Here is a 1,153,433-nt window from a genome sequence, read left to right on the forward strand (position 1 = left end):
AAAATAAATGGTTGGGAAAGGGGAAATCTCCCATGCAAAAGAATTCCAAATAATTTATATAGATACTTCACCTTCTAGGAAAGGGAGCATACTTCCCCTATTTTTAGGTGTCAAACATGGTAACTTCCTTCCAAAGAGAACAGTACGGAAAGGGGGAAAAATAACTTTACAGTGTAGAAAACTAACAAAAACACTACCTCAGCCAGGTGATCAAGCTCATCATAATTGTCATAAATCATGTTGATAGTATGTACTCTTGATATGATGTGATAAAAATGGTACTTACTTCTGTGGTTTTGCTCCCCATAACCTATAACCCCAGTCTCATCCTGAGAAAAACATCCAATTCCAGTAGAGTGACATCCTACAAAATACCTGACCAGAAGCCCTCAGAAATGTCAAGGTCATCAAAAACAAAGTCTGAGAACCTGCCATGGCTATAATGAGCCTAAGGAAACATGATGACCGAATGTAATGTGATACCGAATGGGACTCCGGGTCAGAAAAAGGCATAAGAGAAAAACGAAGGAAATCTGAAAATACTATGGACCTTAGTTAATAGTATTTATGTATCAGTACGGGTCCATTAATCATAACAGACGAATCACAGTAATTTAAGGTGTTCATCACGGGGAAACTGGGTGCAGGATATACAGAAACGCTGTATTATCTTTTCCATTGTTCTCTAACTCCAAAAAGGTGCTAAAAAACAGTCTATTATTAAGGAGGAACAGGCTCTGTGGTCATCAGGGCTACCATCCTGGTCCTTTTTTCTTTCGCTTCCACTCTCTGGGAAACTTACAGCCCCTCTGCTTTGTCCTCCTTTACCTTTGGATAGGATGGCAGGGCGAGGGTGGGTTTACTCTTTGCCTCTCCATATCCACTCATCACCCTCTCTCTATGTCTCCAGAAGTTGCCCACTATGAATTGCACCAACTGGGCTCCCCTGCCCTCTGACTTCTGTTGGGTTCTGCAAATGGAAGTCATGGGCAGGAGATCAAAAAGTGGAAGGAGTGAGGTGCTGGGGCATTTATTCCCCCGGTGGCCCTACTGTTTGGCTGTGGGCTGGCAGTGACTGTGCTGTGCTATCTAAGGCCAGATCTCTGTTGCGTGTGCCTCTCAACAGCTCTCTCGATGTTTCCCTAACCATTTCCTCTCCTGCTCCTTCAGGGCTAGGCTGATAACTGACTCTATTGATATCCAGATATTTCACCATCACTTACTGGTTTCTTTTAACCCTGCCCATATCTTTGTAAGTAGCCTCTTCATTAAATTCGTCCCAATTTCCCCACTTGAATGGGCCACCTGTGTCCTGCCCTGATCCTACTGATGGGCCTCAGGGTCCTGATTACCAGCAATGCTCCCTTATGTGCTTGATCCACTCCCTGACACCCTGCAGCCCCACCAGCCTGTAACCCACATGAGAACATGAGAAACTTTATCCTCTAGCACTCTGAAGCCCTCCCTAACTGCTCGGGCTGGTGAGCGCCAATTCTATTTGAATTTAAGAAAAAAATAAAATGTCATGAAGAACCTAGGGATAAGACAGGAATAAAGACACAGACCTACTAGAGAATGGACTTGAGGATATGGGGAGGGGGAAGGGTAAACTGTGACAAAGCGAGAGAGTGGCATGGACATATATACACTACCAAACGTAAAATAGATAGCTAGTGGGAAGCAGCCGCATAGCACAGGGAGATCAGCTCGGTGCTTTGTGACCACCTAGAGGGGTGGGATAGGGAGGGTGGGAGGGAGGGAGACGCAAGAGGGAAGAGTTATGGGAACATATGTATATGTATAACTGATTCACTTTGTTATAAAGCAGAAACTAACACACCATTGTAAAGCAATTATACTCCAATAAAGATGTAAAAAAAAGAAGTAATATAACTTCTATAGTGTTAATTTTTTACAGTAAGCATGTCTTCATGCATTACTATGGTAATTACAAGACTATAAAAAAATAAAAGTAATATATACTTATTTTCAAAAATTTGAAAACTATTTTTTAAATTTAAAGAAGAAAATAAAAATGACCCACAATGCTGGCATGTTGAAAGCACATGAGAATCCTCAGTTCAAATACTGGCTCCATCATTTTGTCTGTAACTTTGCATGAATCACTAAGCTCCTCTGAGCCTCATTTGTCACAGCTATAAAAGAGGAACGCTAATACCTCCCTAGCAGGATTATGTCAAGAATTAGGTGTAATATACGCATGGCCTGTGGCATAGTGCCTCACGCAGAGTATTTATGAGTAAGGACAGACCTGGGTTGGAATACCTGACCTTGTCAGTTACCAGCTATTTGACCTTGGGAAAGTTAGCTACCATCTAAGTCTGTGAAACAGGGAGATACAAATGATAACTATTTACTAGGGTTAAACAGGGTAATTCATGAAAAAAGGATTTATTGCCATGACGAGCCCATGGCCAGCGCAGTGCATTACAGCTGCTGTCTTCATCTTCATCATCATCATCATCATCTGTATAACTTTATCATCAACAACAGCAATCATCATTTTAGGAAAGGAAATCAACACTGAAGAGACAACCCACCCCCCCCCCAGGTCTGTTTTTCACTACATTTTAAAAATGGGGTTTTTACATATTAAGTGAGACCTGGGAGTAGGGGGGAAAGGGCCAAATTGGGCCCATTCGCTATCCCCAAATTTACACTTTCAGAGATGTATTTCTTTAGTCCAAGGATAATGCAACAAGGGTAATATAGGTGCTCATGGATTACTGAGCTTTTAAAAGGACTGCTCCCTAAGGGTATGGGGCCTGGGACACTTCCCATCCCTACATTCTCAGACCTGTGAAACCTGATAAGAACAAACAGTAGCAATAATCTTACATTGAAGGGAAAAAAGGGAATCTGGTGTGAGTAAGAGAGAGGAGGGAAATGGGGGTGAAAGTTGAAAAAGAGAGGTGATGGGGGATGTTAGGAGAGGCTGTCTTTTCTAGTTTCTCTCAGCGATGGGGGAAGGTTTGCCAGCTTTGTCTTCATTTTATTTATGTTTGTTTGCTGAAGAATCCCACATATTGTTTCCTATGAGCCAGGCACTGTTCTAAGCCCTTTACAGCTATTAAATTTGTTACAAACATACCAATTTACAAATATAATCACTTGGTTATACGTAGGCTTAGGAGTCTCTGACCCTTTTTAAAGCAGCAGGCATACCTGTTCTCTCTCAGCCCCCTCTTTTTCTCTTGGGGTCAGTGAGACAGCATTTGTGCAGCCAACTACATACCACATGTTCATTAATTCTTTCAAGAAAGATTTACTGAACACCTGTTCAGTCAGGGACATAGCTCACACTGACCTCTTAGAGCTTATATTCCAGTAGAAAGAGACAGACTACAAATAATAATTATACAAATAGTTATAAATAATTATTCTAGGGAGCTCAGTATTTCAGTATGAATAAGTTCATCACGTGGTCTTTCTGAGAGCAGCTTTTGATAGATGAGAGGGTGGCAGAGGGCCTGGATTTGGGGAAGAGGGTTATATGTGGACATGTCAATTAGAGGAAGATTCAGGTGGGGTGATCAGAGGTCTGGGCTGTTGTTCACAACACGTCTTTGCCTGGGGTCAGCCCAGGGTCCCCGGCTGAAGACTGCAGGGGCTTTGGCACCTTTAGGAAAACAGGCTCTTCCCGACCTCACCACGTTTCTCCGGGAACTCTCGGATGTGGGCGCGCGGCCACACAAGCTCCAAGAATCAGGGCAGTGCTGAGTCCAAAGGCTGGATGGTTTGGGGATTCTTATCTCATTATCTCCTGTGGGGATGGTTTCCACAAGCCAGGGGGGAACTGAGGCTGATACATTTTCTTAGGAAAATCATATTAAAGTTCAGTTTGTTAAATCAGCCTCCTGATATTATCGATGGTGGGCACTTGTTGTAGGTGCAGAACCAGGAGGTGATGAATCCTTTAGGCTGAGCCTACACGTGGTTATCCTGACTGAGGATAAAATCCATGAGGGAAGTCGTTTAAGGAATGGGCTTATATGATAGCAGGCTGGTAATGCTGCTTGATCAGATTGGAATCATGATTTCCCCCTGGTCTGTGTGTCATTTCAATATCAAAGCTTTTGACATGGTTGAAATTTTCCACGTCTCCTGGCGAGAGCAGCAGAAACACCTGTTACCTATGTCCCTTCCTGCTTTCAACACCCAAATTCACCAGCTTACTGGGCCAAAGTGTTTCTGGGAAATTTGGGGGGAACAAGACTGGGGAAGGAGGTTTCATGATGCTGGAAATTAATACAAGCCCATATGATGTAAGTGCTTCTCAGACAGCCTTTGGTGCTAAGGAAAGCATCCTAACAGCCTGAGGAGCATTAAGTTAGGGGAACATCTTGCCTTTTGGGAGACTTCATGGCAGATGGGACATGAGGTTAAGCCAGTGAATATTTTTTAGGAAGCAGTGTAAGGACTGGTATTTGCCCCATTGATTTATTTACCCAGTAGGTAAGTGCTGAGCACATTCTATGTGTCAGGAACTGTGTAAAATACAGAGGAGAGGCTGCTTGGACAATCATTTCCTCTCTCAAGGAGCCTAGGAGCTTAGGATCTAGGGCAGTGTCAGCCAAGTCTGCCCCTGCTTGTTTTTGTCCAGCCCAAGGACTAAGCATGGTCTTCACGTTTAAAAAAATTGAACTATAGCAGATTTACGATATTGGATTAGTTTCAGCAAAGTGATTCAGTTATATATATTTTTTCAGATTCTTTTCTCTTATAGGTTATTATAAGACATTGAATATAGTTCCCTGTGCTATATAATAAATCCTTGTTGTTTATCTATTTTATATATAGTAGTGTGTATCTGTTAATCCCATACTCCTAATCTATGCTTACACCTCCTTCCCCTTTGGTAACCATAAATTTGTTTTCTCTGTTTGTGAGTATATTTCTGTTTTATAAATAAGTTCATTTGTGTCATTTTTTTAGATCCCACATACAAGCGATATCCTGTGATATTTATCTTTGTCTTACTTCCCTTGGTATGATAATCTCTAGGTCCATCCATGTTGCTGCAAATGGCATTATTTCATTCTTTTTTATGGCTGAGTAATATTCCATTGTATAGATATGCCGCATCTTCTTTATCCATTCATCTGTTGATGGACATTTAGGTTGTTTCCATGTCTTGGCTATTGTAAATAGTGCTGCTATGAACATTGGGGTGCATGTATCTTTTGGAACTAGAGTTTTCATCTTTTCCGGCTATTGATATATGCCCAGGAGTGGGGTTGCTGGGTCATATGGTAACTCGGTCTTTACAGTTTTTTAACGGTTGAAAAAAAAAGACTGTTTCATGACGTGTGAAATGACATGAAATGCAAATTTCAGTGTCCACAAGTAAAGTTTTGTTGGATATAGCCCTGCTCATACATTTATATATTGTCTGTGGCTACTTTCTCACTACCGTAGCAGAGTCGAGTATTTGGGACAGAGACCTCATGGCTTGCAAAGTCCGAAATACTTATTATCTGACCCTTTAAAGAAAACGTTTGCCAACCACGACTAGGGGACACAGATAAGTAAGAGGAAGCCACCTCACAATGTGATAAGTGCTAGAGGGTGTAGTGCCTTTACGACTCCAGGACAGCAAAGATATTGAATTGGTCGTTAGTAGGGGTTATTGCTGTTACAAAGAGCTGACTTAGCAATGAGAGAGTGTTTAAAATAAAGAGAAGTTGGGGCTGGCTGGTGGTGATTAATAGTACGATAAGTGAGAGGACATCAAGCTAGTGAGAGATGCTGGTGAGTGGATTAAGGAAGGGGACTGACTTGGTTGGGGGGCTTTTTGAGAGCAGAGCCTGAGATAAGAACTTGAGTCTAAGGACTTTATTTGGGAGATTATATCAAGAAACAGGAGGGAGAAGATGGAGGGAGTGAAGTAGAGAAGAAGAGGAAAAGGTATGTTTGGTTACTGCTGGGGGCAGCTGGGGCTCAGTGCTTCTGGGAACACTCTGAGGAACAGTGCAGAACAAGCCTCAGAAGTGCCCCGCCCACCATAGGGTGGGGGTGCGGGGTGATTACGCTCTGATCCTTTACTGGTTAAGCTCGCATCATCGCCTCTGCGCTAACAGGCTGCACCTACTCATGGCTGCTGAGCATCTGAATCCTGCGGAAAGCCCTGGGTCAGCAAGGTATAGACCGCGTGCTTGGAGTGGGGTGCTGCAACACGCATGGCTCTGTCTACCAAGGCTGTGCTGAAGTCAAGTGACCGAGGAGATGTGGGCAGCACGTACCATGAACATCTCCTGCAGAGATGTCCACACAGCTGAGGAGGAGTAGAATGAAGCTTTGGCCCTCGGCTATGATGCATTCAGCTGGACTCACATCTCTTGCTGCTGGTTACTCAGATCCCCTGGCTGGCCTCACAGCTCCTGGAGGAGCCTGTGCCACATGTGCCGGAAAGCTATACAGCTCTGGGGGTCGGAAGGCCTTGGTTCCATCTGGGCCTACCTGTCTTGGTCCCTCTATTAGTCAAGGTTCTCCATAGAAATAGAATCAGAGATACACACACACAGAGGAACAGATTTATTATAAGGAATTGGCTCATCCAATTGTGGAGGCTGAGAAGCGCCACGATCTGCTGTCTGCGAGCTGGAGGCCCAAAGAGGCCAATGGTGTAATTCAGTCTTACTCTGAGGCCTGAGAACCAGGGAGCATGTGGTATAGATTTTAGCCTGGCCCTGAGGCCTGAGAACCTGGAGAGCCGGGAGGCAGAAGATCGATGTCCCAGCTCAAGCAATCAGGCAGCGAGGGTCAAATTCTTCCTTCCTCTTCTTTTTTCTTCTTCGGGCCCTCAGTGGGTTGAATGATGCCCACCTGAGTTTGGGAGGGCAAACTGCTTTATTGAGTCCATTGATTCAAATGCTAATTTTATCCAGAAATACCCTCACAGACACACCCAGAAATGATGTTTAGCCAAGTTTCTCAGCACCCTGTGATCCAGTCAGGTTGACACATACAATTAACCATCAGTTTCTGACTGACCTGGTGAGCTATTTATCTTCCCAGCGGGGGGAAGTCTGCCTCTGTGGAGAAGATGGGTTCTCTTGGCCCCACGAGGTGTCTTATTACCCACTGGATACACTGACATTTTCTTACCTCTTTGTTGATCAAAGCTTCCAGCTTCCAAGCACTAAGGAATTGTAAGCAACCATGAAAAACTGTAGGAAGGTTCCTGTCTCTGACAAACAGACCAACCTTTGACCAGGACTTTTCTTTGAAATAAAAAATAAAGAAAGAAAGAAGCTGTGGGACCTTCCTGAGCCCCAGCTCACTTTGTTTCTTGGGAAAAAAAAAAGACTATGTTTAGGTGGCAGATGGTAAACCTCTTCACGTTACAGGGGTCTCGCTTTCCTGGGACCATTGGAAAGACACTTTTCATATTTCCAAGCACTTGATCTTTGATTGTGTTTGCTACTTGTGCAATATCTGGAGAGAAAAAAATATCCTGTTACTCTTAAATATATGCAAAGTATCTCACCTTGGTAGAAGGCAGTTTTCATCAAAGGGAGAAATAAGCAGGGAGGGGAGGAGAGGAGAGGGAGAGACGGAGAGAGCAGTGAGGCATCTCAGGATGCCATCCATACCCTGGGCTGTCAAAGAAGAGGCAGGCGCAGAGAGAAATGATAGCAGAAGGGGATCGTCAACATCTGGAATTCACCCCTCATCACATCTTGGTTCAGTCTAGGTGAAGCTGTTATGAAAAGATCTATTCTGCTTAAATCCATTCATTTTCACAACAGCTGAGAGAGGCACCAAGTGTAACCAATCCCATTTTGCAGATACAGGAAGTGAGTACCTCGTGTTCTATGACAGAGGGGCTGGAGAGGGAATCCAGAAACATCCATTCCCTGGGCCAGCTCTGGCTCGAAACAGACTGGTCCCCTGGGGTCCCTTGCTGCCCTTCCTTTGCCAGTTCATCCCTTTACCTCTAATGGCATTTCCTTCTCCAAGGTAATTATGAGCAGTAGTTCTGAGGTTCTGCTGTTTGGGGAAAGAATTTTTTTTTTTAAGGTTGAAACTCTCAAACTCCGGAGTCAATCTCTTAAACTTCCCTCTTGTTTTAAACACTGAAGGGCAGAAAAGCTCACTGTTCTTAAAGACAAGATAAATCAAAGACAAGAGTTAAGCCCACAGTTACCCATCTGTCATAGAAAAGATTTTCCCACCATTGCTGTATTTGGAATTTGCAGTAAGCAACATGTGTCATGTCAATTGCTTCGCATTTCTTTCATACTCCCTATGTTTGAGAATTTGACAACCTAACAAATATGTTTCTCCCCAATCACAAAAGTCAGTTTGATATCCTTCTTTCTCCTTAATAGATAAAGGCCCTAAGACAGAGAAATGGTAAATGACTTTTCTTGTGGTCTTATGAAAGTCAGTGAAGAGGTCAACATTTGGAATTATAACTGGAACTCCTTCTAGACAGGCTGACTAACTAACATGCACAGTCCAATCCTGGGCCGCCCAGACTGTAATAAACCAGAAAAGAATAGTAAACTAGGAAAACGCATTCACTGGGGGATCTGGGTAGTATATCGCAGCATCCGTCATCGGGCTCTTCAGACAAACACTGATGATTCCCAGAGAAGAATAGAAATTACATGAGGAAGGAGAAGCCAGCAGTCTCAGAATCCCTACTTCCTCTAGCCCCTCTAGACAGTGCTTTGGCGGGAAGCTTGTTACACTCATTCAACAGGCTCTGGAAGATGCAAAATGTAAGCTGAGAGATGGAAGCTCAAATCTTATTGCTGGTGGCTACACAGCCCCTAAGCCTGAAACAAAGAGATGCCCACAAGCCATCGGGATTCCAGACACAGCTTCAACTGTTGATTCTACATGGGCAGGACTTGATGTCTCTCAAGAACCTGTGCTTGCAGAATTCAGATTGGTAGAACTCAAAGCTACCCTGGAGTGTAGTAAGCAGCAAAGGGCAACTTCAACAAGATTTCAGTTATGAGTTGAGCAGTGCTGGGGCACCACCCCCCTCGTGACTATCACAGTCAGGGCCACTTGAGGTTCTTGAGCTAGCTGCTCTGAGAGCCTTCTGCTCAGTGACTGGAGCCCAGATTCCAGTAGCAATGTAGCAGATGCTCATGAAATGGGATGACCAGATGCACAAAGAGACAGTCTTATCACCCCTAGGTTGTGGCTATCTTTTCCTGGTTCTTCAATCCAGCATTTGAAGCCTGGTCTATATGAGGAGACCTGGGGATGGGAATGAAGCTCTGGTCTCACAGAGCTCCAGGTAGGATGGTTATCGTTGAAGAAGGTCCAAATTAAATCAAGTCTGGAGGCTGACTTACTGTTTTCCATGATGACCTTTCAAATCGTGAGTAAATAGAGAGTCAAGTACATTGTTGCAACTGAGCCCAGCCATAGGACTGATCTGATTGGACTATCTTGGGTTCAGTAGGTAAGTTCCTATATAATATCCCTGTGGAGAACCTTCCCACTCATTTTTTCAACAGACATCTTTGTGGACCCACTCTAGACTAGGCATTGCATTTGAAACTGCAGATACAAAAGGGCTAAATAATAAATGGACCTTTCCCTTGAAGACATTATGGTGGGGTTTACAGTAGTATTTCCTGGAATCATTATGTCAACCATAGTATTGGATGGGGCAGGGTTAGGGTAGAGTAGAAAGGCTAATCAGGGACCAGGGTCAAGCCCAAATGACCTTGACTATTTGCTGTGATCTCTAGTGTTTTCGCTGCGGCAAGAGCCATGCTCTGAACCTTAGGCTTTTTGACTGGGGCCGTGATATCCTATCTGGTACCTGTGACACTCTCCTACCTAGTGTTGAGCTTTGATGCGTATGGACTCTTCTGAATGTCGGTAATGCCATTTTTATACTTCAAGCAACTCAGCATCATAGAAACTTCTGCTGACATGCCTCACCCAGTGGGCTAGACCCCCGACTTATTTATGCCATCCCAGACTAAGTCTGAACTTGCTCTAGCCCTTTGGGCTTGGGAATTGCCTCATTCCCTTCCTTCCTTCCATTCTTCCTTCCTTCCTCCCTCCCTTCCTTCCTTCCTTCCTTCCTCACTGGTGCTAAGACCACTGGCTACCCTCCCTTGAGGACCACTCAGACAGCAAAGTTAACACCTCAATCCCAGCCCTACTTATTTGTGGCTTCTTCCCTCTTATCTTGTCCTGCAGCTGAGAACCCAGCATGCCTTTAGGACAAGGTCCAATTGTGATGACATTCTCCAGATTAAACCTTTACCAATGAAAGTCTCATCCTTGGTGTCTTCTGTACCATGCCTCCTCCCCTATTCTCCCATCGCAGATTCCTCGTGTGTACTGGGGAGGACAGCAGCCTGTCTTTATTTTTTATTATCTTGTGTTTACATGCCTCTGGTTAGTAACCTGAACCCATTTCCATGGTGAATGTGGCAGGACTATGTGATTATGGGTCTGAAACTTTCTCTTCCTTTTGAAAAAGCTATGTGATTACCGGAACTATAACTTTACCTCCCTTTGTAAATTGTTTCTATTATTTTGTAGCTCACCAGTCACCACCAACAGCCTCCTGACTGTTTTGTGAAAAGTTCTTATAAATGTTTAAAGAGAACTAGGACAGGAAATTCCTAAAGGTCAGAATCTAGAAAAGAGAGGTAACATTTCTATGGGACTATATGACTTCGTTGAATGCTTACAACCCCATTTTACAGATGAGAAAAACTAAGTCTCAGAGTGGTAAGTAACTACATAAGATAGGGCAACTCTTTCAAAGGTGAATTTGATTTAAATCCAGGTATATCTGACTCCAGGGCCCATGCTTCTTTCACATGTAGTGCTTCAGAAAAAGTTGGGTCGGAGGATAACACAACAATGAAAGTATCATAGATCAAGGAAGTAGGTGAGAAAAATGATATCCTACACAGATGGATTGTTTGGTGATGAGGGAAGGCAAAAAAGTGATAACATTTCTGCAATATCTGCACTTGATTTTATCCACGAGAGGGGCAAGGATCACATCTCTCTCATTTACCACTGTCACTCTGCTGCCTAGCACAATGTCTGCTTCCTAATTTGTGCTGAATGTGTCAGATAAATTTCTAACCTATGACATGAGGCTCTTTTGGCAATTAGATCTCAGCAAGAGTAATCAAATGCACCTTTATTGGTTTTAGCTACTATGCTTGCAGATTGTTTTATGAATATGTAATCAGTGGTGCCTCATAACTTACCCTCAATCTTTCCTAGGTGGCAATTGAGAAAAATGATTTCTGAGCTGTTTGGTTTGGATAATCAGGGACCATCCAACGTGATAGTCACTAGCTGCGTGTGACTAATTTTAAATAACTTCAAATTAAATAAAATTAAAAACTCAGTTCCTGAATTGTACTAACTACATGTCAAGTCTCAATGTCACGTGTGGCTCGTGGCTATCACATTGGATAGGGCAATTAGGAACATTTTCATGATTATAGAAAGTTCTACTGGATAGCAATGGTTTAGAGCACAGCCTTTGGTGTCAGGCAGACTAGGGCTCAATCCTAGTACACTGTTCAGTGGTTGTGTAACCATGGACAACTAATCAACTGACATCTGTAAAATGGAAATAACAATAGTATCGGCCTCAGCCTGGGTTCCCAGAAAACAAAGCCTAAGACAGAGGCCTATGTGCAACTACTTTACTGGGGAATGTCATTGCAGAGAACAAGAGTAAAGGATGGGGCAAATGGGTAAGTGAAGACGGAAAGGCGGGAGAGCCCATTGCGGATGTACATTTGAGCGGGCCTCGGCGATAAGCAACTAGCTACTTGATTCTGCGAGACTTCCTGAAAAGAAATGTATGATGTGCAACTCGGATTCACTTGTCTGGGGAGTAGTGAGGGATGGGAAACATTTATCTATTGGTTCCTACCCCCTTTGCTTCCTTTGTTGGGGGGTGATTCAGATATTCATCTCTGAACAGTCTAAGCTGTGGTTGTCTTGTCCTTGCCAGGCAGTGATCACTGCAATCCTCACTCATCATCACTAAGATGCCCTCATTGAATCCCTGGGGTTGCAGACTTAGTCTTCCCTACTTGAGCTGTATAGCAGTAGCTCCTTGTGGCAATCAGGGTCCATCACCCTTGCCAGTATAATAGTTCCTTTCTTAGTCTCCTTGTCCTTCAGCATGAGGATCTCAAAGCGATCAGGTGCAAGTTCAATGACTGAATCCCCTGGCACAAGCACCCCCCCTCACCATGTAGTCTAGATATTGGGGAGACAGTTCCATGTATCTTCTTTTGGCTCAATGCGTATACTATAGCCTGGAGCAAAATGTCACAAACCAACAGGGTGTTAGCCCTGAGATGGAGCCTAATTGGGGATGACACTCCTCAATATAGTATTCTTTTAGACTGGTTGCTTCTGAATAATGGGATACATAGACAGACACCAGAGGATCCTGTGGTCCTGTATCCATTGTTGCACCTGTCTTCCATAACAAAGCACCTTTCCTACTAAGGCAATGTTGTACTGTATATTATGTTAATAGATTCAACATTCTGTAGATCGATAACAGTGGCTCTAGTGGAGGCACTGTGGGCTGGAAAGGCAAACACCTATATGGAGCAAGGGTCAGTTCTGTTAAGGGCAAATTTCTGCTCCCTCTAGGGCAGAAGGATCTGATAGAATCAACCTGCCACCATATGCCTGGGTGGAGTCCTTGAGGAATGGTGCCGTATCAAGGGCTCAGGGTCATTGTTTGCAGATTGGACATTTAATGTTCAGCCTTGTTGGAGGGACCCACACACAATCTCCATCCCTGCCACCATGGTTACTGCTTCTAGAGTCACTGTCCACCCCTGGAATGGCTTAGGAGGAGACAGGCTGACATCCACGGGGTGAGTCATCCTGTCTACCCACCTGACTGTTGAAAGCCTCCTCTGCAAGGGATGCTCTCTGTTGGGCATCAGTGTGAGACACAAAGATCTACACACTTTCTATTTACCCCTAGAGCTCCATCCACATGTCTTTTCCCCAGACTTCTCTGTCTTATATCTTCCAGTCTCATTCCTTTCAAGTCCCTGACCAACCATCCAAAGCTTTCACCACTCCCCAGGAATCTGTGTTTGGCCATACCTCAGGCTACTTCTCTTTCCAGAGAAAGAGAAAATTTCCCTTTACCACTGTACTTAAAAAATCCACTTTGGGATAAAATCCAGCACTGACATATAGTGCCAACCCATCTGTGATGCAAATTCTATCTTCCTCTATTATTTGGGTGTAGGGACACCCTCCTCCCACTCCATGAAGTCATCAGTGTGAGCCGAGGCACAAATGCTGGTGAAACATGGGGACAATGGAGCCAGGCCACCTAATCACGAAATTTGCTTGTGCATTCCGAACCTGCTGATAGGATCCCAAATGTACTGTTCGTTATGCAAACTGACTTTATGATTTGATGGTTCTGGTAGTGGTGAGCTTAGAACAGTTAGTTTGGATTTCATAGCCATTTGGCATCCCGGATGTTAGATCTCTACGAGGTCCCATGAGCACACCAGGAACTATTACTAAAAAGGAGAGCGATTCTCTGATTCAGACGGTACGGTCTTGCTCCAGAAACTTGCTATAATCCTCATGTCAGGGTTTGCCCCACTCTTCACATAGCATACTTCTTTTTCTTTTTAAAATTTATTTATTTATATTTACTTTAGGCTGTGTTGGGTCTTCGTTGCTGCGCACGGGCTATCTCTAGTTGCAGCAAGCACGGGCTACTCTTCATTGCGGTGCGCGGGTTTCTCATTGCGGTGGCTTCTCTTGTTGCGGAGCACAGGCTCTAGGCACGCAGGCTTCAGTAGTTGTAGCACACGGGCTCAGTAGTTGTGGCTCATGGGCTCTAGAGCGCAAGCTCAGTAGTTGTGGTGCACGGGCTTAGTTGCTCTGCGGCTTGTGGGATCTTCCCGGACCAGGGCTCAAACCCGTGTCCCCTGCATTGGCAGGCAGATTCTTAACCACTGCGCCACCAGGGAAGTCCTTCACATAGCACTCTTACCCACCAGGGATCTCCCTAGCACTGTTCAATCTGCTGGTCATGTGGCCCAAGCAACAGGGCAATTTGCCCCACAGTCCAGACTTGTTGCTGAATTGTTTTTGTGTTCCAGATCCCACTTGAAAATGGAAACCTTTCTGGTCACCTGACAAATTGGTCAGAATAGTATTTTCAAGTGAAGGGCATGCTGCTTCCAATATCCAAAAAGGTTCATGAAACATTGTGCCTCCTTTTTAATGATAGGAGGTATAAGGTACAAAAACTTGTCCTCTACCTCAGAACGGATATCCAGGGACATCCCAGGAGGAACGTGCCAAGAGACACCACAGGGATGCCATTAACAAAATTCAACCTGCAGGAAAAATGACCGAGTTTCTTTAGCAAATACATTGCAAGGGAAAAAACCAGGCAGATGCAAGGGGAACTGATAAATTAGAAGAGACTTTAAAAACACATTAACTAATTGCAATGTGTAGGTTTTATTTTTATCTTTATTCAAACAACCAACTTAAAACTCTTTTGTGACATTTATGAAACAACTGGAAATTTGAAAAATGACTGAATATTTGATATTAAGGAATTACTAAGTATTTTTAGATGTGAACATAATATTGTAATTATGTTCAAAAAAAGTATTGTCTTTTAGAAGTATATTTGGAATATTTATGAGTGAAAGTATATAATGTCTGGGATTTGTTTCAAAATAATAGGGGAGGTGGAAAATGAATGAAGTTACAGATGAAAAAAATTGTCAGTGAGTTGATAATTGTTGAAGTTAGGTTAGGGATACGTGGTGATTTGTTATATTACTTTCATTAATTTTGTATATGAGTGTAATTGTCTATGATAAAAGTTTAAATTTTTTTTAATTTAAATTTTTAAAAATCATTAGTAAGTAATTACATTGGTAGTGCTTCAACCTGAGTCTTTGTAGAATTTATCTCCATGCAGTGGCTCACTTACAAGGGCATCTGGGACATTTGCCATCCCATTCTCACCAGATCCCCTTAGTATGATGGTACTAATGTCCTGGGGGAATGTCAGAACAATCAAGTCCTTGCAGACTCTATTAGGGCAGAGACTAGAAAAGTTAGCACAGCCCTGGGGCAAGGCAGTGAATGAGCTTCTGTCCCTCTCACGTAAAACCAAACTGATTCTGATCCTCCCCATACTGATCTGGATGGGGAAGAAGGCACTTGCCAGATCAATAGCCACATATCAAGAATTAGGGGCTGGGTTGATCTGCTTTAGTAAGGCAACCACAGCTGGCGCAGCAGCCGCTATTTGAGGCTACCACCTGATTAAGGTTTATGGCTGTCATCCACCAGGATCTATCTTGGATTTTCTGTTTTCTTTTTTGTTTTACAGCATCCAGATAGAGGAACTGAATGTGACTATTACAGGAACCGCTACCCCTGCATCTTTTAAACCTCTGATGGTAGCACTAATCTCACAATTCCCTCTGACATCTATGATTGTTTTACTGTCTTAGCCAGAAAACTGAGGGAGGAAGACAGTGACAAGGGCCTCCACACTGTCTTTCCTATCATTCCTATCATAGCAGGCTTTTATTCTAGAGGTCAGAGAACTAACAATGGGATTCTTCCAACTTCTGACAATATCCATCCCAATGACACATTCAGGGACTTTCTCATAACAACCCATGCTGAGCATAGGAAGAGAGGCTCCAGGGTAGAAAGCATGTGACTGAGGGCAGATATCACCAGGGTACATCTGTATGAAGCTGGTTGGACCCTGTGCAGGACTGGTCACTGAACATTGGCTAGATTATCCGATAAGTGAGGCTCAGAGGATTTGAAGTGGTATATAGGGAGAGTCCTATACAGTCAGATCCGTGTCAAAGGATTATTGGGAGGATTAAATGAGAAAACCATGTGACGCTGCATTGCACATTACATACTTAAGTGCTCAAAAACTGTTAGCTACGCTGTCATTACTGTCATTATAATTATTATCATTTCCCTGAGGAATAGACCTTTTATTTAGGGAAAGAGCAAGGTGCAGGAAGCTTAGATTATTATACCACTACCTCCTATATCATCTCTGGGATACTTTTCTTAAAAATTCATTTGCTGGCTTGGCCCCATAAGGCAGGCAAACATAATTAAAACTATAGTAGCAATTGCCATTTTACTGCTTCCACTAGGATCTTTTGTTGTAATAACGAGTTATTTTTTTTTCAGCTATCTTCCCTCCCTTTATTAATTAATTTTTTACTCAGTAGCCATGCTGGATACTTCTCATTCCTTAAATTCTCTTTTCAGAGGCCTGTTGTGATTTCATTATGACACCTGGATTCTGAGCTATACTTATTCTGAATCTTGTAGCTATTGTCAGGTTCATAAAACTTACTTTCAGTAAAAATATGGAAGACTAGAATCGTTAACAATTTAACTTACAAACTTTGCCTAATAGCACCCAGCAACACAGTATTTAGCATGATTATGCTTTTTAAGAGCCTATGGAAAATTTATAAAACTGACCATGTGCTAGGAAAAAGAAGAAATCTCCTCGCATTTCTGAGTACTGAAATCACATAGAACAGTGTTGCATGTTGGGTTCTCCAGAAGCATACCCTACCCAAAGGGCAAGGGGGCTGGGGTACTTAAATACCAACTCCTAGCAGTCACTGGTTGGAGGCTGCTCCCTGGGTTTGAGGGTGGGGAGGTATTGATTTCCAACACTTACGATCTGGGTTGTGAGAGCCAGAGAAAGCACTCAGGCAAAGAAACACAGGGCGGGCAGTAGGAGGTGGGATCAGTGCCCACTGAAGCGGTAAAGGCAAGGGGGTGGGGCAGAGCACCAACCACAGTTGGAAAAGGGGTGGGTTGAGGAGAGTGGGTAAATAACATGCCAAAGGCCCTTTCCAAAGATATCCCAAATCTTGACCTCTATTCCCCTTAATAAATTTGCCTTCTCTTATATCGCCTGAAGATGGGTGACACGCCAGTGCCGGCCAAAATGTTTTTTATCACCCCTTTTTGCATGGCCTATGTCAATGGTCTAGCAACGCAGTTTAGAATGCAAAGGTATTTTGCACCTATAGTCATAAGCTGGGGAGCCTGATCCAAAATTCTGAGACAGGAAGAGTCCCACATTTACATCCTATTACAAATCCTTACAATGCTTCACCCTTCCCTTGAGGTAACTTGGGCAAATCTCTTTGGAACCCAGAATCTTATTAAAGCCTATATATGTTGGTGAGTATGGTGTTAATTATAGGAGAGGGAATAGGAGTTTAAATATCTTTGGAAAGTACTGGAGCGCTAGTGATATTTGAAGCATATGGCCCAAGTTCTTTTGTTATTTCTCAAAGGGTGAAACAAGTTTTTGTGAGAAAGGAAATCTTCTAAAGGCTGGAGTTGATTGTAGTCTGTATTCTGTAAGACATCCATCTGTGCAGCAGCTCTCTTGCCCCCCGGAAGCTGAAGTCCTACGTGTCATCCTCCCACTTACCCATGTAAGTAGTTCAGAGAAAATTTCCATCTCAAGTCCAAAACCAAAAAGTTGGAGAGATCATTTTCACAATCTGTTCAGACATCAGCAGACCAGAACAACCCCATCCTCCAGAATTGTTGGGCAAAAGTAATGCTGCCACCTCCAACTGAGAGCTCACTTACTTTCGAAGGTCTCCCAGCCCTACCCCTTGGCGTTGGGCAGTTAACTTTCTGCAGGTTCTCTCAGATACATCCCTCCATTCCCTGTGCCTGCCTTCTTAGATGAGGATTCTGTATGGCTTATCTGAACTACAGTCTCCGGGAAGATTTTCTTGCCTCCCACTGCTATCTACCCTGCGTGATCTGTGGCCAGGATGAGCCACTTAAGATACCACTTTCATCTTTTTTTTTTTTTTTTTTTTTGCGGTACGCTGGCCTCTCACTGTTGTGGCCTCTCCCGTTGCGGAGCACAGGCTCTGGACGCGCAGGCTCAGCAGCCATGGCTCACGGGCCCAGCCGCTCCGCGGCATGTGGGATCCTCCCGGACCGGGGCACGAACCCATGTCCCCTTCATCGGCAGGCGGACTCTCAACCACTGCGCCAGGGAAGCCCCCACTTTCACCATTTTATTCTCTTGTGCAGTACCTACTCTGGCTATCATTTTTTTTATCCAAGGCCACACCCTGACTTTCAAAGTTCTATCCTTCTTTTTTTTTAATTAAACCAATTTTTTTTTGGCCATGCTGTGCAGCATGCGGGATCTTAGCTCCTCAACCAGGGATCAAACCCATGCTCCCTGCAGTGGAAGCACAGAGGCTTAACCACTGGACCACCAGAGAAGTTCCCAATCCTCCTTTATCTGTCTGAAATACCCTAACTCCCAATGTGTATCCTGTGCCCTCCCTTATCTGGTCTGTTGCCCAGACTCAGGATGCTTTTCTTTCTCTCACTTTTCTTTCTCTCATGTTCTTCCTATTCCATTCCTACCTAGTGCTAACATACCCAAATATCACTAAATGAGATTATATGTGTACAAGAATCTTGTGCTCTAACTTGACATAGTCAATTTTCACATGTTGGTCCCCTCTCCAGAAGCCTCATCCGTTACAATTTTGGGTCCCCTGGTCCTATGAAGGTCTCCATTTCAGAGGAATGAGGCAGAAAGGGAAACTGATTTCAAACTTTAATCAACAGGGTCTTCCAAACCAATTAATCTAAGAGCCTACGCTTCTGTGACTCTTTCATTCCATTTTATTTTTTCCATAGCATTTATCTTAATTTGAAATTACCTTATTCGTGTATTTATTGATTGTCTACCCCTCCCCACTAAGTGTGAACGCCACTGGATCAGTGCTTGTCTTGTTCAACATTTAATCCCCCAGCACCTGTGCTTGGCATAGAACAGGTGCTCAAGAAATAGTAGTTGAATGAATGAATGAATCTATTTCATGAAGCCTTCTCTTATTTGCTTAGCTGGTATTGATTTCTCACTTTCCTGACTGTTAACTCAGTACCTTGTGTGTGCCCTTTCGGTTATATCTAGTGTGGCAGCTTACTAAAGTTGTCTGAACTTATTTTGCACATGTATCTCTTATTTCCCCAACTAGACATACTTCTTGTTGGTAAGAATTTAAGCTTGGTGATTGAGATCACTGGTTTTGGAACAAGACAGAACTAAATTTTAATTCCATTAATCAGCTGTGTGACTTAGAATAAATTACTCAACCTTTCTGAACTGGGACAAGGTAAGAACAGTACTTTCCTCCCAGGATTGGTGGAAGGATTCAATGAGAAATCCTATGTTAAAGTGCTTGTTAGAGTGCCTTGGAGATAGTAAATCCTCATTAAATATCAGATACTTTTAATTTGAAAAAATACATACAGAAAATATAATGTATACTTATATACATTATAATATATATATTTTAAAAATATAATGTATGTTTTAATATACATGATAACATATATTATTAAAAAAACATAGTGTCTATTTTTAAAAAGAAAATAATATAACAACGATGTGCTCACCACTCAGAATTAACAACTGTTAACATTTCACCATTTTTCAGATATTTTTAAATAAAAGAAATAATGCATTATAGATAAACAGATATAGATAAACATAGTGCGAAATGTTATTATGACTATGATTATACTTTCCACCCAGAAATGTTCCTTGAGGATAATAATCATGTCATATATTTTTTCCAATCCTTCCTTCTTCTGTTCCAGCCCTTCTAGAACAGACGATGGTATAGGTGCTCTAGGAATACATGCTGAATTAAATTGAGATGATAGTTTGTTCCCTCTGGAGAGATCTGATTTAAAGAGGATAAGAGGCTTCTTGATTGTCAGAGCCAGGAAAAATCTGCAGTGTTTCTAGATCATGTATAAAAGATTTTATTAAGTCTATCAACCCTGTGACAAAGCTGGAGATAAAGTCTCTCCCTGTAAATCTCGGAGGGGCAGTCTCCTTTTGTGAACCAAATCAGAGGTCGCAGGAGCTGGGTGGCCCCACTGACCAGAACCAGCACCAGAGCGGGAATCAGAAGACCTGGGCCAGCTGTCTCTGTTTGCTTTCTAACAAGTCCCCTGGCCTCCTTTGAGCTCAGACTCTTCACCTTCCTAATGAATTGGTCCAAATGGTTGAGCTCTCGGGTCCTACCTGTAAATGCTAAATGGTGTGATACTCTGAGTCCAGTGAGTTTCTGAACAGCCTGGCTCCCTCATATTTTAAAGTTGAATAGTTATCTATTCCCATGTAACAAGATACCGCAAAACTTAGTGGCTTAAAAAACAAACTTGCGTTGTCTCCGTGTTTGTGTGCTGGGAACCCCAGCATGCTTAGCTGAGGCTCTCTCACAAGGCGACAGGCAAGGTGTCATCAGGGGCTGCAGTTAGCTCAAGGCTGGACAGAGGGAGGATCTGTGTCCAAACTCAATCAGGTGGCTGTTGGCAGGTCTTAGACCCTTGCTGGCTGGGGTAGAGACAGGGATTCCTTGCCAAGTGGGCTTCTCCATAGGGCTGCTGGAAACCAGGCAGCTGGTTATCTTCAGAGGGAGAGAGGAAGTGGGGGGGCTGAGAGCGAGGGAGGAGGAGGAAAGAGGGGAGGGAGTACCCAAGGTGGAAGCCATAGGCTTTTTTTGAAATTAACCTCAGGAGTAACATCCTTTCACCTCTGCCCTCTTCTCATTAGAAGGGAGAGAATACATCCAGCTCATGCTCAGGGGGAGGGAATTACCAAAAGCGTGAGAAATAGAAGGTGGAGATCGCTGGAGCCATCTCAGAGGACGCCTACTATAAAATGGAAATGGAGACAAGGTTGGATGGAGACACAGACAGGACCAGGAAGAATTTACCTGGTGGGGCCAGTGATGCCGACACAGAGAGGGTGACCAACTCATCCCTGTTGGCTTGAGACTTGTTTTTAGCACTGAAGTCCTGCATCCCAGGAAACCCCTCAGTCCCTGGCACATCAGGACAGTTGGTTACCCTACGGGCGTTCCGGTGATCGCTAGTTCTCCATGGCAGGGTGTGCCCTGTTAGTATGGAGGTGCTGCCATCACAGTAGCTCCTGCAGACAGAGCCAATATCACCAAGGGGACAGGGTCTACACTGAAATGGGCCACGCGTGACTTGCCATAGTGAGAAACGTGTTCCTCATTCGGCAGCTTGTGCCTTCCCTGGCTGGGAAGACCTTCTTGCTGAATGGTATACAGTTTACTGTGTCACGCAGGGCATTGTTGCTAATGCCACTTTGGCTGGCACTGGGCTGGTGGCTATTGGCATGTCATCCTGCAGCAAGAGCACCATGCCATCGTGACAGATGGAATCGTGTGCTGTCATGCTGTGGAATCAACAGGTCCATCATGTATGAAAGAGACAGACAAGAAAGGGGTTTCAGAAAGTCAGAACTCAGACAGAAGCCCAGGAGATTTAGGGATATTGTCAAGGCAGTGCTAAGAGCTTTGAACTTTTTTGAGATGAATTTTCTGAAAATGAAACCAAGTAGACCAATGTCCTTTGAAAGGCTTTGCAAAAGCATTTGGCATCGAAGATAAATTCCACCCACTCTTGTTTTTTTCTTTCTTAGTGGCAACAAATGCCCGGATGGAAGATCATCTCCTTCCCACCATGACCACAATAAATCAGAGCAAAACAGGGAGAGAAAAAGAGGAAGAGAAACAAAATCCTCCAAATCTAATTAGACTTTCAATCCCGCCTCTGCTTTGCCATTTTTTTGTGCCTGTGTGGCTAAACCGGGTGTCAAGTTAATAGAAAAATTATTTGGTGAAATCTCCTTTAAGAAACACTTTTGCTGAGAATAATAAAAGATATCTCATACATTACTACCATTTTTTTTTAACTTGAGAGTCATCCCCGTTCCACTAGAATGTAATTAGTCTTACAATTATGACTATAATTCCCTGCGTTTTCCTTAGAAACCTTGGCAAATACACTCTCAGTGAAGAGAAATAATACCAGGAATAGAAAGGGAATGATTGTTAGTTTCAATGCAATGTATCTCTTAGTAATAAGAATGGTAGGGAGAAAGGGGTAATAAGGAAAGCACCGCACTAGATGGATGTGGATGTGCTAATAGTTCCAGCAGCTCAGATGTTTGGAGGTTGTATCTGGCTTTCCTTAGGCCACTATGGGGAAAGGAGACAACAATTACAGATAGAAACCACTAGAAGCTGTGAGAGTGGGAAGGGAATCCCAGATACTAGCCAGGATGATGCAATTTCACAGGGTCTGTTAATTATTCTCTCTCACACTTTCTCATGTAGAATCCCACCTTGCAGAGGAGGCAGGGAAGGTGTTATTAACCCCACTTTATCTAGGAGGAAAGGGGTAAAGAGACTTCCTTCACATATCTGAATTCCCAGCCAGTATCTTATCCCTGGACCCGGAAGTCCTCACTAGAACATGATCCTAACCAGAGCTGAATCATGTGTCATTCAGTGCCTAAGTAACCCATGTCTCAGCACTTAACACCCATTAAACAACCCCCTTCACATAATGTTACAAAGGAAAAAATGTCATTTTCTTTTTTTCCCCAAATAGATTTTAATGTTGTTTTAGACAAAATGCACAATTCAATAGAAATAGCATTTGACTTAGGTCAGAAAACTTAGGTACAAGTCTAATGCCACTATCCAATTATTATTGGGCTCTTTTTCCTTTTTTCTTATTGAGGTGCAATAGATATATAACATTATATTAGTTTAAGATGTACAATCTAATGATTTGCTATTTGTATATATTGCAAAACAATCGACATAAGTCTAGTTAACATCTGTTATCCTACACAGTTACAAAACTTTTGTTTTTTCTTATGATGAGAACTTTCAAGATCTACTCTCAGCAACTTGCAAATACGCAGCACAGTATCATCAACTATAGTCTCCATGTTGTACATCACATCCCCATGACTTATTTATTTTAACCCCCCAAAGGACATTTTTCAATCCCCCCTCTTCTAAGAAAGATGGATGCCAAGGAAGTTCTTTTGTGAGGATGAAAATGGAAGGACATAAGAGAAGCTCTAAATTTTTCCATGGGAAAAAGGGAGGTGAGGAGACAGTGAGGCTGAACTCCAAGTAGCTGAGAGTCGGCTTAGTGGGAAGGGCAAACCCCTGGGTCTTAAGGGGAAATTAGAAGGCTCTTGATAAAATTTTGCTGAGTGACTGTAATATAGCTCTCCCCTCTGTCTTATCACAAATCTGTCAAAATGTATGCAACCGCCCAGTGCTTTCGGAGTTTGAGCTCTTTTACATGGGCTTGTTTGTTTGTCGTGCTATTCGGGGGATGCAGAGGATGCAGTAAAGTGCTGAGGTGACCCCAGTGGAGCACTGAGAATGAGTGTGGATACTGCCCACACAGAGGAGAGCGCCCTCGGTCACCCTGGCCAGAACTAGAGCAACTCAGTGGCTTGACACATTAGACAGGGTCAGAAATGATGCTGCAGAGTCATAGATGTGCTCAGGAAATAAGGGCATTCGTTTCTTTATTTTAGAGAGTCATTTAGGGTGAAGAACACCCTTGGATACTCTAGCTCAGGAGTAGGAATAAATAGCACAGCATTCTGGACGTTTGTCATTGGGATGTCTTCTCCCGACTGACCCTAGATGGAGAACAGTGTATCAAGAACAGAATAGCTGGGACTTCCCTGGTGGTCCAGTGGTTAAGACGTCGCCTTCCAATGCAGGGGTTGCGGGTTCAATCCCAGCCTTGGGAATCTAAGATCCCAGTGTGCCTCGCGGCCAAAAAACTAAAACATAAAAGAGAAGCAATATTGTAACAAATTCAATAAAGACTTTAAAAGTGGTCCACATCAAAAAAAATAATAAGAAGAATAACTTATCAAGAGCTCTTCCAATCCAGGCTAACTTTCCCTATTTTCTCTATTGCTTTTCCTGATGATATGTTAATTACATAAAGGGAAATGATGAAACCTTGCCCCTACCCATTCAATTTGCCCCCCACCTCTGGCCCAGAATCTACTGAACTCACACTTTGATCACCAAAGCTTAAAGATACCAGATGGTATTAACCTGTACTTTAAAATCAAGCAAGTCAAACATATTAGCAACAGAAGCTTGCAATAAGTCTTTGCACAAATCTCTTACTGAGAAAATAACCTTTTGTGGTTTCTGGCAATTAACCAATTTGCTATTCCGTGTGGGATTCTGAGACACCTACATGTTCCATTGGCTGGTAGCACACTACGTTTATTAGGAGTAAAAATCAGTTCTTTGTACCAGTCCTGAACCACAGCTGAACCAGACCAGAAGAGGTGATGCCCCGGAGAGAGGATGGTGCTCAGCAATGGGATGGGACTCACCCTACTGCCCCTCCCCCCATGGCCTGAGTAGCAGAGAAAAAAATGGGTGGCCACATGCCAGTGAAACATCTGTGTCTACTGCAGAAAAACCCCGTATTCATTCCCTCTGCTTTTGGACTCATTGCAGGAATCTCATTATGAACTCATTTCATCTCTCCGGGGAGCAAGCTGATGGAAGACCCTGTTAAAATTGTATTTCAGTGTCTTGAACCTATTTAAAGCAGACTGCTGGGAGGTTATTATCATTTCTGTCATTAAAAGTGGAAACAATGCTAACCATAATAATATTTTTATCGAGCACTCAAATCACAAATATTTATTGAATAAGTATTATGTCTACCTAGCACTATTGGAGCTTCAAAGCAGCTTGGTACCTTGCCCCGTCTCAAGAAATTACACCATAGATGGAAGAGAAGATGTACCTTAAAATATTTTTAGTAGAGTTGGGCTGTGTAGTGGAGAGATTCAGCTCAGAGATATGGAAGTCCTAAAGTCTAGTTTCGGCCCCAACGTTTATTCCCTGTGTGACATGGAGCAAGCCCTGTGGGCCTCAGTATCCTTATGAATAGAGTGACAGTTTTACCCTACATTATAGATTCACCAAATAGGTATTGAGCATGTATGTGTCAAGCGTCATAGGGGGTTATAGAGATAAAATAATCCATACTTGAGTGGGAGCAGCAGAAAAGCCAACTGATAATTATAGTATTCCATGCAAGGTAATGTAATAGAGATTTGTTCTTTCAATCTTTCATGTATTCATTTAGCACCTACTATGTGCTAGTCCTCTTTAAGGGCTTGGGACACATCAGTGAACAAAATGGACAATTGTCTCCTACCTTCATGGAGATTAGTAGGGAGAAGACAGTGTAAATAATGACAAGGAAAAATAAAAAGATAAATTGTATGTCAGAAGGTATTGTAGGAAGATAAAATTGAGGAAGATAAAATAAGATAAAAGAAGAGTAAGTAGGATCAGAAGTGGGGAGAGGATGGGGTGAGAAGAGCTGAGAAGGTGATTTCTGAGCAAAAGTTTGAAGGAAATGAGGGAGTTAATCACACAGATAGCTGGGGAAAGAGGATTCTAAGTAGATGGTCCAGCCAATGCAAGGTCCAATGCAGTATATGAGGGACGGTGAGAAGGCCAGCATGGCTGGAACAGGTAAGCAAGGGGCAGGTGAGGAGGTGAGGACAGAGAGAGGGGTGTTTGGTGGGGGCAGACTGTGTTAGTTCCTGTGGGACCCTGGAAGGATGGATATTAGATCTTAACTGTGAAATGCGGAGCTTTGGGAGGGTTCACAGTAGAGGAGGTTAATCTCTCACTTATGGAACGAACGACAAACATCTTTACAACCCCAAGGAGCTTGAACCATAGCCTCAAGACAGCACTGGAGTGACATTCGCTATTTGAATTTTAGAGGTTACTTCTGACAGCTGCAGAGAGAACAGGTTGCAGCATGAAGACTGAAGGGATCAAGAGAAGCCTTTTTCCCCAGGTTTGCTGAGATATAGTTGACACAGAACACTGTGTAAGTTTAAGGTGTACAATGTGTTGATGGGATACACTTATATATTGCAAAATGGTGACCACTATAGATTAGCTAACACCTCCATCATGTCACATAATGACCATTTCTTTTCTGTGGTGAAAAAATTTAAGATATATTCTCTTAGCAAGTTTCAAGTATATAGTACAGTATTATTGTTAACTATAGTCACCATGTTGTACATGAGATTTCGGGAACTTCTTCATCTTATAACTGGAAGTTTGTACCCTTGGACCAACATCTCCCCATTTTCTTCATCCCTCCCCACCCCAGTCCCTGGTAACCACCACTCTACCCTCTGCTTAAAATAAGCCTCTTTTAAAAAGCAAGACAGGCTGAAACGAATATGATATTAGAGATGGAGAGGGAGATCCAAATCAAAATATCCTAAGGTAACAGAATCAAAAAGATTTTATGACCAGTTCTGTTTAAAGAGAAAGGGAGAGGGTAGCCACCAAGTTTCAGGCTTGGGCAAACTGGATGAATCGTGTTTATGTATTGCTGAGAGAAAAAATACACAGTTCAGGCTCAGGTAAGGTGGGTTGGATAGAAGACCCATTCTGTTTCAGACTTGTTGAATGTGGGATGCCTGTGGGCCACAGCGATGGAGATGTTCAGTGGGTAGTCAGGATAGACATCACCAGTGCTCGTCAATACCTGCCTCTGCTCTCCTTCCAGGCTCCTGGAAGCCTGCACTTCCTGTCCCCTTGCCGTTGGGCAGGGCCGTGTGATTTCTTCTGACCGCTGAGTTGTGCATGAAAGTGATGTGTGCCCTTTCTGGCACTATTGGCATCTTCAACCAAAAGTGCCTCTTGGACATCCACTGTGTGCCAGCTACTGTGCTTGCAGCAGTGAATGAAACAGACCGAGTGCTTGCTTTTATGGATCTGATCTTCTAGTTTGGGGAGGTAGACTGACAAAACATTTTTTTTTCACCCCATGTTATTTCTGAAACTGGGATGCAGTATATAATTGATGGTATGTCATGCTTAAATTTTTCTTGTGAGTAGCATACAAAATAATAGTATGTCTTACAACTGATGGCATCTTAAATTTGATGAAAAATGGTTATAGGTCATAATAGACACTATAATATAAAAAACGACTGTTGATTTAACCAAAAGTTCTGATATACGATGTTGGTGTGTCATGGGGGGCTGGTGAAGGATAGCAGAAGCGGTGTAAATGAGCTAAATTCTCCTTTGTTATTGTGGGAAGTCAATAGATAATGTTTAAAATGGGAATAACAGGGCTTCCCTGGTGGCGCAGTGGTTGAGAGTCCGCCTGCCGATGCAGGGGACACGGGTTCGTGCCCCAGTCCAGGAAGATCCCACGTGCCGCGGAGCGGCTGGGCCCGTGAGCCATGGCCGCTGAGCCTGCGCGTCCGGAGCCTGTGCTCCGCAATGGGAAAGGCCACAACAGTGAGAGGCCCGTGTAACGCAAAAAAAAAAAAAAAAAAAAAATGGGAATAACAGGATATGCATGTTATTTAAAACAATGAGATAAACACTCAGGGAATTAGAATCAAGAGTGATTGCCTCTCTGACTGGGGTGGAGAAGGATTGGGCAGGGGACTGCTGGTAACCAGCAAAATCCTTTTCATACCTTTTTACGTTTTTTTTTTTTTTTTTTTTGATGTGGACCATTTTTAAAGTCTTAATTGAATTTGAGACAATATTACTTCTGTTTTATGTTTTGGTTGTTTTTGGCTGCCAGGCATGTGGGATCTTAGCTCCCTGACCAGAGATCGAACCTGCACCCCCTGCATTGGGAGAAGTCTTAACCACTGGACTGCCAGGGAAGTCCCATATACCTTTATACTTTTAATCATGTAATATATTTCTTTGATTAAAATACAAACTAATTTTTTTTTTTTTGGCCATGCCACATGGCTTACAGGATCTTAATTCCCCAACCAGGGCTTGAACCCCGGGCTGCTGCAGTGAAAGCACAGAGTCCTAACCACTGGACCTCCAGGGAATTCCCACAAACTGATTTGTTTAAAATGACTGTGTGTGTCTTAGGTTGTATTCCCTGAAAGCAAAGGCTGACAGGGACTCAGGTGCCTAGGATTTATTGAGCTCCTCAGGAAAACTCTGAACGGAAGCAGGTGCAGCAGGGTAAGGAGGGGGCGGAGCTTAGCCAGGAAGGGTCCTCAGCTAGTCTAGCCTTGGTGGATCCATGGAAAGCCCTAGGTCATAAGTTGCTCTGCAGAGTGGTCCCACCTTGAGACAGGAGGACTGTATCAGTTGGTCAGTGACTGACCCCTGGGTGGGTTGTGACTTCTTAGGTATCTCAGGGTGAAGGTTCTTTGTCAACCGAGGGAATACGCATGTCATTAGCATAACTCCATGGCAACTGGGGAATGGGTACGCTAGCTGGAAAGGTGCACCTCTGGGTGGGGCGTCAACAGTGTTTTCTCTACCACGGCATAAATCCCAAGGATAAATGTACAATTTGAGTAGTCAGGGATTTTTGGGTTGCAAGTGACGGAAAGCTGCCCCCAACTAACCTAAGGGAAAACAAGGCAGGGGAAGGGTTTTATTGACTCAATATCAGACTTGGCTGCATCCAGGGCTCACTCAAAGAACATCACCAGGGCTCCATACATCTCTCCCTCTCTCATATAGGCTCTTTCAGTGTGATGATAATCATGATATTCCACAGCCCAGGGTTCCCATCCAGCTGGCTTAGCAATTCCAGTGGAAGAACAAGGTTTCTTGCAGCTCTGGCAGAAAAGTACCAGGGAGGTTGCTGATTGAGCCCCTGGGGTTGTATGCCTCTCCCTGAGCCAACCACTTCAGGCCTCAGGTGGGAGGGAGAAAGGTACTCCGTGGTGAGGCACAGGGGCAACTCTATCCCAACCACATGTGAAGGAGGAATTTTCCCATGGAAAAGAGGAATTCTGTTACCAGAAGGAGAAAGGGCTGTTAGGTATGCAAAAACCCAATGGCAGTCCATGACCATCCATTCCTAATTCTTCTCATTCTCCTGTGGCCAGAACCTTACTATCAGAGGGGAAGGAGATTGCACTCCTTTATTCACTCCAGTTCAAGGGTACAGCCAACCCTTCTAACCTTAGCCGCCATCTTTAAGAAGCCCAGGGATGGATGTGAAGTGAAATTGGTGACTCCAGTTAGTTCCTCTCACTTCTGCTCTATGCCAGGAGGTCTGAGAGGAGTAGAGGGCTCGTGGAAGGTCAAACTAGAAGGCGGAAAAAACCCACACTTTTTTTGACCCAGTGGTAAGACAATAAATTCCGTAGCTATGAGGTCTTGAATCAAGATATTACGACCTTTTCAGTCTTGAAGGTGCGTCTCTGCCAACCTGCTTATTCACATGAGCTGAGAGGAGCCGGAGGTGGGGAGGCGAGGGGTTGCGGATGAAACATCCCAGCGTGATGCTTTTAGCAATGACTGTTTAGCTAAACAGGCCTCATGCCTCTTTTTCTTCAGCATTAAAACTACGCTTTAATGAAATAGAGGGAGACGTTTAAGAAAAGAACACATTAATTCACTCTTTCCACGATGGATTTTGTATTTCCCCTTCACATGATATTTCGCAGCTCACAATCTCTAAGCTGCTTTTAGTAAACGAACATTACACCTTGCATAAAATTAGATTCTGATTTAGACTTTAAACACCAGCCGGCCTAACATCTTGCATCTCCAAACCTATCCCTAGCTCAAGGTTGGACCTTGTGGACATATAGCAAAAAGTCAAAATTGAGTCTTAAGTCATTACGTACATTGGGGAAATAGATAATACTGAAAAGCAAAGTGATGGGGAAATGTCAAACTCTACAAGATGACGGTTTCCAGCAATGGAAGGCAGAGAGCCCACCACGGAGATATTAACATTGGAGCAGCAGCGTGGGTCTTAGAGCACTGTATCAGAATCACTAGGGATGCTTATAAAAAAAGGCAGATGCCTGGGGACCCACCCCAAACCTAACATGACTCACTGTCTCTGGGGAGGTGGGGGGGGAGCCAGATACTTACACGTTTAAGAAGTATCCAGGTGATTCTGGTGCACATTAATGCTTAGCGCAACAGAAAGCCACCAGACTAGGTGGAACTCTTTCTCTGGCACCCAACAGTACCTGGCACTTCATAGCCACTTACATTTTAAGGCTGCTTTGGAGAGCTAAGGTTTTGTAGGGACAGATAAAGAAATGAGCAATGCAATTGTGATGTATTCATCATAATGCGATCACTCTGTAGAAAGAGAGCAAGAAATGCTTAGCATGAAGATAGTATTTTTAAAGAGAAAGTACTATTTGATCAGGAAATCCCTACCTCAAGTTTCAAAGGATAAAAGAAATGAATGGATTGACAGGACTTAAAAGGGTGTTTCTTTTGCTCCATTTGGGAGCAAAAATGTCTGTCCTTGTCTTACACAAAGTAGTTTTTCAGCCTTCTCTGAAACCTTGGCTTCAGCCAATGTGAATGCCTGTGGAATTTGTGTACATCAAGTGGTGGGATTTTTCCAACCAAAGTGTTTTTTTCCATGGAGATAAATTTGCTACCAGCAGCTGAAAGAATATATATTTTTTCATCTTGTTAACTATACTTAAGCCTCCAAATCCTACTTTAGAATTGAAAGATTAGATAATAATTTCAAATTTCTGTCCCTCTGAGAACTTTTGCTTTGATCAGAACTTCTAGTGGAATGTGAACTTGTTTACTCGTATTTCCCCCAAATCACCCTCTACTTATATACTAGCAGTTATGGAAAGGTGATCTAAATACTTGAGACAATCTGCGTCTGGAAAGGAGGAGTCCCTGGGGACCTGATAAGAGAATAACCCCATGACCTGGGGACTTGGCCCATCTTCAAAGCCCAGTCCTGAGGCGTTCTCACCTGGCAAGAAACATTCTCGGGCATGGTATACCCAGTCCTGCTCAGGCTACTGTTGTCACAAGGGCTTCTGAGAAAGCCAGGCTTGCCAGGGTCAGTGAGTGGTCAGGCGGGCACCAGGGCTGTGGTCACACAATGTGATGAGGTGGCTGTGATGCAGGGCTGGACTGCACAGAGGCAAGTCTCCATCCCAAAGCAAACGGGTCAGAACAAAGCAAGCAAGCTAAGTTCCTTGGTACCAGGCAGAGTCCAGGGGCAAGCTCCAGTCCTCAGGGAGGCTGAGTTACTCAGCAGGGTAAGTGATTAGACGGGAGAAGGATGGAAGGGTACAAGAGCCCAGCCTTTAGACTAAGCCATTGTGGGGAGGCCTTAACAGTCACAGGAAGCAGCCTTAGGGGAACCAAGACTTCGATTGGCCTGGAGGAGACTGACTCAGTGAGAGAGGAGTCTAAAAGCCATACAATGTTCATTTTGCTCACTGATCTGTAGTTTGGGCAGGGCTCAGGAGTGGAAGCTCACCTCTGTTCCATTCAGCATAAGCCGGGCTCGTCTGAAGTCACTCACTCCCATGTCTGGAGAGTGATGCTAGCTGGAAGCTGGGAACTTAGTTGGTACCGTCAGCTGGAACAAGCTTACGTGGCCTCTCCATGAGACCTGGGCTTCTGCACGGCATGGCGGCCGGGCTCCATGGATCAACATCTCAAGAAAGAGAGGGCCAAGCAGAGGCTATGGTGCTTTTGATGACCTAGCCTCAGAAGTCCTATAGCATCTCCTCTGCTGCATCCTGTTCACTGAGGCTGTTCTGTTCTATTCATTCATTGCAAAGTCCCAACCAGTTTCAAGGGGAGAGGAAGTAGATCTCCCTTCTTAATAGAGAGTGTTAAAACTCTGGGGAAAAAAAGCACGTGGGAATATAAATATCGGAAATATTGCTGTGGCTGTTTTTGGAAAATTCAGTCTGTGACAGTCGCAGTATAAAATCAGGGCTGAGGCAGTTGGCACACTTCCTCTTCCAGTCAGAAGGACTCTGGTACTGGAGTCCACTTTAACCTGGGAGGAGACAGAGACTGGGGATGGCAGATGGTGAGAACTAGGTGTCAGCACCCCATCCCAGCTTTGAAAGGCAGAGCGGAAGAAATGAAGTAAAAGAGGAAGGGGGAAGTTGACAAGAATTCTTCCTTCTGCTGTTCAATAACTATTTAATATTGTGATAGGAGAAGCCTGGCATCTCCTGCATGGATTGTGTTTCTAATTGAATCCCTCTCTGGGAACACAGGCAGCACAGTCTTGAAGATGGTACCTATACGAGACTGATAAGGTTCATCACACAGCTCGAGATTAACTATAAATTCCTAATGGGTTGATGTAAGACACATCTCCACTTCACAGCAGACAAAGAGGCAAACATAATGATCCATGAAAGAAAGAAAGAGAGATGCTGCCTGAGTGAAATGAGCCTTTGTATGTCACCTTCCTCACCTTGTGTTTTTGTAGCTGTGCCTTCAGACTTGCAGATCGCTGCCTGAGGTTTACTGGAGGTTTCTTTCAGGGATCAGTAAAAGGGATTTGTGGGCTGGCCAGGCTTGTATTTTCCATGCTCAGGATTCAGTTTACAACATGTAACTTGTGAAGGGGTATCTGGAGGACTGCTTCCCCATCCAGGAAAACTTCTATTCCGGGAAGTCAAAAAGGGCTTCAATGGTCCATTGGCGCTTGATGATGCAGGGCTTGAGTGAGAGGAAGTGGAGCTTGCTGTCTCTCTTCCCCCCTGGCAGACTGCGCCGTGAAGGCAGCCTTGGGAACACAGCCTACATTCCGCGCCCCAGAGGGCGGAGCTAATGCTGCGTGCAGGAGAGTTCTGCCTCAGTTGACCAGGCTGCTCCAGAAGCCTTTGGCATATTTTCCTTTTTTCCATGGCTCCAATAAGGTTGCTTCCCCATGCCCCTCCTGGCCCCCTCTTTCTTCTTAGGAGGTGTTTCTATTTACATACAGATAACACCTTTGGACTGGCAGACACATGCACTGAGTAAGTTACCGTGGATGCGAATCAGCACATCAAGCGTCAGACTGCTCTCTCTCAAGACACCAGCCTTCCTTTAGGCCAGCTCTTCCCCCTGGGATGTCTACATTCAGCTTGCCCACCCTCAGAGAGAAGGCCCTTTCCCAGGAATCCTCTAAGGGCAGAGCCGGAATGCCCACCTGCCCAATTTTTTTTTCTTTTTCACCCCACAATTTTAATCATCAAAAATGCTTTGCGCAGCACCGGCTTAATCCGTGGAATGGCACTGGTCCCTCTGTTTGTATGTGCGAGACTTTATAATCATCAACAGCAGTAAATCCCATTGCACCATGTGGTTCAGGGACAGGACAGCCAAGAAACAGTCCAGAGACAAAAATGTAAGCAGATCCAATCCATACCGGCGTGATGGTCTGTTTGATGTGTCAACTTGGTTACGTACCCATTTGTTCAATCATACACTAATCAAGGTGTCCATGTGGAAGGGTTTTGTAGAATTGACTAACATCTACAATCAGTTGGCTTTAAGCACAGGAAATGATCCTCGATATTGTGGGTGGGTCTCACTTGATCAGTTGAAAGGCCTTAATTGTAAAACTGAGGCTTCCTTGAGGAAGAAGGATTTCTGCCTCAAAACTACAGCATCAGCTTCTGCCCCAGAGTTCGCAGGCTGCCAGCCCATCCTTCAGATTTCAGACTTGCCAGCCTCCCGCCTCCGTAAGCCAATTCCTTGAAATAAACATCTATCTATCTATCTATCTATCTATCTATCTATCTATCTATCATCTATCTATCCATCCATCCATCCATCCAATCTCCTACTATTTCTGTTTCTCTGGAAAACGCTGACTGCAACTGGCATCTAGTGAAAGGCAATAAAGTGGAGCAAATTCATAGTCACAGAAACATATATTGACTTTCCTTACCTCCCTTGTCACTTGATTCTCCAATTCCTAATCCCTCATACTCTGTAGCTAACCCCTGGAACCCTCTCTGCAGTGTATATATACACATACACACAAACAAGCATGTATATATCTGTGTCTGTATCTACGTGTGTCTGTGTCTGTATCTACGTGTGTCTGTGTCTGTGTCTATGTCCATTTCTATAGTCTCCACAGCTTTCCTCTATAACACTGCTCGCTCTTCCTCTCTTCCCTTCTCTCCCTCTCCCTCTTCTGCTGGTCTCTCTTGTAGTCTACTCAGGCACTTCTGGTCCAGATCCACCGTCTTCATGCCTCTGCCTCCCGTGAGAAGCCCTCTCTGCCCAGGGGTGGGGATGGAGAAAAAGGAAAGAGGGAACTGAGAGAGGACAAGCATGTGTGTATCTTATTGGGCAAGAGTGAGGAAAAGAGGACATGTATCCTCACATCTTAGTCACTTTTTTAAATTCTTTTTTTTTTGACCACGCCCCACAGCATGTGGGATCTTAGTTCCCCAACCAGGGATTGAACCTGCACCCCCTGCAGTAGAAGCATGGAGTCTTAACCACTGGACCACCAGGGAAGTCCCATTTTTTTTTAATTCTATGAAGTTTTCCAAACTACTTTTACACTTAATTTAAAAATTCTCCTGAAATCTTCATAACCTGTAAGGTTATTTGTATATTACCATTAATTTAGATTATGGAGGTATTATTCATTTTTAGAGATGAGAAAACCAAGAATTAGAGAAATTAAAAGTTCGATCCAAGGTCCCGCTTTAGGTGTCCCTTTACAAATCACAAAGTTGGGGTGAGAGCCTAAGGTTTCTGACTCCACTGCATTATACTGGCTCTCTATAAAGGAGAATGTGCTTGGTTTACGTTAATTAATCATTTAACAAACATACATCAGAGGCAACGGACTCTGGATAGGTGCAATAGGAAGTTGAATAAGACACAATTCCCACCTACAAGATACAAGGAAGCAATGGTTTGTGTTTTTTCATTGTAGTATAGCATTCCATTGAATGAATATACCACAATTTATTTATCCATTCTAAAGCTGATGGACATTTAGGGCTCTTGTGAATAAAGCTGCAATGAATATTTCTGTTTGTGTCTTTTGGGAGACATAAACATTCATGTCTGTTGTGTATATTCATAGGAGTGGATTTGCTGGGTCATTAGCTAGTGCATGATTAGCAAAAGAAAGGATGAAGCCTCTAATATTTACACTGGGAAGCTATAATTATTCATGCTAGGCTTAAGCCACCTCTGTGTTGGACACCTGCATCACCATCTCACAGCTGTGCACTGTCCCTCCCCATCTCTGCTTAATAATCTCGGTTGCCATGGTTCCAGCATCCACTGCAATATCTCGTACTGGGCATCAGAGCCTAGCATGTGAGGCTCGTGAGGGTACTTTCTCATGGGAGAGCAGCACGAGGTGGTGGCAAAGTACTAAACTGAATGACTAGAGATCTGGAATACTCTCAGGCTCTGATGTAAGGAGGCTGTGTGGTTTTGAGCAACTCAGCCTCTCTGAGAAACAAAGAGGAAGATTAGATGGTTGTCCAGGCCACTTCCACTTGAAAATCCTGTGATTCCTAATAAATGAATTGCATTGTCCAGACTCTTGTTCCAGCCTGAGGGTGGGATACCCTGTGCTTTGGAAGATGTGAGTAGAACAGAGTTTCACTGGAGTTGAGGTGCTCTTGAAGTGCCCTCCTTGGATGCCTCTCTGAGCCGGGGCAAAAGTGGAACCAAAGAAGACAACACTTGCGGGTGAGGACCACTTTGTAGAATGTGTACTTAGGGACATTTCTATACCATTATCTTCAATAAACAGGCATTTCTCTGCCTGTCCAACATCACAGCAGAAGTGCTCATGTAACCTTGATGCATTTCAAGCATTTTTTATTTGGAAGTAAAGAGACTAACAGCCTGCATTTCAGAAATCTCTCAAGATCCATGACAGGTAGGTATTGTTAAAAGGTTAGGAGAATGTCCCTGTGCTCTCAAATAAAAATGGTTTGAAAATTCATCAAGGCCAGAGGAGCCATTCGGGAGAGATGACAGATGGGATATTTGTGTCTATTTAAGGATTAGAGATGAGAAATGAGCCTCTTCTGACTTGGGCTCTGCTTGTCAGAGATGATCACTCCAAATCCAACACAAAGCAAATAAAGGGCCCTGGGACCCTTGCCGGGCTTGAGAGTAGACAAGACAGGAGCTAGGATGGGTTGGTCTCTCACTCCCTGGGCATTTCTCCTCCAATGCCCAGATAGCAACCCTCAGTATCTTAGCCACTATATTCTGATGAACGTAGGATGAGGAGAAAAAACATGAAAATGAAAAGAGTATAACAGAAGACTGTCCAGGAAATGGCAGAGAACGGACTTTTAGAAAACTGCTATAAATTTGTTGAGACTTTATTCTAGAATAATCTCTATGCCAAAGGTACCAGGAAATCTTGGTGCATTGCCAAGTTACAGTCCATGTGTAAAATTTATTTTAACTGTATATGTATCTGTTAAGCAGGTTGCTCACCAGAGTCTACCCTATGACACAATGTGGCACAGCATATACAATTTATTGTGAACAAGAAATTAACGGCAAAGGGTACTATTAAGACTCATGATTTCACTAGATGCATGGGTAGTGCAGTAATAGGTTTTACTTCAACAGTGATGGGATACTAAAGGGAGACCACGTGATTTGCGCCATTACTGTGGATACTGTACCTGTGAATGCCTTGTAATTGTAATGCTGACTTGTTTCATGCTATTTTGGGTTTTATAATCTTTTCAAGTGTGCTGCCCTAAATTCTTGCTCTCAAAACATGTCACGTAAGCACACTTGTGCCCCAGCTTCCACGTACGTTGAGAACCACTATTTTAGGATTTCACTGTTTTTTATATGATTCTACATACAATATTTGGTTGGGAAGGCTTTAAGGCTGATGTCCTGTTATGGCTTGTGAGATAAGTTTTAGTCCATATTTTCGGAATGTCCTTATATTGATTGTACTACAGTCAATACATACAATCCTGTACACCAGGATTTCTCCTTCTGCAACTTTTTGTTTAAAGTTGGGATTGAAAAGTATGTAGTACAAACCTTCTTCCTTCTGGAGTTTTGTTTGTGATAGTGATTTGGAAGACTGGGTGGATTTGTTTTCAGGGGAGGGGGCCCATTAGGGATGATTGGAATTTTGACAGCAAAAGCATTTATTTGTTTGTTTGTTTTTTGTTTATCTGCAGCATTAATTCCAAAGGTTCAGCATGGTGGAAAAGTAAGAAATCGCTCAGGATGAAGGTAATATTGCTTGATGGTCAAACTAAGATTGATGAAGAATCAAACTAGTTCTCCACATGGCATCCAAGTAAACTGTGTACATCCAACGTTTTTACTTAGAGTGCTGGTTTCATGGCCCGAGACTGAAGAAAATATGTTGTATTATTGTAGGTATTTGAGTAGTCCTCACGTGATTAGGAAGATTCCTTGGTAAGATGCCCCGGAACCTACAAAACATGGAACAGCTGGGCCTGAAGAAGACTAGGTGTTTTGATTGAGCCAGCCATTACAAAAACTGCAGTTGGAAGGCCTGTCTGAATTCCAGGCAATCCTAGAAGCTTCTGGACTTGTGGGTCTTCACTACAGTACTCTGTTACTTGTAGGACATTAAGCTAATTCTTTTTGCTTGTTTGTTCATTTTGGTCACACCCAGTGGCGTGTGGGATCTTAGTTATCTGGCCAGAGATCAAACCCACACCCCTGCAGTGGAAGCTGGAGTCTTAAACACTGGACTGCCAGGGAAGTCCCTTGAAGGTCTGTTTTATTCTAGTCTCTCTTTTGATTGGCTTATTTTTCAATACCTTGAAGCTTCCCACAGTTTCTTTCTTTTTCTTTAACCTCCACCTCCATTTTGGACTTTGTTGAATAATAAATACATTTCTATCACATTTGGATAGCTATACATTCTTTAACAGCTTTATTGATAACGTAATTCACATATTATGAAGTTCATCCATTTTAAGTGTGCAATTTAATGAATGTTAGTATATTTATGGATTTGTACAGTCATCACTAAAATCTAAGGACATTTTTATCACCCCCCAAAAAAGAAACTTTGCACCAACCAGAAGTCACCCCCCATCTCACCCCTTCCCTGCCTTTGACAAGTCCAATTGGTTTCATTTTCTATAGATTTGCCTATTCTGGACATTTCATTTAAAAGGAATCATACAGTATGTGGTCTTTTGTGTCTGTCCTTTCACTTGGCATAATGTTGTTGAGGTTCATGCATATTGTAGCATACGCCAGTACTTCAGTCCTTTTTATTGCTGTATAATATTCCGTTGTCTGGATATACTACATTTCCTTTATCCAGTCATTAGTTAATGAACATTTGAGATGTTTTTTTATGCTAGTATAAATGAAATTGTTTTCTTAATTTTGACTTGTTAATTGCTAGTATATAGAAATACAGTTGATTCTTGTATGTTGCCCCTCTATCCTACAATCTTGCTGTACCTTTTTTTTTTTTTTTTTTGCGGTACGTGGGCCTCTCAGTGTTGTGACCTCTCCCGTTGCAGAGCACAGGCTCCGGACGTGCAGGCCCAGCAGCCATGGCTCACGGGCCTAGCCGCTCCACGGCATGTGGGATCTTCCCGGACCGGGGCATGAACCCGTGTCCCCTGCATCGGCAGGCGGACTCTCAACCAGTGCGCCACCAGGGAAGCCTCTTGCTGAACTTTTAAAAAATTAGTTCCAATAGACTTTAGTGCATTTCTTGGGACTTTTCTATTTACAATGTCATTATCTGTAAATAGAGATAGTTGTACTTATTTTCCAATATGGATACCTTTAATTCTCCTTACAATTTCTGTTTCCACCTATCTTTAGTTTGCCTCATGGTCTGACTCAGTATCACAGCTTCTCTCTTTGCTATTTTTTTCTGTGCTCTGAATTTTCAAGTTTAAATAGAGGCAAGAAAGAAAAAAGATACAGAGAATCTGATTGTCTCAAGTGTTAGCTATGATTTTTGTTTGGGCAAAGCTTCACATTCTAGCTCATAATTCTCTGGCTAATACACGCTGCCTTTGGGTTAGATGATCACTAATAAGCTGTGACCAGAGAGAAAGGGAGACCACAGGTTCTGGGTACCTCAAGAAGTTTTCTTTAGAAGGGGCTGTAGGAATGGCCTGGCTTTGTAATTAATATGGATAGAATACTATGGTTATAGTATGCGTTTATCCAAGATAAGATTTTTTTTTAATTCAGAGGGTTTCTTTGTAATGTTGATTGGAATGGATTATGAATTCTAGTATTTTAATTTTTAAAATTTAAAAATTGAGGTATAACTGACATGCAACATTATATTATTTTGAGGGGTACAACATAATATTTGTCTATATTGTGAAATGATCAGCACAGTAAGTCTAGCTAAGTTCTGTTCCCCATACATAGTTACACCTTTTTTTTCTTGTGATGAGGACTTTCAAAATCCACTACAGTTAAAAATACTTTATTGTATATCTAAAGTATTTTTAGATTGCCTGATAAGACCACTTACATGTTTCTGTATTATGTACTACCTTCTCATCACTACCTTCTCATGGTTAGCCTACATCATCTTTATTTGGTTGAAAGAACTCATTTAATATTTTAAGGAGATAAGTATATTCAAGGTAACTAGCTGTTCCTTCATCTCTCTACTCCCTCCAAGGAACTCTTTCTTTGTAATTCGTTATTTTGGTAAGAATTTATTGTGCATCTGTTTTATGTAGAACCTCCAATACATGCTATATATTGGGGTATAATTAGGAGGGTATATTTGTGGAGGGGAGGTCCCAAAGAAATAAGAAACATAATTCCTGGGATTTTTAGTTTCCTATAGAAAGAAGGTTGAAACATATTATACAACTTGAGAACAGGTACAAAGTAACATGTAGTCTCAAAACTGCAAAGTAGCATCGTACAATTTGGATATGTATATGTTGAAAAGAACAAAATGATGACATGTAATAAACTCAATACTCTGCCACTGACCGGGGATACAGAGGTGAAAAAGACATAGTCTCTGCCCTAAAGATTTCTATAGTAATAAATCAGCACATAACTGGAGCTCAAAAATGTGACTGCATTTTCGTGTATACCTTTGTAATAAGAGGATGCATGCTGTGTTGTGGCTGGCTGCCTTTAATGTTGAAATGGACTACCTGAAGATAATACCATCACTAACCTTATTTCTAAAGAGAATACATATGCCTCTGTAAGACTAAGGTCATATGGGTAAATTTATACATATCACAGAATATTTAGCAAAAAATAATTTCTAAATGTGTATGTAGACAACTTAAACATTATTTATGTATCTTGTAGAGGTGACATACTAACCTAGACACTTTCCAAAATAAAACTCCTCAACTTTTTCTGATGTAGTTTTAATTCCTCCACGAATTTACACCATCTCTGGCAATCACTTTTCTCTGCCTCTTCTTATTATGGTTTAACTAGCTTATGTAACTGAGGTGGAAGGAGACACACAAAAGTGAATGCTCTGCATGCTTGGTGCTAATAAATAATTTTCTCTGTTTTCTCACATGCAGATTTGAAAACCATATTTAAAATTTTACTTTACAAAAAAGAAAAAGTACATAGTTCATGAAATAAAGCCACAGGCCAAATGCAGTGGTGGTTTTTTTTGTTTTTTGTATTTTTTACTGGCTAAGACTAAAATAAAGGCTACGTTTTGCCTCGGGGATTTGTTTACAGGAATCTAGGAATGGCTCTATTGGGAGAGTGCATCTCCCTCATTAAACGGTGAGTTCCTTTAGGAAAGAGATTACATCTTTTAACTCGCTGGCCTAAACTTCTAGAATACTATCCTCAAAGCGTGCTTTGTCAGATGAATGAACTTCCTTGAAAGTTGCCCAGTTAGATGCCGTTTCTGCAGTCAAGATCACAACTCCCAGAAGGCGATGCTCCTCTGGCGCTCACGGTATAAGGACGAGAAAGCACCAGCACCGATCGTACCAGATCAAGACTACAATTCCCAAGACACCAGTGGGCTCCGGGAACCTTGTCAGGAACCACTTGTTGCCATAGCATCCGGGTCCGCGCCAACCAATCCTAGCGCCCCTCCCGGAGAGAGGCGGGCCATTCGTATCCTCGACCAATCGGAGGCATTTTTGTTGTGGCGCGTGACCGGAGGAGGCGGGAGCTCACGACCGGCGGCTTCTCCTTGCTTCTTGGGGTCGTGGCCTTGCTCCTCCTGTGGAAAGCTAGAGTCCGGGCCTGTCCACGCGCTTGTGTGCGCGTGGGGCCTGTGGTGCTTGTGGGTCCGCGCTAGGTGTCTGCGGGCGCAGAAACAGAAACCATGGGCGGGACGGCCAGCACCCGCCGGGTCACTTTCGAGGCGGACGAGAATGAGAACATTACCGTGGTGAAGGGCATCCGGGTGAGTGACAGTGGGCGGGCGGAGGGCCAGTACTCGGGCTCGGACCTGGCCTTTCCGGGTTCCGCTCAGCCTGGTTTCCTCCGTCCGGCCCCCCAGTGTTGTCCGGCCTGAAGCTGAGTTCTTTGCAAAGAAGTTTGAAGTTTTTCAAGACGTGGGACATCCATTCAGAGATATTTGCTGGTCGTGGGCCAAGTGCTGAGCACTGTGCTGGGGCGGCTGGCGGATGCCAGGTTGCTTTAGACCCTCCAAGGGCTCACAGTCCAGTGTAGACTGTATTGCTCAGTAGTTGTGGGACTTTATTTGAAACCCCTTCCTCACTGTACCCATCTGTGAAATGGGGCTTGTCTGTCTTCTTCTGGGTTCAGGATCCAAAGCCTGCTTTTGCACTGCCCACAAGGCCTCTCTCAGGATGAACTGGCCTTTTAAGGAACCCTTTATCTACTCTGTTGTTTAGTACTCTCCCACTGACAGCACCCATTCCCCCGACACACACACACTTTTCGGCCCTGCCTCGGGTGACTTCTCGTTCTCCCTCCTTCACTTTTCTTTCACTTGACATCTTGTCTTTTCCAGGCCCCTCCTCTGTGGCCTGCGGTGCCTAAGTTTTGGACTAGGCCCAGTGGCTTCAAGACTAGGGTCTGCCAGCCCGATAGACCTTGAGATAGGATTGCAAGTTTTTGTACCACTAGGAGTAGTACACTTTGTTCTGTCCAAGACATTGGAGAGAATTTTTAAATGCTCCCTGAATATGCTTGATACATTAACTGAAAACTTGATTTTTCTCTAGGGTGTCAGCATACCAGCACTAGTTTCAATAACACACTCTCTGCTGAACCTGAATTTGGAGCCTCACATTTTTGGAAGTATGATGCCTGATCCTAGTAAATAAAGCAATTTGACCTCAGAAAGTTTTTTTTTTTTTTTTTTTTTGCGGTACGCGGGCCTCTCACCGTTGTGGCCTCTCCCGTTGCGGAGCACAGGCTCCGGACGCGCAGGCCCAGCGGCCATGGCTCACGGGCCCAGCCGCTCCGCGGCATGTGGGATCTTCCTGGACCGGGGCACGAACCTGTGTCCCCCTGCATCAGCAGGCAGACTCTCAACCACTGTGCCACCAGGGAAGCCCTAGATGTTTTTAAGCTGATCTTTATATTTTTCTCAGCTTGAAACAGTCCTTTTGTTTCTCCTGAGGGGAAGTCTCAGTGTCATGAGTGAGCCAGTGTCTTTAGCTCAGTTGATTGAAGCATAGTGCTGATGAAGCCCACACTTCAGGGTTGAATTGCAAATAGGTTAGTTCAGCTTGGCTGAGGAAGACATTCCAGATATGCCCAGTGTTCTAACATTTATGCCATCACTCGTAAGAATAAGAGTGTGCCACATATACACACTACTATATATAAAATAGATAACTAATAAGAACCTGCTTATAGCACAGGGAACTCTACTCATACTCTGTAATGGCCTATATGGGAAAAGAATCTAAAAAAAAAAGAGTGGATATATGTTTATGTATAACTGATTCACTTTGCTGTACAGCAGAAATTAACACAATATTATAAATCAAGTACAATAAAAATTAAAAGAAAATGTGTTCACCTTAACAGTAACACCTAAACACACTACATGTGTTTCTCTCTGGTGGTTTTTGGCTTTACCAAATTTGCCCTCTTTGGACCCCTTTTGTTAGTTTCTCGTGAAGAGAATAACTCCTATTTCTTTTATACTTTTCCCTTACTTCTGTGTACACCACTTTTCCAGGCCTCCTGCTTCTATGTTTAGAGCATTTCCTTTTGGACCACTGTGACCATATCACCTGTGGTTACCTTTTTTCATAACAATAAAGCTTTAATTTAAAAAAAAAAGTGTGCCAACAATGCAGCAGACTCAGTCGCTGATGGAAAACCAATTTTGTGTTCCACTGATAAGGGTAGTAATTTCATCTTCATTTATCTTAATATACAAGGGGTAATATTGAGTAAACAACATAAGGTTTTCAGTAACTAGGCTGCATTTATTAATAGATCACATTTTTCCAGATTTTTCTTGCTGAGATCCTCAGCAGTTAGCAATTAAAGGACTTACAATGTTAAGTTTAAAGTTTCTTCTCACCAGGTGTTATTTTCATGTTGTTTATTGGGTCCTGGTTTTCTCTTTCCCCTTATCCTCAGCAGTCAACAGCTCCCCCTCCCCCCTTCCATAAAATAACCTGTATTCTTACACCTGATTCCAACTTTGAACTCATGGGTTGGATGAAAGGCCACCCTCTTGCCTTGCCCTCCTCTCCCAAGCCTAAAATAAATTTATTGTGATGGAAAGACCAAGCATTTTGATTACTCATATTACATGTGCTTAATAGGACGTTTCTGAGCCCCTGCTGTGCCTGCTTAGGAAGTGTGCCTTCCAATCAGTCTTTCACAAGTTTATCTGAAACATCAAAGCTGTGAGTGAACTCTTCCAGAGCAAATGTCAACTTCGATGAATATCATTTTCAAAGTAATATTTATCATGCTTTCCAGGCATAAACTAATCTCTTCAACTGGCCATGAAGTCGCAAGCTGAAATTCACAGGAGCCAGTTATGGTAGCAAGGATACTGAGGTGGAACACAAGCTGTGCTTTGGGAAGTATTAGCAGTTGAGAGCCCCTAAGTTATTTCATGTGGGATTTGGTTGAGGATCCTGGAGAGGGTCCATTAACAGAGGCTACAAATCCAGTCAGTCGTTGGGACTCCTGAGGAACGTTGTTGGAGTAGTTGACTGGTCCCTTTCCACTTTAGGTTCCATGAATCTCTTGCGTATATATTTACCATGATAAGCTTTCTAGGATTTTCATACAGACGGTAGAAGTTCATGTTTTCCACTAATAACAAATGCAAAGAACACAAGTGATAATCTACAGACATAAGCTAAAAATTATACATGTGTATATGATAGTATAGAATAGTCCCCCTTAAGTAAGTATTAGGGAGTAATGTCTTCCAAATAATAGTGGCAGTTTTTGAAGCCTTTGTGTTGAAATGGTAGTGAAAAGAAAATGACCTGTGTTACATGGAAAGAGGACCAAGTGAGAAAAGTGGGTCTGAGTCCTTCAATCAGTTTGATAAGAAACACCTGGAAGAAGTTGAAGACACCCTATCATGGAGGTGAGGGTCTGATTTGTTTCTGTCTCATGTGGTTCCTATCTCAGCCTCTTGGAGAGGGGCAACTTAAAAAGGAGTTCTCTTCCTCCTTTTACTCTGTTCCTTGGAAGTAGAAATACTTTATCATTGTCCATCTCACGCAGTCTCTTGTTTCTGAGAAAATACTAGATTCTGGGTTGTTGAGTGGTGTACTTGTGCTGATTTTAGATAAGACCAACCAAGGTGGTTGGGAAGACTATAGAGGATGACACAACCTTTTCCTCTTCTCTGGGGCACGTGTTGGTATGGGGTGTAGTACAGACTGGAAATTGGCAAGTCCCATTTACTTAAATTTGTCTTCAGGAGCAGTAGAGAATAGGGTGGATAATCAAAGTCAGTGAACTGAATTCAGCTCTGCTGGCAGGCCCTCTTCTTTTCATTCTCCCTTATATTAGAACAGTGGTTCTTAACTTTTAGTTCACAGACTTGTAAATCTGTAGGCTACGGACTCTACCCAGAATAATGCAATAAGCAGAAAATTTTGCATACCATTGAGGAATTAATCCATAGACTCCTGAATCCATGGACCACAGGGCATAATTCTAGCATTAATGTGTGTTTCTTTGCTACAAATAATTTCTGTAAATTGCACTTGGTATTTGCCTTGGTGGAGATTCCAGAGATGTCTGGAAACCAGGTATAGTAGATATAGATCTTTAAATAGGAAAAAAGATTTTCTGAAAGACGTACCCTGTTTAAGGAAAGATGTTTCCTAAAGAAGTTGCTGCTGGTACAGAGGCTGCTTGTCCGGCTCTTGCAGAAGCTTATGTTTTACCTTTGACCCCTTTTGGGGTCAGGTTGCATCACAAGGAAGAGTTGTTCTCCAGCTGCATATTGTGTGTATAACCCAGGCCAGCATCCCTAAATCTTGTCAGCTGCTTCACAAGCGAGTCCCCCAGTTCACAGAGGAGATCAGGTGAGAGTGCAGGCCTGAACTTATTACTGCAGCTGGGAGGTCAGTTCAGTGAGTATCAGCTTGAGATACAAAGTATAGCCCAGCTGTTGCCTTCTGTCAGCATAGTTGTGACTGGACTGGGGAGAGGGTAGATTGCTTGAGTAGGCAGAGATGCAACTGCAGGCTTCCATGGGTGCTCCTTTGGGAGGGCCTGAGGATACATGTGTGAACGATTCTAAGGACAAAAAAGAGAAGTTGACTCTCAAGGCAACTCTGCAACGTGTTTATCAACTTAAAAAATGAGTTGTGTTCCCTTGGATGACATGCTTATCAATTTACTGAGGTATAACTAAAGACCTTATTGGGAAATGTTTTGAATTGATTGACATTAAGTACAAGTTTTGAAGCATCAGATAAGCCAGACAAATAAAAAGTTAACAATGAAATAAGAAATAATTAATGTTTATATTGAAAGAGACTTGTACTTTTACTATGCAAAGAGCGTAGAGAGGGATAAACGGGCACCGTATATACTCGGACCAGGACTTAATGCAGCTGCTTCTGGCAATAGCTGTAGGCCTTGTCTTCATACACCACATAGAGAAGGAGCTCATTACAAACTTGGGCGGAGCTGATGAACGTGAACCGAGATGAATGACCTGTTGAAGTCCTAAATGGCTGGAGTTGTGTTAGTAATAACTCTGCCAGGTATTTGTGTAGCATGTTGTAGTCTGCAGTGCATCTTGGAATCCTTCCGCTGTAACTCCAGTGGTAGGTGTTATTTTCACTGTTTTCAGATGAGGAAAGTGAGGCCCACTGAGGGTTATATAGCTAGTAGGTGACCAGTGCTTCTTCCTCTATTCTGGGCCAGCTTCTTGTAACATATGAAATTATATATGTCAAATTAGCTTTATATATATTAGCTTTAAACACGTAAATTATATTACATATATAACATATGTATTATATGATATAATACATAGTATATATCATATGTAATATAAAATATACATATTTACATTACAGCATACTATGTTAACATGGTACATTAAATGTATATTATGCAGTATATTACCTTATATATTGAGTAAACTTTATATAAATTATATATCAGTTAAAATAGATTTAAGATTCTAAAACTTAATAAGGCTCATTTTATTTCTTTAAGAGGAAGTGATACATTTTTACTTTATTGTGTGTGATTAAGGAGTGTATTATTTAATAGTGGAGAAGGCACTGGACTAGAGAATGGGGGTTACTGGTTGCTGTCCTGATGCTGCCAGTAGCTGGATGTTACTCAGGACCTCTTTTTTCTCACTTGTGAATTGAGAGGATTGGAGTCAGTCTCGAGGGGTTCTTCCTAAGATGTAGCTCAGCTTTGTAGATGAGTTGCAGCAACAGTCTCAGTGGCTGTCAGTTGTTAGAAAAGCAAAGTCCCTTGGCACTCTCCTTCCTAACTTCCACTTCTCTTCCAAGAAAGGAGTCATGGTTTTTCCTTAAAAGGTCACAACTTTTGAGCTGTGGACTTTCCCTTTACTGTCTCACCTCCATTCTGGTTTGGGTCATGAGATGTAAGTAACAGTTCAGGTACAAACTGTTTTGTTCACTGATGTCTCACAAGGGCCTCAATTAGTGCTTGGCCTAGTAAACCTTGTTGAATGACTAATACAGGAGCTCACAGTTTTGCAGAAAGGCAGTTGCTTGTTCTGTCACTGGAGCACTGCACTGGAAATTTGTGCAAGGTACCTGTGGGGCACAAGAAGGGTAGCGTTGGGTAAGCAGAATTGGAATGAAATGGCTTTAGGATGTTTGAACTGAATTTTGAAAGGCAGTTCTCTCCCAAGGGGCCCAGGGAGAAGGCAATGTAGCCATGTATAAAGGCAAAGAGATGGCAACAAGTAGCCAGTGTGGGTGGAGAACAGGATATGAGGTCTTGGGGGAAAAGCTATGGAAGCTGAGGTTGGAGAGTTAGGCCATAACCAAATGAAGAGGAAGTCTTGAACGCCACACAGAAGAATCAGGACTTTCTTGTCAACAGAGGTAGCTATTGAAGGATTTGAAACGGGGATTACCATAATCAGATTTGCATTTTAGGAGGAATATTGATGGTGCCATGAATTAGGGCAGGGGAAATGGGATGCGAGAAGAGATGACGAATTCGTTAAACTTTCAGGAGTTGAGGAAGTCATGGCTAAGAGAATAAGAGAGAGAAGAGTCAAGAAGTCCTATGTTTTGATTTAGAAGCTGGATGGAGGTGGTGTCATTAATGAGATAAGGAAAGCAAGAGGAAGAAGGGAGTTTTGGCAAACGTGAATCCAGCTTGCGACGTGTTGGGTTTGAGGCGCTTGTGGTCTGTCCCAGGGGAGGTGTCCATTAGGCAATTAAGTGTTTAGGTCTGGCTTTTGGGATACAGCTCTTGGGCTGGAGATAATGGTTTAGAATTCATTCATTAATCAACAGCAGTTAAATCAAGGGAGTGAATGAGAGTACCAACAAGAGCATGTAGGGTGAGAAGAAAATCAAGGCAAGGAACAGAATGTGGGGACCTCTAGCATTCAAGGGGAGGGGAGGCCTGCAGAAGAGAGGACACTCAGCCAGAGTCCTAGGGCAAGCAGGAAGGGATGTTGGAAAAGCAGGGGAGGGGTTTTCGGAAGAGGGGAGTGAGCAAAGGGAAGTCATATAAATTAGGTGCTTTATAAGTATAAATAAAAAAGATTTATTTATATAAACATAAATATAGAAGGTTATTTGTTTGATCAGTGGTGACTTTTACTGGAACACTTTCTCTGCTGTATTGGGTTACAAGCCAGATAGTGGTGTGTTAAGGAAGTGGAAACTGGAAGAAGGTTCTTAAGGATGTGGGAGGTGGATCACCCCATTACTTGACCTGGAAACCTTCTTGATGATTTCTGCTTCGCCCTCATCTAGTCAGACAATGAATCTGGCAGTGAAGGAGACAGCTGACTGTGACCTTGACACTCAGACTTCCTGGGTTTGAATCCTGGCTGCATTGCTGACAACTTGTAAGGTCCAGTGCAAATTATTTAATCTGGCTTTGCTTCAGTTTCCTCACCTATACAATGGAGGTAATAAAAGTATCTCAGGGTTGTGAAGGATTAAGTGGGTCAAGTGCTTAGTTTAGTGTAGGTGCCTGGCACATAATAAGCACTCAGTGAAGGTTAGCCATTTTGAATCCTAAATATCTTTTTTTTTGTTGTTGTTGTGTTTTTTTTTTGCGGTACGCGGGCCTCTCACTGCTGTGGCCTCTCCCGTTGCGGAGCACAGGTTCCGGACGCGCAGGCTCAGCAGCCATGGCTCACGGGCCCAGCCGCTCCGCGGCATGCGGGATCCTCCCAGACCGGGACACGAACCCACGTCCCCTGCATCGGCAGGCAGACTCCCAACCACTGCGCCACCAGGGAAGCCCTGAATCCTAAATATCTTTTGAATGTGTTCTCCCTGGAACGTGTTTTTTATTTTCTAAAAACAACTTTATTGTGGTGTAATTTACATATAAAATTCACCTGTTTTCTGTGTACAACGCTTTCTAATAAATTTGCAAAATTGTGCAACCATCACCACAGTCCAGTTCTAGAACATTTTCATCATCCCAATAAAATCTCCATGTCCATTTCTAGTTAATCTCCATTCTTATCCTAGCCTTAGGCAACCACTTATCTATTTTCTGTCTGTATAGAGTTACCTTTTCTGGGCATTTCATGTAAATAGGATTATACAATATGTGGCCTTCTGTGTCTGGCTTCCTTTACTTACTTGTTTTTTGGGTCTATCCATATAGAAGCATCTATCAGAACTTCAGTTCTTTTTATTGATGAATTGTAGTCCATTGTATGGATATATGTTTTGTTTATCCATTCACTGGAATATGGGTATTTGTTTGCTATTATGAGTAATGCTGCTCTGCACATTCCCAGGCAAATCTTTGTGTGGACATAGGCTTAATAGCTTCTTAATTGGTCCTTCAGCGTCCTTCAGGGGTCCTCTTCTTTTCTTGTCCCCCTCCAGTCTGTTCTCCACACTGTAGCTAGAGTGATCTTTCTAAAATGCAAGTCTGATTGTGTCATTACCCTGCTTAAAATCCTTCAGTAGTGCCCAGCCGTCCTCAGGATCTAGTTCAACTCCCTAACTTGAAGGATTTACTAAGAGTCTTCAAAATCTAGAATCTTATTTCCCTCTTCACCTTCCCTTTCACTAAGCCCCCTCCTCAGCTTCCTGCTTCAGCCATTCTTTTATTCATTCATATAGTTTCATTTATTTAACCATTCACTCATTTAACCAGGCTTATTGAGGCTCTGGGGATATAATACTAGACAGGACAGCCAAATCCATGCTTTCCTGGAGCTTTCTTTCTAGTGAGAAAGGCAGGCAATAAACAAGAAAGAATCAGATAGTGGTAAGTGCTGTGAAGAAAATAAAAAAGGATGATCTGATAAGTTGCGGAGTGGGGGGTGTTGTGGGCTGATGACTCTCAAATCTCCTAGCCTGAGTGTTCCTCAGAGCCCCTGCCCTGTTGCCAACTGCCTGCTTGATATTTCCCCTTGCTATGCTGATAAACCCTGCTGCTTAACTATAGCTTCATGCAGTACTCTCTTCTTAGAGTACTCTTATCCTACTCCTTCTCTTTCTAAGTACTCTTCATCCTTCTCAGCCCCCGGCTCAACCCCACTCCCACAGCCTGTCTAGATGCCCTGCCCATCTGCCCATTGTGCTCTCAGCCCTTCCATTACAGGCCAACTGCATTAAGTAACATCCTTCACATTATATTTAAATGCATGATGATTGTCTGTTTCTTCTTGACTTTAAGCACCTTGATGACTTCAGCCACCCATAGTTGGCTGGCACACAGTTGGTGCATAATGAAATCTGTTGAAAGAGGGATTGTTTGTGGTTAGCCTTGAACGGGAGGGAGGGAGGGAGGGAGGGACACCATTTCATTTGGGGCTGGAGGGAAAGAAGGAGCTAAGGCCTGCTGCAAGCTTAATTTGTAGGACAGGGGAGGAAAGTCGAAGGAGTTCTGATGGCTTACATTTTCTCAGAGATTACAATTTAGTGCACAGTATAAAATGAGGAAAAGAGTTATTTATAATGAGCAATTAGCAGTGCATTAGAAGAAATGAAGTAGTGCTGTGGGGTGCATCTTGAAATCTTAAAATTGTTCTTACTTGCTTTTAGTGTTATAGCTATTAGATTTAGTCTAATTTCTTCAGGGCATTTGTTATACATACTGATATGGATGGCTGAATTACTTGGATGCTACTGTACTGTTTTCTTTCTTGTTCTTTTATAATTGATTTTATTTTGACGTTGCTTTTTCAGCTTTCGGAAAATGTGATTGATCGTATGAAGGAAACCTCTCCATCTGGTCCGAAGTCTCAGCGGTATTCTGGTGCTTACGGTGCCTCAGGTATTTCAGAATTTTAATTTCTGAGTTCTTAGCAGAAAAATTATAAGTGGTAAAGTTCACTCAATAGTCAAGTTCTTCTGCACTTCTGTCTTTTGTTTTTTGGATGTTCGACTTTTTTTGGGGGAATAGTCTTCCTTTGGTATCCATGGGTATTGGTTCCAGGACCCTCTTGGATACCAAAATCCATGGATGTGCAAGTCCTTTATGTAAAATGGGTAGTACTTGCTTATAACCTATGCACATCCTCCCATATACTTTAAATCATCTCTAGATTATTTATGATACCTAATAACACTGTAAATGCCAAGTAAATAATTGCCTGCATGGCAAATTCAAGTTTTGCTTTTTGGGATTTTCTGGAATTTTTTTTTTTTCCTGAATATTTTCAACCCGTGGTTGGTGGAATCTGTGGATGCAGAACCTGCAGATATGGAAGGCCGACTGTATTGGTTAGTACCAGGGTTTCTTTTAAAATTCTTTGAACTAAAAGTGGAATGAATCTACTTTCAAACAGTCTTTGGGAATGTTTTTTCTCTTCCAGCTCCTGAATCCTCTGTTAGGCTTTGGAAGGTTATTTCATATCTTTTTGTGTAAAATGAATTACTTATAGGGATATGAGAGGTTTGGGAGTAAATATTTATTTAAAAAAAAATTGAACTTAGAAAATACTGATTTATTGTTTCCAGATGAAAATCTCTGATGATTTTACTATCTTAATAGATTTCTTTAAGTTTATTAAGTTTATTCCTTCATAGTCTTAATTATTGAGGAAAATATGATGTTAAATGAAATCCATAGAGAATTATTGTCTCATTTTATCTCTCTTATCCTGTAGGATAAGAGACTGTTTCTCTTTCCTTTTCTCTCTCTTACCCTGTCCGTTTATTCATCCAACTAATATTTATTGAGCACCTGCTATGTGTCTGGCACTGTTCTTATTGCTGCTAAATTTGATGGATGGACATGCTGTTTTTTGGTGAAATGGCAATGAGAAAGTAGTTGAGATGATTAAACTTGGACTAAACGAGAATTTTCATTATTTATTAGAAAGGGGTATTGTGTGGTAAATCTGGCTACAGACTGAAATACCTTGAGAAAGATGAGATGTTGCCCAAATGCCATTCACTTGGGGGCATTTGTGACCCTCTTACTAATCATTAAGTCAGTAACCATGAGTTGAACTTCTGATGTGTGTAGAGCAGAAGGTGCCAAGATGAATAAGAAATAGTTCTTGTCCTTTGCAAACTTTTTGTTTAGCATTAAGAAGTGTTCATCGTTCATTAAGGTTAGATAGAAAGTGACCACCCCCTCTGCTGGAAACCCTTTTTTTGGCTTCTGGGCCACACTCCTGGTTTTCCTTCTACCTTACTTGCATCCTCAGTCTAGTCTTCTTTGCTGATTTCCACTAATGTCATCAAATTGTATGCCTTTTGAATCATTGTGTAGATGCCTGTGACTCCCAAAATTGTATCTCTAGCCCTGACCTCTCCTTGAAACTTGACTCCGACAATTGTCTACTTCACATCTCCACTTAAAATTCTTCAGCTTAGCAGATCCAAGACAAAGCTTTTTATTCTTCTTCAGAGTTGCTTCTCCTCTTTATCTTTCCCGGTAAATGGCACTGGGATTCATCCTTGTTTCCTCTTTTTTTCTTAATTTTTTAAAAAAATTATTTTATTTTATTTTTTTATAATCGGGATTACAGATCTTTTAAAAATTTTATTTATTTTTTGTTTTTGGCTGCGTTGGGTCTTCGTTGCTGCGTGTGGGCTTTCTCTAGTTGCGGCGAGAGGGGGCTACTCTTCATTGTGGTGCATGGGCTTCTCATTGTGGTGGCTTCTCTTGTCGCGGAGCAGGGGCTCTAGGCATGCGCTTCAGTAGTTGTGGCATGTCGGCTCAGTAGTTGTGGCTTACAGGCTCTAGAGCACAGGCTCAGTAGTTGTGGCATGTGGGCTTAGTTGCTCGCGGCACGTGGGATCTTCCCAGGCCAGGGCTCGAACCCGTGTCCCCTGCATTGGCAGGTGGATTCTTAACCACTGCACCACCAGGAAAGTCCCTTTCTTAATTCTCATATTAGACCATTAGCTAGTCTTGTCAACTCCATCTCCAAAATATGTTTGGATATATTCTTTGCTTGTCTATCTTTACTGCTGCAGCTCCAGTCGAGGTAACCACCATCTCTTACCTTGTCTTTTGCTGAAGCCTCTTAACTGGCTCCCTACTTCCATTCTTGTCCTCCCTCTATGCTCTGCCAAGCACAGAGAGGCCTCAGCAATCTTTAAAAAAATATATCAGCTCATATCATATCCTAGTGGTAGATCTCCATGGTACTTAGAATATAATTTGAATTGCTTTTCTTGGCTTCTGAGGTACACCATGACTTGTCCCTTTTTGCTTTTCCAACATTATCTTTTGACATATGGATATTTTAAAAATTGGAATTTGATCTAAAATATGCTTTGTTCTAGGTAGATTTCTTCTTTTCCTTTTTTTTAAAAAAATGATTTATTGTATTCTTGCTGCGTCGGGTCTTAGTTGCAGCATGTGGGCTCTTCATTGAGGCATGCGGGATCTTTCGTTGTGGTGCACGGGCTTCTCTCTAGTTGTGGCACGCTGGCTTCAGAGTGTGTGGGCTCTGTAGTTTGTGGCATGCAGCCTCTCTAGTTGAGGCATGCAGGCTCAGTAGTTGTGGCTTGTGGGCTTAGTTCCCCCACGACATGTGGGATCTCAATGGGTTCGACCAGGGATTGAACCTGCATCCCCTGCGTTGGAAGGCGGATTCCTTACCACTGGACCACCAGGGAAGTCCCTAGGTAGATTTCTTTTCTACCTACTATGTTAAGGAGATAGGATGGTGATGGTGAACTAATGATGGAATAGTAATAAATAACATTTAAGTAATGTTTATTACGTGCCAGGTACTCTGTTAAATCCTTTATGTCTAGTTTGTGTAATCTGTATAATCTTGTGAAGAAGATACTGTATTAAGCCATTTTACATGGAAGAAAATTGAGACTTGAAGTGATTAATTATCTTGCCCAAAGTCACACAGCTGGTGAGCAGTGGATGTGATACTTGAATTCAAGTCTGTTTGACTCCAGAGCAAATGCAGTAAACCACTCTGTTTTATTATCATTTGAATGACATCTTGCTTCATTTGTAGAAAGGATGTGACAGAAACTAGTTGTAGGGAAAGAGCTGCTTTTTAGTGATGTTCTGCTAGAATTTAGGAAAGCACCTTTCTGTAAGTGATTGTTGGTTCTTCTAGCTTTCTCCCATATTTGCTCTTATACAACAGTGAGTTGAAGGAGAGGAAGTGTTTTTCTTCTTGGGTTGGTTTCTTAAAAGGGTACTTTGAAAGAGTGGGTGTGGGTGGGGAGGCTTTCTATAAATGCTCATGGTGTGGCCTGCAGAGTGTGACACTGACGTTGAGATAAGTTCTGCCTGTGCTGAGGGGATCCATCCCTTCCCATTTCTCGATTTGACATGACTGATGAACTCTTTGGTCCATGACTAGCCTGGGCACTGAAAACTCTTTGAATGCCACCTTGTGTTTTCTTGGTCAGGCTAGAAGTACACTCTCTAAATGCTAGCCATTAGTCACATGTGGCTATTAATATTTAAATTAAAATTAATTAAAATGAAATAAAATAAAAATTTTGTCTCTTGTGTCACACTAGTCACCCTTCAGTGCTCAGTAACCACCTGTGGCTAGTGGCTGCCATATTGGACAGTGCAGTATAGGACATTTTCATCATTGCAGAAAGTTCTCTTGCACAGCTTTAGTCTAGATTTTATCAATGCTTGGCCTTGTGAGCTTCATCAGGTGATTTTAATGATGTGGTGACTGAGGTTGTGGAGCTAGACGGCTCTGTGTGTTTGTGAATCTAGCTTCCTGCCTTTTCCACATCCCGGCTCCCCCAGGATTGTGGGTAAATGGATGCCAGGAAATATTTCCCTGAGGACTACTGTCTTCACCTCAGTCTTCAGCACAGCTTCCTAACCTGTGTGTTATGAGTGTATTGGAGGAATTGATTTCTTAGATTCAGGGTAGCTGGTGAACACATGTGTACCCTCATATGCCATACAAATACTTGCTTTTTCTGTCTGCACTTTGATGTGAAAAAAGCTCAACAAGGCTAATAGCTCAGGCTCTTTGAGAATATTTCCATTACCCATTCCAGCCCAACCTAAGAAAAGAACTAATATCTGACATACTATTTTGAAGTGATCTTGCCTTTAGGTTCAGAATGCAGTTAGGCAATGATTGTGCAAATTAACAGATTTATTCTTCTTAAAATTTAAAGAATATGTTTCTAAAAGTACACAGCCTCAAAGTTAATGTTCCCTTCTGCGTTTGGGGTTTTAGTAGTATCCAATAATAGATTTCTTTCTTTCTTTTTTTTTTTTTTTCCGGTACGCGGGCCTCTCACTGTTGTGGCCTCTCTCGTTGTGGAGCACCGGCTCCGGACGCGCAGGCTCAGCGGCCATGGCTCACGGGCCCAGCCGCTCTGCGGCACCGGGGCACGAACCCGTGTCCCCTGCATCGGCAGGCGGACTCTCAACCACTGCGCCACCAGGGAAGCCCCAATAATAGATTTCTTAAGATTTATAATTTAGATGTGTTATGAAATAATTTTTCAAGTCTACAAAAATAATATGGATAAAAATGTCACCAGCCTTTTCTACATTTTTCAGTGTCAGGTAAATGATATATTAAATGTGAGTTGAATTTTTAATATTTGTTAAAATGCTCTCTTCCTTGCAGGACTCTAATTCATACCAGCCCACTAGGCTATTCATATGTGTGAATACAGGGCAGAGTTGATGGACTGAGAGCACTAGGATTTCTGTGTATAAGAACTAAGTTTTGTCATATATATAGTTTCGAGACCATAATTTATGCTGTAAGAAAGTGATTTCCTTTAAAGACTTTACTGAAACTATTTTTTGCCCAACCTTGAACCAGATCAGTGACTCACTGCAGTAAGTATTTGCATGTAAAGCTGTTTAGGCAAAATAATATACTGTGTGACACACAGCATATTGTAATGCCACTTTAATAAATGAATGCGCTCTAAAGAACTTAATTGTATCCTTGCTGCCTCAAATTCTTTGATGTGTTATGTGCTATCTCAACTACATTGGTTTGCTTTTTTTAAAAAATATATTTTTATTTTTACAAGAGATAAATAAACTGACACCAAGCATTGTAAATGGATGACCACACAAAAACAACAATGATTGCAATTACCAAACATGAAACACACTCATACTGTGTCATAATATTGACATTTAGTCCAGTAATCCTCCACTGTAACAGCTCCTTTACTTTGCAGTGAAAATTGATTTGTATATTTTTTGCCTCTGAGTCCTTGTGGGATTTTTTTTTTTATTCAAACAGAAAGTCACAAAAATTATAATCATCCTCATCAGTTCACTCAGTCCCATGTAATTAATTTTTTTTCATCTTGATCTTTTGTTAGCACTTTAATGAATTCATCAGTTTTCCATTAGAGTTCTGAAAATGCTTATTTATTCAGTTCAGCAGTATAGTCAGTTACCAGAAACCTGTACTTGTCAGAGTCTTTTCCATGAATTCCTTGAAGATGAAACCCTTTTATAGGAACATTTTTGCGAAAGCATCAGAGTGCACCCAGAACTGTCTGTAAATGACGAAAGACTTAAAAATGACGACAGTTAAAGATTTGATGAAAGTTCATAATAATGCAATTGACAAGGAAATTTAGTTATTTCTGAGAGATACATTTTAAAGAAATAACTAGAATTATGACTTATAATATTATACCAGAACATATAAGATTTTTAGGAATTTCATGTAATGTCTGAAACATTTATATTAACATACTTCCATATAAATAACCCAAAGAAAGTTTAGTATTAGTTGTTTTTCTTATTTATTTGTTTGTTTTTTTTATACTGCAGGTTCTTATTAGTTATCAGTTTTATACACATCAGTGTATACATGTCCATCCCAATCGCCCAATTCATCACACCACCACCCCCATCTCCCCACGGCTTTCCCCCCTTGGTGTCCATACGTTTGTTCTCTACACCTGTGTTTCAATTTCTGCCCTGCAAACTGGTTCATCTGTACCATTTTTCTAGATTCCACATATATGCGCTAATATACGATATTTGATTTTCTCTTTCTGACTTACTTCACTCTGTATGACAGTCTCTAGATCCATACACGTCTCAACAAATGACCCAACTTTGTTCCTTTTTATGGCTGAGTAATATTCCATTGTATATATGTACCACATCTTCTTTATCCATTCGTCTGTCGATGGGCATTTAGGTTGCTTCCATGACCTGGCTATTGTAAATAGTGCTGCAATGAACATTGGGGTGCATGTGTCTTTTTGAATTGTGGTTTTCTCTGGGTATGTGCCCAGTAGTGGGATTGCTGGATCATGTGGTAGTTCTATTTTTAGTTTTTTAAGGAACCTCCGTCCTGTTCTCCATAGTGGCTGTAACAATTTACATTCCCACCAACAGTGCAGGAGGGTTGCCTTTTCTCCACACCCTCTCCAGCATTTGTTGTTTGTAGATTTTCTGATGATGCCCATTCTGACTGGTGTGAGGTGATACCTCATTGTAGTTTTGATTTGCATTTCTCTAAAAATTAGTGATGTTGAGCAGCTTTTCATATGCTTCTTGGCCATCTGTATGTCTTCTTTGGAGAAATGTCTATTTAGGTCTTCTGCCCATTTTTGGATTAGGGTGTTTGTTTTTTTAATATTGAGCTGCATGAGCTGTTTAAATATTTTGGAGATTAATCCTTTTTCCGTTGATTCATTTGCAAATATTTTCTCCCATTCTGAGGGTTGTCTTTTCGTAGTATTTATGGTTTCCTTTGCTGTGCAAAAGCTTTGAAGTTGCATTAGGTCCCATTTGTTTATTTTTGTTTTTATTTCCATTACTCTAGGAGTTGAATCAAAAAAGATCTTGCTGTGGTTTATGTCAAAGAGTGTTCTTCCTATGTTTTCCTCTAACAGTTTTATAGTGTGTGATCTTACATTTAGGTCTCTAATCCATTTTGAGTTTATTTTTGTGTATGGTGTTAAGGAGTGTTCTAATTTCATTCTTTTACATGTAGCTGTCCAGTTTTCCCAGCACCACTTATTGAAGAGACTGTCTTTTCTCCATTGTATACCCTTGCCTCCTTTGTCATAGATTAGTTGACCATAGGTGTGTGGGTTAATCTCTGAGCTTTCTGTCTTGTTCCATTGATCTATGATTCTGTTTTTGTGTCAGTACCATGTTGTCTTGATTACTGTAGCTTTGTAGTATAGTCTGAAGTCAGGGAGTCTCATTCCTGCAGCTCTGTCTTTTTCCCTCAAGATTGCTTTGGCTATTCGGGGTCTTTTGTGTCTCCATACAAATTTTAAGATTTTTTGTTCTAGTTCCATAAAAAATGCCATTGGTAATTTGATAGGGATTGCATTGAATCTGTAGATTGCTTTGGGTAGTATAGCCATTTTCGCAGTATTGATTCTGCCAATCCAAGAACATGGTATATCTCTCCATCTGTTGGTATCATTAATTTCTTTCATCAGTGTCTTATAGTTTTCTGCATACAGGTCTTTTGTCTCCCTAGGTAGGTTTATTCCTAGGTATTTTATTCTCTTTGTTACAATGGTAAATGGGGGTGTTTCCTTAATTTCTCTTTCAGATTTTTCATCATTAGTGTGTAGGAATGCAAGAGATTTCTGTGCATTAATTTTGTATCCTGCAGCTTTACGAAATTCATTGATTAGCTCTAGTGGTTTTCTGGTAGCATCTTTAGGATTCTCTATGTATAGTATTATGTCATCTGTATGCAGTGACAGTTTTACCTTTCTGATTTTGATTCCTTTTCTTTTTCTTCTCTGATTGCTGTGGCTAAAAGTTCCAAAACTATGTTGAATAACAGTTTTGAGAGTGGGCAACCTTGTCTTGTTCCTGATCTTAGTGGAAACGATTTCAGTTTTTCACCATTGAAAACGATGTGGGCTGTGGGTTTGTCATATATGGCCTTTATTATGTTGAGGTAAGTTCTCTTCATGCTTACTACTGGAGGGTTTTTACCATAAATTGGTGTTGAATTTTGTCAAAAGCTTTTTCTGCATCTATTGAGATTATCATATGGTTTTTATCCTTCAGTTTGTTAATATTTTGTGTCACATTAATTGATTTGCATATATTGAAGAATCCTTGCATTCCTGGAATAAACCCCACTTTATTATGGTGTATGATCCTTTTAATGTGCTGTTGGATTCTGTTTGCTAGTGTTTTGTGGAGGATTTTTGCATGTATGTTCATTGGTGATATTGGTCTGTAATTTTCCTCTTTTGTAGTATCTTTGTCTGGTTTTGGTACCAGGGTAATGGTGGCCTCGTAGAATGAGTTTGGGAGTGTTCCTCCCTCTGCAGTTTTTTGGAAGAGTTTGAGAGGGATAGGTGTTAGCTCTTTTCTAAATGTTTGATAGAATTCGCCTGTGAATCCATCTGGTCCTGGGCTTCTGTTTGTTGGAAGATTTTTAATCACAGTTTCAATTTCATTACTTGTGATTGGTCTGTTCATATTTTCTATTTCTTCATGGTTCAGTCTTGGAAGGTTATAGCTTTATAAGAATTTGTCCATTTCTTCTAGGTTGTCCATTTTATTGGCACAGAGTTGCTTGTAGTAGTCTCTTAGGATGCTTTGTATTTTTTCGGAGTCTGCTGTAACTTTTCCTTTTTCATTTCTAATTTTATTGATTTGAGTCCTCTCCCTGTTTTTCTTGATGAGTCTGGCTAATGGTTTATCAATTTTGTTTATCTTCTCAAAGAAGCAGCTTTTAGTTTTATTGATCTTTGCTATTGCTTTCTTTGTTTCTATTTCATTTATTTCTGCTCTGATCTTTATAATTTCTTTCCTGCTGCTAACTTTGGGTTTTTTTTGTTCTTTCTGTAGTTCCTTTAGATGTAAGGTTAGATTGTTTATTTGAGATTTTTTCTTGTTTCTTGAGGTAGGCTGGTATAGCTATAAACTTCCCTCTTAGAACTGCTTTTGCTGCATCCCATAGGTTTTGGATCATCGTGTTTTCATTGTCATTTGTCTCTAAGTATTATTATTATTTTTTGCGGTACGCGGGCCTCTCACTGTTGTGGCCTCTCCCGTTGTGGAGCACTGGCTCTGGATGCGCAGGCTCGGCAGCCATGGCTCACAGGCCCAGCTGCTCTGCAGCATGTGGGATCCTCCCGGACCGGGGCACGAACCCGCATCCCCTGCATCGGCAGGCGGACCCTCAACCACTGAGCCACCAGGGAAGCCCTCTAAGTATTTTTTGATTTCCTCTTTGATTTCTTCAGTGATCTCTTGGGTATTTAGTAACGTATTGTTTAGCCTCCGTGTGTTTGTGTTTTTTACGTATTTTTCCCTGTAATTCATTTGTAGTCTCATAGCGTTGTGGTCAGAAAAGATGCTTGATATGATTTCAGTTTTCTTAAATTTACTGAGGCTTGATTTGTGACCCAAGATGTGATCTATCCTGGAGAATGTTCCATGCGCACTTGAGAAGAAAGTGTAATCTGCTGTTTTTGGATGGAATGTCCTATAAATATCAATTAAATCTATGTGATCTATTGTGTCATTTAAAACTTCTGTTTCCTTATTTATTTTCATTTTGGATGATCTGTCCATTGGTGTAAGTGAGGTGTTAAAGTCCCCCACTACTATTGTGTCACTGTCGACTTCCTCTTTTTTAGCTGTTAGCAGTTGCCTTATGTATTGAGGTGCTCCTATGTTGGGTGCATATATATTTAGAATTGTTATATCTTCTTCTTGGATTGATCCCTTGATCATTATGTAGTGTCCTTCCTTGTCTCTTGTAACATTCTTTATTTTAAAGTCTATTTTATGTGATATGAGTATAGCTACTCCAGCTTTCTTTTGATTTCCATTTGCATGGAATATCTTTTTCCATCCCCTCACTTTCAGTCTGTATGTGTCCCTAGGTCTGGAGTGGGTTTCTTGTAGAAAGCATATATATGGGTCCTGTTTTTGTATCCATTCAGCAAGCCTGTGTCTTTTGGTTGGAGCATTTAATCCATTCACGTTCAAGGTAATTATTGATATGTATGTTCCTGTGACCATTTTCTTAATTGTTTTGGGTTTGTTTTTGTAGGTCCTTTTCATCTCTTGTGTTTCCCACTTAGAGAAGTTCCTTTAGCATTTGTTGTAGAGCTGGTTTGGTGGTGCTGAATTCTCTTAGCTTTTGCGTGTCTGTAAAGCTTTTGATTTCTGCATTGAATCTGAATGAGATCCTTGCTTGGTAGAGTAATCTTAGTTGTAGGTTCTTCCTTTACATCACTTTAAATATATCATGCCGCTCCCTTCTGGCTTGTAGAGTTTCTGCTGAGAAATCAGCCGTTAACCTTATGGAAGTTCCCTTGTATGTTATTTGTCGTTTTTCCCTTGCTGCTTTCAATAATTTTTCTTTGTCTTTAATTTTTGCCAATTTGATTACTATGTGTTTTGGTGTGTTTCTCCTTGGGTTTATCCTGTATGGGACTCTCTGCACTTCCTGGACTTGGGTGGCTATTTCCTTTCCCGTGTTAGGGAAGGTTTCGACTGTAATCTCTTCAAATATTTTCTCTGGTCCGTTCTCTCTCTCTTCTCCTTCTGGGACCCCTATAATGCGAATGTTGTTGCGTTTAATGTTGTCCCAGAGGTCTCTTAGGCTGTCTTCATTTGTTTTCATTCTTTTTTCTTTATTCTGTTCAGCAGCAGTGAATTCCACCATTCTGTCTTCCAGGTCACTTATCCTTTCTCTGCCTCAGTTATTCTGCTGTTGATTCCTTCTAGTGTATTTTTCATTTCACTTATTGTATTGTTCATCTCTGTTTGTTTGTTCTTTAATTCTTCTAGGTCTTTGTTAAACATTTCTTGCATATTCTCGATCTTTGCCTCCATTCTTTTTCCGAGGTCCTGGATCATCTTCACTATCATTATGCTGAATTGTTTTTCTGGGAGGTTGCCTATCTCCACTTCATTTAGTTGTTTTTCTGGGGTTTTATCTTGTTCCTTCATCTGGTACATAGCCCTCTGCCTTTTCATCTTGTCTATCTTTCTGTGAATGTGGTTTTTGTTCCACAGGCTGCAGGATTGTAGTTCTTCTTGCTTCTGATGTCTGCCCTCTGGTGGATGAGGCTATCTAAGAGGCTTGTGCAAGTTTCCTGATGGGAGGGGCTGGTGGTGGGTAGCGCTGACTGTTGCTGTCTGTGTTATTTCTTAATATAAGCATTTAATATGCGCTCAACCCTCTACTACTGCTGAGGATATACAGTGATGATCAAGACAGGCACAATTTCTCCTGGAGCTTATGATTGATCTGGGGAGAAAAACACCAAAAAAATGATAATTAATGTTTTAAATGTTGGCTGCTGTCTTCATTAAGGTCTTTTAGCTCATCTTCATGGAGTTGGTTGGGTCTGCTGGTCTTGGAGGGTGTCCTGGAGAGGTGGGGGCGGGGGGTGACTGCGGTTCACGCTGGGGACACAGGCACTGGTGGTAGCAATTCTTGGGAGCTCCTACCACGTGGACGCTGATGTAGCTGGTTTGCTTTTATAGCAGGGAATTTTTTTTTTTTTATTAGGCTGACATAAAGGGATACCTTGTGCAGTTATAAACTTACCTTTTCATTAACATCTTGCATTTTTTGATTTTAAAAATCGGTGTTGGATATTGATTTTTTTTTCTTTTCCACTTTGATCCTTTAGTTTTTCTGGCTTATAGTGAGGTCAGACCTCTCATGTTTGATCCTGCTTATTGCTGAAGAAACTGTGTCCCCAAGTCAATATGAAAAATCAGGCAGGAATGTTATTAGGAGGCTATTTGTTGGTTACCTAAACTGCTAGCAACCAGATGAAAATGATGAATCTGGGTAAAAAGACAAATGAACTCACTTTTATTTTTATCCTCAATGTGCACCTTTCTCTGTACATTTCTTGTCATTGGGAAAAATAAGAAAGATCTGCTGATTTTTTTTTTTAAGTATATCACTGAGATCACCAAGTATTTGGCATCCTTAACAAATTGCAGGAAACCAATTTAAGCAGGAAATAGCATAGCCCAAACTAAACAGCCAGTTTAAGGAAGCAGATTTGTCTATATGTTCTATGTATTTTTCTCCCAGAATCTGGCCCTCCTGTTTATTTTTAGATAGCTCTTTAAGGCTCATTTAGACCTAACATTGTAGGGAGAGTTCACAGTAACAAGCTGTGCTTGTTTCTTTGACTTGAGTTACAAGAACTGAAGGGAGTTGCAGTATCTTGGTTTCCAACTTTTAATATGTGACAGTTTGTTGATCCCAGTGTCTCGACACTGCCCTTTTTTTTGCATGTGCAGTAACACTTCCTGAAAGGAAGAAATGTATACACTATTGATTTAAAGGTATGATTTAGATCAAATTCTCTTGTCAGTATATTCTGTTCTTAAAAAGAAATCCATAAACAATCTACATTTAATGGATGGTTGAACCCTTTATCAGTCAACAAATATTAGCATGGAAGTGATCTTTGACTTTAAGGAACTATTTATTAGTTTGGTCAAATCATGTTTAACATTATAGTGTAGTGAATAAGTACTAACGTAGTACTCTTCACCGGCTCAGTTAGGATTTTGGAGTAGGTAAATGAATATGTAAGTGAGATAGAATATATAAGAGGTCTAGAAAGTGCTTTAGGACTTCAGAGAAAGAAGTTCAAGAACTTGGGCAGGCAGGCCATCAGGGGAAGTGGACTTGAGCCAGACCTTGAGCATAAGAGGGGTGGGGGCATTGGTGTTGAAGGTTTTCCTGGCAGAGTCACTGCACAGATCAGATAAAGGGTTCTAGTGGGGTTCTCATGGGTGGGAAGGTTGGGGAAGTTAAGGAGTTTAATCTTTTTTTTTTTTTTTTTTTTGCGGTACGCGGGCCTCTCACTGTTGTGGCCTCTCTCATTGCGGAGCACAGGCTCCGGACGCGCAGGCTCAGCGGCCATGGCTCACGGGCCCAGCCGCTCTGCGGCATGTGGGATCATCCCGGACCGGAGAACGAACCCGTGTCCCTTGCATTGGCAGGCGGACTCTCAATCACTGCGCCACCAGGGAAGCCCAAGGAGTTTAATCTTATCCTTTGGGCCTAGTGGCTACTGAGCAGTTTCATTTAAATTTAGGGTGCAAGTTTAGAAAGTTGCATTAGTTGATACTTTTCAGATATACTCAGTTATTAATAACATTTTGTGGCTAAAAATGCAGTGTTGATTTCCTCATTGATATTTTTATATTTAACGAACAAATCTAAATGGTAAGAATATGTGTTTTCCACCATAGCACTAAATGAAGCCATTTTCATTTTCTTGAAAAAATAAGCAGCCTCATAAGCATTTTTATTTGTCCTTAACTGGCCCTATAGCCAAAAAAAAAAGTTATCTTTAGCTTCTTGAGGCTGTGGAGGGTAAAACAGAAGCTTTGTGAGCAGGGGAGGTGAAATGGTACAAGTGGATAACGTACAGCATTTAGTTGGAAATCCAGACAGGGAAGACAGCTGAGACACGGTCGAGGAAGAAGTGGCAAAGTTAGGGGAGGATTTGGGTAGAGTTGGTGACTGAGGCCACATGGCTGATTAGTGGCAGACTCACACTTCTGTCTTTTTTCCCCTAGTCTAGGGCGCTTTCCCCTGTGCCACTTGATTCATCACTCTTTGTGTCGTATTTAAGAAACCAGCACAAATTTAAACTCTATTTTGAAATTGAGAAGAGAGCATAGAAAACTTAAAAAAAAATGGAGCAGATCATTGACAGTATAGTGTATATTCCATGGTATTTTGGGATGGTTGAAAGGGGAGTCACACAGAAAAGCAAAAGCTGCAGCAGAAGAGGAAAGGAATTACAGGGAGAGAAGCTGAGTAGGTCCTGAAATATCAGTGAGTCACATCTTCCAGAATTTTCTGTGACTTGGAACTTCTGCCCTTTGATTTCTTAGTTAACTGATTGACCACTGGTGCCTCAGCTGCCTTTTATTAAATCTTCAGAGCCCCCTACCCGGCGACTACTGTAGCATAATTTACTTTTCATTAGTGTTTCCAAGTGGTATGAGATCAAGTGGGCCAGAAATTCCCTACCTGTTCCCAAGTGACTAGAAATAAGCAGCTCTTTTTTTATGTGCGTTGCATACTGTAGATTAGAAATGTAGTTCTGCCGTGGAGTCACAGTACTCATGAGCTGGAGGGAAGTAACTTCAGTGACCAGGGGAAAAAGAGAGAAGCTGTTTTAAAGAACCTCCCCCTTTTTTGGCTGCAGTGGGTTTTGGACACAAAAGGGATAGTGGATTGTATTTTCTGAAAGAACAAGTGTTATTGGGTGTAACAATCAAGTAAATCATGGATCTCACTCATAATATGTCATAAACCACAAAGAGAAAATGACTATAAAGTATGCTTTGTAATCATGCTTCAAGGTTTATGAAACAAAATATCACATTGGTTATATAAGCAGCTCTAGTGGACTCTAAAGTATAGGGCATACAATATGTAAAAACACTATTGTTGATTTAAATTTAATATGCCAGTTGTAAAGTAAACACTCGATTAACAATATTTTTGCCTTTCTTGGAATTTGATAGACTTTGAGGGTATGATCTGGATGGCCCAGATCTCTTCAAATAAATTGCCCAAGAGAATTTGAAATAGTTTCATACTTCAAGCAGAGGTATTCAAAGTTAGTCCACTGACCCTTCCACCTGTCAACCAAATAGTAGGTTATTGTTGTTGATGATGTTTTTCCTTGTAAAAAAACATTTAAAAAAATAAAGTCTGACCCAGCATTTCATTTCTTCCGTTTACCCTTTCCTGTCTCCCTGCTTTATTAAGAATTACCTGTCCAGTGCTCTGTATTAGGCCAAGTCAGTGCTACCAGGTAACAATAAGTGCTTTTAAGTCCTCTTTTTAAACCTGTTCTGCCCCCAGGGCTACTTGACACTTGGTTGACAGCTGTCACTGTACTTGAGTGTTTCTTGAAAAGTGTTGGGAACCCACGTGAATCATTATGGTAAGGCTCTTCAGAATTTTTCCTGGAATTGCTATGGCATGCTGAAGACAGTATTCTGGTTGTGCATGCCCTGGTTCCCCTGACTGAGTGGTTAATTGAAATATGGGTTTTAATTAGCCAGCATCAAATGATTGGAGTTTGAAATTACAGGGTAGTAACAATAGCTGTTTCTTTACTTAAAGGCCTGATGGGGTCAGAACATCTCGCAGATTGTATGGTGGGGAGCTAGATGGCTGCTGAAAGCCCCTGTGTATTGACATTGTTGGCGGGACTTACTTTTATTTTTTTTTGCTGGTTCACCCTGTTGTTGCTGTTATCCTTCAGGGAACACCCACAGGCCTCTCTCCTGCCTTGTTCTAACCATCTCTTGCTTGGGGTCCCGGCCTTCAGTCTCACATTCCCCAGTCTGTTCCCACTGCAGCCCTAGTAGTCTTTCCAAAGTGTAAAACCAATCATGTCATTCCTCTTGAGAGGCTCCCCCTTCCTCTTAGGTGAGGTGTAAGTTTCTTTTACGTAGCCAGCAAGGTCCTGCAGAACCCATCTCTGCTGTAGTGTCCTGCATCATTTCCCGTGTGTCATGTTGAACTTTCTGTCTAGCAGTTCTTGAGTCCTTGAGCTTATCTTTTGGTGTTTTTCTGTGTTGTCTCTTCTGTCTCACCACTGTTCCTCCAACTGTCTACCCCACCCCAGCCCACCTCACCTCCCCGCTGTCTTTTATCTGGCTAACTCTTCCTCATTGTTCACATCCCTGCCTAGAAATCACTTACTTAGAAGTTTTTTCTGACTCCAGGTCTGGGTTAGATGCACCTCCTGAGGGGTTGCACAGCACCCTGTATGTACCTTTCCTTTCATAGCACTTATCCCATGGTGCTGTGATTGCGATTTACTGACTCTCCCTTAGATCCCGCAGCTTTCATTTACTCATTTGTCCTCTCAGGGCCTCCTTTTATGATACTTTTTTCTGCATTTCGCCTTGCCTTGGTGTTGACCTCTCCTTGCTAAGGTGAAAAGCAGTTATATGCCAGTCTTCGCTATAGGTAAACATTGACTTGTTGAGGTGAGATGTTTAGGCAGTGTGGAATAAAAGAAAGTCTACCCTTCACCGTCTCTTCTTCCATTTGGCTGCATCTCAGCTATCATCTAGCAAAACTGAAAGGATGATCTCTGCTCTCCTTCACTTCCTCAAGGCACCGGGACCAGCTCTTTGAAGCCTGCTGGTTTGGTGTCTGGAAACTCAGGAATGTTGATTGGTTTGGCTTCTGGTTGAGGATTGGAAGGAAAACCCACCGCCTGCACCCCATTAGGCTGGTAGGGGAGGCCTGGGAGACCAGGGAGCTGGCTCAAACGCATAAATAGCTAAGCACTAACAATGATAAAAGAAAAAGTAAGGATTTGGCTCAGCTCATATGGGCATTTACCGAATACATCCTATTTTCTCCTTATCACCATGTGCCACAGTGATAATAATTCATTTAACTATATTAGATTTGCTTTCCATCTTATTTGGTGGTTACACTAAATACTTCAGATGCAGTTAGTCTTGCTGTTGACATAATGGTCATCTCATGACTTTAAAAAATAAGATAAAATATTGATTACTCGCTGTCATTTTTGAAGATGAACCTGAGGAATGATATGAAAATCAGTTGCTATAATCAGGATAGATTTGTTTTAAATAAAAAATATTAAAGCAGTATTTGAGATTGACAGTTCACCCAAAACACTTCTATTGTTTCACTAATGCAACCAGCTAGGTTATGGATTCTGAATATTGTCCTTATAATTATTTGAAGAAATTAATTTAACAAAATGTAATTATTTTAACGAAATACCTCCAACAGCCCTCAGTTCATTTTCCCTCTTGAAACTTGTGCTTTTAGCAAGAAAGAGATGGCTTTAACGCTTGTGTGCAGTATGCATTCTTGCAGACATTGAAGGCCAGTCAACTCTTTCTTCTTCTCTGGTATGGCCGAGCAGCTTCTGTTTAATTTTGTGGGTTAATATAGATACCTACTGGGCATAATGTGTTTCTTTAACTTTTCTAAATAACATGTTGACTTCTCTGGGAATTTCATGAGATCGAGCCCATAAACTACTTTTGTGACACCTTTATACAACTTTTCTAAAAAGGTTGCTTTAATATTCTTTCTCAGAAACATTTTAGATTAATTATTATAAGTTTATGGGAGGTTATAATCCTCTTCTCATGATTATTCTTTGACCTTTGACATATTTTATTAGTTTTTTAATAAAAAATCTTTAAGAAAAACATAGGCTGTATAATTAAAAAATAATTTTTTATCAAGCCTGATAAACATACAAATGATAAAGTGCTTCCTCTGATTTTTTGTTTCTTGTGCTGTTAAACATTATACCTCTACTGATTAAACCATTGTTTCATAACCCAGGTTCATCTTTTTGCAAAATGATATTTGCAAAAATGGCAAAGTGAAACTTTAAAAAACAATAATTTTTAACATTGCTTTTTTTTTTTCTTATTGTTGCTTATAGGACTTTGACCTGAAACTTTTAAAGGCCATGTTATATACTTTGATTGAGAACTACCTTCTCTTCATCCAAGTGAAATTCGTTTAGTTGAACAGTACTGAGGCTTCTGTAGTACTCAAGCTTGCGATGTTATTTCTGCTGTGCCTCAGGAGGCATGATTTGTACTGGACTAGCCAGACCCAGGGTGGAGGCTGCAAAGGCGGACCGAAACATCACCTTTCCTTTGCTGGCAGTGATGTAATGTAACCGTGTGCTTTCAGTAACAGAGTTCCAAAGGAAATGAACCCCAGTTTCTTCAGATATGAAATGGAAAGGCTGTAGCTGAATTACCTGTGAGTAGAAGTGTGCGCGCGCACACACACACACACATACATACATACACACACACACACAGAGTGTATGTTTAGTGTTCAAAGAGCTTTTGCCACTTAATAGTTGTGTCATTTTGTATAAGTTATTTCAGATTCCTCCAGGATAAGATGGAGAGACTAATTTCATATGGTTGTCATAGAGAGTAAATGAGATAATGTACCAGTGCTGAAATATAGCAGGTAATCAATAAATGTCCCTTTCTTTTTTTCCTTGTTTAACATAGTGTCCAGGGCTCTTACTTTACTGCCCCCTTTCACACACTTCGGGTTGACTCTGCCAACCTTTTTGTCTACCCTCTTTGCCTTTCACTTGGTGTTCTGTGCCCTTGTTCCAACAAACATTTATTTAGTACTGGCTATGTGCCTGACACTATACTAAGTGCTGAGATTTCATAGCTGAACAGAGCAGAACAATGCAGATTAGCTGGAATAGAGATACACATGTATCATAAAGAATTGAATAAGGACTAACTCTAACTGGGGAGGTCAGGGTAGACTTCGTGAAAGAGGTGGTAATATTTCAGCTGAATATTGAAGGATGAATAGGAGTTCACCAATCAGACATGATGGGGTTGATTGTGGGGGATGATGGAAAGGAGGAAGGGCATTTCTTGGGAGAAGAAATGGTGGGTGGAGCAGTTAGGATCATAAAGGGCTTAGTGATTCCTGGGACTTATCACTAGTTATAGTTATTTGGAATGCAGGTACTGTGTGGGAGATCAGAGTACAGGAGTAAATATGGATGGAACAGAGCTAAGGAGTGTGGGTTTGCTTCTGTGGGAAGTGCCTCCATCCCTGTGTTGTTATACTTGATTTTAACTATTTGTATATGTGTGTGTGGGATCAACTCAAAGGTTGTCTTATCAGAACTTTTCTTGATCTTATTTACCTTGCTTTCATCTGAACTCACATGGTATTTTGTCTATATTTTTCTCTTGGCAGTCACTGTTTTCTACATTAAAAAAAAAAGTTTTTTATAGCTGTGTTAGCATCTTTATCCTGCTGTAAGCTCCTTGAGGGCAGAATTCATACTGGAAAGCCTTCAGGTCCCATTGTGACCCGTGTGGCGTCTGTCTCACCTGTGGAAGGTGCTCAAGAAACCCTTGATGATGGAATGAGTGAGTGGAAGGCACCATGAGCATCAGCATCCCAGCTTCTTCAAAATGCTTTTGACCTCAAAACCATTGTGTTCAATGAAAGAAGCCAGTCACAAAAGACCACGTAGTGTATGATTCCATTTTTATGAAATGTCCAGTACAAGCAAATCTGTAGAGGCAGGAGGTAGATCAGTGGTTGCCTAGGGCTGAGGGTGTTGGTGGTGCGGGTTGGGGGCTAGGAGTAACTGTTGATGGCTGTACACCTGCAAGTATTGATATATTAAAATGCATTGAACGGTACAGTCTATATGGGTGAATTTTAGAGTATATAAATTTTATCTCAGTAAAGCTGTTAAAATGCTCTTGAACTCTTGTCACATTTTTAAAAAGCATCTCCAAATGTATATTTTCTCTTCCTATGTTTGCAGCATACACTTAGGGATTTACATGATGATATTTATTATTCTCTTTTAAAATTTTGAGTTGGCTCAGTAGAATCTAGGTGAAGTAGAGCTTTGGGAATTCGTACCCCTTTCAGAGATGCTTGGGAGTGTGAGTGGGAACTTGTGATGAGCCTATGCAGAGTGACCTCGTTCTCTGTCAGAGGAGCTCAGCAGTCAGTTATTTTAGTATCAGCAGGGTGGCATTGTTGGATATATTTGAACAGTGTCTTTTTCTTTTATAAGTTTTTGAAAAACTTTGTCTTTAGGGAATTATGCACTGCTTTGTCTTAGTGAAAAGACATGCCGCATTCGCTGAAGTAGAAGGAATGGTGCTATTTTTCTGTCATCTTCAGAATAAGAGAGGCAGATATAGTTGGTTTTTCAGCCTGTTGATCTTGTATTTCTCATTAACAGGTACTTCATTTTAAAAGGGTATTTTATACTAAAGCATTTATGAAGCCATATGTATTAATAAAACACGTGCCCTTAGATAAATTGTGTAATGTGGTTTTCTTTTTTCTCCCACGCTCTCGGAACTAGTAGTTTCTGCGTTGATGAAACAGCAGGGAGCACCTATTCTGGTGTGTTCATTCATGCAAAATGTAGCCCTCTTGAAAATGAACAAAGATTGTAACCGAAAGGTATTCATCATGCAGTCTATCCACAAGAAATCTTGAATGAAATCATCATCAAATAACTTAAGTAAAAGTTATTTCCTGACACTATATCACCAAATGTAATTTAGGACATTTACCATTATTATGTGTGCATTTTTCTTTTTCATATGATTGCCAACTATCTTTAAAAATGGAATGATTCAGATTACTGTTTTGGGGAGGCTGATGTGATTTACTTGACCTTGATTTCACTTGAGTAGTGGCAGTGGGTGGTTCTTCACCACGGATCTGATTGTTACTAGGGTTTCTTCAGCGCCTCTCTAAAGCAAAAGCATTACATTTGATTTCTTTTCACTTAGCCTGCAACTAGCAGAGTGTTACCCAGTGCTTCAGCCTGGTGCTGGATCAGTAGATCTTTCCAGGTATGAATGGGGGGGCTTACTAGATCTGAGAGAGCCAGAAGCCCCATGATTTGGTGATAGATATTCCTGTTGTTTCAAATAGGCCCCCTGTCCCTCCTGTGCATCACCCAAGAGGTTGCTCAGACACGTATTAAATAAATGCCTAGGACTGTGGTTTGGTGGAAGGAGCATGGATATTGATAGACCTCGAAGTCCTGAGGTGTGACTGTTCATTTCTCCTGTTCAGCTCTGTCCCTTACTATGTGTGTGACCTGAGGCAATGTGTTGAACCTCAGCTTTCCCTAGTTTGTGATGCCCAAGAGTGACAGGGGTTACGTGCTATATAGTCACCTGCCCTTTCTTGGGCAGTTCCTGATTGTTGGGCAAAGGAACTCAAAATGCGTTTTCCCAAAGAAAGAATGGGTGCAGCTGAAAATAATGTTTTTATAATAATTCTTCAGGCTTATAAAGGATTTTTGGGTTAACTTGGAAACCTGAATGCCACTTCACTTTTTTTTTTTTTTTTTTTTTTTTGCGGCACGCGGGCCTCTCACCGCTGCGGCCCCTCCCGCCGCGGACCACAGGCTCCGGACGCGCAGGCCCAGCAGCCACGGCTCACGGGCCCAGCCGCTCCGCGGCACGCGGGATCTTCCCAGACCGGGGCACGAACCCATGCCCCCCGCATCGGCAGGCGGACTCCCAACCACTGCGCCACCAGGGAAGCCCCCACTTCACTTTTTAATGATGAATTTACAATGAGCTTTGCCACCACTAAGGTGTTGGCACCTTCCCACAGCTTGCAGTCAGGGTTTCTCTATGCCTTGAGAATGGGCTTGAAATGCCTCCCTTTGGATTCTGATATTATCTCTATTGTAGTCCTGGTTCAAACGGGCAGCAAACAAGCAAATATTTGTATACACATATACACACAAATGTGTGTGTGCGCAAATAACGTGTTAACCACAGCGACATTAGTATAGACATTTTAACAGTTTAATTAGAAGTCACTGAAGAGTCTTTGCAGTAAACATAAACTAATGTCAGAGGCTTTGTTCTGTCTGCTGTTGTGCCCAAGGCTGGTGGGGCTGGACAGTGAAGTGAAGGGGTTGTCACAATTTACTTTTATAATAGTTTGTGTAATTTTGGTTGGCTTTTTATCTGTTTTTCCAGGTGTGATAATGGAGGCTTTTTGTTTTTGTTTTTCTCTATTGCAAGGTAATAACTCTTGCATTTCTCCCCATTAAATTCTAAGTAGGAGGGAGAATTTAGCACAGCTTTACAGCACTAATTTCGTGCTGTGTCAGGCCGTTTTTGAGGGAGGGTCAGAGCCTGCAAATGTCCGTTGTTGTGGAGTCAGTTAGAGGCAATGTGGTGCAGTGATGGGGGCTCATGCTTTGGGACCTGTCAGTCCTGAATCACCATGGGCCAGTCACAATGGTTTCCTCATCTATAGAATTGGGTACTAATTACCTGAGGGGTATCCTGATGCCTAGAACATTGCTTAATAAGTAGAGTCTATTTAAATTCGTGTGTTATTGGATTGCTGATGAAATGAGATCTGGCTTCTATCGGCAACTAGCCATTTTACCTTGGACAAGTTTATGTCTCTGAGCCTTAGTGTTCTTGTCTGGCAAATGGTGGAATGGACTCTTACCTCCTGGATTCCTTGGATAGATTGTGAGATTTTTAAATAAGAACCATTTTCATTCATCTTTGTAGAGCAACACTGTTACCTGGGCAAAACATTTTGTGATTAATGATTGAGTTTGCAGCTTTGTATATTCTGCCGACTCAAGTCATAGTTATATGGTATATGTAATTATAATTGTCTATGTACATTCATAAGTGGAAATTGTCATTTTTTGAAGTTTGTCCCCAAGCAATCTGAAATATACTTTTATCTCTAAAAGTTCATTCATATATAAATGTATTTATGTGTATGCTTAGCTCTAAAGTATAAAAAATTTTTTTTAAATACTTAAAAAAATATTTATTTATTTGGCTCTGTCGGGTCTTCGTTGCATCATGTGGGATCTTTTTTTTTAGTTGCGGCGTGGGGCATCTTTAGTTGTGGTGTGCCAACTCTTAGTTGCCTGCAGCATGTGGGATCTAGTTCCCTGACCAGGGATCGAACCCAGGCCCCCTGCACTGGGAGCACAGAGTCTTAGCCACTGGACCACCAGGGAATTCCCTAAAGTATAAAAATTTAAAATTAGGTAAAAATACATTAACATGAACAAGGTGCAAGAGTATGCATTCTTAAAGGTCTTTTGCTTTAAAATAATTTATCTATGTTTCATTATTTGGATATGATACTCAGAATAACTTGGCCAATAACAAAAAATGCTGTTGGCAGCTTCCAGGTTTTAAAAAAAAAATCACTCTAGAGAATTAGGGAAAAATAGTAATTAAAAGGGTACTGTCAAGGTTGATAGGTCTGAATTTAGCATCCCAGCTGTGTTTTGGTTTGTAGGGGTATGTGTGTCATGCTGTCTCCCTCTGTGGTTTGCTGGCTGTGTTAGGAGCCTGGCCTGCAAGAACCTTGTCAGTGTCTGGAGCAATTGAAAGCTGGCAGACTCTGGCTTTCTGGTTTGGCTGTGGTCATTTTCTGAAGGAGCTCTTCAAGAATGGAGTGCCGCTCTCTCTGTGCTGGAAATACTGTGTTCTCTTGAATTTGAGATGCCGTTAATTATAAGATACACCATTATTTTATGTTCCTCTGAGAAATAACCCTGACAATTAAGCTATGATAAAATGCTTTCCTATCCTTCAGAATGTTCATTTTACATTTATTGGAAGAACATAGATTAAAAAGGAAAAGTGAAGTGAAATGACTTAGTTATGATATTCCTGAATTTTATTCACGTTCAGAGTCCAAGTTTTTGAGTGACTTTCTGACCCCAAGTTGTCATGTCGGTGTATTTCCACAGTCTCTTCCTCTATGCTTTTAAGAGTGCTAGTGATGTAGCATTTCTTACAAGAGCGCTTTACTATCTACTCTGGAGTTTTCTCCCAAGCTGACACTCATTCTGCATGTTTTGATGCTATTGCTTTCTTGATCTTACATAGACAGTGTCATGAACTGTGTTATGACTGCCACTTGGCCCACGGCAGCAGTAAGATGCCATCGATATCAGAGCTGTTGAAATGTGAATAATTGTGCTTCTTAGAATCAATGGAAAATGACAGCACTGCCTTAGCTATGGAAGGGACTTGGACCAAGGAGTCAGTGTTGACAGTGGAGGGGAGGAAGATGGGGCATTTTTCTTTATTCTAAATGATTAACAGGTGAAGATACTGATTCTCTAATCATTTTAACATACAGTTCCCTTTTCTCTTTCATGGAGAATCCTAATGGAGATTAATCTTAACCTTAACCTGAAAAGATAGACCTGTTTTCTGTCCTGTTGAAGCATCTTTCAAACATCAAGCTTACTTTGCCCTTCAAACATTCATAGCTTTGTGTAAATTATGAGGGATACAAAGATGAGCAAGGCTTGTTGCTCTCAAGGTATTGATGATTAAATGGGAAATGGGAATAAACTGGCAAGAGTACAGCAGAGCCTTGTGGGTCTTGTTGTGGGTGACAAAGCATTTACTGTGCTTCATATACTTAAGTATAAGCCTCTTCAGTTTTTTTTTTCTTAAAACATGGAAGACTATCGTAATACAGCATGTAAATAGGATGGAAAAAATTAAGTGCGATAAAATTGCTGGGCACTATTTTTCCTGGATTTCTTAAGTTTAAGTTTGCCTTACATAAATTAAAAAATGATATGTCTAAAGAAATATGGAATGTGTATGATCCTGGATTGTATTTGAATCATATATTTTTTTGTTTTCTTTGAAAGATGTATGGATAATTGGTGAATAGAATAAGACCTATTAAAAAAAAGAATAAGACCTATAGATTATAGTATTTTATGTATGACCGTTAATTTCTTAATTTTGATCATTGTACTGTAGTTATATAACAGATTGTTCTTGTGTTTTAGAAATCTCCCTGGAATATTTAGGGATAAGAGGTATCATGTCTGCAATGTACTGTCGCATGTTTCAGAAAAAAATTGTGTGTGTGTCTGTGTGGTGGCGGGGGAGAGAAAATGTTCAAATATATCTGGTAAAATGTCAGTTGTGAAATATGGGCTAAGGGTATATGTGAATTCTTTGTAGTATTCTTGCAACTCTTTTAAGTTTGAAATGATTTTTTAAAAAAAATAACGAAATTGAAAAGCTATTGCTAAAATATTAGGTGTCCAATACTTTAAATCATATTTATTTTATGTGTTTATTTAGGGCAGATATATGCATATTTATTAAAAAAACTCCACTGTCTTGGCAGAAACTTGCAAAATGTCCTTACTCTTGTTTCCTGCTTTCAGACATCTTGAATTGCTCTGTCACTTTGTGAATTTTTATATATATATGTAAATATTTTGAGGCCAGCTTGGAAACATTTAAGCATAGGTTTCTATATTGTTGCTGTTATCTAAGTACTCTGTCAGTATTGTGTCTGAGAGGTTTTAGATGATTTTGGGGGGGGGGCAGTTTTATACACTTATTCTTTTTTTTTTTTTTTTTTTGCGGTACGCGGGCCTCTCACTGTTGTGGCCTCTCCCGTTGCGGAGCACAGGCTCCGGATGCGCAGGCTCAGCGGCTGTGGCTCACGGGCCCAGCCGCTCCACGGCATGTGGGATCTTCCCAGACCAGGGCACGAACCCGTGTCCCCTGCATCCGCAGGCGGACTCTCAACCACTGCGCCACCAGGGAAGCTCTACACTTATTCTTTGATAGTGAATTCCCAGTGATCTATGAGTAATTATTCTGATGATCTTGTTAACTTTCTAAACTAGCCCTTGTGATTCTTGCTGTCCTCCTGCCTCTTAACCCTTCCCTTACTTGTCACTAACCCCCCCCACCCCCCAAAATAGGCCAGATTTGTCTTTAAAATCAGTAAAATCCTGCCTCTTCCATGAAGTCTTCCCTGATAATCCCCATTGAACGCTAATCACTTCTTAATCAGCATGTACTACACTTAGTTATTTTACTGTTTTATATTGTCTCAGTGATGGATTAAAATTATTGTTGCTTTGTGGTCATTTAAATATATATGAACATACTGTTTTTCCTGCCCAATGTCAGAATACTGGGAGATACAGATTGCTTTCTTTTTTTCCTCTGAATTTATCTCCACAGCTCATGACTGCTGTCCTGATAAGGTGGTTGTTCACTAATTGATTCTATCTGAGTGGGTATCTCTTACTGGATCCAAAACTAAAGCTTCACTGTTTGACTTTTGGGATTATCTGTCTGCATCTCTCCTCTCTTCCTTGTAACTTCCAATCTCTAAGGGTTAAAGATTTTGTTGTTTGCCTGCATTAGTTGAGATAGTATTTTCATAATTTAGCCAATTCATTTGCTATTTTAAATTCTGACATCACAAATATACGGAATGTTTTAAACCTGTAATTAGATCTGTGATTGTTAAAATGTGTAAAACATATTTGAACAAAAAAGAATTCCAATATATTTTATAAATGTGTTATACTCTGTGGTAAAGATAAAATGATAAGACTGATTTTTGCTTGAGGATAAACCACATTTGCATCTTAAATATAACTCATAATATTTCTCTTTTTGATTTAACTCAAGTAAAGTAACTTTTCTTGAGTGACAAAAATTTAGATGATTATGTGAAATAATGAGCTGTGGCTCTTTGAGTTTGGTTCTTATCTTAATTGTCATTTTAATTTTTCTGGATTGTCTTTCAAAAATTACCTGAGGACAAGATGTTTATAAGGTTTGGATTAAAACCTGTAAAATGTCCCCTTTGACCTTTGTTTTTACTCTGAAATTTTTGTTGGTTAAATCCTTTGCAGAAATTGTATTGACCTAGATGTACTGCTAACTCTGGCATCTTTATCATAGTCTGGCATCATGTAAAATTTGATTTATGCTTTTTCACACTTTATCACATCCCAGCTACCCTTAAAAGTATGCACAAATGGAGGAATAGAGGCTCTGAGAGGTTAAATGACTTACTTTAGGCCACAGGTACCAACACCTGGATTTAAGCTTCGGTCTTCACTGCAAATCTATGCACTCTACTGGATTAGAAGCTCTTAACCATTTTTGTGCCGTAGTTGGCATTTTGGTGAAGCCTATGGGTTTATTCTCAGAATAATTTTTTAAATACGTAAAATATATAGCATTACAAAGGAAGCCAGTTATACAACAGAAACCCAAATTTGTAACATGGTAATATGTTTACTTATTAGTGCATTAAATAAAAAGATCTGGTGTTGGGTATATTATATTTTGAGGTGTCTGAAACTATTATATGTTATGAAAATAGATGATATCTTTTGATGACAAAGTCACAGGTACTGTGGCTAATACTACTTGATCTTAGGCCGTCATTCATAATTGGAGGAAGTGCTTACTTTCACTTAGAAGTCAGTAAAAATAAAGATGCTTTTTTTTTTCTTATCCAAGTTTACGAACTTCTTGCATTGCCAAGCTAAGAACTGCATTGGACCATACAGTTTTTCATGCCAGTTGTACATTATGTTACCTGCTGGCCTGGGCACATATTAGCACTTAATAAAGGTTGAAAAAACAATTTGCAGGACCTAGAATACATGCTAACGATATAAGGCCTTATAAAAAAAAGGAAGAATAATGAAAACTTCCATATGTTGTGAGCCTCTTGAGGGTAAGAATTAAAGTTCACTTTAATTTGAAATGGTTAGAACCTATAATTGTTAATATTTTCTTCCTTAGGATTCTAGTCAGTTCTTTGTCTCCCTTTCCCCTAAAGGTAAAAAAGGGATTATGGTATTTCCTTCATTAAAAAGCTTTAGCCTTCTGTATTTCAGCTCCTTCTGGGCAGTTTGTTTTAATGAGGGAGACTGACTGTCATGGAGAGTTTCTGTTAGTTCTCCTTTAGTGATGACTGTTGCGCAGGGCACAGGCGGGGCCTGAAGTAGAATGTTCAAGAGCATTGAAATGGGCATGGTTCTCCCTGAAAAGTTTTATTTTATTGTTTTTTTTTTCCTGGTGAGTCTGAACCTCTTCATCAGTTGTCAGACGTGACAGCTTAAGTGTATTGTCGTTGCTTTTGTCCTTATGTAAAATCTAATTCTACTAGTTCTTTTGTTAGTTAAATAGGAGGTAACCACTTAAAAACATTTTATTTCCTCCCTTAGGTGAGGAATGGGTAGGCTCTTTCTTCTTTAACAGTTAAGAAGAAAGAGCCTACCTATTCCTCTGTCTGACTCAGTGTGTAGCTCCAGAGATCCTGAGTGACTTGGATGGTGTGTTGACAGGAAAAGCTTTAGGTACTGGGGGAATCCCCTTTAGCATATTTACCATCAGTGGAGTTGTAGCCCTCCAGTATGTCGCTTAGCTGTCCCCAGGCCAGCTTCGTGATTCAGAGCAGTAAACCTGGGGGACGCTCTGACACACTCCAGCTCCTCAGTCCCATCTCCTCCCAAGGAGGATGCTTCCAGACAAGTATGCGCTTCACTCAGCTTCCTTGATTCTCTCTCCCAAGTCGGCCCTGCAGGAACATCTACTGAACTTCTCTTCTGCCATATGCATTCTTTCCTTCCACTCTTCCCAACCTCCAGTTTGTTTTTTTTCCCTAATCATTACCAACACTTAGAGTCTAGCTTTTTGTACTTGATGCAAGTAGTTTGCAAAAGCTTTTGGCCTGAATATTTATAAGACTTTTGCTTACAGTGGGGCTGGAGAATACTATTAACTCCTGATTATCTGAGAACAAATCATTTTAAATTTGGCATGTAAGTTGAATAGTACATTTTTTTCTTTTAGTAGGTACTTCTTTTTATAATGACATTTTTTGTATAACTGTCCTCCTTCCCCCATTATGTTATTTTTCTGCATCCCAGTAGGAAACTCCTGAAACCTAAAAACATAGGCATTTAACCAATTATCAGGAAAGTTTGAAAGAATCCATGTCTGCTTAGGTTGGTATTTTGTACCATTCTAAAGCAGTATTTCTCAACTGGGGACTTGAATGACAGTGTTCTGGAGAGCACATTGCTGCTGAAAGCTCTAATGGAGGATATTTAAAATTCTTTCAACAAATCCAGCAATAAGACAATTATTTAAATATTTTATTTGCATGTCTAAGGAGTTTTGTTATTGTCAGTGGAGATCAGGCAAAAGGGCTTCAGTCCTTGATTTGCTTTATCACACATAGGTATATTCCTACCTGCCATGGTGATTAGACATTTATGTAGTTTAAAATTTTTATTCATAGTCATGTAGTATTTAATTTATGCCTATAATGGATTATTGGTTAAAGTCTAGAAACATATGGGACTCTGATGATGAAAAAGCACGTTAATGAACATCATAAAAATGACGATGGTTCTGAAAATTAGCTTTAGGGTGCTTTTCACTACATTAGTAAGCCGTATTCATTTGATGAAAATTCTCATATAGCACATTGAGGTGTGCCTATATTTTAATGCTTAATGTTAAAAAGAGAAAAATATGGTGATTTTTCAGTTTTGCTTTTAATTTTTTGGGAATAAAAACTATCCTCCCCGCAATGTATTCGCATTTACAAATAGCGCTCTGAAATCTTCTCTCTTGTCATTTAGAAATAAAACACAGGTCTAAAATTAAACCCCTTAGTTTACGTAAGTACAAAATGTAAGAGTTCTGAACATTAGATCATGAAAGCAGTTTTTGTTTATTTTTGATATTATATTTAAAAATACTGTTGGTCCCCAAACCAAACATAATATGTCAGTTTTGAAATTTTTATTTTTGCATAACGAAAGATTGAAACAAGTTGAATTTTACCTTGATATATTATAAATGCTATAAGAAGATATTATAATAAACCTTGTCATGATCTTAATAGTAATTTATGAGTAAATGTTTTAAATTTAAAATCTCTTTATCATGTGACATACAAATTACAAGTTATTTTAAAAAAATTACCATGGGTTTCTTTTAAGATTGTACTATTGTGAGAAGATTTGCACTTCTAGTAGTGTTTAGAAATGCAATTGTCCATTGGAATGTGTAGCGGGGAGAAAAGCTTTGGGAAAGGAAATGATACATCTTCCCAGTTTCTGCAATGAGGAGAGTGTATGGGAACATGTACACACTGGCCAGCTTTAAATGACTTTAGCAGTATATTGGCCCTATGTTATTATAGGGCTTGGTTCCCTATGTTATTGCATATTTGATTGTAATGACTATCACGTAACAGGGATGCCAAGATCCCTACTTCTTGCTAGGATAAGGATGATTTGAGTAAAAGAGCTTGCCATACTGTAAGACTCCCTTCGAGGGTGTTCTCTTGATGTTAAGCCTTTAAAGGTCTGTCCTGTGCTGCAAGGATGTTTAAAGTTACAGTAATTGTGGATACTCAAAGGGCAACCTAAGATTATTTGAGAGAATCTTAGGAAAATGAAGAAATATTACTGCAGTGTGAGTAAGAGAAGCATTTTAAGATTATAAAAGCACAAGTATTGCTCACTTAAAAAAATAAAAGATGTGTTTCAACCAAGCTTGCTATTAAGTGAATATGTTTAAGTGGATTATAATTCTCTATTTACATCTTTTATAAAATTGGACATGCTATATTGGAAAAAAAAAGGGCCCCTGGATATAATTTGCATTTCTTAAGAATGCAGCAAATCTGTCATGGCATGCTTAAAATAATTATCTTCTTGCGGAATTTTAACACTAATGCTAAAAACATTACCAGAAGCTCTAATGTATTAATATTTCACCTAACTTATGCCCAAACAGACTGTTTTAGACCTAAACTAATGTTTACTTTTCAGCTGTTAGTTGTTGAAGTTCTCTTAGGGACCATTAACATATCAAAGGGAGTATTGAAGTAGTGCAGTTGTTTGTTTTGGGATTTAGGAATTTCTGAAGTTTAACAGCAGAATGTAGAGTAGTGGAAGTGGGGTTCCTAGGTGGAACACCCAGGACAGGATGCTCACATTCGAGTTTCGTACAGATGTTTGGGAGGGGTGGAGGTGGGAAGAGTGAACTTGTGATTTAATCCTTTTGTTTCGAATGCTGCTTAGTGAATTTGCAATAAAAGAAAATCTGTAAAAAAAAAGAAAAAAAAGGGGGGGGGTAGATTTAGTAGGATTTGTGTTGTATCCTTGCTGCTGTTATGTAGAATGCTGCATGAGAAGAGAGAAGGAAAAAATGTAAGAGCGTTGCTTCAACGAGTCAGATTCTCAACAAACTTTGAGATAGCTGGAATATTTTCTCACAAAGGTTTAGCTTGCCGGATAGGTGGTGGAAAGTTAGTGAATTGCTAGTCTGTAGGTAGTATTATTATGTTAGATTGATATTAAACAGGCAGTAGATGGTGGGATGGAACCTTGAAGAATTGCCAGGGTAGAAAATGAGTAGTCAATAAATCTCAGGTTATTTGAAATTTGAGGACTGTTTGTATGGGGTTTTGGGTAAAGTAGGTTTATGGGAGTGGAAGTGTAATCTGATGTGGTATTGGTATATGTCAGAAGGTGATGTGATTCTCACAACATTTTTATTACATGGTTACTTTTATTATACCCACTTTACAGGTGAGAAGACTGAGTCACAGGAAAGCTAATGACTAAAGATGCGAATATAACAAATGGCAGAGCAGGGTTTTAGATCTAGGCAGTCTGATTCTATGAATCAGATCATGATTCTAGAGCTGACATTCTAGAGCTGACATTCTCTTCTAAAGAGGTTGAATAACTTGCTTAAATGACTTACCCTGGTTTGGACAAAGCACCTCATTGATTTTCCAGTTTCCTCCTATTAGGCATATCTGGATGAGGAGACTTTCCTAGGGCATGTATATAGACTTCTGCCCTCAAGTTTCTTCCACCTCTTTCAAGTATACTCAACGTAGCTAATTTTTTAGCTTCTTCTCTTACGTGTGCATGTTTTTGAGGCTGTCTTTGATTCTTCTAGGTCTGAGAAAAGGTAAATTAGAATTTCAGATTTTTGCCATGTTTTATCAGGGTATATGGGGTAGAAGATAGGTTCCACTATCTAATGGAGACCCCAAGTAACAGTGACTTGAAAAGTTAGAATTTTACTTTTCTCTTATATAACATTTTGGGTAATTTGATGATTCCTTAATTTGGGCACCCAGGCTCCTTCTGTCTTATTGCTCTGCATCTCTAAGGTGTTTCCCTTATCCATATGGTCCACAATGGCTCCCAGCTGTCCTCTAGCCCATGCCATGGGGAATAGCTTAGAAGCCGCACGTGCCACGTCCACTCACATATTATTAGTCAGAATGTAGTCATGAGGCTACGTGACTGCAAGCCAGGCTGGAGACTGTTGTCTTTATTCTGATCAGCTCTGTGCCCAAGCATGGATTGCCTTTATGGCAGTCTGTGCTATGATAGTCACTCATAATTTTCTTTGGATTCCCAGGTGAGAGTGGAAAAAGGTAGAGCCAAGATTCTAAGTGCTGAAAATGTTGGTAACCCTGAGACACAAGTTCTTGTCGAAATAAAGCTGAGTTATGTTGGAATATTTTGGTTACAAACACTTCACTTTTCTCACATGTCTGAATTCCTGTTTGGATTTTAGTTACTCCTGATTTATCAGCGTGGATGAAACATTGAAAAGACTTGATATTTTCAGTTTATATCCAAACTGCATAAACAGCATCTGAGGATTCCTGTAATACTGCAAGGAGTGAATAATTTAGTTTGATTTTCCTTTAAACCCAAATAAATAAGATGAAAGTCAAGATAAAGCTGTAGTATCTGTTATAGTGTCCCGTCATTTGTCATTGCTACCCTATCTTGAAAGCTTTGTGAAAAGTGATGGTTTTGATATTTGTTGTTGAGGTACAATTCCCACAAATAGGTATTTAAAACCTTTTCATCTTAGCCAGTGATTGCAGTGTGTGCATGCACTAAGCAACTTAAAAAAATGAAAATTTGGTACATTGAGTAATAGCTTTTACTAGAAATGCTTCAGGCCCAGTGAGAAGTTGTCATATTCCATTTTAAGGAAACAAAGCTAAATTTTGATACATACTTCCTACTAAGTATAACTCTAGTCAGCAAGCAAAGAACATTGAATGTTTTATTTTGCTAGTGGTAACAAGAGTGTAATGATAGATATAATAGTTAAAGTTTATAGTTGATGTTATGTTTTCTTTTAGCCTGTGCCTGTGTGGAATAAAATAAATAGGTCTCTATTGTCTGTTTCACAGCCCAAATGGACATTTTATAGAGTGATTTTCTAGAACACCCCAAAATATAGTGACACTGTGTAGCAGTGACTGCTGCATGTGGGAAGTGTATCTCCATGGAGCTTCACCATCGTTATGTTGTGAATATTTGTTGCTGATGTAGAAAATCCTATCAGTGGTTATCTTTGATTCCTTTTATCTGTCTTAGCTTAACCTCAGCTGATTGCTTAAGTCAGTGACTAAGAATTTTTCATCAGCTGTCCTTGGTAACATATCATTCATCTTACTAGGGCTACTGGTGTTATCAATTGAAAAATCTAAATGGAAGACAAAAAATTAAATGCTACTTGAAAAACAAGTGAAAAGAGAGTATTTTGGCTAAGATTCCCCCCATTTTCTACCTATATTTAATATGGCCACCGAATATCTTTTTTCTGACACTTTGAATTTCATCATTTTCATTCCATAAGAACTCTTTGTCAAATAGCCCTTGTTGTGTGGTATGCCTCCAGACAGTGTAATAAGAAACTGTGTGCTAGAAATAATGCTCCCCCAGACTTTATTATAGTAATGGTGTGTGATTGTTTTTTCTTTGAGTAATTTGCCTTTTAAGAATACATAGTCTGTTTTGGGGGAAAGCAGGGGTGGGGGTGATGGTGGTGGGATGAATTGGGAGATTGGGATTGACATATATACACTAATATGTATAAAATAGATAACTAATAAGAATCTGCTGTATAAAAAATAAATAATAAAAAATAAGAACCTTAAAAAAAGAAGAATACATAGTCTTTTTTAATGCGGTGTAGGCAGGATGGCTGTGGGGTAAAAGGAAAAAATGAAAACCAGTTTTGTTTTCTTGAATCTTGTGGTGTTCATTTTGGGGACACTAATCCCAGCCAGCTCTCTTTTGGTGTAAGTGTGGTTTGAACTTCTGTTAGCTAAACTGATATAATTTGTACATTTGATGTTCATGATTGAATTGATACAGCGTTTCTGTAAAAACTGGAATTTTTCTTAAAATGATTATGAATGTAAAAATGTGTTTTTGGTAAAAAATACTGGTAAGTATATAGAGAGAAAGAAAAATTCAAAGATAATCATTATCATTTTTGTATATATCATTCCAGGCCACATATGTGTATGTATTTCTTGTGCTTTTTTCAGAGCTGGACGTATATAAAACAAAATGAAGAGCAACAGTATTTTCAGTTTAGTATCTAGTCCTTTTCACTTACTTGTGAGAATATTTTCCTGGGATTAATATTCTTTAATAACTGTTTCTTAATATTAGCTTAATATTTTATTATATGGCTGTTGTATTTTACTATTTGACCATTTTCCTGTTTTTCGATATTTAATTTGCTTCCAGGTTTTCATCGTTTTATGTATAAAATATATATTGCTCTTCCTCATTGTCTTTCTCATTGCCACCAGCCTTCATGTTTCTAAGAGGAAGATTTAATAGTCATTTAAACTGGCCATGAAAATTAATTTTTAGACAACACTTGATCAACATCAGTTTTACTTTACCCTTTAGTCTTCTCATCATTCGTCATAATCTGTGACCTTAGCAGTGTTCAAAGACAATGAAAGAGATTCATATTGTCTTGTTACTGTCAGATCAAATTCATTTACAATAAATATGTGGACCTTGGAGATCGGAAGCTAAAATACTTTTATGTAATTGGACCTGGACATCAAGCCAGATCCTAAATTCTCTTGAAAGATGCACCACAAATTCTTTTGTTACATAATCTTTTCTGTAGGTTGAAGAAATTGTAAATCCTAGCATGTTGACATTCTGAAGGATATACAGCTTAAAATAGCCTCTTGCAAACTATAGTATTGACTCAATGAAATGTTACACAGCATCAGTCAGGATTTTTGCTCGTGGTTCTTCAGTGGAAGGGATTTCCTGTTTTTGTAATGAGTTCATTTTTGGACTTAAAATACCTCTTCATTTCACTTCATATCATCTTCAAGAGAAACGTCATTGGTAATTTACGGGTAGACTCAGGAAGAAAACGCAGGTCTCTTTAAACCTGATTCTTTAATTAAAATTTTGTTCTGCTCATTGAGCTCTGTTTTTATGTCCATTTAAAAGAAATCAAATATGACATGCTTCTGTATTTCACAATCCTATTGCGTACACACACACACACACACGCACACACACACACACACCCATGGTTGTGATTATAAAATGAAGGTCTTTCATGTGTGGCATGTTATACCATTAAATTATTTTATGGCCATGTTTCAGATGCATATCAACTTAAATCTGAACATTTTATACTATCCTTTTAAAGATATTTTTATATTATATATGAATAATGTCTTAGATTAATTTCTTACTGTTAAATTCTCTATAAATTATATAACTGAGATCAAATATGTTAAAGCCATTTATAAGTGTTAAAGCACAGAGCAAAATCTTATTAGTTTGGATTCATTTAATTTACAGTTTGTCATGAAATTAGAGAAGATTTATGTTTACTCATACAAAACAAGGTGGGGGTGGGTGATGGGGGTAGAAGTGAGGGAGGGTTTAGTAAGAAAATTCCAAGGGGAAATCTCAAATTAGTTAGCAAATTATTTTATGTAATCATCACGTACATTGGACATTACTATTTACAGAGAATAAGTTGGTATTCTGAGTTTCATTAAAGTAGTTCCTAGGGACCTCTACCTGTAACACTTTTTAAAAGTTTAAAATAACATAAATTCATTTCTTTTAAAGTATCATGTGTTTAGATTGTACTTATTCTTGCGGCCTTCCTACCATTTATTCTAGATAGTTTCATATTATATGCTGTAGTGAAAGCTAATTTATTTTTGGTTTTTATAGAGAAATTATTCCTTATTAAACCGTTCACTTCCTTAATTTTAAAATGGAATCTTTGTGAATTATAAGTTAATTTAGAGCTAATAACTTTAAATCCTTTTCTCATTTTCTTTGAATATAAAAATGATATGGCCTTTTTGAACTGTTTGTTCAATATTAATTCTGATATTGTCACCTATGAAACATATAGTTTTAGTTGTCTAAGAGCTATCCGATGTAGGTAGTTTGGATGGAAAGTGTGGCAGCTTGAAATAAATCTGTGCTTGGGAAGTTGTTCTCATAAAGGCATTAATCTGAAAATGTCTGTGAATGCTTAATACATTTGAATAGTTCGGATAGGTGGGTATCAACCTGTATCTGTGCATTCTTGTGATATTATAACAGTGAGCTGGGGTCTTTAGGCTGTAATTTGTACCCACTTTCCATTTCCATTGGATTCATAATGAAGTCTTTGTCCTTGGATGACATTTTTTGAGGCATCAGGAGAGGGAAAAAATAGTATGATGATTAGCACAAAGTGATGTTGGATACCAGAAGGAAAATCGAGATGATCTGTATGAGTGGGACCGGGCAAATGTGACTTTGGCGAGTATGGAGAGAGAGGAAGCTGGTAATACTTGGGCACCTCGAGGCAGAGATCCCATGGGAGGAAGGCACTTTGCTGTCATCTCCAAATATTTATCTGTGTTTGAAAAGTGCATTACTGTAATTGCATTATTTGGGACTGTCAGTTGTCATACAAACCTTAAAGTAGCTAGGTTTCTCATGGTTATCTTTTTTTTTATCAGGGTGAGTATTTTAGCCTGGTCTAAGACAGTGGTGCTCAGTGGTGGGGCAGTACTGCTTCCAGGGAGGCATTTGGGAAATGTGTGGGGGAGCTGCTGGTGTTTAGTGGGGTGGGCAGGGATCTAGACATCTTGCAGTGACTCGGATAGTTCTGCCCCCTTGAACGATTGTCCTGTGCCCTCGATTTCAGAATGTCCCATCAGAAATTCACATAGCTGAAAACCCGCTTACCCAGCCCAGAACTTAAGTGTTTTATGTATCAACAGAAAGTATGTTTTCCGTGGTTTTAAGATACACTGAATTTTCTGGGAATGCAACTGCTCTGTTGCAATAACTGTAGCTATTGCATTTGTGGTGGCTTAACTTATAAGCTCAAGAGTCAGACTCTTTTATTTTATCTACTGTAGATTTGAGCATTTACATAGTAAAATGCCATTATTCGTTATAAATTAGTTTCTTTTTATTTCTTTTTTTAATGTTACACTTAGGGTATTATATTGATTAAAACTCTCGTGTCTGTATTATCCATTTATTTTCAGCATAGTAAAGGGAGTATTACAAAATATTTGCTACAGAAAGGCAGCATAGGGGCTGATGAGGGAGAAAACCACGGTCTGAACAAGGACCTTTTGTGTCATCCCAGGTGTTCTGAAGGATTTACATCCTGGAGTCTTACATAGCTCATGGTGTAAGTTACACAAATGAACCACTTCTGAAAGACAAAGTGTTCCACCTCCTTTCTCTATATAACACTGGTATGAGGGAAATTTGTGGATCATTAGGGATATAATCATAATAAATGTTTTTACTATTCTGTTCAGTCTAACTTGACTGTGGATAATTTATTTTACTTTTAGAAAAAAGGTTAAGTACGTTCTTGCATTTAAAGATAGGACAGGGCCTTTGTTCTTGAAATTCTTGTGCACAGTCTTGTGTCTTAAAGATGGTGAAGTCGTCTGTGATCAGTGAATTCACAGAGCTTCCACAATGCTTCACAGAGAATTATTTTTGTTTTATTAGAGATTATGACCACTTACGACTACATTGAAATAGTGTTTTCTGAACAGTAGGTGGATATTCGTTAGATGAAGGAAAAAATAACAGGGTTATAGGTAAAAGAGAGGCTGACCTAATTATCACAGTGTCAATTAAATAAAAAATACAAAGCACAGGGTATTGCACAATAGTTTAATGAGAAGTGTTATACCAATATGTATTATGCTGTCTCACAGTTTTAATATATTTGAACTACCATAAATAACATATGAATCAAGCATGGGTGTAAAATCTGCTTTATTTAAAACTTCCCAGGAAAGGCCGTTGTTCTGCAGCGGTTAGCTTGTGGGTTAAATAGGTCCTTTTTGGCATCGCACCCTAATGGGCTGTAAATGAAGCCACTGAAGCCCAGAGGTCTGACTATATGTGATCTTCCAGCTATTTCTGCTGCCTAGTAGTGGGCCAGTATCTAGAAATAGGACTCTGTTTTTTTTTTCCCCCTTATAAAAAGGGCCGTAATTGGGTCAGAACTTTTATTTTCATTTAAAAGAAGAAAAGTCATGAGATTGGAGTTAGTTGACATTTCCCAGGGCTGTAGGTGGATTAGAAGATAGATTTTATTTTCAGACTTTTGAGTCTTTTGATTTCCTCGGGCTTTGATTACGTGCAAAGATACATTTAAAGTCTCCCTTAGAAAATAGTGTTGGTCAGAGTTTGAAGTACTAAATATTTTAGTTGAATTTAGGAATTTTGTTAGCAGTTAATGGATTTTTTGGATAAAATACAGTTTTTATTGCTAAAAAGGACACACTAGTTCATAACAATAGGAAGAAGGAAGAATGATTTATGACTCTAAGTATTGGAATGGTTTTGACTTTCTATTTACCAAAGCAAGTTACTTAGGTAAGGACATTAGTCTTGGTTAAAGCTTTTTAGCACATGGAAGTAGGCTTGTCCACTGTTTTACTGTTATAAAATATACGTTTTAAAAAATGTGCTATGAACCTTGCTTGCATCAGTGTGATAATTAGGAAGGTGGACTGGAATATGATATGTCAATGTGAATTGGTCTGTGTTACTGTACAACCAGGTATTGAATAATGTATACATTTTACTCTAAGTTACTTTTGAGCAACAATCACTGGCATTCATCAGTGTTTTATAATTTAGTTGCAGATTACTGATTATGACTGCCCTTCAAGCATGCACAGATCTCCACCAATTGTGAGAATCATCTTTTATTTATAATTTTTCCACCTCATTCCTTTTTGTTTCATTTCTAAACTTGAAGAGAGGGCTATAATTGCTGCCTTCCGTTGTCCTCCTCCCACTGATTCCTGATGCCCAAACCATCTGATTTCCATGCACTCCCTGGGATGATAGGTAATTGTAAGCCATGCTGCCAGATCTTCCTCCTTCCTGAACCTGGACTAGGCCTTGGAGTCCTACACACAGCACCCCAGGCTGCTGCTGCCAGTTGATCGGAATTGGCACATGAGATGAAATCTGTTTATCATTTCTGCACATGGTACCTTGGTTCATTTCTTCCATTCCATTCCTTCTTTGTCTCTAATGATGTTCTTCTTTCTCTCCTCTCCTTCATCTGATGAATTCTTAAGGCCTGTTCCTAGCCTTCTACTCTTTTCTCTGTATACATTTTATTTTTTTCCAAGAGAATTCACTGAGCTGAGATCTGTAACAGTCATTCCCAAATCAGCATTTCCAGCCAAGTCTTAAATCTGAATTTCAGGTTCAAATATCTAATTGCGTACAATTCCATGTGGTGAGTCTACCATTACTTTCAATTGAATGTGTCTGAAACTGAACTCATTATCTTTCTTCCCCAAACAGCCTCTCCTTCTTTCCTTAATTGACCATCATGGGTATTAATTTTCTGGCATCTGGGTGCACCTTTGACTTCTTTCTCTTTCATCTCTCGGTCAGTAACAGATGACCAGTTTTTCCCATGAAAGCCCGTGCATCTTAGACTCCATCTTTATGGCCAGTATCCTCATCACCTTATGCCCGTGTCTCTCAAACTTGAGCAAGCATCTGAAATCTGGTGGGCTTGTTAGCACACAGATTGCTGGGCCCCTCCCCCCAGGGTTTCTGATGTATAGTTCTGGGGTGAGTCTGAAACATTTGCATTTCTAACAAGTTCCAAGTGATGCTGCTGGGGGATGGGGGGTGGGGGGGGGTGGGCAGAGAAAATGAGGCTGTACTTTGAGAACCACTCATTGCTTTACTATTTCCCCATCCAGTTAATCTGCATATCTTTGCCAGATTAGACTTCTTGTAATGCCCCATTTCACTGCATTATTTTCTTTTTTTTAAACATCTTTATTGGAGTATAATTGCTTTACAATGGTGTGTTAGTTTATGCTTTACAACAAAGTGAATCAGTTATACATGAGTTCCCGTATCTCTTCCCTCTTGCGTCTCCCTTCCTCCCACCCTCCCCATTCCACCGCTCTAAGGCGGTCACAAACCACCGAGCTGATCTCCCTTTGCCATGCGGCTGCTTCCCACTAGCTATCCATCCCACGCTTGGTAGTGTATATATGTCCATGCCCCTCCCCCACCCCGTCACAGCCTCCCCCTCCCCCTCCCCATATCCCCAAGTCCATTCTCTAGCAGGTCTGCATCCTTATTCCTGTCTTACCCCTAGGTTCCTCATGACCTTTTTTTTTTTCTTAGATTCCATATATATGTGTTAGCATACGGTATTTGTTTTTCTCTTTCTGACTTACTTCACTCTATGACAGACTCTAGGTCCATCCACCTCACTACAAATAACTCAATTTCGTTTCTTTTTATGGCTGAGTAATATTCCATTGTATATATGTGCCACATCTTCTTTACCCATTCATCTGTTGATGGACACTTAGGTTGCTTCCATGTCCTGGCTGTTGTAAATAGAGCTGCAGTGATCCTTTTTGACCCACCTCCTAGAGAAATGGAAATAAAACCAAAAATAAACAAATGGGACCTAATGAAACTTAAAAGCTTTTGCACAGCAAAGGAAACCATAAACAAGACGAAAAGACAACCCTCAGAATGGGAGAAAATATTTGCAAATGAAGCAACTGATGAAGGATTAATTTCCAAAATTTACATGCAGCTCAATAACAAAAAAACAACCCAATCCAAAAATGGGCAGAAGACCTAAATAGACATTTCTCCAAAGAAGATACACAGATTGCCAACAAACACATGAAAGAATGCTCAACATAATTAATCATTAGAGAAATGCAAATCAAAACTGCAGTGAGGTATCATCTCACACCGGTCAGAATGGCCATCATCAAAAAATCTACAAACAATAAATGCTGGAGAGGGTGTGGAGAAAAGGGAACCCTCTTGCACTGTTGGTGGGAATGTAAATTGATACAGCCACCATGGAGAACAGTAGGGAGCTTCCTTAAAAAACTACAAATAGAACTACCATACGACCTAGCAATCCCACTACTGGGCATATACCCTGAGAAAACCATAATTCAAAAAGAGTCATGTACCAAAATGTTCATTATTTTCATTTTTAAACAACTGTCCATGATGCCCTATTTCTTAATATTTCTTACCCAAACCCCTGCTTAGTTTTCAAGCCTCCTCACAATTGAGCATAATTTACCCTTCAATTTTTTTTTCTTACAAACAAGCTTTGTTTGATTTCCTTTCCATCTGTCTAACGTACGTCCTTGCTTGTGTCCCTCCTCCTTCATGAAATACTCCATGACTACAGCCCGCCTTTGTAAGTGTCATTAATACTAAACCCTCAAAGTACAATTTTAATAACTCAGACTCTTACCTCCTTAATGGTAGGGACCATATGTCTCCGTCTCTTATAAAGCCTAGCATAGGATTAAGTCAATGTGGATTTACTGCCTAGTGAATTGATTGATTTCCCTAGTTTGTGTATTCCTTGAGGTCACTTGATTTGGGAGAAAATAATTAAACAAACAAAAATAACTTCATTTAGTTGACCATAGAATAGAAACCTGAGCTTAAGCATTAAAATAAACCTTATAGCTAGTACAGTAAGCTTATAATGAATACCCATCCTTCTCTCCTTTATAAAAAATATACTGTTGGTAGTGGTGGCTCAATTTTCTGTACAGGAGGGTCCACAGGAACAGAAACCTGGTGGTGGTTGGTGGTGGCGGCAGTGGCGTGGAGAGTTGGGGAGAAGGTGCTTATTTGTCTTGAATTTCTATTTTGAATGGCAGTCCACATTTTTCACTTAGATTATATGCGATTTTGCAGAGTGTGTGCTATGTTTTTTCTAAATCGTCCCTAAGCTACCCAAAAAGTTGGTGACTCATTTCACCTAATGACTGATGTGTGACTCCACAGATCAAACGATTACCACATTTTTATTGAACATCTGCTGTATGCCTAGAAGAGCCTGCACAATATTCCTCCCTCTCCCACCCTGTCCTTCCTTCCCTCTTTATTTTTGCTTTGTCTGTAAAGCCTAGAGGATGTTTTTGTTAGTTTGCAGGGTATTTGACAGACAGTTTTTCCAAATGAGTGGAGTGTCACTTCAGAGGAACAATTGGCATTATATGTTATCAACGATAGACCCTTTCATTCTTTCACCTTCATGTTATCGGGCTTTTAGGGGAAGTGGAGGCTCAAGCATGAATTCAGTCCCATTTAACACTGCTGTGTAAGGGGACGGCTGTTGGAGATTTTCTAGTTTGGGTTCTCATTTTATAAGGAGACAGCTTCGGCCTAAAGCAATGATGTGTTTTTGAGCAAAATCACAAAAACGAATTGTGGCAAAACCAGGGCTAGATGGGAACCGCCTTTATTTCCAGCTTGGTCCTCTTTGAATGTCATGAGTCTTTATGGAGAAGCCTTTGAATGCAGCCACACTCAGGACTGTTGGAAAGAAAGAAACAGGTTTGGGTGGTTTTGGTACTTCATTTGGGGTTGGAGATTTAACGCTGTTGAATTGATAGTTTTATCTCCAGTGAACAAAATACATCCATTTGTGAAACAAACAAAAAAATTAAGCTATGCATCAAAAAGCAATATCCAGAGGTAATTATTATTTTTTAATTTAAATTATAGATCTTATTTTCCTAGAGGCTTTGTGAGGTCTTGCAACTATATTCAGGATATTAAGACATGAAATACTAGGTGTATCTGATTCTCAATACTGGTTTTATGAATTGTCTACTTAAAAATGTGGAAACTGTAGAATATGAGTGATGAGCTTGTCTGTTGCTATACAGCATCTGCAGTCTGGTATTGATCTTTGTTTTCACATAGAATGTATTGTGGAGCTGGTTTCCACGAGTGCTTGTTGTGAAGCAAACAATCAAATGGACATTATTTGCATATTATGCCATTCAAATTAGACATTTATGAAGGTATATAAATCCTGATGGAGCAATAATACTACAAAATAAGCCATTAACCTGATACAGTTAATGTTTAGGTTGCCAAACTGTAACACGGTGCCTTCTCATTTGATATTTATGGTTTTGAAACTGCAGTTAAGGATTTTCATTCCAACATTGTCATTAGCTTTAATGTATAAGTGGCCTCAGTTACCCTGCCAGGTATCTAGACAAATGGCATTTTTTTGAAGGCAGTCTTAGGGTACGTTATCCTTAAGGTGATAGTAAATGTTATTGTCAGCTGAATATCATCATACTTAACACACTCTGTGTGTGTGTTTAACTCAGGTTTGTCTGCTAACTAGATGGTGCCACAAATGGATAATGGCAAACTGTTACATGTTTCTTTCTGACCCCTGAGATTTATTCTAGCCATCTTTTGACTCTTCTAATCAAACTCTGTACCTTTTATAAGATAAGGAGCAAGACAAGATTTATCCTGCAACCCACATGCTGTGAGTCATTTACTTCTGATAAACTGTGTGTTGTATTTCATTGATTGCATGGATGCTTCCATTATTATTTTTTAAACAATCAGTGCTTTTTTTGTATTAATGAATTTATTGAAATTATAAGATTAATGGATATTTCTATGGAGCTGAAAATTTAATTTGGCTGTATCTTACAGTATAAGCTTTGGCTCAGCTGTCTCAATCCTGGCAGAGTCCAGTGTTTATCTAAAATCTGCTGCTGGTGCTATGCAATTACATACATTTATTTTCTTCTGAGAGTAGATTTTCATAGTTCTCTTTGGTGTTTTTAAACTAGCACATGAAAATAATAGGGCTTATAAAATTGGACATGGTATGTATCAGTAAATGGTAAAACCAGAAAGAAATGGAATAAAGGAAAAATCCCAAAGGACCTGACATTTTTCTAATAGGCAAGCCATAATTTTTATTAAGTAACTTGCGGAGATTGTTTCAGAAATACTGTAATTGGGGAGGGAATTATACTGTAAGGATTATGCTAGGAAAATGAAAGAAAGGGAAAGTCATAGCGGAAAAAGTTACAAAGGAAATTGGTATGTCCCTTGAGGTCCAGGGAATCCGTGTAAGTCTCCAATCATGGTTGTATTTTCAGTCTTTGTTTTTTTCATAGATGATGAGCCATTCATAAAGTCATTTCGTCTTTTGGAGTCATTTCTGTCCACCATTCAAGGAACTGTCTTAAATATAGTGTCCCATCTTCTCCACCCCTTCCCTCTCTACCCCTCGTTTAACCAGTTTCTGAAAACAGAATTAGGACACTGTCAGGTAACATAGAACACAGGTGAGGTGTAATAAATGTATGCTACACTTTCTCTGAGAATTAAGACCATGGTATTCACAGTTCCTAAGAATACTAAGAATCATGTAGTATAAGGTTAGGAGTTTTTTATTTGATCCTGAAATTAGAAATTAGAGATTCTTAGAATTTCTTAAGAATTTAACTTAAAAATTTAGAATGTGGCTAAGGGGAGCAAAAGATTGCTAGGCAGTCAGTAAAGCTGCCTTTGGACTAACCAAAACATTTGTTTAGAATGTTGTTTACTAAAAACGAACAAAAATTTGAGCTGCTTTTAATACAAATATTTCTTATTTTCAATAGTAGTTTCAAATAAAGGGTTTAGGGCCGACTTGCTCTAACCAGGCCATTGTAATGCTTGATTTTTTTCTCACGTGTTTTATGGTTAGTGTTGTATCACCTATAACTAACTGACAAAATGCCAGTCTTTGTGTTCATTGAGAAAAAAATCGCTTCTGAGAACATTTTAGCAAGTACAGAGTACAAGTGTGTGAAGAAAGCATCCTTTTGTCTTAATACATTTTAAAAGGGAAGTGTGTATGTTATGTGAAAGTTTTAGAACCCTAGTTACTGAGCCGGAACTTGTTTTGCAGGTTTCCGTGGCCAGTCTGATTTATATGGCTTGAAAGTTTCTCATTTTTACTTTTTCTCATTTCACAAACTCTGCCAGTCCTCAAAGATCTACGGGAAACTCACTGTGCTAATAGGCAAAGTTGGCCTTTCTGTGCTTCTTTTAAAGTAGTCCATCCTGAAACACTGACCTTTTAGTTTAATAACAGTTTTATTTGAGAGAATGTTCAGATCCTGAAGCTGAAAAGAGTGTTTTCAGAAAAGCCATTTTGAATATTGGTCTCCAAATGGTATATCTTTTTCCCTTATGCACTTTGGACCAGACCTATCAGAAGAAATATGTTGTTGCTTTCTGTATTCTATTGATTGAAAAACAAATAACTTGAAACTTAGATTTGCTCAGAACCCATTACCACGCTGGTTTATTTTCCTGCCTGGGCTTTGAATTGCTATTTTAGATTTTAAACTCTTTATGCTTGGTCATGTTTTATCTTTTGTTATTTTAAATTCTCCATTATAGCTAAGGTAATTACTTTTTCAGCTGTGACCTTGGACGTGAGACCCAAAAGTTTTGTGTGTTTGTGTGTGTGTGTTTCTTTTCCAGAAATAGCTAGGGCATTAGAGAGACAGCTATGCTTTAGTCCCTTGACTGACCAGAAGTGATGTGAACTAGCCGGTCCCTTGGGCATGTCTTCTTCAGTGGCTTCTGGAGCTTCCCTGACCTTTGCATCTCTTGTGCTTCCTCTTCCCATCTTTCTCCCTCCTCTCTTGGCCTCCCTAGGTGATACCACCATTATCTCCATCTATCAGTATTTACCGCCTCACCCCACGGCAGGTGCCTTGGCAGGCATGAGAGGCAGGAGTGTATATAGAGAAGGAAGACAAGCCTTGAAGCTGCGTTTCCTTCTCTGCAGTCTCTCTTGCATGGCTGCCTTCCCAGCCACCCAGCTGGTCACCATGTGGTAATGGAGTCCTTACCGTTCCCTTCCAGGTTTATCACATCATCATGAAAAGCTCACTGCTGATTTTGGCTCTTCCCCTGGTAGCAAGCCCTTATGTAAGAGGCATACAGTGCACTACTAAGATATGTTGTATCAGCTCACTTAGAAAACGGATCTCACTGCTTCATGCTTAGACCTGGTATACCAAGGTCTTACCGAAGCCTAGTTTTAATTGAGTGAAATTCAGTTGAATTGTGATTGAGAATTTGATCGAATTTTGCATGAGAAAAATTTTGCTGCAATAATTTGAAGCAATCGGGAATTTGTGTGATTTTACACATGGTCTGACTGTGTGTTGGTCCTAACTGGTATGTACACTTCAGAGTATAGTTTGATCAGGTAGTACTAATTGGGTGAAATATTTGTCTCAATTTTTGCTACTAATAGAGCTACCCGCTGTGAACAACTTGAAAAAATGTGTCACGTTGTTTTGCTTGTTTATAAGAAGGAGATGAAAATGTGAAAATCATCACCTTATAGAGTGCATAGCTGAGAACTTCATAGCCCGCTGACACCTATGTAACCTACCTGGTTTTGTTCTTGGATGAGGAAATCAAAAGTCAGATAGGTTAACTGATTTATCTAAAGTCTAGCTAATAGAAAAACAAAGACTATCCATATCCAGACTCCTTGCTGAGCTCTTACAGTCTGTAATTTCTCTAGTGGGATTTGTATTATTTTGAATGTTTAATGTTGAAAAAAAAAAGTCTTAAGATTTGCCTGAATCAAACAATTCCCTGTTCTTGTTTTAATTAATTAATTTTGTGTGACCACTAATCTACTTCCTTTGTCTACAGATTTGCCCTTTCTAGACATTTCATATCAGTGGACACATACAATATGTGACCTTTTGTGTCTGGCTTCTTTCACTTAGCACAATGTTTTCAGGATTCATCCATGTTGTAGCATGTATTAGTACTTCATAGCTATTTATGGCTGAATAATATCATGCTGAATGGATATACTACATTTTGTTTATCCCTTCATCAGTTGATTAGCATTTAGGTTGTCTTCACTGTTGGGATATGGTGAATAATGCTGTGATAATATTCATGTACAAGTTTCTGTGTAGACATATTTTCAGTTCTCTTGGATGTATACAGTACGTAACAGTGGAATTGCTGGATAATATGGTAACTATGTTCAGCATTTTGAGAAACTGCCTCACTATTTTTATAGTGACTGCATCATTTTACATTCCCACTAGCAATGTATGAAGGTTTCAATTTCTCCACATTCTCACCAGCACTTGTTATTGTCCTTTGGATTATACTGGGTTTGAATTGGTAAGTCATTGTGGTTTTGGTTTGCATTTCCCTAATGATGAATGCTGTTGAGTGACTTTTCATGCAGTTATTGGCCATTTGAATATCTTCTTTAGGGAAATGCCTATTTATGTCCTTTGCCCATTTTTAATTTTCTTGTCATTTTATTGTTCTGTTCAGTTGTTCTGTTGTAAGAATTCTTTGTATATTCCGGATACAAGCCACTTGTCAGCTATATGATTTGCCAGTATTTTCTCCCATTCTGTGGGTTGTCTTTTCACCTTCTTGATAATGTCCTTTGATGTTGTTGTTTTCTGATAGTCCACAAATAAGAGAAGACATCCTTAGACCTTTCATATATCTTCTTTGTTATTGCCCAGTGTCAGCTAAATTTTAAAGTTTTTGCATATCTTGTTGTAATTAATTTTTTGCATATTCCGTAAGGCAAGGTGCTTATAATGCAAGATTATCAAATAAAATGTCATTGAAGAGCAGAGAGTACTGTCTAGTTTCCATCTAGTAGGCTCAACCAGTTGAAATACTTGTTAGGTCCTGTGTGTATTCCTAGACCTTAAGTGTTTCTGGTGCTTTCTTGGTCATAATTTTGGGTAGTGGGTTTTGGGTACTGAAGAGGAAAGAGTCCTTGCTTATTTCTTATGGAAAGCTCTTAAAGAGTATGTAAAATTTGTCTATTTTATTTGCTATCATAGCTGTAAGAATCTTACAAAACATATTGTACAAAATCTTCTAATTGGAAAGACCAGATGTTTCAGATCAAGTCATTAGGTATTTAGAAAGCTCCAGCCGTGTTCTCAGCACTGTTCTGTCTCTCTCTCCAATTGTTGGCACTTGAATTTGAATGACGTTTTCCAAAAAATATGGTTTTAAATATGAGTCATAAATTCCCTTTTTTGTAAATCATGGAAAAAATGAATGTAACTACAAATGATTTTCTTTCTCTAATAAGTGATTTTTTAAAGTGTTTAATTATCAAAGTAGGAATGTTTTGGTGTCATTTTCCTCTCTGAAGTCCCTTTCTTACACCCTCTCCTCCCTCTCTATGCAGTTGTCAGACTTTAATGGTAGGACATCATTTTAAAGAATTTGTACTTAATGGCTCAGTCCCACTGGGCAGTAAGCAGCTCCTTGAGTTTATTATAACTTCTGGCAGGTGTGGAGATTTCTAGGTCACCAGGGAACTCTTGATTAAATTACTCCTGAAGTGCACTAATTGGTCTTTTCCACCCTGCTTAGGTGGTTCCAAGGAGACACTGACCAGCTGGCAAAACTTTGCCTATTAAGATCTAGTCTCAGCTTTGTCTTCCTGAGTATTCTCATGCTTTTGTTTAAAGAAGTCACTTATTTTATCTCCTTCCCCTCTTTATTGATTTTAGTTTCTGATGAAGAATTGAAAAGAAGAGTGGCTGAGGAGCTGGCACTGGAGGAGGCCAAGAAAGAATCTGAAAATCAGAAACGGTGAGCTTCATGGTGTTTGAGACAGATTTTGGCAGACTTGTCATATTTATGAAATATTTTTGGAGAGGAATGATTATAATAAGACTCGTCATTTGTATTTGGCTGAACATGTATGAACGTGGCTGGTTTTGGTTTTGGATTGTGCTTGTTAAAGCCCTAGGTTATCCCCTTCCCAAACTCAATTGTAAATGACCATTTTATTTCTTGTGTACTTCTTAGTTGCATGAATAATTGAGCCCTGTTTTTTCAATATGTGAGAAGTAGTTCTTGAGGATTCTCCTGGCACTTCTCAGGCTAGGTTCTTTTAATGAATATAATTTATGATTGAAAATTACATCGTCCACTATGGGTATTAAGGTTAACAATATTGTAGCTAATAATGAATGTTATATGTTATAGATAGTACCCATGTTAATAAGTAGCACTGATTAGTAGTATGCTCACTTAAAAAAGTCAAAGATGTTACAGATAAGTGTAAGGTTGAAAAAACAAAATCCTCTGTAATTTCATCCTACAGAGATAACCACTCTTGAACATTTCATTCCTCTAGATTTTTTTGTATACATCTATATTATTGTTGTCATTATTACTACTTCTAACAACAGCTGCTAAAAGAATGTTCACTGAAATGTTTTTGTAATAGAAAACTGGAAGCAATCCAGATGCCCATCATGGAGGGCTGCATGAGTGAATTATGGTACATGGAATTTTATTACAGTGGAATATTAGACAGTCAAGTAGATCTTATGTGCTGATTCAAAACGATGTTGAAAGGCTGTAAACTGAAAAGAAAGCAATATTCAAAACAACATAGTTAAATTTTTTTTGGTAAAAGTACTACTTTTTAAAGACTTAAAGTATATACTTACTCATAGAAATATGTGGATACATTTTAATCCAAGATAGAGTCAAGTGCTTCCCATCTGTGCTATTTCTGAAATTTCTGTATAGCACAAAGCATTATTATTATATGATTATGCAAATATCTTTCACATGCACAATGACTACTACCAGTAGATGGTTTGTAAGATTGTGTGTGTGTGTGTGTGTGTGTGTGTGTGTGTGTGTGTGTGTGTGTGTGTGTGTTTTGGACTGCTTCACTAGTTTGCTTGAGAGAGCTAATGTAAGGAATATTTGAATTGGAGTCTCATCTTCACTTGGCTATAGGGGCTTCAGTGTATAATTTAACCTCTTTGGGCCTTAAATATTTCATCTCTAAAGTGAGGGTTTATGAAATGTTCTCTAACATTTCTTCTCTTTGACGAAGTGCTAAATAAGCTAGGTCCGATTTGCCTGAAACGTGTAGAACAGGACATGAGTTTTACTGTACATTAAGACCACCATTTTTCTCAGGAAAGAGAGAAGGCTCATGGCTTAGGGTTTTAAAAATCAAGATATAGTTAGTACTGCTAAAAGTGTCTACGCATATTTCAATAGTTTCCCACGCAGCACTTCATAATTATTTAATTGGGGTTAGGTTGATGGAGTATATAATTAGATAGTGAAGTTAAAATATTCAAAAAAACTGAGACCATTTTCATTAAGAAGCAGAGAACATCAATGTGTTATGGTGGAATTCCTTGTCTTTGAAATTTTATTACTTTTAATTGAATTTTATTTTAATAAGGAGTTTTTGGTTAGACCTTCATATTTACTTTGCTTATTATATTTCACATAGGAATTTTTTGTCTTCCTTTCTTCCCCTATGGTACAGGCTTTTGTTACAGTAATTCTCACTGTGGTGGGTTTTTTTTTTCCCCCTCCATGACTTAGCTCCCATTTGTTCTCCTGTTCTATGAAAGGTAAAGGGCAGATGAGATGGATACAAGGTGCCAGTGAGGGCTGATTTCATCTCTCATGTGGACTGGGGTTGGCAGCCTAGCTGTAACCTGGGACAAATGACTACTGATAATTTATTTTCTGTCACTTTTAAGGGGAGCAGAGGGTGGTACAGCCTTTTTTATTGTTTTCTCTTTAAAAAAAAATGTTTTGTTTGAAGCCTTCTTCATGCAAACTTCCAGCTGTCAAATCTTGGCAAAAAGTGTGTGTTTATCTGTATGATAGTTCTTAGAAGAATCAATAGGTATGTTTTTTCTTTTTTCAACCAGAGAAGAAACTTCAGAAAAAGCATTAAAAAGGTTTTCTGTGCCGTCTTTTAAAAGCAACTTTTTGGAGAAACAAAGCATTTATAGATAATTGTATCTGTTGCCTTAATTGAGTAAAGCCTTGGAAGCAGTTTTAGAAGATGGTTCCTTGTGTCCTGGACTGTCAGTGGTATATACCTGGCTTTGCAAGTCTTCTCTTTTCACCCCAGATGTACCCATAACTGTAGTTGAGTTCCTAAGCCCTTAAGATTGGGGCATAGGCACATGAAAGTGTAAGGGATCCAACGTATGCAGAAAGGACTTTGGAAATTATTTCCATTGTGATATTTTTCTTTATAGGATAGTTATAATTTTTAACCTTTTTATTATGGACACTTTAAAACATCTTCAAAAACAGAAGGGTACAGTGAATCCCCATGACACTGTTACAACAATTCTTGTTTCATCTGTACCCCATTCACTCCACCTATATGGTGAATGGTAAGGAGAAGCACCAACATTTTTAATAGGTTGGTGAATTTCATGGCAGGGAAATACTCTGAAATATTTTCTGTCAGGCTAGCTTAATAAGGACCTTGTTTCAGTTAGGTTTTTTTGGTTGAAAGACTGGAACTTAACTCTGGCCGACTTGGGAAGCAAGGAAATTTTTAGAAGAATATTAGATAGTTGAAAGGACTCAAAAGGAAGACTAGAGAACCACTAGGTAGGGAAGAACTGGGTAGTACTTAAAACTTTACACAGTGAGGAAGAAGTAATTCTCCAGGATGACGGTTCCATGATGAAGGGGAAAGGATGGTGGGTGGCTGAATTTCATTGAATTGAAGATGCCATCGATTTCTAAGAAGCATTGTATTTGATGTACCACTAAGAAAAAAATTGCTGCAGATAATAACCCAGTAGTTTATATCTTAGAATTTTTTTTAAGATATAAAAAAGAGCTCATTAAGACTGACTTTGAATTTCTAAAAACCTATCACTTGTATGTTCATAAAAAGGAAAATGTAAGTGAAATAAATAGGTTAAAGCATGTCAGCTAGGGGAGATTTTGGTTTCCAGGGGACACATGAAAATGTCTGGAGACGTTTTTTGGCTGTCACAACTAGTAAGGTCTTACTGGCATCTAGTGGGTAGAGGCCAGGGATACTGCTAAACATTCTGTAATGCACAGGATACCCCCCACCCCCAAATAAAGACAAACCTTACAAAAAAACAAAGAATTATCTGGGCCAGAATGTCAGTAGTGCTGATAGTGAGAAACCCAAAGTTAAGGGACTCAAAACCTGTTCATGTTGGTTCTAATTCTTCTAAATTGTTCTGTGACTCAGGGTCTTGATGTGTTTGTTTTTCCACACGGTATCATATTCTGTGCCATCAAAACCTTGATGACACAGCATTCTGCTGTTGTACCTGGGATTTTTCCAGGCTGCTGACTGGAAAAAGTTTTGCAAATTTTGATGCTTATGTGCAGGCTATGCCAACTATTCAGGATCAGGCTGGCAGACTGCAAGTGTGAGGTGCTTTCAGGCATGTGGAAACGTGGGCAGATAGGGTCCTAGAACTGTATTTTGTCAGTACAGTCTGTACATACTCTAGACCATAACCTCTGTTAGGTTGGAAATGATTTTTTTTTTTTAAATTGGGGTATAGTTGTTTTACAACGTTGTATTAGTTTCTGCTGTACAGCAAAGTGGAGTTCCCTGTGCTATACAGCAGGTTCTCATTAGTTACCTATTTTATACATATTAGTTAGTGTATATATGTCAATCCCAATCTTCCAATTCATCCCACCCCCACTTCCTCCTTTGGTGTCCATACATTTGTTCTCTATGTCTGTGTCTCTGTTTCTGCCTTGCATACCGGTTCATCTGTACCATTTTTCTAGATTCCACATATATGTGTTAATATACAATATTTGTTTTTCTCCTTCTGACTTCGCTCTGTATGACAGTCTCTAGGTTCATCCATGTCTCTGCAGATGACCCAATTTCATTCCTTTTTATGGTTGAGTAATATTCCGTTGTATATATGTACCACATCTTCTTTATCCATTTGTCTGTTGATGGACATTTAGGTTGCTTCCACGACCTGGCTATTGTAAGTAGTGCTGCAGTGAACGTTGGGGTGCATGTGTCTTTTTGAGTTATGTTTTTCTCTGGGTATATGCCCAGTAGGATTGCTGGATCTTATGGTAATTCTGTTTTTAGTTTTTTAAGGAACCTCTATACTGTTCTCCATAGTGGCTCTATCAATTTACATTTCCACCAATAGTGCAGGAGGGTTTCCTTTTCTCCACATCCTCTCCAGCATTTATTGTTTGTAGATTTTTCAATGATGGCCATTCTGATCAGTGTGAGGTGATACCTCATTGTAGTTTTGATTTGTATTTCTCTAATAATTAGTGATGTTGAGCAGCTTTTCATATGCCTCTTGGCCATCTGGATGTCTTCTTTGGAGAAATGTCCATTTAGGTCTTCTGCCCATTTTTTTTTTTTTTTTTTTTTTTTGCTGTACACGGGCCTCTCACTGTTGTGGCCTCTCCCGTTGCGGAGCACAGGCTCTGGGCGCACAAGCTCAGCGACCATGGCTCACGGGCCCAGCCGCTCCACGGCATGTGGGATCTTCCTGGACTGGGGCACGAACCCGCGTCCCCTGCATCGGCAGACGGACTCTCAAGCACTGCGCCACCAGGGGATCCCCTGCCCATTTTTTGATTGGGTTTTTTTTTTTTTGTAATTTTTTTTTTTTTTTTTGTAATATTGAGCTGCATGAGCTGTTTGTATATTTTGGAGATTAATCCTTTGTCTGTTGATTCATTTGCAAATATTTTCTCCCATTCTGAGGGTTGTCTTTTTGTCTTGTTTATGGTTTCCTTTGCTGTGCAGAAGCTTTCAATTTTCATTAGGTCCCATTTGTTTCCTTTTGTTTTTATTTCCATTACTCCAGAAGGTGGGTCAAAAAGGATCTTGTTGTGATTTATGTCAGAGTGTTCTTCCTATGTTTTCCTCTAAGAGTTTTATAGTGTCTGGCCTTACATTTAGATCTTTAATCCATTTTGAGTTTATTTCTGTGTATGGTGTTAGGGAGTGTTCTAATTTCATTCTTTTACATCTAGCTGTCTGGTTTTCCCAGCTCCACTTATTGAAGAGACTGTCCTTTCTCCATTGTATATCTTTGCCTCCTTTGTCATAGATTAGTTGATCATAGGTGCGTGGGTTTATCTCTGGGCTTTCTATTCTGTTCCACTGATATATATTTCTGTTTTTGTGCCAGTACCATACTGTCTTGATTACTGTAGCTTTGTAGTATAGTCTGAAGTCAGGGAGTCTGATTCCTCCAGCTCCGTTTTTTTTTTTTTCCCCTGCAAGATTTCTTTGGCTATTTGGGGTCTTTTGTGTCTCCATACAAATTTTAAGATTTTTTGTACTAGTTCTGTGAAAAATGCCATTGGTAATTTGATAGGAATTGCATTGAATCTGTAGGTTGCATTGGGTAGTATAGTCATTTTCACAATATTGATTCTTCCAGTTCAAGAACATGGTATATCCCTCCATCTGTTTGTGTCATCTTTGATTCCTTTCATCAGTGTCTTACAGTTTTCTGAGTACAGGTCTTTTACCTCCTTAGGTAGGTTTATTCCTAGGTATTTTATTCTTTTTGTTGCAATGGTGAATAAGATTATTTCCTTAATTTCTCTTTCTGATCTTTCATTGTTAGTGTATCGGAGTGCAAGTGATTTCTGTGCATTAATTTTGTATCCTGCAACTTTACCAAATTCATCAATTAGCTCTAGTAGTGTTCTGGTGGCATCATTAGGATTTTCTATGTATAGTATCATGTCATCTGCAAACAGTGACAGTTTTACTTCTTTTACAGTTTGTATTCCTTTTATTTCTTTTTTTTTAAAAAATAAATTTATTTTTATTTATTTATTTTTGGCTGCATTGGGTCTACGTTGCTGCACGCAGGCCTTCTCTGGTTGCGGCGAGTGGGGGCTACTCTTTGTTGTGGTGTGCGGGCTTCTCATTGTGGTTGCTTTTCTTGTTGCAGAGCACAGGCTCTAGGTGCGTGGGCTTCAGTAGTTGTGGCACGTGGGCTCAGTAGTTGTGGCTTGCGGGCTCTAGAGCACAGGCTCAGTAGTTGTGGCGCATGGGCTTAGTCGCTCCGCGGCATGTGGAATCTTTCCGGACTAGAGCTCAAACCTGTGTCCCCTGCATTGGCAGGCTAATTCTTAACCACTGCACCACCAGGGAAGTACCCTTTTATTTCTTTTTCTTTTCTGATTGCTGTGGCTAGGACTTGCAATAGGACTTGCAAAAGTATGTTGAATAATAGTGGCAAGAGTGAACATCCTTGTCTTGTTCCTGATCTTAGAGGAAATGCTTTCAGTTTTTCACCATTGAGAATGATGTTTGCTTTGGGTTTGTCATATACGGCTTTTATTATGTTGAGGTAGCTTCCTTCTGTGCCCACTTTCTGGAGAGTTTTTATCATAAATGGGTGTTGAATTCTGTCAAAAGCTTTTTCTGCATCTGTTGAGATGATCATGTGGTTTTTATTTCTTCAGTTTAATATGGTATATCACATTGATTGATTTGCATATATTGAAGAATCTTTGCATCCCTGGGATAAATCCCACTTGATCATGGTGTCTGATCCTTTTAATGTGTTGTTGGATTCTGTTTGCTAGTATTTTGTTGAGGATTTTTGCGTCTGTATTCATCAGGGATGTTGGTCTATAATTTTCTTTTTTTGTAGTGTTTTTTGTCTGGTTTTGGTATCAGGGTGATGATGGCCTCATAGAATGAGTTTGGGAGTGTTCCTTCCTCTGCAGTTTTTGGGAAGAGCTTGAGAAGGATGGGTGTTAGCTCTTCTCTAAATGTTTGATAGAATTCACCTGTGAAGCCATCTGGTCCTGGGCTTTTGTTTGTTGGAAGATTTTTAATCACAGTTTCAATTTCATTACTTGTGATTGGTCTGTTCATATTTTCTATTTCTTCCTGGTTCAGTGTTGGAAGGTTCTGTCTTTCTAAGAATTTGTCCATTTCTTCCGTGTTCTCCATTTTATTGGCATAGAGTTTCTTGTAGTAGTCTCTCATGATCCTTTGTATCTCTGCAATGTCTGTTGTAACTTCTCCTTTTTCATTTCTAATTTTACTGATTTGAGTCCTCTCCCTCTTTTTCTTGATGAGTCTGGCTAAAGGTTTATCAATTTTGTTTATCTTCTCAAAGAAACAGCTTTTAGTTTTATTGATCTTTGCTCTTGTTTTCTTTGTTTCTATTTCATTTATTTCTGCTCTGATATTTATGATTTCTTTCTTTCTACTAACTTTGGGTTTTTTTTGTTTCTTTCTCTAGGTCCTTTAGGTGTAAGGTTAGATTGTTCATTTGAGATTTTTCTTGCTTCTTGAGGTAGGATTGTATTGGTTTAAACTTCCTTCTTAGAACTGCTTTAGCTGCATCCCATAGGTTTTGGGTCTTTGTGTTTTCATCGTCATTTGTCTCTAGGTATTTTTTGATTTCCCCTTTGATTTCTTCAGTGATCTCTTGGTTATTTAGTAGCATATTGTTTAGCCTCCATGTGTTTGTTTTTTACAATTTTTTTCCTGTAATTGATTTCTAATCGCATAACATTGTGGTCAGAAAAGATGCTTGATATGATTTCAGTTTTCTTAAATTTACCAAGGTTTGATTTGTGACCTGAGATGTGATCTGTCCTGGAGAATGGTCCATGTGCACTTGAGAAGTAAGTGTATTCTTCCACTTTCAGGTGGAATGTCCTGTAAATAAAAATTAAATCTGTTTGGTCTATTGTGTCATTTAAAGCTTGTGTTTCCTTATTTATTTTCTCTGGATAATCTGTCCATTGTTGTAAGTGGGGTGTTAAAGTCCCCCAGTATTATTGTGTTACTGTCAATTTCCCCTTTTATGGCTGTTAGCATTTGCCTTATGTATTGAGGTGCTCCTATGTTGGTTGCATAAATATTTTTAATTGTTATGTTTTCTTCTTGGATTGATCCCTCGATCATTATGTAGTGTCCTTCCTTATCTCTTGTAACAGTCTTTATTTTAAAGTCTATTTTATCTGATATGAGTATTGCTACTCCAGCTTTCTTTTGATTCCCATTTGCATGGAATATCTTTTTCCATCCCCTCACTTTCAGTCTGTATGTGTCCCTTGGTCTGAAGTTGGTCTCTTGTAGACAGCATATATATGGGTCTTGTTTTTGTATCCATTCAGCCAGTCATTGTCTTTTGGTTGGAGTATTTAATCCAGTCACATTTAGGGTAATTATCTGGAAATGATTTCTTGAGTGTCTGCCTCATCTCCTACCTAATTCAGAAATCCTTTTATGGCATCTCTGACTGGTCATGCCACACACATTAGAACCCATTCAGAAATCATTTAAACTGAAGATACTTTATTAGGCCATTTAGAGTTTACCTGAACTCCTTTAAGTTTCAGCTTCTTTATTTTTCATTTATTTTTTAAATTGAACTATAGTTGATTTACAATGTTGTCTTAATTTATGCTGTACAGCAAAGTGATTCAGTTATACATATAAACATTCTTTTTATATTATTTTCCATTATGGTTTATCACAGGATATTGAATATAGTTCCCTGTGCTGTATAGTAGGACGTTGTTGTGTATCCAAGTTTCCACTTCTTTAAAACTAATATGCAGATGTGGCCTAATAAAAGTTGCTTTCGAGGAGGAGGTTTCTACTAGGGCCACAGCGATGCCATAGTTAATTTTAAGCACTATGGCTATATATGTTATATTCTCATTTCTAAAAAACATTTACACATGGAATCTCAATTCAATTTATCGTAGATCTTATTCTGTTCTATGAGAATCTTGAGTGATTTGATGCCTTCCAGAATCACTGACATAAAGTTAGTACACACACTAAAATTGTTGGATCTAATTTGGAATCGTAGGTTTGCTTATCACAACATATAATGGATGGAATAGTTGTTTGGTGTATTGAGAGTCAAGAGCAAACTAAATGCTCGTGTTAGCAGTCTGTTTTTGCTGTGATACTCTGTTGTGTGTTTTGGATTATAGCTGACCATAATGTGTTACAATTATAGCTGGCCAGTATAGCAAGGATGTAATATGCTACAGTTTGAGTATAGACTTTTAAAATGTGATTTACTTCTCTCCTGTGCCCTACCTCCAAAAGTCAGTCTCTGACAGCAAGAAAAATGTGACTACTTCTGACCTCTGACCTTTGGCATTTGAATTTCACCTCTATAGCTATAAAGGCAAGTGAAAGTTGCCTCCATTTTAATAACCTTTTTCAGGAAGCCAAGAAGAAAGGGAATAGTTACTTGATGTTGTAACTAGCTGTACATCAACCAAGATTACTTGCTTGATGTTTTTAGGTGGATGTTAGTTGAGATTTTACCCCATTTTTAATTACTTGAACAATTACATTAGATTTGTGAGACGCAAAATAATTTGGTTTAATAAATTAGTCATAAATTTTATCAGCTGTGTGGTTAAGTTAGAGTATAGCACAGTCCATTTATTTTTCCATTTATCACATCAAATAAGGACTTATATCATCAAATAAAGGCTTAAAACTTGTTTGTATCAATACTTCTTAGTTTCTCATAGTAAAGGTGAAATTCATAGGGCTGGTGTCTTCTGTTTAAATCCACTATATATAATAATTCATTTTAATTTTATCTTTTGATATTATTTGCCTTTGGAGGAAAAAGCTGAAAAAGGAAGGAGGAAAGAATCCAATATAGAAAAACAGTGTTTGGGGGGCCTAGTGTCACATTGAAAATACATAATGTAAGAAATCATCTACCTAGTGTGGCATCTTTCACATGGTAAACTCTCACAAATATTTGTTCAGTTGAATGATTGAATGAATCATTGGTACTGGAAAATCTTGACATTCTCCTGGGAAGGGCAGTCTACTCTGTATACATATGCATATACATGTCACATTATGTTAAAAACAAAAAAACTATGCTTTTAAAAATCAGACATTAACCGAGGACTATAGGTACTAGAGACTTGTTATAAATCTTTGTTTCAAATTAGTGTAGTGTTAAACGTTGTTTTCTAGTCATCGACACATATTACACAGTTGTTATGAAATTACATACCTTCAACCTGCAAGTCATCTCTAGGTATATAGTAATTAAAAAAAAATACCAACTTTCAGGGAACAAGTTCTGTTGATCCACTAATATTTATCAGTGGCTTTAATCATAAAAATGTAGTTTTTAAGTGACCTTAAAGATCAGTTAGCAGTCAGTATTTTCTCATGGTCCTCACAACTGTCACAGGCAATGAATCTCACTTCTAATTTACAAATATTTGCAAAGAAGGTGATTACAGAAGTTTGTACCCTGCTGTGTTGTGAGCAGATTCCCCAGGGTCTGGCTCCAGTAGGCGCAGTGGATGGTTGATTGGCATTATCTGGAAAATATTTATGTGCTCTGACATTTAAGAGATCCTTCTGTAGTATAAAAATCCCAATATATTAGATTAATTATTTTATTAACCTCATTAAAGCTGTTTTTTTTTTTTAAATGCATATTGTGTTTCTGTGGTTTCATTCCTTTAACTTTTCTGTTCCATTCTGCTTAAAAGTAAAGCCCTAACTCATTCGGAATGTAATAGATCACATCCTTACCACCCAGTACTTTTCACTGGGGAATGACTGGAAGTGCTGTGTATGTACTAAGTATTGGAATCTTTAGCCATCTGCTACTTTCATCTTTTTTCTTCAAGTGGCACTTTTCTATTTTTAATAGAGACAAGTGCTTTCTATAACCAACAATTACAGAAGGTTGGATTATCCAGTCTGTGTTTTATTCACATCTCTCTACTTTTTCCAAATCCAGTTTTCTTTCCTATTGATGTTATGCTGTTGTAGACTCCTACCCTGAATTCTGTTCGAGAAGCTATTTTTACATGTAGGAATATTAAACCTGGAAAACCAGAATCAATCAAGCATGCTGTAGAAATCTGTAACTTTTTTATTGGTTGTAATAGCAGCTGTGATGTTCAACCACTTCTTGTTCAGATGTTTCTTTTGACAGTAATTACAGTGTTTTCTCTCATGAAGCAAGTGTTTGAAGTAATTTGTGCCAGAGTTGGTTTCTGCATTTGGAAGTTTCTAGGAGTTGGTTTCTGAGTGTCCTATAGTTGTTATAGTTCTTGTTGAAGTTTCTCCATTACCCAGAACAATCTCAGGGGGAGCGGACATTGTAATATACTCTGTAAATCATTTATTATTCTTCACATGAACTATTAATGTTTTTTTGTCAGTGTTATCACTGTTTTATAAAAACAGATGACTCAAGTAGACATATGTAAAGTTTTCAGTCAGCAGTGGAAGCAGGACTTGAATTGGGCTGCCTGCCCCAGAGCCCTGTACTCTGTTGCTGAGGTGATAGAATCATATTGTGTCCCATCACCCTGTAAACATTTATTCAAAGGAAACCTGACAGAACTCTGATACAAAACTGCTTCAAGTGCCGTCTGGTTATAGCTAGGACTAGGGATTTAGAGCTCTGTCAACCATTTCCCCCACCTTTTCCCTTCCTAGAAACCTGGGAAGCATAGGGCTTAGTTTGAGAAACTTCTGGCTAGACTAATTTTCTCTCACATTGGGACATTTCATTTGTGAGGAGTAAACTTTTCTTTTCCAAACAGCATTTGCTGGAGAGACTCAGTTCAGTTTCCATTTTAGAAGGTGAGTGGGCAGTGGCCTCATGTCCATTTCCTTGTGTCCAGAAGTCTGTACTTATGGACAGTGGTCCGTCTAGGCTGGGCCTTACCCTGCTGAGCCCTCAGTCCTGGGCCTTCTGGGAGCCATCTGCTGATCCTGCTGGTGATGAATGCCTTGTTAGGTGGAGGGTAGCAGGATGAGACCCTCCTTTGGCAGTTTGCTCTGCAACTGGGGAGAAATACACAGGGTTCTCCTCTTCCTCTTCTGACCTCAACAGGTTAGCCAGTAGAGCCTCTAGCTGTAAAGGAGTGCGGGTGACATAGTTATAATTCAGATGTAAATTTTATCTCAGCATTATAATATTTCTAAACATTGGCACATTTTCATGTTTAAGTAAACCTCCCGCTCCGTTTCCTGGTTGCAGAAAACTTAAAAACGAGTAGCTCATCTTAAGTTTCTGATAAATATTTTTTTGAGAGAACCCATATTCTTTTGCATCCCATTCTTATCCAGAGCAGCTGTCATTTGTTTTTGATGAAAACTTTCTTCACAGTTCATAGATGGCATACACATAGAATACACACACTGGGGTCACATTATGTTATGAAAACCATTTCAGAGTACAGGACCCATGTGCCCAACTGAAATGAAAACATTAAAAAAATAATAGGTGTTGGATTCTTGTATTTTCTGAGCACTTTATATATTTAACTCACTTCATCCTCACAACACCTCTATTGTCCGCACTTTATAAGTGAGGAAAGTGAGAGGTGAAGAAGAAACTTACCCAAAGTCATATCTGGTAAGTGGAGAGCCTGGGGTTTGAACTGAAGTCTCTGTCAAGTTCATGCACTTCACCATCCTGCAGTATTACCTTTCTCTGTGTATAGGGAATGCTCTCTTTAAAGTTTTTCATTTACAGTTGTGAGAAGAGGTAACAAACATTTGCTTGGGCTTTCACCTCTAAACCATTAGTAAATAAAAGATCTTTTAGAAATGATCTCGATTGTGTGCTCCTGGTTATTAGATCTGTGCAACTGCTCTGGGTGATATTTTTAAAACTTCCTTTATCTTAGTACCAAAATCTTTTGAGAATTTGTGTTTAAAGTTAATATTCTTTATTCAGGTTGGCTATAACTTATTATTAAATGTCGTTGGTGTCCACGTTTTCAGTGGTGGTGGCAGTTTGAATTTCTTGTTAGCTTAAGATGGGGACATTTTTCTTAATAGCACAGCAGGGCGGGCTGTGTGGAAGCAGATGGGGCCCTGCCTGGTGAACTTTAGAGGCGAGTGCTGCCTCCAGTCAGTGAGGCACACACGTGCCCAGTAGTGCTCTGCAGAGTTCTCTGGAGCAATCGGGCCCTTCCGCTCTGTGGGAAGCAATAAAGAGGCACAGCACTTACTTTAATAGACGATCGTGAAGTGGAAATCATTTTGGATTTCTCCTTCTGTATTCATCCTTAGCCTTTTTTTTTTTTTTAAAGAAACTTGGACTCATTTTCTTATTTTGTATTGGTTGTATTGCTTCACTTGTTGGGTTTTGGTTTGTAGTATTTATTACTATTTATTTGCCTTTTATGTGATAGAGTATTTTGATGTTGTCACATTTAGTCCACAAACTGACATGTTTTTAAATCAATGAAAAAATCTAGCTGCTGGGACAGTGTGATTTTGGAACTCAAATATGGAATTCCTCCACTGAGTAATGTGCAGCTAGCACAGGGGCAGTTTATTAGTTATATACTATTTACAGTTGTTTCCTTACACATACACTATGTAGCTCCTCCAGGCTTAAACCAGTTCATTTGGAAATTTTTTCAACTTATTCCATTAAAATGATTTTAGTGTGATTTTTGGCATCAAGTATAAAAATAGAGGTTAATCCTGTAAATGTTTCAGTTAATGATTTAAATTTGAGCTCCTTCACAACTTCTTAGAATAGATCTCTTAAATTCTTCATTTCCTGGTGCCATTTTGTGAATGATTATTAGAGTGAAACAAAAATAAAAAAATCCGTAGATTACAGTTTTGCTTTCCTGATAGGTTGATGGATTAAAACCAAACCAAATCAAAACAACCAAAAAAGTCACTTGAAACCACTAATTTAATATGGGAAATGTCTATTAATTTAAAAACCATTACCCAACAGTTTCTGCAATTTTCATTATTGCTACAGAATGTGGTAGGTTTGATCTAGAAAGGGCATTCCGCAAACTATTGAAAACATGGATAATGTTGATTTATTTTAAAAAATTACAAGAGAAATATATTTCAAAGAAATTCAGATAATATACAAGCATAAAAAGTCATCTTATCCCTTCTCCTCCATTACCCTGCTCTTCCCCCTTAAAACCATTCACATATTTTACCCTAAGGGAAATGTATTCTTAACAGTGTTTCGTATAGTTTGTTTCTTAAACAAAATGAGATTGAAGTAATAATGTTGTATAGCTTGTTTTATTTCCCCCACCCAATCATATAGTGTGGTCCTCCCCCTATGTGCAGAATAAGCAGATCTCGAGTACACTTAAAATCTGATGATATACACTATTTAAGAAGACTTTACCTAAGAAATAATACTAATAGCAATAACATTTAATAATAAGCAATAAGTAGTAGTAATAGCTAACAGTTTTTGAACACTTTCTTTGTCCCAGGCACTGGTCCAAGCACTTTGCACGTAATGATCATTTAATCCTCACAGCAACCCTGTGAGGCAGGTTCTGATCTGTTGGTACCCTCACTTCATAGATGAGGTGGCTGAAACACAGGTTCATACTTGCTTCTAGTCACATACCCAGAAAATAGAGGAGTTGGGATTTGAACCCAGGCAGTCTGGAACCTGAAGCCACACTCATCATCACTCTGCTAGACTGTATGTCAGAGGCTAAATTGTTTTCTGGTCCAACAGGGAGGCCACCTATTATATGTTAGTATGAATGCTGTATCTAAGGCTCTTTTGGTGTGTTTTACTGAATATTTATGTTTTTCAGGTTTTAGTACAATTTTGCCTTGATTGTGGAGCTCACTAAATAAGGAATTTAGTTTTGAAAAGAATTCACCATGAAGGGATTTTTGGGGTATTTTTGTTTTTTTAATTCACATGACTATATTTTGAAATAAAACTGTCAAAATACTGTCAAATAGTGGGTGAAAATTAATATTTCTGTGGATTTTGCTCTAATATGTTGGAAATTGTGTATTTCTTTATGAATATACCTGTCAGCTGTACAATTCAGTTTTTATAGACTTAAAGAAAAGGAGCCCAAACTATTGTCCAAGTGAGTTTATGTAACTTAACTTGTTTGTACAGCCCCAGGTAGATTTGAACTTAGAAAGCACTTTCCTCAAACTATTGAAAACTTAGTCTAACAAATTGAGAGTAACATCAGAACTTTGATTATTGATTATTCTTGCTCCCTCCTTCGTGCCTTTATGTTTCTGCTTTTAAAATATATTGCAAATTCATGACTCTCACGCATTTCTTTCCTTACTTAGTCTAAGCCAACTGGTTCTCATCTGAGGGGGATTTTGCCGCCTCTCCCCAGTGCCACCTCCACGGGTCATTTGGCCACATCTGGAGACCTTTAAGGTTGTCACCACTTGGAGGATGCTTCTGGCATCTGTCTAGTGGGTAGAGGCCAGGGATGCTATTAAACATCCTCCAACACAGGGCAGCCCCGCACAGCAAAGAATTGTTTGGTCCAAATGTCAGTAGTGCCGTGGATGAGAAACCCTGGTCTAAGTCATTATCATTTCTTTTTTTTTTATTCTAAGATTTCATAATTATTACTTTTTTTTTACATCTTTATTGGAGTATAATTGCTTTACAATGGTGTGTTAGTTTCTGCTTTATAACGAAGTGAATCAGTTATACATATACATATGTTCCCATATCTCTTCCCTCTTGCGTCTCCCTCCCTCCCACCCTCCCTATCCCACTCCCCCAGGCGGTCACAAAGCACCTAGCTGATTTCCCTGTGCTGTGCGGCTGCTTCCCACTAGCTCTCTGTTTTACTTTTGGTAGTGTATATATGTCCATGCCTCTCTCTCGCTTTGTCACAGCTCACCCTTCCCCCTCCCCATATCCTCAAGTCCATTCTCTAGTAGGTCTGTGTCTTTATTCTGGTCTTACCCCTAGGTTCTTCATGACATTTTTTTCCCCTTAAATTCCATATATATGTGTTAGCATACGGTATTTGTCTTTCTGACTTACTTCACTCTGTATGACAGACTCTAGGTCTATCCACCTCATTACAAATAGCTCAATTTCGTTTCTTTTTATGGCTGAGTAATATTCCATTGTATATATGTGCCACATCTTCTTTATCCATTCATCCGATGATGGGCACTTAGGTTGTTTCCATCTCCAGGCTATTGTAAATAGAGCTGCAATGAACATTTTGTTACATGACTCTTTTTGAATTATGGTTTTCTCAGGGTATATGCCCAGTCATTATCATTTCTCACTTGAGCTACTGTAAAGTCTCCATGCACGGAGCCAGTCCTGTCCCCCAGATCCTGCTCTCCACAAAGCAGTGTTAGTGTGCTTTAAAAAATGCATTTGGAATCATGGCAGTTTATTTGCTTAAAATCCTTTAACGGCATTTCATTAGATCTAGCATAAAATCCAGATCTTGCCCTTGATCTTCTGGTCCTCTGCTGCCGTTTATGTTTATGCACTTGGGCCTCATCTCTTACCACCCTCCCATTTTACATTTCAGCTGTAGCAGCTGCCAAACCTGTTTGTGCCTGCATAGTTCTTTTCCTAGAATACTTGTATTTCATATTTTGCATGGCTGACTCCCTCTTACTATTTAGGGTTCTTCTCAAATAACCCCGCAGAGAGGCTTTCCCTGATTGCTTTGTTTAGTCATTCTCTTTCCTGTCCTCTCACTGTAGCTGTCCTTTCTCTGCCTTGTTTCTTTAGCACTTTATCTGTTTATTGACTGTCTCCTCCAACTGGAATATAAAGGTCTCCGAGGGCAAAACTCGTTGTCATATAGTAAGTGCCAACAAGAATGCATCACTAAATTACAACAGTACTTTATGGTTGTGGTAAATAGATTAAAACGGGATAGACTTTGTCCAAAAGGAAAGAGGCAGGAGCATCATATGACTACAGCAGCTATCATTGAATGATTGCCTACTGTTTACCAGGTGCTGTGCTGGTACATTTGTATACACTAGCTCCAGACTTGCCAGGAGCCTTCTGATGAGGCCTGCCTTAGCCTAGGTGGTAGCCTGCAGGATGATGCCCCTCACATTACATTCCCCCACACGCAAAATACCCGCCCCCTACACACCCTCGCAACTGAGGAGAAATGGCTGTGGTAGCTCTGCTCTTTGTGGGTTTATTTTACAATCAGAATGCCACTGGGAGAGGCTAAATCCCTGGCCCAAGGCTGTGCTACTGACCAAAGCCAACCTCAGGATTTAAGCCCAGTTCTCTTTTACTCCGAGCCCACGCCTCTTTCCCAACACTTCAAGCTTTCTTGGTTCTTAGGGAGCAGCTGCAGTTCACATCTTCCCTTCTAGCAGGCTTAGTTGGCATCCATTTTTTGATAGGGGGGCTGCATTTTTAACTCCAGAGGCAACAATTTCTCTGGTTTCTGATGACTTAGGCAGAAATAATCTATTTTTCTGTCTTGTCCTGAGACGGTTGCTTAGTGTTGTCTGAAAGTAAAAAACTGATGTTATGAGACTATAATCTGGGCTTTGGACTGTTTTTATTGGCAACCAAAAATAGAGAATTTGTAACTAGGAACATGTAAAATATATACTGTGTCATGCATTCATATTTACTTACTTATTTATTTAAAAAATATTTATTTATTTTGGCTGCATCAGGTCTTAGTTGCGGCACGCAGGATCTTTGTTGAGGCATGCAGGATCTAGTTCCCTGACCAGGGATTGAACCCCGGCCCCCTGCATTGGGAGCACGGAGTCTTACCCACTGGACCACCAGGGAAGTCCCTGCATTCTTATTTATTTATTTATTCATTCGTTCATTCATTCATTCATTCATTCATGCTGCGTTGGGTCTTTGTTGCTGTGTGTGGATTTTCTCCAGCTGCGGCGAGCGGGGGCTACTCTTCATTGCGGTGTGTGGGCTTCTCACTGCGGTGGCTTCTCTTGTTGCGCAACAGACTCTGGGCTCATGGGCTTCAGTAGTTGTGGCACGCGGGCTCAGTAGTTGTGGCTCGCGGGCTCTAGAGCGCAGGCTCAGTAGTTGTGGCACATGGGCTTAGTTGGCTCCGTGGCATGTGGGATCTTCCCGGACCAGGGCTCGGACCCGTGTCCCCTGCATTGGCAGGCGGCTTCTTAACCACTATGCCACCAGGGAAGCCCGTGCGTTCATATTTGTATGAGATCGGACCAGAATGTGATTTATCTGTCTTTGAGCCTTGAAAGTTGGGACAGAAGTCAGGAAGCCTGTACCTCTGATTAGTTCCCATGAATCCTGTCGATGGCATCCACTTTTCCTTTGAACATTTGGTCCTTTAAGTTCAAGAGGAACCAGGAGTCACATGGATTTGTATATTGAAAATCTGCATCTGCAAACTCTCACCACATCATCACCTGGTGTGGTGAGAGTTTTTGGTTGAAACCTGAACTTATTCCACTTTCTTTGACCCTCTTGCCTCCCAGGGGTCAGTGCTCGCCCAAGGTATCAGGGGAGGCAAAAGCCCAGGGCGGCCTGTGATGGCAGATTGTTCTGAGTTTCAGTGTTCCTGTACAGTTCGTGAGTTGAACATTGCCTTGTGCTTCATCCTCTCTTGTATCTATCCTCCCACTATGTTTAAATGTTTTTTGAGGTTGTTTTTTTTTCCATTTTCTAGCAGCTTTTCATAGGAATGACACACACTCAGCAAACTCAGCCTTATACAGCCTTTTGCAGACAAGAACAACACATTCACCAGTCAGGGAACAAAGTGAGAGAAAAATGAAGAACAATATTAGAAAAGAACCCTTTGGGAAGCTGCACAAAAATGTTATATTAAAATCGATCCCAGGGCTTGACCTTTTGTGGTAGTGTATATTTTAAAGCCTTCTATTGATTCTCTTTTAATAACATGTTTATTCTAGTTTACTGACAGAATCCTAGGGGGAATACAAAAAGAAAAGAACAGATTCTTTATTATGATGGTCATTTAAATTTGTCTTGGGCGTTTTTTATGTCTGACTAGTGTTATCTTTATGTATTTAACGTACATCATTCTTTCTCAGTATGATACTGAGAGATGTTATAAAGGTGGGAAAGTGATTTTTAAATCTCCTTTCATTGAAAATATGCTTAGCCTTGCTGTTACATATGTGTGTGCCCCTCCACCCCCCGAATTAGAATTTCTTGCTTTTCTGCACATGTGTAGAAGACAGAAGGGTCTTCATTTTGAATTTTTTTTTTCCCCCAATCCTGCAAACCATCAGTAGTCTAAACTGCCGCATCTGGGAACGTTTGGTGACAGTTCTGTGCCTGAAGACAGTTGTCTTTTACTGTATAACTAATGCAAAATGTCGAAGAAAAGGTAATTTCCGTACCTGACCCTTCTGACCACCCAATCTGGTCATTTCAAAGACAGAAATATTCATTGCTTTTCACAGTGAGGGGCCCTTTGTACTTCCCTTAGGAAGGCAGTCCTCTTAAGAGTTTTGTCCAGTCATGAATTGATGGCACTGTGTGCTCATCTCCTCCAGTTTTCTTCCATTAGGAAAAAAACAGGATTAATTTTCTTACCTCATTCAGATGATTTTTCCCAACATACAGATATTAAGAGGTATCCAGAACAGCAGGAAGGATTTGAAAGATACACCTGGAAAGGTTATCCTGTAAATGGCAAATTAAGTGAGATTCTGCCTGTAGAACATCAAGTTAATAGGCTTGGGGAGAAATAGGATGCTTGGATCTAATTCACGGCTTTAATATAATAGTCCTGTTGTTTATGGGACATCTGATATCACATGTTGAGAAGCCAGACAGCAATTCCAGGAAGGCTGTAATGAATTAGAGGACATTTCGAAAGGGCAAATAAATTAATCAAGAAACTAAAAGAATCAGAACTTTGGGAGATATGTATTATAGCATTGCACAGAGAGGGCTCAACAGAGGTACAGCTCGGGGTCCCTAAGGAGGTCCAGAGAGTTACAGGTTTCCCCTATCTTTGAGTCTTTAAATGCTGCAGGGGTCTGGAGTTAGCAGCTGTGGGACAGCCACCTTCTTGTGGCTCTCAGGCACTCCATAAGGGGAATTGTTTCTGAGCACCGATCCTGCCCTGACTACTTCTAGAATGTTTATGCTTTTTTCTCTTACCTTGTCCCATAGTTGATTTTTTATTGCAGCCTGGCCTGCTTTTCTGTGTTCTAACATAACCTCATCTATGGTATTTTCTTAGTAACTAAGAATATCTATGGATAAGAGCAAAAATCATAAGGCACATGATAGTATTGTAACAAGAAGTGTTTCTTCTAATTACAAAGATAACATACACTGTATAGAAAATTAGAGATAAGCAGCTAAACAAAATAAAGAAGATGAAAATGGCCATAATCCTACTAATTCACACAGAATTGTTGTAAATATTTTGGTACACAGGCATACATATGAAGGGGGAAAATAATAGAAGTGGTGTCATATTGTCCCTATTTTTCTGAGCTGCTTTATTTTTATTATTAAGCTGTATCATGGACATGCTTTGTTAATAGGTAATTTCATGGTAGTTCACTTTTATATAAGACCTTGAGGCTTCCAAATAAATGGTTCAAAATGTGTCACTATTATGAACACACTGCTTTGAATATCCTTGTTATTAAATTTATACATATTTATTAAATTTATACATACCCAGTATTATTTCCTTAGGGTAAATTTTTATAAGTGAAATTACTAGGTCAAAGGTTATACAGAATATTATTGTTGCCAAATTACCTTCAAGAAATTGTGCTAGTTAACTCACTACCAGTATGAGTCTCTGCTTTTGTCTCATTGTTGCAAATTTTGGGACTACAGTAATAAAACCAGTGCTGAGTTGCATTATGCCCAGGTGACCATGCCTTATTATGTCTGTTTATTTAGCTAGTATTTTCATTAGTTTTAGCAGTGGTTAGTAGGATGGACTGTGTAGTCTTTTTTTTACTGAGTGAGTGCCATGAGAGTTTAGGCACCGAGTAAATACTTGTCAGATCATTTTGGATTATTATCAATAACCTTCTAAGGTACTAGGGTACCTTCTAAGGTGATAGGGGTTAGGGCTTCAACGTATGAATTTTGGGAGGGACACAATTCAATCCATAATAGATGAATAGACTGATTGATAGATATATCTCTGTAAATTGATGGGTATGGTGGTGTTTTATAGTTTTTCCTCAGCAGTAAATGAATTCTCCTATTAAATCTTTAAAGTATCTTCTAGGTCCAAAATTCTAAGTGTTGATTTTCTGATGGAAGTTATTTTCATCAGGATTCTTCAATGATTGTGGCTTGAAGTATAAAAAGGGTTAAGGCTAGGATTTAATTGATTTGTAAAAATAATGTCATATGTCCCTATTCATCTATTTTTAGCTAAGTAGGTACATTTGTAATAGTAAAACAAATGGGCCAAAGAGTAGCCACTTAAAGGTGGCAGATTACTATGGGCAAGATCTTGAGTTGAAGCACTGAGCCTCCGCAAGTATAAAACAGAAGACTATCTACATTTGAACGTGACAAGGAACTTCAGATTATGGTGCCTTCTCATGGTAAGGAAGGAAGTGAAATTGGTCTTTACAGCCACGTGGTACCTCTTCACTGTCATATATACAGGACACTGACAAAATGATCATTCCCTCAATTGTTAAATTCTTGAGCTATGTGAGTTATTTAACTAGTTTTATGTATCTCACACAGATTAAAAAAAAAAAACACCTCTGTGGTGGTATTTGTTATTCGTAACTTTGCTTTTAAAAAATAATGCTTTATTTTGTCTTCCCATTGGAATGACCCAGACTCAGAGAGGTTAATTTACCATTTGAAGCCCATTTTTCTTTAAAAGCAAACAGGTCTCTGGCTATTTTAGGAGCATGTTTGCCAATTCTGTACTCCTTTAGCCCTGTAAACGTGGGTCTTAAAGGAATTTTTAAGAATTGGCAATAATGGGAGTTTCAAGTTCTGTCTTCTGCAAATCATGTTGTATATTGTCTATGAAGATTTATCTTAGTTGAGAATCTGCTTTCTGAGGATTATCGTGATTAATTTTAATACATAGATCCTTAATGCTTTTAGAATTGATTTTTTCAAAAACTATCTGAATTGATCTCATTGGTTACTTCTTTTGTCACCCCATTCCCAGGCATAGGAACATACTGCAACTCCTAGAAATTCAAATATGTGTTTTATTTTTCAGTGACTTAGTCATTTCATCTTGGAAACCATAATGAAACTTATAGCAGTGTCACTCATTTTCATTTTCATTCTTGTGCAATCACTATTTAAATGAACGTTAAGGTAATATCATTGCAACATTTACTGCCAGTGTGAGTGTGTTGTATACAAAGAGTTCCAGAGGCATCTTTATTCGACATTAAATGGAAGAGCAGTTTTAATGAGGGTTCTGTAGATAGTTGAAAAGAAAAAATTTGTAAATGTGTCCCTATTTAAATAGTACTCCCATTCTGAGTTAATTCTATTAAAGTAAGCTAAACATGATTCAGAAATTAGTGTTGTAGCCTCTGGTAGTCTTATATGAGTGGTCTTTCTTTGGTAGTGCTTACCTTCATCCGGGGTATCTCTATATAAAGCATGCTTTTTGTGAGTTGTTAGGTACTACAAATAAAATTATTCTAGTAGCAGGAAAGCCTAATCATCATGGATTTCTACCATTATACTAATTACAAACCCACCTAAATTATGAGGGGAAAAAAATAAGGACCAAACATTCATTGTCTTTGGAGTAGAGATCTGATCCAAATGCTGGCTTTGCCTCTTTTTTTTTTTTTTTTTTTTGCGGTACGCGGGCCTCTCACTGCTGTGGCCTTTCCCGTTGCGGAGCACAGGCTCCGGACGCGCAGGCTCAGCGGCCATAGCTCACGGGCCCAGCCGCTCCGCGGCATGTGGGATCTTCCCGGACCAAGGCACAAACCCATGTCCCCTGCATCGGCAGGCGGACTCTCAACCACTGCGCCACCAGGGAAGCCCGGCTTTGCCTCTTAATGATCTGTGATCCTGTGTAGGTCACTCATCCTTCTACACCTCAGTCTCCTTAGTTATGAAATTGGGTTAATAGGAATACTTACCTGATGAGATTGTTTTTAAATGAAGATTAAATAAGATAATGTGTATAGAGTACCTGGCACACATTAAACTTTCAATACAAAATGCTTATTCTTACAGAGAACTCCTTTCTCTCTTTGAACTGAAGAGCAGTAGAGTATGTTGGTTAAGAGTGTGGTCTCAGAGATCAGACTGCTTGGGTTTGAATTCCAGCTTTAAGGGTTAGTGGCTTGGAGACCACATTAGTAATTACTTAACTTCTTCAAGGGTCAGTTTACTCATCTGTTAGATGGAGGACAGTAATAACACCCACCATGGGTTATTTTCAGGGTTATTTTGAGGATTAAATGGGCTATTCCATGTAAAGTTGTTAGCTCAGTGACTCACACAGAATCATAGTAAATGCTGCATAAATTTGTTTGTCTTATCCATCCATCCGTCCATCCATCTATCCATCCATCCATCCATTTCAGAGAATTAGTTATTCTCTGGTTATACTGTGTTTTCTTCAAATGCCCTTTCTCATTTCTTCTTGCCTTTATCCTTTCTAAGGAGTATAGAAAATCTTTATACTGGTGAAAATACAGGAAAAATAAGCTAAAGGAAGCTAGATGAACTTGTTCTCTTTTGCATGAGCCATTGTTTGTATTTTTCCAAGGGTGTGCCCAGGTCTAGTTCCTAAAGTGCTAAATGGGAGAAATGAGAACTTTTTTTTTTTCTTTTTAGAGTAACAAGTGATTTTAAAAAGGTAACATAGCTTTTAATTTGAAAAATATTCCTTTTAGGTAATATAAGTTCTAAAATTGATGGTTGTCCTTATGTATTGGTGCCTTCACTTATTTATTTATTTATTTATTTTTGCTTGCTGAGAGAATCATTTTCAAGGGCTGGGAGACCCTCTGTAAAGTCCATGGGTCTCCACTGCTGGAATATTGCAGTGTTATGTATGTGGGAAAGGGATGTAATTGTGTTTGGCTTTTTAAAGATATTCTGAAAAGAGATCCAAGTGATTAGCAGTAGCCACTTCTACTCATGTAGTTAAAGCCCTGAAATGAAAACAGTCAGTGGCATTGCACATGAAATATGTAATTTTATGAATTCTTATTTATGTACCAAGAAGGTAAATAACATGCATGGGTTGGATAAAGATCTAAGAAATCAACAGTGAGAGAGTAGCATGCCATGAGCTGAGAACTGATACGAGAGAAGCTTTTAATGAGCACCCCCATACTGCTTTGAAATTTAGGAAGAAAAATACCTAACTTATGCCTAGATATGCCTTTGAAACTTTTTGTAGCCCTGTACTGTTAAGCACTTGAAGTGTGATTGGTCCAAATTGGTATCTGCTCTAAGTGTAAAATACCCACCAGGTTGCAAAAACTCAATATGAAAAAAATATAAAATATCTCTTTAATAATTTGTATTGATTACATGAGGCAATGACAATATTTTGGATATATTGGGCTAAATAAAATATTACATGTTGTTAAAATTAATTTGACTTTGTTCTTTCTTACTTTTTTTGATGTGGCTTTTAGAAAATTTAAAACTATGTTTTTAGTTTGCATTATATTTCTAATAGTGCTGCTCTAACATATTTTATTCAAACGTAACGTATTTGCGTAAAAATGTCAGCATCGCAAAACTGAAAAAAAATAAGCCCAGTACCCCATCTTGCTCCCCAGTGGTAAGCATCATTAACAGTTTGTTGTGTATTCTTCCTGTCATTTTACTAAGCATTCTGTTCTGCCCTTAAGTACATTGTAAACTAGAGAATAATCATAAAAGCTGATGTAACTTAATATATATTTTTGGATTGGGGTGTGTAAAAAAATACCAAGTGAATACCTGCCTTTTTGTCTGTTATTCATACTTGAGAAAAGTCTAATTACTGAATCTGTGTTCCCTTAAAGAGACACCATCATTACCTGCAGGAGCATCAGGACCGGTGCTTAGGAGAAATTAATTAGTTTTCATTGAATTTGTAGCATCAATTCTTTTAAATGGTTTAACAGAAAAAAGGGACTCTTCCCTGACAGTGGTGGTAATTAAGATCTTATAGTGAACTAAGACTATTATCTATCATTGGCAAACTTTTCAGGTTTTCTACAGTATGTATTTGAAAGCAGTTTTATTTCTTTTTGAAATAATTGGTGATACAATTGCTGATCTGGTAAAAATGGAATAGAGTGAACTTAATAGCATTATTTAAATGTCATGATATAAAGGAAGGGATGTTAACTGTGGTTGATGGTGGAATCACTGATTTTATTTTTAAAACAATGCTTTGTACACTAAGCACATAATAAATGCTCAATAAATACTTTAATCAGTGATTAAAACATGTTATATCAAATTGATTAATAGAGCATTGAGTATCACTGTTACTTTGTCTTTTTTCCAAATGAAGATACTTTGTAAACTATCGAAATATGACATTAAATAGAAGTTTAGGTGAGAAAATATTTCACCCGTATATTTGTGTAGATTCTTCTATTATTTTGTGCTTATTTTCCACCTTTACTGTAGGAACTAAATGAGGCAACAGAGATTGCCATTGCCTGTTCTTTGTGTTCTAACCACCATGGTGATCATGTCAGTGATGTGTTCTGTGCAGGCCCTTCCCAAGAGCATTGCAGGTGCTCGGTAAATGTTACCCAGGATTTTCTTTGTTTACTCACATTGGTATTAATGCTTTTTGTTTGACCTAGTGCTTACCAATATTATTTAATTTGATTCTATAACAATCGCGTGACATAGGGTGTTACTATGCCCATCTTCCTATGAGAAAACCAGCAGCTTAGAGAGGTTATATTGAGAAATTCAGTATGTGGCAGAGTCAAGTCTTAACCTAGATTTTTAGTGATTATTGACATGGCTGTTGTGAACTGTAAATGCAGATGAATGTTGGAAATTGGGCATTATTTTCATCCTTTGACTGGTGTTCTAAAACCACAGTAATGTTAACATTCCAGTTAGGAGGGCTTTACAGTCCTTTCTTCATAGCTCTGTGGTTTTGAGTATTATTTAACTGATTTCAGTAAATCCTGCTCTTGTTGCTCTTTTTATGCTTATTTTTGAGACATAGTATTGTTTGCAAATGAGGCAAGTCCTATAATGGGTGCAGATTATCCATTCATTGGATTAGATGGACACATTGAACCAATTTCTCTGTGAAATTTTTTAGATCAGGAACTTCTCTTTATAGAAGATATGGAGATAAGTCATTATTTGATCTGAACTTGCTACTGAATAATCAAATTGACATGTTGATGCAGCTGGCAGATTTGATTCCTAAATGTATTTGAATGTAGACCACACAATGTTATTTTTACACTAATTCTCCTTTTTTTTCCACTTCTTGACACAGACCTGTGAGTTCCTAGTAATTTTAAAATTCTGGTGAATGACACTTGATAAATGGTGTGATATTGTGAATACTGATAGGCGCTAGAGATTCAGCTGGCGAAGCATCAATTTCACACCTTGAGACCCCAGCTCAAAGTTTAGGTTAAAGGTTTGCCTGGAGTCCATAGTCTTTTGCACAGGTCCCCTGATAAATGCAGTGATTCCAAACCACATTTTTCTCCTACATCAAATCCAGGCAGCACTCTGAATCATTAAATATTAAACCTTATATTCAAGAACATTATTCACTCATTAATATTGCATTGCGGCCTAAACTTCATTGTTCAAAACATTTTAGGATATTATGCAAGTCTGTCAAAATACATTAACAAACTTAGTCATGTCGAACTAAGCAAAAAATGACAAACTGTTTGCACCACAAACGTGTTGTCGTTGAATTTTTGTACAGTGTAAGCATTTTAAGTTGGGATATTTGGAAATCACTGTAAAGATAAAATGGATTGCAGTAGAAGCCAGATGGAATAATGAATATTCATCTTCCATGTAACATCTGCTATATATCTTAATGAAATTTATAGTTATCCCTGAAATTTTTCTTCCTTGACAGTATTTATTTATCTCAAAATTATTTTAACTAGGAGTTGAATATGAGTTAGTACAATTCTAGCTGCTTATAAAACTGCAGTATCTGATTCAGGGACTGTTTTTCACATCTCCATGATGGCTATCATCTCTGCAAAATCGAAGCTAGATAGGCCTCCTGTGAACTGTGGATTAACTGGGAAACCTTTGATATTCGGCTGAGTGTAAAAGAGTGATTGAGTTCAAGTCTTGGTCTCTGTGACAAAATTTGTTCTGGATTGCCATGAACACATCTGGTTTCTTGCTGCTTTTCACAACCCTGTTAGTTACAGTGAGAAGCCATAAAATTCTTCCCAGGGAGGAAAATGATAGAAGCATTTTTGTGTCCAAAATCGTTCCTTTTTAAAAAAAAGAAAATAAATCCCTTTTCTGGTGCAAGAAGGAAAATTCAGATAGCAAAAGGTGTGAAAATACACAATTGCTGAGGAGATACATTGTTTTTTTTTGTGCAGTGGAGATAACAAAGCATATGAGCTTTATCTGAAGTATGGTTTTATTGATTATATTATGCATTAGTGATTATTGACATTTGGTGGGTTAGAATTTAATGAGGACGACCAGTAAGAGCGAAGGTTGATGTTTCATCCTTGATTACCTTGAACAGAGGATGGATTAATTTTCCTATGATATGTGGATCAGAATCTATGTAAGTAGCCGGTGGGGTCATCTTGAACACCTACAGCTGTTATTTCAAAAATGAGAGGAATGGGTGTTGTGAGGTAAATAATGAAGGTGGCATAGTGAATTCCTGCTGGTTGGGAGTTAAATTATTCATTTTGTTGGTTTAGCTAACATGGTTCGTGCTGCGTGGGATTGGAGCACTATGTCACTGACTAATATTGCATAATTTAAAAGCCTCAGTTCCTCAGGCCTGTAATATAATTGAAATTTAGAAATGGTTGTTAACATTGTGGAAATAGTTTTCTTTGTGTAGGTAGGTGTGGTTTACCTAGCCATTTCGAAGTTCTTGTGTTGTTAAACATGGGTGTAAGGCGGAGGCAGTTTGCCCAGGATGTGCTTAGCTGTAGTTAATGTTGCAGTTCCTTTCTCTTGATCTGCTTCCATGCCATTGTGCTTTTCTGGAAAGGCTGCCCCATAGTAAACGGTCCATTTCAAAAGCCTGGTGAGCGCACGTCCTCCTCACTCCAACTTCTCAGTTCGTTTTCCTCCTCACTGAGAATTACGTTGCGGATTAGTGAAGGGGTTTGGGAGGGTCGCCACCTCTGTAACTGCTAACTTTGGGGCTCATCATAGGCGTTCGTACCTTTGCAAAGCCACTTAAACAATAATTTATTACCTTCTCAGCTGTAGTGACTCTAAAGGGAGAAAGACCTAACACAAGCCTCATTGAATTTTTGTACAATGTTATACACGGTGTTTTGTAGTCATACTCAGTGTGACTATAATCTTTAGTTTATCCTTCTTCACTTAATGTAATTTTACGCGCAGATTTGTACCTTTGGAATAGCACTGTAGCAGTATTTCTCGACCTCAGGAGTCTGTGAGTGGAAAAAGAAAAGCGTGGAAGCACATTCTGGATCGCCTGTCAGCCAGCCACTCATTGCCATGTGATATCAGTACCTGTCTTTGTGTTTGCAACTGCATTAGGGCCAGTTGAGTTGTGTCCTGCATAAATGGATTGAAGAAGGAAGGGCTTTGTTAAGGGAGGGAGGAAAACCTAGACGCGTGTATTAATATTTGAACCAGAACGTGGAACATTTTACTTTGGGGGGCTTTGGCTGAGTGTTTTAGTTCACACAATCAAGACCATGTAGTGTAGTGACTTGCGCATGGTTTCTGGAGTTGCAAGTGTAGAATACAGATGCCACCACATATTTTCCTACGTGATTTTGAGCAGTTTAACTTCTCTCAGCTTTGGGTTCTTCAGCTCTGAAAGGTGAATAACAACTACTCTGTGGGATTTTTGTGAGGATTAAATGAAATAAAATACCTGGCATAAGGAGGTACTCCATAAATGGTTATAATTAGTTGATATTATGCATTTTTTCATTTGGATGACATAAGTTATATGTTAAAGTCTTCAATACTAATAATAACAAATTAAATGGAATAGAGAGTGAGAGGACCACATGGGCCTGAATGCTCTTGTTGGAATAGTTGGAACTGTGTTCCAGCAGACTTCTCAAGAGCAAGGCCTCGCTGTTCTGCTCTGTCTTCTGGCCTGATTCCTTGTCCTCACACTATGGTGTGCATAGTAAATTCCTGATAAGTACTTTTTAATGCTTTTTCATTTTGCAACTCCATTTGTTTGTTTATTTTTGCCATTGATGTGAGTTCTGAATGATAATTTTTACTTCTTAAAGTATGTCTGTGATTTAACTTGTAAGAGATGGGAAATATCAAGGGAATGAATAGGAGTTACCATAAAGTGACAGTAGGTAAAATCATACCGAATTTCACATCATTTGCTCTTTTGATACGTGTTTCTGCCATCTCATTTTATGTTTAAGGTGAAAATTAAAATGAAGTGAAATCGGGCTTCCCTGGTGGCGCAGTGGTTGAGAGTCCGCCTGCCGATGCAGGGGACACGGGTTCGTGCCCCGGCCCGGGAAGATCCCACATGCCGCGGAGCGGCTGGGCCGGTGAGTCATGGCTGCTGAGCCTGCGTGTCCGGAGCCTGTGCTCCGCACGGGAGAGGCCACAGTAGTGAGAGGCCCGCGTACCACACACACAAAAAAGAAGTGAAATCCAGTATACTTGCTTAGTGTGGCTTTCAGATCAATGTGTTTTTATTAGAGTTTGTTTTTTCTTTAGCATGATTTCATAGGGAAGGCTAGAAATAAAACGTCTGCCAAGGAATGGATTTTTAGCTGGTGAATAGTGTCAGAGAGGCATGAGCATGGATCGTTGTTACCTAGGGAGAGTGCAGCGTGGGGTGGGCGTGGTGGGTGCTGAGGCTGTCTGTTGTGCTTCCTGTGCGGACCAAGGTGACTTAAAACAGAAAGATGAGCCTGGCCTCACGGAGAAGGCCCCTTCCACTCTTGATATTTCTTTTGAGGTTACAGGGTAGTTGAAGTAAAAAATATAGGGCCGTCTTTATTCAGAAGTGCGACTGACGGAGATTCTTTTCTCAAGCTTGTGTCTAACTAGCTAATAATAACAGTTGTGACTGTGCTCAGTGATACAAAATTTGACTATCCTTTTGTTGGAGTGGGTTTCAAATAGTGTTTTGGGCACAAAATTGCTGGAGGCGGGTTGTCCCTCTATTTCACGTACAACTTCATTTTCTCTTCAGTTTTCCGAAGAGGGTGCCCTCTTCTCTCAGCTAGACTGGACTTTACAGCAATTGGCTGAGTATTTCACCAGCATTATAGAACAGGTGCTTGCTGTGGAGTTTAATCTTGAACTTACTACCGTGTGATACTAAAAGCAGAGCTCTGCGATATAGGGTGTCTTCTATCCGTTGATTCCCCAAGACCTGTCCCTCAGTTATGCCTGATGATGATCTGTGAGCTGCAGAACCGGACCATGTTGTTCTGTCCCCATGTAAAAATTGCTCTTATTTGACTGTGTTCTGGTATTAGTAGTTTTCACCCTGTATATATCTAGAAAGACTTCATAGTCCTTGCAGTATGGGGTGGGGGGGCTATGCTTCTTTTTAGGAAAATGCAGCTTAGGGTGTAGAGACGAAAATAGGAAAATGTTTTCCATAAGAATTAATGTACAGTGCCCGAGATTGCCCCATCCAGCACGTTTAATCTCTTAACTCTGCCCTAAAATGCTGTAAGTACAATAAGTCCCCTACATACGAACGAGTTCCATTCCAAGAGCGCGTTCATAAGTCCAGTTTGTTCATAAGTCCAACAAAGTTAGCCTAGGTACCCAACTAACACAATCGGCTATATAGTACTGTCCTGTCATAGGTTTATAATAATTTTCACACAAGTAATACATAAAAAACAAAAAATAAAGTATTTTTAATCTTTTAGTACAGTACCTTGAAAAGTACAGTAGTATAGTACAACAGCTGGCACACGGGCTGGCATCGAGTGAACAGGCAAGGAGAGTTACTGGAGGAGGAAGAGGAGGGGGGATATGGCAGAGCTGAAGGATTGTCAGCAATAGGAGACGGAGGGCAAGCTGCAATTTCAGCTCATGCCTGACGTTGATGGAATGCACGTTTGCATCTTTGAAAGTTTGCAACTTAGGTTCATATGTAGAGAACTTTCTGTAACTCTTTAATGTGGGGAAAAAAGCTATAATAGAAAATTTTTTGAACATCTTTATTGGAGTATAATTGTTTTACAACGGTGTGTTAGTTTCTGCTGTATAACAAAGTGAATCAGTTATACATATACACATGTCCCTATATCTCTTCCCTCTTGCGTCTCCCTCCCTCCCACTCTCCCTACCCCACCCCTCTGGGTGGTCACAAAGCCCTGAGCTGAAAAAATACGGAACGCTTCACGAACTTGCATGTCATCCTTGCGGAGGGGCCATGCTAATCTTCTCTGTATCGTTCCAATTTTAGTATACGTGCTGCCGAAGCAAGCACTTTAGTAGAAATTTTAAAGGTGGAAAGGATTCTATGGAGTTGGAAGCTTGAAAGCATCTCCATTGTCCTCTCATTGCAATTTCAGTCTAATTCCCGGGTGCTTTTTTCTTAGTAGAGCATCTGATGGATGGGTGAGAGCCAGTAGGTTAGTTTCGGCACAGCACAAGTTGGCCCCAGTGTATTTGAATGTTCCTGAGAGAAGCTTTTGATTTCTCTGTCTCTGTTGTCTGGGTGGGTAGAGGGTGGGAGACGGGAACAGAGAGACTTTCTCTTGGTTCCCTTGACAGGGGGCTGACAAGGTCTCAGCCTGTGGTATACCACTGGGCCACAGGGTGGAGACTGCTTCATCTCCCACCATTCAGCGGGCATCTCTGCTTAACATAACCGGACAGCTGGGCCTGAGCCCTGGTGAGTAGGAGATGAAAAGCAGTAGCAGCCAGGGAGAAGGACACTCAAAAAAGGTGCTTCTAGCAAGAACTGTTGAAATATTTGAATGGTGCTTTTGATGTTTGTAGCACTGGCAACTGTTGCCACTTGGTTGTTGGTGGTAAGACACATTGATTTTAAGAGGCATCTTGATTTCATATTGAAGGATGAGGGTGAAATAACCCTGTATATTTGATGAAATAGACTAAATTCTAGGTGGAAATAAAGGGAAGAGAGAGAGGAGCAGTGATAATTAAATGATATAAAAACATTTCACTGAGCTGAAGAAAGACTGGAGTCTGCAAATTGAGAGGCCTCTCTTTATTCCAGGGGGATTGATGAGAAAAGATGCACACCTAGTCATAGACTGCTAGAATTTCTGAACTCTAAGGATGAAGAGAAAATCTTACAAGCTTCCTGACAGAAAGAACCACTGATTTATAAAGGAAAAGGGGGTCAGTCTGGTTTAGGCTTTTCTTTGCCAAACTGGAAGCTAGAAGGCAGAGTGACATCTAGGGATTCCTGAGAAAGGACTGAAACCCCCCAGTTCTTTGTTGAGCTCTCATATGCCTGTCAGGGTGAAAGAGAGACTCACAGATATGCTAGGATTTGGAGAACTTATTAATGTGAACAGCAGCCAGAATCCACTAAGGAGACAAAACTCATCAGTTATTTTTACAGAGAGAATTTAATGCAAGAATTGTTAATGCAGAACAACAACACCACGACTCAAAGGCAGGGCTGTTCAGTAGAGATGTAATGTGAACCATCTATGTAATTAAAATTTTTCTAGTAGCCACATCAAAACAAATTCTAAGATTTTATTTTCCCCAGTATATTCAAAATATTATATTTTAACATATAATCACTATAAAACATATTAGTCCTACTACATTCTTATTTTCATACTCAGTATTAAAAATCCAGTATGTATTTTATACTAACAGCACATCTCAGTTTGGACAAATCAAATTTCATGGGCTTGACAGCCACGTGTGGCTGATGTTGACTGTATTGGCCACTGCAGCTCTAAGCTATCCCAGAGGTAGCAGTGGCAGGAAGCAGCAGGATTGAAAACATTGATGCTTGAAGGAGGGCGCTGTGGAACTGTAGTCCAGAGGAGGGGAGGCCAGTGAGTCTGGGACTCAAGATATTTGAGGAGCCTACCAGGAGGCAGGGCTGGTGTTTCCAGAGTGAGGTGCAGTTAGGTTGCAGGTTTGAGCAGACTGCAAACTGGATTGGACTGCTGCTGTAGGAACAAGTGCTGCTGCTAGCCTGAAGCAGTGAGGCCAGAGCAATGCTACAAGGCGTAGACTGCAAACTGGAGAGTTCCTTTTCCCTCCTCCAGCCTGCGGTCTCCCTCTGGCGCCCTCTATTGGCAGAGCCTAACAGGAACCCAGCTGCAAACCAGAAATGGGATTTAGAGACTCCCGCTGCCACTTCACAAAGCAGACGATAAAGAGGGGTGTGAAGCCGAGCCAGGGCTAAGTATCTGACACGGTGGTCCATCTTAGGAAGATTCTTAAAGAATTCGAACCAAATTACAAATTAATTATAACAGAGATCTTAAATAGGGAAAGGTAGAGAGGAGAAGCAGCACCCATGAGAATCAACCTTTGCACTGTATACATGGATGATAGACGGGGAACATCTAACAAAGCTACTACTAAGGATTCTTGAAAATGAAGAGTAATTCTTAATTGAAAGCTAGGAATTGTATGAATTTAAAAGCTCTGAACTCTTAGCTAAGAGTTGGGGGTGGGCAAAGTATTCAAATGATTTCATCTTACTGAGTTTGCAGAGGGTGGTGGTTGAGAAAGTAGTAGGAATTTTGTTTTTAAACAGTAGTAGGGAAAAAAGCGTTTGTGAATGTTCAGGAAGAGGATGACCACAAATCTCACAGAAAAATACCAAAGATCTTTCTGAGAGGGGAAGAGAATGTGTAGTAACTTGATATAACTGGGAAAATAAGGAAAGGGTAAAAAGAAATAACAGCAAAGTAAGATTAATAGTAAATGTAATATAAAAGGAAAGAAAGTTAGGTTTATCAGTTTCTTACTGTTAATAATTGTGCCTGGCCACAATTATCCATTTAAAGATCAAGGCTGCCAGATTATATTCGCATGCACACACACACACACACACACACACACACACACACACACACACACACAGCAAGAGCTATGTATTATTTATGTGACATACACTTAATTTGTTTTAATCTTAATAAAAGTTAAAAAATTAATGGATTGGCAAAGCTGTACCAAACAAAAATATGAGAAAAGGTACAAATGAAGGTTGTAAGCGCTAAACAGAATTAAAAAAGCACAATTATGTAATGATAACAACCAAAGTTTATAAAGACAGCAGTCATTAACCTTTATGCATCAGTCAAATTAGCAGCTCAATATGGGAATCAAAAATGATTAAAAATTCAAAGACTACTTGATTTAAAAAATAATAAAGGACTTTGTGTAATTATTCTTTCTTTAAAAATGTTTACTCTAGGATTGATGGAGTAGTCTGGTAAGCTTTAACATTCAAACATCTACCATAAAAAACATTGGAGTGAGTTAGATGATATGTGTATCTGTGTATGTTTGAGAGGCATAATGCAGGTGGAGGGTGAGAGGTTGCAGTTTGGTTCAAGCTTGAAAGTCCTTTGAAATAGAAAAGAAGAAAAGTATTGATTCTTTGCCCTACAAATCTTAGAAAGGAGAATGGTAATATCTTCTCTCTCTCTGGTCAAAAGTTTGCCAAGACTTACCAGCTGAACAAGGACAGTTTCAAAATATGTGTCCTGGCAAAAATGTGTCTTTTAACAAAAAGAAACATAAGTGCAAAACACTGTAAAAGGCTTGATGTATCTTTTGTATATGTTAGTATACTAGGATGCTGTCATTTCTTCAGAGACCAGGGCCCTGAGCCAGGGAATGTTGTCCTGGTTTCCTGTCTTCAGGAGGCAGCCATCTCATGTTGTTATCTGTCCCTGGCTCAGGCCCAACGGGGTGAGGCCAGTGCTTAAGTTGCTGTCCTGCCCCGCTGGGCTGATGAAAGGGATTTGCCCCAGAGATACCTGCATTTGACCTCTGGTTCGTTTTTCCTCCGAGAACTCTGTGGTCTTCCTCCAGCATCTCAGTAAATAAACAACTGCAGCACCCATCCAGTGTATGTTCGCAAGGGAGAGGGATGTAGATATTTTCAAAACACGTCTTCGGTAGTAACAGGTCATGCATGGGCATTTCCTTCCACTACTTCTATAAAACAGTTTATTTTCAAGCCCTGCTGATATGGCACAGTTCAGTGGTGTGTGTCTCTGCCTCCCTGCTCCCATCATTGTTCAGTTGTATTTTGAATGTTTTGACAATTGATGTATACTTTAAGATAAAAAGATGATTATTGTAGTTTAGGATGCCTCTAAATATTCAGTTTAAGACAGATAAAAAAGAGGCCGTAGGTCCTTCTAGTTAGATGCAAGACAAGGGTGCTTTGGGGTGTCGTGTAACTTCCTCCTGGGGAGTTTAATTATGTATTCCTGAGGGAGGGAGGTGTGTGGGCCATGGATATGGTGACGTTAACTTGTGTGAACTAAAACCAGAATTCTTTTCAAATATAGATCTATTTTTTCAGTGCAGTAAGAGAATGTATTTGATAAGAAAATGGTCCGAGAAAATCCAGGACAGGTAGAACTTGTTCTCAAGTGAGACTTGAAATAGGGACTCGAGGTACAAAGTAATATGCAATGTGTAAAGGAGAGGTGATCGTCTGGAAGGGGGAGATGAGAACCATTTAAGATTACAGCTATGGGTAATCCCTCATAATAGTTGTAGGCTTCCGGTTATGGGCTGAGTTTTTTTCCCTTAGGCATCATTTTGAAGCCATGCAGGAAAATGCCCCCAGATCGTGAGTAAATTTTAGTGTGCTTTAATCACTTTTTAAAAGTATTCTTGTGGAAAGGAAGGAAACATTGATTGTTAAATTCTGAATGACATTTTAAATGATATTTATGTAGAAACATAGATGAGCAAAATAAATGTCCTCTTGGTTGTATTCAGAACCAGGTCTTAATGCTGGTTAAATAATACTGATATACTGTAGGTTTGCTAGATTTCAGTCATTCAGCATTCCAAGACAGTGCCATTTCTTTCTAAATTACCATTATATCAAGGGTACCTGTGTTCCATCATATTAAACTCTATTCATTTCTTTCAAAAATATTTATTGAATGCCTGCCAAGAGCCAGGCACTATTTAGTGTCTCGGTTACAGTGGTGCCTAAGACAAAGTTCTTACCCCCCGGCTTACATTCTAGTAGTATATATATATATTATGTGTTTGTGTGTGTTTGTTCATGGGTTTATCTTCTGTAAGAATGCAGGCTCCGAAGTCAGCCTGCCTGGCTACACCTCTCACTGGCTTTGTGACCTCGGGCAAATTACTTACAAGTTCTGTAAGCCTTAGCTTTACCTAACTTCTGTGTGCCTCAGCTTCCTCATCTGAAATACAGTAATTTGATAGGGTTTTTGTGAGGATTAAATGAATTACACCTGTCAAGTGCTTAGAACTGTACCTGGTACAAAGTAAGCATTAATAAATGCTAACTCTTTATCTGTTATAGATATTACATCTCTATATACATATATAGATGTTACATATAGATACATATTATATGTGAATGTAATATGGTTATATTAATGTACATTCATCTTTATGTGTTTATTTGGGGATCTCAATGCATGTACATTTCCTTCCAGGATTTGAAATAATTTGAGCTGAGAAATTTTATTAATCTTGACTTGTACTTTTATTTTGGTAAAGTCTTATTAATAGAAAGCTGTATACTTGTTTTGTCATTATTTTTAATAGTATAATAATTAGTTTGTTGGATTACTGGCTCAGCTTTTCCGTTTAAAAAATGAGTAGTAAACAGTATTTTGAATGCTGGTTCAGCATGTCCTGACAAAGTATGATGCATTAAAATAAAATTCATCATTAGTATTAAAAATGACCTTTGAGGTTGTAGTCGCTCATTTTTCTCTTCCAGTGTTTGAAACAGTCTGAGTCAAGTACATTGCAATAGTATGCAGATATTGTCTGTGTGTAATGGTCATAGTTCAATTTTAGATAAATCATTTCCTCAAATCACTTTATCTAGAACAATCTCAGTTTCCCATTTATTCTCACCCATTATCTGAGGTTCTTATCAGCTTTCCCTCAGTAATATAATGGCCTTATATATTAAATTATTAAGTAATTTTCTAAGCTAGAATTGTATAGCATTACCTTTGTGTCAGCCTACATGAAGATAAATCTGAGTGTTTGTGAATGGCCAGGTTCAGAGAAACATTTAGGGCCATTGAAAGCCAAACCACTTTGGGAAAGGGCTGGTTTGACTCTGGCAAACTCTGACTTGACATAATGAAAACAAATAAAAAGTGAGCTTCTTTTAAAATAATTATGAGTAATATGATTTTTAAAAACTGTCCTTATATGACCACAAAGGTGAGTAATGTAATGGAAACTGATTCCCATTGGAGTGGTGGTGGTGTCATTCTTCAGGAGGTTTAAGAACCATGGCCTTGGAAATCAGATCAGGTCATTTCAGGTCTCCTGTGTGCTTTTCCACATCTCAGTTTTTCTCATGTTAAAGGAAGATAGTAATACCTCCTTCCTCGAGGACAACAAAGTTGAATATATAAAAAATGCCTAGCTAAAGTTATCTTTAAAATACCCTTCCCATTTTCTTAAAACCTTTAGGTTCTTTCAATAAAATAATTAATATTGGTATTATTAATATTATCAGATATCTATGAGAACTGAATATATTTGAGTAATTTATTATTATTATTTCCATTTAAAGGACATGTTGTAATATAATATTCATTGTAGGAGATTTGGCTGGTTTTTAGAAATTCATTTTGCTGGTGTATCTTAAATCTCTTACCTGATTGAGAATATACTGAGAACAAGAACAAGGTTGCTAGGGCTTGAGGTATAAGGGCAGAGCTGACTGGTATTTGTTTCATTAAGCTTAGGCAAGCTATCCAATTACTTAATGCAAATAAGAAAAGTTTACACTAAACTCCTACTTCTTTGCTTAAAACTCTAGAGAATTTAAATGAGGGGAGATATGTATTTAAAAGAAGGAAATTTAAATGAAACTTAAATCAGGGGCTTAATGTAGAATAATATTAGACCAGCAGATCTGAAATAATAAGTGGGAAATGCCAGTAAATAAAAAAGAGAATGTATTCTCCAAGATACTTGGTATGTTTAGTTTTATTTTGAGATAATTCTTAAATCTTTGGAAACCCAATAATGAAAGACTTACTTTATCTCATACCTTTTTTTTTTTCTTTACACGTCACACGGACCTTAAAAGTAGCGGTTCCATTGTCAAAGAGGGCTTCACCCCTCTTTCCCTTGGGGAGTGTTTGCAAAACAACTTGGCTTTGGATCTATACTCAAGGAGGCCGGTAGCACTCAGAGAGGCCCAGAAAAGAGAGTCATCACATTGGGCTCAAAATAAGAGAAAAATTGGTTGATCACACAGCCACTATCTTTCATAGATGGCCATTGAATAGAAAAGCCTGATGGAATATAGAAGCAAGGGCACTGAGAGGAAGCTCTGAAAAGAATTGGGAGCTTCTGAGAATACAAGCACATTTTCCTTGCAAAGTAGTTGTAAGTTGTTAAATGATCTCAATGAATCCATAAAAGAGGAAGCTTATTCGAAGAAAATATTGCTTATAAATGCTTTATGTGGAGGGGGGAGAGGTGGGGAAATGAGGAATAGTTCAATTTAGACATTTCTAGTCTATTGCTTTTATTTCTGAAGGCACTGGACAAAGCTCTATTAGTTATACCATTTTTTCTGAAACTCTGCCCTCCAAAATAATTTGAAAGAAAGCGGAACTTTCTTCTAAAATTTTCTAAATTTTTTTTTTCTAAAATTGCGAAGGTGATTTTAAGCTTCAGGGACCCTTCCGAAACCTCGCACTAATGTTTATTGGTGTGTGTGTGTGTTTGAAGAGAGCTCTCAGTGTCTAGGTGACCCAGCCTTTGGTATCTGAGAAGGCAGTACAGAACTTTAACTACAGAAAATAATTGCTCAGTGCCTCTGGAACTGACTGAGGTTTCCTCTAAGACAGTTTTTTCTTCCTGATGTTGCTCATTTTATGTTTCTTAGATTTCAGTTTAGATATCAGCTCCTACCCATATAGTTTTATGGCAACCTCACTTTTTAAAAATAATGAATTTGTCAGAGTTGAAGCTTCATGAGGGTGTCTCTTTTGCTCACCATCTTATTCTCAGTAATCAGAATAGTGCCTGTCACCAGTAATTATATACTGAATGAATTTGTGAATCCCATTTACTTCTATCTAGTGTACAGTTTTTAATCAAGTAGTTGGAGACTCTAAGGGTGAGACTAGAAATATAAGTGCTCATTGAGTGAAAATTAGAAAATTTGGAGATAATACTCCTTCGTTTCATTTATCTCCTGACTCTACATTTCTCAAGAAATCTTGATATGGAGAGTAATATATTTAATATATGATGTTTGTAGAACTTTTAACTGCAAGGGACCTTAGACTGTAAAGCTCAGCCTTCAAATTTTAGGGCTGAGAAAACTGAGGTTTATTAGATTGTACCACTGAGTTGCTGATAGGTAATGATAACTTGTTCCGGGCCCTGCTGTCAGACTGAAAGATACAAAATTCTGTTTTATAAACAGTCACACACAGACCTTTCTTCTTTTCGTTTTATTTTCAGCTATTCCTTTAGAACTAACTATCTGAGAATTTGTACAGGTCTATTTGTAAGGATAAATGAAAGTAACTGTAAGAATTAAGAAAGGAAAATTCCTTTTTGATCAATTTTTGCCCCTTGCAATCTCTCTTCAGCCAAGAATCAAGCATAGTTAGATGTATTAGGTATTGAAAGAAAGCAAAACTTTCTTCTAAAATTTTCTAAATATTTTTTCTAAAATTGCAAAGGTGATTTTTCAGGGACCCTTCCAAAGCCTTGCACTAATGTTTATTGATAACTCTGTGTGTGTGTGTGTGTGTGTGTGTGTGTGTGTGTGTGTGACACACACACACAGTTAGGTATTTCAGAGGCTCTGAAATGTTGTGGAATGTAAAACGCCCTTCTGTTTTAGGTTAGTGTGGTCTGGGATCATCGCACTTGTGACACTTAACGTCATGGTGGCTCGGCCTTTGTAGGGCTCAGTTTGTGTCTAGTTTTGTAAATTCCGCAGTCTTCTGTTTTCTGTAACTTGTTTTCCATTTTTGTCTGTGGTTGGAAATATGCCACTCATTCATTCATGCGTTTACTCAGGTATTTTTTGAGCACTTACTGTGTGGGGCAGGCACTGTTTTAAGCACTTAGGGATATAGCAGTGAAAAAAACCCAGACCAGGTCTTCGCCCTTGTGGAGCTTAGAGGCAAGTGGGAAAGAAAGAAAGGAGCATGTGCAAGGATGGGGCTGCTAGAGTCATTATAGTCAATTTACATTTTAGGGGTCCTTGATCATAAAAATAAAGCAGAACTGGGACTTCCCTGGTGGCGCAGTGGTTAAGAATCCGCTTGCCAATGCAGGGGACGCGGGTTCGATCCCTGGTCCGGGAAGATCCCACGTGCTGTGGAGCAACTCAGACCATGTGCCTGTGCTCTAGAGCCCATGAGCCACAACTACTGAGCCCATGTGCCACAACTACTGAAGCCCTCGTGCCTAGAGCCTGTGTGCTGCAACAAGAGAAGCCACGGCAATGAGAAGCCTGCGCACCAAAACGAAGAGTAGCCCCCGCTCACCGCAACTAGAGAAAGCCCGCGTGCAGCAACGAAGATCCAACACAGTGAAAAATAAATAGATAAATTTATAAAAAAATTAAAAATCAGCATAACTTAAACTGCTTTATAAAATTGATACGCTGAAATTTAATTTTACTGTTTTTGCTTATGCTCTGATACCAAACAGGACTTTTCATAAGCTTCTTCTATCTCTGGGTCCATCTTATCATCAGTATCATCCAAGTATGACCACCCCCAGATAAATCTGTTCCATTTTCTTCATAATCTGGAAAAAAGTCTTCTCTTTCATGTAACTCTTGATATTTCTCTTGGTAATCTGGATCAGCTGCAGTGAAAGGAACACCATCAGATGTATAAAATGTTGGCTCATTCATAAAATAATTAGGATCATTTTCAGGTGTTGCTTCCCTGTATGTTGAAGTTGCATGGACTCTACCCCACTTACTTGACCAGAGTTCTACAAGCTTCAGGAGCATCTGTTTTACATCTCTGCTGCAGTTTGCATCTAGGACAACATTTTCACTTTTCTGAATAATTTCTTCCATATCAGTCTTTCCTTTTTCCTTCCAGGCATCTTCTAAAACTCACCCTGTCAACTTCAGTAATTTTACTGCACAAATTAAGTTGTCATCCATAGGATCAGAAAAGAGGGCATTCAGCAACTCCCGAAGACTGACCTGAAGAATGTCTGTCCTTGTAACCTGTCCATTTGTTCCTTTGATCTCCAGGTTAAGATAAAGTTCTCCCAGAAAGAGTACAAATGCGTGGAATCGTTTTCGAGTCACTTTATCCCCTTTTGCAGCTTGATCTTTAGTTTCATATTCAGTCCGACATCTTTGAAGTAGCAGCTGGCGGAAGTTGCCACTCTGTGGGCTAATTGTCAGATGATGGGACAGGTAATTACAGAGGTGAGCTGCCATGGAAGAGAAATTTGGGATAGATGTGGCCTGTTGATAGGTGAGATCCACAAGTTCTTGCAAAGCATCATCTGTTGTAACCCAGCCATTCAGGGTCTCCGCAAACTGTTCAATTTCAGTTTCAAAACTGCCAGGCTGCTCTGAAAGATGATTTAAAAAATCCTGAACATATTCTGACAAAGTGGGATAATCCTCACAACCATCCTCATAGGATTCTGTATAATTAGAAGAATAACTTGATGGGTAAAATTCAGGGGCGTTTACAGACAGCTTAGACAGTAATACAGGAGCTACAACCACCTGGGGTTTAGCCATTGTTGACTCCAGATCCTGCTGTGGGATATTATCCTGAGAACTAGGTGGAGCTCTCAGGGGCCTTGTTTGTTCCCTGGCGGCCCGGCCTACATGAGGTTCTCTGGAGAGAAGTCCTTACTTTTTCTTTTTAAAGCATTGCTTATACCTTTGGGATATGATGGTATAGAGGGGTTATTCTCACAAAGAAGAAAAGGCAATCAGAAAATCTTCGTCCATGAGATTAGACTAAAATGTACTGTCATTCAGTGACTGCTGAATACCTTTATGTGCCGGACACTATGGTGAAGATGGGTGCCAAAGTAATTTATCCTTGTCATGCACAGTGTGGAGGGGTTTTAGTGGTTTGTAACTTAGCGTGAACTAATTGTGTGATGAGGTTACTGATAGACCTAATGCAATCAGATGCTTCATTAGTAGAATTAGTGTTGTGTGGGAATCTTGGGAGGTGAGGTTCTGTTGTCTTACTTTGCTGGACCGTGTCTGCCGTGTTGCATTTAGTTTGGAGCTAAGGGACAAATTGGAGTCATCCCACAAGTGAGGAGCCCTGCTATTGAAGGGTCTGGCCATTTTGCAGATAAAGATTGTTGGAACATTCTCTGGGAGGAAGGATCTCTTAACCGTGTTTTTAGTTTCTGCCGTAAGGTCCATGAGGGCAGTGACTGGTCCTTGGCAGTACTGTGACATCAGTGCCTTGCCCATTGCCTGGCGTGTATTCAGTAAACAGTTGAGTCAGTGTTGATGGGAAGATGATGCTTACCTTCAAATGTTTGTCTTGTGGATGGCTTTTTAATTAGATGTATTCCTGCTATCTCCAGAGGGCAGATGGAGGCACCAGGGATCAAATATTTAGGTGGGCAGATTTCAAGCTGACATAAGAAGATCTTTGTAAAACGAATTCAGCAGTCAGATTGATTAGCCTGTTGATGTATTTGAATTCTGTTATTTTAAATGCTTGGGTAGAGGCTGCTTGAGGATTTACTAGAAAATATACCTCTTTGGATAAATTTTAGGCCAAGATGATTTCGTCTACTAAATCTGTGGCTTAAATGTATTTCATTAAAAAAATGATGTCAACTACCAAAATCTTTCTTTCTTTTCCTCTAAGTTAGACCTTTGTTGTCTTTTCAGACTAAAGCAAAGCAAAGAACTGGACTCAGAGAAGGCTTTTGTCAATGAGCAGTTGACCAGAGCTATTCTTCGTGAGAGGATATCAAATGAGGAGGAACGTGCTAAGGCAAAGCACCTGGTGAGTTTTAAAGATTTAGTGGAAAGGTCTTGTCTACAAGGAAACTTCTGATGTTTGGGAAAAGCTTGCCAACTTTCAGTGTGGATGATATTCATGTTCTCTTTGCTTAGATTTTCTTTATTTTTGCCTTTTACAAGTGGCTGACAATTTGCTAAGATTAACCATCAAAGACTTTAAGGCAGGTGTAATGAGAATTATTGAAGAAAAGATCAACACTGAGACACAGGCATCTTGCCTGAAGGGAATTGTTTGCTTGCTCCCACCCCCCTTGCTTTTGGTTTCTTTGTATTTGAAACCTCTGGGGTGAGCAGCCTAGCTTGTTTCTCTCCTTCCTGGCAACCACCAGATGTTAGCCTGGGAAGACTCCAGCAAAGGTGAGTAAAGTGTTTGGGTTTTTTTTGGCCATACCACGTGACATGTGGGATCTTAGTTCCCCAACTAGGGATTGAACCCGCACCCCCTGTATTGGAAGCGTGGAGTCTTAACCACTGGACCGCCAGGGAAGTCCCAAAGGTGAGTAAGGTTTGATCAGTCGCTTTCTGGGCTTCAGAAAGGGGAGCCATTTTTTATAAGAAAGGAGATAATTTTTTCAAAGAAAATATTTTTAAAAAATTTAATTTTAAAAAAAGATTACATAAACATGTTTAAAAATGATTATTAGTAGAAGAAAATTTAAGAGGCACCCATAAATCTATCATTCTCACGTAACCACGGTTTACACCGGGGTGTTTCCCTCTAGACAATTCTTATTCCTGGGTCTGTTACCTATTGAGGACTTTGAATAGTGCTGTACATAGTGTTTAGCATCATGAACATTTTCTGTATATAACCGAAATGTAGTTTTTAATGGCTGAACAATAGTGTTTTCTGCATGCAACATGATTGATTTAACAACTTCCCATTGTTAAATAAAAGTGCAGCCGTTCTGGGTGAAGCCTGGGGTCCTGACTACTCATCCCTCACTTTAGCCTTCCTAGAAACCCTCATATCACTTCTCTAACTTCTCAGAAGCTTTAGTGCTCATTGGAATATGGTTGGGAACTCATTGGAAAGATAAAATGTAACTATATAGTGGAGAACTTGCGATGCAAGACTCAGGGGGATGTCCCTAGTTCAGGCAGCTGGGGATCATTAACAATATAAGAAAAGAGTCAGTTTCTCTCCTGTTCTTTTCCCTTGGTCCTTTCTTTGAGAGGCTAACTTATGACCAGACGCCAATAGAGAAGATATACAAGTAAGCTGATATGTAATGAATCCATTTCTTCAGTGACTAATCCAGGATCCAGGCTGAATGGGTAGGCAGTGAAGCCAGAGCAGAGGTGATGGACTAAGAAAGGAAAGTCAAGGGACCGGTTGGTGCCATCACGAGGACACACACATTGAGTGGAACTGAGGCCAAGAGATGTGGAAGGAAAGTCATTCATTGTGAATGGGGGATAATTTCAGGATTAAAGTTGTTAGGTGTTGAGTAATTCAGTCATGACATCTGCTGTGCTCCCAAGTTTGAGGATTGTTTTGAGGAAGTTGAAAACATATCAGGCCAGTGTGTTGAAGGGTCATTCCCACGTATTTTACAGCCTCCCAATTTGAAGGCCAGGGATGGAGTGGAGAGTGTTAACAGTGCTTATGGTGGAGGATGGTTGGGGAGCAAGCTTCTCAGTTTCTAGTGGGCGGAAGACTCCTTGGTTGGCATTTTTCTTTGTGCCCCAGCTTTTGCCTCTTCTCTTTGAAGCACTCTTTTCTCTACTTTTCTCGGCCTAAATTTGAATATATTGCCTTGTTCTTTTAGTTCAGCGAGATAAGCAGATTGGGATTTTTCAAAAAGCTCATTAAATGCACACACAGGCACTTGAGATGGCATAAAAAAGGAGAGTATTCACAAGAAATGTGAAAGTATAAAAAAATTTCTTAACTAACAGTAAATAGAATATTATGTAATGTAGTTGGGTTGGAGCAGTATGTCTTCACATTTTTTCCTTGTACCTTATAAATCCTCTCTATTTCCTTGTCTGTTTTTTTGTTTTCAGGTTAAGCATAAGAAGCTGGCATTGTATATTCTGTTTTGTAGGTCTCTTCTTCACTGATTCAGGGGTTATAGGGTATGGGTGGCAAATTACTGTACTCAGAACTCCTGAATTTCAGCATCTATCATAATATTGGCTAAACAGAGCCCTCAAAGCATGTTGAGACTAAAAGTAGAATTTATGTAATAGTATTATAGCTGATTCAGAGGTTCCCGTCCTGGCTTGAGCATTCTCAGACATTTAAGTGATAGTTCATGGCCACAGCAACATGGCTGCCTACAGCAATGTAGGTACCTGGTGACTCCCAACTTATTTACCAAATTACCCCCTTTATTGTTGTTATCATTATTGTAGAAGACATGCATATTCATTGGGTAAAGATCAGAAAATAAATACAGAAATAATAAGATGAGTTAGATTACCATTATCCAGAGATAATTACTGTTAACTTTCTGGTTTATTGTTTTATATTCCTTTTCATATTACTGAGTCTGTATAAAGTATTTATATTAATATGTGTATTTGTATTTCTCCAAACATAGATAGTAGTATATATAGTTTTATGTAACTCTTACAGTAACCTTCAGATTAAAAAAATTTAGACTATATGATAAAGGTTTTTCTATACCACTAAGTATGTATTTGCATGATCACATTTAATGGTTGAATGTATTGCACTGAATTTTCCTCTAATAACATAATACAGGGATATTATAGAAAATTTAGAAAATGTAAAAGTCACTAAGGAACCACCTCATATCCATTAGGATGGCTACTATTTAAAAAAAAACAGACAATAAAAAGTATTGGCAAGGATGTTCTGGGAATGTAAAACGGTACAGCCACTTTGGAAAATAGTATGGTGGTTCCTCAAAAAGATTAAAACTAGAATCACCCTATGATTCAGCAATCCACTCTTCCGGGTTTTTATCCAAAAGAATTAAAAGCAGGACCTCAAAGAGATATTTGTACACCCTTGTCCATTGCAGTATTATTCATAATAGCCAAAAGGTGGAAGCAGTCCAAATGTCCATCCACAGATGAATGCATAAAGAGAAACGTGTTATATACATACAGTGGAGTGTCATTCAGCCTTAAAAAGGAAGGAAATTCGAACACATAATGCAACATAGATGAACCCTGGGGACATTATACTAAGTGAAATAAGCCAGTCACAAAAAGATAAATACTGTATTACTGTCCTTATATGAGGCATCTAGAGTATTCAGATTCAGAGATGGAAGACGGCGGGGTGGTTGCAAGGGGCTGAGCAGAGGGAGGAATGGAGAGCTTTGTCATCACTAGAAGTCCAGTGCGCTATCCGTTGTGCTGCAGAGCCACCTGGATCTTTTTAATGGGTATGGAGTCTCAGTTTTGCAAGATGAGAAGAGTTGTGGAGATTGGTTGTGTACCAGTGTGAATGTACTTTACACTCTGGAACTTAACACTTCTACATGGTTACAATGGTAAATTTTATATCATGTGTATTTTACTATAATTAAACCTTAGAAAAAATTACTAAGGAAATAGCATTGTTGCACGTATAGTTAATGTTTAGGGAGCATAAGGTTCTTTCTGCTACTCCGCCCCCGCCTGCCACGTAAATAGTCCAGGATTCAGATTCTTCATCCCACTATCCTGTATAACATGTGCTGTGGAACATGACTTCAAGTCTGTTTTGTCTGTTAGTGCCTTGATCCCCAGCTGTGGGAGTGGGCATCCTCAGAACCCATGACTCTTGTGAGTGTCACCCTAAGAACTGTTCTGCTCTGAGTGCTGGACCCCCATGGCTGCCATTCTTAACCCTAATATGTGGGACTCTTTTGAGTGATGGCCAAACATTGATTTGTTCCTCTTTATTTAGTACCCAAATATTGCAGCCAGCAAGAAAGTAAAGGTTGGATTTCACACATTTGAAGGAATTGGAAGGCTGTCTTTCAGTAGAACTAGGGGGAAAAAAACTGATATAATGTTAGTGCTGTGAGATAAAACTTCTCCTCCCCCTTCCCATTCTCCGCCCACGAACAGTTGACATTTAGATTGCTGTCTCCTTAGATGTGAGTCCAGGCTTTTTTCCCCCACAGTTGTTGTAGCAGCTAGCTTTGTTGAAGCTCTTTGAAGGGCAAAGTCATGATGGCCCTGTTGCTGAAGTTTTAAAATAGGATCAGATGAAAACTTGGCACTTTGGAAGAATTGCGTTAGCTGGAGAAGCCGTTACGTCCTGCTCTTGATTCAAGAAGAGTATACCAGTCCCACACTGTACCTCTCACTGACTGGTACCAATATTTTCATCAGCTGTTTCTACCCAGAGGTTTTGGAGAGGCAGTTTACTGATAACTGTATCCACATGAAAATGTTAACTAAAATTCACATGAAAGGATTGTGGCTTAGGAGCAAGAAAGCAACTCTGTAAAGAATGAAGACTAATTAAAAGGACAGAGCCAGGAAACCTGTAAAGTTAATGTGACTTGACATTTGTCTATCTTTGAGAGCTCCTACATCTAAATCTAATATTTGCTGTGTCATTAGATTTTTTTTAAAATTAAAGAGTAGGGGGTTGTGTTTATTTGACTTTGCAGTTATATTTGATTTCTTTTTAAAATGTCAGTTAAAATTTTGACTCACTCTTTCTGTCTTACTAAACAATGCTGGTTTAACATTAGTCATTTCTTGTTATAACCACAGAACTCTGTAGTATTTTTTTCTTTTTTAATATAGACTTGAAGCCACAATTTACTTACTTAAGGAAGTATTTACTTAAATATTCTGGAGCTTATAAAACTAAATGTGAAATCCAGGGAAGCCCTCCCTCACTTTTTGGACCGGTGTTTTATTGAGTGCTTACTGTATGAAAAACACGGTGCTGGATACTAAGGATGTATAAACGAAAAAGACAAAATCCATAAGGAATTAGTGCAATGTGGGAGACAGATACACGAAAAATAAGGTTGAGAAGCGCTGAGTCTGGGATTTCCCTGTGAAGGTCCAGTGGTTAAGACTTCGCCTTCTAATGTGGGGGGGTGTGGCTTCAAGCCAGGCCAAAAAAACAAAACATAAAACGGAAGCAATATTGTAACAAATTCAATAAAGACTTTAAAAATGGTCCACATTAAAAAAAAAAAGAATCTTTTTTTTTAAAAAATGTGCTAAGTCTGTGATAGAGCCATGCTACTTATATCCTTGTGAGAATCCTCACTTAAGTGAAAGCAGGGATTTACTTTCATTTAATCCATTGCTGTCTGCATTCGTTCATTCACACATTTGAGAGCCTAATGTATACCGGTGCCTGGTAAAGAGTAAAGAGTCAATAAATGCTTGCTGATGTAATAAATGAAGAATTGAATTTACTCAGGTCGTAGAAATGGGAGGAGAGGAAGTGGGGAAGACAAGAAAAGATTTCCTAGGGAAGTGGTGCCCTAGTGGAATCTTGAAATACAAGTAGGAATTGCCTGTATGGTTGAGGAGTAGGGATGGTCCAACCTACAGTATTGCAGGTAGAAGCATGGAAGCCTGGGGACACTGGGATACGACAAGGAGTTGCTGAGTGGGAAGTACAGGGTAAGGAGTGTTGAGGGATGAGGCAGAAGAAGTTAGCAGGGCTAAGGTCATGAGGAGCTTGTATGCAACCCAAAGAACCATGGACTACATACACGCAAAGGTTTGAAATGCAGTGGCAAATGCGGGCATTTTGATAGCTCTCTTTAGTGAAGTGTGAAGGATGGAATAGAAAAGGGAATGAATGGAAACAGAGATCATCCTCTTCTGTGTTCCCCTTCATCACAAATTTATAAGACACCTACTATGTGCTACATGATGTCAGTTGCTGGGGATGCAAAGATGAATTAGATTTGGTTGCTTTTCCTAAATCTCCGTCTCCAGTCAAGTATAGGGTGTGTGGGGAAGGTCATTTGTAACTTGGATTTTTTTTTCAACTTAAGTTACAATTTTTGAATTTGTAATACCTCATAGTGTTTAGAAAAAATAACACAAAAAAATTAGGGTAATTGGATGCATAAATTCAGTTTTTGCAAATTTAAGCTGCTGTTTCACCAAAATGTCACTTTTCATCCTCAGTTTCCCTTTTGTCTGAAATGCTCCAGTGAAGCAGTCAAGAAGAAGAATGGATTAATTTTGTGCTGTGTGCTTTTCAGTTCTGTGTTTTGTTTGTGCTTCAAACTGTGACAGTTGAAATTTCATGGTAAAGAGAAAAAGGTTTTGAATTTGGGTTCTGGAGGAAAATGACTAAATTAAAGGAAATAGATAAGAATACCACTGCTGCCCAAGTATAAGTGAGGTTCTGCCCAAGGGCAGAGAATACACTTGGGGTTGTAATTTTGAAATGATCAACATAGTTCATGCTCAAAAGTTCTGTGTTGAAGAAAGGTAAGGGCGATCACTTGGGGCTTTTAGTATCATTAAAATTAACCAGGTAAATGAAGTTGCAGTGTAGCACTGGTTATCCTGGGTTCTTTTGTTGGGCACTTAAAAATTCTTTTTAAAAATGTTTGCTATTTTGGACTTCCCTGGTGGTGCAGTGATTAAGAATCCAGCTGCCAATGCAGGGGACACGGGTTTGATCCCTGGTCCGGGAAGATCCCACATGCCGCAGAGCAGCTAAGCCCGTGTGCCACAACTACTGAGCTTGCGCTTTAGAGCCCACGTGCCACAACTCCTGAAGCCTGCATGCCTAGAGCCCGTGCTCCGCAACAAGAGAAGCCACAGCAATGAGAAGCCTGCACACCACAACGAAGAGTAGCCCCCGCTCGCTGCAACTAGCGAAAGCCTGCACACAGCAACGAAGGCCCAATGCAGCCATTTAAAAAAAAAAAAAAGAAAGAAAGAAAAACATTGCTATATTTTTTGGGTGCAATTTAGTAGTTCAGTTATAATCTCTATTAATGCACTCCCTCTGGTTATATATGCCCTGGGCTGGTTTTCTTGCTATAGACACAAATCCCCAATTGTTCTGACATGCATGGCATATTAATTTGCTTTGAATGCCAAAAATGAAATTAATGATTTTGAGCTTTCACTTTCGAGGACGATTTAAATATAGAATTTCTGCTTTATGTCAGAGATTTAAGCCATTTAGGCATAAGGTATTTTCCTCAATGTTATTGGTGAGAATGGGACCTAGGATCCATCTGCAAGTGCATTCTTCCTGTCTCTTGCTCAGTTCCTATCTTACCAGGAAATGTAAAGGGCAGCGGCCCTCAAGACAGGTGGGGGCAGAGGCATACAGCATCATTTTGCCTCCTGTGTAAATGTTTGGATTCAGCAGGCCATTATAGTTTCCAGGACAAAGCATCCGTATCCCATCTTCTCCCTTTATGTACTTTGTTATCTTGTGTGCTCTTTACCTCCTGTGCATGTTAAAGCAGCATTACTGTTGTCAGCTGGAATGCATACAGCCCTGTGAAGATACTGTTAGTCAAATATTCCATGGAGTGGCAGGGCACCTTCTGGTATGTTTGTTTGCCACAGTAGTAGAAAAAGAGAAACAAGTTTTGTCTCAGTATGCCAACCTCGTCTTTACGTTAAGAGCCCAGAAAGAATAGGACTGCTGTTGCAGATTTCAGTATTGCTTGTATAACGAAATCTTAACCAGATGAATGTATTTCTCAAATGTATGTAGTCAGACCCCTTCCTCATCAAGATTTGCAGGAATACCTAGGATCTTAACATTACCAAATAGCCTTAGGGAAACCTGATGTCATGCTAAACAGATATTGAAGGGCCTAGAGGAGAGAATGGCTGAGCGTTCTTTTCAGAGTGGAGATTAAATCTCACTGTCGAGGTTGGTGAGTCTGTCCAGTGAACACAATGTAGAGGTGACTGCAATTTGCTGGTGTTGCTTTTTTTGAAGGAACTATCTCAGTCTGTGAGACCTGTTGACAAAGTGATTAGAGAAGAGTTGAGTATAATGCTGTTGATGTTCTTGCCAACAAGTAGTTGTATTTATAAAGATAGCTATGAGGAGCAACTCTGCTTAGAGTGTGCTGTCTGTTGTCATTCTGAATGCACTTTAAAAATTCATCACGGGCTTCCCTGGTGGCGCAGTGGTTGAGAGTCCGCCTGCCGATGCAGGGGGCACGGGTTCATGCCCCGGTCGGGGAAGATCCCACGTGCCGCGGAGCGGCTGGGCCCGTGAGCCATGGCCGCTGAGCCTGCGTGTCTGGAGCCTGTGCTCCACAACGGGAGAGGCCACAACAGTGAGAGGTGCGCGTACCGCAAAAAAAAAAAAAAAAAAAAAATCATCAAGTTTCTTGCAAACTAGTTGGCTCAGGGCAACACCTGTTGAGTGGTGTCATATGTTGTATCCCTGCCATAAATAGCTTATTGACATCCCATCAGTTGGGTCATTATGGGTGTCAAGGTGAGGTATGGAGAGCATTGAATAAAAATCCATAGGTAGCTAAGGTGCAAAGGGCTGGTTATAATTCCATCTGTTTACAATGCCCTGGCATTTATTGTTAACTTATTTGCTTCACTGCCTGGTCTGCGATGAACTGTCATTAGGGCCTTGGAATTTTATTGAACTGACATCATAATCTCATCTCCTACTGAAGAGGCTAAGAATTATGGCCCTCAGTGTTTGCTTTAACCTGTAACAGATTAAAAGTTTAACAGAAGCATAATGAAGTCTATCAATCCTTCCAAATCCCAAAGAAGAGTTTTGCACATTATGTTTTGAATGAGACTCTAAGGCAAACGTGCTCCTTTTTTTGTTCAACAGCAATCTTTCCAGTTTGTCTCCCTGGCAAGTCTCAGAACTGTCAGTTTTTTTTTTTAATTTTATTTATTTTTGGCTGTGTTGGGTCTTCGTTGCTGCGTGCGGGCTTTCTCTAGTTGTGGTGAGCGGGGGCTTCTCTTTGTGGCATGGGTTTCTCATTGCAGTGGCTCTCCCATTGCAGAACACGGGCTCTAGGCATGCGGGCTCAGTAGTTGTGGCTCACGGGCTGTAGAGTGCAGGCTCAGTAGTTGTGGTGCACGGGCTTAGTTGCTCCACGGCATGTGGGATCTTCCTGGACCAGGGCTGGAACCCGTGTCCCCTGCATTGGTGGGCAGATTCTCAACCACTGCGCCACCGGGGAGGTCCCAGAACTGTCAGTTTTGATACAGCCTTGGAGAATTGCTTTCAGCCTGTGGTGCGTGGACCTCTAGTTTAGTGAATTCAGTAGTAAATTGAAGAGCAGTAATGTTTACTAGGTGACATACCATGTGCAGTGAGGTCTGCTTCATTTTTGTTTATTGGACAGTAAATTCTTCACAATGCTGAAGAACATCCTTGAGCAGCTCTGTATTTATCTCTTTTATGTATCCCAGCTTTTGTTGCTTAGATATGATTCCTAAATGGGATTGAGTTATGTTCTTTCTGTGTTTCTTGATGTTTTGAACTGTGCCCTGCTTTGGGGGGGTGGGAGGGATTATTGTCATGTAGCCTGGGGTTATTCCCTTCACCATAAAGACATTTCAACATTTTGTTCCAATGTGACTCTCTCCACGATTTTCTTTACTAACTATATTTTAAGGATGACTTCTTCTGAAAATACCAAGGGGCAGAATTACCAAATGAAGTAAGGCCTCCATTCTCCAGAGAGCAGGAATCTGTTTACAAACCTGCAGTATTTATTACATACCTCATTTAGCTCATTCATCATTTTAATAGAAAAATGAGTCATTTTAGATGATTCTGAAATAATGCGAGGTAAGCTACATAGCCCCAGGCAGAATATGATTTACTCAGCCACCAAGCTGTTTTCAGAAAAATAAAATGCAATGATCAGCACCAATAATTTATGATTACTTGTGGTAAACTTATCAGATGTCTTCATTGTCATAGAAATTTGTTGATGAGATTAAAAGTTTAGAGGAGTTTTCTAGCAAACTTCTCCCCGTTTGTCCATCTTTTACGACAAGTGGCTGTAAGGTTCTGTACTTAGCTGTGTGTTTAAATTTCCTCTGCCTGCTTAAAACACTGACTGTAAATTTAATTCCAGATTTGTGTTGAATATTCTCTTGATAAGAAAGAACACCAATCAGTGTCACAGGGCCAGTTTTATTGGAGTTTATTATAAACCTATTTGTATACATTTTCTGCTTAGACATTAAATGTTGATCCTTTTACAGTTTCCTTAGCCTATCTGATCTCAGGAACACAGCTGGTTGATGGCCTGGAATCATAACTCCGAAATCGAAATGAGTCACAGAGTGTTTCTAGGTAGTGCCATAATGCTCATGGCCTATATTAATAACCAGCATCACAACAAAAACAGTTGGTACTTGTTTCTAGTATTCCTCATTTAACTAAGAGCTTTCGAGTCCAGCAGCTTACTTGGTGTTAATAAGTGTTTGATATGGGTAGGACATCTATTATTTCTGTTTCAAAAAGATTGTAAACCCAAAGGCTGCACAAAGATAGAGCCAGAGCTACAAATTGGATCCCTACTGCCTAGGTGATGTTATTTGGCACACAATTTAGCAAATTCAGTTATTATTATGTTTTTAGCCTATAGTGGATTGGGCCCACTGTATTAGAAAGGGTGAGGGGCTTTTAGGCCTAGGCACATGGACAAAACAGAAATTACCACAGACATAAACAAAAACAGGCATCCAAAAATCACACATATGATGAGCACACACAGGGCTACAAAGCATCATAGCGTGATGGGCCTACTCAACATAGAGGCAGGCAGCCCTGGCCACTCATAGGCCTTGTGTGTTACTGCCTAGTGAAATAATGCATTCATAATCATAACACTGTCAGGGGCTAAGAATAACCTGTTTAAAAGCAAGGAATGTAGTAATACATATTAGAACTAACGCTTCCATCTAAACTGTTGTGAATTGAAAAAGCTTCTGGCACTTCAGGTAAATTTCAGTATTCCAAAAAAATTCTCTCATGTGAATCTCTACATTGCAAAGAATAATGAGGTGTTAACTGTATACTTTTATAAAGTCTATTTTGAGTGGACTTATTAAAAAAAAGTTTGTTATGGTCTGTTCTATTTTGGGAGAGGTTGATAGAGATACAAAAGGACCTGGTTAATAGCAGTTATTCATTCCCTTGCCCTCCTTTTTTTATGTGCAATGTAAACTTTTTATTTTCAGGGGAGGTGAGAGATGATTAGGTTATTTTCTACTTTGGATAATAAAGATGCACTAGTCTGGCAGGATGCTTGTTGAGGGGAATAGAGATAGGCTTGCTGCAGTAGATTATAATTGTTTTTTAATTAATTAATTAATTGATTTTTGGCTGCGTTGGGTCTTCATTGCTACGCATGGGCTTTTTCTAGTTGCGGAGAGCAGGGGCTACTCTTCATTGAGGTGCTCGGGCTTCTCATTGCGGTGGCTTCTCTTGTTGAGGAGCACGGGCTCTAGGGGCCTGGGCTTCAGTAGTTGTGGCTTGCAGGCTCGAGCGCAGGCTCAGTAGTTGTGGCACACAGGCTTAGTTGCTCTGCGGCACGTGAGACTTCCTGGACCAGGGCTTGAACTCGTGTCCCCTGAATTGGCAGGCGGATTCTTAACCACTGTGCCACCAGGGAAGTCCCTTGCTGCAGTAGATTATTTTTAAGAGTAACTGTAATATATGTTAACAATGTCTACTTCACTCATGCAGTGGATTCAGTCAGTTTTGTGGTTTGTGTTTTCATTGAACTTTGGGAAAATTCAGAGTGATGATATTCCACAGGTTTTTCTTGTAAAGTCTACACACACGCATATGTGTGTGCGCACACATACACACGTTTTTCTGAATCATTGGAGCGTGGGTTGCAGACATCATGCCAATTAGCCCCCTTAGTATTTCTACCCGTAAAAAATTAGTGTGTGTTTCTTACATTACCAAGTACAGTTGTCAAAGTCAAGAAATTTAACATTGATGTAATATTTTAATTTTTAACCAAGATTCCAATAATGTTCCTTATAGCAAATTTTCTTCCAGGAACAGGGTATATTCTAGGGTCATATATTGCATTTATGTAGTTGTCATGTCTTAAAACATTTTAAACATGATTTGCAAACAGTAGGATCAAGAGAGGTACTGTGTTAACTTCAATTAATGAATTCTTGCTGTCATTGCTAGAGTTTTAGAAAGATGAAAGAAGGATGGACGCAAAGAGGTGAAGAGTTTCATTCAGACATATAGATTAATATTCTATATTGTGGGTGAAGGAATAATTGTTTTGGATATTTTCTTTATATGAACCAAAACTAAAACAACTTAAATGCTTTTGCCAACATCTGTGTAGATTCCGTGTCCTTGAAATGTAGCAGGCATCCAAGTTGTATCATTAAAAATTATTAGAGAGTAAACTGTTCTACTATTTTTCTCCAGAGTTTTTTGAACAGTAATTTTATCTGAAGTATCCTTCCCTCCGCACCTCCCCTGCCCCACACGCCCAGTTACTACTCCATGTAATTTTAGGCAAATTGTTTTTCTTCTTTATGCCTTTTGTTTCCATTTGTTTAAAATGAGGACAAGGTTGTGAATGTACTTTTCTTTCAAGTCTGTTACCTCGATGAATAAATATATAAATACAGGAGTTCTTAGAGAATGCAAAGTTCTATATGCTTATAAATTGACTTTTCATAAAATAATTTTGTTTTATGAATAGGTTACCAATTCCAAGAGTCACATCTATTTTAATTTTCTTTAGTTATTAAAAACAGTCCATTTAAAAAAAGAAAAAGTTGAAAGCCTGTATTTCCTTGGTTAAATTGGATTTTGGTTATTGAAAACTTATTCTGATTAGTAGAAGTGATTTAATCATAGTCACAGTATAAATGCTGTTAGCAGTCACTGTATATTGAAAGGGTCAAAATGAGAGGGGTCCTTTTCTTGGATATAAGAAGATGGGATTTTTTTGCTAATATGTGTTTATTGGCTTAGAATGAAAACTCAGACCATTGTTAGGAAAATAGACTTAAATTGATATCATTAAAAAATATATATATATACAATCAAATTAAGAGACACAGAAATTGATCTACTTTATAACTTTAAAAAATGACTGTTAAGTACCTTTCTGTGTTAAATGCCTTAAATTTCTGGGTTATAGTAAACCACCTATAAGTTCAAAGATTCGTCTTTTCAAATGCTTACTTCATTTTCCATTTATTTCCCATTTGTTTCTTTAACTCATTAAAAATCATTTGTTAATTTTTAATATGACCATTGTATCTCTACCTTGCCCATTCCTGACATAATTTTTCTTCCTTTGCTAACATCAACCCCCGTGTTAAATTTGCGACCCATGGACAGTGACATTTTTGGAATGTTCCTGCCATGCATGGGGGTCGGAGAATGTATTGGTGCTTCAAACTTTTTCTTTTAACTCCTTGAAGAACTTAATATATTTTAAAGAAACTGGCTCAGTTCTAACCCTGAAGGCACCAAAAAGAGCAAGTTCTAAACAACAACCCTCCTGCAGCATATTTTCACCATGTATCTCCTCCATGTTGGAGGTCACCATTTCCAAGGTATATCTTTAGCTCTGCATATGCTCTGCGTGTATAACATTGCTTCCCCACTCTTCTTCTCCTCCCTCCTCTGAGTTTTTAATGTTTTCGGCGAGCCTTGGGAACATGTACACAGGCCTGTACAGTGACACAGCAAAAGCAGACTCTTGAAGTAGTCAGGTTTTGTCCTTGTAAATGACATGGGACAAATGCATGTGGTGGATTAAAATATGTTCACCCTGACAGAAATCTTTTACTTGAAGGGAAAAAGCCTCCCTTCAATTCTGATCACAGCAAAGGTTATGCTGCTGCCAGTGAGGGTGACTTGCCAAGACTGCCAGTTTCTCAAGCTCTGTTCTGGAGATACATTTGTCACTTGATTCTCAGCTTTGAGTTGGTTATAATCTTGTATTGGCATGCTTTGTTTCCAAATACATCAGTTTTCATGTTTCTTTGGCTTTTTCTCAGGATTTATGAAGGGGTGAGGGTAGATTTAGCTTTTTGTCTGGCAAGTAGCAAAGCCTGTTTGACTTTGCTAATCAATAATTGTAAAATAACTGGAAATTGATCCATGCCAGCCGTAAATCCATCCATGCATTTCTGTTAATGCCTGTCATCCTAGAGAAGCTGTACAAAAGATATTCCTGTCCCCATGTCATTGAAGACAGGACACAAGCAAGTGTAATAGGCTGCTTGTGTATTAAGGGGTTGTTGTTAAAGTGTCCACAGTTTGATACAAGGCTTTGGGAGCTGTTTCCCATTTGTAGTATAGACATTGTTGGAAGTTGAAAAAAGTTTGTCACGTGAGCATAACCTAGTTTGGGGGCTTAGAGCTCGTCCTGCATGTGGGCAGAGTAGTGATGTGATTTGACACTATTGTTAGGTTATGCCTCCCCCAAAGTATCCTTTTTACTGATCTGGCATTGCCTCACACTCATCTCAGTTTGATCTGGAATTCTTATTTCCCTCTCTCTCATTAAGGGGGAAAAGTGCTGAGTGTTCAGTTTGACCGCTTTTGATAGACACATCTGTTACCTGGGCACAAAAGATGCTAGTTGGTATTTGGGGAAAGGGGACACACCTTTTCCTCCTCTCCCAGTTACCATGATGAGGTATTAGTGTGTCACATTGCCACCGTGTCACTGTGGAGGTTTTATTATAAGGCCTAAAGGTTCTAACCAGACAGGGCACTTTTGTTTTGGGAGGTCTGATCTGAGCTTGTGGAGCGCAGGAAGAGTCTCCTTTCAGTAACTTAAAAACAAGGGAGAAAAAGTCATCTTAGATAAAGTTCAGAACATACTCTGACTTCAGAACAAGACTTGCCTGTCATTGATTGACCATATTAACACGTTCAAAGAAACAGTATGTCGATCTTGATCTTTTTTCAGTCGTTAAAGTTTTAAAAAGATTATTTAATATCATGGGACTAGTTTGCAATATGATATTTAGTAGAATAAAAGCCAACATGCTCTTTAATATTTGTGTATCTGCCCAGACAGAAAGCTTGGTATAGGATTGTGGGGTTTTTTTTTCTTTCTTTTTTTCCTTATATTTTTTAAACAATTTCTGTGTTTACCTGATTCTCTGAATTGAATAAGTATTAATTTACTTATATATAGCAAAAAAAAAAATAGATATCTTCAGTCATTACTTATTACGTTAGAGTTTTATATAGAGAAGGAAAGAAAAGATTCAAAAAGATAAGCAATTCTTGAGTCCATCCCACCCCAGCCCTGGTTTAACAATTGTGTGGTCCTGATGGATGCCTGCCTCTTGTGCAGATCCTTAATGCAAGCTGTCTTAGTTTCATGCCAGCACATTTTCAGGTCATAAAGCTCATCGAATAACCTTCCAGTTACGATTTGGCTTTCCACATAGATGACCTGTAGAAAGCACATGTCTTGGCTGGACGTCCCACATGCCTGTTCTTGGCAGGTGTGGTTCTTATTTTAAAGTGATAATTTGGCCTTTTAGTTGATTTGTAAGTCTCTGTAAACTTCTAGGCCGTTAGCAAACTAGGCTTCTAAATGTGCAGTACCAAGTTCACCAAAATAATTAATTCTTCACTGGGGCCTTTTGACAGGTGGCCCGAAGCCGTTTTCAGTGATAGCCCCTGTGCTATGTGCCGGGTTGGGCCTCTCTTCTCCCAAATGTCGTTGAATAAAGGGAATTGAAAAGTGTGTGCTCTGGAGGACATGCCCCTTGACACGAGAGCCTCACAGTCAGAGTGCTGTGGCCGTTTCTTAGTTTTGCTCAGAGCCTGCTGTTTGCGTTCGAGCTCCTTTCTCTCTCCTTTCTCAGAGGCCAGTCAGCCTTGGTGTAGATGGAGGCAAAATCATCTTGCATGCTCACTGTACTTCTTGGTATAACTTGAGGAGACAGTAGAAATCGCCCTGCCTAACCTCCTCTTCTTCTGTTTGTGAAGAGAGAGGCCCAGGGCTCTTAGGGATAGAGTGACAGAGTGAGGACCAGCACTTAAATCTTTCTCTAGGAAGTTTTTCTTCATCTTCAGTCATGGTTTCCAGATATGCTCCAAGGATTGCAGGCCAGAGAACAGAAAGGTCAGGGATCATTCTACAAGCTTGGACTGGCTTGAGATGAGAAGCCTCACTGAGGATGGGCAGCCTCCCTGCATCGTAAGCCAGGCATGCAGAGGGCATTTGGGGTAGATAGCTCTTCAGGAGAGTGATGTGGGTGCATGTTTGTCTTTGGCTAACCAGCTCTTCTGTCTCTCCTTTATATATCGCAGTTTTCTCAGCTGCCTGTTCTACCACTTATCTGTCTCCTCACCTAGGAGCCTTAAGTATCTGGGAAAAGATTAATGTTATAACTTCCTAGACAGTGATACCGGTGCCTATGCCATAATTTCTCTTAAATACTGGGGGAAAGGCCCATATTATTTGTCAGTTATCTTCAAGGCCACTATTACGAGTACTGAGGTAGTGAGTCAATGTCCCTGACTTCTCTCTGCTCTTACCTTGAAACAAAGAGGCAGCAATATGGTCATCGAATACAGTGAATAATGATCATTGATAGACCTCATTGTATGATTACGAGATTATATTGTACTTATGTGGAATTATAGCAAAGCTCTTACAGTAATTTAAAACATAGCTTGCCCATCATAACTAGTGCCCATTAATTTAGCAAGAGTGAACTTTCTCTTCTTGCTTTTCCCTCATATGTATATACCTATGTGTGTGTTTGTGTATGTATGTATTTCATTTGCATTTGTATTTAGGAATTATTCGTTTAGAATCTACTATATGCTCGGCACTGTGATCTGTATGCTGGGGATACATCAAAAAAACCTCAATAACAACAAAAAACCCTGCCCTAATGGAGTTTACATTTATTAGGAGGAATTGTCTGAAACTATGTCTGAAATAGTTACAGATTAGGAAGAAAGGGAGTTAACCCTAAGGGAATAAAAATAGTTAACTCAGTATTTAATGCCCTAATTCAACCTCTTGATCTTTTTTTTTTTTGGTATGTGTGCGTGCTATCTTATACCTATAGATTGCTTTATAACTATTCAGGGCATTTGAACTTTTATATTTGAGTTTGAAAAATTTTGATAATTGGGTGAGATGACAAAGTTTTTGAAAACATTCTTTAAAACTGCATAACACTATACAGATATTAGGCTTAATATTCGGTAAATCTGTATTAGGGTTCTCCAGAGAAACAGAACCAGTCGGGTGTGTGTGCACATGTGTGTACGTGTGTATATTATATACACGTACACACACACATATGTAAAGATGGATTTATTTTAGGGAGTGGGCTCGTGTGATTGTGAGGGCTGGCAAGTCAACCCAGAGAGGAGTAGATATGACAGTCTGGAGGCAGAAATCCTTCCTCTCTGGGGGGACCTCAGTCCCTTAAGAACTGCTGCTGCCCTCGTGGCTTTTCTGTGCAGGACTTTGTAGCATGTTGGAGCTCTGCCCTATGAGCAGTTGGGTCCACAGCTGTGGGTCCCTCTGGTCTCTAAGCATGATAGCATCGTTTTTGTTGAGATGCCAGAGGTAGCACAGGGGAGGGCTAAAGTGGCACGTGTTGGCACTGTCACTTGCTCTCACCTCTCAACCACTTCTCAATAATATTTGTCTCTGGGTGATTGTCTCACCCTAACCTCTGACCCTGTAACTGCAGCGATTTGGGTTCTACCAGCTCTAGTCGTTTCCTGTACATGCTCTGAAACTCTGGGGCCAGTGAAAATTGCTAGTATTGTGGCCATAGTCTTCCTCTTGAAACAGCAGAGCTGTGTAATGTGACAAAGTGGAATAATGTTGCTTACCTTGATTCATCAGCTGAATAGCAACACATGATTATTAACCTATAGGTTATTATTTTTAATTTTTTAATAACATCTTTATTGGAGTATAATTGCTTTACAATGGTGTGCTAGTTTCTGCTTTATAGCAAAGTGAATCAGCTATACATATACATATATCCGCATATCTCCTCCCTCTTGAGCCTCCCTCCTACCCTCCCTATCCCACCCCTCTAGGCGGTCACAAAGCACCGAGCTGATCTCCCTGTGGTATGCGGCTGCTTCCCACTAGCTATCTGTTTTGCATTTGGTAGTGTATATATGTCAGTGCTACTCTCACTTTGTCCCAGCTTCTCTACATCTGCGTCTTTATTCCTGTCCTGCCCCTAGGTTTTTCAGAACCATTTTTTTCTTTAGATTCCATATATATGTGTTAGCAATATGGTATTTGTTTTTCTCTTTCTGACTTACTTCACTCTGTATGACAGACTCTAGGTCCATCCATCTCACTGCAAATAACTCAATTTCGTTTCTTTTTATGGCTGAATAATATTCCATTGTATACACGTGCCACATCTTTTTTATCCATTCATCTGTCGATGGACACTTAGGTTGCTTCCATGTCCTGGCTATTGTAAGTAGTGCTGCAGTGAACATTGTGGTACATGTTTCTTTTTGAATTATGGTTTTCTCATAACCTATAGGTTTTGTGCACATCCTCTGTGCTGGGTGCTGTGTCAGGAGCCAGGAAAACACAAGATCGAACATAGTCCTTGCTCTCAGAAAACTTACAGTGGCCATAATATAGACTACCACTTACAAAATAAGCTAGTTAGGCTGACAGCCCCCATGCCCTGCTGCTTTTCCTCTCTTCATGCTGGTCCTCTTGCCTGAATGTCATCTTTTACTTCTCCACCACCTCTTAGCCCCTCATTTAAATTTTGCCCTTCATTTCAAAGCCCAGCATAAATATTGTCTTTATAAAGCCTTCCTCGTTTTCTAATTCATAAATGATCAACAACCTTTCCATATTTCTAAAACCTTTTGTTCATAACTCTTTTATGACTAGGGTGACCCTATAATTTATCATCCAAACAGAGAAGGTGAAAGGAGGCACTATTCATTAATTACATCAGGACAGCACACATAAACCTGGACATTCCCCGGAAGCCAGGACATATGGTCACCCTAGTTATGACCTTAATACCCTGTTTCAGTAAAGTATGTTCTGGTCAAGTGTGTGTTCATCTCGCATTTTAGAATGTGAATTCCATTGTACGGGCGGGAGAGGCAGAAAAGAGCCATGTCATTTATACTTGTATTTTCACACAGGGCTTTATTTACACTCAGTAGGAGCTCAGTAATGCTTACTGAATGTTCCATTCCTATGCTGTTCACAAGAGATGTCATAAGTTGAGCAGGCCTGCTGGAACCTCCTGTATAACTGTCAGAAGACGATCAGTATGAATCGGCAGATGTGAGGCCAGGGAGACTTGGCTGTGAAGGGGCTCCTTTGGATTGTCCAGTAGTCCAGATCTTGGTATAATGGCAACTTGGATTCATTTGGGGCTGCTCTGATCAACCATATGGCAAGGCTGTTCTGTTAGGTGGAGCATTGATCGTGGGGAGGCCCCCAGGAGCAATCAGGAAGGTGGTAGAGCTGTGGTTCCTGGGCAATCCGTCTGAGTGGACAGAGGAACGCAGCTGAGACAGGCAGGTGACAGGGCCCTGTTCCTACATGCTGTGGTTGGTGTCTTCAGAGTCTTCATTAAACCTGCCTGCCTCCTGGCAGTGTATTCAACTGAAAGCATTTGAGAAGGTTGTAATCACTTCGTGAAGTTCCGTAGAGTAGAGGTCTCTATAAGGTTCTTTTATAAGACTAGGTGTCCCTGACCAATTTCCTTGATGGAGTCGAGAGGACTTATACATATAAACGAAGCACTTGTCATTTAAACAGTCCTTTTCACTGGTGAGAGTAGGCAGCTAATTGGAGAACTTGATATAATACTGAGTTTATTACCACATGGTTCTAAAATAAATAAATAATAGATACATTGACTTTATAGATGGCTATAAGAAACCTCTTTAGAACACTTCACAGGTCTCTTTAAAGGTGTAGTACATATTTTACTGCCGCCTCCCCTATTATCATTATTCCTTAGTGCCTAGGGGCCAGCTCCCATTGAAAAGGTGGGTACTTAGAATCTTTTTGTGCATAATGAGCATTTGGTTTTACTACAATCTATAATTTAGACTTCAGTGGCAAATTGTTAGTACAAACGCTTGAGCCTAGGGTATTAACACTTTTTGTCAGACACCTATGCTCAGCAAACTCTATATGGCATGAGTTTATTATATTTTCTATGTAAGTGAACTTCTCATCCATCCATTTAGGGCTGTCTTGAGTGCTTTCCTTTCTGTAGTTAAAAATCCCTTAGGCTTGATATTACTTTCCTGGACAGGATTGTTTATTATTTAATTCCTTGCTGCACTTCCTGTCCTTTACTTGCTCTTGTAAAATCTGTAGATGACTTTTTTTAAAATAAATTGTATTTATTTATTTATTTTTGGCTGCATTGGGTCTTCATTGCTGCACGTGGTCTTTCTCTAGTTGCAGCGAGCAGGGGCTACTCTTCACCATGGTGCATGGGTGTCTCATTGCGGTGGCTTCTCTTGTTGCTGAGCATGGGCTCTAGGCGCGCGGGCTTCAGTAGTTGTGGCGCTCGGGCTCAGTTGCTCCGCAGCATGTGGGATCTTCTCGGACCAGGCCTCGAACCCATGTCCCCTGCATTGGCAGGCAGATTCTTAACCACTGCGCCACCAGGGAAGCCCTGTAGATGACTTTTAAAGCTGGGAATTTTGCACCAACCTCCTTTTCTCTATCAGCTGTGAGTACAGGTGCAAAAGGAAGAGCTGTGATCGTAGGATCGAGGTTCCCAAGGTTGGCTGGCCACCAGAGTCCCCTGTCAATACAGATGCCCAGGTGGACTCAAACTTACAGGGTGGGACCTGGGCGTGTGTGTTTTTAAAATACATGAATCTGTTGCTCAGCCCTCATTGTGAACAACTGATGGAGGATATGAGAAAAGCAAGGCATCCTCCTCCTCTTTTTTTTTTTTTTGCATCTTTATTGGAGTATAATTGCTTTACAAAGTTGTGTTAGTTTCTGCTATATAACAGAGTGAATCAGCTATATGCATACATATATCCCCATATCCCCTCCCTCTTGTGTCTCCCTCCCACCCTTCATATCCCACCCCTCTAGCTGATCGCCCTGTGCTATTCAGCTGCTTCCCACTAGCTATCTATTTGTCCCAGCTTACCCTTCCCCCTCCCCGTGTCCTCAAGTCCATTCTCTACGTCTGCATCTTTATTCCTGTCCTGCCACTAGGTTCATCAGAACCATTTTTTTTTTTTTTTTAGATTCCATATATATGTGTTAGCACATGGTTATTTGTTTTTCTCCTTCTGACTTCACTCTGTATGACAGACTCTAGGTCCATCCACCTCACTACAAATAACCCAATTTCATTTCTTTCTATGACTGAGTTGGAGCAGCTTTGGTGTAAGCCCAATGATAGTAAGGCTGTTCATTGGTGTGCCAAGGCCTCAGTGCCTGTACACATTTTCACGCTTCCTCCATGTTATATGATTATAAAATCTGTATTAAACATGTTATGCAGTCCTAATCTTCATATTTTTGTTGGGATTCAAAGAAACTCTCCCTACCCTTCTTTCTTGTCTCTTCCCCCTTAATGCCACTTCATTCTTGTTTGGTCTTTGGGAAAAGAGCACTGGCTTTAGAGATAGAAGACCTGAGTTCTGGACTCTTGAGCTCGTGAGCTTTTGCTATTCAGCTAGTCACCTCACTTTTGTCTGGATTTCAGTTTCCTCACTTCCAAAATCAACATGATATTTTCCTTATGGGTTTCTTGGTAGGATCCAGTGAGCTAGTGTGTACGCAGGCCCTTTGGAAGAATGTAATGCTATAGTTTTTGATTCCCACAGTGGCTGGATCAGTGTTTTTCCTCAAAATGGGTCATCAACAAATAATCCTAACAGGTTGTAGACAGAAGATTCTCAGAGTTAATGATGCATTTCCATCACCTCTTTCTAAATTCTTCTCTTCTGCCCTCTGCACCATCCTGTGAGGCTGGGAATTCCACCCCTTGATTCATTTTGGGAAACAGGACTTGTTTCCCCTGCAGTTAGTGTCTCATGTTGGAGACCCACCAGTCAGTAAGCATGTGGAACTTTCTCCTTGGCCTTTTCAGTGGTTTAATTCCAATCACGTTGTTGAAACAATATTTCACTACTTCTGCTTTTCCTAATTATCATGCAGATAAACAGTGGGGATTGTGACATTAGAATAAGTGAGTGGCTTATGATTTTTGCCTCAGAAAGAGAAACTCTTGCTGTTTTTCTCCCCCCTTGAGCAACACAGCAGTAATAAATGAACAAGTCCAGAGGACTTTATGATGGATAGCTAATGGTGCTGTGCCTCAGCCAACAGGCCTGTTTCCACAGCATCTGTCACAATTCAGAGTCATTAGCATACCTTTAATGGTTTCTTTTCAAATAATTTCTACTAGGGCATTTAAAATGCATCAAGGAAAAATATTGAGTTGTAGAGATGAGGAATTTTAAATGTAGACAAATGGTTTTCATTCTCTCAGATGTAATTTTGGCAAAATTGAGAAACCACATAGCAACATACTGTGTACAGTCTAACACAATTGACAGTGCTTAATGTACTAGCTGGGAATTATTTTTTCAGACATTTTAAAACAGTTAATTAAAAAAACTCACTTAATAAAATCTTAATTGAAAAAACTATAGAGTTTCTTAGCACCGTTGACCCCACCAAAGGCCTTCTTCTGGTGTGTGTTTGGACTGTCCACTGGTGGTCTTTCGTACTCTGTTTTATGATCAATCATGGAATCAGTGTTTTTCTCATTTTATAAGATGAAAAATGTTTTGTCAGGTATAAGTCATTTTAACATAATACTGGTAAATACTAGGCTTGCTTATTTATTTAGTTGTGAGGGGAAAATCTTCAGAGAAGCAAATTAAGCCATCTTTTTCCTGAAATGTCAAGGGCAGGTGAGAAGAGATCTTTATTAGATTTTTAAATATGAATGCATTTATAAAGACATATTAAAAAAAGCAAAATTACTTTCTTTACTTTTTCAACATGAAAGCCAACCTGTATTTTAGCATGTGTACATAGCTTTGTGAATACTAGTTCCTTATATTTGTAAAGCATCTGCTTTTTTTAGATGTTTTTTCATACCTTTTTTCATTCTTTTTTTAAAAGAATTTTTTCATACTTAAATGTCTACAACAGTACTGTTAAGTCACAGGGGGCATATTACCCCATTTCCCAAAACCAAATTGAGAACTAAGAGGAAATTGGATACAGTCCAGTTTATACAGCTGACAGTGGCAATGGCCAGGGCTTCTGACTTGTGTGTGTCCTTTAACCTCTTTTCTTGAATGTTGTTTTAGTTAATCTGTGCTCCTCTGGAATGATTTTTGTAACTTCACCAATATTAAAATTTTTACACAACACTTCTGTCACCTTTTTGGGAGAGACCCTGTTTTTTCAGTATACTTTTCTTGGTGCTTAGGAATCAAATAGTTTGATTTTTAAAGGTCTTAAGACATATCTGATTAACTCTAGGATCTGAGAGTTTTTTTTCTTTAATTTATTTGAAATCTTGACACTGTATGAGGTCATTTATTCATTGTTATCAGTTATTTTTAAATTGGACTATTTAAAATTTAGAGTCAGTTGATGAATTGGGGAAGGGTATTCATTTCTGGAGGATGCTTCATATATTTTTGCATTCTGTAACTATTAACTGTTTATACTAAAACAAATAAATGCAGGCTGGTTAAAAGATAAAAGTTGCAATTTTAAACTTTATATTAGTATTTTCTTATGGTTAGTCCTCATCCATGGGGTCCAAGAAAGCTTATTTTCACATCCTTGTTTCAGACAACAGAACAGAGTGGGGGAAAGAGGGGAAGTAGGGTTGTATTCCCCTCTCTTTTAGAATGAGTCCTGGAAGGTACACTTACCACCTACCCTCACATTCTCTTCATCACACCTTAGTTACCTGTCCACACCCAGCATCAAGGGAAGCTAGGAAATGTCTTTTTCCTCCCTCTAGGATGATAATGAGCCCTGCTAAACATCAGAGCCCTTATTACAGATAAAGGTGAGATGGATATTATGAGGGGTTATCAATCTGCCAAAATTACATGGTCTTCAGAAGTGATATTTGAGCTTTCTGATGCAAAGCCAATTTAGAAAGCATTTAGATATTTAACATATCTTGACAACTCCTTTGCAATTATAAATCATATTGACTTTTTGATTACATACATTCATTTGAAAAAACACCAAATGCTGTTCTTTTCCTGATATTGTGGTGATTATATAAATAACTGATTCACTTTGTTATAAAGCAGAAACTAACACACCATTGTAAAGCAATTATACTCCAATAAAGATGTTTAAAAAAAAAGTTGTCAGTAAAATCTAGAATCTTTAAATAAATTTTGAAAAGGGGTGATGGACCAAATGGAATTCTAATTATTTGATTTCAACACATTTCTCTTTCATTTGAATCTTTTAAGAGAAAAGTGAAAAGCAATGTTATCCTTAAGAAATTTTCTCTCAGCATCTAAGCAGCCGTTTTTAATTACAGAAGATGTCTTCAAAATCTGTTTTGCCATTTTAAAGCTTTAGCTGTGAGAAAGTCAATTGTCAGTTGTGTAATGGAGGAAAAAATCTTACACTAAAAAGCCATTTGTATATTATGTTGAGTAGACACATAGGTTATTTGAACATTAGTGACTGATTTTCTATAGAAAATTTTTCTTCTTGAATTTGTTATCATTGTTGGTCACATAAACACAAAAGAGTCTCCACTGTCAACCAACTCATGCCTGTAGAAGTATGACTATAATGAGAACTGTTCAAAAATAAACCAAGATCATGCATGAAGTTCTTCCTTCTAAAGGACTCTCCTTGGGAAGCCGTGTTTATTCTCCTAGAACTGCCCTTTCTCCAAGTCTCTCTGCCTCTGTCTCTCCCTCTCCTTCTTCCTCTCTCTCTTTCCTCCCCTCTTTTTCTTTTCTTTCTTTCAAGAATTACCTTAAAAAGCACATTTCTTTGCATATCCTCCAAGGTGATAAATCTTCATCAGCTGAGAATAGATTTAATTTTTGGGAGCAGCCAGAAATCATTTGGAGTCAAGGCTGGTGGGTGATGAAACTGGAATAACGTTTTCGCTTAGACACAACGAGTGACTATAAACTAATGAGACCGATTTTCTTGAATTTTTGGAAGGCTGACTAAGAAGGAAGTTCCAAAATAGGAACTCTCAGTCTGGTGTGTACGTTGGTTAAAAAAATGAGTCTTATTGTTTGATAATGACATTACAAAATTTGTGTATTATTTATTTAGTCACTTATTTTTGTATTTGCCCCTATCTCTTTTTCACAATGGCTGTGTTTTGTGTCTGCCTGAGGGATTGTTGTCACATTTTTATTTTATGGTGATATTCCTTTTGGAGTCTTTACTTCTATCTATATATCATATTTGAAATATAGTAATAAAACTGACATACAGGGGGAAATCAAACTTTACTCAATGTTTAATTATATAAATTGGCTACCTGATACTTTTTTCTTTTGGAGTTTAACATTTGAAAATTGGCAGCAAGGTTTTTATGCTTAAACATCATCCATGTAGATCCATGCGGTTTTCGAATGCAATGATATTATTATAATATCATGAAATAAGTGGTATATTTAGTGCGCTCTCAACTTACATTGCTTGAAAGGTATAACTTTCAAAAATAAATTGAGGTGTTCAACAATTACACTAAACATTTGAGTCTTTCTATATCAGTTAAATATAAAACAATGATATCTATTAAACTAAAAAAATCTGTGGTTCTCATTTCTGTATTTCTTTTAAACTTGAGCAGTATCTCATTTTTTAAGGCTATAGTTTAGGAAACTTCTATTTTGCATTCTTACTGCCATTAGAGTTTTTGTTTTCTTTCCCTGAACTTCTTGTGTAAAGTTTTAAAAGAAAGTGAAGTGCTGTTGAATTTGCTTTGGAAGACAGGCAGGCAAGAAGGAAGGAAAGAAAATAAATTAATACAAAAGCCAAGAAGGTGTGCTTACATATTAAGATAAAGTACCTTTTGTTTCTGGTTATTTGTGCTTCCTGGCTTATTTTATTTAATTTTTGATGAATAAAATTATGCCTTTGACTGTTATAAGACATAGTAAATTTAAAGCACTCATTGTAGTGATTAGCCATACATATAAGAAATAAATTTTGCTAGGGTATCCTTTTGTCTACTTACTTTAAAAAAGCATTTTTATTTTACATAAAAGCAACAATCTTCGTTAGATTTTCTAGCATTTTAACAGAATGGTCTGTCTTATAAATAAATACTCATTAGTTCATGTCTTGAGAAGGAGTAAAAGTAATGCTTGTTCAGCAAAAGAGAATGCTGATTCATGAACTTTTTTTTGGTAGAACAGACTGCTGATAAAACTCAGTGGCTTAGCAGAAGTTTTAGGATGGTGTAAAAGTTACTGTGGATTTGAGCATTAAAAAACAAAAAATAAAAGAAAATATAAAATTTGGATATTCTCATTAAAGACATTATAATGGGAATTTATTCATTCATCCATTCATTTGTTAAAATGTGTATGTATCAGGCTGTAGTCAGTAACAGAGATGGAAGTTTGCATAAAAATAGCATTCTATCACTTTGGAACTCTGATATATGCCAGTTGTCACTCTGCATTTATATTTATAAAATAAGAATATAAGACTAATCATTTTTGGAAAAAAAATTCCTGAAGTTAACTCTCAATGACCAGTAACAAAAAAAGATAGAATATTTGTCATTCCCAATTGAATGAAGGCCCAAATGACACGAGAGTCCAGTGTCAACACAGTTTATCCTCTCAGCCATACTGAGTATAGTCACAAGAAGAGTTCTAAGTGATGTTCCAGACATAGGGCTCTAAAATGGACCGATTTTTATTTACAGGTATTTAATGAGTGCCTGCTCTGTGCAGGCACTGTTTTTCACCAAATCAGGTACTTTCAAAGGTATTGAGATGCTCTTGAATTTCTCACTGTTCTCTTCCAAAAAAAAAAAAAGGCCAATTTAAGATTTTAGTTAAATTATTCCCCTGTGGTTAACTGAGCATTTCCTATCAAGACCAAATACAGTAATCATCAACCTGATTTTTTAAAAATGTTGGATATAATAATAATGTATCTAGTTTTTGATCCAGTTTATATATATTAAGTGGATGTTTGGGCAGTGTGTGCATGCAGATGGTTCTGTTTATCATTTTCTGTAAAAATGTTTATATAACCTTTGTAAATCTGCCCTCTGAAGATTATGCCAGTGTTTATTAGTATAATTGCTAACTGGTGTTTCTTGGTGCAGATCGTGGTGGTGTTTTCAAACAATTCAGAAAATCTTATGTGTACTTTTCGTGTGCCTCATGCCAGTGGTCTACATTTTAGTTGATCTTCAGTATTTATTTCAGTAGACTGTCTTTTTTAAAACTTTTTTTAAAACAAAATTTTATTAATGCAAGTTGAGTTTGCTTAAGTGAGAATTACACAAATGATTGCTTACTCTTTATGTTAATGTTATCTTTCCAGCTTGCTTTTGCATGTGTTTTCTTTTGGTCTTTCCCCTTTTCTTCCTATGTATCACTTTTAAAAGTAAAGTAGTTTGGGATCATTTAATCACATAGAAATTATTTTAACTTTTTAGTAGAGAATAGAAATTAATTTTGATGCTTGGCAATCCATTGGAAGGGGTGTGTGTGTAGAGATGTGTATGTATATGTATAAATATACACACAGTGCTGAAGAGATTTAATCTATTGGGTTATATTCCTTTACCGCAAAAAATAGAGTTCTGGAGTACCAAGCCTTATTTGAAGAGTAGTATTTCAGATTATTTTTACATTTTGCATATATTTAATCCTTTTAGCTTTAGGCAGCACCATCTTAAGATGAGTCTTTTTATTTATTTTTATTTTTTATTTTTAAAGATTTAATTTTATTTATTGTTGGCTGTGTTGGGTCTTTGTTGCTACACGCGGGCTTTCTCTAGTTGTGGCGAGCGGGGGCTACTCTTCGTTGTGGTGTGCGGGTTTCTTGTTGCTGTGGCTTCTCTTGTTGCGGAAAACAGGCTCTAGGTGTGTGGGCTTTACTAGTTGTGGTGCGCTGGCACAGTAGTTGTGGCATGCGGGCTCTAGAGTGCAGGCTCGGTAGTTTCATGTGGGATCTTCCCAGACCAGGCTCGAACCTGTGTCCCCTGCATTGGCAGGCAGATTCTTAACCACTGCGCCACCAGGGAAGTCCCAGGATGAGTCTTTTTAAAAGTAGATTAAAAAAAGAAAAAAGAAAACCCCCAAAGCAATCTTGATTCTTTTTTTTTTTTTTTTTTTTTGCAATCTTGATTCTTAATGGTAATTTAAAAGAAGCATTTCTATTAACGTCAGAACAGAGGATGTCCATTATTTTTATCATTCTGGAGGTTTTAACCAAGACTATTAGATAAGAGAAAAAAATGGAGGGAAAAACATGGAAAGGAGGAGGTAAAATTTCCATTATTTGCAGACTGCGTACCTGGTAAACCAAGATAATCAACTGGCAAATTGTTACAAGCTAAGAGAATTCAGTTATGGTGACTGCCTATAAAGTCACTGAAGAAGTTCTTTATGCACTGATAAGGGATGAGAGCAATGAAGAAGTCTAGAGTAGGTTTCCATCTTGGAAAAAGTTATGTTTCATATAGACAATTATATTAAAAATAAAAGAAAACCACGATTGTTGTAGAAAAATGTATACTAGTAGTATTGAAAAAATAAAACATCTATAATCCTACCACTCCTGATGACTACTGTTAATATTTTATGTATGAGTCTCATTTTTTTTACCATTATATTTACAGATGTACACACATATGTGCGCGCACACACTTTCTGGGATTTTTATAGGTAGGGTAGAGGTGTACAAGTTTGGGCTCATTTTGCACTACTAATTTAAAACCTTTAATGAAACAATATGTTGTGAATATTTTTTCTGTATTATTACTACTCTTCTATAGCAGTCTTGTGGATATAGTATCGTTTGGATATTTAACCACGTCCCTATTTTTGGGTATTTATATTGTTTCTATTTTGTTTTTCCAATATTATCAACAAAGCTATAAAGAAGAATATTCCTCTTGGCTAAATCTTTGCTGAGATCCATGATGTATTTTCTGTTTTTTCAGTAAATTTCTAGAAGCAAGTGTGTTTGATGTAAGGGTGTGTTTTAATGTTTTTGTCTTAAACACACACACTCAATTTCTCTCCAGAAGGTTTGTACCAATTCATACTCATAGTAGCCTAATTTCCTGCCCACTAACCAGCATTATAATTTCTTCGATCATTTATCAACTTGAAAATGAAACAGAGGATCTCATTTTTATTTGTTGTTCTTAGATATGGGAGGGGGGACAGAGAGAGACAGAGAGACAGAGAGACAGACACACACTGTTAATTTGAATTGCTCTTTCATTTTCATTCACCTTTTTTCATTTTCTGGTATTTTAAAATATTTTTATGTTTTAATTTGTAGATTGTCAAATCTATCAGTCTTTTCTTTTTAGAGTAATTATATGCTAGAGAGGTTTGTAAGATTTATTTTAAAAGTTTTATTTCTACTTTTTGTGTTTTCAACTTCTTAACAATGAGATTTTTATTCAGTCTTGTATTTATTTTGGCATATGGTATCACACTAGGTTTTTCTAGAAAGTTTTGCAGTATTGGTTTTTTAAATAAATAATTTACCCATTCTCCTTTGAGGTACTTTGGGTTTTTTTTATACTACGTTCTGTTGTAGAATTAAAGCTGTTTCTGGTACTTGAATTCTGTTCATTTGGTATATTTACCAATTCTTGAACCAATACCACACCATTTAAATTATTGTATCAATAGATTTACACTTTAAAAAATGTTTAAGTCAGTTCCCCAGTGATTACCATTAATTTTCAAAATTTCTTTATTGATATTATACATCTGTTCTTCAAAATGAACATTAGTCTCTTTTCATTAAGCATTTTAACACTCAAGCCCTTTGGTTATTCTTTGTGCATTGCACTACCTTTATACAGTATTTGGAATGTATGTGTAAATAGAAATTTTTGTGCTTTAATATTACTTTAGATACCAGGTAGTTTGTTCTTTAAAGCATCTATTCATGCTTATTCCTTATCCTGTCTCCTTTTCTCATTGTTTGCTTGAGTCCCTTCTCTCTATTTGCTCTCAGATCCTTTATTACTCTTGCATGGTTTGATGCTTTGTAACCCTTGCAGCCAATCAGGTGCCCAGTGGTAGATAGCACATGTAATGTGGATTTTGCTATTAATAAATAACATGAGTTTTTTTATTGAAGTTCACCTATGAACTTCATTTAGATTACTCTTCCTGTTTTCATTGTGAATAAAGAGAATGACTTGTTTGCTTTTTCAGAGGACATTTATGTCATATATTTTTCTCTCTTCATGTTTTATGGATGTTGTCATACAGCATTTTCAAGTCTATAATACTGGTCTAGATCCCATCATATCATTTTTAGTTCTTCAGTATATCTTCTTTTAATAAGAAAAAACACACAGGAGAAACTGTCTGAAAATTCTTGTGATGTATAAAGCCACAGAATTCAGTGATGTGAAATTATAGTGGGTTCTTTAGTATCTTCAGAGAATCGCAATTATTAACACTGTGAGTCATTTTCCTTTTTCTTAACTTGTAGTTGGTAGAGAACAATTTAGAAAATTGATGCTTCTGTCAAAAGTCTAGATGAGGGCTTCCCTGGTGGCACAGTGGTTGAGAGTCTGCCTGCCGATGTGGGGGACACGGGTTTGTGCCCCAGTCCAGGAGGATCCCACATGCCGCAGAGCGACTGGGCCCGTGAGCCATGGCCGCTGAGCCTGCGTGTCCAGAGCCTGTGCTCCGCAGCGGGAGAGGCCACAACAGTGAGAGGCCCACGTACCGCGAAAAAAAAAAAAAAAAAAAAGTCTAGATGAGTAGGATCCAGGCTCAGTCTGGATATGACAACATTAAGAGCCCTGCAGCTTTTACTAACTGTGAAAAAAGGAATCTATTTTATACTCCATTAAACTGTTACACATCATAAATAATTTATATCAGCCTTGTTCCCATCTATATCAAGGATGATAAACTAGTCACTGTAAGAATTTTTTTAAATGAATGTAATAGTATTTCTTCTTCTCCTGCCTTTTCTTTCTCCCAGTCTCTCTTGCTTATTAGAAAGAAGTGTATACCTCCTGAGTGGTCCCAGCCAGGGCTAGAATTGTGATAGGGATCCACTCAGGACATTTCAGGAAGTCAGGTGACTCAGGGTGATTTGTCTCCTTAGCTCCCCTGCTCACTAAATATATAACTTTGGCCACAATCCAGTCTTTCTGAATCTCAGTTTCCCCATCTTTCAACCAAACATAGGCACCTCAGAGGGTTTTTTTTTGAGAATTCAGAGATATGTGAAAGTGCTTTGTAAACTGTGATTACTATACTCATATTAAATCCCTGTAGTTAACTATACTAAAGTTATTTTTGACAATTTAACGAGGATTGGCAGATCCATGTACAAATTCCACAGTTGGATGTGGGGAGTCAGGAGCTGTCGTAAGCTGTCTCTCACCTTGTCCTGTACTTGTTATAAACATGCCTCCCGACTAGATTGCTGCCCTCTCTGATCGCACACCTATCCCAAGTGTTTGGCAGAAGAGCAGTTGGAAAAGCAGGGGAAATGATGGCATTGAGAAGTAGAGGATCGAGTTCCTCAGTTTTGGTGTCTCTAGCAGTATAGGGAACCCAGCATCACCAGGAAATGGGAATTGATTGGTAAAGGTGGAAGGTTTGAGGATTATATAGGTTGTTAAGGAGGATAGAAGATAGGAGGTAAGGAGGTTGTGGTTGAAGAAATGTGTAGTGGAGCGTAGCCTGCAGTCCTGCAGCCTAGGAGTACCTCTAACGGTGAGGGGCTGATGGTCTTAGAGGGGGTGTTTTGAAGAGGACAAGAAAGGCCCTGGTTGAGAACTGAAGTGTACTCATGCTGGGCAGCAGGGAGAGTCTCAGTGGAGCATAGCTGGGGATGACCTCGGGAATGGAGTGTAGATGTGGCTGCCTAGGCAGAAGCTGCAGCTGTGCAGGGAACTAGCCTTGCATTATGAAGCTGTAAGAAGTACAGTGCCTTGTTATAAGTATAGTCTTCAAGAATGACTATGAATCTAAGAATCGTTTTCATAAGCAGTGACCATGGCCACTGCTTCTGTTGGATGTAGTCACAAATTTGATGACAGAATTCAAAGAACTGCTGCCCTACCATAACCTTTTTGGTATATTTGAACACACAGATCATAATGCCTGAGCAGTTAGAATCATGTAAGAATGAATGAAAACAAGTATGCCTTAAAGTAAGGCACCTGTAAGATTGGGAACCATCAGCTTTAAAGTAATTTGAGAAAACCTTGGCCATTGAGAAAGTGGCTTCTTTGGTTACATTGGAACTTGAATCTCGGGTGTGGAGTCTGGGGTTGAAGATTTCCCCTGCTCTCTTCTACTAGAAATGGAAACTGACAGGGTGAATGCAGCAATACCTTAGTCGTTCCATTTCTGAGTAATAATAAGAATACTAGTACCATTTGCTTTTCTCCTCATGCCACCATTCCTAGCCTTATTGACACCCATTGAATGTATTTCTTAACAAGTTTGGTTATTCCACCATCTCCCAATGGTCCATGGAGGATGCAACAGACTCTTAAACTGAAGTAAATAATGAGATCTGTGACTCTTAGAGGTGTCACAGTAATCGTGGGAGAAATGACTGCTAAAAAGCCTGACATTGAAGGAGCGGACAAAATGTAAAAAGTAGGAACTGTATTAAAGTACTCCAGTGATGAGTATTCTTAATTATGGTCTTGATTCATCCCTAAAACAAAACTCAAAATCACTTCACTATACTTTCCACCCAGTTGCTTATAAAGGAAACAGGGAAATGAAATACTTTGAAGAAAGATTTTCCTTACAGATGACCACACATGTCATCAGAGATTTAGAATGCATGAAGGGATAAGCCTCAGTTATATAGAAAATTCACGTAAATGGAGCACTTTATTTCCCAGGGACGCAGATAATTGAGTTACACCTAAAATCTTGACCCGTGTAACACACGTGCATACGTGTCTAATTTCAGTGTGCTAAGAGGTATTAAATGGTTTGAAAACTGTAATTAAATAGCTGAAATTGTGCTGCAAAGTCACTATAAGCATTGCCTCATGTAGTATTTCAGCGTTAAGTGCTAAAATCTAATCTGAGTAGCTGTGACTAATCTAGTCTTTATTTGTAACACATTCAAATTAAGAGGTGTGTGTTCTTGTTCATGTACTTTCCCATTAGCACTAATATTGCTAACGGGAGTGACAAATGTACTATGTTTTCGCCTATCACACCTTTTACGTAGCTAGCTCCTTAGAGGAGGTAATTTTCCATGTGATACATTTATGGAGCTGTGTGTTTAATAGTTTCCTCAAAAGAGAATATTTCCATAGGGACTATTTTAGTTGATGGGCTCTGGGGAAAAGAAGTTTGAATTAATCAATTTGAACCATAGAAGAAATTATGATGGCAATTAGTATAAATGAGAATATCACACATGCATTTGTTCCTATAGATCTTTCAGGCTTTTTTCCCCCCTCTTATTTATTATGAGATTTCAAGCTTTTTCCCCAGAGTCTTGGCTTTGATGCTTAATAGCCCCTCTTTATTCCTCTTCTCTACATCCTCCTGGTTGTTCAGAGGACTCCTTAATGTTCAAGAGAGTGACTGAACAGTTCCTAGTATTTAAAACCATCTTCTTTTTGTGAATACTCATCTCATTAAGGGCTGGTGTGTTTGGTTATTGTATTCTCTCCAACCACCTTAGCAAATACTCTGGTGTTCTGTTTGGTTTTGTTTTTTTCTTCTTTTTTTGTGAGATATCCAGAATGGGATCTGCTCAGGGACTGTTTGCTGCTCCCCGGCGTCTGCAGCTCCCATGACACACTCTCTTTACACACATACACACACACGCATACTCACACACACACGCATTTACAATATATCCCCCTCCCCCCAACTCCACACCCAGTAGGAACAGTGGTTGTGTGCTACCTGGCTTCTCGAAGCTCCCCAACACACAAGCGTGCACACACACACTCCCCCCTCCCCCGCTTCTCTCATTCACTCTCATTGCCCCCCTCACACACCCTGTGGAACGGTGGCCATGCGGTCCTCACAGCTCCAGCTCCTCTTCGGGAATCCTTCTGTCTTCTCCTAAGGGCACAGAGATTGGAACTTTCTGCCTGGAGAGCCTTCTCCAGGGGACTCATTGGAGACACATGTATGAGAAGACGGTGGAGGAGCCCTGTCACTCCGGCCTGTGGGCATAGCTTCCTGGCATTCCTATTTCCAGTCGACGTGCACGTTTCCTTAGAGACAGTGTTATAAAGAGTGGTTAGGTTACCTAGGACCATTTCATGGACATTTTCATGGCAGCATAGTTCACCTGTATTATGGATTCAATAAGAACTCGTCTAGACTGCTTTGGGACTTAATCAATACATTGATTTCCCAAAACCAAATTCCAAATGACCTTTGGGAGCAGCCCATTTCCAAATTGTATACTGTCCATATTTCTGACTCAAATTGTTTACTCAGGTTCTGGAAATAGCTGGATCAAGTCTGCAGTGTAGCAGAGAGGAAAGAATATTAACGTTAGAATCAAGAAACGAGAGTGAATCCTTGTTCTTATTGGTTTTATATTCTTGGGCATGAGCCCAAATATTTCCGCCTTTTAAATGGAGGTGATAAATAACCATGAATAGATATTTCACAGAATGATCAGGAACATTTTATGAGATAATGTACATACAAGTGTCTTTAAGTTGTTAGGAAGGGATGTAAACAAAAGATAGAATTATTTAATATTTAATAATTGGAAATACAGAAAATAGCTGTATTTTGCAGGTCTCTAAAATATACATTTTAAGTTGTTGAAGGGATTTGCTAGGATTTTTTTTACTTCTGCCATCTTATAACATCATTGATGTATTATTGTTAAGTAATACAGATTTTTAATGAATTAATTTTCTTAATGGCAGTATGTTTGTAAGTAAAACTTAAGTACTTTGGTAAGGCAATGTTCTTTGACAGATGAAAGGTCAGTCAGTCTCTTTATGTATGTAACACAGTACAGAAATAATCAGCCACCATATTAAATCTTAAATCAGTAACAGTGTTCACTAATTACAAGAGCTGGTTTATATATTGGGCAAATTGTTGTTTGTAAATGTTGGATTTTATTAACTAACACAGCATGTTGCCATCCACAAAATAAGGTTTGCTAAAAGCTTTCATCAACAGCTTGAAGTAGGCACTGCTGCCTAATATTTTAGTCAGTGTGGAAAGGCAGGTAATGAAATTATGAATATATTTATAATGCAGCCCAATTTCTTCTGAAATGCATATAAGCATTACTTTACCAGGAGTCTGAAATATGATTTATTTAATGCATTTCAGCCCCCATAATATTATGATATAATTGAAATGAGAAGAAAAAAAAATTGCATGTAGTCAGTATGGTACATGAATCAGAGACTAAATTGCTTGTAATTTTTAAAGGCACTTAAAGGAATTGTGAAATTCATATAATGCATCCTTATATTTGGAAAAGGTTGTAAGAATGATAGTCCAGTTATTTTAGTATTTCACTCCTAAAAATAGAACTCTTTGAATTGTTATTAAGCCTAAGATATCCATACACTGAACAAATCCGAATCTTTCTATGTCCAGTTCTCATTAAATAATTTTTGTGAATTTTTCCTTTAAGCCTCTTATATTTAGCAAAGTAGTTGAGCAGCATATGATTTCTGTGAAGGCCATAATCTAGTTTTTCTAAACTATACAACCGGATGAATGACAGCAACATAAATGTTGCCAGCATGTTTAGAAGGGAATCAGTTAAATGGTACTTGGAATTTTGATGATTATTGCTTTGAAAAGACAGAAAATCACAGGTCTTGGCTTTATAGTTTAATTACTTGCTTAACAATTGCTAGTGATTCACTAAATCACAAGGCTTCCAAACAAATAACATCAGTAACTGCTGCCATGCCTGAGCAACTCCAATTTTCTTGACAATGGCTACCAAACTGTGTTTAGCCTTATTATAAACTGTTAGTTTAACATCCAGCAATAGGAATTTCAAGCGTGCCGTTGATGAAATGGCAGCAAATCGAGTGCTTTACCAGTGGTGACACTTGTGTCAATAACTTGAGCATGTTTCATCAGGACCAGTTGGAGAAGCAAATATAGTAATTATCCACATCCCTTTTTGATATTGGATGCAATAATGAGCACTGTCCAGCTTTCCAGAGCATCTAATTAATAATTCGTTCTTAATAACACAGCATGTGTTTGAATAAAACTGGGAAACAGGGCAAGCTCAAGGTCCTCCATGCTTTTATGGGCCAGAGTCAGAACTCCTGGTGGCACTTTAAAAGAAGAGCAAGTTGTAGGCAGAGATCCAGGTGTCCTTGTGGGAAAGTTTAATTTGTGCCTTTATTGACCTGTGCTGCTTTCTTCACTGTGTCTTAACGTTGTGGCATTTCCATGAGTATACTGCTCTTCCATCGTGCCCTTTTGCGATGGTATGGTCTTTATTTCAGATGGATTTTTCCAGAATTAGATGAGTTCCTCAGTTTTTATTTATGTAGCAGCCACAATCTTTTGCTCACATGAGAATTATCTTAACACTGTTCTTTGGTATTTCACCACTGAAATAATGGAAAAGAAACAGGTCAGACTGCGTTTAATCAGTGGTGATAGTGCCCAGTGTCTTATTGGGTGCTTACTTGCCAGACACTAAGCCAAGAATTCCGCATACATTTTATTAAATTGTTACAGCATGAGGTGGTAATATTATTATCCCTATGATAGGAATAACCGAGGCTTAGAGAAATTAAATAATTTACCCAGAGTCACTAGGTAGACAGTTTGGCTCCAGACCGACGCTCTAGGCTACTGTGCCATACCACCTCTTTAGTATAAACATGAACTCTTACTTGAAGTGTGAGCATTACTTATTCAGGTGAGACACTGTCTGAAATATGCTCTTTCTTGGTGTAGATGGGTATTTTAAAAGTTTTATTTAAATGATAACCCACATGAATATATTTTGCATTATGACCCAGTGCACACACATATATTAATTGAAATGTAAGAAATGATGCTACTTGTGGTTCATTCTACTATTTTCTGTTTTTGTATTTTCTCTTTTACTGTTTTCATTTTTTTTACTCATTTTTTATAATGCTGGTTGTGACCCACTAAGATGATTTCACAGTCCACTAATAGGTAGCAACCTACAGTTTGAAAACCATTGAGAATCATTTCTGGCCTTGCGGGGTTCATGCTGGTCAGTGGAATATGTGTTCTGCTGGTTTGACTCTTGTTAAGATGCTGCCTCAGGTACTTACACTTCTAATTTTGTTACTTTTCTAATTTTGTGAGACCTTGAGTAGTTTTCGCCAGTAGGCATTTGTGAATGATTGAGTTCTATGGGTGGATTAATACCTTTCTGAGGCTCAGAGAGTTTCTCCTTTGCCATTTTATCATGGTCCTTTAGGGGTCCTGTGGAGTTTAGATTATAGGGTTTTACTCAGAGTTTGACTTTCCAGAGGCTGCCTCCCCTTCTTTCTGTAGTGCTTCTGTGCAGGCAAGTTCATTTTACGGCAACTGAAGGAAACAAGTAGAAAAATGTTCTCTCCCCAGTTATCTCTTCCGTTTTTGTCACGTGCGGGACACAGTATGCTGGATGTGTTTGAGAGAGAGTTGAGAAGATGCAGACTGTCTCTTGCCTTCATCGTCTTGCACTCTTTGTCAGGCAGACCTACCTAAGTATTGCCCAGCAGGCTGGACGGAGGTTGTTGCACCACTTGTCTATGCCCAGGACCAGCTGGTAGCACAGGACTGGGGCCGCCAAGCACCCTCTGGACGTGATGAGGTGTCCATGCTGTCTCGTCCTGTCCCTCCTGTAGCCAGCAAATTGGAGTGCCTGCTCTGTGCTGGCAGGGAAGGCAGGCAATAAATATTGGCTTGGCCAAAAAGTTCATTAGGTTTTAAGTAAAAATAAGACATTTTTTCATTTTCATCAAGAACTTTATTATTTAGCCAACCCAATAGTAAATAGATATATAACTATATGTTTATTTTCTAAATGTAGTTGGTGTCTGAGGAACAGTGATGCAGAGAAAGATGTTAGAGAGCTGTGGCTGCAGCATTTCTTCACTTATCTGGGCCCCACACCCAGGGTTATTAGTTTCCTCAGGACCTGCAGAGCCTCTGAAGAGATCCAGACAGTGTGAGCCAAGGCCGTCATAGGATCTTCAATTGTGAGAGGCCTGTAACTCAAGAGGAGAATGTTGCGAGAAATAGGTCCAATGCGGTTCGTAGTGACATCGACGTTACTTTGAAACTTGTTAAAAGTGCATCCTCTCAGGTCCAGCTTGGCCCTGCTGAAGCAGAATCTGCGTTTGAACAAGGTCTCGGGGTGAATCCTTCTGCAAAGTAAAGTGTGAGAAGTACTGCTAGATTAGTGGCTTTCGACTTGACTACCAGAGTTGGACAGGATAAGTCACTCCCAGTGAAGTGACATTTGGTCAAACCTTCAAGCATTTCCAGGGAGGAAATCGTCATATGACCCAGCTTTGCTGCCCTTTTGACCTGTCCTGCCCTTTTGACGCTTCTCTCCCCGACTCTCCCCTCCCCAGAATGGACCACCTGAGGTTAGTCCTCTCCCAGCATTAATCAGAAATCGTGCTGGTATGCTCCAGTCCTTGCATGTATATCCCCAGCACCAGGCCTCTTCTGTTTCCTTCCACCTGGACATGAGACCCCTTTAGACTGTGACCCCCATGCCAGGGACTCCCCTTGTCATGCCTGTGCCTGGATGCGTAATAAACCTTTGGATTGCTTGTGATCACTGGCTCAGCTGTGCTGTGTTTTTACCTCCAGGAATTTTCGAGAGAGGGACCTGGAGACCCAGGTGTGGACCGAGTCAAACTAGAGCCCTATTAAATAAAAAAAAAAAAAAGGGGGAGTCTCAATTTTCAGACATAACTCCAAACCAATGAAATCAGCATCTCTACCTAGCATTTTTTAGGCCACAGCATTTTTTAAAGCTCCCAGGTAATTCCAAAGGGCAGCCAATATTGACAACCTCCACTCTAGGACAAATATCCTTTATGTTGTTAGGGCCCTAGAATATTATAGAAGCTACTTATGATAAATTCTGATGTTTTAAATGTCTATCATTGACATATACCCTTCTTGTGCAGATGTGTACGTGTGTAGCATACTGATTACACCTTTAGAATTGCTTGGTCCCGTTCTTATAAAACTATGGCAGGACTGACAGCAACAGAACAGAGTTACCAGAGTTGAATTTGAGTCACCACAATGAGATTGACATCAGATCTTGTGGGAAATATGTTGCAACAAATGTCTCTCAGTTGGTAAATGAATAATAACATTTTTGCATTTGAAAAAGAACAATTCCTTTTAAAGTTTAGGACATTTTTGCCTGTCATTGTCATCTAACTGAGACCTGCTTAACATTTATGAAACTGATCAAGACCTAGGTGTACATCTGATTCTGAAAGTGACACCTATAGTCCCAAACTTCCACACTCAGGAAGATTTTTTGTCTACTTTGCTTTTGCCTATAGCTTTTCCAGATGACACAGAGCAGCAAGAATCAGCTGGGAGTCCTTCAAAGCCAGAAGAGTGAATGGAATTAGAGAGGGTATCCTGAGGCAGGAAACAATGATTAGAGGAAGGGACTCAAAGGGAAAGATCTTGAGGCCCTTAGATTTTACAAAGTTTGATATACCAGGGCCGTAAGCTATGGTTTGGAAGAGAAACCCAGGTGGAAAAATTGAAAGGAGGTCCCTAAAATTTTGTGGGATGGAAGAAAGAGATTTTAGCAGAAAAGGTTTGTGTGCTAATTCTGAGGCTGATGTGAAATATTGTCCTCCCAGCACTTTGATACGTGTCTATCAGTGGTCTGTCTTTGACGTTCAGACCCTGTATGAGCTGGCTTAACCTCCGAATCCTGACTAAAAGGGAACAGCTGGAGGTGGGAGGTTCAGTGGTTGTGTGTGACAGCGATTGGCTCCCAAGTTGCATGGGCCAATAAGCAGTTCCTTCCAGGGTAGAGACCAAGGGGAGCGCCTCGCTTGTGCTTCGTCTTAGTGTCTGCATGTCTTTGACAAGCGAACAATAAAATGTACCGTTTGATTCCAGACTATCTTGCTTCTTTGCTGTGTCCCTCCTGCAATCTTTCTTTTTCATGTCACATTACATGAGGTGCTTTTTACCTCTCTTTCCTGACCCTGGGTTCCATTGTTCATTGGTCCCTCTCACCCAGGATGTGCTCTAATTGGCAAAATGGTAACCTGGTAGCAGCAGCCTGCTCTTCCCGTTTCCTAATTGGTGTCAGGGGCAGCTGGTGGAGCCCAGCCATGCTGGATTGATTGATAGATTGGCTGCTGTGACTGTCAAGCTTCTGTCTGACCAACAGGTTTGTTACTTTTGAAACTGAAAATTAAAATGTTAAATATATCCTACAGTGTTCATAGTGGGTCTGAAATAAAATCAGCTCTTCATCATTAAGGAGTACTTTCAATGTTACCTGAAGGTAACATTGAACCTGAAGGTCCTTGGGTTTGCAACTCAAAATTTTGTTCTCTTTCTAACTCACAGCTGGCTGTTTTCTTGCTTTCATAATGTGGTGTAAAGCTGCATTATATTTCACACTGCCTGCTGCACAGTGGGTTTCTTCTTTTTAGAAGTAATGCAGACATGGTGTTAAATGTGTGTGTTTGGGGTGGGGATGGGGGTGGCATTGAAGACATTCTTCTTACACAACTTGAAATTTACAAGCTCATTTTTTCAATTTTTATTTATTTATTTATTAACATCTTTATTGGAGTATAATTGCTTTACAATGGTGTGTTAGTTTCTGCTTTATAACACAGTGAATCAGCTATACATATACATATATCCCCATATCTCCTCCCTCTTGCGTCTCCCTCCCACCCCTCTAGGTGGTCACAAAGCACCGAGCTGATCTCCCTGTGCTATGCGGCTGCTTCCCACTAGCTATCTATTTTACGTTTGGTAGTGTATATATGTCCACGCCACTCTCTCACTTTGTCCCAGCTTACCCTTCCCCCTCCCCACAACCTCCTTTATCTACATTGGTCAGTGAGAATATATTGTTATGTTGAAAGTGGATCCTAAGAACAAAGTGATACAAGTTCTTTTTCAAAAGCTATTTCATTGAATTGACATTTATGTTGAAGATATAACTGAGCATTTAGTCATTCGAGTGTAATATAATGACCATTTACCCAAATTAATGCTGAAGTTACAGAAGGCTACAAAATGCCGCATTTTAAAATCTAGTTTTAATACTTCAATTAGCATATTATATTCCAGTATAATAAAACAATGTAGTGATCTTAAAGAGATCAAATATTACCAGTGAACAGAGTTCTGTGATGTTTTTGTCTCATCTAATTCCTGTAGCCAGTACGAAGTCCTAAAGCAACATTTCTTTTGTAGAAAGAGGAGTGTGAGTTGTTCATTACCAACACACATTGTGTAGGATGTTATAATAATAATACTGTCTTACATTTGTTTGCATTATACTGGTTTTCCAAAGAACTTTCATATGTATAATCTCACTTGGTCCTTTGGGTATCCTGAAATTAAGAATTATTATTTTACATTTTATGGTTGAGGGGGCTGAGAGTCAACAAGTTAAGTAACTTGATGGAAATCACTGCTGCCACACATGTGACTGACTCATGACATGCACCAGTCCTTGTGACTCCAGGTCTATTGTTTTCCCAGAGTAACATACTGCCCTCTGTGTGCAGAATTTTAATGTTTTGGGGGTTACAAAGATGACTCTGGCTTTCTTGGTCTTAAATTCTAGTTTGGAAGATTGACATGTGCACAGACAGAAACACAGAGTGCTGAAGGGCTGAAGGAGTAATTCAGGCTCTGGAGATGGCGTTGGGCTGTAGGGGTGACAAGGAGGGAAGCGGCCATGGTTTCTTAAAATAGTATCTGAGCTGCAGCTTTCACAAGGGAGGGGCATAGGGATTTGAAGGGTGTTTGGCATCCCAAGTAAGAGAGCAGCTGGAACAAAAAGGTACAGAGATGGGAGAAGAATGTAGGCTCTGTTTCAGGATGTTGAGTAAATGAATGTGATGAAAACTTAGGGTGCTGGGTAAGAAAGCGCTAATAATGGTTGGCAGACATGGAAGGCAGAGAGCAGCCAAACTGCCACTCTTTGACCACGCTGAGGACAGATTAAAGACTAGGAGAGAAAAAGGGTGACATCTGTTAGGAATGTGGTACAGCCTTCCCAATGAGGGGAAGCAGTTTGAATTAGGGAATTGTTCATTGGCATTCAAAGGGAGAGATTGTATTTGGTAGACATTCCTGAGGTTAGAGGAAGATTAGAAGTAGAAGGTGGGAAAGGAGAAATGAGCTAGGCCACACCGTAAAGATTCCTCCACCTTTGAGGACTGGTAAGAATCACATTTCAATTTAATAAACTTTGGTTTATTACTGAACCAGCAAACCAACAATTCGAAGAGTATACAATGAGTTAAGGGCCCAAGTAACTGGGTGAGGCTTCCTCTTGCCTTGTTAGTTCTTCACAGAGCAAACCCAAGGTTCTGTCATTATATCCGTCATGGGGGAAATAATCTGCCATGCTAGTGGCAGTCAGAACCAGAGCTTCTCTGACTTTCCTATAGGAAGCTGAGGAAGGCGCCCGCTCAGCCCTCAGGCGTCTACATGATGGGACAAGAAGAAAGCCTTCCTGTGCCTGGTCTTGTGCTCCATTTCTTACTGTCTCACTGGGCCCTGACCCGTGCCAGGGAGTAAAAGGTTACTGCCGTATGAAGATGAGTGGCAGCTTTAGATTGGGTTACTGACAAGTTGTGTTTCAGGTTGCTACATTTGAAGGACCTTCCAGGCATCCATGTGAATCTGTCCATTCAGTAAATTGGCAACATAGGTCTGGAACTGGGGAGGGTGAACAAGGGTGGAGAGAGTTCTGGGAATCCTTCTCCAAGAGATGAAGATCTGGGAAGGGGTGAGATTTCCAAGGAATAGAATGTGAAGGGAAGTGAAAAGAGGGCAGAGGCAGGATTTTGGCAAATCCCCACCTAAGAGGCAGCAGGTGGAGTTGTATAGGAGGCCCCACAGGAGTGGTCAGCAGGGAGAGGCGAGAATGAGCACCTGGCAGCCACCAGAAGAGAGTTTCAGGAAGCGAGGTGGTCGGTCAGAGGAAGCATTTCCAGAGGGGGCCGGTGGAGGAGCACGGATGGGAGGCCGTTGAATCAGTGATTATTGATCGATAGCTGCCTTACTTACATCATGTGCATATAGTCAAAAAGTGCACTGGACTCAGAACCCAGATTTCAGATGGTTAAAGAAGAAGGAAAAAAGGGAAAAGCTGAGGCAGTTATTATTCTTTCAAGATTTTAATCTTTGAGCTTCCCTGGTGGCGCAGTGGTTGAGAGTCCGCCTGCCGATGCAGGGGACACGGGTTCGTGCCCCGCTCCGGGAAGATCCCACATGCCGCGGAGCGGCTGGGCCCGTGAGCCATGGCCGCTGAGCCTGCGCGTCTGGAGCCTGTGCTCCGCAACGGGAGAGGCCACAACAGTGAGAGAGGCACACGTACCGCAAAAAAAAAAAAAAAAAAAAAAAAAAGATTTTAATCTTTGAAAGAAAGGTGATAAAGAATATGTATTGATACCTTGAAGAAGCAACAGTGTTGTAGGAGGTTTTCTTTAGAGAGATTAACGTGTATGAGAGCTGAGGGCATGAATCCCATGGCAAGAGAAGGATTAAAACGCAAGAAAGAAGTGGTAAGAATTTGGTAGAGCAAAACCTCAGAATTTTGGAAGGGGGTACTTTCAAGGGTAGAAATGAGGGTCTTTGGAAGCTGTGGGGGGAGCCCTTTCTCTTCAGAGGGAGAGAGGGAGAAAAGGAGGGATGATTGAGGAAATTTAAGTGGGAGGGAGGGAGGGAAGTTTCCTAATGGCCTCCGTTTTCTCAGCCATAGGATTTACTGAGACTCTCTGTGCTTCTGTGTAAATGCTGAGTCAGCCTATTCTTTAGGGTAGGTGACTGGGGTACCCCAAGGTGAATAAGGTCAGATAACACAGATGCAATGGAGTTCCCAGTCCAGTGTCCTGAGCAGGTGCAGCCTCCTGCTAATCAGAAGTTGACATCTCTTTACCTGACCTGACTGCCCCCTTCCTGGCACGTCTGTCCCAACTTCAGCTTTCACACAACTCGGTGGGACTTCTTTCAGTTTTTCATGTTACAGGTCTTCCTTCTTGCCTGACCTGCCCTCCTTCCTTAGCAGGCCTCCAACTAAAGACCCCAGCCTAGTCTTCCGTTGGGACTTGTGAGGCCTCTTGTGGAACCTGACTGGGTTCTACGCTGCTAAGAGCGAACGAGACTGAGGTTGCCTTTTGGGCTCCTCTTTCGACTGGATCAGTCCATGTATTTGTTATATGAATACATGAATACGTTAGAGGATCCTTCAGGATGTGGGGATCCTTCAGGATATGAGGTAGATTAAGATACTTCTTGGGAAAGATGGGACCTTTTAAAAAAAAGTAGAATGAAGTCTTAAAGATGTCTGGCAGATTTGTTTTCCATCAGATTAGTTTTTCTCACTGAAGCATACTTTTGAGTCTCACTTAAGGTTGAGTTCTTCCAGTGCTTCTGAAATCTATTCTGACTTTCTGATAGTAGAAATGGACATCCAGTTGCAAGAGTAGCCTTAAATTAAAGATTGTCAATTTTAAACAGTTTAATAGATATGTAATTGATAGCTGTATTTTAAGTGTCTTTCATTTTTTGAAAAATAACACTTGTTTTAGAAATTCAAGCTGTTTTAAACCAACTTCTTCCATGTAACTTGGCAACAACTCTTAGACTATTCTAAATGCCCTGGGCAAGGTTCAGTGTTGTAAACTTGGAGGGTGTAAAGTTTGTTATGAATTTTATCAAATCCCCAGTTTTTCTTGTGTTTTACAGACGTGTATAGATTGTTTCATATCTACCTATCTGGATTAGGAGCACAGCTGGTTGATGGCTGGTGAGACGTTAGAAATGAATACAAAGGTTCCAGAAACTTGGTGTGTGTATTCAAAGCAAAGATCTCCCATTTCACTTCATTTTTCTTAACGAAGGCAGATGAGGAAGGGACCAGAAGCATCAGTAGTTTACAGAAAATTTATGGTTTTCCGTGAAACTGCTGTTGATACTGCCTTTTAGGGAATAAACTAACATCTGTTTCATAGGCTTGGTTATAGTGTGCTCTTACATGGTTCTAATACAGGGGTTATAGGTTTATGTGTAATCTTTTGAAGACATGTTTCAGTAACTTGTATTCCCTAAAGTTCTGTCATGTTTTGGAATCTGATCATTGCACCCATATCCCGTAATACATAGTGCTGCTCATATAGACAAATCAGTAGAATTCTTGATAAAGCAGATTGGACACTGATGTCTTATTAAAACAAAAATACCTGTGTATCAAAGGTGCAGCTTACAGAATACATTCACATACATCTCAATTTGCTTGTCACAGGGTCCTCTGAAATAGGCACACTTCCTTTTCAGCCTCTCTGCTGTCCACAGATGGTCTCGTCCACACCCATGACTCTAGCTATTAGCTGTAAACCAACAACTCTAGAATCTAGTCAAGGCTGTAGTTTTCAGCATGTAACATTTAACCAGTTCTTCTCTTACCACTTGCCAAGTTCATGAGAACTTGATGTTCTCTTTCTCAGTGGGCGAGACCACCATCCCCATCAGAAATCCAACTGTACTCCTTGCCATCCCTTGCCCCTTTTCCAAACCCTGCTGATTCCAGTTCCTCATAGCATTCAAACCTGCTGCCACAGACCTTGTCCTAGCCTTCCTGACATTCAGCCTGTAATTCTTCAAGCATATCCCTGATTGTCTCTGTGTTCCACATTGCCTCTGGAGTGGTTTATCTCCAAGGAAACTCTGATGTGTCACTCCCATGCAGGAAGTCCTGCAGTGGCCTGCCACAATCTTCTGGTAAAGCGGGAGTTTCAGTACAGCACCAAAGTCCTGTCTTCATCCTCTGCCTGTGCTTGCTTCTGCTGCCTTATCTCTGACCGTATTTCTAAGTGCATCTTAGACTCTGCTGCCCTGAACCATTGGCAGGTTACTCTTCCGTGCTGCCATCCCTCTGTGTTTTAATGCCTTACGCCGTGAATATCCATCTACATCTTTTCCACCTCTTTCTTGAGCCCATCTTTTGGAAACACTTGTTAACATTTTCCATCAACTGTGGAGCTTGTTATCCTTCCTCTCTGTTCCTGCTCCACTTCCCCAGTGGATGGAGAAGTCTTAGAAGACAAGGGCAGTGTGGCCTTCATATGTTTCTCCAGCCCCTTGTATCATATCTGGGACACAAACCTTTGCAGAACATTTCACAGGTCTGAGTCTACTCACATTTTAAATAACTAAATGACTTGTTCAGGATTACAGGGCTAGAATCAACTAAAATTAACCCCAGGTCCAAAGTTCTTCTGTTCTGCTTTTGTATATGCTGATTTTTAGAAAAGTAAGTCATGATAACTAACCAAACCTTTGGTCTTAGCTGAGATACCCTAAAAAAAAGGGGGGGTGGTACTGATGTTAAAATAGCTTGTTAGTGTGGCTGGGTGCTGGTAGACTGTGCCATAGGTGAAAAAAATCAGCCACAGATCTTTTCAAAAATTTCTATAAATAACACAAACTCAATAAAAACTTCACATTACTGTCCTGAGGGTGTAGCCAGGGGAACCGTGTCCCCTGTGAATAATGCTTAATTAAGTTCAAATTCAATGTTAAAAGGCAATACCTGGACAAATTAATTACTCCCAATATTTATATCTTATAAAGTACTAAATTGTAGCTGGAAAGCAGTAATGAAATTCAGTCATTTTGAAATGAAATCCAGAGTCACAGTAATGCAGGGTTAATTCACGAGGTGCCATGGTTTGTACTTGCCACTTTGCAGTCTAATCAGGTTCTTTTAAAATTAGTCTCACTTAAATGAGAAATTGTCTCTTACCCATTTTTGAGAAGATTAGAATCTCTTCATTTTCTGATGGAGACTGAAATAATTTTTCCCACATCCATTTTTTTCTACTCTGCTCCCTCCTGCCACACTCCATTATTGATGTTATTATCTCATAAGTTTGTTTTTTGTTTTCAGAATTTTTCTCCCTGAAACTTCCCCATTCTTTTCCCTTTCGAACAGATAAATTCAAAGAAAGAATAGCCCTTCTTTCATTCATTATAAATGATTTTTCATTTGAGCATGTCATCTTGCTTTTCGTTACAATGGAGATCAAAGGAATATAGGCTCACCACTAGTGTTCAGCAGTTCTTTTCAGTTCTGGACCTTAAAGAAATAGGATCTAGTTTAATTTGTAGCAGCTTTAGATCTCTCTCAGGCATGTGGCACTCAGACGGCTGGCTGTTACTGCATGCTGTGTGTGTGTGTGTGTGTGTGTGTGTGTGTGTGTGTGTCTGTCTGTCTGTATTTTAAGAAAATGAGAAAGCTGGAACTTTGTTATCTCATATGCTTTGCAATGCATATCCCAAAGATGCAAATCTCAAAGGAATGTGTTTGTGTTGAAAGAGTACTTGTTTCTACTTAAACCAAGTTGGGAGTCCTTTAAAGATCCCTATTTAAAAATATTCATTCCACAGTTTGAACTCTGATGTCATATGAATTTTCAGTGTTCTGTACTTGCTTGGCTTTTTTTTTTTAAAAGGTTTTAAAAAAAATTTTATTCCTTAGTATGACCAGAAGCAGTATGATGCTTTTAAATGATGAATCAGTTTGTTGTCTCAATTTGGAGTATAGGTGGGGTGAGAGGAGGAGAGATCAGTCCTTACTTATGTTTAAAACCAGGACAGTGAATCGTACTCAAATAACTGTGAAATGTTGACAGATTTATATAAAAGCAGTTGAGCTATTTTTGAACACCCTGCTTTGCACCTTATTCTGTGATTCATGTATTTATGTTTGGATGTTACCGTAAGATCATTATTGGGTAATGTTAAACCAAAACCTTATCACTCAGTAGGCTTACTGTCTGATCTATTCTTAGTCTTCAAAATTTCCATATGATGTATTCCATTCTTCACTGAAACCAGGCCTCTTTCTCCCAGTCTCATCATTGTCACCTGATCTTATCCTCTGTGGTCAAAGTCCCATTCTCCTTGCAGTTTCATTGAATATTTACTCTAAGATTTATAAGCCAAATGTAATTTTATGGTTCTGATGAATTGCATAGTTTATCAGTGTTGTCTGCTAAGGATTGCAGTATTCATTCTTCAGAAGTCTAATACCCATTCATTTATTGCATAGAACTAATAAATACTTAAACAGTGCATCTATGTACTTCGTGCTTAATTATTCCTGTCCTTCCCTAAATCAAATTGAACTTGCCATATATCTACTTCTTTTTTATCTTTGGGTGGCAAAAGCATGTAAATAAAATTTCAGGAACTAAAGGTCAAAATTGTTTCTGGTTGCTGAGTGGGCTCTATCTTCTAGTCTGTTTCCCGTTGACGAGGCCTATTTGAAAAAGTATGTTGATTGGGATGTAGAACATGGGCTGTGATTTTTATCTTATTTTACATGCAGTTTTATGGATGAGGATCTGAAGGTACATAAAACCCTATGTAGAGTCAGGTTTACAGACCCTGAGATCCCTGTTGCTAAGAATTAAAAAAAAAAAAATCTTATTCAAAGTCAGTACTGTATTCTAGCTGGTTGCACTTAACAGAAATCTGGCCATTGTATAAATGGAATAATGAAAAAAATGGTTTTCTTTCTGTGAATATATTACATTTATTTCTGTTTATGTCTTCTAATCTTATCTGTTCTGTCCATATGGAAAAAGTGGGTTTAGAGTGTCCAGTCACACATAAATCTGTCTATAAATGGATAGCCACACTCTGTCCAACTGTGTTGAAACACACAGACATTTAAAACGAACTAAAGTATCAACTGAACTGTTTTTTTTTTTTTTTTTTTTTTGTGGTATGCGGGCCTCTCACTGTTGTGGCCTCTCCCGTTGCGGAGCGCAGGCTCAGCGGCCATGGCTCACGGGCCCAGCCACTCCACGGCATGTGGGATTTTCCCAGACCGGGGCACGAACCCGTGTCCCCTGCATCGGCAGGCGGACTCTCAACCACTGCGCCACCAGGGAAGCCCTCAACTGAACTTTTGAAAAAGGGTTATTAATTTAATTTTTCGGTAACTAATCAAAACAACAAACGTATTAGAAGATTCTATTGATGCATTTGATCTTTGAATGTTTGTTATGATGTTGTGACAATGTCTGTTATGACATGTTTGAAAAATATATGCTTTGTTCTCATTTGAGCAAGACATTCTGATTATCTTGAATTCATATTCTAAATGGCTCTTTCATTTTGGTTTTCCTTCTTGACCATTTTGAGATTCTACCTTGTGTGGAAATGAATCCGTTTTCACATGGAGGTTTATATGTAAATTCTGTTTAAGATATACTTTAGTATGTTTATTCAGGAACACTCAGGACAACCATAGATGGTGTAGGTTTGATGAAGCAGGACCATTTGGAATGATATTTCCTCATTGGCCAACAGATATGATATAGAAAACTAAGAAGTAGTTGCTTTGTGGATAGATCACCCCATACGTAAAATACAGAGGAGCTATTTATAAGTAGGCGGAAGTTAAATGTTGGGAGTCTCAGTCGTGGCTAAAACCCCCAAAGTGAATACAACTCTGTAAAAATTGGTCAGGCCACTTGGACTCAAATAATGAGAACCAGATCTCAATCAGAATAATTTCATGCTTAAGGGAAAAATACAACTTACACATTTCAAAGTCCTAACAGACATTTGAACAAAGTTCAAATGTATCAGTAGTACCTGCTGGGTTTTTTTTGTCTGTTTGTTTGTTTTTATTTTATTTTGTATTGAGAGGGAGAGAAGCAGGGCTGCAGTGTCAAGTCCTTTTTCAGGGAGTGAGCAGAATGTGGATTATGTGAGATCTGGCAAGGACTCAAGTCTGTGAGTGGGATATGGGCAGTTTTCTAAAACTCTGTGGCCTTCTCCTTGGTATTTGGGCTCTGGAGGAGGTGAACCGAATACTGATGATAAGTGAGCAGAGGCGCTTATGGTAATATTAATAGTTTTTCTTGGGAGAGGTCACATGTAATGCCTGTGAACAGATTTTTGAGTCAGGAGAGTTTTGCCAACCGCTCCTGCCTTCTGAAAGGTACAGCACTTGTACTGTCTCAGGCAGCTTCACGTGCCCACCCGCCCTCACCTTAAGCAGTTTCCTCCTGTTCTGCTGTCCCAACCCTCGTCTACCAAGTTGAGATCAGGCTTTCCGCTTTACTTTGTACATTCTCTTTGTCAGCTTACGGTAGCCGATCCAGTCCCTCTCAGTCATTACACATCAAGGAGGAGATGCAGGAGAGAGGCAGCATTTCTTAGCCCTTTCCGTATAAGTGCTCTTCCCGGCTGGGTGTCCTCGGGCAGTCGCTTACTCCTGCTGGACCTTTATTTCCTCCTCTGAACAGAGATGTGGCTTAAAAGGAGGAGTTTCTCAAGTCCTTGGAAGCTGTAAAATTCTGTGCCTGAAAGTTGTATGGTCTGTGGGGAAATTAGACCTCTCACTAACCCAGTGTCATCAGCCTCTGAGACTTGGTGATAAGTCCCTTTTAGGTTTTGCCACTGCCTGAAGACCATTTTCGAAAGGAAGAATACATTCAGAATTCCAAACAACTGCCTTAGAAGGTAGTGTTTGGAAGATAACTTAGATAAACGTTTTTTGTGCTTTTTGTTTGTGTGTGTGTCTTATTTTTCTTTTTTGTTTGTAGAAGTCTCCAGCTCTTCTTAATTTCAGTTTATTTATCTATAAATTGAGATTCTTGACACCTCCTTCAAGCAACTATTGAGTTTCTTTACTGTTTACTTTCAGGATGAGTCTAATATGCAGAGATATGTTAGATTATTAATCTTATTACTTTGGCAAAGAACTGTTTCAAAGGGTGAATACTGAAACTTGCCCTAGTACTTGGAATTTATTTGTTTTTATTACATTTCATAAATGAAATTTCAGAGCCGGGAGGAAAGTAGTGTTGTTAGTATATTTCAGGAATATATAATTGGCTTGAATTCTTTGGTAGAAAAGAATTTTTTAAAATCAGAGTATCGTTATGAGCAGAGTCTAGCTTTTTGCTTGTGTATATATGGACCCTCAAATCTTTTAAAAATTGGAGTCATAATTTACTCAAATATAATGGCTAAAATATTGTTCAGTTTATATATATGACTATTTCCCTCCCCTTGTTCTACATTTAATGATGTTCCATGGCTTTTGCTTCTCCGTGGTGGTGATTTGTCGTGAGAAACTGGAAGTAATAGCTGGGAAGCAGCCTGTATCTAGGGGAGCCCAGAGGAGGATGTTTTTGCTGTTTCAGCCCAAGCAGTGCCTGTTACTGTGTTTCTTCCCCAGCCAGTAAATGTGGGTAAGAAAGCATAAAAGAAATGATGTTTAGAATTATCTTTACTGTAAGCATTCAAAAGAGAAGCTGAGCTGTAATGGGAAGTATGGTTTGAAAAGCTGTTTTCATTATAAATTACTGGGCCAGATTTTTAAAAAGGTAATCTATGAATGACTTTTTAAAACCAAGAATATTTAAAAAATACTGATATGTAAAACAGTGAAACAATTACGTGAACAATGATTGTATCTCATTTGGGGACATAGCAAGCCTACTGTTCTGATTACAGTGCCAACCACTTGATCTTGGAGTGACTGGGCCATTTGTTGGGCAGCCATATTGGGCACAAAAGCAGCTTGCCTCTGAAACATGCAAGAGCATTCTGTCAGCATCCTGGAACTCTATAACTATATTTGCTTCTCTTTTTTCATGACAACAAACAAGTAAACACAAATAAATAAAGCACAAGTTAGGAAACAACATCCTCTCTATTTCTGACTCTATTTCTTGTATTTAACGGGAACAATAAGTTGAGAGAACGTGTTGCTCTTCCTTGTGTGTTCAGTCATTCAGAACACTAGTACTCCTGCGTTTAAATCATCTGTTCCTCTGCTTTTTTAGAGGACTTGCATGTCAAATAAGCAGTTTCTTTGTATAGCTCTTCATTTTCTTTCCCAGAGCGTTGGGAGGATTAGCTTTTCTCCGTCTTTTGGTGAAGTCACCACATTTTCGGTTAGAGTAGGGGTCAGCAGACTTTTTCTGTAAAGCGCCGGATGTAAATATTTTAGGCTTTACAGGCCATACGATTTCTCTTGCAACTACTTAACTCTGCCCTTGTTCCATGAAAGCAGCTTTGGACTATAACGTAGAGGAATGGATGGGGCTGTGTTCCAGTAAAACTTTATTTCCAAAACAGGTGGTGGGCAAGATTGGTGCTTGGGCCATAGTTTACTGCCCCCAGTGATAGAGTGACATTTCCTGCTCTCCATGTATTCATATACACAACACTGTTCCATGGATTACCCATAGTATAAATAAAGGGATAAAGGGGTGATGATTATGGGCATTTCCAGTGTGCTCACTGTAGCTCTACCCGTTTCTCACTTAAGAAAACATCCCAGAAATCTGAGGAATGAGTGCAGCTTATCACAGGGATAACCTTGAATCTTCTCTGATTAGTGTAATGAGTAAATGAGTCAAAATCTTCAGTACTTTGTTTAGCAGTAGTATCAGATTACTTGTCATACATACTCCTCAGAGCTGTGTGACACACCAGGCTACAGCCATTCATCGTTGAGAATGCCAGTTTGAGAAGCCCAGTTCGAGAAGGCCAGTTCTTTGGAGTTAACAGTTGGAGTCTCATAGAACACATTTTTTCAAAGCTGAAGCAAGACATCTCTGCTCATCATTGGTGTCCACATGGACCCCGCAGAGCTAAGTGTGGACAAAATGCTCTCCTTTGTTGTTCATAGAGGTAAGTGGGGAAGGTGAGCCCAACAGTCATATGCCTTCTGTTTAATTTTCCTAGCCCTTTCCCTGTCTCTGCCTCCTGTAAGCTAGAATTGCTGCAGACTAATTCTGAATACACGGGACTGGATTTAGCCAACTTGAAAGTTTCTTTTACAACTTTCTGGGAGGTGGTTAGAGATCAACTTGTCTTGGGGTATTATTTAGTCAAGGAAGGGTAAACAATTTATGTGAGCTCTTGCAGGAACAAACCCAAATAGATGATTAGAGTGAAACTAAAGGTGGTGTTGATGATGATTCAGATACAGTGTAACTCTTATCTGGCCTGCACAGAATCCATTTGGTAGATGAAACAGCGTCCATTCCCTCATGAAACTTGATCTGCGATGTCCATGCCTTATTGGTGCTCATTGCTACTAGACTTCTGGCATTTCTTACCTGATCAACTAAGTCAAATGTTTACCAGGAGTCAGTTGTATTTGCTTGTAAACCTATTTAGGTCAGTTGTTATTACATAATTTAATTAAATGTCATTTGTTCCTCTTTGTATGAAAAATAAGTTGAATGCTTTAGAACGACTCACAAGTTACTAAAAACTTGTTTTTTGATTTAGGTGTGGATATGGGTGGGAGAACTGTGGGAGAAATGGGGGGAGAAATTGAGGATCCCACTCACTGATTGCTCTATAAGGATCTTTAAAGTTCTCACTCACCTTTAAAGAAACCAGTTGAAATTGTAGATAATGTAGTACGAAGGTTACAGGAACTCAACAGAGCCAGCTCATTCTTGTATCAGACAATTGGCAAGTAATTTGTGTTTAATATTTTGTTACACCTTAATGTATAATGTACATGTGTATCTTTTATTTTTCACTTTGTGTTTAAATGCATCTTTTACTGGTCTTGATTGTGTCTGAGTGCTTCCCAAATGTGCCAGAGCTTTGCATAAAGTCTTATTTATCCTCACCACAGACTGTTTGAGGAGGGCCCAATTATTATCTTCGTTTTGTGATGGGGAATCTACAGCTTAGATAGCTGATGTAACTTTCCCATGGTTCCTGAGCTAGTCCTTGTCTCCCTCATTATACCATCTCCCTGCCTGCAGCCAACTCAAGATTTTTTTAATGCAATAGGATTTTTTTTTTTTTTTTGAATAGGCTAGTTGGTAAGATCTTAACTTGCTATGAATTGCTAAGCCGGTCTTTATTAGAATCAAGTTTGGAGGCTGTCACAGGGTGAATTAGCTTTAGTTACTGCTGGAAATATAGGCAAAACTTAACTATATTGTCCTTATGTCTTTTCTGCGTTCCGGTCCTCTTGTCTGTTTGCTCACTATATTGTTTTTGCCTCTTAAAGTGCTGTTAGGTATATGATTTAATTTGATTCTTAAAAAGAGATGTAATAGGGCAGGTATTACTAGCTGCATTTTTTTAGATGATGACACTGAGGTTCATAGAATTTAAGTAAAGTAAGCAGGATGTAGAGTTTGAATAACATAAAGAAAAGATCCACATTGCAGTTGAAAAGTTGGATAAAGAGATATTTTCCTGTGTAATACAGATATTTAGTTAAAAGAGGAGAAGGTTGAGGGGATTACCTTCTTCTAGTATGTGTAGAAGTATGATATGGAGGATTATTACTCCTGGTTCTTTTCTAGCTACATCTGAGTATGGGATTAATTTCTTTTTTCTTTTTTTTTTAAAGGATTCAATTTCAGCAGGAGGGATTTAGTTGAAAGACAGGAACTAGTTCTGGTAGAAGGAAAGTCTGTTGGTTAATCTTCTCTGTGGGATTATATAAAACAGTTTTAGATTCTGTCCAGATTTAGAATAATAAACTAGCCAACCAAGTGCAAAGTTCTACAGTTATGTATATTGATTTTATGCTTTTTTTTTTTTAACAACAGTGGGATCATAAACTTGGATGCAGCCTGTAGCAGTGGAATGCACTCAAAATAAATTATATACTTAGACTTTATTGTAAATAATTTCCTACCATGTTCTTTTCATTCTATAGGGAAAATAGAGAATGGTGGTAGGAAACAATATTTAGGCAGACAGAGGCTTTTCAACAGAGTTTCACTTCTATCAGTTTATATCCTTTCCCACTGAGTGATTTAGTTATTATTCCTAATTCTCCAAAAGGACACTTTAATGGTAGACCCCAGACAGCAGAAAACTCATTAGGATGAAGAGTGGAAGAGGAAGGAGATAACGGATTTAAAGGTTAGAATGATGTGAAATTCAGGGATAAGAAGTAAGGTTTCACTAGATCATTGGGAAATAATTAGAAAAATAGATAATCAGACAAGAGACTTAGAAATCTCCTTTCAGGGGGAGGCTCAGGAATTCACCGGACTGTTACCCATATGTGTCAGTTCTGCAGTGTGAGATTCCAGAATGGCAATGCTAATTTTGGCTTACCAGAGAACATTTTGCTTTCTGGGAAAAATTAGTTTTTTAAATCTCACCACAAAGCATCACAATTTTACGTGTGTCAACTATACTGTGTCCTTAGTACTTTTTGTTCTCCATCCTCACAAAATCAAAAATTAGAGAATTAATTTTAAAAATTGGTGAGGCAGCAATGTGAGCAACTATTAAAAGAACTAAGAGTGCATTTGCTAAACCAGCAATAAGGAATTTTTTCTCTAAAGTGCTACTAATTATCTGGAGGGAACAAAAAGGAATCGAACCACCAGTAAGGTGGTAGGGATGAGACTAATGCTTAGGGATTTTTAGAGTCAGAAATATGAAATACAACTCGACCTCTTTTGAATTTCAAAACAAAACAAAACGCCCCTCTAATGCATCACATACATTTTTAGCTAAGGACAAGAATAAAAAGTGAAGAAGTAAAAATGAAGAAGAGGATATGAACAAAGAGGACAAGAGAGACAGAAGAAATTCCTGATAAGTGGAAAGATAAGAGAGGGAAAGAGTATGGCAAAAACTCCAAAAGAAAACAGCAGAGGAGAAAGAATGAAGGAGCCATAGAAGTTGTCCGCATCGGCCCTCAACGTGCCAGTTCTGTAGGCTTCCTTGCCGTGCTTCTGCCCTGTGACGTGGCTCCCCCTGCTTGAAAGTTTGTTAGAATTGTCCTTTTCCAACCCCGTGTTTCCCAGCACCTTGATTGCCCACCTCTGTCTTACCTGAAGTCCACTTGTCCTCACCTTAGCTGTGGTTCCTGTTGCTCTCTCCAAATGGATGCCCCCAAAAGCCTGTGAGATACCTACTACAGGACTTTACATCATCTCTTGTGGAACTTTCTTTCTCTTCTCAATTTTAGCTATGTCAAGGAAGCTTTCCTCCCCATTGTTTCTAAACTGATGTATTTAAATAATCTGATTATGTTCATTTTAGAGCCCCTGGTCCCCCGACCCCAGCACACACTCATGCATCTCTGTCAAGTAGGGTGTAGTGGAGTTGACATAGCTGTACCCCTTTCTCTTACTTTGAGGCTTAGTGGTTGAAGGCTGTTGTCTAGAAAAGGAAAGTGTTTTTATATTTCATTGAAATTTAGGACATGTCTATCACAACACATAAACCATATTTGGGGATTGGTACTCCTGTGTGTTGCCAGCCCTTCCTTGACTGCTCCCTGCTCTCCCGCCTTTAGGGCTTCGTATTCTCTCCTGGAGCCCGGGGTGCGCTTGCTCTTGTCCGATGGATGGATAGCTACACCCCATCTAGGACCCCTTGCAAAGTTGACCTCCCCTGGGAAAGCTTTTTCTGACTCCATAAGCATCATTTCTCCCTTTTCTGAAGGTCCATGCCACCTTTTTCATTGTAGTGTGATTTTTAAAATTACCTGTTTGTTCCTCATTAGATTTCTAGATCCTTGAAGCAGGGTTTTGTCGTCACTGACATACTGAGTATAGTTACCAAAGGTTGTGGAACTTGGGGAGTGGCCAAATCTCTGGCAGAGTCAAAGCAGAGGAATTGCAGGGTGCATCCTCTCCTTCCTTTTGGTTGGAAGCTCAACATTTTCATTATTGCTCTCCTTTGTCATGTGTCCATGACATGTGGTCTTGATTTATCAGCGTTCTGGAACTTTCATCACAGTGGACAGTGTCATCTGTTGTGATATCGAGTTGCTACTGTCTTATGCTCTTCAGGACCTAGTGTTGTCATCGTGGTTGTTACATTCTTTATTAAAAAAAGAATGTGTATACGTATAAAGACTTATGCGTTCTGCAACTATCAACCCATGTAATCTCATAACACGGGAGGTACTGTTAATACTCCCATTTTATGGATGAGGAAATGAATGCACAGAGAGGTTGAAGTAACTTGCCAGTATTACAGAGATAGTTGGTAGAGGAGCTAAAGTGCCAAGCTGAGAGTTCCAGCTATGGGTGACATGTAATGAACCCCTGCACTTTACTGCCAACATCGTTGGGGATGTTTTTTAGTCTTTAACCACCAGCATTGTTAATCTACTTTTTTTTTTAAATAACTTTACTTATTTTATTATTTATTTATTTTGGCTGTGTTGGGTCTTTTGTTGCTGTGCACGGGCTTTCTCTAGTTGTGGTGAGTGGGGGCTACTCCATTTTTTTTTAATTTTGTTTTTTAACATCTTTATTGGAGTATAATTGCTTTACAATGTTGTGTTAGTTTCTTCTGTATAACAAAGTGAATCAGCTATACATATACCTATATCCCCATATCTCCTCCCTCTTGCGTCTCCCTCCCACCCTCCCTATCCCACCCCTCTAGGTGGACACAAGTCACCGAGCTGATCTCCCTGTATTATGTGGCTGCTTCCCACTAGCTATCTATTTTACATTTGGTAGTGTATATAAGTCCATGCCACTCTCTCACTTCTTCCCAGCTTACCCTTCCCCCTCCCTGTGTCCTCAGCGCCATTCTCTACGTCTGCATCTTTATTCCTGTCCTGCCCCTAGGTTCTTCAGAACCTTTTTTTTTTCTTAGATTCCATATATATGTGTTAGCATACGGTATTTGTTTTTCTCTTTCTGACTTACTTCACTCCATATGACAGACTGTAGGTCCATCCACCTCACTACAAATAACTCAATTTCGTTTTTTTTTATGGCTGAGTAATATTCCATTGTATATATGTGCCACGTCTTTATCCATTCATCTGTCGAAGGACTCTTAGGTTGCTTCCATGTCCTGGCTATTGTAAATAGAACTGCAGTGAACATTGTGGTACATGACTCTTTTTGAATTATGGTTTTCTCAGGGTGTATGCCTAGTAGTAGGATTGCTGGGTTATATGGTAGTTCTGTTTTTAGTGGGGCTACTCTTTGTTGCAGTGCGTGGGCTTCTCATTGCGATGGCTTCTCTTGTTGCGGAGCATGGGCTGTAGGCATGTGGGCTTCAGTAGTTGTGGCATGTGCGCTCAGTAGTTGTGGCTCATGGGCTCTAGAGCACAGGCCCAATAGTTGTGGCACACAGGCTTAGTTGCTCCATGGCATGTGGGATCTTCCTGGACCAGGGCTCGAACCCTTGTCTCCTGCATTGGCAGGTGGATTCTTAACCACTGCGCCACCAGGGAAGCCCCTCATCTACCTTTTTTTTTTTTTTTTTTTTTGCGGTATGTGGGCCTCTCACTGTTGTGGCCTCTCCCGTTGCGGAGCACAGGCTCTGGACGCGCAGGCTCAGCGGCCATGGCTCACGGGCCTAACCGCTCCGCGGCATGTGGAATCTTCCCAGACCGGGGCACGAACCCGTGTCCTCTGCATCAGCAGGCGGACTCTCAACCACTGACCACCAGGGAAGCCCCATCTACCTTTTTAACAAAGAGAAGTGGGGCATTTTTCAGCTCAGAGCCTTGGGTCAGGCAACAGTTTCCAACCAGAAATAGTTTTCCTTGTATTTTCCCCATTATCTTCTATTTCTGAGAGTTGAATCTGGTTTTCCAATTATGGTAGTTATATAAAGTTTTGTCTTTTAATTATTCAACTTTTAAAAGGGAGCTGATTTAAGGAAAAATATCAGGTAAATTGCAGGAGGTCTTCAGTGCTGGGAAACTAACATAACAAAAATCCTGAAGGTGAAGCATGAAATTCGAATTGATAGGGGGTGGTGATGAGTTGCATATGGAGAGAGGATGCGGAAGAGTTACGGATAGGCCAGGTTTCTAGTTTGGCTGATGTAATTGACATTTATTCTATTATCTAATGTACAGGAGCTGAAGATGATAAAGTCAGGAGCAACTGAGGGGAGGGGAGGGAACTAAAAGAGGGAATTAAATTAATGTTTCATTATTAATTTACTCACATTTGCGTGTATGTTCAATTACTTTGGTCAGATTGGGTTTATGAGTAAACTCACTCATTCCAAAAGTGTTCTGCTGGGCAGTTTAAAGTTTTAAACTCTTAACCTGCTTGGGCCAGTGGGTATAGGGGCAGTTTAGAAAAGAAGGGTTATGCAGAGCCAAAAATCAGCCCCATGAAGTTGGTCCCAAGGCACTGAATCAGAGGGGAGGAGGGCAATGAAAATAATGAAACAATTTGGGCTGCTCCACCCTTGGATACCATGGCCTTCTTATCGGTCCCTTGATCCATCTTCATTCTGATGGTTGCTGGGCACAATAGGACACCGTGTAGATAGCCTTGTCCTTTCTATCCATGTGATTTCTGAGACTAGTCTTTGCTGAGCTGTGCCTGAGGGTGAACTTGACCAGCACTCCAGTGATGCTCTGGGGTAGCCCCTGGTTCTGTTTGGATCAGGTGGCAAGTTGCTACTGGCCACTTCCTGGGCTGATAGCCCTTCCCTGATATTGTCCCTGTCAGTACCTGATTCCCAGAGTGTGGCCTGCTTTCTTTCTACGGGCTTCAACTTTGATGTGTTTGTGTAGACACTGGGCATGCCTCTTGGGACTGCTGAGGCACTGCTCTGTGTTTGTGGAGCTCCCATATCCTCCAGCTTTCCTGTCCATTTTCTCCATGCCCTTTTAACTCTTGTTTATTTATGGCTCAGAATATCTATGCTGTTTTGGGGGCCTAATCTGTGATCACATTGCAGCCCCTTAGTTATTTTCCTTTACTTCTCTTAGTTTTCTGTTTATTTTTTCTTCTGTTTGAATCACTCTTCTTTCACCCATAGCACGTTTTGACAGCCAGGATAGTCTAGAAAACTGTCAGCCAACTCCAATTGATTGGCAGTGCCTGCCTCTAGAACACTGTGTTGGGGAGGACTGTGTAGCCCCATTCAGACTCCGTGAGTCAAGGCATTGATGGCTGAGTGACCTCTGCCATGGGCATGGGAGTCAGGGATGGTGACACACTTGCATCTGTCTGCCATCCTATAGAAGTGTCCTGGATGCACGTAATTGCTAGCCTTCGCTGATCTAGAATACACTGTTACGTTCAGTGTGCTAAAGTAGAGGGGGTCAGGTTGGATCAAGAGAAATGGAAATAGTAAGCTACCTGCTTCGATGCGTTTCTTGGAACAAGAGAGATGGAGAAAATGACACAGACATGTGTAATATTAAATGAGGAGACAGAACTACAAAGGGGGATTTCAGAAATACGCTTTTCTTACCTTTCTCTGTCAAAAATCCAGTCCTTGAAATACCAATAATTCATAAGAATAGAAGGTCGAGGAATAAAGAGCATGCCTTAGTCAAACCTCCCTGTGTCTGTCAGGAACCTGAACCACATAGACAGTGTAGGAGGCAGAGGAAATCTTAGCACTCATCCATCCATCCATCCGCCAAACCTATATGGAATGTCTGTTACATACTTGCCAGGCTCTGGCCATACGACGGTCAGAAGATATATGTCCCACCCCCAAGGAGTTCAGTCTACACATTTTACTTTCATTTTTATAGTTATTTATATGCTTGTGTTATTTCTTGCTTTTTTTTTATTTTAGAATTTTATTTATTTTTTTTATACAGCAGGTTCTTATTAGTTATCCATTTTATACATATTAGTGTATATATGTCAATCCCCATCTCCCAATTCATCCCACCCACCGCCCCGCCCCCCCAACTCCGGCTTGTGTTATTTCTTGATACAAGTTTTTTTTACAGGTTAACCTGTATCTGATCATCTTCTCATTCTTGCTCCTGCCCTGTGATGGTTAATTTTATGTGTCCGCTTGACTGGGCTAAAGGATACCCAGGTAGCTAGTAAAAGGTTACTTCTGCATGTGTCTGTGAGGGGAAGGGATGAGCATCCCGGAACGGGTCAGCACGTTTGTTCAGTACACTGAGGAAAGAGGTCTGCCCCCACCTATGTGGGCGGGCATTGTCCAATCAGTTGGGGTCCTGAATGGAACAGAAAGGCGAAGGAAGGGCGAATTGTCTTTCTTCTTGAACTGGGATGTCCATTTCTCTTGTGCTTGAACATTGAAGCTCCTGGTTCTTGGGCCTTCAGCCTCCAGGACCTACACCAGTGCCCCTCCTTGTGTTCTTATACCGTTAGCCTCAGGCCGAGAGTTACACTGTCAGCTTCGCTGCTTCTCAGGCCTACCCCATTGACTTTCCCAGTCCTCCAGTTTGCAGACGGCAGATTGTAGGGCTTCTCAGCTTTCGTAACTGTGTGAGCCAATTCCAGTAACAGATCTCCTCTTTGATATCTATATATCCTATTGGTTCTGTTTGTCTGGAGAAACCTAACACACCCTTAACCAACAGCATTCTATACAATGCCTCATACGTGGGAGTTTCTCCATAGCTATTGCTGAATGAATTGTGTGCTGTAGGCTGCTGGAGCCATGAGAGTTTATAAAAGGGAATGGTCAGTAGAGCCTGGCATGGATGTGTAGAGAAGGTGATAAAGGTAGTTGTGTAATAATGAGGGAGTGGTTGATAAAAGACCATCTTGCCCATTTATTGGCCATGTGATTAGGCCAATTCATTTCACCTCTATGACCCTTTGTGTGTTCTACTGTAAAATGGGGGTGATAATTTTGACAGGGTTTGCCTATTTTACTATTTCTGTCTGTGCTATGCAGTATTCTAGGCATAGCTTTGAGAATTTAATTTAGTCCTGGTATTGTTTTGGGAATTAAGTGATATTAATGTGAAATATTTATAAACTTTTTAAGTGCTATACAATTATTAGTTCTTATTAATCTTTGTTATTTGAAGCAGCTTTCCCCAGACTCCTGAGTTCAGAGATCTATCCTTTTGATCTGTCTTCCATTTTGTTGAATTGTCTCCAGAACCTAAAGGAGCCAACCTGGCCTGGACCCAGCACCCAGGACAAGGGCTTAAGCTTCTGACCCATTTCTTGGGGCATCTAAGCCATCTGTTGAAAAGATTGATCTCTTCATTTTAGGAGAGTCTAGAATTTTAACTTTTCAGCCATGCCTTAGAAACCAAAGTCCTTACATGTTAAAGGATTCTTTTAAGATCAGAAGGCTAGTTAAATCATAAGTTAAAAATGGAATACAGGTTACCTTGATTCACATTTTAAAGGTGGCATACTAAACAACATCTCAGTGAAATATCTGAACAAATATTAAAATTAACATATATATATAAGACTTATATTTTTTCCCTAAGGTTGGGGATTTTATATAGTAGTCTTGTTTAGGGTAAAGGACTTAAACTTAGTGTCAGACTGTAGCAAATTTGAACTTTTTGATGGAAAGACATTGGTACTGGCCATAAGGAAAACTCTCTGTTATATTTTCCCACGTGATGGCAGCATAATTCTCTCAAATACCAGATTTTCAACCATAGACTGCCACTGGTGGTTAAAGAAAATAATTCCTGTGGTGACTGTAGTTAATAATATCGTATTGTATATTTGAAAGTTGCTAAGAGAGTAGATCTTAAAAGTTCTTATCACAAGGAAAAAAACTTTTGTGTAGCGAAGTATTTTAACTAGACTTATTGTGATCATTGCAATCATTATGTTTTGTACCTGAAACATTATAATATGTCAATTGTACCTCAATAAAAAAAGAAAATAATTCCTAATGCCTCATTATGTACCCAGTTGTCCTCCTCTTTCATTAATTATATTTTCCTCTTTATTTTAGAGTGTTTGACATCTTACATGTATTTCCACATTACATTGTTTCAGTGGTTATTTCTTCTCAGAGATTTTCCTTGCATGGCTAACAGTATGCATTGTGTTAATTCTTGCATGTTCCCCTGTGTTGTAGAGCATGGTTTGTTCTTTTAGTTTTGTAGTTCGCTGTTCTCTCACTAGAATTTCTGCATTTACTTTATTATTTATTTATTCATTTTATTTCATTTTTGGCTGCATCGGGTCTTAGTTGCGACATGTGGGATCTTTCCTTGTGGTGAGCAGGCTCTTTGTTGTGGCGTGCAGGCTTCTCTCTAGTTGTGGCATGTGGGCTCAAGGGTCTGTGGGCTCTGTAGTTGTGGCTCACAGGTTCCAGAGTGCACAGGCTCTGTAGTTTGCAGCACGCAGGCTCTCTAGTTGAGGCGCGCGAGCTCAGTAGTTGTGGCACATGGGCTTAGTTGCCCCGTGGCATGTGGGATCTTAGTTCCCTGACCAGGGATCAAACCCAAGTCCCCTGCATTGTGAGGCGAATTCTTTACCACTGGACCATCAGGGAAGTCCCTGTACATTTACTTTAGACAGTATTTAGAAAGTGCTGGTGGAAACATAACTGCCATTCAGCACATGTAGGCCTCTATTATTCACACCTGGATCCTTTCAATCGCCCCCTTAATGGTTTCCCCACTGGCGTTCACCCCTCTTTCTAATCCATCCTATACACCAAGATTAATCTTACTAAAATGCTGTTTTCATTGCACTCAGAAACCTTTAGAGGCACCCCGATGGCCTACAGGATGAAGTCCAGACCTCTTAGGCAGACAGTTAAGTCTTCCTGCAGCCCAGTTCCCACTTACTCTCTGGCCCTCATACTGTAATTCCCTCTTCAACTAATAGGCTTGCCGAGGCCTCCTGTCTTCCCTCCTCTGGACCTCTGTTTATTGTCCCCTTTCTTACAGTGGCCTTTGACTCAGTCTCTGCCCATCTACATCCTACTCATCCAGTCTTCAAGTTCCAGTCCAGCTGATCAGATCTTTTATTTCCCTTGCAGCATTCACTGTCCTTATCATATATTATCTTTTAGTATGGTTGTTTGTTTATACAACCTGTGTGCCGCCCTCCACCCCACTTTGTAAATTCTTGAAAAACAGCATTTGTAGACAGGGATGGATTGTTGCTAGTTTTATAGCTCCATATGTAAACTGGAGCTTTAGGATTGTGATTTATGGTCATTGAGTGAGATGCCGGTTATTCATTGTATTCTGCTGTGGCTAGTAGGGTAGTTGGATGATCTTCATAAAATAGGTTTCATTGAGTGCTGTCAAATAAATGAATAGATACATTAAGTTTATTTTGTTCTTCAGATAAGTGAATTATTTTAGCATTTAACTGAACATGTTAGCATGTATATAGGGTTTGCTTTATTCAGAATGCTCCAGGGTCATTTATGGATGGTCGTGAATTGTGAGTAGTCTGCTTGGGTCATGCTGTATGCTTAGTTAGAGCTGACTAAGTTGGTGGCCAGGTCTTTCTATCAAACAAATTGGAACAGTTTCCAAAGTGTTCCAGGAACTCTTTGGAGAATAGACCAATTAACAATCAGGCTCCCTGACTTTAAACTATATTACAAAGCTACAGTAATCAACACAGGATGGTACTGGCACAGAAACAGAAATATAGGTCTATGGTACAGGATAGAAAGCCCAGAGATAAACCCACCCACATATGATCACCTAATTTATGAAAAAGGAGGCAAGAACATACAGTAGAGAAAAGACAGCCTCTCCAATAAGTGGTGCTGGGAAAACTGGACAGCTACGTGTAAAAGGATGAAATTAGAACACTCCCTAACACCATATACAAAAATATACTCAAAATGGATTACAGACCTAAATGTAAGACCGGACACTATAAAACTCTTAGAGGAAAACATAGGAAGAACCCTCTTTGACATAAATCACAGCAAGATCCCTTTTGACCCACCTCCTAGAGTAATGAAAATAAAAACAAAAATAAACAAATGGGACCTAATGAAACTGAAAAGCTTTTGCACAGCAAAGGAAACCATAAACAAGGTGAAAAGACAACCCTCAGAATGGGAGAAAATATTTGCAAATGAAGCAACTGACAAAGGATTAATCTCCAAAATACACAAACAGCTCATGAAGCTCAATATCAGAAAAACAACCCAATTAAAAAATGGGCAGAAGACCTAAATAGACATTTCACCAAAGAAGACATACACATGGCCAAGAGGCACATGAAAAGCTGCTCAACATCACTAGTTATTAGAGAAATGGAAATCAAAACTACCGTGAGGTATCACCTCACACTGGTCAGAATGGTCATCAAAAAATCTACAAACAGTAAGTGCTGGAGAGGGCGTGGAGAAAAGGGAACTCTCTTGCACTGTTGGTGGGAATGTAAATTGATACAGCCACTATGGAGAGCAGTATGGAGGTTCCTTAAAAAACTAAAAATAGAACTACCATACGATCCAACAGTCCCACTACTGGGCATATACCCTGAGAAAACCATAACTCAAAAAGAGTCACATACCACAATGTTCATTGCAGCTCTGTTTACAATAGCCAGGACATGGAAGCAACCTAAGTGTCCATCGACAGATGAATGGATAAAGAAGATGTGGCACATATATACAGTGGAATATTACTCCATAAAAAGAAACAAAATTGAGTTATTTGTACTGAGGTGGATGGACCTAGAGCCTGTCATAGAGTGAAGTAAGTCAGAAAGTGAAAAACAAATACCGTATGCTAACACATATATATGGAATCTAAAGAAAAAAAAAAAGGTTCTGAAGAACCTAGGGGCAGGACAGGAATAAAGACACAGACGTTGAGAACGGACTTGAAGACATGGGGAGGGGGAAGGGTAAGCTGGGACGAAGTGAGAGAGTGACATTGACATATATGCACTACCAAATATAAAATAGATAGCTAGTGGGAAGCAGCTGCATACCACAGGGAGATCAGCTTGGTGCTTTGTGACCACCTAGAGGGGTGGGATAGGGAGGGTGGGAGGGAGGGAGATGCAAGAGATATGGGGATACATGTATATGTATAGCTGATTCACTTTGTTATAAAGCAGAAACTCACACAACATTGTAAAGCAATTATACTCCAATAGAGATGTTAAAAAAAATCTACAAACAATAAATGCTGGAGAGGGCTTGGAGAAAAGGGAACCCTCTTGCACTGTTGGTCGGAATGTAAATTGATACAGCCACTACGGAGAACAGTATGGAGGTCCCTTAAAAAGCTAAAAATAGAACTACCATATGACCCAGCAATCCCACTGCTGGGCATATACCCTGAGAAAACCGTAATTCAGAAGGACACATGTGCCCCAGTGTTCATTGCAGCACTATTTACAATAGCCAGGACATGGAAACAACCTGAATGTCCAAAGATAGATGAATGGATAAAGAAGACATGGTACATATATACAATGGGATATTACTCAGCTGTACAAAGAAATGAAATTGGGTCATTTGTAGAGATGTGGATGGACCTAGAGTCTGTCATACAGAGTGAAGTAAGACAGAAAGAGAAAAACAAGTATCGTATATTAATGCATGTATGTGGAATCTAGAAAAATGGTATAGATGAACCCATTTGTAGGGCATGAATAGAGACGTAGACATAGAGAATGGACATGTGGACATGGGGAGAAGGGAAGGGTGGGACGAATTGGGAGATTAGGTTTCACATAAATACACTACCATGAGTAAAATAGATAGCTAGCAGGAACCTGCTGTATAGCACAGGGAGCTCAGCTCGGTGCTCTGTGAGGACCTAGATGGGTGGGGTGGAGGGGGTAGGAGGGAGGTCCAAGAGGGAGGGGATATGTGTATAAGTATAGCTGATTCACTTCATTGTACAGCAGAAACTAACACAACATTGTAAAGCAATTTTACTCCAATAAAAAAAAAAGTTTTACGTTGCATTTCATCTCTTGAAGATGCAGGTTACCTCAGGTGACAGAAAGCTCCAACAGGACAAAAGATAGCTGTTTGCAAAGACCAGCTAAGCAGTCTTTTTACGCACATTCAGCCAGTTCTTCCTTGATCGTGTCTATCATTACTGCTTGTATTCATCTGACACCAGACTAAAAGAATAAAGGAAAAAGATGGGGGGACTTGGGAGGGAATTCCTTCAGAGCTCAAACCAGGCTTGTCAACGGCACAGTGTCTGGTTTTTAATAATCTCATATGCCGTTTGGAGTTTATTATTAGTAAAATATAAACCTATTTCTTAGAACTCTTATATTTTTGGGGACGATTATGAAATGTCATTTATGCTCTTCTTTCAGAAAAGTGGTGGAGGGGGTTGTTAACTTGCTAAATTTCATTACACTGCTTGTTTTCAGTTTCAGATTAATAGCAGGTGGTAGCCATTTTTTCAAAGCAAATGGGGTGTCTTTTTAGTTCAGTTAGAAAAAAGCCCTAATTCTTTACTGTAGCCTGGAATAGTCTGTTCAAGGTGACAAATGGCAAGGATCACAGAACACTTTAAAAAATAGAAAAGCTGGCCAATATTGTAAATTTTTAAAGGACCAATGCTGAGCTTTCAGCAAAATATTTACCATTCTAAATAACTTACACTTCTTGGTATTTATGTTTAACATATATGTCTATTAATTTTAGTGAATATATTTTCATGCAGCTGTTTTGATTTGTGGTCTGTAGTATCTTTGTCCACTTCTGCAGTGCTCATTTCAGATAGTAAATGCCCCTGGAAAGGAATTGCATCTTAGAAGCTCTGTAGATGATCACCTATGCAAATGTAGCTTTTAAACATATATGGATTTTTTTTGGGGGGGGCGTCAGTGATGTTAGGTTTGGAATAATAATAATTTTTATTTTGGGATTCATTTTTCTTATTCACAGGCAGGTATTTAAGAGCATCTGAGGTACTGTTTAGTATGCCAGTGTTAAATGTGAGTCAGGATAACCTATATTCTCTTCTTAACTCATGACTAAGTAGCTTTATGATCTCATGAGAGTAGACCTGTCCCAGAATTAGATCTTTAACATCTGAGGACCTTAGTTTGTTCATAAGGTATATGCCTGCTTCAAATGTATATGATTCTTTCTCCTTTTGTCTGAGTGTTTTTGGTAACTGATAAATATGGCATCAAATGTCTTTCACGGTTCGTCATTAAGATCATCATTTTTCGAGTACTTGGTTTTAGTGGCTTTGAGAATGGGGGTCACTTTCCTCTGAGCTGCAGTCTGATCACTTAACTTCTCAGTCTGAACTGTTGCTAGGAGCTTTCTAGCATCTGATCAAATGATGGATGAATGAAAATTATACTCACAGGAGGATGATTGTTAAGCCAGAAAGATAATATATAATTAAAATGATAGCCATAACCGTAAAGCAGGCTGGATATCATGTCAAATAGTTAATAACATTCTGACTTCCCAGCAGGCAAAACCAAATCAAAGTTACAAGGTTGCTTTTTATTTCTTGGGTCCAGACCTACGGGTGGGGTTTGCTTAATGAGCTCTAGTGGGAAGGGTCAGAAACTGTTTCATGACACAACTCTTCCGGTTACAGAATTCAGGGAAGTCTCTTGTCTGCAGCTGTTTCCTAAACTATAAGAATAAACGGATAAGTAAGCATATTAATAAACAAAGTGGGTGTAGTGAGGCTTTATAATGTGATTTCATTGCTGTGTTTGTGAGGCTTTTCTAATGTGATTATGTAGTTTTAGGTCTTTAAAAGTGATATAGGATGTTAAAAATTATACATTGACATTTTGGTTATGTCTGTTTTTGAGTTTCTTGTTAGCAGACCTCTGGTGAAAGGTACTCCCCAGTGTGCCAAGGAATTCTGGAATTTGTGTTTCCAGAGTTCTCTGCTTCATATGGTCCTTCCACACCAGTATACAAATAAGGATGAGAACAAAGCTGAGTCTGAGCTAGCTAGGCTTGATGAATGAGTCAGAAAGAGGTCTGATTCAGCATGGCCCCTGTGCTGGGCAGTAATGGCGGTTTGTTCCTACTTCTGCAGCCAGCTCCAGGAACCGAAGTGGATTATTTACATCCTCTTCTGTGTACTCCTCTGCTTTCCAGATGGATGGTTCATGGTTTGGGTTCATTCTCTTCTTTCCATTCCCCTCTAGGACTTCTTTTCCTTCTTGCTTTGTGCAAGCTTGAGTTTATCAGTAGTTATTCCCACAGTCTCATCTCTCAAGCTCATTTCCTTGGTCAGTTAAACTGGAGACTTCATACAGAGGCTAAAGATTTTATGTATGTATGCGTATATGTATATTGAAGCATAGTTGATTTACAATAGCGTGTAAGTTTCAGGTGTACAGGACAGTGATTCATTTATACGTATATATAAATTTTTTAAAGATTCTTTCCCCTTATAGGTTATTACATAATATTGAGTATAGTTCCCTGTACTATACAGTAGGACCTTGTTGGTTATCTGTTTATACATAATAGTGTATACATGTTAATCTCAGCCTCCTAATTTATCTCTCCCCCCACCCCACTTTCCATGGTAACCATGACTTTGTTTTATGTGTCTGTGAGTCTCTTTCTGTTTTGGAAATAAGTTCATTTTCTGTTTTGGAAATAAGTTCATTTATGTCTTTTTTTTTTCCTTTTAGATTCCACATGTAAGTGATATCATATGGTATTTGTCATTTTCTGTCTTCACTTAGTATGATACTCTAGGTCCATCCATGTTGTTGCAAATGACATGATTTCATTCCTTTTTTTCATGGCTGAGTAGTATTCCATTGTATATATACACTGCGTCTTCTTTATCCATTCATCTGTCAACTTCATATAGAAGTTCATATAGAGGCTAAAGATTTTAAAAAATCCCCTCATTATCAGGTTTGGGGGAAAATGGAATGTCTTGAAGGGCCAAGCACTCCTTCATACTTTCATTACCAGTGCCCATTGCTGAGGATATTTTAAAATACAATTTTTATCCTTCTAATACTTTTCCAGTTACAGTTTTCCCTTGGTGTACAGTGGCGTTACATCATATTTAAGGATTTAGTTTTAACATCAGCATGTGAATTTTATTTGCCAGTTATATCTTAATAAGGCTAAAAGAAAATCCACATGTGAAGCAAAGATTCCCTTTGTTAACATTTACTCTTAAGAGTCCAGCATTGCTATCTTTCTCCCATTATCGGGTCGGTAGGTTTCTTTGGTTAAGCACTAGATGAAGTGTTGGCTTTCAGTTAAGGATTTTGCAAATGACAACTACCTTGAACCGCTAGCATTTCATTCACTGGGAAGAGTTGTTGGGGCATGCAGTACATGAGACAGGCCGAGAGTAGAGCTGGCCCAGGCTTGTGGGATGGGTAAGATCCTGCACACTACTTGAACTTTTTTCGCTCGCCTCTTTAACCTGAGTAGTTGGAGTTGCATAAGCTAAGTGTGCATGCGATGTAGTTCCACTGTACTGTCTTCTTTAAAGCACCATAAATGAGATGAGGATGTCCAATATCCTTTTCTTTTTTTTAAATTTATTTTTATTAATTTATTTTTTATTTTTGGCTGCGTTGGGTCTTCGTTGCTGTGTGTGGGCATTCTCTAGTTGTGGTGAGTGGGGCTACTCTTCGTTGCTGTGCGCAGGCTTCTCATTGCGGTGGCTTCTCTTGTTGTGGAGCGTGGGCTCAGTAGTTGTGGCTCGTGGGCTCTAGAGTGCAGGCTCAGTAGTTGTGGCACATGGGATTAGGTGCTCCGCGGGATGTGGGATCTTCCTGGACCAGGCTCGAACCTGTGTCCTCTGCATTGGCAGGCGGATTCTTTTTTGTTTTTAAATTATTTATTTTTGGCTGCGTTGGTTCTTTGTTGCTGCACGTGGGCTTTTCTCTATTTGCGGTGAGCGGGGGCTACTCTTTGCTGCGATGCGCGGGCTTCTCATTGTGGTGGTTTCTCTTGTTGCGGAGCATGGGCTCTAGGCGCGTGGGCTTCAGCAGTTGTGGCACGCGGACTCAGTAGTTGTGGCACACGGACTTAGTTGCTCCGCGGCATGTGGGATCTTCCCGGACCAGGGCTCAAACCCATGTCCCCTGCATTGGCAGGCAGATTCTTAACCACAGTGTGGCAGGTGGATTCTTAACCACTGGACCACCAGGGAAGTCCCCAGTATTGTGAACATAGTCATTTCTTGAAAATGAGAGCTAGTGGGATTTGGTTTAGCAGCAGTGAATTGAACTTGTTTTAGAAAGTGGCCCATTTCACTGTCCATCTTACCTTTTTGAATTGGTAACATTCAATGGCTTATAACACCAATCTGTTCTGCAACTGAATTTGATAATAAAAGCCCCTTCCTGCTCTCAGTCCTTATAATCACACAGTAGTTTTATTGAATATGGCCCTTCTTACTGTGTTTTCCCCTTTCAATTATAATTCTTATCCTTAAAGTTTCTGAGCTTACTGTATCTGATACAGAGTCCTTATTTGTTTACTTTATAGAACTTGGGCTTCTGGAACTTTGATTTCTATGCAGTTGCTGAATTTAATTACACATGGTCTTTAAGACTTGATGCCTGTTTGCATTCCATAGACATTTAGGAGCTAAAGCTAGTCTCATTAGAGAAGATAAAAACTGCATATTTGAGAAGTCTGAATCCCTAGCAGTTCATCTCACTTTTGCCTCAGCACTTATTTACTGTTCTTACGTGCTGAGTATCGTGATGGGTGTTCTTTTTTTAAATGGCTGTTGGGAGAGGAGCATAGAATATGACACTGAGCTGATGAGGTGATATGTTTCAGCACCTTTCATGTTGAAATTTCATGTTGAAATATCACGTTGCTTTGTAATGTGAAACTTGTAAATTTTAATGGAATCATAACATGCCTGTTCTTAGGAATGTTCTATAAAATATTTAACAAAAGGTCTGGCATTGTCACTGCCCAGGCAGAGCAAATGTGAAACAACCAGTGCCAGTGCTTGTCAGTTCTGCCTGAACTGAACGTCGGTTACATGGATTCATAATCTTATGTTATATGGGCATTGATTCTCTTTTTAGAGAGCCATACAAAAGCCAGGACCTATGTACCTGTTTTGTGTTTTTCTTACTTAGTTCAAAAAGAATGAATTAAAACTTCCAATTTCTTCTCACTGGGATATGATTAACTACCTTACATACATGTGAGCCACTCTCATTGCTTTTCTACATTATACCTTTGCAGGCAGCCCTACAACCAGGTTATAACGTGAGCAAGTCTCCAGCCCTGTTCTACAATACATGCAGACATTTACTCAACAAAAATTTATTTGCAAGCAGGTACAAAATGGTTCATATAACCTGTCCTGTAAAACTCAGTGAAGTCCCAGTTGTCTCTTCCTTTAAGTGCTCTTTGCAGGGAAGGGTCACCTGAGGCAGAGGAGGCTGGTTCTAGTTGGCCTTAGACAGCCAGCAGCCCTCTTAGACCAGTGGTTCTCAGCAGGGGGAATTTTGCCTCCCGGGGGACTTTTGGTAAAGTCTGGAAGCATTTTTGGTTTTCATAGCTTGTGGGGGCAGCCCTACAGGCATCATAGAGGCCAGGTACGCTGCTAAACGTTCTGATGCACAGGACAGCTCTCCCCAGTAAGGAGTGATCTGGCCCAAAGTAGCAGTGGTGCCAAAGGTGAGAATCTCTGCCGTAAACCAAAGGCTGCACCCAAGACTGTTGAGAGATCAAGCCTGAGGCACCCTCCCTATAGTTGAAGCTACAGGCCTTGTTCTCATCGCCTTGAATATTCTCATAACTTCTTCACACAGCACGTGTAGGAGTATCTTTATATGTTAGCTAACCCTTATATCTTTTCCATAGTTTTCATTTTACTGATAGAACATCTAACATTTATCATGCTAGTTAACGAACCATTTTCGCTAATAAAATCTTATTTCCAACAGTCACTGTGCTAACTGGCAAAACATTGTTGTTGATCAAGACATGGATGAGTGAAGCCCTAGTTGTAGCAACCCCTACTTTTTGAGCTTCCAAATTTGAATTTTCGATAAGAATACTTGCTGATTGCTTCTGGATTGTGCATTCTTTTTTTTTTTTTTTTTTTTTTTACTAATATGCTGGCAGCACCTATTCCAGAGCTTAATCTAAGTAATGTGTACGCATACTATCACACTGAGTATGCTGTAGTACTTTGAAGTAAATCTCGCATCCTGTGACAGATTTGTTTCCCAGAAGCTGTCTACTTACCTCTCCTACAATCTCTTCCCCTCGATGCACTTAATTTCCTTTTGGCTACCCTGTCCTGAGTGTTTCCTTTGTGGAAGAGAGAGGAGTAAATCTCTTTTCTTATCCTCGAGAGTCTAAAGTTGAGGACAGGAACAGTGGGTAAGTAAACATGTATAATACAAGACAAAGTCAAAAACAGATACGCCAAGAGATATGTGGAAAAGTTTTATTAGGTGTAAAAGTGTGAGAGGCAGCAGGGTATGACATGGCAAAAACCACATGAAGGAAGAACATTCAAAAGGAGTTTTGGAGCTTGGGTAGGGGTCTGGACTGGGTCAGTGCATGGTCACCTGGTGATGTAGCAGTGCTAAAATGGGCATCCAGATCTCCTGACTCCCCACCAAGTGGATTTCCGAGTACGTCATAGTGCTAGTAAGTTCTGAATTACACTGGAAAGCTGGAGAAGTAAATATATGGTTTAAAAATGTTTTTTTCTTTCTAAAGCTATAGAAGAAAGCTTGTAAAATTGTTTCTGATTTCATCTAGCACTTGGTTTTGCTGCTTTTGTCAAGTAGCACAATGTGCACAAATGTTATGAGAGAACTACTGGAAAAATTTAAAGCAAAGTACCACTACGTCGCTTTCTGTTCTAATTTATGTACCTGACAACCTCCTCACTTCATTGTTGGTTTACTTTTTTCTAAAAGGAACATTTATTTATTGATTGATTTTTGGCTGTGTTGGGTCTTCGTTGCTGCTTGTGGGCTTTCTCTAGTTGTGGCAAGTGGGGGCTACTCTTCATTGCGGTGCATGGGCTTCTCATTGTGGTGGCTTCTCTTGTTGCGGAGCATGGACTCTAGGTGTGCGGGCTTTAGTAGTTGTGCCATGCGGGCTCAGTAGTTGTGTCTTGCGGGCTCTAGAGCACACGCTCAGTAGTTGTGGCACATGGGCTTAGTTGCTCCGCGGCATGTGGGATCTTCCCAGACCAGGGATCGAAGCTGTGTCCCCTGCCTTGGCACACTGTGCCAACAGGCAAGTCCTACTTTTTTAATTTGAAAAACCACCTGTCTTTGCCTCTGCTCTCTTTTCAAGAGAATAGGCAGATATGCCCCCAAATTGCAGGGGACATATTCGATAGGCTGTTTCCAGTAAGTTATCAGTATGAAAAAGCTGACATATGGACCAGGGTCTTGAAGCTCTTTATGGGAAGACAAAATAAGCCGAAACAAATGGACTTGATCAAATCCTGGGGGTTTGGATGTGACTTTCAGACTTCGGATCAAGAAGTCTTTTGGAAGAATGGTCTTTATCTTTCTTCTTTTGGCCTGTATTCAACTTCCATCAGGTCTTACTGTGTTAGTGGACATAATATTTCAGGCTGGGGTTTGCTCATAGCTTGTGCTTAATGCCTCTAAGTAGTCATTGAAAATTATGCTAAAGTTGATAATAGGATGGGCATCGTTCAGGTTCACGTAGATGAGTTACCCTTTTGAAGGTCACCTTCTGGTGTAGTTTGGAAAACAGTGCTTTGAGTATAAGTCTTTGTTTATTAATGCCACTTGATAAAGGCTCAGTGAACCCTATGTAATTTCTAATTTGTAACAAAACTCTAGTATTCAGCTAATTGAATACATGTCCACTTTAGTTATTTTGTTACACTAATTGATATTCACAGTGATCATGTCTGTTCCTTCTAAATGTAGTATTACCGTATAAGTTTATGGTTCAACCCCTTTGGATATTTCCATTCTTTCTCTCTGTTACATGTCAGCATATAATTTTATTTCATTTGTGTTGTGGTTTATATGTAGTTCGGACACAGAATAAAGCTCTTTTCCCTGCTCTTACTTGCCTGTTTGAGTTGATAGATAGGTTGATTTTCGCCTACCACAGATTATCCATATGATTGTGAAAGATTAAATCTTTCCCAGTTCATTATATGTGTGTTTCAGATTTGTTATAAGCTTTAGAACTATAGGAAGTGTAGTTATAGGGATTTCCTATTTAGATTGATTTAGAGTTGTTACCTTTTCTCAATCCTAGTAATTTCTGGCTTCATAACATCATCCCATGGAAAATTGAGCTAATACCTGCTTTTTATTCTACCTTGAGCTATTAAAATTGAGCACGGGCACTTCAAGAAACTTTGTCATTTAAAATGTACAAGCTTTCCTGTAGCACAGAATCTTCCCTTACGTGCTTTGTACTTGATGTGCGAAGTAACAGTACTGCCTCTGAGCAGTGCTGTGCACCCTGTACCATATCTCAGTCCCCAGGAGCAGCCAGGCATAAGAGGGCTGAGTTAACATGCCAAAAAGTTGTTGCTATGAAGACTTCTCTAGGAACATACGTGGAAGGGTACCTGGAAAGCTACCTTTATTGTCGTAGACGTAATCCCACTTTTTACTTCTCTTGGCCTCATTATGTCCTTTGTTGTAAACACCTTCAGGTCTCTTCTGAAAAGAGGCAAGTCTTTAAAGAAATAAATACGTGTTGTGTACTTCAGTTTGAATCTGCTACCAACACTGAATGAAAACATCAAAATGTTTATGTGTTGGGTTTCTTAGAACTTAATTTCCTTATTTTCCTTCTCTTGTATATGGGATGCTCTTGTTTTCCATAATGATCCACTTAGGCATTTTCTGTCATGTTTCAAGCCCAATCACGTTATCCCAAATCTAACAGGATCTGAAAACTAATGAGTACACATTGCCTCCCTAGGAGGAATAGCAAACAGGAGGCGGGTGGAAACTTTTTATATCCATTTTTTCCCCTAAGAAACGATTCTGCTACAACAGTGAATAATGTTTTAATCCTCTTTGTTTTCATTTGTTCGTGTACAGTGATTCCATGTCTGTTAGAGTTATACATGGAGGTTTTATTCCTTGCAGTTGGTTTACCGCTTTTTCTTAAGTTGCGTGTGACTCTCCATCCTCTGCAGCTATTAGCTTAGTCAGTGTATCCCAGGCTTATGTAACTTTCAGGATTCATTTGTGTGACTTTCCCTCCCAGCCTCACATTAACTGTTTCAAAGCAATGTGCCACTGAGGTGGTGTGGCCATCTTTCTTGCTCTGTTATTGTCCCCAGTAGATCTCAGACTATTGATTCTGTTGACAGTCTAGGGAGAGATTTGTGTTGTTAGCCTGTCGTTGGGTGTTTTCAGGGCTTTGGAGGTAGTTCCTCTTCAGTATGCATATCTGACCTTTTGGCATGTTGCTTTAAAAAAAATTCCAAGGATTTATGTCTTAGAAAAGTGAATATGGATATTTCTGCGTATCCTTTATTTAGGTTGTAATCAGCCTCTCAAAATTAAATTTGGTGGTTAGTGTAGTCCATATTAGGCTGAAGCAGTATACTTGTGGTGTTGAATTCTTAGTGTTTTCTAAATAGCTGTAATAGAATATCTGTTACGTTTTCTTTGCTTAAAAAAAGAAATCTCACTGTGTAACTATATGTGAACAAAAGCAACATTATTTAGTGAAAATGTTCTAAGAACCATGGTGGGCAATGTCATGCATTTAATGGGGGAGAGAATCAAGTGCTAACACATTAAGCATTTAGTAAGTAAAATTTCCATGCTATAAATAACTGTTCAAGTTGTTAAATTTTTTTGGTTGTTAATATAATCGCTGAATCACTCACTCTTACAGCTTTTGTACCATGTTATGTTTCCATCTGATAGTCAAGGGTAAATGTATGTGATATGTTTAAAAAATATTTTTTTGATTAAAGAAGTATAACTTTGTTATAGAAATTTTGGAAAATAGAGAATGGTCTAAGTAAGAAAACTATCCCACTATGCGTATCGTATCCACTGTTAACATCTTAGCATACATGACACTTTTTCTATGTCTACATAACTGGATGCTCAACTTGCCCTGTCCTTCCCTTCTGTCCCCTACCCCTGTTTATTAACCAAAATTAGGAACTCAGTGTACATGGTAATTTGTGACCATTCTCCCCCCTTTAATATTTTGAGTTAAAAAATCAATTACTCTATTAAAACATTATTTTTAATGGCTCTCAATGTTTAATCATTATGGCTAGACTGAAATCTTTATAATAAATACCCTGTTGTTGGACCATATCTTATTTACACAGACCTCTGTTGCCCACTTTTTTGTTGCTTTAAATAACGTTGGCTGCATTTTCTTAGCTATGTTTGTGTGCTTTTCTTAATATTTCCTAGGATTAAATGCCTAGAAGTGAAATTGGCTAACTGATAAGCAAATTAACAGTAGTAGAGATATACACACACACATCCATATATTTATATAGTTGTTTTTATAAATTTTAATATGCCTTATTTGGATCGACTTAAAATTTTTATACAGTTAAATTCATTCTTTGTGATATACAGTTGTTTGAGTTTTGACAAATGTATGCACTTATCTAACCACCACCATGATCAAGAAGTAGAATAGTTCCCTCACCTCAAAAAATTACCTCCTTTGTCTTTTGACTACAAAGTGTGTTTATTTTTAATATGGAAAATATAAAGAAAAATAATTGGAAACTATCCATAAGCTTACCACCCTGCTATAACTTCTGTTGAATATCCTTCTGGTCTTTGTTTTTTTCTTCTTCCCTACAAAAAAAGACATCATACTGTCCTTTCTGTTTATAGTCTTTTTCTTACTTAGTATATTTTGAGTATATTTTAATTTAACTGTTAGATTGGTTTTTTTGTGGGTTTTTTTGTCTTTTTTTTGGCTGCGTTGGGTCTTTGTTGCTGCATGCGGGCTTTCTCTAGTTGTGGAGAGTGTCAGCTGCTCTTGGTTGAGGTGCCCAGCCTTCTCATTGCGGTGGCTTCTCTTGTTGTGGAGCACGGGCTCTAGGTGCGTGGGCTTCAGTAGTTGATGCACACGAGCCCTAGAGCGCACGGGCTCAGTAGTTTTGGCACATGGGCTTATTTGCTCTGCGGCACGTGGGATCTTCCCAGACCAGGGATCAAACCCGTGTTCCCTGCATTGGCAGGTGGATTCTTAACCACTGTGCCACCAGGGAAGTCCCTAGATTGGTTTTTGTTTTTGTTTCTTTGCAATTCTAAATAATCTTACCATGAATATCTTTGCATGTTGCCATAATTACTCAAGTCCTAAAAGTGGAGTGTTTAGATCTCAGTGCATATGTACAGTTTTCAAACTTATTTACATTTTGTCAAATGGATTTTTAAAATACTTGTGCCAGTTTACATTCTGACACACAGTGTCTTGAAGAGCATGTTTTTCCTGTATCCTGGGCAATATTATTTTTATTTTTAAATTTTATAGATGAATTATGGAATTTTGTTATTTTAATTTTCATTTTTTGATTTCTTGTGGGGTTGGGTTTTTTTTAATGTGTTTATTATTTACCGTTTTGTGTGAATTGCCAGTCTATGTCATTTGCATGTTTCTCTCTTGGCTCTTCTGGGGAGCGGGGTGGGGTGGAGGGCTTATTTTTTAAGTGCTCTATACGTTAGTAACACTAATTTCACAGTTAGAGGTTGGTATTTCTTTGTCATTTGCTTATTCATTTTATTTAATGTTTTTTATTTAATGGAAGTTCTCATAAATCCATTCTTTTGCATTTCCTTTATATTTTGGAGGTATGTGTTGAATTTAGAAAGATCTTTTCTCTTTAGATCATATAGTCATGCATATTTTCTTCACACGTAACTTTATCAAAAATTCTTTCTCCATTTACTTTTTCTTTTATATTCCTGACAGACTAGTGAGGTTTTTACTGTGCTGTATCAGGGAGTCATAGATTATGTACTTGCATATACATGTATTTTTATCTAACCTCAATATTTTGTTTTTTAATTATTCCAGGCACCGTGAACTTTTCATTGAAATCTTCTATTCACACTGTAATAGCACAGTCACATTTAAATGTGTGCCAAGTTTAAGCAAGTCCTCTTATTTTTTTCCCCATTGCTGTCTTCCCCCCCCCCCAGTTTATTTATTTATTTATTTATTTTTTGCTGTGTTGGGTCTTCGTTTCTGTACGAGGGCTTTCTCTAGTTGTGGCAAGCGGGGCCACTCTTCATCGCGGTGCGCAGGCCTCTCACTATCGCGGCCTCTCTTGTCGTGGAGCACAGGCTCCAGACGCGCAGGCTCAGCGGCCATGGCTCACGGGCCTAGCCGCTCCGCGGCATGTGGGATCTTCCCAGACCAGGGCTCGAACCCGTGTCCCCTGCATTGGCAGGCAGAGTCTCAACCGCTGCGCCACCAGGGAAGCCCCCCATTGCTGTCTTTGATGTGCGTATTAGATACTATCTATCAGATTTCTTGGTTGACATTAGGGGAAAACATAAGTACTTACATTGTTAAATAACTGTTTCTTTGTTTTTAACATGCTGCAGGATATTGAAGTCAAAGTAAGTAGCAAAACAATAACCTACAACAAACGAACCAATGGGTTCACCTAAATTAAGCATATAGTGACAGTCACCCTTACACCGGTTGAGCCAGGTGACCCTTGATCATGTTGCAAAGAAAATATGGCACAAAAATGGGAATGCCAAAATATATACTTCTGTTATTTCTTAAAGCTACTAGTCAGGCATGTATTCAACATTCATTGAACAAAAAATATGTTAAAAACTTTTCTAACATGGGGTATTGTAGGGAATTCTCTTCTCCTCGAGATAAAGGTACTTAAACATAATAAAAATAGAAACAACAGTTTAAGAAATGTATTTTTTCATTCTCCTCCAGTTTTATTGAGATATAATTGACATACAGCACTGTATAAGGTTAAGGTGTACAGCATAATGATTGACTTACATCATCATGACCACAATAAGTTTAGTGAACATCCATCATCTCATATAGATACAACATTAAAGAAATAGAAAAAAAAATGCTTTTCCTTGTGAACTCATAGGATTTACCCTCTTATGAACTTTCATTTATAAGGTAGAGCAGTATTAATTATCTTATCATGTTGGGCATTACATTCCTAATATTAATTTATCTTACAACTGGAAATTTGTACCTCTTTACTACCTTCGTCTAATTCCCCCTCCCCCCTCCCTTCATCTCTGGTAGTCACAAATATGATCTCTTTTTCTATGAGTCTTTTTGTTCGTTTGTTTTTGAAGTATAATTGACATACAACACTGTTAGTTCCTGGTGCACACCATAGTGATTCGATATTTCTGTACATTACAAAATGATCACCATAATAAGTCTAGTTGCCATCTGTCACCATACAAAGATATTAACTAATTATAGACTACATTCCCCACACGGTACATTTCACATTTGTGAATCATTCATTTTGTAACTGGAAGTTTGCCTCTTAATCTCCCTCACCTATTTCTCTCCTCCCCACACCCCTCCCCTCTGACAGTCTGTTTCTTCTCTGTATCTATGACTCTGTTTCTGTTTGGCTATGTTTGTTCATTGTTTTGTTTTTTAGATTCCACATATAAGTGAAATCATACAATATTTCTCTTTTTCTGTGTGCCTTATTTTACTTAGCATAATACCCTCTAGGTCCATCCATGTTGTTCCAAATGGCAAGATTTCAAAGAAATGCATTTTTAAATTTAGCTTGAAAAACATTCAAAAGTAAGCATCTTTATCATTATTTTTTTCAAGAATAAATATTTTATTACTTGATTTTTAATTTTGTAAAAAGAAAATCTTATAAATTAGAAGTGGGATAACTAAGAGTTTAAAAATTACTTTTATTATTTTATTAATTATTTAAAATTATTCAAATAAACAAATACAATAGTTTTTGCTCTTTTCGCCAAAGATAGCTACTTCATTAAAAAGGAGGTAGACCAATACATGTGTTTATATGCTGGTTTTACTGGGTAGTTTAAGGGTTCTCAAATGTTAAGGTTGATGTACAAAATCTTATATAGGCGTTTTCTTGTGGTTATCGCTCCAGAAAGATGGTTAATAACCACGTGTATTATACCTGGAATAAAATCAAAGTCTTATTGTGCAAAATATTAATCCTTGAAATTACTCTTTGAAAGAGAAGTTAAATAAAACTGTCTGTGCTGTATTCTGACATTATCAAAAACACTTGGACAAAGTAGGACACAGCTGTTACAGTTAACAACAAGTGCAATGCAGACTCATTCTTTACATTTAGATGCAGCAGTCCTCATCTTATTAATGTTTTTTCTATGGCAGAGACCTAATAGATTGCAAAAATCTTCATCTTTGAATACTTATTTCTAATGCAATTTATACTTCTGCTTTGCTGTTACTGCTTTTTCTTCATATAGTATATTCTTCATTTCTTTTTTTAGGCTAAGCAGCTGGAAGAGAAAGATCGAGTGATAAAGAAGCAGGATGCATTCTACAAAGAGCAGCTGGCTAGACTGGAGGAGAGGGTATGACTATTTCTTGTCAGTGATTCTCTTCTTTTACCACATTTGCGGTGTTCCCACGTATATATTTAAAAATCAGTACATTAGCACTGTAACTGCTTTTTCTCATTAAAAAGTGGCCAGGAAATGAAGACGCCAAGTATGCAGATTGTTCTTGAAGATAATGTCATTTTTACTATGGTAGTTTTGCGTGTTGTTTGTTCATTGATGCGTTTTACTACTAAAGAACTCCTTCCAAATATTTTTCCCTGTATGTTCAGAAACTGCATTGTCTGCAGGTCAAACAGTAGAGTGCTACTGTTGGCTTTCCCAAACATTGACTAAACTTGAGCACGTTCTTAGAAATGGTAGTGTTTTAAAGGATAAATTGTCTTTGTGAAAGCTGTTTCACTGCACTTGTGGCCAAGAAATGAATGTCTTCTTCAAAACTGGTGGACAGGAGCTAAATAGTAGGACTCAGGAGAAGAGTTAGGATGAGGAGTGGAGGAAGTACCTCTGGTTGACCTGACCCTGGAATTTGACAGAGACGCAAAGAAGGAAATTAAGGCTGGAACAAAAGGAAGCAGTGGGTTTAAGAATGGGAGCTTGAGGACCCAATCAGTGCCCCTGTTCAGTGAAGTGTATTTGTTGTCTAGGATAAGTTCATACATAGACCATGAGGTTACAAAGCTAGCTTTCTCTTTGCTTTGATTGAGACCCCCAAAGTTGATTGATTTAGAATAGGTTGTTTCATAAGAAACTAGATAAAGTAAGAAAGAAACTATTAAGCCCCATTCAGTACAAATATTTGTGTGTTGATCATCTTCACCTGTCTCTGTATGTCACTGAACTGAGTGCTTCTTGAGTGTAGGGACCATTTTCTCACTGATTCAGCAGATATCTACCTAATATATGCCAGGCTCTGGTAGTGCCAGAGATATGCTAATAAAGAAAGTGAACTAAACTTCTGCCCTCGTGGAGCTTAAATTCAATTAAAACCTCGTCAACATGTTGAATGGCACATTGTGATAATATGGCAGACAGTAAAGTGGGGGGAAAAGGAGTCCCAGGGCCTAAGAGTGCAGGTGTGGGGTTGGGTGGAGAGGGAGGGCCTGTCTAATGGGCTGGTATCTGGGAAGAGGTCTGCAGCAATGGGAAGCAGGCCAGCACCAAGAGGGCTTTTGAGTGGAAGAGTATTCTGGCTGCTGTCTTGGGCAAGAACTGAAGCAAGAGGGACTTGGAGGTAATGGTGGCAATTCAGAAAAGGGGTGGTGATGGCTTGGGCCAGGGTGCTAGCAGTGGAGGAATGAGATGTGGTTGGATGTTTCACAGGCAGAGCTGACCAGATGTGCTGGTGGTTTTGAACATGAGTGAAAGAAAGAACTCAGAGGTATTCTAGGTATATAGCTTTTACAGCTAGAAGGATGAATTTTCCAAGGCCAAGGCTATTAAAATATGGATCTGGATGTGGGTAGTGGAGGAAATCAGTTCGATTTTGGATATGGTAAGTTTGGGATGCTACTTAAGACATCCAGGTAGAGATGTTAAATAAGCATAAAGTGGAAATGCTTAGCACAGAAGTCAGCACATTTTTCTGTAAAGGGCCAGATAGTAAATATTGCAGGCTTTGCAGGCCATGTATGGTTTCTGTTGCAACTACTCGACTCTGCCATTGTAATGTGAAAGCAGCCATAGCCAGTATGTCAGTGAACAAGTGTGACTGTTCTAATATGTGGACACTGAAGTTAGAATTTCATGTAATTTTCAAATGTCATGAAATACTCTTCTGATTTTTTTTCCCCCAACCATTTAAAAACGTAACACCATTCTTAGGGCTGTAGTAAAACAGGTGGCGGACTGGATTTGCCCCATGAGTTGTGGTTTGCAGAAGCCTGGTTTAGTGCACAGGTTCTGACATCAGGTGGCTTGGATTCAAATCCCTGAACTGACATTTACCTGCTGCATCTCATGGAGCATCTAACGTAAACTTCCAGTTTCCTCAGCTATAAAATGACGGTATAATAGTACTTACCTCATTAATTTGTTAAATGAGCTAATTCTCACAAATCACCTACAATAGTGTCCAGGACAGGGTAACCATTCAGTCAGTGGTAGCTCTTCTTTTTACTTCTGTCTATCCAGAGCACTGTCCCTGATATAATGAGTAAATGTTAACTGAATAAAATGATTGAGTAAAAGTTTTTGAGGTGATTAACCAGGACCTGCTTTTTCCCCACTCAGTGATAGTTTTCTTTGCTTTCAAGTATTACTATGCTAGATACCTTTTGAAGTCCTCATCGATTACTGTTAGGCATAAGAAAAGGCACTGATAAATATTTACCCATTTCTCATAAATCCACCAGTTTGATAGAGATATTCAGTGATGGGTATGAGGCACTGAGAGGATTTGCTCTCGGCCGATTAAAGGGGTCTGCTTAACAGTTAACTGTTGTTTCTGGTCTCAGGTTAGAACAAGGTGGGGAAGGTCAGGTGGACATGGTGTGCTGATACCAAATCATTGTCACAAACGTCTTCTTATAACACACAAACACACATCTTTTCTTTTTTGAAGATGAGGCTGGAAAGAAGTTACTTAGGAATTTTAACTGAAAGCTGAGAAGCTGAGTGAACTTAGAAGAATGCCGAGGAGGAATAATCACATTATTATTAGTTAATACTTAATAACTCCATATTTAAGAACATGTGGTGGAAAGAATGCTGGACTAGGAGTCAGAAGGCATGGCTTTTTCATCTAGTTATTTGACAATTCACCTAATCTCTCGTGGTCTCTGGTTCTTTAAAATGATACATTTAAAAGCCCCTTGAAAACTGGAAAGAGCTTAGCAAATACAAGCTGTTGCCATTAAAGAATATTTCCTTTCCATTGTGTGCAAGATATTAAAAATCATAAAATTACTTTAGTGTTATTCAGCTTTCTGGTGTCTTCTGCCCATTTTATAATATCTTGTTTTTGTTTATTACTGCCATTCCTGAAGTACCTAAGGTGAATTTTGTCCAATTGGATTTCATCTAGGAACATTTGAGAGACATTTAGGTGTCCAGAGACGAAGCATTTTCTAGCCTTAATGCGAAAGATTGTAAAGAGGGTTTTTCTTGTGATTACAGTGAAAAGTACAACGTCTAACCATTTCTGTTAGAAATTCTACACACTTTGTGTTAAAAGATGTAAAATGCCCAATCCAATAGTGGATAATGTAAGAAAAAAAATGATTGTGGTATTATAACTTGCAGAATCATTAACTTACAATGAAATCCCAGGTTCCTGTTTAAAATTCAAGTTTAAAAGTGGATATAAGTACATATCTTTCTCTATTTTAACCAAGTGAACTTAAGAAACCATACACTGAATACTAGGTGGTATATTAATGGAGAGGAGGGGACACTGAGTCTTTTACAGAGTCATTACAGGGATGATTTCTAAGACCACCGTACCATCTGCCCATCAGCTAGATTAGCAAACACAGTAATTGTATACATAATCACTTTTTTATGACTCAGTCTTGTTACTCAACTATTCATTTTCATTGACTTGAGGCAAATTTCGTGATGCACCTACAGCATGATACCCCTAAGAGTTATCTTAATATCTCATCGTGCTTCTTTTACTTTGAAGTGAGAAATTCATGGTCATTTGAGAATTATGAACCCAAGTCTATTGAGCATTTGAAGCACATTCAGTTCTATAATACAGCTTGGTGTGCCTCTTGGTTCTATTTCAGTAAACTCCTTATCAGTTAGACATTCCCTTGTGTGAATGGAGCTTTCTCGTCCCAGGTATTTATATTGGCTGGTTCACCAGGAGTCTGAGATAACTTTCTCCTTTCACTAACTCGGGAGGAGTAATAAGTGCAATTTAATTGGACACCAATTTCACGCTTCTCAGAACCAGTATGCAAAAGCAACAACTCTTCACTGAGAAAGAAGGTCAAAGCCATTTAAAAGTTTTTTGAGTCCTTGTTTCATTGCAAATGTTGCCAGCTTCATCAAACAGCGTTGACGTGGACGTGAGATAAACTTCTGTATTTTAAGAACGTGGACTTCCCTGGTGGCGCAGTGGTTAAGAAGCCGCCTGCCAATGCAGGGGACATGGGTTCAAGCCCTGGTCTGAGAAGATCCCACGTGCCGAGGAGCAACTAAGCCCGTGCGCCACAACTACTGAAGCCCGTGTGCCTAGAGCCCATGCTCCGCAACAAGAGAAGCCACTGCAATGAGAAGCCCAGGCACCACAACGAAGAGTAGCCCCCGCTCACCGCAGCTAGAGAAAGCCTGCGTGCAGCAACGAAAACCCAAGGCAACCAAAAATAAATAAATTAATTTAAAAGGGAAAATAAAAAAGAATGTGAGAGGCGTTGCATGTAGGTATGCCCTAATTGAGAGAGGCTTGAGTATCAATTCCTGGTGGTTGAGGTAAGAGGCTTGAGAGTATTAATTCCTGTTGGGAGATCTGATGAAAGAAAGCCCAGGGCAGCTTTCGAAGAAAAGGTTCTTAGATGTTTCTAAGAAGCCTTTGCCAGTCCCTCAGGGAATTCTCCATAATGCTTTGTGTACCTCCCTTAATGTGCCACATTTATGACAGTTATGATTAGTTATCTGTGTTTATTTTGTAAACTCCTTGAGGATAAAGGTCATTTTCTTATCTCCCACAACTCACGTAGTAGGCGTGCAGTGAACGAATCCTACATTTACTAAGCTTATGCCATAAAGTTAGGTCCAAGCTATTAGTGTACAGTTCTTAAGTATTCACAAAATATTTAGTATTTTCATTAGTTATTTAAATTAATAATCTAAATCTGTCCTGTGAGAAAATCAAGTTTAACTTTGAATATCTGGATATTTATAGCATCCTCATCGTCCTAGTAGCTATCAGTAACATTTTTTGAGTATTTATGTTGTGCTGGGCACTTTGCATGGATTATGTCATTTTATTATCATAAACAACCCTATGAGGCTGTCAACCCTGTTGTTTAGATGAATGTCCTAAGGCTTCAAGTAACTTGCCCAAGAATATACAGACAAAATGTGATCTGGATTTGAGCCAGGTCCAACACCTGAGCTTTTAGCCATTGTCCAGTACCATCTGTAATGTTTGTCAGTTGTGCACTTAAGAAGTTAAATCCTGCTGATTGCTTTGTTAATTCTTTGGGTAGTAAATTAACTCCTTCTGGCTTCTCATACAACTTTTTAGGTCCTGATGTTAAAACTTGATCAGTGCCACCTCATAATCTGAAAATGTTAAGCATTCAAAATGCCTAATTTTCTCCCCAGGATTTGGCACTTCCTGGGAAAATTGGACCAAAAGGGAATAAACAGGGTCTTATTACTTAGCGACTGCAGCATGATACCCCCAAGAGTTACTGTAATATCTAGTTGTGCTGCTTTTACTTTGAAGTAAGAAATTCATAGTCATTCAAGCAGTTTAGAAATGTCTTTGAGATTCATTCATTCATATGCTTACAGTGTTACTACAGGATAGTCATCTCATTCCATCTCTAGAAAGAAAACAAACTTTCTGTAACTGTTTTATCAACTGTTTTGATGGTTATCTAATTAGAGCCTGGATTGCCTGCTCCCGGAACATCCATTGCCTGGATATTCTTCAGGAAAGTGTGTATTTTTCTCGTAGTCTGTTAGCACTCTGGAAGGAAATTGAGAGGCAGGACCAAGGCCATATTACAACAGGGCAGAATCCAGATTCTCCCAGCATCTTCTAGGATGAAGGACCCCTCGCTCCCCAGGACATCTAGAGATATGAGTTCTTTGATGATCAGTGTGTCTTGCATGTCTGACTTCTCAATTATGAATTGAATTGATTTGCTCTACTGAATGCACTTTGCTTTTGGCGTTCATGAGAATGGTGGGGTTTGGCACAGCATGAAGAGAGCTGTAAAAGGCCTGGTGGCTTGAGGAGCTGAGGGAGATCAGAGAGCTTAGTTGGGTACTGTTACAGTGTTCAGATCAACAGGGTAGTGGGGTATGTATTGCTTTCAGTTTACAGGCTCCTCTGGATTTCAGCAGCTATTTACATACACATTGCAGTCAACCGCATACAATTAAGGAGGAGAGGGAGTTATACAAGCTGAGCAAAAGAGAGCAGGGCAAAGAGAATGGTGAAAAATAAATTGTCATTAAGAAGAAAAGTACTTTACTAGTTCATCACCTGTGGAGAGAGTTGCTAATTAAATTCTAAGGTCATGCTTACATCAAATGAGCAATTTTTAAAAGCCTTTTTACTTATAGTGGGTGGCATATCTTCTATTGCATCACAGTGTTGGGCTCATCTGTATGATTAATTGGCTTTTATGATTGCTTGACGACTTCTTTGTCATTAGTACCTTCATTTCTGTGTTCCTCTTTGCAAAGCTTGGGGGAAAAATAATGCCAAGAATGATAATAAAGAGAAATGACAACAGAACAGATTATTGCCAGCCCAGTGTGTTCCTTATGCGAAGAAATTATTATGCATTTTTACTACCAGATGAAGTCTGTCACTGTAAAAATATTTCATTGAGCAGAGCGGGGTCAGCCATTTCAAGGGATTAATACAGGGTAGAATCACAGACCACTGACATCTGAGATCCTAAAACATAAACAATCTATTTTGGGGTAGGGCGATAACTGCTTAAACTCAATTTATGGGATAAAAAAGCCCCTTCGATGTTTTCCCCCTGAGGTGCTTTCTAAACAGTTGTCAGTGATTCTAGGTCATATGGGTAGCTGATATATACACTAAATAATGTGTATGTTTTGGCCATGCACTGTGATATAGCAGATTTAACACAGTAGTTAAAAGCATAACTTTGTGGTAGATATGCCTCCGTAGGTTATGCTAGTTTGCATTTGTCGGCCTACAGAGAGAGATTATTCCTTCGACACTTGGAAATTTTGTACTGGCCTCCTCATTCATCTTGAAATCAAGGCAGTTTCTCTGTGGTTTCTGTAGTTACCGAGGGTTGCAGAAAGATAAGCCTCTCTGGTCCAGGAGTTTGGATGTTGAAGGCATAGAAGCCAATGTCACTTTTAATCATAATACCATTAAAAACGGCAGAGGTTTCAGCAAAGTGGTTTTCAGCATGTACCTTCAGTTGCTCTGAGATTTTTTTTTTTATCATTAACAAGTAATGATAGTTCAAATAAATGCACTTAGATGTTAATTGTTAGGTAGAGAAATTAATAAGGCCCAGTATCACCATATCCTTTGTTAATGTAATTGAAACAGTTATTTATAACTTAGATTCAGAGACTGAACCCTTTTGCACTCTTACCGGGCTCCCTAAGGGAAGTTTATTATTGCACATATTCCAAAAGCAGCAAGCAGGGTGGACTTTTTTTTTTTCTGTTTTTGTTCTCTAGGGGCAAGAAAATTGATACAGTATAGTGAATATGGGGGTCTTATCCTTAATTCATTATTCAACAAGTCCTCCAAACACATTGGCTTTTCTGTTAACCTCTCTGAATTTTCTAATGGGAAATGTGGTAACCTTGGGTAACCTTGAAATGCTTTCTTAATCTGGCTTTAGGGATATGAGACTTAAATTTTTTCCAGGATGAACTGTTAAAAGTGCATCCCGTAAAAATGATCCCTTTAACTGGAGCCAGTTTTTCTATGCCTAACTTTAGAGGAAAGATTTGTAAATCATGGTATCAGCACTTAATTTGGGGCTCTATTTACCATGTAGGCTGTCAAGAAGTATTAACCTTAAGGTAAGATGAGAATGTGGAGTACAAAGCTATGGGCTGATGGCACAGAGTATACCAGGTATTAAATAGCATTATCCACCCTGCTTGCTACAGTAAATAGGATTTCACTATTATGATGTGTCAGGGCTTTCAGTGAAATCAAATTTACAGGACACTATACTGCCATCCTCTCTGCTGAGCAGCTTTATTCTGGGATCTTGCTTTCATATCAGTCCTGTTGGTAGGAAATACTTGTACCAATTGTGCATGGAAATTATAATTTAATGATCTCTTCCTTTTCTCTATTCAGACCTTAGAATGGACCACTGTGCTTTGCAGCGATAGCCCCAGGGCTCTGAGAAAGAGATAATGTACAGTTCAGCTTTAAAGCCCAGTATTGCCTTTTTTGAGTACTTGTCATGATCATAAGTGCTAAGATGCCAACAGTATGGGTTGCTTACTTTCTCAGCTCTTCACATTTCCTTTACCTTGTGAAAGACTCTACAATAAAATAGATTCTGTTTACCGTGACAGTTTTTAAAATGGTATGCCACTTGAATGTGTAAAGACAAGGTAAGAAATAAAGTGTTATGAAATCCAGGGAATATTAATTCCACTTTTAAAGATTCTGTTCATTTTGTCTGGGGGGCTCAGTAGGCTGTCTTATTTGAAAAGCAATTAATATCCTCTTTCCTTTCTTTGGAATCTTTTCTTGTTATTGATAAGAATATTGCACCCAGGAAGTCATTCTGCATTTCCTGTGTATTTCCTGTGTATTTGATTGAAAATGAGCTAAATCTCTTAAATTTTCTTTGCATCCAATTTCATAATTAGTGATTGTTTTGCTTCTTGGTATCTTGTTTATTTATATATTTCAAGTGTACTCCATTTAGGCAGACCAGCCAGTGCTTATTTCCCTATTTTACTGACTAAAAAATTAAAATACATGAATATTAATTTTTTTAAAGGAAATTGCAGGGCTGGCGTTAGAAGATGCACTTGAATCCCAGTTCTATGTTCAGACCATGAGCCAGCTGTGCCTCTATAAGGGATTATGTTTCAACACATTAGCTTCATTAAGAAAGATATATTTGGTCATTAAAACATTTGCAAATAGTGTTATCTCTTAACATCATCAAGTAAGAAGTGCCCATATCTGAACTTGGCATATAAAAGCAGGTTGGCACGGTAAGGTCAGCATTTAATGAAGGGAATCTAAATCCAGGCTGGCCATGGAGACTAACATAGGAGTTTGACCTTGGTCATTCTTATCAGAATTTGGGGTGGAGGGCGCTAGAGGGGGTCATTGGCATTCACCATTCATTCAAACACACATTTGTTAAATTCCTCCAGTGAGCCAGGCACTGTACGTAGATATAGTGATGAACACAAATGGTACAAACACCTGTTGGCATCTGGTACAGAGCTTTTAATTGCTACAGTGGATCCGTGGAGGCTTTGCCAGACTGTTTTCCAGAGCAGAAATATTTTGTGAGGAGTAGCTACTACTTTTTGTCCCTTAAAGGTCTAAAGATCATGGGATTTAAAGTGGAATTTAGTGGGTTGAAGAGATTCGTCAGGTTAAGTGCTCAGGTAAAGACCCAATGAACTGGGACTTCTCTGGTGGCACAGTGGTTGAGAATCCGCCTGACAATGCAGGGGACACGGGTTCGAGCCCTGGTCCGGGAACCCACGTGCTGCGGAGCAACTAAGCCCGTGTGCCGCAACTACTGAACCTGTGCTCTAGAGCCCATGAGCCACAACTCCAGAGCCTGCACACCACAACTACTGAAACCCCTGTGCCTAGAGCCCGTGGTCCGCAGCAAGAGAAGCCACCGCGATGAGAAGCCCGCACACTGCAAGGAAGAGTAGCCCCTGCTCACCACAACTAGAGAAAGCCTGCTCACAGCAACGAAGACCCAACGCAGCCAATAAATAGATAGATAGATAGATAGGTAGACAGACCCAGTGAACTGGTTGTGTTAAATAGCTATATTTGAAAATAAATGTTAATTATGTAAGTTCCATGAAGACCAGAACTATTTCCACTTTTTGATCACCATGATAGTGCCTGGCACATAATAGGCACTAGATAACTTTTAAAATTAATGTGTTAGTCAGGAGGTGGGATGGGTGCCTTGGCCAAATAATTTTGAAGAGTGCTAAGCTTAACTAAGCAGAACAGATTTCTTTACTGTAGGCCTTCTCAGAGTTTGTATACATTCTGAGCTTCCAAGATGAGGATACTGCATGCCATGTTTCAGCATTAAACCATAGAGTCTTTTTTTTCAAGAAACACTCATTAACTTATCCCAGTACACCATCTGAGATTTTCTGTGCCCTGCATAATGCCAGGACTTACATTTTTTTTGAGTCCTTCCTTATCTGCATCCTAGAATGTAGAGGTTGGGGAGCCATAGAAGTTTGTTGATAGAGTTCCTAATTTGAGGGCTTCTGAGGACCTGCAGCCATCCTGGAATTGCCTGCCTTTGTACGATGTTGCAGAAGGGTGGACAGAAGAGGAAGAGGCCTGGGGATTCTAAAGTTCCTCTGGAGGGCTGTGTTCTGACTCTAAACTGTCTTCATAATCTCTGGCCTATCTCAGAGTCTTTGAGAAAGCTGTACCCATTGTAGCTCAGTTTCATCAGGGCCCTCCCACCACAGGACACAGAATCACGCCCATTAACCCAAGAGTCGTACATCCTCATGTGAAGAATTGGGCACACAGAATGCCACCAAGGATCCAGGCTCGCAGTAGGATTTTTCTTCTTTTTCATGGAATGAAGTAGGAGGGTAATCAGATTTGATAAATATTTAATTACCACTGTGGGTTTTTAACCCAAAAGTGTTTACCAAGATCTGGAGCTGGAGGAACAAGCAAAAGATGTATCAATATCTTCCACTCCTTCAGAGTCTTGAGTTTTCTGTGACCGTTCAGAAAGAGTTTGGAAGCAGTAAGCTTTGCTTGCCTAGGTCAGAAAGTAGTGCAGTCTTTGTATCCTAGGAAGTTGAATGAAGGTCAACAATCCTGCTCTGTAATCTCATTCAGCTTCAGAGATGGTTAAGCTCGAGAGTCCAGGGAGGACAGTGTGGCCACAGCACTGCCCCCTCACGACTTGTAGTTTCACATGAGATCTATGAGGGTGGGAACCCTGTCTGTTCACTGCTCTATCCCTAGCCCCTGCAACAGAGCCTGGCACGTAGTAGGTGCCTGACAGATCTTTGTTGAGTAAATGAATAAAGGAGTTTTCAGCAGGTGAAAGGCTTTAATCCCAGAAGTGGCCCAGGTACCTTAGATATGCATCTTCCAGGTGCACCTCGCCTCAAGTTACACCTTACCCTGCAAGTTTCCTAGAGATTCAGGTGAGGGTCCTTCTGCTCCAGCCATGCCAGCTACTGATAGTAATGCAGCTGCATATCTTATTTACATAAAATGAAATAGTCAGTGCAGATGCTACTATTTGGGCGCAAACCTTTGACGTAAATTAAATCATATTGCCTAAGTGATGTTCTTATCCGTGACGTTTATGTGACTTGAGGCAGGGGTAATCAGTTTTGTCGACAAACCCTGTCCTAAATAGAATCCGAACTTCATGAGTTATCCCCAAACTTGGCTTTTGGTGAAAATGTTCCTGGGTACTTTGCACTGTGGACATCCTTGCTGTTCCAAGGCTGCTGGCCAAGAAATATAGTATTATCATCAGCAGCATCATATTAAAACAGCCACCATCTCTTGAGGGACTATTATAAGCCTGGCAGTACACAAAATTATTTAACACAATCATTTTAACCCCTGGACAGACCTCTAGGGGAAGGTATTTTCTTCCTTCACCACCTAACCAGTTACTGACTTCGTTCTTCAGACTCAGAGACATCAAGTAACTTGCCCTAAAGTTTCCCAGCCAGTGTAGCCAGGCCTCTGTCTCCTCACTGACAGCCTCTCCTTCTGTGTGACCAGTGGTAGACTACAATACTCCCTTGAGGCTTTCTGACATTACAGTTATTATGCAATTCCACTCCCCTTGCCCAGATTTTAGGAAGAATTTTGGTGGAAGTGGGCATGACACTTTTTGTTTAGAGCCAGTAGAGTCAAGTAACAGATTCTCAGCCATGTTTCCCTTAGCAGCATTTGTACTTGGCTTCTTACATAAACTAAGCACCAGCAGTCTTACTTAACAGTGGATCATATTCTGCAGTGAAGTGATATTAAACCTGTTTCATGATCAGATGATGGATACAATTAGTATGGCTTTAGTACCTAGACTAAACGGATAGGAGAGATGCTGACAGTAAGGAAACAGTAAAGGATCTGTAGATTGGGCCTTAGCCTCTGAGAGGATGGAGGGAAAAGATGATGGTCCTGGAAATACCAGGGGGAGAAATAACCAGAAATCAAAATTAAAGCCAGGCTAGATCAGCCATGGTGATGGTGAAGAGGCTTAGTGGGATGACAGCGAGAGAAGCGGGTGGAGGGTCCAAGAATGATCTTCTTGTAGCTCCCATTGCCACTTGGGCATCTCTGCCCTCACCGTCTTCCTTTGCCATGGCCTACTTTGCAAAATCATTTCTTTCTAATAGATCTCCAACATAGCCCTCGAACTCCTGTGTCCACAGCAGTCCAGCCTACTTAGCCTGCTGTTCAGATTGCGTACATATGGAATCTTGGAGCATAAACTTCCTGCAAATTTAGGTTATTGTCACACAAATATGAGTTTACTGTCAATTTCCTTTCTCTAGTTTAAGGCCAGAGGTGTTGCTCCTATCTTACAGTTATTTGAACTTCAATTCAGGGGCTTCCCTAGGCTCTGCCTCTGAATTAACCCAAGTAATTAAATCTCAGAAAGTTAACACTCAGTCAACTACCCTTAAGCCATTCCTGCATTTAACCTCCATGATGGTTTTCCCTCTACTGCTTCAGTGTTATTCACTAGGAAATCCCCAAGCTTGCTGTCTCTCTGTACATTGCTCTGCCCCGTGTTAGACATCCCCTGTTTAGGGGATATTGAGCACGTACTCCGTGCCCCGGTATTGTGCACGGTAGGTCCTGTGATCCATGGAGTGACTAACGCAGGCACGGTTTACCTCTGCTATCTCATCCCTCCTCCTTGCCTGTCATTTCTTCTTAATATTAGTATTTCTAGAATTTAATCATAATGTAGTCTCTACCTTGCCTAGACAGACTGTAAGTGATGTGAGGTGGAGAGTGAAAATAGAAGTGAGAGAAGAGTAGTTCAAGGCTGAGAGTTAAGATCCTTGGGTAGGCAGTCCATGTGCTGAGAAGGTCTGTGTTTCTGTTTATCTAGCTATTGTTAAAATGAAAATTTAACTAGAACTACAGTGAATATTTCTGTAGTTCCAGAAAAATAATACATAATAAATTGTAAACTGTCTTTTCTCTCATGATGTAGTTGCTCTAGATTGTAGAAATTTGGCAGACATTCCTAGAACTGTTTGTTAAAATTCAATAGCATGTAATTAAAGGCAGAGACTGCCATTTCTCTGGTGGGTACATTAAAAAATTATATTATATCATTTGGATTTGACCGTGAACTCAGTTCCCAAAAGAATAATGCCAGAAAGACAAAAGGATAAGTATATTGTGCTAAATAGAGGCACAAGTTACATAAAGTAACTACATTTACAGAACTGTCAGTTATACCCTAGCTATTTAAGAGTAATTATGCAAAAGATAGTTTCTGAATGAATGTTACTCTACATGTTGCCAGATGGAAACAGTGATTCTGATGAAATCCTGGGTTTTAAGCCTTGCCAGGCAGCAGAACAAGATTGCTGATGTTTTAAAGCCTGTGTTGACTGACGATTAAAACCAGTATTAATACCTGGATGCTATGTTAGTGAAATGGAATATTTTATAGACACATAGAAGTTTACTGCTTCTTGGAACTTTTTTTTTTTTAAAGACACATTTATTCAGCGTCATGATCAGACTATTACATTTAGCAATCAACAGCATGGGTGCAAAAAAGTCTACATTAAAACCCTTTGTTGGAATGCTTTACACTTTCCACAGAACAGAAACTAAAATAACCTGTTATACAATTAGTCACAAATACAGTCCTCGAGTTATTTTTGCCCATACACATGAGTATTGTCTAAAACATGTCTTCTTTGTAGCAGCCAGGCCCTGCCAGCGCTGTGCTTGGCTGAGCTCACAAATCTGTTGTAACCGGTAGCTTCCCTGTCACTTCTCTGGCTCTCCTCTCCTGCAAAGCTTTGTTTCCTGGCAGTAATCAAAACCTTCTGCCACTGCCACAGCTCCTGCTGCTGCTGGAACCACCACAGCCACCTTGGTTTCGGGGTTTGGCAGAGTATTGACCGCCACCACCATGGGGGCCAGAACTTCCGCCTCCAAAGTTTCCTCCTTTCATGGGTCCAAAATTTGAAGATTGATTGTTGTAACTGCCAAAATCATTGTAGCTTCCACCACCTCCAAAATTGCTTCCATCATTACCAAATCCATTATAGCCATCCCTACTGCCACCATATCCACCACCACCGCGGCTGCCACCAAAGCCACCTCGACCACTGAAGTTTCCTCCACGACCAAAGTTGTCATTCCCACCAAAACTACCTCCACGACCACCACCAAAGTTTCCAGAACCACTTCGACCTCTTTGGCTGGATGAGGCACTAGCCATCTCTTGCTGAGGTAGGGCTTTCCTTGTGTCACAGTTGTAGCCATTCACAGTGTAGTATTTCTGAATGACAATCTTGTCTACAGAGTCATGGTCATCAAAGGTTACGAAAGCAAAGCCTCTCTTTTTGCCACTGCCTCGGTCAGTCACGATTTCAATCACTTCAATTTTCCCCTACTGTTCAAAGTAATCTCTTAGATGATGTTCTTCAGTGTCTTCTTTAATGCCACCAACAAAAATCTTTTTCACAGTTGAGTGGGCACCAGGCCTTTGAGAATCTTCTCTTGAGACAGCCCTCTTTGGTTCCCCAACTCTTCCATCCACCTTGTGTGGCCTTGCCTTCATGGCCGCATCTGCCTCCTCCACGGTGGCATATGTGACAAACCCGAAGCCTCTGGAGTGTTTGTTGTTTGGATCCCTCATCACCACACAGTCTGTGCACGCTCCCGGCTGCTCACAATGGCTCTTCAGGCTCTCATCGGTTGTTTCAGAGCTCACACCTCTGATGAAGAGCTTCCGCAGCTGTTCGGGCTCTTTGGGTGACTCTGACTTAGACATGACGGCAGTGGAGGGTGGGTGGGGGAGACGTCAACGATGCTTACTCGGCGGCGTCCACGAGCAGAAAGTGCTTCTTGGAACTTTAATATTCATCTAGCACAGAAGTGTACTTTTTCAGATGAGGAAACAGAAACCTGGAGGTTTAAAAATTGGTTTTATGTAGTTGGGGAAGGGAGTGGTGGCATTGTCTACCAATTCCTTGTAATTGTCTCATCAAATAAGTTCTAAGTTAGTGAATGAGTATTTGTTTATTTAGGTTCCTAGAAGTGATTTGTGTTGGGGTGGCCATCCCAGCTATTGCAGAGGTGACTGAAATATAATGAATACTTGGGAACCATTCCTTAGGCTTTATGAAACTTAATCAAACAAGCAATAAAATTTCACTAGCTTTCTTGATATCATGGTACAAAGCAGGCATGCAGTAGTCTTAACATTAATTGCTATACCGAATGAAAGAAATTTTCAGTAGAACTCACCTGATTGTTCTATCAGAGGAAAGGACAGCTAAGTTGCTAGTTTGTTCCAGTTGCTCATTTTCATATACCCACAAATGCTTGTCTTCTGGTCATTACCTGCGATATTTAAGAATAACCCCAGACCTCAGAATGTTAGGGAGATGAGCTTAGATGATTCTGGAATGCATCAAAGCCTTGGGACCCCTCCACCAAAGGACCTCAAGGTAAATATAATGGCATTAAAGACAAGTGGATATGGATTCAAATGTTAGACCTCCTACGTACCAGTTCTTTGTCCTTGGAAATACCAAGTAACCTGTTTGACCCTCAGAGCCCTCATCTGTAAATTGGCTTTCAAAACATGTTTCCTGAGGGTGTGGAGAGGAAATAAAATATTATATGTGAATTTACATGGATATTAAATTAGGATAACATCAGGTATCATCATCATTAGTCTCCAGCGTCTAGGAGATTGATAATTATACACTGTTTGAGGCAACTTGTTGGGGGGAAAAAACCCTAGAAAAAAATATCTATTATTTTGTCATGTTGAAATGTTATATTGAATTTTGCCAGAAGAAATAGAATTACTGGCTCAATTGTAGGTCAGTTTTGTAAAATAGACATAATTTTTTAAAAAGCTACAATTTGGGTCTACGTTATCTTTTTGATTTTCAGAGCTCTTTAATGTACTTCATTTTATCTGGTAAAAAGGGATTTCTCTTGTATGTATTTCCATTCAGATTTGGCAACCTATATGTATCAGAGAGAGTAGATAGTAATCTGGATACTTTCGTGCACTTGTGCACTTATGTTTTTGTGTCATCTCTTGAGAGAGGCTGGGGTGAATCTTTGTCCATTGAGTTGAATGAATATAAGCCCAGCTGATGGGAGGGAAATTAAAGCAGCAACAGAAACCCAAAGCTGGTTGAACTTTCACTTTTCCAGGTTAAAAATGGCTTATTTATTAAACCCTGTGATATTATAATGTCGGACTCCAGCTCCTCAAGACTGGGCACACAAAGGCAAAGAAATCAGATTCCAGAGACTGGTGGTGAAGTTTGGGGGTAGCAGCTTTAAGGAAGTTGCTGGGGTATGGGGAGCATAGGTCCAGAGGAGGCTGTAGAATCTGGAGGAAATTCTGTACAGCTCATGTCTAGGTTGGTTCTTGTTGTTGTTTTTTAGTGTTGGCTTTTCATTTTAATCTTCTATTGGAAGTCTCTGACTTAGGATATTAATGTAGAACAAGGATTTATTTCTGCATTGTGATTTTAGGGTCAGTCTTGCAGAGTTTTTTATTTAATAAGAAGTACAGAACTAGTGGGGGGTTTTGGGGTTTTTTTTTAAACCCTCTGCCTATTACCCATAAAATGGAATGGATGACGAGGAGAGAGCATGAAAACATGAGTGAGGACAGGTCACAGGGTCGTGATGGGGCAAGAGCAAGGAGACATGCAGCGAGGAATCACAGAGGGGCATTTCCTTGACAGACACGCTCGTCTAATGGTGGATTTCACGGGGAAGAACATTCCTGGTTAGAAGGGTCTTTTCTTGAAAAACGAGTTTAACTTTGGATTGTATTCATGAGTGGCAGAAACCATCACTGGTGGGGTCATGGCTGCAGGAAGGTGATAGGGGGTGTTGATATCAATATTGTAGATTTCATTTCTACAGAAAAATGTACTAGGTCAGGCTTAATTCTGGCCTGTCTCATCATTTTGTGCGGTTTATGCAAGGATCTATTAAAAGTACTCACCAAAGAGCAAAATCACTGAAGTCCTTTTAATTGTAAAACAAAGAGTCTCACCATATTGTCGGCCAGCTCAGAAGACAATCACAGTAGGCTGTGTTATCTTCTTTAAAAGTGTACCTTTTTTGACTAGATTCCTCAAAAGGCAATCTGAGAATTTTCATAAAACTTAAAGACTTAAGTCTAAAACACAAAATTACCAAGCCAGTAACCTTTCAAAAAGATTTATATGTATGAAACTCTAATATGTTTCTCATGTAAATTCATTTTCATATATTTCCCACAACTTCCTGTTCTGTTTACTGTTTCTGTCTCAAAAAACAAACCAAAAAACCCAACTAGGGCTTCCCTGGTGGCACAGTGGTTGAGAGTCCGCCTGCCAATGCAGGGGACACCGGTTTGTGCCCCGGTCCGGGAAGATCCCACATGCCGCGGAGCGGCTGGGCCCGTGAGGCATGGCTGCTGAGCCTGCGCGTCCGGAGCCTGTGCTCCGCAACGGGAGAGGCCACAACAGTGAGAGGCCCACGTACCGCAAAAAAAGAAAAAAAAAAAAAAACCAACTAATATTGGTTAGTCCCCTTAAATTATCTTTTATATATGTAGTTCTTATATTTTTAGTCCCTTGAATCATAGTATATTTTAATGACTAAAGTATCCAGTTGTTACAAATTATGGGCATTATAAGGATTAAACCTGGTTTCTCAGTTGTGGATGAATGTCTTTTTATTTGAATATGCGACAGTTTAAAGATAAAGGTATAAGTATACATTGTTAATTGTTTTTTCTTTCTCTTTTTCTCTGTGGTACAAAATATGGTAAAATACCTGCTAACTCACCACCTTGAACACCCATAGGGCAGTTAAGAAAATTTCCCATAGCCTATTTTATATAATATACCTTCTGGCTCATCCCATTATGCAGAAAAAAAAACATTTTTCTTTTGAGAAAATTACAGCTCTTAAAAGTTTATCCACATACAAAAGGAATGTGTTGGTGGATATTCTTTATGCTGTATAGTTCTCATTATTTTTTTAAAACAAGCAATTTAGTACCCTTCTTAATAACAATTGAGAATTTTTGCTTGAACGTTTTCTCTTCTTTGTCACCACGAGCTGTTGACCAGGCTCAGTCATTCATTTGATATTTATTTAGAGTGAACTATGTGGAAGGCTCCATTTTAGACTCTGCAGATTTAACAGCGGAAAACAGGAAAAAAAATCCTGTTTTCATAAAGTTAGCACTCTGTTAATATAACACTGAATAACGAATATATTTCATGTCAAGTAGTGGTGAGTTATATGAAGAAAAATAACTCATAATAAGGGGATAGAAAATGATAGCGTGCGGGGGGGTGGAGATGCTGTTTTACGTAGGAAGGGCTCTGATCAAGTGCCACTTGAGCAGGCACCGAGCGCCAGGCTGCGCCATGTATGGGGAAGAGCCCTCTGGCAGGTACTGTTGAGCACCAGTTGCCCAAATCTCTTGCCTTGATTCCATGCCGTTTATTGCTCTAGTGTATCCTTCACTATCTTTTCAGAAAGTGCCAGGTTTGCTTTTCAAGTACTACAGTATCTGTCTTGCCAAGTCTGGCAGACAGTGCTTATTTTGGTCTGTATTTTGTTAGCAGATCAGTTCTATGTTGAGTTCAAATGGCACTCTGATTTCAAGAGTGATTCTAATCCTTGTTCTAGAGGAATAGTAAATAGGCGCTGTGGATCGGGTAGATGAATATTGAAGTACTTTTACAAAATTCCGTGTCAAGTGAAAATGTGCCTGAGTCTCCCTGTGACCTTGTACTTTTCTCCTTAGACCTCCCCCGAGCTTGCATTCCAAGTCAGCATGAATAATCCTACTTAGCTCTTTGAAAGGTAGAATGGCCACATTTATCGTGAGCCTACCATTTGCCAGTCCTCTGCCATGCACTTTACATGCCTTACTTCATTTAACCTTTCTAGCTGTTCAGGACGGTTATCCTCATTTTATAGACGAGAGTGAGGCAGAGTAATGGTGTGTACTTTATCCCAGGTCACAGAGAGAGTAAGGGGGAGAGCCAGGATTTGATCCCTGGAAGCTAAGCCCGCAATCTCACCCTTTGTCCTGCATGGACTCCTGGGAGGTTGGACTTGGGATGGGATTGCATTAGACGCAAAGAGGCTAAATAGGCTGCTTGACTCGACACCTGTTTATAATATTAGTTGGGCAAAAAGTCCTCCTCTAACCACATTTAGCCTGTGCACAGGGTGGACAGATCTGTTTTCACCACCTCCATGTTCCCTTCCCTGTTTTCACTGAGCCAAACATAAAAGGCCTAATAGCTACTCTTTGCACCTGTTGTCTTTGTACCGAGTCTCCACTTTGGGGTTGTTTTTTCTTTTTCTCCTTCTCTCACCTTTCCCTCCCCACTTTTATGTTCCTGGCACCCCACTGCCCTCTCACTTCCTCCCCATCATTAAAACAGAAAAAGGTTGGAGTCCCCGAAGTTTTCTCTACCGTGGACAGTCAGCTGAAGCTGCAGCGGTTGGGCATGACTGTAAATGTTAAAGTGACTATTCTGGAGCTTTGGGACACATGTTCATTTCTCATTCTTAGCACGGGTTATCACTCTCTTTTTTACCCTCCCTGTAAATGTTTCTCAGGACACTCAGTTATATGATTTGCTTTCCAATACATTTGGCATAATTTTAAGAGTATCTTTGTACCATAACCCTCTTTATCTGATAAATTACAGTTCATTTTAGATGTCTGTCTTAACATTTCTGATTATAGAAAATGCAGTTTTAATAACAGAGGTATATGGTTGAATACATCCTTGTAATTAATAGAGATATTGCTGACATTGTATTTGAAAACAGTGTTCTGAACAGGATGAGCTGCAGGATAATATGAGAGTTTTCAGAACTTTTTACGTTATTTTTAAAATCTTTCAGTTATCGAGTCATTACTGTAGTTTGAAATTGAGGTTTATCACATTGCCACTCATCTTTTGAAATTGGTATCTTTTTCAGTACGGTCAGATAGTACCAGAATCAAGAGAAAATAAGCTTTGTCTTTGTTTCAACTTGCGACACATTGCTGCTGTTCCCCACCTCCCCACTTTAGTCAACACATGTTGAGTTCTAGGTGCCAAGATTCATGGACATGGTTCCCTTTTCTTAAGGAGCCAGTAGACTATAACAGATACGTAAATGCAAGGATTATTTCCCTCTCCTCTAGTTTCTTACATACAGTGAAGCGTTCAAAAGAATTTATCTTTTTGAGATAAGGGTGTCTTCAGAAAGACTTTCACTTGGATAAAGTAAGTGATGAAACCAAATTGAAAAATCTTATTTATCATCCCATGTTGTGTAATAGAATCTGTAGGAATTGTTAACCTGTGAATCACCTCTATATTGCTTTTTATCTAAGCTGGTTACATAGAAGATAAGACAAATGAAGGAAACTGTAGCAGCTAGGTCATTATAACTGAGGTACAATTTTTATTTTTTAATGACTTGTCCTCTGGCTTTAGGTTGACATTAACTATACTGGGAGGGAGCACATGAATTAATCATTGGAAAGTTATATTGCTATGTTTCACTGGTTTCTAAGCTTTGGTTGAACATTTAAGGGGCTTTTAGTGAAGTTATCAAGTACATCGCTGCATCACTTCCATTGAGTTCGCCAACTGTGACTAAGACACTCATGGTAACGAATGAGGATCTCTTCTAGGTGGTAAACTGAGGCTCCAGGGCAGCGGCTGAACTCTGATCGTTGTTGAACTAAATGTCCATGTACAGAACAGTATGGCTGCCCAGGGTGCTCTCAGATCAGATTTAAGAGCTATTTAGAAAAAAAATGGCTTTATGAACACTTAGCTAAGAGACGTTCCTGATTGTAAAAGTGATATTCTTGCTAGTGTTTGTACTCTTTCTTATCCCCAGGATGATTCAGTGGGACTCGAGTAATATTATATCAGGAAAGCTGGAGTTCTCTGATATACAAACTCTAAGTGTGCAAAAGACTAAATATCGATTTTTCTTTGTATAATTAGCGCTTGCACAATACTAGGCTGTTCGTGCTTTGTTGAACTGAGAGCTAAATCCCAGAAAGTTGGTATGAGAGAATCAGAAGATGAGGGCAGGGCTGGCATAGGCCAGCTGCTTGAGGAGTTGTGTCAGTGGCTGGCAGCCTCAACAGAATGCTCCTTTGCAGTATTGCTTCTGCTTTGTCACGAATGAAAGGTGTATAACAAATGTTGGTTCAAGGGGAGTGAAGCCAAAGAGGAAGGAGGAGAAAAGAATTGAAGGAAGAACTGAAAAGAAACTGAAGACAGCTGTAGTCTAAACGAGCTCCAGTATCCAGATTGGAATAACCTGCGTCTCAGCATAGAGAATTGTAGACAGGGTGGCAGCTCTGCCATGGAGTGGCCACCTCAGAAGACAGTGAGGTATCCCAGGACCGCTGGACCAAATCGTCTTTTGGCTGAGTTGAGGTAGTGTAGCCTCTAGATGACCTTCCCCTCCTCCAACTCTAATTCTTTAAACATCAGAGTATCCTAATTTTTAAAACAAGGACCCTGAGACCCAAAGAAGTTGAGTGGCTTGCCCAAGGTCACAAGCAGTCAGGTCACCCTTGGAAAGTGACCACTGTCAAGCAGAAGCCTTCAGTTCTAAATAAGCTGCCTTGTGGGGTATGCCAGTCTCCCTGTCACCATCAGTGCTTTAGGCAGAATGAGAGTGATTGCTTGTCAGGGATGTTGCAAAGAAGATTCTTGCAAAAGGATTCCATGACCTGTAAGGTCCCTTACAACTTTAAATTCTGTGATTCTAGCTCTGTTTTCATTGGTTTAGTAAGACAGTGTTCTCCCCCTAGCTCCTTAACTCCTTATAGAAATGGATCTTGGAAAGCATTTTGTTACATTTTCTATTTAAAATAACAATTAGCCTTGCATCTCAGGTACTTTCAATGGTGTATTTTACCATGTGTAGGATTCGTTGGGAATATGAGTTTATTTAGTTACATGTGAAGTGGTAGTTTGGTGAAATAACATTGTGGCTTCTCACTAAACCAAAAGCTCAAGAAAGCAGAGAGCCCCTCATTTTCCCAGCTGTCAACCTGACTGATATTTTAATTTTTCTGCCCTGTAGAAAACCTCAGTCTCTTATCCAATAGATAAATGAGTGAACCCCCCAGGAAATGCAGCAGAATGTTTCTGTTTGCCAATGCAATAAATGCAGAAGCTAATAAATGTCTCCTTCCATCAGGAGGAGGCGTGTAATGAGTAAATGATGAGAAAACGAATTGAGGGAAGCAAATGATCCATCCGATCTAAGATGACAAACAGTTTCTTAATAACTTGTCCTCCAGTTGGAGAGAGGGCTTTCACCAGGCAGAGAGAATGCCTGTTGGAAATAAGCCTAGCACACGGCCATTTACATCTGGCCGCTGATGGATTTATTTAGCCTGGTTCCATTTGGGTCACACTGAGCAATAAGCTGCAATTCAAACTCAGCCTGGTTATGGCTGGCTTTCTTTGCTCTGTAATTTCTATGAATGTGTGCTGGGAAAAGGATTCATTTCAGGGCCTAATTCACATTTCTTACCCCAGATTACACTTATGTTTCACATTTGTCTTTTCAGCAAAGACCTTTTTTAGAAGTAGAGATCCAGTCTCTTTCCCTCGAGGTATGTTCAGATCACAGGGGTTTCACAAGAACTTCTTTCCTGTGGGGTGAATATGCTGTTCTTTATAATGCTTTTGTGTACCTCAGCTCTCTAAATCTCCAGGGTCTGCCTTTATGGAAACCAGCAGAATACTGTATGCTTTGTCCCTCGTGGATGGCTGCACTCTTGCTTACGGGTCTAGTTTGGAAGGACTTACACTAGGCAGAAGGCACAGTGTGATTAAGACGGAGTAAATGAGATAGGCTTTGGAAGAAAAGGAGTTGCGATCCACACTGAAGATGAGAGAGAGACTCCATGCCGGACCAAGAAGTCATTTGATGAAATGCATTTTATCATCACCCCTTTGTGGGATCTTTCTAAGAACATTTCTCAGGAGAGTCATGGGGAAAAGATTGGCTACCAAATACCAGCAGTTTTCAGGCACAGATTTTCATGAGTATTTCTAAAAGAAGACTATCAAATTGCCTTTACTGGGTATTCCATAATTATCTTTTCTTCCCCATTCCACCTCCCCCCCCCCTGCACTTTGTCTTATTTGTATTTAAAAAAAAAAATTCTGGTATTTTTTAGTACCACACGAATGAATGCATTTCTGCAGTTGAGGAGTGAAACTTTTAAGTAGTCGTAGGGTTTAGGGGCATAATGCAGAAAAATGTTAATGAGTCATCAAATAAAGCTGGACATACATGATACTGCAGGGCCCTTGGTGTACTTGGCAGCATATGAAATGTGCCTTAGATATTCAGGAATCCTGCACAGTATTTTCTAAGGGAGAGCCATTATACCTGAAAGCTAAGACTTTTCAATGTGCTTCTATTCACATGCATATTTCTATGCCAGCTCTTTCAAAAGGCCTTTCCTTTGAAATACAAAAAGATAAACATGTCTTTGAAATGGATAGGTGATCTCTTTGCCACTTTTGAAATCTTTCTCCATTTCATATCTGAGATTTTTTAACACCTAAATTAAGAATGACTTTTCTGTTCACCTGAGTAGCTTTATACGCATTGCCAGCACTTGAGAGAACCATTGTCACAGTTATTATTAACATCTGAGTTTGGGTACAAAATCGATGAAAGGAAATTAAAACTTGAGATAGGTGTTCCATCTGCATTGGATCTTATTTTTGCTTGAGTATTGCAGTTCATTGTTAGGTGACTTAAATAAATATGATACCTCCATGGTCAAAGAAAACCATGAATTTATCAAGTACTTACAGAGGTACCATCTATTGCTTAGTATTGAAAACACTACAGTATTTTAAAATCTCAAGACCTAAGGCCTTACAGCCCTGGATTTGGAGCATGAGACCTGGGCTGATTTGGTTATAGCGCTTAGTACCTGTGGGACAATAAGCAAATGTATAATGTTGGTTAAGCATACCATTCCTTATAGGTAAAATGAAGACAGTAGCCTCTAACTTTACTTCCTCCTTGACTGGTTTTTATTGTATAATCAATTGATATAAATCATTGCTTCCTAGTCGTATTTGCTGTTGAGGAGTCCAAGTCTCCACTAGCCTCGCAATGGTTTTAACTCTTGCTTTGATGGAATTGTGTTCTTCTGTAAACGTGGAATCCGTAGAGCCTCTGCTCTTCTAGGGACTTTTTTTTTTTGCTGTACGCGGGCCTCTCACTGTTGTGGCCTCTCCCGTTGCGGAGCACAGGCTCCAGACGCGCAGGCTCAGCAGCCATGGCTCATGGGCCCAGCCACTCCGCGGCATGTGGGATCCTCCCGGACCGGGGCACGAACCCGTGTCCCCTGCATCGGCAGGCAGACTCCCAACCACTGCGCCACTAGGGAAGCCCCCTAGGGACTTTTTTCATATGACTATCACATCCCTCTGGATTATGAGGACTGGAATCATATAACTACTTAAATTTCTTTTTAAGTATTTCCCTCAGCTACTGGTACCTTGTCTTAGGAGATGGCTGTCAGTAAATATTTGAGTGAATAAAAAAATGAACATTGACTCGCTTAACAAATGGCAGAAGAATTTCAGAGACACCAAGAATAAATAGGGTTTTAACGTTCATAATTTAAAAGTTTTTCCCTCCTCTTTAAAAAATTAATACATATTATCTCATCTGTATTGGCCTTGTGGGTGGATGCACCTGTAGCTTGTGAAAATGCCAGGATTTTGTTTCTATTTCTTTGTTTTGGAGGAGAGCTGGTACAGTTTGGAACATTATGAGAAAATGGTTGTGTAACTGTCCTTATTCTTGAATCTGTTCACCAAGAACTAAACCTTAAAGGAATTTAAATATTTCTTCTCTTCTTTTCCTTCGTCCAGAGAAAAAAACATAGCCTAAAACCAACTTCCATCCCTCTGTTGTATGGGTCATCTGTTGCTTATTTTAGCTGTCCTCTGTGACAACTTGAGTATTTAAGTTGCTTTTCATTTTTCAATATTATAAACTCTGTGATGAAAAATTTTTTCCCTAAATCTTTATGCACACTTGTGAATATTTCAGACATTTCTAGAAATGAAGCTGAGTCGAAGGCATTTGAGACATGTTGCTGTAAATTGTACCAACTTACAGGACTTTGTCTGGGCCTCTCCATTCTCTTCCGTCAGGACCCCTTCCTTCCCTGACACTTCCCCTTCCTCTCAGGGAGTCACTGGTTACTCTGCTCTGCTCTACACTGGTTACTTCTGCTTTCGGAAGTGTTAGTCCTGTTCACCCCACCTGTTTGCTTGTGAGTCCCTATTAAGAAGTTAACTGACCGTAAGCTAAAGGGGTAATAAATGGATTAGCCTTGAGTTTCTCAACCTGAATTCTGAGGAAACAATCTCAGAAGGTCTTCAAATCTCTGTGAGAATCTTTAAAGTCTGTTTTCTGTTCTGTGATTTCTGTGGTTATTTCTGTAGTTAATGTAATCATATTTTCAGTCGGTAGGACTGCCCCACACGTTTGAGGAACACTAGGCTGGGCGACAGAACCTGCTGCCCCCGTGCATTTGCACTGTAACAGGGGGCTCTTGGAGGCACAGAGGACTGCGAAGCTGAAGGCAGTTCTGTTTGCTACTGCAATGGATTCACTGCTTGTATTTCTCTCCCCACTGGCCTTTAAAGACGTCTTCACCCTCCCACCCCTGGGCCTGGCCCGTGTTAGTTCTTCAGTGAGCTCTTCTGAATGAATGAATTTGAGGGCTGGAAAAGAAGGTGAAATGGGTAAGAAAGAGCATCCAGGGGAGCACCGATTCTTAGTATAACATTGTGTGTGAAGGAAGAACTAAACAGAGTTGATGATAAAAGCAGCTTGTGTCCGTCTGCTCCTCTACAGTAAGGATTACTGTTAACAGCTTTCCTTTTAGCCCACGGTTTTCAAGAGAACACCATGTGCGTGAATGCACGCCCATGCACATGCTGAGCAAGTGCAGGAGAGTTTGCATGTTAGATTTATAGAGTTCCCTTCTGTGGGAGACAGGAGACCCACTAGGGTGAGGTGTAGTGCAAGCCTGAGCTCAGCTGGCAATACATACGCGATGCTGTCTGGATAGAGCCATGCAGTGCGTGTGCTCTTAAATGTGCACGTGGTAGCACCTTGTTGAGCCCTGCACAAGTTAAGACTGATGACCTTGAGAATGACTGTGTTACATTCCTCAGTGAGAGCTTCCTGCACTGGTAACATGCAGTGATTTCAGAGTTTCTATATGGGTCTTGCAAGACATCATGTGATAACCCTTCCGATGACTGAATTTGCTGTCTCATGGTTGTAGAAGGGTAGTGAGATGCACAACTGTGTCAAGAGCAGAAAGGCCTTAGGTGTGTAATAGAGAAGACTGAAAGGTGAGTGTAGAAGGGTGGATACTGTTTTATTTCAGCTAGAAGAGCTACAAACAATAGGAAGATTTGAGACCTCTTACTGACATTATTATATAAAAGAAAAAGTGAGAAAAATGAATACCTTATAATTAGGATAAGTGGGAAACCTCCATTTAAGCGAGGTTAATGGGAGCTGTGGGTGGGAGAGGGTCAGGCAGTCACTTTCCCAGTAGTTTCTAGGTAAGTAACCTTTCTTTCATGATACCAATTTGCGCATAATACCTGTTGGAAATTGAGGCATAATTTTCTTATAAAAATGATACAAGCCCACGATGAAAACTTAAATTGTTATAGAAGGCTATTAAATAAGAAGGAAAAGTATCTCCTCCTCAGGTCCCCTTTCCAGGGGTAACACATATTCCTTGCAGAATATTTCAGGGTGTGTGCGTACATATACATCATATACTCATCATTTTATAAAATACACTGTCCGAATTGTCTTACAACTTTGTTTTTCATACTACTTGGATCTCTTTCCATCCATATCAATACAAGTAGTAGATCTCTCTTATTTCTAAAGGGGTTAGAATAAAGTTTTGCAAGTGGAGAGAATTCTGATAAGAAGCTTGAATTCTGACAAAAAACCTAGAGAAATTAAAAGGAAATAAAACCACAACCTACTTAAGAACTGAATATGAAGGGTAGTTAGGTACTTGAGAGAAATACAGGGCTTTAGAGACTCATTAGAAAAACTACTTCCTAGAAATAAATAAAAGATCACACTATATGTGGTCCTATAGCACTATGATTTTTTAATTATACACTTATTTGTGTGATTTTTAAATTTATGTCTGTCTTCTCCAGTATGCCACAAGCTCCATAAAAGTAGGGCCAAGTATCTTGTTTGTTCACCGTCCCATTCCAAATTCCTGGCCTAGTGTCTGGCACAGACCTTCAGTATTTGTAGAATGAAGAAATGAACAGATAATAGGAAACTTAGACTGCCAAATGAGTGTTTGGTGCAGGTGTTTAGTTAAATTGCTCAGATGAAGAAACTGAGGCGTGAGGTAATATAACTAATACAGCTTGTGTATTATTGCAGGGCTGTCAATGAATGTAGAATTCCTATTCTGATTAGAAAACTAAATCAAGAAAAAAAACCCTTCAGACTCTAATTAGTGAAGTTTCTAAAGTGCCGGCAATAAAACTAGAAATGCCAGAAGAAGCTCTGAATAGCTGTTTCTTTATATGAGAAATAGTAACGATGGAATGAAAGTGTAATTACAAAAGCAGTTTATTAATTTTGCCAAGGTACCCAGGAGACAGTGGGGTTTTCATGAAATGTGGCTTCTTAGAGATGGTAAGATTTGATGCTAGAGGTAAGCATAGCTTTAAATTTTTTAATTCTTTCTGTTCTGTGTCAGAAAAGGAGAGAGGCAGAAGGAAACAAATTTCTGATGTGTAGAAGCAGAGGATTCCACAAAGGAAAGGAGAAAGATGCTCCTACTGGGTCATTGCATTTGACTTTATTAAATTATTCATGAGGTGTACAAAAAGCAAACATATCAAGGCATAAGGAAGGTCTGTTCCTCATTTATTTGACTCTCGATATCATAAAAATGGAATAGCTTAAATTAGGAAAGTTTTTGGTTTGGGTTTTGTTTTTCTTTATTTAATGAAAGTCTAGAAGTGAGCAGTCCAGGGCTGGCACGGTGGCTTCAGTGTCATTAGAGCCCCAGGCACTTAACCATTTCACTCCTGTGTCCTCGTACAGGGTTTCCCTCTTTAAGGTGGACTCATATTCCACGATGGCTGCTGGAGCTCTGGCCATTGTATCTACATTGCAGATTAGGAGAAAGGAAAAAGGCAAAATGGCTGAAAAGATTCCCTGCCAGGTGAGGTCAGCTGTCTTTAAGCAGCCTACCTGGAAGTCCCACACAACAGTTCTGCTTATGGCTCAGCCTAAATAGAAGCGAGCTGGGGATTTTAGTTTAGTTGACTATATATCCAGCTTAAAATGGAGTTATCTAAGGAGGAAGGAGAGATTCTGGGATAAGCTAGTGCTGATAGTCTTTTCCACAGGGAATCTTCATTTGTCTTTACTGTGGAACCTAGTAGGGTTTTTGATTCATTAGAAACTGCTAAATTAGTAATTTATTATTGATCCCCAGTGATATGGACTTGAAAAAGTAGGGCTGAGAAAAAGTAAGATACACTTATAGATGTACACAAATGGTTATAAGCAGATATTTAGGGATGCTCAGCATAAATACATAGTCTTGTAAGTTTATTACTTTCACAAAACAAAACATTACTCAGTGTTAGAAAAATGGAGATGAAGTTTGAATCCACCTACTTGATGGTCATTCTTCAGGTTCATGCGTAGTTGTTTAGGTAAATTAATGGGGACCCAGGCTCTGATGGATTGGCCAAGGAGCCAGGGGCTGTTGGCAGTAGTATTGTGATGGAGAACCACTGTCTTCCACAGGGAGAAGCCAGGCTGTCTGCCAAGAACTGACCTTCCATTGTCCCGTTGATGCAATCACCCTGAAAGATAAGACCCTCATTTTGTGTGTTAAAAAGTGAGACTTAGTTTAAATAACCCAAACCATTCCTTGGTGTGCCTTTAAGAAACAGAATCCTGAATCTGATATACTGTGCATCTGAGCCAGTGTTGGCAATTTGCAAGCTATTTAAATATTAGCTTTGATTTTCCTGTCTTGTAGACAGAATTCTCCTGAGCCCCAGGGGAGTAGGGGGAGGGAAAGGGATGAAAGGAGAGAGTCCAGGAACAGTGGAATCAAGGGCATGGGTCTGAGGAGTGCCAATAATGGAAGGTTCTTCAAGATGCCAACTACTCTCTATTCAAAAGCCACTTTTCTCACTGAGAATTATCAAATCCCTTCCCCTGCTCCTGCCCATCTGTAACAGACTTCTGCGTGTACAGGAACGCAGGGAAGGCAGAACTCAAACCTGCCAGTAGGCTCACTGTTAGAAGGTTTGCCAGGAGAAATACTGAAATCACTTGATCAAATGAACTTAGATGATTAGTGATTTCTTATGTTTTTAATTTAATTTTATTTTTTTTTTTATACAGCAGGTTCTTACTAGTCATCAATTTTATACACATCAGTGTATACATGTCAATCCCAATCGCCCAATTCAGCACACCACCACCACCCCAAACCGGTTCCCCTGCCACTGCTTTCCCCCTTTGGTGTCCATACGTTTGTTCTTTACATCTGTGTCTCAATTTCTGCCCTGCAAACCGGTTCATCTGTACCATTTTTCTACGTTCCGCATATATGCGTTAATATACGATACTTGTTTTTCTCTTTCTGACTTCCTTCACTCTCTATGACAGTCTCTAGATCCATCCACGTCTCAACAAATGACCCAATTTCGTTCCTTTTCATGGCTGAGTAACATTCCATTGTATATATGTACCACATCTTCTTTATCCATTCGTCTGTTGATGGGCATTTAGGTTGCTTCTGTGACCTGGCTATTGTAAATAGTGCTGCAATGAACATTAGGGTACATGTGTCCTTTTGAATTATGATTTTCTCTAGGTATATGCCCAGTAGTGGAATTGCTGGATCATATGGTAATTCTATTTTTAGGTTTTAAGAAACCTCCATACTGTTCTCCATAGTGGTTGTAACGATTTACATTCCCACCAACAGTGCAAGAGGGTTTCCTTTTCTCCACACCCTCTCCAGCATTTCTTCTTTGTAGATTTTCTGATGATGCCCATTCTGACTGGTGTGAGGTGATACCTCATTGTAGTTTTGATTTGCATTTCTCTAATAATTAGTGATGTTGAGCAGCTTTTCATGTGCTTTTTGGCCATCTGTATGTCTTCTTTGGAGAAATGTCTATTTAGGTCTTCTGCCCATTTTTGGATTGGGTTGTTTGTTTATTTAATATTGAGCTTCATGAGCTGTTTATATATTTTGGAGATTAATCCTTTGTCCGTTGATTCGTTTGCAAATATTTTCTCCCATTCTGAGGGTTGTCTTTTCGTCTTGTTCATGGTTTCGTTTGCTGTGCAAAAGCTTTGAAGTTTCATTAGGTCCCATTGTTTATTTTTGCTTTTATTTCTGTTACTCTAGGAGGTGGATCAAAAAAGATCTTGCTGTGATTTATGTCAAAGAGTGTTCTTCCTATGTGTTCCTCTGAGTTTTATAGTGTCTGGTCTTACATTTAGGTTTCAAATCCATTTTGAGTTTATTTTTGTGTATGGTGTTAGGGAGTGTTCTAATTTCATTCTTCTACATGTAGCTGTCCAGTTTTCCCAGCACCACTTAATGAAGAGACTGTCTTTTCTCCATTGTATATCCTTGCCTCCTTTGTCATAGATTAGTTGACCATAAGTGTGTGGGTTTATCTCTGGGCTTTCTGTCTTGTTCCATTGCTCTATGTTTCCATTTTTGTGCCAGTACCATATTGTCTTGATTACTGTAGATTTGTAGTATAGTCTGAAGTCAGGGAGTTTGATTCCTCCAGCTCTGTTTTTTTCCCTCAAGACTGGACTGCTTTGGCTCTTCAGGGTCTTTTGTGTCTCCATACAGATTTTAAGATTTTTTGTTCTAGTTCTGTAAAAAATGCCATTGGTACTTTGATAGGGATTGCATTGAATCTGTAATTTGCTTTGGGTGGTATAGTCATTTTCACAATATGGATTCTTCCAATCCAGGGACATGGTATATCTCTCCATCTGTTGGTATCATCTTTAATTTCTTTCATCAGTGTCTTACAGTTCTCTGCATACAGATCTTTTGTCTCCCTAGGTAGGTTTATTCCTAGGTATTTTATTCTTTTTGTTGCAGTGGTAAATGGGAGTGTTTCCTTAATCTCTCTTTCAGATTTTTCATCATTAGTGTATAGGAATGCAAGAGATTTCTGTGCATTAATTTTGTATCCTGCAACTTTACCAAATTCATTGATTAGCTCTAGTAGTTTTCTGGTGGCATCTGTAGGATTCTCTATGTATAGTATCATGTCATCTGCAAACAGTGACAGTTTTACTTCTTCTTTTCTGATTTGTATTCCTTTTATTTCTTTTTCTTCTCTGCTTGCCGTGGCTAGGACTTCCAAAACTATGTTGAATACTAGTGGTGAGAGTGGACATCCTTGTCTTGTTCCTGATCTTAGAGGAAATGCTTTCAGTTTTTCACCATTGAGAATGATGTTTGCTGTGGGTTTGTCATATGTGGCCTTTATTTTGTTGAGGCAGGTTCCCTCTATGCCCACTTTCTGGAGCGATTTTATCAGAAATGGGTGTTGAATTTTGTCAAAAGCTCTTTCTGCATGTATTGAGATGACCATATGGTTTTTATTCTTCAATTTGTTAATATGGTGTATCACATTGATTGATTTGCATATATTGAAGAATCTTTGCATCCCTGAGATAAACCCCACTTGATCATGGTGTCTGATTCTTTTACTGTGCTGTTGGATTCTGTTTGCTAGTATTTTGTTGAGGATTTTTGCATCTATATTCATCAGTGATATTGGTCTGTAATTTTCTTTTTTTGTAGTATCTTTGTGTGGTTTTGGTATCAGGGTGATGGTGGCCTCATAGAATGAGTTTGGGAGTGTTCCTTCCTCTGCAATATTTTGGAAGAGTTTGAGAAGGATGGGTGTTAGTTCTTCTCTAAATGTTTGATAGAATTCATGTGTGAAGCCATCTGGTCCTGGACTTTTGTTTGTTGGAAGATTTTTAATCACAGTCTCAATTTCATTACTTGTGATTGTTCTGTTCATATTTTCTATTTTTTCCTGGTTCAGACTTGGAGGGTTCTGCCTTTGTAAGAATTTGTCCATTTCTTCCAGGTTGTCCATTTTATTGGCATAGAGTTGCTTGTAGTAGTCTCTTAGGTTGTTTTGTATTTCTTCAGTGTCTGTTGTAACTTCTCCTTTTTCATTTCTAATTTTATTGATTTGAGTCCTCTCCCTCTTTTTTCTTGATGAGTCTGGCTAATGGTGTATCAATTTTGTTTATCTTCTCAAAGAAGCAGCTTTTAGTTTTATTGATCTGTGCTATTGTTTTCTTTGTTTCTATTTAATTTATTTCTGCTCTGGTCTTTATGATTTCTTTCCTCCTGCTAACTTTGGTTTTTGTTTGTTCTTCTTTCTCTAGTTCCATTATGTGTAAGTTAGATTGTTTATTTGAGATTTTTCTTGTTTCTTGAGGTAGGCTTGTATAGCTATAAACTTCCCTCTTAGAACTGCTTTTGCTGCATCCTATAGGTTTTGGATTGTCGTGTTTTCATTTTCATTTGTCTCTAGGTATGTTTTGATTTCCTCTTTGATTTCTTTGGTGATCTCTTGGTTATTTAGTAACGTATTGTTTAGCCTCCATATGTTTGTGTTTTTTACGTTTTTTCCCCTGTGATTCATTTCTAATCATATAACGTTGTGGTCAGAAAAGATGCTAGATATGATTTCAATTTTCTTAAATTTATTGAGGCTTGATTTGTGACCCAAGATGTGACCTATCCTGGATAATGTTCCGTGCACACTTGAGAAGAAAGTGTAATCTGCTGTTTTTGGATGGAATGTCCTATAAATATAAATTAAATCTATCTGGTCTATCGTATCATTTAAAGCTTCTGTTTCCTTGTTTATTTTCATTTTGGATGATCTGTCCATTGGTGGAAGTGAGTTCCCCACTACTATTGTGTTACTGTCGATTTCCTGTTTTATAGCTGTTAGCAGTTGCCTTATGTATTGAAGTGCTCCTATGTTGGGTGCATATATATTTATAATTGTTATATCTTCTTCTTGGAACGATCCCTTGATCATTATGTAGTGTCCTTCCTTGTCTCTTGTAACATTCTTTATTTTAAAGTCTATTTTATGTGATACGAGTATTGCTACTCCAGCTTTCTTTTGATTTCCATTTGCATGGAATATCTTTTTCCATCCCCTCACTTTCAGTCTGCATGTGTCCCTAGGTCTGAAGTAGGTCTCCTGTAGATAGCATATAATTAGTGATTTAAAAAAAAATTTCTATAGCTCTTAAAATTGTTGTGGTAGAGAAAAGTGAGGCTCTCTGATTCTGTGTAATTCTGTAAGAAGACAGGAAGGTTGTGGAAGCATGAACTCCTTTTGGCCTCCTGATGGCATACAGTAAATGTCTGTTTCAGGGCTTCTGGACCTGGAATTATATCCATGCTGCATTTGCAACATTAAATCGTGTCCTCAGATGCTTAGCTTTCATATTGGGGGAAGCATACTTACCTGCACCCAGCTGATTACAGATTATAACATAGTTCCTGGGCGAGTGTTATAACAAAAAGTGTAAATAAGTCAGTTCTGAATCTCTCTACTTAACAGTGGGAATGCTCTTATTGACATTGACAATAGGAATGCTTTTATTGGTGTTTGTACACATTAGACCTTTGTTTGAAATAACTAGCCAGATAGAGTAACGCTTGTGTTTGGCTGGGTATAGGAGGGATGGAGACTGACAGTTGGTGGTGGTAATTATACATCAGCTTAGAGAGAGGAGATGCACACCTTCGGTCAGTCTGCTCATTTCCAAGGTCAGACTTGTTGCTTCTCCCATTCACTCTTCTAACATAAGCAGAGTCACCACCATCTGAATGGACAGTGCGTAGGAGTATCAGTCTCCTCCGAGAAATAGTGTCAGGCCACCAGAATTGTACCTCAGTATGCTGTGTTGTGTAGCATTTTATAAAAGAACTGATAAGGGCTAGTTAACAAATTTTTCTTGTGACCATTTTGATTTGTTCTTTTCTCATATGATAACAGGTGTGATCATATTAGCTATAATAGAACAGAAATAAGATTCCGAACGTGAGAAAATATTGGAAGAATAATGTGTGCATGTTTTCTTTTGATCTAATTTGGAGCTTGAAAAGATGCTTTTTGAATCTAGCAATGATGTGTGTCTGTGCGTGTGCATTTTAAAATACACTTTTAAAGAGAGACTTTGAAAATGGAAAATGGCAGTAGACCACGCATTCAAAAACTTGGGCCACAGCCAGCCCATAGAAACTTGGGAATGATACCTGTTCTTCTTGATTCCCGTTTCCTTCCTATACTGTCTAAAATCTTTGTCCTTGGATATCAGAATACCAGATGGGTAAATCCCCCCACCCCCCAAATTAGAACTTTAAGGGAGATTGGAAAGAAATATTAGAATACTTGCATGTAGAAATCTACCACACTGTTTTGTGCATGATTTTGTGCTGTCTCTTCAGCTGTCTGTGGCAGGTATGATAAATTGGCTCAATAAACACCAATTGCAGACGCTGTCCTTCTCTTTCTTTACTCTAGCAGTGAGAAAACAGAACTACTCAATTTCCCAGACTCTTTTGCAGCCAGGCTTGTGCATGATATATAATTCTGGCTAAAGAGATGTGAGTGGAAATCTCTGGAGAGGCCTTCTCTTCCCTTATTTACCTTCTTCAGAACATGGGCATGATAACTGGAGGTGTGACAGCTATCTTGAGACCATGGGGACAGTGCTAAGGGTGGCTGAGAAAGGAATACAGAAAAGGGCCTAGTTATTTCATGATGTCCTTAGCACCTGTATCAGCCGTGGTTTCTAATGTCTGGATTTCTTATTACACGAGAAAAACAACTCCCTTACTCACTTATGCTACTGTTTGTAGCTTAAACTATTACTGTACTGTTCCTGCAATTGAACACAATCCTCAGCAATATCCACTTCCTTTTTATGTAGCAAAGCAGACTGAAGTGTTTGCCATTTGGTAGGAAACACATAATAAATGTAGTAGTGCACCTTTTCCATGTTGTCTCTATCCCGTCCTGTTTTAAATAAGAGCAAAAGTTGGAATGCAGTTTAAGATGCATAGGTCACTCTAACATTATTTCAGTAAGTTTTGTGTGTCATGTAGACTGAGTGCTCTAAGTATAATGATTAATGGGACAAGATACCTGCTTTGGGGGAACTTACGGGCTAGCTGGAGAGAGAACAGGTGAACAAGCATTGCTGGTACAGTGTGGCAAGTGCTTTGATACAAGTCTGTGGTGCTGTGAGAGTACAGAGAAAGGGCACGAATCAGTTCAATTTTACTGTATAGGAAACCACCCCCAACTTAGTGGCTTCAAACAGTCACCGTTTATTTACCTCATGATTCTGCAGGTGTGTCACCAATTTGGGCTGCTGTCAGCTGGGCAGTTCTTCTGGGCTTGGCTGGGCTCACTCTTGCTGAGTTGGCTGAGGTTTGGCTGATCTAGGATGGCCTCAGCCGGGAAGACTTGTAGTCTCTCCTTCTCCAGCAGGCTAGCTTGGGCTTATTGATGTGGCACCTGGGTAGGGTTCCAAGAGAGACTCCTGGGTTTAGAACTGGCACTTCATCGCGTCTGTCACAGTCTGTTGGCCAGAGCAGGTCACAAGCACAGCCTGGATTGAAGGGGTGGGGAAATAGACTTCACCCTTTCATGATGAGGGAAGCTATAAAGTGTCACCAAAGGACATGAATATAGAAAAGAGTAAAGAATTGTGACCAGAGACTTCCCTGGTGGCACGATGGTTAAGAATCCGCCTGCCTGGGCTTCCCTGGTGGCGCAGTGGTTGAGAGTCCGCCTGCCAATGCAGGGGACCCGGGTTTGTGCCCCGGTCCGGGAAGATCCCACATGCCGCGGAGCGGCTGGGCCCGTGAGCCATGGCTGCTGAGCCTGTGCATCCGGAGCCTGTGTTCCGCAACGGGAGAGGCCACAACAGTGAGAGGCCCGCATACCGCAAAAAAAAAAAAAAGAATACATACAAAAATGACCCATAAAAAAATGTTGCTCTGAGATGGGAAAAGTTGCACATCAAGAAGTGCAGGATTGAAATAGTGTTTGGACTTTTCTTTAAATCAGCATTGCACATGGACCATTTAAGGTGATTTTATTCCCTCAAGATGATCCATGATAAAAAGGTTCCATTAGGAAATCAGTTTGGGAGTCCTCATGAACGGTATTTCTCATATTGGAGGTTTACAGTGCATAGTAAAAAGGCCCTGGGAAGTCCTGACATTAAAGTACTTTGCTATTTAATTTAGTTAATTGGATTTCATTGGGATAAGGTCAAAAGTTATTGGTTTGATTTTTATATGGGCTAGTTAGTGTCACCATATGTGTGTATGTATGCACACACACACACACACACACACACACACACACACTTTTTTTTTTATTTTTTACATAGCCAGTAACATTCCCAACACTGCCCAGCTATTGTCTTTACAGTTCCCATTTATCTTAAGGAACAGAAAAACAGAACAGATGAGCAATGTAATAAAAATTCAGTAATGTTTGATTTAATGGAAGAAAAGATTTTTGTTTTTAAAAGATTTAAATTTTTGTTAAAATGGGTTTTTTTTAAATGGTTTTGAAAAATTTACCAAACACCGTGTACTTTTTTTTTTACTGTTTAAATAATGTTCAAATAAATTTTAATAATGGGTAGCATTCCTATAATGCTCACCATATGTTATCCCAGGTACTATTCAAAGAGCTTTTAAAAAAAATTATTTAATTAATTAATTTATTTTTGGCTGCGTTGGGTCTTCGTTGCTGTGCACGGGCTTTCTCTCTAGTTGTGGCGAGCAGGGGCTACTCTTCCTTGCGGTGTGCAGGCTTCTCATTGCGGTGGCTTCTCTTGTTGCAGAGCATGGGCTCTAGGCATGTGGGCTTCAGTAGCTGTGGCACGTAGCTTCGTAGTTTTGGCTCTCAGGCTCTAGAGCACAGGCTCAGTAGTTTTGGCGCACGGGCTTAGTTGCTCCGTGGCATGTGAGATCTTCCTGGACCAGGGCTCAAACCCGTGCGCCCTGCATTGGCAGGTGGATTCTTAACCACTGCGCCACCAGGGAAGCCTCAAAGAGCTTTTTATGAGTTATTGTATTTGATTCCCCAAAGAGTCCTGTTGGTCCTTATTGTGTTGTTTTTTTAATTGCTCTGAGTAAAGTTTTAATGCATATCAGGTCATCATAATAAAAACATGTTTTTTTTAAATTGAAGTATTGTTAATTTACAATGTTGTGTTAGTTTCAGGTGTACCACAAGGTGATTTGGTATACATATATATATTTATGTTCTTTTTCAGATTCTTTTCTATTAGGTTATTCCAAAATATTGAGTAGAGTTCCCTGTGCTATATAGTAGGTTTTTGTTGATTACCTCTTTTATATATAGTAGTGTGTGTATGTTAATCCCAAACTCCTAATTTATCTCTCCCCCCCCCCCCGCCCCCACTATCCCCTTTGGTAACCATAAGTTTGTTTTCTGTGAGTCTATTTCTGCTTTGGAAATAAGTTCATTTGTATCGTTTTTTCAGATTCCATATGTGAGTGATATGTGATATTTGTCTTTCTCTGTCTGACTTACTTTACTTAATATGATAATCTCTAGGTCCATCCATGTTGCTGCAACTGGCATTATTTCACTCCTTTTTATGGCTGAGTAATATTCCATTGTAGATGTGTACCACATCTTCTTTATGCATTCATCTGTTGATGGACATTTAGGTTGATTCCATGTCTTGGCTGTTGTACATAGTGCTGCTATGAACATAGGCGTGAATGTGTCTTTTGGAGTTAGCATTTTCTCCAGATATATGCCCATGAATGGAATGCAAGGTCATATGGTAACTGTATTTTTAGTTTTTTAAGGAACCTCCGTACTCTTCTCCATAGTGGCTGTACAAATTTACATTCCCGCCAACAGTGTAGGAGGGTTCCTTTTTCTTCACACTCTCTCCAGCATTTATTATTTGTAGACTTTTTTGGGGGGATTTATATATTTATTTTTTGCTAGGTTTTGCTCTTTTTTTAAAGGGTTTTGAGGAGGAATGTCAAGGCCGCTTACAGAAGCTCATTCTCTCACTGCCTGAACTGTTTCTTTCTTTTTCTTTTATATTGGAGTAGAATTGATTGACAATAATGTGTTAGTTTCAGGTGTACAGTGAAGTGATTCAGTTATGCATATACTTGTATCTATTCTTTTTCAAATTCTTTGTCCATTTAGGTTGTTGCAGAGTATTCGAAGAGCTTTATACGAATTATCATATTTAATCCCCCAAAGAGTCTTGTTGGTCTTTAGTGTTACCCTGCCCTTTTCGCAGATGGTAGACAGCTCTTGTGTTCCATTCTACAAGGGTGGAGCTGTGACTTGTCAGTCTGGCTCCAAAGTGCATGCTCTTTACCACCTCGCTGTTCTGCTAAGAATCACTCACCTAAGTGCAGAGTGTCGTGGACAGCATATTCATGTGTTTTAAATGAAACGTTTTAAAAGTTATCAGTGGAGCATTCATTCACCCTAACTCAGTTTGTTGCCTGTGTATTTAGTAACTGGTTCCTTGTCCCTTAGGTGGAAGATATTTTGATACAGAAAATGAAAATGCCTGTTGTTTCCAGTGATGCATTGTCCTCTAATATAGGTGACAGAAACATCTCCCAGATCTAGAATGAGGTTATTTTGCAGATAGTTCACCTCCTACAACTCCTTTCACTTATCTTTGACAAAAAAATAGATAAGCCTTTAATCAAATTTTTGATAGTGCTAAAATACTGAAAGATACTGTCATTCTACTTTGAATTTATAAGATCTACCTTCTCAAAGAGAATCTTGGTGGAAAACATGTTTTATGCTTGTATCAAATAAGAATTCATGTTTTAAAGGAAGCAACTAATGAATTAGACTTTTAATATTTGATTTAAATCACATTTACCTGCCACAAGTTCATATTACTGCTGGACAAAACATGTCAAGTATTTTTCTTGCCATTGATGGAGCAGGAAACTATGCAGAATGAATATGAATAAAGAATTTTTGAATTTTAGGTTGTAAAGGACCTCACTGGCATAGAAATAATGTGGCCGTGTCCAAAGCAGTGATCATTCATTGAAAGGCCCCCCTGTCAGATCACGGGCACCTTCCTCTACCTCTTCTTTTTGAGTCTCTTTATTTAAGGTCATCTCACCAGGTTGTTTCTCTCATATCACTTGTCTACAATGCAACAGTGTTTGGAGGGTGTGTGTGTATGTGTCCGTATATATATCTCCATCTTCTTTGAAAATAGCAGTGTGGATGTTACTTATTAGAAACACTGACCACACAGGTCTTAAAGTTTGACTATTATAGAAAATGATCAGACAAAAATACAATTAATGTAAGTATGTACTACTACAAACTGTAGGGTTGGTTAACCAAATAACCACAAATTTAGTTATAAGGATGACATTAAAGTAGCAATAATTTACAATTAGTAAACAAAAATAGCAGCATGTACAACCTATGGCCATCTCAAGACAACACAGATAACGAAAGCAATGCTTCTGAAAATTACGGTATGTCTGCTGCCTGTGAGTACCAGTTCAGAGGAAGAACATTGCAGCAGTGGAAGGCAAGAGTCAGAGCTCTTGGGCAGTTTTGGGTCCATCAGTGACTTGTGGACAGTACCAGTAGACTCCCTAATTTGGAGCATCTTTGTAAAAATTATAGCTATATTCAGTTGTGGAAAATAGTTTTGCCATAATTCTTCAAAAACACTGATTTTTCACTTTGAATGGTATGCTAAACAGTAATTTTTATTATCCTTTCATTGTTCTAGAAACCCAGTAGTGTCCAAACTTAGTGTGTGTTCAGAGTCATTGAGATGCTTCTGAGCTTGCAGCTTCTGGGCCTCATCCTCAGAGGTTCAGGGTGTGGCCCAGGAGTCTGCAGTTTCACAAGCTCTGCAGATGGTTCTGAAGTGGATGGTCCCCATTCCTTTTACCAAGGGCTCACAAAATAGAAGGGCAGGAGTTGGGGCAACTTCCTGAAAACCTGGATCTGGAGCTCAGGCAGCCCCTGAAGGGGCATCTGAAACCACTCACCCCTTCCCCCTTTTTCCCAATCCTTGCAATAGCCCGTCTGCCTCTTCCTCCCGACAGTGGACAGTTAGGTCTTTACGGTGATAAAGCTTGACCTGTGTAGCTGGAGGGAGGTTCCCACAGTGCAAACCTAGGCTCTCTCAGTTATTGACAGTGAATAGGGGAGGCGCGCGTGCTTTGCCTGACTCAGGTCTGCCCTTCTATAGCTCCACGTTTACCTCCTTTTCCATATTTCTTAATCAGGCTGTAGGGAATTTACACTTTTCTAAGAATAGCTACCCACTCTTTGAAGATTTTTGTGTTTGAAGGCTTTTCCTCTGAGGCTACTGTTTTCATTATTGAGCAAGAGAGTCAATGAAGATTGTCATTATATCAGTAAGGTCTAAATATGCAATAATGTCATTTAAAAATTAATGGGGCTTCCCTGGTGGCTCAGTGGTTGAGAGTCCGCCTGCCGATGCAGGGGACACGGGTTCGTGCCCCGGTCCGGGAGGATCCCACATGCCTCAGAGTGGCTGGGCCCGTGAGCCATGGCTACTGAGCCTGCGTGTCGGGAGCCAGTGCTCCACAACGGGAGAGGCCACAACAGTGAGAGAGGCCCACGTACCGCAAAAAAAAAAAAAAAAAACAATAAAAAATAAATAAAATAAATAAAAATTAATGCATCGTTAGAACACCACAGAAATCCTTGCTGCAAACAATGGATGCAAAAAAACTGAGGGCAAAAGTTTAAGGTGAAACAGTGTATTTGCATAATCTCAAAGAATCTCCTGTAAAATATTGATTACAACAGGAAAAATAGTAACTTTGCTATGGAGAAACCCTTAGGCACCACTTTAATCAAGTGGTCAAGATCAACAGCACCAGTAAAACGATCTATTGATGTAATGTAATGTAGCCCGGGATGCAATGTGTGGAGAAGGGCACGTCACTTCTGTGGTATCCTTCCCTATAACCACAATAGTGTTAGTCTAATTATGAGAAAACATCTAACAGGCCCAAATTGCACATCATTCTACGAAATATCTGACCAGTGTTCTTCGGGAGTGTTGAGGTCATAAAAGAGAAGGCAAGACTGAGGTGCTGTCACAGACGAGAGGAGACAAGAAAGCCATGAGAACTGAATGCCACACAGGGCCCGGGACTAGATCCTGGACTAGAAAAAGAAGGAAATTTGGAAAAATACAAATAAAGTCTGTAATTTAGTTGCTGCTAGTCTCTAGTATTGTGACATTGTTAGTTTATTAGTTTTGATAATTGTACTATGATCATCTAAGGTGTTGGCATGAAGGGAAGCTGAGTGAAGTATATACAGGATCCTTCTTCTATTTTTGCCCCCTTTCTGTAAGTCTAAAATGATTACATAAGACAAAGTTGAGGAAAAGGTACTTTTGTTTAGTAATGTGTAAACACTCTGCAATAGCTTAGCATTTAAGAATCTATCTCCACTCAGCTAACCTCCTCTTTAGCATGTATTCCCCACACGTACTTTTATGTTCTAGTTCTACTAAAGCATTTGTTGTTGTTAGCACCTTTGGGGAGTGAGGGGGAGTAACACAATTTTTGTATGTATCACAAAGTATTTACGACCAGTGTAACAACTGGATAGGTACCACACCTTATTTTTGAAAATGTGACAGTGCAGTGAAGTCCCCCTGTTCCCTTCCTTTATGGCACTCTGCCCCTCTCATCCTCTTTTACCACCCACACATAACTGCCACCACTTAGAGATAATCCATAGAATTTGCTCTTTACTGATCCTGTTTCATTATTTGCCCTTTTTCATCCAAAGTAACATAAATTGCATTGTACTGTATCATATCTACAACTTTCTTTTTTTGCCCCACATGTATGTCTGATTCATTCTTTTTCATCACTATATATAGATAGGTATCCATTTTATGAATACCCAATATATATTTATCCTTTCTTCTGCTGGCAGACGTATTGGGAATGTTTTTGGTTTGGGGTTTTGTTTTGTTTTTTGCATAGTTGTTCATTTTTTAAAGTATTTTCTCAGGTCAAAAGAGATCTCTACTTTTTCTGAACTCCATTAACATTGTGTACCACTTTTAGCTTAATATTTGTGACCTTTTATTTATTTATTTATTTTTTAACTTTTTTTTTTTTAAACCCCACATTTGTTTATTTATTTATTCTTGGGCTGTGTTGGGTCTTCGTTTCTGTGCGAGGGCTTTCTCTAGTTGTGGCGAGCGGGGGCCACTCTTCATCACAGTGCGCAGGCCTCTTACTATCGTGGCCTCTCTTGTTGCGGAGCACAGGCTCCAGACGCGCAGGCTCAGTAGTTGTGGCTCACGGGCCTAGTTGCTCCGTGGCATGTGGGATCTTCCCAGACCAGGGCTCAAACCCGTGTCCCCTGCATTAGCAGGCAGATTCTCAACCACTGCGCCACCAGAGAAGCGCTGTGACCTTTTATTATAATTATTTTTCTTTTCTCCTGTAGCAGATGGAAAGCTTTTTGAGGATCTAGTTCTCCAAGATGGACTTATTGGGGTAATAAGGATTTAATTTTGTTGAATGAATAAGTAAATACTTAATGAATTAAACACTGTCTACATATAGATGTTGGGCATATTTGTGTTTATTTTCTTAGTTATATGGTGTTGCCTCTTGGGGACTTTTCTTTGTTACATTTATGCAGTGTCAGAAACTGGTCACTGAGCTAGAAATATGGAGCATAAATAAGCCTAAAACTTTAAGAAATTATATTCTAGGTTCTATATTCTAGGCATCACAGGCACAGGGTTTTTTTTGGTGTGTTTAACATTGAAGGAGAAAGTTTGACAAAGTTAGCAATTTAATCTACATTTGGCATTACAGAGCAGAAGGGAGCTCTCTATATTATGGCAGAAGTCTTGCTTTTGTGTATCATTCTATATTGATAATTTTGAATTTGTACCCAGAATGGAATTGCCCAAATTAGTTCTTTTCTTCCAAAATTCTTTTATTTGGATGTTAATCTTACCCTGCAAAAACACTGAGCAGGTTTCTTAGCTCTCTTGCCTATCTTATTTGATTTCTACAACAGTTTTGGCAGAGATAAGCAGGGCTAGTATCACCCATATTTTACAGATTAGGAACACTGGAACTGAAGCTGGGGGAGGTTTGTTTGCTCAGGGTCACTGAACAGAACCAGAGACCAGATCTTTCAGTCTGGTCCCAGACGTTACAGTTTCAGTGTTTAAAATGAGCAAAAATATTTTGTTTTGCTGGCATTTTAATAGATGATTCAGTAACATAATGCCTGTTTGACAGTTCATCATAGTAATGTGTGGAGTTTCTCATCATTGTTAGTGGTCCATTATAACTGCCTTTTTGCTGCCCTCTTTGTTAGAAGCGTTCGAAGAAAAGCTGAAACCAAACATTGCAAAAGAGCGTGTCATGACTGGTGTGTATTTTAAAGGAAAGAAAAACCTCATAAGTGGAACTGATACGAAGGAGTGACACAACCTAAAGTTAAAATATCGGAGGAGACAAATGGCTTTTTGATAGCTCGAGACCTACCAATGAATTAAAACTTCTCGGCATATGGACTGGTGCAGTTCATCACTCACGTTGCAATCTAAAAAATGCAGAAGCAGTACACGTAAATATTGTCTTCATGTCAGAAATACACCTTTGTGTTTGAAAATGATAAAAAATTACAATCGATCCTTACAACTGTTCTGTTCATCTTTATTGATCAGGTGCAAGAAAGATAAATCGCAGCCCAAATAAGATTATAGTAAATGTTAGCATCGTAGGGGACTCTAGGTTGATAGAAAGCCATTCATCATCTCAAATGGTGACCTGTCCATTGCTCCAGCCATCCTGAGTCTGCTGTCTAATCACATACCTATTGATTTTATCTACATCCAACAAACCTGGATGTGACTGTCATTGGGCAACCCAGATTGTTAAATGCAAAGGGGTCACTGGTGTGAAGAGGATTTCATTTTCATTTTCTTACCAACCAACAATGATTTATTAAAAAATAAACTACCCTAAGTCATGCATGTGAAACCTGAGTGATTAGGGAATGAAGGGGCACAGTAGACTGCATTTTGGGGTCTACTGCATTTTGTTCCTTTGCACTGTGATGCATTTTGCAGGGTATTTCATGGAGTCTGAAGACTCATAGGGTCATTTAGGCCACCCTCTGCAGTAAGACAGGTTTCACAGTAGCTAGCCAGAATGGATCATTTTTAATTTTGCTGCCCCAGGAAAGGCATTACTTTGCTCTTACAACTTGATTTATGTTGCTTATGTGTTCATTCATGTAATATTGAAACATTTTTTAATAAAAATTACGTAAATCTGCACCCCTGTTCTTACTGATTAATTTGTTATAAATGTTGATGCTCTGTGGTCATATGGAGATGATAGAACAAACTCTACTCCATAAAGAATCCATCTTGAGGATAAATGTACTGTGTAAAAAGAAATGATCCTTTCATATCCTAGGTGGAACACTGGAATAATAGGCAAGTATAGTGTGTGAATATCATATTCAATCAAAGTGTCTTTTGATCTTGCAGTGGTGGATTCCAAATAAGGGAGATCAAAATAATCTTTCAAAAATGTGTTAGGAATTTTCTCAGAAGGATCAAATAATGATGAATTACAAATGTGAACATTTACTCTTTAATTACAGCCTGGATACCGACAACTATACTGTTATTAAATGGGTAGCTTTACATGTATTTTTGTAAGTATTCATGCTACCATGCAAGAAATCTTTCTCCTACTGCTTGAGTGGCCGACACAAGATTTTATGTATTTTTTTGAAATCATAGGTCTTGCACACATTTTGTCCTCTTGGATACTGAAAACTCTGCTATCGATCTTTATCCGCAGAGCTCAGAGTTCTACAAAGTCACCACTGAGCAATACCAGAAAGCTGCTGAGGAGGTGGAAGCAAAGTTCAAGTAAGTTTTTAATAGTATTATCATTATTTACCCTCTTGACAAGATGAAAATACACCTTTATTGCTCTTTGATATGTTAGCCCTCTGGAATACTTGGAAATGTGTTTGGATCCATGTTGCTCTAGTGGAATTCAAATGCAAGGAATGGGCATTTGGTGACTGTGTTGCAACTCAATTTTATGAACTCAGGGGAAATTGAAAGCAATGGTGATAGAATTTTCATTTGGAATATTATATAAGATAGGATACCATTGATTATAAAGGTGATGTTAAATTTCTATCTCTATTAATAGAAACACAGAAATCGTTCACTTGTGTATCATAAAATGGTGGGCATGTCCAACGGGTATCTGCCTTTCTCCCATTTAAGCTTTTTTCATTTCTTCACATGTACCTTGACAGCATTTAAATCACAGACTTTACCTTGCCCTTGATTATGAGGGTGATGTTAAATTGCTACCTGTGTTAATCCTTGGAATGTTTAAATGAATGTTCTGTAATTGATGGATCAAAGTGTCTGCGACCCATAGCCCTGTACTTTCCCTTTGCTTCCAGTGCTCACATTAGGTCAGAAAACATCATTCAGAATTTTCCTGAGTGTATAAATAGTTCTGTTGTGTAACCTCTGTTAGTCGCACTTGTGCAAATTAGTGAAGCACAGAAAGGTGCTGTGACAGGTTTAGTTGAAAGAGTGCATTGGGCTCTGACCTCCTTCCTTGGCATGTTTATAAACATTTGATAAAATGATTAAACCCTAAGGCAGAATGTTGTTACTTTCTGCTATAGTGCAGTTTGTGTGGTAATGGATATTGGTGTTATTTTAATGTTGATTTAAAAAAAGACTTTTTAAAAAGATGGTTTGAGGTATCTTTAAATAGACAAAAACCTTTAGTCTTCCTTAGTGAATTATCTCTTTAGGGGCAGTTGGGAAAGGCCTTCTAAAAATGAGCCATAAATCTCACTCTTAAAGGTTAATATGCTATCTTTAGAATTTAGATATGGTATTGGATAGACTTGATTTTAAAAGGCACTCTACATATGTATTCTCAAAGTTAGGTTTTTATCCTTCCCATTAATGTTAAAGCAATGTTTTTTAAACCTTTGGTCTCTGTACCTTGAGAACCTTTGACTTGGCATCCTGGGTCTTTCTTCCTTGTAAGATGATAACTATACAAATAACTAAAATTTAAGTTAAAGGAGATCAATTCTAACTAGAATGATCTATGAAGTCATTATAAAGAAGATGGTATTTTAGTTGAGGCTTGAAGAGGAGTATTGAATAATGAGGAAGGAAAGGTATTCAAAACGAAAACATCTTCAGTAGTTGGGTGACAAACTAGTTAAGAGCAGTGGTTTGATTCACAGAGACTGGTGCGAGATACAGCTGGAAAGGTTGGTAGGGTCATTCATTAGCTGCTGGGCTAAGAAGTTGGTCTTCATTTAGCCAGAAGGCATTGGAAGGTGTTTAACCAGGTGAGTACCCCAATTTCTGTTGCCCTTTAGGAATTAGTCTGATAGTTGATGTGAGGTTTGATTGGAGGTGTGCGGGGGGGGGGGGAAGCCAGAGATACCAGATGAGATATCTCTATAAGTGAAAGAGAAAAGGAGGGGATGGATGCAAAAGTCACTGAGAGATTAGACATGAATTAGTGATGAATTGGTGTACTGGTTTGCTAGGGCTGCCACAGACTGACTGGCTTAAACAACAGAAGTTTGTTTTCTCACAATTCTGGAGGCTGGAAGTTCAGGATCAAGGTGGAAGCAGGGTTGGTTTCTCCGGGGGCCTTTCTCCTTTGCTTGCAGATGGCTGTCTTTACATGGCCTTCCTCTCTGCATCTGTGTCCTAATCTCCTTCTCATATAAATCACATTGGATTAGGGCCCATCCTGATGACTTCATTTTAACTTACTTACCTCTTTAAAAATCCTCTGTCCAAATTTGTTTTCTGAAGTACCAGGCATTAGGACTTCAACATAAGAATTTTGGGGGAGACACAGTTCAGCCCATAACACTTGGATAGAAGGGATAAAGGAGAAACAGAAATATAAGCTTAGTTTATTGGAAAATTGGTGGAAGCTGAATTTCATAGAGAGAGAAGTCTGATTTTAGATGAAAAGAATTGGCTTCTCTTCTGAAGCCATGCCCAGCTGCCATGTCATTCAGCCTGGGCTAGCCTACTGCAGAATGGCAGGCTGCACGTAGCACAAACGTAAAAGTCATCATGACTTACCTTCTCCAAGACAGCATGGACCTGTAGTTGGGACTTAGTTTTAAGCAGAGCCTCAGCAGCATCATTCTCTTTTATCTTTAGACGGTATTATTCTTTATTAGGTCCTTCTCCAATCTGGTGTAGTAAACAGTTTGGCCTTTCCCAAAGTGAGCTCTGGCCCTTGTACCTAGCTCCTGGGACAAACCTCTAAACCCTTGGAATTTCCCAAGTGAAAGAAATGTCTTATTATTTATGATGGGCCCCTTATGACGTGTGGTATCAGCCTGGTGCCAAAGACTGAATTCAGCCACAGGGGCAGTCAGGCAGGCAAGAATGTGTGATGAGGCTCCAGTGAAGCTCAGGACACTAAAGTCTGGGTGAGCGTCTCTAGTTGCTGCTACTCTGCATTTGTTACACAGCGATACCAGGAGGGAAACGCATCCTGAGGACAGTGGGAACATCGCATCTGGAAACCCCTCAGACTTTGGTTTCTTTTCCTTTTGGCTGATTCTCGGTATCATTTCCCATAATAAGCCATCACTCTGAGTTTAATAGCTTTAGTGAGTTCCGTGAGTCCTTTTATTGAATTATCAAAGCTTAGGGTGGTTTGGGAACCCCTTGAACTTGCAGATGATACTAGAAGTGAGGACAGTCTTGGGGACTCTGCCCTCAGACTTTGCAGTTTGGCTAACTCCAGTGCAAACAAAAACCCAGGAATTTCAAAGCTAGGTTTTTCAGAAAGTGACTTTCATTATATCATTTTTTTCAGCTACTACCTGCTAGCCTGAGCTTCCTAGAATATCGTATTTTGATTTGCATTGAGTTCATTAGTGTCACACCAAGGAAGTGATAGTGCTTTGGATATAAGAGATGTTTACCATCTTTGAAGACACAGAGATTCCTCAACGGAATTTTGTTTCTCCTTAGAAACTTGAGCACCTCATGTAATCGTGACATCTTCAGTCTTTTGCAAGGCAGAGTACTGTATTCTTTCCATTGCCTGACAGAGCTGAACTCAGCAGTTCCTCTTGGACAGCAAACTCTGAAGGACTTTGAGGAGGATTTAGTTAATTTTATGTGATGGAAGGATTCATTTGGATACATCTTGGTTACAGGAGATGGAAGCTTTTTAAATTGCAATTTCAAGGGCACTATTATGCACCTGATAGGGTGGTCACATAAAATCACTGTAAAGAGAAAGAATAAAGAATGCTCCGAGCATTTGAGGCCACGTGTGATGAACAACAGTTACATTGGGGCATCCTGCAGGATAGCTAATGGAATTATTTTAGGAAGGCTTAAATATTAACTCACACTTCAGTCCCTCACTTTATAGTTTGGTGGTAAACCAGTAAAACGCTTTAGATTTATTGGAATTTTTCCCCCTATTTTATCAACACATCATTCATTCATAGTACTTCTATGCAACATGCCCTCCCCTGCATTCTGAATATACAGCCATGAAGGAGATAGGTGGGGTCTTATCAGCGTGGAGCTTAGAGTTCGTCAGAGGAGGGCAAGAATAAGACAGATTTAATAAACCAAAGCTTTTTAAAAATCCACAGTTGGTTCTACTGTGATGAGATAGTTGTATCCCTAATAAATATCAAATTATTAAAACTTACTATTTCTTTTTTCAATGGAAATTAAGTAATTTGGGATAAAGAATGTGTGCTGTTTATTTTCCTGCAAGAACTTTTTCCCCAAAATAGCTTTAAAATTTTGGCTATAAAACCCAAATCACTGGGTAAACCCAGTGATACATGTATTTTTTACATCTAGCTTTTATTCAAGAGATATACCTTTTCTTTTCCCAGCTCAACTGAAACAGTCATTATAAGCACTTCATATCACCTTTATCACCCTTTGTTATTAGCTGTTAAATAGAGCAAGTTATGGTGTTAGTTCTGAGTTAGTTACATGGCGGTAGTACCATGTTATAACTCAGCTACTGAAAATTATGTTCAGTATTAATCCTTATATTCTAACTTGTAGGTAATTAAGCGAAATGTTATATTAAATGTTACATTGATAGTGCTTAGCACAGGTCTAGCACAAAGTAAATGCTCAATAAATACTAGATTTTTTTAATTATGTATTATTATTATGATATTATTATTTTATTATCATGTCCAACTCATGTTATGAAACTATGCACCATAGGGGAGATTTCTGTATCTGGTTCCAAACGAAATCTAGATGATGTTAAAACTTCCCCAAAGAACATTAGGGAGAGTTCTTACCCTTGGGGAGCTCACAGTCCAGCCAGGAAACAGCATATAAAGCTCTCATGACAGGACGGCCCCAAAAGGGATGTGTGTCAGAGCTGTCAGGATGTACAGACAGAATAAGGGGTGTATGGACAGAGTGCCACAGGGGCTCTGTTTGTTAGTCAGCATTAGAATCCAATTGCCTCAGTGGATTGGGGTCAATATACCACACCCACATAAAGGAAATGTTACCATAGTGTTATGTACACACAAATTGTTTTCAAAATATAAAAACAAACATCAAGCAAATGTAAAGCAAAAGGCAGTGTAAACCTTGTGAAGACAATGTAATATCAAACAAAAGCATTTCAAAGACGATTGATCTTTCACTCCCATGTTTTCCTTTAGATAATTCAGTGGCCAGTTCTACCTTCCCTAAAAATATATATGGGAAGTGACATAGATCTCTCAAAAATATTTTGGACTGATTTTATTAGAGGTATAACTTTTCAACTTGGCTTCAGTATCTTTGAAAGATGAAGCACTCATAAAGGAGTATGGTTCTGTGCAATTGGATGTGAATACTGGTAACGCTCCTTTGTGTGCCAGATGTTAGGAGGGGTTTTCACTTTTTTTTTTTTTTTTTTTTGCGGTACGTGGGCCTCTCACTGTTGTGGCCTCTCCCTCTGCGGAGCACAGGCTCCGGACGCGCAGGCTCAGTGGCCATGGCTCACGGGCCCAGCCGCTCCGCGGCATGTGGGATCTTCCCGGACCGGGGCACGAACCCGTGTCCCCTGCGTCAGCAGACAGACTCTCAACCACTGCGCCACCAGGGAAGCCCCTCACTTTTATCCTTGAACGAAGTTGTTGAAACCTGACTTATAAATTTAGGCTCACGGAAGAAGCCTGGGTTATCCTTGCAATGTATTAAAAGATTAGTTACCCTGTGGAAGGAGTTTAGGTGATTGTAGAGTATCTGTGGAATGCTATGCAAAACTCTTACAGATAAAATGCCTTTTTTAAATATCACTATATAGTCAAAGGTTTGCTTCAGTGTAAAATTCTTTCTCTTTAAAATGTTCTTGGTTTTATTAGGGTTTCACTTTGACTGGCAGTGCTGTTTAGTTTCTCTTTAGGGTGTGTGATTTTAATAGCTACACTAAGAATGAGTTAGTGAAGCTCAGGATGACACGCCAGTGGTATCAGCAGGTGTTTCTCATGTTCTCTGTAATTACACATGTGGATTATGGACAGTTTTAAGCAACAGTGTTTAAAGATCCTGCTTAATTGGCTGTAAAATAATTAAATAAGGTTTTGACTGGCAAATTTATAATTCTGTTAGATGCATAAGCCAGTGAGCTTGAATGTCAATGTGACTTCAATTTAGAAATATTAGATTAATAGAACTAATTGTCCTGCAGGTACAAAGTTTACTCTGATTAATAGTCTTAAAACTCTTATAGAAGTTTAGCCAAGTAAATTTATGTTACTTACCATTCTGCTTAAACTTTTAATTAAAACTTATTTCCAAAGTTTGCAGTGTTTCAGCATTGCTGTGCTTCTTTCCAGGTTTTCCAAAGCTGAGCTCCTATAATTTTTCAGTGACTCCAGCTGCCTCATTGAGTAACTTGCCCTATCAAAAGGATTAAAATTATATACTTTCAGATATTTATTTGTATCTGCAGCTGACAGTTTCCCTGCACATTGTCTCTAACACTTATCGATGTCTGCTTATAACCTACTTTAGTGCTGCGTGAATGGCTCTGATATACCAAATGTACATGACAAATGTTTTATCTCTGATTCTCGTTGATCAGTTTCTAAATGATCAAATGGTTTATCTCAGTAAGACAGTAATTCACATTGATCAAATTCTCAGTGACCAAGTTGACTTGGTTTCTGCTGAACACAAATTGTATTAAAACAACATTACTTGAACATGCTGGCTTTTCTAATGCAGGAGTTATGTTACCAGCAGTTACAGTATAACTCGAGTTATTGTATTATAAAGATGTCTTCTCCCTAATGAAAAGTTTACATAAGAAGAAAATAATGCGATATTACAGGAAGAACAGGGCTTCGAGCAAGGATTGGGGCTTTTACTAACTAATTAAATCTGCATTTGTATTGGGCCTTTTTCCCCCTTTTTTTAATTTGAAGGGCTGTGAGCAGGAAATATAGCAGCTGCAGTGGTGACATTTTATTCCCTACGGTCCTTAGAGCCAAGCAACATCTTGATTATTCAGTAAGAGACTTAGCAATTGAAGAGGCTAAATTCTAGAAAAAGTAAATATACCTGTGCTCCTTCTGCATACACTTGGTTATAATTGCCTAGTTAGCAGTATAGGGTTGTTTGTTGTTTTTTTTCTTAAACATCAACTCACCTATGTCAACTTCCACGGTATTTCATGTACCCACTAGAGTTTGTCCAATAGCAAATACCCATTTGGCTGAAACAAAGTCTCAGTTATTTAGAACACCCAGTTCCTCAGGCAGGTTATTTATTCCACCTTTGACTTGTCTCTTCCATCTGTAAAATGTAAATTTTAACTGCCATTCTCTTTAGGGCATTCAAGCTCAGAAGGTTTAAGAGTTGAAAAAGAAAAAAAAAAGTTGTCATTGATCTTCATCTAAAAAATGGACCTAAGTAGTTTTATTTACTTGTAAGGCACCAGCTGACCTTTTAGTTATGTTGTGTGTGGTACGGCAGCCCCTTTTGTACTTCATCAGGGGATATGTGGAGAGCAGCCTGCCGCCTCTCAAACTAAGAAGCTGTGTGTGTCATTCTCTTCCCCCACACCCTGCAAAGCAACAAATTAGTTCCGAGGCAAGTGAGACCTGCTTTGGAACACACCACTGTTTGACAGTATTTCTTACCATGGGCTTGTAGAATTGGTTAGATTTGTAAGGAAACCTTAGGCGATCAGTGCCTTCCCCCCCACCTTAAAATTAGAGCCCTCCTAATCAGATCTGTCTAGTTAGTTAGTTTCTTCTTATTTCTTTAAGTTGGAGCTCTAGCCTTAGTCTACATACTTATTCTCTAAGGTAACAGAAGTAAATGCCAAGAAACATTAACACCACTTGTGAGTTAGGTTTCCACCTGTATCATTTCTGCATACACTTGGTTATAATTGCCTATTTAGAAGTGTAGGGTTGTTTGTTGTTTATATTATGTTAAGACATGACACCATAACACTCCTAGAAGAGAACACAGGCAGAACAGCCTACGACATAAATCGTAGCAACACTTTCCTAGGTCAGTCTCCCAAAGCAATAGAAACAAAAGCAAAAACAAACAAATGGAACCCAGTCAAACTCACAAGCCCCTGTACAGCCAAGGAAACCACAAACAAAATGAAAAGACAACCCTCGGACTGGGAGAAAACGCTCACAAATGATGCGACCAACAAGGGCTCCATCTCTAAAACACACAAACAGCTCATACAGCCCAACAACAAGAAAACAACCCAATCAAAAAATGGGCAGAAGACCCAAACAGACCCCTCTCCGAAGAAGACAGCCAACAGGCACGTGAAAAGATGCTCAGCATTGCCAACCATCAAGAGAAATGCAGATCAAAGCCACCCAAGCCGGCCAGAATGGACATCATCAAAAAGTCCACAAGTAACAAATTCTGGAGAGAGTACGGAGGAGAAAGGGACACTCCCCCCCCCACCACCACTCACACACACTCTCTCTCTCTGCTGGTGGGAATGCAGACTGGTGCAGCCACCTTGTAAAACAGCACGGACTGTTGACTCTCGACTGTTGCTCGCAGCATTCCACTCAGTCCAGAGGTGTCTGCAGAAGGGGGCAGGGCAGGATGGCAAAGTTGATTGGAATATAGGACTAAGAGGGCAGGACAGGGATGTAAGCCATACGACAGTATTATCTGTTTCACAAAATAGAACACAAACTGCTGCTGTTGCATGAACATGTGCAGTTGGTCTCAAGTTCAAGAGGGTCACAGTGGAAACTTCCTTATCACTTCAACACAGTATGTGAAGGAACCTAGCCACTGAGGCCAGATTGGCCACATCCTACCTTAAATCCATGACCTGGAATTCTCTTCCCTGTCTCAGCGGTGGCAGCTGGCGTTTGTTTGGGTTGCTCTGGGCATACTCTTTCCTTTAATATAATCTATTTATGTGTTTCATGTAAATTATCAAAATCAGTCTTGTTGCAGCCCTTAGGTTAGTGGCCATAAACTCCTGAATTCATGATTTGTTCTGCGTGGGATAACAAATCGTTCTGTTTTCCCCTACAGGAACATTAGCATTGAACTTTCTTCCTTAATCAATACGATCCATTAAGAATCCAGCATTACCCTACATGGTTATATGAAATATTAATTGCACACTATTAGTTAGATAAATGAAGTTTCTGCCAAAATGATAGCTTGTTTCTTTCTTTGTATCATAATATTTAAAACAAGAACATTTTGAGTTCTAGGGTGCATGGTATTTTAGAATTTATTGATCCTTGCTTATTTGAGTAATTATCTACACAGCTCATAGTTCCCCAAAGATACTTCTAACTGGGATTACTAAGTTTTTTCCTCTTGCTGATTCCAGCAAGAGTTCATTTACTTTTTAAAGGATCCAGTTGGAAATAATTTTTAAAAATTTTCCTTTGATGTTTTCATAGATGAGAAAAAGTTATTTTGCTTTTTGAGTGCCACTCAGCTACAGATAGAAAGCATGGAAGCTTGTAGGGGGGCCAATTAGAGTTAATTACCATCTGACTGACCTGCCACTTCTTAAAATGTCCAGGAAGACTTGTAGGATGCAGATTTTTAATTCTTTCCTTGTGTCAGATTTGCAAAGTTTAACCATCTAGAGCCTTAAGTATGGAAAAATTATATCAAAGAAGTTATCTATGCATAAAAGTGATAGCTCTCAGGATAGTCTCTGGGAAGTTGTATAGGCTCCGCCATATGGTGATACCTACTTGTTTCATCACTCTGTGGTTTGGGAAGCCTATTCCAAATGTTATCAACCCTCCCTGCTCTCAACCAGATAATTAACTTAGGGTTGCCACTATTTCTGGGGTAAAACCATGGTACTAAAATTGAAACCAAAACTTTCAGGATAATCGTACTTGAATGTGTCTTCCCATTGCTCATTTGAATGTATAATTTCCACATCATCTCTCATGGTGTCAGTCTATCAAGGATTCCTATTTCTGGCTCTTTTTATTTTTCTTAAGATGTAAGCAAACAAAATACAAAAATTGATAAATTTGGACCTTATCATGATTAAAAGGTTCTCTCATCTTAAGACACCATTTAGAAAATTTAAAAAATGGGCAGCTAGTGGGAAGCAGCTGCATGGCACAGGGAGATCAGCTTGAGGCTGCCTAGAGGGGTGGGATAGGGTGGGTGGGAGGGAGATGCAAGAGGGAGGGGATATGGGGATATACGTATGCATATAGCTGATTCACTTTGTTATACAGCAGAAACTAACACAACACTGTAAAGCAATTATACTCCAATAAAGATGTTTAAAAAAAATGGGCAAAAGACTTGAACAGACACTTCAAAGGAAGATATAAGAATGGCCACTTAGCACATGAAAAGTGCTAATAACATCATTAGCTATCAGGGAATTGCAAATTAAAACGACTGGAATGATGAAAATCAAAAAGACTGACAATACTAATTGTTTGCAAGGATGTGAAGAAACCAGAATTCTCCTGCTTTGCTGTTGGGGGGTATAAAAGAGCAAAGTCACTTTGGAAGAAGTTTGGTGGTGTCTTATAAATTTAAGCATACATTTATTCTGTGACCCAGGAATTCCAGATCTGGGTATTTACCCAAGAGCAAAGAAAATATACGTCCACAGAAAGATTTGTACACATGTTCATATCAGGTTTATTCATAGTAGTCAAAAAGAAACTACCCATATGGTCATCGATGAGTTTAGCAGTTTTAAAAAAATAAACTATTCATGCAACAACATGGCTGAATCTCAGAAACATTATGTTAAGCAAAAAGAAGCCAGACACAAAACAGTACCCATTGTGTGATTCCATTTCTGTGGAGTTCAAAAATAGGAAAAATTAGTCTATATTGATAGAAATCAGAAAGTAGTTGATGGGGATAGAGGGGGACTTAATTGAAAATGGACACATGTGAACTTTCTGAGGTATTGAGAATATTTGTTTTTCTGGGTAATAGTTAGCCAGGTATATATACAATTTTACTACAGTGTGAACACCTAAGATCAGTACATTTTTAAAATGTTAATCTTAAAATACCCTAATTTCCTAATTTTAATTAGGAAAAAAAATGTCCGAAATATTGGGAATACCCAACTTTTAACTGTAATTTGTCCCAGGTAAAATAAGTTTCTTCAATTTAATCATAGTCTTAAGAAACCTGTGATTTCTAATCCTATCCATAATCATATTTTCTTATTAGAATTTGAAGACTTCATCTCAGAGTCAGGGCTGTTCATTCAGTATGCTTGATCTCTACAGATACAGGAGTAAACCTCGCTTTATTTTATTTATTTTCTTAAGAATAAGTCTCCCCCGCTCCCCATTAAATTATGTTTGCCTATTATACTCGTCTCCTTGTTGGCCTAGAGTCTTGTAGATAGGCCTGGTTAAGTTTTTTTTTTATAATTGTTTTTTATAGATTTATTTTTATTTATTTATCTTTGGCTGCGTTGGGTCTTTGTCGCTGCTCACGGGCTTCCTCTAGTTGCGGCAAGCGGGAGCAACTGTTTGATGTGGTGCAGGGGCTCGCGGGCTCTAGAGCGCAGGTTCAGTAGTTGTGGCGCACAGGCTTTGTTGCTCCGCGGTATGTGGGATCTTCCCAGACCAGAGATCGAACCCGTGTCCCCTGCATTGGCAGGCGGATTCTTAACCACTTCACCCAGGGAAGTCCCAGGCCTGGTTAAGTTTTGAAAGTAAATTTTGATAAAGGGGTTTTATAGGCAGTATCTGTACGTAAAACATTTATAGAGTAACACTGGTACTTTTTAATATTATAATCTTAGGCAGCAATTTGTTCATACTATGTACCGAGTCCTGGCAAAATGCTTGAAAACTTGTGAAAGCTTGCATCTTGGCCCTTCCCTACATGTTGAAATGAAAGCACACATGTTCCCATGTAAAAGTGTCGCCAAGCATCCCCAACTTGCTCACATGGCTGCCTTCAGCTGTCTTACGTGCTTTCTCATGCACCAGCCAGCAGTTAAATTGCCATGTTCCTTTTGTGAGTGTGTATGTCTAAATGCTGGTAATCATCTGCGTCCCTTGAAAACTGATAGATGTGCTCATTAAAGGGAGTTCTCACTCTTGGCTCCCTTCACACAAGTCACTTCAGCTCCCTTTTCTGGATGAGGCTGGCAAGAAATACTGTGCAGGGATACATCTGGCTTTATACTCCTTTTCAAGAACTAAAAAGCTCCTTTTTCAGTATGTTAAACACACTTGTAGGGACCTTACAAGCACAAAGAAGTCAGCTATGTGCCAATTACAGTATTAACACAAGAAAGGCTAAGGGCTGCTGTTGTGTGGTGGGATTTTTTTTTTTTTAATGTGCTGCCATTCTCTCTTCATTTTGTTCTCTTGTGCTTCTGAGATTACACAAATACCTATTTATTTGTGAGACAGACCCATCTGTGGAGACTCTGAAGTCCACCAGCCTGCCACTGGTGTAGATCTCAGCAAAGCTGTCTGTGTACAAGGCACATTCAGCGCGGTTTATGATTGGGAGTTTGAAGGTAGCGTACGCCTGTTTCTGCTTTTAGGATGGAAAATGAATTGCCAATTACTGTCGACGTGTTCAGGCATGGCACTTCATACGGTAGAAGCTTTCTCGGCCTGTTTTATGCTGGGCTCCCCGCTATGAAACCGTCAGTTCTGAAAAAGGGGTGTGTTTGCAAGGAGGAGAAGAGAGAAGGGGATCAGTCCGATCCGTTGTGGTTTTCTGTGCTCCTGCGGAGTGGTGGGAGGGAGGTCAGTGCCTCTCACCTCTGTTTCCCCAGCAGAGCTCTTGAGCAAGATGAAGTGATCAAAGCTGGGTGCCAGCTTATCATCACAGTCTCATTACTTTGCAAGCTGCACGCCCAGATGCTGCTGTGTTCTGCATCAGGCTTCGCTGATTTACATTCATAGCACCTCCATTACAGCTCATTTGGTACTATTCACAATTAACCAGTTTTCTTTCCCTGATACAGTTTTTCCAATACAAAAGACCTTAATGTAAAGAAAATAACATCACTGGGTGTAGGGTGCATCTTTCAGACATCCTGGTTAGTTGACAAGAAGCAGGGATCAGATGTTTTGTCACTACTTTGTCATTTGTGTTTTTGGTGTGGTTAGTGGCGTGTTGGTTTGGAGGTATTTTTGAGGTCTTTGAATTTGAGATACCAGATTTTTCCAGGAGACCAATTTCATCAACTCCGCTGTCCTGGGAGTTCTTTTCAATGAGTGGATTCTGATACATTGTTTTCGTCTGTTTGGTTTCTTCCCCCAGTGAAGAGCTCAATGATGTACATGTATTTTGAAGGGTAGTAAGGTGACAGCTCATCATCAGTATCAACAACACAGCCATCCATCGGGGTGTCTTTAATGCTCTGTGCTCTATGGGCACTGGAAATACAAAAATATAAGTTTAAGTCCCTGCCCTCAGAGGTCTGATACTTGTTGAAATTACTAGCTCTACTGTAAAGGTGTCAAAACCTGATACAGGAATTATAACTTCAACATTTGTTCAAGAAGAATTGTCGAGTATCTCATACATTCCAGGTGGTTTTTATAAACTTGGAAATACAGAGATGAAGAAGGCATGATGCTTGCCCTCCGGACACTTGCAGTACACATGGGGAGACAGATTGATACAACAGCGGCTATAGTGTGGTAAATGCTAATACGAAGGCACAGACAAGACAGTGTAGGGATGACGAGCAGGATGTAGACTGCGAGAAGAGGTGCCTAGTGTGCAGGCTGGCTCTGCTCACTTTGAGATTTTCTCAAGGTAAGAAGAGGGAGAATGGCTTTTCATGAAGAGGGAATCATATGCTAGAAACGGTTAGAATGAATGCAGGGGGAGGTGTGATGGAATAGGAGGCCAAAAAGGAAGATTAGGGTCAGACGCCAAAGGACTTTAAATGCTATGTTTTGAAAGGCAGAGTTAATAGGATGTGAGAATTCGACCAAAAGTTTTGCCTACTTGGGAATATTTTTTTAAATCACCTATCCCTGGTACCCATAATTCACACCATGAGAATTAAGCTTTTGAGTTGGTAGTTTTTTCTAGGAGTCTGTCAAATATACAGATATGATATTTGGTGCATACATATGTGTATGTTATAATAATCACGATTTGCTATTTCATGTTAATTACTATTATCATATAAGCATGTTAATATGCATTAAAAATAAGCAAGTTTTAGCTTACCGTATTGTTTCTTAGCAAAGTTCAGGGCTTTGAGAGAATGAGACATAGGAAAAAGTAGTTTTGATTGAAAAAGTGGAGAGGAAAGAGTTCAGGAAAGGTTTGGTTCATGGGATGCTCTCTGGGGAAATCTTAGGGCAACTTTGCAGAGAAGAAGTTTTAGGAGATAGAGGGTCACCAAAAGCCAATACACTGGTTCCACATTTTAGCACTCCCTGCAGTCCACAACATGAGATCATCTTTTAATTGAAATGGTATAATGATGAACTTAAAAAAAATACTCTTAGCCACGATCTCTTTGTCCGTGGTGTCCTAAGAATTCACTTGGTACCAAATTCTGCATGTTTTTGAAAAGAATGTTTTATAGGCAAATTGTATGTGGTTTATGCCTGTAACTGTGATTATACGCACCCAGTATATATAAAATTAGCTCATAGATTGCTAGTTCCCTTGAAGATTCTAGTATTATTAAATGAACCTTTTAAGAATTCTTTCTCCTTCCCATTTCGTTTTGTGATCAACTTTTGCCTTTTGATATCCTTCCTGGATGCTTAGTGTAGTGAAAAGCATATGAAATTAATAAACGCTATTGGACTTTTAAAATTATCAGTATACTACCCCCACTTTTTTCTTAGCATGGCAAATGTAATTTTTTCCTCTTTCCTTCTCAGTCAACCCCTTAAAAGTAAAGTGTGTGAAGTTGTAGTTTGATAGTCATCCTTCCTTTATCTCTGTCCATAGAAACATTAATAAACATAGATATTGTGTTATTTTTACCTTATATATTGAGATTATACCATATATATTTCTTTAACATATTTATTATGGGTATATCTCCTTTGGTCAACACGTGTAAATCTAACTCATTCTTCTCAGAACCTGCATAGTGTTCCATGGCATTGTTCTACCATGATTTATTGAGCCCATCTGCTACTGACAGGCACTCAGATTGTGTTTCAAAAGATTTTTTTTTTTTTGGCCGTTTTTTTTTTTTTTTCCCCCAAAAGGCTGCAGTGGGACAAATTTGGACATAAACCCTTAGGAACTGGTACTTTTTTTTTTTTTTTTTTGGCCATGCAGCTTGCGAGATCTTAGTTCCCCAACCAGGGATCGAACCCGTGCCCCATGCAGTGGAAGTGTGGAGTTCTAACCACTGGACCACCAGGGAAATCCCAGGAACTGGTACTTCTGTTTCTATGACATGGATGGGGTTTGAATTCTGACCAGTCCTTCTGATATGTGGCATTGGGCTACCTAACCTCTTGGGCTTCTTTTGGATGATGGAGGAAATGTATATATAAGACCTTATGGGGTTGTTATAAGGTGTGGTAAGTTATGTGGGTGACGTGCTGGACATTGAACCCTATACGGGGTGGTACCTGCAGAGACCGAGCGGGCTTAGAGTTGGCGGGGCCCAGGTTACTTAACTTCAGAGGGTTTATTGTAGTGAATCTACAGCTGGCCTCCTGAGCCTGTCTGTTTGTCTGTCTCTCTTTTTTTTTTTTTAAAGAAAAGGAAAGCCCACTTTGTGAAAATTTTCAGCTTTTGACTTGTGCAATTTGAAAATACTACATTTTGGCACAATCCTTGCAGTTTTTCCTGCTAGTCTATAATTCCCTAGAGGTGAATTGAGATTAGTGGCAGGACTTTTTCCATTAACTCTGGGAAAAACTACAGAGCGGGGCTTCCCTGGTGGCACAGTGGTTAAGAATCCGCCTGCCAGTGCTGGGGACACGGGTTCGAGCCCTGGTCCGGGAAGATCCCACATGCTGCGGAGCAGCTAAGCCTGTGCACCACAACTACTGAGCCTGTGCTCTAGAGCCCACGAGCCAGAACTACTGACCCCGTGCACTGTGTCTGCTGAAGCCCGCCTGCTCCAGAGCCTATGCTCCGCAACGAGAAGCGACCACAATGAGAAGCACCCCAACGGAGAGTAGCCCCTGCTCGCTGCAACTAGAGAAAGCCTGTGCGCAGCAACAAAGACCCACACAGCCCAAAATAATAAATATAATAAAATAAATTTATATAAGAAGAAAAAAACTACAGAGCAAAAAAATTGTCCTTTGGCAAAAATGTCAATCCATACCTCTTTTGGAGCATTTGGAAACCAAAGCGCTGAGAAGCTGATTTAATAGGAGAATTGAAAACCAAAATGTATACACATCTTCACTTTTTCTAACTGATGACAAGACAAATGAAAAATATACTCTCAGAACTTGATGATGCAAAGAAAATAGGATCGTTGTTCCAGAGAGTACATTAAGGCTGAATCTTTAAAAGATTTGAGTGCTAAGCTCTTGGCCACGTTCTTCAGGAAGCTGATCCATTCTTATTAATGTTATATCTATTGGTACTTCATGCCATAAAATTCCTCTTTTTTATGATACGGTATCTAGGAAGTAGGTTTAAGAAAAAAGGAATGATAGGCAGAACACTAGGACAGAAATCACAGCAAGATCCTTTTGGACCCACCTCCTAGAGGAATGGAAATAAAAACAAAAATAAACAAATGGGACCTAATGAAACTTGAGAGCTTTTGCACAGCAAAGGAAACCATAAACAAGGTGAAAAGACAACCCTCAGAATGGGAGAAAATACTTGCCAATGAAGGAACTGACAGAGGATTAATCTCCAAAATATACAAGCAGCTCATGCAGCTCAATATCAAAAAAGCAAACAACCCAATCCAAAAATGGGCAGAAGACCTAAATAGACATTTCTCCAAAGAAGATAAACGAATTGCCAACAAACACATGAAAGAATGCTCAACATCACTAACCATTAGAGAAATGCAAATCAAAACTACAATGAGATATCACCTCACACCAGTCAGAATGGCCATCATGAAAACATCTAGAAACAATAAATGCTGGAGGGGGTGTGGAGAAAAGGGAACCTCTTGCACTGTTGGTGGGAATGTAAACTGATACAGCCACAGTGGAGAACAGTATGCAGGTTCCTTGAAAAACTAAAAATAGAACTACCATATGACCCAAGCAGTCCCACTACTGGGCATATACCCTGAGAAAACCATAATTCAAAAAGAGTCATGTACCACAGTGTTCATTGCAGCTCTTATTTACAGTACCCAGGATGGGGAAGCAACCTGAGTGTCCATTGACAGATGAATGGATGAAGAAGATGTGGCACATATATACAATGGAATATTACTCAGCCATGAAAAGGAATGAAATTGAGTTATTTGTAGTGAGGTGGTTGGACCTAGAGTCTGTCATACAGAGTGAAGTAAGTCAGAAAGAGAAAGACAAATACCGTATGCTAGCACATATATATGGAATCTAAAAAAAAGAAGTTCTGAAGAACCTAGGAGCAGGACAGGAATAAAGACACAGATGTAGGGAATGGACTTGAGGACACAGGGAGGGGGAAGGGTAAGCTGGGACAAAGTGTTGAGAGTGACATTGACATATATGCACTACCAAGTGTGAAATAGCTAGTGGGAAGCAGCCGCATAGCACAGGGAGATCAGCTCGGTGCTTTGTGACCACCTAGAGGGGTGGGTTAGGGAGCGTGGGAGGGGAACGCAAGAGGCAGGGGATATGGGGATATATGTATACGTATAGCTGATTCACTTTTTTATACAGCAGAAGCTAACAACATTGTAAAGCAATTATACTCCAATAAAGATGTTAAAAAAAAAAAGGAATGTTTACTATGTTACAGATTTTACTATAGCAACTACCAAGAAAATGTGCTCATTTTCTCTTGTTTGTGGTTCTTGGTCTTCCTGATTTCTTTTTTAACTTATTAGAACTTCTCTTAATTTTTCTATCCTACAGAGTCAGTGGAGCTATAATGAAGTAGTAAATATCCACATGAGCAAAATTTTTACTGGGAGTAACTTTGATAGATATCCTTCACGTAGTGCAGTGGACTGGCTCTAGCAAGTTCCTTTTCCTTCCTCACCCCCGCCTCAGTTTTCTACATCTGTGAAAGGTGATCATCACAGAGTTGTTACATAGGAATATTAAAGGAGGGCCATTCATGTTCTTGGCACACTCCAAGCAATCAGTAGTTAGCTAATGATTATAGTCATCGATAGTTCAAGTTTCTGTTGAGTGAATTTTGTGTGTGTTTTAAAATTTATGCCCATCATATAATCCTATATATATATATATTTTTTCCCCCTAAGGGATAATCCCCAAACCTGTAAAATTGCAATTGAGACTGTACCACGCCTCTAAAAAAATGTGTTTAAAGACACATGTTTTCTGTCAAATCATTAACCAACGGTTAACAACAGTACTCAAAATAATAATTATATTTTAACAGGCTAGGAAATACGTAACTTAGTTAGAAATGCACATGGGAGTCTGTGCCAGGAGAAGTGCAGCTATTGTTAGTGTATGGTACCGTCCTCATCTCATCACTCGTCATACCTTTAGAATATTTCCATCAATTTGAGGTTGTAGGCAATTATAGGTTGACAGTCGATGATAAATAAACAAAATTCTCCATAAAGTTGGTTCTGAAGTCACTTGCTTGGCATTTGGACCCTAATTTTTCCCAGAAATAAAAGTGACACTTCTGGTTAAGTGTCTAGTTTACTCCTCAAAAGCCTATTTAACCCTTGTGTGTTTGCAGTGAAGAATGAAAGGGTGGAGGTTTGGGGTCAGAAAGAAGAAACACAAAGAAAAAGAGTGCACTTGCCTCTGTGTGTGTGTGTGTGTGTGTGTGTGTGTGTGTGTGTGTGTGTGTGTTTAAACTACATTCTGGGTTTTAAAAGCTAACCTAATCACAGATATAACCTTGTTTCTCTGAAAAAGTGTAGATCCCTGTAGAGGGTGAAAAGGGAAAACACAAGCCTTGGAAAGAACAACTCCCTCCCCGTCTCCCAGTCCCTCCAAGAGTTTCCAACTTTCTTTGTTCTTTTTTAAAACAGTGAGTGGACCTGTTTTCAAATGAAATCTTGTGTGGAATCCTAACACTGATAGTATGCTATGTTATTAATGTCACTGTAGTTAATAAGCGTACTTATAACTTTTGCTTATTATCAAGAAAGCAGTGACACTTATTTTCGTGAATCCAACATTTAAATATTAGGAGCTAAGAATGGTGGCTGCAGTCCTCTGTCAGTCTCAGCACCCACATTCGTTTACTTGGTTGCAGTGTTGTGATAATCCTGATTTGCAGTGATAAGTAGTGGCTACTGATAATAGTTTTTGTTTTAACAGCTTGCCTTGCAATCTTAAGATACTCATCCATCAATCTGATCCATATGACTAAAAACGGAATAAGTTTCTGCTTCAAAGCTGAATAATGGACAGTTTCTAATAAATCATTATTTAGAAGTTGGGACAGGCACCCCAAACTTAACAATATTGAAGCGTACTGTGAAAATAACCTTTGACATCTCCTCAGCCTCATCTTTGCGAACTCTTTCATGGACCCCAGAGTTCACTGCGTTAAGGCGAGAGCATGCTTCCACCTGTGCTTCTGCAGCTTTGTAACACAGCACACCTTCATTTCCTCCATGTCAGCTGTCCACTTGCCAAGACTCGTCTCACATGTCAGTGTCTCTGTAGTCTTCCTTGACATGTCCCTTCCCACTTCGGGCTCCCAAAAGAAGGATATGGTTGCTCCCTCTGTGTGTTCAGGTAACTCGAGCCCTTATTACAGCCCAGTTTGCATGGTAGTTGCCTTTACACCTACCTCCCTTCTAAAACAAGAGCCCCTGAAGGCACGAGCTGCAGCATAGACATCTTTGTAGCAGTAATACTCCTAAGCGTGTTCAATTACTATCAATACTGTTATTTACTAGATTGAATTAAACTCTTATAAAACTTTTTCCTGCTTTTCAGTTTCTGTCCTCAGAATGTTTTCCTCTAGAAGGGACTTTGAATTTACAGTAGAGGAAACTGTTGTCTAAAAAGCTAAGTGAGAATTACAGGCTCTTGGGAAGGGCCCATTACCAAGGTTGTATATCAGGTTACAGTGTGTGAATATCATTCCCAGTTGAAATGAAACCTTCCTGAGGGCAGGAAGTGTATTTTATTTTGTTTATTGATCTCCCCCAGCACCTTGCACATATTCTGCACTCAGTAAATACAGGCTGAAATGCATTCACTCAGCAAATTATGGGACTGTGGCTATGTGACATCTCCGTGCCTAGCTTGATGGTTTGATTTATCTAGCTGTTGAAGGTCTTCACTTACAGAATTTCATACAGGGCTGATTTTTGTTGGACGTTAGCTAATTGCCAGAGTTCATCTCCAATACATGCCCTAGAGAAGGCGAGCTCTCCTCTTCACAGTATCAGTAGGGAACTTAAGAAGACGGCAGAATTCAGAATATAGTGGAGTATTGTTTATTAGGTTAAGGTTTGTCATTAATTGGGAATTCCTTCAGTTCAGATTTCTGTATAATGTGAATTTTTGTTAAGGAAGGATTATTGATATGTGAAAACTCCTTGACCTTTGCTGTTTCTGAAGTCTATTTTTCACTTCTGTTAATGTAGACAGATTCATATATTTTCCAAAACCAAAGTACGTCTCACTAACATTTTCTGCTTGAATTCAGAAACATGACATCTTCAAGTCAGGGAGCTCTCTACCACAAAAGCCAATGAAATACTTCGTAACAAGTTACCTTCTTACGAAAGCTGACTTACCTGCTTTGATTGTAGGCACTTTCTGAGCAAGGCAGCCGTGGAACCAAGGCAGAGAGGAGAAAACTCCTATATACTTTAAGGCAAGGATAATAGAGCCATTTCTTTTTCTGGCTCAGTTAAAAGTGTACTGATTATCCAGTCCCATTAACCTAGTGGGTCACTACCTTGTATGAATTAGCGGCAGCCAACTGTAGTGCAGAGCGGTCTTGCCACATCATGGACACATTTATAAAGATTGATAACAGCGAAGGTTCAGCGTTAACCTTTATTGTCAGGCAGGCTGTACAAGAATCTGTCTGGTATTGGCTTTTGCTTTGATTTATGAAAAGGTTGCCACGTGAAGAAGACATCACATAAAACAGCTCTGCTGGCAGCAGTATTATTAGATGCAATTGTAAGTATAGGAAATAATAACTAACTCTAATTAGGTTCATTATCCTCTCTTGCTAATTTGGTACTTGGGATGGGCAGGTCCTCTTAGCAGTACAGTACCTTCCCCTTCCCAAAGGAATGGGTCCCTCACTTGCTTTCTCCTGGGTTAGTGTGTTTCTCCAAAGGTTTCCTCTAAGCAGTAGCTAGCAGTGAGATGCTGCCTGTCTAAGAGAGGATTGTTAAGTAGTCAACTTGATGGTTCCCTCATCCCACAGCGACAGCATCAAGTTATGACGTATTGGTTTTGCCTCAGGGCACCCGTGGGTGCACTCTCTCCCACACAGCCCAGTAGATGGAAGGACTCAGAAATTCTGGCTCTTGAATATCTGCAGTAGCCCCAAGTAGTAGCAGGTGGCTCTTCTGGAAAATGGCACCTATAGCTTCTTGCTCAATAGGACTTTTGTCCCCACGGAGAATAGTCGTTACTTTGCCTCTGTTTTTTAGTTTCAATGCACGTCGGTTTGGTGGAGTGTCTTTTATGCTATAAAAACTTCCCTTCCCTTTGAAATCTTTGTTCGGTCTCTCTAGTTCCAGTTGCGTCTTAGTATGCAAGAAAGGCAGCTGTGTTTTCCTTTAAGCAAATATAATTGTAGGGGAAGGCGTCTCTGTTTATCCCGTGGACAAATACATTATGGGTGATGCCAAAAAAACGAAAAAAGAAAAAATCTTGGGACCCCAGAAAAATTATGTAAATCTTTTCAACTCTCTATGAAGCGGAGGAGTGCTGCCCTTTATGTGGTCACCGCCTGCAAGCAGCATTTTCTTGAGAGCCAGCAGCTGTGGGGAGTTGGGGACAAACACATGCACAGGAGAAACCTCCACCTTTCATTCAGCTCCCAAGGATAGACAGAGGTGCCCCAGATAGCTCTTCTGGTCTGTGTCTGTTTTTCAGGCAGCCACATTTCTTTCTTTTTTTTTTTTTTATCCCCAGTACGCGGGCCTCTCACTGTTGTGGCCTCTCCCGTTGCAGAGCACAGGCTCCAGACGCGCAGGCTCAGCGGCCATGGCTCACGGTCCCAGCCGCTCCGCGGCATGTGAGATCTTCCCGGACCGGGACACGAACCCGTGTGCCCCGCATCGGCAGGCAGACTCTCAACTACTGCGCCACCAGGGAAGCTCGGGGCAGCCACATTTCTAATCATAGTTGAACCTACCTCCATTTTGATGTTCCAGATTATTTTGAGACTTTTATGTGCCATTTATCAAATTAAATTATGCAAGGTTTGGCCATTCTCTGATTTTCTGTTAACTTCTTTATCTGGGGAGATCCTTTGTGCAAGTGTGGAGACGGGCCTCTCCTGAGCAGTAGAAAGAAAGCACGCCGGTGGACGTGTAGAGAAGTGATCCTTGGGAACTGAAGGTGGCCCTGGTCCAAGCAGGTTGCATCTAGTAGCTTCTTGTTGCCTGGAAGGCTCTGTGCCTGGAATGGTTCGGGGTGATCAGGCAGGCCCCTGTCATAAAGCAGGACGCGCAGCAGGGGAGAGTCTCATTTGGCTACCACGGCAGGCAGGCAGTGCTCAGGAATCCCGCTCTCTGAGGTCGCGGAGCCAGATGTGAAGGCTGGATGCGAGATGGTGTCACTAAGGGCTTTCTGGAAAGAGAGCAATTAAATTCGAAACCAAATGAACGCCTGTGTTTATATATAGGGAAGGTGCTCCTAAAATGCTTACGCAGCCCCTAGTGACTGTCGTGAAACTTTCTTTTAAACACATACGTTTTGAAAGGGCGAATGGTGAATCTGAACCACACATCAGCTTTAAAAAGAGACATAGTTAAGATCAAGGTGTAAACATTAATAGGGGCCTACTCTTTTGCTCCCCACTCTTTTTCTCCAGGAAGTAAAGAAATAGACTGTTCAGCCCAGATAACTTTTCCTGGCTTTACTTGCCTTTTGGAGGGATGTGGAGTGAGTCAGAAAGGTGTATTGTCTGGTCTCTTCCTTACTTTCAGAAACCTTGGATTTTGTACCACAAAGTGCTTGTTGGAAGATAGCCAGGCCTCTGAATTTCAGCGTCATGAAATACTCAGCCTTAATGGCAGGACCACAGGAAAGTGCAGAACTGGGAGAGTCAAACCCAAGGCTAAGGCTAGAACACCACGGAAACAAGAGAAGGCTAAGGAATCTGGAGTGCCATGGTTGATTAGTGATGTCTGCCGTTGGCATGAGTGTTGAGAGAGTTGGCATTTTTCCTTTGATTTGCTACCCCTGCTTTAGAAGCAAATATAAAAATCTCTGTTTACCTCCCTTAATTGATAGTGCCTAACCAGAAATAGGAAGGATGAAGAGAGAAAGAAAGAAGGAAGGAAGAAAGGCTGTGTAGTGCAATTTTAATATATTTTTTCTGTTCTCTTTTCACCTTTCACCTACCAGCAGTTTTGGGGAAATGAAATAACCACAAAACAGGACTTTATATTTTGTTACCTCTTGTCCTGATATGGCTCCTGGTAGGAAAGCCAATTTCTTTTTCCTCACTTCGGGCCACCACAGTACCAGTGGGACTGTGACTGGCATTTGCAGGGACTTAAAAATCACTCAGGATAGAAGATACTGTTGGCAAAATGTCCTTAATGTGCAGTCATATGTGCCATTTTCTTTGTAATGAATAAGAGAATATATTAACATTGCGCTTTGATTAGCATTTGTAATACATGCAAAGATATTAACCTTCAGTGCATCTGAAATAGTGTCTCATGGGCAGAAGCTTTAGTTTACAAGCAGGGAAATAAGACTGCAGTCAAATGACCTCTTTCCTAAATACCAGAAGTAGTAAAACTCCATCTGTTAAACGGTTCTTCTTCAGTATAAATATTGGCAATAATAACTAATCTTGGAGATCAAAAAGTGGTAAAAATTAATGGTATTTGGTAGAAATTAATACTATAATTAACTTACCATTGTTTTGAAAAGTTTTAATGAAAAGCCCTCAGTGCTTTATTTTATTCTGTGTGCTTGTGGGTTTTTTTGTCTCATTAATTCATCCAATTTGGATAATCAAACCAGTTATTCAGACCTTAAACTGAAGTTACAGTCCTGAGCAGCACTTGAAGATCTTCTCTCAAGACTCTTCATTCCTAACCCAAACGAGTTGCTGGCCATTAGCAGCCAGTTGTGGACGGTTTACATTGGTCAAATTAGGCAAATAAGTCTGAAATGTCTACTTCATAATATGTATAGCCACAGCCATTATATACTTCTTACCATGATGTGAAATGATATGTATAGCAGAACTCCAAGTTTCTAAGCTTTCTACATCACCTTAGTCATGTGCAGTTAACTTCTGAGCAGTAATGAATCCACAGATATCTGTCGTGGTTTTATTATGTTCAAGATCCTAGGTTCTCATACGTCCTTCACAAGGACTACTCATCAGGCGCGGGGGGACCGTCTTTAATTTCTTATCAGTATTATTGAAAAGAGAATCCTTCGATCCCAAGCTTCCCCCCCCGGTCCCTGCTGTGGCCTGGGCTACAGGGCCATCGCAGTCAGTGCTGTCATTGCCTATTTAAACCATTTGAAAATGAAATCACCATTGGTCCTCTCATGTTTCTCCCTGTTCCTGAATGCCCTTTGGTGGTTAACGTTTTTTGAGGGTGGGGTACGGGGAACAGATCTCACAGCGTGAATGAACTGAAAAGTTATCCGACATATTTAAGTAACGCTTGCACTTCTGGGCCTCCTGCTGAGGACTGCCAGCTTGACTTTACAGAATGACATTTATGACACTAAAGATACAGAAACTCATGGAAAGAGGCTGAAAACCAGTTTCTGGCCTGTTTGAATACTGGTTTAATGGTAATAGAACGTTAATTGTGTGGTGTTGATTATTCTTGAAATGTCCAGCGTGTTTTAGACAGGATTTTGCTACTATTAAAGAAAATTAAAGCAGTTTGCCATCAATTCCGTTGAGTTCCTCCTCAGTGCCTAGTCACAAGTAGCAGCCCTGCCACCAGCAGTGGGCAAATCTGTGCCAAGTGTAATTACTTCAGGTACAATTCCATTTATTCATAGGGAAGACTGTTGCTCTCTGTGAGAACGTAGTTGAGAGAAGAAAAGATGTATAGGTTTATGTTAATTATATACCCCATGCTGGAGGTTTGATTTTAACATGAGTGCAGGTTTTTAATCCCTTTATCAAAAACACATGCAGGAACCTTCTTTGCTGCCACCTGAACACTTCGTGGACACCTTCAGCTTACGTGAACAGTCACCAACCCTCACGTGAATTGTATTCTAAAACTTGGTTTTTAAGTTGGCAGTGTGAAAGTGGAAACCCATTTTCCTTTAGAAATAAGGTGGTAACTAATAGGTTGCTAGAACAACCTACTGAAATTTATTAGTTGAGATAATAAGAATAATAGTAATAATAGCAGCTACTGTTTGCTAAAAGCTTACTGTGTGCCAGGCATTGTGCTGAGGGCTTATGCATTATCTTAATAATCTTTACAGCAAAACAGTAGGAACCCATGAAAAAGTTGCACCTTACAAAGATTAAGCAGTTTGCGCCAGCTTCCATAGCAAGAGAAAGGCGGAGCCCAGATTTGGACGTAGGTGTTTTAGATGCCAGATCCTATGTTAACCATCAGGGTAAATGGCGCAAGTATAAGCAGTGACTATATTATGGAAGCTAACTAACTTTGGTCGTACTACTTCATTGGAAGAAAACTCATCTCGATTCCAGTTGGGATATTAGGAACATTTGTTCCCCCAGTGTAGTACTTTGGACACACTTCCATCCACCTTATTAGCGCACATACACTCAGGCCAACATAGTGGCGAGGAGAAGTGGAGTGCCCTAGTAGCTCTGTAGTGAGGGGTCTGAGCAGCCCCTGGTGTTTGCCAGATGCTGTTCCAGGCGCTGGGAATACTGTGTAGATGGAACAGACATGAGCCCTGCCCTCTTGGAGCTTACAGACTAATCAGAGAAATGACTAGTCGCCCAAATAAACTCGACAGTTATAGTTGTGCTAAGTGCTGTCAAATGCTATAAGATCATGTGACATGGGAATCCCCTGTGAGGGATCAGAGACGACCGACCTCCCTTTAGGCTAAAATAGTAGGTGTTGGGGGAGCGTAATGGAAGGTCATTTAAGCAGCTAGATCAGCAAGTGTTAAGGCCCCGAGGAAGGAGCTCAGCTCCTTTGGGGTTCTGAAAGGAAGCATGCAGGAAAGCAGAGTGGGGAGAGATGAGGCCGGAGATGGAGCGGGGGGCCATGTCCTACTAAGCCATAATTAGTATTTCGAATTTTATCCTAAGAGCAGTTAAGGAGTGTTGGAAGGATTAGGGTTGTAACCTGCAAGTTATAAGATCCATTTAAAAGGAGGCGTTCCAGTTGTTGTGTTGATAATGAATTGCTGTAAAGATGAGGCTGGAGGACTCAGAATGGAAACCAGGAGACTGCTTAGGAGATTTTTGAAATATTCCAGGTGGTGGTGGTAGCGACTTGATCTAGAATAATGACAATGGAGATGGAGAGAAATAGGTTGATTCCGGATCTGTTTTTGAAGTTTAATTGATAAGACTTGGTGACAGATTGGATATTGGGAATGAGAGAAGAGGCGGTGTCAAGGGGGAATTCCCTGATTTTGGAAGGTCCATTTACTGAGATGGGGAAGAAAGAACAAATTGCGGGTAGAGGAAGGAATTAAGTGTTCGATTTTAAACATGTAGCACCTGTAAAACCTTCAGTGTGAATAGCAGGAGGCAGACACCTGTAAGAAGGCAGGGCTAGAGGTACAGATTTGATAGCTGTCAGCACACAAGTGAAAGCCACATGAATGGTTGAGATCCTGGTGGAGAGACTATATAGAGAGAAGAGCAGGATATGGCCCTGAGGATCTCCCACATCAAGAGATCAGTTAGAAGAAGATGAGCTGGAGGAGAAGCAAGGGAGGAAGTGCAGTGTTCGTAGAAGCCAAGAAGCCCTTTCAGGAGAGGGGAATAATTTACTTAAGTCCATGCTGATTGGTCCTATAAGACGTCTACCAAGTTTGGTTGGATTTGGCCACTTGGATGTGGATAGAAGAGAATGGATGGAAGGTAGGAAGTGGAGGTGGCTGTCATAAGAATAGTATTTGCTAGAGCTGTGCTTTCAACAATATGATAGCCACTAGCCACGGGTGACTGTTTAGATTTAAATTTATTAAAATTAAATAAAATATAAAATTTTACCTTTGTTGCTTTAGTCACATTTCAGGTGCTCAGTAGCAACATGTGGCCTTGACCAGTGTGTTGGGCTGCATAGACATGACCGTTTGCATCACTGCAGGGAGTTCTCTCGGATAGCACTCTTCGTGGGAGAGCTCTTAAAGATGATCTAGTAGGGAAAGGAATTGTTATGAGAGAGGCACTCTTCCTCCAAAGTAACAGTAGAAAAGTTGCAGATCCAGATTTTATGATGGGACAGTGAGGGAGCTATCTGGTTTCTGGTTTTGTCAATGAAAATTAGAAAAATGGCCAAGAGTGAGAGGAGAATGGAGATGTAATGAAATAATCATGGGAAAGAGGGCAAGAATGAATTTACCACAGAAATGTAAAAACATGGTAGGCAGAATTTAGTGTCTGCCTATGGATTTACCCTGGTTGTATGATTTTCCTCCAGAAACACTCAACTGGAGAGCTGTATTAAAGGACAGTCATATGGCAGGCGTTCAGCGACTGGAGCTGCGTGTGAGGGCTTAGATTAATACTGCTGAATCGGAACCCTTAGGGAGATGTAAAACTAATGGGGCTCAGCATGATGAATCCAATCCAGGACATGAATTGAGAAATGCATTGTCTGGTCCTGCAGTAATACATCATTATCCCTTTACATAGGAATCATTGTGATTCCGCCTCAGAAATACTCATGTGTGAGGCTCATCATAATCATTTGAAGAATTTGTGTGCAGGAGGTGGTTGTTTCCTCTACTTTCATGGTTAGTCTTGTCAATTTCAGTCTCAGCAGCTGCCTAGAATGTTTGTTAAGCCAATTTGCTAAATCTTGCCTGTCCTCTGAAACATGCTTAAATCTGTTTATGTAACACAAGGGGTTGAGATTGTATGATGTGTTATGGCATCAGTACCGAGTACTTTAATCAGAACCGTAAAAAGAAATGTTGGAATTTTTAAACTGAAGAGTAATTGTGCGGATGTTCCATTGATGCACGTGTAGTTCACTGTTATTATACATCCCATATAAACTCTTCACTTTTATTAGTTATGAAATTCTTTTGAGGTATCCCTCATTTATGGGGTATTAAGTAGGGAAACAGCAGCTACTTGCTGACGCCTTTAGGAGGAGAATCCCTCTTCTCGTGGATTGTTCCCTTTCTTACTCACGTGAATTCCCATTACTGTCAGATGATTCATCTAGCTTTTGAGGTTTCCCACCTTAAGATTTCCTTCCGCCCCTCCTATGTCTCACCAATCTCTCTTTTAATATTCCTCACTGTGGACTTACGCTTTAACCAAGAGAACCGTGGTCCTCCTTAATCACACCATGTTTCTCTTTAATCACACCATGTCTGCCCTCCTTCCTGCCCTTCTTGTCTTTCTTTTTAAAGACTGTTGAATCAAAACTCTCCTTTTTTCACACAACCTTCCCTCTTTACCCAACTTCTAAGCTCACCTCTGCTCATTACTGTACTTTCTGGAAATTCCTTTATCACTTGTAGAGCATGTCCTTGCTCAGAGTGTTTTGGCTTTCTGATTTGCATGTAAATTTCCATATGAATCTTTAAAAAAAAAAAAAAAGTCTGTTAGTGATGTCACTGCCTCTGCCTGCAAACTTTCTTCTCTTTTTCCACAGCCTTTGCTTCTTCTACTTTTCTGTCTAGAGTGCCTTTCTCGCCTATCTAACTGCCTAAGCCCTTCCTGTTCTTTAAGACTACTGAAATTCTTGCATCTCATCTAAGACCTTTTCTGGTCATCTCCAGCCAGATGTACTCCTCCCCTTTCATATTTTTAGTGTTCCCAGATGTGCCCCATAGAAGCAGCTCTTATAAAATAGGTGTGTCTTTCTCTCCTACACACACGCACGCACGCACACACACACACACACAGTGCCTGGTATAGAACAAGCACTCCGTAAAGGATATTGAACTGACCTAATCCCACTGCCTTCATCTCTTTACTGCCCATTTTCTTATTTACCAATTTCCTGCTGTCTGGCTTCTGCCTTACGTACTATATTGAAATTATTTCTCTAAATTGCTGGGGATTGAATTCCACGGCCTTTTATCAATCTGTATTCTTTTCAACTTTCTTCTCTTTCATGAAGCTCTGGTTTCCCAGCCTCGTGATGCTGTCATACTGCTTCTTCTCTCCACTCCCAGTTCTCTGACCGCTCCGTCTTCCTTCCCTGTCACGTTACCCCCAATGGGGCTGCTCCCCAGGGCTCAACTGTCCCTCCTGCCCCCCTGTCTCTGCGCTCCCCGCTGTGTCTTTCAGGGGATGCTCAGTCCATGATTGTAGCCCTGTTCCCAGTGCTGAGCTCCAGGTCCACACTCTAGATTTTGGTAGGTCGTTTCCACTTGGGAACATTGCTCAAGCACTTGCATTCTTTAAATCCCCAGGCCTAAGCCACATGTGTATTGCCCAGTCTTTCGTCTTCTTGACATCCACATCTGTCAGTTACTGCATCCTTCCATACTTGCTTTCTAGTGCCTCCATTCTTGCCTGTTTTTATAGCTGGACACAGCTCCACTGGGCTCCCAGCCTAGATGGTTCCCACTTCCATCTATCTGATTTGTTCACATCCGATCAGCTTAGGCACCTTGATGGCTTTGCTGTCTCATTTGGAGAGGTTGGTGGTTTGTCTCCACCTGCAGAACAGAGTCTAAGCATCCTCTGTCTTATTGGAAGACCGTCCAGATCCCAGTGCCTCCCTTTTCAGTGCCGCCTCTCACCTCTGCCACCCTCCCTACAACCTGAGGCCCCTGGACGCGCCCAGCATGACTGAGCCTGGGCCTTGGCTCACGTAGACCTTCTTACGTGTCCTCTCTGCCTCTTACAGTCTTACCCTGCATTCGGGATAAGGCTTTCACAACCCATCTCTTCTCCTCCGTGGACTCTCCCTAGACCTCCCCCAGCTCTCTCCTCAGAACAGTTGTGGCGCTTACCACTGTACTCTTTCCCTTACACCCGTCACACCGCCTTGTCTTAACCTGTGACCTTTACGAGGGTGTTTCTTTTACAGGTATGAGTTTTTCTCCCTTGTGTTTGTACACACCTTTACCTCCTCCTCCACAGTATGTACACCCCTGTGATGTCCAGGTGGCATTTTTCTGCCTGACAGTTCCTGGAGTACGCGGGCATGGCCTAGTCACTAGGGCATGGCGTAGTGCACCCATTTGGGGATTTCCTATTGGCAGGGGTAGAGCCTAAGCCTCCTCCCTTTCAGCTCATCGAAGGGTTGGGAAACAGACAAGAGGCCCAGCTCTAGCCCTCTTTCCATTCCTCATTATTAGTACTCTGACACTTAAGGGCAGATCAGTATGGATAATTTTTTTCCTTTACTTGTCACTGCAGTAATACATTTGCAGTTCTTTCAGTTAAGAGAGCCAGGCACATTCCTTCCTGGGTGTATCTAGTATTTGGATCTTGCTTTCAAAATGTAGTGGAAAAAAGAGTATCACCTAATGTACTATAACACACTCTCTCACTACAGACTTAAAATTTTATCTTAACCCAGTTTTTAACTGTGAATGTGTCACAGTTCTCGAGATACATGGCAGTTTTGAAATGTTTTAAACTAAGCTGTCCTTATCTTAGTATTAAAAGCACTCTCTCAAATTTGATCACTGCAGGGAAGAGGTAAGGGTACCAGAATGTATGTCTATGCTTGGGTGACTCAGATGGAATTTCACCAAACATCTCATCCCTAAGTCACTCCTCAGCTGAGAAGGAGCATAGACAATTCATCCCAGAGCGTAATTCTGTTTGAAAAATTAGAAGCGCCTAAAAATAGGGACCTAACATGAAAGTGTGTGCTTGACCATATTTCTCCACAGGCTGCTGGTACCATACTACTCAACCTGAAGATGCTGTGATTCTGTGCTACTGCAGTAGTCAGATTGCATTGATGAAAATGATATAATAAGGCTTATGAAATAAATATTGCTCCAAATACGGAAGGATTATCTCTGGGAGGTTGTCTCCAGTGTTCCGTTAAAATTTGGTCAGAGTGTCTTAGGTTCATTACAAGTGTCCTCTCTCAGTAAAAACCTGCTAGATTGCCAGGACTGGTGCCCTCCCCTTGGCTGTATGGGAGACAACCACGTTGGCTGTATCCAGCTCTTCCTCTTCTGAGCCTGAGGACTTGAGCAGGAAGAATGGGTGATGAAGGGGATAAAGGCCCTTCCAGAATTTGGAAACCAATGCCACAGTTTGCTGCAGCCCCGTAGCCTGGAGCCTGCAGTCTCCCCTTTCCCTTGTCCTTCCTCAGGGGTTGTTTAGCTGCTCAGCCAGTCCCTCTGCTCTCTCTGCATCTGGACTGATCTGGCCCATAACGCTTCCCTTTCTTGTCCAGGAGTCCCCTCGAATTCTGGTAGGTTCTTCAGCTTCCCAGTATCTTTCTACCTTCCCCGTCTTATTCCAGTTCCTACTGTCTCCCTCCTGCCTCCGAAACTGGGCATTGATCTAAGGCCAAATTATCCAGTTTTCGCCTTCTTGGCCATATGAAGTAGGAAACAGTAGCGTGGTTACTTAGCGAAGGCAGCCCCTAAGTAGGAAAGTGATGAAGGCTGAAGAGTAATGTTGGCACCAGCTGAAAGTCGGCACCATAGCCCTCCTACCAAGACAGAGCAACCAGAAACCTGTCTCAACATTCGTTTATTGTTGACAGGTCTGAAAGTGGGCATCTGGCCTCTGATTATTTTCTAGGGATTCCCTACTTGACTCAAAGAGTTTGTAAACTCTTACCATACGCAACTACTCCCACCCCGCCAAACCAAGCTTGTGTTGGCAAATGTCATGAACACAAGCACTAAACTTTGCTCTGAGAGAAAGCAGAGGCATCTAGAAGGCTTGGAGTAACCAGGTTGCGGGTGTATTCATATACCCAAGGTCTCAGGAGGTCTCTCCTCTCCATCTTGGAGTGTGTCTCTATAGTTTAGATACAATGGACAGATCTTCCTGCTGGCTTGAAAGTTACTTCAAGCGAATCCTAAGGCCAGTCTTCCCCTCCTGTTCACTGGTGATGAATGTCCTCTTGTCTGGAACACTGTATGTTCAGTTCCTGTTCCATTCAAAACGAGAGCTCTGTTTAGCACTTTGTTTATAGCTCAGCATTCTCATTATAAGACTTCGTGTACACCTCTGTCTCTCCCTACTAGAGTGGGAGCCAGCAGAAGGCAAGGATCACATCTTATTCAGCACCTACCGTAGTGATGCCATGTAATGAGTGCTTGATAAATGTCTGTGACTTAATAATATTTGTTGTCAGAGTAGCTGAGTAGATGAAAGAATGAATGAACCAGCTCTCATATTTTCTATCCTTAGACCAATTTTAGTGAACATTCTAAAGTAGCAGGATAGGGGAAATGGAAATAACTCCCAAAGCCTCATAGGTAAAATAATGTAACTTTTAATTTGTGTTGGCATGAGTTCAATGTATTATATAGATACATATATTTAAAGGAAAAGAAATCCAAGGGTGATGCATTGTGTATGCTCAAGATTAACATTTTCTAAGTTGTCTAATTAAAGTGACTTTACAAAGTCAGAGATTTGTCATGCTTTTCTTTAATAATAATAATGATGGTGATGATGATGATGATGCTTTTCCTGGCCTTGAAGTCTTATTGAGATATTTCAAGTAAAAATAATTTGGTGTGTATTAAGATGACTTGGTCTCATTCACACACTGATACAGCCTTTGGAGATTCAAATTTAATGTTTGGCCCTAGACATGTCTTCATTCGTGGCTTGTAGGTCTTTTGATGGGACAGAGAAAACACTCCCAGTATTTCAGTTCTTGTAACCAAGGGCCACTTCTGTGAGCTGTGATTTAATTTTGTTCCTACTATGTGTGTGGCAGGAGGTGACGTTTATGCTCCAGATACTTTGTATAAACTGCTGCTCTCAGGCACCTTTAAAGCAAAGAGCTGCATTGTTAACTTACTAGTGCCCATTTTTATTACAGTGTTATTACTTGACATTTATTAAGCAATAACAGCACACCAGGCATTGTTAAAGAAGAAAGGGAGAGGGAAGGATGGCGTATACTTCTCTAAATTAAGGGTCACCCAGACTAAAGTGCAGTATGTTAGGTGTAGAATTTTACCTAACGAGAGGACTTTGTGTGAGCTTGAGAAAATAACATCTCTTGAGTATTTGGTTTTGTCCTAAAGTAAGTGTGATGGGAACTTGATTTCGAGTTCTTCCAGGTTGAGTTAATGTTTTTTTGTTTGTTTGTTTGTTTGTTTTTGCGGTACGCGGGCCTCTCACTGTTGTGGCCTCTCCCATTGCGGAGCAACAGGCTCTGGATGCACAGGCTCAGCGGCCATGGCTCACGGACGCAGCCGCTCCACGGCATGTGGGATCTTCCTGGACCGGGGCACGAACCCGTGTCCCCTGCATCGGCAGGCAGACTCTCAACCACTGCACCAACAGGGAAGCCCCTGAGTTAATGTTGACATCAATTATGTTCTGTGTCCCCAAACTCTATATAGTTATTGCTGCTTATCCCAGATATCCTTTGTGTAAGTAATAATTTTATTTTTTTATTTTTTGGCCATGTGGCTTGTGGAATCTTAGTTCCCCATCCAGGGATCAAACCAGTACCCCTTGCAGTGGAAGCGTGGAGTCTTAACCACTGGACCGCCAGGGAAGTCCCAGTAACAGTTATTTTCTCTCCCTGTTTAGAGATATAAACCTTGCTGCACATAGCCCAAATATGGCAAGGGTACCATGATATAGTGGAAGATGAAAGTTAGCCAACCTCTCTAGGTCACGAGATTTTAAGAAAGTGTATTTACAAAACAAAACAGTTGGGGCCCTTGTTCTTTGGAGATGCAGCAGAAGATGGCCCCATTTTTCTAAGTTTATACCCTTGGTGGGACGAGCCCATGTAGCAGAATCCCACGCAGGGTATGGTGAAATTGGCAAGATACCATGAGGGTTCTCTAAGAAGAGCGGGGCAAGAGCTGCCTCCTCGGGAAAGGAAACCAGGCACTGGGGAGTCCTGTAGTGCTGAGGTGTATTGTCCACTAAGCAAGAAGGCAGAGTCATCCAGCCCCCACCAGTTTCATGTGGTCACGCGTTACTAGGTTCCCACTCTCTTGCAGGTTTTTCCTAATGCCCCCATCATTTCCGGGTACCCAATATTACTGAATAAGGAAGAAAAATATATTGCAAAATTGGAAAGTTTTTCATTCACCTTATATCCTGGCGTGTTTGTGCTCATATACTTAGGGCATGGGAGGCCTGTTGGTTTAAGAACAGTGTACCTGTGTGCGTAGAGCACTGTATTGTTCATATCATCTTGGATAGGTGACCAGAGGTCCCATCTTTGGGATTGTCCTGGTTTTAGGACTTTTACTCAGGATCCTAAAACCTGGGGGAAGACTGATAATGCTTTCCCCTCCCTCCTTGCATATCACCCGCCTCCTGTGGATTCAGAGGACTGAGTTGTGATACTGATTCCTTTTTCTAAAGTCACCGGTTCCCGTGAAAGATGCATTGTTGCAACCTGTTACAAGATCAGAATCTCCTCCCCAACCCCCCGAAAAAATGAGAATTCCCCTTGTAGCGCCAACCATTCTCGTATCCACCCTGCACTCAACGAATGATTTTTGTGTCCGAGAGCGTTAGGAATTGTGGCTGCTCACTGATGGTCATTACATGACTTCTTGAGCCTTCCGAGTGGTATGAGGAGGGCTATCTCCACACTTTTCTCCCTTCTCTGAAATTACCTCATTATCCTTTTTGTTTATATTAGAACTAAAATGATGGGTAAGTAGTTTTCTCGAAATATAAAGCTCAGACCCACCTCAAAGAAGTTTCTAAGACATGAAAGTAGGAGAGGCAGCAGCAAAACCAACAGATAGCTCTAAAACAGATAACTAAGTGGAAATGTATTATACTAGAGTCTTTTTTCTTTTCTTTTTGGCTGCATTGGGTCTTCGTTGCTGCGCGCGGGCTTTCTCTGACTGCGGCGAGTGGGGGCTACTCTTTGTTGTGGTGCGTGGGCTTCTCATTGCGGTGGCTTCTCTTTTGCGGAGCACGGGCTCAGTAGTTATGGCTCGTGGGCTCTAGAGAGCAGGCTCAGTAGTTGTGGTGCACAGGCTCAGTTGCTCCATGGCATGTGGGATCTTCCCGGACCAGGGCTCAAACCCGTGTCCCCAGCATTGGCAGGCGGATTCTTAACCACTGCGCCACCAGGGAAACCCAATACTAGAATCTTAAGAAGAGAGTTCTGAATACTGCTTATTTATCTCAGCGTCATTTTTACCAAAACATCTTCATTTCTCTTTGACCAATTAATTCAACTTATAGGAAACTCTACGAAGGAAATCATCGTAGTGATAATTTTTGTCCATCACCATGGTGTTTTAAGCACTTAAAAATTAGAAACAGCCTAAATATGTATCTTTATTCTTTTCTGTTATTTTTTTTCCCCGAAGTTTCTACATTGATCTGTCAGTGTTATGAGAAGAATACTTGGATGTATTTTATTAGCTGCCTTTTAAGTGAATATTAGCATTAAACATTGGCAAAAAAATTGTTTTACTGGCTACAGAATACCTACCAGGAATGCTTCTTTGGGTGTCGTTCTCTGTCCAGATCTTTGGTCTCCAGTTCTGCCATTGAATACCGTCAACGACCTCCTTGGCCCGAAGTACCACTGTGGGATGAGGTGGGGTAGGGCGGGAAGGGCAGAGGGCCAGCTTCTAGTGCTGGTGGGAGGAGGGAAGAGACAGGGAGCCACGTATAGAGTACAGAAAGGAAAAGCAACGGGAGGAGACAAGTGGTGGGATCCATCAAAAGTCCCCAATAATTTCAAGTCCACTAAACTGGATTTTTTCTTATTTTTGAGCAATATATATTTCCGTGTAGCAACTTTATTCCACCCGTTCCTTTTTGGTAAGTATGTTTTTGGACAACTATTCTATCTCTCACTTCTTTATTATGGTTATAAGTTCCCCAGATATTTCATCTTTCTCTTAACGTTTGTCATTCACCATTTCTTTTTTTTAATCTTTTCATACAAAGATAGTAAATTGTTTAAATGTCTCTTGCTGCTGAGATTTAATTTTCCTTCTTGGGTATCTTGAAATTCTGCCTTTTGTTATTTTTACCTAATGGTGGCTTTTTCCATCAGCAGGAATGAAAGCAGTCAATAAAAATCAATTGTTGACTCAATGACTATATGGAGGGTTGACCATAATGTATATTGGAAATGTCTTTGAATCCCTTTTCCTGAATGGAAGGTGCCATGCTTGGGTTTTATGGCCTCCTAATGTTAGACAGTAATCTCATTTAGCATTTTCCCAAAGTGAAAACAGTGCATTAGGGCAGCATAACAGCATTGCAGATCAATACAGAGACAGAGCTTTGCCCTTACGGATTAATCCAAGCAGAATGTACCAGAGTCTAGTCCAGGAACTGGAAGACAATTATGTTGATTTCCACCCCTCTTTCCTCCATTCTACCATCTAATCATCAATACAGGTTGAAATGCGTACAAAAAGGATTTCTGAAAATGTCTGCGTTTGCGTGCACACACGCACTCTCACTCACACAGAACAGACTACCATACAGGAAATAAAGGGCCCTGGAAGTGAGTAGTATTGATTTGTGGTGGTAAAAGTATATTTTGACACCTTTCAAATTATGAATAACTCATGGACTTTAACTTGCATGACTAAATAGCTCAACCCAGGGTAAATGCTTACATATAACTTAAATTACCTCTTTCTAAGGAGTCCATAGTATTAGATGAATGAATCCCATTGTGAAGAGACTTTTTAGAAGGAAAAACAACCACAGCATCTTCCTTGTGATGAACACTGTGTGGGAGCTCATTCTTTATGGTCTTTTGCTGTGTGTTAATGGGGAGGGGCTGCATATCTGGTCGGGTTGCTTCTAGCCTTCTCTCCCATCTTCTTTCCCCCTGTTTTAAATCTAAGGTATATTGGAGGGACGATGGTCCTCCATGCTAGGATAGCATGTAACCCTGCTTTCTCATGAACTGTTAAAGGCATTCATCATATATTTGCTGGGTTCAGCTAACCTGATGCTTGATCTTATGTTATTTAGTCCAGGAGTGTGTCTTGCTATAATCAGTTAGTCGTAGCTGTGCGTCTACCCTTCGAAACACAGCTGACTCTTTTTAGATACTGATGTTCATGGTAGGGGATCAGGGAAATCTGTGTCCAGAGACATTCACAGACATCTGAACTTCAAAACCTTAAAGCGAGTTGAAACTCCTGGGATTGGATTTAAATTCTGTTCTTAGGTGTTTGGCCAAACAGTAAGGTAATGAATGAAAGAGTACAAGCAATGTTATCTCTGTGTCTACTTTTTTAGAGGGTAGTAGGAAGTAAATTCCCTTAGCGGCCAGTAACGTGGCTTGCATTTCAGTTTTCTATTCTAGCAAAATATGTATACTAGCTTAGTGTGTTGGATAAAAGCAATGAGGAGACAGATTGTCAGCCAGGGGTTTCCTTATTGATGAGAAATATTTCTCCTGTGTTCTCTAGGGGTTTTTCAGAACTCATCAATTTAAAATAATGCTATTTCATGATTACTATGGAAATAACAAATTTAAATTCCAAGAGAAGAACGGATAAGAGGCTGGAACCTTTTGTATTAAGCAAAACTAATTTGAAAAAAAATGAATCCCTAGATTAAAGTGATAGTAATATATATGTTTTTCTGTGTATTTAGTCCTTATATTCCAAGTTCCTCTACCATTGTAACAAGAACATTTCATTTTTGTTTGCATAATCCATTTGGTTTATTTTATTATTATCATTTTTCAAGTGTATATTATCAGCTTTTTGGAAGCATTTATGTTTAGTAGTGCATATTCACTGAAAGCACTCTAACTAAAATCTTGAGATTTGTAAGTATAACTAGTAAAATTTTAGCTCAAGGAGTTAAATTTTCTCTCCACTCATTTGTATTCTCAACAATTTATTGCATGACTTCTATAAGAGGGATCCATGTCGATAGCTGAGATAACAAAGAAAATAAGATGCAGTCCTTACTTGGGATTTGCATGCCAGTAAATTGCAGTAGACTGTAGTGTAGTGCATGGTAAAGGAAGTTAATACAGGTTAGGGGTCACCATAAAGGGAATGATAGACTCTGCTGTGGTTGGAGAGAGCTCTAGTGAAAGCCGTATAGAGGAGGTTGCACTTCAATACTTAGCTCAAGTATTGAAAGATGGGTAGGTATTTTCCAGATACATAGAACTGGGTGAGGCTTGGGTGCAGAGCATTTCCAAAATCAAGAGCAGTGGAGACAAGACGTGAAGGGACGTGTAAGAACCAAACCCTGTACATGGTCTGGTTGAGGCAAAAGACTAGGCAGGAACCTGATCCAAAAGGACCTGCCTGTTGACCATGTATTTTATTTGGAAAGCAGATATTGTCTAGACTTACTACTAGAAAGAACCTTCTGGGAGGTAGGAGTGGAGGGTGAACGTTAAGAGACAGAGAGACCCGTGAAGGTCATTGCTTGAATCCAGGATATAAATGATTAGGAATTAATGTAATGACAGTGAGTATGGAGAAAGGACTGGACTGCAGGATATCAAGCTTTGTGACCAACTGGAGGTGGGAACGGAAGAGAACATTGGGGCTCCCAGGTTCCTGAGTTAGCTGGCTGGGCTGAAGAGTAATTGGCCCCACTCACATGGTCACGTTTGAGGTAGGGTGGGAATGCTGCCCTGTCCAGAGATGCTTGCAGTGGTGTCAATTAATAGAACTAATTTCATAGAAATCACTTATCTTTTTTTTTTTTAACATCTTTATTGGAGTATAACTGCTTTACAATGTTGTGTTAGTTTCTGCTGTATAACAAGAAATCACTTAATCTTGTGTGATATCTTTCTTTAAAGGTCAAAGAAAATTATTGTTCTTAAACTTTTTTGTTTAAGAACAACTTTTTGGGGGGGGCGTTGTAACACTTATATCTTAGTTGATATTTTATATATTTTTTTAGCCTTGTTCTTTATTCCGGTTGAAGACCATTTGTCTCAGTGGTCCCTGTTTTTGTTTCCAGGCGGTATGAGTGTCATCCCATCTGTGCCGATCTGCAGGCCCAAATTCTCCAGTGTTACCGCCAGAACACCCAGCAGACCCTCAGCTGCTCCGCTCTGGCCAGTCAGTACAAGCAGTGCGTCAATCAGGCCAAACAGGTGGGTGTACAAACCAGGAGCTAACTAGGGCAGCAGAGGAATAAAAAGCCCAACGTCATGGGCACTGGGAAGGACTCAGTAGGCTAATGTGTATGAAAAAGCTTTTTAAACCAAACTAGTCGTCATCAAGAATTGCTGTCATGAGTTGGTTAAGTTTTAATCACCTTTCATCCAGGTGGCTGAAGGAAGAGTCCGTTGTCTCCTTGTGTTCCACTTGCAGAAAAAAAAGGTTTTACGTAAAGAATACCTTTTCTAGTTGCTTTGAACTTTTGTCCTCTACTTTATAATTGTGTCCTCAAGGTCATTGCCCCATATTTCTGGGCCAGTACTCAAAGCCAGCAAAGAGGAAGGATACATGTTAAGGGGCCAACAGCTTCAAGTCCATAAACAGCAAGTAGTCATGCAGAGAGTCTGGTTTAAAAAAACGAAAGGCAAACACAAAACTAAAATAAAAACCCACCATGCAAGCACCATTCAATCTTCTGCCAGTTGGTAGAGTCCAGTCAGTTGGGCAGGGAAAGACAGGCCAGACATGGATCTAGGAAGCAATTTCCATCGCTTCTGTGTACCATAGCCATACTCTTCTCATGACCCTTCATATCAGAATAATATGATGATCACGGGACGTGTGTTTTCTCTAATTTGTGTACTTTAGAAAGCTAATGATAAACGCTGAAGTAAATTATCAATTCTGGCAGGTCACGTAATTGCCTATCATTTAACTGATTTTGTTGGGTATAGATTGTTCTGAGAGATGGAAATTGTTGGAAACCTTGGTTCTTTCTGCTGACAAATTCCCTAGACTTGACCTTCTAACCCAACTAAATCTAGTGTTTGAATTACACAGCATGCCTTCCTGCAGTCTAATTTGCTGTAGTTATAATAATCCCAGTTAGTATAAATTTCTAACACTCTGTGAATATCTGATGGGAGGGTAGTATTGTCTGGATATCTGGAAAATAACAACACTAGTAGAAAACATAGAACCAAGATTTATTAAAAGCCTGTGTTGTCTTTAAAAGCCGTGTGGCTCAAGGCTTTTTTCTTTTTTTTTTTTCCCTCCTTAGCATTTACCTTTTATTTTTTCTATTTTTTAACATCTTTATTGGATGTTTAAAATGGTGTGTTAGTTTCCGCTGTATAACAAAGTGAATCAGCTGTACGTATACATATATCCCCTCCCCCTTGTGTCTCCCTTGCACCCTACCTGTCCCACCCCTCTAGGTCGTCACAAAAGGCTTCTTTCTTTTTCTTGTTTATACGGCACTTGCCTAACTCTTAGTAGTGTGCCAGGGATACCTTTCTTTTAAGATCTTTGGTAGAAGTAGTGTTACTGATGTTAAGTTAGTACATTTTATTTGTTAAAAACAGCTTCTGATATGTTCTTAACAATCTCCAACCTTCAATTTTAATACTGACTGAAGCAGGTGGAACCTGTAAGTTGGGCTCATGGGTTTTTCTAGCTGATGTTAGTTCTGTATTAAGGCGGGGGTGGTAGTGCACATAATGGCGGAGACAAAGTGCGTGTTTTGACACTGGTGTCTTGTAACATAGGTGCCTGTGTCCACAGTGATCTGTACCGTTACTGAAGTAGCACCTGCAAGGGTGTCTGGAGTATTGACTTCATCCTGATGGTCCGGGTTGTGTTGAACTGTCTGCACACAGCCCCATGAGACCAATAGCATACATTTACAGAGCAAAACAAGAGTTATTTAACTTGTGACAAAATCAAGCATGCTACATGGTGCAACAGAGTTTGAATTGGGCAGATCTGAGTTGTATCCAAGCTCTTTCATTGGCTCTGTAACCTTGGGCCTTGAATTTTCTCATCTGTTAAGTGAGGTAATGTAATTCGCAGTGCTGTGAGGATTCCATTTCTATAAAGTATTCAATAAGTCTAAATTTTTTTCCTTCTTTCCTCACTTGCCTTATTCTGTGCTGAAACCAGCTTAAACAAATCGGCCAAAAGCGTCAAATTATTACTAGTGATTCCAAAGGGGACCTCCCGTCCTCCCCTCCCCACCCCCCTGCCCATCTGCAGCATAATTTAATATTTTCAATGAGTATGTTTCAGGTGCCTATTGTTTTTACAACTGTTACATTCAAGTATTAGAGTATATAACAGCAGCTGATATTAAAAAGATATGTCCACAAGACCTTATTTTAAACCTAAGATAGGCAGCATTGAAATGGGAAGTAACCAAGAAACAGTAACACCTTGTATGTCTGTAGATTTTGATTTCAAGGTCATTTCACATCCATTCTCTTACTTGTTTTTTATGACAACCTGAGATGTAAATAGAGATGGTTTTATTTTCACCATTTTACAGTTGAGAGAATTGAAACCCAGGGAAGTCATGATGGTAAATTTAACAACTAGACCAAGATAGACCTTGCCATAAAAACAAATTTAAAAATACATAGTGTTTGGCTTTTCAGTTGTGTGTGTGAAGGGACATCCAGTATCCACTAATACAGAAATAAGGCAGTGAGGGAAGATGTGAACGATAATCATGAAGTGAAGGGAAAAAAACCTGAAGATCAAATGAAGTAGTCATTGAGACTGAAAGTAACAGAAAGGAGGGTGGGATTATAAAGGCCATGAGCAAAGGTGTAGTTTAGCGCTGCCCCATTTTAGGACCATGCCAAACCAAGATGGCCAGCGGAGGTTATATCAGTATTTCATGAGTAGTCACTTTTCCACTAACACCACGTTTTCCGTGTGTGTGTGTGTGTGTGTGTGTGTGTGTGTGTGTGTGAAGCTAGTCTAACCTTGTGAGTCTAGCTCCGCCCCTGTTGTTAAAAGGGACTTTGGCAGGATACGTGGTCCTAATCATTTGTTGTTACAGTTCCTGACTGGTCCACAACCCCTTCTTGAGTTTCCTTGTAAAATCTAAAGAACAAGCTGGAAAGGCTGAGATACTAAACACAACAACCCATTAGGTCATGTTGTCCATTTCCGGCATAGTGCAAGAGTTTTCCCTTTGGAATAATTCCAGTAGCCAAATCCATTCCACTTTTTTAAGTGACTCATAAAATTGGGCTTTCACTGGTTCCCTTGGGGCATTGTTCTCTACACTAATAGATTTTACTGATAGGAAAATTTCCGGATATTCCTTAGCCTTTTCGTCTCTTATTCATCCACTTATTCACATCAATCTTTCTTCAGCTAGTCTTAAACAGTCCTCACGGGTCAACATGAGACATTTAGACTGTTACTTCCAGTGTATTAAGTTACGTGTTCTTCATAATGGTAAAGAAATATTCAATTGCTGTAATTATTACTTCTCAGACTTAAAAACTACTGGATAGCTATGAGATACAGCACTTAAAAATATAGGAGGACATTGATTGATAAACTTCTGTGCCTTTTATTTCTCATATCTGCTTAGCCTCATAGCTTTCTATAAACTCCCCAAGATTGAATTACCTGTTCTTACCATCAAAACCTGATTCCCATTCAGTCTTGCTTCACGTACGTGACAGGAGACTGGAAGGGAGGGAGCAATGGGAAGCCAGTAGTGCTGGCCCACTAGTGGACCAAAATGTGCCCAAGGCTTATAAAAGGGGGGTGTGTACAAAGGGCTTGCTCCCAGATCTGCATTGCCTCTGCTCCCTGGGACACCCCACTGCCCCTCATTTACTTGCAGAATCCAGCTGCTTAGGGGTAACAATTCTAAGCATTCCAGCTCTTTCGCCAGCCCTGCTGCTATTGACAGAAAGGTTCGGAAACTGACTGGACTCTTGAACATTCTGTGCTCGCCAAAGGTGAGAGTTTGTGGGGAATGCTGGAACGTTCTAACCTAGTCATGGTGACCTGGGCTTCATTTTCTTTTTTGGTAAATTAAGGGTTTGAACTAGGTGATCCACAAGGGCCTCACAGCTGTTATTTATGGCTGATTGTACTTCTATGTCTGAGAGCAGGCCGCAGGCCCCACGAGCACCCAGGTTCCTGAGCACATTCAAGTTAAGAGACGTGGGCTGTTTGGCCCGAGCAGCATCTCTGCTCTGGTGGCGTCCAGCATTTCTGCCTCTGCTTCTTTTTTTTTTTTAAACATCTTTATTGGAGTATAATTGCTTTACAATGGTGTGTTAGTTTCTGCTTTATAACAAAGTGGATCAGTTATACATATACATATGTTCCCATATCTCCTCCCTCTTGCATCTCCCTCCCTCCCACCCTCCCCATCCCACCCATCCAGGTGGTCACAAAGCACTGAGCTGATCTCCCTGTGCTATGCGGCTGCTTCCCACTAGCTATTTTACGTTTGGTAGTGTATATATGTCCATGCCACTCTCTCACTTTGTCATAGCTTACCCTTCCCCCTCCCCATATCCTCAAGTCCATTCTCTAGTAGGTCTGTGTCTTTATTCCTGTCTTACCCCTAGGTTCTTCATGACATTTTTTTTTTGTTAGATTCCATACATATGTGTTAGCGTACGGTATTTGTCTTTCTCTTTCTGACTTACTTCACTCTGTATGACAGACTCTAGGTCCATCCACCTCACTACAAATAACTTAATTTCGTTTCCTTTTATGGCTGAGTAATATTCCATTGTATATATGTGCCACATCTTCTTTATCCATTCATCCGATGATGGACACTTAGGTTGTTTCCATCCCCTGGCTATTGTAAATAAAGCTGCAAAAAACATTTTGATACATGACTCTTTTTGAATTACGGTTTTCTCAGGGTAGATGCCCAGTAGTGGGATTGCTGGGTCATATGGTAGTTCTATTGGTAGTTTTTTAAGGAACCTCCATACTGTTCTCCATAGTGGCTGTACCAATTCACATTCCCACTAGCAGTGCAAGAGTGTTCCCTTTTCTCCACACCCTCTCCAGCATTTATTGTTTCTAGATTTTTTGATGATGGCCATTCTGACCAGTGTGAGATGATATCTCATTGTCGTTTTGATTTGCATTTCTCTAATGATTAATGATGTTGAGCATTCTTTCATGTGTTTCTTGGCAATCTGTTTATCTTCTTTGGAGAAATGTTTATTTAGGTCTTCTGCCCATTTTTGGATTAGGTTGTTTGTTTTTTTGTTATTGAGCTTCAAGAGCTGCTTGTAAATTTTGGAGATTAATCCTTTGTCAGTTGCTTCATTTGAAAATATTTTCTCCCATTTTGAGGGTTGTCTTTTCATCTTGTTTATGGTTTCCTTTGCTGTGCAAAAGCTTTTAAGTTTCATTAGGTTGCATTTGTTTATTTTTGTTTTTCTTTCCATTTCTCTAGGAGATGGGTCAAAAAGGATCTTACTGTGATTTATGTCATAGAGTGTTCTGCCTGTGTTTTCCTCTAAGAGTTTGATAGTTTCTGGCCTTACATTTAGGTCTTTAATCCATTTTGAGCTTATTTTTGTGTATGGTGTTAGGGAGTGTTCTCATCTCATACTTCTACATGTACCTGTCCAGTTTTCCCAGCACCACCTATTGAAGAGGCTGTCTGTTCTCCATTGTACATTCCTGCCTCCTTTATCAAAGATAAGGTGACCATATGTGCTTGTGTTTATCTCTGGGCTTTCTATCCTGTTCCACTGATCTATATTTCTGTTTTTGTGCCAGTACCATACTGTCTTGCTTACTGTAGCTTTGTACTATAGTCTGAAGTCAGGGAGCCTGATTCCTCCAGCTCCGTTTTCAGTTCTCAAGATTGCTTTGGCTCTTCGGGGTCTTTTGTGTTTCCATACAAATTGTGAAATTTTTTGTTCTAGTTCTGTGAAAAATGACAGTGGTAGCTTGATAGGGATTGCATTGAATCTGTAGATTGTTTTGGGTAGTAGAGTCACTTTCACAATGTTGATTCTTCCAGTCCAAGAACATGGTATATCTCTCCATCTATTTGTATCATCTTTAATTTCTTTCATCAGTGTCTTATAATTTTCTGCATACAGGTCTTTTGTCTCCTTAGGTAGGTTTATTCCTAGATATTTTATTCTTTTTGTTGCAGTGGTAAATGGGAGTGTTTTCTTGATTTCACTGTCAGATTTTTCATCATTAGTGTATAGGAATGCCAAAGATTTCTGTGCATTAATTTTGTACTCTGCTACTTTACCAAATTCATTGATTGGCTCTAGTAGTTTTCTGGTAGCATCTTTAGGATTCTCTATGTATAGTATGATGTCATCTGCAAACAGTGACAGCTTTACTTCTTCTTTTCCGATTTGGATTCCTTTAACTTCCTTTTCTTCTCTGATTGCTGTGGCTAAAACTTCCAAAACTATGTTGAATAAGAGAGGTGAGAGTGGGCAACCTTGTCTTGTTCCTGATCTTAGTGGAAATGCTTTCAGTTTTTCACCATTGAGGATGATGTGGGCTGTGGGTTTGTCATATATGGCCTTTATTATGTTGAGGAAAGTTCCCTCTGTGCCTACTTTCTTCAGGGTTTTTATCCTAAATGTGTGTTGAATTTTGTCGAAAGCTTTCTCTGCATCTATTGAGATGATCATATGGTTTTTCTCCTTCAATTTGTTAATATGGTGTATCACGTTGATTGATTTGCGTATATTGAAGAATCCTTGCATTCCTGGAATAAACCCCACTTGATCATGGTGTATGATCCTTTTAATGTGCTGTTGGATTCTGTTTGCTAGTATTTTGTTGAGGAGTTTTGCATCTATATTCATCAGTGATATTGGCCTGTAATTTTCTTTCTTTGTGACATCCTTGTCTGGTTTTGGTATCAGGGTGATGGTGGCCTTGTAGAATGAGTTTGGGAGTGTTCCTCCCTCTGCTATATTTTGGAAGAGTTTGAGAAGGATAGGTGTTAGCTCTTCTTTAATATTTGTTAGAATTCGCCTGTGAAGCCATCTGGTCCTGGGCTTTTGTTTGTTGGAAGATTTTTTTTTTTTTTTTTTTGCGATACACGGGCCACTCACTGTTGTGGCCTCTCCCATTGCGGAGCACAGGCTCCGGATGCATAGGCTCAGCAGCCATGGCTCATGGGCCTAGCCGCTCCGTGGCATGTGGGATCTTCCTGGACCGGGGCACGAACCTGTGTCTCCTGCATCGGCAGGCAGACTCTCAACCACTGCGCCACCAGGGAAGCCCTGTTGGAAGATTTTTAATCACAGTTTCAATTTCAGTGCTTGTAATTGGTCTCTTCATATTTTCTATTTCTTCCTGATTCAGTCTTGGCAGGTTGTGCATTTCTAAGAATTTGTCCATTTCTTCCAGGTTGTCCATTTTGTTGGCATAGAGTTGCTTGTAGTTATCTCTAGTGATCTTTTGTATTTCTGCAGTGTCAGTTGTTATTTCTCCTTTTTCATTTCTAATTCTATTGATTTGAGTCTTCTCCCTTTTTTTCTTGTTGAGTCTGGCTAATGGTTTATCAATTTTGTTTATCTTCTCAAAGAACCAGCTTTTAGTTTTATTGATCTTTGCTATCATTTCCTTCATTTCTTTTTCATTTATTTCTGATCTGTTCTTTATGATATCTTTCCTTCTGCTAACTTTGGGTTTTTTTTGCTTTAGGTGAAAGGTTAGGTTGTTTATTCTAGATGTTTCCTCTTTCTTAAGGTAGGATTGTATTGCTATAAACTTCCCCCTTAGAACTGCTTTTGCTGCATCCCATAGGTTTTTGGTCGTCGTGTCTCCATTGTCATTTGTTTCTAGGTATTTTTTGATTTCCTCTTTGATTTCTTCAGTGATCACTTCGTTATTAAGTAGTGTATTGTTTAGCCTCCATGTGTTTGTAATTTTTACAGATCTTTTCCTGTAATTGATATCTAGTCTCATAGCATTGTGGTCAGAAAAGATACTTGATACAATTTCAATTTTCTGAAATTTACCAAGGCTTGATTTGTGACCCAAGATATGATCTCTCCTGGAGAATGTTCCATGAGCACTTTAGAAAAATATGTATTCTGTTGTTTTTGGATGGAATGTCCTATAAATATCAATTAAGTCCATCTTGTTTAATGTGCCATTTAAAGCTTGTGTTTCCTTATTTATTTTCAATTTGGATGATCTGTCCATTGGTGAAAGTGGGGTGTTAAAGTCCCCTACTATGAATGTGTTACTGTGGATTTCCCCTTTTATGGCTGTTAGTATTTGCCTTATGTATTGAGGTGCTCCTATGTCGGGTGCATAAATATTTACAATTGTTATATCTTCTTCTTGGATCGATCCCTTGATCATTATGTAGTGTCCTTCTTTGTCTCTTCTAATAGTCTTTATTTTAAAGTCTATTTTGTGTGATATGAGAATTGCTACTCCAGCTTTCTTTTGATTTCCATTTTCATGGAATATCTTTTTCCATCCCCTTACTTTCAGTTTGTATGTGTGTGTAGGTCTGAAGTGGGTCTCTTGTAGACAGCATATATATGGGTTTTGTTTTTGTATCTATTTAGCCAGTCTGTGTCTTTTGGTGGGAGCATTTAATCCATTTACATTTAAGGTAGTTATCGATATGTATGTTCCTTTTCCCATTTTCTTAATTGTTTTGGGTTTGTTATTGTAGGTCTTTTCCTCCTCTTGTGTTTCTTGCCTAGAGAAGTTCCTTTAGCAGTTGTTGTAAAGCTGGTTTGGTGGTGCTGATCTCTCTCAGGTTTTGCTTGTCTGTAAAGGTTTTAATTTGTGCATCAAATCTGAATGAGATCCTTGCTGGGTAGAGTAATCTTGGTTGTAGGTTCTTCTCCTTCATCACTTTAAATATGTCCTGCCAGTCCCTTCTGGCTTGCAGAGTTTCTGCTGAAAGATCAGCTGTTAACCTTATGGGGATTACCCTGTGTGTTATTTGTTGTTTTTCCCTTGCTCCTTTTAATATGTTTTCTTTGTATTTAATTTTTGACAGTTTGATTAAATTGTGTCTTGGTGTGTTTCTCCTTGGATTTATCCTGTATGGGACTCTGCGTGCTTCCTGGACTTGATTAACTATTTCCTTTCCCGTATTAGGGAAAGGTTTCAACTATAATCTCTTGACATATTTTCTCAGTCCCTTTCTTTTTCTCTTCTTCTTCTGGGACCCCTATAATTCAAATGTTGGTGCATTTAATGTTGTCCCAGAGGTCTCTGAGACAGTCCTCAGTTCTTTTCATTATTTTTTCTTTATTCTGCTCTGCAGTAGTTATTTCCACTATTTTATCTTCCAGGTCACTTATACGTTCTTCTGCCTCAGTTATTCTGCTATTGATCCCATCTAGAGTATTTTTAATTTCATTTATTGTGTGTTCATCGTTGCTTGTTTCATCTTTAGTTCTTCTAGGTCCTTGTTAAATGTTTCTTGCATTTTGTCTATTCTATTTCCAGAATTTTGGATCATCTTTACTATCACTATTCTGAATTCTTTTTCAGGTAGACTGCCTATTTCTTCTTCATTTGTTAGGTCTGGTGGTTTTTATATTGCTCCTTCATCTGCTGTGTGTTTTTCTGTCTTCTCATTTTGCTTATCTTACTTTGTTTGGGGTCTTCTTTTTGCAGGCTGCAGGTTCGTAGTTCCCGTTGTTTTTGGTGTCTGTCCCCAGTGGCTAAAGTTGTTTCAATGGGTTGTGAAGGCTTCCTGGTGGAGGGGACTAGTGCCTGTGTTCTGGTGGATGAGGCTGGATCTTGTCTTTCTGGTGGGCAGGTCCACGTCTGGTGGTGTGTTTTGGGGTATCTGTGGACTTATTATGCTTTTAGGAAGCCTCTCTGCTAATGGGTGGGGTTCTGTTCCTGTCTTGCTAGTTATTTGGCATAGGGTTTCTGGCACTGTGGCTTGCTGGTCTTTGAGTGAAGCTGGGTGCTGGTGTTGAGATGGAGATCTCTGGGAGATTTTCGCCATTTGATATTATGTGGAGCTGGGAGGTCTCTTATGGACCAGTGTCCTGAAGTTGGCTCTCCCACCTCAGAGGCACAGCACTAACTCCTGGCTGCAGCACCAAGAGCCTTTTATCCACATGGCTCAGAATAAAAGGGAGAAAAAATAGAAAGAAAGAAAGAAAGGGAGGGACGGAGGGAGGGAGGGAGGGAAGGAGGGAGGGAGGGAGGAAGGAAGGAAGGAAGGATAAAGTAAAATAAAGTAAGATAAAATAAAATAAAGCTATTAAAATAAAAAATAATCATTTAGAAAAAAAATTTTTTTATTAAAAAAAACGGACAGATAGAACCCTAGGACAAATGGTGAAAGCAAAGCTATACAGACAAAATCTCACACAGAAGAATACACGTACACACTCACAAAAAGAGGAAAAGGGGAAAAAATAATAAATCTTGCTCCCAAAGTCCACCTCCTCAATTTGGGATGATTCGTTGTGTACTCATGTATTCCACAGATGCAGGGTACATCAAGTTGATTGTGGATATTTAATCTGCTGCTCCTGAGGCTGCTGGGAGAGATTTCCCTTTCTCTTCTTTGTTCTCACAGCTCCCGGGGCTCAGCATAGGAGCAACTGACTCGGGGGCTCTGGCTCACTCAGGCCGGAGGGGGAAGGGGTGCAGATGTGGGGCGAGTCTGCGGCGGCAGAGGCCAGAGGGACGTTGCACCAGCCTGAGGTGCGCCGTGCGTTCTCCCAGGGAAGTTGTCCCTGGATCACGGGACCCTGGCAGTGGCGGGCTGCACAGGCTCCCAGGAGGGGAGATGTGGATAGTGACCTGTGTTCGCACACAGGCTTCTTGGTGGCGGCAGCAGCAGCCTTAGCGTCTCATGCCCGTCTCTGGGGTCCACGCTGTTAGCCGCGCCTGTGCCTCTGCTTCTTAGAGTTTGCTGTCAGCCTTAAGCTTCCCCTCCAGAAAGACAGCTGCACTTCTGATTGCTCTGCATGTTGCCTAGTCTTTCCTTGAAGCTTGTACTCCCGACAGCCCTGAGGAAGCCGGGGTGGCAGAATGAACTGGGAGTGGGTGAAAACAGTCTCTCAGTTTCTCCGAGGTCTTTGGAGTGAAAAATGGCTATCTCAGTTCTGCCTGGTAGAATGGAGCCCGCCGGCTGATAAACTGCATTAGAGAAAGCAGGCTGCGTCCCTCAGCCAGCCCTAGGCTACCCTGTACTGTGCTGGCTTCCACCCCGTGGGCCACGGACCCTTGGTGGTAAGGGATTGTGGAGATGGAGCAGGAAGCCGGATCAGAAGAGCCAAGGAAAGACCAGGACTAAAAGTGAGGGCCAGACCCAGGAGACGCCCAAGGGACAGAGGTGAGTGTGGAGGCTGTAGTCAGATGATGGAGGCCAGGTGGGCTCTGATAAACCGTAGCCGAGGGTGAAATCAGCAGGTGGGCAGTGGGGCAAGCAGCTCAGCTAAAGGAAGGACCGAAATGAGGACATCTTATAAGTGAGTCACCTCCACTTAGGTCTGTGTGCTTCCTGCTCCTCTTTGAGGAGAACAAAAAGTTACTCGACTGTAACGGGGAGCTTGGGGTCAAGACCTTGATAAATGAGGCCGGATCCTAACATGAAGTTACTCCATTCCAAGATTAGTGTACCTAACTCTTCATTTCAAAAATGTAAACGACACCCCCAGTCTGTGGTTTCCTCCAAAATAGAATACCTCAGGATCAGTCCCTGTAGAGGAATTTGCCCTGGCAGAACGTGTCAGCGTTCTTGAGGACAGTGCATTTTCTGACCCCTTGTACTCGTATTTATGTTAGACCAGGGTTCAAGTACATCCCTGTTCTTTGAGTATGAAGAGCACCTGGAAACATATTAGGAGCTGTCACTTTAGAAACCAGAATTCTTGAAAGAAAAACCTAGTGCCAGAGCAAGCTGTACTTTATTATTGTTTTCAGATGAGCTATAAATTCCATGTAAATGGTTTCATAGACTCAGAAGCTGTTAGAGTTAGAAGGACATCAAAATCTTGTAACCTAAACACATCTTTTCACTTGGAAAAATTAACAGCGAGAGAATTTCAGTGATCTGTAGATGGGGCAGAGTCCAGACCAGGATAATGTGATGCCAGACGCAGTACGCTGTTCCCTATAACATCAGATCGCAGACATGGGTGATCCGAATCACCTGGGGAGTTTATTTAAAATGCACATGCCTGGTCCATCCCCAAGAATCGGATTCAGGTCTGAGATGGGACCTGAACATCTGAACTTCCAACAAATTCCCCAGGTACCTCTGTCCACGGAGTCTGAGAACCACAGCTCTGGAGCCCATTGGCCTGAACTGCATGAGAGGTCTTCAACCTCTCAGAGGTCCTGCCAAGGCTCCCCGCTTTCGGGGGATACGGAGCTGCTGGTCACTGCCTACCGGGTCTGAGCCACCTGCAGAGGTCTGATCAGACTCACTAGTTCCTTTCTCAACCTCGGGAACAAATCAGAAGATGTCTTGGACGGAGGGCAGGAGTCTCTGAAAAAGAAGTTCTCTTCTCCCGTCCTCTTGCCCCCACTGAAACTGTAGGTGCTCGCAGATGAGGGACCACACCCGGTTTTCCTGGGAGAAAAGCACCGGCCTGGGAGGAGAGAGGCACCAGCCGAGGAAACAGTCCCCTGACCAGCTCACAACTGTGACTGGACCCTTCCTTGGCTCTGCTGCTTCCAGTCACCCTGCTCCCCCACCCCTGGACCCACATCAGAGGCCCGCCTCCTTAAGCACATTGCTTCCGGAGGACACAGATGCCCACCTTCAGGGAGCGCCAAGATAAATCAAGAAGGTTCACTTTCTGGGAAGGCTCACGGGAGTGTGCTTTTATTGTGTCTGAAGGCTTCTTTATCATCACCACCTAATGACATTTATTAATCGCCCAGCTGGGCTGCTTATCCCCAGGAGGACGCGTGAGCGGTCCAGAAGAGCTTTCCCATCCTTCCGTGGGGCTGCCCTTCGCATTCGGAGTCACATCAACGCAAACTAAATTCCAAAGTTTAGATTTCTTACCCCAGCCTCTTGCATCATAGGAATCCTTTTCTAAACTGCTTTCTGCGGGTAATACTTGCTTTATGGCATTTTCTTTTTTTTTTTAATCTGGGTTCAATAGAAGAAGTATTACCATGGTAATAGACTTTCATTTTTCTTAATAGGCACTTCTTTTCTAGTACTTATGCTTCAGGAGTTAGAAGTGCAGTATGTTTGTGTTTTGTCTGTTATTACAGCAAGTTGTATAAACAGTTAATTACTTGTAACTTAATTTGAATATCACACAGAGCATGTGTTATAAGAAAAGATGAAAGTAGACCCAGGCCTAAAAACGTTAAGCTGCGTTTCCTTCAAAGTGGAAAGAATAAAGAACAGCACTTGGTGGGGGGAGGAGACAGATACTGAAAACAAAATAAGTTAGCTAATCAAATTTTCAGGTGGCCAGGAGTAGTACTTGGCGCACAGGCAAAGCATGCGTTGTGCTTCTCATAAATTGAATTTATTGATTACTTTCCCTTCTTTCTCACTTACAGTCTTCTCCTTCTGTCTCTCTCACTCCCTGTTCCTCCTGGGAGGCTCCATTCTCTTCCACTCCCCACTTTTCCTGTCCCTCCTTAGTGAAAACTCAGGTATGTCAGGACGTATTTCCATTTTAGTTTTCTCCCCATAAACCTTACCCCTGTAAGCGTTCCTTCTTCCGTACCAAACTTTACTAGGTCTTTGAAATCTTGGTAAGATGCTGGGTAAGCTCAGAGACAAGCACTCTGAACGATATCCTTTTTAAAAAAGACCAATTTTTATTGTCATGATGGTTGTGAGCAATCCAGGGTTGCCCTAATTCCTCTTAAATATATTGAGAGAACAAGTAGCTGACACACTGCTACGATAGTCGCCCCTCCAAGAAAGCTGTAATTCAAAAAAGTTGATGAGATTACTGTATAACAAAAATATTAGAGGAAAACAATTAAGATCGTCTTAATCAATGGAAGTGACACACAGCCTCTGGTCCCCAGGGGATCTGCTCCTGTCTGACACGGCGGGCTGCAGGTCCTTCCTTCCTCAGTGGCTGGAATCAGAGAGAGAGACTTGGGAAAAGAGCAGTGTGGGTGCCTGAACCATTCTCTCCTTTTATTAATTTACCCAGCCGTTTATGAAAGGTGTTCCTGCAGGCCCCAGTACGTGAACGATGAGCAAACGCTAGGAATTTCTTTCTCCACAGTGAGTGTTAGCAGTTCCTCAAATGAAGGAAGCAATTTTGTAAATCTTCTCCCTCATTCTTTGGGGAATTTCCTATGCTAATTTATGCAGCGTTAAATTTATGCAGTGTTGAAATTCAGCCCAACAGCAGCGACTTACAGAACCGATACAGAGATGGTAAGAGAACCTGTAGGTAGAAACTGACTGATACAGACCCTGCCAGGCCTCAGGATCCCTCCAGCCAAAGTTCCTTAGGCCTGGATTTGGGCAGGTTTTATTGCATAGTTGTGATACAGTAAAAACACAGAATGTTTTACCAATTAATTCATCTAAAAAGTTTTTCAACGTGACGTTTGTTAATATCTCTGACAGAAATGAGGTGGTTTTGTACCGCCTCTGGCCCCCATTGGGAGCAGCTGAGTGCAGTTTGACAACATGTGTATAGACCAGCCCTGGGAGACACAGCCTTGCCCCCGTGTCTTCAGGGAGTCACCCAGGAATCAGGTGAACTGCCATGCTCTCTTTGAGGATGTGATTTTTAATAATCATAGCAAGGTATTTTGTGAATGTGGTTACTTCTCTGTGTTTTATATTTGTTCAAAAATTTTCTTCTAGTGTCTTCATGGTAGACTGGCCCACGATCTTCACAGCAGCCAGGGTCCAGCTCCTCTCTCTTATGAGAGTCTGACATTCTTAGCATTATATGGCCTGGCTGAAAATGACCCTTCCATATTTGGTTGGGGTGGCAGGGAGGAGAAAAGTAAAAAGATTTCCTAGACCCTTGTGAACACTTTAACTGCTGCTTTTAATTATGTGTGGTCACTGTGGATTATTCTGCAACATTTGAAAAGAGGTGTGTTGTCACACGGGTGTCACTATAGCCATGAGACCTAAATTGTGGAATGAGGCACAGCCATTTGGTTTTGACCAGGCAGGTAACAGCTTATAGTTCCCATTGGTATGTTGAAGTAAGTAGCGAGTGTATAACCCACAAAGTGGCATCACTCACAAAGTGATCATTTTCTTGAGTAATGAAGTGGCCTCACGTGGCCCCAGTGTAGAGAGCTGCTTTATACTGACTTCCGTTTTGTATTAATAAATAATGTTGTGGCGAGGTTGTCTATATATCTGGAGTTTATAGAGTTTCCCATCTGCATAGTTGGACTCTCACAGGTCAAGTCACAAGGGTCTGAGGATAAATGATACTGTGACGTTGCCTGGTCTGACACTTACATGGTAAGTGCTCGATTTTTAAGTTTTCCAACAAATACAGATGAGTTTGAGAGGAGCCTCACATTCTGGTGTTCTACAAGATGACTCTCTGCTGAGTGGAGTCTTCCACTTAATCTGCTTTGTCTTTCCGGTTTTCTCTAGGTGCACCTAGCTTTTCTAATTCATTCAATCCTTCCTCCTTGACTGCATCATTGTCTTTTCTGACCATTTCTATATGCGTCCTCTACAAACTACTTTGTCTGCTTTTATATCTGTTCTTCTTTTGTGCACTATGGACGTAGCCTTCTTAGAAGCCTGTAAAATCATGAATACCTTAGGATAACCTTTAGGATAAGCTATTCATCCTGTGTTTCTGTGACCCAATATGCTTATCTGTCTTTCTCCTTTTCCTTTTCTGCCCCTTTATTTCAATCTGTTTTCTTCATCTCTGACCTTAAATCTTTAGCTCTAAAGACCTTTGACCTGTTTCCCAAGCCTGCAACTTCCCTCTAGACATTTCCTTCCGAGATGTCTCGTCATCTTCCCAGACTCCCAAACCCCAAATTTATCTTCCTCATTCCCAAGATGACTCCTCCCACTGACTTCCCTGTTTCTCTTGGTCACACCACCTTTCTCCCTGTCAGAGGTGCCACCATACCTAAGGTCTCATCACTGCTTTTTTATCTTCCCTTGTCTTTCTATGACTCTATTTCTTGCTCCATAGCTTCGTTTCTAATCTGTCTCCTCCCCGGTTTCCCACCTCCAGACTCTCCTCCGTTGGATCCATTGTGCTAAGGAAGTCTGGGTAACCTTCCTAAATGACATTTTCCTGTTAAAGACATTCATTGGATTCCTAGGTTTTTTCAGTGGCCAAAAAGGAGGTATCTCAGCCTGACATTCACAGTGGGCCCTTTTTATACTCTTTTCCTTGGAACGTGCTGAGTGCCTACCCTTTCCTCTTGCTAGGCCTGTCTCTCTCCTGCATTCTTCATCCCATACATACTGGGCTTTTTCCCTCCTCTGAATCTTTACCAGTGCTTGTCCCCCTCATCCCTCCCTACCTTCTGTCTATATTCTATCCATAGTGAAAGGTCATCTGAGGATCCTTCCCTGATCACTCCAGCTGCAGAGAGTTATCCTCTTTTGAAATAGGCAGCACCACTCTGCTTTTGAACTAATACCTTCTCTGTAAGAGTACACAAATAATTGGGAAATAGGAGAAAGACAAAAAATTACTTTGTCCTATATATTCTTTTGTTCTTCTTGAATTTTATACTGTGTGCATGTAGTACTTATTTAGTAAAATAAAATTTTAACATATATTTAGCAAATGTATTTTTAGAAATAGCAAGTTATTACTCTGTATTATGCGCTAATTTTCCATGAACATGTGTATTGGTTTCCCCATATCACCTAACTCAGTACAATGAGTACCTAGTAGGAGCTCAGTTAAGAAGCTGAGTGAATAAGTGGCTGGAAGGGTGAGGGATGGAAGGAAGAAGGCAAGAACAAATAAGAGGCAGTCTTGGGCCTGACCTAGCTCTTCTTCCTGAGTAATTTCAAAACTGAAGGGGAAAGGATCACTTTTGCCTTCTTATAGTTTCCTAAGAATGGAGACAGTTTATCTCCTTCCCTGGCTAGTTAGAGTTTTAATCTGATACTTAAGAATTTTTTCTGTCTAGGATTTTATATATAGAAAATCCTAGAAACTCAACCAAAAAAACACTGTTAGAATTGATCAGCAAATTCAGTGAAGTTGTAAAATACAAAATTAACATACAAAAATGAGTAGTGTTTCTATACACTAACAATGAATGTTCTGAAAAAGAAATTGATCCCATTTATAGTATCATCAAAAACAATAAAATGCTTACAATATATTTAACCAAGGAGATCAAAGATCTCTACTCTGAAAGCTACGAGACATTGATGAAAGGGATCAAAGAAGATACAAATAAATGGAAAGGTATTCCATGTTCATGGATTAGAAGAATTAATACTGTAAAAATGGCAATACTACCAAATGCCATCTGTAGATTCAATGCAATCCCTATCAAGATGCCAATGGTATTTTTTTATATGGAAATAGGAAAAAACACTCCTAAAATTTATTTGGAACCACAAAAGACCCTGAATAGCCAAAGAAATCCTGAGAAAGAACAACAAAGCAGGAGGCATCACACTTTCTGATCTCAAACTATACTGTAGAGCTATAGTAATTAAAACAGTATGGTACTGGCATTAAAACAGACACATAGACCTCAGGAACAGAATCGAGAGCCCAGAAATAAACCCAAGGATGTACAGTCAACTAATATTTGACAAGGGAGACAAGAATACTCAATGGAGAAAGTCTCTTCAATAAATGGTACTGGGAAAATTGGATATTCACATGTCAAAGAATAAAACTAGACCCCTATCATGTACCACACACAAAAATTAATTCAAAATTGATTAAAGACTTAACTGTAAGAAACCATGAAGCTCTTAGAAGAAAACATAGGATCAAAGCTCCGTGACCTGGGTATTGGTGATTACTTTTTGGAAATCATATGTAAAGTACAAGCGACAAAATCAAAAATAAACAAGTGGGACTACATCAAACTGAAAAGCTTGTGTACAGCAAAAGAAACCAACAAAGTGAAAAAACAACCTACAGAATGGGAAAAAAATATTTGCAAACCACGTTTCTGATAAGGGGTTAATATCCAAAATGTATAAAGAACTCATACAACTCAATAGCAAAAACAAAAAAAATCCAATTAAAAAATGGGCAAAGGATCTGAATAGACATTTTTCTTCAAAGATGTGTGAATGGCCAACAGGTGTATGAAAAGATGCTCAACATCACTAGCCATTAGGGAAATGCAGATTAAAACCACAATGAGGTATCACCTCATGGCTGAATGGCCGTCATCAAAGAGACAACAAATGCTGGCATAGATGTGGAGAAAAGGCAACCCTTGTGCACTGTTGGTGGGTTTATAAATTGGTATAGCAACTATGGAAAACAGTATGGAGGAGCCTAAAAAAATTAAATATAAAACTACCATATGATCCAGCAATTCTACTTCTGGGAATATATCCAAAGGAAACAAAAACACTAACTTGAGAATACATCTGCACTCCCATGTTCATAGCAGCATTATTTACAATAGCCAAAACATGGAAACAACCTGTGCTTATCAATAGATGAATGGATAAAAAAAAGCTGTGGTATATATATAGACAGTGGAATATTATTCAGCCATTAAAAAAAACCCAAGGAAATCCTACCATTTGCTACAACATGGGTGGACATTGAAGGCATTTTGCTAACTGAAATAAATCTGACAGAGAAAGACAAATACTGTATGATCTCACATGTCAAATCTATGTACAAAAAACAAAACATCAAGCTTATAGACAAAGACATAAGATTTGTGGTACAAGAGGCGGCAGGGGACTGGGGGAGAGGTGTAGGAGGAAGGAATTGGAAGAAGGTGGTCAAAGGTACAAACTTCCAGTTGTAAGATAAATAAGTACTATGGACGTAATGTACAACATGATGACTATAGTTAGCACTGCATTATGATATAGCAAAGTTGTTAAGAGAGTGGATCCTAAGCGCTCTCGATACAGTGATAATTTTTGTCTTTTCTTTTTTTGTATCTAAATGAGATGATGGATGTTAACTAAACCTATTGTGACAATTGTTTCAGAACATATTTAAATCAAACCGTCATGCTGAACACCTTAAACCTTTTACAGTGATATATGTAATTAATTCTCAATAAAACTGGAAAAAAAAATTCTTCCTGTCTACTGTTCCTCACCCACACCCACACAAATAACTAAATAGAATGTAGGGGCCATTTTTGTAATTTGGGAATACATACTTAGATCTGTGTAGCTCCACCCAGCATTATGAGTTCAGGAACATCTGCATTCTGCCTAGTGTGAGCAGGGGTTTCAGGGGGAGCATCTTGTCTTCAATTGAGAGGTTCCCTTTCCGCCCCACTCCACCCCTGCCCCCTTAGCAGTAGCTTTCCCCCAGTCTCTGCAGCCACTAGAAATGCTCCCACACATCCCCAAATGTCCAGGGTAGTGAGACGGCACACACACTCCCCACTATGCCCCCCACTCTCACAGTCCAGGGCATGTTCACCCTTAGGGCTCAGTTTGATATGGTGGGGGGAGGGGTCATTTGGAGATGATACATGATTAAGCAATGATGTTCATTAAAGGTAGTCATATTTCAAGACCAGGGAGCATAGGCCTTGCTATATGTGTTTTTGAGGTAGATCTTTGAAAAGCAACACAAACAGTACTAAATAGCTACTGCCCATTTTTGGTCCCCTCCTTCTGGTGGTAAATCTTATTTTTCTATTTCTCTTTCAGAGCATGCTTGAGAAGGGAGGATAAAATCAACTTTTAGAACAAGCAGAATTCCTTCAGCGTTAATTCCAGAGGTGGAACATTTTTTTTTTTCCTAGTAAGAAAGCAACTCATTTAAAGAGAAGACCATTAAAGAGAAGCATCAGAGAGCAGATTCAACAGAAGCATATCACAGTTTGATCAGCAACAGTTTGAAAAGCCAAGGCCTAGATCAGGGATCAGCCATCAAGGGCTTGCTACAGTGTTAATAAATCCACTTACGATGATTAAAAAGAAGGGCAGTCCTCTCCACCTTCTGTACTTTCTATTCAACTTCCTCTTCTAACCAATCTCCATCATTGGATGAACCTGCCCTCCCACAAAGCTGGGAGTTGGGATCGAGGGCTGAGGTCACTGGGGTGGGGAGAAGAGAAGGCCAAACCCCTCCAACCCGGGCCAGCAGTGCTGGGCAGAATTGGCTAGGCTGTGACATGTTGGGTTTCTCTCTCTTTCTTTTCTCCCTTAACTATATAAGAGCTACTTTATTTTAACTTATTACGGTGATCATGTAAGAAGACAAAAAGGAGAGAAAATGTACCTCTTTTACTGGAATAATGTTTCTGATTATGAGTGACATAAGGCATTTTCTATCAACATGAAGGCAACCTTGGCTTCTGCAACCTCTCGTCTATCATGAATACTGACATCTTTACTTCACTCACTATCAATAATAAATATATTTTCTGATGAAGACTGTCATTGTAGTCTGCGGCCTCGCGTGTTTTTGTTTTTTCCAGGTTAGATGGTTATACTTATGGGAATTGAGTTGATTTATATTGTTATTAATTTGTATTTGTGTGGTGCCTTTACTCTAAAAAGCTCCAACACAGTTTGCAGATCCTCAGACAGGCAAGAGATGTTTATAATTTGCCTCTCAGGTACGTAACATTCAGTAAGATCTTTACAAATTGCATGAACCTTCCTTTGGGATGACCAAAATCATCCTGCCGGGGGCAAGCACTAGATTAGATAACCTTGGTTAGGAACTCCTGACCCTGCAATACTAGGAAAATGTTAAAAGGAAAAAAAAAATTGACCCTGAGACTTGATGAAATTGGAAAGAGAAGAAATACTTCCTGATTATAACTCTCACTTTTCTACCAGAGGATTGGTGCTTCGACACTGGGAGTTGGAAATGAGCATTCACACCAAATGGAGAGATCTTTCTGGGAAATAGATGAAAAAGAGAATGCCAGTGATCTGTGATGTCATCTGAATACCTTTTGTCATGTAGAATTCTTATTTCATTTTTATTTTGTTACAGAAGGAGATAATTTAGCAAAATAATTAAGATAACAGGCTCTGGAGTAAGATGCATCTGTGTTCAAATTGTGACTCTGCTACCTACCACCTGGGGGACCTAATTACGTCACCCCACCATACTAAGCCTCAGATTCCTCAACTGTAAATTGAGGGGAAATGCAAGAACCTGCTTTGTAGGCTTACGGTGAAGAGTCAAGATGCTTTCCACATACATTTGGTCGAGTCCATTGTCGTTGGATATGTGACTATAATAAACTGGTGTTTGGAGCTGGGGGCATGGAAAGAACATCCACATGTCTTTTACTTAGAGAAAGTTGGGATGAATGTAACTTGTGTCAGGAAAATTTCAACCAGCCCCCTTACATGTCATTGTGGCTTCTCATGCATCTGATTCCCGAGTCGGCTCCATTTGAATGCATCTTCGTGGACACTTGTGGGCACACCTGTAAACCTGATGTTGATTCTGAATGACCTTGGGGACGCTTCTCAGATAATTACTGAAAGGCTCTGTGATTCTGTTTAATGAAAGCGTTGTTTTGTTTGTTTGTTTAAATGATGCAGAATAAGCTGCATTCATCTAAGTGTGAGTGATGGAAGCGCTGGTAGCTTGAGCAGCAGCACAGTCTGGCACTGTCAGGAAGGCATCCAGGTAACTGCCTGGGAGTAATAATAGGTACACGAAAACAAATGTGTACATGGCGACTGGCTGTAGTGTTTGCAAATCAGCGAACTCACAGATTCCCTCCTATACTGCTTTGTTTTGCAATTTAGAGCCAAGAACTTGGCACATCCCAGGCTGCCAGTCTTGTTGCTGGCAGAGAAATAAAGCACTGAAGAGTCAGGCATTTAAAGCTGGTTAAATCCATGAAAACGGGAGGTGGTTTGTCAGGACCTCTCTCTCCCAGCACCTGTTATTAACGTCTCATTCTGATGAACATGATGGGCACAAGCGGGAAAGACCACACTTTAGGAGAAATAAAAGGGTGAAATGATGCCTTTTCCTGCACCTCGGAGATCTCCCTGTTAATTGCATCACAACTTAGCCCAGGTCACTGTTAACCTCAGGACAACTGCTTGGGGAGAATGTTGTGATCTGTGTGAGGCTCATGGGAGTAACATATTCCAGTCAGTTAGCATATCCATTAAGTAGAACACGCCTTGAACCACAACAGTTTAGCTCATGAAGCCAGGAAGAATAAGGTATCCTGAAAGCAGGTCAGATGTTATAACGCTAAACTAACGTCTGGTGAACTTCCAGAAGACAGTGGGGTCGAAATCAGCACAAAGTCCTCCCTTTGGAAAGTCAATAACTTATTACAGAAGACGTGCCAACATGCAACAATTTTAAAAGTTAACGGACTGATCATTATTAATAGCAAACGTGGAGTGCTAAAAGCCAGGTGCTTGTGGCCTGCTGGTCAACCAGTGAGAGCTCTCTACAGCAGCTCTAGGCTGCCAGTGTTTTGCTTCGAACTAAACAAGTGGCCAGGTGTCCTCACCTTCTCTGGCTTAGGAGTTGTGAACCTGTGGTTCTTAGCTTGACATCTTTCAGCCCACAGGTATAATTGCTTTCATCAGAAACCCACAGGATAATCCTCTTCCCCGTTTCTGTGAGCTGTAGGAGTTGACCCTTTCAAGATTTAAGAACTAGAGCAGTTGAACAGTTGAAAGAGTAGCAGTAACTTACTGTGATGATTCTGCTTTGAGTTACAATTCTTGACAAGCTAATACTTTGAATGAGTGAATTAATGTATATTTGTTTTCTTTGTCTGTCACGGCTTCCCCAAGTTTTCATCCATTTCTCAGCTTCCCCCCTCTCAGTCGCTCCATCTTTATTGCCTCCTCTAGACTCTTCTGTGTATTTAAACTTTTCTCACCCTTCTTGGCCTTCCAGGCCCACCTCCTGAGACATATGGCATCGTCTTGGGTGCAGAATCCTGGGCTCTTGCTCTGAGTTCTGTGCTGTTGCCTCTCGGAACAAGTCCCTTCCCCTCAGGCTTCTCTCTGCCCAGTGGCCAGCTCTGGTTCTTCTCCATTATAACAAGAGATTTTTGATACTTCCTTTTCTTCCCCAAACTCCTGGTTCTTAAACTAGTTATATATTTAGAATGTCTTATCATTTGGTCATTTTCTATGTTTGTAGTTCTTAATTTGTAAACCCGGTAAATGGAACTTTTAAATTCTCTGGGAAAAGACGTAAATTTGTATTTAGTTCTCTGTGGCCTTTGATTGTATTTTTCCTATAGTTTATGATCCTCATTAGAGAAATGGTTTCCCATTACTTGCCCCAGGGGATTTACTGAGTGGGTGGGCTGTGTCCCTTCTGAAATGTTGCCTTAGGACTTGGACCCTGTTTGTGCCAGTGAGACTCACAATCCAAACCGCCCCCAGAACAGGAGACCTTGATGCTGGTGCTGATACCTGCATTAGTCTGAACAACACGTGGGTGGTTAATTCACATCCACAATTTATTTTAAAATGTATGCTAGACATTTGTTTTAGCCTCTTGTCTTGCTGAGTCCTTGAAAGACTTCAGAACGTTATAGTTTTCAGTTTTCACTCTCTCCTTCCCTTGACCTACTGGGTGTCGGAGGTGCCAACAGTGACTAAAACCATGTAAAGGGAACTAAAGGGAGAGGATAAGGACGTACTATTCGTAAGATGGAATGCTGGCTCTTGGCGCTCCAAGCTGTGTGGAGAGAAGGACTGGGCATTACCCCCATAAACTCCTTTTCATTCTCCAGCTTCTGTCATTCAGAGTCCACAATAATGCGAAGAGAGAAGTCACTTTTAGTTATTTCAATTTAGATGATCTGCAGCTATATCCATCTTACTGTCATCCCCATACCCTATGTGAGATGGGAGTAGTCAGTGATTTTCCAGGCTCGGTGGAATAGGAAACTTTGAGGCCACCCTTGTATCCCAAGGAGGTTGACTCCTGCCCCGGTGTACCTTGGAGAGCACTCCTTGGTGAAGGATGGTGGATTGACTTGATAAGCACCAGAGACAAAGGGAACTTGTTCTCCTATACCTGGAGTGAGATCACCTCACTCATCTGACAAGGTCCCTTACACTAAGAATTTTGGCCAGAGTACCAGATAGCTTAAGGAACTTTCAATTCCATTCAAAGAAACCCAAAAAACAGTCACTGGGAGAAAAACGACCAACCATCTAATTCATTTTCCTAGCTCCAGGCTGATGTTCGAATGAAGATGATGAAATTTTCATCTTGTGTCTCCTGGTGCCTCCAGCCTCAGTTTTGCCGGCAGAGCCTCTATAAAAAGAGTTGAATTGCTGTAGAGGAGAAAGCAAAAGTCATCATCCAAATCAAAAGTGTCTTCCGCTTTTCCTACCAGTTGTCTTGAGCCTTCCAAACAGACCCTCAGCCTTCTCCAGACCATGAAAGCATGCCCTGTATTTTAGGGGACGGCCCAGTGTTAAACCCAATTTGGATTCAGGAAATGTGGCCACCATATTTATGACTTTCAGTTAAGGAAGTTGGAAACTGAAAATTGAAACTGTCAAGTTCAGTCCCTGAAACTCCTTCAAACCAAGTCAACTCTAAATGGAAAACAGCTGTGCTTCAATTTAATGAAATGCTTCAAACCTCTTGAAGTGAGTTTGATAAGGTGAGGTCTCCACACACTTCAAAGATTTTCCCATGCCGAAAAACTTGACTTCCCTCACCTCTCTGTCCCCCTACATGTCTCTGCCTCTCCTGTGAGGATCCTTACTGGGCTGTGGCCATTGTCACTTTGCTGAGAGGGCAGTCTGCTTTGAATAGCACCCTTCAAAGTAAATTACATTTCCACAATGGTTTTTAAATGCAAATGTGGAAGCCAGAGGTTAGTGGCCACGTTGCAGGGTACCACTCTGCTCCAGCTATGCCTTTCCTACCTAGACTTTGTCCCGGGAGTGGCCTGCCTGGACTGGACTCCAAGTGGCCCATATTTGGGGAGCCGCCTGCAGTGCCCTTCTCTGTCGGGTCCGCCTACTGGCCAGGCTGCTGCTGGGCCCTCATCATGTCCACAGCATAGGTTGAAAGCCTGTACTCACTCATTCCTCACTGGAGAATATATACAATAAGGTTCAGGGCCAGATGACTGAGGCCAGTTGCTGCGTATCTGCTGCCTGTGCAGTTCAAGAGACATGGGTAAAAAACATTTTCTTCATTTCATAGCCACAGGCCAGGTTTCTCAGCATGAAACCAGAAACACCATGGCAACCTGCAAATTTTAGCTTTGCTTTGCATCTCCGTAAGGTAACGTGCACCCTGGTCTCAGAAGCATGACCACAGAGTCATTGAAAATATTATTCAACAGAGTTGAAGTGGCAATGTCATCTTATTTCTAGCTTGGAAGGCCGGCTGCAGAGCAGGGGCTGGTAGCTCTGCTTTTAACAGAGGGTGAATAGGGTGTCAGCTCACCTGCTGTTGGGAGTTCTACTTTCCTAGGTGTTCTTAAAATACCTTTGCAGCAGCTGCGTTTTAAATGTGAATCCAAAATGTAAAGTCCACACACCTTACCCTCAGGTGCTTAACACAGAACTTGGAAATCTTAGTAACTAAGGCGGAAGTTGCTCTTCTCCTACTGGAGATGACTTCATCAGTGGAGTTAGATGTTATTGTATAGAAGCAGTCTAGAGGGGTTATGAATCACCGTTAAGATACTGTTCTTTCAGGAACATCAGAAGTTACTGTCCCGAGTTTTTATAACCACTTTCAACTCTCTTCAGTGTAGGAGTGGCTTATTCGTCGTCACCTTATGGGTCAACCCTTGCTAGTTAGCTCACCACTCCCGCGTTTTCTAGTACCTGGGGGAGGTTGTCTGCCGTAGGACCACGTCACACTGGCCTCGCTGGAGTCATTCGTACACTGACTCACCGAATCGGCAGAGTCTACTCTGTGCCCCAGGCACTGTTCCTGGAGTCAGGGAAATGGTGGCCAACATGATGGACAAGGTCCGGACCTCATGGAGCTTCTGTTCCTGAGAGGGGAGGAGGCTTGAACGTTAATGTCAGGGAGTAGTGGATGTCCTGCAGAATGCTACAGCAGAGCAAAGGAGTAGTTCAGGGAGCGGGAGTAGGGCTTCACGGGAGACGTGCTATGTTAGAGGGCACTGAAGACAGCTGAAGGGAGTGACGTTTGGCAGATTCTTGAATATACTGAGGGCACCATTCATATGAAGATCTGGGGAGGTGCACTCCAGGCTGGGGGAGCAGTAAGCACAAAGGTCCTGAGACAGGAACAAGTTTGGTGTGTTAGGGGAGTGAGCAGCAAGGAGGTCCTGGGGGCTTGAGTGGAGCGAAAAAGGCAAATAGTGGTGGGAGATGGGTTCAGAGAGGCAGGCAGGACACATAGGACGTTTTTATTCCTTAGGTCGCGCCCCGGGGCTTACAGGATTTTAGTTCCCCAACCAGGGATGGAACCCATGCTCCCTGCAGTGGAAGCGCGGAGTCCTAGTCACTGGACCACCGGGGAATTCCTTAGGACTTTTTTGTCCCCGCTATTAAACAAATAAATATAGAATAAATAAAACAAATAAGCCATAAAATAAGTAATAAGGGGTGTAATGTCCAGCATGGTGACTATCATTAATAATACTGTATTGAATACTTGAAAGTTGCTGAGAGAGATCTTAAAAGTTCTCATGACAAGAAAAAAATTTTGTAACTATGTATGGTGATGGATGTTAACTAGACTTACTGTGGTGATTATTTCATAATATATACAAATATTGAATCAAGTACACCTGAAACTAATATAATGTTACATATCAATTATATCTCAATTAAAAATATATATATATATGGTGGTGGATCAATTGGATATACACATGCAACAAAAGGGAAACTGGACTGTACCTCATTCCTTACTCAGAAGTCAATTTTAATTGGAATATCCTTTAAATGAGTAAGTAGAACACTAATGCTTCTAGAAGAAGAATATAGAATATAGGTATTCTTCACAATATAGAAGAATAGCTTCATGACTTCAGCATAAGGAGATATTTCTTAAACAGGATACAAAAACAGTAACCATAAGGGAAAAAGTTAGATTACTTCAAGAATTTCTGTTCATCAAGACACCAAGAGAGTGAAAAGGCAAATCTTAAGATATTTGTGAAGCATAAGCCAACAAAGGGCTCACATCCAGGCTATATAAAGAACTACAAATCAGTAAGAAAAGGCAACTGAACAGAAGAATGAGCAAGAGACTGAAATAAGAACTTCACAGGAAATAAATATCTAAATGGCCAATAAACATATGAAATGTACTCAACAGCATTACTAATTAGGGAAGTGCAAATTAAATTCACAATGAGATGCCCCCATTTATCCACCAGAATGGCAAAAACTAAAAAGATGGAAAATAGTGTTGACAGGATGTGAAGCAACTAGTTTCTAAAACATTGCTGGTAAGAGTGCAAATTGGTACAACCAATTTGGGAAATGATCTGGCATTATCTATTAAAGCTGAACATGTTGTCTTAGTTTTAACAGAATTACTCTAGATGACTGGGTGGCTTAAGAACAACAGAAACTTATTTCTTATAGTTCTGGAGGCTGGGAAGTCAAGATCAAGGTGCTTGCTGGCAGCTTTGGTGTCTGGTATGGGCCTGCTTCTGGTTTATAGATGGCCATCTTCTCCCTATACCCTCACATGACAGGTGAGGTGAGGGAGCTCTTCTGGGGTCTCTCTTATAAGGGGTCTCTCTTATAAGGGCACCAATCCCGGTCATGACGGATCTACCCTCGTGACCTAATCACTCCCAAAGGCTCCACCTCCACATACCATCACATTGGAGGTTGGGTTTCAACATATGAATTTTGGGGGGACGTAAACATTCAGTCTATAGCACAAATCCATACCTGATGACCCAGCAATACCATTCCTAGGTACATACCTAGAGAATGTTCAATAGCATTCATAATAGCTACAGAGTAGAAACAACCAAATGTGCATTGTAATGAAAACTGAATATATTGAGGCATATGAAATATTATGCAGTAATACAGATGAGTGAGTTACGGTTACATGTAAAAATGGATGATTCTCACAAACTGTTGAGCAAAAGAAGTCAAGGACTAAAAAAAAACACGTTTTATAATTCCATTTCTATAAACTTCTTAAAATGGCGAGATGAATGATAGTGTTTACGGCTGGATGTTTATGTGATAAAACTATACAGAAAAATAAGCAAGAGTTATAAATGGATAGCAGTTACATTTCTGGGTGTCAGAGTGGGTACTGATAAGAAGGGACACAAATGGGTCTTCAAGGGTACTGGTGAAGTAGATAAAATCTACTTATTTTATTTTATTTATTTAGTTTTGGCTGTGTTGAGTCTTGCTGCACGCCGGCTTTCTCTAGTTGTGGCGAGCGGGGGCTACTCTTCATTGCAGTGCGCAGGTTTCTCATTGCGGTGGCTTCTCTTGTTGCGGAGCATGGGCTCTAGGCTCATGGGCTCAGTAGTTGTGACTTGCAGGCTGAGTAGCTGTGATGCATGGACTTAGGTGCCCCACAGCATGTGGGATCTTCCTGGATCCGGGCTCAAACCTGTGTCCCCTGCATTGGCAGGTGGATTCTTAACCACTGCGCCACCAGGGAAGCCCTTAATTTATGATAATTCATTGAGCTGTACATCTGTTTTGTGTTCTTCACTGTGTATCTTATACTTCACAATAAAAAGGATTTAAGATGAACTTAAACAGGTTCAAGCTTATCCCTGTGACAAAGTCATTTCCTCTCCCTTGATAATTACTAGTAACTGACATTTGTTGAGGGGTATTCTGAGCCAGGAGCTGTATTAAGTATTTTATATACATTATCTCTGATTGCAATAATCCTATAAGTTAGCTACTTTTATTATCCCCATTTTACAGATAAGGAAACTGAGGCTTGGATGGGTGAGGTAACTTGCCAAGGGTCACACGGCTACTAAATGGCAGCCCACCCCTGTCCTGCCCGGAAGCCTGGCTCTTAACTGCTGCGTGTTCTCTCCACACATGCATCATCCTGCTGCTACATCTTTAGGGCAACCTCCAAATCCCGCACGGCATCTGTCCCAGTGCCATTATACAGTATAAGCTTTCAATAAACGTTGAGTGAATAATGAATAAAAGCCCCATTCTTTTCATCCACTTCCTCTCATGTACTGGGTGCGGTAGCACAAGGTTTTCTTGCCTGGGCGAAGTTCCTGAGGTTTCAGGCAGAGGAAAAATAACAGGAAAGCCTCCTGCTTGTGGCTGATGCTAGTTTTGCTCACCGGGGTCTGTCAGACAAATTCCCTACTTCCTTTTTTACTTTCCCTGAGCTCCAAGACATCTGTCTCACTACATCGTGTTCCTCCACGGCCTGCCACTCAGGAGGCGGAGATGGAGACGCAGCCGGGCTGTGTGCCCACCTGCTGCTTCCGCCTCCGGAGGGGGTTCCAGGTGCAGCCCTTCCACAGGCCCCAGGTGGGCCAGGAGGGTGCAGGGCACAGAGCCCAGCCATTCTAAATAAAACTCCCAGTCCCACGTCGCTGCTGGTTTCCCAAGGTCTTCTGAGGCAAAAAAGACTTGGGAAGGAAAGTAACTGTTGATCTGGAACTTTGAGGCCCTGTTCAGTGGCGGTTTGTCACTGGCTTTGAAGCTGGAGCTGCTCGCTAATGCAGTTGTGTACAAAGCAGCTGCGTGGGGCTCCAGGAAATATCACCAGCTCAGCCTTTGCCACCTGCCTTCCCTGTGTGCTCTTTTCCTGGTTTTAGAAGATTAAAAATCAACAACAACAACAAAAGAGGAAATCAAAATTTGAGAACTCTACACATATTTTCCTGGATGATTTTGACCACGATATCAAGCTGTCCAAAACAGCTAATTATTTACAATTTCCCCACCCACCCCTCACCTCTCCCAAACTGGCTCCTCCTCTTGGCTTTTGACACCTACCCACATACCCACCTTGTGCTCCCATCACCAGGAACTGAAGTCTAGGGGTCCCTGGACTCCTTCCTCACCCACCTTTGCCCACCCACACCCACCCATGAGTACCGTCCATTTGGACCTGACAGTCTTTTAGAGCCAGGAGAACTTGGGCCAATCCTTTGTTTTATAGACAACTTGAAGCCACATAAATAATGTCCTTAGAGTGAGGATTACTAGGCACTAAAAAGGTTACATATGGTCTATAATGTCCGTCAGGAGAATCTCTATAAATCTGTAGAGGGTGATGTAAGAGGGTCAAAGTCTGTTCCAGGTCTTTTTCCCATAATTTCTCCCTCTAGCTTGTAATAAATGATGTTTGCTGTGACCTACCTAAGCATGAATACCCTTCTTGACTGATAGAACCTTTAGTTTGTGCAAGTATCAGCCTTTCAGGGGAAACTAGCCTTTCCTACCCAGCCCCAGGGATGAATCTTGATTAACTTAAGGCAATCACTTTCCTTAACAGTGATTGGTTTAGGAATGGACATGTGACATAATTCTTGCCAATGGAGTGTGAGGGAAGTTTCCTGGGTGCTTCTGGGAAACTTAAAAAGCAACACTAGTGAGGCTGGGTCATATTTCCCCTGATGGCCTTTGATGGTGTTTTGTGAGTATATGAGGCCTGGAGTTTTGGTGCCTACATTATGGTCACGGAGTGACGGGCCTGAGGGCAGAAACCAAGACATGGGGGTAGCAGAGGCAAAACATGAGTAGAGGCCAGGCATCAGCTGAACTGCTCTATCATTGGACTTCCTGTTACAAGAGGTGGTATATTTATGCATTTCACTTATGTGGTTGAATTGGGTTTGCTGTTACTTGAAGCTGAGAACCTCCTAACTGATCCCTCTACGTTTGATAAAGATGCAGTCTTCTCTTCCACTCCCTGTTCTCCTTCCATCATTAAGGCACCAATTTCAGGCTAGCTTTCTTCTTAGGAGGGGTTGGGATTTTAATGAAATCCTTATAATCTGTCACCTGAGTCTCCTCACCAAATGCTTGGTGAAGGTTAGACTTTGAATCTCTGGTCATGGAATAGAACAGTGTTAAATGAAGTCCCCAGTCAGGTCCATCAAAATCAAATGGAAAGTAGCCAAAGTCTCTTAATTGACCTTTCTCCAAAGAAAATATACAAATGGCCAATAAACGAATGAAAAGACAGCATCGCTAATTGTTAGGGAAACACCAGTCAAAACCATAGTGAGATATCACTTCATACCCACTAGGAAGGCTGTGATCAAAAAGAATGATATAAACAAGTATTGGTGAGGATGTGAAGTAATTAGAATTCTCATACACTGCTGGTCAGAGTGAAATGGTGCAGCTGCTTTGGAAGAGTCTGGAAGTTCCTCAAATGGTTAAACATAGAATTGCTATATGACCCAGCAACTCCACCCCTAGGAATATACCCAAGAGAAATGAAAACATAGGCCCCCTATAAACACTTGTACATGAATGTTCATAGCAACAGTATTCATAATAGCCAAAAAGGAGGAACAACCCAAGTGCCCATCAACTGATGAATGAATAAACAACAACAACAGCAAAATGTGGCCTATCCATAATAATGGATTATTATTTGATAATAAAAAGGAATGAAGTTCTGATGCTTGCTGCCATGTGGATGAGCCTGAAAAATATTAATCAAAGTGAAAGGAGCCAGTCACACAAAAAAGACAAATTGTGTGATTCCATTTATATGAAATGACCAGAACAGGCAAATCCAGAGAGACAGAAAGTGGATTAGAGGTTGTCGGGGGCCAGGTGTTAGGGAAGATGAGGCGTGACTGCTAAAAGGTATGAAGAAAACATTCAAAAATTAGATTGTGGTAATAGTTGTGCAACTCTGAATATACTAACAACCATCGAACTGTACGCTTTAAATGGGTGAATTTTATGATATGTGAATTATATCTCAATAAAGATGTTTTAAAAAGAAATCCAGGGCTTCCCTGGTGGCACAGTGGTTAAGAATCCACCTGCCAATGCAGGGGACAAGGGTTCGAGCCCTGGTGCAGGAAGATCCCACATGCCGCGGAGCAACTAAGCCCGTGAGCCACAACTACTGATCCTGCGTGCCTAGAGCCCGTGCTCCGCAGTAAGAGAGCCACCACAATGAGAAGCCTGCTCACTGCAATGAAGACCCGACATGGCCATAAATAAATAAATATCTTTAAAAAGGTAAGGGTATAGGCAAAAACAATTTCTCTATAGAATAATAGTAAATCTGATTTATGTGCATCTAAAAACGATCACTTGGGGTGTTTAAATTATAGACTCCCTGGCATCACCTGAGAATTACAGATTGTACCGTCTTCTTGGGATGCATAGCTCCCCAGAGATGCTAAAGTTGGGCAACCAAGAGATCAGTGGAGCATTCTGGCCTCCAGAATAATGGTTCCCAACTAGTGGAAGATGTTTATTTGCTTAAAGGATGCTGAGAGTTTCATACATAACCATAACACAGTGCATGATGAATATACAGTTATGGCAGAGTTTTACAGTCAGACATACCTTATCTTGAGTCCTGGCTCTGTTAACCTGAAAGCCGTGTGAACTCTGGAAAGTTACTTAAACCTCTTCAAGTCTGTTTTATAATTTGTAAAATGGGGATAAAAATATAACTTCCATGGGGCTGTTGTAATAACAAGTTTAAAGAATCTGTGGTGCTTCATTACAGTGTCTGGCACCTAGTAAGCTTTTCTCTGAGTGGCATGGAGTTGATCTATTCTGAAGTCCATCCTTATATCAGTTGAAATCTTAGGAAAACACTACATTGGAAGAGCATTAGCTCAAGGGCACTGAGAAATACCTTTATTGAACTGCTAGCCATAGGGTGAAGTCCATAGCACATAAACCCCATGAGAGTAAGGCTCCATTTTTGGCTCCATGCTGTGTTATCAGTGTCTGGAGGGTAGTGGTTCTTACATATTTGTAGAGATCCAGGGCTTTTCAATAATTATTGTGAGTTAATGTTCCCTGAGTCCCCTGCCATAATATGAGCAAGACTGTTTGCCTGATTGCAGACACCTGGTGTCTTAGTCAGCCTGGCTGCTATAACAAAATATCATAGACTGCATGGCTTAAACAACAGTTATTTATTTCTCACAGCTCTGGAGACTGGGAAGTCCAAGACCAAGGCGCTGACTGATTCAGTTCCTAGTGAGAAATCTTACCGGCTGGAAGACAGCTGCTTTCTTGCTGTGTCCTCACAACTGTGTCCCTTCCTTAAAAGCCACTAATCCCATTATAAGGGCCCCACCATCCTGCCCTTATCTAACCTTCCAAAGGTCACATTGGGGGTTAGGGCTTCAACATATGAATTTGGAGGGGACGTAATTCAGTCCATAGCACCTGGCATTTTTCACCCAGCCCCAGCTCACCAGCAAGTATCTGATGCTTCCAACCCCACCCCCATCAGCTACACCTGCCAGAGATCTTTCTGCTTCTGCCCACTCGTCCTCCTGTGAGTATCCTTGACTCCACACTACTCCCCACAGCTTTGGCCAGCTTTTCTTCATATTATGGGATCTGTTGCTGTTGACCAGCTCCTCAGCTGACCCACATCGTCAGCTATGAAGCCACAGTAGGCAACATTTGTAGAGCCTCGTGTCAGTCCTGACAAATCTTTATGTTCTCAAAACTCCTGTGAATGTCACCCAGGAGGATGCCAGCAGACACAGAAATATCTTTGAAAAAGCAGGTTTTTGCTCCCATCATGGTAGGACCAAGGTCTCTGTTAGAAGAGTTGGCATGCTCTGCTTTGACGGGCTGAGCTAATGGCTCCAAATTGCACAGCCTTTTCCACTGGCACATCCCCATCTCATCTGCTGTAGATTATCGCCATGAGCCAACGTCAACACTTGTATCTCCTAGGGCTCTGCTCCTTCTCTCTGCCAGTGGTGTTTGTTCACAGGCATCGTTTTCTAACATGCCTCGCTGGGTGATCGCTTGCCTGGGTTTCTAACCTCTCCCTCCACAGATTGTTTGCTTTCTCTCCTAGAGTGGTGTTTCCTTCACCTCCCAAATGAGTATCATCTGTGAATTCAAAACACCCCTTGTTCCTGGAGGCGAGGCGAGAGGCCACATGGCCTGGCTGTCTTCTTGGTCCAGAGGCTCCTACCCAGCTAAGACCTTTTTCAACCCGTTATGTCTTCATCATGGTCCGAGGGGTTGTCTAACCAACCACTTACATCCTAATCCATTTCTTTATTATTGATACTTTATTTCACTGATGTTATCACAGGGCCTGGCAGAATGTAAATACTCAAGTATTAAGTGAAAAGTAGTTCTATTAACCAACTAGTAGTCAGTATGAAACTATCATTATTGCCGAACTGAGGGATTCCAGTCAAAAGCAAGACTTGACATTTCAGTTGGCCTATTCAGTTTCAAAATGGGGTTACACCAATTTCATTAATTTAAAAAAAAACAAAACACAGCTTTGTTGAAATATAATTCACATACCACACAATTCACCCCTCGCAAATGTATGTTTCAGTGTCTTTAGTATATTCACAGGGTCATTCAACCATCACCACAATCTAATTTTAGTGCATTTTCAACACCCCAAAAAGAAACCCTATGGCCATTAGCAATCACTCCCTATCCACACTGGCCGCCCCCCAAATCCTCAGCCCCGGGAAACCACTAATCTACTTTCTTTCTCTTTAGGTTTGCTTATTCTGGAAGTTTCATGTAAATGGAATCATCTTTTGTGACTGGCTTCTTTCAGCACTATGCTTTCAAGGTTCACCCATGTTGTAGCATGTGTCAGAACTTCATTCCTTTTTATTATCAAACAACATTCCATTATATGAATGTACCACATTTTATTGATGAAGATCCGGGTGGTTTCCATTTTTTGGCTGTTACAAAAAATACTGCTATGAGCATTGGTGTGTAAGCTTCTGTGCAGACTTTCATTTCCACTTCTCTTGGGTGTATAATTAGGAGTGGAACTGCTAGGTCATTGGGTACCTAAGATTTGGGGGAACTGGCAAACTGCTTCCCAGAGTGGCTGGGCCATTTTACGCTCCCACCAGCAGTACATAAGGGTTCTAATTTTTCCATATCCTCATCAGTACTTACTGTCTATCTTTTTGAGCACATCCATCCTAGTGAGTGTGAGGTGATACATTTTCTTGATGACCAACAGGATCTTTTTGTGTGCTTATCAGCCAGTTTTATATCTTCTTTGGAGATATATCTTTTCAGGTCCTTTGTCCATTTAAAAAATTGGCTTGCTTGTCTTTTTGTTGTAAGAGTTCTTTATATATTCTGGAAACAAATCCCTTATGAGATGCGTGGTTTGCCCATATTTTCTCCCATTCTGTGGATTGTCTTCTCACTTACTCGATATGTCATTTGTAGCACAAACACTTCCTTAATTTTTAGGAAGTCCAATGCATTTCTAAATCATCATTTTTTTCTTTTGTTGCTTGTGGTTTGGGAGTCAGATCTAAGAAACCATCGCCTAAATCAAGGTCATGAAAATTTACTCCTGTGTTTTCTTCTAAGAGTTCTATAGTCTTAGCTTTTACATTTAGGTCTAGGGTCCATTTTAAGTTAATTTTTGTGTACGGGGTGAGGAAGTCTAATTTCATTCTTTGACAGGTGTAATCTTTTTTTGGAAAAGTGGAAAATAACTCAGACCCACTTTCTAGCCTTGTGCTGTAAGGCTGCAACCCATGCTCTGCCCATACCTACCTCCCAGGGCACCTGGGGATGAAGGAAGTGGTGCCTAGGATGCCATTTTGGAAAAGATGAGCATGGAAAGCATGAAGCTTTCCTTGAAGCTAAAGAACCAACAGACCGTGGAACCAGCTTTGGATTTGAACTGGCAGCATCTCTTTTGCAGCTGCCCACTGCTCTCCTGGTTGTTAAATTGGGAGCAACACGACACTGGGGGACACCTCAGCCTTTGTAAAGTGCCGAATGTTAAGTGTCTTCGTGTTCCTGCCCTTGGCAGAGCCCTGGAGGAAAGAAATAAGGCCCAGTGCTTCCCAAGCCTAGACACCGTTCTGGGTGTTTTCCCTGTGTTCACGCCAGTGAGTGAACCTGTGAGCACGGCTTTACGAGCCCTTGGCTGTGGGCACCAATGCCAGCCCTGTTCTGCTGGCTCCTCCCTGAAAGGGCAGAGGGTAGGGACAGCAGGGGAGGAATGGGGAGCCAGGGGGAGCAGGAACAGGGAAGGGAGTCCATCAGAGGGAGAAGGTGGCATGTGGGGTAAAGGAGCATCTTAGGGCAAAGTGGAGGTGGAAGAAAAGATACAGGGGAGCGCTGCACCTGCCCTGCTCCTCCCCCACGCAGCATCAGCAGGTTGCCCACGCACACCTGGGCTCAAGGAGGCACCTTCTCTGCCAGGGCTGCCCAAAGGCTGTGTGTATGCGTGCGTTGGGGGGGACGTCTTGATGTCGTCCTCATGTTGTCTCTGGTCCCCCACTTCCTCCTGGTGCCCCTATGTCTCTGCTGCTCTGAGCTGCTCCTGCCCAGGGTGGGCCTCGTGCTGTGCACAGCTACCCTGCTGTGCTCCAGTCCTCCAGCGAGGCCCCCCAGAGTTACTGAAGAGCTAATCAGACCATCTGAACTTCAGCTCTGGGTTACCCACACCAGATGATTTATTTGCATTTTGGTTTATCAGGCTTCAAAATGCTTTAACACTGAAGGAGCCAGTGTCAGGGCCCAGTCCGTCACTGGCTCGGGGAGAGAGAAGGGAAGGACATGGCAGGGAAGGGGTTTATCTTCCTTGTTGCTCCAACCCACAGTGGCCTTTCTGTCTCAGCACGTCGCTTGTGACCCCCAGATGGGCCCCGCCGCAGAGCAGGGAACCTTCCCCATGTGCCCCAGACCTCACTCTCCACCTTCATCGTGGATCTGCCCCAACCTCGAGTTGACAGGCGGCACAAGAAATAGAAAGAGCCCTGAGTGAGGGGCCAGGACGTGAGGGCCACAGCCCTGCTGACGTGCGAACCACCTGAGTGCCCTGGGAGGTGACTTCCCTCCCCTTCTTTGCCTGCACTGGGCTCCACGCTGGGCTTCTCACCCCTCAGGGGATGTCTGTGTCTTTCTTCCTCCCTTTGCGGGGCGTGAGGGGCTGCCCTCCCAGGCAGACAGGCCCTTGGATATCTCTCAGGGGAGACAGATGCTGGGCCTGCCATTCACTAGCTCTGTGAATTCAGCCAAGCTATTTAGCCCATGTTGCCTGTTTCCCCATCTATGATGGGGATGTCGAACTTCCCTCATAGGGTTGTTGTGAGGATGAACGAATCAATCACAGAGCTCTTTGAACGGTGCCTGGCACAGGGCAAGGGTTGAGCCTGGGCTCGCATCACCACTACCAGGCTCCTGTGTGTTTCCGGCTAGTCCGACACACCTCTCTCCCCATCTACCATGGAAGGGCCACAGAGTCGAATCCTGCTGCTGCCCTGCTCCCCGCTTCCCTCTTTGTGAACTAGGTCCTGCTCTTCGTTCTGCCTCCCCTGGGTTCTCTGGTCTTTGCCCTTCTTCTGGGTCTCTAGTCCGCCCAGGGACGCACAGAGGTCAGACCTGGGGCCTCAGCGCTGAGGCCCCAGAAATCCATCCAGAAATCTGCATTTCTAAGACCTACATTCCCATGCCTACACAGTCACTCTCGGTTTTAAAAAACCTATTGAGTTCTATCTGGTCCTGGTGGACCACACGTTGACCTTTCCCCCTCTGTTCCCTGGGTGCTCCAGCGTCCACCCTTTTTCCTAAATCTTTAGCTGTTGGATGGCAGATTATTTTAAATTATTTGTTTTGAATTGCTTTATAAATGATTCTTATCTGTAAACTCAGAAAGTACAGAAAATATGAGAGAAAATAAAAACAAAAAGCAATCGATGTTTGGTTTACTAATCCTGTAAGTGAAAATACACTTACACGTAAACAATGACATGAGTTAATACTTTAAAGAGACTTAGCTGAAGTATTTTTAGTGACAAGTTTTAAGAGAGGATTTAAACGTGCTTATTTGACAATGACTGTACTTTTAATTCCTTTCAATTCAGTAATCCTTTATGTCTGGCATATTGTTCTCTCCCCTGTCCTCTTAGCCACTGACATTTCTACATCCTGCATCACCTTCTCTCTAGACCAAGATGCTGCTATTAGTTGTGCTGTCAAATGAAAACGTTTTTCATTGACTGAAAAATTAGTTGTGTTGTCAAATGCTGAATTAAATGCATGCCAGCTTCTTTATTGCAGGACTTTTCAGAGCCTTTAAGTGCTAACATAATTTCCTAGGAAGGAAAGACTGTATGTAGCATTCCCCAAACTTGACTTGTAGAACAGCCCCACACTTAAAATAAAAAGGATGTTTTAACATCTTGCTAGGAGTTAGGGTTCCCTGGAACCCCATTTTGGAAGCACCTCTTTACATCAAGCCATCCAGGTTTTCACCTGGCTTACTTCACATCCTGAAGCCAATAGCACAGGATTCCAAGGCATGGGCTGAGTTGAGAAGTAGCTTGTAGCTAACCCTGATTTCTGTGTGAAGCAAACCTAGGATGAAATAGAACACTGGACATGGAATAGAACACAGGGCTTCATGTCTTGGTGTTGCCACTCAAAAACCATGTGAATTTGGTTAATCACAGCTGAGGTTGTTTCCTTGCCTGCACACCGGGGATAAGATCTGCCTCTCAGGGTTGCTGTAAAGAATAAATGACATTGTTTCTGAAAGAGCTTAGTTAAATGTAAATGCTGTAGACAAGTAATTTTAAGGTGTTTATTAGTATAGGAACCAACCCAAAAATTGTAACCTTACTAATACTGTGTTTTATCAACTTGGCTCATGCCTGGTGCTCCAGAACCCACAGGCCTCTCTTACCTGGCAGACAGCATCCTCGCTCTACAAGACCTCCTGGAGAGACACACAGAAGCACCTGCTCTGCTCTGCCCAGCCCCTCCCCAGCCCACCGTGGGGATCCACTCCTTTCGTGTTGCAAGTCCTACTGCACAAGGATGCCCAACTCCTGGGTCCTGAGAACTGAGCTCCGCCTGTCCTGGAGGGTAAGAAGCTGTCAGGCACCAGGAAGCCATTGCTTCCCTCCCCACTGCCACTCCATCAACAGGTCCTCACTGATCTGAGGCCCCAAAGGAAAAGAGCACAATAGCAAACACCCAGAGCTAGAAATTGGAGGCGCACCACCTGCCAAGGGTCCTCTCTCCATGCGGTGGGACCCGGCATGAGCCACCAACTTCGGAGGGTCTCTTTCTTCTTCTGGTAAAATATCTGGCAGGCCGACCTTGTGAGAGTTTTGCAGATAAGAAAGAAAAAGGATGTCAAGCCCCTAGCCCCCAGGGAGCTTGCATATTAGTGTGGGAGAAAAGACAGACACTCTAAATGAGAGCAAGTGACTTTCTTATGGTGAAGTAGCTGCCATGAGGCAGAATGAGCCACGCACACACAGCTGTGGGCTGCTTCAAGTGACCATGGCCAAAGAACTCAACTGGTCATGGTGTGATGGTGTCTCAGCTGGGGCGGCCATAACAAAATACCACAGACCAGGGGTGCTTAAACTACAGACATTTATTTTCTCACAGTTTCTGCACTTTCTCACAGTGGAGGCTGGAAATCAGAGATCAGGTGCCAGCATGGACGAGTTCTGGTGAGGACTCCCTTCCTGGCTTGCAGATGGCCACCTTCTCACTGTGTCCTCACATGGCCTCTCCTGGGTGCATGCATGTGTGGAGAGAGAGCTCGCTGGTATCTCTTCTTCCAAGGCCACCAATCCTATCAGGTTAGAACCGTACCCTTATGACCTCATTTACCCTTAATTACCTCCAAATACAATCACCTTTGGGGTTAGGGCTTCAGCTTATGCACTTGGGAAGACAGTTCATTCCAGAGCAAATGGTAATGAGGTCAAGGCTGTGCACTGGGTTCCCAGGGGGGTCAGCTGACTCACCCTGGTTCTAGGCACAGGTCCTACCTGGGTCTGCTCATGGTGTAGGGGGGTGGATGCAATGCAGACCATGTTCACCACTGGAATGGCCAAATGTGAGACCCCCTAAACGGAGTCCAGTTTTACCCCTTCCTTTGAAGGATGAGGAAATCACGGCTCCCAAAAATGAAGTGCTAACTACTCTCAAGGTCCTGCAGTCCAAATCCTGACTCCCTCAGGGATTCACATTTTAAAAATGTGATTTCTGGAATAATCATGCTCATTTAAGCCACCTTGAACACATCCAGGGCTGTGTATTTCCTGTATCCCAGGCAGATGTTTCCACTTGCTCTTGCTTAATGTCAGACCATTGTCAATAGATTTTTAGCAGCCCCATGATTAACTCTTGAGGCAGGGAACCCAGAGCCCAAACTACTCTATTTCTACCACTTTCCATTTAGAAACTTCTGAAGCCTCCAAGGAAACCCTAGGGCTCCTGGAACACAAGCAGGAATCACTTATTCTAGTCCAATATCCTTACTTGAGAGACCGTCAGGCCCAGAGGACAGTGGCTTGCCCAGAGTTATACAGGAAGGACAGGAAGTTATCGCCAAGCCTGGAACAGAACCAAGGTCTCCACTCAAAGCCTTGAGCTTCTTTCAGTCCAGAAGACCCAAAGCTCAACCCAGTGTCAGAATCACATGGGTGTTTAAAACATTGGGCTGGCCAAAAAGTGCCTTCGGTTTTTAAGTAAAAATAAAAGACACATTTTTCATTTTCACCAAGAACTTTATTGAACAATGTATTCATCCTTTTATTCCACTACATTCTGCCATTTTTCAGGCAACTTCATAATTCCATCTTCCCCAAACTTTTTATGTTTTTGAGCAAAGAACTGTTCCAGGTGCCTTTTACAGTCTTCCAGGGAATTGAAATTTTTTCCATTAAGAGAATTTTGTAAAGACCGAAATAAATGGAAATCAAACGTGCAATGGCTGGTGAATATGGTGGATGAATCAGAACTTCCCAGCCAAGCTGTACCTGTTTTTGCCTGGTCATCAAAGAAACATGCGGGGGCTTCCCTGGTGGCGCAGTGGTTGAGAGTCTGCCTGCCGATGCAGGGGACACGGGTTCGTGCTCCGGTCCGGGAAGATCCCACATGCCGCGGAGCGGCTGGGCCCGTGAGCCATGGCTGCTGAGCATGGTGTAACGTTGATTGTTCTCAATTAACGTCTCGATTTGATCGCTCTCCGCTTCAACTGGTCTACCACGGAGCATCATCCAGCAAGGAGCCTCCAGCACGAAACTTTGCAAACCGCTTTTGACATGTTTGATCAGTCACAGCACCTTCTCCATACACTGCACGAATCATTTTTTGAGTTTCAGTTGCATTTTTACCTTCCTTGAAATAATAAAGCATAATATGCTGAAAATGTTGCTTTTTTCCTTCCATCTTCAATCTTAAAATGGCTCCCCCAAAATTCACTAATTTTGATAAGTCTCTTTTAAAATGCACATTGATATGACAGCTGTCACATACAATCTAACAAAATTGTTTCGGATGAAGTTAAAGACTACTAAGTATTACTAGAGCCATCTTACGGAGGAAACCGAATGCACCTTTTGGCCAGCCCAGTAGATGTTTTTCCAGGTACTTCTCCAAAGAATTCAGATTGGTAGGTCTCGAGTGGGGCCCTGGCATGGGGATTTTTAGGAAACACCAACTGGCTGATGGGTCTGATTTCACTATAAGCAGGGACATATGCTCAGGGTGGGAAGCAGCTTTATCAAAGGCAGGGATGTGAGGGCCTGAGGCTTTCAGGCCAAGCTGTCATTGACTTTGCAGGTCCCTGTACCACCAAGAGCTCTATTCTTATCTCTACCAAAGAAATAAATGGTGATTCCCAGAGCTATAGGTGGTGTCTGTTCCTGTAGCATCACTTGTTAGGCTCATCCAGAACGTGCCGAGCGCATGCCTATAGGTGGGGTCTGTTACGTAAACAGTAACAGGTGCAGACAGGCGGTCCTGTTAATGACCACCATCTGGACGAATAGACTTAAAAAAAAACCCAAAAACGTATGTGATGGAATTTTCCCCTCTTTGTTTTCTTATTTCTGGTGGCTTAAATATTGTGTTTGGTTTAAATACAGACATGATCCGACCACAAATATTATGGGCAGAAAAGCCAACACAGCAGACTCCGTGGAGAGACTGTCGGTTTCAGGTAAGACATAAAAATAGTGCGTGCTGCGTCTGCAGGTGTGCCTGGCTCTTCCTGGCATGTGTCACCTTGCTCCTCCAGAGGACGCCTCTGGGGAGTTGGTTTACTACCATTTTAGAGAGAAGTAATCGGAGGGGAAGAGGTTAGTCAGCTCCAAGTCACAGATAATCGATGACAGAGTAGAGATGAAAGTGTGGATGGCATGTCTCAGCAGCAGCCAGGTCTAGCTTTGGTTCCTGGTCCCTGGAGGTGGGGCAGAGGAAGACTGAGTCCACAGCCCCTGGGACACAAGAACCGGGAATGGAACTCCAGTCAACTGCTTGTTTTTGTTATGATGATGAATAGGACCATCTGAAAGGTAATCATCTGTGTAAAGTACATTTCAATCTTGTGCCAGGTCCTCCTGACCCCTGGATATTAGCTGTTGCTACCTCCATGGTAATAGGGGGGAGACAGTGTTGAACTCAGCTGTCAGGGTGCCCCTGGGGACAGGTATCTCTGATCAGCTGGCCCCTTCACTGTTTGGGAAGATGAGATTTCAATCCTGAAGATCCGGTCTTCACAGATTGTCACGGTTTGCATTTTATTTCTGGGGGCTGTGCACCTGGCCTTTGCCTAGGTCACCCACATGCTCTCCCCACTCTAGAAGCGAGTGGAGGTGGGCCTGACCTAGTCAGGAGGTGAGAACATGGCAGCCCTCTTTCCTATAGCTTGGGAATCAGAATCAGGGCTGGGGCGGCCCAGGGAGGGCGCTGGCAATTCCATTTTGACCTGTTAAGCCCTAGAGGACTCAGAGGTGAAAAAGACAAGGTCCCCTCCCTGTCCCAGAATTCACAGGATAATGCCAGGCAGAGGGACACAAGGGCTGGGTCTGCTCAAGCGGGGTTCTGTGGGAACACAGAGGGAGGAGAGACCCAATTTGCCGCAGAGGGACACAGCTGGGGTAAGGCAGGGGTAAGCTGGCCTCTCCAGGCTTCTAGAATCAGATTCTGCTACATCTGAAACATGGCAAGCCCAGGTTCCTTACAGAATCTCTTTAATGTATTTTATGTCTTCGTGATTCTTGGAGGATCATGAGATGGCATAAAGGTATTGTGCTGGTCAGCTGCTTTGAGTCTCTTTGCTTCTGTGAGCAGCACTGGTGCTAGGCCAAGGAAGCCACTTATGAAAGTGAGAACGTCTCTTCTGCCACTGGTCTCTTTTGAGTGAAGGCACTGGGGCCCTTGGTAAAGGGACGATGTTGCTTGCTGATCTTATTGGTTGTAACACCTTAGTTCCAGTTAGCAAAGTGGATTTGCTGCTTCTCTTCCAGGGCCCTGGAGGGTGGCACTTGGGGCAGGTCCTGTTTTCGTGAGTTGTGAGATGGAGGGAGGGCACCAGGAAGGTGACCTCACCTGGGTGCCCGTTCCTGAGGTAGAGGGGAAGTTCGCTTGAGGATGCCCGGCAGTGCTTAGGTGGGGCTGCAGGAGCCCACACACCTTGCCAGTAATGCCCAGCGTCCACCCTTGGGGTGTTTGTACCTGCTTGCGTGTGGCCTGTAGGGCAGAACCCGCGCACATGGCTCACCCACCGGCCTCCCTCGCCTCACCTGTCTCAGTTGCCATCAGCTCTGGCTTTTCTCATGTGACTAAAATCCTCCTTGCTGCAGCTGTCTTCTTCTTAGTCTGGATTCTCTCCCTTACACGTGGGAAAAGGGGTGCCTGTGTTGAGCCCCCAAGGTGTTCTGGGGTCTTCACCTGTAAAACTTAAGTGGTTTGACCACTTAATGTCAGTAATGTGTAGATTTTACATATTGGTGGATTACTTCTGACATAACAAATGTGGAAAGCTAGGCAGTTGAAAGAAGAGGCATTTTTAAATGAGTGAGGATGCCATTGTCTGTTGAGCTGGGGTTATAACAGGCAGAAAGGAATGAGTTGGTTAGTTCACTGGGACAGGAAGGATTCTGGGCTAACCCCCGTCTGAGTGTTCCCGTGAAGAAGGCCAAGGGACAAGCCACAGCACCCCCTGGTGGACCTCACAGTGACCTGCCATCCCATTAAATGTCCACAGTAGGGATGGCCAGCATGGAGTCATCCCCAGTCCCTCTCCTGGTCCCCTGAGACAAGAAACATTCCTTTCCAAAGGACAAGTCAGACTTAGGAATGTGGTAGGTGGCTGTAGACTACTCCCGAGTTGAGTGGCGCCCCCTGACGCACCGTGGGTGCCGGGGAAAGGGGGTGTACAGTGAAGAAAGGAAGCTTGCCCAAAGAAGGTCTAAACTTTGCCCTCAGCTACTGGGAAGTGACCACGAGGCCCTTAGAATGTCGCACTTGATAAGAGTGTCTTTCTTTTACCTGGGGACCTTGAGCCTCCCAGGACAATGTGGTTTACGATGAGGGCTTTGGGCCATGTGGTATCCACTCTGCCTCCAGAGGGGTCAGCCATGATGGCAGTTAGCCGTGGAGCCCAGTGGAAACTCTGCACACCAAGGCTCAGGTGGGCATCCCTGGTGGGCAGTGCTCTGTGCGTATGTGACACACCGTTGTTGGGAGCAGTTAACGCTATTCACAGCTCCGTGGAAGCTCTGCATGTGGAACTTTCCTCGACTCGGCGCTATGCACCTTTTCCCTTGGCTGATTTTAATCTGCATTCTTCAGCTGTAATAAACCATAACTGTGAGTATTACGGCTTTCAATGAGCTCTATGAGTTCTTCTAGTAAATTATTGAACCTCAGGGTGGTCTTGGGACACCCGTACCCCCAGACTTTGCAGTTGGTAATCATACAGTAGAGTAGAATCCTTCACTATATGAGTCTTTTTTAACACTGGCTATGTGACTGAGCTAACTGACCACAGACAGACAGGTTGAACATAAACAAAAAAAAAATCAAGAAAAAAGTGCTAGAGACACAGGCTCTTAGAGGCAGATGTCACAGCAGTGATACTTGGCTATGGGCCCAGCTCACTGTGTGACGGGCTTCAAGTGTGGATACAAACTGAGATAGCTGAGCTCTCACTGAAATGCTTTCTGGTGCCAGGATGAAGAGAAATCCCAAGTCAGTATCCAAGGTTAAAGTGTAATTGTGGACCCCAGTGACTGTGCTCCATTCTTGCCAGAGGGGACCTCTGATTTCTAGGGTTAAATGAGCATAGCATCTGGGTGGGTTAGGGATGGAAAGGTGGGTTGGTAACAGGAGGGAGAGGAAGAAACAGATGAAGAGTCAGAAGATGGAGATTTGGATCCTAACATTGTTATGGGCTGGTCACGACTTTGGGAAGGTCATTGATGTCGCTGGATCTTTGCCCCATTTGGCATCTTGCAGGCAGGCATTCCTATGTTTGATAGGAAGATGGAGCTAGATTCAGGGAAGGTAATGAAAGAGAATGTACACTTGTGTACTTTCTCTGTTAGGGGCTGGGTTGGGGCTTGACTTACTATATTAATCAGGGATCTTCATAGAAACAGAACCAGTAGTACACACACACACACACACACGTGCATACCATTTATCTATATATATGTATAGCTATAGCTATATCTGTATCTATCGAGAGAGAGAGAGATTTTAAGGAACTGGCTCATATGATTGCAGGGGCTGGCAAGTCTGAAATGTGTAGGGAAGGCCAGCAGGCTGGAAACTCAGGGAAGGGTTGATGCTGCAGTCTTGAGTCTGAATTCCTTAACAGACTAGAAAACGCAGGCACATTTTGTGTGTTGCAGCCTTGAGGAGAACTTCAGAAAATCTTAGTCTTTGCTCTCAAGGCCTTCAGCTGATTGGATGAGACCCACCCACATATGGCGGGTGATCTGCTTTACCCAGAGTCTACTGAGTTAAATATCAATCACACCTGAAAAATAGCTTTCCAGCAACATCTAGACTGATGTTCACCCAAGCAACTGGACACCACAGCCTAGCCAAGGCAATGCGTAAAATTAACCATCAACGCATTTAATGCTCACAGCAACAGTGCAAAGTAGGCAGCAAGAACAGTGCTGGGCCTGGGCCTAACATGTTTCTGGCTCCATCTTCACGTGTTACCATGTTGTATCTGGTAAATAATCCCTAAGATCTGCCAGCTGGGACATTTACACTCTTTGTAAACCAAACAACAGACTCCATTTTTCCTACTGTTCCCTCCCCCAAAAAGGGCTGCTGGTGCTAACACCCCCCCACCCCCTTTTTTTTTTTTCTAACAAGGTAATGGTCTACTAGGAGCCTGGAAAGCTTATTAGTAGCCAAAGATTTGTCCTTACGTCCAGACTGTGATACTTACCAGCTACCTCTTAACCTCTTAAGTTTGAATCTCCACTGAATGGTTCAGGGAAGGCATCCGTTCATTCAACCAAACTGACAAAACCTTTCCAACATACCAGGCATTATGATAAGGACCAGGGCTGGAATATAGCCAAGACACAGACCTGTTTGTGTCTCTCAGTCTAGCTGATCTGGAGAAGATTATCATAAGATGAGCAAATGTTTGGAAAGTGCTTTTGATGTTGTAAAATGCTGGCTCTAAGTTTCTGCACGCTCACTGCAGTCACTGAATGTCCAGACTTCCCGTGACCCTATGAAAATGGTAGAGTTGACTTAATTGTCAGCATGGTAGTGACTAAACATGGCAAGCATTCTGAGTACTTATTTGCATAAAAGTTTAAGAAGTTATCAGTTTCACTTGTAAAACCTCCAGAACCTCATAAGAAATGCTAATGAAAGATCTAAGCTGAAGCTGACAGTGAGCTTCCCCAAAGAGAGGAAAGAATGAATGGAAATGAAGAGTGCCATTATGCAGGACTGATGTCTTCAAATGCCAGATGTTAATAATTAAACTTTCATTAATGGATAAAAAGAATGAAATAATGCCATTTGCATGCATGGACCTGGAGATTATCATACTAAGTGAAGTAAGTCAGACAAAAGCAGATATCATATGATATCGCTTATATGTGGAATCTAAAAAAAAAATGATACAAATGAACCTATTTACAAAACAGACAGACTCACAGACTTAGAGAATGAACTTACGGTTACCGGGGGAAGGGTGGGGGGAGGGAGAGATGGGGAGTTTGGGATTGACATGTACACACTGCTATATTTAAAATAGATAACCAACAAGGACCTACTGTTTAGCACAGGGAACTCTGCTCAATATTCTGTAATAACCTAAATGGGAAAAGAACTTGAAAAGGAATAGATACATGTATATGTATAACTGAATCACTTTGCTGTATACCTGAAACTAACACAACATTGTGAATCAACTATGCTCCAATATAAAAAAAAAAAAGAAAAACTTTCATTAATGGAGAACACAACAGAAGGAATGTTACATCAGTGAACTTAAAAACTCTTCTCCTGCCTAAATAACTTGCCTTCCATTTGGGAAAAATACCCTCTTCTAAGGACAATGAGTTGACTAGGTAAGTTCCCATGATTGGAGAGGCACAGGGACAGACTTTTGTTGTCCGTTTACCTGTGATGTCACGGATGAGTGTGCTACACTTGGCCTCAGGGTTGTAAATAGAACTATGTGAGGACTACTGTGAAATGTAATAAGTAAATAATAAAATATGAATCTTACCAATGAAGAGCAGTGCTGTTCCTTGACCAGTGACTTTTAAAGCTATCCTGATGGAGAGAAAAATCAGCTTTACCAATCCATGTAGGCTCTGAGGTAAAAGTGACTTGGAATAGAGAAAGAACCCAAATGGGCCCCCAGAAGCCTAGGTTTTCGCATATGAAGGTCAAGGACAGTCTTATTCAGCTATCTTTTTGGTAACTATTTTAGAGTTCACACTCCTGGTACCATCCAAAAAGCTAGTTACGTCTTCTTCCCTCTAATGAAAGAATGTCTTTAACTGAGCCTTTAAAAAAAATTACTTAATAGTTAAGAATGAAAATAAGCTATAAGATAAATATGGTTTCGGTTCATATTCTGCCCCTACTTCTCTCTGGGCCTCAGTTTTCTTAATCTGTAAAATGTGTAGGTTTTAATATATATGGGTTTTATGGCTTCCTGTTCTTTCCAACTTCCTGAAATCACAGCTCCCCAGCCCTGTACCACTCAGCTGTTCAGGTGAGGGAAACTGGGGAAATTGTAGCTGAAGGGTCATCTCCAGCTTCTCCTTGAAACAAAGCTTTGTGCCCTCCCTCCCCTCCACGGCCCCTGGCTATGGCTAGACCTGCGTGGGCAGGGAAGGGAGGCGGTATTCCTGGGGCCGGGCAGGGTCTAAGGGCTTATTCCATGTCTCCTGAGTGTCTCTGGGATAAACATTTGGTGAGGAGGCAGGGGGCTGTGTGGAAAGGGGGTTGCCATGGCAACCCAGAACTGTGTGCTGCTCCAGACCTGTTGATTTCTCCCTCTCTGGCCTCGTGTCTTTTCTGATGGGAGGGGACAAATATTGGGAGTGACCTGGGGAGTTGAGCAAATTCCCGCAAATCATTCCGCAGCCCCCAGCCTGAACACGATTCACAGAGGAGGGGCCCAGCACCAAGACAGCGCACAGCACTCTAAGCTCGCTGCGTCCCGGAACCAGCTTCCTCAGGCCACTCAGTCTTCCTTCAATACTCAAAGCCCACCTGCTCTGAGGGGCCGTTGGAGATTACCCGCCATGGCTCTCTCCCTTCTCTGAATTCCTTCCTCTTGTGTGTCGGTGTATCGTGTATGTAAGTCTTCTTAAGGTTTCTCAGCTGCTAAAGGCTGCACATCAACAGAATAGTTAGCCTTAGTACGAATTGTTTCTGTGATCAACCACATACATAACCTTGCACCAGTAACACAGGAATTGCTGGTGTGGCCAGAGATCTGGGCTCAGGTATAAGGAATAAATAAGCAAGGGCAGGGGATCTCAGAGAGGGACTCACCCAGAGAAGCCAGGCAGTAGAAGGAGAGGAGAGGGGAGGGGCAGGGGAGGAGGGTGGGGAGAGGACCAAAGGGCAGGGAGAGAGAGGGGGAGGGGGCACGGGAGAGAGAAGGAGAGTGAGTGCGTGTCAAGGGATGAAGGATTCGATGCTGTACTGGAAGAGAGGTGAGAAAACTAGAAGCAAGGGCAGGTACAATTCAATTAGGGGGAAACTAACTGTAAATAACACTCCTAGTTACATTAGGGAACCGATTCTGGTTCCAGCTCCTGAGCACCAGGGCCTGCAGGGTGGGTGGTTGCTGAAGGCCTTCTCTGGGAGCAGCAGTAAGGAAGGGCCACTTCTGCCTTTCCCTCCCGCGGGCCCTTCCCAGCCCCGGAGCGCCGCCCGCCAGCCCCAGGGGTGCTGGCCGCTGTGGCCAGAGGCACGATGACAGCATCTCAGGGCCTCTGCTCCAGCCACCGTTGTTTTTCACTTGACTTTGAGGAAGTTAATGAACAAATGCTCGGCGTGGCCTCAACTGCTCCCTTCTCAACCATGAGCCTGTCCACACGGCAAAGCCTCCTGTTGTCTCGGCTGCTCCCCTGCAGCTGTCAAAGCAGGCAGCTGTCGGGTGGTATATTGGTTAACACGTGTGAGCTCATTGGAGTCTGGTGTGCGTGGTACAACTTCCACTCTGTTCCCTCAGCTTTTTTCTCAGACTCCCTGGCTCGGAAGATAGCTCTGGCAAGAACCTACATGTATGATATGAAAACACCCTCCCTTGTATGCTATATATAGTTGTGCACAGGTGTTAGATAAGAAGTACATGTGTTGTAAGTGTAAAATGTGGTCAGAAGACCCAGATGCAAAAATCTGTTTGTTCACAACCACAGGCATCTGTTCGCAGATGACCCGCCGGTCCCTGCCCTGATCCAGAGAATTACTTAGGACTGTTCAAAATGAACGATACTTGTCAACACGTTCTAAAATCCAGTTAATAAAAAAGGAAAGTGTCAAGTTGCTTCCAAATTGATCTGAGTAGGATTTTTTAAATGTCTGCAATAAAAGTTATTTATAAGACAGATTCTATCAGTTTACACTTAAAAATCTGAAAAACCTTTAATGGCATCCCATTTCCTGTGGTGAACAATCCAGGTTCTGGATGGTCATGCAAGGCCTTCCATAATCTAGACTTAGTGTTATTCATCTTTAAGACTATGACCTCCACTGCTTGTACCACAGAGCTTGTTTTCTGGTTGTATCCTTTTGACTACGTAAAAATATAAATTTCTTGGACAAATATATAATTTGCGATGGTCCAAAGCTAGAAGAGATAGTGAATTCATTTATTCATACTGAACACCTAGGCTGGGCTGGGTTTGGTTCTAGCACTGAGGATACAGCAAGGACGAAACAAAGCATCTGCTCTGTGGAGCTTGCATGCTAGTGAGGGAAATGGACCAAAGTGTCGGGTGGGGTAAGAAGAGATACCAAGTGGGTTGGGATGGGAGTAATCACTGATCTCAGAGAGGAGCCTCCCTGATAAGGTGCACTTTGAGCAGAAGAGAGCACCAGCTAAGATTGAGGAGAAAGGTGTTTTCAGGCCGTGGGAAGAGCAATGCAAAGACTGTCTTGTATGCTTGGAGCGTTTGTACGACAGCAAGAAGGCCACTTGTGGTGGTGGTGGAGAGAGTGGAGGTGAGAATTGTAGGAGGTGAGGTCAGAGAGGTAGCTAAGGCCAGATCTCATAGAGCATTCTGGCTATGGTCATGACTTTGGATTTTACTCCAGTGACATGGGAAGCCACTGGAAGATTTTGAGCAGTTGAGAGGTATGATTGACTTAGGAATTACACAGTTACTCTGGTTACCATACGCAGAACAGGCCACTGTGGGGGGTCAAGGGTGGAAGCTGGGAGACCAGACAAGAAGTTATTCTAATAGTCTAGGTTAGGGACAGTGGTGGTTTAGACTAGGGTGTGCATGATGGAGGTAGTGAAAATGGTAGGATTCTGTAGACATTTGAAGGTAAGGTTGTAAGGATCTTCTGATCAATCAGACATGGAATGTGGGAGGGGAGTCAATGATTCCAAAGATTTTGGACTGAGCAGTCAGGAACATTGAGACTAGAGTCACTATTTATGGACGTGGGGAGAAGGAGTTTGGGAAAAGCTAAGGGTTCTATTTTGGATCGATTAAATTTAAGACACATGGGCTTCCCTGGTGGCGCAGTGGTTGAGAGTCCACCTGCCGATGCAGGGGACACGGGTTCGTGCCCCGGTCCGGGAGGATCCCACATGCCATGGAGCGGCTGGGCCCGTGAGCCATGGCCGCTGAGCCTGCGCGTCCGGAGCCTGTGCTCCGCAACGGGAGAGGCCACAACAGTGAGAGGCTTGTGTACTGCAAAAAAAAAAAAAAAAAAAAAATTAAGACACACATTCTGTAATTAGAGATATTCAGTAGGCAGTTGGATACAGGCGTCTGAAAGTCAGGGAGAAATTAGGACTGGAGAAATGGTGTTGGGAGTGGTTCAGCCTACAGATGGCTTTAGGGAGTGAGAGTATATAAAAAAGGGAAGAAATCCAAGGACCCAGCAATGATGGAGGAGCATCCAAGGGGATAGAATGAGAACCGAGAGAGAGGGATTCCCATGAGGCCAAGGAAAGAAAGCATCCCCAGAAGGAGAGATCAACTAGGTCAGATGCTGCTGATACATCAATAAGATGAAGACTGAGACTTGACCATTGAATTTAACAATAAGAGGTCCATTGCTATGTAGAATTCAGTTTCAGATAGCCCCCGATAGGCCAAAACTATCATGATCAGTTTAATAGGAAACCACACATAGGTTCAAATGTATCAAGTTTCATGTGTAGGATTTGGAAGATGTGGGTTCACAACAGCTTCTGAGAAAAAGCCTGGTGGGATTTATGATGCTGAGTGCCATACAAACTACCAAGTGATGGAGATGTCAAAAAAACCACATGGAACTGACTTTGCCGCATAGATGGAAGCAGAGCATCTAGACTAATGGGACTGGGTTCTGTCCGAGAGGTGCACTGCCAGGAGGGCAAGTGTTTCTGTATCTATTTCTGTATAACAAACCACCCTCAGAATGTACTGGTTTAATCCAATGATTTATTATTTCTCATAATTTTATGGATTGTTTGGTTGGTTCTTCTTTTGGTTTTGCCTGGGCTGATATGACTACAGTCCTCTTGTGAATTGGCAAGGCCCTGGGTTTAGCTGGGTCCTTCAGACCATATGGTCTTTCATCTTCAAGGAGGCAAAATTGGACTTCCTTGCATGTTGATGGCAGTGATCCAAGAGGGCAAGCCCAAGGTACAATGACTTACCAAGCCTCTGCTTGCACCATGTTTGTCCCATTGACCAAAGTGAGTCATATGGCCAAGCCCAAGGTCAAGGTGGGAGGAGACAGTATCAATATATGGATACCAGAGATGTGATTTGTTGGGGACCTTTTGTATGAAAATCTACCACTGGCAGATTTTGACTTGATATGAGAGAAAAGGTTTTTTGGGTTTTCTTTTTTGTTTTTTTTTTAACATCTTTATTGGAGTATAATTGCTTTACAGTGTTGTGTTAGTTTCTGGGCAGAAGACCTAAATAGACATTTCTCCAAAGAAGATATACAGATTGCCAAAAAACACATGAAAGGATACTCAACATCACTAATCATTAGAGAAATGCAAATCAAAACTACAGAGAGGTATCACCTCACATGGTCAGAATGGCCATCATCAAAAAATTGACAAACAATAAATGCTGGAGAGGGTGTGGAGAAAAGGGAACCCTCTTGCACTGCTGGTGGGAATGTGAATTGATACAGCCACTGTGGAGAGAAAAGTTTTAAACAGCAATAGCCATGCAATTAGCTGCTTTATGAAATAGCTGCTCCCTGGTGGTGGTGATGTTCCAACTCTAATTCATATGTTTATTCTTCCACTCATTTAAACATTTTATTAAATACCTATGATATGCAAGATCCTAGGTTAGGTACTGTGAGGGGTAAAAGATGGATAGAATAAAGTCTGTGGAATGACTTTTACAGACCCCTGGGAGAAATGGAAAAACAAAAAAAATGGAGTCATTGAGAGATACTTACAGATAAAGAACAGTGGGAAAGCAGAGAAGAGAGAGAACTTCTGGCTGGAGTCGGGGAGTGGAGGATGAGGAGGCCATTTGAGCCTTTACAGAAAAGGTAATATTTTAGCAGAGAGAAAGGAAGGAAACTAATAGTTATGGAGTTCTTCTCTGAGCCAGGCACAGTACTAGGCTCTGTGTGAATGTTTCACCCTTTAATCCTTGTGGCAAGCACACCATTCCCATCTAAGGACACTGGATCTCAGAGTGTTCACACAGGCATTGTCAGGCCAAGAATTTAAGTCTTGGTCTGGCTAGTCTAAAATCTGTATTCTTCACAGGAAATTAGGCTGCCTCAATAAAATTATCATGTATGATAATTCAGATATTTTAAAGTACTTTAAAAAGGTCATTCAAGCCTCACAACAAATATGAGGAAAATATTATCCCCATTTTATAGGTGAAGAAATTGAAGCTCAGAGAAATTGAGTCAGATAGATGTGGGACTTTTGCATTAACTCTTCCCTCTGCCTGGAATTCTGTTTCCTGTGACTTTATGTGTCTGGCTCCTTCCTGTCATTCAGGTCTCAGCTTAAATGTCACCTTCCCTCATCACCAAGTCTGAAGTGGCCCCAAGTCTTAGGCTCGCGTATCATCCTATTTAAGTTCTTTGTGTGGCACTTGTCACTGTTCGGATGATCTGTTTTGTTTTGTTTTGTTTTTCTTTAAACTTTGCTGATTGCTGGTTTTCAGTTTCTCCCCATTAGAAACTAAACTCCATGAATGCAATATTTTTCTTTTTCTCTTTTTTTAGCTTGATTTTATTTTAATTCCATACATCAGATACTTATGTTTCATAGTCATATTTATTTTTATTTACATACAAGTTTACTCTTTCTTATTGCTCACCAGTCCTTCCTTTTTGTCCTTTTTTCTGATATCATTTTCCTTCTTCTTAATGTATATCCTTTAGTTCAGATATTCCTTTAATCAGGGTCTGTTGTACTGAATGAACTCTGATTTCGTATGTCTGGAAATGCTGTATTTCCTGTTGTTCTTGAAATATAGTTTCAGTGCTCGTATTTAGTGCAGTTCTGAGTTGACAGCGATTTTCTCTCAGCATTTTGAAGATATCATTCTGTTGACTTCTGACTTTCGTTGTTGCTGTTGAGGTCAGCTGTCAGCCTAATCACTGTTCCTTAATAGTGTTTCCCCCCCACCCCACCCCCTCACCCCCTCACCCCCCACCCCACCCCCTCACCCCCCCACCCCACCCCCTCACCCCCCCACCCCATCCCCCACCCCCCCACTCCCGCCCCGCCGCCGGCTATTTTTAAGATCTTCTTTCTTTGGTTTTCTATAGCTTCATGATGATGCGTACTGCTTGGAATAGGTTAGATTCCCTGAAACTGAGAAGTGGTGTCAACTATGGAAAATTCTAAGCCATCTTCTTTTCAAATATTTCTTCATTCTTTTCTCCCTATTTACATCTTCTGGAACCTCAATTATACATAAGTTGCATCTTTTCATTCTCTCATTCATGTATCTTAACATCTTATTTATATTTTTCACCTTTTTGGCTGATGCATTCTGGATAATTCTTTAGCTGTTTCCCCCAGTCTAATAGGTACATTTTTCTTCCTGTGTCTAACCTGCTGTTTAAGTCATCCAATGTGTTTTAAATTTCATTTATCGTAGTGTTTATTTCATGAAGTTATATTTGGTTCTTTAAAATAGGTTTGTTCAGCTTTGCTAATCTTTTGCTCCTTTGGATTACTGTAATTTCCCTCATTTCTTTTACCATGTTAAACCTACTTATTAAAATTTTTTCTCTAATCATTTAATACCTGCAGGCTCTATGAGTCTGATTCTGCAATTTATTGTTTCTGTTGACTCTTACTAATATTGGCTTGTACTCCATGTATTTAGTGATTTTGCTGTTCATTTCTGAAAATAACAAGAGGCCTGAGTTGAATTTTCAGAGAGAATTTTCTTGGAGAGAATTTGTGTTTCTTCTGCCAGGTGTTTGGAGCACTGTCCAATCGAGGACAACTTTAAACTAAGTTTGGCACCCTCTATTTTTGGTGTGAATTCCAGCCCTAAATCCTCATCAATATTAGTTTGTGGTAGGAAAAATTAGGGGAATGTTTTTTTTTCCTGTCACTTTCCTACTCTAAGGGTCAAGTCTGAGCCAGATAAATCTTTGATGGGGCAACTAAGGTATCACCCTGTAGGCTTCCCAGTTAATAAACGTCCCATTTTGCTTGGGATCTAGGATTTTTTCCTCTAGTCTCTTATATGTATGGCCCTAGACCAACAGGAAATTCAGAGATTCCCACAAGGAAAATGACTTTGTAGCTTAGTTATCCCCATTGAATTGTACTTCCTTATCTTTATTTCCCCTGATTGTACTCCGTGTTCTCCTGCTAGCTCGGCCACACTTTAAAATATGTTTTATGTTTTATCCAGAATTCTCAGTTGTTCTCTCCTGGGAAGGTACTCTCTCCTTGTTTATCCCGACATATTGCCAGAAGCAAAAGCACCTATTCTTTTTCCACGCTACATTACTTGGCCTCAAAGCTTGACGAACACTTATCAGAGATGTAGCAAAAAGTCATTTCTGTTTTGAGTGATGTTACCAGAATCCTGTTCTCCTAATATTAAAAATGTCCCTCTTTCCCCCAAGATCATCTAACCATAAAAGAAAAGCAAAGGTCTTTGTGTAAAATGAAGAGCCAGTGTGGCTGCAACACAATAAGAAGTGGGAAGAGAGGCATGAGAATAAGTTGGAGATACAGATTGGAATCAGATCATGAAGAAGTATTGTGGGGAACTGGGTTTTTTCTAAGTCAAATAGGAAATCATTAAAGGTGTTAAACAGGATAGGGATCTGAACTAAGTCTATTTGAAGACTATAAACGAGGATGACAAATTGTTGGAGGGCAGAAGTGGAAAAATGGAGACCTGCTGGGAGACTTTCATTAGTCCAGATAAGAAATGGGGGTGGCTTGGAGTAGCACGGTAGCCAGGAGACACAAAAATGTGTATAAGCATAGTATCTATTGTTATGTAACTAATTACTCCAAAATTTAGCAACTTAAAACAATCAGCACTTGTATCACCCAGTTTCTGAGTGCTAGGAGTCTAGGAGCAACTTGTCTGAGTGGCTCTGGCTCAGGGTCAATAGTCAAGCTTACACCTGGGGCTGCCTCAAGGCCGCCTCAAGGCCATCTCAAGGCTTGACTGGGCTGGGGAATCCACGTTCAAGCTCACTCATGTGGTTGCTGGAAGGCTCAATCCCTTGCTGCCTGATGGCCAGAGGCTTCTGTTCCCTACCATATGGACCTCTCCAAGGGCTATTCACAACATGGCAGTTTGCAGCTAGCTTCCCTCAGAGTCGGGGTGCTGGTGGGAGAACAAGATGGAAGTCATAGTCTTTTTATATCCTAATCTCTGAAGTAACATATCATCAACTCTGCCATATGCTATTGGTTGTACAAACCAACCTGAGACAGTATGGGAGAGGACTACACAAGGGTATGAATATCAGGAAGTGGGAATCATTGGGGACCATCTTGGAAGCTGCCTACCATAATGCATATGAGATCTACTTTGGCTGTAGAACAAACCAAATGATGAATTTGATGTGAGGAAAGGGAAGAAAATAAGGATGGCTTCCAGGCTTTTGGTTTTAGTTACTTTACTACAATTGGAAGAAGAACATGTTGGAAGTGAGGAGAAATCAAGAGTTCTTCTTTCAACATGTGCAGAAGTTACAAAGCTTTTTAGATATCCAAGTGGATGTATCAGTAAGAAGTTTGAATGAATGATTCTGGAGCCTGGGAGAGAGCCCAAGACAGGAGATTAAATTTGCAAGTCATAACCTATAGATGAGATCTAAAACATAGGCACTGGATGAGATCACTTAGTTGCAGTTATTCGCAACCTTAGCTGCCCATTAGAATCATCTGGGAAGCTTGAAAAATTGACACCAGGCCATTCTCCAAGTCAACTAAATCAACATATCTGGACATGGCACCCAACCATTGGGATTTTTAAAGTTCCCCAGTGATTTCAATGAGAACCGAAGATTGAAAACCACTGACAAGGGAGAAAATGCAAGAAGGGAAAAGAAGGGAGCCCACGACCCCTGCGTGTACGCGAGGGTAGAGGATGATGGTGCTGCAGAGGGAGAAAGTTAAGGCATAAGACACAGCTTCTTTCGCAGTGCCTGAGAATTGGTTTATTTTGTGGTTGACAAGCTGGTGAGCTGAGAGCAGTTTGTACGCTCCACATGCAAAGGGTCATCCTTTGTGGCTGATGAAGAACATAGGATCACTTTGGAATTTCAAAATGTAAAAAGTTGAATACACTGATTCCATTTCATAATGCAGTCAGACTTAATTAGACCCAAAGTATTTACCCACTGGTCCCCTGGCCTTTTTTTTTTTTTTTTTTTTTTTTTGCGGTACGAGGGCCTCTCACTGCTGTGGCCTCTCCCGTGGCGGAGCACAGGCTCCGGACGCGCAGGCTCAGCAGCCATGGCTCACGGGCCCAGCCGCTCCACAGCATGTGGCATCCTCCCGGACCGGGGCACGAACCCGCGTACCCTGCATCGGCAGGCGGACTCTCAACCACTGCGCCACCAGGGAAGCCCTGGCCTTTTTAATTGGGGGTAAAATTTAAGCAAATCTGAACCCGACACTCTTTACGTATAGAAGACTCTGTGCAGAGTTGTGGCTGGATTCCAGTGGGAAGCTCCTGAAGTCAGGCTGTCAGGGAAAAAAGACTAAGTGTCCAGTCTAACGTCAGATTAACACTAACAATGTGCTGATCTTCGTGTGCAAAAAGATCTTGGGACAATCCATTGGTAAGTAGGTGTTGGAGGTGTTTTTCCATCTGTGCGGATCCAACCATTTGTTAGCCCCTCTCCCCAAACTTTTGCAAACTGATGTACGTGAGTGAACAGTGGCTTGCAGCTGTGTTCTCAGCCCTGCTTCCTGAGACACTGACACTGTGACCTTGATCTCATTAATCCATTTTCCATGACTCTTGATCAACAAATCAAATAGGTCAAATTCATAACCGTTGAGTCCTCTGGAAGGATATAGCACATTCCCTCACCCTATGCCTGCACCTGACTGGGCTCTTTTAAAAACTATCACTTTGTTTCTATTTCTGGCTATCAGGGTCATTAAAGGAGACTTCAGATGCTCTCTGGTTCGAGTCCAAAGTCCTCAGTTCAAGACTGAGCTCTACCACTTGTTGGTTGTGAGCGCTAGGGCACACCACTTAGTCTACTAAGCCTGTTTTCCCCTCTGTAGAATGGAGGGTCCCTGCCTTACTTTTTTCTGAGATCACTGTTTATAGAGAAATGAGTGAATGTAAACAACCTTATCTTGCTGATGTAGACTTAACCGCCACCATATCTGCTGCACTGGGCATATGCAGAGCCGTTCACCTGCCTTGGACGTCTGCCTCCTTGGCTTCTCACCATCAGGCCTTTCCTTCCTTCCATATCTCATGGCACAGACCTCACATTTCTTCAGGAAGTCCTTCTGGATTAACCCCATCTCACTTGTATCATCCTTTTTGCTTTTCTCCAGTGCCAGAATATGGTGTTCTCTTTAAGTACCATTTACTTGTATGTTTCTCTATGGATGTCTTAAATTTGTCCCAAATCTTGAATCTGAATCTGCATTAGATTGTAAGGGTTGGGGGCTTAGGGACTGGAGATTTCTCCCAGCTTTGCAGCACTGATCAATGTGAAAGTTTTACCCATTGATGTGGGCTGCTAACTTCTTTTTATATCTGATTTGTATTCCTCACTGATCTTCACAAATCAAAATCACCCAAAAAGCAATCAAGTTGGGGATGTTTGTAGATATTTTCCTACATTTATAGTTCAGTCCTTCCCTTGTTAAAACAATTCTTGGCTACCAGAGTCTTACAGATAATTGGATATCAGCCAATGTGGGCAGAAATGGAAACATCCATTTTTGCCTTTCATTAGCAGCATCATGTCTTCATCAACACACTCCACCGAGATTTCAACATCACTATCCTTCCTTCCTCCCTCCCTCCTTCCCTTCCTTCCCTCCCTCCCTTTCGAGTTGTTCCAAGCCCAGTGACGTTCAAAATGGTGAGTCATTGTCTAAATGCGGAGGCTGGCATTCTGCATGCACAACCGTGTGTGCTTGGGTGCCATCCCAGCCCGCGTGACTTTGACCCCCGGGGGGGGGGGCATTCTGAAAATGATCCTCCATGAGCACGAAAGTGGCATAAACCATGACCTCATATTTTTGGAACCCCAGCAGGGATGAGGGGACTCAAGCTGATGTTTTCTGGGTTTTATATAATGAACATACATCGTAGAGTTCTGTGGTGCAGTAGAAATACCATTCTTGATGACAGAAGACCTGAATTGGGGTCTTGCTCTTTCAGTAACTAGTTGTGAGACCTTGGGCAAGCCATGTCACCCCTCTGGACCTCAGAGAGGAAGCAGGTTGAACTGGGTCATCTTAAAGTTAATTTCTTTAGACTCCAAGGTTCTGCTGAGGGCTGTGAAATAACGTGACCACTCATCAAGGACTTTACAAATTTTCCTTGCTCTCCTAGTATTTCTGTTGATCATAGGGAGAGGGGGACTATTCTGGGAGAGCTTTCTGGATATCTACAAGATACATATGTAACGGATGATAAAAGGAGGTCAGAGACTGGAAGGTACAAATGAGAAAAAAAGAGGAAAAGGAAGATGTCCTTGTGTTTCCCTTTACACTGCAGTTTTTCTGGTCCAGTAGTAGATTTCTGATCATTCCCAAGGAGTCAAGGGTGGATGCTGATTGCTGTGGACTGAATGCTTCTGTTCCCCCCCAGATTCTAATGTTGAAGCCCCTAAAGCGATGGTATTTGGAGGTGTGGCTTTGGGGAAGGGATTGAGTCATGAGAATAAAGCCCCCATGATGGGATTAATATCTTTATAAGAAGAGAGCTGGCCGTTTCTTACCCTGCCCTTTGAGGAGAAAACAAGAAGATGACCATCCGTAAACCAGGAAGAGTTGCCTCCACCAAGAACCCAACCATACTGGCGCCCAGCCAGCCTCCAGAACTATAAGAAAGAAGTGTTTGTTACTTAAGCCCGCCCAGTCAGTGGTATTTGTTATAGCAGTTTGAGCCAACGAAGACACTGATGTCATCCAAGACACAGAATGTGAACCTGCTTCAGCCCCAATTCAGGGCTGGAGTGATGCCCCAAATCACTCAGCTTCAAGGACAAGTGTCTGTGGGGTTTCTGTCTGTTTGTAGAGGTTGAATATACTAACCTTGGACCTCTGGTGCTGAGCCCTACTCCTTGCATGCTTTTAAAACTTTATATAGGGACTTCCATGGTGGTGTGGTGGTTAAGAATCGGCCTCCCAGTGCAGGGGACACAGGTTCGATCCCTGGTCTGGGAAGATCCCACATGTCGCAGAGCAACTAAGCCCGTGCGCCACAACTACTGAGCCTGCGTGCCTAAAGCCCGTGCTCTGCAACAAGAGAAGCCACGCAATGAGAAGCCCGTGCACCACGAAGAGTAGCCCCCGCTCGCTGCAACTAGAGAAAGCCCTCGTGCAGCAACGAAGACCCAACACAGCCATAAATAAATAAATAAAATAAATAAATTTATATTAAAAAACTTTATATAAAGGTATCATGCATGTATCTTTCTGAAACTTGCCTTTTTTTTTTTTTCTGCCATGGATCCATGTTGATACACGTAGCTCTAGTTGACTCATTTAAACGACTATGTACTTCTCCATTGTAAGAATATATCACTATTTATATATCTGTTGATGGACATATATGTTGTTTCTAATCCTTTTTCTATTAAAAGCAAAGCAACAAAACACATTTTTATGCATGTCTCCTTGAGCCCATGAAGTTGCAGAATTAAAGCATTAATTAAAGCCTATGTATACCTTCAACTTCACTTACTATTGCCAACATACTCTTAAAGGGGTCCTGCTAATATATACTCCTATCAGCACCATAGGAGAGTTCTTATTTTTCCACCTCCTTGTCTGCACACAGTATTTTCCAGACCTTTTAGCTTTTGCAATCTCTGACATAGTGAGCATTTAATCTGATTCCAGATGTTTAAGGGAATGATTTAAATGTTCTTAGTGTTAAGTAGGATATTTACTATCTATTCTTGACAGATGTTATTTATTAGATTGAGGAAGTTACTAGCCTTATTTTACTATGATTTTAAACCATGAATGGATGTTGAGTTTTATCAAATATTTTTGTTGTGCATATTCAGAGGTGATCATCTAACATTTTAAATAATCTTCCTAGTGATATTAGACCCAGGTGGCTGGTTTGATGGGAAACTAAGAGATGAGGTAAAGATTCTTAAGACCAATCTCTTGCAGTTTTTCAAAACATCAACTTCCAATGGCGCATCTCAAAAGTCACCTCCCACAGTCAGATGGTTGGGAAGGAACTCATGTATTGTCATGTACCACAAATAGTTCATCATGTGGTAAGTGGGGATGTGCCAGGGTGTTGTTATAACTAGAGACTATTACCTAGAAGGCCTGCAGAACAGCATGCTTCACAGTGGGTTATTTGAACAATATATGATTATTACGGGCCGATGCCTGGGGCTTGGCTATACTTTTGTGAAGGTGAAATCTTCTTTGTAATGGACTTGGCTATAATGGGATTTGATCTCCATTCATCCCACCCACCCGTTCTCCCTCTGGCACCTTTGATAGACTTGCTGCCTATGCAGCAGCCAGCCCAGCTGAGTCTCAGGAGCCAACATGCCTCTAATTTGTAACCAAAAGCTCTCCAACAGGGCTGTCTCCTCATAAGCCCCAGATCTCTTTGATTTACCCAACATTCATCCATCATCCATGGCCTTACTCAGTCTGCTTTCCCAAGGTGTTCATCATCTTACTTTGCTTAGCTCCCTCGGAACCCTCCCAGCCTGTTTAGGTACAACTTGTGTTTGTCACACGTTATGGATGTTATGTTCTGGAGGGTTCTGGGTTCTCACCCCTGGTTAGTGGGAGTGCCATGTCTGTCTGGTGGGGTAGTAGTCAGAGGATGAGGCTAACAAGCTTCATACCACAGGTTTTGAATAAAGGCACACCTGCCATCTGCCTTGCAACAGTGTTTGGAGTTTAATTCATAAGTTTGGTCTAGAAGGAGGGTGTGCAGGATGCAATCCACCAAATCACCACTCCAGCCTACACAATTCAGAGGACATGTCCCATGGGCATTGGTTTTGTTGGACGATCTAGTGCAAATAAATCATTCCTCTTCTCCTGGGTGCTATGTGACGTACACTAAACGTTTGCTATGTTTATTTAATCATTTTCTTCCTTTGCTTATTCTGTACATAAGTCGATCCTGCAAGAAGTTACAATATGGGCAGTTACTTATGGCATTTCACTTGAGGGGTGAAATGAGGGGGGTAAAGCCGCCTCGCCAGACATGTTTCCTCTGCCGAGGTACCCAAAGTCCCACCATTGACGGCCGCTGAGAAAATGTAACTCATGGTTGGGTGATGTAAATTGTTGTCACTCTCAGGCCATGATTAATGAATTAATCAGTTCAGCCAGAGGTTTGGGCTGAGCTCACAGGAAGTACAACACAACACTCATTCATTCAGAAAACTTTAATAAATAGTGAGCGTGTGCCAACGCTCTGTTAGGTTCCAGTGACTGAAATATACGGTCCGTGCCCTGCTGTGCTGTCCCCCAGATGGGCACAGAGTCACGTGGTGTCTCTGAAAGAGGCCTGGACTGGGGCTAAGGGCCTTGGATTCTTGTACCAGCCGTCTACCAGATCTGAGAGCTGGGTGAACCAGGGAGCCCCTTTGGGCCACAGTGTCCACATCATCAGCTGTAAGATGGGGAGATGGTGGAAGAGCTTCGGGGTCAGGCCTGCTATGAGTGGAATAGGTACTACATTCACCTGGTTCAGCCATCAGCAGGAAGTCCTTTCTCCCTTTCTTGTGCCTCACGTGCCCAGTTCTGTCTTCCTACTCAAGCAGGTCACCGTTGCTGTTAGTTCCTTGCTTATCCTTTCGGAGATCTTAAAAAGTGTCTGTACTAAGTCCATACAAGTCTATCTTCTTTATCCCTCTTTAATTTTTTTTTTTTTTTTTTTTTTGGCGGTACGCGGGCCTCTCACTGTTGTGGCCTCTCCCATTGAGGAGCACAGGCTCCGGACGCGCAGGCTCAGCGGCCATGGCTCACGGGCCCAGCCGCTCCGCGGCATGTGGGATCCTCCCAGACCGGGGCACGAACCCGTGTCCCCCGCATCAGCAGGCGGACTCTCAACCACTGCACCACCAGGGAAGCCCTATCCCTCTTTAATTTAGCAAAGGATATAGCATGCCATCAACACTGTTCTGCACCTTGCTTTTCCCCAATTAACAAGATATCTTGGAGATCTTTCTATGTCAATACAGAAAGATCTTTAATGTTTTTCTTCAATAGCTACATTGTATGCATGTTCAGCAATTTAAGCAGTTCCCGTATAGATGGCAATTTGGCTGCTTCCATTCTTTTGCTTTTTCAAACAATGCCAACATGTGTAAGGTTGTATTTACATCCTTTTGCATGCTGGCAAGTATTATCAGTAAGATAATTCCTAGAAGCGGAGTTTCTGTGTGGGTCAAAGATGTACACATTGGTGATTTTGCAAGTGTGATGTCTTTTTTTTCTGACACCAAATGTATGGTATCCTTTCCAGCACCCATTCTCTGATTCTCTGACAGTTCAACTCAATTCTGACACTGTTTACCTGATTTTATTGTCACATTCCATAGGGTTAAGGTCTCAGTCTCCCAAGACTACCCCCACTTCAGGTACAGCCACAAATGGTGTGCCTACCAACTACAATACAAGTTCAGGGGCTCCCAGGACACCCCCCTCGACCTCCATTTGATAATTCACTAGAACGACTCACAGAACTCAGTAAAGTGCTTTACTACCAGTGTTACTGGCTTTTTTATTTTACTTTGCTGCACTGCACGGCAGGCAGGATCTTAGTTCCCTGGGAAGGCAGGATCTTAGTAGCCCTGTCCTGAAGCTATCCAGGGACCCCGCCCCAAGTCACCGCATTAGCATGAACCTAGCTGGTTGACCGGACTCCTTAGGAATAACTAAAGACCCTCCTATCACTTAGAAAATCCCAAGTGTTTTAGGAGCCAGAAACCAGGGACAAAGACCAAGCATGTTTTTTATTAAATTACACAAAGGTAGTCAAAATACCCTAATATGCCCGTACATCCCCACCCCTCCCGGCAGAGTGCCTACGTCCCCAGGGCCTTGCAGCCCAGGCTGTTGTTGAGCCTTTGGCCTTTTGCCACCTCCATGGTGATACATGGAATCTCGGAGTAGTTTTAATTTGTATTTTATTCTGAATGAGACTGAGCATCTTTGCATATATTGGAGAGCCATCTCTATCTTGCATAGATAAGTTTTGAGGGAAGGAGAATGGAAGGGCCAGAACGTGGAGCTCCTCAGGAAAGGCGAGAGGAGGAGCCGATGGGTCCCGCAGATGGGGACATGAAGGGTCAGAGATGGGCTGAAGGTCACTGCGTTGTTTCACACACACTTTTCTTAGAGTCAACCCTGTTTTCCTCATCTGCTGCCCACCCCCAGGTCCATCGTGAGCCTCTGAGTTAGTGAGTCGCACTCCTGTTGTTAGGACATCTCAGGTCCCTGGCAGATCCTTCCAGACAAGGTTTCTGGGCAAGGTGAAGTGATCCTGCGAAGGCCCAGCTGTGAGAGCCTGGCACCTGTGTTTTGCTGATCACTGTGTTCCGATGCCCTTTGGACAATCGGAATTCCAGAGCGAGGCGAGCCCTGGCCTGTGGCCTCACCATCTCCTGTCTCTACCTTACTGTTGACAGTGAGGACGAAGCTGTCCTTGGGGGCCGGGACCTTGTGCATATCCAAGAAAGGAAAAGAATAATCCATGAGACTCCTGTTCTTGAAACAGTGGGAAGGAGAGAAAGTTGGTCATGCGTCCCAGGGACTGGTAATTGCTGTCAGCCCTTGTTGGTACAGATCCATTTCTGTCCAGGGGCCCCTCATTTCGGCATGTGGGGCTGCCGACAGGCATCAGGAGAAGCATGGTTCTGGGTTGGGGAGCTTGGAGGTTTTGCCTCTTTCTGGCAGAGTGTAGGAAGCAGTCCTAGCCTCCAGGGCTGGGAGAGTGGGCTGTTCCTGGGAAGGGACCTACCCACCCACCCAAGATGTCACACATCTACTCCTTCTAGGGCATGGATGAAGGGCTGGAGCCAGTCCCCTCGAGGGAGCAAGATGCTGCCGGAAGGGTGATTAGCCTCACGTTCAATACCCATGTCCCTGCCCCAAAGCTGTGCCCAATTGCAGCCGTAAGCACAGATGCCTGGCAAGTAAAAGTGCCCCACTCTCAAGGGTCGTTTCCACTCTGTCCATTTAAAGACACTGTTAAGAGGCAGCTGTGGTTTATACCTGTTTCAGTTCTATGGTTCTTGGCTCGGTTTCCACATCTGTGAGTTGCTTGTGAAAGTTCCTGTAACATTTTCATCTCTGGGAATCTTGAGTCCCAAAGACTAGTTGCTCAGATCTTCTCCAGGGAGCCAAGTATGTTGTCCCCCAGTGGCCAGTGTCTCCACCTGAGGTTTTTTTTTTTTTTTTGCGGTACGTGGGCCTCTCACTGTTGTGGTCTCTCCCATTGCGGAGCACAGGCTCCGAACGCGCAGGCCCAGCGGCCATGGCTCACGGGCCCAGCCGCTCCGCAGCATGTGAGATCTTCCCGGACCGGGGCACGAACCCGTGTCCCCTGCATCGGCAGGCGGACTCTCAACCACTGTGCCACCAGGGAAGCCCTCCACCTGCGTTTTAATACACCTGAGGCAGAGTGATGCCTGACTGTGATGGATGGAGGTCCCCGGCAGCAGGATCTTTTGGCAGCAGCCTGCCTGGAGTCTGATGAGCAGCCAACTCAGAATGAAGATAAAGCACCGGTGAGCTTTGATGGACGACGGGCAAAGCTTGTCTTGAAATTGGTCTCTCAAAACCATATAAAACTAATACACAAATCAATGCAAAGTGTTTAAACCACCAGGAAAACTCAGCGCATCCATCACACTTAGGGGGAGGGGGCCGTGGACTTCGGCAGTTGCCTGAGTCCCTGAGGCCCTGGGGAAGGAGACTCTGTCTCTGGGAACTGACAGTCTGATTCAGCATCTCCCTCCTGAGCATGGACCCCAGTATGGCTTGAAGAGGGTAAATGGGGAAGAGTTCCCGGCCCTGGCCATGCATCCATGCTGGGCAGGGAGAGCTGCAGCCCCTGTCTCTTTGTTCCCCTACTGGCCACTCACAGAGGGACCCCCTTTGGGGTGGCCATTGTAAAAGGGGCCCTGAGGTGAGCGGTAGCTCCAGGCCTCGTGCTGGTGATGATGCCGAAGAGTCGGTCTCAGCTCAGGGTGACTAAGGGCCCAGCAGCCTGGGGACTTGTGACAGCTCACACTTCATTTCTCACATATGTGTCTTTATTTTTAATACAAGTTATATATATTTAAGGTGTAAAACATCTTGGTATACATATACATAGTGAAAGGATGACTACAGCCAAGCTAATTAGCATATGGGTCACCTCACATAGTTACTGTGTGTGTGTGTGTGTGTGTGTGTGTGTGTGTGTGTGTGTGTGTGTGTGTGTGTGTGGTGAGAGCACCTGAAATCTACTCTCTCAGCAAACGTCCAGTATTCAGTAGAATATTGTTAACTACAGTCACTACACTGACATGAGATCTCTAGACTTACTTATCCTACATAACAGCCACTTTGTACCCTTTGACCACTGTCTCCCTGCCCCCGGCAACCACCATTCTATTCTCTGCTTCTAGGTATTCAACTTTTTCGGATTCCACATATAAGTAAGATAGAGCACGCAGGATGTGTCTTTCTGTGCCTGGCTTATTCCACTCAGTATAACGTCCGCCAGGTTCATCCATGTTGTCAAAGTGGCAGGACCTCTCTTTCTCTCTCTCTCTCTCTCTCTCTTTTAACAGCTGAACACCATTCCATTGTATGTATGTACCACAGTTTCTTTATGCATTCATCTGTCGATGGACACTTAGGTCTTTTCCATGTTTGGGCTATTGTCAGTAATGCTGCAGTGAACGTGGGGTGTTCCTCAGCTCTCACCCCAGCCCTGTTCCTCCTACCCTCTCCCCATCTGGTGTGACTCACTTCTTTCTTCATTCTCTGAATAATTACACAGTCTACCTTGGACCGTTTCTTCTATTGAAATCAAGGTCTTAACTTTGTATCAACATTATTTAATCTAGAAATTTCTTAAATGGTATAGGAAGTGAATAAGCGTAACTTATATTTATAGCAGGCCTTGCAGCTTTCAAAGTCCTTTCATGTACATGGTTGGTAGTTTCATCTCCAATTGACAGAAGAGGAGCTGAAGCTCAGAGAGGCTAAGCACTGTGACCAGGCTGCCGGAAGGGAAAACCTGGTAAAAATGTGGAATTGTAGTTGTGTTACATTTCTCAAACCCTTGATTGCAGAAGCTGGCCTCTGGCAAGGAGACTGTATTCATCCCAGCTTCCACGAGGCTCTGGGGAAGGGTTAGCAACTGCATCCTTTGTGCCTATTGTTATGGTTTCGGACCTCACCTTGGTGGGTGCTGGCCATGCGGCAGTGGTGACAGCAGGCACAGGGCCAATAGGCCAGGAATTTGGCCAGAGTAAAAGATGGTTACTTTTTAAGAATTTTCTCCCCATGACTCAAAACTGAAAGAAGAATCCTATGTCCAGCCATCAGAATAAGGAGGAAGGATTGGAGAGCTCCCAGCAAAGGGGCTATATAACTCACAGGAGCAGAGAGCTCCTAAAGGGTGTGTCACCCATCCCCCTCCCACCTCGAGGCTGTGTCCACACCATCCCAGCCAGGTGTGCTCCCGACCTACCCTCAGGCATTTCCAGGGAAGGAAAGGAGATGGCCTTCCTCTGGAGCTTATCCTAGTGGTTTTCAAAGCCCTCGCTTAGGAGTTCATTCTCAATCCCTCCTTCTGTAACTTTGATCCATAGTCTTTGGTTGGTCCATGTTGTGTTATGATGTCTCAAACCTGTGAAGTCATTCCCTGAACCTGTGGGCTGTTCTCTGTGCCCGTTTGGATCACCTCTGAAATGTATGGTCATTCCTGGGTGTCCAGCCGTACAGAGGATGTGGACAAACTGGAGGCCCCCCGAGAAAAGGGAGCAGCACGTGGCCTGGATCGGCCGCCACGCCACGTGGAGAACAGTCCAGCAGTCTATATTCTGTGGAAGAGGGACTTATTGATTGGGATTTCAAAGAGGTGCACTTGGGAAAGTGCAGGGATGCATGGGGATGGGAAGCACGAAGATGGGGAGCTGTGGAGAGCATGGAGAGAAAGGCAGGGATCAGGGCATGAGGCTGAGCGTCACACCAGGGAGTTTGGTCGTTTGGGCAGTGGGGAGCCAGTGAGGGTCAATGTACAGCAGCAGCCTACTTAGATGTGTGTTCCAAGGTCAGTAGGAAGCTGTATGCAGGAGGGCTTGGTAGGGCAAGACCCGAGGCAAGGAGGGCCCTAGGCGGCTGGGGCAGTGTCCGCCTGCACCAGAAGCAGGAACTTTGGCTCTCCTGTGGGGCTAGGGTTACATGGGCTACTTCTCCCCGTCAGAGGCCCTGATCTCAGAGGAGCTGCAGGGTTGGGTGTGCGAGGTGGAGGGGGGTTGCCTGAAGGAGGGCTCCTGCGGCAGATCACACGGCGTCTGGTCACCTGTCAAACAGCGACCAGGTGAAAGTCCACATCTGCCCTCCTGCTGCTGTCTGGGTGCCCCAGTTATTCCAGCATCTGGGCCCTGGCAGCTGCTGGGAAGGCCAGAGAATTCCAGGTTCCCTTCAGAGCAGAAGCCCCCGGAATGGTTCACAGAGCAGCGAGCAGCAGGGCTTTTCTGAATACCTGCTCCCTGGTTTCTGTGGACAGAAAGAAAAAACCCAGAGCTCTGATTTTCATCGGCGCACAGAAGGCAGAGGCTGGAGCTCATCCCAGGAGAGCCTTTGCGGGCAGTGGCACAATGTTTACCCGGTGCGGCCCCGGGAGGCCCAGGCCTGTCCCACCACTAGTTTTTTCTTTTTTAATTGTAGCAAAATATACATCACACAAAATTTTCCATCTTTACCATTTCTCAGTGTACAGTTCAGTAGTGTTAGGTCCGTTCACATCGTTGTGCAACTAATTTCCAGAATTCTTTTCATCTTGCAGAACTGAGACGCTGTGCCCATGAGATAGTAAGTCCCCATTTCCCCTTTCTCCAGCTCCCGGACTCCCCCTTCTACTTTCTGTCTCCGTGAGTTTGACTGCTCTAGGTACCTTTTATAAGTGGAACCACACAGTGTTTGTCTTTATTTTTTTTTAATAAGTTTATTTATTTCATTTATTTATTTTTGGCTGTGTTGGGTCTTTGTTGCTGCGTGCGGTCTTTCTCTAGTTGCAGCAAGTGGGGGCTACTCTTTGTTGCAGTGCGTGGGCTTCTCATTGCGGTGGCTTCTCTTGTTGAGGAGCACAGGCTCTAGACGCGTGGGCTTCAGTAGTTGTGGCTCACGGGCTCAGTAGTTGTGGCTCGTGGGATCTAGAGCACCGGCTCAGTAGTTGTGGCGCACGGGCTTAGTTGCTCCGCAGCATGTGGGATCTTCCCGGACCAGGGCTTGAACCCGTGTCCCCTGCATTGGCAGGTGGATTCTCAACCACTGCACCACCAGGGAAGCCCACAGTGTTTGTCTTTTTGTGACTGGCTTATTTCACTTAGCAGAATATCCTCAAGGTTCATCCATGTAGTAGGTATCAGAATTTCCTTCCATTTTAAGGCTGAATAATATTCCATTGTATGTATACACCACAATTTATTTATCTATTTGTCTGTTGATGGACACATGGGTTGCTTCCATCTGTTGGCTACTGTGAATAATGCTGCTGTGAACATGACTGTACAAATATCTCCTGGAGACCCTGCTATCAGTTCTTTTGAGTATTTACCCAGAAGTCAAATTGCTGGATCATACGGTAATTCTACTTTTAATTTTTTGAGGAACCACCATGCTGCTTTCCACAGCGGCTGCACCATTTTACGCTCCCACCAATAGCCACCGCAGTCATTTTACAACGTGACTGTAAGCCACAGGGCCACCATAGGGCTGTAACTCAGGGACGCAGACTGAGTTACAGCCACGCTGGGCACGTAATCTCACCCTCAGCCACACACAGCGCAGCCCGGGAGCCCTGAGGTGGGCGGGGCAGGGCACAGTGGAATCTGTCAGCCGACTGTAGCTCAAAGTTACTTTGGTTCGGTTTCAGAGCCTTGGGTTTAAAGATAAAAATCTCCCCTAAATGTCCATTTAAGAAACAATAGACATTTTAAATAAGCTTTTCAAGTTACAGGTTATGTATACTGTACATTGTATAGGGCTAATTGCCTCACGTCCTTTATTCATTTCCTTTTTGTTACGATGAGAAGTGTCAGAGTGCCTCGTTCTGTACAGAACTTTTTTTCTGAGGCTCTCCAGAGACTGCAAGGACTGTTTTGCTACTTAGTTCCAGGATAGTACCTTGAAGTCAGAAGATGCAAGGACTAATATTCCCACATCTGATGAGATGTGGTGGAGTGCACCTGGGCTGGGGTATCCTCTCAGACTCCCTTCCCGGGGAACTCATGCCCCCTCCTCTGGGCTTTGGCTCCCAGCAGGCGTGTTTCTACTGTGTCTCCCCACCTGCCTGGTTCCTGACTAAAGGATTCACTACTGACCAACACTGAAACCATTCAGATCCTTCTAAAAATTTGGGTTTGTGTCTAAGGCAGGGGTCAGTCAATTAGCCAAATCCTGCCTATTGCCTGCCTGTTTTTGTAAATAAAATGTTATTGAAATGTGGCCAGGTGCCCATTCATTTACTGTAGTATAGTCTGGGGCTTCTTTCATCAACAATGGTAGAGTTGAGTACTTGTGCCAGAGACTGTATGGCCACAGAGCTGAAAATATTCTCCATCCGGAGAAGCTGGAAGCAGAGAGGCCTGGAGATGGGGAATGAGAGGAAGAGGGCAAATCACAATAGCCTCTGGGACCTCAGTTCTGTCTCCTTCCTGAGGCTACTGGGATTCATTAGTTTCTTCCAGACCCTTGTGATAAAATCATTTTTTTTGCTCAAGCAAGCCCAGATACGTCTCTAGTTTTGGCAGCTAGAGTCCCAGAAATACTCTGGAGAAGCTCTGTACCTCCCGCTACTCACAGATCAGTGGTGGACCAGCACATCAAAGCTTAGTCAGGAGATCCGGCCTTCCCTCCGTCCTTTCCCTGAGCTGGTGAGTCTGTCCTGGCCCTGCCCAGGGAAGCAGGTGTGCACAAAGATTGGAAGCTGATCTGACGCAGAGAAAAAGTTGTTGGTGAGGAGCCCGGGATCAGGGCCCCAGTGTGTGGCCTCTTGCTCTTGACTGACAGCCACTGTGTCCTCCTGGCGGGAGCTGGAGTGGCCTCCAAACCTTGAGCACCACAGCAGCTGCAGTCAGGGGAAATGCCAGAAGCTTCCAACCCTGGCCTTTCTGCGCTTGAACGCTTTGAAACATTTCTCTCAAATCCATCTTGAATTTCCTTTTGTAACTTTTTAATAAAAACAGACTCAAATGTAATCTTGAGTTGAACACTCCTCACACTGGCAGCCTATTAGAGACAAACACAGTGTTTGGCACAGAGTAGACCAGCATCCATAGTTCCAGTCCACAGCAGAATTCAGACAAGTTTTTGATGAGAACTTCTGGTTCGAGGTGGTAGCTTGAACACATGCTTTCATCTTTGTCACTTCTTAGATTTCACTAGAAGAAAAAGATAAATAATGTCTGTCATGGCAAAGAGACTGGGGAGGAAAATTGTCACCAAGCAAGAAAGTTCACCATTTTCCTGGAAAATAGAAGGAATGGGACTGATGCATGCAACAGTCAAAAAGGCATCACCTGGAAAAGAAGGGGGCTGCAGTGGACATGGGAACCAATAAATCTGGTAGAAACCAAAAGGGTGCTGGACTCAGAGTTTGCAGGCACAAGGGGAGGCAGGAGTAAGAAATGGGGTTCACAGAGAAGGGATGGTTGAGTTGGTGTGGTCCACCTGCCATGCTTTGGTACAGGTTAATCTGGTGTCTGCTCCAAGAAAACATATGAAGGGCATATCTTTAAATTTAAACCAGCCCTCTAGAGAAGGCGAAGGCTTCTAGTGCAGGTTTTGATTCTCTAGAATAGAGCCTCCACTTTCTGGCATTTGGGGAGGCCATGGCTTGATTGTCAGTTTCCTTATCCGCTCGCCATGAGGCCGAACCTTCCAGCCAGCGTGCAACCAGGCAACATTTCACACCCCACAGAGAGCTCCTAATCAGAGTTCCAGGGTAGAGACCTGGTGAAAAAATAGACCTCTTTGGTGCCAATGCAATGCAGAAAAATCCACATTGGCTGCCTAGTCTCTTATAACTGCAGAATGACAACCAAAGGTTGCGAGAATTCGAGAAGAACTAGACCCCCAAAGAGACAGACCAAGATAAATAGACTTATCCCAGTGGAAATCTGGGTTCATTCAGAAAAAAAAAAAAAATCTTTATACACTCAGATTCTTCAAGAGTATATTATATCCATAAAACAAGATAAGAGGTAATAGACAAGGAGCAGAAAGAGAACAAGAGACAGTTCTTAGAGATTAAACATTTTTGATTATCAGAATAAAAAATTCAAAACAGTCTTGAAACATAAAGTCAAGGAAATCTCTCAGAATGTAGAAAAGAAATATAGAGAAGTATTGGAGAAAAATATTAAAGCGTGAGAATGCATCCTGAGGTCAAACATAAAAGGGAAAAGGATCACAGAAAGAGAAAATGAAAATTAGCAAAGAAACAGTAGAAGAAAATTTCTCAGGGCTGAACGGCTGAATTTTGAAGGGCCCAGGATATCCAGCAAAATAAATGGAAGCAACAGCAAAGCACCCCAATGCTTAGACACTTTTCTGTAAACTTCTAGAGCACCAAGGATAATTTGTAGATCCTAAAACCTCCCGGAAAGATCAAATAGGTTACCTTAAAGGAACTGAATTCAAACTCACAACTGACTTTTCATCTGCAGCCCTCAGTGCTATGAGACAATACAATAATAAGGGAATATTATTATTATAATGAGGGAATAAGACTTAAAAAAATTTCTTTTTTGTTTTTACCCAGCCCAACTGTCAAATAAACATCAGGGCAAAATAAGGGCATTTAATTGCCATATACCCTTTTTAGGAAGTTATCTGAGGCTGTATCCCAGCAGCATGGGGAAGTAACTAAGAGAAAGACGTGGAGTCCAGGAGACAGGAGGGCAGCTCAATCCACGAGAACAATTCAGGGATCCCAAGTAACAGCAAGGCGGCAAGTCTGAAGCAGAACCAGCTCTGGAGGATGACCAGCCCAGAGTGGAGAAGAGGGGACTGCTCTGCTGGGGAGAGTGTCCTAGAGAAAAGGCAACTCCTTGTGGTAGGTAATATCATTGAGAGGATGGAAAATCCTCAGGTTTGAAAAATGCCCAAGGGACTTACTTCCCTGGTGGTCCAGTGGCTAAGACTCCACGCTCCCAATGCAGGGGGCCTGGGTTCGATCCCTGGTCAGGGAACTAGATCCCACATGCAGCAACTAAGAGTTCACATGCCACAACTAAGAAAAAAAAAATGCCCATTATTCAAGGAAAAAAATCACGTATTCAGAAACTCCTGGAGACACAAGAAGCTGTACCGGAAAGTCATTATTCCAAATAGCAAGAAAATGTATCATGATTTTAAGCAATTGCTGGAGTCTAAGAAAGGGAATTCACTGCACTTTATGCTGCTGGCACCATTCTTCTGTGAGTGGCCAAGAGACTGAAATCTTGGGCTTATAGAGGAAGAATTGATACCATGGCCCTACTTGGTTGGGCTGTGAGCAACCAGTATAGGGTGATAAGAATGTAAACAGCGTTAAAAAAAACCAACAACATTCAGAGTAAAGCTGTGGAAGCTTAAAAGGTGGGGTTGTCGTTGCAGAATGTAAACGTTAACCGTGTCAATTTAACGTGATCACTCACCTGAGGGAGGTTGAAGACGGAAGGGAGAAGGAAGGCTAGGGGCATAAATATTCTCATCTTACAAGGAGTATCAGAGTACTGACTGAAGTTGATGGAAGAATAAATGGATATTATGTAATGTTATGGAGGTAACCAAATATATCTATAAAAAATAATGTGAAACCACCAACATTGAGCTAGATCTTAAAGGAGGGCAGCGTAAGTGAGTTTAAATCCTTATATTTTACAGAGAGGAGTCAGTGGATATTGTTTAGCGTTGATAAGCCAAGAAGTGGGGTTATAAACACCAGTTAGATGAAGATGATGGCCACCAGCAGGCACTGGTTTGATCCTCTGGGTCTGCTGTAGGGGCAGGTGGGGCTTAGGGTGGTCGAGCTCCAGGCAGCTCTGGGACCCAGTCAGCCCTTTCTGTGTCCCCTAGTGCACTGTATGAGTCACATCACTTTCTGTCTGTGCACTCAGCAGAGTGAAGTTAGGGAGCACTGTTTTATGAACCTACAGGGCAGGACTTGTCCTTTCCCATCTCAGTTCGCAGTCTGTCCTGGTTGCTAGGTGTGAGTTTGCATTGGAGCTGGAATACTCCACAGGGCTCCGTGCGGTCGGTTGTGGCCTACGGGACACTGGTGATGAGAAGCAGAGCTGTGGTGCCCTTTGGAGCCAGGGAGGGCTTGCTGAGTGCCCCAAAAATGTCTTCCCAGCTGATTCAGGAGCCACTGTGTGCTGCTCTGCTGGTGATGTCTAGCGCTTGAGATGGGCCCGGGTGTCTGTGGGTTTCCCTGGGAGATCCTGGTTTCTACTGCTACCATGGCTCTTATAGTAAAGAGACGGCATACTTTAAGGAGGGGAAAGAACTAAATTGCGCTGCCCCGGTTAAAGTGTTTTGAAGAATCAGTGAGAAGATGGGGCTAATGACAATGTGAAGTGCTCCTGTCACCTGGGCTGGGGACCAGTTCTCTGCAGTTACAGATGCTGCATTTGGCACCACGTAATAAAAACCAGAGCAGGTCTTCACTGGAGGACACAGTAGACTTTCTCAGAAAAAGTGAGCCCTCTACACTTTCACTTCATGGACTGAGGATGTTTCACCTTCAAAGACGGACACGGTCCCTTGAAGATCATCAAAATTCCTTCAATCCCAAGTGACTGAAGCAAAGACAAAACACCTTAAAAGCATCTCAGGACAATGGAGGAGAACTTCAGAAGAAAATAATGGACAGTTTGAATGAAAACACTCATCTTCAGGAAAGTCTAAGAACTGCTTGCCCAAGAAAAGCAAAGAGTGCGGGAACCAAAGGATCAGGAAAAAACACTTGAAAACCAAAGGCATGAATGGAACATGTCGTGGATGAGAAAGACAGCTAGTTAAAATCTCTGGCTGAAACTGCTGAAGATGGTAGGCTTGCCTGCTCTCCTTAGAGGAGATCACGTGGATGTTGGCAACTTGGAATTAGAGGGAAAGAGTGAAGCAGCAGTTGGAGACCACCTAGTATCTCAGTCAGAGATGATTTGAAGACTCCTTGAGCTGTGTGAATTTAAAAGTGTCCTTTAAAAGACTTGGAGAAAAGCAAAACATATCCAGAAAACTTATGTGAAGAAAATCAGATGAATGAAGAGCTCACAGGACGAAAGAAAAGTCTTCAAACTGAGCAGGTCCCTTTGCAGCCTGAAAACCCACAGCTTGAAAGTGAGATTCAGGAGCTTCGGCTGAATCTTGAAGCAGATCAAGAGCATGTCACGCAAATTCAGAGGAAATCAATCAGAAAGGAAATGTACCGCTTGAAAATAGAGAAGAAACGTCCCGAAGTGCATAGAAACACGAACTACACACATCAGGAGGGTCACCTCTGTAGGAAGATGACCGAAGACGTGGACAAAGAATTGGGAAGAATCACTTCCTTTGATCCAAACCAGATTCTCTTCTATGAGGAAGTGCTTGAGGAAGTTGGATGGTGGCTCTCTTGGCAGAGAGAAAGCTTAAGGAGCTGAGATTGATTCATTGAGCTGAGATAATATTGGCTAACGTCAAATTTAAGATCCAGCCTTTCCCAAGTGGCTCTTTCCCTCATGATGTCCCCCACTCATCCCACGGGGCCCGAGAGGGTCAGGGGATCCCCTGGGTCTTCAGACCCCCCAGGAGAGAGGAGGGTGAAGCTGTGGGGCCTCAGGGGTCTGGGGTCTCAGGTCCCATTCAACTTTGACAGCAGCTGACCGCAGCAAGACGTCCGCCTATGTTTTCTCCCTGTTAATTTTGATTTATCTCTTCTTAGCTTAGCTGCTGTTACTTAATTGATGCTACATTTGCTCTTATTAAAGTTTGATAGCATTAAAAGAAAACAGAAAAAGGTAATAGCCATCAAAAGAACTGAGAATGGGTCAGTTTTAGAAATTCCCTCTGGGAAGGGAGATGAGGAAAAGTGGAGGGGTCAGGTCATCCAAAGCAACCAATGAGGATGGCGCTGGGGCTCATTTCCTGCCCTCAGGAACGTCCAGTCCAGCCAGGCCCAGCTTCAGCCACCTCTTTGGGGGTGATGGGAGCCCAGGGGACCATGTGCTCTGCTACTGCTCTGACTTACAAATGCTCCCTTGTAATCCCTATATTATATTTACACCACCTGGCACTAGCCAATTATGTATGCGTATTCTTTTGAGAAAAATTAAAACTGTAAAAAAAATTTATTGATTTTCTATTGTACGACAGGCATGATCCTGGGTACTGAGGATAGGAAGGTAAACAAATAATTGGAGGTAAAATTCATTCTGAATGACTGACGATATAAGATCTGTGTTTCATGGAGCTTAACTATACCACTTACCAGAGGAAATCGGTGATTTTCTCACAACTCAAGCATCTGCCCGTTTTCCCCCCTCACCAACCTTTGCCTTCCTGTGGTAGGAGTTCCTTGCTAAGGTCCCAGGGTGAGGGCTTCTAAAGTGACCAGACTTTCCGTTTGTGTACATCTTTGACGAGCCTTGAAGAAGTCCTGAAAATGGCCATAGACCTGTAGTAATCAGAGAGATTTAAGTTGATGATGTGTGTCTGGGTTCAGGTTTCCTATTGCGGGAGGGATACACAAGATGATGCGGACAGGATTTGGCTTCGCCTTTTTTATCTGAGTGGCTTGCTATCCTTTTAAGCTTGAATACATTTTTCAAAACAAAACCAAAAGCAAAACAAACACACGCAATCCCTACCATTTTCATTCCAGAAAAGCTGAGTCATTTGGGGCCAGTGGGGCCAAGGTGAAGAATTCAGCCCCTGTGTTCTGTGTCTGGGTATTAGATCCCTGGAGGGCAAGGGCTCAATCTTATTGATCCTTCAACCCCTTGTACTTGGGACAGAGTACATAGTTAGTGCTCAAAAAATTATTGTTAAATAAAAAAAGTAATTTGCACTATATGCTAAAATAAAAGGTGCCAATGAATAATCCACTGAGAATTTTATGTCTCAGACATATAATTTGGTCCTGAACATGTAAAATATGTGCTCCATCCCTTCCCCTGTCTTTCCCCCCAAAAGCTGAGTGATTGAATGGATAGGCGAATGGATGCCCATGTTCAGAAGTGAGGTTTGCTGTGAGAAGGTAGAAGTTTTAGCCCAAACCCTTCTGCACTGTGGGCACAACTACTCCAGCACATTCAGAGGACAGAGTTGCAATACCCGTATTAAGAGAAGGGCAGCATCCATTTTATTGTCAGTACCACTTCAACAAAATTAATTTCCTTTGGGCTTCTTGTTTCTGTATTTTAATGGTCTAATGTGGTAGTGCTCAACACACATTGAATGATGGTTTTCTTCCTACTCTCATTTTTTCTTTCTGTTTTTTCAGTAAGACACAGATTGATCAGATGTTTCACTGCATATTATCATTTATCCCTCCCCACCCCCAGCGTTCTAATTTTATTCTGTAGGGAGCTGGCTTGAACCAAAGCAAAGAACACACTTACTCAGACCCAGGAATAGGGCACAGGTGTTTGAGGGTTACTTGTGGCCGGCTCCAAAGTTTCTGTCACCAATGAGACCTGGTCCCTAGTCGTCATAGAGAAGAGAGGCTAGAGGCAGGGCAGGTCATGGGTCAAGATGAGACAGCAAGATCAGAAAGGGCTTGGGGAAGGGAGAGAGGAGAGCCACGCTGCTCCATCCTCCTGACTTGCATGCAGTTATCACCATAAAGTGACATAGTTCCTTGCCCATATTCTCCTGCCCTGATCCCACCCACAAAGTTGTGGAAAGGCATGGGTAGTTCTTTATTACAGTTGAAGAGGAACACTTTTTTTTGGTCCTTATGGGCTGAAGGAAAAGATTTACCCTCTTGGTCCTCTGTTTTCCTCATCTGTAAAATGGGGCTCCTAATTGCTTACTGAGGAAGGCAAAGAAGTATTCTGGTAAACACTAGCCAATGAAACTGACCTCATCATCCACTACACAAAAAAACTAAAAGCCATGGCAAAGCTGGCTCCCCTCCGGACTGAGGTGTAAACCTTGGGGGAGGAAGCTGCTTCCTGCGCAGAGGAGAACGTTTTAGGGGGATGTTTTATGGGCACTGCTGAAAACATAGGGGATACAGTAAAACACAAAGACACAGTGCTTTGAGCTGGATATCTCATCCATTATGCTTGGCAGACATAAATTACTGACCAGACTCAGGCATTTCCCCTCTTGGTCATCACCTGACGAAGGGGAGAGCTTTTATTTTCTAAATGATATATTGATCCGATAAAATTATTATTACATCATCTCTATTGCCCATCACCACTCAAGATGGGAGAGCATTATAGGGAAAATGAATGCTCCCTCTGGAATGGGGTATAGAGAGTGTGTGTGTGTGTGTGTGTCTGTGTGAGAGAGGGAGAGAGAGAGGGAGAGAGAGAATGTGTGAGTGTGCATGTGTGTGTGGAGATTTCTGACTGAGGAAGATGGGTAGTTTCATTAATGTTGGTTGATGGAGTTCCAGCACTCACGTGCAAAACCAAGCATCTCTCCTGGGACCCTCCTCGGGTTGCAGTGGAAATTAGATGCTAATAGGGAAAGGCATGGAAAGGATGCAGTAGAACAAGGCCTTCAGGGCTTAAGGAGTAAGACAAAAGGGCTCTTGTCAGAGGCAATATGTCTTCTTTAAAAGAGGGAGGGAGGGTAGGAGCATCTGCAGTGTGGAAGTCCAGGCATCTGGAATGTGCCCTGCAGGCGGAGGCTGAGGACTGGGGTGGCTGAGGACGGGGGTGGCTGAGTGCAGGACTCTCAGACTCTCTCAAAGCATGCCTTCTAGCAATCTCGGGGGAGGGCCTCCTTCATTCAACAGCTAAGGTAGCTCCAAAAGTCCTGGGAGACTGTCTCCTTCCAAGGCAAGTTATTGGTGGGTTAATCGCCTTGAGTCAAAATGACTGCGTGGAACTGCCCCTCTATGTTGACAGAGGGCTGGAACGGGGTAGGATGGTGGACTTGTGTTAGCCCAAAGCAGGACCAGCTTTCGCCACCTGGCCCCTGAAGACGGCTATGTCTGAGTCTCCAGCTACTTTTCTGGGTCTTCAAGAGCTGAGGATGTTCACAGAGGATTTCTCTGACTTCCGTGGGTTGAAGGGAACAGCTGCAAGTGGGGAGTTTTTCTCTCTTGACAAAATGGACTGTTTCCCAAAGCGTCATAGCAGTCTGCCATGGCCCTCCCGGGAGCTCTGGGATAGAGCACACAACCTCACAACCAAGCCTCGGCCAGTGGGGAAACAGCTTTCAGTGCTGGGAAATCCACAAGGCTGACTAAGTGCGCGCGCGGGCGCACACACACACACACACGCACACAAACTCTTACAAAAGATGTAGATATTTGTTGGTATAAAGTAGTTATCCTGGGGGGAAAAAGTCTGAACCAGGTTGGATTTTCTTACCCTTATGGCTTAGCAGTATTTTAATTTTGAATTACACCCGAGGGGACACTTATAATGTTTTTAGTGTTTGGGGCCCTGGTCCGTTTGGATACTTTGTACCTGGAGTCCCTAAGTGGAGGGAGCTGTGACAACTGGCTTGTCCTCTTAGGGAGCCTTGGACCCAGTAGACTTGGGTGCAGCTTGATAAGTCATCGACCTCATGGAGACTTTTGGGGTCCCTCATCTCCTAAATTCTCATTAACTCTCCTTATATTCAAGTTTATACTTTTGGAACACAACTTAGTGGAAAAAGACACACCGATATAAGTTTAGGTAAGGAAACCAATGGTGCTGTACTCCCCCTGCCTAGGCCAGTTCAACTTTGCACTTGAACTGTGGCCAAGTCTACCTGGCTCTGCCCCTTCGGGATCCTGCCTGCCTGTCAGAGGGGAGCCAAGAGGAGGGACAGATGACCATGGGACCCCTGAGAGCCCAGGAACTACTGACCTTCAAGAATGTTTTTGTGGGTTTCTTTAGGAAGAATGGGGGCCACCAGGCCCTGCTAAGAGGAATCTATATAAAGATGTGATGGGGGAGGATTTGTTCCAGGGAGTATTCACTTTCCAAACCGATGTGATCTCCAGTTGGAAAAAAAGAGAAGAGCCCTAGAACGTAAAGAGAGAACTTTTCCAGACCTCTGTCCATAGGTTACAACCAAACAAACCCTCCTCAACAGCAGAGTTGTCCTATCACTCTTTTTCCAGAAAACCTATGTTAACACCCTCATTTGGGCCACAAGACATATCAACTCAGCTTTCAAGGTTTTACACCTTCTCAACACACCTTAGCCACACAGTAATGTCTCTATCCCACTCCTGCTGCAGCTCCTTTTGAGACAGTCTTCTTAGTGGCTTCCGTATATGTTGGACTGTGTTCTGAAGTTCAACAAAACTATGTTCTACAGAAGCTCCGCCACTTACCTTCGTTCCCCTGTCCTCTTTCAACTTCAGTTTTCTCGGCTGTAAAGTGGAGATAATAATGGTACCTGCTTCCTTAGCCTAGTACTTGGCCTGTGGTTAAGTCCTTGATCAATGTCAGCTGCTATAATATGCACGGTGATGATGATGATGATGATGATGATGATGATGATGATGATGATGCGATGTCAGTTGGTCAAAGAGTCCCCTATTGTAGGATGAGTCTACAGAGTTTTTTTTTTTTTTTTTTTGCGGTACGCGGGCCTCTCACTGTTGTGGCCTCTCCTGTTGCGGAGCACAGGTTCCGGAAGCGCAGACTCAGCGGCCATGGCTCACAGGCCCAGCCGCTTCACGGCATGTGGGATCCTCCCGGACCGGGGCACGAGCCCGTGTCCCCTGCATCGGCAGGCGGACTCTCAACCACTGCGCCACCAGGGAAGCCCCCCGAGTCTACAGAGTTTTGATGGTGATTCTGGAAGAGGGTGTAGTTTCTGGAGTCAATCACAAATGCGTAATGAAAGAAAACCTCTTTGAATATGCAGACAGACAAGAACCCCTGAATCTGAGGGTGCGCTGCCTCCGGTGTGCTGGACCAGCCAGCTCAGCGGCATTGCTCACGTTGTACACCCTGGCTGTCTATTTTGTGTTGACCATAATCCATCTTATTTTCACAAACCCAAGAATGTTTCAAAAACAGTCTTTGTAGCTGTCTTGGGAAAGAGCGATGTGGTTGTCTGCTTAGCAAACAGTGCAGTGGCCCTTCCTTACATTGCTTCGTTATTTTAGAGTTATCTTAAAAGCTTTGCAGAGATGGTAGGGAAGGAAGGGACTCTAGAAGAAGAGAGGAAAACAAGGGGCATCGAAGTAAGAACTCTAGAAACCTGTCATTACACACGAGCCTTTTCTGGGAAGTCAAGACTTACAGATAGCTGATGTTTTGTTTTGGTTTTTGTTTTTTTCTCCACAATGGATGGTTACATTACAGATGATTTGTGTGGTTGTAAGTGTTTATTTGAGAAAAAAAAAAAAAGAGAAAACCAAACTCACAGCTCTAATGATTGGATGTCACTGGAGAAGTTCCTTCTTCTGATGTTCTTTGCACCACATCAGTTTCACGGAGAGAATCAGACTTCCAGTTGGCATCTGAGCCTTTGTTCATCCTGTCCTGACTCACGAGGGTACCGCCAGGGCTGACCTTGGCAATGTCCAGAAGACTCCCTGGCACCCTTCTGCCAGGATGCCGAGGTTATGTGTTCCTCCCAACTCCTCTCTCAACAGCTGTGGTCAGACTGTTTAAAAGACACTGCTAAACCCATTCATACTGAGGAGTGTGTGATTATCAGTAATTTACGGTTGCCCTCTCCCAGCTATGGGTGCTTTTTAAAGTCGAGGCAATGCCCTCACCCAGAGGAATGAGTCACATAATGGCAGGATTTCAGGCCCCAGGTGTCTGCTGTGGCGGGGAAGGCCCTGAGGATCGGGTGATTTAGTGCAAAGCTCTTCAGACTCTCTCCAAATTACACCACACAGCTGACCTTTACTTTAAGGATATAGCAGCAGTTATAGTCTGCAGAGAGCCTGGTACCTGAAGGAAAAGGGAGGTTTGGAAAATACAGTGGAGTCTTGTTGCTATATACTAGACCCTTGACATTCTTAAGGGACATGTCCTCACATCTTAGTGAATTACTAAATTTGAGAATGACATTAAGTCGTAGAATTCCTACCCTCACAAGGTAACAAAGTATAATTGAAAAATCTAGTGCCTCTTTCAGATCCATGATGATTCCAGAAATAGTGGACTCAGGCCATTTATAAAGCTACCTTTTGGCCTGGACCATCACATGCTTAGACGTCCTCTCTCTCCTCCCCCATGCTCGCTGCTGCCTTTCTTTTGAGACCCAGTTTCCCACAAAGCCCCACAGGCGTCATCACCTCCCACGTGGTCCTGCCTGCAGATGACAAGCAGAGGAGAACAAAGTCCCCAGCCGAGTGCCCTGTGTGTGCGCCAGGCCCAGAGTGCATGATTCAGGTCTGTGCCTTGGCAGCATGACTCATGACTCATCACGTGTCATAAGTTATGGGATCATTCATGAATAGTTAAAACCACGAATGCTGAGCCCTTGAATGCCAAGGGCCTCCTGGGCTAATATAGGAATGACTTTAACACTTGAGCCTGACGCTGTGAAACATCATCCCCGTCCCAGGGCTGCCCAGGGGAGGCCATTCTGTCCTGTCGTATTGCCCACGGCCACCTTTAGCTACTGACCCGTGTGTTAGTTTCTTAGGGCCGCTGTAGCAAAATCCCACGAGCTGGGTGACTTAGAACAACTGAAATACGTTGTCTTGCAGTTCTGGAGGCAGTCCAAAATTAAGCTGTCAGCAGGGCCGTGTTCTCTCTGTAGGCGCTGGGGAAGGATCTGTTCCAGGCCTCTCTCCTAGGTTCTGGGAGCCTCAGACGTTCCTCAGCTTGTAGATGACTGTCTTCTTCCCGTGTCTCTCTGCATCTGTCCTCTCCTGCATGTCTCTGTCTCTCCACCAGGCGTTCATTTTTATGATTCCACCAGGCACTGGGTTTAGGGCCCACCCTCCTCCTGCATGAACTCTCCTTAACTAATGACATCCGCAACCACCCTCCTTCCACATAAGGTCATGTTCTGAGGGGCTGGAGGCAAAGCCTTCTACCTGTGAATTTTGGAGGGACACAGTTCAATCCACAGCAATGCCATAAACTTCTTTTAGACTCTGCTAATGTTTGTGAGGAAGCCGCTTTCAGGGAGTGATAAACACTGGGTCGTTTTAACACTCAGAAGAGCCATCAACACCTAGTTGGACTTGTTCTTACCCGTCTCCCCTCACATGCATGCGTGTGTGCGCACGCGTGCACGCGCGCGCGCACACACACACACACACACACACACACACACACACACACACACACCTGGGTGCTCTTAAAGAAGTTTTAGCACCGCACAGCCCTTGGGATAGCAGGAAGCTGTTCTGGGAAGCGTGTGGGAGCCCACAGCTGGGCACAGAGGGGTTAAACGTGGAGGCTGGAAACTCCTGTCAAAGGCCAGCATTCATTCACAGCCAAGGCCTTAGGGAGAGTGGAGACAAGGACATCTGCCCTGTTTACCTCTGCCCTGGCTTGTTGTGAGGCTGTGTCCTTTGTGAGAAGGAATCTGATCACCCCAAAGAATGAGCACGCCCCACAGACCACAGGGCACTGGAGACTGGGCGCCCCTGCCGGGCAGACAGCCCCATCCACCCGCAGTCTGGCTGGAATGAATGAGCTGTGACACCCAAGCTGTCTAGGCTGCAAGATAACTCTGCCCCTGCCCTTTCTTGTCTCTGAGGCCGAGGGGACAGAGCCTTTCTCGGGGAATCTGTCTAGAGCTGCTCTTCAGAGCTGCGGAGCTGGGCTTGGCCCACTTCAGGGAGCAGAGGTGTCATCGGAAGCTCGGCGAGTGCTCGTGCCTCCTGAGAGTGTGGGTGAGACGTGGCTGGGAAGGGCCGAGATCTAAGAAACGCACTGGGTGATTCATGCTCTTCCTCAACCGCAAGACTCTGTCTGCCCAGAGGAAGCGGGAGGTTCCTTGGTTTGCCCTCTTCAACTCTCATTTCCATTTTCCTCCTATTCATAACTGTGCTACGGAACAGCCTCCAGGCCTGAGACCAACACCTTCTGCAAAGGGGGTCAGGACCCTTGAAGTCTTTGCTCTTTTTTTTTAGAGGAGACCTGCCTCGTCAGGTAGGGATATGAGCTAAGTTGGAGCCAATCATGAGCCCAGGGCCAGTTAACCAGCGTTCCCCAAAGCCTTTGACTAAAGCTGCCATTTTTCCCTGTCACAGCCAAGGTGACCGTCAGTGGGCCGTCTACGCTCACGGAGCTCTTTATCTTGTAGAGAGACTGATGACACTGGTTGGTCTGCACTCTCGCCCAGCCCCCCTCATGGCTGGAGGGCAGGGAGCCATGGACAGGAACCAATCTAAAGTGCTCGTGGCGGCATCGGACAGAGTCTCAAGAGTTATCTTGATTACCCAGTCGCAGGCGTTAGAGCAGGAAGGAGTGTCCACTGATGGCGCACCTGCTCGGCGCTCTGGCTGCATCAGATGCCGTCACAGGCATAGACTCATTTATTCCTCGCAGTTGTCCTGTGGAGCAGATCTGATCACCGTCATTTTTACAGAGGAGATTGAACACGGCACAGAATCTCTCGGGGGAGCCTTAAAATGGTCACTGACTGCTCAAGGTGGGTGTTAAATTTTTTTAAAAAACCAAAACGCTGGTACTTCCCTGGTGGTCCAGTGGTTAAGAATCCGCCTGCCAATGCAGGAGACATGGGTTTGATTCCTGGTCTGGGAAGATCCCACATGCCATGGAACAGCTAAGCCCATGTGCCACAACTACTGAGCCTGTGTGCCACAACTACTGAAGCCCCCACGCCTAGAGCCCATGCTCGGCAACAAGAGAAGCCACCGCAATGAGAAGCCTGCGCACCGCAACAAAGAGTAGCCCCAACTCGCCACAACTAGAGAAAGCCCGCGCACAGCAATGAAGACCCAACGCAGCCAAACGTAAATAAATAAATAAATAATTTAAAAAAAGAAAAAGCAAACAAACAAAAAACACAACACTATTCTGGGAGTCACCCTGACAGAGTTTCTCCCTGGACAAGCTCTAATCAGGCTCCTCTGAACTCTCTTCTCAACTAGGCCCTGACTTTTGAGCTTTTGTGCTTGTCTCTGCATTGTTCAATTTTAGGAAGAATCCTGATAAGTCCATTGAGGCAGAACCCACCCCTCCCTTGATATCTGATCACCCCCAAAATCTCATCAGGTTCCTCATCCTCTACCATCCCCCAGGGGATGTCAGATCACCCAGCCTGCCTTCAGCAAGAATCCTGTTAAGTCAGTCTAGTCAGAATTTCCCCCTTACCCCGATGTTTCCTCTTAGTAATTGTCCATTCACTGACCCCCCTCTGCTTCTTGGCTATACATTCCCACTTTTCCTTGTTGATTGGGAATTGAGCCCAGTCTCTCCCCATACTGCAAAACCCCACTGCAGTGGACCCTACACATAGCGTATCTTGATAGTTGGCCTTAATTTCTTTAACAAGTGTCTTGGATAATTCCTTCTTTAACAATGCCAAGGGAATTACCAATGCCTTTAGCGGTAGGAGAGGAGGAGGCACCTACATCCAGGGAAACTGTTCCCAACATTTCTGATCTTCTTGGCCATTGGAACCTTCTGGAAGTCTTCAATGAGCAGGCCCATCGCTGCCATTGGCAGAGGAGCCAGAGAGAAGGGAAGCATTTTCTGCGCAGTTCAAAGCAGCTGCAGCTTTTGTGGACAAATGCACCGTCTTTGGAGGTGTAACTGTAAAACCCAGAGGAAATTCCCGGGTGCTTCTGCGAGGTGACATAGGCAGGCTATGTGCACAGGGCGTCGGTGCCTGAGAGGCAGGAGGAACCAGAGCGATTAGAGGCCACGCTGTTCTCCTCTCTCCCTCTACACGTCCTTAAGTATCCGGTTAAAAAGAGATCTAATATTACTTAGACAATCAAAGAAAAGCAATCTGGGCTTTTATTCCTGCTTTTTTTCTTTCCTGAGAGCTTGTGAAGTACCTGCTGTTAGGGGGAGAGAAATATCACCCAGAGCTCTCAGAAAAGACAGAACCAACCACCCCATCATCGCTCTGGGTCTTGCCCTAAGTCTGGCAGGACAGGTTTTTGGCAGTGCCAATGCTCTCTTGTGATCAAAGTCACCGCCGTGTGTAAACACCAACAGCCAAGGGCATATACTGAGGCTCTGGTGAAATGTGGTGGAGGGACGATGCCTGTTTTGTTGCCCTCATAGATCCAGACACAAGGATGCAGGGCAGAAGGCAGTAGAATGTCAAGTTCTAAGCCAAAGCAGGAGCGTGTGGCAAGCAGGGGGCAGGGTCGAGCACGCGCATTAAAACCTCCATACACTTAGAACCCAGAATGTTTGCAGCACTGGCTAACAGCAGGAATTGGCAGGCTACGGGCCCCCGGGCCAAATCTGACTTGAGGCCTGTTGTTGCACGGCCCCTGTCTCTTTCTTAAAGAGTCAGGAAAAAAGTCAAAAGAAGAATAATATTTTGTGGTAGGTGAAAATGATATGAAAGTCAAATTTTAGTGTCCATAACTAAAGTTTAATTGGAACACAGAGGGTTTCTCTACATACTGGCTGCAGCTGTTTTTGCACTATGATGGCAGAGTTAAGTAGTAGCCACAGAGACTATATGATCCACCAACCCTAGAATATTTATTATCTGGCCCTTTCACAGAAAGGAGTTTGTTGACCCCTGGCTAAGCGGGATTTAAATCCTGACTCTAACACTTACAGACTGGGTGACCTTGGGCCACTTCTTCGTAAACCATAGGTTTCTCCTCTATAAAATGGAGATACAAGTAACGCTTGCATCACAGAGCTGTTAGGAGGATTTCTCCAGACAGCAGATGTAAAGGAAGTACTTAGCAGAGGGCTTGGGGCAGGATAAGTGCTCAGTAAAAGTTTGCAATTGTTGTTCTGTTTGCTAAGCTTCTCAAGGAAAGGGGTTTGGCCTCTGTGACAGAGATTGCTAGTTTACTAACCCTATGCGTCTTCCCAGTGTGCTACTTTGAGACTGGAAAAGCGAAATATTTGCTTTCTCAATCACCCTTGCATTCAGGAATGGCCATATGAGTTTACTTGAGTGTTTACTTTGAGTGTTCTGGGAAAGCTTCTGCTTTCCTAATACAAGCAATGGCATGGTTGAGCGCCCCAGTTCCCCATCTTCCTGCCTCAGCTTACAGATGTGAAGTCTGGAGCTGGGGCAGCTATTTTGGGCCCATGAAAGCAACAGTCAATAGAATTACAGAGACCACTTGCTCTGACATCACTAAGCTGCTGAGTCAATGTCATCAGCCACCTACCTTCAGACTTTTTGTTGTTGGGGAAAAATAAAACCCCATTTGTTTAAACCATTTTAGGTCAAGTTTGCTCTTACTTTTACCTGAAGATATCTCTGATTGTTATATCCTTTTGGAAGTTGAGTGGAAGGCAGAGGAACCATGTGCCGGAATGGAGGGCTTTTGAGTGAGGAAATCTGAAGTGACCAGTAGGTACAGAGATATAAGTATGTACCTTTTGAGGAGTCCAGTTCAGAGACACAGGCCCCAGAGAAGAGAGACAAGAGCTCAGAGCTCTGGTGAGGCTCAGCCTTGGTGAAGAGAAATGTCATTGTTAGGGCATAGCAGGGACAGGTTAAGAAGGTTATTGCCTTTCTTCTGTAGAGCTGATGGGGAAGAACAGGTCCTATGAGCATTCGTGAGGCTGCTAAGAGGGAGGGGAATTAAAATATATGCTAGTAGCGTAATTAAAATTGACAAACTTCTAGAAAACACATGTGTTATTTTCCTCCTTTGAGTCAGTTAGCAGCCTGACGAAAGTCTGCACATCAGATTCAAGCAACTCTAAATAAGGCCAGCCCCAGGGAGCCCCTGGAGAAGCAGTGCAGGCTGGTCCAGGGAGAGGCAATTCTCCTCCCAGCTGGCCTTGACCCACTTAGATTTACAAGAGTGAAAAATGGTGTGTGGGAGGGGAGTGTAAGAGAAATAGCCTCCGTGGGATGGGAAATACTTGTTTCCCAGCAATCTTTGCAAGTTGTTGGTCCTCCCTGGGCCAGTCTGGGAAGGCTATGTCAAGGAGGGGAGGTTTTAGTTTAAACGTGTGGCTTCTTATATATTTTCTGTTTAGAGAAGTAATACATGTTCATTATAGAAATTCAAATGATGCAGAGAAGTATAAGAAGAAAGAAAAATCACTCTGAAATGCCTATACCGCCTCCCCAGGCAACCACAGTTCCAGACCTCCTTCTGGGCATATATTCACGTCTAATTAGAAGTTTTACACAAATGGGATACCATTATGCTGAACATGCTTTCTTTTCATTTTCGCTCTTCTCTCTCTTTTGCGTCCTATTTTTCATTTGTAGAACTACTCCTTGTTGGTAACTGTAGACATGCATCATCCTTCACGTCGTCCACATCACATTCCTTTGCACGGCTCCCCTGGGGACGGAACTGGGGGACTGTTTGTGTGGTGGGAAAGAGTGACCTGGCAGTTCTCTGGCTGGAGGTGAAACATGGGGATGATGTAGAAAAAGTTCTTGATGGAGTTTCGAGTGAAGATGTGGGTTAAGTTGGAGACAAGGAGGCAGACAGAACAAGGCGAGGGTGGAGACTCTGTGAAGAGCAGAGCAGCCTCCCGTCCTCCCAGGCACAGTGCTAACCCATCCCATCTCTGCCCCCGTGAGCGGGCTGCATGCCCACCTGCACCTTGGCGAGTCCTGGTGCCTGTTCTGTTGGGCAGATGCCCCGTTGGTTACCTGGTTCCGCCTGAGATGGTCAGAAGCGGGGTACACGCCTTGCTCCCCGCAAAGCCCCAGGAGGCTGCATTGCCAGCCAGGAAATGAAGTGGATAAACGATCCTGGCCTGAGAACCTGCTGGGTGATTTTCTCTGGGCACATCTTCCCTAGTAAATAGGTCCTTTCCAAAAACCAAACGGTAACTCAGAAGCTTGTTTTATGGACACAGAAACAGAGCAAACGATGTTAGAAAATAATTTCCTAGATTCTCTGCTCAGGGGAGTTTTAATGTTTTGATGCTTCAGTATTCCCCGACTAGTCTTTGAATTTATTTAAATTGTTCCTTCTTACATGTCCTTCCTTCACCCTTTACTCCTTCCCATACGGTCATCAGTATGGCAGAACGCATCACTCTGTGAGATCTTGGGGTCTGGAGTCCACCTGGCTTCACATCCTGGCTTCATTACCTACCAGCTGTGTGACCTTGGAAAAGTTATTTGACTTCTCTGAGCACCTGTTTCTTCATCTGTAAGATGAGGATACGAATGTTCCCGTATCACACGGGTGCTGTGAGCATGCCTTTATTTTTCACAGCTTCAGTTCATACTCAAAGGGAGTGTCCAGCGACCTGGTTTCTCACCGTCCTCTCCTGTCAGCGTCACTGTTCAGACTCAGGCAGCGTGAGATCGTGACGGGCCTTCCTCTGTGTAACTGGGCTTATGGGTATGCCCAGTTGAAGGAGCTCATTGCAGTGCTTTGGTTTAAAATGCTTCCTGCAGGCACCATAAGGGACAGAAGTGAACACAACGCAGTGATTCAGGTCACTTCAGGACTCCATCCCCAACTCTGCTTAAATATGTTAATGAGAACCAGAAATAAAATTTCAAAGCTAGAAGTAGGAGGTGGCAAGCAGTGCCCAGGGCCAGTGAAATAATGGACTGCAAGCAGATGTGAGTGGGAGATGAGACTCAGACCTCTCCCGAGCACCAGGGGTGGTGGGAGGGAGAAGGTGCTGTTCTCCACCTCTCCATCTGCCCTGCATGTGGCACGTGTGCCGGCGACATGCCAAGCATCAGTCCAGGCCTCGCTGGGCCGGTGGTTGAGCTTCCTTCCTCTTTGTACAGTTAGACGCTGCAGGAAGAGGGGACCAGAGCACCACAGCTTGGGGACCGGGACACCTGGGTTGGGTTCTGTCTCTCTTTCTTTTCCCCTTGTGCGTTTCGGTGGCCTGACCCGGATATCCAAAAAGGCGGCACATGGATGTGGAGAAAGAACCAGCCGAGAGGCAAAGCTGGCCAACTAGCTGATCCTCTGCCACCCAGCGCCCGGATTTTAACCAAAGTGTGACTTCCTGCCACCCCAGGATAGTGGGGGGGAAAAAACCCCAAGTTGCAGTGAATGGTACTTTTAAAGGACAGACTTGGTTCCTGTAAACTTTGGGAAGGAAGGACTCCACCAGATTCAGGGGCTGAGCAAGGACTCCCCTGCCCTCCAACCCACGGCAGCTCATGCTTCTTTGCTGGCTGTTTTGGGGGGGCGAGCACCGGGTGCCCCTCTTTCCCCCCTTGCTCCCCACTTCTCCGTGCCACTCGGAGCTAGACCTCAGGCTGAGGCCTCTGCTGGGCTTCAGAGCTGAGCGTTTCGAACCCACAGCGGAGCTCCTGAGAAGGGTTCTGGCAAGAGGGTGCACTAGATGTTACTGCTGAGGGCCTGGCTGCTTCTAGTCTGTGGCGGCATGAAAAACACGCTCAGCTGATTTCTACCCTGAGAATGCCAGTCAGACATCATGGATGCTGCAAAGATCCGGCACATTTCAGAGACGGGGGCCCGCATTGTGGGTGTGGGCGGGGACGGTCAGGGCTGAGCCGCCCTTTTCCCAGGTGACAGGAACTGCAGCAGGACTGGCTATAGAGTTGGAACAGCCCAGGCTAACTGCCACCCAGCAGTGCTTTATTTGTTTTTAAAAAATGAACTTAATCCACTTCAGGATAGAAAACAAGCATTAAACACACCGCTTTATATCCCTCTCAGTTCTCGTCCATGATTTGTCGATAATTATATACCTTTTTATATAGTTGTAATCACTGTGTACAGAGTGTTTTATGTTGCTTTCCCACTTAACATGATTTAAAATGCATGTTTTCTGTGTATTGACATAGTTTCAGTCTTGGATGTTGGTAGCTGTATGACACCCCGTTAAAGTGATACCCTTTAATTTGTTTAGCCAAGCTATTCCCCTATCGCTGGACATTTGGGTGGTTCCCAGTTTTTTGCCATTTGAAACAGGGCTGGCAGCAACATCTTAAGATGGTACAATGATGATAAAGAGCTGAAATGTTGCTGGCATTGTTTTCACTGGCAACCAAATTTAGAGAGAGCCTCAATGTTGCTCCTCCCAAAAGCGGGAGTAATTAAACAGCTGCCTTGAAGGATGGCTGGATGATTTATAGGCAGAGAGATGCATGCAGTGGGTTTGTCAGTATCCTGCGGCATTAAGGATATGCTTGTTAATTATCTGTGGTTAATATGATAATTTAGGAAAAACATCACCTATTAAGAGTTCTTCATTAGGCAAAAGGCTTCTCATTTTTGAACAAACAAAGCCTCCAAAATTCATGATCTTCACCTCTGATCTGTCACTGGGCAGGGATGGCAAAGGGTTCCTTTTCTTTTGAACATTTCCACAGTGCCCTGGGTAAATAGGGGCTCCCTTTTGGAAACTCCTACTAGGCCTTGCCCCTGTCATTATGTTTGCCTCTTTTCAGAGCCACCAAATTAACCATTGTGGGACCAGTTAGTTTTTCCAGGTGTCTCAGGAAACTTTTGCTCCATCAGCTGAATTGAGAAACTTTTACCTGTTAATTTCTGGGACTTCACTGAAACCAATAGTCAGTGTTCTTATTTTGTAGATGAGAAAAACTGAGGTCTCAGGCTCAATGGCTTGCCTGGGGTCCCAGAGCCAGGCAGGGGATGGGCAGGGAGACCCAGATCTCCTGGTCTCCCTGGTCAGGTAACTAAGATCCCGCATGCCACAGGGCAACTAAGCCTGAGAGCCACAACTGCTGAGCCTGGGCATCTCAACTAGAGAGCGTGAGTGCCACAAACTACAAAGCCCACGTACTCTGGAGCCCGCACGCCACAACTAGAGAGAGAAAACCCGCACACCACAACTAGAGAGAGGGCCACACGCCACAGTGAAGATCCCGCGTGCTGCAACTAAGACCCAATGCAGCCACAAATAATAAATAAATAACTAAAATTTTTTAAATGGTTAAAAATGTGACTTAAAAAAAAAAAACACAGTTGAGGAGGAGGTGGCTTTTGCCCTTGTTTCTTGATCTGGCCCTCAAACCCAGGACTCAGGGAGGCAAGAACTATGTCAGAGGAAGGAAACAGGGTGTGGCTGAAAAAGGCTCAGCAGAGAATGAAGAAGGGTAGACACTGTCCCATCCTGGCTGGTGGAGAAGAGACTCTGGCTCGTGCACTTAGCTGAGTTTCACCCCTTAGTCCCCAGGAGCCCCACTCCTTCCAGAAAGCCCTCATCCCCTGCAGACCCTCTGCTGCATGCTGGCCACACACAGGACGCCATCCCCATGCCACCCAACTCACCGCCAACCTTACCTCCCCTCCACCTGCAAGTGACAGGCATATTTCAAGGCTGCCTGGCAGTGTACAGCCCAAGGAGGGTTGATTTCATACTTCACTTATTTCATCTTCCTCTGTGGTTCTGTGCCCCATTCGTCTTTCATTCAGAATTCTCTCTTCACCCTTGACTGATCTGGCCCTCTCCTAATTCTAAAATGTATTTTTTCCTCTCCCCACCTGCACCCTGCCACTGAATTGCATCAGCATCACTGTCTGTTTCTATATTTCTTTTTAATTCAGCCTTTTCTTCCCGTTGTATCCTTTCAGGCACAGCGCTGGGCCTGTGAATGGGGGTGACTGCCCATGCCGGGCCCTCTCCCTCAGACACACCAGGACGAAGGTCCATCTCTAAAAGATGTGTGACCCACCCAGCCACTTTACCTCAGAGGTCCTGGTCTCATCATCTGTAAAATTAGATAATCCGATCATGTCTAAGCCCCCCTGTAGCTTTAATATTAGTCAATTCTGTGGTTTGGGGGACTGGGCTGATGTCACATGTTCACTCTATTTTAATTCATGGGAAAATAATCAACTCAGAACCATCTACCTAGAAAGTCTTCGTATCTAATTTCATACCTCACGGTGACTCCCCCAGGTATCTAACCACCACCAGGTCAGTGTGGGCTTAGAGGATGTAAATTATTGGCCTGAACCTAAGAGAAGTCCAAGACAGGAATGACCAAAGACCCAGATGCTAAGTGTTTATTGATTCTTTTGTTTATGTCCCAGGTGTGTGCTCCTTGCTCCCTTTAGGTCTCCCTTGAATCTTAGAAGTAGAGCAGCACGTCCAGGCTCACTCAGCTTGTTCATTAGAGCAGGGACTGGAACTCAGGGCTCAGGCAGGTCAGACTGAATGCTGATGAGGCAAAGCTTGGCCCTGTGGTGCTGGCAGAATGGACCCATTCTGGGGCTCTTGCTGGCCAATTGGGTGTTTTTGAGCAAATTAGAAAAGGCGTCCCCTCCGAATAGATGCAGCCCCTTCCATCGTTCATGACAGATCTCCGTGATGGCCCTGCCCAGGAGGCCGGCCCAAGCCAGGGACCATCCGCCATTTGTCACTGCTGAGAAGGCCGAGTCTTCTTACTTCCCAGAGGTCCAGTAGACCTGGGCTTGCCCTTACCCAGGGGACCGCCAGACGGCTTTATGTATCATGTCCAGCCTCCCTGCCGTGAGGACTTCCAGTTTATGCCGGCCTTGGCCTTTGCCCTTTTCGGGGTCACAGGCTTTCATATCCCTTTTTGGAAATTGGTGGGATATTGAAAAAAATACTGTTATAAAAACATACTCTCAACTCGACAAGCACTCACATCTAGAGCCTGTACCCAGCTGTTATGCTAGTTTCCACGTGACTTAGAGTTCCTAAGCCTGTTTCTTCCTTGAATCTTGACTCTCCTATTGGTTAAGGGCCTTGAAACACAGGCTTTTCCACTTGAAAAGCCAAATTCTCAAAATGTTGAGTACAGAGTTGAATTCCTGAATGTGCTTAAATGCACTTGGGTTTAGTTGAATGCAAGGTGATCATCCTCAGAGGAAAGGAGGAAGGGCGGCCTCGACGTGGTCCTGACTAACCCGCCCGGGGGCCAGGAGAAGCAGGTGTCTTCCTTCTTCCCATCACCCTTGTTTTCTCCCCATCTTCCTCCCGTCTTGGCTCCAACAGTTGTTCTGGGTGTCTTCTGGGGAAACAGTCCTAGGTCTCACTGTCAGTGAAAGTGGAGAATGTGCTGAAAATGGACCCCTCAGACACCTGGCTGACTGCTTTCAGTGTTGAGGACATTTTCCTGATGGAAAAGAAGGAGGTGAATGACTGAGAAGTTTCGTCCTGAAAGGGGCTCTGACAGCCTTTGGAAGCCGCTGGAACTTTCCTTCTTTGTCCTTTATCTTCCTGTGAAGAGCCTTTGGTGGGGAGAATGGGATGAGAGGATGGGCTCCAGAGCTGGTGGAGAGAGGCGGGCCGGTGGGGCTGTCTCTGTGTGAGTTGCGACCAGACCCTTGCTCTCACCTCTGCTCTGGAGACCTGGAGCTCCCTGGCTCTGTAAACGCCTTGCCTCTGTGGGGCCGCTGTAGTGGATCCGCTTTAGAGGCACCTTAGAATCACCGGAGACAGCGGTGTGCTGAGCCAGCTGTCTACTGGTTGCTTGAAGCAGGCCATGCTGAGAGCATTTACACCATTGGAAAATTGGAAAACGCTACAAATCAGAACTTTTTTCTCCCGAGAGCTGGTGTAGCAGCAAGCCACTGCCTAGAGAAAGGAAAGTAATCGCAAGTCCAGACTGCACATCCAGGCTAATGAGACTAGAATCTTTGTGTTTGGAGCCAAGGCTCAAAGATTTTTCAAGCTTCCCAGGCTGCTTCCAACGTGCAGCCAAAGTTAGAATCACTATCCCCATCCAGCGCTCCCATTTTACGCAGGATGAATTGAGATTAAAGAGGTAAAGTGACTTTCCCAATTCTAACAGCGTCCAGGGGGTTGGTAGCAATTCCTGGACTTTAGAAAAAGCACCGCTTCCTCTGGAATGAAAAAGGACCTCCAGATGGTAGAGACTCACTTCTGTGCCATTTTTGTCCTTTTTTTGGGCTGTCCTCTCTTCTCCCATATTTCCCTTTTTCTGCCCCTTCCTGCCAGGGACTGAGCTGTGCTCCCTAGTAACTGACACCTAAGATGTGATTGTCCCCAAGTTATGTGTCTCTGGGGAGACAAGAAGACAGGAGGGGCAGGGCGTCCCCACGTGAGACATGCAGAGTCCCCATATGAGCAGAGTGGCCCAGGACTGAGGAGGACTGTCACTAGAGAAAGAATAGATCTTCCCTGCAAAGGACCTAAATGTCATTTGCATTCTGCGAACTCTGAAAAACCACCTGCCTGGGGTTCCTCAGAGTTAGGCCTGGGGCGTGCCCTTGAAAACTTCCTGGTCCCTCCGTCCCAGGGCAGCCCCCCTACCTCTGGGACAGAGGATGGCTGGAGAAGGCAGTGGGGGGGCCCTCCTCCCAAGAGGGAATGAGTAATAAAAATAGTTTACAGAGTGCTTTCACTTGCATGATCTCATTTGGGTTGATGACCCCAGGCCCATGAATGGAGAGGGAAGTGAGAGACTTGGGAATTCAAATTGCAGCTTCATTGTCTTGGGAAACCCTTTCCGGCAAATCGGAGTCAACAAATCCCCACCTTGCCATCCCTCTTCTTAGGCCAGGAGCATTTAGAACTAATTGAATCACTAGATTAGCTAATGGAGCCTCCATTAGGACGGCAAGATCCCAGAGGAGAGGCCGTTGAAGACAGCCAAAAGCTCCACGCCCACCCCGAGCATCTTCCCAGCCCCCAGCACCACCACCTTGGTCCTTGCAGTCTGAGGAGGGTCCTCGTGGACCCCATCACTGACCCCTTTACCCTGCCTGTGTCTCTAGGATTGAGGACAGGACTGATTCATGCCCTCCACTCTGCCAGGTCTTTATCCTAAGGAACAGAAAGTATATAATAGAGGTTGTGTTATTTATCTCTGGATTTTCTTTTAGGGTCAGATCTTCCAGTTTGGGGGAAATGGAATCACAAAGTAAATAGCGACCTCCCAAAGGTCATGAGGTGGGTTGCTGGAAGGGCAGGGACAAAAGCTCAGGTCTTGTGACTAATTTTCTTTGCATCTAACCCAAAAGTCTCTTCTGGGGTGAGGTGGGATGGTAGTTGGACTTCCTTGGTCATTCAGTCCATTTTGGGGGTGCCTACCAGTCCCTGTGCTAACAGCTGGTGGGGGGAGGGTGCTAAGTGAGGCATCATGGTCCCTGAACTCATGGAGCTTACAGCGTGATGGGGGGAACAGGGGCGCTCAGTCCAAATTTGTGGAGTGAATGAGCAAAGGGGAGTTAGCTGACTTGGGACAAATGCTGCTTTTCTCAGTATTCCAAGGTGAATGGCAATCCCCCCAAAATGGGGTGGTGATGGATGTTGTCTAATGTATTTACTGTTGCGTGTGAAGGCTAAGATCTTGCCCATTCCCTCCAGAGCCCTTCATCGGCATCTTATTCAAATCCTTTCTATCCTCAAATCATCGTTGCACAACTGGCGGACACTGCCCCTGCTACGGACAGTAAGCGGGGTCCCTATCTCTTCTTCAAGCCCCCTTCCCCACCCCAGGGCATCTCTGTGCCCCAGGGAAGGCGCTTTGTCTGGCTTTTAAATCCTCCCTTCCTCCACTTTTACCTTGTGTGTTTTCTCTGTCCTTGTCCCTCTGCACTGTGTGGGTTTCTGGGAAGTGACGAAACTTGTTGCTAGAAATGGAGTTTACCATGCCTCCTGGGGCCTTGCTATCAGTCAGTGTTTAAAGTTAACAGTAAACTCCTTCAAAGAGGTTTGATCTTTTTTTTAAAAAAAAAAAAAATGCCTTTGTCTCTTCGTACAATATTTCATTGTGGAAAAAATTAGAAAAGACAGAAAAGCACACAGAAAATAGAAATGTCATCTGCCACTATCCAGGAATAACTACTGATTTTGGTGAATTTCTTTCCAACCTTTTGACTGTGTGTATATATATTATAGATATATACACACACACACACATGTATACATATATGTATATACCTATGTTTGTTAATATATTTATGCACACATATATTTACATATGTATTTATATCCGTATATATATATATACACACACACATATATATATATACACACACACACATATATAGATATACACAAAAGCAAAACAAAAATGAGGTCAAACATTGAGAGGTTTTCTTTCCAAAGAAAATAGTTCAAGGATAAACAGAGAGAACCATTGCCCATGGGGTGTTCTCTGTGTCCAAGGTGGCTCTTTTTGGGCCAGTTGACATTCCAGCTTGCGGGCATGATGCTGGCCCGGCCGTCTCAGTGAACGTGAGCTGTATCCCCAAGAACAACCATCCTTATGGGCAGTCTGGATAGGTAGACAATCACTCTTGAACTTGTCTAGCCCAAGTCAGGCAGACACAACGTCAGTTTCCTCATCTGCAAAATGGGGGTGTAAGTGGTACCCACCTCAGAGGGTTAGTGTTTCTCTTTGCAAAAAACAGTGCTTAGGACAGAAGTTGGACGCAAGTGGTTTCTTTGGAAGGTGATCCCCGGAAGCAGGAGGCAGCAGAGAGAAGGGAGGCCCTGGTGTTCTGTGCTGCTGGGGCCCCCTGAGCAGCTTCTTACACACTCCGGAGCCTGTGCCTGAGGACTGGGAGGCTGGGGCATTTTCCCCAGAGCCTGTCCCATTGGTTGAGAGTTACCCCGGGGACATAAACTCCCCTGGGCTTCAGGCTGCTGCTGCTTCTGATCAAGGCCCTGGGGGCAGAAAGAGGCCAGCTGGACCGTTGTCCTGAGGTAGGACAGGTCAGTGTGGGGTGAGTCTGAGCTCACCTTGAACTCTCCACTGCTGCAGGCGCTGAAATCCGAGGCAGGCCGAGCATGTGACGTGGGGCCTGGGCTGCTGCGGCATCCCCCCTGTGGCCTCGGGGCGAAACGCCTAGCACCCATCAGAGGAGAGAAGAGCCTGGCTCTGAGACACACGCAACACCTCAGGAGGAAGATTTCAAGGCAGTGATTTTCTGAGGTCTCAAACTAGGAGGAGAGAGAAAAGAGCCAGGTGGAAGGGAAAAGAGAAAGCCTTCCCAGGCATTCAGCATCCTGAAAGAGAATCGGACTGCGCTGGGAGGACTCTCCGCCGTCCTCCCCTGCACCTGGACCTGGCCCGGGAGAAGGCGCTTGAAACGTGGCCTGTGGGCCATGGGCAGGGAAGAGGCTAGGGCTGCCTGTCTGTCAAGTTCCTGAATCTGGCCTGTGCTGGACTCTTGGACTTTCCAGCATGACTTTCCACATGAGGGAGGCGTTGCATCCTTGGCATTCCGTGACCCGATGAGGGGGGCAAGGTGTTAGTTTCAGAACTAACGGGCCTCAGTGTGTTCAGTTGTAAAACGGGCGCAAATTCAGAATAACATCACGAGTCACTAGCACTGGTGTGGTTGAGCCCATCCACACCCACAGAGTCCATGGCGGACACCCCTTCCCATGTCTGCATTTGCTGACGTCTTGAAATTGGCATGGTGCGAGTATTGACACCAGGTGGAAGAGCAGATGGTGTGAACCAGGGCTTTTTTCTTTGGAGAGCCAGAGGTTAAGCATGTACCAGCACACTACTGCGCTCTAGGAACTTATCTATTCTGCAGGGATCCGGCAGCACCTGACCTCCCATTCACCCTCAGGTGGTCCCTAAGGAAGGAAGTGGGGAAAGGGCTCCCCTTTGAGTCAAGGGCAGAGAGGTGAGACTCAGTGAGTCACTGGGGGAACCAAGGAATGGAGTCAAGGAAGCTGCTGCCCACTCTTGCATTTTTGCAATAATTTCCACTGCATCTTGAACCCTGCCCTCTCTTGGCCATCAGCACCTCCGTTCCCATCTCAGGCATCTGCTCCTCAGCCTTGGTTTTGTGTCTGCAGGACAGGGGTGATAGCATCCTCAGGAGTCAGCCTGAGAGTTCTTTGGGGGCTCAATGTAAAACCGAGATGACGCAGGAAAACATTCTATGAATGGTGATGTGCCGTCGTGAGCACAGGGCGATGAGCATTGTGACTGAGATTTTTTTGGGTTTTTTTTGCGGTACGCGGGCCTCTCATTGCTGTGGCCTCTCCCGTTGCGGAGCACAGGCTCCGGACGCGCAGGCTCAGTGGCCATGGCTCACGGGCCCAGCCACTCCGCGGCATGTGGGATCCTCCCGGACCGGGGCACAAACCCGTGTCCCCTGCATCGGCAGGCGGACTCTCAACCACTGTGCCACCAGGGAAGCCCTGTGACTGATTTTGAGAGCAGCGCTGTGCCCATCAGAAGGAGGCACCATGGTGAAATCTCACCCAGTGGAGTCCCTCAGACACCCTGGTGGTTTTGTCTGTTCTCTCTTCATTTTAAATGCATGATTCCCAAACACTTAGCTGCCTTTTACAGACACGGGCTGAAATGCCCCCTTGGTCTTTTGCTCCTTCCCCGCTTCCTCCAGCCCCACCCGCCAGGAGCCTGCCTGCCACCAAATTGCCATGCCAGCAATTTTCTCAGCCACTTAAAAGGCCATCAAGACAGCATCAAACTGCCTCTACATGCTAAACCCAAATGCGTATGGAGCCGGGCCCAGAGTGGATGCTAAATTGGATTCTATCAAATCAACATCAGCTGTGTGCAAGCCGCTGATAATGAAAGGCCCCTAATGATGGCGTTCGTTGCAGTATGGAGATGACTGAGAGCTGAGGATGGGTGGCTGCTGGCTCTGGCTGGGCTGGGAAGGAAGCAGTGGGGAGAGGCCGTGGTGGTGGGACTGTCCCTGGGTGGATGCTGGAAGGAGGGAGGAGGCCAAGAAGGAAGGCTCGCCATTCCTAGAATAATTATGGATGTATGCATAGACATTCATAGTCCCCTTTCAAGTTTACACACAAAAACCCAGAAACACATTGAGATCATGAAGGTAGGTCCAGCCCAGATGTGGATATAAATTCTAAATTCTGACCTGGAACCTACTTTCCCATCACTCCCTGCCCACCCCCCCCCCCCCCCTGCCACCTTCCTGAATTCTTCAAGATTGGATAGTGATGACTTTAAGAAAGGAGGAAGGATAGAAGAGGCAGGCTAAGGGTTTGTCTGGGACTCTCATTTCTATTCACTTCTCAACCTTTACTCCAGGTCACATGAGCCGCTTCTTCCATCTTCCTCTTGGCATGTGTACTAGTTTCCTGTTGCTGCTGTAACAAATTACTGCACACTTAGGGGCTTACAACTATACACATTTATTGTCTTACGGTTTTAAGCCACAAGTCTGACATGGGTCTCCCCAGACTAAGTTCAAGGTGTGGGCAGGGCTGCATTCCTTTCTGGAGGCTCTAGGTGGGGGAATCTACCTCCTTGCTTTCTCCAGCTTCTGGAGGCACCCCCATTGCTTTACTCTTGGCCCCCTTCCTCCATCTTCAAAGCTGATGTCATTGCATCTCGTTGACCCTTATTATATGGTCACATCTCCGTCTGACCACAGCCAGGGAAGGTTCTCTACTTTTAAGGGCTTGGATGGTTAGACCGGGTCCACCTGGGTGATCTAGGTTACAATCTCCATCCCAAGGGCCTTAACCTGAATTACATCTGTAAAGTCCCTTTTGCCATGTGAGGCGACATATTCTCCAGTTCTGGTAGCATGTGGACGTCTTTGGGAGGAGGACATCCTTTTGCCCACCACAGTATGCATAAATTGAAGCCTTGCTCTTCAGATTCCTTTCATTTGGCTGAAATGCCTGGTGACCAGGATGGAACCAGATGCAATCTGCATTCACAGCCTTGGGTGCCATGGCCACGGGCAGACAACACTGTGGAAACCATATCTGTGAGCGTCACTGCCAAGGTCTGTACCAGCTGGAATGGAGGGAGAGGCCTGTTGGATGGGAGTTATCTTGAGCTGTTTCCTCAAACTAGTAAGCCAGTGATAATGCTGTACATTTGTACGGTGCTTTATGGGTTTCAAAGCATTTTCAAAGACGTTGAAACTGGGTAGTGGGTAGCTGGTTGGACTAGTAGAAATTAGACCCATATCACAGAGGGAAAAACTGGGGCTCAAGATGAGTCAGTGATTTCCCCTGTGTCATGACCAGGATCCAGGACTTTTCATTTGTGGTCCAGGGCTCATTGCAGCTGGAGGGAGCATCCAGAGATGGTGACCATGGCTTAGCTTGGATGAGAGCTCAGTAGGGAGCAGGGAGCAGGGAACAGCGTAAGCCTCGAACTCCCATCACAGTTCTCTGCTTTCTGGGCTTCTGGCCCTCTGCCCCCAGATGGGGGTTCGGTTGCTGCCTTGCAGAGAAGGTTGGTGTACCCCAGTCCCACCCAGTGCTGCTGGGTCCTCATCCTACAATCACCCACATGCGTTTGTGGGCCACTGGCCAGCTGAGTGTCTGTGGGCTTGTGTTGTGACTGGCCTAGGAACTGAACCTGGAGCCTCAGGCTAACCTTTCCCGTCCTCCAACCAGCTGACTCTTGGTCACTGCTCGAAGGACAGCCTCCTCCCATGGCAGAGTGGACATCCTGAGCAGGTCCAGCCTCACCACTAGGAACCTTCCAGGTCAGAATGCACTGATATAGACTTATACGAGTGAACTGGAGGTATGTGTGTTCACAGGAAAGCACTTCGTTACTCCGGGCATCTCCTCCAGCAAGGAGCCAGCTCTGTCTCTGCTACCACATCTGCACTGTCTTGCCCCAGGTGCACTTATATTTTAGTTTGCATGTATTCATGAGCCAGCCCTCGCAGCACGCTCGCGTGTTGGGCGCCCTGCCTGCGTGTGTCCTGCCCTCCAGCTGTCTTGCTCCCCAGACTTACCCTCTGTCCTCACCCCTGTCCAGAGGCTGCAGCTGCTCATGACTAACTAATCCCAAGGAGCTGTGGGGAGGAAGGAAGGGGAAATTGGCTCTGGAGCCTGGCAGCGGTGGTCTTCGGCAAGTCACTTTACTTGTATGAGCCCTGATTTCCTCGTCTGTATAATAGGGCAATAATAATCGCACGTGTTTGCTGAGTGCTTGTTATTACATATCAGGAGCTGGCCTAACTGAAGTTAATGTAGTTTACAGGACTAGCTTATTTAATTCTCCCAGTACCATTGTAATGGTTCATTTTATGTGTCAACTTGGCTAGGCTGTGGTGCTTAGCTGTTTGGTCAGACTCCAGTCTAGACGTTGCTGTGAAGGTGTTTTTTAGATAAGATGAACATTTAATCAGTAGACTTTGCATAAAGCAGATTACCCTCCATGACATGGGTGGGCCTCATCCAGTCAGTTAAGAGGAAAGACTGAGATCCCTGAAGAGGAAGGGCCTGTGCCTCCAGGCTGCCCTCGGACTCAAGTCTGCAACGTCAACTCCGGCCGGAATTTCCAACTTGCCAGCCAGCCCTGCAGAATAAGACTTGCCTATAATCACATGAGCAATTCCTTAAAGTACCTGTCTGTCTGTCTGTCTGTCTATCTATCTATCAATCGCCTACATCTCTGTCTCTATCTATAATTAACCATCTATATCATCTCCTATTGGTTCTGTTTCTCAAGAACCCTGACTACTGCAGGAGATATTATAATGTCAATGACACAGATGAGTAAGGGGGACAGACCATTTTCCACCTGTAACATGCTCCTTGATATTTCTCTGTCTCCTGTGTATTGAGATTGGTCATGTGACTAGAGTGTGGGCAGAGTGACATATGTCAGAACTGTACCTGCTTTGGAATTCCCCACCCTCTCTTTGTGCTTTCGTTGGCTGAATGGAGAAGACCCCGTGGAGGCCTCTGAGGAGGACCCCTAGACACCAGGAGCCTGGACCCCACACGACCCCATGGAAGGCCACCTATAGGATTGGACTGCAATGTGAGCAAGAAATAAACCTTTGGGACTTCCCTGGTGGTCCAGCTCCCAATGTAGGGGGCCCAGGCTCGATCCCTGGTCGGGGAACTAGATCCCACATGCATGCCGCAACTAAGACCCGGCGCAGCCAAAATAAATAAATATTTTTTAAAAAAGAAAAAAGCCTTTATGGTGTTAAGCCATTGAGATTTTGGAGTAATTCATTGTAGCAGATGACCCACCCTGACTAATCCACTGTCTGAGATTGCCTGGCCAGCAGGTGCAGGGTCAGGACTCAAACCCAGACAGCCTGGCTTGCTTAGCCACTACCCTGCCCTGCACAACACTGCCTTGTGGCGTTGTTGTGAGGGTTAAATGAGATAGCTTGCAGTAGACATGGCACTAGGTAGCCCCCCCACTGTGATAGTTAGTGATATACCAAGGGTTTTATTAGGGCCAGGGATTTGACAATGCCTCTTGTAGTGTCATTGTGAACAAAATAGAGTAATGTGGGCTGAACGGCGGCTTCCTCACTGGTTGAACGGTTGTCTCCAAGATGTGTTGATTGATGAACCCATGTCAACTGGGAAGTCCCCAGGGCTGGGTCATGGGAGGCTTGTCCATTTCCCTAAAGAATCATACAATGTGTCTGTCTTCTTTGACATTTTATCCTTAGATACATGAAGACATAAGAGACGTGATTAACAAATTGATAGATGGAGAACGCTAGATGGGAGAGCTAATATGTTGGAAGACAGAGAAGATTAAAAAAGAGTCTGGGCAGGCCAGAACAATGGACTGAACCTAACAAGATAAAAAGTAGGAGGGATAAATCAAAGTCCTGCCTTTAGTTCAAAAATGAACTAAAGGAGGGCAGGATGAGGGAGGCTCAGTGTAATAGCAGCTTATGTGTGAACGTCCTGGGGTTCTCATTGTCTGTTAGCCTGATATGAGTCAAGAGAATGACACAGATTCTTTTGAAATGCAGAACACCTTAGGTTGCATTGATAGAAGATTTATGCCCAGACTTCAATCATTAACTCAGCAAGTATATATTGAGTGCTTACTGTGTGCTGGACATTGCTGGGGAGAGAGCAATGAACAAGACAGACAAACCCTACCCTCATGCAGCTGACATTTAGGGATGCAATTATCCTGAGCTCTGTTCTAATTAGCTCTGACACCCTCTTCCTTCACCTCCTATAGGCAACCAAATGGTAAAGGCTTTAGAAACTGTGTGATATGGGGAATGGTCCAAGGAACTAGGAATGATGGGATTTAAGAAAGCTTAAAAAATATGAAGGGTCATCCCCTCGAATGAATGCTACGTATTTCAGAGGGAGAGGGAAGACCAATGGCTAAGAAAAGATGTTTGATGCTTGTGGAGCTCTGGGCGAGGCACTGTACACTCACTCTTTCATGTAATCCTCCCAACAGCTCTATAAGGTAAACAGTATTTCACCATTTCACAGATGAGGAAACAAAAGCTTGGAGAGGTTACTGTAACTTGGATGTGCTCATAATGCTGGCAAGTGGCTAAGATAGGATGTGAATCTCATCTGTCTGAATTCAAAGCCCAGTGTTCTTTCCCATTCACCGCCATGATGCAGACTGAAGCTTAATTTAAGGAAGAAGTTTCCACCAACTTCAGCTCTACGTAAGTGGACCACAGTGTACTTCCCTCACCGGGAGTGTTTTAGCAGAAGCTGGATGACAGTCTCCTGGGATGCCCCACAAGGGGCTTCTCCGTGGGTGCCTTTGAGGTGGGCAGGGCAGGGCAAGGGAGGTTGGGTAGCACAGCTTCTGTCCCTTCGTCTCTGGCCTCATCTGCTACATTCTCGCCTCACTGGGCCCTGGCAGTTCCTCTAACAGGCCATCTTCTTTCCCAGTCTGGGGCCTTTACACACATCAACCCCATCACCCACTTTCCATAGCTAACTTTTGCCCATCTTTCTGATTTTAACCCAAACCTCACTTTCTGCAGGAAGCTGTCTCTGGTGCTTGACACTGGAGTAGGTGCCCCTACTAGAGCGTCTCCCGGCCCCCTACCCTCTCCATGGGAGCACTGAGCACCCTTGTGCTGGCTGCTCCACTGTCAGTCCTCCTTGGTAAACGGAGGCTCCCTGAGGACAGGGGCCGGGACAGGGACAGGGTCTGTCCTGTGTTCTGCTCTATCCCCACTGCCCAGCACACAGTAGGGGCGCCATAATAGCATTTATGACATCTTCTAAGATCTGGTGATGATTCTGGAGCCATGGCAACAGCCAGCATCCATTTGGTTTTCCATCTCGCGTCTGTCTTCTCAGCACTAAGCAGGCCTCGCGCTGGGTCGGGTGGGTTCCGGGTGCGTTGTGCTGTGGGAACGGGGTAGCAGAGAGCAGCAGCGGCCGCTGGCTGCAGCCCGGCAGTCTACTGCCTGGTGCTAGAATCCAGGCAAGGTGGTGGCCGTGGAGCCGGGCCTGGCAGAGGATGGGTAGTGAGCTACCCCAGTGACCTCAGCGATTCTCCGGGCCTCTGTAGATTCTGGGCTGTCCGGCGCACTTCCTCTGCCTTGAAGTGTGCCCTGAGCCCCGACCTCTCTGGACGTGGGAGCTGCACCTCCTATTACTCTGTTCGTCTGTGTGATCCTGGCTTGGCTTTCTGACTTCCTGACTGGCAGCAGAGAGAGAAGGGGGTTAACCATGAGCTGGTCCACGGGGGAATGCAGGATGACGTCAGCCAGGGTGCCCAGCAGAGACAAAAGCCTCTAATTGCTCATTTCCTTCTTGTCAGAAGGCTGACTCCATAGTTACTGTCATAAAGGCCTGTGGATTGGGAGGAGGCCAACTAATGAGGGAACCAGTGTTCAGTAGTAAGAAGTGGGAGATGAGATACAGCCCGGCGGGGTGGGCCAGGAGATGCAGTCCCCTGAGGGAAGATGGAGAAAGGCCATTGGATCACGTGACCTGGGTTGGTGGGGCGTGGTCAGCCGGACTCATGGTCAAGTTGCATCTGAAATGCCTTCACTGTGGGAGCAGCTGGTCCCCTCTGTACGGTGACAAACTTCCAGATCCTCTCTGGGCGAAGGCTCTGTGGGGAAGAAACCGAGCCTTGATGCTTGTGTGATTTTGTTAACAAGCAGAGGTGACTGCCTTCAAGGGGCAGGTTTGAGAAGCCGTTCTGTTTGCAGGGGATGGCCCTGGATACTGGGTCACTCTGTCTTCTCTTATAAACGTGTTGTGAGTGATTTCACTTGAGCAATTCTCCTTGTAGAACCTGCCTTAGAATCAAGGACTCCCAAGAGCAGGAGGGAGGTCTCTTCCTCCATTCACACGTAGTTGCTTTTTGGCGTAATCCAAAGGAACGGGTATCCTTGTCGGGCTGTAGTCCCTGAGGCCAAGGGACTCCACCACCTCCAGGTGCCAGCGGGTCCAGACTCTTGTGGACACCATCGCATGCCTGTGCACAAGCTCCCTGCGTCTGCTCACCCCACGTGGAACCCGCACCGAGCCATCCAGCTTCCCTACCCCCCACCATTCCTCTCCACATCTGGACTGTCCCCCTCTCTTCTTGGCCCTTGTAAACCTCACCTCTGGCCTCCGCAAGAAGGCCTCCTGTCTCCTCTGTCTTCTCTGAGCGCCTACAGAGCTTGCCCTGGATGCCCAGCGTTTGCACCTACTGCTTCAACCACCCACGGACATCGAAGCTGCTGACTTGGGTTTGGAGCCTGGTCTGCTGCCCTAGACTGTGGTCCGTCAGAGGCTCTGCTCTTGTAATTGCCATGTGTCCACGCAGTGCTGAGAGCTTAGTCTTCAGGAGGTACTTGCTGCACTGAATTAAACTCAGTTCTGATCTGAACCCTCACCAGAAATCCAGACTTTTCACTTTGAGTCATCAGGGTGGCGTATGATTTGACAAAACAGGTCGAAACAATGTAACTCCTTATTAAGTGCCCTGGAGCCCCAGTGCTCAGAGCCAGTGCGGAAAAGGCAGATGCCATGTCATTTCAGGAAGGAGGCCACTGAGGACGGGGGATGGGGGAGTGCCAGGGCTGGGTCAGGTCTGTAGGGAAGGGGCTCCATGGTCAGGCGGCTTCGAGACACTGTATGAGCCAACTTAAACAGGTCTGTCTACAGCGGGGCTTCTCAGATCCTAAAATACAAGTGTGCACGTGGATCTCCAAGTGGCCCTTGTGGTACGTGCTGCTTCCCACACTGGTGTCACGTGCAGTCACTTTCGGGAGAATCCTCTCCTGGGAGCTGGGTTTATGGCTTGCTCGTGGGGAACCCCCACGTGCCGTGGGGCTCCACTGAGAGGATGGAAGGGTCCACGCCCTCACGTTGAGTCCCAGCCCCAGAGAATGAGAGTCCCTCCACCTGCATTGCCAGGTGCCCTCTGGCAGTCCTGTGGCGCACACCACGGGGGGCTGTGGGCTCTGCCTCTTCCAGGTCAGCCTCGTCTTCCTGGCACCCAGCCCCAGCCCTTCCCACCTGAAACCTCTTTATCTGGTCTTCTGTGCTCCCCCTGTTCCCTTTCTCCCCCTACCCTGGCCGGAGTGCTCTGATTGAATATTCCCGGTTCTCCATCCCCCACCCGCGCTGCTCCCAGCCACCCATTCCATCCATATTCAGTCTTGCATTATTTAAATCTAGAAAATGTTCTGGGCTTGAAATGAAGAGACTCATTAATATGGGCTTTCTGTATTTATTTCTAACTCACTGGAACTTTAGAGAGCTTGGCAACCCTGATCCCGATGGCTCTTTCTTCAGTTAGAAGAGCCCAGTGGGCTGAGGTGGGTGGCCTTGGCTGTGGCGTTACCACCGAGCAGGGCTCCGCCGTGGTTTCAGAGGGCGCCCGTGAAGGTTGGCTGAGCTGCACGCAGATCCTAGCTTTGCTGCTCACCACCTGTGTTCTTCTAGTGGGTCCCTTTCTCTCCCTGGCCCTGGTGTCCTCATCTGTGAAATGAGGGCAGTGGACCACGTGGCCTCTGAGGTCCCTTCAAGTGCACACATGCTACGATGTGCCGCCCTGCCCCTTGACGGCACCAAAGGGGAAAAGAGTTAAAGGCAAGCAAAGCACACTTGTCGACTTGTATATATTTCAAACACATTTTAAAAGTCACAAAGAGCAGACTTATCACAAAATGGTTTCGTCGTTTGAAATCATTTTGTAGCCATAGGAAACATTAGAATGCCCAGTGCAGAGATTGTTTAAATCCTTTATATTTATATAGCAGCTTTATTTCCAAAGTGCCTGAATTACATGTTCCTATTTGGCTTTCACAATCTATTTCCAGAAGGTGTGTTGTAGAAAGTAAGTATTCCGGTTTACATATAGGGAAACTGATGTACAGAGGTTAAATGCCTTTCCCTAAGTGACCAACAACGTGGTGATGGGGAACTGGCACGAGGACACCCCCCCAAGCCCTTGGACTTCATGGGGCCAAATGGAACCCATATTCTTTTCCAGGTCTTTTCTTCCTCCCGGTCATCCCCACCTAGTCTCACCCAGGACAGAAATCTGGTAGCCATCCTTGTTTTTGTGACTGTCATGACCTGCATCCAATCAAGCACCAGCTTACTCTCCTGAGGATTTCCCCAATCCTTCTCCTTCTCTCTACCCTAGAGCCGGCTCCTTGGGGTCAGATCTCCATCACATCTCATCCGGACGGGAATTTTGCCATAGCTTTGTAACTGGTCTCTTTGCCTCTGGTCTTTCTCCCTCAAATCCATTCTCCAAAAATTTAAAACTGCCTACATCCCACCTCTTACTGCCTCCCCCCTTCCCCCAGTTTGAAATGCTTGAGTGGTACTCATTATTTATTGGATAAAGTCTGTGTTTTCTAGCCTGGTGTCTGGAAACTGTTGACTTCACCTATTGAATGTATCTGCCCTGTACCTTATACCCTAATAATCCTGGGCCAACAGTTATTCTTCAGATGAGCCACAGAATTTCCCACCTCCATGCTTTTGCTTGTGTCGTTTTCTCTGCCCAGAACAATCAGTGCAGCCGTGTTCTTTTGTGGGCTAATTCCTGGACCTTGTCTTTCAAGACTTAACTCCCATTACACAATTCAGCCCCTACTTGTCCTGCGGCTGAATTAGGTGCCCCTCTTCTTTGTCTGTGTAACACCCCATACCTTCCTCCGACATGCTGTCTACATGCCATCTCTATTATAAGACTTGAAGTTCTTGAGGTGAGGAACCACATCGTACGCATTTGCATAGCTTCAGTGCCCCTACTACAAAGCAGTGAAAAGTGTGGGCTTGGTCTGGGTTTTAGAGGAAACACATCAAACTCCAGAGATGCCCTCAGTGTCACTGTCTCCTTCCCAGCTATAGTGGCAGAGGAAGGGGAACAGAGGGTAGATGCCATTTCAGGGAAGTGTGTGTGTGAGTGTGTGTGTCTGTGTGACACACTTGTTTTCCCTGCTGCTTAAGGAGAGTGAATCAGTGTTAGAACAGAGTCCAACAGCAGACAAGGTCTCCCAGGAGTAGCAATCAGCTTTCCCTCCCATCCCTGTGTATCCATAGGCCTAACAAAGCAATCACTGCCTCTCACTGTTTTAGTCTTTTACTCAATCATTTAATTATTTCTCAGGTCTGGGTGGCATGGCCACCTCGCTGGTTTTAACCCAGAGTATAATTACCTGTCCTGTTCCTCCCCACCTCACCTCCGTTTAGAGCTCTTAACTGGACCAAATTTCACCTGACTTCTTGCTGTGGGCATAAAAAGGACCATGGGCCTCTAATCACTGCCTGGGGCCTCAGAGCAGCTGGCCCTAAAGTGCAATATCGGCTCGTTTATTCGTGTTCCTTCAATTGACTCCAGATTGCTCTGAACGAATTCTTGGGCTCAGAAGAAGCTGTGCGGGCTTATTTTCATTAGCGTGGATGCCGAGCAGGGAGAGAGGGAGAGAAAAGAGGAAAAGAGAAGACTTTATGGCCGGAGTTTCCTTTGTTTCTCGCCCCCTACTGTACTCCCCAGCTCCTCTGCACACAGTCCCCCTCCCCGCCAGTGCAGGAAACAGGCCACTCCAGGTGCCCGAATCTTCCACTGAGGCCCTGGATCTTATCGGTATAGACCACTCAGCCCTGTTAAAGTTATGACTTATTGAGTCCATCATGGGAAAGAACGCTAAACCTGTGCTTCCCTCCAGTAAAGTCACGCTGGAAAGAGCAGATGCTCTGTCTGACGGTTGTTTTATCTCTTCAGGGCGGAGCTGGAGGACCTTGTTCAGGGGAGACATGGTCCCGGTGTGGTCATCTGAGCAGGACTGTAGAGTCAACTGCATGATGACGCTCAAACATTCATCACTTTCCCCTTCTTACCATCAGTACTGTCCTCATAGGACCAACTCATCTTGGCGCCCTTGACCTTTGAGGTCAAGGCAACTGATTTCCCCGCCCTGTGTCCTTCCTTGACTTCCTGCCTTACTGCTTGTACTGTCTGGAAGTTCTCAGGGATGTCTGATCTGAATCTTCCTTATATAAGAGAAGCCTATTTCCTTTTGGTTCATCTTCACCTGGCCATCTCTGTCTATAACTCTTCATAATCTTGAGGTCAGTTAGGAAAGTCTTATTTCACCTCCCTTGACCTCTGTTCTCCAGGCCAAGTCATCCCGATCCAAGAGTCATAGAATCATGAAACTTAAGAACCAGAAGTCCTTCCTTTATTCAGCTCTCCTCAGCTTGACTTTATTGCCCTTACGCATATGAATGAATTCCTTGAGATCCTGTCCAGTTTCTCAGAAAGACTTTAAAAATATGGGTGGTGAGCTTCTATTTCCAATGGCCCATCAGTTCTGGGCGCTGAGCTGAATACTTTAAAGAGGGCTTCTTGTTCTCTCAAGCTTTCCTTCTAGAATCGTAGGATGGGCAAATATTCCCCATCCTTCACTTTTTTCTTAAGGACAGGGCAGAGGGATGGCTTTGGTGGAAGTAGGGGTTGTCAGAAGCCAGTGCCCCCATTTTCGTGTTATGAAGGAGGGCTTCGCAGAGGAGGTGGGGCTGTGGTGGAAAGAATACTGTTTGTATCCAGCATGCTTGGTTCTAGGTCCGATTCTCTCCAGTCTAGCTGGGTAACCACAGACAAGTCACTTTACCTCTCTGTCTATAATATGAGGAAATCAGAGCAAACAAATCCTGAAGCGCTCTCTAGTTGTGGCTTTTGTGAGTGAAGAGACTCGTAGAGGAAGGCTCAGAGAGCAGGGCGTGGACCGGCTGATGAATGATGTGGGGTAGAGGACGCTGGTGATCCGGGACAGTGCTACTGAAGGAACGTGGACAGATGGGGCTCCAGTGAGACAACTGAGACACAGTGATGATGGGGAAAGCTGGGAGAGGCGCTGTCGATTTGGGAGGCTGCTGTGTGATGTGCGTGCAGGCTGGTCAGGCCCACATGTGCTGGGTTAGTGTAAATCTCCTCTTTGTTCTTCTAGAAGGTGCAGTCCACTTCCACAGTGCTGTTCACAGCACTGACCTCCAAAAGGTGACCCTCCTGTGCCAGCAGCCCGCGTTAGAAGGAGGTTGCTCAAGGCTGTCCAGACGATCTGGATACCCCTGTGTTTTGGTCAGCCAGCAGGAGAAGAAACCTAAGGACTGTGTTCCTCTTGCTGATAGATAGTAAAACCTGGTCAGCTCTAAGCCAGCCTTTTCTAATAGAAGGATCCCCAAACCAGCATTTTCCGCTGCTTTTTTGCTCCTAATGGCATAGAAATGGTGCATTAGATGCAGGAGCTGGAGTGATTTGAAGAAGGATCAACACCGTGTTTTCTGTGTGTGTAAAACCACTTTCCCCTAGTCTTCTTTGACATGGTTGGATGCTTTCATGTCTTGGACCCTGGTGAGAAGAGTGTCCACTACAGTGGGCTCATCTTTCTGCCTCTCTTGGGATCAGCCCACTGCCTCCAGCTAACAGAGAAAGGAACCTTTCTTCTAGTCATGGAGGCTAGAGCGGGCTCAGAGCCCTGCAGCTTACCAGATAGTGCCGGGCGGTGCTGCAAATCTGAAACCTACCCCACGGGCAAAGGCAGGGGAGAGACCAGGTTGACTCATGGCTGGTTCCCAGAGCTGTAGATTTCCTCACAGCTGAGCCAGATCTGCCTGGTAAGTCAGGAGCAAGGGCTAGCCAAAGGGCTGAGATGGCATTCCTGTTCCCTGCTCGAAATAGAATGCTCTGGGCATTGGCACTCAGGACTCTTAGGGAAAGCTTCTCTGTCTCTGTCCTCAGTCGTACTTGCCTTCCCTCTCCTTTTCTCTTGGCACCTCTTGCTGTCTGCCAGCTCCTCGCCTCATGGTTGATAGTACCAGCTCCAACTTACTTATCGCCCTGCGTACATGATTGCTTTCTTCATGGTATCTCTTTGAGGTGGTCGTTGTTAATTTCCCACCTTACAGAAGAGGATGCTGAAGACCAGGAAACTTGTCATTTGTCCCAGTTCTCACAGAGAGCATATAGCAGAGCTAGGACTGAAACTCCATTTGGTCTGACTCCAAAGCCCATGTCTTTGCCTCCACAGTATAGCAAAGGTGGGAACCTACACTGCAAGAGACCAAGGCCCAATATCCCCCTGAAGATCCCTGGTATCCAGACTTGGGGCTCTCACTGATGTACATGTTCAGCTTCTCTAAGATGACTTTCCCTTTGAAGATGAGTTCCCATCTATCCTGGCAAGGCCGGGTGGTCACTGGGAAAGACCTGGACCACAGATTCTGGAGACCTTGTATCTAATTCCGGTTCCACTGCAACTCCCATGATGTGTGACCTTGGACAAGTCACTTGATTCTTGTCTTTCTGTAGAATGGGAACAACATCTCACCCCTGGCTGCTGCCTCCATCCCCTCCCCGCATGACAGAGCAGAAAAGATCATGGACCCAGAGTCAGGCAGCTGGGCTCCAGTTTCAGCTCTGCCCCAGAACCACCTTGTGACCTCAAGCAACACTTTCAACCTCTATAACCTTCAATTTCTTCATCTGTAGGATGGGTTTAATATTTGCCATGACAGTAGGGTTTCGTTTGAATCACATGAGATAACAGTGCTTTGAAAGAGAAGTCTCAAAAGTCAGGTAGTGCTAATGGTGTGGACATGGGTAGGAAATTTCACATGAAATGTTTGAATTCTTCATCAGAAAGGATGTGTATAAGGCTGTGGTCATTGGAAGCTCTGTGTTTAGCAAGGAAGTGAGCATGTTAGACCTTCTATGGTGCTCAGGGCTCCGTGCTCTCATTATCATCCTTTTCATTATCCAGCAGCATCTGGGAAACAATGAATCATCAGGACTGCCCAATCCCTTATCTAATTATTCTTCAAGCCATCCCCATGGGGGCATTTTGGGGAAGACAGAAGTGAGGAAAATAGAGTAAAGTGAAGATTATAAGAGCCATCTAAACTTCTGGTTCCTGGAGGTCACCTCCCTACCCTGGCAATCTTCTGAGTTCACCAGCAGCCTCCCCAGCCTGCCCCAGGGAGGATGCACTTGTTTAAGAACTGGGTCCTGAAAACCGGGTCATGGGTCCTATCTGAGTAATGGGAGTCATGGGGACTTTGTGCTAGGGTTGACCAACTCTGAGCTAATTCACTGGAGAAAGCTTCACATGTTGTGGATATTTCATATGGAAGAAGAACCAGGCTGAGAGTCTGTGCATGGACAGAGTTGCTTTTTAAGCCGTTACTAGCATTATGAAGGCCATGCTGGTGCCTGCCTGTGCCTTGGCATTCACGTGTGTCTTGGCCTGACATATATCACATGGATAGATATCTAGACTATTCTTCAAAATCTTCTGGGAGAGGACAGTCCAAAATTGCCCTAAGCAAGCCATGTAAGTATTAGCAAATTTAACAATCTAAAAGCCTGGATCCATGTTCTCTTTCCTTCAATTTAAGAGAATATTCTTTGGTTCTCAGGAAGGGAAAAATAAAGTTTGTTGACCTCTCTCTTTGAAGACACACCATTCTTTTTATTGAAACTTGTTCTCAAGTATATTAATGTCAAATATTGTGGAGGGGCTGAGATTTTACTCTACTGGCAACATAATAAGTTAGCCTGTTTTTGTTTCAAGTTGACAGAAGACATGAGATTCCTGGATCAGAGATGAAAGACTTTATTACTCACAGTAAAGGCAGTAGCCACATTGTTAGCATATGTTTGTTGGCTCCCTGAACCCTGATTCCCACAGGGTGGGAATGAAGATGGTCAGATGACACTGGTACACACAGGGAGTTCCACTGTAGGAGAGGAACCCTGAGCCTGGGGAACCCAAATCTTTTATAATAGGCAGTAAACATGCTGGCCCTTTGTTCTGGACTGAGACCCTATATCTTCCAGGTCTGTTTGCTATGCAAACATTCTTGCAAAGGTGGTCTGGGACAAAGAACAGTCTGTACACTGCTTGCAAGACATGCAAAATTGTGGGAGCCCCATGGAGAATTGTTTCCCAATGTTTATCAGTATTATTACATTTAGGTGAGCAAATTCCAGTTTCTTTAACCTTTTGGCCTGGGTTCTGTCTCCCAATCTCTTCAGCTGTTAGACAGTTATCCCCTTTAGGGCTCTGGCTCTCTTTGAGTTCTGTGTTTTCCCACCTTCCAGGGCAGACAGAGCTGATACTCTTCTGTAGGGGACTTCCTAGGGACTTCCACGAAAGAAGTTTACTTCCTCGTTTGGGGGGCTCCAAGGAAACTGCACCTGGAAGACATATTGCCGTCATCTCTTTGGTTCTTGAGAGATGAAGACAAATTGCAGGCAATTTAGAGACAAATTACTTAGGTGATTAGGGGTGATGTCGGGGGAAAGATGAAAAGAACTGCACATGCAAGCGTCTGCTCAGATTGTGTTGCAGAAATTGGAGGAAGGGGATGTGGGGAAATTTCCCATGTCTGCGTGAGTAAGGCTATGAGCGTCTTTCTGGATACAGACCTCTGACCCTGTTCCTCCCTAGCTTGACCTCCCTATGTGTCAGTTTCCTCTTTAATAAAACTGGAATGAAAATGGTATGTTGTTGGGGATTAAAGGACATAATACATATTAATAGAAGGAGCTCAAGCAGCATGTGCTATTTTAATAACACAGAAAATGGAGCTAGAAAGAATCTCAGAGAGCCTTATATTGAACATCTCAGTCTACAGAGGAGGAAACTGAAGCTCAGAGGGAGAGGTGAACTAGTTATAGGAAGAGTAGGACTAACTAGAAGCCAGGTCTCCCCACATCCAATTTGGTGCTAGGCAGAGATCAACTTCTTTTCTGTTGTTTAGTTTCTCCAAGGAAGCTGTAATTTTTTTAGACCAACATTAATCCAAAACATCTAAGACATAAGAATATGTTATGATTGTCTGTTATCTTAACATGTTTTAATTGTTAATGTCCACGCCGAGAAGTAGTTACAAGTCCATTAGGTTTCAAGTTCTCCTTCTGAGCTCCTTAAAAGAGGGTAAGTGCATTTATGACCACTTTCCTGAGATGAAACATCAAGTTCTTCTTTCAGAGACCTCCTGCTAAGTTCATTGTCTTCCTTACTTTGGATGTTGACACCAATGGCTTTTCTACTAGGGGCAAGGCAGGGGCAGCCATAAGTTCTCTATTTTCCAAAGTTCTCTTGTAGGTATCTGTAGATGTGGATGAGAAAATTTATTGCAACTTCCCACAAATAAATTGTTTCCTCTTACAGCATAGATTAAGGGTGCCGATGCTTTTCACTCACAAGACATTTTCTCAGTCAGGCTTTACATTGATTAAAGGATGATCATTTCCCAGTCTCATGTTAATTAAAATTAACTGCCAATCAGAGCTTCTGATCTGTATATGGCTATGGCTATCCCACTTGTTGAAATAATTCTAGGTTATAAATTGAAACATGATTTTTTAGGAGGCCTGGGCAGACTTATCTCCAACAAACAATTTCTGCTACATTTTTGGAAATATTGAAAATAGTCTGAAGCTTCCCATTACTGTTTTCTAGAAGCACTAGAAACCACCACCGTTAACTACAGGATAAAGAAGCAGAAGGGATCCTAGGAGTAATAGAGTCCAACTTCTGAATTTACAGAAGGAATGGAGGCCCAGGAATTGGGTCACTTGCCCAAAGACTCTGGCAGAGGCCTCTGGGAATGACTCCTAGCTCTCCTGATGTCCCTCTTTTTCTGGGAATGGCTGTAGTATAGGGGGAGGCCTGCAGGACCACGTCTGGCTTGCTATCCTATTCTGGTGGGTCCCTCCTGGGTTAGGCCTCAGAAACAGCTACCTCTCAATCCTGGTCTAAAGCTGAGCTTATCAGTCTCTTTCTTCAAAGTCAGATATTTGAAACAGAGCCTGAGGGGTTCTTGAGATTAAGTCCATGAAGGGCAGCACAATTGGAAGGAATCCCACACTCTCCTGATGCTGTCTGCCTGGGGCCCCTCTTGTGCCTTTTCTTCATGTGTCTCGTTCAGTCCTTCCTTCCGTTTCATGAAATACCCCAATGTCCTTCCAATGAATTCTTTCTCAAAAATATAAAGATCATTTATATTTGATTTCTGTGCTGGCAACTGACAGAACTTTGACTGAAAGAGACACAGGATTAGTAAATAGTGATGCTGGCATTGAACTTTGGTCTCGGGACTTGATTCTAATGCTCTTTCTTGTACAACGTGCTACAACTCAAAAAATAATCTATGCATCCTTGATGTAACTCATGCTTTTGAGTAATACAATAATTATTAGACAATAGAAGTTCTAGGAAAAATAGCAACTTTTGGGGGGGAATCCTTCCTGAAAGCTCTTTTTCAAATTGTGAGTTAGAGAAAACAAAAAAATCACACATATATCTGAATACTCTATTACTTTAAAGTAGAATAATGGATTCAGTTTACTTTAAACTGAGATATTATTATAATGCAATCTCTAGGGCAGATTTACCAAAGCATTAATATAGAAAATAGAAACACATTCTCTGAATTTTGAAATATCTTTCACTGGCGTCTTTAATAATACCACTTCGTTTTCTATGCGTTCCTATAGGGATGCAAATCATTGCACTATAGACAAATGAATGTGCTTCTCTTCAAGGTTGTGAAGAGAAAAAAAGGATTTTCTGTCTTACTACTGTTCCTGTTGTATCAATAGAGAAACCAGAGCATGGAGCTCATTTAATTGCTCGAGATCCACTGAGGGGAGGGAGAGCCAGGGTCGGGGAAGCAGTAGATTGAAAACTCGTGTGTTTGCTGCGCTCAGAATGTGGGCTTACATAAAAAGGAATGAAATAATGCCATTTGCAGCAACATGGATGGACTTAGAGCTTATCATACTAAGTAAATCAGATATCATATGATATCACTTATATGTGGAATCTAAAAAAATGATACAAATGAACTTATTTACAAAACAGAAACAGACTCTCAGACATAGAAAACAATCATGGTTACCAAAGGGGAAGGCGGGGGAGGGATAAATTAGGAGTTTGGGATTTGCAGATACAAACTACTATATATAAAATAAACAACAAGGACCTACTGTATAGCACAGGGAACTATATTCAATACCTCATACTAACCTATAATGGGAAAGAATATTTATATGTAAGTAAAACAGAATCACTTTGCTATATACCTAAAACTAACACAGTATTGTAAATCAGCTATACTTCAGTTAAAAAAAAGTGTGGGCTTAGCTTTTGAAGTGTAGTTTGAGAGGAGAAAGGTGGGAGGGATGCTCTGTGTTATTAGTTTGCATGTTATTTATCTTTATTGTCCCAGTGCCTAGCATATAAACAGGTGCCTAATAAATACAGAAGGAGAGAAGAATGGAGGGAGGAATGCTGGAGAAGAAGGAAGGAAGGGAGGGAGGGAGGGAGGGAGGAAGGAAGTCAAGATGCTGCATGGAGGCTATGAAAGAAGCATAATTTGAAAATGGTCCAATGAAGTCCTTGGGACACGTGCCCAGGTGAATGGACGAGGCAGACAAGTTGGGAAACCTGTAGCCACCATGACTGAAGTAGAGACTAATCCATGGAAAATGGAAAAGATGCAGAGCAGGAGAGGTGAGGAGGGAAAAAAAGAAATCAAATCAAAGAGGAAGAGGAAGCGGTTGAGGTTGATCCTGGGGAGAAAGAGGCTGGTACACGGTGGGTTCTGGGCTACCTTCCTCAGTGCTGGACCTTTCTCTTCCATTGTGCTTTTCGGCCCTTCTCCTTGCCCAGGGTGCCCACTGTTCTCCTGTTCTAGATCAAAAACAGCCTCCCGGAAGTGGAGACACTTTCATAGCTGAGTAAAACACTGACCTCTCTTAAGGTGTCACCAAGACCCTTGTGACTTAACAGATTTAAACCTTGCCCGCAGGACCGACTGTGTAGTGATGGGTTTAAGACCACCAGCCAGAGGATTGGTGCCCTGAAATGAATCTCACAGAACAGCTCTCACTGGGCTCTTCCTGCTTCTTCCCTGCACGTCTGTCCTTTCCCTACTCTTGACTCAACCCTCCTCCATACACCTGGGCATGACTTGTCCATCTGTTCAGTTTCCTCCCTGCCACTACCTGGTTGGTGAGCCAAGCATTAAGGGGTCTAGTCCCAAGCACACACACACAGAAGGGATGTTCGCTCCATTCAAAAGCCGGTATGTACTGTTCATGCAGAATGTGAGGGGTTCCCCCTCCGGACCCCGACTGGGCTTGCTCCTGGAATAAGTGCATTGTGCTTTGGACCCAATATGACATATGTCCTTCCTCCTTGAGGTGTAGTTAGTGCTCATCAGTGTCACAGACAGACACAGGGCACAATAGGAAATTTTAGGAAAAAAGGGTTAAGAAGGGCATTATGGGGCTAGATTGAAGTGGATGGGAATAAGAAGAAAGAGAGGAGAGTTAACAGGATGAGGAGAGATCCACCTGGCTACAGTGGTTAGATGTCCACCAGAGGCAGGCTCACCTAGTGGGTCCCCATTTTCGTGATCTGAGCGCAGGTGATTAGGATCCAATGGGAATAATTTGAGTTCCACAGAAGGCAGTGATGCTGACTGGAGAGCTTTAAGGGCAAGCAGTGTAGTTTAAGGGTATGAATAAACTCTGTGTGTGTGTGTGTGTGTGTGTTTTCCAAATTGTCGGGAGAGCCTGCTATATCAAGAAACTGTGACATTTTTATAAATCCAGGTCGGCTCTGTTCCAACCATGCCGAGCACTCCTCTATGATTCTGAAATCAGACCCTTTAAGGGCTTGTTGTACTAATACCTTCCTCACTTGGTGCCTGAGTTTCCCTCCCAAATGAATATTCAATTTTTTATTTCAGTTTTACTTTGGCCATATTAAGCATATAGCACAAACAATTCAAATTCACACCTTAATAAAATTGCAAGTCACATTGGATGATGGACTTCCTGGGTCAAAATAGTGAAGGTTCAATGTGTAAATGCCAAGGTTGTGTCTACAGTATGGAAGTAGGCTTCCCTGGGGAGTGCTCTGGTGGTTTCCCGCTAGACTCAGGTCCGTTTAAAGCTCTGGACTGCTCTGTTTTGAGATGAAGGGAAGGAGATTCTTCACGAAGATGGGAATCTATCTGAGAATTCTCCTCTCTTAAGGCTCTGGGTTGCACTGTGGAGACTGGTAAGCCAGCTGCTATGCTTTCCTGCCCTCCTGGGACAGGTCAGTGCAGCTGCAGCGGAGCTTTGGTTGGCTCTAAGAGGGATGCTGGCTTCGGGATCTTAGCAGGGGGGATGCAGCAGACAGGGGGAACCCAGCACAGGATACATGTGAGCCAAGCAGACGAGGCAGCAGCATCTGCGAAGCTGATAAAGAGGGTTGCCGCCAATCCTGAAATCGCTGGAAGTACAGAAGGAGGGGGTGGAGAGGAGAGGGAACCCAGTGTCCCGGTAGGGAGACTGCAGCACTTCCTTTCCTGTGAGATTCCCGTTAAGCATGGCAGACAGGACCATTCAGAGAAAGAGTGGGGGAGGGGAGAAGAAAATCAATTGTTCTTCATATTTATTGATCACCTTCAATGAACCTCTGTGATCATGGGGTGGGACGGGGATGGAGGAGAAAGGCTTGGCCTCTGAGGGTGAGTGAGTGGCCATCCTCTGTGGCATGGGAATGCCATGAGGCCACTGAGGTCACTGGGCTGGAGCCTACCCACTGTGTCCTGCAGGGGACATGAGAGAGGATCACTCAAGTCTACCCAGGGTTGGGAGGAAGGGCCCGATGATGCTTGTTTCAGTGTTCGGGGCTGGAACCTCATCTAGATGATTGAGAGTTTTTCCCCCTATTTTAGAAAATAATACACATATAATTGCAGAAGACATGGCCACAGAGAAGAGTAATATAATATAAAAGTGCATATTTTCACCAGAGTGCTGTAACCATTCCAATCTGGTCTGTACACCTGGTTTATATAGTTTAAGTAGAACTACATGTCCTATATGATATCCTGCTTTTCTTTTGCTTATCTATAAAGTGCATTTTCCACATTAGTAAAAGCTCTTTAGAGCTGCTTTGAAAAAGAGCTTTTTTGGTATTAAATAATAAATAAACAAATAAATAATAAAATAAAATTTGGAAAAATACAAAAAGTATAAAAAAGGAAGTAAAAATCCTAATAATTTCACCACCCAGAAAATGACTCCTCTTGATATTTTAGTATATTTCATTCTAAGCTTTTTTCTATGCATATATATAGACACACACACACACACACACACACACATAATGTATTTTCCTCCACAAAATTTCAGTCATGAAGTGTGTATACTTTTTTATGTTCTGCTTTTTTCACTTACATTATGAAAATTATCTTAAATCATGATTTTTAATGTTTGTATAATATTCCATTCTATGTGTCCATCAGTCTTTATTCAGTTGATCTGCGATTATTTCCAATGTGTTGGTATTAGAAACAACACAATGATGGCTTTCTTTTTATCTGTCTTTAACCTCCTGTCTCTTGGTACCTAGAAAAGGAGATTGGTTTTTTGGAGGTGGATCTGGGTTTTTCCCTTAGCATCAGGGAGAAACTCCCATTATCATAGCCTGCTGAAGCTCTGCTCATACAGAGTCCCTGAACTTGGCTCAGAACTTGCTGGAAGCCCCCAGTGGTGCTGGTCTCCCTCCAAGACACCTCATCTTTTTAAATTAAAAAATAATTTTTTTTAGTTTAGTTTTTAGAGCCTTGTTGTCTAATGCATTGATACACAGCCACTAACTAGATGAGGCTCTTCAAATTTAAATTAATTAAAATCAAATAAAATCAGAAACTTAGTTTCTTGGTCACAGCAGCTACATTTCAAGTGCTCAAGAGACACAAGGGGCTCATGGCTACCATATTGGACGGTAAAGATACAGAACGTTTCCGTGGTCACAGAAAGGCCTCTAGGACAGCACTAGAGGAAAGATCACCCCAGGCCCTTCACGCCTGGTTTCCTTGTCGTGGGGTCTCCCTGAGTTTGCCACCCCTTTCGAGCCCCTCTCCTCAGAGCATCGATCCTCTCCTACCCTCTTCTTGGGCACTCCCATACTTCAGCCTTCTCTTAGTCTGATTAATAACTCATCTTTTCAGGCAAAGGTGGAGCTTAGAGCAGGTCCTTTTTCTCTCTAGGTGAGTGGGAATTTATCCAGAGACCAGAATGATAAACACACAAGTAAGCTTTTCTAGCGCTGCTCCTGGAAATCTTGAGACTCAGGAAGAAAATGGAGACTCCTGGTTGAAGAGGAAGTAATGGTCCTTAGAGAGTTGGCTGGACCCTTTCTCCTCAGCACAGAGGAGGGACTGTCCTGTCAGTGCATCTGGGGCATGTCTGACAGCAGGGCTTGGGGTGGAGCGAAGTCCTCAGCCATCCCTCCCCTTCCTGTAGGACTAGCTCTAAGTCATCGGACTCCGACAGTGAGTGGCAGGCAAACAGGGACTGAGAGACCCAGTGCATCAAGGGAGACCAGGTGTTTAGGGGTGAGCTGCCTAAAGACACCAGGTAGTTGAGAGGAATAGGGCTGGGCACACAAGACGCACACCAACTCTTCTGAAAAACACAGCTCCCAGCCATCTACATTCACGTTTCAGCAGTAGCAGCAGCATCTGAATTCCAAGCAAATGACATCAGGCGGCTGTATAGAAAGGCCTACAGGCTTTAATTACTTTGGAGGACAGCCTGGTAGCCAAGGAAAGTCTTATTACACACTGTCTGGGAGGCGGATTCTAGACCCCAGAAGAGATTGTGTTAAAGACCCGTTTCAAGACTGGCCCCCCTCACTGTCCACTGCCTCTTCTCAGAAGACATTAGCTCAATGAGGAAGAAAATGAGGCATCTCACCTCTGCGGGCCTCTGAGCAGCTGCTAGAATTTTAGGTCCAGAAGAACAAGAGCAAGGACCACGTTTGTCTTGCCCAGTGATGAGTCTCCAGTGCGGACACGGGGAAGGCTCCCTAATACCTGCTGAATGAATGAGCAGCCGTGATTTTGCCACCCAAATCCATGTGACCTTAATCAGTCTCAGTCTGCTCCCAAAGGACAAATACATGTATTTTACAGGAGATTATGAGATTTCGGACCACAGATGGCTTTTCCTAGCCTTCTTTCTTAATATTTTAATTTTTTATTATATCATATTTAATATATACAAAAATATGTGTAGTGTCGATGTAATAAAGCAGTAAATAAAGCATGGCAATGAAACACACACCGGTGAAGCCACCACCAAAATTAAGAAGCAATGTTTTACCAGTACCATGGATGCCTTCCCCCCAAGAGTGCATGGCCCCTGGTGTCCCACAAAGATAACCACTATTTTTTTTTTAATATTTATTTATTTGGCTGTGCCGAGTCTTAGTTGTGGCATGTGGGATCTTTAGTTGCGGCGTGCAGGATCTTTAGTTGTGGCATGTGGGATCTTTAGTTGCGACATGCGGGCTGTTAGTTGTGGCATGCGGGATCTAGTTCCCTGACCAGGAATCGAACCTGGGATCCCCTGCATTGGGAGCACGGAGTCTTAACCACTGGACCACCAGGGAAGTCCCAGATAACAACTATTTTCAATTTTATGTTTCCATTCCCTGGATTTTTAAAAATATCGTTTTACCCCCTCATCTTCGTGACTTATTAAACAATATGTTTCATTCTGTTTGCTTTTGAGTTTAAAAATATATTGATTATAGTCCTCTATGACTTGCCTTTTATTCAATATGTTTCTAAGATTATCCTCATGGCTATGAGTAGACGTATGGCATTCATTTTTCACTGCTACTTAATATCCCATTTGTGTGAATATACCAGAATTTATGTATTCACTTTCTTGCTAATGGACATTTGGGTTGTTTCAGGCTTTTGATTATAATATTACGGTTGCAAACACCTTGTACACATGCAAGAATTTCTCTAGGGTGTATACCTGGAGGAGAATCACTCGCTGATGGTGGGTACAGTTTTAACTTTCAAGATGTTTCCATATTGTTTCCCAAAATGATTGCATTAGTGTTTACTTCCCACAACAGCTTTCCCATTGCTCCACATCCTCCCCAACACCTGTTATCCTCAGGTTTCTTAATTTTTGCCAATCTGGTGAGTATTGTATGGCTTCTCATTGTGCTCCTCATTTACATTCTCCTGATCATTAATGACGTTGATTGTTTTGTCATATGTGTTTTGTTTTTTCATATTTCCCCTTTAGTGACATTCATGTCCTTGTTCTTTCTCTTTTGGGTTATTGTCTTTTTCTAAATAAACTTGTAAGACTTATTTCTGTGTTCTGGACACTAATCCTTGGCTGACTAAATATCTTTCAAATGTTTTCTCCCAGATAGTACTTACTTATTTAATGATATCTTTTGATAACTCAAAATTTTTAAGTTTTTGAACAGAAGGTCTTGATTTTATTTTATTATTTTTTAAAATTTATTTATTTTATTTATTTTTGGCTGCGCACGGGCTTTCTCTAGTTGCGGCGAGCGGGGGCTACTCTTCGTTGCGGTGTGCAGGCTTCTCATTGCAGTGGCTTCTCTTGTTGCAGAGCACAGGCTCTAGGCATGCGGGCTTCAGTAGTTGTGGCACGCAGGCTCAGTAGTTGTGGCTCGCGGGCTCTAGAGAGCAGGCTGTGGCGCACGGACTTAGTTGCTCCATGGTATGTGAGATCTTCCCGGACCAGGGCTCGAACCCGTGTCCCCTAGATTGGCAGGCAGATTCTTAACCACTGTGCCATCAGGGAAACCCGGTCCTGACTTTAGAGTTGCCGACATTTATCAATCTTTTATTCTTGTTTCTCAAGAAATCCTTCTTATCTTGAGCTTATAAAGATACTCACCTATTTTATCTTCTAAATGTTTTACTGTTTGTCTTTCATATTTAAGTCTTTGATCCACTTGGGATTGCTTTTTATTTTGGATTGAGTAGGAATTCATATCTTTCCCTCCTCCTCCCCTTCCTTACCTTGGATTGTCACTTGACTAAACAACATTTATTGTACATTCATCCTTTTTCCAGTGACCTGAAATGCCACTTCTGTATCAAGGGTATGGGTCGGCATAATAAATCTTGAAATCTGGTAAGGCAACTCCCTCTACTTTATTCTTCTTAAGGAATGTCTTTCTCTCATTCTTACTGATCTGAGCAAAGATGGCAGTGCCAGTGTCCATGCCCTAGGTCATAAATACCAGGGACTTGGAACTCAACCATTTGTGTGTGAAGCCTGCTTATGAGGGCTGCACTGAGTAGACGAAGCCAACAACATCTGTCTGTGATGCTGAGGTTCCCTGTTCAAGGCAGGAAATTCTGAATCTCTTTTAGCCTTGGGCTGTCCTTTCAATATCCTTCTAAGTCCGAAATTCCTAAGACAGAAGAACAATCTGACATGAATGTTAGAGTTTACCCAAGGACAAGAAAAATCTCAGCGTTTGGCTTGTAAACCAGGTGCAGTGGATGTGAAAGTCCCAGATGGGAAGCTGCGTGGTCTCAGGGTGGGTTGTAGACTGTGGTTTGTGCTATCACGCATTAGGGGGAGAAAATGGAGCAGGAACACCCTGCCTGAGATACACTCAGCAAAGCATTTTTTAAATCAAAGCCTCTGCTTCTTGACAAACAGACTCTAAGATTCATCTAGGGAACATCTCTGATGTGGAAAAATCCAAGGGCAGAGACATGTCAGGTGAGGGAAGAATCCATACAGAAACTATCTATTGGGCAGCTACTGTATTCCAGGCCCTGTTCTAGGCACTGGAGATACAGCCCTGAACAGGACAGATAAGGGGCTGACATTCTAAGACGGGGAGGCAGATAATACAAGTAAGTAAACGTGATAATCTTCGACATGGATACGTTCATCTAGAAATGAAAACTGCACGGTACTGAGAGAAGGTTTCTCCGTGGAAGTATGAATGGCAGGAAGGAGCAGCCGTGGGAAGAGCTGGGGGAGGGGGGCTCATGCTCTAGTCGCGGACCAGCTAGTGAACAGCCTGGAGGTGCTGTCTGGGGACTTGAAGAAGACCTGTGAGACTGGAGGATGAATAGAGGGAGGAAGCAGTATAAAAATGAGGTGAAGAAGGTAGGAAACAGCCAGATCCTTTGGGGACATGCAGGCCAGGGGCAGGAGCTTGGGTTTTATTTTAATTGAAGGGGAAACCACTAGAAGGTTTATAGGGAAGTGATGCATTCTGGCTTAGAATTGGAAAGTGATGTCCTCCTTCAAAAGATGAGGATACAGGTATGTGGGGACTGTGAAAGACTGAACCGAGAGTGCTCGGCTAAAAAGCATCAGAGGCCCCAGAGCAGGGCCCCCCAGGCCCAGCAATCTTTCAGCGTCCACGTGCTGCATCCAGCTTCATTCCCTGGCTGGTGATCTGGCTCTCTGTTTGACTGGAGGCTCAGAGCAGGAAGCTCTGAGGTTTGCTGAGTCATCTGCCAAGAGGGGCTTGGGGCTGTAGGAACAGAACCGCTAAAGCTTAGATGGATACGGACTTTGAATGCCTGCGTGTATTATGTCATACTTAGCTCTTACAGAGGGTTTGCTTGGCTCAATTGGAGTATTTATCTAGGAATTGTTCAATTCTTTTAATAGAATTTGGAGTGTGGTTCCCCCTTGTCTGCCTGTCCCTGAACATCCTCTTACAGTGTCAGGGCCATCCTCCCATGGCCTCTGATGCTCCCTGAAAATCCAGCCTCCATGTTTTCCCCTTTCTCTGTGGAGGTAATATCATAGCTGATAACTCAGTCCTTCAACAAGGGCTCATCAGTGGGGCATCTGGGCTCAGCTGTCAGCACCTCTGGCCCCTTGCCCCGGGGAGGGCTGGAGTTGTCTTCCGCACTCTCACAGGTGGGCCGTCTTTCACCAGGGACATCACAACCTGTCCCCCACCATCTGATACCTTCCTGCTGACTGTGGTGACCCGCTTAGGAAACTGTCTGCCCAACACTCCCTCTTCAGAGCTGCCCACTGTATCCTTCCAGACTCATGGTCCAGGCTGTCAGTGGACTCAGGGCTCCATCACTGGGCCTGCCCTTGAGCTGTCCGTGGTACAGAGAGCCCAGGACAGGAAGCCAGGAGACCTGGGCTCCCATTCCAGCTTGTTGGTTGGCCTTGGTTAAGCCTGTCAGGACACACACCTATAAAATCAAACAATCGCCTCAGTGATTCTCAAACTGTTCTGTGGGAACCCAGGTCTCTCTCTGCAGAAGCAGTTTGAATTTTATTCAAAAACTATTTTTATAGCTGTGACAGAAAAACATAACCCCAATGGGTTATATGCCAAATAGCAACATATTAAAAACCAACATGTTAATTTGTTTTGCTAGGCTAACTCATATTGCACAGACATTAGAATAGAGCTTTTTCTGCCATCAGCGTGTGTGTGTGTGTGTGTGTGTGTGTGTGTATGTATATGCATATGTATGTGTATGTATATATACACACACACACACTTTTTTTAAACATGTCATTGGTTTGGAAGGTTGTAACTCTGCACTGATTTATTTAAAATTCAGGCCTTGGCATGTGTGCCCCCAATAAATAGTACCAGCAAGTATATCACTGAAGCACATACCCTCCATCCCTCCATGAGCAGTTACCCACCAGGCGAGGCTCAGACGCATGGGCTCTAGGCATGCTCCTGTCACATGTAACCATCAGTTGTACGAGCCTGAGTGAACATACAACACGCTGCTTTGTGGTAACCTAGGCAGGGCCTGCCTTTTATTTAACAAACATTTTATTTTGGAATACTTTTAGATTTACGGAAAACTTCCCATGATACTACAGAGAATTCCCATATACCCTTCGCCCAGCTTCCCCTAATGTTATCCTCTTACATACGCAGAGTACCCTTGTCAGAACGGGGAAATGAGCATTGGTACAGGGCTATGAGCTGAATTACAGACTCGATTCAGATTTCACCAGTTCTTCCCCTGCTGTCCTTTCCTGTTCCAGGAGCCAAGCGAGGATCCCACATGGCGCTGGGTTGTCCTGTCTCTTTAGGCTGCTCGGCTCTGTGATACCTTTTCAGACCTTCCTTGTTTTTCATGACCATGACACTTTAGAAGAGTACTGGTCACATAGTTTGTAGAATCTCCCTGAGTTTGGGTCTGTCTGATGCTTGCTCATGATTAGACTGAGGTTATGGGATTGGGGGAGGCAGACCGCCTGGGCCGACTATTTTAATGCACCGGGGTCTTGCCCACGAGTAGCCAGATTAGTATTTCCTCTTCTTGAGCAGGATTGAGGAGCAGGGAACCACAGAGGCCCAAAACTTGCTTCTGCTTTTATTCCACCCAAAAGATAGGAAAAGGATTGTGTGGAGGAAGCTCCTCATCAAGAATCACTGGGAGCATTGAGCAGTGTTACTGTCAAGAGTGTGAAGACAGGGCTTCCCTGGTGGCGCAGTGGTTGAGAGTCCGCCTGCTGGTGCAGGGGACGCGGGTTTGTGCCCCGGTCCGGGAGGATCCCACGTGCCGCGGAGCGGCTGGGCCCGTGAGCCGTGGCCGCTGAGCCTGCGCGTCCGGAGCCTGTGCTCCGCAATGGGAGAGGCCACAACAGTGAGAGGCCCGCGTACCGCAAAAAAAAAAAAAAAGAGTGTGAAGACAGAGGGAAGGCTGAGAAGCAGCTCTTAGTAAAGTCCCTGAGACCTCGGCCAAGGCCCCATGAGAAGCAGCTAGCTTCTATATTTTGTGTCACTGAAAAGTTGGGGAGAGTTGGATAAGGAGAAGGATCTTTGAGTTCCTCATCTCAATAATTAGGAATTAATACTGTTGGAAATGGAAAGTCTGATCAGAAGGACAGTCATGGTGTGTGTGTAATAGTGTGTGAGTGTGTGTTAAGTGTGAGAGAGTGTGAGTATGTATGTGAATGTGTATGGTGTGTGTGAGTGTGTGTCTGTGTGTGTGTCTGTGTGTCTGTGTGTGTGTGTGTGATTGTGGAACTGGAAATGGGTTGGAAATAAGGATTGAGATTTGGTCCTCGGCCTTGCCTGGATGCTAGTCCTAGTTTCATTGTGTTTAATAACTCTACGTCTCAACTTCTTCTACCCATAAGATGAGGATGAGAATACCTGCCCCTACCAACTCCGCAGAGTTACTGTGAAGAAGAAATACACATAAACATGCTTAGGGGAGATGTAAAGTGACATGCACGTGAAGGATGGTATTACCATCAAGCAAGGTGAAAGGAGGAGCCGGCAGTTCTTGGTCAGAGAGCTGAGGAAGAGAGAACAGGGATCGAAAAGGGAATGAGGATCTAGAAACACAAGCTTGATTAAAAACTCAAGTCTAAATTTTGTACTTGAGCCAGTACCGTGAGTTCCAAAGTCAGAAGTGTTCTGTGTGGATCTGACCTGCTGTCTGTCTTCCTAATTGCTGGCCCGAGTTCCATGTCTAACAGCAGCGCTTGCTGCCGAGATACAGTATATTATAGACTTATTAAGGCTGTTAATGATAAGGGCAATCCAGTAGGTAATCTACGATATCCTGATCTATCTCTGTCACCCACCTCTCATCAGGCCATTAAGGTGACAAGCTTCATAGAACACAGCATCTCCCCTCTGTCAGCCCCTTGGAGCTTTTCTCCCTGGAAGAACTAGGGACTCTCTAGGGCTGAGTCACGTGAAGATATCGCTAAGGAGCTCCTCTCCATCCAGAGTCTGTTCTACTCATGAGACCTGGGCACGTGGGGATTCTTTTTTGTGCTCTGCGCCCCTCCCCCAGTATTCCTGCCGAGGCTGGGGATGTGAAATAGGAGCAAAGGAAGCAATGTTTCATCAGTAAGGGACTGGCTAAATAAATGATGGTCCACGCAAACAATTTCTAGAGAGTTACAAGAAAAGAAGGTGGAACTCTTTATTTATGGATGTGCAGTCATCTTCAAGCTCTGTGAGTGCTAGATACAAGGCAGTGAGTATAATGTGGTACCTGGTCACGGTGTGGACCGTTATGGACATCCTTATGGGCCACATTCAGCTCTGCCAGCTAAGCCACCCATAACTGAGAGGGCATTTGGGTCCTCCCTGGTCCACAGGCATTGGGCGAGGTCCTGATTCAACAGGGAGCATCTGGTGGTTTCCGCACATCCTCAGGCTCTTGGGTGCTACAACGCCCTCTCCTTCCCCGGGCCCTGGGTGGGCACGCAGAGTTGGCAGCTGAATTGGGAAGTGTGAGAGAAGGAAGGAAGTAGGCTTTGGGATTTTCACCAGAAGGAGGGACTCAGAACAAACCCTCCGCACTGTTCAAAGGCTGAAACTGGGAACCAGTAGAAGGAAAGTCTTTTCTTCAAAGGCCCAGGTATACAGCACTTTCTTTCACTCTCAGACATTGATTCATCATCCTTAATTTTGGACGGGGACATGCATATCATATATTCTTTCAAACTACAAATCAACTGCCGTCTTTCTCTTCATCGTCTTCCTCTTTAAATCTCCCAGGAAGGAATTATAGTGGCTGGGGACCATCTATTTCCCTGGCACCAAGGCCGAAAGGGGGCCAAGATAACAAATGTCCCCATTAGAGCAAAGTAATGTTCTCTGCTGAATTGAGACGTGCCTTTCCCATCACCTGGCTCCTTTGATGGTCAAGAAGCTGGGAGCTGTGGACCCAGCTGCTGCCTGGGTGGCCTGAGCGGGGAAGCTGAGGAGAAGTTGCTGGTCAGGAGCCCTCTGAGGGCGGCCAAGTCCATGGTCTGCTGGTGGGCCAGGAGGCTTGACAAGATGAAGGGACTATTTCTTGGTGGCGATAGTAATATTCTCAAATGATAGTAATTTCTAAATGTTGACCACTGCACTGAGCACCTTACAGCAATCCCATGATGCATTGCCGCTCTCCACGTTTTACCCACGAGAGACAGTGGCGTGAGCATGCAGGGGACTGGAACTTGTAGAGGTCAGGTTGAACCACTCTTTGCTTGACTCCGCGGTCCTTGTGCTCACTTACTTCTCTAGACCACTGGTTTTCAAACACTTTGGACTGCAACCTGCAGTAAGAAATGCATTCCACCGCATGACCCACTGTGCATATACATATTTGAAATTAAACATCTGCACAATGCAATACTTACCCTTACTAGTGTGTGATGCATTCTGAGTTTTTAAAAATTCTGTTCTTTTTTTTTTTTAAGGCTAGTTGGACCCACTAAATTGATTTCACAACTCCCTGATGGATTGTGAATGCTCAGTTTGTAGATGCCTCCTCTGGGCGCCTGTGACAGTGATTTTAACCACAGAGCACTTCTCCTAAAGGCGTGTTTCTCTGACCCTGAGAGCAGTCTGGCATAACTAGGAGAAGAGCGGCTCCTGAGCTTGCTTCTGCCGCATTTGTGTTGGGGAGACTCCAGAGGCCATTATGAGGGGAGGGGGTGAACCAGCAAATCTGGTGGCTAGAAATAAGAGCCGCTTTGGTGTATCCAGCACGGGGTTAGGCTCTGTGGAGATTCGGAACCTGCATGTCCAGGTTCCTGGAAGTTTATAGTCTTCCTCAAGGAGCATCCCCATGTGAAATGACTGAAGAAAAATACCAGACAGAATCCTGAAGGAATCTGAAGGAACACGAAGGCCCTCCACCATTATTTGTCCTCACCCAAGCCTTTCCAAAACCAGAGCCGCAGACCCACGTGAGCTGCCCTTACACTTAAAACATCTTACTTCTCCTTTATTATCTTCCCTCTCCTTCTACCCCCCCCCTTTTTTTTTTGGCAGTGGCCGCGCAGCTTGCGGGACCTTAGTTCCCCGACCAGGGATCGAACCTGGGGCCCCGGCAGTGAGAACGTGGAGTCCTAACCACTGGACCGCCAGGGAATTCCCTCCTCCTCCTTCTTAACAGACACTACATTTGTAAGATTCAAGACTTCAGAGAGTCCAAAGGGCAGGCTGTTATAGTTCTCCATTCCATCCCTGTCGTTAGCCACCTAATGCCCTATCTGTAGGCAACCAACTTTGCTAGTTTCTTGCGTGTCCTCCCGGAAATAGTCTCGTACCTATAAGCAAGTGTAAATTAATTTTTCTTTTTTAAAAACACAATTTATATTATACTCACTGTCTTGCATCTAGCACTCAGTATATCTTGGAGATCACTGCATATCAATCGATAAAGAGTTCCATCTACTTTTTTTTGCAACTGTCTAGAAATTCGTCTTTGGGTGGACCATCAATTATTTAACCAGTCCCTAGTTGATGAAACATGGAGATTGTTTCTAACCTTTTGCCATGACGAATACGGAGGCAATGAATGGCCTCCTTCCACTTGGTTATGTGTCTAGACATGGTCTAACGACATGGGGCCCACAGGACCTCTACCTACATCTCCACCCTTGCATCCTGCCACTCCCTCCCTTGCTTGCTCTCTCAACTGCAAGTCTATCAGCCACCCTCTCGATTGTTCTCTCCAGCCTCTAGGCCCCTGCATGCTGCTCTTCTTGGAATATGTACTCCCTTCTCCCCTGCCAACACGCAATTCACCTCTTGGGTCAGTTTGAGAAATACTTTCTCAGGGCAGCTCTGCTCATCCTCAAAACACTGTGTAATTAATCACTTGATACTGTACAGAATGGCCCTAAAGTCCTTACACAGGTTGGAATTTTAATAAATTCACTTCTATATGTGATATAAACAATCCTCAAGATAAAGCAGAGAGGGAATGTAATCATCATTAACTACATTAATTACAGAAAGGTTGGCTTTCAGCATATTCATTTGGATATAGCCATTCCTTATAGTAGAGGGTTTATTACCTGGAAAATTAGAGAAAGAAATGAGAACAAATGAATCATTAAAATGTTAATGGAAATCTTGAGTAAGTTCCTTCTCTGTTGCATTTTGTAAATTGTTTACATATTATATACAAGTGAATTTGTTAAAAACTCAAGCTGCACTAGAGCTTTATGGATATCCTAATTAAATTTGTTTTACCGTACTTCGTCTCACATATACGCGCTTTTGTCCACATTTAACATTTCTGAAATTGGAATATGCCTTACGGTTAATACTGTCTTGCAGTGTTGTGGACCGGGCAGCTGTTGGTGCTGTTATAATTGTCTGAGCGAGCACAGACTTGGTCATGATTGTTCATACTGCCCTCACTTCAGTTGAGTTAGATGTATTATTGATACTATACGTCTTGGCTTTAATTTATATTTAAAATATCTTCGAAAAGATCACACTCTGCTTTGGGACTGAAGCAAGCAGTTTATGCAGAGAGGCAAGGAAACAGAACAGCAGGTTGTCAATTTTATATTAGCAAGGCAACTTTTTATCATTGGAAAGATAATATTAATTTAATGTATTCTTGCAGTGTAACAACTAAATGCTTTACAAGACTGTAATGGGCCGAATTGATTCCCTCCAAAATTCATATGTCGAAGCCCTCCAATGTGTCTGTATTTGGACATAGGGCCTTTAAAGAGGTAACTAAGGTTAAATGAGGTCATAAGGGTAGGGCCCTAATCCAATATGAACAGCAGCCTCATGAGAAGAGGAGGATATACCACGGACACACATGCATAGAGAAAAGGCCATGTGAAGACACAGGAAGAAGATGGTCATCGGCAAGCCGAGGAGAGAGAGAGGCCTCAGGAGAAACCAGCCCTGCTAGAAGCTTGACCTTGGACTTCCAGCCTCCAGAACTGTGAGAAAACAAATTTCTATTGTTTAAGTCACCCAGTCTGTCGTATTTTGTTATGGCAGCCCTAGCAAAGTAACACAAGGACCTAAGTAAGAAAGACTCTCACAAGTAGATGAAGCTATGTTACATTTTGTTACTGACATTAGTGTGGAAGTGTTGTCTATCACAGGGCAAGCACGAAAGCATACAACATCCATTTTGCGTAATGGGTGTCAATGATCTAAAAGAGCCCTGCAGACAGTAGTGGAGCACACTTTTTAAGAAATGCTGTCTCATCCATCATCCATCCATGGGGCCATTTTCAACTCTGAGTTGAAAAGTGATTCAGAAGAGTTGGATTCTGAATAAGAAGTTTTAGGAACATTGTAACAATTTATCTTGATTATATTTCCCTTTTTGTCTGCATAAGAGCAACAACAACAAAAATCTATCTGAATGATTCTAAAAGTCTTCCAGTAAGTCTAAATGTTCCAAGTGATACTAAAGGGTTATATTTAATTGGCAGTGATTTTTTTTTTCCCCTAGTGGTACATGAAATATTGGAGTGTCACAAAGTCTGTGACATCCTGGATTTGAGGAAATATGCTGTATTAGTTTGCTCGGACTGCCATAACAAAAATGCCACAGACTGGGTGGCTTAAACAACAAGAGATTTATTTTTTCACAGTTCTGGAGGCTAGAAGTCTATGATCAAGGTCGCAGGAAATTTAGTTTCTGGTCCTTCTTACTGTGTCTTCACGTGGGCTTTCCTCTGTGCCCGAGCAGGGAAGAAAAACTCTCTCTTCCTCTTCTTACAAAGTTGCAGCTTAGGGCCCCACCCTTATGACTTCATTTAACCATACTTACCTCTTCCAAGGCCCTATCTCCAAACATTTGGGGTTAAGAATTCAACATATGAATTTTGGGGAACACAATTCAGTCCATAACACGTGGTGATATGTATTTATTTGGTGCAAGTCTCTCCTGCCAATCAAAAGATCTTCTTTGCTTGTTAGTTCCATGGTGACATTCAGATAGATGTTTTTCCTTGATCACCATTGTACCTCCAGCATCTGGCACATAGTCTGACACTCAGTAAATGCCCCGTGAATGTTTGTGGCCTCACTGAAAACTTTCTGTGGTCCTCTCTAAGAACTGGGCATGTTTCTGCTTTGGGAAAGAAGACCAGAGGTCTCCCATACATGCTTCAGACACTGGTGTCAAGACCAGCTCCTGTGGGTCGTCATTGCTAATTGTGAATTACAGTGAGCACTAGAACATCAGAGCTTGGCAACCTCAGAAATCGAGCCAAATCCTCTCAAATCACAGGTGAGGAAACTGAGCAAAATCCTTACCCAAAGCTAGTTAGAGGCTGGGCAGGGTGGGAGCTCAGGACTCCTCTGCAATGCCCTTTCCACCTCCTGACTCTGGTCATCAGCCTGAAAATTCACAAATGTCCTATGAAACTGGGTCCCTTGGCCCTAAGACTGTTGCAGTTTGATGTGTGGGAGCCAGGGAATTTGTCATTGGAAAACTGCATGCAGTTTTCTCACTTTTTTTTTAGCTGAAGATGAAAACTTTAATATAATATTCGGGAAGATTGTTCCCGCAAGACCCCATGAGTGGCTCCTTTGGTTATGTGGAGCATCACCCACCCTTGCTGGGGAAACTGGGCAGGGGGTGGGGGGGTTGGAGGCAGTGTTGACTTAATGCCGATATAAAGCCTGAAAAGATAAATGTTCTTTTTTTTTTTTTTTTTAAAGATTTTTTGTTTGGATATGGATCGTTTTTTAAAGCCTTTATTGAATTTGTTACAACAGTGCTTCTGTTTTATGTTTTTGGATTTTTGGCCCCGAGGCATGTGGGATCTTAGCTCCCCGACCAGGGATCGAACCCGCACCCCCTGCATTGGAAGGTGGAGTCTTAACCACTGGACCGCCAGGGAAGTCCCAATAAATGTTCATTTTTAGGAACATTTTACTGTTGGCGATTGGGGTGTAGGATTCGAGGGGCAGCAGCTGCTGAGAGCGGAGGCTGAAGGGCAACATTTTATCTTACTTTACCTGAGTTCTTGTGTTTTCTTATACAAGTAAATGGTGTTAGAGTCTGTGTAGTTGTGATGGTGAGGAGCTAGGGGAGTTGAGGCTTGTTTTCAGGAAAATGGAACAGAGAGGAGAAGACTCAGGGGCATGAGGTTTGAGCTTCACCTCGGGTTGGAAATGGAAACTGAGGCACAGGCTACCCTTCTATAGAAAATGGACACAACAGGCCTCAGGAACAGAAGACTGGTCACCGCTGGTTCAGAAGGGGGAGACTGCTCTGGGCGCCCAGGATTGGAGATGGGGTCTCAGCATAGAGGCTCTATTCTGGGTTTACCGACCTCAGGGTAACGTCCGGGGTCCCCAGGACAGGGCCACGTGCTGCCCTCAGTTCTGATCTCACCATCCCTGGAGGTGAACTTTGATGTGGACCTGGATGCAGCAAGGTTGCTGCCGGGGAGGCCAACCCCATAGAACACGCGGGAGGGGTTCTCAGCAGAACCTGGAAGGACGGGACGCAGAGATGCGATTCCTGAGGACCTTAGGATGCCTGGCAACTTGGGAGAGATGAGATGACCTGCTTGTTAAGCAGGCGGGGCTCAGACTGCTATTTGTGCACTGAATGTCAATGAGCATTTGTCCGCCTGGGCTGAGATATTCCAGTTACAGACACCAGAGCATCTCTTGTTCCCTCTTAGCTCAAAATGCTTCCCTCACATCATTCTTCTTTTGTATGATTTTTACCCAGATTGTTTTAGTTAATCTCCAACTGTCCCAGGCCTAGACTTGCTATGATGAGTGTGATCTGCTTGTGACACCATGGGGCAGGCAGGAAGGGGGCCAGGGCTGTGCCTGGCATGAGAGCTCCCCCCGATCGAGGGCCAGACATGGGGGAACCGAGATGCAGTCTCTACCAAGTTTGGGGCCCGTCACTCAGGCAGCACTGCCGTGGATGACAGTGGAGCCCAGCTGGCCATGGGGGCTCCGGGCAGACTCCAGGACCAGAGGAGGCCAGGGGAACCCCTGCGTCGTATCCAGTCTGGGATTGAGGAGTAGGGACCAACATAGAGACTATAGCGAAAGAAACAAGACAGAGGCACTGTAAGCTTCCGGGGATTGGCTTGGGATCTGGGTAGGGGGTAGTGGGGGCAGCCCCTGTCCTCAGCCCATAGGAGAGGGGAAGACAGAGGCAGGGGAATTGAGGGCAGGCCTGGCACTCATGGTTTTGGGGAGTCCTTTTCTATTTCTGTGTATTTGCTTGCTTAGGTATTTGCGGCTAGAGTAATCACAACATAGCAGGGGTCGGGAAACTGAGGTACAGGCCAGGCAGGTGCTAATTCTGCCAAGGGTTTCTCACAGGCTTGGAAGGTAAGCCTGGCCTCTGTTTGTCGGCCTTCCAGAATCTTCTTAGGCAGAAGCAGGAGTGGAGGGTGAGAGGCAGCTGAAGCACGTCTGGGGGCACCTCTGCTAATTTTCTCCTCCCAGTTAAAGGGCACTTCCAGGGTCTCAGAACTCTGTGTGGCCTTCCCCTTGTGCACGGTGTGGAAAATTGCATTCTCGTGTGCTCAAGGCGGCCGAGGAGGGCATGGTTTGTGTGAGGCCCTGTTCACGTCTCTTTGTCTGTTTCTCCGTGACAGCTGCAGCCTCAGAGCCCACACTTCAATTATGTACTCAGCAGGTGAGGGGTGCTTGGACAGGGGCCATCACGTCGAGATCAGGAGGTAATTCATCCTTTTTACACACCTGCAGGCTGAGGGAGGATTGTGCATACAGAGTGTGGCCTTGGCCTGAGAGCAGGAGAGAAAAGAGGGAGGGAGAGGATAGAGAAAGAGGACAGAAAGGAGAGAGAGAGAAGAGAGAGGAGAGAAACAACAGGGAAACTAAGAGTCAGGGGAATGATCAAAGGGCTCTTAGGGGGCTTCCCTGGGGGTGCAGTGGTTGAGAGTCCGCCTGCCGATGCAGGGGACGCGGGTTTGTGCCCCGGTCTGGGAAGATCCCGCATGCCGCGGAGCGGCTGGGCCTGTGAGCCATGGCCACTGGGCCTGCGTGTCCGGAGCCTGTGCTCCGCAACGGGAGAGGCCACAACAGTGAGAGGCCCGCGTACCGCAAAAAAAAAAAAAAAAAAAAAAAAAAAAAAAGGCTCTTAGGGCAGGGACTTGTCGAACATCTATCTCTGTATTCTCTCTTGTTCATCCCTGTCATTCTGGGCATTTCCACAAAGGACTGTTTGTGCATCAGACAGTACCAAGAAGGCTTGGGGCGACTGCTTCCTGGGACGGTGGAAGTCCGCGTTGGGGCTGCTGAATGGAGCGGAATTCTTCCCACCTCACCACCAGCGCCATCCTTTGGGTTCAGCTGGCTATGGTTTTTGTAACCTTCTTCAAATACCAGAGGTGAGGGCTGGCTTGGCTGCCCCCAAGGGAGACCTGAACGATTCAACACCCAAGGCCAGTTGCATTTTAGGAAGAGACTGAGTCACAAGATGCGACTAGGCTGAGAAGTCTGTTCTCTGCTCAGAGAAGGCCACCTCACCGGGGTGCAGTGGGGGACGGACGTGGGTGGCAGCCGTGGGAAATCTGACCCTTTCAGGCTTGAAGTCATCCAGGAGGGCAGCAGGCAGAGCAGGAATTTGGCAGGTGAGCTGCTGCTGCTTCCTGCGCTGCGATAGCCTTGCGTTGGAGCCCAGGTGCACCAGGGTGCTTGGACATTTGCACAGCGACTGTGGGATGGAAGCAAGGGTGTGGGACCACTGGCTGCAGAGTTCTGTGGTGATTGTTTGGTAGGGTCACTAAAGCTCACAGGTTCCTGGAAAAGTCATTCCCCAGAGGCTCCACGTCTAGAACACCAGACTCTTGGGGGACCTCTCCCAACCCATGGAGCCAGGAGTCCAGGCTGCCAGCACTTCAGCTCCCCTCCCCGACTTCAGGTGGCCCCTTCTCTCCTCTGCCCCAGGCCTGTTTCTCCTGGGCCCCCAGTTCCCAGGCCCCTGCCCTCACAGAAGACTCTCGGCTTACAGCTCCAGGGGAACCTTTCAGAAGAGCTCCCCAGCTTTCCGGCTCTGAAGCCCAGTGTGTTTGGAGTTCTTGTGCAAAGCTGAGCCAACTTGGGCCTTAGATCTAAGGCTCTGAGCTAGAGGGGTTTGCCGCCCTCATTTCCCATCCTTATCGCAGAGATGGTGGCTGCTTCTCCTCCCCACACCCCCTGACCTTTGCTCATCAGAGCTCTGCACCCCGAGTTCTGGTGAAAAGGCTGCTCCAGACAGAACCTTGGAGCCCCCTTCTCCCTCCCCCAGGCTCCTGGCAGAGTTGCATTCCATCCTCGCGGCCTGCAGATGAATACATGCCATTCTTCTCAGCTGTGACAGGGCGAGAGAGAGTCAGGGACGTATACACACTAACAAACGTAAGGTAGATAGCTAGTAGGAAGCAGCCGCATGGCACAGGGATATCGGCTCCGTGCTTTGTGACTGCCTGGAGGGGTGGGATAGGGAGGGTGGGAGGGAGGGAGACGCAAGAGGGAAGAGATATGGGAACATATGTATATGTATAACTGATTCACTTTGTTATAAAGAAGAAACTAACACACCATTGTAAAGCAATTATACCCCAATAAAGATGTTAAAAAAAAAAAAAGTTGCCAGAAACAGGCATTCAACGACTCTTCATTTACCTATTTCAAGTTCAATAACCTGGCACTCAGAAAATTCTTGTGCTGTCAGATGGAAGTGCTGGAGGCTACGGATGCTGTTGCTGTGGTTTGGTGTTGCGGCTTCCTGAGCTGGTGGAGGATTTGGGGCCATCCTGGGGCGAGGTGCAGCTCAGGGGGGTCAGAAAGAGCCAGTCCTGAGGAATGGTCTAGGCATCCCTTCTTCCTCGGTCCTCCATGCATGCTTTCTTAGCAATGTCAACACATGGTGTTTTCGTCTCTTTCCAGTTGCTGGGGACACACTGCACCATGTGTTCCAGCTCTTGGTTGTCTTGAATCCAGCACTCTATCTTGTCTTATGATGCTTCATGCCTGGGGTGGGGCATCTCTCCAGCTAATTTACCAGCTCCTGACACAGGGACCATCTGGTTCTATGTACACGAATATATGGTTCAAAAAGCCTATTTTAACTTCCTGTTCTGCACCATGCACTGTGTTGGCATCAAGGGTGCAGAGGTAGGTATGATATGACCTCCATCCCCAAAGGGCAGACGTGATTTCTGAGAAGCAGAGTGACCCCCATGATGGAGCCATGCACACACATCCACGGGGCCCAGACTAGGCACGAGGTGATGGCCAGGGAGGATCCCTTGAGAAGCTGAGACGTCAGTGAGGTCTTAAAGGGTGAATAGGAATTTGGGGGCAGTCCGGCTAGGCAATCCAGCTAGAACATCCTGAACAAAGGCTCGACTGACTTGTCTGGCAATCTAGAGGGAAGTCTGTATGCCTGAAGTACTGAGTATGAGTTAGGAAGTGGCATAGGATGGCATGGATGAGTTTGTGTGTCTGTGTGAGTGTGTCTGTGTGTTGGGGCCCTGTTGCTGTGTGGGGATGGAATTACTGTGTGTGCTATTCTCGGAAGTTCTGACTTGATTCTGTTGGTGGCAAATGAGAAGATATTGAAGGGAGGGATGAAGACAGGCAATGCTGCGGTCAGTTTTGCATTTCGGAAAGCCTGGTCTGGAGGAAGACGGGTGGGGATACTGGGAAAGGCTGTTGCCATGGGTGACCAAAGAAATGATGAGCTTGAGCCAGGGACGCCTCTAGAAAAATGTGAAAAATACTTACCGGGTGAAATTATTAGGACCAGAACCTCACCTTTAGTGACTCGGTTACAGAATGAGTACTTGTTGATGGCAGTCTCGAGCCGAGGAGGGAATAATACGCACAGGATGAGGACATCCAGGCCCGCTGTTTCTCAACCACCATGAGCAAATCGTGTTTGTCCTCCTCTGTTTGGGATGATTAGCTGCCCCTGCCGTCCACTCAGAACACTGGCTGCCTTGATTTGGTTCCTCTCTCTCCATATCCTCGCCCACCTCCCCAGCACACTGGCTTTTCTTGGCCCAGGGGCGCTTGGGCTTGAAGGGAGCGTGGAAAGTCTGGGTAGGATGGAGGGAGCCTTGAACTGGACCAGGGACAGGCTTTCCTTCCTGTAATGTTCCCAGGCTTGAAGCTGAGGGTCTGTGTCCCCCATCAAGGCCCCGCACCAGGTGGGCCTGGACACTCGGCTCAGGGTCCTGAGGCAGTGGAGTTCCAGTGAGCTGGTCCCGGGCTCCACGTGCTGTAGAAGGGTCGCTGCGGTCCCTGGTAGTTTCCCCTGGTCTTCCTCAAAAATGGAGACAGCAAGGGGGATGTGGCATTTTTTATAAGTCTAATTTTATTTGGTTTAGATTTTTGCTTTTATCCTGTGATTATGTTCTTCCCATTTTATGGTATTTAAAAATGAAATGATAGTGATAATAGGATTTATTTTTAATGTGCTTATTTGGCAAAATATGAAGTTGGCAATCTTGTGTTGGTCTACCCTCCCCCAAATTATTTTGAAATTTTCTTGGCACGTGAAAAGCCAGAGTCTGGGAGCTGAGGAGACAGATGCTACGTCGCTCCTTTCGGAGCTAGTATAGTGGGTAGGAGCCTGACGGGGCTTGGGATACTCCATCCCCAGTTCGGCACCGTGGCACAGTGAACATTTCAAGCTGAAGGAATTTGAGAAACAACAGGTGCAGGAAGGACTTTATGTCCTCCCCCGAAGCAGGTCATAGACCCTCACATAAGAGGTGCCCTCCCTATATCTGTAGGACAGGGAGCATCCTTATCTCCAAAGACAGAGGGATGCCAAGAAGAATCCGAATGAGCAGGCCTCGCTGAGTCTCCCCGGTTTCCTACTCTCAGCTCACACCCTTTATCCTATCACATCTTCCCATGACTTCCTTCTCTTCATCAAACCTAGCATGAAAACACTGAGGCTTAACCACTTCTTTGGGGCTTTATTTCCCTATGAAGTTTCCCATGTCATGTAACATTTATATTAAATATACTTATATGCATTTCTCTTGTTCATCTGTCTTGTTACAGAGACCCAGTTATGATCCTGAGTTGGGTAGAGGAGAGAGGGAGATTTTTTCTCCCCTACACACCTAACTCTGGAACCAGACAGTCTAGGCTCACACAAGGCTCCTACATTTACTAGCTATGTGACCTCTGGGCTTTAAGTTCCTGATCTGTGAAATGGGAGTCACATAGTACCTACCTTCTCAGGTCGTACGGATTAAATGAATTCATATGTTCTCTGTTATTATTACTTCTACAGATTTCCATTAAAGATATGATTTCCTTGTCCACCAAGGACTTTAATTCCAGAAATTCTACCCAGGAGACTTGGAACGTTTTTCCCCAGCTGATTAATCCAATCTCTCTCATACTCCTTTGCCATTTAGGGCTTTGATGAAAGGAAGGGGTGAAAAGAAAAAGAGATGGAAAGGAGAAAAAGGCGAGAGGGTGATCTGGAGCTATTTGCATGGACTTAAAGTTATGGGACCAACAGAAAAACCTCTTTGAAAGAGAGGTGATATCAATCAGTTTGGTGATATCAATCAAAACCATTTTCTTCCCATTTCACCCAGCAATTCACATCTTGGAAATTATCCTATGGATAAACTTACACATATGCTTAAAGATATACGAACAAGTACACTTATTGAATCTTTTTTTTTTTTTTTGCCGTACGCGGGCCCCTCACTGCTGCGGCCCCCTCTGTTGCGGAGCACAGGCCCCGGACGCGCAGGCTCAGCGGCCATGGCTCACGGGCCCAGCCGCTCCGCGGCATGTGGGATCTTCCCGGACCGGGGCACGAACCCGTGTCCCCTGCATCGGCAGGTGAACTCCCAACCACTGCGCCACCAGGCAAGCCCTGAATCATTTTTTTTTACAGTAGCAAAATACTGGAAATGAATGTCCATCAAAAGTTCTCATTAAAATATTGGACATCGATGTGGTATGAAGTCCTGCAACTTAACAGTAATGAGGCATATCTGTATGGTGATATGGAACAGTCTCCAAGGTAATTAAGTTAAAACATAAAAGGAAAGGAAACAGAGGATAAGAAGAGGATGATTTGTGTGCTGACATTTCCTTTTGTCTTTTATGGGAAAATATATACATATATTCTTGTCCATGCAAAAACTATCTCTGGAAGGATTCCCAAGAAACTGGTATTACTCGCTGCCTCTGGCGAAAAAGAAGGAATTTGGGAGAACCAAACGCAGGAAGCTTACTTTCCACTGTTTTTATTTTTCATTTTATTTGATTTTTTACCATGTGCATATATGACACTTAAAATAATACCAAAACACTATTAAAAATAAAATAAAAAAATAAAGTTATGGGACCAAAATAAAAGACTCAGAAAGGAGAACCAAAAGGAGAGGAAATAGCTGCTTTCTCTTCCAAGAAGCTGTTTAGCACCCTTTTTTTTTGGTACCCCCAGACCTGACTCTTGGCTGTATTGCAGAGTTGAAAACGTCTCTATTAACTCCAGCATGAATTCTTCCCCCCTCAGTGACCTCTAATGTCTCTTCTTGCTCCTAGAAAATAGGTAGCTGCTTGTACATCTAGTCATTCTAGTATGTTACAGACCCCTTGTGGCACCCCTCCCAGGGCCCTTTGTGTGGTGAGAGGACAGGGATGCAGGGGAAGAATTTCTGACTTCGCAGGAGATTGCTTAAGTGAGCAGACTATCCCTGCAGTGCTTAAAAGTTGAAGGGTCTGTCCATGTCCCTCAGTGGAAGACCAGCCCTGCTTCCCAGAATATAGCTTCTGGCATTGGCTCGGCCATGTTGCATAGATTTCATCTTACCAGGAGCTATGAGGAGGGGTGAGTGAGGGACATGAGTGCTGAGAGCATGGGACAGGGAGAGGTTCGGTGGAGTTATATGTCAGAGTAAAGATACCTCACTGACACGGCTCATCCAGGGACACAGCTACCCTGAGACCTCAGGGCACAATATCAGATATAAGAACATTTGGAAAAGCTCCCAGCCTGGGGTACCACCCAGAGCATACACACTAGACTGTGTTCATTCCTCCATCTAGAATTTTGCTGAGCTAAATGGTCTTCTTCATATGCCATATGCCCTTCTCCCCGTCCAAATGATACTCTTCCTTCAAGATCATTCAGTTCAGTTCATTCATCAAACGCTTGTCAAGTACCTTCTAAGAGCCAGATACTGTGCTACTGTGCTGGGTACTGGGGACACAGTAAGAATAAGGGCTGGGCCTCTGAAATTGAGGTCTGTGTCTCATGGTTACACAAAGCCATGAGGTAAATGTGATGTCTTCCCAAAGCATCAGTTTTACTTGAAGATTGGGGAAAGTAAAGTAAAGCCATTTAAATGCCAATACTTTAAAAAAATTATTATATTAAAACAAACAGATCTATTATGGAACAGGGGCAAATTTTACATATATTTAAAAAATAAAATGAGATTTCAAAGTAATTGCATGTAAGTGATTGACTTCTTTGGACCACATCCCAGAAACTTGGGAGTTCACATGTTAATTCTCTTCTGCCAATATGAATGCATTGACTGAAAAGTTTCAGATTCCTTACTGCATGTCATGGGGAGAGATTGAAGGGTTTTATGGAAGAGTCAAAATAAAGATTGCAGTTTATTTTACTTTATTTTTTATTGAAGTACAGTTGATTTACAATGTTGTGTTAGTTTCTGGTGTACAGCAAAGTGATTCAGTTATATATATATATAATACATATATATTTATAATATACATATACTCTTTTTCATATTCTTTTCCATTATGGTCTATTACAGGATATTGAATATAGTTCCCTGTGCTATACAGTAGGACCTTGTTATTTATCTATTTTATATATAGTAGTTTGTATCTGCTAATCCCAAACTCCTAATTTGGGATTAGGAGTAACCATAAATTTGTATTCTATGTCTGTGAGTCTGTTTCTGCTTTGTCAATAAGTTCATTTGTGTCATATTTTAGATTCCAAATATAAGTGATATCATATTGTATTTGTCTTTCTCTTCCTGACTACTTCACTTAGTATGATAATCTCTAGGTCCATCCATGTTGATGCAAATGGCAGTATTTCATTCTTCTTTATGTCTGGGTAGTATTCCATGGTATACATATACCACATCTTCTTTATCTATTCATTTGTCGATGGACATTTAGGTTACTTCTACGTCTTGACTATTGTAGATAGTGCTGCAATGAACATTGCAGTGCATGTATCTTTTTGAATTAGACTTTCCTCTGGATATATGCCCAGGAGTAGGATTGCTGTATCATATGGCAAATGTTGCAGTTTAGAAATGTCACTTTCAAGGAAAGAGAGGTATACTTACAGGTCCGACACTTGCATTTATTTCTACTCCCTCCCATCACAGAGTTCACATTCTCCCCACCCTCCCTCCATTCCCATCCCTGGCTTCCTCAGGCACCCGGAAGAAAGGCCATGTTAGGAGGCACAATGAGAAGGCAGCCATGTGCAAGCCAGGAAGTGAAGTTTCACCAAGAACCATGATCTGGGACTTCCAGCCTTCAGAACTGTCAGAAAATATATTTATATTGTTTACACCACCCAGTCTGTTATGGCAACCTGAGCTGACTAACACACACTGAGGCACATCATGAATTTTCAAAATGCCATAGAAAAACAGCCTAAAACCTGAGAGAGACAGAGAGTAAGAGGAGAGAGAGGGAGAGAGGAGAGAATATAAAAGAGCAGGAGTCAACATGGTGGGGTCTTCTCATCGACAGTATAAGAAGTTAGAAGACCATAGGGCCGTGACTTCAGAGTTCTGAGGGAAATTGTTTTCGAAACAAGAATTCTATACATAGCCAAACTACCTCTAGTATGAGGACATGTGATGGTTAATTTTATGTGTTAACTTGACTGAGCTAAGGGTGCCTAGATAGTTGGTAAAGCATTGCTTCTGGGTGTGTATGTGAGGGTGTTTCCAGAAGAGATTAGAATTTGAATCCGTAAACTGAGTAAAGAAGATTGCCCTCACTAATGCAGGTGGGCATCATCCCATCCATTGGGCAAGGTAAAGGAAGGGTGAATTTGCTCTCTTTCTTGAGCTGGAACATACATCTATTCCTGCCCTCAGACACCAGCATTTCTGGTTCTTGGGCTTTCAGGTTTGGACTGGAATTACACCACCAGCTTCCCTGGGCCCCCAGCTTGCAGATAGCAGATCATGGGATTTCTCAGCTGCCATAATCATGCAAGTCAATCTTTTCATTTTATATATATATATATAATATGTATGTGTGTATATATATATATCCTATTGGTTCTGTTTCTCTGGAGAACCCTGAGTAATATAAGATAGAATAAATTTTTAGAAATGCAAGTCTTAGAAAATTATCTCATGTGTACCCTTTATCAGGAAGCTGTTAGAAAAAGTATTCCATAAAGATGAGGGGTAATTGAGCAGGATTACAGAGTTTCAGTCCATATTAGAAAAAGAGGAGGGAGAATTTCAAGAGGGAAATCTCCTAGAAGAAAAATACTAAATGGATTGATTATCAGATATCTTTAAAGATATCCAGAAGAGATATTCTGGTAGAGAGTTTGGAGAGAAATTAGTGAGGAGTACATAAGAAACTAAGCAAACAAGAAGACATGGCAATTATTTATTCAAGGAAAAACAAAAAACCTGTACAGGAAAATAAATGTAATCATAGTATACTACATGGATCAGTTTTGAATAATATTATAGTGTAAAAACAACAAAAGCAATGAAAATCGTGATATGACAATCTTGGGAGAATGAAGACTGGAAAAGTGTGTGCGTGAAATATGTGTGTGTGTGTGCGCGCGCACGCGTGCATGCATAAAAGACCTAAACCCTCATCTTCCATGGTAGGAAGTCAGTAAATATCTAAAAGTCAAAATCATCAACAAATAGAAGCATAAGCAGGTTATTTAGAATATAAAAGTAGGGACTTCCCTGCCTGCCAATGCAGGGGACACGGGTTAGAGCTCTGGTCCAGGAAGATCCCACATGCCACAGAGCAACCAAGCCCGTGTGCCACAACTACTGAGCCTGCACTGTAGAGCCTGTGAGCCACAACTACTGAGCCTGTGTGCCACAACTACTGAAGCCCACGTGCCTAGAACCCGTGCTCCGCAACAAGAGAAGCCACCGCAATGAGAAGCCCACACACTGCAATGAAGAGTAGTGCCTGCTCACCACAACTAGAGAAAGCCCGCGCCCAGCAATGAAGACCCAATGCAGCCAAAAATTAATTAATTAATTAATTATTTTTTAAAAAATGTAAATACCAGAAGGTGATGGTGCTGGGTGGGGAAAGGGAATATCATTCTTCATTATAAGCCTTGAGTAACATTTGATTTTGTAAACTTTGTAGTGCTTTGATAAAATTAAAGTTAAATTTAAAAAGTCAGAAATACCACTTCTCTAGGAGGTGGGTCAAAAAGGATCTTGCTGTGATTTATGTCATGGAGTGTTCTGCCTATGTTTCCTCTAAGAGTTGTATAGTGTCTGACCTTACATTTAGGTCTTTATTCCATTTTGAGCTTATTTTTGTGTATGGTGTTAGGGAGTGTTCTAATTTCATTCTTTAACATGTAGCTGTCCAGTTTTCCCAGCACCACTTATTGAAGAGGCTGTCTTTTCTCCATTGTATATTCTTGCCTTCTTTATCAAAAATAAAGTGACCATATGAGTATGGGTTTATCTCTGGGCTTTCTATCCTGTTCCATTGATCTGTTTTTCTGTTTTTGTGCCAGTACCATACTGTCTTGATTACTGTAGCTTTGTAGTATAGTCTGAAGTCAGGGAGCCTGATTCCTCCAGCTCCGTTTTTCTTTCTCAAGATTGCTTTGGCTATTCGGGGTCTTTTGTGTTTCCATACAAATTGTGAAATTTTTTGTTCTACTTCTGTGAAAAATGCCGTTCTAAGAAACGGAAATGAAAACAAAAATAAACAAATGGGACCTAATGAAACTTAAAAGCTTTTGCACAGCAAAGGAAACCATAAACAAGATGAAAAGACAACCCTCAGAATGGGAGAAAATATTTGCAAATGAAGTAACTGACAAAGGATTAATCTCCAAAATTTACAAGCAGCTCAATATCAGAAAAAGAAACAACCCAGTCCAAAAATGGGCAGAAGACCTAGACATTTCTCCAAAGAAGATATACAGATTGCCAACAAACACATGAAAGAATGCTCAACGTCACTAATCATTAGAGAAATGCAAATCAAAACTACAATGAGGTATCACCTCACACCAGTCAGAATGGCCGTCGTCAAAAAATCTACAGACAATAAATGCTGGAGAGGGTGTGGAGAAAAGGGAACCTTTTTGCACTGTTGGTGGGAATGTAAATTGATACAGCCACTATGGAAAACGGTATGGAGATTCCTTAAAAAACTAAAAATAGAACTACCATACGACCCAGCGATCCCACTACTGGCATATACCCTGAGAAAACCATAATTCAAAAAGAGTCATGTACCACAATGTTCATTGCAGCACTATTTACAGTAGCCAGGCCATGGAAGCAACCTAAGTGTCCATCAACAGATGAATGGATAAAGAAGATGTGGCATATATATACAACGGAATATTACTCATCCATAAAAAGAAACGAAATTGAGTTATTTGTAGTGAGGTGGATGGACCTAGAGTCTGTCATACAGAGTGAAGTAAGAAAGTGAAAAACAAATACCGTGTTCTAACACATCTAAAAAACAAAAAATGGTTCTGAAGAACCTGGGGCAGGACAGGAATAAAGACACAGACATAGAGAATGGACTTGAGGACAAGGGGAGGGGGAAGGGTAAGCTGGGACGAAGTAAGAGAGTGGTATGGACATATATACGCTACCAAATGTAAAATAGATAGCTAGTGGGAAGCAGCCGCATAGCACAGGGAGATCAGCTCGGTGCTTTGTGACCACCTGGAGGGGTGGGATAGGGAGGGTTAGAGGGAGACACAAGAGGGAGGAGATGTGGGGATATATGTATATGTGTAGCAGATTTAATTTGTTATACAGCAGAAACTAACACACCATTGTGAAGCAATTATACTCCAATAAAGATGTTAAAAAAAAAAGAAATATCACTTTTGTAGATATTCGGAGATGAGATTGGTGAAGGATTAAGTGGAAGCAGAGAAGGTAGTCGGGAGCCAGTGCAATTATCTGAGCATGCAGGGCGTTTATTGAGGAGGACCCTTGGGATCAGCACCTGTGGAAGGGAGGGGCCAGAAGTGGGAATGGGCAGAGGAAAATGTCCTTCTGCGATGCAGGCCCAACAACAGCCTCAGCTGACCGTGTGGGGAGCTCTGGAGCTAGAATAGCTCTTCAGATCTGTCCTGGGTTGGGCTCTGATAGGTGAGCCTTGGATAAGACAGCTCTCTGCAGCTGAAGCACCTCCTGTGGGCTGGGCACCACCAGCATTTCCCAGAGCTGGGGCTGAAAGACCTTCACAGAAGGAGAATCTAGACTGCACATGACAATGTCCACTCCTTACGTTGCTACTGGAGATAAGCAATGACGAAGGCTCAGCTAGGTTGTGGCAGTGGAAATATGGAGGAGGGAACAGATTTCAGCGGTAATTAGGAGACAAAACCTACGTGACATGCGGATAGATTGGCTATGGTGAGTGAAACGAAGGAGAAGTGAATTAGGACCATCTGGTATACCACCAGGTTTCTTGCTGGGTGGATTGTGATGGTGACTGGATTCACAAAGACAGGGCCTCTTATGTAAGAGAAAAGATGATACATTCAGTTTGGGATAAGCTGATTAGGAGGGCTGTCGGGGAGAAGGCCTCCTTGAAGCTTCTGCATCAGCTCACCCAGATCTCTTCTCTTAATTACAGATGACTTTTATTTTCTGACCTCCACAATCAAACCCTGAATTATATTTCCTACTAGAAGGTCAACCTTCTAATACAAAGGTATTTTTGTATTTTTGTCTATATCCCAGTACCTAGAGCAGACCCTGGTATTGAGTATGCAACACATATAGATATTTGCTGTTGATCCAGTGTACCGTTCCTATGATTGCCTCTTTGTGTCTGGCCATCTCAATGAGAGTTCAAGTCTTTTGCTGCCTAACATCACAAATTATTTAACTTCTATACACCCCACAGGACCCAGCGTAGTGCTGGGCCCCAAGAACACACATGCCAAATGCAACTGATTGATGAGCAGCCAGGGGGTCTCAGGTCTCTGTTTAGGACTCCACACCCCCCACTCTGCTTCCCAACCTGTTCCCACCTTTTGTGATGTTCTCTCTGGTGCTTGGATATACCAGATGCTCTGCGGTATCCATGTGAATGGCGTGAAAAGATGGTGTCCAGAGAGGGGCGAAAATCCATTTAAAATATCGTAGAGTTAGCCAGTTTTGTTGGAGATGAGCTCAGATTGTGTGCATTAGCAGGACAGGGAGGTGGTTTTTTTAGGGCCACAAAAATTGGAAAGGTAGAGTTGTACCCCCTGATCAACGTAACTCTGCGTCTTCAAGCTTTAGTCTTGTCCTGGGATGGCGGGAAGGCAGAAGGGGAGGTCTTTTATTATGTGGTCGTATAACCCTCAACCCAGGGAAGCTTGATTAAGCGCCCTCCGCTTCTCCCGGGCGTCAATCATTGGTCTGTACCCCATCAGGGAGGTTTAAGTTCTTGCAAGTTGCCTAGCCCTCACTTGTGAGACGGAAAAAGTCAATAGAGAAGGAACCTGAAGAACAAAAGAAGGAAGGATCTTAAAGGCCAAAAACACTGCTTTATGGTCAGACCTCAGTTTTCTGCAGGTGAAAATGCATTCATAGCATTGGCCATTCTTGGGAAGGAGTTATTTTACCTGTTTCATACAAGGAGAATAAACTGAGTGACCTAGAAGTAGAAGAAGGTCCCCTGGCTTGGGCAGTTTGTTCCTCTCCTACTCGGACCCCTCATTATGCATGCTTACTGCTCATGCTTGCTCGTGGAGTGACTTAGAGGTAGGTGAACGTCTCAGGGTTTACGGTGAAGGTGATTCTAAGAGTAGTGGACAGGCTGTGGAGAGCTTCAGTAGAGTAGCCCTCAACGATTTGCTGGTGGGGACTGGTGTTTAATCTTTACATCACTAAACACCAGATCGGCAACCTGTGAGTTATCTGGCCCAAGTTCATGACTTATACCAGGACATAAGAATTGTAGCTTCCAGTCTCATGCATCCTTTACCAAGATTGAATAACTCTCAGATGCGACTTGCCATGTGAAGTAAGGCTTGGAGTTTGAATTGGTTTCCAGGTCATGCAACCAAATCTGTATCCCACGTTCTTCATGCCCCTGGGGAGCCCTGGTATGAACATTTAGGACGACTATTTGGTGTGGGGTCTGTGATCTGTGCTCGTGGGGCAAGAATTGCCTTTCTCGGTGTAAAGAGACAGAAGCTGCAGCCATGTGAGCTAATCAGCAGGCTTTGCTTATGGTCAGGGACTGGAATCTTTACATGCTTTGCATATTGCTGTGATCCTAATGACTACTCCACCAGCATCACCACCAACGGTTACTGCCATTATGGTGGGAGCATCTAAGAATCTCAGCAGTGAGGTAGTAGAAAGAGCATTGGCACTTGGAGCCTGAAGATGTGGGTCTAATCCTGCAACTGCCCTTGACCAGCTGTGTGACCTTGAGCATGTCACCTGACTTCTCTGAAATTCAGTTTTTATTGAAAGAATGAGAATCAGTCTTGATTACATCACAGTGGGTTCTGAGGATTGGAATAGACAGTATAAGGGAAAGTGCTTTGTAAACTGTAAATTGCTATGTGACCAATATGCTTTAATGGTTGCTGATTGCAGTGCAAAGACGGAGCTTCCTTATTCTCTCATTCTCTGGATATTAACACATTCTCTGCTATGTGTCTGATGCTAAGCCAGGTACTGGGAAGACAACAGGCAAGAAGCTACGTAGTCTCCAACCTCATGTCCTTATGGCGCAAAGTTAGGATTCCCACATCCAGAAATGCTGGTCTCCCACCTTTGGACGTGCTGTTGCATACCCTGAGACTTGCTTCCTATGAGACCTTTGGATGGGTGGGCCATGTGGAAGGGCCTTCAGAGAGGAGCTTTTCAAACTATGCTCTGGGAGCCCAAGGGCCCCAGGGAGAAATCACACGGGGGAGGGGCAGAGCAAGCAGGGGGCACCCTGAGCCTTCCTCGCTGCCTTCAGCCAGGTTTGTTCCTCTTTTCCTGGCGTATTTCATTGTTTGAAGACTGCTCCTTTGGTGGAAGAAGCGGGACAGCCTGGCTCCTTGATCTCTTCTAACTTTTACATCTGACTCATGGGTGAGCCTCTTTCCCAGTCTCTTTCTTTTCCCAGTGGTAGCAGAGGCAGAGACGGCTGGTTGCCATTATTGGGATGGAACCAGGATAGGATGACTTTAATCTAAATACTTATATAGAATGGGAAAGGGGCTGGGTGGGTGATAAGTCACCTGGAGGGGTGGGGAGGCTTCCTTTCATAGCCACAGCACAGCAACTGGGACGGCCATCCAGCTGGGACTGCCGTGCTTCACGAGAACTGCTGGGTCTGACTCTACCTAAGGCAATTTCTCTTCTCCACAGACAGGGATCCTCAACAGGTAACCTGGTAATCATGTGGTGGCTTCACCCCTGGCGCCTAGCTCATGGGCAGCGTTCTAACAGCAAATGGCATTCTGAGTCGTCTTTGACCTTGGACGGAACAATTCTGCAGTGTCTAGGCTCTCTGCGGTGATCGACCCTGAGAGCTGACAGGACATTTTAAGGGCGCAGAGCCCCCCAGGCCAAGTGCTGACCAACAGCCAGAGTTTCCCCAGTAAGTGGTCCTTCTCAGGCTACAGTGGGAGCCAGAAAATGGATGAAATCCTTTTGCTAGCCGAACTGCACAATATTCCAGGGAGTTTTGAGGGGTTTTGTTTGTTTTTTTGGTGTTTGTTTGTTTGTTTTTGCCTTCAGATAGCTCCTAATTATTTAGAGATTTTCCAAGATGGAATGTTCTGCCCTGGGAAATTGCCCCAAATGCTTAGGAAACTGTTCCCTGATTTTTAGCACCCACGATTGCTTTAATGAGTCAGTTCTCGCTACGTTGTATTAGCATATACTGATGGCTGCTGTGATAAACCCCCAAATGCTCAAATATGCTAGAAATGTGTTCTTGTTCACACTAAATCCAAAACAGGCTTGCATTGGTAGCTGCCTCTTCTCCAAGCAGTTTATTCAAGGACCCAGGCATCTTTCCTCCTGTGGTTCTGCCATTGTCAACATGAGACTGCTAAGCTCACCAGGCTTATTTGCATCCAGCCAGTGGAGGGGAAGAGAGCCTGGAAGATAGTGGGTAGAAAGTTTTTATAGGCCAGTCTGGGAAGTGGTACATATCCCTCCACTTATGTTTTCATGGCTAAAACCCAGTAATAAGGCTCTACCTAACTGCAAAGCGGTCTGGGAAATGTAGTCTAACTGTGTGCCCAGACAGAGAGATTTGGTGGATAGCTAGCAGTCTCTGCCACTGCCATCTGCTGAGGTTATGTCTCTCTTTACTGGGGAGGCAAGAAATAAAGCGGAGCGAGGAAAACCTGTCTTAAATAGCAGCAACGTGGTTGACCTTCCACATTCAAAACACTATAGGGCAAAATAAAACAACAGTAGGAAATTATTTTCACGCGTCTTGTCAGCAGTCATTTTAAAGTTTGGTGATGGCAGCGTTGTACAGAAGCTGGTTCTCTCATACAGTACTTGTGGGAGAGTAAATTGGTGCAACCACTTCGGAGAGTTATTGGTCAGTGTTTGTGAAAATTTAAGTGTTCATACTCTTTGGCCCAGCAATTCGATTTCTCACTGTCTTCTCTAGAGTAGGACTCTCATAAGTGTACAGTGAAGCATAAATAAGATGCTGATTGCCAGCGATGTACATAAACTAAAAGATTAAAACCATGTCAGTATCCAGCGGTAGGGGACTAGGTGAGTAAGCTATGGTATATTTGTGTTATGGAATACTATGAATGGTTAAAAATATAAGGTAGATTTATATGGACAGACACGGAAAGGGCTTTAAGACATATTCCAAAAGAAAAAAGTAAGTCACAGAGCACAAGTAACAAATTGTACCATTTATAGAAATAAAGACAAGATAAAACTATCAATGTCTCTAGGTACATATACATTTATATGTAAAAGTATAGAAAAAGATCTGGAAGGATACAAACCAGGGAAAAGTTGTTGCCTTGCAGGAGAGGATGGGTTTGAGGTGGTAATCAAGGGGATTATGGTTTTTATTGGTGGGATTTTAAGCACTGTAAAGCATCATTCATATACTACTTACGTAATTAACAATAAATTAATAAAAATAAGGAAATGAATACATAAACTAAGAAAACAAATTTAAAAACCTAAGTATATTGGACTTCGCAAATATAAATAACAATGTCATTTATTATCTTTTTCATTGTTATTGTAATGTTTTAAGGTCTTGAACAAAGAAACAAAAACTAAACAAAAGAACAAGAATCCTCTCACGAATCCTACTCAGAATCAGGCCACTTATCCAGGGTCACTTCCAAAATCACAGGAGTTCTTGGGATTAGGACCTCGTGCATACTGAGTGTGTCATTCAGTTTTTCAGGACCAGCAGGAGTGGCGTGGCCCTGGAGCCTTGAACACATTTACCAACAAAAAAGAGCTTATCAAGAAAACCTGGTGACAAGGAGCATTGCAGTTATCCAGCAGTTGTCAAATTAGCTCCAGTTGGAGTGAGAGGTTCCGTGGTTAAGATGAAAGAGCTGGTCACACATATTTGTTTCATTTCTAGAAGATGTCAGATACTGTCCTAGGAACTGAAACAGAACAAAAATCAGACAGTCATTGACACTTCCCCTGTGGAGTTTATGGTCTAGAGATATCCTCCTAAATTACAGAAAACATTAAGGCATAGAATTTTCTCCATGTTCGGTTTTGCTCCCGTAAACTTTCCCTTTGATTTTTGATATTGCTAATGTAACCAGCAAGCACAGACAGTCGCAGTAAGGATGAACCAGTAGCAAATGAGTATTAACGGGGAAATTCAGAAACAGTTTTTTAATGTTTAATTTGACAACTAATCTTTTTGGACATGTATACCTGGATGTGGTATTATATTTCATACACAGGCTATACATCACATTGTCTCCTACTAAAATTGTTGATTTGTAAAATAGAATTAAAAATATAAGTATCTTACGGGGCTATACAGAGAGCATCATAATTTCTAGGCTTGGTACTACCTGAAAATGTTTGAAGACCACTGATATACGCTTGGGTCTTTTGTAGAGTTGTTTATGTTTCCTCAGGATCCAAAGCAGGCAGAAATCATTGTGAAGGAGGCTTTCTGGGATTTACACTTCCCTGACATTTTCCTGTTGTTCTGAGTCATTTGCTTCTGAGCCACAGCTTTCCTAGTCACCAGGCAGTGTCTGGGTCATAGAAACACAGTCTAACAAATTTAAAAATGTTCCAAATGGATTCTGTCCTGTCCTTGCATTTCTTAATGCCATGATGCCCGCAGTGATACTCCTTAAATCTACTTTTCTTTCCTGGCCACTTTGCTCATGCAAGACAGTTACTCAAAAACTGTCCTCCCAACCTCAGGCTTCTGCTTCTTTTCTTCCTCCTCCATTCCTCACAACGGAGCATCACAAAAGCTCAAAGCACTGGTCTTGCCAGAGTGAGCCGGGCCTAGAGGAGAGGAAGCAGAGACCAGGAGGCAGGCAGAGGTAGGCAGAACTAGAAGGGCAGTAGGGAGGGAACGGTAGAGAACAGTCATAGCTTAATAATTACTGTCCTATCATATGATCATCTGTTTATTTACTTGGTTAAATACTTACTGAGCACTAAGTGCCAGGATGTGGGGATATGAGGGTAAACCGGAGGAATGCAGCCTCTGCTTTCATGAAGCTTTGCCTAGTGGGACACAGAGAAGAGTACCTGGGCATCTGCAGCACACTGGGATGAGTGCTCTGGCCAGCAGTGCAGGGTGGTATGGGAGCTCATGGGCTAGGGCAGAGGTGGGAGGAAAAGCTTCCCACATAGCACAGCAAGAAGCCTGAGGCTGCTAGTTGTCCACTAATATTCATTTTCCTCCTCTTCCTTTGATAAAAGCACGTCTGAAAGCATGCTATTTAGCTGGTCGATGCCTGCCCAGCTAGAGACTACCTTTCCCAGGGTTCCTTGCAGCTAAGTTCAGCCATGTGACTAAATTCGGGTCATGAGATCCGAGCAGCAGTGATGTGTGCAACTTCTGGTTTATGCCCCTAAGATGAAGGGTGTGGCTTCCTCCTTGTATTCCTGTTGTCTGAAAAGTGGTGGTAACTGGAACAGCCATCTTAGACCATGAGATGGAAGCTCAGTGGTGAAGGTGGTGGAGGAGAAAAGTAAAATGAACCGGAAACAATGTTGGGCAGCAGAGTTGCCCTACCAGCCCAAGACCTGTAGACTACTATGTGGGAAAGAATTAAAAAAATATATCTGGTGTAAGTTACTGTTATTTAGTCTCTCTTAGGACAGCTGGACCAATATATTAAGCCATATATCAGGTTTAAAAGTTTAAAAGGTTTAAAGGTTTAAAAGAGTTCCAAATTCCTAATCTCCTCTTCTTAACCACTTGGGATCCCATGGTGTAATTCAAGAGCAGTCCTTGCATCAGCCAATCTGGGAGACATTTGGGAAATGGGCTGTTTAGATCCAATGGAGAGGCAGCTTCAGTGATATAAGGACTTTTCCAATTTAATTCCCCAGAAATTTTCTTAAAGACAAAGATCCACTGCCTTAGGAGCTGAAAGAGTTACTTCAAGGAGGATTTATGTATTTGGCCCCAAACTGAACTCCTTTTATTAGGAAGACACAGGACGTGCAGAAACCAGGAACACAGAGTCATTTTCACTGCCTGGCTTGGAGGTCTTCAGGCCAGAGTTCAGGGAGGGATTTTGGGTTAGAGGGGAGACTGCCCCTAATTCCTGGGCAGGTCTGCCCAGATGGCACCTTGTTGGTCTCCAGGTGTGCTTGTCACACTCTGGGCCATTTCTTGTGTCTTGACCCCTTCTTAGTCCAGTTCCCTATTCTTCCTTCCTCCATGGCCCTATGTCTGGCTGTCACTACCAAGGAGAACCCTCTCAGCAATGCAAGTTGGGAGACACCAGCCCTTAGAGAGAAACTCAGGACAATGATGGCATCTGGTTCTTTACAGAGAGTATCAGTCAAGATAAGTTAGGTTGTGCTGCAGTAACAAACAAACTCCCAAATCTCAAATCCAACATGGCTCAGCAGTGTCTGTAATTTAACCAGTTGAGGGTTCCTGGATGACCATGCATGACACCACATTTCAACATGAGGCTTCAGGCTTTTGGGGGGCAAGAGAAGGGAGGACATGGAGAATCATAGCTCCTGATGCTCCCAAGCAGAAGTGAGCCATTTTTTTGATACACAAGTCACAGAGCCACTCCTACCTTCAAGGGCTGGGGGGCTGCCATCCTCCTGTGTGTGTGTGAAGGGGAACTGGAAATATTGGTGAGCAGCAGCAATGCCCACCACAAACATCACACTATGAGAAGGCTGATGGGTGAACAGGGAGTCTGCAAAGTGGGCGTGCACCCTAGGAGGTGCACACGATGATCCACTGGGTGAAGGAAGAACATAGTGGAACTTCCAGTTATACTTATCCTTTATCCTCTCCTTTTTAAATGTCTATTTTTTGAGTATGTCTGTTATACCTATTAGAACGAGTATGTCTGTTTATAAGGTGCATGATGTATATGTCGTGGTACGTGATTATAATTTATGACTAAATAACTATGCGTACACTGGAGGTGGATGCTCAGAAATGCTTTATGGATGGGCGAGCAATCGAAAATATTCGGCGACTACTGGACTAGAAGATAGGACCCAAAGACCCCTAGGCTGTGAGTACCAAAGGCTCTTGGAAAATGGGGCCTGGAGCCCTTAACCCCAAAGTGACTCGGTTTCCTTGGCTGTGACAGTTCAATTATGATTATCTTTTCAGAAGCTTCTAGGATTGATACCCGAAAGGTCCTTAAAGAACAGAGGCTGAGGCAGGGTAGAATTAGATTGAATACCTTTTCGCCTCTCTTGCCGGTAGCCAGCAAATGCAAAAACAGCCGCAGTGCTTTGCAGAAGGACTGCAGAGAGGCGATGTGCATTCATGACGAGCGGGGTGCACAGTGCCTGAGGTGGGCGCGCTGGGTGTGTGGTGGTGATTGGTGTCAGGTAGAGAGTGCTGCCTACATCGGGAGAGCCGGGGAAAAAAATTCCAGGGGACTCCACACGTTAGCTGCCATCGCTTTCCCTGGAGAGGCTGAAAAGCTTGAGAGGCTCACTCTAGGGGGAAAGTGTTACTGGATAAGTCTGGCTGACGGAGACAGAGAGAGAGAGAAAGAGAGGAAATAAATGCATGTATGTGTGTGCGTTTGTATGTGTGTGCATGTGTGTGTACGTGTGTGCATGTGTGTTCTGTGTGTGTGTGTGTTTGCTCACGTGTGCGTGGTTATATATCTGTTAGTTTTTCTTCCTCTGGTTAAAATAGGGTACCCCAGCTCTGGGACATGAAAAGAAGGAAGAAAGACCACGGTGGGCGAGATTGGCACACGGAATAAGGGGCAGGTGCCAGTGGGAGAGGTGTGGAGAGAAAGCGTCAGAAGACAGATCTGAAAGTAAACAGCAGAAATGACTATCTGTTACAGCCAAAGCTGGCAGCAGACCAGGAGATGAAAGCCTGTAATCCGGACGCCTCAGGAGACTTTTGAGATCAGGGTATCCCTGGCAGCCTGCCGGTGGGCAGGAGCAGCCCCAGCCCCTGAGTCTCACACAGCCGGGGGCACAGGCTGTCCCATGTCTCCACATGCCCAGCAGGGGCAGGGAGGCTGAGAACTTGGTGTCTGTGCATAATGTTGCATCACTTCCCCTTGGATAACTGCTTCCCCTCCCATCCCCCTCCCACCTGTGGGAAGGACACCAGCAATTTTCCAATCGTCCAAGGTCAAACCCTCAGCCGTCTCCCCAACACCCACTTCTCATTCAATCAGTTGTCGATCCTGGCAATTTCACCTCCCACGTGGATCCCCTTCACTTCCCCCCTGTGCCTTCTCCCCAGGTCAGGAGGGAAAAAAAAAACCCCAAAACATTACATGTTCTAAAACTCTGTACCAATAGTATTTCTCAGGACTGCTAAAGCTTTAGTTGCATGGAACAGAAACCAGCATTCTACAGGAGAAGAAAGGGAGAGGAAAAGAGAGATTTTAGTTTGGGAGTAAGGGACACGCTGAGGGCAGGATTTCAGGGGAGTCTCAGAAGAGTCTTGAAGCTAGAACCTGAAAGCCAGTGGGACCCAGGCGCCCTTCTCATAGCCGCTTGACTCAGTCTCTCCCTGCACATCTGCTTCTCTCTTCTCTCTGCAGCTTGCTTTTCTCTGCTGCTCAGCTTGTGGTGGGAGGTACCTGCCCGCATCTCCCCAGTGTTTACATCTCCTCCATTCAAGAGGTCAGAATGAACTAACTAGTCTCAGATTCCCTTGGAAATTTCTTATTAGCCAAGTCGGGCCAGTTGCCTCTGTCCCATAAGTGTGGCCAGGCAGACGGGTCATTATGTACAGTCGTGGCTGCATACCTGTACAGTCACAGGGCCATACCTGTGACCTCCAGCCTCGCCTTGGTGCTGTCCCTGTGGGTCTCACATTTATAACCTCTGTCTTTGACCATGTTCCCGCAGTCTTCTCTACCTCCCACTTTCAGGCTTATCTTGGTAACTCACGTTATGAAAACCCTAGTATTAAATATTCCCGTTCGAACTTCACACTCTGTCTGCCACATCCTGTTATCTTCCCTGGGTGTGTCTGCCCAAGCCTGCCCCACCTGAGTGCACTAGACCTGTCCGATACTGTGGCCTCTGGCTACCCATCACTACTGAGCACTTGAAATGCGGCCAGTCCAAATTGAGATGTGCAGTAAATGTCAAAGACACACTTGGTTTTTAATGCTAAGGAAAAAAGAATGTGAAATATCTCATCAATAATCATTCATATTGATCATATCTCAGAACGGTAATATTTTGGATATACTGAGTTAGATAAAATATAATATTAAAATTAATGTCACCTGTTTCTTTTCACTTTTTAAATATGGTTACTAGAAAATTTAATATTACCTATGTGACTCACATGTCATTTCTGCTGGACAGCGCTGGGCTAAATCACAGTCTCGGGAAAGGCCTGGGCTTTCTCACTCGCTGCCTTTATTCAAGTTGTTTCTCCCTCCAGGAAGGTTTTTCCATCTTCCACTACCCAACTCCTACCCATCCTGCAAAACCTTCCTCCAGTGCTGCCCTGTGAAGCTCCATGTCTACAGATACTTCTCTCTGTAGCTATTTACCTTCAGAACTGTTGAACTTTTTCTTTCTTTTAGTTTTACTTTTTTGTATTTTAAAATACACTTTGGGCACATTTAACTTCCATTATAATCATTAGTCGGTGTGCCTTATCTCCTATATTCTGTTGTAGGTCCTTGTGGCCATGCTTCATTTATTTGTCTATTCCAGGTATACACACTCAACAAATGCCTGTAACTGACTGGAAATACGAAGTCTGTGAAAGAAAATCACTCTTGCTACAGATCGGTTATTGTGAGCTCAGGTGAGGCTTTGGTCCTGGTCTGTGTTCCATTTCTCCCCATCACTCCCTCCCCCACTCCCTAAGGCACCTCCGTTACCATCTTCATTCAGTCGCTCGTTTATTCATCACATATTTAATGGCACTTTACTGCGCCAGGTGCTGGTAACCACAGGTGGATAAAGAGACATGGTCCCTGCCTTAATGGAAGTTCCAGTCTAATGGGAGAGTGATAAAAGTGAACAAGAATGCACTTATGAGCTGTGATATGGGGGATTCAGAAGAGGAACCAGGCAGTGGGGAGGGCAGGTTGACTTTGATTTGTGGTCAGTTTAAGGCAATGACGTTTAAGCAGAGGAGTCAGCTGTGCCCAGAGCAGCAGGATGGGGAGGGAGCCCAGGCAGAGGGAATGTGGTGGCGGCAGACTCAGGGTCAGAGGAGAGAGCTGCCTGAGGCCAAGGGACAATACCTCCACAGTTCCAAGCTCTGGACAAGGGACATCACCTCCACAGTTCCAAGCTCTGGACAAGGGACATCACCTCCACAGTTCCAAGCTCTGGACAAGGGACATCACCTCCACAGTTCCAAGCTCTGGATGGCGAGAGGAATCACTGGTAGGTCGGTTTCCTCTCTGTGTTCTGAGTTCACTCTTTAGAGCACTGTGAGCTTCATAGGGTGCACTTGACTCTTAAAATCTCTCAAGCTTTTCAACAAAGCATAAAGGTTAATTCCATTTCTTCTCATAGTGTTACCCCTAGGTGAACAGGGTTCAAATTCATACTTTTTCTGTATGGAAGTCATGCCTATCATCTCATTTTAATGCCCCTCCCTTTTTTTTTTAAGCTTGAAACAACATAATCTTTAATCTTGTCAGGTGCATTGAATGATGCACATATTCCTTATTTCTCTCTTTGTTGAAGACAGAGTTTAATGCCCTTTTGATATACTTCGGTGGTTCTCACCCAGGGGTGAGTTTGTCCCCCTGGGGAATCTAGTGATGTTTTGGAGACATTTTTGGTTATCATGACTGCTGAGGGTGGCGGTGGTGCTGTTGGTATCTAGTGAGTAGAGGACAGGGATGCTGCCAACATCTTTTAATACACAGGACGCCTCCCATAACAAAGAGTTTCTGGCTCAAAATGTCAAGAATGCTGAGGCTGAGATATTCTAATGTAAATATAGGCAAGATAGACATATTCTTTTGAGAGAGGGACAGCTGAGTCTATGGCCGAGGCTGCCAGTTGCCACCTCATATTCAGTGTTCCCTCTGTCCTTAGCAGAAGAAGCCCATTTTTTCCAAGATCACAATGCACCCAGCTAAAGGGCACTATTTCCCAGTGTCCCATGAAGTTAGGTGTGGCCATTACTCAAGCTGTTTCTCCCTCCAGGAAGGTTTTTCCCTTCAGGAAAAACCACCTCCTCCAGGGTGGCACCCTGGGTTGTTTAAGGAGTTCCCCACATTTGAGTGTATGTTATCCTGTGGGCTCAGTGCAGTAGCCCTTCTTGTCCTCTGATCCCTCACATGAGATGCTCAGAAGTAGTGAGTGAGCAGGGACTGAGGGATGGGCATGGGGCCGGCCCAACGTTGTCACTTTTGAAGTCTGCAGTTCTGTGCCAAAGTTTGGATTTGGAAGTGCTGAGACATGCTTGCCAAAGGCTGGAGTTTTGATGTGGGGTGGAGAAATAGATGTTACTTTGAGGGGGAGAAAAACACCTTTCATTTCTTTAGGGAAAGATGATAAGTGATGCAACTTTGTGGTTTCTCACTTTGGATCTTCTGGAGAGCAGATGTTCCTTGAGGAATGGCTGGTCCAGAGGCGACGTATTTAAGTTCGCAAACACCACACATTCAGATGTTAGACATTTCAGTGTTGCTAAAGAAAACCACCAAATTAAACAGCCAACTTTCCCTCTTCGTTTTGTCACAGAGACTTTTTAAAGTGAACTTGGCTGCTGGCGGAGAGAGGCTCATTTGGCAGTCTCCAAGATGGGGGATGAGGTGACCGTGTGACTGGGGCGGGGGGAGAAGCAACAGGAGGAGGTGAGGGTGAGGGAGGTGCCTGGACACACAGAGATGCCTCGTGCCCTTGTGGGGCGGGCAGGGAACCGCTCCCATGGGCCGTGCGCACCCTTGCTCGCCTGCCTCTCAGGTGGCAAACCTCTGCTCTTCCAAGAGGTGGTATCATCACACTGAAGGGGAAAACCTCCCCTTTGCCATGTGGGTGGTTATCTCCCAAAAGATCCAAAAGGGAGGGAGAAAGTGGCAGGAGAAGACAGCCTTAGGTAAATGCATGGAAAGTATTGCTTCGGAGGAGAATGAATGATGCCGGGGTTTAAATGGTGTGCTTTGGGCTGGGTGACTTGCTTCCCTTAGCTTGCGACCCTCCTCATTTCTGCCCACTTTAGTTTTTAAAACATGGTGGGGGCTGGATGTTGGGAGAGGCGGTTGCAGAGGGCAGGGAAGTGGAGCCTCGAGCAGCTGGATCTATCCTAGCCGTGGCATGAACACGATGAAACGCAGCCTTTTATTTTTAGCGGGGGTGGCGAGGCGGGGGGAATCTTTGATGCGGGGATTGAAGAGCTGCTTCTGGAGGATGAGAATGAGAAGGTTGGGACAGTCCCTCCAAACGCCCACCCGAGGCACCACAAGTAGCAGCAGCAGGGGCAGGCCTGCCACACAAACAGCAAAGCACTTCTTCCTCTTCCTGGGGGCTCCGGATGCCCGTGTCCTGGAGGAGAAACTGAGGCCCAGAGAGTTGCAGTGGCTGGTCTCCAAGTGCCCAGCAATTCCCTGGGAGGAGCAGGGCCAGCCCGGGTCCCCTGGCATCTAATCTAAGGGTTTTGTCTGTGTGATTGCTTCGGCTTCATAATATCACTTTCTTCTGTGGTACTGGGATGTGTTCCATAAATGCTCTGCCATGTGAAGCTCTTTCTTAAAATAGGAAAAGGATAAGCTCATCTGAAGGGATGGAAGGACCTTGTGAAGAGAACTGGGCATAATTACAAGTCACCCGGGTTTCACTAGTTCAAGCAGGCAGATGGTGGATAGAACCGAAGCCAGACAATTTGCACTTTACCAAATTAGCACCCGTCTGTTAGTCTGCAGAAATGGGGAAAAAAATGGGCATCTCTCTTTTCACCATATAAGGTAAATAAAAGCCAGTGCTCAGAGTGTTGGTGCTACAGGATGCAGAGGCAGTGTTACCCAAGCTGCCCCTCTATCAGCCGCGAGTTCCTCACTTCCACTGTGAGTGGGAGGCAGCCCAGAGTGATGGAAAGAACTCAGACTGTGGAGTCAGACAGCCATGGGTTCAAATCCCAGCTCTGGTACTTACCATAGCTAGTGTGGCCTTGGGCAGCTTAACCCCAGAGAGGCTGTTGTTTGCTCACCTATAAAATAAGAATAATACCTATTAATTCAATTAAGTAAATGAAAGTAAAATGAGCAGTGCAGAGTAGGCCTTCTATAGTCATAGCCCGTTAGTGATGGCCTCCAACCACACTCCGACCCCAGCTAGTCTTCACCTATATATGACAATGGACACAAGGCTAGTGGCCGAGGGGACCAAGAAGTGTGTCTGGACCAGAGTAGATTCCCTCTCACTCGAAGACACACCCACAAACCACATGCCCTGACCTGGCACCGGGGAGACTGACCCTGCCCTCAAGGAATTCTGAGTCTAGGAGGGAAGAGAAGTATTCAAGCAAATAATGATGATAGAACTTTAAAAATGCTATAATCTAAGTGGGATGAATCCTACCTGGCATGAGGAGGAAGGTGTCAGGAGAGGACACTCATGTGGACACGGAGCCAGACCATTGGAAGGCTGGGGCTTTCGTCAGGTAACCAAGAGGGCAGAAGGGACAACATGTGAGCAAGGCTTTGGGCTGTGGCTGTGCCTGGCTCTCCTGGGGAGCAGTGAGCCCTGCAGGGTGATAAGTGCCAGGCCACCCCAGGGTGTTGGATGTGAGCTGCTGAGTGAGGCCCCATCCCACCCTGAACATGGGCCTGAGATAAGGCGGGGGGCGGGGGGTCTTTAGTCAGTGGAGTAAGTGACACCTTCGGGTTTGCCTTTGGAAGATGAGTTTGCCTGGGCTGGGGAGGGTGGACCATGAGAGCAAGAGTGGAGGCAGGGAGGCTAGTTTGGGGATTATTGCAGGAGCCTGGAGGGCCAGAGCCAAGGCAGCGGCAGAGGGACTGGGAGGAGAGAGACTGGCGGCCTTAGTGCTGAGTTGGACGTGGGGGATGAGTGACGGGAGGCTGAGAATGATTCCCTATTGTTTTCTTGGGTAATTAGAATTTGGGGCCAACTTTCTCTATGACACTTAACTTATAATGCTTGCATTTATTTTTCTCCTTTGCCCTTCGACTGGGTGTTCCTTGAGTGCAGACATTTTCCTGTTCATTCCAACTGTACCCCTCATGCTAATATGGAATAGAAGCCCAATGCTGATGAATGAATGAATGGAGGAATGAATGAATGAACTCTTCACTCTGCCTTGTACTGCACACCTCTGTGGGGGAGAGCATGTGCCAAACTGGCTTATTACAGCTCCCGGCCTGGGGTCTCACAGATGCCTGTCATACCCCGTGGGATGATGATGGTGATGACGCCATTTTGCTCACCTTCCCCTTTCCAGATGTAATGCTTCCGAGCTTCCCTGGGAAACGCAGGAGGCCTAATTAATCATGTGAGCAAAGTGTCCTGATTGGAACTTCGTGGCTGGAAGAAACCACAGGCTCAGGGGACATTTCCATTATAGAGTGATCACTGCTCTCTTAGCTTGCAAGGGGTCCCGTTAAGGCTCTTCTATGAAAGGAAGATAAAACTCCAACCCCCTAGCCTGGTTATCACACTTCGGAACTATCCACCTCTCCATCTATAACATTTTCCCTTGATTCCTTATCTGCTCAATATAGATTTGCAGCTGCTGCTCTGCTGCGCTCTGTGCTGCTGCTGGCTGGGTAGGGGAGCTCCCAGGTGAAGCAGGAAGAGATCAAGGCTTGGTGGAGGAGGGAAAGGTGGAGAGAGGCCGCTTCACCCTAGACAACTGGAACCACCTGAGCAATATCTCCAGCATTTTAAGCTGTGATACATCTTATAAGCTCGGAGGGCACGTCTCCTGTGGGCATGCGCAGGTCAACCTCTGCGAACTGGCATGCTTGGAGCACAGCTTTTCTGGTTAACTGAGGATTATAAAAAACGCTGTTTTGGTTAGCCTTCTTTTTTTTTGTTTTTGTTTTTGTTTTTGTTTTTTTGTGGTGCGCGGGCCTCTCACTCTTGTGGCCTCTCCCGTTGCGGAGCACAGGCTCCGGACACGCAGGCTCAGCGGCCATGGTTCACGGGCCCAGCTGCTCCGCGGCATGTGGGATCTTCCCAGACCGGGGCACGAACCCGTGTCCCCTGCATCGGCAGGCAGACTCTCAACAACTGCGCCACCAGGGAAGCCCCTGGTTAGCCTTCTTAAACTCTTTTTCAGAGACTTCGGTCCATTTTCCTTCCTTAAGCTATTTGAGCACGGCACACTGTTTACTCTTGATTTCGTGATTCAGAACACACTCAGGATCAGTATTCAGAATCCCTGCGCTGAAATGCCAATTTTTATTACGTGTAACCACGGGTGTGGGAGGCTCAGGGACTGGGTGAATCTCATTCCGGGACGCATTCTGGATTTTACTTGGCTAACTTCCAGACATCAGTTTGTTTCTTGCGATTGGGAAGACAGATAATTCTAAATGTATGAGGGTTCCAGTTGCTTTCTATCTTATTGTTTAACATCTTTATTGGAGTATAATTGCTTTACAATGGTGTGTTAGTTTCTGCTTTGTAACGGAGTGAATCAGCTATACATACACATATATCCCCATATCTCTTCCCTCTTGCGTCTCCCTCCCTCCCACCCTCCCTATCCCACCCCTCTAGGTGGTCACAAACCACCTAGCTGATCTCCCTGTGCTATGCAGCTGCTTCCCACTAGCTATCTATTTTACGTTTGGTAGTGTATATATGTCCATGCCACTTGTTGCCTTCTGGTTAATGAAAGTTTTACCACGTGTCAGAGACTCCCTATTTTTTTTCTCAGGCTAAAAGTGAGATGTGTCCCTGCCAAGTCAGGAGAATTTAGTATAAACTGTGTCCGGCCCTCTTGTTAACTCCCTATGGGAGTTTGGATATACAGTGAGTTCTGCTATGATGCTTGTTTTGGAAATGCAAATTTGTTCCAACGCAATTGATGTCTTAGGGAACAGTTTGAGCATGACACAAATTTCACATTTACCCGTGTGCCATTCAGACTGCGAGAAACACTAGGTGGATCCAGAAAACTGCACACAGCTGAACTGGACAGCATAAGAATGTATGGCGTGCACACACATGCCCCGAACATCTACTGGCCACCTCAGTTCACCACATCTTAGCATCTTGGAAGGCACGCCATCCACATCTGTTGTTACAACTCTCTGTTGACTTCGTGTTATAATAACTCACAAGCTGTAAGCTTTCTGGTGCCCATTTCCGTAAGCAAACATCAGAACTTTTTCGGGGTAAAGTATCATAATTATTGTAGTATTTGTAGAGTTCTTAACCATTTTACACTTGTCAGACTGTGCTACCATTTTTATTAGATTCCTCTTCCTTTTTTGTTTTAATGTGTCCTTGATGAAGTATTTGAGTGTTCGGCCTCTCACCTTATTTTTTCCGTAAGCCCTGTGGTTTTTATCGAGCAATTTTGCACATTGTGGTGGTTTCGCATATGTTACATTATAGCAAACCCAGCTGTAACTGGGGGGCTCTGAGCTTCACTCTAACCAGCTGGGAAAGGAAGATAGTGTTCATCTTGGAGAGGAGGGACCTTATTAGATATGTGAGTAATATTTGATCTCCTTACCACAGGCCACTTCCTTTGCTCACCAAAGATACATAACTTACAAGGAACATATCTAAAAGGTTGAGGATATCTTCCAGTTTACAGAAATGGAAAACTGAGCAAAACTGAAACATAGATCTATAAGGTGGTATCACTTCAACGTTACTTTCATGGTATCCAAAGTATAGAACACATGTCCTCCCAGTTATAGAGTTACACATGAAATTACTTTGTGAAATGAAAGAAGTGTTCAGGGACATACAAGGAGCAGAACTGGCACGCACTGAGGCTTTCCTATGGAATAGACGCACTATGTACATCATCTCATTTAATCTTCATACCACCCTGTTTCCATATTGAACCCCTGCCACGTATTGGGTGCTAATCCGGCCATGGGGTTGTATCAGTGGACAGAACCCATTGCTGCCCTCCAGGGGCTGAACTTGTAGTGGAGAGCCATAGACAGTAAGCCAACAAACCAACATACCCTTGGCCGTGGGGTGGTGAGTGCTATGGAGAAAGAGTGCGAGGAGAAGTATTCGGGGCAGGGGGAACAGAAGGGACATCTGAGGTGGCACAGCAGCACTGCCATCTTCATCCTACAGGTGAAGAAACTGAGCTAATAGAGAAAGAATGGCCAAGTGGCTCTGAGCCTTCAATAGGACAGTGGGGAGTTGAGGAGAGGGAGGAGAGGGTGGAATGTATTCCTGGTCTACAGGTAGAGGTAGAAAGTCCAGAGAGGACTGGGCTGGGTCTAATTTTACTTCAAAGTCTATTTTCTTTCTCTGCCTTGGAGCAGTTTCCACTGTTTAAGCTTGATCTTCCTGAAACATGGCTTCCTCGTGTTACCCAAGTCTTGTTCAAGGACCTGGGAGGTTTCTCTGATGATGCCTGTGTTAGTTTCCTAGGACTGTGTCTGGGAAAAACTCAGTGCATTTTTCTTGACTCTCACTGTTCACTTCTGACACCAGATGTGTGGGTTTTCCACACATCAGGCAATTCTCTGACACCAGCTGGGTGTCCCACAATTCAGTTCAGGTCTGACACTGTCTACCGGGAGTTAGCATCAGATCCTGCAAGTTAAGGGCTCAGTCCCACAAGTGACCCCACTTCAGATGCCAATCGCAAGTCCCAGCTGTCACTTATACTTCTGACCAACCCACTGTAAATCGGGGTTCCTATGACCCCCCTCCCGGGCTTCAGTAATTTGCTAGAATGGCTCACAGGGCTCAGTGAAACACACCTACCAGTTTATTATAAAGGACAAAATAAAAGATACAGATGAGCAGCTGGGTGAGGTACGGGGAAGGGACACAAAGCTTCTATACGCTCCTTGGGTGTGCCATTGCCCCAGCACCTCTGCGTGTTCAGCAATCCGAAAGCTCTCTATACCCCATCCCATTGGGATTCTTATGGAGGCTTCATCATGCAGGCAGCATGGGTTATGAACTCAATCTCCAGCCCCTCTCCCCTTCCTGAGGGATGGGGAGTCAGGCTGAAAGTTCTAAGCTTCTAATCATGATTTGGTCTTTCTGGTGACCAGCCCCACATCCTCATGCTACCCAGGAGCCCACCTTCATTAGAACAAAAGACACTCTTATCACCTAGGAAATTCCAACAGATTTAGGAGCTCTGTGTCAGGAAGTGGGGTTAAAAACTAAACATTAGGGGCTTCCCTGGTGGCGCAGTGGTTGAGAGTCCGCCTGCCAATGCAGGGGACACGGGTTCGTGCCCCGGTCTGGGAAGATCCCACATGCCGCGGAGCGGCTGGGCCCGTGAGCCATGGCCGCTGAGCCTGCGTGTCCGGAGCCTGTGCTCGGCAACGGGAGGGGCCCCAACAGTGAGAGGCCTGCGTACCACAAAAAAACAAAGAACAAAAAACTAAACATTAGAATAAAAGATGCTCCCAGTATTCCTATAAGTTAGGAAATGACAAGGGTTTTAAGAGCTCTGTGCCAGGAACCAGGGCTAGAGATCAACATATATGTTTCTATCATTTCATAGGCTGATATAACAAAGCTTCACAAATTAGGTGGCTTAAAACTACAGAAATTTATTGTCTCACAGTTCTGGAGGATAGAAGTCAGAAATGAAGGTGTGAGCAGGGCCATGTTGCCCCTGAAGGCTTTAGAGGAGGATCCTCCCTGCGTCTTCCTGCTGTCTGGTGGTGGCCAGCAGTCCCTGGTGTTCCGTGGCTTTTTGCAGCTGCATCTTTCCAGTCCCTGCCTCCGTCTTCACGTGGCATTCTTCCTGTGTGTCTCTCTGTGTTCCAATGTCCCTCCTCGTATAAGGACGCCAGTCATATTGGATTAGGGCCCACCCTAGTCAAGTATGACCTCATCTTGAGTATATCTGAAAAGATCCTATTTCCAAATAAGGTCAAACATTCCCAAGTACTGGGAGTTAGGGCTTGGAGATATCTTTTTGGGGGGCTACAATTCAACTTATGAACAATGACCAAACCAAATCCTAACTCTCTGCCTGGCTTCCTGTGTCACCAGAATTGACCCAGATCTACCTACGTCACCTGCCTACTTCCTAAGAAGCCCACCATACACAGTCACACCTCTGGGCCTTTGACCTTTCCACCATCTATCATGTCCCCTACCCATTCTCCAGGGTCAAAGTGTAGTGCCTTATCCCCAGACCCTCTTTGATGATTCTATCACCGTATCAGCCCACACTGAATTCCTTCTCTGAATTCTTGCAGCCATCGTTCAAACATAACATTATCTGTGTAGTACATTAAAAAAAAAAAAATCAAAGCCTAGCTTGAAAGTTCTAGTCTAGTGCGGTTAAGAGGTACAGTGCACAGACCTTGGGGACACAGTGTAGATTTGAATTTAGCTCTGCCACTTCCTAACTGTGTGACCTGGAATAAATTACTCCCCCTCTCTGTGCCTCAACTTCTTTGTCATTAAAATGTGGATAATAACAGTGCCAGTCTCATGGATTGTTGTGGGAGTTAAATGAGATGATTCCTGTGGACTTCTCAGTGTGAGGACCTCACATTAGCTCTTTTTATCGTGAGCACGGGGAAGCTTGCCTTTGAAAAGTGCCTCTTTCTCGCTGGGTGCTGAGGCTGGGCTGCTGTCAACAAAGGAAGGGCCATCAAAGGCTGGGACAGGAAGGAAGTACGGGACCACACGGGCTGGGCCCCGGGAAGTCGCCAAGGCCAGGCAGGGTGCAGGTGGGAGTGGGCAGAGTCTGATGTGAACAAGGTCATGCTCAGGGGACAGGGATGAGAGATGTGGCCATCTGCACACGGACAGAGGCAGGTCATGGTCCCTGCCCTTGTATGGAGAAACAGCTTAGCAAATGGACAGGTTATTGAATAATGATAAGTGTGGGTCAAAGTTGTTATAGAAAGAGATATAAATAGGGTGGGGCTCCCAGTAAATAATTATTTCAAGGCAGAGAGTGGGAGCATGGGGGAGAATCTGTGGCATCATTTGGCCAATTCTGTCATTTTCTATAAGTTGGTATTTACTGCTTATTGGATAACAACTATTTACCAGATTGTTAAGACTCTATTGCAGGTAACAAAAACCAGCCAAGCTAACTTAATAAGAAAAGAATTTTATCATGAGGTTGCAGAGGTGTGTGCTTCATGGAGCCCAAGGGCAGAGACGAGCTAGAGGCTGGGAATGGAGCGTTGCCTGCATTTCGTCTTTTTTCTCCGCTCTGTGTATGTGTCCATCGTCTCTGTTTCCGTTTGAAGACGAGCTTCTCTGGCTGTTCCAGGCTGCCTGGCAGAGCACCAGCTCCCCATCAGCTCCTGAGCTCGTGGGTGCTTGTATTCCTCTGTCTGTCTCAGTACCTATCCAATGCCACATTTGGGGGGAGGGACTTGTATTGAGCTGCCTTGGGTTAGGTGCCCACCCTGGACCACAGAGTGGCAGTGGAGTGAGGTATCCTAACACCCGTCCCTGGGACTGTGCCGACTGGAGACACACGGGGATTTCTCCAAAGAGGGCGGTGCACAGTGACGGACACAGCTGTGCAAGTAACCCACACAGAGCCTAATACAACCAGATAGTCTCCTGTGCACTTTATGTGTGTTATCTTTTACAGTATTTTTTGTTGTTGTTGTTGGGGGTAGGAGTTTATTAATTTATTTATTTATTTTTGCTGTGTTGCATCTTTGTTTCTGTGCGAGGGCTTTCTCTAGTTGTGGCAAGCGGGCCACTCTTCATCGCGGTGCGCGGGCCTCTCATTATCGCGGCCTCTCCTGTTGCGGAGCACAGGCTCCAGACGCACAGGCTCAGTAGTTGTGGCTCACGGGCCTAGTTGCTCCACGGCGTATGGGATCCTCCCAGACCAGGGCTCGGACCCGTGTCCCCTGCATTGGCAGGCAGATTCTCAACCACTGCGCCACCAGGGAAGCCCCTATATGTGTTATCTTTTAAATCCTCATCACAACCTTGCAAACTATGCATTAACGTTCCCAAGATACTGGTGTAGAAACTGAGGCTCGGAGTGATCATGTAATTTGCTCAAAGTCATCAATAATATGTAATGGATGCAGGGTTTTAATTTAGATCTGTGTGAAACTAAGGCTCAAAAGTAAGTGATCTGCCCAAGGCCAGAATTAGTTGGTAGCCAAAGATGAACTCAATGGTGTCATATAGTCTAAAAAATACAAAACCCAACCCAAGGGAAACGTACAGACACCAGCCTCGCAGCTGGGAGTCTAGTGAACTTGAGGCCCGTTGGCTACCCCATCTCCCAAGTCCTAGTGTGGGCTCTGCCCTCCTACATGCTGTAGGAGCTGGGCCCTAGGGTGTGGGGCCTCTCCTGGAGCAGATGCTATGCTTTCAGCAGGGACTTCCCTACCCAAGATGTTTACCTACAAGGTTGAATCCTGGCTCGCAGGTGGTCACGGAGCTGGTGTGTATTGGGGCTGGGCTCCCCCACTTCTTCCTGCAGCCAAAGCTGGTACCAGAATCCTCTTAGGGGAGGTCAGTGAAGCTTCTGCTCAGAGACCAGACACAATCACTGTCTGGATTGTCTGCAACTCAAGGCTGCAGAGTAGCTGGGCAGAAGTGATTTACAGAGGAATAATTCCCGACTAGGGATTCTGGTGACCTTATAAACCAAGAGACTGAAACTGCTTGGCTTCTCTCTTCCCAGGGTGGAATTAATTCCACCTAACTCACTGCAGTCCATTTGAATTTTGGTTTTTCAAGAAAGAGAATACAGATCCCAGTGGTCTGTGCTGTTTCTTGGAGACATTTAAAGTACCAATTGCATTGGTGTGGGAACTACTTGAAAGAAGAGTGAAACCAGAAAACTGGCTATGAGAAGAATAAAAACATGGCATAAAAAGAAAGGAAAAAAATAAAATTTTATTTCAAGGCTAACAGCTCTTTTCTGGGTAGTTGTGGGATTTTTTTTTTTTTCTAGTTTTGACTGATTGACTCTAAGTGGTTGATGGGCTTATGTATCAGGAATTTGGGGTTACGGTAAAGGGAGAGATTCTCTTTCTTTCTCCATGTTTCTTTTGGTTTGTAGAATTGTACCAACGCTCCCTGATAGTATCAGGAAGAAGCTTCTATCTACCTCTCACCAACTCCTCCAAGGGTGGAGGGAGATGCCACTGACAGGTGAGATGGTGAGAGTCTGACATTTTTTGTCCACGTGTCCCCATGGGGCAGGATCTGTATCAGAGACTGATTCCCATGTCTCTGGTCTCTCTTGGACTCTCTTCCACTGTCTTTCATGATAACCTTCCTGGTGCTGGGTACATGTCTCCTCTGCCTATTCTGCCTTCTCAGCGCCCCCTCCCCCCTGCCTAGTGTGCACGCCAAGGTTGGGGCTTGGGAAGAAAGAGTAGGAAACGTGTCTTCGTCTTGGGTCTAAACCGTGTCCTCTACTTTTGCCAGTAGAAAACCCCCAATATTTTTATTCCTATTTAACTCCTGTTTCACTCTATATCTCAGCTGATTATGAAGGCAGAGGAGAGAGGGTTATGATCAAGTGGTCACGTCCTCAAAGGACAATAGTCCACTCACAGTCAGTGCCCTAACTACTAACCATATCAGTGACCCAGATGGTAAGTACTCTTTTCATGAGGAGTGCTAAATTGTGTCCAGAACAATCAGCTAGGGAAGGGTCGGCTTTCTGGAAAATGTCTGGGGCAAAGAGCAAGGAGGTTGGAGTTAGATGAACCTGGATTTGAATCCTGGTTCCTCCACTTATTAGCAGTTGAATTGGGGAAAGCTATTTTAAGTCTCTGACTCTAATATTCTGTAACTTTGTTCCATAACTTTATTAGGGGGCATAATAAAGCCCATTTCGAAGTGTCATGGTGATGATTAACAATAATAGCCTAGAAGCTGTTATTGAGAGCTTATTATGTGATGGGCACTGTTCTAAATACCTTGATTATATCAACCTTATGAGGTAAGAACTACTTTACCTCCCTTTTGCCTGAATCCCAGAGAAGTTAGTCACTCACGCAAGATCACATAGCTACTAATTATGCTTAACCGTTGCACTATATTGCCTTTTACCTGAACAAGAGATTCAGTGAGAGATGTATGTGAAAGTACCTGCTACAGTGCCTGGCACATAGAGAGCACTTAGTAAATAATATGTCTTCTTTTCCTCTTTGCTGGTGAGATGTGTGGGTCAGAGGCTGCCCTCCATCCAGCTCACTTTGGAGAGCATGAAGCCATCCTAAGTCTTTTGAACTTCCCTCTTCCCCGTCAATCCCCAAGGGCAGAGTTCAGCTAAGACTTTGGATTCTTTGCCCTACATACCCAGGCCATGGTGTCCAGGAGCTATAACCCCTTCTCTGAACCTAGAACCGTCTGTTTCTTTTCTGTAGAATTCTGGGATCGATCCAGGGCTGATGTTGACGGTGGCCATTGATAATGATGCCACTTAAGAGAGAACCCTCCAAGAATCCCCTCGTCACCACAAGGAGACCATATAGACATAACGAAGTTGGCAGTGAGACAGAGGCGACATGGCCATTTGATTTTATAGATTACAGAGCATGTAGGTGTCACCCATGAAGCTTGCTCTGGAGTGTGCAAAGCCATGCTGAGTGTGCACCCCAAACCACAACTCATGGAGAAACACACAGAGCAGCACTCTGAGAGTCAAGGTCATTCGCCATGTAGAGGGGACAAGGCTTTCATATTTTGATTTAGTTGTGTTTAACCTTCCTGAAGGGGACTGGGAACCTGATTACCTAGTAAGCCAGGGAGTCAAGCCTGAGAAAAATCATACCAGAGTCTGAGAAATGGAGGTTTAACTGGAGTTTACCCAGGGAATCACTAGGGCTGAAAATTGTTGGGAGTTCATGTGAGAAACCCTAGATTCTTCTGTGATTAGAACCTTTGGAACCAGCCCTCTTCTAATTGATTTAGTTTAGAAGAGTACATTTCGCCAGAAAATTGAGATCTGAGTAAGAATGAGAGGAGAGTCTAATTCTCAGCTCCCCCATTGCTTTTCCCAGGTGGGAAATGGGGATTTTATCATCACCGTCTTTCTGAGGTCTTTGTTGCGTGAGGAGAGACGTGCTTTAGAAAAGGACTGACATGTACCCACTGAATCAGTCACTAATCTAATTCTGTTCTAATTAGTTAATACGTTCAGCTACATGTGACAGAACTCCCCCTCCCCCCTCCCCCAAGAAAAGGCCCCAAACAGCATCTTAAACAAGATAGGAGTTCTCTCTCTTGTAAAGGAGTCCAAAAGCATTCATCTGGGGCCGCCACAGAAGCTTCCTGGTATGAGGAGGCCAGACACTTTATCTTGTTCCTCTGTCTTGCGGGCTTCCGTTCCCAAGGTCACCTCCTGATCCATTATAGCTCCTTGAACGGCAGCCATTGTATCCATGTTCCAGAAAGCACGGGGAAAGAGAAAGATACATCTCCTCCCTTCAAGTACACTTTCTCAAGTTGTACCCGCCATTTGCACTTATATCCCATCAGCCAGAATGTAATCACTTGGTCTTTATTCCAGATGGTTCTGTGCTTAGCTAAAATTAGGGGTTCTATCACTAAAGAAGAAGAGAATAGAGGATCACTAAAGTCACTAATGGTTGTCTTTTCTTCTTTTAAATTAGAAAACTCAGTTAGATGACCTCCAGAGCTTCCTTTAGGGAGGAGTATATTTCTTTATATTAACAATTCCCTCAGTAGATATTCTCTCAATACTTACTGAGGCCTCCCATGTGCTAGGTGATGTCATAGGTGCTTTCAGGACTGTGAAGATGGATAAGACATATTATCTGATCTCAAGGTATTTACAGTTCATTCATTTATTCAGTAAACATTTGATAAAAAGCTTCTGTGTACTAAGCATGTGCTCACCTCTGGAGATATAAAGCAAAAAAGCAGTAAGCCACTAACCCAAAGAAACAAGAATAAATGAAATAATAAATATAAGAGAAGTTAGAAATTGAGAACAAAAAAATAGAAAAGATTAACAAAATCAAAAGCCAATTCTTTGACATCATTAGTTCAATAGTTAGACCTCTGAAAAGACTGATCAAGACAAAAGAGAGAAAATACAAATAAATAAAATGTGGAATGAAAAGACAAATAACTACAGACAAAGCAGAGATTAGAATAATAAGCAAATTATGAATAGATGTAATAATGTAATGGATACATTTTTAGGAGCTATAAATGCCAAAATTGGTACAAGAAAAAAATTAGAGAACCTACTTAGAACATAAGTATTAAAAAAATTGGAATGATAACCAAAGACCTCTTATCCCCTCAAAATCCAGGCTCAGATAGTTTTAAAGTTTCATCCCATCAAACTTACAAAGAACAGTGAATTTCTACCACACAGATGAATATATATATGTATATTATTCTAGAAAACAACATGAAGCCTATGACATTACATATTTATGTAAATAAAAATTCCATATACATAAAAATGTACAAATTTTATAAGAATGCATAAAAACAAAAGAACTTCATTAACTTCATTAGAATGGTAGTCAATGATCAAGATAACAGCATTGGGAAAGGGGAATTAAGGGAATACATAAGTACAAGAATGAATGAATGAATGGAGAGAGGCCATACAGGAATGAATGTGTCATGAACTAGGAGTATGGTTGATTCAATTCTCTGACCTAAGATCTAGTAGAATAGAAAAGAAAAAAGATGATCAAATTATGGTCATTAGGGCTTACAGTTGAGTAGAAGGAGATAGACATATTTCATTTGAAAAGTGGAATAAAGTGATTAAGATATTTTGGAACAATTCTGCTCATGATAGAGTGGGGATACAAACCATGGTGTTGTAACTTCTACCTGGGTGGGAGCTGGGGAGGTGAGATTGTAGCAGCTCAATGGCACACCAGAGGAAGAGACAGGCATGGCATAAATAATGTAATTCAAAGAATAATGGAGGAAAAATTAAAAGTGAATGTTAAAAATAAATCCAAGGGGAATGCAAGGCAAGGGGTGATAATCCTGTATAAGGAATAGAAGAAGGTGTCTTGATACCTGAGCTGAGCCCACAGAACTGTGCAAATGACTCAGACAGTCTGCCAGTCTAGGGTTGCATCTAGCTTCAGAAGCGGATTCTTATGTTGGCTCCAGACTCTGCATGGAGCCCAGATTAAAACTCTGCACAAGCATATACCACACATAATTAGTGTGACCTGAGAACCTATCAAACAATTAGTAATAAAACATCAACTCTGACTCTGCTTCCTCAACTACGAAGTAAATCCCTTTAAACCAGGTCCCAGTGCTTTTTTTTTTTTTTTTTGGCATTTAGATTCTGCCTCTAAATTTGCAGATGCAATAGGATGATTTATCATGGAAAATTATTGCATAATCATCAAAAAGTAATGAAAGTTGTCACAGCCTCTCTTCTTAATGGTATTTCTCACTGACCTCCTTCCCCCTACCCTGAAAATGAGCTCTAGGGGTCTAGCATGGAGCCAGCCTGGGGATCTGATGCTGTTTAATTCAGGCAGGCAGTCAACCATGAACACGTTTTTTTTTTTTTTTCGAAGTAAAGACAACTTCTGTAACTTTTTAATTAAAAAGCTTAAAAGCCCTTAATTAAAGAGACATAAATCACCGAGAAACCTTTAAATCTTTGTAATCTTTTGTGGCACTGCTTGTTTGTTTCCAGCTGTGTCCAGGGACCTCCGAGGCAATAGGGTGTGGAGAAGGGAGAGCACTGCTGTGCAGTGGTCCTGGAGCAGTGGCTTGGCAGGACTGAGCATTCCGTGGCAGTGCCATGGTGGAGATGCTGGTGCGGAGCCTGCCCTTGGTGGAAAGAGAGATCAGGGCACTGTAGAACAGGACCATCCAGCCTTGTTTCCATCTTAGCTTAAATTCACAATCAGAGTTTTTGGTAGGTCAAGATGGCGGCCGCCTCTAGGGGATAGAGGGACAAGTCACACACACCAGGAGGAAACAGACAGTGTGAGAACGGAAAACATTTCATTTTTGAGCCCAGGATCCTCAAAAAGTCAGTGTCATGAAAGAAAGGAATTAGAGGACTATGCTGAATTAAAGGAGACTCAAAAGACACAACAGGCAAATGCCGCGTGTGAACTTTGATTGGATCCTGATTAGAAACCAACAAAACTGTGAAAGACATTCCTTAGGGTGATGGAAAAAATTGAATGTAGACTTGATATTTGATAATATTATGGAATTATTATTAATTTTATTACGTGTGATAATGGTATGGCAGTTAAGTAAGATACCGTTTTATTCCCAAGAGAGATACGCTGAAGTATCTAGAGGTGACATTTCATGATGCCTACGAATGTGCCTGAGGGATAATGACCGTTGGGCAGAGAGTGGAGGGTATCTGTGTGTTCACTTCAGTAATTTTTAAACTGTTCATGTATGTATGAAACAATTTTGTGACAAAACTTGCAGGAAGAAAGAACGGCAGCCTCTGTTTCTTTGTCTCTTGGAGATCTCCCTCTGCGTGGGAGTCACAGATCTACTGATGCAGGAGCAGAGTCAGGTCGGGCGAGCGGAGCTGGACAAGTCTTCCTCTCTGCTGTGACGTGGAGTCTGGATGTTGTGAATGCACCCCTTTTTCCCAGGTTTTAAAATACCATAGGCTTCAGGAAGGAGATAGCTCTTTGGATCTTCAGCTGTGGCACTTAACGGTTTGTCTACCTGGATCTGAGGATTCAAACCCAAGTGGCACAGTGGCTCCCATTTGCATGGAGCTTTCAGTCTAGCCTGGGAGACAGATAGTCGGTCAGTCCCCACAGCATCATGACGTCACGTAGAGCCTTCTAACGTGTGTGCGATCAGGTCTGGCATGGTGCCTGGTACCCCCAAATATTTGTGACATCATGATCTTTCTTCCTCTGTTTAAAGATAGAAACAAAGACATCACATACATCTCAAAGGGGTATATATTGTTCTATGAGGCGTGGGACATGGCCTCTGGATACTGGGGATTGACGTAGGGAGAAGAGGGAGTGGTAGGTCACAGAACCTGCCGACTGGCTGGATCAGGGTCTAGAATGGGATGGAGTCTCCAGGATCCAAGCCCAGCAAAGATGTATGTGTCTGAGTGGACATGTCACTGGACTAGACCAAGAAATCTGCAAACTGGATGAAGTCGCCTCATTTTCCTGGGGCTCAGTGGCTGATAAAGCAGGGCGGGTGTGTGTGGAATGGAGACTGGCATGGGGCCAATTAAGGCACTAGCTTATCCACACAGCTAGAGGAAAAAAATGCCCCTGGAACATCCTTTCCAAAAATTTGAACACTGCTTTGTCCAAACTTAAAAGGGCTTTAATTTAGAGAGCGCTGGAGGGGGTTTGGAGATCACCTGGCCTCTTAGTTTTCAAAGGATGCTGCCAAGAACTCCTAGGACTCTGAGGAAGTTCAAACTCAAGTCAAGACTCAGTTTGAAAGTCACAAACCAGATCCAACCCACTCCCCTTACAGAAGCTGAGTGCATTAGCTTCCTAGGGCGACTGTAACAAAGTACCACAAACTGTGTGGCTTAACAGAGATTCATTGTCTCACAGTTCTGGAGGCTAGAAGTCTGAGATCAAGGTGTCGGCAGGGCCAGGCTCCCTCTGAAGGCACTAGAGAAAGATCTATTCCAGGCTTCTCTCTTAGCTTCTAGTAGTTCCTTGGCTTGTGGCAACATAACTCCAGTTACGGAGAACATGGCATTTTCCCCATGTGTCTGTGTCCAAATTTCCCCTTTGTATAAATTATTGTGCATTAGGGGCCCACTCTACTCCAGTGTGATCTCATTTTAATGAATTACACCTGCAATGACCGTATTTTCAATTAAGATCAATTCTGAGGTACGGGTGGTTAGGATTTTAACTTACGTATTTTGGCAGGGGCATAATTCAACCCATAAGAGTGAGCTAGAGGGAAATGGACTTGCCTCAGCTCAGACAGATCTGCCTTAGCACCCAAGCCTAGGTCTGGGACTCCTAATCCATCCTTAAGAGCTCTTTTCATTACTGCAAGCTGTCTCCTACTTGACGTCAGACTAAACAAGGGGCCCCAAGCATGTTTTTCTCAGCCCTAGTAAAGGAGTCACTTGCCAGTTTGGGGGTGCCCATCATTCCACCTCTTTTCATGAGCACCTGATCTCCCCCTTGGAGAGTTTCCTATTGTGTGGTACTTCCTTGGAAGATAGTATGTGTATCCCATTCTCCGATCTGAAAGGGCGGACCCTCCTTCTATCTCCAGGTAGCCAGATAGACACACGCCTTAGACTCAGCCCGTCAGACCCATTCTCCTGGGCCTTGTCCCCTGAGTAAGTGATGCCATGACGCAGAGGCCGCAGCAACACTCCAACTAGCCTGTTCGTGTAGGCTGGCCTCGCCGGGCCTCTTCCTGGTCATCCTCCAGAAGCCCCTGGCGTCCCACTCCTATGAGTCCCTGATATTCTTCCCGTAAGCCCCCTGTTTGTGTAAGAGAAGCAGAATCCACTTCTGTTACTTACAAAAATAAGCTCTGGATGTCACGGGTTCCTTAGAGAGGTGTCGCTAAATTCATTTTAATCTTAGAATGAATCAGGACACATCATGAGACCCCAAAGAGGACAGATTACCATTATATGGAGTTATTTGTTTTTTGGACCCAGGTCCGAGCTGGGACGTCAGACCCATGCTCTGTGAGCGTCACTAATGCCACTCGAGGGGAGCAGGGGTGAGTAGGAAGGAGGCGACCACCAGCCGCTGCCACTTGCTAATCTATATTCGTAACAGCCCCCGTTGCATGTCAGTTATGCGGTAAACAGCTTCACCAGGCAGATCACAGGGCCCAACAATTTTATCTTATTTAAAATTGAGCCTAAACAAAACAGATAAGCGCTATATCATCTCCAGGAATTAATCCACATACAGTTTATCTTTGAGAGGTTTGCCACGGTGTCATTTACGTCACTGTAAACACATGTTGGGTAGGTGGCTCTTACTAATTTAATTTGCTTCCAAATGTGTGTGTATGTGGGACCTCCCCTAAACCAAATAATTTGGAATAATAGCAGAAAGGGAGTGAAGTACTATATGTGGCAAATCAAGGCCTTGGGTTTTTGTGTTTTGTTTTGTTTTTGTTTTTTTAACTCTGAAGGAAAAAAAGGGGACATGCAGGGGGTTTATTTTTGATTAAATGCCTTAGCCTTGCTTTGGTATTTATCTTCCCGTGGCAGCCCCTGATCCAGTCACAATGTGTAATTCCATTAGCATTATCTCTCCATTCATTTGAGAGGGCCTTCAGCCTGGACAGCGGCAGCATAAAGGACTACAGTGTTCAGGGGGCTTACTGCTTATTTCTTCAGCAAGTTTATTCCTTTATCGGCAGCTCGTTTAAAGGGAGCTAAAGGGGAGCCGGTCAAATCGTTAAGTGAGAGCTTAGCGTGGGTTTTTAAAGGCAAACCCAGAAGCTTAGAGGGGAAGAAAAGGTTAAATTAAATAAACAAACAATGCCTGCACTGCCAGCAGAACTGATGGCCACAGATAATATTTAAGGACCTCGTATTTATAAAGGAGGCTTTATCTTTGTACTTTTAATGAGAAAAGTGATTTCAATCGGCTGTCACGACTCCTGGGTGTATTCTAGCTGAACCACTCAGTGACCTTGTGACTTTATTTCTCTACCCATGCCCACCGCAGAGGTGATGTTCAGGGCAGGAAAGAGATGTTCTTCCTAAAGTGCCCGGAGTCCCTGCAAAGAAAGATGAGGGTGGATGAAAAAGAGATACGGGCATTTCTCATTCGTCCATGCTAATGGGAGGCAGGGTTCACAGGGAGAGAGGAATTGCACAGAATATTCGCAAACCCCATTTGAGTTTTAATTGTCCCCTCCCACAGGGGCCTTTTCCTTTTCCTTCCCCTGCCAGCAGGTCTCATCCCCTGGCTGGCTTGGCTTCCCCTCCTCCTTGCCTTTGTTCACCCCTTCACAGAAGTGCCCACCTGGCCAAAGAGAAGATGCCAGGGGTTGGGGAAGCTACACGATAATGGCTCCTGGGAGCCGCTGGCGTGGTGCGTGGCTTGTAATCCTGTTTTCTGGGAGAGGGATTTGAGGTGGCAGAAGAATACATGATGTGCAGCATTTTGAGAGCGGAGTTGGGAGGGACTGTCACAGATGCCTGCTCGTGCCAGTAAAAATCGCAATCCCACTGCCTCTGAAAGGCAGCTTGGCCACCAGCCTTCTCTGAAGGCTCAATACATGCCCAGTCCTGTGCTGAGTACCTTATACGCATTGTGTACTTTAAAGAAGTGTTTCCAAACTGTTTATTTTAAAACGCTGGAGGCTTATCAGTAAGTTTTTTGAGTGGTCCCAACATATGTACATTTATTGTAGTGTAGTATGTATATTACATGCATATATTATGATATATTATTTATATAGTATGATATTTATATATTATATACTATTATATAATATATAACAGTATATATTGATATGCTTAAGGGCTGAGAAGAATAAATAGAAATGGAAATTACTCTAATACTTTCTCCCTGCATCCCCATAGAGTCTTGGGAACACGCTAAGTACTTAACAACCCACTCTAACAATTTCTGTTCCTCACAGCCTGCCTGACAGGTAGGTGCTGTTGTCACTTCCATTTTATAGATGAAGGAACTCTGGCTGAAATTGGTTTGGGTAATATTCCCAGAGGGGGGATTGTAACCCATGTCTTCTGATTCCAGATCTTGGGGTCTTTCCATTACTCTATACTCCCTCCTTCTCCCCTCTTACCCTGACAAGGGACCCCAGTGAATAGCCCTGCGTTCCTATGACCCGCTATTTCCTCCTTCATCTGTTCCAAGGCTCTCCACGTTGATCCAATCTGCAGGGGGTGACTCTTGGGATCTCGATTAGTCCAAATCAGTGTTAGTAATCCTGTTCTTTGCCAGACACTCATTTCACAACCTCCCTTGCAGCTTGGAGTGGCTATGTGACCCAGTTCTTGCCAGTCAGGTATATGGAAGCATTCTGAAATGCTCTACTTGCTGTTAGAAGGGAGAGCAACACCAGAAGAGCTTTCTGGCACTGCTTCTTTGCCTTTCTTTGGGGCTTAAGTTAAGTCTAAGGGCAAAAATGCGACTTGCCAAGGATGAGACACAGATGAAATAGAAAGAGGCTGGATCCTTGGTAACCTCAGGGGGTCCCTGCACTAGACCAGGAACCACCTAACTCCAGGCTACTCATGTGAGATATTAAATGTCTTTTAAGCAGCTGGATGCGTATGCTGTTCTGTTTGCTCGTGTGTTTCTAAGGGCTTTTGCTCCATTTCTTTCCCTTGCAAAGTTCTGCCCACACTGACTCTCGCATGGTTCCCAAAGCTTGCCTTCTTTGGAAGTGAGGATTATTCTTCCTCTACATTCCACCTCAGGGCCCCTGTACTGACTCCTTCCTCTCCCCACGTCTTCCCCTGGCTGGTTGCTTCTTGTCTTTCAAGCCTCAGCTCAGAGGTTACCACCTGAGAGAAACCTTTCCTCACCTCACAGCACCATATTCTCTTATTATTCATAGAACAAACCACTACCTGAAATTACCCTGTTCATTCATTTAACTGGTTCATTCTTGCCTTCATCCGCAGTGCACACTGTACAAGATCAGGGACCTACTGTCCTGGCCTCTATCTTATTCCCAGCACTAGAACTTGGCACCTAGGAGGAACTAGGAATATATTCATATAAGAAATGAATCAGAGAAAGAATGTATAGGGAGCTCCTTTTTATCTGTTAAATTGGGTGCTGTCTGATTCATAAATCACTGAATAAAGCCAATAAGATCTTCAACATTAAAAAAAAAAAAAAATGAATGGATATGAACTACCTGCCCATGTGAGTCCTTGGTTTTATTCCCTGGGGGAATTGTTCAGTATTTATGAAACAGGGATATTAAAAGGTAAGGTGATCAGCACGTCTATGCAAGTGCTAGGTAAATATTGTACCATCATCAAATGTCTATAATTTAAAATTCTGACATTGAAGAACATACACTTATTTTTTCTTTCACCTGCATCCTTTGCAACCCGTCTTGCTTGCTGACCCTTATTGTTCATTCCTACCCTCCCCCTGCCCACGCCTCAAATGTAGCTTCTTACTCCAAATCCTTCTGATTAGAACGTATATTAATGTTGTTATTATTTCTCACTGAGATGAGCCTTATTTTAAAAATATTATAACAGCAGAGGCACTATTAATAAGAAAATGAATAGTTATAATTTCAATGTGGTGTTATGATCAGAATCAAGAAGAATTGCTTTCTGAATTGACACTCTCTTCCTAATTCCCCTGTTACTTGGCGAATACTTATATCTTAGCATCGATAACATATTGCTGCACTGATTTGCTTACTATGTTGTCTCCCATTCACCTGAAAACCCCTAAGGTAGGGACTATGCCTGAAGCAGCTTTGATCCGTAGCGCAGTGACATATGGCAGGCACTTCATAAATGTTTATTGAATGGATGATCCTAAACATGATATGAGCTGCAGAGTATCCCCTTGGCCTATTTCACTCTACAGTCAACATGAAATCTTACAGAACCTTTACAGTCTCATGAAAACCTGTGATATCTGGCTTTGGTCTTTGGACGAAATCCTTATCATTGTCACCATCATTATCACTCACTCCTTCTTTCTTTCTTAAGATATATTCTCTCTTACTGTAGCTTTATGCCTGATTAAGCATGACGAATCAGGAAGGGAAATTATGACCAGGCCCGAAAGGCGCTGATGAAATCACTGGAGCAGAAGCGATAGGATGCTTTAGTTTTATTTACAGAACAAAACGATGAAGTGTCAATAATCCTGTTAATATGGGAGGAAGCATAATTAGGAATGACAAAGGGAACAGACTGAAGGTTTGGAACTCCTGCAGAAGAAGTCCACAACACTCCTTTACAGAGAGGCGCTTTCGACAGTGGAATAATTTCCCCCTGGGGGTCGGGGGCGGTGATGAGAATGCCATTGTTCGGATCATTTAAGACAAACTAGAGGATGAAGGAGCAGTCATTACAGGCTGTTGAACGTCCACAGTGTAGTCAGATGTAGGACAAAAACCTGTCCAGTCCTCAGGTTACAGTCCCTGCGACCAGATGACACAAGCTGACCCTGAGCCCATTACCTGTGACTTCTCTGAGACACTAGGATCCCTGGGCTGGTAGTCAGGCCCTTGGTAGCCATAGAAAGCTTCTGAGGTTAAAGGGGTAGGAATAGAAGAATGATAAGGATCCCCCACTGGAGTAGGAAGAAACTAAGGGAAAGGGGGAGAAAAGCAATGTGGGCGCCCAAAAAGAAAGACTGGGGACCTGGGGAGGAAGGAATGGAGTGGGGGGTAGTTTGAAAGCCAAAGGAAAAAAATAAAAATTCAGAACTCTGGATTTTATGAGTGTTCAATGAGTGAATGATGGAAAATGGTTCCATACAGGCCTGTACCGGGCAAAAGACGGTCTACCTGGTGAATGAGGTGTACAGCTGCAGAGCGAGGAAGAGGCAGGGTTTAACTTAGCTGTGTGTCTACTCATGCCCTTCATCTCACTCTCTGACCGACTTCACCCTTGATTCCTCTCCTCGGTGATGGTTGGGGCTGGATTTGGTTATCTTCCCTAGATGTTACCCTCAAATCATTGCAGTTTAATTCAGTAAACATTTACTGAGTCAAAGCAAAGCCCGTGGCACTGTGGAGGATACAACAATAAACACAAAACAACTAAAACCTCAGACCCTTAGAGACATCAGAGGTTATTTCATCCAAACTCCAGTCTTCACCTAAGCAGCCCCTCCTTCCTGTCTGAATACATCCAGTGATGGAGAACTCACTACCACCCAAGAAAATCTGTTCTGTCTTTAGAGAGCTCTATTAGAAAGGCATTCCTTATATTGGGCCAAAATATCTCTACATAAGATAAATTCTATTCATTGATCCTACTTCAATATCTTGAAGTTATAGAGCTAATTCAGCAACCCTTCCCAAATATTTGAATCTGTCATGTTTCCTTGATCCTTACTTTCTTGAAGCTGGACATCACCAGCATCTTTGATTGTTCCAAATATAATAGGATTTTAAGTCCCTTTTGGGCTTGACCACTCTTTTAGCTGCTCCGCGGCATGTGGGATCTTCCTGGACCGGGGCACGAAACCATGTCCCCTGCATCGGCAGGCAGACTCTCAACCACTGCGCCACCAGGGAAGCCCGGGCTTGACCACTCTTGAAGCGTGGGGCCTGGAGCAGTAATTCAGGTGTGGTCTAACTGTCTCAAAGCAGAGCAGGGCTGTCACCGTCCCCTTTGGGACTCCATTCTCTAATAATATAGCTTGTGATTCCATCGACTTTGGCAGCCTCTCACTGTTGAGTCGCATAGAGAGCTTATTGTCAACGTTAGCTTATACTTTAAAAAAAAATGTGGTCCCATCTCCCTGATCCTGTATTTGCAGAGTTGTTTCCTATGCGCACATATAGAACCTCGGTCGTATCTATATTACATTTCATTTTGTTAAAAATTGCCCCATAATTTCAGCATGCAAAATTATCTTCGAATTCAGAAAGTCTATTTTATGCTGAGGGGCTTTGATCATGCACTTGTAGCCTGAATAAAACGGGGTCTTCTTGATTCTGCCTTAAGATCCATCCCAACTTGACGATATATCCAAAAGAAATGCAAAATCAACCTTTTCAAAGCATTGACAAATTGCAGAGTTTTCTACTGATAGTCTCTTGAGGAGGCATCAAAAGAAGGAATTACATCATGTACTCTGAAAGGCTTCCTAAAAACCCCTTTCTGTGACCGATGCTCACGTCCCTCCGGGGTCCCCGTGCTCACAGCCTTCCTCCCACCTTCTTGCCACCCATCCTCATGCCCCCTTCCCCCCCAGGGTGCTGCTCCATTCTTTCCCCCTGGCCACATCCTTTTTCTTTCTGGCGAGCTCCATATATTTTCAAATGTAGGTCAGTTCAGCTTCTCTCACTTTTTCATTCCTCAGCATGGTGCCCCCAGGTCAACACCAAAATGCCTTATTAACACCAAAAACGCCCAGTATTAAGCAAAGGTTTCTTTCTCCTTAGCCAGGGGAGGATTGTAAATACTTATATTTATTGTTTTTTCATTGCAGTCATAGGCAAATTTGATGATTGTGTCTCTTCCATCTTTATCCAAGTTATTAGTACATTTGTAGAACAGGATTAGTTTGAGAACAGAGCTCTGATACAGATCCCAAGAAAACCTTCCTCCACGCTGTCTTGATGCGTTGAGGACCCTCTTTGGGGTCTCACCATTCAATCAGCTAATCCTTCCAGCCCACATAACCCCATGCGCTACAAGGGTCTTATTAAAGAGTCCTTGATGCAATTCAGATATTCTCTCTTATACTTCCTTGATGTGAAAGCGTCACCACTTCGTTGAATTAGAAAACAAGACCAACCTGGTAGGGTTTGTTCTTGGCAATGCCAGGCCTTTTCTTAGTGCTCACCATATCATTTTCTAAATAATCATATGTCTGCCCTTTACTGAGCCAGTGGTCAATATCTGGACCCAGCTCATTTGTTTGTAGTTTTCAGAACTTATCAATACATTATTCTCACCCTTTCCAAAGTAGAATGAGGTTTGCCTGTCTCTAGTCCTTTACCTGCCCCTACACTGTTCCTGCTGAGATTAACAACTCAGTGTGGAGCTTTTTACCTGTGAATATCTAAACGCCTCCTGGCACCATCATATGTTCAGCCTGTACCATTTCTGGGTATTAGTGTCCATGAGTTTACTGACCACGGTGGAGAAGAAAACTGCCTTTGACTTGCTCTAAAGTTACTTGCTTTAGCATGGAAAGGATGTTCTGCATCATTCCTGGAATCTCCTTCTAATCAGCTAGTGCCAAACAGAAGTCCTCAGGCCAAGTAGAACGCTGGCTGGTCTTTAGGAAATGAGAGATGAGAACTTCTCTGGGATGTTTACCCCATCGTGCTGGGCAGACAGGCTGCTCTGTACCTTCATGGCAGCCCAGAGAAGCGTGGGGCCTGGAGCAAGATGGAGCAGATAGTTGGAAAGTAGAACAAAAAGCAAGCTTGGATATGATACAGATGGGATGGAGGAGTGGTTGGCTGGATTCGAGGAGAGAGAGTGGTGTGATGAAGATGCTTTTAGCGGCAGTATTTTTTTGTTCCTTTTAAACTAGCTTTTTTAAAAAATGGAGAATGTAATACTTGCACAGGGTAAAATGTCAAAAAGAACAAAAGATATACAATGAAACAATAAAATATATGTCACCCTGGCTCCCACTCTGAGGTTTCTGCTGGTAAGTGTTTTTTGTATCCTTCCAAAATGTTCTGTGTATATATAAAACTATATAGATATGTATGCACTATTCTCTACATTCAAAAATATGCAAACATATACACAAATACCTTTCTGCATTTTTTTTCAGAGCATCGATTACATAGATTTACTTCATTTGCTTGAGATCTATACTGTGTTCTATTGCATGGGTGTAACGTAATTTTAACAGCAGTGCTTTGAGGGAATGAAAATAGAATTGTTGCCAAACCCAAGGTATTCATCTTAAGTTTGAAGTGGAGAGAGTAACTGACCGGTGCACAGGTTTACATTTCAGATTCCTGTGTAACCTGAGATGTGTCACTTCAACATCCCTTGCCTCAGTTTGCCTAGCAGGGAAAGGACATCACTTTCTTTCTTGATTCTAGTGTCAAAAAATATGAGACAAGGCTCCTTAGACACAGGACTTGGGAAAAACAACTACTAGAAAAGGTATGTAGTAACATTTTCTCACGATCTAGGGGTGGGGCATGGGCGGAAGGGAACCCTCTCTGCCCAGAGCGACACTGAATTGCGCTGATGTGGGTGCTGCGTTTGCTGGGCACCCATGAACAGTCATCTGAGCAGATCAGCAGGCCTGGTCTGCACTCACCTGCTTTATCTTGGCCCGTCGCTAGTCCTGCCCAGTGCTGTGTTGGGAAAGGTTTAAGAACTGGCTCTCCACAAAGATAAGAGCCCTGGTTTGCAGTGTATGCTGATCCCCCTGGTGTAAATATTTCCACCATGGCTGGTTTCTAGCTATCAGCATAGTGTCACTGAATGCAGGGTTGGGGACAGATGCACACAGTGGGGTCTTTCTGGCTTTTTTAAAAATCTTGTTTATTTATTTATTTATGGCTGCACTGGGTCTTCGTTGCTGCGCGCCGGCTTTCTCTAGTTGTGGCGAGCGGGGGCTACTCTTTGTTGCAGTGCGCGGGCTTCTCATTGCGGTGGCTTCTCTTGTTGCGGAGCATGGGCTCTAGGCACGTGGGCTTCAGTAGTTGTGTTGCACGGGCTCAGCAGCTGTGGCACACAGGCTTGGTTGCTCTGCGGCATGTGGGGTCTTCCTGGAGCAGGGCTCGAACCCCTGTCCCCTGCTTTGGCAGACGGATTCTCTACCACTGTGCCACCAGGGAAACCCATCTCCCTGGCTCTTAACTATCAAGCACCACTGTGGCCTTGGGGCTGTGACCATGGGGGGGTCCACAAGGGACACCCAGCGTTTGCAAAGCCTGCAGACAGGAGTGCTTTGGGAGGAAGCCCTTTCAAGCCTGAGGAAGGAGAATAGGGGGGAGATGTTAAGGAGGAGAGAAGTCACCTTGGGTCTCTGCACGGTCCCCAGAAACTCCCAGAGGCGTGGTCTGTGGCTCCTTCTGCGCCGACTCAGTACAGGCACCTCTTCCCTTCTTACTCTTCCTCGTGGCTTCTTTCCTCCCTCACTTTCCTTCTACCCATTGTGGGTACCTTGGCCCCCCTGACGACCCTTAGGCACTGCTTGGGTCTGCAGAAGCTGCTGAGGGCTGAGGAGATTCCTCGAAGCTGGTGCCAGGGGGATGGAAGGTAGTCCTCACAGGACACTGTGCAGCGGGGAAACAGTGGCCTCCTGTTTCCGGTCTCTTCTTGCTGTGCCTTCTCTTGAGTCCTGGGACCTCCCCCCTGCCCTGCAGCGTGGGGAGGGTCAGGTTCAGGAGGACGGAACTTTATCAGCACCACAGCACCACTTTATCAGGTCCACTCAGTCTGACCTCCAGTGGGCTCCCCGTGAGGGCAGGTGCCAGGCAGCTCGTTAAAACGAACAAGCTCCAGCCCTGCTCTGCGCCTCCGTGTGGGGTGTTCCTGAGGCTGACACGCCAGAACTGCGCACATCCACTTCAGGTGAGCACGACTCTACATTCTGTGTGTTGTGCCTTCCAGCCCCCGGCTGGGTTTTCTCATTTTCACTTCACGTATTGAGATATGCTAAGGGGCTCTGTAGGGAGTTCCTGGCAGGGCACATCCTGGTGCCCATTCCTGCCCAGTATAGTCAGTATCATGCATCCAGCATGCCCCCCTCTGTCCTTCTTATTCTAAAGCCAAGTGGGCTCAAAGAATAAGAGTTAGCGGCTACTGAGGCCAAGGTCAGGGGAACGATTCCCTCTGTAAGTCACTATATTTTTAATTATCTCTGGCTGTGTAACCAGTCACCTCCAGCAACATCTTGTCTCTGCTCCACAATGTCTGGGACCTCAGTTAAAAACACCCAAAGCTGGAATCATCTGAAGATTTGACTGGGCCTGGAGGACCCACTTCCAAGGCGGCTCCCCCGTGGGATGCCAAGTTGTGCCAGCTCTTGGTGAGAAGCCTCAGTTCCTCTCCTCAAGGCTGCTTGAGGGTCCTCACCACATGGCCGAATACCCCAGAGCGAGTGATCTAAGAGACCAAGCTGGGAGCTGACACGTCTTGGATGACCTGGCCTTGGAAGTCACACCCTGTCTCGGCCGAGTCAGCTCTGATTCTGTGGGCGGGGACTGCAGGATGGCATGAATACCGGTTGGCAAGGATCACTAGGTTTATTTTGGATCCTGGTTATCACAGTCTCTTAGCAGATTATACTCAGACAACCTGGCAATCATCTTGGAAATGTGTGCTACCAGATAAGGTTTTTAACCCATTAGCACAAATCCATCTTCAGTACAAGGAAAACAACTGAGGCCTTTGTGCTCTTTGTACCCCAGTCATAGAGGCCAAGTGACTAGCTTAAGCTTCGTGGCAGGTGAGTGGGGCAGAGGCAAGACGGAGCCTTCACGTGGAGGCCATGAATGGCATCTGGTTCTTGGAGTTCAGGCGTGCTATAGGACCTCATGCCTCCTGGGACTGAACCCCCAAAAAGGGTCACACGGAAGTGTTTACATTTTCTTGTTGTAGCCAGATATGGAGTTGGCCAGAGCTGGGACTCTGCTGTTTCTGGCCAGTTGAGTTAGGTCACATGCCTACCCCACCCCTTGCATCCTCCCATTTCTGATTCCTGCAGTTGAAAAGACAAGTTTGCTCATTAGTTGGAGGAGAAGGAAGAATGCTGGAGAGAGGTGGTAGGTGAAGGCGTCTGGGGAGGAAGGGGATTAAGACTTAGACCCCGGGAGGTGTGGGAGCTGCTTCAGGGCCCAGATGACCAAGATCCACATGGTGTGTGAGTGGGGGAAGGGAGCGAGCATCCCCCCCCCACCTTGGCACCAGACCCCTGGTGTGGCCTGGGAAGCCACAGCAGAGCAGCGGGGCTGGCCTTGCCCAGCGGTATAGGTGGGCAGAGGTGATGCCGAGGTGTCCTTCCATCACGTGGCTTGTGGCAGTGGACTTCCATGACGAGGCCTGTGAAGAATAACACGATCACACTTGCCGCTCAGCACAGCCACCCTTGGGGGTCTCTGACACATGGGAGGAGACAGGGAGGGGGCTATCAGTGGAGGCCAAGTCTGCATGAGCAGGAGAAGGCTGAGAGATGAGATTCAGATGCGACCATCACTGTGTCCTCGCTAGCACCCACAGGCTGGAGAAGCCTGAGATGGTTTGGGTCTACTAACAATACCCAGCCACCAAGGTCAAGTACAATCAGGAAGTGGGGTGACGTAGGGACGCTCCTCCTCCACCCTCCTCCAAGGGCAGTCGTTTCTCTGTCCTGTTTTTACTATTTTATGGCCTGGAGTCTTGGAAATAGAACGCTTGGGTTAGAGGCTGACTTAACCCCTTAGGAAATAGGAAAGAATAAGTTTGTTTCAATAGACTGAGAATCTTGAGAGCAGCTGCGCGTACCACGAAATGGCAACTTTCAGAAGGCTGCAGCCCGCTGGAGTGTGTGGTGGACATCTGGTGACACACCTGGAAATCAGGGGTCAGTGGGGAGTTGGGCCCTTCTCGCTGTCTGGAACCCTGGCCTTCTGTTTCCAGCGCAGGGTCACGGAGGAAGGCTCTTTCCTCCCAGTCTCTGCTGAGTTGGGATAATGTTGATATTTCTACTCTCCTGCAGGTGGCGCCACAATTTAGGTTTTTAAGCCGCGGACTGCCTGTCGTTTTTCATCCAGCACCGGGTGCTCCGTCTGAAACCCAGCCATGGGGCCAGCTATTGGGGGGTGGGGGGGGGATTCTCTATAGTACCACCAGGCTCTGGTGATTTATTTAATGAGCAAATCTGGCTTTTAATCAACTTAAATAGAAGTTCTGTTCCTAGACTAATCAAACAGTGGTGGCTAAGTGAAGGAAAACGTAAGGATTTCTTCTCCTCTCTCCTATTAAATCTGGCCTTTTATTCAGCCTGAAAGATGAGCCAAAACTCTACTCCTCAAACCCCTCAATAAACTACCACCAAATTGCCACAAAAGTAGCCTCCTTAGAACACAGGACTTTATGAAGCAATGCGCCATTTAGCTTCTCCCTCTTGTGGCCCTAAGCCAGCCAACGACCTACTCAGCGTCCCGGGGGGCAGGGGGGAGTGGGTGACTTACAGACCCACTGTCAGCAGGAGAAAAGCTCGTGTCTCTCTTTGCCGCTCCACAGCCGGTGGGATTGGGGGACGTGTGGGAGCTAGGACGGTTTGTACCTACTGCAGAAACCTGCTTTGAACCAGTATGGAGGCTGCCTTTCCTAGTGTGTCTGACCACCGAGAATGGTCAAGATGACAGAGGACCTTCCAGCCCTCACTGTGTGGTGCTATTTAAAAAAGACGTGGTCTTTGAAAAGCAATGCTGATCCCTTATGTGTGTATCGCACTTACCTTAGAGTTTCCAAGCGCATGAATAGATAGTGTCTCCCTTGAATGTCACTATCTCCAAGGGGTAAATGGGGCAGGTGAGAAGATAGAGTGTCACTGAGAAAGTCTGATCTACCCCCAAATTATGGAGTTGGCGGATGTCAGAGCCAGCTCAAGGACCCAGGTCTTCTAACTTCCGGTCTAGAGCACTACTCATCCCAACCCATCTCCCATCTCCCCAGCCTTGAGAGAGCAAATCCAAGGGGCCATCATAATTAAAAAAAAAATCAGGTCCCACACTGTTGCTAATTTGACTGCTCTGTTCTTCCTTACGGAGACATTATAACTGCCCCATTCAGCACACCTTTCACCTGGTTGTTAAGTGGAAGGGGAAGGAAGGAAAAGACCGTTGGCCATTCAGCCCCACTGGCGCCCCTCACCTGCCCACTGTCGGGCCAGCTCTTCGCCTCACTTCTTCTCTGTCATTTGGCTATGCCAGGCACCACATGGCATTCATTTCTCTGAATGAAAATAAATGACGCCACACACTAGGCAGGAGATAAAGAATAATAAATACATTTTATCTGCTACGGCTAAAAAAAAAAGATCTTTGACTTCCCATCCATCCATCAGAAAATGGACCTGTGTCTTACCAGCAATAGTCACACACACACTCACACACACACACACACACACACACACACACGCAAGCTACAAGTGAAAAGATCAAGTTGTATTAAAAATACATGCTAAGGGGCTTCCCTGGTGGCGCAGTGGTTGGGAGTCCGCCTGCCGATGCAGGGGACGTGGGTTCGTGCCCCGGTCTGGGAAGATCCCACATGCCGCGGAGCGGCTGGGCCCGTGAGCCATGGCCGCTGAGCCTGTGCGTCCGGAGCCTGTGCTCCGCAACGGGAGAGGCCACAACAGTGAGAGGCCCACGTACTGAAAAAAAAAAAAAAAAAAAAAAATACATGCTAGGTGGCTGAGAATGGAAGCAGAGCTGCTTTTCTCACTCCCTCTCCCCCTCTTCCAGCATTTTCATGGCATGCCCTGAAAGCTGAGTGGCAAACAGACATTGGAAAGGATCCCCCCTCCCTCCCACTTTTATGGAACTGTATTCCATAAGTAACCCATTAGGGTTTTTCATGGGGCTGTCTGGGCTGTCACCTCTGGGAAAGGCCCGAGATGGTCCCGTGTAGCAATTTTAGAGAAGACACCTCACAGTGGGACCACGACCAGGGTGAGGACAGCCTGACAAGAAGGAGTCCTGAGTGTGAGTGCCTCCTGGGCGCCTGGCTTGTCTGTCCCTAGTCTCAGTCCTGCCTGGAGACACGTTTGGCCCTGGGCTTCCTCAACTCCGGATGGAGGTCCAAGAAGCAGCAGCATCGAGTTATTTCGTTATGTTTCTCTGGACTTCTGAAACTAACCTGATATCGCATGCCTTATCTAGAGTCTGGCATCTGGGGTTTCTGAGAAGAGAGGAGCCGGATCAATGTATTAACGCAAGCTAATAAGATCACTCCTTGCTTCTTTCTGTGCCCTGCGATACTCAGCAGAGGACCAGAGGCTCTCAAGGCTCCACTCTGTCTCCTGGAATACCCTTCCGCCAAACAACCCAACGTCTGGTTTCATCCTCAGTCTGGCGTGGCTCTCTCCTTCTCGTCCAGGCAGCCACCTCTCCAAAGCAAAGCTTCAGCAAGGCCTGTCTAGGTGGGCCCGGCCTGACCCGAGTGTGCTGTCCACCTTGGGGCTTGTATACCCTGTCAGCACACAGCTGGTTTCAGTCTCCCTGGGTTACAACTCTGATCTCTGAAAATAGAAGCCCTACAGGAAGGCATAGAAATGTATGCTGTTGTCAGTCATTTCCACCTAATAAGATTCCCTTAAGGTGTCTTGATGGGAGGACAGGAATGGACAGGAAGTTGCTGGCTGTGGGGAAAAAGGAAAGTGGACAGCCATGAGGGAGGAAGCCAGAAACCATGGGCTCCTTTCGAGGGTCATCCCTGGTGGTTGCCCATGGGGTGGGCACAGTTGATGGTGCCATTTTGGGGGGCTGTGGTGTTGCGGGGATGAGTGAGGAATCCGTGGAAGTCTGGGGCTTAATAAGTGTGGGAATCCCTTCAGTTTCTCTTGGAGGATGGGCACAGTGCTGCCTAGGATCTAGGGTTTTGGAGAAGAGAGGAGCCGGTCGGCCTCTTAGTAGAAACAGGACTAGACGAGTCAGGTTACCCAGCGAGCTCTAGCGCCCTTGGCCACCCATGCTATCTCACCCAGCCTCCCCGTCCTCAGGTCCTGTGTGAGGGTTCTGGGGCGGGGTTCTGATTCGGCATGGGTGCCTGTGTCGGTGTCGGCTCTGAGCACCTGCGGGTCCCTCCGACCGTCGGCGCCCACATCCGGACCTTCCGAGGCGGCTGTGTGCCTCATCCCCCGTGCGCGCCCCTCTGCCCCACACAGCCGCAGGCAGGGTCGCCCGGCGGGTGTCCGCAAACGTGGGAGCGGAGAGCGGGGGCTAGGCGGGCGCGGGGTGCGGGGAGGCGTCCCCTGCCCCCTGCCCCCTCTGCCGGCAGCTCTCGGGCGGTCTAGCTGTCAGCCGAGCTCCAAGCCAGCCAGCACGAGCCAGGGAGAGAGCGGCGGCGGTTGGCGGGCGGCGGGCGGCGGGGAGGGGCGGGGGCGAGGCGAGGGAGGGAGGGAGGCTGGGAAGCGGGGAGGGCGGGAGGGAGGAGAGGAGGACCCAGAGAGCGCCAGGCAGCTGGAGTTTTTGCAGCGCTTGGCCGGGCTTCAATGCACAGCAGCAGCGAGCCGCGGCGGCAGCAGGCAGCCCGGGAGCTCCGGCGGCGGCCGAGCCAGCGGCGGCCCCGCTCCCTGCCCCCTGCAAACTTTGCAAGCAGCCTGCCCGGGGGGCCGGGGGACGCGCCCGGGAGGCCCGGCTCGGCCCGCGGCCGCGCTCTCCGCTGCCGCAGCGCCGGCGGCCGCCGCCGCCCCGCGCCTCCCCGGGGAGCAGCCGGCGGCTCCAGCGGCCCCCCAGCTCCGGCCCCTCGGCCCGGCCCGGCCCGGCCCCGGGTGGAGGCGGGGGCAGCTGCGGCGCGGCCGGCCGCGTGTGGCCGGGGGGCGGCCGCCGCTACCCAGGGAGGCGCGCCGAGGCGCCAACAGCGCTCCCCGGCGGGTCCCCCGCGCACTCGCCTCGCCCGGGCAGCGGCCCGACCTGGCGAGCATGGGCGGCGCGGAGTGACGCCGCCGTGCCCGCTTGGCATCAAGGACATTCAGCCCGCGGGGGTGGGGACGAAGGGGGCGGCCCCGCGTCGCCACCGCAGCCCCCGAGAGCCGCCGCTACTGCTCGGGCTCCAGGGCTGGGTGGGTGGGGAAAGGGTTGCTTGGAAGCGAGCCGCATTTCCCGACCTTTTTGTTGGACATTCTGCCCACCTTGGACGCCGCCAGAGGAGCTGTCAAGCCCCGTAGGCTCTGATTTCGCCCTCCGTTTCCCTGGCCTCCCCCCGGGTTCCCCGTGCCTCGGTGGAGTATTCGCGTTCGTTGGTTCGGGGCTGGGGCTGGAGGAGGCAGCCACACGCGCGCACACGCACACGTTCAGAGGAGGGCGAGAGGCAGCGGCACCGGCACCATCTGCAGTGTCAATGCGGCGCTCCCGCTGAAGCAGGCAAAGCGGCGCTTGCAGGTAAGGAGCCGGCCGGGCGGCCGGGCGGGCGGGCGAGGGCAGCGCGGGAGGAGATGCCGGCTCGGTCCGGAGTCCTCGAATGCCCCGGAGCCAGCCCCCTGCACGCACGCACACACACACGGGCGCACACACATATACACACGGGCACACGCCATGCACACGCACCTGCCCACGTCCCACCTGGACACCCACGTAGGTGCCGCGCGGCCGGATCAGGTATTTCCCATGTTCTTTCTCCTCTGACGCTCCCGGACTCAGACTTCTCTAACCAGGACTTTCGGGGTGGGATTCTGTGTATTACTGCCTCTCCCTCCCACCTGGCTACGTTGAGGGAGCGATTTTTTTCAGTTCCCAGCCGCTGGCATCCCTGGCTGGTTTAAAAAACAGGAGAAGTAATGGTCTTGGGAGACCCGCCCAATGTAATCTCTGCTCCGTGGACTTTGCGCACCGTGGGATTTTAACGCGAGACAGACCGACAGATACTCAGACAGATCTTTGGAGAGCGTGGTGGCCCAGCGCGCGGGGAGGAGGCCACAGAGGCGGATGGGGCGGCAGTTCTGTAGGGCGGTGCATATGGAACAGACACTGCGTTTCCCCAGTAAGAGGCAGCACAAACGCCTTTCTGAAGCGAGGCACTGCTTTCCCGGCAATGCGCCTGGATTTCAGGCAGGAAGGGGCTTAAGCATGGCTTTGGGTGTGTTGTTTGTCTAGGGAGAGTGTGTGGGGTCGGATCCTCCATAAAACGTCTAACCTACTCACGTCTCCAGTCTGTGGACAGCAGCAATCTTACACGCACTTGGGTGTCCCTAGCCTCTCTGCACTGTGCAGGGAAGCGTGGGGCTGCTTCCCCTGTGCCCGCACCTAACACCTGCCACATGCCTTTCCGAGCGGTGTGTCTGAGAAATAGAACTAGAAGGGGGATGGAGGGGGGTGCAGTGCAGGAAGGGAGGAGGGTCCCCCCCCATGACCACCTCAGCAGTGTCCACCCTACAAGAAGGCCAGGCATTCCTGGGTCTGGCAGCATCTCCCAGAGCCAGGCTGCTCTTGACGTGTAGAATCACTCTCCAGAGCCTGTGGTTCAAGCTTCTATTTCCCTAAAGCTCGTCCTTTCTTTTTCTCCCCGGCTGGAGTTTCACAGGCTGCTCATTTTCAAACTTTTTCTGGAGGAGGTGGGAGGGGGTGGGGTTCCAAAAGGGTTTTTTCATAGTTCCCACTTTGGGGGGGGGGGGTGGCCAAAGGCCAGTTCATTCAGGGCTCAATTGTAGGGAGGAGAATGTGAGACCCAGGTACAGCATTATTTTGGAGTTGAATATAGATATAGCCAAGTTCTGCGTTTCTATAGCTGTCCCTTTTGGCGTAGCTTGTTGGGCAGCTTGGCAAGAAATGGAATCAGCTTGTGCTCTCTATACAAGATCATGTGTTCAGAGTGTCCTACAAACCCACCAGTGGGAAAAATATGTTGGGAGTTTTCCAGAACATGAGGAGAAAGGAGGCAACATTCTTTTGAACAAGTGGGCCTCAGTGCTGGGCACAGGATTTGGTTAATTCTGTAAATCCTGAAGATGGGTGCTGAACTAAAGGGCCCTCTTCGTACCCCCATCTCTGCTATTTCCAAACTTTTTTCAGCTCCTGAAAAGGTCTTCGGCTAGGCTGGGGAGCAAAGAACCAGACGTCCCCGGGAGGGAGATTGTGTTCCCCGCTGTGCGCTGTGTGAGCTGCCCTTTGATTGATTGAAAAAGGGTAGATGGAATAAAGCAAAGCTCTCACAATGGGGAGAACCCAGTCAGGGGAACAGACATTATTTTCTTTTTAAGGATGGTGGTTGTGTGTACACATACCCAGATATGCACACGCCTTCTCAAAGAGCCTTGCTGTATGTGGTCAGCTCGTCCATCCACATGTGACAACAGGACCCAGCTCTGTCTTTCGGGCTGTGGAAGAACCGGAACACTTTGCTCGCATGCCCTTTGGGTGAGTGGCCAGGGAGATTCCACATACGCGTGGGGCAGCACACGGTTTTCTACAGAAATAGGGAACTCCAGCGACAGTGGGTGGCTCCCAGGTAGACGTTTCCTCACGGGACCTTGAAGGGGCAAAAAGGTGCGGTCCAGAGCTGCCTGAAATGGCTGTGCGTCTTCCTTGTAGACCTCTGCCCCTTTCTCTGCTTCCTTCCCTACCTTCTTTCCTTTCTCGGATGTTTGCAGGCTCAGGACCCATCACATTCACGCTAAGCCAGCAGTCATTATGCCGGTGATAAGCTAAACGTTTTTTAGCGTGGGTCAAAAAATCCCCACACTTTCCGAACTTAGTGTTAGGTACCAGTTTGGTTTCTAGGACAAAGCAGGCGTTAATTAACATCTATGTAAAGCTGGCTGTACATCTCATTTTTTCCGGGTTCTCTGGCCCAGCCCCGGAGCATGTCACGTTGCCACTCTCCCTCTCCACCACTCCTCTGTGACCTTACTTTTAAGTTCTCTGGGGTCTTCCTCACTGCTCGGAAGGGAATCAAACTGGAAAAACCCCAACCGCGAAAGCTTCTTTTCAGCAGACCCTCCCTGCTGCCGGGCTGCGCTCCAGGCGCCTCTGCTGTGAGAGCGCGGCCTGGGTTGCCCACGAGCCGTTCTTTTTGCCCTATTTGGTACTCCCGTGCTCTCCTCTGTCCTCCCAGCACTTCATTCTGGATGCCCACCGACGCGCTCTGCAAACGTTTCCGGAGGAATCTGAGGCCACCAACTTGTTTCCTTTTTGCTTCTCTGCACCTTTCCCTCGCCCGCTGCTTCTGCCGCAGCCGCTGCTCCCCGCAGACAGGGAAATCTGCAGGGCAGAGTCTGCCTACACCTGGCCTCGGATCCTTTTAATCACAATGAGGGCTGCTGGGAATTAAGTGGGGGCTTTCTAGGGAGGCAGCAGTCCTGAAGTGGAGAGAGAGCTAAGGGGGTGGGGAAATCACCCCCGCTTAACTCCTAGTTATCACCAAGCTTTGATGCAAAGAAATGGCTGCCGATCTCTCTCCTCCTAGCCAGCGAGGGGGCATTTTTTCAGTCGTTTCTCCCCCCTGCTCACCCGGAGAAACCACTGCACAGACAATGCCACCTGTTGCGGTGGCTTCAGCAATGGGCTGTGACAACAGAAAACCGACCCGCGCTCTAGGCTGTGATGAGTCTGTGCAACAGATGCGCCAGTCCTTCTGGGCTCTCTTCTCCTCTTCTTACTTGTGTCCAGCGCTGCCCAATGTGAAACTGGCTCAGACCCTCCGGCAGTTGAGCAGGGCTCATTTCTCTCCCTTGACATCCCCTCCTCCTTCCCACCTCCCTTTCCTCCCATCCCTCCTCCACCCCCTTGCTAATCCACCTTGTGGCTTTGTGCATACATCCACCGGCCCATTCGCCCTCAAATTTGTGGCACTCCAAGAAATCAATATAACATGAATTTAACGACAGCTGGATGATTAAGTGTTATTTGTATTTAAGAGCGGCATTTAAAAAAGATGGCGCACTAATAAATCAAACGACTGTTGGGGAGATGCACGTGATTAGGGTAATTGCCCGATAGGTTCTGTTGATCGAGGCTGGGTCCACGTGCAGCCCTGCGGACACTAGCTTCCTCTTTAGTGGCTGTGAGTCCCACTGCTCCCTACCATGCACCGCCACCTGATCCCCTCCCTCGGTCTGGACTTGACCCCCTCTTCCTTCTTCCCTCCTTACTGTCCAGACTGGAGCCTTTTAGTTGTGGCAGGAACGTGGAGTCAGCAGGGAGACGGAAGGGGGCTCTGCTGCGAAGTGGTAAGAGATGGATCTTGAAAGTGGAGAAAGGCAGGGGGTCCTAATTCCCAGAACAGAGGCCTTGTTCCAGAAGGGGGGAGGCTGCTTCCCTGCTTGGTATGAAGCAGCTTGGAAGAAAAGCTTCCCGAGGCCCAGGGTGAGTCTGCGTGAGCCCCAGGATCCCCGTGCTTATGGTCAGGTGGCATCAGCCTCCCCAGGGAAGAGGTGGTGAGGACGTTGGTATTTGTCCTTGTGAAAACAACAGAGTGGAAAATAATAATAATTAATGATGACGACGCTGGCTAGTATTTATTGAGCACTTACTTGGGGGAGGCATCATTTAAGGGTTTGCACAGGTTGGCCCCACGTCTTCCTTGTAACAGCCCAGAGAGGCGCTCACTGTTACTATCCCCATTTCCTGGCGAGGAAACTGAGATGGGGGGAGGTGGGGGGTAGGTGAGGATATTGTCCAAGGTCACACAGCTGGTAGCGGGTGGAGCCAGGTCTCAGCCTAGGCAGACGGACCTCCCTCCTTGTTACTATGCAGTTTGCATCCTTAGCAAACCCTGGGGAGGTTTGTGGGAGAGTGGGCTGGGGTGAAGTTTAGAAGATCTGGTTTCTCCCTTGGACCGCCTCTGTGATGCCAGGCAAATCTATTCATGTTTTGAACCTCGACTTCCCCCTTCATCACATGGGGCCGAGCCTTATCCTTGACTGTCGTTGGTTGTGAAATTGCGAGGATCATTCTGGCAGAGTGCTCGGTTTCTGAGGGTGACTCTCGCCTCATTTGTCAGCTCCTATTTCATCCTGGGAAAAAACGGAGGAGGAGTGAATGAGTGTGTCCCGCTCTCTGCTTTTCATCCTGTGAGGCTCTGAGTCTTGTGCTGGTAGGAGTCTAGTTCTCCCAGTGGCTACTTCCAATTTGCTGGCGCTGTAGAAACGGCACTCTCTCACTTAATCCTTCAAATCACCCTGTAAGGTGGGGATTGTTTATTCTCATTTTGCTGGTCTGGGAACTAAGATGGAATGAATGCCCCGGGCTGCTACGCGGTACCTAGTCTCTTCGTTCTTGGGGAAAGATGCTCATAGTAGGTGCTCAATACTTGCTGGCTCATTCATTGATTAGCCCTAGGGTTCCAGATTTTGGAAGACAGAGGCAGGGAAGGAATCTTTGTCTGTGGATGTCATGCTGTGCTGGGTGCCTGGACCATATGGTGTTGGAGCAGAGATTCACTGGAAATCGGTGGAAACGGGCTGTGGGTGAGGAAGGTCTTTGTGCACACTTAGTGCAAGCGTAGCGCTTAGTTAGGAATGACATCCCGATTCTGAGAGGTATGGGCAGTGAGGCCCTGCTGGAGCCCGTGCGCCTGGATGGGTGCTGTCCCACCTGAACGTCGGGCCTACTGAGCTGCCTGACCTGACCTCTCTGGCCTGAACACGTCAGGGAGCATCGGCAGGTGCTGCAGTTAGTTTGGTTTTTCCCTCTGGACCACAACCTTTTATTCTGCACGTTATTTATTTGGCTTCTCCTCTACGCTGAAGTGAATGAAGCTTCTGCCAAACTTGAGGTGGCTGAAAGGGTGCACTCGGATTTCATCACCACCCCTCTGGGCAGCAGCAGGAATGGCTGCCACCGTTGGCCTGCTCAGACTCGTGCCAACAGGTGTGTGCGAGACCTCAGGCATCCTCTCTTTGCCAGCTAAGCTTGGCTACCCCCCGCCCTCTCCACGGCGCGTTCTCCGTGAACCAGGATTCGCAACAGCAAATTGGATTTTGGAATGTTTTGTCAATCCAACACAAAACAGATCACTAGCTAAGAGGATATCGTCTCTGCAGCCGATGTGCTGAACTCAGACTAGCCGAATCAATTCCCAAGGTCTTCCAGGGACAAAGATTTTCATTAGGAACCATGAGGAGAGGAGCTGTGGAGGAAGAGGTCAGTGGAACCAGAGGAAAGGAAAACCGGAGCTGGTCAAAGGCTTTCCTGGTCTTCACTCAAGATCGGGTTCCCACTTCACATCCTCATTGAACTTGTCTGCTACGAGCCCAACTCATGGATTTCCTTCTGGGTAGAGTGGGGTCGGGCACCAGGGCGTGAACAAACCATTCTTTGGCTTTGGCCCAGAGGTCAAGAGGAGGGACAGGAAGCCGAGGAGAGCTGGACGATCGCTTCTCCTCTCGTGGAGGGAATAGACAATGAGAGGAGGGCCTGGCAGGGCGGCAGCCCCTGAGATGTGTGGTTGAACCAGCCTGCGTGGAACGTCAGCTAACTTTGCAGAGAAGGTTAGCGTGGATTTTCTTCCTCTCCATCTCAGTCCTGCTGCCCGAAGGTGATACCTACAGTAGAGCAGAATTTCACAGAGCATATTCTGTGAATAGGTGGTACACATACACAGTTTTCACGGTCAGAGAAGTTTGAGAGGGCTTCCCTGGTGGCGCAGTGGTTGAGAGTCCGCCTGCCGATACGGGGGGCGCGGGTTCGTGCTCCGGTCCGGGAAGATCCCACATGCCGCGGAGCAGCTGGGCCCGTGAGCCATGGCAGCTGAGCCTGCGCGTCCGGAGCCTGTGCTCCGCAACGGGAGAGGCCACAACAGTGAGAGGCCCTCGTACCACAAAAAAAAAAAGAAGTTTGAGAAATCCTGAGTGTAAACCAGAGAGAAAGAGGTTCTTTGTTGCAGGACTTCTCAGAGCCTTTAAGCACTAGAATGTGGATTGGTTAAAACTACAAGAAGTAGATATACTGTGCAGTGGCCCTGGGAACCCCCCAAGAAATGCTGGACTAAAACAAGCACTTTCATTTGCCTGCTCCCGACTGTGAGTGAAGGGGTGGAGTCTATAATAAAAGTTTCAGTTGAATTTTCACACTACGTACTAGGTTCTGGTGATTATATAGATACTGGCGTTCCAAGCAGAATTTTGCCAGGTGGGTAGACAGTTCAACTCCACATTCAGTGTTTGCCCCTTGTCCTTCCAAGGCAGCCGAGAGGTTCTCAGACAGGAATGAGATCCAGGAGGTGTATATTTTCTCAGGTTCCTACATGATGCTGGTATGTCCCCCTGGTTAAACAGCACTGGTGTTGTGGGAAAAGCTAGCTTTTGGAGACAGATGTAGATGATTCCAGCTCTGTCACTTACCAGCAAAGGGGTCTTGGGAAAAAAATCACCTTATGTTTCAGTATTACCATTTATAAAATGAGGGGATTGGTCAAGATGAGTGATTTAAAAAATATTTATGCAGTGGAATTCTCTATTCAAATTCAATTTTACGTGGAATTCTAATACACAGAACAGAGGCAAGGTGGACTGTTCTGGTGAAAGTGATGGAGGAGCCCAGGGCCTGACACCCTTGCCTGTCCCCTCACCCCCAGTCTTGGCCTGGGTTTCCTAGAAAGCAGAGCCCAAGGCAAAAGCTGATGTGGTAGCACTTTGTTGAGGGGTGGAATCCCAGGGCAGCAAGACTGCAGGAAGGAGGGAGGAGAGGGAGGGAAGGAATGCACAAAGAATGACGTATCACCAAGCTAGCCACAGCTTCCCGAGGAAACACAGCTGGTCGCTCAGGTGCTCAGGACGTACCGGGAGAAGCCTGATGGGAACACGGTCTCAGAAAAGTCTGGAGGATGGGTATGGCCGGCATCCATCCTCCTGCTGGGTTCTTCCTGCTGCAGCTCCCTGGGCACCTTTTACCCCACGAGGCAGAAACTCCCCCGCCCCTTGGGGTCGTGATGCCAGGTCAAACTAGAGCCTATGGGGTCAGGCCCGGGGGCTGGGGCTTCCGTGGGGCTCCCCCCGAGTGGGCCTGAAGGTGTTGCACCTGCAGGACCCTGACCTTTGCCCCTGAGGGAAGAAAGGGAGCAGGAACTTTAGGAGCAGAGGAATGAATGGGGTGCGGTGTCCCAGGGGCCGCTCCAGCTGGGAGCAGGGCAGGGGGTTGAAGCCCAGAATTGGGGGTGGGGTGGGATGTTTGGTGGGGTTGAGCAATCTGGGCAGGTACGTAAATTGAGGGTCTGTGATAATGGGTTCCATATAAGGAAGATATGGTTCTTCAGAACAGAGTCAGCGAACCACAGCAGGATGCTCCAGTAAGGCCTCCTTCAGCCCCCAGCATTCACGACTCTGGCCAAAATAGCCAACTACACTATGGATCGCCCAGTTTAAACCCCAGAGGAACCACGTGAAGCATGCGTTCCAGCCAGGTTTCCTATCTTGTAGGGCTCATTGACTAAAGGCATGCCTTCCACGTGGTGGTATGTGAACATCTCAGACACTTCTGTTTGTGATGGCAGAGGGGCACAGCTGCTGGGAAGCTGGGGACAGATGCAAATGACCTTTGCCCCCTTTCAGTTTTAAAAAATTATTGTAAGCGTTGAAATACAAGGCAACAGGGGACATTTCTGCATAAAATATTTCCCATAGGTCATTGCCTGGAGTCAGCACCCCTCCTTTTTTTTTTTTTTTTTTAAACAACTCTTGTACTTTGAAGCTCCTCTAGGGTCAGGTGGGGCAAAGGACTGATGGTCCCACTCTGCTTGTGACCCCTTTCCCTGCTCTCTTTGTCATTAGATACTGACCCCTGTCTTCTTCCCCTAAATGCACTTGCCCTTAACTGGTGATTGTTGCCAGCCACTCACTGACTTTGAGATGTGTCTGCATTAGCAGGGCTGCCTAAGGTTTCCTGCTCCCAGAGGGTCAGGGACCAGCCCCTGCTTGAAGCAGTCTATTGTGTAATCAGGAACTTAATTCATACTTTTTAATGGTGCTAAAGAAGCTGCTGCTGGCCATGATGCCAATAGCATTGAAATTACTTATTTATTTATGTCTTTAGACGACAGGGACCGTTTCTTCCTTCTCTTGTATCCTTGGTACCCAGCGTAGGGCCTGTCTTACTGGAAGCAATCAGTAAATATGTGCTGAGTAAAAAGAATGAATGAGTGGAGGAGAAGGAGAGGAGATGAATAGTCTGTAAAGGAGAGAACTAGGAAAGAGTGAACCAGCTGTCTGGCAGGGGCTGGCTTCGAACCACATCAAGGCTGTGGCTGTTTCAGAGGATTAAGATGAACCAAGACAAGCGCAGGCTGAACCCATCAATCACCCTAGAGTGTCCTGGGTGATGGTGGTTGGGGGGCAGGTAGGGGCCGTGGTCTCTTCATGCTGATGCACACGGAAATGAATTCTTGCTCTTCATGTAAAGCTCACTATGGGTTTAGATGCCGATAGATTGGGAGGGATGACCAAACTGCATTTCCCAGAGGATCCCAAAGATGAGCCCCCCCCCCCCCACAGAAAAGGCGTTTGTGGCTAAGTAAGTCTTGCAAACACTTTATGCCGTGTCCTCCTTTGGAGATTCAAGATGCACATTAAAGGCAAAGAAGTTTGGCTACAGAGAATTCTGGTTAATTATTTTTAGCAAACCATTTTTTTCAGTGGAGGGATCCCTTTGTGTGGGTGTATTTAAACCTGTTGACATTTTTTGGAACAAGTGTTCCCCAGAAAGCATTTTAGGAGATGCTGGCCTTCATCTGGAAGCTTTCAGGTTTGAACGTAGTTTGGAGGAGAAGAAAACAGGAGAACAAATGTACTGTGCTCTTAAAATAGGGACTGGTGAGGTGCAGCTTCCAGAGGAGCTCAGCTTCCTCTTGTCCTTGTCATTTGCTTTAGGGAATCTCAGAAATGGCTGTGAATTGCTCTGAGATGTTGGCGACCCTGGTGCCTTCAGATGTGTATTTTCTAAAGGGACCATTTTAAGGAGTGTGATTGCAGTTCTGACAGGTTTGTGGAAACGTTTCCAACAAGTATAGCACTTTTCGGTCACACGTAATAGATCGAGATGGATGTTTGCAAGATACGTGAGTAATGACATTCACCTTCTCAATATATTTTTTCAGCTACACTTACTGAATAAGAGACTTCAGTGTAACTGGCAAAGATAAATGTTCTGAATTAACAAAAAAGGCGTGAATTATTAAGATACAGCTCCCCAAATGTTGGATGGTTTAAACAAATTTTCTCTCAGGGAAGAAACTTTGCTACCCTAGAGAGGTCAAACGTTTCTAATTAGACTGTAAATTCATGGTTTCTACCGTTGGGTAGTGATCCAGAGAGCAGAGCTAGGCATTTCCCATGGGAAGCTTTTCACTGCCCGGTGTTCCTCCTGCCTAGGTAATGATGTGTGTGGGCATGCACGTGTGTGTGTGTGTGTGTGTGTGTGTGTGTGTGTGTGTGTGTGAGCTGGGGTGGGGTATCACCCCCATAGTACTTGGATTTGGATCACCTGGGGACCCACGTGCCTAATTATAGCGCCTCACCATGCTTTGCCCAAGCCCTGCATTCCTTTTCCAAAGTGAATAACAGTTGCTAACACACACTTACTAAGAAAGTTCCCCTGACGCCCATTCATAAAGCATAGCACTGGTGATTCTAGCAGCATTAAACTGTTTGGCGACTGAGTTTAGAATTATAGGAATCGGAGACATGAATTAGCAGTAAATCAAGTCCCGGCTGAGTTTGAACCCAACTGCAGTGAGTTTTAAATTTAAAATATCTTGCTATGATGAAGCAGTTGTAAGTCAAGCACTGGAGCTCTGTCACTCTTGACTCTGGTGGAGTGTAGCGGTCACCCTTTGAAAGGAAGACCCTGACAACAGCTTGTATGGTTCCTAGGCATGCTGGGAAATTGCCACTTCATTTCTTCTTCATAAACTGTTGGCTTTCATTTAAAAAAAAAAAAAAGAATCCTATTTGCGGGGACACAGCAGAACTCTGGGAACAGGGCAGGTGGGAGAGGGCTCAGGCCCAGGGGGGACCATTCAGAGCCTTTTCTTTGGTCCCCCTCAGGAGGAGTCATGCAGAAGGGGAATCTGGGTCTGCAGGTGCCGTGTGGTTTGTTTTCCTTATCGGACCATATTTGATTCTTCTTTCCGGGGGATCTGTACAGAAAAACAACAAAGAGAACACTTCAAGAAGGCTGCAGCACTGTCATGTTGCAGTGACAATGGCGGTGTAATAGGAAATCATTTATGTAAGTTATGGTGCCCTCTGAGTGGAGCTTGTCAGAAATGTGGCAACAGCTTCTTGAGGCTTATTTTTTTCTCTCCTGCAAAATAATCCTGAGGTTTTCATTTTCGGAGCAATTGAAGAAGTATTATGTGGGAATATAATCAGGGAATCAGGAGACCCGGCTTCTAATCCTAGGTTTGCTGAATCTCTTTCAGCCAAGTTCCTTCTCTGGGCTAGGCCTCAATTTCTCTTTCTTTCAAGTCAGAATAAGCCCTTGCTGTTCCTGACCTGAAGCTCAGGAGGTGAGGATGAACGTAGCTATGCATATTAAAGGACCAGGTAAGCGTCAGAAGGAAGGTTCTATTTACACGCAAGGTTAGAGAAAATCAAGTAAGAGAGAATAATGTTTCAGCTTAGGCCTCTCACCATTGCACCTTTACCAGCTCCTGTGTTTGCTGATCTGGTGAAGAGCTGTAAGTGATAAAAGCAGCTTGCGGAGGGTCAGAAGGGAGAATGCACATGGGATAGCAGGAAACCGTTGGAGGAAATGGTGAGTGCAGGAGTCCAGAGGCCGGGGCAGGAGGGGGAGTCCCGATCCTGGCAGTAGTAGGTTAATGGGGGCCTGCGGGGAAAGGAAAAAGGTCTTGATTTCCTTCCGTATCTACCATTCACTTTGCTCCATACATATATATTTTACATAGTTTAGTTAGGTAGATGTGAGCTAAGGAATATTTAGCCAATGAATTGATCGATCCATCAATTAGTCAGTAGTTATTGAGGGCCTACTATGTGCTAGGCACGATGCAAGAGTTTGGCTGTACAGGGATGAAAGCCCCAGTTCCTGCCATGGGAGAGCCCACAGCTTGGTGTGGCCACAGCGCACACGTTTATAGATAATGAAACACAGGGTGGTAAGACGTGGGCTCTGTGCAGGCAGAGGGCCTCCTGAGAAGGTGTAAGAAGGGGCGCCTGTCCAGATACGAAAGGCAGGATGTGGCGAAGGTCTTCTGGAGGAGGAGGGGCCATCACTCGGAGGTTTGAATGGTGTTTTGAAGGGTGAGTGGGACTGGCCTTGTGAACACATGGGAAAGAGGTGCCTGGGGGAGGAAGCGGCATAGGCAAGGCATGGAGAGGTGAGCGCCCACAGCAGAGGTGGGAAGTGGGACCAGGCGCAAACACCCCTGGAGGCTGGGCCAGGACCAGGACCAGGAGAAGCGTCCAGATAAGGGTTTCATTCGGCAGGCAGTGGCGAGGCCTGGGGGTCTCCAAATGAGGAATCAATGAGACCAGCTTTGCATTGTGGAGGAAGAATCAGAAGTGAGGCTATTATGGTAATCCAGGAGACATGGACGAGGGCTGCCCAAAGTGGTCGCAAAGCAGAGAAAGGGACAGATTTGACAGGTCCCTGGGAGTTAGAGCTGACAGATGGTGGATATGGTGGGGAAGGTGGTAGGAGGGAGGGGCGGGGGACTTGGGGATGTCTTGCAGGTGTCCAGCTTGGGCAGCTGGTGGAAGGCGACACCCTTCACTGAGCTGTAGATTTCTAGACCGAGACTGGGTTGAGGGGCGGGGGTGGTCTTTCTGGACGTGGTGAATTGAGGTGCACGTGGGATGATGTGTGGGTAGAGGTGAGGCCAGCACACATGGGGCGCTTGTGTTGTTGGCAGCAGCCTCTCTGTGCTTTTACTCTGCTGTTTACTTCTGGGCCCGCTGGTAGACAGAGGAGCTCCTTTTGGGATCTGGCAGAAGCTTAGTAAAGAAGCAAGAAAACCCACATACAGATTTTACATTTTTCAAGTGCTTCATGTTTTGAATTAAACACACTATCTTGAACATTTTGCTTGAGATTATTCTGAAAACATCCAGACATTCACCTTGCCTTAGGAGATCTCTGTTATTTTCCAATGGAAAGAGCGTGGTTCCGGAAGGTTGAGTCATTCCAGACGATGACAGAGTAAGACTGGAATAAAGGCAGAATAGAATTCAGCAAAGGAGAGTGACCAGGTCTTCGTTCTGGGCATTAGCTTGTTCCCTTTCATGGTGTGTTCACCCCATTTTCAATGTGGACACACTCAAAACAGTGTGGTTTGGGGAAACGAGCTCCACCCTGAGCTGAGAGATGGGGATTAACATTTTGATCTCGCCCTTTAGAAATATAACATCTCGTTTGTCTAATTTTGTGTCCTGGAGTAGGGGCCAGTCTGTGCAGTCCGGGCCTGCAGGTAGGATCTGGCCACTTGGGAGGTTTTGCTTGGTCCAGAGAGCCTTCAAGAAAAATCTGTATGATTCCCATGATGGGACGTGGTGAGACGGTCCGTCTCCAGGGGGCCGCAGGTTCCATTCGCTGTAATCACACTTTGCTTCACACATTTATGGTGAAAGTATTTGAATTAAAATACGAGCAGCCTAGCACCTAGTAGCTACTCAAGCAGGGTTCCTTCCCCCCTCTTTGCAATATGTGGGGAAAAAATGAGTCAGCATCTCAGTGTCCAGTGCTTTGCATTCTGCAGGGACGCTTTGTCATGTGGTGGTCCCCGTTAAGCCCAGGAGATGTAGAAGTGGCTGGTTGCAAAACTTTTAGCCTCTTGTGCTTATACTGTGGGAACTTTAGAAAATAGGCCATTTGTCTTGAGCAGAGTTTGGAGAGAAAAATATCTAACTGCTTCAAGTCCACCCCCAGCCCCGCTGTGCTGCTGCGGAAGGTCACCAGGCTCACGTGGGGCTGGGGGTCTGCCGACGGGCCGAGGTATCCAGCTGGCATGGACGCAGCTCACAGCGGCCCTCTCGAATGAGGGATTCTGGTAGTTCAGCCCCAAAGGGTCTCTTCAGCTGCAAAATTGCAGTTCAATTTCAAGGGAAACAATGGGGCTACTCTCTTCTCTGGGTTGCTCCTGGGTGTCTCAGAGCAGCTAATCAAAATGGCTTGTACTGTGGTCTCTCTTGTGGAGGGGGAACAGTGGGCAGGGTAGGTATTCTTTCTTTCTTTCTTTCTTTATTTATTTATTTTGCGCGGGCCTCTCACTGTCGTGGCCTCTCCCGTTGCAGAGCACAGGCTCCGGACATGCAGGCCCAGCAGTTGTGGCTCACGGGCCCAGCTGCTCTGCGGCATGTGGGATCCTCCCAGACCAGGGCATGAACCCATGTCCCCTGCATTGGCAGGCAGATTCTCAACCACTGCGCCACCAGGGAATCCCCCAGGGTAGGTATTTTTGAGCTCTAACCTTCTCAGAGCGGTACAGAGATGACAGGGTTTCTGCTCTTCCGGCGCCACGCCTCTGTACCCAGCCCTGGTACATGTTATCAGCTGCACTCAGTACATAATGTATTTATGTAGCTGTGCTGCTGGTCTCAGGGAGCTCAGTAGTTTTCCCAGTTTATCTGGTGGCAACTTGTTTCCCTAGTAGGGGGCAGAGGGCAGGGCCCGGGGTCCTAAGAAGGGAAGTAATTTAACCACAGTGATGTGTGGTTAGGACCAAAATAGACCAGTTGACATCACCCGGGGCTGTGCTGGTGGCATCCTCTACGCCTGACTCTGCATGCTGGGAGATGGGGTGGGGGGCGGATTGCTGAGCCCATTCCTCTCCAAGGCTGCCTCTGAGTCTGGGATAGAGGCAGGGAATCCCCACTGCTCCTGCCTTTCTACCTCGCTGCCCCCTAAGTGTCACTGTAGAGACTTCCCACTGACCTGTGCTTATCAGATGTCAAAGCGGCTTCTGGTTCTGTGGTCAGATGAGAAGATCCAAGAAAGGTGCACATACTTGAGCTGCCGACTGTGTGTGCAGTGTCGAATCGGACAGCGGGTCTGGGTGTGGCTGGGCCCTGGGCTGGGTGCTGGGGGCAGTGGGGGAGAGCGAGCTTTGCTAAACCCAGGCCCGATTTCATGAGGACGTTGCTGCTGTTCATTCTAACCTCCTCATTCCTTCTTTTAGGACTCGATACTAGCAAGACCCAATGCTTCGCGGCAAATACTTCAAAACAGATGAATTAAGTATTTTTTAAAACCTGTAATTATATGTGTGGCTGCCCTTATTAGGCGAAATGGTATCTTGGCATCTAGGATTGGGGATGCAATAGAAGTTCTCTTGCTTTAATTTGAAGATGCCCATGTTTGGAGTGTTCCAGAGAGCTTGAGTGTAAAGCTTGAGGAATATCATGTGGCCAGAGAGAGAAAAGTAACTCCTAAAAATATCAAGCAACATTTCCCCAGCACATATTGTTTTGAAAGAATGGCATTTATATTTGCAAATTTTAAAAAATCTTTAGGCCTGGAAGAGTTTTTCCCAGCTAACAAATTTTGCACGTAGCCTTGTCTGCGTTCCAGATGTGAGCCAGCCCCAGGAATTTTGTGTCAAGATAGCAGCCGTATAGCTAGAAACTCTCTGCAGATTCAAGCTGCCAAGAATTTATTTGTAATATACGATCTATTGACTTGTATTTTTAGCATTTACCTCTCATATTTCCCCTTAATTGAAAGCTTCTTGAAAGCAGGCAACTGTCTCATACCTATTTGCAGTTCTGTTTGCCTCCAATAATAGGGTGGCTTAGTTTTTTTCTTGATATCCTGAGCTTAAAAAGAGGGGTGCTAGAATGGTCGGACGGTAGAGGGCATCACACGTAATGAAACCACTGCGAGTCCACAGGAAGTGGGAAGTAGCGTCACAGGAAAGTCAGCACGCAGTGGTGGCTGTGTGCTGGTGTGTAGTCTTCTATTTAATCGTCATTGCGCAGTGGTTGTGAATAAAGCATCTACTGAGTTGGAGTCTTGATCACAGACTTACTGTATTGCCTGGGAGGACATAGGAACTGCTGTTACTTCCTTTCTGAAATGAAGACCCCATTAAACTTGGCTGCCTTCCTGTGGTCTTAGGCCAGAAGGTTCTGAGGTTTCACAAAAGTGAAAAAAGAAAAAAGATGACATCAAAGTGAAATTCAAGGAAATAAAGAGATTTTTATTCAGGGGACAAATGATTGCCCCTTGGTAGTTAATTGCCTGCTTTTATGTTCCCCCTTTCCCCCTATTCCTTCCATCTTGTGTGAAGAAGATCTTAAATTCCAGGCTCTTATCAACTCTCCTTCCACTCTTTTCTCTGAGCCACACATCTAGGCTGTGCTGGCAAGTTGGGCGTCTTTGCGGGGGATGCAAGCAACCCCGTTTTGGTGGCACACAATGGGTTCTTTCTCTTCTAATGACCTTGCCAGGCAGATTGAGAGCTCATTGCTGCCATGCGTGGTTAGGTCTGACTCCACGTCTGACTTTGAGACTGATGTGTAGAGAAGGTGGGAGTCTGGGAGGCGGGGCGCCAGATCCCAGTGTCAGGACTCCCCTGTGGCAGGGTTGTTTGCCAAAGGCTTCCTTACAATCTAGGGGCAGCTCCATCCCACTGCTGGTCCATAACCGGTGGATCTGTATACGCCTCCCACACTCGTATTTTATGTCAAATTCTGCCATCTGGTACTTCATCCAGGCATATTTTTTTGAAATGGTTATGGTTATCACATTCCATTTCATTTCGGAGTCCAGTTTGGACCCTGTTCCAGCCTGATAAGATAGTTTTGAATTGTGTGTCATTATCACCAATAGGGACCACATGACTTCTCCCGTAGTATCTCATTTGACCTTCACAAGTCCTAGAGTTTGTCATCTGCAAATCTGATAAGTATCTTCATTCAAATTACTTATAAAAATGTGAAACTGCAGAGCACCAAGGACAGAACCCTTTGGCATGGCGTTCCCTGGAGAGCTCCCCTTGTAGGTTTGACAAATAACCATTGATTAAGCTTCTTTGGGCCCAAGAAACAATGGAGCCACGAGGACCCAGCAAAGACTTTGGAAGCAGACAGACCTGGTGTTGCAACCCGGCTTACGCCAACTTGGCCATTCCCAATGAACAGATTATTTGGGGGTTCAGTTTCCAAATAGGTGAGAGCTGTAGGCCTCCTCCCCCTACAACCTCCCAACAAAGCAGGTATCAGACTGGATTCCACCACACGTGCCCATCTTTGTTAGTGAGGAGACACAAAAGCAGTCACCTGTTCTTGAAGCGCAGGGAAGACCCTGCATTCTTCCCAGCTAGTATGCCAGGGATGGCGAGTTCCTTCAGCCCTGCTGGCGGATGCATGGAGTGTGCAGCTGGCAGAGCACCCAAGCCAGCCTCTCTAGCTCCAGGCTGTAGTACAAATATTATCATTTTCTGTGTGTGTGTCAGGAAGTGAGAGAGTTTGGGAAACGCTGACTTAGTGACTGTCTTGGTCAGTTTAGGCTGCTATAACACCCCATAGACAGGGTAGCTGAAGCAGCAGACATTTCTCACAGTTCTGGAGACTGGAAGTCCAAGATTAGGGTGCCAGTATGGTTCAGTTCTTGGTGAAGATTTTCTTTCTGGTGTACAGATGACTGTCTTCTCCTTGTATGAGAGAAAGGGGGGGGGGCACTTGTTCTCTTCTAATCCTACTCAGGAGGGCTCCACCCTCATGACCTAATTACCTTTTAAAGGCCCCACCTCCTAATACCATCACATTGGGGATTAGGATCTCAACATAGGAGTTTTGGGAGGACACAAACATAGTCCCTAACGTGACTCTGAGAGGTTTATTTATAGGAAGGTTTACTTGAGGCAGATGCAACAATATTTTGGTTATAGGTTTCAGCTCACCTTCTAGTGGGATCAGAGGACAGAATCTTTTGGGAGCCCTGAGCCAAGACGCAAATGCTCCGGGCTTGCCAGATTCTTGTACCATAGGGCGGAGGTGCCTGGACAGTATTTCTATCCAGTCGTCTGTCTTTGACACTGCTTAATTTCCCACTGCAGAATTGTTTCTAACATCTCTTACGCTTTTTAACAAACCCAATGGTGCTGATCAAGATAGTGTAGTTGAAAGACTCAGGGTAGACTCTGATGTGAGTCTTTCAAAAGCCAAGTCAGCAGCCCTGGAGAGTGTATGCATTTTTCATGTCAGTACTTCAGATGTTGACTAACTATCCTTGGGTGTAGATTAAAACTAACTTCTGTACATTATACCACACTGTTTACTGTTTTATTTAAAGTAAGTTACAGACGTCATCAAAGCCTGGCTCCTTGGCTATGTGACATTGGGCATGTTACCTATCCTTTCTGATGTTCAGGTTTCTTATCATTAAAAAGGTAAAGTAATACATGACAGGATTACTGGGACAATCAAGTGACATAATACACACTGCTCAGCACATATTAACTGCTCACAATGTTGCTGAAAATTATTGCCTCCTCTTCAGATACCTAAAACTTGTTAGTTATGCTTCTTGCTACTCTGCTGGGTTAAAGCACTTCAATTTTCTTGGTTTATAGATAGTCACGTCTGTTTCTAACACTGGGCTCCAGTGTGCCTGCCGCCTTGAGGTTCCGTGTGCACATGGGAAGAACAGAGGGGCGGGTGGCTGGTCCCATGGATCCTGGCTCTCCTAAGTATGGCCTCTTAAAAAAAGATTTAAAAGCATATGTAGGGATTCCTTCGTTTTTGGAAGATCCAGCATTTGCCTGGAGTTTAAATTTAACACCCATGTTTATATATTCAATCTGTGCTCAGTTCAGCCATCCATTTTGCCAATGCACACCTGTAAACATACGTTGTTTTTATGTATGTTTTACCTTCAGTGGTATCTTAGATAATGTGCTTTTCTTGCCAGGCGGTGGCGATGGTTGCTCTTTTTTCAGGTTTACCACCCAGGCCCCTAGATTTGGTTTAAGGGAGAGCAAGTAGGAGACTCTTGGCTTTAACTCAAGGCAGTGACTAACCGTTAATGGGTAATTATTGCCTGGAGCCTACCTGATAATTACGTCAAGCACTGCAGAATGGGGCATCTGCTAACGTCTGCCTGCTACAAAGTCATAAAGCTGACATGGTCCATTGGAGACCAGAGAGGTGGGTCCAGTGTACATGGCATTGACATACCTGGATATATTCACCTGCGTCCAATGGGTGATACTTACGGAAACAGCCCATCTCAGATGTCTTCAGTTCCAGGCCCTGATTTCCTGGTAAGATAGCCTTAAACTAGACAGTAAGGGCCTCTGGGATTTTCCTGCATGGTTTTCACTGCGTGTGTCCAATGATCCAGTCAGAATCCATTGCCCTGTGACACCCTGGTTGCCAGAGCACACCCAATTCCTCCCGGCCCCTCAGCTCTGAGAGCAGTAGAACCTCTGCGTGTTGACGAACTATTAAGCTTGAAACATTGCATTATTCCCAGCAACACTGTAGCTGAGGGAGGAAGGAGCCACTGGTTGACTGTGGAGAAAGGTGATTAGCCACTGTGGAGAGGGAACAAACGCTTGGGGAGTCTGGGAACTTTCAGTGTGTTGGTGGATTTTAAAGATGTGGGGCCTCTGTGAACAGAGGCCAGCTCTGAATGAGACAGTCCTTCTACTGCAAACACACCACGGAAAGTCCTGTCACTTCTCCTGTGTCCCTGAAGGAGAGGAGGCACCCACTGGCACAGTGTCACCCCAGGAACCTTGTCACAGCCATCCTCCACTCTTTAGCCTATCAGTAGTGACCACGGGCCCCAGATTTACTAGAAACAGACTTCACTTCAGATATTCTATACCATTGCCAGAGCTTGTGTCCTGGTATTTTTGGTTTGAAAATAGTCAGTATGTAGATATAGATACAGATACAGATATAGGTGTGGGATATGGATATATCTGTATGTACACACACAGAACACACACACACACACACACACACACACACACACATATACATATGTCTATTTGTCTATCCCTATATCTCCAAAGGGTATCCTTGGACAAAATTGGGAAGTAATTGCATTTTTCCCTAAGAACTCCAGTCCGAGTGAAGCTGCTTCCTTTCTGCCTCTCCTTTTCTTTCTTCAGACAGGGCCTCTGGGGCTCTAGTGTATCCATGACTCAGGGGTGAGTGAGAGCTGCCATTTTGCCCATGTCCCACTGGCCAAGCTTTGTTGCATCTCCTTGCTCAGGAAAGACTTGTCTTTTTCTTCCACCAAGATGCCGTCTGCCCACCAAGCTGGGGCTGATCAGAGAGGATGCTTTCCCTCATTCTCACCAAGTAGCCTTATAGACCAGTGGGACCCTGCTGTTTGAACCTCTCCACTCCCCTCTTCTGCCTAGTCCTGAGTCCCCTTGGCCACAGGGAAAGGGAGATGACGGAGGAGCCACGGTAAGGAGTGGATTGTTGGAAGAGAGAATGTAGTGCTTGACCCAAAGAAACAAAGTTCCAATGGCAGCATTTCAGGCATTTCAGTGGAGGGGGTAAGATGCTGGTTGGCACAGGGGAACCTTTCTAGAACCTCTCATACCAGACAGAGAGGCCCCTGACCACCAGCTTTAGGTGTCTGTGTTTGAGATCGGGCCTGGGGACAGTTGTCTCTGGCCCCTCCTTCTGCATTTTCATGGCCCTGTCGGGAAGCGCTGCCCCTGAGCTGATGGCTGTCACCCTTTGGCTTTTCTGATGGGTCTGGGGAGGAGATCCTTCCAGCAGTGTTATGAGCCTCTTGGGACGAAACACCATGAGTAGTCATGTGGAAAATAGCTTAAGAACGGCTGCGAGCTGCCTCCCCCCATGTCCCCACACTTCCTTTTTATCTGTCTCCTCTCTGTCACTCCAGGAAGTGCTGACCTCAGGGTGGGCAGGTCACGGGCCACACCTGGGGCTGGCAGAAACAGACCTCAGGATGTAGCCTCTGCCTCTAGATCGTCCGGTGTGGATGTGGGTGCTAGAGATAGGTGTTCAGTGCCACAGGATTTCTGCCTGTGAGGTAGCTCAGAGGGATGGGCTTCTTCAGGAACCAGAATCAGGAGGCTCCTCATCTTCACGGCATGGGGGGCCCTGTGGCGCCCCGGAATCCTGGGCCACGCACTCCATCCAGGGCTAACAAGCCGACCCCCGACTCCTGTCACCACCTCTAGAGGGGCTTGTCGTGGGCCACGCCAGACCCAAGGCAAGATTTCTTCGTTTTGAGTCTCTTTCATCTGAACACAATTTCCGCTTCGCCTAGTATCCCTTAGTCGGTGTTGGGGAAGGAGCTTCAGGCGCTGAAGTGATTTTGTACAGAAGGGTCTGACTCCTGTTATTAACCTCCAGGGAAATGAAAACCTGGGTTTCTTTATTTCAGAGTTTGGGGGCCCAAAGACGTGTGTCTCCAGATGGAGGGAATGCAACTAGGGTATCGGTGCTAACTGGAGCTCCAACGAGGTGGGGTGGGGTTTGTAGGTAATCAGATCACCACGTCAGCTGGAAACCTCATACCTGTGAAAGAATTTCCCCTTCTCACCTTCCTGAGCCTTCCTGCTCTGAGGTGTGCTCCAGGAAATTGAGGGCTGACGAAGGGGCAGGGTCTGCCCCATTCCACCCCCAAGGCTGTCTCGAGCCCTCCAGACCCTTGGCCTCCCAGTGCCCATCTCCAGGGGCCGAGGTACTTCTAGCTCCTCCTTATGGACCAGGAATTTGGAAGGGGAGCAAGGTAACTCCCATCATGGCTTCTTTTTTAGAGCAAGTGTTTGCTGAGACAAAATCAACCCTCCTAGCTTGTTATTTTTCAGTATTTTAAATAAGGGTCTAAGAGTCAGATCTCCAGCCCTGAGGTTCTGGGTAACTTTGCCAGCTGTGATCTGGACATGATCTCCGAATGGCTTTTCCAGCTCCAATTAGCGTCCACCCTGCTAGTCCCATTAACTCTCACCAGGAGCTTTCTTGTCAAAGCGGGGAGGCGGGCAAGCACTTAGCTTTACGCACACCGGCCACGTGGGCTGCATCTCAGTTGCATGTGGGACATTGATTTTACACGTTCCCCTCCTCAGCAAACCTGCTAATAAGATTCCTTTCCCTCCCTCTCCCTCCCTCCAACCCCTTTCAACCTGGCCCAACTCCTGGTCAGACCTTGATTACATGTCTCATTGATTCCATTCAGCTATTTATTAATACACTAATTAGTATGTTCATTTAAGGGAGAGTGACACCGCTTTTTAAAAATAAATGTACAGAGGTGCAGGTTAATGGAAATTTCTGTTTATTTAACATTGACGTCTGGTGTGAAGAGGATTAGTTTTGGATGGTAAAAGGACACGGAGGTTTTTCCAGGGCTTAAATCAGTTTTGCTGACAGTCTTTGAAAGGTGACACCTAGAATCATATTGCACTTTCCTTAGGTGATCACAGGCTCTCTCCACTACTCGGGTAGGGAAACTCGAGGGTGGCCGTGAGGGTGCAGGGCTGGCTGTGCACAGTCTTTCACAGGAGGCTCTGATTGTGTATGAGGATGGCTGGCACATCCTCATGCACAAGGGTGAGTCACACCCACTGCTCTGCCTGTAGGGCTGTCAGGAATTTTGTAATTCGAGGTGATGAACGGATGGACATTGCTTTTCTATTGTAGGCTTGTTCTGTTTGTTCCTGAGTTGCTCGTGAATGGTATATTAGTCAGGGTCGGTGATTTCTGTAACAAACAACCCCAAAGATCAATGGGTTTACACATGGCAGTCCAACATTCGTTTGTACGTGGGGGGGATTTTGCTCTGTGCAGTCATTCAGAGACACAGGTTCCTTCCATCTTGTGGCTCCACCATCCCTAGGGCTTCTCAGTTCCCCCTGGCACTTCTGCTGAGGAGAGGAGGAAAGAGGAAGTCACCGAGCTGGTACGGCAACCCGGAGGCACCCGGGCTACGGTCTTCAAACCCAGCAGTACTGGGACTGGCACTGAGAGCATCTCTCTATGTACAGGAGCCAAGCAGACCAGCCCAGAAACAAAGCAGGGCTAAGAGAGCCTCAGGACACTGCCCATCCAAGAGAGAGCGTGTGCAATGTGACATACTTTAGATCAAGGTGGACTTTTCTTAAGAAATCTTTTCTAAACTGGGTGGACAACAAAAAGGAGTTGGAAATTGAAAAAAGGAAAAAAGAAAGCAAGCCGAAGAGAAGTTCATGAGATTCCCAAAGGGAGCTGACCTGTGTTTCAGAAGCCTCTGGGGAGACATTTTTCCCTTTGGTTGGCAGGTGCTGGGCTTCTTGCACTGAGGCTAAATGGTGTCTTTATGTTACAGAGAGGAAAGCAGAGTGATGCATATGGGATGCTGGGAGCTGCTGGGAAACCTCGTTATTAAGGGATGGATTGGTTTGGAAAGAGAGGAATTTTGAGAAGATTCAGCATTATTCATTTTTCATGCCCCTGATGTTAAGGACTGAGGCTTGGCCAAGGGCACCATTTTTATGGCATGGGGGCCCTCCCTTCTGCTTTTCTCCAGTGACCTCGTCCTTCTACTTTTCTCCATAGCCCGTGGCAGCTCAGTATATAGTTCTGGCGTCCTCTGTCTCACTCCCAGGTCATGCATGCCATATACACCCTGTCTGCCTCTGATAGCCTCCCTTAGTAAGAGGGCATACCTACTGGACCACTGTCAAGGGTTAAGGCCACTTAGGAAGGTGGCACTAATTGTGCTGGGAGTCAACTGGACTTCCATGAAGAAGGCTACAAAAATGCACACTGTGATCTGACAACATCTAATAAAACAAGCAATTCCTGCTTCTGAGAATATACCTCTTGGAAATAACAGTACTAATATGTAAAGACGTATGTACAAGGATGTTTATAATGGCATCAATCTTTGTGCCAAAAGCGGGGGGAAGGGCTAGAGAATGCCCATTGATAGGAGAATGGCTGAATAAATTATGGTACCTCCACACCATGGAATAACAGCCGTCCCAAAATTAAATCGCAGCTAAACCAGGTGACTTGGAGGGTTTCCAAGGGAGGGAGAAAAGCATGTGTAATATAGCTCCGAGAGTGTGTTTGATTCTATGAGTGTGGAGAAACTCATGGATGAATACTTGGATGTCAGCATTCTCCTGGAGAAGGGAGGTGGGAGAAGTGGGGGAAAGGGGAAGGGGGAAGCCAAAATAAAATAGGAGTTTCGACTTCTTTCTTGCTCTAGGATGTGGATAGCTATGGAAGGGGTTGGACAGGGAAGAAGCCTAATTCAATTTTTTTTAGAAAGGTCCGTCTTAGGGGTATGGCGGGTGGCCTGGAGGTGGATGAATCTGGAATTGGGGAGTCAGTTAGGGGCTATTCCTGCCTTCTGGGGAAGAGGTGATGAGGGCACTGGGCTGAGAGTCAATGGGAGGGTGGGGGGGGGCAGAAGTGGGTCAGAGGTTAATGAGCAGGCCTTGATGGTCATTGGATGAGGCAGCTGAGGGGCTTAGAGGACCACCTGGGTGGCACTCCTCCCTCAAAGGCAGAAGGAGTAGGTTTAGAAGAAACAAAGGGGCTGGCTCTTGATGAGCTGAGTTTGAGGTGCCTGTGACACACTGAATGGAGACGTACAGGGTGTGGTGTGCAGGTGACCTGGAGGCCAGTGGGGAAGAGGACTGAGGTCCAGATGAGAGATGGGATGAGGGGCTGGGGTCAAAGATGTGGTCCTTGCCGCCTAGCAGGAGTGTGTGAATTTGAGCCTTGGGCCGAGGTGGATTGCTGGGGTCCCATCTCCTTCCTCCTCTCAGTGAGTCTCAGACAGAAACACTGGGGGCAGGAGGAAGTAATTGTGCACAGCAGAACTCGGTGCCTTTCGATACAAAATAAAGTCACATTCTGGATAAAACCCAAACTATGATGTTTTTGAAACTAGTCAGCTGCACTCAGGTCTCCTTTAAGTGTACACTAGTTGCCTCCTGCAGCTCAGGAAATGCCAGCTGACTTCTCATTGCTGTGCGCCCCGTGAATCAGGCCCGGACGAGGCCCGTCCCCCAGCCCCTCCCGGGAGGAGAGATGAGGCCGGAACTCTGAGTGAAACCTGTCTGATGGGTCAAGGTTAATGATGGGAACAGGGAAGTAACACAGAGAGGAACTTACACTGTTTCTCAGTGGAAGGGTGGACCCCTTACTTACGAGGTGCCTCAGGCCTCATTCCCGGGCAGCCTGACACCCACCCCGCCCTGCCCCCGCCGCCAAAAGAAGGGCAGGGTCTCCTTATGCTGTGGGATCGGGTACTCGGAGCGCCAGTGGAAGAGCCACCCTCACATTCTAGGGAATGTGCACTCCCTTCAGGGGACACCCCCTTGGGTACAGGGGTGGGGTGTGGCCTAAAAGCACCAACAGGGCCACAAGAGAAGAGCAAGGTTGTCTAGCATCGGTCTGGTTCCCAGAGTCTGGGTCAGTGCTTCAAGCTGCACCTGGATCCGGACTCAGCTGCCTACCTGTTCTGTCTTCCCTCGCTCCTCCTTTCTCCGCCTAACGCTTAAGCTGTAACTCACATGCTTCGCCACGAAAATGAGCCCAGCGTTCAAAAATCATTTTAGGAAGAAAATCCCAGCCCCCATGCTGCTCAACAAACAAACAAACAGAAAGCCAGGGTATGTTAGAGATGTAGCAGGGACTCAACCCAAATTGCAGTTTACGTGCCTGCTCAGGACACCTTTACAGTTGTTAACGTCCTTTACCATTTTCCTGCAGTTAACGTCCTTTACCATTTTCCAGAACGCCGAAGGGGGTATTGGTTCAGGCAAATTCCTCCCAGAATCAAGGAAATCGGCCCCCAGGGGCACTCACTTTTAAGGTTTTTTAAGAGTCTGTGGTTCCAGGTTTCCAAATCTTAGGAGGGACCAAATGTACCAGAGTCACTGGGGCTGGGACCCAGGCATCCCGTGTTTTAAAGTTCCCCAGGTGATTCTCATGTGCATGCAAGTTTAGAGCCATTTCCAGTGGCTGAACTGAGTTCTGCTCTGCCTGAGACGGAGGGAGTAAGTAGTTACTAAATAGTTTGTGAAAGGGAAGATTAGGTTTTCTGAGATTCCACTTTTCCTGGGTGTGGTAGTGAGGAGGGTGCATTTTACTCATGCAAATTAGGGAGAAACAGATGGGTGGTTTTGCGCCCCATATCTAGCTTGGAACAACGCTAGGTTGGGTATTTATTGGAAAGCACTGTAGAATTCTTGGTCTTGGTGTTTGGCGAGAGCACGCCCAACGCTGAGTCAGAATAGGCGTTTCTGGGATGGGTGGTGGGAACAGAGCCCAGACTGCCCAGCGTCCGTTCCCCTTCAGGCTCGCCCACTGTTGGCAATGTTGTCTATTTCCAGTCTGTCCCCCCTCTTCTGGACTCTCCCCGTTAAGCAAAACCCCCAAAGGTATACAAAATGATGGGATATTACAAAAACAAATAAATAAGAACCTCCCGTGCCCTTGACATGGCCCTAGGCTCATCAGCTTATCAAAAAATCCTTTCTCAGTCATCTTGAAGTTAGAATTACACTCTACCCTGAGTTGATTTTGCATTAGGCTTTAATTTGATGAAAGACGAGGGCCAGGCGAGCCTAGAACTCCACTTTCTACTCTGACAACGAAGTGCTGTTCAACGCCCGGGGCTCTCCAAACCCCTCGTAAACCCCACCGGATTTGGGACATGGCATTCCTAGAAACTCTTCTGAGCCTTTCCAAAGCGAGGCTTTGTCTTCACGCTCTTCCCATCCACGATTCTGGAGCGAAGCCACCAATTCAAAGGGCTCTGTTTGGCTGGGTGTTTTCTTCGGTTTCACGTTTTGTTCGACAGCATTAGATGTGTTCACGCTCAGACTCCCTGGGGCCCCTGTGTGCGTCAGTGACGGCTTTCTGTCCTCATTTGGTCATGGCGATCTTGGGATCTGTACTTGTGGCTACAGAGAGAGGCGCTCTCCAGTTTCTTGTCATCCCCAGGGCTCATTTGCAAGCCACTGCATAGGCTGAGATACAGAGCAGCCCAAAGAATAGAAATCCAGGCGACCAACAGACTCTCTTGTTATCTTCACCTCTGATTTGATGCTCCTGGTGGGTGTCTGTAGGGTCCTGTTGGCTTTTACCCCTTCCCTGTCTCCTCTGTGGTTCAAGAATGCCTGTCCTTTGGTTCTTCTGCAGGGTAGACACATGAGTCAGAATCCCCGAAACAGCTCATCAAGCAATCCCAGGAGGAGCCCTATATATAGCTCCCAGCCTCTCCTCTTGACCTCTGTCACCCGCTGCGCCTGCAACCGTGACGGCCTGCCTTCAGGAGGGCCCTGACAAAGCGACTGAAGGAACTGTATTGGCGTGGAGGGGATGTTTGTTAAGTGACGTTCAAAGATCTAGGAACAAGCAGAGATGTAGATGTGGGAAGGATGAAGGAAGGAACAGCTTGCAGACTTAAAGGTAAAGGCTCTGGGGTCAGATGTAGGTACAATTCAGTCTTCCCACTTCCTAGCTTGGGCAAGTTACTTAAGCCTTTTTGAGGCCACGTCTTCATCTGTAAAATGGGGTCATGATCATTTCCTTACAGGGTTAAGTGAGATGATGCATGTAAAGTGCTCAGCACCAATGCCTGTCCCAGAGCAAGCAATGTCCAAGGACGTGGCCTGGGGCTTCCCTGGTGGCGCAGTGGTTGAGAGTCCGCCTGCCGATGCAGGGGACACGGGTTCGTGCCCCAGTCCGGGAAGACCCCACATGCCGCGGAGCGGCTGGGCCCGTGAGCCATGGCTGCTGAGCCTGCGCGACCGGAGCCTGTGCTCCGCAACGGGAGAGGCCACAACGGTGAGAGGCCCGCGTACCGCAAAAAAACAAACAAACAAAAAAAGTATTTTTCAGGCCCCTTGTAACGAGTTGGCATAGTTGGGGAATCCCTTTCCTTGAATAGTAGAACCAGATGGCTGGTTTGGTAGTTGAGCTGCATATTTTCATTTTGTGAATCTCATGGGTTGACCCCTTGGTTCCCAAGCCCTGCTTATCCTAGCATTCACCTAAGGAGTTTTGAAAGATTATAGATTCCCTGGCCTAATCCCAGGCTGATTGAATCAGAGCATCCAAGTGTGTTGGGAGCGAGAGGGTGAGGATGGAGAACCTTCTGGAAAGGGTTTCGAGAAGGACCTGATGATCAGTCAGTTTAGGAGGCCCAAGGTGAGATCACTGTCCCTGGAGTGCAGGGCACTGGAGGGGGATGTGCTGTAGCCATTCCCTTCGACGGGGTTCCCTCTCCCCTCTGCTCTCCAGTGTCTCCTTAGACAGCTCAGCACTCAAGGGGTTATCAGTGTCTGCCTGCTTCTGTTCCTGATCTAGGTGAGTGACTGGCCCTGAATCAACAGTTGCCCTTTTGGGTGACAGTGATACTAAATTCTGGAGATAAGCTTACAAACGGCTTCCACTGGCGTTGGGCTTTCATTTGGGCATTTGAATCTGACCTACGTGTTGGATTCCTTTCTCTTTCCGTTCCTACACCCAGCAGCGTTGTGTCGTGAACCCACTCGGGCTGACAGACGGGGATGAAAGATTAAGAGCACCTCAAGCAAATCCATGTCAGTGTGATGTCCTGTTTCCTCTTCCCTCCCTCTCTCTTGTCTTCAGACCTCCTCAGCTGTGGCCCCGGGGAGATGTGAGGGGAAGAGGAAGAAAAGCACGAGATTGGGTGCGGGTGTGGGTGTCCCACCTTGACCCTTCCTCGCTTCTCTTCATTGTTCTGCTCGGGCCCTGGTGCCCAGGTCTCCCGCTAAAGCCAGAGCAATTGCTCTCAGCTGATCCTCCCAGGAAGACACTTCTGGAGGGTTTCACTGATGCCTCTCAGAGCCGCTGCAGGGAGGATGAACTCTAGGAAATACACTGGGTTATTTTGTTCCTATTACCTTTCCTGCTTCTCAAGGATGGGTTTTAGGTATTGTGAGGGACCATATTTCAGAATCACGTCAGTTTTATTCCTCTTATAGAGTCTGGGAGCTCAAGGGAGGGATCTAGGAGCCTGAAATCTGTGAATTTCCAAGGATCTGATGGCCTCTGGCAGAACAGGGAGGATCTCAACGAGGCAGTGAGTGCTCTGAGCCAGGAGGTGTGCCTCCTGTGATGGGAGCTGTGAAGCTGCCCCAGGCCTGACGGTGGGAAAGTGAGACTGCGTCCCCTTGAAGGGTCTTGGAAATGGGGATCTTCTTCCTCCTCCCTGGAAGGGACCAGAGGATACACTCTAGCGGACTAGGTGGCCACCAGCTCCTTCTGCATCTGAGGGTCGATTAAGATAGGAAGCGGAGGGTCTTTCTAGGCATGGCTGAGAAACGTCCTAAAGTTTAGTGATTCTCAGATTGGTTCTAGACCAGTGGTTCTCAACTGTGACTGTTAACCGGAAACCCGTGAGCCAAAGCACATTTGTGTTCCTTTTAGGTGCATGGAATATTTTGCTGTGGCCAACATTTAAAGATCGAGAGATTTCACGTAAAATATAGTTTTTACGCGTCTGTAGAAATACAGGCATATCTGAGAACACAGAGCCTCTCTTCCCACATGGCAACCATGGGAGGTGGCTAGAGGCTGCTTCCTAGAGGACACACTCTCCAGCTTGCAGAGCTGCAAGCTCTCCGCCCAGCTCACTATAGTCTTTGTGTTACTTGCCTCACTTTCCTGGGGCTCAGGTTGTCGCTTGAGTTTGGGAGCCCTGCCAGTGCCTTAAGAACCACCTAAAGATCTATTATGTACATTTCTGGTTCCCTGCACCCTCGGAGGTTCTGATTACATGGGTGTGATTCTGCTGCAGGAAACTACACTTGGAGAAACATTGGCCTAGAGTTCAAGGCACAATTTCCCATGAGGCTGAGTGGTGACCACAGAGAAATCCAGGCAAATCCCACCAAGGAAGGTGGCCTCAAATCTCCCCATCTATTCAAAGTTAGAAGCAGATGCAAAGGCATTTCATTCCTTTTTCTCCCCTGGATCCCAGGGGTCTTGGGTGGGGATGGAGCATCTGTCACACAGCTGAGTTCTGTTTTTGCACCTGTAGGTGTGGGCTTGAGACGGCTGCCTTCTTGTGGCTCTGCTTAGTAAACAGAACTTGCCTCACTGAGGCTTCTAGGAGAAACAGAACAGCCACTCATTCCCCACTAACTGTTCAAAATGGAAGCCCAGCTTCCCAGACATCTGGAGAGTGATTTCTGAAGAACCCGAGAGGTGAATCCGGAATGTAGTCCAGCTTGGACCAGAAGCAAGCAATGGAGGGTTGAACAACACATAGAGATTCACTGCTTCCTTCATTGGCCAGGAACTTCCAGAGGAAATCCTAAACTCTGTCTGGGGTAGACGGATGAAAATAGAGAGAATTTCAGGGCCCAGAGGTGGGAGGAGCTGAGAGAATAAACCGTACTATGGGGCTCTCTAATGCTTACCCGCTCCTGGATGCTATAATTTTTGTGGTCCTGGAAGCATCCGTTTCCACATATCTGCCTTCAAACCTTTTCTTTGCGGTGCCGCCATTGCTTTTTATTCCAAAGATCAGCTTTGGAAGTAGGCAAGGTACTAGTCCTAGAGTTGTAGCTATAGAGGACAGTCACCCCGGTCCTTGGGTGGTGGCCAGATCATCACAGGGAAACTGGGCATAGTTCTGGCTCAGCCAGGTGAACCCTTCTGGAGGGCCTTGTCTACTGGGGACAGTTGTTAAAGCCACCGTTGGACTAGCTAGTGATGACTGGGGTTATTAGAGATGATTGGCCACTCAGCACTATTCAGTTTCCAGGGTTGCTGGGTTACTGGTGGCCTCCTTCCCATGTCTCCCACCTTAGCTCTGAATAGGCAAAGTTATTCCATCAGTTAGCAGGAATATACCCAGCTACCTCCTGCTGGGTCCTTACCCACAAGTGCTGATAGCTTTGTGGTGGATGGTGTCAGCCACTCAGCCAGCGTTTCCCCACCGCAGCCACACTCTTGACTTTTCTTAGCCTAGTCTGTCCTGTTACACTTCTTAGCACCTTCATCCCAACTTAATCTTATCCTCACCTTCTTTCCTTTCCTGCAAAAAAACACAGGAAAGTCATGTAACCCTCCCTTTCTCAGGAGTCTGGAAATCCAACTGCTTTTTTGCTTTCTAATGGAATGAGACCTTTGAGAGGAAAAAGAACACATTTGCAGGGGGAGGGAGACCCTCCTTGGGACTATGTAACGAAAGAGTTAGAAAAACATTGTGTCAATCCATTGCCTTGCTCTCAGTTGGCAAAATATTCAAGAATTATTTGAAGAGAAATGATGCCTGGCTTGCTTTCCTCATCCCAGCAATCTCAGTTCAACAATTCTGGTATTTATTGAGTGTCTCCTTATAAGCCAGGTATGGTGCCAGGGGCTGGGGTTCAGTGGCGAGTCAGCAAATACGGCCCCAACCTCGGGGAGCTTATGGTCCATCCCTGGGGCATCTTTGCTCAGGCCTCACTCTGCCTCAGTCGGCTTTCCAACACTCTAGCACACCTACATTCTGACTTTCACTGGGTTAAGTTGAAGCTGCCCACAGGAGCCAAAGTTGTGATTGCAGGAGGTAGGGTCCTTTTGGGAGAATTAGTGGGAATTTTTTGAGCCCAGAGGATATTGGGAGAGAGATCAGCATGCTCTTAACTCCCAGATCTGAAGAGGGAAAGGAATCCTGGGCCAGGACAGGAAGAGGAAAGTACATTTGCTTTCTGCAGATCTCATTGATTTGATGCAGACAATTAATAAAAAAGGCAGGAACAGACAGGTTACGTATGCGTGGTGAGCTTTGCCTATGTGGCTGTCCTGCTCTCCTCCATCTATAGCACAAGTTCAGCTTAGATGGATGCCAAGCTCGGTCATTTATTTATGAAATTATATAGCCCTTCCTGAAGTAACATTTTATTTTTATTTTATCTCCCAGATCCCCACAGTGGAAGCAGAAGTTATTTCCTCACAGATGGCTACCTTTTTGACACTCATTCATATAAATGGAAGGGAAGATGAGGAAAAGTATCTGTAGTACGTGGCAGACATGTAGGCCAAGAAAGACATGATGATAGTTTAAAGGTTAACATTTCCATTGGATTCAGTCTCTACCTGGGAACCTGGGAAGTTAACCCTAGTGGGCACTTTTTATCACTCAGTGGAACCATGATGACAGTCCTAGGAGTCTCTGAGGACCACCTGTCACATAGTGATAGGTCTGCACCTCTCACCCTCTGCACACTTAAATCCATTTCTGTGCTGTTTATTTACTATGGAACTTCCTGGCTTGTGTTCCGATGTCCCTGTTAACAAAGGGCCCTGAGAGCTTTCTCCTTGCTCCAAACAAGAATTGTGCTGTCATCTAACATCACTTAGAGAATCTCTGAAATCACAAAATGGGGTGACCTCCCTCTTGCCACAAGCTTGTCCGCCCTGCCTGATCACGTGCTGCCCTGAGTGGATGTACTCCAGTGGCAGGTTCTGTAGTCTCACCTGAAGTTCTCTCTCCTCTGGGAGTTTTCTGGGCTGGAGGGTAGCCACTGTCACTAACTTCAAAAATCTTTCTTGGAGCTGTCTCAGGACTACAGGGAGGATGGGAGAGTTGTGGCTTAGATCCCCTATTCTCTATTCCTCTATATTTGTTTTCTTTTAAAATTTTTATTGGAGTAGAGTTGATTTACAATGTTGTATTAGTTTCAGGTGTATAGCAAAGTGAATCAGTTATACATATACATATAACCACTCTTTTTTTTTTTTTTTTTTTTAAGATTCTTTTCCCATATAGGCCATTACAGAGTATGGGGTCGAGTTCCCTGTGCTACACAGCAGGTTCTTATCAGTTACCTATTTTATATACAGTAGTGTGTATATGTCAATCTCAGTCTCCCAATTTATCCCTCCTCCCCTTATCCTCTGGTAACCATAAGTTTGTTTTCTAAATCCATGACTCTGTTTTGTAAATAAATTCATTTGTACCTTTTTTTTTTTAGATTCCGCATATAAGTGATATCATATGATATTTGTCTTTCTGTGTCTGACTTACTTCACTCAGTATAACAGTCTCTAGGTCCAGCCATGTTGCTGCGAATGGCATTATTTTGTTCTTTTTTATGGCTGAGTAATACTCCATTGTATATATGCCACATCTTCTTTATGCATTCCTCTGTTGATGGACAATTAGGCTGCTTCCATGTCCTGGCTATTATAAATAGTGCTGCTGTGAACATTGGGGTGCATGTATCTTTTCGAATTATGCTTTCCTCTGGGTATATGCCCAGGAGTAGGATTGCTGGGTCATATGGTAGTTCTATTCTTAGTTTTCTTAAGGAACCTCCATACTGTTCTCCATAGTGGCTGTACCAGTTTAACTATTCCATTATATTTGAGTTCTTGTGTTCAAAACCCCAGTGGCATCTTTGGTTCTTCCTTCTCCTTTAACCCCAGTCTCAGTTAATGACTAATCATATTCTATGTTCCTCCTAATTTCTTTCATGTGTTCTGCATATTCTAATTCCTATCTGTGGCTTCTGGTCGGTGTGCCCCACTCACACGGGCTTTCCACCTGCCCTCTCTTCCAAGTCTCACCACCTCAACCCTGTGCAGATATGTTTACCTCTTCTCTACGAGTTTGATAAAGCCCGTTCACTTTCTTTCCTGATTTTGGTCTCATTCCCTCCGATCTGTTTGGCACTTAAGTGCCCAATCTATCTTCTTCAAGTATAGCTTTCAGGTTCCCCCTCCTCTGCTCAAGAATCTTCAGTGGCTCCTTAGTATTGAGTATTTTTCCTCTTAAACCTAGCACTCAGGGTTATCCGTGTTTTGGAATCAGCCTATGATTTGGCTGTATCTTTTACTTCCATCCTAACATAAATCCAATGTTCTAGCCAAATCACGTACTATTTATGGGAACTTTGCTTCTAGTAATGGCAGACTAGGTAATGCACACTGACCCACCTACTGAGGAAAATTTACAGAGTAGGAAAGATATTTTCAAAAGTATCCTTGAAGACATACAAAAGCTAACACAGTGATGAATTTTACAGGGTCAAATTTTAGAAGAAGATGGAAATCAGGAGGTGAGTTACCAGCAGGGGTAATACTTTTTGCTGGTTTCTAGAGAGGCAGCTGGGGGTCTAAAAATTTTATTTCATAGCCTCATGGGATTAGGGGACAAAAGCTGGAGTTTAAGGCCTATCAAGGTGGGAGTATTTGGGGTTGAGACTATAAGTAAACCAGCTCTTGCAAGTTCTGAAGTCCAGCTTTGAACCACTTGAGTAGCTGAGAAGAATCTCAGTTCCGGAAATGGGATTAATGTTATACTGTATTGCAAGATAGTCACCTGGCAAAGCATTAGAATACTGTCTCAAGGAAGATAACATTATCCTAGTTATCAAATTATGCCTACAAACAAATCTTTGAGTACAATGTTCAGCATACAATCAAAGATAAGCTAGCACACAAGGAAATGTGTAAACATGAACAAGAGCCAGCAGAAACGGTAGACTTACAGGTTTTCTGGATACTGCAATTATCAGGCGCTAGCTTTAAAATAACCTTGCTTACTATTTTCAAGTAGAAATAAGACAAGATTAAAAAACCTGGCAGCAAGCTAGAAACTATAAAGCATATATAGTAGATTTGAAACAAGAACCAAAAAGATATTCCAGAGCTGCAAAATACAGCAACTGAAATTAAGAACTCAACGGATGGGTTTTAAAAGAACTTAGACACAGCTGAAGAGATAATTTATGAAGTAGGGGACGGGGAAAAAGAAACTATCCAAAATGAAAGATAAAAAGTACAGAAAAGGGGGTAAGAGACATAGTGGATACAATGAGAAGGTCTTACCTATTTAATTGGATTTCTACAAAGAAAGAGATAGAATGGGAAAACACAGATTCAAGGAGACCTACAAACTCCAATCAGGATGAATAAAAAGAAATGTACATACAGACATGTCATAACATAGGTGCAAAATATTGAAGACACATTGTTTTATTTATGATTTCCCAAGCAAGTCTCCAACTTTCTTGTACCTGTACCTTATTTTACATACTGTTCCCTACTCCTTCATCTTTGTCTGTCCACATGTTACCTATTATTTATCAAGCTTTATCTGATAATCCTCCTTTTTTTACCACCCAACAGATTAAAATTATAAAAAATTATTTAATGTCAGCAATGTCACTTCTACTTTCTTGACGACTGCTGTCATTATGGCACTGTTCCAGGCACTGTTCTTGGTGCCCATCATACACGAGCTCATTTAATCCTCCTAAAACTCACCAGGGGTTTCTACACAAGAAAAAACTGAGGCCACCCAGCCCTCGTCTGAACCGATAGCATTTTACCTATACCATTTTTCCTTGAACTACTGTAATTTCTATGCAAAGCCCATCTCATCTAGGGGAGGATTCTCCTCTTCTTTTTGTGTCTCCCACCGTGCCTAGCACCTAGCTTTGCACGTGCATAGCAAGTGCCCATTTACTCGTTGAATGAGTCTTGCATTTGGCTTGTCCCGGAAATGCCTTAAGTGCCTGTAGATTTGTTAGAAGTCTGAGCAGATGCACCTATGGAAGCTGTGAGCCTGTCCCCACACCTTATCATCTCTGCCTGCCTCAGCGGCTGCCATTCACATGTTAAATTGAAAGCAGCGACCGATGTTCTATTTAAAGTGTCCTCAAAAATGGTACTCAAGTGTGTAACACAGCTATTTCACTGACGTGGGCAAGGTATTTATGGAGAGGTTGTTTTTCCTTTGTATAGGGAGGAGGGTTTGTAACCAGAAGCCATTATAGGATAGGATATCTATGTGGATGTCAAAAGGAAAATAATGAAAAAAAGCCCCCAAACTCCTCTACTTGTTACCTCCATCTCTATCAAGACAGCATCTCCCTGGTTATTTTCTACATCAAGTCATGTCTCTTCCGTCAGCATCCAGAGATCACAAAATGTGACCCGGGGCCACTGAAGTTGAAGCAGGAATTGTCCAGAGCCGGAAGAGAAATTGCAGTGTTTGCTCTTAGCATTCCAGCTCTAGTTCTCTCTGGATTTGCTCGCCACCGGGCTTGACAGCTTAATGGTTTGCGGGAGAAGAAACGTTTTAGTACAATCAGTCTCTGCCCCTTGGGGGGAGGGGTAACTGGTGAAAGCACTGGGTGAAGCCTCTCAAGGAAGGGGGCGGTGTAGGGGAAAAGCGGTGCTAAGTTAGGGGCAGCGGCCCACTTCATGAGAGTCACACACTGTTCCTGCTTCAGGCAAACCAGTGACCTGTGCGCGCTGCTGCTGCTACCCTTTCCCTCCCCCGCCCTCTGTCTGAGCACCTGTTCACTGGGCATCCTTTAAAATAAACCTTTATTGATTCTACTGATTAAATCCACTGCTTGCATTTTTGACAGCCAGGATTTTTTACAGACATTCTACTCCCTTTCTCTCCTCCTTCTCCCTTCCTTTGCGGCAAATAGTAAATAGCACAAAGTTTTTAAGACAAGTCCCCCCCATACCATCTAGTCTCTGGACTCAACATCTGTTTCCGGTACGAGCTTCTGGAGAATCTGCAGTGCCCCAGCGCTGGACAGTGTCTGCCTGGGTCCTGGAGGTGGAGGCTCACGGAGGTTCGGTGGGAGGCTTTGATTATTGCGTGTCAAAGTGAGAACAAAATGTCAGAGAGTAAAACCGAGCTCTCAACACACCCGAGGTGGGAGTCCTGGGGGCTCCAGCAGGAGTCACGTCCCCTGAACCTTCCAGCCCTTCACTGCAATGACTGTGATTTCATCGCTGGGTTCTCCAGGCAGCCTCTGACACTGAGTCCTGCTCTGTGTAGCTGTGAACCCCTGGGGCAGCCGATGTTTCTCGATGGAGGTGCCGACGGGCCTTTGGTCAGGACAGTTCTTCGTTATGGACGACCATCTTGCAAAATGCAGGGTGAGCGTCCCTGTCCCTCTGGGTGCTAAAAGCCAGGAGCACTGAGTCAGCCAAAAAAGCCTCTATGCATTTCTGGATGCCCCTGGGGAGGGGGCGCCGCTCCAGACTGAGAACTTCTGCAAGTCTGAGAGGAAGAAGAGCGCGGTTCATACCGTACCTGCATTTGACACCTGTGCCTCTTGTCCGAGAGACGGGCTCTTAAGATATCTGACAGCTGAGGGACTTGAGCACATCACTTCAGAAACTCTCTGAGACCCCAGAGAGTGATCGTAGCAGAACATATCTCTTAGATTTGGGAGGAAAATCAATATTAATGAACATTTAGGGGTGCTTACAATGTGCTAGGCAATTTGCTAAGTATGTTACATACAGGATCCCATCTAATCTTTGTAACCAACAGCCCAATGAAGTGGTACCCTTAGTATTCCCATTTTACAGATGATGAAACTGTCTTTAGTCCCACCTTCGAGATGCAAAGACTCAAGATTATGCAACTAGATAGACTATAACTTCGGCCAGTGGTTCTGAAACCTCAGCGTGCTTCAGAATCTCTTGGAGCGCTTGTGAAAATCACAGATGCTGGGGACCTACCACCAGAGTTTCTGATTCAGTAGGTCTGGGATGGGCCTGAGGAACTGCTGGTTCTACTGCTCCGGGGACCACATGCTGAGAACCACTGACTTAAGTCTTCCAGTTTATAACTCCCAATAATTTGCAGTGTATTGTAAGCTCTGAGAAGGCGGGTGGAGAGTATGTCCCCTACCCCTGTGCACACACAGAACACCCATCCACACATCAAGGGATTTTGTATGTTCCATGCAGCCTTGGAAGGGCTCAGTCCCTAGGGCAGGAGACAGAATCTCACTTGGGTTGTGTCTTCACTGTCAACCTACTGAGGCTTCACATGTCCCTGAGCCCTGGATGGAGAGGCAGGGTCCTAAGAAGGCTGTAATGGAGTCCTTGAGCCTTGCAGTAGGAGAGAGAAGGGGAAAGTGGGTGATGGGTTGGCAGCGGAGACAGGCAGGGGCTAGGAGCTTGGGAAGCCCTCTAGGATGTGTCACTGCAGATTCTGAGACCTGTGCTCAGGAACATTAATTATTTCTATTGTGCTTGTGTTTTCTGTGACTCTTGGGTTTTTTTTTTTTTTTAAAGATTAGAAAGAGGGAGTGTTCTTTTTATTTATTTATTTTTAAAATAAATTTATTTATTTTTTTTTATTTTTATTTTTGGCCGCGTTGGGTCTTCGTTGCTGCACACGGGCTTTCTCTAGTTGCGGCGAGCGGGGGCTACTCTTTGTTGCGGTGCACGGGCTCTAGGTGCGTGGGCTTCAGTAGTTGTGGCTCTCAGTAGTATGGCACACGGGGTTAGTTGGTCCGTGGTATGTGGGATCTTCCTGGACCAGGGCTCGAACCCGTGTCCCCTGCATTGGCAGGAGGATTCTTAACCACTGCGCAACCAGGGAAGTCCTGACTATTTGATCTTTATTCTCCTCTCCTCACAATGTCAACCTGTGCACAGAGGAAACAAGGAAAGTGATTTTCTTTCCTCCACCCTTAGGCCAGGGTGTTAGGAGGGGAGCAGCATCTCCCCGTGGCCGGTCATGATGGTGGCAAAGCGAGGGAAACCCGAAGAGAGGCGGACACTGGCGGGGCAGCTGCCAGCAGCATCCAGGCTTGCCCTGCCTATCTGGGGGTCCTTCCAATAATAATATTATAACACCACTCATCGTTGCTGACTATTTACTGTGTGCCAGAGCTTATGCTGAGCACTTTATAATAGCTGTGGGGTTGGATCCTATTTTTGACTTCATTGTGTGGATAAAGAAAGTAAGTTTGCAGATTCAGAAGTTTGCTTAGGTTCGCGTAATGAGCAAGAAGCAGAGTAAGACCTGGGGCCCAGGGCTGCCCGGGGTAAAGCCCATGCCCTTAACCCCTTCACACCGATGCTCAGTTAAAACCCCGGCACTTGCTTTGTCTGAATTAGGGAAGACTTCCCTCACTGCAGGGACGCTTCTGTTCCACTCACCTTACCCAGAAGCACGTACTCCGTAAGTCTTGTGGAGCTGGTGATGCCTCGGGCTTCAGACCAGGTCCTGCCTGTGAACCTGAGCTGGTCGTACAACCTCACTGGCCTGAGTGTCTCCCCTCTGTGAGCGGCAGGGCCCCTCTCCTCTCTCGTGGGGCTGCTGGATGGATGGCTGATACGTCCGGGCTGCTGGGAGGAGAGGTGGTGGCGGTGTCCTCCATCCACAGCTGTGCAGGGGCTGTCTGTCCCAGGGGGCTCCGGCTGCCACTCCTCGTGGCCACCAGTCTCCCACACATTGCCTGCTTCTCCGTGTGACAATCGCACTGGGAGAGCTGGAGAAGGGAAGTGAGAGGGGACGAGACTGTCTGATGTCTTTTCTAGGAGGAATTGAAATGCAAGCAGGTCCAGGGTCAGGGCGGGATCCTGCAGAGGAGTTGCTCTGTGCTGGGGGATTTTCCCCTCTGCTGATTTGATAAATGATCCAGGGCTGGGTGTCCAGGCCGAGCATGTGGGTCGTGGTTGCCCCCACTGCCCGTGCACCTCCCCATGAAATTGACAACAGAAGCTCCTGGCTTGATCAAGATAAAGACTCTTTTTTTTCCTTAAGCTACCATTCTTTCCAGAGGTTTTCCTGTCATTGTGGACTTGACGCCTCACTCTCCGAGGGCCTTGGGCCCTTGTTTCTTTCTTCCCCAATGTGCCTCCCCCTCCCACACGTGCCCCTTGGTCCTCGGGTACCCTGGCATTCTCTTCGAAGCCGTCTGTCCCAAACTGGGGAATCTCAGTGAAAATCCTTAAAAAGGGTCTTAACTTTCTTGAAATAGTACTTTGGGTGCTGAAAATGGTCTCATTCAGGGCAATAGTGGACTTGAAGGATTAAGATCCCTTCCAGAAAGGCTGATTTTATTAGTTTTGGCCGAAAAGAACCATAACATCTTATCACTGGATTCACAATTACTATAAAAGCTCTCCTAGGCTGAGTGCTTCGCAGGTGCTGGATGCTGCTAAGTGCTCGTTTCAGCATCAGTTCGTCCAGCCTTCTGCCTCTGTGCAAAACATCCCTGCCAAATGGATACCTGGCTTCTGCCTGAGCACGTCTGGGTGGCCAGTCCATTGCTGGACTGGTCCCTTGGACTCAGAGAGGATCGAAATCTCTCTGCCTTACGACCTCTGCTCCCAAGGTCCTATTTCTGCCCTTTGGAGTCATCCTGAAAGCTCACTCTCTCCTCCCAGTGGCAGCCCCCAAGTTCAGCTTAAACATCCCCAGTCCCTTCAAGACTTCCTGGTCCTCTGTAGCTGCTTGTTTTCCTTTTCATCTTTTTAAGCAGCCTGATACCTCTGAGAGTACAGTCAACTTAGTAACTCTCCTTTGCAAGAAGCAGTGTCTGAGACACAGAGTGGGAACTCCGCAGTTCATTCTCAAAAATTATGCTTTTCTTCGGAAACACTCCTCTCATGAGTATCTTCCACCCCCAGCCCCCCGCCCCCCTGGCTAACTTCTTGGAACTAGGACCTCCGACTCGTCCAAGTCCCCCATCTCTGTAGGGCGGCTTCTCCTCATTTGGGGGATGGTTTATGAGTCCTGGTGCTGCCGCCACAGCTGCTGGACGAGGCCACTCCTTGGAAAGGCTCTGGGATTGCAGCCTTCCAGCATCTTTCAGCATCTGCCTCATGTTGGGTCCTCTGGGCTGATTTGCCCAAGGACTGGCTGCCTAATTAGTCTCCTGGTGGCTAGAGCCCAGGTGCAGCAGCCTGTATTGGGTGGACTTTTTCGGAGGAGAAGGCTGGCCGTGCCAGGTGGGGACCCTGCAGGGGCTGAAGGAGGCCTGGTCCAGAAGCCCTCTCCTTCTTTCTTCTGCTCTGGCCACATCCTGGTTCCTTTGGTCAAGACCTGGCTGTGGCAGGGGGTGTGTGAGGGGTGAAGGTAGGAGGGGAGAGTGGTGGTTTGGTCTTTCCCCTCTGTGATCTGCAGCTGCTCCTCAGGCCTGGCGCAAGAGTCAGGAGTGGGATAAAACGCTAAGGATTAGTTTCTCATTGGGAATGAAAAGAGGAGGGACTGAGCTTCCTGGGAGAGCAATATAACCCAAGAATTATGGCAGTAGTAATGGTGAACACGGATACGACAGCTGTGTGTGCCCAGCACTTTTCAAGGCATTTATACCTATTCACTCATTTAATCCTCACAAAAGCCCCACGTGGTATGTGCTATTAGGACCCCGTTCTATACATGGGAGCCTGAGGTTCAGAGAGCGACTTGTCCAAGGTCACAAGACAGATGCAAGTTTTTCTCCAGGCTTGGCACTCCTGATCTTGAGAAGCAGAGACAGGTGGGGAGCAGAGGTTCCGAGCCTGGGGTGGAGTCTGGGCTCCAGTGCTGAAAACTGCCTGTCTTCTGTGAACCCCAGTTTCTCCCCTTGTCAAAGGGCAAGAGTAAGACCTACCTCGAGGGGCTGTGGTGAGGCCTACCAGAGGTGACAGGGTCAAGCATACAGCCCAGTGCTGGGCATATGGCAAGGGCTCGGTAATTTTCTCTTAATATGAAGGGGAAGATGCTTTGATTTTCAATCACAGAGAAAATCTCCTGGCTGTGAGGCCTTCAGAGAGGCTTCCATCAAGTAATAAAGCAGAGGCAGGGAGCAAAGGGACCTGGGTCCTCATTCTCAACATCACACTTTCTCTGGCTCTCTTGGGTGAACCGCTGGCACAGTGGGGTGTGGGCCACAGGGTAGCTGCCATGAAGGTAAATGAGATGAATGAAGTGCTTGAGTAGGAAGGGACCCCTTCCCTTTTCCTTCACGGCCCCAGCTCTGCGGATGATATGAGGGAGAGGGTGGGAGGAGAAGGGAGTCAGCTGGTTGGTCTCAGCCCAAAGGCCTTTACAAAGAGCTGGCTCTTGAGATCCATGAGAGTGTAACCCCACTCCTTCCTCATTCTCCCACTGAAGTCCACCAGCCAGATCACGGGCCCTCCCTGCCCTGGCCCACCCAGGGCCCCCCTCTGCAGAGCGGGGCATGGACTATGGTCTGCCATGTTTCGGCGCACGTTGCCATCCATAATGCAGTATCTCAAAGTAAATTAGCACTTATGGGGAGGGTTAGCGTTCATGATGCATTCATGACGGTGAATATAAACCCAGGTATCAAAATAGTCTTCCTAATAATTTTGATTTTTTTTTTTTTTTTTTTGAGAAGAGAATAACTTCCGGTCTGGTTAGTTGACCCTGTGGCTTATAATGTGGATGACGAAGGGTTGGTGCTGGGAGTAGAAGGATCATCTCTTCATTCTCTTATTGCTTGCTAGCACTTGCATTATTTGCATTATTTTCTAGCTATATTCTTCTTATAGGAATCTTTTAAAGTCACTTGCCCATTTTAAAAAACACTGGATGGTTAAAAAGAAATAATGCAGTACATCATAAAACCCCTTAGTTAGCACAGATAAGCTGCAGCATCTTGCACATACTGCTGGCAAATTAAAGTGTGACGGGACCACCTCAGTCCTTTGGCATTATGAGGGACCTACTCTGCCCTCAGGAAACCTGCTGTCCCCTGCAGGACACAGGCCTGTTGATATATCAACCCCAGGGTCATGCCGGTTCTATATATCGAATATTAGTAGAGCCCTTAACTTTCATTCTTTTGAGATAAAAATATATTTAAATAGAAATTCTAGTATTTTCTTCCCATATCTCCTTATTTTAGAGACCACTAAAATAAAAGACCTCCCACGCCAGCCAACCCGGTATCTGTCCCATTTGCTCTGACTCCTGACTCTCCTGGAAGATGAGATGCTCCTTCCTTACTGGGACCCCTACAGCAGGAGTGAGTCTAATGGTGGGAGGAATTAGTAGGACAGGTGACCCTGTGGCAGGTCAGCTGAGGAGCCCTAGGTTAGGGTCAGGGAGGACTAAGCTTGCTGATGGATCTCGCTAGGTATCCCTGTTCCAGCCAAGCAGAGAAGTATTGCCTCCTTTCTTTGTTTATGCTGCCCAGTTATCCATTTCATCGTGAGCGCCTGCTCCCCTTTCCTTTTCACACCGCCCACCCCCCCGAAACACACATCAAGCTGTGGCTTCCTCTTTACCGGCCATGTCTTCTGAGTCAGCTCAGCCCTGGGAGTCACCACTGAGTGGCCATTTTGTTTCCCAGGCTCCCTTTCTTCAACCTTTCCCCTCCCCCAGCAAAGGAATGTCCTTCAGTCTCATTGCTTCTGTTGTTTGGTGAGTTGCCAAAACAAACAGGTCCCCTTAATCTGTCCTTTAGAACAACCCCACAGGGGTTTGGTTCTGCAGGCAGTGGGACCAAATCAGAGTTCTGGGGTCCCAAGATGATGTGGCTTTGTTCAAGGAGCTGGTTGCTCTGGGGTGTTGGTACCAGGGCTGTGAGGCAGGCAGCGAGCGGAGGAGAGGCGAGGTACTGGCAGCGGCGGGGAAGGGAGCCTGCTGGGCCTGCCACCTGTGTGCAGAGGAAGCTCACAGACTCCACTGAGTCTGAACCCCCCTAGGTGGGCAGGGCAACTGCAGCTTCATAGACTAGCAGAGCACAGGGAGAACAGAGGCCGAGGAGCATCAAATGAGAGAACAATGGTTTTCTTGTGAAGCCAAGGGTTTTTTGTGTTAAGTAAGCACGAGGGACTCCTGATGTGGAAGGGAATCTTTGAATTATTGGAAGATGCTTTGGGGGTAGAAAACTGGGCTGAGGCTGGCCTCTGTGGAGTTGGGGGAACTCTTTGAACAGGGGTGTCTGGAGACTCTTCTCCAAAGCTCAGCGACTGGTTCACAGGACAAGTTAAATCTTTTCATGTTGGAGGCCTTGCACCCATCTGATTCCTGAAGTTATGTCCTGCCCAAGGATTTGACTACCTCTGATGGGGCTGAGAGCACTGGGAGGGGCATTCTAGGGTCCATTTAAGGTCTCATGAAACTGTTCGTATGTCCTTCCAACTCCTGAGGGCACTTGCACTGGGCTGAGTGCTGAGCCCTGTGCGTTGAACTATACATAAGAAGCATATCTTCACCTCAATAGGGCTTATTTAGCTGCCGGGTGAATACAGGATAAACGTCATGGCAAATGCAAAGTAGAAAGTGATAAGTTCTGATATCTGCACCCATTGTTTTGGAAATTCAGGGAAGGCGAGAGATTCCTTTGGCTTGGAGGTTAAGAGAGGTTTGTGATCGTTCTAACCAGTTACACAGACTGCTTTGTTTCTTCCTCACCACAACCTAGAAGGCAGGTCCTACTCTCATCCCCATTTTATGGTTGAGGAAACTGAAGCCTAAAGGGAATAAGTAATTTGTCCAAGGTCGAATTTATTAAGTGTAGTGCTAGAGAAGGGAGGAGGAGAGGGGAATCTCAGGCAAAGGGAACAACTTGATGAAGACATGAAAGCAGGAAAGCACAGGACACGTATGGGCAGTGAAGAGGAGTTCTATTTGAGTGGAAATGATGAAAGCCAGATGGAGGAGGTCTTTGAATACAAAGCTGAGTCTATCCTTCTTTCTGTAGTCAATAGGGAGCCACTGAAATTTCCTGAGTAGGAGAGTGTCATCGTCAGAGCAGATAAGCTTTTAGGAAAGAAGAGAATCAGATGTGTAGAGCATTAAGCAGTGACTCTTATAGAACGTGTGACAGGTGATTCACTGTGCCCAGAGGCATATTACTTTGGACAATGCAAGGAGAGAACATTTCTTTTCATTTTGTTAAGAGGTAATTCATTTCATAAGAATGAAGGAAAAATGGTCCGTATTTCAATTCTTTCCAACTCCATCTACACATTTGTGCCTATTACCTTGACCCCCAAACTAGACTCTAGTCATTACTGCTCCATCCTCTTTCTGTCTCCTTACTGGATTTCTTTGATACCAGTGCCAGTTATTTTCTAGATCACCCTTACACCATTTTATTGGAATGAATCCAAACATCTTTTATGCCTTCAGACACTTATTGACTTTGAGGGAGGTGGTAGGTGACTGCAAAGAGCACTGAACTCAGGTTCTAGGTCCAGCCAGTAACTCTTTGTGTGGTTCTAGGATGTGTGATCTTTGATTTTGAGTTTCTGTAGCTGCAAGATGGGGATTATAATACCGAAGCAAGTGAGAAACATGAGATGGTGGTGAGGGAAACCAGAGTCTGTGTATCGGTGGTCCTCAAAGTGTGGTCTCCAGGCAGCAGCTGCATTGTCACCTGGGAACTTGTTAGAAATGCATGTTACTGAGCCCTGCCCCAGACCCACCCAATCAGAAGCTCGGCGTGTCTTCTCCAGGGGATCCTGTGATGTGGAGTCAAGTTTCACTTGGGCTGTTCCCACCTTTTGGCCCTTGAACACTGGCTAAAATGAACATTGGTGTATGTATATCTGCTCGGGTCCCTGTTTTCAGTTCTTTTGGGTATATACCTAGGAGTGGAATTGCCGGATTGCATGGTAATTCTATTTTTAGCTTTTTGAGGACCCACCCGTTTTCCACAGCAGCTACACCATTTTACATTCTTACCAACAGTATTCAAGGATTCCAGTTTTTTCACACTATTGACAACACTTGTTATTTTACATTTGATTTTAGCCATCCCAGTAGGTGTGAAGTGGTAACGCATTGTGGTTTTGATTTGCATTTCCCTCATGACGTCTTTTCATGGGCTTCTTGGTAATCTGTATATCTTCTTTGGAGACATGTCTCAGCAAGTCATTTGTCCATTTTTTAAATTGGGTGGTTTGTCTTTTTGTTGTTGAGTTGTCGAACTTCTCGATATTTTCTAGACTTACCAGAAGTATGATAATTGCAAATATTTTCTCCTACATTGTAGGTTGTCTTTTTTAGTCTATTTGTTTAAAAATTCAGTTTATTGAGGTATAATTGCTATAGCATAAACTGCATATTTAAAGTATATAATGTAATGAGTTTTGACATAGGTAAACACTTGTGAAACCATATATTCACAAACAATATATTCAATAATAAACATACCTATCACCCCCAAAAGTTTCCTAATGACCCTTTATAATTCCTTCTTCCTGCCTTTGCTTTCTCTGTTAATAATAGTGCTCTAAATACCCTGCTGTTGACACTGAAGCATAATGGGAAGATACCTAATCTGGGATTCAGGAGTCCAGACTGCTTGTGTTCTGGCTCTGTGGGTGGTGGACGGTGATGTCCAGTGGCCCGTTCCATTCCTTGGGCTTGCTTCCTCACCTGCACAGGATCAGCTGTCAGCAGTTCTCATCCATTCTGGCTGCATATTAAAATAATCACTTGGGAAGCAAGTGATTATTGCTTTTTTAAAAAAACAATATTTTAATAATAATTTTATAATTAATTTTAAATAATTGTTGCTATTTAAAAAATACCGATGTCTATCCCACATCTTTTGTTTCTTTTTTTTTTAACATCTTTTTTTTTTTTTTTTTTTTTTTTATGGTACGCGGGCCTCTCACTGTTGTGGCCTCTCCCGTCGCGGAGCACAGGCTCCAGATGCAAAGGCTCAGCGGCCATGGCTCACGGGCCCAGCTGCTCCGCACCATGTGGGATCTTCCCAGACCAGGGTACGAACCCATGTCCCCTGCATCGGCAGGCGGACTCTCAACCACTGCGCCACCAGGGAAGCCCTTTTTAACATCTTTATTGGAGTATAATTGCTTTACAATGGTGTGTTAGTTTCTGCTTTATAACAAAGTGAATCAGTTATACATATACATATGTTCCCATATCTCTTCCCTATTGTGTCTCCCTCCCTCCCACCCTCCCTATCCCACCCCACCAGGCGGTCACAAAGCACCGAGCTGATCTCCCTGTGCTATGCGGCTGCTTCCCACTAGCTATCTACCTTACGTTTGGTAGTGTATATATGTCCATGCCTCTCTCTCGCTTTGTCACACCTTACCCTTCCCCCTCCCCATATCCTCAAGTCCATTCTCTAGTAGGTCTAGTAGGACACAGTCTTTATTCCTGTCTTACCCCTAGGTTCTTCATGACAGTTTTTTTTTTTTTCTTAAATTCCATATATATGTGTTAGCATATGGTATTTGTCTCTCTCCTTCTGACTTACTTCACTCTGTATGACAGACTCTAGGTCTATCAGCATCATTACAAATAGCTCAATTTCGTTTCCTTTTATGGCTGAGTAATATTCCATTGTATATATGTGCCACATCTTCTTTATCCATTCATCTGATGATGGACACTTAGGTTGTTTCCATCTCCAGGCTATTGTAACTAGAGCTGCAATGAACATTTTGGTACATGACTCTTTTTGAATTATGGTTTTCTCAGGGTATATGCCCAGTAGTGGGATTGCTGGGTCATATGGTAGTTCTATTTGTAGTTTTTTAAGGAAACTCCATACTGTTCTCCACAGTGGCTGTATCAATTTACATTCCCACCAACAGTGCAAGAGGGTTCCCTTTTCTCCACACCCTCTCCAGCATTTATTGTTTCTAGATTTTTTGATGATGGCCATTCTGACTGGTGTGAGATGATATCTCATTGTAGTTTTGATTTGCATTGCTCTAATGATTAGTGATGTTGAGCATTCTTTCATGTGTTTGTTGGCAGTCTGTATATCTTCTTTGGAGAAATGTCTATTTAGGTCTTCTGCCCATTTTTGGATTGGGTTGTTTGTTATTAAGCTGCATGAGCTGCTTATAAATTTTGGAGATTAATCCTTTGTCAGTTGCTTAATTTGCAAATATTTTGTCCCATTCTGAGGGTTGTCTTTTTATCTTGTTTATGGTTTCCTTTGCTGTGCAAAAGCTTTGAAGTTTCATTGGGTCCCATTAGTTTATTTTTATTTCCATTTCTCTAGGAGGTGGGTCAAAAAGGATCTTGCTGTGATTTATGTCATAGAGTGTCCTCCCTATGTTTTCCTCTAAGAGTTTGATAGTTTCTGGCCTTACATTTAGGTCTTTAATCCATTTTGAGCTTATTTTTGTGTATGGTGTTAGGGAGTGATCTAATCTCATACTTTTACACGTACCTGTCCAGTTTTCCCGGCACCACTTATTGAAGAGGCTGTCTTTTCTCTACTGTACATTCCTGCCTCCTTTATCAAAGATAAGGTGACCATATGTGCGTGGGTTTATCTCTGGGCTTTCTATCCTGTTCCATTGATCTATCTTTCTGTTTTTGTGCCAGTACCATAGTGTCTTGATTACTGTAGCTTTGTAGTATAGTCTGAAGTCAGGGAGCCTGATTCCTCCAGCTCCGGTTTTCGTTCTCAAGATTGCTTTGGCTATTCGGGGTCTTTTATGTTTCCATACAAATTGTGAAATTTTTTGTTCTAGTTCTGTGAAAAATGCCATTGGTAGTTTGATAGGGATTGCATTGAATCTGTAGATTGCTTTGGGTAGTATAGTCATTTTCACAATGTTGATTCTTCCAATCCAAGAACATGGTATATCTCTCCATCTACTTGTATCATCTTTAATTTCTTTCATCAGTGTCTTACAATTTTCTGCATACAGGTCTTTTGTCTCCTTAGGTAGGTTTATTCCTACATATTTTATTCTTTTTGTTGCAATGGTAAATGGGAGTGTTTTCTTGATTTCACTGTCAGAATTTTCATCATTAGTGTATAGGAATGCCAGAGATTTCTGTGCATTAATTTTGTATACTACTACTTTACCAAATTCATTGATTAGCTCTAGTATTTTTCTGGTAGCATCTTTAGGATTCTCTATGTATAGTATCATGTCATCTGCAAACAGTGACAGCTTTACTTCTTCTTTTCCGATTTGGATTCCTTTTACTTCCTTTTCTTCTCTGATTGCTGTGGCTAAAACTTCCAAAACTATGTTGAATAAGAGTGGTGAGAGTGGGCAACCTTGTCTTTTTCCTGATCTTAGTGGAAATGCTTTCAGTTTTTCACCATTGAGGACGATGTTGGCTGTAGGTTTGTCATATATGGCCTTTATTATGTTGAGGAAAGTTCCCTCTATGCCTACTTTCTGCAGAGTTTTTATCATAAATTTGTGTTGAATTTTGTCGAAAGCTTTCTCTGCATCTATTGAGATGATCATATGGTTTTTCTCTTTCAATTTGTTAATATGGTGTATCACGTTGATTGATTTGCATATATTGAAGAATCCTTGCATTCCTGGAATAAACCCCACTTGATCATGGTGTATGATCTGTTTAATGTGCTGTTGGATTCTGTTTGCTAGTATTTTGTTGAGGATTTTTGCATCTATGTTCATCAGTGATATTGGCCTGTAGTTTTCTTCTTTGTGACATCCTTGTCTGGTTTTGGTATCAAGGTGATGGTGGCCTCGTAGAATGAGTTTGGGAGCGTTCTGCCCTCTGCTATATTTTGGAAGAGTTTGAGAAGGATAGGTGTTAGCTGTTCTCTAAATGTTTGATAGAATTCGCCTGTGAAGCCATCTGGTCCTGGGCTTTTGTTTGTTGGCAGATTTTTAATCACAGTTTCAATTTCAGTGCTTGTGATTGGCCTGTTCATATTTTCTATTTCTTCCTGATTCAGTCTTGGCAGGTTGTGCATTTCTAAGAATTTGTCCATTTCTTCCAGGTTGTCCATTTTATTGGCATAGAGTTGCTTGTAGTAATCTCTCATGATCTTTTGTATTTCTGCAGTGTCAGTTGTTACTTCTCCTTTTTCATTTCTAATTCTATTGATTTGAGTCTTCTCCCTTTTTTTCTTGATGAGTCTGGCTAATGGTTTATCAATTTTGTTTATCTTCTCAAAAAACCAGCTTTTGGTTTTATTGAACTTTGCTATCGTTTCCTTCATTTCTTTTCCATTTATTTCTGATCTGATTTTTATGATTTCTTTCCTTCTGCTAACTTTGGGGTTTTTTTGTTCTTCTTTCTCTAATTGCTTTAGGTGCAAGGTTAGATGGTTTATTCAAGATGTTTCCTGTTTCTTAAGGTAGGATTGTATTGCTATAAACTTCCCTCTTAGAACTGCTTTTGCTGCATCCCATAGATTTTGGGTTGTCGTGTCTCCATTGTCATTTGTTTCTAGGTATTTTTTGATTTCCTCTTTGATTTCTTCAGTGATCGCTTCGTTATTAAGTAGTGTATTGTTTAGCCTCCATGTGTTTGTATTTTTTACAGATCTTTTCCTGTAATTGATATCTAGTCTCATAGCATTGTGGTCAGAAAAGATACTTGATACAATTTCAATTTTCTTAAATTTACCAAGGCTTGATTTGTGACCCAAGATATGATCTATCCTGGAGAGTGTTCCGTGAGCACTTGAGAAAAATGTGTATTCTGTTGTTCTTGGATGGAATGTCCTACAAATATCAATGAAGTCCATCTTGTTTAATGTATCACTTAAAGCTTGTGTTTCCTTATTTATTTTCATTTTGGATTATCTGTGCATTGGTGAAAGTGGGGTGTTAAAGTCCCCTACTATGAATGTGTTACTGTCGATTTCCCCTTTTATGGCTGTTAGTATTTGCCTTATGTATTGAGGTGCTCCTATGTTGGGTGCATAAATATTTACAATTGTTATATCTTTTTCTTGGATCGATCCCTTGATCATTATGTAGTGTCCTTCTTTGTCTCTTCTAATAGTCTTCATTTTAAAGTCTATTTTGTCTGATATGAGAATTGCTACTCCAGCTTTCTTTTGGTTTCCATTTGCATGAAATATCTTTTTCCATCCCCTTACTTTCAGTCTGTATGTGTCTCTAGGTCTGAAGTGGGTCTCTTGTAGACAGCAAATATATGCGTCTTCTTTTTGTATCCATTCAGCCAGTCTGTGTCTTTTGGTGGGAGCATTTAGTCCATTTACATTTAAGGTAATTATCAATATGTATGTTCCTATTCCCATTTTCTTAATTGTTTTGGGTTCATTATTGTAGGTCTTTTCCTTCTCTTGTGTTTCTTGCCTAGAGAAGTTCCTTTAGCAGTTGTTGTAGAGCTGGTTTGGTGGTGCTGAACTCTCTCAGCTTTTGCTTGTCTGTAAATGTTTTAATTTCTGCATCAAATCTGAATGAGATCCTTGCTGGGTAGAGTAATCTTGGTTGCAGGTTTTTCTCCTTCATCACTTTAAATATGTCCTGCCAGTCCCTTCTGGCTTGCAGAGTTTCTGCTGAAAGATCAGCTGTTAACCTTATGGGGATTCCCTTGTGTGTTGTTTTTCCCTTGCTGCTTTTAATATGTTTTCTTTGTATTTAATTTTTGACAGTTTGATTAATATGTGTCTTGGCCTGTTTCTCCTTGGATTTATCCTGTATGGGACTCTCTGTGTTTCCTGGACTTGATTAACTATTTCCTTTCCCATATTAGGGAAGTTTTCAACTATAATCTCTTCAAATATTTTCTCAGTCCCTTTCTTTTTCTCTTCTTCTGGAACCCCTATAATTCGAATGTTGGTGCATTTAATGTTGTCCCAGAGGTCTCTGAGACTGTCCTCAGTTCTTTTCATTCTTTTTTCTTTATTCTGCTCTGCAGTAGTTATTTCCACTATTTTATCTTCCAGGTCACTTATCCATTCTTCTGCCTCAGTTATTCTGCTATTGATCCCATCTAGAGTATTTTTAATTTCCTTTATTGTGTTGTTCATCATTGTTTGTTTCATCTTTAGTTCTTCTAGGTCCTTGTTAAATGTTTCTTGCATTTTGTCTATTCTATTTCCAAGATTTTGGATCATCTTTACTATCATTATTCTGAATTCTTTTTCAGGTAGACTGCCTATTTCCTCTTTATTTGTTAGGTCTGGTGGGTTTTTATCTTGCTCCTTCATCTGCTGTGTGTTTCTCTGTCTTCTCATTTTGCTTATCTTACTGTGTTTGGGGTCTCCTTTTTGCAGGCTGCAGGTTCGTAGTTCCTGTTGTTTTTGGTGTCTGTCCCCAGTGGCTAAGGTTGGTTCAGTGGGTTGTGTAGGCTTCCTGGTGGAGGGGACTAGTGCCTGTGTTCAGGTGGATGAGGCTGGATCTTGTCTTTCTGGTGGGCAGGTCCACGTCTGGTGGTGTGTTTTGGGGTGTCTTTGGACTTATTATGATTTTAGGCAGCCTCTCTGCTTATGGGTGGGGTTGTGTTCCTGTCTTGCTAGTTGTTTGGCATAGGATGTCCAGCACTGTAGCTTGCTGGTCGTTGAGTGAAGCTGGGTGCTGGTGTTGAGATGGAGATCTCTGGGAGATTTTCGCCGTTTGATATTATGTGGAGCTGGGAGGTCTCTTGTGGACCAGTGTCCTGAAGTTGGCTCTCCCACCTCAGAGGCACAGCACTGACTCATGGCTGCAGCACCAAGAGCCTTTCATCCACATGGCTCAGAATAAAAGGGAGAAAAAGTAGAAAGTAAGAATTAGTAGAAGTAGGAAGAAAGAAAGAAGGAAGGAATGGAGGGAGGGAGGGAGGAAGGAAGGAAGGAAGGAGGGAAGGAAGGAAAAAAGAAAGAAAGAAGATAAAGTAAAATAAATTAAGATAAAATATAATAAAGTTATTAAAATATAAAAATAATTATTAAGAGAAAAAAATGGACAGATAGAACCCTAGGACAAATGGTGGAAGCAAAGCTATACAGACAAAATCTCACACAGAAGCATACACAATCACAAAAAGAGGAAAAGGGGAAAAAAATCATAAATCTTGCTCTCAAAGGCCACCTCCTCAATTTGGGATGATTTGTTGTCTAAAGAAGGGAAGGAAGGAAAGGAAGAATGAAGATAAAGTAAAATAAAATAAAGTTATTAAAATAAAAAGTAATTGTTAAGAAAAAATTAAAAAAAAACAAAAACGGACGGATAGAACCCTCGGACAAATGGTGGAAGCAAAGCTATACAGTCAAAATCTCACACAGAAGCATACACATACACACTCACAAAAAGAGGAAAAGGGGAAAAAATCATAAATCTTGCTCTCCAAGTCCACCTCCTCAATTTGGGATAATTCGTTGTCGATTCATGTATTCCACAGATGCAGGATATATCAAGTTGATTGTGGAGCTTTAATGCGCTGCTCCTGAGGCTGCTGGGAGAGATTTCTCTTTCTCTTCTTTGTTCTCTCAGCTCCCAGGGTCTCAGCTTTGGATTTGGCCCCGCCTCTGCGTGTAGGTCGCCGGAGGGCGTCTGTTTTTCGCTCAGACAGGACGGGGTTAAAGGAGCAGCTGATTCGGGGGCTCTGGCTCACTCAGGCCGGGCGGGGGGGCGGGGGCACGGAGCGCGGGGCGGGCCTGCGGCGGCAGACGCAGGCGTGACGTTGCACCAGCCTGAGGCGCGCTGTGCGTTTTCCCGGGGAAGCTGTCCCTGGATCCCGGGACCCTGGCAGTGGCGGCCTGCACAGGCTCCCCAGAAGGGAGGTGTGGAGAGTGACCTGTGCTCGTACACAGGCTTCTTGGTGGCAGCAGCAGTAGCCTTAGCGTCTCATGCCCGTCTCTGGGGTCCGCGCTGTTAGCCGCGGCTTGCGCCCGTTTCTGGAGCTCCTTTAAGCAGCGTTCTTAATCCCCTCTCCTCGCGCACCAGGAAACAAAGAGGGAAGAAAATGTCTCCTGCCTCTTCGGCAGGTCCAGACTTTTCCCAGGACTCCCTCCCGGCTAGCCATGGTGCACTAACCCCTTCAGGCTGTGTTCACGCCGCCAACCCCAGTCCTCTCCCTGCCTCCGACCGAAGCCCGAGCTTCAGCTCCCAGCCCCGCCCGGCCCGGCAGGTGAGCAGCCAAGCCTCTCAGCCTGGTGAGTACCGGTCGGCCCTGATCCTCTGTGCGGGAATCTCTCCACTTTGCCCCCCGCACCTCTGTGTCTGTGCTCTCCTCCGCGGCTCCGAAGCTTTCCCCCTCAGCCACCCGCAGTCTCCGCCCGCGAAGGGGCTTCCTAGTGTGTGGAAATCTTTCCTCCTTCACGGCTGCCTCCTAGAAGTGCAGGTCCCGTCCCTATCCTTTTGTCTCTTTTTATTCTTTTTTCTTTTGCCCTACCCAGGTACGTGGGGGGTTTCTTGCCTTTAGGGAGGTCTGAGGTCTGCCAGCGTTCAGTAGGTGTTCTGTAGGAGTTGCTCCACGTGTAGATGTATTTCTGGTGTATCTGTGGGGAGGAAGGCGATCTCCACGTCCTACTCCTCCGCCATCTTCCCGGAAGCCTTATCCCACATCTTTTGGATGATAGTTTCTGGAGGTGGGATCCTGGTGTCTGTGCTTTATAAAAATCTCCCCTAGTGATTCTGATATACAGGAAGTTGAGCTGATTTCCCACACAGCCTTCTTATCCAAAGTACCATGGTTTATATATCACTTTGTTTTCATATTGATTTCATTTTACTCTCAAAAACACCGTGAGGTAGGTAAGATGTAGCTTGTTGAAAGACAAGGACACAAATACATCGAGTGGATAAAGGACTTGAGTGGATGTGAGGTAGGTGGGGCTGGAAGGAAGCATGTGTTTCCCATCATTCCCTTCAATTGCCATTAAACAAGGTGACGCCAACATGCAGGCAGCCAATGGCTTCCAGGTAGGGTCTCCCAGGGTGGGGTTACCATGGACCAGGGTCTGCCTTGCCTGTGTATCCAGAGATGGACAGATTCTCAGGACTAACTCACTCTAATTCTCTGGGATATTGATATTGAATGTAAAACGCCATTTATTGATTGTAGTGGAGTCTGTTCCTATCTAGTTAATGGAAGAATGGTGCTTGCTCTCCTAGACACCCTTCTTGGCTTCATGGTAGCAGGGTATCTGGAGATCACCTTTGTAACCTGAAGGTTTACTGGGTGAGTCAATGAGATGCCTTCAGCTGCTGTTACAGAACCCAAGAATAATGTGAACAGTAAGTGAATGGTCGTCTCACATGAGAAGACCACAGGTTGGTGCCTCCAGGATTGGATCGTTCAGTCACTCAACAGCATCCTCATCCCCCAGGGGCCTTCTTCTCTCTGCTCAGCCATGGTGGCTGTGTTGGTAATGTCTCTCCTCATGGTCAGGAGGAGCCTGCAACAGTTGATGACATGAAGGGTAGTGGGCAAGTGAGGCAGAGTGGTACTCCTCCACATGAAGTCCCCAGCAAGCTTCCCATTTGGTCCAGTGGGCCAGGCTTGAGTCTCATGGCTGTTCCAAAACTTACCACTGGCAGGGGGAAGGAGACCCCCATGATTGGCTTAATCCAATCATGATTACCCACTGGGGCTGGGATTCACTGGCTTATTCCAGTTGTGATTGGCCCCCTTCTGAGGTGGGGCTGCATATGGAGGGTGTCCTCCTGAATAAAGTTGGGGGATATCCCAGCAAGAAAGAATCAGAGGGGGTGTCAGCTGGCTCACTGGGGGAACGTGGAATTGCAACCGAGAGTCTGGTGGTTTTGAGAACCACGTCATCTGTGCCGTGGAGAAGCCTGGTGACCAACTGCTGTCCCTCCTCTGAGCACGCCTCCTGGTGGGCGAGCCGCATACTCATGTCTGGCAGCCACCACTGTGCTCTCTGTCTCCCTGGTTGGGGTGAGATTAAGACTCAGCTGTTGCTGCCGTTTTGCTCCAGGCCAACCACCCCGAGTTGGCTAATGCCTTTTTTATTCAGACTGTTTAGATTACAGCCTTCTTGACTTACATTCTCGTCTAGTGGAAGAAACCATGTCACCCTGAGTAGGCTTTGGTTCCCTGCTCTTTCAGTAGTGATTTGGGGACACTTTGCCCTTGTAAGGTGGCTTCTGCAGATATCTGGTGCTTCCGTGAGGATGTCTTGATTGGTACTAAATTAACTCTCAGAAAGTGACCTTACTTCCTTGTTTCAGGGGCTTCTTTCTGTAGCCTGTGTGTGCAGACTCCATCAGCTACCATTCAAGGGCTGTTTGAAGATGCTGTTCAGATCAGTGCAGGGGAGGTGCCTAGGTGGAGGTTAAATCTGGTACCCAGGCAATACGCTGGCAGGTGGCATGGGGGTTGGTTTGGGCAAATACAGACATGACTGTGATGTGGCCGGGTGTCAATTCAGGTGGGAATACGGGTCACTGGTCGGTTGCTTCATCGATCTTTACAGGCTGAGCATTTTGCCTCATTGATTTTTCACTGTAGACTGAATCTTGTTCGTTGTTCACTTAGAGATTGCTTCATTTCAATTCATTTTTCTGTGCCCGTTTGACACTTTACCACATTGCGTTATCCTTCCTCGATGTGGCTGCTGATCACCCCTTTCCTAGAACAATCTCTGTGACCTTGGGAAAGGCCTTTAACCTCTCTGAACCTCTGTTTCCTCATCTGCTAAATGGAGATGATAATTCTTGCCCGAAGCATCTAGAAGTCGGGGAGGCAGGCATGTGGGTGTCACGGAGAGTAGCTCCTGAGAGGTGATGGCAGGGTTTGCTTGGTCAGGGAACGATGGCCTTGCTCAGACTTGGCACTGGAGGAAGAACCTCCGCTTGAGGAGGGGCGCTGAGATCCTGCAGCCTCAACCCTCACCCAGAGATTGGGATTTCTCCTGCTAATAACTGCAGCTTCGGCCACATTGGCTCCCGAGGACGGAATGCATCTTCCTTAGAACCTCAGCCCGAGAGTGCGTTTACAACTGCCCATTAATATCTAATAGCACAGTTGAGACAAAGCTGGACATTTTAGTAGGACTTTGCCTGGGGCCTGGAGGTCATAAAAGGAAAATAAATAGAGTTACTATAACAAGTCAGTGTGATGTCCAAGTTATAGTTTATTTCACTTCATCGATAGATGAAGCTCCAGTTTAACACCAACTGTGCTGCCAGGACCACTGTCCTTTTTTGACCCCTGGCTAGACTCTAGAGACCCTTTAAAGTTTAGGCATAAAGACTGAGGCCCAGAGAGTGATGGGAGTCCCCCCTCCTACCTGTGAAATTGTGTCATCTGTCGACCTGTTTGGGGGGCCACCTGTTACCCAGATGACTGACGCAATGATGGTCACCCCTTTGTGAGCATAGCCTTACACCGTAGAGCAGGACAGAGGCTCATTATCCCTCAATAAAGCAGCAGCTCCCACGGGGCACCAGAAACACCTGCATTACAGACAGGAAATGAGACAGCCGGGCAAGGTGCCTTGAAGTTGAACCCGCTCTTTGGGTGTGAGGATGGAGGGGCCTTTGAGCCTGGGATTGAGTTAGGAGTGGATGAAGCAGAAACCCCTGTTTGTTCAGAGAGGCACATTTTATGCATCTTCCTTTGTCTATGTTTATTCAGTTTTCCTGTCAGATTTCATATAATCATAGAGAAAATTGCAGCCTCTCTCAGCTATGGTAAGAGGAAGCAGGAGAAGGGGGTTACAACAGGCGGGCAGTCTTCTGCCAGGAGGTTAAAAGGAGGGATGCTGTGTGTTCTGGGGCTGTGGCGATGGTGGACAAAATGTGTTACGTGGGTGGGTCTTTAGCAGAAAGAGGACATCAGGGGGACAAAGTTTAGACCACTTGTTGCAGATGCTTCTCTCACCTGGAGATTCTCCTTCCAGACATAAATCTTGATAGCTTTGGGGTTTTTTTGTTTGTTTGTTTGTTTTAGTAAGTGAAGCAAATTACCTTAAATTTCTTAATCTACTTGACAAAATTTTTATAAAGACTAAGTGAGAAAATAGATATAAAAGAATTTTGAGGAATGAAAGCCAGCATACCAACATTTCCCAAAGTGTGTATCATGGAACAGTGTTCCTAGAGATATTAATAGGTGTTAAGCAGTGGAAGAGTTCTTTAGTCAAACATGTTTGAGAAACCCTTGTTAATAATCCTTCAACAGGTGTCTTTATCAAAAGAATTCTCTGGACTTCCATTTTTTATTTTTTTTAATTAATTTATTTTTGGCTGCATTGGGTCTTCGTTGCTGTGAGCAGGGTTTCTCTAGTTGCGGTGAGCGGGGGCCACCCTTCGTTGCGGTGCGCAGGCTTCTTATTGAGGTGGTTTCTCTTGTTGTGGAGCATGGGCTCTAGACGTGTGGGCTTCAGTAGTAGTGGCACGCAGGCTCAGTAGTTGTGGTGCACAGGCTCTAGAGCGCAGGCTCAGTAGTTGCGGTGCACAGGCTTAGTTGCTCCATGGCATGTGGGATCTTCCCGGACCAGGGCTCGAACCTGTGACCCCTTCATTGGCAGGTGGATTCTTAACCACTGCGCCACCAGGGAAGTTCCAGGACTTTTAATAATAAGCTAATGTGCATCTTGGCTGTCCAGGAGGGTGACTGGTGTTTCCCAAACTTGTTTCATCAGGAACCTTTTTCGGGTACAGCTTTGGGAGGCACTGATGTTCTTCTCGGTGCTCTGATATTATAATTGTGTGGGTTGAAGTTGCAGGTGGTAGAAGGGGGTGTGCTTTCATTCAGTAAGCTTTGATAGGCATCTGTCCATCACCTTTTCTCATTTCAACGTTTCTTCCCCTTCTCACCAGCGTCCATGCCATGGCAACTGTGAGCAGGAGTTCCTTAGAATCCAGAACAGTTTGGGGGGGAGGGAGTCCACTTTTCAAAATTAAATACTGTCTTACTCTACATTCTACAGCATGGATGAACCTTAGAGACGTCATGCTAAGTGAGATAAGCTGGGCACACAAGGACAAGTACTGTATGATTCTACTTATATGAGGTCCCTAGTCAAATTCATAGAGACAGAGAGTAGAATGTTAGTGGCCAGGGACCTGGGGGTAGGGAGGTTTGGGGAATTAGTGTTTCAGCTTGGGATGATGGAAGAGTTCTGGTGATGTATGACAGTGATGGTTGTACAACGGTACAAATGTGTGCTTAGTGGTATTGAACTGTACACTTAAAAATGGTTAAGATGGTTATATCACTTATATGTGGAACCCCAAAAATGATGCAAATGAACTTGTTTACAAAACAGAAACAGACTCACAGACATACAAAACAAACTTATGGTTATCAAAAGGGAAGTGGTAGGGATAGATTAGGAGTTTGGGATTAACAGATACAAACTACTATATGTAAAATAGATAAACAACAAGGGTTTACTGAACAGCACAGGGAACTATATTCAATATCTTGTAATAACCTATAATGGAAAAGAATATGAAAAAGAATATACATATGTATGTATGTATGTATATATAAAAAACTGAATCACTTTGCTGTACACCTAAATCTAACATAATATTGTAAATCAACTATAGTTCAATTAAAAAAGAAGAAAAATGGTTAAGATGGTAAATTTTTACCTTATATAGATTTTACCACAATTTTCTTAAAAGTTAATATTAAAAAGTCTTGTCCTTAGCCTGAGTTCTTTTGATTTGGGTCTAATTTCTTTCAGACGCCTACTTTTAGACCTTCACTGGTTTGCATAACTGGGTGCCCAAGATTCTCTTTATAACTTGAGTGAAGGGAGGGCTCCTTGCTGAGAACTAAATAACTGATGCTGAATATCCTTTGCCATTTCCGCTCTTTTAATATTATTAATTTTGGCTATACATTTATGAGGTTTACAAACTAGCCTGTATTTCATAAGCATTTGCAGTTTCCCTTTAGTAAAATTGAAACTTTGATGTGATAGTTTTTCTTTCGCAAAAAATAAGTGTAAAATGCTAGGTCCCTTAGGAAAATATTTTAGTTGGCGTCCCCTTCTTCCAGCCAAGGTCCCCTGGTGCAGCCTCTGCCTCTCCCGAGGGCTGGCACAAGCAGAGGGCCCTGATGCCTCCGGGGCTTTCTGCAGGCTTAGGTTCAGATCTTAGCTTCACTTCATGTCAGGTACTGAGAATCAGTTTCTCATCTAGAAAATAAGGATACCATTAGCATCCTCTTGGAGCATTTAAATGAGATGCTTTCTGCAGACCACACAGCTAGCTTCTCTGTAAGCCACTTCCCTCCATGATTCCCTCCCGTACCAACCCTGGCAGACTCCGCAGACAGCTCTGCCCTTGATGTCCCAAACCGGACTCTTGACTTCTTTGTTCCCCTGCCCTGTTCCTCCCTAGCCTCCCCCATATCAGTAAAATGACACTACCATCCACCCAGGTGCTCAAGCCAAAATCAAGGAGGTGTTATGAATATTCCTCTCATTTCCATATTCACCAGCAAGCCCTACTAGAGCAGTGATGACCTGTTTTCACCTGCGTCACGTGAGCCAGGCCGCCATCACCCCTCAAGGAACTCCTGCAGGTCTCCTGTTCCATCCACAAATCATTCTCCACCTGGAGCCACACTGAGTTTGTCAATGATAAACTGATCGTGTTACTTCCTTGCTTAAAACCTTTTCATGGCCTCCCATACCGTTTGGAATGAAATTCCTGTTCCTTCCCCTGGATTTGAACGCCCTCTGTCATCTACCCCCCACCTTTCCCTCAGACCCCATTATTCACACTTCCCTGCTCGCCCAGTGTCTTCCGGCTGCTCAGCCTTCTGCCTTTTCCGTGCCAAGTCTGCCCCCTCCTCAGAGTTTCTGCACTCACTCTGCCTTTGCCCTAGAATGCTCTTTCCCCAAATCGCTGCATAGTTGGCTTCCTCCTTGTTTAGCCTCCCTGCGAGCCTCAAGACACCTCTACTGGCCACTACAGCTAGGGAGTGCCCTGTCCCAGCAGTTACTCTGTATGAAATGAATATCCTTTTTTTTTTTTTGAAAGGACTTACCCTATCTGAAAATAACTTTTTCCTGTTTACTGTCTGTCTTCTCCCTATTAAATGTAAGCTCTGTGACATCAAAATCTTTTTGTCTTAGTCACTGTGCACCCTTGGAACATGGGTTCCTGCTATTGTAGGAGCTGAACAAGTGCTGTTGAACGAATGAAGGGATGAACTTGGGTCACCCTCCCCGCTTGCTCCTTTGCCCCTTACATCATCCCTTGGCCGCCGAGAACTTGTCCAGTTGTGCCACCTCCTTGGGCTGAAGGAAAGGGTCCTCTCCCAACACATGCAAAACATCAAGGTAAATGGAGGTGATGACAGTCCAAAATTGTTTAGTTTTTATACTGTAATAGGCTAGGAGGCCTTCCTTTCCTCCCAGTTAACCGCTGCATTGGTCATGGGGTCTTCTAGACTTATCCCCCATCCCGCTTCGACATACGATCTTCAGTGATGACTCTGATGGGTGGCCTTGTGGTTTACAAGAAAGTGTTGGGTTCATCAGAAGACCTGAGTTGTGGACATATGAAGAGCAGAGCTTTGGACAACTTAATGAAATTCTCTTGAGTCTTGGTGTCCCCATCTGAACAGTAATAATAATGGGTTGGATGGGGATAGATGTATATTTTTGGAGTCATGAGTGTTGATTGCATATGAAGGAGCACGTGGAAGGCAAGATATAACCCACAGACAAGAGGTGGTGGTGGTGGAATTTCAGGCCGTGTAAGAGGAGGAGGTGGCCAGAGTTGACAGGTGTTTTCCTCTCTGTGTGGAGCATTGCGTGTTTCCGTCCACTGAGTAATGTGCAGAGCAGACTCAAAAGAGCTGCAGAGTCTACTTCAACGTCTCCTGGGTCTCGCAATGGATTCGACACTCTGTCACGCCTGAGATTCATCTCTTGGACTCTTGTGCCCCCAGTGACACAGCTTCTGAGCAGGTCCTGAAAGGAGGTGTCAGCAGCGTCCAACAGGATTCCTTCCTCTGCCTGGCCTTGCCCCGGGCCCTCCAGCATTAGCACTGGCTCTGTATTCTTGTCACCTGGAGAAGGAGGACGGCATGGCCAATTCATAGGGTTGCTATAGGAGGGACTTAGTCCCGGCGGGAGTGCTGGCGAGAGGCCCCGGCATTGATGTGGGGCAGAGGTTGTCTTGTTGAGGACTGTGCTGTGTGGTCTCTTTACAGTGATGGGCACCTTGGAGAATGGTCTTGGAGGGCCTTCACCATTCTGTGCCTCACTTGAGAAATGGTGGCAGGATGGGGGTTAAGATTTCCTGCTCCCTGCTCGTATGTTGCTGGCACAAATACGGAAATAGAGTGAGGTCTCAGCAGAATGGAGTGGGTTGGGCAGGGGCAAAGGAGTTGGGAGATTGGAATGTGTTAGTTAATCGAGATTCATTGCCAGAAACCACACGTCTCCTTGGTCCTTTGATTCATAGGTGTATGCCCAGCAGGTGGGAAAGGTAGGATGACAGGGTGGCACAGGTCCCCACTGGTAGGGACCCAAACACTTAAAGCCCATGGGAATAAGGAGGGGATGGGGCGCCTAGAACCACCTCCTTAGGAGGAATGACGCGTTATACTAGTGTTACTTGATCAATACTAAGTGTTTTTAAAATTCAGTGTTGCCACAGTGATGGAGATTATTTCCAAACTTTAAGATATAAAATACCCTATTCTGCTAGCTCCTTGCATATTTCCAGGTAGTAGTGCCTGGCCCCCAAACTTTGTTGCAGTCGATTCTGAACCTTTTTTTTAAAGGAGTGAATATAGCTCTGTTCTGCTTCCGGCTGCAGGGAAGATTTCTGCCAAGATTCGCGGCACGCAGCTGAAATATGTTTTGTATTTTCTGAGCTTTGGCTCATCGTGGAATTAAATAGCACTAATTGCATGAATATAGACCAGCAAGGGAGACAACTGTTCACTTCCTGATTTTCCCAGGAATTGAAAAAGAAAGGGAGGGGGTAGAGGACAAGTAGGGGACAGGGGAGAGGAAGAGCCTTCCCACCGCACATCAGATGACAGCAGAAGTGCGATTATTTGACCCAGACGTGCCCCAGATAGCCTGTTCCCTCATGGTGTTGCCATTTGGTGGCATCACCAGCTTCCCTCAGGAAGACCCTGTGGGCTGGAAGGCAGGAGGCCGGGCTGTGGGAAGCAGGTCTGCTCTGCTGGGGGTGGCAGTGATGGCCTGGGGTGTGGAGGCATTTTGGGAGCAGAGTGGTACCCGGGAGAGATGCTGAGTGCAAGGATCTGAGTGCAGTGGGCTCCCATCTGGGTCCCCCTAGCAACCTGCTTCTAGCATCCTTTCCAAACCTGTTGACCTTTTTTAGTCAGAAAAGTTTACTTAGAGATTTCTACCAGTCTAAAGAAGGGAATTTCCATTCCTTTTAAAATTCCTTCTCCTGCTAAAGATAGGAGGTGGAATAGGCAGGATCCCCTTATTGTGGGTTATCAATTAAGCCCTTCAGTGGGTGGGATGGCTTCAGAGCTTGGAGGCCTCCTGCTGATTCTTCACTCAACTGTCCAGTGTTGGGGGCCTCAGAGGCCGGAAGCAGCGAGGGCCCCTATTGAAAGGTTAACTTGCTCCCCAGGCTCTGACTCAGTGAATGGGCCAACGCCTGAGCGGACCAAGTGTGTCGTGCTCCAGCAGTCCTTGCTGAGAGAGAGAAAACAGGTCCAAGGAGTGTGGTGGAGGCTCGCTTAACAGCTGCATGCCCCACGTTCTCTGGGGGCAGGTCGTGGAACTAGACCGCAGTGGGCTCTCCCAAGGCTCTTCACAACTTAGATTTCAGCCGCTACAAAGCCAGTTGAGGGGAAGATGCAAAGAGACTGGAAAGAGAGGCTTCAGCTCCAGCCTTGTGTTTTGCAGTGAACACACCCTCCCCGGGTGTTGTCATCCTCACCATTTCATGGCAAAGGCCATTTGTGGAACCCTCCCCATACCAGCGTCAGCCTGTGCTCCATGAAGCCTGAAATGCTTCACTCTCACTCCTCCTAGACTTAAGCCCAAAAAGAAACATAATGATCTCCCTTGACTCATCACCCTATTTCCAGAAATGCCATTTTACAGATGGGGAAACTGAGGCATCAAGAAAGTAGGACCCTTCCTGCTACCCTTCCTGTAGCATCCTTGCTGCTGTGATTCAGAGAGGGGAGGCTCTTATGGGTGCCTGTGGCTGACACGTTAACCACTGTGCACAAAGGATATCCTGCCTCTTCCCACGACCGTGGCAGGAGAGAAGGGCCTCGAGAGAGAGGAGCTCATTAGCCTGAAGCCCATGTGACGTGGCTTTGCTTTCTGGTGCCAGGCTGGGAGTCCAGGGAGAGAAGATGGAAAGGCCCAGGGGAGTGGGGGAGTGGGTGGCTGGGAGAGCGGCAGAGGGCCTCCTTTCCAGATGAAGATCAGTTAGCAAAGCAAGTCTTCCATCCACTTCACCCTGGGCCATACGCCTGAGACGGGGCTGCACGGATAGATGACTGTCCTAGCACATGGTGGACCCCAAGCCCCTTCTCTGTGACGCGAATGTCCACCCAGGTCTTGGGGCAGCAAAAGTGACAACAGATGCTGCCTTTGCCACAGCTTTGGGGTGTCTTGAGCGTCTTCCCATGATGTGCCTCCATTTCTGCACCTGCAGAGGCCAGTGGGGACCCTCAGAAGATACTGCGAGCCAATCCCCTGGATAGGGCATTTCTCACCGGCCGGGCCAAGGGCTAGGGTGGAAGAGAGTGACCACACTGACGCCAAGTCGGCTGGTACATCTGCCCCCCGGTTCCTGGCTGGCTGGTTTCTTTAAATGAGACGCTGGAAGGAAGCTGACAATTCTGTCCTCCCAGCCCAGGCTGCTATTGAGAGCGTGGTGTTTTCAAAGCCTCACAGCCAGACTTGGAGGCTTAGCGACTCCCCTGCCCGAGCACAGTGCCTGGAACATAAAGGGCCGCCACAGTGTAATAATAGAGTTGCTTCCTGGGCTTCCTGGGCTCGCTGGAGCTCCCACTCGGTCTCTGCTGGGAACAGCAGACTTGGCCAGGGAAAGGTGGTTCTGCACCCTGGGGGGCTCCCTCAAGGCCAAAGATAGGGAGACCTGGGGGAGGGGAAACCATAGATGGGGGCCTCAGGGGTCCGGCGTGGACCTAATCTCTGAATGGCAGTGGCTCACTGACTCACCCTCCTGCAGAAGCTCCTTCCAGGCTGGTTGCAAAAGCTCTGTCCGTGGTAATCACGTCCCCCCAGCCCTCTCCAATAAACTGGAAGGTAAGGATTAAGTAGCTGAGCTTGGTGCTGAGTTTCCCAGGGCCCAGGCTGGTTGCCTGGCGGCTGGACGCTAAGCCTGTGCCCGGCTCCCCACGGCTCCCTTTTCCCCATCCTTTATGCCCTTCTCCAGCCCTTCCTCCGACCACCAATGTCACATTTCTCATTGCTCAAAAGAGCAGAAGCAGAGGGAAAGCAGACTGGAGGGATTGACTCCTGGGCTTATGGACCTGCCCCGGCTGTGGCTGCCTTCTGCTTTTGTGCTGGGTTACGGCCAGGCTGACCCTTCTGGGTCCCCGCTCCTGCACATAAGACTGTCCAGTCACAGTGCTGTGGCCTCCTCTTGGGAGGACAGTTACTTTGACTTGATGTTTCCCCTAGTGGTAGTGATGGGTTGCACTGTGACACCCACACCCTGGGGCACTTTTCCTCTTATGAATGTGACAGTCATTTCTGAGACCTCAACAGGGAGGAGGGTGGCAGCCAAGGCCAGGACTAGGTAGTGAAGCACACGTGGGGCTGCATGCCCATCGTGGCTTCAGAAGGCAGGCACAGATGTTCCGTGTAAATATAATCCTCCAGGAAAAGAAAGAAAGTCACAATTCATGGCTCCTACTTCTAGAAACCAAGAGTTTCAAGTGAGAAATGCAGACAAGAAAAAATACTGGTTACTTACGGAGGATGCTCTTCTGAATGCGTAGATTACACATTGGAGTAGAAAGCTCACAAAGGCCTCTCTCCATTTTGCTGGCTTGGATCAATAGCTGGCTGGTGTTTCTTGGATGAAATAGAAAGGAGACCTGGGCTGTGTCCCCAGTCCCCTCACTGCCCTTAGCTGCACACACGCAGTGCCTCCCTGGTTCCAAACTTCAGAAGGACCACTTCGGAGGAACATGAAGATATTTCTCCCCTGCAGACATCGGCATGGCCACCTCCCACCTCTCTGGGCTTGGCAACTTGCAGTCTGGCTTTGGGAACAAGGAGGGAGCTACTGACACCTGAAGAGGACTTTCCCTTGGGTCAGCCTGAGGCACTGCAGGAATGGAGCCCCACTGTGCCCGGCCTCGGGTTAGAATCCGGCTCTGATAGGCGGCGTGCTGACTGCGTTTCTGCCTGTGTTCGTTAGGGTGGTGCCAACTGCTGGGACACACAAGTTCACCATTTCAGAGCCTTGTCCCAGGACTGGTTTATTTCTTGTCTGACCTGGATGTCTGTGGTTAGTGGGTGGGTCCTTCCATCTTGAGGCTCCACCATCTTGCAGGGCCTCAGAATTCTGTTTATCCAGCTGGTAAAAGGATGTGTAGAGAAGACATTTCTATTTCTTACCTGCTTTGGGATGGAAGTGTCACCATGACACTTCTTCACCAGTCATGCGGTCACACCTGGAGACTGTGTGGAAACGGAGAGGCCGAGAAGCGTAGGCCATAGCTGGTAGCCATCTCTTATCAACAGCTTTACACCAGCAGCTGCATGGGTGGGGAAGCACACAGTTTTGGTGGATAGCTAGCTTCCTGTCCCCTGGCCTCACCTGCGTAAGAAATGAATTACCTCTAGTGCAGCCCAGTCAGGGGGACTAAGGGGAATGAGGCTCCTGGTTTCTAGGAAACCAGGAGGGGTTGGGAGGTGGAGCTCGGAAGAGCTTGCCAATGACTATGGCTGACCTCAAAGGGGAAGCTACAGGACCCAGTAAGAGACCTCAGCCATTGGAGGGCAGGGCTACTGTCCTCTGCTTTGGAGTGTCTGTAGCCCTTGCACCCAGCTGAGAACCCCTCTCGTGGTACGTGATCCATCAACACTCATTGGCCGGATGAACAAATGCATCCTGACTTCCAGCAACTGGGTCTCCTGCGCTGTCTGTTTTCCTTGCTGCAGTTTTGTTTCCAGGCCCACCTTCTTCTCCTCAACGTAGGCTGCGCTGATGTGCTCAGCTGAGTAGGGCAGTGGTTCTCAAGTCTAATTTGTGGATGCAAGGCAACCTGTTATGCTATTCCAGCTGGAGGACCGGCAGTTCTCACTGTAAATTGTGTCTGAAGGATGTAGTTTCCCTGTTGCCTTTGAAGTCATGCTTTTAATGGGCAAAAGTGGGTATTTTAAGTAGCTATGAGCCCTGATTAGAGCAGGGTAAGATCAGCATTGTGTGCTTGGGCTGAGTGGCTCAGCACCAAGATTTCCTTGGTACTTCAGCTGTGGGTGATCCCAGCGGCCACCTCATCCACTCTTCTGTGAGGTCGTCATCCGTTCCTCGTTTAGTCATTCATCATTCATTCATTCATTCATTCATAATTCATCCATCCGTTCCTTCACGTATTCCCAACATACCGACCATATATCAAGCTCTGGGCTTGGAACTGAAGAGAATAGTGGTGAAAATACATAGTAATTTCTGACCTCCAGAAGCTCACATTTTTTTAGATGACAGGGAGCATCAGTGGGCAAATATAGCAGCGTTTGTGGAATGTGAGACGCTTGTGGTTGTAGAATGTGAGACTAACTCGAGTTCCTGGACTGACACGCAGTGGGGGCTGTCCTAGACCAGGGCCAGGGTCAGACACGCTTCATTGGAAGGGTGAGGCCCTAGGTGAGGGAGTGGGGTGGTCATCGTGGGCAGGGGAAACCACCTGTGCCGAGGACACAGAGGCATGGCCAGGTGGAGAGCATCCAGGAGACTTGTCAGCCCAGCCCTCGAGGCAAAGGCCCAGCAGACAGGGGAGCATCATGATGGGTTATGAAAGTCAGCACGCACACGCACACACACACGCGTGCGCGCGCACACACACCCAAGCTCACCTGGAAAAAGCCGCACTATTTGCAACATTCTAGTTTATCTCTGGGGCAGTGGGACACTGAGATCTCTTTGGCATGCTTCTTCTTGTGAAAGAAAAGTCTATTAGGGAGGATGTGGTGAGAGACATCTTACTCTTTTGGCTGGAAGGCTGGAGTTTTCTGTGTATGGGTCAGGATTCTTTCATTAACACATGCCAGAGCCCTCACTGGCTTATGCAAAAGGGGAATTTTTGGCTCACGTAGCCAGGAAGTATAAGCAGAGAGGTGGCTTCAGGGCACGTGATCTAGACATCTGTGTGATGTCACCAGGACCTGGGACTCAGGACTTTCTATGCCCTGGCTCAGCTCTGCTCTCTTCGTACTTAACTTCCTTCTCTTCAGGCTCCCCTCCCCCACTCCCACTCCCCTGGTTACAAGATGGTGTCCGCAGTTCTTAAGCCCACCCCTCTCCAAGGCCACAGCCAATGGAAGACCTAGGACTTTTTCCTCAGCACTCATCCAAAGTCTGTTGCCTCCCAGAGATTCTGATCCAACCAGGTACCCATCCCTAAACTAGTCACTGTGACCTGCACTTGCTCTGTGCTGATTGGTTTGGGCCCGGGTCATGTGTCCTCCCTTGAACCAGGGGTGGAGTCAATTTCCCCAGACGCTTTGGGCTGAAAGGGGGTGAAAGGGTGGATTCCCAGAGGATAAATGAATGGTAGCAAAAACAACATCAAAAACAACAGGTGTCTACTATCTCTAACAGTGTCTTCCTTTTTTTAAAAAAAATTTTTTTTTTTTGCGGTACGTGGGCCTCTCTCACTGTTGTGGCCTCTCCCGTTGCGGAGCACAGGCTCCGGACGCGCAGGCTCAGCGGCCATGGCTCACGGGCCCAGCCGCTCCGCGGCTTGTGGGATCTTCCCAGCCCGGGGCACAAACCCGTATCCCCTGCATCGGCAGGCGGACTCTCAACCACTGCGCCACCAGGGAAGCCCCCATTTTTTTTTTTTTTTAATCATGACTGTATTAGAGTTTTCCAGAGAAGCAGAAACTACACATATATATTGAGAGAGAGAGAGAGAGAGAGAGAGAGATTGATTTTAAGGAATTAGGTCATGCAATTATGGAGGCTCCAAGTCCAAAATCAGCAGAGTAGGACCGCAGACTTGAGACTCAGAGGAGATCCCATGTCATAGTTCAAGTCCAAGGGCTTCTGCTACAGAATTCCCTCTCCCTTGGGGAGGTCAGGCTTTTGTTCTATGCAGTCTTCACCTGATCTGGTAGCCACACACTTATATTTTAGGGGAGAGTCTGCTTCACTCAAAGTCCACTGATTTAAATGTTAATCTCATCCAAAAGCACCCTCACAGAAACATCCAGAATAATATTTGACCACATATCTGGGCACGATGGCCCAGCCAAGTGGACACATCAAATTCACCATCACAGTGACCGACAGTAAGAAGTACACTGACATCACACTCGTGCATACACATACGTGGCTGAAACAAAAGCCTCACAAAAGTCTCATCCTTCCTAAATGTGACCTACTCTCATTTTTCTCTTCTATTTTATTTCATTAAAAAAGTACCTGTAACCTGCGCAGGTTACTAGACTGATGCTGGATTATGACTTGTCTTTTGAAACATCATCCTAGAAGACATTTTCTGGGTGTTCTATCATCCCATGGCAAACGTCCTGAGGAAAACAGGATTCTGTCCAGAGGGTCAGGGAAGGTACCGTGTGCCACCGAGGGAGACCCGAACAGATTGCCAAGTCACACTCTCACTGGATGTGACCCCAGCCAGGACCTGTCCCTGCTCATGCCTCCGTTTCCTTATCTGTAGAGGCCGTATACTTACAAATGCCTCTTCTAACCTAACAGCGTTGCCACGTACAGTACAGTCAGAATGAGATAATATATATGAAAACACTTTGTAAACTCTAAAGTAATTTCGTGAGGTAATTGCTATTTTTAAACTACTGTGTGATAACTTTCTTCTCTGCCACTCAGGAATCTGAGAAGATGATGCTATTTCATGAAAATTAGTTTGAGCTCTTCACCACTTGCCACACAAAACAAAGCCCCAATTTCTCTAATCAAAATGATGATCAGCTTCTAAAAATGAGTCCCATCTCCCCTGAGATGATTCAGAATTAAAATTTGATTTCAAAGAGGGTTTGGGTTTGATTCAGAGACTTTCAGTTCTGTCTTCCCGTCCCTTTCCCACCCTACCTAGTTCAGTGAGTCCTTCCGGGCCCTCTTGGGGTGACTCGGTTACATTATTTGCCTTGACGAGTCAGAATTGGGCTGAATGCTACCTCTGATACTTTTGTTCTAAAACCAGATGAGGGACTTCCCTGGCGGTACAGTGGTTAAGACTTTGTCTTCCAGTGCAGGGTGTGCGGGTTCGATCCCTGCTCGGCGGGTTAAGATCCCACATGCCTTGCGGCCAAAATACCAAAACATAAAACAGAAGCAATATTGTAACAAATTCGATAAGGACTTTAAAAATAGTCCACATCAAAAAAATCTTAAAAAACAAAACAAAACACAAAAACAGCTGAAGGATGACCTGAGAGAGAGATGGTGGATGGGATCTGGAATCTCAGTGAGAGTTTCCTAGGTTGAGTCATCGCTTACATGGATAGATGGAACGGACACCACTGGAGAAGTCCAGCTTTGCCAGGACGGAGAGCCTCAGGCCGCCCTGGAGGGCAGGGGCAGGCAGCTCTGCTCACCTGTGGGTCCCGTGCTGGGGTAGGAGGGCTGCAGCCGGCTCACCATTGTGGCAGTGCCCGGTGGGGTCTCTGGTGAGGCAAGCTGAATCCCACATCCCTGCTAGCTCCCCCTTCTCTTCCATTTCTCTTGTTTGTTTGCTAATCCGTCTCTCTCGTGGTGTGTAGAATGAGAGGCTGGTTATTCCTATCACACGTCATCGTTTTCTGTGGGCTCCCCCCTCTCCAGGCACAGTAATTTCGCCGTCCCCAGATGAGGGTGACGAGTGTTTGAGATGCATAACTGTGTCTCCTTTCAGTGCCTAGTACAGGATGGAGAATGAGGCCTGGCACCTTTCTGCTCAGTAAATTTATAATTACAGGCTTCCTCGTCTCGCCTCTTGCAAAGCAAAGAGCTGTTGATTGGCTTGTGGGTCCGTGAGTGTGTACAGTGAGGCGGGGTGTGGCAGGCACACTTTCCCGGGGCTCGGCAGGTTCCAGTACAGGGACGGCCGTAAGTTCCCTCCAGAGGGTCGGTGGCTGAGGCCTGATCCGCACCTGCCTGTCTGGAGTGAGGATGACCAGCCCTGCTGGAGTGCGGTTGCTGGCAGTGGTGTTCTGAGAGCTGTGTTAGGCAGCAGAGAATATGGCACCCAAAGAGCGGGCTCCTCCCGACAAAGGCCAGGGAGCAGGTGCTGAAGTGGGTTCAGGTAAAGTCAGGAGACATGGGAAGAGCCCGGGATTAGGAGTCCAGGGACCTGAGCTTAATCCCATCCCCACCATGAACTCACTCTGCGACCTCCTGCAAGTCCTTTAACTTCTGTGGATCACAGCTCCCTCGTCACTAAAATCAGGGACTGGGAATCATCAAACTGGATCATCTCTTTCAGCTCAAAAACTTCTAGATTCTTCTCTGATATTTAGATTTGCACAGGCAGTTCATGATGAACCAGCCCGACCTCCTGACCCCTCATCACTCTAATGCAGATGATGCCATCGGGCATTTTTTTTTTTTTTTGCGGTACACTGTTGTGGCCTCTCCCGTTGTGGAGCACAGGCTCTGGATGCACAGGCTCAGTGGCCATGGCTCACGGGCCCAGCCGCTCCGCGGCATGTGGGATCTTCCGAGACCGGGGCACGAACCCACGTCCCCTGCATCGGCAGGCGGACTCTCAACCACTGCGCCACCAGGGAAGCCCCATCGGGCATTTTTTGATCCTAATCCTTTCATCTTCTTTCACTCTTGTCAACACCAACAACTCTCACTTAAGAAGCACTTACTTCAGGCCAGGAGAAGCCCTGTGCCAGGCACTTTCCAGCCCTTTATGCTTTCAGAGGGAAATAGTTGTGCCCGTTGTGATGGGCATGACCTGTGAGGTTATGCCCTGGGAGTCCCCAGGGGCTTTGCTGTCCTCCTGTAGAGCTGGTATTGCCGGGTGATGTCCCGGGATTTCTGTGTGTGGGAACTTACATGGGTTAAACTGGACTTCTGAGGGCTCTGGAATTGTGCTTTCCTAGAAATAGGACGGGCTTTGCAATGATACAAAGCTGGGTTTCAACCCCAGCTCTGCCGCTTATGAGCCGTATGCTCTTGCAGAGCTAGTTTCCTCACCTGAAAAGCAGGTCAGACACTCCTGACCCCAGTGAACAGTTGTCTGAGGAGTGAGGTAATGGGTGTGCCAGCATTTGCCTTGGGGCCCGGGGTCCCCTGAGTGATGCACAGGTGCCGATGCTTCTCCTCGCCTCCAGCCCCTCTTCCTGCCACTCAGGAAAGAGTTCTTGAGTCTCTCCTCCATGTCAGGTGTGGGTCTAGCACTGTGGACACACTAGCAGGCAAGGCAGCCCCCCCCACTACCCCCACGGAGCTCACAGGCCTCAGCTCCAAACTCAGCTCTTTAGGCAAAGGCTAAATCGACAGGAGCGCGGAGGCTCCTCCCTGGGAGCGGGGGCTGAGCTCTTTGCCTTTAAGTTTCTTCCCTCAGCACTGTGCATTTTAGTCTCGACCTCCCAGGGGCACCCTGACGAGGTCCTGGCTCCCTCTCCAGCCCTGTCTCCTCCTGCTTTCCAGACAGAGTCTTCCTGGCGTGCACCCTGGTTGAAATGCCCTTGCCGTGGCTCCATGGACCCCTGCCCTTCCTTTCCAGCTCTGCGGGTCCTCTCGAAGTTCACGGCTCAGCCCAAGTGCCATCGCCTCTCCAAGGCCTCCCACAGCCTTCTCCTTGCTCCCTAGCCCGGGGTTAGAGGTCAGCTGTCCTTACCCGAGCTCTCGAAGGCCGTCATGTAACGTTTCACCGTCTGAGTAACTGGGTTCTGGCGGTGTCTGCCCCCCTGACTCTGGGTTTTTCAAGGGCCTGGTCCAGCCTCGGCCATCCTTGGATCCATGGTGTGTTGCTCATTTGGAATATGCCCTAAGCCTACGTTTGCCATGTTGGGGAAGAGATGAAGGCCCTCCGCTCACAAGACTGCTGTCGGTCCGTGGGTGTGCCAGTTTCCCTCCTCTGATGTCTTCTTGAGAATGTTTGTGGTTTTCACTGGGAATGAAAACGTCAATGTCAATGTCATTGTTAGCTGACAATGTCAAGTGTTTGTTTTGCTTTCCTTCTTCTTTCTTCTCTTGGTTTCCATCTAACTTTGTACTCTCTCTGCTTGTGGGAGGGGCAGATAGGCTTCTTTGACTCAGCCATCTGCCTCTTCCCATCACCTTGTTTCTGAGTTGTTTGGGAGGGGGAAATGAGAGAAATTCCACAGAGCTGAGATGTCTCCGAATAAGATGTAGGCCATTCCTGCCCAGATTTCTCCCAAACTGGAAGAAATATGAAGCCATCCTCTGGAAACACACGCAGAAAAGCATCTTGAATAGAAATGAATGAGACCATTAGGATGTTCCACGGGGAGTTATTTATTTATTTATTTACTTGACCACTTTTCTTAAAGCATTTGTTCTCTGCCTTTAATGAAAACCTCTCAGAGGAGGCCTCCCCCTGGGCAGCGGCCAAGACCTGCCTCATTAAAATGATGTCGGGGGACTTCCCTGGCGGTCCAGTGGTTAAGACTTTGCCTTCCGATGCGGGGGGTGCGGGTTTGATCCCTGGTCGGGGAACTAAGATCCCACATGCCTCACAGCCAAAAAACCAAAACATAAAAAAACCAAGAGCAATATTGTAATAAATTCAATAAAGACTTTAAAAAAATGAAAAAAAAAAACAAAATGGGGCTTCCCTGTTGGCGCAGTGGTTGGAAGTCCGCCTGCCGATGCAGGGGACACGGGTTCGTGTCCCAGTCCGGGAAGATCCCACATGCCGCGGAGCAGCTGGGCCCGTGAGCCATGGCCTCTGAGCCTGCGCGTCCGGAGCCTGTGCTCTGCAACGGGAGAGGCCACAACAGTGAGAGGCCCGCGTACTGGAAAACAAAACAAAACAAAACAAACAAACAAAACAAAACAAAAAAAACCAAAATGACATCGGGGCTCAGACCTGGGCAGTGCACCCAGAGGACCTGGTGGCTGCCTCAGAGTAAAGGGATCCGGGATGTGGGTTGTTAATTTGGCCTCATGCACCGTCCAGCAGCGGGGAGGTGCAAAGGAGAAGCTTCCCCTGCAGTAGGTGCAGACCCAGAGGGCCAGGGCTGTAATGGACAGCCCCCAAAAAAGGGTTGTTTGAACTAGTCTTCTGTGCGTAAACAGTCACTGGTGGACGTCCCCATCTGTGCCTGGCTGGGGTAAACTGAGATGTTTTAGCAGGACAGCATGAGAGTCTGCCATGGACTTGGACAGTCCTGGTCCTGGTTTCAGTTGGTCTCTAGGGCTTTTAGCTGTGCAAACTGGATTACTCCCCTCAGCTGGAAGGTGGGAGTGTCAGTAGTACTTATATCACGAGGCTGCTAGTCAGGGTCCCAGCAGGAAGCATTGTACATACAAATCAGGTCATTTGCACAAAGGTTAATAGAGGGGGTCTTGACACGTGCCTCCTTAGAGGCAGGGCAGTGTTTGGGGGCGAGAACACTGAGGCCCGTTCCCTCCCCTAGGACCAAAGGGAGGCAGGCAGGAGGTGGTTCACAGGACCTGCAGCCCCCCTCCCCTCCTCCGAGCCTCTCCCGGTCCCACTGGGCTTCGGCTGATTGTCCCCACTGGCTGCACCTAACCAGGCCCCAGGGCAAGGAGCCTGCAGAGGTATAGTCCCTACAGGTCAGCCTCCTGGGTATGGAGAAGGGTGGAGAGCAGATTTGGAGGGGCAGGTGGAAGATGCCCCGCACTGAAGGGTTTGTTAAGATGAAATGAGGGTCTCTGGGAGGTGCTGGACAGTGGCTGATGCAAAGTCAGCCATTCTGGGGGCAGTGGCTGTTATCATCATCATCACCGTTACCATTGTCGTTACTGTTGCTAGTATTATTACTAGTACTATTACTGAGTGCCCTCCTGCTGCCACCCAGCTTGGGCACTCATACCCACACACTGGGGACTGGCTCCCTTGGCCCCAGCGTCCCCCATTGCAGGTCTGTTTCAGCGTGTGCAGGATGCTTTGAGGGCCCAGCCAGACAAGCTGTGGGGTGAAACTAAGCCTCTGCCTTTGTCAGCCAGCATCACGTCTTTCCTTTCCCCCCCGTAGGGAGCCTGCACTCCTCCCTCGACACTGCTGTGCCGAGTGTGACTGTGACCCGAGGACACATCTCTGAAATGAAAGCCATGCCTTGGAATTGGACCTGCCTGCTCTCCCACCTCCTAATGGTGGGGATGGGCTCCTCCACTCTACTCCCCCAGCAGCCACCCCTGCTGCCCCAGAAGCGGTCTTTTGTCACGTTCCGCGGGGAGCCCGCCGAGAGCTTCAACCACCTGGTGGTGGACGAGAGGACAGGGCACATTTATGTGGGGGCCGTCAATCGGATCTACAAGCTCTCCAGCGACTTGAAGGTCCTGGTGACCCACCAGACTGGGCCGGACGAGGACAACCCCAAGTGCTACCCTCCCCGCATTGTCCAGACGTGCAACGAGCCCCTGACCACCACCAACAATGTCAACAAGATGCTCCTGATAGACTACAAGGAGAACAGGCTGATTGCTTGCGGGAGCCTGTACCAAGGCATCTGCAAGCTCCTCAGGCTGGAGGACCTCTTCAAGCTGGGGGAGCCTTTTCACAAGAAGGAGCACTACCTGTCGGGGGTCAACGAGAGTGGCTCTGTCTTTGGGGTGATCGTCTCCTACAACAACCTGGATGACAAGCTCTTCATTGCCACGGCTGTCGACGGGAAGCCGGAGTATTTCCCCACCATCTCCAGCCGGAAACTGACCAAGAACTCAGAGGCGGATGGCATGTTCGCATATGTCTTCCACGATGAGTTTGTGGCCTCGATGATCAAGATTCCTTCGGACACTTTCACCGTCATCCCCGACTTTGATATCTACTACGTCTACGGCTTCAGCAGCGGCAACTTTGTCTACTTTTTGACGCTTCAGCCTGAGATGGTGTCTCCCCCTGGCTCCACCACAAAGGAGCAGGTTTATACGTCCAAGCTCGTGAGGCTTTGTAAGGAGGACACGGCCTTCAACTCCTACGTGGAGGTCCCCATTGGCTGTGAGCATGGCGGGGTGGAGTACCGCCTGCTGCAGGCCGCCTACCTGTCCAAAGCTGGGGCCGTGCTCGCCCGGACCCTCGGGGTTCGCCCAGAGGACGACCTCCTCTTCACCGTCTTCTCCAAAGGCCAGAAGCGGAAAATGAAATCCCTGGACGAGTCGGCCCTGTGCATCTTCGTCCTGAAGCAGATCAATGACCGCATTAAGGAACGGCTGCAGTCCTGCTATCGGGGCGAGGGCACGCTTGACCTGGCCTGGCTCAAGGTGAAGGACATTCCCTGCAGCAGCGCGGTGAGTCGGGGAGGGCCTGTGGGCCGGGGTGGCACGGTGTCGAGACCTAGGCTGTGGCCTCCATGGGGTGTGAATCATCTGTACCATTTTGTAGATGAGACAAGTATATCCCACCTCTGGGTCTCACTGGACTCGGATTATCACCAGCTCAAGCATGCTGTGACCATGGCACTGAGCTTATAAGAGTCAGAGCTGGGGCTAAATGTAGATTTCTTGTCGGCGCTTTTCTCTATTCTGGTTGGCTCACTGGCTGTAAGAGGAGGGGCTGGAATAGGCGGAACTGTGTGCCATAGATGCCACGTGCACCAGCCGTTCTTGAAGGCTGCGCTGTCGTATGCGGTGACTTGAGAGGTGTACCCACCTTCTTAACGACCATGCTGCAAGTCACTCTCCTGGGAGCTTAGAATAAAAACAATAGGTGGTGGAGGCAGAGCTTAGAGTAAAACCAGTACTGGGAGTAGGGAGGCAGTCATTCTACATTTGGGGTAGATGTAGAACTAAAGGAGAGGTACGTTTTTGGCCCCTTGCGTATCTTTAGGAAATGGGAAAATAAGATCAGAAGAAGTAGGGTGAGAGTCCAGTGAACATAGAGGGGAAAACTGTATTTATTAAGTATCTTCTGTGTGCACAGTCTCATGGAAGAAACGTGTCCAGAGCAGCCGTGGAGCAGTGCTGGGTGACAGAGGGCTGAAGGAAACCAGGGGGCGGGGAGAATGAAGGGTTGGTTTAGGAGGCCTGCCCAGGGCCCGTGAGCCCTGAGGGACAGACCGGACCTCAGAACTGCTGGGCAACCACCAGTGCCACGGGAGACACAGCCTCCTGCCTCTCCCAACATAACTCACTTGTGACCCAGTGTGAAAAGCACCTGCCTTTCTGTGGCTTGACTTCTTTTCATCTTCATTGTTTTTTTCTCAACCATTCTTAACATGACTTGGAAGGTTCAGCTCTTGTCATCTTCTATGCCCTGTGTCACTTTCCTTTCCCTTTTTCTTTTTTATTGTCCAGTTGAAAAATTACGAACCTAGTTGGAGAAAATCTATCCTATAGTCTCAATGTAGGGAGAAGAAAGGACAATTCAGTCATCAGGTAGAAGTATGCACGTGCATGGATGTGATTCTTGACTCCTAGTCAAACTTTGGTGGAATTCCATATTAGGAAAATGTACTTGGATTGATTTAAGAAGTGCAAGTTTCTTTTCATGCCAAGCAGACCTCAGAGGGCACTGGCACCCACACCTCCAGCAGGCGGTGAGGCCATTCCTCCGGGCAGTGGGATTTGGGGGAGGGGAGAGGGAGGAGAAAGAAGGAACTCACTTGTGCCCCAAGGTTTCTCTTTGGTGCCCTAGCATTTAGGCTCAGGCTGTTTTCTAGTGATGAGTTTTCCAGTTACCTGGGCTGATACTAAAAGATGCCATTTCTTCTTGGGGGTTCTGGAAAGCCAGGAGACCCCTAGTGTCACAAAGGAAATGGAAGAGGCACCAGGCGCCAAAGAAGGAAGCAACACGTTGACCATCATTTCCAGGCCAGGGAATTGAGGGGAGTCCCCTGTGTCTGCTGAGCCCTAGCAGGTGACATATCTTTTGGAGACTTTGGTTTGGGCAGTAGGTGATCCACTCAGGAGAGTCTGTGAGACCAGTTTATGAACTTGGGGGTCATGCACTGCTCCCACATGAAGGCAGTGAATGACAGGCCAGGTGCTGTGCTTTGTGTATGTATATTACACACTCAGACGTAGGTCCCTGGGGAGATGCCCTAAGAGTGTTGGCATGGGGAAGGTGCCCAGAGATCCCTTGGTCTTTACCTTCATTCCGAGGCCCAACAACTTGAATGAGTTGCCCCAGGTCATAGAATTTGTGAGTGAATAGCAGAGACCGCATTTGAAGAGAACCACCCCCCCCCTTGCCTCTCACCACCACGCTTGCACACATGCACATACATACACACTCCTACACACATGCATGTGCACGTACACAAGAAATACCCTCACAAGCACTCACATATACACCTGTGTTAGAAAATAGCAAGTTTATGCTGTGTGCTTACTAAACAGCTAGTTCTTTTGAGACCAGAGAGATTGGCTATTTTTGCTGCAGAAAACTTGCTCCAATCCTGTCTTTTCGGGCAATGCTTTTGGGAGTAAAATCAGCTGCGGAGATCAGCCTGGCTGCCCATGGGCAAGCATTTGCTCCCTGCCACAGTACAAAAAGCAAAGTTCATCACGGGAGTCTGCAGAGCTGCAGGTCCTAACATCCGCCTGGCGGCCTTGGAGAGAACAGAGGGAAGGCAGCTTTGCAAGACAGGCTAATGCCAGGACTGGGAGTAATGGAGCCAGATAACAAGCTTTTGATTTTTCTTTGGGCTTTAATTAGCCTTTTCAAGTTCGAGGCAAGTTCAGGGCTGAGAGCAGAAAGGAGGAGGCCAGAAACTCCGCACAGGGCTGGGGCTGTCTCCCCAGCCAGTCTAAAAGGCCACACCAGCTTTTAATGCACAGTATCAGTTTCCTTTGATTCAGCCCACACTCGAGTTAGTTTGCTCTGGGGCTTGGCTACGGTTCTTTTGGCCTCAGCTCAGACCACGCAGGCCAGGCTCCTGGGTGTCCCCGTTGAGGAGCCCTCACAGGCACAGTGTTTGCAAACCCAGCTTTTCCTGCACTCATTCATTCACAAGACCGTTGGTTTCCTTTCCTTCTTGCCTTCTTACCTTGAGGCAGGGAGGGGTGAGATGAATTCTAGAGTTCTTTTCTGCCTCTGAGTCCAGGATTCCCTTGAGGCCTGGGAAGGGGAACCGATTCTCAGATGGCCTCTGTCCTGCGGCGTTTCAGCTGCAGGAAAGTGGGGGAGGGGAGCATGAGGCCCAAGAGGCCAACTTTAGGACTTGTTTTTTGTAGGGTTGGGTGTCCCTTGTGGGTTTTGTCATAGTTACAACTCAAAGAGCTTGAAAAGTGGTTCGTTTTAAAACTGAGATATAATTGACATGTAACACTATATTAGTTTCAGGTGTACGGCATAATGGTTCGATATTTGTATATATTGCAAAATGATCACCAGAAGAGCCTGTAGTTAACATCCATCACCATACATAGTAACACATTCTTTTTCTTATGATTGGAACTTTCGAGATCTGCTCCCTTAGCAACTTTCAAATATACAATACAGTACTATCAACTATGTCACCATGCTGTACATTACATCTCCAGGACTTATTTTGTATCCAGTATTTTGTACCTTTTGCCCAGTGACTCATTTTTATTGTGCTCCTGTTGTCCTAGTTCCCTAAGCTAGAATGCTTGTTCCATGGTGCTCTTCAGGCCTTTCTGGTCTCTTCATTTCCTGGGATTCACATTCCTTCCCCTGAACTCATGCCTCCAGGACTCCGAGCAGGTAGTAGTATGAGCCCTGAGGCTCCACCCCCTCACCAGGTCCCAGCTGTGTTTGGCTGTGTTCAGGGAAAATGGGGTCGGAGCCTGCCATGCATGGGGCGTTGGTGGAGCCACGTGGTGGCCCACAGCCTGGTGACCAGCTGCGGGGAGAAGCTTTGGGCTGGGAACCTGGAGCCTCGATCTGCAGGCCCCCAGGGAGCAACCTGTTGTCTTTATTCCAGGAGAACCAGAGAGGCTGGCTGAGCCCCTATCACAGATAAGGGCCAGCCAGCCAGGAGTGTCTTCCTCTTGGGACTGTGTTCCTGTGAACGTCAGCGCATGTTGCAAAGGAAAATCCTGGAGTGGGCGTTGGGTGTAGAGGCTGGGGAAGCAGCCCAGGTGTTTGCTGGTGCTTGGGGGAGGGGGGGATGGAAGCAACTTCTAGTTTTGCCTTCTGGGCCTCTGCCGTTGCGGAGCACAGGCTCCGGACACGCAGGCTCAGCAGCCATGGCTCACGGGCCCAGCCGCTCCGTGGCATGTGGGATCTTCCCAGACCAGGGCACGAACCCGTGTTCCCTGCACCTGCAGGTGGACTCTCAACCACTGCGCCACCAGGGAAGCCCTACCATTCTTTCTTGTGTTCTGTTTTTTCCCAGCTTGGATGGAAAGAGGTATCCAAGAACAAATGGGCTGGCATCTGAAAATTACTCTAAGGACCTCAGGAGGGCCTGTGCAGAAGGAGGGTCCTAGAGGGATCAGCCAGGGCTCCTCCAAGTGTGTCTTAGGACTTGGGAGACTGTAGATCAACCTAAGGCCTTTTGCTGGTGAGCATCCAGGGCGGGCTTAAGGATAATGATGTAATTTCTTTGTTTCTGCTGCTCAACCCTGAGATGGTCTCTATCTTTGGTGCCTTGGAAGGCTGCTATCCGGGGTCCCCAAACCATCTGTCTGCAGAGCAGTGACAATTGAGACAAGGAGCTCACAGCCTGAGGCTCTTGTCATGTGCCACGGCCCTGAGCAGGCCAGGGCGACAGCTCTCAGCCCCTTTCTGGGAGCCCCGACACTCCTGACCCGCAGTGGGACTGCTGGGCTGGAGGCTGTGCTGTTGAGGCCCAAGGCTCTCGTCTTCTATGCGGGACGAGAGGCCCGGTGTCCTGGAGGCCCCCGGGCATGGCTATCTATATCTCCTCACCCTTTCTTCAGCTTTTGGGGTCACCTCACAGGACACTAGCCCTTCTGCCTCCAAATGAGTTAATGAATGGATGAAACTCTCATTAGGCCCTTGGCAACGTACCCTCTCCTGGTTGGTGCCAAGAATCATGACATGACATCAGTCTCCAGGAGCCTAGGAGTCCAGGAGAGAGACGCATCCAAGCAGGTCATTACAGCCTGTGTGACGGGAACGAGGGCTGTGGCCATGAGAGTGACTGTCACTCATGCCACTTGTCTTCCCTAAGTTTGGAACCAGTTGAGAAATGGATGTAGGAGTCAGGCAGCATCAGCTTTAGTGCTGAGAAGCCTGGATGAGCAAAAATCAGCTGCTTAATCGCCCCCTCAAGACTCGAACTTGGAACTTAGAAGATGTCGGTCCGTGGGACGGAGACCGTCACCGGAGTGACCGCCTCATACCTGTCCAGCCTCGGTAGCGGGGGCAGAGGGTGGTGGCCTCCGAGCCGCCCCACAGTCCCCCTGGGGAGTCCGTGTGGTGCCTGACAGTTGACAAAGGGCTTCATTGCCTCCTCTTCTCTCAGCAGTTCTCAGGATAATAGGAAAGGCAGACATCCTGTCCAGTTGAGGAGGTGGAGAAACGGAAAAGTCAGGTATTTCACTGAAGGTCATGTAGTTGGTGGACTAGAGCCTTCTCTGCATCCTAATTCTCAGCCAGGTGCTCTTCCCGCTGGTGATTCTGCATGACGCAGCGGTGGCACCTGGGCTGGGATGACTCACGGCGCGGGGCCGTCTGGCATTGCAGGGCGTTTGCCTTGCTGGGCCCTGCAGCACGAAGTACCAGTGGCACTGGGCTCCGCAGTCACTACGGGAACTAGGAAACCCCTCACATTTCCAGAAGCCCCTGACGGAGAGCCATTGCCAGGCCAGGGGCCTGCCTGAGTTCAGGGTTTACTCACCGGCCCTGCTCAGTCTCGCAGGGTTCACAGAGGCACCCGGGACCGAGCTTTTTGTCGGGGAGTGGGAAAGGAGAACCCCGTTTGTGTGTGCTGTTGCTGTGACTCATACCCATTGCTCTCCGGCAGGGCAGCCCTGGGAGGAGACAGGGTCACCCCCTGGACGCGGGCTGGCCTCCCAGCCCAGCCTGGATGGTCACGCCGTTCGGTCTGGCGCCTGGGATCCTGAAACTCCACCAGAGTGCGTATCCGGAATGGCCAGGCAGCCACCCCAGGCTCCGGGTGCCGGTTTCTGCCCGTCTGCTCGGGCTGTTTTCTTTTCCTGTCAGCAGGAAGTGCAGCTCTGACTGGATGGGTATGTCCTGTTGTTTGTGGCGCGAGGCAGGCCTTTCTCTTTCTGCTCAGCGGCAGTCCTCTCTCGGACCAGGAACTTCTGCTCCTGTCTCCCCCATCCCTCCTTCCTCAACTCCAGTTCACTTCACACACCATGCGCGCGCGCGCGCACACACACACACACACACACACACACACACACACACACACACGCACGGCGGCCATTAAACATGCACCGCATACACCACACTCAAGTCCCAGTGACAGCACACATCACAAATCTCCTTCCACATCAGCCCAAGCCCTCACCCCTCACAGCCCATTGACCCCGTACTCCAGACTTGTGTTTTAGCGGTGGGTTGGGAGGTGCTGCCATATCACAGACCCTGTCTTTATTCACGTTTCCCCCTCCCCTTGAGACGGCTCCTGTTCCAGGTATTCAGGTGGAAAGGACACCCACCTCTTTCTCTTTGGCCAGCAGAATTTGCGATTAAAGTTGCATCTCAGCCACACGTGGTGCTTTGGGGTCCAGGATGGTGGCTGAGCCCTGGGTGATGTGCTGGGCCTGATGAGAGGAAGGGCTTGAGGCTGGCCTCCTAGGCTGGGCATGACCTCCCAGGACACCACCCTGGAGCCCATTGGGCCAGCAGGGAGGGTGACGAGACCCAGGAATCACATCTGCAGACCGTTAACACAGACAGCTGCCACGACCTCAGGGCGGGGTTTACCAAGCAGCGGTTAGGATGTGAGGCCGGTGATGCCGTGTCCTAACACCGAGAGAACAACTTCATGAAGCCCTGCACAGAGGTGTGCACCCCTATACACACACCCACGTGTGCACACGCATCCTCTCTGCTCTGGATATATGAATCACTTTCTCATGGTGTCTGTTCCCTGTCATTTCTGTCTGTCTGTCGCTCTCTCTGCTGTGTTTCACTCTCTCACTTACACTCACACTCTGTGCACAGTCATCCCTGAGGCTCCCTCTTTCTGTGATTTATCCTCCCTCACTACACACAGCAGCTAACACAGCGAGATTTCTCTCCCGTGTACACACACGCTCGCGCAAACACACACACACCCCGCCCCCGCCCCCCCCCCGCCCCCCCCGCCCCAGATGGTGTGCGACAGCCCAGCCCAGATTGGCAGCCAGGCCTCTCATTCAGTCAGCACACAGACTGGCCTGACTTATCCATCCAGATCTTCATTTCTGGGTCTTTCCTTTAATTCCCGTCATCCTCACAGGGTGGCGTCTTGGCTGGGGTGCTGGCCTGGGAGCTTGGGCCTCTGAGTCTCAGCCAGGTCCAGCTCGTGAGAGATCACTGAGCTGGTGAGCGGTTTCCTTTTTGCTTTAAATTATACATTTCACCTTCTAGAAGGAGGTGATAAAACAATATCCCTTTAATAAAGTCTGCTGAGACTCCTAGGGAAAGAGAAATGCAGAGACATTAATAAATGATGATCGTCACAGAGCACCTTATATTTGTAGAACACTGAAACATCTCATAGCATCATCAATGTAGTCTCCTTTGGTTACAGTAACCACCTGATGAGACAGAAAGAGACTTAATAATATTGCTGTGATTTCATACTGATATTTTTTCTCCACCAATACCTGCTTTTGAGAGATTTGGGCTGTACCTAACCCAGATGTTATGTTCAGAATCCCAGGCCTGGAGCGTGCCCCATCCGCCTTCCCTGCCATCCAGCACGTGTTCTGAATGCTAAGTTAAGGCCTTTGAAGGAGAGGATACATCTCCAGCCAGATCCTCCCTGCTGTCACCTTCACGTGCCCCTTAGTTTTTGTGAGACAGAAGGGAATGACTACACGTTGGCACACGGCGCTTGCTTCATTTCATTAACAGAGTTAGTGGAGAGCAGGAAAAAAGACAACTCGCGGAGTTCTCCATTCGGCCTCTCAATTTACATTTTTTTCCTGGTGGATGGGGCCCCGCATGCTGTCCATGTGTTTGAAACGGGATCAGCGGGGGAGAAGAAAGCCCACATCTTTTCCCAGTCTCGGTGTCATTACTGTGTCTCTGTCAGCGTTCCAAAATATAATGGGATTTGTTCAGCTGATTTATCCTGCGTGCAGGCAACATTATCCAGACCCACACTCGGGCCTGAGGAGCAAAGAGGGGAAGATGCACAGCAACGAGAGTGGGGCTAATAAAATTTATTCCTGCTAACAAGGGAATGACCTACCCCATAATTCAGCCTGGCCATCGGGACCACTGTTTCCCAGTGCCCGCTAGAAAACACACAGACTTAATCATTGTGGTGTGCCCTGCTCCAATTACAGTCCTGGTGGCAGCTGAGTTTCTCTGCAGTAGACAGGGAGAGAAGTGGGAACGTGGGATTGATGGGCTGGGTGGGATTTCTTTGCCCTTGACAGGCAGCCACTGGGGACCTCTGAAGCTTAAGGTACAAAAGGAAAGGGACAGCACCCGGGTGGGTTTTGCTTGGAACCATTCCAAGGCCTTCCCTGGTCTTTTCCAGGGGCTCAGCTTTGGCTTCTGGACTAGTCCCATCACGGAGGTCACTTGCAGAACTGGGCTAGTGGATTTTCATTCCTGTTTCTTTCGCTTGGCCTGCCTGTATCTCCAGTCATGGTGTCGTGGCCCTCAGTCCTCACCAGAGGGAGGAACGCAGGGCTCTCAGCAGCTGAGCTAATGAGGAGCAGGTCAGGGGTTCAGTCCCTGGGATCCTGTGCCCGCTATGCTCAGCGTCTCCTAGGAGCGGTGCATGGCTACGGCTCGCTACTGGTTACACTCTGGACTTCAGAGAGGGTGCTGGGCTTAATGCCCGTCTCTTGGGAAAACAGCTCAAATTAGTGGCATTAGTTTCCTATTAGAAGGATAGGTTGTTATCATGATGAGTGAGTGACCACGTAGATGACCTGTATTTGGGTACCCACCCTTTTGCGTTGCTTAGAAACAGGGCGTGTGGCTCTTGGGAATCTTGGGTGCGATTTGTCGGGTTCTTTCTCCAACCCCGAGACAATTTTCATGAAGCCCCTTCAATAACATGTTGGTCTAACTAGGTTACTGTGGCTGTGGTCTGCTGGCTTCCCCTCTCTGTCTCTGCACATTCATTCCCCCTACAATCTCATTGAAAAAGACACAATAAAGAACCGTTCTGAGATAATGCATTAGTGATTAAGTGGAGGACGCCTCCTTCCCGCTCCTTTCCTGACGTCTGGGCTCACAGCCGAGGTGTAGGGCCGACCTTCACCTCTGTCGGGGCTTCTCCATCTTTGAAGAGAGTTCAACCACCTGGGGTCAGCACGGGCCATGGGCAGAGCTTCGGGGAGGGTTAGAAATCATAAGAGCGGGAGGAAAGTTTATGCAGTACAGTGAAGCAGTCAGAGGGTGGTACCGTCCAAGTTTTGGGATCTCTTTCTCTGTTACAGAAATGAGCACTCAGGCACGTGGGACTATTTTATGGAGTAACAGGCTTTCTGATGAGAGTAACCTCAAGCCAACCAGGGCCTCCCCACGGGCTTCCTCCCTCCCTGAGGGCTGTCTCTGCTTCCCTCCTGCCCTGCCGTCAGACGGCACACAGAGTCATACACAGTGGGCATCAGACCCTGGTGCGTTGATGAACACCTTGGGGTCAGCGGTTCTATTTGACATCTGGCCCCAATAAGTGGGAGATCATTATCTTCCTGTACCGCAGAGATTTACATCTGGGGTCTGTGTGTAGACATGAGCTACTACACTTACCTGATCAATATCTCCCTTTATAAAGAAATCCCACATGTGAAATTCACTGCGGAGGTCTGCTGTGGTCAGCTCCCGGGGTGTGTGTGTGTGTGTGTGTGTGTGTGTGTGTGTGTGTGTGTGTGTGTGTGTGTGTGTGTGTGTGTGTGTGTGTGTGTGTGTGTGTGTGTAAGTGTAATTAATTAGTGGGAAGATGTTTGGGACATGAATCTAAGGACTGCTGAGCATGAATCTAAAGACATTTTCTTTTCCACGTCAGCAGGCACCTCATGGGCTTCCACCTTCTTTTTCACCTAACTTGTATTTCTTTTCTAAACTTCAGCTCTCACTTTGCTTTGGGATAGGTCAGCCCAGGAAAGGAGGAATCCCACTCTGATGACTAGCCAAGGGCCTCCTCGGGATGGGAGAGGTAGTTCCTCCCAGAGATCACAGAAGGGTGGAGGGGTCATCCTGGACAGAAGAAAAGGAAGCAGGCACTGTCCCAGAGCAGCCTCTCATCCTGACAGTAGGTTCCCTGATCCTGGAATTGGTTCCTTTGGGGCCACCCTCTAGCAACTTGGAGGAAGCCTCCATGTAATGCCAGTTTTTCCATCTAGTCTGGGAATGTGATAGGTCATGAGGGGTCATTTCACTCTCTAAGCCTCAATTTTTCTCTTCTGTAAAATGGGGCTGTTGAATTCTAAGATCTTAAGTCATTTTCCTCTGAAATAGCACAATGTGTGAAAGCTTGGCCATGCACTGTCCTGGACAGAGAACCCAGAATCGAGCCCCAGTGTCACTTCTTCCTCGAAACCCTGCTGCTCCCCTCTGCAGTTGTGGCCCTGCCCTCTGTCCCCACAGCGCCAGGTGCATAACTGAAGCTGGGCATACATGGCCTCGTCTAGTCATGGACCCGGTCTGTCTCCCCCACTGAGAAAGGGGCAGAAACAGAGATGTTTTCATCTTTATACTGTTGGGTTCTCACCTGGTGCTTGGTACCTAGTAGGTCCTTCTAAACATTCTTAAGCAAAGTAATAAATGAAGAACAGTAAGTAGCGTTGTCTTCGTTTAGTGCTTCAATTTCCCCTGATGGAAACAGGGAGTTCCAGTAGCCTAAGAGACCAACAGTTTGATGGAAAAAGGCCCAACTGAAGGCCCCACAGTGGGTGAGCTCGGAAGGTCTCTGATGCCTTCTCCCCCCATAATGGTCTGACCTCCCAGCTTCGGGGGTGGGCGCAGGGGTGCTCAGGACTCCTCTGCATGAGGCTGGATGCCACTTTTGCCTTCAGGGAGGGCTGGAGAGCCGGTTTGCTCCCAGATGGAAGGACTCCTCTCTCTTCAGGAGCTGCCCACGAGCAATGGGAGGACCAGGTCTGACTTTGTATTTTCCATCCTGGGCTCAGAGGCTGCAGCTGCCGGCCCAGAGCAGTCGGCAGCTGCAACCCCTGTTGGAGGAGTCGGCTGCATTTGTCCATCCCTGCAGGCTCATCTGGTTAGCCTCCTTTGGATCAGTTTGGGATATTTGCAAACAGTGGATGCCGTGGGTGAGAGGGGCAGCCTGTGGCTATGGAAGAGACCGGGTCCCAGAGCTGAGCTAATTGGCCCACAGGGGGATGGACCTGGTGACCTTTACCTCATTAGCGCTGCTTTCGGACCACTGAGCTCTGGCCAAGTTCTGAACTTTCCATAATAAGGACTCAATGTGGGGTTTCTGCAAAGGTGGGGCAATGAAGGGCAGGGCTACAACAGCTCCACCTGGCACGGCGGGTGCATCAGGAACCAGGCTGGGGGCCACGCGAGATCGGAGGAGGAGTGATCTCAGAATCAGGTTCCTGCCCCACCTCATCGCCCAAGGCCTACAGGATGGGTTGGCACAGGGTCGGAGGGTGGTGCCCTCACTGTCTCCCAGGTCTGCCCCCTTCTTCAGCCCTTCTCAGAGGGTCTCCACAGAGACCACCAGACACTGCGGGGGCCCTCGGGTGGCTGCTTTGCAGCTCTGCCCTGGAGCCCGTGGAGACTGCGGAGGAAGGATGCTGGCAGCATTTAAAATCCCCTTTCCGTGGAGATGATAGAGCTTTTCAGAGTGCCAGTCTCTCTGCAGAGTGGGAGCAATTTCCCTGTAATTGGTAAAGTAACCGTAACTGCTCTGTCATTTGAATGTAGCGACATGTAATTGCATGGTAACCTTTGCCGCGAGAGAAGCACGGTGAGCTGTGAGATCGTAATCCGGGGTGTCAGCTCCGGCTCCCCACGCCACCTCCACCACAGCTGCTCGGCTCGGGGGGCTGCCGTGGGCTCCTCCCCCCAGATCCAGTGGGTCCTGCTCCAGTGGTTACGCTTGTCACGTGCCGTTCTCTCCTGGGCCGGTCTGTGGCACCCTCAGCAAGGAAGGGACGCCTGTGGTGATCTAGGAGGGTGCTTCTTACTAAAGCGCTGGGAAGGGGTTAAGGTACAGATCTCTGAGCCCCACATCCAGAGTTTCTGATCCAGTAGATCTGGGGCGGGGCCCGAGAATTCGCATTTCTGATGAGTAGCGCAACTCTTCTGGATCTTAAGAGTATTTCTCTGCTCCTTCATTCAGCCTCATTGGCTTGATAGATCTCTAGGAAGTACCACCTTTGCTATTTCATCTTGGTAACATTAGCCCCTTTAATCTTGATCACACCTCTACGAGGTGGATATCATGAATTTCCCCAAAGACGCTAAGACTCACAAAAGTTATCTGAATTGTCTAAGGATGTGACCAACAGTAATAAGAGCTAACACTCTCTTAGCACTTACTAAGTGCCAGACATTGTTCTACATGTATTAGTCATTAGCTCCTCACCACAGCACCAGGAAGTATATGCTATTATTATTATCCCTATACTACCCATGATAAACTGGGGCACAGAGAAGTTAAATACCTTGCCCAAAGTCACACAGCATTAAATGGTGGAGCTGGAATTCCAACCTAGGCATTCTGACTCTAGTTCCACAGTGCTAGCCACTGTGGGACTCAAGCCTTTATTTAGTCATCCATCCATCCATCCATCCATCCATTATCCATTTAACGTGTATGTCTTAGCCTACTGTGAACCAGGAACCAAGCTAAGGATACAGACATGGGTAAAACATAGTCCCATCCTTGAGCTTATGGTCCCTGGAATCCAGTGGATCACCAATCTTAATTTATAAGCCAGGTACCCCATGAGGACATTTATGGAAAGCAGATTTGGGATCTTCTTGATGGGGCAGAAGGGACCCCAGAGGACGTGGCCCTGTCTAAGGCCTTGAGGTCTATTCACAGGGTTGCCTACCACATATATTCCCATGCAGCAGATCCTAATTTCTTTCCTTGGTAAGAATGAAGCTGCTGTCTAATGAGTAAGCACTGTAGCAGTGGCCATAGCTCATCCGTGGGTATTTGTGGAGTGGCAGGGGAGAGGTGCAATCTGGGCCTGCGGGCCTGGTGGGCCCCTGCTTACAGCGGAGCCCAGTCCCTTCCTGGCTCCTCTGGCTGCCGCTCTAATCTTGCCGTTAAGGGGCCCAGGGGAGGGCTCGGCCAGGGCCAGACTCCCCCGTTGCCCAGGGTGCTCAGGAATCTGCACCAACCCTTACCCGTGGAAGGCTTTCGTCCATTAGCCTTCCCTTCCAGGGGCCCGGCATCTGTTCCCTACACCCCAGCCCCCGAGGTCTGCGGGCCCTGCGGGACTCTCCCTCCTCTTTCCTCTGCTCCAAGTGCGGTTATTACTCTGTGGCTTCAGCTCAAACTCAGCGGGTGGTGTCCTTAGAGAGCTGGGCTCTGGCCGGGGGGTGGGTGTGTGCAAGGGCCACTTCCTGCCGCCATCCTACTTCTGTTCTGGGCAGGATTTCCATTAAAAAAATTAACATGAAATCCCACCTTACCTTAATGAAGGGCTCTCCAGTTCAGCCGGTGTCTTCACACCTGATATCTCACCTAGGCCTCGGGATGGGCCCGTCTTGCTATTTTGCCGTCAAGGAAGGTGAGGCCCAGAGGACAGGAGCAGCTTGTGCCAAGATGTGCGGCTGGGAAGCAGCTCAGCTGCCTGTGAACGCGAGACCTGTGCTTTCCCCGACTTCAATGTTAAAACTCCCTCCCCTATCACCCCCGCTTTGAGGAAACGAGGAGTAAGCCCCTTCCCACCCCACGCCATAGCCAGGGGACCTCAGCATCCACGCAGACCCGGGCTGCTCCTGGTCAAAGGCCTCCATCACCCCTTCATCACCTGGGGCCCCGCTCAGAGGGAGAAATCGAGGTACAGATGAGGCTGGGCGAGAAGCCATCGTCCCTGGAATTTCGGCCCCACGGTAGGAGCCCCAGTTGTCCCCTTTGCCTCATCTGAGCCTGATGACAATACCATGAGGTAGGCAATGCAGGGTGTACCTGTCAGGTACAGGTGAGGAACCCGAGACCTGCCTCCTGATGGGGCCTCGCAGGGAGCTGTCATGAGCTGAAACCAGCCGAGTCCTAGCTGCCAGGCCACCAGGCTGAGCTGTCCTCACTTCCTAACGATGAAAACATTCCTTACTTGGCCCCTTGACATGCAAGATGCCGCAGTGGCAGAGACTTGCAAGTCCCTGACTTTCTGCCTCTGAGCAAGCAGGGATTTAATGTGGCAACTGGCTGAATGCACACTCTCTTTTTGTACGTAGTTGGTTTTTATCTCGTGTTCTGCCCAGTGAAGAAGAATGGTATTTGGAAACTGACCACTCAGAAATGTAGTTTCGGGGGGCTGAGCGGCCTGAGCCTTATCAGGTCAATGAGGCGTGTATTTGTGCCTCGCTCCCTGCCTCAGTATCCCCTTGTGCGGAGCAAACAATCATTCGGTCTCACCTACTTGGAAAATGGGTTGTAATGGGTGAGGTCCTTTTGCTAATGGCAGAAGTCCCAGAAGCACAGTTTAGGGCCCAGGAAGTCCAGGATGAGGACTCCTTCTGAACCAGAGGCAGGAACATGCAAGACCATGAAGATTCCTCAGCTGCCGTCTGAATGCTTGGCAGGTCACGGCAGTTATGTCCAGCAGGGAGAAAACACGGGAGAAAACACTGTCTGCCCTTGATCTGGATTTTTCCTTCCTCTCTTCTGTCCATCTCTTCCTCTCTCCACTCTGTCTCCCCCTAGCCCCATTTCCTCATTTTAGGAAAGAACCGTAAAGATCAGACTAGACCTTGAAAGTTTCCTCCCACCTTTGACTCCTATAGTTGTTTTTGAAGGGGTGGGGTGCGTTTGGTCCGGGTTGTGGGGCCAGACCCTGCAATAGAGGCCAGAGGCAATGCCAGCCGTGACGCAGTCATCTGCTCTGCACGTGGCCTGCACGAGCCCGCCCATGCTCTCTCCCTCCCTGCCCTGGCTGCTCCCACCACGATAAGAGGGAGGGTGTCGGTGCTCAGCACATTGTCTTCCCTGAGATGGACAGCACTGCTGGGAGAGAGCTGAGGGAACCCCCGCATCCCTGGAAAGCGCAGAGTTGGCCGGTTTCACGCAGCTCCACTGGCAAGAGCCTGCCTGCTGGTTCTCCAGATGCCTCTTCCTTTGGCTGGATTGAAGCCTTTAAAAAATGACACCTTGTATTTTATTTCACTCCTTTCTCTGCAAAGTCCTAAGACATTTACAGGCATGAGCTCTATAGGCTTTATGGAAGCTCATCAAAAGGCAGAGGTTGTTTCCTTCATCTTTATAGAGTGGAAAATAAAAGCCCAGGGAGATGGAATGAGTCTTCTAAGAGCACACAGTTCTTCTGAGAAAAAAGGGGAAACCCAGTGCAGGATCCTAGCACCTCGGGGAGATCTGTGCCCACCCAAAGCTGCTCAGTGGAGGGCTCTGGAGGCCCCTCCCCAGCCATTGTCAAGGTCTTCTACACTCCCCAGTAGGACTCCCTAGCTGTGACTCTCTGCTTACATGGGGGTCCGGGAGCCTGGAATAAAACAGGGAGAATTTCAGCTAAAACACTGGGGGGTGGGGGTGGGCAGGGAAATGGGCCAGAGGTTTTTCTTGTTTCTTCCCTGACTGCTGAAATTGTCCCAGAGTCAGAAGCAAGAGTTGGGTCAGTGTGTCCCACAGGGTACCTGGGAAAACAGTCTCTTTAAGGGATGCTAAGAGGTGTTCCGGTCAAAAAAGTGGTTTAGGGAATAAAATGCTCAGAGAACTTTAAACACATTTCTTCCTAAAAAGACTTTACAGACCCTTCTTGTAACAATTAGGAATGTCTTACATGGTGTTAGAATGCACTGCGTTTCACTACGTTTCCCAAAGTTATTTGCCCAAAGAGCCCGTTTATGGTAGAATATCTTGTGGGACTGGGGTTCCGGTGGAAGACACTTTGGGAAATGCTGGTGAAGGTATGACAAGGTCAGGCTGCCTGCCCTCCTTTGCCGTGTTCTAAAAGAAGCAGAGAGCCTGAAATGGGACACAGTGAGGCACCTGCGGCCTGCTGAGTTCATCCACAAACCTTCCACTCCTCCTTTCCCCAACCGATTGTCTGTACGTGTCTCTGCCATGGTGTTGTCGCACATGTGTTAACATTTCTAGTTCTCTGTTCCACACGTTCGAGTCCTCGTCTGTGTGTCTGCTCAACAGTAAGTGTGTGGATGTGAAGACCTCGCCCCTCTCACTCCCCAGCAAGGCTGTCTGGAGCCCATGCTCATGGGTGCTGGCCCAGTGCCTTCCCAAGGGATGGTGATGATGGGCCATCTAAACTACCAAGATGGTGCCTGGAGGGGTTGGAGGAGGGGCAGAGAGACCGCGGCGCATGGTGTAAAGAGACTCCAGGGATCTGTGACTTTTTGCCATGGTCCTCCAACCTACTTAGATGACTGTTAACAGGTTACCTAGTTTCTCTGGAGCTGAGTTTCTCATGTAATAAAGGAGGGATTTATAACAGATGATCCATCTGTAAGGATTCTTCTAGCTCCAGAGTTCTCTGACTCAGTACCTCCACCCATTGCCCTGGTGCTCGCTTCTAATTTTTCTCCTCCTTCATTTTCAGCTCCTAACCATTGATGACAACTTCTGTGGCCTGGATATGAATGCCCCCCTGGGTGTGTCTGAGATGGTGCGTGGCATCCCCGTCTTCACGGAGGACAGGGACCGCATGACTTCGGTCATCGCATACGTCTACAAGAATCATTCTCTGGCCTTCGTGGGCACCAAGAGTGGCAAGCTGAAGAAGGTAGGACAAGGTGTAGTCATTTTGGTTCTTGTGGAGACAGCCTGTCCCCGCCAGGATGGATGTTCTCTTGCATTCTTTTACTACCTTGGGCCTGGTTGGCAATGATACAGGTTTGAGCTAAGGGCTGTGTTGCTGTTGAGGTCGTCAATGCTACTCTTGTCCTTCACGTGCAGGGTTGTTGTGGGACTCACAGCGGGTGAGTGTGTGGACCCATCTCTTGCGTTGGGCTGGTGTGCTCCTGAGAGGTGCGCGTCTCCAGGTTGCTAGGCCATTCTAAATATGGTGTATTCTGTCCAACTTGGGCTCATGCCCCAAGGCAATAGCTTTATGAGGCCTGGGTGGTTGTGGAGGATGGACAGGGGCAAGGGATATGCCTGTTCCTCCTGCTTCAGCCTTTCTGGCTGGTGCATCCTCTGGAATCCATTCAGGGAAACCGACAGAGGAAAGTGTCGTACCTGCTGGAGTCGCTGTTAGGGCTAAGAGCCAAGTCATGGGACGGGGAAACCCTGGATGTTTTGGGGGCACAGAACTGCCCTAGGAGGAGTAGAACCGTGTGATCTGGGGACGTGAGTTTTCCTCCTCGTTCTCCAGAAGCTTGCTGGCTTCAGGGGCACTGGGTGGCCTTGGCCCATCCGCTGTGTTGGGGGCCCCTATCTATCCAGAACTATTTTCTCGCCCACCTCTGCTTGGGTTCTCGTCTCAGTGAGTTGGTGCTGGCCCCATAGGGTGCCCTCCTTGTTGGAATAAAAGCCTTTCCAAGACTCTAGGCAGTAGGTCCTGTTTTCTGTTGGCTGATAATCATACTTGAGTCTTTTCCCTGGGAAATATTGACGACTCCATGTGGAGGTCCTGCTTGTTTTAATTAGGCTTCCCTTGGAATTCACTGGACATTGTGTGATTCAGATGGATAAAGGGGCGCTGCCTGATCCGAGACTGAATTTTGATGGCTGCTCTTCTCTTTGCTGTGTTTGTGGGTGTTCGCTGGATGGCCAAGGGGAAGTGCTCTCTGCAAATCTAGGGACTGTGCCTGTTCTCCCATCCTACTGTGTGACAGCCCATTTCAGCACTTGTTTTTTTCTTTAGAGTGTACGTCTCTGTGGAACAGGCAGTGGGGCTGGATGGGGAGAGGTGGGGAGCAGAGGGTGTGGGGGTTGGGAATGTGCGTGGAACAGTTACATGCATAGCAGCTGGAAGAAGAAACATATGTTGGGGAAACGCCGTGGCACGCTGCAAGGGTGATGCAGGCAGCACGCCACATGTCTGGGATTGCCCACCTCATCGTAGTGTGCTGCCTTCTGTGTCAAGTTAACAAATAATTTAACCATCATCCATACAGCTTTAAGAATTACATTTTATGGTCTGCCTTCTGTGAAGAATATATTAAACACAATTGAATGTTTTCTCGCCGCCTTGATCTTCTCGTTTAGATTATTACTCACATGTTGAGCGGGGTTCGCGGACGCCCGGGGAAGATGCTAGGAGGTGTAGGTGTGTTGTGTTTGATCGCTGTAGCCTTCCCGGCTCTTCTTCTAGCGTACCGTGTCACTCAGCACTTCCAGATGCTGCCAGGAAGTACTGGTCCACATCAGCGCCTTTCTTCCTCCCTCAGTCTGCGGCTTCCAGCTTTCAGTGAGCTAGGAAATCAGATAACCAAGCTTGCTGAAATTGTGTCTGATAAGCCTCAGTATAAATCGAGGAGGGAAGTCCACGGGCTGTAGAGCAGGGACCGCGGGGACGTTTCCGTTAGCTGCTCAGATGACTTCATTCTTCACTAAGAGTCAAGGAATTTGATTTGCTGGCAAAGCGAAGTCTGAATACCGAGAGCCTTCCCACATGCAGTTCACACAGTGAAATGTCTTGACCTGCTTTGCTTGCCCCGATGGGTGAATAAGTCCTGTTGAGGGTAAATACGTAAGCAAGGAAATTTGGGGTGCTTTAGCTCTTGTCTCTACGGAGCCCAATCTCAGTGCAAGGGAGAGGTGACTTCCTGCAATATGCTGAAACATGCCCACCCCCTAAACTTCCTACCAGGTGCCAGAGGACCCTTCACTTTCTGGCCAGACCAAGTAGACCCTGTAGGTTTTTGTTTTTTTTTCCTGCTGTTGTCTGAGCAGGTTGGTATATGGTGTCAGTGAAATAAACTTTGATAATTCAGTGCACAGAACAGAACAGAAAGTTGTTTTCTCTTGGCGACGGGGGGGGGGAAGATGTTTCTTGGCCATCGCTGCATCGTAAACCCAAGACGGTCGACTGGCAAATGTGTGCTCTTGGTCAGAGGGTGGACAGAGGCTCATGGGGGCTGGCTCCCTGTCCCCTGTGGAAGCCGGCCTCCTGATGGGAGGTGAGAGTGCAGCCCATCTCCATGAGTGTGGGCTGAGGACACCTCCGGGAGCTTGGGCAGGCCAAGTGCACACAGACATCCCTCATGGGGCAGGCTGTGGGCAAAGCCTTGCCTTGAAGTGTCCCCAGAGGTCAGCCAGGCCAGCAATGACAGGCAACACCTGACCGGGAGCCTTGGGACTTTATAAACCGTGGGCTGGCCTTTCTCATCTTTTACTTCACGGGCGTGGGAGGGCTTATATAAGAACAGTTCTGTTTCAGCCACCTGGGACATTACATTTAATTTCCAGAACTATAGTGGGACTGGTGAAGCATAAACATTTGAGAGGTAAGACCAGAGGGTCACGTTGGGTGGGGGGCGGGGAATGAGCCAGTGACCCTCCCGGGGAAAGCCAGGCAGGCCATCAGGGCAGCCAAACTTTCTGCTCCACGAGCTCTGAGCGGGAGCCTTTTTAATAGTTTAGCTGAAGCTCAGCTACCCTCCTGCAGACTCAGCACAGCTGGCCCAGGGGGACAGTCTGAGTTGGTAAAGGAAAGCTGGGCCGCCGAGTCTGTTGTTTGAAATAATAAAAAGCGAAACTGGCCAGTTTATTTATTTTTTCTAAACAATAGAATTTCCCAGCACCCTTGCTCGCTGAGCACCACTCCCCTTTCCTTGTAATAACTCTGCCTTGCTTTTCCAAGAGGTTATCAGGACCCCATTCACCTTTTGGGCAGAGGCCCAGCCATGAAAAGCTCTGGGACTGCAGGAGGACTTAGCAGGAAGTTTTGTGAGCTACTGAAACCAGGGGGCGAGAATAATGGAAATCACACTGTCGCCGTAATTACAGAGCTGGTTTCTCTGAGCCCTGTAATCTCCCGTGTGTATCAAGGGCCTCGCGGAAGTCCTCTGCAATATGACAAGGGACTCAAGGTGGGAAGGCTGGGTGGGAGGGGGTTGGGAGGTTTGCTAAGAGTAAGGGAGTTTGCTGTGAGTTTCAGGGGTCCAGGAGCTAGACTGTAGCTATCCATGGGCTGCCTTCAAAATTATTGCCTTTTCATTTTGTTTGAAAGGTGTGGGTCCCCATCGTTTGCGACCTTGTCTCTGATGACCATAATTTCACTCGTTTAGTGCACACATCACATGAGGCAGGGGGAAAGGAGGTGAGGAAAGTACCAATTTGGACGTCTTATTTTTTCTGATGTGTGTGTGCCGCAGCTGGCATTAGCATCCTTTTCCATGGGCTGTTAAGAAATGTGGCACATAAATGCTCCAGTCATCAGGAGGTGCCTAGGAAGTTAGGAATAAGTCACAGACTATTGCAATTTCAACTATAGGGAAAACTCTTAAGGCAAACACCATCCTGATTTGCTTTAAGATGTCCGTTTAAATCTGGAAAACTTTGAACCGGCTTGGGGTAACGAGGTCAGTGTTGCCTCAGAAGGACGAGACCTCTTTGCTTGAATATTCCAGCCAGAAGTCCACCCTGCTTTCTCTGTCTCTGTTACATTTTTACCACTAAGTGATCATATTTTATGGCTGCTGTTCAACAGTGAATTACTGCCTGACGTTAGGGGGAGAGTAATGTTCATTGTGAACCAAAACATCATAAACTTCTACTTGAGGTGTGCTTGCTCCTTTCATTTTGTGATTGCATCTTTCCTGGGTGTTTTGTTAGGTTGAACTGCTCACACGAAGGGGCAGAACACTTGATGGATGTTGGTTAAGCGGAACCCTGGCTGGCCCTGCTACTGGCTTGTCGTAGGATGTGCGTGTGTGCACATGTGAGCACACACATGGGCAAACCACGCCATACCAGCCCCTCTGGATAGGAATTGGGTGTGTGTCAGCGTGGAGGGTCAACAGCAGTGGATGACACAAAGTCATTCTTCTTGGGACTTGTCATGCAGATTAATTCAGTCTTCCTAATTTTTTTCTCTTGAGCCTCTTTGAATTATTTTTACGTTTTGTTTTATTTTATTTTATTTAAATATAGTGGATTTACAGTGTTGTGTTAGCTTCAGGTGTACAGCAAAGTGATTCAGTTATATCTATCTATCTTTTCTTTTTTCAGATTCTTTTCCCTTACAGATTATTACAAAACATTGAGCGTAGTTCCCTGTGCTATGCCAGTAAGTAGCTCCTTACTGGTTATCTATTTTATATATAGAAGTATGTATACGCTAATCTCAAACTCTTAATTTATTCCTACCCCGCCTTTCCCCTTTGGTAATAATAAGTTGTCTATGTCTGTGGGTCTATTTCTGTTTTGTATATAAGTTCATTTGTATCCTGTTTTTAAAAGATTCCACACATAAGTGATACATATGATATTTGTCTTCCTCTGTCTGAGCCTGTTTGAAATGGATCTGCTCATGTTCTGTAGGCCCTGACTGTGGGTCCAGAAAGGCAACCAGCCAGAGGTGGAGGGAGACCCACCTGAAGCTGTGTCGTTCTGAACATAAGTTCTCAGGAATGGGTGCTGTGTGTATGTGTCTCTGTAATGCTTGAGTCACAGAGCAACACCAGATCAGAGATGCGTGGCCCCTGCCCTGCAACTTCCTCAGTGTATCTGAGAATTCTCCTTAACATTCACCTGGAAATTTAAATCAACTTTAACTAAAAAGAAATTCATGCCCCGGAAGGCTCTCCAGATGGCTGGAGGCATCACAAAATCCAATAGAGATACAGCTGGAACTCCAGCTTGCCCAGGGCCCTGCCATCAGAGCAGAGGCCGAGTGTACCTGGTGTAGGGTTTGGTCAGTTTGCTCTGACATGTTAGGAGTTTCTCAAACCAGAGCTGCTGGCCAGTTTGCACGTGTTTAGATACCCAAGCAGAAGAGAAATATGGAAGAATCAATGCTGGACAGTTTCCATTATGGGAGGAGTCCATCAAAGCTTCTTTTTCTTTTCTTTTTTTTTTTTTTTTTGATTATTTTCATCGTGTTCTGTTTTTGCATTTCCCACCCCTGGTTTTGCAAGTAGTAAACCTGTATAGATCTTAACCTGTGAGTTAAGTGAGGGGGAGGCTGAGGTGGAGGGTGTCGTAGACAGAAGAGCACAGCAGATGTTCCGGGGGGCCCCCTCCTTCCTCTGACTTCACATCTGAGCAGGGACAGAGAGACAGCTGTTGGGTCCTCAGTCCTTCAAGCCTGGGGATCCTGGGACTGGCCTTCAGACCAGCTTCACCTTGTGCCTACCCGTCCACATCTCACGGTCCTCCTCCCACCTCGTTCCAATCTCCTCCGCTAGGTCGTAGGCCTTTTTGTCCATGTTGTACCCGGGAGATATGGAAACCAGCTAAGCTTGACAGTATCCTCTTGGGTATATCTTATGTTCTTGAACAATATCAAGCCCTCACTCAACCATCCTTTTTGCGTAAATGTGTCCTCACTGGCACTATTTTCTTATCCTATCCTACTTTTCACTACTTGGCCCTGAGGCTCCCCCACTGCCCCTGCAGGTCCCTGGTAGGGATCCCAAGTGGTCACCAGTGCTGACCTGAGTGGGGTTGGGGTGGTGTCCTCCCAATTCCACATCTGCTGCAGACCCTCCCAAGGCAGTTCGATGCCAAGAGCTGGGGCTTAGACTCATTCTCCTCCTGGTGTCCTCTTGAGACACACTTTGAGATCCCCAGAAAATGCTACCCTGGGAACATTTGTCATCCTATTTTCCAAACGATCATTGCTACTGCACATGATTTAAGGAGAAGGTTTTAGGTGAGCTTTGCCAGTTCAAGATTAATTGATACATGTGTGCCATTTTTTTGAATCATATGTGCGTGTGTATATATATATACATCTGTGTAGAATGATTCTGATCATAAATTAAAGCGCAGACATGAAAATTGAAGAAAGTGCTGCAGAAACACCCCAAATCATAGCGCGCACTCAGTCAGCTGATGCTCAAATGCCAGACGCGCTGGAGGAATTCATCCAGTGACACATGCGACTGAAGTAAAATATTGTGCTTTACAAGAACGTATCATTAAAATGAAAACTAGCGGCATATCAGGAGTCTGGCCATGTAACCAAGACAACAAATATGGGAAAGGATAAAAGACATGATGTACCAGAGGAAGAGGGAGGAAGCAGGAAGCAAGAGGAGGAGGTGGGCCCCCAGCTGTAAATGGTCCCCTCACCTGTTGGGCTCATAGCTGATAGACTCTGGATGGGAAGAGAATAGAATCCAGATGGTGATACCAGTGGCAGCTCTCAGCAAGAACAGGACCACGGATGGGGAAGGCAGTGGTAGCCAGATTGACTCAGAGCCCACCAGCTGAAGCTCTGATTAGGGGTCTTCTTATAGTTCCTACTTGTTCTCAAGTGACCTCCTGTGAATGTGGCCACTGGGCTTACTTCCTGGTGGTGTCCTGGTGCTCTTTCCGGCAGCTTTGGTTTCTCATAGAGGCATTCACAGTGACTTCTAAAAGAGCTCCTCGAGTCTCCTGCATTCACTCCATGCCTTCTGTCCTGTCCCCAGGGGACACAAATGTATTGGTTATGGATTGATGTGTAACAGATGACTCTGAAACCTAGAGGCTTAAAGCAACACTTACCTCACAGGGTCTGTGGGGCAGGATTCCAGGCCCGGCTTAGCTAGGTCCTCTGGCTCAGGGTTGCGCACAGACTATAGTCAAGGTGTTGGCTGGGGCAGCCGCCATCTCCAGGCTCAAGGACGGACTGGGAGAGGATCCTCTTCCAAGATCAAGCACGTGGCAGTACAAGGCCTCAGATCCTCACTGGAGACATCAGTCCCTTGCCATGTGGGCCTCTCCGTCGTGACGGCTGCTCACACCACATGGCAGCTGACAGAGAGAGAACCAAGAGACGGCGAGCATGATGACAGCCAGTCTTTTTGCTAATTTCGGAAGTGTCATCCTATCACTTTTGCATCATCCTATTCACTAGAAGCTAGTCACATGGTCCAGCCCACACTCAGGGGAGGGGCGTCCACAAAGCAGGAATACCGGGAGGCAGGGGTCATTGAGGTCATCTTAGAGGCTGCCTGCCACACGAGGGCTTTGTTTCTGGACCATCAAGGATACCAGAACCAATATTTTTAAAGTTCAAGTTGAGTTTTAGTGACATAGGAAGGGGCACAGCTCTGCTCAGGAGCCAAGGTGGCCCCAGCACTGAATCCTGACTGCTGGCTCCCAGAGGTTTTGGTTGACATAGTAGAGAACCCAGAGGATGAGCAGGAAGGAGCGAAGTGGCCTGCCACTCCCACAGGGCCAGAGAGGGTGCCGCACCATCCTCAGCAGGAGGTCTGGGAGCACGTGGGGACCGTCCTGGGGGCTCTGCTGATCTTATGGAAACAGTGGTGGTTTATAAGGGTGGATGAGAGAGACTTACGTTTCAAGTCGGGAACTGATGAGAGCTCTGTGTGCATGGAGTATCCATGCCTCCTGACTGATCTCTTTGAAGGATCACCTATTTAGGAAAGGGTCATTTTCCTGTGAATTAGAGCTGGCAGGAAAGAGGATGAGAAGGGAACTCTTCTCTTGTTGCAGAGCACGGGCTCTAGGCACGTGGGCTTCAGTAGTTGTGGCTCGCGGGCTCTAGAGTGCAGGCTCTGTAGTTGTGGCACGTGGGCTCAGTCGTTGTGGCTCACGGGCTCTAGAGCACAGGCTCAGTAGCTGTGGCACATGGGCTTAGTTGCTCCGCAGCATGTGGGATCTTCCCAGACCAGGGATCAAACCCATGTCCCCTGCATTGGCAGGTGGATTCTTAACTACTGCGCCACCAAGGAAGTCCCGCCCCTCACATTTTGAGTCTCAAGGGTCCCGGCTAAATTGAAATACTAAGGAAGAGGCTCCCACCTGAGAGACTGTGGGGTTCCCACCTACACAGCAGCTCTCGCATCACCAACCTCCCTCCAAGGACAACTTCCCTCTTGAGGGGCAATTATGCTGGAGCCCATCCCGCAGCAGAGCGGGCAGTGGCCTTGGGGAAGGGCCCGAAGTTTTCCGGGAAACAAGCTGTGCTTTTCCACTTAACACTGACCTGCCACCCAGGACTCATTTGGGGTGTTTGTCTTTGGGGTTCTCACTAGAATTCTCTCTCCGAACAGCCTGTGGGACTGTGTGTAGTGGTTCTTGATTCCTTTTCCTGTTGCTGCTCGGCCAACATCCCTGTCTTTTCTCATTTGCTGGACAGCTGCAAACTGAGTCATATCCTATAATTGCTTGGCAAGTTCTCTGCAGCTGAGGACCTAACTATAGCATCTCCTTGGACCCCTGGTCATTTTAGCACCTACCTCCACCAGCCCCTCCAACCTTCCTTTTCTTTCTAAATGCCGGTCTCCTCCACCCGAGCCTCTTGGCTTTTCTCTGTCCTGGACCTACTCACCCCACATTTACTCTCTCAGCTCTTAACCTTTGCTGCCTGTCGCTGTGCAGCATTGGACTCTTAACACAGGCAGGTCCACTCTCAGATGTTATCTTGACCAATTACCCCAGATGACTGTGGGGTAGTAAGTCACGAGGCAGCTCTGGCTCCATGATTTCTTTATAGATTTGGTGGCTTGAGGGACACTGTGATCAGATGGTTTACTCTGTTGACCTGCTTTGCCCTGTTGGTGCCCGTGTGAGTCTCATTAGGAAAAGTGGGCCAACGAGTGGATCCATGAGCAGTGGGTGTTGGCTCAGGGGTCCTCCCCCCTCCACAGGCTCTCCCTTCCTTAGGACCACTCTCTGGCATCCCCAGTACCTCCCTCATCCTAGTTTTTCTGCTGGGACCTCCTTTGAGTCCCCTTCCAGAAGGTTCCTCCCCCCTCTCCCCCAAGGCTCCAGAGGCCTTGGAAGCAAGCAGGGTGGAAGGGAAGACATACAGGAAGAGGCTCCCCCATTCCGCTCTCGCCAGGGAGATGGACTGTCTTTCTGCTTAACCACTCACTTCTCCCACCAGATTGAGAGTGTGCCGGGGCTGGGGGAGCCGAACTTGAGAGTGCCCTCAGTGAATGGTTGGACTTGAGAGACCAGAACGATGCTGAAGCCACCTTATGACCCGCTCTCATCACTGCATCCACAAGTTACACCAAATCTTGCTGCTTTCCAGGTCTTCCCAGTGGGAATCTCAGTTGCCAAGTGTTGTTTCAGGCAGGATTATACCTAAGATCACATGGGTATCTTACAGGCTTGGTGGTTTCTGATAACAGTGAAGGTGGTTAGATACGTTTGGTTCATTCTTAAAGATCTGTGAGTGGATAAATTCTTTAACTTGGTCCTTCTGCTAACTTGCCAGCATTCCCCGCAGTGTTCACTCAGCTCCTTCCCTTGCGTCCTACCTTCCCCAGAAGAGCACAGCATTTATCCATGCTTTTCTACCAGATACAGGATCCCTTTACAGATATTTTCCATGATGGGTGCACAGGCTTTTTGAGAAGTTGTATGTACTTATAACCATATTTTAAATGCTTTAGATGAGCATGCATAAAATGTCTTATATAATCTTTATGATTAAAGCTCTTCTGGGTCTTCCCCCAGACATACCAGGCTTGGGAGAGGAAATTAACATTTTAAACCTCATTCACAGAATCCATCTTTCTTAGATCCCATGAGGTTTAATCAGGCAAGATCAGCTGAGGCCCTGTATGGACCTGAACTTGCACGCTGTTGGCCTCAAGTGCCGCTGTGGCAGCTGGGGTGCTAGACTCCTCCATGAGCTGGGCAGGGTCAAGGCCACCTTGATGCAGGTAGACTGACTGCTTCATTGCCTCACCTAGGTTGTGGGCTTCTTAACCCGATGGAAAGGTCACGGGCTTAAGAGATACGAGTTCATCAAAGGAACCAATAAATCCTTTTCTAAACTGAAGAATCCTTTTCTAAAATTAACAGCCTCCGAATGTATCTATTTTACCAACTTGAGTTTTTATTCAGTCACATTTTGATTACCCAGAAATCATAGGCAATAGAAGCTTTCAAAATCTGAGAATTCTTCCTGAGAGGAATTTGTTCATTTTCTTCGCATAAAAAATACATTTATTAACACATCTGGATCTTTCCCCCAGCGTGTCTAAGCCTTTTCCAGTTAGAGATAGGTGCCCAGCACAGCGCTTTCCTGAAGGTAACAAACGCTAAGTAAAAAATGTATTTGAAGATTGACTCTTGGGTCTAAGGGTCTTATAGTACATGTATGTGTGTATGTGTGTGTGTGTGTGTGTGTGTGTGTGTGTGTGTGTAAGTGTAGGTGTATCAGCTAGCTTAGGCTAAGTCATGCTACAGTAACAAATGACCCCCAGATTTAAGTGGCTACAATAACAGCATGAGCTCGTTTCCAGCTCATGTCCATGTCCACTCTGGTTTGGCAGCAGCTATGCTCTATGTCATTTATTTGGGACAGAAGCTGAAGACATGCCAATCTCCTTCCTGGCAGAAGGAAAAGAGAGATGGCTGTTAATGCTGCTGCTTGGAAGTGGCACATGTCATTGTCCCTCACATTTTATTGGCTAAGCCAAAGGGAATGGTGTGGAGAGTGTATCCTCGCCACAGGAAGAGGCCTGGTGCATATATGTGTGGGGAGGTGGGAGGGAGGGGCAGAGAATATTTTGTCAATAATACAGTTTACTCTAAGGATTCTTATTGTGAACATCGCACTGAATCCAGACATATCGACTTGGCCCATCCGTAATGTGTTAGGTGTTTCTTGAGTTAATGAGCACATGGTGTCTTCTTACTTAATATTGGAGAAGAGGTATGAAAACTACAGGATATGGCTGACTTTACGTCATCAAGCCCAGACATAGTGTTGGAGATTTTTAAAAAAATGAAATCCTCTATCAGCTTGTTTTCCTGTGATTTGCTTTTTCTTCTGAAACTGAAATTAGAATTGTTCAGATCGTTCCATTCGTCAGGCTCTGGATGTTTGTGTTTCCCTGCATCCAGTTTTCCTACAGAGTGAGGGTACTTTTCTACTTAAATAGAAAGATTAGATTGTGTTCAGCAGATGTCTCTTGGGATAATTAAATTATCCAAATTTGTTACATCATTTCTCTTAACTACAATTAAATGGAGCCTTCCAAATGAATTTTCCCCATTTCTTCCAAATTAATTTAACCCCCCAAAATTCTCCTCCTTCCCCTCTGAATTCTGCTTTTCTGACTGTGAATTCCAAAACATTCACTCTGGACACAGGCAGGACCTCTGGCCCTTGAAATTCATCCTCCAGGCAAGAAACCCAATCTGGGAATTCCGGTTCCAGAGCTGAGTACTGACTCAGGACCAGCTCACAGACCTCCTTGTCAGGGTTCCCCGCCATCTGCTCCTCTCTGGAAAAGGCAGAAGTGCAGAGCTGGAATCCTGAATGGAGGAAGCCGTCCTGCAGATTGGTTTGAAAAACATTGATTTTTAGCCCTCAACCTCATTCTGTAGATTGCCAGTTTTTTGGCTGACATGTCTTAAATTTACATCACATTGATGATGTCTGAGGAGTCATTGAGCATCCGTAACTGGGTAAAATGTAAGTATTTTCCTGGCTGAGCTAGTGACAGCGATTGGAAGGGCCTTGGCAATCACAGAAAGCGGTTGCCCTGCTGCAGCTATGCCAGGAGGAGCCCTCTGATCCTTTCCCAGCTCTTCACCTTCTATTTTCAGGTGGGTAAGAGATATACCCACATATGCGTGACTGTGAGCCCTCTCCCACACGTGCATATACATTCATGTCATAAACATGCACATGTACTTAATCCCATGCATGCTGATGTGTGCACACACGCTTAGGAACCAGACCCTTCTCTTTTAAAAAAAAATTTTTTATTGAATTACAGTTGATTTACAGTGTTGTGCTAATTTCTGCTGTACAGCCCAGTGACTCAGTTATACACATATATACGTTCTTTTTCTTATATTTTTTTCCATTATGGTCTATCCCGGGAGATTGGCTACAGTTCCCTGTACTACACAGTAGGACCTTATTGTTTATCGATTCTAAATGTAATACTTTGCATCGACTAACCCCAAATTCCCAGTCCATCCCACTCCCTAACCCCCCAGCCCACCCACCTGGCAACCGCAAGTCTCTATGTCTGTGAGTCTGTTTTTGTTTTGTAGGTACTTTCCTCTGTGCCATAGTTCAGATTCCAGACCCTTCTCTTTGCGCTCAAGCCCGGGGCTGGTCCTCCCTGGGATCTGCTCTCTTGGACTGAGCCCCACCCACCTCCCTCACGTTCTCTCTGGGAAATTAGCAGCACGCCATCTAATCAGTTTACCTCTGACTCGCCCACTTTGGCTTCGAGATGATGACAGAGTGGAGCTATTTAGCTGTCAAATGCTGTGACTATCGCCCAGATGGACAGCGCCTCAAATATCAGAGTGGTTTCATTCTCCCCCGTGTGTGTGTGTGTGTGTGTGTGTGTGTGTGTGTGTGTGTGTGTGTGTGTGTGTGTGTATGGTTGGGGGATGGGTGGGTAATGAGTCGCCCAGTTGCTTTTTGAAGTGCTTCATGCATCTGCCTTTAATTTTAATGCCTCTTGCCTGCTGACCTCGCTTCCCGGCAGCCAGCCCCAGCCTAAGTGTGATTCCCATAATTAGCTTAGTGATAATTTAATCTCCATGCTTTAAATCTGATTGTTTTTGAGGGACTTGGGTCTGAGGACAGGGGAAAGGGGAACGTTGCTCCTTGTTTGACCTTTGTTTTTGTCTGGACTCTTTCTCTGACCAGGGCAGGATCAGAGGGAAATAGCTGGGTTGGGTGAGGGGACACAGGGAGAGAGAGGCTCATGGCATTGTGGGTAGATTCTAGAAAGGAAGCTAAAACAAAACTCTCTCTTCATTCCCTTTCTTATAAGGGGTCCCCTTTCTTTGTCCTCATTTCTCCCCAGAATATGAAGGCATGTGAGTGAGGGTGCACAAATGCTTTAAGATGCTTTGGTGAGGAGTAGCTTGAAAATGAAAAAGTGATAAACTCCCTCCGTGGTCATGGCAGCCATCCTCTTAAGCCAGAGGAAGGCAAGAAGCGGCAGAAGGTGCCATTGGATGCTACCCTACTGCTTCCCACGTTCGCTCCCAGGCATCCCCACAGGCTTTGTGCCCAAGCATCTGCCCAGGTCTGTATCAGGGCTTGTCCATGCCTCTTAACTGCTAAAACCAGACCGGCATGTCACATGAAGAGTTGGAAGCGACAGCTGGGAAATCTCGACTTTGTTGCTGGCTGCACTCCTGGTTTTGGACAAATTGTTTGCCTACACATATTTCACCTTTTGAGCAACTAGCATATTAATGTATGCACCCTCCATCTCTCGTATGAATGAGCTGAGGATAATAGTACTTCACATCTGGAGAGCATTCCTTGATTCAGTAGGATGAAAAAACAAGTAGAAAAGATGGTGAGGATCAAATGATTTTCTGTGCTTGGTAAACTTCTAAGGAGAGTCTTCAAACTCCATGGATGTCACTCATGTGAACCCAGGCGTGGTAGAAGAGCAGAGGGTAGAAGATCTCCAGGGGAACCTCGGAGGCTCCAAATAGATGCACTAACCAGTCCTTGTGGGATTTAATTGTGTGTGTGTGTGTGTGTGTGTGTGTGTGTGTGTGTCTGGTGTGTGTGTGTACATATACGCTCAAGATCTCTGGAAGAACTTCAGGAAGCCACCCCTGGCTCCTCCCTGGGCTGCTACTACACTGAAGTGCTGTAACGGGCGGGGTGCCTAATGTGGGTGAGGGAAGGGGGCACAGGGCATGCTCAGATCTGAAAAGCTTGGGATTCCTCCTACCACCTCCTGCAGCCTGGAAACAAGGTATTTGATTTATGAGCTAACTTTTAATTAAAAGAACAGCAGGAAAAAAATCTCATTTTTCCTCTACAGGATAAATGGTTCACAGTCTGAACTAATTTTGTTTCTTCTCCGAACGCCCCAGTGCTGTAGGGACGTGTGCCTATGTGTGTGTGTGTGCATACGTGTGTGTGATGGGATGCTGGCGCGGTGCTCTGGGTCAGACCCTCTCTAAGGATTCTTTGCTCCTGCGGCGGACCCTGCCTCTACCCTCTGGGTCTTGCTATGTAGCCGCAACGCCGGCTTCTTGCCCTGTATCACAGTTTCTCTTTGCAGCTTTTTCTGACGTCTTTACTTGAAGAGATGCTGTCAGTTCCATTTTAAATTGCTTGTAGAACTTTCCTTCCTTCAGCCACAATGGTTGTCTATGCTGTGTTTGGCGGAAGGAATTTTATTTTGGTGGTCACCCCCGAATTCTCAGTATGTTTTGATTTATTTCTCTGACAGACCCTCATTACATCCCATTGGCACTTCCCAATATGGAATTTATCAGACTCACAGCCCTTCTTCTCTGGGAGTTGATGGTCTCTAATATGACTAAATCCGACATGGAACTCACCTCTGGTGGGTTTGGATATAAACCTGGCCTTTCTTATCTGACAACTTTTATTTTCTATCACTATCCATCACCTTTAGCAGTGTGAGAGGGACCACTGTCTTCTGTGTGTCCTACCTTCTAGAAGTACCAACGTTTATTTGATATTTAGAAATGTATTTCTTTCTATTTGCGAGGTATCCAGACCATTCTCTTAGAATTTTCATACCTCCCTTCATCAGGAAGGACCGTGGAGCCCTGTCCAGTGGCTGCAGAAGCAGGAGCCAGGGGTCCTCATCCCAGACAAAGGGCCTGCCCACCACTGCCCTCCTGGGACTTTTGGGGCAGCATTGGAGAGGAGCCACTGTGGCTTCTCTGCTCTCGAGGGAGAATCTGCCTGTGAAACACACTGAAAAACCTCAGGAGAACAGACCAGCAGAAGTCCCCAGCTAAGATAAGCTAGGAAACCAACTGCGGGACCACAGAGAGGGAGAAATTTGGGTTTGCCCTCAGTGACAGATTCTCATCCTTCTGCTGCTGGCTCACTTCGAGGGACAAGGGACAGTCATCCCTGCACCCCCTGCCCCACCTGGCCCTTTGCAGGGCTTTGGTCTTATTTGCAGCAAACAACAGAGGGAATGAGCTCCAGCCCTCCCCCACCTTCTGCCGCTGCTGCATTTATACATCCCCTATCACAGCATGTCCTGGTATAAGCACGAGTGGGGGTTTGCAGGGATGTGAGCCACCGGCTTACAGTCAGGATGTCTCTTACTGCTCGCTGCTCACCACAAAGCGCCTGGTATTTGTGGACTCACCGTAAAGCACCAGCTCACAGCACCTGGGCTGTCCGGGCTGGGGTGGAGCAGGGTGGCAGTGCTCTAGGCCTCGCCCAGCCTGCCCTCTGCTCCCACGCCCTGGCGTCATCTGCTCCTGCTCCTCTTGGGTGAGCCGAGGGAGGGACCCTTGTGCCCTCCACCTACGTTATGGGACCAGCAGTGATGTCCACTTTCCAGCTTGTCAAAGTGATGTTTCCCAGAGCACTTGGAGGCCCTGGGGGTGTTCTGCAAGATGAGATCATTGGTGCTAAATCTGTCTTTGCTGACAGCCCAGAACCTGGTTCTAGGGCCCCTGGCAGGCTTGGGAGGTAGTTGGCTGCGGGCGAGTCCCACATGTGCCCCGGTTCCTGCCACCACCTCTGTCTGGTGAGAGGTGCTTCCTTCTCCTCTGACAGTTCTCACCTCTGCTTTTCCGGATTCCCTGTTCTAAAGATTTGCTTTTGTGCGTATGACCCCACCTTTGTCCTGAGCTGAAAGATTCTGCATAAAAACCAGCTTAGAGAGTGTGCCCAGACTCAGGAGAGATGGCATGCCGCTTCCTCGTTTGTCCTCGTGTGTGGACAGTTGTCTTGCATCGCAAGCACTGATGGTTGAAGTTTTCCAAGTCCACCTCTGGGGACGTGAGCTGAATTGGGTACCAGAGCATCCTCACCCTCCCGCACGTCTGTGATCTATCGTTCTGACAAATGAGCTTGGAACTCGAAGGGTTCCAGGGACTATTGTTTAGAAACAAGGCTTGGGAGTCCCGTTAAGGAAGCAGGCCCATCTGAAATTGGAGGAGAGGACAGACTACTGCTCTCCTGGCGAGGGGTCTGGGCCAGAGCTCCACAGAAGTAACAGGAGACACACAAGCTTCCCTGCTGGGAGGGCTCAGCAGCACCTTCAGAGGAATCAAGCCCTGGGGGAATGTAGGGGAGGGAGCAGCAGATACGTCACCAGGTATTAGAAACAACACAGACTTATTGTCTTACAATTCTGTAGCTCAGAAGTCCCACACTCACTGGGCTAAAATCATGATGCCAGCAGGGCTTTGCTCCTTTCTGGAAGTTCTAGGGGAGAAGCAGTTCCCTCACCCTTTCCAGCTTCCAGCGGCTGCCCATATTCCTTGGCTCACGGCCTCCTTCCTCCATGTTCAAAGTCAGCAATGTGGCATCTCTCTGACCTTTCCTCTAGTGCATCTCCTGCTGACCACAGCTGGGAAAGGGTCTCTACTCTTAAGGATCCGTGTGATTGGATTGGGTCCGTGTGGATACTCCCGGATAATCTCCCCAGGTCCTTAACTTCATGAGACCTGCCAAATCCCCTTTTCCATGAGAAGTAACATAGTCTCTAATCCTGGAGATTAAGATGTGGACGTCTTTGGAGGGGCTATGATTCTGTCTACCACAGTAGAGATAGCTCTAACACATCTGCAAGATTGTTGGGGAAAGAAGTGTGAGGTTAAAAAGTTAGGGAAGCATACTGGGACCAGATAGGACCAACGGGAGGCCCATATCCAAAGAGAAGATAGGGAAAGTATTTAAAAAGATTGAAAATCCCATCAGACTTTGCCATGGCTCCCAGGCAGAGTACTTCAGCTTCTCCCATCCCAGCCAGATGGGGTGAGGACAGTCCTCCATGTTCCTGAGCCCGGGAAGCCCAATGGTCAAGACAGCTTTGGGCTTTCCCTCTTGGACATTGGAATGAGAGGGGCCCTCTGTGAACTTATCAGTTTCAGTGACTTTATTTGGGGTCTCATTATGTGTAGGTTTGCTTTCCCTTGGTTTCAGAAGAGCTTTTGGAAGAAAAAAAAAAAAGGAAGCTTCTGGAAAGCTCATCTGTGTCTTAACTGTACGAGGTAAAGAAGCCTTTGTCTCCTGCAGCATGTGCAGCAGCTACCAAAGCCCAGTGGGAAGATCTGGAACGAAACCTGTCAGCACGCAGGGCCAGTTGTAACAGCTGCGAACAGCGTCCCCGCCCCCAGGGGGAGTCACCATCGACCTTGATTATTTACTGGTTGGGAAACCGTGATTGGCCAGGCCCATGTTTGTGTGTCTGTTTTTGTGTCCTTCCTGTAATTTCCCAGCACCACGGCCAGCTTCTACTAAGGTTTATTGTTGAACAAGATATGATTTTGGCATTATGAGATGATCAAACAAGAGAAGAAAAGGGCCTTTATGTCCTTGGTGATTTTAGGTGGGCAGAGCAAGTTAGAGTGGGCTAATGGATTCGTTAGAACAGACTGAAGTTCGTCTTCAATCTTGTGTGTACAAAATAGAACTAACTTCCAGCCACTGGGTGAATCGTCGGTAAAAGCTGGTTCTGCTTCGAAGGTGGAAACCACTGCTTCATCAGTCAGGGTTGGGGAGGGAAGAGAGAGGCTGGAAGATGAGAAAAAAGTGCGCAGCTACTGTGTGCTGTGTCCTTTGCTACCCATACCTTACAGTGAACGTCTAGGGCTCTCACAGCAACCCTGCATGGTGGGGATTTTTGCTGCAATTTTACCCATGAAGAAACTCGTATTCAGAAAGGTAGGGTGCTTGTCGGCACACAGACTCCCAAACCCATGCCCTTATAATACATTGTTATCTCCGCCTTTATGGATATAAATGACTTTTTTTGTTCCTTTTGCCTGTGTGCATTTTAGAGCTCAATTTGGCTTCCCCGTCAAGTATCCAGTTCTGTGTAGGGGTGAGGCGGGGGCATGTGGGGAGTTTGAGACTCCAGAAAGTAACACTTGGTACTAACATTTTCGGGTAGCTCTCCATGCTGGAAGCTTCTAGGCATTCCAGGGCGTGTGTTCTGAGCCTCAGAGAGAGTGGGTCTTTTCTCAACTGCCTGTAGAAGTCCCTGGACTCTCACCACAGGCTTCTATATTGCAGGATTGATCTCAACTGGGTTTGTGAAAATGAACAGCTGATGTGTTATATAATTCCTTTTCTCTTCATATGTGTGTGTAACAGTACGTACATAAATATAGTGTGTGTGTGTGTTCCTGGAAAAGCGGAAGAGGACCTGTTTGCCATTTTTGATGATTTATTCTAAAGCTTGGCTCGGCCTTACTTATCATTCTGCTTCACCTAGTCCTGCAGGAAGAGGGAGAGAAGTAATAGGACAGCAGGCATAGAAAGGGACCCTGGAACATTGTGTGGGCCTGTGACTGCCACTTCTACTTTCTCACCACGAGGCCAGGACTTCCCTGTCTGACCTCTGCTCTTTGGGTTCCTGAAATGAGGCTTTTTTTCCCTTCACAGTTCACTGGGACTGAGTGTGCCAACTAATAACACTGTTAGGAAAAATTATTCGTGTAGAGTATGTGGGGAGTATGCATAAACATTCATTTACAAAATGATTAATGGGAACTGTTTCTAAATAGAGTCTTGTTAATGTGAATTATAAGTTTTCAACAATACCCTGTGTATGGGTGTGTGTATCAGTCATTTAAAGCCTTACAGTTTGATGCTCTGTGGTGACCTAAATGGGAAGGAAATCCAAAAGAGAGGGGATATATGTATAGGTATAGCTGATTCACTTTGCTGTATGGTAGAAACTAAAACACATTATATAGCAACTATACTCCAATAAAATTTAAAATAAATAAATAAAGCCTTACAGTTTGAAAGTAAAAATTTTCCTAACTCCGTCGTAATTACTTCAAACTTATCTAAGCCCGGTTGATACCAGACTACAGAGTTTTGTGCCAGTCCTTCCAGAGAATTTAGAAGGAGGGGCTCTTCCAACTCAGTCCCGCCAGGATTGATTGGGGAGCACACCCAGGTATACCCAGGGAGGCAGCCAAAGAGCCAGTTGGAGGCTGGGTGTATATGAGCATGTGAGAGCCGTGTGTAATTACCTCTGATGGCGTTAGAGGGGACAGGTGTTTCATTAAGTTTGAGAGATTTGGAACATTTTAACCCTACCATGGTGGGATGCTGGCATTCCAAAGTGAGCTAGCAAGGATCCCACTGCCAAGAAGCTGTGTTTCTCAGCAGCGCTGTCATCCGGGATGGCATATTTGGCCACTTGGACACCACTGTCCTAGATGATGAGCTTATTTAAAATATTAGAAAGACTCGGAAACAATATACTCCCCCACCACTTATGAATGCTCTTGTGGGCCGTCACGGGAATAGACTGGAAGTCTGGTCCCTGGTTCACCGCTTTGACATTCTGTGATCTTGGGCAGTAACCTTGGCCTCCGTGTGTGTTAATTTCCCCAGTGTCTTTTGAAAGCCAGAAAACGAGCTAGTGAAGCAGACCTTTGAGGAAGGCCTCGATGAGAGCAGCCTGGGAGTGGACCAGTTTTCCGATCCCAGGATTGGTGGGCCAGGTTGGCCGAAGCAGGGTAGTAATGAGGCCAAGGTCTTTCACGTGCCCCCCTACAGGGGGACAGCAAACAACTCTGGCTGGTGGCCTCAGGCAGAACCCTGAGCTCTTGCCTAATGGGTCACCTTGACCACAAAAGTGTGTGACTGATGCAGCTCTGGAAAAATAATGCAAGCCCCATGCCCTCCCCATCGTAGGCCGTGAGCCTCACACCTCTTTTGGCCCAAGACCAGCCACTCTGCAAAGCTAGGGGAATGGCTCCAGGGAGCGAGGCTGGGAGCTCCTTCTCCTGTGTGGTTACTTATGAATCAGGAGACAAGCGAGCAGGCAGGAGAATCAGGGCCTGTGGGACCCCGACCCTTTCCCCACGAGGATCTTCCCCCACCAGGAACTTCTCGGGCTGTCTTGCAGCTTTCCCATGTGTGAAACAAGTGGTAGGTGGTATTACCTGATGGGGCTCTTTAGGGAGTTGCTAATGGCTACTATGGCCAGCTCAGGGGGCCGGGGGTGACAGTGCAAGTTTCTCTAAGAGGCTACAACGCATTCCAGGCAGGTGACATCCCCGCCCTCCCCGGAAGTCTCCTACTCAGAAAACAGAATTTGTGAGCAGATGACTGTATCCAGGACCGTACTCTTTTAGGCTTCTTGAGAATTGGCTTGGCAGTTTGACTTTATGAAAAGAGTACAGAAAATGTTTACGAAACTACTGAAGGAGGGAAATGGAGGGGTCGGGGAAAGGAAAAGATGGAAGAGATGGCAATGGGGTGTGCCCCACAGGAGGGCGTTGCGCCTAGACAAGATTGCTGTTCGGGTGCTGTTCACATCCTGCTGCCACGCTGGGAGCCTGAGTTACGCACCCCATGCTCCTCAGTTAGTGGGGCTGAACCCAGCACAGGGGGGATTTATCGTCTGGCCAACATTTAGTGCGTGCTTGCTAAGCGTGGACGTTGCTCTGGTAACGTGCACCTATTCATTAATTCAGTCCTCAGGACTGCCCTACAGAGCAGACATGCTTGTTATTGCCAAGGACATGAGGAAACTGAGGCCCAGAGAGGCTCAGTGGCTAACCCAAGACAACACGATTAAAGCCGTGGAGGCGGGATCCCAATGCAGACTCCTCAGAGCCCATGCTCGTGCCCATCACGCTTCATTGGTCTCAGGCTGAGCACACCGTGGTCATCCATGATGCCTGCAGCCTCCCAGAAATATCAGGTGGTACCCTCTGCTTCGTATCTGTTCCTCAGACTGAAACAGGCCCTCTCTCTTGCATCCTCCTTGCCCTGAGATCTTTGGTAGCTAAGCAGTGATGGATGACTTCTCCCTGCCTATCTGGTTGATGGCTTCAGTATTTCCATGTCCCAGGGAGAGAGGCGGAGCCACGTGGCTCCCACTGGCTGACCTCCTGATGTTTCCCAGGTTGAAGCCCAGCCCCCGGCCGTGGGGGCACCCGGGACGGTGGCCTGTCATTGCTCGTGTGCTTTCTACTCCCTTTGAAAGGGATGCTCTCTGGCTCTAAGCTGGCATCTTTGCTTCCCGAGCCTCCTCTTTTTCCAAAAATGTGCATTTCTAAGGAAGCAGATGGGCTTACGGGGGCTCTTCCAGCCCCTCTCTCCTCCAGCTCCACAGGGAGTTTTCTCCTCCTGGTTTTTCTGCTTTCTTTCCTTCCCCCAAACCTTCTGCCCATGTCCCTTTCAAGTGTGTGAGAGCACTTTGCTCATTTGGGCTCATTGGCCTGAGCTGACACCCCCGGTGGCCATGGTCCTGGTACCACAGCACAGGAGAGAGGAAGAAGGGCTTTTTCTGTGAATGAGACAATTCCTTGTCCTCAGGCTCAGTAGCCACAGGTCCAGGGAAATTCTGGATGGTGTTACTGTTGGACTACGTTTTCTCACTTAGAAAACATTGTCATTATTTGGGTGGGGGAAGAGGCCCTTAGGTGACTTTGCTCCAGTCCAAGCACCAAGATCCTCTTTCCTAGACTTCTTACGAGACTTTAGAGCAAAGGTTTTGAAGCATTTTAGAGAACATTTTTGTTGTTGTTTGTTTTTTTGCGGTACGCGGGCCTCTCACTGTTGGGGCCCCTCCCGTTGCGGAGCACAGGCTCCGGACGCACAGGCTCAGCGGCCATGGCTCACGGGCCCAGCCGCTGCACGGCATGTGGGATCCTCCCGGACCGGGGCACGAACCCGTGTCCCCTGCATCGGCAGGCGGACTCCCAACCACTGCACCACCAGGGAAGCCCAGAACTTTTTCTTTGAATAAAATCTCATAAGGAAGTCAAACATAAAATATAAAAGTCAGGTCAGGTTGAAGTTGGCAGGGTAGGTGAGGGGAAGGGGGACATGATTTCAGAGCTTGCCTCTTTGTCTTCCCACTGGCCCCCAAGACTCCTAGGACACCTCATGGATTGCAGGAAGCCCTACGGAGTACAACAGGGCACCCCCATCCTACACAGTTGCCTTGTGGGTGGTCTGGACTGAATGATGAAATTGTCCTGGTGTCTGGGCTGTGTCCTGCGTCCCCTGGGTGGACCTCCGGAGAATGGGGGAGGCATGTGTGCGAGGGGATGAAAAGAGGGAGGAGAACTTCCACTGATTCACGGTCACACCCTCACAGTAGATGGTACCTGGGCTCCCTGGGGCTGCATCAGGCTCTGAGTGACTTACAGGGAAGCCAGCCCTCGAGAAATGTTTTGAATGTGATTGGGCATCGTCCCTCTCAGCTGCATACCTCAGGGTTATGAGGACAATGGCTGTTGGCCAGGCCACCTTTGTCTTGAGGATGAGATGTTTCCATCTGAGAAACATCCTTGAAGACAGGTGCTGGCCCTCATGCCAGGTCAGGAATGGTGTCTACTGAGCTTGTGCGACAGAGTATCTGAGCTACTAGTGTTCTTTTAACCCTGTTGAGAATGGTGGGGCTAACTCGGGGCAATTTTCATTTTGGTAATCAGTAAGAGTTGTGTTGGCAAGTGTCACCTGCATCACTACCACCACCAGATACTTAGGGACCTCCTCTAAAATTTGTGTCCCGTGTTATAATTTGCAAAGCCCTTTCATATGTTACCACATTTAAGTGGTGCACACACACCTGTTAGCGGCAGGGTGGGGACTCAACCATCACATCTCCGATTCCGAGTCCAATGCCATTTTCACTCTTCCACACGTGCCTTCAGTGGGCACACCTGGCGGCTCAGGTCAGAAGAGGAGCAAGGTGCAGAAAGGCGAGGTGAATTAAGGAATTCTAGCAGGTTCTCTGCAATCCCCTCCAACATCTCCCCTCATATTCCTGCCTGCCTCCCCCTCCTTCCTAGGTGAGACGGACCTGGGCTCTTCCCAAGCACATCCCCATTGTTATTTTCCGCATCTCACACCACGTGTATTGCTATTTTTATCCTGTACTAGAAACTATCGAGTGGGGGAGAAATGTTAATTGGTATTATTACAGCAAACTGTGTCCTAGTAACATCGCAATTCAGAGGTAAGCTCTCCCCTCCCCTCCCCTGCCTTTTGGGCAAAGATAGGGGATTTTATTCATTTGGCTAACAGCCAGCATGGTTTCTGTAGCTGCTGCTGAGCCTGTGTGGGGACGGATTCAGGACTCTGGCATCTATCGGCCAGGCTGCTGGGCCTCCGCGGTGTGGTTAGTTTATGCGGGAAGGACTCGAGGGTGGGTGGAGTTGTGATGAATTTGGTTCTGTTTTGTCCCCCGAAACTAGACTGGAGGGATAGTCTGTCTGCTCGGGAAGCTCTCATGGGGTGTGGCTTGCAGGGTCTGGGGGCAAGAATCCGGGACATTTGTATTCGAGGTCCAGCTGAATGTAAGTTGTGTCCTCCTAAGCCAGAGCGAAGAAGGAACTGATTAGAAAAGAATGGCAATGAAGTCAGACAAGTTTTGCTCAGCTTCCAGAAGAAAGGAAAGAAAGGGGATTCAAAAAACAGGCTGTCCACTGGCTGCCAGGGTTCAAACCCTGACAGCTTTCCTTCCCAGCCATATATCCTCAAGCGAGTCTCTCCTCCTTTCTGGCCTCAGTTTTCTCATCTGTAAAAGGCGGGGGTGGGGGGGGGGACGCTAGTGAAGTGTGTCCCGCTGGGCTGCTGTGGGATTAAAGCACATGGCACAAAACACATAGTAAGGACTCTGAAAAGTAAAGCTTTCATGGTGAATTTTTTCTCAGGTGCCCTGAAACTCCTGAGGGCTAAGAGTGCAGGAAGGCAGTGGGAGATGGAAAACCCAGATTCCAGCCCAGTGGTGTCCGCTGATTGCTCAAACCCACCCACGTGGATAATATCTTCCAACTCCTCTTGGCCCCCCCTTCTCTGCGGTGGGAAGAATAATCAGTTTGATTTCCTGGCACCCTAAAACTTACTTTTTATAGTCCTCATTGCTTTTTAAAAATTATTACAGCAGTCTATATTGTTTGTGGAAAATGTAGAAAAAGAATAAACAAGAAAAATGAAAAATCACCTGAAATCTTACCACCTTCAGAAAATGACTACTGACACAAGAGTGGATTCTTGTGTGTTTTTTTCTGTAAACATGTACCTTAAATATACGCATAGTTGAGATAACATAACATATATAATATATACACATTTTTATATCGTGCTTTTTCCCCACTTTTCATTGTGAAGATATCCCCAGGTGATTAAATATCCTTCAAACGTGATTTTTAATGACAGCCTAATATTTTGTAATGCAGTCTTTGCTCTTCTGTTCTGTATCTTTAGGCTTTCTGGCTTCCTTTTTAATGCATTTATTTCCTGTTTCCTTTTTATCTGTTAATTTTTGCTCTGTGGATTGGATTTTCTCCGCCTTCCTTCCCTCTGGTGATTTGGAAAATATTCACCCTATTTGAACTTAATAGCGATTACCCTTAGGCTTTTGAAAGCGTATTTAAAGCCCATAAGCATCAAAGTTAAGAATTAAACAGTATGGTTTTATGTCCTTCCCCTCCCCCAACTTTCCAGTTTTCACTAATATGACCTAGGTTTTGAGACTCATACTAATATTTTTACATTATGATCATTTCAGTATTCATTCATCCCTTTCAAACATTGTTTTTGGCATTTCCACTATTGAATCATTGAAATTACACTAAGTATTTAGATAACTTGAACAGCTATTCATTGCTCAAGGGTCTGTAACCCTGCAAATTCCCCACCTATGGTTTCTTAATTTTGATAGGTCTTTTGGTAGATCAGCATTAGCCTTTAAGACATTTTTTTTTTTCATGAAGGAAATACTGGTAATGTGATTTTTAAGCCCTTGAATGTCTGAGAGTGTCATTCTGTTGACCTTACGTGTAAATGGCAACTTGGTTGAGTATTTTTCTTTCCTCAAAGTTGTTGAAATTACTTCATTGTCTCTGAGCAATGAACACAGGAGAGAAGCCCAAGGCCAATTGGATTTTGATTGCTTTGTAGGTTTTTTCCTTTTACTTGTCTAAAGGTTTATAGAATGTTCTCTAGATACCAAAGAAGTGTTTCAGGATGTGTATACATGTTGATCTAATTTCTTTTGCCTTATATTTCAATATACTCTTTCAACTTGCAGCCTCAAATTTTCAGCTCAGGAAAGTTGGTAATGATAATTGTCTGCATATATATGTTAGGTCTCCTGGTTGTGTTGTCCAGGTCTCATTTTTTTCCGCTTACTAGCATCCAGGTTCTGGGAAAGCTTTTCAAGTGTCTCTCTACTTCTTTAACTTGATTGTTTGCAGTATGCCTTCTGCTGCTTTCAGTGAGGTTTTAACTTGGGCCCTTCATCTAAACTTGCCTGACCTGAGCTCTTCCCTTCTAGACCAGAAGTGGAGGACAAAGTACAGCTGAAGTCTAGATCTGTGCCCTGCATATTGTCTACTGGTCTTGGGAGCCAGGTTGAGTAGTTGCGGAAGTTGAATGGTTGCCAAGGAGACCATGTGGCCCTCAAAGCCATCACTATTTACTCTCTGGTCCTTTAAAGGAAAAGTTTGCTGACCCCTGCTCTAGATACTACTTACTTTGATTTTTTTCAGACCAAAGTCCTCTTGAATCTTCCTGAAAATCAAATAAGACAATTTCCCAAGCATTCTCTTTCTCTCTTTTCTCTCATAGCAAATCTCTCTCATAGGAAGATATTTCTTATCAGTCATCGTTTTTTATTATTTTTATTTTATATCCTTTCTGTATATTTTTTCTGTTTGTCCAGCCTTACAAAGGGAGGTTGTGTGGGCAGGTATGATGGGTCTACAAGAGAGCGATGTAGGCTTCGTTCTGAAATGTTTAGGTTTCCAATACCTCTCTCTCTCTCTTTCTCAATCTCTCTCTCTCTGTGTTTGTTTTTCACTGAAAAACCAAATTCACCCTCATAGTGAGTGATATGTGAGATTAGCAGAGGGTAGGATTCATTCTTCCCATTTTATGCAGTAAAGGAAGGAAAGAGAGAAACCCAGGCACAGGGAAGCTTTGACAAGATACACACAATTTTGAGTTTAAACACTGCCTTCTTGCTTTGAAGCCCCCAATCTACTGCTAAGGTGGCAGCCCACCTCCAGGTGTCCTGACTTCATTTGGCTCCACCTTGGTGAAACCTCACCCAGGGCCCTTTGACACCTGAAGCTCTCGAAGGCTACAAAGCTGTCATGCCAGGGGTGGACTTGATGGAGACCCAGGAGGGAGGGGTGACCATGCAGCTATTTTTGAAAGTATTTGGCGAATTCACGATTTGAATTCTTTTTATGTTGTACATGAACTGTACATAGTCATAAATATTCTTGCCATTGGCTGCCATCTTGGAATTCCCACACCTGGACTTTCAGAAGCAGAAGGTGAGAACGTTTACCTGCACAAAGCTGGGTATATTTGGTAACTAACATAAAATATTGTGTGAGAGTGGTACCCCTCCACTGTGCGTATCCTCAGAGGCTGGCAGAGTGACTGTATTGCATGCGTGTGTGACCCTCATAGGGGGAAGGGGGCAGAGAAGGGGCAGGGTGTGGGCGCACTTCTTTGTACAAACGTGAGTTTGAAAATCAGGCATATTTGCAATTTAGTCAACTCTAATTATCTGTACTTCTGGAAGGGAGACGTGATGCGGATAACTGCAACCAGCAAATAATTGAAAAATGATTCCCACTTTGTTCTGGGATAGTTTCTATTAACTGTGGAGGAGCCTCCCACGTCACGTCAGGCTCCCCACCACCCCACTCCCACGGGTCTACCCTCTGCTCTGTGCTAGCTTGGGCTGGTGGTAAAACAAGCCCAGATTTTCCAACACGCTGACCATTGGCCCGAATGTCTGGGGGGAGTGGAACTATTAATTGAAAATTGCCAAGGGGAATAAGGCCACACAAAACCTCGGGACTGGACCCCCATCCATCTTCTTCCCGTGGCATCACTAACACCCTCTTGGGCCTCACCTGAAAGAATCTTACAAAATCAGATTTACTCTAGCCCACTTACTGCTCTTCACTCTGTCCTTGGCTTTCCTCTCCGTACTGCCAAGGAAATATGATTGGTCCACTTCACATTTGCTGCCCTTCAGTTTGTTTCCAGTGTCTCTCTTTTTTTTTTTTTTTTTTTGCGGTACATGGGCCTCTCACTGTTGTGGCCTCTCCCGTTGTGGAGCACAGGCTCCGGGCGTGCAGGCTCAGCGGCCATGGCTCACGGGCCCAGCCGCTCCGTGGCATGTGGGATCCTCCCGGACCGGGGCACGAACCCGCGTCCCCTGCATCGGTAGGTGGACTCTCAACCACTGCGCCACCAGGGAAGCCCTTAGTGTCTCTTGAATGATAGATTATAACCAAGGAGGTTGAATTTCAAATAGGAAAAGAAGGTGGGGAATCTTTTCCTAAACAAAAAGTCATATTGGTGTTAAAAACAAGATCTTAACTTAAATTCTTGCCCTGTGCTTTTCCATGCAATGTTTAAATGCGGGATTCTGTCCCAGAAGGCTGGGAATTTGCTCCCAAAGTCACTATCTTTGTTCAGATGAACAGCCCAAAGGGTCCAAGAGCCTCATGGCTGGATGGCAGGAGGCAGGTAGAAGCTGGGCTGCGCTCTGGCTTGGTTATACCGTGTGAGTGGACCTGCCTCCCCCAGGCCCACGGAGACGTATGCGTTTGTGCTTACTAAGCTGCATGTTTCGGGGCTGTAAGTGCATCCCATGTCCCCACAATATATGGACAGGAAAGGAAAATGAGGGCTTTGCACATTGCAGAGATGTAATTATGGTAATAAGCAGACCTTGTTGGCTGTGTGTCCTGTTCGGCATTTAACCCAGCTTTCTGCTGCAGCAGCCTGGGGCGTGGAGGGGCTTGGTGGGGGAACCATTTCCCAGCTTGGGTTTCTTGGGTGACTTTTTACTGAACTGTCATATTCATACAGGAAAGGGCAAACCTCCTAAGTGTATGCCTCGATGAGTTTTCACTCACAGGACTCCTCCATGTACCCAAATCAAGAAACAGAACAGTCCCCATTTCCCATAGCCCCCTAACCCCATTCCGGTCACCACCCCTACCCTCTCGAGGGCAGCTACCCTCTGAACCTCTCACAGCGCAGATTAGCTTCTCTGGTTTTGTACTTTATACAAATGGAATCACGCGGCACCCACTGTCTCGTGTCTGTTCATTTTGCTCTCTTTCGTGTTTATGACATTGATCCCTATCACTGCATGCAGTTGCAGTTTGTTCATTTTTGTGTTTGTATAGCATTCCTTTGTGGGACTATACTAAAATTTATTTTTCTGTTTTATCATTGATGAGCATTTGAATGGTTTCCCATTTTTGCCTTTTATGAAGAGTGCTGTTCTTAAAACTCTTGTGTATGTCTTCTGGAAACCATACATCCACACTTCTGCTGATGTACCTGGGAGGGAAATTGCTGGGCCATTGCCTGTATGAATTCAACTTTAGTAGAAAATGCCAAAGATAGACTAGATATTTTTAAAGGGCTTTTTAGTTGTGGAAGGCTGGTTAACATCCTCACCAGAGAATGGCAGAAAGGAGGTAGCTTTGCTTTTTCAGACGGCACAGTGTATAGTGGTTTTGGAGGGAGATAGACCTGGGTATATCAGTTCAACATTGAGTGTCCACTGTGTTAAGTGACAGTCTGTATTAGTTTCCGAGGGCTGCTGTAACAAGTTACCGCAAAGTTGGTGCTTAAAACAACACAGACTTATTCTCTTGCAGTTCTGGAGGTCAGAAGTCCAAAATGGGTCTCAGTGAGTAGAAATCAAGGTGTCAGCAAGACTGTGCTCCCTCCAGAGGCTCTAAAGGAGAGTCCATTTCCATCTCCTTGCCTTTTCCGGGTTCTAGAGCTGCATTTCTTGGCTCACAGCTCCTCCCTCCACCTTCAAGGCCAGCAGTGTAGCAGCTTTAAATCTCTGTTCTGTCTTCACATTGCCTGCTCCTCTCTGTAGCCAAAGCTCCCTCCACCAGCCTCTTATAAGGACACTTGTTATTGCATTTAGGACCCACCCACCCACATAACCCGGGAGAGTCTCCCCATCTCAAGATCCTTAACTTAATCACATCTGCAAAGTCTCTTCTGCTATGTAAGGTAAGTCCCAGGTTCCAGGGATAAGGGCCTGGATGTTTCTGGGAGCCGTGACTCAGCCTTGTCTCTTGATTTTCACCATGTCATCCATCACACCCACCTTCATAAAGCATCGTCACCCTACCTCACAGGGTTGCCGAATTGTTCTGCTGCTCTCTGTGATTCTTGTTGTGTTGTGGGAAAAGATCACTGGATGGGACCAGAGAAGTATATTTAAAGGATAGATGATGATTTGTTTCATCAGATTGTTAATTTATCTCCAGTGGTAACAAAGACTGTCAAACGGATAGGAAGGAAAATATCAAAATACAAGACACCCGAAGTGCAATGTGGGATCTTGGATCGGGTCCTGGAACAGAAAATGCACATTCGTAGAAAAACTGGTGAAATCCAAATATAAGCCTATAGTTTAGCCAATTTTGTCTTAGGAATTGTGCCGTGGTTCTGTAAGATATTAACGTTAGGGGAAGCAAGGTGAAGGATATACAGGAACTCTCTGCATTATCTTTACAGCTCTTCTGTAAATCTAGAATGACTTCAAAGTAGAAAGTAAAAAAAAAAATGGGGGGCACTCAGGTACCAGTGGAAAAGCTCCAGATTCCATCTGTTTATGTGACATGAGAGACAGGGGCCATTGTTGGCGGAATGAATGTAGAGATCCAAACAGTAGTGATGAAGTTTAAAACATATATAACCATTTAAGTGTAAATGGAGATCGGTGGGTGTGCGACAAATAAGGTGCGTTTGTTATTCTGGTGGGAGCATATGGGTCATCTCCAGTCCCACCCGCAGCTCCTTGGGGGGGCGGGGCTGAGGGTGGTCCTCGGGTGTGAATGGAGAGGAAGTCCTGCCCTCGGTCTCTGATTGATTCATCAGCTCCTCTCGGCCCTCCCCCCGGCCCTTCTCCCCTCTCTTCCTGGCCCCATCACGAGCTCAGTCTAAGGGCTCCCCAGTGGCCAGTCGCCTCACAGCTGAGTTGTTATCTTGCCGTCACACACTTATCTGGGCACGGTTAGAGCTTCCTAATAAAATTTGTCACTGACTGTAATCCCATCACTGTCCAGACCCGGTTGATTAGCCCCTCTGGTTGTTTTGGCTTTGCTCTGCACCTCCAGCCTCTTCCGAGGAAGCTGGCAGAGAGAGGAGTTCAGAGAGAGCTCTTGGCCCTATAAAAAGAGAACAGAGAAGCAGCAAACCAGGGCCACCAACTACTTCTACAATAATTAGATACAAATGGCTCAGCCCCGCTCCTGCCACCCGGTCAGCGCTACTTCAGGCCGCCAGGGCCAGAAGCGGGAGAGGGGCTGCCTTCTCTCGTGGTGCCGGAAGCTGCAGACTGGCCTCGCCTCCGCGCTCCTGACCGCTCCGCGTGATGCCCGCACTCGTCCTCCGTCTCCTGAGATGGGGAGAGGGGATGATGAGGCGGGGCGGAGGCGGAAGCTTCTCGTCCGCTTCCTGGGAGCCACGCCACCACACCCCACACTGGCTGTGGACTGTCTGGGCCACACTCCCATCCCCTCCGCCAGGCTCCGCGGAGTGTCCTAGCAGGGGCTCCCGTGACTGTATAACTCTCTCCACAGCTGCGTGCACACTGGCTGTGGACTGTCTGGGCCACACCCCCGTCCCCTCTGCCAGGCTCCGCGGAGTGTCCTAGCAGGGGCTCCCGTGACTGTGTAACTCTCTTCACAGCTGCGTGCTTGATGCACAGCCCGGAAGCCCAGAAAGAGACAGTATGTGGAGAATGCAAAGGGGGGCTCCTCCGAGGCGCACCTTCACTCAGCAGCTAGCTTGCGGTGCCCCCCAAAGCTGTACAGACTGTGACTGGTGCGGGTGTGCAGGTGTCTGCGGGAGTGCGCTGGGATTTGCCGCGACTCTAAGTGTCCATGCAAACGGCCACCCCCCTCAGCTGTGTGTGTGTGTGTGTGGTGTACACACCGGCACGCTTGGCTCTGCGCTGGCCCTTTCTCCCTTCTCTCCAGCTCTGCTTTGCCTCACAGCTGCCACCTGCCTCCCTTCCGCTCCCTCTGCGCCATCCTGGGAGCCAGCTGCCCCTCCCGGCTCCTGACGCGACCCTGTTCTCTGTGAGTCTCCCTTTATCTCTGGACGTCTCCTTCCTCAGCCGTCAGGGCTTCGTGCTCTCTCTTCGGGCACCTGCCGGGCAGGAGGTAAACACCAGAACGACCGGAGTAGGTCCCGGCCGCGCAGGCACGGGGAGCCCAGGCGAGGCCGGAGGCTGGAGGCGGTGCTGCCCCTCGGAGCCCCCCGTCCCCCTGCGGTCGTGGCCCCTCCGTGGTTGGGAGGTGGCACCCCTGCAGCCTCCAGCCCCCACCCAGGGCCAGGGTGCGGGGCCCCCGCTCTGCCGGCCAGCATCAGGCCCAGCAGGGCCGCGGCAGGCGCTGTGGGAAGGCAGACAGCTCACGGTGGGGACAGAAGGGGGTGGCCATGACACAGGACCATAAACTCCATGGCTTACACAACAGAGGTTTATTGTCGCGTGATTCTGGAGGCTGGAAGTCCAAGATTAAGGGGTCGGCAGGGTTGGATCCTTCTGAGACTTGTCTTCTTGGCTGGTGGATGTCTGTCTGTCTTCTCATGGCCTTCCCTACGCACCTGTCTGTGACCATATTTCCTCTTCTTATAGGGATGTCAGCCATACTGGATTAAGGCCCACCCTAATGACCTCACTTTAATTTAATTACCTTTTAAAGACCTTATCTCCAAATACAGCCTGAGGTGCTGTGGTGAGGACGTCAACATACGAATTTTAGGGGACACCGTTCAGCCCATAACAAGGTCCTCTCTGCCTGATCTCTGTAGGGCCGTTTCCCAGCGGCTCTGGCTAGAGCCAGGACATGCCCTTCACAGAACCCGAGCTCTTTCTCTTGCATGGCAGATGAGGCAGCTTTTGGTTTTGTGGCTTGCAAATTCATTGCAGAGAAAATGGAGGGTTTGGAGGGGGGCTATGCTTTTAATAATTTTGGAGGAGGAGAAGGCAATGCAACGTAGTGGCACGAACAGGAACTTTGGGAGGAGACAGTAGTCGTGTGGCCTCGATCAAATAACTTCGCCCCTCTGTGCATGTTTTCCCATCCACACCACGGGGCTGTGTGAGGATTAAGTAGGATCCTGTGTGTGAAATGCCCAGGCACACAGTAGGTGCTCAACACCTGCTTCCTTCACTTTCAGTTTCAGTACTGATGCCACTGCCACCCTGCAGACAGGACAGTGTGGTGATGACAGACACCCTGCACCCAGTGGGCTACTTGTCACATACCTGCTGTTCACACAAAGGAGCTGGGACAAGGGTCTGCTGAGTGCTCGGGGCAAACCAAATTCCGCTGCTTCTGAAAAAACCACACTCGAATGTCATGTCCGCGGATGCGGTCAAAGACAAAAATCTCTGTACATAAAGTGGTTATATTTTCATTGAAAGCAATGTCCAGCCTCAAAGGGTGGTTTGAACACAAACTTTGAAAAAACTCACTGGGGGCAAAGGATGGAACCCCAAAACACGCAGGCTCAGCGGCCATGGCTCATGGGCCCAGCCGCTCCACGGCATGTGGGATCTTCCTGGACTGGGGCATGAACCCGTGTCCCCAGCATTGGCAGGCGGACTCTCAACCACTGCGCCACCAGGGAAGCCCAGAGTGGTTCTTAAACTTGAATGTAATTCAGAATCACCCGGGAGGCTGGTCAACACACAGATTGCCGGGCCCCAGTTTCTGATTCAATAGACCCAGAGCAGGGCCTGAGAAGTTGAATTTCTAGCAAGTGTCCAGGAAATGCTGACGCTGCTGGTCTGGGGACTGCACGCAGAGGAGCAGTACCCCACAGCATTAGTCCCTGTTAAGGTCTGTATCACCTTTTTCCCTCCAGCCTGTCCTGTCTTTGCTGTCGTCCTATCTGCCTGATCTGATTTTCCTGCTCTTATCCTGGGCATAGGGCAGGTTCGTTGAAACTGCTCCATCCTCTGTCTGATTTACCTGTTAGTGGGCAACTGTTTCTTTGGCCTTCTTCTCTTTTTTCCTCTTTTACTCTCTTTTTGTATTTGGGCCTCCAGGTACGTCATCATGACCAAAGAGTAGACCTGACCCGGGGTACAGCTCCCTCAGTGATGCCTGTGCTGACCCCAGTTAGGAGGAGTCAGATGCAAAAAGAGCATCATTCCCATCGCCATTCCTCATCTTCTGTACCCCCGTGTGCCCCTACCCCAGCACACCAATTCCCTGGCCCCAATTCCCTAATCACTTTGCCAGAGTAAATAATTGCTGGTGTGTGGTGACCCCAGGTCATAGCCAACGGAGGAATGTAATTAAGGCCTTCATTTCCGACCGTCTTGGGAGCTGTCTCCCAGCTGATACTTGTTCCTCTGGTCCCCTGCGCTGGTGCTTGTATCCTCCTGACCCTTCCCCTCTGAGGCCAGAGAGCTTGGGTTGGAATAGAGTTGCTCACGTGTAGATGCGGGTGTTGCCTTCCTTTGTGTCCTCCCTCGCACGGAGGGAGACGGCAGAACATCCTCTTCCCGGGGGCTGGGAGCGCAGCCTCTCACGCGACACCTCATAGTGTGTGCGTGCTCTTTCATGACCATTTCCGGGAGGGATCTGAGCCCAGAAACTTGCTCTGTGCCGCATCTTTTTGGACTCCTCAGCACCACATGGCCACCATTGCTTTTCCAGCGTTAGACCATCTGATGACATTTTCCGCTTGTGTCTGGAGCCCTACTAATTCGTGCTTGCTGTGGATGGGCCTGGGTGAGCTGCCCTGGGTTGAGAGGGCCTGAAGGACTTGGAATGTGTCACGGTGGGTGGGACCCTAACATGGGCGGCAGAAGCCTTGCCTTTCACTCGTGCCTCTTCCATCTCTCGATCCATACTGATTTCCCTTTGTCTTAAATGCATGGTGCCTGGGTGCTTTGCTGGGGGAGATGATGACAGATAACTGCTTTTGACTTCTTTTGGAAACATTCCCCCTGGTCAAAGCAGGGGAAGAAAACATTTTCTTGCCTTTACGCTGATTCCTAAAGCTTAACCAGATTTGAGACAAAAATAAACCCATGACGACTCCAAGAGAAAGGCCAAGAATCACTTGTATGTCCTTCCAGCGTGCCTTTTTTGCAATGGCAGTGGGGGGAACTACTGGGGAAGAAAGAGGGCAGTCAATGTTATGTAATGTTTTGGTGTCTGATGCCTGGAGCCTCATTTTGGAAGAAGGTCCAGTCTAACCCTGAGGGAAGCAGAAATTTTACTGATTTAAGAAAAGGAGGCTCATCGGCCGTCATCTCTAGGAAGGTCATTGCTGCAGTAAACTTGCACAGCCCACACGTTCTACCCCCGTGCCTGTGTGGACCCCAGCCTGGTATGCCTGGTCAGTTCCGGGCCACTGAGGCAGCTGAGGGGTGCAAGATTGCTCTCTCTGAGTGGGCCTGGCATGGCCTTCCCTTCCTGGCATCCCATTGGGCCCAGGAATCAAGCTCTCAGCTCCTTCTCCTCCTAGAAAGCTCTCCACGGGCAAAGATGTGTTCTTGACAGCTCACAGCCCACTGCCCTTTCCCCGCTGGACACATCAGGCACAGTTAACAACAAAATGCAAGGGGGCCCAAAAAAGGAACGTCCTTTACTTGCTGGAGATCAGTGCAAGAGAGCCCTCTTTAAAAATTTTTGCTTGGGGGTAGGCTTCTCTGTGGCTTAATGTTTGTGTTTAATGTCTACTCCCATGTGTCGGTAGATCCCCCCCCGTCGGAGGACCGGAACGGTCTGCCTTTTTAGACTCTCCACTTCAGCCACCTCCTGAGCTGTTTAGCATGTCAGTTCAGGTTGGTGGAGGTGATGCTAACGGGGAAAGCACTGCCACTGCATCCAACTCCCTCCCTGTGGAAACCCCCGGAAACCTCAGGGTGGGGACACAAGGAGCCCAAGCAGACCTCAGCCGAAGGACGCAGAGGTAGGAGACAGCTGTCCTCCTCGCTGCTCACCAGGCGAGCACTTCCGGGCCAGTGTGGGTAAGGCGCTGGCTGTGAAGGGTCAGCCCTGATTCCCTGTGGTCTGGGCTTCCTCCACCTGGCCTGTCACTTTCCTTCTGTACATGGTCTCCTGTAGGTATAGGAGCCAATCACCATTTAAAAGGAAGGGGGTGGGGGCTTCCCTGGTGGCGCAGTGGTTGAGAGTCTGCCTGCCAATGCAGGGGACACGGGTTTGTGCCCCGGTCTGGGAAGATCCCACATGCCGCGGAGCGGCTGGGCCCGTGAGCCATGGCCGCTGAGCCTGCACGTCCGGAGCCTGTGCTCCGCAATGGGAGAGGCCACAACAGTGAGAGGCCCGCATAACGCAAAAAAAAAAAAAAAAAAAAAAAAAGGAAGGGGATGGGTCTTGCTAATAAGGGCCTGCCCTGAATTAGCAACCAGGACCTTTGAGTTTGTACAATCCCTATTTGGAGGGATGGATACAGAAGAGAGTGTAATCCAGGAATTGTCCTCAGGCTTGAATCATCTTCTTTCTGAGGCCTCTAAGATTTGGCTCCTGCTGGGGTCCTGAGCCATGAAGCAAGAGGCCCAGGGACACATTTACCCACTTGGGCCTCTTTGGACCTCCAAATTGCCCAGAGCAGCTCCAGGTCAGAATGGAACAGAGTCCTTACTCATGGACGTGCCGAGAATACTCTGGAGGGGCGGGAAGGGTCCTAGCCTTTCTGGCCTCCCCAGTCGACTCCCATCCCTGCAGCTGCTGGTGGGGAACAGCCCTCCTCAGGAGCCAAGTGGTTGGAAGAGTTGGGGAGGGGGAGTGAGGTGAACGTGTCCACTTGTTGCTGATGGAGCAGGACTGAAATTAATGGGCTCTTATTGCTCCCCCATTAATGCTAGCATCGGCGGTGTGTCCGGTTTCAGTCCTGTAGATGTCAGCCCAGGACGGACAGAGCTGCTTTCTTGTCCCCCCTAGTCTGTGCGGAGACCTACCTGCTCCCCAGGAGGGGCACTTCCTTCCTTTTTGAAACCTTTTGGTGGGAACTCCTAGATGAGGAGAAGTATACAGAAGGCCCGGGTTTTGATGTGGTTGTTTCTGAGATCTACGGACACTGCATTACATAACAGCATCATGTAGCTGCTTTGAGCACCAGGGAGAGCCTCCCGGACCTGCATCCCAGTCCCATCCCTCTTAGTAACTTACGGTGTGAGCCCGGGCCTCTTCCGTAGCCTCTATGATGTCAACATGTTCATCTGTAATTTGGAGGGATCTCAGAAGCAGTCCTCTTCCTTCCTGGAGGGGGGAAGGGATTTGAGAGATGAAAAAGAGGAGCTGGTGTCCAGGAAGGAAATGGACGATGTGAGTAGGAGAGGCATTTCACCTGGTGTCCTCAACCTGCAGTCACTGGCCTGGGGCCCCCAGCTGAGCTTCTGGAGGCTTATGAACGCTCTGAAGTCATCTGTGAGCACAGTGAGTGAGTGAGCACTTATCAGAGCCTTTGAGAAGATTCTCAGAGCACTCTTGGCACCCACAGGGTGAACACCCACTGGCAGCTGTGGGTGGCAGCAGCCACTAGGTGGGGAGGGATGGGCCTCCCCTTAGAGGCAGCATCTTGATCAGCAACTTAGCCCCTTGTCCTGGGGACCGAGGTTCACCTTGCTCCTGATTCTGGGTGAAGTTTGGGAAAGGCAGAGAAGCATGAGAAGTGGAGGCCCTCAGGTGTGACAGGGGAGTCAGAGAAGGACAGATTCCCAGCGAGGTGCATCCACACCCTTTGTGGGTACAGAGCTGGGGCTTGGAGACCAGGATATGTCCCTTCAGATCCCTGGGCACTCATTTCCCCGAAATGGATCAACTGTGGGAAAAACACTGATCAAGCAGGACGTTTTCGGAAAATGGCTTCTCTAGCTTCTGAACCACTTTGGATGTGGACCTTTGTTCCCTTGGCCTGACTGGACTTTGGGTTGCTCTTATCTGGGGATGTTCCCGGTACCTAGTTGAATATTATCAGGGACCAAGGTGGTAGCTTACTGAGAACCACAACCTCAAACTGAATGGCTCTTAACAAGAGACAAGAAGCCCAGGAAATGGTGAAGAAGGAAGACAGTCAACTGGGAAAATGGAAGTGAGGTGGAGCCCCAGGCATGGGCTCAAGTGAAGCTCCAAGGTCAAGATCATGTATGACCTAGTGTCTGTCTGTCCAGCCAGCAGCTAATTTTCACCTCATTAGAAAAAAGGGCTCTGATAATAAGCCAGTGAGTGGTTTGTCACTAACTCAGTTCAATTCAAAGCAATTCAGTTAATAAACCAAGTATTTGTGAGTTACCTGTTTAGTACCTTACCAGGCACCGTCAAGGACATGTAAGAAATAAAAGACACAGTCTCTGCTTTCGATGAGCTCATCAGTTCGCTGGGTAGAATAAACATTTATACAAGAAGAGCTGGAGAGAACCACGGCTAGGCTTCATATAAACGTGCCTCTAGAATTCCGTCTCTGGTCAAGTGCTGTTTGCTGGTTCTTGTATCTCCAACTCGTGGCTTTTGAGAAATGATAGAATCCAGGGTCTCATCTGTCTCTTCCGCTTTTCCCATTTTAGGTCTGAGAGCATGACCAGTGATAGTTTTCCTGGGAAGAAGTAACATCGATGCAGAGGGAATGAGCTTGTACCTGGTTAGGAGATGAGAAGGAGGGATGATTGTTAGATTAAAGGTTGTTCTTTCCAAGAGAGAGTATGGCTTCCTTGACTTGCCTCCATCCCTTCCATCTTACTCACCCTTTCTTTGACTTCGGCCTCTATGTAAGCTGACCACATGACTGGGCACTCTCTTCAATAAACTCCTAGTTCTTCAGGGGGAAAAAATGCCCTGATTTATAGCATATGCCAATTTCTGTGATGTAACTGTTCCCACCATGATGAGCTCAAGCCACCAATGGTTTAACAACCAGAGCACAGAATCCCTAAAATTTAACAGTCGGCTGTCCTGAGCTTGTGCACCACTGCGAGTCCCCTCCCTGTTGAGCTGGTCACCACTGACCACTTCACAGAGCACTGGGTCCAGATCTTATTGGCAGAGTGGTGGCTTCCATAAAATACCAGGTTGGGTACCACTGGGTAGCATCCCCTGGGGATGGGAATTTCAAGAAAGAAAATGTAGCTCCATTTAGTACCTAGTATCCCAACAGAATGATCAGAGATAGAAACTGAAAGTTGAGAGAGAGAGAGAGAGAGAGAGAGAGAGAGAGAGGGTCTTTGTGGCTGTTGGAGTTCTTAAACTTAGGAGAGAAGCTCATCTTTCTGAGCTATGCTGTGTGGCCTGGAAGGAAGACTGACTTAGATGACCTCTGAAGATTATTAAATCCATTTGTAGAAAACTTACATGAAGCCTTCTGATGGGTTAGGGATCAGGACCCCTCTGTTTTTTGTGGTGTGTGTTTGGTTGGTTGGTTGGTTTTTGCGGTACGTGGGCCTCTCACTGTTGTGGCCTCTCCCGTTGCGGAGCACAGGATCCAGATGTGCAGGCTCAGCGGCCATGGCTCACGAGCCCAGCCGCTCCGCGGCATGTGGGATCCTCCCGGACCGGGACACGAACCCGTGTCCCCTGCATCGGCAGGCGGACTCTCAACCACTGAGCCACCAGGGAAGCCCAGGACCCCTCTGTTTTCAAGATGGTATCCCGTCACCTTTGCACCCTTTTCACTGAGCCCATCTTCCTCATACCTTCTGATCCATTTTGCTCCAGGGTAATCCCCTTCATCATCGACAAGATGTCAGATTACCCAGGTCTGGTTGAAAACATCAGTACTTAAGAGGTCAAGGCTTACCTGGTCCTACCTCACAGGGATGTGCACTTCCTACAGTTTCCCCCCACCTCCCCTCCACGTTGAGATCCCTGATGGGATCCCTGATGGGGTCTGAGAGGAGTGTGTGCCCATCCACTAGGAACGATGGGAACAGAGTCCAGGCGGCGCTGAGTCTTTGGTGCCTGTGAGCAGGGAAGTGGGTGGGGGGAGAGGAGGTTCACATCAGCTTCTCCAGGTGATGTGCCGTTCCATCCAGGCTCCCGTGGGAACCTGGCGAGCCAGCTGAAGGTCTCTAAGGCGAAATCAACCAGAAATGTCAGTCAGGCAGTGGAGCGGGGCTAGAAAAATCAATGCTGAATTCCAGATGCCAGGAGGGCAGGAGAGGGGGGACGAGAGGACAGAATGAGAGCATTTGTTTGCAATTCTAATATAACAAATCAACAGATCACTGGGCAAAGATGCCTAATGAAAATGCACATGGTGGATGTGGGCAGGCAGAGACAGGAAGGGAGGGATGGAAAGTCCAGGCACGGGGCCTGCTGAGGAATTCAAAGGTATTGTGACCATGGCAGTCCTGCTGCCAAGGGCAAGGGTGCCCAGACCAGCTAGCCTTGGGCTGGAATCCTAAGTCTGCCACTTATTCATTGTGTGGCCTTGGGCCTGGTACCTCACCTTCTTGGTCCTCCATTTCTATAAAACACAGACCATGTAGGGGTTTTGTGAGGATGAAAGGAGATAACCAGGATAGCCGATCCCTGCTTTATGGAAACAGCTTTTTTCTGTTTTTAAAACACATATTTTTTTCTTATTTAAAACACATATTATAGTGACTGAGCATAAAGTTAACTTCCTTTCCCTTCTGGAGGCAGTTTGAAGGCCTTCACCAGGTTTCCTGCCTGGGCCCCTCTGGTGGAACTGGCAAATCCCACTCTTCCCTAACTCTGCTTTCAAATCTTTTTCTAGCTGTGCAACGTGGGGCAGATTTTAATGGCACGGGGTCTGCCCTTCCTCATGTGTGAAGTGACGGTTACAGTGCCTAGCTGTCTGGGCTGCTGTGAGGCTGAAATGCAGGGGATGTTGGTTGTTCTTACCTCACCTTTACGCTGAGCATGAAGCGCAGTCTCTGGTCTAAGGATGCTACGTGTAGTATCTCATTTAACCACAAACAGCTGTAAGCACCTAGTACTGTTATTCATTTACGGCTTAGGGAGAGGGGAAGTCCGTCTGACTGATTATGCCTGGCTACCTCGGCCTCAGCCCACTGGCCTCCCTGCCTCCATCTGAGCTCTCACTAACATGATGCAGAGCTGAGCTGGACCTGTCAGGGAGACGTCAGCTCAGCTTTTGGAGTGGGGCGAATGATCCCCTTCATCAAGAACTTGTGAGTTTTACCCTTTAACTATGGCCTTGATTTTACCATCTGTCATGTGAGCCCGAGAGGCTGTGAAAAATGTGGGTGTGAAAAATGCCATTATCTATTCAGAAGTGAGTGTCACAGTCGTGCAGGGGTGACCGTGTGCTATAGACTGAATGTGGGTGTCCCCCTAAATTCATATGTTGAAACCTAATCCCCAGTGTGATGGTATTAGGAGGTGGGGCCTTTGGGAGGTGCTTAGGTCACTAGGGTGGAGCCCCCATGAATGGGATTAGTGTCCTTATAAAAGAGAGCCCAGAGAGTTCCCTCTCCTCTTCTGCCATGTGAGGACACAGTGAGAAGACGGCCATCTGTGAACCAGGAGGAGGGCTCTCACCAGACACGGAATCTGCCGGCACCTTGATTTTGGACTTCTCGGCCTCCAGGGCTGTGAGAAATAAATTGCTGTTGTCTACAAGCCAGCCAGTCTGTGGTATTCTGTCACTGCAACCCAGAGGACGAAGATAATGCAATAATTTCTGGTCTGCACCAAGGAGATAGTCGCTCGTGCACCATCCCCCTAGGCAGCTGGGTGCGTCTGTGTGTCTGTGACGTGCGGTCTGTGGGCACGACCCCACAGTGGCACCGACAAGGGTTGAATGAGTGGACACCCCACCAGGCACGCCCACCCAGCGCCAGTGAGAAGGCTGTGAAGACATCAGGCTGCTACGGATGGGAGTTACCTGAGACAAAACTCTGCTCTTCTGCTTCGTAGATGCTGTGGAAGAAGGAACAGGTGGCAGGTGTGGGAGAGTGGCTGCCGGTGTAAGGGTGGCAGTGGGGAGTGGTTTTTCTGGCCAGATCAGGAAGTTAATGGGAACCCAGCTTAAGGAGATACTTCTGGAAGGGCCCAGTGGTGCTGCTGTTCACCCTGTGGGAGTGGGAATGGCCACTGTCAGCTGCTTCTGCACTTCCAGAAAAATGATGTAGCGTGTGTGCGCTGCAGGTGTGGTCGGCGGAGTCCTCGATGTGTGTGGCTGGGGGCTGCACACCCCTGGATAGGCACGGCCTCAGACCGCCCAGTCCCTCCCACCCCACACCAACACCCACCTCAGCACAGCTGTGCACCAGGCTGCCCGTTGGTGGGGGCGGGGCTGGAACTTACAGCCCTGTAGTTGCCACCGCTCGTCAGCATACTCCAAGCACAGAACGTGGTCCGCTGTGTCCAGAAGGGAGGTGATTCCTGATGACGACACCGGAGGAAAAGGTATGGTTAAGGGGGTGAGAAGGGGTGTGTTTGGTTTGGTTGCCTAATTTGAAGGAGAGAAGTAAATGGGGGAGAGGATTTCAAAACAAAACTGTCAGATTCTAGAAAAGACTATTAAGAATAGTAAGGCTAAAAAGAAAAATGAATAGAAAGGCTTAAATTTAGCAAGATGATGCTCTTAAGGTCATCTAAATGTTTTAGGTCTGGCTCAGCGTATAAGCGGGGTGTTTGGAGAGGAAGAACAAAGTACCCCCAAGGTCACAGAGCGGTGCGTGGCCCCGTTGGCACCTGATTTAGTACGCTGACCTGTACTGAAGCCGATCGGTTCCCTGGTCCTCTCTGCTTATTGATAGGATCGACCTATTATCGTGTTTCCTGGATTGGAAGCCCACATTTTTAAAAAGAAGCCATGCCAGAGACGTTTTAATTTGAGAGAAGGGCCAGTTTAGAAAATGTAGGGGAACCCTGGAGATACCGGTCTTGGGAAGTTTTCTCCACTGAGTCCTTCTGTGACCATATTTTCCCTTCCATGTAACAAAGAAAGGATACAGACATGAGGTTAATTAAGAGGGATGTATCTAAAGGAGAGCTGAGTGCAGAGCAATCCAGGGGGAACGCGGCCGTGACCACCCGCGGCATCGTCGTCACTGCCCTTGATCCCTATCGACTCAGGACGTGCATGGAGACAGACCGAGGGCCCACTGGCAGCTGCTCATTGACTCTAGAAATGTGCAGGGTGAGAGGGCCTGGAAGCATGATCATGAAGCCACCAGTTTCTCTTATCATCGTTCAGAGGGAAGAAACAGTATGCAGGGTGTCAGCAGAACTGCGTCCTGGGAAGAAAACGCCTTGGTTGACTTTACCTCCAGGGAGCATGACTCCTCTTTGCTAAGCCTTGGGACTTGAAGATGCAATTGCGAGCAGCCCAGAAGACGGAAGACTCCCTCCAAAGAGAACAGGGTGTTAGAAAAGGGTGATGCCACTGATGGGATTTGCCTTTGCCGTAGGAAGAAAGCTACAGAGAAGGGAGAGGCTCTGAGCATCAGTGAAGGACTATCTTCCAGTCGGGCAAAACGTCCGGTTCCTGCACAGAACTTGAGGGCGCTGGGCCTCGGGGGGCGCCAGGCGTGTGAAATGCAGTGGAGAGGCCCGCTTCCCTCGGGACCTCGGCCTCCTGTGTGATGAAGCCCAGGTTGGCAGTCAGGTGCACAGCTGGGACAGCATAGACCCTGCCAGTCAGAACCAACACTGCTTGCAAACAGCCCATTGGACCCTACTAGTGCCACCCCGCTCGGTGTTGCCAGCCTTGGGCTCACGTAGGGATTTGACTTCTTAGAGCCATGCCAGTCCCAACAACCCATAACCTTATGTCTATCAGACCAGGGCAAGGGGAGGCAAAGGGACTCCAAGAAGAAGCCATACAGAAAGTCAGGAGGCAGAAGGCATTGCTTTTGGGGACAACCTGATTCCTTGCTTATTACCCTCCTTCATACTAAATTGTAAGCTCCAGGAAGCCTGGGACCATTTTTTGTCTTAGCCACTCTTCCACGCACACCTGATGCTTAGCTCAGGGCCTGGGGCACAGTGTGTGCTTCATAAGTGCTAATTGAGTGCATGAAATGAATCTGCAGAGTGCGAGCTTCTCTGAGTGACAACTTGGGGAGGACAAAGTTCAGCATCTAAAAGAAAAATGGAAAACAGCAGGACGAGTCCTCTGGAGAAGCAGCAGGGTGGAATCCAGAAAGCAAGCGTAGGTAGTGGGGAAAGCTGCCCACTGGGGAGAAGTAAGGTCTTGAGGCATTCCCAAGAGAGAGGGGGCGGGAAGGACATCTGCTAGAACTTCTGAATATGGGTTGGGTGCTGGGAGGATGCTTCGTTTCAATCTTTCCAGGTTTTTTCCCCTTTGTTTCCTGTTTCTCTGCTTACTTACCTGCAATCTTACGTACAACCTGCAGGCTCACCCCAGCTGCTAGCATCTGGGACCTCTGTGGCCCTAAGATCCAGGCTGGTGACACCAAACATGTTCCTTTCATCACCAACTCTTTGCTCCCGACCGATAACTTTTCTCCATCTCTTCAGATGTGTCTTGGACGTGCCCTTGCTTTTGCCCCTGGGTCTCCCAGGCCAGCCCCGAAGGCCAGTGTGACCATTCAGGGCTGGAGCTCCTCCCCAGACAGGATGAGCTGATGGTCCCCGAGCCTCGGCAGATCTGGGGCCTCCTTTCAGCTGATGGAGTAGTGACTTGAGGCCAGGAATGTCATTCTTGTGTGCGATTTTCACCGAGAGTTTTGGTGACACGCTACTTTGCAAAATGATTGGCCCTCCTTGCCCTGAAGGTCCCCTTTCCAAACACAGCCCCGTTAAAACTCTAGCCTCATTAAGCTGGGTCTACCTTTGGGATCTCCCACCTCTGACATTCAACCTTTGCTGGCCTGGGGCAAATAAATCATTCTTTGAGAGACCTTCATTTTCCCAACTGGTGGCCTAGCAATAGTATTATTATATGACTGAATAGGTTGTTTAAATGTGGTAGATTCAGGATATCTTTATCTTTATATCTATATATATATATAGAGAGAGAGAGAGAGAGCTTAAAAAGTAATTCCATTCATTACTACCTGGAAAGGTAGAGCTTAGTAGAATAAGCACATGGACACACTGTCGTTTTATAGCCTTGGGATCGGTGGGCAGTGTCCCGTGCTTGGAGACATCAGTGGGAGATAAGCAAATTCTACTGTTCTCAATTCAGTTCAGTGGGTAGGTATGGAGGATGCAGTCTAGCCCAGGCACTGTGCTGGGTACTGCAGACCCTGAAAGAATTAACCATGGCCTGAGGAGCTCCCAGCCCCACTTACAGCTCAGTCTTCCAAAATGCTGTAAAAGGAAGCATCTTGTCCAAGATCTCCTATCAAGTTCAATGACAGCCAAGTTTAGAAATCACTTCTGGAATTTGCATTTTGTTGCAATTCAGGCGAGATGCAGTCTCACGGGGCAGAAGCTAGCCGGGGAGAGCGTCTGGGACCAAGTCAGGAGCTCTGTCCCTGATGGAAACTCACCACGTGATTGTAGGCAAGCCACAGTGTTGTGATTTACATTGGAAGGAACCCAGGGTCCACTATTCCTAGGATATGTTTAAGGAGGCTGAGTGAGTCTTTACTGCTCCAAGCCTTAGATTTTTCTGTATACTGTATAAAATAGAAATAATAATGGGATACTTACCTTCCATGCTACCTTACATGGGTTTTAGGAAATAAAATGTGAAAACAGCTGTCAGAATATATTTGAAAAATAAGAAGTCCGTAAGGCATCTGGATTCTGCCTCTAGAAGCAAGCGTCATCCTGCTTAGCAACCTTCTTTGCTCTTCTTTCCCTTTTCTACCAGGTGCCCCAGTGAAACCCTGCCCAGCACGGTTGCAGCAAAGAGAGTCAGATACAATTTTTAAAAACATTCTACTTATGGGCAAAAATCCCTTAGCAACATCTGGGCCCTAACCTATGCAGAGTTGGCTCTTTCTACAAACAAGTTCCTGATAATCACCTTCATGGTGAAATATTTGATTTATTCGATGGAGGTTCACTGGAGGGCCTTTCGAAGAGGAAATTGTGTAATAACATTTACTAGGAGCTTCAGGGACAGGGAGGAAGGAGCAGAGAGCATTATGACCACACACCCCTGGAATTGTTACATATTAAACCTGTGTTCCATGAGTGGATGGATTTTCTGATGCAGTTGGGTATCTTGCCTCTGGACAGTGAAATTGCTATCCTCTGCCACAGAATAAATTACCTGTCAGGCTCTTTTAAGTAGTTTCAGGATGGTTAGTTTGAAGACAGCAGCACACGCCGGGGAAGGCAGGCGGGGCTCGGGGTGGGGAGAGCTTACTTTCAAAAGTTGCCGGTTGCGTGTCATAGTGTTATTTGCTGTGTCGTGTTGATCTGGTGTGATGTGACAGCTGCACGTGAGAGGCAGAACCTCAAAGACTTGCGAACTGCCTGCCAGCTGTTTGCGCACCTTACATCTGTGGAAGGCAGTGGAGAAGGTAAACCAAGGCTCCCTTTTTTAAACATGGGGATCCTGGCATTTTCCTGCAGTTTGAAGCTCAAAACTTTTAGAGTGGCCTTGTTGTGGGGAAATGGGAGGATGTAAACTAACTGACTCCTGTAAAAATAAAAGTGTATTCTATGGCAGCAATGCACAACCCCACACAGACCCATGCACACCTGCATGCGTGCGCGGGCGCGCGCGCGCGCGCGCGCACACACACACACACACACACACACACACACACACACACACACACACACACACACACACACAGAATAAGGTTTTCCAAGTAGCTAGCCAGAGCGTGTTATCCTAATCCCATAAAGCTTCAGAAAGTACGTACTGTTTACTTAATTTTAGGACATTTTCTGGGGTCAAGAACCAGATGCTTTTCACCCTGGTAATCCCCCGGCCAGCAGGGCCTCTAGGATCACAGGTAAAAAAGGCAACTGTATTAAAACATTTGCTAGTGGCTTTAGGGAAGGGGAAGGGAGGAGAGAGCAGAAAGAATTACTACCACGGACTTTGGTCGATCATCTATCACCTGATCTGAGTTCAGGGCTTGCCCCCTTAACCAGTGGTTTGCAAATGTTTTGGTTCCAGAAGCTGTTTGAGCTGCAGAAAATGCCTTTCCTTCTCCCACAAACATCCCTGGCAACTGTGTCACCTGAGGTGAATAGGAAGTGTAGTTATGCACTGATATATGCATATGCATGGATTTATGCATATGTATGTATACGTATTATATATGTATGTATTATGTTCATATGTGTATGTATGTGTTTGGACGTGTATATGTGTGTGTGTGTATACACATATTATATGGATACCCACTTATTCATGTATTCTCAAGTGCAGATGGTCACCCCTTCTGGGGTACCTGTCTGCAGACAGCCTGGAGCATTTTGTGAGGCTCCCAGAGATGATTTCTTTCTCCAGGGCTGGCCTCCATGACTGCCGAGCCCGGGCGAGGTGGGCTGCAGCATCTGTGGTCCATGTGTCTGAAGCCCCGGCATCTGCCAGCTGAGGTGCAAGTGTCAGGGCAGCTGGATCTGGCAGAGACTATTTTCTGCTTCTCAGTTCCCTCCAGGCCAGAGATAAAACAAGAAGTGCAGTTTCTGAATGAACCAGGGACGTTTAACGTTCTGTCTGATAGTATAGCACGTTATACATTATACGTGGTAATAACAGTGAGTTGATACTTGCTGCCTGGGATAGAAGGTTTAAAAGGGGCATGACAGTTTGTCTCAATGCTGGTTGAAGAATTAATACATCCACGTGCTTCATAGAGTCATGGCCTGTTAAACCTTTGACACCATCATGTAAAAGCCTTTTAACAACTTATTTTCCAGCAATAACCAGTTGATTTGAACAAAACTTTTTGTCTTGATATGCTGACAGTTAGTCATAAAGGAGATTGAAAAACAAAAAAACAACCATGAGGTCAAGAAGAGAATTGTCAATATAAAACACATTTAAAACCATGCGAAATTATAATTTTTTAAAACATCTATTGGGGGCTTCCCTGGTGGCGCAGTGGTTGAGAGTCTGCCTGCCAATGCAGGGGACACGGGTTCGTGCCCCAGTCCGGGAAGTTCCCACATGCCACGGAACGGCTGGGCCCGTGAGCCATGGCCGCTGAGCCTGCGCGTCCGGAGCCTGTGCTCCGCAACAGGAGAGGCCACAACAGTGAGAGGCCCGCGTACCAAAAAAAAAAAAAAAAAATCTATTGGGCTCTTAGTAGGTGCTGGAAAATGGGCTAAGCCAGGCCAATTGCTAGCAAGTGGTAAATATGGGATACTACCACAGTCTCCTATCAGAGTCCTTGCTTTACCATGATGCTATATGACATCTTTAAACGTGTTAGGCTAATACTGAGATTATCTGGCTAGAATTATCATCTTACGCTAATATTCACTGTGTGGTTAGGAGGTGAGCCGTTCCATGTGGGTAACGAGAACAGTAGCTGTGCTGCAAATAACACCATTATGCATCTAACACCCCTTTATTTTTGCTGTGTCATTTTGGACCTTTGACAATGGAAGCCTAGAAAGTAGCAATAAAAGAGATGAATGTTTATTGAGTGCCTACGACATGCCAGGCACTGTGCCCAGTGCTTTATCCATGGATTATGTGATAAAAGCAACCGACCATCACTTAATATTATCTACGTCTCATAGATGAGGAAATTGAAGCTCCAAGTGGTCGCATTTCAACCAGAGTCTCACCCTTTAACCTCACGTTACCAGCATGTGCTTTTGGCATATTGTGTGCAAACCCGTTTACGTGCTTTCATATCCGTAAGTTGTGCTGAGACTTTCCCGCAGGGAGTGTACCCAAGACAAGCTTCTCAAAGCCACGGCCAGTTTCCGCCAGAGTCAGGACGGACTCTTTGTCAAAGAGATGGGAGCCATCCTCCTACCACTCCAACCACGTGCTGAACGCGGCTCCTGCCACTTCTCACTCCCACCCTGTCCTTCAACTCCTGTCCTCAGCCTGCTGACACTGCTCGGGTGACGGTGTGCACCCTCATCATCGTGGTCCCCACCTCTGGGTCTTCCTGTATTTTCAGGTTGTGGGCACTTAGTGGTTTGCGTCAACCTGGGGAGGGAGAAATGAGGGAGATCTCTGCTTACTTTGCACTGGGTGAGCCAACAGAGGGAGGAGCTGGAAGAATCAATCAGGGCGCAGGGGGCAACGGATCTCGTGGTTCAGATCCGGCAGCTTTGTTTTGCATCAGGTGCAGCTCTCCTCTCATTCCTGATCCTGAGCTATGCACGGTCACAACTCTGACACCCACACACCACCGATTCTTGCGGCTTCATTTGTAAGAAATTGTGCGTCTGTGTTCGCACACACACGCACTGTGGCCGCATCCCTCCCTGCTAGACTTCTGCCCCTCGAGATCCAGTTTCATCAGGGCCTTTAACAACTTCAGCTCCGGACCGTGAAGGGGAGGGGCAGGGAGCCGCCTTCTGACAGTTGACAAAGACCTGGATGTTTTAGGACCTGACTTTAGATGCTCTGTGTCCTGACCGTTGTGTTTCTGGAGAGGCTCTTTTGAGAGTGAAACAGACACCCAATGCTAGTCAGTGGGTCCCCTGGATTGGATTCTCTCCTCCACAGAGTCAACTGGTAGCCTTCCTCATCTGAGGATTCAGGGAACCCAGGAAGGGGACCTAGAATGGAATTCCCCAAGCTTGGTCTTCGGTACCCATAACGTCAGGTCCAAAGTCAAGAACAAGTCATGCTTGTGTGACGTGGAACGTCCCTGGGGCACTGGAGCCAGGAAGCCCAGTCAAATCCAAGCCCGGTGGCCCCGCACAGCACCTGCAGTGGTGGAGTCCAGGTGTCCTCAAGCCCTGAAATGCCTGTCTCCTTCGGTGGAGTATGGCGGCTGGGAAGCCACTGCATGGACCCCATCCCAGCTTGCGGGGGCGGGGGGGCGGGATTTCAACAGTCATTCCTAGTGTGTGGCAGACACCCTTTAGCCTCTCCCTTCTCTCTCCTGTTCAGTAACCTTCTCACTAATTTCTGTCCTTGTACCGATTTCAGATCTCCCAATGTCTTTGGATGGTCAGCCATCAACTAAAATCCAGTGCCCCGATTCTCCTTGTAGCAACTTGGAGAAGGTCGGAATGGGAACTTTTCTCTGGGACTCTCCTAGGATTGGAAATTTAGGGGAAGACAGCCTTGCTTTGACTGGGACCTTCCACCCCTCTGGCTCCTTCTGCTGTGTTTCCAGTGGTGGTGGCAGCCCTTGCAGCTAAGGTGCAGGTGGAGAGCTGGCACTCCTGGAGCGACTGGCTCTGTCCCCATTGCTCATAATCTATGGGACAGGCCTTTCCCTGTGCCCCTCTCCCCCGGCTCCAGGACGGCAAGGAGGCATAATTATCTTGGACAGCTGCACTGTGTTCATTGCCATGGCCTTACCTCATCAGTCCCCTGTTTTTCCCTCTAGCTGCTTAAAATATAAACCAGATCCCTTGTCCCCCGAGTCCGACTCCCTTCAGAGCGGGACAGAGTGCAGTGTGTCATATGTCCTCTGATTTGCAGCGTGTTTGGGTGATGATGCCAGATGGGCACAGGGGAGGGAGAGGGCGGCTCGGAGCGTGCAGAGGGAAGGGAATTCAGTTTTTCTGGGGCACCAGGCCCAGTGGGTGACTTCAGCGAGCTGTTTGCCTCTGAGGCCCCATCTGTGGATCAGAGGGAAACCTGTAAGTCACCGGTCATTTTCTGGGAACTTGAGGAGCCTGGAGTCTGTGCGGAGTCCCTAAGCCATAAACACTTCACTGCAGTGTAGCTCTGGAGAACGTCGGGGCCACTGCTGTTTCCATCCCCAACACCATGGAGCTAGGGTTGGAGGCTGCAGTGCCTGTTTCCTGCTGGGCACCGACCCAACCCTCGCCTCTGCGTCACAGGACTTATCCCTGGACTTCGGGGCTTTGCGAGAGACGAGAGAGAAGAGAGAAGAGAATATCCCAGGGCACCGGAAAGGGGGAGGGGGGTGTGCGCAGGCTCAGCTGACGTGCCCACAGGCAGCCACGCTGGTACACTGGCCAGTGCCCTCACGTGTCCCGCGGGCGCCCGGGGGTTGGGTGACCAGATCCCAGATAAGCATTCCCGACACGGGCAGTCCCAGCACACACTCGGACACAGATGACTCCCACACTTCTGTCAGACTGTGACTCTTAAGTCTTCCTGCCACTTTCCACTTTCTTGGATGCCCCTCATCTTCCTTCCCCCAACAACAAACCTCACCCTGTAAGCTCCAGCCTCCCTTCCCTTACAGGATTTGGGGTAATGGGAGGGTGTTAGTGGTCCTCTTGCGGGGGAAGAGCCGGCCCGAGTGGGGGCCACCACGGATGGGATTGACGGCTCCATCAAGAGCACTGATTAGAACAGGCTGTGGGAAGATGGAGCGTTGTCATGGAAACCAGCTCTTGATGTTGTCCAGATTTCAGAATCTCTCTCCTCTCCCCACCTTGGTTTTTACCGCAAGGCTATGGCTACATGTTTGGCAGGAGTTTGTGGGCCCACAGCCTCCTCGGATGAGGACCTCGGATGTCAGCCAGCCTCTGCCACAAAGCTGCCCTTCTCAATGGGGACGTGGCCCTGCGTGGCCAGGAAGCCTGAGGCAGGGCCCACGTACTTCCTCCTGTGATCCTGAAGATACAGCTGGCGTATTCGGATGCCAGAAGCAGAGTCTGAGGCCCTGAGATGTGCCCTCTGTGCGTGGAGAGGGGCGGGGGAGAGGTGGGGAGGGCTGGGAAGGTGGACCCCAGCTCCACCTGCCCCGCAGTGTGGCCCCAGAGCAGAGAAGCTGGGAGGAGGAGGCGGGCATGGGGTGCACGTTGCAGGTGAAAAACCAGAGTGTGGACTTGGGTTATCACGCGGGCCAGAATTCAGGCGTGGCTCAAGTGTTCCGCCTGCACGGGGGGCTCATCCCCTAACTCCTCCACACCTACACCCACCCAGGGTCACGCTCGCGTAGCCAAGGGTGGTGAGAGCGGAGCAAAGTGTGACATTCTGACTCAGCACATCATCATTCAAACCTGTGTGCCTCAGTGTCTCCAGACAGCAAAATGAGGATCACGTCCTTAGGCCTGACCGCATCCATCCAAGGATGGTATCAATCTAAAAAGAGACAGCAGAGGGCAAGCTCTTGGGAGAGGAACAAGTCTTATACAAAGTAAAGAAGTCATCGTTGTCGGGAATTTACCGTGAGATGGACTTGGAACCACAGGACTTAACCGAGAGCCCCAGGCTGGCCTTTGTCTTGGAGAACCTGCATGTCTAAGTTTGAGTTTTGCTAAATTTCTGGGAGAGACACTGCATAGTGCCTACAGCACGTTCACCCACCTGTCCTCCCTCTTTGCCTCCCCACTGTGGGCAGCAGGCATGGGCATGGCAGGGAAGCCACCAGGCTGGTTAATGTGGGCTGGGCCCCAGCTACAAGTGAGGTGGGCACCCAACTGTGCCAGAAAACCGTGCAGCTAGGGGTTGGGTGCACACTGTGGCCAAAGGGAGCATTGAAATTCGACGCTGGAAGTGCCAGGTCTGGTGCCAGTGAGGGGGCTGGGGTTGAGGACCGGGAGACAAGGGCACAACGTCAGGAGCCGAGGAAACGTGGGAACAAGGCGAGGAGAGACCAAAGGCAGACAGTGTCCTGGAGTCGGGAGGGGCCGTGAGGTGGGCGGCCAGCTGGGGTTAACGGCGGTTACCGTCATTGCACTAACAGGTGCCGAACCTTCGTTGATTCATTGGCATGGGCCGTTGTCAATCCCTAGGGATCTGGATCCCCAGTGTTTCTCTCAGTGTATCCTTAGCCTGGGTTCTGGCATGGGGAGCATTTTGTTTCTAATTTTCCTCCTCTGCCTTCTCAAGTGAGTATAATGAGGGTACAGAGGGACTTCCCCAGTGTGGCAGTTCTTTCCAGAATCCAGGGAGATGTAGATGAGATATTAGGAGGGCAAGGGATGGCCTGAATCCCTTCATCTCACTTCTCAGGAGGTCTGGGGTGTCCCAGGTGGGCTCTTCTGTCTGGGGGCCTCTCCTTCCAAGCAGTAAAAGGAGCCTCGCTCTAAGGAAGATGGTAAGAGGTAAGGTGGTATCCAGCTGATTCTTTGTTCTGAGAACAGAGTGGCAGCTTCAGATGCAAGCCAGCCACTCTCCTCTTTTGGTGGTGTCCGTACTACACATAAAACCCAGAAAAACATCCTGTTTCGAATGGCTCTGCTCATGGTCACGTGTCCTCTCTCAGGTGTGTTTTATTTGCTGTCCTTTTACCTCAAGCTGCCTGCTTAGCACTAACTAGCAAGATGGGCACCGAAGCCTTTGCTGGTGTTTATTTTAGGATGGAAGGTGTTGGAGGATGTGCCTCGCCCACGTTAGGGACCCAAAGGCATGTTTCCAGCATCACTTCGGCCATTATGATAAAAGGGTGACATCAAACCAGTTGCTGTAGTAACAGGCAACATCACATAGTTGTCAAAAGTGATGAATGATTTTCACAGTCAAAAATATTGATTCTTTTTTCAAAAATTTTACTTTGGTAAGGGGATATCCGTAGAACTTCGGAAATGAAATGTAGCTCCTAAATTTGTCAACCCAGTCGAATACTTTAACCTTGTCGTTTTGTCCCTGTTGCCGATCGAGTACTGGTATCAACCAGAGCTCGAGAGAATTACCTTCATAAGAGCAAGTAGAACGATTAGCATTTACAGTGGTATGATGGCAACACGTAGAAGAGACATGATAACTCTTAAGAGCGTATTATAATTCTTTGCAGAGATGTTATGGGAAAAAAAAAAACCAAAACACTGACACGGAACTCAAAAGCCCCAATTTGAGTTTCAGCAATGCCATTTCTAGCTGTATGACTTTGGACAAATCGTTTAATCTTCCCGGCCTCATCTGTAAGAGGATGAAATGAGCCTGCCTCCCAGGGATGGATGGTGTGAGAAGTAGATGCAGCAGATACGTGAAAGCACCATCACCTGCCAATCACTGTTGACAATACTCTCTGCTCATGGGCAGTACTTTACAGCCTGCCGCTTCTTATGCCTTCCCTCAGTTTTTCCATCTGTTAAATAGAGGCAGCAGTTTAGTCCTTGCCCACCCCTCCCCCTGCATGCACACTTCCTCCCCACGTTTCCCCCATGTTAGTGAAGAAAGAATAATAGATGTGAAAAGCTTTGAGTTCCTTGAAACCAAAGAGTGGGATAAATACTCTGTATTGATTACGATGATTATATCTGGGACCAGAAAAGTAGGATTGCCTGGTTGCCAGTGGCAACCGGCTGGCAATGCTGCCGAGCTGGGCTGTGTGGAGAGGTGCCCTGGGAACTGAAGGATGTTTTTTTTCTTCTCTTTTTTAAAAATCCCCATTCCTCCTGCCTTGGTCTGGCATTCCTGGTCTTAGGAGACGTGGTCAGTCATCAATGGGATTTGAAGGGAGTGGCAAAGGGGGCTGACTCCGGGCGTCTCTGGGAACGGCTCACGAGTGGCTGGCAGGCGAGTCTTCTGTCAGAGTTACGTTTCCTTCAGATGCAGAGATGGGAGATCCAGCTAGTTGGAAGGGAGGGGGTGGACAGAAATTGGACCAGGGCAGAGAAGAGGCTGGACCATGTGCAGAAACACAGAGCCCCCAGGAGGATAAGGGGCCATCTGAGAGTGGGTGGGGTGGAACCCACAACTGAGGCCCTGGGTTGGGTACGGTGCGGGGAGGCTTGGTCTGAGGCATGTGTTCACTGAGGGAGGAGAGGCCTCATCCCCATCTCGGGTGCCGAGCAAATCCTCAGTCTCGGCCCTGAATTCCAGACTCCTCTGCCTTTACGCCAGAGGTCCCAGTGCTGCACTACAGTGTGTGCTGAACGCGTATCACCTCATGGACCCTCACTTAACGGCTGCCCTTGTTTATATAGTTTACACGGCAGGGAGTGGTGACATCCAGATCCCGGCTGCGGCCGCCAGCGTCGTGCACACCTGTGCTCTGTCTGCCATGATGCCGGTCATTTTCCCAGCAGCTCGGAGCCTAACAAGTAGCTGGTCACTAATCTTGAGGCATGCGAAAGACAGGCCTGGCATATTAGAGAGCCCCTAGACGCGCCTGCTAGCCAGAGGCTTTGGCTCGAATCCCTTTGTGACGCCTCTGTGTTCTAAGACAAAAGGCCTGTGGCCTGTGGGTCAAGACTCCCTCCCTCCCCCAGTGGTGGGGTCTGGGAGCTTTCTGTCGAGCATGACTTTCCTGACCCAAGTCCTGTGAGGGGCCGTACCTTTCTGGCTGCTGGCTGCCACTAGCTGACTCTGGGGGGTGACCAGGGAGGTATGTCAGCTTCCTGAGGGTGTGGTGAGAGCCCCACGGTCCAGGGTTTGGAGGGTGAGAGAGAAGCAGTGGGGACTGTAGAACGCTCTCGGCTACCCGCCCCTCTGCTGAAAAGAAGCTGCCCTGGTCCAAATGTGACTCCTGAGCAATGGACACAATTTGACCGCGGGTCACATAGGAGTATGTAGTGTATATCACCGCCCTCAGAGAGCGTGTTTATGGGTTATGAATTTACCTAGCGTTGTGGAGTCATTCTGGTGTAAAAGTAGCAGGCAGCTAATGTGTACTGAGCGTATGTAAGCACTTCACGTGTGTAACTTCATCTCCACGCCACAACGATCCTACGAGGTGACTGCCCCATTTTCTTACATTTATTCCATTTTACAGATGCGGAAGCTGGGTCCCAGTGAGGACTGACCATTTACAGTGAGTCAGCGCTGGGGCTGGACTTGAGCCCAGCTTCTCTGACTCCGGGGTGTGTACTCGTAACCACTAATCACGTTACGAGCACCGCCCCCCCCCGCCCCGTCATCCCAGGCCACTCTTCTACTCCTCCCACGAGTGGCCCAACCCGCCTGCTTCTTCTGTCTCCTTTGTTTATTCCCGTCCTTATGTACTTGGCTGCCATATTAATTTTCCTAATCTCATTGCCACCCAACCACCTCTGTTAGGAAGACTCAACACCTGTACAAGTTTAAGCTCCTTTGCCTGCCATTCTGGGGCCTCCGGCGATCTAGAGAAAGCTCACCTCTGGGCTCTTAACCCTCATTGTCATTCCTCTCGCTGCATGCAGGAATCAGCAGGCTGAACTGTTGGGACTCTTAGATGCCAGCACGCCTGAGGCCCTTGCTGGTTATTCCTTCTGGCTGGAATTTCTTCTCTCCTCTCTCTCTAGGCCCCAACTGTACACACCCAGATCTCACCCATCTTGTCAGGCTTAGCTCAGCTGCCTCCATTGTCATTGGGCCTTTCTTGATTTCCTCAGCTGGGCACAAATTCTCCCTCCTCTCAACTGGCATAGGGTTCGACGTGTCTTACGCCACTCACCATTTCCCTCTTGCGCATCCATTCATTTACTCATTCGTTCAACTTTTTCTGAGCCTCTCCCATGCAGTGCTGGGTGCTGGGGATGAAAGAGGAATAATAGGTCCCAGCCCTTAAGGTACTAAGTGCATGGAGACTTGGTACCAGTGTGTGCCTGACATCCTGTGCCCGATTTTCACCTGGCATAGTACAGTGGAGGACATTCAACACAATTGCTTGGAATGAATGAAGGTGCTTGATACTCTCTGATGCTAAAAGGAGAGGCGGCAGGAGGACACAGTGTTAGGTTGGGATGTGCTGCATAGAAAGGCAGGAGGTTGGTCCTTAAAGATCTTATATGCCAGGAGACCTTCTCTGTCTTATCTAGAGAGGGGCAAATTGGAACACAGCCCCTCTTCGGTCCTCTTCTGAGGAGGAACTGCTTGTCTGGCAAGGGAAACCTCTCCTCCGCTTGCCCAGCTTACTCCTGGGGACCAGGTGTTCACAGATGGCAGGGATGTCTTGACCAAGACTAGTAGGGTGATTTCCTGAGGGCTTCCTGTGGTTAACATGTCAGTGTGACCCAACAAAGACTGACCACCATGACCTTCCAGACGCCGTGCTGAGTCCACAGAGTCATGTTTAGGCTCTGGGTGTGGAGCAATTAGAGCAATACCAACTTTTCTAGCAATGTTTTGGAGCAGGGGTCAGCAGACTCCAGTCCACAATCTGGCCGGCCACCTGTTTTTGTATAGGCCTCAAGTGAAGAATGGTTCTTCCATTTTTAAATGGTTGGGGAAAAATATCAAAAGAAGAATAATATTTCATGCCATGTGAAAATGATATGAAATTCAAATTGCCGTGTCCATAAATAAAGTTTTGCTGGAACACAGCCCTGCTCATTTGTTTATATCTTGTCTGTGGTTGCTTATGTGCTGTAACGGCAGAGTCGAGGAGTTACAACAGAGATGACTTCGCCCACAAAGCCTAAATATTTATTCTCTGGCCCTTTACAGGATAAGTTTATGAGCCTTATGCTAGAGGATGAAGTTCTTTCTATACCCATCCTCTTTGGTTAAGAATAAAGGACTTCCCGGTCTGCAGGGCCAGTCAACTGCTGGCCTGGGGATCAAAGGCAGGTGTTCAGGGTCCTGCAGATGGACAAAGCCTTGGCTTGGGGTTTGGTATCTTGAGTTCTTGGGGGTGAGACCTTTTCTTCTCTAGGTCTTTGGTCCTCATAAGTTTGGGCTGCATGGCACTATGGAGAACAGTAGGGAGGTTCCTTAAAAAGCTAAAAATAGAGCTACTATAAGACCTAGCAATCCCACTACTGGGCATATACCCTGAGAAAATCGTAATTCAAAAAGACTCATGTACCACAATGTTCACTGCAGCACTATTTACAATAGCCAGGACACGGAAGCAACCTAAGTGCCCATCGACAGATGAATGGATAAAGAAGATGTGGCACATATATACAATGGAATATCACTCAGGCGTAAAAAGAAACGAAATTGAGTTATTTGTAGTGAGGTGGATAGACCTAGAGTCTGTCATACAGAGTGAAGTAAGTCGGAAAGAGAAAAACAAATACCGTATGCTAACACATATATATATATATATGGAATCTTAAAAGGTTCTGATGAACCTAGGGGCAGGACGGGAATAAAGACACACGTAGAGAATGGACTTGAGGACATGGGGAGGGGGAAGGGTAAGCTGGGACAAAGTGAGAGAGTGGCATGGACATATATACACTACCAAATGTAAAACAGATAGCTAGTGGGAAGCAGCCGCATGGCACAGGGAGATCAGCTCAGTGCTTTGTGCCCACCTAGAGGGGTGGGATAGGGAGGGTGGGAGGGAGACACAAGAGGGAGGGGATATGGGGATATACATATGCATATAGCTGATTCACTTTGTTATACAGCAGAAATTAACACAACATTGTAAAGCGATTATACTCCCATAAACATGTAAAAAAAAAAAAAAGTTTGGGCTGCATGTTCTCTGAGGGCCCATCGTCCTCACAGGTGGCTACACTTCTTTGGTCGGCGGGCCCTTTTCTGTCCAGTGGTCTGCACTGCATGAGGTGGCTCTGAGCCTCCCAGACTTGTCTTCTGAGGCTTTAGCCTGGGGAGCCGTAAGGGCCCCAGCTTGGCCAGCGGGCGGACACAGGAGCTCCCTGGCTGCTCCCCCGCCCAGGGTCCCAGTCCTTGCGCGCCCACCGCTCACCAGGACCACCATCTTTTTCCTCACATTGATCCCTGTTTGGACTCAGTGTAGCCTTTTTTTGAAGCACCCGAGATCTAGGCGGACTGTAATTATGTAATTCATCCTCGTTATCTTTTCTAATTGTTCTCTGAAGCTGTTTCCTAAACTGGCTGGAAACAATTGCAGACGGGAATGGAGGGGGGAAGCAGGCAAGGAGCTGGCGGCCGGCCGGGGCCAGGATCTGCGCTGGAGGCCTCATCTGAGGGGGTGGGCCCAGGGTGGGGGCAGAGAGGGCCGCCCCTCACGTACTCCTGTGTCTGGGGGTGGGAGTGGCAAGAAGAAGCGTTCGCTGAGGGGCTGGGAGCTTTGGTTTAATCATTCACAAATGACAACCGTCCCTGCTGCTCCCGGCTCCACAGACCGGCTGTTTGCCCTTTCTCGGCTGCCTCTGTGATGCTGGTAGGGCTCCCTGGGGATTCTGCCAGTCAGCAGGGAGCAGGGCCCTTCCCTTGTGGCTTCGAATTGTTTGTGCTTTATTGACAAAAAAAAAAAAAAAAAAGCAACTTGAGCCATCCATCACCCCCAGAAAGCCAGCGAGGGCCTGTGGAGGGAGAATGGGGGGCTTCCTGCTGATTTGGGCCCGGGTGGGTGAGTTGGGGCTCTTGGTAGTGTCTCCTGGGGGGAGCAGCCGGGGTGCCCCCTTCTTTGGGCCAGAACTCCAGGAAAGGGACCCAAATAAATGCTTCCTGGAGGACCTGCTGTTAGGAATGTGTTCCCCGGGGGCACAGCGCCTTGTGGGACCAGGCAGAGGACAGCACATATTGGTGGGGGAGCATCTGGGGCATCTCTCTGCCCCCCGGTCTTCCTTAAGGTGTGCGACCTAGTCTGCGACCGTGACCTCCTCCCCTCCCCGATTCCTCTCCTCACCTGCCTGCAGAAACAGAATGAGACTGCTTCCAGTAAAAGCGCTGAGTTTCTAGAAAGGGCAGATGAGCTGGATGCGGCAGAGCTGCCTGCCCTGCCTGGTGCTTGAAGAGACGCCCGCCCTGGCAGGTCATCAGCGCCATGTCTGTTAACGTTCACAGAGCCCCTCTGAGCGAGGGGAGACCGCGATGCCCCTTTTCCTATTGGGAAAAGAAGGAGTAAATGATGTCACAAGCGGTCGAAGCACCCATGTGTGACAGGTACTAGAGGAGGCGTTGGGCACAGAAGATGGAGACAGGTAGAACCCATCCCCGGGACCCTGACTTTCCAGGTGCCATGATGTTGACACCATGCTTGAAGCCACGTATGTCTGATTCCAAGCTCTTCCCACCAGACCGAAGCTGCCCACTGAGGCGGAGACCGGTCAGGCGGAAGCTGCACCACTTGCTTGGAGGATTCAGCCCAGGGTCACTTCGGGTGGGGTTGGGACCCGAGGAACCATCACTGGTGTGTGTGAGGCGGGGGGGTGGGAGGCACAGGTGTCCTTCCTTTGGCTGACTCTCTCTCTCTCTCTCTCTCTCCCCCCCCCTTCTTTTCCAGCCTCTGGAGCCAGAGAGAGGGGAAAGGGGGTGTGTGAGGGGTGCCCATGGAGTGCTGGGAACCCAAAGTCCCTCCCTCCCCCTCGGTCCTTCACCCCGAGCACCTAGGCTCCACTGGCCATGTTCAAGGCCCCGAATCCTCTTAGCCCCACGCTCCATTCCTGCCCTAGCAGGCCACCTGGCCAGTCCAGCTACTACCCCATCTCTCTTAAGGCTTAAGGCCTGGGGCGAGGGGTGGGAAGAGGCCCCAGGGTGTTCTGTGTTCTGGAAGCTCTTTCCTCTGACCTGGCAGAACACGTAGCATTGCGGCATCTCCCACAGTTGGCCCACCTGGTACTGCTTCAATCCCCAAGACTCTGGAAGCTCTTTCCTCTGACCTGGCAGAACACGTAGCGTTGCGGCATCTCCCACAGTTGGCCCACCTGGTACTGCTTCAATCCCCAAGACTCTGGAAGCTCTTTCCTCTGACCTGGCAGAACACGTAGCGTTGCGGCATCTCCCACAGTTGGCCCACCTGGTACTGCTTCAATCCCCAAGACTCTGGAAGCTCTTTCCTCTGACCTGGCAGAACACGTAGCGTTGCGGCATCTCCCACAGTTGGCCCACCTGGTACTGCTTCAATCCCCAAGACTGCTGGCACCTCTAAAGCTTGGGATTGCCTTTGTCGGGACATCTAGGGTTCCCTGATGTGTCTCCAAGCAGAGCCCGCTCCTGTGCCCCATTTCTCGTTCAGCCAGCTGAGGTTGATCCCCGGGGGGCTGGGTGGGCATCGGTGGATCCAGCCTGGGTGGCCCCTGCCTAGGCCAGCATTTCTCAACCTTTTTCTCCTTATCACCTTCCTCCACTAGGAGAAAAAGTAAACTAATTTAAAATTCTTCCAAATGCGAAGGTATGCTAAGGTGTGAGAATTTGAGCTTCGGAGGGCCACAGACGGTTGTAATATCCAAGAGGGTTGCTTGCCCTCCATTTTCACCCTCCTGGGGACGCTCTTGCCCCCTTGGGAACGCATGCTGTAGGCTTTCCAGAACACAGTTCCAAGCTGGGTGTAATTTCTCTGTGATCTCCTTTAACATATAGAAGCAAGGGTGCTCACGAGGGAAGAATAGCGTTTCAAGGACTGAGGCAGACGTACAGATCTGCCACTGGAGCAAATGGTTTCTCATGTCCGAGCCTCACTTTTTCCATTAATAAAACTCAGACACCTGCTTCTGCTCCACCAGCGAGGAGGTCACACCCAGGGTCAGGCACACATGACACTGGCCACACGTGTGGACCTCACCGTGGGGTCAGGGGTCGGGGAGCCCCATTCTTCCCTTAGCTTCTGCCCCACGGCCCAGCCCGAGGAGCGGTGCCCCGGGCGAGGGGGGCCCCGCTCTCACCCCCTTGGCTGGCAGCTCTCCTGGGTGTCACTGCGGGACAGCGGAAGGCTGGCGATGGGCTGGCGCTGGCGGGTGGCGCTGCAGGAGAATTGGGGACACTGGGGGGGGGTCACTCTTCTCCTTGGCCTCCCTTCTTTCTTCAACCCCGTTTGTACACGGCCTCCCCTCTGGTGGGGAGGCCTTCTTGCCCCTCCCCCAGGAACCAGAACCCCATTGTCCTGCCTTCCCCCTGAAAGAGGCACCTCAGAACCTCTCGCCTGCATGTTATGAAGTGTGTTCTCAGATTCAGGGCCAGGCAGTTGGGGGCCACCGGGCAGGATTTGCCTGCAGGGAGCCAAAGGGCTGCAGAAGCCCCATCGGCCTCCAGTTTGGAACAGGCTGAGCAGGTCACCACGTTCACGTGCTGCCCGGGTCCCACTCGGCACACGATGCGGTGTTTAATGGGAGGGCACAAGTGAGAAACAGGCTCCTGGAACCTGCCTGTGGCTCCTGTCTTTTCTGTTCCTTCCAGCATCCCTCTCCTCTCCCTTTTTCTCTTTCCTTTCTACCTCCTTGTATCCATGCCTGGCTGGGTGTCCGCCTGCTGGCCTGCCTCTCATTCAGCTGAAAGGCAGGTACCCCTGACCAAGGCAGGACTTGAGGTGGGGATGTTGAGGAGGAGGGAGAGGGGGAATGAAGAGAGGCCCACGCATTCCAATAAATAGAAATTAACCCTCCCGGCCCGGGTCAGACCTCTGTGTCCCTCCTCTTTCCCACCCAGGTCATAAAATCCGCTTCTAACTTACCAGTTCCCCTGTTAGTACCAGAAACACACAATTAGCTTTAAAAGTATGGCTCCAAGCTGTGGCCAGTTAGAAATTTATGACTTTTTTTTTTTTAAAAAAAGCTTTCCTTTAAAGTGGCTAATTAGGTGTAGTTCTCGAATGGTAATTTTAAAAAATGCGAATTGGTCTGCACTTTGGAAGGAGGAGAAGAACTCTCCCACTTTATTATCTTGGCACTGGGGAGGCACAGAAGAGACCAACACAACCCGAGCGTTTGCGCAGCCTCCAAGGACAGGGGCCCGGCGCCGGCCCGTTTATGGGTTTGGCAGCGAGGGGCGGGGGGGTCGAGGAGAAAGGTTTTCTGTGTTCCAGACGGCTCCCTTGGGAAGGGGATGTGGCACAGCGCGTCTGGAGAGGGTGGCCAGGGAAGGGCAGGGGCCGTAGTGGTTCACTCACCTGGTGCAAGACACCGGGCCCTAAGGTGGGCCTGAGAGATGCCTTCACAGTGGCTTCCAAGGAGGATGGATGGGTGGGGCGGGTACGTGGAGGGCTAACCCCGAGCAGGACTCGCACCCGGGCCAGGCCACAGCCCCAGCACAGAGCTTGGCAACCACACGCTGGCAGGATGCACCATTTGCGGGTAGGCTCTTTATTCCAAGAACAATTCCAAGTTGAACCCACAGGGGGCAGAGCCCAGGCGTGTGGTGTCCTCACAAACGCTTGGCTCCTTGGCTAAAGGGCGTGCTCAGGAGACTGTCCGGGGCAGTGCAGCCCAGGGGGTCGCCGTGGGTGTTGCTCCCCGTGGCCTGGGGGGTCCAGGGGAGAGCGGTGCACCCTCCTGGAGGGACGTCCCGTTATCCCCTTGGTGCAGGCGCTGCTGGCTCTAGTCCTTCCATCCCCGTGCGTTGCTATGTGAATAACACAATTACGAAGACACAGAACCGGGATAAACAGAAAACATCCAGCAGCCGAGAAGGCGGGAGGGGGGACCCGTCACAATCAGATATTTTGTTACTGGATCATTTCAGGGAGGAGTAGAATTGTTTAAAATGCTGTGCTATTGCAGAAGGGAGGAGTGATGAACAATTAAATAGATTACTCAGTTTTATTTTTCAACATTAGCTTTTATCAAGGCTTTCTCCCAGCTCACCTCCTCTCTTTGGCTCCATTACCATCTCTAGGAAAGCCAGATAGAAGTGTGACTGGGACTGTCTAGCCCCGAGTCTGCAACCACTGCCCTGCTCTGCTGATGGACTCAGTTTTACCCATCAGTCAAATGGAAGGTGGGGCTGCCCCTGCAGTATGTTTGTGGCAGAGGACAGATTGGATAGGGTGGGTGAGCAGGGTCTGAATCCTGGCTTTACACTTCCCAACTGGGTGAGCTTGGGAGGATCGCTTTATAAGCTTTGGTCTGTTGGCAGCAATCAAATGAAATAATACACAAATTGTGCAGAGTGGAAATAAAGACTTGGTATTACTGCTATAAAAATGAATTGAGGGCTTCCCTCATGGCGCAGTGGTTGAGAGTCCGCCTGCCGATGAAGGGGACACGGGTTCGTGCCCCGGTCCGGGAAGATTCCACATGCCGCGGAGCGGCTGGGCCCGTGAGCCATGGCCGCTGAGCTTGTGCGTCCGGAGCCTGTGCTCCGCAGCGGGAGAGGCCACAACAGTGAGAGGCCCGCGTACCGCAAAAAAAAAAAACCAAAAAAAGCAATTGAGATCATGGATGCAAAGTATCTAGTACAGTGCTGGAAACGTGCAGCCCTCTGGAGGGCAGCTTCTACCATCTGACTTACCCTTCTTGGATAATTCCGTCATGCCCACTTGGGAGGCGAGAGAGGATGAGCGCAGCTCAGGCCTTGTGTAACCAATCTGAGCCCCCTCAAGGGGCTGGAGGGACAGGAATGATAAATGACCCACTTTCCTTTTCCCTGGGTCTCCGAGGCTGACGAGGCAGGGAGGCTTGGTGCCCTCGGCTATGGGAGGGTTTGCCTGAGGGTCTCACCTTCAGAGATTTCCCGCGGTGCTGGACCACCTTGTCTGTCCGTCCACCTTCTGGGTTGTCTAGAGTTACTTAACCTTTCTGACCCTCTGTCCAGTGGGGTAATTACCCACTTTACAGGGTTATTATGAAGATTAAGAGAGCTAATGTGTGGCCAGGAGTTCCTGGAACAGGGCCGGGGTCTTGGAAAGCACTCAATGAATGCTACTTCCCTTCCCTCTGCGAACCCAGTGGCCCATAAATTGGCCACTGGATGTTGGACTGAGCACATCACTAATTAGCTTGAGCCATAAAGGAGACAGAAAGGGAACAAGAGCCAGGCCATTAGATAGCACCAGTGTGAATCCATCTCTGGATGGATTTATGATGGACATTTAGGATTGGTTCTCATTAGAATGGCTGCTTGGAAGAGTGGAAACTTTATAGATTTTGGAGACAGACAAACCTGTGTTTGATCTCAGCTTTACGAGATACCAGATGTGTGAATTTGGGCTAATTGCATATCCTCACTGTGCTTCTTTCTATGTGCTCATAGATGAGAAGGATTAAATGTCATCGTGGGTGTAGAATACCTGGTAGAACACAGTAGATCCCCCATAGATGTTAACTTTCTCCCCTTCCTCCTCTCTGAGGTGGGTGATCAGTTTGGTCTGGATAAGGCACCCGTTGTTCTACATAAGTCACAGTCTCTGGATCACACACGTGCACAGCCATGCATGTCGACGGGTGCTGGGGTCACTAGTTCATCCTTGTTTCCCAGCCCCTTGGATGGGTCGTGGCATAGAGTGAAGACTCAAAGCATTCAGGGACCAACTGGGTGAATTAGTTCCCAAAGTATTAGCATTTGTTGTAACCACAGGTATACATTTGACAATGACCTCCCTAGGAAAAGCTCGGAGCCCTTTGAAGACATTGCCTCATTGTGAGCAAGATTTTAGAGGCTTTATTTGTTAAACTTCACAGAGAAGGAGGCTGGGGTATAGAAAGACGATGGCTTGCCCAGGTCACAGGAAAGCAGTGGCGTATTTGACATCTGAGTCCCAGGCTCCGACTGTGGTACTTTTTGTAGCAACTCACTTGGCATCTCAAAAAAGAGGTTCTGGGCTTCCCTGGTGGCACAGTGGTTGAGAGTCCGCCTGCTGATGCAGGGGACGCGGGTTCGTGCCCCCGTCTGGGAAAATCCCACATGCCGCGGAGCGGCTGGGCCTGTGAGCCATGGCCGCTGGGCCTGCGCGTCCGGAGCCTGTGCTCCGCAACGGGAGAGGCCACGGCAGTGAGAGGCCCGCGTACCGCAAAAAAAGAAAAAAGAGGTTCTGGGATTTTCCTGGGGGATCTCCAGGGTTCATTTAGGATATTAGGAACCAGACTGTGACCCTGGAAATGATTAATTGGGCTAATAATAGTTATAGTTTTGAGTACTAAGTTCTAAGCTTTGTGTTAGATAATTTGCTTTTTGTCTCATTTTTTTACAACATCATCACATATAAGGTGGGTGTTTCCATTTTACAGATGAAGTTCTGGTCAAAAGGTTTAGCTAATATGGCGAAGAAACAGCTGAGATTTAAATCTGGGAATTTCAGCCCCAAATAAAGGCTGCTCTCCCTGCCAGCACACTGAATATGAGTGAGAGGGTGAATCAGACCAGGGAGTGTTCTAAGAACAGAGTAATGACGTGAAATATGGCGTGGCATCCAACCTCGCTATTTCTGGGGGGAAATATGAAGAGAGTTTGTCTTGAAATTTGTATTAAATCTGGGAAAGGCCCAGCTATGCTCTCACTTCCTAGGAAAATTTGGAGATCCATGTTTTAAAATCAAGTGTTCTCTTATTCAACTTTAAGAAGGAAGGAAACTCTGACATGCGCTATGACACGGATGAACCTTGAGGACATTACGCTAAGTGAAATAAGCCAGTCGTAAATGACCAAATACTGTTCGATTCCACTTATATGACACCTAGCGTAGTCAATCCAGGGAGACAGGAGTCAGAATGGCGGTTTCCAGGAGATGGTGGGCGGTGCGGTGGGGGAGAATGGGGAATTGTTTAATGGGTCCAGAGTTTCAGTTCTGCAAGATGAAAAAAGTTCTAGAGATTGGTTTTACAACAGTGTGAGTGTGCTTATTGCTAGTGAACTCTACACTTAAAAAGGGTTAAGGTGGTAACTTTTAATGTTATGTGCATTTTACCATAATGTAAAAAAAGAGGGAATGTTCTCATTCCTACTCAGGTACGTGGAAGTGAAGAGCCTTTTGTTGTGCTGGGGCATCTGGGGGGCGCCTGGGGCCCCTGTGGCCTTAGATTAGCTGGTGGGGCTGAGGTCCGCTGAAGCCCGAGAGTGGAGAAGCTGGGAATGAGTTCCTGAGTGGGTTGCCTCCATGAGCCAAGAAAAGGCTCGGGAAGAACAGAGGCTTTCCTGCCCTCCCCTGGACCCGCAGCTTCTGGGGTCTACCGGCTCACAGTCTCACGGAGAAGATAAGCAAGCAAAGAGATGTTTCAAGACAGTGTGAGAAACCCGTGACGGAGGAAACACACTCTCTCTCTGAGAAAACTGTTCAGGGGAACCGTGACCATTCATTGAATATGTTAGAGCTCAGATTCTCACACAGAGGCACAAGATCAACATGGGCTTGACCCTGACTAAGGGCGGCTGTGGCGTGGTCTTGCATGGAAGCCTGAACCCTTGGAGAGAAGGATTGGCAGACTCACCCCAAGCGCTGGTGGACATCGTGTGCGCTGGGGGCTGGCAAACTACGGCCCACAGGCCAAATCGGGACCACCCCCTCATTTTGTACAGCCCGCAAGCTAAGAATGGTTTTTACGTTAGTTAATGGTTTTTAAAAATCAAAAGAAGAGCGATATTTCATGACACGTGAAAATTCTATGAAATTTGAATTATAGTGTACATAAGGCAAGTGGTGTTGGAACACAGGCACACTTGTTTGTTTACTCATTGCCTGTGGCTGCTTTTCTGCTGCAACAGCAAAACTGAGGAGTTGTGGCAGATAATATGGCCTACAAAGCTGAAAGTATTTCTCACCTGGCTTTTACCGAGAAGTTTGTTGACCCCGGTCTAGTCCAATATTTCTTCAAACTAGACTAGTTGTGTGTTGTGGGATCACAACCCACAACTCAGTCATGAGTCAACTTAGTGGAACATGATGGTCAGCATTAAAGATTTAAAAAAAGACTAGCAGAACGGGCAGAAAATATCAGAGTGCATCACTTGTTGTAAGGCGATTTTTCTCGTGAAACATTTTTTTCTTTCCTTAAGCTTTTATTTCAGTTAAGTAGGCATCTGTGCACTCAGTCACGATGGGAACTGTTTCTCTTATTTATGGGTCTTTGTTCACAATGTAAGAAAGCTACCGGTCTAGGTGAACCTAGGAAATTTACTGCTGTTCACCTGGATATCGGGGATAAAATTTGGATGAGTGTCTCTGAGCTGTGTCTGCTCAGAGTGTGGTTGTCTGTTCCCGAAGCCCAGGTTCAAGCAAGGTGGGTGCAGGATTCCCTGCTACGTCTCCCTCCCCCAGAACACTGTGGTCCAAGATGGCCAAGATGCGATGCCCGACCCCAGGTAGGGCTGTTTCCTTGTTTCCGCCCAATATTTCTCCCACTTGAAGAGGGAGGTTTCCATTTTCCCAGAGGGCAATGAACGAGGAATGTTTGCTCTTTGGCATAAAGAGAAGAACAGGCAAGGTCCAAGGACGCGGAGCTCCCTTCCTGACCCCTTCGAATGACAGCTGATATGAGAGTGACGAAGGATGGCTCTTGTGCAAGGTGACAAGAGGCGAGATCTGAGAAGCCTTTGTGTTTACAAACATATTGCCAGAAGTGTCACAGATATAATTGAAAAACATCAGTAGCGATCGATGGGAACAGATTACTGTCCCCAGCCATTAAAACAGAGCAGAAATCAGGCGTGGAGGAAACGAAGGGGAAGCATGTACAGAGGATAGACACACAGAGGATAGAAAACCTCCCCCTTGCTTCTCCCCGTCCGCTTCCTGACCTTGCTCTTCCTCCTTTTTCCTTTCCCTCTGTTCCTCCACCTGCTCGTCGTCACCCATTTTTCTTTATGCAATGGAAGGAAAAGCATTGATTTGTCCAAGAGCATTTGCCTGTGTCTTAGAGGCAGAATTAGAGCAGGGCTACCTGCTTTCCCCCTCTTTTCTCCCAACTGTGCCCAGTGTGTCTGTTGACTTTAAAATAGTGAGTCTATGAACTGGTGCTGAGCCAAGCTTCATATTCTCAAAGCCGTTTATCATCAGCATCCTCCATAAAGGCCTTAAACAATCAGACAACAAAAGCCATTATGGTGGGCTTCCCTGGTGGTGCAGTGGTTGAGTCCGCCTGCCGATGCAGGGGACACGGGTTCGTGCCCCGGTCCGGGAAGATCCCACATGCCGCGGAGCGGCTGGGCCCGTGAGCCATGGCCGCTGAGCCTGCGCGTCCGGAACCTGTGCTCCGCAACGGGAGAGGCCACAATAGTGAGAGGCCCACGTACCGCAAAAAAAAAAAAAAGCCATTATGGTACAATGTGCTTTGTTGGAAGCAGACTATTCCAGGTGTTAAGGGCTAAGCTGAGTTTGGTCCATCTTGGTTCTGGAACTTTGGGAAGGTCAAGGGGGCATGTTCAGCAGGAAGCTTTGACCCTCACATCATAGTAGAGAACAGATTGCACCATCCTGTAAGGAAGAGCAGTTCCTAGGTAAGGATTCCAAGAATTTGAGGTGAATATGCCTTTGCAGTCCAAGGGACTGGGGTAGACACCTAGGATGGAGAACACTGGGGCAGGATGAACGAACCTTGATAGACAGTGAGGAGAACCTTTCTTAGGTTCAAGTCACTTTAGGACCTGAGAACAGGTGTGATCATAAAATAAAATAAGATAGTAAAATAAAGTAAAATAAAAATAATAAAAGAAAACCGACGGCAGCAGGATGGTTCTGTGTGGGTGACGGGGCTGCAGAGGAGTCCAGGAGGACCCAGCCAACCAGAGGGCAGAGTTGGCTGGGTGCTTGATGACGGATGATGACTAAGACCCTTTCAGTGCCCAGAATCTCTCATAAATCAGCTCAAAAAGTCTTAAACACAAGGGACACTGGATTAGGGGAATTTGATCCCAGTAAACCAAAATGACCTAGGAAGAGAGACTTTAGAGGATGAGAATCAGGCAGTTACAGAGAAAGCAGTTTCACCACAGAACCGAAGGAGGTAGATAGGGGACCCAGCAAGAGATAACGACCAAGGAGCAGGCTAGCCTTGCTGGGGGTGGAACAGTAGCTGACTGGGTACCAGCCAGAGGACCAGGGTCAGTGCTGATTGGGGTATCTCTCAGCCTCTCTCCCTGTCTCTCATTTATTCATTCATCCATTATATTGGTGGTTTATTATATGCCAAGCATTTTCCTGCATGTTGGGAATGCAGATTTAAAAGATACAGAAATAAAATCTCTGCCCTCAAGGAATTTGTGAGCTAAAGCATTACCTCATTCCTTATCTACCAGACAGAGTCTGTATCCTGAGATTTCTCATTTTGTTTCAAAACAGTTTACTCATTTAAATGGCTGAATATGTAGTTTGAGGGAACGCCATGGAACGTGGGTCTGGAGAGACAAAGGAGGCAGCCCTGATCCCAAGCGCAGGCCCTGTGAAGAGGGGAGCAAATGCGGTTCTCTGAGGAGTGGAGGAAACAGTGCCCAAGAGCCTTCAGGCGAGGGGCCCCTTCTGCCACTTCATCTCTGGCTGTCAGAGGCTCCCCGACAGACCTGGTCGGTAAGTGAGGTGTCAGGAGGATGGATTGGCCTCCCACAGTGAGATAGGTAATGATCTTCGAGGCCGGAAGGGAAGCGGGGGTCCCCGTAGAGTGGTCATGCACTTAGCCTGGAGAGAGTCTGTGGATTCCTAGTGCAGGCAAAACGGCATCCGGCAGCATTCCTCTGCAGAGACATAAACCCCTTCTTTGTCCTGATATCATCAGTAGGCTTACACCCACTCTTTAATATTGGGCTCGGCGTTGCAGTTGCATTTGTTCTATGTTCTGTGGCTTGTGGAGAAGGACCCGTGCTTGGATGAATAGCGGTGGGGTGCGGTGTGGGGGGCTATGGCGCCGGCCTGTAAAGTGGCCAAAGGACTTTTACACAGGTGTCGTCCATCCATTCATCCACCCACCCCGCCAGCCACTGGTTTACTTGAGAAGTGTTTACTGACTTCTCCCAATGCGCCCTGATCCACACCCTAGGGACAGAGCAGAGAACAGAGTCCTACTTGGCAGCTCCCCAAGCTCCAGATCCTTCCAATGGCTTCCCTTTTACAAAGGCCCAACGTTTTCATTCTTGAACAGCCCTGTGTCATCACAAGAAGGGAAGGTGCAGCCATAGGGATAATGGCAGTTATTGCTCCCAAACAAAACTGACCTGCTGGAGGCTTCCCTGGTGGCGCAGTGGCTGAGAGTCCGCCTGCCGATGCAGGGGACATGGGTTCGTGGCCCGGTCCGGGAGGATCCCACATGCCGCGGAGCGGCTGGGCCCGTGAGCCATGGCCGCTGAGCCTGCGCGTCCGGAGCCTGTGCTCCGCAACGGGAGAGGCCACAACAGCGAGAGGCCCGCATACCGCAAAAAAAAAACAAAAAACAAAAAAAACTTACCTGTTGGGAGTCAGAATAGTGTGAGATCGTTATGAAAATCGCCTCTTGTGTACATGTCTCAAGAGGGATCAAGAATGAGGACGATGGAAAGGACCCGGGGTGACAGGCTGGGTGGGATGGGAAGAGCCCTGGACTTAAGTGACTGTGTGCCCCAGGGGAGTGGCTTCCCGAGTGGTCACTGGGCTTATTTGTAATGGGAAGGGGTTGGGCATGTGAATCCTCAAGATCCCTTCCTTCTGTGATGTTGAATGAAGTCTGTTGATCTGTGTCTCACTCCCTCTGCTCTCTTCTTTCCTGCTGCCCTGTTTCTTGTCCTTTCTGGATCTGACCAGCTCACAAGTCGATGTAATCCTTCCTCCAGATGTTTTTCCTGCAGGGCATTCCATTCCGCCAACATCTTGAATTACCCTCTAACCCTCTCTTGTCCAGTAGAACTTCCAGTGATGGTGGCAGTAGTCATATCTGCACTGGCCATCACAGTATCCACAAGCCACATTGACGATGAGGGCTCGAAATGTGGCTGGTGTGACCTGGACCTCAAATTTTATTTAATTTTGATAACATGTATCTAGTACACACAGCACAGCTCTAACCTCTTTTCCCAATGCTCTTTGGTAGTTATTGTGTTTATCTATTTATTTCTTCTTAAGTCACTGGTTGAGAGCTCTGTATCTGTAGTCACACTTCCTTAGCTTCAGCCCTGTATGACCTCTCATTAGCCGCGGGACCCTGGGCAACTTACTTAGCCTTTCCAAGTGTCAGTTTCCTCACCTGTAAAATGAACGTATCGATACTAATAATCCTACCTGCTGGGATCGTTGTGGGTGTTAACCAGGATAATGAACGTAGAGCATGGAGGAGAAGGGGGAGGAGAAGGGATATATTTCATCTTTTCTCTTCTGTTAGAGTGAAGTCTTGGGGACCAAGACAGCATAACCTTTATTTATTACCAATTAGCATATGGAGACCATACTGTCTCCTGGGGCTCACGTAGGTGTCCTTTTTATTTGATTCCCATTCTCTTTGCTCAGCTACCAGCTCTCCTGGGTAGATGCCCAGGTACCTCTGTGCTCTGCACCAGGGCAGACACAAGCCTACTACAGTGCCCGCCCTGATGTGAGCTGAGTGACTGTCACCCTGTCCTCACACATGCATGCATGTGCACACACACTCAAACTTCTCAGAAAGCAGGTGGACCTAGGATTTCATTCCTTCAGACACATATGTGTCTCCTGTGCCTTGCTCCTCTCCTCTGGGCGATGGGGAACAGGGTGATAAACCCATTAATTCCAGGCAGGCCCTTGTCGCTCTGCAGGTCCCCAACCCCCTTCAGACCTTCCCTCTGGCCAACTTGATCTCCCAAGTGACATCTCTCAGTCCTGCCCCAGGAATCAGATGTCTAAATAGCAAATGAAAGATTAATGCCAGTGGCCAAGATTGGGGTGTGAATAATTTAAAGGGCAGAATAAGAGCCAGCTCCATTTACCAACGGGGCTGCCTGGGCAGAGGTCAGGGAGAGGGAAAGGGCCATCTCCGGGCCAAGGATAGGAGGTTGTGGAGTCTAATGAATTGACCTGGGAGAGGATTTCTTGTTGGCGTTGGGAGGAATTTGTAGTTACAACCAGAAAATGGGTCCTTTGGCCTTCTTATCAACCCAGCGGTTGTGGGTTTCACAAGTGTGGGCAGTTTTCAGCTGGGTGCCATGTTTCCGTGGGTATTATAAGGCCAGGGACTGCCCATTGGATGAGCATCCGGTGCCCCTCACGTCGAGGACCACCTCTCGCCAGGGTCTGTGTCCTTGTGGCCACCTTGAACCTGTTGGGCTCCATGAGTCCACGTGACTGGGTTATTCGGTGGAAGGCTTCCTGGGGGTGTGGGATTAGATGCGATGAGGGGAGGGCAGCCTGATGTTTGTGAACTGAGCAGATATTTTCGTCAGTGCGGCTCTTGTCCAGGCAGGAAACCTCTGTGTGGATATTCTCTTCCACTCTTCCCACCACCTTGGTCACCTCCCTGCTACCCCAGCTTCCTGTTAGGTTTACCACAGACTCTCCTCTGATGGTTTGGGGTTCGATAAATATTTTCCCCTCCGGAAGTCTTTAGCAGTGCGGCAAGAAGGTTACATGATGGATTCTCCCCATCACTTAATTGAAGCCATAAAAAATGAAAGGAGAGTCTCCAATAAACCAAAGCATTACTCACTGGTGGATAGAGAGGGGATCCCAGAACCGGTTCCGGGAGGCACAGCTGGGAAGCCCTCCAGCTGACTGTCTGTTATGATTATTAATCTCAAAGGCAACAGGGCTCATCTGCACAGAGCTTCTTAACGAACTTGGACCCATGTCCTTACAAGGTTGTAGCCATTATAGCAACCAGGGCCTTTTGGTTTCAAATCCCTGAAGGCTTAGTTGACTGGGATGGATATCCGAGTGTGTGCATTTGTCCTGGTGCTCCCCCAAATTTTAAGATACGTGTGGTTGTGTCTAAGCCCGAACAGTGGAAGGGAGGAAGCTCCATCTGCTGTGATTGGGAGACCCAGGTGGTGATTTGGGAGTATAAGAGCATAGCTGGTGGCTGGTGCATACTCTTATGTGTGCGTAATATTTATGTGTATGTATAATGCAACCGTGGCAGGTTAATGGTTGCATGTTGTATATGGGGTAGCGAGAGTTCTGTGTGGTGGGTCGTCAATATGGGGGTGAGTGAGGCATTTTAACAGTAGTGGGTGTATATACTCTAAAATAGCATCATCTCTGTGGGGATTCCATAACATTTGGGTTTCCAGGTGCATTACAAGTAGGAAGACCCTAGAATTTGTTGTCCAAATGAAACGAGTTTTAAAGTAAAAGGGGGCATTATTAATATTTTGCCTAGACGACTCACGTAAACCAGGGTTGTTCCAGGCTACCAGAGACGTGTGGGAACTCCACTTATAAGCCACCATTGACTGGCTTAGATGTTTTTTTCCATTGTGTTTGAGTTTACGTTGAGGGTGAGTTTATGCTGAGGGTGAGTCTGGCCAAGTTAGAACTTAGAGGCATGGGCAGAGGGTTGCCTCTTGGTGGCATCTGCCCTGATCTCTGCCGTATGGTGGGGAAAACAGCCCCCTGGACCCTTCCCAGGCTGACTGCTCCTGTTTCACAGATGTCCTGGTGGGGTGCCCAGGTCTTGATACCTGACGGACTTTAGCACACACTCTAGGACCCCTGATTCACTCGAGATGGAAAGCACGGCCAGTGAGCCTGTGAGCTGCAACCTCACTGCTCTGGGAGAAAGTGAACCAGCCCCTGTCCGGGGAATCTTCAAAGTCATGATCTGGGGGTTCACCGTGTGTGTGCTGGGTCACGGTGCTGTGAGCCAGGAACCAGACTCTGCTCTATTGTGGTTGGGTCTGTCCTTGACTGTGCCTGGGCCTCAGTTTGTCTCCGTGTGAAACTCAGGGGAGAAGAATATCTATTAACAAGAGTATTGATGTTTGAGACAGCATTTAAGACGAGCTGTGTAAGAGAAAAACACCCTTCTCTGTTTCCCTCCCTCCTTCTTTCCCTACCCCTCAGCCCTGCGATTCTTTTGTGTGTCAGGTGACTTTGCCTCTAAAACCCCAGAATTTTGTTCCAGGGAGTTCCTCCACCTCAGCAATGGCACCCTTGAGGTTTGGGAGGGAAGGAAAGGGGAGCCCCACCCAAATTTGGGCCAGTGTTTCCCAAGTGGAGGTCCCTCCCCAGTGCCCCTGGTTTTCTTTCTGGCGCACCCTATGACCAACAGCAGGTGATGTGCTCCCTAGAATATCACCTAAAGGATTCTGTCCGGGCTGCTTTCTCCAGAGGCCCTCTCTCCCACCTTCTCCCTGAAAACCAAGAACTCCATGCCACAAGCAACTAGATGTAAACAGAAATTAATCCATCTGCAAAACCTCAACATGTCACCTGATCCCTATCAGGGCCTCATAATCGCCTCCAAGGAAGATCTTATTATATTAGAAAGCAATTGCCCTCCAAGCTGGCAGCACTAATAGATTTTCTGTGATATTTAGACTGGATTTAGCTTTCAGCTTACGAGATGCCATTCCCTTCCTTCTGCCTCTAAGCCCCTTCATTTTTGCATAAGCCTCCCACAATTTCAGTTTCCCACAGGGCCTCTGTGTGCAAGAGGATAAGCTCCATGAGGGCATCTGTCTCGTTGAATGCTGCATCACCAGTGTAGGAAGAGTGCCTGGCATGTGGCAGGCGTGCAGTTTCATCCATCCATCCAATTCATTCATTCATTCATTCATTCATTCATTCATGTGTTCATTCAACAGTTGGAGCCAAGGTCTAGAGAGGGAGACAAGACAAAAAACAAACAATAAATAAAATAATAAGTAATAAGGGCTTTGAGAGAAACAAATAGGGTGTTGAAATAGAGGATAATCAGGTGGGGGGCTCTACTCTGAATGACAGGAAGAAATACCCACCCTGAGATCTACAGGATGACAAGGAGCCAGCCATGAGCAGAGCAGAGGGAAGCGCTTTCTAAGCAGCCGGAGCAGCTCTATTGGGGGTATTAGGTGGGGGGAAAGCTGAGCAACTCTGAAGGCTTGGGAGAGGCCCCCTGAGGATAGAACTTTGTAAAAGAAGTTGTTTATTGGATTTGGGGAGGTCAGGAGGAGCTAGGCCATTTCAGAAATGTCTGGGGTGGTCAAGACACTCAGGGATGTGACTGGTGGAGGAATTTGGAATCCCTCACACTCTAAGCATAAGGACCTACATGATCTAGAGAAGAGGGCCCTGGGAAGTCTGGGGTGTGCAACTGAGAAGTGGAGGTGGTGAGGGGTGTGCTTTGAACAAGGGGTGCTGCTCGGCAGTGGGTTGGATGCCAGAACTTCTGGGTCTCCTTTTCTGCTCACACTTCAATGGACACATTGTTTGCCTGTGTCTTCCGTTCCTCTATGTTTATAAAGATCATGTAACTCTAAACAGCACGTCTGGACTCCCGTGGCTCTTGCTTAGATTGGAACAGAACTTGAAAGCAGGGCCTTGCTAAAGCCTTGTGATGAGTTGACAAGACCCAAATTTCCAAAAATACCTATGAATGTAACAATGGCAGTAACAGCCCGTTCTTACCTTCCGGGCCCTTTGGTGTCAGTAAGTTGAAAGCAGTTCCAGTTTGAGAAAGATTTGGTGGCAAGAGGCAAAGCCCGTAAAATACCCTTCACAGGCTCTGGTCTTGTCAGTTAAGCATCAGAACTAGTTGTTGATGAGGGATTTCAGGGCTGAGGCTCAAGCAGGGCAGGGAGACGACCGCACACAATTCGATGGGTGGGAGTTGCCTAACGGAGACCAGGGAAATAGAACCTGTGCAGAGCATCACCCGCTCCGGGTGACAGGGCCTTCATCTGCGGGGAGGGGAGAGAAGGGAGAGCTGTTTGGACAAATGGAGCAGCTCATTAATTAGAAGTTAAACGTCCCTCTTCCTCTGCCAGATCGCAATACATTCAAGTGAAAACATATGAGCACAAGCTTGTTCCTTTCATTCGCTCTGTTTCTAAACATTTCCTTGCATTAAACCCCCCCAAGTTCCTTTCATCCTTGACAGCCAGATCATAGCATGGGGCGAACATAATTGGGATGACGGCCAAGACACCAGAACTTTTTCTACAAGACACTGCTGAGGACTGGGGTTTGCCTCGGGGCTGTTATCTCCTGGGGCTCACATCTGAGGTTTTGGCTGTCAGTGGCATCCCTGCCCAGGAGGGATGCTAACCTGCAGTGAGGGGATGGACGGACGGGCAGAAAGGGCAATACCTGCAGTTCAGAGAGGTCCCTGGTATCTTCTACATCTCCCAGTGGAGATTCTGTGAAAGTATAACATGATGGTGGCCTTTCCCACCAGGACCTGGGGGTGGGGTGAGTGCTGGGGGAGGGCAGCCCAGAAAGACAAAGGCTTTATTAGCAAAAGGCAGCACTCTGGCCCCTCCTCCCTCCATGAAACCAGTCCCTCTGGCCTCCATCTCGTAAACACATCTCCCACTTATAGAGAACAGAATGCAGTCCCACCAGAGATCTCCTCTGCCGATCGGAATGGAGGTGGTAATCCCACGATCCTCCTGTGGAGGGGAAAGGGCTAGGCTGGGTCTGTTCCCAACTGTCCGTATGATAGACGAGGTGACCTGAGGCCACCTGCTCAGCATCTCCATGCTTCCCCTCCCCTTAGAGCCAGGAAAAGCATCTCTGCTTCCTTCTGCCTTCTCAAAATGCCAGGTGGGAAAGGCAGGGACTGCTCAGTAGCTGCCTGAAGAGCCCAGGAGGGAGGACCGTGATGCCCATGTGATACTACAGTGTCTCCTCACTCAGCAGGACCTTCAGCCCCGTCTGTAAGGAGGAAATGTGAGCCCTACAGAGAAAGCAGGAGCGCGGGGCAGATGAACACAGCCCACGTTCCCTCACCTGTTTGCCTGTCACTGTGCCCCCTTCCCCAGCTCCCACAAGCAGTAGGGACAGCTAGGCGAGCCAAACCAAAACTTGTCCTTACTACTTTCAAACCATCCCGGTTATCACATACAACTCTCCCCTCAAGGATTTACAGTCTTAGCTTCTCTCAACCCAATAGACTCAATTCAGGAAGAGGGAGCTGGAGAGGCGAGACTCAAAACATTTCACCACCAAGGGCATAAAGCTTACTGCTGGGTCAAGATCCCAGAGGTCCCCTGCAGGGCCAGGCAGGCCTCCTTAGGGAGGTCCTTGAGCAGTATCCTAGGAGAAGAGGCTGGGCTTCTGGGGCAACAGGGAGGTGTCAGAAGGCAGTGGCTACTTAACAACCAGTGTGGAAATATTTCACTATTTTATCTTCCACCCTTCCTGGTACATACTGGCCAGGTATCAGGTCTAGAAGCAGGTCCTTATTTTCTTTGAACTGTGAGGAAGATGGCCAAGGTCCAGAGGAGAGATGCAGTCTCCCGGCCCTCTGTATCTGTGGATGTGGACCTGTGGATACAGGAGGTCCACTGTACTATGCCATTGTATATAAGGGACTTGAGCGTCCATGGATTTTGGTACCTATGGGGGTCCTGGAACCAGCCCCTTGCAAATCCCAGGGGACGACTGTACAATCACATGAAATTATCCAATTGTGGAATTGCACCTTGGAAGAGACCTGAGAGATTCATTCATCCTCTTGTCCAGGGTAGGAGGCTAGTTTAGTATGTGGATTCTCCTCCTTTCTCCTCCCCTGTGAACCATCCAGGTGAAGTGGGATTATCAAGAGAGGGGCAGACCTCAAGGGATGCCAGATAAGACCACTGAGGAACTGGGACTCAGAGACATGAGACAATCACACACTGTGAGGAGGTGCCCCATGCTCAAAATAGACAAAAACATCCCTGGTGTTTGGTCAAGGGGGGATGCTGGGGGCTGGAGCCACCAGAGGAGGTTGTAGGATGTGAGATTTGTCCTGCTGTCCCAGCATGCGTCATCATGCCGTCTGCCCTGGGCCCAGGAGATTAGCTGTAGCCGGGCTGGTGGATGGAGACTCGGGGCTGAGGCTCCACCTCCCCCAACCGCCATTCCTGGCTTCACAGCACAGCTGCCAGCAAACCCCTTCTTTCGGGTGTTTGGCTCCAGATGTCCAAACCCAAGGACATCGTGTCAGCATGTTTCTCTGCTGACTGTAAAAGAACAGCTGCATCTTCTAGAAGACCCTTCCAAGTCCACCGCTTGTTAGGATGATTATAGTATTTTACTCGTAAGCTGGTTACGCCTCTTGGGCCCCTTTTTGAGATTCCACTCTCAAACACAGGGGGATGATATTTTGAGACACAGAATGTGAGAGCAGGATGGATTCTAGAGATCATGTGATCCTACACACTCATTACAGAGATTGGAGGGAGGGGTGATGGGTGGGGGAGGGAGGGAGGCAAAAAGGTCACGTAACTTCCCTGAGGTCACCTGCACATGTGGTGGCAGAGATGTGACTGGTCTTTTCCCTCTATAACGTAATTTTCTGTTCAAAGTTTTAAAAAGAATGAATTTAAAATGAAAAGTTTTAGTTTTCTTTGGAAAATACAGAAATGGATAAGAAAGATAAAAGGAAATACATACCCAGAGTGCTACCTCCATAGCCATGGTTAATATTGATATTTCCTTCCCATTTTTATGTCAATTATTTTCCATAGTTAAGGTTCTTATATATATATGTCTATATATATATATATATATATATATATATATATATATTCACTGAATGGGCTGGAAAGGAAATCATATATAGATATATAGATATATACATGAAACCTTGTAACTCTAATAATTTCCCCACTTGTAAACCCTTCATAAATGTAATTTTAAACATGTGCTTAATATTCTATTACGTGCATATATCATAATTTACTTACCCACTCCCTTACTGTTTATAAAATTTAAGTTATTTCTCATTTTCCAGTGATAAATAATGCTAATATGAAAATGATTGCGCATAAAGGTTTTGCCTTGCTTTTTTTTAATCTCTGTATTTCAGGCTATTTCCTTTGGCTAGATTCCCAGAAGTGGTGTTTCTAGGTCAGAGGTATAAACACGTTCAAGTTTGGCTATCTATTACTAAATTGTTTTCTAAAAGTATTGTTCCAATTTATGTTCTCACTAGAAAGCTATGAAATTTATTAAATCTTTGCTAATGTGGTAGACAGTCCTCATTTCCGATGTGAAAAATCTCAGTGTTCTAAGTTTAAGGGTGGCTGTGAGACAGCCAGGGATTGTGATATGAATAAACTGTTTCATTGAGCATTTTTGAAAATTCAACAAAGCCCTGGATCCACCCTAGAAAGCAAAGAATTGGCCCCATTTAGCTCAGTTGGCTACGACCTGCCCCACAAACAGAGGCCTGCACCTCAGACCAGGAGAGATGTATTGATATAGCCCCAGGAATTTTTTTTAAAGTAGATTGGGCCCTAGGAGACATGCTGGAACATAGGACCTGAACAGTCCGTGTGCCTGTGTGCATGCGTGTGAGCGTGTGTGTGCGTGTGCACCACCAAAAAGCATCTCCATTCCTGAAAGAAACCAGAGAGCTGGACCAATGGACTCGTAAACATGTCTCACAATAGAAAACCGGATTGATGCACTGTCCTGTGGAAATCACCAGGGCGGCTGTGATCCACGCCAGTCCATCTCAGCCCTGCTGTTCAGAGAACGGCCCAGTCCTGGGGGTGGGGTATCCCAGCAAGGGTCAGGCCATCTCAGCCAGGCTCGGGGAGGGGAAGGCCAGCTGAGATAATGAGCCCCTGCTCATCGCAGGGAGGTCTGACGGGGAGGGACCACTCAGAACAAACGAGAGCGTCAGTATCTGTCTCTCCAGATCCACAAACCCAGGTCTGTCAGTGCGGGTATGGCTAGAGCGCCCAGCCCCCCAACTTCACATGAAACATAAGGATGCTGAGCTGATTGGTCCTTACAGAAGCAGATATCCCAGTTGGGCGTGCTTTCCTTCTCTTTAGAAAAGGGGGAAATGAGGCCTGGAAGGTTGGGTTTCCCCCGCAAATCATCACCCGCTCCATTTCAGTTCTCTTGAGACGCCCTCAGCCTTCTCTGCTAATACAGCAGAGGGTAAACCCAGGAGTATCGGAGACTTGGCCCTTCTTACTTCCGTTCGCGGAGAGCTGTGTGGGGTGCTGGGGCCGGGGGACAGGTCATCTGAACTCTAGCCCTGACTCCAGTCATCCATGTGACTGCAGGCAGGTCACCACCTTCTCTGCGTCACGCCCTTCTCGCCTGAAAATAGGAGTCTGGGCCTTTTGGAAAGTTCCCTGAGTTTGTCATATGATAAAAAATCGAATATGCCTAAATAAGTGACATCTTGGCAAGAAGGAAGCAGCAGCTGTGAATCGAAGAGGCCAGAGGAGCAGTCCTTTGCCCCATCCCATGTGGTCAGGTGGCTCCTGGGGATCCTTCAACATCAAAAGGCAGAAAGAAGAATTAAAGGTGAACAGCGGGTGAATTAGAAAGGGCCTGAGATACTGCATTCCTGAAAGTCTCAGAAGCAAGGGAAAGCCTCAGGTGGAGTAGCTTAGTAACTGCAATTTCTAAGAAGTTCTTGGAGAGCGTGTGACTTACCTAACGCAGCGCGTGGAGTCCCATGGCAGGAGGAATGTGCCGTCCTTTCCGAATGAGCCAGCTGAGGTCTGTGCTGAGAGCTAGTCATTGGGATGATACGGAAGTCCTTCTCCAAAGTGGCCCAGGCCTCCGGAAAGTCCTTGTCACCCTGCAGTTTAGCCCTGGGGCTATTCAGTCACTGAATTTGTCAGGCATTCTGTGCTTCCAAAAAAATGGGGTCTTGGTGGCCTACACTGCAGCCATGCGGAATCACGTTCCTGCCTCTCAAACAGTGCTTTCCAAACCAGGGTCACAACCTCTTAGTGGGCCATTAAGTCAATTCCGTGGGCTGGGACTAATATTCTTAAAAACGGAATGGGATTAGACAATATCAGAGTGCATTGCAGGAAGCAAGAGTAAGACTTGTTTTCCAGAAAAGTATTGTTTGATCCTGGGTTTCAATGTGAGTGAGATCTCCTGAGTAGGTCTCAATCAAAACAGGTAAAACTGCTCTGAAGAATGGGGAATCTGAGGAATAAGGAATTCAGAGGCTCTCTGTACATCCTCATAGTGTATATTTCATGCCAAGTGGGCATGTGTGGCTAGAATCCAGAATCGCACCCGGGCTGTGCTAGGGATGGGCTGTGTGCCGCCTGGGTGCCTCCACTCAGCCCATTGGCTCCTGGCTTTGTGGCCTGGGCTCTGGACCCTGGAGACCTGCCTCCTCTCCCGGAAGGACAAACACCTGTCACCAGTCCTTTCAGGCGGGCAGGGAACTCTCCCTCTCCCTTTGTCCCTGCTCCTCTGGCTGCTTTCAAGACTAAGGAGGTTGAATGAAGCAGGAGTAAAGTCAGAGAGAAAAAGGAGTGAGCCGGGCATCTCACGGTGAGTCAAATGTGGCAGGAAGGAGCCGCAGAAACAGCCTGGTTCTGCCCATCCTTTTGCAAAGGAACCTGATACTCAATGAAGCTGTGGGCAAGCAACGTGTAGTAGGCAGTTTAAAACCCGGGTTTTCAATCAGCAGAGCTCACACTCTGTCCCCTCTGTGTGCTGTCCTCATCCTGGCTGGAAAGCCCACATTTTTGCAAATGGCTTCTGAGAGCTTTGGGGTGAAACATACACCCCTCGGAGGGGAATGTAACACCCCACACACACACACACACACGCACGTGCACCTCCAGGTGCCCTACTCTTACCTTCTCCAGAAACATCTATCTTCTGAGGTTCTCAGAGCAGAATGAGCTCCCACCCCAACAAGGAGGGGACCAGCACCGGGGTAGCCAGTGGGGGAGAGCGAGGGTGACAGGAAGGCCTCTAGCATCCCTCCACGTGCATTGCTCCCTCACACAGACTCTGTAGCCCCATCATCCCATGCCTCCAAGCTTCTAGTCTCAGACACAAGAGAGGATAATAATAATGATAATGAATAACAACAACAATTGTGGCGATCGGAATAGTAATCATAGCCCACACCAGGCACTACCCAGGCTTGGCGCCGTTCCAAGCACTTTACATGAATTATATCAATTAATCTTGTACCTCTATGATGTGGTGCTTTTGCTCTCACCCTTTGAACAGTAGACGAAACAGGGCACAGGGACGTTAAAGAAGTCGCTGTCACACAGCTCGTTGGATCCCAACCCAGCGGACTGGCTCTGCAGCCCCATCCGTAGCCATTGCCCTATATCATGTGGCCCCCCTGTTGCCAGGTTCACGCCGGATGCAGCGTGACAGGGCCTAAGCGGCCTCAGCTGAACCCGCGCACAAGCCACGCTGGCCAGGCAGCATCCTAGTTCTGTCACCTGGCCAGTGACACCTGCCCAGTGCCTCCCTGGCTTGGAGGCCTGTGAGAGTGGGTTTGCAGCAAACGGGGAGTGGATTGGATGCAAGCGCGCTGCTCCCATCCAGCCTCTTCCTCTGTGCCAGGAGGCTGGGGGGCCAGCACCTCGTCCCCCAGGGGTTCAGTGGCGAGGTCACTGGGATGCCTGTCTCATGGCTCAAGGGAGAACTGTCAGAAGGGTTTCAGGGACGTTACCTGGGGTTTTCTGGAGCAGGACATCACATGCAGCATCCGTCAGCCTGCGGGAGGGTTACGTAAGGCATGGCTTCCTGGGGAACTATTTAGGGTCAGGCCTCCAGGTGAATTCCCCGAGGAGATCTGACCCATACTGCGTCACAGAGGTGCTTGGGGACCCGTGGACACAAAAGAAGTGAAAGATCTTCTCTCCCAGCCGCCCTCAGAGCCCGGGCCATCCTCGCCCCAAGGAGTGACAGGGATGACTCCGGGCCCCTCTGCCAGCTTATCGGGGACGTGAGATCTGTTCTCCCCATCACGCTGCTTGAGGCCAGCCCCGTGGGAAAGGAAGTGTCTCTGAAGCACACTCACTTGGCTGCCCCAGGAACTGAGAGGGGGTTTGCCTTGGAAGGGACACTGGCCAGTGAGAGTCTGCAGGGTGGGTCCAGGTGGCCACCTTCTCTCTCCTGGTCACTCAGCTTCTGTCCCCCTACGTCGGCGCCCAAACACCCTCTTCCTTTTCTCTCTGCACACACCCGCCCCCCGCCTGCAGAGTGAAGCTAGAAACCTATCTTTTGGAGTTTGCTCTCCTCTGTCATCGCTTTCGGTAGGGATGTGGGTGGGGGAGGAGGTCGGAGAGAAAGAAGAGAAAAACCTAGGAGGGAACCGAAGTCCCCGTTTAACCCCGGGCCAGTGCGGGAATCCGGCTGACACAGCAGGAGAGCAAGATTAGTAACAAGTGAGAGGGGGATGATTTATGTTTGCGCCTGAGGATCCACGGAAGACTTCCAGGTGTCACCCAGGCCGCCTGGCGATCTTTAGCAGCAATTAGAGCTGCAGACTGTGCCTGGGCCCCCTCGCCTTAGCCGCTGCCTGGTTTTAGGCTAATATTTTCGCCTACTCCTGTGTGCACGGGGCTTCTAAAAGCCTCTCTTCCCCACCTGATTTCTCTTTCTCAACTTGCACCTTTGGATGAAAGCAGGACATGGCATCCTGAGAGCGCACGTGACTGGGGGCTGGGCTCTGGAGGAGGACAATGCGTTGCCTGCGTCTGGAGCCTCCGTACCCCTTCCCTGCCACCCCTGGGGCTATGTGCTTGCGTCCAGGCCTCGCAGTCCAAGGCAGTTTGGCAGGAAAGACCCGTCTTCTCTTCTGTCTCCACTCTGAGTGCTACTTTCTGGGATGGGGATGTGAAGGGGGCACTGCCCAGCCTGCCTTGCCTCACACGAAGAGCAAAGGTGATGCCGCTAACCTAGGAGATACTCAGCATCAGCACCGAGGGGAGGAGAGTGCTGGTTACACATCTGCACGTTGGCGTGGTGGCACTGGGTCAACCAAGTGGTTTGTGTTTTGCTAACAAGCTCGTCTATACTAGTCCCCGGATGGTGGGTCAGTGGGTGGCAGTGCGCAGCACAAGAAAGGAAGCAGCTAGGACACAGTGTTTCCGACCAAGCCGGCGTTGGAGTTCACAGCCAGACCATCTCATGCAAAGGGATGGTTCCCCAGTCATGATGTGAGAGGGGCTCCTCCTGGCCCTCTGATGCCTTCCTGTTGAGCCCAATTGACCTAATAGACTGAACAGTTTGAGAGCAGCCTGCCCTTTGCCCTGCGTGCCCTGGGAGGGCAGCGGTGGGTGCTCCAGGGAAGAAAACAAGCTTCAGGGTGGGCACTAGTATGTTGGGCAGAGGGCGTTCTCTAGAATCAGGAAGGCTAGCCAGCTGCCCCTCACCAACTGGCATCCTGCAAGCGGGGCACAGCCAGTCACCTTTGTATATACACTGGACAGATGAATAACGGGCGCAAGGAAGAAGCAAGGAGAGGCTCTACAGGGCTTTCAGAACTTGGGCTTGAGCATCTTAAAGCTCTTTCTTTACCTCTACAAACAGAGCCCCTCAGCCTTGCTGAGGTGGCCTTCCTCTGTCAGATGAGCGCCTCAGGTTACTTTATCTAAATTTCTGTCTCCCCTCTGCTGTTGGGGTGTCTGTCACTTATCACTTGTCACAGTTGCCAGTGATTGCTCATGTGTCACCCGTTTAATTTTGTTTTGAAATTTTCTGTGCACTTGGAAAGAGATCATCAAATTTAGACTTGTTTGCAAAATAAGAATAAAAAGGCACTGAGTGAGTACTCCAGGGACCTGCTGTGTCAAGCGCGTTAGCTTTGGTGTGTAGGCACTGAGGTGTTTATTTTAGCCATTCTCAGGCCATCTCTGGTATTTCCTGGCACTCGGCTGTGTTCTGTGCTGGGGATATCTAAGGCCAGCTGAAGGGCAGGTAGATAGGTGTTTTGAGCCACGATGAGGACTGCTTACGTTTCCACCCATTGGTACTGTATTCTGAAGCCTCTCCAAGTTCTCTACGTTGCGGTTACCCAAGAGAGGCTGTGTGTCTTCTGGAGAATTGTCTCTGCTGACAGTTGCTCTTGGCAATTTGCAAGGACTTAAAGCTGGTTCAAGTGGTCGAGAAAGCCACCTGTCCGAAGGCAGGGAGAGAGCAAGCTTATTATTACCACCTTCATCCACCCTCACTCCTCCCTGTGCCAGATTCAATCCCCCTCCCCCTCTTCCTCTGCCTCCCCCTCCCCTCACGCCATCTCCAAGCCTTTCCTTGCCCACCCGCAGTGCCCTTGCCCGGGTCCTCTATCTGAATTCTCCACCTCTGTCAAATCCTGGTTGAATCCCACGGCTCCACAAAGCCTTCCCTCATGCTGCACCTCGCTCTTTCTCTGAACGCCTGTAACACTTTACGCAGCTGTTGAGCAGTTCATTTATTTATTCAGCAGGTATCCGTGAAGGCTTCGGTACAGAAGCACATGTGGATGGTTTCCCAATTTCACGTGTTCGTCTTACCTTCTCAGTCAGCATCTCCACTTCTGGAGCAGCGGTTCTCAACGTTGGCGGCACACGGAATCGCCTGGAGAGCTTTGAGAACTCTGGAGCAGAGGCTGCACCCTAGACTCATTAAATCAGACCCCAGCAGTACGTTCTAAAACCTTTCTATTTTGAAATAATTGTGAATTTGCACGCACTTGCAAGAAATTATACAGAGGTCCCTCGTACCCTCCATTCAGTTTCCCCCCACAATAACATTTCTAGGTAACTGGTACAACATCACAAGCAGAAAATCGACACAAGGTGCCATCCACCAGAATTCCCCATTCGGCTTTTGCCAGTTGCTGTGTATACTCGTGTGTGTGTTTGTGTGCGCGCACATACTCAGCTCTACGCAATTTTATCCATGCGCAGATTCGTGTAACTACCTTTTGATAGCATTATGTTTCAAAACTCCCAGGTGATGATCTCAGTGTGTGACCGAGGTTGAGAACCACGGCTCTGTGAGCTACACCCCGTCTGCATCCGACAGTGCCCAGCAGTTGACGCTCTCCATCATTTTTGATTCGGTGTTTCTTCTCCTCAGCGGACTCACCCGACCCTCCGTGGCCCGTCAGGCTGCTCCCACCCTCCCAACTGCAGTCTCCCCCTTTACCTCTGCACCCAGACCCCGAGCTGGGATCCGTGTGTCAGGTTGCCAGAGTCCTCCTCTGGCCTCCTCGCGTGGATAGCTATTTCCAGGGCTCGGGAATGAAATTGAAAATAGAGCAAACAATGTGACAGTTTTCTGCTGCTATTTTTTCTCCCATGAACAGAATGTTCAGCATTATTTTTTTCTCTTTTGTGCAATACTTCAAGTAAGAAATAATCTGATTGGAATGCTGGCTTATGCTGTTTCGAAGCCCGCAGTCTCCAGCAAGCTGTGCAGAGGGAGCTTTCCCAGGGACCCTGACGGTGAGCGTATTGGCGAGTAGTCAGCTCCGGGCCCCATCCAGGTGCTGATTAGGCCAGGAAGTAAATGGGCCACATGCATATGGATGGTCCTTCCTGAAGCTTCTCTTTGCCCTGGAAGCCTTGTTACGCTTTTGCCTGAAAGCTATTAAGGAGTGGCCTGGCTCTTCCACACGGGGAAGGATCTGGGAAAAAAGCGTGAGGGTGTCTGAGGTGGGAGCACATTTTGTCTCAGACGTTGTCGCCTGAATAGCTTAGGGGACAGATGGGCATTCTTTGTGCCCCAAGTCTGCTTTTCTCAAGACCCTGGAATTTGAAGCCTGCGGTGGCCTGGCTGTGGAAAACGCAGTCGAGTTCAGGGCTGGGGGCGGATAACAGGAAAATGCTCTTTTGCATTTTGCTGGGGCCTCCCCTCCAGTCCCAAGAGAGGGGACAGGAAGTTTTCATGATTGTCAGTGTCATATGGGAGCTTAGGGAAAGCGGAGTTCATCATTTTCATGAGACATTAGTCTGAGTGTGTTCGTTCTTTCCCTAATTTAAGAAACACGAATGGACATCTGCTCTGCGCCATGTAACAGGCTTGGTTCTGGGGACATGAAGATGAGTAACACAAACCCTCACTAGGCATTTGTCTCTCTAGATATGGTTTAATTTTATTTTTTCTCCTGGGATGGGAGAGTGGATCAGAGTTGGGCATGAGAGGAAGTTGATCATTTTGAGTTCTTCCCATCCACAAATGCCCAGAAGATGTAGGAACAGAACAATTTAAATGTTAAATTCCTTATTCTTCAGGCCCCATGGAAGTGTCCAGATCTTGATTAGGATGTTAGTTACACCAGTGAATGCATTTGTCAAAAGCTCATCGAGGGGCTTCCCTGGTGGCACAGTGGTTAAGAATCCTCCTGCCAGTGCAGGGGACACAGGTTCGAGCCCTGGTCCAGGAAGATCCCACATGTCACGGAACAAGTAAGCCCACAAGCCACAACTACTGAGCTTGTGTGCCTAGAGCCCATGCTCTGCAACAAGAGAAGCCACTGCAACGAGAAATCCGTGCACCACAACAAAGAGTAGCCCACACACAGCAACGAAGACCCAATGCAGCCAAAAATAAATAAATACATTTATTTTTTTTAAAAAAAGCTCATCGAAGTGTACACTTAAGATCTATACATTTCCCTGTGTGTAAATTTTACCTTAAAAAAATCAAAAAAAAATCACATTCTAGAAAGAAATGGAAAGGAAGCAGTGAAGCCACAGTTAAGAGAAGACAACTTTCATGAGGAATAAAACCCTGCTTTTGAAATGTCACCCTAATAACATTTTCAGAGGCAGGAGTCCACTGCACATCGTGGCCCCAACCTCTGCCCGCTGAAGCGCAGACACGCGCTCTTCAGGGGACTCACTCTACCTCGGCCCAGGTGTGCCTGCTGCTGCTTCTGGAACATTCCTCCCACACTCCAGCAGGGCCAGGTTGGTCCTGCCTCCCCCATGAAGCCTTTCTCCATCTCTCCAGCCAGTTTAAGTGATCTTTCCCATTTCTGTTTCACGTGCATTGACTGCCTTAATGTAATTCGACATTGATTACTCAGTGTCTTTCATTTTTAGTTACTAAGTTGGTACATTTAAGGAGCTTAGAACAGTGCCTGGCACATAATAGGTTCTCAATAAATGATCACCATTACTGTTGTTGTTGTTATATTTTATGCTTCTGAACCATCTCCCTAGGGCCTGTGCTCCTGAGTGACAGACAAGTCCTGCGGGGGCTGGACTGTGTCTCCTGGGTGGTCAGCACGATGCTGGGCGCTCGTGCTCATTGAAATCTGCACAGATGTATGTGAACTCCGGGCAAACTCTAAGCCCATGTATTTGGGAAATCTGATATACCAGAGACGTGACTGAGGAACTTTCTAGCAGACTTGTACACTTAGATGCAGCACCAAACCAGGTGGCGTGGGGAGGGAGGGCATGCCAGGATTCTCAAACCTCTCTCCAGCTCCAAGGTTGAGAAACTTTGGAAAAAAAAAAAAAAAGCCGGGTCCCCAACACAGCCCAGGGGCAGAGGGTGTGGCCTCAGAGTACCTGCTCTTTGTGGATGGTCACTTGAGTCTCCCATGGCACCCCAGGGTGGGGTAATGAGATGCCACTTGATGACAACAGTCCTGCCTTTCAAAATGACACTCAGCAAAGGGGCAGCTTGACAATGACACCTGCTCATCAGCCCCGCTCACCTGGAGTCTGCGAGGGCTGGGCCACCCTGCCCGTTAGGTCGGCATCTGTCCCCATCGGCCTGCCTGCAGCTGATGCTCATTAATCCTGGAGCCCCGAGCCTGGAGGGCGGACACGGCTGAGCTTTTAGAGCCATTTATGACAATGGGCTTGACGAGGGCTGCTAGACTGATTTATAATTGGGCTGAGGGCCCCCTGCGTCCCTGGAGCCCAAGCTCCCAAACTGGGCCAGTCCAGGAGGGTGGTTTGTGCTCATTGGTTTCAGGCAAAGGACCAAGACAGGGTCCTGCCAGACCAGCAGAGCAGATTCCAGCACACCCTGGGGCCTCCTGGTTTGAGGGTCCTTGTTTGGGAAACTTAACAGAACCTGCCCTGGTCCCCTCAGGAGGGCAGGACACTCGTCAGGGTCTTCACAGGCCGACTTTGGGATCAGCCTTCTGAACTCACAAGAGTTTTGCAGGAAAATAACGATAATGAAAACATCACGTGATCTGTATTGACTGCCTACTATCTCCTTAGCCTTGAGCGAGATCCTTCAAGTGTACTGTCTCATTCAATGAGGTGTAAGAACCGTTATCAGGCCTATTTTGCAGATGAGGAAATTGAAGCACAGAAGGTTAAATAACCTGCTCAGGGACACCCCTTAGAAGAGGCAGAGCTCAGCTCTGGACCAGGTGGCCTGGCTCAGGGATTTGGTGCCTCTGCCTTCTGTTGCACAGGACTTGGCACAGGACTTGGCATTGCCAGCCTAAGCAATGGGTCTGATGGGTGTCGGAGATGCTGGGAGCCTCCACCATGAGATGCGAAGCCTGGGCCGATGGAAGGGAAGGTGGCTGGGAGTCAAGAAACTGGGATGCCAACTTCACTCCAGCCACTCAGCTACCGTGTGACTTAGGCGTGTTATCTCTCTGCTCAGTGCCGTCAGGCACACTGTCATTATTTGCTGTTTTTAAATAAAGATCCCAGGGTGCAATAAATGTGAAAACACTTGGGAAAAAAGTTAATAATGGCAGCAGTAACCATCCTTGGCCCAGCAGGAAGGGCCTCACCATCGGGAACCCCTACTTGGAGCAGGGCAGCGCATTTCCGTGGTAATGCTGTCTCATCCTTCCCCTGGGCAAATCCCCCCATCTGTCTTCCTTCTCTTCCGAGTGCTGTGATGTGGCCAGGCTTCCAGGAAGCTCCCGTGTGCCCACCTTCCCTCTGGGTCTCTCCCTCTGGGAGTGGCTTTCCTGAACGTGTTGTGTGGAAGGCGTCTTATCTCACTCCTGTCCCCCCAGTTCTTCCTGCTACCTTGTCTCCCTTCTCCTGGCCTCTCTCTTGTTCTGCTGGTTCACGATCATCAAAGACGGATCTCAGTTTCCAGACTGTGAACGCAACTGTCTCCATTGCTGCAGGTTTCAGAGCAGCTGTGTGACGGTTGGTTGTTTTGTTTTTTTCATTTTTTTTTTTTGTTTTTTTTACGGCACCAGAAGCTGCTGATGCATAATTCAGCAAACAATCCAGAAACGCATCCGCATTCAAATTACTCACATCAGAGGGATCTGGATGTGATACAGTGTCTCTTAAAAACCCACTCCATTCATGACGGTCCCTGTGCTTTTATCTTCCAGTATTTGTAAAATTTTCAGGAAGACTGGGCTACAGATGGGAGTTTCAGCCAAAAAACTGATGGCTGCATAGCCCTGTGAAGAACGTTGTGGTGTGAGATCCCAGCCCCCAGCCCTGGCCAGCTGTCTGAGTGGCAGGTGCTGGGTCTTGGGGCTGATTCCCCCAGGCCCCAGGCGGGTGTGGGCCAGGGCTAGCCCTGGAGTCCCTAGTCTTTCTAGCAGGTTCAGCCCGACAGAGGCAGGCCCCTGCCCTGAAGAAGGCAGCAGCCTCCTTCTCCGTGGAGAGGCTGTGCTGCGTAGCAGTTAAGAACACAGGCTTTGGAAGGAGACTTCCGTGATTCAAAGTCTGGCTCTGGCACTAATCAGCTGTTTGCCGTTGAACATGTTACTTAACCTCTCTGTGCCTTCCTTCCCTTATCTGTAAAGTGTGGAAAATAATAGTGCTTATCTTACAGTGCTGTTGCGAAAACTAGAGTTAATGTATGTGAGTGCTACGTAAACGTTGGTTATCATTATTATTCCAGAAACTTCCATGGATATCTAGGGAACCCCTGGGTCTCCCCATTCCTTTATGGGATCTCCAAATTTCAAGGCACTCTGCTGCCCCAGGAGCACAGCAGGGGCCGCATAACCAGACATGAACTGTATAGGTTGGAAATGCCTGGCCGCCTGCAGTACTGTGTAAACGACTCCGTGCCCCCGGCCCACTGCTGCATTCCTCAGATTTCTCATGGCCCACCCACTTCATCAGCGGGACTCTCTCTGGGGTCTTCTCTTCCAAGGTTTTTATTTATTTCCCCCTTTCATAGGGCCTCAGAGTCTGAAGAAACTTCCCATCCATCTTGCCCCTCACCCCATATCCCCCTCTGCCTGGATGGCCACCCACCAGCCCCAGTTCTCAGCCATGCCCACTAGCCTCCACGGACCCCACTGCCCGGTCCTCTGGCAGCAGACACACCTGTGCATTTGCTAAGAGGCTGGAGGAGCTGCTGTGGCCAGCCTGACCTCAAGTCCAGACCTGAATGCCTAATTGCTGTTTCTCTGCTCTTTCCGTGAGTGAAAAGTGGGGTCATCTGATCGTTAGCCCTCGTGGATGCTTCTAAGCCCCTGTGGCTGTTATCCATGTGTTGTGGGGCTGGGGACAGGCCCAGCTTCACCTCTACCGAGTGTGCAGCCAGCTCCGCCTGCCCCTCAAAGGCGGGACCCTCTTTGCGCGGGGTGAGAACTCGGGTCCCTGAAGGTGAGACTTCCCAGAGCTGGTCCCAGAGCTCCCTGGGCCGGCACATCTGAGCCACAGATGGCCACAGAGGTGGCTGGCTAAGTGGAAGGAGATTTGTAAGTGGCGAGGAAGGGCGGGGGTTCAGAGCAGGACCAAAAACGCGGCCGGTGGACCAGCTCCTTCCTTGTGACTGGAAGCCCAGGGCAGGGGCGGTGGGAGAAAGAGGGGAAAAGCACTTCATGGATCCGCATGGTCTCTTCCTGGGTTCAGTGGGACCCTTGCTTTATGCCAGCTCAGTTTTAATCCCATGCCGTATGCCATGTGGCTCATGGCTGTCTTGAGCACAGAGAAATGAGGGAATTTACCCAACATCATACGGTAGGTTAACGGTGGAAGAGGAATGAGGACCCAGTTCTCTTGTCTTTCAGAACAGCATATGCCGCCGTCCTGATGGCTAGAATCTCGGATTCAGACAACAGGAACACCGAGGCTCAGAGAGGTGAAGCGACTTGCCCAGTGTCACACAGCTCATTAGTGGCAGAGTTAGGACTAGAACCCAGGTTTCCTAATTCTTAATCTAGTGTTTGTTCCACTTCCCACTCCTGATCACTTTCTCTGGTCTCTTCGCCTGCTCCCCTCATTAGCTAGGGAGGAGAGGTTCTCCCAGGGACTGGCATCTGCTGGTACCATCTGCACAGAAATCGGCCTGGGTGTCTCAAGGGACTAGGACAGAGGCAGCCCTGGTGCCTGGGCAACACTTCAGAGGGAAGCCAGCCCCATCCCGGCACAGGGATTGAATGGAAGAATCGGCTTTGCACAAGCACAAACTGCTCGGTCCCCCTCCTCCCCTGCCCCGCCCCCACGTGTTGTGGGTGTCAGCCAGGACTTGGAAAAAAATAAATTCTGGATGGCGGCTAGCCAGGCAGACACCCAGGTTGTCAGGGGACTGGGGAAGGTCAGACAGGGATGCCAGTTAGCATGAAGGAAAAAAAAAAAAGGGGTGGGTGTAAATTAGTGGCCTGTGTCTCAACAGCTCTGTGCCTGGAATCTGTAACAGGCCTCCCCAAGTTGGCTGGGGACTCTGGTTCCTGACGCAGCCCTCCTTCCGAGGCGAGCCTGTCTGTGCTGCCTCACGCACGCTGAAGACAGCATGGCTCAGCGTCCACCCGCCCTCCCAGATTGATCCGTACTGAGCTTGCTGTAGCCTCTACTGCCTCCAGGCGCTCTCTGCTCCCACAGGCAGCCAGGTGCCTCTTCTGTGGATCTGACAGCCCCTCTGCTTCCCCTACCACGTCTGTTTCCTTTTCCGTCTCTCGCCCTGGTCTCAGGGTTTCAGAGGATCAAGGCTGTACCTTGTTCCCCTCTGAACTCCTCGCGCTGAGCACACGTAGCAGGTGCTCAATAAACATTTCTCAGCTGGATGAATGAGTGAGTGTCCAGCTAACAAAATCCGGTCCTGAGAGATGAGCTAGCTGGGGCCTCCAGCAACAAACAGCCCTGTCCCAGCTGATATGTGGTACTGTGTGCTCTCCACATGTTGGGCTGACATCCGGGGCAGAGGCAAATACACCACCTCGAAGCAGCCGCATAGCACAGGGAGATCAGCTCGGTGCTTTGTGACCACCTAGAGGGGTGGGATAGGGAGGGTGGGAGGGAGACGCAAGAGGGAGGGGATATGGGGATATATGTGTACGTATAGCTGATTCACTTTGTTACACAGCAGAAACTAACACACCACTGTAAAGCAATTATACTCCAATAAAGATGTTTAAAAAAAAAAAAAACAAATACACCACCTCTGACCTGTGGGCCCTTGAGGCTAAAACCCATCCAATAAACTCCTAAGTGCCAGGTGCCGTCTCAGGTGCTGGGCTGATAATGAGATGAAAAAGATGTTTTTCCTGACCTTGAGGGGATCACAGTCTAGTGGGGAGTACAGCACAGAAACCACAAAGCTACAATGGAGGGACTCACCACCTGCTGTGGGCGCCTGGAATGGGGAATGAAGCTTTTTCTGGGGAGGGGGCGCTGCGTGAGGCTCTGGGGTCAGTGGTGATGGAAAGGGGTGCTGAGAGAGAAGGGGGGCCGTGATCCAGACCCGGAAGGGTAAGTGAAACTTTCCAAATGAAAAGTGGGGGACGGGCGGGGAGCAGCCCAAGGCAAGTAGGAGAGTAAAGGGACAGCCTGTGCGGGGAGCTCTAATGGCTTTATTTGGCTGGCGTGTGGGCTCAGGAGGGATGGGTCTCAGGGCCTGGCTGGAGAGGGCCTTGTGAAGTGGCTCCGTGCCAGCCCAGCAGGAGCACCTTCCCCGGACCGGACCGCTGGGCTGGGTGCTCAGACAGATGCAGAGAGGCAGCGTGTCCCCGGGCTGTAGGGTTTGGGGAATGACTGTGTCTCGCCTGCTGACGAATCCGGGCTCAGCGGGAGGCTAGCGTCTGGGTCCACGCCCTGGTTTGAGGCACCTGGACCTCTGCCGTAGGTGAGGTCCTACGACCCTGGTTTACAGGATCACCACAGCCTCTGCCAGCAGGGCTCCGTGGGACAGTCTAGAGGAGGCTGAGTGCTGGCTGTTGCCACAGTAACTGCCGAGCAGGGCACATGGCAACACGCGCCGCCTGGCTCCCCACCTCCCCGCAGAAGGGCGCTGAGGCCGGACAGTGGCTGCCAGGGCCTCTGGGGCACCTGCCGCCTGTCCGGCGCGTCGGCTTCCCAGGTGAGGCTCTTTCCAGCTTGGAGTATCATAACTCTGCTCTGCGAGAGACCTGGGAGGCTCAGGGAGTGTTTTCCCTGGGAGGAGTCTCAAGAAAGGCCGGGAGAAACAGCTTCATCCATGTACGGGAGAGGTTGTACCCTAATGACAACCAGGTTCACATTTAGATACTGTATGAGGGCTGGTCCGGTTTGTTTCCACCCTTGGTGCCATTCCTTCCTGCCCTCATACATCTACTTGTTAGTGTAATAAATATTTACTGAGTGTTCATCGTGCCCTGGGCACATAGACCCTGCCCTCAGACAGAAATGTAAGAACGTAGTTCCCCCGTGTCCTGTGGTGTGTCCCTGTCCCCTGTCTTTTGTTCATGCTCCATCCCCTGCATCCTCTAGGAACTGTAGGGATACCTCCGTGCCTCCTTTGTCTCTGACTTCCGGTTGCATTTTGGACAGTAAGGACCAGAGGAAGGAGACTGGGGTGGAAGAGAGAGAGAGTCCTCCCATGTTCCTGGCTGCGGACAGACTCACCTTTCTGGGATGCTGACTCTGTTTTGAATGGGAGCAGAAACAAGACCTGTCATCCCCTTGCTTGGGTCAGAAGGAGGCTAGGGCAAAAGGGAAACCGGTCACCTAAGGCTGACCGGTGATTCTTGGAACAAACGACTCAGCCCCACTCTCCACGTTCCTTCCCACTCCAAGGCCTTCTCTCTTCCCTGGCTTTTAAGTCATCAGAAAAGAATCTCCCTTCTTATTATAAGCATCGTTTTCCAAGATTCAAAGCACAGAAGGAGAAAGAGCGAGGCTTTGCCAGTCTCATGCCCAACCAATGTGAGGGAGTAAAAGCTGAACTCAACTTTCGAGGAATCCCAAGCACATGCTGACATGCTGGGTGTGGACAGGCATTTCTCAGAAGACGCTGAGGGTGGCGTGTTGCTGGCGAGAAAGGGGGTGAGACCGCATGGGGCAAAACGCTGGGGTCGAGCTGCGGCATGTCCTGGAGCGCACTCTGTCGAAGGGAAAAGTTAGCGATAGCCGCATTTACAGCTGCCCTTTCCTTCTGCAAATACTGCCACTTGCAGCCCGAGCTCGGGGAAAGCCATTACCTCTGCTCCGAGCTGCTTGTCACTGCTTCTGTGACTCTGGTTCCTCTTATAAGACTTGACAGGAAGAAACCTGGCTTTGAAGCATGTAATAATAAGGCTGATGCTCCCTAGAATCTCGCAGAACTGGAAGGGATGAGAGAAGGGGGAGTGATCTGGCTGGAGCGGGTCCTAAATCCCACAGCCCAGAGCTCCACACCGTTCCTGCTTTGGCCGCCCTTAAAGCCAGCGTGGCGCCAGCTTGGGCCCTGAGGCCTCTGGGGAGCCCCTTAGAGAAGTAATTGGGTGAAACTCCTCGTGAAATAGTCTCCAAAGGGTTGGATGGCTGTACCCTTTAGTTGGGTAGGTGAAAAATAAATGGTCAGGACCAGAGGAGATACGTGAATAAGGATACCATTTTTTCTGAACCCAAATTGAAGGTTGGGGTGGATTATTATGACATAATATTGAGTACAAAAATTGTCACTGTGGTGGAATATCTGGGGGCTGGGATTAATATGAGTGATTGACTCACAGATCACCGATTTTCTTACATTATCTTAGGCAGCAACACAAACTAGCTGGGTAACTCTGGGCAAGACACTTAGCCACTTGGGACCTCGGTTTCGAGGGTCTCCCAGCTCCATGTGTTGATGATTTTTGCTGGAGGAGGAGAAAACTTATGAGGGTCATATAGAAGGAGAGTCACAGTGCAGGTGGACCACAGAGGGGTAGGGTGGCACTCAGGAAAGGAAACCCAGTCTGCGCCCAGAGATGGGGTCCCCGTTGAGTCAGTGCACATCCCTTGCGATTTCCTTGGGCTGGACTAATAGGGCTGTGGCTTCTCCCGCCCTCGTGTGCAGGTTTGCTGTTTTAATTAAGGACCCAGGCTGCTTCTCAGTGAGAATTGATGGAAAGGGGTCTGCAGCCCCAGATAGAGGCATAGCCACGCTGGAGGAGGGGTACAGGGAGCAGAGGCTGCCAGCCTCTCTGGCACTCTGCGGCAGACAGAGCAGGGCACAGAGAGCCCTTAATGGTCACGCAGATCAGGAACACAGTTCCGGCTGAGGGCACGGAGCCCTGGAGAATGATAATCAAACTCCTTGCCGCCACTCAAGCAGCTAAGCAGACAAGATCTAAATAAACACGCTTCTGTCTCCAGTCGGGCGGGCCCCCCTGTCGGTGGTGGAATCAGGTTGTCTGCTGCGACATCCTGACCTTGGACTCCCTGCTTGACCCTGGTGAAGTGCCAGGTCTCCCGACAGCAGATGCACAAACCTCCCTCCTCCTCTGTGCTCACTCTGGGCTCGTTTTAGATCTGGCGAACGCGTGCCGTCCTCCTTAGGTGGCTCCTGAGCCATCGAGAGCTACCCAGCCACAGATGGGCGGCTCAGCTCCCATGAAGTATTTCAGCCTGAAGACTCTGTTGAGTGTTTCACCCCCCTGCCACTCTCCTGCATGGTCGAGATGCTGCAACATCGAGTATCTGCTTTATTCAGAGGCATTGTAAGGGTTGAATATGGAGAAAACATTTGTGATCTGTTAACGTGCGAGTCTGGTCGGTCCCAGCACTTCTCAAACTTGAATGTGCACACAAATCATTTGAGGATTTTATGCAAATGCAGGTTGCAATTCAAGAGGTCTGGGGAGGGGCTCGATACCCTGCGTTTCTAATGAGTTTCCAGGTGAGGCTGATACTCTTGGTCCTTGAACCGTAATTTGAGTAGCAAGGTCTAGGTCACTGCTGTTCAAAATGTGGTCTGTGAATTGTTTGTTAACGGTCTGCAACGAGATACGTCGTACAGACACCGAGAATGAGCTTTTAGAAATTTGTATAGTAATTTGACATTGCTGCAACATCTCAGAGCCTGGTTGGTGAATTTGCATTTTGTGTTTTTAAATTTCACTTTTCTAGTAATTTGTTTTCATGGTATTTGACAAAAGCGTCCATCTACAACGGACTGGAACTTACAAAATGGCTCTTCCCCACGGATAGAGTGAGCAGCGAGAGACTAGGTGACTTGCGGCATGCTTTGCAGGCTCTGAGATTCTCTGATTCTCTGAAACTCATGTACAGAGGTGTCCTGTCCATGGAGGACAGACCCTGGTGGTGTGGCATGTGATCCCTGCGGAGGATCCCCGGCCAGGTCCTTGGCATTTCCTCATGTCGCCTGTTTTCCAAGCTCAGCGCAGTGTTTCTTTCCCAGGCAGCATTCTGGGTATTTCAGACAAAGGTTGAACGTATCAGGGGGAGTTCAGCCTCTGCTGATGCCAGGAAGTGCCAGCTAACAAGAGAGATTGCCAGACGGAGAGCCTTTGAGCGCACAGCCTCGAAGGCGTCCACACCGGGTCTAGGCAGCCGTCTCCCTCCGTCCCTGGTCCCTGAGCAGGATTTGACTCTACTGAGGCAACCACCTGTCCCACTGCTGAGAAGGAATAAGCCAGGCTGCAAAACAGGCCAGTGAGAAGGCTTCCTGCCTCGCGTGCCCCACGGGGGAGGGCTGGGTGATAATGAACCAAGTGCAGTCACAACAGGAATGGGGCCAGCTGGAGCCCGCCCACGTTTGACCCACAGTAGTTTGGCAGGACCCAGACTGCTGGGGGAGTGGTCAGAGATGAAAACAAGTCCAGCCTTCCCCCTGCAGTGGCGGTCTCTGTTGTTCTTGGCCCCCGGAGGGCTGTCACACATGCTGGACAGGGCTGGTGGGGATGACCCTGGGCATGCAGTGTGGCAGGACCCATTTCAAATCTTGCCTTCTTTCTTCTACCCCCTGCCCTTGGTGCCTGGTCCAACACTGGGCAGCTGTGGGTCCCCTTCCATCAATGCCTTTTCACAGGTTGATTGTAAATGTCCCCTGTTCTGAGCTAGAGGTATTCCCTTAATGATAGAAGCTCTATAGAACACCTCGTCATCTATACTAAATGCTAATTAGGTTGGAAGAATCACAGAGAAAAGGGCTTGATATTGAATAACCGTGTGTTAGACGATCTTCATACATCCTTTGGAAATCAGCCACTCCAGTGTTCAAAAAGGATATGATTTCAGCTAAGCCAGATTTAATTGAGTGGTTAGAGTTTGATTTGTGCCTGTGATTTACTGGATGACCTGAAGCTGCTTTACCTTTCAGCTGGGGTAATTCGTTAACGAGGTTCTAGTTTGGCCGCAGGAGGACTTGCCATTGAGAATGTATCTAAGTGTGTGCACGCTCACCTTTGTGTAAAAGGGGCTGCTGGATCAGGCGGGACCTTTGAGTTGTTCTTCTAGGGATGGAGATGAGCCAACCTGCCCTGGTTGTTCTCCCTTGCTGTCTAAGACAGAGGCCACCGCACACCTTCCCGAGACAGGTGTCTGGGGCTGGGGGTGGTGTCCATGGCCAAGGAACCAAAGCAAAGCTATTTGGTCAATCCAGCATTTGGATCCCTGACCGTGACCTTGTTAGCCCTGTTCCATAGCTGTTGGGCCTCTTGACACATTTTGTGAAACTGAACTTGAGTACAGGTGTTTACTGACAATGGGAAGGAAAAGAAGGTCTTTTGTGGCTACATCTGTGTACCATGGCCCAAGTCTATTAAGGCACTAAAAGGATTCACCTTGATTAGATGCCTGGTACTAGCCTCTTCCCTACCCACCAGCTACAGATGGCCCCCCAGATTGACTAGAACCACAATTACTCTGCAAGTCCTGCTTTCTAGCTACAGCCAAACTGAGATAAATTTCAGAGCGGCAGGGACCTGTTTAGTATATAGTCTGCCTCGGATATTGGAAAACAGAAACAGAGGAGCCGGCATCTACTCAGTGTGATGCAGCCGGACATCACAGCTCAGAGCTTGCCACCCCAAGTCCCTAGGGAAAAAAGACTTCCGAGAATGTCTCCCCGCTTAGCTTGGTTGAGTAGTTGGTCTTTTTCCCCTTCCCCAGGCACCCTGTGAGCACCCCTGGACACTGGATTTCAGGGAAATCCACTCCTGTCCACTCTTATTGTGTTATCACTTATGAAGTTTAGCAAAATTGACTCTGCGGTCAGAGCACAGCTGTCTCTTAGACCTGGTTCATATCTTCCCTGATAGGGTAGGATAATCTAATTCTCATTTGTCCACTTTTGCAGCCAGAGTCACTTGGACACTGTGTGTGTGTGTGTGTGTGTGTGTGTGTGTGTGGTGTGTGTGTGTGTGTACACAGGACAGAGAGGACACCTTATTGTAACCTTACATAATTAACTCACTGCTCAGAACCACAGCAGCATCTGTGGTAGGAAAGAAAGGGGAAGCTGGAAGTGCTCACTGTGGCCGATCATATGTGCTAAAGCCCTGTTAGCGTCTGAGCAGGAAGGCCCTCCAGGAAGAGTCAGTGTTGTCCCCTCCTCTTTCCTTAACACGAGGAGCGATGGCTGGGCATGGCGGCTGTGTCTCCTGCATGACCAGTATCTGGTCCAATTCCATAATGCTCAATAGGAAAGCCTGAGAGGAGGAAGGTAGCAGGGTAGGAGTTGAGAACACTTGGCCTCATGTGCTCCCATATATTTTACTAGTTCACTAGGAAATAAAATGTGGTAAAGAATGCATGAAGGCAGAGCGTAAGGTTCGAGACTGATGTGGTGACCTGATTATCTGAAGACAAGTGAAAATGCTCCGTATTCATTCTGTTGCACCTACGACCCCTCAGATGATTCCTGTGGGATGTGCATCAGTGCAGTTCTTGTTAGGGTGGTCTGTAGGTTTCTGTCCCATGAGAGGTGATGGGCCAGGGGGGTGCTGATGAACCTTGGTCTGGGTGGTTGCTCCAGAGTCGGGGCTGGAAATTAGTTCCCAAACTGGAGATTTCATTGGAGGGACTACCCGCTCTGTGCCAGACTGTCTGTATCTGGCGGGGGTGGGGCGGGGTGGCGGTCCGTAATGGGCCATCTGAGCTGCACAGGGACAGGTAAACAAGGACTCTGAAAGAGTCGAAACGCATTGTAAATAGTTCTTCAGAAATGAGTCCCAGGAGTGTGCTATGAAGCTGGCTCTGTTTGCATTTGAAGCGTGGCTGCTGGGAATTCTAACTAGTACAACACTTTGGGAAGACAATTTGTAACTATTTAGCAAGAACCTTTAAAAGATTCAGGTCCTTTGAACTAGAGATAATTTTTTTATAGGAATCAATTCAAAGTTCAAAAAATGATGCTAATCACCAAGTTATATATTTCAGCATTATTTAGCTGAAGTGGAATTAATTTAAATACCCATTTGCAGAGGGATAGGGAGATAAATTTGGCATATTATGCAGCCATTTAAAATTTAGTTTATATGGGACTTCCCTGGTGGCGCAGTGGTTAAGAATCCGCCTGCCAGTGCAGTGGACACAGGTTCGAGCCCTGGTCCGGGAAGATCCCACATGCCGCGGAGCAACTAAGCCCATGTGCCACAACTACTGAGCCTGCGCTCTAGAGCCCATGACCCACAACTACTGAAGCCCGCACGCCTAGAGCCCGTGCTCCGCAACAAGAGAAGCCACCGGAATGAGAAGCCCGCGCACCGCAACAAAGTGTAGCCCCCACTCGTCGCAACTAGAGAAAGCCCACGCACAGCAACGAAGACCCAAGGCAGCCAAAATAAATAAATTAATTAAAAAATAATAATAATAAAATAAAATTTAGTTTATAAAGGCCAATATTCTAACCAATTCTTGTATAGTAACATTAAGTGAAAAAGCATGATACCGTTGAAACTTTTTACAATGCATAAAAAAAGAAATCCACCAAAAGGCTAATAATAGCCATACTTGGAAAAAGGGACTAGATGCGATTTATTTATTTTTCTATTTAGCTACCTTTTTCTAATTTTTTTAAATGAGCATTCATGGCTTTTATAGTGGAAAAAATAAACTTTTGAAAATAGAAAGAACCCCAGAGAATTGTTTAGATAGCACTGAGGTCAGAGAACAGAGAGATAATACCAGTAGTCAACCCCAAGGTCTTCAGCCAGCCAACCAATTAACTCAGCAGTGAGGGGGTCTTTCTCCGAGTGTGTTAATGGGTTTGCTTGGTGGCTGGACCATTTCATGACACATGCTGTGAGTGGGCCTCAGAGAGATGGCGTGTGAGTGGAGGGACCGACCAGCATGAGCCTTCCCTCACTGCTGGGATAAACCAGAAATTATTAAGAGTTTCTTACGAAGGATGTACCCTGTTTTGAACTAAGGATGATACAGAAGTGCAAAAGAAAAAAGTTGCCCCAAAGAACTTGCATTCTTATCTAGGGATAAAACACTACTCAGACATATACACATGAAACAGTTCATGAATGTAACTACATTTATATACATATACTACATTATATATTATATACATATAACTACATTTGCTTGTGTATATATTTGTGTGTGTGTATATGTGTATATATAAATATACACCCACATATGCACATTCACATACACCTACATACCACTCTGTCTCAAATATATTGGTAGCTCGGACAATATATGTTACTTGTGTGGTGGAAAATAAGCACTTACTGTACCGTGTTAGTAGCATTGTCTCTGAATACAAAGGACGGCATATCATTGCAGATCATTTCAGTGGCAATGACAATGATTCCAGACCATGCCCATCTTCTCTCTTACTCATGAGCGGATGCTGTAGCGATCTGCATTTGCAAAATGCCACGCATAGCAATTTAAAAATCTTGATCATTTTGCCAAAACTGACTAGGCATGCTTAGGGTGAAAAGCTCGTGGTGGGCTTAGGAGACCCTGACACAGGTGTCTCATGTTTGGTTCTCACCTGGGTTCCTCCAGGTGCATTGGAACAGCCCTCTTTGGGTTCCCGGGGAAGGCCCAGAGCAGGGAGCAGGCTGTGTGACAGACGGGAACCAGCAGCAACATGAATTTTGCTTCTATGCTGTGCTTCTCAGCTGGTCAAATATCACCCAGGCAAACAACCGCCGAGAGGCTCTCGCTCAAGCCGAGGACAGCATTGTTCTGACCCCTGAAATCCGGCCATGGTCTGAGCTCTCCTGCTTCCTCTTCTTGGGGCTTTAGGGAATGAAGGAACCTCCAGCCTGTTTGCTCAGTCCGAGAGGACAAATGCAGGCAGCTCCTTAGAAGGTGCATCTAGGGGTCCTCCCCCTACACCCTGCACAGGAAAGAAACCCCGGCGTCCTTTTCCCCTTCTCCGTCGTCTTTTCAAATCCCCGTGACTTTTTTCTTTTTTCTCCCTCAAAGCAAGCCAACAGATAGAAGTGTGAATAATTGATTGAGAGAAGCTGCAGTGACTAACAGTTCTGGTTAGAACCTCTCTCTCAGGAAGCCTGGGGAGGTGCAAGGGGAGGTGATCTGAATGACAAGCAGGCCCCTCTGTCTCCTGCCCTGGAGGCGCTGCAAGGGGGCGCCTGGAGCCTGTGACCGCCTGGCTGGGTCTGGGTCCTCAAATAGAGGCCTGTGCACTGGGTGGAAGGTGCAGGATCGCGGTAAGTTCTTCTCTGTGCTAATCTGATTTGGATCACACCAGGCATGGTCTACATGTTTACTCCCATATGTGAGTGTGTGCAAAGTAGAATATGGGCTAGTGGTGTAAATTCTTTGCCTTATTAATATTGACGCCAGATGTTACCAGACTGTGTTCTACACAACTGTAATATCACTTGAAATTTCAATAGTTGTTTTTGAATAAAAGATTCTCTGGTCGGGGCTTCCCTTGTGGCGCAAGTGGTTGAGAGTCCGCCTGCCGATGCAGGGGACATGGGTTCGAGCCCCGGTCCGGGAAGATCCCACATGCCGCGGAGCGGCTGGGCCCGTGAGTCATGGCCGCTGAGTCTGCGCGTCCGGAGCCTGTGCTCCGCAACGGGAGAGGCCACAACAGTGAGGGGCCCGCGTACCGCAAAAAAAAGAAAAAAAAAAGATTCTCTGGTCAAATTGGGGAAATGCCCTCTAGCCTTCTCTCTGAGATTCACTATATATGTAAGTATATTCAAATACCCTAGAAGTCTGGCAGTACATTCTTTGTCTGCATTTGCTTTCTCCAAACTTATTTGACCTTGATCACATTTTGGGTCGCTCTTTTTTTTTAACCATCCTGTAAGGCACTGACCCGTAGTATACAGTTTAGGAAAATACTGGTAGGTGCAGCTCTGCCCTCACCTCATTGCTAAGAGACATGGTGGGACTAGAGTTGTGCGTTTGAATCCTGTTTCTGCCTCATACCAGCTGAGAGGCTTGGCGGGAGTCTCTGAGCCTCAGTTGCCTCATCTAAAACAGGGATAAAAACCAACCAAGCCCCCAGTTTCATGTACTATTTTCTGTATATACATACAGTACATAAAATAGGTGCTGTTACCGTGCTCGGAGTGTAGGAGATGCTCTGTAATCTAGTAACGGAACTGAATATAAATATAGCTGGTGGTAGGTAAAATTACCTTGTAGCTAAGCAGGGCTGATCCAGATCTGTTGTGGAAACATGAGTATCCAGCTCAAGAGACTTCTGCACTGTCCCCAGTAACCTGATCTCCCGCCTTATTCCAAACCTTCACTGTGGGAAGTTCTTCCCGGTATCTTGCCTAGTTCATGCTAGTTGGAATTAAAGCCATTTCCCCGTGTCAGCGGCTCCCATGCCAGCAGCGTTAGCATCACCTGGGAACTTGTTAGACATATACATCCCAGACCCAGACTTACAGAGTCAGGGACTCCGGAGTTGAGGACCAGCCATGGGGTTTTAGGAAGCTCTCCAGGTGATGCTGATGCTTGCTAAGCTTTGAAAAACACTGCCTTAAAGGATTGTCTCTATTGACTTAATCAAGAACTCTCAGAGTTCCCTCCCACATGGCCCTTCTCCTGATGCTTTAAATCTGTCCTATCTCCCTATGTCCTATCTCCTCCCCACAAAGGACAGCTGTCTATTTCCCGGGTTCTTGGAATGTTGGCAGGTTTCTGAAAGTCAGGCTTATGAAATTCTTCAAGGCTCGCAACCCTCTATGCTTAGGCAACAGACTAAGGGATGCAGGGCCACATCACCTCATCTGCTCCTTCTACGCCTCCCTCCGCATCTCTGGGCAGGTCCTCAGATCCACCCATCTGCTTCTAAGTGCTGCGTTCCTGCCAGGGACTGGGTGGGTTGAGCCAAGAGGGCCGCAGTGTTGCAGCGGAGGAAGAACAAGCTCTCGGGGGAGAAGTGCTAGCTGAGTGTGCCTCCCGGTCATTACTGTGGGGCCTGGTGCTGCCCTGTGCACGTGACTACGTCGCTGCAAATTCCACAGGCTGCTGTCTGCGGGGAGCTGGGCACTAGATAACAACTGTCCAGAGGGTTATTTCTTGGGCATTTTTGTTCATTAAAAAAGTTGTCTGTCGTTCCCAGAAGCCCCAAGGGGAGGGGCTGCTTCTACTCCTGGAATCCCATATGGGGCCAGTTTCAGCAACTCTCAACCAATTCTCAAGCCATAAGTAAGTCAACACCTTATATGATGTGGTGAGCCTGCCTCGGGGGTACGTATATAGAGGAGATAGTGGTGGCTGGCTCCAGGATCATGTGTGCAAGTAGCAAAGGTCAGGCAAGAATTAATTTAAAAACTGGGCTCCAACCCAAAGCCTTGAGATCCAGTGTGTAGGCTAAGAAGGACGATCTACTGGAGGCTATCTTGCATTGCTTGGGAAATTCTCAGAGTTAATATGAAGAGCTATATACCCTAGGTTTCAGGAAGCCTGGGTTCTAATGTTGACTTTGTCACTGATGGTTTGTGACCTTGGGCAAGATTGTTTCTTCATTCATTCTTTTATTTGTTCCTTCAACATTGGATTAACACTAATTGTGTTCTTTGCACTATGCTGGTCGCCTGGGGATACATCAAAGAGTAAAGTACATCCCTTTTCAAAAGTAGCCCACGGTCTGAGGAGGGATACAGAGCCAGGGCTTCCACGGAGGTACTCTCAAAGTCCAGTGGGAAGCTGGAGGACAGAGCCATGGGTGCTTTTGGAGAGAGGAATGCTTCTTTGACAAAGCTTTGAGATGCTCCCTCCATTTCTTCCTCTCCTCCAGTGATTTTTTTGTTTTTTTTTGGCCACACCAAGCGACATGTGGGATCTTAGTTCCCCAACCAGGGATTGAACCCATACCGCCTGCAGTGGGAGCACAGAGTCCTAGCCACTGGACCGCCAGGGAAGTTCCTCCTCCAGTGATTTTGTAAAAGCCAGGTCTCATCAGTGGAGTCCAAGTTCTGTCTTGTGTATCACAGGCTCCCAGCGTGAGAAGGGAGATGAAAAATTGCCTAGTTTAACCACCTTTGGATGCTTCCATACCTCCTCCTGCAATATACCCCCTTCCTTGCCCACACACAACCACTCAGCCAGGTTTCTGTCCAGCCTACATTTGAAGATCTGCACCAAATTTTATGGACATCTGTTACAAACAACAGAACTAATGGCCATGTCAGAACTTTTAAACAAGAGGACAGATACCCATTTCAGAATTGTGTCGGCTGCCATGTTGGTTTAAAGGAGACTCAATCCACCTAGAGGTATATCCTGATACCCTTGAGTGGAATTCCAAATTTCAGTGGCTCCAAGAAAATCAGAGGTGGGAGGGAATTTTGAATATTCTAAGTCATTCTCATTCTCTCTTTCCTTAAACCCCATTTTACAAATGAGAGATCTGGGGCCAAGAGAAGAGAAATGACTGGCCCACGATTGCAGTTTGTCGTGGTTGCTATTCATGGAACTTCTTGGAATGTCTGGTAGTTTCTCAGGGAATGGGGAACTTGTAAGGGCACTGCTCTGGCCGCTGGTAGTCGGGGATGGACAGAGTCTACAGCAATCCGCCAGTGTAGGGGAGTCAGGATAGCCCGACAGCGCTGCATGCTTCATGCCTTCTCTTCAGACCACCTGATGTCCAGTGGTTGCGCTATATTAGAGAGGGTTTGCGTTAACCAGGAAGTCAGAACTTATCACCCAGAACATGCCACACCCCAGCCATATGCCACAAGTGGTAAGAAGCTGGAACTCCGAATTAAGTACTCCTCCTCTTGGCTCTAAAGCACATCTCCAATCCTACATGGGAAGAATAACCATTCCCATGACTTGAGAGCGTTCGACCTCTGACACGTAAGAGAAAAATCACTTCTGCGAGGTAAGATGACGCTGAGCTCTGACAATTAGTGCCTACACGCAGAGACTGTCGTGACTCCTGAGAATAACTTAGGTGCTTCTGACAGAAACAAGATAATTGGAGAACTTTAGGCATGGCATAGATGGTTGTACCGGGAGCACATGATGTTGGGGCCAGGGATGGAGTCACCTGGGTGTTGCCCCGACCTTCCAGCCTGCCATGCAGACAAGCAGGGCTGTGTTGGCAAAAGTTGGTGGATTGCTCTGAAGGCCCCGTGAGCCCCTCACAGGGTCTCAGCTCCCTCCTCTGAGGGACCCAACATGCAGTCCTGAAGCCTGAGTGTTTCCCCTTTCTTTTCTGTCTTCCCAGACAGTGTTGGGAGAAACAGTGCTTCGGCACGCCAGTCACCTCGGCCCTTCCATCTACTTGGCCCGGGTCTCTCGCATTCTAATCATTACCACCAGCCCGCTCACAGATGTCTCCTGGAAAGCGAGGAGTGATTTTCAAGCAGAAAGCAGAACGTACTCTGCTGGTTCTGTGCTGGTGGCCGTGAGGGGCATGAGTAAATCAAATGGTCTCTCCAAGCAGCGAAGCGCTGAGGCGAGGAGGGGGGGTGTGATGGGCAGAAAGAGCGCAGAGGCTGGCTCTGCGGATGCCATGAGGATGGAGTGCTGGGCCTTGGGTGAGATGCCTGGCGCCCCTGTCTCATGTGCTGTGTGGGTACCACAGGTGGGGAAGAAGTCACATCTTGTGCCTCAGTTTTCCTCCCTACGCAGGGCAGGACTGATCCTGTGTCTGGAAAAGCTCTGTGCTTATCAGAGAAACACATTCTTTAAGTGCCATCCTATGAGAGTCTATAAACAGGAAGCAGAGGGCGTTCAGCTTGGGAAAAAATGATCTTTAGGACTGAAAGTTTTTGAAACGATTTCGGTAAGAAGAGGAGAGAACTTATGTATTTTTGGACCTGGCTCTTTTCCAAGTGGGTCCCAGTAAGCAAGGCTACTGGGTGCTGTTTAATAACATAAGCATGTCATATTCACCAGCTCTTCCTAAATGGCCTCTCCTAGCCAGGGGAGAGAGAGAGAGGTATTCTCTCATTGTCTCATACAGAGCATCTGGGGAATACTGTGTAGAATTTTTTTCCTGTGTTTTGTTTTTTTTTACAAAATTCATGAGGCCGGGAGTGGAGTTTTTGCTGGCATTCATGTTTGGTGAAGATAGAGCAATGCAGGCAAGATAAGTTTCTCCATAAGCAAACATTGCTCAGGGCGGGATTCAGCTCCCCCCACCGAAAGCAGGGAGGTGATTAACCCTGCTTCACACCCAAAAGCCAAAGGTTGACCTAGGGGAACAGAGGCGCAAGGAAGCTGGGGTGCAGGTGGGGCCTGGCTGGGGTGACGGTCAGCCTGTGTTCTTTCCAGGATAGTCACAGGGACAATGTCTTCTGATCCCAAACCCAGACCCGAGTCACGGGTAGGGACCAGTGGGTGAGATCCGAGGCGAGGGGTGCTGTCTCCACTGCAGGATGGAGATGTTAGGAGGCTGGACGCCGGCACAGAGATTGATCCGGGCTCCTCACAAATGGTTATCACTGAGCAAATCGCTTCCTGTGAGCGGAGATTTCACAGCTGTAATTTCGTTTCCTTATGGTTGCTTCTTGCTGAAAGCGCCTTGCCTAACATCACTGTTGATAGTCATGGAGTTTGAAGGGCCTTCAAAAAAAGTACCGTACGGGAAGGTATTTGGGAGAGCAGAGTCGAGTGTAAATGAGGAGAAACAGCCACTAAGTTGGGATGCGGTGGGCGTGGGACTCCGCGGCAGGGCCCTGCGCAGAGCAGCCGCAGAGCCTGGGATGCCCTCCTCCCTCCCCTCCCTGTGTCCGCCTTTGCTTGTGCTCTGCCTTGTGGTGCAGTGGATCCTTTCCCCACCCCCGACCCCGGCTGTAAACCCCAAGGGCTTTTGCAGGGACTTTGAACAATCCCTGGGCTGAGGTTCTGTAAGTGTCAGGCACTTGTCTGAGGTCACGCCTGCAGACCTGCTATCCACGCCTTTCTACCACATGAACTGGAAGGAAATACCGCTCCCTGCCTCCCTTGGTTCCTGTTAACCTTTTTCTTTTCTAAATTGCATGCAAGGTCCCCCCCACTGCATACACGTATATTCCAGCAATTCTAAGTTGTGTTTTGCTCTGTTTCCCTGCCTCCCTGCTAAATACATCTTGTCTTTTCTGTCTTCAGCATCTTTCCCACCCTTTTGACTGTTCTGGGAGCTCCTTCGCAGCTCAGTTGTCGCCTCCTCTCTGAAGCCTTCTCTGATCTGCCCCTCCCTCCCGCCTCGCCCTGGAGCAGGACAAATCACCCCGTTTCATGGACTGCTGCTGGGCTCCTCAATATTCCCAGGTTTTCATAGCTCACCTTGTTACGGTCATTTGATCAAGTGTCTGTCTGCTTTTCTTCCTGGGCCCTGTGTGAGATGCTGTCAGGCAGGGGCATTGACACCTGTGTGGTCCCCAGTGCACACAACAGGAGTGCACACAGCATTTGTTTTTGGTGAATGGAGTTGAGGGCTGGGGAGCCCTGTCCACATGGCATTTTTCTCGAGCCTCCAGAGACTTTACCACTTCCTGGGGGACCACCAGACTTCTGAATCCTCAGGAAGATGTCTCTGTGAGTTTAATGATGTTGTTCTATAAATTTATTTATTTTTTATTTTTATTTTTAACGGCGTTGGGTCTTTGTTGCTGCATGTGGGTTTTCTCTAGTTGTGGCGAGCGGGGGCTACTCTTCATTGTGGTGCAGGGGCCTCTCATTGCGGTGGCTTCTCTCGTTGCGGAGCACGGGCTCTAGGCGCGCGGGCTTCAGTAGTTGTGGCACGTGGGCTCAGTAGTTGCAGCTCGCGGGCCCTAGAGCGCATGCTCAGTACTTGTGGCGCACGGGCTTAGTTGCTCCATGGCATGTGGGATCTTCCCGGACCAGGGATCGAATCCGTGGCCCCTGCATTGGCAGGTGGATTCTTAACCACTGCACCACCAGGGAAGTCCCGGTGATGTTGTCCTAAATCCTTCTTAGGGCTGGGCCAGGTCAGAGCTGGGGAGTGTTTGAGTCCCTGGAGGATGCTCAAAGGCAACGACCAAGATGACGTGGATCTAGATGAGTGAGTCTAGTCAACACCTGCCTAGAGAAGTCTCTGCCTGACCAGGCGCCTTTCCTACCGTGGCCCCACCCGGGCCTCCACCAGGACTCAAAATCCCAGCTACACTCTCTGCTTTGGAATAAGGAACACAGACAGGATGGGGGCATCCACATCAGAGGCCTTGCTAAAGGGAGCTTGTGCTGTCCAGGAAGGAAATGGGGAGGGCAGGGAGCAGGTCTGCCTCTGTCGGTCTTTTCCCGTGAACTCTTTTTTTTTTTTTTTTTTGGAGTATAATTGCTTTACAATGTTGTGTTAGCTTCTGGAGTGTTTCTCTGATACCTTGAAAAGGACAGAGAGTTCGTTCTGGGCAGAAATTAACTTGTCAGGTGATGGCCGGAACTGACTCTTGGTGCCTTGCCACCTCATGTGTTTTTTCCCTGGAGAAAGCTGGAGCACTTGTGTGGATTTAAGAGCAAGCGTGCCTATTTGAATGGATATAATAAAATTGCTAGATGGAAGTGATATACTCCCTGTTGGTGCAAGTGCTTCATACAGATTTGTCTAGGAGTGAAAACCGTGTTGCTAGGCATGATATTTCTGTTCGTCTTGCGGCTAGGGTTCAAGTGCTTAACAAGCAGTGCTCCTTTTGCAATAGTGGAATAAAAACCCAGAACCAACAGCAGCTCCCATCACTCACAGAGACGCTGGGCGTGTTCATCTCTGCGGATTTCTGATGGATGCGTTCTGATACCCACCGGTGACTTCTAATTACCAGCTGCTCACGCTTCCCCTCCCTCCAGCCTCTGCTGGCTCAGGCCTGGCATCTCCCAACAGCTTCACCGTTGGCATCCTGCTTGTCTTGTGAAGGAGTCTGTTGGGTGGCATTAGGTGTCATGGATCAGCCCCTCAGAACTGAGGGTGAGACCCCCCCCGATGGAATTGCACGTGACAGGAGAGATGAATTCACCACCATGCACAGGTCCAAATGAACACAGTCACCCAGCGCTGATGGGAACCTTAAGGAATCAGGCATAGATTAAAGCCACGGAGCCTTTCAAATGCAGATGCCCCCTAATGAATCACATGTTGGAACTGGTCGACTTACTCTTTGGGTCCCCTCTTAATAAAGACCGGCATGAGCTTCTCCCTCCTCAAAGCAGGAATGCACAGGAGCCAGGCTGCCATCTTCGTTTGGCCCAGGTCAGCATCAAATGGCCCGTGATCATTCTCTGATGTGCAGCGGCTCGCATGTGGCTGGACCAGCAGCTCTGCAATCAATCCCAGCTGCTGGGCTGGAGGGTGGCCCCAGCCACCTGAGCCTCAGGTTGGAATCATCTCTTATATCCCCATTAAACTCTGGGCCCCTACCACATGGGAGAGTTTAAGGGGAAAATGAGATTTTATTAAAGCCAGGGGACCTCCCTGACTGAGCCGAAAGCCTAATAAGAGCCGTAAGGGTTTCTTATCGCAGATGAAAAGTTTCCCATTTTCCCAGATTCCTCCCGTTTGTTGCTGCTGTGTGGCCTCTCCCCGACCCTGCATTTCCATGGGTGCCTCATTATTTAAAGCCATGGCTAAAATGCCAAACAGCAGTTAGTAACCAAACCATCCAACAAACCCTTTTTCTCCCCCTGGTGAAGGCCAGCGGTTTTGTGTGTACGTGGTTTATAGTCTGAACACAATGACTTCAAAAGGCTCCTGAGTTTCAGAGCGATAAGGTGATCAGGATTTCCAGGGAAAAATAAGACAAGCCAGAAAGGTGTGTGTGCCTCTGGAGCTCTTGCTCCTGGAGGTGTCCGTGACCCAGACACGGCAAAACTGCTACCGTGGTCTCAGCGACTCACTCTGAGTGCATCTAGAACTCGGTGGCCTGGCTCCAATCGTAGAATCCTAGTGTGTAAGGAATGGTTGCCTTTTCTTTCCCATCCTCTAGACTTCTCCTCCAGACCTTGGGGAGGACATTATAAGACTGAGCATGGCCAATGGCTGGGTCACCGGTCGCTGGGTCTGGGGATGAAGTTGGCAGTGAAGTTCAGCAGGACTTGCGGGTAGCCAGGGCTGGTCCACCTGCCCTACAGGCTTTTCATTGCTTCCACTGTCAGGGCACGTCATGCCCCAGCTGCTTTCAAAACTTGGAATTGCTGTTGCCCGTTTAAAATGGGGATGATGATACTTACCCACCCGCATAGCGTGTGGAAGATTAAAAGGGATAATGGATGCTGAGCCAGTAGAAAAGTGCCCAGCAATAGTAAGTACTCAGTAAATGTTTAGTATTTTATAATGGCATCGCATCAAAGCATTGTATGAGTAGACGCTTATGAAATGTCAGTTTCCTTAGCACTTTCCTCCTCTCCATGCCAAGCCCTCTACTGAGCCCACAGACACAGATTATTTTCTTTAAGCCTCCCAACTTCCCCTATTTATAGATAAGAAAGACAGGCCTTCAAGAACTTATACAAGATGTACCGCTGGTGAGTAGCAGAACCAGAATTTCACTTATCAGATATTTATCAAGAGCCTGCTGTGTGTCAGAGACTCTTGTAGGATCTTGGACTTGAGCCTTTGTGGGTTTGATTCTAAAAGCCTCCATCTTTCCTACTCATCAGGCTGGTCTGTGAGCTCTGGGAGGTGATGAGTAACATCTCCCGACCTAGGAAGTATTTAAAGATGGAGAAGACACGTAGGCAGGCTTAGGAGCTTCTACGCCTGCTGAAGGCGGGGGTGGAGTGGCTGAGCTGATGTCATTAGGAGGAGGGATCTGCCATGGGCCTGTCTCACCTCTTTCAGAAGAGCAGCATCTACACGTGCTCACGGAAGAGGAGCCGCACAGGTGTCAAGAGACCCCTTCAGTGAGGAAGAAACTGCTTGCAGACACAAACACAGACTGTACCTGTGTGATCAGTGTGGTGATGCTGAGTGCCATTTGTTACGGGGAAACATACAGCTCAGAATGGCAGAACCGCTCAAGGTGATCGTCTCTGACCCAGCTTAGCCATTCCATTCTGCTTCTTTTGGACTGGAATCGTTAAGCTCTTGGCTGGCAGCAGCTGTGTGCTTGCTCGACACCTGGCCCTGCAGCCCCTAACGCAGTGCCACGCGTCATGGCCCATGGATGTAGGTTTTTTCCAAAGCGTTTGCCTGTGTCTGGCCACATTGGCTCATGGTGAGTTGATTGATAGGAGGTAAGAACCAGGCCGGGGCAAAAATAATATGAGTGTTAATCTAGCGGCAACAATCCACATTAATTAAACAGAGCGGTGACACAGATAATCAAAAGATGGTGTCTTTTTTGGCTCCGGAATGCACAAGGAATTGCTGGAATTGCTCCAGGTTGAACTTTTCACCTTCCTGATCGTGTCTCCCCAGGGTTATTCCTCAGGCTGTTTACATGGACTCAAGCACTCTTCAGTGGCTGAGTGTGTCCCAGACCTTGTACGAGCAGGGGTCAGGGCGTGGGGGGGTGTCGGAGGGAGCAGATCAGGAGGCCGCAACCATGGGCTGTGATCAGGGCTCACTGTCCTGATGCCTGCTCTTGACTCCTCCATTTCAAGGACCTCTGTGACAATCCCTCACCCCCCCACCCCACCCCGATCTGAGGCTCCCTCCCAGGGGTCTGCTCCGCTCCCCTCACCGCCACTTTGGTTCCGGCCTTCAGAGCTCTCAGTGTTTTGGTTTTATGAAATCCTCAAGGAGGACTAACTCTCCATCCCAACACAAATAGGCTGTCCCAACTGAGAGGTGCTGAGGTCTTCAGAGAGAAATGTCCCAAGAAGTGATTCAAGACCCCACAGGTTAGTAACCGGCAGCTGACGATGATGGCCCCCTTTTCCTTTGAGGGTCCCGGGCCATCCCTGAGGGGCTCCTGGGGCAGGTTTCAGTACATTTGTTTTTCTCATCCATTCAGATGGCCCTTGTCTTAACTTCATCCTTTCCTTCTCTTGTCTTCCCTGCATCCCTTCCTTCCCTCATCTTTGTGCCTACTGTAGACATAGCATGCAGCCAAGGAACATATGACCTGGTTCATCGTTCCCTGTCCCCCAGCCCCACCCCGTTCCCTCTCTACCCCAGCCTGCCTCTCTGCCCCGACCCCAGAGGCACATTCCTTTGCAGCCGAATCCTAAGCCCAAGGCGTGCCCTCCCCCACCCCATGTTCTCCTCCCCCGGGATTTCCTCTCCACCCTCCTGATCCACTCCCACCCCTCCCTCTGCCCACCGTGTCCACACGTAGCCGACATTCATTAGGGGGCCCCTGCAAACCAGCCACCAGCTCTCACTACCTGCCACGGGCATTGTGCGTCCTCACTGGGGACCCTCAGGGCAAAAACGAGCTGTCAGCTCCCTGGACAGTTACGTTCTTTTGGGAATGTGCTTCTCCCTGAATGCAGGGGATGGCCTAGCTCAGTCATAGCACCCAGGGGCTGGGGCGGGTAGGGAGAAAGGCTCTAAAAATGAGTCATCAGAACCCAAGGAAAGCATCTGCTCACGGCTCCACTGAGTGAATTTGCTTCCTGCAGGCATTTATTTATGTTCTCTTGTATTAGTGTTATGAGAGGAATAGAAATGGGCAACACACACACACACACACACACACACACACACACACACACACACGAGTCCAGGACAGTTGGCACTGCCAAAGAGAGGCAGAGCAACACAAGTTTTATTATCTAAATACAGACTTTTTTTTTTTTCAAACAAATGGATGATTTTATAAAAGTTACTTAAGGCCGGGGAGCATCACTGAAGGCCGTGGGCCTTCAGTATTTGAGAGGCTGCGTCCAAGCTGAGAACCCATGGTGTCTCCGGCCTCGGAGGAGGCCTGTGGGAACTTGGGTGACCCCCCCCTCCCAGCTGGCTGTCCCTGGAGTCTCACACCAGGGCACAGCCTGTGACAGAAAGATATGGGGTCTCTCTGAACCCACCCACCAAAAGAGCGCTTTGGGCAGAACATGTCTGGATTTTCCCCACGCTAGTTCCCAAACAGGGTTGAGGTTGGGAAGAAAGGACACCCAAGCTGACCCTTGTCGCTTCAGTATGAAAAGCTTGGGCTCTCCTGCAAGGGGGCCACGCCACAAACTAGCTTCCGGGCCACACTGCAGTCACCTCTTTGTACCTACTTCTCAGGAGGCCCGTAGTGGACATATTAGGCATCAGAATCAACAGAGTCTATAAAAATCCCCCTCCTTTGATGAGCTCACTGTTCCAGGTGATGGTTGGGGGCAGACACGAAGTGCCTGCTTTTCGGGTGAGGCTTCGGTGGAACGTTTTTCCCTGTCGACACCAGTGGCGGTGCTCTGTCTTGGTGGTGAACGTTGCACCCACCAGGACTTCTCCCAGTAGCAGAGCCAGTGGACTCATTAGCCTGACCCCCTCGGCAGGCTCCTCGGGATGACGGCCGAGAAGTAGGAGCTATCCACCCGTTTCTCTGTCCTCGCCCGGCTCAGGGGGCTCTCTGCCCCCCTCCGGGCTGGAAGCCACGTCCTGTCAGTTTCTCTGAGAAGGGGGAAAACCGCGTATGATACCAGCAGAGGGTCTGGTGGTTGCATCTTAGCTGGTTGCTGGTGCCTGGGTGGCCCTTGGGGCCTGAGAATCAAAGGAAGGGGCTGAGGGCACTCAGCTTTGCGCCGTCTTTGCTGCTGATTTTGCCCAAGGGGAAGACAGTTGAAAGCGGCTGTCTTGGTCCAATGGCAGAGGCGCTGGGGATCTTGTCTCACGTTAAAGGGCTGGGGGAGGCTCCAGGCTCCCCTGAGCCTCCAGGCTTATCAGGCCCTGGCAGATCTAAGCAGGTCACCCAGATTAAGAGCCGGGTCCTCGACGTGGATAATCGGAATGATCTGAATTAGGGCTGGGGAAGGGACTGCCCCTCAGGTGGTGCTGTGAGCTGCAGACATTCACAGGGTACGTGTGAGGTGGAAGCAGACACCACTGCAGATAGGCGGTAGGGCCCAAGGTCAGTGCTTGAAGTCCACTGTCACCATGTGGCTCGAGGCTGGCGACTTGCGAATTCCACTATGGAGACCATGCCATTTGGGGTCCTGGGCCAAGATCTTTTAGGGCTGTGCCCGGCTCCTCAGCAGATGCCTGTGTGTCAGCTTCCCTCAGCCCGGGCCTTGTCTGCAGCTGGGTACAGTGCCCAGAGCGGAGTGAGGTGTCATTGAGCCAGGCAGGATGAGCCACACCTGTGCACAGGTGTCTGGGCCCTCACGGCCGGGCAGGAGCTGCTGAGGGCCCAGTCCTGGCCCCCTCCACATTCCAATTGGTGCAGGGGCAGGGGTGACAGGAGAGAGCAGGACCCTGGCTCCTCTCTGGTCCCCAGGTCAGTGGGGCATCCCACCAGTTGGACTTGGGCTCACACAGATGCTCCTCTGGATGCCCGACAGGCCCACGGAGCTGCTGGCAGGAAGGAGAGTGACAGGGGAGCGAAGGCTGTGTGGCCCCAACCTCTTCTCTCCTTCCTCCCCTCCCCTCTGCTCTTTCCACCCTACAGTGTTCTCTCCTTGCTGCTCTTTTCTCTCAGATCTTAATAATTGATCAATAGTTTTTGTACATTCAACTAAAAAAAAAAAAAAAAGCCTAACTAGCATAGAATAGCCCAAAATGCTCCCATTTTACTCCCCTCCTCCCAAGGCGACCCCGCCCCACCTTTGATCGTGCGCTCAGGATTTACTTTGGCTCAATCATCATCCCTCTCTACAGCCCATTTTCCAAGTCATCCTCCTCTTGCCCATCCTCCTTAGTCTGTGTGCATGTTTTCTACGTTATCACAGAAAACTCCTTGCTGCATCCCTTTTGTGGTCTCTGGCTTCCATCAAGCCTGGAGCATTAAGAGAAAAGTAACCCGGTGGAAAGAGCAGGCTTTGGCCAGTGGACCCGGGTGGGGATTGCAGATCTACCTCTCACTGCTGGGGGGCCGCTTCCCAGCTACTCAGCCTTCCAGCTCTCAGCTTTCTTACCTACTGCAGACCCGTACTGCCCGTCTGTTGTGAGCACTCAAGTCTATTCAGCTGAAGAGCCTGGCTCCCAGTGGCCATTCAGCTCCTGCCAATGCCCTTTGCTGGTTCCATCCTCCCCTCTTTCTGCTGTTCCGTGGACATTTGTTCTCCATGGACAAGCTGCCTCCATATGTGTTCATCTGGCCCAGCCACATGGGTTCTTCATCTGGACCGAGTCATTTGTGATATTCCCTGAAGATGGGGGGTCATTACTGATCCCCACCCTTCCTTCCTCAGGTACTGAACAATGTCTTCTCATCTTCCCAGTGAGCGAGTGTTGAGGGGTCAGACCCACCATTGCCTCCAGGGTCACTCCCGGATTACATATTTCTTCCAATTTTTCTCAGTGCAAAGCTCCCTGTAACCAGTCATATTAGAGACAAGTTTACACCTTTTAGCTAATCTCACTGCTTCTCGACAGGAGTTACCAAGCTCCCTGAGAGATGGGGAGGTACCCAGAGGACTGGGAGGTGACAGCGTCCCATGTCCTGTGGTTAGTGATGTGAAAGGAGGGGGCAGGGCCACCCAGCTTTCTTCCTTGCAGCGTGCTCTGCTAGCTCAGTTTTTAGTTCTCAGAGGAACTGAGCTTCCACAATGTCCTTAGGGATACAGGTTTCTATCTGAAGGACTGGGCAGAGTAATTATTTCCTTGCTGATGCCTGTTCTCTCTTTGAATCTCCTTCTCCTCTGTGGCCTGAGTATCAGGAGTCCTGGGTTTGGGGCCACCTTTACCTTCTGCCTCACGTAAGTAGCCTTCCCTTCCCATCCCTTCCCTTCCCTTCCCTTCCCTTGCCTTCCCTACCATTCCTATCCCTTCCTCTTCCTTTCTTTTCCTTTCCTTTCCTTATATTCCTATCCATCAGCCACAGTCCCAGAATCATGGATCCATTAAAGTATAAACATTCTAGAAATGAATTTGTGCAACCCCTTGTTTCAGAGATGAGGAAACTGAGCCTCAAAGTGGGGTGGCTTCCTCTAGACAGAGGTGTGCCCAGAATCCATCAGCCCCCTAAGGGCCCCCTGGAAAGATAAGGGGCAGGACATGGAAACACTTGGAAGGAGGCCTTCCTTCCCCTATGCACCCAGGGGCCATCGTAAGTTAGCATTTTTATTAACTCACTACTGAGTGCTCTCAGCTTATCGATGGAGCAATTAAACAAGCCAGGTGCAAACCTGGATGAGATGAAGCTTCTGGTTTGATTCCTAGACCTTCAAGTTTGGTGAGAAGCCATTGCCATCCTGCAAATGCCCAAATCCAGCTCTTGGGAGCGCTGTGGGGAGGGCATCCACCCAGGTGGACATCTGTCAAAGGGGCTTTGGGCATATACCCCAAGGAGGATGCCTCCACTGGTAAAGATGTAACCCTGATAGCTTACATTGTGCTCTTAGGTGCCAGGCACCCTGTATCCCCAATGAGATAAGGTAGGCGTTCTTGTTTATCTCCAGTTTACAGATGAAGAATGTAAGGATTAAGCAATGTAGTAACTGGAGTAGTTTCCCTAAATTCACAGACTAGTAAATGTGTGCCCGGGGGGGCAGCCTGAGTGTCACGTCCCAGAGCCTACCTGCTCACCAACAGCGTTAGACTGTTGATGGTGTGGAAAAGGGACCATCATTCTCCACATCCCCAGAGCAAGGCCACAGAATGAGAATTTTGGTAGTAAGAAAAATTCCTGCTGGTTTGGAATGATTTTGCTAGTGTCCACTCTAGGCAGGAGTATGGGCTGAATGACCCTCCGCAGGCCCTTTTTTTTTTTCTTTTTTTTTTTTGCGGTACGCGGGCCTCTCACTGTTGTGGCCTCTCCCGTTGTGGAACACAGGCTCCGGACGCACAGGCTCAGCGGCCATGGCTCACGGGCCCAGCTGCTCCGCGGCATGTGGGATCTTCCCGGACCGGGGCACGAACCCGTGTCCCCTGCATCGGCAGGCGGACTCTCAACCACTGCGCCACCAGGGAAGCCCCGCAGGCCCTCTTAAGTCCAGTGACTTGGAGACAGCTTTATGGAGAAAGAGCCCCCTGGGCTAGTTGCCACTCCCAGATGCCAGTGGTGCCCTGGCATGGGAGGCGTCCAGGCAGCTCAGCCACTTAATGGCTGTGAGCTGGCATTAGACCACTGCTCCATCATCGGGAGGACAAGCGCTCTAAAGCTTCGTATTCTGGCAGGCTAGCCCTGGCCTTGCCAGCTGCCAGGCCTTTGTGGAACAAAGAAGGGCAGTGCAGTCTTTCTTTTCAGCCTGTTATTTGAAAGCTGAGTCTCTATCAGAATATCCTGTTATTTGAAACACATGACAAAGCCTGAGCATAAATATGTCACAACCAAAATGCTAATGGCTTCCTCCCTCCATGGCCATCCATCCTTCTCCATCGTTCCCTCCCCCTCCCCCTTCCCATGGAGGGATCTGCATTCCAGGAGGCAGCATCTGAGCCATCGCCCTGCCAAGGGAAACATTGCTGCCCCTGAGCGGATGTTCTTTCCCACTAGAGAGCTGGTTCTGGCCCAGGGACCATGTGCTCCTTGCACATCAGCAGGTGGCAGAGCAGACAGGCTCAAGCTGTCACTCCTCCGGCCTGGTGCCCTGCTGGAGCAAGATGGCGGCCACTGCAGCCTGGGAAGCAGCAGAGGAGGGATGGGAATTCCTCACCTGCTCTTGGCCAGGCCCAGGCTGACTTCAATTTGAGTTGCATCAACCTTGATCTCTTTGTGATCCTTTAACTTCTCCAGGAAGTATTCCAAACAGGCATTACTAACCGAAATTTTAAAAGAGATGGTAACAGTACAGTGGTTCCTCAAAAAATTAAAGAGAATTGTCATGATTCAGCAATTCCTCTTCTGGGGTATATACCCAAAAGAATTTAAAGCAGGGACTTGAACAGATATCTGCCCACTAAGGTTTATAGCAGCATTATTCACGCTAGCCAAAAGTTGAAAACAGCCCAAGTGTCCATTGACAGATGAATGGATAAACAAAATGTGGTCTATACATACGATGGAATAGTGTTCAGCCTTAAAGAAGAAGAAGATTCTTATACATGCTACAACATGGATGACACGGATGAACCTTGGAGACACACTAAGTGAAATATTTACAAAAGAGTAAATACCGTGTGATTCCACTTTTATAAGGTCCTAGAGTAGTCAAATTCATAGACGCAGAAAGTGCAGTGGTGGTTGCCAGGGACCGGAGGAGGGGAGAACGGGGAGTTATTGGTTAATGGATGTAGAATTTCAGTTTGGGAAGATGAAAAAGTTCTGGAGATGAATGGTGGTGATGGTTGCACAGCAGTGTGAATGTACTTAATGTCACTGAACTGTACCCTTAAAGTTTTGTTAAAATGGTCAATTTTGCGTTATATATATATGTTACCACAATGTTAGAAAAGGAATAACATGTATAAACGTGTTTCACAAATTGCAGAGTCCATTTAGGTATATCAATTTTCCTGTCATTAGTGTTAGTCCTAATGATAGAGCACCCGTGACTCAGAGAGGTTTGGTCTTTTCTAAGGTCATAGATCATGGTGTTTTGACTTCATATCCAATGCTCTTTTCAGTTACCAGGGATCGCATATACATGACATATGGTACTAGTGCTTTCTTCTACCCCTATAGCAGACATCAGTCAATTGAGCATTACGCTTTTTCTGATGAAATTCAAGCATATCCTCAGAATCATTCTTTTATATATATATATATATATATATATATATATATTTTTTTTTTTTTTTTTGGTGAGGGGCTGTGTTGGGTCTTCATTGCTGCATGTGTGCTTTCTCTAGTTGCAGCAAGTGGGGGCCACTCTTTCTTGCAGTGCGTGGGCTTCTCATTGCGGTGGCTTCTCTTGTTGTGGAGCATGGGCTCAGTAGTTGTGGCTCGTGGGCTCTAGAGTGCAGGCTCAGTAGTTGTGGCACACGGGCCTAGTTGCTCCGCGGCATGTGGGATCTTCCCGGACCAGGGCTCGAACCCGTGTCCCCCGCATTGGCAGGTGGATTCTTAACCAGTACATCTCCAGGGAAACCCTCTCAGAATCATTCTTAACACAGGTAGTCGCTGTCAATCAGCCAGAATTACATACCAGGTGCAGGTTACTTCCCATCTCTGCACTTCTAGCATTGGCATCAGTTTTTTAGTTTAGGTGCCCCTGATTTATCACTATTTCCTCGTGAAATTTCAAAGATTCATGAGACTGGTGTAGAAAAGGCATGACCCTCTTTGGGGAGCAGTGAGCCTAGTTACACAGATTCCCGGCCTAGAAATGAGTCAAGTGCTTGCAGACTTGTCTTATTTGAATGTTGCTGCCCTCTGCCACCTCTCTGAGGTTGGTGTAGCAGCCCTGTCTCATGGAGGGAACCCCTTACTGCAGGTGGATCTGCAGAAAATCCACTCACAATGAAATATGAATTGAAGGCCTCTCATCGCTTCCCTCCCATCTTGGTCTACTTGACCAAGCTACCAAGTCCTCTAAATTGTCTCAGGCCTTATGAGGGTAGAGGATCTGTGACTGGGAGTAAGTCCCTGGTGACCTAGTGGCCTTTTGAACTCTCTCTAGTTACATACTCCTGGTTTTTATTTGTGGGTGTCCTGGGCTCAATAGCTGGTCATACCTCACTTCAAATCTAGTTGAGTTATTGATGCAAGTAAAGAAAAGAAAGGAAACAAGATTGGTGTCAATTTCTATTCTTTTTCTTTTTTAAATGTTCTTCTTTACTTTGAAAGATCAAAGGAGGGTCAAAGAGAACTTTTTTTTACCACCACCCCCCATCATAATATAATACAGGAGGGAAAATTCCAGTAAGTGGAATTGTTCTCAGACATCTTTTTGTTTTTCCTTTCAGTGGCTTTGATTTAGGTCCTATGGCTTTAATCAAAGTGTTTAAGGGGCACAGAAATGATTCCGTTAAACAAATTCCTTGCCTCACTCGGGCTTCCTACTCTAACCCTTCCTCCTTCCACATTTTTTGTTATTGTTTTTTATTAATGTGGGTTGGAAAAAATAGTCTCCCAACGAAGGATTAGGTGAGGCCTGGAGAGAAATGTTATTTTCCAAGCTAATAACGGGATGCTGGCTCAGCCACTCTGCAGCTGACAGATCATCCTGCAAACCCGATTGTCCCTTCTCTCCTTCTCTCTTTGCTGAATTCATCCATCACTCTGGGCAAAATAAATAAAAGGTCCAATAAACAAATCAATCAATCCATCTTTTTCTCTGAGCTCATGAGGCACCTACAGTGGCCACACAGTGGGTTTCTGTTCTCACAGCGGTGAGTCTGACACCAGGCATCTCAGGGCCATGGGACCCTTTGGAGATGTTGGCTTCTGTCACTGGATGGCACAGTGAATGGCCCCCATGGTTGCCATCTCTGCCTTGTGCCCTCTTGGGACACCTCTCTCTCCCAGCTCCTCCCAGTTTTCCCTGGAAGGTGCTCTGTGAGTTCACATCTAGCATGCAGCAGCAGCCTGCCCCTCGGGCTCATTACGGCTGACTCCTTGGGGAGAGGGGATGGCATTGAGGACCATCCGTATCAAGGCCAGCATCTTGGAACAGGCTGGCAGGCAGCTTGCAGTAATACAATACATTTTACTGTCTCTGTGCGCCGTTTAGCATTCTGCAGAAATTTACTGAGCATCTCTGCAGGGTTAAGAACAGGGCCAGCCACCAGGGATAAAAGGTGCATATGGCAGTTGTGGCCCATGTCTTCAAGTCGTATGAATTCAGTAGACTGATATAGAGGGGCAGGGGCTAGACAAGGTTGGGAGTCCAGGACTGTGCATATTCATTCAGCCAATGAGGAGGGCAACACCCACCAGCTACTTCTTCAAGCAGACCTCTGTGCCATAGTCTAAGCTCCAGTGTGGACAGAGGCACTGGCCTCTCTGCAACAGTCCTGGGTTTGGGCTTCCTCTTCCAGATCTGTGTGTGTGTGTGTGTGTGTGTGTGTGTGTGTGTGCGCGCGCGCGCGCGCACGTGCGTTTGTGTGTCTCTGTGTGTGTGTTTGGTTGAGGGACGCCTCATTTAGCTCTGAGGGCTAAGCCTGTAAAAAATATCCAGTACGCCTGCTAAAGAAAGGAAATCTCAGAGCCCGTATTTCTCGTAGTCCCCTAGTCTGCAGAGTTGCTGAGTATCTTTGATCTGTATTTTAAGGGCAAGCCCCTCCTTTGCTCTGATCTTCATAGTCGTCTATCTTGGTGTAGTGGGGAAGGGTTGGTGCCTGGGACCTGGGGCGGTGGGGGGAGGGAATAAATAATTGACAAAGCACATTCTCCCAAGCTGTTTTGGAGTTCATTAGGGGGGCCTGAGGGGCAGTGGGAGCTCTCAGGGCTATTTGGAGGTGAGGGGCAGACTGTGCGGTTCTGAGCAGCTGAACTGGCAGAAAGGTGAGCTTAGGAGGAGAACGTGCCCATGCTTCTGGGGTGTGTAGCCATGGTCCTGAAAGCTGGGTAATTCGGTAAAATGAGAAAAGGGATGTTGTGTCTTTAACAGCAGGTCCCTAAAGGGAATATATTTGTCAAACATTATAATTACCCTTCAGCAACTGAATTCCATGGCAAATGAGAACTCAATAGCAATTGTGAACTATATAGCAATTGAAGCCACACCGAAGCCCATTACTGTTTCTCAAATGATGCTTTCATTTAGATGAGGCAGATAATTATACATTTTGATTAGGTCACTGCTCTCAAGGGGATACGGCAGTTTTCAGGATTGCCCCCCTCCCTGTAAATAATGTCCTGGAATGGCAGCCGTCTCCCAGCTCTCTTTCCTCCTTTCTTTCTAGATCTAGATAACGAGATAAAGATACAGATGCACAGACAGACATAGACATATACATATGCAGGTACAGCTCCAGTTTTCTGTCTCTGCCTTAACACTTAGGGACACTGAGATGTGTGAATCTGTGGCCAGGGTGGAAGAGATCAGAACTAATATAATAATACCTTAGGTGTTATACTTCGTTTTACAAAATGTATTTACATGCATTGTTTCTTTTGATCACTGCAAGGTTTCTTTAGAAACCTTGATTTTTTTTGTTTTTTCTCCTGAATTAGGAGGGGGCTGGACTAAAACCAAACACAATAAAACAAATCTCTCAGGTGCCCTCCAGCTCTGATCTTGAGCCTATTCATATTGTCCTTTCACAGATGAGAGGACGGAGTCTGGAGGTCAAATGACCGTCCCAGGGCCACCTGGCTCTTTAAGATATCGACCTGAGTACAGAGCCCCAAGTCTTCTGATTCTGGTATTTTTTCCTCTACACGATGCTCTACCCTCCAGTGGATTCTAATTGCATTCATGATAAAACTAAATGCAGCGTATGTGGCCTGCAGGGTCCCGGCTGCTCCCAGGCCTGCCTTGCTGGTCCTGCGCCTCTTCCCCCTTGAGTTGCCCCATACCTGCTCTATCCTGGAAGAACCCCGCCCCTGCCCGGGAGCAACACGGATGAGAACAAGACTTCAGTACCCCTTTCACGTTTTCTTCACAGAAGTTGCCACAATTGTAACAACTCATTTGCAAAAGTTAAAAAAAAAAGAGAGAGAAAAAAAAAGCGTGTTTCACCCCTTTATCTCTAGCACCTGCCAGAGTTGCTGTCATATAGCAAGCATCGAATTAATATTTGTTGAATGAACTTGTGCGTTAAGGAATTAACTGTGAATAAATAATGGCCGGGAACCTCTGAAATCACTGTCTCTGAAGATCCTGTAGAGCTAATTACTTCCAGAAAATTTAATAAAACGCAATCATTTCCTCACTCCGTTTTTCTTCTCCACCAGCACTCTTCCTCCAAATTCTTTGGCCAATTTCTGCTATATTTAGAGACCCTGCCGCTATCCAGTTAGACCAACAGTACATATTCTTCGAGTTTTTTTCTTCTTGAAGCATGTGGGTGCATTGCTTCAGGATCAGTTTTTCGTATAAAGGACATTCCTTTGAGACAGTGGGCTTGAAGCCCCCCTGGTTTTCAGATGAGAAACCTGAGTCGTAGACGCTCTCTACAGATGACAAACATCTGGGTTAAAAGGTTTCATATATTTCAAAGTATCTGGATAATTAAATAAACTTCTCAGTTCCCTTCCAGATGGTTGATGCCACATAGATGGAGCCACAGAAAGACTTTGTTTCAGAGTCTGAAAAATAAGCTAGGGGTGGTAGTGGAATTTGAATCTTGTTCACAAATCTTCATGTCCATGGAGGTGCGCTGCCTCGGAAAATAAATATATATATAGTTGTCCTTCCCTCTGAGTGGACTGCTCTGTGTCCAACCACCTGCTTTCTGGCAGCGGTCTCCCTGTAATTCCTCTCTCTACCTTTGGCCTAACAAAATCCTTCACTCTAACTTGGGCTTAGCCCAGCACTGTTATTTATTTATTAGCGTTGCCTGCAGAGTTCTAAGACCACCGGGCCTACGCACAAATCTATAAAAACACACGATGCAATTTCCAAACACTGCAGTAACCTCCCGTCATTGGGGATCTTAGACTAAAAAGGTTTGTGTTGGAGGTGAAGAGAAGGCCGGCTTTCTACGAATTGAATGAAGAGGGAGATGTGAAGCCCTTGATTCTTTCTTGGGAAACGTTCTCAGCCCCCCACCTGCCTGAGATGAAACGTCAGAGGCTCTGGCTGATCATGGCAAACTGGGTAGAGAGACAACAAATGAATTTTGGTGTCTTGGTATCTTACGATTCCCCAAGGTGGACATGGATTCAGAGCCTACCTATTGCACAACTCCTGGGGACATCATTTACAAAGAACGTATGATTTGTGTCCCTAAGAGCTATGCCACATGGTAGCCTTGGGGGGACTCCCATTTGGCTGGAATCCTGGCTATGAGCAGCTTTTCTTGAGTCGCACACTCCCGACCACCAGAGGAAGGTGAAGGAAGCCCCTTGCAGAGGAGGATCACAAAGGTGAGAGGATGTGGAGCAGAGAAGGACAGGGGAACACAGGCACAGAGCTTCGCACTCAGCACACCGTGGTGGGCCACACCTTGGCTGAGCTGACTTACCAGCTGCCTCCTCTGTTTACGCCTGTGGGCTCTGCAAAGATCATTATTTCCTGTGGATGCATTTAAAAATGTTGGGGAGTTCTGCTGGGTTTAGATGGAGGTGTCTCTGGACGCAAGTAAAATTTCAAGGCTCTTGTGTCTGGAAGAGACTTCTGGCTGAGAAACATCCCTTCCCTGCTACCAGTCTGTCCATTTGGATGCTGCCGCCTGTGTAAGCAGGGATGTTGCTATAATGTTGAAGCCCTTGGAAACAGGTGGATTCACAACCTCTGCTTGGGAATCCTCCTTCCCTATGTCCCTGTCTTCTTTGTTCTTGAATGTGAATCCCTCCAGGAGCATTTTTCACTCTCTAACACATGTTTGAAGGAAGAAGAAGGTTGGTTACTATCATTCCTATGAGAGCCCCACACATAGAGGAACAGTCCTAATTTGATCCGGCCTCCAATTTTTTGTTTGGGTTGAAGCTTTGATACGTTCTCTGTTTGACCTTTAGAAATCCCCTTTGCTTGCCTCTGGACTTCTCAGGACTTGCTGAGGATGTGGAACCCAATATTTCCTGAGCCAGAATAATTTTCCAGCCATGTCCTTGTTCCTGGATGATTGGTTCTATGATACCGCCACCTGGGTCTCACTTCCATTATGGTGGCCAACAGCAGTGGACTTAGATCTGTCCTAGCCAAACAGCCAAAACAGCTACGGGTGATAAAGAAAAGAACAGGGCTGCTCCCTTGCAAGAGTCTGCCATTCTGTGTTGTTCTTGGTTCAGAGTAGAAGTGAGAATATAGGACTATTTAAAACATGAACCCCTCTACTTTTGTTTTCTAAAAACAGCATTGACCAAACACAGGAAGTTCATCTTTAATATCACTGTTTATAAGCTGTTCGGCAATGTTTGCCGTGGTTATAATTGGTATCATTAAGCCTAGGTGACATTATTAATGCTGCTGATTAAATTGCTATAAACCTAACTTCACCATTTATACAAACAGCTGCATCTGAGCTGCCAATGTTCACACTGGAGCACAGGGGCAAGAATACAGGCCCGCTGGCAGGTGCAGTCGGGAAGAAAAAGGAACCCCAGTTTGTTACCTACCTGTCAGAGCTTCTAAGAAGATCCAGTTCCAAACATCTTCACTCACTATTAGTAAAGTGTTTTCACTTTCTAAAACAGTACTTTTGAGAACGGGACATCCTGATTCTGTGAGAGCGCTTTATAAAGGGATGTCAGATATCCCCCTTCTTGCCCTCCTGTCCCCGAGTCTCTCCTTCCTCCTCCCTTCAAACCTCCCATCAGTTATCTGCTGCTGTGTTGTGGTCATTTCTCAGTCTTTACCTGTCTGCGATTCTACCACTTAACAAGATGAATACCTGCCCCCCCTTTTTTTAAAATTTAATTCTTTATCGCGGTAAAAAAACATGAGATGAGATCTACCCTATTAAGAAGTTCTTGTGTATAGTACATTGTTAACTACAAGCGCAGTGTTACCAGCAGGTCTCTAGAACTTTCTCGTCTTGCATAATTGCAGTTCTATACCCACTGAACAGCAACTCCCCATTTTCCCCTCCCCCCTGCTTCTGGCAACCACCATTCTACTTTCTGCTTTTATGAGTTTGACTATGTCGTATAAGCAGACTCATGCAGCATTTGTCCTGTGACCGATTTATTTCACTGAGCAGAATGTCCTCAGGGTTCCCCCATGTTGTAGCATATGATAGGTTTTCCTGCCTTTTTAAAGCTGAATAATATTCCATTCTAAGTATATACCACATTTCCTTTATCCATTCATACACTGATGGACATTTAGATTGTTTCTACCTAAATTGTGAATAATGCTGCAATGAACATGGGAGTGAAAATATCTCTTCAAGATATTGTTTTTAATTCATTTGGATAAATCCCCAGAAGATGGATTGCAGGCTCATAGGGTAGCTCTGTTTTTAATTTTTGACCTCCGTACTGTTTTCAGCAGTGGCTGCACCGGTTTACAGTCCAACCAACACAGCACAAGGGCTCTTCTCCACATCATCACCAACACTTGTTATTTTATGTTTTGTTTTTGTTTTTTTTTTCTTTTGGCTGTACCATGCAGCTTGTGGGATCTCAGTTACCCTGACCTGAGATTAAACCCGAACCACAGCAGTGATATCCCAGTATCCTAACCACTAGGCCACCAGGGAACTCCCTATTTTCTGTCTTTTTGTTTTGTTCTGTTTTGTTTTATAATGGCCACCCTATCAGGTATGAGGTGACTTTCTCATTGTGATTCTGATTTGCATTTCCCTGATGATTAGTGATGTTGAGCATCTTCTCATATGCTGGTTGACCATTTGTATGTCTTTTTTGAGAAATGTATGTTCAAGTCCTTTGCCCATTTTTAAATTGGGTTATGTGGGGGGTTTTTCGGTTACTGAGTTCCTTATGTATTTCGGATTACTTCCTTATATATTAACCCCTTATCAGATATGTGGTTTGCAAATATTTTTGTCATACTTTAGATTGCCTTTTCACTTTATTGTTTCCTTCACTGCACAGAAGCTTTTAGCTTGATATAGTCCTACTTGTCTGTTTTTTTTTTTTTTTTCCCTACTTGTCTGTTTTTGCTTTTGTTTCCTGTGCTTTGGTGTCATATCAGGAAGTTATTGCCAAGACCAATGATATGAAGTTTTTCCCTTATGTTTTCTTCGAGTGTTTTATAATTTCAGGTTAACATTTAAGTCTTTAATCCATTTTCAGTTGATTATTTTTAAATTTTTTATTTATTTTTTATTTATTTTTGGCTGCCTTGGGTCTTTGTTGCTGCGTGCGGACTTTCTCTAGTTGCGGCAAGCAGGGGCTGCTCTTCGTTGCGGTGCGCGGGCTTCTCATTGCAGTGGCTTCTCTTGTTGCAGAGCACGGGCTCTAGGCGCGCAGGCTTCAGTAGTTGTGGTGCGTGGGCTCTAGAGCGCAGGCTCCATAGTTGTGGTGCACGGGCTTATTTGCTCCACGGCATGTGGGATCTTCCCGGACCAGGGATCGAACCCGTGTCCCCGCGTTGGCAGACGGATTCCCAACCACTGAGCCACTAAGGAAGTCCCTTCAGTTGATTTTTGTGTATGGTGTAAGATAAGGGTCCAATTTCATTCTTTTGCTTGTGGAGATCCAGCGTTCCCAACACTGTTTGATGAAGAGACTGTCCTTTTCCCACTGAATTGTCTTGCCACCATTGTCAAAGATTATTTAATCATCTACATATATGCAAGAGTTTATTTCTGAGCTCTGTATTTTGTTCCATTGGTCTGTATGTCTGTCTATATGCTAGTAACATGTTGTTTTGATTACTGTTGTTTTGTAATAGAAAAAAAAGTCAGGAAGTGTAATACCTCCAGCTTTGTTCTTTTTTCTTAAAATTGGCTATTTGGGGTTCCTTGTGTTTGCATGTGAATTTTAGGATTGATTTTTCTATTTCTTCAAAAAATGCCATTTGGATTTTGATAGGGATTGCATTGAGTTTGTAGATCACTTTGGGTAGTATGGACATTTAGCAATATTAAATTTTCCAGTCCATGAACATGGATGTCTTGCTATCTATCGGGGTCTACTGTAATTTCTTTCAACATTGTTTTATGGTTTTCAGTATGCAAGTCTTTCACCTCCTTGGTTACATTTATTCTAAAGTATTTTATTCTTTTTGATGCTATTGTAAATGGGATTGTTTTCTTAAATTCCTTTTCAGATTGTTTGTTATTAGTGTGTAGAAATACAAGTGATTTTTGTATATTGATTTGTATCCTACAACTTTTCTGAATTTGCTTATTAATTTTAACCTTTTTTTTGGCATCTTCAGGGTTTTCTACATATAAGATAATGTCATCTTGGCTAACATTCTTTCTAATTTGGATGCCTTTTATTTCTTTTTCTTGCCTAATTGCTCTAGCTAGGGCTTCTAGTACTATGTTGAGTAGAAGTGGCAAGAGTGGGCATCCTTGCCTCATTCCTGATCTTATCAGAAAAGCTTCAGTTTTTCACTGTTGAATATGATGTTAGCTGAGGGCTTTTCATATATTGGCCCCTATTCTATTGAAGCAATTTCCTTCTATTTCTTGTTTGTTGAATGCTTTTATTGTGATAAGATGTTGAATTTTGTCAAATACTTTTTCTGCATCTATTGAGATGACATGAGATTTTTATCCTTCATTATATTAATGTGATGTGTCATATTGATTGACGTTTGTATGTTGAACCATCCTTGCATCCCAGGGATTAAATTCCACTTGGTCATGTTGTATGGTCTCTTTAATGTGTTGTTGAATTGGTTTGCTAGTATTTTGTTGAGGATTTTTGCATCTATATTTGTCCAGGAATGTTGAGCTATAGTTTTCTTGTAATGTCTTTGTCTGGCTTTGGTATCAGTGTAATACTGGCCTCATGAGTTTGGAAGTGTTCCCTCCTCTTCAGTTATTTGGGAGAGTTTGAGAAGGAGTGACATTAATTCTTCTTTAAATGTTTGGTAGAAATCTCCAGTGAAACTATCTGTTCCTGGACTTTTCTTTGTTGGAAGGTTTTTGATTTTTTTATTCAATCTCCTCACTAGTTATAGGTCTGTTCAGATTTTCTGTTTCTTCATGAATTAGTCATGGTAGGTTGTCTGTTTCTAGGAATTTATCCATTTCTTCTAGATTATCCAATTTGTTGGCATGTAATTGTTCAAAGTAGTCACTTATAATCCTTATTTCTATAGCATCAGTTGTAATGTCTCCCCTTTCATTTCTGATTTTATTTATTTGAGTCTTCTCTCTTTTTTTCTTAGTCTAGCTAAGGGTTTGTCAATTTTGTTGACCTTTTCAAAAAACCAGCTCTTAGTTTCATTTTTTCCTATTGTTGTTCTATTCTCTATTTTGTTTTTTTTTTGCTTTAGTCTTTGTCATTTCCTTTCTTCTTCTGACTTTGGGCTTGGTTTATTCTTTTTCTAGTTCCTTGAGATGTAAAGTTAGCTGCGTTTCTGAGATCTTACCCCATCCTTCTCAAACACTCTTTTCTCTTGGCCGTAGAGGATCTCTTTTTCTATCTCTCTGTCTCTCTCTCTCGCCTCTCCCCTCCCCCTCCCCCACCCCTCCTCTCTCTTTTTCTGTGTTTTCCTTTCTCTCTCTCTCCCTCCCCTCCTTTCTCCCTGTCTACCTTGCTGTCGCTCCTTCTCATACCCCTTTGTTAGAATGTCTTGGCCCATTATCCTTGCACCTCTTCTTTTCTCTAACTCACTATCTAGGGGAGTCTCATTTAGGTCCTTGTCTTCAAACACCATCTAGAGATTGGTGATTTATAAAATCACATCTCCAGTCCCATATCTTTCTCCTGAGTTCCACACTCATATAAATACCCACATGCCTGCTCAATATCTATACTTGGAAGTCTAATAAAGATTTCAGACTTAACATGCCCAACATTAAGCTCTTGCTTTCTCTATAAAATCCTGCCCTACTCCCAGTCTTTTCCAGTAAGTTAATGGCAATTCCACTCTTGTTGCTTAGGCCATACTTTGGAGTTATCCTTGACTCCTCTCTTTCTCTCCCACTGTGCGTTCAGTTGGCTATAAAACCTGCTGGATCTGTCTTCCAAATGCATGCAGGCTGTGACCATGTCTCACATCTCTACCGCTGTCACTTTAACCCAACTCACAGGATTCTCTTTCCTGGACTGTGGCGATAGCTTCCTTAATGGTCCCCTTGCTTCTTCTCATCCCCCATCCCAAAGTCTATTCTCAGTGTGGCAACCAGAGGGGACCTTTTAAAACGTCAGTGGGTTTGTGTCACTCCTGTACTCAAAATCTTCCAGTGGTTTCCCTTCTCACTCAGAGTAAAATGCACGGTTCTTACGGTGGTCCTTGAGGTCCTTCGACAGCTGGCCTCCTGCTCTCTCTCCACACTCACTCCCTTGCTCAGTGTTCTCCAGACACGTTTGGCCTCCTGGCTATTTCTTCAGCACGCCCCAAAGACTCCCGCCACAGAGTCTCTGCATCTTCAATTCCTTCCTCCTGGAATTCCTTTCTCCCATGTGTCCATATAACTAACTCCCTTCCTTCTTTCAAGTCCCACTGTCGCTTTACCCTGCTGTGTAAAGCAGTCATACCCCCATCTCTGGCACTCTCTACCCGCCTTTCCCAGGCTTATTCCCAGGCTTATTCTTTTTCACAGCACTTAGAAACATCTGACATAGGAGGTATTTATATGTTTATGACTGCTTGTCTCCCCGCCATCAGGATACAAGCCACGTGAGAACAGAGATTTTCTCTTTTTCATCACCGTATCTCTTATACCTAGAACAGTGCCAGGCACATGGTTAGTACTAGATAAATGTTAATTGAATGAATGAATGAAGGAGTCTGCTGAGCACCTGGTGGTCTCATTTGTCTGGATGTTTTATGGAAATGGAGATTGCTATTGGGTGCGTTTCTTGCTCATAGCCAGTGGGACTTGCCCTTCAGCTAATGAAATCTGACGTCAGCTGTCTTGCAGATTTATGAGTTAGGATGTTTCAGTTGCAACTAATGGAGACCGACTCGGGTTATCTTAATCAAAAAGAGAATTTATGGGGAAGGGTATCAGGGCCTCCCAGATTGATGGGTAGCTGGAGGAGCAGGCTTGGATGAAGTACAGGAATCTGGGCACCCTGGCAGCTGCAAGTGTGACAGTCATCTTTTAGCAAGAACAGTCTGCTGGATGTGCTGTCCCTGCTGTGACTCACCACTGCCATCCTGAACAATTTCTACCATCCTTCTTGTGCATTGCCTGCTGGAGATCCAGAGTCTTGGAAGCAAGACTCCATTGACCAGCCCAGGGCCCTAACTGCCAGAGGCAGGAGAAGAGGGTATCTGGTTCTTTCTTCTTCCAAACTAAGGGCACTTGGCCCTGCCTGCCACCAAGACCTCCCTTAAAGGAGGGTTTCTCCAAAGGAGGGGGTGTTTGGATCTTGGACTACCCCCCGAATAAGTCTAGTAGAGGAAGGCATGCATTTGCCTGATCGTTTACCGATCATTGTTTCAAAGCTACTCAAAGACTCATTTACCCTAGAACCACACCAGTGCTGAAAAGGAACTCGGGCACCTTCTCCACATTTCCCTGGGGCTATCAGCAAGTTGCCTCCCAGGAGGCCTTTGTGGAACTTCAGACCGTTTCTCTAATTCTCTGCCTTTGCCGCATCTGTACGTGCTGGACGCTAGCAGAGGGAGAAGCTAGAACATCTTCCTTTTTGAAGGAGGAGAATCCCTCTCCAAGAGCTTCCTCGCCCAGACTAATTAGAACCATCTGCAGAGCAGGGGTGCATTAGGGACACACACATATGTGTACAAACAAACACACCCATAGAGCCATGCGCGAAGCAGCCTGTCCCTACGTCAGTTACCTACACATATTAGTGCTAAACAACACTGAGGATAATGACAGTGCTTTCTGATTAAAAGTTACTTTTATGAAAGATACTAGCCTACCGCCCTCCACCCTCTGAATATTCTATTCCCTGATGAGAAAAGAAGAGCTGTAATGACACAACAGTAAAAAATGTGAATATAAAGCACTTCTACTCCAGATAACCAAGCCCTAAAAAGATTTGAGGCCCTAGTGGGCTTCAAATAAAAACTCTTTCTGCCTTAATTCTGAAGACCATGAGTCTACAGTGATATAATTCATGTTTGTGAATTTCAGCTCATCCCTGATTTAAACTTCTTGTTGAGCACATGCTCAGTGTACGCTCATGCACGCACACATATACACAGACACGCACGAGCAGTCTGCTGGTGCCCCCAGCTCACAGGCATGCACAGTTCTGGCTGTAATAATTCAGATGCCATTAATCCAATCCCGCCAGGACAGTTGCTCCTTTGATGTTCCCTTGGGGGAACATTGCAGGAGGTCCCCTCTCTTACGGATGTGGAACTCTCTGGGGGCCAGTGAGCAATGAGGACATTTGTTGAGGTGGGGAAGAGAAAAAAAAAAACCTGAGTTTGGCCTCCATAAGGGAAACAGATCTGCCATGAAAAGAGCACAGGCATTCAGGAGGTGCAAAGCCTTCAAGAGGCCCAACAGACTTGGTTAATGCCAGACAAGAGGGCCTTCTCTGCAGAGAACAGGACATCTGGGACCCCACGGCAGGGCAGGGCAGGGCAAGATACTCCCTGTCCTTCTGCCTCAGTTTCCCCCCTTGATCAATGGAGGGAGTACATGCTTTCTATGCCTCTCAAAGATAGAACCAAGTCATTCATAGACTTATTCAGTCAGATAAGAACAGTAGAGGAAGCTACACATTGCAGAGATAAGATCATCCTTGTCTGCTTCTCTTTGTTTTGTAATAAGGTTTCCCTCCAGTTTCAGGAAATTCAATATCCCATATACATTGAACTTGCCAAACAGATATTTTAAGGTGTAATACTATGTATTAGAGGGGGAATCTTCCTAATGAATATAAAAAGAAATTCGGTTTGTAAATATTACATTTACAAGCAACTTTTCCTACATACATCCGTTGCACGGAATTGAGTACACAAACGTGATTAAGTAATAACAATAAGATTACAGCAATTGGCATCACACTGATGCTAAGTTTATAGCGTAACAATTAGCCCTTAAGTGTGAGTTAATAAGGGCGTAAACACATATTTAAGAATGGATCTAAGAACAACTTAGAAAGTAATCACCAAAAGTATTCTGGGATGGAGCTGTGAAAACCAGGCCAGTCATCTCTGCCAGCCAACCAGACATTCTGTTATTTGATAAAACTAATAATGCAAAACTTATTGCTATAGCAGAAACGTCATAAAAATGTAGTAAAAATAAACAAGCACATGGCTCTGGCAGAAGAGCTGAAAACAAGTGTGGAGATTGAAGACATCAAAGAAAAGCCAAGAAGCATCTTGGCAAGTGGGAGTAGGAGATGTTCACATATAGGAGCGGAAAATCTTAAGGAATTTGGTATTTTTTTTTCATGTTTGAGCAATATTTTGGGAAGTGGTATTTCATACATGCTTGTCCCTGTACCAAGATATTTCTCTTCCCGACATTATTTTGTAATGTACTCGACTGGTGAGGTCTGTTTCCGTTATGATGCCTTTTAGTAGAAGTATTTGAAATTTTTAAAGCTCATGGAAGGGGAGAAGACACTCATGGTGTTAAGCCTTTTACTCACCATTTACCTGCATTGCCTCAACTAATTCTCAAAGCAATCATGATTGGAAGGAACAGGTTCCATTTCTCCTTTTACAGAGGAGGAAACGGCAGCTCTGAGAGGTTGATCACACGGCCAGATGGCAGAGATAGGTCTGATTCCAGAAGCCAAGGGCTTAACCGTGACCCTTTGCTGCTTCACACTCCTACTCTTCGCTTTGCGAGGAGAAAAGAAGGTGATTCTGGTGGGACCCACCACCTGCTCAGTGAATGTTCGTGAACATTCCTCTCCCCATCCAGTGTGTGGACTCCTTCCCACGCTTCTTCCCCATTCAGACTCTGCCGCTGCCCAGAGGGGCGGTCCAGGATTGACCAGGGGGAGTCATTTCCCAGAGTCTAGCCATTGGGGAGGGGATGGGAGGAGATTCGAAGGCCGAGGCCAACAGGGCGTCCAGCCCCCAATCCCCCGGTCCCTCAGCACCCACGGAAAACCCCAGCACCTCCCACTGAAGGTCAGGTCAGCCTTCATGTCCACAGCTGCCTGCAGTCTCGAAAGGTGAGGCCGCCTCCCTCCCTGGGGCCCTGTCTCAGCGTCAGCTGTTGTCTCCCCAGCCTCAGGGGGCTCCCGCCGCTCTGAGACCCAAGAGCCCACTCAGTAATGGGCACGCAGACTCACCCGAGGGGCCTGCGGTGGCCTCTGGGCAGTTTATCAAGGGAGCGGCCGAGGGCGGAGGAAGAGGATGCGGCGGACAGCTGTGTCTGGGGTCTGGGTGGGTTACGGGCTCCCGGATGGCCGCCGGCAGGGCAAGTGGCAGTGCTGGGAGGAGAATACGAGGTTCCTCCTTGCGGGGGCCCTACTCCAGCTGAAAGCAGCCTTCTCACCCCTAAATCCAATTAAAGGCCGATATCATGTCGCTGGAAATGTATGCCAATCCTAATATAGTCTAATAAGCCTTAAAATAGCACTCTGTAAGTGGAAAGCCCTGTGGTTTAATTTGATTCGCAGCCTAGTAACAGGCTTAAGAAGAGGGAACTGGCCCCCTTTTATTTTCCAGCTGGTCCCTGCATGCTCCCTTCTCCCCTTCTTTCCTGGCCTCCACTCTCTCTTCCTCTGGAGCTCCGTGGACTGACAGTGAGGCAGGCGCCCGGGGGGGTCCTTCCCCTCAGAGCTTCCGGCTGGCTGGTTCCTGGCCCCGCTCCCCGAGGGAAGGCGGTCCTGGCGCCTAGCGGGGACTCGGGCCTCCATCCTACACACTTGACTCATTCCACCCCTGGACAGGTGCTCGCTCTTTGCTTCGCCACCTTCCACTGGCAGTGAGGGAGATGGAAGTGGGGTTTCTCAAGACGACCAGAGGGGCCTCGTCACTCCCTCTTTCGAGGCCTGGGTCTTCACTCCCAGGACAGTACAGCCTGTGGCCAGTCTCACACGCCCACCGCTGGGGCTGATGGGATGGATAACTATGGGCAAGTCTCGCGAACACGGTCTAGAAATTGATTCAAGGACCTGCTTTATAGACCCGTGGTCCAATTCTTGGGAGAGCAAAGGATCCCCAAACATTTAAAAGGCAGAGTTTTAGTGTACACTTTTTTTTTTTACAGCTTTACTGAGATATAATTCACATTCCATACAATTCACCCATTTAAAAAGTACAATTCAGTGGCTTTTAGTATAATTACAGAGTTCAGCAACCATCACCACAATCAATTTTGGAACATTTTTATTATTCTGAAAAGAAACTCCACCACCCTTAGCCATCACCCTCCCATGCCTTTCAGTCTTAGAAAACCACTAATCTTCATCTCTACAGATTTGCCTATTCTAGACGTTTCATCTAAGTGGAATCATCCAATATGCGGTCCTTTGTGACTGATTTCTTTCATGCAACATAGTGCATGCAACATAGTGCATTCTTTCATGCAACATAGTGCAAGGTTCATCCGTGTTGTAGCATGTGTCAGTACTTCATCCTTTTTTATTGCTGAATTATATTCTGTTATATGAAGATAGCACAATTTATTTATCCATTCCTCATTTGATGAACTTTTGAGTTCTTTCACTCTTTGGTAATAATACTGCTATGAACATTTGTGTACAGGTTTTTGCATGGATATATGTTTTCACTTGTCTTGGATATATACCTAGAATTGGAATTTTGGGATAATATAGTAAATCTATGTCCCAAACCATTTAAGGAACTGTCAGATTGTTTTCCACAGTGGCTGTATCATTTACCTTCCCACCAGCAATGTGTGAGGGTTCCAATTTCTCCACATCCTCACCAATACTTGTTATCGTCTTTTATTACAGCCACCCCGGCGGGTGCGAAGTGGTATCTCATTGTAGTTTTTTTTTTTTTTGCTGTACGCGGGCCTCTCACTGTTGTGGCCTCTCCTGTTGCGGAGCACAGGCTCCGGACGCGCAGGCTCAGTGGCCATGGCTCACGGGCCCAGCTGCTCTGTGGCATGTGGGATCTTCCCGGACCGGGGCACGAACCTGTGTCCCCTGCATCGGCAGGCGGACTCTCAGCCACTGTGCCACCAGGGAAGCCCTCATTGTAGTTTTGATTTGAATTTTCCTGAACGGATTTAATGGACTCTTGGTCTCAATTGTTCTGTGAGTGATGAATCCAAACCTCAGCTGTGGTGATTATTAACCAGATAATCTTGAACAGGTAACAGTTTCTCTGAATCTCAGTTTCCAGATCTGTGAATTGGAGGTTGAGATACCTCCTCAGGTCGTGAGGACTAACAGAGAATGTAGGGGAAGCAACCAACTTGCAAAGGGTAGGCACGCAGTACACCTTCCTTCCCTTCCCCCACTCCTGGTACTTCTACCTCCATTTTCACGCTGGCACAATAGGAATGATATTTATACATGCTCCACCAATTTTACAACAAGGTCAGGAGGAAGAATATAACTTTAAAAAGAGAAAGAGGGGTGATGACGAATTGAGTTGGGACAAAGAAAAATAGCGTTTGATGCCAAGATAAAGAAATTGAAGTTTTTTTTTTTAACAAGGAGAATCAAAAGGTGAGGAGTGATATAATAACCATCTTCAATATAAGTGAGGTTATTATGTGGGATGGTGACCAGCTGTTCCCCATCTCCACTAAGGACATCAGAAGAAAAAATGCATTTAAACTGTGAGAAGTAGCCTGTAGCTTAGTTATTAGGAAGAGCTCCTTTGCTGTCAGGGTCATGAAACATTGGAATGGGAACTTATCACATTTCCTGTCCCTGAAGGCCTCTCCAACGATGGTAAACTGCATCCAGGAGCATGAATGAGATGCCCCGAGGCAGGTCCTTCCATCACACAAACGTTGCAATCCCCGGCCGTGCCCACCCTTGGTAGCCCTCCCTGTACAACCCCCCATATGCACTGGGTAGCGTTGTGGTGACCCCTCCGTTCCCCCACCACATCCCTCCCACCCTTCACCCCATCTCCCGCCCCACCTCCCCCCAGTTTGGGCTGGATCCACCTGCTCTCTCCTTACCCTAAACTGTGGGGGACTTGCTGCTTGCCCTGTCTCAGTAGCGAGTGATGTGGTTTCTATACATAGCCCCGGCTTATAACTTCTTTGGCAGCTCCTGGGTTGAAAGGTGCTTTGAAGGGAGAGGGAGAAAAAGAGCTAAATAGCCCTTTTATTTAAAACACACACACGCACACAGACTTTCAAGACAAGCTCAAATGTTTGGTCCTTTAATTGATGGCTCGCTGTGGCCGTTATTGTCCTGGGCATATCTTTGGAGTTTGGGTATTTGGCTGGTGACTTCTGCTTCATGGATGAGCAGATCAAAGTACATGCTGGGGAAGGCGTAGCATTAGGACCACAGATGGAACATCTCCGAATTGGGTGCTGCTCCCATTAGGAATCCTACACTGTCTCTTCTCGGTGGGCACAGTTGTAGCTTCCACCACGGTCGTCCAACCTTCCTCCCGTATAGTACAGTGACCAGGAAATGTAAGGAGGATTGTCTCCACCCCCGGGGTCACAGGTGGACTCCCACTGGCCTGAGCTAATCAGGGTGATCCTTTCTGCCTCGTCTCACAGAGTTCGGTCCAGATAATCCTAAACCAGTAAGTGCCCAGAATTTCCCTGGCCCCAGAGGTTCGGGCTTCCCCCTACCCACCTCCACCCCTCCACCCCCATATTTTGGGCTGTGCTTTCTTTGCCCTTCTCTTGGCTGCAGTGCACCTAGATACGGCTCCCCACAATCCCGGGAGCCATCAGGAGGGGCCTGGGGTAGCCAGAACCCCTGGGACCATCTTCCTGCCCTGTGAGCAACCCTCCAGTTTACCTCATTTTCTACAAATATGACTTTAATGCAGGCGTCGTGATGTGAAAAGGTTGGGAAACTGAGCCAAAGAGAAGAGGTTTGGATGAGAAGGGAGGACGGGAATTCCTTCATCCCTTCCCTCCCGTCCTCAGGGATTCTTTTCAGCTGTGTCCTCGGACTGAGCTTCGCTCAAGGGGAGGCTGGAGGGCCGCTAGAAACATCTTAGGCCTACGTGGGTCTTGTTATTGTGTTAAAGATGTGAAAACAGGCAGAGGCTACCTGGGCAAGGTGACTCAGTTAGAGTGGCAGGGCCAGCTGAGTGATAGGCAGGTGGGAGAGAGAGGGCGGGTTTACAGCTGACACCTCCTACCCCAGAAATCACTCCTCCAGCACCAACTAAAGGAAAAACCACAAAGCAAATAAAGCTTCCACCTCCTTCCCTGTCATGCTTTCTCCCACGTCTGTCCCAGAAGAGCCACGCCTGGTAAGGCATCTAAATCATAGTGTCTGGCTCTCCTGTGTCCGTGCTTCTGTGCAGGGGAAATCTGGTTCAGATGAACACACTGGTGGCATTGAAGTGCCTCTGAAGGTCAAATGCTGCCTGGAAAGACTGTAAAAGGGGAGAAGGAGAGGGTGAAGCCAGTGGAAGAAACAAGGATGGCCCAGGCACAAGAGTTGGAAGCTTGGCGTGGGGTCTGGGCTCTGCCACTCGCTGTGTGACCCTAGGCAGCTGCCTTCCCTCCTGGAACTCGGATATGGTTTGCAGACTCTCCTAGGAGCACAAAAGCCCCTGTCCCCCTGGGTGACCTGCTCAACACTAGGCCCTCAGATGGCCTCCGCTTCTGTGACCCACCCAGCATTTCCTGCTTGGCCATCTTGGGCATCAAAACTCTTCTCCAGAAACACCTCTTTGCTGGGCTGGCATTGATTTTTTTCCCCAGTCCCTTCTTGAATCTTTTGTTCTCCTTCCCCTTTCCCAGCACAAACACTCACACACACGCGCGCGCGCGCACAAACGGGCTCATGCTTAGGAGAATCCAAACTTCCTGATGGATACTCCCTCTGTCTGCATCTTGTTTCGTTTCCAGGTGATGAAACTGGCCTTGGGCCTGGGTGGTTGCCATGGAGACTCATCCCAGCTTCCCACCCCACATCGGCCCTCGAGCTCTTCCCGGCAACCTTTCTGGGCTAGAAAAGAAAGATCTGGCATTCCCCTCTTGTTTCTCCTTCTTTGCAGGGAGGAGATTCAGCTGAGAGTGCTTTGATGCTACCTAATCTGACTCTCTCCACCAGGGAGAGGGCAATGGCTGGCAACAAACCCAGGAGGTTTTCTGTTTGCCTTGTTGTATCAGCTAATTATCCCAAGGGGTGATCAGAGAAAAGAGAAAAAAACAAAATGGAATCAGGGTAACGTCCATGTTATTTATATTTTATCATCTTTGGCAAGGTCAGCAGAGGGATGCAGTTTTCTTTCCTTCTCTGACCCTTCCTTTAATGTCATCTTCTTACTGCTGAGCAGATCTTACTGCCTATTGATATCGCCATCAAAAATACCTACCTTCTCATTCAAGGCTCTGAATAGACAGCTCATCAATAATATCTACCTTCACCTCTGCAAGGGCACTTCCTCCAGGAGCTTAGATTGGTCCAGATTTCTAGTAACGTATGTGTGTGTGTGATTTATCCAGAACTGATCTCTAAGCATCTCAAAGGACTCTAGCCAGTGTCTTATATTCAATATAAACTAATCCCTTTCAGTAGAAGAGGGAAACTGACTTACAAACTGTAAGTGAGGGATGGCGTGCCTTTTCAGAGAGTCCAGGAAATAAACCAGGTTGAAATCTAGTGACCACAAAGGGAAAACAGTCTAGGTTTCCCAATTGCCCTGTGACCTTTCGGGCATGTTTGGAAAACAAGCCTACCGCAAAAATTCTAGCCACAAGACTTGCTTTGCAGAGAGAGGGGGTTGGATTAGCACTGGCTGGGGAACCCGATGACCTGGGTTTAATCCTGCCTTCTCCATTACTGATGTGGCTGAATCACATAATATTTTTGGACTCTGGTTTTTAACATTTCTTTTTTCCTAAAAAACTGAGTTAAAATACCTACCTGCCTCCCTCTAAGAGATCCAAAGATGTGAAGATACTTTGTAACCTTCAAGGCATGCTAGAAATGCTACGTTTAATTAAAGCTACAAGACATCTCCTTTGATGCTCACCACCATCCTGTGAGGCTGGCATTATTGTCTAAGGATCAGAGAGATCAGACAACTTGCCCAGAGTCGCCCAGGTAGCAAGCAGCAGTGTCTGGGCCAGGATCGGCTGACTTCAACTTGAGGGCCTTTTGGCAGCCCACAGCTGTCTGTGGGAACAAGGTTAACCCAGCGTTGAGACTCAGCCCCAGAGAAAGGGTCATTTCAAGGTCATCCCAACAAACAGCCCACTGTACCAGCTCTGGAATGACATGAAGCTCCGATGATGAGGAATTAGGGGAGTCAAATGGGGAAAGAGGAGAAAGGGACAGCGTGGAAAGGAGGAAAAGTGGAGGAAGCCATGTGAACTCCTGTGCTGGCCTGGAAGAGGGGAGGGTAATGTGCTATGCTGAAGGCCTTTGAGACCGGAGAAAATGTGCGTCTTTATCTTTGTCTCTACAATTTATGGTCCAGCTGGGCTCTTTTGCAAGGCCGGGGCTGTTCTGGCACTGCCTGAAGAGTTACTCTTGGGGTGAGACACTGGAGCCCTGGGGCCCTGCCAGGAGCGTAATGTAGTCATGGCTGTTGGAGGGAAGTTCCCAGATGGAGTGAGTTGGCTGACAGAGCCCAGAAGATTTAGAGGACACGACTCTATGGAGTTTCCAGAGCAACCAACTGACCCGCACTCAAGTGGCTCAGAACCATGGATTATATCATTTCCTTACCCAGGGGTTTTGACAGACGCTCCTGTTGACTCATGCATTCATTGATTCAGCGGCAAGCTAGGTAGTTGTTATAATTGTAGATGAGATATAACATGTCTTTCTACAGGAGAGCTCAACATACTGGGTAAATTTGAGCTTTCTTGCCCTCAAGAGACAAACAAGAGCAAAGTATTCGTCTTCAATGCTTGTATAACAAGCCCCCATGGATGTACAAATTAGTACCAGTTTACCATTATCCATAACAAGTACCCAGGAATGTATAAATTATTATAGTTTACCACTGTCCAAATAACTTTTTGGAGTCATTCATTGCTGAGATAAATGATGATTTTTGAGGTGTCAAATTAGCAGAATAGTTAACCAATGCCATATGTTTATATGCGCCCTTAGAACTCTAAAATTAGAGTAACCAGTCTTAATGTGTTAAGAGTCTGGACTTTAATGCCTGCTTTGTTGATTACCAGTTAAAACATTCTGCTCATCCATGGGATTTCCCACTCTCACACGTACACCCATTTCCAAAAGGAGTTATTTTAAATATCTAAGATCTATTCAAATACATGTATGCATCTCCATGTGTTCATTTCACCAACATTTATCAATCGCCGGTACCTGTTCTGTTGGGGAAAATAATTATTATAGACAAAGATCCAGTGAGAGAGCTGAGGTCCTATGTTCTAGAGGGCATATCCAATCCACGGCGCCCCTCATTTCTCTTATTAGGGGAAGGGTCCTCCTGTAGTGTTTTGTGTTTAGACACAGGATCCCTACATGCCTTGGAGAAATTCTTCTCCCCTAGTTCCACTGAAAAGGGAATTCTTCTCAACTCCACCCTTCCTTGAAACATAAGTAAATTGCAATATAGAGAGTGACAATACTTTTAGGACAGCGGTGGAAATACAAGACATTCCGATAAACAGCTGTTGGGACTCTGCATCCAATCATATAGATGACGGAACAGCGTGAAGGAGGGAAGAGGGAGGAGAAAGCTAAAGTCTGTCACTGAGAGAGTGCACCAGGGGGCTGGACACTGACCCTCACTTGTCGGGGCCTGTGCTGACTATTTCTGGTACAGGAAGTAGGCACAGCACAGTCCTTGCTCTCCAGGAGCTGAGACTCTAAATCGTCCTCTATTGCACTGGTCTCCCCACCCCACCTCCCCACCCCCAAGAGCTCAGAGTTCTGAATTTTTTGTTGAAGATGCACACTTCAAAAGTTCTTTATCACATCGTGCCACCCACGGGAAGCGATCGTTCCTGTGGGGCACGCCGAGGCTGCCTCCCCGAGAGCTGAGAGGAAAAGCCATGTCTGGACACGCCTGTGTCCCCTTCCCCGTGGGGACGTGCTCATTTCAGGTGACTTCTCCAGAAGGCATGCGGTCTATTCCTCACAGCTGCCCTTGTGGCGTCTGATAAGGCACGGCGGTCAGGTTGGCGTTGGGGGTTATGGGGGTTTCCAGTGGGAGTGAGGGAGGGCGACCACTGTGTGGCTCAGTGTTTGTTATCAGAGAGGTGGCACCTGCTTTTGCACGTAACCTCTTCTCCATGGGCTCTCAGGCAAGCCCCAGTTTCCCACTTGCTCTCTTCCCAGTGTCTCTTCAAGCCAGGCGACTCTGGAAGGATGACCCTTCCCTTTTCAAAGGACGAAAGTTTCAGAAGGACTGAAGGCTCCCAGGAAGAACAGTGCAATCGTGATTGTGAAATGGTCCACTGAAGAAGAACATTCTGGACAGAAGGGAGAAGGGTGGTGCCTGGGGCCACGGGGAGGGAGGAACGGGAAGTGGTTTAATGGGTCTAGCGTTTGTTTTGCAAGATGAAGCGTCCTGCGGATGGATGGAGGTGATGGTTGCACAACTATGGGAATGGACCAAACTGGACACTTAAAAAATGATGAAGATGGTATATTTTGTGGATTTTACCACAATCAAAAAATTTTGAAAGAGGACTTTCCATCAAAAGCTCATCCCGACTATTCTTTATCAGAGCCTCCTCTCTTCTTTTTATAGTATGATTTTTTCTAGCCTTAAAAAAAAATCTTACTCTTTTCAGCGGATCCTCAACACTAGAACTTTGAATCCTGTCCTTCCTCCCCTTTCCCAGGAGACCTCTGCCAGACACCAGGGTCCCTCAGTCCTCTCGTAAACATCGCAGGGAAAAACACATACTGGACCTGTCGGCCTCAGCCAGGCTCCCTCTCTTTAAGCCCAGTTGCAAAAGTCAGAGGTCACGGGCACTCTGGCCTGTGAGGTGACCGGCAGGAATGCTGGCCTTGCATCTGTGCCCCCAAATCCCTGAACCTGAGAAATAGGAAGCGGGAGTCTTGCTTTGGTCGTGCTCTCAAGTGTATTAAAACCCACACTTGTCGATAGCATGAAATTTTAAAGCCCAGCTTAATTTATAATAACAGCAACAATCACAGAAGCTTCTTATTTTGTAGCCAAGATGAATCTGTTTGTAACTCATTATATTCACAGAACCTTTGTTTGCCTAAGTATATTACGATGGCTTGTGAATTCCATTGTTATTATCGGCGTCGTTATTCGCACCTTGATCCGTGTTGTTATTTTCATCGAGTTGCCTTTTTCTTTAGCTTTCAGTAACGTCTTAAAGCCTTTGTCCTATTTATAATCATAAATTCCTGAACGGCAGGAACGATTTTTCTGATGTTATGGGGAAGAGGGATAGTAAGGGGCAGAGCAAGACTCGCTGGTTTCCTCAAAGCCACATCGATGCCAGAGGAACAAATCCATGACGGATGGATTCATTCATTCATGCCACATGCATCTCCTGAGATTCCTTCATGCCTACATGATGCTGAGGCTCAGGCCACTAAGAGGCAAATGATTACCCATGGGGCAATGGTGTCACCCAGACCTGGGTTCAAAGAATCCCATTTTGACAAAGTGATATATTTAGTCGATAGCTTATGTGAATTTGGCAGTGTTACCATTTACATCTTGTCTCCCTCATTAGATAACAACAGCACCCACTTGCGTATAAAATGTATATAGTAAATGCTTGTATTGTCTGGCACGTAGTAAATACTCAGTAAATGTTAACTGTGGTTGGTTGATCTTCCTCAAGGAGCTCATAAGCCAGAAAAAGGACGAGACCCTGGAATCCCCAGAACTGTGCTGTGAGGGATGGCGTCAGGGCCATAATGAAAATGAATCAAAGTGTGAGGACTGGCCCAGGCACATGCGAAGCTGGGCGGATTGGGACCATTCTGCAAAGGGCTTGAATGCCATCTCAAGGGCTTTAGATTTTGCTGTATTTTAACAATTTTAAGACACACATTTTCCTTCGTGTTTTAACATCTCCGAACAGAGTACATCTTACAGTCAATGTGTTGTCCTAGTATTAATAGCCAGCATTTTTTCCTTTCTTAGTAATATATAAAATTACAGTGTACCGTACACTTGATGCCTCAGATTAAGCGAAATATATGGCATGTTAAAGGCTGCAGGACCCAAGGCCTGATTAGAGAGAGCTTCATGTTGCTGTTGTTTCCTTTCCATTCCAGTGACTTGTTCAGTGCTGGTAAATTAATGCCCAGTTGTGCTCAGATGTAATTCGGTGCTGATGAGGGATGTGGGTTCTACCAACACTTAACAGCCATTGTCTCAGCGGAGGGGCCCTGGCTAGGGTTGAGTCCCTACCCAATATGAACTGTCTTTCTTCAAAGAGACACACATGGAAAATAAGAAGTGCAGGCGAAGCAGCAAAACTGCTGAGAAAATGTGTGATATGTTCCAAAGACAACTTACACATAACACTCAGACACCTGCTGTCTTGTCCTTCGCACGGACTTATCCTCGTGCTCCTTGATATGTCCTACCACTTCCTTCAAGACTGGATCTCGCTGTCTGTGTGCAACTACCGTGGATTCTGCAGAATGAGTTACGAACCTGGGCAGAAAACTGGACCGAAGGGGTGATGCTATGGAAGAGATCTTTTATTGCTTTCAATTTCTCGATTCTTTGGTGTGCCTTCCCATCTCTTCTGTCTCCTCCCATGCTTCTTTTTTTTTTTATTAATTTTTGAATTGTATTTTATTTATTTTTTTATACAGCAGGTTCTTATTAGTTATCCATTTTATGCATATCCCTCCCATGCTTCTTTATGCCCCTCTTTTCTGCCTCTCTTCACTGAGCAGAGCTGTCCTTGGAGTACAGTCAATCAGTACGTCACCTGTTGTGGAGACAGGGACAGGGAGATAGACAGTGAAGAAGAACCTGGAGGTCCCACCAGCCGATGCTCAGAACTATCTGAGGCTCTTCTACATCCCTTCTCTGGTGGACCAGTTTGGTTGCCTAGCAACAGTGCCCTCTGCTCTTTCCATATGGGCTTCTTAGCATCATCTCTCCTTCTTCTTTCTTCCCTTCAGACCAGTCCATGAAATTCATTTTTCTCCAGTTTTGATTCATTAATATAGTGAAGATAGGTGAGGGAAGTGTGTGGTGTGACTTTCCTTGGATACTCAACCCTTTAAGGTCAACCAGGCCACTAAAGGCTCTGAATGGAATCCACTGAGTTCTCAATCTCAGCTGTACTACAGACTCACTGTGGAGTTGGTTAAGAGCAGAAGTTGTGGACAAGACCTAGAGAGTGAAAGAATCCCCTGGGATCTGTAGGGTCCGGAATTCCATTCTATCACCATTCCGCTGCTATAGCCAGGCAGAGAAGCTGAGTATTTCCAGTTCTGGTCCGTATTGTTTATCATATATGATGTGCTTGTACACTACAGGGTCTTTGGTGAAAAGTCTTCATTATTAGGTTCAGCTTCTATGCTAGGTCCTTTCAGATAAGAATCACTGGAGGCGCTTTTCAGTGCTTTCAAAGAAGCTTCCAGTGAAAGTCTAATCTTCTACAGTCCTGTCACAATAAGTCCTGAATGCAGGCATGGAATGTAATTCAGCACCCAGACCAAGTGTAGGGGCCCTTGAGTGTTCTGTCCTAACCTAAAAAGATGGAAAACTCAGGTCTAATCAGGTTCCAATTATTGTATCCAAAGTGGGGGTGGGGTGGAGGGGAGAGAGAAAGGGGGAGAGAGAGAGGGAGAGGAGAGCTATATTATTAAGGTTTATTTATTTATATGTGAGCAAATACATTCATAATTGCTGCTTTTCACAAGATGGAACACTTTTCCCTTTTCTTTCAATGCCTTGCATATGGTATGTACACAATAAATGTTTGTGAAGGGAAGAATGGAAGGAATCTCTAGTTCAGTGGTTTTAGTAAAACAAATCTTTTCACGGGACAAAACATGGAAAGTTGAGCCGTGGAGTACGTGATTGAGAACTGATATTAAGTGTAAGCTGAGAAATTATTTCATGAGATAAATGTTCATGGTTTTTGGACATAGGACGCTTCAGATTGGGGATTGGGCAGTAGAGAATAAGTTATATTTCTGACCTCAGAATTTACACTTACAAAGTATTGTGTGGGTAGGAGATTCCGAGCCTCTAGTCCAGCTTTAACATTCTGTGATCCCAGGTGTTAATCACTTTCTCTCACTGTGTCTCAGTTTGTCTGGTCTATGACATGGCAAGGATGCCACTCACTCTGTATTTACTAGCTGAGTAATCACCTGCACCAGAACAGAGCCCATGTGGGTCCTGCTCTTTCCTGGGCATCTCGACATTCTAAATGGGAGAAGCCATGTCTCATCATGGAAGGATCCCTGGGTTTCCATTTCTCCTCTTCAGTCATTGCAGCCCCGGGAAGTGGCCTAGCAATGGAAAACAGCAATGCGTGGTCACTGTCATTCGGAGAACAGTGATGTGAGCCATCCTTCCTCCCTCGTTTGGCATGTGGACAGCCCAACATCCAAGTGGCACTTTAGGATGCTGTTTGGGGCCCAGAAATGTGTCTTCTTGGGGAAGAAAAGAACTATTTTCTTGTCCAGAGGATGGGAGCTGAGTACCAGATGAGGGAAGTGGGTAGCTGGGGTCACCAGTTTCCGCAGTTTTTATCTAAGAGCAGATCTTGTTCAGCGTTGTGTTCCCAGAGCCAGAATGTCCCCCACGCCCCAGTATTTACAGTGTGGTCACTATGGAATTATTTGTTGAATGTTGAACATTATAAGACTTTCCACAGCTAGACTAAAAGGATATCTGACTGTCTATAGAACATCCTCATGTGATTTGGAGGTGAGGATGTTAATCACTGTGTAGATATCTGAGTAATTACTGCACTGGCAACATTTTTAAGACAATTTGTCCTGAAAGCGTGGAGCAAGTCGTTCTTAACAGTTACATTTCATCCAGACTTAATAGCTGGCTGGCTTTGACACCATCAGAAGGTATTCTCTCTCTCTCTTTTTTTTATGCTGTTTTCCAGAAAAGGGGGCTCGACATCTGCCTTTTGCCAGTGTATTTCAAAACATTTGGGGGTCACAGCGTTTGAAGGGGCCTCCCTGACCCACTAAAGGCTCTCTGCTTCATTTAGAGGCTGGGAGGAATTTGAATCTGTCAAGGTTCCTGGGCTGGTAGCACAACTGGCATGGAGCCAGCTCTCCTGAATCCCAGTTCAGCGCTCTTTCCCCAAGGCACACAGTAGCCTTCAATCCTGTGGTCCTTGCAGACCAGACATGGGACGTTTTAAGAACTTGCCCTCACCACAGTGCACAGCTGGGATGTAAGACGAGTGGAGGCTGAAGGTGTTTGTGAATTTCAGAGAGGACCTAGCCATTTGAGAGGTGGAGAAATAACAGGTTTCTACAGTGTACACATAGACTGTGTGATGAGCAGACGTTTTCCCTCCCCACGAGAGGAAATGGACTTAAACTGCGCCAGGAAGGACTTCGGGCAGATAGTCAGGAGAACTTCCTGACCCTGTGAACTCATCAAAGGCAGATCCTATCAGCCGCAGACTCAGCGGCTGCTGGCAGAGCTTTCTGTTTTCCCGCAAAGTGCAAGGGAAGCCCCGTCAGTGAGCAAAGGCACGTTTACCCCGCCTGGAAATATGTTCTAAGCAGAACTCGTATCCCCGAGGCTCATTGTTTTCTGCTCTCTGCTAAACAGCCCTGGTTGTGTCATTTTGGATCAAGCCAAGCCTGCCGAAACCGTGGAAGCTGCCTTGGCTGTCTTTTCTTAGCAATAGGTCAGGAAGAGAGCATTCCGGCTTTTAAACATTGTTACTTGGAAAATGGGCTGAACTTGCTACTACTGGGGTGCAGCTAATTGCGGAATTCTCCAAGGTGGTGACTGGTGACCTTTCGAAAAGAGAATAAAACTCATCCCTCTGCATAGGGCTGTCCATTTGTACACCTGCGTTGAGCAAGTATGATGTGTACATCACAGGTGTATATGTACTGTTTCAGCTGTGTATTTCTGCATGTGCATCTGGGCGTTCATTGCACAGTCATATGTGCTTCCACAGCCAGGGGACATGTGTGGACACGGAAAGCATGTGTGTGTGTGTGTGTGTGTGTGTGTGTGTGAACATGTGCACGTGACCCTCGTCACTTTCTCTTTCCACATCGCCCGTGGCTGCATACGTGTGCAGGTGGCTGCAGCACACTTGCAGCTGTGCATTCTTTTTGCTCATGCTACCCTCCCTGCCTTTAGAGGGGAGAAATTGTTAACTGTTGGCAATGCAATAAAGAGAAACTGATTTCAATGGAATGTTCCCTTGCCCTGCAGACACATTGCTCCCGCTTTTATGCTGCACATTACACCGTGGTGAAATTTAGTTAATTTTATGGTTTGTTATTACAACAGCAGAGTGTATCAAGAGAGGCAGCTTTTGTTGGCGCCACGTCCCAAATTTCCTGGGTGTGATGGGAGTCAGAGCGGGAAGCTAGCAGTGGTCGGAAACCAAGTCCTCGCAGAAGCAAAGTGGCTGCTCTGATTGGTTTTTGACTTTCATAACTTATAGGAGTTAGTTAATTGGTCAGCAGAGGCTTGGCTGCTGCCCTCACTGGGTGTATATTTTGGTCAGGGAATCAGAAGGAACGTTCACAGGACAGTGAGAAAGCAACTGTTTTGCTGAAAAACAGCACATTTTGGTGAGGAGAGCTTTGCAGTCTGAAGGTGCTGTGTTCAATTCCCAGCTTTGCCAGCTATTGGCTCCTGCATCTCTGACCTCAGTTTCTTCATCTGTAAAGTGGGATAGTAATGGCCACCCTCTGAGGTTCCTGGGAGATAAGCTCCTGGAGCACAGTAGGTGCTTACTTAGTGTTCCTTCCTCTTCTCCCTTCTTGCCAGGGAAATCTCTCTGTTCCAGAATCTCTCTGGAGGCGTGAGAAAGCCAGCGCACTTGGGGTTTTGAAATCAGACTGATTACCAAACGGGAAGGGATAAAGGGTACACAGGTAATAGTGCACATGCTTCTGAACCCCCAAATCAGGACATACAATCTGAGAACTTTGGAAGGATTATTCTGGAAAATCCACGACAAAAATAGGTGCCTCCTGGATCAGACGCTGAGGACCTAGAGTGGAACATGGTGAAAGCCATTAGCTCATTGGGAGTTATGCCATCAGTCACTCTGAATGAAGCAAAGCTATTAGCATTCTTATACTACTAACGAAGCTAATTCAATCTTAAATCCGAAACAGAGTTGGTGTGGACTAGAAAACTTGGAGAGCAGAAGCTATTTTCACAAGAATATGGCTTTCCTTGTTTTCCTTCTCTGCTGGGTCCTTGGATCCCACCACCAATGGTAGGGCAAGCAGATGACAAAGAATATGTCGGCCGCACTATCGTTCCTCCAAGGTCTGGCAACTTCTTCCCAGGGCTGGGAGGCTGTTTATCTCTCTTCTAGTGACTTCTTTGTTCTCAGCAGTCAGGAGCCCAGCAGCTCCCATTGGTCTTGCCAAGTGGCATGTGTTGGGTGGAACATGCCACCAGCAGGCCCCTGATTGCCTCCTAGAATGGGAGGGAAAGGTCTTGAGACCACACAGATAAAGACTGACCAATTCAGGGGCTTGCCTCAGCAGTTTTATTCCTCTATTGATTCCTCTCTTTCCTTTGGAGCTTATTTTCTGGAAGTTTCCCTGCCCTTAGAAGAGCTCTGGGAGCACTGAGATGCCACACATTCATATTCTCTGATGGTTTGGATGAGAGAAGAACAAACAACGAGATCTTTGTTTCCTGAGTTGAAACTCATCATTTCGTGGATTATGTCAGAACTCATCAATTTAAAATTTAATATAGGGTGGCCTTGAGCTTTAATGCTAAAAAAAAAAAAGTTTCTATTTTGGCACAGGAAGCTCCAGAATGGAAGTATTTGAAAACCACCCAACAAGGCTGACTCATTTAAGGAGAATTAACTCAAGTGCTTTGGGGCAGTGGGGCGAGGAGGGCGGGAGTTGGGAATGAACACCCTCCGCAGGAGAACGCAAGCTCCTGACTCATAGCATGAGAGAATAATGAGATTTTGGCGATTTTAGCAATCAGTAAACCAAGCCCCTTATTATATAGCAAAGGGAACACTGTGTATTTAGTGTTCTTCCACCAGACTGAAAATATTCCTATTGTTAATCATCCCCAGTCTTCACTTCTGATAAAGCTCATTGTCGCTGTGGAGGGTGCTGGAGACAACTTCTTATTTATGAAGACTGTGCTTTGGGAATAAGGTTGAGGTTTTGAAATATTGTGAGTCACTGAAGCACAGATCTGGGGCAAGGTGTGAGAAATTTTCAAAAGATTCAAGAGAAGCAACAAGTTTTCCTTTACAGTAAAACTTTGCTGAAGAGAATATTTATATTTTTAAATTATCTGGAATCAGTCAAGATTTTTACAGTGCTAGAGAAATCATCCCAAACATCAACCCATCAATGTAAATGTGCAGCTATTCTGGTTAATAGAAAGACCTGGTAAACAGAACAACAGAAACAACAAACAGGACTGCATTTTTTTTATTAAGGTGTTTTGTAGTCTGGCTTATTTTACAGTGAGAAAATTCGACTCTAGTGAGAGCCACCTGTTCTATTCCCATTCAGTCCTAATGTCCCAGGCACTGGGTAGTGCCGTCTCTGAGCAGGGGTTGAAGGAATGCCTGGAACAGTGTTTCTTCTCTAACCCAACGTCTATACACATGAAGGAGAAGGGCTAAAGGCTCCCATTCCCTCTTGCTTAACCCACAAAGTCCACTCCTGATTCTGGCTCTGATACAATGAGTGATACCTTAATCTAGATGTCCTCACTGTTTGCCATCAGGCCACAGAACCTGAGGTGTCACTTTCTAAAGGAAGCGGAAATCTCGTAAAGCACCAGAGAGCAATTCTTAGCAAAAGATCTACCTCTTTTAAAATATAACCACTGAATTTGTTCTTTGGGGAAGGAAGGAAGGGAGGGAGGGAGGGAGGGAGGGAGGAAGGAAGGAAGGAAGGAAGGAAGGAAAGAAGGAAGTAAGGAAGGGAGGGAGGAAACGAAGGAAGGAAGGAAGGAAGGAAAGAAGGAAGGGAGGGAGGGAGGGAGGGAGAGAGGAATGCCTTCTATTCTCTACCACTGAAATATTTCACACTGAGCCACAAGAATTCCGTTAAATAGATGCTACATAGTGTGAAAAAAAAAGTTACAGATGTTATAAAATCATCACAGTTATTTAATGCACTTATTTAGTGTCACAACAGTAGTTAAATACGTATACACAGCTATACTCAAAGCACCTTATAAACAGGGAAGACTTAGGTCTTCCAGGACCCTGAAGAGGGAGTTAGGTTCTCTCTGCGTAGGAAGGATCGGAGGGGTGGAAGTTGCAATGAGTTTTGCGCTGTGTCAACAACTGTTTTCCCGCCAAGCACTGCCGTCAGGGCTTATGGGACAAGGCACAGACAGTGGCAAGGCCTGGGACAGTGTCTCCCTAGCAAGTCCCCACCGGACCCCTGGGAAGTGGGCCCCTGAGCTGAGCCTGCTTACCAAGGGGGAGAGGTGCTTTCTCCTAGGGCCCCGCAAGCCTCGCCTCTCCCCCCTCGGCAGTCCTGCCCTGGCGTGGGAGACGCCCCTCCAAGCCCAGGCGCCTCCTTGCGGATCCCCACAGTGGACACGCCCTCCGCAGATGAGTACCAGGCACAGTTAGACAGCCCGCGGCCACTGCAGCCACACCTGCCCTCCCAACGGGGCTGTTAGTAGCAGGAGCCAGTGAGGCGTTGGGGGGATGGGGGGATGTCTGAAGCCTCCCCTTCACAGGCGCCCCTGGCCATCGCCCTTGCCTGCGTTACCCTGCGGTAACCTTGGTGCTACCTTCCTGCCTCCCCAGCTTCCCTCTCCTTCCTCCTTGCTGAACATCCAGGGGAGTAGCAGCTCTGGGCTGGGGGCAGGTGCAGGATGGGAAGGAGCTGGGGGAGCCCATTATCACTCTGCACACACACGTTGTCTAATGAGCATCAGGCCGGGAATGCCGCTAACAAGCCGGTGCCGGAGACCCCTCCCCACAGACTCCCCCCGGCCAGTCATGCCCAGGGAAGGCTGTTGTGGAAGAACAAGCAGATGAAGAGGACGGCTGCCTATCCTGCTTTTGAACCCAGAAGTGGAAACCAGTCATGTCCTTTTGAGATCATCAAATCTGATGACTTTTAAATTGTGGAGTGGTACCCATTAATGTGTCATGAAAGCAATTTAGTGGGTCGTAACCAGCATTTTACCGTTAAAAATGGAAAAATATCGGAATGCATGTCACATATAAATGGAACTTTTCCTTCTGTTGTCTATAAGTGTGTGTGTCCTGGGTTGAAATGTATTTCTGATTGTAAGTCTTAAAGAAAAAGCTGGAGAGGGACTTCCCTGGTGGCTCCTTGGTTAAGAATCTGCCTGCCAGTGCAGGGGACACGGGTTCGAGCCCTGGTCCGGGAAGATCCCACATGCCATGGAGCAACTAAGCCTGTGCACCGCAACTACTGAGCCTGCGCTCTAGAGCCCGTGAGCCACAACTACTGAGCCCGAGTGCCACAACTGCTGGAGCCCGCGCGCCTAGAGCCCGTGCTCCGCAACAAGAGAAGCCACCGCAGTGAGAAGCCCGCGCGCCACAACGAAGAGTAGCCCCTGTTCGCCGCAACTAGACAAAGCCTGCACGCAGCGACGAAGACCCAACAATGAAGACCCAATGCAGCCATAAATAAATAAATTAATTTTTTAAAAAAAGAGAGAGAAAACTGGAAAAAGGGTGATGGTAGCCTAGCCCTATCCCTTCTGCTCTCATTTCCCTCCAAACTCTCTGAAGCAGTGGGAGCCACCCAGGATGCAGAGATCTCAGAAGGGAAATGCCTAACCTCTGTTGGCAAAGCCTGTCCTGGTTTCATGAACACTCCTCACTTCTAGCAAGTTCTTCCGTGCTGTACCGTCTGAATACCAGTTGACACCATTTCTCTCACTTGGTTATAGAAATCTGACTGCCCTTCATGTAATGATCCTTGATTAAATTCTCCCAGTGAGGAATTTAGAAATCCCAGCTCCTGAGGTAAGAATTGGGCACACTTACCGTAGATGATGCTTCCCCTTCCCATTGGCTTTCCTTCCTGCTTTCAGAGCTGACCAGGCCCCAGGAAAGGACTAGGAAAAGACTGTGTCCCAGGCAAGGCATCAGCCAGTTTCAACTTAAACAATAAGAACATCCATTCTCTGGCCTGAGAGTCTCAGTCATGTGCAAAGAACTGTGACGTCTTTTCTACACCTGAGCTGGACACACGGTTTCCTTCCACTCCCTTTGCAGGTACATGAAGGCAGAGGGATGAATCAGGGATTCCAGAGGCCTTGGGAATGTTCCTTTGATTAACAATTAACTTACTATTAACAAGATGTGAGTGCTGGAAGGGAAATTAGGAACCACCTATGTCTATTTACATAGAAGATGAACCTACTGCCCTTTGAAGGTCAGTGCCTTCCCCAGGGTTGCCCGAATTCTGTGGCTGTGCAGAGTCCAGAACCCAGATCTCGACACCCAAGAGTTCCTTCCACTGTCCCAGGGATCCTTGACTGTCACTGCTGGCTCTTGTGGCACTGCTGCTTCTCTTATAGGAACCAGCTCTCGCCCCTGTGGGACCCTTGCTGTGCATTGTCTGAGGCACATGGGCAACTCCTGGTTTTGCTGTCACCTCTTCCAACAGTGGTGCTTGGGTTGGGGAGATGGGGGGCTGGGGCTTTGCGCCCCCTGAAGGGAGGCATGGAAGGAGAGGCTGCGAGCAATGGCCTCGCACTATTATGATGAGAGAGACGCTGTAAACTTGAGGTGATTACTTTTATCATTGTTATTATTAGATTTAATGGCTGAGTGAGCAGTTCACTTGGCCCTAATAGAAAATTTCTCCTGACAACTCTCTATAACCACAGGATCTGGGAAAGGTGATTGCAAGGAATGCTCTCACCTCCGCTGGGGAGTGACATGCGCCAGACCCGGACATGGACAGGTCCCCCAGCAGCTGAGCAGTGCATCTCTCCCCTTCCCAGGCCCGCGGCTTGGAGCGGGAGGGGTGAGGGCAGGGAACGGGGCTGCAGGCCCCGGAACTCATAGCAGAGGCAGGCGCTGTCCTTGGCAAAGGTGAGGTGTGTGCAGGGGGGTTGTGACCCCACAGCCAGTTCAGGGCCCGGGGCCAGGAGAGGCTCCCATATCCGTCTTCCCTCAGCTCTCAGCTGAGTCCATTAGGAATGTATCTCTGTCTCCCGGTTGCTCCTCTGTGCTATTAATTTGTGGTTGTATTAATTCCGGCTGTTATCATACAGCCAGGTGATGCAGAACAAAGCTTCTCATTAACATGGCCGGGGTGTTACTGCTCCTGCCAGGGTTGACCCCCTCCTCACGCTGTCACACCCCCATCTCTGCTCTGTCTTGACACGCGTGGAGCCTTGAACCCTGGAAAATGACTGATGGATCCTGAGACCCAGACAGCAATTCATAAGTCAGAGGTGACCGGGGGAATCACAGTGAAGGGAGCAGCTTTGTTCTGTCACTGCCCTTGGTTGCCCTTCCCCTTTATTTAAAAAAAAAAAAAAATTCTTATACGCTTCAGTACCACCTGCAACTCCTATGACAGGTGTCTTGGACTGCACTGGTGATGGGCAGGGAGGCAAGGTGCACTGGGTCATTGGCAAGGTGACTGCCAGGGTTAATGGTGCTGTGTGGTCTCGGTCATACCCATCCCTGTGAGCCCCGTCGACTCATGACCCGGATCAGATCCACAGCTCCCGGTAGGCGCTAAGCCCCCAGCCCACTGTATCATTCAACTAAGGGGCTCAGTTTGGGCCACTCACCTCCTCACAGCCAGGCACAGGCACAATTTGAAACAGAAAGGGTCTCCAGTGGGCCTCCCCAACTTACCAGCTTCTTAACACTTTCGCGTTTTGAATTGTGCTGTAGGGAAGACTCAGGACTGCACAGGGCAGAAGGCACATTTTATTTTTAAGGACTGTGGGCCTTTTCTCCCCTTTCTCCATTCCTGTCCCTTCTGAATCATTCATTGGTAAGTGGGTTATATTTCACTCTGAGTGGCGATTACTGAAAAAGCCTGAAAGCTTCATTCTGGTGGTTACTCTGCCGCTGTGAAGCAATCGATTAAACTCCTGCTGGCGCCCCAGAGGCCCCCCAGTGGGAGGTGGCCAGCACTGCTGAGGCCTCTCCCTGCCCCGGGCTTCATTTTCTTTCCACCCCCCCCCCAAACGTCCTCTGCCCAGTTACACTGTCTCCCAAACACCGCAGGTCCTTCCCACCTCTAGTTTCTGCACATGCTGTTCTCTAAACTAGACTGTTCCCTCTTATTCTATCAGCAGAAGACTCCCTCGTTCCTTAAGAATCAGCTCAGGGGCATCTGCTCTGTGACCCATCCGCCGGCGTCTCCGGGTACCCACTTTCTGGATTTCAGCTGTAGCCCTTAACACACAATGCAAAGCACCCCTGAGAAGAGTTAGGTCTCATGTACATTATTCGTACCCAGTGCCCAGCACAGCGTCCGGCTTCCTGTAAGGTCAAAAAATATCTGTTGAATGAATGACGGAATCCTCCCAATTTTGTAAACAGAAAATCTTCATCACAGGACTCAGAGCCACTGGGTCAAGGTCACTGAATAAAGCGGGACTAGAACCTGGGAACTCTGGTTCCTGGGCGGGGCCCCACTCATCTGTCAGTATCCCCAAATTTCCAGAGAGCATCCAGAGGCCAGGAGCCAACCCATTTTTATCCACATGCCCTGCGATCCCTTGAGAATGGCTGGTGCAGAGGGCTTTGAATTGTCATTATTCTGCTAGTTAAAAACAACCCATGGAGCTGGAGGCCAGTGATGCAAACGAGGCAAAGTAGCTGGAACTGGCTCCGGGCTCTCAGGCAATGCTGCCACAATTAAGGGTTGTGCTTGACCAGTTCTCTCTGGTTTCCATCAAGGCAGTGTGTGATGTCACTGGATCCCGGGGGCATGGGGCCAACAGCAGGGGGACAGGCAGGCATGGGGCTGATCTCCCTTGGGCAGAATTTTGTAGGGAGGCAACAGGAGGAGCTCACCATTTCCTTATGTAAAAGGGAAAACACACACAATAAAGACTTAAAAGTACACCAAGAGTCAGTGTCAGGCGTGGGGCGAGGAAATGATGGCGGTGGCTTCCCGAAGATTACAGGGGAGACTCCACAGTGGGTTTGAGGTGAGTGTTAGAAGGGTAAGGTTGGAGCTGACTTCAAGGGACAGACTCCACCTGTGGTGAGGGGCAGAGCAGGGGCATTTATACTCTGCCTGGACGTTTCTTATATGGGCTGATAATAGGTATCCTTTGAGTGAAGGTCCCAAACCTGAGTGGGCCTCAGCATCACCTGGAGGACTTGTTACAACAGGCACTGCTGGCTCCACCTCAAGAGGTCCTGATTCTGGTCTCGGAGTGGGCCTGAGAATCTGCATTTTGAACAAACCAAGTGATGCTGATGCTGACGCTGCCGGTCCTGGGCCCACCCGTTGAGAACCATGGCCTTGGAGAAACCAAACCGAGCTTCCCCTGGAAACAAGACCATGAGGATCTCCGGCCAGGTGTGGCATCCTCCATGGTTAGGTCTTCATTAAAGACAACTTCTCCTCATCTGCAATGGTCTCTACCTCTTAGAGTTGTCGTGAGCGTGACATGAAATAGCGCGTGTAGTAACTCTGATCGCCGTCACCTGTGTCAGTTTGCACAGCTAGTTCGAGATGGTCAGTGTGGTGTTCAGAGAAGATCCAGTTCTGGTCCATGCTCTTCTCTCCTCACTTGAGTCAGCCATCGCAGAAGAATGGGCAGTCGGTGGCCCAGGAGAGAATGTGAGTGTGTCTCTACGCAGACCCTCCCAGAGGAGGGGCATCCTCTCGATGAAATGCCATTGCCCACTGAAGGCTGTGCTGTCCACCCACAGCCACGAGGAAGGAGCCTTCCTTCTCAGTGGGACGCAGCAGTGAAGGGCTTTATTATACTGAAAACGGGAGCGAGGGCGCCCATCTCCCGCGATAGGTGCTGCCAGCAGCACGACTCAGAGGATGAAGTGCTGTATTTATCCCTCACGGCAGGCGGTGGGTTCAGCGTGCACTGAGGCTGACGCCCAGTGACATACCCTGTAGCGCAGAATCCAGCCTTCACTTTTCTTGTTTTTGTTTTTGCAGTACACGGGCCTCTCACCGTTGTGGCCTCTCCCGTTGCGGAGCACAGGCTCCGGACGCGCAGGCTCAGCGGCCATGGCTCACGGGCCCAGCCGCTCCGCGGCATGTGGGATCTTCCCGGACCGGGGCATGAACCCGTGTCCCCTGCATCGGCAGGTGGGCTCTCAACCACTGCGCCACCAGGGAAGCCCCAGCCTTCACTTTCTAACGCCCGCTCTCTCTGCTTTGTAAGCATGCTCCCTTGTCCCCGCAGCCCACACCTGCGTAGCCCACTTTCTCACCCCCAGCTTGCCCAGAGAGTTCCAGGAGTGCACAGTGAGGGCCTCCTTATGGGGGCCATGTGGTCCGTATTGGGCGAGCCATGGAGGTGCCGGCTGGGGGGAGCGTGACATGGATGGAGTATGATGGGGACCAGTGCTTGTGAGCTCTGCGTGGCAGATGCCTCGGTACATGGTGGCCACCTCCCACCAGCTGACTCATAAAGCTTCCCCGAGAGCACCTTCCCCGCAGGGCTGAGGAGAGGAGCTGTTCTTTTCTGGGGTGTTCTTCCAGCTGGCGTGGCGCTGGGGACTCATGCACGGTGTGTAGTCTTTCTGGATTTGCCTGGCTCTCCTTTCCCCAGGAATTCTGCAGGGCAGATCTGGATAGAGAACACACCGTCTCTTGTTCTTCTTCTGGTTTGGCTCCCATGAAATGCTCTCTAAGGAACTGTCACCCCTTACTTTCTCCAAGGCCAGGAATCTGTGGACCCTCATAGCTTCTGGTAACAGTCTCTCCCAGAGTGAAGACCCCATGCCCAGCGGTCCTTGTGCACAGCTCACTGGACCAGAGGAAGGAGGTGTGGGGCAGGGCTAGGTGGCCGCCCCAGTGCTGTCAGTGCTCAAGCATCTTGCACAAAATGCTCCTTTTGTCCAGGCCTCCCCCAGACCTACGAGCCTCGGTGATGTCATGATGGAGACTCAGTGGGGAGGGCCATGGAGGGGGCAGGGTGTCATGGGCCAAGAGGATCAGAAATGCAGCTGAGAAGGTGGCTCAAAATAGCTCATGGAGAACAGGCTTCTGCTTGACAGGCTGACAAGGATGTGCCTGGAGCCAAACACTTCTCTTTGAATGTTCTGTCTCCTTCTAATTGCGGATCTGTCAGGAGGAAGAGAAGCCAGCGCCTGCCCGACCCCAGTGACCCTTCACTTGACGTGGAGGCGGGGACGGGCAGCCCAATCCCCGCTAGCAGGGCCAGGCGCCTCGTTGGGAAGACATCTGCCCCCCTGCCCCGCCCGTCCCTTCCGCAGGGACCGGGTGTTCTCTGCCCCCATTGCTGGTTTCCTTCCAGATGGATGAGGGAGCTCACCTGTGTCCCCAGCAGGGGCGGGTCTCCCTGTTTTCAGAGCCCAACAGGGAGAGTGGGGACCTCCTCTCCATCAAACAGGTGGGCAAGGAGTCTGGTCACCAGAGGACTTGCTGGAACGTTCTCTGCCATCAGGAACTGAGTTCATGTCCCTCCTTTATATGCAGACTGCAGGCTCTGATCATTTTTTAAAGATTCGTTAACTTATACATGAACATTATTGCCAAAGCTTTTAAATTTAGTCTAATTTGATGAGTAGATCACACAGAGTGAAGACGGTACCTTCCACACACACCGTGCTCCCTTCTGTGTCCTGGAGAGCTGGAGCGTCACAAGCCCTCGGCTGTTGTCTCTGAGTGAGGGCTGACTGTGGAGTCGCGGGGTGACACCTGAAATGCATTCAGAGGGGCCTCCTTTTGCAGGCGAGCAGGGTATATATTGATCTTGTTCTGGAAGAAGAATTAGCCACTTCAAAGGATTTGAGGGTGGAGGTGGGAATGAGAAGTAAATAGAATTTAATAGTTAGCAATCATAACCTGCCCTGAACCTTCATGTAAAAGCTTATCTTAAAAACGACATTATATTTATTACATATTATATATATGTAATTTTTATTGACACAACCGACCTGTCTCTTGGCACTTCTAACCCCTAGACTACAGCCTCCCTCAGGAGTGTCAAACTACAGGATCTCTGGTCATGAGTGGACCCCGGGGCTATCCTTGGATGGTGGATGATGGGCTCAGGGCCTGGGCTTGCAAGGCTGTTCCCCTCCCTCCCTCCTTCCTTCCTTCATTCCTTCCTCACTCCCTTCCTGCCACAAAACTTACTGAGTACCCTTTGCCACCCACTGGGCACAGACGCTGGAGGAACAGTGGGGAACGAGACAGACATGGTTCCTGCCTTCAGGGAGCCTAATTCTAGCAGGGAAACGAGCAGTACATCAAGAGCTGTAGGTTCAGGTTGTGTTATAGAGAAAAAGCTGGGTGAGGGAATGGAGGCAGCTGAGAGGTGTGGGAGCCATGGGAACTGGGGGGTCAGGGAAGGCCCCTCTGAGGGGAGATGCCATTTGAGTAAGAGACCTGCAAGAATTGAGGGGCAGTCCTGTGAAGTCCTCTGGGGAAGCATCCCAGTGGGCAGAAGAGTCCTGAGACAGAGACTGAGGTTGGAAGCACAGCAGGAAGGCTAGAGAAATGGGAGTGAAATGGGCAAAGAGAAGAGTGGGGTGGATGCGTGTAGAGAGAGGCCCAGATCACATAAGTCATGGAAATGCCTGGGACCCATTATTCAAGGGCCTTCAGGCATCTGATTCCAAAGCGTCTTAGTCTGGGTTCTCCAGAGAAACAGAACCAGTAGGAGACAGAGAGAGAGATGGGCAGGCAGGCAAATAGGTGATAGATAGGTGATAGATAGATAGATGGATGATAGATAGATAGATAGATACATAGATACATAGATAGACAGATAGATAGACAGATACATAGATAGATGATAGATAGGTGATAGATAGATACATAGATAGATAGATGATAGATAGGTGATAGATACATAGATAGATGATAGGTGATAGATACATAGATAGATGATAGATAGGTGATAGATAGATGATAGATAGGTGATAGATAGATAGATAGATAGATAGGTGATAGATAGATAGATAGATAGACGATAGGTGATAAGGAATTAGCTCATGTGAATATGGAGGCTGAGAAAGCCCAAGGTCTGCAGTCAGCAAGCTAGAGACTCCAGTCTCTGAGTCCAAAGGCCCAAGAACCAGAAGAGCAGACGGTGTAAGTTTCAGTCTGAGTCTGAGTCCAAAGGCAGGAGAAGACTGACATCCCAGCACAAAGATAGTGAGGCAGAGAGAGAGAGAGAGAGAGAGAGAATTCTTTATTACAGCCTTTTTGTTCCATTCACACCTTCAACCGATTGGATGAGGCCCACCCACACTGGGGAGGGCCATCTGCTTTACTCAGTCCACCAACTCAAATGTGATCTCATCCAGAAACACCCAGAATATTTAACCAAATATCTGGAAACCCTGTGGCCCAGTCAAGTTGACACGTAAAGTTAACGTCACACAAGGTGACTCAATGCAAGGTCTGTGGAAGAGAAGAGAGACTGGATAGGGGTGATAGGAAGGGCTGCTGTGTCCAGGAAGTCAGCTTCTGTGGCATCCACTGCCTTCCAGGCCCTGCGGGCTCTGCACACCACGTACCTCCCCTCGCCTCTCACGTGGCCATCTTTAACTTCTGAGGATGACCCACTGGGCTTTCTTGTATTCATTTCCTAGGGCTGCTGTAACGAAGTACCACAAACTGGGTAGCATGAAATAACAAAAGTTTATTGTTTCATAGTTCTGGAGGCTTGAAGTCTAAAACCAAGGTGTGGGCCGGGCCGTGCTCTCCCTGAGCCTCTGGGTGGAATCCTTCCTTCCTCTTCCAGCTTCTGATAGTGGCCACCCCTCCTCGCCTTATAGCTGCATCACTCCAGTCACTGCCTTCACCTTCTCATGGCATTCTCCTCTTTCATAGGACACCAGTAATACTGGATTAAGGCCCACCCTAAATACCTCATCTTATCTTGAGTACATCTGCACAGCCACTATTTCCACATAAAACAACATCCACAGGGCTTCCCTGGTGGCGCAGCGGTTGAGAGTCTGCCTACCGATGCAGGGGACGCGGGTTCGTGCTCCGCGGGTAGATCCCACATGCCGCGGAGCGGCTGGGCCCGTGAGCCATGGCCACTGGGCCTGTGTGTCCGGAGCCTGTGCTCCGCAACGGGAGAGGCCACAGCAGTGAGAGGCCCGCGTACCGCAAAAACAAAAAACAAAAGAACACATCCACAGATATTGGGGGTTAGGACTGCAACATATCTTTGGGGGCACATAATTCAACTCATAACACTTGTCTTCTTGAGCTTCCCAGAGGAGCCAGAGACATGTCCAGAGGGGCCCTGATTAGTAAAATTGCAAGAACTCCACTGCCGTCTTTCAGTTACCGACAAACCCCTGACTGTAGATGGCCAGACTCCCCAAAGCATCTTATGAAACATCTGGAGCACCTTTGCCCACACGCCGGGTCCAGGGGTAGTTTTAGGCGCCCTAGAAGTTGCTCTGAGATGTTGGATGCTTAATTTGGAGGCAGAGTGAGGGTCTCTTCCTTCTCCTGGGCTGAGCTAAAAGCTACCTGGAAGAATGGACCCCTCTGAGGAGGCCTGGAAGTAAAAGTGGGTGGGGGCAGGTGCCTGAGCTGCCGAAAGAGTGTATTTGGTGGTTTGCCAGGCCGAGGACCCCAGCGAAATTCCACCTGGAGAAGAGAAGGCTGCCGTCCTGTTTTGTTCTCTACAGAGGCCTTGTGTTCTTGATTTTAATCTTTTTCCTGAGGACCCAAGGAAAGCTGGGAAGTTGGACTCTTGTTTCCTGTCACCATCATCCAACCCTCAGACACCTTTCCAGGAATCCATGATGCTTATTTTTGGGCAAAATTCAGTTTTTATCTATTTTCTGATGCCCACGCCACCCTGCAGCATCCTGTCCGAATGAATTCGGATTCAGACATCTCTTCCATTAGCCCCAGGGAAAGGCAGTTTAATCTGCAAAATTACTCTAAAGTTATCAGAAGGGCTCTCCGTTTCTGAACATTTTTAATAGCCGACGTTCATTCCTTTCCCAGTGCGAAGAGGAGATTTATTCTGGCCAGTTTATCCCAAGTAAATCTTGGGTATCTCAGTTTTACATTTTAACGAGAAACAAGCACTTTATAATAACTGCTCAGATTAAACTCCAACATACTCTCAAACCATTAACCTGAAGGAATTGTAACGATAAATTAAACATACTAATGAAGCTGTACTACAAGCTCAAAATTTGTTAGGTAGATTGTAGCATTATTAACAACCAACTTGACTTATCACAATCTATCATTGGATGGAAATGAACTAAAACAGTGATTACATGACATGCAAACCCTGCCGGAATAAATAAAAACAGATGATTGTTAGCAGGAAATGCAAATCTGCGAGGACATTTTCATGTGAGTGTCAGCCCTGGCAGATCTTTTAAATTTTTCTCTTTGCAGTTCGCGGGCCTCTCACCGTTGTGGCCTCTCCCGTTGCGGAGCACAGGCTCCGGACGCGCAGGCTCAGCGGCCATGGCTCACGGGCCCAGCCGCTCCGCGGCATGTGGGATCCTCCCGGACCGGGGCACGAACCCGTGTCCCCTGCATCGGCAGGCGGACCCTCAACCACTGAGCCACCAGGGAAGCCCTAAATTTTTCTCTTTTTTCTCCCATTCTCTCTTCTCTGTTTTCTCTTCCTCTTCCCTTCCCATCCATTCCTTTCACTTTCCTCTTAGAAGGATCTTAAGAGTCCCGATTTTGTTGACGTCCTTGTCCTCTGCTCTCCACTAACTTTGTAGAGGGAGCCTACTTATTGTACAGAAATCTCTCCGGGGCCCTCGTGACACATCATTTGCCTGTCTCTGATCATACCTGCATGGCTCAGCACAACCCAGCTTCACCTCAATCCCCAGGAGTATGTTGTGATTATTTGCAGTTGAATTAGTTTGCACCTCTTACAGAATCACAGCATCTTATGCTTGGAGGAACCCCAGAGATACGGGGCCCTCACTTCCACATGACAGAGCTGAGGCACAGAAGGTGACATGTCTTTCCTGCAGCCACGCAGATATCGAAGTGGCAAAAAAATGGAACCAACAAGTCTTCCCGAAAGTGACGCATCTATACAGATCACCAGTCCTCCATCCTGGGTTCAGAACTTTGGGCAGAGTCTGAGGATGGCCCATGCTGTAGTGGCCTAGTAGGGGCCCATCCACCCACCGCCCAGAGGAGTCCCTGGTCCAATGACTCTGCCCAGCAGAGCCCTGCCTAGAGGGAGGATCTGGTAGACCTACTTTGGAGGGAGGGGCTCCAAAGGGGCCTAGAATTGTCCTGAGAGATTTCAGGTGGACCCAGGTCAGGCCTCTGGGTGGAAAGCTTTGCTTTTACTGCCCTCCTTGTAGGCCTTGGGGATACTGATGTCTAACTCCTCATACCCCTAGGAGGATTGGCTGAGACGCGACAAGTACAGTCCACTTTGTAAAGCTGGAACCTAAGCAGACCTCATGGTATCATGGTGATAATTACTGCACATCAACACACCCCATCATCACTTTGTCTGAAGAAGAACTAAGAATTATTTCCACCCTCAACCCCTCTTCCTCCCCTCCAGCATAGGTAAACTAGGCAATTCCTTAATACAGGGGCAGGGTGATGAGAGAGGAAGAAACGTTAGGACAGTAGAAAGGAGGGGAGAAGAGATGAGAGCCTTAGCTGGTGAAGGAAAACAATGGCGAGAGGGATGAGACACATGCTGCCTTCTGCTGGAGCGGGAGTCTTGGCCGCCTTAACCCAGCTGGGGAGCCTGAGAAGCCAGCAGTTGGAGACGACGGGTCCTCAGGCTCTCAAGCCAGTGCCGCGGAGGCACACGGTTAGGTGACGTGGAAACCACGGTGTTAGAACCCTGGAATCTCCTCCTTGCATTCCTCCACCCCTCACCGTCCTGTTCCCACCAGGGCACCTGTCTGTTGGGTTTCATGAATCACCCACCAGCTCTCAGCAAAGTACATACACAGGTGATTTACAGCCAGGTTGGTGGGTGGGGGCGGGGGGAGACGGGCCAGACAAGGTGAACTCACGGGGATCACAGCTCAGTGGCCACCTGAGTTATGAGTCTCTCCTTCCATAGATCTCTTCCCTCCATGAATTTCCATTATGTCACCCAGTGTATTTCATCGGTTCTGGAGGAGAATTCACCAGTATAAATGTGCCCCCCTCCCCAACCCTTGTGTTTCTGATCTTAAGGCCCCCCTGGCTTACATTGTCTAACAGGGACCCCTGAGAGGTAATGAATGAACTGTGCTGTTTAAAGTCTGAGTGGATCTGTAAGTCACAGGAAGTTGACAGTGATAACCAAACCTGGTTTGGAACATCCTTTTCTTCCTGGGTATCTCTGGTTGTTTCGAAGAGGACCCAATGATCTCCTAAATCCCCAAAGCAAAATCAGTGTCACAATAGTTTAAAAATGCATATGGGACATGATACACTTAAGAAGAAGGGAGGAGTGTTTTATTTTTAATTTTGCGGCTCTCGGGATCTTAATTCCCTAAGACCAAGGATCGAACTCACACCCTTGGCAGTGAAAGAGCGGAGTTCTAACCACTGGACCACAGGGGAATCCCCAAGGGAGGAGTGTTTTAAACTAAATTAGCAATAGTCATAGAGTGATGGACTCCGAACTGGCCAGGGACTGTTCGGTGTTTGAGGCTGGGGAACGGCCCTGAGAGGTTGAAATCACATCAGACTCAGTTGCTGGGGAGGGGAGCTGTGGTTCCGGATGCTCAGCCAGGCTACCTTGTTGTGTGATAGAAAGATTGGGACCACTGCCTCTTGCATTCTAATGCTCCATTAGAAGAAAGGAGATGAATAAAGCAGCCGTTGTAGGGAATTTGAACTCAAGCCTCTGTGCATCTAGTTTTCAAAATTAATGCAAATCCTGTCTCAGACCAGAGTGCCTGCATGCAAAGATTTCCAGATTTCTCTGCCACGTTCCTTTTGCAAAACCTTTCCCTCACCGTATTCATTTTGATTGCATGGATTTTTTTTTTTTCCTCACTATGATTCTGCTGTAATTGTGCCCCGTTTGGCAATTGGGAAAAAAAGGCATGGAAACTGGATGGTAATTTGCCCAAACATCAACACAGTTGGCTAGACATGCAAATACACCAGTCCCTGCTTGTTGCCACCTTCTTTTGCAGTGGGGCTCTGGGACTTCCTCCCCTCCCTCCTTCCCCTCCTCCCCACACCTGGCTTCCCTTCCTCCCAGGTGCTCTGCTGGGCAGTCTCGCCAGGGACTTAGAACTGTGCTGGGAGGTCGGTCACCTACACACAGGTCTCCCCTGGACTTGCACCCTGGCTCTCGCCAAAATGCTCACCGCTTCTCCCCACTCCCAACCCACAGAAATATCTTTAAAATCTTGTCTTGAACGCTCACCAGCCTCCAACACATGTCCGTCCCCCCGGGCTCCCTCCTGCCTGTCTATCTGCCTTCCTGCAGGTCTGTCGCTAGCGCATGCCGACATAGCAAACACACGTGGCGCACCAACACTTCAGTTCAGCATCGCTTTGAACAAGCCCTACCAGGGGATCAGCAGTGTGGGGAGCAGATGTCAGAGGTGACCCACCGTCTGCTGTTTATGGGGGTTGCTCCTTCCCCAGGTAGGGGAATGTGTACGGAGACTGTCATAGCCAGTGCAGTGAACATCTGAGAGGTTGTCACCAGTATCTCTCTGGGAACTGGACCATGATTTAAAAAAAAAAAAAAAAAAATTAAAAAGCTTGCCTGGAACAGAGACACACTGGGGTAACTGTAGATCTGACGTTCACGCAGATCCTGGGTTTGACACACTTGTCTTCGGCAGCTTGGCAGATAGAAAAATAACTATTTGTTTTGTGTGTGATCAGAGTTAACTTAACCAGCCCCTACCGAGCTCTTCTCTTTGTCAAGAGAAAAAGCCAAGGTTGAGGAGTTGAGGGCATCATGAATGTGTGTGAGGGGGTGGTGAGAGAGCCTGGGAGGGGAGACAGCGAGAGGGAAACACTGGGAGAAATGCGGACCAAGGAGTGTGGAGCGAGTTGATGTGCTGGAATCCTCCAGCTGCTCAGGGGTGGAGACCGGGCAGGCGACTGGGAGTGGGCGTTGCCAGGAATGGGAGGGCAGAAGAAAAGGGGGATTTGGGGCAACAAATGTGATAGCTAGTTGCTGGCTCTCCCTGGGGATGCCGTGTGCCCGCTTCTGCTGGAGTAATCATTCCCAACCTCAACTGAGCACCAAGGTCACTGAGAGGAGGCTTGTTATATGCAGACTGCTGGCCTCAACCTCATGGTTTCTGATTCCATAGGTCTTCAGTGATGCAGAAGAATTTGCATTTCTAACAAATTCCCAGATGCTGCTGGTCAGGGGCCCACACTCTGAGAATCACTGCACCAGGGAACCCCAAAAGCTGACATGCTTTAAACTCTTCTAATCCAGGAAGTCACAAGGGCCTGTGTGTGAACTGGGCTGTCCTACTGTGTCCACCATAAGAAATACCTTTATTCATGTGAAATGCTCAGGGAAGCAAGCCCTGGACCCCTAAACCTGCTCTCCTCTTTCAATCAGAAGATAAGCCATGAAAGGAGCGCCTTTGGTTTATGGGATGCGGTAGGTTGATTGTCTGCCCCCCAAAAGAGGCACTGAAGTCCTAACTTCCAGGACCTGTGAATGTGACCTTATTTGGAAATAGTCTTTGCAGATGTAATGAAGTTATTTAGATGTAATCCAAGTCGTGCTGGATTAGGGTGGGCCCTAAATCCAATGCCCAGTGTCTTTATAAGGGAGAAGAGTTGGAGATTTGGATGCAGAGATAGAGAGACACAGGGAAGGATGCCATGTGAAGTCAGAGGCAGAGACTGGACTTTTGCTGCCATAGCGCAGGAATGCCAAGCTTTGCCAGCAACCACCGGAAGCTAGGATGGAGCAAGGAAGGATTCTTCGCTAGAGCCTTTGGCCCCGCCAACACCTTGATCTCAGATGTCTAACCTCCAGAACTATGAGAGCATAAGTTTGTTGCTTTCAGCTAACCAGTTTGTGGTCATTTGTTATGGCAGCCCTAGCAAACGAATCCATGGGGTCTTCAGAGTTTGATTTTGCCATTGCCTTAGGGGCACCAGCCTGATCACGTGGGGGTGAGGTTTCTTCTGTCCACTGACTTTGGGGAGATGCCCTGTTCCCCAAGCACATCCGTGTCTGAGCTTCAGGTTGCTTGACTGGGAGCCCCACTCAGAGGACACCAAAGGAGTGGAACCTTGTGCCAAGGCAATCCAGTTGGGTGGCTGGGTGGAGGAGGTGGGCAGGGGGATGGAGAGGGGGAGAGGGATGGAGAGTGGCCTCTGTACTGCAAATTCCAGCAGAGCTCCCCGACAGTCAAGGTAGGGGAAAGTGCTAGGCTTTTCGGGACTTTAGGCAGAATGAAAGAAGGGTTAGGATGAGAGCTGGGCAGCCTGAGAAAACCGTCTCAAGGAGCAAGAAGTCCAGTGATCTTAGAGCACCAGGAAATTAGCATAAGGAAAACAGAAGAGTGGTCCCTAACGAATGTAGAGCTTAAACTTCATGATGGAGAAGGGCAGCGGCAGTATGTTTGAAGAGTAAGAAACAAGCGGAGAGGATGAAAAATTACGTGAGACCTGAGAACAGACCTTAGTATGAAGCCCTCGTCACGATACCCGGCGGTGTCCTAGTTTTCTATCGCTCAGTTTGGGTTCCCGGGCCGCAGCCTGGGAATCACCAGGGGTGCTTACTCCAAATGCAGGTTCCTGGGCTCCCCCTCAGCCATGCTGAGCGAGAATCCGAGCGCACAGGGAAGCTGCATTTTCACAAACTCCCACAAAATCTGAAAAGCGTTCCTGCAGATGCTTTGTAAATGTTAATAGGCTCCCCCCTTTCTAGATAAAATTAGGGGAAATATAGAGGAACGGAAGAGAGGAGGGGAGGGGAGGGGGTTTTGGAACAGTTTTTAGCTAGCTCGGCCCCAAATTATCTTGTCCAGGACCTCAGTGTGGGCCACCCCGGGGTGTCTGTGGACACTGCTTTCCTCCCACAGTTGGACCAGTTTTGACCAGTGTTGAGGGGCCGGGTGCCGCCCGACTGGAATCACCGGCCTGTTGCAGCTCTGCCACCTACTGGCTGTGGAGGGAGGTGCAGAATTCAACACAACGTTCACCCTGGTTTAAAGAGCAGCTTCAGAAAACATACACAGCACACACACATACACATACCCTCTGACCCCGGGTAGCCCACAGCAGCAGCTATTGGTTCACCTGTTGTCACAAGTACAGATGCATTCGATTTCTGTGTTCAGGGATGGATGACATTGGAGGCAGAGAAGAAGGAAAAAGGAAAGAAAGTGCACAGTGATAACCAGAGGCTCTGAAAAGACGTCCTCTTCCTTCTCCCTTCCTGTTTTCCAGAACACAGGAGGTAAAGATGTTAGTGAGAGTCATCAAGTGAACTCTGCAGGGGTGGGGAGGGAAAGGCTCCCAGGAAGGGCAGGACAGGGCAGGGAGGGAAGGTGTGAGCCCAGAGGCGGTGAGCCCTGGCGCTCCCTCAGCCAGGCTCCCCGGGATCCAGAGCAGGTGAGCACAGGCTGATAACTCCTCCTTCCCTGAGGCTCGGGCTGCTAGCCAGTGTTGAGGTCTTTTCTGCCTCAGTTTCCTCTTTTGTGTACCCCGCCTTCAGAACCCAGCCAGAGTCTGACCTTCTCCAGTGCTCGGAAGGGCAGGAAAGAGTAGCTATCCCCTGTCTGGCTAGGAGGGCTCTAGATCCCCAGAGCCACTCAGAGGAGGGCTGAGCCCTGCCTACCTCCGCTCCCCTCTGACCACCTGTGGGCCCACTTGTGTTCAGGGATGAACTTCTGACCTTGCCTTGTCCAAACCAGTTGGGTTGAGTTTCATGGACCAGGTTCCATCAGGTCTTCAGGGAAAACAGATCAACAGATCCCAGCCGTTGCCAAGAGCCACAGATTCTCGTGCTCCTCCAGAATGAGAATGCTCTCTGGCTGCACACTCTGCCTCTGCCCACCTTCTCTCTGCCTGGCTCTCTCGTCCTCCACCCCTACACTTGGCTTGGATAACTGCAACCTGAGCCGCTGAGGAGGGAACAGGCTGGGAGGCCCCTGGAGCTGGCGTCCAGGCAGTGAGTGCTGACTTTGACTTGTGGTGCCCACTTTGCTTCTGTCGTGCATGACTTGGGACTTGGTCATTGTGAAACCACTGTGGCTTGGCAAGGGCCAGCGAAGGGACAGCACTTACCACGGAGCCTGAGCATCAGGGCAAACTTTGGGTCCTGCTCTACTGAGTCACAGACCAAGTAAATCCAATCCAATCCGACATAACACAACTCAACACAACCCAATCCAACACACCACAACACAGTACAACACAACCCAATCCAACACAACACAGTACAACCAACCCAATCCAACATAACCCAATCTAACACAACACAACACAATATAACCTAACCCCACAAAACACAGCCCAGTACAACCAACCTAATCCAACATAACCCAATCTAACACAACACAATATAACCCAACACAACACAACACAATATAACCCAATCCAACACAACACAACACAATCCAACACAATACAACCAACCCAATCCAACATAACCCAGTCTAACACAACACAATATAACCCAACCCAACACAACACAATAAAATTAAATAACTAAGGTAACAGGCAGTTTCACAGTACCCTATTTACTCATCTCACTCTCAGTTTATGGAACTGGGGAGGTGGGGGGCTAAGCAGGGGATTTCCCTGTGGCCAGGAAAATCCCTCCATCCCTTACTTAAAGGATTGTTAAAAGGAAGTGAACACCAAGGCATCTTGGTGAGGGCAGCAGGCTAGGAGTGAAGAGACCTGACCGAACTGCAATGGTGATGTGACCTTGGGTACCTTGGAACACCTGGGTATTCATTCCTCATCTGCTGGAGGGTGGGAGCCTGAGTGTACACTTTGCCAACCTGGCTCACCACACTGATGTAGGATGCACTGAAATAACGGTCACAAAATCCCTTTTCAAAGTTTGAACGCGAAGCTATTGTTAGTTGAGTAACTGCTTCATAGACAAGTGAACTCTGTTTTTTAAAATCGTGGCCAGGAGGCATGGGAGAGTGGAGGTCTCTTCTCCATCAGGGAAGTGCTAGAATGCTGTGACTAAGCCTCATCTTCCATGAGTCAAAATTGATTGTTTCAGTTTGTATTAAGAATATCAAAGTTTTCCAAAACCCCAGTTAGCGAGCTCGGTGGAAAGAAATGTGTTGTTCCCTTAACCCAAACGCCAGAAGTGGCCACAGGAGAACAGGGTCGATGTGGATGATTCAAGACAATCCGCTCCCAGCACGAAGTAGGCAGCCTCGTGGTGGTGGAGGAGGGTTTTGTGTTTAGCTGTTTTAGACAATAAGTAGGTTCTCATCTTTGTTAAAGGACCGAAAACGCCCATCTTCAAGGGAAGTTCTCTAAATTTTTCTAAAGTCAGATTATGTCAGTTCCCACCCCTGTAACATACAACACTCCCCCCTTCCCTACAGATGAAAGTGTGGCACTTTGAAGGGCGTTCGAGGGTCTCTTGTGCCTGCATCCAACCCCCCACTGTGTCCCTCTGCAGTCACGTGGCCTGGCATAGCCGGCACCTCCCACTGCACACACTTGACATTTGCCTCACCCCTCATGCCAGCCTGGCCCAGGACGCGATCCTCCTTGCAGCGCCTGCAGCTGGAATCCCATTCCTCCTTTAAAAGCCTGCTCCAGTCGTCACTCTCTTGTGAAGAGCCCTCCTCTACATGACCATCCTTTCCGTGGCCACACACAGCCTGATATCTGCATGCGCTTCCCTCAGGAGGGGTTTGGTGGGGGGGGGGGGGGGCAGGGCACGTTGGCTGAGGACCTGGTAGAAAATTCTGATGCTACCACTTGTTAGCTATATACGACTTTAGGTGTGTCCTCTCCGAGTCAGTTTATTTACACATGAAGTGTGACTAAAAATAACTGCTCTTCTCATCGCATCAGAATTGTAGCTCATTTATGAAATCAACCAGTGTTTCCTGTGCCCCTACGACGTGTGCTGTGAATTAAATCAGAAATGAAATGTGAAACTGCTTTCTAAATTCTGTTTGGCATCTTAGTTGCTTTAGACAAGACACCCTTGAGGGAGGAAACCTGCCAGATTCCCTTTGACTCTTTTGCAAGATTCCCTTTGAGTCCTCTGGAGCAGGATGTTACACAGCGGACTTGAACTAGAGACTCCCAGAGGTTGCACACAGTGGGCCAGTGTGAGAGCCCAGGGGTCCCGTTTCCTGGGCCTCAGTCACAGAAATACCTCCCTCGCTCCCACTTGCTCCCAGATCCTCTGACCTGCTCATCTTAGGTGCCAGATGAGAAAGTCAGCGGGGGAAGCTATGCAGGAGCATGGTTTTCTGCTGGATAAAGAAAATCCTTGGGAGGGTGGGGGACAAGATTATTCTTAATCATCTGACACCTTTGTTTATGTAGTGTGTGTAATAATAAAAACTCGCCAGCGTGCTTGCAGTCCACTGGAGGCTGAGGAAATAATTACCTGCTTAGAAATCCGGGAGGAAATTAAGCGGTGGACATCATTTCATCGCTGGCTTCTTCTGGTCTCTCTTTTACTAGAACAACACAGCAAGCTGACATGGGCAGAGTCCTGCTGGCTGGAGAGGAACAAAGAAATGTTCCCGTCCTGCTTTTCCCTGGTCTACCTTGAGGGATGGGAAATAAAGCTCACTGCCCAGGGATGCGGCCGGAAGTCCAGTCAGTGGACTCCAGTCTACAGACCCAGGATGCAGGAGCTTCTGATCTAGGCCCCAGGGCCTTATGAGGCAGGGGTGGTCATTAGAGCCTCTCTTGGAGCCCAAAGAGTAACACCTGGACAGTCTCCTTCTCCTTTCCTGAGATTTCCCTGCTCTCAGCTCCCTGACCCTTCCCCTTCTCTCACCATTGCCTCTTTCCCCTTCCTGCTAATTGGGGCAAAAGCAGAAAGTCCCCAAGGAGCAGAAGGGAGCCAGCAACCCCTGGTGGTGGGCACTGGCATGAGGCTGACCGAAGGCGACAGAGGAAAGGGTCTGTGAGGAGAAAGGGCTCAACCCTCAGAATACGTCACTTGGTTTGCAGTCTTACATCGGAGCGAAAGATAAACGCTGAGTTTTTCTTTGTAATGATAGATAAATTCAGATTTTGAAAATGACGTAGACTTTGGAAAGAAATTCCTGAACCAGCCCCAAGCAAAACTGTGAAAATTGTGATGCAAAATGAGATTTCTCTTTAGCTCCTCAAAGATGCCCCCTGCCCACTTCTCCATCATGAGCCATCCAGGTTTATGTTGTCCCCTTGTTAACCTTTCAATGGGCACTATTCTCTCCTGTCATGGAAAAATTGGAGCTAACAAAACGTATCTATATAGCCTATATGATTGTATAACCTGGACATCTGAACTCGCCACTTTGCTGATGGTGTCCTAAGGGATTGGGAGACTCGGCCAATGGGACCAGACTCATCTCCTGGACCCCTTCCAGGCCAGGACCTTTCACTTTACCGCCCACCCTCCCCACCAAAGATAGCTTCCCCTCCTTCATCACAGTTTTTATATCATAAAAGATGCTTCACCCAGAGAAAAGTTCCTCCAACGTTGGAATTCAAGGATGGCGGTGACTGTATAGAGAAGATGCCAGGATAGCATGTCTTTCGTGTGTTCCTCAAAGTGCCTGCCTATTTGTTTGTAAGTTTATATAGGTTAAGGCACGGAGCCTGTTCTAGGGGCCAGCCTGGGAAATAGGAGAGTGTTTCCAGTTCTCACCTGAGGGAGCCCTTCGTGGTGGTTTGGGGACAACGTGAAGCAAAGTGGAAAATGTGACTTGTGTTCTTCCTTTCACCACTGACTTTCTGATCTGTTGGTATATTCTGTAACCCACGAAGTGTGTGACCCTCAAAGAAGGTGAGCCGGTCAGCCTGACACAGTGGCTGAACTTCTGACTCTGGGAGATGTCTTGTGTCATGATTTCACAGTCTACCTCTAGAATGGCAGTAACCAAAAGCAAACCCTTAGCAACAACACAAGCGCCCGTCCTGAATTTCCAAGGCAACCAGACAAGGCCAATTGGCCATGCCCGTGTGACTTCATGCCACAGATCTCACACTCACTCTTCACTTCCCACCCACACCAGTTTTTCCTCCCAACTTGCCCCTTGGTCCTGCCATTCCCTTGGTCATCAGGCGTGACAGTCCGGAAGTGTCACTGATCTACAGGCTCCATCACGTCCTACCGTCATCCAGCTCCTTGATTCCCAAGGCCTGGAGGCTAGACCAAAGTGAACATCATTCTGTTTCTGTTTCTCCACATTCACACCATCCAGTGTAAGAGATTTTGGTCCAGGAACACACAACTTCCTGTCACAAAAAGGCTTATGAAGGCGAATTATTTCCGTATGTTCCCAGACTCCCACCATTCCATATATTTTATCCTTTAATGTATCTTCAAAATACATCAAATGCATTACATGAATAAGACTTTGTGTAACCTTTATTAGCTTAATGTTGACTCTGGACTTGAAGAAAAATGATGGGGCCACGAGGGCATGTTCCTGGGGTGGAGTGTGGTAGGCAGAGGGAGAGATTGCAGTCCAAGGACCATCCCCACTCACATCTAGGTGGCAGCCACAAAGAGGTCCAGCACCTGCCTCAAGACCATCAGAAAGAATGGAAAAAAAAAAAAATGTATGTCACTCATCTTACTACAAATCTCAGTGTCGAGACTCACGGGAGACCAAGCCTGCCCTCTCTCCCTCACCGTGATGTGACTGTGACACATGAGTTCAGAGAGACGTGTCCTGGGTGAATGAGCTGTGGCTGGCTGTGACAATAACGGGAAACTTGAGTTTAGCTCCAATTATGTTCCAGCCTGTGTGCTAAATGCTTTTCATCTACTAACTCATGAATTCTTCACATCAGCTGAATGTAATAGGTACTGTTATTGTTCACATTTTATGAAAGAGGACACTAGGAGTTGGAGAAGCTGACTCATTTCCCAAAGGTTGCATAGCTGGTTCGTGGCAGGGCTGGGTTTGGAGCTCATGGCCACGGCCTCTAGAAGCCATGCACTTAATCACTCACTACACTATATAATTTCTTGGGCAAGCCTGGAAAATAACATCATGACAGACTAAATGCTGGCCCAATGGAGAGAGGAACATATTACTATTGCTGTGCTAATGCAATATTAGCATATCATATCAATTATTGATTCTTTTTTGTTTTAATGTGGACCATTTTTAAAGTCTTTATTGAATTTGTTGCAATATTGCTTCTGTTTTATGTCTTGGTTTTTTTTTGGCCACGAGGCATGTGGAATCTTAGCTCCCCGACCAGGGATCAAACCCGCTCTCCCTGCATTGGAAGGCGAAGTCTTAACCGCTGGACCGCCAGGGAAGTCCCTCAATATATTGATTCTTAATATTCCAACCGCCAACTCTCCCACTCTTGGTTACTTCCTACTGGGTGTCAGCTTGCACGTCTGAGCATGGGGACAGACAACTCCCACAGGGGCGGGAATGGTGGCTGTGGGTTTTGCTTGGTGCCGCAGAGCTGCAAGATCAATAGTTTAATGGCTGTGAAACACATGGGCTGTAGTGATGTCGTATAAATAATTGTAATAACTGTGGTCAGTGACAAAGAGGATGGTTTTCCAATATCTTATTTTAAAATTCATTTCTCTACAATTAACTCCACATGCTTCTGGCAGAACGAGTATCCCATACAGGCACTGATTTTTTTTTTTTTTCCTTCGAGGCCCTTTAGTTCTGATACCTCCTGCCTTTTCCAGACTCTCCCTCACTGGGATCAAAGGTCACCCATCTGATTCAAGGAGAGTGTCTTTAGGCCCCTCCGCTGAGGGAGGGGGCGGCTTAAAGCACGGTCTCTGTGGTTTTCGCGGGATGAAGGGTGGTCAAAAGACCCTTTGTGATATCACAGCCGAGCTCCCTCCTGGCCCCCGGGCCCCTCAGCTCTCCCATCTGTGCATTCCAGCCCTGTCTGCTGATGTCATACCCACACAGGGACACCCTTCTCCCAGCCAGAATTCTAAGTCCGGAGAAGGCTGTTGCCCACAGTGTCTTTGGGAGCGGATTTTCTGACTGCAAACCATTCACATGCCTCACCCAGGCCTCATGAATTCCTGGGTTCTCATTTGAAAGAGTTCCAAGTGTTTCTTTCTCAGAGTAGCTGCTGTTAAAAAAAAAAAAAATGTAGAATGCAAGCAGTGGCTGCTGGGGGAGACGTGTGGGGATAGAGAGAGGAAGAACTAAGTAGTACTTGGTTATCTGTGAGGCAGGACTGAGTGGACTGAAGTCCACTCTTCAAAGAAGATCCAGAAAGTTGTTACTAGATAACCATGAACGTTGTCACTGTGGCACCCAACACCACCTACTTTTATGTCAGTTGTCACTGAGTACAGATGTGAAGCCAGAAAATTTAAACTCCAGTCTGGGGCTCCACTCACTGGCTTTGTGACCTTAGGTAAGATGAATAAGACACAGCACTGCTCTCAGGGAGCACCTGGGCAGGTGGAAAGATGGGTGCGCGTAATGACCCCAGGTTGTGAGGTGCCCCAAGGGCCATGGTCCAGGCAAGCCAGAAGGAATTCAAGGCGGGGCATTGAATCTATCCTGGGAGGTGGTGCGGAGAATTCTTGGAGAGAGTGATGCTGGCCTGAGTCTTGGGTTAACACACCTACTCCTGACCCTTATTTTGCCCACAAAAAATTTCCGAGGTGGCTCAGGAGTTGGGGCTTCTTTGAAATCCTGGTACAGATCCCAAGTGAGCAAAATTTGAATCTCTGCCTATTTCAGGGCTTTTCAAGTCCACTGATATTTGAAAGGAACCCTCAGTCATTCAACCAGGGGCCAGATGGTGCCACTGACCCACGTGCTTCCCAAGGGGAGGTACCACGTGGTACATTGGGTGAGCGGTTGATGGGGACGCCAGTCCTTCTTGAGGAGTTGTGTTCTCCACCTCGAGGAAGCTGGCACCTTGGTCCTCTGCACTAAGAAAACAGGCTGTTCTTAAGCTCATAAAACACACACAGCTGTCCTTGGATGGTGCCCTGGGGAAGGGCTGGTGCCCCAGAAACCTGAAGAGGCTTCAGGGAAAGAACCCAGAGCAGACCTCATCAGAAAGAGCAGATTTTGAGGTGATACGCACTTGTCTGAGGCTCCCTGGGCTATTTATTTGTCAAGGAAATTGCTGAACAGTACCTAGGGGCTGAGCCACAGTCTCGTGGGGCTTCCTGCAGACAGCTCAGAACAGGGTCTGTCGAGGGGGAACCATATAGGGCTGGCTGCATTTGGTCTTAGAAAGAGGACTGGTGGTCCTTTGGAGACAGGACATCAAAAAGATGTAAGCTTGGGAGAGTCTCTGAGGACCCTGGGACGCTTTTGATCTTTTCCCATTGTTATTGCAACTCACGCATTCATTTGTTAATTTACTAAACATCTATTAAGCAACTCTGGTGTTCACAGAGCTGCTGGAGACTGGGGGCCGTGCTCCGCTACAATATCACCATCATCACATTATTTCACCTCCATCTTCATACTAACTCACTAAATACAACTGAGTACTAACTAGCCACAACTAACAGTCATATGCATTACTTACTTCCAACATACCAGGCACTTTAGTAAGAGCATCTCATAATCACCTGATGAAATCCTGACAGCATCCTCGAGCTCGGAATTCTGAGCCCCATCAGCTGAGGATATTAAGCAGGTCTTGAAAATTCTGCCTGAAGTTGCAAATGCTAATAATGGGCAGAATCGGGACGGCAGCTTGGCTGGCTGCACAGCCCGATGCTTAAACGCGATGCCGCAGACCTGCCCTCAAGATGTCGACACTCTTACGGCTGAGAGGAACACACTCAAAGCATGAGAACAAAGAAGGATAGACTTCCACATGAGCCAAAGCACAAGACAGCCTTAAGTGGCTACACACGTGTGTATAGGAGGCGATCAGAGTGGGGCAGGTATTGTGGACAAAGCCTTTGGAGGAGTGTCCTGGACCAGATTCAGAGGGATGGATGCACGTGGGTTGATTGAAAGGAAGCAGAGAGGAAACAGGGAAATGGTGTGAACAGGATTGTGAGAAAGGACCAGTTCGATTCTTCGAGGAAACAGGAGCACACCAGGGCTGGCAAGAAATGCAAGGCTGTGTGGAGGAATGAGAGGGATGCTACACCTACTAGCGCTTTGGGTGGTCAGTGACCTAGTAGTTGCTAGGTGATGAGGAAGAAGATGAAGAGGTGTTCCTGCAGTGCGGGGGCTGAGAGGAGGCCTGGGGGGCAGAGTTTGGCTCTGCTCTAGGGCGAAAGTGACAATATGCAAAGGACAGACAGTTGGAAGATGGAAGCAACTGGGGTTAGGAGAGAAAGTAGCTAGGAGACCACGGTCTTGGTCCACAGATGAGAGGTAGGCTGGGACTTAGCAACTGGAGGAATGGGGCATGTGGTGACCAGTAAAGTTTGGGATGTGAAGGAGTGGGGGAGGTGCAGCTGCTTCTGAGCCCAGGAGAAAACCTAGACAAAGCCCACTTTCCTCATTCAGTCAGCACATAATTACTGAGTCTTTACTCTGGGCCACGCTCTGTGCTAGAAGCCCCCATCCTCTGAGCTAGGACCTGACCAGTTAGGACTCCTGAAGCTCCTGTAACAGCTCACGTGAGAGTCCATCCGTCTCCAGGCTTCACTCCTCTTCCAGTTTCTTTGGGCGCTCCAGCTGGACAGGGATTTTCTCCTGGTTCCAGTACAGCTGCATTGAGCAGCTGCTGGATCCCACTCCGGAGGAGGCTCAATTTCCAGGAGAGAAATGCTGACTGAACATCAGCCCCTTGCAGTCATGATACACCTCTGTTCATTAACCCATTGGTGACGGCAACAGTTGTAAGGACACAGAAGAGAGGACGTAGCCTCCCCCACGTTTGGCAGGAGGACACACCGAGCCCAGGGAGTATGGCGGGTGGCAGGGTAAAGAGCGACTCATCAAAGTCGTGGAAGAGGCAGTAGGGGAGTGTGCACAAGGAATCCGGGGTCTGAGACTCTGTCCCCATGCCATGTAGGGCCACTGCCTCATCTTTAGGAAATGGGCCCTGCTTCTCCTCAGCATCCCGCCAGCCCTGACTCCACTTCTGCCCTTGATGGGGCCTCAGAGACGTCTTTCCTCGCCGTGAGCCAGGCTGTGGTACCCCACTTCCCCCCTGTGGCACGCCCAAACCATACGCAGGAAGCTGCTTTCATCTTTCTCTGTAAAGTTGCCGGCTTTCTGAATCCTGCCCAAGTTGAGCCAGGCTCAGGGTTTCCGGACAGTTCCTCCAGCTTCAGGCATCCGTGTGACGGTCTCTGGACCACGTTGGAGGGACGTCCATCCTAGCGCTCCGTCATGGGCACAAACCCTTTTCGGCCCGGTTTCCTCTGTCTGGCGATGCCCGTTTTCTAGTCTGCTCAGATGGTTCCAAGCTGAGCCCTTGGGCTCCTTCTCTCTTTCCAGCCCTTAGATGACCTTGTCAGAATCTGGGAGGCCTCTGTGGGCCATGTCCTCCAGCCTCTCCTTCTATAGCACGTAAGGTTGCTGCTCCCCTTGGGGAGGGGTGGAGATCATGGGGATTGATTGACTAGAATTGGCTTCATAGCAATCAGTGCGCTTACTGAAACTTGCTGAACATTTAGTGAAACATGACTATTACCCCCTCACTCTGCTAAGTATTTTTTACGCTTGGGACATGATCAGACTTCCACAGCAACAACCAAGTATTATTATTGGTTCTGTTTTTCTTCTGAGGAAAGCAAACTCAGAAAAGCTTGGTAGGTTGCCTAAGGCCACGCAGTTCCCAAGTGCCAAGCTGGGATTCACACCGTCTGCCCGTGGGCTTACCCTCTCACTCTCTGCCTGCACACAGCATCTCAAGGGCCAGGGGACTCCGGTCTTCTGGAACACAGAATGAGCAGATGTGTGTAAAGCATGTGGCAATGAGTGGAAGGTACAGATAACTGTCTCTTCAAGGGTACTTGTTTTTCTAGCAGTGGGAGCATTCTGCCCGAGCTCCTTTGTGGCTAGATGCACATAGGTAAAAGCCATCCAAGATTTGGGGGTGCCAGCAACTCTAGGGTCACAATCTGGCCGACCCACCAAGTTTCCAAACTAGTAACCTGTGTGTGCAATTCTCTCCAATGAGACTCACTGGAAAGATGCCACGAGAGAAGCCGATTTTAAATATTTTGTATTTGAAATACGCTGGTTTGAACCTTTTTCTGGTATTGCCTTCATATCAACCATACGGTCTTTCCTTTTTATTTCATCAGCATCTTTTTCTCCTGGAGTTGTATCCTGTTCTTTGTGTCACCACCCAAGCAGGTGGGGGAGGGATGGAGGCCATTGTCCCTGACTTCTCTGATTTGGACCATACATGGCAAGAAGTCCTAATGGCTACCTAGACAGCATCATTCGGTTTTGTGCGTGTAACGAGAGACCCAAAGGGACCTGTTGTCCTGACAGTGTTTGGTAACATGGTGCAGATTTCATGCGCATGCAGGGCCTGTCTAATTAATTACTGTTTACACTCTTGCAGTTCTCTTTGCAAGCTCTTTCTCCTGGCTGGAATCAGGAAATCAAAACAAAGCGCCCTCACTATGCTACTCTGGGGCCGCTTAAGCAGGGTGAACGCAGAAGCAGGGGCTCTGCCCACATTCCAAACCCTGGGAGTCAAGGCAGGGAGGCCAGGCTGCGGCGTGTGGCAGGGTCCACTTTGCTGGTGGAATGGGCACCGTGGGCCCCTCAGGTCACGGTTAGACAGTTTCAGCTCCTCTCCTGCTGCTGAACCTTCCAGTGAGAACATCCCCAACTGTTTGGTTCCTTTGTCATAAGATAAGGAAGAAATCTGCATCCTGGGGATGGATGAAGACGTTGATGAGTAGTTAGAGCATTTCCATGCACTCATTTATTCAACAAGTATTTATTGAGAACCTACTATGAGGCGTGGTTCAGGGGTTTGGGAGACATCAGTGAACACAAGAGATAAAGATTTCTTCTCAGGGAGACCTTCAAGATGGTGGAGGAGTAAGACGTGGAGATCACCTTCCTCCCCACAGATACATCAGAAATACATCTACACGTGGAACAACTCCTACAGAACACCTACTGAACACTGGCAGAAGACCTCAAACTTCCCAAAATGCAAGAAACTCCCCCACGTACCTGTTTAGGGCAAAACATAAAAGAAAAAACAGACAAAAGAACAGGGATAGGACTTGCACTTCTTGGGGGGGACCTGTGAAGGAGGAAAAGTTTCCACACACTAGGAAGCCCCTTCACTGGTGGAGACAGGGTGGTAGGCGGCGGGGGGGGGGGGGGGGAGCCTACCAGACACCTCCCAGCTCCACGTAATATCAAATGGCAAAAGCTCTCCCAGAGATCTCCATCTCAATGCTAAGACCCAGCTCCACTCAATGACCAGCAAGCTACAGTGCTGGACACCATATGCCAAACAACTAAAATGCAGGAACACAACCCCACCTATTAGCAGACAGGCTGCCTAAAATCATAATAAGGTCACAGACACCCCAAAACACACCACCGGACACGGTCCTGCCCACCAGAAAGACAAGGTCCAGCCTCATCCACCAGAACACAGGCACCAGTCCCCTCCACCAGGAAGCCTACACAACCCACTGAACCAACCTTACCCACTGGGGGCAGACACCAAAAACGATGGGAACTATGAGCCTGCAGCCTGCAAAAAGGAGACCCCAAACACAGTAGGTTAAGCAAAATGAGAAGACAGAGAAACACACAGCAGATGAACGAGAAAGGTAAAAACCCACCAGACCAAACAAATGAAGAGGAAACAGGCAGCCTACCTGAAAAAGAATTCAGAGTAATGTGATAGGAAAGATGATCCAAAATCATGGAAATAGAATGGAGAAAATACACGAAATGTTTCACAAGGGCCTAGAAGAACTAAAGAGCAAACAAACAATGATAAACAACACAATAAATGAAATTAAAAATTCTCTAGAAGGAATCAATATCAGAATAAGTGAGGCAGAAGAATGGATAAGTGACCAGGAAGATAAAGTAGTAGAAATAACTACTACAGAGCAGAATAAAGAAAAAAGAATGAAAAGAAGTGAGGACAATCTCAGAGACCTCTGGGACATTAAATGCAACAACATTCAAATTATAGGGGTCCCAGAAGAAGAAGAAAGAGAAAAGGGGACTGAGAAAATATTTGAAGAGATTATAGTTGAAAACTTCCCTAATATGGGGAAGGAAATAGTCAATCAAGTCCAGGAAGCACAGAGAGTCCCATACAGGATAAATCCAAGGAGAAACATGCCAAGACACATATTAATCAACTGATCAAAAAATAAATACAAAGAAAAGATATTAAAAGCAGCAAGGGGAAAACAACCAATAATATACAATGGAATCCCCATAAGCTTAACAGCTGATCTTTCAGCAGAAACTCTGCAAACCAGAAGGGAGTGGCAAGACATGTTTAAAGTGATGAAAGGGAAAAACCTACAACCAAGATCACTCTACCCAGCAAGGATCTCATTCAGATTCAATAGAGAAATTAAAACCTTTACAGATAAGCAAAAGCTAAGAGAATTCAGCACCACCAAACCAGCTCTACAACAAATGCTAAAGGAACTTCTCTAGGCAAGAAACACAAGAGAAGGAAAAGAACTACAATAACAAACCCCAAACAATTAAGAAAATGGTAATAGAAATAAACATATCAATAACTACCTTAAATGTAAATGGATTAGATGCTCCCACTAAAAGACATAGACAGGCTGAATGGATACAAAAAAAAAGACCCATATATATCCTGTCTATAAGAGACCCACTGCAGACCTAGGGACACATACAGACTGAAAGTGAGGGGATGGAAAAAGATATTCCATGCAAATGGAAATCAAAAGAAAGCTGGAGTAGCAATTCTCATATCAGACAAAATAGACTTTAAAATAAAGACTATTACAAGAGGCAAAGAAGGACACTACATAATGATCAAGGAATCGATCCAAGAAGAAGATATAACAACTGTAAATATTTAAGCACCCAACATAAGAGCACCTCAATACATAAGGCAAATGCTAACAGCCATAAAAGGGGAAATCGACAGTAACACAGTCATATTAGGGGACTTTAAGACCCCACTTTCACCAATGGACAGATCAACCATAATGAAAATAAACGAAGCACAAGCTTTAAATGATACATTAAGCAAGAGGGACTTAACTGATATTTACAGGACATTCCATCCAAAAACAGCATATTACACTTCCTTCACAAGTACTCATGGAACATTCTCCAGGATAAATCATATCTTGGGTCACAAATCAAGACTTGCTAAATTTAAGAAAATTGAAATCATATCAAGTATCTTTTCTGACCACACAACGCTATGAGAGTAGATATCAATTACAGGGAAAAATCTGTAAAGAATACAAACTCATGGAGGCTAAACAATACACTACTAAATAACCAAGAGATCACTGAAGAAATCAAAAAATACCTAGAAACAAATGACAATGAAAACACGACGACCCAAAACCTATGGGATGCAGCAAAAGCAGTTCTAAGAGGGAAGTTTATAACAATACAGTCCTACCTCAAGAAACAAGAAAAATCTCAAATAAACAACCTAACCTTAACAACTAAAGCAATTAGAGAAAGAAGAACAAAAAAAAAACAAAGTTAGCAGAAGGAAAGAAATCATAAAGATCAGGTCAGAAATAAATGAAATAGAAATGATAGCAAAGATCAATAAAACTAAAAGCTGGTTCTTTGATAAACACAATTGATAAACCATTAGCCAGACTCATCAAGAAAAAAAGGGAAAAGTCTCAAATCAACAGAATTAGAAATGAAAAAGGAGAAGTAACAACTGATACTGCAGATATACAAAGGATCATGAGAGATTACTACAAGCAACTATATGCCAAGAAAATGGACAACCTGGAAGAAATGGACAAGCTCTTAGAAAAACACAACCTTCCGAGACTGAACTAGGAAGAAATAGAAAATATAAACAGACCAATCACAAGCACTGAAATTGAAACTGTGATTAAAAGTCTGCCAACAAACAAAAGCCCAGGACCAGATGGCTCCACAGGCGAATTCTATCAAACATTTAAAGAAGAGCTAACACCTATCCTTCTCAAACTCTTCCAAAATATAGCAGAGGGAGGAACACTCCCAAACTCCTTCTACAAGGTCACCATCACCCTGATACCAAAACCAGACAAAGATGTCGCAAAGAGAGAAAACTGCAGGCCAATATCACTGATGAACATAGAAGCAAAAATCCTCAACAAAATACTAGCAAACAGAATCCAACAGCACATTAAAAGGATCATACACCATGATCAAGTTGGGTTTATCTCAGGAATTCAAGGATTCTTCAGTATACACAAATCAATCAATGTGATAAATCATATTAACAAGTTGAAGGATAAAAACCATATGATCTTCTCAGGAGATGCAAAAAAAGCTTTTGACAAAATTCAACACTCATTTATGATAAAAGCCCTTCCGAAAATAGGCATAGAGGGAACTTACCTCAATATAATGAAGGCCATATATGACAAACCCACAGCCCACTTCATTCTCAAAGGTGAAACACTGAAACCATTTCCTCTAAGCTCAGGAACAGTACAAGGTTGTCCACTCTCACCACTATTATTCAACATACATTTGGAAGTTTTAGCCACAGCAATCAGAGAAGAAAAAGAAATAAAAGGAACCCAAATAGGAAAAGAAGTAAAACTGTCACTGTTTGCAGATGACATGATACTATACATAGAAAATCCTAAAGATGCTACCAGAAAACTACAAGAGCTAGTCAATGAATCTGGTAAAGTAGCAGGATACAAAATTAATGCATAGAAATCTCTTGCATTCCTATACACGAATGATGAAAAATCTGAAAGAGAAATTAAGGAAACACTCCCATTTACCATTGCAACAAAAAGAATAAAATACCTAGGAATAAACCTACCTAAGGAGACAAAAGATATGTATGCAGAAAACTATAAGACACTGGTGAAAGAAATGAAAGATGATATAAACAGATGGATAGATATACTATGTTCTTGGATTGGAAGAATCAACATTGTGAAAATGAGTATACTACCCAAAGCAATCTACAGATTCAATGCAATCCCTATCAAACTACCAATGGCATTTTTCACAGAAGTAGAACAAAAAATTTCACAATTTGTATGGAAACACAAAAGACCCCAAAGAGCCAAAGCAATCTTGAGAACGAAAACCGGAGCTGGAGGAATCAGGCTCCCTGACTTCAGACTATACTACAAAGCTACAGTAATCAAGACAGTATGGTACTGGCACAAAAACAGAAATATAGATCAATGGAACAGGACAGAAAGCCCAGAGACAAACCCACACACATATGGTCACCTTATTTTTGATAAAGGAGGCAAAAATAAACAATGGAGAAAAGACAGCCACTTCAATAAGTGGTGCTGGGAAAACTAGACAGCTACATGTAAAAGAATGAAATTAGGACACTCACTAACACCATACACAAAAATAGACTCAAAATGGATTAAAGACCTTAATGTAAGGCCAGACAGTATAAAACTCTCAGAGGAAAACACAGGCAGAGCACTCTGTGACATAAATCACAGCAAGATCCTTTTTGACCGACCTCCTAGAGAAATGGAAATAAAAACAAAAACAAACAAATGGGACCTAATGAAACTTAAAAGCTTTTGCACAGCAAAGGAAACCATAAATAAGATGAAAAGACAACCCTCAGAATGGGAGAAAATATTTGCAAATGAAGCAACTGACAAAGGATTAATCTCTAAACTATACAAGCAGCTCATGCAGCTCAATTCCAAAAAAACAACCCAATCCAAAAATGGGTGGAGGACCTAAATAGACATTTTTCCAAAGAAGATACACACATTGTCAACAAACACATGAAAGGATGCTCAACATCACTAATCATTAGAGAATGAAAATCAAAACTACAATGAGGTATCACCTCACACCGGTCAGAATGGCCATCATCTAAAAATGTACAAAGAATAAATGCTGGAGAGGGTGTGGAGAAAAGGGAACCCTCTTGCACTGTTGCTGGGAATGTAAACTGATACAGCTACTATGGAGAACAGTATGGAGACTAAAAATAGTACTACCATACGACCCAGCAATCCCACTACTGGGCACATACCGTGAGAAAACCATAATTCAAAAAGACTCATGTACCACAATGTTCATCGCAGCACTATTTACAATAGCCAGGACATGGAAGCAACCTAAGTGTCTATCGACAGATGAATGGATAAATAAGATGTGGCCCATATATACAATGGAATATTACTCAGCCATAAAAAGAAACAAAACTGAGTTATTTGTAGCGAGGTGGATGGGTTTAGAGACTGTCATACAGAGTGAAGTAAGTCAGAAAGAGAAAAACAAATACCGTATGTTAACACACATACATGGAATCTAAAAAAACCAACAAAAAAAATGGTTCTGAAGAACCTAGGGGCAGGACAGGAATAAAGACGCAGACGTAGAGAATGGACTTGAGGACACAGGGAGGGGGAATGGAAAGCTGGGACAAAGCGAGAGAGTGGCATGGACATATATACACTATGAAATATAAAATAGATAGCTAGTGGGAAGCAGCCACATAGAACAGAGAGATCAGCTCAGTTATTGTGACCACCTAAAGGGGTGGGGTAGGGAGAGTGGGAGGGAGTCGCAAGAGGGAGGAGATGTGGGGATATATGCATATGTATAGCTGATTCCCTTTGTTATAAAGCAGAAACTAACACACCATTGTAAAGTAATTATACTCCAATAGAGATGTTTAAAAAAAAAGATTTCTGCTTTGTGGAGTTTACATTCTAGCAATGGAGATAAATAATAAGCATAATAAAGGAATAAATTATATAGTATGTGAAACGGTGACAAGTACTGTGCAAAAAAGAGAGAGTAGAGCAGGGGAAGGAGATTGGAATAGCCGTAGGATAGGGAGAGGCGTGATTTAAAAAATGAAAGCACTGGGCACTACTGTACAGCACAGGGAACTCTATCAATATTCTGTAATAACCTACATGGGAAAAGAATCTGAAAAAGAATGGATCTATGTATATGTGTGACTGAATCACTTTGCTGTACACCTGAAACTAACACAACATTGTAAATCAACTATACTCTAATTAAAAATTTTAAAAAAATCAACATGCCACTCAAAAAAAACCAAACAAACCCGAAAACACTGGGGACAATTCAAGTGACAGTATGAGTGAAGTTTTGTTTCAGATGTCCTTGGTTGGGGGTTAGAGGAATATTGACAGCAAGTGAGCGCTTGGGGCTGAGGTGCTGCCCTTGGCAGGGGAGAGACTTGCAGCCCCTGGGAGTCTGGCAGGAACTCAGAGGTCATCCCAGCCACCATCCTGAGAACCCGGCGGTGAGCCCTGAGCCACCGCCCTCTTCTGCAGGGACACGGAGACTATAAAGGGGCCCCTTGCCCTAAGGAGAAGTAACCCCACCACCAGCAAGTTGCCAAGATACTCACACCTCGTACTTGGGTCTGTTTCCCTTCTGGCCCGCCACACCCTTCCGATTCCTCCCCATCTGTCGCGTTGTTGTGGAATTATAAGTGGAAAGTTCTAGAGGCCGAGTTTGAGTGGAGACGTGGCCTCATCTTCACAGACAGAGAGAGGATGTGTATGTTTATACCTGTGAGTGTATCTGTATGTCTAAAGGTCCCAACTGTGGCAGCTCAGGCCCAGAGTGAGCTTCTCAAGTCATTCATTCATTCAACCAAGGAGCTAGACCTACTATGCACCTGATGCGGGCGCTCTACCGTGTGCTCATTCCTCCTGTCACCTGCTTTCCAGCCTGGGTGGCAAGATGTGTGACAGTGTCGAGGGTTGCACCACTTTGAGCCTCTGGGGATCAACTGCATAAACAAGACCAAAAGCTTTGTTATTTTTCCCTCCTGAGAGACCCCACAGCCCTGTATGTGCAGAGAAGGAGATCCTGGTCACTCATTTCCCACCGCGGGTCCTCACGGCTGTTCTATTTCTGCCTCTGCGGGAGACAGGTCAAGGCTGGGACACCTAAGAGAGCCGAAGTCATGTCTTGAGGCTTCTGAGGGGAGAAGCAGACCCCCTGGTTCACATGCCTCTGTGAGGGTCCAGGTGGAGAATTCAGAGGGTCCTGGGACACTGGTCTCCGGGTTTTATCCACTCTCACCCTGCCCCTCTAGTCCCTGCCAGGTGAGACCCCACCCTCTGGGCCTTACCCAGCTATTTGGCCAGTGTGGACCTTGACCAGGGAATTTGGGGAGGATGTGAAAGGAGAGAGGAAAGCGGAAGCCAGGGGTGGCCTGCATCTTTAAAGATGAATAGCACTGTTTGCTCATTAGGGAGATTATTTCAAGCAAGACGGCAGCCAGAACGCTCTAGTGCAAGCATCTGCCTGCTACTGGGAGATGATATTTATTGTTCAGTCCTTCAATGGACGTAAATAAACAGCCCAGCCCAGATAATGTTCCAATAAACAAACAGGCAGCTGCCAGGCGCTCCCCGGATGGCTGACCTTTGCGGAGGCCACCCTGCTGATGTTTTAATAGCAGTCTGCCTGGTAGCGCAGACGCTCACCGTGCCAGGGATGGAGAGGTGGCCGTGCTGCCTGGTGGATAGGCTGGAGGGAAAGGGGGACCTGTACTGCCTAGGATTATCCTGGGCTGGAGACAGAGCAGCTGGGGAGTGCAGGTGAGGAGCCTGTATGTGCCCTCGGGCACACGTGCCTGCTCCAGGGAAGCTGCGCGGAGGGAATGCACGCTGTGATGGAGGGGCCCACGTGGTCCAGGCAGGACTGATGCTTGGTTGTTATGTCCTAGCGTGGCCTCAACAGTTGTTGCTTTTCTCATTTTTGTTGAGGTATAATTAACAAATAACAATTGTATATATTTGAAGCATATGACTTGATGTTGTGATACACATCTACATTGTGAGACAGCCACCGCAATCAAGCTAATGAACATATCCATGGTCTCACGTAGTTAGTATTTTCTTTCCTCTGTGTATGTGTGTGTGTGTGATGAGAATATTTAAGATCTACCCTCTTAACAGGTTTCAAGTATACAGTAGAATATCTTTGACATTGTTAACATTGCTGTACATTAGATCTCCAGAACTTGTTCATCCTTCATAACTGAAACTTTGTACCTGTTGGCATCTCCCCACTCCGTCCTCCCCCGTTCTTGCAACCACCATTCTACTCTCTGTTTCCATGAGTATGACTATTTTAGACCCCCCATATAAGTGAGGTCACGCGGTATTTGTCTTTGTGTCTGCCTTAGTTCACTCAGCATGATGTCCTCCAAGTTCATCCATGTTGTCGCAAATGGCAGGATTTCCTTCTCTCTCTTTTTTTTTTTTTTTTTTTGCGGTACGCGGGCCTCTCACTGTTGTGGCCTCTCCCGTTGCGGAGCACAGGCTCCAGACGCGCAGGCTCAGCGGCCATGGCTCACGGGCCCAGCCGCTCCGCGGCATGTGGGATCCTCCCGGACCGGGGCACGAACCCATGTCCCCTGCATCGGCAGGCGGACTCTCAACCACTGTGCCAACAGGGAAGCCCTTCCTTCTCTTTTTAACGTTGAATAATATCCCATTGTATGCGTCTATGTATGTGGATGTAGCATATACCTCTTATACTCTATGTGATATGAGTCACATTTTCTTTATCCATTCAGTCGTCAACAGACGTTTAGGTTGTTTCCAAGTCTTGGCTGTTGTAAATAACTCACCAGTTGTTAAATCTTGAAATAATTCCCATCTGGGTCCCGCCTTCACCCCCAGCAGTATTACTTGGTGCAGCTGGGAGCCTTTAAGACCACCTGACCCCACAGCAACTCCTCTGATTTGTTGGTACTCTCCCTCTAGCGGTTGTTAAATGTTTTTATTTATTTTTTATTTTTTTAGTTTTTTACAGTATGCGGGCCTCTCACTGTTGTGGCCTCTCCCGTTGCGGAGCAACAGGCTCCGGACGCGCAGGCTCGGCGGCCATGGCTCACGGGCACAGCCGCTCCGCGGCATGTGGGATCTTCCCAGACCGGGGCACGAACCCGTGCCCCCTGTATCAGCAGGCGTACTCTCAACCACTGCGCCACCAAGGAAGCCCTGTTAAATGTTTTGACTATCACCCAGGATGCAGGGGGTTCCTGCCACACAAGACGTGTGCCCCCGGAACCTGTAGCCTGGGTGAGGAAACAGTAGGCATGAGTGTGTCAAATGAGCCTGCTGAGGGCTAGCCTAGAGCAGCCTGGGCCCACACAGCTTGCTTGGGCCGATGGGGACCATCCAGCTAGCTGGAGCTTACAGCCTGTGAGCTCCAAAAAAGTGAAGACAATGGGGCATGCTCGTTATGCTATAAATTGAAGGTTCTGGGAGACTCAGAGCATTGTGCAGGGGAGGGAAGTGGTCAAGATCTCCACTGAGGGCACCCGCCGGAGGATAGTCACCAAGCCAACTTATTATTATCAGCAGGGTCACTTGGTGGGTGCAGAATCGGAACACAGGGATGAGAATAGTCTAGAAGTTAGAAATGTGCTGTCCAGTACAGTAGCCATTGGCTACACATGGCTATTAAGCACCCGAAACGTGGCTGGTCCAAATTGAGTTTTGCTGTCAGTGTGAAATACACATCAGGTGTCCAAGATGTAGTAGGGAAAAACACATGTAAACTATCTCATTAACAGTTTTTATACTGTACACCTGTTCAATTGAAACTATTGGGGGGGCACATTGAGTTAGTAAAAATAGATTATCAAAATTAATTTTACCTCTTTCTTTTTTAATGTAACCAACCACTACTAGAAATTTTTTTTTTTTTTTTTTTTTTTTTTACTGGATGCGGGCCTCTCCTCTCCCCTTGCGGAGCACAGTCTCCGGACGCGCAGGCTCAGCGGCCATGGCTCATGGGCGCATGAGCGCAGCCACTCCGCGGCATGTGGGATCTTCCCGGACCGGGGCATGAACCCGTGTCCCCTGCATCGACAGGCAGACTCTCAACCACTGTGCAACCAGGGAAGCCCACTACTAGAAATTTTTAAATTGCCCATGTGGCCCACATTTCTGTCTGGCCGTATACTTCTGCTGTCCAGTGCTGTCTAGAAGAACATTTCACTGGGCCTGTGGTGAGGCCTGAAGGGTGAGGCGTCCCTTCAGCCCTCAGAGAACACATTTGTACTGTCTCCTCAGGACAGTGCTCCATGAAGATGACCAAGTTTTCCCCTCTGACCCCCTTTTTCATATTTTCTCTATTACCTCCACCTGCCAGCATATCTTTATAAAATCTGTTATTGCCACTCATGTTGCTACTTAAGATCAGTCTTCCTACTGACTGAAGACATTTTGTCTCTGAAGGGGGTGTTTGAAAGAATCTGACATTACCCACTATGTGTATTATTAGTCAGACACTCATAGATGCTGGTGCCATGAGGTAGCCCTTTTATTCTGTGACATACACATGCTCCCTTGAGCCTTGCTCGGGGCTGGGCTGATTCCTGGTTACACTGCAGTCAGTTGGCCAGATCTCCCGGGAAGAAGGAAAAGAGGCCTTTGAACACGTCTCTGCTATAGCATTTGCTGTTTGACTTTATTTGTGTGAAATCTGAACCCATCAGGAAAATGGCCTCCCAGAGGGCAGGGCTGAGACTCACTGTTCTTCTCCAGAGGCTGGCTTGGAGCCTAGCCTGGGCATTACATAAATGCGCGGTAGATGATGAATTGAGTGTGGACTGTCACTCTGTCAAGGGACACACAAGGTGAGGATGTGGGTTCCTCCTTGGCGTCGGCCTCAGAGTATAACATCTTCTAAACACGCAAATTCACATTAGTGGCTTCTTTATATTTTCTACCTTAAAAAAAAAATCAATGTCTATTTTCACTATTTCTCACCGCTTAGTTGATCCACAAGTATCATCTATGCTGCATAAAATAATAAATCGTATTTGTCTTAACGTGTACGGTAATGCATCTTGTTTGTTCTAAGCTGTCACCTCCCAAGCCTCGGGGTGGCCCCTGTGATAGTGGTTGAACGACAGCCACTGGCCACTGTGTCTCCTTTCATCTCAACTGGTCTTCGTGGCCTGGGGGAATCTTTCCTAGGCTGTCCTCGAGTCGCAGGCATCTGGATTGTTCTAACTTATCAGGGGAGAACTGACTGTGATTTTCTGTGTCCAGGTGAACTTGGCCAGGAGAATGGCTTCTGTTTGCCTCTTTGCCCCTGGAATCCCATTTGAAAGCTGCCTGATATTTTGTCGGCCTTTTTTGGCTGCCGTGGAGTATTGGCAGCAGTGAATGATGACAACTGAGCTCTTCTTTTTTAATCCTGCCTCTTACCTTGATCTTACCTTGATCAGCTCAGAGTCCATCATCTGATTGGTAGAATGTGGGGTGTTTTAGACAGAGGGAGTTGATCATTTATGTAGTAACTACTTACTTTTCCCATCTGTAGTGAGGTACAATTGACAAATAAAAATTGTATATATTTAAGGTGTACAACTTGATGTTTTGATATATTATATATTGGGAAATAATCACTACAATCAAGATAATTCACATATCCATCACCTCACATAGTTACCATTTTCATTCTTTTTGTGTGTGTGTGTGTGACAGGAACACTTAGAATCTACCCTGTTAGCAAATTTAAAGTATACAGTATTGTATCATCATAGTCACATTGCCGTACATTAGGTCTCTAGAACATATTCATCTAATAACTGAAACTTTGTATCCCTTGACCAACATCTCCCCATTTTCCCCTCCCCCTGGCCCCTGGAAACTGCCATTCTACTCTCTGCTTCTAGGAGTTGGGCTATTTTGGATTCCACATATAAGTGAGATCATGTAGTATTTGTCTTTCTGTGTTTGTCTTAATTCACGTTGCATAATGTTCTCCAGATTCATCCATGTTGTTGAAAATAGCAGGATTTGTTTCTTTTTTAAGGCTGAATTATATACATATAATCACATCCTTTTATCCATTCATCCACTGATAGATATTTAGGTTGTTTCCATGTCTTGGCTATTGTGAATAATGCTGTAATGGAGATGGGACTGCAGATATCTCTTTGAGATACTGAATTTGTTTCCTTTGGGTATATACCCAGGAGCAGAATTGCTGGATCATATGGCAGTTCTAGTTTTAGTTATTTGAGAAACCACCCTACTGTTTTCCTTAGGGGCTGTACCAATTTACACACCACCAAGAGTGTACAGCCTTTCCCTTTTCTCCATACCCTCGCCGACATTTGTCAGTAACTAATTATTGAGCACCAACCGTGTCTTGGGTACTGTGCCAGGCATTGGGGCTGTAGCACTGAATACAACAGGCTTGGTCTCTGCCAACATGAGACTTGAAGTCCCAGGTCTATTTGCCCAAATGCAGCTCATCCCCCAACCCTCAGTCCCCACAGAGGATGTGCCGTCTTTCTGTAGTTCATTTCCATCATTGGCCTTCTTGCTGTTCCAAAGAGCTTAGGATCAGCTGTAATGCCCTTGCTCCTTGCTCCAGACCCATTTATAAAAAGTATTAAGGAGGACCTTCAAGATGGCAGAGGAATAAGATGTGGAGGTCACCTTCCTCCCCACAAATAGATCAAAAATACATCTACATGTGGAACAACTCCTACTGAACACTGGCAGAAGACCTCAAACTTCCCAAAAGGCAAGAAACTCCCCATATACCTGGCCGTGTGGCTGACAGGGTCTTGGTATTCCAGGCAGGTGTCAGGCCTGAGCGTCTGAGGTGGGAGAGCCGAGTTCAGGACACTGGACCACGAGAGACCTCCCGGCCCCATGTAATATCAGTAGGTGAGAGCTCTCCCAGAGATCTCAGTCTCAACGCTAAGACCCAGCTCCACTCAACGAACAGCAAACTACAGTGCTGGACACCATATGCCAAACAATTAAAAGGCAGGAACACAACCCCACCCATTAGCAGACAGGCTGCCTAAAATCATACTAAATTCACAAACATCCCAAAGCACACCACCAGACGTGGTCCTGCCCACCAAAAAGACAAGATCCAGCCTCATCCACCAGAACACAGGCACTAGTCCCCTCCACCAGGAAGCCTACACAACCCACTGAACCAACCTTACCCACTGGGGGCAGACACAAAAACAATGGGAACTACAAACCTGCAGCCTGCGAAAAGGAGACCCCAAACACAGTAAGTTAAGCAAAATGAGAAGATAGAGAAACACGCAGCAGATGAAGGAGAAAGGTAAAAACCCACCAGACCAAACAAATGAAGAGGCAATAGGCAGTCTACCTGAAAAAGAATTCAGAATAATGATAGGAAAGGTGATCCAAAGTCTTGGAAATAGAATAGACAAAATGCAAGAAACATTTAACAAGGACCTAGAAGAACTAAAGAGCAAACAAACAATGATGAACAACACAATAAATAAAATTTAAAATTCTCTAGAAGGAACCAATAGCAGAATAACTGAGGCAGAAGAATGGATAAAAGACCAGGAAGATAAAATAGTGGAAATAACTACCGCAGAGCAAAATAAAAAAGAATGAAAAGAATTGAGGACAATCTCAGAGACCTCTGGGACAACGTTAAATGCAGCAACATTCGAATTATATGGGTCCTAGAAAAAGAAGAGAGAAAAAAGTGGACTGAGGAAGTATTTGAAAAGATTATAGTTGAAAACTACCCTAATATGGGGGAGGAAAGAGTCAATCAAGTCCAGGAAGCGCAGAGCCCCATACAGGATAAATCCAAGGAGAAACACACCGAGACACATATTAATCCAACTATCAAAAATTAAATACAGGGCTTCCCTGGTGGCGCAGTGGTTGAGAGTCCACCTGCCGATGCAGCGGACACGGGTTTGTGCCCAGGTCCGGGAAGATCCCACATGCCTCAGAGCGGCTGGGCCCGTGAGCCATGGCTGCTGAGCCTGCCCGTCCTGAGCCTGTGCTCCACAACGGGAGAGGCCACAACAGTGAGAGGCCTGCATACCACACAAAAAAAAAAAAAAATTAAAAACAAAGAAAAAATTTTAAAAGCAACCAGGGAAAAGCAACAAATAATATACAATGGAATCCCCATAAGCTTAACAGCTGATCTTTCAGCAGAAACTCTGCAAACCAGAAGGGAGTGGCAGGACCTATTTAAAGTGATGAAAGGGAAAAACCTACAACCAAGATTACTCTACCCAGCAAGGATCTCATTCAGATTCAATGGAGAAATTAAAACCTTTACAGATAAGCAAAAGCTAAGAGAATTCAGCACCACGAAACCAGCTCTACAACAAATGCTAAAGGAACTTCTCTAGGCAGGAAACACAAGAGAAGGAAAAGAACTACAATAACAAACCCCAAACAATTAAGAAAATGGTAATAGGGATATACATATTGATAACTACCTTAAATGTAGATGGATTAGATGCTCCCACTAAAAGACATAGACAGGCTGAATGGATACAAAAACAAGAGCTGTATATATCCTGTCTACAAGAGACCCACTGCAGACCTAGGGACACATACAGACTGAAAGTGAGGGGATGGAAAAAGATATTCCATGCAAATGGAAATCAAAAGAAAGCTGGAGTAGCAATTCTCATGTCAGACAAAATAGACTTTAAAATAAAGACTATTACAAGAGGCAAAGAAGGACACTACATAACGATCAAGGGATCAATCCAAGAAGAAGATATAACAACTGTAAATATTTATGCACCCAACATAGGAGCACCTCAATACACAAGGCAAATGCTAACAGCCATAAAATGGAAAATCGACAGTAACACAGTCATACTAGGGGACTTTAAGACCCCACTTTCACCAATGGACAGATCAACCATAATGAAAATAAATAAGGAAACACAAGCTTTAAATGATACATTAAACAAGATGGACTTAATTGATATTTATAGGACACTCCATCCAAAAACAACAGAATACACTTTCTTCTCAAGTGCTCATGGAACATTCTCCAGGATAGATCATAACTTGGGTCTCAAATCAAGACTTGGTAAATTTTAAGAAAATTGAAATCGTATCAAGTATCTTTTCCGACCACAATGCTATGAGACTAGATATCAATTATAGGAGAAAAACTGTAAAAAATACAAACACATGGAGGATAAACATATGCTACTAAATAACCAAGAGATCACTGAAGAAATCAAACAATACCTAGAAACAAATGACAATGAAAACATGACAGCCCAAAACCTATGGAATGCAGCAAAAGCAGTTCTAAAAGGGAAGTTTATAGCAATACAGTCCTACCTCAAGAAACAAGAAACATCTCAAATAAAAAAGCTAACCTTATACCTAAAGCAATTAGAGAAAGAAGAATTAAAAAAAAAAACAAAGTTAGCAGAAGGAAAGAAATCATAAAGATCAGGTCAGAAATAAATGAAAAAGAAATGATAGCAAAGATCAATAAAACTAAAAGCTGGTTCTTTGAGAAGATAAACACAATTGATAAACCATTAGCCAGACTCATCAAGAAAAAACGGAGAAGTCTCAAATCAACAGAACTAGAAATGAAAAAGAAGTAACAACTGACACTGCAGGTATACAAATGGTCATGAGAGATTACTACAAGCAACTACATGCCAATAAAATGGGCAACCTGGAAGAAATGGAGAAATTCTTAGAAAAGCACAACCTTCTGAGACTGAACCAGGAAGAAATAGAAAATATAAACAGACCAATCACAAGCACTGAAATTGAAACTGTGATTAAAAATCTGCCAACAAACAAAAGCCCAGGACCAGATGGCTTCACAGGTGAATTCTATGAAACATTTAGAGAAGAGCTAACACCTATCCTTCTCAAACTCTTCCAAAATATAGCAGAGAGAAGAACACTCCCAAGCTCATTCTACAAGGCCACCACCACCCTGATACCAAAACCAGACAAAGATGTCACCAAAAAAAGAAAACTACAGGCCAATATTACTCATGAACATAGATGCAAAAATCCTCAACAAAATACTAGCAAACAGAATCTAACAGCACATTAAAAGGATCATACACCATAATCAAGTGGGGTTTATCCCAGGAATGCAAGGATTCTTCAAAATACGCAAATCAATGTGATAAATCATATTAACAAATTGAAGGATAAAAACCATATGATCATCTCAATAGATGCAGAAACAGCTTTTGACAAAATTCAACACCCAGTTATGATAAAAACTCTACAGAAAGTAGACATAGAGGGAAGTTACCACAACATAATAAAGGCCATATATGACAAACCGACAGCCAACATTGTTCTCAATGGTGAAAAACTGAAACCATTTCCACTATGATCAAGAACAGGAGAAGGTTGCACACTCTCACCGCTGTTATTCAACATCGTTTTGGAAGTTTTAGCCACAGCAATCAGAGAAGAAAAAGAAATAAAAGGAATCCAAATTGGAAAAGAAGAAGTAAAACTGTCACTGTTTGCAGATGACATGATACTATACTTAGAGAATCCTAAAGATGCTACCAGAAAACTACAAGAGCTAATCAGTGAATATGGTAAAGTAGCAGGATACAAAATTAATGCACAGAAATCTCTTGCATTCCTATACACTAATGATGAAAAATCTGAAAGGAAATTAAGGAAACACTCCCATTTACCATTGCAACAAAAAGAATAAAATACCTAGGAATAAACCTACCTAAGGAGACAAAAGATATGTATGCAGAAAACTATAAGACACTGGTGAAAGAAATGAAAGATGATATAAACAGATGGATAGATATACTATGTTCTTGGATTGGAAGAATCAACATTGTGAAAATGAGTATACTACCCAAAGCAATCTACAGATTCAATGCAATCCCTATCAAACTACCAATGGCATTTTTCACAGAACTAGAACAAAAAATTTCACAATTTATATGGAAACACAAAAGACCCCGAAGAGCCAAAGCAATCTTGAGAACGAAAACCGGATCTGGAGGAATCAGGCTCCCTGACTTCAGACTATACTACAAAGCTACAGTAATCAAGACAGTACGATACTGGCACAAAAACAGAAATATAGATCAATGGAACAGGATAGAAAGCCCAGAGGTAAACCCACACACATATGGTCACCTTATCTTTGATAAAGGAGGCAAGAATATACAATGGAGAAAAGACAGTCTCTTCAGTAAGTGGTGCTGGGGAAACTGGACAGCTACATGTAAAAGAATGAAATTAGGACACTCCTTAACACCATACACAAAAATAAACTCAAAATGGATTGAAGACCTAAATGTAAGGCCAGACACTATAAAACTCTTAGAGGAAAACATAGGCAGAACACTCTATAACATAAATCACAGCAAGATCCTTTTTGACCCACCTGCTAGAGAAACAGAAATAAAAACAAACAAATGGGACCTAATGAAACTTAAAAGCTTTTGCACAGCAAAGGAAACCATAAATAAGATGAAAAGACAACCCTCAGAATGGGAGAAAATATTTGCAAACGAAGCAACTGACAGAGAACTAATCTCCAAAATACACAAGCAGCTTGTGCAGCTCAATATCAAAAAAACAAACAACCCAATCCAAAAATGGGCAGAAGACCTAAATAGACATTTCTCCAAAGAAGATATACAGATTGCCAGCAAACACATGAAAGCACACTCAACATCACTAATCATTAGAGAAATGCAAATCAAAACTACAACGAGGTATCACCTCACACCAGTCAGAATAGCCATCATCAAAACATCTACAAAGAATAAGTGCTGGAGAGGGTGTGGAGAAAAGGGAACCCTCTTGTGCTGTTGGTGGGAATGTAAATTGATACAGCCACTATGGAGAACAGTATGGAGGTTCCTTAAAAAACTAAAAATAGTACTACCATATGACTGAGCAATCCCACTACTGGGCATATACCCTGAGAAAACCATAATTCAAGGAGTCAGGTACTACAATGTTCATTGCAGCTCTATTTACAATAGCCATGGAAGGACGTGGAAGCAACCTAAGTGTCCATTGACAGTTGAATGGATAAAGAAGGTGTGGCACATGTATACGATGGAACCTTACTCAGCCATGAAAAGAAACAAAATTGAGTTATTTGTAATGATGAATGGGTCTAGAGACTGTCATACAGAGTGAAGTAAGTCAGAAAGAGAAAAACAAATACTGTATGCCAACACATATATATGGAATCTAAAAACAAAAAAAAAGGTTCTGATGAACTTTGGCGCCAGACAGGAATAAAGACGCAGATGTAGAGAATGGACTTGAGGACAGGGGATGGGGCAGGGTAAGCTGAGACGAAGTGAGAGAATGGCATGGACAAATATACACTACCAAACGTAAAATAGCTAGCTAGTGGGAAGCAGCTGCATGGCACAGGGAGATCAGCTCGGTGCTTTGTGACCACCTAGAGGGGTGGGATAGGGAGGGTGGGAAGGAGACGCAAGAGGGATGGGATATGGGGATGTTTGTATATGTATCGCTGATTCACTTTGTTATACAGTAGCAACTAACACAACAATGTAAAGCAATTATACTCCAATAAAGATGTTAAAAAAAAAGTTTTAAATAAGACCAGTCATGACACTAGTGCGTGGGGAGTCCCCCAGTTCACACTTCTCCATGCAGAAATGTGTCTTTTTCTGTCTCTAAGTTGGTCCTCTCTCCATGGCCAAACTGCCTAAAATCCCATGGAGACACATTATTTTTATTTATTTATTTTTTTTGCGGTACACGGGCCTCTTACTGTTATGGCCTCCCCCGCCGCGGAGCACAGGCTCCGGACGCACAGGCTTAGCGGCCATGGCTCACAGGCCCAGCCGCTCCGCGGCATGTGGGATCCTCCTGGACCGGCACAAGCCCGCGTACCCCGCATCGGCAGGTGGACTCCCAACCACCGCGCCACCAGGGAAGCCCAGAGACTCATTATTTTTTAACACCTTTTCATGTGGAACCTTGTCAAAGGCTCTGGGAAGATCTAAATAGCTCATTGGCAATCTCTGAGCTAGGAATCAGGAAACCTGGGTTCTAGTCGTGACTGTCTTTGGTTTATCACCGAACTTTGGAAGAGACACAGAACAGCGCCAATCTCAGTTTTTCATTGGTGAAACGAGAATGATTATGCTGGCAGTCAACATCATAAAAATTCTACAACCATCAAATGAGACGCTGTTATTTAAGAATAACATTTTCAGCAAGGTATAAAACAAAAGTATAAGGGGTAATTATTTTGAAAATTTACAACAGCATCTTTTTCATTCATATGCATGATTCTTTCCCTAAAGGACTGCAGTAGATAGACGTGGTTCCTCCAGCACTCCCAGGGTGATGCTTGTTCAACAGTAACTACTTTCACTCCTAGAAGAGATGCAGTTTATAGAACCAGTAGGACCTGGCTCAGCTTTTGTTGGTGTAGTATTTAAGTGCACTGAAGAGTGGACTCTGGAATTGGTTGGACCTTGGCAGGGGTTGAGGCCATGCCGATCGCTAAATGTGTGACCATGAACAAGGTATTAAACCTCTCTGTGCCTCACCTGTAAGTGGGATTTTAAGGCTTATTGGAATAAGGCTTAGTGGAATATTAAGCCTTCATGGAGTTATGAGGTTTAAATAAGAGGGTAAATACACGTAGAATGCCTAGAATCGTGCAGGACGCGTAGCAGCCACTCAATCGCTAGCAGTTCTTGTTCTTATTCATGTAATGGCCCAAGAGCCAGCAGCTGGTCCAGCCTACCTAAGTTTTGTGATTGCCCGTCATTCAGCACATCCACCGTAAACTGTTTTATTCATGTCTTCTGTGAGACTCTTTCAGCAGATGGGTGAATGGATGCTTTCCTCTCTGTTTTCTGAAACAAGTAGTGGATTGGGGTGGGGTGATGTGAAGGGGAGAACTACCTTTTCTTTTTTTAAAGGTCTTTTATTTTATTTTATTTTTATTACTTTTTTGGCTGCGCCACATGGCTTGCAAGTTCCCTGACCAGGGATCAAACTCGAGCCCCCTGGCAGTGAGAGTGCTGAGTCCCAACCACTGGACCGCCAGGGAATTTCCAGGAACCACCTTTCCAATGACTGATTTCCTGCCCTGGCAGAATGGGCAAGGGTGGGGGTCATACCCCCATCCTGCCTCCTTGGGCCTGAGAAAACTCGCCCCATTGGTGCTCCCTGGTCCCCCCCTCTGTCCCTGCCCAGTTCACCTAGTTTCTTCTGACGTCCGCATCCAGCACATCAGCTCACCCTACAGAGCAGGGAAGTTGGAGCCAGATGATCACTCAGGCACTGAATCCAATTTCCCTCGGGGATCAGACCACGGGGCACCGGGTGGGACTCCATTCTGCTAGCATCCCCGAGGGGCGCTTGCTCCTGCCGGCAGCCTTAAGGGGCTGGAGACCAGCCAGCCGTGCAATATCACTCTCGTGCTGCTTCTCCAGGGGTGATTCACAGCTGGGGATGAAGCCCGGCTGGGCTGGGGGCCAAGGCCATCACCTCGTGGTCAGACTTGGGTGGTAATCCCAATTGGTTTTGCATGAGCTCCCATTTCATTCAGATTAAGGAAGGACCTGGCCAGGGCAGACAGCTGGTGGCTTGGGAGTGGGGACGGAAGGAGGAGGGCTACTGGAATCCAAGGCATTTAGGTTTTCAGGGCTAAACATATCTTCTGTTAATTCCTTCACCAGTTTGTTTGTTTGTTTTCATTGCTGTTGCTGTTGTTTTCCTGAGCTTAGTGGGAAATCTGCAAAGAAGAGTTTGAACTGCATTTATTTCTTCGTTTTTAAAATAAATATTTGCCAAGTGCAAGTGTTTCAGCTTCAGGATTGGGGATGACTGGCAAAAGCCTCTGGAATTGTGCAGGCTGGAGGCCGCTGCCTTTAGTGGGAAGTAAACATGAAAGCCATCAAGGAACAGGGTCCCTCGTGTAACTGGAGTGGTAGGAAAAGCATGGACTCCAGGGTCAAACTGGATTCTCATTCTGTCACTAGATTTGATAGCTCAGGCCAGTTGTTTAACGTATTGCATCTCATCTTCCCCATCTATTCTATCAGTATATCAGGTAGGACTTTTGATGTTGCAGAGAACCTTTTTATTACGTTAACAATAAGGTAATATGCTGAGTAACTAGAAAGGCCCGTCCTCTTCTCCAAAGATGTACAAGCAAGGCCTCAAAGACTCGAGCCTAAGGCATAGTGAGCCAGAGAGAAGAACACCAGGTTCTTGGCGCAGCCCGGCTTGGTCTCCGCCTCGTCCCTTCTCTTTGCCATTCCCAACGCGAGGCCCCTGGTGGGCGTGTGCCGCTCCTGAGCCTTCAGGCCTGGCCTCTGGGAGGCAGGGATCACCTCCTTCCCCTTGCCTGTGGGAGGGGCCCCGGGCGGAAGCTGGACCGCAGGCCACGCAGGATCGGAACTCACACCACCTCTCCTCTTCCTCTTCTCCACAGATCCGGGTAGATGGGCCCAGGGGCAATGCCCTGCAGTACGAGACGGTGCAGGTGGTGGACCCCGGCCCCGTCCTCCGGGACATGGCCTTCTCCAAGGACCACAAGCAGCTCTACATCATGTCGGAAAGGCAGGTAAGGCACGCTGAGCTCTGTCAGACATTTGTCTTGCTGCTAAGGACTAACCTGTGGCTCTGTGGAAACCTGCAGGAGGCTGGCTGCAGAGAGGGGATTTGATTTATTTGACTCAGTGTGTATCCTTTCCGTTATGCTGCCTGGGGACAGAGGCTGAGTGCGCCGAAACAGGGAATAAAACCTCCCACATATCAAAATATCTGTGAGTCAAGAGCAAATCCACTGACTTCAGAGTGATGGTGTGCGTAGGTGCAGGGCCAGCATTTGCTCTCGCCTGAAGAAACATGGTACAGATGCCCAAGTTTTTGGTCCCGATTTCCCTACACACTGTATAATCTCCTACCAAGGTCACCTTCCTGGACCCTGGAGGTCTGTGGTGGGCAAGGATTTGTCGCCCAGAAACACTTAGTTGAGGGCACATCATGGAAGAGTCAGATGGAGATTCAGAAGACAGGGTCTATGTGTATGAGATGAGATGCTGTAACATGTGTCCTGAGGCTTCGTGTGTACCTAGAACTCTAACATGGAACCTCCAGCAGATTCCATGAGGCCACACCAGGCAGAAGAGATATGGTGTGAGGATTGGTATCAGCTGATGTGCAGTAGGAAGTAGCAGAGTTGGATTTGCTTCTGGAACTCAGCTGAGAACTAAGTTCTTCAGGGGTCCCTGAGCTCAGACCAGGACGCATACCTTTGCAGCGGGCAAAGGAGTAAATTTCGCCTTGGGAATTGCATCCATTTCAGGGTATTTCCTGGGGCGCCCTCATTCACAGCCCGCAGTGTTCCACCCCACAAGACACAGCCCACCCCAAGTGCGGCTTCGCACTGCCATGCCTCTGCCCCTGTGGCCTCTCTGGAGGATGGGTCATTCTGGGAGCCGTCCTCCCCGCCCATGAATATGTATACATTAGCTCTGAGCAGCAAAGGCAGATTCCCCCGTCTGATTCATCTTCATTAGTGAGGCCTGAACTCCCCAGAGGACCTTGCTGACAGAGTCTGTTGTTCTGCCTGTTCCCTCTCTGCAAAGTGAGGGAGATAAACACTGCATTATGCCGCCCACAGGGCCTGTGCATTATGCCTTGGCAGCCCACAGCAGCTCCACCCTCCCCAAGAGCTCGATGACATCTTCTCATGGCGAGGGACCCCCCCATCCAGCCACACTGGGACCCCTTGTGGTGCCCTCGCTGAGGCTGCCATGATGTGAAGCCGAGTGGGGAGCACTTTATCCCAGGAGTCCGGACTGGTATGAAGCTGCTCTTTTGCTTTCATTTCTTACTCCTTTTCCATGAGGCCCACACTCCCCCTCCCTGCCTACCTCTAAGGCCCTAGACACTGAGGGGGAAGCAGCTTTCCCTGGTGGAATGAAGTCTTTGGAGAAGACCCAAGACCTCCACAGGCATTGAATGTTTCAGGATTTCTTACGTGACCTGAAAGCCAGGATTTCTGAACCTGGGACTTAAAATATCTAAGGACTTCCAAAGAGGAAAATCGAAAAGCTGTGTGGAGCCCCCTCTCATTGCTGAGTTGGGATTCTGAGGTTCTTTTTTTTTTTTGGCTGCGTCAGGTCTTAGTTGCAGCACACGGGCTCTTCGTTGTGGCGTGCAGGCTTCTCTCTAGTTGTGGCGTGCGGGTTTTCTCTCTCTAGTTGTGGCGCACAGCCTCCAGGGCGCATCGGCTCTGTAGCTGTGGCCCACGGGGTCCAGAGCCCTTGGGCTCTGTAGTTTGCAGCACGCGGGCTCTCTCATTGAGGCGCACGGGCTCAGTAGTTGTGGCACGCTGGCTTAGTTGCCCTGCGGCATGTGGGCTCTTAGTTCCCCCGACCAAGGATGGAACCCCCATCCCCTGCACTGGAAGACGGATTCTTTACCCCCGGACCAGTAGGGAAGTCCCGGGGTTCTGAGGTTCTTGATTTCACCTGTCCCACTTCCCTAAGAGCACGGTCAATGGTCAGTACCCATTCGGGATTGACAGCGAGGCATGCTGGGAGCTCTGGATTATGGGCACGCTGGGAAGGAGAGGAGGGTGGGAGTGGATAGAGTTTGGGCCGTTATCCGCTCTGGGGCCCTCCTCATAGGCCTGCCACCCGAATCCCAGCCCCAAGACCCTGACATCTGGGCCAACACTGGCGTCCACTGGGGTTGCAGGTTCTCTGTGGGGAAGGTAATATAGCAAGATGGGTAATCAGACTGACCTTGGTGTCAGGATATCTGAGCACGAACCTTGGTCCTACCATTTACTAAGTGTGATCTCAGGGAAGCTCCTAACCTCTTTAAGATTCGTTGTCCTCAACTGGAACGTGGACGTAATGATACAATTCACTGGCGTGGTTGCAAGGACCTAGTGACATAATGCATGTAGTCAGCACGATGCTAGCCTGGCACAGCGTAAGGGCTTGGTACGCGGAGGCTCCTATTCTTATGACGTTGCACCAGGAGCGTCTGGAACTGGCCGTGTGTGGAGTCTGGCAGGTGGTGGCATTAAGATTCTGGGTGATCTATCGGGGGTGGAGCACAGGAGTCCAGGTCAAGGCCGAGGCAGGCTCCTCAGCAGGGATCCAGGCCCAGTGGAGAGCAAATCAAGAGTCCACAGCCTGCGGTTCTGATGGGGCAAGAGCAGCCTGGTAGGTCTAGCTGGAGAAATACCAGGCCCCGGGGCTTCAGGACTAACGCCTACCAGCCTCCGTCGGCCGGTGGGTGAGTCCCCGCCATGACGGATCAGAACACTTTGCGGGCTGGGACTGCAGGCTGAGGGTGTGTGCTCGGCCCTGATGTAAGCTCTGCCTGAAAGGTGCTTCACTTCATCATCTAATTTTTTCTTTTCCCTTAAAACTTAGCTCTGCTGTCACACATTCAGTGAGCTACTCCTGACCCGTGCTTTACACCTCTACGGTAGCTCTTCTCAGACTGAGCTGTGATGACTTTCTCGTCTTTCTCTCCTAGCAGACTGACAGCAGCTGGAGGACAGTTCTATGTCTTCTTGACTGCCTAAATCTCACCTTATAGGCCTGTGATAGTTATTTGATGAATGTACAGGTGAATGAATGAATGAATGAATTCCCAGTGTCTTCACACAACCAGAATTAGAAAGGAGAAGAACTGATATGAATGATTTATTGCTTATCTTAATTCCCAAGTTTGAACTTATATGATTAAAAGACTGTACTTTAGATAAAGAAAGCATTCCCCCAGGCTTCAGTCATCTGTTTATCACTGCCATGACTTTTGCCCTGTTCTGAGCTATTTTTTGCTTTGTGTTTTCATTTATATAAACTTGCTGGTTAAACTTAAATAGCCTACTTTAACTATCTCTTAAATAATAATATCATACATCTGATGTGATAGTCATATATAATATACCTAATTGTGATATTGTGATTTATAATAAGAACTATGTATTCAGTCTTCATCCCTATTTCTGGCACAGAGCTACCACAGTCCTTGGAATTTCCTGAGTGATAAAAGCAATGGGAGCTATCACTACAATTATTTGCAGGCTGAATAATTCTATAGCCGGGATACTGTTTCTGTTGTTTTGGATATGTGAGTTCCTCTCTATTTCTTGTCCAGCAAGGGCTCCTTTCTATGTAGTACGCTTTTTCTTGGAGTGGCTGAGTGCGCCCTGCTAGGTATCAGTGTCATTTTGTCAGGGTCTGCCTGTCTCTTGCAGTGCCATATTATGTTTCTGTCTTTTTGCTTTTCTTCTGCGTGACTCTGGGTATCTCCCTAGGGTGTGTGTGTGTGTGTGTGTGTGTGCGCGTGCATATATGGACACACACACACACACACACCTTCCCCTGTGTCTGTCTCTGTGTGTCTCCATCAGTCTCCTTGCTTTGTACATGTCTGTGTGTATGTATATGGTATATATTTACTACAACTGCAGTACTCCCAAGGGAATGTCTATACACACTGAAACCAGTGTGATAAAAAACCTGCCAAACTGATGGGAGGGAAGTGAGAGGAAATGTCAGCAAGGCAGACAAACGAGGAGATGAGGTAGCAGAGCCGGGGCTGTCCTCAGGTGCCCTGGAGCAACCCACTGCGGGGGGGAGAAGCAGCTGTTCCCACCACAAGGCGAGGCTCTTCTTTGATAGGCCCCAGAGCAAGTGGCAGATTTCTCGGTAAATTGCAGCATCCCTGCCATCCAGCACACCACCTCTCCCCCGCCTGAGAGCCAGAGGCCTGAAGCACATGCTTCTGCTTTTGAGGTGCACTTTCAGTTGTGTCTGGGCCAAAGCTATCTCTCACGGCGTTCTTTGCTTTACTGACTCCTGTTGACAGTGGGTCAGCTTCCAGGTGCCTGGGGACATCACAGCCTGTCGCCCTCATGAGCCAGTAGCACTCCAGTCCTAGCTGTGAACCAGGATACAGATGTCTGCAAGGGCTGAGGAGGTGGGTCCAGAGGTGGGCCAACCTAGGAAAGCAGGGCCAGGCAGGGGCTGCTCTCCTTGGCTCCAGCATAGTCCCGCAGTGAAGTAGTGAGGGCCATCTTGCTTTGTAACGAATCACCCAGGCCTGATTCATTCATTCACCAAACAGATATTCACTAAGCAACTACATGTGCCAAACACTAGCCCAGGCACTGGGGATTCAACAGTGAAGAAACAGATAAATATCCTTGACTTTCAGCAAGAGGAAGCATCAAGAAGAATCAGCCTGCTAAATGAGTCCTCTAGTAGCTTAGCAGGTAGTAAGTGACGTGGAGCGGGATAGCAACCTGCTAAAGAAGTCCTCTAGTAGCTTAGCAGGTAGTAAGTGACGTGGAGCGGGATAGCAACCTGCTAAAGAAGTCCTCTAGTAGCTTAGCAGGTAGTAAGTGACGTGGAGCGGGATAGCAACCTGCTAAAGAAGTCCTCTAGTAGCTTAGCAGGTAGTAAGTGACGTGGAGCGGGATAGCAACCTGCTAAAGAAGTCCTCTAGTAGCTTAGCAGGTAGTAAGTGACGTGGAGCGGGATAGCAACCTGCTAAAGAAGTCCTCTAGTAGCTTAGCAGGTAGTAAGTGACGTGGAGCGGGGTAGCAACCTGCTAAAGAAGTCCTCTAGTAGCTTAGCAGGTAGTAAGTGACATGGAGCGGGATAGTGGGCACTGGGAAGACCGCTCAGGGTGAAAGGGTTGGAATTTTAAACGGAGCAGCCAGAGAAGGCTTCCCGGAGAGCAAGGGCATCAAAGTGGAGGGGCCTGTTGAGGGTCCCTATCCCCTTCCCTGTTCTTTGTATTTCTTTTCAAGCTCTTTGCCTGCGGTTGTGAAATCGAGAGATGGTTAAGCCTGCACAGTGGGAGAGAGGGGACTGGGGAGAGGATGCTTTGTGAATGTGATTTGTACCATGTTGTGAGTTTCAGAAGGAAGCTCAGTTCAGGGAAAGGTGGTATTGGGGTTCAAGACAGGCAGGCTCGCACCCCGTGGGATTCAGACCCCTATCTGGGTGGTGCCTCTGCTGAGGACACTGTGTGATGAGGGGACCATTATTGCTCCTCTGTGTTGCTCCCTGCCCCTGCCTGCCTCCCGAGATGTTCTGAGATTAGCCGGTGTGAAGTCTGACAAGCTCAGAGGTCCATGGACATCGCTCTCATACAAGTGCAGTCGTGGAGATAGCTCCTGCGGCCCAAGGCGATGGCTCCTGTAAGAATGATTCTACTCTCTTCACGCTGGGTCCCCGGGCATGTGTGTTCCTCCCAGCCCTGCAGGGCCGAGCTGTCCGCTCCAGTTTGCATTTGGATGGCTGACACTGTGACAAGGCCATTTGGACATTTGCTCCAGGCACCCAGACAGGGCTGTTTCTGATAGCTCCTGGGAGAGGGGACTTGAAGCGCAAGCCTGAGAGTGAGGGACAGCACACGAGACACCTCGGGCATCCTCAAAAAGAGAAAAACTGTTGCCGTGTTTCACCTAGTTTCACTCAGGCAGGAGCCTTCCCGTTTGTCTGGAGCTGTTCCTGAAGGTTCCCGTGCATCGTGACCAAGAAGTTCCACTTCTCCCTTCCTTCTCAGTAAAGGTGGAATGTGTCCTTGGGAGGGACCTGGACAGGGGAGAGGACTTCCTGCTTCAGGTCCTACACTCCAGTGCTGGTACCTGGAATTCTCCATAGTGTCATAAAAGCTTAGGGCTGGAAAAGCCCTCTAGGCTTCTCAGGTCCAGTTATCTCCAGCTGCCTTTTCCCCTACAAGCGGATGAGCAAACTGAAGCCCAGAGAGGTAAACGGCTTGTCCAGAGTCACACAGAAGGTTGGCGGAGAAGCCAAGTTGGAATCCAGCTCAGCTCCTACTGCAAGGTCTGCTCCAGGCCCCTCTTCCAATGAGGAGCTCTCAGTGGGGGAGAGATGCTCTTCATTTCCTAGTCTTCCCAGCAGGACTGCTCTGTACCCCAATCCTCAGCTGCTGAAACAAGCCTTAGAAATCGGAGGGATTGCTGGGGGTGGAGTGGGCTGAATGCGGTACTGGGGGTGATGTAAGAACTCAGAAACACCCCACTACCCCACTGTGAAGGAGGGCCCTTGGTTTATTCATCCTTAGTTCCAGCCCAGTGCAAGTTGGGACAAAAGCCCCTTCTGTTCTAGAACATGTTGGGGGTACACAGGGCCCCAGACACAGCCAGAACACCCCATAAGGGGAGTAGGCAGTGAAGCACCCTGCCCACACACACTCCTTTTCCAACTGCCATGCCTCTCAAGGGTCCCTCCCAGAGGCGTGAAAGCCTCCAGTATCTGAATAGGGTCAAGTTCAGTAGCCTCCCCCGAGAAGAAACAATGAGAGCGGCCTGGCATTTCTCAGGTGATCATGGGGGTGACCAGGATGCAGAAATGTGTGCAGGATAGAGACCACAGGGTGCTCATGAATAGACCGCGAGCGTGGACTTTCACCCTGGCCCTCAGCGCTCACCAGCTCTGCCGCCCAGAGGAAGTCACTCAAGCAGAGTTTGTGCTTCAGTTTCTTCATGCGGAAAACACAAATGATAATTACCTGCTTTCAGGGCTTTTACGACTAAAGGGAATATATGTAAAGTGCCTAGTGTATCTTTAGGACTAAAGGTAATATACGTAAAGTGACTAGTTACACAATCATCATTATCATTACCATTATTACTAATACTCTTAGGAAACAGTGCTGCCAGGCGTATGGACACCCAGACAAACCACTGTTTGGTGGCTAAGGGCCATTTCAGCTCTGGCCACCAGCTCCCCAGGATTCCCTGGTACCTTCAGTCTACTTCAGAATCCCCCAGGAAAGCCTGAACGCCCCTTCACACCTGTTTGCACTGCATCCAGGAGACTGAAGGGCGGGGGACCTGGGGTCTCCCACCCCAATTAAACAGAGCTGCGTCCCTCCACGGGGCTTGGTGGGGGTTTCTCTGTAATTCTACTTCTGCTCTGGGGAAGGAGTTTAATTTGAGTCCAGCCCCACTGGACTTGAGGTCATCACAGACTGGGCACCTGAATAACTCTTGCTTTGTCACCTGTCAGGACTGCTAGGGCAGACGGGAAAACAGTTCTGTGCCCCGAACAAGAGAAGAAGAGCTGGTATGTAAAGGCAGAGCAGGAGTCGGCAGGGAGGGGTGGAGTGGGAGGAAGGACAGGGAATCCAAGCGCCAGGTAGTTAGGGGAGTGCCTGGCAGCTCTCCAACCCTGAACTCCATTCAGCATCTGTCTCGGCACTTGCATCCCACTTAGCAGCACGGATGGAGACTCCACAGTGTGGGCAGACAGGGCCAGAAGCTGCATCTCTGCCACCTTTCAGGCCCCTCCCCATGTGTGTTTCTTAAGTGCCCATTGTATGCCCAGCACAGCCAGACACTATGCAGAATAGAGAAAAGCAGAACGAGACATGTTCTGGAAGTTCTGTAGGAGTGAGGTGGGCGCAAACTCCAGCCTACCGGACGTTGGAAAGAAAGTGGTCCGACTGTGGGGATTGCCCTGGAATCGCAACATCCTTGTGCAGTTGGGACCCTGGTAGAGGTGGATGTCAGCCCAAAGGGCACGCTCTCCTTGCGGGTTTGAATGGGTATCACGAGGACTCTGGTGTAGAGGCTGGAGCTCTTGGGGTGTTTCCCAAGACAAGCCTCAACTCTGTGGGCACCCCATTCCCTTACACAGGGTGTTTGCGGATGGAAGCTGACCCCCCGCAATCCCAGCCCTCTCCCCTTCCTCCAGGGATGGCGTCTGAATGGAAGTGGTTAAGTTCAGAGAGAACTGATTTGACTTGTGCTTGAAGTTCTGCAGAAAAAGAGAAATACCGGATACTTAAGTAAGTTGTGTCCTCAGTTTGAATATTGATGAGACGTTTTCAAAAGTAAATAGGTGCGTGTTAATTTGTGCCATTGTTCAAGACGACTAGTTGGCATTAGTGATGTCACATGACTTTGCTAAACACAATATAGGTTTAATTATAGGCAGCATTATATCTAATCTGAGTCTTTTAAGTGCCTTTCAAATATCACGTGTAGACAATGGAGACATGAATTTGAAACTGACTCAGAGACAGTGCGATCATTTCAAGGGAATGTATGATGGTTGAGGACGAAGCTGTCTGGATATTTAAAGAAAGTTGTGCAAAACAAGGAAGGAGTAGAGAAGTAGGTATATCCTCCTGGAAGAGGATTCAGTGCTGGTGCTGGAGGCCATCCAGTACCTGCTGGGTGACTTGAGGGTGTTCGGAGCGTGAGCTGGAACCACATGCCCTGGTTTCTGGCCTGGCTCTGCCACTCTCTACCTGTATGACTTTGAGCAAATTATCGAACCTCTGGGTACTTCAGTTTTCTCAACAGTAACATGGGGATAGGCTAGTGCCCACTGCCTGGGTGGTTACAGTGAGTAAAGTAGAAAATGTACATACAATTCTTAGTGCAGTGTCTGGCGCTTAACAGGGGTCAACGACTCTTAGCTTTCATTTTTATTATTTTCAGTATGCTGGTCTATTGGAAGGGTGTCTATATTTTATTTACTTATTTAAGATTTTTACTTCCTTCATTCATATACTCACTCTTGTCTCCTCCAGGACCTATCAGGCCTGTTTTGGGGTGCCTAAAATGGCAGAGAGCAAACCAAGGTGGCCTGCATGGGCCACACTCCGCAGTCAGCTCTGCCTCCCAGCCCGAGTCCAAGGGCACTGAGGCTGCTCTAGTGGCCCATTTGTGCCCAAATCACTTCCTTGAGATACCGCTTTTGGAAGGGGGTCACCACCCACACATGCAGGTACCCTCAGGTTAGGAGGAGAGACCCCTCAAGGGAAATCCTACTCCCTTGTGGCCCCCCTTTAGTCCACAGGACTTGGCGGTAAATGCTCGCCCTCATTAAGACAAGGGTGTCTCAGGAGACGAGCAATATATATATGAAGTGTGACATTTTCACGAGGTCTCCCACCTGTCCCTTGCCTCAGTGCCACTTTCAACATTAGTTAGTCCAGGGTTCCCCAAATTTTATTCTCAGAGCCAAAGTTTTGCAGGATATCAAAAAATAAAAGCAAAAGCTTTCTTTGGTCAAATATTTTGGGAAATTCTGAGTTAAGCAGATAATCTTGACTGTAGCATTTCTTAGAATGTCAGTGTGCTATCGAGTATTATAAAGCTCCAAGCTAGAGGTGCCCTGGCAAATTTAGGAGGTCGTGACTCCCAGACTCATTTGACCATGAAATGCACTTTCCCAGGAGCACCCAGAGCAGAACCTTCACTGGGGAAGACTTCATTTCTATCCTTTCCCAGCTTTTCCGGGTTTCTCTCCCTTCTCTTGAGCTTGTCTCCCTGGCTCTAGGCCTGGCCCCAGTCTCTCTTCCTCTGTACTGTTTCATACCTAGGCACAGACTGAATTCTTGGTCCTAACTCTTCTGAGTTTGGGAAAGGAGGGTTCTTCTGATCCAAGCCTCAAGGTCACAGCCAGACTTTGGGGCCAGGGTTCTCTCCTTCCAGCTCACTGCACCTCCCACCCCATGCCGGGCTGGCTCTGCTCACAAGTGCTCCCAGGACCAACTCTCTTCTATCCTAGGTGCATGGAGCCCTCTTCAACTCTGAACTTAGCCCCCAGCCTTAATCCTCCATGCATCGTTCTTCTCTGAAAGCCACCAATTTCATTCAAATTATGAAAGTTCTGCCTCTCACCTACCTTCGCCATTCAGAGGTATACGGTTCTCACCTGGGATTCATGGGTTATACCACTTTGCATCTTCTCAGATGGTTCTTAATGTAGGAGCCATTGTTCATTCTCAGATCTTTATTACTCTGTCTTCAAAAATTAGAGGAATGCTGATAACACAATACTCCTAAATTCACAGTGATTTAGAGGAGGCAATTCGTTTATGTATCGTTTTGCTTCAGAACAGCAAAGACCAAACTAAAACATTTGGTGCCCTTTTGTGCTTCTCTAGTATAGCGGTCTTAAAGCATACTTTGATGCTAAATGGCGCTAAGAATGATCTGATGGGGCAAGGGAAGAAGTGATTAGAACATCTATTTTTCTATTTAAAAGAAGAAATTAGGCTTCACTCATATTTACTATACAGTGGATACTGGGTACTGTTTTCCTGCCTTGGTCTATACATCAGCCATTTATGTGTCAGGAAGGCATGGAGGTGCATGGGAGGGGCCACATCTCTGGGCGGTAGACACTGGTGGTCTTACTGGCTGATTCAGTTTCAGTATATGACAACAAATTTGCAATTTATGTGCAACTGATATTATCAATATTGTAGAAAACAATCCTTTAAATAGAATCTTTACAATATTTTGCAATGAGATGGGAGTGAGCATGAAAACTTTTTTTTTTTTTTTTGTACAACACAGAGATGTTCTGGTTATGGAAATATAAAGATTTCTCTTTTAAAAGAACCAAAATGTTCCACATTTGCTGACCTTTTCAGTTCTGACAAGCAGCTGTCAGAACTATGCCACTTTGCCGATAACTTTGAAAAATTAAACACTTCATCTGCCCCCTCAGTATAAAGGTAATGTGTTAACAGTGAGTTAGAAAGTAACTACTTTCAGAAAGAATTTGTGGCATGGAGACACCATTTGGGAAGCAAAAAAGGATGTTTGGAAATATTTTCACCTTTATACGATTTGATAATGAGGAAATGTGACACTTTAAAAACTCGTTATCTCAAAGCTTTAAAAACCCGGAAACAGAATCTTCTACTTGCGTAAAAGTCTTGCAGATAAAGAGTTTCTGAGAGTTTTGACCCATTTGTTAAAAAATTTAAAAGTTCAGCACCTTCCGATTAGTTAAAAGAACAGCTGATTGACATCAGAGAAGACAGAAATCTACTAGCTGAATTTCAACAATAATCTTCGCATAATTGGTGTAGGAAACTGAAAAAAAAAATCTTTTTTTAGTCAGCATAGCCAACAATGTGCTTTTTGCATCTCTGTGGCTACGGGAGGTGTCTTTTCCTGTTATGACAGCCATTAAAGCAAAGTATTGAAATAAATTGAACCCTGGACCTCAAAAGCCCATATCACTAAGTGCTAAACAAGGATTTTCAAAAACAATGAAGCCATTCCTTAACACATGAGTCTCACCATTATTCATAATAATTTTCGTGATGATAGTAAAATATCGTTTGTACCGTTCATGAATAATAGAAAATAAAAATTAAGATGGTATTTTACCTTTATGTCACCTCATAATTTCCTAATCTTGTGTATATTTAATAACTCAATGTTGTTAATAAATAGAACATGGGCATTCTTTGTAAACAAATATACGAGCCTTGTATGTGCATGCTTAAAAATTGTTTTTTACTATGGGGTGTGCAGTCAAAACTCTTTAGAGACCTACTGGCCATTGGAGTGTGTAACACTGCAGCTGCTTCATAAATGACGCTAATCTCAATCTCTGATTTTCACTTTCCTGTTACCTTTTAAAACCACCTCCTTTGCCTCAAGAATTTGTCGTTTAGACCCAGCGCAGAAGCCTGTAGAGCCCAGCGTGAGTTAGTGCGTTGGTGTGGGTGGAGTCATTGTGGGCAGTTTCTTTATTCCTGGGTAATTTACCCAATGCCTTCTAGATCTTTCTAGGGCCCAGATCCCTGAACAGCAGATCGAAAATTCCCTGTGGGAGCAACAGTAAGGAATGCGAGATGGTGCTGACAGATAAGAAAATCTTCAGACAAGCAGATAGCATTACCACGGCTATGCCGTGAAAGCTGGTGAGGAAGATTCTTGTATCAAAATGACCAGAATGACTGTGGAACTTGAGAATCGTGACACAGACGTAAATCAATCAGTCCGGAGTTAGCCTTTTCTCATCAAGTCTCTGATCCCCACTCATTTCTCCTTTGTCTCACTCTGTCCCCATTCTTTCCTTTATCCTATTTTTGGCACTCTTCCCACCATCCTCCTTATTTATCCCAATCTCTTATCTCACTCTCCTCCATGTTCACCTTCCATGTTCCCCTCTCCAGGGAGGGAGGTGGAGCTGGAATTGGGGTCAGGCCACTGTTTTTCAAACTGCCGGTCGTGACACATTAGTGGGTCGAGAAATCAATTTAGTGGGTCATGAAATCAATTTAAAGGGTCATGACCAGATTTTTTTTTTTAATGGAACAGAAGAAAATCGAATAGAACAGTGTCCATCAAATATAGTAAGGGTAAGTACTATTTGTGAAACTCCATATGTACCTGTATACGTGTGCCCTGGGTAGCAATGTAAAACATATGTCTTGCCGGGAGTCCTGGTCGGAATGAGCGCCGCTGGCCTAGGGAGAACGTCTTGCATACACTGGCAGTAAGTTGACTTCAGCTTTGAGCATCCGGCTCACATTTCAAGCCATGCTAATGACATCATCTGACCCTCCACTAGTTTTTAGTCAAGTGATTTCTCAGTTCCAACAATTTGGCTTCAACAGCTCTTTGTTGACAGTTTGGTATGACAGCTGTGGGGTGGTGGGTAGGCGTTGGACACAGAGTAAGGCTAACTGGAATCAAGCCTTGGCTTCTTGTGAATCTAGACTTTCTGAGTCTCCGTTTTCTCATTTGTGCACCAGTTCAATGCTTTCCAACCTGTTATTTTGTTATGGTACACATGGAAAATGTATTTGTACAGCTCTCTAGGGTGATGGAGATCCCCTCATGACCAGGGGGACCAGGCTCTGGGGACACGTCTCCTCCAGGCATTTCCCAGCTGCCCCAAGGGCTAAAAGGACCAAAATGGTAGCACACCTGTGTCCCATCCTCAGCATCACTGCGTGCCACCAGTCCCCAGCTGGGAAACACTGTCAGATGACCACAGTATACAAACAGGTCTGGAAATCTTTGGCCAAGCAACTCTGTGTGTAGGTCCCCATGCTGGGAACATACAAAGCTGCATAAGACATCGATGCTGTCTAGAAGCTTACTATTTTAGTGGTCGTCTTCATCACCTGCAGTTTGCAAGAGACACTGTGTGGTCCAGCACCAGCTGAGTCCTGATCAGCTTTCATTTGCAGTGGCCTCTTTTTGCCCCGGGCCCTGACGCTTGAAAGTTTTCTTTCTGTGGGAACTGAACACAACTCCTGAACTGCCTTGCAATCTTGATATTTCTTAGTTATAGACATAAACTTGAAGCAAGTCAAGATGAGAGGAACAGACTCCAGTGGCTCTCCAAATGCCAGATTCTGCCGCATTCACCATGTGCACTGAAGGGAATAAAACTAATTACTACCTTCTTAAAGAGTTGAGCATGGGTGGATACGCCCTTGAAAGTGGCCAGCAGAAATGCTTCTTGCAAACTGTTCTCCCCATGCAGCTGCCTGCAAGTCTTTCTGCTAGAGCCTTTGTTGCCCAAGGACTCCTGCCTCGGGCCATTAGCGAGGAAGCTGGTTATTATTAACTAGTTGGCATTGACTGATGACACCAAGGTTTTTTCTGGCCGCGCATGGGCTGGTGGCAGGCGCTTAGTTGACCCCTGGAATTTGGAGTTTATTCTGCCATGAAAACAAAGAAATAAATTAGAGCCATGAACAGAGCCCCCATGGTTAGACCCAGTGGTTAGAGGCAGCTCACCAGCCTCTGCTGGTTCCCTCCCCAAGGCCGCATCCATTGAAAGAATCCTGCCTCCCATCCCCTTGGTTCTCACTCCCAGATTCCTGGCAGTCTTTCTCTCTAGACCATCAGAATGAAGAGAAGAGGTTTCTGTCCCACTTTTTTTGCCCTCCTGAGCCCAGTGCGATGGAAAGGGATGGTGTCTGTGCAACATCTTGCTTACTGGAGAAGATTCAGAAATTCCAGGTTTACGTAAGGGACCCTTCTTTAAAATATGCTTACATAACAGATTATATGTTAAGAGTACCATGGAAATCTTTCCACATAAATAACTCTTTTAACACGTTCATTTACTTTGTCGGGTCATATTTGATGTTTTTTAAAAGTGAGATACACATGTTATTAAATCATTTCCTTCCAACTCAATTCCACAAGCACTTATTATTGACCTGCTAGAGGGACTGGCAAACTACAATTCAAACCTGATGGGCCACCGCTTTTGTAAATAAAGTTTTATTGGAACCCAGTCATGCCCATTCATTGGCATCTCATCTATGGCTGCTTCTACCACCACGGCAAAGTTGAGTAGTTGAGACAGGCCATATGGCTTCTTCAGAGTCTGAAATATAAACTGGCCTTTTATAGACAACAGTGTGGTTTCTCCTGACCTACTATGTGCTAAATCTCAAGGTCAAGGAAAAAAAGGAGTGGCTCCTTTCCTCAGGGAGCTTACAGGTTCATGGGGGAAAAGGATCTTCTCCATGCTCAGCCGCATGGTGTCTGTCCTCACCCCTGGACCTCTGCTTCCGTCCTACCGTCTGTCTGGGATGTCTGTGACTTCTCACCAGGGAAATCATGTGCATGCTTCAGAGCCTGCGTTCCCCTTTGAGTCATTCTCACCCACAACCTCTGGACTGCACGCTCCCGCTTGCTTATCTTCGCAGCCCCCGGGGACCCGAGTGGCGATTTGTACCATGCAGAAGTTCAATGAACATTTGGAACATTTAGACGAAACCCCACACTGATCTGAGGAAGATGGGGGAAACCTATCGATACGTGAAATGATCTTCTCTTGACCAATTTAAAAAATATCCCACGGTGAGCCCGGGCCAAACTCATGAGGTGGAACTCCCTACATATCATCTCAGGCTAAGACCTCGGCACTGGCTTTAAGCCAAGTGCCAAGAGTTCCCCAAATAATTCAACCATTTTGGTAATTGTCTTCTATGCAAGTCCCTGTTTCTAGAGAATACCTTTTGTACGTTTTTTGTTGTATAGAAAAAAAGGGGCCAAATGACTTATTCCTCTCCTGCCTTCTCACTCACATCTTCTAAATCCCACCACCTCACAAAAGGAATTTTTTTAAAACATCAAAATGAGAACAATAATTTTATGTGACAGGATTATTTATATGGCTGTTCTCCCCATGATGAATCCATCCAGGGGCTCAGCACCTCCCCCAGATGCCAATTCATAAATCAGGAAATGCTATTACCCACTGGCTGTAAAACAGAGCCCACACCAACACAGAGGACTCATTTCAGAAGCAGCTGCCCCATTTCCAGGACAGAAATGAGTTCAGAAAAATCCACCTGGCTGTCCAGACGGAGGAGAAATGTCTTTTATTTGATAAATAATCAGTCTTTCCCTCCTCTCAATCCCTTCTCCCCTAGAAAAACATAGAATTAATGGCACAGATATATGCCGTTCCACAGAAATAATAATCACAGAACTAACTAGATTGAAGTGGGGCAAAGAACAAGAGTGAAGGTGGTGAGGAACCTGCAGACTTCCTGGGAAACCTTTCGTATTACCTTAAATGCAGTTCGTGAATAAACAGCTTGGAGACAATTTAGTGAAAGTCCTCCTTTCAGTGTATGCCTCCTGCAAGCTCTCATCAAGGGCAGGCAGAGAACCAAGGAACAGGGTTGGGAAGGAGGGAGTCATCACAGAAGAGAATGTAGAGAGCGGTTGTTGGATTTGTTGGTGATTCCTCCAATGTATTCGCGTACATTTTTATCTCAATGGATATGTGTTGGAATGGGGAGGGGCCATAAAGCGGGTTAAAGGAAAAAGTAGAAAGGAGAGAGATTGAGAAGGAAGGTGGCAGGTAGACTCTTCTGGGGGTATGACCATAGTCACTTGGCAAATAGGAAAGGTACAGAAGTAGGCAAACAGATGATGCCTGTGTGCATTTCTGTAGCTTACATTCTGGAGGGGATGGCGATAGACAGTGAACAAGTCGGTAAATAAGCAACCAAGATAATTTCTTCTAGTGATAAGTGCTATAATGGAAATAAAGCAAGGTCACATGATAGAGAGGAGCTGGAACTAGCAATGGGGGGCAGGTGTAGGCTCGGTGGCCCAGGAAGCTCTTTCTGAATAGATGACATGTGAGCTGGCCACCGAATATATGAGGAGAACAGTCTAGACAGAGGGAACAGCACGTGCGAAGAGCTGAAGTAGGATACACTTGGTATATTCAAGTAAGAGAAAGATAGTCACCGTGGAGAGAGAAGACAGGGGCAAATGGATCCCCACGCCGATGTGTAGGAGACATCTTTGGAACTCTCCAACAGCGCCGGGGTAGCACTAGCCTAGCTCCAGGTGTCCGTGACTAATTTTGATCTAATTCGTCTGGTAGAGCAATAATCGGGGAGTTGTGCAAAAAAAAGAAGAGCCCTCTTCTGTCCTTTATTGATTGCCTGGACTGGCCTTGGCTTGAGGGAGACAGATGCTCTCTGATAAAAGAGCAACAGTGATGATAGCTAATAGTTACATACCGCTTAATGTTATCCTGGCAGTGTTTTTTTTTGGGGGGGGGCTTTGTGTTTTGTCTGCTTTATCGAAGAATAATTAACATAAAATCACCTTTTTAAATGTACAGTTAAATGGTGGTGATGGAATAGTTTGTATCCCGATTGCAGTGGTGGTCACATGAATCTATATGTGTGATAAAATGACAGAACTATATATCTACACACTTTACAGCAATGTCATTTTCTTGGTTTTGATATTACAGCTTTGTAAGATGTAATCATTGGGGGACATGGGGTGACGGATACATGGGAGCTTTCTGTACTATCTTTGCAACGTCTCATGAACCTAAAATTATTTCAAAAAAATTTTGAATTAAAAAGCAAAGTCAAAAATTATAAATGTAGAAAGAAAGAGAAAAACAATTCTAATTACCCTGCAATAATCATTGTATTTGCAGAGAAGATCCACCATTGGATACAAAATTAGTGGGCAAAAGTTGAAAGAGAAACAGGATATTTGCAAAGTCTCAAGGTATTTCTTCCAGATATTTTTTAACTACAAAGGGAAGAATAGTAACTTGACAGTGGAGAAACCACCTTAGCCAAGTGATCAAGGTTAACATCATCAGTAACAAGACATGTCAAAATCATGAACCCCTTGAGAAGATGCACTGAGAAGGACATAATATCACTTCTGTAATAAGTGATATTATTCTTGCCAAAATAAGTGATATTCTTCCTGCCAAAAATGCATACACTCATTCTAAATATGCAAAAACCTCAGACAAACCCCAAATGAAAGACATTCTACAAAATAACTGACTAGTATTCATGAAAAGTGTCCAAGTCATGAAGACAAGGAAAGATTGTTAAAAATTAGAGGTGACTAAGGAGTTAAAATAACTAAGTGGAATGTGAGATCCCGGAATGGAATAGGAAATTAAGTAGAAGAACGGGTGAAGTTAGAATCAGGCCTAGAGTTTAATTAGTTGTATTTTAGCAATGTTAATTTCGTGGTTTTCATAGGCGTAATGTGGTTATGTATGCTTTTAACACTAGGGAAACCTAGGTGAAGGGGTTATGGGAAATCTTTGTACTATTTGTGCGACTTTTCTGTAGATCTAAAGTTAGTTCAAAATAAATAGTTCTTAAAATTGAAAAAAATGTAAACAATAATGTAATCACAGCTGCAGTCCTGATACAGACATTTCCATTCTTTCATGCTCCTTTGCAGTCAGTCCCCTCCCCCATCACCAGCCCCTGAAATCATCGATCTTCATTCTGTCACTATAGTTTTGCCTTTTCTGATAGTTCATATAAATGGAATCACGTAATAAGTAGTCTTTTGTATCTGGCATTTTTTTACTCAACACAATAATTTAATATTCATTCGTGTTGTTGCTCCTTTTTATTGCTAAGTAGTATTCTATGATTCAGCTGTACCTCACTTTATCCACTCACCTATCAAATGATATCTGGGTTGTTTCCAGTTTGGGGAAAAGCTCCTGTAAACATTCTCATACAGGTTTTTATATGAGCATAAGTTTTCATTTCTCTTGGGTAAATATCCAAGAGTGGAATTTCTGGGTCACATTATAAAAAACTACTAACCTGTTTTCCAGGCTGGCTGCATTTTGCATTTGCACCAGCATAGTATGAGAGTCACAGCTCCTTTTTCCCATCCTCACTAACACTTAGTATTGTCTGTTTTGGGGCAGTTCATTGGTTTGTTTTTTGGGGGAGGTGTTTTTGTTTATTTGCCCTTCACATAGATATGTAGGGATATCTCACCATAGTTTTAATTTGCATTTTCTTAATGACTGATGATGTTAAGCATATTTTCATTCGCTTATTTGCCATGCATATATCTTCATTGGTGAAGTGTCTGTTCAAACCTTTTGCCTTTTCTAAAAATTTCAGAATGTTTCTTTCCTTATCGTTGAGTTTTGAGAGTTTTTCTATATTATGAAAACAAACTCTTTGTCATTTATGTGATTTGTAAATATTTTCTCCCAGTCTGTGGCAAGGTTTGGACCCATCTTACAGAATAGCAAACCAAGGCACAGAGAGGTTAAGCAACCTCCCCAAGATTACACAGTTCATGAGAGATGAAGATAGGATTCAGCTTCAACAGTCTATACTCTTAGCCCCTCTCTTGTATTGCCTCTGTAGACCCTCGCTGTTCTAGGTAGAGACAAAGCTGGATAATCAGCATGACCAGGTCCACTCCCTGGTGGCCCTTCCCCCCTGAGGAAGCTTCAGAGTGACCCTGCAGTAGCCAATGGGAATCTTTTCAGTGGGATCTGCCAGAGGCCCTGATGCCTTTACATGTAGAACTCTGCTACAGAACATTTATCCATCAATGGAGGATGTGCCTTGACAGCCTTCTGGACTCCATAAGAATGATCACTCATTAATTAAAATATTTTAACCATGTATAACAGCCACATCTTCAGAAAATAAAAGGGAAACTCTGTTTTCTAAGGATAGCCATTTCCTGGGTTTATTTTAGTCTCCTTTACCTGCTTTTATAGAGCCTGGTTTGGCAGGCCTAATTAGATACATCCTCAAGTGTTCAGGAAGTCAGCTCCTGTCACACACTCCTGCAGGGGATGTGGAAGAAGACAGGCTCTTCTGCAGCTTGAGGTTCTGCAGGTGGGACTCCTGGAATCCAGTTCCTGCTAAAGCCCCCTTCCCTCGTCTAACTGGAACCTGCCTCTGATCATTTGGGATCTCTTTGGTTCAGTGCAATCTAGAATTACAGAGCTCTCCACATACTTACAAACAAAAACCCTTGGATTTTACCCCATAAACAATAGTGATTCCTTGACATGATTTAAGCCGAGGGGATACAGTGACAGACTTGAAAGTCAAACACATCATTCTGATGGCAACATAGTGAACAAATAAAAAAAAAGAAGGGAAATCCAAAACTAGTGAAACCAAGAAGTTTTTGCTGTTACTGTGTCAGGTACTTATTTAATTTAATCTTCACAGCGGTGCTTCAAAGTAGTTATTTTTATTTTTATTTTACAGATGAGAAATTGAGAGGTTTGTAATTTACCTGAGGTCACCCAGCTGGTAAGGGGTAAAGCTGTGATTATGATAGTCCCATCAGAATTAAGGGCCTGATTTAAGGCTATACAAAGGTATAGGTTTTAAAGGATGCTTAGGTGGTTAAACAGCCTTGGTGATAACAGCATGTATGGGAGACTAAAGGAGATAAAGGAGTTTAAGATAATTCCTAGGGTTCTCAGCCAACTAGTTCTCAGAAACTAGTTGTATGATGATGCCATGGACTCAGGTAAGAAATAAGAAATACAGGAGGAAAGCCCTTTCAAACCCTCATGTTTTCCCTCTCTTTGGGAAAGAGAGTGAAAGCACGAGTGTCTTCCACCTGTGCTCTGAATCTTACCCTCTTCAAACATACAAGGGATTTTCTGTCTACATTTTTTAATCTTCTATTTCTTCCTGTCCTCTTGTTCTTGCACCTCCATCTTCAGTAAAACTCAAGTTTTGCTTTTCTCTTTTTAACTACAGCCCCATTTCCTTCCTTTGCCACCAAATACTCTGAGTTTGTGGTTTAGATTCTTTCCTCAACCCTTTGCAATCTGGCTTTTCCAATGAGACTACTCTCTTAAAAAGGTAGCCTGTGACCGCCTCTTGACCAAATCCCATGGTCTCTGTTCAGTTCTCATCCGCTTTGACCTCTGCTTGATGGTCACATCCATCACTCCGTGGCAGTGGTGTCACATTAACTTGGCTTCTTCATACATTGTAGAACTCTGATCATCATAAATCCAACATAGATTCTTTCACCATTTTAAAAGGAAGTTCAAAAATATACTTCTATGACAAACAGAAACTTCAACCTTTTGGAAACATTTTTTTTTCCATAGCTTTCCCAAACAAACCAACATACAAGTCATCACTGTAGGGACATTGTCAAATATATTTCATTTTTTCCCCAAGTGAACAAACTTCCTTTCTTCCCTGTATATTTATTTGATGTCTGTGGTAGCAGCATAAAGTTTATTGTGGTGGTCTTGGTTGTAAGACACCAAAATGATTAACCAAGTGTATGAATTAAGATGGGAAAGGTAGAATAGGATAAGCTTCAAAATTTCAGACTTAATACCTGACATTTTATGTCTCATTTATTCAGAGTTTACTAGGGGCCCAGCAGCTCTCCAGAGAAGATTCTTTCCAAATGGGGGCTTAGGGATAGAGGCTGATTCCATCTTGCCTCTGCTGTATCGGGCACAGTTATATCATTGTTGCTGCAGAGGAAAGAGGGAGCTGGATGGTTACACACCTTAAGCATTTCGGCACAACAGTTACACATATCACTTCTACTCATACCCCACCGGCCAGAATTAGTCACATGGGGCCACATAATTGCAAGGAGGCTGGAAAGCTCAGTTTTGGGGGTGCCTAGGAAGGAAAAAGGAACCGGATATGAGTGAGCACTGCCTATTTCTAATGCATTGAGAAAGTCCAAAGAATATTTTCCCATAACATTCCCTAAAACTTCATCCTCTTGCTATGGGATAAGTACTCTTTGAGCTTTACATTGGTCATGGTTGGTTGAGCAGCAGCTCTACTCAGAGCCAGGCAAAAAAGCATTCCTTCATATTGTGGAGACACTTCAAAGGATAAAATTGGTGATTCTATATTTCAGCACCGGAACCTGAGGACAGCTCCCTCACATTGTAACCGATTCTGCCTGAGTATCAGGTTTCTCAGCAGTACCGATTTCCTGAATTTTTATACAGGAATAGACACACATACAGTCAAACACCTGCAGTTACTTACTCCCATTCCTCTATGCCACAAATTTGAGCAGCTTCTTTGAGGAGCAGGAAGGAGCAGACCATCAAAATGCCATCCTCTCTAAGTGTTGGTTGACAAGTCCATCTATATTTTAAGTGACAACCTCTACTCTCTGCACTTGTGAAGCTGCACTACCTTTCACCCTAATGAAACTGCCAGGTAATTTTGGAACCATGGGGAGAAGTCTGGCTCTAGCCCCCAGGGGATATATTGAATAACTTGTTTCTTGCTGACCTCAGTCGGTCTGTAATTTCTAGACGTTTTTGCTATCATCTGTGAATCTGTCCCTCTCTCCAGGCTCTTATTTGGAAACCATCTCTGTGGTACATATAACTTAAGGAGTCACAGGCACAGCAATTACTGATGAAAGAAATTCACATGCGGCAGCTCCCTCCATATGTGGAATGGAAATTAATAAGCATTTATTTCATGGCAAGGTAATAACAAAACTGTAGGTAGAAATATGTCCTCATTTCTCTGTATATACATATCTCTTTACACATGGTATTTTGTCTCCAAATAAGCATTTAGGAAGATGAGTTCAGCTTTTAGGAAACCTAAGGGTGAACAGAATGGATTTCTGAGCATGCCGGTGTTCTAGATTATTCTTGTCACCCCGTCAAGCACGTTTCTTTATGATTCCCATTAAAGGTGGGGGGCTCAGCCCTGACTTCCCATTATGTGCTAAGGACAGCTCCTGCCACCCTCTGCAGGCCACCCTATTTGCCTCATTCCTTTCTCTCCTCTCTAGTTATAGAAATATCAGATGTCCCAGCAGTGTGTCCCCTGTTCATCCAAACCTGGCAGCATCTCAGGGAAAAGAAAAGGACAACAAGATGAAACCACTCTCTCAGAAAATAAATAAAAATAAAATAAAGCCACTAAAGGGACATGTTTTTGAAAGGGCAAGAGTTGCCCCAAAAAAATCCTTTTTTTTTTGGCAGAAAAGAGAAGTGTCAGAGCCACATCACCAGGTCAGCTTTTTGTTACTTCTACAATCGGGCTGCATCTGCACCTTCAGATGTTACTGGCTCTTTCAGGCACACCTAACCCCTCATCAGAACACTACACAGTTCTGAGGCCGAGGCGATGTGGTGTTCCATTCTGCTCTGGGCATCAGCCACAGAGTTCTTCACCTCCTTCCCATCTGTAATGTTTGCTCACCAGTCAGCATATCTAGACACATTCCCAAAATTAAGAACATCAGTTAATAGGATAATAACACCTTGTATTTATATAGCACCTTCCTTGCATGTACTCCAAGTACTTACCAACTGCATCTCACCGAGACCCCCACCAGCTCTCAGTGAAGGGTTTCTCCCTTCTCTCTAAGCAGGGACAGCTGAGACCTCAATGGAAGTGACTGAGGGAAGGTGACATGACACTTCTCTACCACGCACGCACCAGCCAGGCTGGCAGTTGACACACATGCCTCAGTTGGCTGAGGAAGCAGCAGGTGACATCCAAGAGAAGAGGGCTGAAACCTTTGCTCCACTGAGTCTGGCAGCCTGCCCCCTCCTGGAGGAACCCACCATCTGAGATGTCCAGTGAGAGGGGATTACTCCATGGGCACCTGCATGGTGCATATGAGGCAAAAGCCCAAGCCATTTAGCTTCTTCTCTTAGTCCCCTCAGCCCCCGAGTAAATAAGTCCTGTGCCTTTCCCGCTAGCCATACTTGCTTTGCTTCAAGTAATTTTTCATAGGTATTTCATCATCAGATCAGTGATCCAACCATATTTTCAAACTCATAATGAACCTGATGAGGATAAAACAAAGGATTACGGAGAGAGGGCTGGGAGCCAGTGTTGCATTTGGGATTGAGGGAAGTGAGGCAAAGGGGGAAATAGTCATGACGGTCCCATGGTGCTGTAGGCATCCCTCTCTGATACTTTACAAAGGCGCTCATGGCAAGCACAGAGGAGTGCTACCTGCAAGGAGAGACCATCCCATATATTTCCTTGTGTAATAATCTTCTTTACCAAGAGACCAAGGCAATCATGACAGGTTAGGAAGTTCCACGCCAGCCACGTCATATCTCAAGGCCCCACAAACCATGGAGTGGCACCAGAGGTTGGCAAGTTCATAAATTATCCTCCCAGTCGATTGCATTTTTAATCAGGGTGTGCACCACGATCACTAATGGTACTTGCTTACGGGACAGAGCCCCAGTATTTATCTTGTTTTAATTATATTAGAAAGCAGTGATATTCAATTAACCAACTAATCACGCAAGCCAATCAATACTGGTCCTGGCGGGATTCTCCCTTGCCCAGCTCCCCGTTCTGGGTGGTAGTCCATGTTTTAGAGTCAGATGGAGTTAACTCCTGATGACCAGGGTCATGCTACTGAGAAGTAAGCAGGAGTAAGGAGACCGGGATTCAGCTTCCAGACATGGGCAGAAACCCCAAGGGTTCTTTCCTTTGCCCAGTTATGGTGAAGATTTACAGCAGCCTCCTTTTGGATTAAGGTGTTATTTGTTCTACAACGTATATTTGTTTTCCAAGTACATATAAGGAGCCTGTGGATTAGACATCTCACATCCCTATATCCTATAACAAGCCAATGGCAGAGCTCTAAATGTTAAGCAGACCTGCTCATGGAACAGCAGCACGAAATGTCTTGCTATGTTCCCAGGGGCTGCCAGGTGATTCCAGACTACACCGAATAGTCCTAACAGCAGGTAGACCAACCTGCAAACCCTCCACCAGGGCTGTTTTGGGTTGTGTGTCTGGACTCATGAGCAGCTGGGACACACGGTAAGTCACGAGCACAGCAGCTCTCAGGGCAAAGCCTCGGTGAGCCAGACCTACCTCTTTGCCCCATGCACACCTGTCCAGGGATAACTGGCTTTGAGACTACATGGTGGTCCAAGACTAGCTAGAGAGTAGTTGGTGGCCAGAGAGGAAAGTGTTTCCCTTGGGCTATGCCCCTGCTGCCGTCACCTTCCTCAGGCTCCTCCTAAAGGCATACCTGAAACTCATTTAGCAACCCCATTTCCCAAGGTAAACCGATGACTGAAATTCGAGCAGTGTTGCCCAGTCACCCGATTATGTTTTCTGACTTGTGGGGCAAGAGTCAGTATGGAGTTTGCCCCTGGATGCTCCCTAACTGGCTGGTTATGCTGTTCACCAGACCCCAAGCCCTGTGATGGTTTCAGGGCTGTGCACCCTTTACAAAGCTGAGGATCTCAATAGGAACCTCTGTAAATGTCTGCTTCTGTATGAGAATGACATCGGAAAAGAAAAAAAGTCCAGAGAAGATGGGACACTGGGTTCCAGGATCCCCATCCCATCAGCTCACAATTAGCTAACAGGCAGCATGGCCCAAATACAAGTTTGACCCCTTTGCCGACCAGTCAGGTTGTCCTAAAAAGAGAATTAAGTCTGTTTGATGACCACAGACTGCATCCTAGCAATGCCTTTTCAAATGCGTCGAAGTTCCAAGGCCTCCTCGGAAGGAAAGTAGGAATCACTTGGTGCAGCCAGAAAGTCAACGCTTAGGCAGAAGGACAGCACATTGCCTGTTGGAAGAACCACCCAAGCACTCAGGTTCTTGTGCCTCCCTGGGCGGCTGACTCCCTGCTGCTTCAGGTGGATAAGAATCTCTATATGCTGCTGTTTGAACCCAAGTGAGTGTATGGGAAAGTGAAACGTTTCACACAGAGATACAGTAGAAGGAAAAGAATCTTAAGATTGCTTTTGTTTCCAAACATTTGATGAGTTTCAATTCATTAAGAGTTTTGTAGGCTTGCTAATTTAATAAGAGCAAATGGGGCCCTAATGTCAGACGACAATCAGTCATTTAAAGGGGGCGAAAAAGAATAAAAAATTAAAGTCATTACTTAACACAATGTTTTAATCAAAAGATGCCAGAAACTTTCAACTTCACGGTAATGTTTTCAAAGGTTGGAGACATCAAATGCACAGAGTTTTTGACTCTGTCTGGCAGGCTGGAAAAATGGACATAGTTGTGATAATTGGCTGTGATGGAATTTAAAAGTCTAACCACCCTGTTCACACACACACACACACACACACACACACACACACACACACACACACACACACACACACACACACACACACCACTCTTTCCCTTGAGCTGGATTTAGTTTGGGTTCCAGTCCAGTGAACTTCGGGAAGCAGGGCTTCATCATGGCATTTGAGGTCTGCTGAGCCTCAAACTTGACTCAACTTGATACTGAGTCAAGTTGTTCTGGACTTTGAACCATTGAAGACCTCCTCTCTTTCTAATGAATTTTTTTCTCATTCTCACTTCATCCCTTTTCGTGCTATAGTTAGGACCTCTTTGCATCTCCATGTACCCTGCTGTTCGCTATCAAGGGTGTGAGCATGTGATCTATGGATCTCCCAAGCCCTTTGGGCCCCCGTCCTGCTCTGGCTCCCTGCCTTTCGATGGTTGCTCAGGACATTCACGCCCGCGTGAGTTGCCTGGCAAGGTCACGGTGCACAGCGCCTGCAGCTGTGTCCTGTTCTTCGAGGACCGTCCAGCTCACATGTCTGTCTGCCAGGGCCTGTGTGCATTTGCTGCAACTATGCAGGATGTTTACGTGGGAGTCAGAGATCCATACCTACCCAGAGAGGACCACATGGACCACATGGATAGGATCTGCCCTATCCTGGCTCACTTCTTTGCCTCAAACTGAAAATGACCCCAGTCCTGGCTTATTGCTCTTTTCCTGCTATGTGGTCCTTCCTACATAGCACCCTGTATATTGCCACCCAATTCTTAATTGTTCAATTCATGATGATGGCTGACCATCTAAGAATGAATAATGGTTCCAAAGGCTTCTCTTTGACTTTTAAAATGTCTCCTTGGGCTTCCCTGGTGGCACAGTGGTTGAAAGTCCGCCTGCCGATGCAGGGGACACGGGTTCGTGCACCAGTCCCGGAAGATTCCCACATGCCGCGGAGTGGCTAGGCCCGTGAGCCATGGCCGCTGAGCCTGCGCATCTGGAGCCTGTGCTCCGCAACAGGAGAGGCCACAGCAGTGAGAGGCCCGCATACGGCAAAAAAAAAAAAAAAAGTCTTCTTGCCTGACCTGACCAATTGTAGCACAGAATTTAGCCTGGGATAGAGACCCAGCAAATAATTATCTCGCTTGATAATTGAAAAGCAGGATATTATTTTAAGTATATAAAATTCAGAATCAACACCCAAGTTATGAACCTAGGAAATGGTGTGGTTGGGAACCAAACCCAAGTCTCTCCAGGGCTCTTTCCACTGTACCAAACTGTCTCTTGCTGCCCTCAGTCATTGCTTGTTATATATTTGTTGTTATTTTAAGCATGGTTTAAAAGTTGCTGTTGTATTACTTCTGGGATCTAGCTACTCTAGTGGCATCAAAAGGGGAGACAGCCCAGGTATTTCTTATAGCCAGCTGGTGCCCAAAAGACAAGTGGCAGTGGCTCAGGGACATCAGGAACCCAGTAGGGCCAGAGCTTTGGGTGGTGTTAGAAACCCAACCCACTTGCAGACAGCAGAGCAGTGGAAGGGCTCCAAAAGCAAGCATTGCCTACTTTACGCATCCCTGATAACCAGCCCTAAGAGAGGGCATATGTTGCCCTTTTGCAGAAGGAATGAGTGATGTCCAAGTCAGGGAAATTCAAGGACAAGGTCAGGTTTGGACCAAGTTGTTCGCTGCTGCTACCCAAGCCCCACACTAGACAGTCACCCCACAATGATCTCTGGGCTCTGTGGCTGCATCTGCCCAAAGATAGAAGCAATTTTAGTGCCCAGTAGAAAGACAGAGGGAGTAAACTCCAGGGGAGAGGGTTCTGATGGGATATAGATTCCTTAGTAACAATTACCACAAGCACCAGGGTTTTCAATTTACTTAAACCAGTTCTTCAGCTTGGGGATCTATGTCTGAGCTTAGTTGCTTTTTATTCTTCTTTCTTTTTGGTTCTTACTTTTTTATAATGTTCTCAGTCTTGCATCTCAGTGTAGCAGAATATCTGAAATGATGATGAGTAGACGAAAAAAAGAAAAATTATTTCCCTTCTGGTGCCTTAATGGAAGGTAGTGAAAGAATTGAATCAAGAATTGAATAGTTACTATCATTTATGCTCCCTAGAAAGCTTGGTACAGGCGAACTCTAAATTATCTTTGCTAATGGGACAGCGGGAGCAAATGAAATGATATCATGGATCTGTTTAGTACTTGCCATCTCCCAAGTGCCTTTCCACACAATACCTCATTGAACCTGCCCTGCAATACTTTGAAGTTGCCATCATTATCTTATGTAACAGACAAGAGAGGTTGAATGACTTCTCAAAAGTCACACAGCTGACATGTGCCACAGTTAGTCTCAAATCCAATTTTAAATATTAAATTCGATGCCTCTGCAGTGGTTCTGTAAACAATTCTAAATTCTCATTTGGGGTGTCCCTTTTAATTTTCCCTCCCGCAAAAATCAATGCAGGCAAATGGCCAGTTTGATAGGTCTTGAGTGTTATCTCCTTTCCATCTTCAGGAAGAGACGCTGATGATAAGTAAAATAGTCCAAACCAGACCTACTGTGCGAAATACTCTCATAACAACCAAGGCAAGGACTAGAATCCCCATTTTATAGTGAAGAAACTAAGGCTCAAAGATACTAAGTAACTTGCCCAAGAACACAGATCTGGTAAGTCGTAGGTAGAGCTGCCCCAGCCTGCTCACTGTGATCTGCTGGGTGGCTGCCAGCCTGGCCAGTTGAAAATGCTGTAGGTGTCCACTTTCTGGTAAACCTGTGCCAGGATAGCAGTGAATTTAGGTGACCAGGACCCATGTGCCTCGGTCAGTCCTGCAGTCCCGTCATAAAAGCCACTCGTGGCTCTACCCTGCGGCTGATGGGTCAGCCACACGACTTCCCTTCCACGCAGGCTACCTGTCTCACATCTCTACTGTCTAGATGTATAGCAGGGAGGACACAAAAGCCCAGATACCCCAGGGAGAGGGTCGGCCTTCCCTCCCATCTGGACAGGCCATTTTCACCAGTGCCCTTGAGCAGCCTGTGTGAACGGAGGTCTCGGGGACCCAGACTTGACTGGGGGCTGGCCATGAGCCCCTCTCCATGAAGGAAGCGAGACTGGGGTCCCACTGCTGAAAGGACCTGGTTGCAAGAGCCAACCTTGGTTTGTTGGCTGTCCTCCCCATCTCCATCCAAGCCTCGGGTTGCAGTGTCACACAGAGGTGGGTGGACTTGAACCCTTGACCTTAGCCTGGGGCGGGGGTCACAGGTGACAAGCAACCTCTAGGGCTCAGCACCCCCCTGATGTTTTGACCGCCCCTTTATACCCAGTAACTTTTACCTTCCTCTTCATGTGTGTCATAGAGCTCACATCAGGACGGGGTCTCCCCCTTGCCCCCAAATGGCCATCTGAAGCAGATGGTCCTTCTCTGCTTAAAGCACATAAGGGATAACCCTCACTGCAATAATAATTGATCAGTTAATTAATTTAAAAGGCTCATAGCCCCAGGAAGCTGCTATATAGACAGCGCTGTACTGTCTCTCCCTGTTTATCTATACCACTGCCTCTTTCAGACCCCCAGATATGGAGCTAAGTCAAAAGACAGTCCCACCTCCCATTATGCATCTTCCCCCCACCACCACTGGGAAGGGGGAGAAAGCCCATCAGGGTGTCCTATCAAGGGGTCGGCTGGAAATCAAGTTACAACCGATACCATGTGTTTCAGAGCATCTCGGCTCCCATCCCTCGGCCCAGGGCCTCATTAATAACCCACAGCCTAATGACGGTGATGAATATGGGAGCAGGAGCAGGGGGCCAGCCTGGTGCAGTGAGGCGGAGGGAGAGAGTGACTTATTAGCCCTGCTCCAGGTGTAACCTTCTCCCCACAACCGAGCCAGCGCCAGGATGATTTATTGTTAACAGTAAACGGATTTTTATAATTAAAATTGATTTTCGGTTTTAGCCTGGTCTGGAAGGACCCAGTCAAGTTCAAGAGGGGAAAGAGGGGCAATCTAGGTCAAGGAAGGGAAATGTGCTCTCGATTTCCCATATGTCTTAGATCGTCAGAACAGGAAGGAACCTCTCCTTTCACAGGTGAGGAAACAGCAGCCTGGAAGGTTGAAATATTTGGCCCGTCTCAGATGTGAGATAAGGCAGAGCTGGGATTCCACCAGGGTCGCCTGGATCCCTGAGATACATTCATTTCCCTGGGGCTGTTTGTGCACGCTCTCACAGAGCCACGGTGTACTGTGGCGTAGGTTGTTCACTGCACAAGGACACATAACTGAGGGTATTTGTCATGGAATCATGGAAACCTGGCCATGTCACACATGCTCGGGCAGGGACTGCTGTTACCCAGAGGATGTATTCAGAGGTACCAATTGGGACTGGTTCCTCTCAGGGTCAGCTTTTGCCAGCCAGCAGCTGCCTGGGTCCTCTGGGCCTGTGCGCATTCGATCCTCATCTAACAGTCCGATGCCCAGAGGCTACGTTGGGGCTGTTTATTGAAAGAGCTGAGGGCTCTGCAGTGGATGGTGGACACACGCTAGGCTGCCGTGTGTCCAGCCCAGTGTAATTCACCAGCAGGGAATTTGTGACGCTGGGAGTGGCAGAAGCTAACATATAGGTGGAGTGAGTGTGCCTGCATATTCAGGAACACACAAACCGGCGCCTCTGGAAGACTTGGCTCGTGCTGCCAGCACTACTGCCTGTGCACACTGCTCTTGACCACCCCGTCCAGCGAAGCCCACTGAGAGAGGGAAGGTGGGTCCAGGTCCATTGTCAGAGTCCACTTAGGAAGCGTTTTCTGTTTCAGCCCATCACGGAGCATCACTCACAGGACTCTGAGTCCTTCCCCTTCCCGGGCTCTTCGTATTCGTACCAGGTCCCTCAGCCAGTGCAGCTTCCCGATGGCTCTGGTGGCAGCACAACTCCTGCTGCCCCCCTGCCCCCGTGTCCCCTTGGGCATTTCATATTTGGCTGTATAAGAGAGCAAGGGAGGATACATGAATAATGAGCATACTCTTTTAAAAATGATAGAATAGTATATTGCCTCTTTTCCTAGTTTGGTATGTTTTTTAAAATAGACTTTATTTTTCAGAGCCATTTTAGGTTCACAATAACATTAAGCAGAAGTACAGAGAGTTCCCATATAGCCCCTGCTCTCCCCTCCTTGCAAAGAGCCTCCCCCACTATCAGTATCTCCCACCAGAGTGGTGCATTTGTTACAATCAATGAACCTCATTAACACATCATTATCACCCAGAGTCTAGAGTTTACATTAGGGTTCACTTGTTGTACATTCTATGGGTTTTGACAAATGGATAATGACATGTAATCACCATTATAGTATCCTACAGAATATTTTCACTGCCCTAAAAATCCCCTGTGTTCCACCTATTCATCCCTCCCTCCCCACTGAATCCTGGCAACTGTTGATCTTTTTAGTGTCTCGGTAGTTTTGCCTTTTCCAGAAGCTATACAGTTGGAATCATACAGTATGTAGACTTTTCTTTCACTTAGTAAATTACATTTGAGCTTCTTCCGTGTCTTTTCATGGTGTGATAGCACATTTCTTTTTAGCGCTGAATAATATTCCGCTGTCTGGATTTTACCCCACCTTATTTATCTGTTCACCTACTGAAGGACATCTTGGTTGCCTCCAAGTGTTGACACTTATAAACAAAGCTACTACAAACATCCGTGTGCAGGTCTAGGTTTTCATCTGCCCTTCTGGACTACCACCCACTGTAGGGTGAAGACCCAAGACCCAGGTGCAAAGAATCCAGTGAGTCCAGATTGGCAGAAGGACCTTGGGAGAACTCACCTCATCCCACAGGTGTCCAGCCCACACCCTGCACTTAGGAGGGGCTCAGTATCTGTCTGCTGGTGACAGAGGAGGGGCTTCTTTATTTATTTATTTTTTCCACTCCCATGCTATGTTTATTGTGAATACAAGTTTTTCCTTTTAGTCCCTTTTGGATTTCAAACTGAATGTGAACCAATCATTTCCCATCTTTTTTTTTTTTTTTTAGCATCTTTATTGGAGAATAATTGCTTTACAATGATGTGTTAGTTTCTGCTGTACAACAAAGTGAATCAGCTATATATATACATACATCCCCATATCTCCTCCCTCTTGAGTCTCCCTCCCACCCTCCCTATCCCATGGCTCTAGGTGGACACAAAGCACCGAGCTAATCTCCCTGTGCTATGGGGCTGCTTCCCACTAGCTATCTGTTTTACATTGGGTAGTGTAAATATGTCCATGCCACTCTCTCACTTTGTCCCAGCTTACACTTCCCCCTCCCTGTGTCCTCAAGTCCATTCTCTGTGTCTGCATCTTTATTCCTGTCTGGCCCTAGGTTCTTTAGAACCTTTTTTTTTTTTTTTTTTTAGATTCCATATATATGTGTTAGCATATGGTATTTGTTTTTCTCTTTCTGACTGATTTCACTCTGTATGACAATCTCTAGGTCCATCCACCTCACTACAAGTAACTCAATTTTGTTTCTTTTTATGGCTGAGGAATATTCCATTGTATATATGTGCCCATATTCTTTATCCATTCATCTGTCAATGGACAATTAGGTTGCTTCCATGTCCTGGCTATTGTAAATAGAGCTGCAATGAAATTGTAGTACCTGACTCTTTTTGAATTATGGTTCTCTCAGGGTATATGCCCAGTAGTGGATTGCTGGGTCGTATGGTAGTTCTATTTTTAGTCTCTTAAGGAACCTCCATACTGTTCTCCATAGTGGCTGTATCAATTTACATTCCCACCAACAGTGCAAGAGGGTTCCCTTTTCTCCACACCCTCTCCAGCATTTATTCTTTGTACAATTTTTTGATGATGGCCATTCTGACCGGTGTGAGGTGATACCTCATTGTAGTTTTGATTTGCATTTCTCTAATGATTAGTGATGTTGAGCATCCTTTCATGTGTTTGTTGGCAATCTGTATATCTTCTATGGAGGAATGTCTATTTAGGTCTTCTGCCCATTTTTGGATTGGGTTGTTTGTTTTTTTGATATTGAGCTGCATGAGCTGCTTGTATATTTTGGAGATTAATCCTTTGTCAGTTGCTTCATTTGCAAATATTTTCTCCCATTCTGAGGGTTGTCTTTTTGTCTTGTTTATGGTTTCCTTTCCTGTGCAAAAACTTTTAAGTTTCATTAGGTCCCATTTGTTTATTTTTGTTTTTATTTACATTCCTCTAGCAGGTGGGTCAAAAAGGATCTTGCTGTGATTTATGTCATGGAGTGTTCTGCCTATGTTTTCCTCTAAGAGTTTTTATAGTGTCTGATCTTACATTTAGGTCTTTAATACATTTTGCGTTTATTTTTGTGTATGGTGTTAGGGAGTGTTCTAATTTCATTCTTTTACATATAGCTGTCCAGTTGTCCCAGCACCATTTATTGAAGAGACTGTCTTTTCTCCATTGTATATTCTTGCCTCCTTTATCAAAGATAAGGTGACCATATGTGCATGGGTTTATCTCTGGGCTTTCTATCCTGTTCCATTGATCTATATTTCTGTTTTTGTGCCAGTACCGTACTGTCTTGATTACTGTAGCTTTGTAGTATCGTCTGAAGTCAGGGAGCCTGATTCCTCCAGCTCTGTTTTTCTTTCTCAAGATTGCTTTGGCTCTTCAGGGTCTTCTGTGTTTCCATACAAATTGTGAAATTTTTTGTTCCACTTCTGTGAAAAATGCCATTGGTAGTTTGATAGGGATTGCATTGAATCTGTAGATTGCTTTGGGTAGTAGAGTCTTTTTCACAATGTTGATTCTTCCAATCCAAGAACACGGTATATTTTTCCATCTGTTTGTATCATCTTTAATTTCTTTCATCAGTGTCTTATAGTTTTCTGCATACATATCTTTTGTCTCCTTAGGTAGGTTTATTCCTAGGTATTTTATTCTTTTTATTGCAGTGGTAAATGGGAGTATTTCCTTAATTTCCCTTTCAGATTTTTCATCATTAGTGTATAGGAATGCAAGAGATTTCTGTGCATTAATTTTGTATCCTGCTACTTTACCAAATTCACTGATTCGCTCTAGTAGTTTTCTGGTAGCATCTTTAGGATTCTCTGTGTATACTATCATGTCATCTTCAGTGACAGTTTTACTTCTTCTTTTCTGATTTGGATTCCTTTTATTTCTTTTTCTTCTCTGATTGCTGTGGCTAAAACTTCCAAAACAATGTTGAATAATAGTGGTGAGGGTGGACAACCTTGTCTTGTTCCTTAGTGGAAATGGTTTCAGTTTTTCACCATTGAGAACGATGTTGGCTGTGGGTTTGTCATATATGGCCTTTATTATGTTGAGGTAAGTTCCGTCTATGCCTACTCTCTGGAGGGTTTTTATCGTAAATGCATGTTGAATTTTGTCGAATGCTTTTTCTGCATCTCTTGGGATGATCATATGGGTTTTCTCCTTCAATTTGTTAATATGGTTTATCACATTGATTGATTTGAGCATATTGAAAAATACTTGCATTCCTGGGATAAAACCCAGTGGATCATGGTATATGATCCTTTTAATGTGCTGTTGGATTCTGTTTGCTAGTATTTTGTTGAGGATTTTTGCATCTATGTTCATCAGTGATATTGGCCTGTAGTTTTCTTTTTTTGTGGCATCTTTGTCTGGTATTGGTACCAGGGTGATGGTGCCCTTGTAGAATGAGTTTGGGAGTGTTCTTCCCTCTGCTATATTTTGGAAGAGTTTGAGAAGGATAGGTGTTAGCTCTTCTCTAAATGTTTGATAGAATTCACCTGTGAAGCCATGTAATCCTGGGCTTTTGTTTGTTGGAAGATTTTTAATCACAGTTTCAATTTCAGTGCTTGTGATTGGTCTATTTTTATTTTCTATTTCTTCCTGGATCAGTCTCAGAAGGTTGTGTTATTCTAAGAATTTCTCCATTTATTCTAGGTTGTCCATTTTATTGGCATATAGTTGCTTGTAGTAATCTCTCATGATCTTTTGTATATCTGCAGTGTCAGTTGTTACTTCTCCTTTTTCATTTCTAATTTTATTGATACGAGTCTTCCTCCTTTTTTTCTTGATGAATCTGGCTAATGGTTTATCAATTTTGTTTATCTTCTCAAAGATCCAACTTTTAGTTTTATTGATCTTTGCTATCATTTCCTTCATGTATTTTTCATTTATTTCTTACCTGATCTTTATTTCTTTCCTTCTGCTAACTTTGGGGTTTTTTTTCTTCTTCTTTCTCTACTTGCTTTAGGTGTAAGGTTGGGTTGTTTATTTGAGATGTTTCTTGTTTCATGAGGTAGGATTGTATTGCTATAAACTTCCCTTTTAGAACTGCTTTTGCTGCATCCCACAGGTTTTGGGCCATCTTGTTTTCATTGTCATTTGTTTCTAAGTATTTTTTTATTTCCTCTTTGATTTCTACAGTGATCTCTTTGTTATTTAGTAGTGTATTATTTAGCCTCCACGTGTTTGTATTTTTACAGATTTTTTTCCTGTAATTGATATCTAGTGTCAAAGCGTTGTGGTCAGAAAAGATATCTAATATGATTTCAATTTTCTTTAATTTACCAAGGCTTGATTTGTGACCCAAGATATAATCTATCCTGGAGAGTGTTCCATGAGTACTTGAGAAGAAAGCGTAATCTGCTGTTTTTGGATGGAATGTCCTATAAATATCAATTAAGTTCATCTTGTTTAATGTATCATTTAAAGCTTGTGTTTCCTTATTTATTTACATTCTGGATGATCTCTCCATTGATGAAAGTGGGGTGTTAAAATCCCCTACTATTATTGTGTTACTGTCAATTTCCCTTTTTATGGCTGTTAGCATTTGCCTTGTGTATTGAGGTGCTGCTATGTTGGGTGCATATATATTTACAATTGTTATATCTTCTTGGATTGATCCCTTGATCATTATGTAGTGTCCCTCTTTGTCTCTTATAATAGTCTTTATTTTAAAGTCTATTATGTCTAATGTAAGAATTGCTACTCCAGCTTTCTTTTGATTTCCGTTGGCATGGAATATCTTTTTCAGTCCCCTCACTTTCAGTCTGTATGTGTCCCTAGGTCTGAAGTGGGTCTCTTGTAGACAGCATACCTATGGGTCTTGTTTTTTCTATCCATTCAGCCAGTCTATGTCTTTTGGTTGGAGAATTTAATCCATTTACATTTAAGTTAGTTATCGATATGTATGTTCCTATTACCATTTTCTTAATTGTTTTGGGTTTGTTATTGTAAGTCTTTTCCTTCTCTTGTGTGTCCTGCCTAGAGAAGTTCCTTTAGCACTTGTTGTAGAGCTCGTTTGGTGGTGTTGAATTCTCTTAGGTTTTGCTTATCTGTAAAGGTTTTAATTTCTCCATTGAATCTGAATGAGATCCTTGCTGGGTAGAGTAATCTTGGTTGTAGCTTTTTCCCTTTCATCACTTTAAATATGTCCTGCCACTCCCTTCTGGCTTGCAGAGTTTCTGCTGAAAGATCAGCTGTTAACTGTATGGGGATTCCCTTGTGTGTTATTTGTTGCTTTTTCCTGGCTGCTTTTAATATTTTTCCTTTGCGTTTAATTATTGATAGTTGCATTAATATGTGTCTTGGCGTGTTTCTCCTTGGATTTATCCTGTATGGGGCTCTCTGGACTTCCTGGACTTGACTGACTCTTTCCTCCCCCATATTAGGGTAGTTTTCAACTATAATCTCTTCAAATACTTCCTCAGTTCCCTTTTTTCTCTCTTCTTTTTCTGAGACCCATATAATTCGAATGTTGCTGCATTTAATGTTGTCCCAGAGGTCTCTGAGATTGTCCTCAATTCTTTTCATTCTTTTTTCTTTATTCTGCTCTGCGGTAGTTATCTCCACTATTTTATCTTCCTGGTCACTTATCCATTCTTCTGCCTCAGTTATTCTGCTATTGGTTCCTTCTAGAGAATTTTTAATTTCATTTATCGTGTGGTTCATCATTGTTTGTTTGCTGTTTAGTTCTTCTGGGTCCTTGTTAAACGTTTCTTTTATTTTCTCCATTCTATTTCCAAGATTTTGGATCGTCTTTACTATCATTATTCTGAATTCTTTTTCAGGTAGACTGCCTATTGCCTCTTCATTTGTTTGGTCTGGTGGGTTTTTACCTTGCTCCTTCATTTGTTGTGTGTTTCCCTGTCTTCTCATTTTGCTGAACTTACTGTGTTTGGGGTCTCCTTTTCGCAGGCTGCAGGTTTGTAGTTCCCATTGTTTTTGTGTCTGCCCCCAGTGGATAAGGTTGGTTCAGTGGGTTGTGTAGGCTTCCTGGTGGAGGGGACTAGTGCCTGTGTTCTGGTGGATGAGGCTGGATCTTGTCTTTCTGGTGGGCAGTATCGCGTCTGGGCTGCCTGTGACCTTAGTATGATTTTAAGCGGCCTCACTGCTAATGGGTGGGTTTGTGTTCCTGTCTTGCTAGTTGTTTGGCATAGAGTGTCCAGCACTGTAGCTTGCTGGTCGTTGAGTGGATCTGAGTCTTAGCATTGAGATGAAGATCTCTGGGAGAGCTTTTGCTGTTTGATATTACGTGGGGCCGGGAAGTCTCTGGTGGACCAATGTCCTGAACTCGCTCTCCCACCTCAGAGGCTCAGGCCTGACACCCAGCCATAGCAACAAGACCCTGTCAGCCACCCAGCTCAGACCCTGTCAGCCACCCAGCTCAGAAGCAAAGGGAGAAAAATAAATAAATAAATAGAGTTATTAAAATAGAAAAAAATTATTAAAAATAAAAAAGTAATTAAAAAAAAAGAAAGAGAGAAAGACAGAAGTGAGCAACCAAACCAGGAAACAAACCCACTACTGATAACAGGCGCTAAAAAGTATACTAAAAAAAAAAAAACCAAAATCAAAAAATGGACAGTCAGAACCCTAGGACAAATGGCAAAAGCAAAGCTATACAGGCAAAATCACACAAAGAAGTATAAACATACACACTCACAAAAAGAGAAAAAGGAAAAAAATATATATATATATCTATATAAAAAAAAGGAAGAGAACAACCAAATCAATAAACAAATCTACCAATGATAATAAGCTCTAAATACTAAACTAAGATAAAAATAAAACCAGAAACAAATTAGATGCAGAAAGCAAACCCCAAGTCTACAGTTGCTCCCAAAGTTCACCGCCTCAATTTTGGGATGATTCGTTGTCTATTCAGGTATTCCATAGATGCAGGATATATCAAGTTGCTTGTGGAGCTTTAATCCGCTGCTCCTGAGGCTTCTGGGAGAGATTTCCCTTTCTCTTCTTTGTCCGCACAGCTCCTGGGGTTCAGCTTTGGATTTGGCCCCGCCTCTGCGTGTAGGTCGCCTGAGGGCGTCTTTTTGGGAAGTCTGAAGTTCTCTGCCAGCCTTCAGTAGGTGTTCCGTAGGAGTTGTTCCACACGTAGATTTAGTTTTGAGGTATTTGCGGGGAGGAAGGTGATCTCCACGTCTTATTCCTCCACCACCTTGAAGGCACCCCCAGGGCTGCTTTAAAAGGCTGAGTAACCAAGAAACGTAAGGAATGCTTCCAGTCCTTTGTTTTTGTAATTATGAGTAAATTATCATGGTCCACGAGTAACAAATTAGGGCCCCAGTACAGATAAGCACAGTTTAATGCTGAGTCAAACTCTTTCCTAAGTCACGTGTGATTACGTTTAATGATGTGTACTACTCTTATCATTTGTCCCTCGAATGGGGTGTAACCGGCAAATACATTGAATAACTGGCTATGTGCTTGCATCCAATAGAAGGCAGGATTAGGTGGCCTGAAGGTCTCACCCAATGCTGGGATTCTTGAGTCCTTGTATTAGGTTTGAGCAGCCAAGCCATGCTTTTATAGCTACCTTTCTCTTTTCCCCATGGATTTCCTTGGGGCTGTGCTCTGGGTGGGTATGGGTACTTGTGCCAAGTATCCCAAGAAGTCAGAGCTTCAGCTCATACAGTCATGCACGTGAGAGTCACCAGGACACTGGTCACAGGGCACAGGGAGGAGGAGATGGGAGAAAAAGGAGAAAACGTAGGTTCCAAAGGCGGAGGCTGTGGTCCAGCACGGTCCCCCAGTCCTGGGGGCATTGGGAACACCGGGCTCTCACTCCCGTCCCCACTCTGCTCCCAGGACCCAGGCTTCAGCAGCCACCACCAGGGAGAGCTCATTCATGCAGAAGGATGAGTGAGTGATCCTGCCGGGCAATTTATGAGAAAGTGAAAGGGAGAGAAAGAGAGAATCACATGGCATCGGGGTGATGTTGAAGTGGGAGGAGCCGGCAAGGAGGAGCTGACCATTCCCCCCTGTGGTGTTACTGGTCCTAAACTTCATTCTGCCCCCAGCCTTCCTCTTTTGGACATGGTGCTCTTGGGTTTGTACTGTTTTCATATTCCCTTCACTCCTTGAAGGAGCCATGGACAGAGAAGCGTGAGGGTGGGAGACCCTGCAGGCTTTGCTGAATCTAAGTGAACAGGACTCAAGGGCCGGGGCTCTTGCGGAGACTACGCGGGACCCCCCTGGGGGAGCTTTCTCATCAACTTTTCTGCCTTAAATGCCCTCCTCTCCAGCTCCACCCTCCACCCCAAAGAGGTGGATTGATGAAGCCCGTGCTGACAAAGGTGCCTGTGGGTATCCATGGTTTTGCTGGATCTGCACTCTGTTGAGGAAGCTGAGTTGACAGGACCAGCTGAACAGCACAGAAGACCAGGATGGACCCTCCCAGACCCCGCCTTCTACAGAGAGCCTGCAGGGTCAGACATTCCTCGGCACAGCTGGGAAGATCACTCAGAGCATAGCCTAGGGAAACCAGCCCACAGTGTTCCCTCAGGTCTCCAGGGCTACAACTGAGCAACTGAGAGCGACTCTGGGTCAGAACAGGCTGCCCACCCGGTCCTAGCATGCTGCCAGCAGCGTGAAGTTCAGCTTCTCCGGACGTATTGGCCGATCCACGGGCTCAGGCTGCTCCACACTCCCAGACTACACCCCTGGGCCCCAGGACAGGACGTGGATTCACGGCTGAGCCCTGGGAGCAGCTGCCCTAGGACATGAGCCAGTTCTGAAGTCTGCAGCCAGTGAAACAATTCCATAATTGGTAAAGTCTCGTGAAGTCAGGCACACCATACCCTCCAGCTCCTGCCAGGGTGACATCGTGCCACACAGAGAGATGGTCTCTCATCTTACCCAGCCTGAGATGATAGAAGCCTTATTTGGAGATGTGAGTCATGTACGTTGACACAAATCTTGCTATGGAAACAAGCCGGCCAAAGAACGAGTCTAAGAGCTGTTTAGACGAGGCCCTTCCAACCCAATTCAGCCTTCGTCACCTTCCATGATGTTTGGAGCTGGCTCAGGCAGCTGCTGCTGCCCCTCACGGGGGAGTTATGGCCACTTGGCCCCTGCAAGAGCGGGGATTCCAGTGCAGGAGGGAGGCTGGACCAGCCCTGAAGCAGTCGGAGGTCATGGACTCATAAGAGCCCAGCTCTGCCTCTCACTGGCTATGTGACCTTGAGCAAGTCGCTTAATCTCTTCCAACCTGCGTCCCCAGCTGTAAAATGGAGACTGTCATCCCTGACCTGGCTACCTTGCCAGGTTATGGTGGGAGTCACACACAGTCATACCTGTGGGATTGCTTTATAAATTGCAAAGCCAAGTGCAGGGGTCTGGTATTATGTGATGCCCATTCCACCTGTCTCTGTGCTCTGGGAGCCTTCGATCTTCTGCGTCTCTCAGACTCCAGGGCAGAAATACATCATCCTTAGATCCCAGATCCTCTTCTCCCGTGGCCAAAGCCAGTTGTCCCAAACCCAGCCCATCATCGGGGTCATTGGTGGGGGATGAGGGAGGAGAAGTATAGTGCTTTGAGAAAGTACAGATGCTCAGCTCCTGGAAATTCTAATTTTGCTGGTCTGAGCTTGGCCTGGGCGTCAGCATTTTCTAAAAGCTCTACAGTTGATTCTGTTTTTGAAGTCTGTGAGTCTGTTTTGTAAAAAAGTTCATTTGGATCATCTTTTTAGATTCCACATATAAGTGATATCATATGATATTTGTCTTTCTCTGTTTGACTTACTTCACTTAGTATGATGATCTCTAGGTCCATCCGTGTTGCTACAAATGGTATTATTTCATTCTTTTTTTATGGCTGAGTAACATTCCACTGTATATGTGGACCACATCTTCTGTATCCATTCCTCTGTCGATGGACATTTAGGTTGTTTCCATGTCCTGGCTATTGTGAATAGTGCTACAGTGAACATAGGGATGCATGTATCTTTGAATTATGGTTTTCTCCGGATATATGCCCAGGAGTGGGATTGCTCTGCAGTTGATTCTGATGTGCAGCTAGGTTTGAGCCACTTGGTCTAGATCCTACTTCCCTGCCTGCCCCTCCTCCCGAGCACTTACTACATGCCCTGATTCTCCCCTTGAGTTGTAAGGTTTCCGGAGGGCAGTCCACACTCAGCAAATGGTGACGTGGGGCGCTTGCAAGGGAGTCATACAACCAAAAGCAGCCCCTGGCGCCCCTCAGACTCTCGTCCAGGTCAGGCTACATTCACAGCAACATCCCAAGCAGGCTTAATGGAGGAGAAAAGCTTTTGTAAGTGAATTCCGCTCATGGCATGCTACCTGCCCTAAACTGTCACATTCGGTTTCCTTGCTGCTGTGTCAGTCCTGTGTCCTGCAGGTTTGTTTGCAAACTCAGCAAACGCCCTGTGTTGAATCGTGTCTGGAGGCCGCATCCTCGTGTCCCTGTCACAGCAGGGTCTGCTGGAGTCTTTGCCAGCACCACCACGCTGGGCCTCGCAGCCCAACCCAGGCCTGCCAGACGCGCTGTGCCATCCAGCGTACCCACATGCCAGCACACAGCACGGCCACTTGTGTTTGGCCAGGAGCCAGCCCGATGTCCTGTCCCAGACCCACAGCCAAGTTTTGATTATGCCTGTGCACAGAGGTCAGGGGAGAAGCTGAATGCACGGAGTTCCCAGAGAACCCTGACCTCATGTCATGTCAGAGTTAGAAGGGCTTCCTAGCTTCACCTCACTCTCCTGGGTGCTGTGGGCAGTAAAATTCATTCACTGGGGTTTTCCCTCCTCTCCCTGCCCTCTGCTATTCAAAGGCAGAGGAAAGCCTGTCAGAAAAGCCGGAGAGGGGAGGGTAGGAGGCAAGGAACTGATTGGAAGGTTCTGGGCTGGCTGTAGAACCGAACCCCTATTAATAGGGAGGGGGCTGTAGTTCCGGGGACCACAGGGGGTCCTCATAAGAAAGATCATGAGGTCCCAGCACAGTGTCTCTCAAGTTCAAACTCCTTTTCTAACACTGCTTATAAAGTAACCACCGGCAGAAATGTCCAGCTGTCACGGGGGCACATCTGGAAACGTTTCAAGTTCACCGGCAGAAATGTTCAGCTATCACGGGGGCACACCTGGAAACCTTTCAAGTTGAACTTTAAATTTAAAGCTGAATTTTTCCTTTAGGAGAATGTTATCTGGTCCAGAAAGAGAAGTAAACCCAAAAGGTGAACCGGCCGTGGTTGTCATCACTGTAATGATAGCTGCCATTTATTTGGTGCGGATGCTCTAGGAGCTATGCGGAGTGTTTTACATGTATTATGTTATTTAATCTGCATAATCTTTGGGAGGCTGGAAAATGTTAAGTGCCTGACCAAGCTATTAAGTGGTAGAGCTAGAGTCCGAGTGGCAACCCCTCAGACTGCAAAGCCCAAGTCCTAAGAGCTGTACTGCCAGCTCCCCGGGGACCCCTCCCTGCCCCCGGTGGCCTCTCCACTCCTAGATTCCTCCCCCAGGTTCTCCATCTACTGAGTTTGTCTGTCGTTGGCAATGCCGTTTTGACGTTAGGGGCTGTTGGTTGCTGTAACGGAGACCTGAGTGAACAGAGACAGAGGGTAGCTGAGGCTCCTGGCCTTCCTCTGGCCAAACCACTCACATCCTCTGAGAACGGGCACACATCGGCCAGGATCAGACACCTCCTCCTCTCCACCCCCATCCCGGACCAGCAATTATATCTGACCTCGCTGAGTCACCATCTAAATATAGCCCTGACCAGCCACTTCTCATTTCAGAAGGGGAGATCTACTCTGAGTCTTAGTCTGTTGTAGATCAGATTCCCCAGCTGCAGGCAACGTGAATTGAATGAGTTACCCCCGCACACCACCACTCACCCCTTGACAGTGAACCTCCTAATGGAGACAAGCTGACCCACGGCTAGAGTCCAGCGGGGTCAGCTCCTGGCCGATGCAAGTGGGAGACTCTGCCTTACCTCCTGTGCTCTGCCTCCTGGAATACGTGAAGCCTGGCGAGCATGCGAAACCCTTACTCCGTGCTGGGATCTAATTATCACCTAACAGCAGAACACCTTGTTTATTTCCATTATGCATGAGGAAACCGAGGCTCAGAGAGGTAAAGTAACTGTCCCCGAGTCACACATTTGACAGTTGGCCGAGCCAGAATTTGAACCTAAGGCAGGGTTAGAAAGCCTGTGCTTTTTCGTACTGTCAGGCTGGGCTCAGTGCAGCCTCCTTGCCTGAGCACTGTAGCCCCTTACTCACCCCACAGTTGTTTATATTAATAATAGATAGAACTGATAATAATAAGCACTGGTAGCTTTGTCGTTGGTGATCCCAAGTTGTGGTAATTTTCTTTCTGGTAGTAATGCAAAGTATATTTCAGGTTGATGTCATCTAACTTTTTCAAGATCACAAGAACTAAGGAAGGGGCAGCCCTGAACCTCCCTGTTATACAAAGTTATCAAGATGGAATAAAATAGGGGAAGATCCTGGAATGAAATTCCTGGAGGCTTTTCTAGCCTTTAACTATGATGGACTCTTCCAGCTAGAAAGGACGATAGAGATCAAGTTATATCTGAAAGCGGAGAGCCTGAGAAGCAAGAACTCTTGCCCACAGCAAGTTAGGGGCAGGTCTAGGACTAGGGCCCAGGTCCCCATGCGGGGACCACAGGCAAAAATGCCCCCTACACTCAATATGAGCTGGTTAATTTTCCAAGGAGAAAACTCTTCTATGTCTCAGGGTCCATACGCTTCCAGGGTGCTGGTCATCACGAGGCAGCCAAAAGGGACAGACCAATCAGTGTGGATCCTTTTCATAGCTCCCAAATGTTAGAAGTCAATGGGTATAAGGAAAACTCAAAACTTTGACCCTAAAATATATTTGGAGCTGACTAATTAATTTGGTTTAAAAGACTAAAGCTTAAAGCATCTTTTGAAAATCACTTTAATTTCCCAAGTCAAAAAAAATTTTTAATTATACCCTGTCTGTAAAAAATTCAGACTCCCCAGAGTTGACCAGTGTTAGCAGTTTTACTATCACTCTAGATGTTATTCTGTGCCCCAGAATATATCTGTATATTATAAATACATAACTACAGAGTTGTCTTTTAAAAATAAAAATTGAGTCTTAATATACTTTTTCTGTAACTTGCTTTTATAAATTGAAGTATAGTTGATTTATAATATTGTGTTACTTTCAGGTGTACAGCAAAGCAAAGCGATTCGGTTATACATATATATATACATATATGTGTGTGTGTGTGTGTGTATATATATATATATTCCTTTTTTTGATTCTTTTCCATTATAGTTTATTATAAGATATCGAATATAATTTCCTGTGCTATACAGTAAATCCTTGTTGTTTATGTAACTTGCTTTTTTAAACTCAAAGATGGGTCATGAATATCTTTCCATGTCAATGATGCAGACATACTTTATCTCAGAGTATGGATGTAGCACGATTTATTTAACCATTCCCCTTAAGATGAACATTTTAGGTTATTTCCAAATAGTCATTATCACATACAAAGCCACAGTGATAATAACACTGCCATGCACCTGTACCCAGGTGCTAGTATTTCTACAAGAAAGATTCTAAGAGGAGGACTTCCTGGGTCATTTTAGATTTTAGTAATAACTACAAAATTACACCTCAAAAATGTTGTACCAGTCTAAACCCCCACCGACAGTGCAGAAAGCATGAAAACCTTTTAAAACGCTGTCGTTTTAACTGTTGTCCTTTCATATTTGAAGAACTCTGGAAAACACCCTCAGGGCAGCATCTCTTAATGAAAAGGTCATATTTGCCCGTGTGGGCAAAGATGATCTACATCCAAGGATGACTCAGACATCAGAGGACCCCCTCCACTTTGCCCACCAGCAGGCTGACCCCTGACCCCACAAGGGGAGCTCGCATAGGTCTGTGAGAGTTAGTTGGCTGCTTTGAGGCAGGGGTTGAGGGTGGAGGAAGAGGATTTAGGCTTCTTCGGGGCAAGTGTGGTCTCTGTCTCCTTCCTAAGCCGGCAGCACCTGGCTGCGTGAGAAGGGACCTAGAAGGCTCCCTGCTGAGGGATGTCAGTTTCCATTCATTTGGACACCATGATTTTTCCCAGGGTTGAATTCCTTTTCGAAGGAAGATGTTTGTTTGCTACACAAAGGAGCCACCTACCCAGAAAGGGATTCTTCAAGAAAAGCCATGTTGATTTCCAAACCTGCTCCTATGGTCCAGAGCACCTCTGCCCATAGATGTGTGCACACACCACCCCTATTACCAGGCACACATGCCTGGGCACACACCCTGTGCACTCATTCACATCAGTGTGCCATTTGCCCACAACCCTTCTTTGGTTTGAACAGTCAGACCATTGCTGGGGATGCTGCCAGCATTGCCCTTGACAGAAGGCAGTCGGAGCGAAGGTTGGGTGCTGGGTGGAGGAGGCCTGCCCTGCCACTTCCCACAAAGAGCCGTGCCAGCGAGCCAGAGGGTCTCGGCATATGCCTCGGAACTTACTTGGCTCAGCTGCCGGGCCTGGATAGAGGTGTCACCATGCCAGCCCCTCCTCCACCCGCTTCTTGGCTGCTGGAACAAAGGCCCCCCTTGAGCAGACTGAGTTTGGGAAACTCATACCAGCAGGTCCCCAGTCCCAGCTTGGATGGGGCCATGGTCGGTCAGCGGAGCTTGATGAAAGATGGCTGGACCTGGAGCAGGGCTTTGATCCCCGGGACAAAGGCTCCTTCCCACCTGCTGGGCTTGGGGGTGGGGAGGGAGGTTCACATTCCCCCCGAGGGGGGGGGGGGCGTGAGTCCCAGGGCTCCGCCTTCTCCTTCATCCCTGTCCCTAGGGCTAGGTCACAAGCGGATGTCTTGGGCAGGAGCCTGTATCTAGGGATTGGGTATCAAAAGAGTAGTGTCAGTAGCCATGTGGCCTTGGACAAACCCTGCCGCAGCTGAGCTTCACCTGGAAAATGAGGGGACTGGCAGCTAGATTGTTTCCCTTTCTGCTGTTAACCCTGTGAAACACTCATCCCATCCTGGGCACCTTCTCACCTGCATGTTGGGTGCGGGGTCCTTCTGGGCAGGATGTGGGTGTGGCTGCCAATCTCCTCTATTAAATGCACTGGACTGGCCCACCTTGCAAGGTTTCTTGAGCCCATTGTGTGAATGTGAGCGTGAGAGCCCAATTTGACCTTTACACTAAGAGGTGGACTTGTGGCAATAATCCAGAAATGATAGATTTGGGGGGAAAGCCAAGACTGTCAAATCAGTGCTCTCCATGGGGTCCTTGGACTATGTAGGAGCTTGACAGGAACCAGATTTATTCATTCATGCTCGCATGCAAGCGTTCACTCTCTTGCTCATTAGTTCTCGTTTGCTGTGCCTGAGATGAGTACCAAGTGTGGTGGGATGAAGATGGCTTCGCACCACCCCTCGTGGGGGCATTTCATCTGAGAAAGATGCTGGAACGACAGGGTTGTTCTTGGCATTGCACTAACACGTTCATATGTGTCATCTCAATGCATCCCCAAAACAACCCTTCAAGGTGCCTACTGTCATCCTTAGATGAAGGAAAGGAGGCTCAGAGAGGTGAAGTAAGTTGTCCAAGTCACAGAGGAAGTGGCAGATCCAGGATTCAAATCCAGGTCTGTCTTGCCCCCAAACCTCTGCTTCTACTTGGCTCTGAGATAAGCTATTCCAAACTCCATTTTCCTCCCCAACCATGCTTAAAGGAGCCAGGGGGTCTCCCTGGAAGAGGAGGCCTTACTGAGACCTGCTGTCAACCTCTCTTTAGGGCTTCTACTCAGTGATGGACCTCTTTGCCCCCTGAAGGGGCCCCTCAGCTCCTGAACTCAGCCAAACCTTCCTGGTTTACAGTAAGCAGCCTCCAGTGCTGTGGAATTTTCAACCCGGAAACTTGGGTTCAGTGGAGGGACCAGAGGGTTCTCAATCCCCTGGCCTGTGTACAAAGGGTCGAGTGTGCATTGGCCCGATGCAGGCTGCAGCCCCGCCTTCATTTCAGTTTCCACCTTTGCCACCGCCCTGTGCTGTGTGACCTTGGGCAAGCTACTCAGCCTCTCTGGGTTGTGGCTTTTCCATCTGTGCAGCAGGGAAGGGGATTGCTCCTCGCTTGGCAAGGGGTCTGGCTAAATGGAACACGGGCCATTGTGGCACAGCCCACACCAGGAGGCTGAGGATGGGGTGATTTCTAGAGGCTGCAGAAATCGCACTGAGAGCTCCTGGCCCAGCTACTGCCATTTGCTAATGAGGAGCAGCATATGTTGATGATTCCAGCATCAGGCTCACTCCTTGGCTGTCTGAGTTTCCAGAACAAACTGGCTTCCTATTAGGCATTTATACTTATTAATAGCAGCAAATTGCAGCCCTCTGCAACATCTGCTACTTTTTATTTGCAAAGAGCTTCCCAGACCATTTGTATTAGTAGTATTTTGTGACCAATTCTCCAAGGCAGAGGAGGCCGGGGCCTCCTATCTGAAAATGAGTCAGTGAGGGCAAAACAAGAGGGGAGGATTTGTTCAAGGTCACCCAGACACCCCGAATGGATTAGAGCTCAGGACCTCAGCTCCCCAAACCTCGTGCTCTGGGGCTGTCGTCCTTGCTGTTCTGAGTAGCCACGAGCTTGACCCCAGAATCCCTGCCTAGAGGCAGGTGGGGACAACGGTGACAGCCGTTGCTACTCCCCTTGCCCCTGAACATCAGTCTGCTCTCAAGTGAGGCCCCTACTGAATTAGCCCCCTGGCCAGAGCACAAGCAGGAGAAATTGCAAAGTTCAAAGCAAATCATTCTTGAGGAGTTTTATTGCTGCCAAGTAGATAAAATAACTTCCTGGCACAGGGACAGCCAGGAGGTCAGGACAGAGGGTCCTGTGAGCATCTCTGCTTCCAGTCAGCAGAGATATAATATATCTTAATTAATATTAAGATAATATTAACATCTGAAGAGCCATATTCTCTGTCCAGAGTCTTTTCTGGTACTTTGCTCAGGGGCTGGGCCTCCCTGAGAGCTACAAATCTACAGTCATAGCGAGTTTGGGCAGCATGGGAGATGCTGGGAAGATTCATTTGTCATGTTAGATGCAGTTATTAATAATCTCCCCATCATGGTGCCAGATACATATAACCTGAGTGTTTATTTAGACCTGTCAGGATAGAAACTACCACACTGCCACCTTACCCCTCCTCGTTCAGCTTCTCCCCTCTCCCCTTCACAGGACCTTTGCACCCGGGTGTCACTTTCTGCCCAGGAACTGTGTATTGGTTAGCTATTGCCCCCAAAATGCTGTGTAACAAACCACCCCAAAACTCAGTAGCATACAATAGTAAGCATTGATTCTCATTCTCATGGACCTTCAGATCCATCGCATGTCAGCTGATCTAGGCTAAGCTGGGTGGTTCTTCTTCAAGCTGCTGCACCAGCTGAGCTCATCTCCTCTCTGTGGGTTGGGCTCAGGTCTGCTCCACATGGATTCATTTGGCTGAAGAGGAAGCAGCTACCTGGGGAAGCTATCATCGTGGCAGTGGCAGAAGCACAGAGGGCAAGGGCAAGCACAAAGGCACATCTCAAACCTTTTCCCTGTGCTTGCTGCCATCCCATGGATCAGATCCAGTCCTGAGGCCAAGCCCAAGGTCAAGGGGTGGGAAGTACACTCCACCTCTCCATTCACCATAAAGCCGGGCAGGGATGGGCATGGGGATGTTAGAGGCTACTTTAGGGAAATGACACAGTCTGCCATAGCCCATGACTAGCCTTCCGACCTCTGCCTCTCTTGCCAGTCTGCTAAGTTCAGAAATACCTGCCACCTCTGAGCAAAGAGGATATGAGAGAATGTGTTCCAGGCATCTGGAGTGACATGACATAAACACAGCTTCCCAAGCCAGTGCCCATCCACCACAAGATCAAGCCCTGGCAGTGAGAGGCTTAGAGGTCATCGTGGGGAGACAGGGCTCTACAAACCCCTGCCTGGCCCCAATTCAGCAGAAACAAAGCCTGGAGAGGCAACCGGAGGCCACCAAAGGAAAGAAAGGCCCCTGGAGGGGCTCTGAGAGGCTCCCTGAGACCATGATGCTAAGATCCATACGTATTGCTGAGTTAATAATTTTCTAGACAAGGACTGACTTTCCCCAACTCTACTTCCTGTGCCTGGGGACCGGAGATGGATAGGACAGCACAGGGGACGGTGGGTACCAGGCACAGCATCTGCAAGCCTTGACAGCTCCGCGGCAGCCTCTTGGAGTTTCTTAATACGTCATCGAGCCTCTTTTTCTTCTCTCTTCTGACAATTTTGAAGGAAATTGGGTACTTCAGAAGTCTTTTGGACACTTAGATTAACTCCCACCATCAGGCTTAGTGTATCCACTGTAGCATTAGCTACAGTTATAAAAGGAGAGATGGAGTAATAACTCACATTTCAACCAGAACGTCAAATGCTTAAACAAATTAGAGATACACACAGACACTTGGACATTATATCTATGGAACATTTCTGAATGTAATCAGCGGAGCAGCAGGTACCCTTTGGGACGCTAACGGCAACAGGCAGAGTGGGACCCTATGGCTAGGGGGAAGCATCTTTCGGAATATCAGGGAAACCAGACGGGCTGGACGGTAAGGGCAGAACTCAAGGCAACTGCAAAACTTCTTAACACATCCAGGCCCCAAGCCCAGCAGAGAATGGGTTCTGTTGATCAGAGTGAACGCTTATAAAGGCCAAGGCCATGAGCTGCACTTCTCTATGGGCTCCTTTGCTCTGTTGTCAGTCACTCCCTGTCTTCCTGTCCCAGGTCATTGTTTTGTAACTTCATGGTCTCGGTCATGGGGCTGGATAGGTGAGGGAGTAGAGGTGATGATTCTATTGAACATAGTTCCAAACCAGACAGAACTACACTATATTATTTAGGGAAGTTTACCTTGCTGGCAAAAGGGTAAAGCAAACCCCTGTGATTCCCAGAAAGGTAATGGAAGGGGAAAGAGACGTGGGATGGAGATGGGCACACAGATGCTCCTGGTCATAATTAGGGATGAGAAATGCTGATGCAGAAGCTGGGCGATCACAGGAGAATTTGATAAAACCAAGGGCATTTGACCTCACAGGAAGTATGTGCATTCCAAGACCCTCCCCTGTGCCTCTTGGAAGGGGTGGGAGGTGAGGAACATTTCTGGGTAGAACAAGGCTGTGACATTTTTTTCCAAATCAGGAAACGGAGGTCCAGAGCCTGAGAGTGAGAGATCCACTTACATGACAACACACGATAAGAGACATTCATCCCGAACACTTTTGTCCCTTTGAGATTAAATTGAAAAGAGTAAACGATGCCTATCTTTTCACTCAGGGATCTCAGAATATTTCATACGCATGAATTTGTTACCGGTCTGCCAACAGAAAGCTTCTCCCCCTTGACCCAGGCTGCTGGGAAGGAAATAGGTGTTCTTACGTCTACCCAATAGTTGTTTTTTTATTATTGTTTCTTTTACTGTGGTAAGATACACATCGCATAGAATTCGCCATCTTGACGTTTAAGTGTTCAGTAGCATTAAGTGCATTCTCATTGCACGGCAACCGTCTCCACCATCCTTCTCCAGAATGCTTTTCTTCTTCCCAAACTGAAACTCCGGACCCATTAAACACCAGCTCTCCGTTCCCTTTCCCTCAGCCCCTGGCAACCCCTTTCTACTTTCCGTCTCTATGAATTTGACCATTCGAGATCTCGTATAAGTGGAATCACGCAACGTTTGTCTTTTTCTGACCGGCTTATTTCACGTAGCGTAATGTTTTCAAGGTTCATCCATGTGGTACTTTGGGTCAGAATTTCCCTCCTTTTTAAGGCTGAATGATATTCAATTGTATGTATATCCCACATTTTATGTATCCATTCACCTGTCCATGGACACTTGGGTTGCTTCTACCTTTGGGCTATTGTGGATAATATTGCTGTGAACACTGGTGTACAAGTTCAAGTCCCTGCTTTTCATTCTTTGGGGGTAGCTACCCAGAAGTAGAATGACCAGATCATACGGTAAATTCTAAGTTTAACTTTTTGAGGATCTGCCAAACTGCCCAATAGGTTTTTGCATAACGCCGACAGAACGTGCCGGGAAGACTACCCTACCCGAAGCCCCCCACCCATTCTCCCCCAGCACAGTGTAAGTACACACAGGGGTCCTGAGAGGTGGTGGAGCTCCTGTCCCTAGAAGCAGTGAGGGAGCTATTGCAGCTGCATCGATCAGCACCTCTCCTGGAGTCCAGTGGCCACAAGGGGACAGACCTCACTTGTTTGTGGTCCCCGAGACCATCCATCACCAGGATACAGTCATCTCTAGATAGGTCACATTGCCGTCTGATTTGTTCTCCAGGCAGAAGCCCCCGCCCCATGACTTTCTGTTTTCACCTCTTCCTGTGGTCGGAATTCCCTCACTCAGCTAATTAGCACGCCTGGCACTGTAGCGTAAGACTTTAATCAGCGTTGGGTGGTTTCCGTTAATTGTGTGGCTCTGCATCTGGAGTGGTTTGTGTTCCAGGGTCAGGAGAGGAGCCGGCTTTGCTTGGTGTAAGGCGTGGGTGGAGGATCTAGGTATCTGGGGAGAGAGAATCACAGCGCCAAAGTGGCTCCGAATCCATCTGGCCACCTGTGCAGCTTACCAGCAAGGTGTGGACGGTAAGCAGAGCCATTCGGGTAAAGAATTGCACCCAGATAAATGATGGGCTGAATCTAATTTTCAAAAGTGATTTAAAGTGTCAGGCAAATTTCTGATGCTTTCCAGAATTACACGCGGAATGGGGAGTGAGGCAAAGCAATGATGTACATTGGGAGATTTGGGGTCAGTCTGGGCGAGAGTGGCCGTGCCGGAGAATACTGTCTGATGGTGGGACTTTGGAAATTTCCCTGGGCCTGGTTTTCTTTGGGAAAGTCCTGGAAAGGTGAAGGGGTGGGTGGCACTCAGCTTTCAAATGATGGTAACCCTTCTACATGGACTGTCAGAATCCTGGCGGTTTCCCGGTTTTAGCATCCATGCTTTGAAAAGAATGGAGAAAACCTAGATAAATTTCAGAAGAGTAATAAAAAATGACTGAACGTACAGATAGAAAGAGCCTATAAGAAAAGGTGAAAGGAGGTTGGGTAGCATAATAACTTCCCAGGACTTATGTCCCTGTCCAACAGGGATCCACCCTGATGAAAAGCAAAGAAAAGTAGGTTTTACCAACTGTAGGTGGTAAAAGCCCTGAATAAGTCTAGGAAGCTGGGCCAAGAGGAAGCAGTGAATCGTTTAGGGGCAGACACCCCAGTTCAAGGAGGAAATGATGTGATCAAGGTAATAAGGGAGAAAAGCTCTCCCAGGCGTTAAACTCCTGACCAAGCTCACGAGGCCTCGGAAGAGCAGTTTGGGATGACGAGGGGGAGAGGTAAAGCGGCAACGCAAGGAGGAATGGGTATTAATGACAAAGATGACAATAAGAGTTAACTGTCACTTGCAATGTGCTTGACCATTTACAAGGCTGTTTCAAACCTCTTGGGTCATCTGTGCTTTGGGAAACTCTGTGGATTAAGGGGGATTTTTATCTCCATGTTGAAAGATGAGAAAAAATAGGACTCAGAGACAATAGGATCTCATTGCCAGTAAATGGTGAAGTCAGAATTTGAACCCAGCTCTGCAGGCTCCTACTCTGTTTCCCACCAAATGAAAATGACTCTTGTTTAAAATCGAGAGACGAAGGACTTTACAGTTCCAGGTATTGGCATTATTAAATGCCAGTTGCAAGATATTTTTAGAAATCTGAATGCAAAGGCTTTGGAGGAGATCAGGTTCAGCAAGCAGCTGGCTCTTTTTGTGTTGTGCACCCCAGAACCCCATGGCATGGCCGTCGGAGACAGGTTATGGAACATGTCACTGGGAGAAACCAGGGAGGATATTAAGTTCAGACCAAGAAAATGCTTTTGCTTGAACAAGCCATGATTTCCTCTTTAAGCCTGTGCAAAATATGGAGTGCTAGACAAGCAGCCGGAACATATGAAAACATTATTATGTACTTATGTTACCAACTTTCATCATTTTTGGCCCCTTTTATTACTTTTTTCAGCTCTAGGCATCAAGTTTTGAAAGATTTTTGCCCACTAAACAAACTGTATTTATTAAGTAATAATATATGTCCTATTTTTAGTATGGGAAATACATCACAGAGTATGCAAACCAACAGAAGACAGCAACAATCCAATTTTCATTAGGCTTTTGGAAATATTGAAAGTAACTGTGGACCTCGTTACCACTCATGAATTCCTTGGAATCCAGCTACTTTGGGCACCATTATTTATATGCTCACATGACCAGTGTGTCTATGCCCATTTAAGGGGTAGGGAAGGCAATTAAAGAGGCAACAGGAGGAGGGTCAGTTCCTGACTGTGTGTAGAGTCGGTGGTGGTGGGGGGGGTAATCTGCAAGAGTCTGATTGTCAGGACCAGTTACAAAAACGGGAAGGTGGTATGTCGGCAGAGCCAAGGCATGGCCCAGGCTGATTGCATGAGCAGTAATAAAAGGAAAGATAAAATTCCAAATGGGCAAAAAGACATCTGAGAATGTGGAGAAAGGGCCACCAAGGCCAAGGGCAAAGTTATAGGAACAGGAGCAGGAAGCTAAAAGGTACCTTGGAAAAAGTAAAAATACACGGTGGTCATTAAGATCACTCGATGGGCACTTGAGAAAACAGAAAAGATATATAAAGGGAAGAAGAAAATTAAGGTGGAAAGGATAAAGGAATCATGTGGGATTTGAAAATAATAATTAATTCTTAATTAATTCCAAAAGAGAGCTTCGAGACTAATTGAGCAGACTCTGGTGCCAGTTCGCCCGTGCACGAGTTACACGTAGCCTCCGCCAAGTGGTACATAATTTGATGGAGGCAGACCAGGAAGCAGCAGGGAAAACGCGGCCTCTGCGTTTGCTCGTGAAGCACAGAGGCTCGACCAGGTCAACGTGATGTATGCTTCTTCGTGTCTACTGTCTGATGGCAAGAAATTAAAAAGGACGACCAGCTCAAACTCTCTTAGCTCAAGCTGAAAGGTTAGCTAAGAAGTCCTCCATCGAGATAAAAAGGTATTCCGAATGGAAAAGAATGATTACAAAGAAAACCCAAAACCTTTTGTGAAGAAGAAACTGGCAAAAGTGGAGAAGAAAGACCAAGGCTATAGGAAGAAAATTAAAATTCCATTTGATCCTGTGTAGCGTTATTAAGTACCTCCTACGTCTCAGGCCCTGAGAAATCATGTCAAAAGACATCAGGGCAAAGCTACGTTGGAGGGGGCTTCCTGGGTGGCGCAGTGGTTGGGAGTCCGCCTGCCGATGCAGGGGACACGGGTTCGTGCCCCGGTCTGGGAAGATCCCACATGCCGCGGAGTGGCTGGGCCCTCAGCCGTGGCTGAGCCTGTGCGTCCGGAGCCTGTGCTCCGCAACGGGAGAGGCCGCAACAGTGAGAGGCCCGCGTACCGCAAAGGGAAGAAAGAGAAAGGAAAAAAAAAAAAAAGCTACATTGGAGAACAAAGAAATTCAAAAGGTCTTTAGGAGTATGCAGGAAATAGAAGCATTTGGGCTAAACAGAAATGTCATGTGGAACATTTTACATTAACAAGCTGCTGGTGAAAGCTAAGATAAAGTTTTGGGGTTGGAGAGGAAGCCTCTAGTCATGAAAAGAGTGTGGGTAGGAAGAGAAATAGCAACAGCTGCTCTTTGAAAGCACCAGAGTGAACAACTTTATGAGCCAGTTGGCCAACATTATGAGAAAGAGAGAGCGAGCAAGTGTCCCCTGCAGAGCGAGTGGGTTACACCTTGTTAACAAGAGAGACAAGGGTCTTGGACTCGGGTTCAGCACTCTCTGGAACCACAAAAAGATTGAAACCTGAAGGAGAAGTTCTGGGAAGGGGCAAAACACTTTAAGGCAAAAGAGAAACAAGAACAGAGAAAGAAGCAGCATTTGAGTTTATTACATTGATAAGAGATAAATATGTGATGAATGGCACGTTTGTAGAGATAGTTGGGGGTTGGGGTGGTGGGAAAATTTCAATGTACATGTTATAAATATCTCTGATAACAATGTGACGTGAATTCTGTGGAGTCCATTCCCAGGGACTTCTAAGAAAATAACAGTTGGTTGTCTCCCCACAATGCTTATGGGCCACCTGCTCAAATATGATCCCTTTCGGTTCTGGGGCTCTAGGCCCCTTCCTGCTTCTACACGGTTTTAGGTGATACACCTGATAGGATGGCATGACTTCTTGGTGAACTACTGGGTGTTCTGCAAAATCTTGACCACTGTCTCCCGTGTGGTCTTGTCCTAGCTCACCAGAGTCCCTGTGGAGTCCTGTGGTCAGTATCGGAGCTGCGGCGAGTGCCTTGGCTCAGGCGATCCCCACTGTGGCTGGTGTGTGCTCCACAACACGTGAGTACTGCTGGGCAGCTTCCTCCTGCCTCCCCCTCCCCCGGTAATTCTCTCCGTCCTCGTCTTCTTCTCTATCACCACTCTCCTACTGTTTGACCTCTCCCTTCTCTCCCTCTCTTTTCTTACTCTTCCTTCTACGTATCCTTTGTAAATCTATGTATCCTTTGTAAATGTATCCTTTGTAAATCTTATCTCCCTTCTTTTGTTTATCTTATCTTTACCTTCTTTTGTTTAGCTTTTGTAAATCTTATCTCCCTTCTTTTGTTCTGACTTCCCTTTAAATTGTCAACTTCCCATAAAAATATATGGAAATGTCAGCATGGGAACGATGAAGGGTCAGGATATGGGAATCACCCTGGATCATTACGCACTGGAGGTCTGGAGGGAGATCTCTGGACATTTCTGGTTGCAATTTGACTGTAGACTGTAGACTGACATTCCAGGGCTAAACAGCAGGAAAAAGGCATTGGACTCCTTTCTTTTCTCTAAAATTTTTTTTAATATGTATTTATTTATCTGGACAGTAGGGTCTCAGTTGTGGCACATGGGATCCTGACCAGGGATCAAGCCCGGGGCCCCTGCATTGGGAGCACAGAGTCTTAGTCACTGGACCACCAGGGAAAGCCCTGGACTCTTTTCTCCAGGCTCACATGGGCCACTAAATCACGTGTGTGATGTCTACTGTCCAGTTAGTGATTTAACAGCCACTTAACAGACTTCAGTATCCCCCCAGAATCTTCTGGTATTTGAGGGGTAAGTTCAAGTGCGTAGCACCTAAGAACCCTCCTCCGCAGCCCTAACGCTCATCTGGCTGTCAGAGCACCCTGGGCCCGGGGTCACTAGACCAATGTTTGAAACCCTGGTCCAAGTGTTGGCCGATCCCCCTGTGTGGCTCTTCTTTGCGGGCTCCATTTTGCTCTCTAGAAGTGGGAAGAAGGCAATGGTAGACAGTGGAGACAAATGGTAGTCTGATAAATGAACTGAGGGGTAGGAGTAGGGTACAGACAACCCCCCAGATGTGAGGGGAGAACAGAAAGCCTTTCTTAGGGGAGCCGAAGACCCTTGGCATTGCTGACTGGAGAAGCCAACAGTAGTTGGGCCCCTCCCACTCTGTGGAGTTTGGTCCCAGCCAAGCTATGGCTGCGGGAACCCCAGGCTTCTGGTTAACACTTGAAACTTGACACGCTGTGAGTTGGACACAACTATTATAAACTAAAAAGAAGGACTTAAGTTTTCTTACTAAGAGCCTGAACTGTGTGTGACCAATGGCATTTACCAGTCATTTCCTGCCTCACTCCACCCCAGGAGTGCCTCTGAAAGTTAGACATGCCCTCTTCAATTCTAACACAACCTCTCCAAGGCCCCAGGATGGGCACCCTCCCCTCTCTAGGTGACAGTCTCAGGCATAATGAGACCTAGAGTTCACTAAGGAAAGGTTTGAAATCCCTCGGTTATGCTGTGATGGGAAAAAAACGGAGACCCATCAACCTACCCTGAAAAGCAAGTCACTTAGAGATGACCAGAAACTGGGTACAGCAGTGTACCCAAAGCTGTGTATCGTAACAGGGAGCAGTGGCGCCTAAGATTGGCCGCCATACAAGAGGATGGAAGAGATTGCATTCAGAATCCAGGTCAGCTCTGATCAACCCAGAGGAGTTGCCCGGATGATACTTTACGAGGCAGAGGGGAAGTCGTTTTCTTTGTCCCACACAGTGAGCCCTCAGAAAGGGACTGTGCTCCAGATCCATTGCTTCCTTGGGGGCCTTAGGCCAGCTGGCTTTCAGCTTGGCTAAGGATGGCTCAGCTGCTCCTGGCGTGAGGCTCTCACACCTGGCATCATTTAAGGGCAATCAGAAAAGCTGGCCCCCCTCTGACACTCTATGACTGCGGGACCCAAAGGCCGGTCTCTGTGTCAGCTTTGATCCTGCCTGGTGATGTCGGCCAGCCCCACATAGCACTGAGCCCTGTGAAAAGCAGGGGCCCCGAGGCTCTGAGACGGCGGCAGGGGCGCTGTGGGTACACCCACCTCCCCTCCCCAGAGCTGAGCTAAACAAGAATGACAGGAGGAGGTACCAGAGATGACTTCCTGCGTGGCCTCAGTTTCCCCTCAGTAACATGACACCTGCCTCCTGTCAGGCAGCAGAAAACAGGGGTGGACTGGGGTCAAGGTGAAGTGTGGACGGTTCACAAAGGAAGCCGTCAGCCTGCACTGGGAAGCCAGCCTCTCTACTCTCAGCGTGGCCTAAAGAAAACAGTCATGGACGTGAACTCTGGGCATCTGCCACCAAGTCCAAATTCCACATTCCCCAGCTGTGCAGCCACCTGAGCCAGCACCGCAGCTCCAAGGTGCTCTGCCAGCTCAAGTGTGGTTCTCTGTGACCTTGAGCCTCCTGGTGGTGGGATGGGCCTGGTGCTGGGGGCTGTGCTGATGTAAAGCCCAACTCCCCCAGGAGGATTCAGCTCACGAGCGCCCTAGGCCAGGGCTGCCCGCCCACCGTGACACTCTGTACATCCACCCTCCCTCCCTCCCTCCCTCCCGGAGTTAATGGCCAGGAGAACCCCCTGGCCCACGTGGCCAGGTGAAGAAGAGTAGATGCCTGGATCTGCTAAGATGCTTGTAGTCAGGATATAATGTTTAATTTATATGGAGGGAGATAAACTGATGCTCAGTGTACAGTTTGGAAAGTTTTGATAAATGCAAAACCCAGGTAATCCACACCCCCATCAAGATGTACAATATTTCTTCATCCAGAAAGTACTCTCATGCCCCTTCCTAATTCTTCCCAATGGGCCTTTCTTTTCCTTTTTTGCTTGAGTTCAAGGCAAAGCCAGACATTGCTTCTCCTATATGTCCAGTTTGCACCCCTTTTCATTTGAAACAGATGCCAACAGGACTTTCATGGCTGAGACTGATGCCTGAGGATGTGGGCCCAGCAGGAAGGAGGGCAGGCAGAGGCTGTGTGGGAAGGATGAGGGGGGCCAGAGAGCCTGCAGATGCTCCCCCTGGGGCGCCTGAGTTAACTAGGAAGGGAGGGAGGTGAAAAGTGCAGGGGATTGCATCACTTTGGAGGAGCACCATGCCCACACACACCCCCTGTGCCAGGCACTATGCTAGGCTCAGGGCATACAAGGGGCCTGCATTAGACCTTCTGCCCAGAAGCAAGTTCTTGGGAACCAGGCCTCTGGTCCAGGGATGGGGTGAGGGTTGCAGCCTGTGCTAGAATCAGCATGCTTGTCAGGTCCACGCCGCGGACAAGACCCTGTGCTACGTGCTACAGGGCCCAGCCAGCCTGCCCCAGGAAAACTGTGCAAAAGAGCATCAGAAACAGGGTTCCTTGTGGTGTCAAGATACATCCATTTTCTGTCACTTCTGCCAACTTTTCCCATGGTTGTAAGAAGTGAGAGGATGGGGAATTTTGTGGGAAGAGAATGACAGCAGAAGCTCTGTGTGTGTGTGTGTGTGTGTGTGTGTGTGTGTGTGTGTGTGTGTGGACAGAGAGAGGACAGAAACAGAGACAGAGCAACAGGAGGAGAGAGAGAGCGTGCATGCAGCTCAAGATGGGGCCCCAACCAACAGGTGGCTCAGGTGGCTGAAAGGGCTGTTTGTACCAGCAAGGGCACAGGTGGGTTGCAGACTGAAGGGACTTAAGAAATGCTCATGTAATTGAAACCCTCCCTCCTGTTACTCACCCTCAGTTGTCCTGAGCACAGGCTTGCCAACCCAGTAGCACGGAGGGTCACCCCTGTTGCCCTCTCTTTCAGCCCCGGGCCCCAGCCCACAGGCTTGCTGGCTTCTAATGGTAATGACAGCTTCAACAAACTGTTTATTTGTCCATCACCTTGAGCCTTTGTTTGCAGGGCCATTGGGCCTGAGCCTATTCTGACTTGGTGAAAGAAAGGAAAGGCTGCAGTGCCCCCACAGCCCTGAAGCCCAGCTTTCACCTGTCCTGGGCCTGGAAAGAGCCCTCCAACCCCCAGGTCCCCAGCCCCCTCTCCCTCTTCCCCTCCCGTGCCCAGGCCAAGAAGCCCATCAGTCGCAGCAGGTAACGGGATCCCCCACAGACCTAGTCCCATCGATCGGCCCAGACGTTACCTTTCTTCAGCAGGGTCATCAGCGTCACTCCTGGGAGGCTCATGTAACTCAGGACATTGACAGGCGGAAGATAAGATCAGCTTTTATAAAGTCCTTCCCTCCCCCCCGGGACCCCTCCTCTTTGCAGATTTCTTCTCTTGGAAGGATGCCCTCCCTGGATGGCTTGGCATGGGTCACTGTTCAGGACTCACTTTATATAGTTTCTGCCAAGATGGAGAGAAGGAAAGGAGAGGAGAGGAGAGGAAAAATGCTGCTACCTACACAGAAGGGATGGGTTAAAACTAAGAACCTGTCTGTGGACCGACCCAGTCTGGGCTCAGTTTCCTGCCATAAAATGGCAGTGAAGAGCCATCTTACAGCAACGCCTTGAAAATTAAGGGAGGGATGTGCAGGCAGCCCCCCGGGGGACTAGCTCTGACTTCAGTGGCTGTGTAAGCAGAGGCTATGGGTCAGACCCAGGACCTCCTCCGTGGTCCCTGTCCTGCCGCTGTCCTCCCCGGGACTGGAGGGCTGTGATGGGGTGGCTGGGAGAAACCCACCGCTGGGAAGTCTTCCTTCCCAGACAGTCTTCAGCAGCCATGGTGTGGCTGTCCAGCGGCCACCTGGGAAAGGGCAGAGAGAGAAGTTTGTTCCACAGTCACACTAAATGTCCCCTTAATCAAGTCCAAACTGATTCCAAAATGCCAGTCCTTTTGTGCTGCTTCTTAGCATATCCCATAGCCTGGTTTTATGTTTATTTTAATTTTTTAACCTGTATCCAAGGGCTACTGAATACTCACCCGCTAAGTCAATGATCTCTCCTTGGGCTCTTTGCAGGATGTCTACACAGTCGTGAGGAATTGTTCAGATCCACTTCTGCCCAGCGAACTCTTTGCAGTCTATGCTGTGGCCTTCCCTGACTCTTTGCGAAAAATTTATCAGCCTCTGGTCCAGAGGAAAGGGTCCCAGACGAGATCCTAGTGTATTTGAATTTTTCTCGCCCCAGCTCAATAGATACAGAACCAATCCACAGGGGATTGGTTCCAGGACCCACAGCGGGTACCAAAATCCATGAACGTCAGATCCCCTAGTTGGCCCTCTGTATCTGTGGTTGCACATCTTAGAGTCACGGTACTGAAAGGCCTCACCTGGTCCGTGCCCTTCATATAAGAAACCCCTTACACACCATGTGCCTAGAAGGCCTCCCTTTACTATCCAGTCTGCCTTCCTCCAGGCTACACATGCCACCTGCCCATTTCTGGGGGCATTCCTGAAGAGGGCAAGGGTAACGATGTTAGGAAGCCCAGTCTCTTCCCTCGTCAGGGTTCCCAGATGTGGAGACAGTGATCGGAGAGCCCCCGTGATCTCCAACTTGAATAAGGTTCCTCTTACCTTTTCTGTGAAGGGCATTTAGGGAGCCCTACCCCATTTGTTTCCAACCTCCTCATGTTCTAAACACAGATTCCCCAAATATTGCACTTCAGGCACAGGCCATGACCAACGTGGAGTGTTAAGGATGGGGGATCACCTACAGGGAGAAGCAAGGAGCCAGTTCTGATATCCGAGGCTGGTAGACCCGCACTACCTGGAGGGCCTGGAGAGACGGACCAGCGGTGGTTTCCCCCATCTCCACTGCGGTTTGGAGGCTCGCCCAGGCCGGACTCACAGAGAGCCCCACTTCCAAATGGAAATTTGCTTGCCCAGCCAGCAGCGCTGGGAGTTAATATTTCCATCACTGTATTTAGGAATTAATTTCTAGAGAACTTAATCACCACCCCTTTCCCTCTCCCTCACCCCCTTCCTTTCTCCATTCCTCTCCCTTCTAATTTTCCACTTGGCTGGGAATTCTCCAGCAGTGAAAGTTCAGGCTTAGGGGAGGCGGTGGTAACTGCTTCTTTAGAGAAGATAATCTCATTGAAACCACTGACTTGAATAATAACCCCTCCAGGGGCCAGGACCTTTGTCCCCAAGGGCTTTTAGCACCTCTGAACTGGAGCTGGAGGACCAACTGCAGAGAAAGTGGAGGGAGAAGGGGAGGGATGAAGAGCCTAGGGGGGCCAGACTCCAGTTCTGGGACCCGGGCTGTGTTCCTGGAGCCTGCTTCCTGCTGGCCACCTGCAGGTCTGCGATTCCTGGGGGTGGCAATGGTGCTGGCAGGGATGACTGTCTGGAAACTCAAAGCCATATAGCATGCACTATTTGAGTCCTGCCTGGAAAATGGATGAAGCAGGGTCTTCCGCCATGTCCAAGGTGTCCCCACAGTGGATTGCAAGGACATGCTTTTGGAAGTACCTGGAGCCCCTTTGAAGGAAACATCTAAGCCCCCCGACCCAGGGGTCATGAATTAACCCTTTGCACATTCCCTAGCTCTTGCCTGACCTAATGGAAAATCATAGTCCCAGAAGAGCAGGAGGCCATTCCCCTGACAGACCCTTTAAGAACTCAGAAGGAATCCATTCTTCCCCTACATTTTCCTATCACTTCGAAGGTCAATTGTCTGTGCTTTTGAACATTTGTAGCTTCCGCCCTCATGGGCCCTGAGGGATAGTAGAAATGTCAAAACACCCCTGACACTGACCTTAAACTTGACTTTCCATGAAGAGAGCTGAGTTCTCAATACCCTTTGACAGCTAGGAAGAAAGCAGAGCTACAGCTCAGACTACTCTTTTTTTCCTCTTTGCTCCCTCCTGCCATCTGGGGCTCCCCCTCCGTCATTAAGAGGAAAAGTGCTGCAGCCATGCTGTCTTTTCCTCTTTGATTTGCCCTGTGGTCCAGTCTGGGAGGAGATCTGTGCTTCTACATCAGCTGCAGTTTCGGGGGTTGGATGGGAAAGCAGAGGAGGGATGGGGTAATACTAGGTTTCATGGAGGACTTATTATGTATGAGCTATGCTCTGTTCTAAATGCTTTACTTGCATCATCTTTTAACCCTCATGATAACCCTATTAGGTAGGTACTATTTTGTCCCCATTTTATAGATGAGAAAACTGAGGCAGCAAAGAGGTTAAGTAATTTGCCCAAGATTACACAGTTAGATGGGATGTTTAAAATTGTAAGCCACGGGTGGCTTCCCTGGTAAGACCTAAATCTGCGGGAGATGATACCTGTTTAGTTGTGGGCTCTCGGGAGCCATGGAAAGATGCAGCCTCATGAACTCTGGGAGCAGGAAACCATGCAGATAGACCTTGTCTTGAGATCCCTCAACGAAGTTCCTTTGTACCTCCTGCAAGAGAGAAGGAGTTGCCTCTTTTCTACCTGGACTCTATTTGGTAACTTCAGGTGATGTTTGGGCTGAAAGCAGCTTCATTTTTCCTCTCTGCATAATTTAATCAAAGACATTTTTCAGATCTACTGATTGCTCTTGGAAATAGGAACTTCAAAGTTGGGGAGTCAGTGAATAATTGAAGTCTGTACCAGCTCTCTGGGTCTGCTGTTAATGGGAGTAATAACACTATTAATAGTGATGTCAGTGCAGACACCCTGGAAAAGTCCATAACATTAGCTTAATGGCCGGAGGTAATGAAGTCCTCGCAGAGGAGCTAGCCTGGTAAATTAACTTCCCAGACTTTTAGGCAGATGCCCTTGTTGTCATGGGTCTGCTAGAACAGCCTGGGGGTGCCTTGGAGACAAACACACTCACATCTGACCTTTCACCCTTGGGATGAGATTCCTGGACGGGTCCTGGAGAATTCACAAGTCTCAGTAATATTCAAAGTGTTTCCAGTGGCAGGCAAAAACAGCGATTAGCATAGAGAATAAGATTGAGAGGACATTTTTAAATTGCCCTAAGCACAGAAGGGGACATCAGGATGGCAAGGAAAATGGGTTTAGTCTAGAAGCTTCAGGGAGGTGGAGCACAGTGGGTGAGAGTGGAGGCTCCAGAGTCCACCTGCGTTCATACAGGCTCCCTCTGACTAGCTGATGACCTTGACCAAGTGACTCACTGCTCTCTGTAGTTTCCTGATCTGTAAGGTGGGGTTTAAAATGGTTACCTACCTCCCATCATCTCTGGGAGAGCTCAGTGACATAAACTGTAAGCCCCTTATCACAGTGCCCAATAAGAGCTCAATGACTAGTAGCCATGATTATTTTATTCAGAATTGTGTTTTATTTCTGCATTACACATCCACTTTACTCCAAGGTCATCCTTTCTGTCCATATCTCCCCTTTAGTCAACGCCTTCAGTGATTTCTCAGCTAAATTCTCCTCTCAGACCCTCCACTATTAGGCTGTCCCTCCCACCGAGGCCAGGATGCAGTCTCATGAACTCCGGGAGCAGCAAACCACGCAGATAGACCTTGTCTTGAGATCCCTCAACGAAGTTCCTTTGTACCCACAGCAGGAGAGAAGGAGTTGCCTCTTTTCTACCTGGACTCTGTTTGGTAACTCCAGGTGATGTGGATGGCATACTTCCTTCCCCGTGGCTGGGAGGAGAGGCCCCTGCAGGTTTCCTCTGTGCCTTGAGAGTCACCCCGAGAGCAGCTCAGGGTATCCAGGTGCCCCTCTCCCCTCACCTTTTACCCTACCCCTCACCCGTCTGCTTCTTGAGACAGAGGTTCCCTTCCGTATCCCTGGCTGTTCCCTTCCCTACTCAGCTCCTTGCCCGGTGCTTCCTCCGCTCCTGCAACAGCCCCTGACATCCTCCCTTCTCGGCAGAGTCTCTCCTCTTTAACCAAAAGAGATCAGCACTCAGGAGGGATTTCCCTGCAGTCCCATCTTACCTCAACACGTCCCTCTGAGGACCCTGCTTTCCCTCACTGCCACCCCACAGCAGAATCAGTAGCCCAGAGGTTCCAAATCATGGCCACTCAGAGCAGCTCCATGTTCACCAGGCCTGTCCAGCTTGGATTAAATACTGTTTCCTGAAAGTCAAATACCTCCGAGCAGTCAACTCCCACTGGAAGGCAGGGCAAGCCCTGGCCCCGGCTGAGAGCTTAAGTGCCTTCCCCTATGTGTGATGTGTGCATTTGGGTGACCACCCTGACTTTTACGGGCATCTTTCACAAGCCTCCATCAGTTACGACCGTAAGATCCCAAGTCACCTGGATGTGATCCACTGATGACAAGGCACACTTTGAACAATAATAGGACACGGACACTAGGCAATAGCGAACCTTCTACAGCAGTGATGCTGGGCCATGGGGCTGGGATTCGGACCCAGCGCAGCCTGGCTCCAGAGCGTGCTCTGAACTTCTACCCTCGGCAACTCTGATCCCTCCTCCCCTCCCTCCTGCCCACCTATGTTTACCTTCTGTCTGCTGGGCAGGAGATATGCAGGGGATTCCAGAGTAAGTCAGGCATAGTTTCTTCTTTTGAGAAGTTCACACTTGGTAGGAGAGGGCTGCGCTTAGCCTAATAATTGTCATATAGTCTAAGAAGTTCTAGACGGTGGGAAACACCAAAGTGCTCTTAACGTTGCCCGGGGTGGGAGTGGGTTGGTGGGAAGAGGGACTCACGGCAGATGCATTATAGTTGAACCATGTCTAGAGGGACAGGTAGAAGTTGGAATGGGGAAAAATGTGGCGAGAGGGCAGTGCAGACAGAGGAGCTGGCGTGCACAAAGCCGAGGAAATCGGAAAGAGGAGATACGTGGAGAGAACGGTCTCGGTTTGCGAAGGGGGGCGCTGAGGCTGAGTGGGGAGGGGGAATAGACAGGACTTCCAGCTCTTTCTGTGAATGACGAGGCCCTGAGGGCACTCTGGGGTGACTCTCAGGGTTTCGCATGTGACAACCAGTGATTGGAATTACCTTCTTCTTCCAGTTTGGGCTTGATGGGGGAGGACCAGGCTGGAGGAAGGAACCTAGAAGGTTAGTCCTGGGCATGCTCAGTTCGGACATGTCCTAGGAGCCGCTGGCAATGCCTGACCTCCGCGCCGGCCCCTCGCTGGACCAGCGGTCTCCTCCTGAGTCCCTGATCCGTCGCTCTGTCATTCCCAGGTGCACCCGGAAGGAGCGCTGTGAGCGGTCCAGAGAGCCCCGCAGGTTCGCCTCTGAGATGAAGCAGTGCGTCCGGCTGACCGTCCATCCCAGCAACATCTCCGTCTCTCAGTACAATGTCCTGGTAAGGCTGTGGGACCGGGATCCACAGACGTCGGAAGAGCCTTCCCCCCCGCCGCCCAAAAGGGCCTCAGCCCAACACCCCTCAGGAGGGCTGGGCCTAGCTGGCCAGCAAGGCCGCTCCAGAGCAGGGCAGGGGTGTTAAAGAATGTGTCCCCGGGGATGGAAGATGGGGACGTTTGCAGGACTATCGGGGAAGAGGCTTTACGCGCAAGGGGTAGAAAGACAGGGAAAACTGACACCAGAAATGACTGGAAGTGTGACCAAGAGGGGGAAAGTGTTGGGAGCCCTATCCTTGTCTTTGAGATGGGAAAGATGTATGTGCAGAGGGAGAAAAGGGGGCGGTGGCGCCCACGTTCTTGCTGGGCACCTGCTGGTTGGTGTTGCCATTTTCCAAAGTTGGGGATAACGGAGGGGAGCCTGACCGGCAGTTCCTCAGGGCCTCAGTCCTGCCCAGGGCCTCTCTCCACCTACAGATCCCCTAAACGTTCTGTTTCCTGGGGCCAAATCCATTCAGATGCTTATTTCTTTTGTCTCTGTCTCTTACCATCCCACCACCTTCTCTGTCCTCTCCTGTCGTAAACTGGGTCTCTTCTGTCTGTCAATATTGCCTCACGCTTTTCTTTCTTCTCCTTCTCTCTGATCTCTCTTGCTCTCCCTCTTTCTTCCTTTATTCCATACCTTCTTTTTCCCATGTATCTCTCCCCCTGCCTGGCTGTTCACAGCTGGTCCTGGAGACGTACAATGTCCCAGAGCTGTCAGCTGGTGTCAGCTGCACCTTCGAGGACCTGTCAGAGATGGACGGGCTGGTGGTAGGCAGTCAGATCCAGTGCCACTCCCCAGCAGCCAAGGAGGTGCCCCAGATCATCACGGAGAACGGTGAGTGGTCCCCAGGGGCAAAGCGGGGTGGCAAGTCCTTCCTCCTGCCGCCTGGATGATGAGAACTCAGGACAGACACGCGGGATCGAGGGAGCGCACAGGAGGGGAGGGTCATAGGAAGCGGCGTGCATTGGTAGGGGTGTCACAGGAAGAGGGGGATGGAGTGTCCCTCCGCTGCCTTTGGAATTGAAACCAGGTGAGCGTCCAGGAGTCAACCTCACCCTGGGTGGGGAGCGGTGCCAAGAGGGCGGGAGAGGGAAAGGCCAGCACAGTGGCAGAGTGTGCTGGTCAAGTTCAGAGGTCATGCTGGAGCATGAGAGGGCCGTCATGGAGGGGCACGGGAGGAGGGATGGGGTGCAGGGGTCATCTGCTTCCTTACCCCCTGCCTGCACTGCTGGGTCTCTGACCCTGAACCGTTGCCCCTCCCACCCCCGCCCCGCCTCCCCGGAGCTTCCTGTTGCTGGCCGGCTGCCACGAGAAGGACGAGGTGGACAGAGGCCCAGCGCTGAGAGGGACAGGCCTGCCTGGGCAGCCTGATTCCATGTTGGCCCTCCCATTTGGGCTTGTCACATTTGTTCCGAGCTGATTGATTAATGAGCCTCTCAGGGAAGGCACAGAACAAGGGGCCTGGGGTCAGGGCTGTGAATTAAACATGGGCCCCAGCTCCTCCGTGGTGCCAGCTGAGGATTCCAGGGATGTCTGCCCGAATGGAGCCCACCAGACGAGGGGGTGTCCGCACAGGGTCTTTCCTTGCAGAGATGGGGAACGAGCTCGTGAGCGCTCACACACCCACGTGTAAAACCTCTGGCATAATTTGTGGCAGCGTTGCCAAGAGTCTGCGTGTTTCTCCTGGTAGCTAATCAATGTGTGTATTTGTAATTCTGTGAGGGCTGCATGGACATCATGCATGTGAATGCACATTTGAATACCTGTCAGAGTGTGTGTGTGTGTGTGTGTGTGTGTGTGTGTGTGTGTGTGTGCGTGTGCGCGTGTAGACAGGAAAGGACCTGGTGAGCGAATGAGAGGTGGGTGCCGGGAATACAGTGTGGAAGGAGAAATAGACCAGAATCACCCCCTGCAGCTGTTCTCGGGGTTGTCCTGGGACCAGGCCCGACTGAATCCGAATCCGGTTAGAGCTGAGCACACCCCCTGGAGAGGGGGCTCCCCTTTGCCAGGGTGCATTACTCTCAGTGGGACCTGACACGGGGCAGTGGCCGTCCCCCACCCCACCTCCACCTCATGGCTGGCTCCGCCCACAGGGGACCACCATGTCGTCCAGCTGCAGCTCAAGTCGAAGGAGACAGGCATGACCTTTGCCAGCACCAGCTTTGTCTTCTACAACTGCAGCGTCCACAATTCGTAAGTACCCCTCCAGCCTCACTCAGCTCCCTGTTTCTGGGGTCAAAGTTCATCCAAAGATAGAAGATCCCACCACTTTCCCAAGGACTTACCATCTAGAGGCCCTGTAAGCCGACCTCCCTCACCCCCAGAAGAAGAGAGACTCCCTTCTCTGGCACCCACAGGGTTAATGGGAAGAGGCTAGAACGGGCAGCGTGATAACCTGTGGGCTGGGGAACTCCAAGTCCCTAGCCCTTACATCTTCTCTGGCATAAGTCTGCTAACGTGATTCACTTTCCACCATCTATTGAGGAGGGGGCTGCTTATTACCTGGAGAACAGAGCGGCCAGCACCCCAGGTGAGAAGAGGGGTCTGGGGAGGGAGAGAAGGCCCCACGTGTGTCCAGGCAGTGGTCCAACAAGTCACCTGAATGAACGCTCAGCTCTGCACAGTCCCCTGCAGGCTGGGTCGGGACTCAGGCTGGCCACGGTCAGAGGCGGGCTTCAGCCTGGGGTGGGCTCCTAGCTCTGGCTCCGGCTCCAGCTCTGGCTCTGTTTGAAGCCTCCGCTTCCCAGGGGAAGCCACGGGCGACGGAGGCTTGGGCTCTAGAGTCAGACCAGCTAGGAAAAGTAACCCTTCTGTGCCCCGGTATCCTCTGTAAATGAGGAAATAGTAGTCCTCCTGCTGGGGCGTCACCCAGATATTTAACAGCTGACGTGGCGAGGGCACGGTCCCCTCGGCTGGGACATCGCTGCTTGCCGCCTGCTCATTAGCCCTGCTCAGCCCGCAGGCTGGCGGCGAGGGCTAGAAGAGCTATTACAAAGAGAGCGCTTAGAGCCGTGTCTGGCCGACTGTTTAGGCAACTGTACATTTTACTGTTACTATATTATGATTTCCTCTCCAAAGTGATGGGCCTGGATAATACTGAGAAGGTACAAACCTGTCTTTCACCATAGAAACCTTTCTTCAACCAAAATTAGGTGTGAAAGCCCAATATACAAAATAGATGGAAGCAGGAGATGGTTGAGGGTCGAGGAGACCTGGAACCCCTCTGTCTAGGAACCCCGCGCATCTCACAGTCTCCAAAGATGCTCCACGGGACCCCCAGGGTTCCATAGAGCACAGTTTGAAAGCCATAGAATCTGATCTCAGAAAGCTTTGCTTGCTTTAATATAATGTTCTGTTTTCTTCTCCATATAGGACAAGCTAGTTAACATAACCATAGATATTTGGGACTCTAGGCTGGTGGGCTCTGTCTGGTTATGACAGCTGTGAGTCCAGAGCTGTGGCTCTCTTGGGCAGCCCAAGTAAGAGGCAGCCAGTCCTCCCAGCCAAATTGCTTCGACATTGGAATCCTCTTCCTGCTTCTTCCCACAGAGCTTGCCGTGTCTTTACCACGTGGTGACCTAATCCCTCACTCCCCTTTTGCCCCTCTAAGAAAGTAGAATAGGTAGATGAAATCATATTTGAAGTTTCCATTCAGTCCGTAAGATGATTTTAAGCATCCTGTATGCGCGGCAGTGTGTTACTCACTAAACAAGGAGGATCAAACATTAATAAGATGCAAAGACACGATCTCTACCCACCAAGGATCATGGCCTGGTGGACCAGCGGATGAACAGGACAATGAATAAGTAAAATATAATACAACAAGAGCAATACTGTTCCAGAGACAGAAACAAGAGGGTGAATAGGATGAGGGCCCCAATGAGACCAACTCTGCGTTGGTCAAAGAAGGAAGAGGAGGTGATGAGGTAGAGGAAATGTTACTCCAGGTAGAAGGACAGCACGGGGAGAGCATGGCTGAAGCACCAGGCACACGTGGGGACAGTGGATCTAGACACCACAGAGGCCGTGGCCTGCATGGCAAGCCATCTGGGTTCGACCCTTTGGAAGAAGGGAACCATGTTGGGTTTTAAACAGGAAGTAGCTTTTATAAAGTTGCCTGTGTTTCCTGGGAATGGTGAGTAGACGTAGGGTTGCCAACTCTGCCCATCACACTGAGGGGGTAGCCTCAAGACCTTCCTCTGCAAAGGTGTGTCCATGTGGGTCCTTGTCAGCAGAGGCCCTGGAGTCAATTTGAATTGAAAGTCAATTTCACCGTTAGTCCTAACTCTCATGGGTTCTCTGGATGAGCCCCTCTACTCCAGACTTCATTGTTTCCCGATTCAGCAAAGGAGGGCGTCATCCTATGAAAAGGGAGGTGGCTGATGAGGCTCTTGGGGGGTCGGGGTTGTCAGCTACCTGAGTGAAGGCGGAGGCCAGAGACTCTTGGCTTCCTGAGGACTTGGAGAGAAAAGGGATGGATTTTTCCAAGATCTCCTCTTCCTGAGTGTTTGAAGGTGGTTCCTACTACTATGAAAACGTGTTTTCCTCGGCCCTAGAGTCCTGGGCTTTCTGCTTTTGGTTCATGCAGGTTCTCTGATGTGTGCCTCTTCCTCCTCTGTGCCCAGGTGCCTGTCCTGCGTGGAGAGCCCATACCGCTGCCACTGGTGTAAATACCGGCATGTCTGCACCCATGACCCCAAGACTTGCTCCTTCCAGGAAGGCCGGGTGAGGCTGCCTGAGGTAGGTCCCGCAGCCAGAGCCGTGAGTGCTGCTTTCTGTGAGCGTAGGACACGCAGGCAGGTCTTCCCTTAAGAAGAGAAAACAAAGGCAAATCCCGCAGGACCACCCCCTTGCTCCCCAGCCCCGACTCTTAAGGGACCGCTTCACGAAAGCAGTAAACAAGCAAAGCTCTGAGCTCTGGGTCAGTCCTGGGGGTTCAGTTACCAGACAGAGGTGCATTCCAGGTCACTCCGTCCAGCAGGACCCTCTACACACCAGGTGAGTTCCAGAACAATCCCAGGGAGGGGTGTGTGTGTGTGTGTGTGTGTGTGTCCTAGAAATAATTGTAAGTACACAGCAGGACTGTGTACAGACTGCTCAGTGGTCCCTCAGAGCACTGTCGACAGAGCAGAACTGAGATCAAAGAAGTCAAGTTGAGTAAAAGGGAGAGAAAGATAAGAATGAGAGGGTGGTCACTAACCTGAGGGTGGTTTTCAAAGCGTGGTCCCCAAATCAGCAGCAGCAGCATCTTCATCACCTGGGACCTTGTCAGAGATGCAAAATCTCCCTCTCCGCCAGCTGGGTGACGCCTCGGGGCTGCGGTCAGCACTGTGCGGTTCTGCTGCACAGACCAGTCTGCAAATCACTGACACAGAGTCAGGCTCCATGGCTAGGACACTGTTTCTGTTCCGTCCTGATCTTTAGTCTTATCCTTGAAAACTCTTCATCACCATAATAGAAATACTCTATGCCTATGTTGTTTCCTCTCTGAGATTGTAAGTTTGTGGGCAAAGGCCTCAAGGATAATGGGTGTAAACACATTTTGGAAAAGTCTGCTGTTGTTCAAACATTATGGTGCTTGTGTGACTCCAACCGTTGGGCCAGTAGTTCTGAACAGAGTGGTTTAGAATGCTGTTGCTGAGAATAGGAAGATAGAGAGGTGATCTATCTATATCTATATCTATCTATATCTATATCTGTATCTATATCTATATCTGTATCGTGTTGGTTAGACCCCACTGAATGCAAGAACAGGGCACTCTCTCAGCCAACGCTGGACTCAGACTCCAACATCTCTCCTACCCCCAAGTCTTGGGTGTACCTTCCAGCCCCCTTCACACAGCCCCACAGGTGCCATGACCATGTGGCAAAGCCATAACTGAGAGCAGGGAACTGTCCAGGTGCAGAAAGCATAAGGGCTGTTAGGGGAACTGGATGGGGCATGGTGAGAACAGAGAGGCCCACCCCCAGACTCCCACCCCACTAGGAACCCTAACTTAGGCCAAACCCTTAATGGCAGGAGGGAAGCTGTCTTGTCTCTGAAAGGGAGGAGCGAAGGACACCTCACCACCAGCATCTGCTGCGTTGAGCTCTCCTCACCCAGGAAAAGACTGAAGTGTGTCTGGCGATGAGAAATTTCCAGCGCCGGATCCCACTTTCCCAAGCGCTGGTGGCTGAGCAGGAGTTCTCGGGGTAGAGAATGGGCAGAGCAATCCTTTGCGGAGGGAAAGACAAGGAATGGTGAGGTTGTCAAGGGGAGAGAACGCTCCCAATTGGGTGGGGGGGACAAGAGGGGCAAAAAAGACAGAAAAAGCAGAAATTTGAGAACCTCATTCAAGGTAATTAAATGATTAGGAGCCTTTGAAATCCACCAGATCCCTCAGGTGTCTCTGCTTTCCTTTTATTCCTGGGCCTCTCCACACAGGAAATCCCTGCTAGATACACCAGCCTGGAAAGCTGGAGAGAGCCTGAGAACCTCTTTCTTTCTGCTCCCATCAAGTCACTTGTAGGTTTCAGACCAGAACAAGAAGAGGCTATGGAAGTCTCTAGACACAGGCCCTCTGCCTCTGCAATGGGGTCTGTCTATGGCTGGGAACGGCTGCTCTGAATTTGTAATCCGAAAAAGAGACCCAGACCTAGACGATCCCTTCATAGGGAAAGGGAGAAAAGGGGTTATGTCTTGGCTTTAAGTAGGAATGTGAATCTAATTTTTAATGTGTCAATTCTCTGCTTCTTTTTTTTTTAACTAAGACAAAGTGGAGCTAAAGCTAATAGGACAGACAGGGGTCTGACAGCCAAGGGGCACACCTTGGCATGAAGACCCTGACGAAAGGCTGTACATTCTCGGGACTTCCCTAGTGGTCCAGCAGTTGAGACTTCACGCCCCCAGTGCAGGGGGCCTGGGTTCAGTCCCTGGTTGGGGAGCTAGATCCTGCAAGCATGCTGCAACTGAGAGCCCACACGCGCAACTGAAAGATCCCGCGTGCCCCCACTAAGACCTGGCGCAGCCAGACAAATAAATAAATAAAATATTTTTAAAAAAAGAAATTTAAAAGAAGCCTATCCATTCTCCTCAGTCCTGGGCCTTTGTCTTGGGGTGCAGGGTCAGAAGCAGAAGAAGGGCTGGTTGACCCACCCAACCAGGGGCTAAGAGCCCAGGAAGCACCTCTTCTTATGTTGTTCAGAAACCTACAAGTAACTTGACGGCAGTGGAGACAAAGAGGTTCTCAGGCTCTCTCCAGCTTTCCAGGCTGGTGTATGTGGCAGGGATTTCCTGTGTGGAGAGGCCCGAGAATAAAATGAAAACAGAGACAATTGAGCTCTCTGGTGGATCTCAAAGGGCCCTAATCATTTAATGACCTTGAAGGAGGTTTTCAAATTTCTGCCTTTTCTGTCTTGTTTGCCCCTCTTGTCCCAACTTTCTTTCTTTTAAATATGTAAAAGCAGCTGGCATCTGCTGCTCAGAAAGAGGAAAAAAACCTAGAAAAGAATAAAGCAATAGCCCACCACGTTTCCCAGTGCAATTCAGGGATCTCCGTAAAAGACTAATGTCTTCAGGTGCCCAGACTGCAAGCCAGGTACAGCACCCATGTGCACCTGGTGGTGGCAGAGGTCACTGGGGATTCACAGAACCTCAGAGGGTATGGTGCCAGGGTCCCCAGAAGAGGAAGAAGCCTGGAGGAGTGTGACGGATGGAGGGATGTGAAGAAGGACAAACCCACCGCTGTGGCCCCACCGCCAACTCTTTCCATTTTACATGAGCCCTTTTCCCGGGAGCCTGGCGAGCCATCACAGTGACAGGTATCTTGGAATCGCCGTGCCTCCCTTATCGCTTCACTGAATGGAATTAACTTTGGCTTCTCTTTTTCTTGGATGCTTATTTATTCTAAGAGAAGGAAGTCTTTTTTTTTTTTTTTTTTTTTTTTTTTTTTTTTGCGGTACGCAGGCCCCTCACTGTTGTGGCCTCTCCCGTTGCAGAGCACAGGCTCCGGATGCGCAGGCTCAGCGGCCATGGCTCACGGGCCCAGCCGCTCTGCGGCATGTGGGATCCTCCTGGACCAGGGCACAAACCCACGTCCCCTGTATCAGCAGGCGGACTCTCAACCACTGCGCCACCAGGGAAGCCCGAGAAGGAAGTCTTAAGGCTGTACTCCTGGTCCACAGTTGGAGGCTGCATTCTACCCAGCTCAATAATGGACCATTTTGAATATAACACAGAGGAGAGGCCAGAGTCGACCACCTCATGATGGTTGTTGTAGCAGTGTCTTCCTGGAGATAAGGGGAAAAGAAGTAAATAAATATTTGTGGACTGTTGGCTGAGGCCAGCCATTGCAGGTCAGCGGAAGAAGGTCATATTGTCCTCAGAGCTTAAACAGAAATATAATGATCTTTTTTTAATGTCGTTGCTTTGTTGTCTATATTTTTGTTTCTGGGAAGAGCTGGTAACAGGAATAAGGGGTAACGAAGAAAATTACACCTCTGAAAGGTGACTTTGTAGACGCCCCAGGCACAAGCGTCCCCTCTCCATGCCAGGGGAAGAGCTTATTCATGGCATGATACTCTAGCACTGTTACAGGTCACCTCTCATCCTACGTTACCCACTTCTTGAACATTTCCCATATGCGGGGCATTGTGGGAGGTTTAAAGGTGTGTAAGAGATCTGTAGATCTGTATTTAGAGACGTGTAAAATGGGACCATTGGTCCACATGATTGCTGAAGTTCTGTAATTATCAGTGGAAATAATCTGGAGAGCACCGAAGAGAAATCCACGCCCAAGAAGTGGTCTTACTGGGTGAGTGTCCAAGTGTGGCCTAGGTCTCCCAGTTCTGCCCAATAGGGGGGCTCACACAGCCTCAGGCCTGGAGCTCCCCTGGACTTCCAGACCCAGACTCACCCTGGGAATGAAGGGGAGACCCAGGCCCAGCGGTTCTCTGGAAGTCCCTAGGTTTTCATTTGCTTTCAACCTTTGAGTGTGGGGATGCAGACAGAGGCCTTTTGTTAGCCAAGAGGGAGGCTGCCAGGTGGCCCTTCAACTCCCCAGCAGCATCCTGTATCCCTAGGAAGGCTTTCATCCGGGCGTCTTCCAGTTTCAACACTGGCTTTGTTGACTATCACCGGGCATGTTGAATTACCTCTTTTTTTTCTCCTGAACAAAGAGTGCATTCAGGTGAAGTTATTGGTCTGGAACAGAGAACTGGTCAGTCACTGTTGTTACTATATTAATGGCAAGTATTCTCGAGTAATTACAGTTATTAGAAATAGAACGCCCAATAACATATGTTGTTTATGGTCACTAGATTCCAGTTACAAAGAATGATTTTGTTTCAACTAATGATGACATTGTGATAACAGCCCTGGGTCTTTAGATCTGCTGCCAGATCCTGGGTACCAAAGAGAAGAGGGAGAGAAAGGCGAGGGAAGGCTGAAGTGGGACCGCAGAGTCCTTTCAGTCCTGTTCTCCCAGTATCGGCCGAGACTCCTGGCTTCCCACTGGAATGGACTTTCACCGGGGCAGCCATGAACAGGGCCACGCTCTCACCTCCACCAGGCGGGAGGGACCACTGGTCTCCCCGTGGCTTTGGAATCCCCAGGCTCCTCTGCTGGGTGACCTGAGCCCCCCCATCAGGCCCACGCACTTCATAACGGTGATCCTTGGCGAACAAAGGCGAACTTCCACGGAAAAGCCAATCCACTGAGAAGAATTTATCTTCGCTGGACTATTTTGCTGTTATTTCTCATCTAACCTGAAAAGCAAAGTGAGCTGCGGCTGAAGCTGCGTTCTCCGGACTCCAGGCGGGATGGGCTTTGCGAGGAAGCCGAGGCACATCTGGCGCATTAAATACAGGCTCAAAGAGGAAGTTCCTGCAGCCCCTCTCTTCTTGAAGTTCAACCAGAGTGTTTAGTCCAGAGAACAATTGTAAGATCAGAAGAGGCAAAATGAATTCTATTTGATTTCCAAAGCTGTGCTTGAACGTTTCTCCCCAAATCCCCTACCACCCCGATACCGCTGAGTTGAATCTGTTGCCAGGACGGGTATCAGGAAATCTGCTGATCCCAAGGTCAGTCCTCCCTGGGACTCAAGCGCTGGCAAAGCAGGGGAAGTCCGGGCCCCGGGACAGCTGCTGAAATGAGCCCCATGCCCAGAGACAGGGCGGGCCAAGGGCATTTATCCCCAACTGGACTTGAAGGAGATCAGGCCAGCCCACCTCGTCAGCGATTCAGCTCCCCTTCTTACCGTCCTCTGGGATCCAACCGGAGGGAACAAAAGCACCCTTGCCATGCCCTTCACCCTCCTTTGAGAAAACGAAGCCAAACCCCTGTGCACAGGTATTCCATTACTGGGTTGCCATCTCTGCACTCAACTGCACTTTCCATCAATCTCATCTGCCCTTCCCCCACTTAAGATTATGGGTATTTCCTTTTTGTATTATTACTTTGCTCTCTCCATAAACCAGCCCATCGTAGATCACGTTAATGGCATAAACTTGGGGAACAGCAAAGAAAATATATGGTGCGTTGCATTTTTGTACTGGGCACCATGGGTCTGAGAAGGTGAGTGTAAATTTGGGGGGGTTGGTTGCGGCTAGTGCTAACTTGTCTTTGGAATTGATGGGGGCTGAGGTGACATGGGGGGAGGGGTGAACTGCAATTTATTTATCCCTTAGCTGCCCCTCCGTGCTGCCCCTACCCAGCTCCCCCCAGCCTTGCGGTAACAACTGGGAGAATTAGAGCCCTCATCTTGTAAACACACTAGGGACTGTAAATCCACAGCCCACCACCCCCTCCCGAGGAAGCACCAGCCCTGAAGGCAGCTTTTCCTCTCCCAGCTGGGCAGCATTCTTTATGTCGTGTTCAATTATTTAAATACGCAATGAAACCTCTGTATCAAGCAGCCACCGACATGCTGGACGTGGTAGATGGAAAGGCATCTTTTTTGCTCTCATATGTTGATACTCCCCCTGCAATTAGCGGTGCTGTCTTTACTTCTGTGTGCATTTCAGTGGAAACCAAAATATGCACAGGGCTAGACGATGGGCCTGGAGCCCGCTGGAACACTTTCTGAAAGCCAAGACGTTTAAAGATCTTCTTGTACCTCAAGCCACCCTTCTCCCCAACCTCAGCCCATTCTCAGGACTGCAGAACATAGCCACGGGCAAAACAGACTCCAAGCGAATCTGGTTCTTATTGTATGCATTTGTCTCCAAATAATCTTGCTAAATGCAGGTGTTTTCTACCCTCCAAGAGCTGGCCCTTTCAAATGATTGTTCAGAGAAATATCTTCCTTGAAAAGAGAAGGGCAGTATGTTTTTAAGGAATTCTGTAAGGGGGCTAGATCATCATCTGGGGACAAAAGTCAGTAAGATGATGGTGAGGGTGTTTTGCTCACGGTCACTGTGGGAACTGAGGTAACTGGTGTGCTTAATTTCTTTCTCATGGACATGGTGGTGATTATATGTGTTGTGCTATGAAACAAGATAGCACGTGGCAAAATATGTGTAAGGTGATGGAGGTGGTGGGACATGCACTGCGTTGAAACCTTGTACCCCTTGCACCGTGTTCATTGTGTTAGCTAGGATAACGGTATCACGCACTACCTATGAGAGCCATACCCACCTGTATGACTATGCCAGGCCACAATATATCAGTTATTAAAATACTCCTCCTGGTAGGTAAATGGCACTTCCAGGAGACCAACGTACCCTGCAAAGACCCCCACCTCCTCCAGCATGCAGGGGTCGGTATTTTGAATACGACGCTTTGAGCTAGTTTAGCAGGCATTGTTTACCCCCATTTTAAAGATGGGAAAACTGAGCCTCAGCAAGGTTATATGAGGATGTGCCCCAGGTCATCTGCTGGGTTAATATTAGAATTGGGGCCATAAAATGCGTGGATTCCAAACCAGCCTCTTCATTTTATGTATGAGGAGGCTCAGAGGGTTTGGGGACGTGCCCAAGGCCACGTGGCTGGCTGGTGAAGGTCCTGTCTCAGAGCACGCGGAACCTTCCAGAAGAGGGGACTGCCATTAGATGAGCAGTGAACAGAATTGGGAACTCCCTAGCCATTCCTGTTGTGTTGGGGCACTCAGAGCTGTTGAAATTGTTGGGCACTGAAGCTTCGAAGGGGTGGATAGGCTGGACCATGAGAATTGATGGGTGTTTATGGAAAAGCACACAGAGGCGGGGGCAGGGGAGACGGATCCTTGGGAAACGAGGTAGGAAAAGGGAGTAGCTGAGGGACCAGGTGCAGCCTGAGTCAAGGCGGAAGGACGAGGAAAGAACAAACGTTTTTTGAGCACTTGCTCCCTCTGTGCCAGACGCGTTATACATGGTAGTTCATGGACTTCCCCCAAATGACCCTGTAGAGGATGAGTTTTTAATCCCCGTTCGTAGTGAAGCCGAGCAATGTTTAGAGTCCTTTCAAGACTCAAACTAGCAGGAGGAAGATGGACTTGCACTTATACGTATGGGATTCCCAAACCACATTCTTTCTAGTTAAGAAAGCGCAAAGGTGAGAACCACGGCCGAAGTGCTGGGAAACAGGGCCTTAGAGTCATGGAGAAACGTGGAAGTCACTCTGAAATTTCCTGCGAGCCTCAGACTCAGAGGTGGTTTTGTACCTGGGATCTCAGCATGAGGCTGGGCAGGGTCTGGGGAGATGGGGTGAGAGGAGGGGGCAGCACGGTGGCAATGGTCCCTTTATGCCTTGTTGTCTAGGGGAAAATTGCCATTTTACATTTCAATTAGGAGGGACACGGGGTCAGTCAGCAGCGCCACCAGAGGAAAATGGGCCCAGCCCAGCCCTGGGCCTCTCCAATTATTATTAATGAAGTTAGTCTCCAAGTGGCCAACCTTTTTATATGCAAACTAGGCCATTAAGGGGCCACTGGCAATCAGGACTCACTAGAGAACTCATAACAAGCCTCAGTGGGAATCTTAGAGGGGGAAGGAGAGAGGCTTAGCTTCCATCCTGGACCAGAATCAGTCCAGCCCCTAGGCGAGGTTCCAGCTCACCACAGGAGGGTTTCGAAGCCCCCTGGCCCCCAGCTCCTCTCTGGGAAATCCTGGCCCACCATCCCATCCTAAGGTGGTCCTACTGCCAGTAGGAACTTGCCTCTTTCATTAAGAGGAGGAAATATGGCGGGTTGGCGTGGGAGTTCTTCAGCTGCCAGCACATCTGTTGACACTGAACCAATGTTTTTCCTCTCCCTGGCTTGGTTTCTCCTTTGCAAAGTAGAAGGGACCCTTGGGTTGGTTCAGAGGACTCTCAGATTCAGACACCCTCAGCGTACCTTTCTTGAGCTGCCGTATTTTCCTGTGGGACTTGGGGATGAGAGATCCCAGCTCTCTGCTCTTACTCGCAATGCAACCCTAGACGCAGCTCGTAGCAGGAGGCAAGGTCAGGCTGTGCATGCTTTAGGAGAGGGACAGCTGCCAGGTCTTCGGCAGGAGGGAAGAGCGGGGTCAGGACTGGCCCGGCCCCTCTGGCTCACAGCTCCCCACTTGTCATCCGTCTTCTCTCCTGAGTCCCCAACGTCACACATCGCCCTCTCCAGCCCGAGCTTCATCCTTTTCACAAAATCGCTCTTTTCTTCTACGTGTCCCGAGTTCTCATCTTGCCGGAGCAGGGGGATGAGATGCCAGCAGAGGCAAGGGCACGGGATGGAACTATAAGATTCTCACTCCACGTGGGACCTCGTGGTCCCTGGAGACCCACACGATCTAGAGCCTCAAGGCCACAGGCAGGGTTCAGGCCGTGTCCTCTGTCCCCTCCCCCTCCTGCTGGCCTGCCTCCCTGCTGCTCTTCTTTATTTATTTTAAACTGTGTCGAAATACACATATCATAAGATTTGCTATCTTAACCAGTTGTATGTGTACAGTTTAGTGGCAATAAGTATATACATTCACGTTGTGGTACAGCCATAACCACCATCCATCTCCAAAACTCTATTCATCTTTCCCAACTGAAACTCTGCACCGTTAAACCCTAACTCCCCCTTCTCTCGTGCTCCAGAAACCACTCTTCTACCTTCTGTCTCTGTGAATGTGACTACCCTGGGTACCTCCTATGAGAGGAATCCTGTGGTGTTTGTCCTGTAGTGACTGGCTCCGCGTAATGTTTTCAAGATTCACCCATGACTTAGCGTGTGTTTAAATTCCTTTTTGAGGCTGAATCGTATTCCATTGCATGTATGTATCACATTTCGCTTATCCATTCATCTGCGGGGGCACCTCCGTTGCTTCCACCTTTTGGCTGTGTGAGTACTGCTGCCCTGAGCATATGGGCATCAAGTGTCTCTTCGAGACCCCGCTTTCAGCTCTTTTGGATGCAAACTCAGAAGTGGAATTGCTGGGTCTGCTGCTCCCCCGTTTAGCCATTCAGGATAAAGGCGTGGATAGCCTAGAGGAGAGGAGGGCATTCATTTAATGGGCCTGGGGTGCTTCCCTAAAGCAAGGCTACAGGGTAATCGGGAAGAACAGAGGTGAGACCACCCAAATCATGGACTCAGGACTGGTTAGAGCTGAATGGGGCCTTGGATGCCACCCAATTGACAGATGAGGTAGCTGAGTCTCAAAGTGGGGATTGATGCGTGGTGAGCTCAGGGTTCCACAGCTCGTCAGAAGCTCAGCGGCCCTAGAGCTCTTCTCCCTCCAGCTTTCAGTGACCAGGGGGCTCATGTTTGTTTTCAGACCCCGGGGGGGACAGCCGCCGGGTGCCTGATTGCCTGGGGCCCCTCCCATCTGCCCTTCCCCTGGCCTCCTTTCTGCCTTACTTTGCTGGGGAAGAGGGCTGAGGTCAGGGGGGCCCCTGAGAGTCAGCAGTGAGCCCACGGGGCAGCGTCCTCATGAAGGATGTGTGAGCCATGCTTTTGTCCGTCTACCTGCCCAGAAGCCGTCTGTCTGGTGGGCATGCCCCAAACAGTGCCACAGGGGGAGGAATCTGGGGCTGGTGGGACCTGCCTGGCCCGGGACCTCACTCCTGTCCATGCAGCTCCTGTGAATCCAGCCACACACCAGCTCCCACCTCCCAGCAGGGCAGAGCACCGTGCTCCTTATTTGACCCCATTCTCCCCCCAGCCCTCCCTGAACAGAGCTGATTGCCCCAGCGAAAAGGGGCCCAGTGATTCATTTCCTCCATGCCGAATGTGTTCAGGGGCCCCCCTTGGCTCGGGGACGAGCAGCTGGAGGGGATGCAGAGTGTACCTGCTCTGAGGGGCATGTTCTTGGGGGCCGGCCATCCCCGGAGCTCGGTCAGAAGCTTCTGGATTTCAAAGGTCTCTGGGGCTCATTGTAGAACATTCCCAAATGCCTTATGAAAGGTCCTCCCACCCCTTCCAGACTCACATTCCAGAGCCTCGGCCCAGGGCTTTGTGTCACCGTGTAGCTGCTCGCTTGGGCACCTCTGTCCCAGCTCTTGGCAGCCTGGAACTGAGGCAAAGCGGTCTTCAGCCCAGAGTGGGACAGGACGCCCAGCCAGCAGGGTCAGTCTGCTAGGGGAGGAGGGCGCTGAGAGGGGAGGGACCGCTGGGAGTCTGGACCAGAGGGTCTGGAGCGCATTGCAAAAGAAGCTGACGAGGGCAGGGGACGAGCTCTGTGAGGAGGGGCCTCAAGGTGGGGATGCCGGGACCCGGCTGGCTCAGTCTCACTGCCTCCTCCACGGTGGTCGGGGGTGGGCAGCAGCGCCGAGGGCCGTGCGTGGGGAGTCCTGGGGAGGGTGGAGTCTGAGAACATCTGGGTGATACCAGGGGCTTCCCGCAGCCCGACCTGAGCCTCACTGTCTGTCCCCAGGACTGCCCGCAGCTGCTGCGAGTGGACAAGATCCTGGTGCCCGTGGAGGTGATCAAGCCCATCACCCTCAAGGCCAAGAACCTCCCCCAGCCGCAGTCGGGGCAGCGCGGGTACGAGTGCGTCCTCAGCATCCAGGGCAGCGAGCAGAGGGTGCCCGCCCTGCGCTTCAACAGCTCCAGCGTGCAGTGCCAGAACACCTCTGTGAGTGCCCGCCCCGTGTGCCCACCCGCCGGGCGCTCTCCTAGGGTCAGATCAGCTCCGCTCGGCAGGACTGCCCCGAACCCCCACAGAACCGCTCAGCTCCCCCCGGCAACTGCTTCCTCTAACCCTGCCAGCCCGGCCCAGTCCACCAAGTGTCTGCCTGGAGGTGTGGCCCTGTCGTGGTGACCCAGCAGGGGTTGCGGTGCAAGGGGCTTCGGGGCCCGCCTTGGGGCTGCTGAGCGCTCTTTGTGGGCAGATGTATTTACAGGGCGTGCCCATCCTCCTTCCTGAGAGCCACTCTGGAAACCCTGGGTCCTGACTTCCTACCAGGGCTGACCTGGGGGCCTCATGTGAGCCCACAAAGGCGCACCTCGGCCTGTACAGCCACACAGAGGCTGTTTCCCAGCACACGAGGCTTCTGAGACAGACCAGCCCCTGCAAAAGGAGCCTTGGAACAGGAAGGAGCCCCCCGGGGCTGTGCTGTGTAGATCGGCACAAACCCTGCCCAGTATTTAGAAATCCAGGTTGGGTCCATGCTGGACCAGCAACGGGTCAGCAGCCCCCTGCGGCCAGCAGCCTTCGCCTGGTCCCTGGTCACCACACAGTGTGCACCCCTGCCTGCCAGCTCCCCCGCCGGCCCCGTGGCCTTCCCAGCCCCGACTCTGCTCTCCCTCATTCTCTCTTTCTGGGCTATTGCTGTGCACCCAGATGCTCAGAGACTAACAGACTTAAAGACTCGTAACATTTGCAAGCAATGTGAAACCCACATTCTTCTTCACTGTGCAGAGGAGAAACGGGAGGCCCAGAGTAGGGGCAGGATTGGATTTGTGGGGCTGAGAGTTACATACTTTGGGGGACCTTCTTTAAGAATGAAATACGTCAATACAAATGAGATAGGCAGGCAGGCCTTAGGAAGGGCCATGTGGGTGAGTGCAGGGCCCTGAAGCTGGCCCTGAGTCTCCATTGACTTCCAGGGTAACCCACCCTTGCCCCGAGGGTGAGTGACATGCCCAAGGTCACACAGTTCGTGAGTCGCAGGGTCTCGCGACCTGTGAAAAATCAGGCCCGCCCCGCCGCCCTTGGTTTTTGGTGGCAGAGGGGGTCTCAGAGGAGCGCAGAGACGGAAGAGAGACACAGGAGCATTCTGCATGGGGTGACACAGGGCTGGGTGGGCAGGCAGGTCACTTCCAGCCCCCCATTTGGGGACAGGCCCCGGGCCAATCACTGTAGCCCTCGGGGGCCTGTTGGCAGAGAACAGGGCAGCTCACAGGCAGCAGTGGGAGGAGGGTTAGGAGCAACTGTGGGTATTCGTGGCCTCCTTTAGACAGAGGCTCCAGGAGATGTCAAGTGCTGCTAATAATAGTGCCCAGTCCCGCCCCTCGGTCACTGGCAATCACGGGAGCCAGTGGGCCGCAGGGGACAGCTGGCCAGCTACAGTGCCAGCCATGAGGCCCTAGGGCTCTAGGCCCATCTTCCACCGACCCGCAGTGGCCCCATGGTTTCTCGTCGTGCCCCAATTTACTGCGTGCAAAACAAGGACAGGGAGACCGATAGGGGGTAAATTTTCCCCCTTCCCGCTTTACTGGAACACAGCTGGGAATGGGTCTCCTGAGCCTCTGGGGTCCTGGAGATGGACACAGCATACACTGGTGTCTTACGTTGGTGATAGAATGATAGAACTTTGCAGCAAAAAATCTCAGACAAGGGAATGGTTGGAGGGAAGAACGTCCAAATTATACAGAGGTCTTCTCTTTGCTCTAGAAAGCAGGGAAACTGGGGTTCACTCTTTCCCCAGGTGATGAGCAACGTCGTCCAAGAGCTGGGCCACGATGAGCCAGACCTTGACTGAGACACTTAACCTCCTGGCCCATAGGAGCCTGAAACACTCTTCCCCCAGCTCCGGGCTGTGCAGATCAACCGCCCACTGATCATAGAGGGCTATATAAATGCTAAGTGGAGCAGAGGTGGGGAGTGGTGGGGGATGCGAGCCAGTGGTCCGGGGTCCCCAGCAGTCCGCCCCTCCCCCTGCAGGATGCAGGTCAAGGGGGAGAGAGGGCATCTCCAGGAAGGAGCGTGACCTCCCTAGAGGGGGGAGGTCAAGGGGTTGGTGGGCAACACCGGGGTTAATGATTTCTGTAATATTTTAGAATTGAGATCTCAGGAATGAGGAGAAAGAGGAAGCAATGCCCAGGATATTTGATCCTTAAAGCCTTTTTTATTTTTCCTTCAGAAAGAAAATGCGTGCACACACACGCACATCTGAGCACATAAGTGTTCTCGTGTGCGTCCGTCTCCATGTGTACCAAGTGTCTGGCGCAGAAACACTCAATACGTGCTGCTGTTATTATTCCACATAAACAGAAACACGGGGAACACAGGTGTATTTTTGCACAGCATCCCCAAGTGCACACACATAGATTCAAATACACGATAATATTTGGGTGCTCATTCTCTGCAGCAGGCACTGTGCCCAGAGCATCGGATGGTTATCTTGAACCCTCCCAACAATCCCGTGAGGTACGCACTGCGTGTAATTCCCACTTTACACGTGGGGAGTCTGAGATTCAGATCCTCTGCCCACATTCACACAGCCGGTCACTGCGGAGCCCCTACATGGCAGTACACGTGTGTGCCCGTGTGTGCTCACATGCACACGCACATCTGAATGCATAGATCCTACGGATGTGCACAGACCTCTTCTCACTTCACCACGCGTGGGAAGACGTTCATGTACGCATGCAAAGACGGTCATGCAGGCAGACGCTCCCATGCATACGTGGGCAGTATGTCTTGCCTTGATCTTGGGGGGATCTCAGGTCCTTCCTGAGAGGGGCCTGAAGGTTCTCTTGATCTTCGACCAACACGCCCCTGGTTGCTGCCTGCTGCTTCCACTTTGGGTCCTGGACAGACCCAGGCCTGAGAGGCAGGAGCCTGGCTTCGATGCCGATTTAGGCACCACCAGCATCCCTCCTAGAGGTCGGAGCAGCCTGACACTGGCCCCTGCCACCTTTCCCCCACTGGGGCCTTGGAGGAAGGGGACGGGAAGGATGGGGGCAGTGGAGCTGGGCTAGAGGAGGAAATGGGAAGGGGCATCTGGAACGGGTTCTCCCCCCACCCCCCCACACACTTCCCCCTTGGCTGTCCTCTGTCTCCCTGCTGCTAGCAGATGGCAAGGAGCAGCGATTCTCTAACTTTCACAGCACCAGACTCAGAGTACCTAACTGGAAATGCTCCTGTCCCCAGAGGTTCTAGTTCGGCAGGTCTGGGTGGGGCCTTGGAATCTGCATTTAGTAGGCCTTATCCCCAGCCCCACCCCCATGACTCTGATGAAGGTGGTCCACAGACCACCATGAGACGGGAAGAGGGTTTTTTTTTGAGAAAACTCACGACGACTTGAAACGACCCACCCAGACGCGAAAAACTTAAATCTCTGGGGAGTTGGCTAGTGGGCTTCGTGGCAAAAAGCTTCTGAGTCCCCAGCTGAGTTATGGGATGATCAAAACAAATTCTCCAGTGTTGCTTCTGCAGGGCTAGGGAGCTTTGCTTATTCTATGGCTCAGCCCGAACCCTGGCCTTGGCCCAGATGCCATCAGTCTCGAGGGAGATTATACGAGAGTGTGGATGGTACAAGGCAAACCACCGCCATTGTGGGACAGGCACCACATGTGGCTCCCTGGCCTGGGCGTCATCACCAGGGAGTTAGTGAAAACTTCTGGCGTGCTAGGTTAGAGCCCGAAGAAGGCTGGACACACACCCTACTTACGTTTCTGTAGGAGGGCAGCGTCACAGCATGCTCATCATGGAGCACGTTCTGTCACTCAGGGATATAGGGCAGGTTCCCAGGTTAAGATGATAACATCTCCTTTAGAAGCCCTGCGGATAAGCTACAGAGGCAGAGGCCCTGAGACCCTCCACAGCTGGTGCATTCCCGAGTTTCTGTGCTGCCCTCCCCTCAGTGAAGGAGGGGGCATCAGTGGCCTGACACAACAGCCACGAGCATCCCCACGGCCCAGCCCCACCAAACTTAAACTCTGCGTTAAAAGAGCCCACTGGCTCTGCAAACACAACTTCAGACCAAGTCTCCTGGACTGAACTCTTCCAACAAATCGCCCATCCTCAGCCCCTCCTCTGCAGAAAACCTGTCTCAGCTCTGATCCTCCATCCCACCCTCTGTGGTGGGCAGAATCTAGTGGAATAATGAGAAAATCATCAGGTAGGGATTGGAAAAGCTGCCCAGGGCAGGTTCCAAGCTCCTGCTGCCTGCCCTCCTTCCCCGGGGATAGAGAATGCCTGCTGCAGAAGGCGGACGGGGGCGGGCATACTGGGGGCTGCCTGAGAGGTACCTCCCACTTCCCCCCCTCCCCGCCTTAGCACCGCAGCCCCGTGGGATGGACCCAGCTGGGTGGAACATTAGAGGAGAGCCCGGCAGGGAAGCGGGGCCCAGAGGCCTAGAGGCAGCTCCCTGCCGCCCCACCATGGGCAGCTGTGGAGCTGGGGCCCCTGCTCTGTCTTGGAGCCTTTGGGGACCTGACCCAGATTCCCAGGTTTGTGCCCTAGGGTGACCTCAGGATTTCCCACCTCACCTCTGAGCTCTCACGCAGTCCTCTTCTCTGTTAACCCTCAGCCACTCATCCCCTGAAGAGTGCAGCTCCTTCATTGCCTCCCCTCTGCAACCACTCTCCCTGCCTGCAAATCAGGCTTGGCCAGGTCTCTGGTGAAGCACCCACCTCCCCTGAACATGTCCTAGAAATTAAAGCTCCCAAATCGCGTTGAGGACTGGCGAGTTCCCCTGGGCAGCCGGGGCGGGAGCAGGCCCCTCTCTCACTAACTTCCCGGGGAGAGCCCAGCTGGCAGGAACAGGCCTCCGCAGAAGGTGGCCAAGCCACTTGCTCAAATCTGCTCTGTGAACCCACATTCCAAATGGGTGTCCCCCCAGGCCTGGCATCTCCCCGCCTTAGCTTCTTGACCCCCTGGTCTGGTCCCCTGAGATGCACGTCCCCACCCTGCCCACCCATGCTTATGTGTGCTTACACACACATGCACGCACAGTCTTGGCCTGCCTTTGACCCCGTGCACTCTTGCGGACACCAGGCCGAACATTGGCCCCCCCACCCTAGAAATCTCTGTGACCCAGCTTTCTCCTTTCCTTCCGGTCCTGGCTGCAGTATTCCTACGAAGGGATGGAGATCAACAACCTGCCGGTGAAGCTGACAGTCGTGTGGAACGGGCACTTTAACATTGATAACCCAGCTCAGAACAAAGGTGCGGAAGGAGGGCCCGGGCAGGCCGGGGAGGGGGGGAGCAGCTCCCACCGGTGGGCAGTGCCATTCTGTCCCCCACCCAAGCCAAGCCCGCTCTCCGCGCCTCCCCAGCGCCCTCACTGCTCTGTGACTGCTCGGCGCAGGGCGACGGCTGCTGGGAGTACAGTGGAGGGAGCAGCGCGGGCTGGAGGGGGGCCCCAGAGACTGAGGGAGGCTCCACCGCCCAGCCACGACCCTCTGCTCAGGCTTTCCCGGCATCCGGAGGGCGGAGGGGACAAGGCTGCCTCATGTCCCATCATCCAGGCCAGCACTGCCCTCCTGGTCCGCACTCCCGGGCCCCTCCCAGCCCCCTGCCCCCACCTCCAAGACCCCCTTGCCCTTTGCCCACAGTTCACCTCTACAAGTGCGGCGCCATGCGTGAGAGCTGCGGGCTGTGCCTCAAGGCGGACCCGGACTTTGAATGCGGCTGGTGCCAGGGCCAGGGCCAGTGTACCCTCCGGCAGCACTGCCCCATCCACGAGAGCCACTGGCTGGAGCTGTCGGGCACCAACAGCAAGTGCACGAACCCCCGCATCACAGAGGTGAGCCATGGTCCGCTGGGCCCGCTCTGGGCCGCTGGGCCCTGTCCTGCCACGGGCGGGGCCCTGGGAGCCATGGCTGGCATGGTGTCAGTCACCCCCGTGTCCACCAGGCGCCCAGCTGGCTGCGGGCATCCTCATTTCCCTGCAAATCCATAGCAGCTTTAGGCTTGGCTCAGAGGCCCTCCCCTCATTAAGGGAGGTCGAGAGCAGAGAGGGTTCGACTGTCCTATGGAGTCTCCGTGTGAGCCGCGTCCGAGAGGACTCGCGGTCCTCGACACCCCTTCCTTGTCTCCAAGAGTCCTGGTGGCAAGGCCATGAAGGTCCATCGGCCGCGGCCTCATTAAGCAGTCAGCCTGTGGGTGGAGGCTGCCTGGGGCCAAGGGCGTGGAGCCCAGCCCTGGAGAGGTGGAGCAGGTCAAAGCGGAGAGGCCTCGGGACTCACACGAAGCAGACCGAAGCTGTGAAGTGGCAGGAACGGACCAGGAGCACAGTTCAGGGGGACAGAGGGACGCGGGCCGTGGAACGCGGAGCCGTGAGGGGCGGGGCAGACGGGGGATCACAGAGAACAGCGTTTGAATCCCAGCTCCATTTGCTAATCCCAAGTAATTGTTGGGTCCCCTGCGACTACTTCATCTCCACCTCCAGGCCTCAGCTTGCTCACCCGTGCCCTGGGTCGAAGCGTCCACCTCACAGGGGAGTGACAGGGATTCCATGAGCGAACCCATGCGAGATGCCTGGCTGCGTGCCCAGCCCGTGGGGATCTCATCACCCTCCGCCTCCTCGTTGATCACTGACACTGTTAAAATCACTTTTAAATCCCGTGTCTAAGCCCATCGCTGCCCTGGTGTCTTCACCTCCACACTCCCGGCACGAAGACCCTCTAAGGTCCCCCGCACCCGGGCTGGAATCCCTTGCTCCGCTCATAAAATAAGGGAAAGGCGTGCGTGTCTCAGCTACAGGACGGTGTCTGACACGTCTGCCCCTGGGGCCCAGCACTTCGCTCATTGTAGGTGCGTGGTGCCTCTTTGCCATGGTTGATGCTGCTGATGATAATGCCACGGGGGGACCCAGGGAAGATGAGACGGAAGCTCAGTCCATCCGTCCATAGTGAGGGGACGCTGGGCATCCAGCTCTGTGCACTTTCACAAACATCCGTGTCTGGTACCCTTACAACGGCACAATCACAGGCCGAACGTTTGTGTGGTGCTTCAGAGTTTGTGAAATAGCCTCATATCCCTCACTTCATCCGGCCTCACAACAACCTGCTATGTGGTTTCCTAGGGCTGCTGCAATGAAGTGCTGTAAACAACAGAAATGTATGGTCTCTCGGTTCTGGAGGCTGGAAGTCGAGATCAAGGTGTCGCAGGGTCGGTTCCTTCTAATGGCTGTGAGGCAAGGGTCCGTTCCAGGCCTCTCTCCTTGGCTTGTAGGTGGCTGTCTTCTTCCTGTGCCTCTTCATATTGACTTCCTGCCATGTGTGTCTCTGCAAATTTCCTCTTCTTATGAGGACATCAGTCCTATTGGATTAGGACCTACCTGAATGACCCCATTTTGACTTGACTCCCTCTATAAAGACCCTTTCTCCAAAGAAGGTCACAATTCTGAGGTGCTGGGGTTTAGGACTTCAACATATGGATTTAGGGGGACACAGTTCAACCCATGATGCCTGCCAAGGCCAAGGTCATTATCACCCTTTCCCACATGAAAAGACCCATGCTCAGATTTACTCTGACCAAAGCGTAAATCCAGGGCCCCTGATGGCCGAGTCTCTTGGTTACTGGATTGCCGTCCTCCGCCACCACAAAGGCAAACACTCCCATACATTCCCTCGACCCTCCCTCACAAGTGCTGCAGGCGCACCGGGGATGTGTAAAAGCAGGAAGGAGCTTGACTCTGAGTAAGCAGCTTCCTCCGGCAAAGCAGCCTCTCGGGCGTGGCCCTCTAGGTGTGCCCCCGCTTTGGCACCTTCACCCTCCACATACCTGGTTTTCCGGGTGCCGAGAGCTTCATTCAGCCCCGACTTCAGTCTCCTGCATGGGTAGGAATCTCAACAGTGACTCTCAAACTGGGGAAAGATACTTACGTATTTTACCTACAGAATTATCTGGAAAAGGAGAGCAGGTGGATGCCTCTGGCACCACATCTGAACGAGGGCCCCCCTCCTTTCCTGCCGGCCCCCACCCTCAGAGCCCCGTAGCAAGAAGCCATCCCCCAGGGGGCTGCCTCTCAGGACCGCTAATGGTGTGTCTGGTGAAAACAGTGGGACTGGCTTTCTTCTTGGCCTGAGACCAAAAACATCACAGGGATGAGATGGCAAATTAAACAAACGTCCCTGCGACGGACGCTATTTACTGGCTCCGTACTGGCAGCAGCCCTCCAGGGATCCTGGGGAACCATGGACTGGGCCAGAGATAAAACTTCGTTTTCAGGACGACAAGCCAGGGCTGAAATATGCAGATGCTGCTGCCAGGTGCCAGTGGCGCTTTGGGGACTAGTTGGGCGGGCATCTGGGAAGGACAGGGGCTCCCGCTGCCCACCCCCCCTCTATCTGTCTATCTCCCTCACACAGAAACAAGCCTGTGTCTCCAAAGAACCTATTTTTTTTTCCACTGCATTGGGAACGTGCATGTGCAAACCCACACACTCATGAACCCTCACACTCACAGATGTGCACACCTGCGTATGTGAGAAGCAGGAAGTATCTTGAGCTTTGTAGGTGAATAGCCTACAAGGCTCGGCAAAGCTGTCACTCCCTTCCCCACCTTCCGCCCTCCCCCCAGGATGGAACCGCCCACTTGTGACCCTGGGGGGATGGAGAGAGTAGGAAATATTAAGAGGTAGCCTACCTGGGCTTCTCCTATTGTGATCCCATTGACGTTGGCCGAGATCCAGGTGCTGATGTTCAGAGACACCAGGAACAGGAAATGGGCCCTTCTCTGGTCTGTGAAACGCCAGGAGAGGCTGGCATGGAATGTCTTCTGCCACTAAGGTCACTGCTGTGGGAGGTTATAATTAGGTCACGTGAACTTTGAGCCGCCACCTCAAAGCAGCCCTTGGTGGTTGAATCCTAACATTCCAGTCATGGGTTTTTAGCATCAACAGTGATGTCTTCGGAGGGAAAGCCAGTCATTTTGGGCAAGTGTATCAGGGTAAAGTCTAAATTAAACCCAGACAAACCAAGCCAAACAATGAAGGCAGAGGGGCAGCGACGAAGGCTTTTCTAACTCCAGGAAGATTCTTGGATCGTTGGGGTTTTCAGTACAATTACAACTCAAGAAATAAAATATGGTACCATCACTGGAAAGCTCACACAGAGAAAGGAGGCACCACCATCCCTGCTCTCAGGGACTCAGGATCTGAAGAGGTGGGGTAGGGGGGCGGCAGGGTGGGGAATCCGACACAAACGTTATGTGAAAAGAGCACAAAGAAGGTATCCTGAAATCTCAGTGGAGAGAAACCGAGAGAACATCTGGTGATGGAGAAGTGACTTTTGACAAGGCTCTTGAAAGATGGGTGGATGCCATCGTGTGGAGGGTTGTGTGGGTCAATAGGAGGCTTGTTCATTTTCACTGAGAGTGGAACCAACACGAGCATATGCTGGAAGGCTTTAATCCCGATTCTCTGTGAATTACCCAGTAGCACTGCAGATCACGTTCTCTCTCTTCTGTGAAATGCGAAGAGGAACAAGGGGCTTTGAACCCTGCTCCTAAAACCATACACAGGCACAGACTATTCTCCCAGAAGCTCCTGCCCGTTGACAGTCCCAGACCTGGGTGCCCTCGTGGACTTGGACTCAACTCAGGGAATGGGATGGAGATAGGAAAGGAAATGGGATGGAGAAAGGAAAAAACCAGCAGCCTCTCCCTTGCCCCATCAGCAGTGGGGGATCGTGCTGTCTCGGTGTCTGATTACTGTGCTTCCTCCTTCTAGATAATCCCAGTGACAGGCCCCCGGGAAGGGGGCACCAAGGTCACCATCCGAGGGGAGAACCTGGGCCTGGAATTCCGGGACATCGCCTCCCATGTCAAGGTGGCCGGCGTGGAGTGCAGCCCTTTGGTAGATGGCTACATCCCTGCGGAACAGTAAGTGGAGGCCGTCCGAGACATGGGAGGAGCAGGGAAGAGAAGTCCATATAAATAGACGCTTGATGTTGACTTACCTTCCCCGATCAACAATAGATGGTCTTAGAACTTATAAACAGAAAAGGAGAATGTCCCTCACGTTCTAGGGTGTGGGGGACTCCTACAACTCCCCAGCCCCCGAACTAGCTAGCTGCCATATTGGGGGAAGTCCAGGAAGGGGAAGGGGAGATGGCTGGGAGAAAAGGGGAAAGTGATCATTACCTCCTTGAGGAGTGAGGTTGAGTGGGAACAAGCAAAAGCAAAATCTGCAGACGTGTGAGTTCAGCTCCTTGCCCTAGCTCCCTCTGCTGTCCCTAACTCCCCACTCCTGTCCTCCCCCAATTACGGGAGAAGCTAATCCTGTGTTCCCCTCTATGGAGGCTGAGAATGAACCTTCACACCCACTCTCAGGCCTGTGGGGACTTGGACTGTTTTTCTCCAGCAAAGTCTGCTGGTCCACGGAGAGGGCCATTCAACGAGTGACCTTGACCTCTAACCTACGTGGCAGGGAAGGTTTGTGAGTCACGTATTGCCTTGTAAATAAGTAAATACAATTTTCCAGCCCAGCAAACACAAGCATGAAATAAATATTCACCAGCGCAATAGAATCTATATTCTCCACCCTCTTTGCTGCCCCTCCCGGAGTGAAACCTTACCACTTGTCCCCGTGTGCATAAGTTATTGACTCTTTGCAAGGTCTCACTTAGGTAGGTGAGTGCGTTTATGCTTGTGCTGGTTGAGTCTTACCCAGATTTTGTGATTCTGGAACCATCAGTCCTGCCATCCTCAATTCCGCCTTGATTTCCATCCGGTTCTTCCCAAAACACTCAGAGTAGATAAGATGATTGAAGGCTCCAGGCTTGGTAGGACCCATCCTGGTCCATCATCACTTACTTACCCAAAGACCTTTCTGTGGCTCCTTCAACTTTTTGTCCTTCCTAGAACAAAACCAAAGCGGGCTGCTACGGATATATTGTGATTCGGGGAACTTTAAAACGCCCTGCTCTGGACTTGTATAGCCAGATGTAAATATAAAATATAAAAAATATTATAAAGCCACATGATCAAATATCGTGATACTTAATAAGATACTTAATAAGATAGAACACCAGAAAAAGAATCTATTAGTATGTGATAAAGATGACATTTCAAATCAGCAAGGAAAGCAAAGCTCATTCAGTAAGTGGTATAGTTTCACCCCCCGGTAAAAGTACCATATCAGATTCTTATTTCCCATCATACACCAAGGTAAATTCCAGATGGATTAAAGAGTTAAGGGTAAAAAATGAACACGTGAAAGGGTTAGAAGAAAATGCAGGTGAGAATTTATTTGATTTCAAGAAAGGGAAGATGTTCCAGGTATAACTGCAAAAAAAATTATAAAGGAAAAGATTAGATTTGAGTACGTAAGACAAAACTTGTGCACCAGAAACCCTGTGTGTGAAGTAAAAATATGAATGATAAACTGAGAGTATTGTTATGGCCTGTTACAGTATGCTTTTTCTTAACATTTAAAGAGGTTAGATAAAGGATATAGGTAAAAGGCTACTATCACAAAATTAGCAAAGAGCATGAATGTGCAATTCACAGGACAGACAAAGAATAAAGTCATATTAAAAAAATGTTTAACATCAGTAGTAACCAATGAAATGGGGAACAATTTTTCAAAGTTAATGCCCACCCAGTGCAGATGAGAGGCATAAGAAATAGCACATTCATACATTCATGTCGGGAGGGTAAATTGGGACGACCTTCCTGGAAGGCAGTTTGGAAATGCAGGTCAAACATCTTTAGCCTGGGAATAATACTTCTAGAACTTTCCCTAAATAAACAGAATGCACAAATATTTATTTGCAAGAATGCTTATTTTGGCCTTATTTGTAACAGTGAAAATATGGAAGCAATTTGTATATCTAAAAATAGGGAATTAATTAATTTAATAAATTATTGTCTATACATAGGACAGTAAACTACACAACCATTAAATGTGATATGTAGAAGAATCATGACCAAGCATATACTCAAGGTATATAAAGTGAGAACACAGCTTACCAAGCAGGATACAGAGTTTATAATTAATTTTGTAAAAGGAAGGCAAGACTGGAAACATGTACACCAGTATGTTGACAATGGATACTTCTGGGTGATGCAGTTGGGGTGGGAGTGGAATGTAAGCATGGCAAGTGCTTTTATGTACTTTAAAAAAACTGAACATGTATTAATTATGTTATCTGAACAGAAAAGCATAGATTTTTGCTAGACTCTCACCCAGAACCCAGAAGCCATAAAGTAAAAGAATGAGCAATTGAACCACACAGATAGTTTTAAACTTTCAAGTGGCAAAAGACTTTATAAACCAAGTTGAAAAACAAGTGATTGACTGACAGAAAATAATTTCAATATTTATTATGGAGAAAAGTTAATTCTCCTAATTCAGAAGCTCCTACAAAAAGATAATCCATCCGCGAAATACAGAGAGGGCATCAGACAAGTCACAGGGAAGGCTGTCTAAGATTTAAGCACACACACACACACATACAATACCTGCAACCTCACCAGTAATCAGGGGAATAAAAATGAAATTGAGATCTCTTTTTTCCTATTATATTAGAAAAATTTTAAAGGACTGATAATATCTAGTGTTGGACAAAGAGTGAAGTAATCTCACTCACTTGCTGTTGATGGAAGTAAAAATTGGGACAGTCCTTCTGGACCATTATTTCCCACTACTATCAAACATTAAAAGCACAAGGGCTTCCCTGGTGGCGCAGTGGTTGAGAGTCCACCTGCCGATGCAGGGGACACGGGTTCGTGCCCCGGTCCGGGAAGATCCCACATGCCGCGGAGCGGCTGGGCCCGTGAGCCATGGCCGCTGAGGCTGCGCGTCCGGAGCCTGTGCTCCGCAAACGGGAGAGGCCACACAGTGAGAGGCCCGCGTACCAAAAAAAAAAAAAAAAAAAAAAAAAAAAAGCACAAATAATCCTTCTCAGAAATCTATTTTAGTAAATATGCAATGCTTAAGGAGGTGTGTAGGTTGGTTCATTTTGCGGGGTTATTTGGAGTAGGAGAAAAATCAGGGTAAGTTAAATGTGTAACAGTAGGAGGCTGGTTAAATAAATGATGACACAGGCCTCTTATGAAATACCGTGAAGCTGTGTGTACTGTGGCATGAGGGAAAGTCCATGCTGTTTTGTTGAGTAAAAAGGCAGGGGTTAAAAATAGTGGGTGGTTAAGTTCCACTTTTATTTTTAAGATCATGTATATGTTTCTTTACATATGCACGTTTGTATATAATTGTACATGTGTATATATACACATCTATGTTTATATGCGTGCATAATATCAGACATAAATATATATACACACGTGTGGATATATGGGCAAATCTATATATTTGGGCAAGTTGCCAAACTTTTCCATGCCTCAGTTCTTCATTTATAAAGTGGAGATTATATATATTATATATTTGCATAGGTCTAGAGAAAGGTCTGCAAAGATTTATACACCAAGGTTTTGAGAGAGATTAGTGAAGAAAGGCACACTTTATTTTACTGTCACATTTTGATACTGTCTTGCTTTCAAAGAGTATGAACCAATTTTGTAAGTGAAACAATAAAAATTTTTTTAAAGGGGAGAATTTATGACTCTCCCCCACCCTTTCCCCTCCCCCCGGCATGAAAACCCCCTCCCCTGCCAGGCCCCCGGCTGGGGCTGGGAGCAGAAAGCACTGCCTGAGGCAGTCCATGCCTTGGGAGCAAAGAGCTCCTAGGCGAGGACCTGCAAACCTTAGGTCCCTGCTCCGAGGTCCCTGTCTGATGGCTGTGTGCCCTTGGGTAAGTCACATTTTACTGAGAGCCTCTAAGGAGACCCCTGTAGGTCACACTTCCTCATTTCCTGAGAACCCCTGAAGGGGGGGAGGAATGCCCCCGAAGGGAAGGAGCCCCCGAAGGGAGGAATCAGGTATCTTTCACCTCCTCCTTCCCTGCCCATCCCTGAGATCTTACTACAGAGAAGGAGGCCTGGGTAGGTGTAGGGCCCAGGGGTCACGGCAGGGAGGCCTGTGACCCTCCTGTGACCCATGGGGGTCTGTCCTCTCCACCCTGCAGGATCGTGTGTGAGATGGGGGAGGCCAAGCCCAGCCAGCACGCCGGCTTCGTGGAGATCTGTGTGGCTGTGTGTCGGCCCGAGTTCATGGCCAGGTCCTCGCAGCTCTATTACTTCATGGTGAGTCCCGGCCTCCAATGGCCTGGCCAGGCACAGGCCACAGACCTCTTTACCATGATTGCTGAGCCCTTCTAGACCTCTGTGGGCAAACCCAGGCCAAAGTCGTGGGAGTCCCGTCCTGCAGCGCTTGAGAGCACAGCCTTGGAAGTCGGGACCAGCTGGATTTACATCCTGGCTGGGCTGGGCTGGGCTGCAGCTCCAGGGATGTTGCTTTGGCTCTCAGGCCCCAATGTCCCCTTCTGGCCGAGTGTCAGCGTGACACGGTGGGTGAGAGTGTGGGCTGTGCATGGGGACTCCTGGGATTTGAGCCCTGGCTCTGCCGCTTATTAACTGGGTAGACTTGGGCTAGTTGTTTAATTTTCTGTGCCTCAGTGTCTCCATTTGTAAAATGGGGATGATAATACTAAGCATCTATCCCATGGTATTACTGTGAAAATTAGGTAAAATAGATTTATCACCTCTAGTGTCACTGCCTTTACGATTTCTGTGATTGCCACCATGACTACTGTGCCCTGCCCTTTCCCTGTGTGCTAGCACCCCACCACTTCCATCCCATTATCCCCAGTCATCCCACCTTCCTCACTCACCATCGTCCTATCCCTGTCTTACTCCCTCTCGCCCCAACACCGTTCCCCACATTTCCCTCCCCACCCCAAGGCCTCTCTGCAGATCTCACCCCTGCCCTCACACTCCCTCCAGCCTGGACCCTCCCTGGACCCTGAAAAGGGTACCGGACCAGCCCTGGTGAGGGTTTCTGTGAGCAGGGGGACTTGGGAACCTCCCTGCCTTGTGACGACAGGGATGCTGGAGACATGAGCACATCCCCTGCTACATACATCGCATCATTGCCAAAACTGTTTTACCATCCAGTTAACTTCTCGGGTTAATGCCAGATGTGATGAGATCATTTCCTCATGATTCTGAGCTGCTTTTGGAAGCTGGAAACCTGAAATGATGCATTTTATGACTGGGTATCAAATGCCCGGAAATACGTCATAGAAGCCCATTTTTCTCCTTCCTTCCTTCCTTCCTCCCTCTTCTTTCATCTGCCTTCCTTCTCTTTCTTCTTCCTCCCTTTAACTGACAACCACGTATCACCTTGCACAATACCTCTCCCTAGGTTATTTGATAAATACTTGCTCAATTGGTTGCATTTTATAATATAGTTTGATGGGCCTGGCTTGCAGGTGTGACAGTGATGAGTCAGACCGCATGCAGCCCCTGCCCCAGGAGGCCCACAGTCCAGAAGGACAGAGGAGATGAAGGACTTGCACACGATGTGACTGGGCGAGGGTGGGTGTGGCAGTGAACCGGGGAGGGATGTGCCTCAGATGCCCCTCTCTGCCTGGGTCCTGACCTCTGCAATGCTCTCTCTCCACTCTTTGAAAGCTAACCAACCTTATAAATATGGCTGTCACTAAACCCACACAGGAGCTCACTTAGAGGAACACACACATGTCATGGATTAATGGATGTGTATAGTTTTACCTATTCGTTTAGCATTTGTACTCCCACCTTCTTCGGAAAGGGTTTGAGGGAATTTCCAAGTTAAACCCAATATACCTTAAGACAACTAGTGATGAATGTATATATATTTACATAAATGTGTATATATATATATATAGTATATCATATAGATATTTATATACACAGACATTGTTATTCCAGCAGAGTTGAGATAACGAGAGGGAGAGAGAGACTGAGGTGGGTAGAGACACAGACAGCGCTCCCCAAGCAGTTGAGAGGTGTGGCGTGGCGTATGAAAATTGGGCGTGAAATCTGGCTCTGAAATTACCTGGCAGCTGTGGTAAAAGGGAGGACACCGCTGCATGGCGAAAGCAAGCACTGGACTTCCTTGGCCAGTCAGTTACCTGGAACAGTTTTTATCCTGTGGTCTCTTGGCGGTGACAAAGCGAACGCTACCAGGAACGGCCGCTACTTCATTAAGCTGACGTTTCCTTTGGGCCTCAGCTGTCTCTGCTGTGTCTCCAGCCAGGCTTCTTACCTTTGTGACTAATTCAAAGGCCGCCGCCCCCTGGATGTCCTGCCATCACCTCCCATGGCCCACCCGAGCTGTCAGCTCCCGTAAACAGCGCGTCCCCCTCCCTTGCCCGTTTCTGTCAGTGGCCTGTCACCGGGCCCACCATCTTGGTGGTCTGTGGCTCGGCTTCCCCTAATGCCTGATGTCAATCCCTCTATCACCATGTCCTGGAGTCTTACTTTTCCCATTCCCTTTGCTACTGCAGTGGCCCCCTTAAATCCCTGCCGTTGGTCTGAACCCATTCTAGTCCAGCCACACTGGGGGATACCATTTTCATCACGTCAGCCCCCAGCTCAAGAAGAGCCCAGGGTGCCCACTGCCTCTCGACTTGTCCAGGTTCCTTGGTCTGTTCTGCCCTGCCTATCCAATCCTTCCTCAAGCCTTCGAGTGGCCTGACTCCCTTCCCTTCTCTGTCTCCTTTTTCAGCTGCTCCTTCTTCTGTGATACCTGCTCTTGGGCTTAATTCATGTAACACATGTATGTGGTAGACAACCAAAAGCCCCTTCTGCTCTCAGGGAAGGTCTTGCCTGCATGAGTGTTTCTACCCTGGGAGCAGGATGTGGTTGGATGTAAGGTATTAAGGGAAGGTTTCATGGAAGGAGCCAGAAGGAAAGGCAGGATCTGTCTAAGGCAGAATACAGTTTTCCATATGGATATCGAGTAGCGGGAGGCTGTTCCCGGCATAAGGTGTGACATGGAGGGGCACCAGAAGATGGGAGCAGAAGGGAGTGGGGAGCGGGGGGTTGACGGGGACGAAGGGAAATCGGAGCAGAAGAGCAGGGAAGGTGCGAGTTGTTGCCACAAGGCGAAAATGCATTGGTCCAGTGGGTCCCTGGGACTCAGACTCGTGCTCACTTTTCTATTGGACGCACTATCCTGGCAATACACACCCGCTTGGGAAGAGTTGCGGGGGGAGAAATGGTGCCACGGACCCCAGTCTCCTCCCAGACCCCAGTTTGCATTAAGGACCTGGTCACTGAGCAACCCCCCCTCACTGCCGACAACAGAGCTCCGAGGGGTTCAGGGTGGGAATGAGGGGCAGAGGTCCCCCGTGAGTCATACCAGGGAGGCAGGAAGGACAGAATGCCCCTCTGTCACACGCCCACCCACAACACCTCCGAGCCTTCACTGCCTTCCCGCCCTGCTGGGCAGCTGGCAGGTGGCACTCTTGGGACCCCCGTGGAGGCCCCTGGCGAGCCCCTTTTCAGGGGTGCCTCTCAGGGCCTGGGGGTGCTGGGGAGCCCCTCCCAGTGCCGAGGTTTGGGTCTGCCTCAGTTTCCCTCCACAAATCGGGCCAGGCTCTGATGTGTGGGTTTATTCACCCAAAACCCCGACACCAAGGCCCACAGACCGCAGATCAGCACTCTTGGGCTGTTGCCAGTTCTATCCCTGGAGATCTCTGTAAAGGCAACACTTTTCCCCCCTTTGCCTCCATCCAGGGAGGGAGCCAAGGGAAGAGATGGCAAATAACACCGCATCTGATTTCCCACGCAGACCCGCTGGAAAATAGTTATGAAGCGAACCTTGAATAATTAATAGGTTCTCCCAACGTTGAAACATGTCTCCATATCGTCCTCTCCCCACCCCCAGAGTAACTCAGCACCCAGCCAGCCCCACACAGGAGGGCCACTGCAAACCCGTCAGGGTTCCTCACTTGTACCCCTTCCAGGACCCTCACCCCCAGGCTGCCAGGGAGCTTGTTCTCCTTTCCACGTTGCCCCTTACCCCTTAAGCAACTCCCTCACTTGCCCTTTCCTCTCCGGGGGGGTCAGCAGGGGCCAGGTCTGAAAGCTCTCCCTTGACAGACAGTGGGGCGGAGGCACCATCTGTGGGAAGTTACAACCAGAAAACAGTCAGGCACCTCTGAGAGGACCGCTTTTTGATTCTTTGAGATCAGAAAGGGTAAGTGACTGGTGCCGAGTCACACAGCACGGTGCAGGCAAAGCTGAGAACGGAAGGCTCTTGCAGCAGTCCCATCCCCCACCCTAGCGCGGGTCTCGGGCTGAGCCAGAGCCAGCATAAGCCGCTCCTCGGCTTGGCTTGGTGGTGTCACGGGGCTTCCAGGTTTGGGATCTGCAGGGACCAGGTGGGCGGGCCCCGCGAGCGCGCCTGCGCTGAGCGGATGCCGGGCGCAGAGGTCCGCCCGTGTTCCCGTGGGTCCCTGCGTGTCCCCACACGTGTGCCCTGTGCGGGGACCGGGGCGCACACGTGCCAGGCCTTGGGGCTGCAGGCTTCGCTGGGGCTTCTCTTCTCCTCCCCTAGTGTTATCCATCGATCGAGGCCTCTCGGAGAGGAGGTTGCCTGCCCGCTCCCAGGAGCTGAGTGGGTTCAACTTTTGGTGCAGAATTCTTTAAGGGAGTAAGAGAAGAGAGAAATCTTCATTTAAATGCAGATACAGGCTTCTCACCTGGGACTTAGGAAAGTTTTTTCCATTAAAATGCTAATGAAAGAACAAACTGAGACTCCAAATCCTCAGCTCACAGATCCTCCCCCATCCCCACCCCCATCCCCAATCTGACTCTTCACTCAATCCACTGACCCTTCTTTGCTTCTCCTCCTGGGTTTCCCTGGGGCTCACACATCTCATTGCTCTGGCCGCTGGGTGCTTTGGGCAGCTCTCTGGAGAGGCCTGTGGAAGGGGCAGCTTACCTTCCTGAAAGCGACCCTCGCTGGAGGCTGGAGAGGTGGTGGAGAACTGCAGCTCTGGAGTCAGTTCTCAGTCCGCTTCTTTGCTCTGTGACCTTGGAAACTTTACTTAACATCTCTGAATCTTGTCTTTAAGATGGGTAATAATGCCTACCTTGTAGAATAGATTGGGCGATTTTTAAAAAATGTATATCTCACTATAGATACACATAAAATATAAAGCCTGTCACTTAAAAGGTCACTACGTAGTAGCTAATATTATTATGACTGTTATTAGTGTAGAGGTGCACATGCCCGCCAGTCCCCACAGGCCTGGGTAAACTGAGCCTGCTCTCTGGGAGGCCGCCATGACTAAGGATTCCAGAAGGCGAGTGGAATCCGGGAGTGGGGTGCTGCCTCAGGCCTACCCAGGAGCATCCTCAGACCAGATCCTTTCCTGCACAGACGCTGACGCTCTCAGACCTGAAGCCCAGCCGGGGGCCCATGTCCGGAGGCACACAGGTGACCATCACGGGCACCAACCTGAACGCGGGCAGCAACGTGGTGGTGATGTTTGGGAAGCAGCCCTGCCTCTTCCACAGGTAACTCACCTCAGGGCAGGCTCCAGGGTTCGCAGCCCAGAGGGTGGGCGGGGCTGACAGGCAGCAGACTTCCGGCTAACCTTCTGGAGGTGCCTGCTCCTCCCTGAGAAAGTGGCCGTTCGCTTTGGCCGTGCTTGGCCGTGGCTCAGCCCGGGGACCTGCCAGGCACCCCTTCCTTTGAACGGCCCATCGTGCCGTTGCCCACCGTTTAGCCTGGGTGCCCGCGTACCACCCACTGTGCAGGACCCTAGGGTTCCACGGGACACAGTTTGGAATCTAGGGCCCCTTCCCCCTGGGTTACCTCCTGGCCAGCTGCTGCAGAGCCAGCCGGGACTGCCGAGAGCTGGCTGAGGCTGAACCTCCAGGGGCAGCCGACTTTCCCTTCCCTGGTTCCACCATCCAGTCCCAGGAGAGCACACCGTCCATGAGCCAGGAACCTGGGGCGGGGGTGAGGGTTGGGAGGGAGGCAAGAGGTGCCCCTGATGCAGGACTAGAAGAGGTGTGGTTGGGGACATTCCCTGCGCCGCTGGCATGAGGTTCTGCAGAGAGAGCTTTTCCTGGGAGAGAGCTATGCTGCGGGCTGCGACAGATCTGAAGTCAGGCCAGGCCAGGCCTTGCCTGAGCGTTCAAGAAAAAAATGGCTCTGACACTTGTTAAAATGGTAAAGAAGAGCTTGCTCAGGACTATTGCAATAGGTGTCAGGACTGTCGCAATGGAGAAAGAGATTGGGCTTGACTCCAGATACGGCAGACAGCTGGGGATTTATAGCCAAGGGGCAGAGCAAGGGAGGCAGTGGATGGAAAATTACTAAGAGGAAACGAGTTTAGGAGGATTCTTGCTAGACCGACTTAACAGGACTCTTGCTGAAGGCAGTCAGGGTGACCAGACATCAAGGGTTAAGGAGGCGGAATTTGATCAGATATCAAGGGTACTCAGATATGGGGGGGGGGGGGTTCTTGCCAAACTAAGTTAGCAGGATTCTTGCTAAAAATGGGGGTCGGCAAATCAAAGACAGGGCCTCAGGAAGAAGCCTAGTCAAAAAGGGGGCTCAGAGGAACCCGTCTACAGTCTGGTCAAGGAGAGAGTCTTTGTCAGTAGTTCTCAGGGCTTTGTGTCGGGGCGCTGCTCCCCCACTGCCTCTGACGAGCCTGATGAACAGGGAGGGGCACGGGAGGGCCCCGACCCAGGACCACAATGTCCCGCCCAACAACACCCAGGAGCCCAGCTCCCCATCTCGCTCCCGCAGGCGCTCTCCGTCCTACATCGTCTGCAACACCACGTCCTCAGATGAGGTGCTGGAAATGAAGGTGATGGTGCAGGTGGACAGGGCCAAGATCCACCAGGACCTGTTCTTCCAGTACATGGAGGATCCTACCATCGTGCGGATCGAGCCCGAGTGGAGCATCATCAGGTAGGGCCTGCCCTGACCTTGGGCTTCCCTCCTCGACCCTCCAAAGCCAAGGGGAGTTCTGGGGCCCAGTCCTGCTGTGGGGACTGATGAACTGGCGGTGGTGGTTCAGAGCACCCCCCGGGTCAGACCTTCCTGCCGGGGCTGCCTCCTTCCACCGAAAGCACTCTGAGCAGGACCCGGCCCTGGGGGCCGATGTGAGGATTGCTGGGCACACTAGGAGGCCAGAAGGTGCTGCAGAGGGCATCCTGATAGCAAGACCCCTGTTGAGCATGGGGAAACTGCTGTATCAGGGGCCTCGGGGGGAGTGGACTTGGGCTCAGAAGGAGTGGGTGCAGCCCAGCTCCACTGCTTAGCAGCCAAGTGACCTTCAATTAGTTAACCTCCCCGGATCCAGGCTTTCTCACCAGTCAGCTCCCTCACGGGACACTGAGAGGATTACGTGAGGTACAGACACCCAGTGCGGTGCCTGGCTCGTCTCCCCTCCCTCCTCACCCCCTCTACCCACATCCCCCGTCTTCAGCCCTCCCCACCGTCTGCTTCAGCTCTGGAGGATGTCTGGGGTCAGGAGAGGGGGCAGAGCATGAAGATGTGGTTACCACAAGCTGAGATGGGGGGTCAATGATGAGTCCAGTCCAGAGAACAATCTTGTAAACCAGGGTCAGCAAACTCCAGCTGGGGGGCCAAATCTGGCTGTCCGTCTGCTTTCATAAATAAAGTTTTATTGGAACACGGCCATGCTCATCCGAATATGTTTTGTCTCTACTGCTTTCTCACCACCGCAGCAGAGCTGAGTAACTGCGACAGACCACATGGCCCCAGTGAGCCTAAAATATTTACTGCCTGGCCCTTTACAGAAAGAGTTTGCCACCGGGCCTTACACCTAAACAAAAGGCAGCCTTTGGGAGATGCAGCTTGGCTGTCCTCAGCAGTTAGTCTCTAAGGCCCAAGCCTTGTAAGCTTTAGCCGTGACCTGAAAGCAGGTACATGTAAGACAGAGAGGGGCAGAGAACCTGTAAAAGCTAGTCCAGGATTTGCCCCCAGGGCCTGGCGAGTCCAGGAAGTTGGCACAGCCCCCTGTGCTTGGGCAAACTCTGTGGCTCCCGAAGGCGTTCACAGCCTGGTTTAATTCAGTTCTTCCTCGCGTCACTGGCGCAGAAATAGAGGTGTTGTCCCTCCTGGCACTCGGCGGTCGCCCCCAGTCACTCTCACATCAAGAGGGAGGCTGGAGGTGCGTTCTGAAGGGGCCGGGGCTCCAGCGGTTTCACTGCAGTTAACGGAGTCTGGGATGGGGTGGGGCTCTGCAGAACACGTGGCTTTACACTGCTTGCAACAGCCTGGGTTACTGATGAGTGGCGATGGGTGATGGGGGCGTTCGATAAACGTGTGTTGACTTGATGACCGAGAAGATCGGGAGCTGGCTGGACACCAGAAGCTCATTCGCCAGCACTGCCGGGGCCGAGAGGCTCTCTGGGTTTCGAGGAAATCTTCCTGCATATGCATACGTGGGGTGGGGACGTGCTTCAGTGGGGACCGGTGGAGGGCGAGAGGAAGGGAGGGCAGGAATGGCGTGTAAAGGGGGGCAGATGGATAGAGGGGTAGAGATGAATGGGGCCGTCAAGGACTCTTTACCCACAAGCTTATAACCACTTACCTGTTTTAAATAGATTCTTCTCAATGATACTCCCCTGATTGCAGATAACATAATTCATCACTTTCCTTTGAGTAGCCCCCAAGGAAGCTAGCCTCCATCCCATGCCAGCTTCTCAGTGGCCCTGAAGATAGGACAGTGGCGTCCAGGTTTCCATTGAAAAGCTACCCAAAGACGAGTCTCCTAATCGCTGGGCGTTAGCAGTCCTTTGGCTGACTCCCCAGGGTGCGAGAGCCCTGGAGCATTTCAGATTTGCATTCTTACAGGAGGTTCCTGAGTGGCTGGGCCTTGGCCTTTCCCATGTCCCAGCCGACTGAAGCCTCTAAGGTGGAAATGTGTGGTATGATTGTCCTGGGGGAGGAGGCTGTGCTCAGACTTCGGAGGGTCTGGTGGAGGGTCGTCTGGAGCGAGGCTTCCCTTAGGCCAAGGCCAGGGTGAAGAAAATTCCCTGAGACTGGGGAGGGCAGGGAAAGAGACGCTGGGAGACTGCAGAGAAGCAGCTGGCTCAGGTCAGGAGGCCTCGGGGGCCAAGAGGGCCGTGCTACAGGCCCAGCTTCCGTGCAGTGTCCGCGCTCCGAACGAGCTCAGTGCAGGACGGCCGCGGACATCTGGTCATCACTGACTTCCCCTCGGCTGCTGAGGGCTCGTCCTTATTATTATGCAGTCAGCTTGTCAGCTTGTCCCCGTGAATGTTACCCTGCCCGCCGGTTATCATCGTCTTCAGTGCTGGGGTGCAGCCTGATAGATCATCATCATCGTCATCGTCATCAGGTGCTGTTGCTATTCCTGTCCCTGTGTTTACACGCCTCCTTCTTTCTTCCCCACCAGTGGGAACACACCCATCGCCGTGAGGGGGACTCACCTGGACCTCATACAGAACCCCCAGATCCGCGCCAAGCACGGAGGGAAGGAGCACATCAATGTGAGTCCGGGACTGGTGGGGCTCACGGGGGCGCTGTGCACTCGGCGCGTGGCCGTCCTAAAGGGTGTGGGCTCTCCGAGGGCTCAGGCAGGCTCACCCCAGACACCGATGACCCATCGCGTGTGACGCCCCGGACACTGGGATGGCGGGATGGGGGAGCAGACATGAGGCCATTTCTACACTCTGGGGTACAGGCATGCAGGAGCAATCTCTTCGGGGTTTCTGGGGTTTCTTATTCTTAATAAGGGATGGAAGACCTTTATTCTTCCGTCCTCTGACCCCCAGTGCCATTCCTTAACTTAGAGATACCCTAGTGCCTGCCATGGGCAGGGCAGAGGTAGGTGTCAGCTGCAGAGCTTGTCCTGGAGTGCCCAGGTTGTGTGGTCCTGACTCCACTGGAGCTGTGGGGATCCACCCATGACTGTCCCGTGTCAACACCACGCCATACGACGGCACCGGGGGAGAGCCGGCGGGTGTCTGGGGCTGCAGGTGTGCGGAGACACGCCACATAGCCCTCCCTCTCCGGCTCCACCCCAGCTCTGCGAGGTTCTGAACGCTACTGAGATGACCTGCCAGGCCCCTGCCCTCGCTCTGGGGCCCGACCACCAGTCTGACCTGACGGAGAGGCCCGAGGAGTTTGGCTTCATCCTGGACAACGTCCAGTCCCTGCTAATCCTCAACAAGACCAACTTCACCTACTATCCCAATCCTGTGTTTGAGGCCTTCGGTCCCTCAGGAATCCTGGAGCTCAAGCCCGGCACACCCATCATCCTAAAGGTAGCGTGAGACGGGAGGAAGGAGGCCACTGTGCGCAAGGGGAGGCTTTCCAAGTCACAGGAGGAGGCCTCAAGTCATGGGCTTCTGCCAGGTCTTGTGGCAGGTGTCATTAGCTAGCAGCGGTTGTGTTGTAGCCCAGGCTATGGTAAATGTGCTCTTTGAGTTTGTACTGAGAGGCGCACCCTCTTCAGGGGCCACAGAAACCTGGTCAGGGCAGCTGGATCCACCCTGGCCATCTGACTCCCAGCTTTGGCCCCTGAGTCCAGGACGTGGGAGGTCAAAGGCTCCTACTGCTTCCTCCCGTGCAGCCCTTTGCAAACCACCTTATAGGGCTTCTTTGGAGCATGGATAGAAAATTAATTTTAACTCATGTGACAATTTGAAGCAACTGGTAGTGACTGATTACAGCTCTGTGTTGAGAAGGATTCTGAAGCTGCCTTTGGGACAAGCTGAAAAGAGTGCCTTGATTATTGATTTCCCACTGAGGAAGGGGGAATAGTGGTATAGGTGTTGTGAATTTTTTGGACTTATTAGGGAAGGTGGCCTCTCCACCAGCTCCCCAGAAGGATGGGGCCTCCAGGTGGGAGGACATGTCAGCCAGCCAGTAGCTGTGCTCCTGACTCTGGGGTGGGAACTTGGGCTTTCCTGTCCATGCAGGGCAAGAACCTGATCCCGCCCGTGGCTGGGGGCAATGTAAAGCTGAACTACACCGTGCTGGTCGGGGAGAAGCCGTGCACCGTCACAGTGTCGGATGTGCAGCTGCTCTGCGAGTCCCCCAACCTCATAGGCCGGCACAAAGTGATGGTGAGGCTGGCGGGACTCCACCCTGGATGGGCAGGCACTAAGGATGCGGTGGGGTGAGCGGTCCAGCTCCATCCTGGGCCACCAGGGCTTTCTGGGAGGGGATTCTGGCCTTCTTGAACTTTCCTCCTGGCTCTCCCACACTCCCAGTTCCTTCTCCTCGTCCCACTTCAGACTTCTTTCTTCCGTACTGTCATTCTTTCCATACTGGCTGGTGCTACAGTAAGGGCAATTCGAAACAGCATTCAGTGATGTGCTATGTCACCTGTTAGAGGCAAGAGACCCTTCCAGGAGAGGACCATCGTTGACCCGGGCAGGACATAATATCACGTCCTGTGCCTTTGTCATCTGTCCTCACAATGGGATGAGTCTTCGGGGATCCGGACTTTGATGGCACGTAGGCTTTTTTAGATCCCAGTTGAGTGCTGTTTCCTCATGAAGACAACCGAGTTCACTCCCTAATAATATAATGTGTGGCTTTCCCAGTTGTGGGGGTGGCCTGCGCTGAGCTGTTCACCCCCGCTCCCTCCACCCCAGGTGCCCTCCTGTCTGCTTTTACAGCCAGCAATGACTCTCCTCCCTGGAGCCATTTCCCTCACGCAACCCTGGTCACCAGCTCACGGGTGGCTTGGGACCCTTGCCTAGGATGTTCTGTGCCCACACCCAGCTCCGTCTCCCCCCGCGTGTCCCCCCAGGCCCGAGTCGGTGGCATGGAGTACTCCCCGGGGATGGTGTACATTGCCCCAGATAGCCCGCTCAGCCTGCCCGCCATCGTTAGCATCGCCGTGGCCGGCGGCCTCCTTATCATCTTCATCGTGGCCGTTCTCATCGCCTACAAACGCAAGTCCCGCGAGAGCGACCTCACGCTGAAGCGGTTGCAGATGCAGATGGACAACCTGGAGTCCCGCGTGGCCCTGGAGTGCAAGGAAGGTCCGGAGTGGCAGGGGGCTGGGCACGCATGCGTGCGCGTGCGTGCGAGTGCGAGTGCGTACGTGTGAGTGCGTGTGCGTGCGTGCGAGTGCGGGCGCATGCGTGCGAGCGCGTGCATCTCACACAGCCGCAGAGGTGGGCGGCGGGCGGCGCTAGGTTTTCGCCTGGGTCTCCCACCTCCAGAATCTCTACCTCAAGTCAGGCCGGGATCATTTCAGACCCCACTAGAGCCGTGTCTAGCCCAGGATCCCGGCCGGGTGAGTTTTGCCCTCTCCTCTGGGGGGGACCCGGAGGCGCCCTGCCATGACGCGCTCAAGCAATCTTCTTTCAGAAGGAAGGTGAGGCTGGAGGGCTGATCTGCGACTTAGAGGAAAGAGCGTTTTACAGCTTGTATTTTAAAAAATTACCAACACCACCATGAAGTGAAATCAGCCGCACTAAATCCAGGAAGGAAGTGTAGAAGTCAGACCCTTGTCACCCCCAGGAGACCGTTCGTGAGTCACCCTGGGAGAGTCTGAGCTGATTCTTTTGTAGATTTATACGCGGAGTAATCAGCCTGTACCTGGGGCTCTGGCGTTCCCACCAGGGAGGCCGTGGCTCTCTAATGGGGAAGCGGGTCCCTTCCATCCTCTCTCCACATCCTCAGCTGTCAACACAGCATCCGCCTTGTGGGACTGTTAATTACTGCCTTTTATTATATTTACGCTGCTTAATTTTTTTCTCTGCAATGTACTCTTCCCTCTAATTAGGTGTAGTGATTAGAATCTCTTTTATGTGCCAGGCGTGAGGCCTTGAATGGAGACGCTCAGTGACTTGAAGGAAAGCTGCAGACCTGTAAAAAGCTAGCTCCCTCCTTTTCCTCCCCGCCAGCTGAGCACCCCAACTGGGAGGGGGCGGCGGGGGCAGTGTGAAGCCAGGTTCCTCTTGGAACGTTCCGGAGAAGGAGGAATTAGCAGTCCCAAAGGGAGTCCTGACTCGGGGACACCAGGGGAGGGCCTTGGCTTCTAGCTCGGGAGAGGCTGTCTCACGTGGGTGGGAAGAGAGATGATAGAGCAAAGGACACGTAGGATTCGCCTTGAAAGTGTTTTCCAGAGGCGCCCCGAGCTGCCTCTTGAACGCTGAAAGGGCAGCCTGGGTCCAGGGAAGGCGACTTCCCAAAGCCTTGACGGTGAGTCAGGCCGTCAGCCACATACAGACCCCGAAGAGGCCCAGCCTGGCCCCCGCCCAAGGCCCGGCCTTTGGATGTATAAACACACACACATGCGTGCACACATGCCCACAGACACTCACTGACGCCCACTCAGGCGGTCACTCATGCCCTCACACTCATGCCCATGCATGCATTCCCACAAACACACACACGTGTGTTTCTCACTCAGCCCACACGAGTTCTCATCAGGGATTTTGGTGACGGTACATGCCAGAAAGGCTCACTGACTCCCCTTTCACACGTATCGGTGTAGGTTCCACTCAGATGTGTTAGGGTTACTCTACCTTCGGAGTCACTTTTCTTGACAAGGTCCCCCCGCGTCAGTGTGAGCAGAGATGCAGAAAGAGGGCAGCACAGGAGGGGTCTGCAGCAGCCTCTCCAGGGGTCCCGGCGCCATCCCCGTTGTCAAACCAGAACCACTGGTATCCTCAAGGCCCGGAGACCCAGGGTCCCCAGGCAGGAGGTCAGCACCACAGGGTGTGGTGGGGTCCTGCCGGCAGCAGCTGGGCAGCCGCGTTGTGGTCACGTCGTCAGCAGAGACCACTGGGTGCAGGGCTGGCTTTTTGAGGGCCCTGGAGCTACACTGGGCTTGTGAATTCCTTCTGAGCCCACAAAGTAGTTTTTCCTTATTCTTGTCTATGTAAATAGAAAGAAGTATTGTTTAGTCGATATCCACTGGCTGTTCTTTGCAGGCATGTATTAATCCATCTTGTGTGTGTGTGTGTGTGTGTGTGTGTGTGTGTGTGTGTATGTGTGCTTGCATGCATGTGTGTACATGTGCATTTGCGTGTGCTAAGGGAAAAAATGGGAGAAGGAAGGGCTGAGCACATGACCTCTGACAACCTCCCAGGGTGGAGGGCTGTACCCAGGACAGAGAGTGATCACACGGCTGTGTAACAGTGGGTCCGTGTGTGGAACTTTCTCGGGGGACGGGGGGTGGTCTTGCAGCTTCGTGACCATGCCGGAGGCCTGGGCTGTCTCCACGGACAGCGGTACCTATATGCAGATCATAATTCACCATTGAGTAGCATGACCTTGAGAAAGGAAGGACATAGAGACACCCTGCATATTTATCCAGAAGGGATATATCAGTGGGGCAAGAGCCTTCATCTGGCTGCATTTGGTGGTTTGATGTCTCCGGTAAGCTGCGTGGCCAAGAACTGGGACTTCAGAAGAAATAGTTCTTAACTCCTATAAGGAAACCCACTGTAAAACACAGAATCTGAAACAGACTCGCGATCACTGGAACTGCCCCCTTCACTCCCTCTGTCCTTCGATATCACCCCTAACCCCCAGCATATTTTGCAAGCCAAAGCCCTCATCTTCAGAGGGGGAGGCCCTCCTGGCCCCAGCAGCAGCTCACATCTGTGGACAGCCTGCCCCCCATTCATGTTTTGGAAGGGATTTGGCCCAAGACAAGCTTCCTTGTGCTGCATCTTTCTCCCATACCTACATCGTTCACCTCAGCTACGTAAAACATCCCCCTCCTCCTCACTCCTGCGCTACTCGGGTCCACTGTGCGGGTCTCTGGGGGCCTGGGAGAGGGTTCTGAGTGTTCCGAGGCGGCGTAGCTCCTGGGCCCCATCCAGCAGTCTCACGGGCTTGTCTTTGTGCCAGCCTTTGCCGAGCTGCAGACGGACATCCACGAGTTGACCAGTGACCTGGACGGAGCTGGGATTCCCTTCCTGGACTACAGAACCTACACTATGCGAGTGTTGTTCCCGGGAATTGAAGACCACCCTGTCCTCCGGGACCTCGAGGTGAGAAGCAGTTCTGTGGCCAAGTCCTTTCCCATTGTGGTGTTAGTGCAGAGAGGGACAATGGTGACCAAGTCCAGACGCCTCATTCAGAGGAGGGTCAGCTGAAGCCAGGGAGGGGATGAGACTTGCCCAAGGGGTGGTACCAGCTTGCCCCGCCGTTGCTGCCAGCCCGTCCCTCGGGAGGAAAGGGAACTCAGAGCAGAGGTGGGAGTAAGGCTTTGGGTCTTAGGGGGTCATAAATCCCTTGAGAATTGGATGGAAGCTGAAGACCCTCTCCTCAAAAAGCTGTCCATAGACACAGAAACGGGAAATCTGGCAAACGATGTAGGAAGTTCACGGACCCTTGTTTAAGAAACCACGATATAAGGGATTTCACCGCTTAGTTGGTGCTCAGTAAATAAATGTGGGAAAGATAACGGCTGCACTCAGGACGAAGGTGGGAATGTGAGTGGTAAGAACATCACTGCCTTTGTACCAGCAGAGACCTCATCTTGTGAACATTTTATCCCACTTAGTGTCTAGCATAGTGTCTGGCTTAAGCGTATATTCATATTATGCTTTGTTCTGAAAGGGATTTGGAATGACTTATAAATACCAGAGAAATGCGAAAAATATAAATGAGGAAACCAGGGCACAATAATCATCATAAGGAATAATTACCCTGAGTTGACTGTTGACTAACATCCTGGGCCAGTTTTCAGTACTTTACACATGTGCATTGATTTAACCTCCCAAGAGCCCTCCGAAGCAGGTACACCCATTTCACAGGTGAAAAAACTAAGGCCACACAACTGGGAGGGAGTGGGGCAGGGATCCGAGTCCAGCAGGGAGACTCCAGAGTCTGTATTCCTAAGGACAAGCCTGTGCACGTGGCTTCTGAGGGGCCGTGTCTGTGTCATGCCCTACGGCTCTGGAGACTTTGGATGGATCAAAAAGCTTTGGCCAGAACACCACGGAAAATGAGACTGATTCCATATTTATATTGTCCGTAACATAGAAACAGACCTGCCACTCCGGAGTTGCACAGTGAAGCAGGTACTGACCCCCTGGGAATGTCTGCATGGGTTCTCCAAGGGGACGTAGAGGCTGTGTCCCTCTGCAGGAAATGCAGCAAGTCCCCAGGGCCCTTGGGGCCCCCCACACACATTTCTCCAACTTGATTGTGGAATGAAGAGTGTGTGTGTGTGTGTGTGCGTGCGTGCGTGCGTGTGTGTGTGTGACTTTTGTGTAGACTGTGCATACCTCATTTATCTTTGTAACTCTGGCTTCCAGCAGAGTGCTTGCACATAGTAGGCATGCAGGAAGTGTTGAATGATTTGAATAAATGAATGTCTGTGTGTCTGCCTGAATTAGGGTGGGAATGGCAGTCCTAGGAAGGCAAGTTGTGTTTGAACGTCCCCACACCCCTCAAAATAAGAATTCAACTAGGATGAGTATGTAAAGTTATTTTCTCTTTTTCATTAGCTCAAAATTCCAAGTAGATTTGCTTTAAGCATTTAACCATTTTTTTTTAAACATCTTTATTGGAGTATAATTGCCTTACAATGTTGTGTTAGTTTCTGCTGTATAACAAAGTGAATCAGCTATACGTACACATATATCCCCATATCTCCTCCCTCTTGCATCTCCCTCCCACCCTCCCCATCCCACCCCTCTAGGTGGTCACAAAGCACCGAGCTGATCTCCCTGTGCTGTGCGGCTGCTTCCCACTAGCTGTCTATTTTACATTTGGTAGTGTATATATGTCCATAAGCATTTAACTTTTAAATCAGATTTTCTGAGACCATTTCCAAGCTGGCATCCCTGTAGGGCAGCCCGAATACTTTGGAGCGGGCTGGGAGACAGCCTTCTCCCACACAAGGTGTTTTCTTGATGGACACACACACACTCCACACTGCTTTCCCAACCAGTCCTATGGCCCGTATTGTAAATCATGCCACGTCCTATCGTATGGTCTTGTTTCTCATTTGATCCCGTTTAGCTTATGGCTTTCCCACCTGCCCTTGCATCTCTGTAGATGTTTAGATTCTCAGGCCTGGCTTGGCACTGATGTAGCACACACCTAAGGGCAGTGCACTCGCAAGGGCTGCCCAGGGCAGTGGAGGGGAGCTCCAGGGCTCATCCCCCACAGGATGCTGTGGGAGGGTGCAGGTCGAGCACGGCACCGCTCCAGACGGCACCGACCATATGCGGCCCTTCCTGGACGCGTGCGGTACATGACCTGCCTCACTGTCTCTAGCAACCCTCTTTGCCCGAGACCAGCATCCTAATGCCTCCCTCTCATTGCCTTTCCGAACTGTGCCACGCCCCTTGCTGAAAGCTGGTGGCATCCCCACCCAGCGGCACTTCCCCGGGCCTTTCCTCCAGGGCTAGTTTTCTGAGAGAAACTGCTACCCAACTCCTAGGCTTAATCCTCAGCAAGGTGCCCAGCCCAGGAGCCCGCCCAGCAAGCTGGGCTCAAAAGACAGAAGCCCTGGGTGCCCTCAGAGCGCTGCTGGGAGCCAGCTCCCTCCTCCACTGTGTGCTGCCCTGGCCCTGCCTGCCTTGTTCCCAGGCATCTGAGGCCCCCCTCACCGGAGGCTTCTGGGGCTGCAGAGTGAACTGCAGCAGACTCCTACCCCTGCCCAGAAAGCTTCAGGAGCCCTTGTTCGGTACGGTCCAGAGACCCACAGTGTCTTCACTTCACTGGGACACCGCCCACCCCGCAGGCTGGACACACACTCACCAGGGCACGTGTAGATCTGCACCACCAGGAGTCCCCGACTCCCCTGCCCCGCCCATCGGTCAGGGGCTGTGGGATGAGCTCAGCCCTTGGAGGGCTGCCCAAGAAGGCCTCTGAGAATCGGGGCTACTGGGTTCTGATGATTACCTGACCAGCCTGTATGGCTCCCCAGATGCTCCCTGGGTGGACACCTCACCTCTGCCCGAGACTGTTCCCATGGGCCCCGTTACAAGTCACAGCACGTCCTACCGTGGCCTGATTCCTCATCTGGCACGTTAGAATTTCCCCTCAAACCTGAGGCTTCTCTCTTGTCCTTGCCTTTATCACAAGGGGAGACTTTCTCATCCCATCCTTCTGCTCAGGATGGAGTTAACAGTCAGCTTCACCGATTTCCCTGAGTTGGAGACCACGAGACGGCTAATCGTCAGGCATGGGCTCTGAATCAAGCAGGTCACACAGTTTTTTAAGTTCTGGTAAAATACACATAACATAAAATTTACCATTTCAGCTGTTTTTAAGTGTACAGTTCAGTGGGCTTCAGTTCACTCACATTACTGTCCGTCACTACAGTCTATCTCCAGAACTTTTTCATCTTCCCCAGCTGAAACTCTGTACCCATTGAACAGTAGCTCCCCCCTCCCCCTCCCCTGCAGCCCCTGGCAACCACCATTCTACTTTCTGTGTCTATGAACTCGGCTAATCTGGGTACCTCATATAGGTGGAATCATACAGTATTTGGACCTTTGTGACTGGTTTCTTTCACTTAGTAAAATGTTTTCAAGGTTCATCCTTGTTGTACCACGTGACAGAATTTCTTTCCTTTTAAGCCCCTTGTGTGTAGAGACCACGTTTTATTTATCCGTTCATCTGTCTGTGGATACTTGGGCCGCTTCCACCTTTTGGCTAGTGTGATAATGCAGCTATGAACATGGGCGTACAAATATCTGTTTGAGCTCCTGCTTCCATCTTTTGGGGCATATACCTAGAATATAAGACTTTTTCATTGCCATTGAGCTCATTAATTAATTTCTTACAGACAGAAATCAACTTTTACTGTTCCACATTAGCTTGGGGCTGTGTGAGATCCAGCCTCCTTTGTAAGATCCAGAGATCTTGTGTGGATGGTTCTTTTCTTACGTGTTTCCAACCTCTCCCTGCCACTGGAATAGTTTCTCTCTATTGGTTTTCCGGGTTTGGAAACATTCCTAGGGAAGCCATTGACTAATCTGAAGCAGGGTTTGCACCTTTTCGGGCACTGGGATGGGCATGGTAGGTGCGTGTGAAGAAGATGGGGTCCTCTGGCTCTAGGCTGTCCTGGAGGTTAGGCTACCAGGCCTCTCTTCTGTGACCGTCTGGTGCAGTCCGGGCATTTGGGTGAGGGGTTGCCCAGGCACTGATCACACACCAGTCCTTCAAAGACAGAGAGCAAACAGTAACCACACACCTCATTTTCCACCTATATCATTGCCTCCTAAACTCTAACCTATTGGGTTACAATGAAAATTTACTATCCAGTTTTATACTCACAGACTTCAACTAAATTATCAAACCGTCTGGTGAATAAAGAAAGTCTTGTTTCAGGGTGCCGTCTGCTTAGGGAGTAGGGGTGCAAGTTACACAGGGGAACTGTTCTAGATACTCTCTACCAAGGCACTTCCCTCCATCCCCTCTTCCTGAAAGGGGGAGAAAATGCCTACTTTCCACACCCAGACACTGTGCCAATGCATTAGGCACCTTGGAAACTCTGGGGCAAGAGGGATCAGTGGAAACAGCCAATGGAGGAGAGGCAGGTAATAAAACTTCTGCTGTTGAAGCGCGCTCTGTGTGTGCCGAGCACTTTACATACATTATCTTACTTAATGTTCTTGAAACATTATGACATAGGCACTCAAATTCTCATTTTATAGACGAGGCAGTAGAGCCCGGAGGTGACAGGGCTTTCCTCCATGTACGAGTCTGTTAGTCTCTCTGATTCCAAACCCCATGCTGCTACAGGGATGCTCTTTCCCTGCAGATAGCTTCGCTAAACCTTCCTTCCCAGGGCCCTGAGCCTTGCTGCCCTGAGCGTGCAGCCAGGCCAGGGAGTCCAGAGCACATCCTCCTCCACTCCAGGCGCCACAAGCCAAGCCTGCACTTGGCTCCCCTGCCCTCGACGGACGGCCACCTGAGCTCCAGGAGGCCCTGCACGGGGCGCTGCAGGGGGAACTCAGAGCTGGCCTTCAGTCACCTCCCAGGCCCAGGGGTAGGCCAGACAGGCCAAGGACGCGCAGGATGGACGGGCGCTCAGGAGCCAAGCAAGCTGGGGTTTGGCAATCCTGCTGGCTGGCCTTGGGAAGCCACGGTAGCTTCCCTGAGAGGCTGTTAAAAGAGGGTCACGAGAAGGCTTCATTGGACCAATGTGTACAGTGTGCCAAGACTGTCCTTTGCCCATGGCGGGAGCCCAGGAAGTGGCATTGTCTCTTATTATCGGGACAAATTAGAGAAATGTCTTCTGAGAGGTCTGAAGGAGAGGGGAGGTAAAACGGGTACGCCTGCGTGGGAGGGGCTGTCTCGGAGTCGGGCGCTGGGCAGTAGGAGACAGACGTCTGGGCAGATTGAGGCCCCGCGCAGTGGCACAGTGAGGTGACCATGTCTCCCTGCTCTTCCCTCAAGAGCCGCCGTGGAGTGGGGGACTAGGGGGGCCAGGCAGGAGGCAAGCCAAGGCTGGAGACCTTGGGGAACCAGAGGGTCGCCAGGAGGGGCTGTGCTGAGCCTGGCGGAGCCGCCGGTGGCCTGGCCGGTACCACCCTGGCTCTGGTGAGCTCTGCTCTCTCCTGAGAACTGCCTGGAGAGGTACCAGCCTTCCGTGTACCAGCACAGCAGCAAAGGAAATGCAAACGGACCTGTTTTGGAAACATGCATGTTCCTGACCTGCGGGAGCTGCTGGTTCAATGCGAGTGTCTCTCTGAAGAGTTCAGGGGTTCCCCCACTGAAGGGGCCTTGAGACTGTTGGCCTCCCCAGTTTAAAATCTTCAGAGTGAAGCCGGTTGAAATTGCTGCCCTTCCGTAACTGGACTGTGATGGTGCTGAGGCTTTTCACGCATCTCGTTCCGTGCTCTCAGGAGTCCCAAGAGGGGGCAGGACACGGTGCCAGCTGCCCAGGTCGTGGCCCGGTCTGACGCTTCTCTGTCTTGGGATCTGGGGAAGTTCCTTATCCTCGTGGGACCCTGGGGTAATAATGGCACCTACCTCGTAGGCTGTTGGGTGGGTTACATGGGTCAGTATTTCTGAAGCGTGTGGAACTGTGCTCGGCATAGAGTAAGGTCTGTATACATATTAACTGCAGTACCTTCATGTTGTTGATAAAGGAACTGAGTCTCCTAAGGGTCCTGCAGCTCATAAATGACTGTGATGAAGTTAATGCAAGCTCAGCGGACTCTGAAACTGTGTTCTTTACTGCTTCATACGGGACACTCCTTCCCAAGGACCTGGTGCATGTACTCTCCCTGCCCCTGCCAGGGGGGACACATCCCTCAAGATGAGGCTTCGATGGTACCTCCTTTGGATGCCCCACCTCCCCCAGCATGCCACCTCCCAGCAGATGCCCTGCTCCGTGTTCTCAGAGGGCCTTCCCTCCAGGGCAGAGGCCGTGCTTCATTTTTTAAGTGAACTTTTTGTTTTAATGGAAGTATACAGACAGAGCAATACACAAATTATCAGAACACAGCTCAGCGCATTTTCCCCGAGTGAACACAGCCATTAAGCCAGCTCACAGATCGAGAAGCAGAACATTACCAGCCTCCAAAAGTCCCCCTGTGCCCCTTTCCAGTCACAGCCGCCCCCAGAAAACCCTTTTTTTTTCCCATTGATGAATGTTAATTGTTTTTCTTAAATCTGGATTTAAATGGTATTGTCCAGTATGCTCTCTTTTGAGCGTGGCTTTTTTCTTTCAGTATGTTTGCAAGATTCATCCCTGTTATTGTGAGTAGCAGTGGGTCCTTCATCCCTGTTGCTGTGCAGCATTTCATTGGGTGAATGCACCGCAGTTCCTGGAACCCTCCTATTGTTGCTGGACCTCTGGTTGTTTCCCATTTGGGGCATGACGCATGGTGCCGCTGTACCTATTCTCGTGCATCTCAGAGACGCATCCTCCGTGCACAGCTCAGTCGCTGGCTCATGTTGCTGAGTGGATGGTACACCCTTGTACCCTTTCACGGACCTCCCAGTGAACAGAAGATGCAGGCAGGAAGATAAAACCTTCTTCCCTCCCTTTCCCTGCATGGAGCAGGGTCTCAAAAGGAATCCCTAGGAAAACATCAGATGCTAGAGTTAGGGAGTGCCTGAGAGGCTCTTGGGCTTAAGCTTTCCCTTTTTTAGGTGAATGAACTTGGGCCCCCAGAGAAGTAAAGGGACTTGTCCAAGCTTATGTGGCGTGGGGATGTCAGAGCCCACGTGGAACCCAGAAGTCCTGACTCTGAGCCCACTGGTCTGTCAACAGGACCCCCAGGGCCAGAGACAGGTCAGCATTATGTTAGCCAGAGGCCCAGGTTTGGTAAACCCCCAGCAAGGGTGTCACTCACAGCATCCCCGACCTCCTGGAGTCCCTACCTGGGACTGTGATGGTGGTCTCCAGTGGTGTGGGGTCCCCTTGTCAACGCCATGCTAATGATGACGTTCTCTCTGTCTCTAGAGACAGTGACCTGCCTCGTGGGCTGTGATGGAGGTTAGGTAGACACCACATGTGGCGCCTGGCTCTAGATAAGGACTTGGTGGCATCAGCCAGGTGGCCTGTCGTGGGTGAATGGGAGGATGGGAGGGTCAGCAGTGTGCACGGCCCACCCGGTGGGGTGTCCATGGGGCCTCGCCCCTCTCGGGCGGCAATTAAGACTCGCGCACCCCTGGGTCTCCCCCGCAGGTCCCGGGCTACCGGCAGGAGCGCGTGGAGAAAGGCCTGAAGCTCTTCGCTCAGCTCATCAACAACAAGGCATTCCTGCTGTCCTTCATTCGCACGCTGGAGTCTCAGCGCAGCTTCTCCATGCGTGACCGCGGCAACGTGGCCTCGCTCATCATGACGGTGCTGCAGAGCAAGCTGGAGTACGCCACTGACGTGCTGAAGCAGCTGCTGGCTGACCTCATAGACAAGAACCTGGAGAGCAAGAACCATCCCAAGCTGCTGCTCAGGAGGTAGGGGTGCGGCCCCGGGGTGTCCGACCCAGCCCAGCGCACCGGCCTGGCCCTCCTGCCCTCAGGGAGACCAGGGCAGGGCTCCCCGGAGCAGCCAAGCTCCCCCAAGGTCAGGTACTGACCTGGCCAGAGGCCAGGGTGCACCCCACGCACTCTTAGAAGAACCTGTCCATCATGTTGGTGCCTCTGACTCAACCACAGCCCATCTGCTCACCCCGTGGTTTTTCTTCTGCCCCTAAATCCACTTTCCACTCTCCTCCCTCTGCTCTAACCCACCCCTGATTTGACCCTCTCTATCAGAGGTTTTCTCTTGGGCACTCTTCAGAGGTCATCTTTCCATCCCCTCACCTTATCTAAGTCAGAGCTTGAATCAGGACAGACACCTCAGGGCCTCTCTGGGAACCCACCTCACCATCTCAAGTTGGGAAACTTTAGCCCCTGCAGCTCTCACTGCTGCCTGGTAACAGGAGAAGCAGCATCACCCAGGAGGTTGTTGGAAAGGCAGAATCTCAGGTGCCACCCCACACCTACTAGATCAGAATCAGCATTTTAGCGAGAAACCTAGGGGATCTGAATGTGTAGTGAAGTGTGAAAAGCACTGGTCCAGCCTGTGTTTGAATTAAAGGTCTTTAGCGGCAACTTGCCTGATGCAACACAGCAAGTATTTCCTGGCACCTGCTCTGGGCTCTGCCCGGGTCCAGGGTCCACCTCTCAACACCGTGGGATGCCTCATCCTCGACACCGTTGAAATCTGCATGGTCACGTGTGCAGAAATAACCATATACCATGGCTTTGCCTTCTACGAAATCGAGACCCTCTGCCTCTGTCTACGCTGCCATTCAAATTGTTCATGTACTTGAAGGCCGTAGCAACCAGAAGTGTCCTTTGGCTCGTAATGCTGCTGTGGTGTTTGCACTTCCAAAATAAAAGAATAAGTGGGTTTGCGTAGCAGCATGAAAGATGCAAATTAGACTCAAGAATGAACTCCCTGTCATTGCAAATAAAACACTAGAAAGGTTCCCAGGAGAAGTTCCAAAGTGCGTGGAAGCCTTTTAAACAGGACAATTTGGGCGTCTCTTGGAGCGAGCTGGGTATCCAGCTCCATGTTGCCACCTACTCTGGGAGTCTTTAGCTTAGGCGATGGGCTCACTCTAGTCTATCTGGCCTTTCTCCACGACCCTCTTCCCCTGCCACCTTCTTTTCTATCCCTTGCCAAATGAGTATCTCCCAGATTTTCTTTTCTTTTCTTTTCTTAGCCCAAGGAACACACCTATCCTATAAAGTTCTCTAAGGCTATCACCAGTGTGGTAGCTATGAGCCACACGTGACTATTTAACTCTAAGTTAATTTAAAGTAAATAAAATAAACAGTTGAGCTCCTCAGATGCACTCGCCGCATTTCAGGAGCTCAGTAGGTATCTGTGGCTGGCGGCTACCATGCTGGACAACACAAAGTGCTACTGGGGTATTTCATCCACCCCGAAAGTGCTCTTGGACAATTGGACAGGGCTGCCCTAACACGTTCTCACAGAAACTCACCCGGGAGCCTGCGCACAGAAGGTCATCTCCCCGCTTGGCAGGCAAAGCTTGTCTTATCATTATGGTGTGTCTAGGAGTCCAAGGAACTCAGGTATCCCTCAGGGTCTTAAGATTTGGCCTGAAAGCCTTAAGCAGCAAGAGCCGTGCAGATCCCCCTGCCCTCCCAGCCCCTGAGGTCTGACCAGCTGCCTCTGTCTTTGTCTTGCCCTGCTGGGTCCCTCTGTGACTGGTGCCAGGACTGAGTCGGTGGCTGAGAAGATGTTGACCAATTGGTTTACTTTCCTGCTCTACAAGTTCCTCAAGGTATGATTGGATTCTGGGGGATCTCTGGGCCTACCTCAGTTTCCCCACCAGCCTGGGAATGAACCAGCATCCCCCCTATTTCCTCCACGGCCCCCAAGTCCACAGATGCTGGGGCCTAGCTCCTAGAACCCCGCCAAGAAATGTAGTTTCCCTTGTCATGGAGGGGGCAGGCTCCTGACCATCTCAGGAGACAGAGACCCACGGTCAGGCCTGGCTTGAGAGGCACGGTCCCCACAGGCCGCTCTCTCACAGGTGAGGGGAGATGAGCTTCTGAGAAGACCCTGCATTCCCTTTTTTTCCTCTTGCTCTCCTCCTGCCCCTCCGGCCCCAGACTTACTGAGGCTGACGAGGGTCCTGGGCAGGTACAGGAGCGCGTGTGGCGGCAGATAAGCCGAGGACATGCCTGGGGGGTGGAAGAGCTGCTCGGCCTCCAATTACTAACTTGTTTTCTAAGGAGTTCACGCCACCGAGGACTGACCTCTGTCTCTCTCTCTTTTTTTTAATATATATATCTTTATTGGAGTATAATTGCTTTACAATGGTGTGTTAGTTTCTGCTGTATAACAAAGTGAATCAGCTATATGTATACATGTATCCCCATATCCCCTCCCTCTTGCGTCTCCCTCCCTGTTCCACCCCTCTAGGACCTCTGTTTCTTGATGGGGCTGCAGAGAAAGCAGGGTGGAGTGAGGGCGGGGAGAGGGGCAGAGAGGGGGCCGGGGAGATGAAAAGAGAGCTCAAGAATGGCAGTGGGAGGAAGCAGGAGAAGAGAATGATAACTGAGGAGTGGAAAGCAGCCCTTCGGAGAGGCAGAGGCTGGGGGAGGCCGGGCTCCGCACAGCATGACTCTCCTCCGTGTCCAGGAGTGCGCCGGCGAGCCCCTCTTCTCCCTGTTCTGCGCCATCAAGCAGCAGATGGAGAAGGGGCCCATTGACGCCATCACGGGCGAGGCCCGCTACTCTCTGAGCGAGGACAAGCTCATCCGCCAGCAGATCGACTACAAGACCCTGGTAAGCCAGCCTCCCAGCTCCTCCCCGTGGCTCTGGTGGCTGGGTTCTGGCCCTGCGCAGCCCCGGCCCAGCCGAAGGGATGGTGGAAATGCTGATGACCATCCTCTCTAACGCCTCTTTAACGCCACTGCTCTCAGCCACCTCTCTGGGTGCCCACTGCACGGGGCCAGCCTGGTGTTCCACCTGTGCCAGTCACTCCATCTGAGCCGGTCACCCCGACTTCCTTGTCCTAACATGCCAGGGCACCTGGATTTGAGGACCGGTGGCTCAGACACACCTGAGCAACAGCAGGAGACCAGTGTGCTTTCAGGCCGGTGCACTGGATTGTGGGGCAGTAACCCCTTGCCGGCAGCTGGCTGACTGATCCCAGGGAATGAACTCCTTCTCAGCGGTTCTCCCAGTGGAGAACCCACACTTCGCAGACCAGTTCCAAGCAGGTAGCATGTAGAGCACGAAAGAGGGGAAGCCAGAAATGGTTGCTCGTGGTTCTGAAGGTCGCACCTACATGACCCGAGCTGTAGGATGGGAGGCCAGGCTGGCCTAGCGGTTTAAGGTGTTTGTCCAGGGAACAGGGGGACCCCCTCAGTGAAGGTTACACTCCCTTTCCTGCCAGAAACAGGCATCCTAGGAGGCAGCAAAGCTCAGCATTTAGGAGCGCGGAGTTTGGAGTGGGGCAGAGCTGGACTGGAGCTATGACTCCTCCTGACCAGCTGGGGGATTCGGGGCTTAATCTCTCCAAGTTTGGGTTTTGTTTTTTTAATCTGAAAAAAAAAACAGGGATAATAATAAAAGAGGGATAATGACAGCATGTAGCTCCTGAAGGTGTCCAGAAGATGGAGTGGGATCTGGTGTACAAAGCTGTGAGCCCAAGGTCAGCCCACTGCTGCCTCACGGGGGCTCTGCTTCCTCTTTCCCGCCATGACTGTCCGCTGGTGCCCACTGTCTCTCCAGGCGGGAGAGCTCACTCTTGGGCTTTTCTTGGAGAGAGTTGTGACCTCCCACCAGATCTTTTCCAGGAAAGAGAAGAGGAGGTAGAAGAAAGGAGTGAGAAAACAAGATAAAAGATAAATGTGGAGGGTGGTACGTGGGTGGAGCCCAAGAATGGAGGTGGAAGAGACAGCAATGGTGTTAAAGAGGACAGAGAATAGATGGGATTTAAAATGCAGTCATTGGGAAGTGAGACACATGACAGGCCAAGGCATGGCAGAGCCCGGCAGGGGCCGTGAGCCGAGGATGAATCCCAGACCCCGAGGCCAGCTGGGGAGACATCCCTGCCACTCTGAATAAAGCCAGTCCTGCTGGCTGGGCGTGATGCGACCGTGATGCACCTGTCCCACTCCATCCTCGGAGGGCCCTGGGAATCCCAGCAGGCATCTCAGCAGATTTGCCGGGATTGGCTCAGTTGACGAGGCTTTGAGGCAGCAGGGTGAGTGAGGGCCCTGCTTCTTTGCAGTCGTGGTCTGCTCCAGAGGAGAGAGTTAGAGGCGCTGATTAAAAGGGGAAAGGAAGGGCTTCCCTGGTGGCGCAGTGGTTGAGAGTCTGCCTGCAGATGCAGGGGACACGGGTTCGTGCCCCAGTCCGGGAAGATCCCACGTGCCGTGAAGCGGCTGGGCCCGTGAGCCATGGCCGCTGAGCCTGCGCGTCCACAGCCTGTGCTCCGCAACGGGAGAGGCCACAACAGTGAGAGGCCCGCGTACTGCAAATAAATAAATAAATGGGAAAGGAAAAAAAAAAAACCTTCCAAAAATAGAGACCAGAATAGATTTCTTAATGAGCTAGAACTACTGTTGAAATGTCTCCTGCCTGGTCTTTCCCTCTCTTTCCCATCTCATCAGCGGCTCCCCAGTATTGAATCCAACACGGTTGTAATAACACTCTGTCCCCAAATTGCAGCATCCTTTATTCCAGAGGCCAAACTACTGTTAGCACACCCAGCCTGGTTGCAGATGACTTCAAGAGAATGTGAGGAAATTGGAGTGGGTCAGGGACGCGCATCCATTTGAGGTGGAAAGAGTTGGGGAAGAGGCACCGTGAGGAAAGGGGAAGGAAATTACAGTTGTCTTGCTTGGAGAAGAAATGGCTGTGGGGAGGTTTCATAGCCATCCTCAGGCCTCTGAAAGGAACCCCCCCACGTGGAAGGGGGAGCAGCCCGGTGGTGGTGAGGAGGGGCCAGGAAGAAAGTGTGTTAGCAGCAGACAGGGCTGACCCGAGACTCCAAGATGAAGGGGTCAGAAAAAGACAGGGTGGCCTGCAATTCAGCACTGGCTGGAGGAGCCCAGGGTACTTTGGGCCAACTGATGGTAACCTTGTGCTGGGCGGAAAGGGTAACCACAAAGAGTGAGACAGGTGCTGAGAGGCTCAGCCAGTATCACTTGACAGTCAGATGCACCACGTACGTGTAGAGTGATTAATTAGATTGAATTTGGACTAGCATGGCCTAGGGGCCTGCTGCTGGGCGTGCCCAAGGGCATAAACTGGGAGCCTGCTAGAGTGCTAGGTGCTCACCTGTGATCCTGCCTGAATGCAGAGTCTCAGACCCCATCCTCGACCTCCTGAGTCAGAATGTGCGTTTTCACAAAACCCCTTTAGTGATTCTATTCACAGGAAAGTTTGAGAAGCACTGACCTAGCAGAACAAACCCCAGGCAGTTGCTCTGAAAAAGCCAAGAGACCTGGGCGCGGGGCTGGGGAGGGGAACTTCCAGGTGGAGCTGGGGCTTGGCCAGCGGCCAGGGAACCTGTCCCTCCGTGGGGCCACTGCTGCTTCTCTGGATGCCCTGAAGCAGCCACAGAGTGGTTCTCATGGGGCCACCACGAACCCCAGGGGCAAGCAGAAATGTCAGGGGGGCATGCTCAGGTGGCAGCCCCCGCTTCATGGTCTCACAGCCCTACCTGGGGGAGGCCAGGCTCCACCACCACCACCACCACTGGCCCAGAGCTCAGGACCCCAGGGCAGCAGCAAGTACTAGGCTGTGCTTGGCCACGGAGGGGGGCTGGGAGGGGTCCCGGAAGGCTCTTAGGAGGCAGGGAATGGCTGGGAGAGGGCACACGGGAGGAGCACGTGGTCCAGAGTTCCTTCCAGCATTGTTTTCGGTTTAAAACATTTTGAGGGTGACAGTTCGGTTTTATAGATTTAGGAGGTTCTCTTCTTAATGGAATGAGCATGTTCCCGTGGGAGCTCACAGCAGTCTGGTCGCTAATGAAAGGCAGGCGTCCAGGGGCCAGGGTTCTGACTGCCGCCACGTGGACCAGGAACGGGTGGGGATGGGCAGAAGGCTGTCGTCCGGATCTGCAGACCAGATGTACGGTTGGGAAATGGCTGGCGGGGGAGGCGGTACAGTGACGGTTCTGAGAAGGGAGCGCACAGAGGGCGCAGGCAGCAGGGTCAGACGGGCTGCAGAACCCGGCTCAGCGCGGCCATCTGGCAGCACCTGTGACCCACAGCGCCCACCCGGATCCACTCTGGTCCACCCAGAGATCCCACGATCTCACCACGGAGAGAGAGCCCACGCTGAGGACGGCAAGAGAAGCAAAACTGTTAGAAATGGCCCAGAACTTTTTTTTAAAAATAAATTTATTTATTTATTTATTTTTGGCTGTGTTGGGTCCTCGCCACTGCACGTGGGCCTTCTTTTCAGTCGTGGCGAGCGGGGGCTGCTGTTCATTGCGGTGCGCAGGCTTCTCATTGTGGTGGCTTCTCTTGTTGCGGAGCACGGGCTTCAGTAGTTGTGGCACAGGGGCTCAGTAGCTGTGGCTCAAGGGCTCTAGAGCGCAGGCTCAGTAGTTGTGGTGCACGGGCTTAGCTGCTCCGCAGCATGTGGGATCTTCGCGGACCAGGGCTGGAACCCGTGTCCCCTGCATTGGCAGGCGGATTTTTAACCACTGCGCCAGCAGGGAAACCCTGGTCCAGAACTTTTTAAAGGAAAAAATATAGTTTGGTGCATTAGGCAGAGTCTTAACTTACCTGACTAATTCCAAAAAGAGAAATGGAGGTCCTGAGCCAGGGTGGCCTCTTCCCCTAATACCAGGTTTCAGGTTCGGAGCCAGGAAGGGCTGTCAGGTGGCCTGAACTTGCAGTTTTTTAAAGGGCACCTTTTTTTTTTTTTTTTTTGCGGTACGCGGGCCTCTCACTGTTGTGGCCTCTCCCGTTGGGGAGCACAGGCTCCGGATGCGCAGGCTCAGCGGCCATGGCTCACGGGCCCAGCCGCTCCGCGGCATGTGGGATCTTCCCGGACCGGGGCACGAACCCGTGTCCCCTGCATCGGCAGGCGGACTCTCAACCACTGTGCCACCAGGGAAGCCCTAAAGGGCACCTTTTTATTTTTAAAGAACACGCTAAGCTTCTTACAGATTCTCCAACCTCCGATCAGCCCAGAACCCTCACAAAAATCGAAGCACATGAAATCTTTGGAGAAAGGAGCCAGATTCCCATTAGTGGGTGTGTGTGTATGGGACAGAGTAATGAGAAAGACAGACAGACACACAGGGATGGGGGCTGGGGGTTTCAGAGGTGGGCGAGGGTATGGGTGTGCTGCTGAGTTGCTGCCTAGTGAGTGTGTGTGTGTGTGTGTGTGTGTGTGTGTGAGTGAGTGAGAGAGAGAGAGTGGTGGCAGGGGGACATGCAGTAGTGTCCATTCTCTGACACGTTGCCCCTCATTGCCCCCTCCTGCTTGGACATTGTTCCCTTTGATAAATCAGGATTTTAATGGAGTCTCTCGTGAAGAGTGAAATATGCAGCTCCTACTCCTGCAGTGATGCTGAAGCTGTACCGCTTTCCTGCTGCTTGTGGGGACGGGAAGGGTAGAGGGCTTGGCTGGGGTCGCCCCGCCGCTGTCCAGTCCAACCTGCCGAGGCGGAGCCAGTCAGGATAGGACTCCAGGATGCGGCTGGCATTCCCAGGGCTCTCCATGCTGCCCTCCCCACTCACCGCCTCTCCCCACCGCCCGCAGGTCCTGAGTTGTGTCAACCCAGACAATGCCAACAGCCCTGAGGTCCCAGTGAAGATCCTCAACTGCGACACCATTACTCAGGTCAAGGAGAAGATTCTGGACGCCATCTTCAAGAATGTGCCCTGCTCCCACCGGCCCAAGGCTGCAGACATGGACCTGGGTGAGTAGGGCCGCCCACCCAGGAGGCTGTGCTGTGACTGCTTGGAAGCCCCTCTTACTGACCAGTGGAGCCAGGGTGCAGGGAGCAGGCGTGCACGGCCCCCAGGAGCCCAGGAGGTGCACCTTCGTGGCCACTTAGTGAGCAGTAAGCAGAGGGGGGACCACAGTCTGCTGGTGATCTGACTGCCTCTGGGATCTTTTGAGTAGCCGAGGGGTGGGAGTGGAGGTGTCACATCGGCAGTGAAGAGGATTTAGTCTGAATCTGTGTGGCCCAAGGTCTTGCCACTACCTGCGTCGTGCCCCCAGGCCCTTCCCTTCGCCTCTGTTCTGTGCGTCTAATTTTTGCTGACTACCGAAGGCAAGAGGGATCTGGGTCAGTGATGGAGGATGGAGAGAAAGGATAGAGAAAAATAAGCTATGACAGCCTACTGGGGAGTAGGATGACATTTTATTTGAATGTTCCACGAATAGATCGCATAGCCTATATAAACAAGGGCATGCCACTTAGGGCCAGCTGTCCTTGGATCCCGTTATGGCTTGCCCGAGTGTTTAATAAGATATCGTCCTGGGGAAATCCTAGTGGGGAGCCCCAAGCTCCAGAGAGGCCGGGGCTGAGGAGAGGCAGTTCGGCATTGTGGATCAGCACCAAACATGCCTGGGTTTGAGTCCTGGTTCCACCAAGTCCTAGCTGTGTGACCTTGGTCTAGTTACTTAACCTTTCTGTGCCTTAGTTTCCTTGCCTATAAAATGGAGATTAATAATAGTGCCTGCCTCACTGTAAGAATGAAAGGAGATGATGCAGTAAAAGCCTCTGATGCACTGTCTGGCCCATAGTACGTACTCAGTATTGGCTGCTGCTGTTACTGATTGTGAAGATAATAGTGGTAAGGAAACGGTATGTGTCTGTTTGTTGGTCCTGGGCCTGGAGGAAAAGGTGTTTTTGTGTGTATGTGGTTGGGTCTGGAGATTGGTGGAAACATAGAGGTGGGAGGACCTCCAGAGGCCCCTAATCCATCCATCTGGCCTCTCTAAGCTGGCTTCAGCTAAGCCATCCAAGACAGATGGGCGTCTGTGCTATTTTCTAAACTCCACAGGGAATTTGATCCCCTCCCAGTGCCTCGCCCCACCTGCCCCCAAATTCTGATGCCTAAAGACTCAGGATCAGGAATTTCTGCTCACTCACCTCAATTCTTACTGCTTCCCTTCCCCCATCTCCTCCTGGCTGGCTGTTGGCGGGATGTGTTTGGCCCTGTGCCTGGAGCTCCATGGCCCCAGGGAGAGAGACGGGCTGAGCATGTGCTCCCGTTCACTTTGGAGGTGTCTCTGTGTATGTTGTTTCTAGGACCAAGAGGAAGCATCTGTGAGAGTCTGCAGTTGAGGGGGGGGGGTGTTGGGCGAGTGTGTCCATGTGTGTCCCGGGCACTGGTCCCTAGAGTTGGAGTGGGCATTTCTGTCTGTATGCGGGTGATTCTGCTGCCATGAACGTCCCACAGACTGATGGAGCCAAGGGCTCGCTTACAGAACCAGTGCAAGAGAAAACAGTTCCTGGGAAGGAAGACCCCTGTGTTTCCCACCCCCAAACAATTAAGTGGGCTACTGCATAATGGGTCTCCCAGGGAGAGTTGAATTCACTAGGGTAACCAGGTAGCACTCACCATGCCTTTTGTTCATCTGTGGGAGCCATGGCAGGGTCCACCCTCGGCTTTTCAAAGTCATTATCTGCAAAATGGGTGGGTGGGAGGAGAGCCCTGGCCTAGCGGGGCCAAGAGGAGGAGCTGTTATGAGAACCTGTATCTTTATGCCGAAGGTGTTTGGAGAGCTCACGGGTGCGGGTGCGTGTAGAATTGTGCGCTTCTGGTGCTTGGGAATGGGGTGACCTCCCATGGGGGAGAGAGACCACGTCATGGCTGGGGGATGCTGCTCAAGACCAGCCCTCCCCACCTGGAAGCCACACACCCAGACTGGGGAGGGGAAGGGGCTGCTTTTTAACTTCAGAACATTTGCTGGGTTCTAGCCCAGCAAAGCATCATTAATGAAAGGATGTGATGCATCTGGAGTGAAGGCAGCAGCATCCAGAGCAGCCACGGCCACTTCCTGCTGTCCACTTCCTGCTGTCCACTTCCTGCCGTCCACCTCCTGCCATCCACTTCCTGCTGTCCACTTCCTGCCACCCACCTCCTGCTGTCCACTTCCTGCCGTCTACCTCCTGCTGTCCACTTCCTGCCATCTACCTCCTGCTGTCCACTTCCTGCCATCCACCTCCTGCTGTCCACTTCCTGCCATCCACCTCCTGCTGTCCACTTCCTGCCGTCTACCTCCTGCTGTCCACTTCCTGCCGTCTACCTCCTGCTGTCCACTTCCTGCCATCCACCTCCTGCTGTCCACTTCCTGCCATCCACCTCCTGCTGTCCACTTCCTGCCGTCTACCTCCTGCTGTCCACTTCCTGCCATCTACCTCCTGCCGTCCACTTCCTGCTGTCCACTTCCTGCTGTCCACCTCCTGCTGTCCACTTCCTGCCATCTACCTCCTGCCGTCCACTTCCTGCCATCCACTTCCTGCTGTCCACTTCCTGCCACCCACCTCCTGCTGTCCACTTCCTGCCGTCCACTTTCTGCCATCCACTTCCTGCTGTCCACCTTCTGCCATCCACTTCCTGCCGTCCACCTCCTGCCATCCACTCCCTGCTGTCCACCATGAGTGAAGGAAGCCTGAGGGCTGAGCAGCAACCAGGAGCCGCCTGAGAGCTGTTACTCTCTCAAGCTAGAGGCTGCTCAGGCCAGGGGCTGGGCCTCCAGTGACACAGTGCTCGCCAGGTCCCAAGAGGACAAAGGACCTACCTTTCCCATCATAGGAGCTGCTGGGCAGGATGGAGGGGCCACCCCGGAGGCACAAGGTCTCACAGCAGGGAGGGTAAAGGGGAGAAGCCAAAGAAAGGAGGCAGTTTGAGTCTCAGGGCCCCATCCTTCTGGGGAAGGGGAGTCACACTGAACTTCTCACAAAGGCCTCCCATGATGGGTGCTCTTCTGAGGAATTTCCTTCTTTTCTATTAAGTCCAGGGTCTGGAGCTGCTCCCACAACTCTGGTCTTCTTTCTGCCAAAGCCAGATAACAAAGAAAATGGGGCCTCCTCCGAGACCCAAATGCTTCTTCCGCAAGGTTTGATTTGACTCAGTTGCATGGCCCCCAAGGAGAGAGAGAGGCAAGGCGAGTTTTTCCCATCATGTAGGTGAAAGTGCTTTGAAAGCAGTTTACAAATATAAGGTGTGATTATAATCAAAAATTAATCTATGCCAAAGGGACACATAACACATAGGCACGGAGAAGACTCTGAGCCACATGCGTTGACAGAGGCAAGACAGCCAAGCATCCCCCCTCCACCTCACTTCCCCCCCATGCCTCCTCCTCCTGTAGCTGAGGGCATTGGGCAAAGACTGCCTTCCCCCTCCTGATGCCCAGCCCCTGGAAAGGCGAGGACATCTGTCCCAGGCCAGCTCAGAAAGAAGCAAAGGCATTTTAAGCTGCCTCTGTAATTGCCCCAAGTAAATCCAGCCCCAACCCCTCCCCCTGCCTTTCATCATCAGTGGTGCCTGGCCTGGCCTAGCCCCTCCTTCCTGACACTTCTATTCATTGCTCCTCTGACTGAAGCTCTCCCACGCCACCCCCTCTACCCCTTCACCTGCTTTTCCAGGCATTAGGGAGCCAAGATGGGGAACTGTATTAGCCAGGGTTCTCCAGAGAAACAGAACCAATAGGATATGTTTACACAGAGAAGGATTTATTTGAAGGAATTGGCTCATGCAGTTATGGAGGACTTAATAATAGACTAGGAGGAGTCTGTTTGGGCTGCCGTAACAGAACACCATAGACTGGCTGGCTTATAAACAACAGAAATTTATTTCTCACAGCTCTGGAGGCTGAGAAGTCCAAGATCAAGGTGTCGGCAGACTCAGTGTCTGGCGAGAGCCCACTTTCTGGTTCATAGATGGCCGTCCTCTTGCTGGGACCATACATGGCAGAAAGAGGGCAAGGGAGCTCTCTGGGGTCCTTTTTATAAGGGCACTAATCCCATTCATGAGGGCTCCACCCTCATGACCTGATCACCTTCCAAAGGTCCCCACCTCCAAATGCCATCACATTGGGGGTTAGGATTCAACATGTGAATTTTGGAGGTGACACAAACATTCAGTGTCTAGCATGGAGGCTAGCATGTCCAAAATCTACAGGGTAGGCCAGCAGGCTGGAGACCCAGGGAAGAGCCACGTTGCAGTTCAAGTCCAAAGGCAGCTGCTGCAGAATTCCCTCTTGCTCAGGGGAGGTCAATCTTTTGTTCCACCCAGGCCTTCACCTAATTAGATGAGGTCCACCTACATTATGGAGGGCAATTCGCTTTACTCAAAGCCCATCCATTTAAATATTAATGTCATCCAAAAATACCCTCATGGAAACATCCAGAATAATTTTTGACCACCTGTCTGGGCACTGTGGCCCAGACAAGTTCACACATAAAACTAACCATTGTAAGAGCCAAAGTGAAGGACACAGAACTTGCCTTTCTTTCAGTCTGTTGGAATCTAGGGAAGGAAAGATATCCCAGGCAGGAGTTAGGGACTGCGCTGGGGCACGTGGGCCTTGGGAGTTTTCAAAGCCCAGTGCCAGGGGCTCCCTGCTCTGCTATATGTGAGGCTGTTCTTACCAAGCTGATGCCCCTTTCCACCCACAGGTATCGGGTAACCCGATGCCCCTTTCCACGCACAGGTATCGGGTATAGGTACCCCCTTACACCACCAAACTCTTCGACCAACATATCATAAGAGCCTGCCCTGGGGCAAGCTCTGTGCCAGGCACAGAGGGACCAACGTGACTAGGAGTTCCTCATTGCTTCGCACAGTAGCAGGAGGCTGGACACTTGTCTTTCTGAGCCAAGGGACTCTTTGTTTTCTCCCTTCACTCCCCAGAGGAAATAACTGATGCCATTCTGTTCTACTGCACAGAAGACTCTGCAGCTCAGAGAGGCACAGAGCCTGGGCCCTGGTCACACAGCAGGGAGGTGGAGAGAACATCCATTCCCTTTCCACGCAGGCTCCTCCACAGGCCGTGACCTCCAGAGATTCCTCTGGTTTAAAGCAAATGCCCCATCAATAGCCCCGGAACTACGCCACCCCTTCTGTCTGAAAGGGTATATTTTTTCAAATAAGTAATTCCTGTATGCAATAAAAAGATACACTATCTTCTGAGTGAAATATAAAGAGTTCACAGCAGCTGTCACCCCAGTTTGCATTTTCCACTGCACCTGATGGGAAGGACAGATAAAGATAATGGGATTTTTTTTCTTTTTTATTTCACCTCCCTCTCTCCCTGGAAGGTGGAAGTGTAACAAATTGGATTGTGAGTGTGTCTGTCCTTTGTGCTTGGAGCCTGGAGCAGGGCATGGGGCTGCGGGCAGAGCTTCCGAGGGAGGTCAGAGCCAGCAGTTTTCCCTAGATGCCTTGCATATGAATACCTGGGTCACCTTTCCTACCTAGGTCACCTTTCTTCCTTCCCACCGCCCACCCCCTGCCTCTTGAACTCTTCTTTGACACAGCACAGGCGTGGCACACCACCCTGGAGCGCCACCAGAGCCTCCTCCACATTATTCCATATTCAAGAACATCCACTAAGCTCTCGCTTACCTCTCTTAAGTCGAGTAGCAGAGCACAGTCTGCTTTTCCCTTTAGCTCTCCGGACTTCCCTGAATAGCGACAACTAGCCGGTGCACAGCTCTTCACAGTTTACAACGACCCAAGGCTTTGAAAGCAGACAGCACCGTTCAATTTAGGAATTTCTTCTTTTAAGCACCACGTTTCCTACTTTGATTATTTTGTATTTTAGAACTTGCTCTCACCATAAAATTATACCTTTTTTATTTTTTTAGAAGTTTATTAATTTATTTTTTCTGTGTTGGGTCTTTGTTTCTGTGCAAGGGCTTTCTCTAGTTGTGGCAAGCGGTGGCCACTCTTCGTCGCGGTGCGCGGGCCTCTCACTATTGCGGCCTCTCTTGTTGTGGAGCACAGGCTCCAGGCGCGCAGGCTCAGTAATTGTGGCTCACGGGCCTAGTTGCTCCGCGGCATGTGGGCTCCTCCCAGACCAGGGCTCGAACCCGTGTCCCCTGCATTAGCAGACAGATTCTCAACCACTGCACCACCAGGGAAGCCCTATACCTTTTTAAAATAAACCATATTTAGGTGGTCCCCCCTCCCATTCCTGAGTCAGTTTCCCGACCGTTTGCAGTGACGCTGATTCTGTCCCAGCTCTTTTCTGATGCCGCTCCCGCACTTGGGAGCGGCAGGTTGCCGAGGGTGTCTGGGCTGTCTGTCTCCTTGGGGCTCACCTGCCGACAGGTGTGCGGCGGTAGAGTCGTGTCTCCTCCTCCAGCCTTCTGCTCGGGACCCTGGTTTGGGAGGTCAAGAGGACCCTGTGCAGGCTGGTGAGACTCTGCTCAGCGCCCCACGGGGAGGAATGGTGGCCCGGGGTGGGAGGGCAGACAGCTGGCTCTGAAATTGGTTCCTTGTGGATCAGTGGGGTTGACTCGGCCAGTTCTAACCAGCCTGGTGGGCGCCTCCTTCCCCCCTCATCCCTCCAGGTCAGTCCCTCCTAAAGCTTCCTTTGATGGGTCTGAGGAGAGATGGACTGGACTGGACTGGGGGCGGGGCGGGCAGAGGTTTGTTGCTGCAGAGCCTTAAGTGTCCTCAGCCTGGGGTGAGATGCTATACTTGTGTGTGCGTGTGTGTGTATGCACACGTGTGTGCCCGTGCACCCAGCTGCATATGCACAAGCCACAAGGGTCAGAGCTGGTGAGGCGCCGTGCTCCCCAGGGAGCTCAGAGTATGCACTTGAGGGGAGGCAGCTACCCGCCAGCACCCCAGTGTGGCCACAGCCCAGGTCCCAGTCTGGCCGTCACGGCCCTTCCTCCACGCTCCCGACACTGGGTGGCTCACGCGCGTCGTTGGCACCGCGCCACAGAGCTCCGAGTTGTGATGACCTCCGGGTCTGTCTTCCCAACCTGTTTCTTTAATTTCCCAGTCGTAAAATCGGAAGAATGAGTGATAATCACTTCAGAGAGCTTTCACTTCGGGCAGTGGACGTGCCCAGTTGAGGTTCTGGAGTTCAGCTCTTCCTTTGTCCCAGGTTCTAACGGCGCGGCTCACACTTCACCTCTCACTGTAGCTCACTGTCTGCCCACCGTGGAGCAGCAACACACAGGTAGAAAAGCCTTTCACTGCTTGGAAAATAAGCCGCCGTTACTCGCTCACTTACTCTTTCCCTTCTTTGTCTATTCACTCTTTCACTGATGTATTATTCAGGTAATAAATACTCATCAGGTACTTACTGTGTCCCAGGTGCTGGGCTAGCCCTGCTGGTAGACATCTGGCAGCAGCATTTTTGTACTTCTAAGGAAAGCCATCATTCCTTGACTGCCCTGGGGGGAGCGTGGCCACACTCTGTCCTTTTCGGCTGGGGACAGAGATGGCAGACTGACCTTCATCTGCTTACATAATTACTGGACATGATTCAGAGTCAGGGCTGCTGAGTAGGGCTGCACAGGCTGCGCACTGGACAACTTCAGGCCAGTTGTGGAACAAGGAAGTCCTGTCTCTCGCTCCCGAATTAGTCACCAGCTGTCACTGCTGAGTCCCCCAGGCTGTGTGGCTTGTTCAGATCCCCCTGAGAGGTGCTACAATGCCATCAGCAAGGGTGCCAGTGCAGCCGATAAACCAGAAAGCCCCCACGGCCTCTGCAGTGAAGGAGACTCCTCTTCCCTTGCGTCCGGCCAGTAGACTTTGTGTCCAGAGCTCGGCCCCAGCTCCTCCTCTGGCCCCCAGGTGGGGAATGCAGAACACTGCCTGCCTGCTGTACCCTCACCCATGCAGCCTCTGACTTACTGGCCCTGGCACTATTCACCAGGGAAGCGGGGAGACCCACAAGGCTTTATCTTTCAGGACCCACTGTGCGACTGGGACAAAACATACCACTGCCACATCCTTGGCCCCGGCTGGTCTTCACCAGAGTCCCTCTGTGCCACGTAGTTTGCTCTCTCACCAGCTGGGAGACATTCTGCTTATTTTCCCCTAGCCGCTCAGAAAACAGGCACCCATACCTGCCTGCATAAAATTTAAAACAAAAACAAACAACATGACAACAACAAACAGAATGCTGCTGACCCCTTGCCCTCGTGAGGCATCTCCCCTTTCCTCTACCACCTTACCTGCCCCGAGGCCCTCACCTCCATGATCGTTCCAGCTGTGCCACCAACAGCACTAAATGATGGGCAACCCCCAGAGACCGCTTAAGGCTCTTCCGCTCCGGCGGACACGCGTGGCACCCTCGTGTTTCCATTCCTGGGACAGCCCGACGCTACAAGAAGCTCTAAACAGGCAGCAGACAAGCCCGGGAGCCGGAGGCAGGGACCTGGATGTTAGGAGCATCTCTGCTCCCCCTAAGGGCAGGCAGCTCCCTTCCGGGGTCTGATTTTCATCTGTAGCACTGGTCATGCCAAGGGCGCAAGGCAGGAAGGAATCAGTCCTGGACCCCCAGCTCAGCCTTGACAGGAGGGGAACAGAGGGAGGGAGGACAATATGTGTGTCTGCGAGCTGTAGGAAAAATCCAAGGCAGGGGTTAGACAAGGACTGCGGGTAACTCACTCCAGCCCCCAACCACATGCTGCAAAACCCGGTGCTCTTGCCTGTTTCAGAATTTCAGCATCTGTGAGGCGTTGAATGGGGTAGTGGCTGCCTGGAAACCAGATTCCTGGCTTCCTGGCAGGAACACATGTTGTATTTGGATTGAAAAGGCCATTTTTCCTTTCTGCTGTGTGCGTGTGAACGTGTGTGCATGTGTAGATGTGTACGTGCCCGTGCACGAGAGCTGGCCTGTGTCTGGCATGCACCTGGGTCTCCATGTGCAAACAGTTCAGGGCTGGCATGTGCGTGCCTCCATCTCCGTGTGATTTGTACCGCGTGTGGCGATGAGGATTTGGTAGAGGAGAACCAGTCTCCTGTTTTCCCATGTGGGATCCGTCAGCAAGCCCGCGTGTTATAGGTGTCTGGGCCCATGAGGAGAACATGGGATGTAAGCGTATACCTATGGCATCAGATAATTAGGTGTTGGCTCCATCACCAAGAGGCTGTTATCCCCATCAGCTTTGTGGGGACGAGGCTGTTCTTGGGCATGAGAATAGGTTTTGCTGGTCCCGCTATACACTTTTACTCAGTCTCCCAGCCAAGGGTGGCCCACCTGCCAGCTTTCGGGTACGGGATGCACCCCTAGAACAGGAACGGGGAGCACAGTGACCGAATTTGCAGCCTTGGTCTCATTAGCTCCAAGACCTTACAATCAAGCAAAGAGTACGTGAAGGTGATGACACCGCCTTGCATTTGCTTAGTACTTTCTTAAGTGCCTTCACCTGCCTTTTTCATTCAGCTAATAAGCAAAGACTTCTTGCAGATGTGGCCACTGTAAGGTCGGATCTTAACAAACGGCACCGCGAAACAGAGGAAAGCTTCAAGTGAGCTTTATTAGGGAGCGCTCCCGGGCGAGGTTCACTGGTGTGAGAGAAAGGGGCCAGAGAAGTCGCGCCTGGGCGAGGGTTGGGCAAGATTTTATAGGGGAAGAAGGGAAAGGGGTGTGGTGAATCTGGGAGGGCGCAGGGTATTCCTTATTTGGTGGTCTCTTCGGGTATCGTGGCAATATCTGGTTGCCGGTTGCATCAGTCTTGGGACAGTTAGTCCCGCCCCTCGAAAGGCGGGAAGGCTGGGCCGGGTTCAAAGTCCCCAGGTCAGTTCCTGGAACTGGGTGGTCCGGAATGTCTCCAGGGCAGTTTCTGGAACTGGGTGGTCCGGAGAATTTCGTTCTGATGCAACCTGTGAATCTGATTGTGTTCCCCTGCCTCAGGCCACTTGGCCTTACAGCCACTGCTGGGAACAGGTGGGCCACGGGGGTGATGTTATTCCTACTTCTGTCACGTAATTTGTTGGATGAGAACCAGAACTGGAATTCAGGGCCCCCCCGCACCCGTGCTGAGAGCTTCCGCACCCCTCCTCTGGGAGTGTCTGCTAGCACCTGTCTGTCCGCGATGCACCCCTGAGAAGGTGCCGTGTACGTGCACTTCATCCAGGATCCCATGGGAGGCCCTGAGGCCCTCTCTGAGATGCGACTGCTCTCCCTACAGAGTGGCGACAAGGAAGTGGGGCGAGGATGATCCTGCAGGATGAAGACATCACCACCAAGATTGAGAACGACTGGAAGAGACTGAACACCCTGGCGCATTACCAGGTGAGGTGACCGTGGAGTGGAGAGGGGCTAGCGAACTGGGCAGCCAGGTCCCTGGGAGTCTCAGTCCTTGAATAGCAGGGCTGCCCTGAGGCTCTTACCAAGCCCTAAATCCACTTCTTCACCAGCACTGCACGTGCCCTTAGCGACCCGAAAACATGGCCCCCAGCCAGGAAACCCTGACCTCCTTGGAGATGGTTGCCAGGTGCATGCTTCCCACAGGGCATAGGCACAGACCCTGTGGTACCCGGAGTTTAAGGCTGGGTGCTCCCCCAGGGAAGCACCAAGACAGAGGGTGCTGGTGAGAAGCTCTTGCCAGAGTTGCTCCAAGAGTGAACCCCAACATAGACTACGATTCTGTATTCAGATCTGTTGTGCTGCGTCAAAGGAAAGCTGACAGCCTCCTTGGTCCCCTGGGTCTCGGTGAGGCACTGATTGCCCCTGAGGACCACGTTCATCCTGGCTTGTCCTGATTTCCTGGGGTGGCAGAGTTTCTGTGTCCAGGCCCTCACCTGCCTTTTCCCGGTAGGTGCCGGATGGTTCTGTGGTGGCTTTAGTGTCTAAGCAGGTGACAGCCTACAATGCCGTGAACAACTCCACCGTCTCCAGGACCTCGGCAAGTAAATACGGTGAGTTCACTGAATCATTCTGGGGAGGAGAGGATGCCCTGAGCAGCTGTTGTCATTGCTGGCAGCACTGCTGGAAGGCAGCAGATGCCCGGGATGGGGCACGGGGGTGGGGAGTGGCGGGGGGGGGGGGAGTCAGGCAGGCTGGCCACCAGAGAGGAACTCTGGCCTGGAAAGGAGGCTTCTGGTTCCGGGCAGGGGCTCTGATGCAGGCGCAGGACCTTCATCCTCAAAAACAAGAAAGTCTAACCTTCCTGAGCATCGTACAGTCTCTAAGATGCTTTCACACTCGTGATAACTCTTTATCAAACGTCAGGTTCATAATAATCAGTGGATTAAATAATTATTATTTCCCCCTCTTATGCAGATTAGCAAATTATAACTCAGATGCACAGAGGCTAGATGACGTGTAAAGGTCACACGCTATGAAGCAGTGGAGGGAAGGTACAGACCCAGGTTTCTGCTCCTCGGGGTGGGGAAAAGGGCGCCGGATGTGGGCTGGAAGCCTGGAGTGCCTTCTTACCAGCAAAACGGGGATTGCAAAAACTACCAACTTCACGGGATGGTTCTGGAAAATATATAGAAGACAACCTAGAACGGTGCCCGCACACAGTGGGGCTTGCCTCTTCTCTTCCCGCTCGACTCTCATCTCACCACACCTCACGTTTCAGCAATTAAGTGGGAGGAACTGGTCCAGGCGAGAGGGGCGGATGAAGGTACACAGTGACAGGGCGTTCACTAAGCTGGTCAGCCGTCGTCTGGGGAGACAGGATCCCTGCTCTTTCATTGGTACCCAGCTGGCTGCACAGAGCACCCCCTGAGACTTGAGAGCTCTCATAAGGAAAGCGTAAAAAAGGACAAGCTTCTGTTTTTACAAATTGAGTAACAAGGGCTGGAGATGCAAGTGCAGGAGGGAGGGGAATCCGAGTGGGTGGAGGAGCCACAGAGAGTTTCCGGAGGTGGTGGGAGAGCGCCCCAGATTCAGGAATGGACGGAAGTGAGGCAAAGTGACAGCGCCTGCAAATGCAGGAAGGATCGGAGTTGGCCTTGGCTGGAGCCGAGGTGTGTCGTGAGTGATGGGCCGGAAGGCTGGGTGGCCTTACCCGCGTGGGGTCCTTGCATTGGCAGAAAACATGATCCGGTACACGGGCAGCCCTGACAGCCTCCGCTCACGCACACCCATGATCACCCCTGACCTGGAGAGTGGCGTCAAGATGTGGCACCTGGTGAAGAACCACGAGCACGGGGACCAGAAGGAGGGTGACCGGGGGAGCAAGATGGTGTCTGAAATCTATCTGACACGACTGCTGGCCACTAAGGTATGGGACTTCAGACAGGGTGCGGGGCACCTGTGGGTTATGGGATGGGACTGCCTCACCTCACAGAAATGCCAGAGTTGGCAAATCCCTAGCACCTCTGCTGGTGCCCCCTCTCTCACCCATTCATGCACACGCTGCTGGTCAGCGCCGGTCTCTTTCCCAGCACAGAGCCTCAGAATCCTTCTCAACCCAGTGCTGCAGCCAACCCCACCCATACATCCGAGCTGGCATGCCGTCAGAAGTTTTGGTTCCGTCCCTTCTCTTGCCCTCGCTCAAACAGAGAGACACTAACCACGTGTATTCATAGTCTTCTGCCACGCCTAACGGAAGAATGACTATTTCTCTGGGGTGTCGTGATGGGAATTGGGGCTCCATCATTGACTTTCCAGGCACCGTTTCTAATCCTGGTTCACGGATCCAGTATGGGTGGGGTTGGCTGCAGCAGTGGGTTGAGAAGGATTCTGAGGCTCTGTGCTGGGAAAGAGACCGGCACTGGCCAGCAGCGTGTGCGTGAGTGGATGAGAGGGGGCACCAGCAGAGATGCTAGGGACTTGCCAGCTGTGGCATTTCTCTGAGGTGAGGCAGTCCCATCCCAGTTAGTCCCTCACTCCCGAGACTGGCCTCGGCTCTGCTCTCTGCAGAGGCAAATGAGTAACTGTGCATTAGCCGGCGTGAATAATGCCTAAACAGAACCGGCAGATTGTGTTTGTCTGCTCTGACTGACTGAGTTGTTCATTAGCATTTGTGAAAAGTGCTAAAATAACACCATCAAAGGGTGTTAAACCAAACCGAGTTGTTGGCAGAGGAAGGCTTCCTTAGGTCCAGTTATCGGTGTTGTATCTATTTTCTACGTGCCGGGGAAATGTAAAGCTGCTCGAGACAGATGCAGGCGGGCAGGGGGAGGGTGCAGATTTCACATAGGCACTTGCAGGATTTCACCCAAGCAGGTGTGGCTGTGCGCTGTCCTCCCTTCCGCCCGCCATCTGGGAGGCCAGTCGATCTCAAAACCCAGCCTCAGGGCTTCCCTGATGGCGCAGTGGTTGAGAGTCCGCCTGCCGATGCAGGGGACACGGGTTTGTGCCCCGGTCCGGGAAGATCCCACGTGCCGCGGAGCGGCTGGGCCCGTGAGCCATGGCCGCTGAGCCTGCGCGACCGGAGCCTGTGCTCCGCAACGGGAGCGGCCACAACAGTGAGAGGCCTGCGTACCGCAAAAAAAAAAAAACCCAGCCTCAGAGCTCACGGGGCAGGCGAGCTGTGTCTGAACTTGCGCCCTCCTCCGCAGGGCACACTGCAGAAGTTTGTGGACGACCTCTTCGAGACCATCTTCAGCACGGCGCACCGCGGCTCCGCCCTGCCCCTGGCGATCAAGTACATGTTTGACTTTCTGGATGAACAGGCGGACAAACACGGCATCCACGACCCGCACGTCCGTCACACCTGGAAGAGCAACTGGTGAGTGAGGGGCGAGCAGAGGATGAATCAGGAGAGGCCAGCCTGGAGTCCATGAGCTCAGGCGGGCCTCAGGCCTTGCAGAGGGGGAGAGGGGCTGGGGTCCACCTTCCCAGCAGGGACTCGAAGCAGGCGCTCTCCCGGGGCCTTCATCTCCTCCCTGATTATTTGTGTGCTCACTTCCTCTCCCTTCCCTCTAGTCAAATCATCCTTCGTTCCTATCAGTCAGTAAATATTTAACCAACTAAATGAGCAAAAATGAATATGCCAGATGTGGCAGCCAGGTGGCTCTCACATCCAGGTCCCTCCCCTGTGCCTGACACTATGTTAGACCCTGAGGCTTCTGCCCTCCGTGGGCTGACAGTCACGGGTAAGAGACAGGAGGGCAGCTGTTCGGACAGAGAGGCACATGCGACAGTAGGGGATGCATGTGTGCAGCTAGCTGGATTGTAGAGGGGCAGCATCTCACAGCGACTCTTAAGTGGAGTTTGAAGCACGTCTAGGAGTGACCTAGGTGAACGAGGAGAGTTTCCATTCTATTCAAGAAGTGGTCTTCCCTTTCCACAAATCCCCTTCCCAAACTCCCTTTGGGGAAGGGACCGTCCCATAACTACTGTGTCTTTGAGACGAGGAGATCCTCTAAGTCCTAAATGACCCTCTAGGTGTCTCACCATGGTCCCCTCTCTCCTTTAACATATATATCATCCTTTCCCTTCGTTTGTGTGTCAGCTGTGTTTTAGTCTGAGACTGCAAGGTCAGACATCAGTATTCAGCTCTTGTGATGGAACCTTGCAGAAAGCTGGGACTCGATAAATATTGATGAAGATGCAGGGCCAAGACGGTCTCTTCTTGAGAGTTCTACCTGGGATAAAGCTGCCTTATATTTGACCCCTTCGGTTCCAGAATCCCCTCCCAGTAGTTTTACACGGTCCCTGTCCTGGGGTGCTCTTCCCTAGAACATTCTTGCAAAGCAGCACGAGCCTGCTGCCCGGCACCCACCAACTGCTAGGACTGACATGGTACCAGGGCTCAGCCAGGTGCCCTGACAACCAGCCCCAAGCCCCAAACCAAAACCTAGATTTAGGCAGGAGTCAGCCTGTGGCACTGAAACGTTATTTAACGTAGGATGCTCTGGCTTCTCCTCTCTTTCACCTGAAGCATAGCGCATCGCTACTAAAATTGGGAAATCAGGCAGGCACAGAGCTTTGGGCCACAGAGCTGCAGAGTAGGGTTTGCTCCCACAGTAGCTCTGGGTGAGAGAGGATCCTGCACCGTGGAGCTCTTGCAACTCTCTCTGAAATAAGACTCTCCGACTCTGGATTCCCCATCTAGCACAGTACACTGGGTGAAGGCTGTTCTCTCCTCTGAAAGGCCTGCAGGCCTTGTCCCTCCCAGTGCCTGCCTCTAGGTAAGACTGCATTGCGTTCTGCCCATCTTCTTAGCATGACTCTGCAGAGCTGTTCCAAGGGCATGCCCCTGATCTACCCAGTCTGCTTCTCTCTGCCACCAGGTCTTCCTACTTACCACCCCAGTTGAATGTCTGCAGCCTTCAGAATTCAAGGAGTGCCCTGCCCAGACCTTATCCAGGTGCTGGGAGAGCTGGTATTTCCAAAACATCCCCCCTTGATCTTGTAGCCCTTTACAAGTACATCCCCCTGAAATGGTATCTAAACCATTTGTTTTCAGCTCATACCTCCCACTGGGGTAAGGTAAGGGCACCTCCAACGATGAGATGCCATAAAGTTCTTGGAGGGAGGGCAGAACCTTCTTTCCTGCCCGCTCTTCCAAGTGCCAGGTGTTACCGTAACAAGCTCCAGTGTCAGGGAAGGAAAGCCCAGGCAGTAGACAGCAGTACCAGCTCTCACCAGAGGATGCACTCCCCTGACCCTGATCGTGGCCGCCTGGGCAAGACGAAGTTAGTCCAGGAATTATGAAGTCTGCATATTGACTTAACAGTTAATTGTCCCTGATTGAAAAGAGATTGTTTCTTTATTCCTAGCCAAAGTTGTTAGCTCACCCTCTCCCCTACTACCTTCCTCCACATTCCCCTGCCTTTTCTCTTTTAAATAAACCTCCTACTCATTTAGCCTGAGTGGCTGCAATCAGCCAGAGATTAGTGCCACCGCTAACGTTAATAGTATGCAAAAATTTCATTAGGCAGGAGCTGCTGTGGTTTCCCTGTTTGATTTGCCTGTCAGCACAACTGGCTGAAGGAAGGGGAATGTTGGGGAGAAACAACCATGCAGCAAATATGGGCTCCCAGAGTCCCTTTCCAGGTGGGACTTCCGGAAACGGGCAGCTGTAGACCGGAGATTTCATCAGCTGGGCAGCCGGGAGTCCTTCATCCGGGGCTCTGAGCCCAGCTCTCATGGTCTCCCCTGGGCAGTTGCAGTGACCCTGACTTTCCCCTGAGTGTCAGAACTTTCTGTACCGTCCCTTTATTTCCTCTTCTGGATTTCCCAGGATGAAACAAGTGCATCTTACCATTGTTAGACCTCGCTGCTGCCCGCACTGCACGCTTTGTGGGAACGTAATAAATACTTGTTGACTGACTGGCAGTCTTGAGTATGAGGCCCTGCTGTATTTTAGCCTTTGTTGTATGTACGTGCTGGCTGCTGGGAGATACAACAAATATAGAAATCTTGTTCTTGCTGGATTGAAATCATGTAATTCAAAAGAATTTAAGTTGTAAGAGGCAAGCCAAACACACGCAAACATTGTAACTATTATTACCAACCTTGAGGACGGCAGCCAAGCAACAGCAGAGCATCAGGGCACATAGCAGGAGGGGACGGTGTGGAGGCAGAGGGAGGGAGATGCGTGGTCTCTGGCTGGGTGCCACCCCATTTCCTGACCTGCGTCTCCGCAGGCTGGACGGAAGCCACGGAATCTGAGAGCCAGCAGAGTAGTCAAAAGGGGCAGGTGGGCAGGTTTTGCCCCATGCCTCGGGACCCTTTCTAGCAACAGACAGGTGGCTCCGGTAGCAGACGGCGCTGCAGGTTCCATCTCCTCTTTGTCTTTGGCTCACTCCCCTTCGGCAGTACCTTCCGCTCCTCTTCCTTCAGCTTTTCATCTGCATCTCTAACACTGAGACCATTAAGTGTCGTCCTCTCTGGGAAGGCTTTCCAGATAATGCCCCTCTGGGTAGACTTGCTCACACCTCCCTGGCTCCCACACTGGACCCCACCCATCCTTCAGGTCCAACACCCAAAGTTCGTGATTGCACGTCTGACATCACCACGAGCCCAGCGGTATGCAGACTTCTGCAGGACAGGGGATGGGTCTTATTCACACTGGACCCCCAGTTGCTAGCATAGCTCCTGGTATACAGCAGATGCTAACTGGAAGAAAGTGAGGGGAAGGAGGGAACACAACGGGGCAGGTGAGAGGCCAGGAGTGGGGTCTGTTCAGCCTGCCCGCTTAGGGGTGGGAATCAGTTAGCTCCACTTGGAACTGTTCAGTGCCAGGGCTCTCACCATGTAGGAATAAGCCCATACGACCAGGCAGGAAGGGCGTGGCTTCTTCCAGTCATACAGTAGAGGGCAGAGAATAAGATACAAAGCCCAGGTTCCAGGCTATTTAAGGTTTGCCAACCAGACACGCCTTGCATCTGTGGCATAGGGGGCAGACAGTGGAACAGAGAGTCAGAAATTCCATTTTCTAGTACCTGTCATGGCTGCCTCGGACCCCAAAGCCTTGTGTTCTCAGGGCAGATGGTGAGTCCTGTGGTCCAGGCTGGGCGTCGAGCCCTCCAGTGCCCATCAACGCCGTATCTCTGAACAGATTGTTCAAGCTTGCTGATCTCCACGTCCCCGGAAAGTGAACTGATGACATAGAGAAGGCCCCTCAGAACCCTTGCTTCCCAGCCTTTTCTCTTTCTCCAGGGAACTCTCTAGGTCAATGTACAGTGCCCCCTGCCCCCCAGCTCCCTTGACCATCTGCCTCTTCCCCCCACACAGCCTGCCGCTGAGGTTTTGGGTCAACATGATCAAGAACCCCCAGTTTGTGTTTGACATCCACAAGAGCAGCATCACTGACGCCTGCCTGTCGGTGGTGGCCCAGACCTTCATGGACTCCTGTTCCACGTCAGAGCACCGGCTGGGCAAGGACTCCCCCTCCAACAAGCTGCTCTACGCCAAGGACATCCCCAGCTACAAGAACTGGGTGGAGAGGTGAGTGCTGGGCCGGGGAGCCCAGGTCGGCCCCGGGCCGCAGCAGGCAACTTCCTTGGTGGAGGTGGGACCCCTTCCTTCCCCTCCGCAATGGGCAGGGCTTGCAGACTGGTCCCGCACGAAGCCCCAGCCTGCAGTGGTGACACCCACAGCCCACGGACCCAGTACTGTCAGCTGAAACAAGAATGGGACATGGCTAGACATTGCCACTGTGCTCTGCTCCCCTGCATGGAGGGCCCAGCTCTTTCTAGGCCCAGGAAGGAAATGGAGTTCCCTGCTCTGATGCCCACTAAAAAACGAAAAAAGAAAAAAAGAAAGACTCCAAGGGACCGAATAGCATCCTGCCACAGGCGGGCTGGAGGCCTGTCCCCATCTGCCCCTGTCCATCTGGCAGTTCTTCCAGGGGCCTGTGGGGACGTCCTTGTCACACTGAACAGCTTCGCACAGTCCCAGTCCCCTGACTCTCAGCACGATGAACTCTTGATGCCCGGGCCCTTACGGTGCCTTCCCAGCCACAGTGGCCCTACCCTAATCCAGTCTCAGCCGTGCACCTGTGACGGGAGGGCCACCTGTACGCTGTGCAGCTGGGTTCCTCTTGGTACAAAGCTCACTCACGGTAAAGAACATTCATGGCTTGTCTGGGCTGTATCAGCTCCATATGCCAAGCGCCTGAGCTAAACAACCAGCTGAAAGTCTATTTATTCATCACAGTAGCTCCGGAATATAAGAGGACAGGCTTTAGAACCTCATTTTGTGCCCATGAAGGTGAAGAACTATACGTACAGAATGGTTGAGTAATCAGTCCAAGATGACTTAAGTGGCCAAGAGAAAAGCAGATCCCCAAATTCAGCTGACTCCCAAATCTCTTTTCTACAATTTATGATCCTTTTAGACAGGGCTTTTGCCAACCCATACGGTGTCTGTGTGAATTAAGGCAGGTGCCCCTTCCTACCAGACGATGTGGCCCCATGCCAGGATGCCTGGTTTGTTGAGTGACAGGCTAGCCGTCAGTCCTAGCTCACCCTCTCAACCAAGCACCTTTGTGCAGTGCACAACCTGCACACCTCTACGTGGCGGTCTTGATTTTAGAGTCCCTCTCTCTTCTAAGTAGCTTAAAGATAGGAAACCTGGATGGAAACTCAGATTTGGTGCTTTTTTGAAGAGTCAGAGACCAGAAATTGTTCTTGACTGAGACAAAATGAACAATATTGTTTCACCCATGGAAGAGAGACAGTCTCCATCTTTGTAGTTGAAAATTGACTTCCCTTTCTACAGAGGGAATAACCGCGAGTGGGGTGGGATCCTGGCCACCCCAGTAACATGGTTCTGCTGGAAGAATTGCATTTTGTTTTCCCCCTCCCTCTGTTCTTTGATATCTCCCCCACCCCTTCCTGCTGGTACATGTGGTGGGCTTCCAGCCTCGGCTGTCAGAGAGACAGCTCACTCTTTTGTCCTCGTATCTGATTATGTCTGAGTTACCAAAGAGGCTCTTACCTCCCCCTGCGTCGACAGTGGCTCATTCTTCTGACAGCAGAGCCGCCAGGAGGAGCAAGCTCTCCTGTGTGGTCAGCTGGCTCTTCAGCAGAGAGAGAGAAGAAAGAGGCAGCAGCTGGGCTCTGGTTATCCCTGTCCCAGTGCAGTGTCACTGCAATGGGACCTCGGGCAGGGAGGGAGAAAGCCGGGATGTGAAGGGCTGGGAGCATTTATGAAACAACTGTGTAGAGGATACTTCCCCAGAATGGCCCGGTTAGTCAGGGCTAATGGTCTCCCTTTCACGTGGTGCTAAATGAGATTCGTGCCACACAGCTGCTATAGCTCACAAGTAACCCCAGTCCATCTGGTTATTTTTAGGAGTGCCTTGATGGTCTCCATTTCTTATCCCGCCTGTTTCTAAACAACCAAAGGCACTCTCAGGAAAGTCATCTCTCACTTGCTTGGGGTCCCAAATCATTTCTCCTCCCCTTCTGGGATGAGGGTACAAAGACAGAGGGGTTGGGAAATAGCACAGCTAGGTCTGGAGATCAAGCCTAGAGTGCTTCTTCCCTCGGTGGTGAGTGGATCAGTTCCAGTCTCCCTTCCCGAGGAGGCTGGCCTCTGAGCTTGTCTGCTGCTGGGAAATGAAGTCCGGCAGCACAGAGCTTGCTCAGGACCCACAGCCAGCCTGCTCGCCCACCTTGGCCTGCCGAGGGCACGGGCAGCCTCCAGTTCAGAAGAACGATGGTAGAAGGCCCTTTTCTTGTGGCCAGGGCTTGCCCACTTCTGATTTCGATGTTCAGTTGCTGTGAGCGTGCAGACAGCACACACAGGGCCCAGGCTCACCGCCTCAGTGCTGCAGAGCATGCCCTGCGCACATCTGGGGGAGGGCCTGCTGTCCTCACCGCTGAGAAACAGGGTTTATTCTGGTGGCCCTCTCTATAGGGGGGTGGGAAGCATACGGCTTCAGGAGTCCTCACTAACTCTGTTGGTTGAGCAGCCCAAGTCACTCTATCATACCTAAGCAGGCTTTACCTCCTAGAAGTTCTTCATCCACCCATCCCCCCCCACCCCCTCCCATTCTCCCACTCATCCTCCCATCCCACATCCCTCCCATCCTTCTGCTTGTCCTCTCATCCATCCTCCATCCCATTCCCGCCTCCAAATACCTTGCAATGCTTGTGGTTGGTGGCCTCACTGCAGACTCCCAGTCTTTGCTGCCTCCATTCCAAGTATTAGAGGTTTTGCTTACGGCCACATCTAGTAAAAGGGAGAAGAATCTCTTGGTTCCGCGGTAGCAACCAACTGCTACCCTCATCTTAGACAGCAGAACTCAACAGTGTTGTCACCAGACTGGTGTGTCATGATCAGCAGAAATTTCTATTTCACTGTCAACAGCAGTAACGGTTTCATGTTAGAGTGGTTGCCTCTCATTTTAAATTGGAATTAACCCCGTGGCAACGGCAGCCTCCCTCACCTGCAGGCACAGGTTTTCCACATAGCAGTGAATGGAATGGAGCCACAGTTGGGCCCCTGGGAATTGGACCGGGGCATGCCACTCGCTGGGATGCCATCTCTCACCTGTGTCACACACGAAACAGGCTAAGAATCTTAAATATTTAAAAATGCCTCCTAAAGAAGCCATCCATTCCAAATATAAAACTTGTGACAGTTCACCCCGGGAGCAATACTGGAGGTGAAGTATGGACATCTCATTAACTTACTCACTCATCCATGGGTCATTTATGGTGTCCATCGTGGGCGCACTGGACGCTCAGGATGGATTAGACTTGATCCTTCCCTTGTGGCCCTCATCATGGTCAAGGAGGACACACAGGCCCTCAGCAAGCCCCGTCAGCTGTGGGGGCTCAGGGAGCAACGTCCTGATTCTCCTGGGCCTGGGAGGTCAGTGAATGAACACAGAGGGAAAGACTTTTATGCAGGAGCTTGAAAAGTAAGTATCTGTACATCAGAGCCTTGGGCTCTAAATGTCCTTCACGTCTGCACCTTCATCCTTGAGGTGTTTGAAGGGATGAGGATACTTTGTTCTTCTCTAAGAGTCCAGGGCATTGGAGACCACCTTCTCAATCACTGGGGCCATCCTAAAGGCAGAGATGGGGTGCCCACCAGCACACACTGGGTGCATCTCACAGAAGCACATGAATGTAAAACACTGCAGACTGGGCAACAGCAGAGAATCCGGCTCTCTGGGGCCCTGCAGCTCCTGAGGACCAGCATCAGGACCACAGTGGGGCTGGCATCCCACCTGGTTCCCTTCTGGAGAAGGGCTCGCCTGCAGGAGGACATCCCAAGGGAGCAAGTTCAAGCACAGGAGCCCAGGCTGACCTTTCCCTTCCTCACGGCACAGCTAGCTGATAAGAGCCCTCGTGTGAAGTTCATTAATGGGACATAATTGCATTCTTCACAATCAATAAGGCTGCTCAGCGGCAGAGCCCAGCGCAGAGCCCCAGCACAGCAGGCGCTCGAGAGGAAGCAGCTGGGCACACCGTGCAGCGATGCCAGAGCAGCAGGGCCACTGTCAGGCTCAAGGGGTGCTGGCCAGGGAGCGGGGCTGGGCAGAGCCCTGGAGAGCAGCAGGGAGAGGTCGAGGCAAGGGCAGCAGAGACCTGCAGGGGGGATGGGCCCACTTAGCTCCAGGCAGGGCTTGGGGTGAGGATGGGCCGAATGTCAGCAGACCTCAAGCCCCACACTCCTCTAGGACATCAGACTGCCCAGAGCCACTCAGCTCAGCCATTTAGAACTTGCTGAAGGTGAGGACGTGCGGTCGATCCACTCGTAGGCTTGTGTGTGGCACCGACGTGCACTGGTCCCATCCAGCGCCCTCTGCACACAGGCAGCAGAGGAGGGGCGGGTTGCCCCGTGCAGACCTGACCTCACTATGAGCGGGAATCACGCAGAGCACGTCCAGGCCGGCTGCCCCCATGACTGCAGGTGAGGAGTTAGACCCCTGCCCTCCCACACTCCCCTCTCAACCCCACCTCACACCCTCTCCCTCTCTCTCACACAGACTCATTTTCTGTATATCCTCTTTGGAGCAAAGGACTGGGCTTTTAGTGCGGTAAAGGCAGGCCATTGCGAAGGGACAGAGTGCCGGGTGACTGCTGTTTCCCGTGAAGACAGTGGTCCCTAACCTGGGCTCGGAGGCCCCTCACAACCATTAAGGTCGCAGTAGGAGGCCTCATGCTATTTGCAGAAAGCCTGACAGAGCCGTCCACCTACCTGTAAGGTTTCAGGAGCAGGTAAGGGGAAGGGCAGGAGTCTTTGCTTCTGATGATGATCACGTCCCATCGGGATCCTGGGGTTTTCCTCGCGGTCAGTAGGTCTGGCTGTCGGTGGTGACAGAGTGAAACTGTCTGGAGGAAACTCTGGGCCCAGCCATGTTGCCAGAGCTATGTCTGGCCGCTGGCCGTGACACAGAAGTGAGAGGCTCGTTTGTTCCTATTTCCTCCTCCCATACGACCTGTGGACGTGACCCTTTGCCGGACAAATGTATTTGCTCACTAGGCATGGAGTCGCGAGGGGACGATGGCACAAATCTCCTTAGGAGTGGCGAGGTTGGGGCCACCACTGACGCCCTGGTTCTCTGCTATCAAAGGGAACATTGCATTTTTTGCCTTCCAGAAATAGAGGCAATGCATCGAGTCTCTCCCTGGAACTTTAGCACCTGGGATGTCATTACCTGGAACCCTGGGGACCCTAAAGATGTTTTGGGGTGGGATTCAGGCCTGGAAGAGAGTGGGCTCTTCTGGGATGGAACAGAGGAACCAAAATGAAACAGGACAAGGAGCTGAGGGGCCCAAGGGCTCTGGAGACGAGGGAGGGCGAGGGAAGAGAGGACCCCACACTGAAATAACATTGTGAAGAAAGGAAGTCCAAATGAGCCGGAGGCAGGACGGCCTCCGTGCAGGGCTGTGGCTCCAGTAGGGCGGCCAGCCCACCCCTTGCCAATCCTTGCCGGCCTGGGGATGCCCTGGCGCAAACTGACCTGTCATTCATGCAGGCCCTTGAGCATGATGCTGGAGTAGCGCACGAGTGCCACCTCTGATCGTCTGCCACCCAACTCCTGGGCACCTAGGGGCAGAGGTGAAGGTGGGCACAGGACTGAGAGATTCGTGGTCAGCATGGTAAGGGATGCGGAGGGAGAGATGCAGGGCTGAGGTCCAGGGTGAGAACGAACCAGAGCCTCTGACAATACTCCCTCCACTCACCTGATCAAGCCTTGAGTTCTGGGAACCCAAGGCCTGTCATTGTCACCTGCACCTTCCCAGGTGAGAGTGACTCTCCGAAAACTTTGTTCCCCAGCTGCCTCACTTGCCTCACCCTAGTCCCCGCCCTGGTGACTGTCCCCGCCACCCTCCTCTGTTCTAAGCTCCCAGGCTCGGGCATTCACTGTGGGCTGAGCTGGGACACCACAAGGACTGCCGGGTGTGCTGCCCCACGGCCCTGATGCTCCCCCGCCTTTGCAGGTGCCTGGTCTCTTTCCCGTAGCCCACAGCCGAAAGCACCTGTCTTGGGGGGCACCAGGGCCCTTCAGTTCCTCATTAGGAAATGACACAACTCCCCTCTGGTGGGAGAGTTGGGGGTTGCTGCATAAAATGTCAAACTTCAGAAATTAAAAATGTAAATGTTGGCATCTAATTAACCAGTTGACAGGGGTGCACAGCTGCAAGTGACAGTGACTGATTGCCTTCTGCCAGCCTCTCCCCGCAAGCGGCCCCCAGCCCCACCCTTCTCCTGGCTAACCTCAGAGAGGGGGGGCATCAGGGCAGGGCAACTGCCTAGAAGAGCCTTCAGGCCCCATGGAGGGGATGTCTTGCGTCTGTGGGAGGGGGAGTTAGAAGGACACACAAGGCAGACTGGACCACTCTTCCGGGAGCCGGGAACAAAGCCAGTGCAGGCGATAGTCACTCCTTCCTCCTGTCCCCACCCTGTCCACCCTCTGATAGTGTCTGGGTCACCCTCCGAACCCGCTGGCCCCAGACCCGGCGCTGGGAGTTTCCATCTCTCCTCTGCCCCGCACGCACGGTTCCTCACTCTCGTGCCTCGGCAGGTATTACTCGGACATCGGGAAGATGCCGGCCATCAGTGACCAGGACATGAACGCCTACCTGGCTGAGCAGTCCCGGATGCACATGAACGAGTTCAACACCATGAGCGCGCTCTCCGAGATCTTCTCCTACGTGGGCAAGTACAGCGAGGAGGTGAGCCCTGCCCTGCTCGGGGCCCGCTGGGAAGGACTGGAGCAGAGACCCAGAAATCCCTGCCCGGAGCAGCCTCTGTCAGACACACCCCTCCCCCACGTCTGCTGGGGAAACTCTACCACCCAGGACTTGAGGGCTGTGCTCTAAAGACAGGGATGCTAGAAGCACACCAGTCTATCAGTTCTACCTTAATCCCTGTTCTTTTCAGACATATAGATCAAGCATCTCTTTCGGTTTTTCTCTTATTTTTTCTTCCCTGCTGTTCCCTCTCCTTGATTACTTCCCTTTCTCTCTCTGATCTAATTATCTTTAAGCAAATAGTTCCCCACTTCCATGGGCAGGTCATAAGGAAAAGAAAAGAACAGAATAGAATAGAAAACAAGACGATAGGGTAGGAGAGAATCAGAACAGAATACAGACCAGAGCAGGATGGAGTCTATTTCTAGTTGCTGCATTCCCTAGTTAGGAAACTTCATCTGGGGTCATTGCCCCTGCAGACACTGCCTTCTTTCTGGCCAGCACAGAGGTGCCCATGGTTTTCTTGGTCATACCGGTATAGACCAGGTAGGTTCAGAATCCAGGCTCCCCATGTCTGAGCAGCAGCATATCTGCCTTGTGAGTGGAAGATAGTAACAGGAGCTGAAGCCAGGGCCCCAGGTTCTCTGCTTCCTCCCAGCCTCACTCCTGAGGGAGGGTCTAGGAACTCTGGATTAAGGAAGGAGCCCCAGCAGGGCCCAGGGCCTGGTGTCCACAGGCCATGAGCAGTATAATGCTGTGAACCTCAAGTGCAGGGAAAGTCAGTGGTGGGTCCTCTAGGGGAGGGACCCCAAAGCCAGCCTACGGGCCAGTGCTAATCCAGGGCAGTTTCCACCTGTCTGTGGCCGCGTGACAAGCGAGGACGATGTACAGTAGGCCAATATGAGTGCCACTGTCTCATCTTGGAAAGGCCTGTCCCTTAGTCTGAAAGTTCGTCTACGGTTAGTATTAAAACGTCCCACCTTTATGAAATGTTGGGGCCAGTCACTGGTGGTCCTCGGCCAGCTAAGAAGTTGGCAACTCGCTTGGTCTCCCCAATTAAAAATTTATTAACTGGGCCAGGACGTCCAAAGCTCTGGGACCCTCCCTTCAAGCCTTCAGCCTCCTCTCCCCTCCCTGCTCCCTCAGACCCCAGGACCCGTAGAGAGCAGCCCTGCTGTCACGTGCCCCTGCTGGAGCCAGCATTGTGTGATGGGCGCTCCCGTGTCACGTGACTTTATCCCCTCTCCTGGAGCAGCCCGAGAGGGAGTCACACGTCCCATCTCATTGTACACATGAGGAAATGAGGGCTCAGAGAGGTTACATGTTTTGCCCCACATCACCCGGCCAGAAACTGGTAGAGCCCTTGTTCAATCCTACAGCTCCTGAGTCTGACCCAGCTTCAAATACATATTCCTTCATGTGTCCACAATTGCTCTGTCACCGTCCTCTGCCACCCATGTAATCTCAGCAAAGGCTGTGTAGACACTGTCTGTCGGGTGTCAATGACCAGTAAAGCTTAAGACATAACTCTCCGAGGGATACTGGTTTCTTAACAGGCAAAGGGGAGCCAAATAACTTGCTAAATGTGGAATTTCAGGCCTTGGGTTGTGGACGAGGAAGACGTTCCTTTTTCACGGTGCGGGGCTGGTGGTGGTGGAATGTCTTGATATCGTGAAATCATAGTCACCCCGAGACAGCACCATACTTCCCACTGGGCATGGACCTGTTTGCTGTCTAACGTCTAGGTAACTGCAGCAGCCTGGCACAGGTGTCTTCTGCCCACTCCCAGCTGTCTTACGTGGGCAGTGAAATGTACACGTGTTCAGACATGCTGGTGCGTGCGCTGGCATCCTGCGCTGACACCTGGGTGCCCACACGTTTGTCCCCTATACCCGAGGGCTGCCCCGCACCTCCCCACCCGGTCACCCAGGCTGTGTGCCTTCCCTGCCACCTCGTGTGGGCCGCTTCACCTGCACACATCCTCCCAGACCCTCTGACCACGCCCCCTGTCTGTTGTACCCTAAGAACACAGACACACACACGCAAACTAGTGACCGCCCCGTTCTTGGCTTTTCAACAGATCCTTGGACCTCTGGACCACGATGACCAGTGTGGGAAGCAGAAACTGGCCTACAAACTAGAACAAGTCATAACCCTCATGAGCTTAGACAGCTGAGAACCGTCCTTCCAGGCACCCCCTGGAGGGAGGGACACACCAAGCCGTGCCTCAGTCTAGATTATCATCTTTACCAAGTGCAAGTTCCGACTGGCGCCAGCAGCATCCCCCGAGCAGCGCTATCTCCCTCTCTCTCTCTCTGCCTGTTTCTGTCTCCCTCTCCTTCCTGGATCCCCTCTTGCAGTTGCTCTACCAACATGATTGAGCCAAGCCACTGACCCTCAGTTAGTCCAGGATGCCCCCCCCCGCCCCGTGAGGGACCTGGTGACCAGAAGACGTCAGAGGGGGCCCTCTTTCCCCGCTGACCCCAAGCATCAGCGGCAGGGCCCGAATATGGATGAGGATGAAGGATGTTTCTGTACTGCTACTTCACCTTCCACGTTTTGATAGCCCCGCATTGAGCCGAACGTTGGCCTGTGGACGAGGCAGTGAGCTCTGTATTACCTTCACTGGGAAGACGTCTCCTGGCCCAGGTTTCCATCTCCAGGGGGTCTGTCAGTGGCATGGTCCCTCTGCAACTGTGAGAAGAAAGGCTGCGCCTCCTGCGTGTGGCTGGAGTGGGGAGCGTGACGCGTCGTGGGGTGCCTCGCAGGCTGTCTCCCACTTGTTGGGTTGGCATCCAGAGGCCTTTTGGTTCCCTTCCAATCTTCTTGGAGCCTTTCCAAGTGCCCATAGGGCCCTGCCTGCCCAGTCTCCTCCCGGCCTGTGGAAAACCAGACAGGAGAAAGAAGAGCAGTTACAGCCCACTGTGGAGATCCTCCCAACCTCCCAATCTGGCTCACAGCGGCAGGAACGTAACACGTAGAGGGAGAGAAGAAGAGCGCTGCATCCACCCTGGAAGCAGAATTGGCTGTTTTCCATTTGCCTCCACGTGCTAACGAATCATCATGGGTCTGACCCCTTGCAGATCCCCGAGTGCCGTCCAGAGGACACACCTCCATCCTCCTTGGTCATCGCTCATCAGGGGTCAAGGTAAAATGCCGAGTGCACCTGGGAGATTCTACCTCCAGCTCTCTCGGTGGCTCCCATCCCCACTATCCTTCCTGAGAACTCTGTAGAAAGTTGGGGCAGACAGCCTCGCCCCGGCTCCCTGCAGGACCTGGTGCCGTTGCAGATGCAGATGACTTTGTCTCTGGACTGTTCAGACCTCCTTGGGAATTATTTCATCAACATCTCAGCTGTCTCTTTAGTCACTCTCCTCCCTCAGCTCTTTGGCAGTCATCATGGAAAGAAACACACTCAAGCACAGCCTCGCAGAGACAAGCCAAAATGCCAGCCCAGCTCAGTCCCGGGTTTGTCGTGTTTGGGAAGCAGCAAAGAATCAAGAGGAAGGACCTGGCTGGAAAAGGGAGGAGGGACGTACAGCTGACCTTGGCTCTGGCGTCTGTTCCTCCATCTGTCCTTCCATCCACGGATACATCACTTTAGCCAGCCAGACGAATGTGTGCTCAGACATGTGTCCTAGGTGAGCAGGGGCCATAGTGAGAGACTGTCTGACGGAGGATCGTGGAAACCTATAACCTTGAAGGGACCTTAGACACCATCTCCATCTGTGGTCCAGTCTCCGCCATAGACTCGCCCGGCAGCCCTGGTGTGGAGTTGTACACCACTCTGGGAGGCAAGCAGCGGCAGCATCTCAGGTGGGGTTGGGGACAAGGTTCCACAGTCCCGTCTTCACTCCCCGAGCATCAGACATCCTCCCCTGCAATCCACTCCACAGGGGCCCCACGTGGAAACAGGAAGGAACCACACCATTTCCAGCAACATCTGTGGAGCACCCTGTGCTTAAAGAATGCTAGCCCCTTTGGATATGAGTACGTGTGTGTGTGTGATCTCATGTGCACATGCACATGTGTGTGTGTATGTGTCTGCCCCAGGAGTAGGCAGAGAGCTCAGAAAGCTTTCCTGTCCTATCAGGGGGATTTGAAGCATCTCCCTTCTCTGCCCTTGCTCACCATTCATTCTGCAACTTCGGGACATTTCAACACTTGTTTTCTGTGCTGAGTGCAGAGGGGTGAGGTCACCTCTCCGTAGGAAATCAGGGTGGTCAGTGGCCAAGGGGATCCTGGACAGGACTGGAGGCCGGGCCGTGGTGACGCAGAGCAGGACAAATGATGGGCAAAATACAAGTAACCTAAAGGACAGGAAGAGGAGAATGAGAAAATATGCATGTCAAGGGGGAAAAGCATAACCAAAGGTTTTGGCAAATGAAGTGGCAGGTGAAGAAGCATGGAATTTCTACCCTTGATCATTTGATTTCCTCCCCAGAAGCCACAAGCCCTGGCAGGCCAGGAAGGAAGCAAGCCGGAGGAGGGCTGAGGAGGCACCTGGGCCGCTAAAATATTTTTGCACATGTGAAGGGGTTGGGGAGAAGGAAGACACAAACATATTTAACACAGATGTGCTGAATGGAAGCTGAGTGTAAGTATGTGTGTATGAGTGTGTTTTGAATTATTTTTTAAGTTTTGCACAGTTAGAGAAAAAAAATGAACAAGTAGGAAAAAGACTGTTATCATGGTTCTGCTGAAGCTTTTCTTTTTTTACCGGATTATTGTTATTGTTTCGTTGTCGGTACAAATTTTTTTCCCCACGTCTTTGTTGTAAGAGAAACTTCAGTCACCTCGGGAGAAACGTCAGGAAGAAAGAGGGGAGGCGGGCGGACAAGTTTCCACGCCCTCCGCGTCTCTCCTGGGGGAGGGGTTTGGGGCGGGTTCTGTTTTAATTGGTGGGGTGGGTTGTCGGGTGGGTTGTTTCTGGCGCTTTGTTTGCCCAAAGTCTCTGTGACCTGCTGGGGGGATGGAGAAATGGGATCGAATTTCGCAGCGTCACAACCCATCTTCCCCATAAGAGCTCTTTTTCCTTTTACTGTTTGTTTTCCATTTCTTTCATTTGGATTCTTGGCGCACGTGTGATACGTTTCAAAGTAAAGACAAGGCGGCGTTGTCAAAAAGCCTCTCTTCCCCCCAGATCTTCTTTCCACACCTCCCCTTGGAATGCCCAACCTCCTCCTGGCAGGCCAGAGACCCCATGCTGGCCAGTATGTGCCAGAGAAGGGCCTTGGGCAGACTGGGTCCTCTGGAAGGGAAGTCTCTTCAAGGCCCCGCCCCGTGTCACAGTTAATGTTCAGGGTCACAGTTCTGTTTAAGGTGGGACCTTTATCTGACTCCTTGAATTGTGGGCACAGAGCAGGGGAGAAAAGGCCATGTCTCCTCACCTCCCTTTCATCCCATCTCTTTCACTCTTTCAACCCCTTGAAACCACCAGGGTCCAAAATGGTACCAGGAGATCACACAGTCGAAATACCTGACCTAGGTGAGGTAAGGAGTCTCAATGTTGAAGTGAGATGGGATGGCGCCGGGAGTGGCAAGGGGGAGGGAGAACTTTACGACATCCTGAATCTAAAAGAATGGGGGAGAGAGGCTGGGAAAGTTAACTGCAGGCTGGTCATCTCTCCCACGAGCACAAGTCTCCCCCAGGTCTGGGCTTTGCCATTCTCTGTCCTTCCTTGGAAGGAGAAACCCTGGCATTTCTTGGTTAACTGCCAATGGTACCTTTAAGTGAAGTCGGCTGTTGTGTCGGTTACTTCCTCAGGAAAACATGTTTTTCTTGCCTCCTGCTTTCAGGGTGGTTTGGAAGTCAGGGACCCAGGATAACCTGAGCGTCCCATAGGCCAACCGTGATGTGCACACCCAGAGCCCTAGAGCCTCCCTCGTGAGCCCGTGGGCCAGTGAGTGAGGCCAGAGATGCTAGAAAGAGAGAAATCAGTTTAAACAAATCCCGACGTTTGAGGCAGACTGTCCTGGACCGTGCCCAAGCAGCGGCGGGCGTGAGGTCTCTGACCCTGGCCCTGCAGGCCCAGCTCTCACCTCCCAGGCCGGGAGCAGTGTCGACGTACTATCCCAGCACCACACCCCCTCCCCTCACCCCAGGTCCTCGTGCTCTTGTCCCCTTTGCATGCCTAGCTCCCGAGTGCCCCTCCCCCCTTGCCTACTTCCCGCACGCACGCGTAGCCTCTGCCCCAAGACCCCATAGCCACTAAGTTCAGGAGCTGCTCAGCCCCCGGAGGACAGCTCCGCCCTCAGTCCAGCCCCCTGGGACCGCCCTAGCCCCATCCAGCCCTCCAAAGCTGCCTCGCCCCGCGAGCGCTCTCGGGGCTCCCTGGCCCAGCCAGGGCCGGTGGGCCCCCATCAGAGGAGCCACAGCAGTGATTTCCCAAATGGCCTCCATTCCATAAGGCAAGTCCTGCTGATGTTTCCAGAGCCCTAAACAAGCCTCGCTCTCACCTAAAAGGGAAAAGCTCCTTATCCCATCCGTCTCAGCTCTTAGGACAAAGGGGCACTTCCTTTGGCCTCACAGGATGCGAAGTCAAATACTTAACGAACGCAGTGAAGGCTACGGTTAATTACTGTTAATCAAAAACAGAAAGCCGTGGAGGGAGACAAGCTTTGGCCCTGGACCACGGCCCTTCCAGGAACTGGCCCCGCCAATGAGAACCGCAGCGCGGGCATCTGAGAGGCGATCCCATGAATGAAAAGCGTCCAGGTACCAGAGTCCCCACTGTGCCCCCAGCAGACCCGCCCCGGGCAGATCCCACCTCCTTCCTGGCCCTTCCTCCTGCTTCTAGTTCACGTCCTCAAGAACCTTCTCTCAGCCCCTCACTTTCCCTGTCAGCTCTCAGGATAGACCACTAAGCCCACCTCCCATCCCTCAGCCCTTCCCTTTGTCTTTAAGCCGTAGGTTGGCTGTTTATTTGGGGTCTGTAGTTGTTTATTTTTTGTTTGTGTATTTTAAGGGTTTGAGATTAAGGAGGGAGCCCAGGCGTGGATGTGAAGTCCAAATACTGGGGTGGGGCGGGGGGAACACAAAACTCTTTATCTGTGACTTCCAAGGGGATGAGGAGAAACTGGAGACCGGAGGACAGGGGGGCTCCCCCTGTTGTTAAAGAAATGGGTCAGGACATCCCCAGGCGTGGCCATGCCGGGGGAGCAGGCCTCCGTGGCTGCCAACATTCCTGGCGCTTCCCTTGGCTGGCTGGAGCCCCGCCGCGCTACCCCTGCCCCTCCTGCCTCTGCCGCCGACCCCACAGGCATAGCAAACGAGTCATCTTACAGACTGGGAGGCTGAGGGACAGCCACAGGGGACGCCGGAGAGGCAGCTCCTGGGAGGCTGACGCTCCGCTCCCGAGCCTCTGGAAAACTGAATGACCCCGCCTCCCACCCGGAAAGGAATCTCTGCAGTAAAAGTTCATTCAAGAGAGAGCTTTTTTAAACTACAAATCTTTGATCCCCAATAAAATTATTTATTATTAGAGGGAGTATCCAGCTTTTATAAAATGTAAAGGATGCTTTGGTTGTAAAAGTAATACATACTCATTAGAGTCCCAATTCAATTCCTTGAGTAGGCAGGTGACTACTCTAAATCGGAACGAAACAAAATCCCTATGAATAAGAAGAGATTTCTGTTTGTACTAGCAGAGACTGAGCTGGGCCAGGGTGGGGAAGGCCCGGTGACCTTGATCAGGCGAGCCCCACCTTCCCTCCACTCTACCCTCTTTCACTTCTCTCTGGGCCGCCCCTGGTGTTGCCGAATCCTACAGCTTCCCCCAAACAGCAGGGAGACCCTGTTAGGGACTGGTTGTGGAGGGACCCCTCTCCCGAGAAGGCAGATGCCCACGGCAAATAGGTCTGTGCAGCTCATCTTCCACCAGTTTCCTTATCTGGAATTAGAACTTCTTTTGTTGGTATCTTTGCTCTTACAACTCAAGCACATTTTGGAAGGGCTCCCTTACAAGAGTAGAACTCCAAACAGAGGATACGGTTAAAGAGCAATGCAAAGGACACTTAGGAAACTGAGACACCACTTTACCAAACAGGACTACTGAACGCAATACAGGTGGACAACTTAGAAGGTGTATGTGTCCCTGTGTGTTCTCCTTCCCCGATGTTCCTGTCAGCTTGTTTTGGCCTGTTAAACCTTCCGTTCTTTAAAAAGAAAAGCTAGTTTACCTCAAAGAATCTTGTTTCCATTTGGAAACCATGACTTTGTGTTTTAGGGTGGATGACTCTCCCCCCCATCACCCCCTGCCTGGGCCTGGCATCCGTGAGGCCAGAGGTCCTGGCTTAGTCATGAGTTGGCTGCACTGACCAAGAACAAGAACCCCAGGCCCTGAGATGGGAGGGAAGATTTGGAGGTAGCCGCCCTCCTCCCCACTTTAGCTTGTAGAGACCAGCCTATCTCCTTCAGCAGGGTCCTGCCAAGTTACCATAGCAACCAACAACTCCAGGGTACCACAAGAGATAATGGCTCAGTGAGCCAAGGGGTGGGGGGAGAGGAGTCTGGCCTGGTCAGATGACCCAGAGTTAAGTCTCAAACACTAGAGAGAGGAAGAGGAACAGGAAAGGATGAATGGGTGGTTTAAGGAACGGGCAGGGGCCTTTGCGTCTCAGAGACAGGGCGCTGAAGGCCGTAGGGCGGTCATTCCTGCTTGGGTCACCCACTCCCAGCCCCGCCCCACTTCTGTTTCCAGAAAGCTCCCACCTTGAACACCGACCCTTTGTTAGAACAAAGCAAAACATATCTTTAGACAACAGTGTTACAATGAGCCTCAAAGATATGTGGATGAAATCTATTAGAGGAAGAGGGTCTTCTGGTTTTGATTTTAAAGAAGAATATCCTAGTAAGATTAAAAAAAAAAAAAAAAAAGATTTAAAAAAAAGTTTTTTAAAAGGAAACCTATGCTATTTAAATTGGAGCCCAGCTGTAACTTGGTAAAGGCAAGCTTCTGTACCTTTGTTATAATTAATTGTATACCTGTGTATGTAAATATAAGGCATTCCTATTTTGCAGTTCAGAACAACAAAAAAAACCTATTTGTAATATAGAATAAAGTTTATTAAAAAATAATAAAAATGCAGTTTGGGATTTGGGGTCTTTCTTTATGTGTCCGGCTAGGAGGGGGAGGGGGAGAGGCTGGGCCATAAGTGGGCGGTGGTGGCCTCTATGATGCAGAGAAACAGTACTTTCTCTCTCCAGCTACATGATATGTGTACTCAGCCATATCAGATACATCCTTTTACTTAAGGCTCTGTCCTCAGCTACAAAGCAGGCATCGCAGGAGGCGATAACCCTGCAAAGCTGGGGAAAGCAAACTTACTCCCAGTCAATGCTGTTAGCGGACATCACTTTGGCACAGAGTCGGATCTGCCTCTGAATCTCTCTCAACACAATCCTCCAGTCACACACTCTGGAGATAATGCTAGGATTACCATCCCTGCTTCAAGTCTTCTTGGCAAGCTATACCTAAGTGTAAATGATTTTATGGGTCCTCTTCCCCCAATTTTGACAGAGGGTGGAGACCCTGAACCCAGTGCTATCTCTGGAGTAGAAATAGAATAGGGAGAAGAAAATGGAAAGGGTGGCAATAGAGGCAAGGGGAAGGGAAGAAGACAGCTCATCTGCTCGCGCTCACGTCCATCGTGGCCCGTTCCACGGCTTAGAGGTGGTGTGGGAGGGGAAAGGGAAAGTGATGCAGATGGTGCAGGGTAAGTCCCTGGCTGGGCCCAGGAAAACTGTGTCCTCTGCTCTTCATTCCACTGGCTGCCCTTGAGCAGATACTTTCCTCTCTAAGCCTCAGGTCAGCAGATGGAGAAGGCTGGGCTGGATGTCGCCATGAAATTCCAACGTTCTTACTATTCAAAGTGAAAACCATGAGAAAAGAGAATCGGAAAGGAAGCAGGATCAGGAAGGCGAGACAGAAACACACAGAAAAAGGATAATTAAGAAAGGAAGAAAGGAAGGAAAGAGGAGTGTGGGGAGATGTAAGATAGACTGATCTCCTGCTGCCCGCCCCCAACCACCAAACCCAAGGCTCCTGGGAATTGGTGACCTCAAGGTCTAGCACGAACCAAAAGGACTGACATCAGCCAGAGGTTCTGTGGGTTGTTTTTTGTTGGTTGGTTTGTTTGTTTTGGTGGTTAAGACTCACACAGAAAGTATACTTCATGAAGAGGAAGGAGATGTGTTTCCTTCTCCTAAATAGTGAAGCAGGCTGTGGTGGGAAGTTCAGATTGGGATTCCACACGTGACCCAGTTCCTGCCCTGTCCTCAGACCCCTTTACCTATGTGATCTCATAGTTTATCACAATCAGTCACTGTGACCTTGAGCAGATCATTTCTCTGATTTTGTTTCCTTATCCATAAACTACAGACATGTCTAACTGCACTATGAAATCCAGGAGACTGTGGGGAGGACAGATTCCTGTAACTAAAGTGCAAAAAACCTGGGGTATTATGAAGGGTCACACATGCATGGAGTACCATTAATAGTCATAAAAATGATATTATACAAACAAAAGAGTGGATTGGGCCTGGGCCTCAGTAACAAACTTAGAGTGGATACTGTATTAGTCAGCTTGGGCTGCCGTAACAGATCAGATTGTGTGGCTTAAACAAGACATTTATTTTCTCACGGTTCTGAAGGCTTGAAGTCCAAATTCAAGCTGCCAGGGTTGGTTTCTGGTGAGACCACTTTTCCTGGCTTGCAAACAGCCATCTTCTGTGTCCTCACATGATCTTTCTTCTGTGTGTGTGTTTGGAAAAGATCTCTGCTGTCTCTTCTTATAAGGACACAAGTCCTATCAGATTATAGAGTCCCACTCTTATGACCTCATTTAACCTTAATTACCTCCTTAAAGGTCCCATCTCCCAACTTCAGTCACACTGAGGGTTAGAGCTTCAACATATGAATTTTGGAGGGACGTAATTCAGTCCATAACAGATTCCTTATTTATCACTGCAAAAGACTAAATATCTAACACCTTATGAAATATGTATATTTTTGATCATTAGACTGTGAGATTATTGAAGGTAGCGCCCATATCTCAGCTGAACTAACATTACCCAAGTTTACCAAGTATCCAGCACAGAGTACATCACAGTCAATCAAGAACAGATGAAAGAGGGGACAAGGGCAGGAAGACTAGGGGAACGCGACCGGCCACAAAGCTGGGCCCTTGATTAGCTTCACAGCTTTGACTGACATGCTCTCCATTATTTTTCATACTTGGCCACACACCCCCTGCCATGAATGTTTTATCTTTAAGAAAATAATTCCTTGAGTTGTAGCTGGTGGCTGTCTCTGGCAGGTGAAACGAGCAGGTGTTGTGATCAAAACCTCTCCCTGATTGGTAGAGCTGCTCCTGGCTGAGCAGGGTGAATGGAGATAGGAGCAGGTCACTTCCACACCATCACCTTCTCTAAACCTGCCCTGCTTTTGTTTTAACAAAACTCCCACCTGGAATGCTGACCCCAAGCCTGCAGTGCTGCTGGGAGTATCTGCTAAAGCTGAAGGCAGGTGTATGAGGTTGGACCCACACGTAGGGACATCTGGTAGACTGTATCACTGTTCAACAATTCCCACTTCCCCTCCCTGAATGAGCATTACAGTTTCCCACCTAATAAAGGTGAGCTGGCCAAGCCACTTGCTTTGGGCCAATGAAATCTGAACGCCTGTGATGTAGGTCCCCTGCAAGGCTCCCTCAGCCTGGACCACAGAGTAAGGACAACGACATCACAGAGCAGAGCCACCAGATGACCCTGATGGTTATGTAGTACGGGTAAAAAATAACCCTTTGCTGCTTTAAGTCCCTGAGGGGTGAGGGCTGTTTGTTACTGCAGCATAACCTAGACTATCCTGTGCATGACAAGGTACAAGAAATTCAACCTGACCGATAGTTAGCCCCTTAGTTGACAGCTGGATGTGTGGAGTCTCACCTTTCACCTACAGGGAATTATTCTTTTGACCTCTTTTATTTTTTTAAAGGTATTATTGGCCATTTACACTCAACGTGAATCATTCTGTGGAAGTTCCTAATTTTCCTGAGCTGGATTTTGGACAGATTAGGAAAGAAGGGCAAGACAGAAAAAGAAGGCACAAATCCATAAAGAAGAGGAAGGAAGGAACTTGGGTGGGGGGCGTGGGAAGGATTGGGAGAGAGGAATCAGAAGGAAGAGGCTTGGGGAGGACAGCACTTTTCGCCAGCTCTCTGCGGGAGGTTTTCTGCCTGGTCTTCTCGCAGCCTGCCTGCCCTGGTGGAGCGCGTTCAGCCCCAGGTGGAGGTCGCGGCACTCGCATCGGGAGAGGCTATAGGGACCATCCCGGGATGAATCCAACCAAGGTCGTTTTAAAACCCAGCCTATAGTCTTCTAGAAATTCCAGTAATGATCAACTTCTCAGGAAGGCAAAGAACTCATCCTTACTGGGAGACAGACCATGTTCTCTACCCAGGTCCTCACTCCAGACGGCAGCCACCTCGAGGGGACCGTAAATGACAGCTCCTCGTGATGCCTAGAAAGGCCTGTCCACACACACAGGCTGCTGCTCTCAGCAGCACCTACTGCTGCCTGATTCTAATAGAGGCCTGACGATCCCTCTAAAATACAGGCAGGGGAGAAACTCTTGCCCCCAACAGAAGCGGGGCCCTTCTTATCCCTGTTCCACTTTGGAGTACAGACCTGGGCTGCTGTTTTCCCACCTGCCAAGTTCCCCAACCACCCCTGGTTAAGCCTGTCCAACTCTAGTGATGCAAAGGCAGGGCCTGGTGGGTACAGGAAGCAGAGCGGTAAGAGAAGGGAGGCTGGCAGGTCACTAGGGATGCGTTCTCGGCCCCATCCACCAGGAGTGCAACTACAAGGACTGGCTCATGGCGCCCCTCCCCCTGGGCCTGCCTGCACTGCCCCTGACCCCTCAGTACTCCTCTCGTTCCTTCTTCATCTGTGATTTGCCTACAGCTGTATGAATTCCCATGGGCAACACAGGGGGCATATGCCCCCTACTCGGAACTGTGTGAGCACCCCACCTGTCCAGACAGCTGTGACCTCAATCTTCCTTTTGTAGCCTGAACACGTTCTCTGTGTGTAGAGTCATGGCAAAGACCCCGCCCATCACTGTCCAGCCCTGCCACCTGGAGCAAATTCCTGTCTCCAAATCTTGGTCTCCTCACCTGTAAAGATGGGAATAATAATGCCTTCCTCACAGAGCTGTTGAGAGGATCAAGTGAGGTAAGGCTTTCAAAGGACTTAGAGCGGGTCCTGACATCTTACAAGCTTTAGTGGATGGTGGCTTTAGTATGGAGTGACAGGCGCCTGAAGCAAAAACCCCACATGTTATCTCTCTGGACCTAGTAGCTCATGGGACAGTACCCAGCGTATAGTAGTCACTCTAAGAGTGTCAGTTACCTGAATGAATAAAGTTAGTGCAAGAATCTCTGCCCAAATCCTGAAATGCAAGTGTAGAATACAGCTTCCCAATAAAGTACAGAAGTGGATAACGGAAAATGATAAATGCCTGAGTTTTCCCCCAAAGCAGAACCTGAGACAAGGTCTTACGAGCAGGGGGTTTACTAGGGGAGGTGGTCCTGAGAAACAGGAGTGGGGTAAGGGAGTGAAGACAAGACAACTCAAGGGTGTATTAATCAAGCTGGTCTCCACTGTGGGCAGCAGGTAACCCACTAGAAAGGGCCCTCCAGAAACAGAGCACCTCAGAACGTGTCCACTGGCTCCCATCCCCCAGAGCTTGAAGGCTGCCCAGTGGCTGCTTAATCCTTCAGACTTTTAGATTTGCAAGTGCGCAGCAATGGCTACGTGGCTCCCCCCAGGGACCCCAGTGGCAGGCACAGTGGTGCCCTGGGGCAGAGGCGAGGGGTATGCACGGTCTGTCCTGAAAACAGATGCTGTCAGGCTACATGCATGCCACCTGGTTGCTATGGCAACAGCTGGGGTTGAAATGTGGGTCAAGAGGGTATGAGGTAGGGCGCGAGGGAGGTCTGCAGTGCAATATGTAATCCTTTAAAACCCTTAATAATTCTGTACAAGTGAGATCAAAGTCATTTCACAAAGTCTTTTCTTGGAAAGAGCCCTCAGTCATCTTCTACCTCTTCACCTTTCCATTACTGCCATCGCCATCCTCCTTTCCATTATTCACCATCAAACCAAGTTTTTATTCCACCTTGAAAGCTGTGACTGACATTATGTGAGACAAGGACATCAAGCGACACCAAAAGCTGGATGTTGGTGAGGGCTGGATGCGCCCACTGGCTCTGTGACTCATCACATTCACAGGTGACTTCTCAGAGGGACTGGTTACTACTCAACCTCCCCAGGCACCTGTGCCTTTCTTTCCCGCACCACACAATTAGCATCTTATCCTGGATGGCTATAGCCTCTAACTGCCTGTTAATACACCACTCAGCACTTTAACAGAATCAGTGCTGATATGTACATGATCATTTTATTCCTTAATAATTTCACCTCTTTTTTATGTCCTGTCTCCTCAACTCAGTAATAGACCGGGTCTTAACATTTCTTTTATTCTGAACTCAATGCTGGACACATAGTAATAAGATAAATGCCTGCTGTTTTCTCGAAAGCACTGGGCCGCAAGATCAGGTACCCAAAGAGGATATCAGGTCATGAAACCAAACTGATCCTGAAGACAAGGTTTTCTAAATGACCTTAGTCTTTTGTATCCCATCAATTTTAAAAAATTAGGTCCCTTAGGGTTGACAAGATACTGGGAGGAGATGAAGAAGAGAATACAAGTGTAGGGTAAGACTGTAACCCTGATTTAATGCCCTGTGACAGAGGGTCACCAGCTCCCAGGCCACAAAGAACTTTCTCAGAGAGATGATTTTATAAAGTGAGTTGATGTATCACTTACATCCATTACCTCATTCAATTCTCAGGATCCAGCCTTATGCAGTAGTTGTCACTACTACACCCATTTTATGGATGAGTACATTGAGGCTCAAAGCGATAACAACTCCAGTCCCACAAATGGCAGATGACAGAGGTGATGGAGCTGGAATGTGAACCTAGGTTTCTCTGACTCTAAAGCTTATGCTCTTGATTGTGCTATATTACCACAAACTCTAAACAAAGAGCTTCTCTCTCCCTCTCTCTCAATAGTGGGTTATCACCAGAGCATTGTAAATGCAAAAGACATTGCAGAGAAAATGAGAAAGGACAGGCACTGGACTGCAACTGTGAACTAAAGCAGGCAGAGAGGAATAGAAATTGAATGAGAATTCAGCCGAAAGATTTAGGGACTGACATTCACAGGGATGAGATGCTGGCAGGCTCCCTGGTGGGATGCCCAAGAGGGACAGAGGGATCTGGGTTCTAATCTTCAACACCGTACTTAGCTGTCTGTGTGTGGCTTAGACAAACTGATTTACATCTCTATGCCTCACTCCCCTCATCGGGGAAATGGAAATAATTTGTGAGAAAATTGTGAGAATCTGTGAGAAGATGTGATTATGTACACGATGTCTGACATGTAGTACCTCAAGAATGGTAGCTATTTTTTTAAATTGAGGTAACATTGATTTAAAACCTTCTATAAGTTTCACGTGTACAGCATTATATTTCTACTTCTGTATACCCTACAATGTGCTCACCACCAAAAATTCAGTTTCCATCTGTTATCCTCCCTCCTGCCCCTTCCCCTCTGGTAGCCACTACTCTGTTTTCTGTAGCTACCTGTTTGTTACTGTTTGGCTTGGTTTGTTCATTTACTTTGTTTTGTTTTTTTTCTTACTGGGTTTTTTGAATTGTAGTTGATTTACATTACTACTTAGTTTCAGGTGTACAGTGTAGTGATTCAGTATTTTTACAGCTTACACTCCATTAAAAGTTATTACAAGATAATGGCTAAAATTCCCTGTGCTACACAATATATCATTGTAGCTTATCTATTTTATACATAGTAGTTTATATCTCTTAATCCCATATCCTCAATTTGCCCCTCCCATTCCCTCTTCCCTTTGATAACCACTAGTTTGTTTTCTATACCTGTGAGTCTGTTTCTGTTTTGCATATACATTCATTGGTATTATTTTTTAGATTCCACATATAAGTGATAACATACAGTATTTGTTTGGTTTCCACTGCCTGAGGAGACATATCTAGAAAGATATTGCTAAGAACAATGTCAAAGAGCATACTGCCTATGTTTTTTTCTAGGAGTTTTATGGTTCCATGTCTTACATTCTAGTCTTTGATCCATTTTATGTTAATTTTTCTGTACGATATGAGATAGTGGTCTAGTTTCATTTTTTTGTATGCAGCTGCCCAGTTTTCCCAGCACCGTTTATTGAAGAGACTATTTTTCTCTGTCGTATGTTCTTTGCTCCTTTGTCATAAATTGATTGTCCATATATGCATGGGTTTATTTATGGGCTCTCAATTCTGTTCCATTGATCTATGCATCTATTTTTCTGCCAATACCATGCTGTTCTGATTACTATGGCTTTATTAAATAGCCTGAATTCAGGCAATGTGATGCCTCCAGCTTTATTCTTTTTTCCTCAGGACTGCTTTTGCTATTTGAGGCCTTACATGGTTCTGTATACATTTTAGAATGTTTTATTCTATTTCTGTGAAAAATGTCCTTGAGATTTTGATAGGGATCACACTGGATCTGTAGATTGCTTTAGGTAATATGGACATTTTGACAATGCTAATTCTTCCAATCCATGAGCGTGGAGTATCTTTCCATTTATTTGTGTCTTCTTCAATTTCTTTCAACAATGTCTTATAGTTTTCAGTGTACAGGTCTTTCGCCTCCTTGGTTATGTTTATTCCTAGGTATTTAATTCTTTTTATTGTGATTGTAAATGGGATTGTCTTCTCAGTTTCTCTTTTTGTTAGCTCATTGTTGGCATACAGAAATGCAACAGATTTTTGTATATTGATTGGTGTCCTGCAACTTTGCTGTATTCATTATTTCTTTTTTTTTTAATTTAGTTTATTTATTTTGGGGTCTTCATTGCTGTGTGAGGGCTTTCTTTAGTCGCAGTGAGCAGGGGCTACTCTTCGTTGCGGTACGCGGGCTTCTCTTCTCATTGCCGTGGCTGCTCTTGTTGCAGAGCATGGGCTCTAGGCACGCAGGCCTCAGTAGTTGTGGCTCGTGGGCCCTAGAGCGCAGGCTCAGTAGTTGTGGCGCACGGGCTTAGTTGCTCCACGGCATGTGGGATCTTCCCACACCAGGGATCAAACCCATGTCCCCTGCATTGGCAGGCGGATTCTTAACCACTGTGCCACCAGGGAAGCCCTCACTCATTATTTCTAATAGTTTTTTGGTGGAGTCTTTAGGGTTTTTGAAAGCTATTTTTAACAGTGGGTCACTGACTTTCCATTGGAAACACACTTTCCATGGCCCTTTTTAAAACCCTGGACATGACAGAGGCCACAGCCCGAGGCAGGGGATGGTAGGCATATTGTCAGCCGCTCCCTCCTCCTCCCATGGGCATACCTCCCCAGCTGGAGGAAGGTCAGTGCCAGCTGCCTCAGCACACGGTCCGCTCTCACTCTGTGAGCTCTTCTGCGGCCCTGCTGTGTATTCGTTCCCTGATAAGAGGCTGGTGGTGGCCATTTTGTTAAAGGGCCAACTGGAGACATGGCCCAGATGAGGGAGAAGCAGCAGGGCATCCTCATGACACGCTACCTCATCCAAAGAGAGATGCAGCGTCCTTGCTGTGTGGGTCCATGGGACCTTGCAGAAGGTGGCCGCTTCCCCATGGAAGCCCACAGAGCCCTTTCCAACGGGTCCTGCAGCTCATGCTGGCCTCTTCAGTCTCGGTCCTTTGGAACTCACGTGGATACAGCCCCACGGAGTCGCTAAAACTGAGGCCAGCTGCCAGCACCCAATGCATAAACAGTCATGATGGCCACCTCCCCTCACACCCCCCAGAGAGCCTAGAGGGGCCTGCCTAAGGCCTCTACCAAGCAAGTCTCTCATCGTTGGCACCCTGATCAATCTTCCCCAGGGGGCCCCAGAGGAGGAGCTGAACCCAGGTGGAGGAAAGAGTGGGCCCCAGTGAGTTACGACGCTGTAATTCCATCAAGGGCTTCTGGAGAGATCATAAACTCACATCCCACATCTCCCCGTCCCCCTGGCCCTTTTTCTCCCCAGCATGATTTACAAGCCTATAATTCTGAGGCGGGACTGCTTCGTATTTCACATAATTCAAATATTTTCCTAAAACAACATCAGGCCTTCTCTTTGCCAAGGAGCAGCAGCAGCGCCCTCTGGTGACTGGTGGCCCAGGTGGGCTCTTGGGCAGAATTTCCAGAGCTTGTTGGAAACCTGAGTCCTGCCTGAAACCCAGTGGGTATGAAGGGCCTCTCTAGGGTTCACGGTCATGCAGATGTGGGCCAAGAGGGACTTACAAAGCACTGATTTCTGAGGCTCCACAGATTCAGCTGACAAGCATTTACTGAGCCCCGGCTCATGTGGCACTCCCTACAGACCCCACGAATCACATTGCCAAGCCGAGTCTTCTTTCGGCACCTGTGTTTTGGCCCTTCACATCCTTTCAAATACTAAAGACTGTGTAAATTCCGCCATCGCCGCAGCCCCTCCTGGCCCAATGCACCACCCCGAGGCCAGCGGAATGTACCAATACCTCACCTTGTGGTTCATGCTTTCATCATCGGTCTCTCCCATTAGAATATGAGCTCCGTGAAGGCAGGGACCTTCTCTGCTTGGGCTCTGCTGCATCTCCAGCATCTGGGACAGTGCCTGGCCCCGAGCAAGTGCTCTAGAAATGTCTGTTGAGTGAAGCATGAATGAAGGAATGAGCAAATGATTGAACACGTGAGGCAGCTGGATGGCTACAGCACTGACCCCAATCGATGACAGTGGAAGAGAGGCTGGCCTCAAATCCTAGACCCAAGCTTGAGCACGAAGGCCGGTGGGGCTGATACAGGACCCTTCCTGCCGCCTTTCCCTACTGCTAACTTTGCTTTGGGGGGAGGTCCATAGACAGCGGGCTGCATGGTGGCAAAAGAGGGTGACTCTTCTGGAGCTGCCACTGGGACAGGGCCAGAGAGTGGGACCCCTGAAGGGTAATCCACCCTGCTGCTGTGATGAAGGCCTCTTGTCGGCCTGCCTCATGTCCTTCCTGGGCAGCTGCAATGGCGGTGTGCCATCACTAGGTTCCCAGGGCATCTGCCTCTGGGATCAAAACAACTTGAAGGCCTCAGCTATGTAAAGTGGTGGCCGCCCCCTCTGGCCCAGATTCCTCTGGGGCCCAGCATCCTCCCCACCTTCCTGACTTCCGCCTGTGCCTGGCTTTTCCCTTTAAAATCTGCTCATGTTCTCCTCGGTGGTAGCTGGTAACTATGGAAACTACAATTAGGCTGTTTTGCTCAGTGTCTCTAAAAATTGCCAAGTGCAGGCAGCAACAGCCCCTGACTTATCAGAGACCCTGCTCAGGCTCTTCCATATGTTCTTTTAGGACACACCCTCTGAGCATTTAAGAAAATGCTCCTCCAGCTACCTGAGATGAAAGACCACTTTCTCTCTGTAAAAATTTTCATTTCACCGCAGTCCCATGTTTTTATAAAACACGATGAAAACAAATGAGACAAATGAAAAGAAAAAACAAAAGTACAACTGACAAGACCCAATTTTATAATCGTAAATTCAGTAGTCATAAGAGGACTCTTTCTAATAGCTATAAAAGTTCCTCAACACTTACTCTCAATTTCCATCCTGTATCATCGTGGGTGAGCATCAGTTTGTGGACAGGCTTCAGTCATAGACTATGCTTTGAATAGCTCTGGCCCAGAACGCCATTCAGGGTCTCGCCCCTTCCAGACACATCTCTGACCAACCCTGCTGGCCCTGCTGTCCAGCTTGGGCCTGTACCGAAAGGTGCCTCAGAGTGGAAGGTGGGGCTTCACTGGGAACACTGACAACCCACGGAAATGTCTGCACTTGAACCTGAGCAAATGTGTGTGAGGGAAGCAGCTGCAGAGGACTTGCCACGCCAGGAAATGCTCTCCCAAAGCCAGGAACGGAGGCTTACTCATCCAGCCATGAGAGGTTTTCCATCGCCCTGGATTCTAGCGTGGGATCTGATGGCGCAATCCTGGGGTCGCTCAGAGATCTGACTGCCCTGCGATTCACCAAATAACCCCACCACTGTCTCCCTGCTTGCTCCTGGAATAAGCCCACTGCATGGCCTGGATGGACATTCATCATTTTTTCTACCTGACCTCTGAGCTTCCTTCCCCTTTAAAAAATTGAGGTATGTTTTGTGCAGTAAATTACGCATATATGAAGAGTATAGCTGTGAATGTTTACACATGTGTACCAACCAGATCAAGATAGAGAACACATGCATCTCCCCCAAAGGTTCCCTCATGTCCCTTGCTAGTAAATACTGACTTTCCTGCACCCCCCTGAGGAACTACTATTCTACTTTTTATCACCACAGATGAGTTTTATGAGGTCAAACAGTGTATATGCTAGTTTTTTACTTCCTTCACTCCATATAACACCTGTGAGATTCAGCCACGCTGCAGCCTGGTATCACTGGGCTCTTTCTTTTTGCTGCATTGTGTTCCATAGTTGCTGTGAACAGTCTTGGACAGCTTTTCTGTGCACATATATTTCATTGCATTCAGATAAATATTTAATAGGGTCATTGTTGGGTCCTAAAGCAGGCATGTGTTTAGGTTTTTAAGTAGACACAAAGTTTTCCAAAGCAACTGAACAAATTCATACTTCTGTCAGAAATGTCTAAGAATTCAGGTTGCTCCACCATCTCTGCAAGACTTGGTTTTGTCCTTTTCTTGTTACCCGGTGGGTGCGTGATGGTGTCTCATTGTGGTTCGAATCTGCATCCGTCTGATGAATAATGACGTTGAGGACCTTTTCGTATGATCACTGACCATCGGGATATCCTCTTTTGTAAAGTACATGTTAACTCTTTCACCCTCTTTTAAAAAATCAGATTTTTAATCAGATGTACAGGCATATGTCGGAGATATTGTGGGTTTGGTTCCAGACCACTGCAATAAAGTGAGTCTCACGAATGTTTGGTTTCCCACGGCATATGAAAGTTATGTTTACATTATACTGTCGTTTATTAAGTGTGCAATAGATTAGGTCTAAATACCTTAATTTAAAATACTTTATTGTGGGCTTCCCTGGTGGCGCAGTGGTTGAGGGTCCGCCTGCCGGTGCAGGGCACACGGGTTCGTGCCCCGGTCCGGGAAGATCCCACATGCCACGGAGCGGCTGGGCCCGTGAGCCATGGCCGCTGAGCCTGCGCGTCCGGAGCCTGTGCTCCGCAACGGGAGAGGCCACAGCATTGGGAGGCCCGTGTACCACAAAAAAAATAAATAAATAAAATAAAATACTTTATTGCTAAAAAATGCTAACCATCACCTGAGCCTTCAGCAAGTTGTAATCTTTTTGCAATAGTAACACCAAACATTAATGATCACAGATCTTCATAACACATATAATAATAATGAAAAATTCTCAAGTACGGCAAAAATTACCCAAATGCGACACAGAGACACAAAGTGAGCAAACGCTGTTAGAAAAAATGGTGCTGACAGACTTGCCTGAGGCAGGGCTGCCACAAACCTTCAATTTGTAAAAATCACAGTATCTGCAAAGTACAGTAAAGCAAGGCACAATAAAACGAGGTTCGCCTGTATTGTGAGTATCTTCTTCTCATCCATGGGTTACCTGTTCACTCTCTAAATGATGACTTTGATGGAAAAAGTTCTTATTTTAATGTTGTCCAATGTGTTACTCTCCTCTTCCATGATTAGTATTTCTCTGTACTAAGAAAATTTTGTACATCCCCAAAGTCATGAAGATATTATTTGTTTTCTAACAGAAACTTTCTCAGATAATTTGGGGTTGTTGTATTACTGCCTTTGGTTTTCATGTTTTCACAAATGGAATGTTGCTTGCTTGCACTCAGAGGCTCTCTCAGTAAAGGGAAAACAGAACCTCTGAATATACAACTAAGGCAGAAATGACTACCTCATATAAGTCTGCTGGCCCACTGGAATGAAATGACTTTGGGCCAGGATGGAGCCAGGGATGACCCAAGAGGAGACCCCCATGCCCAGCCTTCCTGCTAAGATGGGACGACATCTCCCTCTTAGCCCTGGTCTATGCCACACTTTGGGGGTGATGTAACTGGTTATTAATTATCGTTGTTGTTAACAGGCAAGACTTGTACAATTCAAGAGGCACAAAAGAGCCTCCATCCTTCCCATGTTCCCCGGCCATTAGTTCCCTCCCCCAGGGGTAGCCGCCATTTCTGTCCATGTCTTCCTTTCCCAGAGACAGCCCATGCGAACTCTGTGATGCAATTATTCAGTTGGATGTTTGCAGGGAACACAGGCTTAAACTCAGTAAACAACAGCATGAGTATCTAAAGCGTCTCTAGCTACATGTCAGAGCTCCAGAAGCAGGGGTTTTGTGGGGTTTTTGGGGGGGGGCAGAGGGTAGGTATTTTTTCAAAGGAAAGAATGACAGGGCCATGGGAAAAGAGAGATAAATAAGGCAAGAGAGAGGGAATGCAAGGAGGAGAGAGCCGCTCTATAGTAAAGCAATCCATCTGCCCAGGGCGCTCCAGCCGGGTTCCAGATTCTGAGCCCTCTGCTGGTACCCAGGGATCAACCTGGACTTGGCTGGGATGCGTGGAAGCCATGCGTCCACGGCGCAGGCCAGGACCTCCCCTGCTGCTTCAGTGGCTCTTCCTTACTCGTTCGCACTGTGCTCCTGGAAACCTTGGACTTGCCTGACAATTTCTTCTTCTTTATGTTTTAAACATAATTACTGTATAGACTGGAATCTCCTTCCTCACAGTTTCATTGAGAGGCTAGCCCTGCCTTCCGGGACCAAGATGAGAGCCTGCACAGAGCAGGGCGGAGACGGAAGGGAGATACAGAACGAAGCCACCTTTCCAATCACGGATATGTGAAAGCAGGGGAACGTGGGGAGAGGCAGCACCCCTTGGGTTTTGTCCCTGGGAAGTGTGCGAATGCAGGACCAGATATAAGAGGAGCACGTATACGGGCTCACTCAGGCCGGTCCTGCATGTGCTGCCAGCCCTGGACATGCTCCTAACAAAGGCTGTGACCTCAGAGACAGCCACGAAAGGCCACCGTGCTCCCACTCTACTTCCGGTGGTCGTCAGTTCCACTGGCGGGGAGGAAGTTTGCCCGCACCCACCTCCCCTCCTGGCTGGAATGAGAGTCCCTATGAGTAGACCACGCCACAGGCAGAGTCAGCACTTGCTGTGCCGTCACACAAAATAGACGGTGTTCACTGCTCTGGTCATAGCACAGAATCCAAGACCACGGAAGGCCTGGTCTTTGCCCTTCGGAGCTTTTACAGCATAACTAAATAGACCATAAAAGAGAGCAAAACAGATGACTTAACCACACTTTGATGACGGCAGGAAGAAATGCCACAAGACAGTTCATGACTAATTGGTAAATGAGCAGGAAAAGTGTACTTGCCATAGCTCTGTGGATGGAGCAGATGGCAGAGGGGAGCTGAGATTTGAGTTGCACCTTGGAGGGTGGATGAGTGGCAAACAGCACAGAGGAAGGTCTCTGAGGCACATCAGAGAAAATAAGCAGTCACCCCAGAGCTCAGAGAACTGGTTCCCTGCCCACCCATATACAGTCAGGCCCTCACATCTGGGAGAAGCCGAGGCCTTGCCCAAGGTCAAGAGTGGGAGCAGGCCAGGTAGCAGAGCTTCCGGTTCCCTGCGTTGGCCCCAACAATGCCCCCCCCCTGCCCTTTCTGCTCAATCACCTACCCCCTGCAGTAGCCTGAGAGGCAGTGGCAGGCGGGGGTTGCAGCAAAGCCCTAGTGTGAACATCTGAGGTCCTCCCGCCCGGTTCCTCTTGGCCATCTGATGGTACCTCACCTTCTCGCTTGCCCATAGCTAAGTGGTATAAACTGCTTTTGCTGTTCCTTTTTTCTTCTTGTTCCCCCGCATTTTCAGGGGAAAAAAAAAATCCCAAGACACAGAAGAAAATCGCTGCTAATGTCTCCTCCTCTCCCTCCATTAGAGCTGACGCTTATAAATATTGAAGAGCCGAGCTCCACCAGGCTCGGCGAGTACCGTCGTCTGGTGGCTGTTCCCTGCTCTCCTCCGTCTCCTAGGGCAACACATCCCTGGAGGTAGAGGGAAAGCTCCAGGAGGGTCACGGAGGCAGGCAGGCAGGGGCTGCCTGCATGAGCTGGGCCACAGCGGTGCAGGGGAGCCTAGTCCTATTGGGGTAGCTGGGAGCCCAGAGGGCGGGTGGCCAAAAGAGCTGCAGTCCCCACAGGGACACAGGGGAGCCTGACCTCAGGGAGACACAGGACAGGGACAGGGACCCTGAAAGGGAACTGGGGTTCTCTGGAAGACATGTGGGGAAACAAGTCACTAAAAATAAAAGGGCCCTGATGTAAAGAACAAAACAAAACTTGTTCACACTCACCACGCCCACCGACTCGCAAGTGAGCTCCTGGGCTCAGGACTCGGGGTGCCGATGAACTCTGCTATTCTAAAGCTTTGAGGGAGGACACCTCAATACCTGGGAATGGGGTGCTGAGCTGCTTGACACCCAGGGGTCCTTGACTCATATACCCAAACAGAGAAGCCAGAGCAGGACGGGGCCGTCAGTAGCCATGCCCTCCCCATGCAGAAGGATGGGACGAGGATGGGCAGACCCATGGCAACTAGACCCCGGCAGCCCCTCAACATGCATCTCAGCAGTTTAACATAACTTTCTAATTATTCCACTCGTGCACATTTTTCTGCTCAAAAAACCCAATGCCCTCCCCAGGCCCTCTCCAGAAGTGTTCCCGAGCCCAGCTGTGGCCGTCTGGACGGCAGCACATCCTTTGAGGGTAGGTGTGGAGCTGTCAGGACACGCACTGTACACCAATAAAGCAGTGGTCCCAGCCCTAGCTTGTGCCCACGTTAGCTTGGAGTAGATTACCATATAAATTAGATTTTACTGCCATTTACGGTTTCCCCTTCCTAATTTCCCTTTTCTACTTCCCTCTGCCCCCGTGAACCTCTCTCTCAAAATTCTTCTATTTCTAGAGGAAAAGAAATCCTTTCTGTCTGGACTCCAAGTCTGCCCCACCCACAGTTTTGCTTTTCTCACCCGTCCGATCCAAAACGGTGATGCCTCTGGTTTGTGCCACAGACTTGATGTGAGTTAGCCTGGCCTGTCATTCTCGATGCCTCTGTATTTTGTAAAGTACACCTGCTGTCTGTTTTAGCATTCATTGCCGACCTACCGAAGTCTGTCTCCTCAGTGTGGATGGTCTTCTCGACACAAACCGAAGCGGTTTGGACGCTTCGTTCTATACAGACTCAGGTTACCTAGATGTAGGAATGATCAGTGGGCGGAAGGATTTTTGCCCTCTACCACCTTGGCCTCTCCAGCACTACGCCATCTCACTGCAGCAACTAGCAGTTGCTAGAACCTTCTCTGCTGTAAGGAAAGGAAAATGGCTCTGAGTTGCAGATGGGTGATTGGAGGCTGGCACCAAGAGGCAAATGAGCAAGAAATACAATATAATGAACACAGGGCTCTGATGATTCCCATTCAGTGTCTTATCTTTTCCAAGCTGCCAGGGGCTTTCATTTTCTCCCCCAAAGATTGAAAACTGTCACTCAGACTAAGGCCCACAATTCAACTCATAGAACAAACAAGGGGAGACTTTGCCTATCGCCTACCACCTACCTCTTTCCTATTTCATCAGCTAGAAGATGCTGAACGTTGAGTCTGGGAGTCAAGGTCCACGGAGGAGATTTCAGTCCTGATCAAAAGAATGGTGAGCTCTCAAATGAGCAGCTTTTTTATCTTACTCACTACGTGACAGCCAAGTCAATGCTTCCCTTTTTGCAACAACTCTGACTCTGACTCTGATCAGTTCACAGCTGGTAGAGAGAGACATTTTTCTCCTAAAGCCATTTCCATGCTCTTGATTGGGGTTTCTCAGGAAAAGGAGGAGAAGACCCTGACTGCTTGGGGTCTTTCTGGTCTGGCTTCAGGAGTTATGATGGATGGTAAGGTCCCAGGGAAGCCACAGAGCAAAAGGATCTCTAGAAACTGGAGGTTACTATACTCTAGGAGAGAGATTCACCTTCAAACAAGTGGAAGCAAAGAAAGGAGCTTGGAGAAGGAACAGTAACTGAGTGTTTACCACGTGCAAGGTACTGGAAGGCAGTTTACACATAGAGCAGGGCCAGAATGTATTAATATATTAATTTACCACCTCTCTCATTCCTCACAGCCTTCTGATCAACCAGACTTGCCTCTGATTACCCCCACCTCCACCTCCTGTGAACACACATACACTCTGAAGGAGAAATCTGCAACAAGATTCTCAGGTCTTTTGATGTAATCAGGAGACTGGGTGGTTAGAATCAAAGAGCTTAGATACAGGGGGAAAGCAGGAGAGCTTAGCCCAGAAGATTAAGATCACATTATACACAATTAAAACACTAGAAAAGAAGGAGAAGGCCAGAGAGAGTGAGAAAAGCCTGCAGGAACATGGCTTGAGAGACAGTTTGGGAGACTGGTGGGTAGGCTCCAAAGAGGCATGAGATAGACAAGAATAATGGGACAGAGGACGAAGAGCTCTCAAGGGTTGCAATGGGTTTGGGATTTGTATTTTCTTTAACGTTCTTCAAGGGATGCAGGTGAGGTCTGGAATTCCTTTTCAGTTGCCATTTGGCCGGCTTCTTTTTTCTTTCTTTTTGTTTAACTGAACTATAGTCGATTTACACTGGTGTGTTAGTTTCAGGTGTACAGCAACGTGACATACACCTGAATATATACATCTTTTTCAGATTCTTTTCCATTATAGATTATTACAAGGTATTGAATATAGTTCCCTGTGCTACACAGTAGGTCCTTGCCGTTTGACTGGTTTCTACCTGTACCTCTTTAAATGCAGTTCTATACAAAGACAGAGCTATGAGGGTCCACAAGATTTACTCAGCTTGTATATCAGGACTCACTTTGAATCAAAGATGAAAAATTCAACTACACCTCAAATAACTATCCTAGACTTGAGAAAAGAGCACAGAGCACAACTTCTCCCTGCCTACTCAGCTACCAGAGTCACCCTGCAACGGGGGAGGGGCAGGTGGGTCAGGTATCAACCCGATGGGCAGAGCAGTTGCCCGGAATGAATCTGAACTGATCAGGCATGGACGTCCTCTTACTGCGCAAATATGATTCCAGTTTCTTAGGAAAGTCCATTTATTGAAGTTGGAATAAAGATGTATTTCTCAGCTTCATAGTGGGTTTTTTCTTTTTCTTTTTTTTTTAAGTATCTTAGTTCAGTGCTCTCACATAATGCCACCTGGTACATCCTGTTCCATACCCTCTGTTCTCCTGTGAATTGCAACGCTGGCTTCACCGTCATCTCCTTGATTTTCCTGACTTCGGGGTTGCACCGAATAGCCACAGGGGGTCTTGGGATTTATTTTGGTCATGGATACCTTTATCCTTTAATGAGACGAAGACACAGTTTTGTCTTCAGTCTATTGTTCGTATTTGATGCTTTAAAATAAAATTGTGGCATCTGACCCTTTTGGATCCAGTGAAGCTGGGATAATTATGAATTAAAAACAGTTTCAGCCATGATACACAAAAATGGAAAAAAAAAAAAAACTATAAAAGGACTTCTCTTTTACCTCAAGCTGCCCTGCCCCATTTTATCCCCACATCTTTTAAATGAAAAAGTCATACCTAATGCAAAGGTGACAATTTTACAGTGAACATACATATACCCCACTAATTTCTTCCATTAACATTTTACCTGACTTGCATTATTATGTTTCTGTCCATCTATCCTCCCTGTATTCATCCATCAACACACTCTATTTTTTATTTTACTACTTTTCTATTTTTATTGAGATAAAATTTGACATATAACCTTGTGTAAGTTTAAGGTGTACAATATATTATTTAGTATTTTATATATTGCAATACGATTACCACCACAGCATTAGCTAACATCTCCATCACATCACGTAATTATCATTTCTTTTTAGTGGCTGCAATATTTAAGATCTAGTCTCTTAGCAACGTCGAAGTGTGTAATACAATATCATTGCCTATAATCACTATGCTATGCATTACATCTCCAGAACTTATTTACCTACTAGTTGCAAGTCTGTACCCTTAAACAACATCTCCCCAGTTCCCCCAGCTCCCACCTCCATTCTACTCAATGTTTATATGAGATCAGGTTCTTTTAGATTCCACATATAAGTGATACATACAGTTATCTGTCTTTCTCTGCCTGACTTACCTCACTTTGCATTGTGCCCTCAAGTTCTATCCATGTTATTGCAAATGACAGGATTTCCTTTCCTCATGGCTAAATAACGTTCCATTGTGTGTGTGTGTGTGTGTGTATACTATCAATATATCTTCATTATCCATTCATCCACTGACAGATACCTTGGTTGTTTCCGCATCTTGCATAGTGTAAATAATGCTGCAATGAACATGGGAGTACAGGTATCTAATTTGATATCTTGTTTTTATTTCTTTTGGGTATATACATAGAAGTAGAATCGCTGGATCATATGGTAGTTCTATGTTTAATTTTTTGAAGAAACTCCATACTGTTTTCCATAGTGGCTGAAACAAATTGCATTCCCACCAGCAGTGCATAAGAGAACGAAGAATGACTCAGTGGGTAAAGGATACTCTCTTCAACAAATGGTGATGGAAAACCTGGATAACCATATGCAGAAAAATGAAATTGGGCCTCTAGCTTACACCACCCACAAAAATTCACTCGAAATGGATTAAAGACTTAAACACAAGGCCTGATAACATCTTATTTTGCATGTGCAACTATAGAATAACTTCTCTAATTTCTCTTATTTTTGATGCATTTCAGAGTAAATTGCAGACTGCAATGCAATTCTCCCTAAATACCTCAGCATAGATGTCATTAACTAGATGTCAAGATCTGTTACAGATTTCTTTTACTTTGAGGTAAAATTTACATAAAGGAAATGCACAAATCTTAAGTGTACATTTGCTAACTTTTGACAAATGAATACACCTATTGTAACCCTAATCCATATCAAGGTATAGAACTCTGCCTTCAGCCCAGAATGTTCTCTAATGCCCATTTCTCATCAGTTCCCTCACTTCTACCCACCAAGGCAACAACCGTCCCAATTTTTTTCTGCCATAGATTAGCTTAGTCTGTTCCAGGGCTTCATATAAATGAAAACATACTGTATACTCCCTTCCACTTTAATTGCAAAATAAACTAACCTCTAAGCTCCCTTCAGTGCAGGGGAAAACTGGGCATTTTTCCTTGCATGGATCTAGAAAATGGGGACTTTGCTCATTTCAGGGTTCTGTGGGTCATCAGTGCTCATGCCGGATGGTCACTGCGTGTAGAATGAAGTGGTTTAGTAGAACTGTTCAGAACAGGAGAGGCCCATGAAAACACAGACTCTCTACAGGTTGAACAAGCCTTGTGGTGGATTCCCGCAGCCCTTCGCTAACCGGTGGGAAACGTTTCATGAGACTTCTTTAGTACCTGGATCTCCCGAAGCTTCGCGGGACTGCTTGGGCTGCAGTGGTGCCCAAGGTTGGGAATCAGGGTGTACAATCCACTTGGGCTCTTATAAACCCAGCCTGGGTCTGATTTGCTTCATCTCTTTGGCGCAAGGGATTGCAGGCATCCGATCTTGGGTTCTCAGTCCTGGAATCAGAGCTAAGCTGTGAGGGCTCTGCAGAATTTGTGACACGGGAGAAATGTCTTGTTTTCCTCATGCTCTCTATGGGAGAGAGCAGCCAGAAGGAGCTGTCTGCATTGCCTGTGGCGTAAGACCACCCGCCAGCACAAAATAGGAAGCAGAGGGAAGTAAACAGACCAAATTCTGAAATGCGCTCACCAGCACAACCTGTCCTCTGAGCATTTTTGTTTTGTTTCGTTTTGCAGCGAGAGATGGTAGGATGCCACCAAGCGGAAGGAACTGATCAGCCTGCCTCGATGACAGCATTAAAGAGTGGGCAAGGGGCACCCAGACGGCGGTGTCAAGCCCTCACGGGTTCTCAGGGCAGGATGCTCTGCCTCGGATGCAGAGGGCTATCAGCCTCAGTCACATGGCTTCCAGGCACATGGAGGTTTTCCATCGGTCACTACCGCCTTGAGCGCCAACACGGCGCTGCCGCGTGTCCAGTACTGAATGCGAGGGCGGCACAAACGGGAAATAGATGATGATGACGGTGGTGGTGGTGGTGGTGATGACGATGATGTAAAATGAGGCTGTACAGTAAGAATTCTTTTGAACCTCCTCTGCCTGTATCTCAAAGGGGGGTGAGACTGGATATTCACCACAGAATTGTGCAGAGCTAACCTTGAGAAGACTAAACGTGCGGCCACATGGTCAATGAGGCAGGAGGCAGAGAAGGAAGTAGAGGAGAGATCCCCTCTCCCTGGCGTGGCTAATTCCGAATTAGTCTAATGTTCACCCACATCCTGCCTTAATGGGGCTGCAGGCATGGAGTCTGCTGAAGGAGAGAGTCCACGGGTTCAGAGTTTCTGGTTTGGACCAAATAAGACGGAATTAGAGACCGACTGATGATCAAGGATGGATTGAGGAGTGTCATGGGTTGGTCTACATTAAAGCTTGAGGACCATGCGTCCGGGAAGCACGCACCAGACTGTGAAATCCCCAGCTTCTCAGGAGGGGGTGGGGAGCCTCGGAGTCCTGCGCACCCAGCCAGGGAGTGAAACAACTCCACAGCAGGTGGCAGCTGAGGAAGCACCCACAACTTCACCTAGAAGCTAAGGGCCAGCGGGAAAGCAAGAAAGATATTTTTTTCTATGTCTTCCTGCCTGTAAATCCCAATTTTGAGCCGTGGTCCTCCTTGGAAGCCTCATTCAGCAAATACACAATGGCCCTATACCCTGTGCCAGAAAGCCCTTTGTCCTTCATGCTCTTGATCTAACTCAGGGGCAGCAGTTTTACCCCGTGTCTACTTCCACGCCTGCTTCATTTCCTCCTCCCGCCCTGACACGAGAGCGGGAAAGAGAAGGGACCTGAATATTTTAAAAGTAAGGTAAAGGAAGGAGAGAGCAGAAATGAGATTACCCTGCCTCCTGTGCTCTGGATGTAATAAAACACACATGGCTACCACCCTCAAGGGACTTACTATCGAGGGTCAGGCTAAGAAACAAACTGGATGAACCAAAGGTTTTTCAGATGGGGCATCTGAGTTGGGGACTAAGGGACTACTCCAAGTTCCAACAGCAAATGCCAAAGCCAGGAACTGATCCTAGCATTCTGTGATATATATCAAAATTTAAAACCCTCCAGAAAAACTTTCTTGAGAATTGACCCACCTGTTTGCACCTTTCCTCACCCAAGTCCCAGTCTCACGCTGCCTCTATGCTGGCCCCATCTGTCCCCAATCACACTCCTTCCCTTCCCCTGGGTGGTCCAGGACTCTCCTTCCTCCTGGGCCACCCCTTCACCGCACAAAGGGACAGCCTGGAAAAGTGCCCACGTGGTACCTCCCAGGCAGTTCTTTTTATCCCACATAAGAAGTCAGGGGTACCTCCTGACTTGCCACCATCCCAGCTCCAGCCCACCTGTCCAGCTATCCAGGTGGAGTCCCATCCCAGCAAGAGCCCAGAGGCATCAATGCTTGGATCGCCAGGTGGTACAGCCACGTGCCTCAAGGGACAGAGTGATGGGAAATGGCCTAAGCAGGGCTTGGTCCCTCCGGTGCCCCCAGAGGGTCTGCTGCATCAGCTCAGTGAGTGCTGGCCCCAGATGATGAGGCCAAGCTTCCCTTCCCTGGGCCCTCGTGGCCTGACCATCAAACGGCCTGTCAAGTTCATGTTGGTCACCCTGCCCCATCTACCTGTTTGTCTCTCTGTCCCTATTTCATGCTCCCAGAACAGTCATGGAGGCAGAGGTGACTCTGAGTGGGGTCTCCCTGCCCTCCCAGCAGCTGCAGTTCAAACCACCTTGCCGTCCTTGACAATTTAAAGAGCAAGAACTGTCATATCCCAGGTTTCTGTGCTCAGTGAAGCATTGCCCATTAAGTCTCCAGGGAGACTGTGTCTTCGGAGAGCCACTCACAGGAGGGCAGAGCCTCCAAGGCTGAAAACAAGGGGCCCCCATCTGGGGATGCTGAGGGGCCGGCTCCAAAGAAGGTTTGCTCGGGGAGCTGATGTTTTCTCTTGGGCCTTTCTAGAAGCCTGGAGACTAAGGTAAAACTTCCCCCTCTTCCAGGCGTTGGAACCCCTAACCAACCAGCACCTTTCTAACCACACACACACACGCACCCGTTTCCACTGTCCTAGCAGGTACTGTTATCCCCAGTCACACTTCACTACCTGAGACAGTTCACGACAAGACAATTGCCCAACAAAAAGCTACAAAAGAACTTATTTGTAATTCCTCAGTGTGCGACCACGTCTGAATGAACTTGTCTATTTGCTTGTCCTTGTCAATGCCACCTGTCTATGGAGGATGCTCCTCAAGGGTCCTGACAGAGCTCTGCGCTGGGGACTCGGTGCCCATGCAGGTCCACCGGCAGTGATCCTAACGCAGCAAACAGGGGATCCAGTCCTAAAAGGAACATCCCCCAAATCACACCGATTGGATCTTAAAGGTGGGACAGGATTTGGCAGAGAATGTTATACTTAATATGAAAAGGGGTTTCAGTTCCCTGAGTGCACAGTGGCCCTTGGGATGCGGTCTGGGGGAAGGCGAGCGAGTGCACACGTGTGCTGCGAGGTGGGAAGGAAGCTGCCGTAGGACCAGGAGAAGCCTCCCGTGAAGGATTTCCCAGGAGGTCGCTGGGGGCTTCCCCCTGGCCTGTGAAGACAGGAGGTCCTGGCTGTGCAGTTCGGGGAACCACAGCAGCAGGTCTAGGGGATACCTCAGAAACGGGCTCTTCCAACCAATCCACACCCAGACGAGGACCCTGAACCCAAGGGGTTAGGACTTGATGGATCTGTTACAGATTTCTTTAATTGCAAAATAAACTAACCTCTAAGCTCCCTTCAGTGCAGGGGAAAACTGGGCTGGGTCGGGACTGGCCTCTGCACGCCACACTTGGTGTTGCTTTCCCCACAGCCCACAGACACGTCACAGTGCACGGTTTTGCTCCCAGTAAAACACTTGTGGCAGAGCCTCCCTCAGGGTGACAAGTGGCAAAGGCTGATGAGTCATGTCTCCAACCCTAGGACAGTGAATAGGCTTCTCTGTTCTCCTCTGGACAGGGGGTCCTGGTGGTCACATCTGCACATCCTCTGGGTCCCCAGAAAATCTGTTTCCATAGCCTGCATAGTGTGACTCGTGAGAACGGTAGAAAAGAGAGTCCCTGACTACCCAGACTTGAAGTTATCTGTGCATTTGCCCCATTCTCTCCCACACACCGCCACTGCCACTATCCAAGCCCCACTGGACTGTCAGCTCCTCAAGGTGGGCACCACACACTGTGATAACTCCAGGGCCCAATCCAGAGAATTCCACACGCAGGAGCCTGACGTATATTGAATCAAGCTGCATCGGACTAGCTGGTAAACAGTAGCTGGCTTTGCTGAGACCTGGATACACCAATGATGGCAGCAGTTCCTGGAGGTGGAGAGACAGCCCTCTGCCAGGTGACAAGGACAGAGAAACAGATTAGAAGGTTGAATCAGTAGTGGGCGGAGTGGCCTCACTTGAGCAACAATGTCAGTTCAAAGGAAATACAATTTAAAGTGCTGATGGGAATGTATAGGATACCTATTTGCCCATGTGTAGTTTAGAAGTGCTGTCGGTTGGATTCCCAAAACGTGGCAATGGCCTTGGAGAGTCATGAGGCTTAAATCAAATCGATGCAGATGTGATGCAGATCTTGAAGAAGTTCAAAAATCCAGAAATGCTGGGGATGGAGGAACCTCAGGAATCATCTAATCAAACCCTGTCCTTCAGAGGAGGGGACTGTTGGCAGGAAAAGGGCGGCAGATATGGGGTGACTAATGCCCTAGTCCCAGGCTCCTGCCCCTACATCAGCAGCTCCTCCCCACGCCATCCTGCTGTGTAAGGAAAGGTCCCTGGGATAAGACACCCACATGACTGAACTGAAGATAACAGGGCTCAGGGATGGAGTCTGTGGAGGTTTGCCTGGGTTAAAGCCAAGTGGCCAGCTAACAGCCCCACAGAATCCGAGCCGGACTTCAGAAGAAAACACAGAGGACTGGAAAGGCCCAGATCTCTCTTTTCTCCCCAGTGCCTCCGCCTGGACTCCTCCAACTCGCTGTCCCACTCTCCACCCTTCCGCACAAACGGGGAATGAACAGAGAGGAAACCCCCCCGAGCACAGAGGCAGACTGAGCAGGAAGAGCAGGCTGAAGCGAGGTCCTTTAGGAAAGGCTCTTGCACCAGCAGGAGTTCGAACCCTGTGCCCAGGACTGGGGGGAAATTAAGAGCAAGAAGGGATCCTTGTGCTGGAACCTTCACCTGCAGGGCCCCTTAGTCCCTCCTCCTGTCCCCCAAGACAGAACCCTATGTTCTTCCCCAGGGTCCAGCCCACAGGGGCCCGGTGGCGGGGGGAGGACGTGCAGCCGGGGGGACGGGGTCCTTAGCATGCCTCCTCCGGATGCAGCTACCGACCTCCATTCTGGTCAGCACAGCTCCGGCCCCTCACTGCAGGCAACACAAGCCCCACCTTAGGGGCCCAGGCAAGGGAGCAGATGGGCCTCCCAGCCGAGGGCAAGGCCCCCAAGGGGCTCACGAAGCATGGAAGAGAGGAGTGGGCTCCTGCTGGCTGGTTATGAGCACGCCTCTCCCCTCTGTGATCTCAGGACCTAAGGGGGTCCTGAGATCACCCTCCCATCCATTTCCCCTCCAGCCCTCAGAGGATGCAGTAAAATGAAGTAGCCAGACCACTGCACTTGAAACTCCAGGTTGTCATGGGTTCTAACCCCAGCTCTACTCCCTACCAGCTGCTGTGACCTTGGGCAAGGTAGCAAAACTTAAGCCTTTTTAGCTTCATCTGTAAAAGGAAGATAATGCCTCCCCTCCCAGGCTCCCGGTGAGGATAAAGGGAAATACAGAAACAGATGTGCAGATGAGCCCTGGCCCATGGAAGGTGCTTCATTTCCTTTCTTCTTCCTTTAATGGCCACTGGAAGGCTTGGCACTGCTCTCAGGAGCCCCTTTACCAAGCTAAGACATAATGAGAGAGGAAAGAGGGAGCAAATAATAATAATATTTACGGAGAATTTACAACAAGCCAGACACCACACTCACAGGTCATAAGGGTCTCCCACAGCTCTCTGGACACAGCCTGTAAGCAGGGGAGCTACGGCTGTGCTTTCGACCATTAGCAAGAGGAAGGCAATGAAGAAATGGTGCCCAAGGAGGGAGGCAAGTACCGCATGTGGGCTGCTCGGTGCATCCAGCCTTGTGCCTGGACTCTGCATGTGAGCAGAGGGTGGGGGCAGGGAGGCTCGGCTCCAGTCACCTCTGTCCCTCCAGGAGCCGGGCTGAGATCAAGCATGTTTGACGATGGATATTTATTATGGAAATTACCTAATGAGCTACAAGATCGTTATCCAGCACCCAAACAGTATTGTCATAACTATTACAAATTAAATTAGGCCACCTTTGCTAAATCAAACAAATCATAAGAGTAATTGAAATGATAATAAACCAAAGGATTCCAGCCCGCCTGGTTCCTCAACACGTTCTTGTTGATTTATGTATTCACTTTGGACCATGTGGGCCGGAGACGAAAACTGATCCCGTCCTCTGTGAATCCTGTTGTTTTCATGAAATTCTCCCTAGGAACGAAGTGAATCCGCGTGGGAGATGGGATGTGCAGGTCTGTAAATGAGAGAAGCGACTCGTTGGTTCCAGACTTCAAAGTGATGTCAGGCCTTGGCTCTTCAGCAAAATTACACCACTGTCCGCTTTTACTTGCAGACAGAGATGGACTTCATTTCTGACAGTTTTATCCATAGTTTAAGAGAACATTTTCTATTGGGATTGGCTGCATGACCGAGATGGTTTTCTTTTATCATCATTAAAACGTTGAAGTGCTACTTTAATTTATCGCAGAAGAAACTGGTCTTCTCTCTTTCAAATACTGAGCGATCATCCTCTCTCAGTCTTCTCATTCAACCATCAATTGAAATAATCGATATTTTATTTTTGAACAAAAGCACTTAGTTTCATTTTCACCAGCCCAGCATTGGATGGCACTGAAAAACTTTAGTTTTGAACGCACAAACTTTGGTTAAGATGATTCTGCAGAGACTTTGCTCTGTGCTCACTGCTGTTTCCTCTTTCTAAACACCAGGGAGGCTCTGTCTCCCAGGGCCCCTTGCAATAAGGCTGGGGCCACATGAATGAGCTCTGGCCAATGAGATGTGAGCAGAGGTGATGTAACCCACTTCTAGGCCTGAACCTCCACCACAGTGACCTCAGAGGCCAGGTGTGCCAGGTGGTGTATCTGCAAGATGAAGACCTAAGTGAGAATCTCTGTTGCACTAAACACTAATTACTGATTAACGCAATCGTGCTACGGCAGCTCAGATTCAGCTAGTATCTGTAGACCTTTTTTCATGTTCTGGGTGATCATATATCTGAGGGTAAAAAGCTCTTTGTGTCTATCCTCACCACTAACTCATCTAATCTCTCCAATTCTGATCACACTTTTTGGTCAAAAAAGCCATCACCTTTTGTTTGTTTTTATAAAACCTCATTAAGAACATGTCCCTCTGGCAGTTCACTTGGCGATAAAGAAATAAAGCTTTTATCTCACATATTAATGAGATGGCAACTGGTGGTTTAGTACATCTCTCACTGTAATCCTCACGACAGCCTAACAGATCAATATTATTATCCCCATTTTACAGATGAGGCTATGGAGGCTCAAAGAAGTTAAATAACTTGTCCGAGGTGACATAATTGGGTTAAAAGAGGAGCCAGGATGTAAACCCAAACCTTTCTGATCTCATGCTTGTTTTTCCTTAAGCAACAATGTCTCTTGACTCTGGAATATTTTTTTTTGTTATTATTAACATAAGGTAGAAGAATTCACAACATGACGTGTTGAAGGGTCTCCTTTGTGTCTTCAAGCCAGACAAACAATAGGCTGAAGATAAAGAAATGCACCTTGAAGGAGCTCACACACGTAAACAGGTCAGATTTGTTTTAAGTTAATAGACCTTACTTTTAGAGCATTTTTTAGGATTACAGGAAAAGTGAGTGAAAAGTATAGTGAGTTTCCATACCCCCTCTTGCCCACCTTATTATTAACATCTAAAATTAGTGTGGTACATTTGTCACAATTGATGAGCCGATATTGATACATTATTATTAACTAAAGTCAATGGTTTACATCAGGGTTCACTCTTTGTGTTGTATAATTCTATGGACTTTGACACATGTATAATTACATGTACCCACCATGACAGTACGGTACAGAATAGTTTCAATGGAGCAAGAATCAGGGAAAGGTTCCACAGAAGGAATGGAATGTCGGACTTTTAAAAATAGATAAGATTTTCAGATGGACCAAGAACCCTGAGCAAAGCCAAAAAGGAATGCACAGGCATTAGTCAAGAGGTCGTCATTAGATGTGGTGTATACATACAATGGAATATTGCTCAGCCATAAAAAATAATGAAATATTGCCATTTGCAGCAACATGGATGGACCTAGAGGTTATCATACTAAGTGAAGTAAGTCAGACAGAGAAAGACAATATCATATGACATCACTTATAAGTGGAATCTAAAAAAAATGATACAAATGAACTTACTTACAAAACAGAAACATACACACAGACATAGAGAACAAACATGGTTACCAAAGGGGAAAGGGGAGAAGGGATAAATGAGTTTGAGATTAACAGATACACAATACTATATACAGAATAGATAAATAGTAAGTATCTACTGTATAGCACAGAAAACTATATTCAGTATTTTGTAATAATCTATAATGGAAAAGAATCTGAAAAAGAGCATATATAATATATATATGTGTGTATATATATAATAATAAATTATATATATATATATATATATCTGAATCACTTTGCTGTTCACCTGAAAATAACACAACACTGTAAATCAACTATACTTCGATAATATTAAAATAAAAAATACTTGCTTCACAAAAAAAAGGGGTAGTGGTTTGATCAGTTTGTCTTAAGCAAAGAGCCCATATTTGGGAAAATAACAACAACAACAAGAATGAACATTTATTTGGCACCATTAGGTGTCAGGCAATCACTAAACATTTTACATGGATTACATGGGTTAAATGAACCACAGAACAATTTATAATATAGGTGCATAACTACCATTTTTTTGATTGTATGTTTTGTTTAATACTTGCATTGTTTCTATAGCGCAATTATAGCAATCTTTAAATTTGCTTTTCATTACAAATATTTGTCAAGTTCTTGTTCAGAAACACTTTTCCTAGTCTCTTGAACATGTACCCAGACACACTACAAAAAACTCATTCATAACCATAACTACCATTTTTAATAAAAGGTGTGCAAATTAAAACTTGGAAGTGTTTTTAAAAACTTCCCTGAAGTGACATAATAGGTATTTGGAGGATCTGGTATACAAACTAGGCAGAAAAGTCCAAACTAGGCAGAATGCCTCTAAAAGAAAACCAAAAGAAGATAGCAGATAAATTAGCAAAGGTAATTTGGGGACCATTTGAGATTGACGTGGATGTCAGGCTAAAAAATTGTTCTCTTTCAGCAACAGGGTTTTCAAGATTAGCATACACTAATATTTCCTTTTGGTCACTGAAACCAGGAAAAAAGGTATGGATCCACAGAATTTGGTCTGCTTCATAACAGCTTATATAAGAAAAACAAAACAAACAAAACAAAACCTCTGTTTAGGAGAACGACAGGATAAAATCATATTTGGGGATGTTATCCTGAAGGTGATATGTGGAGTAGATTGGGGAGAAGACTTAGAGCTAAAGGAGAATTAGTTAGAAGTTGACTGACATCCTTCAGGTGCTGGGCCAGAAAAATTTGGACATGAAATGGCAGCTGTATGAATTGAAATCAAAGGATGATTATGGCAGAAAATGTGAAGGGGGAATTGACCAGTCTTGGGGATGAGGAAGGTGTCTGGAAAATTAAGAGTGACTGGGAGAATGACAGAACTATTTTGAGAAATCCTAAAGGTTAAAGGAGGGGATAGTTTCAGAGGAAGAACACAAGCGTGGATTTCAGCTGACCAGCAGACGTCGTGCTGGATGGTCCAGCAGAGGGTTGGAAATAACGTCTGAAGTTCAGTGAGAGGGTCAGGTCTAGAGTTACAGATTTGAGAGTTACCTTCATAATAGAGATGAGAGTGAAGGATGGAGAGGGAGAGACAGAAGGTGAAGAAGAAATGATTGGACCATGCCTGGAGGTAGGAAGACATCTCTGCAGAGACAGCAAGAGGCACTCAGGGAGGCAGCAGAAGAATCAGTAGGGCAGAAGAGTCAGGGTCAGGAGTAAGTGTCAGGGTCAGGAGTAAGAGGGCTTCAGTAGGAAGATGGGGACAAAATTGTCAGATGCTACGCTGAGACCAGAGGTGAACAGGAAAGGGCCTTTGGGGTCCTTCAACACAAACTGGAGAAGGTGGAGGAGAGAAAGAATGGAGAAGCGGATGGCTGGGGAGTGGGGAGCAGGGCCTGGAGATGCTGGAAGCGCAAGAAATACGTGACTTTTCTCTGGCATTGAAGACGCAACAGAGTAGATTTGCTTCAAGCTGTTGTTCAGATGCCAAGGAAACAAGCAACAATATCAGGGCTCAAGCGACTATGAGAAGAGCTGTTTGAAACCAAAACTGAGCAGCTGACTTACGGAGCAGCAAGAAGGGACCGTCTCCTGAATGGTCCGCAGAAAGCACTGCAGTGGCGACATGGAGAGAAATGGGGGAACACGGAGGAAGGGGGACTGAATGATCACTGTAGTGTATCTTTCTGAATTCCATACAATCATTACCCATTTGAACAAATTCAGTATTAAAATAATAAAAGGTGGCAGGAAATACTGAATAGGACCAAGCAGCAGGAGGAAAAGTAGTCCCTGGGCTCCAGGGCAAACAGGTAAGGGTCAACGTCACCATCATCCCATGAACTAGGCTGCAGCAAGCTGGAGTCCGAGACTCGAAAGTTATACATAGAAAAGGAGCTTTCCCCTCTGAGCAGAAACTGCAATAGGCTTAGGTCCTGAGGTCTGAATCCGCTTTTCATTCCTCCGCCAGTCGTGGCCAGAAACCGAAGCAAAGCTGAGGCTCCTCCCGTACCACCTTTTTTGCCTTTTTGTCTTTCTTTCCCTCCTGTTTTTTTTTTAAAGGTCTTTTGCATCATATGCAGTGGATTCAACAATGTTTAATAGCTGATTTTATCGTTCATTGGAAAGAAATGTCAGTTTTAACATTAATCCAAGGAGAGAGCCTGATTAGGAAGGCAAATCAGCTCCCAAGAATGATCAAATGGTACATTTCAAGAACACATGGTAATCATTTAGGGATTATCCACTGGCTTCAGATTACTCGTGCGATTGCTCACCTCCATCGGCACCACTAACCATGGTGCCGATGGACTGTGGAATCCACAAAATCCTTTAAAGCAAACGTCCCAGCCATCACCCAAAGCCTAGCTTTTCCCCCATGGGACTGATTTAGACTGCAATCAGTCGTGTGTGTGCTCAGAGCGGGGGACGTTAGAGTTAGCAATCGCTAACAGCTAATCAAGAGTCCAGGGATATTTTGTTTTGAAAGTGATTTTGTTCTCTCTCTCTACACACACACACACACACACACACACACACACAGACACACACACACAGACACACACAGACACACACACACACACACACACACACACACACACACACACACACACACACACACACACACACACACACACACGCTGCAAATGTGGAGAAACCCAGGCTAACCTCATTGTTGAGTGCTGATGTTAATGATGGGATTACTCTCTTGAAATCCAAGTCTATGTGTTATAGCAGCCCTGGGCCCTGGGCCCACAGGAAGGGGAAACCACTTCACTTGGTAATGATTAGATGCTAACTCTTTGCTCCTGTAGACATTTCTATTTTAGGTGTCTGATGTCTTCTGAGCTCCAGAGTCAAGTCCTTAAAACAGAAGAAAAAGGCCAGTGATGGAAAAGGCAAGCTATGACCAGGTTCTACCAGTAGCTCGGAGCTGGGAACCAGGAGCTGGAGTGGAGACAGTATCTAACTCATCGGCTCCGTTTTCTAACCCCATCACGGGAGCCTCCCAAGGCCAAGGCAGGTGAGCTGGCCCTAGTCCTGGGCCAACTGGGGCCAGAGGAGGAGAGGGCAGGAGGCTGAGGTCCAGCTGCCCTTTGGGGTTCCAAAAGACGCCAGGACCAGGCTCCAAGTCAAGTACATGGCTTGTGGTCAGGCAAAGATTTTGTGCACGCTAAGTGTGAAAGACAGTCTTGGAGATACAGTTTGTGAGCCACAGATTCCAGAAGTTGAGGGATATTCTGAAGGTTTGTAAAAACAGCTGAGTAGCCTGTTTGATGATGCTGGCCTGTCCCGGGCGCTTCAGGATGTTTGCTCATCCTCTGCACCGAATTCACTCCTCACTCACCCCACCTGTATTTGACCTCATGGTTCCTGGGGGAGTTCCTGGCAACAGAGACAGCATCTACCAGCCAAGGGATGTCTGTATACCCGGTCTCACTCTGGACCCAACCCACAGATGATGAGAGGCTACTGAGAGGCTGCTGACATCACTACAGGATATTCGGTCATAAGCAACAGAAACCAGTTCTCACTTAACGCAAGTAAGAAGACACATGTAATGGAAGTATGAAGGCTGCTCACCTACCTGAAGCACAACCAGTAGTTTAGGAAAAGGACTGAAAAAACCAGGGCTGCTCTGGGACTCCAGAGCTTCAGGGAGCTACCAATAGGGCAAATCAACTGTACCCCATTCCACTGGCAAGCCAGAGTCCAGCAAGAATCTGACACCAAGCTGGGGCCACATGCCTGATGCTTAACTGACAGTCCCACCAACACCAGGCAAGGTGGGTGGCTCTTCCTTAAAGGGGAATCAGGGTTCTAGAGCCAAAGAAGAGGACTGACTCCCGGGTGGCCAAAAATTAATGGATAGCAGGCCTAAAGTGTTTACACTGGGGAGTGACATAAACACATCTACAGTTTGGAGCCCTTTCTGTAAAGGGCCAGAGAGTAAACATTTTCAGACTTGTGGGGCCATATGGTGTCTGTTGCATGGACTCAACTCTGATGTGCAGCATAAAAGCAGACAGACAATACAAACGCGAATGGGTGAGCCCATGCTCCTGTAAAGCTGTATTTATAAAAAGAGGCAGTGGGCGCTCTTGCCCGTACCGATCCCTGATTTACGCTAAATTAAAGTGAAAAAAGAGCTACAGAAGGGGAAAGAAAAGGAAGCAAAGAAAATAAGAAACCGTCCCCTCTATGAAAATATGTCCTAGGCCGTTTTCTAGCTAGGAGCAGTCTATTGGGAAAATTTCTTCTTTGGGGGATAAAACGACCCCTAGGTAAAGAGTCCCTTTGCAAACTTTATTTTCATGAGCATTATGCTGTGTTTCCTCTTGTATTTAACTTGTTTCTGACTATTGTTTGGTATCTTTTGTAGGCTTTTTATTGTGGCAAAGGTAGCAGCCATCCCCCTCAGCAGGATACCAGCAATGCACTGCCTTTTCTTCCCCCTTACTATTGTACTGGAACCATGGGTTTCCCAGTGTGGTACACCTGTATTTATTTGAGTCAATTTTTTAAAATACAGCAACACAACCACATCTGCACTTCCTGGGTTGCCGTCTAGCTCACTGCTGGCAACCTCAGAGCCTTCGTCTGTATCACTTCTCAGTCATTACAGCTCGGCCAGGGAGAAGGGGCAGGGGACTTGGACATGGCATGCACAGTCATGGCAAGGCGAAAACCTAGCCCCTCTTTTGTAATCACCTCTTCAGGATGAGGCAATATGCTATGAATTTGTGTGTTCCAGGCCTGGAGTGGTAACATATGGTGTATCTCTGCTCATTCGACATTAAATCCTGACATTTTGCAGCTGTCAAGATAAAGCTGTTTATATGAGTAACACTGTAGTTTGTTTATAGGGAAATAACGTGTGGCAAGTTATGATTAATCAAGGTGTCTAAAATCTGCTGGAAGCTTCTAAAGAGATTTGTTTTCACTGTCGTGCTTTCTGTCTCCTAAATTAGGGGTTTAGTCACCCCCCCCCCACGCCCTGTGTACCTCACCCACTTCTTGGTCCCGTCTCCCAGGGCCACTGACAGGTTTGGTTGCAGAGGCAAGAAAAGACAGGATATTGCATGGGGCTAAGTGACAGGAGGGAGTCACCCAAACTCTTCCGAACCCTAGAAAGCCCTTCGAAGAGCCACTGTCCTCTTCATCCCCGTATTTCTGCCTTTGGAACCCCAATCTCCAACTGGATTGTTGTCATGAGAAGCTGTGAGGTTTTCCGGGGTCCGTGAAGTCATGAAGACGTAAGGCCATGTGGATTTCAGGGGGTGGGTATCTCAACTTCTAGAGGTTATTTGATCTCCTTATGCCTATGGTTCCTGGTTCAGATTTCCTCTTTGGAGGAAAACTGGTTAGAAACCACGGCTCTTGAAAGGGAAGATCCCTCACACAGCCTCTCGCTGAACTTTCCTCCAAATGCAAGAATCCTTCAGCTGAGCTGACAGCTGGTCTCAGGTGCTGCCTTCTCCCTCTCGACAGCCGGAGTGAATGAAGCCACTTGTATGACTGTGGGGAGGGTCAAACTGGGGGAGGAAATCAGTCATCTGATCCTATTCTTCCTCCATCCTAGTTTCACCCTCTGGAGCAACCTGGAGCTGGCTGATTACTTTTCCACGTGAAAATCCTTCCAGATCTTTGTCAGCCGCCACCATCTCCCCTCAGGCCAAAGCTCAGGGCTCCCGAGCAGTGCTTGTAGCACCCAGGCACCTTCCACCCTGGCCACGGTACCCCAGCACTTGCTGGTCTGTCTTTACTCACCCAGAAACACGGGCTCCAGAATGGACCCATCTCCGTGTCCAAGGCGGCAGGAAGCACCAGCGGAGCTTTCTTGCCCTTTCTCCTTCACTCGCAGGCTCACCGTGGGGGTGTGGTCTGACAACAGCGTGAGTAACAGAGTCCCAGGAGAGTGAACATTACTATCATCAGCCCCGACATTTCTATACAGCTTCTTAACATTGTGAAGGACTTTCCTTTTGTTTAGGTACAATTATGTCTTCAAAACAGCATCTCCCTATCAGAGTACCTCTTAGGTACTACGTATAGTTATTCTATGCCTTTGAGCCACATGCACAGGTATTGCTCCAAAATGAATCTCTGCATGCAAGATGCATGCTTGGATACACGTGCACCTGCATCCTTCAGTGCCGGGCATGCCCCAGTGCTGGCCAGGTGGAGAGGTGAGAAGCCAGCTGCCACCAAAGAGGCATTCAGCAATCCAAGACACTACGGGGGCAGCTTCATGCAGTGACGAGAAGACGCATAAGCAGAGACACATTCTTGTGTCTCTATTCGCGGTGCAGCGTTGAGGACCAGCTTCCTCTTTGGTCATGGAGGCAAAGCCAGCGGTAGCAGCAAAAGGAGGAAGCAAGTTGCTGTAGCCTCACAGCCATGCTGAGTCTGCTGCTTTCCTAGGCGTGCAGAAGGCAGCTGGTAGGAAGGCAGGCAGGAGGACAGGCAGGGCAGCTAGGAATTTGCTGCCTGAGGACGGGGCAATCCCACCGCCAAGGACAGGACATTGCGTCATCACCAAACTCTTTTTCAGCAAATAGCCCACCCTCCTCCAGATCATTTGCATGTACTTCCAGAAGTGTCCACTGTGAGTGTTTATAGACAAAAGTAGATGGCCCAGGCTGGAGTCTGAGGAGATGCCCCAGTTCAGAGTGGAGGGGAAGAAGTGAAGCCATTCAAGGAGTGGCTTGAGCAGGAATGGACCGAGGGGCGGAAGGAGACCAGGAGCACAGTTTTAAGGATTAGCTAGGCACAGTCAGTCCAGAGACATGGGTGAACTGACCTTGCCGGGGTCCAGGAACTGAGCTTGCGTCCGAAGGTACTGAGTCTAACATCACTGAGCCCTCTCTCCTGGGGTTTGGAGATTACTCCATCTAGTCAGTTTGGAGTTTACTTCATATCCTTAATTGGAGATCTGAGAGACCCCCTCCAGCCTTACCACATGGCAGAGAGAGAGGAGCATCGAGTCTCCTGTTTCACGTGTAAGAGAACACAGGAAGACCGAGTAAAGGGCAGAGCTCATCCAGCCAGGGAGGAAGGCTGAAGGAAGAAGGGATTACTGCAGAAGGTGGGGCCTTCAGAGCAGGCAAATAAATAAAGAACGGAAACCAATCAGAGCCTCGCAGTCTCCCTCCACCACCTCCCCACCTTCCTTTGCCCGCCAGACAACTGATTGAGCCTCTTGTTGGAAATTAACGTCGCAAGGGACAGTTAATCAAAGCCGAACTGCACATCCCGCCACCCCTATGAGCAAGCGGTGCCCAGAGCTGAGCTGACAGCCTGGCAGGTGAAGGAAGAAGTGTTGGCAACCCTCCCCCAGCAGAGTCTATCTATGGGGGGGGGGGGGAGTGCAGGAGAAGCACAAAGCCAATTTCTTCCCATAAGAAATGACATGAGGGGAAAAACCGTTTACTGCACATTAGGATCCACGGTTGGGCCATTTGTATGTTTTACTGGGACAGTTATGTCACTAAGTGAAGCCTGAAAAATCCATCATGGGCAGGGAGCCTGACAGTGGCCTGGTCAGGGAGGGGAGCTGGGGAGGGGTAGATGTTGGTATTGTATCACACTCATGGTTAGAGAAAAATGTGACTAAGAAGCTCCTAGAAAGTTGGGGAGCAGGTATCCAGGTATCGAATGGAGTGGAATGCGGCAGGAGGGAGTCTGGGAAGGTCATTTGAGCGGATGCTGTTAATCAGGTGCCCTGTTAATGAATGCCAGAGCTGGCACCTGAAATGCCAATTCTCACTTCCATAGCGCTCCCGTACCTCTCCCCTTTCCTCTGAGCACAGCGTCCGGCTCTAACAAACGGATCAGCCCCATGCAGTGTAATTCTAGGAATGGGGTGCCTTCCTGGCCTCCTTGCTATACCACTGACCCCCCGCCATGTATGACCCTTGGACTTCAGCGCCAGAAAAGCCAAGAGAACGTCTGACCTGAGCCCTTTGTTATCCAGGGGAGGAAACTGGGGCTGGAACCAGGACAGTTCTCCTAATTCCCAGCCCAGCCCTCCCTGCCCTGCTGCCGCTCTAGAGCCGAGTTCTGCAAGCACAGGGAACCCAGAATCGCCAGTAGCCATCTTCTCTGACCACCCAAGGTATAACCCCCCACGTCTTAGTCAGAAGCAGCGAGGACATTTGCTTAGAGCGCACAGCGTTCTCACCCCAGCCTCCTGCCCCACCATCTCACTTTCCCTTTTCGTATCACCTGATACGAAAAGGAAAAGTGAGGACACAATAAGGACACAAACTGTGGGGACTGGTATACTACAAGCAATTCCCAGTGCCTGAAGGAGAAGGGCAGGAATGTCACAGATGCCAGGGGAATAGATGGGCTCCCTGATCCTGGAACCACAAACAGCCACGAGATGGATCCAGGACAAGATGAATGGAACAGTCAGTGAAGGTCCTTGACCATAACTGGAAACAGTGCAGCAGCCGAGTGGACTGGCATGATGCCGACTTTTGTTACAAGTTCATCTGAGGACAACTCAGATGCTTGCATTTACACAGCATTGACTCAGCTCTCCGATTCATCCTTCCAGGTAAAGGAAATGGATGCCAGAAGGAAAAAAATCCCACGTGTCGGGCAGCAAAGATGTGTGTTTACTCCTGACACATGCAATTTCCCGTGGAGTGAGAACAAGGCAAGGATCTCCCAAGGACCTGAGCCCCAGAGTAGATGTCCACAGCAGAGGAAAAGGAACCCCGTAGCTAGGAGGCAGCCTGGGACAGCAGGCAGACACGCAAACCCTGGCACCGGGCGGCCTGACTTTTAATGCTTGTTCTGCTAGGCTTACTAGATGTGTAACTTTGAGCAATTTCATGAACCGCTCTCTGCCTCAGTTTTTCCATCTGTAAAATGGGGAGAATAATAGTGTAAGACAGCCTTGCTAGGCTGTCTAAGAATTTAATAGAGTATTACAGGCAAGTGTTCAGAATAGTGCCTGGCACGTGGTGAGTGCTATAGAAGTGTTAAGTGAAAAAAATGAGTCTAATGTGAACCAAGAAAACCAAGTTTTGAAACAAAAGGCAGAAATATTTCTCAACCAAGGATTTCTCTGTAGGCAAGGCTGGAAGTGAGTGATGGGGACACCCCAAACACACACCCAGTGCCTGACAGGTTGCCCGAGTTTCCCCCAATTCCTGTCCCTTGCGTGCAGGTGTGCTCTGCAGCCTAAGAATGTTGCCTATGAAACAGGTTCCCCTGACATGCATCTTAGCTGTGTCCCTTAGGAAGAAAATCTGCCCCCAAATACAAGAAACTCCCTAGAGAAAGCCTGTTAAAATCATGTATTAAAGGGACATCAATATTTTTCTGACCGAGTATTAGTAACAATAAATAAATCGCCCAATAGAATAGCAAACTAGGGAGACTGCTCAGTATTTGAGTGACAGTTGATGTCTCACGGGAAATAGCAGTGACAGCTTCACATATCACCAATGACATGGCCTCGACGGCACAGAACATGAGGGGCTCCTGCCGGGAGTGGGGCAACCCGGGGTGATGACAGTCAGGGCAGGAGAGATCCAGGGTGGACTGTCCACTGCAGGGTCACCCTGCAGCCCAGTGCCCTGTGTCCAGGCAGGGGCAGAGGGCAAGGTCCAGGGCTTGGGGCCATGGGGACATATCAAGGCCTCCCCAGCCCGGGGTCAATGACTCAGAAATTGACCTGAGTGGGGAGGAAGGACTAATCCCAGAAACTGCAGCTAGCCCTGGGCAAGGAACCAACAAAGGGGGGTAGAATGTTGGGGTCAAGAGGGGTAGAGCCTGCCCCCTGACATGCAGAGAGGAGAGGAAGAAGTAGGAGTGGGGAGAGAGTCTAGGTGCAGGACACCCAAACAGAAGGCCAAACTGTGGGGCTTGGGTGACGAAGCTGCCATTCTCAGGGAGACCACATCCAGCACAAGGGATACCGGCAGGGGTGGGGGAGGTCAGTAGGATGGTTGCAAACCTTGCCAGGTGGTGGGGCAAGGGCAGAATGAAGAGGGGATAGAGGGGGACTATGCAGTGATTGAACCCTTGAGTCTTGGAGCTTCTACCAAATTTTCATCATGGGCTGGTAATATAATAGGGAAGAACAAATCTGACTCCGTTATAGATCTGTTTCTTTAACTTTAACCTTTGTTTTCTATTGCTTTGAGCTAAGAATGTTACCTATGGCCTGATTTTATATACAGGATAGCCCATTCTCAAGGCTCTAACCTTTACGGGTATAACACTTTTCCATTCACACAGAGATAAAACGTTGCCGAACAGAGAATAACATTTGGCTCGTGACCTGACCTACATGGACAGCTGCAAGAACAAAGGATTCTGACACCAAGAAGCCTGCAACAATCAACCACACGACCTCTCCTTTTCAATATACAAGACGCTCTAATCCTGACTGGGGTAAGATGGAGCCATTGTCATAGCCTAAAGCCTTTCTCCAGGGATGCCCTGGAAGCAGCTGCATTTTAGAAATGAGTAGGTCACCCTGGAGATGCAGAAATCCAGCCCAAGCCAAACATTCCTGACACTGAAGGAAGGAAACAGGTAGAGAGGCACAAACACTGGGACCTGATAGGAGGACACAAACTAAGCAGGGATGCTCTTCCCAACTCACACGGCCCAGGGCACCTGGAAAGGGCTTTCCTATACCACATCGACCAAGCAGGAGCATGTGACTAATCAGCTTACCCCTAGATCCCCAAACCTTGCTTATATAAATTGTTTCAAAATGTCCTGTGTCAACTTGTGTCCAGGTTAATTAACATTAACTTGTTAATGTTAACAAGTGTTAACGTAACACTTGTTAACAACACTTGTTGTTGGGAAAGAAGTGAGGGACTTGATCACAGAGTTCAGGGGAGCTTCACCTGTTACATACTTCTTCCATACTTTAAGTTTTAAAATAATCCTACCTTACTTTTATAATAAAAGATATATTAGGGCTTCCCTGGTGGCGCAGCGGTTGAGAGTCCGCCTGCCGACGCAGGGGACACGGGTTCGCGCCCCGGTCCGGGAAGATCCCACGTGCCGCGGAGCGGCTGTGCCCATGAGCCATGGCCGCTGAGCCTGCGCGTCCGGAGCCTGTGCTCCGCAACGGGAGAGGCCACAACAGTGAGAGGCCCGCGTACCGCAAAAAAAAAAAAAAAAAAAGCTATATTAAAGAATGTGATAGGGAAGACATATGAGATTTTTTACAATAACTTCTGGAAAGCTTCTTTAAGAGTCAGTTTATATGCGTTTCTGGTATCTTCGCACAGTTGAAGCCATTGTGTCCGGAAACAAGGAAATTCTTACCAGTAGGTTATAAGGGGAACTGTACTCTCCCTCTCCCCGTCTTTCTGCCTCACCCCAGGAATTAGGAACTTGTACCCTTGCTGAGCTCTCAGGAAGACCCTTTTCACCCCATTCCATCCTGTCCCCTGAGTAAGCCCCGCCTGCTCTGAAAGAAGAGTGATGCATGACTGGACAGGCAGGCTTCAAACCTCCAGGAGCTGCTTCTCTCTGCCCAGCAGAGTTCACGTGTTAAAGACGGCACACACCTCGGGCCTCTCTGAGCCCCCCGCAGGATCTTTGCCCTTGCCCATGCAACCCTCCCCCAGAGCAAATCCAGGTCTAGAGTTGGGGAGAAATATTTAGAAGAGCGGTTCTTAGGTCCAGTTTTCTTTCCCTAATCCAGCTTTACCAGCAGTAAAGCTGATTTGTTTCATCTTTATCTGACTTTCGGTCTATTTCTGGAAGATTCAGAGCTCACAGAGGGAAGGATGCGATTAAATGCCACTTTTCTAGTTGCTCAAAAGGAAAAAGAAACCATCACTAATGAAGGTTGGCAAGGAAAGCGTCTGATTGGAGGAAAAGGGTCAGGAAGATTTCTCACAAATAACAAATCAACACAACTACAATTAACATTTATTTATCGAGCGCTTACCAGAGGCCAGGCACGGTGCTAAGCACTTTACACAGTTTCTGGTTTTGTTTTCATTTGATTCTCACCACCACTTTCCAGATAAGGAAACCGAGGCTGAGAGAGAGCAGGAAGAGGGCTGGTGACAGCAGAGCTGGCGTTCACACCTGGGCTGACCCCACAGGCCACGCTCTTAAGTACCACCCGCTATAGCTCTCTGCCCTCCTGCCTTGTGGGAGGGCTGTGCATCTGCCTCCCTGGAATGGCTGGGTAGGCAGCTGGGGTAGGTGGAGGTCACAATACGGCAGGCAATGCTCAGATGAGCAGAGAAGGTGCAAAGGGGCAAGGGCAGGATAAATAAGGACCAGTACATGTGTCCAGCTCCCCAAATAGCGGGGCATAAGGTTCAAGACAGTCTGAGGAGCAGGACAGGTCTGCCCCGTTATTCCCAAGAGAATCACACAGAGGCAGCCCTTTGGGAGAGAAATCCCTCAGGGATCCCTCAAGCTTGAAGCTCAGGCTCACCCTGTTGGCTTTACCCATTCCCTATACCAACAAGGTTGTTAAAATACCCTCAATTTCTTTTTTCCAGGCTTGGTCATAAAATCATGGACTTTGAACTACTGTGAGTCTTAGAGAACTTTTCAACTCTCCAGTTTTAGAGATGAGTGAATGGGCCTGGAGATGTGAATGCATTGGCTGAGGTGACAAAGCCAAGTAGTGAGGGAACCCAGAGGTTCTGACTCCCCTTCCAGTGCTCTTCCCATAATACCACAGTGAGGCCTGGAACTCTGCCCCATATCTGGTCCTACCAACTTTTAGGGAACACCCACTTTGGGTTAGGCACTGTGACACCCGAATGTGTGAAAAGCCCAGCGTTGATTTCCAATCTCAGCTGCAGATTTCTAGCGCAGCTCATGAGACCGTGGCCGAGTTTTGGGATACCCCAAGTGTATGTTCACCCTTCGGACTGATAAACATAAACGTTGCAGGGTATAAACAGATGACAGAAAATGGGACAGAGGTATAGAGGATTGATTTTCTATGTCAAGAGCTACTCCTAATTTATACAGTCTATAATTGCCAATATTCCATATCTTGAGAGACATCTATTCCAGCAGCTCAAGATATGATCTTATCTCCCTCTTCCCCCTCCCCTTCCCTAAAACACAGCCGTTAGACTGCAAAACGGCCTTGGAGAATTCAATGGTCTTTCCAAGATCACAGAACAAGCCAAGGGCAGGACAGAGAGACAGCACCATGTCTCGACTTCCCAGGTCTCAATGCCGGGCCCCCTCACCTTGCATAGATTTCTGTCACAAAGGAGAAAAGATCACTCAGTCAGGAACTTTATAAGTCACTGGAATAAGGAAAGACAAGGGTCTCATCCCTGGGAGGCCCAACGCAGGACGGTGCTAGGAAGTGTCCTCAGGCCAGGTAGCACCGATTTAACAAAGGTTTTATGGGCAATGACAAAAGAAGACCCCAAACTCCACCTTTCCCCTCAGCTAAGCCTCCCTGCTGTTCTTTTACTAGAAGCATTTTCCCTGCCTACCTCCCCTCCCTCCCAAAAACCTCACAAATATGGTGTGTGAAATATCAGAACTAATTAGAACAAATGGTGTTCATATCTGTCACTGGTTTTTCTGGGGGAGAGCAGCCTGTGTCATGGAGGGAAATTCTGTTAACTAATTAAGGACAGTGTTTAGGGGAAAGTGTCACGTTGCTGTGGGAAAGAGGGATGGGAGGATTGGAGAGGGTTCTTGGATGGGCTGATTAAGGAAAACCAAGAATAGAGATTAAAACTGCAGTGAACGCAGGGTGACCCGGAAGATGACGTGGGAGAAAGGGAGGCACACGAGTGAGTCGGCCTCGTGGGAAGCCAGTTTCACAGTTCTTCTTATAGTCAGAAGAGGACACGGCTTGTACACAAGTATGAGTGCACTTGACCACACCAATAAACAAATCCATAAGAAGGAGGCAGTTTGTCCAAAGCTGGTACTTCGCAGTTGTTAATGCTACTATTACACAACCGCAAAGACCACATCTTATTTTCTTTATATTTTCCAACTCTCAGTGCAATATGTGGTGTTGCCCAAAATTTGGACTGGAATGTGGTAAAGGAAGAACAGGAAGCATTTATATGAGTATACTTTGTGCTAGAGACAAACTGAGATCTTTTGATATTTTTGAGATCAAACTAGGACTGATTAGTAGAAGTTATCAGCAGGGGGACTTTGATCCAGGGAAGAACTTTTTAATGATTAGAGCTGCTCAAGAAATGAAATGGGCTGCCGTGTGATGGAGGTGGTACCCATGTTCCTGCGTGTTTGAGGCGAGGTTATATATGGCCTCAGGCAGAGATGTTTGGAAGGGATTCCTGCAGTGGGGCATTGGCTTTGGGGTCCCTTAAGCATTGAGCTTCCATGAGTATGTAGACTTTGAGCTGCAATAGGCTGTATATTTCAGTTGCATACAATGAAGACTATTTTGCATAAGGAAGTAATAGGGCAAGGCCCTGGGAAAGCCTTTGAAACCCTCTTCATACGAAAGTCTTTACAAATGGGAGGATGAACAGGAATCCTTCTGGAAATAGCCAGGTGTGGCATGGCTCAGGCACAAGGTGGGGTTGCAGGCGGGCAGGGACACGACTTCAAGAGTTCTTCCCTCCTCTCACTTCCTCTGCAATGCCCACAGTTCCCAGGCAAAGGCATACTTGGGGGAGAAGTGAGGAACTAAAAGGTGTATTTTGTTCAGTTGGTGCTCAGACCCCCAACTGCTTTAACAGTCATCTTGACCCACACCTGTGCTACACGGCTGCCTGGGCAGGTGGCCTCCAGCCCGAGAGCAACTACTGACGACTTTTCACTTAGCAGCCTGGAGGACCCACCCAGCTTGAGGAGGGGGCAAGGGGCAGAGGTAGGGGGAAGCAGACAGATGGAGAGGGCAAAAAGGTGAACCCAACCCTAGGCTGGATTCAAATTCTGGCTCTGCCACTCACTGGTTATGTGGGCAAATTTCTCGGCCAGAGCCCCCTTCTGCTTTTTAAAGGGGATGACATCGTACTTAGTTCATAGGATTGTTGTAAGGATCGTGAATTCATACGGCAGGTGGATGCTGAGAACAGAATGTGGGATACAGGAAGCGCTACATGAGTGTCCTGGTCCAGGAGGGCACTTGGTACTCTGCCCTCCAAAACGGCACCACTGCCCTTTGAAGGGATGACAGAGGACACAGTGATCTGGGGTTCGAGGAAAGCCTCCTCAAGTGGCTAAGACATCATATGTAAAGGACTGTGCTGAGCGTGGAGATGGTGCAAACAAACTAAATTCTGAAGGAAAAAAAACCAGATCAGGGAGTGAAGAAAGGAAGACCAGAGCAAAACGTTCCCTGGGGACTGGGGCACTGTCTGCATACCATCTCTTTGACCCTAGAGGTCACACGGCCCTCTGCTGGGGGTTGCAAGGGAGGTTTCCCAGCAGACAGGCTCCTCCATGGACCCACGCAGGCATCCTCCCACCAGGCTCTCTGCCAGCAATGCTTTTCTCCTAACAACTTGTAAGCACCTCCAAGATAGACTTTGCAACGCACATAATGGATGGGGGCCCTGAGACAGGTAGCTGCAGCTTGCTCAGAGTCACAGGGTGAGTCTATGCTGGGCCTCAGGCCAGAACCCCCTCCTGCTGCTGCTGCCGGGCCCCCCGGACATGGCTCCACTCCCTGCCTGCCTGTCTGCTCCACGCCCCCCACCAGCATCTGTTTAGCTGGTTTAATAACGCTGCCCTGCTCCTTGGATGTGCTTGCTTTAATATAGACAAAGATTACAGCTACATTCAAGAAGCCCAAAAATACCAAAGCAGAACTAAAGCAATTATTATAATGCAGCCTTAACAGCAGCTGTAATGAGACGGAATTAAACATACACCAGCATAAACACAATTCACTGTTCCCAATGACCTTCCAGAACTGCTTCCATTTGGAAAGTAACATCCAGTCCTGAGCTGTCAGATGAGAGGGGAAAATTCAATTGTGTCTCCCAGTGTGGCCTGGCCCCTGGCTACTGGGAGATCCGGCTCTTCTGTACCAAGACATCTGTCCCCTGGCTGATGCTACATGGTCTTATCTATTTGCTTAAGTGGGGGGCAGAGGGAAGGGACACAGGGGCTGGCTGGCCTTCGGTGGCACACAAGGCTGGCTTATGCCTCTTCCGTTTGTCACCGGGCCTGCCCGTTCCACCCTGGAGCAAATCCAGGTCTGAGCAGCAGCGTGCCCAGCTCACCGCATGTGCCACATGTTGCTGACAAAAACAACTCGCATTATTTCAGCTGATCCCCACAGTCACCCTGAGAGGCAGCTTCTATGATTTCCCCAACTTATGACCAAGGAAGCAGAGACTCAGGGAAGTGAAGTGACCATTCAAAGCCACGCCAGGTGGGTACCAGAGCCAGGACTCGAATCCTCACCTCCAGGCTCCAGAGCGTGAATCCTCACCCTGACTTCACGGAACTGATGTTCCAACAGAAGCAAAGGAGAAATCTATACAATACTTCATTTTTAAAAAAAATATTTGTTTATTATCATTTATTTTTGGCTGCATTGGGTATTTGTTGCTGCACGCGGGCTTTCTCTAGTCGCGGCGAGCGGGGGCTACTCTTCGTTGCAGTGCATGGGCTTCTCATTGTGGTGCCTTCTCTTGTGGAGCACGGGCTCTAGGCATGCGGGCTTCAGTAATTGTGGCTCGTGGGCTCAGTAGGTGTGGCTCACGGGCTCTAGAGCGCAGGCTCAGTAGTTGTGGCGCATGAGCTTCGTTGCTCTGTGGCATGTGGGATCTTGCCGGACCAGGGCTCGAACCCGTGTCCCCTGCATTGACAGGCGGATTCTTAACCACTGCGCCACCAGGGAAGCCCCTACAATACTTCATTTTGACGCAAGGGACCAGGGAGGGGAGGGCGAATGTTGAGGGTGAAAAGATGGAAGGAGACAGAAAGCAGACCCAGCAGGAAAGTCTTCCCCAGGGAAGCCATTTCTGATGGATGGGTCAGAAGCATCCACGTAACAGAAGCACTTACTCATCTCTCCTTCCCCGGTTCTGTACGGAGAACTGAAGAAGGCAAAGCGCCAGGAGGTAAAGGGGCTGGCAGAGGAGATGGGGGAGGACGCAGAGAAGGTACAGGCTCCTCTCCACAAGCATGCTTAGGAGCAAACACTAAAACGCGATGACGTGGCCAAGCCTGCTCCTGACCCCAAACTGAGCTTTCTGGAGCCTCACCAAAGGCAAGCTGACCACTTCCTTCTGAGTATGTTCAGTTTACCCCAGAGAAGGGAGTTACCTGGCTATTCACTTGTGTTTGGTTTTCACAGAACTGCCTTCACATCTACAAATGTGGGATGGCTTGCATCTTGTCACACTGAACCACCAGCAGGCCCAGCAGGATGAATGAGAATGAGGCACCCCTTCCTTATCTTCCTCCCAGCTGAGGTAGCTGTGGTTCCGGGGAGCAGTCAGCCCTCCTTCTCTCCCCCAGCCCCAGGCAGGTGGAGCCCTACAGCTCTGGTGCCGGGAAGATATCCTGAGGATTTCGTTCCAGAAGACCAATAGCCTTGAACGCCTTCTGACATGTCAAGCAGGTGTTGGGCGTACAGAGGGAAGCTCTCCCTCCAGCCTGGGCTTCCGGAGAGGGTGCTGAACCCCACGCTGCACCCTCTCCCTGGGGCCCACTCCCATCTGGATGAACCTTGTGAACTTTGCAATTTCCCCACCTTCGGTAAGAAATGGTAACAAAGCACTTTATGATTTGACGACTGCCGAAAGGTTCACTGCCATTTCCAGGAACCTAGCTCAAAAACGTCATTATCAAGATAAACTATTTGCCATACCAACATTGCTGGTCCCCAGCTCGCCCTGCTTCCTGGGTGGGCAGGACCCCAAAATCAAGCTGCAAATGCTGGCATCATGGCTTGTCTTTGCTGGGAAAAAAAGAGTCCTTGAGAGAAGCCACCTCCTGTTTTTCCTGTGGGCTGTCATCCCTCTCTCTGTGAAAGTCCCTCCTTCACCCCCAGCCCTATTTTCTGGAAAGAGAAATGACGCAAATAGAGTAGGATAAGGTGCCTTAGTTAATGCTGGGGTAGAACAAACTGGGAGGGAAAATCTGGGAGAAGGTGAGAGGGCAGAGTGTCTCCAAAACCGGTGGCCAGGTGGGGCTGCTGCTCCTTCGTGAGAGGACAGAGGGGACCGTGGCCATGTCACGTCTCACTCCCCACTTCCAGGCCAAGGTGAGCTTTCTTGGAAGGCTGGGAACTTGAGAGTACAAACATGAAGGGATGAGGAAATAAGTGGGGGAGAAAATGAGGTGAATTGCTGAGGATTTGGTGGTCTAATTGCCGGCGTGGACAATGGGGCTTGCCTTCTGGAGGTGAGTGGTGTCCTCACTGTGGCAGTGAGCAGGGGTGTCTGTGAAGACCACCCCCAACCTCCAGTCAGCAGCAGCCAACTACGGCGAGTCCAAGCCCTGAGGTCAGCAGAAGACACGACGCTGCTCACCTTTTTTTTTTAATACTTCACAACAATTTACTTTTGTTTTGCTTTTTAATTTTTATCGGAGTATAGTTGATTTAAAATACTGTCTTAGTTTCTGCTGTACAAGAAAGCATATTAAATCCCCAAGGTTCAGAGATGTGGAAGAGGTCTTCAAGCACTGGCTGGTTGGGGAATATCTGACTAAAAAAAAAAGTGTCCTGCGCAAAAGGATTCAGGAATCTGATACTTTTTGTAAAAACTCACACACAAGGGAACAAATAAACAAGTCCAGCATCTGAAAGGCCTTTTGGAAGCTGAGCTCTGGGGCACCTCCCACTCCGTCCACCTCAGCTGGCCCGCACTGGCATCAGTCAGTCCGACACTTAGGCGGAGACAGTGGCTGCCAGCCACTCTCCTCCCACCTCCAGGCCCTAATGAGATGCAGGGAGGGTCTGCAGCCCCGATGGAGGGGGTGGCAATTTTTGTTGCTGTTGTTCGTGAAGACGTCTCTCTTGGGGCTCTGTTCACAGCTTATTAGCACATGGCTTTGGAGAGTGAGACGACTTTAGGCTCGCAAGATGGGGTAATGCCCTGTCTCACCTTCCGAGGGGGTATTCTCAGGACACTTGTCCACAATGTCCCCAGACAGATGCACCAGAGTCTCTCCAGCAGCCACTGTCACGTGGGCATCAGTCACCCAGGCCCTGTGTCCAGGGAGCCAGGTTTTAAAGCCCACCACGCCCCCAAACCCAAAGTTTCTTTCCCCATCTGCCTTGCAAAGGTGTGAATGGATTTGACAAAGGGTGAGGAAAGAGGAAAAAGGGAAAGAAATTAACCGCACCCTCCTAATATCTCATCACTATCACCAGACACACACACACACACACACACACACACACACACACACACACACACACACACACACACACACACACACACACACACACACTCATACACAGACAGCCAGACATCTGCCAAAGTACAAAGTAGACTACGGCCAACACACTAAGACCAAGAGGGGAAGCTGGACAAAGCATTCTCAGTATGGTGTATAGTGTCTGTAAAGAGTAAGAAGGTCTGGATTCAGGTCCCAGCTCTGTCAAGAGCTAGCTGACCTTAGACCAGGCACCCGTCATTTCTCTGGACTGCAGTGTCCTTCTCCCCAACTGTTAGTGGTCCATGCTTTTCTGGAAAAGCACTATGATTGTTCCAGACCACCTGTAACAACACCCAGGGCCACAGAGGCTCATTTATTCATACAAGTCACTACAGAGTTGGAATTTGTTACAGATTTGGGGAGAAGAGGAAAACACAGGCTTTTATAGAGATGAGATTTTTGACCTTAGCCACCCAACACCAAGCTCTTAATCTGCCAATCACTGGGGTCCATGCTGTACTGATTTTCTCCCTTTGTTTATAAAGTCCAAGATACATATTTGAGTGTCTCAAACAGTATTTTACTTGTTTCATGCTTCATGGGCCACCCTCCTGTGGGATCTATCTAAAGCAGTGGGTCCTTTATCCAGAACCCATTTCTGGATCACTTCGCATCAGATCCATTGCCCTCTCGTCTGAATTCCCAACACTTGCTGTTTGAACTTCCCACCTGACACTCATCTCATGCTGCCTTATACTGGATTTGACATTTTATGTTTCCTCTCAGCTATACTGTTCTCTTTGTCAAAAGGCAATGAGGTGCTTCATTGTGAATTAATGTGGAGGGTTTTTTTACCTTAAATATATTTTACTTGCTATTTACTTTAATGCATCAGTTTTGTTTTGGTTCGTATTTTCACAGTATGCCTTTCTTGCTTGCTACTGCTCTCAAATGTTCTGTATCTGCCTTCCAGAGGTGTGAATGGATTTGACAAAAGATGAGGAAAGAGGGAAAAAGAAGAGAAATTAACCACAACCCCCCCTCACTAGTATATCAGCATCACCACCAACACACACACACTCACACACATACACAAATACACACTCATATTATACAGGCAGCCAGATATCTGCTAAAGTAGAGTATGGCCAAAGACCAAGGCAAAAAAAAGCAAGCTATGTTTTAGGTGTTTCTTATGAATTGCATATTTCTTTAGACCCAAACTTAGAAATTCTGTCTTTAAAAAGGCAAATTTAGGCTTCCCTGGTGGCGCAGTGGTTGGGAGTCCGCCTGCCGATGCAGGGGACACGGGCTCGTGCCCCGGTCCGGGAGGATCCCACATGCCGCGGAGTGGCTGGGCCTGTGAGCCATGGCCGCTGGGCCTGCGCGTCCGGAGCCTGTGCTCCGTAACGGGAGAGGCCACAACAGTGAGAGGCCCGCGTACCGCAAAAAAAAAAAAAAAATTAAAAAGGCAAATTTAATCAATTTCTGTTTATTGTGATTGCTGGTGTGTTTTAATTCATTTCTTTCATCTTGTTTTGAGTTTGGTAGCTGTAGAGAAAGCACTCTCTGTCTTGTTCCTGCTTCTCCATGTCTTGCTGGGTAAGCCAAGAAAGAAAGGCTCGGACTGCTCATTACCTGGGTCATTTCTCAGGGTATCTTGTAGAATGAGGTTAATGTCTCCCTTTAAGACACAGAGCAAGTTCACTGCCTGATAAGAGATGGATTCCCCAAGCACAGTGTTCCTCAGCTGCAACACAGACGCACCAACCTGCAACATCTATCAAGGTCCCTCTGTGTCACCTTGCATGGGACTTAGGGACCAAGAGGAACCGAAGCAGACGTGATGCTCATGGTGGTTGCCGAATGAGAGGATTAAAGTCCTTTGTCTCTGACCCCCGAGTCTCATGTCTCCCAACAGCATCCATGAAACAGTAACAGGCTAAATTATCAGCTTGTAAGTAGGATTAATCAAATCCCAGACACTTCACAGACCTGATAATAATTACCACGGTTATTTTCTCCTACCATGCCTCCTATTGGAGTGATTCTGCTTTATTTCCTTTTTAGCCTCTACTGCTTTGAAACTGTACATTGTATTCTGCTTTTAGTGGTTCCCCTAAATAACCACTTTTTAAAAATTCCTCAAGTTTAACAATGTTTAAAGGTAATCAACATCTCTATCGCCATCCAGGACAGTAAGTACACTTCCCCACTCCCCACCCCACCCCCATCTTCTGTGCTACTTACTGTTATCCAACATTTTATCCAATATCCAAAAACAATTAAAAACACTGTTTTTAATCTACTTCTTTGTTACTGGTGTTATTCTAGTCAGTGCTTATTTAGATTGACCAAAATGCTTATCTTTCTATTGCTGCTATTTTTCTCACCATTGCTTCTGGCTTTCTACTCCTTCCATCGGGTTCGGTTCCATCTCACTGAGTTGTACCCTTTAGTTGTTTTTTCAACCAGGATCTGTGAGTCATAAATTCTCTTGGGCTTTGTTTGTATTAAAAACTCCTTTCCCTTCATTTTTGAATGACGGTTTAGTTAGGATTTGAATTTTAGGATGCTAGTTATTGCTCTACAGCGATTTGAAGATATACTTCCTAATGTTACCTATTTTTACTGGTGATAAGTCTGCTTTTAGTTGAATTGTAATTCCTTTGTGTAATCTTCCATCTCTGAAACCCTTTAAAGATTTTCTCCTTATTTTTTATTTTCTGTAATTATCTACAAAGTGTCTAGAGGTGCATTTGTTTTTCTTTATTATTCATGGGACCTGATATTCTTCAATTTAAGAATTTAAGTTTATTTAAATTCTGGAAAATTCTCAGCCAATGTCTTTTTAAATGTTACCTCCCTCACATATTCTCTGTTCTCTCTTTCTGGTACTTGACTAGATGTATTCTGACTACACACCTGTTAACTCTCTTTCATATTTTTTATTTCAAATTCATTTCAAAGTTTCAATGTATCTTCCAGGTCACTAATTCTCTCTTTGGCCATATCTAATATACGACTTCACACATCTAATAAAATTTTTATTGTAATGACGTAGTTTTTATTTCTAGAAGCACTCTTTGTCTACTTTTAAAATCTATTTCTGTATTGCTCTGTCCTGTTCTTATAATTTTTATTCCTCCTTTTATGTTTTTAAAAAGCTTAAATATACTTAAATTACAGTCTATTTAAGATTGTTCTATTTCCCCTAGATCTTGGAATGCTAATTATCCTGTTTACTGCTCCTTCCAAGTGTCCCTCATGATAGCTTGTGGCTTTCCGCAGATTCTAATTTTTATTGTGAGTTCATTCATCAATGGCATTAGTTTCCTTACAGAATCTCATGTCCTCTGTATACCAATGGGGGTGGTATCTCTCTACATAATACTGTATGTTTGCCTCTGTTAGCATCCCACTGGCTTTACTAGTTTTGGACCAGCATTTATGTTAGTTTCTAAGCATTACTTATGTGGTATACATTTGTACAAGTATTAGGGGCTTGAGTTTCCAATTACTGGTACCTGACTCTCTTCTACCCAAGGCCTTGGTGGATGGCAAACTTTGTTGAAACTTCCCCCAAACAGATCTGCTGAGTTTTCCTACTCCCCTCAGAAGTTCTACATTTAAGCCAGAAGTTCTCAATCCCTGCCTCTCAACTCACCTAGATTTGAGGACTTAACTCCTATCCTTGGATGGATGTTAAAATATACACACTACTATATATAAAATAGATAACCAACAAGGATCTACTGTATAGCACAGAGAACTAAACTCAGTATCTTGTAATGACCTATAATGGAAGAGAATGTAAAAAAAGAATATTTATATATGTATGTATAACTGAATCACTTTGATGTACACATGAAACTAACACAACATTGCATATCAACTATATTTCAATAAAAATTAAAAAAAAAATTCAAACCTTAAGGCGTATGTCTGGGCCTTTACCCCCCTTGGACTAACATGGCTTCAGGTTTCACCCAACACTCTGGCTTTGAGCTCCTCCCTCATCACTGACACTGGAAAAGTTCTCTCTCTTTCTTTGGAGTCCTATGTGTAATTTAATTTATTCTGTTATATTGTATGCAGATTTATATATGCGTGGTTGGAAGGAGCACCTTTCCATATCTCCTCAGTCCATCATACTGGCTGGAAGTCCTCAGTTAAATTGTGACTAAGAGCAGAAACCCTGTCTCGCCCTTCTGTGTGTGCCTATCCTATATGAGCCAGGCTTAGAATCATAGGCAAAGTCAGAGCTCAAAAGAGGTTTGTAAGAACCTCAGGGTCTAACAATAGGGACTTTGTTAACTGGACCATGGTACAACAATGTAATAGAGTGTGATAAAGATATTTTAAAAGATATGGAAAAAAATTTTTCCATTTTAAAAGATATGGAAAAAAATTTTAAGTGATATGGGAAAACGACATCATCATTTTTTTAATACTTTTTTAAAAATTAAGCGTACTTTAATTAATTTATTTATTTTTGGCTGTGTTGGGTCTTCGTTTCTGTGCGAGGGCTTTCTCTAGTTGTGGCAAGCAGGGGCCACTCTTCATCGCAGTGCACGGACCTCTCACTATCGCGGCCTCTCTTGTTGCGGAGCACAGGCTCCAGACGCGCAGGCTCAGTAGTTGTGGCTCACGGGCCTAGTTGCTCCACGGCATGTGGGATCTTCCCAGACCAGGGCTTGAACCCGTGTCCCCTGCATTAGCAAGCAGATTCTCAATCACTGCGCCACCAGGGAAGCCCATCAATATCATTTTTAAGTGCAAAATACAGGTTAGAAAATAGTATGCACTGTCCCATGGTATAGAAAACAGACTGGAAGAAAATATACCAAAATGTTAGCATTATTCGATCGCTGTACAATGAGAGTATGGGCCATTTTTATTTTCTTCTTTTGATTTGTATTTCCTAGTGTTAACATGTATTTCTTATAGAGTAAGTGTGACAAATAAGAATTTAAGTTAAAAGGTAGTAAAACCCCAAACGCCAAATAAGTAGAAAATCTGAGATGCTCTCTTGAGTTCCTTCATCCTCAGAACATTTGTGGGTTTACACTGTCTCACAGGAACGTCCATTTGACATCCACACCAGGAAGTTGCTGCCTTCTGAGCCTATCGAAATGGCCCCAGTTCTCCCTGCCACTGGAGGATGCTCTTGAGCACGGGGCCTCCCCAGACTGGCAACTGTCCATTGGTCCTTTGTCACAATGCTTCCTTGGCTCATGTTCCTGCGGTAGCCCTCATGGAGGATGATCCAAGGGTGCCCCATGCCTGGAGTCCCTCTTCAGTTCCCACTTTCACCTTAGTTACACCCCCGCATACTCCCTGGGGGCACAAGTGCTGTGCCAGGTTGCCGAGTTTCAGCAGGGATTCTGACAGCAGCCACCAGCTACGCACAAACCCGCACACCTCTGCCATCCTGGGCTCTTCCCCATTAGCCCATGTTCTTTCTTCCTTCAAGTTGTTTTTTGGTTTTTTTTCTGGACCCTCATTGTTCCCCGCTTCTACCAGGCCTTGATGGGATGCTCTCTATTCTATCTTTAACAGGTTTCCCTGGCTTTGAATTTCAGGAAGCAGGGACTGGGGTGTCTGTCTTCCCTATGCGGAGGGCCCTCTGTGCTCCTTTGGGAAACTAAGTCAACTTCTGCAGTGACCAGCTTTTCCGGTTCCAGCAGAGGCATCCTTGCTTGGGTCACAGGAGGTGTTTTATACCCTGACTGCAGAAAGATGGCTTCCTACCCTCCATACAATTGCCCAATTAGAAGATAACTCAGATAACTCTATGCTAGATACAGGACAGCATTTCTTATATATATAGTAAGTTATTAAAATAATAGAGAACTGTAAAGTGGCTAGCCAGCATAAGGATTTGTACGGTGTCCCACAGATAAGGGTGGGATTGCAGAATGCAAAACCTATAGCCCAGGAAGAAGCCAGGTGGTGCTGAGGTCCTACCCTGGGAGCTCACCCCTGGCCCAGTTATCAGCCTCACCCACCTGCTCAGTGGAGGCTAACGAGCTATGTAGGAATCGGTAGTTTAGATTCTCCCTGTGGCAGATGCCTTCTTTTCCTAGCTCCATTTTTGGCTGTTTTAGTTCCCTGAAGCACCCTGCAAGCAGGGATCAATTAAAAGCAGGGGTGATGACCACACAGGAAGGACTGGAGAAAAGAGGTCTATCGGAGGCCCTGGAGTCCCTTTGTCTGAGAAATCATTTTTTCCCTATCTCCACTTTCCTCCCACACCCACTTCTTGCCTCTGGAACTCAGGGAGGGGCAGACACTGAGCCAGGTGGCCCTGGCGGGTGCCCGAGCTAATCACAGGTTGGACAGGAAGATGTTGTCAGGATATGGGCCGAGGCTACACATGGCCCCGAGTTCCCGGGGACAGGAGGGGAACAGGCAGGAGCAGATGAACTGCTAAGCAACAGGGTTGGTAATTTCAACCAGGGAACTTTCCAGCAATAAGAAATAAGGGAAGGCAGCCAGTGGGGGAGCATGGAAAGGGAGGCAGAGGGACACAGTCGCCTGTCTCTGCACAGTGATATCTATTTTCTTTTAAAAGTAAAACGCTCTTCTTGTAGGAAGCTTTTGCTTTTCCCAAGTCGCAGAGCCCCAAACAACAGAAAACCATCAACACCCGTGTTCACCCTCCCTAGAGGATAAAGTCCCTCACGCTCACATTTAGATTATTTCTGAGCTTCAGGAGGCCCAGTGGCTGAACTTAAACCAGATCAACATACAGGGAATGGAGCGCTTGGTGGCTTTAAAAGCATGGAAGGAAGTATACCAGGGTGATGACAGTGGTTGCCTGCGGGCGATGGGTGATTTTCTCCATACTCTTCCCTACTCTTCACGTTTTTATGATACGCATGTGGGTTTTTTTTTTTTTTAAATTTTAGGAAGCTATTTTAAACCATAGACAAAGGCAACACCAATAATAAAGAGAGGCACATCTCTGGACTGATGTTTCTGGAACCTACCATATGGCAGAATCTAGGGTTGATCTTTATGTCTGGTATTTGATTGGACCGTCACAAGCATCCTACAGTACTGATTTTACCCTTTATACAGATGAGGAAACTGAGGCTTGGGGAAGTTAATCAGCTTGTCCAAAGTGACACAAATGGTCACTGGCAGAGTGAGATTTCCACCCATGCCTGTCTGACGTCAGGCTGGGTACGGGAGTGGCAGGTGGTGTCCACGTATGTCCTGTTGCTGGGTGGTTACTCTTACCAGACAACTTCATGATAAAAGAGGCCAGAGGAAAGACTCCAAGTGCCAAGGTCCTGGGTGAGAATGTGCCTGGGGTGTTTGAGGAAGAGCCAGGACACAAGGGCAGCTGGGGCAGAGGGAGCTGGGGTGACAGGCAGGAAATGAAACCAGAGGCGGTGGGGCTGGATTCCACAGAGCCTGACCTCCAGGAGAGTTCTGGGAAGGTGACAGGCAGGAAATGAAACCAGAGGCGGTGGGGCTGGATTCCACAGAGCCTGACCTCCAGGAGAGTTCTGGGAAGGTGACAGGCAGGAAATGAAACCAGAGGCGGTGGGGCTGGATGCCACAGAGCCTGACCTACAGGAGAGTTCTGGGAAAGCTCCAGGTTTACGCACCTGCTGATACGCCCATGGCTCAGCATGCTTCCCTCAACCCCTAGGTTTTCATGATATTTCAAAACGAACACCCGCCAACTAGAAAGTTCTTCCGTTTCTCTTAGTACAAATCCCCCAGGGTGGCCACCTCATTGGCCGAGCCCAGGCTGGGCACTACATTAATTGAGGTCCTCGTCCCCTCGGCCAGAGGGCTGAGTGGACTGGCTGCCCTGTCCCTGGCTGGGCCTCTGCCTGGTCAGGCTGTGAAGGTATCCCATGAGGGGAAACTATGAATGGGACCTGGAATTATTCATGGGACCCAGGCAGACAATCCAGAGACGGAATCAGGTCAATCAGGGAGAAAGTCTCTCCTTCTGTTCTCTGTTCTGCTCTCATCCCTTGACAGTGCCGGCGAGAAGGGGCACTGGAAAGGAGCAGAAAGTCCTCTGTACACTGTGGGCAGGTTGATTCTAGTGAAGGATGAGACTAGGCAGGAAGACAATATCTTCATTTACTGATCTGCTTGAAAGTATGATGGGATGAAAAGACACCTTGATGGGTAGGAAAGATTCAGAATTAGATTTGCTGAATCTCTCCAGAACAATTTTTTTATACTTCTTATCACTTGGTCTCTCGAAAACCTAGTCCCTGAGTTTTCCTCATGTAGCACACAATTATTTTCTAAGTATCAAGGAAAAGCTTCTGTGAACCCTAGGACTGAGTTCTCACCCTAATTTTCTCAGCTGGGAGACGGCACAGCCTCCTGCCTCTCAGATAATGCCAACTGACCCTCAGAAACCTCTACCGGCTGAGAACAAGAGACAGACTCCCAGCATAGAGGAGGGGGCTGGTGAAGGTCGCGCACGAGGCTCAGTCATTCCTGCCATCCCCGGGTCCAGGCCCTGGACGGAGCATCCCTACTCTGAGCCCCCCACAGAGACCACAGAGAAGAGAGCACAGCAGGTCAGCAGAAGGGCAGTTGCCTCATCTGTCCTCCTCCCGGGAGCCCCCCTTGTCAGGCTGTCCCTGGTCTCCCTCCAGCAGTGCGGAAATCCATCACTTGCCACTCTGGTTTTTACCAGATCTTAGTTTCCTAGTGTCAGGAAGTCTCGTGTTCTCCACAGCAAGTTCGTAGAGGGAAAAGGACTCAAGTTCCTCTTTTTCATACAACAGCTGATGTCTCTGCATCCGCTTTCTCCTTCTCCTGAGCACAGAGCCCAGAGGAATCATCGTGGAAATGCAGTGCAATATGCAATAACCCTGGCTAAGTCCCACTGTCTAGTTTAAGTACTACTTGTGCTGCCCAGCTCATTTTCTCCCACCCACCTGGGCCCCGAGCCACCCACAGCTCTCCCCTCGCTGACTCCTTAGAGTCAAGCCCAGGAGTTGGACCCCCAGCTGCTGAATAAGGAGCACAGTTACAGAATAAGGAGCTGGAGTGGGCAGCTGTCCCCAGGACATGGCAGACCTTTGGGTGCAGTGCCCTGAGTCCGAAAGGCCCAACCCCGGCCAAATGGAAAGACACCTGCCTCCCAAGTCTCTAGCCTAACTCTCCTGCTCTTTTCCTGGCCTCCCCCTCAGAACAAGGAAGGTTTTGATACCCGCTGAGCCCTCACCGACTCATCCTCATGTAGCACAGGACTCTCCTGGCTGTTTGCATTTCAGGACATTATTGTCGAGTAGTGGAAGACCTGCTTTGTCTTGCATTAAAGGAATCGCAAGAGAAGTGAGGTAGAGGAGCTACTTTGAAGGAAAATTCTTTCCCCACAGTTACGAATAATTCCTTAATGAATGCACACACACACACACACACACACACACAAATACATAGTATATTCATATACACAGAAATACATATATAAGTATAATACTGATTATCTACATAAGATAATTACCGAGAAGTGGAACTGCTGAATCAAATCGCGTGCACATTTTTCTAAAGTTTTTGACTCATTTTGTCAATATTGTCAATAGTCCTTCAAAACGATGACACAAATTCACCTTCAAAGCAGTAGAATATGACAGTACACTTTCTCTCACAGCCTGCTAACACTGACTATAGTCAATGGAGTGTTTTTTCCTCTGTCTTTAAAAAAGTTTTATTGATGAATAATAATATTTTGCTTTAATGAGAATATCTTTTTTTACTTGTAGAGTTGAACATTTTTCATATATTTGCTGTATTAAATCTCTTTTTAAATCGCCTATTTATTTCCTTTGCTTTTTCTATTAAGATGATTCATCTTTTATTTAAAAATTAATTTTAGGGCTTCCCTGGTGGCACAGTGGTTGAGAGTCCACCTGCCGATGCAGGGGACACGGGTTCGTGCCCCGGTCCGGGAAGATCGCACGTGCCGCGGAGCGGCTGGGCCCGTGAGCCGTGGCCGCTGGACCTGCGCGTCGGGAGCCTGTGCTCAGCGACGGGAGGGGCTACAGCAGTGAGAGGCCCGCGTACCGTAAAAAAAAAAAAAATTAATTTTAAGAGATCTTTTTATAGTAAGTATATTCATCCTTTATTTGATATGGATGTTACAAAAATGTTTTTCACTTTATCATTTGCCTTTTTATTTGTTGTTGATATTTCCACATATGCAATACATTTATGTCATCAAATTTATTAGTCATTTTCTTCAGGGTTTCTGCCTTTAGAATTATACTTAGAAAGTCATTCTACACCCTTAGATTATATAACCATATCAATATTTTCTCTTGGGACGTTCACTTTACATTTAAATCTTTAATCCATCTGGAATTTATTATGATAAATTATGCAGACAGAAATCTTATCACACACTAAAATCTGGTACATATATTTGTGACTGTTTCTGGGTTTTCACTGAAATCCCCTGATCTGTTGAACTACTAATATGTCAGTATTACAATCCTCTATTTTGATGCTTTGAATAATACATTTTGACATGAGGCGTTACATTTCAAGAATGACAATAATAAACCAGAAAGCACTTAAAAGTGGAGTTAGAAAACCACTGCATATAAAAAATATTTTAAAAACTAAGAAAGTTTAACTTTGAGAAAAGAGGATTCAATTCCTGTCAGAAGTAGGAATTCAGTAAGTAACTGAAGGGGGTTACATCAGAGCTATTTTTCAAATAGTTAAAGATCTGTTATATGGATTGGAATAAATCTGGATGGCTCTAGAGGAAAGAACTAGGGCTAAGGGGTGGAAATTACTAGAGGAAAATTTTGGTTCCACAAGGGACCTTCCGCTGTTCTTCAAGAGAACAGGCCATCTCAAAGGAGGGTGGGGCCACAGAAGTCAGATCCTCTTCACTGAAAAAGTTAAAACATAGGTAACTCATTTTTCCAGGATGCAATGAAAGGGACATTTGCAACAAATAAGTGGCTGGGCTATCTGAAGGACATTCAAACTCTAAAATCCTGGCATCTACAATCATATTATCCTAAAAAAAAAAACCCAACAGCATAACTTTACTGACATCAAGACTCAGTCTCTGAGGAATGAGCATTAAGGGATCCTTAAGGCGGTCCAGCTAAGCCATTGTTTTCCAAAACCTTAGAAGCTGTGGTTCATTTTTTGTCTATGAGGTGGCGTGTGCAGGGCTGGGATTGGGCTGCAGGATACAGAGCAAATAGAAATGTATTACGTCCCCACAGAGCCCTCTTTCTCGTTTGCACTTTTAGGCATGTCTCAGGATGCCCTGGGGTACAAAGGGCCATTTCCCCAAACAACAAAAAAGTGGCTCCAGAACCCTGGGATCTCATTTTCATCCTGATTCTACAGACACCACAGCACCGAGCAGAAGTCTGTTCTGTCCCCTCCTCACCTCCATGCGGGGGTGGGGAAGAAAACTTCCTTTCCTGCCTCAGTAAAATATTCTGAGGTCCCAGGAGCTGTCCTATTCCAACGCAGCGATTTTATCTATTATTTATCCCATGGCTTTTGGAGAGGAGATGTCTCAGTCATGCAAAGAAGAGAAGCAGATCTTTGAAGCAGCCCGCTTTGGGCCGTTTCCTTCGGAAGTAAGCGGTAGCCCAACAGGAGAGCAGAGGTATCTTCTCTCCGGGGCTAAGCATCCCCGTGTAGGAGATCTCACTGCTGAGGACATGAGCTCAGCAAGTGTCAGTTACCTAAGTACCCTGGCTGTCATCTTCTGAAGACCAACAGGTTTGTTTGGGGTTTTTTTAACATCTTTATTGGAGTATAACTGCTTTACAGTGGTGTGTTAGTTTCTGCTTTATAACAAAGTGAATCAGCTATACGTATACATATATCCCCATATCTCCTCCCTCTTGCGTCTCCCTCCCACCCTCCCTATCCCACCCCTCTAGGTGAAGACCCACAGTTTTGACTTCATTAAAGGCATAGGTAGACGGGGAAAGCACTACAGTCCGTCAAGGTCACCAAAGCCTAAAGTAAAAATACTTTATGGGCAAAAGAGGTGAGTCATACAAGATGCTACAAACTATTAAGATGGATATAATTAAGCATTAAAATATAAAGAGAGGAGTATATGGGCCTCATAAACATAATGTTGAGCAAAAAAAGCCAGACACAAAAGTTTTATATTAATCCATTTATATAAGCATGTCAAAACAAACTAATTTATGAAGTCAAGGTCAAATGGTTATCTTTGGGGCGGGGAGATGGTAGTGTCTGGAAAGAGGCACCCAGGGGCTTCTGGGATGCTAGTGATGTTCTGTTTCTTAAATGAAGTGCGGGTTACTTGGATGTCCTCAATCTGTGAAAATCCACTGAGTTATGCATTTATGATTTATGCACGCATTTGGATGTGTTATACCTCAATAAAAAAATTCCGAACAAGAAGGGAGGCAAAAAATAGATAGTTTTTCCGTAGGGTACTGATTAAATTGGCAAATACAACAAAAATGAGGAATTTTTAAAAATAATCCAAAACAAGAGGAAGGCGGTAATTGCCACTTCTCAGCACTGTTCTGAGTGCTCCCGTGGTTTTGTGCCATTTAAATCTCCTAGCAGTGTGCAGGTAGGGATGCTTTCTTCATTTCTGCAGTGAAGGGTACAGAAGCACTGAGCGATTATGTGATAGAGGAGAATCACATGATCTGAGTCTTCTGGACTCAAATCCTAGGCTCAAGTTTTCACTAAATATTTACAATATAGAGAGCAAAGTTATATGCCCCCAAAACCCAAGGAGAGGAGAGCTCGATTTAGATCCTCTCCAGGCTTAGAAACTGAAATCCAAACACCAAGGAGACCTTGTAAGTCAGGGAAGAGTCCAAGTGCTCCCAGGGACCGACTGCTTAGGCTTGGTGCAACACTGGAAATTCACTTTTGGGGGTCCTCTGTCATCAGACCATAACAATCCCTCCAGCTAGAGCAGCAGCTGAGTCATGGTGTTTTACAGACTTCTCCAAAGCCAGAGAAGGGGAAGGGAGTGGGGGAGAGAGGCAGAAAACGCAGGTGGCCTGTCCCAATTCAGACACTTAATCAGATCAGTTAAGCAGAAACATGGGCCTCCAACAAAATTAAATTACGGTTTCTTCATGCCCTAATGGAAAGTTCATTGCCCCAGGCTTCAGGAAACTGTTCCAGCAACTGGCTCTGCCATTAAGTATCTGTTCTAACCTCTCTGGGCTTCCTTTTCTTCATCTTATAATGAGAAATTTAAGAGATTTTTCTCTGCATCCCTTCCAGCCCAGACTTATGACCTAAAATACTGGGGTTCAAATATCTGCTTGGGAAAGGATTCTAACCCCAGATCTGAGCACAGGATTTAGAGTTAGCAAACCTGAGATTACATTTTAACTCAAAGTATGGTACTTTGCAATTTCTTTGGCCTCAGTTTCCTATTCTGGAATAGGAAAGGACTGTTACCAAGATTGAATGAGCTAATGAACGGTTCTCAAACTTGACCTTGTACAGAATCAGATGGTGGGGCGGGGGGCAGTGAAGGGACGCTTATTAAAACACAGGTTGCTGGGTCCTACTCCCAGTACTTTTGACTCATTAGGCTTGGGATGGAACTAAGAATTTGCATTTCTATCCCATCCCCAGGTGATGCTGATGACGCTGGTCCTAGGATCACACTTTGAGGATCTCTGAGTTCATGTATTTAAAAGCTCATAATAGAGTGAATCTGAATTGTTTGGGCTTAATCTAAATGGGAAATGGTTTCTCAATGCTAAAAATGCAGCCATGTAGATGATTCATGTTCTTACCTGAGAAGCAGTTGGGGTATAAACCAAATGCCCCGAGGCTCTACCAGCCTACAGGTTCTGCTGGGATAGTATTAACACTGATAACCCATTTTACCGTGTGTGCTGACAAATTCCAGACCAGGTGTTTGGGAGACTCTGTTGTCTACACATGGATCTCATGTTCTTCTATGAGGTTCTCTCTTTGTTAGTGTTGTTCCTCCCTACACCCCAAACCACTTGATAGTGGTCCCTTGTCACAGCTGGTTTACTCTGGAGGACCACGCTTTCCTGACCAGGGGCTATTCTGCCCACAGTGCTGCAGCTTCAAAACCATGAAAGTGTTACATCTCCTCCAGCCTTCACAGAGGCATCGTTCACAGAAAAGCAAGAATGGCCTTCTGTTCAACCCTGTTGCCCTTGTCACCTGAGCCCTGATGTAACACTGTTTGTATCCTTCATGGAAATACTTCATTACAGAGACCATATTCGGTTCTCACCAAGTCCCTTTCTTTTCCTGTGACTGCATTCCAAGCTTCTCTTGCATTAAGTTGGGGCCGCGTGACAAGTTCTGGTTTATAAGGGGCAATGATGTATGTGCAACTTCTGGGCCAAATCACTGAAAAGGGGCTGTGATTTCCCCATGCCCTTTGTTCCCTCTCCAGGGATGTGGGTGCTACATGTTCCAAAGGCATAGCAGACACAAGTGACTCGGATTCCCAAGTCACTTATAGAGAGGAGCAGCCTTGGGGACAGACAGCCGACCCTGACTTGGTGAGAAATAAACCTTTATAATAAGCCACTGAGATTTTCCCCTCAACGCAAGTTAGTCCAACCTAAGACAGAGTTCCTTTAGTTTTGCTGACTAGTCCACGCCTTCTAGGGCTCAGCCTAAAACTAGGAGCGAGGCCAGAGAACAGACACTGTAAACTCCTTCCCATCTCCACATCCTTCCCATTTTTCCCCTTAATACAATTCCTTCCTACTCTATGTAAATATCACCTCCAGATAGTCCCAGGGGAACAGAGTCATACGCCTACTGCTCAGGTGGCCAGTCAGATTTTAAGTCTGGTAGGAGCTTGGTGGTGGTGGTGATGTACGGGGGAAGAGAGTATTTCTTTGTTATTGGGGGGATGGAGTGATAACAGTACAGCACTGACTATAAACCACTCCCCAGAATATAATGCTGCCAGGTAGACCTGAGAATTGTCTGTGTAGAGAGAATCACCTTTCCCGGGGGGTGACTATATGGCTTTCTTTTGGGGATAATCCTACAGGGATAAAAACATGTTAGTTCCCCTCAATTTGCAGTAATGAGACAAGAAGGGGCACTGAGATTTCTCATGCACCTCATTTCAACATCCTCCAATGGAAATGCCCTTAGAATGTTGCTGGGATCCTGGAACGTGTGCAGGATCCTATTTTGGTTCTCCTCCTAGTTGCTGGGCAAAAAATACACCCAGTTTGACAAATCTTTTGCCAGGTGGTCATACCAGTAGTAAAATGGTCTTCAGAGTACACACAGAAAGAATGCATGGCTCAACAGGCGAAATCTAAACTAAGGAAAATGCAGCTAGTTATGACCAAGTACCATGGTCCAGTAATGGTGGTAGGGCCAGGAGAGATGTGTTGGAAGGGAGTATAGATTTGCCAGAGCTTGGGCTCACTATGGGTGGGCAAGTTCAACATTTCTGCAAAAGGTTGACAGACCCGTCATAGTTGGGTCATATTTCTGCTCCGTCCTTAGGTCAAGGAAGGTGGCAGCATCTATAAGACAGATAAACTTAAATTGCTGACAAGTTTGCCTTGGGAATAAAAACTTTTCATCATATACAATATTTCACCTTTTAAAATTGTTTTCTTCCTTCCCTTCAAACAATTTTTGCATGTCCTTGTTATATCTCATCCTTATAACTATGCTATCTGGTAGATGTAGTAAAAATGAGGGGCAAAACAGGAACTGTTTACCTGGTCTCCAATAATGCCAGGTACTGTGTGTAGGACAAATGGACTCATTTAATCCTCGCCATTTTCTTGTGAGAAATGTCAACTTTGTTGTAAATCAAGAAACTAGGACCCAGAGATGATAACTTTCCCACCGTCACATAGGTAGTAACAGCAGTACCCAGATTCCAAGCCAAGTATATATGAACTCAAAGCTCATCCTCTTTCCGTGGACGTTGTTATATTTGGTAACCAATGTCATATAGCAAATCCACAGTGCAATGAGGCCCAGGAGCAGCTTCTGCTAATTCCCCCTGACGGCTAGTTCTGAGCTTTGTTTGGTAAACCACAGTGCATAATAGAGCCTGACGGTGCAGGGCAAGCCCCCGCCCACCTTCCACTGCTTCCCCACCCCCAACTCCACACCCTCCCAGTACCTAAGCAAGCTCCAAGGTACAGAACAAAGATAATTTAAGAGCACTTACAAAAAACTGCATCCAGGACCCAACTTTCAAGATTTACCAGTGACGCCCTCCTATTATACTACTGTACTGCAGAAACAGTAAAATTAGGGAGTAAAGTCGCTCTACATTTTTAAGTTAAGTGTTTGTACCCTGAATATTTCCCAAGTTCATTTGAGACAGTTTATGAAATGAAGTACTATATGAAGTAAGATAATGAAAAAACAAAGACATTCAAAAGTCACGTAAATAGGGGTTATCAAGCACTTGAGATGAGTTAATCATCACTGCTGGGCCTGAAATTTAGCTGTATTTCCTAGCAGGTAATGCATAACAAGGAAACATAGTTCTCATTATCTAATGATAATAATTTTTTAAATAATTAGTTTTAAAAAACTATGTGTGTGGGCTTCCCTGGTGGCGCAGTGGTTGAGAGTCCGCCTGCCGATTCAGGGTACGCGGGTTCGTGCCCCGGTCCAGGAAGATCCCACATGCCATGGAGCGGCTGGGCCCGTGAGCCATGGCCGCTGAGCCAGCACATCCGGAGCCTGTGCTCCGCAACGGGAGAGGCCACAGCAGTGAGAGGCCCGCGTAACACACACACACACACACACACAAAAATTGATAACTTTTCCATAGGACATTTGGGTTTTTTTGTAGAAACAATCAAATAGTGTGTAAACAACAATTACATCTTTAAATTTCCAATTCTTATCCTCTTATTTTATTTTTCTGTTTAATTTCATTTGTTAGAACCTTAAACACAATGTTGCCACTAATGGTGATTGATAATGGACATTCTTGCCTTTTTCCTTTAATCTATGATCTTTTATAATTAATTATAATATTTGCTGTAAACAGTAGATGCCAGTATTAGGTTAGGAGGCTACTCCTAATTTGCTGAGATCTTTTTTTAATCATGAATGCATGTTGAGTTTTATTAAATCCTTTTCTCTGCATATATTAAGATGATCAATTTTTTCCCCACTTCATCATTGAAGAAAACAACTGTTGTAGCCAGGATAAATCATAGAGTATTAGATTATTAGAACTGGAAGCATCTTGAGATATCATCCAGTATTCTCAATGGGACTCCCTTGGCATCTAAGCCGGGGAAATCTTTACTGTTCGAGATTGTCCTACATATTACAGGAGGGCTAACAAGCCTGGTGCCCTTATAGGAACCCAGATGCACTCTTTAAGTCATCTGGAAATCAAAAGCTGTCCCCACATATTTACAAACGTCCTCGAAGGTGCCCCTGCATCACTTTGACACCACAGGGACCCACAGATGCCCAGGGACCTATAGGGACTGTCCTGAAACTGAGAGTTACCAAGTTCTCCCTTCAGACTGGCTTTAGAACTATTTTGACTACCCTGCTCTGAAATCTCCGCTTCCACGCCCCACCCCCAATCCCTGCTATAAAGAGTTGCTGAATGATTCTGACCCCTTCTAATTTCCTTTTGTTCCCGCCCTAAGCAATCCTTTCAGGATCCCTATTTTCTCTCACCGTAAGCCGCTCTAAAGACCCATCTCTTTTCCCCACTCCTGCGGGCCCTTCTCTGGACAGTCCCACCTGACCTGACACCAACCAGTCCCACCAGAGGTCTTTGGGAATACGGTGGACCTCAGCAGTAAGAGAGGAAAGAAGGGGACTTCGTGAGATTGAAGAAACCAATCATCTGCTGCATTCGGCCCCTCTTCACTTAGCCATGGCCTTTCCAGTAAGAGAGCAGCCTCCACCAGCTCCAAGCTCCCTCCCCACCTTGGGCACACACCTGGGCTGCGAGGCACAGTGCCAGCAGATACCCAGGGAGGCTCTGCCCAGTCTTCTGCAAGCCTGACCTCTTGTGGGTATTGGGGGAGCAGCCCGCAGCCTCCTGGGTCCTTGTCATATGTCCTTACTTTCTAAACCACTGCAGCAGGGGACGGGACGTGGAGGCTCTGGGCTGGAGTGTGTGTGTCTGTTTGGGGGATGGTGGTGATGGCAGGGGTGGATGGACAAAGCTCCGTCCAGAGGACAGACTTCATTGCCTTCCACTTGGAAGGAAAAGTCAAAGCAGCTAGTTCCATTCGGGATCTGAGAGCTTACCAGGAGCCTTGTGAAATCATTCTGTCCTCCCCAATCAAACCATCACATATACGTCAGAAGCATATCTTGGTCTTAATGCATTTTACTCCTGTCACTCAGACACTCAAAACATTTACTGAGTATCTGCTGTGCTCAAAGATAAATAAAGCAGTCCCCAAGCTCAAGTGCTTCCCAGTCAGGTGGGGAGAAACCCAGGAACATTTCAGGAGAGGGTGCCCGGTGTCCCAGCAGAGGTATGAACTAGAGTCTATGGGAGGGGGCTCAGAAGGCTTCCCTGAGGGGAGTGACGCTTGTCCCTCTGTCTGAGGCTTGTTTCGGGGATAGGCAGGCCAGTACAGTCATCCCAGCAGACATGTGGGTGGGCGGCACCCATTCTACAGCTCTCCTGTTCCCACCACTGCCTGCCCCTCAGGAAGCTTCTGCTCCAGCCACATTGAGGCTCTAGACTCCACCCTTCAGTCAATAAGCAGGCGAGAAAGAGGAGGCGGGAGCAGCGTGACACAATCCCAGACACCTGCACCAGGGAAAGAAGAGGTGTGTGCAAATCTGGCTGGCCAGCTCAGCAATGGACAGCCAGCCAGAGATGGGTTCTGAGTCCAATATGGGCTTCTTTGGGCTCTCAAAATATGTACATTTGAATCACAGATGCAAGCAACTGAAAGACATTTTAGAAATTATTATTCCAATACTTTCTCGATATAAAAGCTGCCATAACAATTTCCTAAGTTTCAACTGTTTGATTTTTTGATAGTCACGAAATGAATACTGATTGTTAATGAGGAAGAGTAAAAAACAGAATTCCTAAACCCCTTACTAATTTATATTTTGATGGACAGCAAAACACAGAGGGCATTCTTCTCCTGCCATTTGTTAGCTGTGTGATCCGATACAAGTCACTTAACCTCTCTAAGCCCTTTACTCATCTATAAAATGAGGATAAGGCTATATACCATGCATGACTGTGGTGAGGACAAAAACAATGTGCATCTGGCAGGTGCTTGATAAATGACAGCTAGTATTATTACTCCTAGGAACTAGCATGGAGATAGCGCCTGTGACTATCACTTCTAAGAATGATTTCTAAGCCAGAGCTGTAGTACAGACCAAACCTAGCAAGGATTACATTCCAGAGTAAATAAAAATGGGGATTCAGTTAACGAAATCTTGCCAGGTCAATAAGGCAGAGGGGAAAGCCACTATCAGTTTCCTTGTTATAGACCTGTCAGGAATCAATAAAGAGGATGTGGTACATATATACAATGGAATATTACTCAGTCATAAAAAAGAACGAAATAATGCCATTTGCAACAACATGGATGGACCTAGAGATTATTATACTAAGCGAAGTAAGTCAGAAAGAGAAAGACACATACTATATGGTATCACTTACATGTGGAATCTAAAATATGGCACAAATGAGCTTATCTACAAAACAGAAACAGACTCACAGACATAGAGAACAGACTTGTGGTTGCCAAGGGCAGGCGGAGGTGGAGGGAAGATTGAGAGTTTGGGGATTAGCAGATGCAAACTATTATATATAGGATAGATAAACAATAAGGTCCTATTGTATAGCACAGGGAACTATTTTCAATATCCTGTGATAAACCATAATGGAAAAGACTATGAAAAAGAATACTTATGTATAACTGAGTCACTTTACCGTACAGGAGAAATTAACGCAATATTGTAAATCAAGGGACTTCCTTGTGGCGCAGTGGTTAAGAATCCGTCTGCCAATGCAGGGGACAGGGGTTCGATCCCTGGCCCGGGAAGATCCCACATGCCGTGGAGTAACTAGGCCCGTGCGCCACAACTACTGAACCCATGTGCTGCAACTACTGAAGCCTTAACGTCTAGATCCACGCTCCGCAACAACAGAAGCCACCGCAATGAAAAGCCTGCGCACCGCAATGAAAAGTAGCCCCCTCTCGCCGCAACTAGAGAGAGCCCACACGCAGCGATGAAGACCCAACGCAGCCAAAAAATAAATTTAAAAATTTTTAAAAAGCATTATAATCAACTATATGTCGATAAAATTTTAAAATTAAATAAAATTTTAAAAATAAAATAAAATCAGACCTGTCAGGAGACACACCAGACAACCATCCACCCATCCATCCATTCCAGGCAGGGAATGGCAATGAGAACACACAACTGCTATGAGCTCCTGGAGGTCACAACCATATCCTATCATGGAGGACATAAACAGGACAGTCAACAAAAAAGAAAGAGAGATGACCTAATAACAAATTTAAAATATTTATTTGGACTTATTAGCAATTTAAAATCTGTAAATAAAAATAATACCATTTTTTCCACCTAACAATGTAGCAAGTGTATTTAAAATGAGAATTCTTGGTGTTCATACGGGATCTGGAAACTAACACAATATTGTAAAGCAATTATACTCCAATAAAGACGCAAAAAATAAAAGTGATGCTGGGAATCCAGATTGTTGTAACCTTTCCAGTGGGCAGGGGGAAAGGGTGTGGGGGGCGGGGGGAGGTGTAGAGCAGGCGTCTCCTCCCCAACAATGCCTCTGTGGGCTGCCTGCTCCTGCCCCAAAGCAAATCTTCTCACCCCATAACAAATGTGTATTCGCTTTGACCTCACTGCTTCATTTCTAGAAACTTATCCTTGCAAATAACAATGGCATGTGCAAAACATACAGCTATAAAGATGCTCTTCAGAGCTCTGTTTGTAACGTTTAAAAGCCGGAAACAATCTAAGTGCCAGCAACGGATGCTTGGCTGAGGTAGCAACACATCACGGAAGCCAGTCCACTCGGGAGCTGGAGAGACTGCAGTGGGCTTCAAACCCCAGCTCTTCTACAAGCTCCCTGTGTGACCTTGGGCAAAATATTGCCTCCAAACCTGTCTTCTTCTCTATAAAAGGCAGACAGTAATAGTATTTACCTCACAGATTTGTGGCGAGGAATAAATTAGATGATGCGTGCAAAGCTTAGCCCATAGGAAGCATTTTATAAATAGCTGCTATTATTAAATAAATTATGCTATAACCATATGATGAAATTGATTGCAAACATAAAAAAATGCCGTAGAAAACTTTCTAATATGCTGGGAAATGTTTATGGGCATTGTTAAGTGCAAGGAGCAGGTCATATTACTGTATGATATCTGTTTTTGCTAAAAATATATTTTTTCAACATAAATAGACTCACAGACATAGAAGACAAACTTATGGCTACTAAAGAAGGGGGTAGGGATAAATTAGGAGTTCGGGATTAACAGATACACACTACTGTATATAAAATAGATAAACAACAAGGACCCACTGTATAGCACAGGGGACTATATTCAGTATCTTGTAATAACTTTATAATAGAAAAGAATCTGAAAAAGAATATATATATATGGATAGCTAAATCACTTTGCTGTACACCTGAAACTAACACAACATTGTAAATCAACTATACTTCAATTTTTAAAAGTTCTATTTTTTCAGAGGGAAAAAGAGTAAAATAATTTACATCAAAATGCTAACCGTAGTTATTTCTGAGTAATGGGATAGCAGGATATTTTGTTTCCTTATTTGGGCTTTTCTACATTTGCCAATTTTTCCTCAAAAAGGAGGCAGAAGGAGGGTGTCATTGGGAACGTGAATGTGCTTGCTATTCATTTTTTGATGATAAAGATGAACAAGAATTGTTTTTATCTGTAAAGACACTCTAGAAAATGGAGGTAGAGAATGGTGCCCTGCAAAATTCCCAATAAGGTGTCCCTGCCCCGTGCCCTTCCTGGGCAGAAATAGCCTAAGAAACTCCCTAACCCAGAGGGCAGCAGGTCCCCCAGCCTGTGAGCCCATCCTGAGGGGCCTCACCTGAGGCTGTGGGTGCCGCTGACCACCTACCCCCAGTCCACTTACAGCAGGAAGGCAGGTAAAGAAGAGAGCGCGGGGGAGGGGTGGGGACTGGGAAACCAGGTGGGGAGGAGGGGAGGGACCGGGCCAGGGAGGAAGGGGCAATCTCCCCCCTCACTTTACACACCCCCCCTTCCCCTGGACCGGATCTTGCTATCCCCTTTGACCCAACTTGCACAGGGGCCCCTGTTTCCCCACTGTATAACGTTTCCACGTTTTTCTTGACCACGGGATCTCCCAGGGCAGAGCCAACTTGGCCCCAGTACCATAAGGGAAGGTCCAGGGTAGGTACGGCCATTTCCTGGCTAGGCCCCTTCCAGGTCAGGCCAGGGCAGGGCTGGAGGGGATAAAAGGGGAAAAAAAAGCAAGCCGAGGAACACAGGCATAACCTTTCTGTTGCACCAAGGAAAGAGAAGGTGGGTTTGGAGCGACTCAGAAATCAATTCAACTGGCCTCCACTCCTTTCTGCAAATCTAACCCCCAAGTAAACAACGTGTTCCGAGAGCACACAGATGCGGAACACCCCACACCCCCAATACGAATGGATACAGAAGTAGCCTTCAGGTTTCGGTTTTTAGGCTGGAAGCCACGGCAGATGGGGAGTCCCGCTCGGTCCCGCGGGCTTTATCATTATCGTTTAGCATCTGTGCTGCATGGCCACGTCCACAGAGCACCTTCCCATCACATGTCAAAGGTGTTTGTGGAACTGCAGTGGCTTCCCAGCTACCTGCGATGACTCTCCAGCTCTCCTGGGGCTTGGCACACTTTGGGATGGCTTTCTGAGGAGGTTTTCTGGAGGGTTAACCTTTGATTGGGGTGATCTGGGGTGATGCTCCTAGGGTAAGAAAAAGCTTCTCTCCCGTGTCTTAAAATAAAAATGATAGTGATGTTTGCTGACTTGCCAAAACCACAGGACTACTGGTGATGGATGAATGGGACTGTCAGAGAAAGACTTGAAGGCCCCCAGGAAAAGAGGTATTTTAACACAGCAAGGCCCAATTCTGTCAGATGGCAAAGCCCTGCTCTTAACTGCTCCAGTCTACCATCTTGGGAATAACTGTAGCTTGCAGACTGAGCTGGCTGCCACGTCCCAGGAGACCCCAATTGGAATGACTGCATCATACTCATGGCCTGGACCTTTTCAGTTTTGAAAACTTGAAAGGCCGAAGTATTTCTTTCTGTACCATCTGTAGGCAAGAGCTTTGACTCCCACCTGCCTGATCCTTGGCATTTCTTGATTTCCAGGGAAAAGTGGCAAGGAATGCTATTTGGGGATAAAGATGGAAAAAGGGAAGGCATTCTGAGCAGGGCTACATGGGGCTGGTGGCAGCCATTCCCTTGGTGTGAAAAGCCCTGTCATTCTTCCCCTGCTGCCCACCCACCTTCCCAGCATTGGCTGGAACGCAAAGAGGGCATTACTGCATCCCACCCTTACCCTTGACTAACACAAGATTTCTTCCGGGCTTCCCTGGTGGCACAGTGGTTGAGAGTCTGCCTTCCGATGCAGGGGACACGGGTTCGTGTCCCGGCTGGGCCCGTGAGCCATGGCCGCTGAGCCTGCGCATCATCCAGAGCCTGTGCTCCGCAACGGGAGAGGCCACAACAGTGAGAGGCCCGCAAACCGCAAAAAAAAGATTTCTTCCCCTGGGTGGGAGCTGTGTCTTTTGTTCCTGAGAGCTTAAGGCATTTTGGAATGCCCAACGGCAATGACAGAACTCTGAATAGCCCTACCTGGGACACTTTAGGAGTGAGTCGTAAGCTGTGTTTGCCTAATTGAGTTAGGACCTGTCAGTCATCAGTTATGTTATAAATACACTGAGAGCTAGAAACTCTTCTCAGATAGGAAAATAATGGGCTATGCAAAGTGGATCTGGGGCTTGGAGATGGAACAGGTAAAAAGAGGAGGTAGGCAAACCAGCAGATGCCTGCGTGACCTCCAAGGAGGCAGACATACCTACCCATCACCACAAGCCCCTCCTCCCCTCCCCCTCCCCCTCCCCCCCCTCCCTCTCTCTCTCTCTCTCTCTCTCTCTCTCTCTCTCTCTCTCTCTCTCTCTCTCTCTCTCTCTCTCTCTCTCTCTCTCTCTCTCGTGCACCAAGGTGAGTGCAGGATTCACAGATGAACAGGGACCTGTTCTTGGGCATGTTTGAGTCAAAGTCTTGGCAGATATGAATGGCAGGAATTTCCCATCATCCTCCCTTCCTCTTGTCAACTGCTGGAACTGTCTGAGCTGGAAGGCAGGCTGACAAGGTTAAGGGGAGAGAAGATCTGATACGCTATCATGCTTCTCAGGTCCGTGAGAGGCAGGCTTGTGTGGAGCGGGTCCATGGCCTCCCTCTGCTCCCCTCCCCAAATAACCCTCCAATGTGCCAATCAGAGACAAAGATAAGAAGCTAACTCTCAGGCCTCCTCCCAGAGCCTAAACCTCGAGACAATTATTTATGGGAGCTCTGCAGTGTCTATCAACCAGCCTCAAGCCTGGGGCCTCCTTTCCACGTGGTGCTGCCATGGAAGCTGCCGCAGTAGCGTGGACTGCATTCCGCAGGGGACGGGACGTAGCTCTTACACATACCTGTGCATCATCTTGGGCACCATCACTTGACAATGACAGCCATTGAAAGTTCAGGCCATGTCCATTGCTGAAACTGCCGGCTATGAGACAGATCTGTAATCTATGGACGGGGGTCCACACTCCCACTGAAGGTCATCTAGACCAGGGTTACTCAAAGTGCGTATCAGGACTAAGCTGCACATTTTTTGTCACTGGTCCATAGTGAGGTAAGTACAGAAATCGAGAGCATTTGAAACCTTTATAGCAATCTGGCAGAGTAATTTAATGTGTTTATTCTAATAATTTAAAAGGGACTTGTATTTTTATCTTTGTTTCAGTTTCCCAGAAATGTATTCTAAAGAATACATTTTTTTAGAAAGATATATATTGTCTTAAAATATCATTCTGCAAGAAATTATCAAAGAAAAACCCTGTTCCTTCGTCGCAGATAGTTTGAGGAGCACGGATCTAGTTGCATCCACTGCTGCATCGAAATACGATACGGCATCGAAAACGCCCGGCTGCTAATTATTTGATCTTTCACAGGAATTCTCAAAGTGAGCGAGAGTGAGAGCCTGAGAGAGGGAGACAGGAGGCAGCGGAAGGAGAGGGGTAGGTTGGAGGACGGAGAGAAAGTGCGTCCTTGCAGGGCAGCTGGTGCCACCTGAAACAGGAAAGTCTGCGCTCCAATAAACGGATGGGATAAATCCCGTCCTTTCTGGCTCTCTTTCCTGAGACGATGGCTGTGGAGCGAGTCAGAAGGAAGGCAGTACACCATAGATGTGGCCTCTCTGGGGGGCTGACCCAGGAAGCCCAGGGCAAGGGGATGCAACACCGTCAGGAGGCAGGCGTCCTAAGCAGCAGCGCTCTCCTGGCCCGGCATGGCTGCCCCAAGGCCCTCTAGACTCTGTCTGTCTGTCTGGAGGTCCTCACCTCTACAGAGTACAGGGTGACAAGAACCCCAGCCCTCCCTATCATTTGAGTTGAGCAAAACTTCCTGAAGGAATTTTTCAGCTCAGGCAGGATATCCAGGGATTAAGAACAAAAGCATACAGTCAAACATCCTTGAGCCCGAGTTCTGGCTCCTCTGCTCCCTGCCTATGTGACATTCAGCACACAAGTCCTGAGGCCTCGGTGTTTGCATCTACAGCATGGACACAGCAATACCTAGTATCTGTTGATGGTTACACTATATGCTAGATATTGGCTATTGGCTTTATCTGGAATATCTCAAAATCACCCTATGAGATAGATATGTTTATTCCCATTTTCCAGGTGAGCCAACTGAGGCTTAGAGAGGTTAAGAACTTGGTGATTTCACACAGTGAGTCAAAGTCAGGACTCAGTCATCTGCACTCTTCTTCTCAGAGTTACTGTGTTTAATCATTATGGGATACTCAAATCACAGGACTGCTATAAAGATAAACAGTGCATTTATCACAGTGCCTTTCTAAATGTGAGTTGCTACTGCTTTTGGCATTATTTTCCCAGGGATATCCCAGGGCCTTTGAATGTCCCCTGGCTTCAAGGCTACAACGTAGGGCAGCAAAAGCTTGGCAAGCTCCAGAAGGAGCCAAGCCAGGGTTTCCTTGGCAGGTGGCCCAGCCTGCACATCCTTTAATAGTCCAGGGTCTCCTAAAAATATGCCAACAGCAAATCAAAGGCTCTGAAGCAAATCACAATAGTCACTCAATTTCAGGCTCTAAAGCATGTTCAGTCTTGCACCTTTCACGTCAGCTAAAAACTTCTTCCAAGCTCCCAGCTCCTGGATCCCTCTATCTCATCTTTCTAAATGCTGAGCCCCTCTCTGAAGAATATTCTAGATAGCAACTATTAAAAGAAGGGTGCAGGGCCAAAGCACAGGGAAGACATTTGGTGAGGTTGCCTGACTCTCTGTAAATATTTATGCCACTTGATGAGTCCGTGTTGGTGCCAGGAACCCCCACCCCCACCCCGAGTTTCCCAAGGAGGAATTTTAGTGCCGGATGAGGGTAAAGCTGAATTCTATCTGATTCTATCCCAGACATGCCCTTGAAAACCTCAGACCCCTGCTAATGGGTACCTTCCGTTGAGGGTTGGCACTGTGCCACGCAAGGTGTCCTTGGTTATCTCTCATCTGTGCACCACACAGCAGTGTAGGGATTAGTGTTCTCATTTTACAGATATGGAAACTGAGGCTAGAATAGGTAAGTAGCTGGCCTGAGTGATACAGCCAATAAGTGGAGAGCCCAGCTCTGCTTAGCACTAGTATCTGGGCTCTTCCCCTCCAGGAGGCCCTGTGTGTTCTCCCTCTGGGACAGGACCCTGGGTCTCTACTAGGTCTTAGTCGGCTCCCCTCCTTCCCTCTTCCCTGAGCTCTAGGGAGGGCTGCTCCACTACCAGCACGCCGAATGGTCCCTCTACGCTGCCCCCCGGGGGTGGATGTGTACTCTCTTTACCTGGCCCTCTTTGCGTCTCACTTGTTTTATTTCCAAGCTGGTGATATGGAGAGGAAGAGATCATCTCCTTTATTGGGCTGATGCAGGGTGATTGGAGCCCTTGCTTATCAGTGCTTAACCGCCTCCTGGTTTATAGGAGGGACTCATGTCAGAGCCCCTATTGGAGGCCGGCAAGCATAGCTTTGTTCCAGGCTCACAGGTTTCTGGAAACAGAGAGTAGAAAAATGTCATAGCCCTTGGCCCCCAAGGGGCAGTGATGGATATTGTCAGAGACACAGTCTAAGCCCCTGGGTGACTGTGTCCCATGGGGATGACGGCACAGTGCCCAAGTGCCACCACATGAGAACCCCACTAGGTGCTTTGCTTGTTAAAACACAGACTGTAACTCACAGCACAGTCTGTGACAGAGGCCAGGAATGTTCCTAGGCTCCCGGTGATTCTGATGTTTACAGAAATTGTACAGTCTTTGACTTAGAGCGTGGGTTTTGGATCAGAACCATTTGGATTCAAATCCCAACTCTGGGCAGGTTGACTAACTTCCTTGAGCTTCAGTCCTCTTCCCATTGTGAAATAATAATAATAGCACCTCCTAAGACACCGGGAAGAGACGGAGAGAAAGTAATTTAGTTTGTGGCAGCCAAAGAGCTCTTCAAAGTTGCCCTGCTTAAGAGTCCTTCCATCCAAAATTTGAGAGGTGGTAAGTATTCAAGAAACAACTTGGACTTGCTCTTGTAAGCCCGGCAAAATTGAGAAAACCCACTGATGAGATCATCACAGGGGAAGGAGAGTGATTAGAACCAAGCTCTTCCTAATTCTAAGCAATCAGTCAACACATCTGTAGTGAGCATCTGCTGGGGTTCAACATCACAGAACAACCAAGTTCTTACTGAGAGCAACTCAAATTTAAGTTAAGGCAAAAACATACAAGTTTAAGTCAAATAAAAAGTTACTAAATGAACAAGACAGTCATCCAAAGATGCCCCACGTTCATTAATTCACTCAGCATGTATATTCATTCCCTGCCTCTGGTGCACCAGGGACTGGACTGGAAACCAAAGATACAAGGTGGAATACTACGGTCCTTCCCTCAAGGTACTGAAAGTCTAGAGAAGGAGACTGATGAACAAATCAATGCTCATGACTAATTCAGTCTCTTCTGGCTCTGAGTATTGAGAAAGGCCAAGTTTCACAGTATCTGAAATACTTCCTTCGGGGCCTGGGAGATCAGCTCTAATCAGCAGGAAGGTAGTCAAGGTCTGGTGACCCACCTCAGAGTATTCAGAGCTTCAGACCCAACGTCTAGAGACAAATATACTACGCAGACCATTATCAGAGTAACGACGGCAAGCAGTTTTGAAACTCTTGTCTGAACGTAGCTGTGAAGCATTAAAACAGGAGTAAATCATTTCAAAATGGTTAATCACAATCCAGGAGAAAGGGAAATACAGAGACCTGCCAGCCCACCGTTAATAACCCCAATGGTGTGAGGAGGCGCAAACAAAACGAGAGATGAGGGAATCCAGTCGTGGCCACACTTTCTGCAAAGCTCACAGCTTGGTTCCTTGAGGGGAGGAACAGCATCTGTGTGTTTACCACTATGTAGCCGGCACCTATCAGAGTGGATACACATTAGGGATCTAATAAACATGTACTGGATTCATGAATGAATGAACAATGAAACTGTCCAGATCTGAGAAAGCACAGTGGCCAGTAGGCAGCCAACCGTAAGACCAGCAGATTCGTAGCAGATAGCTCTCTTCAGAGCCCAAGCTTCTCTGAGTCCTAGACCTGTGTATCTAACCGTCTATTTGTCAGCTCCTCTGCAATGTCTCCAAGTCACCCCAATCTCCGAAGGGATGAACGTGTGACCTTCCCTTGCTCATGCTTTCCTGCAGCTCCATAGATCAGTGAATGCCACCACTCTCTGTCTAGTTATACAAACCAGAAACTAAGGACACATCACTTCACAGCCCTCTCCTTAATCACCGATCCATCCCTCAGTGCTATCTATTTCCTTCCTAAAATTCCCTCAAACATATCCCCCGCCATTTCTCTAATCCAAGCGAGCATCTTTCTCCTGGGCTCGTACAGTTGCCTCCTGGCTCATCCGTCCATGTCTTTGCGCCCTAGCATCTCTCCACCTTGCTGCTCCCTCCACCCTCAACAGCCTTTCTTCCCACGTGCTCATCATTAATGCTTTCTCATCCAGTAGATCTCAGAGACACGTGCCCTCTCCTTCTGGACTATGCCGTGAACTCTAACATACTTCTCTCCCGTGACATGCGTCACAGTTGCAATTTTACAGTCTACTGTCCGGAGGCCAGTGGGCGGCTCCTGACCCAGAGTGGCCGAGTATACATTTTATATTCATGCGCCTGGCAACAGGCAGGATGGTAGAAGGGAGACAGTTCCCAGAGTAGGCACTCAGTTTAGGCCAAAGTCTTTTTCGGAGAGGGAGAGAGAAAACAGTCATTTCGTGCTGCCAACAGTTTTGAAGGTTAAGAAAGGAGTGGGCCCCTGGCCCCTGGTCTGCTCGGCTTAGGGAAGGTGGTCGGTCCCATCGATGAGAAAAGCGGGCTCAGGGGAGACAAGAGGAGGGTGGGGCCGGTGCACACAGAAAAGGACGGCCACCTGAAAGGCAGCTCCAGCTGATTTTTGCCCGGTGGGAACACCTGTACGCGGGTCTTATTTTATTTTTCCAAGAGAAGTCTGAAATCCAAATTTTATGTGAAGTCTCTTCATTTTTAAATGCTGGCAACTAATTTAGAAAAACAATTCCAGAGCCGAACAAAACACATCTGTGTTCTGGGTTTTGCAGGCAGACTCCGGCTTGCCACCTGTGTGTTAGAGGAGCTCTGTTCTCCCTGCCCCAGCCCGACACAGCCTCAGAATTAATTCCTCCGCCATCCTCCAATGACTTCCCGTGAACCAGACCAGCACCGGCTGCTGGTGAGCACGGCATTAAGCTCCTTCATTTTGTCCTCCATGGATTCTCCCCACTTGTCCCTCCCTTCCTCTCCCTGATCCTCCCCCACAAATGACGCTCAACTCAGTTCTCAAAGATCAGGCTGGCAGAAGTGAGCCCCCTTGCACCATGAAATTGATATCCGCAAATACCACCACCCGGCCATCCTCTAAACACAGTTGTAAGGGTGCTACTGCTTAGAACAGGGGAGGGTGGGAGCCCAGTGGTGCCCACTTCAGAAAGTGGGAGTTAACAGCAAAAGAAAAACGGGTGAGGCTCCAAACTGCCTGACATTTGTACGTCCTTCAGGCACCTCTCGATTTGCCCCCTCTATGCAGTCTAAGGCCCCTCCCTTGTCCTCCTCTCCTCCCCATCTCCCAGGATGGCACCCCCTGTTGCCAATCGGACTCTTTTTTTCCATTACAGTTTATTACAAGATACTGAATATAGTTCTGGGTGCTACACAGTAAATCCTTGTTGTTTCTTTTATATATAGTAGTGTGTACCTGTTAACCCCAAACTCCTAACTTATCCCTTCCCCTGCTTTTTCTTAGGTAACCTTAAATTTGTTTTCTATGTCTGTGAGTCTGTTTGTTTTGTAACTAAGTTCATTTGTACTATTTTTTAGATTCCACATATAAGTGATATCATATAATATTTGTCTTTCTCTGACTTACTTCCCTTAGTATGCTAATCTCTAGGTCTATCCATTTTGCTGCAAATGGCATTATTTCATTCTTTTTCATGGCTGAGTAATATTCCATGGTGGATATATATCACATCTTCTTTATCCTTTCATCTGTTGATGGACACTTAGGTTGCCTCCATGTCTTGGCTATTGTAAATAATGTCCCTATGAACATTGGGGGTACATGTATCTTTTCAAATTAGAGCTTTCATCTTTTTTGGATATATGCCCAGGAGTGGGACTGCCAGATCATATGGTAACTCTAGTTTTAGTTTGTTAAGTAACCTCCATACTGTTCTCCACAGTGGCTGTACCAGTTTACATTCCCACCAACAGTGCAGGAGGGTTCCCTTTTCTCCACACCCTCTCCAGCATTTATTTGTAGACTTTTTTGATGATGGCCATTCTGACTGGTATGAGGTGGTACCTCATTGTAGTTCTGATTTGCATTCTCTAATAATTAGTGATGCTGAGCATCTTTTCATGTGCCTGTTGGCCATCTGTATGTCTTCTTTGGAGAAATGTCTGTTTATGTCTTCTGCCCATTTTTTTGATTGGGTTGTTTGCTTTTTACTTTTGAGTTGTATGAGAAACCTGACTCTTTTGACAAGCCACACTGAAACAGTCACTCAATCACCAAGTCCATGGATTCTATCCTCAGGATCTCCCAAATCCATCTCCTTTTCTCCATCCTCCCACCCAGAGCCATAGTTCAGGCCACGGTACATTCACCTAGACGACTGCTATCATCCTGCAGACGATCTCACTTCCTCCAGTCTTCCCCCCAAATAATCCCCCACGACGCTGTCTGAACAGTCTTCTAAAAACAGAAATCTGATCACAACACTCTGCTCAAAACCCTCCAGTTACTCCCCATCATCTTCCAAAATATAATCCAGACTGCTTAGCATAGGCTGGCCCCATCCTGCCCCAGGGGTCTCACTTCAGGCACATCCCCAGGTGCCCCCCACACTGCAGCCTTACAGGACTGCTGGCATTTCCTCAGAGTACACCCAAGCTCTCTCTTGCCACCACATCATCACACCTGCTATTCCAGCTGCCTCCAAAGTCCTTTCCCTCCCCTCCTTGTCGGCATGATAATGCCTATTTGTCATTCCATACTCAGTCAAGGTGTCTGAATCTGCAGGAAGTCTTTCCTAACTCCCGACCCCCATCCACCTTTCCCTGCTTCCTTCTTTACAGGGTGACTTTGGATACTGTCATCAGATTACTTATTCCGTGATCCTGCAACACTCTCTTTGTGCATCTCCCACTATAGGCTATGAGGGACTCTAAGGCAGGGAGCGTATCTCAGGCACACGCTGGAAGCTCAGTGCCTAGCACAGAGCAGGCATTTACTGTAGGTGTGCTGAATAATTGAAACATTCCAGCTTCTGCGTTGTGCCTGGGGCCGGCTGATCCCAGACAGCCCCTCTCCCAGCATGCACGGCTTATGTTTAGCGTTAGTAGTTTATCTCCGGGGGAAATGTGGTACCAGCTGTGGTCACCTGTCTGATTGCTCTCTGAGCTCTGCCTTTAACTGGAAATGAATTTGGATTACTTAAGCTTTCCTTGCCCAGTGGAGAAACGCCAGCTGGGTAAATCCAAAGCTGCTGGCAATTCTACTTTTTTCTGTTTAATCTCTTTCTCTCATGCGCCAACTCCAATTTTGTGCTTTCTGGCTTCCTCTCCCTCTCAATGCACGTTTTAAGTCTGCCGTCTGTGACCTTTTGCAGATGGTGACTCACCTTGGGTCTTCACCTTCCGACTTGCTCGTCCCAGGGAAACTGAGGCCAGTCTTGCCAAGGGAGTCAGCCACATCACTTGGGAGCTCTGGAGCAGCTCTGAGAATGAAAACCAGAAGTGAGATTCCTGAACCCCAGTATGCTCCCCTCTGAGCCCCAGACCACGCCTCGATGCCGAGGAAGGTCGGGGATCTTAAACACCAGCTCTTCAGCTAGAAGTTCTGACCATCAGCAAAGAGGGCACAGAGAATGGTAAGGAAGGCGGATGAGCACGGAACCTGGCTCTCACCAAGCCGCATTTTTGGTAAGATCGTGTCCTCCCCCACCTGCAGTGTCCTAATGGTTTATGCCTAACTGGGAATGCTTCCGCTTCCCAGCTGACCCAAGAACCCTGATTATGCCCAGCTGTCTCATCCTTAAGGCTTTCTTTTCCCTGATCCCCCTCCCGTACCCCCATCAGCCTTCTGTCCTGTTCTCTTGACAAGAGTCCATTCATACCTCACACAGGCTCCAAAAGCAAGACTGGCATGTCTCTGTTGAGAAAGTTTGCAAAACCCTAAAGGAGGGCTAGGGTAGGGGGGCACCTACTGCTCCCACGTGGGACTGAGAACCTGCCACGCACTTGAGGGAAACCAAGGACAAAAATCCGTGGTGAGTTTTTCAGGGCACTGAAAAGTTAAGGAACTTGCCCCAAAGCACACAGGAACTAAGCAGAGGAGCCACCACCTCAAGGTTTTACTGTATGAAGAGCAAATGATTCTGTCCACACAAAGTTCATGGCCTCTGCTACATCACCCTGCAGAAAGTTCCTGTAACATGAATGTTCTTATTTAGGGAGAAGGTTCTGCAATGTCAGATCATATCAGAACTCCCTGCTTTGAACAACCAGCAGCTGCAAGACTTCCAGAGGAAGTCACGTGTGGCTACACTTAGGGATTTGACAAAGGTCTCCCCAGCACCTGCCTGAGCAGGGCACATTCTCCATCACAAGGTGCGCCTGCTCTCAGGGAGCTCACAGTCTTGTGGCGAAGATGACAGAGGCATAAATAGAAGTGCGAAATTAATGCAGAAGATTGATCCGTTAAACCAAGTTCCTGGGTGTAAGATTATATATAATTCTTTGGAATTCATAGAAAGGAACCATCAAGCAAATCAGCCACCTTGTCATTTTAACTAAAGTGCCAAAACCAGTTTTAGTTTTGAAAACAGAGAAATTCAAGCTTCCTACTTGTCTGTAAGTATGCAAGGCAGTGTGCAATTTACCTTTGGTAGAATTAGCAGCAACAGTCAGAATTTGTAAATTCTCCTTTCATTTACATTTAAAAGAAAGAAATCCAATTTAGTCCAAATTCATTATTCACAAGTACATAAAACGTGCCCCTTGCTCCAATCTAGTTTTTTTGTTGTTTTTGTTTTCTTTTTTGGCTGCGTTGGGTCTTCGTTGCTGTGCGCAGGCTTTCTGTAGTTGCGGCGAGCAGCGGCTACTCTTTGTTGCGGCACGCAGGCTTCTCATTGTGATGGCTTCTCCTGTTGCAGAGCACGGGCTCTAGGTGCACGGACTTCAGTAGTTGTGACACGTGGGCTCAGGAGTTGTGGCACGTGGGCTCTAGAGTGCAGGCTCAGTAGCTGTGGCGCACAGGCATAATTGCCCCGCAGCATGAGGAGATATGTCAACTGTACTGACCATGAGCTCATATGCAGCAGGAAAATGGAGAGAAAGGGGTCCCTTCTCGCTTGCTGATATGTCACCATCATTGCATGCAAACCTAACTATCAGGCAGAGTTCTAATGAGTCCCCATCCCCACCCCCAAAGCTCAGGAGAAACCAATAAACCCCTCCAGCAAACTGTGACAGAAGGAGTAAAAGCTAAGTGATAAAAATGCTAACTTGAATTTGCACATGTGCTGAAGTTCCTTAGAATGTCTTCTTAAAAGGTGGTTTTATCCTGGACCCTTGTGTTCCTGCTCGTCATCCCTTTTCATTTCCAGCCTCTAACTCTTCTGGGTGAAAAGAGGCATTTCTACTGATGGGGTAGATCACTGAACCCAAAAGAGGGTGAAAATCAGTGGCCTCGATTCGGCAACACCTATTCAATGTTTAAAATGTTCACACCTTTTGACTCCAAAATAACACTTCTAGGAATTTACTCAAAGGAAACAGTTAACAATGAATATAAATATGCATCTGCAAATATTGTTTAAAATAATTTAAAAATGGAAAACATGTTCACAGATGTTGGCTTTACGTAAACTGTGATAGGCGTATACGTTGAATTGAAAGTGATGCAGAAGCTATAACAAGAAAATAATAATAGACTATATAAAAATAGGAACATTTTCTATGGCAAGAAAAGCATTTACAATGTCAAAAGACAAATGGGTGAATTACTTGCAAGATATATGACAAACTAAATTACTCGATATAAAAAGAATTCTTTAAAATCAGTAAGAAAAGAAAAACTCAATTTTAGAAAGGCCAACAACCATGTGAAAAGATATTCAATCTCACACAGTGAAAGAAATGTAAACTGTATTAGTAGCAAAAGTCAACTTTTCATCTATAATCTAGGCAAAGTCCAATAATAACCCCCTTTAGAAAAAAAAAAAAATGTTCTCATTCTTCTTTGGTGGAAATGTAAATTTGAAGGACAATTTGGTAATCTACCAAAATTTTGAATTCTTAAATATTAAATTCTTTAAATTTTTCCTTATGCATATATAAGGGTATTTACAACAGTGTTGTTTGTAATATCAAATACCTGGAACAAAACAGATAAATTATGGTACATCTCTAATGGAATACTATGCTGTTGTTAGACAGAAGGATGTAACTCCATATACACTGATACGGAAAAAACACCCAAGATATACTGATATACTGAATGTAAGTGAATCCAGAAAGTTGAAGAATATTAGATATAAATACTGTCATTTATTATATATACATATATTTTTTCACATAAGCATAGAAAATGTCCTGAAAGATATAAACAGCGGAAACTTCTAAAGGATAGAACTTGAAGAGAAGGGAGATTTTATATTTTATTTCATAGCATTCTGACAGTTCCATTTTTTTCTTTTGATGATTATGTATTATTCTTTTTTTTTTTTTTTTTTTTTTTGCAGTACGCGGGCCTCCCACTGTTGTGGCCTCTCTCGCCGCGGAGCACAGGCTCCGGATGCGCAGGCTCAGCGGCCATGGCTCACGGGCCCAGCCGCTCCGCGGCATGTGGGATCCTCCCGGACCGGGGCACAAACCCGTGTCCCCTGCATCATCAGGCGGACTTTCAACCACTGCGCCACCAGGGAAGCCCTATGTATTATTCTTATAATTAAAAAAAACTAGCTTGAACCATTAGTTGGACCTGATTAATCACCTCCTCTGCTACGGGAATTGTTTAGACACTGGGGCTACAGTGGGGAGTTGATATCTCAAGTCAAGAGATAGTCAAACTAGATTCTCTCTTCTCAAGTAGAAAATAATAACATGAAGTGAAAGAGCATGTTGCAATAAGTGAAGGGAGACCACGATAACAGAAAGAATGTTCTGACCTGAACATCTTTGAGATTCTAAGTCAAGCAGAAAAGGGCTTTACTTTTATAGGAGGAGTAAAGAACTGGGCGTCGCAGAGTAGGAGAGCAGGGGGCTGCATCAGACAGTGGTTGAGGGATGGCTTTTCTCTGGAGTCAGCCTTTTTTTTTTTCCCCGGTACGCGGGCCTCTCACTGCTGTGGCCTCTGCTGTTGCGGAACACAGGCTCCGGACATGCAGGCCCAGCGGCCATGGCTCAAGGGCCCAGCCGCTCTGCAGCATGTGGGATCTTCCCGGACCGGGGCACGAACCCATGTCCCCTGCATCGGCAGGCGGACTCTCAACCACTGTGCCACCAGGGAAGCCCTGGAGTCAGCCTATTTTCAGGAGGGCTGTGAAGGAGTTCCAATGCCTCCAGTGCTGGTTCAGCCTGCGCATGGGTCAAAGTTCAGGGGGTTGGGAGTGCTAAATAAATTGGCCAAGACAAGTTAGCAAGTCAGCAAGTATTTTGTCCAGGTCCATCAGTGGGAACAAACAGTTCAGCTAATCATTTATGAGACAAAGAACTGGGATTTGGAGGGCCTGTGTCTGCCCTTGTCATAGGAAAACAAGGGGGTCATACCCGAATCTCATCTAAGTCATATTTGTGAGGGTGATTCTTTGCTGTGCACCATTTCCATTGCTGTTTTCCAGGAGAACAAGTCTCAGATAAAGTTAAACATTGTCTAAGCCAATCACAGTCCTCGAAGAGCTTTAACTTGGAGGGGATTTAAGAATTAAACAAGCAAATAAGTAAACAAATGAAAGTTATATAACTGTTTCCGGGTGCTTTCTGACAGAAAGTGGCTCTTGGTCCCTGACGAGGACATATCAAGTCCACAGTTAACATCGTAGCTTTGCAGTTTCAAACATTCATCTCTATCTGCCCAGGACCAGACTGAGAGATCACTGTAATTGAACAGATGGCACTGAAATGGACCCAATTATGTACAAAGATGTAAGATTCATTACAGCTCCATGAGGGGATGAAAGGATTACCCAATAAATGTTGTTGGGACAATTATCCAGCAATTTGGAGAAACAGTAATTTTAGAACCTCACTTTATGTTATGTGCTATAATAAATTCCAATTGAGTGGAAGAGTTAAATGTGTTTTTGTTTAACATCAAAATCTCAGAAAAATAGAACTGAATATTTTGCCAACCTCTAGAGGAGAAGGTAACTTTATAGGCTTAGAAGCAATACAAGGAATATAAAAGAGTAAGATCTGTAAGTTGGACTACAAAAAGTATAAAGCAGAAAAGCAAACATCAACCAAAACATATTGCAGCAAATGTAGCAAAGAGGCATTATATTTGGTGTTTAAGACCTCGTACTGGTCAGAAAAAAATTAAGACTCAGAGATAGAAGGGCAAAAGATACTTACAAAAGATGCCATGTAACTAGAAAACAATGATTTGAGATGTTCAGTTCCCAGAGAATATAAATTAAAACAACAAGTTACCATTTCCTTTGTTAAATTAGCATAAATTTTAAAAATAATACCTCTGGGGCTTCTGTTTCTGCTTAGGATGTAGAAAGTCACGAGTGACTGTGGAGCCTGCCCTAGCAATGAGAATGAGCTAAACCATGATTTCTTGTTTGTTTTTCTTTTGTATCGTGATTTTTAAAACCATCAGAGAGTTCAGTATGTAAAGAAACCTAAATAAACTAAATTCCAGAAGCGACCAGCTCTTCCTAGGATCGAAGAGATCCATGGCTGCTTCGATCCATGAAAAAGTGGCAGCAAGGGGAGGAATCTGCCATAAACTTGGGTGAAGAGCTATCAGCCAAACTTGTAACAACATTTAATGGCTGTTTGTGAGCTAATGTGACAGATTAGAATCCCAAAAAGCCGTAGCCACAGAGCGAGTCTATACCCACCCACCTGCTAAAGCTCTCATATAGTTCTCCATGAAGTACGCAGAAGTTCTAGACCGAAGGCTAAGGACAAAGCAGGAGAGCTGAGAGAATACCCTTGAGGCACGCAGGATCTTCCCCAAGCGCAAGACCTACTGGAGACTGGGAACAGGACAGAGAGCTGAGAGAAATCCCTTCAAGGACACCATGCCTCCACCACGTGGAGCAGGGCTGGTTTCCCAAGTTGCAGAAACCTGCGGACAGGACCTAAAACCCAAAGCTGGCAGCTAGCAACAAAGCAGAGAGAGACCTTCCATGGTTCAGAAAGCTGACAACAGGGCTTTCAGACCTCTTTAGTGTCACGGGTGCTCAGAGACCCAGCCCTGATGAAGGGAGAAATCCTGATACCTTCTCAAAATATTTGAAGCCGGTGGTGAACTGGATCAAACTGAAGCTGCAACAAAGCCCATAACTTGCTCAAATACAGCTTTAATTGTCTCAGACTCTCACATTAGAGGGACCATAAACTTTTCTGTGGGTAAATATTATTTACTTCAGTCTCTACTGATCTTTTACACACAATATCCAACATAAGGAAAGAACTGATAGCAAGAAAATGTGATAGGGTTAAGAGAGGAAGAGTAACTAGAAGAAGACCAGAGATGGCCCAGATGTTAGAATATCTAGATAGTGACTGTAAAATAAACAGAATAAAAGGAGAATATTAGCAGAGAGGTGGAAACTATAAAAAAGATCCAAATGCGAAAGTTATTAACTCTTTAAAAGACTATTAATATTGTTTAAAACAAAAATTATAACAATTGAATTATAGAGTTTACAGCATACATATCAGTAAAATATATGATAACAGGAGTATAGAGGGATGGGGGTGAGATAAATGCCATGATATTGTTGTAGAGTTCTTAACTTTGTTCATGAAATAGTATATTGTTATTTGAAAGTGTATGTTCATAAATAAATGATTCATAGGGTAATCTCTAGATAAATCACTAAAAATTACAAATATAGGTATATTTAAAAAGTCAACAGAGGAGATATTAAAATGATACATTAAAATATTTAATTCACCTAAAAGAATACAGAAAAGGGGGAACAGAGGAAAAACAGACAGATGGGTCAAACAGAAAACAAATACCAAAATGCTAGACCTAAACTCAATCATATCAATAATTGTATTAAATGTAAGTCAACTAACTGCTCTAATTTAAAAGCAGAGATTGTCAGACTCCATAAGAAATCAAGACTTAACTATAGCCATTTATAAAAGACACTTTAAACAAAAAGACACAGACTGGTTAAAAATAAAAGGATGGAAAACATATACCATGTGGCTATATCAATAACAGAGAAAGTCTTTGAGACAAAGATTATTATTGAAGATAAAGACAGCCACTTCATAATGATAAAAGGTAAATTCAACAAAATAACATAACTATCATGAATGTCTATACACCTAATAATGAAGCATTAATATACATGAAGCAGAATGACAGAACTAAAGGGAGAAATAGAGAAATCCAAAGTCATAGTTTAGGATTTTAACATCTCAGTAATTTATAGAATGAGTACACAAAATATTAATAAAAATGCACAAAATTTGAAAAACAATTTGATATTTATAGAACACTGGCACCTTCTTGAAAGCTTCTTTCCAAATGGACATGAAATAAACACATAAATAGACCACAAATAACTCTCAGAATAACTCTCAAGATACTTCTATGGATTGAAATCGTACAAAGTATATTATTTGACCACAATAATAGGTTTAAAATCAATAACACTAGGATATTTAGGAGATCTCCAAATATTTTGTAGTTAAACAACACAAGTCTAAAAACACAGGTGTTTTAACTCATGCACGGAGAAGATATCAAAGGGAAATTAGATATATTTTGGACTGAGTGGTAATAAAAACACAAAACATCAACATTTGTGGGATGCAGTTAAAGCAATGCTTAGATAGAAATTTACAGCTTTCAATACCTATATTTGAAAAGAAGATATAAAGCCAATAATTTAAGCTTCCATATTGAGAAGCTTGATGAAGAGCAAAATAAATACAAAGTAGAAAAAAGTAAATAATGAAAATAAGAGTGAAAATCAAAGAATAAGAAAATGAATAAACAATAGAGAAAATTAGCAGTCATAATTAGACACTTTGACAAGATTAATAAAATTGATGAATCTCTAGCAAATCTGATGAAAGGAAAAAAAGAGGATACAAATTATCAGGAATGAAAGAAGTATTATCATTATGGATCTTTTCAAAAATTAAAAGGAAAATAGGAATATTATGAGCACTTTAATGTCAGTAATTTGACAACTGATATGAAAGGGATAATCCCTTGAAAAAATACTATTTTTCAAAACTGACACAAGAAAAAGTAGAAAATCTAAATAGTTCTAAATCTATTTTAAAAATTGAATTAGTGATTTAAAAAAAACACACCAAAGAAAACTCCACTGCCACATGGCTTCACTGGTAAATTAGTCAAGCATTTAAGGAATCATAATGCCAACCTTACACACTTTTAGAAATGTTGAGGAGGACGAAACACTCCCTTTTTTATTTCATAAGGTAAGCAGAACCCTGATACTGAATCCTGAAAAATATTTTACAAAAGAAAAAAAAAATCCTTAAGAAAATATTAGCAAATCAGATCCAACAGCAAAGTATAAAAAGAATAAGATACCATGACCAAGTGATATTTGTCCCAGGAATGCAAGGTTTGTTTACCACTCAAAAAATAATCAATATAATTCACCAAATTAACAGAGTATAAGAGAAAAACTATATGATTCTTTCAATAGATGCAGAAAAAGCATTTGCTTTTTAAATTTTTAAAAACATATAATTTTTAAAAACATATAATCTCTAGGATTTTTCTTAAAGCTGGGAATATAACAAGTCTTCCTCAATCTAATTTTAGAAAAGCATTTATAAAACCTACAATTAACATCCTACTTAATGGTGAAATAAGATTAGGAACAAAACAATGTCCAGTTTCACTACTATGGAATATTGTACTTGGGTCCTAACCAATGCAATAAGAAAAAGAAAGAAATTTCACACAAATTGTAAAGGAAAAAGTAAAACTATCTTTCACAGATGACATGACTTGTATGTAGAAAACCTTTAAAAATCTACAGAGATACTACAAGAAATAATTAGTAAATTTATTAAGGTTGCAGGATATAAGCTCAATATATAAAAATCAGTCTCTATATTCTCAGTGAACACTCTGGGTGAATAACTGAAAAATAAAATGATTGACATACAAAAAGCTGTGTATATTAATTCTTCCAATCTGTGGACATGGAATGTCTTTCCACTCATTTGTCTTTAAAATTTGTTTTATCAATGTTTTGTAGTTTTCACCATACAAGTATTTCAGTTCTTAGATTAAGTTTACTCCTAAGTATTTTATTCTTTTTGATGCTAATATAAATGAGATTGTTTTCTTGATTTTCTTTTTGGATATTTCATTGTTAGTGTATAGAAACACAAGTGATTTTTGTATGCTGATTTTGTAACCTGCAACTTTACTGAATTCATTTATTAGATCTAACAGTTTTTTCTGTGGAATTGTTAGGATTTTCTACATATAAGATCATGTCATCTGCGAACAGAAATTATTTTACTTCTTCCTTTCCAATTGGAATGCCTGTTATTTCTTTTCCTTGCCTAATTGCTCTGGCTAGGACTTCCAGGACTATGTTCCATAGAGGTGGCAAGAGTGGTCATCTTTACTTTATTCCAGATATTAAAGGAAAAGCTTTCAGTTTCTCACCATTGAATATAATGTTTGCTGTGGGATTTTTATACGATGATCTTTCTGTGTTGAGTAAATTCCTTCTATATCTAATTTGTCAAGAGTTTTTATCACGAAAATGTGTTGAATTTTGTCAATTTTTTTTCCTGCATCTATAGAGATTACCATGTGATTTTTTATCCTTCATTCTTTTTTTTTCGGTAGGAGTTTATTAATTAATTAATTAATTAATTTTTGCTGTGTTGGGTCTTCGTTTCTGTGCGAGGGCTTTCTCTAGTTGTGGCAAGCAGGGGCCACTCTTCATCGCGGTGCACAGGCCTCTCACTATCGCGGCCTCTCTTGTTGCGGAGCACAGGCTGCAGACGCGCAGGCTCAGTAGTTGTGGCTCACGGGCCTAGTTGCTCCACGGCATGTGGGATCCTCCCAGACCAGGGCTCGAACCCTTGTCCCCTGCATTAGCAGGCAGATTCTCAACCGCTGCGCCACCAGGGAAGCCCTATCCTTCATTCTTCTAATGTGATGTGTAACATTGATTGATTTGCACATATTGAGCCATCCTTGCATCACAGGGATAAATCCCACTTGGTCATGGTGTATTAGCTTTTTAATGTGCTGTTGAATTCAGTTTGCTAATATTTTATTGAGGATTTTGCAGCTATGTTCATCAGGGATCTTGGCCTATAGTTTTCTTCTTTGTGATGTCTTTGTCTGGTTTTGGTATCAGGAGAATGGTGGCCTCATAAAATGAGTTTGGAAATATTCCCTCTTTATTTGGGGGGAGGAATTTAAGAAGGATTGGTATTGATTGTTCTTTAAATGTTTGGTAGAAGTCACGTGTGAAGCCACCTGGTCCTGTGAATGATAGCCCAAAATTTTAAACAACTCCAATGTTCATCAACGAAAGAATGGACAAACAAACTGCCACAGTCAGTCAATAGAAAACTACTCGGCAATAGGAAGGAATGAAGAACCACTGATATGTACAAAAACACGGATGGATCTCAAAAATGTTGTGTTGAACAACAACAAAAGCCAGACAAAAGAGCACTATTATTTACATCTATTTGAACAGGCAAAAAAAATTTCTTGGGTGACAACAATATTCTATTATCTTATTTTGGGTGGTGGTTTTAAAGGTGTATGTAATTGTTAAACCTCATCCAACCAAACTCTAAAATATGGCCATTTCATTTCATACACCTTATACCCACTGAAAATTTTTAATAATAACACCTTTGACTGATACTCCTGTAAACTGGACAGTGATTTTAGAAACCACTGTGGCAATAATAGTCAAGAATTCTAAAAAGTCCAACCGTTTTAATTCAATGATTCATTTATGCAAATCTACTCTTAAGAAATAATTCAAAACAAAATGTAAAAAGCACAAAAATGTTGACCATAGTATTTGTGTAACTGTGTAATCTGAAGCACTTCAAATTTCAACATTGGGTAAAAATTAAACAAAGTGCAGTAAATATATTTTATAGAATATATTTAAGTCACTAACAATTATATTTATTATGACTACATAACAAGCTGAAGACATATTTATGCTACAATCCTTTACGTTCTTGTAAAAATATACATATGGGAAAACACTAGAAGGAAATAAACCATTAGGATAAATTGTTGTGTTGGGCTTGTGGGAGTTTTTTTTCTTTTCATCTTGGTTATCTGAATTTTTATATTTTTCTTTCCTTGAAAAATATTTTCAATTTACGTGGTTCTCCTTTTTTCTTGATATTTTTGCAATATTGTTCTTTTTATCCAAGAACAAGATATTTTCCTCCAGTTACTCATGTTATCATTTATGTCCTGCTATCATTTTCTTAGTTTAAATCGGTTTTTTATTGCACAAGAAATCCATGGTTACATCTTCATTATAAAAGGACCTCAGTTTTACCCGATAGTTTCTGATTTCTAGAAAATAAATTTTTTAACTGAACTTTAATTTGTGAATATAACAACTGGTACAGGCCTTTCCAATGACCCAAATACTCATGCCTAATCACACAGAATCATGATATACAGCTAACTATTATGTTATTAATATAAAACATTAAATATATTGATTTGAAAGTATTTGAAAATATTAGCAGTGGTTAGTCTCTGGGTAGTGAGATAAGGTTAAACGTCTTTTTCCTTATCTTCTTTTCCTACAGTGAATATGTATTATTTTGTGATAAAAAGACATGGTAAATTTAAATCCCAATTTCAAGCCCTGGGCCCAATCCTGATCCAAGTCAGTGTCAGGGAATTGCGGAATTCCCTAGGCCAAAGCTTCCCCATCACGCATTTCATCTTGCTATTCATGACCCACTTCTGGTCACTTGACCTTGAACTTCCTCTTCCGGTGCTACCCTCTTGTCTTAATAACCTGATGCTCTGGGGCTTCCTATTCTGGCCATTAGCCTTCCTCCTACCAGTCCCACTGTCCTCACCCCACCCACGGGATCAGGAAACCTGCTGAGTAAATGCAGGAAGCAGAAACCCTCAGTCTGGTCTCTCTTGGTCCTCAGATTCCTTGCTGTCACACAGGCAGCTGCAGCAACAGCTACACCTACCTTCCCTCCCCAAAATCTCCAGCACCAGAGCCTGCTAAGCCATCCTAGCTCCCGTTCCTGCCAGACCTTTATTAAGCATGACAAGGGTTTGGAACACCTATGAAACATCATAATCTCCCCGTCTCCCTGTAGAAACAAATAGAGTTAAAGGAGGCTGTGAGGCTGGAACGGTGGCAGATGCATCCCTGGAGAGCCCAACTCCAGCCTCCCTCACCTGTCTTGTGTCCCCCCCTCTCGGCTCAGACCTTCTCTCAGGAGCCTGGCCAAGCCTGCTGAAGGGGAGCTAAAGAGGTGACTGAAAACTGAAATGAACATCCTGTTGAAAAGAATTCAGAGTGGTGATAAATAGCTTGATGGGCCCCTGGCGTATTGTGGACAGCAGAGGACTCTCTCTCCCCATCCGCCCCTGAGTATAAATTAGAGAGAGGTGTAAGTTCCTGATCGCTCTGTCCTTCGAACCCCTACAGTACTTAGAAAAAGATAGAGTGACCACGCCCAATGAGGAGGGGCAAGGAACAGCTCAAATTAGAGGGAAACTTATTAAAAGATGTCTCCTCATAGCTATTCAATCACTAATTGACTTTTCTTCCCCACTTTAATTTTGATGCTGGTGTCTTAATTAATAACTCTGTCACCAAAGCGCCAGGGTGCCAGAGCAAGGCTCACCAGGAGTTTATCTCTCTGCGTTCTAGTCAGTTTGACAGGTAGGCTCTCCCTGGCCAGCTCCCTGGGTAATGGCCTGCGCCATCTTGGTCCCTGGAGGAAACAGAGACGCATTGTAATTCTTTAAGCCACAGGGCCCAGCCGGCAGGAAGAGAAGCAGAAAACTCTCCCTCTCTGACAGCATCTTAAATTCCCTTCTCTCTTTCTGCATTCTCATATGTACACAAAGTTCATCACGGAGACTGCGGCCAGTGGGAGAGATGGATCACAAGTGTCGTTTCTAAGCCTCCCAGGAAATCATTTGTTCACTCACTCATTGATTCATACCGGTATTTTACTTGTTTTTGACTGGTCTGTGCTGGACTTGTGTGTGTGTGTGTGTGGGGGGGGTGGTATGGGACAGGGGAGTTCCCAAAGAAGTAAAAATTGTGACATTTATAATTTTAGTTGAAGAGATGTGACACACTCATAAAAATAAAAGCCTGAAATTAACACAACATTGTAAATCAATTATACTCCAACAGGAATTTTTAAAAATTAAATAAAATAACTTAAATAAAATAAAAGCCAAGATTTGTTGTTCAAAGAAAATATCCAGGTGGGCAAAGTCAATTGTCCTGGCTAGTATGTTGGTCCCTCCTCACTTCTGGGTCCCTCTGGCATATTTCAAACATGCAGTGAGGAACCACAATGGAACCACCAGCAGGTGGACCTTTGGCAGGAGAAGTTAAAAAGTCAAGTTCTCTTCGTATGGCTTTCTCCATCCTCTCTCCTGGGATGGAGGGATGAGGGAGCAGTAGAAGGCACTTAAGAGAAAGGAAGCTCCCATTTCACCCCTCCTCACCACAGAGGAGGAAGATGCGTCTGAACTCATCACCACTTTGATAGTTTGGACTGGACTACGTGTGAGTAGAGCCACTCTGCCCTAAAGGTGGGCTGAAGGTCTGCAATCTGATCTACACTGCACTGGGAGCTCCCGGACATCTTGCTTCTTTCTCTTGTCTCTTCAGCTTGGTGGCAGAAGTGGGATACTGCACCAGGAACCCACCCATCTCGAGCAAGCCCAACCATCTTACCCTCTTCTCTTTCTCCCTTCCATGCAGGAAAGAAAAAAGATTCATGACCAGGGATAGAATATTTTTCTTATGAAAGCTTGTGTGGGAGGGGGAAAAAACACAAGCCACAGTTGTTTCTTTTTCCTCCAGCCTCACTTACAAAAGCCTTCTCCCTTCTCCAGGGGTTGGGGTCCACCCTCATTAGCAATGAGGTGCTATTTTATTTTCCACTTACAGATTTCATCACATACATCTTTTTTAGGAGACTCATAGAGAGGAATGCTGTGTCTTGGGAAGAATCCCAGTATTCCAGGGTCCCTTGTCCAAAAACCATCAAAGAGTTTCTGATAGCTCTGTAAGTGGAGAGACTAGGAGGCCAGGCTATGCCAAACCATTTCCCCACATGGCTCCTGTAGAGATCCCTGTCCCGATAGTATTTTCAGGACTCTACCCTAATGGAGCTTTACCATGTGCTCAGTATCTGGGACATACTTTTCTAGATTACCCTGCTTCTTGTATCTCCTGTTTTCGTTCTTCATCTACTTTTTAACCTACCTTGGCAACCAATATTAATACCTTCTGTTTTAAAAAAAAAATCCGAGTGGCTTCCTATGAGGCAACCTACCTATGTGGTAGGTTGTAATGTTGATCTCAACATCTGCTGCTCGTCTCTGTGGAAGGACTGAACATGCCCAGCCCCAGCAGCATCACATTTAGCCACGTAATGTGCTTTGGCCAATGGAAGTGGCACATCCACTTCCATGCAGCTGTTTTAAGGCCATCATATGGTCCTCTACCTTCTCTCTTCCCTCTGCTAGGAGACCAGGAATGTCCCAGATAGGAGCTGTCCCATCTACCTGAGTCCTGGAGTGAAAAGGATGTGCAGCCAATCCACAATGGGTATGGAGCATGAGTGAAAAACTTCTTTATTGTATACTACTGAGATTTTGAGGGCCATTTGTCACCATGCAGTTTATGCTAATCTGACTGATAACATTCTACAGCGTGATCTGATAACCTCTGACCATTTCTCCAATCTCATGTCCTCCCTTCCACCTCCTCTCCCACTACACTCCAAATATTCTGGGCCTCTTTCTCTTCCTTGAACATGCCAAGCTTATTCTGACCTCAAAGACCTTGCATATACTGTTCCCTCTGTCTGGATTGCTTTTCCCTGAAGTTTTCACATAGCTGTCTCTTCTTCATTATTCATATCTCGGTTTGAATGTTACTTTCTCAATGAATGACTTCCCTGAACCCCTGCCTAACGTAGCCCCCAGTTTCTCTCTATCACATTATCCTGTCTTGCTTTGCATCTGATCACTAGTATATTATTTATTTTCCCTCCTTGGAATGAACACGCCATGAAAGCAGAGACCTTGTCCATCAAGTTACTGCTGCATCTCCAGACACCGGAATGTCACCTGACACACAGCAGACACCGAGGAAGTATTTGTGTCATGAATAAATGAACGTCTCTCCTCAACTTTAAACCCTTTTTCAACCACCAACTGGACACCTCTTCCTGGAGATCCTCAAACTCAACAGAGTTCATAATTCTGTCCTCTCTTTCTTCCCCTCTTCAACCTCCTCATCACCCTCTATTCCCTGATGAATGACACCAGCATTCACCCTGTCACACAAACCAGAAACCTCAGTGTATTTTCCACTCCCCCTCTCGCTCACGGGCCCCACTCCCAATCAGTTACCAGGCTGAGTCTCTCTAATCCACTTCATCCTCATTCCCATGCATCTGCCCTCACTCAGGCCCTCATCATCGTTGCCTGGATTATCACAATCTTTGCAGAACAGGGTTCCCTGTTTCCAATTTTCTCCCGTCCCATCTGTGCTGCACACTGCCACCAGAATTTTCTTTCTAAAATCTGATAATGCCACTCCCCTGTTTAGAAGGATTGCAAAGGAGCTGCAAGACAAAGCTTAACTCCTTGGAGGCCAAGAGATACCTTGGGGTTCTGGCACCTGCCAAGTGCCCAGGGTCTCTCCTACTACTCCCTGTCAGACCCTCATCCCATCCAGCCATGAGGGACGCACCAGGGCAGCAGCTCCACCAGGGGTCTGCACTCCTGCTCTCTCTCTCGCCCCTGGAATGTCCCTCCCCCATCAAACCTTCCCCCACCCCCAAACACACACACACACACACACACATACAAACACACACACTCACACACACACGCACTGCTGTCAGCATCCACCTACTGAGAGCTTTCTCTGCTGCTCTCCCGGTTCCCTCAGTTATGACTCCCTCTGTGTAGCCTGTCCCAGCTCCTCCCTCCCCTCCTCCTGTAAAAATGAAAATAGCTCTAATTATGACCTCCATCCTCTTGCATCCTTTAACACTTGGTGCAAACCTCTATTATAAGACATCGCGTGGCATCCTACGCTTTCTGGGTACAGGTTTGTTTGTGTATTCCTTAAAGGCCCAACAAGCAACCTTTCTTGCTTGAGTCCCCAGCACTTCACACAGTGCCTGATGGACACATAGTATATGCTCAATTAATCTTGTTCCAGTGAACAGATGGTATTAATTACAAAGAGAGAGAATAATAGATGGACTAAGTATATTACAAGCTGGAACCCTTGTTTGCATGCTAGAACCAGGAAACACAATGCAAGTGAGAGTGGAATCAACTCTCAGTCTCAGCTCTGCCCTAATAAAGTTACCTGACATGATGGAGTCTCACCTGGTACAACAGGAAGAGGACCCCGGAATTTAAGGAGCCCTGTGCACTCATTTTTGCTCCAGACCTCACTGTTAGGTTGACTTTAGCTGTGGCTCTTAAATTCTCTGTCCCAGGCCTTCTCATTTACTTCTTACATAGTTTCCTCTCACGTGTATATTACAAGAAAGCGCTTTACTAACGCTGCTCTCATTTTACAGATTCTAAAAGAAGAATTAAGTGATGTCCCCAAACCACACAACTAGTAAGCAGCAGAGTTAGAGCTTGAGCTCAGAGTCTCTGTAAACTCTGTGCCCTCCTCAACCAGCTGGGCTGTCTTGCCCTCAAATAAGAGCCTTAGTAAGTAGATGATCTCAAATTCCCACCACCTGGAAATGCTTTAATTCAAATACTCTCTTCCCCAGGCTGTCTGGAATCGCTCTTCACACCTAACCTCTCACAGTCCCAAGAGCCGAGCCTCTGGGGAGTGGGCCACGACCACCGGCTCCTCACCCAAGACGGGGAGGCTCCCTTCCGATGGGGAACAGCAAGATTCCCAGCACAGCCAGTCAGAAGCCTGCTGTCATTTTAGAATATTCAGGTTCCAACTTAATACTATTTGAGGCTCAAAATAACCCTTCCGATCTTTCTGCTTATTTCTTAAATGCAGTTCTTAACAGTAATGATGGCACCTGTGGGGGAGGAATAAGAAGGGATTTAGGCTGAGAGCTGGTTTCATGTCCCCTAAAAGGATTATTTTACACCATCAGAAAGATAATTCCCCTCCTAGCGGGGGAAGATGGATTAGGTCTTTACTTCAGATGGTACTTTATGAAAAGATTATTTAAAGATTATAGGACAAAGCAGATACATTTGACAACATCTGCTAGGGTTGGGTTTTCCTGGCTGCCTGAGAAGCCATTGTTATTTATGCAATTAGTAGACTGCTTGCCTTAGCAAGCAGTAGACTGGTGCTAATCTAGAGGCTGTCTGTACACAAAAGTCCACACACTCCTGCTGTGGAGTCTCCTTCCCCTTCTCCTCCCATCTTTCACTGAGAATAACACAAAATGCCACCACCTCCACGAAGTCTTCCCTGATTTCTCCACCCAGAAATGGTAAGTCTTGCCTCCTGACTCCCTCCCCTCTTCAAAGGTCTTATCACAGGCTGCTTTGTGCAGGACCTCTATCGGCCTGTGCCTTCTCCTCCTGGCCCTGAAACGTCTTACACACATTATTACTCAGGCCCCACAAGGCTGTGAGTACAACAGGCAGAGGGAAATGTAAATGCCCCTCTGTGCCCCGGTCTCAGCTGTCCACCCAGGCAGTGCAGGGAAGGAGGGTCTTGGAGGCCTCCAGGGCTCAGGAGGGCACTGGCGTTGCTTGGGGTGGGGTTCCGCAGATCTGAATCTCACCATGTTGTTATCTGCACGGGGTGTTAGGAATGACGAGCACGTGGTGGGGTGTGTCATACTGAGGGGCCTCTAGGAGGCACTGCTGTCCAGAGCAGCTTGGTCAGACCCCCCAGGACTCCCTTATTTTATGATGGGGCAGTTTTGAGAAAAGTCCCGAGGAATGATCCTGCAGTACTTTTCTGAACAGCCCTTGGCACCGTATGACAGAAGCAAGTCTGGGTTCACTCTTGCAGAAGTCTGTCTCCTGAATCTGCAGAAGGCTGTAAACGGCACCTATATTCTTCCAGAGCATGCCATCCCCAACTGCTACTGATACTTCCAGCCTCTCTCCCAACACTGCCTCCCACCTGCACTCAACTAATACCAGTCCTCATGCTTCATACTCGTTCCTGCGTCCAAGAAACACACAGTTTCTTCTGCCTGGACTGCCCTCCCCTCAGCCCTCCTCCATCCCATGAATTCCTCCTCCACTCCTTTAGACCCAGCTCAGACGTCGCCTCCTCTATGAAGCCTGCCCTGCTGCCTCTGGTCCATTCAGGGTATCCTTGTTTTCCTAGTATTCATTATCTGAGGTATAGAGAAGCAAAAATCACCAATCTGAAAACATTCACTAATAAATAGACACTTGTCATAAAAACTCAATCAACGGCTATGTATTGAGGGCCCACTGCATACCAGGCACTGACCTCTGCACTTGGAATACAGCCAATGAACATAGCAGACAAATAGCCCCGCCCTTGCAGGGACGTGGCAGGGAGGTGGAGGGGTGGGGGGGGGAGGGGCGGGGGGCAGGGGGGGTTGGTCAGGACATCAGTACACAATGAACACAGTAGTAAGTAAATTATATAATATGTTAGCGGTTGATAAGCATGTGCAAAAAGGAAAAAATCAGAGAAGGGTAAAAATGATGGAGAATATTGAGGCAACAAGAGTGTGGGTGGGGCAGGGTTAAGTGGGGAGGTCTTCACAAGTCTCGTGCAGAAGGTGACATTCAACCGAAGACTAGAGAGAGAAAGGCATGGTCCAGAAGATTTCTGTAGGAAGAACATTCCCTGCCAACTGTGACCCCTAGTTCAAATCCAACCTGCCACTTGTTTTTAGATGGCCCACTAACTAAGAAGCTTTCTTACATTTTTAAATGGTTGGAAAAAATCAAAAGAAGAGTAATATCTCACGACACATGAAAACGACATGAAATTCAAATTTCGGTGCCCATAAATAAAGTTGCATTGGAACACGGCGACTCTCATTCATTTATGTATTGCCTGTGGCTGTCTGCAGGCTGCGACGCAGAGTTAAACAGCTGTGACAGAGACCCTCAAAGCCTCAAATATTTACTATACAGCCCCTGGCAGAAAAAGTGTACCAACTTCTGAGTTAGAGCAAAGAGCCCAGGGCAGGAGCAGGAATAGGAAGGAGACAGCAGTGCTGGAGTGGGGGGGATTAATGAACAGGGAGAATGACACAGGGGGAACAGGCTGGGGGCGGAGTACAGATCGTGGAAGGTCTGTTAGCCATTTGGTTTTAACTTGGGCAGTAGGGAGCCCCTGCGGGATTCTGATTAGAAGAGCCACACAGTCTGACTTGTCTTACGAGAATGGCTTTAGCGTCTCTATGGAGAATAGACATGTCTTAGCAGGCTACTGCCGTTGTTTATCCTTAACAAAGGACAGTGGCTCAGACTGCGGTGGTAGCACTGAGTGTAGCTGTCAAGAGCCAGCTCAGGGACTTCCCTGGTGGTCCAGTGGGTAAGATTCCATGCTCCCAATGCTGAGGGCCTGAGTTCGATCCCTGGTCGGGGAACTAGATCCCACATGCATGCCGTAACTAAGAAACCCACATGCAGCAACTAAAGAGCCTGTGTGCTGCAACTGAGACCTGGCACAGCCTAAGTAAATAATAAATATTTTTAAAAAGGAGTGGCTTAATTCTTTTTCTTTTTTTTTTTGAAGTACAGCTGATTTACAGTGTTGTGTTAGTTTCAGGTGTACAGCAAAGTGATTCAGTTACACATATATATTCTTTTTTCAGATTCTTTTCCATTATAGGTTATTACAAGATATTGAACATAGTTTCCTGTCCTATACAGTTGGTCCGTGTTGTTTATCTTTTTAATATACAATAGTGTGTATCTGTTAATCCCAAATTCCAAATTTATCCCTCCTCTTCCGCCCCCTTTCCCTTTTGGTAACTATAAGTTTTTTTTTTCTATGTCTGTGAGTCTATTTCTGTTTGTAAATAAGTTCATTTGTATCGTTTTTTAAGATTGCACATAAAAGTCATATCATATGATATTTGTCTTTCTCTGACTTACTTCATTTAGAATGATAATCTCTAGGTCTATCCATGTTGCTGCAAATGGCATTATTTCATTCTTTTGAAGAGGTTTCTACAAAGGAGAGAAATGGAACATTGGCGAAAGAGGAAGGATATGTTGATGAGAATAATCTAAGTGAGAGCAAAACACCGATGCTCTGGGAGAGGGGGGCCATTTTCGCTAGAGCAGGGGAGACTGGATCAGACCATGGAATGTCCTCGCTCCCCACTGAACTCTAGCGTCCATCCATATTCACCATGGTAGGGACTTTGCCACTCTGTTCAATTTATTTATTTATTTATTTATTTATTTATTTTAACATCTTTATTGGAGTATAATTGCTTTACAATGATGTGTTAGTTTCTACTGTATAACAAAGTGAATCAGCTATACGTATACATATATCCCCATATCCTCTCCCTCTTGCGTCTCCCTCCCACCCTCCCTATCCCACCCCTCTAGGTGGTCACAAAGCACCAAGCTGACCTCCCTGTGCCATGTGGCCGCTTCCCACTAGCTATCTATTTTACATTTGGTAGTGTGCATATGTCCACGCCATTCTCTCACTTTGTTCCATTACTTATTCATTTATTTATTCATTCAATCAACTTTCACTGAATGCCCTCTACATGCCCGGTTTGGATCTAGGTACTGGGGATACAAAGCAGGGAAGAAGTCCGCTGGGCTCTGCTCTCTTGCAGGTTACATGCTCATGGGGGATGTTTGTGGAGTAACTGAAAACCCGGAGTTCAACTAAATCAAAAGACCAGGACATTTAATACCTGCTATGGTGAAAGTCCAGATAAATGCTCACAGTTATGCCATTATCACATTCTTAGTCATCACAGACATGCCCTTATTATAGCTTTAATCAAAATGCATCACCATTGACTACTTATCTATGCCCTACTCCGACAGTGATTTGCTTTAAAGAGACAGTATTTACAAACCCAGCACCTACTGCAGCTTCTGACGCAGGGAAGGAATTTTTAAATGTTTGCTGAGTGAATACATAAAACCTGACAGATGGGGGAAAAATCCTGTTTTAAGTTTTTTCCATAAATATTTACCCCTGTGGGTTACCAAGCTACACTTTTCAAAAGCAGAATGTCCCTGTGAAGTCCAACACCTTTGCACAGTCATTCACACAGAAGTATGAATTAGTATCCTTGGATAATTGTAACAGCCAGATACGACCAACTCTCCCTTACCAATAGGATATTTCCATGGAAGGAGATGAAGTGGAGATCTTGGCGGGATAATTTGTAAACTGAGGCACTACCGGGAAACATGAGACTAGTTGTCCTGACACAGAGGTTGCTCCTGATGACTGCATGAGGACACCAAATACATACCATTAGAGGGGACATTAGGATGAAGAGATGGACAGAAGGGGTACAGAGGGAGAAAAGAGGTGAAAGGGCTCATGCTACCTGAGGCCTTGCCACTGGGAAGCCCCTTGGCTGACTGTCCTGACCTGCATCCCAAGCCATGGGGGGTGGAGTGGGGTGTTACAGGTACAAGTCAGAGCCCCATCTCCAGATTTCAGGAAACAAACCTTCCAATTTTAAATTTGGTCTTTCCAATTGTTTTAATTAGTAAGCCGTCTATCTCTGATTAATTTTCCATCGTTCCAAATGTTCCATCAGTATTTATATTCAGCCATGAGTGGCATCCTGTTTTCACTGGACAGTCTTAGCCTCGCCCACAGTTTTGACTATTGATGGTGAAGGAAACTTGAATGTTATCTACCTCCCTTAATTGCTGTTCTGATGCTGCAGGATAGAGGTGGGTCTGACAAAGATTTTGGAACTTCTTCCAGGCACACCTGTGTGTGAATTTGACCTTATGGTTTTAGATGTCTTAAACGATCATTACAAATACAACACTCCGGCCATGTGAACTGAGAATTTTGTACTCTGGCTTGTGAGGTCATAGTAACAGTAATGACTCAAATTTCAACGGCTAGAGCTTATTCAGAAGCTCAGAAGCCTATCAAACGCCTCCAGGCAAATGTTTCTGGAAATCCAGACACACAAGAATCATCCACGTAGAATGAATCATCCCAGAGCCCACATGGGGATGTGACTGAAGTGAAAGTGGGGACGATGTCCCTTTGCTCCATTCTGGATACCCGGGGGACCCAAGTAGGACTGTGAGTCCCCCAACCCCACAGAGTCCTTCGGGAGAACTCCTGTCTACACCTCCATTTTCCACAGTGCACAGACCCCAGTCTGGGGGTCTGGAGAGACCAACTCAAGCTGTCTGCCTGCATCCCCATCTCCTTCTTCTCTGGCCCCTACCCCTCTTCTGCTCTGCCTAATGTGGCTCCCGCCCACCTCCATCCACACTGACCAGTCAGGGATACTACAGTGCGAGGCAGAAGCCAAGGTCACAGGTTCTAGAGTCAAGACAACCTGGGGATCCATGACAACAGCACTAATCACAAACTGTGCACCCTTGGCCAGAGGACTTACCTTCATATGCTTCCACTTCCCCAAACTCCAACTGGGGATAAGAATACCATCACTACAGACTCATTGGGAGAATTAAAGGAGGTCATGCAGGGAAAGGGTTTGGGATGGCAACTGGCATGTGGCAGGGCTCAATAAATGTTAACTAACCTTACTTTTATACTTTTTTTCTTGGAGTTGCTCCAAGCCTAGTTCCAACCAATTCTCATCACTCTCACCATTAATATCTCAGAATAAGTCCCCATCAGCTCTTGCCAGATTACTCTGAGAGCCTCCTTACGTTCATTCCTGCCTCCCTCTGGTGAACTTGCAGACAGCAGAGAGAATGCACCTTTCCCAACATGGGTCAAATCACGTTTATCTTCCACATGAAACTCCCATCGCATTAGAATAAAGCCAGCCTGCTCTCCATGGCGCCTGCCCGTCCCATCTCCCATCCTCCTCTCCGCCCTCCCAACTTCCACCCAGCCTCCACGGCTATCGTGCTTTTCCCAGACACAGTATTACCCACCCTCCCTCATGGCCTTTTCCTTGATATTCCTGCTGCCTGCACAGATCTCCATATCACTTACATTTCTGCTCAAATGTCACCATTTTGTCCTTCTTGTCCACATTATTTCTAATAGACGTCCCTCCCCCAATGGCACTATCAACCCCCTTCCCCGCTTTAATTTCTTCATAGTACTCGTTACGATCTGAATGTTTGTGTGTCCCCCAAATTCATATGTTGAAATCCTCATGCCCAATGTGATGGTATTAGGAGATGGGGCCTTTGGGAGGTGCTTAGGTCATGAGGATGGAGCCCTCATGAATGGGATTAGTGCCCTTATAAAAGAGACCCCAGAGAGCTCCCTTCCCCTTCCCACCATGTGAGGGCAAAGCAAGAAGTCAGCCGTATACAGCCCAGAAGAGGGCCTTCACCAGAACCTGACCATGCTGGTGCCGTGATTTTGGACTTCTAGCCTCCAGAACCAAGAGAAATAAGTCTCTGTTGTTTGTAAGCCACCCAATTGATGATATTTTGTTATAGTAGTCCAAACAGGCTAAGACAGTACTTTTCACCATATAAACTTAAACCACTTATGCATTTATTTAATGCATACTATTTATTTTGTACAATATTAATAAAATGCATATTTATTGTGTGCAATATTAATTTAATTCATAAAGTAATACCTCCTATCTCTTTATTGTACTTTATTCATCTGAAGAGCATTTATTACCACCTGACATGTTATGTATTTATGTTTTTTTAACCTACTTGCAGCCTGTCTATCTCCATGAGAATGCAGGCTCCCTAACAGCAGGCATCTTGGTGGTGCCTAAAACAGGGCTGAGTATGGAGCAGGCCTTCAATAAATACCTGTTGAATCAATGAATAAGTTCATGCTCACTTACAGTCTTCTTTCTGAACCACAAGTCACCTCTCCACATCTCTGTCCTCTGCACCCCAGTTCTCCCAGGATCCCCTCTGTGTTAGCGAGACCCTTCTCATCTCCGGGCACCAGCATCACAGGCTCATTTCAGGTCAATGTGGCCCATTACAGGGCAGCTGGCAAGGAAATTCCCTGCTTGTTCAGTGCTCTGAGTTCAGGGAGTGAAGTCATGGTCATCAGATACGGGCCAGCCATGCAGATATGCAGTGTCATATGAGGGGCCCCTGAGGAGACAGCAGCCACAGGCCAGTGTCCTTTCCTTGGTGTCAGGATCGCTGACTGAGGCAAGAAGGGCATGACAAGGCAACCTGTGACCTCTCTGGACTAGAGACCAAAATGCCTGGTGCCCCTGTCTGCCCCGCTGCTTCTTGTGTACTTGACAGACTTGCTGTAGGGTTTCCTAGTCAGGTGTACCTGGGGCGGTGGCCTTAACCCCTGGCCAGTTCATCCTCTCCATTTTGAGCTATCAACACAAGGCACTCTCTCAGCCAGCAGGGTCACGCAGTTTGCTGCGTGCAAGTGTGTGTGTGTGTGTGTGTGTGTGTGTGTGTGTGTGTGTGTGTGTGTGTGTGTGTGTGTGTGTGTGTGTGTGTAAGTGGTAAAACATACATAAGATTTACCATTTTAACAACTTGAAGTGTACAGTACAGTGGCATTAAGTACAAACTGCTGTACAACCATCTTCACTATCCGTCTGCAGACTCTTTCATTCTCCCAGACTAAAACTCTGTACCCATTAAATAACTCCCATTTTCCCACCTCCCCCCAGCTCCTGGCAACTACCGTACTACTTTCTGTCTCTTGTCAGTTTGACTACTGTAGGTACTTCATATCTGTGGAATCATACAATACTTGTCCTTTTGTGTCAGGTTTATTTCACTTAGCATAATGTTTTCAAGGTTCATCCATGTTGTAGCATGTATCAGAATTTCTTCCTTTTAATAATATTCCAGAATAATATTGGAATAATAATAATATTATTAATAATAATAATATTGGAATGAATAAAATTCCATTCTATGTATATAGCATATTTCCTTTACCTATTCATCCACTGATAGACATTTGGGTTGTTTCCACCTTTTGGCTATTGAGACGGATGGTCCTATAAACACTGATGTACAAATATCTGTTCAAGTCTCTGCTTTCAATACTTTGGGATATATAGCCAGAAACGGAACTGCTTGATCATATTTATAATGCTATGTTTAATTTTCTTTGAGCAACTGCCGTACTGTTTCCCATAGTGGCCACACCACTTTACATTCCCACCAGTGATGCACAAGGGCTCTGATTTCTCCATACCCTCGTCAACACTATTTTCTCAGTTTTTTATAGCAGCCATCCTAATGGGTGTGAAATGGTGTCTCATTATGGTTTTGATTTGCATTTCCATAATGATTACTGATGTCGAGCATCTTTTCATGTGCTTATTGGCCATATGAATTGCTGCTTTACTCTTGTAAGAAAAATCTGTGTATAACAAAACTGCTTAAAGTCTAACGAATTACAGAAATACTGAAGAGTCACAGTCTAACTTAGCCCCATTTAAGTCATCTGACTTGATTTTGTTCTACTTCACAAATCTCCCTCTTTTTAACCCAAAGGGGTTTTAAAATAGACCTTCCAGGAAGCCTCAAGTTTCATCACACCAGAGGCAGCCTCCCAACACTTGACTTCGTTGTCACTTCTTTCATGGTTCCTATAGCATAATCCAAAATCTCTTCAAATGTCTTCGTCTAGGGTATCTCATCAAGACCAACCTATCCCCATTCGTTCCTCAGCTGCCACTGAGGTGCTCTATCCTTCAGAGGAGGCTGAGTTGGAAAGCACTGGTCCCAGTAGCCACTGCCCAGCACTCACCACAGCAACAACATGGCCCTGGTCTCCCTCTCTCCTGCATCCACTCATCCCTCACCCTGCATGACGATGACATGACAGTGACAGAGTTAGGTAAGATCAATGCCCTCGTCAAAGCAGACGGTGTACAGGTTGGACCTTCCTGGTCTGGCTCACCTGCAAATGCCCTGACCAAGGTCAACATCAGGAGGCTCATCTGCAGTTGGGGTTGGTGGCCGTGCCCCAGCATCTGGTGCTACACCAGCAGGAAAACCACCATAGTTAGCTATATTTTCTATCTTTGCATTCTGTTCATTTCTTTCAGAGCATGGATTACAATTTGTGTCCAGTTGATCATTTAAAAATAGTTCTTTACACCTTCTTAATGTCAGACACTATGCTAGGCCCGGGGGATACAACTGTGAACAAAATCTGACAGCGTCTATAGTCTCACAGAGCTTTTAGTGTAATGGAGAAAACACATTAATTTCTTTTAAAATCACAACCACGGGTGTATAATATAAAGTGACATGAGTACTATGAAGAAACTTCTATTTCGGAATATAACCAAGAAGCTAGCACTGGACTGGGGTGGGGGGTAGACTTCCCCAGAAAAGTGATGCTCCAGCCGGCATCTGAAGGATTAGTTAGGGGTTAACCAGACAAAGGGAAGAGGGTAGCTGTCCAGGCAGAAGGAAGAACATCTGCAAAGATTCTCAGCAAGATGAAGCAAAATGCTAGCAGACTCAGGGTGGCAGCTGCACAGAGAATGAAGTGGGGAGTGGAGCATGATGTGACTGGGAGCTATCAGGGGACCCCCATGCCAGGCCTTGTAGACCATGTGAGAGAACTTGGTTTAATCCCAGGAGGAAAAGGAAGCTGTTCAAGAGTTGTAAGTAGAAGGTGGGTTTGAGGTTGGGAATCACATGATCATATCCAGTTTTGCAGAAGATCATTCTAATGACAGTGTGGAAAATAGTTTGGCAAAGCCACGGAAGAGCTGGGAGACCAATCGGTAGGCTTTCATGGCAGTCTGGGGAGAAAGGATGGGAGTGGATTGGAGGGGTGGCCATAGAGGTAGGGAGAAGTGGACAGACTGGGAAGATATTTAAAAATCAAATCAATAGGGATTTGTGATGGATTAAATCTAGACATTGAAGGAGAAGGAAATTTCTAGGAAACCTTCTAGATTTCTGACTTAAGAAAGTGAATGGATTGTGGTACCACTCACTGAAATAGGAAAAACTAAAATACAAACTCAGAAAATTAGACCTGAATCAGGCAGGGGCTCCCAGAGGGAGGGGGATCGTGAGCTTGGTCTTAGACTTGAGTTTGAGGTGCCTTTGAGAAATGCAAGTGGAGATACAGTAGGATTCAGAAAAGCAGTGGCAGAGTACACCTGGGTCAGGAACCCAGTAGAGAGGTATGAGCCATAGATCTAACCAAGGGGATCACTGATGTATATGCAAAGAACTGGATGTTTGCATCCCCCCAAAATTCAAGTATTGAAATTCTAACTCCCAGTATGATGGTATTAGGAACTGGGGCCTTGGAGAGGTAATTAGCTCATAGGGTGGAACCCTCATGAATGGAATTAGTGCCCTTATAATTAAGGGTAACTCCATGGTTTTCAGTCTGAGGAACTGAAAGTACAGAGTTCACCTTAAGCTGAGATGGGAGAGTCTGTGGAAGCAGGAAGATTCTGGGTGGAGATCACCAGCTCCGTTCTAGCCTGTTAAGCTGGAGGTAGCTTTAGAGCTGTTAAGAGGCTGCTGAAGTAAAGAGTTTTGAAGAGTCAGGGCTGGAGATGGAAAATGTTGAGCCATCAGCCCAGAGATGGTGCTTAAAGCCCATGGGTTCGGACCAGGTCACCACAAGAATGTGTCAAGGTTAAAAAGAGAAGAAGTCTGAGCTCTACGCCCTGGGATATCCCAAGGTTTAGAGGACAGGAAGATGGGAGAAGCCAACACAGGAGCTTGAGAGGGAGAGACCAGTGAGGAAGGAGGAGAGCCAGAAAAAAGGGGTGTTCTCGAAGCCAAGAGAAGAAATGCTTCAAGGAGGAGAGCGTGAACCATTGAATTAAATACAGCTGGTAGGTCCAGTTAGAGGAGAACCAAGGAATGGCCACTAGAATGGCCAGGTGGACATCACTGCTGGTCTTGTAAAGATTAGTTTCCTGAGTCTGGCAAAGGCTCAGGAGAGAACGGCAGGAGAAAGATCAGAACCAGTAAGCACAGACAACTTTTCTAGGAGTTTTGTTGTAAAGCAAAGAAGATAAGTGGGGTGGGAGCTAGAAGGGAGAGTGAAGCCAAAAATGAATTTTAGTTTGTTTTTTTTTAATGGAAGAAATAGCAACATACATGAATGCTCATGGGAATGGTCAGCACAGCACAGGAATAAAATGAATAGGAGAGAACAGTGGAAATTGCTGTAAAAATGCTCTTGAGTAGTAGAGAGAGGAGAGCAAGTCCTCAAGTGGAAGGGTTGGTCTAAGGCTGAAGCAGGGACCACTCACCGCAGAGACAGGAAAATGTGCCCACATGACAATTCAGCAGCTCTAAACCCAACCAGCCTTCTGGGCTTGCACCCCGGGCCACCTGGCTCCACCTCCACACCCCCATCCAAGGGTGTGGGTGGATTCTGACATCCATTCCTTTCCCAGAATCACATTTTAGGTACTTCTTACTGTTTACTGTGTGATCACTGGTTGGGGGCACTGTATTAGGTACCACCTGTATTACGACTTGTATTCTTTTACAGTGAAAACACTGCAAAAAGAGTATTTTCACCCCCGTTTTGCAGAACCTGATGCATGGGAAGGTTATAACCGGCCAACATCACACAGCAAGTAACTGACAGGACTGAGACTGGAACCCAGTCTAATCCAAAGTCCTTGCTTTAACTGCCATTACATCACCTCTCAACTTCTTGCTGACGAGCAGAACAGGAACAACTTCCACTAAAAAAAAACTCATAGTAATTATCATCTCCTTCTCTCACTGAAATTCCCGCAGAGTCAGTTTTCTCTAAGGTGATGTCTCAATCCAGCCTTGACAGGAGAGAAGATCTGCATATGAATAGTAGGTCCAGGCTGGAGATAACCAATTGAAATGCTAATGCTGCCACTGGTGGGAGGGGGAGGTGGGAAGAAAGATGAGGGAGGAGGGAAGTGAGGGACCACCACTGTGGTCCAGGTGACCACGGTCCAGATGCTGTGTTCAGGACCCAGGTGAGAGAGGTGGAAAACTGGCACTGGAACCTCTGAGAGGGAAGGATGCTCCACAGTCTCTTCCTCCAATGAGCTCCGCATTATTGTATTTCCCTAAATGTCTGGTATTTGCTACCCATGTAATAATTTATCTATTGCTTGCGGCCTCAACTGAGACCTTGGTCATGACTGTTCTGGCAAAGCGTTCCACTTCTAACTGGTCTTGTCATGGCATGATGGCCACCCAGATCATTCTTCTCAGAACAGACTACTATTCAAAATTATCAAAGAGCACGACACTGAAAAAATAGGACAAAGGAGAGGTACGCCTCAGCGGCAGGACTCTGGAGAATCCCAGAAGAGAGCCATGAAGGCAGTGCTTGGCTCTCCCAGGGGCCAAGGCAGGGAGAAAAAAGATTATTGAAATCAAATATTGCTTACTCTTCCCCAATATACATTTCCATGAAAAAAAAATCACATAACCTTTTGTGTAAACATATGCATTTGATTCCTTTTCCTGTTAAACTTAAGCCACACAACCTCAAATTCTATTGTATTTTCCGTAATTTTCTGTATTTCTGAAAATGTCTGCAATAACCATATATTGCATTTATAATGGGGGGGGGCGGTTAGATTTTCATTTGTTTTTCAAAGACAACCTGGAAATATAATGCCCAAGAAGGTAATGAAGTGGTTGGTGTGCAGCAAGAAAGACATGGGCTCTAGCAGAAATGCCTCACCCAGGTTGGATGCCTTCTAGCTGGTGAGTGTGATATAAGAGCAGGTGCTGCAGTAGCAGTTTGGATCATTAGTGGAAATGTGCGGGGGACTGCACTATACTCAGAGCTCGCAGGAAAGGTATTGGGCTGGTCCTGGGGCTCCAGGAAGAGCAATGCCACTCATCTCAGGCTACTTAGCAAGGAGAGAACCCACACAGGGAGGCAGCCTACAAAGGCGTGAATTAGTCCTTCCTGGCTCTCAAGGCTCTCTAAGAAGTTCCTTTTCTTTCAAGGGAAGTGGTAGATTTCCAGGCATCCCAAGGGAATCTTACTGTATTTAAAGAACATATATGTTCCGGATAAGTTGTTTTGGGTAAGTTAAATTTTCATATACCAAATCCTACTTTCCCGTCCTTTTTAGTATCATGTTAAGAAACCTTCTTGAGAGAATACAGTCAATCCACTCTTGGAAATATGACACAAGCAAAAGGCAGCGCGCCTTTCTGTAACACGCATTTTTTTAAAAATGGTAAGGCTTATGAAGAACCTAGGGGTAGGACAGGAATAAAGACACAGACGTAGAGAATGGACTTGAGGACACGGTGGGGGGAAGGGGAAGCTGGGACGAAGTGAGAGAGTGGCGTGGACTTATATATACTACCAAATGTAAAATAGATAGTAGGAAGCAGTCGCATAGCACAGGGAGATCAGCTCAGTGCTCTGTGACCACCTAGAGGGGTGGGAGGGAGATGCAAGAGGGAGGTGATATAGGGATATATGTATATGTATAGCTGATTCACTTTGTTATACAGCAGAAACTAACACACCGTTGTAAAGCAATTATACTGCTATAAAGATGTTAAATAAAAATAAAAAACGGTAAGACTCTCAAAATACAGCACAAGTGGTACGTTTCTGAAAATAAGTTACAAAGTATGAGCACAAGTAGACAGAAACATTTGTCTCCTTGGCTAGCAGCTTCATGGGCCAGAGGAAACCCCAGAATGATAGCTGAACTGAATAAAAGACCAGAAGGTCTCTAGAAGGGTCTTCTAAAAAAATCCAGAGTGTTTCGATATTAAGCTTTGGTCTCTCAGCCTCAAACTTACCCTTCTCTTCTGTGCTTTGTGACAGGAGGGCTGGGGCTCTGAGAACAGCCTTTCACCTTTGCCAGCTAGATCCCATTAGGCTGGGTGACTGGGGGTGCTGGAGGGAGGCTGGGTGGCTGGAGGAGAACGAAGGGACTTGATCCTTCATGCTTGCCGCCTGTCCCTGTCAGGGTCACTCCAGTCAGGAAGTGGCAGCTGGTTCCAATTTCCAGCTCCTTCCATGCTCCCAGAACTAGCTTCATTGTGCCCCCTTGCCATGGTGTGTGGAAGCAAGCTTGCTTAACAGAACTTCAGGAATCTTGTGAACTAATGCTAAGCACGGTTACCCTTACAAATGAAGTTATACAAACCTACTGTATTAGTTTGTTAGGGCTGCGGTAACAGAGCACCACAAGCTGAGTACCTTAAACAACAGAAACTTATCGTCTCAGTTCCAAGGTCCAAGATCAAGGTGTCTGCAGGAGTGGTTCCTTTCGAGGGCTGGTGAGGGATGCTATGTTCCGTGCCTGTCTCCTAGCTCCTCGTGGTTTGCTGGCAGTCTTTGGCATTTCTTGGCTTGTAGAAGAATCACACGGATCTCTGCCTTCATGTTCACATGGCATCCTCCCAGGGGTCACGTCTGCCTCCAAATCTCCCCTTTTTATAAGGACCCCAGTCATATTGGCTTAGGGCCCACCCTAATGACCTCATTTCAACCTGATTACCTCTGTAGAGACCCTGTCTCCTAATAAGGTCACATTCTGAGATACTAGGGGTGAGGACCCAACATAGCATTTGGCGGGGCGAGGGGGGGACACAATTCAACCTATAATACTTACAAATAAGCAAACTATATTTAAACTTTAAAGAGGAGAACAGACAATGGTTGCCAGAGACTAGGGAAGGAGAAGGAAGGTGTGGCTATAAAGATGATAAAGAGGCAGCAGGGGGGAGTCTCTTTGTGGTGATGGGACACTTTTGTATCTAGATTGTGGCAGTAGTGGTTATAAAAATCTAAAATATGTGACTAAATGCCATAGAATTATACACGAAGACATAAAAAACAAGTAAACGTAAAAACTGGTAAGATCCAGGCCTGTAATTAAATTAATTGTAGCATGCTAATCTACCACCCAGCCTGGATGATGTACAGGTGCCGCTGTTGGAGGATGCTGAGAGATGGGCACAGGGGCACTGCTTCTGCAGCGTCTTGTAAGTCTGTAAGTATTTCAAAACAAAGAAGTTTTGACTGACCTAGAGATTATCAGACCAAGTGAAGTAAGTCAGAGAAAGACAAACATCACATGAGATCACTTATATGTGGAATCTAAAACATAGCACAAATGAACTTATTTACAAACAGAAACAGATGCACAGACATAGAGAACAAACTTACGGTTACCAAAGGGGAAAGGGGGAGGAGGGATAAATCGGGAATTCGGGATTAACAGATACACACTACTAGATATAAAATAAACAACAAGGATTTACTGTATAGCACAGGGAACTACATTCAATATCTCGTAATAAACTATAAAGGAAAAGAATTGGGGAAAAAAGAATATATATATGTAGCCAAATCACACTGCTGTACGCCTAAAACTAACACAATATTGTAAATCAACTATATGTCAATTAGAAAACTTTTTAAACCAACAAAGGTAATTAATACCCCAAACTCATTACTCCCTAATTATTGGCATTTTACTATCATCTGTGTGCCTGAGGTCCCAGCTCTGCAGGTCCCTTCTTCCAAGCTTCCAACTCCTTCCCCTGTTCCCCCAGCCCTAGGGATGGCAGCTGTTTCCTGCAGTTATTATCTCTGTGCTACCTCAGTGTTCCCATTTTGCTTTTGCAGTTCCCTAACACCTGTTTAAGTAAATCCTTATATTAAATTCTCTCTGTTAAATTATGTTTGTTTTCCTGACTGAGGTACCAGTCAACACAAATATTCTCCAAATGATGCAAATGGCTCACATGATAGTTAGAAGGTAAAGCATTTTCATTTCCTGAAACTACAAAAGGCCCAGACCTACGTGCCTCTTCTGATTATCCTAGGATTTTATTTTGGAAAATTGGCCTTCCCAAAGGATGCTTGGGAAGCAGAGCCTGCTTTGGGCCGGAAGACAGCACAGGTCGTAGCTATCTAAGGAGCCTAGATACGTGATGCTAGAGCAATCTCAGAAAATCAAACTTCATTTTAAAATATTAATAATGATTTCCTTCCTGATTATAAAGGTAATCCATGCTTGTGTAGTACACTACAAAGAGTATAAATAGACACAATCCCAATATCCAGAGATCTATCACTGTTAATATTTTGATGTACTTTCTTCCATGATTCTTGTGGTATATAACATAAACAATCCATATCTGTATATATATACATATATATATATGCTTTTAAATATGGAAAGTGAATTGGGTTCATTTACAGATAATGAACCACAGTTTTGGTTCATTTGGCCCCAGTTTTTAAGGTAATTATCACTCTGATGAATAAACATAGGCTTTAGGTAAGGATTCCTCTGAGAGGAAGCTCAGAGAACATGGCTGGGGCTTGTGGCCAAACAAGCTTTCTAGTTCACAACCCACTCCCACCTCAGTCTTCAGAATGGGGTTCTCAAGGCAGACACCTCACCAGTCAGCTGCTAGTGGGATGATCTGCTGCTCTGAACTCTCTGATCCCCAGAGCAGGGGCACAGCAGACCTTGGAAGGCAGGCCCGGCCCCACCTCCTGTGCACACACCTGGAGCGGGAGCAGAGCACTTCCCACCTGGGGGGGGGGGGGGGGCAGACATCCTCCCAGCATCCGGTCTGTCCTTTCTGGGGAGCAGCCACTGTACATTTAAACTCCCCTAAAAGAGGGATGAGGGGCAGTGGGAGTCCGAGCCCATCATCTCACCAGCTAAGAAAACCATTCCTTCGCTTTTGCTGAGAAGCAAGTGAGGAAAAAAACTGGAAAGAAAAACTGAGTGTTTTCTTGCCAAAGTTCCCTCTTAGAAACATGAGTTCCAAGGAATAGGGAAACCCTCATCGACAGTGTTTGTATCTTGTTCTTTTCAGGTAATGCAGATTTGTGAGCATCTATCTGTCATCAAAATATCTTCAAAAACATGATTTTATACTTTTTGGTCTTATTTTGAAACAACAGGGGGACTTCCCTGGTGGTCCAGTGGTTAAGAATCCGCCTTCCAATGTAGGGGATGCGGGTTCGATCCCTGGTCGGGAAACTAAGATCCCACATGCTGCGGGGCAACTAAGCCCGTGTGCCACAACTACTGAGCACGCAAGCCACAACTAGAGAGCCTGTGTGCCGCAACTACAGAGCCCACGTGCTCTGGAGCTCATGCGCGTGCGCCACAACTAGAGAGAAGCCCACGCACCGTAACGAAAGATCCCCGTGCTGCAACGACGACTCCATGTGCTGCAACTAAGACCCGAAGCAGCCAAAAATTTGAAAAGTAAATAAGCAAATATTTTTAAAAATAAAAAATAAAAATATGTAGTCATTGTAGAAATCTGAGAAATAAGGCAGCTAAAGAAGGAAATGAGAAGCAGAGTAATCCTACCATCCAAAATAACTACTGCTAGCATTTCCCTGTAAATCCTTCTAATCTTTGTTCTATGCATACATATGCATTATTTTTTAACTGAATTATACAGTATATATTGTTTAGTAACATGGTTTTCATTTAATGTGTCTAAAACCCCTTTACATATTTTCCCACTTCTCTGTTGCTGTGTAACAAACTATATGAAAACCTGGTGGTTTAAAACAATAATCTTATTTTGCTCATGATTTTATGGATCAGGGCCCAACCACATTCCAGGAAGTGGAGAAATGGTCTCCACCCCTCAAAGGGAAGCTTCAAGGTCACACTGCAGAAGAACCTGTAGGATGGCAGATATTTTTATAGCCATCTTTGGAAAATACAATGTGCTACATATGTTATTAAAGAATCTTCTTCATAACTGTAATGGCTGTATAGTATCTATTTTAAAATGTGTCATTATTGATTTAACAAATTTCAATGTTTGCAAATTTTAGAAACAATATTATAAACACTTCCATGATGAACATTCTGATACATAAAACTTTATCTGCATCTCTGAAAATGTGTATTAGGATTAAATACTAGAGGCAGAATTACTGGGGTAAAGCTGCTTGATATAAATGGCCAAAATAATTTCCAGAAAAACACTAATTTAGACGCACTTCATTTAAAAATGTTTTACTCTCTGAAAGAAAAATAGTCCCATCAATGCTCTTCTTTAAAAATACTATTGACTATTTTCATCTATTATTTTTCCAGGTTTTTTTTTCAGATGTAAAAGTAATTCCCACTGAAGTTTTCACTGGAGCTTAATTAATCCTATAAATGAACCTGGGATGAATGGGCCTCGCTTCAGTATGCTGTCTTTTGGTCTGGAAGTCTTACTCTGGTTTTCCTCTATACTCAGGGGAAACTGACAACATTCATTGTTGAATTATTCCTAGCATATTATACTTCTGTAATTGTTTTAAGTAGGATCACTTTCCCAATCATGTATTTAAACTGATTATTGATATTAAATTGCGAAAGTGCTTATTTTGTATATTTATTCATACTCAGCCATCTTTCTAATCTTTTATTAGTTTATCAATTGATTCTCTTAGGTTTTCTGGGTAGAATATCATATTAGCTTCAAGTAGTGGCACTTTTGACGTCCTTTCCACTAGCCCACTTAATTTCTGTTTCCTATCTTTTTGCATTGGTTAGGATATCCAGGACAATATTAATTAATATAGTGAGACCAGACATTTTTATCTTATTCCTAATTTTAACCAGAATATAGCTGATGTTTTCCTTTAAATATGATATATGCTATTATTTAATCTAAATATTATTTATCATTAAAAAAATCCTCTATTTTTAGTTTACTAAATTTTATTTATTCAGAATTGGTGCAGAATTTTTCTGAAGTGCCTTCTAGACATCTACTGAGATCATGCATATTTTCTCTTTAGACTTACTAATATCATATTTCATAATATTAAGTGATTTTTGTATTCACAGAATAACCCAATAAAATCATCATGGATTATTTTTCTTATATACTACTAAAACTGATTTGTCAGTACTTTTATTTAGAAATTTTGTGTCTATATATGTGTGTGTGTGTGTGTGTGTGTATGTGAGAATGTATATATAATGAGAATTGTTTGTATTCTACTTTATGTCATATTTCTCAAAGTCCGTTACAGGATTGTACTTGTTTTGTAAAGTGAAATAGGAAGGTTTAATATTTTTCTCTACTCTAGAACAGTTTAAATGGCATAGAAATTACTTGCTCCTTTAAAAATTGAAAGCAAAATCATCTAAAAATGAAGTATGTTTAGATGTCAATTCTTTTACTTCTTAAGTATTAATCAAATCAGATTATCTAATTTTTCTTGAATTAGTCATTAGTTTCAGGTAAATTTTTTAATATATTAGTATAAAGTTCTTTTGTTTAATTATTATTTGAAATTATTGTACCTGTTAACACATTTCCTTTGTAATGTAAAAATACATGTGTATTTTATATCTACATTTTCTTTTGCCATGATGATATTAGCAATAAATTGTTTTATGATTTATTAATTAAAAAATCATTTGGATTTGTCTAAACTATTTGTTTTAAAATGAATTCATTTTTTAATAAATTTCTAAATACTGACTTCTTTATTTACTGTTATTTTCTAGCTTCTTAAGGTTATTAATTCTTTTATTTTTTTTTCTTGTTTAATTTTTAAAAACATATTTTAAAGCTATGCATTTGCCTTCAATTACAGCTTTGGCTATATCCCACAAATTAAGATAGTGTTTTTATTTTTGAATACTCTTCTCTTTTACCTAGTATTTTTAAATTTTCAAGTGCTTGAAGGATTTATGTGATCTCTGAGATTATTTCATTATAGTAAAGGAATGTGGACTATACAGTGCATGCTTTTACCAGTTTATTGATGTTTATTTATGATCTAATGCTACGTATTTTTTAAATGTTCTCAGCACACCCCTAGAGGCAAGGATAAAGCTAGGAAGGCTCCTTTCCACCAGAGTATAAGTCCCTACCCCTCCACTCCCATTCCCTCTTCAGTGCCCACCTTAGAAAGGAAAGCAGATGCACAGGAACAGATGTGAAAGAGCAAACATCTCAAATATCCTGGGTTAAGTTATTAGGGTAGAATTACATTATTATTATGAAAATAATGCCATGTTGTCTTGTCTCCCATCTATTCCACACTTCTAGATGGCCTCAACTCTCTGAGGAAAGGACAGAGAGAGCAGTGGACTGCCTAGATCAATCTGAAGCCTTGAACAGAGGGCCAGGGGAGTGAGCATATGACTTTTCCTCATCCTGGGTTCCTGAGTATCCAGTTTTCTTCCAAGCGACAGCACTTAGAGATATAATAGGGATATACACTTTATATATGTTAAGAACAATAACTTCAACCAAATTCAGAAGAAACAGGTTAGCACTACTCAAAACACTATCTGGACTATATGGATTCTATATAGCATTCTTATACCTGAGCCATATTCTTCCTCTTCATGACATTTTGTTGCTGTTGTTGTTGTTATGTCTTCACTAGACCATTCTCCAAGGTGGAGCTAAGTAAACCACATAGAATCTATTCCTCTTTAGTGTAAAAACCTGTGGCTTTTCTCATCATAATGCCATTTCCTAAAGGCCATGGATACACACAGTATAGTTTGAAGGTGGTGCACAGACTTCTTTCTTGTTAAGACAGCACATGCTCCCTTCAGGATTTGCACCCAATATCCCTTCTGGCCATCAGACCAATATCTGGAGACAAGGCACAACACAACCCTGTCAGTGAAGTGCTGGTTGAGCTCAGAGAAGAAAGGAACTACACCTCACAGTAGTTGCAGGGCCTGATAGAAAGATGGTCTGCTTAATGCTCAGCTGGGGCCCAGCATGGAGACATTACCCTACCAGGAAAGGGTGCTGTGCTTCAGGATACAGTATAGACCTTAAATTGGTGATGGCCATATGGTGCTACGAGGTGCTGTAGGGTGCTACTGCAGGCTCTGGCCCACTCAATAACTGAAATACATAACAGTTTTTTGCCAGAGTTCTTGGCACTTTCATAGAGAAGCAGATTTTTGGAGGTTCTTACTCTTCCACTTTGGAAGTCAAACTTTTCTCCACCTTTCCCCCACTTTGTTTGACTGAGATCACTTGAGGATACTGATAATGTGTCTCTTCAGAGAGAATTTGTATTAGCTTCTGGCAGGACACATGAGCACTACCAATCCCAGATCACTAGAACCCACTCAGAGACTGAGGTGACTCAAAGCTGGGCTTCAGCCTCTTCCAGACCATTCCTGGTTCACCTTATCCCAGGGATGGGACCATTCATGGCCTTAAGCCAAATCATGGTGCTTTCTCAGAGCTTCCCATCCTTGACAGGCTCCTGGCTCCCTAGGGCTGTTCAATGTTCTGCTTGTCATCTTAGCTCTTCAGCCGCATTTTCTGGAATTGTCAGACACTCTTAGGAGAAAACCGGCCAGAAAATCCAGGCTCACCTCGCCGGGTTTCCCTCTTGTTACAGAACTTGGCCCAATAATTCTTCGTTGACTTGTAATTTCCCTGATACTTTTAAACAGATTTTTAAAGATAGACCTCGTCTACCTTTTCTAGCCATCCTCAGCAGAGGAACGGGTCTGAACTGCCAATCCAGCTGCTACTAGAAACAACACTGTGTCAGCTATCACATCTGCAGGGAGCATAAGGCAAGAGACATGACAAGAAGGGGTGCACCTCCCAGAGGAGTACGATACTTTGGGCACATCTTCTGGGTGGTCGATATAACAGTTCTCCTGCTATCTCATTGCCCAGAAGTTAGCCACGTGGCCATGCCTGACTTCAAGGGCAGGAAGAAAATGTAGGCCATTAACATGTCATACTGCCACCCCACATAAAATCTGGGTTTTAGTATTATGGGAAAAAAGAGAAGAATGGATAGTGGGTAAGCAATACAGTCTTTGCCACATTCCTCATCTATAAAATGGAAGTAATATTAATACCTAACTTATAAAGTTGATGTGAGGATTAAAGGATATAATGAAGGTAAGGTAAACCTCTTAGCACAGTGCCTAGCATATGGTGAACAGTCAATAAATGTTAGCAATCATACTATTTGTTACAGTACAGGGATTTGAATATAATAAATTATCACATGATAAACAGGGAAAAGAACCAATCCTTTGAACTTCATCTCTCTAGTTTCTCATAGTCACCTAAAGACTCTTATAAATTCAGTCAGATAAACTTAGGGAAAAAATTTCCACTACCATTGCTTTGTTTCAAATAGTTGAATATTTGTTTGATTTATAATAGCTGATTACAAATCTAGCCCCTAGGAGGTATTGAGACACGTGTAAGTTCTCCTTATAATTATACTCCGTATTATCCTGGACTGTCCACTTTGTTTTTTACATAGTTTCACTTTTTTCAACCTAACAAATGTATTAATAAATGTTTTTTACTTTTCAAACCTTTGTAAGACCCATCGTATTACACAGTAATACAACCCACACTTCAAAACAAATCCTTTTGTCAGGTAAAGGTCCTGATATTTAGTTGCACGTATATATAGTACTCCCCATGTATAGCTTCTCATGATATTTGGGGGTATTTTGACAGTTCTCTGACCTTCTTTCTACTTCTTATGACAACCACACCCAGACTGTCTTATATATATATGGTAATGGATAAATTTTAGGGGTCACAGAACTTATCATCCCAACAAAACAACCACAGAAACGCTGACATCCACCTTCTTCCAGGAATCAGACAGAAGTGAGTGAGTAGGTGTGTGTGTCTGTGTGTGAGTGTGTGTGTTGGAACCCCAGCATGGGAGCAGTGTCACTGTTGGTGATTAGGAGGAGACAAATTACCGGAGTGACACAAATTACTAATTACTTTATTATGCAGTGAGAAGAATAAGAAGCTGGAAGTTGCTTCGGCAAATTCTATTTTTAAGCAAATAATTGTTGGGTTTCCAATGCTCCAAATTAAGTAATTCTCCTCAAGACCTTCCTTAAGTCTCCCTCTTTGAACTGCAGTGGCTGGCAAAGAATTGCAGATGCCTCTGGGATGGGCTTCGAATTTCATTTCTAATTTTTTTTTTTTTTCAAACGTGCTATTCTCAAAATGAGATAGCTTCAGGGGCGTTTTTCTTTCCCCTGTAATTAGGAGTTACTGGGTCATCCACGGCTTTTCCACGCATTCTATAGGGAGGCGGCATTGAGTAATATAAAGATATGGAAAAGAGAAAAAAAGAACTTGGAACCAATTTTAAAACCAGGTGCTGCCCCTTCCCTGACTGTGTGACCTTGGGGCATATCCTGTAACCTTCACTTGTGCTGAAGGAGGTAGGGTGCTTTTTAAACTGAGAAGCGCTGTGCATACTTATGCACTGTTACTAAGATGGCCAAGAATGGCAAGAGCAAGATAGCCGCATAATAAGAATTATAATAGTTCACATTTTTTAGGAGGTTTTGAGGATTTATCATATGCCTGGTGCTGGTCTAAGGGCTTTACGTGCATTAACTCACACACCCTCTCTACTACCCTTGGAAGCAGGTACTAGCGTTTCCCCATTTAACCCATCAGCTGCAGAGAGGGTGAGGAAACTGCCCAAGACTGCAGAGCTAGGGAGTGGCAGAGCCCGGGTTCAAGCCCAGACATCCTAGATCTACAGTCTACGCTCAGCTGTTACACGCCATCGCAGAAGTGACATCGGCCCACAGGCCTACACACGTGGGCTCAGTTCTCAGGCCCTCTGCTTTCCAACCATAGGCCGAGGCATCCTCTTAGGGCATCACAAAGATGTTCTTCAAGCAGTGACAGTTACAAAAGTGGCCAATTTTAGCCAGAGGTAACCGAGATGGAGAGAGAGGGTAGGAGAAATGATGTGATTAAGTTGCCGGGGTGTGAGGTAGTAATAGTTAGACACTGCGCTGGTAAATAACCATACAGGAGCCCAGGGCTGTTCACTGCCCCCCAAACTCCCATCGATACCCTCAAGAGGGATTCAGGATAATGTACCTCTAATTCTTAGATCCGTTTATCTGGTCACCAGCAGACTCTGAAAGTTCAGAGAAACAGGGTAGGTAAGATTTGATAAGGGCCAGCGGGGAGGGGAATTTCTCAGTGGAGGGACAGACACTGTGGCCAGGCCGGGTTCCCCTGGGGGCAAGTGTGCTGGTCCGTGGGCAGCTCTGTGGTCTGGAGAAGGCCTGCGTGAAACGAAACGAGATCAGGGGATGGCAGCAGGCAGAGCAGACGGATTGAGAGAGCCTGTGTCCGCTCCAGCGTCCTGTCTCCATCAGATCTCAGAATCAGGAGCTACACGATTTCCTTAACAGGAGTCAGTAGATAGCGCCTAGGCCGGGTCGTGTGCAAGGAGGCTGTGAAGAGCCCTGTGGGAGGCACAGAGGAGAGAGCGCGGCCATGCGCACAGGTCTGGGTTAGGGTCTGTAGTTGGCCTTGGGTGCCTCACTCAATTTCAACTTCCCCTCTGTAAACTAAAGATAATTATCCCCGGACTGGCTGTCTGCACGCGGTGCTCATGAGTAGCAGGCGAGACAGCATACTCTGTAAACAGCATCGGGGAGCCCAGAGAAGACACTGACCAAGAGGGACGTGGTGGTCCCCAGTGCCTGGACCCTGGGGGGCAGCATTTCTGCCCAGCCAGACCTTAACCCAGCTGGCAAATTCAAGCTTGAAAGACAGAATAGAGGAACAATCAAGTGAGCAAAGCTGGAACACGTGGAAGATCACCTTGCTTGGATCCCAAAGTCAAGGGAGCAGAAGCCACGCAGTATAGTCCTTGCAACCTCCAGAAATGGGATCTCACTCAAGGTCGGCGTTAAACAGAAGAGGTGTTCCTGGGCCCCAGGCTGCTCAGAACCTTGGCCAGATTGGCAAATATTTCAGCAGGAGGTTAGCAAAATTGATGTCAACTTAAACGAGCCTCCTTCGTGGCTCTGCAAAGGTCCGTGTTTGCTCTGCAATATTCTCCGTTGCTGTGTATAGAAGAGTGTCCAGCGCATCAGCAGTGCGGGCTTCAGTTAGCGAGCCCCCGAGACACAGGTGGGCCACGCGCAGAGAGGGGTGCTCTGAGGCAGCGGGAACACAGGTGAAGCCGGTAAACACTGGGAGAGCTGGGGAAACATGTCCAGGCTGGCAGGGCATCACGAGGTTGCACTTTTGCAATAATGTGAGTACCCTCAGCAGAGCAGCAATGCTGCTCAGAATATGAGATGAGGGGTTCCGATCCCAGACTGCCGAGGTTTGCATGAACGTGGGGAAGGCAGCTTCACCTCTCTGAGCCCCATTACCTCATGAATGTCTTTAACATAAAAAACTTAATCCTGACCTTAACCCACTTAAAACATTCCTCTGGATAACGTGCAGATATCTGGATCATGTGATGATGGAGTGAGATGATGTCATGTGCTACAGCCTATACAGAGGATATGCTCAGTCGTTCCTGCTACCCATGCCTGCCCCTGCCCTGACCACCGAGTTCTACCAGAGAGGATTTCTGACCAGTGACCGATGCTCTGACTTGAACAAAGTGGAGATACTCTGGAGGGAGAGGGGTGTGCTTCACACTGGCTTCCCTGGAGAGCCTCGACCCCAGGGGAGAGCTGCTGGCTGGGTGGGTGGGTGTGCAGGGACTGAGCTCAGCAAGCCCTGAGCCTCTTTCTCTGTGCTGTCAGCCCTTTTCCTTAGTCTCAGTCACGAGGTCTGAAGGAGAAATGGAGAAGGACGAGGAGGGTAAGGAGACTCGGACTCTGGGGACCGCCAGAGGTTGGCATCAAGCCTCTGGGGGCTGAGATCTCAAGGGGCTTCTTAGCCAAGTCTCTGTCCTGAGGGCCCCCAGTGTGCACACAGCCCTGGCCTGGGGTAGTGGAGGGACACACTGTGGAGTAGACACCCAGGCCAGGGACAGGAGACCAAGAGAAGGATCTCCACTCGTCTGCATTTCAAGGACACCCCACTTCCCACAATGTCACATAGCACCCTCACCTCCCATGCACAGTGTGTACTGTTTATAAGTAGCCCCCTCGAGAAAACTGGCAGATCGATGGGAGTGGGGACATGAGAGGGTGAAGGTGTGGACAGATGACTAGAGCTATGTACAGAACAAAACAATTTCTGTAAATGATACAGCGTAGATGAAAGAGGTCATCGGGTGTATTTACACGGTGTCTATCCTCATCACAGACGTCCTTGGGGACAGGGGTCTGTAGTCCTAGCACCACCATCAGAACTGGAACATAGTAGGTATCAACAGAAAAATTCTTGAAAGAATGAGCAAACAAATGACAGATGCTCCCACAGCCCACTTATGGGTTGTGTGCAAACTACGAAGCACCTGAACAAGGTTAAAGGTGGAGCAAATGTGGGAAAGGGTCAAAGGAAAGCCAGCCCCTCCAGCCTCTCTCTTTCCCTCCTCCCAGGTCTCAGACCTTCCTGCTCACCACTTCCCTCCACACTCACATGCCTAAAACACCACTTCATTCTTCATTCTGTCTCTCCCTGCTTGACAACCTTCCGTGGCTCCCTATTTCCTTCCATGGCTCTTAAGCCTTCACATTCCTCTCTTCCTGTTCACTCATTCTGACAAGCCCTTCCCATTGGCCACCATCCCTCCTGCACCTCCCCCATCGCTTCCTAACCTAACCCAAACAGTCTCTGAGATGCTACTTGTCTAACGGCTCCAGCTGCTAAGAATCTGCCTCGTCTATGAAACCTCCAGGAGTCCATGGTCCCGGCAGCACAATTCACCCGACAGACTGTCGGTCCCTATTCTCTGGGTTAGTCCTCCCTTACCATGGAGACTGGATTCCCAGAGGAGGGGGGAGTGTTCCCACATCTTCTATATCCCACCCCCAGAAGCCAGTTTGCCATTGATTGATAAATCATGTCTGAAATTATAAAATACTTAACAAGCACCTACTGGGCTCCGGGCACTGGGGACTCGCAGATGCGGAAACCCCGGCTCCCTGGGGAGAAAGGAGGGACACCAACAGCCAGTTCTAACACGAAGGTCAGTGCTCCGGTGGGGTGGGCGCTGAGGGGAAACACCCAGCTCACCCCCCAGAGCTTGAAGAGAATGTTCCTCCCAGGGAGGTGACAGCTGAGGGGACTCAGCAGGAGTTAGCAAGGCAGGACGTCCACAGGCAGGGGCAGGGATGCAAACAGAGCAGTGGCCAGCTGATGCGGCGGTCAGATGCCTCCCCTGTCCCGCCTCGGAGTTTTCACTTTACCCTGAAGCTTATGGGATATTAACAAGGGCAATGCACTCATTGGCAGATACTTGATCTACTCACGACTTGCAGAGGAACACGCCATCTCTTAGGGTTACCAGGAATAGTAACAGGTTTGTGGAAGAATACCCAGAAAAGGGTCTCTGAGCATTCTGTCCTCCAAGAAAGGAGTTTTCTCCCTCTCTAACTGATATTACTTTCTAATCTCAAAGAGCAAGCTCTACAGAAGGCAATCAGTTTTTATACCAAGACTGGCCCCCCACCAAAACCGGGAAGTCGGCACAGACTCTCACAGGCCCTCTGGAGCCCCTCACACCACTCACGTCCAGCTCAGCCCCCCATCTCTCCCTCCCTCCCTGACCCAGATCAAAACTCCTACTTCTCCATCCCACAGGTCCGTCCCACAGGTCATCTCCTCTGCTGGATTTGGGCAAGTTGCTTACATTACGGGGTCTCTATGACCTCATTTGTGAAATGATTATAACCAACCCAACCCTCATCTGAATCCTCACCCTAACCCCAGCCCTAACTGTGCTCTGGACAGGATGATGAGCCATTATCAGAATTATGTGATGCAAGCCGTACAAACCCATGCCACACTCAGGACATGGAAGTGTCAATCATTATTGGTCCTTTGCCCTTCCCTACTCAGAGGGCAGCCCTGAAGCTCAGGCACCCAGCCTTGTTTAGCTCAGAGTGGTGCTCAGTGCTTCTGGAACAAGATGTCCTGAGAGAGTTCTCAGCTACGCAGCTGTTCGAGTAAACTGAGGTCGGTCTGCTTATGGACTGCAATGCCTAAGACCCAATTAAAAATGTATGTCCAGATACAGATGGCCAACAGGCACATGGAAAGATGCTCGACATCGCTAATTATTAGAGAAATGCAAATCAAAACTACAATGGGGTAGCACCTCACACCAGTCAGAATGGGCATCATGAAAAGTCTACAAATAACAAATGCTGGAGAGGAGAAAAGGGACCTCTCCTACACTGTTGGTGGGAATGTAAACTGATACAGCCACTATGGAAAACTATATGGAGGTTCCTTATAAAACTAAAAATAGAGTTGCCATATGATCCAGCAATCCCACTCCTGGGCATATATTCAAAGAAAACTCTAATTCAAAAAGATACATGCACCCCTATGTTCATAGCAGCACTATTCACAGTATGATAGCCAAGAATGGAAGCAACCTAACAGATGAATGGATGAAGAAGATGTGGCGCATATATATATATATATATATATGTATGTATGTATGTGTGTGTATACATATATATATATATATACACACACACACACACACACACATATATATAATGGAATATTACTCAGCTATAAAAAAGAATAAAATAATGCTATTTGCAGCAACACGGATAGACCTAGAGATTATCATACAAAAGTGAAGTAAGTCAGACAAAGAAAGACAAATACCTGATATCACTTATATGTGGAATCTAAAATATGATACAAATGAACTTATTTATGAAACAGAAACAGACTCACAGACGTAGAAAGTAAATTTATAGTTACCAAAGAGGAAAGGGTGGGAGAAGGGATAAATTAGGAGCTTGGGATTAACAGATACACACTACTACATATAAAATAGATAAATAACAAGGACAAGGATAGCACAGGGAACTATATTCAATATCTTGTAATAACCTATAATGGAAAAGAATCTGAAAAAGAAGATATAAATATACGTATACATATATATCACTTTGCTGTACACCGGACACTAACAGAACTTTGTAAACCAACTATACTTCAATTTAAAAAATATGGGAACATAGAAAAAGAAAAAAAAAAAGTATGTCCTGAAAGGAGAGACAATTAACTGCACACCTGCAGAGATGTCAAGGACTTTATGTAAATTTTTTGGTCTAATCCTCCTAAGAATCATGGAAATGGTTATTACCCCCATTTAACAGATGAGGAAACTGATGTTTGTAGAGGTCAAGTGTGCCTCATTCAAGTCCCTGCGTCTAGCCGGGCTCATTTCGGAGAGTACGTGGTGCGCATGTGTGTATACTAGTGGCCTTTTAGTGACCCTCAGGTCACACAGGACGTCACCGTCAATTCTGTCATTTCATGGGTTGGCTGTAAGACTTGGGACAAATTATGTCCCCTCTCTGTGGACCTCAGGGTCTTTCTTTGTTTTTAAACCTGTAAAATGGGAGAAGTGGAGTTAGATGGGGGGGAGCTTGGGGCAAGGAGGGGTGATATCAGATAAATGACCTCTCTATCAGCATCAACTTTATCGGATTCTCTACAAGATTTCCCCTAATTTTTATACACATCACATTTCTCACTTCCAGAACCAGTTTCTCGAAAGCCATCCTCCAAATCAAGCCCCGAGCCGTATTTCCTGGCTTTGAAGCCCACGCCTTCATTTATAACCCACCAGTGCTGCCCAAGTTTGTCGAGTAGTTCGCTGGTCAGGGCTCACTGCCTTATGACCGACCCCAAGAACAGTCATAAATGTCAAGAAAGGAAACAAAAAAGAGAGCACCAGGGCACACTAGAGCTGGGAGGCACTGCAGGGACCATCTACAATCCCCTCATTTTACAGGTGAGGAGTCGGGGTCATGGAGGAACTAAGATACTCACGTTGGCTGCACCAGCAAAGACGCTGCCCTCACACTTGCTTCTAGGCTTTTAAAGACTAACCATGGATCACAATTACATGGAAATTAGGTGGATCAACAGGCAGTGGGAATTGAATGTAGTGGGCTACAGGCATGGGGGCCGTCGAGAAAGAGACGCTCCAGGTGATGGAAGAATGCTTCCTGAAATAAAAGTGTTGTGAAGCAGGCGCTGAAGTGTGAAAGAACATGGAGAAGTTTACTCGAAGGCTTTAAAGCAGAAATATATCTCAGAAGCTGTGGTGTGCCATTGTTTGGTACTAGTTGTCTCTGCCAATGTCTGAGCTCCTCTTCTTCCTTTGAAACAGACTTCCTGATTTTTTGCCGGGCACATGAACATCTGGAATGAAAATTACATTTCCCAGCCTCCTTTGCAGGCAGGTATGGCCAAGTGACTAAGTTTTGGCCAATGAGATCTAAGACAGAAGTGTTGCGTGAAACTTCCAGGACTGAGCATAGCCTTTTCTCCTCCTATCTCTGCTGACTAGCGCAGATATGATGATTGGTCCTGAGCAGATGTCCTGGACCATGAGGTGGCACGCTAACCATGTCAGAGCAGGTAGTTTTGGACTGCCTACCCCCAACTTCTTTACATTACAACTTCTATGTTGTTTAAGTCACTTATAATTGGCCTTTATCCCCCCAACTGAATCTAATTCTAGCTAATACAGAAACAGAAGAGAAATAAATTCAGACACCCCTGGTAAGATCCAGAGACCTAGGGCTTCCCTGGTGGCGCAGTGGTTAAGAATCCACCTGCCAGTGCAGGGGACACAGGTTTCATCCCTGGTCCGGGAAGATCCCACATGCCACGGAGCAACTAAGCCCGTGCACCACAACTACTGAGCCTGTACTCTAGAGCCCACAAGCCACAACTACTAAGCCCGCATGCCACAACTACTGAAGCCCGCGTGCCTAGAGCCCATGCTCTGCAACAAGAGAAGCCACCACAATGAGAAGCCCACACACCGCAACAAAGAGTAGCCCCCGCTCGCCACAACCAGAGAATGCCCGCGCGCAGCAACAAAGACCCAATGCACCCAAAAATAAATTAAAAAAAAAAAAAAGATCCAGAGACCTAGACAGTGGAGCTAGCCTTGCAGAGAGTTAAAGTGAATTGAGAAGAATTCTGACACTGACATTCCAGAGGACCTAGTCAATGTTCTAGATAGACCAGTGGTTTTCAAACCTGACTGCATATCAGGATCACCTGGAGAGCTTCCACAGACTGCTGGGCCACACCTCAGAGCTTCTGATTCCGTTAGTTTGGGAAGCGGGGCCTGAAAATTTGCAAGTCTAATGAGTTACCAGGATGCTGATGCTGCCGTTCAGGGGCCCACACTTTGAGAACCACTGTTCTAGACTTTACAAAGATGCTCACCCAAACTCAGTTTTCTTGGGCGGGTCTCAGCTTTGCATCTCTGACAAGGAGGTGTAATGACTGCCAGCTGCTTTCAAGAAGGAATGTGGGGATGCAGGAGAGCCTGGGTGAGCTGAGCATCCCGTGAAGGGAACATTTGTGATGCAAGTGATTTACTGGTGCTCAGCTGGGAGCAGAAGGGATTTCTATATGGGGAGCCAAATCGAAATCATTACCTGACAATTAGCTCCAAATTAATGCGAGACTGTGCTGCCCGACTGTGCTCTAAGAAAGAGGTTCCCTGACAGCTTCAGATGGGTAGGATCTGAGACCTCAATCCTAGCTGGATGCAGGCAGGGCTTCTCCCCAGTTTACAAGTGTACCCCGAGCTCAGAGGATGGCCAGCACCCCCCTCAGAGGCCCTCTCCAATTTCACCCCCTCCAGACTTGGCCCTTATTAACCCAACTCAACCCCATCCAAAATGGACTTGTCTCCCAATGCCCTTGCGCCTCCAGGTTTGTTCCTCGGGAGATTGCCTTGGGCCTGCACACAGGCTGGCTGCTAATTCTTCAGCAATGAGATGCTGCACATTGAAGCTCATTATGTTTTAGGGGAGCAAACCGTTGGCATTATGTGAGTATATCTGACTTCCTTAACTGAAGCTGCAAATCCCTGGAGGATAGGAACAATTTTCCTTATTTCTTTCTTTTTTTTTTTTTGCAGTACGCGGGCCTCTCACTGCTGTGGCCTCTCCCGTTGCGGAACACACGCTCCGGACGTGCAGGCTCAGCAGTCATGGCTCACGGGCCCAGCCACTCCACGGCATGTGGATCCTCCTGGACCGCGCGTGTGTTTGCACGCCAACCTCACCTTCCACCCACCTCCGCCACCATCATCATCACACCTGTTGAGCCCTCGGATCAAAGAGCTGTCCAGGAGAATAAAAAATATCAGGACCACATGATGTGCTCAAAATAGCATCTGATCCGGCAGTGTTCTCCAGAGAAAGCGAGCCAACAGAAGATACCCATGTAGGTGTGTATAAATATGTGTGTATGTGTGTACCTGTGTGTGTGTGTATATGTATATATTTTTGTTGTTTTCTTGTTTTTTTTTACAATTTTTTTACATCTTTATTGGAGTATAATTGCTTTACAACGGTGTGTTAGTTTCTGCTTTATAACAAAGTGAATCAGTTATACATATACATATATCCCCGTATCTCTTCCCTCTTGCGTCTCCCTCCCTCCCACCCTCCCTATCCCACCCCTCTAGGTGGTCACAAACCACCGAGCTGATCTCCCTGTGCTATGCGGCTGCTTCCCACGAGCTATCTGTTTTACGTTTGGTAGTGTATATACGTCCATGCCACTCCCTCGCTTTGTCCCAGCTTACCCTTCCCCCTCCCCGTGTCCTCAAGTCCATTCTCTAGTAGGTCTGTGTCTTACCCCTAGGTTCTTCATGACCATTTCTTTATATATATATATATGTTTTTTAAAGGAATTAGCCCATGTGATGGTGAGGCTGGTAAGTATGAAATACATCCAGATGAGTATGAATGATGAGCGACATCGGTCTGGTCCATTACATCATCACATCTGCCCAGGTCTGGAAGGTAACACGCTATGACCAGGACCACACTTTCTGGCCAGCAGTCCTCCTGCTGATGTCCCTCGGCATCTACAAGGCCTTTGTCATGGAGGCCTTCATCCCCATCTGTTCCCTGGGCAGCTGGACAGCACTGCTGGTCCGAGCATTGGTAATGGGCCCTATATTGTCAACAGGCACTCCTAGACTTTGGTGTCCCGGACATTCACATTATCTTTCCCTGTCTCTGGGTTTCACTGAAGTATTTGGGGGAGTACTGGGGGAAAATTTTTGGAAACTCAGGCAGGATTTGATGCTGGGACAATTCTTTTTTTAAGCTTATAAACAACATCAATTTTTTTTTCTCACATTTCTAGAATCTGGAAAGTCCAAGATCAAGGCACATGGTTCTGAGGCAGAATTTCTTCTCCAGAAAACCTCCGTTTTAACTCTTAAGGCCTTCAACTGATTGGACAAGGCTGACCCACATTATTGAGGGTAACATCCTTTACTTAAAGTCAACTGATTTCGGATGTAGCCGCATTTACAAGATGCCCTCACAGCAGAGTCCTGGTGAGTGTTTTATCAAATAACTGGGTACTAGAAACTCATCAAGATGAGACATACAACTGTCACATAAAACAAACCTCTGTCAAAGCCAGAAGAGCCCTGGGGACACAAAACCACCTCTTCTTACCAGAAACCCAGAGATGGAATATAAAAGCAGGGCGAATTCCCCTCTCTGTGACTCAAGGCGAGGGCGGCTACTTTCATCCCATCCTGCCAGGAATTTGACAAGCAGGTTCCTGCCAGGGAGAGGGATCTGGATAAAACTCCCCTTCACATAGCATTGGCCCCTGCACCCTCCCATGGGCGCCCTCATGACAGATATAGAGAAGACGGGGAGAAACAGCTGCTACCAAATAGACCCAAAGACCCCGAAATCCGCTCACTGCCTAGTCGCCTTCAAATCCTGGAGCACCACGGAGCTAATTCCCCACACTTACCCTCACCCTCCCGTGAAACAGTCGCCCTGGGATTGATTTTCTTGATTAGCTTATTTCTCACATTTGATAAATAACACCTGCCCTGTTCCAGTGCCTTCCTCTGACTCTGTTTATTAACAATGTTCGAGAGATTTTTCTTCTCCCGTGATGGGTACTAAAGGCGCAGAATTCTAACTAATCATGTCGAGGGGAGGGCTCCAGCCATCCGTGGCTTTGCGCCAGGCAGGGACGTTTTATTTGTCAAGGGCTGACCGGGGCAGCGCAGTGTTACTGGAAGAGTTCTGCTTCTGGAGTCTGCTTCAGGGGGTGATCCTGGCCCTGCCTCAAGTGGCCTTGAGCAAGTTGGTAACCTCCTCGAGCTTCGGCTTGAAGATCAGCTGAAAAGAGAGTTCTCCTGCCTATACAGTGGGAATTGTTGATGGGACATTACTATGGAAAAGCACCTTTAAAGTACAAAGTGCTTCATGAACCCAGGGGCTGAGCCACTTCCATCCTCACTGTCCCAGATCCCTTCTGAGCCTTGTCACCCACGCGGCCTCAGGCAGCCCTGCTTTGGGGCCGCTACTGGTTACTATTGCTATGTACGTACAACCATAAATGCACTGACATTAGCAAAAAACATTTTCTTATGCTCAAGGATTCTGTTGGTCAGGAATTCAAAAAGAGCCCAGCAAGGATGGCTTTCTTTGCTCCCTGGTGTCTGTGGCCTCAGGTGGAAAGAGTCAAAGACTGCAGTGACTCATGACTGGGCACTGGAATCATCTGAAGACCTGTTCACTCACAGACCTGCTCTTGGCTGGGCTCACCTGGTACACCTGAACCCTGCATGGGGCTGTTGGGCTTCCTCATAGCATGGTGGCTGGGTCCCAGGAGCACATGTCCCAAGGGAGCCAGGTGGACGCTGTGTTGGCCTAGCCTCAGGAGACACACAGCTGCACTTCAGCTGTAATCACACGTCCACTCAGGTTCACGGGTAAGGAATAGAGGCCACCACCTCTAGATGGAAAGTCCCACTGTAAGAACAGTGTGTAGGATGGAAGATATTGTTACAGACATTTTTAGAAAATTCAGTCTACCAGGGGTCTGAGTCACTAGATGAATGCAAAAGCTGGCAGGTTAGAATCCTGGACCAGGGATGGAACTTGGCAGACGTAGTACCCCTCTACTCCTGGCCATTTCTGGCTCCAGGCATCCACTGAGACCAGCACAAATTGCACCCATCCCAGGAAACCTGGCCAGCACGAAAATCAAACCAAGAAGTGTCCCAAGGAGGGAGCAGGGCAGACGGCACAACTGCCCTTTCCACCCACTCCTGACCTCTCTGCCTCCGCCACGGCCTGAGCTAGTCTTGGTATTTACGTCTCCCCATTTCCCAGAATGATCCCAGCCTCCCATTTCATGGGCAGTGCTCCCCAGGGTCGGCCTCTTCAGGGTATTTGCAGTAGACTCTCTCTATGTAAACTCTGTTCCATGGAGGGCAGCAATGGCATTACCGGGGAACTTACTACAAATACAGAATCTCTGGGCCCACCCTAGATCTGGGGAATCAGAACCTGCATTTTAACAAGATCCCCAAGTGACTGTGATGTGATAAAAGCTGGAACAGCACCAGAATAGGAGAAAGAGAACTTGATTTGAGCAACTCGGGCTACTGGGTGTTGCTTCTGGCTTTGCCTGTTTAATAGCTGTGCCAACTCAAATTGCTGAACCTCTCTGAGCCTCAGTTTCCCTAATATGTAAATTAGGTGTCACAGGCATGTACGTGTGCGTGTGCTTGTGTGACATTATGCCTCCCAGGGCTGGCAGTCAATGAAGTTCAACCCTGAGGGCCAAGCACGGCCATCAGCCCCCCGCCCCTTTCCGCTTGGCCAGGCCTGTCCTGAAGTCTCCCCTCTGCCATGGGGTGTGAGAGGAGCCAGCTGTCAGAGCGGCCCAGCAGCACGGTAGGCATTACAGGGAGGTGTAAAGCTCAGGGAACCCCTCCTGGAGACAGCAGTCTCCTTGAGAGGAGAGGGATTCAGGGCGTCTGCTCTCCTCTGCAGAACTTATTTATTTTTTCCAGCAGACACTGTTTATCGGCCACTTACAGGAGTTCTGACTGGGGCCTCTGTCGCCCTTTAGACTCTGGAAACTAGGTCAATCCCCTCCAGAATTCACTTGCGCTGGGAAACCTGCCCGGCTGTGGCAGCGAGGGGCCCTGACAGGGACCAGGGGCTTCGTGAGGATTCACAGAGCCGCGGTTCCTGCACCCAGCGGCAATCCCCAAGGTCACCGAGCTTCTCCCGCTACCGACGCCCAGGCCTACCAGGCTCCCAGTGTGTGTGCAGGGGTGTGTATGGGGGGACTTTACATAAAAATCCTGCTTCGGTATGATCTTGGAAAGCAGAAGAAGGGCCGGTAAAAAAATGTTAACAGGATATTCATGTACTCCAAGCCTTTGTTTAAAATGTACATCAAAACGATCCCACCCTTCCCCTATGCTACAAGCTTTCAAAGGAAATTTTTAAAATATCATACGTAAAGATTATGAGCAGTCCTTACTCTATCAGTACTGCTAGCTGCAAGTCCTTCTTTAGATCTAACTTCAAGTCCTACTGCTTTAAGTGTCTGCAACTAACTGCTCAGCACCGTGAACACAGTAACTTCTCAGCAAGTACACAGCAGGTGGTTGTTCCGGAAGCCTATGGCCTGAGGTGGGTAGAAAAATCTCTCCATCTCTTTTGATTTCCCGGGAGGTCTGCTTCGCTAGGGTCAGATGGTCCAGGTGTGTTCAGGGTCTTGCTAAGTCCCGCTGGCCTCCTCCCCAACCCAGGGTCTAGACAATCAGCGATGCTCAAATTGCCCTTCAAAGACGGGCACAGTGCTGTGGGGACATTTGATTGTGTTTCGCAAAAGAAATCGGCATTGAGGTTACGTAGTGAAGTAAAATTAAAACTAGGGAAATACTGAACCACAGAGAGCAGGGACTTTCTAGAAGGAATATGTTATGGGAAATGATTCTGCTGCTAGTCAGCGGGATGACCAGGCTTTGGTCTCTCTTCTGGACGTCGGCCTTTATGTCAACATCTAACTGGCCTGTGAGCTGCCCTGTCTAGTTAGGAGGGTCACAGCTGCACAATTCTACAGACACTGTCCTCCAAAGTCGTTTATTAGAAGATTTCAAAACATTTCAACTGAATGTGCAACCGCTACAGACACGTTAATATAATAATTCTCTCACAGCAGAGCCACCAGAATTGAGCGCCCTGGGAGGTCACCCGGGGGGTCCGTGGGGCAGGGATGCAGAGGTCCAAGCTCAGCCTTCTCTGACTCACTGTGCGGACAAGGTCCTGCCCCGGCACGGGCCATGAGAGGGATCAGCCATCCCCGCCCCCACCTGATGGAGACACGCCAGAGACAAAGTGATGTGCTTGGAAGCGGGAGATGCTGACAGCAGATCACACCCTGGCACGGCAGCTGCCCCGCGGGAGAGCCAGGCCTCCTCCGCTCCATCTGGCTGATCCACAGCCACGTAATCTGGTTAATACAGACGACTTCTGATGACTGGGTCCCCACAGAATCGTGTCAGGGCCAGATCTCCTGGCCAGAAATGGAGAGATCCATTTCCATGGGAAGGGATCGCTCCCGGCCCTCACAGACGTGGGCCTGGCTTTGGACTTTAAAGGCCAAGGTCGAGGGGTCTCTGATAGTGGAGTAGGGGTTCTCAGGTCCCACTTGTCTCAAGGCAAGATTTGGAGGCCTTGCTAAACTTTCCTCCCAAACCGAGGGCTGATTACGGGCTACGATGTGAATGGATCAAACTGACCCGTGGATGACCAGGTCCCTTACCCAGAACTGCCTCTACCTTCTTGTAAATACATCCCCACTTTCTGACCAGAACTTCACTGCTCAGGGTCTCAGTTCCTTGCAGGAGCGCCATCCAACCTTCCAACAAGCCAGCAGCCCTCAAACCTGGCTATGCATCTGCATGTGCCAGTAGGAAAGCCTCTTCTTCCCTCTAAGAGCTTGTCAGAGGCAGACAGGACAGAGAAGAGGACAGTGGGGGAGCCTACAGCATTAAGGACCCAGCGTGCAGTGGCTGGGAGAAGAGAGGAGAGGGATCCGTGACAAACCCGGGGAGGTGATGTTTAGGAGGGACGGGGCCTTGCAAGGTGACGCCTGTTTCTCACAGATGCCAGGGCCAGACAGTTCAGGCGTCTGCAAGAGAAGCCGGCTCAGGGAGCCATCCTGAGAGGTGCTAGAAAACCTCATGCGTCATTTCACGTGTTTGTACATATGGGTCTGCCGAGGGGGCGGCACAAGAGGAAGGAAGTTCACACTGCCCGCTACAAGAGTTCCCCTCCAGGATGTGCCCGAGGAAGTTTCTGGAACCCCCAACCTTGCCCACACTCCCGGCTGTGCCCCAGCTCTGCATTCTCCCCACCTCCCAATCAAAACGGCCAGCCCTAAGTTCTCTGGCTCAGTTTTCATTTGCAGCTCTCCTTGGAGACTTCCTTCCAGGGGTCCCCGTTAGAGCAAGCTCGTGTACACAATAAACGGAGTCACTCCGCAGCAGCTGGCGAGTGTTTTCAATGAGTTGGAAAATCAGGTTGAATGTATCATTAAATATGGTGCTTACGCCGAAGCCCAGACATGCAGGCTAAGTGCTTTGTCATTAGACCTCCTTTACCCACTCCCCAGCCCCCTTGCCTTCTCTTCACCTTCGTCTCTGCTTCTCCAGGGTTTTTAAAGTTAAAATCTGCCTAAGTATTCTATTAATATGTTTTAAGAGATGCTTCTTCAAGTAAACAGTTCTTTGCCTTAGGGGTCAATGTGATCTTTTGCTAACAGGAGGCACGTTGGCTTGTGTATGTACATGAGCTCATGAGTGTGTCCCTGTGTGTGCGGGGGCTGAATACATGTTTACCGTGGACACCTGCCCATACAAGTGTCATTGTGCTTGTATTTCTGTTCCATGGGCATCTGTGCATCTCACACACACACACACACACACACAGGCTCCCAGAGCTGTAGGTGCTCTAGTTTCAGTTTCTGAATGTCTTGAGAGGCCGGAGTCTGTCTAGATGGATGGATGGCACTCGGACGGCCACCAAGATGTGTTTTCCTAGCTGACCAGGACCGTCACCCCACCCCCCATAGTCTCAGGACCTTCAGCCCAGGGGGGTCAAGTCTTCAAAGGTCAGCTGCCCGCTTCTGAGCAGGCATAAACCAACCCAGCACAGCCTTCCTTTTCTCCTTCCACCCCTGCCTCTCTGCTCTCCTCCTAATGGTATCTCTTCCCTCCCAGCCTCCTCCGTCTTCACTTCCCTTCTTCAAAGAGCCAGATGTTACACAAGCTTGACAAGGACCCAGAGAGCACAGACACTGGAATGGGAAAGGCAGGGGAAACCATCTCCAAACTCTCACTTCATGGATAAGCAAACTGAGACTCGGAGGTGCAGCGATTTCTCCCAAGTGCCCAAGGAGGTAATGGGAGAGCCAAAACCAGAGCTCGGATTTTCCCAGCCTTTTCCACAACTCTGCCCTTGGAGGAGAAAAACCATTTCATGGGCTCTTTTGCCGCCCCCCTCAAGCCCCACCCATGTCAGAGCGTCGGGATAGAGTGAGTGTGACCAGGGAAGGTCCCCAGTAAGGGAAAGAAGTCTGACCTCCTTCCGGGAGGTAAGGACTTCAAAGGGATTCTCTTCCCAGTGAGCGGGAAGGAGGGGACGCTGAGACATGGAGGCAATGGCCCTGCTGCCATCAGACCTTTAGTGTAACTTTACAGGTGCCGCGTTGGTCCCCACACGCCCCCAGCTCTGCCACGTGGCCATCAGAGTGCTGGCACCGACCGGCATAACCGTGGAAAGAAACGAGAAAGTGCTGACATGAATCCCAGCTTTTAGCCCTGAAGGGGCTGGAGAGGTGGACGACCCTCCAGTTCAGTCCCTCGTGTTATGCAGGAACTCTGCACACGGGGACCGAGGACTTGCCCCAGTTCGCTCAGGTAGGTCCAGGGTTGCATCCCTAGAGCACCCTTCTGTTTACAGACCCTTCGCATCCATTCTCCCGCTTGGAGCTGGTCCTGATGATGCTCCTATGAGGACAATGCTTGGCAAGCCTCGGATGAGGATACTAATTCGACATAACGTGCCCACATGGCAATAGTGTCCCCACAAGCCCAGCTCAGCTGTCTCTCCTCTGTCTACCACAGCCTACTGTTCCTCTGCTTCCCTGGAGACAGAGCAGAAGACAGAGGCACACGGAGGGAGGAAGCAGAGATCGGGGACACAGGTGTGCCTGGGACTCCCCCCAGAGCACTGCCCTCTGCAAGGCCCCCAAGAAGCCAGGCTGACGCGAAGGCTGAGGAAGGGGCGGGTATGATTCGTTCTCCAAGGTCAGGGGCGCCCTCTGCTGTTAGCACAGTGAATTGCACGGCCCCAGCCCATGCTCAGAGACTGTCCATTGAAAAGTCAGGCAACCGCCCTGCGTCCTGCCAGAGGAAGGGCTTATAGAACAGGGTCAGTGGAAATGGAACCAGAAGGCCTTCCTCTCCCTGGGTGTCAGAGCTGAGTCTATCCTCTGAGGACTCAGATGGGGAGGGTGTGGGAATAGGGGAGGAGAAAAAATAGGGGGCTGCCTTAATTCTCTGGGACAGGGAAGCCTTTTATTTGGGATTTAGGGCAAAGGCAGATGCCCCTCTCCCCTTCGTCCTCTCCATGTACTGATATTTCCAGAAGCTCCTCTCACTTATTCAAAGACCGAGCTGTGCCAATGGAGCGAACAGCCCAACAAGGAGCCCAGAGGAGACACAGCACCCACGAAGATTTTACTCAGTCACCCACCAGCCTAAAAGTTAAAAAAAAATGTCCATTTTGGCAGCTTTGAACCTGGGCCAAAGCGGAGTGTAGCAGCAGGAAGAGCACAGGACTAGGAAACCTGGGATCTGGTTCTATGTCTACCACTTATTACTTATGGTTGACTAAGGCTTTTCTCTCTGTGCCTCAGTTTCCTCTGCTGAAAAATGGGCCTTCTAATACGCTGCCTTCCAACTCAGAGATGTGTCCTGGAAAATTCACTTAGGTATACATAGCAGCGTTAGCAAATGGTGCTGATGCTACCTGGCTCTGTTTTCTTTCCCACGAAATGGGCTGTTGTGGTGGGAAGGTGTGGACAGAGCCAGGGCCAACTTCCCTGCCCGGAACTCTTGACTTTGAAATGTCGCTGGTGGTTCCATCTTAGCCCTTAACCATGTCACTGGGTTCCCACCTTAAGGCAAGGCATTGCCAAGGTTGTATAAATAAAAATGCTGTTAGTGGGGCAGCACAGTAGCCGAAAACTAGACAATCCCCTTAGCAGTCAGCCTCCTGGAAAGCAGGGGCTGCTCCCAGCTAGGTCCAGAGGATCTAGGACTGGGGGAGGGGAACTCTGCTCAGGAAGGCAAGAGAGAGCAGGGGTCAGGTCCCGGCGACAGCATGAGGACCCTAAGATAGGGGCATGGAGGCAGGGAGGGAAAGGACAGCTTTCTCTGAGTTTAGGATTGTCCTGGGACCAGCCCTGAGTTGACTTTACCTGACAGAGAGGTCAGGAGCATTAGTGAGAACTCGCTGTGAGGTGGGGCTCCCTCTGTCCCTGTGCCCGGGACAGATCCTGGACTTCACTGACCTCAGCACCTGCCCCAGTGCAGGCAAACTGCTTCCCCAGGAAGCAGCACCCAGCAGACGCACACGAACTATTGCTGTTGTTATTATTGTCTCATCATCATTGTGGTAACAGTCCTGGCCCTCTTATTTCCTGCACGATATTCTCTTATTTGAATTTCCATTTCCTCATCAACAAAAACAAGAATCATCTTTGCCCCTCCTCAGCTCCCGGGGTTGCAGCGCGGAGAGGGAGAGAGGTATCCCAGGTGCATCTGCGGAGGAAGGTTCCAGAGGGACCCCAAATGCTATTATTGAAGGCTGAGTGTTCCGTGGCGAAGAGCTGCTGTAGCATCTCTGCCTGCACTTGATCTGAACGTGCACATTACTGTAATGTCCCAGCGCTGCCGTCAGCACCGGGAAGGCTGAGCTATTTGTAACCACGAGACGCATGAAGATCAAATGGTAGAGGGAAGCTCGTCTGGCTTACCTGAGAAAACAGGGCCGCTGGCTTTGAACACAACTGGCGTTGAGGCGTGGCCACCTGCGTCACATACCGCTGCCCAGGGCTTCCTGTGGGGAGGGAGGAGAGACGGGGGTGAAGAGACAAAGGCAAGGAGAGCATGCGTCCTCCGGGGGCACCACGAAAGAAAGAGAGAGAGGGAATCCAGTTATAATCCCACCCCCGGTGCCATTACGGATGCTAGAAGTCCTGTCTGCCTCCACCTGTGCTCTGAGAGCACCACCTGCCCTCCACAAAACTTCCTGGGCCCCTCAGAGCTGGGCTGAGTGCCTGGTCCTTGGTTTCAGGCTATTCCTCTCCCTGCTCTCTCATCCAGAGCGACAGAGGACCCCAAGGCAGCCAGTCTCCAAGGCTCAAGTTGCAGGGAGGGCATGGCAGTGAGGTGATGCCCTGACTGGACTTGAGAAGCGGCCGGAGGTGGAAACCAATGGGCAGCACAGAATCCTGTTGAGACCCTCATGAATGTCCCCTCAAGGCTACGGCTGCCTTTTAATTATCCCCAGGCCTCTCCCTCCTCACGGTAGGTCCTCCCAACTTCCCCACCACGCCTCCCTCGATGTACATTTGCAACTGTTTCCAGTACTGGGGGCGGGGAGGGGGGGCGGGGAGGGATGTCATCTTGCCTAAACCTTACTCCCCATGGGATGGCCAGACACTCATCCCCCTTGTTCTTTTCCCTCCAGACCCTGGAGAGATCTCTGGGCCTTGGTTTTGTCATCTGTATGGTGGCAGTAGTCGTCAATGCTCTCCGAGGACCCAGGTCACTCCCAGCATTCTCACTGTCCTCATTAGGCCCCCCCTCTCCCGACACCACGGGCCAGCAAGGCCTGTGCCCCTCGGCGTAGAGATTCTGCTTGGTCACCTCCTCCTCCCCTCCCCCCATCATACTAGGAACTTCCCCCCAGACTTGCTGCTTCATTTCACCCTTTAGTTATGACAAAACATACACATTTATCATTTTAACTATTTGTAAGTATACAATTCGATGGCGTTAAGTACACTCACAATGTTTTATACTATCGTCACTATTTATACGCAAAAGTTTGTCATCATCCCCAATATAAACTCTATTCCCATTAAACAATGACTCCCCCCATTCCCCCGCCCTCATCCCAAGTAACCACTATTCTACTTTCTATCTCTACAAATCTGTCTATTCTAGGTGCCTCATATAAGTGAAATTATACAATATTTGTCCTTCTGTCAGACTTGTTTCATTTAGCATATTTCCAAAGTCCATCCATGTTGCAGCACATGTCAAAATTTTATTTCTTTTTATGAGTGAATAATATTCCATTTTATGGATATATACCACATTTTCTTTATCCTCCCATCTGTCCATGGACATTGGGTTGTCTCTACCTCTTGGCAATTGTCAACAGTGGTGTCACACACGTGGATGTACAAGTATCTGTTTCGAATTCTCTCGGGTATATACCTAGGAGTGGAATTGCTGGGTCACATGGTAGTTCTCCGTTTAACTTTTTAAGGCGTTGTCAAACTATTTGCCCCAGTGACTGAACCATTTTACATTCCCACCAGCAATGCATGAGGCTTCCAATTTCCCCACATCCCCACCAACCTTGTTATTTTCAAGGTTTTTTTAATCATAACTATCCTAGTAGGTGTTAAGTGGTTTAATTTCACTCTTAAACCCCCTCAACGCCCAAGATGCTTGTAGTTTTGTATGACAATGGTCCTCATCTTGTATTGCATTAGGTATAAATAATCCAGTTTAAGAGGGAAAGCTCACAGAGGGCAGGAACTGCGTATGGTTCCCTCAAGACCATCATTTTCACTTTCATGTCTCACTAGAAGGTGACCAGGGTGGCCTGCAGAGGAAACAGCTTTCTCCCTTAAGTCCCAGAGTCCAGCTGTGTCCGCCCTTCCCGCTGACAGACGCTGGAATGCCAGAGGCCTCAAGGACAGTCTTTGATGAACCGGGAGAAAAAGAAAGAAAAGAGAATAAGAAAGAGTTGGACGAGCCTGAGATAGAAAGGGCAGGGCCCAAGAGTGAAAGCAGGGAGAGGAGAAGGGAGATTGAAGGGGGAGCTAATCACAGCATCCAATCTCCAGAGAAGCGGATTCCGCGGCTCCTTCTCTGCACCTGATTCGTCACCTCACGGATCTGAGCTGGAAAATTACAGAGATTCTGCTGTCGAACTCCCTGCCACCTCAGCCCCTGCCACTGAGGCCAGAGACAGACTCAGGTGCCCCCCCCAAGGACGCCAGTCAGGGCCCAGGCAGACTGGAGGATCCAGCTGTTGTCAACACAGCTGTTGCTCTGGGCTTTGCCAAGGGACCTGTCATTGCGGGCCTTTGAGGGGTGCAGGTTACTCCAGGAGAGGGAGGGCCCAGGAACGGGGTGGCAGTGGGACCTGTGGGTGCGGTTGACTAGCCAGTGGCTATATCCCTGCTTCTTCTTGTCCAGACATCCATGGAAAGGCAGAAGAGATGCTCAGAGGCTCACTCACCCAAAGGGCAGGATAGGGAGATGCGTGGAAAGGGACGTGAAGAACCCCGGGGAGGCCAGGAGAGCAGGCCGGGGGCAGAGGGAGGCCTGGGACACGTTGATCAAATGTAAATCGACTAAAGTGGAACACTTTCCCCTCTCTCCCCGTCTCTCCCCGTCTCTCTCCCAGTTACTATCAAGGCAAAATTTATGAAGGGCTTCAGGCACTGGATATTCCTTGTATTTCAATCTAACTTTTTGCAATCTCAAGTGAACAGCTTGGCTGCTTCTGCCTGTCAGGGAATTTAAATTGCAGATGGGATGGTGAGCCAGCCACCCAGGCAGGAGCAGCCCCTCTAGTGCGCACCATCATTGCCTAGCAACCAGGCTGGGAAGAACCTGACGAAGCTGTAGAAAGTTCCACTCCGGAAAGTGCCCTTGACCCAGGGCACCTCCTGGGAAAAGAGAGGGAGTTTCCCAGAGAGAAGAGACAGCCAGGTAAGAGGTCTGCTCAGTCAAGGAACGCAGCCAGGGAATACACCCAGTGCCACTGGTGTGTCCTTTTTGACACACAGAATCCCCTCTGGCCTCTGCCTGGTTTTTGACATTCCATTGTTTTGGAGATTGTTTTCAAACCAAAGATGCCATCCTTCTTCTCTGTGTGCCCTTCACACCTCACACATCGACAATGTGCGGAGAGAGACGAGAATGAATAATCCAACACACACACACACACAATCACATGCAGAGATAGGCAGGTGCTTATGCTGTTAACAACTAACCGTCAGCAAATACCCACAACAGCTAAAAGGAGGAGGAAACCTATTAAGTCAGCTCCCGCTTGGACCTCAGTTCTCCAGGATGGAACCGGTATGATTATGGCCTTTGGCCTTGATCAGAGTTAGTGTCAGTAAAGTGTCTGCTACACTTAACATCCTAGGAAAGAGCACCCCAAATGCACTTAAGGCCGGAATCAAAGCATATGCTTTTACTTAAATAATTGGCTTTGAGAATAAAAATGGAAATAGTACCCCAGTGTGTCTGTCAAAGTTTACACATATTGGTGTCCCATCAACTTTGAGGCAAAACAACCCTCCACACACACTCATGGAAAACACACCCACATCACACGCACCCTTTTCTACCGTATGTCCAGGAGATACCTCATGTATTTTCTGGGTTTCTGCTCTGAGTTGAATTGTGTCTTTCCTCCAAGAAAAAAAAAAAGATATGCTGAAGTCCTAATCCCTGGTATCTCAGAATGTGACCTCATTTGGAAACAGAGTCACTGCAGATGTAATTAGTTAAGATGAGGTCATGGTGGATACGGTGTCCATAGGACTGGGGTGTCCTTCTAAGAAGTCACACGGGCCATGGCGAGACACAGAGACACGGGGAGGATGCGATGTAAGGACGAAGGCAGAGACTGGAGAGCTGCAGCTGCAAGCAAGGAGCACCAAGGACTGCAGGCAAACCAGCAGAAGCGACAAGAGGCCGGGAAGGATCCTCCGCTATAGGTTTCCGAGGGAGTGTGGCCCTACGACACTTGATGTTAGACTTTTAGCCTCCGGAACTGTGAGACGATACATTTCTATTGTTTTAAGCCACCCAGTGTGCAGCCCTAGGAAATAATACAGTCTGCTCTCTGTCACTCTGCTGAAGGGGACCAGAAAGGCCCATGTGCTGGCAGTGCCAGCTCGGAGTGAGATAGAAGTGGGTCCGCACAGGAACGAGCCTGGGCCCTCTGGATGCAAACGCCGGCGTGGAGTTGAAGGGTTTCAAAATCTTTGAGACTGTGGGCAGAGAGCTGGATATTGGCTTTTTGGCTAAACCGTGATTTTTCATTAAGGGTTTGTTCAGTAGACAATCCCATGGCCCTCGAGCATCCCATGGGGGAGCAGTGTTTTCAGAGTGCTGAGGCCGGTGCCCTGGCCCGCATCTTCCTCACACGTGTCAACCCCACTCACTGGGCACTTCTCCACTGCTGCCTGGCCCTGTCCTTTAGCTTGTCCTGCCCCTCCGGGGGGGCACATCTTCCAGGGCTGGCACTACGCTGTGTCCTTCACTGGGTCATGCAGAGTGCTGTGCACTTAGTAGGTGCTCAATAAATGTGTGGAAATCAATGCACAAGGCATACAAATATGAAAACCATGATTCGCACAAAGACGCCTAGTGAGTGACCACCAGTGGAATCAGCGCACCAACCCATTCATGTCTGAGTTGTTACTATTGCTGTGTTATCAATACCCCACTCACGGTGTCTCATTCAAGTGTATTCGCTTCGGGTACCTACGTCTTCCTGGAAATTCTAGAAGGTAGGTAAAATGGGTGTGATCACCCCATAGGTCAGAGACGAGACATAGGTAGGATCTGAGTACTGGACCAGTGAGGCAGCTGGACGTGGAGTGGGCCAAGAGTTGGGAGCATATGGTTCTAGACCTGCCCACTGATAGAACAAGTTACTTCACCTCCCCTGACTGACTATCAGTGTCAGCAATCTGTTAAATGAAGGTAGTTATGCCTTAACCAACCTGCAAATGACTCTTTGGCCTCTGATTTCCCAATCGTGGTAGACACAGAAAAGTGCCACAGGTCCCCTTCTGTGGTCGAGGTCAGCTTCAGCTGAGGGCACTGAGCCCTCAGGGGGATGAGCGAAGAAGTACGGGTATCAAAGGCCAGGTCCCTCTGCCTGATGAGTAGTCCTCAGGCCAGAGCCCCAGGCTTTGGGGCCCGCACCCCAGATTCAGTCCAACGTCCTCCTCTTCCCAAACCTACCTCCTCCCCCTTCCTTCAGAAGTGTGGGTCCCCAAAGTCACCCTGCAGCCCAAACTCCACTCCAGCATCTGCATCTAGAAGGCCCGACCTGCAGCACCAACTCGCCCCTCTGCAGACTTTTTAAAAATTGTAGTAAAATACACATAACATTAAATTGATCGTTTTAACCATTTTTAAGGGTACAGATCAGTGGCGTTCTGTACATTCCCAGTGTTGTGCAACCATCCCCCCATCTTTGCTGTCTTCCCCAACTGAAACCCTGCACCCATTCAACACTAACTCCCCATTCTCCCCTCCCCCAGAAACCACCATTTGACTTTTTGTCTCCATGAATTTGACTGCTCTAGGGACCTCATATAAGTGGAATCACACAGTATTTGTCCTTTCATGTCTGGCTTACGTCACTTAGCATGCTATCTCCAAGGTTCATCCGTGTTACAGCATTTGTCAGAATTCCTCCCTTTATGGCTGATTAATATTCCACTGTACGTACAGACCACATTTTGTTCATCCATCCATTCATCTCTCAGTGGACACTTGGGTTGCTTCCACCTCTGGCAATTAAGAATAACGCTGTGCATCTTTATTCCCAGCCTGCCCCTAGGTTCTTCATGACCACTTTTTTTCCAAAGTGAGAGACTGGCATGGACATATACACACTACCAAATGCAAAATCGATAGCAAGTGGGAAGCAGCCGCATAGCACAGGGAGATCAGCTCGGTGCTTTGTGACCACCTAGAGGGGTGGGATAGGGAGGGTGGGAGGGAGGAAGACGCAAGAGGGAAAAGATATGGGGATATATGTGTACGTATAACTGATTCACTCTGTTATAAAGCAGAAACTAACATACCATTGTAAAGCAATTATACTCCAATAAAGATGTTAAAAAGAAAGAAATAATATAATACATGTAACATACTGGCACACTGTAAAGAAAAAAAAAAGAGAGAGAATAATGCTGTGCAGATATATTTTTATCTCACGCCAGCTTATCTCCATATACAAATGGGCCTTCCTAGCCTCCTTCAGGATGACCAAGAGGTAAGAGGAATGGCAGACATGGTCAGAATTTCCCAATCATGGGGTTAAAAAGGCACAATTTCTCTAGCTCCCCTGGCCTCAAGGATGGTTAGCTGGGCAGTATCCCGGGAAGAGGTGCTGGTGTAGACAAGCAGACAAGGCAATATCTGTTTTCCAAGGTGCAAAAACTGCACAAGGTATGGAAGTGAGGAATGACGGAAAAGCACTAGGGCAGCCCAGAAAGCGTTCATGTCCTCTGTCCTCGCTAGGCCATCTTTCCCTGTAACACTGCCTGTGACATTCCCTGCAGAGAAGGAAGTGAGCAAGGGTTCCCCACTCTGCAGTTTGCCTTGCCCAGCACCCCCTATCCACACAGCCAGGGGGAGCCCCGGGAAGATGACTGTATTAGAAATAATAATCCCTGACCTCAAAGAAAAACATGATGGATTGCATTCATTCAGCAACAGCTTCTGAAAGCCCGACTGCACCGGGCACAGTGCTAGGCGTACGTCACTTCGCCACTGAGACCACCCTTCCAAGAGCTCAGGAACCCGTTAACCGGGTCTCCATATATAACAGCAGAATAATGCAACCAAGCACACGAAAACTGCCCTAATGTCTGTCCTCTTTGGGAGGAGACTGTCCCCGCTCCAAAGACCTGGCCCCTTGACCCTTAGGGCAAGTCCCAATTCTTCTGCTCCATCTGTTCATTCATCCAGGCATCCCGTGGTTGTCTTTTCATCTGCCAGGCACCATGTTGGGGAAGCAGAGGTCAAGAGTGCCTCCCAAGCGGATGAGAGGAGCCCCCGTCCACATACACGCATTGTGAGGAGTATCGCTGGGGATGCATAGGTGCCCTTCGTCGCAAAACAAAAAGAGAGCCTCTGACCCAACTCTGGTAAAAATGCAAGCACACTGTCCTCTGCCCACATGGTCAGTAGTCAGTGGGTTTGGGAACAGCATCTCTGGCAGCTTTCTCTGTCAGAGACCTTGGGCTGATCAACCTTATTCAACCACCAGCAGAGCAGTGGGCCAGCCCTTACCTTCAGAGACCGCCCCCCCCCTCCACTGCGTCCTTAATACCCACCTCAGCACCAAGTGGTCCCTGACGAAGCTTCAGGGACCAGCCATTCAAATAGGGACTTGGATGCCGGGTGTCACCTCAGGAAGGAAGGAAAAACCCAAACTGAAGGCACGTGAGCTTCCCCTCTGTGCCAGGAACCCTGCTGCCTATCACAAGCCAGACATGATGTATAGGAATAATAAGGCCCCTTGAATTACCCATTAAGTACTGTCAGCAAATCACATGATTTCTTTTTTAATATTGCACATATCTGGCCCCTGGAAAATGATGATGATGCTATCTCCGCCGGCTGGATAATAAACAGAGCTCCCCCCGCCCCGCCGCCCCCATCCCCCCTCCCCCCACCGAGCCAGGGAGAGACAGCCCCTCCTCCAAAGTCATATCAGAGCAAAGGCGAGGAAAGGAAGAAGGAGAGGCTCAGCCCACACTCCGGCTCCTGCATCTTGGGCTTCAAGCCAGCACTCTTCTGACTGCCTTCACGGATACAGGAGGGTTCACAAACTTCCCTACCTTGTTCCTCCCTCCAGCCAACTTTCCATGGCTTCCCAGGGAGCATGGCTGCTCTGTAGATGTCACTTGCTCAGAGTAGCCATCCCTGACTCCCCTGCGTAACTAAACCAGGAACCCTCCACGATTCTCCCACCAAGCGCCTGTGGTTTCACTTCTAGCATCCCACCTGTTTGCTTGTTCAATGCATCAGTCATGAGACAACATGCCCCGGGAAGGCAGGAACCATGGCTGCCTTGTTCACAATTCAGCCCCACTACTGGCACACAGTAGGACCTCAGGAACCACATGCTGAGTAACTTAGTAGTAAATGCTCAGTAAACCCTGCGTGACTGAACTGGGCCACATTTCCTAGAGCAATCAGCGCATGGCGAACTTTGGTGTGCATCAGAATCACGCCACAGGTTTTCTAAACCACAGACCGCTGGGCCCCATCCCCAGCTTCTGATTCAGTAGGTCTGAGGTGAGGGGAGGGGCGGCCTGTGGATTTGCATTTCCAACCAGCTGCAAGCTGACGGCAATGCTGCTGGTCCAGGGACCCCACTTTGAGAATCACATCCCGAGAGAATCGCCCATAAATGAAGATACCCGTTTCCTGCCCTTCTGCCTTCTCATCAAATTTATTGGAGCTGTCCACATGAGTACAAGCGACAAGGACAGAAAACAGAGCTCTCTGGATCCAATCTGTCCTATGTAAATAAAATTCTTCTCATCCCTAATAGTGGGAAGGTAAACTGAGGCGAATGGATGCAAAGTGAGGTGGACTGTTCAGCAAGTTGGCACAAACAACACAGAACCCCGCACCCCAGATACACAGCTTCCTGTTCCAATCACTGGGCTGCACTTTTCTGACACCAACTGTAGAAATGAGTTGGCTTCCAAGTGGCTTATTAGAGAACAAATTATTCCCTGTTTTGCTACTCTTTCCATTTGAGTTAATCTGCAAGTCTAAAGTCCAAGCAGGTGCCAGAGTTATTCCTGCAACTGGCACCAAACTGCATTCAGAAGCACAATTAGCACTTCGTTAATGTGCCTCAGAATGGGATAATCTACATATTACCCGGAGGCCGCCTCAGTCCCCACCGCACTTCACCTTAATGTGCCAAAGTGCAGGTTGCCCTGCTCACAGGCCTTTACAAATCCAGCATTTGCCAGGCAGCTGTCCCGAGCTTTTCATTTGAAGAGAGCAGGGAGGACCCCCTGGTGACAGCAGTTAAGAATCCCAGCCGCAACCTCTCTTCTTTCTTCCTATTCTTTTTCTTCCTGAACTATTCAGGCCACAAACAAACGGCTGGGGGGGGGGCGGGTGCTGACGGGGGCGTCCTAGAAAAGTGGGCACCTGCGCCACAGCACTGGGGAGACACAGTGGCCCAGAGCCAAGTGTTGGAGCACAAGTGTGGAGAGGAGGACCCAACCAAGGAACAGCTCAGCTCAGGGTCTGGAGCCTGAACACTGTGAGAGGTTCCTGCATGGGACGAGGGCCACAAGGGGAGCCTGGTGTGGGGTGCTGGAGCTCCAGAGGGTAAGGAGGGAGTCCCAGGAGGGGGCAGCCAGGCGAGGGGTATGGGTACCTAAGAGGATTGGGAGGGTCTTCCTCACCAGGTTAGGGGGACAGCCTGCCACAGGCTGGGAGGCCAAGAGGGAGGAGGAGGGCATCTGTGCCAGGAAGGGGTGATGGTGGCAATGCAAGATTACATAAGGGGAGACTGATCAAATAAGAAAGATCAACAGGAGCCAGATTTCCCACTGTTAGAGACGGAAGCTACAGGCACAAAAAGGATGAAAACTAAAGTGAATCCTGCGGTGTTAGATTGGAATTTGGGGTATCTATGTGAACTGATGGTTTTTAATATTCAGTTAGATAAACATATAAATACACATACCATTGTATGTGCAGACATACATGCACATATTTCTCCACTCTGTCCACCAAGAGGGTCTGGGAGCCACCCCAGTACCAATGAGCACACCTAGCCCTTAGATCTTGGTTTCTAAATACCATTCTCCACCGAAAGGAATCAGGGCTCCCTGAAACATGGGCTGATTCCAGACAGGGGCAGGGAAAGTACAATACGAGTTTGGAATATCTTACTTTACCGTAAGTAAGGAAGCACTCAGAGAATGCTGGGGACTTGTGAAAAGGACACTAAAGCTAGCTTGGAGGGATTCCCACCGGGCAACCCTGAGACAACTTCAGCATCAAAAGACGCAATAATAATAAGGCACACTCCACTGAATAAAATATGAAACGCAAGTTCATCCTGATATAGATAAATGAATAAATTGAAGTTTGATAAGGAACGGGATATTCACCTAATCTCAAAGCATCTCCACACATGGTTACTTACAAAGAGGAAAAGAGTAACTTTGCCGTGGAGAAGGCTGGTGACACCACCTTAAACAAAAGTAATCAAAGTCTGTATCACCAAGTCTGGGACAAATCAGAATCATGGGGTGCCTGATAAGGTGCAATAAGAAGGGCACAGCATCACTTCTGTGGAACTCCTGCCAAAGACGCACAGCCTGAATCTACTCATGAGGAAACATCAGACAAACCCAACGGGAGGGACATTAGTCAAAAGAGTTGGCCTGGAGTCTTCAAAAGTGTCAATGTCTGGAAAGTTAAGAAAGGACCGGGAATCTGTTCCAGAGTGAAGGAGATTAGGGAGACACAACAACGAAATGCAGTGTGTGACCCTAGACTGGATCCTTTCACTCTAAAGACCATCACTGGGGCAGCTGGCCACACTTGACTGGGGTCTGAGGATTAAATGTTAGCAATGAATCAGGTCACTTCCTGCCTTCGATGATTGGTTATGTCACGCAAGAGCACGTCCTTGCTTGCAGAATATATAAACTGAAGTATTCATGGGTGACGGGCATCATGTCAGCAACATACTCTGAAATAACTGCGGAAGAAAAAGGTTTTTTGCACTGTACTTGCAGCTATTCGGTATAACTGAAGATTGTTTCCAACAAACCATTCAGGAAGCTACAGCAATGATGACAGCCACAGACCTGAGTCTCCTGCAGCCAGCAGTATCTGGCCGTGCTCTCAATGAGCTCAGTCGGCTTAGAGACACTGCATGAGTCAGCCTCACGCCACCGGGGTGAGGTCATGGTCGTGCCTGCCATTTTAAACATCCTGAGTGGACGAATGGCTTGAGGGGAGATCAGTGGATGCTGTGCCCTCCGGGAGCCCTGCACTGATTCTGGGAAGGATCCAGGCCACTCAGATTGGGAAGACGGAAGTCTATCGCTGATGTGAACGCTGGGTCTTTGGGGAGGGGAGCAGTGTCCTGGCTTCCGATTCCAGGTCTGGTCCTCATGGGTGCTACTCTCTAGGGCTCTACCCTCAGAGGCTTTGCCTCCTCCACCTTTTCATGCGGAAGGCTGGCTGGGCAGGAGTGTCTATGCCAAAGCCTATCCTGGAAAGCAGATGTGGTCCTCTCGGGGGTCTGACCTGCTCGCCAAGGATGAGAAGCCTCCTTCAGTGTAGACTGACGTTCACACCTGTGCTCCACAGTGCAAACACAGCAAAGACCTACTAATGATTCACCCCTAGAACAGGGTGACCAGGTGGTGAGGGGTCTGACAACCACATCGTGAGAAGAGAAGACCCAGCAGAGATGGGACATCTGTCTTTAAACGTTTGAGGAGGTGGCCCATGGGGGTGGCTGGATTTATGTCACGTAGCTCCAGCTTAACACCTAGAACCAATGGTGGAGGATGAAAGGCAGTGGAGTTCAGCTCCACATAAGGAAGGGACTTTCTAATACTGGATCTAGCCAACGCGGGCCAGGGCCCGTGAGTGGGCTGGGATCCTGGAAGTGGGCAAGCAGACATTGAAAGGCCATCTGGGAGGGGAGCTGCAGCAGTGACCTCGTCAATGTTAGGATGATTCCAGGGATGACCAGATTACCCTGTATGGCTCTGACTAGGAAAAGAAGCCAGAGCTTTAGTGAGCAGAGTGAAGACAGCATTCCTGGGCTTTGCTTAGGCCAGTAGGACAGTCCCACCAAGCCAGAGCACCTCTGTCTCCCCAGCAGCTCACCTTCTGCCACCCGCCCCAACTTTTCCAGCATCTAAGGTGAGCAGATGCAACACAAATCCTGAGGAAGGACCAGGACCTCACGGCTCCTCAACATTGTGTCTGGGACTCCATGGCCTCCCAGATGTGCGGCCTCTCCACCACCACCACGGAGGCTGCCCCCCCACCCCGAGTCCAGCTTGGACCATAGTCCCACGTGTTCCCAAAGACCTCTGGCCCCTCCCAAAGGCAAGACGGCTGGCCTGCCTGGTGAGTCTCCTCCTTCCATCACCTGTTTCTCTTCCTTCGACCCTTGAGTCACTGTCCCTACATCACACAGGTGAACAAGCCTCAGGCTTCAGGTTACAAATCCTAAGCGGAACCGGAGGGCTGTGCCCTTCCTCCCACTTTACCAAAAGCTGGTGAAGAAGAGGAAAGGTCATTGGAGCCCCCGGAAAGAAAGAGTAGGGTGCTGCAAGATTCATCATTATGCCAGTTCACCTGGAGACAGAGGTTAGGTCAGCGCGGAGAGTTTCCCACGCGCAAAGCCATCACCCACTGACGAGTCCAGCAGATACACATACACTGTACGGTTTCATATTTGCGTTCACTGCTCTGGTTGGATTTATTAAAAGAAAGAGACAGGGCTTCCCTGGTGGCGCAGTGGTTGAGAGTCCGCCTGCCAATGCAGGGGACGCGGGTTCGTGACCCGGTCCAGGAGGATCCCACATGCCGCGGAGCGGCTGGGCCTGTGAGCCATGGCCGCTGAGCCTGCGCGTCCGGAGCCTGTGCTCCGCAACAGGAGAGGCCACAACAGTGAGAGGCCCGCGTACCACAAAAAAAAAAAAAAAGAAAGAGACAGTGATTTTTAAAAAGGTAGAGAAAGGGGACTTACAATAGCACACAGGGATAATGGGTTGTTGCACTGGATGCATTATTCCCCAGGGGCCGGAATAAAGAATTAGAGCAGTGAGATCTTATTTGATGTTTCCATACGCCTGTTGAATTTTCAGCTTGGATGCAATACCAAGCAGACCCAGTAGCCAGCCCCTCCCTTCTCAGCACTGCCACGACAAGTTTTAAGGGAGACCAGTTCAGGCTTATTAGACACTTTTATTATTCAACTTATACCCCACCCAGATCCGTGGGCACAAATCACTTTTACATAACCCATGTATTCACACACATATAGTTAGCAACTTTGTGTCTCGGAGTTTAGCAGCAAACTCAAAGTTGAAAGCAACCGACAGCCAGACTTTTATTTTCACGGTACTGTTGATAACCCTGCTCCACGGGCTCATCTGCCCAGTGAACGTGCCATGGGCAAGAATGGACGGTGGGCTGGCACACCCAAGACCTGGCCTCTGCACTGGCTCTACTGCTAACTTACTGGTAGCCTTCAGAAGGCAGAACCTTCCCTGCCTCTGTGATCATACCGGCTCTATGTACTTCAGAGAGCAATGAGGAAGAGATCATAAGATCATGAGAGGAAAGTGCTCAGAACAATAGGAAGTGCTTTAAACCTATGAAATTAGGTGCCATGTAGTCAGAATCAGGTTTAAAAAATGGGATCTGCTTTCCGCGCCTGACAGGGGTCCATACGGCTTTGTCCTGGATTCCCGTCGTAACTTAAAGGGAAACTTTCACAATGTCCGGAGCCCTTGACGTCCTGCAAATGAAGGAGGAGGATGTCCTCAAATTCCTTGCAGCAGGAACCCACTTAGGTGGCACCAACCTTGACTTCCAAATGGAACAGTACGTCTACAAAAGGAAAAGTGATGGCATCTACATCATAAATCTGAAGAGAACCTGGGAGATGCTTCTGTTGGCAGCTCGTGCCATTGTTGCCACTGAAAACCCAGCTGATGTCAGTGTCGTATCCTCCAGGGATACCAGCCAGCGAGCTGCTGCCACTGGAGCCACTCCTATTGCTGGCTGCTTCTCTCCTGGCATCTTCACTAACCAGATCCAGGCAGGCTTCTGGGAGCCAAGACTTCTGGTCGGTGGTTACTGATCCCAGGGCTGACCACCAGCCTCTCCCAGAGGCCTCTTACGTTAACCTGCCTACCATTGCTCTGTGTAACACAGACTCTCCTCTGCGGTATGTGGACGTTGCCATCCCACGCAACAACAAGGGAGCTCATTCAGTGGGTCTGACGTGGTGGATGCTTGCCCGGGAAGTTCTGCGCATGCGTGGCACCATCTTCCGTGAACACCCATGGGAGGTCATGCCTGATCTCTACTTCTACAGAGATCCTGAAGAGATTGAAATGGAAGAGCAGGCGGCAGCTGAGAAGACTGTGACCAAGGAGGAATTTCAGGGCGAATGGACCGCCCCACCTCCTGAGCTCCCCGCTCCTCAGCCTGAGGCAGTGGACTGGTCCGAAGGTGTGCAGGTGCCCTCTGTGCCTGTTCAGCAGTTCCCCACTGGAGACTGGAGTGCTCGGCCTGCCACTGCCCAGGCCACCGAGTGGGTAGGAACAACCACTGAGTGGTCTTAAACTGTTCTTCCACAGACTCTTAAAACGGAAATAGGTTGATGAAAAATAAACAGTTTCTTAAAAAAAAAAAAAATGGGGGATCTGAACACAGGGCTGTGAAACATACAGAGGTCTGAGTCATGCTCTGGTCCCACCCCTCATTTCACAGGTAAGAAAGTGGGCACCATGGGCGGCACAGCTACTCTCAGGACAACGGCAAGACCAGTCAGGTTTGGATGAGACAGTTAAGGTGCATCCCGTACTTGAATGCCCACCCAATGGCCACCTAGCCTCTGCTTGATTATCTGCATTGACGAGGAGCTCACTTCCTCAAAGGCAGCGCCTTCACCTTTGAAAGGCTTAGGAGACTTTTCAGAAGCATGAGGAAGGAGAAGCAATTTCTGTGGCCTTTTCTCTACCCATCATTTGGCCCAAGAGATACTAAAGACGCCGCACAGACTGCTTCTGCTCCCTCTTCTGTACAATACCTGGTCAGTGGGGCTGTTCCCTATGATACTTCTCTCCTTCAGTCTGTGCACCCCTGCATCACTGGCTCCTTTGTTCACTCCGCACATCAGTCTCTGCCGTCCCGGTTACCCTGCAATCAACGTGCTCTAACTTGCCCAGCACTAGCTCCCAGCTCATCTCTTTGGCGTGGCCACCTTGTCCTTGGCAGCTGACGGTCCGAACACTCAGGACCTCTTCGGTCACCTTGTGTCAGAGCAGCTACTGTCAGCAGCTCCTGAAACTGAACAGGAAGCTGAGGGATCAGGCCTGGACAAGCAGAGCTCCACGTGCTCCAGTCCACTGTTGATACCTGGCACAAAAATTAAGGCCTTGAAACAACCCAGAGAGGCGGGCACAGAGCCTGCGGCTTGGCTAGGTGCTGGTCAGGGGCCAGTACTCCGGCAAGGAAGCCCCTGCACTATAGAAGATGGCAAGAAAGACCGTTGCCATGGTGACTGTCGGGCAGCCTAGACTGCTGCCGCCGGTGAGGAAAAGGCACTTAGGAAGGATCGCAGTGAGATGCAGGAATTCACCCACAACCACTACCCAACCCAGCAGGGGCGTTACCGACTCCAGCTGTGCCTGGGCCGTTTCCCTTGTGGTCCACGAGGAGGAGGGGGCAGGGCTGACATTAATCACCCTATAGGAGAAGGGGAGGTCTTCAGGGGTGTGTGTGTGCACGTGTGTGTGTGTGATATGTGTCTGTGTAATGTGTGTGACTGTGTAGTATCTGTGGTGTGTGTCTTTGGGGGGGTGGTCTGTGTGTGTGATACGTGATGTGTGTGATATGTGTGACGTATGTGATGTCTGATGTGTGTGTCTATGTGTATATTTGTGTGATGTGTGTGGCTGTGTATGATGCGTATGTCTGTGAGTGTCTCTATATGATTGCGACGTGTCTGTGATGTCTGTGTGATGTGTGTGTAGTGTGTATCGTGTAATATCTGTGATGTGTGTGTCTGTGTGGGGAGGATGTACTCTGTGTAATACGTGATGTGTGTGATGTATGTGATATACGTATGATGTGTGTCTGTGTGATGTGTGTGTACGTGATGTGTGTTTGTGTGTGATGTGTGTCTTGTGTATGATTGTGGTGTGTGTGTCTGTGAAGTGTGAGGTGTCTGTGTGTGATGTGTGTCTGTGCCTGTGTGTGATGTGTGTCTGCATGTGTTGTGTGTGTGTGTGACGTCTTGTATCTGTGTGCTGTATTGTGAATGATGTGTGTGAGGTGTGTCTGTGTGTGTGATGATGCGTTGAGCTGACCAAGCATCAGTGCCTTCTTGGGCAAAGCCTCTTTCTTTTCAGGCCCAAAAGCACAGGAACTCTTGGAGCAGCTGGAGGGTGGTGACTTGAGGCTGAGCGAGTCACCCCTCCCCCGTGCCCCCGGAAGCAGTATGCAGGCTCCTCTATTAGCATTAATTACAATGTGCTCTAATCATTTGTTTACAGGCTGCCTCCCCCACTGAAGGAGGGAGGAGCTTGAGCCCAGGGGCTGCGTCTCCTATTTCTGCCCGAGTGCCAGCACTACTTTGTGTCCTCGGCACAAGGTAGACATCCAGTGAGTGTCGCCTGACTGAATGACTCTGACAAGGACAAGATCAGAGCATCTGCAGTTCATCCAGCAGTGCGCAAGATCAAGCTCATTCAAGGAGCAGCAGTGGGGCTCTCGCTCCGCTGGGCACGGCGCTGTCATGGAGTCTCCTCACCACGGAGTTCACGCAGAGCGAGAGGGACACTCAGACTGTGGCCCTCCTTCTCCTGTGGCAGGGACACAGCGCCGGAGGCAGGCCCACTGTACTGGTCAGTGGCAGCGCTGGAAGAGGTGCCCGGAAGACCTCACCACGCGGGCATCCACTCTGCAGGTTACCAAGGAAGGACTGGTCTTGTTTCACATTTATTTAGTTGCTTTTAATTTACATCCAGTCCACCTGCTCTTTTTGGTGTACAGGTTTACGCGTTTTGGACAAAGGCATAGAATTGTGTAACGACAATGAAGATACAGAAACATTCCCTCACCGATCTGTTTCGTTTTCTTAAGTAACCACCCATCTTTTTTCTGGCCCCGTTTTTATTTCATATCCCCTTTTAGTGGAGACGTGTTAACTGAAAACTGAGTCAGTTCCTTCCAGTAGCCTAGTCTGATCTGCCCCTCCTCTGAGCCCTATTCGACATTTCAAAGCAAAAGAGGGCAGCACAGGAAAAAGTAAGGTGGGATGTACACCAACTCATCCTGAGAAAGAAGTATTCTCCTCGAGAATATCCCCCTTGAATCGGAAGGGCACACAAGCCAGAGAAGGAACTCTGTGAGGACAGACTTTGCCATACACCACTGGTGCACTCCTGAAAATTAGGATTGTACCTAATCCCAATTTGATCAAACAACCTATCGATCTTTGTCTCTGCTGGTCACCAATCCTCGGCTCTATTTCCGTCACCTTCCCACCTATCCATGCATACCCTTGGAGTTTCAGGGAAGCAGAAGATGGATAAAAATCACTTGCTGATAAACTTAAATGTCACTAGAGATTGTTATTATTTAGAAGGAAACTTTAAGAATATTTTTAAAGGAATAAATATTATCCTAGGAGAACGAGCACATGAGAGCATTTTTTAAAACCATAAAAGGTTGGAATCTGTCCATTCACATTACGTTGCTCTTCGAAGCGGTTCCGTAGGATGCGGCTGACTCCTTTCAAGTTTGCTGTTATTACTCTGAACACTGTTGGAACTTTGCCTCTGAAACTGCCTTCAGAGTCAGTATATGAAGCATTCAAGAAAACCAGCTTCACTTTTCATGTCGCATATGTTTTTGTCAAGTATATTTCCTCCTCCTTGATCCTTGCGAGCTAGTCTCCATTGATTTTCATTAACCTAATGTCCAACCTTGAGGCTGGGAATAGAGTAGTCAAGCATCATTAATTTGGAATCCACCATTTTGGAATAAGAAATAATTCAGACAGTAAACTTCAGCCATCCAATTGCTCTCTTCGAAGGAAGGAAACTAATCATGTATGTAAATCAGAAGGAAACCATTTAAAGCTCCTTAAAAGAGTAAACTTCTCAAGCATTCTCGAGCACACCTTAGATTAAATCACCCTCTACCCAACATATTTGTAGCGCATTATAAATTGCCTTTATTAACCAGACATCCCTCCATGGACTTGTAGAGACAGTATTTTTTTGACCTACTTCCTGTTACTGTCAGCGCTGGGGTGCAGGAAGGTTGCATGTCTTTAAAATGATCTCATAATTCAGACTTTTTTGTGGCACTCCAGCAAATTCAGACCAACCTTCCTCGCATTAGTCTGAATTAACAAAGTTTGACTGTACTGGATTGAACCATATGAAATCAGCAATATTCAACCATTTTTGACTTTAAAAATGGTGATTTTATATGGTTCATTCAATGTAACATATTTCTTTTCTGGGACTCCTTTCCAAGGAACCAAAAGCATTCCCCATTTCCATGCTTTCTTCGTATATTTTAAAGATAAAAGTAGGAGAGTGGGATTGAACACCCAGCCCCTAACCGCCTGCCCCTCAGTTCACAAGTACAGAAACTGCGAGAGTAATAGAAGAAAATCACTCAAACCACAACTGCTTCAAAATGGGACGAAAAAAGTACCAAAACAAAAATAAACAACATCAGAGAACTATCACCACTGCTTTCCCATCACCCAAACTCTCGCCCTCTCCTTCAGACCAGTCTTCCCATCTGGAAATCACTTCGGGGACAAAATATACCTTGCCTACCCGTAAGTGTAATCCATTAGAGCCCAAGAGATTCTGACTGTGTGAAGAAAACTCCAATATCAGACTCCTGAAAGGTTTGGGATGAGAGGGGAGCAAATTAAAGTTTAATAGGATGGAACCTCAGGAAATGGACAAATGTAAATTAGGACAGAGAAACAGAAATTATTCTCACTTATACAAGGCTCCTCATTAACTTATTTGATAGCATTCTGAGAATCTGTTTAATAAATGTAGGGGGCTTCCCTGGTGGCACAGTGGTTGAGAGTCCGCCTGCCGATGCAGGGGACACGGGTTTGTGCCCCGGTCCGGGAGAATCCCACATGCCGCGGAGGGGTTAGGCCCGTGAGCCATGGCCACTGAGCCTGCGCGTCCAGAGCCTGTGCTCCGCAACGGGAGAGGCCACAGCAGTGAGAGGTCCACGTACCGCAAAAAAAAAAAAAAAAGAAATGCAGGGATGTGCAAACTCAGAAGAGTGTAAGATTGACTCTCTCTGCTTCAGGGCAAGGATTTGCACTGCAGAAAGAAAGGGTTTCTGATGCGTATTAAGAACTTCCTGGATTGTGAAGGCCAGGAGAAGCTGAGGAAGGAGAGGGTGGCAGACTGTGAAATGTCCTTGTCTGGGGGTATTATAGTGGAGGAGCCCCACTTTGCGAGACTGGGGTTGATTCTGTCTTCATTTGACTTGTTTCATCTTCTGCCAGAGCAGACTGGTCCCCCTTGGCCACAGGGTGCCTCTTGAAGGCTCTGTGACCACTGGGGCAAGCCATCAGAGGACGGTTTCCTCTGAGGGCTTGGGGGCTCCTCCAGCCCTCAGGGGAGCTCCTCCAAGACTAGCATTCTCCAGCAAAGACCCTATTTGTAGGAGCCACATGAGGCTTGCTGCCACCAAAGCAACAAATTCCTGAAACAGAGAGGGAGAAACAGCTACCTAAGGGAGCATCTCCTCTGCACTGAGGGGTGGGGGAGGGGAACAATTTATGTTTAGCTTATTTTTATTTTTAATTTTTTGTTTTTAAAAAAGATGTAGTGACTGCATCTACTCCTTCATTCAACAGGTTCAACTGGTGTTATTGAGACTCCACAGTGTCATCAAGAGCACTGTTTCTTTCCTGCCCTCCCACAGTGTCACCTTCATCCAAAGGTCATTCCTAATTAAAGTCTCAATACCTCCCAACACTTCTGCAGCTACACGTCCAGACAGAGAGAAGTTGGGTCTCTTCAAGAAACACTCAGAAGGCTAAGAACATTTTTCCTGGTGTGTTTAGCTTATTTTTAACCAAGTGACACACAGGCATGGAGGAGGAGAATTCGAGCTGGGTTTGAAGCTACGACCTTTCCCGAGGGAGCTGCTACAAGAGGCGCTCTCCATGGACCAGCCTGGTCTCATATGCCCCATGTCACAGGAAGGGAGCATTTCCCACTCCTGCAAAGCCAAGCAGACCCACCACTTGAGTCTCCCTCTCCCACTGACTTGGGCACAGAGTGGTAGTTTATGGCAACAATTAATGTGGCTCTAAAGGTAAACTGAAAACGCCAAGGGGAGCAAATTTTCACAGGAAAATGCAAATTGTTCCTTATATGGGCTGTTCCACAGACACTATGATTCATCATTGACTGTTCAACTGTATTTCCAAGTAAGATCTCAGTGAGAAGGACAGAAAGGCAGAGCCCAAGCCTGGGGAGATTTATAGCTCCTTTTATCCAGATGTAAAGCACACGGCGTTGCAAGGGAATATTAAACCTATAAAATCTCCATCTATCTTGTAGTCCTTATTTGAGGAGGGGCCAAAGGACACACAAGCATATACTTACATCCTCCAAAATCTGCCCTCTCCAGACATGCACACTCCTTTACCTTCACGCAATCCACCTTTACTTTCCCTTCTTACATGAAGGCAAACTCATCCATCCACCCATCCATCCACCCATCAAGGCTTTACTGCCAGCCACATACACAATTTCTGATTAAGAAAAGGAATCCAAGTGGGTTTTCCGACGTTCTCTTGTGCCAGCATTCGTAAAGGACGCTTATTAAACAGGAAACACCAAACTTGAGAACTGGACCAGGGCTCAGTGTGTGACCCAAAAGCAATCGTCTAAAAGCTGGAACTCAAGGAAAGCTGTCCCTTAAGACGGGTCAGGAGGGAACGCTTACATAGCACTCTTGGTGTGCCAGCCCGGCTCTGAGTGCTTTATGAATATTAATTAATTTACTGAGCCCCGCAGATGAGTGTGCCCTGAGTGAAAGCCACTGGCACATCACACTCTACTTCTGGAAACTACCATGGAGAAAAATCACTTAAGCTCAGGGTGCTCGCTCCCTGAGGGGCCACACTCTGGGTCTTGTGTGGAGCCTCTGCACGTCCTATTGTGGGACAAACTAGGACCTGGGTGACTGGGCTGCCGAATGGGTGGTCTTCCCGGCCTCCCCAGGCGGCCAGATATCCTCGTGATACTCTGTGTGTCTCTTCCTTGTAATGAGAAGCCTGACCAGTAAACAACCATACAAAACATTATTCAAAAAAAACAAAAATGAAAACAAAACAAAATGTTTTTCCACAGATAACTTCCTGGGTACCAGGGTTTCAGGCAAAGAGTTCCTGCAGGGGAGGGGCGGAAAGGGAGCTAGAGCCAGCGCCAAGCCCTGTCGGTTTTTGAGAGCTGCTGCAACAAGCTAGGAGACTTAGAACAACAAAAATATGTCTCACAGTTCTGGAGAATTCTGAAATCACGGTGTCACAGGACACCTAGTCCCTCTGAAGGCACTAGGGAAGAAGGATCTACTCCAGGCCTCTCTCTAGCCCCTAGCAGTTCCTTGGCTTATAGCAGCGTAACTCCGATCATCACATAGCATTCTCCCTGTGTGCACGTCTGTGTCCAAAGTTCCTCTTTTTCTAAGGACACCAGTCATATTGGATTAGGGGCTCACTGTACTCCAGCCTGAGGTCATGTTAACTCATTACATCTGCAACTGCCCTATTTCCAAATAAGGTCGCATTCTGAGGTGCTAGGGGTTAGGACAACGACATAATGAAATTCTGGGGCATACAATTCAACCCGCAATACTAGCTAAAGGGTTTGAGCTTTACAAGAGAATGTCTTGGGACTGCAGCCTCCAATCATGGCGCCCCTGCATTTGAAATTTGGCCTTAAAAATCCTTCTGCCATCCTTCAGCTCTTCGGATGTCTAAAAACATATTGAGGGGCTATGTTAGGGGCCTCCTACCCCAACCACCTGTGAATGTTTCAGCAGGAGAGACGCGACGATCGGCATTCCCACAGCTCAAATGCAGCTGGCAGAGTTGCCTTGTGCATCCCACTTCCCACCCCCAGCCCCATCCCTTTGTTACTCGATTTTAAGAAAGGTATGGAATTTCTCCTTGCCTTAAACTCACTGGCTGTCCTCCCAGCATGAAGTCGCACTGAGGATGAGTTTTTTTATTTTTTTGCGTTTTTTGGCCATGCTGTGTGACTTACGGGATCTTAGTTCCCCGACCAGGGATTGAACCTGGGCCCACGGCAGTGAAAGCACCGAATCTTAACCACTGGACCACCAGGGAATTCCTGAGGATGAGTTTTTGACCATCCTTCTCATGCAGAGATACACACTCCTCCCAGATGTTCTACCTCACTACCACCCACAAGGACCACTCCTCAGATACCCGTATTCTATAGCGCAAGAAATTGAGAGCTGGTTAGACCATCTGTGGAAGTCCATCTGTACTTCCCTCAACTTTCTAAACCAGGCAGAGTAAGCACCTAATTTTTTTATCAGCTTTAATGAAGTATAATTTATATATGGAAAGTTCACCAAATTTTATATATAATTCAGTGAGTTTTGACAAATATACACAGACTGTAACCACCACAGTCACCATAGAGAATATTTCTGTCACCATAAAATTCCCTTGTGCATCTTAGTCATCAATCTCCTTCCCCTATCTCTCTGGCAACCACTGATCTGCTTTGTCTCCACAGTGCTGCCTTGTACAGACGTGATATAAATGAAATGATAAAATATGTAGTCTTTTGTGCCTGGCTTTCTTCACCTAGCATAATGTTTTTGAGATTCTTCATGTTGTTGCTCATTCCTTTTCACTGCTGAATAATATTCCATTGTATTCATTTGCCAAAATTTGTTTATGCTTTTACCTGTCAACAGACATCTGGGTTTTGTCCAACTTGGGGCAATAAGAATAAAGAATGAAGATTTGGGTGTAAGTCTTTGTGTTGATATAGTATTCATTTGTCTTGGGTAGATAACTAGGAGTGGGGTTTCTGGAAGGAAGAGTAAAAGTATGTTTAACTTTATTAGAAACTGCTAAACTGCTTTCTAACGTGGCTGAACCATTTGCATTCTCAGCAGCAAGGTTCATGTTCATCAAAACTTAAAGTTGTCATTTCCTTAAGTTTTAGTGATACGGGTAGCTCACTGTGGTATTAATTTGCATTTCCCTAATGACTAATAAAGTTAATCATCTTTTCATGCATTCATTTGCTATTTATCTATCTTCTTTGGTTAAGTGTCTGTTTAAACCTTTTGCTTATTTTCTATCAAGGCATTTGTCCTCTTAAGTTTTAAGGATTCTGACCCATGAACATGCTATATATCTCCATTTATTTAAATCTTTAATTTCTTTTGGCAGTGTGTCATAGTTTTCAATGTGAAGGTCTTGTACATATTTTGTTAAACTTTCCATAATTATATCATATTCGTTCTCCATTAATTGTGATGATCCTACAGTTTTTCTTCTTTAGACAATTGATTTTCAAATGTTAGTGTTGCTGGGATAACCTCACGTGGTCATGATATAGTTTTTGTATGTTGAAGGATTTGGATTTGTTAAGATTTCGTTAAGGAAATTGTGTCTACGTTCATGTGGAATATAGTTTTCTGTTCTTACGTCTTTGGTTTTGGTATCCAGGTAATGCTTCATAAAACGTGTTGGGAAGTGCTCTCTTCTATTTTCTGGAAGAGTTTGTGTAGACTTGATATTATTTTTCTTTAAATGATTGATAGAATTAATCAGTGAGACCATCTGGGCCTGGAGTTTTCTTTGTTGAAACAGTTTTTTGCTTTGTTTGTGAAAGATTTTAAACTGTGAATAAATTTCCTTAATAAATATTGGGATACTCAGGTTTTTTCTTTTAAGTGAGCTTTGGTAGTTTGTGTCTTTGCAGGAGTTGGTCCGTTTCATCTAAGTTATCAAATTGACTGGTATACAGTTGTTTCTTTCTCTTTATTATCCTTTCAGTGTCTGTAAGATCTGTAGTAATGCCCCATTTCTCATTCCCGTTATTGGTAATTTGTATCTTTTCTCTTTTCTCCTTGATCTGTCAGGCTAGAAGTTTATGAATTTTATTCATCTTTGTGAAAAAATAGGTTTTGTTTTCATGGATTTTTCTATGTCGTTTTTCTGTTTTCTGTTTCACTGATTTTTGAACTTATCTTCATTATTCCTTCTGCTTAACTTTGGGTTTAATTTGCTCTTCTTTTTCTAGTTTCTTAACATGGAAGCTGGGACCTTTTACATGAAATCTATCTGCTTTTCTAATACAAGAAGTTAATGCTATAAATTTCTCTGTAATCACTCCTTTGGTTGTATCTCACACATCTTCATTTTCATCTTATTCAAAATATTTTTTAATTTTCCTTGTGATTTCTTACTTGACCCATGGATTACTTAAAAGCACATTATTGATTTCCAAATATTTGAGGATTTTACATACTTTTTGTGGATTTCTAGTTTAATCCTGTTATGGTCAGAAAAGATACTTTGCTATAATTTTAATCCTCTTAAGTTTATTGAGACTTGTTTTATGTTTCAGAATACAGTCTGCCTTGGTGAATATTCCATGTGCACTTGAAAAGAGTATGTACTTGCTCTTGTTGGGTAGAATGTTTTATAAATATTAATTAGGTCAAGTTTGACCTAATAGTGTTCAGGACTTCTAGATCCTTACAGAATTTTTGTCTAATTGTTCTATAAATTTTTGAGAAAGGACCACTGGGGTTTCCAACTGTAATTGTAGGGTTTTCTATTTATCCTTTCTGTCAGCTTTGCCTCAGATATTTTGAAGCCGTATTTTTAGGTGCCTATGCATTGAGGATTGTTATGTTTTCTTGGTGAGTTGACTCTTTCATCATTATGTAATCTTCCTCTTCATTGCTGGTAATTTTCCCTACTCTGAAGTCTGATTTGTCTGATATTATATAATAAAACCACTCCAGCTTTCTTTCAATCAATGTTATCATAGCACATCTTTTTCCATCCTTTTACTTTTAACCTACCTTTGTCTTTATATTTAACGTGGATTTCTTATTGGTGCATATAGTTGAGTTTTGCTTTTATTAATCCAACTGAACAATCCATTTATTTGGAATGTTTAGACTATTTACATGTTATATATGTAATTATTTATATTATTGAGTTTAAAACTACCATCCTATTATTTGTTTTCTATTTGTGCCATCTGTTCTCTTTTTCTTGTTTTTTGTCTTTTTTTTACTAATCCTATTTTTATGACACCATTGTATCTCCAATACTAGCTATAGTTTTTTGTTTTGTTTTGTGGTTGCTTTGGAGTTTGCTAACTTATCTCAGTCTGCTTTGCAATAACATTATGCCTCCCACATACAGAGGAAGAACTTTACAATAGTATACTTCCAGTTCTCCCTCCCATCTCTTTTGCTATTGGCATACATTTATTTCAACTAATGCTATAAACCATAAATTACATTTTTTTGCTTATAACAATTGTTATGTAACACATTTTAAAATGAGAACAAATTTATTTTATATCTATTCATATATTTATAACTTGCAGAACTCTTCATTCCTCTGTATAGTCTAATTTTTTTTTTTTTTTTTTTTTTTTTTGCGGTACGCGGGCCTCTCACTGTTGCGGCCTCTCCCGCTGCGGAGCACAGGCTCCAGACGGGCAGGCCCAGCGGCCATGGCTCACGGACCCAGCTGCTCCGCGGCACGTGGGATCCTCCCGGACCGGGGCACGAACCCGTGTCCCCTGCATCGGCAGAAGGACTCTCAACCACTGTGCCACCAGGGAAGCCCTGTAGAGTCTAAATTTGTATCTGTTTTCATATTGCTTCTCCCTGAAGAATCTAATTTTTTTAAAAATTCCATCCTGCTGTAATGTATTCTCTCACCTTTTTTTTGTCTGAAAACGTCTTCATTTCACCTTCACTGTTAAAAAATATTTTTTTAGGTTAGATTTCTAGGTTGAGAGTTTATTTTTTTATCGTAAGTGTAAAATGTTGCTACATTACCTCTGGTTTGCTTGGTTTATGATAAGAAGTCTGCTATCATTTCTATCTTTGTCCCTCTACACATAATATGCCTTTTTTCCTGTGGCTGATTTTGTGGTTTCCTGATTATCTCTGGCTTTTAGCAATTTGATTATGATGTGCCTTGGTATGATTTTCTTTATATTTCTCCTACTTTGATCTTGTTGAAATTGTTGGATCTATGGGTTCATATTTTTTATTGTACTTTAGAAACTGGCTATTACCTCTTGAAACATTTTTCCTGTCTCACCCTTTCCTCTCTTCCTTCTGTGACACCAGTAACATACAAAAGGCCACTTAATATTGTATCATAGGTCACTGATGCTCTGTTTATTTTTTTAGTGTTTTTTCTCTGTGCTTAATTTTGAATCACTTTTATACTATTTATTTCAGTCCATTGATCCTTACTTCTACAGTGTCTTAACCACTGTAATTCCATCCAGTATATTTTTTATTTCAGATACTGTTTTTCATCTCTGAAAGTTCCACTTGACCTTCCTTTATATCTCCCATTTCTCTCCTCATGTTCACATTCTCCTATACTTTCTTGAATATATGTATAATTTTTATAATGATGGCTTTAACATCCTTGTCTACTAATTTCATCATTTCTCTCATATCCTGGTCTATTTCTCTTAATTGATTTTCTCAATTATTCATCTTATTTCCTTGCTTTTTTATGTCTTATAATTGTGTGTGTGTGTGTGTGTGTGTGTCTGTGTGTGTGTGTGTGTGTGTGTGTGTTGGATTCTGCTCTCATGTATAGTGAAGTTACTTGGAATGCTGGATAATTTTGAGACTTGCTTTTAGCTTTTTAGAGCAGGTCCACAACAACCATTAGTCTAGTGTTTTGGCTCTACTACTGAAAAAATACCTCTTCTGAGGATTCTACCCAATGCCTCATTTATTAGGAGATCTTCCCACTCTAGCTGGTGGGAACATGAATTATTTCTGCCCCTCTCTGTGCTCTAGCAACTGTTTGGTCTACTGCTTTCTAGTGAGTTCCCCCAGTTGTAGTGAGTTTCCTCTCGTGCATGTGCACATCAGTACTCAGCCAAAGATGCAAGGGAACTTCTGCAAACCTTCAGAGCTCTCTCTCTGTGCAATTCCATTCCATCCTCTGTGCTACCCGACCCTGCAAATTCCAGGTACCTTGGCCTCCCCAAACTGATATCTGTCTTCTCAAGCGAACAAGGTCACCAAGCTATGTGTGGTTCTCTCCATCCTCACCTCACACTGTGACCTAGAAACTGCCTCAAGGAGCAAGCTGGGACCATCTTAGGGTTCACCTCTCTTGTTTCCCTTCTCTCAGGGATCACCCTCCTGTGTTACCTTCTGTCCAATGTCTGAAAACCACTGTTTCATACATGCTGTTTTGTTTTTTAGCTGTTTAAAGTGAGAACATAAACCTGGTCCCAGTGATTGTATCATGGCTGACGGAAGTCAATACCTATCTTTGAGGAATTTTGAAGGACAGATGTCCACATTTCCTGCACCGATCTATCCTACTGTCCCATTTAACCTCATTATTACCTCTTGTCTCCTGCATATTTTCTCTGGACTCTCTTTGGAACTGCCATATTTTAGACCTACTGGAAAGGACTCAGCACAAGTTCCCAGGGTACTGCCAGAGCTTTACCAACCTCAGGCGTCTACTCTCCAGGATGCAGAAAAACAGAAACTCAGCTTTAATACAATGGTCCCTTGATCTCCAGAGCGACTTCGCCTCTGTCCACTTTGACAGCCAGCACGGTGTCATCTTCCCCAGCCACCCCCTCAAATATTCCCCATAAATCGCCCCAGCCAACCACAAAGGAACCTTCAGCTACGCCTCAGATCAGCAACCTTACAAAAACCACCCGTGAATCTATTTCCAACCTTTCGGAGGCCGGCTCAATCAAGAAAGGAGAAAGAGAGCTCAAAATTGGAGACTGAGTATTGGAGACGCGGTTTTGATCCCTGGTCCGGGAGCTGAGGTTCCACATGCCGAGGAGCAACCAAGTCCATGCGCTCTGGAGCCTGCGCGCCACAACTAGAGAGAAGACTGCGCCGCAACTAAGACCCGATGCAGCCAAATTAATTAATTTTTTTTTAAAAAAAGGTGACAGTCGCTCTGTCACCTGTTATTACAGAGACAGGTGAACTTGGTCAGATGAGCTGACCCTAATCAGCAAGGGCGCTGAATGGAGTCCTGGGCTGGAAGCTGAGGAAACCAGGTTCTAGTTCCATTCTGTGGCTTAGCAGCTGTATCCGTTTGGGCATGTCACTGAGTTCAGTTTTCTCATCTGAACATTGAAGGGCTTGAATCAGACGGTCTTTAAGTATCCTTCTAACTTTAAGGTTATGATCCTAGGATCTATCAACAAAGTAAACCTGACCATGGTCCCTTTCTGTTCCCTTGTCCACATGGATAAGTTATGCAAGAACCAGTCATGCCCTGGTTCTGAACACCACCACCCATCAGTTCTCTATAAGGCAGGAGAGGGTCTTCTGGGTTGGGGGACCCCCAGTGCGACCATCCTGCCTCCATGCTCTCATATGAGTGAATGCAGAACCATTGTCTAACTGGGCCCACCCTTTATTTTGTTTGCTCAGAAAGACATCCACGTGTCATTCCATTTGCCAGCACCTTCCTTCGCATCAACGGTGTACCATATATAAACACGGGTTCCGTATCCCTGACAAATCTAGTCTTCACCCCCCTCCCCAAATGCCACAGGGCAGAGAATCCTTCCTGCCCCACTCCATCTGTTCCAACCTTGACAGCCACCCACTGGGTGCTCCAATCGTCACCGCACAACAGCTCTGGGCCCAGCAAGGGGAGTAAAGGAACAGTGGGGAGCCCGCAGGGGGTTGCTAAGAGTATTACATCAGCCCAGTCTCCAATGCTCCCAAGGTCTGGGCAGTCAAGTCCTGAGAACACATTTTACTCCCAGAAGAAATCTAGTGCAGGAAATCTCAGGAAGCAGATAGTCATCTTCTGGCTCTGGTCACTCCATCTTCTCCATCCTTGGGTGACCTTGGGCAGGCACTTTCCTTCCCTGGACCTTGGTTCCCTCCTATCTAAATGCAGGTACACCATTTCTGGAGCCTCCATGATCTCAGTGTTGTTGATAGGACAAATAAGATCCTAAATAAAAGGACAGAGTTTACTGAATGCAAGGTGGTGGCGGCAGTGCTGAGATAATTAGCTTTCCTGCACTGAGGAGCTGCAAATACACACACACAGGAGCTTTCTTTGCAGGCTTTCAGGCTGTTAAAAGATACTGTGGCTTCCCGTTTCACCCCTAGAGTTTCTTTGTGTTTTCCTGAAGAAAAAGACAGAGGAGGACTTCCCTGGTGGCTCAGTGGTTAAGAATCCGCCTGCCAATGCAGGGGACACGGGTTCGAGCCCTGGTCCGGGAAGATCCCACATGCCGTGGAGCAACTAAGCCCATGCGCCACAACTACTGAGCCCTCGAGCCACAACTACTGAAGCCCGCGCACCTAGAGCCCGTGCTCCGCAACAAGAGAAGCCACTGAAATGAGAAGCCCGCGCACCACAACAAAGAGTAGCCCCCACTCACCACAACTAGAGAAAGCCTGCACACAGCAATGAAGACTCAACACAGCCAATAAAAAAGACAGGGGAAGGAGACAGGAGGTTGCAGATTTACTCCACAGTTGCTGTTTTAGTCTCCAGAGGAGCCAGGCTTGTTGATTCAGAGAGACTGTTCTCTCTCTTAGGGCTCAATGAAGCTCACCTTCAAACCAGATGCTCCTTTTCTCCTAGTGCTCAGTGCAGGCAGAACCTGGGACAGTAGTGGATCAAGAATGGGTAGGGGCTGCTGTGCAGATGATGCCCTGAGAGCTAAGAACCCGGCTGGGGGGAAGAGGGAAAGGAAATAAGGTGAGAGGGATTTTGAGTGCCACTTCCTGCAGTGGATGTAAGAGAGGTCTGGGAGGAATCTGAGAAGTCATTTTTAATAACAATACCCTTGTCTGCCTTGGCTCTCCCTAGGGATACAGGGGGCTGACAGGGAGGGAAGAGTTACACATGGATGTCGTGGACCACTGGGTGCAGCCACTGCCTCAGAGGCAGGGGCTAAGGGAAGGAACAGAGCCATCCAAAGAATTCCCAAAGACGTGATGTTAGCTGCAGGAACAGAGGAGAAAGAGGCCATTCAAATACCCATCCAGGCCCCACTTGGCTCTAGGGAGGGAGGAGCAGTGAGGTGCAACCCATGAGGCAATGATGGGCCCACAAAGAACAGACTTCCTAGGACAAGATCCGTCATCACCCACTGTAGACTCCAGACCTGTGTGCCAGTACCTTCAGGAAAGAAGAGACCAGGGTGGTGTCGTCCCTAAGGGACAGTCTAAGCCAGGCTCCTCCTCGTTACCCAGCCTTGTCCCTGTCATTCTCCCCCTCCCCACATATCTCTCTGTTCTGCCCTCTCAAGGTTCCCTCGGTGACCCACACACAACCCTCTGCCAGGACAAATCACAGCGTGCCAGGCTCTTCCGAGCAGGCCTTTCTGGACCATCTCCGTGCTCCCTGAGGAGCCTCTGTCTCTGCACAGAGCCAGCCAGCACACAGGGAGTCCCCAAAGAGAGGGCTTTCTTATTGAAAGCAATGAAGTGTTTCTTTCAAGACCTATTTCAACCTTAGAGTTGAAGCCTTAAGCCTGAGGAATCCTATCTCTGAAGCTCTCAGTGGGTCCAGGGATGGATCACGTTGGGGTGGAGAGTGAGCGTTAGTAAGGATCAATTCCAGTGCACTGGCTTCCATTCACTCCCATTTCTCTGGGCCTGGCCTCTGGGCGCTAAGGGAGAAGCTCGGGTTTTGTTTGTGGTTGTAGTGTGTGTGTGTGTGTGTGTGTGTGTGTGTGTGTGTGTGTGTGTGTGTGTGTGTGTGTGTGTGTGTGTGTGTGTGTGTGTGTGTGTGTGTGTGTGTGTGTGTGTGTGTGTGTGTGTGTGTGTGTGTGTGTGTGTGTGTGTGTGTGTGTGTGTGTGTGTGTGTGTGTGTGTGTGTGTGTGTGTGTGTGTGTGTTGGCAAGTATCTGTGTGTGAGCTCAAATTTATGTACTCACCTTGCCCCTTGGGTGTCACTGGCCTTTACCCTTGGTACAATAATCTGTCTTTAACAACTCCCACCCCAAGTCAAAAAAATGTCAGTTTGGTTCTCCTTTTGTTAAATTTTAAATCCGTGTGATCCTCTCCTTTCCTTGGCTCGTTCAATCAAGCTCATGTTTACCTCCCCTCCTTTTCCCACCTCCTCAGCAGGGACACCTGTGCCTGAGCAAAGGAACAGAGATGCCCAAGTGGAGGTTGATGTAGAGCCTTGGGGTTTGGAGACCAGACTGATGGGACCACTAGGTGTCTCCAGTTTTCCTCGACTCTTGGAAACCCTGAGCAAACCAGCTTTCTGTATCACTGAATTCCTTGATTTTCTCAAACTTGCTCTTCAGGTGAGCTGTAATAAAGTGGACAGGCATGGGCATTAAGAAACAGACTCAGCTCCATCACTCGCTAGCCATACGATTTAACTTCTCTGGATCTCAGTTTCCTTATCTGTGCAATGGGCACAGTAACAATATCCTCGCTGCTTACCTAGGAGGGTTAAGGGAGTTAATACATGTAAATGAACATTCTGAACTGGGAAAGAGGCAGACCAATGAGAAGCCTGCACGGCATGAAGGAACAATCTGAGCTCTGGAGTCAGAAACTGTGGGTAAGTTACTTAGCTCTCAAGCTTCAGTTTCCCCACACACAAAACCAATGATCCCTCAGCCCTGGGCTCACTGTAAAGGGTCAAATGAGACAGTGTACGTAAAGCTCTTGGAACACAGAAGGGGATCTCTGAATGTGAGGTCTCTTCCATATCCACTTTCTCAGCATTCCTCTTGGAAGAGACTCTTGGGATTCCCTGAATTTTTTTTTTTTTTTTGAGTGGTGATCGTCTGAGTGTGCTTCTGGGCACAGGGGTCCTGGGAGTATTCATCAAAACTCAATTCAAGGCAAGTCAATTCATCACTTCTCTTTTGCCAAAGGGTGATGTGGCTTCCCATCAACTGAGTCTTGGAGAACCTGCTTTTGGCGAGTGAGCCTGCCTTCCGGAGGGATTCTCTGGGGGAACTGGGCTGACCCGGATGCAAGTTTCGTGAGTCCTTGGCTCAGAAGCAGGAAGCACTTTGCTTCCAGCACTGTATGTTGGCAGCTGAGCCCTACACTCGGTGGCTGATGTTCTGTGAGGTCTCCTGTGGGCTCTGCATTGTCACCAGGGCTCATTTATCGATACATGATCCCCCATCTAGAGATCAGGGGACGAGGGCTCCCGGCAGGTCCTGACTCACCCAGGCTCACACAACCCCCAAGTGGTGGTGACAGGCTGCCCACCTCTAATGGTACTTGCTTTCTTCACGACAGCATGTATGCCCACGTCTTAAGACTCATTAGCTTCTACACCTGTAACAAGTAGGTAAATGAAGGCTCAGGGGGAGCAGGTAGTTGACTCTGTGTCCCAACAAGGCAAGCCTTTGTGTTCCCTGAGGGGGCATGTGTCCTTCTAGCTCAAAACACTTCAAGACTTTGGTCTCTGTGGCCTAACACATGGTCTTCTCCCCCCAAATTCTAAGGATTGAGGACTTGCCTGTTGCCAAATTACCCTCTAGGATTATGGCTCCTCTAAGCCAACTCCCTAATCCATCTGAAGCTCTCAAATACAAATTGCCTATGGAAGCATCCAAGGCGACTGATCGATAGGCTGCGTCTAAGGCAGCCGATCAGACCAAGCTCAGGGATCTGAGAGGCAGCTGTATCCACTTCCCTGAAATGCAAATCCCACCCCGAGCCACTGCGGCCTCCAGATTTGAGCAGCATCAAGTCCCATCAAGCGCTGCTTGCTTTGCCTTCAACATCTGAAGGCTGTCAGCAGGGAGGGCGCCACCAATTAGTCCATCAGTGAGCGGGAATCAGATATAAGGCTGCAATTGCCCTGGGATCCACATAAAAGTGTCAACATTCTAGAAGGAGATTGATGGGCCCAAGAGTTTATAAAGATTCTGGCTCGAAGAGAAACAGCAGTCGCTAGCAGAGAATACATAGTTCTTTAGCTCCTGGATGTCCTGCTATTAAGGAAACGAAGTCCTATAAATTCCTTCTCTTAAATTCCTCGCCTCCTTCCCTTTCCCAAGGCTGCCCTGTGGGCTCTTCTCTCTGACTGCGAGAGTCTATCAACAGGCTCCTAAATGCTCAAGAGAGTATTTGACTTCCACGTGCCAACTGGGTGATCCATCCAAATGAAAGTTTGTTTGAAATTCCATCTGCTTAGGGCAGAGGCATGTATACACCCCAGGGAATACATAAGACGCATTGGGGTGTAGAAAGAAAAAAATTAACTTCTGCTAATTTTTCTAAGAACAAATTTAAAGAAATTAAGCTTTACTAATATATAATATTCATCTTGATACTTACACCCCTGCTCAGTCCATAGGGGGAGCAAGCAGGGGAGTGGAGGCCCCACAACTAAGGGGTTGACAGTGGTGTCCTCATTCAGCCCTTCGCTTTCAGCCTTTTTTGTATAATCAATCCAAGCTGCACTAAATCAGATTAATCACAATCCCAATCCATATAACATTTCATCATTAGACATTAATTCATTTATATATTTTTAACAATGCAAAAAGCACACATCAATCTACCACCCAACAAGAAGCTAGGACCTCAACAATAATTTCCACCCAGCTATGCAGCCATTACCCATCCCATCCTCCTGCTGTCCCCACCTAAGGTAGCCACCATCCTGAATCACAGGCCCATTGTTCCTTAATCTTCTAATACAGTGCTAACTCATCTGTATGTATTCCTTAAAGGTGAAGATTTTTATATTAGTTGCTTTTACCACTCTAAAAAAAGGGAGGGGGCACTGTGCTGTATGTAATCTTCTGAGCCTTTTCTTCCTTCACTTAATATTACTTTGCTAAGATGCATCCATATTACTTCATGTCACAGAGGTTCACTCACTTTCACTGCTGTGTAATATTCCTTTATGTGCCTATACTACACTTTATTCATCCACTCTCCTGTTCGTGGGCATTTGGGCTGTTTTCATTAATAAAGTTAAATTTATTTTAAAATTAAAATGAAATGTAAATATCCAGACAGTCTTGAATATATATATATATGGCATATGTAAATGTATCCTCCGGAAGGACTCATATACAGAATATGTATCCCTGGAATGTCTAAAAATACTGCTATGCTATTGCTGCCTTCATCAACTAAGATTTGCCTCATTGTTCCAAACCACCTTTTGTTAGTAAAGAGAAACCTAATCACAAGATCTGCTAAGTTAAAGAGGATGTGTACATGTCAAATTGTATCCAGAGGTACTGCTGGGGATAAACCCACTGCAGATGTAAATTAAATAAAAACACTTAAGATGCAAAGAAAAAGTATATATATATATAAAGAATATCAAAATTCAGTAAGAGGGAAGAGACTCAAACACTTCATGAGGAAGAATATCCACGTGACCAATAAATATATGAAAAGATGCTCAACCTCGTTAATCTTCAAAGAAACTCAAAATAAAACCACACTGAGATATGACCTCACACCCAACACAATGATGAAAACTTGAAAGACTGACAACATGAAGTGTTGGCGAGGATGTGGAGAAACTGGAACTCTCACGCCTGCTGACAAGAGCACAGATTGGTACAACCACTTCAGAACACGGCATTGTCTATCAGAGTTGAACATACATATACTCTATAACCCAGTAATTTCACTACCAGATATACAGCCAAGGGAAATGTATACATATGTACACCAAAATATATGTATAAGAATGTTTACAGAAGTATTATTCATCAGTTTAGTACAACTTATAAATGTAAATTCTGCCCCAGAATTTAGACATCCTTCAGCATACCTACGACAGGATGTAAGAGAGACTGGAACTTGCCTCTCCCCAAAAGGGTGTGTGATGAGGGTATTCCTGGGTACACTGTGCTATAGAGAGGTACCCCCCTCAACCTCCTTAGAAAAAAGTGACTGTCTTTCTAGAATATCAACTTGGGGATCCAGTACTAAATATCCACTTAACATTGTTCCATGCATGGCCTGCTGGTCCACTCATTCATTCATGCATTCACTCATTCATTTTTGTTCATCCAATGCCAAATCTAGAATAACATAAATAACATGTCTGTGTGTTCCTCACCTTGGCTGGCCCTCTCTCAGTGCTCCCCACCTGTGCCAGAGATAACCATTATACTAAATCACCTATATACGTACGCCTTATATTATGTATCTTTTCAGTTTTAATTCTGAAGTTTAGAAAACAGGTATTGTACTCCATACAGCCTTCTAGGACTTGCTTTTTCCCAGTATGTTACTAAGATTCACCTGTGTTGTTACATGCAATTCATTCATTTTCACTGCTATAAAAATCTCCATTTTGTAAAGATATCATCATTCATTTATCCATTCTTCACTCTGTGGGCCTTTGGGTTGTTTCCAAACAGTGCTGCTATGAACACTCTTTTTTTTTTTTTTTTTTTTTGCGGTACGTGGGCCTCTCACTGTTGTGGCCTCTCCCGTTGCGGAGCACAGGCTCCGGATGCGCAGGCTCAGCGGCCATGGCTCACGGGCCCAGCCGCTCCGCAGCATGTGGGATCCTCCCGGACCGGGGCACGAACCCGTGTCCCCTGCATCGGCAGGCGGACTCTCAACCACTGTGCCAGCAGGGAAGCCCTATGGACACTCTTATTCCTGTCCTAACACCCACCATTTCTCACACTACTGTTAAGGCTATATTATGCTTCTGGACTTGTGTTTCTGGAAAGGTGATAATGATAATGATGTGATGATGACAACTAACACCTGTCTGATGTGCTACCCGTTACAAAGCACTCTTATCAATGTGATCTAATTCGACAACTCTAGACACAGGCCAGCCTATCGCAGGGTTGGGAAGCAGCTGAATCCACAGCCACTGGGTCTTGTTTAATGAATTATTCTGATCCACGTTCAGGCATCAGGACTTAATTACCATTTCTGTCCCTGTAAAGACTAGTTTCAGTGCAATATGCTATTAAAAATGGGCGGGACATTTTATGTCAGTGGGCATTTGAGGAAACTGAGGCATATATTGAATACAAAGGCCATTGGCAAGCAGCCAGAGCTGATACCACCAAAGATTGTTTTCCCCTTCTCCAGCCACAGGTGAGATGCTCCAGGGCCTGTGAGAGACCTGGGCTGTCTGGGAGGTGGGATTCCTCCTGGAGTCAGCCACCTGGTACCCTTTCTCCCAGGATGAGAGTGAGTTGCCCTTGACCCTTTCCTGGCTGTCTGTCCCTCCCAGTTCCCACATCCACTCCTCTCCTGGGAGGCCAGGCTTGGGAGCAGGATGCCAGCCCTTCTCTGCTCATCCCCTCACTGAATAATGAATACCAGCTAAGTGATGGGCTGGTGCCAGTGACCTCCCAGCAAATCTTCCCCTTGGAACTTGGATCAATAACACTTAGCTGCTCCTTTTCAGCTTGGAAGGCGGGCAGAAGGAAACCTAGCCTGGGCCCTTCCCCTCAGGGAGACACTGCTCTGACAACCCCCAAGCCCACCCTCACAAGGCTCTTACTGATCGCCGACCTCCCACGGGGTGTGAGTACAGGAGTGAAGCAGTGTGTCCACAAAGGACTGATTACCCTTCTGTCTGCAGCCGAAGTCCCCCATCTCCCATTAGAATATGAGTGTTATGCTCCATCTCCAGGAAAGGGCTCTTGTCCTGGGAGCTCTGGCCTGGGCAGCCACGGGAGCTCAGGCGAGACTGTGTTCTGGCTCCTTTGGGAGCCATCAGCCATCTCATAACCTTGAGCTGCTTGGGTTGGGACTGGGGAGGATGAGAGGGAAAGAGGAGGCGTTTCTACATTGATGGTCAATTCAACAACCTTGGCTGGGCTCCGTGTCTGATCTAGGCACTGTCAGGTCCAGCCTGGATCTGGGAATCATACCCTCTCACACACTGAGAGGTCATGTTGCAGAGTTTGTACGGGTAAGAACAGCCAACACTCACAACGTGCTTCCTTTGTGCAGGCTCTGCTCCAAGCCCTTGGCTTATAACTCTTTGAATCCTCTGTTACCTACAAGGTGCACACTAGCATCTCCACTTCAGAGATGGGGAAACTGAAGTGCAGAGAGATTAAGTGACTTGCCCAGGGTCACAAGGCTAGTGGGCAGTGAAGCCAGAGATTAAGTGCAGGCAGTCAAGTTCTAGAGTGCATGGTCTATGCCACTACGCCAAGCCTTCCATGACTCTACCACCTGGGCAAACAGGGGCTCTGGAGCCAGACGTTCCTGACTCTGAATCCAGCTGTTATTTACCAGTGACATGATGGGCAAGTTTTGCAATCTCTCTATTTCCCTGAGTCTCTCTTTCCTTATGTGAAAAATAGAGATCATGAATACCTCCAAGGGCTGTTGTAAAAATAAAAATGAAATAATGTGCAGAGTAGGTGTTCAACAGGTATTAGTTTTCTGATTCAGAAGCTGGAGTCCCTTGATCCTCTTTGCGGAGGGAGGACTTCTGATCTGGGGCAGGAAGGCCCTGGCCCATGTTTGGGGTCCTGGTATCATAGCTTCTCCTTCTTCTCTGGTTGCTGTTTCCAGGTTCCTCTTCCCGACACCTTCCCAATACCCCAGCCCTCTTCAAGGGGTGGGGGAGGCGGGAAGGGCCTGTCACCACTCCCCTCCCCTGGTCTGCTGGCTCCTGCCCCCCTGCTAACCTCCCTGGCTGCAGCCCATACCTGTTTATGTGGACTTCTGAGGCCACGCTCCATAGTTGTGCCCTTCTCAAGGAAGGTTTGGCCACATCATCTGGGACACACTGCTCTGCTGATGCACAGCTCAGATCTGTGGCCAAAGAAGTTCCTCAAAGTGGCCTCCCCCCTTACCTCTGAATTAAATGTCTCATTCACAGCAGACCTGGTGCACTGGTTATTCAATGCTGTGTAACAAATTATCCCAAACTTAACAACTTCATACACCAGTGATCGTGTATCATCTCATGCTTCTGGTGAGTCAGGAATTTAGACAGGCATGTGGAGGATGTCTTATCTCTGTTCCACGATGTCTGGAGCCTCAGCTGAAGAATTTGGAGGCTGGGTGGCTGGAATCACCTGAAGGCTCGACTGGGGCAGGAGAATCTGCCCTCAAGGTGGTTCACTCATATGACGGATAGTTGGTGCTGCCAGGCTGCTTCCTCTCCACGTGGGCCTCTTCACAAGGTTGCTTGAGTGCTGTATTAGTCTGCTCAGGTTGTCATAGCAAGGACCACAGATTGGGGGCTTAAACAATAGAAATTAATTTTCTCACAATTCTGGAGGGTGTAAGTCCAAGATCAAGGTTTCGACAGAATCAGTTTCTTCTCAGGCCTCTCTCCTTGGCTTGCAGACTGTGCCTTCCCCTGTGTCCTCACAGATCATCCCTCTGGGCATGTCTGTGTCCTAATCTCCTCCTCATATAAGGACACCAGTCATATTGGGTTAGGACCTACCCAAAATACCTCATTTTACCTTAATTACCTTTTTAAAGGCTCTATTTCTAAATACAGTCACATGGTGAGGGTCTAGAGGTTAGGACCTCAACATATGAACTGGGTAAGGGGGACACAGTTCAGACCATAACGAGTGTCTCTGTGACGTGGTGACCCCAGAGACCAAGAGGGCAGGAGCCACGTGTTCCATGGCCCGGGCTCAGGAGCCACACAGCATCGTTTCCTCGCTCTGCTGTTGGTCACATGGGTCAGTCCCATTCAGTGTAGGAGGCAAGCGAGGAGAACACAGGCATGAGAATAAGCTTCTGAAGGAGAGACCTGGAAGGCACACAGTCGCTCTGCCAAAGGCTCCCATCACCCTCAGCGGTAAGGACAGTGGCTCCAGAGAGGGAGTGAAGAGAAAGGGCTGGAAGCGTTCCTCTCAAACCATTACCTCTGGGGTAGTCAGTGTCACTGCCCCTGTGGAAACCCGGGACTGATGGCCCTGGTGTAGAGAGAGGTTCCATCCCGCCCTCTGGTTCATGCCTCCTGCTGTGTAGTGTGTGTGCCCTGAACAGCATCGGCCAAGTCTCGGGATGGAGCGGACACTGCCAGGTGGGCATCGATGAATGAGATACACGCTGTTTGCAAGGAGCTCGTAACGCAGCACATGGCATAGAACAGGTGACAAAAGACTAACTACCAAGTCAGACTGCATTTGTTCATTCCCAGTTCACACTGGGCCACATCGTGGCTGAGGAGAGGGAGGCTCTACTCCTTTGTCCTGAGTAGACCGGACTTCAAAGCAGAATCGTTATTCTTTCTCCCTTATTTGTTTAATCCACAGAAAAACAGAACTGCTGCCGTCCAGCATCGGCTACATTTTTCCTGGGTCAAAGATCTGTGTCTGGGACACCGGATGATCTGCAGTCCATTTACTGAGTCCTCACTGGGTGTATGTCCATGGACATATGGAATGAACTTGAGATTGGGTCCCAGCACAACCCTGACTTAGAGCCACTCAGCCTGATGACCGCTGCCTTGTCCAAGTGGATGTGGACTTGCCACTGACCTGGGGCTGGAGTCATAACGTACAGCTCTCAGTCCTGCCTTGGAGTCGGTCCCCCACAGGCCTGCCAGCCTTCCTCTCCCCCCTCGTCATATATTCCTGGGATTTGACACCAAAAGAGTCAATCCTCCCCACCCCACCTCCCCATCATCTTCCTTCTTGGCTAAAATCACCCAGCCCAAGTTCTAGGGGAGAACAGCTCATCCTGCGATAGTGCCTTCCCTTCCTCAGGATCTCTGGACTTGATTCAAACTTCCCACACTCCCCCCAACCTTATTAGAGAAAGGGAGGATTCCTCCAGCCCCAGCTGGCCACATCCCTCATTCACCTCATCCATCATCCTGACAGATGGTTCCTAGAGAGAAGCCATGAGCGGGACAGGGGTAATTAGGATCCATTAAGGAGATGAGGCTGAGCTGCAGGGGGACCATTCATTGCCCAGCCCCCTCTTCTAAATGGGGCCATCAGCCACTGTGAGTTTGCTCCCCCTGCCCCCCAAGTTCCTGGGGAGGATGGGACAACAGTGGGTAAATGAGCATCTTGAGGACAGAGAGGCCGGGATTTGAGGCAAGGGACCACAGGCCACATTCCGGCAAAGGAAGCAGGACCCCCAGCAGGACCCAATGAAGGGGCTGTTCCTGAGCCAGGGCCTCAGCTTATGAATCCGAACTCTGCAGTCAAGGCTGCTTTCGGCGGCCTCCCCACGGGGCCCAGCCCAGGGCCCGCCTCTGCAGAGGCAAAGAAGAAGGTAGCCCCCAGGTGCCCGGTGGCTCTCGTGGAGCCGTCTGCAGAAGGCCCCTGCCAGCAAGCAAATGTGCTTCACGAGAGAAGGTTATAAATTAAACTCGCAGCGCTTTCATCAAACACCTTCTTCCCGATTCATGTGTCAGACTGGCTGCCTCCCTGAGAGACTGAGAATGCTCACAGCCAGCCCAATTCATTTTTTCTATTTTGATCAGATCAGAAATATGGGGGGGGGGGGGGGGCAATGGCAGATGGTGATGGGGTGGAGAGTAGACAAAGGGGTCAAGTGTGAGAAGCACCCACTGCAGGGGAACCAAGATCCATGATCCCCTTTCTCCTAAACTCAGGCTTGACTCAGTCAGAGGAAGAGGGGGAGCGCTTGTCCCAGGATATGGGGCCAACCCTGGAAAGGACCGGTGGCCCGAAAATGCTCACACACCCCCTGTGCACAGATCATGACTAGAGAGTGGGGCTCCCAATCTTCAGATGGTGCCAATCACCAGAAGCCCTCAGAACCCTCAGTAATAGTCTGGTTGTCTGGTCCTGGAGGCCCCTCCCTCTGGGGCAGTGAAGACGCACAGGAGAGCATCCACCGTCGAGATGCAGGTGCACAAAGATGAGGCAATGATTCCTAAGTCAAGGTCCATGACTGGCCCCATCCTCAAGGTGGTGGTAGCAACATTTGTCTCCATCTTCCCACCAGGAGACAGGCTCAGAGATGCGGAGTGACATGCCAAGGTCACACAGCTAGTATACAGCCAAGTCTGGACCTAACCAGCCCCTGTTTTCAGCTGGAAGTCCAGATTTTTAATACATGAAGACCTGTTTATATCACCTAAACTCTGACAAGTCATCCATACTTTCATAATCCAGCTCCTCCTTGGGGATCTGAATTCTTCACTCATTCGTTCATTCATTCAGAGCTGATAAGAAATTGATCCTATATGAGGACGTGGAGAAAAGGGAACCCTCCTACACTGTTGGTGGGAATGTAAGTTGGTACAGCCACTATGGAAAACAGTGTGGAAGTGCCTCAGAATATTAAAATACAATTACCATATGATCCAGCAATCCCACTCCTAGGCATATATCCAGACAAAACTCTAATCCAGGGACTTCCCTCGTGTCACAGTGGCTGGGATTCCATGCTCCCAATGCAGGGGGCCCGGGTTCGATCCCTGGTCGGGGAACTACATCCCACATGCATGCCGCAACTAAGAGTTCACATGTCAAAACTAAGGAGCTGGTGAGCCGCAACTAAGGAGCCCACCTGCTGCAACTAAGACCGGGTGCAACGAAATAAATTAATAAATAAATTAATTTAAAAACTCTAATCCAAAAAGACACATGCGCCCCTATGTTCATAGCAACACTATTCATAATAGCCAAGACATGGAAACAACCTAAATGTCCACTGACAGATGAATGGATAAAGAAGATGTGGTACATATATACCACGGAATACTACTCAGCCATAAAAAAAGAATGAAATAATGCCATTTGCAGCAACACGGATGCAACTAGGATTATCATACTAAGTAAGTCAGAAAGAGAAGGACAAATACCATATGATGTCACTTACATGTGGAATCCAAAATATGACACAAATGAACCTATCTATTGATACAAAACAGAAACAGACACATGGACACAGAGAACAGACTTGTGGTTGCCAAGGGGGAGGGGCTTGGGGGAGGGATGGAGTGGAAAGTTGGGGTTAGCAGATGTCAGCTATTATATATGGAATGGATAAACGACACGGTCCTACTGTATAACAAAGAGAACTATATTCAGTATCCCATGATAAACCATAATGGAAAAGAATATTAAAAACGTATATATAGGTGTAACTGAATCATTTTGCTGTACAGCAGAAATTAACACAACACTGTAAATCAACTATACTTCAATTTAAAAAAAATTTTTTAATTGGTCCTATGATCTTGATACCTACATGCCATGCCCTTGGTAACAGTGCTCACGCAGTGGTGGGACAGCTCACAGCCTGAGCCCTGATCTACACCAGGCCATGGAGTTGAGGCAAAGTCTGGTTGATCAGGGCTCCACAGCATCACATTCTGGGGCCCAACAAGAGCCCAGAAACAAAACTTTCCCCCTTTGGTCATGTAGTTGAACCCCATACCTCTGGAGTAAAAAAGCAAGAAGATGTATTTTGAATATAATTCAATTTTTGGTGTAGCACATATGCTTTCTGAAGTGTGTTTGTTGGGTCTTCAGCAGTTTGCTGTTTGTTTGTTTGTTTGTGACATCAAGTTCCATGATGTCTGCTGAAAGAAGGAAGGAGACATAGCGGTGCAGGACCACGGAGAGCAGCTCGGGAAACCGCTACCCACTATACCCTTCATCCTGCTGCCCGGGATCTTCCGGAAGGCACTTCTTGGCTTCCTCTTTCCCAAGGCCCTCAGAGAACAGAAACGGATGAAACCTGAATCTTGGGGACCTGTGTCTGGCTGAGCTTCCGGCAGGGACTGAGCTACTTTTGCCTTTCTTTGCTGGTTTTAGTCAAGGTAGCAGTTAAGTCCACATGAGACCAGGAAATGGGAGATGACAATTACTAATGTGCTGAGATAGACTAGATGGGGAGATAGATAGACAGTACTGACGCTTGATATTAAGTATAAGAGAGACTAATAATTCAGACAGGCAGAAACTTTGGAATCCACCTTGAGGCTTCCCAAGGCAGAAGGCAGTGACTGGCCACACATCTGCATAATCGCTTTCTTGTTGTTCCCCTTGTCCTTCTGTTGCTTTGACTAAATGCTTCTAAGCACCCTGTTATTTCTCTCATTCCTGTGAAAGGACCGAGCCCGGGTGATTTGTAAAAAATGGTAACTTTCACCAGCACAATGCTGTCATACATTTGTAAATTTGGGAATATGAATGGACACAAAGCTCTTAATACCGTATGCCAACATATATATATGGAATTTAAGGAAAAAAATGTCATGAAGAACCTAGGAGTAAGACAGGAATAAAGACACAGACCTACTAGAGAATGGACTTGAGGACACGGGGAGGGGGAAGGGTGAGCTGGGACAAAGCGAGAGAGTGGCATGGACGTATATACACTACCAAACGTAAAACAGATAGCTCGTGGGAAGCAGCCGCATAGCACAGGGAGATCAGCTCGGTGCTTTGTGACCACCTAGAGGGGTGGGATAGGGAGGGTGGGAGGGAGGGAGACACAAGAGGGAGGAGATATGGGGATATATGTATATGTATAACTGATTCACTTTGTTATAAAGCAGAAACTAACACACCGTTGTAAAGCAATTATACTCCAATAAAGATGCAAAGAAAAAAATAAAAAAGAACACCTTGACTCCAGAAAAAAAAAAAAGATAGTGCAAGGAACCACTCCTTCTGCCCCTCCAGGAAATGGGATATGACAGGTGTGCCACCTCTTCAGCTGTCCCATGCTTAGAAGGGCCCTCTGATTAGAAAGGTCCTATGCTTGGTTTAAAGCAGGGGTCCCCAACCCCCAGGCCGTGGACCGGTACCAGTCCGTGGCCTGTTAGGAACCGGGCCGCACAGCAGCAAATGAGCGGCGGGTGAGCATGCGAAGTTCCATCTGCCGCTCCCCATCGCTAGTATTACCGCCTGGACCATCCCCACGCCCCACCCCCGTCCCTGAAACCGGTCCCTGGCGCCAAAAACGTCGGGGACCGCTGGTTTAAAGCGTGCAGTCACTGTTTAGAATTTCTCTGTCATTTTCTAACAAGGAGCTCCACGTTTTCATTTCATACCTGGCCCTACCAATCATGTATGCTTCTCTCTCTAAGTCAACTTTGGCCGGGATATGGCGGAACTCCAATGGCAAGTGGGCACCATGTGACAAAGCCCCCCAATCATCGATCCACCACAGCATCTCTGCCTCCTCTGGGTCTCACCTAGCTCCCCAGCACCCTCGATGGCCATGACCCAGAGCAGAGGGACAAATCCCACTAGCCGGCACTCAGTCTGATGCCAGATTTCCTGAACTCAGCTGTCAGGCTAGCCCAGCTCATTCATGAAGAGATGGAACAAACAGAAGCACAAAGACTGTTGTCTGGACAGGACTTTTAATAGCTGAAGTCACTTCCTTCGTGCAGAAAGCCTGAGTGAGTTGGGAGTGATTCCTCTGGTCCTAGGGCTTCTAATGGTCCCAGTAAGAAGCTCCCAGTAAGGAGCTGCCATGCTTATGCTGCTCATACCTGCTCCCTCCTCACTTCTGCACTGTTCCAGATAAACGTCATTCACCTGTTCCTAAAATAAGCATTACCAGAGTACTCCAGGCTGTCCTAGGCATTGGGGATCCACGTGTAAACAGAGAGACTCGTTCTATGCCTTGACGATCTTATGGTCTCGTCACAAATGAGACCCAAATGCCTCATCCATCCATATACACATTCACGTGGGAAGGGCCAACTGCCACGTGCCTGCCTTGGAGCCCATTGTTATCCTCACTGGAGTGGCTGCCCCTCTTTTCTGACAGCTCATGCCTAGTTAACTGGATATCCAGAATCCAGCTCAAAACATCCTTCTATGAGGAGTCCTTCTCTGTCCAGCTGCATGCTGGTCACTGCTTTGCGCCGCTCCACTCAGCTGCCTCTGTGCTGCAACCACCTGGAGACCCAAGTGCTTCTGTGTCTCTCTGTGTTCTTCAGTTCCTATGAGGATTACAGATTTCCTGGCTTGACAGGAAGTGCACAGATCTGGGGTCTGTTTCCCCGTGTTCCCTCATTACTGTCCCTGATGTAGCAGGTACTGTTTGCTGCCCACATAAACCCATCGCCCTCTTCTGCCTGGACAGTGGACCCCAATTTTGTTTCCATAGTCACACTTTTCTCAAGCCTATCTTGTTGGGAAAGGTGACCTTATTTATCTCTATCCTCCTTCCCTAGGAAGATGAGGCATGAATCTTGATGGGTCTGTGGGGAACCCCTTCTTCTTCCATCATTGGATTCAAATGGGTCATGTGACCTAGGCTTAGCCAATGAGATATGAGAGGAATAATGGGGTGGCTTCTAAAAAAAGATTTTCAATCAATAAAAATAGAATCCTGGGAGGAAATGGCCCCTTCTCTTCAGCTGGATCATGTCATGTCTGCATGGGATGCCTGGAACTATGGCAGCTATCTTGTGACTATGAAGGACAAGACCAACAGGTCGAGGATGACAGTGAACAATGATTCAGAGAAGCTGGGTCCCCAGATGACACAGTTGAACAGATGTTAACCAATCTGGTACCACCCTACCTACTTCCAGGATTCTTGCTATGTAACCTAAAAATTCTCTGTGTCACTTAATACATATTTATTTAGGTTTTCATTCTTTGTAGCTGAACATGTCCTAAATGATAAACAGGGTTTTGCCTGTAATATATGTGCCTTATGGGTTTTCTCTGACTAATTGTTAGGTACAGGGCAGGCAGGCAGGCAGATCTCCTTGGAACTAAGCTAATTAGACTGCTTGCAGGAAATGTGAGTGGCCCATCAGAAAAAGAATAAAGGCTTCCTGGTGTTTCTGAGGTGCAGTTCCCTCCTGTCCCTGACTGTGACTTTGACAGGATGGAATACAGGAAACTAAGACACTGAGGAGGAAAGTCTTGACCCTGGTTGCACCACAATCTAACTCAGTTTAGACCACCTGCTTGGAACCAACCCCAAATACAACTGGGGCATGAGAAAAGTTTGTCTTTGGTGAACCAAGATTCTTCTGTATAAAACTGCTCAACTCTTTGATGATAAGTTCATCCCAAGTAATTGTTCTATGAACGATTTTCTATCCCTTATTTTATGCTCAAGGAAAAAAAAGGGCCTACCCACAAATAGGAATGTTTGCATTTTAATTGTTTTAGAGATGATTTATAAAGCTGAAAGAATGGATCTCTAATGGTGGAATTTCAGACTTTATCAGTTCTAGATGATCTACTTTTAGACAGACTGATGTCCCTAAAATCCCATTATATCAGTAGCCACCAATTTCTTCTGCTTGAAGGCAGGCCTTACCCCTGCCTTACTCTGCTATGACAGGTAAGCTTATCTTAGCTGTCATGACTCTTTATCCACTCTCTGCCCTAAGACAGATTTTGGTTGACCCTACTGGCCAGTGGATATTTTTGTTTGTCCCAATTAAAAAGGTGAAAGGAAAAGAAAGGGGTAAGAAGACCTGCATAGGCATGGGTCTGGCAGTCACCCATCCCCTCTCTACCTCTCAGAAGCAGGAAGAAACAACAACAACCACTTTAGCTAAAGCTGTGGAGTGGCCAGAACACTCTGGGCTGCCCCCAGCAGGGTAGAGAAGCTCACAGATAGAGCAGCCTTCTTCAGCATTGCCCTGGCTTCAGGGAAAGAAGGTGGTCTTTGGCTACAGGTCCTATTTCTTCTGCATTTCCAAGTCTCCCCTTGCTGAGAAAGTCCAGCCTTGAAAAGACCTGGGAGAGGGGTCCACTGAAGGGGCATAACTTCTGCCAAGGAGACAAGAGAACGGTGAGGGAGGGGCCCAGATCCTCTGACCACTGTTGAGCCTTCATAGTGGAAGAAAGGAAGGGAGGGAGAGAGAGGGGATATGGGGATGTATGTATACAAATAGCTGATTCACTTTGTTACACAGCAGAAACTAACACACCACTGTAAAGCAGTTATACTCCGATAAAGGTGCTAAAAAAATAAAGGCAGTTGATTTTTTAACTTGCTACTGCCTTATAGCTTTGTATAAAATGTTAATGCCATGCCATTTGTAGAACTATTAGATCATTTTAATGAAAAAGTAAAAAAAAAATTCTCTCTTCTTCTGATGAAAACTCTAACTCAAAAAGATACATACACCCCAATATTCATAGCAATACTATTTACAATAGCCAAGACATGGAAGCAACCTAAATGTCCATCAACAGATGCATGGATAAAGAAGATGTGATACACACACACACACACACACACACACACACACACACACACAATGGAATACTACTCAGCCATAAAAAAGAATGAAATAATGCCATCTGCAGCTACATGGATGGACCTAGAGAGTATCACACTAAGTGAAGTAAGTCAGAGAAAGACAAACATCATATGATATCACTTATATGCGGAATCTAAAAAATAATACAAATGAACTTATTTACAAACAGAAACGGACTCAACAGACATAGAAAACAAAGTTAAGGTTACCAAAGGGGAAAGGGGGGGATGGGATAAATTAGGAGTATGGGATTAATAAATACACACTACTATATATAAAATGAACAAGAAGGATTTACTGTATAGCACAGGAAACTATACTGAATATCTGTATAACCTATAATGAAAAAGAATCTGAAAAAGAACATATATGTGTGTGTGTGTGTATATATATATATATATGTAACTGAATCACTAAATCACTAACCTAAAACTAACACAATATTGTAAAACAACTATACTTCAATTTAATAAATAAATAAATAGACTACGGAAAAAATATGTATAGTCTCTCTTATTCTTAGATTCCTGCCCAGAGCGACTCAGTTACGTGTTCCAGAGTTTCACAAGATCCTCTCCCGTAATCCTCTAGCCAGTGTCTCTGCCTCTCATTGTCCCTCAATCCTCCATCGCGATGGTGAGGGAACGGCAGCCACCGCTGAGTGGGGCACAGTGACCAGTGGTCCAGGCACAAGAAGAAATGTCCAGGCCTCACAGGAACTGGAAGGAAATGCATCTGTTTCGGTGCTTTCTCAGAGACCCAGACACCTGGGCCTCCCTGGGAGGGCTCAGAGCCTGCACAGACCAGTGTGGACCAAACCATTTCCCACAGAGCAGGCAGGCAGACAGCACCGGGTGATTTTCTGTCTTAGCGCCGTAGAGCCAGAAGGCACTAAGGTGTAGGAAAAATAAGACTCCAAGCAGATGGAGGCTGTTGCACAGCTTAATAAAGTCAGGGAGAGTCAGGCATTCTCGTAAGAGGCTGGGGACAACAGGCTTGGGCTGCAGCAGTGGCCCACAAAGGGGCAACCAAGGGGTAGTTATAAGCTGAGAGGTCCGGGAGCTTTCAGTATTTTTAGGCAAAGAGAAAGGATCTGAGGCACTTGGTTCCAAGGCAAGAGTGGAAGCTACTGCAAGACCAGATGAGCCCTTCCCAATGGCAGGCCCCTCAGAGAGATGCTAAGGTCACCCTTAGGGGACCCGCTCTGTAGCCAGCAATTTCCCTTCTGCGGGGCAAACCTGCCAGCAAGCCTCTCACCAGCACACAGGCCTCCTCCTGCTTCCAGGCTGAGGGACGAAGAAGCAGTGGGACAGAGTCACAGTCCCTCCTCGGGGATCAGCCAGGTGGGGCCACCCTCACCTTGAGTCTGGTTGCTCTGGGGGGAAGAGAGAAAGCTATAGCCATATTGACTATAATAAAGTAATCACAATGATTCTCCCCACCTGCACAGAGCTGTTTAGCTAGCAAGACCCTTGTTTCTTTTTTTACAGTCTTTTTTTAAATTAAATTTTATTTTATTTATTTTTGTCTGTGTTGGGTCTTCGTTGCTGTGAGCAGGCTTTCTCTAGTTGCAGCGAGCGGGGGCTACACTTCGTTGCGGCCTGTGGGCTTCTCATTGCAGTGGCTTCTCTTGTTGCGGAGCACAGGCTCTAGGCACGCGGGCACAGTAGTTGCGGCACGTAGGCTCAGTAGTTGTGGCTCATTGGCTCCAGAGCGCAGGCTCGATAGTTGTGGCGCACGGGCTTAGCTGCTCCACGGCATGTGGGATCTTCCCAGACCAGGGCTCGAACCCATGTACCCTACACTGGCAGGCAGATTCTTAACCACTGTGCCACCAGGGAAGCCCAACCCCTTTGTTTCTACTGTCAGCCCCCATGTCCCTGGGTAGCTGGCCAAGGAAGGAGAAGGATCCCCACTCCATCCCTCATCTGCCCAGACACGGGCCCACGAGAGGCCGTCCACGCAGGGTCTGGCCCTTGCTTCCACCACTGGCACTTGTGGTCTTTGCCTGGCTGTGCCCTTCCCATTTTCTGGTGTGCGCCATGCTCCCATGATGGCCCCGCCCTGGAAGGAGGCACTGTCCACACTCCCTGGGGCTGGAGGGACCCTCAGAGGACGTTCAACAGCTGCTCCTGCCTCTGGGAAGGACAGGCAGCTCCTGAGTCATTGCAGGCAGATGGGAGCCCGTCCTATTTTTTTTTTCAAAATATCCACAAGGAATGCCACCATCTGCTTAGGTAGTCAAATGTGTCTGATAATCTGACAAGGCCAAATGGGGAACCGCAACAGCACCATTCACTGCTGGGAATAGCAACCCGAGGAAATGGAAAGAAGCCCTTCCCTCAGAACAGCCATTTTCAAGTTTGCAACGCACTTTTTGGGGAGCTTTGCAGTTTTCGAGGGTCCTACCTATGGAGCTTTTAAAAGAAGCACTTTTTAAATGTGGGTCCCATCCTCAAGACTCGGAATGAGCAGGTCTGGGATGTGATCTGGCCTTTTGTGGGTCTGAAAAGGTCCACAGGTGATTCTCATGCACAGACAAAATTGAGAGCCCCTGGGTTGCATCATCTCATTACCTCCTCAAAGAAACAAAGGCTTCCCTGAAAGACTGGAGACACATAATGTTATTTTCAATTTGTAGATGAGAAAACTGAGGCTCAGGACACCTAAATGGCTTGCCCAGGCTAACACATTTAACTAAGCTTAGATCTAAGAGCAAAATCAGGTCTTCAGTCCGCTGGTCCATGCCTTCCCATCTCACCATGCTGCCCATCAGAAGGGGGAAGGTGAGGATGCTAGGAAGCTCTTCTCGCTCAAGAACGTACCTCCCAGGAGGGTGGAGCCTGTGAGTCACTCACACTTTAGTTAACCTCACAGTGTTCGGTCATGTCAAGTTTCCACATCACTGTGGGGAAACATAGCAAACCAATGAAACGGAGGTTATCTTTCCAAACTCTGAGCAATGACAATGGAAGACCAGCCCCCCAACCCCCAGGAGTAGTATGTGTGCTCTGAAACTGTTTAAGGCACTTTCCAAACTTTTCTGATGCTAAAAATCTCCTGAGACACTGCAAATTCTTTACTTAAAAAAAATTAAAGAAAAAGAAAAGAAAAAAAGGAACTGAGTCAGAATCTCCACAAAAAGGGATGGAGAAAACAGCTTCCACAAGCTCCCTGGTGACCCTCACGGTCACAGAAGTTGGGGGAAATTGCTCTAAGGTAGTGGTTCTCCACAGCACAGCATGACAGGACTCCCACTCAGCACTTCCGTCTTTAAAGCTGTCCTTGGGGCCTCTCAGGTGACAAGAAGTTCCATCTAGAGCAGGATTTCTCGACCTTGCACCACTGCCGTCTGGGAGCAGATCGTTCCTTGCTGGGAGGGGCTACCCCGAGCATTGCAGGATGTTTAGCAGCAACCCCGGCCTCTGCCCACTAGATACCAGGAGCAGCCCCCACCCAGCTGTGCCAACCAAAAACGTCTCCAGACATTGCCAAGTGCCCTGGAGGACAAAGTCTCCCCGAGTTGAGAACCACTGGTCTAGCGGAAAGGGTGGAGGCTAGTGTGTAGACAGCCCGGCTGGTCACGGGCCGCTACTGGCACCATGTGCACTGAGGTGACAGTTACAACTTCTTAAAGCCTCAGGTCCTCCATCTGTGAATAGGGATGATGTCTGTCTTGCAGCAATGTTGTGAAGATGGATCATGATCCAGAAAATGAGGGTTCTGATTAACTCAGTAAACGTCATCCAAAGGTGGAGGGAATTAGCCATGGGTCCCCGAAAGCATCTAGGATTAACACAGCAGTAAACCCCATAAAGGCCTTATTACGGACTAAAGTGTGCCCCCGCCCTCATAGGTTGAGGTCCTAACCCCCAGTCCCTCAAAGTGTGACTGTATTTGGAGATAGGGCCTTCAAAGAGGTCATTAATTAAAGTTAGGCCATTAGGGTGGGCTCTAATCCAATCTGGCGGGTGTCCTTAAAGAAGAGGACATGTGGGGCTTCCCTGGAGGCGCAGTGGTTGAGGGTCCGCCCGCCGACGCAGGGGACACGGGTTCGTGCCCCGGTCCGGGAAGATCCCACATGCCGCGGAGCGGCTGGGCCCGTGAGCCATGGCCGCTGAGCCTGTGCATCCGGAGCCTGTGCGTCCAGAGCCTGTGCTCCGCAACGGGAGAGGCCACAGCAGTGAGAGGCCCGCGTACCGCCAAAAAAAAAAAAAAAAAAAGAAGAGGACATGTGGATACACAAAGAGACACCAAGGATGTGTGTGCACAGAGGAAAGACCACATGAGAACACAGCGAGAAAACAGCCATCTGCAAGCCATGGAGAGAGGCCTGGGGAGAAACCCATACTGCTGACAGCTTGATCACGGACTTCCAGCCTCCAGCACTGTGAGATAATAAATTTCTGCTGTTGAGAGCCTCCCAGTCTGTGGCATTTTGTTATGGGAGCTCCAGCAAACGAATACAGGCCTCTTCCTTGATTCTGCTACCAAAGCAGACACCTGCCTGAGCAATGATTCCAGATCCTGCTCTTGGCACATCTTCACCACCTCGTGGGTCATCTCTACTGGACCTCATTTCCCTCCACTCTTCCCTGGGAAGGGGTCAGGGGGTCAGGAGGGAACCACACAGCCCCTCACAAACAAATCCCAGGGTGGTCAAGGAACCTTCTGTGCCCAATACATTCACTCGCTCTCCTGTCCAAAGCCCTTTCGGGGGAGCTTAACAACGGCACACAGGGCTAATCCTCCAGCACAGACTCTTTGCTAAACCAGGTTTTCAGCTCAGGGTAATAAAACTCTACATGCCTACACCACAGTGATTAAAAGCCATCTAGATGAGAAGGTGTGCTTTCCCAGTGTTTAATAAACAGCATTGCAGTAGAAATTTGGCTAGAAATTTGATTTTCTGGAGAAGGCACCTGGGGACCAGGCTTTTCTTAATAATTTAAGGGCCATATGCCACATAGGCGACCCTCCACTGACACAGGACATATAAAGATATAGAGCGTGTCCTGATAATAGCTTTAACCTACATCGATCATGCTGGGGATCGGGCACAGTTATAAGTGCTGCACCCACAGGCAACCCTATGAATTGGTACTATTGTTATCTTCGTCGTAAATGAGGAAACTGAGGCACAGAGCCGTTATGCATCTTATTCAAGGCCCATAGCTAGGGAGCGGCCAGACCAGGCAGGAGCCAAAGCCAAGGAGTGTGGACGTCTTGAGGAGAGGAAGTGGTTCCTGTTCATTCGGGCTGCAGCCCCTCCGCACCCCTGCAAGGCCGAGCACAGACGTACCCACCTATGCTACCCAAGCGGTCCCAACACGAGAAGCACTATGGGGTCGTGGAAGGAGCATGAGTTCGATGGACTTGAGGGGGGATCAAACAGCTTTGTGATCCTGGTCAGGCTACTTAGCTCTCTAACCCTGAGTTTCCTCGACTGTCAAAATGTGAAAGCACCTCACACGCTATTTAAAGGAAATATTAAGACAGTCTCTGTCATAAAACGCCTAGCGTGGTACCACGCGCTACAGCTCCTCAGTCAACATTTGTTCCCTTCCCTCCCCCTCACTTCTTGTTAAAGGACTTTGTCACTGACTCCTCAACTGGGAGAAACCTTCCTCTCGTGTCAGAAATCATCCCTCAAGACCACTGGTGTCTCCAGTTTGTTCAAAGGCAGGCTGACCAGTGCACATAACCAGGGGCTTTTTACTCTCCGCATTGAACTTGGTCCCCAACCTTCCCTCTACCCATACTGGAGTGTCTACCATGTGCCCGACTGTTCTAAGCCCTTGGATCCTTCAGTGAACAAGACAGAGATGGGCTGCCATCCTTACAGTGCACACATTCCAAACTTACGACGAACTGTGTCTGGTTGCTTGCTTAACTGTGGAGTCCTGTCTACAGGGTCATATTCACCTGGTTCTATCTCGAGGACTGCTCTGGCCCACAGGGAATTTGAGGGGAATTGATAACCACCCTTGGACCCATTCTCTTGGTTGGGGGATTCTTTTGTATGGTCTGGAGTTAAGCCCTTCTCAGCTCTTAACACCTGGGAGTGAAAGAATTTATCCAAGAAGGAACACCCTGTCTCCCATCTCCCAGCCCAAGCTCTGCAACTGTGTCTCCCAAGTGACAGGGAGCAGGCTCACCGTTTCTGTCATAAGTGGAGGAGGACAGGAGGAGGGGTGAAACCAGAACCTTTGGGACCTCTACTCTGAAGTGGGTCTGTGGGGCATCACTTTGGTGCCTCAGCCTCCACTGCCTTTCCTGGACCAGGTGAGAGCCGGGGCCCAAGCCCTCTCACTGCTGTGAAGCAGCCATTTAAATTTAAGTTTTAGAAATGACTTCTTTGGAAACTGCAATGCCTCTCCCTGCTGTCTCCAAGGTCATGGATATTACAGAGAGGAGTCATTCCTTGCCCTGGGGAGAGAGAGAAATTGAATCTAGAGACATCCCATGGATCATCGAAGCGGCATCTCCTACATTAAAAAAAAAGAAAAAGAGCAAAAAACACCCCACCAAAGAGGCAGCGGCCAAATTAACTGTTTTCCTGATTAACAAAACACAATTAAGCCCCAAATGCTGCCGCTCGGGGGAAGGTTGTTAGCATTTTTTTCTGGGGACCTTTCTAGTCATCGAGCAATGACAGCTTCATTCTGATCCCAGCCAAGAGGGGCCGAGAAAGAAATAACGCCGCAGACTCATTGCAGCCACGCTAATTCCTCTCCAGGGAAGCGAGACCCAGCCTCAGACGGAGGGACATGAAAGCAGAGGAAGCGCTGTCACTGGGCAGCAGTGATCATGGCCAAGGGGCAGCCAGCATCCCCAGGAGTGGGAGAGGAGGGAGGAGGTGGGTGTGAGCTGGGGCTCTTGGAGGACAGGGACCCTAAGAGTCAGGGGACCCAGAACTGCTCCACGCGGAAACTAGCCTCTCCATGAATATCTGTTCGGTGGGGAAGGGAAGGAGGGAAGAAGGAAGGGATTGACTGATGTGCCTTTATGAAACCAGAGTGAGGACAATGAAGCATCCTCCCCAGTTCTGAAGGCAGTAATGATAATACTTATTCACTGAGCATCTACTTTGTGCCAAACCCTCTGCTGGAAGCATCCACAGTCTCATTTCACCTTCCCAACAACCCTGCTCATTTTAAATGCAAGCAAACCTAAGCTCACAGAAGTTGAGTAGCTTGTCCAAGACCACACCTGGGAAGCAGATCGACACCCAAGTCTCTGGGACTCAAGCTCACGTGCTGTCAGCCAGAGTCTTAGCGGCGCTTTCTCCTGGAGGCTACCAGCCGAGGCGGGCACCGACACTCTCAGGGGCAGGGCTCAAGGCAGCGGAGTCAGCTGCTCCATCTGCTTCACCAGCCCCTTTCCGCTGGGCCAGGGTTTCCATGGAGCTAAATCACAGCGGCTGGGGAACCCCTCAGGGCCCATGTCTGAAGATGTTAGCTCCTAAAGCTGGAGGGGCCTTTCCACCCACGGATAGGGAGCTAGTGGGGTGGGAGGCAGGGATGAAAGAGGGACGGACAGCCAAGGGCAGAGGAAGGCAGCGAAGCAGGGTGAGCTGGGCAAGCGATGCAGTTTGGGTTTTTGAATCAGCGG

General features: G+C 45.8%; 2 protein-coding genes, 2 long non-coding RNA genes, 1 other non-coding gene and 3 pseudogenes across 12 annotated transcripts; 3 read left to right on the forward strand and 5 right to left on the reverse strand.

Moving 5' to 3' along the window:
* The first annotated feature begins 40,892 nt into the window (after positions 1-40,892).
* On the forward strand, positions 40,893-347,215 carry CHCHD3 (coiled-coil-helix-coiled-coil-helix domain containing 3). Of its 5 annotated transcripts, none has more exons than XM_049714985.1 (9): positions 40,893-41,145; positions 50,552-50,639; positions 98,923-99,004; positions 142,181-142,298; positions 221,837-221,851; positions 223,748-223,831; positions 269,071-269,141; positions 308,244-308,379; positions 347,033-347,215. In XM_049714985.1, exons 1-9 carry the CDS (start codon positions 41,065-41,067, stop codon positions 347,213-347,215), a joined length of 858 nt encoding a protein of 285 aa, XP_049570942.1. In that variant the 5' UTR covers positions 40,893-41,064. The 5 variants fall into 5 exon arrangements, with proteins under 5 accessions (XP_049570942.1, XP_049570944.1, XP_033288319.1 ...); XM_049714986.1 differs by lacking the exon at positions 347,033-347,215 and adding an exon at positions 327,939-328,673 and having other exon boundaries at positions 40,897-41,145; XM_049714987.1 differs by lacking the exons at positions 308,244-308,379; positions 347,033-347,215 and adding an exon at positions 327,939-328,673 and having other exon boundaries at positions 40,894-41,145.
* LOC117202326 (U6 spliceosomal RNA) lies at positions 130,476-130,582 on the reverse strand. Its single transcript, XR_004484604.1, has one exon. It is a non-coding gene; the product is annotated as a U6 spliceosomal RNA (small nuclear RNA).
* On the reverse strand, positions 139,938-141,132 carry LOC101289563 (polyadenylate-binding protein-interacting protein 1-like; annotated as a pseudogene).
* Positions 237,395-239,051, reverse strand: LOC101289324 (heterogeneous nuclear ribonucleoprotein A1-like; annotated as a pseudogene).
* PLXNA4 (plexin A4) lies at positions 347,195-954,325 on the forward strand. 4 transcript variants are annotated; one of them, XM_049714950.1, is made up of 33 exons: positions 347,195-347,234; positions 350,261-350,334; positions 578,515-579,767; positions 596,271-596,453; positions 798,826-798,957; positions 854,076-854,176; positions 864,185-864,308; positions 865,030-865,183; positions 866,443-866,542; positions 868,975-869,089; positions 880,136-880,336; positions 885,502-885,598; positions 885,988-886,178; positions 890,109-890,260; positions 894,406-894,523; positions 899,655-899,791; positions 901,038-901,202; positions 903,679-903,772; positions 904,310-904,549; positions 905,207-905,353; positions 906,046-906,280; positions 909,108-909,250; positions 916,867-917,135; positions 918,910-918,976; positions 919,840-919,986; positions 924,934-925,093; positions 935,297-935,400; positions 935,927-936,026; positions 937,152-937,342; positions 938,625-938,794; positions 942,751-942,963; positions 949,508-949,658; positions 951,757-954,325. In XM_049714950.1, the coding sequence occupies exons 2-33, from the start codon at positions 350,283-350,285 to the stop codon at positions 951,850-951,852; spliced, it is 5,802 nt and encodes a 1,933-aa protein (XP_049570907.1). In that variant the 5' UTR covers positions 347,195-347,234; positions 350,261-350,282; the 3' UTR covers positions 951,853-954,325. The 4 variants fall into 4 exon arrangements, with proteins under 4 accessions (XP_049570907.1, XP_049570906.1, XP_049570905.1 ...); XM_049714949.1 differs by lacking the exon at positions 347,195-347,234 and adding an exon at positions 347,792-347,965; XM_049714948.1 differs by lacking the exons at positions 347,195-347,234; positions 951,757-954,325 and adding an exon at positions 947,291-947,388 and having other exon boundaries at positions 350,269-350,334; positions 949,508-949,631.
* Positions 934,624-948,530, reverse strand: LOC117202312 (uncharacterized). The gene is made up of 6 exons (XR_007479318.1): positions 948,443-948,530; positions 947,677-947,783; positions 945,606-945,696; positions 944,458-944,539; positions 942,459-942,615; positions 934,624-942,132 (listed from the first exon to the last, which is right to left on the reverse strand). It is a non-coding gene; the product is annotated as an uncharacterized LOC117202312 (long non-coding RNA).
* Positions 954,326-968,328: 14,003 nt separating the features above from the next.
* Positions 968,329-1,113,663, reverse strand: LOC117202323 (uncharacterized). Its single transcript, XR_004484601.2, has 4 exons — positions 1,113,447-1,113,663; positions 1,098,577-1,098,659; positions 1,039,844-1,039,939; positions 968,329-968,460 (listed from the first exon to the last, which is right to left on the reverse strand). It is a non-coding gene; the product is annotated as an uncharacterized LOC117202323 (long non-coding RNA).
* On the forward strand, positions 1,111,619-1,113,052 carry LOC101269467 (40S ribosomal protein SA-like; annotated as a pseudogene).
* Positions 1,113,664-1,153,433: the final 39,770 nt, after the last annotated feature.

The sequence above is a fragment of the Orcinus orca genome, chromosome 9 (genome assembly GCF_937001465.1).
Source record: "Orcinus orca chromosome 9, mOrcOrc1.1, whole genome shotgun sequence".
In the NCBI taxonomy this organism is placed as follows: Eukaryota; Metazoa; Chordata; class Mammalia; order Artiodactyla; family Delphinidae; genus Orcinus; species Orcinus orca.

Coding starts and splice junctions, on each gene's coding strand:
- CHCHD3 (XM_049714985.1), top strand. CDS start 41,065: ATGGGCGGGACGGCCAGCACCCGCCGGGTCACTTTCGAGGCGGACGAG. Junction 269,142..308,243: donor GAGGTGGAAGCAAAGTTCAA/GTAAGTTTTTAA, acceptor TTTTGTTTCCAG/GCGGTATGAGTGTCATCCCA. Junction 308,380..347,032: donor GCGTCAATCAGGCCAAACAG/GTGGGTGTACAA, acceptor CTGGTGCTCCAG/AACCCACAGGCCTCTCTTAC.
- PLXNA4 (XM_049714950.1), top strand. CDS start 350,283: ATGGGCAGAAAAGCCAACACAGCAGACTCCGTGGAGAGACTGTCGGTT. Junction 596,454..798,825: donor AGAGTGGCAAGCTGAAGAAG/GTAGGACAAGGT, acceptor TCTTCTCCACAG/ATCCGGGTAGATGGGCCCAG. Junction 936,027..937,151: donor GACCTCGGCAAGTAAATACG/GTGAGTTCACTG, acceptor TTGCATTGGCAG/AAAACATGATCCGGTACACG.